This window comes from Chelonus insularis, unplaced genomic scaffold (genome assembly GCF_013357705.1).
Source record: "Chelonus insularis isolate UGA/USDA-ARS -01 unplaced genomic scaffold, ASM1335770v1 contig_568_pilon, whole genome shotgun sequence".
Classification (NCBI taxonomy): Eukaryota; Metazoa; Arthropoda; class Insecta; order Hymenoptera; family Braconidae; genus Chelonus; species Chelonus insularis.
Genome location: NW_023276647.1, coordinates 126,572 through 1,069,908, shown reverse-complemented (window position 1 = coordinate 1,069,908; position 943,337 = coordinate 126,572). Strand labels below are relative to the sequence as shown.

The window sequence follows — 943,337 nt, the reverse complement described above, 5'->3', positions numbered from 1 at the left end:
TATTTTAAGTGATCACAAATTTATTGTCACTTTTAATATTAATTACACTTAAATGTTTAGCACTAAAATTATAGTTAACAACAGTACAGTTAATTAATCACTTCTATTTATTACTGAATATTCTAAACTTATTGACAATATTCTGATTCTTATTCTTCACATGAATCGAGAAAACTTTATTATTTCTGTTTCTACTTCAATGATAGTTTCCTGTCGACTGACTGAATAACAAAGATGAAAAAATATCAAAATACAAAAGTAGTGCTACTAATGTGTTACTGCGCTTGAGAAAAATAAGTAAGAGAGTTGCCATGAGTCTCGAGACACAGGCGTAATAATATTACAGTCAGCAAAAATTAAATACACGTATGGTGTGAGGTAGTCACGGCGTAACACCCCCCACCCTTAGATTGGAAAATCTTCCAAAAAGAAAAAGATTTTCAAAACAAAAAGTGTTAAGTTGAGTCTTCAAATTCTGATATGCGTAATTTTGATTTAGTTAGTTTTCTTCTCTGATTTGAATGATGGTTTTGTTTACTATTTTCTGAAATGCTATTTAAATCTGAAGAAATAGAATTTGCGTAACATATTGTCCTCATTGGAATTTCGTTGGAATAATTTTCGTCGTTATTGAGTTGAGTTTTAGGAGGTGAAACACAATAGATGATTAACTTATTGTATAGTGAAAAGAACTTATTTACTATGAATTTAATCAATTGAAAGATTCTTAATTTGTAAGCTAAATATAGTATAACTAACACACCTAAAGCGTACATAGCATAAGTTAGCCAAAACATTATTTTTTTCATAAGTGGTTTTTGTTCGTTCATGGTTACCTATTGCAATTGCGTCTCTTTTAATTTCATTTAATTTAGTTCCGTATTTAGTTAAATCCTCAATTTTTACATCAGGTGTCTCTATTGAATAAATTTTGGATAAACTGAGGTTCATAATTGAATTATTGATCATCTGGAAATTTTGGTTGAAGTTATAATTAATCAATGGTATAAAAGTTTGATTATTGTCGTAATTTGTACTTTTGTAAGAATTTAGTATGACACTATTAGAGACAACACTACATCCAGGTGCGATCCACAATATTTTTGTTCCGTTTATAATTTTATCTGTTACCTTATTATTGCAAATAATTTTAATAGTCTCAGGTTTAGGGGCCGAATATAACCATTTGTCATTACTTTTAAATTGTATCCAAATAGAAGTTTTTACACTAATCAGTTTAATATCACAATCATTTTCGCTTAAATTTACAGGTTCGTTTACAATTTTGCTCATACATGTGTCTTGTTTTTGAATAAAGTATTTTGGGTATATCGTTTTACAGAAATAAAGTGATTTGTGGGTTTTTACAAGTTTCTAAAAAATATTTATCGCTAGGGGTATATAATAGTCTTTCATTATTAGTAATTATATAATCGTTTGGATTTGATATATAAGCCAATAGATTACTTCTTATTAATTTAGGAGCAGGAATTGCTCTGTATGCTTTATAATTTCCTATTTCTAAAATCGGTATTTTGATTACATAAACAAATCTATATCCTATTACACTTATTGATACGTCACTTATTTCTAAATATTCAAAATAGTTGCCTTGATGAAGAGCAATTGGCATTTCGTTTGCTCCCCTTTCGTCTCTTATCAATTTTATTGAACTCATAAGTAAATCTGGTGTTAATAGTTGGGAATTTATTTGACCAATTTTTGCAAAACTAATAGATTGAACTATCATATTCACATTTCTACTAAACTCAATTAGGGCTAACTCAATTTCTAAGCAAATATCTGTGATTACAGTATCCTTTTGAATGATATTTCAGTCTCTAAGATTTTTTGAATGTTTTTATCAATACTTTGAAAATTAGAATTTATTTTATTAAACTTTTCACTATATTCTCTAAAGAGGCTTTCAGTTTTATGAATAGTTAATTGCAATATGTATGTTTGATTTCGAAATAATTCACTATTCTTTTATTATCCCTATGAATAGCATCAATTTCATTATTGTAATAAGTTGCGTCATCTGAACTCATAGTTCCGAATAGAATTTTGGAAAGTTGACCGACAAAATTGAATAGACCTCTCTTTTCTCTAACTAGATTTGGAACTCCTATAGCAGAAAACAGTTTATACTTATCTTGTCTAAATGTCTCAAATTGATTACGTATTTTCTTTATCAGATTCGCTTCAGTACAATTTTCGTTACAAAACGTGTTGACCATGTTGAGTCCTTTCATGATTTCGGATTCCTGGAATGTCAATTCATCCAAGTTGATATATGATACTACGTTGTAGGTCTCGTGGAAGAATCTTACGTCCCCCCAATACTCCATGTAGATATTTGGTAATACAGGAAAACCTGTTTCTCTGTAAATTCCTTTATTACCATCAGAAAATTCAATCAGGAAAATTCTGAAACAAATTTATATTAGCGTATTTTAATCTATTTGCATGAACGATAATTTTTTTATTATTCTTTATTATCTCATAATTGACGTCAGACGTCTTGTCAGATATTGATATGGCCCTTCCCATGGTAGATTGAGTGCATGTGTTTTATTGTTAGCTACACTTTCTTTCCGTAACCAAATTAAATCGCCCGGTTTGAATTCTTGAGGATTACTCATTCTATCATATCTGTCCTTGGATCGTTGTTTACTCTCGGATATCATTTTCTTGCATTCATCTAGATTCTTTGATAACTTGCGTTTTAATTCATTGAGATACTCAGTATATGGTATATTATGACGTTTCTTGACTGATGATACATCTCTTGCGTTCTGACCGAATACTAGTTCACAGGGTGTAAATTTAGTTCCTTCATGTTTCGATGTATTGTAATATAGTGTTGCAAAATGGATTACTTCGTCCCAGTTTTGAGCATTTTCATCACAGAAGTGTCGCAGAAAGTCTTTTAATACCTGATGACTACGTTCGAGGCTTCCGTTGCTTTGAGGGTGGAAACTTGTTGTCGTTATTTGTTTTATTCCCAACAATTTTTCGAAATTCTTCATTAATTCACTTGTAAAGTTTGTTCCTTTGTCTGTTAAAATGTTTTGTGGTACTCCAAAATAGCTGACCCAATGTTTCAAAAATTCATTAATAACTGTAGCGGCTGTGAAATTTTTTAAGGGTACGGCGACGAGATATTTTGTGAGCTGATCTTGCAAGGTCAAAAGGTATCTATTTCCCCTGTTGTCGAAGGTAGAGGTCCACAAATATCCATGGCAATTTTCGTATTAAATCTGGTTGGGTGTGTCGGTGATCACCATTGGCATTTTTGTTGGATGGCGATTGATTTTATTTCGTTGACATGTTATACAATTTCTTACATAATTATCAACATCTTTCCTTAACGATTCCCAAAATAGTTCTCTGCAATTCTGTAGTAGGTTTTCTTAATTCCTCCATGTCCTCCAGTAAGGCTGTCATGGTTTTCTTTTAATATTTTCGGTATCTCTTCTTCTGTTGGAATCATTCTACGTTTATCATGAAGATAAATTGTGATTTTCTTATTTCGAAATTCTTTATCCAAATTTTTTCCAAAGCTTTACTCGAAAAGCCACTTAACTGGATACATCCATCGTGATCAACGTGGAGTTCTTCAAGTTCTTCATTAACTGCTATTTGTTTTATTTCTTGAATTTTTTCTTTCAATTCTTCAATTTCTCCTTCTAAATTAATTCTCACAATAATGTGATATTCTTGGTTGTCCTCTTCAGAGTAGACTTCTATGGGTTGTGAATTTTCTCCTTCAATGAACGATACATCCACACTACCCTCAGGTATTGGATCATTCGTCAATATTATCTGTTTTCCTAGCTTCGCTCGTGAGGCTAATTCTGGTCTTTCTAAATCTTCTGTATTATCTTCCTTTTCTTCCTCTACTTTTCTTCTTTATTTTGTTCTATGTTTACTTCTATTCTTTTTCGTTTCTTATCATGAGTTACTGATTCCTCATTTTCTTCTTTCTTTTTTGTTTGAGTTTCACTCAACTTCTTCCGTTTCCTAACTTGGTTCTCTGATTCTTCTCGTTCTATTTCTTTTCGTTTTTTACTAGTTGAATTTACATTCTTCTTCTTTCGGTACGCCAGTACCGGGTTTCTTGATAATGCATCTGCATTTGTATTCAAAAACACCTTTCTTATAGACAATTTCATAATCATAATCTTCTAGCATGATTCTCCATCTGGCTAATCGTGAATGAGGATCTTTTAGATTCATTAACCAAACCAAAGGCCTATGGTCGGTTATTATTTTGAACTTGCGACCATACAAATATGGGCGAAAGTGTTTTACACACCATACCACTGCTAATAATTCTTTTTCAATAGTTGAATAGCGTTGTTCGGCTGCATTGAGTACCCGACTTGTATAAGACACTGGGTGTTCCTTTCCATTTTTTTCTTGCGATAATATTCCACCTATTGCAACGCCAGATGCGTCAGTAGCTAAGGTGAATTCCTTTGAAAAATCTGGGTATGCAAGGATTGGACTATTACATAATTCTTCTTTAAGAATTGTAAATGCTTTTTCTTGTTCTACTTCCCATACCCAAGGTGCATTCTTCTTTAGCAATTGTGTCAATGGTTTAGCCTTTTTGCTGTAATCTTTGATAAATTTTCTATAGTAGCCTGAAAGTCCCAAAAATTGTTTGATGTTTTTTATGTTTTTTGGACGAGGAAATTCTCGAACACTTTTACACTTCTCAGGATTAGGTTTTACACCATCCTTTGTGATGACGTGACCCAAAAACTGTAGTTCAGGTTTTAAATATTCACACTTGTCAGGCTGCAGTTTGAGGTTAACATCTCTCATTCTCTGTAGGAAGATACGTAATTTATTATTGTGTTCTTCCAAGGTTGATCCATATATGATGACATCATCCAAGTAAACAAAGCATACTTTTCCAATTAACCCTCTTAAAGCTTTATCCATTATTCTTTGGAAGGTTGAAGGACTGTTTTTCAACCCGAATGGCATTCTGACAAATTCGTAGTGGCCTTGAGGAGTGCTAAAAGCCGTTTTATGTCGATGTTCTTTTCTCATCGGGATTTGGTGAAACCCGCTTGCTAAATCAAAAGCTGAAAAATAGCGAGCGTTACCAAGCTGGTCTAAAATTTCTTCTATGTTTGGTATAGGATAAGCATCTGCGCGAGTTTTTTCGTTCAATTTTCGATAGTCTACTACAACTCGCCATTTCTGTTTCCCTGAAGCGTCACTTTTCTTGGGGACAATCCACAAAGGTGAGTTATATGGAGAGTCCGAGTCTGTAATTAGTCCTTTTTCTTTCATTTCTTTCACTTGTCTCGAAATTTCTTCAAGTTGTCCAGGTGGATATCGATATTGTTTAACAAAAACCGGTATTTCGTCTGTTGTTTCAAGTGGATGATCTCCTAAATCTGTGCCTGGTAACGGATCTGCTGGCAAACAGTACACATCTTGATATGAATCTATTATTTCCCATATATTTTCTTTAGCTTTCTCGTCCAAAATATGATTTAGACGTGTATTTTCCTCTAAAAGTTTACTTCTCTCTATTGTGTAATTGTTTGATTCTCTATTCTCAATTTTCAACATTTTTAATTCTGGTATTTTCCTATTAAAAATTATTGTTCTTCGTTTCGCTAATATTATAGCATCTTCTTTCTCAAGAAATGGACGACCAGCAATACCGTCTTCTTCCAGGGGGAACTCGTTAGGAACTACGAGAAAAATGTGTTCAACGTTATCTATTTCAATTTTACATTCCTGAGTACAATTCACAGGCGTAGCATTGATACCCGTTAGCTGCGCCCAGGTTTTCCTGACTGGTAGTCCGACAGTACACTTTAATTTGATGACGTTGACGGCTGCTCCTGTGTCTGCCAAGAACGAATAGTATCGCTGTCCGAATTGGCTGTTGATTCTGAGCATAAAGGTTGCTCCTGGGTTTCTTGAGTTCCTTGACATTCTGTGTATTTGATGGGATTGGGCACGGTTGGTTGTCGGCGCGACGGAAAATTTGCATTAGTAGGTTTTTGTGGGCAGTCTCGAATAAAATGGTCTAAACTGCCACATCCATGACATGGAAATCGCTTTTTTGTTTGCGCCAGATTTTTCTGCGTTTCATTATCGATGCTTTTCGGGTTTCTATTCAAATTTTTGTTAATAGGTTTTTTTGTTTTCGTGATTCGAATTTTTATAAACCACGCGCGATATTTCTTCTTCTTTCTCTGTTTCTAATGCTAAATTTTGAGCTTCTCGAATAGTTGTAGGTTTTCCAGCTTTGACGAATAATCTGACACTCGGCTTTAAACCACGAATGTACTGTATCAGTCCTTGTTTTTCATCATTTGCTAATATAACGGCGCGATCTCTTTTATCATAATCAACATTATTATTTATTGCTCTTTTAATATTAAGATGACATTCAGTGAATCGTTTATTGTAAAGGGTTACTTTTTCTGATCCTTGTTGACATTGGCTTCTCTCAAGAATAGCGATATCGTAAGATTTACACTCGCCAAAATTGTTACGTAAAACTTGATATAGATCATCTGACGATCGAATATCGTGCCCGTCGATAGCTTTCCGTGCGCCCTTAATAATCTTTTTTGAAATGATCAATCGAACAAATGTATTTCTTTGCTCCTCCGGCAAATCATCAATAATAGATTTTATTTCGAAAATAAATGTTTCGACTGCTATGTTATTGCCTTCGAATTCCGTAATTAATTCGAGTTGTTGTTTAAGATTTTTATATCAGTTGCCGTCGCGACGCTGTCTTGCGTTGTAGATGCGTGATCGACTGTATCGTGATTTGACGTGTGATTGTTAGCCGGTGCATTTATATTTTCTATTATTGCATGTAATGTAGTTAATTGATTCTGTAATGCTTGTACTGAATTTACGAGATCTGTAATTCGAGCTTCCATCGTGTTTTCTGTTACTTGAATTTTTCGATATTCGTTTAAAATCTTCCGTAGACTCGTTAGAATCGTCCGTATTAAAATAATCGTATTTATTATTTTCTCTGTATTCCGAAAATGCGTTATCCGTCATATGTGTTTCCATATATAAGTAATTGTACTTACAGAAGTGTTGTTATTATCATTTTATCCTTTATCAATCCAAGCATTCAAATTTCGAACTGATTTGAGATACTACCGCTGCCACCAATTTTGTTATGCCGTGGATAAATTCCAGGATTTCAGTCAATTTAAATACACAAAAATTTATTTTAAGTGATCACAAATTTATTGTCACTTTTAATATTAATTACACTTAAATGTTTAGCACTAAAATTATAGTTAACAACAGTACAGTTAATTAATCACTTCTATTTATTACTGAATATTCTAAACTTATTGACAATATTCTGATTCTTATTCTTCACATGAATCGAGAAAACTTTATTTATTTCTGTTTCTACTTCAATGATAGTTTCCTGTCGACTGACTGAATAACAAAGATGAAAAAATATCAAAATACAAAAGTAGTGCTACTAATGTGTTACTGCGCTTGAGAAAAATAAGTAAGAGAGTTGCCATGAGTCTCGAGACACAGGCGTAATAATATTACAGTCAGCAAAAATTAAATACACGTATGGTGTGAGGTAGTCACGGCGTAACAATATATATATATGATAGAGTAGTAGTGAGAATAAAGCAACAAAACAAAAGTTGATTATACAAGTTTTTTTTAGTATTGGTCAGTTCTTAACTAAAATCTTAATTAATTCTGACCAAGACCTTGTCTTGATTACTGGTCAATGTCTTAATTAAATCTCTAAATGTCTGATGAATATCTACTCAAGTTTAACAATAGATTTCTTTCCAAAAATTATATATAGCCAGTGCAAATGTGTGCCATCACATTTTCATCACAGCCGTCATAGTCTATGGCAGTAGGGTAAATATTTTTTTAAATCTTCCTCAAGCTTATCTCCACTTTACCAAGGGATAACTATATTTTCTATAAATATTCCTCGAGTTAAATCTCCATAGTGGCTTGAATATGATGGGACATAAATCGTCCAGTTAGCAAAGATTTTTTTGCCCTTACATTTAAGTAGGAAAGTAGCTTTGAACTATTTTTACAGTTGATTCATCTGTTTAGTTTGTATCGAATGTCCTTGTTCAGCTCTGTAGGTATGTAAGCACACGACAGAAGTAGTATTAAGCATGGTTTAACCCTAGCTCCAGGTTTGTTTGACTAACTCTGTATTTAGTTAGTCAACCCCGGCCGCAAGGCGTCATGGGAAATGACAAGTGGCGAACGGAGCACAAGCGACAGCAGATACACGTGTATATATCTCTTGCGTGAATCCAAATGTCTCATAATTTCTGTCTCACTTCACACGCCATTCTCGGTCCATCATCGATCGACTACTATATTCCTACTGAGGCCTTTCATGTGCTAATCTCTGTTTATTCGATCGAATGCTAATGCATAAGGCTCCTGAAAGCCGCACACAGTTCGTTCATCTCTACAACCCTTCTACATTTTTTCAAAATTATTATATCTGACGATTAGCCTATTTATTATGCCTTTCATCTACCCTACACTTCGATCAGCAAAGGGATCACGTAGAAAAATATTGGTATGAATTTCATTAATTCACCGCGTGTATTTATTCCGGTAAAGTTTTCATAATATTTACATGCTGTCGCAACTTTTTAATTAATAATTCACTGGAGAATTTCGATAACACGTTAATCTTACGACCATGTCATCAGCAGAAAATGAAGCGTTGTTAAATTACATATAATAAAATTTTGAATAGCTTGCACCGTTGACGAAAATTACTAGACGATTTTCATATTCATAGAGACTTGTGTAAAAGTACTACTGATATGAGCATGGTTTTACGAGGTGCTGTTAGGTTTTATACTTGTTTAAATTGTTATGAAGTTTAAGATTAAATTCCGATTAGTTTAATTAGCGTTGGATATGCTTCAAAGATTGTAAACTAATTAATTCATGTCATTAAAAATACTTAAAATGTCATTTTATAGCTACTCTATTTAATAATAATGAATGCATTGTTATTAAGAAATCAATATCAAAATTGAAGTACTTATTCATGATGAATAATCAAATCATTGTATAGAATCATTATAAACCCTCAATGTTTTAAAAAATTTTGATAAAATTATTTATAAAATAAAATGAATATTTGCTTGAAAAAAATACTTCAGAAAAAATCAACAAAAATTTAATGCTTGCTATAATTAAGACTTTATTGAAATTCAAATTTCTGTGTTGAAAATGTTACAAAACAAATGCTACTCTTCATACATCTTCATCAACTATCTTCAGACTCTCTCATTCGCCCCATATTCGCACTGAGGTCATTGACTGATCAGCTGTAGGCTGTCATTCCTCATGATTTTGGGTCTACATAGCTGGTATGTTTATGAAATTCGATAAGGAAAGAAACGCTTCCTTTTTCATGATGATTCAATTATTACGCATGAATTATCTTAATTACATACTTTTCCTGGTCCTCCTCAAATGTTTGCGCTTGACCCATATTCGCATTTGGGTCATTGGCCTACCAGCTGAACACTATCTTCTCTTTCTGTCGAAAGTCATTCTCGCTCTCTCGGGCTTCTAAGCAATTTGGTAGGGATAAAAGTCTCCTAACACGTATAATGAAGAGTGTCGTAGTCAATTAAACGTATGAATACTGCTTTATGTTGTCAAAATAATTGCTATTGCTTTCTAAAGAGAATTTTTTTAATCACGTTTGTTGACACATTTAATGTAATTACTACGTTTTTTTTTATAAATAATAATAATAATATTGAATAAATATTGAAATAAAAGAATTTCAGAAAAATTTTAATTAACTCTGAGTTCACTTAATGTACACCATTATGAATATTAATTGACAGAGTAATTAAATTTTCAATGACATTTAATGAATTTAATTTAAATATTTATACGTACTTTGACATGGTCATTTTTCCAAATATTTTGGCATTGTCTTCCATCGTTATTCAGACAAGGACTCACACATAGTGAACATATATTAGAGTAAAGAGTTTGATTATACATTCAAAATATGGATTGCTCGCGGCTAAATTCATGGATATCTACTGTCAGCAGCAACAAATTTTCGTCGTTCACTCATCGCGTTTACAAACGGAATTTAACGAGATCATAAGTAATATTCCATGCACTTTATAGTCGTTTATCACGCTAATGGATTGTCGATTCCACCATGTTCTCGCAAAGGCAATATTATTTTTCTCGGCTCGCCAGGTCACATCCAATACTAAAATTCATTAATGTTTATGATCGTCAGGTGAACTAATTATCATTTACACTTTATGACTTATTAATATTTCATTATTCCTCTGAAATTTCGTTATTTGCAGTCTTTCATACGTCAATATGTTCTGGACAATATTTTTATCTGCGTCTTTGCATATGTTTTATTCTATCTCACACTTTGGTATGCTAATCGAGTAAGTATTTTAATTTGTCATTCAAAAATAGAAAAAATTCATTTTAACGTAAAAGGTTAAATTTGAAATTGAATATAATTATTTAGTAAATTATTATTTTTTTTGAAATATTGATGAGATCATTTTTGCATTTCAGGTTATAAAGAAGATTGATAAATCAAATAAAGAATTATTGGAAATCGTTGAGGATAATAAAACCGTAAGAACATTTAGAGAAGTCATTTATTCATTTATGTACTTTAAACATACTAACTATTTTCATTTTAGAAACTTGCAGATGTGATTGTGTTAAAAGATGAACGTCAAGAGTATCAAGAAGTTGTCATGAAAGCGGTGAGTTGTAGAAAAGAAAAATACGATAATTCGTTTATATATGAAAGATTCAATTGAATTCTCTTACGCATGGAAAATCAAAAATTGCATTTACATTTTTTTTCGCTCTGTTGTTGATGGAACAGGAAATTTAAAAACTTCTATTCACTTTGTGAGTGGAAAAAAGAGTAAAAAAATAATATGAAAGAAGCAAAGTATAAAAAATTAATGTGCTCACAGTGCAATAGATGAGTTCAATTGAATTTTAGTTTGGAAAAATGTTTTATTAACAATCATTTTGAACTAAACGATCCAGAGAGGCATACAGCAAGCAACATCACTATGGTTGGAAAATGAAGTACGTATTTAATGTTATTTTTGATATCATAATACGAGTTTGGTAGACATTTAACAAGTTTTTAAAAGTTATTATCAGTTTTTATTGATCAATAAATTCTCAAAATACTCTACAGATAAATCGATTAAATAACGAATTATCAGTGACGGCAGATAAACTTACATCGTTGGAAAAAATTCTTAAAAAAGTAAATATTTATGAATGTTAACTGTCACATTCCATAGACATCATAATAAATTGTTAGATAAATTTTAGCGAATGTTACGGGAAAAGCCTGAAAGCTGCCAAGTCGACCGACTCACTGGGAAAGATAAATGTCCAGAAGGTACGGACTTTGTCACAGACTCGCTCGAAAATGTCAAGGTACTCAATCCATATTTGTCAGTCAACAAAAATCTATATTGAAATTCAGATTTAATTTTTTTTTTTATTCAACTATTTTATCTTCTTTTTTTTTTATTTACAAAAATAAAAATCCAAGATACTCCAGCCGTCGTTCTCGAAGACTCCGACACAACAAAAGTATGGTATCTCTGTCTCTCGACCGTCTAAATTCCGCACTCCGTTGCCAAAGATCGGATTCAAGTAGCGATGCTTCAGCCGAAACATCCTCCGTAGCATCATCTCGAGGAAGTAAAGTATAATTTATTATTATTGTCTAATTGGTTATAAATCCACTCAGAAATATTACCCTTGAATTTTTAATTCAGTTTTACATAGATTATAAAGTATAATTTATTTCTCTTGCTGCAGTATTATAGACTTTATTACTACAAGCTTACGCAGGTATAATATTTGAATTAATTTTTTGCAATTATTTTAGCGAGGAGGAGAAGACAAGAGTCCAACGAAAAATCTAGAAGTCTTGCTGATAAAAAAAAACGAATCCATTAAATCGAATACAAGGACATTAATAAAATCGAACTAAAAAAATTTCAATATACACAGTGAGGTCATTAACAGCTGCATTGATAGAACGACTTGACAAAAAAAAAGCGCGATTGTTCGGTGAATTTCATAAATAATAATCAAAACATCTTGGAATACAATGTGGAAACTTCTTTATATTTCTACATAGCTTTAAAAATTGATTTAAAGTGAGCTAAATGATAAATAAATTCTTGACTTTGGTTAACAAATTTTTCAGAGTCAAGTTTAAATAATTTTTAATGAGTTTGTGGGTATAAAAATAGTGGAGTATCATTATGCGAAGTAAATACGAGTTACTCTTAATCCTTTTCAGATATCCGATATTATTCCAACATATCCCCAGCTTCAATTTAACTTTCACTGACTACTCCACAGCAGAATTAGAGAGGCTACGGCTCTTAACTTGCTGTAGCTTCGTACCATTCGCAGTTATTGCAGTGTGCCGGTCACCTCACGACACTATTGTTCTAAATATTTAATCTAATTTTACTATTTTTGCAAATCACCTATCAAGACCTCTGACATTGGATGTTTATTAATGTACACTTGTTAACAAGCGATGCAAAGTATTCGACGTCACTACTGGTTTGAATGGTGCCGCGAACAAGTCTTAGACAGTCTTGTCATTAACGATCAGTCTGACGGTACGACGCAGTGAAATCGAGTGCATTATTGAACTCTCGCGGGCTTTCAGTTGAAGAAAAGTCATTGTTGATATTTTTTAAGTGATTATTTACAGTTATAAATTATTACTCATCGTGAATAATTGATTACAAGTTTTCACAAAAAATTCAGATCTTTTTCATTGAGCAAAGCAACAAGAAGGAGTTTTTACTCTGAGTTAAGGTGGGAGGACGAAGAAAGCGAGAGTTCTGCGTTCCCTTGTAAGTTATAAATACTTTCATGTTCAGTAGTGTGCAAACGTTCTGTAGAGTTCATGAACATCTCAAATTTACTTTGGTTATTTTGCGTAAAAAATAATTACATGAAGCATCATAATTGATTAAACAATCAGGAAGTCATCCTTGATAAAACAAGTTCTGAGAAAACTGAGAATAAAAATTATCAATTTAATAAAAAATTACTTCAAGGTGATTGTTGGTGTTGACGTAAAAATCAGCAACTATGGTGGTAGATACTGGAACTGTGCGTTTGGTGATATTTATTGGAATGTTCCTCGTTTTTGCTGGTGACTATACCGCTCTAATTAATTCTATTTTTGGAAATAACATGGATCGTGCTAATTCAACAATCAGAGGTTTAAATGATCCAGGAAAAAGCCATTCTGATATTGAAAGATTAGCAATGATGTCTGGCGTTAAAGATCTAGGTATTACATCATAAAATTATCATTAAAATATTTATGGAAACAATAATGATTACAACAATGTAGAAAATTACAATAATTACTATTATTGCAATTATCTTGATTTAGATTGTTACTTGGTAATAATGTTTATTACACAGGTATGAGTCGCAAGGCCAAGATGATGGCTACAATCAAGACAGCATGTTTACCTAAACTTATTTGTGAATTGACGTCTTCAGTTCATCATGATCAGCTGAGTGAGATGGAAAAGTCACTTCTAAACTTGATTAGGTACGAGTTTATGGTTATGATCATTTACCTGCTATAAATTATAATTATGACAAGTTTATGAGGAAAATAATTATACTTACTATTTAACTTTTATGATGATTACAAGATAACTTCGATATTTTTATTATTATTATTGATTATGGTTTTTTAATTGATAACCAAAAGGAAGCTTGAACTGACCAATTTCTCTGATACAAGTCTTGATGAAGCCCATTACATCCTACTTTCAACTTTATGGTCGATGCACTCTCCGTGACTTTCTCAACTTTCGTTTGCCAACCCGTTCATGTAGAATAACATTTACAATCCGCCAGACTTGTCAAAATATTTACTTTCATTATAAATACCATAATTTATTCCTTATCTAGTATTCTCTAAAGAACAGATTATTGAGATGAAATGTGTGATATAATATCATTGGAATGGACAGTTAATTATTACAATAATTAATATCTTGTTGAAGATAGAAGTGCTAGATGTATTTCACTCAGCTAAACCACTTTTTTTATGTTAACCAGAACATGTAATTTCACCCGACATTCATCGCATTCTGTATTATTACTAGTCTCTGTGGTAAAAAGGAAAGGGATCAGATTTATTTTTTGAAAAAAAGTAGACTTTCTTGATAGTTGAACTGTTGAAAGAATAATAAAGTGGCTATTAGCAATCAATATAGACAATAAAGGAAGATCTGGATGTGAAAGTATGGTGATCGTATTACACAACGTCTTAGCCCCAAAATTCAGGTTGTCTGGCCATTATGTTACGACTCTCTCATTTTTTGCATAACCTACATAATGTAGGATTGGCCACTCTCCATTTCATCGATTATCCAACGAAACTTTCACCTCTTCTTCCGAAACAGTGATTAATTTTTTTCCACGTGGAATAAATACTCAACTACAATTGTTATTATTTTCATAACTATTGTAAAAATATACAATCCCAGACATTAAGTTTTGCACTTCCGTTAAGCAGTTTCTTTGTGCATTTGCATTCATCTCGGACACAATAAGTGATTGTTATTGCGACCGCTTTAAAGTGGCAAGTGTTGAAAAATGTGAGGCAAAAAATGAGGAAAAATCTAGCAATCACGCTCGCCTTGTTAACTGAACTTGTTTAGAATTGACTCGGAAAGTAAAAGGCAACTTGCCTTGTCCCTGTTCTTTTCTTGAACTTACTTGAGTATGCCGGGAGATCAATTGGTCTATCGTAATAACTTGCGCAAATTGCAATAAACGTTTCTAGTCTCAGTCGAACGTGATTGTTTTTTATAAAAATATTCATAAAGTCTCTTTCTTAATGAAGTCAATTTCTCTTTAAATATTTTATGGATAAATAAAGCTTGAGAAAGGAAAATAATTATTATGCTTTTTAGTGTATTTAAACAATTATTGACACTTGGATATTGTTTACAGAGATACGAGTCTGTCCACGATGGCGGAAGTTGCCTCAAGGTATCACTTTGCCGCTCATATGGGTCAACTTATCGCTGGTATCGAAGGTCAAGGCTGCCACAATTTTTATCCTACTTGTCCACTACCTCGTTCCAGTGTTCTCAACATGATGAAGAAGATCCGGCTTCGATAATTTCTTGTGGTGGATGCGGATGAAAATGAATCTGGAAGTTGAAATTATTTGAAATTATCTATATTAAGTGCCGTTTATAATTATCCAGGATGTGTTCACTCGGTGGACTAGATGAAATTTGAATGATTTCTATTTTTAAAATTGATAGAACATGAGAATTCATTTGAAGTAAAAGAAAACATGACGGTTTGCTAGGATTAATCTTTTTATTATTCAACTCATTGAGGTGAAGAAAATTTTTAACACATGAGTTATTAAATAATGAGTATAAGTAGACATCATAGAGTGAACTAGAAAGTATTATGAACGGTAATTTTTATTTATATTCCTGATTCAGGTTGTTAAAAATGTATCTGTGATACTGTATGAGGTATAAATTAAGTTGAAAGACAAAGAAAAAGTATGAAAATTGCAGAACAAATGAGAGAATTGTGACTGCTATTTTTTTTTAATGGAAGAACAAATGGTGTAGTACTTTTGGAACATATTAAGTTTCGTTATAAATTCGTCCAATACTCATTAATCATTATCAGTACCACCTAGTCTAGGCTATAAAATTATATTTTTAATTAATTAATTGTATAAGGTCTAATGATAATAAAAAATTTAAAGATAATTTATAATAAAAATTATTTTCTTTTCAAATTCAATTCCATAAAAAAATATTACAAGATATAACAATGACGATTAAAAAAATCATATTACTATCTGATTGTTATGATATCATTTGGAACTTTGATGGTATCCAATTTCCAATTGTTTGATGATCCTCTTAGCTCATGTTTAGCTTCTCATATGAAAGAATTTTGCAATTACTTTTATATCAGAAAGAGAATGAAGGACAATGTCATCAATGTTAAATGTTGAAGAAGACTCCTTGATAACTTAAACTCTTAGGTTAATTGAGAAACTTTGATGGACATAATAAGGATCAAAAGAATTTCCTTATTTTGTCGAATGTGTACAACGTAAAGTAAGTCGTTTAATGCAGTATTTGAGCCATTGGTACAGGTTCTAGTACGCGTGAATACGAGTTTTGTTCGTCGTTCAAACGATATCAGCAACTTGAGTATAACCAACACAAGCATGTCAACGACTATGACGACAGTATCGGTGTGTTCTGTAGTGTCATTAGGAATAACCATCTAGCTAAAGTTTAACTCAAGTCAACGAACAAAGTAAATGGAATGTAAAGCAAAATTGAGAGGATTTTCTCAAGTTATTGTATTTTTCTTTAGTATAATTACTAATTAGATATTCATATTGGCTTTGCTGTAATAAAAACATTCATTTAATTAAAAAAAACTTTCGTGATGTTTTTTTCTGGTAAACTTATCCGATAACGTCATGTTTATTCATCAAATGTCGTTGGGTTGAGGCGATGTGATAGAAAGTGAATCCTAAAAGATTATTGCGGAAGACATGCACATCGATAACAGCAATACGTGTATGATGTAATGTGGATGTTCATGTATTGAGTAAATGTTTTGTATTGGAATTTGTGTTTGTATTTTCTATCATTCTCGTTTAATAGTAAATATTATATATCCGATGTCGAAATATATGAAAGAGTTTATTATAAATATTTTTTATCATTATCAATTAATTTATTATCAATTTGTTTAGAGAAAGTTTGTTATATATTTAATCCGAAGAACAATTCTGAACCTTTTGAATTATAATTGAGGCTAGCTAATTAATGCTTTAGAACAAAAAAGTACAAAGCATACATAAATAATATTTAATACAACATTAATTATTGTTTGATATTAAATTTTTTAAAATTATATTTCATGTATTATTTTTTAATTTTCATTTGTTCAATTGTACGATTATTCTATGCAACACGAGCATGTAAAAATAATTGCGAAAATTAAATTAACATAACAATAAAAGTAATTCTTTAATTTAAATGTTACTCATTATAATTATTAAACTAAATCCTGGTTTTTATCTTCTTCTTCAAAGTAGCAATTAACTTAAATGCCTTTCTCACACGTTTATCATCAATTTAACTCCAAGATTAAAAACAATTCTTACCTATAAGAATTTTCAAATAAATTTCTTCACATCAATCTGTTGTTTCAACATTAATAATAACATCCAGACATGCAAGTTTTTTGGAGTCAAGTGAATTTTTTAACCAGACATTTCCATCAAGGATATTTTTTGCATCAGACATTAACTATGAGGTTCAAAGGCCGAGTATAAAATCAATAGCTTGAAAACAATTCAAAACCTGACCACGAACCGGTATATCCATCAACGATAGCACAAAATAGATTATCAGTAATTAATAATCAGCGATCGGTGATAATAATTAATTGAAATAAATTCAATAGTATTATGATACTTGCATATTAATACACATTGATAGACTAAATAATTGATTAAATTAAGTCAGTAGAAAGCATTATTAAAACATATAAACAATAATAGCAAGCTCAAGCACGTGTAGCTTATCTACAATAACCATTTCTTCATTAAGTTTCGAGACAAAACTCACGACCTTCTTGGCATAAGCTAACAATTATCATTAGACTTGAGAGCGTGCATCAGCACACGTATACTATACCCAAGTTGTCTGTTTCGTAATCAGCGTGCATTGGGTATAAGAATCCCGGTAATACCAACGTGCTTATAAGCTAATTCCACTTGGTATGGACTCATGAGTGGGGCGTTTACTTTCTCTCTGGTTCGAGCCTTGGCCAAGCATGAATACCGAAAGGTACATTCAGCAACCAGTTTTTATCAGTCAGTGGACATTGTTGCGGGCTTAGAAGTGTTCCGATGTTTGCCTAAGTCTCCAAAGGCTTGACACACTTCACGTATGTATTTTTTAACTCATTACTTATCTTCATTCAAATCAGCTTTGTTTCTATTTTGCACGGTGTTTCTTTAATCTCCATTCGCAATTCAAATATTCATTGGTTTAAAGTTTGAAAAAATGTTTTTCATCAATTAACATAGCTTTTTGTCACTCAATTCATATTCACTTGGTACTGTTTCAGTCTGATGAAATTTTATCCGATACAGTGTGCAAAGTATTGATTACACGCTCAAGCAGTCTCATTAGATTATTTTGATTGCACTGTGATATTGAGTATATGTCAGGATGCACCTATCACGTGTGTACATATTACTGGTGTGCTGTCTACTGGCGGTAGGACATGTGATATCGGCGCCAAGTCCTCAGGAACCAGCATTCGAATTGCCAGTTCAATTAGTTGGATTTCCTGTAATTATTGCTGCTGTTAGAATAACCAATTTCATCAAGAAACTCGCATACTCCCTCAATCCTCGTAAGTACATTTACTTCCTTTAATTATTTGCGGCATATTTGTGGATTTTATACCAAGTATTCTTGTCACGCTATTCGGAGAAAAAAAACATTCTTTTTTATTATTATATATTTTCTCTCTTTAAAACATACATATTTAAACACTAAATTCAAACCGGACGTCCTTGTGAGCGAAAGTGTTGGGCTACTCACACAATATCATACTGAGTCTACACTGATCTATTACGTCAAGTCTGTGTGTTTATAATTTCTTCAATCTGATACTTGAACTATGTTCTTCTCTTTCAGAAAATCTTCGTTTGCATTTTCATTTAAAAAATGTTCATTGTGATTCTAAGCTCTTTTTTTTTACGTCAATTTATCAAGAAAAAAGTGTTAGTAAAATTGAAAATAAGTTTTTAAATGAGAAGTCATTTGTATGCCAATGTTGAAATACGGATTTTTTTTATCATATAAAATTTATGACAGGAAAAAAATTCATAACAATTACATATTTCTTTCATATGCATATAAGAAAAATTGTATAATTATTTATTACACAATTATTGAGAAATTAGTCGGTTGGAAAATCTGTCTTCATTAGAACATGTGGTAAAAGAAAGTGCACTTCCATAGAGCTTAGTCAAATTATAGTTATTTAAACCACATTACATAATTATTACTAATACTGATTATTATTATCTTACATTCAATTAAAACTAGTTTTATTATACATTCTATATTATTATAATTTGAACTTATTATTTTTTATTGAATAATATTATTATTTTTATTGAATAATAATTTTATGTAAACTAGATTTAAGTATATTATTTAATCTGTACAGAAACATACATGAGTCGCTCCAAAAGGTCTACTCGCCCTCATGATGAAAAGATCTTGGATGTAGCTCAAGTAGAAAAAAGATTAGTTGCTGAATTGGGTGAAAAAGTTTGCGTTTACGAAAGAATATGTGCGAGATATGCTGAGATCACATTAAGACGAGGACATCAAGATAGGAATCTTGATTGGGATGAAATATTTAGGTAAGTATACATAGATGAAAACTTTTGATAATTTTCTAATCACTCTTGAAAACACTTCTACCAATAATAATGATATTATCAACAACTCAATATATGTAAAAATCATCAAATAATATTTATTATCCAATTACATATTAGCTTCATCAATGATGATGAAACCATTTTTTGTGATGATAGGTCAAAGGAAACATAAATATTGAAATGATTGATAAAATAATAGAATTGATTTTCATTTTCTATCTATTAAATTAATGTAATATACTCTGTTCACTGTTGGATAATTAGAAAGGTATTAAAATAGTTACATGTAAATACTAATGCAGTAGCAGTTTAAAAGCTAAACAGTTGATAGCTGAAGTTCCTTCGAGATATCATCAAAGTTCTAATTCGCGTGATATCTCATGAAGTCTCAAGCTGTCAACTATTCTCAAAATAAAGTGTTACGACAGAAAAACGTGCCTCGTTTGGACCTTACTAATGGGTGCTGAGATCTAGCCCGATGTAGGAAACTCGTAAAGCTAAGATTGAGAGCAAAATATAGGTGCATTCAAGGATTATCCAAGATTCCCGTTTGTCTAAGTACCGTTTCTTCCTTCGAACCTTTGGAGCTTACACTAAATACGGTTGTAAGACACCGTGGTCGGGGACACAGATAGTCTTAATAGCTTTGCTGCGCGTGTTCTAATGTATTCCGATAATTCTTCTGCCGCTATTATACCTCCTAGTGTTACTTGTCTGTTTTTTGTGGTGTAAAGATGAATGTGGGTGTAGAAAAAAAAACGATTAATTTTATTTTTTCTGTTTTAGTCAATATAAAACATCACCAGATCCAATGAAGGAAAATTATTTACTCAGTGTCTTTTTGGGTGACATTGTTGGCAGTCCAAGACTTTGTCATCAGTTAGTTAAGCGTGGAAGAGGATGTCAAGATGATGGGAATGTTGCCTGATTAAAAATAGATGTTATTAGAAAATAAATTGTAAAAAAGAATGAGGCTACAAGTTCAAAATATTTTAGGTGTCTCAAGAATTCTAAAAACTAATTCTTTTATTAAACTCTTTTTATAAATATAAATAAAAAAAAGTAAAACACTTGTTTAATTGAAAGTCGCTTATTGTACAATTTAAGTTATGACGATATAAGATCAGTAATCAAGTGTTTAATAGTTTTTTTTTATTTATAATTGTAAAATTGTATTAATAAGAATAATGATAGCTTCAAGAAAACTTGTTAAATAATGAAAAATAATTTTAAATATTCATTAAAACCTAGAATTGTTCAAAGATCAGATTAATGTAAATAGTTGATTGTTAACAATAACCATAGTCGTGTTTTTTTAGTCAGAAGTTAATAATAATAATATATTACATTATTGGAATGTTACAAAAATTTTCGCAAGAGTGACTGAAATACTTATAAACTGTTTTACTGTTTACAATAATTTTCAATCTTTATTTCTTATATCTTAGTCAATATTAAATAATTGTGAAAGTTGATGCATCATTCCAATGAGTAGGAAGTTATTGATATTTGCAACATTACCTCAGGATTTTGTAAATAATTAAATCAGATTATTTTTAATTTTTTTTTATGTTGAATATAGTGGTAATAATAAAATTAAAATGTAAAGTAATATCGTTAAATTTTTTTGTCAAGATTTATTTCGTTAAAAAGCCGAATTTATTATATTAAACCTAGCATCGTTATAGTGGGGCTGAGAAAAAGGAGAGAGCGTAAGGAATAACGGCCTGTCGACCCACGCGAATTGATAGTGACTTTTAAAGAAGTCAAATGAATTCATGCACTGAACAGTTGTCAAGTACCTTTCACAGAGTGCACGTTAAAAGCTAACAGAAAAATTACTAATAAATTTCTCTCCATTTTAATCTAATAAATGAGCAATTGTGATTGCAAATTTTATTACATTGTTTGTAATATATTGTATTGATTGTTGAAATAATCATGACTGTTTAGTCAACAGTTTCCTAAACAATCCAATTTAAGTCAAGTGTTTTGTTGAATTTAATTGTTTAAATGTTTATCAACTTATTCATGAAAAAAATGGTTCATTAAATCGATTTACTAGAGTAGTAGTGTAACGACAAAATAGAGGAGAAATTTTGATTAGCTATTGTGAGAAAGTGAAAAAATATTATTAGCATGTGCTTGTCTGTAAGTTCAGCGTCCTACTGGCCGCAAACGAAAGTAATTTCACTGGTAAAGAACAGCCTTGTCCTCCTTCTCGTATCGTTTCTAGGGCTTGAAACCAAGGTAGTCTTTTCAAGTCCGGTTCAAGTTCAACATCTTAGTCAAGTACCTCTTAATCGTTGTAATTCTACATCTCATCAACAATCAATTACTGATTTAATAGAGTAAGTTTAATGATCTCATAAGATCTTGATTATTATATAACTCATTGAACATTCCAAGCCAAAAATAGGTGAATCTTTACATAAAAATTTTAGTTATTTATTTAATTTAAAATAAAATAGAAAAGAAATGAGCACTTTCTACTTTTTCTGAAAGTTTTTTCCAGTATTTTCTTTAATTTTATGCTTTATTGTTGATAGTAGAATGATTTTACGATGTATTATGTTAGAAAAAAATAAAAATAATATTTTTAATTGTCAAAGTAATTGGTTGACTGTTCAATGCTGATAGAAAAGAAGTAATAAATTTTAATTGAGTTTTTTTCTATTGGGCAGATGTGTGATGCACAATGTAAACTTTATCAAAAAGATAGAAAGAAAAGCAAGAGCAACGGAAGAGACTGAAAATTTATTTGAAAACCCAGACTATTACCAACCATATCCTTCTGTAAATTCAGCAGATTATCAAAAATCTCCCATTTTGGATGCAAATGGCAGATCAATTTTTAATCTCAACATATTTAACGCAATGTCATCAATATCTAAATATGATGATTATAAATGTATTCCGCGGATTATTTGTGAAATGGCAACAGGGTGTAAGACCAGAATTTACCAAATATAAACAGAGTTATTTAAACTCTCCAATTAATTCACTTATCAGGTATACTTTATTTTATCGTTGGAAATTATTATAATATATTCATTCTAATCCAGCAGATAAATTTTCAGCTTTTTGTCTTTCCTTAATATTGGAGAGTCTTCATCTCCATTACTTTTATTTGGGAAATCTGCCTTAATAGGTTACAGTAATAAAGGTAATCCAGAGATATGCTACCATCAATATCCAAGATGTCCACGAAATCCTAATGATCTTGTGAATTATCTCAACAACTACAACGGAGGATTCTTTAGATTTTTCAACATTCGTAGTTCGAGTAATTTTTTTTTAAATAACAACTATTACTTCGATAAATTTGGTGGACTCACATTTAAAAATCAGATCATTTTTTTTCAGGAACTGGAGATTCTAGAAATGCAAATAATGAAGAATCTTCAACATCTTTATTTAACCCAGAAGCCAATTTAATATCCGATCGTAAAGGAACTGGTGAATTAAAATTTGATACTCCTGGTTCTGAACCAAGATCTTCTTTTTTCATCAATGAGAGGAGTTTGAATAATAAAGTTATATTTCCGGACGATTCGAGTCATGTAGGTGGATTTATTCAATCAGATTATACTAAATTGTATAAAATTAATGATCATAACTCACCGAAGCAGCGTTCATTTTTTCCTCAGGTAATGATAATCTTTACATTTACATAAATTAAATACTATTAAAAGAAAGTAACATTCTCATTTAACTCCCCATATAGAAAACTTTCGTTCCCCAAAGGTCCCCTGAATGATCCCCAGTACAGAAGATCCCCGACGCTCCCCTCATAGGATTATGAGGAACGTTTAGGAGACAAAATAGTTTTTTTTTTTAAATTTTTTCTCTCTACTCTAAACGCACGTACTACTTAGAACTAAACAGTATATGTAATAGAATTAACGAAATAATGATATATTGGCGAAAAACTGTGAGATATAAAAATGTGCATAACTTCTGTGCTAATGATGCTACAGGGTTGGTCGAGGGCTCAAATGAAAGATCTCGATGAGAGGGATAGAGTCAATATAGTTAAAATCATACTTGGAGCATAATTTATGCGAAAATGAAAGTAAGTTCCAGTTTTACCCCATTTTGAGGGTGAAATAATTAATTTTTCTAATGTTTGACCTGATTCCGCATTTCCACGCATCAAGACGAAGAGAATGAGTGGTCGAACTTGAAAATCGGACAACTTTGATTTTTCGACCCCAAAAAATGGCAAGTGGTACCCCTTTCCATTTTTTTTGGCCAAAAAATAAAGGTTCTCCGATTTTCGAGTTCGACCACTCATTCTCTTCGTCTTGATGCGTAGAAATGCGGAATCAGGGCACTGCCCGGGAAAATTCACTTTAACACCCTTAAAAGGGGGTGAAACTGATTACACATTAACAATGATCATCCCATTGACTTTAAACTCTTATAACTCATGAACGGACGGTCAAATGACCATTTTTAGGGACGTTTTAGAATCTTAAAAATCTGAGCTATCTAACAATATCCATAAATTTATCGAGAAAAATTTTTTTCTGCCTTAAAATCGCTAAAAAATAAAAAAAAATCACATTTTCTGGGGAGTTTGCCAAATATTTTGGCGATTTTAGGGGTGAAATACATTTTTTAAACAATTGTCATGGACATGTATATTTAGCTAAGATTCTGAAGTTTTAAAATACCTCTTGACAATCATCATTAGATGCTTTGTATGAGAGTTATGGAGCTTCAAAGTTGAAGTAAGGGTCGGAAAAGCATCTTTCCTTCGATTTAAATCTTTATAACTTGTGAAGAAATCATCAGAAAAGGATTTTTAAGAGCTATTTGGAAACGTCAGAATCTTAGCTAAAGATACATATCCATAAAAATTGTTTAAAAAATATATTTCACACCTAAAATCGCCAAAATGTTTGGCAAACTCCCCAGAAAATGTGATTTTTTTTTATTTTTTAGCGATTTTAAGGGTGAAAGAAATTTTTCTCGATAAATTTATGGATATTATTGGATAGCTCAGATTTTCAAGTTTCCAAAACGTCCTTAAAAATGATCATTGGACCGTCCGTTCATGAGTTATAAGGGTTTAAAGTCAAGGGGATGATCATTTTTAATGTGTATCCAGTTTTACCCCCTTTTAAGGGTGTTAAAGTGAATTTTTCCGGGCGGTGCCTCGATTCCGCATTTCTACGCATCAAGACGAAGAGAATGAGTGGTCAAACTCGAAAATCGGAGAACCTTTATTTTTTGGCCAAAAAAAATGGAAAGGGGTACCACTTGCCATTTTTGGGGTCGAAAAATCAAAGTTGTCCGATTTCCAAGTTTGACCACTCATTCTCTTCGTCTTGATGCGTGGAAATGCGGAATCAGGTCAAACATTAGAAAAATTAATTATTTCACCCTCAAAATGGGGTAAAACCGGAACTTACTTTCATTTTTGCATAAATTATGCTCCAAGTATGATTTTAACTATTTCGACTCTATTCCTCTCGTCAAGATCTTTCATTTGAGCCCTCGACCAACCCTGTAGCATCATTAGCACAGAAGTTATGCACATTTTTATATCTCACTATTTTGTCTCCTAAACGTTCCCCATTCAATTAATAATTTCTCATTACGAAAATGCTAATAATAATTCTAATTATTTCTAATGGAAATATATATTATTTATTGCTAGGACAGAAAGGATCCAAAAATGACAGAAGTGATGTACGATTTGAATCAATATGAAGACTCAAATAAGGAGCCCATAACTTCAGGTATAAAAAAATTAAGTGATCATTATTCTCTTGAGAAATAATTTCATAATTAATAAAATAAATCTATTGTTAGTAGATGGCCAAAGTATGATGATAGACATTGACAGTTCAAAACTACGTCCCGAACATTTTAAAAGTACTCCGAAGAAAAGTCTTATAAATGATGACGTGCTTCAGCCAATTGATTTAGAGGGTTTGAATGTGATTAATTTGATCGAGCTTTATGCTGAAGATGAAACTCAATTGGAACAAATCTTTCACCCTTGTGATATGATTTGTCATGATTCGAGAGGTACATCTGTTCAATTCAGTCAAGTTCTTAACTACGGCAGTCTATCTACTTTTATGACACCTGAACGACCGATTTTGGATTTATCTCAGCCTCTTTCTTGTCAAGTTCTATGCCACAATGAACGTGGAGAAGAAAGGAGGATTTTTACTACACTAAGCCAAACCCTTCGAGCCAGTTTAGATCGTAAAAAGAGTCAAGGTTTTCTAGTTTAATAACAATTAACGCTTTTTTAATTGAAGAATAATTTTTTACTTTAGCAACAATTTTTTTAATTTATTTGTTAAATTAGTAATGGGATTATGTATATATACAATTCGAAAAATCAATAAAACAATTTTATTGGTAATTCTTAAATAAAAGATTAAAGTTTCTTGAAAGTAAATATAAACTTAATGCGTAATTCCATTACCCCTGGACAATAAAATTTTCATTGGAATGAGTTGATGAATCGTTTCCAGAGTATAGTTCAGCAAATGAATCGCTTCGAGTGAAAGTAATAAAACCACGTTTTGTTGGAGATTCAATTGTGGATGAAAAAACAATAACTCCTCCTGTTACTTTGTCTGATCCGAATTCGGTGAGATAATATAAGTTATTTTATTATATTAAATGAACCATCGTGGTGCTATAAAAAATCCTCATACATTTTTTCCAATGCACCATCAATCTAGAAGGTTCGAAAAAATTAATACAACGTAGTTCTTTCAATGTACCCAGCACACAAAAAAAAACTCTTCAACTAATTCTATCTCCACCCACCAACAATATGATCACTGCTTTCTGTCTCCAATTTTGTTCTCACGAGGGGCATGAAAAACAAGAGTAGATACACAAATCGATATGTAGAGTGTTACATAGGTGTTTGATTTTTTTGAAAGGTCCTTTCAACAGGCAGTGAACCTTTTTTTGCTTCTCTACCAGGTGTTATTGTCAGAGATGTCCCCTATGCAACTGACAGGTGGACAAGCTGGTGTTCTTTCAAATTTACAACCATGGGGACAAAGATCATCTCTGTTTGGAGGTCAACAAGGAGGCATTATACCTCCAATGGGTGGTCAGTTTTTAGTTGATGACACTCCAATAGGTGATAATCCTTTGGCGATTGTAACAAACGCATCAACTGATGGAGTACAATCATATGGTGGTAGCTATGGTGGTGGAACTTCAGCATTACCAGCATCTTTTACGATGTGTGGTAGTTATCTTTACATAGTACCTTTGAATGCAATAGCCACTCCAGTTTGTACAGTTCCTGTTAACTCTCCAATGATGAATCAGAAACCTATGCTATCAATTCCAAAAAATCCTTATGGAAATTATACTAATTTTTTTAACGTATTATCAACAAATACTAATGAATTTCCTGAAAGTAAGAATAATTTTTTGCCACCATCAGTGGAGTTAAATAAAAAAAAAATCTTTTTTCCTCCTCCACATCAACAAGTGATTCCACCTAAATATGAAGATATTTCCAGTGCACCAAATGTACCACCAGGTAAGGGAACAAAGTACTTATTGACCTAGTTCTCTTGTTAGAAATTGGGGTCGGAAATGTTTACCCGACTGTTTTAGACGTAGCTGCTCTAAACCCTGGGGATTATCCACAGGGTTCTTGTCTCGAGGGTGAATCTTGGAATGTGGATGATAATCAATGTGTTCCAATTAAAAGCCACGAAGATTCAGATTATGAGTATTCTAATCCACGTGCAAAACAGACATCTATGAAAGAACCTTTCAACAAAGCTGATTTATCTCCTCAAAGAATACTTATACAGACTCCTACTGCTGATATAAATATTCAAAGTAATTAAAAAATTTACTTTAGTTTAATTTATACTTCAAAATCAATTCATCAAACCTAGTAATTAATATTCATACTCCTAAGGACTTTTTGGTTTCTATTTAACTTTATAATGAGTTAATTTATTACTCAAAGAAAATTAAAAGACTTATTTAATCTTGATTGTATTTTATTTTCAATGATTCATTACGAAGACTTGATCATTTCTGATTGAAATCAATTTCCTTCTACTACCAAGATGTTAGGAAATGAAGTTAGCTTATCTAAGCATAATGTCTTATAGAGATACGAATATTATATAATAACATAGTGCACTGTAGTGTAGTTTAGGATCTCTGTGACATGAGATATTCTGCAGCTTGAGTGTATCAAAAAGCTAATTGTCTCGTGCTGTCAGTTGCACCCCACTTGGCCCTGTCCAGAGCATACGCCCCTCCAGGGCTGTGGTGTTCTCATTCGACCACGGGGTTTGTCTCCCGAGCTCTCTTCCTCACCCTCTATCACAGTCTACACCGTAAATTATACGCCAGAGAGAACTAAATAATTATTCCCTGTCTTTCGTATATCTGTCGATGCTCTCAAAGAGCTTGTTTGAACGGTATCAATGTCTCACTTCACTGATATAATAAATACAGTAAATACATGCCCTGTCATTCACTAGAAATTGGTTTTTTATTCAGGAAGTTCAATATCAGATAGTCTTTAATCAATTACTATTTAATTTTGTTTTATCAATGAATTTCATTTTAAGACTTATCATCATTTAGCAGCATTGAAATTTATTTTCATTTAAAAATGAAGCAGATAGAAATCTTGCACCAATGTTGAGCTCTTCCTGTTGAATACACCTGGAATTCACTCAATACAATTAGAGCGATCGTGTTTTAGTCGGAATTTCCGGGATAACTCTATCGTCTTCTGCTGCATATTCGAGCAAACAATTTTGTCAATATATAATACATATGTATGTATATGGATAAGAACTATGTAGACGGTGCGTTTGTGAACATAATCTTATTTCATTAGCCACGGTATTATTTTCCACGCTCAACATCAAAGAGGATCGGGTGGCATTGTATGGCCACGATAATTCCTCGTTATTACAATGAAGACGGGGTCTATATGAGCATATAGACGCGTGGTAGTTGGCTACTATTCCTTGGGTACATTTCGCGATCATGTCAGCTTACTACACCCCAAGTGCCGAAACAAATCCGCCAGAATTGGAACCAATGCAAAAAGGAGTTTGCTGCCTCTTATATTGTGTTATATTATCACCAGTCTCTGTTCAACACTACACACCGTCTGACAAAAGACCCTCGGATAAATTACTCTGGTAGCTAATCCACCGTGAAAAAAACGTCGCACAGGTGAAAGAACTTTTGTTGGGAATTGGGAAAAAGGTATATAAGATCAGAATCCGCAAAAGAGGATTTGGTTTGTGTTTGCTTTTATCTTCAAAAGGTGAACTCAATTTTATTTGAGTTGAAAATAATGATAAAAATTAATGAGGTTTCTTTTGTCAATTAATTGGTAGAAATTTGTTTGAAATATTTGTAAGAAAATATTAATTAATTTCTTGAGTGATTTGTAATGATAAAAAAAATGCATATAAATTTCAATAGATTGTGGTTTATTGTCGATAACTGATCTAAAATATTCTATCTTGATATGTTAATTCTAGGAAAAAAAATTAAGCCTCTGTCTGAACCAATTTTTCTGAGCCAGAAAAATGTAAACGACAGCATGGAAATGTTTGAAAAGGAATAAAAATTCATATCAACTCATACAAGTGTGTAAAATCCTATTCTAAACCAGAGCATTTTAACAATAGCATCAAGACTCTATTGGTTAGGACGTTAGGTGGACAATCTGATAAGTGAATTTTCAAATAAAAAAGGGAGAAAATAATAGGGTATATCCTGACAATTTTCCGTCTGAGTATCATGAACCAAAGAAAGCAGTGAAATATATCGAACAATTGAAGTGACTGATGGTTTTTCAGGCATTTTATAAATAACGTATTAGAGTAAGATTGAGTGAAAAGGATGATCGAAACGATGATGAAAAAGTACTGGGTAGTACAGCCGTCAATCAGTTACGCTGATTGCAGCATTGATGATGCCACGTGTCTCAAATCAATTGGTCGAGCAACGACAAACGTGCGCCAATATTTTCGTATCATCGCCTGTCCAACTTATATATAGTGCCTCTTACAAAGTGAGCTGGCTAGCAAGCTATGTATTTCTCCTCACTCCCCAGCTTCTTTTCTCGATCCATTCTCAATTATTATTTCAATCACATAAAAAAGAAAAGCTGATGGATTTAAGAGGGAATAAAAAATATAAACACTTAAAAAGTGACGCTCTCTCATCTTCAAACTAGATGGAAAAGAGGCGATAATGCATTCTGGATATTGCGCCAGATCACGTAAACGAGAATAAAGAAGAATGTTGATTGTATATTGGCTCAGCTGGTTATCGTGCAGCTTATTTTCTTGGTGATTGCCAATTTTGAGACAAGCAAACAGACTCGATACATTATTTTCATCTCCAATGCTGGAGTTTTATAGAAATAATACATTAATTATACTGGTGTATCGTACATTGTTTCTTAAGATTAACCTCTTGAATAATCTACCTTCAATAATCATTGATATTCATAAACTTTATTATCTAGTAAAGTTTATTAAAAAAATCCTTCTCTCATTTTATTCAAAATATCTAATGTAATTCAATTTTAATTTTAAACAATAAAACAATAAAAAATTTTAATTGAAAAAAAAATTTACATATCAAGATGTTCCAACTCGTATGTTTTGAATTTGTTCAGCAGCATATTCACACTCGAATGATTAAATTTGAAAAAAATGCATATGTAAATGGACATTGGCTACAAAGTAAGATAGGTATCTAATAAGCATCGGCTTAATTTAATTTATTGAGTGAGATTGATTTTTTAAAAAGGTTGTAATTTAAGTAATATACATGCTGAAAAGAAAGACTTGTTTTTCCGTGTCGTATAATAAATTGAAAACATAAAGAGACTAGATTCAGAGTCTTAAATTAACTTGAACAAGTTCTCTCGTTTCAGCCATAGTGAGGATTATCCTCCAAGTATCGTCCTGCTTTTCTCCATTCTCATTTCTCTTTAGCAATGAAAGTCACCCTCTCACACTACGTGGATCTTGAAACGACTTGCAGACGAGTGCGCCACGAGGATAACGAAGTGACACAAAACGTAACGTGTAAGAGGCCGATCGTTCCGTACTGTAATTACTAAGCAACGAGCAGTCTCATCCGAATTAAAATAACCCAGCAGTTTTATACTTAACACAGCTATATAACGTGAAAATTCTTAGCTATCTAGAAAAATGATGATACTTGGACTATTCCAGACCAAGTGCACTTGCATATGAATGCAATATTTGAATAATCAGTGAGAAATTTGAGAAGAAAAACAGTAGCATCATGGTATCTTTGTATATTCTGTTGGTAGTATATTTTTTTAGAGGCTATAACTCTGCTCCGAATCCATTATGACCATTGTACATGGTCAATCTTCATAAAACATAAAGGCTGTGATCGACAATTTCATCAACTCTCAAAATACTTGGTTCCGCTTGCGTGATCACAAATAATCCCTCTACACTACATCCCTTTTTTATTATTATTATTCTCTGTATCTTAGACTTGACGATATACCACAAATATTTTCTCTACTGTGGTCGTTATTGAGCTATTGAGGGTAGAACTGTGAGAACCAGACAAGATAGAATGTAGGAAGTAGTCTATTGTGTTGGGAAAATAAGATCAATTTTATATTCACACGATTTTAAAAACATGATTTATTCAATAGTTTTTTGATTCGTTGAAAAAAATTTGAAAATATTGACTTTATTTCCTTGAGATTGGATTTTTTATTTCACTTATATTTTATTCATAACTGACTTCCGGAAACAGTCGAGACAATGGGAAGATTTTTGAAATTTTTTAAACATTGTCACGATTGAAACACTAATTTTTATTTAGTACTCTTATATACTTTTTGAGCTTGACGATTTTTACAGACTTCTTCAGTAGAGAAAAAATAGAAGTCATTGATATTTTCTGAGAATCAAAATTTGTACGATCAATTAAATCATTGGAAATAAATTTATCCTAAAAATTTACTTTATTTTTAATTCTTCTGGTACAATAAATTTCTCGTATCAGAAAAAAATTCTTCCCTACTCCAAACGTAGTTTAAATGTTTTGTACTTGCGTAAAACATATTCATAGTGAAATTAACGAAATAATGATATATTGACGAAAAACTGTGAGATATAAAAATGTGCATAACTTCTGTGCTAATGATGCTACAGGGTTGGTCGAGGGCTCAAATGAAAGATCTTGACGAGAGGAATAGAGTCGAAATAGTTAAAATCATACTTGGAGCATAATTTATGCGAAACTTGAAGTAAGTTCCGGTTTTACCCCATTTTGAAGGTGAAAGAATTAACTTTTCTAATGTTTGACCTGATTCCGCATTTCCACGCATCAAGACGAAGAGAATGAGTGGTCAAACTTGGAAATCGGACAACTTTGATTTTTCGACCCCAAAAAATGGCAAGTGGTACGTCAGAATCTTTTCTGATGGTTTTTATCACAAGTTATGACGATCCAAATCGAAGGAAAGATGATTATTTGACCTTTACTTCGACTTTAAAGCTCTATAACTCTTATGCGAATCGTGAAATGATGATTTTTAAGAGCTTTTTAAAAACGTCAGAATCTTAGCTAAAGATACATATCCATAAAAATTCTTTAAAAAATATATTTCACCCCTAAAATCGCCAAAATGTTTGGCAAACTCCCCAGAAAATGTGATTTTTTTTTATATTTTAGCGATTTTAAGGGTGAAAGAAATTTTTCTCGATAAATTTATGGATATTGTTAGATAGCTCAGATTTTCAAGTTTCCAAAACGTCCTTAAAAATGATCATTGGACCGTCCGTTCATGAGTTATAAGGGTTTAAAGTCAAGGGGATGATCATTTTTAATGTGTATCCAGTTTTACCCCCTTTTAAGGGTGTTAAAGTGAATTTTTCCGGGCGGTGCCTCGATTCCGCATTTCTACGCATCAAGACGAAGAGAATGAGTGGTCAAACTCGAAAATCGGAGAACCTTTATTTTTTGGCCAAAAAAAATGGAAAGGGGTACCACTTGCCATTTTTTGGGGTCGAAAAATCAAAGTTGTCCGATTTCCAAGTTTGACCACTCATTCTCTTCGTCTTGATGCGTGGAAATGCGGAATCAGGTCAAACATTAGAAAAATTAATTATTTCACCCTCAAAATGGGGTAAAACCGGAACTTACTTTCATTTTCGCATAAATTATGCTCCAAGTATGATTTTAACTATTTCGACTCTATCCCTCTCATCGAGATCTTTCGTTTGAGCCCTCGACCAACCCTGTAGCATCATTAGCACAGAAGTTATGCACATTTTTATATCTCACAGTTTTTCGCCAATATATCATTATTTCGTTAATTTCATTTAAATATGTTTTATGCAAATACCACAGAGTTTTTCTGCAGTTCCTAATTAGATAATTGCATTCTAATATAAATATAAAAACAGAATATTTTTTTCTCTATCGTCAGGAAATGCGGTTGAATTAAAAAATTTCTAAAATAAACATTTTTCCCAAGCTACAGAATATAATATATAACTAACAATTGATGATAATAAATATTGAAAAAAGCTAAAAATCGTGCATCAAATCAATGGAGACATGTACATAGTTATCAAGAGTGAATAGTATTTATGTGTGATATTTGTAACGTGGGACAGAATATGAGTATATGAATCATGGTCAGAAATAGGTACAGTGGGATGTGTGATTACATGGTGTCAGTGGTGTACGACGTGTACGATGTGTAGGTATAAACTAAGCATACGAGTATCACACAGGGTGGGTCGCACTTTGCACGGTGCGGGATATTATTAAGCCGACAATACCGGTAGGGTCGCGCTGTGGCTAGTCCGTGGGGTCGAAATTCGACTCCCATGCATCATAATAGAGACGCGTGCAAGCTTTGGTCTGGCATTTAAACGCGCTGTAATTATATGCCTCAGTTTATCTCTTTCTCTTTCGCTCTTTCTCTTTTCCGAAAAGTATTGCTGCAGCCATGCAGGCTTCATGTCAATGAACAGCAAGACCTTCATACCCATGATCATATACTACTCTTTCTTCTGTCGTTTCACGCCCGTGATACAACCCACACTGAGTTATTTCCCATTAGAACCGTGTGACTTTTCGCGGTTTAACCGCTAATTGGTAATTTGACACATGATATACACTTCTGAGTTTGTTCAAATTATATGCTTTTTTTTTGATAACTTTCTTTCCAATAAAATATTTTTAAAGTCAGTAATTTTATTTTCAAGGTACTCTATTTTTATGGAATAAAAAAATAATTATCTCCCGAGTTAATAAATATTCAAATAACAATTTTTAAGTTCAATATTTTTAAAAAAATGTGAAATATATTTGGAAATAATTTGTTTTCATACATAAAAATGGATTGAAAGAAGAGAAATGTTTTGTACTGAGTAAAAAAATTTTAATTTTGACAATTGGTTGGTGGTTAGTTGAAAAAAATAGTTATGAATAAAAATATAGATTAATATAATAAATGATGATTCATTTAGGCAAGATTATTAATTGTGTGTATGAAAAATAAATCATTGACTCAATGGAGTGTTTTTTATACATCAGAAGAAAGTCAAAAGCGGGGCAGTTCATATCACGTCACCTCCATTGCTAGAGCAATTAATATCACTCGTAAACTTACAGAGAGCCGACGACGTTGCATATAAATTTGGTGCTCGAATAATTTCGTTCATAACTCAACCCTTTAGCTCGTAATTCACTCCAAAGTCATACGAGTCGTTTTAGCCAAGTGACTTGGACTATGCTAATGACTCCAAGATGCAAATTCAGGGGCGTGAACTAAGTTCTAGTCAATGTTTAGATTTAAAAAAATTAAATTTTTGTTTTAAAGAGGCATTTATGAACAATATTTTTTCATCAATGAATTATCAGCTTAAAAAATACTACTAAAAAAATTTTAATATTTTTTAATTGATGGTTGCAGTTAACGATTAAATACAAACAGTTGGGCATTCCAGTGCATGTTAATAAAAAACTTAAAATTTTTTGTCAACTTTCAAGCAAAGGAGAAATATTTACAAATAAACTGTAACTGGGAAATAAACAACTATCAGCGTGTGTGAGCTATAAGTGCAGGAGTGAGTTTTTTTGAATTAAAACACGAGAACAAGTCTAAGTGAAGTGTATATACAGGTGTAACATGTGAGTTCGAGGTATGTCACATGGCCAAGTGCGTACAAGAAACGTGTTTACTACATAACTACACTCACAGATACCTATACTATATGTTTGACGACCTTGTTCCACTAGACAGTTTGTCGTTGTCTCTTTATTGGAACATATACTACACCTTTTTTGACACTGCATGCCAACTAAATCATTGTACACTGGTTATTCATGTTGTAAATATTGAAATAGTGCAGCAGAAATCATTACAAAATAATCAATAAATCTATATAGAGAATAAATATTTATTTACATTTAAATAATAAACTACCCTCCAATTTCTTCTTCATCATTTTGACAGTTAAAAAAAAATTTATTCAAAAATTTTTATTCACTATTTTTACATAATATTTAGAATGCATTTCGTTCGTTGATTGTCTTGTTTTTAAACTAAAAAAATGTGTCTTTAGAATAAAAATAAAAAATTTCATCAATGTATTGTGTTGTTTCGAAAAGCAGTTAAAAAATGTGAAAAATGGTCCAGGACAAAATGACGAAATCACTTTGGATGAATATAAATATATATATATATCTACACTCTTCCATCATTTTTGTTTCTTTCTCTGCCGTTTATTTCTTCATTCATTTTTTCGAACGCACGAGCATACATTGCAATTGAGAACAATCGATGCGAAACGAAGCATTCTCCACAAGCGAAGCGATTAATCGTTCACTCCCCACCCTACACTCACTTTATCTCTTTGGTTTTCATCTTGTATATACGACGTATTATGCTGCAGCCACCCTAATACTTGAGCTATTTTTTCTTGCAATCGATTTACTTTTAACACTCAGCAACGAGTCAACCGCAAAATTTACGTCGCTTATGAAAAGCAAAAATTCATCGTGCATAAAATATGGGTATATATCTCATTATTCATATACCTGCATTATATATTACCTAAAATATATATACATATACTTAAGTTTACTATGCTTCGATCTGGCTTTGGTGTCGTTAATATTTTACGAGCGACGAGATTGCATGCAATGAAAGGATCAACCACAAAGCAGCCTCGTTGCCACGCGCAACCTGCATGAAATAAACGTGTGGCTTCCAATTGTTCTTTTTGACACGCACCTAATCGTTTCGCTGACAATAATGAGGGTTACAAGCAACTCTTTTGATGTATCTTGTTCATCAATATTCTACTAAAGAATAGCAAATTAATTAACACGCATGAAGCATTATAACTCGTTTATATATAATAGAACCTGCGTAATGAACCTATTTTAGGGGGCTGCAGTGTAGCATTTTTCATTTAAGCAATACTACTAAGTGATTCTATTTGAAAAGAGAATATTAAATATCAATAAAACTATTTTTTAACAATTATTTTTCAACTTGAACTTTAATCTCTCTATTATTTGCATTACGTTGATCCGCAGCAATGAGGATTTTTGTTTGAATGAAAGACTTTTGATTCTGTATTAAAAGATTATTCCTATAATCCTCACCACCAAACCTATATTGAAGCAGAGGATTCAAAATATCAGCTATCAGTAAAATAATTTCAGTTAAATATGTAACGCTAAATGCATATCCGTGCATTATTGTTGGAAAAATATTAGCTTGGGGTATGGAGGATTAAACCAGACCGAGAATGTATGCAAATAGAAATGTAATCTGGTGTCAGCGACGCGAGCAATAATGTCAATCAAACGTGCTGGTAGTCGAAAGCCAACAATAGGGAATTGGTAAGCGAGTTATACGGCCAAAAGCGAATATGCAGTATGTAAATGTTGTCATATCAATAGGGATCTGCATATGGATGCACGTGAAATGTGCTCAAAGTCAAAACTCAGCCGTATACAGAGAGACAACTTTAAGCCAACTTGATACAACTATCATACTAAATTAACATAAGTAACGCAAGCTATAAAACTTTAGTGTAGCTGGTAAAATGATATTTTTCTGTTGGATGCTTAATATTTTCGATTTTGATGCTATCGATGCAATTTATATCACCAGTCATAAAAGTGAATGGCAATTCGAATCATCAATTGCTGAAAAATTTAAAATCCATCACGTGAAAACCATTATCTAGCCAATAGGATGGTGTAGGATAAAAGAGCAGTTGGTGTTGGGAATGTGTTGATGGGGTGGAATGAATAGATGAAAGAGTCTTTTTTTTATATGATTTATTTGTATAGATTTAGTACTTGACCCTCTGGTGCACAAGCCGTTACAGGGTCAACATCCCTAATCTGTAATCAACGGTGCGAGCGCCTTGCGGTTGCAAACGTCCGGTGGTACCGAATCGCAATCTCTCCAGTTGGTAAGGGGTTGATTGGTTCGTGGTTACATCCCTTGGTAATGAGCTCCCCAGATGCTACGTCTCAGGGAACCCATTAGGAGTAACTCTAAACATCATGGTCGTTGGCTTCGAATACATATATGTACATACCTATAACATCAGTAGCTGTTCCTGGTCATATTCCAATTGGTACTGATACAAGCAACCAAGCAGATCCTCTCTTCATGTAAATCAATTTACCACCATCTCGATCTCATCACATATTATATAATCTGGTGCAAGATAGATACGTCGTTATAAAGATACATGGTTTTATTTATTTTACATTTCATTTCACAAGGGTTATTTCGAGCTTGGCAGTTATTTATGAATGAACATTTCTTTTTTCTTTCGCTTGTAGATTAAATGAAATAGATTGATGACACACTAAATTATTTCACTGGCTTGAGAAAGTGTTTTTTTTATAGATTCACTACTAATATGGTATGTCTACTACAAACTTGGATTTACTACTGAAAATTGAAATTCACTTGAATTATTTTATTTAGTACAGCAAATCTTGTAATTTTTCTTCGATTTTTTTATTCACTCCATTTATATCATCATAAATAATAAAAACTGAATATTTTATTAAGGAAATATTTTTTTCTCTATTAAAATTAACTTGTTAATTGTAATTTAAATTAAAAATTAATTAAAGATTGATTATTGTATGACAATTTATTCAATTATTCTATACTACTATGTCATTCATTATGAATATTATTTTAAGCATTAATTTGAAATTGTTATTGTCTTTGCAACAATTAAACTACAAGTGATTATATATCCGAATAAAGGGAACCCGTTTATTGGTGACGAAGAATAAAAAAAAATCAACTGTTTTGTTCGACGTGTTTTACATTTATTCATAAAAAAAATCAAGTACAATAATAATGTTCCAAGTCAATTACTTTTGGGACAAAATTGACTTAATAACGTTTACGATATTTATATAATAACTTTATATAAAAGTGAAAAAATCTGTACAATGAAAGACATACGGGTAGCGAAGAGATGCCTCTGTTCTTATAAATTTATTTATTTATATATATAAATTTATATTTATATATGTATATGTTATATACTCTATTTTCGTTATTTAATTTTCAGGACTTATAAACCGCTTCGCGCTAGAGGCACAACGCCTAGCGGATCTAATTTATATTTATATTATTATTTCAAACAAATGTGTCTTTTTAACTTGGCGAGTAATAAAAATATCAACTAGTAAATAAACAATGAACATTATTTCTTAGTCAAAAATGATAATAATTGTATTAATAATCATAATTATAATAATAAAATAACAATAGTGCACTAATAATAATGATAAGTATTAATAATATTGTTTAATATGAAAAAGGTAATTATAGTAATAATACAAAATGCAAGATATAATAAATCAATAAAATTAATAACATAAAAAAGATACAAAATAAAATAAAGGTATAGTAATATCGCATAGTATTTAGTGACTTAAATAACACAGCTTCATATAGAATTAAGTCCTTTAGACTTTACAATTTGTGCCCACAATAATATCCCATTGCCATTTACGATTAATAAAAAATTGAGCATTCAGTGAAAACATCCAAACACATTTCCAGCAAAGGATATAAAACAATTGAAATAAAAAAAAAACACATTTTTTGTAAATAAATGCATTTAAATGCAACTTGACATAAGCAGAAGGACTAATTAAGAAAAGGCTTACATAAAACTTTTTATTTATTTATTTATTTTTTTCTGCTCTTAATATTGAAAAAGTAAGAACGACAATTAGTAGTAAAACATTTTTTTTTCTTTCATATTCATTTTTGTATGATTAAAAAAATAATGATGAATAAATACACAAGGGAACAATTTGATAATATTCAACAAACAATAGTATTACCGTACCGCACTTATTGCAAGAGACATCAAGTTGTTGTACAAAATATCACGTGATTTATTTTAGACAAGTTCTGCTAAGTCTTGGACAAGAAAATCGAGTACGAAAAATGTAGGCTCTTTGAAAAGACAAAATATCATTAGATTTTGTCTTTAATGGTTTTCGAATACTTGCTTGTAAGAATATTCTTCACTTTTAATCTTATTTGGTCACATCTTTGGATTGGTCTGCTGGACAAATTTTTTCTTTTATAATTAATCATATAAATAATACAATTTATACTGTTCAAATAATATATATATTTATGTACGATATCAATTAATTCAATGCAGGTGCAATAGCAATAATAATAAAAAATAATATAACAAATATACATGTATTTATATATATTGTATAGATCTGATAATGGTAAAATAACTTTTTTTTTAAAAACAGTCCAGACTCTATCACAAGGCAATTACAAGCATACAGTAACTTTCAAGAAAAATTTATTTATATAATCATGACCAAGTTAATTAGGTTACAATGTCTTATCACAATTTTATTTATTTCTTTGTCTGACTTTTCATTTCTATCACTCACCCTTTTTCGTACTGTTTTTTTTTGTCCAAGACAATAATGGCTGCAGTGGCCTTATGATTCACGAGACATTTCGGTTACAGGTAACGTGTACAAAGATATTTAAAGTAATTGATTTCTAGAGTTATCAAAGATCGTAAAAAATCAAATTGAATGACATTAAAAAAATGTGTACAAAAACCAAAATAAAAGTTAAAGAAAAAGGATAAAAAATAAGTAAAATAATGGCTGTGTAATGAAATCGATATTGATTCAAAGAAAACATAAAATTGAGTTTCACTGGCAAGAAGCGCGTATTCTATACAATTGGCACCATTTTAAGCGGAGCGATTGATCGTGACCGGTGATAAAAATAAAAATATCATAATTGTTTACAATAATATTTTGCAATTCTCCGTTATAAAATAAATTTGCGATCGTTAAAATTGGAATGACATGAAGTACTTGGTGTTTGTGTTTATTTTATGACTAATAACTTTAAACAATCGACAGTGATCTTATGTATTATTTTTTTTCCTGGACTATATGTCAATTATTTACTCCAATATATTTTGGTGTTTTTTCTTTTAATTTCATTAGTCACCATTATTCTATAACAATCAAAAAAATAAAGACATTATTGTATTGTGAATATGCAAATAATATATCTTATGCAGGTGAATGCAGGATACGTTATACTCTGAATAACCATTTTATTTTCTCGACTCTTAAGTATAATCTAAAGTTATCTGGATAATTCTATCATGTCACAATTGGGGCACTATTGCAGGGGTTGGAGTGAGAACGAGAAAATACTTCAGATTAAAATACATTGGCGAATAAGATAAAGTATATCTGGCAGTGTGGCATATTACAATAATTTATTACTGGTAGATGAATCTTACAAAACAACACACCGGCTTGATATCGATCTTGATGGAAATTATGTCGAGGTTTTAAGATATCATTACATATCTTTTTTCTTTATATTTTATTCTTCACTGTCAATAGTATATAAATGAGTAATTATAATTTTTGGTAAAGGTAAATGATGAAATAAATTGTCTCATTGTCAAGAATTATTTTTAAAATGAATTTATTATCAAGTATAAAGTTTATCATCAAATGCCTCAATGACAGTGAAGGAAAAATATATATATTTCAAGATATAAAATAAAGAATAGGCAACCTGATTATAAGAAAATATCCATTATAAAAAATCTCAATGATGGTTCTTGTAAAGACTAGTCGATTATTTCTTTAGTGCCAAAATCATTAACCTGAATCTTATTTGTATGTGACAGTACGATAATAATAAAAATAAAAAATAATAATAGCAATAAAGATCAATATTATAAAATTAGTATTTATAATTAATTAAAGATAATGATAATAATAAAAAATAATAATATAATAATAAACTTATAATTTTATACATAACGCAATATATCGACAAATGCGTGTTATAATGAGGTTGTTAGCACGAGAAAAGTGATTGTATGATTTTCACTGTGCTTAATATTACCTCGGAGAGATCATTTGAAAATGCATTTAACGTAAAAAAAAAAAACAAAATAATAATATAATAATAATTACAAATAAAAATTAACTTCCTTAATATGTAAATAAATTGAACAGTATAAACATAATAATAAATGCGCAATATGGTACGTTGGTTGTCTTTATGGAGAGGGTTCTGTTTCCAGGGAGGAGGGCCGGAATTACAATATTTATATGATTATTTGTTACTATACTTAGATATTTATTAATAATTACGAGATCACAGTGACGCTTTGACGCGCGGGGATCTCAGGTGAGCGGGCTGCCTGCTACATTTTATTTAATTAAACATTTCTTTCTCCTTTATAATCAAATCTGTTATTTAACATTCTTTGATGACTTAAATTTTATCTTATATCGAAAATCACTAATTTTTCTATAATTAAGTTAATTAATTTCAAAACAAGAAGAAGAAAGAAAGGACGAAAATAGAAATTATGATTATTTTTCATTTTAATTATTCTCTAGGTAAATACTCAAATCCCTTGATAACGTTTATTTTAAAATATTTAGGCAGCCTGCTCCCCATGATCCGCATAGTCACAGTTACAGCTTATGTCCCACCTTTTCCTCCGTTAAACTTTTATCTCTTTATTTTTCATTTTTTTTTTTTCGCAGACCAATACAATATCATTCTTTTCTTTTAAATATATATAAAGAAACCGTTTTATCTTACGGCCTGTTTCAATCGTAAATACTTTCATGCGGCAAATTGACAATCGTCACTCGCATGCACCACAGCCGATTATATCAACTTTAGATACTTAGTTCATTCGCGAAATAATCGGCATATAATTTTATTCACCGCTTTATGTTAAAATATACACGTATTATGTAATAAATTCATTTTTGTGTCTATATTCTTTTTCTTTATGTACGCTTTATTTATTTTTTCTGTATTATGGATTTATTTTATCTGTAAATGTGCGCTTTTCTGTTTGTTTTATTTATAATAATTATTAATTATATTCTTATTATGGCCATCTAATAACTAAAAATACTTGTACGAATTAATTGTTTGTTAAATTCGTATAGTTATCTCAATGTCAGAAAATGGATTGAACAAAAATATATAAACGGAGATGAGGAGGAATAGAACTGTATTAATTTGTTAAAAATTCACATTACTGTATATCTCGATGAAAAGCGGTTATTTACATGCATCTCGTAATTCGATTCATTTAATGATTCTCTTTTCATTCTGAATAATTAATTTATTATTTATTCAAAGGTATTAAGATTGTATCGTTGTGTCAGTAGAAAAGAGATTTCGAATCGATTGATCACGAATTAATTTCTATTGTAAAAGTTTACAAAATTCATTTTTTTTTGTGTCAAATACAATATTTTTCCATACACAAGTCAAGATTATAGTTAAAAATTTTTTTCATTCTCTTTTCTTATATTTCGTCTATTAATAGTAATATATATAATATATTTATATATATTTTTTATTTCCTTTGTTTAATACAAAATATAAAAAATGGCAACATGGAAAAATCATGAAACATCTTGATTTTTCAAGATGAAAGACAATATGACAATGAAATGTCATAAAAATCTCAATTCGGTGGAACGAATGGCAGTATTATCGCAATGAGGATTAAAATTACAATTGTCTGTTTTTCTTTGAACCTTACAGACCTGTTCTCATTTAAGAAAAATATAAACGTTACATCATCTAAATAAATACTATTTCTCTTTACATGAATACTCATTACTGATTTATTGATACTTATCAATATCATGTTTATTATTAATAATGATTAAAAAAAAAATTAAAAATTAAAAAAAAAAGTAAGAGAAAAAAGTCAACGTAAAAGTTGAAATAACATATTAGTTTTGGTAAACAATGTCTGGCTTTTAATAAGAATCCATTATTTTGGATTCAAGAAGTAAGAAAATTTTAATTTGAAAGAACGTGAAATCACAGTTGGAAAGACCGGTTATAATTTTTTTTTAAATAAATTTTAGTTGCTATATTGATTAATGAGTTAATTAAATGTAATAATTAATTTTTATTAAACAAACAAATAATAAAAATAAATAAAAGTTCGGTACTTTTTGTAGAAAATATCTTTGAGAAAATAAATTTTGTAATTTAGTAAACATCAGCATACATAGAGAAAGGACAGTAAAAGCTTTGAGGATAAAGACGACAGAATAGGTATAATATAAAGTGGAAAAGTACGAGGGAAAAAGGGATGCCTCATCGAATATAAATCTATGAGAGCATCCACACGTGGACGAGGGTGCCACAATAAGAGCTAAGCTACCGGAGATCATTTGAAAACTGTCCACGGGCCTCGCAGCGAGCCAATTCAGATGCTGCGATCCTCGAATTCTATATCAATTATCTACTTTATTTATTTAATTCGATTACTTATTACTGATTTATTACTTTAGTTATTCATTTTCTATACATATTTTCCTGCTCTCTATCCTCCACGTTTCCTCCACATACTCCCGTCTATCTTCATTATATTTTATTATTTTTTTCTTTAAGCTTTTTTTTCTTTCTTAGTTATTCTTTTTGGAATACATATTCGACTTTATTATTATCTTATTTCCTTTTCTTAATTTTTTGTATTTTATTTACAAATTTCTATTTCTAAACTCACCATCTTGACAAAACAATTTTTTAATTATATTATCATTTATTTATTTTTTTTATCCAATTTTTTTCTATCATTTTTCAAGTATTTTTTGTTTCTCTATAATATTCCTTATTATATAATTTTTTCAATATTTATAATGAAAAAGTAAATATATTACAAAAATCACGAGATCGTTTTGTTGTTTGGTGAGCTTCCGAAATAGATGAAAGAAAATATTTGAGATTCTTTGTCGACAAAGAATCCAGAAATCACAAAATTCATCGCTTTTGCGCATTTTCTATTATAAAAAGAAAACAATTAAAAAAAAATAAAAAAAATCACACTACTTTATATAAACTCCTCTCTTTATTTATTCATAATGAGATCAACATTTGATTATTGGGTTAAGTCCTCTTTGGATCTCGTCCTCAGCTCCCCTGTTTCAGCCTATCCTCGTATTTCTTATATAAATCATTAAAATTTTTAATCAATATTTTCTTTTATTATTGTTCTTAGTAATTTAAATTTATCTTTAATCCATTTACTATCCTCCCGGTAGTCCCTCGATCCTCCACGTTCAAATTACTAATCACGATTTGACAAAATATTCTCTTATATTATTACATACGATTGGCAATTGATGATTTTGTTGCCATTCAGGTTCTAGTAACCATTATTGTATATCATTTTTATTTATATTTCATTTACTTTTAGTCCAGAAAAGTAAATGAAAAGTGTCATGAATTCACAAGAGAGAATAAAAGACATAAGAGTCTGAATGCTGAGATTTGGTACCTCTCTGGAATTCATACAATAAAAAAAGTAGTCTTCGATAATCGGTCAACTACCTCCTCCGTTGAATTGTCGACGTCTCGCAATTGTCAATACCACCATCATCAGTTGTAGTTTAGTTCAGTTTCTCTATCGTAGACGGGAAACCAATCGCCAACCAAGATACAGTGCCACTGTTGTCCACAGTGTCTCACGTAGTGGTGCTGGAATCAACATTGATAGGAAGCTATCCGCTGATGATGACGAACTCGTTGTAACACTTGGGAACCCCATTCCCAAAAATGGTAGCCTCGACTTCTCCATTTCAGCATTCTGTAACAATCAAGTCAAAAAAAAATTAATCCTCAGAGAAAAACATTATCAGACCTGCTGAAATTCTTTTAATCAGTTTAATCCTACTTTGTTCTTATTATATGGATCCTTGTAGAATAAGCAAGATGTGAATTTTTTAATTGGAGTGTTATAATTGAGAGAAATTAGTATCGGTGAAGTAAATGATGTAATACAAGGGATGTAGCTCGTTATATTTTTTTTTCATCCCCAATAAAGAGCGTCTCGAGTTGAGATTTTTTTCCTTATTATTCCCAATTTGATCTTAAGTATCAAGAGTAGTGGTAAGGAAGTTGCAGCACTAACAGTGAAATAGCAGGAAAGGATGAGGAAAGATCTTTTCTATGTTATGTTCTCCCTTCTCGGTCAATTAATTGCATAGCTCTCGCCCTTTGTCTATTTTTTTTATCATCATGTCTCAGTTATCTGCTCTCTACGTCTATTATATTACATATATATCTCTATAGTACCTCCTAACACTCGTAAGACTTGCGAAGACAACCGGCGTCGTCGCGACTTCCGATTCTCGTTGCCATCTTAATCCTGCACGCTCGGTGTAATAATAATCGCGAAAAAGTCCAATCTTCGAAGGCGCCTTTATGGGCGTCGCGAATAATATCTATAGAGATGAAGAAAGAAACTATATTGTTTGTCTCTCCTGCTTTTCGTCCATTTCTTTCATCCCCTCATTCTTTTATCTCGCGATCGACTATGGTTAGACGACCCTCTCGACCAACAAACACTCGCTTGGTCGCACCAAGTAACACCAAGAAGATTATCGGGCGTGCGAAAACCCCCAGGAAGAAGAAAAAACACGTCACATTAACAGAGAATTATTGCAACACCATGGGTTGAGTGAGTGTATTTTCATCTATATACTCTTCACGATTAATACCACTCACCACGCTTACCCAATCTATTTCTACTTTTATTTACCTTCCGTCTCAATTATTATTTATATTTTCTTTTATCCCTGAAACAATACGGGAAAATCTTTCATCTTGATCATTTTAATGTCTCTCTATGAGAATTTCACATTTGTCTTTTTATATTTTTTTTTTGTACATTTACTCATTAGTTTGAAAAAAAAATATAAAATGAGCAGAGAGATTATATTTTTTCTATTCACTATTTTATGAATTAATTATTTCAAATGAATTACTAAGTATAGACGTATTTTAATTGTCACGATAGTAAAGGTATGATTATAAATTTTAATTACATGTATTTAACACAAAAAAATGTTCACTTTCCCTGTTAGTTTTTTTTAAATTAAATAAAAAATTTCCTGAAGTTAATAATTACTTATCCACGCCACAAGTTATTTATGTGCGTTAAATCAGTGAAAAAAACGATAAAGTCATTAAACATATATTATTGATTATAAAAAAAAATACTTTATGAATGTGATTATTATTCTTCTACTTGATCATTTACTGCATCTGTACATGCTATGTACCTGCATACTACCGGCTACGGATTCGTGGTCAGCGATATGCCCACTTAACTTTCACGTCAACGAGGGATATGTAGTTATTTAAGTTATTACATGCTCACTTGCACTGACATGCATGTCTAAAACGTGTAAGCATTATGATTTATGCATTTTGCGCATTAAATTTTCGTCATTTTTATCTCTATTTTATTATTGCCACTATAGGAAATCATTTATCTCTGTATATATTTTATTCGTTAAAAAATAAATAGATAAGTTGCAATAGTCATTCAAAATAACTACTCACTCCAAATGTATATATGTAGAATAATACATAGCCTACTCTAATGTACATTTCAATCAGTGTAAACAAAGAATTATCGAATCACTGATAATTGCGTAGTAATAAATGTACAAAAAAATACTTTTAAATCGATGATTCATCAAAATTGTAAGTTTTTATTTTATTTAAACTCCTATTCAGAAGTAGAGTTATAGCTGTTAAGAAATTAGTGTTTTCAAGTAGCAAAAATACAAAAAAAAATTATTGAGTGATTGACTTTCTATCAGCGTAATGCTAAATGTAACATTTAACAATAAGTAGAGACAGAATCAGTCATGCGAAACAAAGAAACATTTAGACTTTCTTTTTTATTTCATCTCTTGATTTTATACTTCTGATAGGAGATTGAGAAAAAAATGAAATTGCTCCAAGATTACAGTACATTGTATTTTACACGCAGATTTTTTATCTCATAGTTTTATGTGACGTTATTTTACTTATTCTCGCTTTCTCTCTTTGTCTGTGCACCATTTCTTATTATTTTCAACGTATCTGATATGGATCCGTAGAGACCAGGGAGTAAATTCTCTAAGAAAATAAGCAGTTTTGATGCATTTAGACAAGTATTTTGATTGAAAAAATTTATGTAAATGTTGCTTTTAAATGCTGCTTTGAATAAAAAAAAAGCTTTCTCTGAGACAAAATGGAGTTTATAAAAATGGTTGAGCAGAAAAGATCAGAAAGTTATTAATAATGAGCCATTTAAAAATAAGAACAAGAAAAATGTCATGTTTAAAACATTTCTTTTAGAGTAATTCAAAAATTAACATTTAAATTAAAATAAAAAAAATTTTTTTCAATTATTCTGTTTTACTTTGTGGTAAAAAAGAATGGAAAATTCTCTGATTTAGTAAAATATTTGTTAAATTCGAGGGTACAATAAAATTATAAGATAAAAGAAAGTAATCTTCTCTTCATTTTATTTATTTCCCGAATTTCAAAGGCAAACAAGAGAAAAAATTGTCATCCTCAGTGTTAAGTGAAAAGGAACATTGCGGTCTTTCTAACTCTTGTATTTACAACCTCTCGATACATATTTGATCAAGACTACGTCAGGGATTGTAAGAAGAGAGAGGGTGAGAATAAAATGAGACTAAAGCAGAAAAGCATAAAGTGAGAAAGGGCTAGAGGGGAATGATACTAGACGTCTTGTCGGGTCAGAGAATCGATATTTATGGTCCTCTTGGGATACTTAAGTTGATAACTAAATTCGCATTTATAGCTCCAACTTTACAACACTCCTGCTTTCATCGAAAAAAAAATCCTGAGAATTAGTACAAATCATAAAAAGATAAAATTTCAAATAAATTACTTAGTTGATAACTTTCATGAAAAATAGTAATTAATGCAGTGGGGTTGATGAGACACAATAAAAAGCAAACAAAGAAAAGTTTGAAACAATTAAAATATTTATTAAAAGTGTCTGTGCACTTTTTAAGTGCTGTTTGGAAAATTTTAATAGAGAAAGAGCATGATACAGTTGAAAGAGTAGTTTGTCGTTGATAAAATTAGAGGGAGAGTTGGGTGAATTGGGAGAGCTGGCTGCAGACACCCGTAGTAATTAATTCCAGACGGAAGTTTGGAGTATGGAAGAGCAGAGTGTAATGTACCCGCAAACCGAGGCATTTTGTGGCAAATTGAAATGTAAACGAGGACCAACTAACGTTCATATAACGTACATAATGCGTCTCTCTCTCTTGAGATCCTCATGAGTATACATGTATATGCATACTCTCGCTAAGTGGTAAATTTTCAAAGTGAAAAGTTTTCTCTAACGTTTGTGTTATTGACGTTGAGTATACCTAAATCTCTGAACAAACATAAAGTTTCTTTTGTCGATTATACTATCTACAATGCTAAATTGTTTATCCACACAACATATTTATCCTTAACATTCAACCAACTGTTTTTTAATTCAATTTTTATCCATAAAATTTAACAACAAATTAAATAATTAACGAATTTATTTTTGAATAAATACATTTAAAGAAATAAAAAATGCATACCTTAGTCTTGGATGCATGAAAATCATCAGCGATGTTTCTAAGATTGGCGCCAACACTCGCCCACTCTCTTTCATTGCAAGAGTGACTGAGATGATGTCCACTACTTGCACCACAACAGCCGACACTGCTCTCTGATCTGTTGGCACCCTTCTCAAGAGTCGAACTCTCAGACGTAAGTCTTCGTCTTCGTGGTCGTGGCCTCGGACTGGGTACAGGCACGCTACACTCTGGGAATTGAAAAGCAGCATCTCTCGTCGGACTACTCGGCGCCGAGACAGTCACTTGGGGCTCGGGTGATGGCAATTGTTGTACTGCCGAGAGCACAAGGTCCGGGAGCGGCAGACGCGACAGGTCCGAGTCGATAAGGACGATCGGATGGTCACGATTTCCTGGTACGTCGCCTACACGTCGTGGCAAACGATCTGCAATCACAAACAAACTTTTTTCATTTCTTTATTCACAAAAAACATAAAGATTGTTTAACCTCTTGGTTCATGCGGTTTATTGGAAGCGATAAAATTGAAAGAATATTTTCTATGATGAGATTTTTCTTCAAGAAATTGCCAATATTTTATTTACAATGGAAAGTTACAATGATCATAAATATTGAGAAAAATAATAGAGATGTTTCATAAAAAGATTAAATCATTGCCATTACAACAATCATTTTTAGAAATAAAATATTCATTATTTCATAGAGACATTTATTTAATAGCCTATTTTTTTAAACATTTTTCATAATAAATAAATAAAAAATTGTTTTTACAATTATTATTATCGTTAGGTGGTTGATAAATAAAATAATTTCCAAACTTGGTATTCAAAAATACGAAAGCTCGTATCAACCAATATATATATTCACACAAACTTTTATGTACTGATAAAAAAATCCTGTAAATGCGTATGTATATATAGGAGGTGCCATAAGAGTAATAATGCACTCCCGCGATAAGAAAGTTTATGACAGCTGTGCCAGCGATAAATCTCCAAACACTTGAGTACGCAATGTCTTGACGGCATTTCACGGTGATCGTTGACATAATCTGCCGTGATAACCCATTCTTATAGAGCTAGTTGATCTATTGAAAGGAAAGACGATGAGTACCGCAATACAACTACGAATGATATTAGAGAGACGTTGTCGTAGCCGGATACACGGGAATAAAAGGAGAAATAAGACAGAGAGAACTCTGCTGCAGCAGGTTTTATACACCCATAAAGTCACTACAGTATGTGCACGATCACTTATGTATACGTATAGGTCTTGTACTCTATCCTTAACATATATCAATCTCACGAATCTATTTTACTAACTTGAGGTAAGTGCTTTAGTACTGATATTTTTTTATGTCACGTAGTAGCTTAAAATAAATGATTATTCATCCAACACCTTTGGTGCTTGGAAAACAATCATTCTTTACAAAGAAAAACACTCGTTTCAATGATCACAAAATGGGAGTTGTTGAATTAAACATTTCTTTTTAATAAAAATTTTCATAAACAAATAAAATATTTCAGAATAATTAGAGAAGCTTTTTTGTTAAAATGACCATTTTTTAAAGCTTCTGAGAACCATTTACAATTATTGAAATTTATCAGCAAAAAAAGATAAATGTTATCGGAGCAATTAGCGAATAGATGTAATGTTTAAAGGCATTTTACGATTCCACACATGGTAATAATATTGAAATACATTTTTCCATTTACAGTAATTACAAACAATTATCTGCAATATTCAAATGAAGTAAGGTGTAAAAATATCATTTTTCCTAAGCGATGAGACAACTATTATAAGTGTAGTAGTATCCTTGACATTTACAAGTGACTATCTTTCACTTTTCCAAGACAACATCGATGATCTACATCGTTTGCAAAATCTGCAATTCTTACTCCACACACATATCTCTGTCTCTTATACAGGCAAACATATCTTACCAAATTACTCTAATTTTCCATTTATTTCTCTTTAATCGCGCAATTATAAACATATACACATACAAGTCTGATTATTTATCACCACATGAGCCCGTATGTATACAACACAAGCTATGGAGAATAAAGTTTGCATGCATGCTCGATTAGATGTACTTGGTATAGTATAATACAACACCCTTGAAGTTAACTACAGTTAAGAGTATAAATATGAATCACACATTTATATCCTTCGCATTTAGTTATCTTTCCGTCTCTTTTTTCCATTTTTTCCTATTTTTCATCTCCACTGATACGTAAGTGCTTGTGTTGTATAAAACATCAGTTCTCCCTCCTTCTCACCATCATATATCATCCTCCTCTTGGGTTGCTTCTCGGTGTATATTACTGCACTGCATATACACTCTGACGCACGTTGAACTGCAATTCTCGAGCGATGCAAGTCGCTTTCAGCCGCACAAAGAACTTTTCTCAAGGCCACAAGACGCGCACGCGCTCTACACACGCCGATGAGTCGACGATACGTGTCCCATTTGTAGATACTCGGCCACACTCGGCCAGTCTTACTACATAGAGCAGGAGAACACGTGCAAGTTGTTACTACTTGACTCTTATTGCACTCTCCTTCTCCCTCACTCTCTTATTTTTCTTTCGTTATATTCTCCTACTAATTCGCTTATTCATAGTTAAGCTTTTCTTTCCTATTATCTCTAGCTCTTATTCTACGACGTGAATGACTCGTCTTTATCTCTAGCTTGATACTATTCAGTAGACACATATACTTTATGACTCAATTGCGGATTACAGCATGCGACTACGCACGTTTGTTCTCTCTTTACCTGACTGTGCATTAAGCAATTGTCTTGTTCTATACAAGCTGCTTCGCTTTTTACTCAAAACACACTCATGTCAAACAGTGTATCAATAGCGTTGGTAAATAATTGAAACATCACTTTGATTCTCTCGAGGTACATATAATCTGATGATTAAAGGGAAATCCCTTTTATTGATGCCATGTGATGACTTGGTCAATTAAAATTTCATGCAGGTCGTAGATAGTGGAAAATAGCATACACTAAGACCTTCTATTTGATCGATGATACAATGCTGTATTTTTCTTCCTCATGTATTTTGTATCATACTCATTTTGTCATTAATATATGATTTTTTCTATCAATTGTTATCGCTTTGTGTTTGCCTGTCTATCAGGACTTTGAGGTTGATACTGGCTCCAAGTTGACGAAACACCCTTGATAAGTTGACAATTCTGACGTTGTTTTGTTTCTGGTAGTTTGTCAGGGAAGATATGAGAGACAGGTTATAATAGACTGCGGTTACTTTGTCATGCATTTATAATAATAAACTGTATTTTTTTTTGTTGAAAAATAACATGCACTTTGTTGTGGCGAAAATCAACTCATCAATTATTAAAGGATGTGATAAAAATTTTTATTGGAATAAAAGGAGTATTTTTTGATTTGATAATAAATTTACTAAAACAAAATAATGCAACACATTGGTTTTAAAGCAATTTTTCTTTTTAGTGATTATAAAGAATGATTATTGTAGAGATAAAAATTGTTTTATGAATAAAACTCCATTTTTATTAATAATAAAAATGACCAGAGACAATGGAGTAGATGTAGCAATGTAGATAAAGTTATATTACAATTGACAATGCAGTTAATAAAAAAAATATTGAGCAATAAATTTTTCTACTAAAACATACTTCTGTTTTTCATTGTAAAACAAGCTTATTCATAATCAAAAAATCTGAATGGAATTTGTATAGAATAAAAAATGAATGCAACTGAATTACAATTATAAGATATTTGCTTTTTTTTTTATCAAGAAAAAATAATGACTGTTTATATAATGTTTTTTTTTATTGATCGATCGAGAGAGTTTTGTTTTAATTGTCAATAAAACTGACCAAAGCCAACACTGGAGATACAACAGTCAAGATAAGTGCATGTTACAGTTAACAACGTAATTAAAAGAAATGTAATGCAACGGTTAATAGCAACAATATCCATGTGTATATGGAGATAGACGACGTACGCGTGACGCGTGCCGTCGATTGATCGTAAGTTGAACCTTTGGATCGTGACCACGTATAAGTGGTGCTGCAGCAGCCACAGAATTATTGTGTGAGGCGTGACCGCAAATAAACGATAAACGAGAGGGAGAGGAGGAGTGCAGGAATGAGTTTTCTACGAATGTTACGCGAGACAGTCACCCTGTGGACTATAGTAACCTCACGAACGCGTGCACAGCTGCTTCTATAAATATTCAAACTCTCTCGATCTGATGCAACAACATATGTGCACCCTCTGATTATATACTGTGCTGCTAAATTTTCAATATTCCTTCGAGTTGAAAATTTGCGAGTTACATTGGTTATTGACCCGATGACTAAATCTACTATACAGTCTTTTTACTCCACCAGACTTTTCAACTTTCTCTATTATTATATCACACACATATTTATTATATTTTTTCCACCATCATTATCTACCCATGACCTCTTATTGACAATTATTATTGTTTTGTGCTATCAAGTGTCAAAAAAAATTTTTTATCATATACCACACTCCATGTAATGATATATTATTTAAACACACCACGTTTAAACCCATGTAATACAAATATAATTTCATGTTACCTACATGGGTTTTTTTTTTATTCCTCTATTCAAACTATTTGCTTTTATTTAGTTTCTCGTCTTCCGCTGGGTTGGTTGATTAAAATGGGTAATTTTAGAGTGACAGTGAAAAACAGAAAATTAACTGACATTTCTGATCTTGAAATTATTACTTGTCTGACTATGATAGCATATACGTTAACTACTACGTATCTACTGCGCTTACTATAACTACTTATTGTAGGTCTAAGTGTTAAGTACCATCGTCTACTCACTGGAATCATCGCGATTTCGGGGTCAGTTATAGCATTCAAGGTTTCAAGAAATGTTATAAAGTTTTACTATACACTTTATCAATCATCCCCTATCAATCTTTTACTTGTCTTAATTATAAATTTTTTATCAGTAAAATAAATTGAAAATATTGACAATGTTTTTGTTCTTTTTTAGAAAAATATCACCAATAGATTTAATTAATCAACAAAACATTGAGAAAAATATTTCTTTATTGATTAATCAAAGAGAATTATTAAAAATTAACTCAACACAAACTATGGAAAATTCTTGACATATCTAAATGTAAAGATCAACAAATATCTTAATAATAATAAATATTGTTTACAGAACAATATTTAAATAAATAATGAAAGTGAAAGTTCAACTCTGAAAATTAACGTTTCCACTTAGTTTGATTAATAACGTAACAAAAAGTAAGCAAAGATAAATAAAGGTCATTAAAAGAAAAAAAAAAACCTGCGGCAACAGAATTATTGAAATAAGTACTCACGATTGCGAGATGGATGCTGTGCACTCCTACTCCGAAGGACCTGTTGCAGAGCTGCGTAAAGGTCCAACATCAGCTGCTCCAACTGTTGGCTTTGTGCCTCGGCCTCGTCTTCAGATGGCAAATTGAATGGAATAGCCATGACAATAAACGTAATAATTGTTTATTTCTTTTTTTTAAATCAGATATTAACTTCCTACTCAACACACTCCAATTGTAGCTAAATAATTTCAATGGCAGTTATCAGTTCATTTAGGATTGAGCACTTGTTGCAGCACTTGTATAAAGTTTATCTTTTTACGCACTCCAAGAAGTGCATTTGATCTATCAATTAATTGTTATTATCGTATTTCAGTTATGAAATATGGTCACGTGTAACTGTAAACAATGATAAGTGTCATGAGATGCACAATTATTCAATACATTCATATCGCCAGTTACAACACGCTACTGTTTTTATTATTATCTTCGTTATCTTTGTCTATTGATATAATAATCACTAAAAGCTCACACGTGCGCTGCTGGTATTCGTGCAAGACGATTATCAAGCAGCAGCACACTTGTTTCGTTTACACTAGTGAATGTCATCAATATACAAAGTCTCTTGATGGATTTTTGACTAATGATTACGCCGTCTGAAACGTCTATAAGGTGGATCCTCAAATGGATCTATTTCCATAAGTGCGAATTAATAGTCTTATAAAGTTCAGTTGTTATGACAATTCAAGTCATGCACTAATAATCTGTTGATATAAAATATTTCTCTATGACTATTTATCACTGATTTATTATACTGTCTTCTTATTATCAGCTGGGATCAGTCCATAAGTTCAGCAGAAATACGCAGAACAATATTTGCACGTATTATTTGCACAAAGAACAACTGGCAAAAATCACGTTTCTCACACTCGGATGAATTTTTGTGTGAAAGAAAACTTGTCCATGCGCGTGATAAGATGACAGCAATAAAAAACTTGAGCACAAAAGTCACAGGATTCGAACAATTAATAATATATTTTTCTGTATTGAGGCAGAAACAACAGAGTTCAGGGCAGTGAATGTCACACTTGAAGTAGTCAACTACTAGAAAATATTACTGCTAAGAAGTGAGCACAAGATCTCGACTGAGCTGAGTGAACGGGAAACGCGTCTACTCTCCTCGAGGTCTGGTGTGGCAATGATTCGTTGCTCCCTAGCTTGACTGGTTTGACACTACAACACACTGATACACACTTGTACACATGCCTGACGACTTTCTACCCCACCACCGGGCTAAAGTACCCTGCAGTTTGTGCAGTATCGTGTGTTGTAGCCACGCGAATCGGTGGTGGGAGAGTGACCGTGCGCGCGCACCTCGTGGACCGCAGAAACGCACGATCGCGCGCGTTTACCGCGAGGCTAACGGAGCAAGGGGAGTAGTATACAGTTTAAAAATGTGTATGTGTGTATATGTTATATTTCTCGATGATCAAGGGGGTTATTACGCGAGTAAAGGAGAAAGAGCAACGCGTAGGGGAAGGGCCGATGAAGAATACGATTGAAAAAGAGGTAGGGAAAAGTGACGGGGACAGTGTCGTCGTCATAGTCTTCGTCTTTGTCATCATCATCAGCATCATCATCATCATCATCATCGTAGTTACTATATGCTACATGTATATATTATTGGTACACACAACGATTTGGATGCTTTCTATCGGAATCGTGATGAAGATTTTGCTTTTTTTCATTTGGCCACGCATACATTTTAATCAACAATGAATTGTAAACTACTGAATGTGCTATTAAATGCTAGATATTTTTCTTATTACTATTGTTGTTACTTTTCAGCAACATTCGATGAATGTATTACAGGAATATTCTTGTCAGCGACATGGTAGTTTTAAAAACCTAAAATGATGGCTTTCATCAGCGAAGGAAATTCTAGGCCAAAAGAATAAAAGATCAAAAGATACGTTCTTGGATTAATTATTGATGCTGCAAATACACGTGCCTGAAGTAAAATAGTAGCATTTATTAGTTTTTCTTTGCTGTGAGGTTTATTATAATATTTCTCTTCTAGCAATAATTAAACTACATTACTGTCAATTTTTTACTATAATAACAATTTATTAAAATGGCTGAAAAAAAAATAAAAAATAAACTGAACTTACTACATTATGTTGAAGCAATAAAAATAAAAAAAATTTTTAAAAATCATAGTAAAAATAACGATAAACTTTTATCTGTGTAGGTATTATAAATATAATAAAATGTATATAGTTGGTGTGGTCACGTTCAGACTTGTTGTGCTCCCGGTATACGGCTACAGTGACCAGAAATAAAAAGCAAAGAGGAGGAGATGGACAAGGAATACCCTTTTCAGTTTTTCTTTCTCTTTCTCTATATATTTATCTGCCTACACTTTCTGAGATAACTCGATGGATTAGTATTGGTGTGTGCAGTAACGACGATTGTTTGTATTGTGTGTATTCCAACATCTAACATCCAATACAAGAATATTTCTATGTGTATGAGTGGTCATCGTGGTGAACGTGTTATGTGTTCGAGAGTCGACATAGCTGGCACTCTTACTGCCACTTGCCTGACTTGCCACCACCAACCAACCAAGTGTGACTGATTGTAACTGCGTAGTTTGTACACCCGCGGACCAATCAAAGGGGTGGTAGCACTGCTCGACCACATTTTTTTATGTATTCATTTTTTCCTCCATCATATTGGAGAGTGTAGACGGAATGGAGAACTCACTATATATAAATATGTATACATGCACAAGAGATTGACTCGTCGGGATTGAACTACTGCTATTACGTATGGTATATACAAATACTTTAAGTATGGAAAACGCGGAACACACCGCGTATTTTACTACACACATATAATACATTATACATTATATGCATGTATATATTTACGACGATGTGCGATCGAACCTGTGCAGTCATGCGTCGATGTGGGCATTTTTTTATTTGATCTAGAATTATATATTATATATTTAAGAGAAAGGTATATATACAAGTCGTAGTTGGTGAGATCAACGGAATTGTTATTCACAGAATTATATCAAGTTAATAATATAATAATAAATGATAGAGTTTCTCAACACTGAAAATACGAATTATTCTACAACTATATGAAGTATTAGATATGTCTATATTATAATAACACTCCAGTAGTAAATTGCTATTGAATAAAAATATAATTGTCGATTCTTGTGCACCTTACATACGCATTTTCTCGCGATAAAACGATGACTTTCTTTTTATCTTTGTTCTTGAATTACTTTAATTATATTGTAATGAGAGTAAAAAGGAATAAAGGTTTTATTTGACGTCTATATACCTTGTTAGTTATTATTAAATTATAATATATGCATCATTTCTCATAAATGAAAGAGAAATTTTTCACTATTAATATTCAAAGTGTTCATGTGTATATCATCACGACGTAAACATTGTAATTGATGCTTCAAGTCAATGAGTGATATTTCATATTTACTAAAAGATCTGTTAATTAATAATCATACTTTTGATAATCAAAAAATCATTAACTATATTTTATCTGTATTCCAAATTGATTATTTCCATGGGCTAATAAATTGTATTTGTTATCAAACTAATTGATGATTATTGATAATATAATCTAAACCTTGTATTTATGAAACGCTGTTGAGTAGAATTTACATTCTGCTGATTTGCAATTACTTTTATTAAAATTGTAGAGAAGTGGTTCATTAAATTTATTTATTTAAAAAAAAATGATGATTAAAGAGTATATAATTTTATTTCATTGGTAATTAATAGCAGAGTATAAATATTGATTAAAGAACGATAGTTTCTTTTATTTATTTAAAAAGAAAAAAAAAAACTAAAAACTTGGTAAAAAATTTTTTAATCTTTCTTTAATGTAATTATAATTATAATTTGTTTTATTTCAGCTCGGACCTTGAATGATATCTAAGTACTGAACATGATAAAAGGAACATGCATAAACTTGTCCTAAAATCTATTTTTTATTTTATTTTCCTCAATAAAGATAATATTTTACATTACAACTCAATATTACTGAGTTCAAGAACAGAAAATATTTGATCTTTTTTTCAAATAAAATAATCATCAACTCTATCATTTATGTAATATTTCACCAACGGAAGGTAATCAATTTTTTTTTCTTCAAATTGTTTCTTCATATCTACTTAGTCGTTGCATGTAAATGAAACCCTATATAGCAGAATTGACACACTAAACCCAAGTAACCGTAAAACTATAAAACAAAATGACTACAATTGCTGAAGAATCGATAACGAAAATGATAGATAGAACCAACAAGTAAATTATAATCAAAGGTTATAGCAAAGCGACTAATATAAATTTGATTAGCATGATTTTTCCTTATTCACGTAACACAACAAACATTAGGTGTATGTATATAAAGAAAGGAGATCCATGATTGCGGAATTGAATTGTGCATTCATGCAGCAGGCTGCAGATAGTCGAGATACTGCGCAAGCAGTAGTAACATAAGTAAAACGTCTGCTATCTCAACTACAGTGGCACGTTCTACTCTCAACAGATAGATATGCACTTCACATTATCATGCTATGTAGACAAGCACGCGCGACTACACACCAGAAGACTCATAGCTCTTTTTCATTTCCTTCTCTCCTCCTCTATAGCCTTTCCGTTTTTCTTTTTTATTATTATTGTTATTAATATTTCAACTCAATCTGCTCTGTTTCTTGATATGTGATATGCTATTAGCATTAGCATACATTAACTGTAACTTTAGTACATGTAATTAATCATAGGATCGTTTATTTTTCTTTGTGTTGTTTTAGCTAAGTATCTGAACTTTTTAGGTCAATGTTCTTCATCTTATTGATACTTTTTTTATGATATTAAACTACTTGATTATAATTACTCAAGTGATATTACTATGATTGGCAAATCTATCGTGATGAATTAAGCAAGTTGAATATAATCAATCAAATCACTCAAAGCAAATCTGCAGTGGTGACGTGCCGATAGCCGATAGGAGTAGTTTGACACAGGATATCAGCTTATATATGTGCGGATCAGTAAAGGGCAGGTTGATGATTTAGCGGAGTTTCTCACACACCCACATATCCACTCTACACACACGACCTACTATTATATGGCCAGAGGATGACGTTACAGACGGACAACATTACCACTACAGTCTAGAAATTGGAGCCGGACACAACCTCCGGAATTGTAGTTATTGAGGGTCACATTAACTTGATTGCTGATGGACAATCATTAACCAGAGTATCATATTATTTTTAGGTACTTCAATGTTTCTTATCAAAGTTTTTTATTGCGTAGCATTTATTGTACAGCTCATTCAGTTGAATGTTATCTAGCCTTTAACATCTTTCCGGACATTTATTGAATTTAATGAATTAGAAAAAATCATGATTGTAAATAATTATTGAATAAAGACATTAAAATGTTGCATCATTACATGAAATTTAATCTTTGTTTAACTTCATTCATGTTACTGTTTTTTTTTTCATTTTAAACTGTAAAAACTATTTAATAATTGCAAATTGTTATAAATAATTTAGAAATAAATACTTACAATAATAAAAATTAGTTTATTTAATAAACAGCTATAAATTAAATAAAAAATACTCCAAAAATATTTTTGGAGCATCACTACTCCAAAATCTAGAAATGATTTTCAATCATTATTATATTGATTTTTCTTAACATTTATCACTTAAATGAATTTAAAACTATCAATTATTTGTCAAAATATTGTTTAACTAGAGAAAAAAATAAAAAAGACGCTGAAAAAAAATTTTCTACAATGGACAATCCTTTGTTCACACTTGACAGAAGCGAAAAAAATAATCGTTGCCATCAATTAGAAAAAAAGAGTAAAAAAAAAAAAAAACATTTTTCAAACACTTTTATTCCAAATGAAAAGTTAATTACTGTAGCGTTTAGAAAATGCGTATAAACGGAGGTGAACAAAAGCAACAATTATCTAGTGAGTTATATATCTATATAGATATAGCAGCACGTGTATGTGTTGTCCTTGGTTTACGGAGGTTGCATGTATAACAGTATATAATGAGGTGTACTTACTTTATGTATTACATAGGTACACACACATAAATTATGTTAGAAAAGAAAAAATAATGATAATAAATCAATGAAAAACGGTAGAAGGAAATCTGCGGGTCGATTTCTTTTTTTTTTTTTTTAAGATTTTAATCCAGTTCCAATATCACATTATCATATCAGTAGTTGAACTAATCGATTATACTATTTTTTTCATTATTTTATCAAGCCCTCACAAACATTCTTAACTCTGTCTTTTGTTTTTATTATCATTGATAGTAACGAAATGACTAATGGTTTTATATTAACACTCGTGCTGATACGTAATAGCATAAACGAATATGATAAAAGTTGGTCAGATTATTGATATATTTATTCAATTTTCAAGATGATCGAGCTGCAGAGGAAGTGGTAAAAATGTTCTAGTGCGTATTGTGACGATAGATAACGTATCAAATCTAAGATACTACACGCACGTAGACACCACAAGTTGCTTTCATCGTTTCTGTGGTTTTCATCAAATATAAAAGCGTCACGCTATCCTAGAACCACTACTATAACTCTGGCTAGACGATTCTTATCACATCCGGATATAAATTTTACAGCAAAAATTTTTCTACACATTTTCAGTACAATAATTTTCTTTTGTTTGACTTCTTTTTTCTCTCTTTCATACCAACATCCTCTGGCTGCTGTAAATATACACACTTAATTGAAGTATATAATGGAGTAATGAAAATCGCAACTAATATTTATGTACAAAATAAAGACGTGCGTGTGTAACAAAGCACTGTTTTCTTTTAAAGATGCTAATCGTTGGAAATGCATCACATTAAACATATAGGTATATGTAAGTATCTGAGTATGATAATTACAATGACGTATGATTATCAAGGTTAAAATGAAACATGCATCAACTCTCCCTCTCGATGGTATTTAACATTATGAGATGTTGTATATACATAATCAACAACTTTGTTGGTATGTTTTGTTAATTGAAATTCAGTTACAATTAGGCGTTTAATTCAGTAATAATATACAGTTGTAAATTACATATCATCAACCACTAATCGTTATTCAATAAAATATTGCTAAGAAAATTATTGGCTTATTTAATTACGCTCATATAATAATTAGGGAGTAAAATTATTCGTGTTATCTTTTCATCTATAAACAATCAATCTATGATTTAAATAAGACTTTCACTAATCTAACGATAATTACAATTTTTATTATAAAAATATATCCTTTTCGTCAGAATAATTTATCTCAAGCTGACTTTAATTAATTGTACAAATTTTCAAACGATGATATAATTTCGAGATAATAAAGGTTTTGATGTGGCAGATAAATAAATAAAATATCCGTTAGAGGTTCAACCATGCATATGAACAGTTTTATAATTGCATCATGATAAAGACAAATAAAAGAGAAGCTATAGAAAGTCTATAAGAACTTACTTGCAGTTAATATATACATATATATGATAGCTAATAATTGGACAGATTTGAGACCACGCCATGTCGACTGACCAATCCCAACACCAGTCTCTTTTTCTTTAGCTACCCATTGGTCCATTTTGCAATACTGAGTCATGAGTAACACGCTTGCGATGGTATTATTGAATTTTTCTTGGCGTTTTACTTTCTTCCAAACTTTATAATCTGATATTACTCATCCCTTTACCTCTTTTCGGTGACCTACATTTTTTTTTGTCGTCAATGAGTCATTACGAAACAGTTATGATCACTGATTAATAATTTTTTTGTTGTTATGACATCAATAGAGCAATTTAGAGTTTGAAACATGTTTGAAGATAGGTATAAGTACCTGTTGGTAACATGTGTATGTATGTGTGTGAGCTTGTTGAGGAAATTTTGTCTCTTGACTCATCTAGACAAAATGCCGATCGTTTCCGGGAATTAAGGCAGGTTACTCAGAAACTAAAGCGAAATGAATCACGTAATATTACTTTGTGTACCTATTTTTTTCTTTCGCTTTTTTTTTAAAGCTAAATAAATTTGTATATGGTGTGTATGTATTTATATATGGGTATTAGATATATACAGAGACTACAATGTGTCCAGTGGATTGGAAGTGAGCTAGGCAACTGATGAGAGGTTGCCCTTGGATATCATATATATATGTACACACATTTGAGCATAGTAAAAGCTAGATTTCTGAAGATAACTTCTCAACTCGATGACTCACATCATTTCAAAGGACAACAAAGCTTACGAAAATTAATTGTTACGTAGCAGGTCTTAAATCAAATTAAAAATAGCAAAAAAAAGGTCCAAAAATTAATTTTTATTCTAAATATGTAAATTTTTTGCTTTAATTATTTTTTAAAAATAATCTTCAAGTTACTACGGTAGAATTAAAAAATTTTTTTTCTAAAAACTATTACATATGTATAAATTTTCATTAGAGCAACGATCTGGAATACAAGTATCGGAACAAAAAAAGCAATGCAATAATGTTAGAATTAACCTATTAACTAAAGAATCTCGATTTTATCACCATCATAATGTTTATATTTATTTCGATGTAAATACTATCAACTATCATGTCGTTTGCACACATTATTCATGTTTAATATATTCTTGTACTACTTAGATTTTATGCTCTACTCATATCAAGCAGTTAAACAGTAAAGCTGCTTGCATACTGGCTATAGACTTTTCAACCACTCATCATCAATAAGTACGTGTATGAGTAATGCAGTAGCTCTCCAAGTCTTGCGATACGACTGAGCACGTTCTAACCGCTTGAGTGATGTGCAAAAACGTAAACGAGGAAGCTTCTATATGTATTTATCCATCACCAAGTTAATAGATACATACAATAATTATAATACATGTGTGTGTATTTTAAAAAACAACTTGACGACTGTATTGTATATACTTTTTTTTATCTAATTATTCAACCACCACTTGCTAGTCATGTATATGTTAACATATGTATTTTCACGATTATTCTTTAAATAAATTATTTTTACAATAACTATTTCTTTATCAACATCAGAACATTGAAAAACTCTTCCTTTAATTATTATCCCTTTTGTCTGATTGCATCAACCTTTTTCTTTTGTTTTAATAATTTATGTCTATTTTAATGTACCATAGGTATATGTTATAATATTATATAGTTTGATTAACGAATAAGTGACGTTGTCAAGATATCAAGATCAGCAGGCATGTGACCGACGACAATACAGAAAATATAATACCCAAGCTCAACGCGAATAATCCTGACCAGCGCAATGTAACTGGAGGATATATTGCGTGCACATTGCGAGGGGTTGCTTTACACCGCAACGAACGAGCATGAAATAATAATTCGAAAAAGCTGAATATAATGAGAATAAAATGAAAATATCACACACAACAGCCTACTGGAGATGAATTTGCTTTTGAAATCTTTTCAAGACCTTGTAAAAATCAGGGATCTCAGGTGTTATATGATATGCTTGCACTTGCGAGTTTGAACAGGTCGCTTTGCTAAACCCGATTCTTCTCGTCGAACCTGTTTGTTCCGAATTTAATGTATATATTTGTGAGAACTCGTTTACCAGCATAGGTAAATAATTTATATTTATTTTATTGATAATCATCAACATCGTTGGGTATTGCTCAGTTAAACAAAAGCATTTGGAACAAAGTAGATCTGATGTATTGATCTAGAACATATTCCTCAGGCGTAATGTATACTTTTTAATATCAAATTTTTCTTTCAATGAGAGATACTAGAGATGTTTGATCCTCCTACTATTTTTTTATTTATCTGATAATAAATAATATTCTTTAATCAGACAGAATATCTAATTTTTTATTGTAAAATTTTTTATCAACTAAAAAGTATTGTAAATAAATTCTAAAAAGTTTCTATGTTCATTTTTTTTATTGGAAAAGAAAAGGAAGATATAATCAGTCTAGAGATCTTTAGCTTCTGTTTTTTAAGGTTATTTTAACCATCATTATTGTTAAGTAGATAATTAAACAAAAAAAAAACTACTTCTAATTATGTAGTCCTTATTATTCAAATGAAATAAAAGATTTATTATCCTACTAAATATGTAAAATCAACTCCTTAATTCGATTTTATATCAAAGAAATATAATATATGAAGGTATATACAGGCTATATGGTTGTAATGAAAGTTTTTCAGAAAAACAAGTTTTATGTTTCTTTGAATAGACTGATGCAGATAGACAAAATTTGGTGGTTTTAGTAATATGTGTCGGGATAATTTATATTATTATTTTTAGAGAAAAGTGTGTAGTTGTGTAGTACACATTACAATAAAGAACGGTGTTAAGCGAAGAAGGAATAAAAAGAAGAGGGAACCCAATGGTGGAAACTGGTCTTGTCTTGAGACTCGTATATCTTTATAGGATCGGCCGCTATGTGACAGCTAACGAATATCAGGGACAAAGAATAACAAGTGGTTTTTGGGACCTTATTTCTTGGAATTTAGTGTCGTTTTCTTAGAGTTTAGATGGTCTTACCACGAAGCAGGCTTGAATCCATCAGATTTCCTTGACTTTTTTTCTTCCTTTTAAATTCAATTCACTTGTATACACGTCTTTTGTTGGCTTTTTATCGTTTGTAATTTCTCGTCTATTGAAACGTGATTTTATATATAGATTTAATCGTGACGAAACAATTTGTTGTAGATAAAATATTGAACTCAAAGTAATAAAATAGGTTTTGAAGGTATTATATGTAGAAAAAGAGCGAGAAGGAGGACAAGAAAAAATGGAGGAATAAAAACAGTGGTAATAGCGTAGGTTTAGCTGACCTAAGAGTTAATCACAGGTATGTTATTTAGCAAACGTGACTGGTGAGTTTTGTGTATACTTTTATACATGTGGGTATCGTGAGTATTTTAATAAACCTTTGCACTAACCCCCAAATGTCCCAAGAGAAAAAAGTTTAAAAAAAGATATCAGCCCTACGGTTTTGCCGTATGGGAAATTGCCTCAGGCATACCGGTATTGTGGGTAATCGGTGGGCGTGAACACTCAGATTATGGCAAACCAAAAATAATGATAAATTGCAGCTTCAGCTTGAGCTTAACACCAAGTAGTACTTAATAGTAGGTAAATATCGTATAAAACCTCCAAATGAATACACATAAATTTGACAACATTTTATTGATACCATCACTTTCTGCTCCATTTTTTTAATTCCATTTTTGCTTTGTAAAAAGTTTAAAAATTAGGTCATTGTTGTTTGATTTTTTTTTTAAACTCAATAGTATCAATTATTCTTTGTAATTTCTTTTTAAGGGGATTTCATTCATGTATTGTATCGAAGAATGATTTTGGAGTGGATAAAATATATTGGTAATTTATGTAAATGTAATATTTATGATGTTTACATCAGTTTCTCATGTCATTACATTAATGTCTGATGAATATGGAAAAAAATCATTCGAAGAATCAATTTTTAATATTTACTGGAAAGAATTTAACCCTTTTGTGTTTCAGTAATGTCAAATTATCCAACAACATCCTTTAATTGACTTCTTGAAAAACTTATTAGTATCGTAGATACACTGAAAGATCGAATTTTTTACAATCAATGTCCAAAATGAATTTTTAATCAAGTGGATGTACACAATTTGATGCCTTCAAACTTTAAAAACATTCTGTGGAACCAATTTATATTATTGCTAACACCGCAGGCTAAACTAAAAGCGTGTGAAAAACGAAAATACGTTGAAGTTTGAAAAATACTTCCTGCAATTTTTTGACAGGTTCATCTTTATATATAAAGATAAAAAAAGTATTTTAAAAGTCTTCCCTAATCAGTAAGTTTTAAATTCAAACATTTCTAACAGCATTATTTAATTAAAAAATAAAACAAAAAAAGAAATAATGAATTTATCAATCAAATGATGACTCATTGAGTGAATCATCTTATCAATAACCGTTATTATTTATTATTCCATAAATTATTGACTTGAAAAATAGAAAAATAATGTAATTTAGTAACCCCTGAGTTAAGTACAATATTGATAATAAGCGGATAGCATTGATTTTAAGAAAAAGTGTAATCATCAGTAAGTAATACAGTAAATTATTTTAAAGCCGATTAGTGCTGAATAAAAGCAATAATTTAGTGATAATTACTGGAAATGCTTACTTACAGTAGTGTGTTAATGGTGGAGTAAACGAGTCGTGACGAATATAAAAATGCATCTTTGCACGAAACAGGTTGTCGACCCCATTGTGTCACCTGCGCTCCGAGGCATGTCGGTGTTAGATGCGTCATCTTGGTTTGTGATCCGGCATCCTATATACTACGAGTGCAACGTCCGGCTGAGCGAGTTCCTTATCCTTTAAGCTTTCTATATCCTTTCGCCGAACGGAAACAAAATGGCTTATTGGAATGCTTCAGCTTGCAATTTTATGTAACACACTACGCATATCTGAACGATGATGTGGATCAACCCTGGAACAAACAAAGACATATTTATTCTATTTGTGTACAAATTAGATTATATTACTGTGTTGTGTCAGGATTGGGTACTGAGAAAAGGATTTGTCATGATTAACATTTTTCTGAAGGTGGTTCTGCTCTGAGCAACATAGGAATTATTTGGGGGAAATGAATTCATACGTTGAATTAAATTTTTATTCAAGACTAAAGCTCCAATTTTACCCTTAGTCTTTTGTTTACACAATTATTTTGTTATATAAAAAAATCTAGGGACTGTCAATATCCCATTTTTAATCAACTGATATAAAATTGATTAATGATAAGTAACAAAAAAGAGCATTTGACAAAAAGCTTTCGAGAAAAATTGATTATTATTTTTATCTGAATTCATCATTGATTGATTCGATAAAACTTTATCTCAAGAAATGACATAATTCCTTCGGTTAAAAAATGACGTTACTTATTGTGCAGGTTAATGGGGACACAGTGGGTTACAATCAGGTGAAAAAAGCCAGTAAAAACGAGAACTTGGATGACTAAGAGCAGTGCTCAAGTTGCACATGTGAAAAGAATTAAGGTGAGTGTTGGAGAAAGAGCTTGTGGGGAGTTGAACTTTTATTTTTTTTTCTTTTTCATTCCCATCATCATCATCATCGTTTCTATACCATTACAAACATGAGTCATCATTTGGTCTCTGGTGCATATACAGGTAGAGACACTCCGGGCTCTTTTCTACGCATTAAAAAATTGCTTCTTTTGTGACTAGACAGTGGTTACCACGGGTCATGCTAATTTCTAGTATTTAGATCTGGTGGTTTGAACTACTGTGCTAATTATGTCGGCTAACAGAAATGCCCCCAACCAATGTTTAAATATTGCATAAGTTGAACTTGAATGATGTATTTTCGATAAGAAGTCTGAAATTAATTTTAATCCAATTTCTTTTTCATTCAAATTATAATAACAATTATTTAAAAATGGAGCTTCACCCCAACTATAATGCTGACACTTTTTTTAAGTCTCTAATGATGATGATTCATCTAAAAAAAAAATATTTCAATTCGGTTTTCGTATAATGATGATATACTTTCACATATTCATAGCGATTTAAATTTACATTTGTGACATGGGTGATGAAACGGGTTGGAAAAGAATGAAATTATAAAAATATATTAGGAAATAGAACCAAAGTCATTTAGCAATGTCAACTGAGCTACTGTGTATGGAGGGAATAAATGAAACATGTACAACTTCTATATCCATATATGTATATTATGCAAATCCTTCAATATCTACGTGTTATACTATTAATATTGCTATGACAGATTGAATAATGATCCGGTAGTTTGCTTGTCGTAGCTACTATGTGGCTTTGACATTACGAGATTAAAATTTTCGTGGAAAGACTAAACATAATGTTGGATGTAAAGACGAAAAGCTTTATTTTCATCTATCATACATAATAAACACAAGTGTTTAGTACGAATATTTTTTCATCAAATAATTTATAGCTATTATTTTAATCATTATTAAGCATAAACTACTGATATACATTTATTGAGATTTTTTTTTTTTCGAGAAAAGATCACAGTTAATCTTTTAGTATTATTATCATTGTTGTTATTATTGTCATTATGAAATCATGGACAGTAAATTATATTTTTATTTTTGTCGGTTTAGTTTGACTGGCTTGGTTAGTCACGCGTTTCCACAAGAATAATAGGAAAAAAAATATAAAAGAATTTTTTCTCATCTGAACTTTCCCCTTCAGCACTCTTCTCTTCTTCCAAATAATGACTTATCTTACCTGGAAGGTCTCTAGCTTGTCAAAAAAATTTATTGATTAACATGAATTATTTTTCTTTACCTAAGGAAAAAATCAATGCAATAAATTTATTTAATTGATTATCATCAACTACAAAATCTACAATTTTGTGGAAAATTCGTTTCGGATAAATTTCCTTGTAAATTGTATAATAAAAAGTCTGATAAAGATTAATTAAAACTAGATAAGGAGAATAAAATTATTCCGAGCAGACAAAAGGTAGCATAAAATTACGTCTGCATGCGTCACTTATTACTCGTGTCATGAAAATAAGTGAGTACATATATATGTAGAAAAAAAAGGAAGAATAAAGTAATGTAGAGGAAGGAAGGAAGGAATTAAAGAGAATTCAGCAAAATTATCGTTCATCACCGGTGTTGCATTCACCTCCTGGTCTACACCCTCGTGGGAAATCTAGCTCATCCGCCCTTTGTTGTGGAGCAATTAAAATTAGTACTGTTAATTACCCACGCGCGGTATCCAACTCTGCGCGTGCTTGTTAGTAAGCAGCAAAAACTGCCGAAATTATAAGCGCAGAACAAAATGTAATATGCTGTAGTTACATCTAACGATTCCACCTATATATGTAAATAAGATTGCGTGTGTGAATATATTTTTTTTCACCTCTCGTAAATTATATGTGTTTTTGTTGAGGCTGATGAGTGCGTGTGCATGTATGACATTAGTGGGCGGAACGAGCATCGCTAGATTTGTTCTGTGATTATTGTCCCTTATTAACACTAATTTTACAGTATATAGATATTATTTATCTATAAATATTTTATATTTAATTCAGAAAATTACCAATTGTTGATTTAATGAATATTTTACAGTTCAATTTCACGTTTAATATTCAACAACTGATTTCAAATTTAATAAAATTTCATAGGAATTATAAATTAAATTGAAATCAGTGAGTAATGATTTTTATTGCTTCTTCATAATGAGAATTTAATTGAAATAAATTCTCTAAAAATAGATAGTGAATTTTATTCGATATAAACAACAGCTAATATTTCGGTTTTATTAGACAATTGAAATGATCATTGATTATTAATAACTGATTATTCATTGACTCGATTGATTTAATATTTCTCCAAAAAACGACAATTCTTTTGTAATATTGCTCAAACATTTTTGAATTGATTCGTTCGATTACTCAGAAATCAAAAAATAAATAAATTGATCTAAAATATCTTTATGCTAGGGAATTTCCAAAAATTCTATTTGACTGTAAAAATTTATTACTCTCATTTATTAGACTTTATCTGTCTCGAGAATCATTCAAAAATGAAAATAAAATCTTTAATCTCAGTTAATAGTCTTGAAAATTAATTAAAAAACACAATATAAGCTTTCAGGTTTATGTAATCAAGTTACATATCATGTTAATCCAAGCTTGAAGCTTCAACAAGCATAATAAATAGCAAGATAAAGTTTTAAAATGAAGAAAAATGTGATTTTCGCGCATAACACAGTGCACATTATATCTCAAAATTGTCGTGTTTGTTAAACAGTTTGTATAAGTACCCACAAACGGGTTCGTGATTGCGGTCACGTGGCGTCTTTACGTCGTTCTATAACTATACATACGTTAAAGTGTATACATAACTACGTAACGTCAAGTAAAACATCACCACTACACCATTATGTTAGTGGAAGGATGATTTCTCTGAATGCCCACTGATTGTAATCATCGGACTGTAAGTAATGTGAACTCTACATGTATGCCGCTTGTGCAGTACCCTTTATACTCCTATGGCTCTCATTCCAAATAAATCCTCTCTGGTTCTAGCTGCTAGCAGATCAAATCCCATCATTCGTGCCGTTCACTCTAATCACCCTCAAAAGATAATTGCTCGAAAATTCTTTTTTTTTCAATCTCTATTTCTGTTTTGATAGCTCAAAAATCCTTTTTCTTTGAGTTAGAAATATTTTTTAATCGCCTTTGATTGGTCTATTGAACTGACAAATAGAAAAAAGTGACGGTTTTAATTGAAAACATCTGATACTGCTTTATTTGTCAGTTTTTTTCAGGCTTTCATTTCGATCTATAAAAGTTAAAAAAAATAAAATTTTTTTGTGATGCCTTAACTTCGAACTCTAAAGTAAGATGGACATGATGATGACGAGTATAGAATAGACTATATTGAGTATAAAGCATAAATGTGAGTATAACCCGGGTCCTGAGGTTGTTACGGGACATAAAATTGTGAAACACTACTGTCTGCCTTTACTATATAATTCTAAGATGTTGTTCGTGTGTTGTTTGATTTTACTGCTTGTGTGCAATTTATCTCTGCTATGCATGATGAAATATTTCACCCCTCAAATCTTATTTTTACGGAAGAAAATAAAGGTTTAAACCGGTCTTAATATTTTTTTACATTTTTAATAAACAGTAAATAACGATAAAACAAAGTAAAAGAAAGCTTTTATGAAATTTTTTTTTAGAATTATTTGAATTAAAAATCGCAAATCTTTCATTGTTGAACAATTTTTCCTTTGATTTATTAAGTTTCATTTTTTGGAGTCAAATTGATGGCTGATAAATTATCTAAAAGAACCTTAATCATTTCTTTATCAAAAGTTTCTTATCAAAGAGTAATTATAGGAAATATATTAGAACCTTTTCCCGTTAAATAAACTCTCGAGGTAATTGACAAATCAGAATATGACTCACTTTGTTCCATCATCATTAATTACACGGGTTGTCTGATCATCGGATTATCTTTTTAAGTACCCATACATATGTGCCGTGAAATTTAGCTGACTCATGGATACGCAGACAAATAAATACGAGATTATTACAAAAATGAAATAAATGAAAAAGACAGATATGAATTGTTCCACAGATATGGTCACTCTAATATACCCCAAACTCTGATATAAAAACTCAAGTATTTGACATACACTTGAGAAAGAAATTGTTACGGAAATAAATTTTGATAGAAAGGAAATTACATTGATTAAAGGATCAAGTATAACATGATTTCCTTTAGATTTTTATTTCAAGAGCTTTTTTCCGGTCACATTGACCATAGATCACCGACCATCTAATCAAAAACAATCAATCTGCTTTTATTTGCTTTTAATCGGCAATATTTACTCCGAAAAAGAAATGCATCTGATAACTAAACAAAAAAAAACAGAGAAGAAAATTTAACACTTCTATGCATACGTGATGGTCTGATGTAAATAAGTGATGTACGATTACATATTTAACCACATATATTGCACGTGTCACTTTTCGGTTGGGATCATCCTACACGACATATCACTTTCAAAAATCGCTGATATATATCTATGTTAATTGAAATAATCATCAAAATATTCAGCGGGTGATGTTCTATCACGGGTGAATCAAATTTAAATTAGAGTACGAAATTAAGCGCAGGTGGAGGGAATGTAACGGTATCGCACTCGGTGTCGAGTAAATAAATTGTGATGAATGATGATAGTAAAGAATGACGTCATCCACAGCTAAATGCAAATCTTTTTTTTTTATTTCAACCGTGAGAAAAAATTGGCAATGACTATGGAATTTATCGTTGCGAAATTAAAATGAATATTATATTCTAAATATATTTTTACAATAAATTAAATTATAACAATGCTTTTTCTATCTTGCCGGTCATTCGATATAATTAAACATCATCCTCAATGGTTAATATTTTTTTCAAGTGGATTTTTGATGAATTTTATTTTCAGTAATTATGGAACTTAATGAAACAGTATACGGTTGTCACCATAAATTAATGTGAAAAAATGATTGCGTAAAATTACCTATGCTGATAATTGCGATTTTTGTCACTTGGAGATCGAAACAAAAAGCAAGAGTCACGCGAGCAATAATAAATCCCGTAAACGTCTCGTAAACTCAAGCGCATTAATGTAAATTCATATGAATAAGTTCCTAATCGCCTTTGGTACACCTGCAATCGCCATATGGTCTTTTTTTAGTCTATTCGATTACACATCCCTCACGGATACAAATGTATATAGGTGTATAGAAATATAATACATATGTGGAGTTTTGTATTAGGGCTACAGCAGACTAGAGGGTTACTATCTCCTCCCCTCATGCCGAATACTATTTACTACTATATAGGCACTCATTTAAGCAAAGTTTGGTCGACTCACCCCAGCAACCCTAGCTACTTGGTACTAACCAATTACCACGAAGCTTCATCTAAACCTGCTAGACGGATTACTAGCTATTATCATTCCGAAGTCGCCTGTCTGACTGGCCCTGCTGTTCGCAGGTCAGCAGGGGTAAAAAATCGAGCATATGTTTAATAACTTCGTAAATCGTTTTCTTATATAACAACATAATAATAAAATATCATTTCCGTGTTAAATGATTTTCATTCATCAGCTTTTCGAGTTGTAATTATGATATCAAGCTCAGCAAAGTGGAAGAAACTAATTAAAGCTGTCATCATTTTCATTCAATGAAGCTTTGTCTGATTGAAAGAAGAAATTATGTAAATTTCAATTAAAAGTTTAAACATGGTTAAATAAAATACAGAGCTTTTTAAGGACAATTATATCAATTCTCGTTGGTGAAAAATTTAGATGAGAAGAGTGGTGCTAAATATTATAAAATGTCTACTTGAGGGAGATGGTGAGGCCCATAGTGTTGGTCGTGGTTCACGGTGAATCATCGATTTGTATTCCTGTATAGCTAGTATATATATATATATGTATCTATCCTTCTATACAGATAGTTTTAACTCTCTCGCTTGGCTTCCTTGAAAATAGGTCGAGCAATAAAATGGTAATCAGATGCGAGGATCTTGTTTGCTATAGGACTATTGGTCGTAACTAGACTCAAAAATAGATGTATTTTCCTGAGAGGATATGAAATTCCAATATTCGCGCTTCAAATTTCCTTTTTATGAAAAAAGAAAACCTCATGATGCATAGCTCATTTTTTCATCCATCATTTTGTTTTATTATTTCAAGTGTTCAGCATCACAGCAATCTCCTCATACGTTGCATCAAAATATACATGTGTGCAGTAGCGACGAAACGAAAGAGTAAGTGCACAGTTCCCTATTGGTAAAATATACGCATCCTCGCGGTGAATCCTGTTTTACGCCACGACGCGGGATCGGTCGATTACCTTTTCTCTCTCGCGTCGTTGTTTTTTTCTCATTTTTTTCTTTTATTATTATTTATTTATTTTATTTTATTTTTTACCAAGTCTGCCGACCATCCGCTTTGTCTTATTCTCTTCTTTTCTCCTTTCTCTCGTGCCCTCTTTCTCTCACTCTCGTCCCTCTTGTCTTTCAATCTCCTACGTTTTCTTCTTTCTACTTGGAGTAACCCGGCACGCCCCTCAGCTGTATCGTCTTAAGCCAACGGGTTACGGCGTGTTACGCCGGCGCAACAGTTTATTATCGCACATGTGGGCTTAATCCGTGAGAGGTGTCGTCGTAAGTTAGACCAGTGACTACCGCACGATCTTTGTTTTTTATCATTTTTCTTAGCCTCTCTTACTCTCCTACTTGCCGAAGCTATTTCCATCATTTTTCCCCACTTATTTTAACTTGATGCGACTCCTCTCGGGGCCTCTAGATCATCCGTGAATAAGATACGTACCAGCTACCGACGAATAAAATGAGTCTCTCTCGAGCGTGACATGAGAGTGTAAAACGAAACAGAGAAAAAGAAATTGAGACAGGTTTCCGTTATTATTCAAAGGGGAAACGACGATAAAACACTTGATGAATTCAAAATTATTTTATAATGTTGAGATTAATTTTTTTTCTCTCATTCCCTTTCTTTATATAATGAAATTTAATGCTTATACCCAGTTGAATACATGAAGTTGTGTTTGCGGGGTAGATGTATATGTGGATGATCACCTATATAATAATATTTTAGAAAAATCTTTTTTGCTATTCAACTTGAAATGCTGACGAAGACTAATATCAATTCGTGTTCTGTAGGTGCAGGATTATAATACACCCATCAGCTCGAATACTATGTCTCATTGTAAATAAAATTGACACGATCGACAGAATAAGAAGGGACCACGAAAAATATGTGTCATCTCTGATGTCTACGGATCAAGTCGCTCTATAAATGCAATATCAAGCAAAGCTACGAAGAAAGAAAGATATGGACTTTTTGTCAAAAAAGAAAAAAAAAAGAGATGAAGAGTGGAGAAGAGATAGGTGAGTAGTTTCAAGTGGCCTTTAGAAATTCTGATCGTTGACCCCCTCTGGTAAATAACGAAAGTCCGGGTATATCTTTTGAAAGATCAGGTTGGGATAATGAGAGGCAGGGACTGACCTGCAGGTGTGGGATGGGGACTGGCTACCGGGCTACACGCCATTGGCGTCGGCACTTCGAAAAATATATATACTCTTTAATACATGTATCCAAATGTAGAGTCTAAAACCCATGAAATTTAAGCCGTGACATTCAACAAAACCACGTTTATATATTCTACAGCTCCAAATACATTTTTTTATTCTCAAATCCATGATTTATTTCTCTTTTCATCTTATTTTTTTCATTCCTTTTTATTTTTAACCCGAAAATTGACTCCGACAATTTTCATAGAACTTATCAAAATATTTTTTTTAGTTATTCTTCGTTGTCGAGACATTGTTAAGAATCGTCATAAATTTCGAGGGAATCATTTTCGGCGAGGTTTGATATTGTGAGAATTTTTAGTGGGTCTTAAAAAAAAATTTTAACTTTATAAAAGTAATTCTTTGAATACATAAATTTTGTAATATTTATTAATTCATCTTAATTAAATTTTTCAATTCAATACCGAGTATACCGAAATATCTTTTCATCCATAAAAAGAAAATTTAAATAATATACTCCAAAATAAAAAATATCGGTCAACTTCCAATTAAATTGTAAAAATTTATACCCGTTAAAATTATCAACCTATCCACTTATTTCGGCAATTATTCTCATTAATATCAATTAACACTCACAAATACTTTGCAATAAATTTAAAAATATTCAAATTATCTACTTATCAGTGTAAATGATCAATTCAAAATCTTTCTTTGTCAATGTTATTTATAAAATGTCCGAAAAAATGTATTACCACAATATCTGTTTGTCTTGTAGAACGTTTATTAGCGACATTCCTTCCCCCTTTCTACAAATAATTAAAAAAATCAACAGATATATAGGACAGCTACGAGATTGGTATTAAAGACGGACAACAAACGCGGATATGCCGGAATGTAATTTTGCCTTGGCTAAATTCTCTCAGTTCGTCGTGTCCGTCTTTATTGGCTCTTCACGTGACTCCTTGATACGTACACCAACGACAGCAACTGGTACACCTATAAAAGTTGTGCTCGTCCATTATTGAGCCCCTAGCCGTTTTATCCACCATATATGGCTTGCGTATCTTTTTCTTGTTTCGTTGTTTTGTTTACTCAGTCATCGGGAAAAGCTATTGGACTATGCTCTATACCACCGCAGCCACAAAAATCGTCGACGACGTTTTACGGAGGAAAAAAAAATAAAATAAAGGATAAATATTACGTATATAAAAAATATCCATGAAAAAATGACACTGTTTCAAATCTATAAGAAGATACGAGAGATAGAACACGTCTGTTTTGTAAATTGATACACCGAAAAATCATCCCAGACTTATATATATATATAAATTCTTCCTTCTATATACTTTTTTCATTTGGAGATTATTTTGGCACCGATTCAAGATAAAGTCCGTATTCGTTGGAAGATCATAATACCATTTTTTGATCAAAGACTATGCTACGAATGTTCTGTGCCCATCGATCATCCCAACTTTTTAGCTATTTAAAATTCTCCTTTAAATTTGTCTTATTATAATTCGGCGTCAAGTGGGATTTATACAAAATTTCTATTTATTTATGAAATCTTTTTCGTCTACTCCAATAAAACTCGTAACCATTTTTCACATCTATCATATTCTAAGATTTGACTTTTATAAATGAGATAACCAGACGATCCAGAGGAAGAGTATTCTTCTTAATAGCCTTTATATTTAATCTAATTTTCTTAGAATATTTCGGTTGATGACATCTTGAGATAATCAGTTAAAAATTATCGACCGACAAAGAAGGGTTTGATGATGTTTGTACAACAAATGCACATGTTATCCACCACAAATTTATTCACGCATATTTCATCAACCGATTGAGGCCTATATGGAACTTATGTATATCGATGATGACTTTGATTTGCAAACACAAACTTCAATTACGCAGTCTGCCCGCAGAGTAGCTGACTGTGCATTAACTTTATCAACAATACGTACATTACACAGTACACGAACGTCATCATGTCTGATCGTATCAATATATTTCGGCTGTTTTGAGGTACAATTACAGTCTTGCTATTATCAAATATTTATTCTTGCTCGATACATCGATAAAGTTGGAGTTTTTTCCATGCAGATATTTGTAAAATATTTTTCAATTGAATATTGATGCTTTTATTGAAGCTATCAATTGGAATAGTAATGAAAAAGATTAAAATGTTGTTTGAAAATTAAAATTATTCAAGAATAATAATTTAAATGTAGCAAAACAATAGAGGATTAAGAAGAGATTGAAACAAATTTTAAATTAAAATTAAAAAAAAATATATTCACGATGGATTTAATGGATTTCCAGTCGACTATAGAGTTAAGAATAGTCTCATTGAAGAAACAAAACACGGGGAAACGAAGAAAAAAATTTGATTTATGACTTCATTATTTTTTAATGCTTTTCTCTCGTTTGTTTTGTATAGAAAAAAAAATTTCTACCACTTAGATCTGTCAAGAGGTCTAATTTGAAGTAATTACAAAAAATAAAGCAGTCATTAATTTTAAAATGACAATCATTTATACAAAATAATTTGAACTCTCTCCTTTATATTTCTTCAATATGTATATACATATGTGCATACTCTACTTTTAATTGTTAAGATTATAGATCGGTACAAAAGTATAATTTGTTCACAAGAAAATTTCCGGTGAGATTAAATGTACGTCGCGCTTGAATGATCTCAGTAATCGATGCTCGATAATTAACTCAATGACTATGCAAGCTTTTGCTAAATGGATTTCCATACACCATACATGTTATAAAGTATATAGCTATATTTTTACGTCAATACCAATACACACATTTCAGAAGATAACATATTTTTGCATCACTGATAATTGGCCATCTGATTAAAATAAGGCGGGATTTGTAAATGCCTTCCGTTTAATCGATATTATAGTAGTAAATATAAGTTGTAATACAACTGACTAGTAAGTTCGTAAGACGATACACAATTGAGTGATTCTGCACGTATTACAAGCGTGACTATGATGTCGATGATGTTACTGTCCATTGTGTGATATTCTTGATCAACTTCATCACATGCAGTGTATATATTCTGTACAATATATTACTATCACCTCAATTGTCATTCTTCGTTGAGCTTCCGCGTACATGCTTTGATATCCTGCACTCAAATGAATGTCATTAATAACTTTTAATCCCACGATCCCACATTAATTTATTCTTAAAAAAAATATTCCTCAAAGGAAAAGTCTTTCTTAATTTTTTTAAATAATTAGTAGCAACAGATAGTTTTAATAGAATTATTTTTAAAATAAATTGCAATATAATTGTTTGATAATGAATATTTAAAAAGAATTTTCTTCTAAGTTATTGATGAATATTTTTACTCCACAAAGCTCAATAATTGTTTTCATGAAACTTCTAACAAATATTCTGAACAATTAACGAGTTACGGAGAGCATAAGAATACCATCAAGAGTATAAGAAATCTTATTGTGCTAGTCCTTTTTTTAAAAAAAATATAATTAACAAGAAATAATGATGCTTATAACTAAAAAAATCCGATTGAAATTTCTTCAAATAATTGATCTTTCATCAGCTCGTAATTAAGGTAATTGGAGAGGGCAAATTCCACCAGTCTTATATTGTCTTCAACGTGAGATGTTCATTTGCAAAATATATAATAGTAGAGGAAATAATTGTAGGAAAACAAATTGATTGTAAACGTGCGTAGGAGAAAGATAAAAAAAAAAGAGAAAAAGCTAAAGGAAGACAAATAGCAGTGATGAAATGCTCCAACCGTACGTGACCCTCTATATTATTGTTTAAATGCGTGAAAAAGCGAGTACAATAATAAAAATGTTAGGGTGGAATGAAAGAGAATAACGAGTACAAGTCGGGTATATTCGTTTGTTTTTAAATGTACATCGATCAAATTTAATCTTCAAATCGAAACAAAAACAGGTCTATTTATCTTGTAGGATTTATTAAAATTATTTGATATCTGCAGAGGCATTGTTTGTATTTTTTTGTGTTAAAAATATATTTAATTCATTTAATAACACACGAAATGAAATTTTTTTCAAGTATTGTAATCATTTCATCACTTTGTACAATTTATCTAAGCTATAATTACCACTTCTGGTATTGAAGCAGAATTTTATGCTTGATATGGCATGATCTGGTCATCTGTTTGACATTTCGATCTGATACCATATGCCAGTTATACCGAAGTGTGCTCAATATATAGCAGAGGTGTTAGAAAATATTAAACCTGTCATCCCTGATGATACGGTGGATAGTAGTCGGATACTTTGTAGGTAATTTTGTTAATGGATTATTTTTATTAATATATTCTGTTGCTAATAAAATATTCCATTTATATAATATTACCTAAGTGTAATTAGTGATGAAATTCCGAAAAATTCTGATAAAAATTACAAATTATTCCATTAATGAGGAGAGTTTACCTCATTTCATATTTATGTATTCTAGTATCACCATGTGATGCTTATATATCAAACCATATGACGTTTTACTGTCGTCTGGCTGTTAGCATTGGTATGTGCATGACAAATGGTCTTTAAAAAAAGATCGCTCCTCAATTAGGCCCTGAGCTTGTAATTATTATGTAGTTTATATTTTCAATTTTTTTTTTCTAATTTAGAAAATCTGTTGTTAAGTTTGTTTTATTATTTTTATTTCTATAAACTGATACCTTCTTTATCCAATTTTATTTATTTTACAGTGAATAATTATTAAAAATAAAATACCGAAAATTTTTTTTTCAAAATGATTTATCGTAGATGCTTAATTGCAAAGTATCTGAGGAACTAAAACATCACTAAAAAAAATTCTTCACCAACCAAACATAAAAATATGACTTGAATCTAAATGACATTCAGGTTCAAGTCTTCATTACCGGTGGATCCACCTTAATTACGATTCTCATTAAACTCTTGAAAGCAAGTCGTAAAAAATGTACATCTATATCTATAAAAATTTCAGTAGTTAATGGTTCATTTGCTAAGTTTCAAGAGTCCTCAGTTAGTTGGAGACTTAGCGTCTTTGTAATAGTAACCAAGTGTAGATCTGATTCGAAGCCATATAAAGAGCATGGCAACACGAAGGCGTGGATTTTCTGCAAAAGGCCATATTTTTATATGAAAGGTCAGAAGTCAATGTACACTAACCACAAACTGCTATTAAGAGACTTTTTTTTTTCTATATCTTACAGCTAAGCTGCTCAACGAAGGGACACACTATATTATTCTATAAAAAATATGTATTTGTCAGTCTATAACTAATGGTAACAGAATGACAACGCGTTATTATTTATTATATGGCTCCACCTAGTCACCAACTATAATTGTCTGGCATTAGCCAGGACGATGCCCATATTTGCATCAATGAGGTAGCTTCTTCTTTTTCTCGTCTAGCTTAAGACATAGTTATAACATTTATTATTCCAAGACTAAATGAGTATGTTTCTTAAGTGCATGCACGGTGTTTTAAAAATGACAGAATATGATAAATAGTCAGAAAAATAAATGAAATAATTAATTGCCTGAGTAAAAATGTTATCTTTTAATTGCAATAATTTATATGAGCCTTTGAAAATTTCTAAAGATTTTAAAAGTTCTTGTCTTCATAACTTGACTTGTATAATACTTAGTAGCTTATTAATTTATCCATAAAATATCCTCATTATCAAACAGACTGCTTATATAGACTATTAAAAAATTTATGTAAATAATAATTCATTAATAATTTAGTGCTACAGTGTAACGGTCTTGGTTCATTTAAATCTAGTTCTTCTGAAGGATATGTAACGAGTTTATTAGAAGATGAAAGTTTATTATGCTGATATTACAAGGTGATCTGATGTTTTAGTATTTATTTATTGCAATTAAATTCTATTTTCTTCATTGGCTTGTTTATTAATCAATTTTTTACAAGTCAGTTGATTTGAAATATATCTCAGAATAAATTATACTGATTATAAAGTATTTTATTGAAGATGGAAAATTTAAATTATTGTGGTAATATAAAATATTTATTATTCAATATTTCCAGGAGCATTCCATCAACTCGCGTCAAATGGAAACCAAGTATAAATTAATATACCTCACATTGTATATATAAAGTTACTTGTCCATGGAATCGAAGCATAACCCTTTTTGTGGTTGGCTTCTTCCTTAGCCTCTCTATTTCCATGTCTTCTAGACCATAACCATACCATAGTGAATTAGCGTGGTTCGTGGTATGGTTTGGTCGTGCGTGTATCACTTGATGACTCCTCGACTCAACTTTCATTACCTCAACGCCCAGAATGTGCACGCGCGTGCCTTGATTCACTTTACGTACTTGTACTTGTGTGCTTCGATAGGATAAATTATTTAATGCTGCAATAAAATTTTTATAATAACAATTTGGTCATTCTCCGTAGTAATTTATCTTTGAGATGGAAAAAAGCTTGACTTTTTTGTAGCATCATACATAAATTTAATATTGTAGAAAATAAAATGAAGGAAGTATAAAAGCTATAGGAAGCACTACTACTTGGTTTCAGTTCAACGTTAATGTACCTTAGAATTGCTAGCATGAAATTAGAGAAATTTTTTTTTTTGTTTAGTTTTTTTAGTCAACAAGTAAAGCTGCTTCGATTGTTTCAAATGGCTTTCAATTTTTGCCAAAAAATTTTTTAAATAATAACTTATATAAAAATTAGTCATTAAAATGCTTAATTGATAAAAAATGTTCTCACGATTATTTTAAAATACTAAAGTCATCTCCAAAAAATTCTCTAAATAATTTTGAACGAGTTTAAATTCATCGAATTATTTTCCAAGATTTCTTCTACATATTTCCGAAACAATTTAAGAGCGAAAAAGGGTCGAAAAAAAATCTAAGCATTCAGTGAGATAGAAAGAGAACCTGATGATGAAGTTAGGAGGGAACCCATCTAAAACAACATACTCTGGTATATGTCCGAGTCTGATAGTCAAGACGGAAGACAAAGCCCTGATGGTAATGAAGAAAAGAAAATAAGATCAGAAGGATGTATAAGACGTTGTTATGTAAGAAGATATATACAAGAATGAAGAGAAAGCAATTTCACAAGATGGGAATGAAGAGGGCGGGTGTGACTCGTCCGTGACATCGCGATTACGTTCGCACACCTGTGCCCCGGCTAACTCGACTTGGACTTAAATCAGCCACTTACTTTAGCACTCGTCACGCGCTGTTAGGACTGAGCCACGCGTACGTACTCGTGCGCTTCACTCTTATCTCAAATGTTACCCTTTTTTCGTTCATGAAATTTCATTTAACTAAAACCAGCTATTCTTCCTCTATTTATTACCTTTTCTAGAAAACTTTTTGTCTATAGATACTTTTTTTATCTAATCCATTAGCTCAATTCAATTTGTTCTCGTTGTTACTTATTTTACTCGACAGAGTAAATTCGACACTAAACTGTTTAAAATAAAGTCCGATCGTGCTTGATAAACAATCAATGAGGAACAATATACGAAACGAGACGTAAAACATCAAAGCAATAATGACATCAAAGAAGACTTAAGGATAGATTACAAATGGCTATTTAAAGTTAAGCTTTCAAGTAATATATTTATTAATTATTTATAAATAAATAAATGATTGTTTAAAATAATTTTACGCACTTTTGTAATGTTAAAAAATAATAAATATTAATATTTAATAATAAAATGTGATCTTTAAATTAATTTAATAAATATTATTTATCGTTTAAATAATGAAGTTGCTTAGGAATGAATTTATAATTCTCGAGAAATTATACAAAGAAAAAATAACAATGTTTAACCTGGCTCATATTTCCCCGTAAGCAGCATTATATCATCAAAGTGGAAAAGGCCGAAAAAATCAGACACAGGAGAATGCCGGCTAAAAATCTCTCTTACAGAAAATATTTTTTTATATTAAATTACCACTCATACTATACTTTTATTTGCATATTAATTTTTCACAATGCAAACATGTAGATAATGTTACCATAGCAGACATTAACGAAGAGGAGGTACAACGTCCGAATGAAGCCCTAGAAGTTTATACGTAAATGGTTGAGTGTTCTCGATCATGTTTTCCATTGAAGCTCTATTGAGAATCTGGAAATTTAAGCTGATGATGAGTAAAGAGCATTTTGTTGCTTTGTTGAAAGAAAAATTAACTCCATAGCAGACACTTTATTCCATACTTTCAATCTCTTTATATTCAAATCGTGAGATAATAAAATATTATACTGATATTTTCCATGTACTTGACCATCTTCTAAACCTAAAAGTCCTGAAATGTCGATAAAAGATGGTCAGAGGATATAAATTCTGGGTAGATAATATTAAACCAGGTAAAAAAACCATATAATATCCTTATGAGGTTCATATGATATTCCTTTTCAATTTTTTTTTTTACACTTATATGAACTTTTTATAGACTTTATATAATACTTTAGAGCCAGTTAAAGATGGAAATAGTACTAGTTGATGGGAAATAAATTTCTTTGAGCCTTTAAAGCTTTTGAAATCGTTTGGAATAATCTTAGAACGTGATTGAAATCTATTATAACTGAGGATGATAATTTTATCACACTAACAAATATTTATTCTAACATTTTATCAACTTTGACAAGTCTTTAAAAAATGTTTTGATAGTCATTTCATAATAATAAAAAAATTAAATCACAAATAAGACCTTTTTCACAACAGCTTCTGAAAGTGAAAAAAAAAACTTGCCTTGAGAAATTGATAAATAAAGAGATGATTTATTACATCGATTTGCTGTTCAATAATTTAGATATCATCACAGCAGAGGATAGAAATAGTGTCAGTGTTATATGCAATGATAATCTACCATAAAATGTAATATTATTATTATATAAAATCCACGTCAGGTTCTTGTAATAGTGTCTAGTCTTAATGTTAAAGGGTCTCAAGTTAGCTGCGGTATGAGATAATGTTTTTCATATACAACATGCATCTATATACATACATAGCTCGTTTAGGCACAGCGGCATATCAAACTCAATCAAGTCAATATACGAATAATAACGCGATAAGTAGACATAATAACGTATAATATAATAAGAGAATGTTATTTGTAGATACGTGATACGTGATGGTATACTTTGAAAGCACGAGCCATCTTAATATGAACTAATAAAATTATTATTTTATTAATAATAATAATAATATTATCAGGATAAGAAAAGTTTAACACTAAATTGAATTGAAAGCTTTCGATTTTTCTTATAAGGGAATTACAACCATTATGACTCGATAAATATTAATAAATTCATGCAAATTATTTTTTTTATTTACTCCTAATTGAGTTGATCAATTTATTCATAAATCAATTAATTTATGGGAACCATGCGTTATAAATAGAATTAAATTAAGGTATACTTTTGAGGAGAAAAGATTTGTTTTTGTGAAATTGATTATTATAAAATATCTCGGCTTAAAGATTTTTATTTGAAGTAAAGAGCAGATTTGTTTTTTTAAGTATTCATACATCCATTTTTTGTGAAAATAAATATCCTTCCATGTGGTAATAAATAATCCATCCTAATTGACAGCAGGAATACCACAGGAAAAAATAAAGCATTTTAATTGAGAAAAATATCGAGGCATCGTAAATTGATAAGAAAGAAAAATTGGTAAAAAATTGGAGTGAAATAAGGAGAGTTATTTAGATGAGTAAGTAGATTCATAGAAAAGGACAAAATACAAAGAGGCAGAGTGAAATATGAAAACAAGTGACGCGAGTGTAAATGAGTAAAAAGAAAATAGAAAAAGAAGAAAATTGATCAGCGTTGGGTTGGACGGAGAGTGTAAAAGAAGGAGAGAACGAAGTAGTTGATGGAAGAGAAGAGGACGACGTGAGGATGGGGAGTGCTAGGCGAAGGAAAGAAGATGCAGCGATTACCATATAATGGGTGCCCTGAGGGTGTATAAGCTGTGCTACAATGCAGTTTCTTCGTCTCTTTTCAATGGTATGCCAACGGTATTCGTTTTATCTTTTATTATTCGTTTTTCTTTTTTTATCCAACTGTCCCTCACTTTTGCTTACCCAGCTCGCTCTTTACCTCCTTCCTCTTTCTTCTCTTTCCCGAGAGTTTCCATCAAAAGCAGAACTGTAGCTTTTTAAGAGAGGGAAAGAAGGGAAATGTTGCCAACCCGAGTTGCGCTGTCAAATCGAACTTAATCCATCTACTTATTCTTCAATAATTTAATCGTGGACATGCTTCAACAATTTCCGTAATATCGTGAAATTGCATTTATAATATATACAACCTTTTACTGTTATTATTGTTATTACCATTGTTTTTGTTGCTGTTGTTATTATTATTATTATGTATTATTATAGCCGCACGTGTTTTACTTTGTTTTACTATAATTATTCAACCGCTATTTTTTTTATCAACGGTCGTGGTGTTATAAGAAAAATCACGAATGTATAGGAAGCGTCATTTGATGATTAAAAAGTTTAAACAACTTTTTTCTACGTCGAAAAAAATTACGCAGTAAGAATTATCTAGACTGATTTGCATTATGTGTTGTTATGAATTGATGATTGTTTTACTCAATTAATTTTAGTTGAGATCATAAAATGACATTAATGCATGAATCATCTGATTTTAATTTTAAAGAACTCTTCTTTTAATAAAATCAATTATTTTTTTTAACAAAATCAATGAATTTTGATTACATCAATTTTATACACCAAATTAAATTTAATTTCAAAAAAAAGGAAAATTTCCATTAAATTGTGAATTAGGTTTAAATTATCACAAACTAAGAATTAAATCTATTTTATAAAAATTTGTATAAAGTATTATTAAAATTTTAATTTTCATAATTTCAATTGCTTGAAGAAATTATGTAATTAAACCAATAAAAATTAATTAATTTAAAAAAAAATAAAATAAAATAACTAAATAATTTAAAAATGAAATTTTTCATTTGTTAATCCTATTTCCATTACCACCAATTACTTCCAGGGTTCATATTTCACCATAACTGTAATTTTTAATACTGAAATTTATTTAATTAATCATCTAAAAGCCTAAATGACAATTATTCATTCTATAATTCCATCTCATAATATCCATTAATTAATTTAAATTTTTTTTCAGGGATTTTCGTACGATTATTGCACGTGACAGCTGTGTACATGTATGTTTCCGAGTTGAGGTCAATTGTATATCAGCAGTTTAAGACGATAGATATCTGGTAGGCCGTTTAATATACGCATATGAAGATTGGGTGTAAGTTACTACAATAACGTATTAAGTGTTGGTGTTAGTCAGTTAGTGTTGGTTCTGGCTCATATATATGCGTGTATAAAAGTATATATTCACCATTGCTATAGCCGGAGGGCCAACACTGCGCCATCAGAACAGCTATCAGAAGTAAAGGAGCAAGAGAGAGAGAGAGAGAGAGAGAGACTCTCGAGAAGCGCGCTTGCATCGGAGGCAATGAACTTAACCTCGCCACGGACGCGATAGCTTTTATGTGTGTATAATGGCTTGTGTTTATGCCCTCATACGCACTGAGTTGAGGAGATATGTGTAAAATGTGTTATATGCACATACGACAAGATTTCAATGCACACACACACGCCCATCACCATCTCAACGATTCATTTTTTGGTCTTTAGCAGAATTAACGGTTTTTTAGGATACGAAAAATGGTAAAATATGGTTGTTTACCTCATGTATATACAAACACCGCTAGTTTGCAATCGACTATTTCAAATGACTAAATAAGATTTATTTAGCCACGATTTTCCAATTTAATTACAGACTCGATTAAATACTTTAAAAGTCTCGACTGTTCTCTGTCTGCATGAAAATTGCAGATCAAGTTTTATAATGACGATCAAGCTTCATAATATTTTTATTTTTTATTCACTTTGTAACGATTCGCTAGGTAATCAATTTATAAGTATACTAATCTCTCATTTTATTTTTCTCAATTTTTATCTCTCATTTTTTACAGTTCCTTCTTGTATTTTTATCCTTGATTGCTTTTTATTTATTTCTTTTTCGGCTATTGTTAGCTTGTGGATGCATGTGACATTTGATAAATGATCCTACCATAATTACGGAGAAGAAAAACTCCTCCGACCCATAAGACTGATGCTTTTGAGTATTTACTTTTGTAGTTGTGTCAATCGTTACACTGTAGCCGTTTAATTTAACTGACTTTTCACAATGCCAGAATCTAATGAACTGCAACGTAGTGAAAAAATTTTCTGCTCCAAATATTACATTAAACTGTGCAATTATTTCTATTTAGTTGGGATTAATGATGGGCTACTGTGGTGGATCCACTCTGATATATGTGGCAGGATAAAAAAATCGATAATAATATAAATAAAGAGCAAGTAAGTAGAAATGATTCGTTTTCATATAAAGTTAAAAGTGTGTATAATATTCAAGCAATTTTCCCAACTCTTAACCATCACTTATTCTCATTTACGTTCATGTTTACATCATCGAGGTAGTTAAAGTGTTACCGCTGGCCACAGGTGTGCCCCGGTTTTTCCTTTTTTATTATACCTTGTCGACCAAACGAAGAACGGACGAGACGAACGGTTATATAGGCTTTTTGCTTTTTCTTCAATTTACTCTTTCTCTCCGTCATTTTTCTGCTCTTATTTTATTTCATTTGCTCTCTAGACTCTATATAGATATGCAGTAACAGAGAACCTAACAAGTCATGGCCTGTCATTATTCTCTCCTGGAAACTCCCGAGTTAAGTTCTTTCATCTATACACGTTGCAACTGATTATTATACTTGAAAAATTATTGCGGTAAACTTGAACAATAACAACGATGCAATAGGTATCAAATATACCGTATAACTCTGCACTGTGCGTGTATTAGTGTTATATTATACTTTAATAAAGACCTATATACAATAAATTTTTTATTCATTTTTTTTACTTGGCGTGAATAAAAATTCCCGATGTTCAACTGTTTTTTTTTAGTTTTATCCATTTTTAGAGAAAGTTTTACTGAATTATAAATACTTGTTGATTGGATAATTTTTTTTTAATGTTTTAGAAAAGTATATAGACTTATATGAAGACAATTGAGTGGAAGATAAAATTATTTGGTATCCAACAAATTTATTTTTATAAAAACTTAATATTTATTTTATTGAATGAAAGTAGGAATGATTGAAGTAATTTAATGATTAGAAAAAAATGTAAAGTATTGAGGAATCCTTTTTCTAGTGCGCAATAAAAAGCATTCACTTGAATAAATTATATAGAACGTCATTAAAATGATTTCCACAAACATGAATCTGCAACAAACTTGGTTAAAACATAGCAATAATTATACTTTAATAAATCTTCGATAAAACAACAACAAAAAAAAATTTTAATTCTGAGTGTATAATTATTTTTACGTAAATGTGCATTTTATTTTGTTCTTTTTATGTAAAAGTTTTTTCTTCCTACAGATAAACGAACAGTGATGCACGTCAAGTCGAAAGAGCTAAGAGAGGGTGCCAGAGTTGGTGTCTTGAGGGTAGTGTTGGTGTTGGCCGCGTGGATAACCGGTTTGACAAGTTCCCAGGAGTTGCACGCACGCACGCTGTTCTCTTTCTCTCTTTCTCTTCGTCCTGCATCTGCTTTTGTCCCTTTTTCTTCTTCTTCTTCTCTTTCTTGACATCTTCTACCATGCAATTCTCTTCTTGCAAGATAAGTACACACTAACACATATCCGTTATACTCAAGAGTGATCCCTTGCAATACAAAACATCCACTGTGTGCGTATATATATGAGTACACATGAGGGGGTACTGGTCTAAATATAGCTGCGCATTTACATACGAGTCCTAAAGACCAGGACTGGATTATGTCGAGAAACGAATACGAAATCGATTTTTTCACACATCTATTTTTCAATCAATACAATAGAAAGATGATCATTGTACTAGTGTTAACAATACCCATCTGCTCTTTCATGATTCGAGAATTATTTTTTAATTATCATTCACTATGAAAACAATTCGTTAAATGTCAAACATTCAAGTCAATAGCTATGTTCGAAACTGTGGGGATTTCCTTAAGAAGTAAAAAGCTCTTTGCATAATTTATCGTTATGCAGGGCAATTGCGATGGAACGAAGAAAAAAAAAAGAGGTGATAAAAGAAAAAAGAAAGGTCAATTCTCGCAATTCGTGTAGTCCATTGCATCTTGTGAAAAGAAACCTGAGGATAAATGCTAACTCAGCTACTGGACTATTGCCAGAGTCTCACTCATAAATCTGACCACGTCGCGCCTTCTAGTTAACGCGACTATGGTAGTAGTTTCCTTTTCTTCATTTTACTTGGCGATTTTTTTTCTTATTGTACAACAGGGAAAACTCATTGTTTGTGATCCGTAGGGAAAACTAAACTGCAGCAACAACCTGTTGAGTTCTTACGATAAAAAACAACAAGTTAAAAAAACTCGCAAGAATAAAAAATGGAACCAAGAAAAACTTCTACACAACTTTTGTTTTAAAATTATGTTACTTTAATAATAGTTTTCTTATTTTCAAGTATCCTTTGAAATTACTTTAAAATAAATTAATAATATAATTAAATAATACTTTTTCTTTACTCTATGAAATATTATATAATTTCCGTCGTAGTTGAAATTTATTTTATTGCACAACATAATGCATTTCCAAGCGCAAGGACGTGATGTTGACCTTCACCAAAGGATAATAAATTGTCCAGGATATAAATTGAAAATATTATATTAACATTATTCCTCTAGGTAGATAAAATATAAAGTATCTCAAAGAGGCTGCACATTAAACTGACAGAAAAAATGACTGATACATACGACACTAAAATATCCAAGTACATTGCCAGATAAATATGGATGCACTAAGAGTGCTATCGAAATAGTTATCATTTAAAAACGCTGTAGAGTTCAAACTATTTGTAGATGCATTAAACGTAGAGGAAATAAAAATAATAAATGAATATTGGTGCGGCACCTGAATAAGTATTGCGTGTTTTACTAAAGAAAAGAAAGAGAATTAAAGATAGCCCTCGTGTCACTTGGATAACACGCGATCGTTACTGTGAACCTATGGTTGTTCCATAGTCTGTTAAATGTACTAGCAGTAGGCAAAAAGCTTGGAGGGTGATTGGACGGTGATTAGTTGCAGGTAAATATCGTCAGATCTAAATGGACTCTAGGATATGGCAGTAAGCGCGGAGGCCGTCGATCTTGTCTACGATAAAAAGACAACAAACCGGTCTCACCTGTCACCCCACGCGGGATAATCATGGCCGTTAGATCGAATCTACTGGGCGATTTAATACCAATTATTTCGAGGGTGCAGCTTTTCGTTCAGCAAATTGCAGCTAATTTAACACTGCGGAATTTTTCAGAGTAACTCATATGTTAGACCTACGATGGCTATATATTTATTGCAATTACACATGAATCTTGCTACCGCTAAGTTTATGCTGTTCCATTTACTGATAATTGCTTTCGTGTTTATTTTATTCTGTACATTATCACAATGTCTTGATTAGATTGTTGCTAAACTTTTTCCAAGTCAAAAGCTCGACCGAAAATTAACACAGATCTTTTCTTGTATAAACATGATAGTTTTGAGCAGAAAAAGAGTCGAAAAGAATAGTGATTTCTGAGTTGCTTCAAATTGGTTAAATGTTTTCTAGAGAAATGTATGTATAAAATTAAAAATAATGAGCTACAGGTATTATTTATATTTAGCATAATTATTATAGTTAAAAATGTCGTGTTTTAAAGTATCTTCTACAAATCAAATGTTAACCAACCCTTGTTGAAAAGTTCAACCTTCTTTATCTACAAAAAATTTTAAAAGCTCATGACAACTCAAAATTACACTGCATTTATTTAATTCCTATAATTAATTTATAAAGTGAACGATTGTTTCAAGCTAACTAGCACAGTAAACCCATCAGTACATTATTAAACGAAAATGATATGACATTTAGAAGTAAAAAATCATCCCCTAAAAAATCAGTAGCAAAAAAAATTAAAATAAAATATAGACAATGAAAGGAAGAGTAAAATTGAAAAATCCAACACCTGAAACAAATGTGACAATGGAAGATTTTTTTAATTACCTCATAAAAACGATTATTTACACCGGATGGTCTGCTTTGTCCAGACATCTTTGCATAGGTATAGTTAGTATGACATTAAGCGTGAATCATCGAGTGCATTTTTCTCTTAGCAAAAAAGAAAAGAGTGATACATAAAAGTTGAGTAGAATAATATTATATGAATTAACGATGTAGTAAGTGTGCATCAACGGCGAATAGAGTGAGTAACGAGTAATTGCCGGTTGGGGGTTAATTAGCTGCGTCGTCCCGTGTCCCGTCCATTGGAATAATATTCAGTAGCGGGTAGCTGTATATAAGTACAGCGTGCGTGTCGCGGAACGAGTGGGTGTGTACGCACTCGCATGACATCTAAAAAGTACTTACCTTCTGTTGTTGATCGCGTAAATACCGGATTATTCGTCTATTCCTCCACCGACTGATGTCACGTAGTAATTGAATGACGTCACTCATCTGTAAATTGACATTGCCATTTATTAGAATATCTGGCAAGTTTGTCATTGCAAATGAAATAATAAATAACCAAATAACGGAATTAATCTGTCAATAAAAATTTTCCGTTTTATTTAAGCCATTACATAAATTCTTCATCAACTGCACCAACAGCATATACTGTACTGCAAATACGCTGTAAATAAATAATTGAAAAATTTTATTAAAAGATTTAATATATGTGTAGAGGAGTAGCTAGCGTATGTGCAGTATGTAGGAACTGGGAGGATCGGAGCTGAACGGAGCTCACATAATGTCGATGCGAACGACCAAGTGAAAGAGTAGTAAAAGAAAAGAGGGGATGGGCAAACGCACGATTGAGTTGGTTGACCCGAAGTGTAGAGAGCGAGTAGAGACTGTAGATAGTGTAGAGAGCGAGAAGCAGCAACGCCAAGCCAACCGAGAACGCATCCCTACTTCCCTACTACCTCTATACACTCGACCTCGCTGTGCTTACTCTCGATGCTGCAGCTTCTTAGCTCGGTACACTGTCAACTCCACCAACTACGCGCACTGTCCTAAAGGAGTCGCTCGAAATTGCCTTGACCCTTGCAATTTCATTTCTCTTCTTCTTCAATCCTTATTTAGATTTTATTACTATTTTTTATTTACGCCGGATATTATTTCGGATTTAGTCGTTAAAAATATGCTCGAGAGAGTTTGTATTAAAACGACGAAGAGCAAGACAGAGTGATTGCACAAATCCTGCTAACCGAGATAAATAAAATGCAATTTAGTCGATTTTATTTGATTACGAAATGAAATTTTACGATGCATACAGATAGATACACTGAATATATTATATCTATGTGTCTTTGATGAATAAAAATGTTTATTGAATAATTTATTTTTAATTGAATCAATTTACAAAATGGTTTTGATTTATATACCAATTTAAACTTGGATCTTTTTTAAATACTTTATAGTCAAGTATATCAAATAATATTGTCATAAAAATTTGTTATATATTATATATTGCTTAAATTATTATGTTATATTACGTAGTCTTACTATTAATTATACAACGCATAAAATATGTATATCAAGTTGATGCAAGTGCTCAAGTTTTTTTTTTTTTTTATTTTTCTAAATAAATAATTCCCCTCTGTCTCGAGAAATTTTTATCCAACTTTCAGTGACCATAAAAAATTTAATTAGGTAATCATTGCATCAGCTTAATGTGTGCTATTATCTAGCTTTTTTATGACGAAGATCCTGGGGCAAGATAGGATATTTTAGAAAATTGGATATTTACAGAGGATATTGAAATGTTACTTTAGTGGAAACCTGGTAGCTAAAAAAGTATACTTTTAAAATAAATTCAGATAAAAGAGAAAAATAAAGTGTTTATTTTTTCTACAGGCTTAAAAAATTTTGGAGTAAGTGATGAAATTTTGGAGTAAACAACTCATAATAAAGAAGTGTGAAAAAGATATACATAAATCGTTCAAGATGTATTCACTCAATTATTTATTCAAGTAGCATTACCTAATTATAACTCTATTCTTTTTATAAATAAAATATTAACATTAAATTATTTAATCATGAGGATAATTTTAATTTAAAATAGAATGAACAATTGCATTTTTCTTTTAAATTTTATTATAAGATTATTTGATATTTAATATTTTCTTTTATGAAAGAAATAGAATAAAAAATTTCTAAATGAAAGAATAAATTGATCTTTATCTTAAATTTTATCTAAATTAAAATTCGCTTTGTGGTAGAATAAAATCAGTAAAATTGAAATAAATATGTATTCAGCATCTGGGTACATAAGAATGTATGTGGTACATAATAGAGGTTAGTGAATAATAATGCAAAAATTGACGGAAACGAAATAAAAGACGTAAGAGTGTCATTGACCTTGCACGACGATATTGTGTACCACACTTCAGTTTTAAGTCGAAAGGCTGAAGAAGTTGGTTGGAAAGGAACAAGGACCTTCTCAGCCACACTCAGCCAAACTCCTTGGCTGCGGATCATTAACCATGAAGCCATAGTGGAAATATATACGAATTTTCAGATATCGCAGGATCTTTTGAGACATTTTACTCCTCCGAACTCTTGCTCTTATTCTGTATAGTGATTCGACATTCAAGTAGGACGCAGCGACGCGACAAGAAAAAAATAAATAAATGTAGGAAGGAAGGAAAAAAGGAAAATCCCACCAATTTGGTGAGATTTATCGATTCAAGTGAAGGCATGCAAAAAAGTGAGATTATTAACATAAAAATCTCAGATAGCCGTTTGCAGCAGCAGCATCATTATTATTATTCGAACTTTTATGAATAATATTCTTTTATTTGGTTCATAATTAAAAAAACATCCTTCGCATCTTTATGATTTACTTCAACAATTATTCAACTCGTAATAATTATTTTATGTTTTATGATTATTTTTATTGAACTGCAAAGCAACTAAAAAATATAGTGATCTTTCTAGCAGATGATGATGATGATGATGAACCACACCTTAGAAAAGAATGAAAACATAGTAGCTCAAGAAATTTTATGTTTTAACTCGTTAACCTATAGAATTACCATTTTTTTATACGTATATAGACTCAAGTTGAGGTGAAGTAGATTTTTAAAAAATCAGAACAAATGTTTTTTGCAAAACTCCCGTAATTTTTACTACTATAAGTAATAATAATTCTAGCAATGATTTTTTTTCTATTTTCTTCTTTTTACTTGATACGTTATGACATGAATGTGTATAATGTATGTACACTGCACGTGATAAAACCTATAACTCGTATACGTATACAGCATATAGTTAAGCATGATCACAAAAGTTATTTTAGAACCGGTTTTGTCCACTTGACTGCAAGAGAATTTATCATTGTAAAAATTTTATTTGTTACTCAACATTATCATAGAAAAGAAATAATTCTACTTAAATTTAAATTTGCTTCGCTAATTTTTTTTTTTTTAATTTATATTGTGGTGTAATGGATTATTTATCATTTTTTAATGCACTTGTAAAAACGATACCATAACGGTCCGGTATTATGGAAGTAGTTAAAGTACAATAAATTGTAGAAAACATGTTTTCCTGTACAATAGAAAAAAATTTACAAGTATTATATGACTATCAAGTTAAATAGAGTGACATGATTGCCACATAACATCAATCTCTTATTTACAACATTTATGAATTATTGCAGACGAAGTTGTTGTCATACTACTGCTGTTATAATTACAAGTTTAAAGGTAAAAAAGACCTTTAACCAATATAATAAAAGTGGACTGCTTTCTTAGAACGTATCCTTGGGTCCTCAGCGTGTTACTTGATGATAAAGCTTCCAAACGGTACAGGATATGAGAAGATCTGTAGAAAAGATGAAGAGAAATAAAAAGAATAAGAAGAAGAAGAGAAAGAGAAAAAAAAAGGGAGAGAATAAAAGAAAAAAGAAGAAAGAGTTGATAGCAATGGAGGGGATAAGTATAGCTAGAAGTGGCGTCACGCTGTCGGGTACACCGGTTTCAACTTGCTCCTTTTTTTTACATCCACTTCTTCGTCTTGTTCATCTCTTTAGTTTCTTCTTGGTTCTTCTTGGTTCTTCCGAGTCAATGTTCACCCACACGAGCTAGTGAATATACCTCGTGCAGTATATACAGAACTTGTGTTGCCATATTTACGTATAATGCATCAGCTGTACATGGCCCATCAACTTCCCAGGTTGAAAAATCGTATAAAGTCCATATAAAATCCATACAACGTACGATATCAGAGAGTGCAAAATGTAGTTGAATTGCTCTTTTTAATACCTACTTATTTTGATCGAGATCCAGGGTGGAGAGCTTTTAAAATATTTTTATTTTGTCAATAACTACTCGTCAGGTGGTTGATGTTTATTTTGATTAGCAACGAAGCAAGTAAATAGAGCTCAATAATACGGCTTTTATTCCTCTTAAAAACAGACAGATGAACAAAGTAAAACCTTAATACATCTCATTCTGATAATAATTAATATTAATCATCGATTAAAATATTTTTTGATCAACTTTCATCTGATATTAATTTATTTTCATCATCAAACTTTTCGAGCCACTATTTTGTCAGTATTATTCTTAGAAAATATTCAAGACGAAGAGAAATAATCCATTGTTCTTTTCTAAGTAAGTATTTGTAGTGTTGGTGATGAACATGATTGTTGTTGTTTGTGCAGAATTATGTGTTGGCATAGGCAGCCAAATATTGAGAACGGTAAATTACAGAAAGCGAAGAGGATAAACTACGGTTTCTGTTACTGTAGACAGTGTGGAGTGTAGTGCCTCAAGATAAATGAGTATGCGAGTAGAGTAGCATATACCTATTGATATGCTTCTATACAGTATGTATATTCTCTTGTTACTGGTGGTGCTGCTGGTTCTGGTACTGCTGCTGCTGCTGTTGCTGCTGCTGCAGTTCATGCTGTGGCTTGAATACTCGTTTTGCAGAACGTACGAGCCACACGGTAGCCTACGGGCAACACGGTTAGCCAGGGATGCTGCTAATAACATGCTACACAATTCCATGGTAGTTGTGGGTCGCTACCGGCCTCCAGGACATAACTTGAATAATCTATATGTATAACAGATATTGCAGCCTTACATGTATCGTATTTTTGTATTCATCTTTAATATTTATTTTATTATTATGATGTAAATTAAAACGTCAGTTGTTTTATCATCAACTGTTTCCGTGTATTATTGTTTTTACAAGTGTTGTTTTTAGATAAAGCTGTTGAATCAATTATAACATGCTTTTATCAATGAGATACATAGTAAGTGATATCAGATCACTTTGAGTTTCAAACTCACTTGGAATTGATAATTTATGAAGTTGATCTATTTCTAATTAATGAAATAGTAGTCAATTCATTTCACTCGTATTTCAGTGATTTCATTTCTTTTGTTCTGGTGGTTATCATCGGAAAAGAAAAATGTCACTGTCTGATTACAGTATGCTGTTATCATATTCTCGCTTGGTTGTTTTGCACTCATGCAATATCACATCTAACTTTACAACCAAACTTTTTCCAACTTTAAACTTCTCTACTCCACACACTTACTGCTCTCTTTCTCTCGGTTAACTCACTCATTTCCACCCCGATCTACTGCAGTTAACTGGGTCGTTGCCCTTGCGCAACAATTTCATTTATTTCAGTAGGACACTTTATACACAACCCTTGACTACACAACATTTTATGTGGAAACGCAGTTTGTTGGTTGGAACCAAAGTGGAGTTTATTTCAGATCATTAAATTAATAAATATTCAAAAACAATCATCATAATTAAATAATTAATTTTTTATTGCAATTCATGATAAGTAGATTAGTATTAATTTTTATTTTCATTTGATTTATTTAAAAAAATTTAAAATTTTTACGAAAAATAGTGATTTAAATTCACATCATTTTTCTCCTGTATAATTTTTCATTTAAGACAAAATTTAATAATAATTATTGAAAAAAAATACTTTAAATAATGGGAGAAGAAAAGAAAAAGCTAAAAAATCTATTATAACAATAAATAATTGATAAAAAGCATGTTTTTATAATTTAAGAAAATATGGAGCTTTCAAAATTATGGTAGAGTGCATGCAGTGGTTTATCTGCCTTATCTTGAACCAAGGGAACAAGCAGCATTGAGCAAAGCGAAAAACAAGTCCAAGTTTATACGACGAAACGCAAGCAATACAAAACGAGGGTCAAAATCCTTACGCTTGGAACTGCACCAGCATCGGCAGCACCAGCAGCATCAGGGAATGGAGTCTGTGAAGAAAGAGAGTAGTGGTACCTGGTAGAAGCGGGACAACTAACAAGTGAGTGAGAGAGTTAGATTTTGTTGAAGAGGAGAAAAGGAGAAAGAAAGATACAGAGTTGCAACGCGTCTTTTGAAGGAGGGCAAAGGGAGAGTGAGGCTACTGCGCGTTAGCTGTGTCTGTAGTACTCCAAGTCTTGTGGCTCGCTGGCTTATTGCAACTTGGTACCACCACCTCCTCCTCCACCTTCAGCAACAGCAGCACCAGAGAAAGAGAGAGAGGGACAAAAACGAAAGAGAAAGAATGAAATCGACCGGCTCACCTGAAGACAAGTTACCCCGCAATAAAAACGCCGAGAAAATTATATGCCTCCGGCTGCGCGCGCCAGCGGCCGTGGCGAAACAACTACTTGGCTTTATACCTACTGCAGTTTCTACTTGACAGAAAAAGACCAGTGGTGCAGTACCCACTTTTAAATATTATTGAAAATCCAACTAATTACTTATATTACTCAGACATCAAACAACTATAAACTCATTTTTACTTCACCTTTTCGACTTTAAAATAACTTTAATTATTCATCAACGTCCATACATAATAACACATTGATTACTCCAAAAATTAGCACACATCAACTTCCAATACAACACTAACCAAGGTCAAGACTAATTGGACCTTTGTCTTTAAATGGAACTGGTCAAGTAAAATACTCTAAACCACAAGCAATATTTTTTTTTTTTCATAAAAATGTATTATTGCTGTAATTGATTGTTTGTTGTTAAAAAGAATTTTTGAGTCATTTACAAACATGTTAAAAGCTTTGGGAATAAATTTTTTTATCTTGAAAAATTAATTACATCATCAAGGGACAAGTGTATTGTCATTGTGAGAAAACAATAAATATTGATGATTTTTTTTCTGGTTTAAACTGAAGAGATTCTTGAAAATATAAGCAAGTAAATAGTTAAACGAAGATGAGGAAGCAAGAGGGAAACATAACAGACGAGTAGAACCAGCTGATGAGCCGGTTCTTCGATGCAAGCACTTTTGTTTTGTTTTATACATATTCTCTTCTCTTCTTCTTCGTCTTCCTCAGCTATATGTATATGTATGAGTGTGTTTGATTTTTTTTCTCTTTTTTTTTTGCTACACTGTTCTGGTTTGCGACTTGCTTGAGTGTATTTATACCGAGACTTTCGTTTGATCTCTGTTCCCCACTGCCCTTCCACCATGATCCTGAGCAAATAGGGTCTGAATTTAAGTGGGCATAGATATAGAATAAAAGTAGGAAAGTCACGTACAGTATGCCATCCACTTGATATTTGCAGAATCAACTTATTATATTGAATTATTTTCAGTCATTGACCTAAATAATGCTCTTGAGTACTCGAGTCAATTAAAAGCTATTATTTATTGTTGATGATTAAATAACATTGTCAAACCACTATAAACAATAGATTTACTCATTGTTAATAGTAAAATTCTAATGACAGAAAAATTTTCTTCAAGCAAATGAATAATAAATAATTAAATTATTTAGTATAATTGAAAAAAAAAACAAATAGTTATATCATAAGTTGATGCAGAATATATTTAAAAGAAAATTTTCATCCAACGATGAAAAAAAATGAGGGATTTTCAAAGGTCTTATTTTTTTTCTAAAGATCTGATAATTAACGACATATTTATATAAACTTACACAATACTATTTCGTGCGCAAGACTATCGCAATGAGATCATTGCTTGGAATAAACGACGTAATAATTTTATTCCTTAGCACCCTCGCTTGTCGAAGCTGTTGTGGCAGTTGCTGGAGTGCCGGTGGTTAATGCGTTACGCAACGATTTATTTTTCAATGCAATGTGTATATAGGTATTGCTTATAAGTATATATGTACAATGTGTCCAGCAAACTGGCCGTGCGCTAGACTGTAGTACAACTGGCCTTGAATAAGATAGACATTATACGATGGCATAATATGTATATACGTACAGTGTGTACAACTCGACTGCAAGACTTGTCTTGGGCGAGACCGATCGCGAAGTAAAGAGAGTGGGAGTAGAGGTAAAAGAGCTGGACCAGCTGCAGTAGCGTATTTACGGTATAGTAGTATACGTATTGTATATCTGCATCATCATCGTTTGTTCCTTTTCTCCTTCATCTTTACGCTTGCTAGTGACGTCGTCAGTACCGTTATAACTTTGCTCGATTATCTTGATTTTTTATTAAGCCTTTTTTCCTTATTTCAAATCTTTTTTCATCTACACATTTTTATTTATCCAACTGATTTGTTTTGCCTTTCTTTCACCTCTCAGCTAAATTGCTATCTACATCAGCACTTATATTGCTAATATGTTATCAATGAAATCCGATGTTTAGGATAATACCTGAGTATTATTATATGCAGGAAATTTATTGGGAAGTTTTCTTGTAAAAATTACAATTTAATTTAACATTAAATTACACAACTCTTAAGATATAAGAAAGTTTTTAGCTACTCATAATTGAACGCAAAATATTATATTGCTGATATTTTTATTATTTTGATTAGAAAAAAAATTTAATTTGATTATTAAATCAATTTTATCATCACGATCTTAATAAATAATTTGTAAAAATTCTTATCAGCTTAAATGAATTATCAATCTATTTATTTAAAATAAAAGTTAATCGATTAACAACATTTTACTTATGCTGACATCATTTTCCGTCATTTCTAAGAAGAGAAAAAAAATAAAACCCTGAAGGAATCATTCAGTGATCAATTTGCAACAATTCTCACATAAACTTTCATGAAAAAAAAACTACCTTCTGACTATAATAAAATAATCATTGCAGATCAAGCATCGAAGCTTATTAATTTACTAGTTAACATAATTCCCCAAGTACAATTCAAACTAAAATATCAAGTAATACTGTTTTCTATTTATTGCCTTGAAGATATAGAGAACATTAATTTATAATTCTCAATGCAGTAATGGTAATATAACAACTTAGATGCTGATAGAGCAATTAGTTTATCCATGCACATAGAGTGATGTTGGATACCTTGAATGGTTTGTCACGATCGCGATATCCGATAAAATGTTATTACTCTTTCTCTCTCTCCCTATATCTTACCCCCCTTTCCCCTCAGTGCCCCCCGATAATTATTGGCATGGAAAAATCGGTCGTGAGGGAATGTTTGCTACACGTGTGTGCATGGTATAATAGACGGGAGACAGACCGCATGCCCGGTTGCAGTCTCACACCCGTCAGAGAATGTTGGTTGAAAGTGATTGCAACGCTTACAGAATAATCAACGATGATCTAAACTTGGCCTTGTGATCTTGCGCGATTTACAAGATAATTACGCGATATCAACATTATCTTGCAGGTGCAAAATATTTATTTACCTCTGCTTTTAATCCCTAACTTGCCATAAAAAATATTCATTTTATTTTTAAAATCATTATTAATTAATAATAACGCTAAAAGCAGTCAGAATCATAATCATAAAACAATGTGGCAATCTGCTATTTGCATTAATAATTGATTACCACCTAAATATGTTTGATAGATTATCAACAAAGATTAACAACATAAGATCAGAGTATTACACCGATTTGAATTTTTTTTCTTTTGCATTTATATAATGATTCTACACGTAAATGATTGTGCAATATTCTTGTCCACGACATAGCTGCACTGTGAGTATAATAACATAGCAGCAAATAGCACACCTACGTCTGTATGATGTCCGTAATTAAAATATAACTCATGTGAAGCTGAAGCTAAACGACTAATATTCACGCATTTACTCGGTGCATTTATGAGAATAGTACTTTTCATAAAATCTGATTTCTTTCTTTTCTCACATTAACATTACACTTTCATGTTTCCATTTAATAAGTTTCAAGAGCATTCGTAATATTTTATTTGAGAGTTGAATGATATTTTCCATCACATGATACAAAAAAATATAATTGTAATTTATTTATCAATAACATAACTTTTTATATGAATTAATAAATGGATATTAAAGTCATCTCTTGGGTTACAAAACCTCATATATTGATTATTCATGTCCGATTAATATGAAATAGTGGCAATGAGAATCCTCAATATCATTATGCAAAACTCGAAATGGCCACAAACCTGACAGTCACAGGTATAAGCTGCATTCGTGTATCGAGAATAGCTTTGAATACGTTTGAATTGATTTGTACGGGTTAAGAGAACCCGAGAGAAGATGAGAGATGAAGTGGGGTTGGAAGAGAGAAGATCAGAAGGAGGAAGAGGAAGATTTGATGCTATGTTCAAGACTGGAACCGGGCCAGGAGTAATTCCGGATGGAAATCTCATTCCAACGTGAATATCTTCGCATAGAGATTGCATCGTTCGGGTAAAACGAAGGACACAAGACAGTTAAGGATTAGAAAATAGCAGCGAGGTCGATTCATCGTCGCTGTCTTTATTGTCTTTTCAAAGTTACATTTGAGATCTACTGAGAAAAAGATCTGATGATAGTCTATGATTATATTTCACTGAAATGCTGAGTAAATAATTCTTCTTTTCCCTCATTGATTCATTAAATAACAATTAAGAGATGACTCGTAGTAATCATTTATAATTGATCACTTTAAAGTTTTTTAAAAAATTACTTTTTCAATCAATTGATAATTATTGACGTTAAAATTTAGAATTAATATTTCTAATGCTAAAGATATCTACTGTTTTATTTTTCCTTTCTTTCTTTGATGTTTCTAGAGAATATTTAATCAGTTTTCATCTGAGACTGAATGATTGTTAGCCACCCTTATCATCCTCAACTTCCAGAAAATAAACTCCTTCCACTCACTTAGAATAAAGCCCTTAAAGATAACAGTGATTTTGTTGCAGCCATTAAGTAGCCAGTACATGCGAGGGGGCGATGTGTGGAAATAGTAACTACTCACTTGGCTTCTATTCGACCTTAAGGGTAAACTGTCAGAGGGTCTTTTCACTGTGCTTGGACCTACATACGTGTGGGTAGACTTAAAGCTTAAGGTTCAGGTTAGTCAACAGGTGGCTAACCTGCCAGAAGAGAAAGGAAGAAGGATAACCTACACAAACAATAATAATACATGTCGAAAGCACAAATACAAATCTTCTTTTCTTGCCTATACATACATATGTATAACTTAGACTGTAGGCTGTAGTGTAGATTCTGAAGAACGAAAGAGACACTACCGAGCAATCTTTATATATACATACATATATGTGATACTCACACATGAAGAATACCTTCAAGACATCGAGGTCTCCCCTGTTCGAACGTGAACACGTTCACTAGGGAAACCTGGACCGTTTGAGACTGCACGTGTTTCTAACGTACCCAAAGTTCTTCTTGCTGTCGTGAAAAGGTTCTCAATCTCGCAATTTTATTTTTTTTCACGTATTTCTCTGACATGCAATGGATCATATTACCTCTACTGGTTTTTAAATCATTTTAATATTCATGAAATTATTTTTAAAAAAATTTTTTTCAGTCACGAGGAAAAAAAAAATTAATGCATCATGTCATTTAGGTAGCAGCTTATTTTAGGGTCAGAATAAATATTGAAGTAAGTTTAAAAGTCAAAGAAAAATAGGAATGAATACAAACAAAATGAAAATGATAAGCTGAGATAATTTGTTTAATTAAGCTAAGGATTTGTATGTGGATTAAATAATTTACATATAATTAAAATAAACAATGTTAAAAATGAGAGCCACTGATTCCCTTCGCTACGGGGCACCATCCATGACTCATCAGACCCCTCGATTCCCTCTTGTACAGGAGCAGGACCCAAAAAGGAACAAAAACCCATCCACAGCAAGCTAAAAGCAGTGTCTGATCGATTTACGTCCCACACGCGTTCCGGAAAAATTGACAACGAAAAACATTTATTATTACATTTAACAAAGCAACATCAGCAATAAATTTTTTTATAGAAAAAAATATATATCTTTAATTCAAATAAATAAATTGAAATTTTTGTTACAATTTTTTCTGCTTTTTTCCATTTATATTTAATCCTCTTATCATTAGTAGATGATTAAGTGGTGATAAGTAGGTCATAAAGGTTTTAATATATACACGGTATGTACTATTAATGGTGTAGATATGTATTATTGAATAGAGATACAATGAGATCCAGAGAGTTACACCAATCATTTTGTTTTTCATGACTTTTGTCAGGCATGAGTGAGAGTTATAAAATGGAGAGACAAAACGTGCATTGAAAGTTAATGGATGTCGCGTCAAGAGACCACAAGCGATCAGTGATGAAACACTATCATCGGACTTGGATGAATTAAACCCAACCGAGTTGATCATTGCTGCAGTTATAACTGGCGTAGATACTGGGGATTTTGCGTGTATACCTTTTGAAAAAGACTGTGAAAATGGAGTTTAATAAAGCCCTTCAATTTTATTTTCAATCAGTCAATTTTGCCAATTCACCTTTTGTTACACTGTAGAAATTATGGTTATTATTTTTTATACCCAAAGGGCTTGGGATGAAAGCAAGAAAAAATAACAGGATCCTCTCACACATATCGAGACATTATATTCACGATTATATTTTATATATGGTTAATCTATACTTTTTGTATAGTGAGTCATGCTAATGGAGACAATACCTACCACAGCAGTAGGAGCCCTTCATCATCACGTGAATATGTATATAAAAGAGAAGGGAACTAGTTAAGTTTGTACCTGTTGAGCTTTGTGCAGTATATATGCACATCTATATATATATATATTTATATACATGTATCACACATACAAACTACCTTTGAATACCTTCAATCTTGATAATAGTGGTAAGTTGAATGCACGTGCATGGTATAGACACAGATCTGTCTGCTGAAACTGCTGACACGACGAAAATCCAGATGTAGTGATTCATGTCAAACAAAAGACTCGACACTCTAGTGTACCACTACCACCATTTTGGAGTTATTAACCGATTAAGTAATACGTTCATGTTGTAACTAAATAATTAATATTTGGTACGGCACGCAAAGTGCTCTTGAAGTACCAGCAATAGGTGAGTCATACAGTCAGAAATTTTTTTTTTCAAGCCTGAGGATGAATCAAGTCTAGGTATCTGATGGTAGAGATAAAAAGGTACGATAAGTGCTAAAAGAATATAAAATAAATAATTAAAGTTTAATTATTTAATTTTAAATGCCTAATTGGAAGTCAACGTTGGCAACTTCAGATAATTTATTACTCAATTCGTTCAGAAAAAATAACAAATTATTTATTGAGTAAAAAAATTCATACCTCAAACTGGTTAATAGCTGTACCGATATTTAAAAATTTCTTCACCAATGAAATTCAAACAATAAAATTAAAATTCAAATGATAGGAATATTTATCTGAAATTTATTTATCATGAGAATTGCGAATTACCCTTTTCACTTAACATTCAATAAAATAAACAAATCTAAATGCTAAGAACTCGTGTATTGGGAATATTTACAACCAGAAAATGAATCAAGTTCAACTAGCAGCTAGTTATGATAATGATGTTTAGAAAATTTCCAAATAGAATTTATCTAATAATCAGAATCCAACAATCAAATTAAAATTCAAATGATCAGAATATTTAGATTTTATTTATTTACTATACAAAATGGCAAACCACCTTTTTCTCTACTTCAAGTCGGAGAAAATAAAGCGCATAAACGAATATTAATGCGAAGGATGCAAGTATTTTTTTTTGTAGTGTCATATTCCTAGAAATGTATTCGAAAGGATCAAACATGTTGTACATATAATTAACAAGGTAAGTCTTACATTGGGCATATCAAACGTCGGGAATTATAAAAGAAATAAACTCCCCAGATTGTACTGAGATGTGTGTGTATTTTTTTTCGTGTGTCAGTCGGTAGTTCGATGCATATAAACATATAATGTCATAGCGATAATTTGCACTTGAAGAGTGAAAGAAAAAAAGATGAGAGAGTAAGGGATATAGATGAAAAGAGAAATAAAAGTGTGCATGGTAAGGCGAATTTTTACGAGTTATTTTCACGCAATATTCTCATGCACGATGTCCGTCGTTTATTCGTGCAATTTTAATTTACCATAGTATAAACGTCACCAATAATTGCCCCTGCTGTGTTCCCCAGTTTCCATTTTCTTCTTTCTCTGTTTTATTCACGATCTTTCAGTGGACTTCGACGTTTCATTACTCGTAATTACCACGGTCTACGGTCTCTGTCCCCTTCGAAATATACGTAGCAGGTACAGTATCATTTTCATAATGACGACCTCTTTCTCCTCTTTGAAATATTCTTAAGAAAACGAAAAAAGTCATAGAGAAAAAAATTACTCCGAAATGTAGATCACAAGAAACACAATGGAGAACAATGAAAATATTATTCTCACGTTTTGATTAAATTTTTTCGCCAATTACTACATGTGCATGAATAAAGATTTTACAAGGAAGTGCATTTTAATTTCATTCCTAAAACACTAAAAAAACATCCCCTTCATATAATTGACTTTTTTGAGTTTATAAATCAAAAAGTTTTATTTTGAAAAAATCATGAAGTCAATGAATAAATTATTAAATAAAATTCATTCATCAAAAATAAATATTATTGGTTAAAGAACCAATGTTTTTTCAGTGCCTTTTCATCAATAGATTCAAGTCAAAAATAATACAATTAAAAGCGTAGACAAAAGAATAAAGAAAAAGATGAGTGTACGATAATCCAGATCTTTTATTACTCAAATCTTGGATGGATTCGCATGTGAAGATTTCTTTGAAATAAATTGGAAAAAAAAAATTTGATATCTATGCCAGCTGGATACGTAGACCCTTACCCAGTAGATCAAAATACAAAGTAATTATAGCCTGAAGGTGTACAGACATCAACGGGACTAGACGTCCTCCTGTGAGCTTGGATCCACAATTCCGGATTACCCGTTGGCCTTGGAAATCTTGTCTCTTATTGGAAGGTGTTGTGGAGTAAAAGTTTTGTCCGTATGATATACTACTAATGATAGATTATCTATACATACACTTTATTCTTCATATATATAGTTACAATATCTATATACTAAACAAATATACATTTCCCTGATAAATTTTCTTTTTACATATTTTTATTTTCTGAGTAAATACTTTTCGACCTACTCCTCTCCATTACTCTATCTGATAGGTATATGAATCACTCATCCACTTGATAATTTATTTTACATTTCTCAAGTCAACTTGATAAAATGTTCCAAAAAATGTTTAAAACCAATCATCTTTTACTCTAAAAGAATATAAAACCTTAGATAAAATAATATATGGCTTTGTAAACGAAGAATTGAACTTTCCATTGTCTCCTAGCAGAGCATCATCTCGTCCGAATACTAGTTTTATAATATATACAAAGTAAACATTTGTTTAGTTGAAGTCGTCAAGAGTAAGATTCAAAGTAAAGAGAAGAACAAAAGTTATAGTATAGGGAGAATAGTGAGTTTGTAATATGCTGTATGTGTACGTAAAGGTGGTATATTCGATGATGCAGTTTTAGAGAAAGAGAAATAAGGCAAGACAAGAATAAGAGAGAAAGTAGAAGCTGTACCGCACGTATGGGTTTTTTACGCACACGCGTGCGGGAACCGGTCAAACCACCTCATCACGAACAATCTCCTACTCATACAACTCTTTTCTTTTTATTTATATTTGTGTCTTTGTCTGACTAGAGCTTAGAGCCAATACTTTCTTTGTTTAAAGGCAATCAGCAGTAGGCCCCGATAACAGGCCTACTCTGTCGTTTCTGTCGTAATCTAAGACACAGTATAGTTACTATAACTGCAACTATGGGGGAATGCAGTTTGTGTATATATAATTTCGTTAACCTATAACAGGTATAATACTATAAGTTCAGCACAAAAATCCTCAAGTGTGCGGATAAATATCATCAGTTTCATACGTTTTACTTGCTATCTTACATACACATGGGCATGTCGATGTTGGTATATATGTACGTATATAGGAGGAAAGTAATGAGTTGCGGTGACAGCCAAATAAAACACATAGACCGCACATCTTGTTTCATTTTATTTAAACAACCTCAGTTATACATACTGGTGATTTTATGGTCAAGAAGACATGGAACACATTATTGACACTTTTTCCAATCGTTCTAGCTGGTTCTTGTGATATTTTAATACACTTACTTTCTATGATAATAATTTAGTTCAACACCTACTGATATTAATTGATGTAATAAATTTTATGCAACAGGTATGTCAAAAAGATTTAATAAGCTTAGAGCAGTTTTGATTTATTACTTCCGTTTAAAAAGCAACTTTTTTAAATTTATTTTCATTTATAATAAAATCCTGAAGTAACCATTGTTTAGTTTTAATTATTTATTTATCTATTGAAATTTTAAATTAAAATCATTCTTTGAATAGTTTAATAACGATTAGATTGTAAATTAATCATGCTGTTTTATTTAGAAAATAATAAGAATAATTTAAATGCTAATTTTGCATTACTTCTAATTTTATAGCAATCAATTCAAATTATATAATCCAAGATTAAATTAATTCTAATTTTATTTATATAAAATTATTTGTTTTATAAGAAAAGCTATCTACCTTTTTTTCAAAATCAACAATAACAAGATAATTTTTTTTATCTTCAATTGTAAATTGCTATTTATTATTACTCAGTGTCATAAAAAAAAAATTCACTCTCTCAATATTATGTAAAAATAAATAAATAATATTTATTAGAATCATTGAAAAAAAAACAGCTCAATAAATAATATTAACACGAGTTTTTATTTCACCCTGAACTCAGACAAAAATATTATTCACTCGTAACCTATTAATTAATTATTCCTTGCTCTAGATATTTAAATACACGCATTCATTGTTGCTTATCTTCGTTGATTGTATCTTAAGGTGTGAGACAGCTCTTAAACCGTTACGTTGTTATTCTTGGTTATAATCACATTGAGCGTAGATATTCTTAAATGGGTAAATACGGCCACTTAAACCACTTCTGAAGGGCGGGTTTGCACTTAATTTCCTGCTTGTACTGCATTATAGTCAGTACCCAAGCTACACACTGTATATGAATGCATTAAAAGATATATCTAGGTCGTAGTATGCATGAATGCACACTGACGGCTATACTGCAGAATTATTATGAAATTTACTCTTATTAGAGGGCAGTGGACTACACTAGACATATCTCAACTTTTAAATGCGCTTTGTAAGAGATGGAAAAGTCTATTATTTACTATGCATATATCACTGATAACATATTACCTCGTGTAATTGTATTTAAGACTAAAATAATAATTATCTTTACAATATAAAATATTATATTTCTTATTGACCTTGGGTCACCAATTAATTATTGTAGCCATTAGTTAATTTATGACAACAAATAGCTTTATTTAAACATAATTAATTCTTTAATTTACCAAGTAATAAATAATGGTTATAAATATTAAATACTGAAAAAACTTTTTGCCAACATTTATATGCAATAAACCATTCTTATTTAATACCTAGAAAATTTTCTTGCAGTTTAATAAATAACAAATAAATGTTTAAATTATTTTTAATAATAAAAATAAATATTTATACTTGATTGAATAAAACTAGAATTAAACTGAAGTTGATGTTGGTATTGACTGAATTAAGCATAAAATATCGAAAAGCTTGTTATCAATTTAAACGACGTGAGTATATCAGACGATGGAGAGCATTAAAAGACAATAAATTATCGAGCGATAGGTATTTGGTTAGTAATTGCATGTTTGTAAGTTAATAATGAAAACGGAATCGGTTATATACCGATAGTTACAGTTGCCGGCGAAAAAAAAAAGAATAAAGAGAAAATAGACGCATATTCAATGGATCATGGAGAGTTGATCGGTGCAGTATAGTGTACTTTATTCTTTATAGTTTATTCGATGAGGTCGAGAAGGCAATAAAAAGTAACGGGCCGCTCCCGCGACGATTACTACATCTACTGATTTGAGATTCTATATTATTGAGACAGCGGCCGATCGCGCGAGGAGATAAGTCGTTATACTGCAAGAGACGTGCACCATAGTTGCAATACAGATATGCGAAATATATATGCACATACTCTAGGTATACACATTTACACATTTACTACGCACATCTCGTTACTACATCGGTTTTCCTTATTACCATTTAATTGTACACAGATTTGTCGATGTATTGAATATTTTATTATTGCACTCACACGCACCGATCGAAGAAAGTTTTAATTTATTCGAGAATTGTAATTATTTAGTTATAATTACAGTTAATGACTTTAACTAGCTGTTATCAATTATCTATGTACGGAAAAAAATTCAATTAAGTTGTAGGGATGTGGTAGGGGATTGTATTATCTCTATCTATCTGGAACTACATTAAGATTTATCGCTCTGAATTCTCTGCTGATCGGTTTATATTCTGTTGGAGCTTGTAGAGAAGTGTTTAACTGATAACTTGAGCTTTCGTTCAAGTTAACATAATTTCCGATTGAAATATTGACTTTCAATTGTTATTTTATCTCAATAATACCAATTTATTCACCCTGATGGAATGATAGCAGCAATCAGTCTACAACTTGTTATCAATTCATTTGTTTATTCCTCTATAAGTATCCATTTTATTTATACCCCTTCTTGAATTTTAAGCTTTGTTATAAACAAAACAACTTTAAAATAAAATGATAATTTTTGATAGATAATTCATCAGATTGTAAGAGAATTTAATCTCAAACACTGGCATAAATAATACTTCTTTGTCTTTGTGCACAATGCACATATCACGTAAGTAAGATAAACCAATTTTCTGAAAACTCGAAATGACTTTATCCGAGTAAAAGGAAACGAGTGTTTAAACGAATCCGAAAGAGTGGCTGGAGATTTCTGTAGCACGAAGTAGGAATCAAATGTGTGTTTATATATAACACATATAGTGGCGATAACATGATAAGATACTTTTTGTAGTGAGCTCAAGTGCTGTGGAGAAATTGGTTTAAAAAGTTTTGCATTTAACTGTAAGTTTTGGAGAAGACGTCAAGATATGAGATGCATCATTGTGCGCTACATTAACTTTCATAGCTTATTGAAGTAAGAAATTCGACATCTACATATACATATTTTGAAGGGGATAAATTTCGGTACATGTTTTGTGTTATTGAATTATCGTGATATCTTTTTGGCGAGGTCATTAAAAGTGATAGGATCATGTTTCGATGAAATATCTTAACTTATCCAAACGAGCTGTCTTTTACGAGACACTTCTTGTGAAGAACTGTTGAATAATCTATATATCCTACTCAATTGAATTCAATAAAGCTTACCACAGATATCATTTCAAGAGAAATAAAAGTGCTGAATCCAATTGAAATCTTCAAATAAGGTGGAGACAGTGGTTGTGAGGATAAAGAAAGAGGAAATGGTCACGTAAAGTTTTGCAACTGTATAAATATACGTAGATAGAAGGATGTCGTTGGTGCTACGACGGATCAGTTAGTGCCAAATATCTTCAAGTCGATGACTTATCTCAACACTATTTCCACTGGTCATTTCCTTCCTTGCAAAATTTCATGAGAGAAGTGAATGACACTCAGCACATTTGTTCATGTCTGTGTACGTGTGTGTGTGTGAGTTAAAAGAACACTGTTCTTTTATCGAACAACTCAAGATAAGACCTTGGGAGAGGTCAGTGCACAGAAATGGGGAAACTGTTAAACCCATTTTCAGTGTTTCACTGGGATAAAAAAAATTAAATAAAAGGAAAAAAAGTACGAATGAGCCAATAGAGAGGAAAACTAGAAAAGTAAAAAAGACAAAGCAAGTCAAAAGAGATTGCACAATTTTCGCATGACTTAACGACTATGTATAACTATTACAAGTATTTTAATCAATTATTTATTGAGACATAAAAAAACAGTTTTTTTGCCATTTTTTTATGCTATTGAGTAATTACGAAAAGATCTTGGAATTGCAACTCTAATTTCAAGTACATGAAGTGAAGTCACTTTTAATTTCTTCATTTATTTTATTAGAGATATTCTCATAGTTTCTTTAAAGCTTTTTATTTATTTATAATCTAAGTTTAATCATCATCTCTTATATTTTCTAGGTAAATAATAAATATTTATAAAAAATAGTGAGATTAAATAAATTAAAATAAGATAAAAATGTTATTTGCAAATATTATTAATTAATTGATTAATCAATATTCTTTGCTCTAGATATTCCAATAAACTGTTGTTTATCATCAACAACTGTATATCAAGATTCGAGGTTGTTTGTATTATTTTCAATAACAATCACATCAATGATAAATAAATACCCCTTTCCATTTTTATTACACATTAAGAATAATTTAATTAAATATCAATAAACTTTATTTAATCTAAATAATTCCTTTTATCAGCAGAAATAAACATCAAAAAAGCTCTAAAAGTTACAGCTTTGAATTCAAAGAAAACTTTCTCGTAAATGTTCAAAGATAAATTTCCAGCAACAAAAGGAGTATTCGATGGCTAGTCATAAAATAGTGAGATCGATTTGCAATTTTGGGCTATTTAATCGCAATAATATGAGCACGTTGTGAACTAAGACAAGTCCAAGTAGGAATAATAGTGTATAAGCAAGTCAGAGTATTTACCAAGTCAAATAAGCATGCCAGAAAAATGTGGCGACAGAGTCAAGGAACCTAAACGACCATTGCAACCTTCTCTTCCTCTATCTTTTATTATACATGAATATATAGCATTATATACTGTATTCAGATTACATATAAAATATATATGTCTAGCCAACTTGCATTTACTGCACCTAAGAATTTCATCGAATTGAGAAAGTTTTAGACACTTGACACCTCCTTCAAGACATTCCCTGACTTTCCGAATTTATATCTCAGCAATTCATGAATACGGATGACTTTTTCCATCTAAATTTGTTGATTATTCTTCTGTTTACGAACATATTCTACACTTTCATTAGATCGAAATATCCATTCATGAAATATCATCGTGATAAGGAGGAAAATAACGTAATATAATGTGTTGTAAAAATAATAAAATACGAAATTAATTCAAGTTTCAAGAGATGTAAAGTCATAAAAAGAATCTCTAATCAATAAAGTATTTTTAATTCTCACTGGTGCAATGTACCAGTTTTCAAACGTTTAACATCAACTCAGTATAAACACGGCTGTCTTTAAACACAAGAAAGTTTGTTTGTATGTTTTTATGCGTAAGTAGCTGAAAGAGTAAAGAGTAAGAAAGTGCATAGTATGTATAGGGAAGCAAACCTTGCGTCAGAGATCTACTGATGGAGTTGTTGGCATTTTGCAGATCTTATTGTATTATTCTGTAGAGTGCTTGAAAGTCTCTGTCCTACATGTACAACTCTCCAGATTTATCTTCTTTCTTTCCTCTTTCAACCTTTAAACGTCTATTTATTTTCTTATAATATATTCAAAACAAATATCATTAAATATAGAGAGTTATCTTAATTTTTTCAAATCTTTAACTTAAAGATATTAATTATTGATAATTAGAAAAAAAATATCTTTGGCAATAGATTATTTTGCAACTAAAAAAAAATCATACTTTCTAGAATTTTACATGAGATTGGGATTTCTATTTTATTTTTTGTATGTAATGGATGTTATATAAAGTCTATGAAAATGTTAAAAATTTTTTTTCACTTCTGTAATTTGTCAAAACTCATTACTATTATGTTGGAGTGTATGAAGCGGAAATATTTAGTAGTAAAATAGTGTCCATGAACGTTACCGCGAAAGAAGTGAAATAGAAAAGAATCCGAGGCCATTTTGCAGGTGCATCATCTTATGAGAGATGCACTGTGAGTTAGAACAATGGTTTCCACCACGAGAATTAACGTTAGCTGTATAGAGTTTATGCTTGATCCTGGATAACCAGTGGTTTCGTATGTCTATGTGGCATTAGACTAATACCTACAGCTTCTAATATGAGGGTTGCATAAATTCCATTGTTTGTTTAAAGCACGAAAGATGTATTGCCATAGTAACCTTGGCCTCAATAGTAATTATACTAATTGTCTGTTTGTTACGCTAGCCTTTTTTTTTCTGGTATTTCATTATCACTTGATCTTTCTTCCACTCTACTCCTACAACTTATCAACCACTTTTTTTGTTAAAATTCTTTCAAATTATATTAATTCGTTATTGATAAAAAAAATAAATGATTGAAAGATTTTTTGCATATATATTTCGCGAGTTTTTTTACTTCGTGATAAATTGAATGATAAAATTTTAACGGTTTTTATAGTGGTGTGAAGAGTCGAGAGCATATTTATCCAAAGTTACGATAAAGAATATTATATGTACAGTGTATAGCATTTCAACAAATATTTTTACTTTGCAAAAAAAATAATAGCCCTGTAAAAATTGCAACATTATTTCCGAGTTAAAGACAACATAAACACCGAAATAACTTCCCGGTAAATGCGCAATATTTTAAATAACCGTCTTTTTGAAATAATAAATTTTTAATACTTTTTTCTGTAACAAAGATAATCTAAGTACATAACTTTCTACTGAAAGAAAGTACTCATATTAATATGAATATTTTTCTAAACAAAAAACAACTCAAAAAAAATGAATTACTCCTACACCAATGGGGTTGTTGATTAAAATAGAATTTAATTTAAAGCTGATTTATATTAATTACCAAGTCGTTTAAGTGTAAAAATTTTACGTCTAACCTTTATTTTAATTACTCCTGAAATAGTCTTTTTAATTGTAATTTAAACATCAAAAGGTTTATGTTTGTGTCTGCTCACGTGCGTTTATTGTTTTAATTAATTCTCGTTTACTGAATAGATATTACGATTCTCAGAAGGTATTTCTGACTATATAATATCCTAATAATTCACTTATACCAAATATAAAGCAATTTTATTTCTAATTTTATCAGACATGATGACCAGCCATTTATTCTCTTAAACACAAAGTACTAAAGATATCACGACGTTTCCGGATTTCACATAAACCACATTCTTACTCCATAATAATTTATCTAAATCCATTAAAAAATTTCTTCGAGTCATTTTTCGAGGAAAAAAAATTCCTCCATCGCTATGAGGTGATGAAGAGTAAATAAGATGTTTTACATGAAAGTGAAACGGAAAGAAAGAGGATTATGTGTGCGTGTGTCTAGTCTAAGAGGCCATTATGTGAGAAATAAGTGTATGTAACGACAGAATAATAGATAAACTAGAGAAGTAGATAATAAAAACAGAAGGAAAGGAGATATACGAGCAGTTATTATTATATTACATATCACCATGCAAATGTATATTCATCAAAATTACAGTAAGAGCTAAATAATGTTAAAAAAAAAAAAAGACTTATTTTAATAGTCGGCCATTCACTGAGGAACGTGGAAAGCAGCCATTTCAGAAGAGGCTTTTAATCAAGCTCTGAAGCTTTTCTCTTAATAGCAATTGCTTTCGCATGTGGTAGATAATCAAAGTTATAGTAGGGATTATGGTACTGATTGAATTAACCTTGTATCCGGTCAAGCTCGTAAACTCTTACTAAACTTGAATCCGACGGGCGGCTCCTCCTGTATCATGTCGTTTGCATCGAGCTTGGAAATAAGAGCTCCGTAATGAAACGTCACATCTTTCTCACAATCATCATTTATTATTGATTTGTCGTTTCGCCATTATTCATTTGTTAATTATATAGCTTGTGATTAATACTGAACGGAAATTACCCTCGGTTTGTAAATTGGAATTTCAATTCTGGTTTGTTTGGATGAAGGAAAATTTCTTTTTTTCTCAAAGATCAACTAAAAATTAAAGAAAAAATTCATTCAAACAATTGACCTAATACTCTCTTTATTCTACCAATTTCAATTAAAAAAATATTAAAAAAATAAAAATTCAAAAAATGAGTACAAAAAAGGATGAAAGTTGTGATAAATTAATGAAAAAAAAATTAAAAGTACTAATGATAATTTAAAGAAGAATCCTAGACGATAATAAAGTTATTAATAACATTGTGAAGTAACTGATAAAGAAATGATTTTCAAATAAAGATTTATCTTAGCTTTTATCAGAGAAACATAATAGATGACTGTCTCAGTGGAATGATTAAAAAATAATAAGCCTGCATAATATAAATAAAAATAAATAACAATTGCATCACTTGATTTTTTCAAGCAGGGTAAACAAAGGGAGTTTGTAATGACTGTTTAGTATGATTATGACCGAGCACATTTTTTGTCTCTATTCTTCTCTCTCTCCCTCTTTCACTTATTCACAGGTTTCTTTCTTATATTCTCTCTCGACGAGTAGGTGATATATACACGTGTATGTATGAAAGTACATAGTTGCAGAAATCTTGTTAGATGCAGGATCAACCGTATCCAGTCGACAATACGCGCAACAATATGTGTATATAAGTCCAAGGTAATCGCGTATGTCACAACGTTGTTGTAGCTCACGTACAACTTAAATACGTACATTCTTATAATATATAAACACGAGAACGATAAATGATTTTACCGTGGCAGCAAGAGCAATATAGCAATCTCAAGTCATTGATCAAAGAAAATGCGGGAAACCTACTTGACGCTAAGAGCCGGTCTAGCGAATTAAATACTAACAGTTAAGAGTGATAGCGAGGAAACAAAAAATAAGACAAGTTAAGTGAATGCGGGAGAGATATAGAGAACGAAGAATTACTTAGAGACTAATATGGCCAACGCATGTTTTTATATACCGCTCGAATGAAGTTGAATCAATGAATGAAATGAAAACGATATGTATATACTGGATTATACCGGGTGCGTTGATACATGTATACATGAGAGAGAACGAGAGTTAATACGCGGTAAGACATTGTCCTACTGAGACACATATCACACTTATCTGCTAGTTTTTTTCTCAAGTTTATCTATTTTCTTTGTTACTTTATATCTTATTTCTTTTTTTTAATCGCACTGAATTAATTATATGTGATTTTTTTTATTGACTACTTTAATCGATTTTTTCTACATCAAATATGTTATTTATTTATTTATTAAATACATACTGAAAGAAATTATCATGCTATAAAATTTTTTTAATCCCTTATTTGAATTTAATTATAGTTGGATTGTTTTATTATTTAATATTGATTACTTGGTTATTACTAGTTTTTTTATTATGTAAATGTTTTTTTTTATCTTCAAGTGACATGTTGGTGATAAAACAATTTTTATAATATCTTATAGATTTCTTTGTTATTTTTAGTGATTACTATTGATTGATTTTTAACGTTTTTTATGCTAAACTTTTGATTCAATTTTTAATCTTGTCAATGTCAAGAGAAATAAGTTAAAAAAGAGCTGAAGCTAATCTGTTAATAACATATATTTATTTTTCGTCTAAATCAAACAATAAAAAAGGCTCATTTATCAATGACGAGCGTGAAATGAAGAGAGCTGACATTTGATTGTCTCCTAACTAACTATTATGTACAGTAAATAGATGCGGGTATATATATCACGGATGATTATCATTTTTTTTCGTGCCTCATCTTTACACCCATTGAAGTATGTTCACTATCATCTAATCTTCAGATCTGGATAGATTTCAACATGAAACACCTGTGTACATATAGAGAGAATCACTCACAATAAAAACCTTGATATTAAATAAATTCTAAAACTAAACTTCAAATATGATTCATATAGAAAATATTGAAAAAAAATCTTCATCATCATCATCACCATCGAGACTTATAAGTTGATAGAAAGAGTGAATTATAAGGATAAAAAATTTTATGCATGCGATGATGATCAAGTGGTCTGTGTAATCTATCTCAATTGAGTAGACACGGATACTAAATTCTCAAGTTTTCTCACGGATACTTTTAAAATACAATCAACGAGCTTCCGACAATACTGCAACGTTGTGAGGTAAATAAACGCGATGAAGAAAATGCCATGTCAGCGCCATTACACTGGAGACAAACACCCTCCCTTTAGGGAAGTATTTTAATGACAGACTAAGAACCTAAACCGCCGAGCTTGATAATGTGAAGACAATAAAAAAATTATGATGAATTGTTCGGACAACTGCATTGCGTAGAATTTATATATCGGATGTCCTAGGATTAACAATAAAAATGTTATTAATTAAAAAACAAGTGATGTATTGAAAACATGTCTATAGCAGTGCAATATTAATGAAAGGGTGAATAACATAATGAGGCTACAAAGTAGATAATTTTATAATTGGACACATGGCGTTTATTACTACACCCTATTGTTATCAATATTGTATATGCATTTGTGTATTTATTATACATGCACTTTAAATGCAATTGTATATGAAGGCATGGAGTAAAAGACGAACGTGACACTAAGCATAAAAACTTGCGATCCTCGTCAGAAAAGATATACTGAACTACAATTATTATACTTACAATTACTGGTAATTACTAACATTGCTGTTTGTTCGTTAATCGTTACTTAACATCCTCCGCATAAATTCCTAGTTCTTTGTTTTCCATTTATGTTTTTCTGGTATTTAATTCAAAAGTGCGCCAGCTGCAATAAAGAATTCGCGGAATAAAACAATACTTTTTCTTACATTTTTCTATATTTAAGATTAACCTAGTAGTTATTTGAATGACATCAATAAAATATTTCTAAGTAATAAAGAAAAATACTCAAGTATCCCTCACACCTCCTTCAAGGCTTTGGGTGCGTGAAAGTGTTTTCAACTGTAACATTGTAACACATTTAATGACAACTTCTTTAGAATTTCTTAGTTCAATTACTTATATAACATTGACAGATAATAATTAGTCATTTTTTTTTTAAGGTAAAATATATAGAATTAAAATTTTATTCTGCGAATCAGCTTTCAAGAGTTTAACGGTGTAATCCTTCTTTGTGATTTTTTGTCCTGCTGTTTGATATATAAGGGATGAGTACATATATGTAGATAATAAACATGTACAATAGTTGGTACAATACACTTTATGTATATTCAGTGGAAAGATGTGAAAATTTACGATTCAACGGAAAATTGTCACTTTAAATCGAGCAATACTCTCTTATTTCACTCGTAGCTCTTCTGCTTGCCTGTCACCATATTATATTACCTTATCGTGTGAAAAACGAATGGCAAAAAAAAAAGAAAGAAAATGATTTCTCTCTTCTTTGAGCGTATTCATTTTTATTAACCGACGTTTTCTCCGTAATAAAATCCCGTGCAATCTTCATAGAATCTTTGTGAAACACGCGCTATCCAGTATCGTTTGGACTCTTCTCGCGTCTCTCTTCTTTCTTCCTTTTCCCCCTCAACGTTCCCTCACACCCGCTGCTTGGATATAAAACCTGATGGCCGATAACAACCACTAGCGCTCTCCCCTGATGCTTATTCTCCTGCACCTCATACTGCCACTGTATCCGACACAAAAGCTGTGAGTGGTTCTCGTTTTATTCGAACTGTATAAGGACACGGCAAAAAGGATAAGGAAGGGGCGAAAAAGGGGAGATACATACTCTACAACTCAAAGCCATAGAAATAATGCCTCTAGGAAAATAAGCGAAGATGTACGAGAGAAAGAAGAAATAAAGAAGAAGATGCTGATGATGGCCTGACAATATGTGATCTTCTCCCGTTAAATTTCGTCGATCAATTTACTATTGGATTTATGGTAAATATTTTATAACAGACTTTTTTTGGATTAAATGAACAATTGAAATTATTTAAAAATAATTAGAAAAATCTTTAATTAATAAATTGTTTAAGTAAACGAAAATAGTAAATTAATGCAAAGATGATAAGGATTAATCATCCCTTAATTTTTTAAACGCCTTTCCTGATATGGCTCTTATAAGGGAGTTAATTCCAAGTGAAATATTTTAATTAATAATTTAAATTATGTTTTAGATAATCAGCCTTTATTTAAAAATTATTCTAAAATTATTTTCAATAAATTGATAATTGCAATAAAAATCCAAATCATACTTTTAATAATCACCTTTGCTATCAAAGAAAAAATCAAATATTAATATTAATCCTATAGAGATAAAATTTAATTAAAAAAAAAAAATCTGATTGTTCTCGAGCAAAAAAATGCAAAGAATTTTTTCAACAAGTCTGAAATTGTTATTCAACATCAGGTATTGTTAAGAGTGTTTGAAAATATTTATATGCGGGTTATCAACTGGTTTAGGAGTAAGTAAAAGAAGAAAGCAAAGTACTAAAGAAGGGTGACATCAACCGGACATGTCAGTTTGAGGGGAATCTGAACGCAAGGAGTATTCATCTTTTTTCAGATACTCGTTCATTTACTGATGTGCGCTCCAAGTGACCAATTTATTTATACAATCGACAGAAAAGGCGGGACTAACACCCTGGAGAGCCATCACCAGAAGAAAAGAATCATGATAACCAGTAGTGAGATCAAAGATTCAACCACTAATACAAGTGGCAGTTATGATAGATAATGAATAATAGTAAATACATATACGTGACTGTCTATGTATACGAATAGATAGATGGAAGAAACAAAAATTTACGGAGCCCTAATATTGCTTCAGACCTATAAGAAATTTATTTTTATTGACTCAATGGTATAGTAGACGAAAGAAAAAAATATAGCACATATATGGTAGACTATACGCTGAGAGAGAATCAATAGACATAAAAGACTTTCCGGTGCAAAAGAAGATCGAGTAGAGACAGTACTTATATGTATGTATATATATATTTATATCCATTTCCTGTGGGACCAGGTCAATCTCGATAAAAAGCAAAAGAATATAGAGAGACAAGTAAATATCAGCTGAATGGTTACGCTCTACTCAGATATTTGCAGTCACTCAAGAGGTACTTTTGGGTCTGACTTAGAGAAAAGAATTGATAACAAACAAATTTAAAAAGAAGTCAAAAGCATTTGGAACTCACGAAAACTCTCTCTACATTCTTTAGATAAAAATATTAATAAATTTTTTTATTTAAAAAATTACTAGAGATCTATTTGAAACATCCAATATAATATAGTTCATTTTAAAAATATTTTTAACCACATAAAGTCATTTCATTTATTTTTATTCATTTCTGGGTTTATTAAATTAATTGTTAATAATTTTATAAGACATTTAATATTTACTTTAAAATCATTCTCCAAAAATTTGGTTAAATTTCGATAATAAATAATTTAAAAATAAAAAGTAATAAATCGTAGATCCATTAAAAATCACAGTTATATATAAAAAAAAAAAGAGTGCTAATCTTAAATTTATTTCATTTCACAATTTCTTTTATTATTCTTACAGTTTTTTTATTTGCCTGAAAGTGAGGGGGTGAAGTAAAAACGGGGTGAAAGTAAATGCGAAATAGTTGAAGGTATCAAAAGGGGGTCGAGTGGGACGGCTTGAAAGGTAAAGATTTAAATGCCCTCTCGCAAAAAGCATTTAGCTATTCGCCGTAGCAAACGACCATAGCGGAACGCTAGGAACATATTTTAAACAGATTCCCTTTTCCGCTCTTGGTACAGTATTTATGTCTGTCGGTTGTGCCCGACGATGCCATAGTATGTATATTTATATACATATACTTCAAGTATATACATAGGAATGACTTGGCTTGTATGCTAGCTAGTGAAAGAGAGAAAATGAATTGAAGAAAAAAAGGAATAAAGTGTTTGAACGAAGCATACCTTTTTTTGGTGAGAGCATGAAAAAAAGTTTGCATGTATGTAGAAGTATAATACAGCTACAATTTAAAAGGTTTAGAAAACGATTTCCCCAAGGGGTGCGATTGTAGGATATCGACTCTCTGGAGTCAATACTTTGTTTTATCCTTTGATACATGTGAATAGAGTTTCTGTATCTTTTATAGTATTTGTCAACGTTCTGACTTATTGCTAACTGCTCCTAATTTATTGCACAAATAATTTATTTCCCTACTCTTCTAGCTTATAATCTTCGATGTCTGATTATTATGCGAAACATTTCGCGTGAATGTACAAATAGGACATGAAAAATGACATACAAGAGAGATATGTGGATGAGAAAATTTAATAAAACCCATTCGGATTATGTCTTGCATTTATAATGCCATGACAGACAGTAGATATATCATTGGATGCAATATTTTCGGTTATTTATATTTCAGATAATATTTTAATTTGATAACAATGCTTTTGACTGATTAACATCACATATAAATATATAATCTAAATGAAATTGAAAATATTTTATTCATAAGAGGTATATTTTTAAAGAAATCATTTTTTTTTTCATCACATACTTATAAAAAATGCAATAATTTTTACGAGATTGCAATAAAAATTCCTCGAGGACTATCTAATAAAAGAAGAAAATACATTTTTCTTTTCAATCTTGACAGAAAAGATTTCATTCTTTTCTTGATAAATTTTTGATTATAAATAAAGATGAGTATGTTCTAAATAGCTGATGGAGCAGGAGTATTGTAAAAGGAGAATTGAAGCCTGTTTTAATGGAATTAATATCGACTTACAAGCAAGTATGATGATACTGAAATGTAAGATTTGCTTTTCATTTTACTGAGAATATGTGATCAGGGTATATTAGTAACTTTGTATTATTAAGAGATAAAAATTCAAAGCTATATGAGGGAAGAGATGGTGAGGCAAAAGTTTAAAAGATGATGTTGACGAGAAGTAAAGAGATGAAGATCTTAAAAAGTCCTTCGGGCAATGGAGACATTTTGGAATTTCTGATTTCAATGCGTGCTTTATTTAAAATTTATCAGGTCTCTTTAAGGGCTTATTTTTCCGCTCGCGTGCTATGGGGTATTTATTTTCCTTTTTCGTTGTGTAAACTTGAAGAAAGAATGACTCTAAAATCCTCAATGGTATTTTAAAATTAATTGTTCTTTGTCAAAAGTAAATGATCATTTCACAAATAAATTTTTATAATCATTGTTATTATCTTTCATAATGATTATTATTTAAATTCAACAAACTCCAAGTGCTTTATTGAAGCAACGTAATATAATGAGTAAAGATTTCGCAGTCAATACCTCGTTGGCTGTATTCAATTAGCTTAACCATACAGTCAGGAATTCCTGACTTTCGAGGGATTAGGTAGTCTGCAATAACTTGCAATGAAATACCCTACCTAATTGCTATTTTATTTACAAATTTAGTTAATATAATGAAGGTTAATAAGCTCTGCTGAATTTAATTTACATTTATTCATTTAGTTAAGTAATTTGATAAAATCTAAAAATAATAGTTGATGTTTTAAAGAATAGAATAGGAGCATCTATCATTCCGGGTGATAGATTGGCATATACATGCTACAACATTGCCCTTCTGGGGCCAATATGGATCTTGATTTAACGCGTTAATGCTTGACGCCCCATGGGTCAAAAGACAAACTCACCCTTTCAACCGATAATCATTTGAAAAAAAGGGACCATAATGTTCTTCAAGAATTCATAAATTATCAGATTGGTTTCCTCTAGAGGAATAAGATTTTTATTATTTTTTAAAATGAAAAATGGGGCATATTAAAAATTTTCATCCATTTTGTAGTCTGCAAAAAAGAATATAAATAAATGACTTGTGCATAGCTATTTTGAATAATTCTATTAATCTTTTTTGTTCATTGTAGTTCATTAAGAGAGTCATAGGTAGACCAACTACCAAAAGCGACTTTTACATAGTAAAAATATTCTATAGTTATATAAATTGAAATTATGCCTTACAGGGATCGTTCGGACACCTTCCCCTGTTCATGTATAGATTGGAAGATAGCAAGCACACCATAAAGAGAAATTATCCAACGGAATTTTAACGAGTTTGACTGTGGAATGACAATGAAAATAGATAGACAAAGGTTATAATATAGCACAAGTGTTTGATATGAAACCTGACGAAAAGGGAAAATTGGCAAAGCGTAATGGCCTCGTATAATAAATATATCCATCTACATACATACATAGACAACTCATTTCATTTGGTATCGAAATATCAATCTCGATTCGCCACAATTTTCAATGCGACAGTGCATAATTACAACAGAGCATCACCTTCATCATATTCATACAGCACATGTAGAGTATATGTCTACATGTGATGTTACAGTGGTCAACAATTAAACCTTTGTTTTTGTTGTAATTTTAAAATTTTTCCACAAGCTTGTGTGAAATAAAAGATGTCATTTGAGATATGTGATGTGTCTATGGAATAGTATTAAAGCCGGAAGTTATTGTACACACTCGTAAACTTACACAAATCCCTGTGCAAGAGAGATAAAGTGAGTTGGATATTGACGTGGGCAGACGCTATACGTGTCGTATCACATGAAGCAGCATCGAGTAACCTCCTGTAGTATCAGTATAGCCCATTGCTCGCGAATCCGCCCAATTTCCTGCGTTTCATACTGATCGTCACTTTACGACACGTGTAGCGTCTGTAGGCTCAACAGAACACAAACTCATCACAGTGCAATCCAATATGCATAGTCCGCAAACTGCTCATCACAATCCTATCCCGAATGCCTGAACGCGATAACCCAGATAACGTAGTGGCTTTCCACGATTCATGACGTAATTTCACGGATCAATGTAAATTTTAGAACAGATCAGGCTTTAACAGGATATTGACTGAATTATTGGTGTATTATTATTGATAGAGGCTATATGAACATATTGATGCTGATAAATCAACCGGTAGTTCAGTGGTCGATTAATGGATCGATATAATGTAAAAGGACTAACCACCTTGATATTCATTTAATTTTAAACGAATTATTAGACAGCTGTTATTAAACTTTGTTTTAAAGAAATAGACTGACATGATTGCATTCATTTTTAATAGCCTAAACATTTTTTTGAAATTACTAAGTAAAACAAAGTTTTCTTCAATTAAATTATATAGTTTTGTTGTTAAATGTAAAATGGTATTTCCTTTGTGATTTGGTTATCACAATTTCTGTTGTATTTATTATTCAAATCTGTATAACATTAGAATAACCATTAATAAATTTAAATAAAGGCCAGAGAATTGAATCTATTTATCAGTCACGTTTAAATTAAATAGACAAATCCATTCACGAGAGGAAATTTTTATTTAGTTCATTGTGAGCTTGATTCTATTAATCGACTTATTTATTTTCAACAAAAATCCATTAGATTAAATCAAAATAGTATTAACTGTTATTTATAAAAAATAAATCCAAGCCTTTCAATATTTTCATTGCAGTTGTTTTAAAACAATTCAAATAGAGTAATATCTGATTGCCACTTTGAAAGAGACAATACCAGAAGTACTGATATCTGTGATATAATTCTATAGAGGAAGATGTTTTATGAAATACGTGTTTCGCCTTAACTATTGAGGTGATGGTGTGCTTTGTAGCGTTGACTACACTACACTGCATGGGAAATGGATAGAGTGGCTGGGCCAGTGTCGTGCTTTAGCTATTGCTATTCTGTTCGTGTCTACGTCCATTGTCACATTGTGCCTGCTAATACGCTAAAAGCCTATCTATGTTGAGATCTCGATGGGGAATATTGTCATTGCGGAATTCAAGTCGGTGTAACGAGGTTACGCTCGCGAAGAGACAATCGACGGTTAATGACTGCGTAATTGAATGCAGTGTAGGAGAGGAATAGGAGAGAGTGCAGGATCGACAGACGTATAGATATATATACATTGAGAGGAAACCAGCAACCGCAACGGCGTGGAGAGAATCATGGGTGCAGGGATGATAGCAGGGATATAGTGTCGCCAAATGGAAAATTATCGAGTACGCAGGGGGATGATATGATGATTGCAGTCATTTTGCACTTGGATCCATTCAAGACTGTCATAAAATGTAACTAAATAAGAATTGTTAATTAAGGTTTTATTATTTATCGCTCTATTATTATTTATTGGTTCGAAGCGAGGTGCATTTGATAGGTTTTGGTTACATAATACTTCATCAAGTATGAAGGTAAACATTTTGGGGATGATTGGGAATTATATTGCAGCAATATGTCTGCAAAAATTCGTCAATAAAAGTGCATTTGATATACCTATTATCAGGGATCATTGAGTTGTCAATAATTTGAATGAAAAATTTTTTTTTCAGGAAATATCTAGACCTTTTTGACGTAAGATGATATCAAATGTGTGAAGATACAAGAAAAATAATAAAGATGATCTGTTTCGCACTGCAAAATTTTTTTAATGGTATTGATGCAAACATATGAAAGGAAATATCGAGTAGGTATTGGATAAATGGGAAGAAATTGAATGAAAAAAATTTCTTTTTGCATTGTAGACATGTTACAGTCGAATGCACCGTTGACAAGAGCGTGCAAATTCTTTTAACAACGTTCAAAACCCCGGAAAAAGCAAACTCCCTTGCGATTACTAAATTTTCTTTTGATACGCACCCTCTTATTTCTATTGTCAAGAACAATAATCATCTTTGTTTAATGATATTACAAGACATAATTTTTTAAATAATTTCATTAAGTGCTCATGCTCATCTTCATCATCAACACAATATCCAATAAAGAAGCAAAAAAATCCTACTGTAGCAATAATCTTTCTATCGAGGCCTTTTTACGTATTTACCAACGGCAATATAGCAGATAATAAATTAATCTTCACGCTATAAATAAGTATTGGTTGATACTTAAATATAATATTTGGTGTAATACAAGGGTGGAGGAATCCATCAATAACACTGGTACAGGATCTGTTTTGTCGAAAGAGAATGGTATGAGCTGCGTATTTTATATTTTATTCGCCTTCCGTCTTTTTTCTTTTTTATCTTATATTTACTTATTCTCTCTTACTCTCTTAGATTGACGGGTGGTCTTTCCCTGCGGGAACGATAAATAATACGATAAAACACGAGTTTGTCAAGCTATCATAAGGGAGCTGGTGACTTTTGTAGTTCTGTGAGACGAATAATAATCCGTCTTTTTAAATTTAAAAAAAAAGTGATAGAAAATAAATATTATCATAATTTTTTTCAGCTTCATATAAACCCAATAATAACAATAATAATCTTAAATCCTACCTAAAAAAATATTATTGTTATAAAAATTCAATTAACTTCTCTAAAATGTGTCATATCTAACGGTGAATAATCGATTCTTCCAAGTCATCTTACGAATCAGACAATTGAAATTCTATGATAATTTTTTTTCTTCTTTTCAATGTTGGAGTAGAAATAAACAATCGATATTAAAGATAAATTATTGATTGATTTGACAATAAATAAAATTAATATAAAGAAGAAACATATCCAATCAAAGATGAAACCATTTTCCTATTGTTGATGTCCCCTTGAATTTTTTTACGAATGCCAGATAATCCTTGAACTGTTCGAAGAGAGAAAGTTTTACGATTTTCAGCTTTCGCTGATTTAACGGCGACAAGTTTAACGACTGTTGCATTATCAACATACCAAAGTATAGGAAAGAGTGAGACAGAAATCAACGTATTATCGAGTTACATCTAATCATCATAACCTCTTGTCCAACCAACCAGCCAGCCAACCAAGAGAAGAGAATGTAAAAGTTTAATATCTACCAGTTTACGATTCTATGACACATCCCTTTTGTATGTACACTTGTGTTCAGCTGAATGACATTTATATAGATACGTTCAGGAATACAGTCTCCCTTAGTAGGGGAGGTATGCACATATACATAATATACCAACACATATCTTAAACTTGAAAACACGAATTGGTGGATTATGTACAATACAAAATGCTGGTTAATAAACTAAGAGTAGAATAATGCACGTGCAAGTTTGGAGCACAAATACCATTATGAGATCATATTGAACGGATACTCAACACGAAATACCGATAAATAAGATAGCCTGAGGAGAACACAATGAAATTATGGAGTGTATTAGACATGGAGGCTATATGTTAGCTGTGGTGAAGAACAAACCTCGAGCGAGTTGTAGGTCTGAGTAAGTTGAGTTAGTTGAATTCAGTTTAGTTTGCTCTTATGTTTCTCGGGCTTCCTAAATTAACCAACCGTGTAAACGTAAAGTGCGTTCTGTCAACAAACTTGGACAGTATTCATCAAGTCATTCGCTAAGACTCTGTAATTGTTTGCTGAATTAATTAATCCCATCTATTAATAAATTAATAATCACTAGTACTAAAAGGATTCCATTAGAAAATATCCATCATTCGTTAATATTTAAGAAGAGCTTTTATTTTTAAGTTAAATTCAATATGTAATCATCATGCGTTACAATTTATGCAATTAAATAATAATTATTATTTACAGTTGATATCGTTAATTTTGTGAAGATTGCAAAAAAGCTAAAATGATCAATAAGTCAAAGGGTAATACCAGTTGTTAACTGAAGAAAAGAAATCAATATTTGACATTTGTTCTTGTCTTTTAAAAAAGTATTACCAAGATCAATATACGAGAAATAAAACTTCACTTAACTGTGTGAATACCAAAGAGAATCAAAGACAGAGCTTTCATACCTAACCGGAGGAAGAATATCACTTATCGTGTGCTAGTAGGTAAGCTATTGTTGTTTGATAAGCGGCAAAAAAAGCGACAAATAACAAATCAAACTTTGTTGTCTTATCACGACCGAAGTGGCGCCAGAATAAGCCTAGGACAAAGCACAAAATAGTTGCCAGGACAGAGTAAGATCAACCTGGTGCCAGTAGAAATAGGTCGACACGTGTTCTGCTGTACACATGAGCTTTTCTCGTTTTTTTACTTTTTGCCAAAGTAACATCAGAAACAAAGGAGCTGAAGAGTATATAAAGGCAAGTTTAAAATTATAAAGGCATAGTCTTCATCAAGCTCAGTCGTTAAACCTTTGATTCTCAATTTGAATTTCAAGCAATAATTGATGCATATCTCTATTAATAATTTCTGGTACCTCAATAAGAATACTACTTGAATAATAATAGCATCAAGTCTTTTAATAAATATAGGTGAGTAGAGATATTATTTAATAGTATCTCTAAATATGTAAGGTTCTTTTTATTTCACCCCATGTTATGTTGTACTAAAATATTTCTTAATCAAAACTACCTGTAAGTAGGTCTATTATTTTTTTTTATTTTGGATCTCAAATTAGAAAGCATAAAAATATACAATAAATTGATTCAATTCTTAGCATCTTCATGATCAATTTTAATTATCAAGATTTCAATAATTGTATTTCGTATAGTTAATTTTATTGGATTTATTTAATCTATGAACAATATTCTTCTACATAAAGAGTTGAATCATTTTGATATTTAATGAGCAAAAAATTTTATTCGAAAAAATAATCTCAGACTTCAAAGTATTTCCGGATTATCTGTAATTTATGAAGCAGCTGTCATTTTAGCACAAAAAATTGGCCAAATAAAATAAGCTCTTCATGAATTTTCGTCAATAGAATGAGCTGATCATTTTCCGAAAATATATCAAGTAAATATTTTCCATGATTTATTATTCATTATTCATGCAATACCAATCGTAAATGACTCGAGAAAATAGTCATGTAAAGCGTCAAAAGGGCGCGGAGTGATTCGCTGAGGGAAAGAGGATTTTATTCACTTCTACATACTAAAGTGATACGACTTGTTTTGCATTCGAATAGCTGCTCTGGTATGTATTCAGACGGATAGTTTGAGAATTCTCCATGGAAAAGATGAGGATTTAGAGCGTTGCGAGTAATGTGCGATGCACGAACATATATATGTACATAGTTTGCATTTACATCATGTGTATATGTATATATATATACAGCAACGAACATAAAAGAAAGAGAAAATTAGCCTGAGCAATTTGTATTTCCAAAATAAGATATATGAGGATTGGAGATTGTCATCAAATTTCAACAAATTTACGTACTGAAAAATACACAATAATAGATCGATTTTTTGTAGGCGCATGGTTTAACATATTCTGTATACGTAGGTATATAAAGTTTTGCCGACGGTGCATCGAAAATAGAGTCGTAAAACATCGTATCCGCGACGCCGTTATGCGATCGCACCGTTACCCAAGATTTACGAGTGATTCGATATATCTGAAATTGATTTTTTTATACATCTTTTTTTTTTACTGTTTTTCATTGTTGAATATAAATGAATGAATTTGAGAATGATTTTATCTCTTATGCTTCAATAAAATTCCCAATCGCTTTTTTACATTAGTGTTATTAGAAATTGCTAATGAATTAATTAATAAAAAAAAAAAGAGTTTTATATTTATTCGACAGTGTGATCATAAATCTCCAATGATTTTTATTTGAGAGATTTACAGCTTACGTAAAAAAACGCAAGACAGATAAATAGACGCGATTTAAAGTTGACTGATAGTGAATTTGGCAGCGACGGAATTTAAGTTGAGAACAAATCTGCATTTTATTATTTCTGGTCGGGTAGTTAAGTAAGTGCAGGAGTAAAAGCAGTCCTTTCTTGCCACCCTTGCTCTTTTCTACAAAGACGCTGCAAAACTACGAGAGAGCTCGAATCGTGTCCAGGAAGTCAAGAGCTAAGGCCGGATACGGGCATCATTTGCATTCAAGCTGTAAAGGGGCAAGAACGCGAGCGATCGCTTCTTTTTCCCCATGCGCTCAATTTTTTTGTTTTGCCCATCAAGTTTTTTTTCGTTACTTCATACTTCCTTCTTCTCTTTCGCAGTAATTCGATCTATTCGTTCATTGTTGTGCATTGAGTGGTTTAACTTATGTTATGAGTAAGCTTCCCGGCTTTGAAGAGATGGATTCCTAATGGAATAGAACTAGCTTGGTGATTTAAATGTTGATAGTTAGGTGTAAGGCTTTTGTTGAGAATAATACACTGTTAATAATTTGTAGAACTGTCTGAATCATTCCGGTATGCGAAAAAATTGTTATCTTGACGCAATAGATTGGAATTTGAGTCTTGTTATAGCTTTAATTTTTATTTTATCAAAAATTGTTTTATTAAAAATATTTCAAGTGACAAATATTAGCAGTGTTTTTGATGTATAAAAAAATATTGAGATTAATAAACATCTTTTACTGATGAATCTTAAGAAATAACTTTACTTCTGATCTTTGATAGAAGTTTTTTTTGGAGCAGTACATTTCTTTTGTTGTGAAGACTAACGTTGGTAGCTATTATATTTTCTTTCAATGAAATTGATGTTTCCGCTATCAAATACAGTTTTCGGTCTTATTTAACAGCGAGAAAAAAATACGATTGAAGTCTGATTAAATGGAAAAAACTTTGCCAATATTCAATTAAATTATTTCAAGGCTCATTTAACATTAACTTTACAAAAATAATTTTGTTGTTGTTTAATAAAACTTCTTCTCTCAAATTTATAAGTAAAATAATTTATAAAATAAATTTCAGTTAAACCAAATATCATTAAACTATTGTTGTTGATCAATTATTTTTATACTAAATAAATAATATTCCTAGATTAAAAATATGTAATTTCATTCTTAATCAGAATCACACTGATGTCACAAACCTTTTACTGATATAAATAGAAATTAAATCTGTTGCAGCAACAAAATATTTTTTTCTGTCCATAAATACAAATGTCTGTACGGCTTTACCCTATTTTATTTCTTCCACATATAATATTTATTTCACTTTATCCAGAGTTTTATCACTCGAGCGGCCCGTTAACGCGGTTATACTTGACGACGTTCCGTCATATGGCTTTTCATACATACCTAACTATTACTTTTATGTATCTATATTTATTCAAATATACTCTACAAGTATAAATAAATAAAAAATATCTAGTATTTTTAAAACAATTCTTAACAAAGTAGAGTAGAAACGCTGAAAAATAAATCCGAATCATCTCTCATATTTTTCATATAAACTAAAAATTTTTCATTTAATCAATATGTATATTTGCACACGAGAAATGCTTTTAACGGAATTATGGACGTTGAATATATAACAGCAGGTAAATATTGATAAACCTATAACGTTTTCATCGCTCAGTAAATTCAGTATCGTAACCGAAAAAGACGACTTAAAACTATCTATCGTACTACAGCAATGAATTTTTATATATCATACGAATTATTTTGCGGATTCTCACGTACAGCTCCCCTAAATAAATAGCTGATTTTTAATAGCAACCTATAAAAAACATCTGTGTCTTTTTTTAAACAAATTTTTTGAATCAGAAAATCGGAGTAAGCTGATTTTTTTAAAGCTGAAAATCAATAAAATTTTTTTTTTTAGAAAGAAATATTACAAAATTGTTATAAAAAATTAAATTATGAGATTTTATTAATTTTCTGAATTTATATGAAAATGAAAAATTGGAAAAAATATTTTGGAAAGTAGGTAATAAGAAAGGAAATATTATTTGCTATTAAATTTGGTCATTTTCCAAAGTCTTTACCGTAAAAAAAACGTTAGGGTAATAAACAAAGACATAATAAAAAAAAATACTATTCCCCGGAATTTTGAAAGCTTTGTTTGACGCTTACTTTTGACAATTAGATAAAAAAGAAATAGTAGCCATTCAATGACAGTTTCAGTGTCTATTTCTATATCTTATATACCTTTTGTAGGCTGACTCAGCGTAAGAATAAAATGGATTGCCATATCACGGTGTTACTGCCAACATTAAATAAAGAAATATAGCCAAGCTTTAGTCGACTATATCACATTGCGTCTAAGCATTCGTGTGTTAGCACTAAACTATATTACAACCGCAACGACACCGTGGCCAGTACGTTTGTACATATATACCACCTACTGCACAAATATGTATAAGAATACAAGAAAGAGAAGCTGATGGATACGACACTTGTGTAGCCGGTGTGTAACGACATGACGGATGATCTTTACGACCAAGTGATTTATTTTATCGCAGTGCTGGGAGATACGTAGTTATAATATTGTGTGAAATGAAGCGATTTGCGACTTTAGTGCAGTTTGGATACATAAATGATTAAAAATAAAAAAAAAGGATTTTTGCTATTTCAATAGACGTCTTGATGTCACATAAAATTCTATGCAAAATTATTTTTATGATCAGAAAATATTTTTTTACTTCAAATTTCAGAAAAATCTAGCATAAATAATTATTTTAGACTCTTCAAAAGCTCTACAAAAAATTAATCAGTGTTTTTTTTACCCTCAAGCAACGTTTCACCCTGATTATTGACAAAGAAGATGACTTCTAAATTATTCTGAGTAGAATGCAATACATTATCATGGATTATAAAGTTCAATCTCTTTAAAATCTAAAAAAAAAATACTTAACACGTAAGTTTCAAGCATTCATCTTTCGTCAAATATTTTTCGGTTCCTCATTTTAATTTTCTCGGCGGCTTGATTTTACCCCTCAATGAAACGTATCGTTGTCCTTTATTCTAAACCATTCCACTCTTTTTCTCAGCTGCTACCATTAACTATCTTTCTTTTTTCTACACCACTACGGTCGCAATCACTGCGCAATGTTTCTTCTCAACTTTCTCTGTCTTTCAAGAAGTGTAAAGTCTCAGCACCCTCGGCTTAAAAAATTGATCCGATATCTCGCGGTGTGTTGGCCCTGCAATCTCATGGGACTGAAAGGGACAATGCTACGAGCGAGGGGACGAAGGCGATGAAGAGAACGAAAAGGGTGCGAGTGTCGTCTTGTGAAAGATTCTTGAGGTGGAACGAAGAGGTAAAGTGGAGAGTAAAAGAGAAAAAAAAACTGTGTAAGACGATGAGAAAGAAGGTCGAACAGAGAACCGCCACAGTGATTATATCCGACAAGCCCCCAAACTTCGAAACAACCCTCCTACTATTCTATATTCTTCTTCCTTGCTCTTTCTCTATCTTATGATCCTTCTCTATTCTCCTTGCATACTTGGAATAAAAATGTTTTAAACCATCCCTCCTTATTCGAGTACTTATATTTAGTATAGCAAGATATCCTTTATACTTTCTTGTGAGCTTTTCTTGTCTACACCACTCCAGAGGGATATTGAAATGAAAGACGAAAAGAATTCTCATCGTCTTGAGATGTAAATAATGCTCTTGTATACGTCTTTCGTGGATCTAAAATAACGTGTCTTTGATACCATACAGTCATGTAATAATTTATGGGACATGTAAGCTTTAATATCTACTTATTGTTCTCTTTAATACAAATTAATTCTATTGAGTGATTTTTTTTTCATCATTTAAAGAGATCTAAAGACCACAAAAAATATTCTCAGCTATTAAATTATACTTTAAAATCAATTTTTTACTTATTAATAATCCTTTAAAAGTTTTCTTTGAGATAAAATACATTATTCCGTAGTTTTTTAATTATTAAAATTGATTATTTAATTGTAATTAATTAAGATAAAATGATTTTTTGGTAACATTGTTAATTTATGAGCTTGTACAAAGTTAAGAATAATTTATTAATGACAAAAGAATTAAAAGTAATATATTTGTATGTGAATCTCCCCTTATTATCATATATATGGAGAAGAGTTTTAGTTACTTGGCGTCTGGCGCCACTGGAACAAACATAGTAGTCTTAAAATTTCTTCTTAGCACCTTATTTCCATACGATTACAAATGTCAGTGAGCTGCAGGCGTTTTACCTACTCCTAGCTACGTGGGCGAGTTGCATGTTGTAAATCCTGGAGTAATTCAATGGCTAGTACTTTCTAGATTTACACTTCACTTAAATATTACGATTGTTTCAGTCAAATAAATTATCGTGTTAATTAATGATTCCATTTACAAAGGAGTCAGTTTTTAAGCTGTAAATTTATTGATATTATTACCATTTCTTTGGCTTTCATTTATCTATGGTGATTTTCAAAATGAATGTAATTTTTAAAAATTATACTGCTACTTATTTTTTAAGTGTTTTACGTGAAATCTGAGGGATGCATCTGATTAGATAGATGATATTCTTAAATCGCAGCCACACCCTCTCGAATAAACTCCCGACTTAAACGTTGGCAATGCTCCTAATGCCTTGTTAGAATGGATCTGTTCAATGAAATGGTGCGGATAAAAAGGAAAAGAGAAAAAAAAAAAAAATAAAAAAACGTAATTACTACATAGGGGTTAGCATGCTACGATCTTATTGTCTTGCATATAATCTATAGTACATACACATGTACACCAAAGTGTCTCGTGGGATGTGCTTTAAGAGAAAAAAGTCATAAAAAATACCAAGTCCCGAAATTGCTAAACAGAATCTCTTGTAAAATTGTAAGATAATACCAAGCATTGAAATACTTGGTGATAAAATACTTCCCTTATTTTAACCACAGACCATTTAAAATATCTCACTTTATTATCAGTGTACGTGATATTTTTTTCGATTAATGTTGGATAAGATGAGCAAGATTTGATTGCATGTATTGTTTACATTAACCATGAAGTACTGAAAGAAATATGCCTCGGTTCATTTTTGAGTATCAGTATCTCAACAGTCGTGAATAAAATTTATGCCTCAGATAGTGAGTTATATAATTAATTTAATAATTGTATACTTTTTCTCTGTTAGTCTTCGAGTCATAAAAAACTAATTTATCTGTATTATTACCGGTTTATTTTTAGCAATTTAAGCCTTTGACCCGGAAGAATCTCACCAGCTGAGGCTTAGTTGGGCTCTTTGTGATCATTGCAAAGTAAGCTTTGGTATTAAGCATATTAAGAATTTTTTTCTTCTCTCTTTTTTAAACAATTGAATAATTTTAAAAGCTTTATTTACTTTAGATTAAAACAAAAAAAATTTTAAGAATATTAAATAATATTACTTGTTTAATTTTTGAATTTAAAGTGTGATTCTTTGTTGTTTATATTTGTAAAAAAATATGAATAAATAATTAGAAATAATTTTGAAGGTGGAAGATGATAAACTTAATTAAAAATATTCAAAATAAGCTAGTATAGTGTACTCATTGACAAGCACACTTCTGTGAACCTACCACAAGGTCAAATCGACGTTAACATTTGTTATTGTTATTATTGTTGATATTGTTGTGTTATGGTGATTGTATCAAACTACTGTAGACTCGGTCACACAGCAACCGAAAGCGTCACGACAAGGACCCTCACGAGGGTCAATTAAAACTCACTAATTAACTTGGTTTTAAATTAATTAAGTTTCTCCAGCAGGCACCTCAATTAAAATACGCGACACAACGTCAAGTGCGTTGGCACGATCATGCTCAAACTTATTTTTCGGTATTAAGAACATATAAAATAAAATAAAAAAATAAAACGTATAGCTGACATTAAAATATTGTTGCAGTACTTTAACGAGCGGATTTACGAATTTTTTTTCGCGGTCTGGTGATAAGAAGAGCTCCCCAATTTTCCTTAGAAAATGCAAAATAATCCTCATAATTATCAAATCCAAGCAACGATCTCGGAAGTATTCTTGAAAGGATCCTGAACTTTCTCATTACCAGGCATCAAAAGGGAGTCTGCTCTTTACTTTTTTCCACAATTTTACTGTGCTTGTACTTTGTCACAAGAATACTTTGATAAACGGATAAAAGAAGAAATTTAAAAAAGGTACAGATGGAAAATTGTCGAGATCGAACGCCGGTTAGAAGCTTCTGAAGCTCATTTTCTATATAATCCAATATATAAAGGATCCACCAGTATATTAACATCCACGAGATAACTTCCTCTATGAGAGGGATTGGGTTATCAATTATAATACTATTACAGAATTAAAATGCTAATTTCCACCAGGGGAAATTTTGTCCAATTAATTACTAAACAATTTTATTTATCTCAATAAACTATTTAACATTTTCCAAATAACGAAGTCAATCTAAATCTGTTTATTAAAAGATTTTTATCAAGAATAATCAAATAGACAGGAATTAGCAGCGGAACTAAAATAAATGTTCGTATAATCGAGAGAATATAAAGGAATAAACATAACTTTTAATACATTTGCGGTCATCATTCACCCGTACACACATTTTGACCTATTCCATCTATTGTTTCTACTGTATACCCGCATATATCCATCAACGCAATATATCTCTCCAACCCTTATTGCTGAGGGTAGTTTGTCATGTTAATTTCGCTCTCGCGAATCTGAGGGTGGCTGAAGCTTTTAACGCACTGCCACCGTCCGGCTTCTTTCTCATTTCGCCTGCTTCATCGTTCCATTCTCTAGTGTTCTCTCTTGCTCATGGCATACGACAAATGCAAATCCAACTTGCGCCGATGAAAGGGTTAACTGAGCTGTCGGTCATTAATATGCTAATAGTTTTGAGATTCTAGCTTATGAGAATTATTATCAGAAAGTAATGACTCGAGAATATTTTTCCGGAAGGGAATTTTTTAAAAGTTCCACTTGGCAGATTGTTCATTATTTTTAAATAACATTTTATTAAAATAATAAAATATTAATAAATTGCCATAATTACTTCTTTTTTATGGTATTTTTGTTAGCAAAAAATAAGATGGATATTTTTTAATGGAAAGAGTTAAAAATTCAAAGGGATATTTTGTGAGAATAGCAAAAGGGGATCTTGAAAACTCGTAAAGCCAAATGAAATTCACGTACTAATCCGACAGATGATTAAACTTTGGTTTACTGCCATACCAGAATGTTACCATGAGAGTCTTTTATGTGAAAAGAGAATTGCCACTGAAAATTCCATCATCTTCTCTCAACTCTCTTTCGTTTTCTCTCTGAGAAATTTCTATTCTATTGTTAATAACACACCACTCCCTAGATACTTCACTTGTACATTTGTACATTGCTATTAAATATATTCACATATACACTGATAGTTGACTACCTCTTAACTCTTAACCTAAATAAAGTAAATAAATATTTTCTTATTGGGTGATAATTTCGTGTCTTATTGTTTCTTATTATATGCACGTTTTAGCGTGTTTCTGAGTAATACAACTACCCTTGAGTACGATGCAGTGTTATTTCTTCTCGTGCAGTAGTCGGTTATTCGTGAGGATATGTATGACAAACCAGTTGTGAGGGCGTCGAAAACATAAAACAATAATGGCGAAACATAAACGACAGAGCACTTAACACTTGGCACTTAAACAACTGGTAAATTGCTCCCTTGTCAGTCGGGCTTTGAGAATAGTAGAGAGAGAATTTAGGAGTTGGAACCTGACGTGCGTATGCATGGACGACCCTTGAATAAGACGTGAGTATTCTCGCATAACAAGAGACCTCCCTCTGTGTTTCTTCTGTAGATATATAATGGTATATGCTCTATGGATATTGAAAGCAGAATTTATACAGTTAATTGCGTAACGTGCTATCATGTATAAGCTGTCACTGGTAGTTTTGTATCAATCCTACCCAATTGGCTTGTGTCAACGACAGACACTGTTTACTGAACGTTCAAGATATTGATTATAGATGACAACACCTACAACTAAAGAAACCACAATATTGCTATTTATTTATAAAAATTACGGCTTTACATTTTTCTGATGGAAATGTATTATTTTATACCAACTTGTAATTTATTTAATTAATTTTAATTGTATTCTTTAATTTATTCAATTGATTTTTTGAATATAAATAAAAGTTTTTAATTTAAACATTAACTTGGAAAATTCTAAGTAGTCTGATGATGATTAAAATCCATCTTTCAAGCTTTTCTACCCATGCTAGACAGGTCAGAAAGCGTATTTTCATTTATATTACACTCCACCGGACATGTGTTATATTCACCCCCCTGATTATCACCAAACTGCAGAAGCCGAACACTTGCGTTTAAGTAGAGTCAAAGCAATGACGTTTTTTAATTTTACAATATCCCCATAAAATATTCTCCATAACAGTAAAAGTGTTGATAGGGTGCAGAGCGGCTAAGCTGTGATTTGCGAGCAACGATATTGCTCCAGGGATGTTTCGGGAGTTTAACGTCCGTTTAGTTGTCGCATGGTAGATAGAATACAAATAATGATTTTTCGGTTTAAAATTTTTCCTCGCCTTAATACTTGATCCTTCTTAATTCCATAGACTTTAAAAGAGGTCCAAGATATTGATAATCATCAACAGTTTGGGTGAAACATTAAAATAATATTATCATTACTAATATTATCATGAATTTTCATTAATATAAATATGTTTGGTATATTAAATAAAGTAATTTAAAATAATTGATATGAATAAAGTGCTGGAATAATACAAAATTGTTTTTGTTTGCATCAAACTCAAAAGTTTGTTTTAATAAGGGACACATGAGTGAGACAATATCAGAAATATAGGTGTATATATAGCATGTACTCAGTTATTATCGTAATGGAGTTTTGCCCATAACCATAAAAAAGTTACACAAATTAAACCTCCATTTCTGAAATGTTTAAGGTCAGTTTAACGAAGTTTTAAAACGTCGAATAGAAGAAATAAAATAAGGCAAACTATATGGCAATACATAAGATAAATGTAAAAGATAAATACTGTACAAGAACTGCCTGTACACTGTTATTATTATTATTATCATGACTATTTTCAGTATTATTATCATTATCATTATTGAACACTTCTCTTCTGTTCTTTTTTTTATTGTTATTGACATTTAATAGTTTGGCAATGGTTAAATTTTTCACTTCAATATATTAGCACGTTATTATCTTTAATTGCAGAAAATAAATATTAAATATTTTTCGTTTATATTCTTTTGAATTTACTGGTAGGTACTAAAGTACTGGAAAGTTTTTTTTTTTATTATTTGTTAAAATATTTTTCAGTTTACTAATATTTTAAAATACTGCTAAATATTACTGATAAAATATAAAAGAAAAAAATGATTATCAGCATATTATAGTTTTAGTATACTTTTTATATGTCGACATTAGTATTTTTTATTAAAGAGAAGCTGGTTATTTGTATCATAGGAGTATATGGATTATTAAAAAAATATCTCATTTGTAAAGCTTTTAAATTTTACGATGTGCTCTTATAAAAATTTATTAATAAACTATAAAAAATATGAGATAATAATTTTTGCTCATTTTTGATAAAATAATAACGTTGAGTATTTTTATCTTGCCGGATAAATATTTTTTTAATTCTCTGGTCTATAATTGGTAGGGTTGGGTGTATATGATTATGATTAATTCAATCTAACTATGCATTAAATCATCATCTTATGTCAGTGAAAAATCACAACACCAAGGGTGGAGGTATACTTTTGTTATGTACGGTACACATTGGATTCACTGAAGTTAATAGGGTCGGTATATAGAGAGATTATGACAAGCGGGTGAAAACCTTGCCTCCACTAGCATTGGTTACCCTGAAAACATAGTCGACCCATCAGCAACATAATTAATCGCAGTCCTTTAATAACTTAGCCACCCTATTCTATTTTGTTATTATAGAGGCAGTTACACTTTGGAAAAAGATTTGGCTAAAATAAATTAATGGCTTTTAATTGAAGATGAGTCCTTCAACAGTGGGAAACATTTTTAGATATGAAAAGTCATTATAAAAACCCCAAATAAATTTATGATTTATTTTCCCCAGCTATCAAACAATAATGATTTATTTTTCTTTCATTTTTAAAATTATTTTCCCATTATAAATAGTTATTTTTTTATCATTTTTTTTCAGTTTAATAAAATTAAAAATAACATCATAGCTTATTTATTACATTTGATTGAAATAAAAAAAAAATTATTAAAATGTAATCAACAAAAGTAATTAATCAATTATTCATTTTTTGACTCCCCATTGATTACTGAAAAATATCATTATCTGTCACATAAAGGCAATAAAAAATCGTCCAGTTTGCATTATTAATTTTATCACCCATGTGTTACTTTCATCAGAAATAGCAATCATAAGTATAAAGTGTAAAAACCAGGGCCAAAACTTAATGTCCACTTGACACACAAAGTTAAAGGGGCAGGTGTTGCGCCAACCCCTTTATACAAAGGCTAGTCAGACTTATACTTGGTTTACTATATTTAAATAGAGATTGATACCAATTCGATACACGTGCTACAGCGGCTTTGGGGTAGATTTATCCAACGAAATCTCTTTTTATCAGCCCGGAATATTCATCACAGATAAGTTTTTCTTTTTTCTCATTGGCTTTCATTTTGTCAAAGGTCATCGAAATAATTTATCGAACCACATACCAGATAGTTTAATTAATTTGCTGCTGTCTTACGAGAAATATCTGATCCTCTAATATCGATGACCACATGTTAGTTCGCGTTGACATCTATGGTATGTCGGATTTCTCTGGACGGTATATACATCGTAATGTATGTACTCACATATATATACGATATATGATTTGCTGTGTGCTGTCGAGGACAAATGAAATCCAGAATAGACAGCAAAAAAAAGATAGAATAGAAGCGAGTTGAGAGAAATATCGAGACGTCCGTTACTTCGTAAAGAATTAGCAGGGGAAGAGAAAGCGAATGCTTTTATTTCCCGGGATACAATCACCGTGATCTAGCTCGCGGAATGAAATAACAACGACTGCAATGGAAACGGAGAAAAAATTGATGGAAACAAAAAATAAAATAGAAGAGGGGTTACTAGAGTGCGTAGCCTTTTCACGGAGAAATGTGATTATGAGTGATTCCCGGCAATATCCACCCTCGACTAGAGGACAAAATCGAGTCGGGAAAATTCACTTGCCGAGGAAATTAAAAACAGTCGCCCAGACCCCGTTGAACGTTTTCACTAATGGCTGGCATCGTTCATGTCAATATGGCCCATTGCTCGTATTACCATATTACTGCTTTTAGAATAAGCAGAGCGCTCGATACGTATATATGTATATAGTTGAAGCATTTGTAATTTTTTTCAACGTATCATCAATGATAAATGAGAAACAATTAGTAGAGAGCCATTGAAAAATCAGTTGAGATATTGCTGAAGAATGACTGTCATTTTAAAGGTAATATTAAAATGTCATTCTATTTTATAGCTTAGTAATTTCACTACAAAAAATATCATGAATAAATTTTTTCACTTTTTTATAAATATTAATACCTCTTTGTTTTTCATTCAAGTATTTCTTCCTTTCAATTATTATTTTTTTTTCCTTGAATAAACTATTTATTCTTCCTAAATTTATTTCAACAATAAATTGTATTTTTCTAATAATCCACTTATTTATGTCAGTTAATAAATAAATACACAAAGGAAAATTGGACGTGTGCACTGATACTAGTAATTCACATAAATATACATTTAATGTACTAAATGAGTGATGAAGGACTGATCCTATAATAGACTGAAAACACAAGTAACAGAGTGAGAAGTAAACTTTACAAAATATCACACACTAGGAGGTCACGAATCTTTCAACTTTCCATTTCGATTCTGTTCACAAATGAATCAAATAATAGTGGGAGGCTCTTCTCACACGTGTCTAGTCACGTGTTAGATAATTAGATATTCTTTAGGGCGTACATTAGGTGGTCATACTAACCCTCTTTCTATTTTCACCTCTTATATATATATATGTATATAATGGTTCAAAATCGTATTTTATTAGATACTACCACTTGGTTCATTTTGTTGTTTTTCCCTTTACCCTTCTCTCCACTCACACACACACACACCATCTTCCCTCTTTACCTTTATTAATCGTCGATGAATCTAACAGCGGGATAGCGTGTTACTTGATTCATCAAGAGACATCCAACGGAAGCCATCACTTTTAGCCCTTGAGTCGGAATAAGAGTATAATAAATAAATAAACATAAAAACTAATCCAAGCTAATGATTGCATTTTATTTATTATTGTTTTATTTCATTCTCATCATTCGAATAATACCCGTGTGAACCTTTTATCAGCAATTGTCAAGGTAAATAATAAACAAGAAAACAATTATTTATGTAAATAAAATTACATGATGAGTGAAAATCATTTAGTTGATAATTTTCGCCACGCGTTTAATATTTATTTATTTTTTTTTACCCTTGTCATTTTCACGTCTTTAAACTTTTATTTGATCAACACCACGCCCTTAAAATCAACTAATGAACACGTGACCGATGTCCAAAAACAAGCGTATAATACCAACCCGATGATAGGATAGAATGGCATTTTTACGCTTCTGTAATTTATGGTTATTGTTGGCATATAAGAACACACAGTGCGCGAGTAATTTGAAAAATATTTTTTTTTCTTTACATGTCACTCTTCTTTTCTATCCATACTCATTCATTTTTCATCCTATACACAATCCTCACGATTAAATGTTAATATAAATTCATTAAAAAAAGTGGATTTTTATTTTGTAAAGCTTTAAAATTTCCTACAACAACATAGTTGATATGTGATCATGGTAGTAAAATAAAAAAAAAAACTGCGGAAAATGTGTATGCATTGGTTAGAAAAAATTAAACAGAACCAAGGGTTAACTGTATACAATATCTAACCCTTCCTTTACTTGTTCTGCACTCTCTCATCGTGGCTCGCTGAGTGATTAAAAACAATTACCGTTTCTACGGTGCCATCGTTCGTCTACCCTTTCGTCCGGGTAATGAGCAAGGGTAGGATCGCATCAGGGTTGACTGGAAAAAAAAGTGTGTATATATATATGCATATAACCAAAGCATCTGAGCCCTGTGGGTAATGTGGTTGGATTCGAGCACTCAAGCGATCCCCTGTCATTTCCGTGAAACATTTGTATGAAAATATTCGGCATACCCTGGTGTAGAATGATCGCGCGAAGGGGAAAAAGCCAAAGGATAGAATCGAGTTGGCCTGGAGGTTGTAGTTTTGACGATTGTTAAAGTCGGTAGTCAGTAGATAATGCGTGAGCTTGCTAAGGGGGTAAGTGGTGATTGTAAAGTAAAGGATGTCACGACTAATCTATTGAATTAATTTTTTTTCTTCTGAATCACAGACAATTTACTCACAACGACTTTAAGGTATAAAAATGTTAATTGTGTTTTAGAGTCATTCAAGTGGAAAAATAGCTTACGATTGTCGCAATGATTTAAGATTATTGGGATCGTTAACAGTCTGTTTCAAGATTGAATAGTTTCACTATGGGGATTGAAATAAATTCTTTCTCAATTGTCATCAATTAATGGAATATTTGTGTCTATTTCCTACTTTATATTCATACACTTTCACCCGTTTAAAGAATAAGGCACTGTTCAATTCATAAGAAAAAGAAAAAATTAAATTAAAACCTAATGTTTTAATTCATTTGTTTTTCAGTTAAAATTGTTTAAGATAATAAAAAAAAAATCCAATTTAAACTAAATTATCTAACTTAGGCACTATTCACTCTAATTATTATTCATGAAAAAAATATGCCCATGTGTTATACAGCAAAAGAAGAATAATTTAATGAATAAAAGTAATTAAACAATTTACCTACAGATGAAGATTTTAGTCAAATCGTTTTATGTTTATTGCATGTCTCTTATACTGCTATTTTCATCTTACTTTATCTCCACCGTTCTTTTCATTCATTATTATGCATTACCACATAGCTCCTATATTAAAGCCCAAAGCGAGTAAAATGCTTGTGTGATTAAAAATACTGTCATAGGGATTCCGACATTCATAGAATATTATTTGTGCTTTGACGGAAAATTTTATTTTACTCTGCGGTTTTTTTTTTCTTTATAAAATATCCCATTATTATTTACTCAAATTTCTGTAGAAAGAAAAAAAAACTCTTGATAAGTTATCTATTGTATAACATATATAATAATTCAAGATTATATTTAATTACTTTTCATTTCTTTATATCCAAAACATCAAAGGAATTCGTCTGTGTCTATATATACCTTATAGATTTTCAAACCAGAAAAAAAGACGCACGCATGATATGTTACATATAAAAATATTATTACCTCTATAGAGAGAGAATCAAAGAAAAGACGAAGGAAAAAGCAAAAAAGGAGAAATAAAGTTCACAAATGAGGTGGAGAATTTTCTTCTTTATATACATATAAATTGAATGTTTGTGTATTACTTTGCAGTACGTTTTTTTTTTCATCTTTCCATTTTACGTTATTCATGTCTCTTTCATTTTTCTTTATGTATTGCCTCTCAGTAGCCATCATAATATGTACGGATATTTGCATGCGAAATGGATCTCGGTATAACTTGGACACACAACATCTAAAGGAATGAATTATTGGGACAGTTTGTAAACGATTTGTATCAGTAGTAGTCCAGAAGAAGATTTCATGAATATACTGGTAGCGAAACAAATATATATATGTACTTATTCGTATATGCTATCATAGCAGAGTATACCTTTCGTTCGTTGAGAGAACACACATTGTCGTATGCAAACAGCAGTTTAATCTCGTATTCAAATATCCTGTGGTACCATATGTTAAGTTATATTATTTTTTTTATCAATTTTACTCATTCAATTTTCGCTGTTTAATGAAAAATATTTTTTACTATTTCCCGGATGAAAATGATTCAATTTTGAATTAGACGACAGTTGTTGTATTATTTAAAATTAATATTATTCAATGAATTACTTTAGTCTTTTTAAGTTTTTTAAAATATTGTACTATTAAGTAGTGAATAGTATTTTTATGGTTGATTCTTGATCATTCATTCACTTGTTGTTAAATATAAATTTATTTTATATACATAATTAATTCAATTGCAATTTTCACAGTCAATTAACTTCTGACATTTATCGAGTTGGAGAGCGAAAAAATATACTGCTGATCAAAAAGATATTACATCATTTTCCCAATTTCCATATTTCCGGAAAAATTCAACCGGAATTATTGATTTTGGCTGTCAATAAAATCAGTGGTCCATTTATAGGGTGCCTTTAAGCATATTTTAAACTAAAATGATTTAGAGTTTGTGTATTTTAAATTCGAAAATCGGATGCAAACACAATCAAATTTTGGGTTCTCTAAAGGGAAGTAGTCGCCTAGAATCCTTCCCTCTTTTTTCCTAGAGAGAGAGAGAAATAGATGAATGAAAAGAGATGGATATAAAGTGTGGAGAAATAGACGAACACTTGACAAAAGACACTACCGCATCATTTGATTTACCATTTTACATTCAAAAGAAAAAGCCAAAATGATTGGCAGGAATCAATATGAAGGATCATATGAATGTGTACACACAATAAATATATATGTATATTTATTTGGTGATGCAGCTTTCACACATGACTCTATGTGATGCTCTATGTACTTTTTTTTTTTATAAAGTTACATTTACCGTGAGACAGCAGGAAAGTGTCATGCCTCGTCAGTTACGAAAAAAATGAAGTGTATCTTTTTATTCTCTCTTACTTATATTTTCTCACTCTGAGGGAGAATATAATCAATGATATACAAGTTTTTATATACAAGTCATCCACTACATTATTCGTCTCCACAATTTGTTAAATCTACATTTGAGTTTTTTTTTTTTTTCATTTATAACAATATTATGTGGCGGAATGTTACAAGGATTATAGCCTTTTATTAAAAAATAAATCATTTTTATTGGCTATGAATAAATAAAATGAAATAAATTTGCCAATTTCATGAAATCATTCTCATCTGTTATTTTGAAATATATAAAAAAAATATTTTTATGCATATATTAACTTTTTCATAAATTTTTCCTACAAAATACAACTTTGACTTTTATTTTAACTTTAATATTTTTTTTTTTCAATTTTTGTTGAATTAATTTCTAATAACTAGACTGTCAAAAATATCGTGAGTTGATTGATATTGAAAAAAATCGTTTTCCTAGTGTATTCCATAAAGGGATTGAAAATTAATCTATCTAATATGTTATACAAAAAACATGTTATTTTGGAAAAAATGCAAATCATTGAGTTGTCCCTGGAGTGATGAGGCATAGTGTCGGTTGGAATAATACGAGAAAGATATTGCGGATGTAAATGACATTCAAATTCAGCCGTATGCGTAGCAAAATGACAAAAATATATGTTTCGGGTTTGTGAAGGGCTGTATCTCGACTGCTGTAATTGGCTGGTATTCAGATATGAGGCAATTGAATTGTACTACAATTTTCGGAACCATAGTAGACATTCGTTTGAGAGGGTTCACCCCTAACTTCAATCGATCCTCTTTTCATTTTCGCATTATCTACATATGTTGTTTTCTATTTTTTTCATTACTGTTATTATCCTCATTATTAATATTGCTATTGTTTTACATGTACATATTTTATGTGCTCATTAGATAATAATTGTGTAATCATACTTTTGAAAAGAAAGGTAATTTAAATAATTTCATAGACAAAAAAAAACAAATTCAGAAAAATATTTTCCTTTTTTTTATTAAATTATGGAAAAGTATCCTTTTGAAAAAAATAATAGTCAGATAAGAAATATAAAATCTTGCTAACTCAAAGGTCCATATCAGTTTACCCCCATTTCATCTCAATCATTTTGAAATCCAAGACTTTAACGTTATTCCCTAAGGATATTTTTCGAGTTACTAGACAGAATTTAGCATCTTTCCAAAGTATAAATACGAAATGTAAAACAACAAAGTATTGTAACTAATTATTCAAAGCAAGTATGTTTATTTTATATACGATGAGTATATTTTAAAATTTATAACTTGCATATATCTTGAAAAATATAGAAAAAAGGGAAGATAAATAGTTATCTGTCAGAATTTTTGTGGACCAATTTTTCACGATGGTACGACGCGTAAGAACAAGGAATAGAAACGACTACATAAACATTTTTCAACCACTCACATGGAACGATGTGAGGAGGTGACAAAGCTTTTTTTTTGTGTGCGTATTCTTTTATTTAGATATACGAATATCGATATAACCCGAGGGAGATATAAAGGATATATGTCGGCTTAAGAAATAGCCGTCGATTTCCTTAAACCGTTGCTCAGTTGCTAGATCATAATATGCCAAGTATCACCCATCAAAAAATACCACTAAGTCAATCTACTCACCATGCAAATAAAACTTATTTATTGTCATGCAAGTTCAAGCTTTTTTCTGTGCAAATGAAATATTTTACAGAAAAAAAATATTTTTATTTATATACTATCTTTTTTAATCAATTTTTTCCACACTCTTAAAACCAATAACTCACTGTGCAAACCATACTTTTTTTTTATTATAATAAAAAAGAACATAACAAAACAAATACATAACAAACTTTTTTTCTGTTCTTAAATAACTTGTACAGAAAAAAAATGTTGATAAAATATTGAGCATAATAATATCTTGAAACATTTATAGTATTTACTATTTCTTTCTGTGCCTACAAAAATGTTTTACAGAAAAAAAATAATATTTTTATTATTATTTTCAACTACAAAAGCATTAGATTTTTGATCTACCTTGGATCTACCCTAGATCTAGAGTTTGGAGCTGCTACAAAAATTTTTTAATTTATCCTTTACATAGGATAATATATATTCATATAAGAAAGATAATCTCAAAAATGAAAAAAATAAAAAAAAATAGATAAAGCAAATCACCAAGCATAACGATATTTTAAGATGAAATCGACGGCTTCTTAATTTTTTTTTCATCTAAAGAAAAAAAAGAATAATTTTTCCATTATCATAGTTGTCATATTAATTTTTCATGAAATCATAAAGTGCTTTTGCCTCTCCTATTTTATCAGATTCCAAAAAAAGGGCCGTTATGCTTGAAGGTGTCGTTATGCTCCATGGTTTTCCATCATAAACGACTGAGAAGGTACTCATTTATCTGTGAGTCCGAAAATTACAGTGATCTCCGGACAAATATCCGTCAATCTATCGCACTTTACACCCTGACGCGAGAGAATCTCTAGTGGTAAGCACATAAACGGTCGACCGGAAATGAGTCAAAGAACCGGACATAAGTGAGATTTTCTCTATAAAATTTTGTGGGATCATAAGAAGAGCTACGTAACGTCCATATACACATCAGTACGTACATATGTACATCAAACAAAGATCCATAGAGGCGGAATGAAAATCAAAGAGTGAAGATAACATGCAGGTATCCACAGGGTAGAGCGAGAAAGAAAGCGAGAGAGAAAGAGAAAACGTGTCTAGTGCAACATTTGTCGGACGTTAATGAGCGGTGGTTGCTGGTCACACCATCACGTCACGCCAACCCCTTATAGAAGAGGAACGAAAGGGGAGAAATACAATAACATATATGTATAAAGCTGTACATATACCTACATACATAACGTTTGATCGAAAGTATATACACGTGTGTACGAGGAAGAAAAGCAAAGGGGACAGAGGGGGAGCCCCATCGTGAGACCATCTTTATATCGAAACACCATAGTGTATTCACCAACCCTTATACATACGAAGACACGTGACTGCTTTATAGTAAACGAAGGGCGGAAAGAAGACAACTCGAAGAGTACGATTTATCTATTGACCGTGAAGCGGGTACTCAAGCGTTTTGATACAGCCAAACTTATTCAGTTACAATTATTATAGTGCTGCAACCAAACTCATGTAACATAAATATGCTTCTATTATTGTCATATTCCACATTCAAGTTCTATAAATATTTTCTAGCATACCTGGATCAAAGGCCACCCCATAAATATCAACAAGCTTGTGGTTATAAGAGACGTTAATTGTATTTATTAATTTATTTGTTTATTTATTATAATAAATTATAATTATAGAGCTAAACGTATGAATGAATTAATCAATGTAAATAATAATAAATGTGTATAAGGATAAATGAATGCAAAATATACGTTTCATATTTAATATTAGGTGATCAATAACGTGTGGAAAAAAATAAGCATTAAGAATGTCATAAATCATGTGATAGGACGTATATAGCTCTATCGCGAAAGGGATAAATGCGTAACAACATGAGTTACATATGGGATTCCGTGACAGAGTAAAGGATTGTCTAGGGCGGTGTTAGACACGCGTACTTACTGATGGTGAATTATATACAATATGTATGTACATATCAACTCTTTATCTACAGGGTGTGTCTTTATATAATCTAATCGGCTACAGATATACATACGTGTAATGTAACACTCAAAATGAAGAGAGTTATAATTTAATAATGAAATAGATTTAATTAGTTGTTTACTTCATTAGGGATATTATTTTACATCCATTAACTGATAAATATTCTCTTAAAAAAAAATAATAATAATTAAAAATAAAACTTTTCACTCTTTAAATTATTTTTAAGTTAAAAAGTAATATGGAATACTTCTGGAAAATTTTCTAAAAATTATTTCTTGCGGAAATAATAAAGATGTTTTTTTTTTTCATTAAATGACTCATTAAGAGAAACTTTTAACGATAGAATATTTTTTTTAGATCTAGACCCATTCACTGTTATTATTAGATAGAGTGTAAAAATTGGTAACACTGTAAAATGTTTACGGGCAGATTGACAAACAGAGACTCGTACGAAATGTGATTCTAACGGAACCAATAATAAGAGTGGGACAATTTAATAGATGGCTATTAAAAGGAGAAAAAAAATTTTATTAGAAATAATAATGATTGTGTGAGTGAAAAAGAAAAATGATTGTCAACTTAGGAATAAATCATTAACTGTCGTCACATTATATAAACCGTCACTTCCAATCATTAAAATCTAAATGATTATTGTAGCTTTTTAAGAAGCGAAGTAAGAGTCAAGCCGTGCGGAAAGTCTATACATTTATCTATAAGAGAAGTCATACGCCTCGGGATCTCGTTCTGCTCAATTTCACCGATTTTACGTCGTCTTTGTATCGGTTTACGGTTCTTGAAGCACAAACTACCAAAGTATCATTAGCGTTACTGTCAAACATTCACCTTTGTCGTTATATTTATTATCTTTTGCCTTTTACCTGGACCTCGCTGAATCAACCCTACTCGTATTGCTGTTATGTTGTATAATATAACTAAAAAGATATAATACCACTAGTTTTATGAATGTTGACTCGGGCAAATACAACCCCGGATTTTATTTATTGACAAAACCTATGCCATCGTCAAATTATATTTAGCGAACATAATGTTACTGTGCCATAGAAAAGATGACACATTCACAGATAATCCTGCAACTGATAAATCATTATTATATAATGCAGTTCCGGTGAATGAGTTATTTTAAAGTGAGAGTCTTTTATCATGTTTGCCATTTTACTTTACAGCTAAGTTACCGCAATAAAAATTTTTTTTATTCTATTATTACCATTATTATTTTTATTGAATCAATTGAATGTACCACAAAAAAAATGTCATTAATACTATTGAAGTTTTTAAAATTATTTAATTATTTTTAACCTTTTTTCTAATGCTGATAATTCATTTAAATAATATTGCACTTATTAGGTTCCCTAGGAAAAAATTATTGAATGCTTTTACATAGTATCTAGATGTTGACAAAGTAAATGGTATTATTACTTAAATTGTTAGACATCTAAAGACTCTGTGAAAAATTGAATTAACTTTAGGGATTCTTCAAAAGTATCCACTGTCAAGAAATCATTATATGAATACCTTTTTTTTGCTTATACCGACCCTTATCGTTTTTTTTTCTTTTATGGAGAATTAGATTCTATATAAATAGCATCAAACAAGTTAGCAAAAAGCAATGGAAAAAGCAATTTTTTTTACTGAAAAGTAAGGTGTAAATGTATAAGCTATATTTATATATATCGAAAAAAAAATACTCTAGGGTAAAATATTGTGAGCAAGAGGGAATAAAACACCCTGATAGAATAAAAAGGTCCAGTAGGAGAGAGAAAGAAGAAGTGGTGATCTACCGAGATATGTTTTATGGTTTCGTAATGTGAAAGGTTGACCAAAGGGTCTGAGACTTTTAGTTTCGGTCAAGTATAATGCACGGTTTTCCTGTACTTTATTCATGTATGGTGAATATAATATCTACCAAAAGACTATTACTGATATTTTTTTTTTCATCTCTCTGTTAAAGTAGAGTAATGAGCCTCTGGACTACTGAATTCCACCCCAATAGCACCATCTATACAACAATTAAGGGGTTGAAATTCACTTCCCTTTTTACTACAAGTATGTTTTTAATTTTATATATTTATCATGTCAGCTGAAAATGTATGATATTTGAGGAAAAAAAATTCCTAAAAAGTGAGCAGATGACCAAGTGAGCGAAATGGTTCTAAAAATGTAATTACATTAAAGAATAATAAATTGTATGATGTAAGTGAAAAATGTGTTTTTTTTTGACACTTTCACTAAGAAATAAAAGGGTTTATGGCATTTTATTTTATTTCGATAAAAGCTTCAAAATGAAAAAAATTATATCTCTAGGGTAAACAAGAAATGGTGAGATTCCTTTTTGAAAAATGAACTTTTTAAAAAAGTATTGAGTTAAGTGCAAAAAAAAATTTTTTCTTTGAGAACGTTATTATCCCTTGAGGATTACTTCAAACTGATTTTTAAGAATACTCCAAATTCAGCACTTTAAATATTCTTAATTATTGAAAACCTTAATAATTCTTTCTACAATACTTTCAAGTGTAATTTAATTAACTAACAAATCAAATAAATACAAAAAATATCTTTAAAAAAATTTAATAAAATAAACGGAGTGCTAAATGTGATAAATAAAATATTTAAAATAATTCTCAAAAAAAAATTTTAAAGGGGTTGAAGATTAATTAGTCAGAAAATAACGACGAGATTTGATAGTAACGAGAATTTCAGAGATGTCCGATGTATAATGAAAAAGTGGGTAAAGTGACAAGACGAGAGAATATAAAAAAAACGATTGTTCAGTAGGGTCAATTTTTCTGTTCTGACATCGCTTGAGAATCAAGGTCTATTCTTTTGGATACTCGAGAAGATTAGACTGTCACAAGCTTTTCCACGTTTCAGAGTAAGCCGCGGGCGAACGCATGGTCGTGAACGAAAGAAAGGACAAAATGAAAGAAGGATACTTGGTGCAATAGTTTCCCCTCGTCAGTTGAACGTGGGACCGCCGCATCGAGTGACCGTATCCACTCGAAACAAAAATAATTCTGTCTTTTCGCAACAGAGACACGGGTATAAGCCCTTGACAATGGAGAAGATATTTTCTCTAATGAACCAAGATGAGTGGCCCTCTCCAGTGCCAATTACACTTCAACGATGTTTTCTATGTTCAACCTGCTACTCTCGACTTCTACTACTGTCGCTTCAAAATCTATAAGAAAATACCGACAAATTGAACAACTCGAATTCCCTTTCATTTTTTTTTCCTTCTTAATTGATAACAAACTCTTCTCATGATTTATTACCAATTAACTTTAACAATGTTGATCATCATTAAAAAATAAACAATATTATTTTTACAATCCTCTCATCTATGATGAGTGAGGTAAAAGCTATTATAACAAATCATAACCTCACCTAAATAAATAACAATAGTGCAGTCAACTCAAGAACTTTTCTAAGGACTTGTAATTATGATATAGTTTATAAAAGTTCAAACAAATAAGTGAACGAAGATACAATTAAATCTAAATAGTATTCAAAATAAAGGCATCATATTATTTTGAATACAAGAATAAATGAAAGAATTTATTAAATGAAAATAAAAGCCTTCTTGTAGAGAAAAAAAATTTTAATTTCAAAATTAAGAACTGTCTTATTAAAAAAAAATGGATTCTAAATTCTTGACACCCTAGAACATTAATACATCCATTATGTTCCCTTAATTGATCCCAGACGATCTTAAATCATGTAAAACATCTAATAATTTGAATATTATGATTGTTTGATTACCTTCATTAACCCACAAGGCAAAAGGAAATGGACTCCCCCCTTATTATCAGTGGTTATTACCATTGATTTAGGTCTCAATGACTTGAATCATTTATTTCTCCCTATTGTATCTATTGTATATGTATACATATAAGAGACATATAGTAATGAGCGGTTTCGCACGCTTGGCAGTTGGCATTCAGTTCGTCTTAATTTAACGTAGATTACGCAGATCACAATAAACCAAGTTGATAGGGTCACTCCGCACCATAAGCCTTGATTAACGGATTTAATTATAGGATTGCACGTGTATTAGTATAAGTACTGCGTACAGTATATGTATATACATATAGACAATGCTGATGCGTGATGAACATGAGAGTGAGAGACGCGATAAGAGATGGTGAGGTTTTAGTAGCAGGGTAGAACTTGGTGGTCATTATGGTAAAGGACTTAGATAGAGTCGCTCTAAATACTCGGTATTTATTAAAATTTACAGCTAGACTAGACTACATATGCAAGAAAGGTCAACCAAATACTGCTACCCTAAGCTTATTGATGAAGAACAATGACAAGAAGATAATATTTGAATTTGTGATATGATTTAATAAACGTAATAATGTTGATATTGCGAATATATTACCTAAAATCTAATATCATATTGAAAATATTTTTTAAGGTTTCATTAGAAACCCTCATAGTGAAGTTGGTTTGTTCATTTGCTGATGGTCTACCTCCAGGATCAAAGTCAATTAACAAAGCAGAAAGTCTCACATTCCATGTAAATATTGATAATATTGTAATATGCTTTTACACTTGGCAATTTTTTTTTTTCTTTTTGATAATGTGAACTAAAAGTAATAGCTATTTCCAACGTCTTATCTTCGGGGACCAATGAAATCACGGGTAATCTAACGTTATGCAGATTTTGTGGTCACTACCCGGTAAAGAGATTTGCATATGAATGCATACGAAAGGTGCGTGGGACAACTGAAGCTGCTTTGTACATAAAGCAGTTCTCGAGATGATGCTAATCGAGGGTTCTTGTCTATGTATATATACTCCAGTAAACTGAATTCATGGCTCACTTAGTTTCCTTCATATGAATATAAAGTTTTACATTCATGTTAGATCAATTATTTGATCAATCAATTAGGGAAACTTGAGACATATTGGCTTTTATAGCAATTTCATTAACTAAACTCTATTTAAACTTGAAGAAATAAAATATCATTTAAATAAATGACAAAAATTTTTATGATGCATTATTGTTCTGAGTAGAATGAAAGAATGTCTCTTTCGTCTACATACGACCTGGCTAAAATTTTCATCGTACCGACTGCTCGATAAATTAACAAATTAAATACAGTCAGAGGGTGACAATTGTTGTTCGTATTACATTGTAGTTGAGAGAAAAGCAGACAGCAAGACAAGGGAGTACGAAAGAGAAGCTGGTATTACTGTAAAGGGGTGCGCACCCTCTGATTAAAAATTCTCGCGTGGTTAAGCCTCTGATAATGATCTTCCCTAACCCTTCGGCCCGTAGGGTTTAATACAGTATAGAGTAAAAGCGATTGTACTTACTCAGTCAGCGTGTACCACAGTGCCGCCAAGCAAAGAGTATGAAATGGCTCGGAGGGTCATCTTGCGCATCAAGAGTTAACGATTGGACAGATCTACTATTATATTTCTTGCTTTTTCACTTCTTTTTCCTGTAAATTTAATTACTTTACTACGATTGTTGAAGAGAATTAATTTAATGATTTTTCTTTTTTATTTCTTTCTAATGGTAATAATACAATCTAATAATTACACATACCTTTATACACTAGAGTTTACAGTGATTAAAGTGTTTGACATCAAGGCATTCTTGATTATGTACTTATCCCTTTGACACATCGAGATATTAATTAAAAGACGAGTCAAACGTGGTATTAATATTCAAAGAGATTAATTGAATTCCAAAGTGCCACTTAAAAATTTATAACTCGCTGTCAGAGATGTTTGATGGACTGGAAAGATGACGGTTACACCAATTTTACATCTGAAAAAGAAAATTAAATTGAAATTTAGCACTTCATATTATGTATAAGAAGTTTAAAAATTATTGTTAGTTATTATTAATGATATTTTAATTATTTTATAAAGTTATTTCAAGCAATTTAAAATTACTTGACTATTTCAATAATTAATTTAAAAAAAAACAGTTGCAAACACGTGTTCTTTATTGACATCAGTACAAAGCAACAATGGTGGTAAAAATTAAACCCATTTGTTATTCAAGACATATCAGGTAAGACGCAGGTTAAATACAACCCGTTAAAATTTGCGTATATATGTGGTTAATATATCTACCTGTTTTTAAGCTCATTTAAATCTCTATTCACATTTAAATACCAAGTTAACGAACAAGGTGGTTTCGTAATAAATGACACGGGCAAAAAGTCGTATGCAAGCGTTCCCCTTTCGGTTAATTATTCAAGCTAAGGGGGTTGTAAGCAGATTGGTTATTCCCTAAACCCTATCTCGGATACAACAAGGGCAGTGTCGTTGAATGATCCTGGGTATTCGTAGTATAGTAGACTAGACTAGTAAGAGACATGGAGAATAAGAGAGCAAAGAGAAGGCAAACGGACTAAGTCTGACATGCAAAAGAGACTTTAAACCTCCCTTACTTAGGTAGCTGGTGGTGTCTGTGATTAGAACTAAAAATATGCTAAGCATCTTTTCCAATTATCGTGCCCACAGGATACTTTAGATGCGTACGACAATAATCCATGTTTCGAAATTGAAGACCATTAGTTGCTTGTAATATTCATTCAAGTCTGAGCCACTAATTTAGATCATGGTCATAGTTGTTTATTGATGATGCTGGTCCGATTAATATAAATCTTACGCACATATATACTTGTCAAAAGAGAATAAATGAAGAGGGAAGCTAAGTTGAACGACCAAAAATGAGGATAGGTATTGCCGAAGAATCGTACAGAAGAAACATTGTCGTTAACTTTTATGACACCATTAACGTTCACGTCTTCCGCGATTCTAAGACCCTAGACTGGACATCATGACGTCAGTATGTGAGAAAAAGGGAAAAAGAATAAGGAGGAACTTTTACAGAAAAACGAATTACTGTGGCTATAGAGGATGTATATAGCTGGGACAAATATAACTTACACTTTTTACAACTCTTCCTTTCTCTCTCTCATTCTTTCATTATATTATTCTTCTCAATTTGACTTTTGCTACCAACTTTTCCAAGTAACTTTCAATAAAAGTATTCAATTGAAAATTTTTAGCTTTACAATGAAAGTAAATCTGTCGGATGGAGTCATAAAAATAATCGATATTGGCTGAAGAAAGAAGAACTTCACTCAGGGCTAATAAAAGTTCTTATTTTTATTAAATATGGTGACGTGAACATCCTTAGAATAATTAATTATTTTTTTCATCAACTCAATACCAATAGCAACTAGTAAATTATATTAATTCAAATATTTAGAGCACAATGATATAAATAAATAAAGTTAAACTCAAAGTACACTTTGTTTAAAAATAATAATTATTATTCATCTAAAAAATTAATTTTAACTATCAGTTGTTATAAAATATCCTTAATACCTCACTTGATTCTAATTTAAAAAATTAATATCTTCATTGTATCACCCGGAAGTTGATTAAAAATCAATAGACATTACCAAAATCTCAAATAAAAATATTTACCAACTGTAATTCCCTTTGATCCCATTCTTCTATTAGTATTCATCTGTAGAAACGTCAGAGCAAATGATATGCACTTTTAAAAACAGAAATTATCGATGCTTGAAAAGTGCGGGTATGGGAAGAGTAAAGCGGTTTGGGATTTGAGACGCGTATATCCATATATATATGCTGAGGGTCACGTGTCATCTAACACATCACGCCTAGCTGTCAAGTCACGTGACTGCGTGAAGGGGTTGAGATTTTCCAACCCCTTTACACTATTATAGATTTTCTTTTTATACATATCATCCCTTGGCTCTATTCTGTAGGCATATCGTGGTTGACGGATCATCGTCACGTTAAGTCTGACTGATAATCTCTCGTTGTCTGTTACGCATTTGATTCTGATTATATGAAATATTTTAACGCATTAAATATACGTTACATGTACACCAAAGATAATCACAAAAATAATAATGGATTTTTTATTTTTTAATTGATGCTGGTATGCTGAGAATTATTATCAAACCTTTATATCTAAATTGATGAAAAATATAAACCTCGAAATGTATTACGATGATAAATATGTTTATCATTCGGCAATCAAACGTTTCAGATGACATAACTTGATAGCTTACTGTAAAACCTACGAAGTGAATTAAGGTATCATTTTATAAATCAAATAGTATCATGATATCCTCGACGAAGCTTTTAAAAATGAAAGAAGAATATTCTGTTTTTATAAGATAATGTGAATTGATAAAAGGTTTAATCAATTCTGGTCATCGGTCATATAACCTTGCGCCCTAGTGTATTTTATTTAACATAAGCCCGAGCTTTAAAAAAAGGGAGTAATCTTCTATTTTCGTCGATATATCTGACTCCTTATAAAATCGACCCCTAATCCTAGTGAACATTCGTGAACAATACATCCCTGTAGATGATCGCGGCTGGAAACCACTGCCACTTTACCCGACCACCCTCATTTTCTTTTCCAACACTTCTGCCGTCGACTGAAAAGAAATGAGAGTGATGGATGCCTGGCGTAATCCGTGCTAACTTCCTCCGGGATTTGTCTTACTACTGTATACTAGTGTACTATATATAAATATATATACAAGAGCAGTGACTTTGCCAAGAATTTCTCATTCGTCTTGCTTCCCTCTTCTCCTTATACTCTAATTCAAATCTCGTCTAAAACCTTGAAATCAAGTCAAGTCACTAAGTCTCCTTTGCAAGCATCAGGAAATTGCGCACCCTGAGACACCGCTCTAATTAACATCGTGTTGGACGGCTTAAAAGATTCGACAACGTAGTACTAAAACACCATTTCCCGACTCATCATTAAGATATAAAAGACAGTTGTAAAAGAAAAAAAATAAGTAGCAGCATTTATTCTTTTGAAAGCATTATGTGGAATTTAAGTTATTCTGTCAAATGTTTAAGAAAAAAATAAATTCAAGGATAAGACGTTTTTTTTTTGCAATCAAATAAAGACGTAGATCTAGGGAAGAAAAGAATAAAAAAAAATACCAGCTGCAAAAACAAGAATTTTAAATTTATAATCAAAGTAAAAATTTATTTATTGACTTTTGTTGAATTAATTTAATCAGTTTTCCGGAATTTAGTTTCCATTTTATGCATCAAAATAATGAATTAAATACTTAACGATTGTACAACATAAAACATAATTAAGAAAGTGTCTGTAAAATTGAAGACCTCGAGCTCCAGAGCTTAAAGTCTGAAAGCTGATGGCTTTGAAGGGTCTTTCTACTATAAAGGAAACAATTTCAGTATTTCAATCCAGAAGAAGCAAAATTGTCATTTATGACGGGTATTGTATATTTCGATATATTTATTCACGGATCCAAATATATCTATATGCTACCAAGAAGTCAAATTTTCGCGAATCGTTCTGTAGGGTTACTAACCCCTTACTATACCGGGATTAGTGTGTGCCCCATGTGGTTGGGTACACTGATGGCTCGTTACCAAACAACGACTTGTACGTGGCAACCGACAGATATTACTATTTATGGATACTATTAAGCGATTCTACAGTTTTCCCTGTGGGATCAGCCCTCGTCAGTATAAGAGAACAGCTCGGCATGCATGTCAAAATGGACACACATTTTTTAAACACGAGTCTTTATGGATTTTTATCAATTCAAACTTATATTTATTCCGGTAAAAAAAACTTCCATTATCCAGAATGTTCATGGATGGACATTGTTAACTCTCAACCCCTTGAGATATTGATGGCAATAAAATTGCAAAAATTCCACTTTCACTCTTGAGAAAATCTAACTTTAAATTAAAAAAAACTAAAATATTTCATTCTCTTGTACTAAATTGTGATATGATAATAATAAAGCAATAGTTTTAATGAAACTCCACAATTCGAATAGCTTTTGTGGAATAATAATAATGAAAATGGTCTTGGGAGCGTTGACTCAGGTATTCAAATTAACTACACACTATTATTATTAAACAGGTGGTGTTCTGTCTTTAATTAAGACTCCATCATGATCTTAATATTGTACTGCTATTGTCCAACTATTATCTTATGAGAATGACATAACGCATAACATAACACAATAGATATTTAATAGATTTCTTTCTTTTTTCTTTTTTTTTTTAAATATAAAATGAAATTTCTGCAACGTTAATTTGTTGTAAGATTAAGAATAAAAACTTTTATGAATACATAATGTCATTAAAATTTCAAATAAACTGTGAATTTAAATGAAGACAAAAATAGTAAAGATATAATAAGTACATCGTTATAAAATGAACAATAGAATTAAATGGAGGCTATTAGAAATGTCTGAATTATTTATAGAGACAATTCCACTTGTTTAACAAGACCCATCAATTATTGTTGAAATGAAGATCTAACAGTATAAATTCAGTATTAACTATTATAGGGAGAAATAACAAATGTCCACAGTCTAATAAGTCAACAAGACTCCTCTATGCAACGACGCAAGAACCACCAACTACGTATTAAGATATTTGTCACTTCATTGTTCACATCCGCAGGGTCCAAGCTAAGTTTCATCGTAGAGCTTAATGTCACGCAATTCCTGGCTGACAAAAGCGACGTAGCGCAGATTATCCCTGCTAGAGCGGATGCTCTGTGATATAGTGAATACATATATATCTTAAATGTACCTTCCACAGAAACGAGCGGGTTTTAAGCGAATGTTTGGGCACTTAGTTTGCCTGAGTTTCTAATGTCGAAAATAGAGAATTTCAAACAGAGAATTGCCTGAATACAGCGGAGCATCTTAATTAGTCAGGACGCCAAAACAACCGTATCGTAAGATGACCACCAAGACCTCGGCAACTCGACAGCATTAGTCTCAGCCACCAACGATCCTATACAATTTCGCAGTCAGAGCCATTGCCAGAACGAGAGACTGCATGCTTGAAGAGACACGAAATACATTCGGGATAATTTCATTCCCAGACTATTCGTCTCGAGATGCCACCCGATAGCCAACCAAGGGTGGCCATAAGTCCTGATGAGAAACCGAGCAATAACTGTTAGTCTTCCTGATGCAAATCCTACCAAATATATATAATTTCTCTCACGACGCATGCAAATTTACTTTGCTTTATGTTCGTAAGCTGTACATCAAGGACAAAGCATAATAAATAAAATAAAAAATCGAGTATCAAGGCTTTGTTACATCCTTTACTTTACGAGTGTTTTTTCGGATTTGCATTTGAATTTCTTTGACTAAGATTCATTTCAATTACTTCTTTGACATTTTTTCCTTGTAAATAAGAGTAAAAAAAATCATTATACACCTAAAAATAATTTTTTTAATGTTTTCTTTTTCTTTCAAAATAATTCACAAAAAAAACCAATTCATGCAAACATTTTAGCATGATTTATTTTATTCCAAACATTGTTGTTGAATCATATTTTAGTCCTAAATGATTCTGTTGGAGTTGAAAATATTTAGACATACTATGACTTGTTGAAAAATACGTAGGTGCACTCTGTGTATTTATTCTCTATTTGCTATATGAGAGATTGGAAAAATACTGTGTACTATACAGATACGAAATGACAAAAATATATTGAGTGGGAGCTATGAGTGAGAAATATCCCCGTGGGATGTCATCAAGGAAATTGGATGTGGCATTTTTCAAACCCTGTCTTCGGTAACAAAAGTGTATTTGAAACTGGCTTTTCTTCTCTTTTCTCAAAATGGCTTTGAACCTTATCTCTTCTGATATTAATATACTTTTTGTTGAAATGAGCGAAGTAGTCATTTTCATTTCTCTTTTATTTTTATTTTACAATCAAAGATTTATCTTTGTTATTATGTTATTTATTATAAAATTATTACTTTGTAGATGAAGATAATCTAAAATGTCAATAGAACAACATCAGTATATTCAACCAATAGAAGGAGATGCTTGCCTGGAGGCAACCACCCTCTAACAACTACTCATCAGAGTTTGGATGATTCTCTATCAAAGCAAGACTTGTTGAGATTCTTGTGAGTTTGAAACTTAGAGTGTACAACAACAGCAGTATCATATCTTCTGAATTGAAGCCATGAATAGTAGTTTATTTTTCCTTGGATAATAAATTTTCAACATTTTAAAGAGTTTTAATGAGTTTGGGTAATGTTAGTAGAAGCAGTTGAAGCGAATTTTCAATACAAAAAAAAGGATAATTTATTATAGTACTTGCGTAAGTATCCGTATCTTGCTTATAACATCATGTATAACAGATTGAAAGTTTGAAAGTTGCGAGAATTAGTTGGCAACGTGAGTTTAGAGCCAATGAAAATTATCAGCAAGTTTACCAAAGTCAAGTTTGGTCCAAGGCAAAGCTGTCTTACCGCTTGTTTGGAAATTGTGGCGCGACCAAATTGCAAATGTAGATTAGCCTAAGGGGACGTGTAGTAGTAACCAGGCAAAATCCACTAGGCTTTCCAGTTGGTTCCTTTACGAGAATGCTCGGATAACACGTTGTCCTCGTAAAACCTTACGTACCTAAAGATATTTTCAACTGTGAAATATTTCTCGTCTAATCCACAGCAATATCATAAAGAACGTGAAAACAGAGGCTCGTAACCAGGTATTAGGGATGTTTACAAAATACCAGATACTATTTTGACGTATTTATAGTTTTATGAATAGATTGTCCGACTTGCACCTGGTACTTACTACTAATCTTACATTTTCCTTTATTTTTGCTACTAGAAACTCCTAAATCAACGTTTAAAAATCCTTCCTTTCCATTAAGATTCAGTGAAGATACTTTTTTAAAACTCTTTATGCTTCAAAAAACTTGTTAATAATCAATTTTATTTTTTTAATAATTTCTAAATCATCTTATAATAATTATTTCAATAATCCTAAATGGTCTAGTTTATGAAAATAATATCTATTTATAAATTTAAACTGTATCACGTTATAATTAATTATTAAATATCTATTTTTATGATTGATAACTACATTTCAATTATTAGAAAAAAATTATTTAATTAATTTTTTAATAAGAAGTTGATAAACATTGGTTTCATGATGAATCAATTATGAGAAGCTTTTTCATTTAATTCTCAACCCCCGGGGAGTTCTCTAGGGTATTCATTAGTCCGACCTACTGGTCATCTATGTCCATTATATCTCTATTTGACGAAAAAGTGATTACAAGTGAAAAAAAATCTTGGCTTAAAATCTTAAATAATTAATTTTATCCAAACATATTTTACTATCAATATAAATATCAATAAACATTTTTTTTAACTTCTTTTTTTTTCATCAAGAAATTTTTTTTAATCTTCAATCTACACTTTTGATCATTAAGGTTATTCAAAAATTCATATTTATGAATAATTGATAACTACACATTATCTATTCACATTATCTAATCTAAAACCTGATGCATAAATAATTACAAGCATAAATGTGAATTACATATAATTGGATTGTACTCTCCTGAATATAAATAGAATAACAAAAGCATCAGATGACATCTACATTCAATCTAATCACAAATGCTGACAAGACAAATGTTACCAAGCCATTTATAAATTGTATATATCTCAAATACTTAGGATACATCGAGTCAATTAGCCAAAAAATTGGGTCACTACATTGTGTCATTAATGAATACATAGGAAAAAAATAATTCGATTGAGAGGGAGCACAAGGCAGAGAGATAAGTGAGATAAGATGCCAGTCATCCCCTGGTAATTAGTCAAACGTCAAATGAGTAACATCATCCATTGGTATACAGAACAGCAGTGCTGGTGATGATAGTCATGGTAGTGGTGGTGGTAGTAGTAGTAGTAAAAGTAGCAGCAGCCAGAGTTACTTTAGCCTTATTCTGAAATGCTATTATCCCGTGGGGTATCAGGGGAAAGAAATTTAAGCCCTTGATATCTAACTGACAATATCGAGAAAAAACCTGACATCGTCTACCAGATTTGATTGATTAACTTACAAGAAAACAGGCTGTTACAATTATTTCTGTGCTAACTCATTCGACTTTTCTACTCATCCACTTAAAATCTTTTACTTCTTTTATTTATACCATTATTATCATTATTATTTTTATGCTGCATTAATTATTTAGCAGAGATATTACTTGCTAAAAGCAATCTAATACTCTAATGTACATAATTTTAATTATTTTACATTCTGATAGATCTTTGATGAAATTAATTATTTAAATCTGATTAATGTCTTTATTAATAATTGAACAAAAAGGTTATATTTATGTTTCAGAAAATAAATATAAAATAGAATTTTCCATGATTTTAATTATTGACATTTGATATAAATGACACTGATGTCAAAAATATGCACAAGTGTAATTGGTCAAGAGATAGCACGAGTAACTTATATCTTAGTAATTGAGGAAAAACTTAGATATCATCTAACTGAGATTTGATTGATTAACTTGGGGGAAAATAAAGTGTCGCAATGAATGGTCCAAGAATTATACTTTGCTATGCTTGTACATATATACGAATCCATTCATTTATCATTACCATGCGACAGTGTGATAACGAAAATTCCCTCCTCGAAAGTACTCGACTCTTTGTTAAATGTCACTTCTCGTTCCGCTTCACATTATTTTCACTTCACCATCGTATTTCCAGCTGTCTAAATGCTAAATTATGAATTAAATGATAATTTTTGTCTTCTGATATTATTGAAAATTCAAAAAAAAAAAATTATTTAATCTTTTTCTTACACTATTTAATTATTAAAAAATATTTATCCACTTTAATTTTTAATTAATCTAAGGAAATTCTTTTTTTTACTAAAATGCTATCATTAAAATTTATATTTATTAAATAAAAAATATATTATATTTATATGCTGAACGCATAATGTATATTATGTCACAATTGATACAGTATATTTTTGAAGTATAATTATATACCATGCTTCAACGACCGCATATATATATATATTGAACTCTGGACAGTAGCCATTTATCACTGTCAACCCCCTCGCCACTCACAATCGAATACCTAACGTTCATGAGGAGAACATCATCCATAACAAAGTGAGGGAGGAAAAGAGAAACAGGATCAAATACAAGATTGACTTTTTCATACAAATATCCAACGATATTTGAAGGAAATTCTTATAAATGTAAAACGAGAGTAGTCAAGGGTATAACAATTACTTTCAACATACTTTGTAAAGTAAGGTTAAATAAGCTGTCAATTAATTTAATTGAAGATTAAAGTGGAATTAATTAAAAAGTTTCAAGAGTGTGAGAATTTCTTTTTTAAATTAAGAAGTATTGATTATTTTGTTGCAAGTTTTATAATCCAATAAATTTCGTGAGCACTCCCTAGTGCTTTGTATATATCACCTACTGTCAGAGCTCTTCAATCTTCTTCAACACATCTATGAATATAAACACAAAGAGACAGCAGTGATTTATGCTTGGTAAAAAAGCAAAAAGTTGTTTAAAAGTTAATTAGGATTTTTTGTTTTATTTATCAATCTTTATTTAGACAGTATTTTTATTCTTTTAAAATGGCAAGTTTAAAATTTTTTTCAACTTTTAAAAAATATTAATTTTTTTTTTTTTTGAATGGAAATAACGAACAATAGAGGTAACATTTTACTTCGATGAAGCAGGGTAATTAGAGAGGAAAAAATTCCCGAAGTTTTCAAGAATAAATGAAGCCTCAATAGATTTGCAAGGCTAAGTGTAGATATATGGAGCAATGTTTACATACATAAAGTGTCTTTAAAGAGTCAACACTCATAACAATGTACAGATTGTTCTTATTCATAGTACATAGTACTAGCTTGCATACAAAGTTGATACCAGAGACAAGTATTGCAGAATTTTTGGTTCGATCTCCATGAAATACCTCAAACAAAATTCGATTCATCCGTTATTAAGTTTTGATCCTGCCTTCATCGGGATTATTGCGGTGTATGGAAAAGCCTTCTTCTATTGTTTCACACAAATCTGACATAGTCGTTTGTTTCATCAATACCTTATTCTTTGATCGTTAAATACTGCAGCCGACGGAAGAATTGAAAAATATAATTTTATTTGGAGATTTATTACTTATTTAGAAATGCTTTTTATTGGAGAAATGTTGAAAAATTTGCTGAAGAAAAATAAATGGAATTCAATAATAAAGTGAGTAGTTAGTATTTTTAAATGGTTTAAATATTTTTTCCTAGTGGTTAGAAATTTTTAATTTATCTATCATATATATTATTTTTACTTCTATTGACGCTAAGTTATTAGAATAAAAACTATGTTCTGCTCAAGAAAAACAATAATAGATTTACAACTCAACTTAAGATTCTTAAATTACTAAAAGTAATTAAAAACAAAACATTATTTAAATAGAAAATTACTTAGATATTTTTTTTAATGCATAATAGTCTTCTTTTGTTACAACAACAATATTTGTTACTGCAACAGATTTTTTTTCTTATGGATACAAAAAATCTTAACCGTTATAAAAAATAGACTTCTAACATATTAAATCAACAAAATATATCAATTTGTGTATGCAAAGTTTGAAGCAAAATAAAAACACCGAAACCCTTTCTCAAGAATTTTAATAGAAAGGTTGGTTGGTGGCTCAAGCAATAAAGCCATATGAGCTTTTGGGTATATATATGTGAGATATTATTTTCTCCTTTGCGTGAAAGGATTAGGTGATTTGAGGAAAGTTAATCTTAATGAATGAGGGTAATCAAAGTTAACTTGACTACTACTACTTTAGCGTGACGAAGCTGAACTGTTTGCCACAAATTTATGTTCATGCAAAAAGCAAATGCATTTGCAAATCTACCTACACCCTGTACTATCTTATTCTTAGCAAATAAATTACGTGCTTTACTCAAGCGAGGACGGACTCGATATAAAGCCTTTTGTATAGTTGAGAATGTTCATCAATTTTTTGTTTGGTCATTCCGGTCCTCAATTAAATAGAAGAGTCAAATGACCAGTGGGCTTTAAGGGTCGTGCGTTTGGACAGAAGGGTGGTCCTTTTATTTGCTGATTGTGTTCAGATTGTTTCGTGATTTAGCATAAATGTTTGATTAGATTACTCGTCCGAGGATTGCTCCTGTATACACGTATATATATAGTCAATGTCCAATGTAGCTTTATCCTTTCTGTTAATCCAAATAGTAATCGCTATGGGCGTTGAATTGGAAATGACGCTACGTAATTGTACACTTTGCTGATAAGTTACATAATATTTTCATTTGAAAAATAAATATTTGCTAGTTTCTATCAAACCCTTCATTTCAAATGCATTTGATCCATGGATCATTTCCATTTCAATCATTTACGATTAATTGAAAACTATTTTAAACTTATTCAACACATCAACTACAACTTCACATCAAAATTCAATTAATAAAAATATCATTGTAAATTATATTTTCTACTATTATCTATATGATTTATGACAAATTTTTTCCACATAAATTTTACTTTCTTCTTGATCAATAAAAGCCCATTTTATCACCTTTAAATTATAGATGATGTCGCAGTTAGCAGCATTTTGTGGAACACTGGAGACATTTGCAATGGTCAAAAGAGGGTGACAATTTTTCCAGTTGATTTACTTGAAGGATTAGATAGATTATCGGCTCTATTATCCCTCCAGTAGTAACCGAAGTAAGAAACGACAGTATTTTTTTTTCGTGAACACACCTATCTATGATGAAACTTCTTGCTTTTATACCATTTGTATATACGTTGACATTACTAAATAGTTCTGGTTTTATTTTCTCTTCTAGACCTGCTAGTTCTATATTAGGCTTCTCAAAGATCATGTTGGCTATGTTCAGGACTCTATGAAAGGTTGGACTTAAATCACTACCCAGGATAATAGCATCAACAACACTTGTAAATTAAATGAAATCATCAAGTTCATAACGGACTCTAATGAAATTAAGAAGTCATTGGATGATTAATGATATCAATAATAAAACTGCACAAAGTATTTATCATTTACGTGATAATGATACCAAAATATGACAATGAATTATTTCTGTGCGATTTTCAGCCTAAATCACTAATTCATTTATGGAAAGCTTAAACGACAATTCATAAGATTGATTGAATGAATGAGAGTTTTCGACCGCATTTATCTACTTTTTCAAGGTAATCAACTATTCTAAAGCTTTTTGGTTTCTTTTAGTCGGCCATCCTGAATGAACATTTCAATAGGCCAATCAATCACACAAGGACACATACATCCACAAATTCACTCTCTTTCTTCATCCCTCTGTCTACATTTATTTCTGTCTTTTAATGATGACGTCACTTTAGTCATTCCCCTATTAGTAGGGTGTGATACTGCGGGATTTGCGAATCACTCGATGGAAAACCGGGGGACAACGTTGTTAGTTATACAGCAACTCCAAAAGATATAATGCCGATAATTATATATTCTAAGGGCGTCTCACCGATCAGTCAATGCTTCCGTTACCGTATGCACACTCCCGACAATGGACTCAAGTCACGAGAAGAAATAAAAAGTGTTATCTATCAAATGTAAACTCTAAGCTTTTTTAACTAACGATTGAGATAATTGATAACTAAAAGTTAATGAGTTGAAAATTTTTTTTATTGTTTTACGAGGGAGCTAAAATGGAAAGCTAATTGTAAGCAAGAGAAGCGTAAAAAGACAAAAGAGATTGTAAGACAAATAAAAAAATAAAAATGTTTTATTTAAATTGATTGAAAGTAACTTCATAGATTCATGTAAAATACTTTCTCTATTTTTGTTTGGAAATTGAAAATTAAATTATTTGTAATAAAAGACTTTGGTGAAAATAGAAAATCATTTCACTTGATCTAAGTGTTTTCTTTAAACGAAATTTGAGTGTACATAGATATAAATTTTCTTTGTGTAAACGAATATACGCAAAATAAACGAGAATTCAATAACTGACGAAGTACAGCTGTCAGAATGGGGTAAAGTTGAAGGGAAAACTGACGAGTTTCAATATTTTGAAACACGAGAAGACATTTTAGCAGTAATGTCAAAAGTAAATAGCAACTCATGAATTTAAGTAAGGAGAATATAACAACATTTGATAAAAAAACATATGAAATATTTCTCTCACGATATTCAGAAATTTATCTAGATCTTTTTGAAAATAAAAATAATCATAATAATTCATATAATTAAATTCCATTAATATATATTAATTAAAACTATAAGCATTCCGTTGATTCAGTTGGCACTTTGATGTAGATTCTATGAATGAATCAATCATTTTCTCACGTTTGTAAACTATACATGCCATACACCACAGACATTCATTCTCCAAAGCTTATTAATTTATTCAAGCACGGAAATGACAATTAACTCGAGTACTAGTGACAGAAGCAGACTGCTGCCCGACGGGCAGATGCACAAGGTCTATCGAGTTTATTCGCATATACATATAGATGCGGAGGTATATGGAAATACTCCGGAAACCCTGAGGCATCAGCAGAGTGGACGTAAATGTAGACTCCCATCTAACTCCCCTCCTAACAATTCAACACCAGAGTCTCACGTGATCAAACACGTTATACCTATATATTTGTAAATCTCCAAAGGGTTAAATTGTTTCATCCGCTATTCCCATAATTCCTATATTTCTGCTGAAGTCAATGATGTATAAGTAAACCACTTTATTTTAATTAAACGTGATTTTTAATTACACGCATTTTTTAACTTTAATTAAAATTTTTTAATCACAAAACATCACTGTGTAATTTACCTTCACATCTTCAATTTTCTCAAAATATTGTCACATTTTTTCATCTTTCAGAAAATTTGTCTAGGAAATTTTATTTTTACTAATAACTATAGAAAGAAAGTATCATACTGTAAAGTGTTACGATTAATTATTCAAGCTATCAACTGATTCCATTTAGCTGTTAGCAATAGAATTAACAATAATGTTTGCAAACAGTCGCACTAACTACCAAATCACTTGCAAATTTCTACCTCGTGGTTTTGTCAAAGCCCAGTGTGCTATAGTAATAACGTTAGGCCAAGTTGTAATTGACGGAAGAGAAGAGATGAGCGGTTTAAACCCGCTGGTTGTAGAGATAAGTGTGACGACCTGTCCAACGACTCCAAGCAAGGGTTGACGCAATTAATGTAAAACGCAGCACCCGGTCAATGCGCTACAACAGTGAAGGGAATTTGTTTATCTTTCAGTGAAAGCTCGATTTGATACCATGCTAACTCATTGTCTCTCGTTTATTCTCATTCGATAATGTATTAGGTTTGCAAATAAATCTTGTAAATTTTTCTTTTTAAATTCCATTGAAGAAAGTTGATGGTAAATTTTTTATTTAATTAAATAAAATAGAATGAAACTCTAGTGTGTGTGTGAATAAGAATTAGAAAGTATTGAATTGATCATTAAAAGTACATTAAGCTAGTGCACTTGTTATTCATATGAATAAAAGGGACTTTTTTCCAAGTCAATGATGTGATTAGGAATTTCATGCGATTAAAATATTTGCTATGGATGCATTACATAAATTCCTAGATTTAATACGCTTGCCCAAGTACCTAAAACTGTCGAGAATAATAAATAATATAGAGACAAAATAGCTTTTCTATTCATATTAAGATACCTCGAGTACTCATTTTGTCAGTCGAGTAAGAGCTGAATATTTTCCTTCCATTCAGGATTAATGGCTTGGACATATTTTATAGGGAGAGTGACCATAGGTCTCATACATCTGTATATATTTCCTATGCACAACGAACTGACCGCTTCCTCTTTTTTCGACATGATTAATCGTTTTCTCCGGAAGTTTAAAAATACAACTACGTCGATATACATGAAAAAAGCATCGAGAAAATGGTCAATTTTTGCCAACTCTCTAGTGGCATTTAAATTTCGAAATTTGACACTTTACGTACGGGAAATGTAAAGAAATAAAGTGGTAGGGAAAAAAGCGAAGAAGATTAAATGCTTGGGACGACGCTTGGATGGCTTATCGGCACTCCAATAATACGATTACGTCCAGTCTGAAAGATGGACTTGGTTAAGATCCAGACAAATGGGGGAGAAATACACGAATGCATCTTTTAGTTCTCGATATAGTCCCATGACGATCATTTTTCTCAACAAAATTTGTTCTACTATTTTTTCTTGTCAACTTTCGTTATTTCAATTCCGTTCTTCGTCGTTATATTGATAAGAAAAGACCAAGAAAGATGAACTATACAGAAAAATCACAACATTTTTTTTTTTGATTTTGCGAAAATATAGCTCATCAAATTTTCAAAGATAAATTTATTTTTACTAATATAGAAAGGAAGGAAAAAAGGAAGGAAGGAAGGAAGCATATACCGACGGATGCCTTTGAAGATATTCGCAAGAGTTAGATTCTATCTAAAGCGTATTTGAGGGTAGTTTCTTTTCAACCCCTCGTGACTATTATAGTATAGCCGTAGGGTGTTACACGGAGGTCGTTTACAAGCTGCAACTACTACGATTATAAAAAAAAAAGAAAAAAAGAAAAAAGAGTAGCACGAAGCGGTTAGCAACCAAGCTCCGGAAGGGTCGATTGTTGACCAAAAAGTCGCCAATTTAAAAAGACCCCTGGCGCTTTTTTCACTCTCTTCTTATCTCGGTCTTACTACCCCAGTTTAATCGGTCGACGTTTACTCTCAACTACAAGCTTCACTATGATGTATAAGTGAGATGCACAAGACTGACTCTGAACAAGCAATTATGTTGTTACGAGCTGTTTACAACAGAATTATTGTCAGCAACATCTTGCGCCCTGGGGTTTGTGACGTACGCTCTATACAATTTTTAATGATTATTATTTTTATTGCTATCAACAGATAATTGAAAAAAAATATTACTTAATCTACTCAATAGAAAACTAACACAATATTATTTTTTAATAAATTATTTTTCATAAATATTGAAAAACGATAAATATTCTGACTCTACTGTTTAAAAACTTTTATCTCTATTAAAGCTTTTTTTGAGATCTTTAAAATTAAATTCAGGCCGTGTCAATAATAATTTGTTCAATAAATAAAATAGAGATTTTTGAGCATCAAATTCAATTATATGACAACGATTTGTAAAACGTCCTCGACAGTACGTCTCAAGGCGAGTGGTTTGAACTGCGGTAAATGTTTGGCTTTTAACTGAAGAAAAAACGACAATAAACCCATGAAAATTATTACTTCACTATATGCGGTGACCGCGTGCCGGTTTCGCACTCACGTTTGTAATTTGTTACGTAGCATAGCATCCCCTTATGACACCTTCTGACCTTACCAAGGAGACTTGACACTTGGCAATTTTGAATTCAATGAGACATTTGTAATACTTTTTTTTTTCTTGTTATATACAACCACTATATGACCACCATCACCACCATCGCCATCGTCATCACCACCACGTAAACCGCAAAATCACCCACCGAGAAAAAAGTTATTCAATCGTTTGCACTTTATGATCTTCTTGGTGTTCATATTCAATGTCAATTTTTTTTCTCCTCCACGGAGGTCTTTGGACATTTTTATCTTTACATATAACAACCCTTTGTGGCTTCATACTATAATAATTCTTAAATTGAAATACGATTGAATAATAATAATAATCTATAACCTTTCGGCATTTTTGGATATGATTTCTTGTTATTTTTATGACTTGAATATTTTTTTATCACTGAATTTTATCATTTTCTTGCTCTTAAATATTTCTCAATAAATTTTGTTGAAAAAAATTATCGCTAAGAAAATAAGTAATTTTTTTTCTCAAGAGATAAAAAAAAGTCCCTCGGTAAAATTGAGAAGAATAGAATATCTACCAACTGTCGTGTCGTTCAGTGAATCATCCTACGATTCATACCTTTGTATTTAGAATTTATTTTCTATCTTATACTCAAACTTTCCAAGATCTAACCTTGTATTATAACTTTCTAATACTTTGTTTTACCTGAATGAATAGAAGTATGTATTTTTAATGAAGCATAAAAAAAAAACTTACAAAAATAATAGCAAATTCGTGATGTCCAGTGAATCATCTTCATATAAAATTAATTTAAAAAAATAATTTTCTCTTTTCTTTATTGAACTCAAACTCACCATTCTAGTGTATCTGTAACAAAAAAAAAAATAAATTTTTTAAATTAATATCAAACTTATCTAAAAAGAAAAAAAAATATGAAGAAATCATTAATAATTGAAAAGATCTCTTTTTCACGGCGTAATTTAATACATTTCTATCGCGATCTCGTAATAATTTCTCTTCTATTCATAACCCCAACTAAAACGAGATCTTTACCTCCATCACTCTTTCACCTTTTTTTGACTTTTCCAGACACTGAAAAATTCCCCAGTAATTTCAGGTTTTTCCAGTCGGTCGACACTTTACGCCACATTTTTTGTCAACTCTATAGCGTAAATTTAAATCAATACTTAGCTTATAATATCATTTTTATCAGATTTTTATAAACTATTTAAAAAATAGATAAAAAATCTTAATGGATGTATATGAATTCTATAAACGTATAAAAGCAAAATTACCAATCTCGTGAATCTTATTACCAGTATCCTCTGCATGTTAATAAACGGCATCTGTCATCATGCGTTGTTATCTTTTGAATGTCGCGTTTTATGGTTCATGCCTGCCGAGTGGCTATTTATATATGTTAAGGTTTATGCTTCACACCAAGCGTGCACAAGTCACGCGTGTGCATAATGTCAATTCTACCTATTTTTTGTCCTGTTCATAATCGTACATGAACATCTGACACCTGTACACCAGTAGCGTTGAAACGCCTACAATGCATTTACGAATATCATGATTCGACATCCAGAAAATAAATAAAGAAGATGAGTAATGTATATCTATTGTCAGTTTTTGATTAAATCTCGGACAAAAATAAAGAAAATATTGACAGTAAAAAATGGGGTTAATGATAACATTAAAAAAGTAATATGTTTTTTTGAAATAAATAAAAGTACTCGATGGATGTATAGTAATAGATCATGTTAAAATGATAAACCAGAAGATCCATATGAAGAGAATTAATTAATACTGGCAATAAATATTGCTTCAATTGATTTAACGTGTCAACGATAAAAGTATTTTTTAGTCGTATTTTAATACTTGACGAGAGCTTTCAGACAATTTGTCCAACTGTTATTGCAGTTTCTATTAATAGTTTTCCTATACGTGAGAAAACAATGCATTATTATTTTACCAAAAGTAACTGGCATTTGATTGACAACATCCATTAAAAATTATCACCACCCTACCATATTTGTGGTGAATAATCATCAATAATTTTTAACACTACCTACATCGATGAATTGATTGAAATAATTTGCATACAATGTCAATAGAATGTGAAAATGAAAAGGAAAAAAAAATAAAATAAAAATTGAAGATTTTAATTAAATTCTGAGATCTGTATTTAGTTTTTCTACAACTTGCCATTTAGGTGGTATTTCTTCCGGCAATTGGCACTAGAGTAGTCCCATAAATAGAAAATTGAATTCTTCGTCGACCTTCAGTTCTTATGGGATCATTTAGAAAACCGATAGGTCCAGTATCAAGTATCCTACAGATGGGTGAAGCAAAATGAAATCGTAGGAATGTGATAAGATCGAGACATTTACTGTCTTCAATATAGAATACAATCACAGTAGATTCAGTCTTACATAAGGGAAAACAAATTTGACGCTCAAATATGTACACAGGGGTATTAGTAACATCCTTTTGTCCCTTAGAAGCAATTCTTTTTAAGCTGAGACATAATTTTTTTTCATCTTGTTGATGCACCCTTACTGTCTTGCTGATGTTAAACATTTATTACTATAATCGCTTTAACTCTTTTATTTATTAATGTGAGAAATTAGCATTTAGGGTAAATACAAGACACGCCTCAAATAAAAATTATTAATGATACTTTTTAATCCAGATTTCTTAATAATAAATAATTTTTTTCTAATTAATTATTCAATTATTATCATTTTTAAATTAATATTTATTAATATTTATTAACTGGTTTAATTTATGAGATTATGAATATTAATCCTGCATTTTTTTTTTGCTATAAAAAGCGCAGGTATTGAAAATGATTTCTTTCATAAATGAAAATTGAATGATTAATCGAGATACATGAAAAATCGAGTAAAATATACATTTGAAAAATTTATTTTTCATTTATAAATGTTTTAATGATTTTAATCTCATGTAGATTAAATTGCAAAATACGTACATTAAAGAGAAATTTTTTTTTTCCCAACTATTGCTGCGTTTATCCATATGTATATCGCTGTAGGAAAATAGAACCGGTAATGTTTGGGCATTGATGAATTCAACTCTCAATAGGAAGATTATACGAAGCATAAATACGCAATTTCGTACCGAATGTATAGTAGACTATGTAGCAGCTTTGCTTAACTACCCCTATTTCCTCTTTTTACTACTGAAACGAAATTGTTGTCATTTTCTACTGACAAATTAACAAATAGCGTCAAGCAATATAACAAAGTAGATGAAAACGTGTGTAAACACAAAGTCATTTTGACTGAAAAATTTTTTTAATTCACGACTTTAGAAAATAAACTTAAAGTCAACAATTTTTATTGGTATACTTTGGGTGAATTGATTAAAGCACTTTGCAACCTTTGGATTATAGCAAACCCATTCACTACACACAAACCAATATCAAATCTTACACACGATCGATTCAAAATAATCGTCAGCATGTTGTAAGTCAGTAAGTAGTTTTGACAATATCACCCTTAATAAAAGTTTTTATGACTTTAAATTCATTCGTGCGTGTTGATTGCTCTGCCATAGTACTCATACATAAACACAATTCATGTATTTACGTTCCACAATGTCCCTGCATCTGTTGGACGATACGTGTACGGTTGAAATGTTGAATTGAGAAGGGTATGTAGAAAAAGAGGATTGAAGTGTGAAGCTTTAGATTTAATTTGATTTTGTCAATCTATAGTTGCGAAATCATTTATATGATTACTTTGGAATATTTAAGTGATAAGATAAATATTAAATCCGCCGTATGGATAACTAAAAAAAATTTTCCTCATCTCATTTACACAATCTAAAATTCAACTATTATTTTCAATAATTTTCAAAACATCTTCAATTTATTTTTCATTTATCAACTAATTTGTTTTTATGAAAAAAAAAACTTTTACTTCCATAATAATTTCATTTATTTCATTTTTTCATTTTATATTTAATAAAAATTATCCAAAAAATGATTTTAAATAAATAAATACTTTCGTATGAAATGATCTTAGAAGAAAAGCTGACTGACCAATGTTATTTAATATTCCTGAGGTATCAATAAAGTGAGATAAATTATTCTAATGGCAAAGAAATTAACTAGAATACAGTTGATTGTAAATTAATATCCTCAGGTATCAATCGGCCGATTGTGTATGAACCTGATAATGTAATATTATTACAATGTAATTAGTAACAGAATATTGCTTCAAACCACAGCATTATTTGACGCTATAATTAACTATTAATTATCAATAAACTTGATATATCATAAATGTAAAATTACCATCAATTAAAATAATAACAAAAACCAACACTAGAATATTTGTTTGATATAAATAACAATCTCAGATATCGAAAATTCGTTTGCATGATGCTAACTGAAATTCGACGGCATCCCTAGAGGTAAGATTCCTAGGGGATTCTGCTATCCACACCCTGAAGAAAATTAGCAAATATAGCAATGTGATATACTGAACAACAATTAATCTAACTGTCACAGGATGTTAATTTATGACCAGATTGTTCATCCCAACGTACTGCTATCTTCTTTGATATATCCTCCCGGGTGCACCTATAGAATAGGGCGATTTTCTGCTAACTAGAATGTCGTTGGTAAATGGTGAAGTTTCATCAACTCTTCAACAAGACTTATCTTGAATAATTCCGGCAAAAGCTCTTTTGTTGAACACAGCCTTGTGATTTTTGATAAAAGTCATTAATATTGTCATTTTTTTCTTCAATAATCTCTTATCTTTCAAAAAATATCTTGCAACATTTTGTATAGTAACAATGAGTTATCCAAAGGTCCAATAATTTAAAAATATTCATAGGAGTTTATTTGTAGACTTATAATGACGAATGTAATACACTAGAGTTAAATTCAGGTATAACACAGGCTTGTATCTCTTGTGCTTTTTAATGTTTTTTTTTTTTTTATTTTCAAGTCTTTTTCATCTTTTACTTTCGATGATTCTATTCTACAGTAGGTCCACAGATCGTTCCAAAGAGTGCAGCATTTCAAAGCGACCGAAGAGCGCTTGTAATTAACGATTACAAAGTATTCGTTCAGATGATTATCAGTCTGCGCCGGATGCACAGAGTTCGCCATCCCCCATAACTTCCGGTACTTTGATGTGCAGGCATTCTCTTGTTTTCTGCCCCATTATACTGCCGCGGCCTTCTATCATTATTGCTACATCATATCTAAAAGAACGACAAGGAAAGATTCGTATATTTTTGCATACCGTTTTTTTTCCCTCTTGCTTTTTTTTCTGTCAATACACAATCACCTTTTTCGTACTGCATTGTAGAATTCTAAATCGTACTCAAAAGCAAAGCATCATCAAGAAGGAAAGGGGATCAAGAGAAGTACTGAAAAGAGATGGGAAAAACATACACGTTCAAAATGGACGAATGTCAAACGTTAATTGGTGCCTCGGGTTAAATTTCCGTTTCTCATTTTTTCATTCTCTTTAATCAACTTAAAAACATCAGTATGCAAGTAAAGAATCTGACAAAAAAAATATGCAAGCTATGTACATATGATGAAAAAAATTATACAGACGTAATTATGTGGCTAGTCAGTATTGATGTGGATTGAGAGAATTTCGGTTAAAAAAACTCTGTTCCTTTAAGATAATTACGTAAATACCGAGTAGTTTACTTTGAATCAGTTATTCCCTACAATTGCGTTCAATAACAATAAAAGAAAGCAAAGATTTTATTGAATTTAAAAATTTTTTTTAAAGAGCTGTTTAAATTAATTCAAAACTTCATAATATTTATTTTTTAATTAACAATAATTTTCAATAACTTCATTCTTACAATTTAAAATTTAAAGAAAAATTTCATGCAGCTCCAAAAAGTTTTTTAATTTATATATGTAATTTATTTAAAAAAATTCAATTTCATACTTTTCAAGTGATTTTTGAATTGAAAAAATTTGTATCCAATTAAATGATTTTCAACAATTGTTTAAAAATCTCGAAAAATTTAATTCTAAATCTAAAATTCATTTTCAATAAAATACATTCAACTCGTCTCTAGCTTTCACTTAGTTGCATCAAATTTGCCATAATTTTCATCTTCATAACAAAATCATTTAATGTCTTTTTCGTGATGTATAAAGCCTTAAGAATGTAACAATGTCTTGTCAATAAAAAAAAAATTATTACTCAAAGTTAATTGATATTTTTCTGATACCATAAAAGTAGTGCAATGAATCTCACAATAAAATATCTACCACTCTCGACAACTGTTATACACATATACACATATAATGAGGAAACTTTTCTAGCAGGACCATGGAGTTGAGGGCAATGTAGTATGAACGACGAGTCAATAAAGCTGAGGAATTCAAAATACGCAGAGTATTTCGAATTAAACGAGTGACCTTTTTACGACCGTTTGTTCCATTCCAGATGGACTTTGTCCATCATCCAAACGGGGAGGTACACAGAGAGCATAAAAAAATATATTTAACTCACGCAATTCGAAACATGCTACGATATATCTCCAAGGCTCTAGCTACGTAACAATAAACCTGCCTTTACGGCATTTATTATACTATACCAGAAAGACGTATATAAAGAATAAAGCATTCAATAGACTTATTACTTACAGTATTCCAGTGGCATTTGACTCTCTACATAACGCATAAAAAATCCTCTAATTCACTTTAATGAAATTCAATAAAAACCACAAAAATCATACAACTACTTAAATAAATATTTTTCAACAATAATCATTATTATTTCTTTTATGAATAATTTTGATTTTTCACTTAGAATATCAAGTAAAATATTTTTTTTTTATCGATTTCGCAATTTACCGGTATTTTATTTATTTCTTGGAATACTTTCTTTGTTACCTTAATGTGCTTTCTATGTAATTACCGCAATTCGGAGATTAGCACTAACAATATTATTGCACCGTCATATTTAACGACCGAAATGCTTTTTAAGGGAACGAGATACCAAGTCCTGTAGAATGTTTTAACACTCATACATTAACCAATAAGTTTCATATAATATAACGACCACAATAATTTAATACGTTAATAACTTCAGTCCTGATAATTATTTCTTATTTACTACATCAACTAAAATCCATATTAAATAATTCTATTTTTTTTTTTAATGATGAAAAATAAATAATATAATAATATATATTTCATATACTCGTTACTCACACGAGTTTTTTATACCTTCTTTCTTTGATACCTACCGTTTTTATATCACTGCAGATGTTACTAATCCTTTGAGAGATAGTATAGATGAAAATAACTGAGCCATAAACAACCATAAACATCCCGTAGGATAATTAACCCTTTGAGGACTTGAAAGCTTGGACGGATTTTAATAATCTTAAAAGACACCGGAGTTTTGATTAGTACTCCAACAAGAATGTGACAACAATACGACTCTCGCAACTACCATCAGTCTATAGAGCCATGAAACATTCGTCGTATTTTGTTCCGTTTTACAATTAATAACTCGACGTGTACGTTCAAACGTCCCATATGTGTGTCTGCAATTCACATTGTGTGTATTAAATAACTAATAAATTCATTTTATATTTTAAACAATTTTTTTTCAAACCTATTAACATAAATAAACTTCCAAAAATGAGTTAATTAATTACAAAAAATGATTTTTTATTAAAAAGATGATTAAATTTTATTTTTAACTACCCAATAGGAAGTTATAGTAATGGGGTCGATTTCTTGAATCCCAAATTCTGAAAAATCTCTACGTTTCAGGATTTTCAGAGTCGAATTCAACAGTTTTCAGCGCCATCGGTCCAGCTATTTTTTATGCAGAACCAAAAAACTGAAGAAAATAGTAAACTATCTAAATCATTTTATTATTTGTAGCGTTATTTAGCAAACAAATATATTATTTTACTCCAAAAAAAAATGTTTTGGAGCAAAAGAAAAATTTTGGAGTAAAATGAGACATTTTTATTATGAAGCTAAAAAAGGAGTAGCAATTCACTTTTAGGTGAATTAAGTACGATTATTTGCTATTTGTAGCGCACAGCTAAGTTGGCCGAGCGGTCTAAGGCGCCAGATTTAAGCTCTGGTTCCCAACAGGGAGCGTGGGTTCGAACCCCACACTTAGCAAAATTCTTTTTTTTTCTGTAAATTTTTTCTAATCAGTTCTACAGATGTTTAAAAATTAATGGAAAAAAAAATTTATTTTCATTCTGACAAAACTGTAAAAATTTATAGAGAAATTGAAATCTATTATAGTAAAATGTACTTTTTAATGGAAGAGATTACATGAGATAAGTGATTGAAAAGAAATAGTGAACATTTACAGATCAAATTAATATTGACATACGGTTCAAGGAGCACAAGCAGCGTAAAACGACCTGTTTCAATAAGATTAAGTATAGCAGAGTGTTAAGTGTCGGCAGCATACTTTACAACTCAAAAGACCCTTTCCCTGAAGACCATAGGGGAATAACTACGCGATGGTTCGTTTCAAAAAAGTGTCAAGAGAACGTAATGTGTACTGATTACCACAAATCAATGACAACAGAGAAGAATAAAATCAAAACTGACGCATGGTCAAATATCTGTCACAACAATTTCGCTAAAAAAGTATACACAATAACACTCTAATAATTATATTAGTTCTTCACATCTGTGATGATTCTCGTGTTACCTTCAGCTCCAAATGCCTTTTAAAGCCTTCAATAATCTATTTCACCTCGTTCTGGAGTGTCTAATAAAGTTGTTCTGCTTGCAAAAATGTTTGGAAAATATTTTGAATAATTTTCGTCAACAGTGGGGGATGAAAAGTCTCCAAAAAGTATAAAAAATTGGAGATGCCGGGGATCGAACCCGGGGCCTTTCACATGCAAAGCGAACGCTCTACCACTGAGCTACATCCCCAGGATTAAAAAATGTTTCCTAAAGAACATTGATCTACCTGTAATCGATAAAAAACAATACATTTAAATAACCAACGATTGTCTTATATTTATTCAAGTGTTATGGAGCCTCTTAAACTATGCAAAGTGGCTCTCATAATGTTCCCAGCGTTTTGGAGCAAATTTAAAGTCTTGCTCCAAAAATAAAAATAACACTAACTCTTGGCTTTTAAAAGGGCTGACCTACCCCTAGGACTTCATAAATTTCTCGTGTATATTCCACGTTGGTTTTCCTGAGGTTAAATCTGTTATAAAAAGGTTTATTTGCCCTCAGGTGGCAGGGTGTCTAAAAGTATCGGGAGAGCTCTAGATTATATGGAGCATTTTTATGGCTCCAAAGCGTCTATTGAGCTATATATGTGATAGATAAAAATTGCTTTGAATAGAATAGAACAATGAACATGAGAGATAAGTAGATTCCTGCATTTTCTTCATACTTTCTCTGCATTTTACACATTCTAAGGCGTCGTAAATTCGAAAATGTTTTTGTATAACCATTGTTTACACAGAAAAAAGAAAAAAAAAATTTGACAGCGGTGGGATTCGAACCCACGCCCTTTCGGACTGGTGCCTAAAACCAGCGCCTTAGACCGCTCGGCCACGCTGCCTGTCAAGTTTTTGCAAACTTAATGCACATGTTAAACTACACTGACACTACAACATCTTTTCTATCGTTATTTTAAGTTTGAAGTGAACAAAATACTTGACATTTGATGATTTAAATCTATTTTTTGAATATATTCAAGTATTTTAACAAGTATTAAATCATTGATTAGTTTGTTTCTGTTAAAAATTTAATTAGATAATAGAAAAAGATTGTCAAGTCATTAACTTCCCAGTAAAAAGTTATTGTAATGAGTCCATCTTGATTATCTCGTGAACAAAAAATGATATCGACTTTTCATTTTTTCCACTGGGAAGTTGATTGCCTCCAGACCACTGGAGAGCATGGATATTTTTCATTTGAGTTTACATTTGATTACAAAACAATTACTGATTGCAATAAATTTAATTCATTGAATATATGTTTTTTAAGAAAATTAAATCTCAGAAACCTTTATAATATGTATATTTCACCGAATTTTGTGATTCTGTGGCTTCGTAAAAGGTAAAAAAAAAAAAAACATTCACGTGAGATCCGATGTCCAGTGAACAATAGTTGTGGCGGTTTTTATAGGCTTCTACATACGTATATGTATGAAAAAGGGAATAACTCATTGATTGCACTACAATATTCGACCATGTCTACTAACTTAGAGGTTTTCATTACTTTATTTTTTTACCTTTTTCAATAAATAAACAAACGTGATACTCCATAAGAGTAGAATATACTCAAATACAAACATGGAGCTCTGTGCTAAAAAATTCCCAGTCTAAAATCGAAAAAAATTTACAATAATAAAATTTATGTAACAAAATTCAATCGAAATTAAATTGATAAAAATAATTGTCCAAAAATATTTAACTTTTCCAAAGTATATTACAATTTGCACTGTTGAATAATTTTTTCGATAAAATAAAAAAACAATATCTGATAAATAGTAAGATAATATGATGATATTTAATAAGATAAAAAGTGATAAAGGAAAATTTTACACTTCATTCGATATCAATAATAATGTAATCAATTTTAGGGAACTGAATGATCAAAGGACTTTGGACCAATTACATAAGCTTTCTCAGATGTTGATCGATATGGTATAATCATCATACTTGTTGATTTGCAGCATGTGCATTTATTTCTATGTGAAGCATGACCACATGGTCATAGGTAAATAAGACATACATAAGGATATATACTACGTACGCTTATGTAGATACACCATGAACAGTGTTCCCCTAATAGGTATATAATCACTATGCATACGGTACTGTATATATCCACACAAGACGTTCACCAATATTTGACTACAGAATACCTGCTACATACTAATGTGTGAATGTAATCTTCCCGTACGTTTGCTTATATTTACTCCCTTAGCACATCCACTTTTTACTTTAAAACCATATTACATTTACATGATTTGTTTCTCTATCAATGTCATTTGACGAAACAGAACCTATTACACATGTAAACGTATCCAAAATTGTTTTCTCGATAATTTAATTGAAATGGTCAATCTACCACATTGTTGTAAAAAAAAAAAAAAATTTCCAAGCTGAATTCACAGTTACACAGAAAAATCAAATAAAAGGATTGCATCACGCATGAACTTGGTTAAAATATAACTGTGCACTTTCCACCCTTTTGTATGTTTCTATACACCGAGTAGAAATTGCAATCTGCAAATATCTACCAGTTTTCGTGGGTAAAGGGTCATCTACCTTCCGAGGATTCAATTCACTGCCACTCAATCAGTCAATGTAACGTCCAACATAGATTTACAAGCTCATGCATACATACATGCATGTATGTGAATCTATATATTTACTGTGTATTTACTTCACAAACGTACACCTGTTGTTTTATTACGCGCTGAAAGCTCTGGTGTTACTCTTCACACCCTCTTCTTTTGTACCCAAGTATTGGTTTATTTCAGTATTGTAATATGGCAGGAAACAATACGTATTTTTTTTTATAGAATGAAAGAAATTGAGTGCCCTCAACATAGTTTATATTTCACCATACATTTGTATTGTTCAAAATAAAAAAACAGCTTGGAAAGAAATCTAACAATTTAAATATAAATGTAATAAACTTTTCTAGTAGACTAATACATGTCTACATAGCAAGTTGCAAATTACTTGTATATAAGATAAAATATGGATATTGTAAAAAGAGTCGGATATGTATTCAAAAGGTTTTGGGACGACGACGATGACGACGAAAGTACCTACTTCCTATGCTAATTGACACAATTAGCATAGGAACGTAGGAAAGCCGCGTAAGTTCACGGTTCGTTTCATCATAAATTCGTCGATATTTCGGTTAGTTATGACTACGAAGCTAGTGAGAAGTTAGTTTCTGGTTTACAATGTGCAAAATCTACATTCAAGCACATTCGCGTATGTCATTTTGGCATATCTTCGGACAGCGAATTAACATAAAAGGGAAAGGTCAATATCATAAACAACTCTACGCTCCAAATGGGGTGCAAATCTTAACAATAAATTTATTGATATATTGAGCAGGGGTTACTTACTGAATATAGTATTAGACAAATAATGCATAGTAGAATAACGCATACGCTCATTGTAATAGCTTTATAAAGTTTCTTGCGACTAATGGTAGAAATTTTTTCTTCATCTCTTGACAAAAAAATTTCAACTATCACCAAAACCATGTATTAATTAACTTTAAAATATTTTATTAAAGCATTTTAAAATCAAAGGCAATGTTAAAAATTTGATAAATTTAAGAAAAACACTAGATAAAAATAAAAAGAAATGACAGACATGAGTTTGAAGTTCATTCCTCTCATCTAAATATCAAGTGATATTGTATTTCTAAAAGCTGCAACTAAACACGAATTATCTTGTTCTTGATAAAATGATACTTCACACCTTTTGATTCTCTACACCAATGATTCTTACAAAAAGGATTCGAGCTTAAGAAACTCGAGTCCAATGTATTACATACAAAGTACATAGAAACACGTTTATCCTTCATGATGATACTTGAAAAATAAATTACTTATTTCACTGCATACAAACACACACTAATTAAAAAAACTTGACCTCACATGTATTTACCAAATAACAGAGAATACCATGAATGTACAGCCGTCAAGCCTATAATCAATCAGCGGACATCTTCAATAGGCGATGCAATTACCAAATTCTAGATATCGTCACGTTGGCACGTGTAGGAAATAGTCGGTATGCTCGCTGCACATACACTGCATCCATTCAAACCCTGTAGGGCATATGTGCATTCGATGAGGCATCACTGCATAGAATAGTTGCAAGATATAGTTCAATCACTCTGTGTCTCACATCGACATGTACATATGTACATACTATGTACATAGAACCCTATTGGAACCGTGTAACAAAAATATATTAATCAACTTCCCATCAATTTATTTTGTATATAATTAATGACAAATATATTTTCATCCATTTTGTTACTTTAAAATCATACTTGTGACATTGAAATTTATCAAAAATATTTCATGCTCTTCATGATATAATTTTCAATTAATTTTAGAAAATTTAATATCAATTATTAATCGTTAATCGTCAACAATAGTCATTTTTCAATGGGAAGTAAAATATTTTCATGGGAATAATATTGAAAATAAATTAATTTGTGATAAAAAATAATTGACTTCAAAAATTCACTTTATGATTTTATTAATAGATGGATGATTTGATTTCAAGTAGTAATAGGGTAGTTTTGATTATAATTAATATTTTAAAAGAATTACGGTATACCGTAGGAATACGTGATCATACAAGGCCATATTTCATTTCTAGTCGGAGACATGACAGGATAATAGGAGTTTCAAATTCAACAGAATATATAGAAGAAAAAAAGAAATGAAGCAAAGCATAACAAATCAAAATCCTAAATCAATTTCAATGTTTACCTTCTCATAGACGTCATAGTCAGTTGTGGAGAGATTACGTAAATTTAACTGCACAACTTGCAAAATCTAATATAGTTCAACAGCAATGATACATTAGTGAATTAACGTACTCGCCAGTCGTGCATTACTAGTATAGTACCGAATGATGAGATATATTTGCATGACATTATATTTGTAATCCCGTACACTCAATCTCTTACTGTCTCTCTCATTCCCTCTCTATTGAGAGCACTAATTATACGCGCAGCAGCACTATCGAGAATCCTCTCTTGTCCAGGTGATAATTGTATTACCATCCTATCAGCGTGATTGCCATTCCTGAATGTGTTCGTCAATAGCTAGCTTATTTGAATAAGTGTGTATTGCTGTATAGTTAGAAGCTCTTAGCATATTCAGTCAAATAGATTTTCGTCTTTTATCTGAATCAGTGATCGTCTCTATTTGATAAATATTCTGCAATTTTAATATTCAAATTTAAACTTATCTTTTTATCGATATTCAACTATCACAAAATAGTAATAAATAAAAAACAAGACGTCATTAAAAACAAGATTTAAATTTATTTATTCTTCTTTGAAAAATATATAGTTCGATATACCTAAATTTTCCTAGTTTAGAGAAAATTGTTGTAAAAAAATAATTAAAGTTAGTTATAAAAAATTCAAGGAATTTCAGCTTGGTCTTGAGCTTCGAACGACTTGTGATGATTTTTCAAACATTAAGAAGCAATTCGCTAATTATTAATAATTTGTTTCAACGTAAAAAATAGTCTAGGGATAGGCTCCAAAGCAGATAAAGAATTAAGATTTTTTCTAAAGGTTCTAAAGCTTTAAACTGCTTTTAATTTTTTTTTTGAGAATTAAAAAATAATTTATGATTTAATTTCCAATAAAAAAATCCTCATAACATAATTTATTCTTTTTTGTTTAGTAAAATTCAATTAAATGACTCTAAGTTTTATTATGTATTGTTTTAATAAAAATGGTAAGATTAATCTTGTTGATTTTTAATAATAAACATTGGATTGAAATCTTTTATTCCTGGATTATCTGCATACGATAAAAATGACTCAGATCATAACGCGCATCCAACTTATTACATACACTGATGAGGAAATTCTAAAGTTTATTTATTAATAAGTCACGGGAAGTACTGATAAAATAATCAATATAATTGATGTAATTGGTTCTATTGATTAGTCATCCCTCATATCGTTGAAGTCATTGGTAGAAAGTGTTCCCGCGTTTCATCAATTATCAGCCTAGTATCTCCATCTATCAGCTTAGCATTGTTTTAAACCCAAACAATGGATTGTAAAATGTATTTTATTATTTTTTTACGACAGTATTATCATATGTTACTTAAGCTAACAATTGTCAAAATTATCTGAAATTTTTGAAATAATTAACACACAATTTTTTACTACTTAAAAAAATATTTTAAAATAAATATGACAGATGACATGCGCAAAATGAACGCAGCCTTTACGAGAGTGACCCCTACTACAGTGTCGGGAACACTCACCAATCAGTTTAGTCGGAAGTAGTCCGAGGTACAAGACAGTTGTGAATTTTTTTTTGTGTTGTCTTTCACATTTGTGTTTTTCATCTCAATGTTAGCGCCAAAAGTATAAGAAAAGAAGAAATATCCGTGTGGAGCAAACATACGTAGTGGAGTTAGATGTGAAGTTTAGTGAAGAACGTCGATGTGTCATAATCCTTTGTTTTAATACTTTTATACCACAGTTTATATTGTTGTATAAAAAAATAAATATACGTATAATAGGTAAACAAAAAGTTTCGTTATTATTATCGTAAGTAGAAAAAGTTTTAATTTTTTTTTTTTAAATGTTGATAATTATAGTAGTAAATCATCCGTGAATTTTTTTCATGACCTTCGACATTTTGTCACTAAAAAATGGTTCTTAAAAAATTTACTCTATTTTTTAAACTTGCGGTTTTCTTTGTTCGCTCTTAAATTTAAAACTATATTTTTTTTTCACAAATTATTATTTTATTTATAAGTAATCAATGTCTTTCTTACATTCATAATGAAATAAATATATATTTACAGGTATTATAGAAAATAATCGAAATGGATCATTTGTACCAAAAAGTTATCGAAAAATTGCAGTCACAAATTATAGATGATGTTAATGTCGATTGCGGTGTCATGGATCGTTTAAAAAAAGATAATATTTTAAGTTATGATGAAGTTGATCTTATCAGTCGTCAAAAGTCGAGAGAAGCAAAAATAAAACTATTACTAAAAATATTATTCAAGTAAATAATTTATCTTTAAGTTGAAAAATTTGTCACCGTAATTTCGATAATAATTTATTATATATTTTTAGCTGTGGTCCATATGCATTAAAATCATTTCACGAATCTTTGGAAATGGCCTACGAGTGGTTATATTCATCCATTACAACCGAATTAAAAAAAAATAAAGAAACATTTCATGATACATTCATGTATGATACAACAGATTCATATAGATCTTCAATCATGCCAATGCCTCCAGAATTGAATGTCGATCGAAAAAAAAAAGTAATCAAGGCTGTTCAAATTTTTTATAATTAATCATTCAAAAAATTCAAATAATTCTTAATTATTCTATCTTTACTTTTGTTTTACAGATTGAAGAATTAACAAATGCACTAAAGGAGTTATCACCAGAAAAATATGTAGTCTTACATGGAATGAAAGGATATGGAAAATCTTGTTTAGCCAGCATGACCTTAAGAAACTCACCAAATATTCGAAAACATTTTAAAGTAAGAAATTAATTCAAGTTCTAGCTTTCATTACTATTTATAATTGAATAATTAATGAAATCATTTTAGGATATTTGGTGGATGAATTTTGGATGTAAAGAATCTCTTGAAAATTTGATTCAAACACGGTTGTATAGTTTATACCATAAAATCATAACTTCAAATTGTCTTCATAGTATTTTAAATTCACAAGAAGCAATAACAAAAATACAAATCGATGACGTACGTCGTGAACTCAAAAAACATTTTGAGGATTGTTCTATGCATATGAATTCATTATTAGTTCTGGATGATGTTTCAGACAAAAGGATTATTGAAACATTTGATTTTCACTGTAAAATATTAGTATTAACGACTGACGTTGAAGTATTAGATAATCATAGTCACGACGGGTCAATCAAAAATAGACAAAAAAAAATAATCAAAATGCATGATGGTTTTACTGAAGAAGAAAGTTTGCAATTATTTGCAAATGCTTTGAATACAGAAAAAGAAGCATTACCAGCTGAAGCCAAAATAATACATCATGATTGTGGAGGAATGCCTATTTTAATAGCTATGTTTGCTGCTCAATTTCAAGAATTTGGTGATGATATGAAAAAAAATCGTGACCGTTGGCAGTATTATATTGAAGCAATACGGAATAAAGATGTTTCTACAAAAATAGTTGAGAAGTCAATAGCTAAACAAACAGCAATATTTGATATGTGCATAAAACAATTATCTGTGGAAGAAAAATCAAGATATTTTAATTTAGCAATTTTTAGTGAAGATGTAAATATTACTCCTAAAACATTATCCATTTTGTGGGATGATAAAATTCTTAGAGTTGATGAATTTATGGTAAATTTACGTAAAAAATCTCTTGTCTTTAAATGGTGGAACGAAGAATTAGATACGTATATTTATGGTGTACATGAATTATTATTATCTCATTTGAGAAAATTAAATAAATCTAATTTGGTAGAAATGCACAAAGAATTTGTGTTAAAGTATTTTAATCATTGTAATAATGATCTGTCACAACTGCCAACTGATAATTATAGTTACTCGTACATAGGACATCATTTAGAAGAAGCTCAAATGTATGATGAATTCAAAAAAGTTTATTTGGATTTTAAATTTATCCAAGCTAAAATATGCAATAGTGGAGTAAATGACTTGTTACTTGATTTAAAAAAGTATAGACGTTATATTAAAATGAGTAACAATCCTGCACAAGAAGAAGAAATTGAAAATAAAATAATTGATTTAGAAAATTTTCTAAAAACATACGCGAAAACAGTTGCTGAATATCGAAACAGAGGTTGTCTTGATCTCATTCAAATGGCTTTAAGTTCCAACACTAATCGAGGATTTGTGTATGAAACAGCTAAAAGTTTAGCCAGCTCTAAAGCAAAAGAATATTTATATTTATTGAACAATTATAAACCACTAGATGATCATATGATACCTCAAGTTCATCATGAAGAGTATCAGGAACCAAGAAGTACTGAAGTATGTACAATTCATTTCACAGATGATCCAGATAAAATAATAATTGGAGGAAAATCAGGAAAATTAACTCGATGGGATTTCAGTGAAGCAAGAAGACATATCTTCTTTGATGGATTTGATCCAAAATCAATTATTACTAAAGTCGTTGTATCACATAATGGCAAGTTCTTTATTGCACTAAATAAACAATCAATAATTAAACTATTTAATTTATCGGATATTGAAGAGATTGAAGATGCCTGTAAGAAAATATATCCATCAGAAAGATTACCAATACCAAGTACCCCTATAGAAAAGCAAGTTTTTTGGACCAGGAGAAATAACGGTGAAGTAGAAGACATGAGTCTGGCAACTTTAACTATGGATAGAGGCCTAGATATCTGTGATATTACTCTTAGTTTCGATGATCAAACAATTGCTGCGTGTACAATGACTGGAGTCATCAAAGTCTGGAATATACTTTACGAGAAGAAAGAAATAAAAATTACTGAAATAAAAATTGAAAATGTACATGAAGATAAACCCCAGCAACAACTATTAGCTTTTTCCATAGAGGGTCATCGTCTTAGTAGAGTTAATAAACATGGTGATATTTATGTATTTGTTTTGCGTAATAACGAATTCCGTTATACAACTTATATTAATCCATTGAACCAAAATGAAGATCTACAAGAAAAGCTTATATATTTCAAAGAAATAAAAAAAAATAATATTCACGAAGATGAAAAGGAGAAAGATGTAATGAATTATATTCTTGTAACAGGTACTACAGTAATACATGGTACTTTCGCAACTGGTTTTGCGAATCCTCGTAAACGAATTCTTACTACAACCAATAAGAATACCAAATTCACTGCTGCTACCCTAACACATGATGAACAGTATTTAATAACTGCAGATAATGAGGATTTAATAAAGATATGGAATATTGATAATTCAAACAACGAACCAGAAAAGATTTACAAAGAACGTGCTACTGTATTAGATACATATTATGATGATTATCACATAATTGCATGGGGTAATAAAAGTTATATTCAAAAAATGATTTTTCAACCTCACGTTTCAAAAACTCCACAAGTAGTCACTTCAATTTTTGATGCAGTAATACATCCAATAGGTAATGAGAATGAAGAAAAAGATGAAGATGTTGTCATTCAAGACATCGATAGGAAAAAGATAAAGTTATCCATCTTTAAAGATATGATTGATGCTCGGGGAAAAATACTTCAGTTGATGTTAAATTCTAAGGGTGATAAAATTTTCTATGTTGAGATGTACTTAGGAAAAAGGCTTTGCCGTTATAACATAGAGAATTATGAACAAATCGTAATTTTAGTACTGCCTCCTGATAGTGACTTCATGAAATTTATTGAATATGAAGATCAGTTTTCTAATAAGCACGTTGTCATTGCATGGAAAGGGAATGCGATAACAAATGATAAATTTAACCCGAAAAAAAATTTATGGCTGATGAATTGTGACAATACAATCATATATGGTTTCATTGAAGATGTAGGTGAAGTAGTAGCATTTCAGAAAATGAATGATAAATATGCTATTGCGATAAGTGAAGATGAAAAATTTATAGTTTGGAAAATGATAAACCATGACATTCCAGAGACACGTAAACAAGAATTAATTTGTGAACATTTTGAAAACTTCAAATCAGAATCAAAGATTTGCTTTAGTACTTCAAGTTCAGATGGTAGTATGTTGGCAGTTTTAAAAGCCAACTCATGTTTTCATTTATATACTATCCAATATGATGTTCAAAAGGATGATAATCCGAATGAAACTTGTACTAAAATCGAATTGTATTTTAAAGGATATGATCCTCATCATAATTTAATCTCATGTGCATTTTCACCAGATAACAAATATCTAGCAATTGGAACATCCACCGGAGAAGTTTTGGTAAGTTTACTAAAAATTCATTTTTTTCTATTATAACAATATATTTTTCAAATTTATTAAACCAAACATTTTATTTTCAGTTGTTTAATATGATGTCAAAAGAATGTGCCATTCAAGGCATATGTATTCTTCATAAAAGTCCAATTTTACAGTTACATTGGGCACCTAGTAATATAGGTGTACCAATTCTTCTTTCTATCAACTGTGATGAACTAGCCTGGTGGAAAGCTGATTTAATAATCAATAAAGCAAATGAAAAGAAGCGACGGAGTCGAATGGGAATGACAAGAAGTGCTACTATACCACCATCAAGTTCAAGTGGAAGCTTAAAGAGTTTATCTTTAGATCTTTTACCTAATTTTAGAGATATAGACAGTCCAGATGGAACCATGAATGTAAGTCTCGAGGAAAATAGCAATAATCATGACAGTATTGATAAGAAGGCTTATGAGTTTTGGTCGTCGAAAAAAGTTCTGTATGATAATAAATGGCCAGGGTTATTGGGATTAGTTCAATTGCATCCTCATGGTCGAGGAGCAAAAATATGTGTCTCGAGTGATTTTAGAAAATTTCTTTCAGTAGACACACAAGGCTCGATTAATAAATTAACATTATTTCAATTTCAATAATGAATTAATTCAATGACTGATGTCAACGTTATTGTTTTGTGGTAATTATTTAAAATCAGGCTTTATGGTACACGCAATTATGCCATAAATCTGTTAAAATGAATTGATAATTTTAAAAAAAAATGCCATATCGAAAGAAAAGAAATTTTGAATCAGTGATAAAATACATGCGATGGGATAAGTGCAAAATTTTTAAAAATAAAAATCGAATATTTTGTATGTTGAATATATATGCAATTTATATAGTATATTTTGTACCAAGGGAAGAAAAGTAGGTTGACTTAACCACAAAATTACAACGTAAACCGAAAGTGATGACCTAATTATCTTCCTAAAACTCGTGTACAATTTTGCATCATGCCTACGTGAAAAGTTCTGTGAGAAAAATTGAACCTTTCGCTAAGGTATAATGAAAAGTACTATTTAGCTTAAGAATATTAACTTATTTTAGTAATAATTCTATGTTTTAAATGAATCAATAATTATTGGGCATAAAATTTTCAAAATTAACTATTTTTTTTTTTAATTAGTAAGAAATTATTCTTTTATCAAATTAATTTTTTATAATCGAAAAGAATATAGAGAATATGCCAAACACTTTTTTTGGTGCTTTCTTATGGTGCACAAACAATAGTGCAAAATATAATTAAATACCTTATTTTAAATAATTACCGTTTTCAGATACATAGTTCATAAATACACAAACATTTTTGTATGCATTTACTCGATAAGACTCGAATTTTTTTATATTTATACTTGCATTTATTTTTATATAAATTCGTGATTATTCTGCATTTAAAAAAAATCAAACTTACACAAAAACAAAGTCATTTAAATCAATTTTTGTACTCTTATATACATATATTCATATAACCAGTGCCTAAACTATTGTTATCAAAATTAACTTTAAAAAAAAATTATAAAATTTCAAGTAATTAAATATTACTTTTTTATCAAAAAAAAACAGTCTTAATTTATTTCTTTAATTCAATCAACCTTCATAAATTACATTTAAAATTTTTTGCTATCAAAAAAGCAATATAAAAAAATGAAAAGAATGCAAAAAAAGAAACAAACCTGACAACTACATAATTACGACAAGGAAATTATTGTGTATAAATAGAGTACTGTGAGCAACATGTGTTGCGGAACAGTCATCATCTAACTAAAATAAAAGCACGAGGCGGAATTTGGCACTAGTAAATCATTGCTACATTTATTTTTGATTAATAGGTCAATGTTGATATAAATTGAAGGACACGTTTAATTCACTTTTATAAGATATAATACTAACAGTTCAAAATTTAAAAACAACAATCATTGTTAATTACTATCAATTAAAAATTTATTAACATTGTAAACAATAATTAATTCAAAAATAATATTGCAGAATTTATTAAATATTTCTACCAGAATTTCAATACAATTTTCGCTAATCATCAATTCTTAGAGAACCGAGAAATTGCATTAAAATCTAACGTAATTTTCCCAGATTTGATGATAATGATTTTCTTATCTCTTATCAAAGTTTTCTTTGTTTCTAAATGAATAGTAAATAATACAAAAAGTGAGACACCTAGCGGGAAGTAAGACAAATTCCTGTATGTATCGTACCTGTAGAGATACAGAGTGAGAGCGTAAATAGCAAAGCTAAAGCGGAAGAAAATAAAATAATGCACGCTTACACTTCGTACTGTTACGCACGATTACGTAGGATACAGTAGCGATTGCGGCGATACATAACATTCAAGTAAATATATCAAGACGCAGACGTACTGTTCCTAGCAGCAGTGACATTGACCATTTTCTAGTCAAAGCAGTGTGCTAAAGCTCAAAAAAATGTCGCTTATTTACAAAAATTCTATGAAAACTATTGGTAAATTTGTACCTGAAAAATTACAGCCACTGTGGAATCATCCGGCTGGTAAGTAAATTGTTATTTCTAAAAAAATTAATCATTAAATAATGCTTGTAAGTTATTATTCATACACGTAGTTCATCAACAAGATTAATAACCTAAGTTCATATTTTTCCTGCTGATAGTGATAGAATATGATTTATACTTATTATATTATGTGAAATAAAAATAATATCTTTAATACATTCCACATAATTAAATGTATTTTCTTCATCTGGAATATTAATAAAAATAATTAAATTAGGTCAAGGTTACACCACTGTAGCTTTATGTCACTATACTATTTAAATTATGTTATTTATTGATTAATTCACTTTTAAATATATTCTTATTATTTTCATTTCATTTAATTATCATCATAGTCTTTATCATTGATGTTGTTATTATTATTTTTTTTGTTATTATGGTTTTGTAATCATTTGAACCGGTTTCAGGTCCGCAGACAATATTTTTTTGGGCGCCAGCATTCAAATGGGTAATGAATAAATTAATTATTTATACATTATTTATCATAACTGACTTTCTTTTTCATTAATGAATAAAAATAATAACAACAATTAATTACATAAAATTATTATTTCAAAATTACTTCAACTATTGTTGGCTATCTATTATTTATATCAGCAATTCATTGAAAAAATCTATTTTTTTTTCGTTTTATACTTTTTTTACAAAGCAATTGAATATTTAAATAAACTTAAGAATATATGATAATTAAGTTACTGATAAAATGTGTAAAATTTTGCATGAGTTAATTTTAAAAGAAAAATAAATTCTTAGATAAACACATGTTACTAAATTATAAATCTAATTTTAAATTATAACAATTTCAGGGTCTCGTGATTGCTGGTCTTGGAGATTTACAACGACCTGCTGATAAAATATCTATCAGTCAATCAAGTGCACTTGGAATAACTGGAGTAATCTGGACACGATATTCAATGGCTATAACACCAAAAAATTGGAGCTTATTCAGTGTTAATCTCTTTGTAGCGTTCACTGCACTCTATCAAGTTGCCAGAGCTATCAAGTAAGTATTTAAATATTCAAATATAAATATTTATCAATTAATATCAATATTTTATTGCAGATATCAAAGGGAACAAGCGAGTTTAGTCGGAAGTAGTGGAGTAACAACACATTTCAAGCGATTAATGATAATATTGATATAATGATGATAATAATGATAATAATAGCAATGAACGGACATTCCTCTACTTATAGTTAATACAAGTATAGAAAAATAGGTATATTTGTAAAAAATAGTGTCAATTAAAATAATTATTATAGTTTATATGATAAATTGATATTTTAAAATCTGTGATACATTATTATTATTATCGTTATCATTATTATTGACAATCTAATAGATAATATTTCAATTAAAAATCATATATCTTCGAAATAAGATACATTTGACTCAAATCGAAATCTCTATAACCAAAGAATTTAATATTCTTTATAATGCTCATATAAAAATTATACTTCCAATTTTATCAATGTAAAAAAGGGAAATATGTAAAATATTTAGCTGAAATAATTCAACTAAAAAAGAAATGTTCGATCTGATGTTACATAAAATTTTCAATAAATCGATAAAATTCATAAAAAATATTTGTAGTAATCACATTACATACATCTAAATATTTTCTTATCTTATCCATGAGTAAAATGACCAAATTAATTTTTTAAAAAAAGTCTAAAATCCCGGATATTTGATAAATACTGTCTACAACGACATAACTGTACTTTTACCTAACAATCTACATTATCTGGCCAACTTTTATACATGTAGAGAATCCAATAGTCGTGTTATCCTTCACATTAGTTACCAGCAGACCTTGCAACTAATGCCGACTGAGTGCTGACTAGTTATTGTAGGTCATCCTGGTCGTCTGCTAGACTTATATTGTTGTACGTATATGATCGTGCAGCAGTCTGCTGGCTAATCGTTGCTGACAGCAGTAGTTGGTAGTCGTGTTCCACAGTGTTTATTATACAGACAATTATTTTTGCAATACGCAAATAGTACGAAATACGTGTGATATTTTACATGTTTTCCTATACTTGTCATTATCATCACAACCCAAAACGTGTTGGAGACTTTTTAGATCATTTTAGTGTGCATAATTGGTTATAATATAATTAATATATAATCATATAATTGCATTATAACTAATCATATATTTCTTAATAGTGAGCAATATCAGTTTAATTCAATTTTCTCATTCGCACAAATAAATCATTTATATTTATACGGTAATTATTCTACTACGTTCAATATATTACGTATATAGGTTTTCAAATTGATTAATTGATAAAAAAAAAAATTCAATAATAATCTAATGCCTGATAAAATTCAGTAAACGATGATTTAGTGAAATTTGTACTACTTATTTTTTTCGTCCTACTTATTTTTACTTAAAATGTGTATATATACAGATTTACTAGTTTTATATGTTACTTAAAAATTCATGGTGTATATTAATGTATATATGATGAAGATCAGCATATTTAGAAAGTTTCTGTTATAATTTTTCAGTTCAAGTATCGCTGATACTAATAATAATACACAATGTCTAAAGTTGAAGTAAGTGCAGTTGGTGATGTTTATAATGATAATAAAGGGATAGAGGAAGAAGAAGATGATGATGAAGTGGTAAGAGTTATTAACAGTATTGTTTAAAAAAATAATAATCAACTATTATCTATCGTGAACTTTTCTTTTTTATATTTGTATGGTATCTTTCTTTGTAATATTCTTATAAATTTATTATAAAGGTATTACATAAAAAAATTTTATGTAATACGTTTTTTTCGATTAAAATTAATTAAATCTTACTTGAATGAAACTATTTACGTTTTAATGAGATTTTTTATGATTATAGTTTGAAGATGCTCAAGATATTAGTCCTAGCCTGATATTATCACCCCAAGAATTACGGCCTGATAACATTAGGTAAGTATATTTTAGGAGATTAATATTAAAATAATAAATATCACTGAGAAAAAGATTTATTTATAGTGAAGAGAGTTTATGAATTATTAAAAAATATTTCTTATTTTTATTCAAAAATGACTTTATGGATAAATAAGAGTTTTTTTTATGAATTTATCTTGTGTCATATGCGAAAAAAATTATGGAAAGCAGATATATGACATTGTGAATAATGTTTGAGTTTAAAAAATTAATAAATGGTAATTTATTTATTGTTTTTTTTTGACATCAGTTTAAATAAATTGTTCAATAAAGTCATTTAAATAAAATTCTCGGAATAAAATTAATTTAATACAAAAAAAAAAAATTAATTTTAACGCATAAAATCTTTCTCGAATGTCCAAGAACTTGTCAGTCATATGATTATCCAATTTCTAAAATTAATCAATTGGATCAGTTTGACAAAAATAAAACGATCGTTTTCTCAATATGCTAGTCTCATAAGAAATATTTATTCACTAATACGATTATAATTATTGTCATTTATATTTAAGTCCTACGTACCGAATGGACCTGAGAACGGCTATAAATGAAGCTAAGACAGCCTCACATTATTTCTTTAATAATGAATATGGTCGAGCAAAAAAAATACTAGAGCCATGGGCAGAGAGTAGCATGTATCACTCACTAGGAAATAGTGTTTTCGCATGTCTCGAAGCTTTTTTAACTTTTGAACAGGTAAGCAGCATCCATCAGTAATGGACACAATCAAAATAATATAATAGAGTATTCTTTATTCCAAATGATAACTTCAGCACTCATGTCTATATTACTTCTTCAATTACTCATGCTTAAAAAAATTTTCTTATGAGTAATTAACTAGTGCTTCATAAATATTTTTTCATTTATTTACGCTATTATTATTACAATTGAATTTCTCCTAGACTGCATCTATTCTTTACATTACATTACTTTCTACCAAGTTTCCATTAAGATAAATAAAACAAACATTAAAATCATTCTTAGAACATAACATTCAAATTGGAAAGTTTGTATTCAATTTTCACTTTTCATCTTAATTCATAATAAAAATTTATACAAAAACCATCTGTGCATGGTAATAAAAACAATTGAAAATAATTAACTTCAATTTTCTAATTTTCTAATCTTGCTATTTTTTTTAATATCATAATAACCAAACGTTAGTTTCGATAAAAAAACAATTAACCGTTATTTTTGTCACATCCTTTATATATAAAAAATATTGACATATGATAATGATAAGTATAAATATAAATTTAATTCATTAAAAAAATATTGAGAAAAATTATCTTTCCGTTGATATGATGAAAGCACACATGGCAAGAGTGCTGACGACTGGTTACAAACATGTAATGTCATGTCATGACAAATATTGAATGCTCAAATACGCGTTGTCAACTCGTTTAATTAGATATAATTACAATTATTATTGTTATGATTACATACAATTAGAAACACATAGAAAAAGCATCTGAGGCTCTAAGGATATGCATGAATGTTTGCTCGAAGAATCGCCGTCATATTACTCTCACACAAAACATTGGAAAGATGGTTAAAAAAACAAACTATAATACTTATACTGTCGGTAATGTATTTTTTTTAAATTTCTAAATAATTAATAATAATATTATTATTATTATCATCATCATTATAGATGGATATCGATTATATTTTTTTTTTATCACTAGACCAATTTTTATAGCAATTAATTTATTCATCGTTAGTCATTAATTTATTTATAATTGAATCGAAAGATAGTTGTTCATTGAAAAAAGCTCTATGTATAATGCAAAAACCTTTGCATGATTTAGTAATAGTCATAGAACAGTTTACTTAGTTGATATTATTCTCATATGTTGATGTACAACGAGCAGCAGAAATAGTGTAGAGAATAAATATTAAAATTTAAAAAAAAATAACGTAAAAATAATTGAATAAAAAAAAATAATGTATATTATAACTATTACAGAGGAAGTACATGCAGAATTGTGTTATGCTGAGTCACTTTTGTTAAAAGCTATACTGACTTTTGTGGAAGATGAGACTCTAGTCAGCTTTGTAAAAGCTGGATTAAAAATCCGTACCTGCTACCTGATGTATAAGTAAATAGTTATTCATATTTTTTATCATAAAATAATCATAAATCTTCAACATATGTTTACATGATTACTATAATTAACATAATTGGAAAAAAAATCTAATCTAATTTGTATTTGTTTTTTTTTTAAATTTTAGAGAATGCTTGCTTATCCTTAAATCTCGAAAGTGGGAAAATGAAACAGATCGAGTACATTTTGAGAGTGGAGTACGCATGGGAATAGGGACATTTAATTTGGTAAATATTATCATTCAAAAAATCGATTTGTATAAATAAATAATAATTATGTCAACTATTATAAAATTTATTTGTTTTTATAAATATTTAATTACAGATGATATCATTGCTACCAGGTCGTGTTATAAAATTGTTAGAATTTATTGGATTTTCTGGCGACAAGGTCAGTACTACTAAAAAGTATCTAGCAGTGGAATTATCAAGCACAATTGTACACGTAACATGTAACTGAAAAACAAATATTTTTTTTTAAAAACCGCGTTTATCTTTTATCCATACGTTAATAGCAAACTAATTATTATTGGTTGTCTCCATAATTGTAGCAATTTAATTTTTTCATAGAACTTTAACCTGATAAAAAAATACTTTTAAACATTCATCATACTCGTAAGTGCAAGACAATTATGAGTTTTTATAAAGTTCAAAATGACGTATCTAAGTTGTAATTATTAATTTATAAAGTAATCTATGTTCATGTTCTGTGCAATTAGTTATTTAATTTTAATTATTAACAAAAATTTGATGATATGTTTATGTTCATTCAGAACTTTGGCCTTGAAGAACTGAAAAAAGGATATGAAGATAGAAGAGGTATTCGGCACGTGTTATGTGCGATGACACTCCTTTCATATCACCTTATTACTTCATTCATCATCAGTCTAGATCGTGATGGTGATTTAGAGTGGAGTGAAAAAGCCTTACAAATTGAATTACAACACTATCCAGATGGTGTATGGTTTTTATTTTTCAAAGGAAGATTAGAATTTATTAAAGGCAATATTGAAAAGTCTGTAGAATGGTATAAAAAATCATGGAAGAGTCAAGATACATGGCCTCAATTTCATCATCTTTGCTTTTGGGAACTTATGTGGGCTAATTGTTGTCAACAAAAATGGGACGATGCTCTATTCTTTTCTAACTGCCTTGTCCAAGAATCAAACTGGTCCCGAACGATTTATTATTATCAACAAGCAGCTATAATGATGATGAAGAAAATACATGGTAATAAAGACGATGATAAGAACAATGAAGACAACAATTATGATGATATCAATAATTTAATGCTGAAAGTTCCTGCATTTAAACAACGAATAGCTGGTAAATCAGTACCAATGGAAAAATTTGTTGTTAAAAAATCAGAACGATACTTTTTACAAAATCATAATTTAATTCTTCCTATATTTGAACTGGAATTTGTTTGGAATTTATTCCGTATTGTAGGCAAAAGATCAGATCTAATAATAAATATGTTCAAAGTCATAGAAAAAGAAGAAAAACGTTTAAAAAATTTCTCATCGTAAGTTGCAGGAAATTTTTTTAAATTCCTATAAATATTTGACATTAACAATAAAAATAAATGAATATCATACATTTCATTTCAGAAATATTCCAGAAGATTACCAAACAGATAATTTAGCATTATTGTTATTGTTGAAAGGAGCATGTTTACGACAAATGAAACATTATTTGCAAGCAGAGGACTGTTTGAATCGAGTTGTGCAACTCGAAAAACAGATAAAAGAAGATATATATCTAGTTCCATACGCTATTGTTGAATTGGCGGTATTGAATCGTGACAGAGGAAATATTCATAGAGCTGTAACACTCCTAGAAGATGCTAAGTATGCAAACAAATTAATATGTTAATTTAGGCCATATTAATGACTTTATTAATTACCATAATTCACCTTTTTTTTATACCTTAGGAAAAATTACACTGGCTATTCCTTAGAGTCTCGATTACACTTTAGAATACACTCAGAATTAATGGAGCTGGAATACCAAATAAAATCAGCAGCTAAAGCTGGGAATAAGGGATCAAGTAATAAACAAATAGATCTTATTAATTCAACAAGTGAAGTTGAAACTGCAACAGAGGCTATATTTCATAATTAAATGAAAAATGTTTTTAAATTTATCTAAAATAAATTTATATTTGGTTATTTAATAAAATATCCATAATATATTGAATTAGATGTTTAAGATTGTAAATTGCATTGTTTAGCATTTAACGGTTTGTGAATTTAATTATTATTATTTATTAAAGTTCCTATTATTTTCCTATTAAAGAGTCTGTTCAATTAGGAAATATTTATTTTAAGGATACATCTGCTTTAATTTTGAGATCATTTGGCTTTAAAAGTTATTAAAGAGTTTTTAAATATTTGATGATATGATAGTAAGTTAATAAAAAGTTAAATATTTATAATATGATCGATTATAGTAGAAAAAAAAATCCTAATAAACATTTAAATATTTGTACAATACAGAAAATAAACGATTAAATTCAAATAGACGCTGACTATAGTCGATAAAAACAATACCGACTGCTCCGAACGAATAAATTCTTAGAATTATCGAGCTCACTTTTTCAATAGAAAAGTAATAGATAGACGCAACAATCGGAGGACCAAAACAATACATATATACATATATATAACAACGCTCGAAAAATTCTAGGAAAAAAGAAAATTTTTTTTTTCGAAGTAAATAGAGTAACTTCACGACATTCAACCAGTTTCTTTCTTGAACATTTTTTAAAAAAAAAACTCTAAAATTTATAATTTTATTACAATATTCGTGACATTTGTTATAATTAAATATTCATATCAATAAAAACAAAAGGAAAATAACATCAGCGCCATTTTGGTTTGGCGACAGTTTGTTTACAGTTTTTATTTAACAAGATTTTACGCAATGATTATCATTAAAATTCAATTAAAAATGACTTGTCGTATACATAAAATTACATCAAAAACCATTTAAAGTTTATTGTAACTGAATAAACTTTGAAAATATCATAAGACTAAGTCATATTTGTACGCGGCGTCACCCGGCATATTTATAGCGTAACGTTCTATCTCATATTCGCTATAAATTTTTTAAATTCAATAAAAAAAATGTGTCACTTACATTGGCGAATGCTGAAGCGTCGGTTTTTTTACGCAGCCATATTACAAATTTTCATATTCAAATTTCACTCGCACTATTAACACATTTTACACACTAATAAACACTACTTAACACTTAAAATATACATAATATCGATTGTTATTACTTTATTGAATTAATTAAACCATTTTTTACAATTGAAACACGCACGTTACCTGAAAATTTTAATAAAGAAATCGGAGCGTCTTAAGACGACGTGAATTCCTCAATTTCCCGGCTTAAACTAACTCCATCACTGCTATTGGTGGACGCAAGAGGGAGCGAGTGACGTCATCTCGCGGCTTCCAATCCGATCTCGTGTCTCTGTTTAGTCTAAACGTTAGATGTGAAATTTATTACTAATTTAAATAAATATTAAATAATCATATAGTATATCAACATTTTATTAAAATTCATTATTATTTTATATAAATATACATTTCTTTATTATAAAATGCAACGAAAAAAAATTATTCAATAAAGTTTTTGATCATGTCAAAACAAATTTCCAGAAACAAGTAGATGAACGCTATTCCCCGAATTCGCTTTATATTTTGATGCTCAAACAATCACAAGGAGCTCTACATGTATCACTCGGTTTGTTGATATTTTTTTCTGGGTTCGCCACATTTCTCATTCTTTTACTTCAAACTATGGACGTTGAATTATTAAAAACTATTCATCATACATTTAATGAAATTTTAGTGAATATTATTTTACAAAAAATATTTCAAAAATAGAGAGCAACTTCTTAAGGTAATTTTCAATATTTAAATTCATTAAGTTTATTTTACAATTAGCAATGATACACATTTAATAGAAACAATATTAAATAAATTGAAGTAATAAAACATATTAAAGCTATTTATTTCTATATATTTTGCTTATTAATATTGCCTACTTAAAATTTAATATTTTTGCTATATAGATAATATAAGTTTTCAATAAAATTGTATCAATAAATACAATATAAATAAATAATAATAAATGAATTATTCGTAATTCATAATTGAAGACATTTCTCAACAATAAAGCTAAAATGATAGAAAAAAACTTTGGTTCATTTTTTGTTTGAAATGAATAATATGAAAAATGCTGTGATTATGGAAATTATAAAAAACAAGTTATTGAATTAGAAGTGATAGATTGTGATGGCTGAAACATTTTAACCAATAATACTGAAAACTATTTTCTTATGATCTATTTTTAACTTAATTGCATTGAAAATATTTACAAACATTTGTATGAGAATCTTAAAAGTTATGATTGACTGATCAAAAATCACTGTGACACAATTCCAGCTATTATCACCTAATAGATTCTCTTTAAGTTAATTTATCTTCTTGACCCACTAGTACATAAAGAAATTGTTTTAATTTCGAGCTAGTCCGAGTTTCTTTCTTCTTCCTCAGTGTTTCTTTGAATTGTCTCCAAGCAGCATAGTCTACTGGATCTGCCGGTCCCCATAGCTTTGTGGGTTGAAATGCTTTAATAATCATCTGTGAAAAAAAATTATTCAAGAATCACACATCCAATTACTACAAACAGAGGAAACAAAAGAATTAAAATAGTTTAGAATCATTACCTGTGAGACACTATGTTCTTTGTTAGAAATTATTGTATAAATTAACCAGAATGGCAATTGAAGGATACCAAAGGAGAACAGTGTCCATCCAGCAGCTGCAAATTATTTATGATGGTAAATAATTTCATTCAATTTGTCATTATCTCGATTGTATTAAAATAATTATTTACCATAAGCAGAATCAGGGTATAAAACTTTGTTATAGGTAAGAGGCTGAAGAGTGATTATAGTATAAACTAAAATCGTCGCAAGAAGCAAAGGAGTGATGACTCCCCAACACAATCTCCAATATATGGTCGGCCTTCTTTTCAGCATAAATTCAACATCATCCAACAAATTTTCAAGCCCATAAATCCAAAATATTCCACTAATCTCCAATGTTGCAAAAACAAAAACAATGAATGATCCAGCGTAGTAATCAACCAAATTTAAAACGAACTGTCCACCCTGTAAGTATAATTTCATTGATATCCAAACATTCTATTAGATGCTTTATCAATTTTTTTTTAGTGTACTTACCGGAGTACAATAAGCACAACCAACAAATAATCCAAATAGACAAGTGCCCAGAACGACTTTCCAATATTTTACTTGTGGAAATTGGTCACAAAGAATACTGATAATACCTCCGGCAAGAGCAATACCACTGCCGATACCCAACACATACAGCATAAGGAAAAATAGTACAGAAAACAGCTAGAAAAAAAAAGATTTCGGATAATTAAACTATCAAGGTTTTGTTGATATAATATACTATTACGTCATAGTTCATTATTTATATTTATATTATCATCGAAACGTACTTGTGGTAAAATCGTGAATTTAGCAATTGCATCCGGATACGAAACAAAAGCTAATCCTGTTCCCCCTCGAACAACATTGCTGACATCATCTGTCCCAAGTTCATGAGCTAGATTTCCCAATATTCCAAAAATTGTTATGCCAGCGATGAGACTAGTGAATGTGTCAAGTGTAGTCACCACCAAAACATCTCTGAAATATTAAACGAAAATTAATATTCTATTGAAAAAAATATCCGCTATGACTAATACCTGTAAATGTTGTGTCTGAATTCATTGAATGAAGAGTACATAACGACTCCACCAAAGCAAACTGATAGGGAGAAAAAACATTGAGTAACAGCAGCATACCAGACATTTGGATCAAATAATTTGTTCCAATTGGGATTAATGAAGAAGATAATTCCATTCGCAGCACCTTCCAATGTTACTGCTCTGATAAGAAGAGCAATCATGATAACATAAGGAAATAAAGCCAAAAAGTAGGCAGCTTTTCCAGAACTTTTGGTGCCTTTTACGAGAACACCAAATATACAAAGCCAAGAAGCCAGTAAGCAAAGGGTTAATCTCCAATCAGGTAATCCTATGCCATCGTAGATATTATCTTTTTCTTTGAGAACCGATTTTCTGGAAAAAAAATAATCTAATTTATAATTTCATTGAATTTCAGCAGCTACGTAATATTGTAACAATTAATATCTAATTTCTTTTTAATGATTGTAAATTTTTGTAAGTAATACCAATATTTCTTAAAAAGATAAAGTTTATTTATAATATCTTGAAGGTAATATTGAGACATCAGAATCAAGTTATCTTTCAAGGGACAGCAGTCCTACTTTTAAATAAAATAATTACTGTTAATTCACTATCAAGTCATGAGGTTTCTACGTAAATCTCATATGTTTACCGAGATAATTTCCGTTTATGGCATTGAAAATAAAATAAACTTACATAAAATACAATTCTGCTGAACTTGTTAATTTTGTACTATTATTCACTGATTGAACTGTCACATTTTCTTCAGGTTTTTGGGAATCAACACAATTATCACCCCAGTCTAGTTGACACTTGGCCCAAGGTAATGGTGATGAGAAGCTTCCGAAAAGATAGATGAGTGTAATGGACATCAATGAACAGTAGTAAGTGCCAACTGATAACATGGAGAACATTTGAGCCCAACCAACACCACGGAATCCTGGTACAGCTGACCACATCTTCACAGATGATTTGCTTGTGAATTGGCCCATAATCATCTCCAAATAATAGAAAGGTTTGCCCACAAGGAACAATACAATAATATAAGGAATCAAGAAAGCACCACCACCATTTTCGTATGCTGTAAATGGAAATCTCCACACATTTCCTAGACCAATAGACATGGCTATGCAGGACATCAGAAATTCTACTTCATTGCCCCAGGTTTGTCTCGGTTTATTTGTCGCCGTCTATATTTAAACAAAATAGTATTATTAAAGGAATATTTAGTTGTTGAACATTGAAAAAATTCTTGAGTGTAGAAAATTATTAATTATGATCTCAACTAAATAATAACTTTATTATACCTTTCAGATTTGCATAGAAAACTGTTCTCTATCTTGAGAAAAATGTTTTCAAGGAGATATCGTTTAAAATAGTTTCCTTGATGAATAAAAAATTATATGTATTAATAACAACGGTAAACAAGCAGTATCAACTATTTAAGTTAATTAATTTGATATTCAAATTCTTAACAATAAAAACAAATCTAAATAAAGATACACATGTGTCCTCAAGAATTTTTTATCATTGGAATAGGAAAAGAACATCTTTTAATATTTATTACTATTTGTTCTCCCGGTGATGAGATGGTTTTTGGGTCGACGTGTGTATGATGATCAGCGTCATAATCTCCCTAATAAAAATAAAGCGTTAGTGATATCAAAAAATTTTGAGCTTTATACCAATAAAACATACCTTGGAAAATATTGCAATATCGATATTCTTAAAGTCGACTGTACTTTCCTCATCATTGACAAAAGCTGGATTGGGATTACCTCCCTAAAATGAAAAGCCAGTCTCCAGTAAATCGGTATTACAGTGAAGGTGAGAATCAATTACATCACATTACTAATAGCATATGACTTATTCATTTATAAATATATACAATTTTCGTTTTTTAGGTTGAATGTGATCTATAAAATCTATTCTTATCTAGCTGTCAATAAATTATATAAATCCTTTTATCTGTCAGTAATGTATTCCATGTATTATTTAGTGAGAATCTGAGATGAGTGTTACCATTAAGAATTTTGCATCTTTTCCTTATTTGTTAAGAGCTCTGTTCGAATGTTACTTAAAAAATTTTCTTTAAGAAAATAAAGTAAATGATCATCATAAAGTATGTGATAGTGGTAAAAAATTTATATTATTTTGGATAAAAATAGAATCTTTTCACATAATTTTTATGAAATATAATCTTCTACTGATACAACAATGATTTTTCATTGAAAGCAATCGATTGCTATGTAGATATCAATCAAAACAATTGAAACATGAGAAAAATGACATTAAATTTAATTGAATAATCAAGTTTTTTTTATGTTTAAGACTCATTCTGTTATTATCTTTATTATGTAATGTTACATGTTCTTTACAATGCATATTTATTTTTATGTTAAACACTCAGTAATAGTCAGTGTCAAATTGGTCGTTATTAAATTCAATGTTTCGAGGTGAAAGTCAGGACTTAATGTACATGAAGTGATTTTGTTAAACTGAACACGTGAATGTGAGTGATTTTTATTCCATGTGTAATAATTGTAAACCAAAGAAGTGTCATGGTTACGAATTTTTATATCCCTGATAAATGTTCATGACTAAAAAGATAAACAGGTCTTTGATGGTATAAATATAAAGTAATATTTTTCGCCTTCAGACTGATATTTATAATATTTTAAAAACTATATTTTTATATTGAAGGCAATAATGTCAAACATATATCAAGAACTTATCGATTATATTGAAAATTGATCTCACTTTACTGTTTGATCTATTTTTTAATACTGACCTCAGATGAATTCATTATTGTAATAAACTTCTTCAATTCACTATCAGCTTAAATTAGGCAGTTGTAAAAAAAGCGCGCCAAGTTCTCAGTTAATTTTGAATGATTGTTAATCTGTTAATAGTTTTTGAATTTTTATGTGAACGTGATGCCGATCAACAACCTACTAACACCGCAGAATACCGAACAGAATGATTGTCGTCCACCTTTACGTCAATTCTCAATGTAGTAGGGATTGTTCTCTCTTTCCCACTCTTTCTTTTAAGATACACATGAATAGTATAGTTATAATCAGGAAATTTAGTGCTTATGGAGGGGATTTACATTAACCATCGAAAAATGAAGAAACAACTTTCTTAATGACTTTTGTATTTATATCGAGTGAATAGCTTTAATCAATTAAAACTTTATGTTATGGCCTAAATCAATTAATATCGCTCCTTTTTATGTATTACACACACTTCTTTTCCTTTTACACAATAATTGCAAAATCATGGTATCGATAGGATAAGCGAATTGTTAAACTCATTTCCGTATAAGTAATTTAAGATGTATTTGGGAATTTTAGAATCAAGATTAAATCAATAATATTGCATACCGGAATTAATGAATTGACAAAAAAATCGTTTGTCATCAACTCTTTAAGATAGGAATGATTATCAATATAAGATAAAACGAATAATCGTATAAATATCAACTTTCTTTTTTTTTTACAACTTAATACATAAGTTTTCATGAAATTTTTCTTTAATATATAGATAATAATTTCTCACGTAATATTGAACCTTATGTCATGGCTGTATGCTCAACGATGTCATTGACAAATGTTCTTACATGTCATCGAAGAGAACGCAGAGTGAATGTTGAAGTTTAATTGATTAAAAAATATTGTAAACATCAAAAATGAATACATTGTATGTAAACATTTTTTTTACATCTCGAAAGTTTAAGTATATGGTCTACTCGTGTAATTTTTTTGTAAAAAACAGTCACGTCGTGAACAATATGTTGGAATTACGCGATAACATTTACAATTATGCGAAGTTGAGTTTTTCAATACTCACGTTTAAAGATAGTTTATCATTTGAAAATTACTGTAAAATGAGTCTGAATTTTATAGAAAAAATTTGTTAAAATTAATCATTTGAATTGAATAAGTTGTTATATTGTTTCTACATAAAACGATTGAAAATCTGAAAGTAATATTTCAATCATCAAGTAAAAAATTGTTACATAAAATTGTATAAAGCTGATGAAAGCAAATCATCAAATTATCTTTATACATAATAACAGAATAAATCTTTGTGATGGCTGCATATATTAAATAACATAAATCTTGGGAAATATGTGTTCAAGTATAAAAATTATTCCATATTACTTATATCAAGAAATATTTATCACATGAGAATATTATTTTAAACACATACGAGATGTCGTGAAAAAATTTTGCAAAAGTTAATATTGAATTTTTCTTATTATATATTTTCTGCGTAATTCTGTATTCAATTAAATGATAATATTAATACATTTTTCCGGGATAATTAGAGCAGTAGTCGGAAATGATGTATTTACAAGGAATCGGAAGAAGAACAACTGATTCATAAGTTTTTCATTCATATCAAAGACGTCACAATGCTAAATGAATAAAACAAAGACCGGTTTTTCAAGAAGATCAATCTTATAACTAAGAGCAAAAAATGAATTATCATATTTCGCATCAATGATGATATAAATGTATATTCGAATAGCAATTGCATGTCTAGGCTAAACATTTAATGCATGTAATTTACACATATTAGCTTATCTGTGCTTCAAAACTGGCAATCAAAGGAGCACAGGTGCACCAAATCATCAACAGACCTTTCACAATTGCCTTCATCCAACAAATTTGCGGTTTCTTCATCAACTTGAAATATCATTATTTACAATGCAAAATACATAACTAACACAAAGAAGCGGATGATTTTTGAGTAATTATTACTTTTTAGGTTTATTTTTGTCTGGCGATCATCAATTTAACATTTTTTTATTATGTATATTTGTCATATTAATTATAAATTATTGCCTTAATCTGAAATCGAATTGTTTCATCCTACAGGAAGACTAACATCCGGCTTTATGATAAGCTATTGTTTAATAGCACTAAATTTTATACGTGAAATTACGAAACTAACTTAGGTATTATTGTTGCTGTGATAAACAGCATCCTTTACTTTGAATTCATAGCATAATTATTATTTATTAACTTAAATGTTAACTGAAAAGTGAATTTATTTTTACAAAAATTCTAAAGAAGTATTTAATAATAATAATAATAATTACCAATGTTTTGCATAATATTTGTTCGTGTTTTATCGATTGATTTGCTGACTACTGTGTATAGTTCTGAATCATAAAAATTCTTCAATGGGAAAAAATATGTACACGTGAACCCTGCATTGAACGTCATCGTGAATTTTAACCAGTTAGCACTAGATTTAGCTAGATTTCAAACCAACTTTCACTTGATTCAACCGTACCATCTAATCGCTCTCTGTTCCTTTAAGATTTCATGCATTGCTCCAATCCTAAAACAACATAAAAAACTTTTAGAAATCTAAAATATACGACCAATTTTTTTTTCTTCAAATCATAAGATTTTAATAATTTGTATTGTCACTATTATGATTCAGCTACTTAATTCTTATATGTTAATTGTATAAAAAATTTATTTTTTATTTAAACTAAATTTTTACGCGCCTTTTAAACAGCGCATATACCGTTACTGCTCTCTGTCGGTTAGAATAAAAATTTTCTGAGCATGACTAATCGGTAATTGAACCATAGTTGATAAAAAAAAATTATCACCTTTTTTCCATTGTTAATAATTTTTTATCCCGATAATTATTATCAATAAATGTCATTTTACTCGTTGTTATAATAATTATGCAATAAATCTACTTGATTCACTGTAATTCTACAATAATAATTTTACTCCGCAAAAAACCTGTCTGGGATCTTTTCATTATGGTTTATTATTGTCAGTTCAATGTTAACGTAAAAATAACTCATTCATTTCATATTTTCATAATAGAAAATATATTTCTCAACATTTTCATTGAAAAATGCAGGTGTGAACTGGAAGCTTACGTAATAAAATTCCTCATTCAATGTCTAATTGTTGAAAAACCACCACTTTGGGCTCGTGATCCAGACCTTGGAACTGAATGTAAACAAAAAATGATGTTTATCCGTGACAATGGGCCTTCAAGTTTATACTTATGTATGTACTTTATTTATACATATAGATCCCTATCACTTTTGGTGAGCACAATAATAGATTTCCCGCGTTGACTTGACACAAGCACAAAATCGACGCGCGCATCGCGTAATATTATTTTCATCATCTCGCAGATCTCAAAAGATTCTTGCAAAAGCGCCCCCTGCACCAACGACTTCAATCTAAGATGTGTCATCTGACAGCATAATTGTGTCAAGATTTGACCCTGTTATTCTTAATAAATATTATCAAACTAAGTCTGAGGGCTCGCAGTAGCATTCTAGCTCTGACTAGCTGATATTATTACGTCTCTAATTTTTATAATTTAACACCTAGTGCTAAAGTACGTCATGTGCTGTATTTAAATAAATTAAATTGTTAAGTAGCACAAACGTGTTTAAGATTCTTATCAGTGCTGTGTTAATAAGGATTACGCAGTCTTCATTTGATCTTTGATTGTTTATCCTGTAGAAGTATCTAGTTGTCTCTAACGCTAGTGTCGATAACATAAATAATGCCGCACGGGCGCACGTTGAGAAGTGTAGCTATGATTGGGGGGTGGCCGGCAGGGCGGCCATGGGAGTACGGGGGGAGACCTTACCCAGAGCCGACAAGTGCTAGTCAGACAAACATAAGTGTAGTTCCGTTAAGACAGCCGGTCGCATATATTTCATCAACTTCGTACCTCAGTACGATGGCGAAAATAAGTGAAAAAACACTTACAATCGACAATGTATTTTCGAATCTACGTCGAATGGAGTATGCTGTGCGTGGTCCACTTCTTTTACGTGCTCTTGAGATAGAAAAAGAGCTGAAAAAGGTGAGCTGCCAAGATTTGTTGAGAAACTTTATATTGAGAATCAATGTGTTGTGCCAAAAAACCAGAACGCGTGGGCAATAGCTTTTTTTATGAGAGTCTAAATTCTTGTTATTATACAAAAAAAAACGTAATTTATTGAAGGTTGCATTCAAAAATTTACCTTGGAGATACAACAAAGGTTAAGAAAGCTGTGCAGTAGTGATAGTTCTGTAGTTTAATTATCCAATAAAAATTTTATGATTTTAATTTAATCAATAATCATACAGATAACATTTTGAAGAAGATGCAGTTTCATGTTTACGTGACTTTTGTCATGCAACCACGCGACTGCCAAGACTTTAATCCTCCAACCTGAGTAATAAATGAATTCATCTCATGTTTCACCGCTATTACCGGTGAGAATGATCCTATGAAGTGCATGCACTTCGAGCAATATAGAAATCATAAAAAACCCAATTGTTGACAATGATTCAAACTTATTTGGTTTATAACAATTAATCTTAATTTATGAGATTGATTCCAAACAGTTGCAAATTAACCCTTTGCACTCTTCGTTTTTTAACAGTATGCATTTAGTCATTAATAACGGCCATGCTGGTGTAGAAGACTACAGAGGGTTAAGTACCCATTAAATGATGCATTCAACTATTGAAAATATGATACAATAACAAAACATAATGAATGATCTACTAATTATGATCTTATTTAATGAAGTGAACTTTAGAATTTATGTGTTAATTATAAAATATAGAGATTTTATTCTCTGATAATAAATCAATCTAAGTCTTCTGAACGACCATTACTAGAACATTTATCAATTAACTTAATAACATTGAATGACTCTTATAAATTGGGTTCTTTAATCATTATTTAATCAATAATGTTTGAATGCTTTTCTATAGAAGGTAGAAATCACTTTAATTCCAAGTTATGAAAGATGCTTTCACTTTCTCACACGCATTTAGCATGAAAGTTCACGTTAACCTTTGATTTATATTGAACCAGCTGCAAGATACATGTTATTAACCTTATCAAGTGCTAAATTTAAATCTTAGTTCATGTATTTTATTTATTTTCTATGAATATATATGAACAATGTTGATAACATTTTTCAGGACATTAAAAAAAATGTCAACTTTGACAATCGCATAACTTCATATCTATATCTATATAGACATATATTTATAATTTTAATTTTATAGTGCCCAATACAATAAATTCAATAATAAAGTTATAAATAATTAACGTTTTAATATTAATATGCATTCTACTGTTAAATTAATTCTTTAGTTATTTGACCTTCTTTGTTTAAATGATTACTACATATAGAGTATGCTTTTTATTGAGTTATTGAGCACTTCCTGTTTGTAAATGAGGCGCACTAACAGAAGCCACAAATCGATTTAGTTAACTACGCACCCAACCGAAGTTTTTTTGTTCAATAAATAAAATTTCCCAGATATGTCACAATTTTTATTACAATTTTCATGATTAACTCAACCTTGATTATGATAACATTCAATGATAGAATACAATAATTTACTCACAGCACTGGGAAATTATTTTATTTCAGTTCCGTGAAAATTTTATCATAAAAAAACTCTCATAAATAATAATTGTTTAAAACCTGTTTTTAGCTGAGTGATCAATAAAAAAAAATTATTATCAGAAATTTTTTTTATCAGCACAGTATTGAATGATTATCTAGAAAAAATATTTGTTCTTTAAATAAACTTTAAAACATGACAATAAAATTAGATAAATATTTTAATCAATTCAAAATCATATTTTTCAGGGTGTAAAGAAGCCATTTAAACAAGTAATAAAAGCAAACATTGGAGATGCTCATGCAATGGGTCAAAGACCAATTACATTTTTGCGGCAGCTGTTGCTACTTACTGTATCGCCAGAGCTAATGAATGATCCTAGATATCCGGAAGATGTCAAAAAACGTGCTCGTGATATTCTAGACGGATGTAAAGGAGGCAGCGTGGGATCATATTCAGAATCTCCAGGAATTGAAATAATTCGAAAACATGTTGCAGAATATATAGAAAGGCGTGATGGTTTCCCGTCAAATTATGAGAATATTATTCTATCTAATGGTGCTTCAGACGGAATCAAATCTTTCTTAAAATTATTCAACGAATCAATAAATGGTTTGCCATCTGGTGTTATGATTCCTATTCCGCAGTATCCATTATACTCAGCAGCGTTAGCAGAGTTTGGCTTATCTCAAATTGGATATTATCTTGATGAAGATAATAAGTGGGGATTAGATATCGAAGAATTAGAAAGAGCTTATAAAGAATCAAAAAAAACATGCAACCCACGTGTTCTAGTTGTTATAAATCCGGGCAATCCCACTGGCCAAGTTCTCACTCGAACTAACATCGAAAATATCATACGCTTCGCTCATAAAAATCGATTGTTTATTTTAGCTGACGAGGTATATCAAGACAATGTGTACGATCCTGATAGCGCATTTCACTCTTTCAAGAAAGTCATGATGGAGATGGGAGAACCCTATTCTAAAATGGAACTTGCGTCATTTATGTCCATATCGAAAGGTACCCTTTGTTAACTTATTGATTAATGGATTATTAAATGATGAAAGAGATACTGTTTGAAAGTTTTAAAATTAAATAGCTTTTTCTATGAATATAATTACATTGATTTTTTAATTTATTTGTAGGATATATGGGAGAGTGCGGAATTCGATGTGGTTATGGAGAATATTTTAACATGGATCCTGAAGTTATGGCTGTATTATCAAAGTCGATATCAGCAATGTTATGTCCAACCGTACTAGGTCAAGTAGCTATGGATGTTGTAGTTAATCCTCCGAAACCTGGTGAACCTTCTCACGAACAATTCATCAAAGAAAAGACTGCTGTTCTTCAATCTTTAGCAGAAAGATCTCGTTTAGTAGTTGACACTCTTAACAGCATTCCAGGATTCAAGGTAATTTTTTTCCATTAAAAAATAAACAAAAAAGTTCATAGAATCAAGTACAAGTTTATTCTTTATTTTCAGAGTAATCCAGCAATGGGGGCCATGTATGTTTTTCCCCGCATTGACCTTCCGCCTAAAGCAATTGAAGCCGCAAAAGCTGCAGGGCAGGCACCTGACGTATTTTATGCATTTAAACTTCTTGAAGCTACAGGCATTTGCGTTATTGCTGGTAGTGGTTTCGGTCAAAAGCCAGGCACTTATCACATTCGTACTACCATTCTACCACAAAAAGAAATGATTAAAACTATGTTAAATAGTCTCAAAGAATTTCATCTGAAGTTTTTACAAGAGTATAGTTAGTCATTTTGAACTGTGATTCAAGATTAATTTTTTAATTTTCAATTAATGTCATATTATTTTTTTATAGATGAACTATAAATATCTTTTACCAATTATAACTAACTGAGTTTATTTGTAAATAATTATCACTAAAAATTGCCTGTACTATATTATCTTAAAAGAAATTTCAACAAATGTTTACATTGTTATTTATTATATCAAATAAATTACAATAATGTTAGCTGTGATAATTCATTAAATATTGTCTATTGGATTGGGAAAAAAAGTTTGGAATATTAATTTACTAATAACTGATCATTTTTATAAAATTTTGTCATATCATGTTTGAATATTCTATTAAATGAATTACGTTAATTATTCAAATTATACTTTTTAATTAAATAAATGTTATACTAAAAAACATTAATAAAAAACTTCAATCCAAAGACCTGAGGTTTTTGGTATAATTATTTTTAATATCAGAACTTAACATCTAGATTAATTAACAATAAGAACATTCATTTCACAAATCTTCGGATAATACTTCAAATTCATTAACAAAATATCTCATATCATCTTCTGTTAACGCTGAGTTTTGTAATACAAATCGAAAGAAATTTGGTTTACCATGAATAGGTTGATATGTCACTAACATTGATCCTTTCTTAATCATTCGTTCTTTCACAATAGGAGCTATCTTATGCAGAGCTTTATCAAGTTGTGAATCACTTAAATGCCTTTTAGATTTAGGTATATACCAAAAGCAAACATTAGTGCACTCTGGCTCTTGAAGAAGTTTCCAACCTTCTCGATTACGTATCAGATCAGTAAAGTATCTTGAAAGATGAAATACTCGATCAACATGCTTCTCAAAACCAGATGTTCCTTTTGCTTTCCACATTAGCCAAAACTTTAAGACATCAGCTCGACGACCACATTGTATGTGTTTATCACCAGAATCATACGACGTATCATAAAACTTATCTTTCTGGAAGAGATACGTAGCGTTAGAACAGTGAGCCGATTGCAGAAGATTTTCATGTCGAATAAGAAGGGTTGAACACTGTTGTGGTGCTGCTAACAATTTGTGAGGATTCCAAGTAACAGAATCGGCAAGTTCTATTCCATCAAGATACTTTTTATGCTTTTTAGATATTAAGGCACCACCACCCCATGCTGCATCAACGTGAAGCCACAAATCGTATTTTTGACAAAGTGCGGAAATTTGTCTAATAGGATCAAACACACCTAAAACAGTTGTTCCAGCTGTTGCTGATACCATTAGTGGAATTGCACCTTCTTGAATAGTTTTGATAATTTGTTCTTCTAAATTATTTACATCCATCTTGCCTATACTATCCACCTTAATACAATAAACGTTATTTGTTCCGATCCCAAGAAAGGCAGCTAGTTTTTTTACTGAATAATGAGCGTCTTCTGACGTAAAAACAACAAGTCGAGGTAATCCAGCCAAACCACTCTCTTTCAATTTCGGAAATTTATGATGTCTTGCAAGATTGATTGCATATCCATTAGCAATTGATCCGCCCGGACAGAAAATCCCATCCCCTTTAGCCCATCCAATAATACTTCTCATTTCTCGTAAAACTTGATTCTCCATCAGTGAAAATACTGGAGATACTTCATAGGTATACACGGATGGATTTAATGCATCAGTCAACCATTGTCCTACTAAACCATAAGGATCAACACTGGAGAAAAGTTGATTTATGAATCGTGGATTTCCTGTTTTAACGCTGTATTTAATCACACCACGGATCAGATTAAGTAATTCATCATGTGGTATACCATTATCTGAGAGGCGGAGATCAATTATTGACGGTAGGTGCTCTGGATCTATCCATTCAACAACCTTGGTCTTGCGAGAAGTACCCTACATTCCAAAAAACTTGTTAACAATATTTCTTCACACTTTAGTGAGTTTTTTTGAAATGATAATATAATTATTTAGTTGTACGTTCTCATTTTTATTATATATTTCATCACACTCGTAACTATGATTTATAAGATGAAAGTGAAAATTATTAGGATAGAGCTAAAAGAACAAAAAACTATGACAATGGGTTATTTTATGATTTAAAAAATTAATTAGTTTATCAATATTTTAATTTTCAATTATTACTATTATTGGTATGTAATTATTGTTATTTGATAAAATTAAGTAATTCTTAACTTACGTCGAAAATTGCATGTTGCAGAATGACTTCAAATGAATCTCTGAAGAAGTCTTCATGTATTGCTTTAATTGGTGTACTCTGATAATAAGATGACGATGTACCATTAATTATTGAATTCGCCATGGTGTTTACTTGATTGTCGTCTTCTTGCGAATCATCAGAAGAGTGACTAGAAAACGTCTTCAGCGAATCCTTTAGATTCTCAAAGCTTTGGTGCTCCAAGATCTCGTCAAAAGTACCTTCATTTGCGGGCATCGTTCTGATTGCCGTTCTAAATCACTCTGGACCACTCTTGGAGTCCGCACGTCCTTTATAAGCTAAAAGTTTGACCAAGGACAAAATCGTGAACCCCTCCAGCAGCATTAAACCAATTAGGTGACTGATATACGTCATATCACCTAAACCTTTCGTTCTTATTATCGTTTTTCTAATAATTTTTCAGGAAAGTATTTCATAATTAACTCTTTCTGAATTCCTAAGAAGGATGTTATCATTTGCGTTGGATTTCCTGGTTCATCAATAAAGTCGACATGTTATTATTATCAATAAAGATGATGATGCATTTCTAAATCATTCACCGAATGTATTTATTATTATTTTAGTTTTTTTAATTTAATATTATTTCTTTTGTACATTTGAAATCGAAAATTTTAAGAATCTATTTAACTAAGATAAATCAATTTCGGAACAGCTGATTTAATTTTACTTTCCTCAATAGCCTTAAGACTAGAAATTAAGTAAATGTTTTTATTGGAGGCCATTGTCTTCGAGGAAATAATCTTGATCTAAATGTAATATAAAATCAATGACATATACGTTTCAGAAGAACTGAGGTCAATTAGATACAAAAACATTTGATAGAAAATCTTCATAAGTTTATAAACAAAACCAATATTTATTATGTCCTGAAAATTTTTTTACTTTTAATAATATTTATCTGATTAATTAATTCATTCAATTCACCTTCATCGAATAGGTTGAAAAAAAAAGTTGAATGGAATAGACTAGCATTTTTATAAATTTATTATTCAATATCTTTTTATAGAATATTTTACAATCAATAGAATGTTACACTTTATCTATGATCTTTCTTATTTTTATATTAAATTTCATTAATGATCAGCGTATACTGCTATCGTCTTTTTTACTATAATTATCACAGCGATCATTTTTATTAAAAAATTTCATTGTTGTCATCATTAAATCATTAAATTCATTCATCAACTATGCATTCATTAAAGAACAAAAGTTTAATCACATATAATAGTAAACGTCATGTCACTATTATCACCTAATAGGATGCAATAAATGTCATGTAAGATCACGCAGAATATGAATGATCTAGAAGAAAGGGTGATAACAAAGTAATTCAGAACAATTATTTTTATATATCAAAATTTTTTCACGATAATATATGTATTTATATTCTTTTATAAATATTTATCAGATTTAATTTACATATGTAACATTTACCGGCCACATATTAATTACAATGTAACATTTTAAATTAAAAAATTTTTTCTATGTTGTAAATTATATTTACACACTGTATTTTATCTATCATTTATTCAGTGGCTTTCAATTTGTAGAAAATTTTTCCAACTATTTACTTAAAAAAATAAAATTTGATCTATGAAACTTCTATCTTTCAAAAAAATATAACTGCCTCATCATAAAATTTCATCAACTGTAATCTTATTTATTAACATAGAATAAGTCATTAATAAATATCATAGTTTCACCTTGAAACTAAATCTTTCAACATTGTTGGCATAATTTCTGCATCACAAAAAACTTTGACATTGTAAACGTCATTAAATTTTATTGTAAAAAAATTAATGTTAAATTCTGTATTAAACTTACGTAATAAATTCATAAAAATTATATCATCACATCTTCTAACCAACTCTTTGATAGTTTAATTGAACAGAGCTCCGCAGTTGGAACATTTTTTATTTTTCATCAATAAACAAAATAAGATTCCAAAAGGAAAAAAGAAGATAGCACATAATACTCCAAGACATGTATAATCGTCTTCTAACAAACCAACCTATGCAGATAAAAATAACATTACTCTGAGGATATTGTTCATAACAATTTAAAAAACAAATAACATATAATTATTAAAATCAAACTTAAACAATGCATAAGCAGAATTTAAGTTTATGAAAAACATACTCTGCATGCCGGACAAGCGCCAACAAAAATTATTTCTGGTACCACAACAGTAGTTGTTGTACCATATGACGGAATAGATGCACTTTGGTAAGGAGCTCCATTACTAGGATAATAACCAGGAGGAGGTTGCCACGAAGATGCTGTAAATTATACATGAATATGAGAAAACATTCTTGAACAAGTGTAATAATTAAAAAATGACGCAATCATTGAGAAGAATTAACCCAGATGTTCTGAGAATACAAAAAAATGTGCTTAATAAACTTTTTCTTACCTGGAGGTGCTGTAGCTACTGAATAAGGTGGTGGCTTATCATATGCTGGATTCAATGGTTGGCTTTCCATGATCGAATTACAGATTTTTAAATGTCAAGCTCAATATGATATAGAGAAGTCAGCCAATGATGAGAAGTAAATCAGCTGATTGTCGATTATAACGATTTATGACACTTGTAGACGCCTGACAATGAACATACATTTAATGATTTATTAATTATTACTTATAATGACAGATATTATAATAATTTTTCACCATAAATCAACTCGTTTTCAATAATTAATTAACTTTTTTCTATGTTATTACGATAAATTTATTTCTAAAGAAACATTTAATTGCAGAGAAGATAAACTAATTTGAATTTCCCTCTTTATGAAGTATGTGACACAAGCATTATTTTTTTTTTGAAAGAACTAATGTTTATACAAATTTTTGCATTAATATAAAAATTTTCGCGCAATTATAAGTGTGTCTGAAAGTGAATGGAAATGATATCGGCCCTGAGAATGAAATCAATTATTCGATTTCATAATATATAAACATAGATGAACAAACGAGTACTAAAGCAGAAAAAATGACAAATAAGAATAATAATTAAACTAAAAGTATTATGGTTTAGTGATTTTGCCCTGTCTGGTAGAAACTTACTACTCTATTTTTATATTATCATTTTTTTACAACTAGATAACTAACTTAGTAAGTCATATAACACACTTAAAGGTGCTAGTAGCTGTCAAAGTTGAAATGTTTAAATTTTCATTATGACCAGACCTTAGCATTAAAAAATTGGAATCAAAAGATTGAATGTATATACACGAAAGTTATAATAAATTTATAATTTATTAAGTATTGAGATTAATAAATATAATTTTCATTTATTACAAAATTTTATGAAAGATTTCATTGAACATTTAACTTTGTTTTCTTTCGAAAGATTTCTTTTAACCTATGATCACTTTTATGATTATTTAGAAACTCACCAACTTGGTCAATTAAGTCAACATGTCATATATTGGATAAACATCTTTATTTAATTTTTAAAGAAGTTTAAAAAAATATTACAATAAGGTTATTTTTTATATCATTAGAACCATTTTTTGATATCTTTGCGCAACGTAGACGCGCATTAACGGTGGCGTCGGAACTAAATTCCAAACCCTCCCCCCTCTCCTTTCCGGTTTCTGAAAAGGTTATGTTTGATGATGCTGTGTGAGACGTGTTTTTCCGGCAATTGATTGTTTACAATAGATTATTTAGTTATTAATTCTAATAATTATTATTAAAAGTGCTGTAAGTGATAAGAAAAATACCACAAATGTATATAAGCAATATATTGAACTTAGTGGAATAATATTGATATAAATCATTAAAAGATAATATGGCAGACTCTGGGTATCATGCTTTTTCGCCTGATGGCAAATATTGGGCTCATTGTGGTAGAGTTGGAAAATTACATATTTGGGAAACATCAACAAGTAAATTAAAGCAAGAATTTATCCCAAATTTACATTTATCATCACCATGCAGTGTTTTGGAATGGATATCAGTTGTTCAGCAAGCATCTACGACCACTGTAAGCCACGTGCTCACGTTAAGAGTATTCTTTTTATATTTTTTAAACAACTTTAATTTGATTTTTTTTTCTTATTTTATTTACGATGTTTAATAATTTTTATAATGATTGAATTATTGAATTATTCGAATATTTTGAATTTTACATATTATTTACTAAACTATTCTTAAACGTAGTAAAACAAAGGAGATATCAACTCATAATATTTACTACTGTATGTTTATCACAATTACTGATATTTCTTTAGAATTATTATTTGAATTGTAATTATTTTTTAGCCATCACCATGGAAAAAACGCAGAAGAAAGTCAATTGTAGAAGATTCAGAGCAGAAGCAAATTGTAGCTATGGGTTCCATAAATGGAAAGATAACTTTATATGATGTAGCATCAGCATCAGTTAATAAAGTATTAGAAAGTAATCAATCAGCGGCTATCACAGCGATGACTTGGTCTGCATCAAGTGGATTATTCTCTGCTGGAGCAGATAATCAAATTATTGAATGGAATATACAGGAAAATGGCATTAAATGCAAATGGAAATCAGGAACAAATAAAATTACAGCTTTGGCAGTTTTACCTGATGGTAATTCAATCATTTCTGCGGAAAGGTTAATAACATGGTGGGATTTAGAAACAAAAAATGTAATTGCTACATATACGGGACATGCCAATCCAATAGTTTTATTTAGAACGGTCAGACTTGACAATAATACAAGTTATCTCATTAGTGGAGCTAATGGTGATAATTATTTGAATGTTTGGTCATTGTCGAAGGTAAGATATTTCACCAAATTTTCGAAATGATGAAAAGAATAAAAATTTATTTACATAATAGTAATCAAAATCTTATTTAACTTCATTAATGTTTCAGAATGCAACCAACAAAACAGCAGTCGCCACATTAACTCTCCAAGATGATCCTGTATCATTATCTGTAAAAATGAAGGAAAATTCTCAACTTTCGATTTTAACGACAAACAGATTAGGTCAATGCCACTTTTTTTCATACCAACTTAATGGAATTAGTTTGAAACCATTAAAACCAACACTCACAGTTGTAATTGCTTCGGATTCTAAAGAAAAAGATACTATACCACAAATTCCAATTCAATCAGCGCACCTTACTGAAGATGATAAATTTTTAATAGCATATGGATCACGATTATCATTAACATTTGAAAAAATAACACCTGATTTTTCGGATAAATTCCTAGGTTTGGTACGATCAGAAATAAAATGGACAAAAGAAAAGAAAGAAGAGGCTGTAGCGAAAGTTAAATCTATAGAGACTGAAGGAAATGTTGAATATCTTGCTACAGGTTCAACAAGTATTTCAACAAAACGCCCGAAAGGCGGAGGATCCCAATTACCCCTGCAAAATAGATTAGAAAATTTAAGTTTGAATGTTGAAACAAATTTACCGGGTCAAACACCTTTGAAAGGTGCTAATATGGCTCAATTATTGTTCCAAGGATTGATGAGTAAAGATACAAAAATTTTAACTGAAGTTTTATACATTAAAAGAGAAGAAAAATTAATTAAAAATACAATATTAAAATTACCGGTCCAAGCAATAACGCCATTACTGCAAGAATTAACGACTATGTTGCAAGGAAAAACGTATCCAAGTAAAATAGCTGTTATTTGGCTAAAAAATCTTATAATTATACATACAGCACATCTTCTGTCTCTTCCGAATATTGGAGAGCTACTAAGTCCAATTTTAGGATTAATCGATGCGAAACTGGGTATTCTATCTGAGTTGTCCAGGTTGAGAGGTCGTGTGGCTCTGGTCACTGGCCAGATATCACATTTAAATGAGAAACAGAACGATGATATAACTAATGACTGCCTTCTTACTTATCAAGACCCAGGTTAATCTTACTTTACATAAATCATCGTTATTTTTTTCTAGATTATTCAAATTTAAACATTGAATATTAAATTTATATCTTTATGGAATTTTTTAGATTCTTCAGAAGAAGAAGCAGATGCTCAAGGAATGGAAGAAGAAAGTGAATCTGGTGAAAGTTGGGAAGAAATGTCTGATCAGGATGAAAATCTACAAATGCTGCAGAATGGCCGATCCGATGATGAGGATAATGATGATGATAATGCTTCAATAGGCAGTTGAATATTATTTATATAAGTTATAAATAAATAAATATGATCATTTTTACAATATAATAAAGTTTTTATCAATTTAATTAATTGAATAAATTAAAATATTTAAACTTTCCTTCTGTTTTCTCAGGGCTATGTATCATAAAATGCTAATATTTCTTTTAGTTGTTACTTTCATACGTTGTTTGGAGTACTAATGGTTTATACAATTATGTATACATACTTATTGAAAATAATAATTACATTTTGATACTCTAAACATATGACTCAATAGTTGATATTTTTTTACCAAAAATGAATTTGATAAACGTAATATAAGCAGTTCTTGATCTTATTAATATAAAAATTTGAAATTGATTGTATTTTTAATCATTAAATCTTAAAGACAAAAATAATTTATCACAATGAATTGTAATAAAGCTTTGAATAATGTAAACGATTGAATCAATTATTTTCCTTATTTTAAGAATAAAAATAAAACTATTATATTATAACAGTATCCAAAATTCTTAATAAAAATCTTAAATAATTACCATCTTAATCTTAAAAAAAGTTATTGTGATCTAGATTACAATTATTTTAACTATTTATTATAGTTACGACAATTACAATTTTTTATCTAATTATTAATAATTAATTTAAAATATTAAATTCATCCATAATAATTTGCAAGTTATATAAATTCTTTTTGAATCCAATCTCTTCAAATTATATGATAATAAATAATAAGAAGTGATAGTGAAAAAAACTTTATGTCATACATAATATATTTTTCGCATTATCACAGCGCAAACATGTTTATGAGAAAAAGTCACGAATTTACTTGATAAGCAATGGATGTTAATGAACAAAATGATACAAAGTAATCATAAATAAATTTATAATTATCTTTGATAGCTTTGTACTATTAGTTAAATTATTTTCTAAAAAATATATTCTAAAATTAATAAATTTCATTTTGTTACATAAAAAAGTCTTGACAGTAATTATCATTGTCATTTATTGATTCATGAGTAAAATTATCTCAAAGTCATTGAATGAAGTAATAATGATGAGAGAAATAAAATGTTGATTAGTGAAGTTATTTGTATATTTGCACAATTCATCAAAGGTCGGTAGGTCTTTTGCGATTAAACCCACAGAATTTTGGTATAAAAGCTTGAATGGCACAGTGAACTGGCATCCTCCTCTTGTTGGTGGTTCGCGAAACATTACCGAAGAGGAAAGTTTACAACCGCAAAGATGTTCAAGGAGTTCTTGGTGTTGGCCATCTCGGCCTTGTGCCTGACTCAGGCATTTACTGAAACCCACACTGCTGACATGGAGTTCCTCCACAAGCAGAAGAAGATCTACGACTTGTTCTTCTACGTTGATCAGTACAAACTTGAGGGAAGCGAATGGTACGAGGTTGGCAAAAGCTATGACATCTCAGCTAACATGGAAATGTACAATGACAAAGTAAGACTAGTTTTTAAAAAAAATTTTTTAATATATTTGAAAGAATATGAAAAAACATTCGAAACATGAACTTGAATTTAATAATTTTTCCATTTTTTTTAGATGGTTGTACGTGAATTCTTGTACAGATTCAAGTTGGGTTTCCTTCGCCGTGGAGCCCTCTTCTCTGTATTCTATGAAGAACACCGTGAAGAACTTCGTATCTTGTTCAAACTTTTCTACACTGCCAAGGACTTTTCCACCTTCTACAAGACTGCCTGTTGGTGTCGTCATTACATGAACCAGGGAATGTTCATCACTGCTCTTTCCACCGCTGTGATGTACCGCCCTGACTGTAAATACATCGTATTGCCACCAATGTACGAAGTCTACCCACATCTCTTCTTCGACAATGAAGTTATCCAAGAAGCTCACAAATACATGATGTCTCATGGTAAAAATCCTAACCAACATTAAAATTCCCTTTATTGAAATGACTTTTTTATTTAAGTAATATTCATTAATTCCCTCAGGATACAAGCAATTCTCTGGAGAACACGGATATGACACCTACGTCATTGACTACAACTCTACCGCTTCATTCATGAAGTACTTCATGGACCCAGAATACAAACTCTACTACTTCACCGAAGATGTTGGTCTTAACAACTACTACTACTACATCCGCAGCTTGTTCCCATTCTGGATCACCATCAAGGACCTCGAATTACCAAAACACATCCGTGGAGAACTTTACTACTATGTCCACCAACAGTTGATGGCTCGTTACTACTTGGAACGTCTCAGCAACGGTTTTGGAGAGATCGAAGACTTCAGTTTCTACAAATCCTTCGCCCCTGGCTACTACTCCTCTTTGGTCTATGGCAATGGTGTTTCTGTTCCAAGCCGTGAACCATACTCATTCGTACCTTACTACAAATACAAATACGTCAAGGAAGCCGAGAACATTGAAAGCCGCATCTTGGCTGCCATTGACAGTGGATACGTCTATGACTACGAAGGAAAGAAATACGAACTCTACTCTCCTGAAGGGATTGAACTACCTTGGAAACATCATTGAAGGTAACTACGACTCCTGCAACCCACGATTCTACGGTGCCATCGACGCTCTCTACAGAGACATCTTCGGCTTTAACTATGACTGCAAGAGCAAACACTGCTTTGTCCCAAGTGCCCTTCAATTCTACTCCACCAGTCTTCGTGACCCAGCCTTCTACTACTTGTACAAGAGAATCATCGGCTACTTCTACAGATACAAATGCAACTTGCCATCATACAGTCACAGCGAATTGGAATTCCCAGGTGTTTACATCGAAGATGTTAAGGTTGAAAAACTCTACACCTTCATGGAACCATACGACTACTTCATCAACAACGCTGTCACTGTTGATAGCTACAAGAGTGGAATGAACTTCGACATCAAGGTCAAGAAATACCGTCTTAACTACAAACCATTCACCTACTATTTCAACATTAAGAGCGACAAAGCAACCAAGGGTATGGTGCGCATCTTCTTGGGGCCATCTTACGATGACTACTACTTCAAGGAACCCAACTACTTCTATTACAACTGGTACGAATTCGTTGAACTCGACAAATTCTCCGTCGACTGTAAGTACTCTTTTTTTTCATTCTTTGCTCTAAGCTTAATTTTTTCATATTTTTTAAAATTCATATTTGATGATTTTAGTGAAACCTGGAATGAACACCATTGAGCGTCTCAGCACTGACTCTTACTACACCGCCAAAGACTTCGTCGGAAGTGACTACTTCTACAAGAAACTCCTTAAATCCATTGGTGGAAGTGAACCATTCACCTACTCTGGTAAATACTACGGATTCCCCAACAACTTATACCTTCCTAAAGGTAAAGCTGGTGGTATGCCATACAAACTCTTCGTCTTCGTCTATCCATTTGAGGAAAGCAAGATGACCACCTTCGACTTCCCACTCTTCGGCAAGATGTTCTACGATGGCAAACCATTCGGTTTCCCATTAGACAGACCCATGTACCCATGGTACTACGATCTCAGCAACATGTACTTCAAGGATGTATATATCTATCACAACGATGATTATTATGGTGATTATTACCAACACGAGTACTCTTACAAACCTGCCTACAAAGAGTTCTCCTACAAAGACTACAAAAACTACAAAGACTACCCTTATGAAAAATCTGCTCCATTCGAACACAAATACGAACACAAATATGAGCCCAAATACGAACACAAGTATGAAGGTGGTGAGAAACCATACTACTTCAACAGCCACAAATCCCACATGTACTAAAGTTTAAGACATGATGTTTCTAGGGGTATTTGACCAGTAATTTGATACTTAAGTTTATGCTTAGTATGCTGAACTTTTGTAATATTTTTGTAAATCAACTTTGAATAATAAAAAAATTTCTTTGGACTATATTTATCTGATTTTAATTTGCTCTATACCTCATATTCCTTAATATTTTAATAAATTTTACATCAAACCATACTTATAAATTATAAATAATTTATTTTGAAATTGAATTTCAATATAATTAAATAATTTGCATTTACTATTAATAAGAAGAATATCTGATGAGAAATGATAATAAGAAAAGACAATTTATTTATAGTTCGCAAAGCTGATTAATATTATCCTTATAGTATTGTTAAATAAGATAATTTAATTAAAATAAAATTTACTGAGATTGGAATTTCTGTATTCATAGAATTCTTGTATTTATAGATGTTATGAAGGCATTGTCTTAATAATCTATATTAGCTTCAGGTAATTAATAATGCATTGCAGTAAATTTGTTTAATAAAAGCGATGTCCATAAATTATTTATATCAAAATTTTTTTATAGTACATTAAAATATAATATTCATGTTATCAAATAATTTTCCTAAATTATTTTTTATCATTTTTAAGCTACCATTTTATCAACGTCATTTATTCCAACTGTTCAATAAAAATTTAAATAAAAATTATTTCTTGATTTATTTTTTATCCTTTCCTTTCAACTATAATTAATTTAGAAATAAGTAATCATGCTAGTAGATGTGTGATAAAAAACAACAATCATAAATTTTATGTTAAGATTGATTAAATTAAATAAAGTTGGAAAATCTAGATAAACATTAACAAATTGAAGTATTAAAAAATAAGGGATATAATAGATGTTATTGAATTGAATATTTATTTTATTTGTATGAACATGAAAAATAACAACTTAAATAAGAATTGTTTTAGACGTTTAAATATTTAAAAAATGATACATTTATGTACCAGTAACTTTTTGACAGCATGAAAGTTTCTAGATGTTTCAATCTCATATCTTATAAATTAATGAAAATATCTAAATAAAAACAAAATAAATAAATCGCATGAACTACCCGATAAGTCTTTGATCCGAATGAAAGTAGATATTTTTACACCCGGATTTTAACAAAATTAAAGAGTTAAAGGTCAATTGATGGAAATAACTATCTCCAAAATGTTAAATATTTTTCCAATCTTATCAGTCACTTGTGAAACTACAGTGATACACAATTGTTCTCTATCTCCACGAATGTCAAGGGTGAATGTCAATCAAGGGATATATAAAGATGTAAATGAATTTAATGGATGCGAATAGTAAGACGAAGCTCGAGGTGGAATCGTCGGTGGAATTTTTAAAAATGCTGAGAAATATCGTGGTTTTGGCCACGGCCTGCCTCTGCTTGGTGGCAGCGCACAAGCAAGCTGATGTTCACACTGCTGATAAAGCCTTCTTGGTCAAGCAGAAGGATCTTTACTCTCTATTCTGGCATGTTGATCAGCCAACTACTGTAAATGCTGATCTCTATCAGGTTGCACGTTCTTGGAGCATCGAAGAACACATTGACTCTTATGTAAATCAGGTAAAGTATTTTTTCTACTTTTATATTGTCAAGATGGTTTTGGGGTTCATTCGATTATAGTTTCAATAATATTTAATACAAATGTTTATTTTCAGACTGTTGTTCATGATTTCGTGCTCCGTTACAAGCATGGTCTTCTCCACCGTGGTGCTGTGTTTTCAACTTTCCACCATGAACATCTTGAAGAAGCTGTCGCTCTTTTCAAATTATTCTGGTATGCCAAGGACTACGAAACCTTCTACAACACTGCCGTATGGGCTCGTTTTAACGTCAATGAGAAACTTTTCACCTATGCTCTTGCTGTAGCTATCATTCATCGTCCTGACACTAAATACATTCATCTTCCTCCTCTCCATGAAATCATGCCACACTTCTTCTTCAACAATGAAGTCATCCAAGCTGCTTACTACGCTAAAATGGGAGATTCCAGTAAGTAAATTTAACTTATTAGAATAAAAATAATAGATTTTCAAAGTTTAAAAAAATTTTTTTTGTAACTTGTTTAGGTGTCAAAGCTGCCGTCAGTGTTAAATACCGTGAAGGTGGTGATGTTATTATCCACTCCAATTACAGTGGTTGGTATTTGACTCATGAGCATACCGATGAAAAATTGAACTACTTCACTGAAGATGTTGGTCTCAACTCCTACTACTTTACCTTCGTCCATGACTATCCTCATTGGATGGACAGCGAAACTCATCATCTTCAGAAAGAAGTCCGTGGAGAACTCTACTACTATGGACACAAACAACTGTTGGGTCGTTACTACCTCGAACGTTTGTCCAACGACATGGGAGAAATTGAAATGATTGATTGGCATGAACCTATCATCACTGGCTACTATCCAAGCATCCACCATGCCAATGGACTTCCATTCCCCCATAGACATTCATACAGCCATGTTCCTCATCACAAATACGATTTGGTTCATGTAAGTATTTCTTTTATTTTCTTCTTAACATGTTCGCACAATGATAACAAAAAGTTAATCTCGATTACAAATAAGAAAATTTTAATTTCTTTTCAATGAAACATTGACCTTTAGTTTTATAAAAAAAATTATTTATTAAAAATTGAAGTATATAACAGGAAAAAATAATATAATCTAAATATAGCATATCTTTGTTATTTATATTAAACTAATATTGGTTTTGTAGGATGTTGAGGAATACGAAACTAGAATTCATGCAGCAATCGATTTTGGATACGTCTATGATCACAGTCACCCACCCAAACCAGTAGACATTTACACACCTGAAGGTTTCAACATTCTTGCCAACATTATTGAAGGAAACGCTGATTCTATTAACGTACACTTCTACGGTAGCATCGACCATCTCTGCAGAAAAATCCTTGGTTTCGGCCTGAGTCCCATTGACAAACACCATATCCACCCCAGTGCTTTGGAATACTACGTCACCAGTCTTAGAGACCCAGCATTCTGGCGTATCTACAAAAAGATCGTTACTTACTTCTTAAAATACAAAGAACATTTACCCACATACACTCATGAAGAGCTGACCTTCCCCGGAATTAAGATTGATTCAGTAGCTGTTGACAAACTTCTTACTTACTTCGAGCACTACGACTCTGAAATTAGCAATGGAGTGCCAGTATCTACTCACAAAGATGCTGAAACGACTTCCATCAAGGTGCGTCAACACCGTCTCAACCACAAACCCTTCACATATCACATTACCGTCAACAGTGACAAAAATGTTAAAGCTGTTGTTCGAGTATTCCTTGGACCCAAATTTGATCACCACGGACATGAAATCGACTTTGTTGACAACTGGGTCAACTTTGTGGAACTTGATCAATGGGTTGTTGATCGTAAGTATTAGAAATCATTGCATTTATGACGAAACAATATTTAAAACAGCGCTAATAATTAAATTAATTTTTTTTTTAGTTAAATCTGGTATCAATAAAATTGAACGCAGCAGTCACGAGTCTATCTATGTAGTTCCTGATGAGCCTAGTGGTGTAGTCTACTGGAAGAAGCTTGTTAAAGCCATTGAAACTGGCGAAGCATTCACCTATTCCAGCCAAGTTTATGGCTTCCCTGATCGTCTCATTTTACCAAAGGGTAAAAGAGAAGGTCTCCCACTTAAACTCTTCGTTTTCATTAGTGAATTCGATGAGAACCACGTTGTCAAAATGGACTCACCAGTATGGGGAACCACTGTTGTTGATGCTAAACCCATGGGATACCCATTGGACAAACCTGTTGTTGCTCACAGTTTCCATGTTCCTAACGCTTACTTTAAGGACGTTGTGGTCTTCCACAAACACGTTGAAGAACTGAACCTTACTGTTTAATTGTTTAAGTGTATTTTCATTCAATTTATATGTAAATGAGTATACTTAGTTTTATAATTCTTTGAAATATATTGAACCAATTTCATTTATAATATTGTTGTTTTTTTATTCAGTTATTGTTCTTGACGAAACCTGTGACCTTTAATATCATTCAATGCTAATTAAAATGGGAATAAAAGTAGATTTATTTTTCTTCCATCTAAAGCTAAGAATTAACTATCCGGAAATAATTGTTAGCTGAATAATTTAAAATTGAGAAATATGTTTTTGAATGAATTAGAAAAAAATTATGTAATTATGATAACTCATTTTTCAGAATAAAGAAAAAAATCAGTTCAATTTTATCAGCAGACGAAACAAATTAAATGATTGATGTAAACATGGGGTACCTTATCATGTATTTGCTACAATTTATAATTTTAATCAAAACATTAAATTTATTAGAATTTAATACGACTGAATAGAATAACAAATATAAAAATAAATTTTTTAACATCTAAATTAAAATATTCTACCAAATAATAACATAAATAAGAAAGCAGTTGAATAAATATTGATAAGTATGGTTTTTATACTTGTATTTAATATACTGATCACGTTCAAAATATGTGCACGAAAGCGATTGATGACAATTTTTAGATGTTGATAATAATATTTTTCTACAAAGTAGTATCTACCCCTTTTGTAGATAAAATATTGTTTTTATGACAAATGTTAGTTTTTCAAGTGCACTTTATGACCTTTAGTCTGATACATGATTATTACCTATCACCGTCCTATAAAAGTCTGAAAGCTAGGGGGAACTAATGATTCTTAGTTTTTCTTCCAAGTGCGACATAAGTCGCACATAGTTTTTAACTACTCCTTAGAAATACTAATTAAATTACAATGTTAAAGCAAGTATTTTTACTTGCTTGTGTGACTTTTATAGCTGTTGCTGCTGAGGGTGGCTTTTATTATACAGAAGTGACTGCTGATAAAGACTTTTTGCTCAAACAAAAAAAAATTTACAATTTATTCTATCATGTTGGTCAGCCAAATCTTGTTAATCAAGATTTATACTCAGAAGGACAAGCTTACAGTATTGAAGCCAACATTGACTCTTACACCAATAAGGTATTGAAATATTAATGTATTAATTTTTTTTTGGTAATATTAATTATTATTCTAAATATTAATGAATGTTTTTGAACTTTCAGGATGCTGTAAACTACTTCCTGGAGTTGTACAAGTTTGGACTGCTTCCGAAGGGTGAACTCTTTTCTCTCTATTACCCAAAACTCTTAACAGAAACTAAAGCTCTTTTCAAACTGTTTTATTATGCCAAGGACTTTGATACTTTCTTTAAAACTGCTCTGTGGGCTCGTGCCTACATTAATGAAGGCGAATTCCTTTGCGCTCTTTACCAAGCAGTTATTCGTCGACCTGACACTTTATATATCCAACTTCCACCTCCATATGAATTCTACCCATATGCCTTCTTCAACTCTGAAGTCATCGAAGCTGCAAAGAATATTAAACTGCTCAACAGGATTGGTAATATATTTATTTGTATCATAATTCATTTTATTCCAAATAAATTCTTTTCTATAATTCATACGAATTCTAGACAATCCAGACAGCAATTCCTATATTATTCGAGGAAATTATTCTGGATGGTATTTGAATCGCGATTATGATATTGAGATGAAACTAAAATACTTCCTTGAAGATATTGGATTAAATACTTATTACTTTTTCTTCCGTCAAAATAATCCTTTCTGGTTGAGCTCTGAGGAATTAGGTCCCTCGGGAGAAATTCGTGGTGAAGAATACTTATATGGACATCAGCAACTTTTCAATCGTTACAACCTTGAACGATTGGCTAACCACCTAGAGAAGATTGAAGATTTTGATTGGGGCTCTGAATTTTATCCAGGTTATTATCCAACTATGGTTTATCACAATGGTCTGCCGTACCCTCAACGTCCACATTGGAGCAAGATTCCTCACTACAAGTATAAATTCCTTTTCGTAAGTATTATTTAAAAAATACAATCAAGTTATGAAGTTTATAATTATAAAACATTTTTTTCTTTCTGCAAAGGCTATACGTGATTATGAGCTCCGGATTTCTGCTGCCATTGACTCAGGATTCATACTTGGTGCCAATGGTAAACATCACAGCATATATACACCAGAGGGTTTAAATATGTTAGGCAATTTAATTGAAGGAAATGAAGACTCATGTAATAAAGACTTTTATGGAAGCATTGACTTCTTTGCCAGAAGAATTCTTGGCTTTAATTTGGAGCCGAAATCTCCTTATCAAGTAATACCCAGTGCACTGGAATCATCCTTCTCTTGTATGCGAGATCCAGCATTCTATCGTTTATATAAACGAATCAGTTACTTTTTATACCGATATAATTTGCGTAAAAAGCCGTATACCAAAGAAGAGCTCGTTTTCCCTGAGCTAAAAATAGAGTCTGTTGCTGTAGATAAGTTGCTAACATACTTTGATGACTTTGATGCAACAATCAGCAATGGCTTACCAATAGCAAGTCAGAAAGAAGCTGAATTAATGACTATTAAAGTACGACAACAACGTCTTAATCATAAACCATTTACTATTCACATCACTCTTAATTCTGACAAAGCTCAGAAGGTCGCTATTCAAATATTTATGGGACCAAAATACGATGCACAGAATAATCTTCTAGAGTTTTCTGAGAGCTACAAGTACTTTTATGAATTTGATTACTGGATCACTGATGGTAAGTATCTTGAGTTAATTTTTTTATCATTCAACATTCTTTTCTGAATATTTGTCTTTAAGTGACTATGGAACCCAACCCTTCTTTTTAATGAAAATAGCTTTCTTGATATTATCTCTCAAGTAATAGTTTTACGCACATCCATTATTTTTATCTTTCATAAACACTTAGGAAATGAATTATGCTTGAAGAAGATAATTGCAGTATTGCGATAAAAAACTATATTATAATAAACTTTTTAGTGGCTGCTGGTAGCAACAAACTTGAACGCAATAGCCACGACTTTTTCTTCCTGATGCCAGACAAGGAACCTAGTGAGATTTTCTACAAAAGAATCGAGAAAGCACTTGAAGGCACTGACCAGTTTACTTACAAACAGTATCTCTACGGCTTTCCCGAACGTCTTCTTCTACCTAAAGGAAGAAGAGGCGGTTCTCCCTATCAACTATTTATCTATGTTAGTCCAGTCAACGAACTCTATGACTACAAGTCTCGAGTATTCGGAAACTATCAGTTTAATAAAAAATGCATTGGATTCCCACTCGATAGACCCATCTATTATCCTTATTTCCAAGGACCTAACATCTTCTTTAAAGACATCATTATTTATCACAAATCTGATATTGATCCCAATGCCACCAGTTAAATTACAATCACATTTTAAAATTTCCTCCATATTCGACGTTTGGAAGATTATCATAATTTATGTCACTATTTTTTTAATGACCAGTGGAATGCTTTATTTTACTGCGTTTTTTTTCCTTAGCTTCGTTAATGTTTTCTTTAATGTGACTTTGACTAAATAAAAATTTTTTGCACTGATGAATTTTTTTATTTCTCCAGGACGTTTGTATTATCCGTTGCTTTGCCTGTTCATAGTCGTTTTTACGTCACAATGTAACTGTACTGTCAGATATAACAGTACATCGATAGAACGCAGGGATACTCCCACAATTGAATTCATTTATTCTTTATATTGTGTGCATTCATTTGAGTGAGAAAAAGTATTACATAAATAATGCCACAATTGATTAGACAATCACCTTAGATCCGCTTTCTTCTTCGATGATGATCTACCACAGATTAATGGATAAATTATGTAACTGATGTAATCAATGATTGAAAGGTACAGAAAAATTTCAAGAGTGAAAAATTTCTTTATAATTGATGAAGTGATAAAATGACTTAACTGAGTACAGTGCAAGGACCGGATTTTTCAAATAAATACCTGATGATCAAGATCTCGAGGCTTCCGGAAGTTTAGCTCGATCTTGTAGTCGGTCAAGGTCAAACATGTTTGGAGTGGATTACCAAGCAAAGTTGAAAGAATGTGGAACGTTAACCTGTAGTCCGGGGGGACATACAGACAAGGAGCAGGTAGAGGAAGGTGCCGTTTACATTCGAAGTTGAGTTCAAGATCTTCAGTATTGCCATGACCGTCAAGACTTGAAGAATCATCAAGTGAGACTCAGACATTTCTAGCATTATTTTTTATATCATTTCATTTCTGAAAGTTCATTTAAATCATCATTATGGAATTCAAACCATTTGTTGTAAGTTCATTTTTTCATTATTTTCATCAATTTATATTAAAATAATTAAATATTCATCATGCTCTAATAATTAAAAAAAAACTTGATCAATCAACAATCACTTCAGAAATATTTAATAGATATGTTGAGCTTGTATAGCATTTGAATGTGATAAAAAATAGATTGCCAGTAAAAAAAAGTTGATAAAAAATAAAAATAAAGAATATTGTGTGTTAGATATTATTTGTTATTGAATGTCTGGACGAAAGGTTATTATTATTTAACTGATCGAAGATAATAAAAACAGAATGATATAATAATTAAAATGTTTTCAAGTACTTAATCATTATGCAGGTCGGATTGTTGCATTTATTATTAACTTCCGTGTTTGTCGATACCGGTTTTGAAAGTATCGTCTTGGTAACTGTAACAGTGGATCTATAATGTACACGAGCAATAACAGTTACTTGATTTTTTTAGGCTTGATCTATGAAGTAGTTATAGACTAAATTGAAGAGCCTCGTCTACTGTATTAGTCTTATAAATAACTTTCAATCGGTCATTTAAATGTTGTTATTTACAAGTAGGTTAACATCTTCCTCTTCAATAAATCCGGTTATCTAGAAATAAATTGCTACATAGTTCTATGAACTTGTGCTTAATTATTATTACCATGTAAAAACAAGAATCAAACGAAACATTTTACATGAAACTTATTAATTTGCACAGTAGGTATATTTTATGAATAAAGCTATCACGATGATCAATTATTAAAGAATTGTTTTGAAAATATTTGCTTAATTATGACTATAAAAATGAATTATTTATTTTTTTTTTTTCAGTTGATATTAATGTGTTTTTCTGCGTTTGCTGATCCAAATCCAAGTAAATTAGGTTTGCAAATAAATGACTCATCAACCATGCCAGAAGAAGAACCACCAGAAGGATATTATGCTTTTATTGAATCACCAAATGCTGAACCACCAAAACTACGACCACCTCCTTACATAGATAGTGATAAAGAATGCTATGGTACAGAACAATAAAAGCTCTAGATAGAAATAGAAAAGTTTGAGTTTTTAGAAATATAAAAATATATTTAATCTTTTATATTGAAGAGAATAATCTCTTTATGCGATTAATTTATAAAATAATCTTTCTAGATACTGGAAAACAAGGCCAAGGTTTTGTGTCAATACACAATGTTTGTGGAGATTTGAATAAAGGATACATACCTAGAAATCCAATGAAACAAAACGTTGCTGGCTCATCATATCCATTGTAAGATTAATATTATTTATTTTCTTCAATTGATTTGCCTTAAGAAAAAACATTCTAGTGATTTACTATATTTTTTAATTGTTTAATCAAGTGAGCTGATAAGAAACCACACACTCAAATTTTTGAGTAAAACAGTACCCATACTTAAAGCAGATGATTCATTGCCAAAAGTTGCTAAAGTTCAACCGTTTTCTCAAAACTCGTAAGTACAGTTATAACAAGATCTATCCATATTTAGGTACACTATAATTTATTATCAAGATACGATTTACTATTTAATATAGTTAAAACATTGTATTTACAAATAACGAATATTATTCTCAGCCATTACTAATAAATCAAATAATTTTTATAAAAAAGATATTCATTTTATTTACAATTGCTTGTATTAATAATTAAAAAGACATAAATATTTAAATAATGAACTTCATTACAAATTCAAATAATACTGATGTTTATCAATAATAATACATTAAATAATCAATAATTTATTACTGAATTATCAGAGTCCATACCAATGAGAAACGCAGCCGAAGCAAACGATCAGCAGAATCAAACACAGATGCAAATCGAAGTGGTCGTAAATTTTGTGAGAACGGTAGTGGAGTGTAAGTAATTTCTATGTGATAAAGAAGTTGATAACATGATCAATGTAATTAATGAGCAATAATTCATAACACAATATTACATGACTGAAAAACACTTGCAGTGTCTGCATGCTGTACAAAGCTATTCAGGGAGAACCATTAACTTCATCTGTTGTTGAACGAAGAGATGAACCAATATCACCTGAATATCGTCAGCGAACTCCATCTCAAGAGAAACCTGAATACACTGGACCACCAACTCCATGTCCGGCGAAAGTAGAATATGCTACTCCAGTTTTTGCTAAAAATTATCAAGGAATCTGGCGTTATGTTGTTCAAATTCCTTATGAAGGATATTTCACTCAAACTATTGAATTAACGAGATGCATGTATGTATCAATTATTTTGTAGAATAGTTACTGATTGCTCTTAATTTTGAACTAAATGATAGAGTTTATTTAGAACTAGAAAGCTACTAGAAAGAATAATAATTGATGGTAACATAAAATGATTCATCATGTTTACAGGCAACCTAAGTGCCATTACTTAGATGGTGGCTGTCTATCATCACCAAGATGGACGAGTCTTCTAGTAGCGGAAATATTTTACCCAGATACTTTCCTCGAGGAAAACCAGAACGGCAAATTCCCAGGTCCAAGAGAACCAATAGCAGGCTCACCACCACCTGTTCATGATTATCAGAATTTCCAGATGTATTTGCAAAAAAGAGCTGGAGAAAATGAAGGACGCAGTAGTACAAGTCAACAACACCATTGTGATGGAGTTGATGATATGGGCTGTTTCCAGGTGAATATTTATATATAATTATTCTATTGTTCAATAATTAATGAACTATTAAATGATAAAAAGATCATATATATTAATAAGGATATGGGAATTTTCCTATTATGATTGATAACTGCAATCAAGGAAATATTATTAATTACCTTTTAATTATTCTCAGGTTCGTCTCTATTATGACTGGTTCTTAGTACCTGGAAGCTGTAAATGCTGGAGACCTGATTACTTTAATCGTTATGTTCGTCGCACTAGCATAAGCTCTGATTTGTAAATCTAATTTTTGCTATCTTGTTTGAAGATAAAATACTAATGACTTTAATTACTTGGATTAGAAGTTGTGGAAATTTTAATTTTCAATTGTTTTCCAGCTCTACTCAGCGAAGTAATTATACTTGATAGTAATTTAAAAAAAAAACGACTGATGATTGCTGTAGTTTAGTATTATACGGATTGTAAATTTAGATTCTAGTGTATGTAGACTACAAATTAACAATTAAGTATTTTATTGTATTTTTTCATTTAATAAAACTTTTTTATTTCTAGTTAAGATTTAGTCACATGATTTATGTCAATATCTAGATTCATGTTGATTTGTTTATTCATGAGCTTTCTTACTCATGAGTGAATAATTAATGATTAATAATTCAAATAAATAAATAAGTGAATAAAACTGGTAATATAGGGTGGAGAAAAATTTCAATCAATGAACTTCTTTGGATGTTTTTTGTTATTGGGAAGTTTATACAAATTAATAGTTGAGGATGGTGTCAATACTTGAATGATTCACACTTTTCATCCTCAACGATAAAATTACTGGAATCAACTGGATTTCCAAGTGATTTTATCAAACCATCAAGGGTTTCGTCAGCTGTAGAATAAATATTCCACGATTTTTCATAATTTTATATCATTAAAAAAATAGATAAAAATTTAAAATATTTTCAAAATTTAGAAAGCAGACAGGAAGTATAATAAAAATCTAAATAAAGGTCATATACACAAATAATAGTGGTTCATGGTTTTCAAGTTGTTTTAGTAGAATATTAATACTTATATATAAAATAATTCATGTTTTGTCCTTTATCAGAGAAAGGTTAATCCATGGATATACTCATTACGTAGTCTATCCGAATAAAAAAATTTTCCTCGTAACTACTGGTTTCTCCTTCGGCCACTTGTCATGTGACAATTTAATTGAAATCAGTTAACCTCAGATCTCTCGATTTCTACAGTCTACATACTTATATACACCGCGTGACTTTTCTCGAACTCGCATCACGTGCCTTCAATCTTGTAAAGCTCGCGCAAAACATTTAATTCTGCTTCAAGAACAACTACTGATGTCAATAACCGTATTCTTAGCAGTATTTATCTCATATTATTTGCAGTATCATTTTTCCTAAGCTTGATAACAATCACTGCTAAATGAATTTTGTAAACAGGAAAAGATCAGTGAGTAATTAACAATTAACAATACTTAATAAGATGATAAGTATTCTAACGAAAATTGTTATTATGGTAATCAATGTGCAATTATAATTATTCGATATTTTAATAAATAATTTTTATTTAGTAATAATTTATGTGTATTAGTCGTTGATAGTAAAATCAATATTGATATTTTATTCACTGGTAGAATTGCAAAAAAAATTTAAGTTTCTTTCTTTACAGGACATATATAGATATCTAATAATAGATCAAAAAGAAATGATAAAATTTGACAAATAATATCATTAGAAAAATTTTTAATCAAATATATTTGAAGAATATTTACAAGAAGATAAGGAAAGTATATGTTTGATTCTCGTGATTCTCACGAGATCAGTAATTGAGTCATCTTATATTTGTCAGTAAACACAAGATGTTCAAAAACATGATATCGTTTATATCCTGGTAGTCGAAATTTATATTTTCTTCTTAATTAAACCTAAACAAATTCAATGACAACCAATTTGAATTTTTTATCGAGGAAATGTAAAAAACCATCAATCATTAATCATGCAAATAAAATATAAACACACATTTGTCTGACATGTTTGATGAGTCGACTTACAGGTGCTAACATTGACTTTGCATCTGCACAATTTATGGATATAATAATATAATAAAACGCTACTTATCCGAAGGACTTGGAATTAATTGCTAATTTACAAAAAAAAACAATAGTAAACATAATTAAAATTTGACATATCTGAGTTAATAAAGTATTTAAAGCGACCTGAATTTTCGAGTTGTCAACATGATAATTCTTTTGTTTACCGTGGATTGTAATATTTAATTAAGTGTAACATATCAATAATCTGTTAATAAATTTTTTAAGAGTATTCTATTTCATTATCTATGACTACAATACACATTAATATTTTTTTAATGAAATTCAAATCATTTGTCAAACATTGGTATTTCCTTCTTCATTTAATTTTAAAAATTATTTAATACAAGATAAATTTTTTCTCTGAATAGTTTCACGTGATCCTTCTTAACTTTCCTGAATTCTAAGAAAAATCTTTGATGCATTTATATTATATCTGCAACCGACGATTTTGTTCATTCAAGTGGAAGAAAACTTCTAACACACTTTCCAATAGTAATATTTGCTCTAAACTAATTGCATTGAGTAATCAAAATGTATGTAAAGATAATTTTAATCCAAGATGATCAAATAAAAGAAAAAAAAATAATAATCATTACAATAACTTATTATCAACCTTTTGTATCCGAAACATTTTATATTTCTTATCTAGTTGAACCAATTGAGTGAAGCAATTTAAACATTCTATGTGAAATATATTTCTATTGTTAATTATTTAAAATATAGCAAAATGCAAGTCACGAGACACATAGCATAGATCCCAATCGGGTGCTTAAAGATATTTTAAAGTTGCAATCCGTTTGTTCTCCAGTGACGTCAACAAAAGTGCCGACGAAGAGGGGATTCACAGACACAAAAGGGCAAGAGAAGGGGACGTTGTCTTACGATACAGGAAAACACACTTGGAGATTCGTTCTAGCCATTTAAATGACGGAACGCACGTCGTGTGGGATCAGTTTTTACTTCAATCCCGAAAAGTGACAATTGTAGACAACACTTTACATTAAAAATCAATTTAATCAAATAGTTCTTATATACTTCACGTATTGACTTTACATTTCGTGGATTTTTTTTTTAATTTTCTATTATTCAGAAACGTGTTAGAAATATTTAAAAATTTTTCTCCTAATTATTTAAATAAGTGTTAGAAATAGTGAACAGTTGAAAGAAAATTAAATATTATTTTAAATATAATTTCTAATTATTTTAACTTGAATTCAACATATTTTTTCTTAGAGTTTACAAATTTTTGAAAACGAATTTGGAATTAAAAGTAAATTAATGATTGAATAGATAAAGATTGCTACTATGTGAATGCAAACAAAAATAAATACCATTGTAAGGTGTGGTACTGCATGGTACAATTTTGTATTCATACAAGGTAATATTTAAAGCTTATTTATCACGTGTTAATAAATATTTACAATTATTAATTCACAATCAGAAATCGTTTTCTCGTTACTTCAAATAATTAACAATCAATCATTCAATTACTCAACAAAAAATAATTTCATAGATAATTTTCAATTTACACCCAAAGAACATACTAACTGGTATCGAGTAGCATTTTATAGTGTCTGACACATAATAGACTGTACCACTAGAGCGTAAACTAATATTTGATTTATCACCAAATAAAAGAACTTATCTAAATTATTTTTTTTCATTTAACCAATATCTTGATTCAAAAAAATGTATTATTACTACAATCTTACACTCTGTCTCAGCTAATTGATTAATTAAACATATCTCGAAATGATTAATCGTCCATCAAAAGCATAAAGGAAACTTGATCGCATCGGATATCGAATCACATAATAAGCATCATTTGTGTCGATGTTTGCTGAAGAAAAATATTTCTTTATCATCCAAAATACGTAACAGAGAATTTTCCAAAACTATGCCATGGTTCTTCTATTGATCGGTTATCAAAGAAAAATGAATCTAAAAGTTACGAAACAGTCCGATTATTACGTAAAATAGTCGCAAATATTGCTTCTCTTTTTTAAAGATCACGTAATCGACTAAAATATATACACATGTTACACGAACTAGTGCACATTTCCAATGGCAAATGGATATAAATGTGTTTCAAGATCCACAAGAGTGCTCACACGTGTATACGTACTTGAGTAGAAACGGAAAGACAAAGATAACATCAGCGCCTACCTGTCTATTAATTTCTTTGGACTTGGATTGCTCGTAAAGTGTCAGGGTCTTCGAACTATCATCGTTTTCCTGCTTCTTCCATACTACTCAACACATTCCTTATCAATCTAAACTCACTCGATTGATGTTAAAGTATTTATTCATCATCAAATATTTACGAGAGTTTCTAAAAAAACAATCTAGAATCATTATAACTTACTTCTCACTTGTCAAAAAGTCACGAGGTTGATAGCAGTTCATTATTTATTTTTTTCCATTTTTATTTGATTAGATAAAAAAACGATTCCTTTTATTTTCAACGATTTCATTTTTACGTTATTACTTATTCATTAGTGGTTTGACAACTAACTGAAATTATACGTTGTTATACCTGATGAATTTTTAGTGTCCCTCAAAACAATATCAATTCGTTACTCACACGCGGCATCTATCCATACATGATCCACGTGCTGCTATTTATTCTTTGATTGGTTACATTTATTGATGATTCGACTTGATCAATAATAATAAGTAAGAGTCCATTAGTAGAAATAAATATTAATAACTGACTGATCATTTGATTGATTAAATGATTCAACAATAATAAATCCATAAATCACTTTGTTGCTGAAGTTATTTGTTCTAGAATGTCATTTTTGAAAATTCACCGATATTGACTTTGTTTTCTTCTTATTTACAGCTGTCATTAAAATTGTATACTCGTTTGAATGTTTGTTTATCGCATTTTTCTGTTTATTCTTGAGTTAATAATTAATATAAAAATTTGCTTAACATAAACCGCAGTTTATCTAAATTATCCTAGATGAGTATTCTTTGATTTATTACTATTCAGATAATTCCAATTCACCTTGAGAGTCTAGATGACGAAAATATTTGTCATATTGAATGATCTAGATTGTAGAAAATAGAATGATAACAGAAAAGGATCAATGTTTATATAACAATCATAAATAATAGGATTTATTTTTATCAAGTGTAATTTTTGATGTCAATTATGTGACAATTATGTATATGGTTATGAATAATATTGTGTATTAAAAAATTTTGTTGATGTTATAAATGAGAATGAAATGAAATTGACTGTATTCAACGTTTATATTGTAGTGAACTCGTGAACGTCGGATGAAAACGTGTTGGTTGTGGAAGAAGAAAAAACCTTGTTGCAAAATCAAAAGATATAAGGTATCTCGATGATTCAGATATGAGGAACGGAAAAAAAGTCAATGAAATAAACGGAAAAACCATGGTTGGATACATTAATGAGGGTATGCATGACTCTCAGGGAAACATTAATATTGATAAATTCAGCAATAATTATAAAATTCAAGACTCCACCTACGAACAACGTGCTGACATTCAAAGTTCTTATGACCTGATCTGTAAGTTTACAAGTTTATCATTATTATAAATTATTTTTGAAAAATCAATCTAATATTTTTTACTTCAAAAAATGACTTTGTTCATTTTTAAATGTCAATCACAAATTTGATAATAATTTTATTAATTGATTCCTCTTGCATTCAACGAGGATATTTTAAAAGTGAGTCTGTAGTATTAAGAACAAAAAATAAAATAATCATAATGCATACAAACATAAAAAAAAACAATTATAAAATATCGTTAACATTGACAATGAAAACAATATGGCAAAATGAATAATTCATGTAATTTTTCAATAGTGACGGAAGAACCAAATAATGTTGGTGGAAAACAAAGAACCAACATCTTGAAGTCAGCTTTCCAGTACACAGTGCATCGTGTTAAAAAATCGTGTACGAGGAAAACTTTACATAGGAGGCTGCCAATTTTTCAATGGCTGCCGAAGTATAACGGAGATGATGCTCTTGGTGATATTGTTGCTGGTATCACTGTTGGACTCACTGTCATTCCACAGTCTTTAGCTTATGCTAATGTCGCTGGACTACCTCCTCAAGTAATTTAAAAACTTAAACGTTGATAAATAAACTTTTTTTTGCTTTCAACAATACTAATTAATTGTTTTTTATTTAATATGTTTGCAGTATGGATTATATGGTAGCTTCTTAGGGTGTTTTCTTTATATATTTTTTGGATCTTGCAAAGATATTCCTTTCGGACCGAGTGCCATAGTATCATTGTTAACATTCCAAACAGTAGGCCACTTAGATTCGCCAGTTCCACACGCTATTTTGTTGTGTTTTTTATGTGGAATTATACAATTATTCATGGGAATCTTTGGTCTAGGTGAGTAATTAATTATAAAATATATTGTTGCTAATGAGTAATTATTACAAGTAGTAATAGTCTTACTACAGTCATAACCAGGTTTCTTTATCAAAAGCACAAATAGTTAAAATTATTTAATGTACTTAATTCATTAAACTTGAACTGCCTATGATTCATCAAGATTAACGTGTAACTTGATAAAATCTTTTGTAATAGAAAGAGCAACGTAAAATTCCATTCATGACAATAATGTTCTAGAAACTTATCTAAGTTCTCTTTCACTCAACAGAAAATTTAAAAATTTCTCAACTTTTAATTATCATTTAATACATATAAATTATCACTTGTACAAGAATTTTCATTATTGTACTACTTATTGGATAATGTCTAATTAATTTATGTTTTTATCAAAATTAGGTTTCCTTATCGACTTCGTATCAGGTCCTGTAAGTTCAGGGTTCACATCTGCAGTAGCTTTAGTCATTGTAACATCCCAAATTAAAGATATTCTTGGAATTCCTGTCGTAGGATCGTCATTTGTGAACATTTGGCAAAGTATTTTTACAGAAATTCATAAAACGAGGCTTTCAGATACAGTTTTAGGATTTTCTTGCATTACATTGTTGCTGCTTCTCAGAGTAATTAATTAGAAAATATTTATTTATTGATTAAAAAATTACTTAATGCTAACAAGATACTGAATATCGAATTATTTCTCAATTTATTAGGCAATTACAAACATCAGAATTGGCCCTGCCGAAGAAGAACAACGAAATACCAAACATAAAGTGTTCACCAAAATGATTTGGCTTATTGGAACATCTAGAAATGCTGTGATGGTTGTACTCTGTGGAGTACTAGGATATAGTTTTACTTCAAGCCCATTCAAATTAATAGGTAAGTATTTCATTTAAATCAATATAATTAAAGAAAATTAAAGATTCTATCAGCATTATTGTGATACTTATTTTAATGAATATAGGCTATTTACCTGGTGGGTTGCCAAGTGTTCAAATACCACCTTTTGGATTCACAAAAGAGGATAATTCAACAGTTACATTTGTTGAAATGTGTTCAAATTTAGGCAGTGGAATTCTCATTTTGCCACTAATTGCTTTAATGGAGGATGTAGCAGTTTGTAAAGCTTTTAGTGAGTTGATAATTATTTTAAACTATTTTCATTGTACAAGTTTTATTATCTTTAATTGTTTATGCTGTACTGAGAATTTTTCTTCAAAGTTGCATTACTCTTAAATTTTTTTAGGTAATGGAAAATCTATTGATGCTACACAAGAGTTGATAGCAATTGGAATATCGAATATCGGTTGTTCCTTTGTTCAAGCTTTTCCTGGTACTGGCTCACTTAGTAGAAGTGCTGTTAATAACGCTTCTGGAGTGAGAACTCCACTTGGTGGACTTTATACTGGTAAATAACATTTTAATTACTTTTAAAATATTACTTACTTATTATTCAGCAATTTTCATAAATTGTTTTACTTGATTTAAAATTTAAAATTTTCAATATTTCTATTTAATAGGTATTCTGGTTATTGTCGCTCTTTTATTTCTCACACCTTATTTCTTCTACATACCAAAAGCATGTTTAGCAGCAATTATAATATCTGCAGTCATTTTTATGGTCGAAGTGAAGGTGATAAAACCCATGTGGCGAACAAAAAGTGAGTAAAAATCTATTTTTTAATGTTTGGATAATAAATCAAAAAAATATTTCATTAATTTCCATAAGAATTACCGTAAAATTTACATACTATGATATCTGAATTTAATTAAAAGAATCATGTGACTCTACTGTTATAAAAAAAAATTTTAATTCATTATAATTCCGATAAGAATGCAAAATAAATTTTAATTATTCATAATAACTATATCTATAAATAAAAAATGATTTATTCATGCAATTTTTTCTAGAATCTGACCTGATACCAGGCGTAGCAACATTTATTGCGTGTCTAGTTTTACAATTAGAAGTTGGAATTCTACTTGGGATAGGTCTAAATATTTTATTCATCCTCTATCACGCTGCGAGACCAAAAATCTCGCTAGAAAAACTTCAGGTAAATACCAGATTTTTTTCACCTATTTCCATTACTATCAATTGACTCTAGCCATTGATTAACTTTTAATGACTCACATGTTACTTAAATGGTTATTCATATATGTAATAATTATTTTATAATGATTATGACTGATGCAATACTTAACATGTGACTTTTTTATAGTATAAAAACATTCCTTCATCCTCATTAACATTACTATACATAATAATATCTATCTGTTATTATTTTTTATATAATAAACAATCCTGTTTTTCTATCCCTGTCATTTAATGTCTCAATCCTGCCAATTATTTAATCATCTTTTTATTACTTATTTATTATTATTACCTACTACTAGTTCTAATTTTATTTAATTATTATTTATAGAGCTGCTGTGGTGTAGAGTATCTCATGTTAACACCAGATCGTTGTCTAATTTTCCCATCAGTCGACTATGTAAGAAATCTAGTAACAAAGTACAGTCGTTGCACCGGAAATACATTGACCCCTGTTGTAATTGACTGTTCACACATTTATGGAGCTGATTATACAGCAGCTACAGTAGTGGAAAGCCTGTCAAGAGATTTTGCATTACGTGGTCAGCCACTATTTTTTTACAACCTGAAACCTTCAGTCTATGCTGTCTTTGAAGGTGTTGAACCTGCTGATCTTATTGTTTATTATACACAAGATGCTCTAGATGATCTTTTGAGAGAAAGAGGATACTTGAAGCAAGACAAACCAAATCCTTCACCAGCGTAGTCTTTACAACTTAAAAATATAAGTTAATTTATTAGTACGACAATAATATTTATTTTTTTTATTGAAAAAAATCGCTAGATAGTTCAAAACTATTTTTAATGTTAAGACATAAGAAGACGCATTTATGTGGATGTTGAAATTTGTTGAAAAATTTTTCTGCATAAAGTAGAATGTCCATAGGTCTGTCATATCGGTTAATTGTTCGAACTCAAGATAGAAATATTGATAAGTCATAGATAAAATCAATAATAGCGATTATGATGATTGACTTTGTTGTGAATTTATCGTCAATATAATTCATATAATTAATTAATGACAATGATACAATGTATATGCAAATTCTTACGTTAAAGAGTTGAAAAATTTACGAAAACATATTTATAATCGTTTCTGCATGATCCATTACGTCCATAATTAATTTATGTAATGTTAGGATGTTTATAATCCGATAAGCATTTTTGAAGAGAATTTTATGTGAACCTTTGCACTATGTTATGAATCTATTATAATTTCATAAAAATGATAGATTTACTTATGCTAGATAGTTTAATAGTTTAACTAATTGATTTATTTAAAAATATATTAGAAAAATTTTTAAGTTCATTATAAAATGTAGTATTAACAGTATTTTACATGTATCTGAATGTTCAATTTGGAAAACACTGTGATAATTTTATAATAAAATAAGGATAAAATATTGTTATTAATTAGGATAAAAATAACGAAATAAAACTGTTATATTGGCAGAAATATATACATATATTTTTAAAAATTATTTTGTTTAAATGATATGGTGTACAACCTGATATTAAAAAATTATAAATCACATTTTTTTTCATATTATTATTGTTAATACATTAATAATACGTTATCAATATTATTTCAAAAGTCTTGGCAAATTTCTATAATAAATAAAATGACATTGATTTTGAATAATTATTTAAATATTGTTAAATATAAATAAAATTTTTAAAAAAAACCAACATTTTCTAAATATTTTACGTAAATATTGCAAAGACTTTTATTACAAAATTTCTCTTAACGTAAAAGAAGACTGTTACTTATGTTGTACAAATATTTTTATTTATCAATTTACATAAATCTTTTATTTTATCTACATTACCGTAGTTTGAGCAAGAAAGTGCAGATTTCTTTTTTATTCATTTTTTCTTAATTATCTTTATTTATTGACTATTTCAAAAACTATGACATTTTAATATCTTTAGCTTTCATCTTAACTCAAGACTAGTATCTACTCGATTATTGTAGAAAAAATGATTTGCAAAAGCTGCACTGAATATCAAATGTAAATATGAATGTGTATAATAAATAATTAAACGTAATTAACTAACTTACTTAGTAAGAATTGACTTTTTTCGATGAGTTATGAGATATGTTCAAGTTGCTATTGAGCAGCTTTTACTTTGTTCCTTGGATATATCAGTCTGATATACTTTAAGACCATCCAAAATTCATTCGTGTCAGCTGATAGAATCGTTGATTAAAAGGTCTATAAAAATCTCGTAGACGTTGGATAGCAGTCGGATCAATATATGGATGGCTTCGACCTTTTGTTTTACCTTAAACCAGATTTAGTAATTTAACTTTTAATATGAGACCTTAATAAATAAAAAGTTTGATCAATAGGATTATTTTAGATCTTCATTAAACAAAGATATTTACCTAAGCAATGAGGAACAGCTTTCTGTTCTGACTTCATAAGACAAGGAAATCCTTTAGTCGTATTGAAATAAAAATGTTTCTCAGAAATGACACGTTTTAGACCAAGGAAATCCTGAACTCTAGTAATCTCAATTACCGGATCAGCAATCAAGCGTTCTCCGGATACGAAAAGTAGTTGGGAAAGTGGAAAATATTCAAGCCAACGTTCTAAATATCTAGCGTATACACCGATTCTCAATGGAGCCCAATTAGTATCAACGATTTGTGATCCATTGATAAAGGCACGGTCTTCAAACCTCGGTAGTTCTGGCCGTTTACTCTTTACTTGTGTATAATCCGAAATGGCTCTGGTAACTGGATCACGTACCACAACTATCAATTTCGTTCCTGGATTCATATGCTGAACTCTTCTTGGTACTTCTGGTGTTATAAAATAGGAAGGAGTCTTTTCCATAGTTACTTGGCCTTCTAGTGTTGGAGGCATTCGATGTCTGTTGATAAAATTGATTAATTAGTGACATTGCTGATTGAAAAATATTCAATGAATACTGATTTCCAGTGAATAATTACCTATACCAGTGAAATCCTTTGGAATAATTATGATCAAAAAAATGTATCTCAGAGCCGGCAGCTCGTATATCAGGATGAAGTCTCATGAATTCTAAAAGAGCTCGGGTACCTCCTTTTTTAACACCAATTATTAAAGCACTTGGTAGTTGTCTACTAGGTATTAAGCCTTGTTGCCTTAAAATTTTGTACTTTGGTGATGCATCTACGCTATCTTTTGATGTTACGTTATTACTTAATAGGGATATCACTTGAACTTTTGTTTTATTTACTTTGAAATTGGTAAAATCACCAAGTGGAATTTCTTCAACTTTCACTTCATTGATGGCTCGGCCAATGTTAATATTAGCAGTTAATCGTATTCGATGCAAAATGATTTTACGTGATAATCCACCGAAGGCACAAAACGTATCATTAAAATAAGCCCATGTGAAAATAATAAGAAAAAAAATACAAAAAAGGAATTTATTTGTCCATGAGATTCTACGTAATTCCATTGTTTACAAATGTATGTTATCTATGATTTTATCAATAAACATAATTTATTAAATTTATATCAAATAATTGATAATGATCTAAATGTATCGTAGATACCAAAAATTTCGATGTTACGGAATTCAAACAAAATTCTAGATTGACAGCCCTATCGACTTAATAACGACTGATATAAGATAAGAGAAGTTATTTAGTTCTTTTTGAAATATAAGTCTCTCGATGTTGATAAACATTTCCAAGAAATTGACTTATAGTATTGAAGAAAGAAAAATTTCTAAAGTGTTATGATAATTACTATTAATTCTTAATCATTCTCAATAAGATTTTGATTAAGTTATAAATCATTTAGTGCCTATTATTTAACTATTTCTAAAAAGAATCAACAATTATATAATATATATTATTTAAATCTAATTCATGTTAATCACGAGTTTCTAATAATTATTACTCGTTAATAAAGTCTTACTTAGCTTATAGTTAGTTAATAGTCTAAATGGTTAAATCAATATTACTACAGAGAATAAATGTCAATAATCGATAATATCAGATAAAAATGATCATGTCAAATAGTATATTTTATCACTAGTAATTGAAGGAAAATTGAGTTCAACTACATCACTTTTTCCAGCGTTATGTGATATCTAAACGACGTATCATTTTCACGAAACGAACTAAACTGACTACCAGGGAGAGGAATAAAGGTGCTGGCAGTCTCTACGCTTGCGCAAATTTTTCCGGGGTTAAACAAAAAAGTACTCTAAAATAAAAAGCTTGACAATTAGCATAAAAAAATATCCTTGATTTTTCAGGATAAAGATAATAAAAACCATTTCTATTTAAGCAAAAAAATTAAATGAAAATAAATTGAATCTATATACTTTAAAAATTCATATTCATCGTTTTTGTATTTAAAGCTAATTATTCACAGTTAATTATACATTTATCAATTTTACGATTTCGATTTACAATATTTCTCATCACTTAATTCTATGTACATCAAAGTAATCTGTATTCATTTAGAGTTATTAAATACAATAAAATTATTTTATCTTAATTAACTTCAACCTTGCATCACAAACATTTTATTATTATGGATTAATAATTATTTTACATACTTAATAGAACATTTTTATCAGAAGTTCATAAGAATATTTGCAGTTTTTATTACCAAAATTGTATATTTCAATTTTTAAAAGATTTTGTGCAAGTATTGGCAGAATTAGTCTAGAAATAATTCGTAATCATTATTAAGCTTTGTTAATAAATGTACAGCTATCCAGTAGGAATGTAATTATATGCAATAATAAAAATTGATAAATAGATAGAAAATAAATATAAGTGAATAAAAAAAATAAATATTACAGTTTCACTGTAATAATCATATCATAATATGAAAGACATGAGTGAGCTGAAGGTATAGCATTGATACCCTATTCGCTGTTAATGATTGAGTTGCAATAATAATTTGAAATATTCCATGACGGAACATAAAAAAATATCTTAAGAAGTTTTTAAATAATAGATTTTTATTTTATTGAATAGAATAAAATGCTGCGCAATAACCTCATACTTTTTATAGAAACTAGATGTTGGTTGTGAAGATTAATTCAATACTTATTGATTAATAATATTATCATTACGTAATTATAAATACCGTCTAATTACAGAGTTGCCAGGATTCGTGTAAAACCTACACACGCGGCCAATACTGTTTGTCCTGTACCCCAAAATAATGCATATAATGCTGGCATTTGATAGCTCGATGCTCGATAAACAAATGCTACTGTTGCGGAGCTGAGAACTCCTGATGTCAATGGCAGCAGAAACCCCATTATTAATATTAACAAAGGAAAAAATCTACAATTAAATTGATAGTTTATAATTTGTTAAAAATCAGGTCAGTTTGAAAGATGAAAAGAAATTTATTGATACTTACTTTCCATATTTGTGTTTACGCAAAGTAGCAAAACAGATGGATGCAGCAATAGTATGTACAAAAATTGAAGAAAATAGTGCCCATAAAAATATATGATACCACATTTCTGTATAAAAAAATCAATTATTATTATTGATATTGGTTTATGTGAATTTCCCAATAAATAGAGATTGAATTGCAATTAATGAATTACCAGCAAATGAGGTAAGTGGTGTGGAAAAAGCGCCTGATGGGGGAATTTTTATGTTGGATGCAAGATGCGGCGCCAAACTAGTAATAGGTACATTAGACATTGCTAATTAGGAATGACAATAAATGAAGGCTCGGTGAGCCTCAGTTTGATAAATGATGTACCCATAAACTGCCACGTTTTTATGTTTCGTTTGGTATCAATAAGTAATGTATGTTTCCTGTAAAAAAAGCATTCGATAAATTTTATATTATAAATGTTTTTATTACTAATGTAAATAAAGCTATTAAAATGAATGTAATAGTTATATAATAAAATGACTAGAGATTTGAAGGCATTATGAATCTGTAGCAATAAATAATAACCTACCGCTTTACGTCAATAATCATTGCAACAAAGAATTAAAATCATTCGAATTTCACCCGTCAATTCTATTGAATATATTAGAAACTTTGTTACTTTGGCATAGTTTTTTAAATGAAGAATACAATTATCTACTTGTATTTTTGGTGTAAAAATTAAAATATATCACATATTGTTATTCAAACATTTGTTTTAAAACTTATGTATATTACAAATCTGCAATACGTCAATAATTATTTCCTATCTAGACTCCACAGGTATAGGAAAAATTCTTAATAAAACTGATACGAAAATGTTGTATACAAAGAAATCGAATTGTTGCAAAAAATGCAACGAAACAATAATAAAAATGGCTCAATCCACATTGAATTTTTCGCTATTAGCGATTATCGTGACACCTATAACTGTCAGAAATGGAGTTTGGAGTAAAAAAAACGGAAGCTGTTTTGATCATAGCACTACGCATGGTCAATTCACGTACTAAACACTAACAGAAAATACACAGAGGCCAACTTAGCTAACTTGTTGTGAAATCGCACTTCTGTGTCAAATACTCCATTGTTCGCCATTTTTGTATTCTTCTTCATTGTTTACGTTCAAAAACACACACAAATATCCAACATTCTAGATCAGTTTCACATATGCGTACATAGGTATGATAATTGTTTGCGTATGTAAGTAATGACGTTTATACACATACGAATAGTGGCACAGATCAAATAGACTAGTATTTTGAGCTTTTAAAGGTTATATAAATCGTTTGTTTACCATATCGTGATGACTTCTTGAAGACATTGAATTGGTAAGATATAATATTCAATCCGTATAGCAATTAGATCTTCAATTGAAATAATAAAAGTTGCATTTAATAATTGAACAACAGTGATAACTATTTTATTACAAAAAATAAATCTCGAGAATTATTTTCTTCATTACTTCATTATTGCCCTAATTTCTTTTTGAAAATCAATTAATTATTATCAGTAATCTAACTGATAATCATTTCGTGAATCATACTTTTTCTGTGAATACGTCAACATTTTTATGCGTACAAATTTTCTAAGAACAGTGGTTTATTCATTTTTTCGAATTTATTAATGATTTGTTGCGTTAGGTGTTGCAGAAAGTAATAGAGCATCAAAATGGGTCAAACACTTAGTGAGCCAGTTACCAACATGATATCAGCATGTTGCAAAGATTCCAAATTTCTCGTTGGTAGCTCTTGTATGCAAGGATGGAGAAGTAAAATGGAAGATTGTCACGTACATATACTCTCTCTTCCTGATGATCCTGAAGCTGCATTTTTCGCTGTTTATGATGGCCATGGAGGTAAGCTTAACTTTTTTTATATTTTCGTTTTTCTTCAGTTTTTTAGATTTAGGAAACAAATTTTTAACATTAAAAATTATCATTGTTTTTAATTACATGTCAGGTGCTACAATGTCGCAGCATGCTGGAAAACATCTTCATGATTATATTCTTAGAACAAATGAATACAAAGAAGGCAAAATTGTAGAAGCAATGGAACAAGGATTTCTTCAACTAGATGAAGCAATGCAAGCTGATGATGCGTTAAAAGCTGAACGTGTTGGAACCACAGTCATTGCTATTCTTATTAAAGATAACGTTCTATATAGTGTAAGATATTGTTAAATTTATTTTAAGATATTTTTTTATGAATAATTATTATTGAATAATATTATCATTAACTTATAGGCTAATGCAGGTGATAGTAGAGCAGTAGCAAGTATATCAGGCAGAACAATAGAATTAAGTCGAGATCATAAACCAACTTTAGAAGATGAAAAGCGTAGAATTGAAGCGGCTGGCGGTTGGGTTGGTTTCAATCGTGTCAATGGACATTTGGCACTTTCTCGAGCTCTTGGAGATTTCAAGTTTAAACGAAATCATTCAAAAAGTGCAGAAGAACAAATTGTTACTGGTATGTATAATGGAATAAGATTTTTATAATATTATTAACCATTGAGAATAATACAAACATAAATTGATATTTTAGCTTTTCCTGAGGTCCAAACATTTCAACTGACTGAAGATTGGGAATTTATAGTTTTAGCTTGTGATGGAATCTGGGATGTAATGACCAGTAGTGAAGTTGTGGATTTTGTCAGAAATCATATAGCATGTGCTGATGCTCGTGATACAATAAATGTTAATGATTCAAGTAAAAAGCAAACGGATTCAGAGTCATCACTAGTTGACCCTGAAGATATTTGTGAAGAATTATTAAATGAATGTTTGGCTCCAGACACATTAATGGGAACAGGATGTGACAATATGACCGTAGTTATTGTTTGTTTACTGCATGGTAAGCCACAGTCTGATTTAATCTTACGTTGCCAACGTCCTCCAGCTGACCCAAATACTATTATATATAAATCTACACAATCCAGGTATAAATTATAAATATTTCAATTATTTTTTAATTATTGTTGATAATAAATAAAAACTACACAATTAATTCTTATAAAATGATTTTCAGCAGACAGAATGATGAGCTTCTTGACTTTTCTTAAAAAACTTCAACAAATAATGAGTTGAAGCAATTTTTGGTAAGTCAACTGACAGGGTTATATTAAGACTGTTTTGCTACAACTCCATTGAAATTATGAGAGCAAGTATTCAAAGTATTTAGATCCGCAGAAGTCTTCGATTGTTATGAAGAAGCAAAGTTTTAATAAAGCATGGAAAATAAAGAAAAAATTAAAAAAAAGTAAATGAAGATGAAGAATGTGTAAAAATAAATGAATTTATATATCAATTGAAAGTGGCTTTCATTGATAAATCTACTCAGTTTGTCAACGATTATGTTTATTAACGAAAGCACTTGTTACCGATTAAGAGCAAATAAGAATTATCATTATATTATATATCAGCTGGAAACGCTAACAAATATTTTATTCCAATCCATCAAGTTGTCGATATTTAGAGTCTAGTCAGAGCGATTGAATTAAAATCTATAAAGAGTATTTTATCTTCTAAATACATTGTATATTGATGGTCTTTTTTATTGCATCAATAAATAAGTGATATATTGGTCATTATTACTTAATCATGATCATTGTTATGTTCTTAAATGTCTAAACCATTATTATTTATGTGTTTATGCGTTTTAACTTTTACCGTAATGACTTGATGTGTGCAAAAATGATGAATAATTATATCTGAAATATTATTTATTATTTAAATTATTAATGTAGTTAAGAAGTTGTTACGAGACAATGATCTCTATTGTATATATATTTATAACTATATTATTGTAATTATAAAAATACCATTATAGTTTTATAATAATAAAACTGATTACAATCAAAATAAATCTTACTATTTATTTATTTATCATATTTTACAGTTTTTACCCTTTTAAAAGTATTTCTATATTTGAAGAAAATTACTGTTAATAACTGTCATTTATTTTTAAAAATTAGTACAAAGAAACTATCTATTAACTTCAATAAAAATAAGACACTATTTTTAAGAATAATTTTTTTAAAATTATAAACTTTCATTTTTTTTACTTCACAATTGAAATAAAAAGATACCACGAGCTTTAATTTAAGGGTGTTTCATTTTTTTTAAATAAAATTTGGTATCCGTTAACTTTTTATTCATCTTAGAATTGAAAAACAATTGGTATATTCGTTGAGAGATAATGAATCTATTTTTTACACTTTACTGTATTATTTGTTTATTTTTTGAAGATGTGAAAATGTGATGCCATTTATATACAATTATTTAATTACTTTATTGATAATATCGAGTTCATGATCTCGACCTTATATACATTTCAAACGGTATTGTTGAAGTCATAACAAATGTTTTTTATCGATATCAATTATGATAAACAAAGAGATATTTTTACTAGAGATTGAATATTTCATTTTTGAATCAACTTTTTTTAAATATTTCAACATCAAAATGATTTTTTTGTAAATTAAAGTGTACTTAATTTACAGCATTTTTATTTATTTTCGTATTTTCTATTTTTTTTACCTCAGTTACTTTAGTTTTTTTTTGTTTAATAAATTGCATTTATATTTTTTTATTGCCCTACGATTCCAGTATTTACTAAAGTCCATAACGATCTTGTATGGATGAAACAGCAGCATTAGCCAATGAACTCAATTTGCCTGCTACTTTGTTAACGCCTTGACGTACACTTTCACGTACATCCTCAAGATCTACTGTATTAGTTCGAGCTGCCAAGTTACTCATCGATAGAGATGATGAAGGTGATTTTTCATGATTAATTCCAAAATAGTCTGCAGAAGATATTGAAGAAGAGCCTTCGAATCGGCGCAAATTTGATTTACGTTCCCACTAATTTAAATATAAAAAAATTATTTTTCTAAACATTTCAATATCAAAAACTAAGAATATGTAAACTATTTTTCAATTGTTTACTTACAGAATCATCATTGGCACTGTCACGGAAGAATTGATCCGAGCTAATAGCTTTAGCTTGTCCAAATTTTCTTTGAGCTTCACCGTCATCTCCTGAAATTTTCTTTGTTTCAAGTTTTGTATTGTTGGATTTTGAAGCACCACGTTTGAGTAGTTCTGGTTCAGAAACTACGAAAAATTCATCTGAAGATTGCTTATTACTGGTCTTTGATGAATATGGCGTACATATAGCAGTGAAAAAATCATCTAAATCATTCACAGTACGAATGCTCACGGGCTCAAATTCAGCATTATCACGCATATCATACTTTGAATCATTAGTGATTATTACACGATTAGTAGATTCTTGTGTAATAACTTTCATATCTCCTAATGCTGAATGACTTGCTCCACTAATAAAAATAAATGATGCAAAATAAAAAACTATCAGTAATTTATATTTATATATTGAACTTAATAGAGGCAAACTTACGCTCGTGAATTAAAACCCATTCCCAGCCTTTCAGCTTGTGATGCTTTCATTGGATCCAACTTTTTCGTACGTTCATTAACTTTTTGTGCCTGTTCTGTTAGATTCTGTTCCATTTTATAAGCTAGCCTGCTATTAATTTCAGCAATCTCTTCTTTATTTTCTACATTTTCAACTGGCTCTACAATATTGTTTGATTCAATTACACTTTTTTCAAGTTCATCAAAGTTTGTTGTTACTCTTTGTGCTCCAAGCCCTCCAGCTTTCTTTCCTAACTTTGAAAATAACAACAATTACAAATTAAACTTTCTGTCTATCACAATAGATGTTTATTGAATTGTTCTATTTATGCATAAAATACTTACTCCAGGACGCTTAGATTGAAGCTTTCGTCCTCCAATAGTTGGTTTCCGATTTGTAGGAACATTTACTGCTGAATCAGACAACTTAACGGTTGGTCCAAGTGAATTTGCCAAAGAATCTACATCTATTTTATTATTATTTTCAATTTTATTTTTAATGTTATTTTCACTATGTGAATTTTGTATATTTGTATTTTCTTGAGCTCTATGAACCGATTGAATTGAGGAGTTTTTCATTTCACTAAAGTTCTCATGTTCAGCAAAAAAATCTACTTCTTCTGGCTCGGTGTTGGTATTTATTGTTTCACCATCATCTAAATGCAACTGTCAACATAAAAAAAATTTATTGTTTTAAAATAAAGTTATTTTACAAACTTTTATAGTGAAGTTAAAACAATAACAATGAGTTTTAGTTGTTAATATTTTAAAAAACACCCAATGAAGCAACTGTGAGATTAAAAAATGTTCAGTTTAATTATTAAAAATGAAAAATTAAATATTAAAATTCAACAAATGGTTTTGTGAAAAATAAAGCTGAAAGCTTGCATTTCTCACCATATTCTTGTGATTTGGAGTCAAAATAACCTATAATTGTTAAAAAAAAATTTTATTATTGTTTCTATTTTGTTAATAATTAAAAAAAAAAAAAAATAGAATCTTTCATAACTATAATTTATAATTATAATAGGAAAAATATCATTATCGCATCAAGAAAGGAAATAATTCAATAGAAATAGAAAATAATAATAATGAGATAAAAATAATTATTACTTTTGTTCCATATCGACGCATCGCCTGATTTGAAGCTTGACTCAATTTTTCACGATACTGCATGGCTGTTCGTGACTTATATTTTTGTTGAGCATCTGTTGTTGTGCAATTATGCTGGGCAAAAAATGCTCGCTGAAAATGATCATTTTATTAAATTGTAGATCTTAAAAAGACCATCCCCTATATCAAGGAATTTTAACTAAGCTAATGACTTAATAAGTAAGCAATATATCCAATTTATAATTTATTGGATATACCGTTTTGACACTTGTTGATCATTGAAATAAATTCAACTATTAAGTGATGGGAGGAATAGAATGAAGTCCTAGATGTATTACTTAGATTATAAAAAAAGAAAATAATAATTTTCAGTTACTCATATACCGATAAAACAGATTAGTTTTGGTGTGTCAACATCAACAACGTTTCTGTTACGTCAACTTTGAACAGATGTTATGGCTAATTATTATCTGATATGTAAGATTAACTTACAGCTTGGGCATTGCCCCCTAATTGCATATTTCGCAATTGTTGCCATGTCCAATTGGTGTCTAACTGAGATGATCTAACAAATGTCAAGTGTACTCCAAGACTACGATGCACTGCTGAGCAATCGATGCATAAAAAGATTCCATAAGTAACACTACACCAAGCCGGATTTTTTGCATTGCAGTCAAAACAAGTCTAGAAGAATTTAAATGATTTATTTATTAGTCATAAATGAACAGATTGATTCAATCTATTTAATCATTTGTATGTAGCACAGAGAAATTTATTTTGACCTCTTTACTTTTACATTTTTATAATTAACGAAAAAAAATAATTCAGAAATTTAAGTTTATATTTTGTGGAAAGTTCACTTTTATAAAACTTTAAGTATTAAACCGTTGGTTATTTAATTAAAAAAAAATAACAACGAAGTAAAAATCGAGGTGTGCCACATGAAACTTTGTAGTAACTTTGTCAAGTGACAAAGAACTACATATTTATGCTAATTTATTGATAAATAAATACTCGATTATATTTGTCAATAAGTACTTTAATATTTAATAATAATTATATTTACTTTATTGGTTGGTATAGCTCGTAATCTCTTAAATATTTCTTCAATATCACTTTTAGTTGGTCCTGATTCTGCCATTTTTGACGTGTTGTCACTCTGCGCACGCATATCTCTTTTGATTCGTCTATTTTTACTTGCGCACGGGTGCCATAAGGCTGAAGCTCGATGTCAATTGAAATTGAGTAGGTAACAGGGAAATTGTTTGAAAAATGATAATTTACAGGGATGCACTAAAAAAAAGGGAGCCTTAGGAGACCAAGAAATTTACAAATTTCAGAATCATCTGTTTCGAGCAAAATAGAGCACGAAATATATCCATCCATCTCCGTCTTATTTGTCAGAGAAAAGACTGCGAGTTCGAACAGTTGGCAAGAAAGCTCAGCCCCCACCTTTACTTTTGTTTTCAAGCCTGAAGCTTATGATACATAAATATATGTATGCCCACGTATGACGTCATAAGGACAAAGTTTAAGCCAATAGGATTATAGTGAAAAATACGAGGAAAATTTGAAAAATAATTACTCAGTGTTTTTTTTTATATAAAATAATTATTAAATATAAATTCTTAGTATAATTAACAATCTTTTTTCTTTTTTTTTGCTGGTTGTTGTACACTAACTGATGAATCATTAGGGTTGGATTCTTCTCGATCAATCTCCAAATTATTAAGCCTAAAATTAAATACTGATATTTATAAATAACTGATTTTTTTATTACAGAAAAAATTACAATTATTAAATATAGATAAGACTTACTCATCTTGTTCTAAACTATGAAGCATTTGAAAACCAGCATCTAAACTTGGTGGAAATCCTATTTCTGGATCAAGCAGTTGTAACGTTGGAACATCTTTATAAGGATTTACAAAATGATCCAACTCATCAAATTGGAGCTTGTTAACAGCTTCTTCAAGTTCTAATCTATAAATAAATAATTCTTTATAAATATTTTTTCTTTATTATTAAATGGCTTGTATGACGTTTTTGTAAATACTTACTTGGCTGTTGTACTCAACTCAGACTGCTGTTTTTCAGACATTATTTCTACATTCCTTTTAACTCTTTTCTCGAACTTTATAACGTAATTTTGATAATAATCATAAATATCAGCTACACTGCCTATATTAGTTTCGACTAATATTCTTTCCAAAACATCCTGAATCATAGAAAAAATTTATTATTTTCAGGTAAAATGTAGAAATTACAAATAAAATTTATTTAATTACTGGAAATCCTGGAAGCTGTTGCTCACTCGCAGATTTCAATAGAAAAGTAATTTTTCGCAATAAATTATCAGCAATATCCACCAAAGTTTCTATCGCAATGTCTGAGGACATTTCAAAACCAATATGTGCGATAAGTACAATTACTGCATGTTTCAACAAGTTCCTTGCAGTTGATGGCCTTAAATTATAATTTGCTATTTTGTTTTTCGGTACTTCACTAAAAATAAAAAATTTGTAAGTACAAGAAATGATAACAATTTTATTTTATAATTTTGAATTGAATATTAGAATATTTTTACTTTTCTTTCTTTGGTGATAAAAAATGAAATGGATTTTTAGGTTTCCTTATTCTAGAGTAATTTATGTCATCAACTGAAGAAATTCCCCTTATTATGAGTCCATTTTCCATTGACCTTCGTTGGCGATGCAGTTGAATGGTATTTAAAACGTAAGGGTTTTCTACAGGTAATCTGCAAAAATTTAACAATGAAATACAATTTAAGCAATGAATATTACATTTAATTAATGAATCAGTGTTTTCCTTACTGAATGAATTCTTGATCTTGGTCCGTTTGATAATCACACTCAGTGCTATTACAGTCATCAAGAACTTGCCTCCAAATATTTTCAATAATATCTGGAGTAATAACTTCTTGTTTGTGAGTTTCTCGTGTTGGCAATTCTCCCCAGCTGACGCCAACTCCAATATTTTTACTCGATTTCATTTTTAACAAATGGTCTTAATTTTTTTTGATAATTTATCAACGAATTTTACACCTTTCATTTATTAGTTTATTACTTCAACACAACTTTATATCACCCGCCAGTAGAATTTTCACGTGACAGTAAGATAAAAAAATAAAAAAGGAAAACAATCTTAAAGACTTCAAGTGTAAAAAAGGTAAATAATTTTTTGATTTTAGTCTCTAAATAGTAAACAATTAAAAGAAAAAACAAACTACACTACACCGCTATTATACTGAAGTGATATTTTAATAATTGCTTATAATTTTCATTGTATTTATCACGTCAATTGTTGTCTAAACATTTGTTATTCAAGGTTATAAAACAGTTTATGCTTTGTCCGCCATTTTAAATCGGATTTTGTCTGCCTACTTTGGAAATGGAGATACAGGTGGCGCAATGGCGTTTTTCAGCGCGATAATTTAAATTCAAATGAAGAATAAATTTTTTTGATTATTAAATTTTCAATGACAATATTTGGTGCAAAATTGCATACAAAATCATGGAATCAACAGCGATACCAATTTTAAAAAGAGCTGTGGAGATGGATACGAAAGAACAGTATACACTTGCATTAATTTTATACCAAGAAGGTCTTCAAATTCTTCTAAATTCAATAAAAGGTAATTTTTAAAAAACTACTACAGTTCTTTAATGAGATTATATAATATTTTCTTATTTGTAATAATAATAAATTAATTCAATACAACATAGATGTCCAAGACAAAAGTAAACAAGAATATCTTCGAATAAAAGCAAAAGAGTATATGGAAAGAGCAGAAAAAATAAAGAAATTGATTGATGAAGGAAAGGCTTCAGGAAAATATAGAGAACATACAAAAATTGAAGCAGGATCAATTAAACATGGATATGACAGTACTTTTGGCCGTTTCCTAGATAATTCTATTACTTACATTCTAGTTGAAGACCCATATATTCGTGCTTATCATCAAGTATACATTTTTTTTATTTACATATATCTAATTGTCAAATAAATAATCACGATTTACATTTCAGATTATGAATTTCGTTCGTTTTTGTGAGTTAGCTGTAACTAAGTGTCATTTACTAAAAAAAATCACTCTAACAACAACTCAAGACTCAGAAAATCCAAGAAATCAAATGACAAGATTAGAAGAATTAAAACGAAGTCTACGTGATCAATCGATTACATTAGAGATAAATTTTTCAGAGACATTACATGATCGACAAATATCGTAATAATTACTTTTATTCAAAAATATATTGTATGTACACAAATCTAAATAATTTTCTTATTGAATGATAATATTTTTACAGACTAAGTAGTGGTTGGATAATCAAAATTGGCCGAGGACTAGATTATTTTAAGGCACCAGAAGGAAAATTTGTGCTCGGCTCTTGTGATTTGGAATTACGGCCATGTTTAGAGACAACAGTTGATATTTTTCACAAGAGTCATTTAAGAACTTAAATTTTAATAATAATCATTACAAAAGTATTTTTTCATTTCTTATGTCATATAATATTATAAAAATATTATATTTTTAACACTTAACTTTGATAATTTATATGTAAAAATGAAATTAAAATATCTTTTTAATAAAACCATTAAACGAATTTATTTTTTTTATTCAATAGAATAATCACAAGCCTTGGCTTCACCGATTTGTTGAGCTGCTTTTCTGCAAGCAATTCTTAAACTTTTAGTATACTGAAATTGTCCAAATCGATCATCAGGATTATCTCTATTATTATTTTCATAGTTCGGAAGGCAATCAGCACCACCAATAGCAACAACCTGACGAGCGATTTCGGGTTCAACACAGAGTCGTGTTAAGGCCGTAGCAGAAGTAGTTGAAAGCCGTTCATAAGCATCCTCCAAACCTGGAGGTGCCATTCGGAGGAAACAAATGAGAGCAACTGAAGCTCTAGCTTGAGCTAAATGTTTTCTAATTTTGGGAAATTTGGCTAACTTTCCTATGAGTGATGCAACTTGTTCCATTAGCCAAATATTACCTCCTGGAGCTTTCTTAACACATCGAAGCAATTTTCGAACAGTTTCAAATCGAACAATGGCTTGAATACATTTTGTAGATTCCGCAAGATTATTTAAAGCCGCTGCAGAGAGTAATAGAGTCTGACTACATGTGGTAGACTCTGCTAAATGAGTCAAAGTATCAACCAAGAGATTTGCAAAAGGTTCCAAGTATTTCAGACCTCGAGCTTCAGTCCATGGTGCTGTTATTTGAACTACTAATGCCGTAGCTTCGATTTTTTCACGCTCTGGGGTTGTTGGTGATGTCAAAAGTTCTACTAAAATCTCTGGACCTCCTTCTTTTACAAAATGACTGATGGAAAGGGCACAACAACATACGCTAGATAAAGCTCGAAGGCTTGCAGCTCGTAATTCTGATGATAATCGGCTTGCAGAGATCAGAGAAGTTAGCAGAGCTCGAACTCCTGAACAACGTGCAATACTATTGCCTGCTCGAGCTCCTGCTAATCCTAGAGCTGTTAAAGCTGCCAAAGCCCCACGTGCTGCACTACCTGTTTCTCTTGGAGCATCTTCTAGTCCTCTTACAACTCTCTGAAAAGAAAAAATTCAACTTATTATTCAGTTTCGCATTAATAATCAATTTTTTTGTTTTGTTCTATCATTCAATTCATATTAAATTTAATAAAAAAAATATAAATAATTACCTCAATATAAAAATCTAGTCTAGTGTCCAATGCACTATCAACAACATCATTTAATGATCTCAATTGACTTAAAATCGATTTTAAACTACCATCATGAATTCTTCGAGGTGGTGGTGCTCCTAATTCAGATAAAATTGAAAAAGCTTCTTCTTCAATTCCCCGTAATAGTTCTCGTTCCGATCGTGAATTTTCCAAAGAAGAAATTTTTCTAAAAAATTATTTTCTATTAAATAACTGCTCTTTAGTAAATAATTAATATGTTGAAAAAATTTTTTCAATTATTTAGGTCATAAAACATGTTTTTCTAGTTTTAAAACTTACTCTACAACTTCCTGAAGATGGCGATTGAACCCTTCGGCTCGAATAATTAATTGGGTAGCAGCTGCAGTAGCTGAAGCAGTCAACATTCTTAAATCTCGGTTTTGTGCTTCTTCAGATTGATTTATCATCCGACTTCTTCGAGGTAAAGTCTTACTTTGAAGTGTAATAACACATTCATAATCGACGTCTTTTTCAATGTCTGCAAGCCAAGCTTTTACAGAAGCTTGGTAGGATTTTTCTAAATTTGCCCGATAATTCTTTTCATTAAGTTTACTATTAGTTTCCAATGACGATTCATTTGACATTCTGGTATACCAATGACCAGCAACAGATGGTGTGGAACCCTCAGATGTCGATTGGAATGGCGTTGTTGGTATTTCATCTTCAGGAGGTTCTGTTGTGTACAAGTAACTTTCTAATTTGTCTTCTTCAATCTGCAATTGATCATGATAGCTATCTGGTATCAATCCTTGATTATCCTCAACCCTGAAAAAATCATCAATAAATTTAAATACATCACTTTGAAAAAAATTTTTATAACTAAATTATTTTTAAGATAGAAACACTAAAAGTATTTCTTTCATTTATATAGAAAACGTCTTATATTAAAACAAAGTTTGATAGAAAAGCTTGAATTCTATACATTTTAAAATGATTTTACCGTGACCAGACCATCTTCTCGTCTCTTTAGCTCGTAAACTAAACATAAAATCTCCTAATGATTGTTCAAAGCTGACTAATCTGTTACAAATCTTGATTATTTGCATCAAGAATGACTAATATCTCGACGAGTGCGTCATGAGCACTCAGCTTATTCATTGTTCACCTTTGCGGCTTTACGAGGATGCGGATTTAGCGATGATAATGACTCAATTTTCATCTTTGTTTCTTTCCTCATCAAATTTTGAAGCAATCGAATGCTAAAATTTTTATTTAAAGAACTTTTGGAAAATCCAAACTTACAACTCTATTGACACTTCAAACGTCTATATAAGACTGTGGTGTATTTTCTGGATACACTTGTAAGCTGATAGTTAATTTAAAAAATAATCTCACGCATGAATATCGTGATTTGAATACCAATCACTATAGGCGACGCATCTTTTGTTAAATCTGGATGTTCTTTATATCTGTTTGTATTGTATAACGGAGAAAAATAGATAGAAATAGTAAAATATTGTTATAAAGATTGAATTAAATGATTATAAAATAAAATCATGATTAGTTTTTAAATAGGTAATCATTAGAAGGTGGAGTCTCCTGAATAATATTCAACATATGAACAGTGTTTGATAACAAAAGAAAAGAAAAGTAGAATGTGAGAGAAGAAGACAAGAAATAATAGATTAGGTGACACATTCTGATTATCTTGATTGATATTTTCTTTCATAACTTCCTTTGCTCTGACTCATCTTTTTTTAATCAATTCGCGTTATCTGATATTGCGTATTCTATGTTGACTCTTAAGACTTTTTATTTTTATTCAATTATCCATCATTAAATGCAAGTTTTTATATTTATTAAACAAGTTGAAGGCTACAAAAGTTATCCTCAACCTTGAGAGTCTTTATAATGATTGCCATTATTATTAATTATTTCATCCTAATGATTGATTAAAATTCATAACCTATTAAATCTTATGTTGATCGAACATATAATCATATTTTTTTCAATCAATGAAAGCAGTTGAAATGAATTTAAAAATCATTTTTTAATAAAATCAAAAATGTTCATTAATTATAATTTCTACATTGAAGCATTAATAAATTACTTTAGCAATCTAGATTCATGTTAATCAAGTTAGTTTATTTTTTACCATTAATTCTTTGGTTTATGATTAATTAATTTTAATTAAAGGTTTTTATGTATTAATTAACTAAATATTTTTTATATTATTCTTTAAAATGCAGGTAACGAACCTATTGATTTTTAGGGTTTCTCCCTCAATATTTTTATCACAATCTCCTTCGTGCTGGGCATTTTGTCGTGATTGAAACACCTGACAATCCCTTGTTAATTTTGGAGTGGACGTATGTGCAGGGTTTGGTGGTATTTCATGGCTGTTCCATAAAAAACTTAATCTCCCATGAACTCTTGTATAATCTCTTGATTTCTTTCTCCTCTTCTTCCTTTTTCTCATAGCGTTATCAACATTTCCTCCACACTTGGAAGTCTCTGAATCAGAGAATCCAGAATCTAAACTTCCATGTTCTTGATCAGGATTAAAAAATTGTAATCCTAAACTAGGTACACTATCCTGGTACTCTTCAATGTCTTGTTCATGTTCTTCAGGGCTTTCATCAACTTCTAAATTATCACCAACATCTTCAACATCTCTTGGAAACTTTTTAGTGTCGTTATTATTTTCTAGCTCATTACACTCTTCGACTGTATCATCAACTTGTACCTTCGTGTGATCATCTAAATTATTATCATTTCCATAAGTTATTTGTAACTTTACAGCAGTAATATTACAATTGGCATCCACTTCACTCTGCATATCTGCACCAGATGAACTACTGTCACTATGTTTCTCAACATCAGTATCACTTTCACGACCAAAATTACAATAAGCACTTTGAATTAATCTTGAATCAACACTATTCGTATTTCTACATATCAGAGGAATATGTTCAATGTCTTGAGCTGCCATTTGGCCCCAGAAAACTTTACTCTGCATTCTCTTGAACCCTGCCATAATGAAACTGAACAAAATAAATGTCTACGTCAATTTGAAACCACTTTTTAACTTGAGAATCACTCAGATATTTCTTAGAAGGATTTGGGAAAGAAAATCTTGATAGGAGACATTCTTTAACTTTCTTATGAACAGAAAACTAGCTTCGGAAGTTTACGAATGTTAAAATGACAAGGGATTAAAACTTCCGTTGAAGAAGACTAAAAGGAAGCTCTGGATTAAGTTCGAGTACACCCCCGATGGTGTAGACCCCCGGTTCTGGCGTATTTTCACGATTCACTGGAGCAAGACGCCACGCGTGGGCCCTTTTAGACGCCTTATGTTAGAACTGTTGTAATTAGTAGCTGCCACGCGACCCGAAGAAGATGGTTTAACCCGAAGAAACTTTCATGACACCTGGGCACACGCGTATGAATCTTCAACACGTCCACACTCGATAGCAGTCCGATCACAACTGATTACTCGAATTCAATGAACTGCAATAGAGGTCCTATTATTGTCGCTTATGATTATAAAGTATGAGTAATCATTTCTAAATCCCACTACACTTATCGATTAGAATTGGAGAAAGTTCAATTTTGTTGAAATAAGTATTAGATAAATTAAAAAAGATATATTCCAATGACTTTCTGACACTCTGCAATGCTAGGCGGCAACTTTAGCAAGTCGAGAAGTCGCGGAAGTAACTCCAGTTCTCCCTTCTTCATGTTTTCTATACCAGACGGGATGTCTAACCGAAAAGTTGATGGAAATCAAAGGAAATAGGACAAAAGATGCTTTGAAGGGGTGGATGAACATCTAGCTGCCAGTGTTGATGGTACACAAGAGTTTCAAATTGAAACCATGTTATTGGATGATCATATGAGCTAGAAATCACACCATTGGTAGTTTTTTTTTAAACAGATGCCAGGTGGTAGTTCTCTACTGCCCCTGCTGGTATTCACCCTCGATGTGGGTCTAACGTACATGGGGGGTGTCATCCCTACCCCTCTGGGTGTGTTGGCACGTGTCATACCAGAGCATCTGCGCTTTAATATTAAAGGACTAGCTGATGGCTTGCATGTGTTGGGTGACAACACTTTATTTTCATTTGAAATAGAGGAAATCGTTGATTAGTTTGAATATTTTTCTACGCCTTTCCTACCAGCATATTTAAATAGATGATTTTAATGAATATCAAAAAAAAGTAAATGATATTTTTTAACCGAAACTTTTTATTCAATTACGAATAGATTAATTAAAACTATTAGTTATTACAAATTATAAAATAAATAAATTAATATATTCAGCTAATATTTCTTCGTTAAATTTAATATGACAAATCCTTATAAGTAAATCATTTTCGTCCTTTAATATTAAAATACATAAGCCTTTGTTGAATTCTTGATAAATGAATTGACCAAGAAATTTACAACCAGGATTTCTGGACTAGATTTTCAGCATTCCACTGTAGAATATCACACGTGCATTTTATGAATCACTTTCCCAGAATGATGAATCGTTCTATGATAATTCTTTTTTCATATTTTTAAAACTAAAGTATCAAGTGAAATTTCACTGTAGAACTAAACAAAGAAAAATATGAATGAAGTAATTTGTCATTAAAGATTATTTATATCTTCTTTATGCAGATAATGCTTGAAAAGTGTTCATATAGAAGCTCATAACTCAGTTTCCAGTTAACAATATTTTACAGTAGAACTGGGATACTGGACATTCAAACAAAGGAGTGTTAGCATTAAAAATACTAAAGGTTACCCAATGCATGAAAAGCTTCTATTGGATTGAGTATTCGTGGATTATGTGGACGTTTACCAGCAAGTACTTATATGGTGGAGTGTAACGGTTTCAACGCAGCTGTCCTTTATACATACACTGCATGCCTATGCCATGCTTCTATTCGTCTTTTGATATGACAATAGGGGCCAATGTATTGCTAAAAGTAGTCTGTGGAATGTAGTTAATTTGAATGGGCAAAAAAATCTGGCTTCATAAACTTTGCTCGAATCCAATCAGCAATTGTTACAACTAAACAAAAACACAATGATATTTTTTTTATATAGTTAACCATATTTTCAAGACTATAATTATTTCATCGAATAAAAAAAATACGTACCAAACTTTTTAAGTTGAATAGAACATTCAAATAATATTTAACGATTAAATATAATGTATATGTTATTTTATATTAATTAATTAGGCGAGGTTAATTATGAAAAAACACAAAAACCATTTAATAAATTAGATTTTTAAATTAAAAAAAGTAGTTTATAGATAATAGTATCATATTATTTATGGATAAAAATATTTAATTACAACTATACATTTTTTAAACAATAAAAACGTTTTTTTGAATCTTTCTTGGATGGAAAAAGTAGTGTTTTCGAGTTCAAAAATAAATTGATAAAGCGACTATCTAATTTATTAATAGAAACGAGCATCTGTTATAGGTAGAGAAGTTTGTTGAATTAGGCTCTAAAGATAATCAAAATTTCTGTAAATATAGTGTACCGACGAAATCTACAGTAAGTTGTTCATTTGTTTCTATAGTTAGACTCATCGTGTTCCATCCGTACAGAGTTTGTGGAGTTTTCGTTGTCTAAAAACTGATTTTTCATAATTGTCTAAACGATTCAACATGGTAAGTGATTAATTAATAAATTTTTATATTAATAAAAAAAAGAAATAAAAAGTAACTAAGGAAAGCAATGAAAATATGAATTAACTGATTAAAAACTTTCAATTAAACCGGCTGATCATTGACACAAAATGAAAGAAATGGCGCACGTGTGTCTTACGATTTATATTTAAAATGAAATTTAATGATTATAAACGAAAAATGATTATATGATTATGATTTTCAGGTGTCTCTTAATCCCGTCAGAATTTTAAAGAATGAAGCGGAGGAGGAAAAAGGCGAAATTGCTCGTATGAGTCTCTTCACGGGAGCAACTGTGATTGGAGACTTCATTAAATCTACATTGGGCCCAAAAGGCATGGATAAAATTTTAGTGTCTTCACAACGTAATAGTGATCAAATTCAAGTTACTAATGATGGAGCGACTATTTTGAAAAGTATTGGAGTTGATAATCCTGCAGCTAAGATTTTGGTTGATATGTCAAAAGTTCAAGATGACGAGGTTGGCGATGGGACCACATCCGTTACCGTATTTGGTAAGTCAATAGTGGAAGGAGAATTCTACTTCTTTCAGAAAACACAACCTTCATTTCTTCACTATTTAAAATGTTTATGGTTAACATTGTATTGTCTTATTTAAAAATTTACTAAAATTTTTTAATTAAATTAATTTATGCTGCATCAGTAATTTATAATTTTTATTATCAAATTAATAAAAAACATTATTTATATGAATAATTCATTTTTAGCATCTGAATTATTAAAACAAGCAGAAAAAATGGTTGAACAAAGAATTCATCCCCAAACAATAATCACAGGATGGCGTAAGGCAACTAATATAGCAAAAGAAGCATTAGAAGCAGCTGCAGTTGATAATTCAGCTAATACTGAAGAATTCCGTAAAGATTTAATAAATATCGCTTGTACTACGTTGAGTTCCAAAATTTTAGCTCAGCATAAAGAGCATTTTGCTAAACTCGCAGTCGATGCTGTTCTTCGTCTAAGAGGATCTGGCAATTTATCTGCAATCCAAGTGATTAAAAAACGTGGAGCTACTTTGGCAAATTCATTCCTGGATACAGGATTTTTATTGGATAAAAAACCTGGCGTTCATCAACCACATAAAGTACGAGATGCTAAAGTTTTAATTGCAAACACTCCTATGGATACTGATAAAATCAAAGTATTCGGATCTAAAGTCCGTGTAGATTCGATGGCGAAAATAGCAGAGTTGGAAGTCGCAGAAAAAGAAAAAATGAAAGATAAAGTTGACAAAATCATCAAGCATGGATGTAATGTATTTATAAATCGACAATTGATCTATAATTATCCAGAACAGTTATTTGCCGATGCAGGCATTATGGCTATTGAACATGCTGATTTTGACGGAATTGAGAGATTAGCTTTAGTCCTTGGAGGTGAAATTGTCAGTACATTTGACAATCCTGAGCTTGTAAAACTTGGCAAATGTGATCTTATTGAAGAGGTTAGTATTCAGTGTAAAAAAATGTTAAACAAATCGTTGAATATAAAAAAGTAATCAAATATGTATATTTCAGGTCATGATCGGCGAAGATACACTACTCCGTTTCTCAGGAGTTCCTTTAGGAGAAGCATGTACCGTCGTGATTCGTGGAGCAACTCAACAAATTCTTGATGAAGCTGAACGTTCACTTCATGATGCTCTTTGCGTTCTAACAGCAACAGTACGTGAATCTAAGATCGTTTATGGAGGCGGTTGTAGTGAAATATTGATGGCAGTGGCAGTACTCGAATCGGCTGCGTCTACACCAGGAAAGGAAGCTGTAGCTATGGAATGTTTTGCGAACGCCCTTCTTCTTCTTCCTACTTATATTTCTGATAATGCTGGATACGATTCAGCTCAATTGATCAGTGAATTGAAAGCTTTGCATCATAATGGAAATAAAACCATGGGCTTGGGTATGTAATAATTCTTTTGAGATATTGATAAGTAGTAAAATTAGGCTATTATCATGACATATTGGATACTGATAATTGATATTTTTCTTACAGATATGAAAGAAGGAAAAGCCAGTTGTATGAAAGCATTGGGAATAACCGAATCTTTGGCAGTGAAACGTCAAGTATTATTAAGTGCTGCTGAAGCAGCAGAAATGATTCTTCGCGTTGATAATATTTTACGTTCTGCACCACGAAAACGTGTTCAAGATCGTGGTCATTGTTAAATGAAAACAGACGTTATAAGATCAACTTATAATAATTCAGTTTCACCATTTCTTAAAAACAAAGAAAACGAACTTTTTTACGTCTAATCCCACTGCTTTATAACAATTTAATTGTTTACATTACATGATTTATTCGTATTTCAAAAATAAATTTATAAAAAAGAAACAAAGATAAATAATTAATATTTAATGATTCAATAACTTTTTACAGTTTACTGTATTAATTAAAAATTAATTACATTTATAATTTTTAATTAAAAAACCTAAAAACGATTTTCAATTTTTTCTATAATTTCTATAATAACAAGTAAATGCTCCATTAATTGCCCTGTCGACTTTATTGTCAAGAAAAAATTATTCTGTTAGTTTGATTTTGCATGTATATTATTTTAAATGCTTAATTCATTTTACTACTTTTTTAAACTAATAAGCGAATCTGAGTTTGGAATCGTAACCTAATTTGTCTAAATTAGGTGTACAAGCGAAGTTAATCATGGGCGGAGGTCCACACATAAGAACAATTGTATCATCACCAGGAGGATACATATGATCTTTAATCATATCAGCATTAATGTGTCCAGTGGAATATTTCCAGTTTTCACTACTAGAATCAAGTGTATACCAAAACTTGAATTGTTCTGGATGTTTCTTAGCAACATCTTCTAATTCGTTTCTTAATAATATGTCTTTTTCTGTTTGATTGGCATATAACAGTGAAATTTTTGTGTGATCATCAGGGACTTTAGTCATTTCTCTGATTAATTGAAGCATTGGAGTAATTCCACTACCTCCGGCAATCATTACAACCTATAAAAAAATACATGTTTAGCCATTTAGTTAACATGAAAAGCTATTTTGTACTACTGGATCAATTATTCATACTTTTTTAACGTTGTATTCAGCTGGAGGTTGTTTCCTGAGCAACCTAATAGAAAAACACCCCTTTCCTAAGTATATCAATCGACCTGAAGGTCCTTTGAATGCTATCTTATCGCCAATTTTCATACTTTCCAAGTATTGAGATAGTTTCCCACCTTCTGGGAATTTGGGATGAACATTTTTAAAGTAAACCTACGTTAACAAATGTTTTCAAATTAAGATATTTTTTATGCTTGGAAGCATTTTAAGATAGAACTTACCTTAACAACTAAATCAACAAAGCCTTGATCATCATCACTGGAAACTGGAGTATAAGCTCTGATAACAATATCCCCATTAATTTCAGCAGTGAGATGTACATGCTGTCCAGTTGGTAGGCCAAGAACATGCTTAGGTGATGGTAAGCCAAATCTAAACCTCCTTGTATCATGGCTAATTATTTCTTTTTCAATTAATGGCAACTCATATTTTGTCATAGGATTTTCTAACAAGATCGGGCCCTTTTTTCGTTTATTATTTTTTTTCCATACTAAAAAGAAGTGGACTGTTGCTCCAACAATTGCTATTGTGCCTAGAGCACCTAGAACAGCAAATATCTGAAGAAAAAAAAATTATTACTGGAAATTTAACAGAAAAAAGATTGGAAAAGATATAAATACTGGTGTCCTTCAATTTTTTTTGGTTGACAATTTAATATGATTAGTATTTCAATGATTTTTCAATTTTATTCCTCTACAATCAGGTGTTACACATAGGCAAGTTGAATTTGAGGTTAAGAAAAGGATTGTGTGTTAAAATCAATAAGAAAATGATTGTTTACATTGAGGAATTTACCATCATTCATAGCTAAAGACAATCTATCTTGTTTAAATAATCATTCAATATATTATTTGTTAATTAGTTAATAAATACCTTATCACGTGAGTTCATGATTTTAACCTAAGAATTGATTGATGTTATGTTGAATCACTATTTTGAGTAGTTAATTAAAGTAAAATTTGTTAACATTAGGTTTGAATGATGCAAAACTTTAGCAATTAAAAAATGAATTCCTCTTATGTAATAATTCAAAAGAATTTAATGATTTTGTTAGTTATAACTGACGCTAGTGTTCAAACCTAGCGTCTGCGTCTAAACTCGAAAATAGAATTGAACTCTACTGTCTGGTTTGCATTTTATTTATAGAAATAAGACTAGAAATCAAGAAATAGCCAACAAAGATAATAAAAATAATAATTAACTATTTTTTGGTAGACATTCTGCACAAGAATTTGCTATGAATGATAGAAAAAAAATAAAATCAAAAATACCTCAGAGATATTCATTTTACACCACAGATTTTTTCCAGTCCTCAAAAGCTTCAGATTTCTGACTGAACTCTGACAGAATACGATAACGAATTAGTTTTTCAAAATTGAAAGAATATTTGTGGAACCCCCACTAATTTTTACTTTCTATTTATTTTTTCAACTTAAATTAAGCCTAATGGATCAGGCAGTTTTACTAATAACTTAGGTTTCTATCCGTTAATTTTGATTTTATCATTGCTAATAGATCTAATTCAATGAATCATTATGAATACCAATTTACAATTATCAATTAAAATACTAAACAATTCGTTTTATGAAAGATTATTAGTTTATAATACAAAAGTTAATACATTAGTTAAGTAAAAGAGGTTATAACTTTTCATATTATTCATTGCAAAGAATGAGCTGATCTGATAAGTCATAAAAGGCTAGATAGATACATTTTAACTTATTATTACGTACATACAACTTGCATAAAATCAAGGACGTGATAATTTTTATTAAATAATCCGTTTTTTAACAATTACGAGGTTGAATACTATTGGTCTCATGATTTTTAATTGTCAGTTAAATTTACTAATCAGGTAAATCATATAGATTAGATAAATTCATCATTAACGACAAGCAAACTTATTAAATTCTGCGTTACTTCTTGTTAAAAAAGCTCCAAAACACATATTTATATTATTGTTTATCGATTTAGCATAAAATTATACGTAATTATATTTTATACATAATTTTTTTCATCAGATAATAAATGATCTAATTTTTTATTTATTTATTCTCGACGAAACGTTTCAATAGCAATGGCAGAGGAAGCGATTGACTTGTTGTCGTTGATAAAATATTCTTATTAATGTTAATAAAGTATTTATTGGGTTCACAAGTTCACAAATAAATGAGAAATGTCATTTAATAATCAATTACAACAATAAGAAATACAGATTTATCGTAATTCGTTTCAAAAATTAGAATTTGAATCATTTTTACAACAGCTGTACATTCATTTATTCGGCGTCGAAAACGGTTTTTCGTCGATTCAGTACTAGGATTACAGAAAGTGCATGGAGGTATTCGAGAAATTCAATAGGCGTATACTATTCAACTGCGACCGCCCTAAAAATTCCGATTGGTTAGAAAATTCTATAAAAAATTCTGATTTGCTGAGAGGTAGCGCGGTTTATTTTGAAATAAGCCAATGGGAATGAAAGTAGGCGGTCACTTGAACCAATCAGAATACTTTGGGCGGTCACAGTTGAATAGTATACGCCTATTGAATTTCTCGAATACCTCCATGCACTTTCTGTAATCCTAGTAAAAATCCCGTATTTTGTGTCCAAAAGTCGTCATCTTTCCGATCTTGGCGACGGGATTTTTAGTTTTTTTTTAAATAACGTCAAATAGCAAGGTTATAGCTGTTTTATGTAATTATTTGCGATAAATAATTGTTCATTCACTATTTTTATGTTTAAATTAAGTAATAATTAATATATTTTGAAATTATTTTATTAAATTAACGATAATTTTGTGTATTAGGTTAGGGAAAAAGGGCATAAGAGAAAAGTCACCAAATTTTATTCAAAAAAAATATTTATTTATTGTATTTGTTTATCCAGAGTTTATAAAATCATTTTGATAAAGTTTATATTGATCATTGGTTCTAAATACATTGTAGCTTTTGTATATAACATCTGTGAATACTTGTAATATAATAATTATATAATATATATAACATCTACATCTTTTTTTCTTGTTTATCTGACACATGTTCAATTTTATCCCCGAGAGTCAGGTACATTTCAAGCCACAGTTTAATAATATTTAATTGCATTGAATTCACCCTCCCGGAAATTCAATTACACATGATAACAATTAATTTATTACATTATTCATTAATATATAATGATTGTTCACTAATATAATATTACAATTTAAAAAATAAAAGATAATACAAAAAATCAGTTTAACCCATTGACTTATATATTCATTGTGATTCTTTTACGTAGGTACGACTTGCTAAAATTAATTTTTTAACTATAGTTTAATATTAGACTCATTAAATAAAGTAACATAAAAATTCCTGATCCTTTGTGATTCTAAAACACAAATAAAGCGATCCATTAATATAAAATTTAAATGATAATATTATAATCCTTTTATGGTTATTGTTCAATTGTTTTTACTCTTACCGATAACTATTCAATTATTTCGCTTTGTTTAAATATAAACAATGTTGGTTTAAATAGTGCTACGAGTGAGGTGGCTTTTTTCGTCTTCCAAATAAATTACTCAAAACTGAACTACGTTTATAATCTCGATCTTTACGAGATCCTCCCGAGCTTTGTTCACTTTCTGACCCACTTTCTGATGCTCTTCTTCCATCAACTACTGATATTCCTGAAGCTCCAGCTGGTACAGCTGGTGGTGGTGCAACATAAGGTGGTAAAGATGTTGGTCTTCCAGTAAATGAATTAACAGGTTGTTGTCCACCCTTAAAAGTAATTCAACAAACATTAGTTATCTGGAGTGAATTGCTAAAAATGGATTTATTATTACTAATTTAGTGATTTCTTACCTGTCGCATATTGACCGAATACCCATAAGCTGTAATCAGAAAAAAAAAGAATGAAATAAACTGATATAATATAATTTTGATAAAATAAATTCTACATGGTCTGTTTAAAAAAATGGGAAATCATGCTAAATTATAGAATAAATATCAGAAAGAAATATTAAATTAAAAATTTTGACTGATGCAGGTGGAGTTCATGCATCAAAGGCAGGTGATTGTCAAGAAAATTGCCAATAGAAATTGAGAAAAATCGCACGCTCTTCAATAACTAACCGGGATCATGAGTATTCCATTGAGCCATCCTGACTGGCGGGGGGGCACTTGATGGCAGGGGAGGTGCTACTTCTATAAAATTATCCAATTGAAATTGAATGTCAGCGTACATAATATTTTAATGTTTAAAATAAAAATGATGTTCAACAAACAATACCTTGTGAGGGAGAATTAAATTCCATGCTTCCTGGCCTATGCCAAACAGTGCCTGCATTTTGTTCCGAGCCATTGTGGTTTAATGTTGAGCTTCGCTGCTGATAGGACTGTGGTCTCGCTGATGGTGTATAATGATCAGCATCTGAAATGATATTATCAATAAATAATAATAAGCAATATCTTCGTAATACAAAAATAAATGAAACATGAATTTTGTTATTATAATTCTTACCATTACGTCGCAACTGAACGACATTTTCAGAGCTCGGCGATCGAACAGGAATAGGTGGTGGTGCTCCACGAGCTGGAATTGGTGGACAGTCATTAGGATGATCTCTTTGAGCAGACAATTGTTCTTGTTGAACCATTTGCTGATGAGCCAAAATTTGTTGTTGTCGGTGTTTTTGCAAAAATTCAGTTTGTGGTTGTGATGATTCTGAAGCTAGTAATTCTGCATTTCTTGATTCTCTTAATTGTTGATTTTGTCGGTGTTTTTGTAGAAATTCAACCTGTACATTGCTTGACACATGATCTTGTGAAAGATCTCGTCGAATAACTGAATTCTTACGTTCAAATTCAGGAGTTGATACATGACTACTTCCTGTAGAATTATTATCGTCACCAGGAATATCAGGTGTATCACCTTGTAATCTTCCCACATTGTCTTTTTGTGATTCATCATATTTCAACAGTTGCATACTTGGAGGAAGTTTAGCATGGAATGAAATTTTATTCACCCAATCTTCCATTTCTTGTTGATCAGCAGCTAAAAATAAAAATTCAGAACCATCTGTACATTTGAGTCTGAAAACATTTTTTCTCTTGGTATAATCATCAGCTTTTTCACAAGTAGCATTGTAGATTGTTATTGGAGCAGTAGCAGCTTTGCTAAGTGAGAAATCTCCATAATCTTTAAAGAAACATAATAATTGTCCACAGAGAACAGTGAAATATTGTTTCCATGAACGTACCGCAGCCTTCTTTCCACCACTTTGAAGTTCATGTTTTCTTTCAAGAACTCCTTGAATTTCTACTGGACTCAATGGATCCATATTTTCCATCCTTTGGTGTTTTCTGAAACTCTGAGTTCGTCTTCGAGTAGTAAAACTGGGAGTGCGTTTCGGCTTTTTCGTATCAACTTTCATACTTTCTGCACGTTTGATATCAGCAGTATTGCGTTTAAGACGATCTCCAAATACATGAGATATTCCATGAAGTTTAGAAGGTGTTTCTTGAGCTTGTTGAGCCTTGAGAGGTGTTAATCGATTCATAGACTCATGATTTTCAGATGTTCCATTCACTACATCATGAGTAGCTCGATGTGGACTATCCAATAATTTTCTGCGTTCCTCTTCTCGTTTACGTTCTTCAGTAATTCTCTGTACTTCTTTTCGCTTTCTTTCTTCAATACGTGCACGCTCAATTCGTTCCTTTTCTGCTTGACGTGCAGCTTGTTCAGCCTCTTGTTGTTTCTGGAAGGCAAGTTCTAACATAGTAACTCGTTTAAGAGCTTCAAACTTCTCTTCTTGAGCTTCTATTGTCTTCTCAAAATCATCATGCTTTCTGATTAAATCTTCTACCTGTGGAATCGTTTCACCAAGATTACCATCATGAAGCATTGGCTCTCTACTTATTATCCAATTTTCCAAAGTTTCAGCTTCACGCTTAAATATCTGAGTATCTAAGTTTTGTTCATAAATCAATTTCCGTTGTTCCCAAGTATCCATTAACACTTGTTTTCTTTGTTCAAGAATTGAAATTTTTTCTTGTATTTCTTTAGCCAAGAAGTGACCTTGCTCAATTAAACCTTTTCCAGTTTTATTAAACTTTGAGAAAGCATCTTGTCGAGAATCTATTTCCACTTTGTACTCATTGTGGCGTGAGATTAAAATCTCAGCGCCCGGAACGTCTCGAGCGAGTTCTGGAGCTGTTACTTTAGCCACCATTTCATTTATCCAAAAAGCCAAATCTCTATACTCATCGAAGTAAGCTTCAAGCTGTTCAGCTTGGGCTAATTTACTGCTTCTCTGTGCTGCCTTCTCTAATAATTCACTCCAGCTTTCATCAACTTCTTCATGTTTTACAGCAATATGTTCTCGAGCATCTGGGAATAATTCTGCAAGTCTTGATGCTTCAGCCATAACAGATTCCACTTGTTCTTTAACAGCAGCTAAATCTGTTTCAAAACCTTGGTGTTTTCTTACAAGTGCTTGAATTGTCTCTAAATCATGTCCATAACCATCAGAGCTCAAGCTAGCTTCTTTTTCTTGAATCCAGGAAATCGTTTCATCTGCTGTTCGATCAAACATATGAACTTGTTTAGCTCCAGCTAACGCTTCTTGCCTAGCATGAGCTAATTCTTTTAAGTCGTCCCATTGTTGTTTAGTTTCGTCAATTTTGGCATGGATTTTATTTGATTCTGGATTCTTTTCTTCCAATAATTTTTTTCCCGCTTCTATCAATGTCACCACACGACCTTCACTTGTTGCAAGACTAGCTAAGAAATTATCAAATATTTGAATTAATAATTCAACATGCTCTACATCACGTCCATAATCTTCAGAAGCGGCTATTGTAGTTTGATCACCAATCCATTCAATAACTTCTTCAGCTTGACGAATGAATTGGAAGAATTTTTCACTCTCTAATAATCTATGTAACCGAAAATCTTGTAATTTAAGTAATTCTTTGAATTTTTGTTCAATTTCTTTTTGCTTCTGTTCTATATTTTTACTATCGAAATGATGTCGATTTATTAATCCTAGAGATAATTTTTTCAAATTTTCTACTGTACTTTCAAACGATGATAAATCTCGCTCAAGGCCTTCGAGCTTTTTCAATAATGATTGAACAGAATCTTCATCCTTTCCATAGTCAGTCGATGTAAGTAAAGGATGTTTTTCTTTAATCCATTGTTCAGCTTCTGATGCTTCAGCATAAAATAGTTGTGACTCAACTGCATCAAGAAGTCGTAATTTTCTTACACTCGCTAAATCTCTTAGATGAATTAATTTTTTCTGTAACTCTTGGATTGATAATTCAATTTTGTCAGCAGCAAAGTGCCCATTTCTCACCTACAAATAATTAAATAATAATAATTAAATTTTTCAACGAATAAATTAATTTAGAATTAAAATGTTTACATACCATTCCGGCAGCACGAGCAGCTAACGATGCAACTACTGGTTCTCGAGAAATTAATTCCGCTTCAAGACCTTGATGTTTTTTCTGCAGTCTTTGAACAGTCATCAATGAACTGCCTAAGTCATTACTAGATGCAAGAGGTTCTTTTTCAGAAAGCCAGTGAAGTTCATCTTCAACATCTCTCAAAAACTGATGAAGTTGTTTAGCATCTTCTAAATTATCCCTTCTAATTTGCATTGGTTCTTGAAGACCATGATATCTAGCGATGCAAGCTTGAGCTCTTTCTTGAATTTCATCACACATAAAATGTTTTGTTTTCTGGAAATTCGTAGCAGTTTCTTTGATAGATTCACATGCTTCATTATGACCTAGAACATCGTTTTCCAAATTTGTATGTCTCTTTAATAAATTAGCAATACTGGATAGATCTTTTCCATGATCTTCTGATTGTAATTGAGTTTCGATATCATCCATCCATGCTTCAAATTCATCTAAACTGCGTCCAAATAATAATGCTTGATAGGCATCATTAAGGCGATTCTTTTTTAATTCACTCGTCTCTTGAAGAATTCGCCATTCTGATTCTAGATCTTCTAATCTATCTTGAATTTCTTTAGAAGCAAAATGATTATTTTCAATAAGTCCTTCACCTTCGTTCATTATCGCACTAATTCTTCCTCTATTAGCCATTAATTCACTTTCAAATGCCAGATGTTTTTGGATTTTACTTTGCAAATTTGTCGAGTCTCGATAGTTTTCATCACCAGCCACTTGTTGCTTCTGATGTAACCAACCTTCTACTTCATAAATATTTCTCAGGAATTGATGTAACTGCCGACTTTCTACAAGTTTTTTCATTCTAATTGACGCATTATCTTCTAGTTTATCTCTTCTGGTACATACAGTCTTTAATCTTGATGTAATTATGGCTGCGTCGACTGGGTTGTCTTTGAGAATGTTTTTAGCAAAAACTTCAAGCTCGTCAATTCTTCCCAATTGAGATTTAAGCATTTTTTCAAACTCTCCGTGCTTACGAATTAATGTCTCCACACCTGAGAGTGATTCTCCAAGGTCTTCATTATTAAGGAAAGCTTCTTTAGTTGCCAGCCAACTTTCAGCTTGATCAGCTTGTTCTTTAAATTGCTGTAAATGATAAGCTTGCATTAATTTTTCTTTTCTTTCTGTCCAAGCATCAACAAGACCAGCACGTATTTTTTCCAAGTGATTAAGACTTTGTTTTACTTCAGGATCGATTGATATTAATTTTGTTCCATGCTCATGTAAAGCTTTTATCATATCTTGTCTACCATCAATCTCAGCTTTTCTTTCTTGATGAAGTTCCAGTAATGCTTCAGCTTCAGAAATTGTTGTTGGTGCTTCAAATTCATTCATTCGTTTGATTGTATCTGCCACCCAAACTTCTACTTCATGTAAATCTGCACGGAATTTATGGAGAGTATAAGCTTCATTAAGAACATTCCGTCTATGGTTGGTTAAATGTTGCAATTCATCCCAGTTTGATTGGAGATTATGTAACATAGCATTTATTTGTGGAGCATTATCAGGATATTTGGATGATAATTTTTTCGCTTCAGTTTTATGTTCTTTTAATTTACCTTCGATTGCTGTCATATCTCTTTCCATTGTTTCTTGTTTACGTTGAAGTTGTTCTACAGCAGCCAGATCTTTTCCTACATCTGTAGTATTCATAGCTAAAGATTTTTCAATAACTCGTTGGCTAGTATCATCTATGTCGCGGTTGAATAAATGAATTTCCAAAGCACCCGCAAGAAGAGTTCTATAATTACTTAGAGCACCTTGAAGACTCTTCCATTTATTATTAACATTATCTCGTCTCTGTTGGATGGCTTTAGATTCATCGTCGTGACCTTGTTTTATTAATTTATCAGCAAGAGAATTAATGGATTTTATTCTTGTATCATCGACTCTCATGTCACTGTCAACATCATCTAATTTTCGCTGTAGACTTAAACAATGCTCATAATCTTTTCCAGTGTCTCCAGCTTGGACCATCATTTCTTTATCTCTAATCCAAGCTTCTATTTTTTCTACTTGATTATTGAACTCCAAAATATCTTGAGCTTCTTCTAAACCTCTTCCTCGATTGCCAGAAACCACCAAAAGTTTTCTCCAAGTTGCCTGAAGTTTTTCTAATTGAGATCGAATTTCAGCACTCGATGGATGTTTTTGAGCAATTAATGTTTCTCCTTTCGTTTTAATCTCTTCAATTCTACTCTGATTAGCTGCCAGTTCAGCTTGGAATGCTTGATGTTTTTGTAATTTTTTAATTTTATCTCCCAAACTCAGCACTTCACCTTTAGAGGCTTCTGCTTCAAGTTTCTTTTGTTTTTCACCAATCCATGATTCTGCTTCACCAACATCACGGATAAATTGAACGTGAAGAAGACTAGCTTCCAACCTTTTACGTTTAGCATCGCAAAGTTGTCGAATCTTTGCACGCTTCTCTGAAACTTCCTGAAGTCGTTTTGAAATAGTTGGAGAATCGAAATGATTTTGAGCCAACAATTTTCCACCATGTTCTTGAAGTGCAGTTAATTTTTCTTCCTGAGTAACCAATAATTTTTCAAACTCATTATGTTTCTTGACTTGTCCATCAATTTCTTCAACAGAAACTCCAAAATTATCGCCACTAAGGGCAGCTTCTTGAGTAGCAGATAAGTTATCCAATTGCTTGGCATCACGAAGGAAGAAATGAAGATCGATAAGTTGATCCAAATGAATTTTCTTTTTTTGCCAAGCTGTATGAAGTTTCTGGCGTTCTTCTAATAACTGATTACATTTTTCTTCAACTTCTGGACCTGCATAATGACCCGTTTGTACCATTGCTTCTCCGAGATCAAGTACAGAACTAAAAGAATCTTCTCTAGCTTCTATTTCACCTTTTAAAGCTTCATGTTCGGCTTTGAGAATTTGAGCGCTAGCAGCATCACGTACTTTGTCTTCTGTCGACAATGCGGCACGTAAACCAGCAGCCCAATTCATTAAATCACGTAATTGAGTGAGGAAACGTTGAAGATCACAACTAGCTTGTAATTGATCTCTCCTGTGAGCGGATTTTTCTTTCAGTTCCTCCCAATTTGCTATGACAATTTGTTGTTGTTGATCAATAAAAGTAGCATTAGTTCCAGGATATAAAACTTGAAGCCTTGAAGCATCTTCAACCAATACTTGAAGTTGAGCTTCTAAAGCTACCAAATCATTTTCAAAACCTTCATGGCGTCTTATAAGAGCTAATACAGAATTTAAATCACGGCCCAAGTCTTCAGGAAGTGCTGCTTCTTTTTCTTGAATTCGTGACAAAGCTTCTGCAACATCACGATGGAAACGGTGAATTTCACCTGCTGCTTGCAATCTTTGTTCACGATGACTAAGTAATCCAAGAAGATGCTGCCACGATTCCCTATTAAAATTCACAATAAAAAATCACTCATTTAATTTTTTGAATAATCAATCCAATTAATGTAAATTTTATTTAATAGCTAAGATTAAAAAAATTCCACTTTTTTTGTCAAAAATAAATCAATTCTTCATGCTCATGCACAAGAGGGTGTTTTTTTTTATTAATTGTATTTATATTATTAATGTAAAAATATTAGTACTGATGCATCAAGTTAAAACTCACCACATGTGTTGGTGTTGTCTTCGAACTTGTTCTACAGGATCATCCTCATCACCTCTACATAGAATTGAGTTAAAGATTAAGTTAATAAAAGCCATTACCCGTTAAAAATTCTACTGTTTCAATATATAAAACCCAGATATGGATGCAGTGATATAAATAAAAAAAAATTGATATTTTTCTATACTACATAACATTACAAATAACCATGTAAAATTAATTGAATAAAGAAGTATGATTAATGAATTAAATGGATGCAAATAAAAGGTGAAGTAAAATACTTATTAACAAAATAGGCAAATAAACAATATTTATTATAACTTACCCAAGTTGCTCTTGACGTTTTTCAATATCTTGAATGTAAGGACTTTCATTGCCAATTAATTTCTTAGCAAGTTCTTCACACTGATTGAATCTTTCAGAACCTGCTTCTATTCGATGTTTAAAGTCATTAAACTTAGCTTGTAAAACTAATAAATGTTCGTAATCTTGTCCATAATCTTCTGATGCAGCAGTTTGTTCTTGTTCTTTAATCCATTGTTCTAATTCACGACTTTCAAGGAAATATTCGTGTCGATACATGCTCTCCATTAGCCGTTGTTGCCTAGTTGTCGCTAGTTTTTGAAGTGATCGTATTTGCTGGGCTATGTTTTGTTGTTTACTAGCTATAGCTTTGCTGTCAGGGTGTTTTGCATTTACCATCGCAGCAGCTGTGTGGCCCATTTCTGTGACAATTCCGTTGTATGTATCTAGCTCTAGTTCCACAGTCTAAAATTATAACAACATTTTTCTCAATATTTTTAGAATTTTTATTTTACTTATTTAATAATTCTTTTCTGAAACTTTTTTCATTCATCTAAAATTATCTATAAAAATGTAAAAATGAAGGTTTTCTATTATAATAATATTTTTCGTTTAAAATAAATAATTTAAGTTTCATTAACTCAGAACAGTTTAATCAGAAAACCCTCCGTTAATTATTCTAATATTGACTAATTAGTCAAGACTCTCATGTTATTAATTACTCTAAACATAAAAAATAATTAAGCGTATACTTTATGAATTGTATTATAATATTCCCATTAACTTATTAAGATGTTAACAGTTAACTTGGACATTCTATTGAAATAAAACTTGAATAATTTTATATTTGATAATAACATATTCATTGATAAGCTTGAATCATTAGCTTGTTGCTTGTAAAGATACCTTGTGTTTGGTAAGCAATTTAGTTGCTGCATCACGATCTCTGCCGTAATCAGTTGAGCTCAAAACATCATTCTTTTCGCTCAACCAACTTTCAACTTCACCGGCCTCAAAGAAAAATTCCTGAGCTCGTAGTGATAAATCCAATGCTCGGCTACGCTCTCCTGCTTTATTTTGCAAGTCTTTCCAAGCACAATCCAGTTGTTCACAGAGTTCTTGAATCTATAAATTTTAAATGGTTATGTAAAAATATACTCATAGCTCTGTAAAAATATTTCATAATTTTTATGGCTAATTTATACATCAATAGGTTAATTAACCAACAGCTGGAACATGCTTAAAGCTAAAAAAAAATAATAATTTAAACAATTTTAATATTAATTATTGTTAAGGAATGTATCAACTATAAACAAAACGCTAAATAAATCTTTTATAAGCAGTAATTCAATGTTTGACCGATGTGTCATAGTAAACGGGTTTAAAACACCAACTCTGATGATGTAATTATTTTTTTTAGACCTATTTCATTCTTATTCATGCAACCATGATCTTACCCTTGAAGATTAATATTCTTTTCAGGCTTCCCGGCTGTGCAAAAATGATAAAATTCTTACTCTTTCAATGTAATAAACTGTTTTATGATAAATATATATTTCAATAATTTTGTATCAATAAAATTTTTTCCAATATTTTACTTGAATAAAAATAATCAAGAAATAATTGGCAGCGATTTTATAATTTATGAAACATATAAAAACTATCAATACCTTTTTTCTTTCAGGATGGACTTGATCAATTAATGCTTGACCTGTAGCCAATGTTTTATCTATCATTGGTTGATGTCCTGAAATTTCTGCCTCAAGTTTCTTATGTTTCTTGTGTAATGTCTGGGCCTGATGAAGATTTTGTCCAAGCATAGTTGACGATGCTTGAGGAAGATGATCTTTAATCCATTGTAATTCAGCATCAAGTTCAAATCCAAATTTATGGAACCGCAAACTTTCTTCAAGAGCTTCGCGTCTCATTTGAGCTGGAACTTTTAAGGCTACGGAATTTTTGTTGTGTTGTTTGACAAGTTTTCAAAATATTTTGAGCATCAAAATGTCCTTCATGCGCCATTTCTTCACCCATTGCCACCAGATCGTCGACCTTTTGTTCCCACTGATACATATCAGTTTCCAATGTCTGATGTTTCTTTAAAAGTTCTTTACAACTTCTGAGGTCTGTTCCAACTTGTTTACTTTGTAAAGAAGTTTCAATTTCTTCCAACTTCAACCGCGCATCCTCCATTGTTCTATTGTAACCATGTTGACAAGCTGCTTGACGAAGTCGTCTACCTTTTTCTAATGACAAGGCTACCAATTGACTCCATTTATTATTAAGGTTTTTTAGCATTTCTCCAACGTCATTGGATCTATAATTTTTCTCTGAAATCAAAGCTTTACCAGCCTTATTTACAGCACGAAGTTGGCCTTCATTAGCTCTCAATTCACGCTCAAATGCTTCGTGTTTTTGAAGTTTACGCTCTAAATTATTAAGATCTCGATAGCTTTCGTCGGCAGCAACCTTCATTTTATCTCCAAGCCAGTCGTGAAGATCATCAACTTCAGCAGAAAATTGCTGATATTGTTCTGATGCTTTAAGTGCAGCACGTCGTGCTTGTGTTGCCTCTTTAACTGCCGCTCGACGAGCAAGAACCTGATTTCTTTTCTCATTAATATAATCTTTTTCATAATGATCTTGAGCTATCAGTCTATCAGCAGTATCGCTGAATGCTTTTAACCTTTCGTCTTGAGCATGCAAAGTATTTTCGAATTTCTCGTGTTGTTTTAGCAAAGCTTCAACATCATCCAGTGATTCTCCCAAATCTGTGAATTCAAGAAATGCTTCGTGAGAACTGGTAGTGGCTTCAATCTGATCAGCTTCTCTATTGAACTGCTGTAATTCTAAACATTGTCGTAGCCATTCTTCTTTAGCATTCCAGTCAGATGTCACTGCTTGATGTAAGCCATGCAATTTATCCAGACGTTCACGAACATCCGTTAAAGCAGGATTACGATTTAACAACTGATTACCTAGCGCCTCAACTTCGCGGAATTCATCTTCGCGAGTTTTTATTTCTTCTCCAAGTTCTGTGTGATGTTTTTTAAGTTTTTCAGCCGTGGTGACATCTCTAACAGGTTCCTCAGCTTTCATCGCTTCCTGAACATCTAATGCCCAGTTTATTAAACTCTTTGAACTATTCATAAATATTTGTTGTCCTACAGCATCCTCCAAACGAGAACGACGTTCTTTTGCTTTTGATTGAACTTTATTCCATAATTCTTTGATTTCATTTTGTCTTGCATCGACATTTTTATGCTCATTTGGATATGAACTTTTTACACTATTAGCTAAGAGATTAACCTTACGAACTTTTTCTTCAACTGGAGCTAATTCTCTCTCTAAATGCTGGTGTCTACGTTGTAGAGCTTGAACAGTCTTTAAATCTGGTCCTAATTCAGCAGTATCAAGCTGAGTTATTTTTTCCAACATCCAATCATGTGCTTCATCACAAGTACGATTGAAAAGTTCTACACTCGATGCACCTTCCAAACTCTTTTCTTTCTGAGCTTTTAACCAATTTAAATGATCCCAGAGCTGATGAATGTGCCTTTGTCGAGCTTTGACCTTGTCTAATTGACTATGACCCTGTTTAACGAAGTCATTAACAGCAGCATCAATTGCTTCAACTCGTCTTCCTGAAGCTGATAAGTCTGTCAAAAATTTCTCATACTTTCTCTTGGCTGTTTCGACATTGTCGCGAGAATCATCGGCACGTAGCATCTTTTCTTTATCTTTAATCCACTTTTCAAAGTCATCACATTCACGATAAAATCCATAAAGTCTAATGGCATCTTCAAGAAGAGCGTGACGTCTAATAGCTAATTTTTGCAGCTCATCATATGTTTCATTAATTTTTTTCTGCCTCTTTTCTACACTATCACTATCACTAGTAGTTTTACGTTTAATTGGTTTGACAGTTGATTTAATCGATTTAACTCTCCTCACTGGAATCACTTGATTAACCATTTTTGTCTTTTTAACACGTTGTGTAATACGTACTTTGTCTGGTCTTTTCACTTGTACCTGTATTATCTTCGGCTCTATTTCGCGAACGTAATTTGCAGGAACAAAGCCATCAGTACCATCAGCTTTTCTAACATTCCACCAATCAGGGTTGGTTTTATTTAACAGAAACATTACCTCACCTTTGTTCATATGCATGCCTTGACCACTAAAAGGATATAAACTTCTAACTTGTGGCACTAATCTATCTTCATGAACAGTTTTAAGTTCTATTCGTTCTATTATTTCATCAACCCACTCATCTTGAGGAACTAATCGTACTTCTTTACTCCATTCTTCTTGTTCAATTTCAGCTACTGGATCTAAATCTGTAGATAATTCTAAAGTCGAAATTCCTGCTTTAATAAGTTTTTCAGCTTGAATATTAAGTGATTGAACATCTCCTTTGTAGGCGTTAAGCTCTCCTTCAAGATCTTTATGTCTTTGGAGCAATGCTTGAGCACTCGGTTCATCAACTCCAAAATCTACTGATGCCACTAGAGTCATTTTTTCATTCATCCAAGAGTCTGCCTCATTTGCATCTGTATAATACTGGAAAGCCTCAGCTGCATCATCAAGTTGTTTCTTTCTCAAGGCAGCTAATTCTTCTAGAACTTTCCAATGTTCTTGAAGTGATTCTATACGATTTTTGATTTCCAATGATGATGGATGTTTATCCGCTATTAATTTCTGTCCAGTACCACAGAGTTGTTCAGACTTTGGTCGTCTCACTTTCATTTCATCTTGCAGTGCTTTATGTTTTTGTTGTAATGATATTACCGCTCTAAGGTCTTTAGCTGAGATACCAGCTTTACAAATACGTTGTTTCTCAATTAACCATGATTCTTCGTCTTCGTGATCTTGGATAAAATGAAAAAAATTTCTAGCGTCTTCCAGACGAGCTTTACGTTCTTTACTATTCTCGACTAAATCATTGTAAGCACTGTTTAATGTCTCCAGTTTTTGTTCAAGTAACGGCGCTTCCTTACTCAGCGGTTGTGTGAGATGCTGTGCTGCTTGTCTACCAAGTCGTCGTTGTGTTTCACCAAGTGCTGTCACTTGAAGCTCTTGCAGACTATGTTTCTGCAATAAATCTTCAACTCCTAACAAATGTGGTCCTACATCTGTACTTTGGAAATTAAGTTGAAGTTCTCGTATGCTTGCCAATGTGGTGTCAATCTCTCTCATCAAACTCATAAGAGAACATAGTGCAGCAAGATTAGCTTTATGATAGTCTAATAATGTTAAAAGCTGTTTCCACCTTTGGAGAACTTCTTGTGAACGTGATCTAACACGTTCTAATCCATGATAATTTTCTCTCACGAGTTCTTCAGACATATTCGTTAAATCATGAAATCTTTCCTCTCGTGCTAGAATATCAGCACTTATGGCCTCGTGTTTTTTTACAGTAGCATCTACTTGAGTTAAATTGCTGCCATATCGTGGATCCGACAAGACTTGAATCATTTCTTTGAGATAACCTTCTCTTAGTACACTTTTTTTCTCGAATTTGTAATTGAGTTGTTCTAGCCTTTCTTGCCGTAATAATTCAGTACGAAGGGCTACTTCTCGCCGATGTTCAGCACTTTCCAATTCTACCCAATTTCTCTCTATATCCTGTACCAATTGTCCTTCTTGGGGTATAAATGCAGGCTGATTCAATGATTTCAATTGTGTATTAATGTGAAAATATAGTGCTTCAATTTCTGAACGTTCTTTGTACTTCGGTGGCTTCTCCACGGTTCGATACTGTTTAAAGGCCAGCAGTTCACGTTGGATACCCTCCAATGAATTGGGAAAATTCCTATTCTCAAGCACTGTTATTTTAAGCTTTATCCATTCAAGTAAATTTGTGGTTAGTTGTTCATAATGAATTTTCATTTTATCCGCATCCATCATTTGCCCAACAATATTTGCTATCCTTTTGCCACTCTTTATTTCATTTTTCATCCTGGCAAATGTATGATAATATGAAGCCACATATGTGATGATAGATTTTTCATCCGGTCTCGCTGTATCCACATCTTCAGCATCAAGAAGCCTTGGGATTCCAAGCTCAGTATTTGCAACATCAAAAGCATAATTGAGATTGTCAATATGTTTATTTTGCTGCAACTCTGACCAATTGACAAGGTCTGGTCGATGAGCATGAATAAGAGCATTGAAACCCAAACCACTTCGCCAAGATACTGCAACAATCAAATTTCAATCAAAATTCATTAATTTCATGATCATTAATATTTGATTGAAAATTTTTAAAAAGAATATAAGTAAAATAATAGTTGGCTAGTCAAGACAAATAGTTAAGAAATGCAAAGCTATTAAATTTACAAGGAATGAAATACCAGTTTTAATGTTTATTTTTTTTAGCATTTTTGTGCTGAGAAGTTGGTTTAATCAAGCTGTTAGATTTGCTTATTTAGAGAAGAAAACAAACGTTACTGTTCAATAATTTATTATGTTGCTTACATTTACTGATTAAAAATATATTCTGCAAGTCTACCACTGATTACATTTGAAAAAGAAACTTATATTTTTTAAATATAAAATTGAATTAACAGATAGTTAAATAAATATGTCATAAACATGACATGTTTACCTGTAAAGTCTTGTATATTGACATCTGGATATCCATTGGTTTTCCTTTGACACCAAAGCAGCAATGCATCTTTAGCTGATTTTTTCTCACTGCTTTCATTCTCTTCATCAACATCAATCTCTATTTCTTGAATTTGGAAACGTAAAATGATTGTCCATATCAAACCCAATATCAATCGAGGATTTCCATCAACAATATCTTCAGCTCCTATACTTTCTAACCGTACCTGGAACATAAAAAATACATCAATTGTGCATTTTATCAAGGCTCCATCTGTTTGAAGACTATTTAGATATCAAATAATTGCCATAATTTATGAGATTTTCTAAATTACTAGTAATTTATCAATAAAAAGTCCAGATAAAACATCATAAAAAGACAATAAGTAAAGCTTTTTCTCAGTTGCGATAAAAGATGATGAGTTAAAATTTTTTTCTACATCATCTAAACTTAGAAGGAATATAAGAAACATAAATTTGATTTTGCCAAGCATGATTTCCTTATCATTAAGTACCGTTTAAACGAAGCTTTACATCATTACTGATTGACAAGAATTCTTCAAGTTTAATAACAGTAGCATAACAAAAACGAAATAACAAACCACGCCTGCGGTTTTTCATTAATGAATGATAGACGTTTTAAGAGATAAAAATATATCATTGCACTTATATATAGTATCACGGTAAAACGATGCACTAGATCTGAAGAGAATAACAGAGTCATGAGCAATTCAGACACATTATTCATACATGATTTTAATCTATACGCTCACGTAGTACACGATATTCTGTAATGCGTGGAATGCCGTTCGATTTACAAGACTTGCGCAAGGTCGTTGGTATTATAAACAATATACAATTTCAACGATTTTGTAATTTTTTTCAGGGTGATATTTATTATCAAAAGGTATTGATTAAAATAAATTGGTTTAAGAAATAATTTTAATTGTCATTTTTTTATTTATTTAGACAAGTATCTTTTGCAATACTATCTTAGACATAGGATAATAAATTTACTGATAATCTTATATTAATTTTAGATGCTCATATTTATAAATAAAAAATCATTTTTTAATTTGAAAATTTTTTTTGTTATTTTGCTTTCAATTATTCAAAAGATTTATTTATGCTTATTGTTACTGTTTATTTAATTATTTTTAGAAAACATTTGTAGATAAAAAAAACTTTTTCTAGATTTTACCATCATTTTGACTAATAAATAAATGTATCAATTATTTAAGTAGTCATCTAATTATGCATGGAATGTAGAAGTCAAAATTTGAATACATTAAATGTAAAAAATTTCAAAACTGACTAAAGTTATTGATTGATCCATAAATCAGTCACATTATCAATTGACTTGTTCAAGCCTTCTGACCATTTATTCATCATCATCAACATCATCGTCATCATCATCATCATAAAATATAAATAATTAAGTGACTGAGAATAAATGAAATATATAATAAAATCTTCTTCTTTTTTATCTCATGTTCTTGACTCTTGACTTTTTTTCAATCTTATTTCATTTGTGATTCAGTCATTAATATTTTTTGTTTAAAGTGATTCTCACAAGTTATATTAGAACACTCGTAATGTCGCTGACAGTGTGAAAAAGAATAAAATAATCACAGAAGCAGAGTGGACGTCGATTAAAAATGACATGACACAGTGTAATCCGTTACCTCGGCATGTTTGCATCTCGACCTTCGTAGTAACTAGCACCAGCAATCTCTGAACTGCATACGATCACGTTGAAAGACATTCTTGAACTCGTGTTAAGAATAAAGAATCAATATATTTTCTCGGTTAAATAACGGTACCTGATTAATTAATAAAAAATACGTCAAGTGACAGAGAATTTATCATATTTTGTCATCTACATCATCGCTAAATATATCGCACGGAAACACTTGAGAAATAAAATCATTACAAAATCGTGGGAAAAGCAATCACTTCTCTACAATTAAATTAAATGATTACTCTGCTCGAGAACTGAATCATTTTGATGAAGAATTTCAATTAAATTTTAGAAAAAAATATATTCAAATATTTTAAATTAATTATTCTAAAGAATTTGTAATTAAACTATTTTAATTAATTTATATTTTTATACTACAAATAAGTCTTTTAATTATTAATATAATTTGATTTAATACCTGCTATAATGTAACATTAACATTCAATAAAATTAAAAAAAATTTCATTTACTGTTTAATGAATGAGCATAAAATTCACGCCAAGTGATTCTTCCTTTACAATTCAATTCAATAATTCCCAAGGTCAATATTAAAAATTTTTTCTCTCAGATTTAGTGTTAATATACTTTTAAAATTTATTTTAATTGATGTAATAACTATCTCAATAAAGAATAAAAATTCCAAAAGTCTTAATAATACGAACATTATTAATAAATGAGTTATCAAAAAAAAATTTATATATTTTTTTTAAGCAAAATAAAATTTTTTGTGCAAATAAAAATGTTGATTTAATTTTTTTCAACATTAATAAGCACTCATGAACAACCATAAATTACTTTTAAGCTGATAAATGAATCAAAATAGAAATAAAAGACGAGAAAAAATCTTGAAAATGTCATAGTGAAAAAAAAATGTCTTGACAAGTAATTTTTTCCTACAAATTTTCCATTCTCTTGAGCGAAAAATTTCTTATCTCTCAACGCATACATTAACTACTGTAACCGATTAATTGTCGATGATTAAATGTAATAATTGATAATATGAATAAATAATTGAATATATTGACCCAGTATCTTATGTAATCAGAGTTACAGGTTTACCTACACTACATGAGGTATATGGGAATCGCATTCTTGAGAGAATTAGCACAGCATACTCAACAGAGAGACTCCTACGTGGCGTACGTTCTCTTTCGATAGTCCGGTCACCGGCACCAAGCATCGGTTGCAGTGAGAGTCATCGAACTGAGTACATTCTTTACTTTTATTTTCCATCTTATACCGATGTAAAGAGAAATATTGTCAGCTGGTGATGTTATGGTCGCTTAAAATTTAATCCTTAAGTTAATCAGCTAAGATATTTCTATTGTATAATTTTATCCGATAACCACTCGTCCGATCGACTATCTCTCATCGACTCCCGCAACACAGTACTCACGAGGTAACCTCAGGGCGTTCTCTTCAGGTACGCATAGCGGTTTTCCAATGGCATTGCCTGCTGCTCCTGCTGCTGCCTTGCATTCTTTGCAGGCCAGGAAATGTCGATCGATGGAATGTGAATGACACTAATCGAATGCATTTATATATATTTACTTTATTTTAAATATTTTTTTTTTTTCATTCTTACTTATGATTAATCCATAGTATTTTTATTTTATGATGATTGATTTTATATTAGATTCATTTGATAGAGATCTAATATTATGCTTTCTATTGTTTTATTTTTTATGATCTTTATTGATAGACTTTAATTAGATTGATTTACAAGTCAGCTGTTTTTATTATCATTTTCTGTATTTTAATTTATGACTCATTCAAATATATAGATTAAGACTGTTTCTTAATCCTACTAATTCTTTCCTTTAATCCTCTATTGTTTATCAGAAATTGTTTCAATACTTTTTATGATTAATTTTAATAATATCTTTATCTTCTTAATCCTTCTCGATAAATATTGAACAATAAAAATATTCATTTTATTCCATTTTTTACTTTTTGAATTTTTATTATATTTTTATTTTTGGAGTAAAATCTATCTTAAATGATTTCCAATAATTTATTGATATTTTTATTGATCATTCATTCTTTTTTAACTACTGTAATTTTTTATTAGCTCATATAATTCGTTATTATTCTCAATAATGAAATTTTTATGAGATTCTATAGATTTTATTATCGAATTTATTACTAAAAAAAAATTTTAGAAATATTTAAATTTAATAATCTAAAAATAATATCTTGAATGAATTCTTTGTGTACCAAAATAAATACATACTAAAATGGTGAAATAAATATATTTTATAGTTCCTGTAAAATTTCAAAGGGTTAATAGTAGTGAGAGAACTTGTCAAGTTTATATGTATAAAAGAGAACACGTGTGGTTTTACTAGAGACACCGTAAATGGCTGAGAAATATAAGGCTGTGTATAAAGATGACGATAAGCAACTCCTTTTTTCTCGGGTTAGATTCTCCGTTAGAACCCGCTGGTGCAAACAGCTTCTTGTTATTTTATGACAAGCCTTCACTAGCATTCGGTACTCGCGTGTCGATTCCATCATTTAACGTGCACGTTAAGTTCATGTACAAGTCTTTAACTCTTTTACACTCACAATATCAGTGTAAAGTAACGTGCACTACTCTTCCTCGTTATATTCTATGTTATTGGCAGCCATTAAATTTATCTATCTTCATTTTTCCTATTTCAAGATGACCATTACATCCTTGATGTTACATCAAAAAAATTTATCAGGAATTTAGACCAAAAAAGGGGCCACTGCTTTCTCTTATCAATTCAGAAGTGGAAAAAAATGTAAGAATTGAATCATCAAGAGGCTTACAAGTTACAAGTAGAGGAAGAAGATGAGGATCATCGATATACAGGTTTGATGACTAAGCAGAAATGTCGACCTTATATGTTATGTAGCTTTGAGACTCTAGAGAAAAATACTTTTCACTTTATTAATGAGGGGTATCTTAATATTTAATATAGTTAATCATTTCATTATTTATTTCTTTTATCTATTTTGTTTGAATCCATTTAGAAATGTCTATATTTTTTTTCTTCTAAGCTGGTTAAATTGTTTGTCTATGATGAAAAGATTAATCTTTATTATTTTTTATTTTTCAAAGACTTTATTTGAGAAGTTGACTGACCATTAAATTAGATGTAGAATGACTGATGTGAGGTCATTTATAAATACCAAAAAAAAAAAAAAATTTTCTTATAAATGGATTTGAACTGAAAATAATTTTCACTTTATTAATAATGTGTATTCTATGATTTGACATAGATAATCATACAACAATTAATTATTTACCCTCTTAAAAACAAATAAAATTTCTAATTTTTAAATGATTCTTTGATCAATTCATAAAAATTAATTTTTTCTTTAAAATAACTTCTAATAGTCTAATATCAAAAAAAATTATTTGTGTATCAAAAAAAAAAAAAAAATATTAAACTCGTAAATATTAATTTTAATAATAAATATATCATTTTGGAGTAATTGAAAGCAAAAGAGGACAAGCATCAGCTTGAATACTAAAAAGTAAGTGTATTTTAAATAACTTCATCTTCACAGACAAAAGTGAGTCACATTAATCCATTGCAACCTACGTAAATGAAATATTAAAGTCATACATATACGGTGATAGTATAATGTAAGATGATACTCGTTGAACAAATTATGTTTCACTGTTTATTCGACCAACCAAGCGTAGCTTATACAAATTTACATCGAACACGCACCTCATTCCGTCTCGACTTACGTAAATATCATTTATATCTACAAGAAACTTTTTTTTTCTTCTTTTTATTTCTCTAGTACACTACAAATACGTCTATTCATGACTTTTTATTTTATCCAAGTATTTCCTTTTTTTGCACTAGGAACAATTGTTACACGTAATGTTTATTGAGTCATTCTGATGCGATCTTGAATCCTATAAGAATCATAAAGAACATTTCGTTTCTTGCTTCAACTCATTGTCTTTATCCTTCCAGCAAGGAAAATATAAAAACAAGTAAAAGTGTAAATTTTAAGAAGATAGAATGTTGGTGATGCAACAACAGTAATAGTGTTGTTGGAATATCTGATCATGTTTGTTAAATGTAACTTACTTGATTTTATTTGAACAATTAAAAAATAATTAATTAAAATGAGTTTGTTAAGTGATTAAATGTTTGATAGACTCATAAAAAATTTTTTACATCACGTTAATCGATTAATGTGTAATTAAATTGAACATTGAAGCTTCTTGTAATAGATGAAGTCACTTTTAAAATTAATCTTTTTTTTTCTTTAATTTATACGAAATGCTTTTTTAGTTATCCTGACTAATCATCATCTATTGCAAAATATAAAGGAAGTGAGAGCTCGAATATAGGATATTGCTAAAAAAATTTTTTATTCTAAATTACCCAGTTAAATTATCTAGACAAGGATCATCATCCTGGATAGTTTAAGCTGTCATTTCATCACCAACATGTTGCTTATTTAATTAAATATTATCTACAATTTTTTTACTAAACTTTTAATTAATCTACCATCATTAAATAAAGGTTTACCTTACATAAACTCGACCTAAATAATTATCAAAAAAAAAATATATTTGCTTTTTATTATTAATTAATTTATTATTATTGTCCAATTATATTCATCCGTTACCAACTATCAATTATCTCAATTAAAACTCGTCTTGATAAAAAAAAAATATTCGAAATCAGAATAAATTTTTTCCAACAAATGATTCCACTGTAATCAATTGTCAGAATTTTAAATATGCTACTGAAGATGATTATAGAGGAATATTTTCAAGAGAAAAACATCAATAATGAATTGAAACTGGACTGAATCTAATAAATAGTTAATTTGTTTAAAAATGACCCTGAATTTCAAGATAGTTATTCTGATTGACTGTTTTTCTATTCTAACGAATTGTAAATCGTTTCTCGCTGCATCCTCGCCCATAAACAGTTCTCTTGCTGTTCCCCTATCTAAATAAAACCATCAAGAAGTCGTTAAGGATGCATACTTTCTTAGTTAGATCTTCAGTTACTTCTCTAAAACGATAACCAGATTTTTCTCTTGACTTTAATCTTTTAATTAGCTACCGATCATCTACTTTCTTAACTACTACGGAAAAATACGTTATCTTATTATACCATGATAATAACTATTTCAAGTAGCCTTTTCTGATGAATATTCATGTACAATTATTGAGTAGTATGAACACAAATTGTGCTATAAAGATAAGAAATAATCAGGTTCCTTAGTAGGTGGAAAAATATTTATCAAAATGTGTCACTGTTATTTTCATGATTTTTCAACTATTTACCAGTAGTAAATCTTTTAATTAATAACTAAATGCTTTATCTTAATTGCTAATTGGTAAATATCACTGTTTAATATTCAGACCATCATTTGTTGGTGATAAATAAAATTGTCACAATGAATTGCTAAACTTTTCCACTCTATGTAATTTATAATTATATCTGTGACACTAATGAGCACGTTGACACTTGATAATTATAATAAATCGGAGGTCTTAAGTCTGGAGGATTATCAATTGTGCTATCAAATGTATAAAAAAATTATATATTTTTCTGCTGTTTTGATCAACAACAACAACAAGTGATTGACATTTCCCCACTGTGTTTTTTGCTTTTATTGATCCTGTTGGACAATTGTATGTTCTGTCATATATGGTTATAACGAGTCGTTGGCACATTCTAGGTACTCTTACGACTGTTATTGCTGGTCATCATGTGAAGAAGTCACCAGAAGGTACCATCTTTATTAGTTCATAGAAATCATCAGGATGTATCAATCATTTATTAATTCAAAGATTCAAACTATTAGTCATTATGAAAATTAGAAGAATTTTGCTAAGAAAAGCTTCAAGTCATATTGAATCATGAATTCTTGTTAGAAGCAAATATATATTGTAATTTCTAGGAAACAATTAGAAAGCTGAAGGTGTCTTCTTGAAATTTTTTTAATTACCTTGTTTTAAGCAAAAATAAATAAAGTATTTTTATTCAAAGAGCGTAATGGAGTTTTCTAGTCACCTAATTTTTACTGTTACTAATTCTAACAACTTGGCAGAGTTATTGAAAAGTTCATCAACGTATTAAACTCCTTAGTTTCTTATTTAAATGAGAAGTAATGTTTTCTTTTTTTCAATTTAAATACTCACAGTGACTAGAATTTTCATTCAATGTAACGATAAACTTTGATTTTGAAATAAAAAATAGTTGTGATTAATCAAATTACAACATTGTATTAAACTGATTCATATGATAAATGATGATATGTAAAACCTCAAAAATGGAAACACGGAATTGTTTCTATTGCGTGTGACTTTCTCAAGCTGCAATCACAAGATTTAATTGGCATCACATAATGTAATTAACAATTGCATTGTCACTCTCTCAAGATTTCTTTCAAGATTCTTGCGTATATTTATTTCTCATTGAGGTGAAAGCAGAAGTCAAGAGTAAATGATATAGTCCTCAAGTATAAAGCCTCAGATATTTTTATAAAAAGATGTTTGAGAACTAGTTATTAAATCATTACTCATTCTCATAACAAGTGTCAATAACCAATAAGACAGAGACGTAGTTCAGGTTTGATTTCACACTGCTGGGACTCACGGTCTAGCGAGTTTTGCACGGTCACTGACCTTATTCTTTCTCTCTTCTGCGGTCCCTCCTTTCATTGCACCAGTTTTATCGTATCTCTTTTTGTATTAACTCCATCTCTCTTATATTAACAGTGAATTGCACCTCACACCCACCTTGAAATTATTTACTTGACATTATTATTCAAATAAAACCATCATTGCTGATGCTTACCTAACGGTAATACTCCAAAAATTTCATCTTCACATCACATTGACATTTGAGTCTACATTTATTGTTTTTTTTTTATCTTTTTCAGTCAAAGGACTTTAAAAAGAAGGTACACATGTTCAAATGTTAAATTCCGAGACCTTGAAATCACTCGCTTTCGTCGCGTATAAATTTGCTAATAGGAGAAAAGCGAAAGCTATTCGTGTCCCGTTAACCTGCCTGACATTCACAAAAGACAGAAAATAATACAAAAAAAAACTGTCGTCGATATGTACTTTTCTATTCATATTCAAGGTAAGTTACATACCTATATTAAGGAAAAAAATTTCTAAATACTTGAAGAATGAATATTTCAAGTATGTTTTAAACGTTTTATTTTTCATAGTAAAAAATTATTGATTCCCTGGTAGATTTAAATGGCCTCATAACTTACTTAAATATTGTGCAATAAAATTCTAAAAAATATATTTTTTTATTAAAATAAAAAACATCTTCCCACATGATATACAATTATTTGTATTGTTTTTGAATGAAAAAAATTAATACTCTCTTAAAGAAAAATTTAATTGGCTCTACTAGAGGAAAAAAATGACTTCTTTGATATCAGAATTCATTTTAAACTAAAAAATTATTTTCATTTTTAAAAAACTCAGTCTTTAATAAATTTTTTTATATTAAAAATAAAAAATTATCAATCAAAATCATTCTTGATTTATTTTTAATCTCGTGATCAACTTTGTGTTAAAAACAGTTGTCAACTAATCTGTGAGCAAATTCCATGGAGAACCTTGAGAAAAATGAACTTGATACTCAAATATTCTTATCACGCACGATTGACGATAAAAAATAGGGTTCATTTCTTCTATATAACTTGCAATAAAGATTTAAAGTGACGTGCCCAGAAGAGAGAAATAACTAGTGGTCAATGCTCTATGGGTATGGCTATGCTTCTCTGGTTGTTCTCTGCTCTGCACGTAACGCTCGAGCTGATTTTGTTCTCCATCCGGTTCGGCGTACCGAGGCGGCTGCCCTCGTCAGTTGCTTATACTCATATGATGTGTGTACGCAAAACCTATTATGTCATAAGCTACAAAAGCATAGAGGCCATTCATGAGAACTTTACAACACTTGAAGTGCTTCATTCTGTCTTGTTCAATACATGTCAGATGCAGAATAATGTGGCACTGGAGAATCTAGTATAGAATTCTTCTTTTTCCTTTTTATATTTTTCATATCTAACTCGTTCTACTGACGTGAAATAATCATAATAATTGTACAGCTAAAGTTATTATTATCTACAAATAGCTTTTCATTATTAAAAATACTTTAATTAAATTCTTGCTGATCTTTTAGTTTCAAACAATTGAATCTGCATTAGCTTGAAACGTTAATGAAGGTATGTAAATTAGTAGAAAATGATAATAGAAATACAGTTACGAGATTTTTTTAAATTTATGCATACTCTTTTGTGGTTGAGAAAAACACTACAAATACCTTGTGAAGGGCTTCATTCATCATTTTCACTTCACATTTTATTCTTTACTTCAAAAATAACTTGGCCATTCATTACCAAGTACTTTCAACACACTGAGAAAAATATTTTTACCTAGAGTCATTATTATTATTTTTCTCAGCCATAAACGTGTAAATAATTTTTTTATTTTCTTTTAGAGTAGTAAAAAGAAAAAAAAAAGAAATTAAATTTATAAGTTGAACAAAATTTAATTAAATATCATTATCTTCGGCGATAGCTAATGAACGATAATACGCTGTTGGATTAAATTTAAATTGTTTATCTTACCTTGGTATGAAGGAATGCCAACGATTTATTTACATTCTCAATCTTGTGGACTCTCATTCGTCCATTGTTCGGCTTAGCCAATCTCTCTCCAGATATAATTTCCAGAAGCTTTAATAATTTTTTTCCATCCGCGAGGTCGGTAAATAAATCCTCGACTTCCATACGAGCCTATTAAATAATAAATTAATTAATTCAAATAATATATAAATAAATAAATGATAGTGATAAAAAGAACAATATTTACTTTTAATAAAAATGAATTGATCCATTTTGTAAATGTTTTTTTTTGAATATGTAACCTCTCTTCCTGCAGGGCTTTAATCCTACCCTGCTCAAACTTGAGCACATCCTCTCTCTGAGTCATTCTCCTCTGTATATTTGGACCACCTCGGTATCTGTCAATCCGCCGCGGTGGATATTCGTTATACACCAATCTGCTTTGCGTTCCTTGGGGTACGGCGCATTGGCCAGCACCGGGCTCATACTGCGCCCCTGAAAATAATCATTTTATGTTAATAAATCATTTTAAGTGAAAAATATCAGATCAAAAGATCCCTACACCTTGAAAGATTATTTAAAAAAATCAATACCAAGTGAAATATTGGCTTTCAAAAATTAAGGAAACTTAATGAACAATCCTAAAAGATAAGTCTCCAATAACTAAAATGATATTTTTTTAAGCTACTTGCTTTAATTTCATTATACAAAGTCAAGGGCAAAATGAGGAGAAATAAATTTATTTATAACATTTTATGAAGTCTTAAGTGGCAAAGCCATTTTGTTTTCAATATTTACCAAGTCTTAACTTGATACTGATAATAATTGTGAATAATAAGCCTAGAAGATTAACAGAAATTCTACACGATACCGTTACAGGTGCAATATGTCAATACAATTTATCGATACAGTAAATTATCCAGTTATCTGGATTAACGTTAGAACATCTTGATAAATAAACAAAATATAAATAACATTTTTGAGACTACATATAAGTGTGTTTTTTTATAACAAAAAGAATGTCTCATTTAAAAATAGGGGATTAAGTTAAATAGCAGTAAGAAGACTTAGATATCAGAATGTTTAGATAAAGTGATTAATAAACAGAAAAGTGGAATAAATAAGTAAACGATATTATAAATTTCGATGTCATTTTGCGACTAGTGAATGTTAAAGATACATATTAAATATAGTTTGATAATGAAAAATAATAATAAGTAAGGATAAATGAATGTAAGTTACACTTCCAATTTATTTCCCTATAACTGTCAAGCATTTAATTATTTATTAATCTATTTTTAGTTTATTTTTGCTCCTTTTAGCTTCATCAAACGGATTTGACCGGTCACGCGAGTACTACTCTTTTCTCGTTTATCTTTCGCAAATCCTGCAGTGCAAAGTCACAAGTGAACACGCGTGTATACGATCTCACACGCGCGAAATTCTCCATGCGTGACGCTAACACGTACGCCCATGTCTGCCGATAGTCGTAGTCATGTTGTCGACACTTAAGCTTTATTTGTAGATACTGTTAGTTTGTATGATAAAAAATTCAGTTTTTATCAAAACTATTTCTACATTTCCCGCAATATTTGCATAAATGAAGCCACTCAATATTTTTTCATTAACCACTCCTAATGGGTGTCATTTCTAATTAATACCTTGATATATATATCCCAATATTATCTCTTACGAAAATCTCTATTTGTTTTTAACGATAACTATAAAAAAATAATAACAACATATTTTATAATGATTTTGTTATTGAATTTAATTAATATTTTTTTGTGTCTGTATAGACATTATCTTTTATAGAAAACAAGGTCAGTTAATTGATTTTTTTTAGATAAAAAAATATTTTAGCAAATTAAAAGTAACAATGAGATATCAAAAAAGATGGATTTATATTAATAGAGAATAGAAATAAATTCTAGGCTTATCTTAATTGATTTCATTATTAATTAAGACATAAAAAAGCAAGCTTCAAGATAAAGTTTTGATATCTATGAAGAATAAAATAATCAAGAATTTTTTTTGATATAATTGTAAAGTTTTTCTTTTAAAGACTAGAATTTTCAGGAGTCTATGATAAAATTTTAGAAAGGTTCAGAAAAGGTCTAGAGGGTCTAGAAGTCAAATATCTAGGTTTTAAAGAGTTATAAAACTTCAAAAACATCAGTGTAAATTTTACCCTTTCATGAAGAGTAATATTTACTGCCCAGGTCGTTATGTCTCACATTAATTAGTATGAAGTAAATTTTCTTTTTGCTTTTTGCAGGGTAATTTCTGCACTTTTCCCGACTGCGTACATCAACATCCTATAAATTGTGAATATTTTTTTTTCAGCTTAGTCAAATAAAGAATATTTAAGAGAAAAAAAGGTCAGGTAAAAATGAACTAGCAAAAATAACACGTGCATGTTAGTCACAGCAAAGTTACATAGACAATGTCTGTATGTATATGCAGGTGTGAAGATACAAGAGGTTGTAACAAGCGGCATCCGCTAATTGTTTCTATTAAAAAAACAAAACTGACACATGTCGGGATAGAGAACAGGTAATTATATGACAGAAAATTTACAACTGCCACAGAAGTTCAGTGTACATTTCTCTTGGGTATACTATTTATGAATCTCATTCCTTGGCTGTCGTATCTGCACTGAAATATTATCACTTACCAGGCCAGGACAAGTCTTAAAGAGGCAGTATTGAGAATTACATACTTACATATTTCATACTACATATATCTACCTCACCTAACACTCATAAAGATGGTGGATTTTGCTACGTCGTTATTATACTCTGTAACTTATATTTACCATAATGATAGCGATAAGACATCCTGAATTATCCTAATGAATCTCTATAAAAGTTCAATTAAAACTTTACAGATTGTCACACCGATATTTTTAATTCAATTAATTCTTAAACTACCAATTAATTGGCATTAAAAATAATTATTTCACTCATAAGTTAAGACTATGAGCAGGAGCCACAAACGACTGAGTCAACTGCTAGTCAACGACCACTGATGTTTCTCTTATCATTACGACTTGTACATGTAGATGCATGTCAATGTAGATCTGTGAATTGGAGAAACATCAGCAAATGTGTGACAGTCAGGTGTCTCATTAGTGTGTGCACATACATGAATAATAGGTGTGGTGTTCATAGAAACAAAATTGGGGACAAAAAAAGAAGGAAGAAAGTAAATATTTATACAATTGCGAGTTAACAAATGATTTTTTTCTCTCTTTAAAAAAAAAAAATTGATTTATGGAAAGGGTTAATTTTTTTTTTACTTAAACGGTGTTGAAAATGAATTAATGTTAAAATGAAATTTGAGTGGTTGTGAATTTGTGGATATTTATTGGAAGTTTATTATCTTTATAATATTTTTATCGACGTCGTGAATTCTTTAATGGCATAATGTTTATCTTCTCTTCAAGATAATACACCGTTAGTCACGCAAGGTGAAAAAAGAAACGTTCATAATCGTCAGTAATAACGACAATTATTATATCACACTATTTGTTTTTTCTTTTTAGAAATTTACAAATTGTGTACTTAATTTCATTAGTCGCTCGTTTAATTTAATTTTCTATTTAAAAGAATGATGTCAATCAAATTCTATTAACATTATGTGACTATTAATAAATTATTAAATCATAGTATTTAAAAATATAATTGTCAAGAAATAATTTATCGATAATTTTTTTTAAAAGAATAAATTTTTATAAATAAATTAATTTATTTAAGATCCAAGAATAAAATTGATAAGAATTTCATTGCAAATTACTCTTAAATGATTTGAGATGAGTTGATGCGCTTGGATGAGTCAACGTCTACAGCGATTTTGAACGAAAAAGAATTTGGACATTGGAATGTTGAATGCTTAAATGCACCATATGTTCAACATTAAATTCGTTTATTGTATGGGATATAATTCACCTCAACACAGATACAATGTTTTTAAATTTTACAGCGTCATTTTACTATCGTTGTCAGGCAAAAAACACGCCAGTGAACCGGAAATATCGTATAAGCAACAGTGTCGAATCACTGAACGTGATATCATCAGTGTATGTTAAAAAAAAAAAAAAAATTTAGCAATAAAATATTGCATCAAAATATTGACTGTATTTTTATTCATATCATTAAATTATTGTATCATTAAACAACACTTATAAAATACTTATCATAAATTTTGGAGTAGTTTCATTTCGAGATGTTGAATGGAAGGAAATGAAAGTAGAAACAGACATTAGTCAGACATAATGGGAAAATGATTCTTCCATTCAAAAGAATTTGAGAGACTTTCTTTTGTTACAAATTAGGCTGTAATTATGACTAATGATGAACTAATTTTAAAAATATTTAGGATCAAAAAAATAATTTGAGAAAAAATGATTTAGTTCATTGTACGAAGCTGAAGTTTTAATCGTTTTGAGAAATGACAGTGGAAGAATAGAAATAAAGTTTGATATAAAAATTCAGGTAAGTTATAACTATCTCTTAATTTACAATTATTTAATTTTAACTAACCCATAAAATAAATAATATTTAGGAACTTTTTTAAAACTTAATATGAACTATAAAATTAGTAACAACCTTCAATTGGATCTGTAGACACCATGGATGTTATGTAGGAATTGTTTTGGTCTAGATTTGAAGAATAGTTAAAAAGTCAATCACAGAATGATTTTAGATTATATCAATAATTCCAAATATTATGAACACTAAACACATAAACAAATATTGTCCTTTTAAATTTCAAAATATCTATTTCCAAGACAGAAAACGAAATCCACCTGTAGAAAAAGAATTTCTTAATATTTACTTGACAAATATCAAATGAACACAATCACTAATATATTTCAGCACATTTGTCACAAACTTAAACTTATCTAGCCTCCAAAATTGATAAAATAAAAGATCTAATGTAATATCTGTGATAATCTTTTAAAAAGTGTCAATTCTCGACCACATAATACACTTAAAAGCACACAACATGACTTGTTGAATCATATAATAAAACATTTCTATGAAATTAATGATTATAAGCTTGTAAAATAATAGGAGTACTAAATATAACTGATGTCATAAGTCTAAATAACGCAGTAATTGTTGTTGTTATTTTTAATTTTTCCCAGTAATAATAAATCATTGTTTTTTACACTACTTAAGTGCATATTAAGAAATAGAATAACTTCAACATACCTATATTGAGAGACTGGTTTTTCGATATTGCTCAGTAATTATACAATTTTCATTTAAAATAGGAGAAGTAAGAAGTGACGTAAGTTACGGATATGGCAGTAATATAAAAGTGACTTCATACCTTGATACCTAATAAGTAACTAGACTAAATTGTATTTATTTTTCTACTCAACTTGGATGTGATTGAGTTTTAAAAAAATTTGATAAATAAGTGCAATTAAATAACCATTGTCAGTAATAATTTTAAGATTGACACTAAATTTTTTAAAATTGATATTTAATAGTAGTTTTGACAATAAAAATTCTTCATAGCTCGAAAATTAATTAAGATAATTTAATTAACAAATCGATCTATGACGTATTAGATAAAATTAATAATCAATCATAAAAGTATTAAATAAATAATTTAGAAAATTTCTTATCGTGATAATAATGATTAAATTCCATGTAGCTGTCAATATATTATGTATACAAGGTGTACCTAATCTTATTTAATTCAATGTTTAGTTTAAAAATAAATGATGAGTCATAATAAAATTATTTAAAAAATTTCCCTTAATTCTATGAAAATATTTTAAATGGAAAAAGGTCACGGTAAAATACCATAGGCACAGATTTTTTCTTTCGTTTTTCATGCTTTAATACTCAGTCTTCTCATCCGGGACCCATTAATTAAACCACGAAGACTTGGGAACGTCATCATAATTGATAATTATCACTAATAATTTTGCCCACTGAATAAGTTATAAGGTTGAGAGCGATATTTTTTTTTTTTTTTGTTGAATTTTTTATGTTATTTTTATGAATGTATGTATATGGCGGTATTCTTTGGTGTATGATCCAATACTTATTATCATCATAAATGAAATTCCAAGCTCAGAATTATTTGTAGCCATCAGATGGATAAATTCAATTGAAGGTAAATCACAATATTTATTCATTCTTCTTAAGTTTGATTGATTTAATAGTTGATCATGTATTGGAAATTTATAAAAAAATAAATAAATGATAGAAAATTGATTAAATAATAGAGAGAAAATTTTATTAACAGAGTTAATAATTTTAGAAATTTGAAAAAAAATAATTAAAAACATGTAGAATTTATGTTAAATAACGTTAGAGTTATGTAAGAAACTATTTATTAATCGAAAGTTTATGCCTTTGGTAAAATAGAAGTAAGATAGAAGATACATTTATTCTTCCATCTTACTTTTATTTGATTCTTATTATATAAAGTGCACAAACGTGTTTAATCATTTTCATTTTATTCACTCATCAATCACAAAGTGGTAAAGGAAAATTTTTTAAAATCATCCTATTGAAAAAAAGAAAAAAATAAATAAATAAAAGAAAAATCTTATTCTTAAATTTTTTTAAGTTGAAAAAAATTAAATCAAAAATTATTATCTTATCTCATGAGTTAATATAAAATAAGCAGTAAGGCAATAAAAGTAATTAAAATTACAAATAAAAATCGCTTTTAAAATTGAGGAAGAATTAGTTATTCATTGAAATAAATATCAGTGAAGATAAAGTGACAAATTTAATTCTGCATCGATACAATAAAATATATATTTAAAAAAAAAGTGTCGCCAAGACAAATGTATTCATTAGCAGTTCAATGACCGTGAAAGTGTACGTTCAAAGTTTCTAAAACTTGACATTCTACGTGACCCTCTACCATTTAGTTGACTGAATGCATGTTAGCATACATATTCACTTTCGAATTTTGCAAGATTACAATGTTTTCTCAAAAAATAATAGCTTTACTAGATGTTAAATCAACTCAACAATCATTTTAATTTAAAAAAAAAAATCTAAAATAATAAAAAATATAAACTAAAATAAAAATTTCAAAAATAAATTTAATACTGCATGTTTACATTTTAACATGTAAGTTTATTCTTATCTGATGTTTCTACATAACCAAATAACTGTTATAGGTAACAACAAAGTACAAATAAACCACAAAACAAAGTTAGAAAAAAAAAAGTAATAATAATAAGAAGACATAAACATGCAGATAATGTCTTTAGAATTGCCAATTTTTTTTTCTTTCTTTTTTTTTCAATCATGGCAATTACAGTAACGTTAGAGTGAAAGTGGCATTACCACAGGGGAGATAAAATCGCGTGTATAAAAGATTCTCGTCGATCAAGTACATCATCATCCGCCTTCTTGAAGGAAAATTCAATCATTATGTTATGGAGCTATTTTTACATTTTTCACAATTGAAAATAATTTGATAAAATTTATTAAATTATTTAACATTATAGCAAAATGAATATGATAATTCCTCAACATTATCCTGAATAAAATAATAAAGAACATAAATAGTTCATTTCCGGTGATTACTAAAATCTTATAACAAAATAAATCTATTTGAATAAATTCTCTCATCCTTTATGAATAAATTCTTGAATATAACCAAATGAAAATTTCAAACAGTACCCATTTCTCTTCTTAATTGACGTTTTTCCTCCCTTTGGGCTGTAGTTAAAGTGTTATAAAAAATAGCAAAGTTAAAAGAACTTAGAGGCTTGGATAGAAAGTCGCCAGTACGAGGAAGAGAATCGACTGGTACATTCCTAAGTACGCGCTACCGACAATTTAACATTCCACAAGCACCGGAGAAGTAAAAAAAAAAAAGAAGACTAAGTCAAAGTTGTATATTACAAGTTACGAAGGAGACAAGTAATGCACCAAATAATACATATAAGCCGCCTAACGTATCTCTGAGTCGTGTGACTTTCTAGAGTCACAAGGAGAACCGACGGTACTATACAATACAATTTTAGGGGCCAGAGATAATCATCTTAATTATTGAAGGACTTCTATGAACTACTCATAAGATGATCTAACAAAGAAAAAAATCTAGAAAATACTAGATCCTGACAGTATCCTAATTTATAAGATTTTTTTTCTGTGTATTTATCGAAGGATGGTATTCAAAATATTTTATGAAAGAAGGTAGAACTTATGTAAGCTACAACCGAGAATTTTTAAAGTAAAAATGGAGTTAGTAAGTATGTTAAATAAAAATAAAATTTAAAAAAAATGTTAAGAAAAATTATTTATTCTTGCAGTGTTGTCATCTAATCTTTACTTTTATTTTATTTATCTGGAAAATTTTATTTAACATTATATGAATCATCAAAGAATATTACAGAGTTATGAATATTTGAATTTTACACACGACGATTCAAATAACCCAGTAAAAACACGGTCATAAATAAAATAAGTCCGACAAGCTTCAGGAGATAGCAAGAAGCGACGAAGATAAGATGTCATGGAAATATGATTTTAACTTTTTGCAGAAATCCTATTATATGACCCTCTATTTCACTACTACAGTCATCAATGGATCTTTTGTGTTATGACATCGAGGATTATGGCTTCACATAAACACTAAAAAATTAGGATAATTTAATTTTACAGATAAGTGATAAATTGAATTTTTATGATAGCTAAATCGAATTAGAATTAAAACTACACTGATAATAAAATAAAATATAGGTCACATAAATAAATTCACCTCGAAAATAATTTTTTTTTAATCAATTGAACTTTAATTGTCGATCAGCGAGTCCAACAAATGATAACCATTTCCTCAATTAAGATTAAATAATATTTATGACATATTTATTATATGTTACAAAATAATTAAAAACCATTAATTTTGAATTAACTGTACCACGATCATACTAAATGAAGAAATTGCCTATAAATAACCCTAAAAAAAGGGATAGGCAATAAAAGAAAAATTTCAAACAGGAAAGAAAATATATTTATGAGGGTAAAATGGTTCCCATGACTCTTCGCGATTCTCAGGAAGCGGTATGGGGCCCTCGAGAGTTTCTTAAAAAATTTAAGCCTTGAAATAATCCGTAACCTGACGATCTACCCGCTCTGCTTGTCTTTATAACCCCGAAATGCCTCGTGCCTAACGATATTTTTTCTCTCCTTTATTCCTTCTCTCGTTCTATCTTTTATTCTCGTTAACTTTCTTTCGGAGCGTCGAACGAAGACTAAAGGGTATATAGAAAGAAAGAAGAATCAAGAGAGAGCGAAAGAGACGGAAAGAGAGAAGTTAGAGAGGACTCAGGAGCGGTCCAGCAAGTCTACACGAAACACGCACGCACACGCTGCGCACGTTTTCTTGCATTGTGCGCCACGTGTTTATATGGTGAACGCACACGAACATTAATACAGCAAAGATTCTGGAGTGAGACTGCTGTACTTTAATGTGAAAGAGCGGGAATAAGCAAGAGAAAGATGGAAAAAACGCAGGCCACACATCGTCGTACGATGTCACACCGGGTACCCGGTACGTTTTTTAAAATAAATATCATTTACGAAAAACAAACTTTTGAAACTTCACTCCAAAGAAATTTAGAGTCAGAAATACCAAATAAACAGATCAAGAAATGCTCTTGTTTAAAAATCTCTAAGAAAAATAATTCAATTCTTGTTATGGAGCAAGAGTTTTGGTTCCATAGCAGAAACAGATTTGAAGGTCTGTTAAAATTCTATGTAAACTTCTCTAAAATTCATATCATTGGCTATTATATTATTTTTCCGGTTTATTTTGTTGAATTTGATCAACAGACGCGACCTATAGGATTCTTAGACTTTGAATAGATTTGTTAGAGATACTTAGCTAGAAATTCTTGGATACCGGCGAAATTCAGTTACACTGAACGACTCTAAAATATGTTATTATTTGGAGTCTGCATAATATAAACAATCTTATACTTTATTTACGCTCACTTTTTCAATTTAAAACTAAGTAAATAATGCGCTTGACTTTGTTTACTTTTATGTCTTAATCATCATAATGATGATAGGAATAAAATATTATATTTGAAAATAGACAGTACACAGATGCGTTATAAGAATTCCAGGACTATATGGAGACCAGAAGAATTGGGTCTCCACGTGTGCCCTTTTTTCGGTAGATTTATCTACAGATTATACCGGTAAATCTTAAATAGTTGGAATTGAAAGAATGGAAGCATGCTCTTGGAATGGACAATAAGTTTATGTCTATCAATTGACGTACATTTAAATAATGAATCGATCAATTATTGTGCAAATTAAGCACATACCTTCCTCCTTCGAAAATAAAATTTATCCAAAAACAAGTGGTTTTATCCTTGAATGAACCACGCAATTACTCAACTATTCACTCATTAATACACTCAATAAATATAATAAATACACGGTTCAATCACGATATTTTCCAACTGATTTTGTTAATTAACAAAACAGTAAATGCATAACCTTACACACACAAGTTTTAGCGTTCGTTATTGCAGGAGCGACAACTGAATCACTAAAGTAATCTCACAACTTAGCGGCTTCGAAGTCGACTAGTCAGGCTTCCAGAGCTCACATACTCCGTTTCATTTCACTTTGTCCCTTCTTCAACGCTTTTTTGAACATTATACTGCCACCTGTTCGGCCATCTTATAAATGATTGCGAATTTTGCTTCTTCATATTACGTCATCTAGTAATTACTTATGAACCTAAAGGTTAAAAAAAAATTTTTATCGATTGCTGATAAGTTGATTCGTTATTTATTCTTACCGATTAATGGCGAATTGTTTTTCAATTGTGAAAGTTGTAAACGCTTGTATTGCATCGTAATCAAACGTTAAATATTTTTGGAAAATTAAATTGTTAGTTCAATTTCTTAATTCTTTTGGAATACAAGAATGTAAGTTAATAATAAAAAATTTGATACTTGATAAATTTTTTCATACAAAATAAATTCATAATGTTTTTCAAAAGAAAACAAAGTTGTACATAACCTTACCGGTCACTTTATTTTTTGATTATTTTAATTTATCTTTGATAATTTATTATTTATTGTAATAATAATGGTAATAAAAATATTTAATTCATTAAAATATTATAGGGCTTCTCTTACCAAACCTAAATCAGAGATGACTCCAGAAGAGTTGTCAAAAAGAGAAGAGGAAGAATTCAACACAGGGCCCTTATCAGTTCTCACTCAATCAGTGAAAAATAATACTCAAGTATTAATTAATTGTCGAAATAACAAAAAATTGCTTGGAAGGGTGAAAGCTTTTGATCGACACTGTAATATGGTTTTAGAAAATGTAAAAGAAATGTGGACAGAACTCCCAAGAACTGGAAAAGGAAAGAAAAAAGTGAGTATTTTATTCAAACTTACTTTATTGATAGTAATTATTTTTACTCACGGGTTCTTCAACAAAAAATAATTTATTAATTTTCTGTTAAAATAGGCAAAACCAGTTAATAAAGATCGGTTTATATCAAAAATGTTTCTACGAGGCGATTCAGTAATTTTAGTTCTACGAAATCCATTGGCTACTGCATCAGGAAAGTAATAATGTTCCTTCATTTGCTCCAAATACTATTCTATAAATTTTGTAAATTAATACCTCATTAAGCCAATAAATAAGTCATTTTCATCTGTATAACGTTGTTTTCTTTTTATTATGATAAGTTCACTTAATGCATTAGGAAACTGTATCTGTATAATAATTTTATTTAATTTATGAATTATAAAAAAAATATTAGTGCAAGCCTGAAAAATTTCTTTATGCTGCAATCACCGCTTGATTAATCTTTTTCAGCAATAGCCGTTAAATGCTTATCAATTTCTTGTTCCGTAAGGACACTAAAATTGGAAGATTACAATTTTTTTAATCAACAATACACTAAATATGCTTATGATGCTAATTATTTAAATATAATTACCGGAATTTTGGATTATCCTTCGAAACGACTCCAACTTCGATTTCAGATGGCTTAAAGTCAACAGATAAAACTGTAGAAAGACAAGTTATTGCCAATTGTACAGTTTCATCATAATTATAATTCTGTTTTTTCTTCAACTTCTTCTCTAAATACGAATTTGCTTCTGTCTGTCTAGCTCCCACAGAAATAGCTCGGTATCCACAGAAGTATCCAGCAGGGTCAGCTTTGTAAATACATGGACCCTTTTCTTTATCATAAGCTATTAGCATCATTGAACATCCTAATGGTCTCATCTCCGCATTTTGTGTATAAATTTGACATATATCAGCTACACGACGACAAAGTGTATCTACAGGAATTTCATAGCCAAACTTATATTTGAAATTGGCTGCTTCATAACGAGCACGTTGGACTTGAGATTTGCTATCAGCTATAATCAATTTTAAAGCATTAGATAAAATACTTGGATTCAGTAGAAACTAAAGGCAAAATATCTTACCAATCATTCCGGTCATAACACATCCAATGTGTTCAGTAAGTTGAAAGATATGGGTAACACTAGATGCATCAAGAAGCTTATCCTATTTTGTGTAAATAAATAAATTTAATTGTTTATGTGAAATTAAAGAATCAACCGAAAATGGAGGTTATACGTACCGGAACCTTCTTTTGTGTTGCAAAAACTGCGGTATCAGCTCCTTTAACAGCTACCGAAGTAAGTCCACCTTGATTAATAGCTTTGAAAGCATACTCTGTAAACAATAAATAGATAATTTATGATTTGTATTTAAAACTCCATTCAAAAGTGCAGATCACGCTGTCTTCCTTTGCGGAGTATGTTTGGTTATGTCGGTGAATGTCAATGATTTCTTGAAAATTCTTAAGATATAAAAATAACATAAGATGAATATTTAATAATACTTGCCTACTTGATATAATCGCCCTTCTGGCGAGAAAATTGTAATATGCCTGTCAAAACCTGCACTACTACCTCTCGCCATGTTTAATGATTAACAAAAATAGTGGAGCCAGAAAAAAGATTACCAAGCGGATGACAAGGATCGAGTTTACTTGACTTTAATCCCTCTCGCGGTCGCAATTTTGAAAATACAACAGTTACAATGGAATTATTTATATCAAGCATCCAATAAAAATTTAGCAATAGAAGACACTAATAATTTCTGCTTTTATGGCGCAAGTTTAAATAAATTCTTTTCAACTTCATACTAACAAATGTAAGTAATCCATAAATTAACATTTTCCATACTGATTGTAGAGAGTTTTTAAATTTATTGTACGTTTTAATTTTTTTTCACCAAATTTAACTGTATTATATTCAATTTTTCTTAATTATCTAAAGATTATTCACATAATGAATTGGAAATTTTTATTCATTCTGTGCTGACACGATTGATAACAAAATTAATATATTACGCAATAAATCGCTCGTCATTTATTGAAATATTGCATTATTTAATAAGCATGAAGTGTTGTTTAATTCCAGAATTTTTCAAATAGTTTCTATTTTGAATGTTTTCATAATGTTTATACTTTTCAAAGGTTAGATAATCGTCATATGTGATAGTGAGTAATCAAGCTCTACACCAATTATTTTTCTGAGAAGCGCTTTTATTTATTGCTGACATTGAGAAGTTCATTCAGTGTACTGATAATTGAAATAAGAGAACACAATGAGTGGAAGTGAATCTAATATCTTCGATCCAAAAGGTATTAATTGCATTATTGTGACATTGTTTGACACTCCAATTAAACATTTGTATCGAATTATGATGTATCAATAAATTTACAGTTTTCAATTACTATTCTATTTTCAGAACATCAACACATCCGGTATAATCCATTGAAAGGAGAATGGGTGTTAGTATCACCACACAGAATGAAAAGACCTTGGGGAGGTCAAATTGAACCTTCTAATGATGAAGAATTACCAGAATATGATCCAAATAATCCACTGTGTCCTGGGAATCCTAGAGTCAATGGAAAAGTTGGTACCAATTCTTCCTTCTCTCTATTCAATAATTTTTATATTTTTAATATTACTCAACATCAATCTGTAATTTTCAAAAAAGATTTTACTTAATTGAGTTGAAATAAATATTTCAGGTGACACCAAAGTATGAACGAACATATTCATTCGTCAACGATTTTCCCGCGTTATTGGAAGACGTACCTGGACCACCAGCTTCACAGGATGAATTGTTTCAAATGGATACAGCACGAGGCACTTGCAAAGTCATGTGTTTTCATCCTAAATCTAACGTTACAATTGCTTTAATGAAAATTGACGAGATTGCAGAAGTAATTAAACAGTAAGTAATTTTTTTTATTAATCATTCATTGCAAAAGTATTAATTGAAAAATTATAATCTATTGGTGGATCAATGAGATGATAGAATTGGGAAAAAAATGGACATGGGTACAAATTTTTGAGAATAGAGGTGCTTTGATGGGATGTAGCAATGCTCATCCTCATTGTCAAATATGGACAAGTTCATTTTTACCATTTGAAGCCAAAAGAAAGGATCAACATCTTTTGGAGTATTATTCTCGTCATAATCGTCCACTTTTGGTAGATTACGTTGAAAAAGAACTAGCAAAAAAGGTATGTATTTTAATAATTTATTTGATATATTTTAATGTAAAAAAAATAAATAAGAAAGTACTTTTTATAGGAGCGAATTGTAATTGAAAATCGTGATTGGGTTGTCCTTGTACCATTTTGGGCAGTATGGCCTTATGAAACAATGGTGCTACCGAAAAAACAAGTGCCAAGAATACAAGATCTTACATCCAGCCAACAAGAATCATTGGCTATGATAATGAAAAGATTATGTACAAAATATGATAATCTATTTCTTTGTTCATTCCCTTATTCAATGGGCTGGCATGGAGCTCCTACAGGACCTCTAGCTAATAAAGATTCTAGTCATTGGACTTTTCATGGCATGTATTTGCCTCCTTTACTTCGATCAGCTACAATAAAGAAACATATGGTAGGCTACGAGTTATTAGCTCAAGCTCAAAGAGATCTGACACCAGAACAAGCAGCAGAAAAATTGCGAAGTCTTCCAGATCAACATTATCGTCATCCTGAGACAAGTTTAACTTCAGACCAAATTGCCATGTATAATTAATTCAAATATAGTCAATGTTATTTTAAAAAATATGAGAAATAAATAAATCTATTTTCTGTTATAATTTATTACATAATCAATAAGTAATGTACTTTATATTATTTAAAACTGTACAAAATCGGTCAACAAAAATTATTTACCTTTATTAGTTCTATTATTAATAAATTGGAAATTGAGAATCAATCTTGTGTGTCCATGAATGGATACCACCCACGATATCCTTTATTCTGTTATTTTCATCTTTGAAAAATTCTTTAAATAATTTTACAGCTCGTTGAGAATCATTCCCACGACGACATAAAACATATACTAAAGGCATAAATTATTAAAAAAGAAAAATAGTAAACAGTTTTTAATATTCATTCAATTGTATTTCCTTACCATCAGTGTCTTTACACCCTTGTAGTTTTTCTTTGATTATTTCTTCAGCTTTTTCTAAACCTCCTTTCTTTTTTATGTCAATATAGGGAATATTAATAGCATCATCTAGATGACAAATTTGGAATTCTTCTGATGATCGAACATCAATCAGAAGATGAGGTGTTGAAAGATTTTTAATTTTATGGTACTCTTCAACAGTAATTCTTTCTTCATTTTTTAAAAGTTTTAAATTAGGATTCTTGTCATTTGCTCGACTTTTACAAAATTGCTCATAATCGATTAATTCAGTAATCATTGGATTATTACCACATATAGCACAATTAGGATTTTTAGGGCGTAATTTGATTGTCCTAAATGCTGCTTCCATTCCATCAAAGAGTACGAGTCGTTCAGAAAGAACTCCAGAAATGTTTAAAATTATCTTGATTACTTCCAAGGCTTGTAATACTCCAATTGTTCCAACAACTATAAGAGAATGAATTAAATAATTGTTTGTTAAAATGGATACAAGTATCTATCAAAGTACCTGCTCCAATAACACCTCCATCACCACAATTTACAACTGTTTCTGGTGGTGGTGGCTGTGGGAATACACACCGATAACATGGTCCATTTTTATAATTATACACAGTTAATTGACCTTCCATTTTTAGAGCTGATCCAGAGACTAGTGGTTTTTTTGATAAAACACAAGCATCATTTAGTAAATATCGTGTAGGAACATTATCAGTTGCATCAAGAACAATATCATAATCTTTGATGATGTTTAAAATATTGGTACTATCAACTTGCATTTTGTAAGGAATGACTACAACATTTTCATTAAGTCTAAAAACAAAACAATGTAATTGATAGATGGATACTTTAATTTGATAAGTAATATCATTTAGTACCTCGTAAGATGTTCAGCAGCTGCTTCGACTTTAGCTCTTCCAAGATCATGAATGGTAAAAAGTAGTTGTCTGTGAAGATTATTTAACTCAACATTATCATAATCTATGATTCCAATTTTTCCAATTCCAGCACCAGCTAGATATAAAGCTGAAGGGCATCCTAATCCACCAGCCCCAACTATCAGCACTGATGATTTTTTTATTTTTACTTGTCCTAACAATAATGATACATAAAAAACTTGTTTACTATTTTTATTATATTAACATTTATTAAAAGTACTTCTGATAAAATGATTCAAACCTTTTACGCTAATTTCTGGAATAAGAATTTGTCGACTATATCTCATAATTTCATCATTTTTTAACCCATTTTTCTGTAATATTTGTTTTTTCGACCTCAACTGCGTAAGGTTATCCTCTTTTTCTTTCAATAATTTTTTTAGTTCTTCTATTTCTCGTATTAGTTGATCTTCATCCATTTTTCTAAGTCTACTAATTTTTTTTTTTTTTTTTAATTACTTTATTATCTGTTTAGTTTATTTTTCAGTTAAAAATTGTAATGAAAAAATACAAATCACATGATTCTCATTTTGAAGAACCAAAAATTAATGATAACGAGTTCTGATTTATGATTAGGTTAGTATTTACCAATAATAATTCAAATTAGATTGTCAACGAATCGAATAACCTTTTACTAAAGAAACATTATTGAAATTGACCAATAACGTTACAGATCTATCAGTATTGACCAATGAAATGAGTAATACAGTGAGGAGTGAAGTTAGCAGCAGTTCGATCTCGAGTTTCTCTCGACCAATAAAATTAGTGATATATCTAACGCGTTGTTTGCGGTCTAAGCCGCCATATTGTGTGACTAGCGCGGGTCACTTGTGCGTGCATGGTCGTTTTGTAAGATATTTTGTCAATACAAAAGAGCATAAGTACCCGCGAGTTGTATGAAACTGATAGTAATGGATCCAGCTAAATTAAAAGTTGTCGAGCTACGTAGTGAATTGGGCAAACGTGGCCTTGATACTAAGGGAAATAAAGCGGTATTAGTTGAGCGGCTTCGCAAGGCGTTGGAGGATGAAACTGGCGATAGTAAGTTGACGCTGTTTACTTTCTAGATTTTCCATTTTCCAACGTTTCTCTTACATTATCATTCAACTATCAACTTTTTCTATGTTATGACGATCGATAATTGTTAATAGGACAAATGTAGGTTACGTTAAATGTAAACGTAGTTGATACAACTTGTTTTGATGCTTGATTGATTATTATTGATAACTCCAAAAAGATTAAACATCGAAATGAACTTTCTATTACAATTTTCTATGAATTTCAGGCGTTCAAGGAACAGTATCTGCTGATGTTCAAGTTGAAAGTTCAGGAGATCCAAGTTCCCAAGATGAACGAGAGAAAAGTCCAGAACCCACTAAGGTTACTACACCTGTCAGGACACCTGGTAGATCTCCTAGGAGTTCTTCAGGTGGTAGTCCAATAAAAACTCCTACAAGAGGCTCTCCAAAGACTATAATAACACCTGTAGCGCAAGAAACTCCTTCACCTGTAAAATCACCTATTAAAGAAACACCAATCCCGATAACAGATACCTCTGCGACAACGGAAATTAATAGTGGAGATGAGTTGGAGAAAAATGATAAACCTTCCCATATGACAGAGTCACAGAATGCAGCTATGGAGCAAATGAGTGAGTCATCAGAGACGGAAATATGTACTCCTCAACCAGCTGAAGAAGCACCCGAAATAAGACCAGCTCAAGATGAATCGATAAATGAATCCGAGCCGATTTCCGAGATATCTGAAACTAATATATCAGAAAATGCAATCAAAAATGATGAACCAATGGAACAAGAACTTACAAATGATAAGGAAAATGACGTTGATAATAAAATATCTGACGAATATTCTGAAGAAAAATCAGAAGATGATAAGATGTTTAATTCTGTTGAGGAAACAGAAGAAAAATGTGAAGAAACAGAAGAAAAAATGGCAATTAATGACGTCGATGATCGAAATCAGGATTTTAAACCAGAAGAACAATCTTTTGATGACCTTAATTCTTCAAGTGTTTCTGATAATAAAGAGATACAACAAGAGTTCGAAGAACAATCATCGGATAATTTGAAACAAGAGACTGATGATCTAAATGAAACAGCTAAAATTGAACCAGAAGATGTTGAAATGAAGCCAAATGTGAAACAGGAATCCGATGAGAAGGAATCAAAAGACTATGATCGTAGAGATCGTAAAGACAGAAAAAGGAAGCGATCTACTAGTTCACAAGATGATCGCCACAAAAGTCCAAGTATTGTTGACGATGAACCAGAAATAGATTATTCTAGAGTTTTATTATCTTGGTATGATTCAGATTTGAATTTAATAATTGATAAATCAAAATTTTTATCAGCAACCCCAATGCATAATGATGGATTTGGATACGTCTGGGCTGGTGCAAGAGCATCATATGGTTTTACCAGTGGAAAAATATATTATGAAGTAAAAGTTACTCATCAGTGCAATGTTACTCTTCAAAACGAAGAATATCCTCATGTTTTAAGAGCTGGATGGTCAACAGCGTTTACATCTATGCAATTAGGTGAAGAAAAATTCAGTTATGGATATGGGGGTACAGGAAAAATATCTACAGGAAATAATTTCACGGATTATGGTCCATCCTTTGGTTTAAATGATATACTGGGATGTTATTTAGATATGGAATCAGGTGATGAAATTGTAATAACTTATACGTTAAATGGAGAAAGCCTAGGTGAAGCATTTAGAATTCAAAAATCTGAACTTGAAGGAAAAGCACTTTTTCCACATTTATTAACCAAAAACTGTGCTTTCGTTTGCAATTTCGGTGATGAAGAAGCGTGGAATCAAAAAATTCTTGATGGATATTCACCAGTAGGTCAAGTAGACATTAAAGATCGAACACCTGGTCCACGACGACCTGATAAAAGAGAAGAATGTGAAATGCTAATGATGTGTGGTTTACCAGCATCTGGAAAAACTGTTTGGGCTAATAAATATGCGTCGGAAAATCCAGAAAAAATGTATAATATTCTAGGAACTAACGCTCTTATTGATAAAATGAAAGTAAGTATAAATTTATAATGTTATTTAAGTTTTTCTTCCATAAAAAAATTCTTTAATTGCATTCCATTTTTCTTCATATTTTCTCTTAGGTTATTGGATTGCCAAGGAAACGCAATTATCATGGTAGATGGGAAACACTGATAGATAAATGTTCTCGTTGTCTAAATAAACTTTTGGAAGTAGCGGCTACCAGACGACGTAACTACATTTTGGACCAGGTGAGAAATAATTTTATTATTTTTCAAAATTTAATTTAAAAATTAGACAAAAAATAGAATACTAAAAATATTAATGCAAAAGAAAATAAGTTGGAAGCAATAAAATATTAGATTACTAGTTTAGACTAAGTAAAAAACAGAAAAATCAAGTAAAAAAAAAACATTGATACTTTCTGTAATAAGGTAAGTGTTTTTTTTCTTTCTTCCAATCATAGCCCAGTCCGTTTGAGGTGGCATTTTATGGTATGTATTAGTATAAAATCGTAACATAATCGTGAAATTAAAATTTTCAAAAAGAAATGAATAATTCAATGAATAAACGCTAGATGAATTCAAGTTAAATGATGAAAGTTAAGATATGATATGTATTAGAATTAATTTTAATTGATTGAATTAATTTAAATTAATTGGTATCCAAGCTGAGGTAATAATTATAACTATGAAGTAAATTGTCAAACTGGGATGTAAGTATGTTAGAAGTAAGTTAATTTAAGAGAAAAAAAGATGAAGGAATTGAACGAATTGCATCAAAAATTGCCTTACCGAATAGATCTGAAAAAGATATATATTCGCGCGCCCATAACACTCAACGAATTTTACATCTGTATTTTCTATGGGACCGGTACAGACAAACGTATATCCTTCCGCACAAAGGCGCAAAATGAGGAATTTCTATGGATTTCAACGGAAGGCGATAGTTATAGTACCAACGGATGAAGAGTTCAAATCGCGTACTGCTAAACGCGAGGCCATCGAAGGCAAGGACGTTCCTGATACCACGGTCTTGGAGATGAAAGGTTGGTTTTTATTCCCTTTCGACAGCACGTCGCCCTTCGATTAATTGTATACATCTATTAAGATAAAACCCTTGGTCGTAGGTGTGTTTTGAATTAATAAACAGCCTAATTTTTGACCTAATTTAGGTTTACCTATTACTTATTTAAAATAACATTTCATTCAATTTTTGACACAGTTCAAATCTTTATTTATCCATCACATCCTTTAAAAAAAATAGATTTTTTGTTTTAACTCTAAGATGAATAAGTTTAATATTTTCAATTTCTTGTGCTATTATACTGAATCAAATAAAATTAGCTCATTTAATTATAATGAATCATAATATTATTAGAGTCACTAATTGGGGCTGTTTCTAAATTCATTCACAACTTTGCACACCTGTTGTTGTCGTCACTTGAAGACGCATAAATGTCTTAAAATAGTTGGATTTTTGATTAATATTAAATTAATTATTTCTACAGCGAATTTCAGTGCTCCAGTGGTCGGAGAATCATTTGACAGTATCGAATGGATTGAACTAGGTGAAGAAGAAGCTAAAAAATTAATTATTAAGTACAACAAAGAAGGCAAAGATGCTGGATATAGTGTACAGCAAACAAGTAAACGACCAAGATTTGAAAAAAGCGATAGTCACAGAGACAGTCGTGATGTAAGATCTAGTCGAGACAGCAGAGATAGTAGGGATTATCGTGATCGCCGAAGTGCTTGTAAGTATAATAAAATAATATTAAGCCCATCTAAGCAGATTAAGGATCTTTTTTCTGATAAATTTAGCTGATATTTTTGATTTTTATAGATTCAGACAGAAATCGCAGTTCATCGTGGCGTGGTGGCAACCATATGGGAGGAGGAGGAGGTGGTTGGAGAGACAGAGGACCACGGAGTATAAGACATAGTAGTGGTGGTTATGGATCTTCTAGTGGCTGGCGTGGTCGTGGAGGACCCAGTTCAAGTTCATCTCATCGTGGTTCTGACAGGCGTGGCAGTTCTTCAAGTGACAGGCGATCGGCAATTGATCGTAGCCGATCTGGCCCGCCTTCCAGACAGGGTGGCGGATGGGGTCCGATGAAGTAAGTTCATTTAGATTATTTTTAACTCAAAGTCAATGAACCTGAGTGGAGTAACCTTAATAGACTCAAGTTACATGTATTAATATCGTAAAAATTTCTTGACTTTAAAGAGGCTTTTTTAATATTTTTCATCAAGAAATTTAAATTATCAATTAATTTACTGTACTGTTCATTAATTTCATATAATAATGGCTGGAATAAATTATTATAACAGCAGTAACTATCATAATTCTTCACACTCATCTGGAGGAGGAGGAGGAGGAGGAGGTGGATGGAGTGGAAGTCAACACGGTGGTGGATGGTCTGGTAGTCAATCCCAATCACAAGGAAGTTGGGGTAGTCAACAAAGTAATTGGAATCAGCAACAAAATTGGGGTAGTTGGAAAAGTTATGGACAATCAAGTTATAATCAGAATAATTATAATCAGCAAGGATATGGTAATGGAAATTGGGGCAGTTGGAATCAACAACAACAGTATTACAATCAGTATTGGGGCCAACAGTCGCCATCCGTCACATCCAGTGGCCAAACTGTAAGAAAAAAATAAACGGTATTTTACATAACCTTTGGCCTTCTTTCAAAAGAATCTTGAATAGAAATAAATAAAATTATTTAAATAGGCAACGTCGGGTGGTAGTAATCCAACTACTTCAGCTTCTTCAACAGTAAGTTCGTCATCATACAACAATTATCCAGGAGGATGGCAAGGTTATTCACAATCATACTATTCAGCTGATGGTTCCAGTACTGGTACCCAACAACAAAAATAAAGTGAGTATTTACTTTTCAGAAAAATATATCACAAAAACCACTGGATTATCACTATTATAAAAAATCAGTTAGTTTATATTAAAGAAAACTAATTTTGCGACATTTAGATGGAAAATTGTGTGCTTTTATCGTCTTACTGACAGTGAAAGAAACATTTTGATTTATACTTTACATTTATTACTAAACATCCATTTTTTCTTGCATTAACTATAATGCACAATAATATAACTATTATCATTAATATTAATTAGTTGAAAATCAAATGACATAATGTTATTATAAAAAATTACGAGGCGATAATATTGTACGTTGTTTAAAAAAATTTTAAAAATGCAAAAAAAATTTATTGAAAGTAGAAAAGAGTATGAATTTTTTAATCGACTCAATTTAAAGTATCACAAAAATAAATAAATAATAATAATTCTAAATAATTTTTTCCATGGCAAGTAATGTAAATATGTACAGACTTTGTCGTTTAAATAAAACCAATTAATCATTATTTGTATTTTTCAATGTTTGACAAATATTATTTCAAAAATATCGATGTAAAGGGGACAACTGTCTTTATACATTTCGGGAAAATTTATGATAATATTGATAGATTTTAATTGATGGTACATGTATAAAAGAAAGACGTAATAAATTTCAAACTATTTGAACCCATTTAACAGCCTCAATAAACATTCCTTTCATGAAAAATATTTTGGATAAAAAATGAATATAAGAATTGAAAAAGTAATCATATGTTATAGTCAATTTACCCTTTAACTTTCTTTCTTATTTTATTTTTATTTCTTTTCATTTTTTAATTACAGTATGATACCTCACTCATTTTGTTCACATCGTTTAATAAGTTTACACGGCTGTACAAATTTCATATATTATAGATATTAAAAAAATAAAAATTCGAAATTTCAATATTTTTAATGTCTGTAATTAAATGCAATTATAAATTAATTATCTATGATGATGAAATGAAAGCTTAAACGAATGGATTGAACGGAAGTCTTAAAATATGAATTTACATGTCTGTTTTACGAGAAGTGACATTAATTTTAAGAAAAAATAACAGCCTAAGTTATGTACTGTAATTACATGAATAATAAATATATTAACAATTATTAAAGTAAATATATAATGTATATGAATATGAAGAATTGCAGAAAAGATCATTTAAATATAATCCAGTGGAAATGAAATGTTACAGGTAAAATGGATAGTTCGACGCTTTTTTTTCTAATTAACTACGATGTTTATATAAAACTGACACTGTCGTACTATCACTTTTTCTGCGACATTATGTACAGCGCAAAAAAATATTAATTAATAAATACTTTTGCAAATAAGCAAAAATATTTTAAATGTTAGATGATAGACGATAAAGAATGGCCAGAGGTTAAAGTTGAAATAACATAAAATTCGAGTAGTATATGTGACATGTATATTTTAAGAATTCAAAATAGATATGAAAAATGGTTGTTATAACCGAGAAAAAATATACGAACTATCTAATTATAATGCATTTTTAATTCATCAATTTGATTTAAAAGTTAATATAGCATTATGTAAAATTTACCATTACCTTGATTTCCTCGGATGATCTTTTTACATGATAGAAAAAGTAAGTAACATAAAAATAATCTATAAATTTATTTGTTGATACAATGTACAAACTCATTCATAAAAATAAAGAAGTGTCTTATATAAATTTTTCCCATTTATTTAATTATTACTCCATTAAAAGTATGACTATTTATATTTTCTCTTAAATAAATGATAGTTTTTATTTTATTTTATGCTTTATAAGATAAATAAATTATCATTATTAAATTTTTAATATAAATAATTTTCAACATTCCGTATTAGCTTTTTGATAAGAAATAAATACCACTTGTTATATTTTCTTTCTTTAACATATATTTAGCTCTCTAAAAAAGAATACAATATTTGTGTATAATATATTATTAAATTAATATGAAGCTACCGGCGCAACAAACCAAAAAATAGAAAATTTCATTCAATACAAACAAAAAATAGTTATAATTTTTAAAAATGCTAAGGGAGATTCTGAATTTCTCAAACTATCATTAATAAAATAAAATAATGTGATACATTTCTTAGTGTCATATTCTAATTTGATATCAATGTATCCCAACAGATTAAAACTGATTAGTATCACTTAGGATATTTCAATTAATTATTAAAAAACTATTTTAATACTTAAAAAGCCTTAAAATAAACAATTGTCCCATATGGATAAATGAGGTACGAATAAGCTCTAACATGGAACTTGAAATTGTATAAAACAGAAATATAAATTGAATAATAAAATTTTATTAATCCATTAAACCCTTTTTATATTAAATTTCATTAATTTAATTAAAAAATTTTTACCAATAAATTAATCGCATATAGACATGATTTATAAGATAAAACAATTGATTAATAAATGTTTTGTTCATGTTATATCTGTAATAGATTTTTGATACATTCTGTAGTGATAATGTATTTTTTTTTCATCGTTAAAAGTTAATTAAAACAATCGTCAATAATAGTAATGATCATATTAATGATAATAATGAGAGAATAGTACTGATCTGACATACAGGCAAGTGCAATTCATTCGGTGAGTTATGTGTTGAAAATATCACTTTTTCACAACGTGTAAATGTAAGAATATAATATTAATAATAAATATTCGATGATAAAAATATTTACAATGATTCATTGAAGATTGTCAGCAATCAAATGCTGAATAAAGGCCAATCATAATAATATGATGAATTAATAATATAATAAAACATAATTATAATAATAATAATAATCATAATAATAATTTAAATACATTTGTAAAATTTCATCTGCTGATTACATTCTACTTTACAATTACTTTTGATAACACCGGGGTTATGAAAAATATATTTCCTTTTGTGCAACAAAGCTCCAAGTGCGTTTACATACGCACGTAATTTTATAATTTGTACAATCAACTATTCGGACTTAACAACGTTTCTAAGAATTCAAATAATTTACAATTAACTCTGTACAAATTTTGAAATGTATCCAGTTGATCAGGGAAACGTACCCTGTCATGATCTTTTAAACATTTTATTATTATCGATTCATTTATTGATCAAGCCTACCATGCCTAAACTACTAATTTATATATTATTATAATTTATAATTCATTCAAAAAAGTACAAGAAACACCCTGGGGGGCAATAATTTATCATTTTCACTCATTATTAATCTAAATAGATACGAATAGAGCCAAGGTACTTAAATTCAAGTATATTGAATTTTGATCGTTTAGTAATATATTATTTAAAATATATTTAAAATATATTAAAAATGTGTTTAAACAAATTGATAACGCCCCAACATGTAATATCAACTACAAAATGACAGGAAGCCATAATAAGCTGAATGGACGGGATAGCTTTGTGGAAAAAGAGTATACAATATTTGTTTGTCTAAAAGTAATCTATAGTAGTAGTAGAATATATTTATATATATATTAATGCCAATGATGATTTGAAAATGGGGTTTTATCAATAAATCTAATCAACCATTAATTTACCAATAAATCCCGGTATTCTCATATATTTTTACTTACATCGATACATGTTGCGCATTTTTTCGCGTACTTGTAATCCGTTGTCACTGTTTACAGCCACTGGGTCGTTTACGATTTCTTCGATTTCGTTCTAATAAGAATGAAAGATCAAGAGGATCTTTTTTATTCGGCATTCGTTGCAGTAGGTTTTTCAGTATGCGATTCAATCTCTTACGTTGCTCTTCTCTCTGAGAAATTGTATGGGAAATCAACTTATTAATTTATAAAAATATTCAATAAATAATAAGATAAAAAAATAAATTACCTGTGCTGGTGACACTATAGGAGTAATAGAGGAATGGTTATCACAAGGTTTATGTCTATTTTTCCCAAGAGTCTTTGATTGATCTTTTCCATTAACCTTAGTTGAATCGCTCTCCGTTTTATGATTATGATCACTGTCTGCATTTGAAGAGTTCTTTTTCTTTTCTCGCATTGCTTTGATTGCTTGAATACTTTCTAGACTATGAGGCTGAAAAAGTAATAAAATAAATATGAAAATTTCTAATCATTTCTTCCATTTAAAATACAATCAACAAAAAAATGTATTTGAAATTGAATTTAACTTACCAAATAAGTACGATAATGTTTGATACGTTGAGGAAATGTTTCGAAAGCATAAGGCTTAGTACAGACTTGATGACGTGATCGGGCAACTTTAGTAAAAAGCCTGGCGGCTCGATCTACTCGATATTCACAAACATAAGTATGTTCAGCAGTAGCACCAACTGGTCTACCTTTACAGTACGTATGTGGATCAAGCACCCAACATCTCTCAGCAACTAAATCGCAAGGAACAGCTTCATAAAGAGGAGCACAGACAACTTCGTTTTCGTAGAATTTTCTGGTAGGTTCATGGTAAGTTTCATGTGGTCTTAAATAATGGTGACCAAAGACAAATCGTTCACCCTCAGGGTTTTTCCAGAGTCTTTCAATTCTGAAGATATCCATCTGTTCATAATCAAACTTCTGGATAGTTTTATAAGTGTGCTTTTCTGGAGTATCTCGAAGAACATAAACTGTATCGCCTTGTCTTAATTGTAAATCTCCACGCATTAGTGTCACATAGTGTTTCTTACCCTTCTCTTCTTCTTCGCCTTCAAGAGGAATCTCGAGATCAACAGGTCGTGGTTGACACCTCTCACACAAGTAAGATTCGATACTTGTATCAGCTTTAACGCAGTCGCAGTGTTGCCAAACCAAACATCGCTCACATTGAATCATTAAACCCTCATCTCTATGAAGTCCACATATGCATCTGATAACGTCTTCCTCGCCAGCTGTTGATCCCTGCGGCGGGAGGAAGCGTTGAGCAGGTGGTGCGCCCGTTGCTTCTGTGATAGCTTCAATGAAATTGACTTTACTACCTAAATAAAGTTTTCTCAATCTAGCCGCAGCTATTCCTATCTCTGAAGTTCTACCGAAAAATTTTACATTATTGTCAAACAATTTTATCATATCTTGGTCGAACTGTTCTGCAGTCTTGTAATGACCAGTTCCAATTGCTTGATCCATAATTGTCAAATCAATTGGATCTTGTACTTTTTCGTAATATTCTGGAAGTTTTCTTTTTGCTGGCAAAGTTATAAATGGTATACAAAGTAATTCTCCATTTTCATCATTAGCAGTGGCAACTACATTGTATAAATCCTTCAAAACTTTGGCCAATTTAGCTGTTTTATTTACTTCTGGATCATCTTGAGCTTGTGCCAACCTTCTAGTTCTTACAGTCCTCGAAGCATTATTAGTTAAAGCTGTCAATTGTGAAAGAAAAGCATCAGATTGAGTTTTGGAGTCATTACAAGGCTTTTCTTTCGTTGCAGGAGCCACTTTCTCTTTATTCTTTCCAATTTGATTTTGTACTTGATTTATTGGAGTTTTCATTCTTTTTACCTTTTCTAGATTTCTTAATAAGAAACAATGATGCTGTTGGGCAAAGTATCGTTGTTGTTGTGACATTGGTTTTATTAATGGAGTACTCATCAAGTTGGAATCTCCCACTTTACGTGTTTTACATAAACCTTTGGCAACTGATTGAAGCATGTTTGATTTGCGGACATTTTTTCGAGGTCTACCAACTGATCTACGTTCTTGATTTTCTAATTGAGATGGTATTGGTGCAGGTGGTCTGGCTACTCTTTGACTTTTACCTCCAATAACTCCTCTGCAAGCACTACTACCACATCTGCATACTTGACCTTCTGATGGATTAAATAAAGCAAAGTTGTAATCATAAGTCAGCTCTTCACCGGCTTTTATGTCTCTGGATGCAAAGAGAGCCATTCTTGGTAATCCGTGGACACTCCATTTCTGCATTTCACAATTAGGCTCGCATGAATGATTAACAAATCGCCCATCACCTCCCATTCGATGGCCATCAATAACCAAACCTCCGTCTAAATGAAGACAGTAATGATGTGTATCGTTAGCATATCTTGTAGCCATTCTCGACTTAAATTCTCTTTCTGAGACAACTTCTCCAACATATTCTAAAATAAACGAGCCCATTTTTATCGAGCCTTTGGTTCTTACTCCCCAGCCTTTATTCTCTGTCATGAATCTCTGCAGATTTGGAATCCATTCGTGTTTTTGGATTTTTTGGTTTTCACATTTCTCACCACAAGGACACATTTGAGGTGAACATTCACTAAATACCATCCTATTAATACAATCATCGCCACATCCACTCTCTGGTTTACATTCACAAGCCTGTGCTTCATAAAGTGTCGTTGGTTTGACATCATAATAAACGTTAGAACGAATTTTTCTATAATTCCAAGATGGTACTAAATCTCTTCCAGGTAATCTGGAGTGCGTGTGTAACCACCAAAGGTCGTAGGGTAATTGGAACGGGATTTTTCTTTGTCGTAAAAATTTTCCGCAATGATATGGAGGTGGTAATAAGCCATGGGGATGCTCAGCAGGATCATAAGTAAGTTTATTTTTTCCAACACCATCGTTGGTAGATACTTTTCTGGGTTCATCTTCTTTATAGTAATCAGAAAATAATCCAGCTTGAAGATAACGTTTCTTCCATCTTGGTTGTTTTTTTCGAGAATGAGAAGATCCTTGTTGTTTTCCTATTTCAGGTTCATCACTGGCAACATCACTGCTAGGTACTGCATCACTTTCTGTGTCATAGCCAGCATTTTTTAGCCTCTTGATGCTTTTTAAAGTTAAATTACATGGACTAGTAGAGCCTCTTCTTCTTTTATGGTTATTATTGAGACAGCCCAGATCCATTTTTATACTAGACTGGGAGTTAGTACGTTCAAGTTTCTTTACATTTTCTTCACTCAACTCAGCTATTCGCTGACTCTGATTGTAACGCTCTAGGGATTCTTCAAGAGTTGCATTTTCATCATACATTCTTGAGTCTTGAATTTTTTCAAACTTTACTGGACAAAGTTTGTCACAAGGCTTAGTACCATCGCATTCAACTAAATCCTTCCGAACTCTCAATGATCCAGAGCAAGAGTCTACGAAATCATCTGAGAAACTATTACAAGATAATTCATGAAAATCTTTAAATTCATGAGGATCTGTTTTTTCATCATCGCTATCTCTACTTTTTTCATCTAAAATCGGTAGAACCGTGTTTACATCACTCTCAGAGAGTACAGATTTTTCATCTACTTTAGATATATCTAATTCTGTAGTAGAAATTTCCACACGTGGTACTCGGGTTAATTTTTCTGGCTCATTATCATTAGACTCAGGTGCTGTATTTAATTTCTTCTTTTTCTTTTTCTTTAGTGTTGGAAAACCAGTTCGATTAATTGCTTTTCTTCTTCGTATTTTTTTCTTTGTCAAAATCAACGCTGCCATTGGATTAATAGGATTTGGAACGTTCGCAACAGTCTCTTTTCGTTCTGGAATAACATTTTTATTTTCTCCATCTTTTATAGCTGTATTATTTTTCTCATTTTTATCAACTGTTGATTTTTTATGCTCCTTTTCCGGTTGCTCATTCTTGTCTGTCTTTAACTGTTTATCAGATAATATTTTCTCAGTCTTCGTATTTTTATCTGTATGGCTTTTCAAACTTTTTTCGTTTGTTGTTCTATCCACTTTATCAACACTACTTGTAGATTGATTCTCTGGCGTAACTAACTTTGTTACTGTCACACGAAGATCTCTTACAATTTTTTTCTTTCTACGAGGCGGTTCCGATCGATTTAAAGTTTTCTCTTCACCCTCAGAGCTCTCACTTCCTTCTGAATCTACACTAGCTTCAGCATCTCTTAACCTCTTCTTTAAAGCCACAGAATCGTTGTCCTTTTGTGAACTTCCTGGACTTCCGCTATACCTTTCAATTGTTGCTTCAATTGCCTCTTCGATATGGCTCTCCATTGAGTTTGACTCATTTGGATTTGTGTCAGTAGAACTAGCATTGGAACTTTGTGAACTATGTGGACTTGATAAGTGATAATGACGCTTTTTAAGTGGAAGCCTTTGTTCATTAGGATTTGAAGGAGTATTAGAACTTTGATTACTTTTTAAATCTCCATTAGAAGTTACTTTATCCTTTTTAACTCTTCTCTTTAATTTTTGGTCATCATTTGTATTTGCATCTGCACCTTTTCTCTTCTTCGTAATTTTCTTTACCCTAAAAATCTGCGGTAAATCGGAAGTTGAATTGTTATTACTTTTACCAAGACTACATAGCTTACTAAACTCTTCAGTAAGTTTTTCGAGCTCTTCAACTACTGTTGGATCAACACGTATGGGTTTTTTAGGTGGTGTTACGACTCGCCGCCTGTGTTTATGATGATGATGGTGATGATGATGATGATGTTTTTGATTTTGATTGGATAATGGCGGAGCCACTGGATCACATTTTTCATTATTTATTTCAATATTTTCAGGCTTTAAATCAACTGGAACTGATATGACTGTTTGAACACCAACGACATTCGTTTCAGATGGCTTTTTGGTACTTTTGTTTTCCTTCAAAACGCGCCTCGGTGTCGGAAGTATTGCTTTTTTAGTTGTATTTTGTTTTTTATTTGTTGGAGAAGTTTCAATTCGATTTTCTTTCGAGCTTTTTCTACTACTACTAATCATTTTATCCTCGCTTGAACCTTGGTCATTACTTGATTTTTGTCTCAACGGTGACGTACTTTTATTTGATTCTACAGATTTATCTTGCCGTACTCTCTTACAAGCTTGCTCACACGTTTTAATCTCCTTAGATACTTTCTTTACATTAGATTTATTCAGGCACTTTTCTTCAGTTGGAGAATTTTTATCAGTAGAGCAAGTTTTACTTGAGGTTTGTAACGACTCGGCATTGGATTTTTTGTTTTTTAACCTTTGATTCCGCGTAGGCTCTTCTTTACTTGCTGGAGTAGCTAGTTTCGTATTTTTTGTTGATGGCTTGCCACGTTTATTTGTAGAACTAACATCTTTTTTAGCGACTTCTTTATTGACTACAGGACTTCTAGAGTTTCTTTCAATCTTGACAATTGTTTCCACTACTTCAGGCTTTAATCTTGGCCTTCCAGGACCTCGTGGTTGAGTTGATGCCATTTTTGCAGGCCTTCCGGGTTTTCTTTTTGGTGGATATAAAACTCTGTCTACATTCACAGCTGGTTTAGACAAAGCAGTTTGTACTGGTGATTGAGAAGTTACTGGTGGACTAGCAGGAGTCGTTGTCAGATGCAAAGGACTATTATCAACAGACTGAATACCAGAATCGGGAGAAACATTCGATATACATGAATACTCCGACTCTGCTTTTTTGACTGCTTTACTACGTCTTTTACGTGGCTCTGATAACAACGCTGTTTTCTCAACAAATTGCTGGAGAAGTGTTGAACTGTAAACAGGCACTGGATTTTGATCAGTGTTTTCACTTGAGTCCGAATCAGCACTTAAAGACATTCTTTCAATAGCTTTTGACACTAAACGACCACTTTCGGAATCTTCAAAGCCATCGAAAGGTGGATCTTCTTGCTCTGGAAGTATAGCTGTTAAATGATCTTGATTAATTTCTTGCAACGGTGCTTGTGGCTGTTGTGATTGAGATGACACTGGAATTTGTTGATTCATCGGCGTCGGACCTGCCGACGAGTCTGAGTCATCTGACGTACATTCAGATGTTTTCGCATTATATGCTACTTTTGATTTTCGTGGGACTATTTTTTTCGGTTTATCACATTTAATTTTATCTATTTCTTCTTTTTTTTGTGCTTTCATGCTTATTTTTAACTTCAACGCACCCTGCTCAAAATTAGTTTCTCGAATAGCAAATGTTTGCTCACTATGATCAGATGAACAATCGGAATTGGAATCAGAATCATCACACTCTTCATCACCACTGCTCTCGTCGTCAGAATCAGAGTCTGAATAAGAACAACTACCATCTGATCCACCAGAACTCTCGTCATCTGAATCAGAATCTTCTTCAGAATCAATGGAATCAGTTTCGTTGGTACCAGTTGCTGGATTCCAATTTCCACCATCTTTTATGGCATCCATATCCACGGTGGAAGGTAACTCTCTCTCGGGCTCTCCATCGTTTTCGTCCCAGTTCCAGTTTTGAAGCTCGAGCTCCGATGGATGATGGATTACTGCGTTCCATCCTGAGTCACCGGACATTTTTCTGTTTATCTGACATCCACAGGTGTCAAAGAGAATATCATTCCTTGTGATAAGACTCACAGGCGGAGTCGTTTACTGTCAAAACCTGCCGAAAGAAATGTATGATCATTCTAGAACACGTTTTAAGGTTATTTAAGAGATTACGTAATTAAAATAAAAAAACTATCTAACCTTGCATAGTTCTTACGAAATTTATAGTCAACAATTGACAAATAAATGATAAGAATTCTGCATTAACAGTGGCTGGACAGCTGTTTCTTGGATGAACAGATGTACCAGGTGCATCGAATTGGCGCGAAAAATAGTGCATCAATTGAGTGTAGCGTATTAATTTAAATAATAGGTCCTTATGAAAAAAATGTTAATAAATTAAATGTCCAATGTTTATTCGGTCTTATTCCAAAACCACTGCCTCACGCTACTTATAAACACAATTAGAAAGTTTGATGTTTACTTCTTAGTAAGTGGTCACAAAATGGCGTTGGTTCATCAACTGCGTAAATAAAACTGATTAAAAGTTTGAATTAAACCATTTCAATGTCCATATTCATTATTATCCTATTTCTCACACATCTGTATATTTATTTTAACATGTCCTCGCAATCGCGGATTATCACATTTTACGATAATCCACATATTTTCTCGAAAATGTCGAACGCACATCGCGTCTCATGTTTTACGTTCAACGTATCACTAACATCTCCAGGTGACGACTTTCGGAGTTAACGTTTTAAACTTAACTGACAAAATAAAGTAAATATTCCTTATAAAAACATATCAAGTAGTAAATAAAAAATTGTAAAAAGTAATAAATGATTATTATTAATTGAAAAATTAGTAAAACAAGTTGTTATTCAATAGATTATGAAAAAATATTAGTTATTGCGCAATTTTTCAAATCTAACTGAATTTGGCGCTTCAATGGTGTGGCGCTGCAGTCGCTTGACTTCTCCTTCGATACATCGCATTGCGAGCGCGATATTGTCGGTGGGATCGATCTTTTTTGAGACATAGGTGTAGAATCTGCCAAAAGAGTCTCGAGTCAGCAATATGGCTGATCAGATGTGTAACAGTAGGGTGTCACGGTGGTGTTAGTGCCCGTTATTTATGTCGAATTATCGCAAATCCTGTCCGAACCTTGCGTGTTTTCATGGAATCAGTGAGATATTGTGCAGAGGAAGAAATTCAATTTGCATGAGGGCATAGCACTTACCCTCCTCCGCAACAACCATGAAGTAAGTACAAGTGAAAAATCATTTCCTCCCTCTTTACTCTCTGTGTACAGGGAAACCACAACGGCTTCTCTCATTCTCTGACTTCTCGTCCATTGTTTATCATTTTGTCCAGACTCGTATTCCAATAATTTCCAGACATTCTTGCCAATTTTTTTTATCCTCCTCTTCATAGCTTGAAGCTAACAAAAATATAGGACACTATTTGAGGAAAAAAAAATAAGGGCGTTCTTTTTTGCGAGGCATTTCTTTTCAATACATACTTTGAATATCCGGAGTAAAAAATAATTATTCTCTGCATATCTACTTTCCTTCAGTAGTACATTTTGGTGGAAAGAATACAGCTGTTTTTCCTATTTTTATCATTCTTTTTCTAACAACACATGTTCATCTTTAGTCATCGAAACCCTTGGTGTCTTTTCATGCTTCGAAAATGAAGCTGTTTGGTCTAGATGAGGTTTAACTTGAAAAATAAATTTTTAAAATAATTCAAGTGTTTATTCCTCATTGTACTCCAACTGTTTTACTCTCCAACATTGAAGATAAGGATGATTAAAATATTAAATAATAGTGTAAATAGAATAAACCTAAATTAGTAAGGTCATAAAAATAATCAAGTTTAAACGTATAAATTAGTTCAGCAACTGAAGGTGTGTATCGAACAGATGTTTCAAACAATGAAATAAGATTAAATCGCTTGATTCATATACAGAATGACGCATCGAACGTGCGGATATCGATAAATCACTAACTCGTTTCCTTAAACCTTGCATTGATATCTGATTTCTTAGAATATTTTTCTTTTCTAAAGAATTTCAAGATCGTTTAGAAATATTTTAAAATGTACTCATTGCCAATAAGGAAATCTAAATATTTTTTTCATTCCTTCATTTAAAACTGGGTTTATCCAAGCAATGACTAACTCACTTTTTATTTAGATCACGGTAAATCATCAACCTTAATCCTTTACAACAGTTATGATTAATAAATTAAATAAGTTTATTCTTATTTCTTGGTAAGCTGAATGTCATAAAATTTTGACAAATTCCTATTTATTTTAGCTGAAGATTCACTAGTCAAGTAAACTTTGTTCTTTGTAAGTATAATTATTTTTCTTTCTTTGAAATATTTGAAAGAACTGTAATTATTCTTAAAAAAGCTTCTTAAACGGACGTTTTAAAATAACTACTTATTTTGTTTCGTCGAAAGAATGACAATTTGCTGTTTTTATTCAATTCATGTTAATATAACAATCAATTTAAAACACTCTAATGAATTTGTTGAAATAAAAAACAATAATTTCTTCAGTAACCTGATAGTTTTCGTTTTGCGCAACATTTGGAGTAGAAAAATGTGGAAAAGTCATGGGGATTTTCTTTAGCAAGCATCAAGGGATTAATACTCGTATTTCGCCAGGGGTATTATTCATCCCCAATTCAGAGTCACCCTCGCCCTTGGTAAAGAAAATGACGAACCCATAAAAATGGGGATATATGTCGAAAATTAGGGAGGGAATGCACGCACGAGTCAGCCGGATGCACACTCTCCTCGTGTGTCCTTGCTCAACGTGTTTCTTCGTCGCGTGTAAAGGGAAAAACATGCTTGAAAAACAAACTTAACTTGGTCTATCGTCACATATCTGTACCTTATGCCATTTATATATGTAACAATTTTCGTTTAAAAAAACTTCTTTCATGCTGAGAAGTAAATTACAGTCCATCAAGTTATTTTTTCAAGCCATATAAAAATTATTGGGTAATTCATAAAATTGTTCTTTCGTATTGACAATCACTTGATAATAGAAAAACCTTAATTAATTTCCAAGAAAATGATTGTCACAGTTTTAAAAAAAAAAAATGTATGCCAAGAAACCAAAATGATTCAATTTTTAATATAAATTCTTTTTATTGTGACTGATGAATTTAATAATATGAGTCTTGATAATAAAATATAAATTTATCAATTATGTATATTTGATACTTTAACAAATGATACCTTGAATTATTTATCAATTTTTAACGTTTGTTTAGTAACAAAAAAGTATTTATTATGGTATTTTTGATGAATTATTTAATAGATAACAGTTAAGGGTAACAGAAAAATATATAGCTAGTTATAAAGCGAATCAAGTCTACATGAATAAATAAGTTTTGGCCACGCACTGTGGAGCGAAGCGGGAATTGCCGACGTGCGTTATTAAATCGCAAAGATGCATGCCTCAGCGGACATTACTTCCTTTTATTAAATTCCATTGCTTATTTAATGTTAAGGTAAACAAGTTTTATTTAAAATGGCCAGTAAATTAGCAGAATTAAATTTTTACGTTTGTCTATAATACTAAATGCATAACAATCAGTTGATATAAAATAATAATTCTATAATTATCACCATATTTCATAATCTACGTATCAACATAATTGTTCATTACAGTCTTACTTTAATGGCTTTAATTAATAAACACTCATTAAGCTACTATTCTGACATCTTTCATTTAAAAAAGACAATTAAAATTTAATCAGTGAATAATTATTGTTACTATAGTTAATAATAAGTACGTTTGCTTTATTGTGTAGAAGACAATGGACGTTGCAATTTATTATTGATAATCTGTGGTTTGTCATTGTAGAAATATTTTATACCACTATTTGATTGCAAAAATGTTATTTGTTCTATTTGATGCAAGGAAATTATTTTAATCTTAATGATTAATTATCTAAGTATAAAATTATTTAAATATTCACAATACTTTAAAATTACAGTATTATTTTAACGCAAATATTTTATTATTTTAATTTAAATTTAAATAAAAAAAATTATTCTCATTAGCCTTCATTAATATTTTTGGAGTTTCAATATTTAAATGAAATCCTTGAGATAATAAAAATTCTTATTCTTTATAACACAAGTTGTAAAGTAGCTTGTAATTATGAACACTTTCTTTTATCCTTCCTAACGACTTCTTTTCTTAAAACATTCCCTGAAAGTGAGTGAACATTTGGTCATAATGTGAACAAGTTTCACCTTAATAGCAAACTGCAAATGAATAAGTGAATTAATTAATAATTATAATAATTTTATGCAAATATAAATACATTATTAGAGATTTTAAAAATTTCTTACATCAGTTTTTAAGTGACTTTTGTTGCATAAATTCTTACTTTTATCATTCAGTGATATTTTTTAAATTTAAAGTTGTAATAATCAACTGGTAATGATTTAACCAGTTGTCTCAAATATACTTCACTCTAATGAATTAGTAAGTTATTAAAAAATATATTTAAAATTCATTCACATTAAAAATCAGGTTTTAAACTAGTTTAATCATCAACACTTTATTTATTTTATTTTTCAATGATGCCTTCTGTTCGAAGCATTTCACCAATAATAACTCCCCTAGGGTGCAGCTTGAGAACAGATTTACATTCATTTTGGCTTGCATTGTTTCAGTGAATGTTGACAACAACGATAGGACGTAGTTAGTACATTCTTTTCATCAAAGTATTGTCGACAAATAAAGAAAAAAAATTTTCAACATACGTTCTAAGTTTAAAAATCATTTAAATTCATTTCCTTTACATTTTTACTAAAAATCTTTATGTCTTCTGCATCACATTGGTGAGATCACATTTTATCTGATGTTTTTTGATAATTTAAATGGAAATGTACAGACATTATTTTTATTACAGTCTCTAAATTGTAAAAAATAAAAATAACGAAGATGTTGAATCTTTAGAATTTTTTTCAAGTCTTCTCAGTCATTGCGAAAATACTTTTCTATTTTCTTGGCGTTCTTTGTCTCATTCTTAGTACAGAGATGTATATTTCTCAGAATCTACTACGAGAAAGTACCAGCCCTTGTCTTAGTTCCTTTCTCGCTTCTCTCGTGGTCGACGATGAGCGAAAACCCATGGGCGAGTAATACAAAACGATGACAGACCGGGTGCTCTGCGAAAAAACTGGTAGTACCCATCCTCGGGTTCGTGCACTCGTCCTCTACTCCTCCTAGTTATTACTCCGTGTGCCACCTGCCTTCGTTCGATCTCTCGCTCTGTCTCTCGGCGTTGTATTTTATATATGTACGTGTTGTATATACATATATATTTAATACTCGTGTTTCCATCCACTAATTTGCGTCCAATTATTGTTTGAAAGTTATCTAAAAAAAATAATGTGAAATAAAATATTTATTTTTTAACTGCAATTATGAGATATGAAGGTTAAAAAATTGTCTGTGGCTTTTTTTTTATGTGCAGTGATGAAAATTGTTGATTTTTAAAGAAATAATTGAATTAGTTTTTTGTTTAATAACTATTAAAAAAGACAGAAATTTATTTTATATAGATTTCTTTATGTTATGTCTTTGAATAAAAGTTGAATATTGTGATTGATTACATTATTGATGAAATGAAGTAAAAAAATGCATTAAAAGTTTTTTGTTTTTTGTAAATTGAAAAGCATTAGTTTTCAAAAGTTTTATTTGAAAAATTGTTAAGTTCACCTAGAGTGCAGAATGTTTGTAGAAAATAGATTTCATGAGTATTAATTTGACCTTAATTTGATGAATCAAGCTCATCGTAATGTCAGTTTAGCCTACATAAATGATTCAAAAATTAATTTCTCTTCATTTTTAAGCTTGACTTAATATTCTAAGCTTCAAAATTTAATGAAAAATTCATCTGACATTACTAATATAAAATATTCTTCAATTATTCTAGAGAATAGAAATAATTGAAGTTATTACATCAAAATAATCGCTTTTTCGAAATATATAGCTTACATTATAGGTCAAGCAAATGTAATTATGAAAGCAGTAATGCTGTGCCTACACGCAGTCCTTTCAATTAATCTATGAGGAAGCTTTTCATCAAATTTATGTCAACTGAGTCAGACAAAGAAATAACTTGCGGACTTCTTTGCGGTTTACTTCTATCACATGCTTAGCTTTTGTTTCTTTTATTATTCATTCAAGTCACGAATTAATTTAAAATAAAAAAATAAATTATATTTCTTCCAACTATTTGAAAGCTTCTCCAAAACCTTCCAATACCTTGGAGTTATTTCTAATTACTTAATCATATCTCTCAACACAATTTAATTAAAACGTATTGATGATTCAACTATTTAGTTAATGGTCTCATTTCCTTCCATTAAAATTGATTTTATTCTTTGGTGTTTGCTTTGAAATTCGAGAAAATAATTAATTAGCTCTTATGTATTTTTTTCTAAATCTATTCAAGGTATTTGTTCAGATGAAAAAGGATCAATTATGTAAAAATAAATCATCAGAATAATCTTCTTTTATTAAATAAGTCAACATAAGATTTTAGAATCTGATAAAAGTTCCATTTCACCACCTGATTTTTACTTCTTTGAATGGAAAAAAACATGTTCAATTCATGTCTTGATCTATTTTTTCATTCATCACATCTTCTTCTCTAATTTTTCACGGTTTACTAATTTTTCCTTTGTTTGTCTACTTGCCACTCTGACTGTTTCTCTAGAATTTAATTGAACCGGAATAAAAAAGAATGTTGATGGAAAATTTTCCACTGTTATATCTTTCTAGTCGGCTGCACTAAATGATGTAAATTGTAAGTTTAATCAATTTCTTGTTTAAATCTTCAACTTGGATATTATGCAAAAATTAAAGAAAGCCATCAGGTAAACGTAGAACTTGGTCTAGTTGATTGAGAGTAGTTGGATTAAATTTTCAGGCATAAGCATCAAATTTCAAAGGTTTACAATCTTGAGATTTAAGCCTATATGATATTCAGTATATAGATATAAAGTTAGATGCTATTAAAGTAGTAAGACGAAAAAGCAAAGAATACCTGGATCTTACTAACGTAGGTGTGCAGCGCTTCTTATATGGTAGTGTGCGTATACGGGAAGAAGGAAGTGCATCGACCGGTCTCTTGTGCTTCTCGTCAACCTCTCGGCATCCTCTCTGACTTTGTCCCAAACTAGATGCTGGAAATATGAGATAAAATGTACTCAGTACCTCCTTCAGAATGCTTCGCTGCTCAGCCTACTTTCTCCAGGTTGTTGAAGTTACAAAAATGTTTTCGGTTAATTTTTCATTACTTCGTTTTAAATGGGTTTGTTGTATTTGACTTTTTTTCTTTCCTTTTTTTTCATTTAAACGTTTCGAAAATTTACAAAGGTTATCTTTAATTAGAACAAAACTTTTTTTAAACAAAAAAAAAATAAAAACATTTATTTCATTAATATTTTAATTTCAATTAAAATAATATGATCTAATTAATTATTGCTGTTTTTTTTAAATCATCAACACTAATAACGAATAATTTAATTTAATTTATAGTTTAAATAAAAATTATTTAGAAATTTTATTTTCTCTTATTTTGAAATTATTAATGATAAAAATGAGAAATACAAGTATACTTTAATTACACAAAAATGAAGTGAAATTTATTGTTTATTGTTATTTCGAAAGTTTAAAATTAATGTAATAAAAGAAAAATAAAAGTATGCTAGAGAGAAATATTATTATCAAAAATAATTATATAATTAAGATAAAGTTATCAAAAAATTTTTGATGTTATTTTTATCATTTCATCTAGTAATGTATAGAAATGAATTCTCTAATGATAAAAATAGATTAATGAAAACCTTGAATTTTATTGTATAATTACTCAAAAATATAATATCAGACATTCTGTGTTAAATATTCATAGAATTCATTGTATTTTTATACTCTCATTTTCAAATATTAATATCCAATTTCCCTCATTTCAAACAGTTTATATTACATTAGAAATAAATTAAATTCAACTTAAAAATTAACTTTAAAACCAATAATAAATTTTTACATTAATTATTCAAGGAATTCATGGTAGTTTTTGATCGTTTGATAATATTAATAGCTCTCAATAACTATACATGATTAAACTCAATTTTCATAGAGTGATCAAATTCTTAGATATTGCATAGACAATTAAATCGTAACCTCTTTATGAGTGATGATTGTAAAAAAACAATAAACATAATTTATCTAGTATATTTTTTATCAACAACTATACACATTTGAAGTGAGTGTAAACAGAATGAAAAAGTGTGGTTTGTGGTGTTGGAGATTAAAGTTGGAATTTGCATCAGTCGTACTTATCTCTCTAGTTCTGGTATCCTTATAACGAGAAAGAGGAAGCGTGAGGAAGTGGCAATATCTTGCTACATCCTCTTTTTTTCTCTTCAAACTCTGCGCACCCGTCATAGTTCTTGAGTTCAGTTAAAAATTAATATTCAACTGAGATACTTTATAATAGTTCTCAATTGCTCTCATGCAAAGTAGTGGTTCCACTCTCCTATTAGTCCACATGTGAAATTAACTGTGGTTAATTAAAAAACTTTTCCTACAGATTTTTAAAATAATTTTTTTTTTATAATTAAATTAATATAAATTATTCAAACGATAATAATAATAGTAATGGTGATGATAGTAAAAATAAAAAGTGAAACTGAATATAAAATTAAATGGACCAGTGACATGACATTGATGCTAGTGATTCAGTTACAGAGTGTTAAAAATGTTTAGAAAAAACAATGAAAATGCTATTCACTCAAAGTGTCAGCAAGGAATTAGTCAAGTTATTGTGATGACGAGTCGAAGGGGCGTTCGTCCTCTAACGGTGCATGGTGGTGAAATGACGATAATCCGGGATGACAAGAAAATAGAAAACTTGATACCTACCAGCACTAATCACTTTAGACATTCATCCTGGCAAGAATATTGGTCTTGGTATAACTTCAATATGTTTCCTTTTTATTATCAATCCAAGTCATTTAGACTCTATTTTGTTGCAATCTGAAACGAAAAATAAATCAATATCAAATTAGAATGTAAAAAACTAAAAAATTTTGTGAAAAATAAGTAAAAGTAAATGATTTCCAAAAGAAAAAAAAATGTATAGATTTAGAAATGTTCCAATAAGTTCTTAAAAAGAGTTTTAAAGTTGCAAACTCTACAAAAAAGTTTTAAAACATTTAAAATGTATTGCCAAAGTTTAAAATACATTTAAAATTTCATTACGTATTAAATTAGTCATGATTCAATAAAATATTAACATTTATTTTCTACTGAACAAATTATCAATGTTTCACTGATTTCATGAACTGTATTTTCTTGGGAAAGTAAATGGCTAGTATGATAATAATAAAATTGAGATAAATTTGCATAGATATAAATACGACAAATCTAACTCATAAATAATAAAAGTAAAAATACAGGCAATATTGGAAAGGCAATATTGAAATATTAAAAAAAAAAGTTCAAACTATTTATCTATTTGCAAGTGTTAGATATATCGATAATATCGTACATTAATGAATATATAACACACTCTAATGGTTGATAATAAATATAAATACGATTAATTTTAATTGATAAAGAACATGTAGAAATATTCCTTTTATGATAATAATCTTTATTCCCAATTATTGCCATTTATCTATTAGCTTAATGTTCAAATTTACCAGAGTTCTCAATTTTTTATAACTCGATGCGATTTGTTGAAGGTTTCGTGGTTTTTTTTTTAATTTTGTGGTGGTAATGAGGTCATATCGACAAGTTTTAGACCCCCTGGGGTATCAATAATCTACAGTATAACTAGTTCTGCTTAGTTTTTTTTTTTAAATTCAGTATCCGGCTTTACTGGATACACTGATTAAAATAAATTAATCTAATGTTTATTTCAAACTCACCCATTTCAGTTAAAATCAATAACATTTTGCTATTTTTTTATTTTATTACATAAAAAATATAATTAGTCAACTCCTAAACATGTTGTTAGACACTAAAAGTGAATTAAAAATAACATCAAAGTGATGAAAACTAAAAAAAAGCTTAGTTCTAGGCAACTAGCAAGTGTTCAGTGTAGAAACTTGATAAGATGATTGAACAAAAATGTTGTTAATGTTAAGCTATTGGTCAGACATGCTAGATTATTTTATTATAACAAACTAGCTTCAATTTGTCGTAACCTATCCTTCTCTAACAGCGTGGGATTCATCAGGATTTACCACGTGTATAACTTGTTATTACATCCAATCTACTGAAAATGCTTCCCACGAAATAACCTGTTGATGCAGTAGCAATCTTAAAGAAAAAGAATGGACAATTATTTGTATAGCATCTTCGTTTGTAAATTACACTATAATTAGTTAATTATTTAATTACTTAATGAGATATAATTAAATTTTACTATTTTATTTTACAGCGAAGTAAGCATATCATCTGCCCGCGCGTCGGTGATGGTTTACGACGATGTGAGCAAAAGATGGATACCAAGTGGCACATCATCTGGGTTGTCAAAAGTGCAACTTTATCACCATGTAGTGCATAACACTTTCCGTGTCGTAGGACGTAAACTCCAAGATCATGAGATCGTTATCAATTGTGCGATACTCAAAGGACTCAAATACAATCAGGCCACAGTAACATTTCACCAATGGAGAGATAATAATCGGGTGTATGGACTTAATTTCTCGACTAAAGAAGATGCTGAGCAATTCGCCAGAGCTATGCTACAAGCACTTGAAGTGAGTTTCTGTTTTATTTAATTAAAAGATTCTCCATTCATTCCTGCTAATTAGAATAGGTAGCTGGAGAGTATAAAGTAGATGAGATAATTAGAGATTTTTTTTTCACTGTTTATTAAAAAAAATTAGTATTGATCAAATCACTTGGTTAGAAATAATCATTCTTTATAATCTATTTGATAAAAAGCAGTGAGTTTATTTTATGATATAAGGATAATACATTTAATCACTATAGAATATTAATCCATTAAGAATTAAATTCTATGAAAATGAATCAGATTTCTCTAAGCTTCAGTAGAAATCTTAAAAAAGTTTTATAATAATCTAGTAAACTTTTTGTATTGTTGATAGAAGATTAAAAGAAAAATATGAAGTTTTTAATAAAAAATTCTAGCAATTTGCTAATTAAATAATTCATTAGATTGACGACAAGTTCTTTCAACTTTATTTTTTATGCATTTCGTTTGTTAATATTTTTCTTTATATTTTATTTTGCCTTTTTGCTTTAGCAGAGAGGAAAAGTAAGTGCAATAAAAATAAAGAAAATTACTAAGACACCGATTTTACAGTGAAAATTACAAAGATTCACCAACGTGAGTTCAAAAACTTCACAGCCTACTACGTTTCCAATTATACTTCCAACTTCGTCGTGGCTTTTATGTTTCTTTTGCAATTCCCTTTGAACTTCTTCTACACTTTTTTTAAACATCTGTCCCACTTTTACTTACGTTAATTTTTTATTTGAAGTCAAGTATCAAGTTTACTTGTAATATCATTGAAAAACCTTGATGATGATGATGATGATGATAATTTAATAACAGATATTAATTGTATCAGTTTATTAGTGCTATTTGCGAAATGATCTTAAATTTAGTTCTAATTGTTTTTATTTGTAGGTGCTGAATAACGGCAGTAACATATCGAGGAATTCAGTTCCAGTTGGTACACCAGCTACTCAACAACAGACTGTTTATTCACAACAACCCCAACAACAACAGCCAACATCTCAGGCTAATACGCAATATGAAGAGGATATGGGATACAGGTAAATTATATTGTAGTAAATCTAACTTGTGAGTAATTTAAAAGGCTTCAGTCTTATTGACAGTTTAAAAGTGAACTTATATTTGTCAATTGGTTTTAAAAATTCTCTCTTTCAATCATGAAACAAAAGTGAATGTTTGTAAAATAACTCTGACATTGACTTTCAGATTTAAGAAAATATGATCTTAAAAGAATTGATATTAGTATTAATAATAAACAAATTTTGAAGCATCATTCGAATAATTAACCATGCTGGTAATTTCAATGATGATTGAATGTAACTTTCCAATCAATACTTTTCACACTCTATATGCAATAATTACACCAATTAAACACTAAACGTGAGAGGAATAATTTCTATGAATGGAAACTGGCCATTCTGGTAATTTGTGCTAATTAAAAGTAGCATTTAGACTGAATATTCTGGGTGATTACAGTCAAATCCAAGGTCAAGTTCATGGTTATTGCACAGTGGGAGCTATCCCACGGAGTTCCTTGTCACTTGGACATCTTTCCACGGGAGGTTTAGCGCCTTCCTCTGTGCCCCCGACTCCTACCCCCAACCAGAATCACTTATCCAATAATATTGGCGCGACGATTGCTAATCAAGGGGCTTCTCGAGTCTCACCAACCGATGGCACCATGAGGTGACTGCCGGACACATTTTAAGTGCCATCCAAGCCTTTAACAAATCATTACATTAGTTAATCGAATTAATCGTCTCTCTTTCACCATAATAATAAAGTCATTATACCGATCATGCATGTATATACATAGGCATTGAATAGATCCAGTTATTTAGGTTTGACAATGTGTTAGTCTTCTGCTAAGTCACCACTTATCAGTTCACAGTGACTTGCATCTGTCAACGACAGTAGTTACGAGATGGAAAATGACTAGACTATCCAGGAATAATTTTGCTAACAATAACTTGTCGCAATATATATAAACGATTGAATTATCATGTGTGATATAAGAATTGTAGTTGTTGGATTGATGCAAAATTTTTCACAGTCAGTGAAGCGTTGATTAAACGAAAAAAATTGAACTAACTTTTAATTAACACCTTTTTTTGTAAATTGGAATTATAATTAAATTTAAAGTTTGAGTATAATTGTTTATTATAATTTGTAAAATTTTTCGCATTCATTCAATAGAACAATTAAAAATGAACCACCTTAGCGATAAAAACTCGTCTGATAAATGGGTAAGTATTTCATTTTCTTTCGAAAAATATTTCGTATTTTTTATTGATTTATGTACAGCTTATTTTTATGAAGTTTATTCCGTAGAGATAATCGCTAAGGTGGTTTTAGATTACCTTTAACCTCGTTTTTATTAGCCTTTTTTGATAGAGAAGTATAAAAATTGGCCATTATTTTTAATAATTTTAAACCTTAGATGGCTGAATAGTTTTGCTTCATATTGACATTTCAATTTTCTATAAAATCTTCTAACCGATTTATTTTCAATTTGATTGAATTTTTTACAGAACCATGACTAGAGAAGATGTAGCAATAATTCAGGAACGTAGAATGTCTCAGCAAAGTCAAAGTAAGTTGAAAATGGCTCAAGAGTTTAGAAAATTTATCAATCAACTCACATATGTCATTCCAAATGGAATTTAAAGTTTTTCTTATGATAAAATATCATTTATAGTAAGTAACATTAATAATGATCTATATTATTCCAAATTTAGGCTCTAATGGTCCAAATGCAATATCTCCAAGCTGTCCATCAGGAGCGCCTCAACAACAACAACAACAGCAACAGCAGCAACAACAATCAGGTCATCACAGAACGTCTTCAGCGCCACCAGCACCTCAGCCCCAGCCTCCACCAGTACCCGACTCTATTTTGACCACTCGGCCGCAAATATCCGGTTCACCTGTGCCACCTCAACCTCCAGCAGCTCCACCAGCGCCTCCATGTCCACCCGCGATGATGAACTTCAATGCCCCTGTGCCACCCCCGATGATGAATCAGTACGCACAATCTCCTTCCCAATCAAATATCTCCAGCCAAACGCAATCCCAACAAATTTACAGCAGTAATCAGAACAATCAATATAATTCGCAATCGAATCAATATGTTAACAATTCCAATCAGAGTCAGTACTCAAGTCAAAGTAGTCTTTACAGCAGTAATAATCAGAATTATTCGCAAACAAATAGCGCGCAAGGTAGTCAGTATGCTAGTAGTCAAAATTCTCAATATGGCAGTAGTCAGTATGGTAGTAATAGCTCGATTAATCAGTACGCCAGTTCACCCAGTCAATTTGCGCAAAACCAATCGCAGTATGGCGTGGTGGGCCAGGCACAAGGGCAATACGCTCAAACCGGGAATGCTGTTAATCCGTACGGGACTCCTGCAAATTCTGTTAATTATGCCAGTGGGCCTGCAGCAAACGCTAACACTTATGCTCCCATTAGCAGCAATGGTCCACCACCACCGCCGATGGCTTCCCTTGGTGGTCCAGCTGCTCCACCTCCACCTCCACCCCCGCCAGTTCCAAACACTAACGTCAGTGCCGGGTCCAACACTAACAGTACCCCTAATTCTGAACCAGCGCCTGATGTGAATTCCCTTGCAGCTGCTCTTCAAGCAGCTAAGTTGAAAAAAAAGGTTTGTTACGTTTTGTTTATTTGATAAACAGTATCTTAAATACTTTTTTTATTTATGATCTCATTCTCATTGGTTTTATTTTATACAGCAGTCACAGCCAGTTGAAAATAGTGGGTCTAGCAGTGGGGGTGGTGGCAATTATGGGACTCTAGGACGTGGAGGTGGCGGAGGAATGGCATCAATGATGGATGAGATGGCTAAAACACTTGCACGTCGTCGTGCAGCTGTTGAAAAGACCCAGCCTGAACAACCAGTTGTGAGTTTTTATTTTATTCATTCTTTGAAAGAATTAAATAATTACATAAGACTTAATGGCAGATGATGATGGTTAATGTTAATTTTTTTGTAGGAGCCAGAGAGTTCTCCTGATAAAAAGTCTTGGGACAAAAATAACTCGGCGAATAGTAAATTTTCAAATGGTGCAGAGTCACCGAAATCAGCTCGTAAAAGGTTCGGGTCAGCATCTGAAGATACTCTTCTTCGAGTTAATGGAGTCAATGATGGAGCTCTGCTTACTGCTCAAGAGATGGAGGCCTTTAAAGCTGAGATTATAAAAGAAGTCAAGAAAGAATTCCAAAAGATGAAACAAGAAATAATTGAAGGTACACAAAGTCGCTTTACTTCAGTAATTTGATATTTATTGATTAAAACATTTTATCAAGACTAGAGAAAAGTTTTTAATGATTGGAAAACCAATTAACTTTATTGAATCGTTTATAAACTTTGGTATATTTTAAATCAATTTATTTTTATAGCCGTTAAAAAGATAAAAGTAAATTTACATTGATTCTAAACTTTGATTAGTATACACATAACAATAGAATTAAAATAATTTTTTGTTGCAGCATTGAAAGGTGAATTAAACCGAAGGTAGATGCGTCAACATTAAAACATTGATGATTAATGGCATATAGCTATTAATAAACGTAAGAGAGATTTGACTAGATAATTAAACTGCAGTCATCATCGATGATAACCGTGTAAGGTTTTTATTACATACTTGAAAAATCAGAGTGTAGTAATATCCATGTATATCTGCCATTGTGTGTAAGTACGTTAATCTAGCTTAGTAAATTAAGAAGAATCACATTTTCGATACCCCATACATCATCTCTAACAAGGTGACCGATTTATCTAATTAATCCTATCGAAACTCCAAGTTACTGGTTACTAAAGATGCATTACACCAGGCTTTCATTTAGTTTTATAACTATATCTTAATTTAACAATTTTATATCAATATACATTTTTTATGTCATTTCTTGAACAATTATTGATATTAATATTGTTAATAGAATAAATCGTTGGTGATTCAAGTAAAATAATTTTTACTGCATTTAAATGGAAACATATCATTAATTGTCATACATTTTATCACTTTGATATATTTTTATTATACATACCTTTTTTTGTATTATGATTTTTTATTTACTTGACAAATTCATGAAACTAAATGAATATACATGCTATAAAAAATTAATAATATTAAGTAAATATGAATTATTTGAAAATATTCTCTTACAATTCTAAAATTAATTTATAATGATAAATAGTAAATGAAAAAAACATGAAATAACTAAACAATAATAATTTGAGTGCAACCAAACGTCTTTCAAAGAACAATTTTTATTGAGAGAATCATAAAGCCTACGATGATGAGAATGATAAAAATACTGATAACGTGGATTTCGATAGTTTATTGATGAAAAGAAAATTAAAAATACGAAAGAATGATAAAAATAAAAAATAGTAATGAAAGAAAGAAAGGAACATGATAGTGAACAGAATTTTTCGTATTAGCAGAAGTAATGTGCCGCGAAGTTATTTGCTATTTTGCACTTAAATTAAAAATCGATTGAAAAAAAAATAAAGGAAAGTCAGTCTTTAAAAAAAAAAAAAATAATAAAGATTTGAGTGAAGTTTCCATTAAATTTATATAAATTAAAATTTTGACATTTTTTTGCGACGAAGACTGAACTAATGAGAGTAATCCTAAAATAATAATAAAAATGAATAAATTAAAAGGCGTATAAAATCAGGAAACAATTTGACTGATAATGAGTAAATAATAAATAATAATTACTATTATTATTAATAACTGCACAAATTTTTAAGTCAAGTCATTCTTAAGTAATAAAAGTAAAAATTAAAAAATTAATTGGTAATGAAATTATATTCATTAGCAAAATTATTATAAGCTTTAAGAGTAATATACATTATGTAATGGTATATTTATATCAACATATAAGGCAATTTCAAAGGCTGATTGTCGTATTTCCACAATTTTTATGGGTCGTGCACATGCTTTTGCTAAGCTCTACTACTCTTCCCCATGTAAAATACCAGAAAAAAATGCTTTATAGGCTTGAGAATCTCTGCTGTAGAAAAAGATAAGTCTTAACTGATTAAAAATATCGCAAAACAAGTAAAGTCATGTGGAAGACGAGATTTGTAGATGTGTTGAACTACTTGAGAATTCATATGAAATATTTAAAAACAAGTAAAATATTATTTGTTATATTAAAATATTTTCAATTTCAATGTAGTCAATTTTTTATAAATGATGATAATTATTATATGATGAAAAAAAAAAAAAATTATTTCAAAGGATTATTAAGTTCATCATTAATAATTAATGGTTGATAATAAACAATATAAAAATGCGATAATTATTCTATAGCTATGCACTTTATTTTGAAAATGTCAGTTTTATATTCTCACATTTTATATATGATTACTTTTGTAAATATTATTGATATTCCTTCCATTATTATTATTATAATATGTATTTATTTTTCATAATTACTAAACTACCGATTAATAACTATTCTTTAAGTAGTAATTTTTTTTATTAATCAGCCTTTCATTTTTTATAAAAACTTATGTATTAATTTTTGTACTGTATTTTGAATTTTTTTTATAAAAATTTTTAAAATGTTAAAAAAAAAAAAATTATATATTCATACATCAAATGTGAATTTATTTATGAAAAGAATTCAAAATAAATATGAAAGGAAAGAAAATGAATGTGAAAAGATGACAGAGGTGGACCAGAAATAGTAAATAGTATTAAGATGCATTTATGCGATACATATATCGATTTGCTGATTTAAACTCTAGCCCTGACATTTGTTGCGATAAAAAAAAGAAAATAAAAGCCCAAGTTAACAAAAATTATAAAAGCTAATGTGACTTAGATAAAAATGTATTCATTTTATTCCAAATGACCTGACGCCTTCAAGTTTTTGCGAAATGAAGAATAAAAAATCTTCGACTACTGCTTACTAATTATGATTAAAAACCTTGTATTGTAATTATAATTCTAATTGTAATGTTATTGATACATTCTCATGATTTCCTATGAGAACCGCGAAGAAAACAATATTCATGGACAGTTAGAAAAGAAATATAAAACTTTTTAAACTGTTTATGCTCGTACTGTTTCATAACTAATTTATAAGTATAAAAAAATATTGTATTGGATTTATTAATATTTAAGAAATTAATTAACAGACTACTAATTAATATAGTAAATAATGAGTTGTCTGAATTGTACAGTTGTACAAGAATTGTTCTATTACTTGACTTATCATTGTGAATAATTCGGCAATTTATGTATACGAGTTTAATAAATTTTTACTTCTTATCAAGAATAATAATATTATTTAAAAACTAACTTCAAGAGGAAATACATAGGAATAATATTAATAGTTGTAACACTGTACTTTTAATATAAGAGTAATATAAAAAATTGTTGCAGTAGTCAAAATAATTTTTTATATTATTTTTATGTTGATTATAATGAAGCTTTTCGTCACTACTAATTGTATGTCGATTTTTTAAGATTGTTAAAATAATCATATGATAATGATAATTAATCATAATTTTGTATTTTTATATTTGCAATGTAAATGTGCATCAACGTAGATTCAATAGACTTTCCACCAGGTTTTACATCGTTTAAACGCTGGGCAGTCATTCAGAATTGCCAATATGGGGCTGTGATTGGAAACGTGATCTTTATTTAATACAACTCGATAATCATATTTGCATTTAATATCAAATTAAGTGCTGACTCGTATACATCAAAGATTGCCGGACGATTCGTTTTCATATAACCAACACGTTAGATAAGCGACTCTAGATCATTTATCATTTCAGGAAGGCAAAGAATGATTTTTTATATATGGAACAAAATATTTGAGTTTAATTTATCAGTTTATTCATACTTATTAAGATAAAATTTCAAATGAAATATTTTTTTTAATCATAATAAACATATAGTTTGAAAATAGTGGAATTGGCTGTAAGTTTTTATATAATTATAAATAATTATTTATAAATTTTTGACTTAAATATCTTTTTTTGATGGAATTATTTTTATCATCAGTTTGAAACTTAGAATGTCACTTACTACTGCCTTCAAATATTTTTTATTTATCTAGTAAACAACAATAAGTACATTTAGAACAATAAATAAATGAAAATCGTAGAAACTATTCAAAGCAATATATTTCTTTTTGCTTTTATAAGTGATTTAAGATGAAATAGAGGGTGTTTGTACAATTGTATCAATCATTTTATTCACGATACATTTAAGGATTTTTTAAAAATAAATTCATGCGATTGTTGACTCTTGTATGGAGAATAACATATAGAAGGTTTTTTGTAACTAAGACAGGAGTCAGGACATATAAATAATAAACGATAAATAAATAAATAAAACATGAATGGAGGAATGATTCAAAACGAAAAATAGAACAGATAAAAATAAAACAAAGCCACATAGTATTTGAAATTAGGTTTTTAAGTAATATAATGTAAAAGAAGTTTGAAAAGTTTGTATTGATATTACGATTTAATCGCGCGTCTAACGGCACACCAGGTGAATGAACTATAAACAGAGGATAAAGGAGAGCAAAAAAAAAATATAAATGGATAATAGCGATAATAAATAAATGAAATAAAATAATACAAAACAATTAATTCGTTTCTTAAGCGTATCTTGGAAAATATTTGTATGTAAATGAATGAAAAACAATAAAAAGTATCATATACAATAAAATTGGTTGAGCTAATTCTTGACATAAGCCTACTGCTTTTTGTTTATAACTTTTATATAATCAATTAACAGTCACTTGTATTTTGCTATGATAAAATCAGTTTTAATCATCATTAATGTAATTATATTTTTTATTCAACTTTTATATTGCATACACTAGAAGTTAGCATTTATTTTTTTTATTTCATAAGACATAATTAAAAAGTTAATTTCATGTTTGAAAGAAAACTTGTAAAATAAATTATTAAAATAATTGGCGAAAACTCTTGCGATAGCTTATTATTAAATTGTTTATCACATCCTTTCGACTTAGTCTTATCACCGAGAATCAGCGCAATTTTGTAGGGAAAACTATTCAAGAAAAACTGTAAATATTTTCCTCTAACCAGAATTTGAATTGTTGCAGGAGTAAAGCAGCATTGTGGGTGCGCATTGGATCAATAGAAGACTCCACGACTGGGCCAGGTCGTAGATTATTGCAGAGTGGGGCACTGAACGTGAAAGGAAAAACACGGTGCTATGACTTAGACAGAGAGTGGAATACGATGCGCCGATGACGGCGTGGCAGTGTTACGTTTAGCACTTTGATCGAAAGTCAGACCGTCGTGGACTGCCGCAGATGTACGATTCATTCGTTTCAACACAATCGGCGTGTCCTTCCACGCAGCGTCTTGTGTTTTTGCTTTTGCTTTGGACCATACTCACTGTCTTCAAGGCAATTCCAGACTGTCTGACATCTTTTTTATGACCTAGCGTAGCATAAAGCAGATACTCTGTCTGGCTTATAAGTTTGATAAGTGATTCTGTATCTGAGTTTAGATGTGTGTCATGTTTTTCTATAAAAAGTGATTATTTTTATCATTCGGTAAGAATATTTTTATATTTTTTTTACACTTTTTAATATTAATGATATGATATTAAGTCACCTTCATTTCCAAGTCTGATGAAAAAAAAATAACATGTAACATTTCATATATTTATTATTACTACTTGATTCATTCATATTGTTATTATTTTTATAAACTATTGTTTTGTTTTTTTAATATTTTTTTTATATCTATTTCATTTATTATCAATATCTTCTGGAATTGGAGTAATTACTAAAATTTTTTCGTAAATTTGAATTATTACTGAATTTAATTTTTTGAATAATTATAATTGACATACTGGTACTGTCTTCAAATTAAAAAAAAAATGGATAATTTATTAAAAATAAATGATCATTTATAGTTTGATGAAGCTCACTAATGTAGTTTACCATTCATAAAACTGTCATTAGTTTAAAAGCTGCCTAAATTATGATTGTTTTTGATAAATTTAATGACTCCATTACCATTTTAATTTTTTTCGGGTCATTTAATAAACTTTATTATTTATTGGCCCATTCTATCAGCTTTTAGTTTGATTAACATTCAACTTTATAAGTAAACTAATATAATTTTGATAGAATTCTGGAGTTTAAAATTTTTTTTATAGCAAATAAAATTTTCTATGAGTTTAAGAATAGCTTCTTTTTATGGGACTAATATGTTTTAACGCAAATTTATTTGTTTCAAGGTCAATATACTTTATGTTACGTCAGAATTTTTAAAGTTCATCAAAAAAACAATATTATCAACATGTAGACGTCAATTTATGGCTTTGTACAATATGCTGAGTTTTTCATATCGACATGTATTATCGTTTGTCAAACAACTTTTTGTGAACGCAGAGATAAATTCATTGTATTGTTTCCTTCATAATGTTAATTTTAATTGTTCAAACAACTTTGAAGATAAACGAAATAGTATAATTTTAAATTTTTGTTCCAGAGTCAAAAATTAAGCATACAAAGTGGTTGAAGCATAGTAGTAACTGTTGGAATCAGAGTTTGTGCTACTTAGCAACGGGATAAGTCGTAACAACAGCAACAGCCACGTGAGAAGGACAATATATTAATTGTTCGGGGATATATTATCCTCATGAAAATGACGTATGAAATTGAGTAAAGTTAATAGGATGAATGTGATTTTATCATACATCATCAGATGTAATTCATTATTGCATTGTTAGTTCAAAAGATTATCTTACAATCTATAATTACTTTCAAGGATCATATTAAGAAAGGTCAGTATCCTGGTTAATTACTCAATCATTTGTCGAATTGATGTAAATTGCATTAGAATATTTGATTCACTAAATCAGTTTGATTAAATCTCCACTTTTGAACCAATTAATTAAGAAATTTTATCACTTAAATAATTTTGAATTCATTAGTGACATTGAATATCATGAAACTTTGATATTGATTTTAAATTAAGAATGTTTCTAGTCTGAAGAATTTATTTATTTTAGGATTAGTCGTTCCGGTTGATTAAAGAGACTCAGTGAAGCATCCAAATAAAAGCGGGAATTTGAATTCAGACGTGACGTTTGATCAAGGTGTTGCCGGAAGATCTAGACAAGCATCTTAGTAAGTGGTATCGGTTGGTGATTGTCAAAAATCTCCGACGAGGTGGCAGCTAGTGCATGCGCGACCGCCAGGGTATATGCGAACGTTATTAATAGATTAGACAAAGGTGGGGGCCGCTCGACGGGTGAAAATAGAAAAGAATGTTTTTGGAATCTAATTGGACTTGGTTGGCAGAACGATGGGGCAATATGGCCGACTTGGCCGAGCGGGTGGACGATCTGATATGCAGTTTCGACTCGTCTGGTGACACGACGATGGATACACTGTCGATGCTGATATTTGGTTGGATGCTATTCGGTCTTATTGTTTTGTGCGTCGGAAAATATATTTACAATCGGTTTGTGCTTCACGAAAAAATCGGTTCATCGCCAACATCAGCATCAAGTGTCGGTGGTGCAAGTGTTCATGTCAGTAATACAACATCCAGTGTTAACAAAGAGCATACTAACGTCAGTCATGGTTTGGGTGAAGGACTTTTATCAGCAGGAAATATTGCCAGCAAACTTCTTACACAGGCCAAGCCAATCAAGGTGGCCATGGCAAAGTCTGCTTCTGCCAATTTAGCAACAAGCAGTAGCAGCTCTGGTATCATTGGACCTTCTATAAGTCAACATGGCTCGAGTGGGGCAAGTGGATATGTACCACCAACACCACCAACACGTAAACGTCTTACTAGGAAAACTTCCGGTCCACTTATCAGCCCTGCAAGAAGCTCGCGTGCCCTTCATCTACCGGCAGCAACCGGTGCTGACGCTGAAGCTGTTCGCTGGGTCAACGAGCTCGTCATTTGGCTTTACTCTGATATGGTGATTCTTAATGAGCTTCTAGCAGTTTGGGTTGTTTCCCTCAACGATTTTGTCGCCAGTTCCGTTGATGAAGTAAGAATTGCTCTTCTTTCAATTTATTATGTACAAAATTAAGAAACTAATAGGGTCTTAATTAAATAGACATGTGTAAGAAATAGAAAACTCACGTGCTACGTGTTTTCATTAGTTAAGAGTCTCTGCTCGAGTAGCGACAAGTCAAGCATGAGAAATACGATCCAGATACTTTTGCGTTAATTGTAGGCGTCTGTTTGTCTGAGATTCTATCAATTTACACTTTTCTTTCGACTCGTCTATTTTTAAAGACATTTATACACATGTCAAAGATGACATCAAATCTTAAACCTACACATTTTGCATTATTAAATATCTTTCATGACTGGAATAATAATAATATATTTTTAAATATCACCGATGAAATAATAATTTAAATTGCTAATAATTTCTACAACTCCAAAGACTTGACTAGAGAATTTAAACATTACACGTCATCGAATGAAAGTCCAACCATAAAAACATGCATGTCTGCATACGTAAGAATTCATTAACATTTAATTATTAATAACGATAATAATTCTCTATAATTTACGCTAAATCTTCTAGTCAGCTACTTCTTTTCTATTTTAAAAATCCTTGATAAAATTTTTTTTTCACCATTTTGCTAGAAGCAAATTTTTGTTGATAAAATAAATTTTTTTTTCGTTCTCTCAAAAAACAAAAAGATTGTTTCTTTAGAGTACAAGATTTTGCTTTATATTTTATTCTTTTGTTTACTCAGATAAATGATTTTACGATTACCACCCACAGCAAAGAAACACGAGGATGAAGACTCGAGCATGCGTGTTCAGAGTAACCCACTTTCCAGAACGAAAATTCTCACAACCTCGTGTATAAAAGCATTAAGACGAGAACGAGTTGTTTTCGGGAGTCCGGCCACTCAGTACCTCGACCCAATCGATATTTTTGATGACTGACTCATTCATTTCGTATCCAGGAAATGGTCGGAAATTGATCAAACTATTCACTGAAAAATTAAATTTTAAATTATAATAATTCAAAGAGAATTAACCTGATCTACTTTCTATCTTATATTCTTAGATAAAATTGATTATACACCAATAAAAAATTCCATTGTATGTAAATAGCTGATCGATTTATTGACACAATAATGATACAAAAAAACATGGTGTAAGTATGATACACTTTGTAGTAGCTAAACATTAGTTTTATAGTCAATCGATATTATAGTATTGTTTATAATATTACCAAGCTTTAATAGGTGTATCAAATGAGCTTTTACCTATTAATATATAGATCTTATGTATTAGAAGGAGTGCCTAAGCTATTGTAGTTTATCTTGGGTCGGGTTCATTACGTCATATAGAGTAGGAGCGGTGGAGAAATTACGTCACATATTGTCAACATCCTTTTGCCTCGCATGCGTTTTCTGACGTCATTGACTCTCAAAATAAATTCAACTACACGCGGAGAAACCTTTACACATGAGTCGAAAAACTTTTATTATACTTTTTTCCCTATTCTCTTCTTTTTAATCAACACTCGAGACCTACTTTCCACTCATCAGGCTAAAAATTGCTGCTAACTCTTAAAATACAGTGATCATGACAAAAATATATTCTATACTGTTGATTTATAATTTTTATAACAAAACTATTTGCTTCGTTGGATTTTTAATAAATACATTTTATTTTTTATTGTTATGATGTACAATTTATCATTACAAATACTTTCAATTGTACTTTATGTAGAGAGATATGTATGCACTAAATATGGATAATGTAATGTATGTACTTGGGTTGCACGTTACGAATCGATGAAGATAATGCGTGTTATTTGTCATCATTTTTCTTCAATAAAAGAATAATACACACTCTAGGTACATTTACATGTATATTGTGATATAAAAATATAAAAAGAGCTCAGAAAAGTATAATGAACAAGAGGTGGAATAAATAATAACTTATTATTTAAATTGTTCTAGCATGGAGTTGGAGTTGAATTCGTTCGAGTACTTCCGGAAACTCAACCACCGAATCTTTCAAATATTTTTTGCGAGTGTGATTCTAAAAATGATGTTGTAAGTAATAATAATTATTAATTAACAATGACATAGTTCTATTTTTTTTTTATTAAATTTAATTAGATTAAGAGCATCGTCATTAAAATCAAATAATAAAGATAAATCTTTAGAATTAAATGAATCATTAACATGAATAAAATAAATAAAAAGCTATAATGAGTACTTTATAATTATGTTAAATGAATTAAATGTCTCTATGAGTAATTGTGAAGTATGACAGCATTATAATTAATAGGTTTATATTGAATAAGTTTTATTAAATTTATTTTAAAATTCAGACTGATGCTATAGATGGTGTAATTAATATATAATTATTATTAATTTATATACTCTGTATTAAATATAACTTATATTCATTTTGCAGACAATAACATGTGATTGCGAAGCAACTCCAGCTCTACAATTAAAAGCCTTTCGACAAAAAGGAGATAAGGTGGAGGTCAGTCATTATCGTGTAAATGTAAACCGCTTCCGTGCTCGTCTCAACGTCGTTTGTATTACTGACAAACTTCTGTTGGATTTAAAATGTGATGGATGGCCTGAGGTAATTTTAATCTTTAATTTGATCATTAGTACACGAACGTTACATTCTTTCAAATGAAATAATGTTAATGTGAATGATTTGACAAATAATAAATAATTGATGATAGCATGTGAACTGATTGATCGATTTAAAAGACGTCGATGTAGATATATTACTTGAGATGGTAATAATTAGATCAATTGGCAAGAATTGAAAGAATGAGACTGACATATGTGTAAGGTGATGATTGATTGTTATATTTTTATGATTAAAGGTTAAGGTCTCTTTGGCTCCTGTGGGTGCGATAAAAAAGGATTTGGATGAAAGCCAGCTTCAGGAAGTCGTAAATGAAATTGTCGTTGGTGCACTCAGGGGAACCAACGTCCATTTAAATCTTTCCAAGTATCCAACATGTCCAAGACTTTGGCGAGAACCACCACCACAATCTGGATTTTCTCTACCTCTACATTACGATGGCATGGTGAGGAATCGTCTAAATAAATTTCCGTGACAGCAAAGTTGATTTAATATCATACAAAAAATTCTATGCTACATAAAAAGATGATCATAAGGAAGTGATGGTTCTATTTTCATCCATTGCTGATATAATCATCATGTAATATAAAAAATATGTCTGCTTAGATTGTGAAGGACAATGTATAAAAAAATGTTCTAATGGCTCTTTTTATTGAGTCATGAACTTGTTAATGGAATTAATTCGTTATTGTTGTGACAATAAATATTGTAAATAAGAATAAATGTAATTTAAAACTAGGAATAAAAAAATTAATAAATTATTATGCGGATTGTTTTTAGACTCACTCAACAGGGTCACCTGGTGGACATCAACATTATGTTGCTGGAGATAAACGTTTGCTTGTAAAAGTCGTGAAAGCGAATGATTTAGGTGGCCAGCTGGGCTGTTCAGAACCCTACTGCGTGGTAGAATTAGATGATCCTCCTCAGAAACATCAGACTGCTGTGAAAAAGAATACTGTTAGTCCAGTTTGGGATGAAGCTTTCTTATTGTAAGTCCTAAATTACCTCGCATGCTGTTACGATATTAATATCAGATACCTGTAATATATATCAACTTAATAATCTACTTAATAAATTACAGTGACGTCAGTCAAAATACGTATGAAGTACTTCTGGAAATCTATGATTATGCTAACAAAAACCAAAGGTTTTTGGGTTTAGGAATTGTTGGAATTGAAGAATTACTGACTAATCCAAGCCAAAGACAAATAATCCCATTGCAAGCACGGCCTTATGAAGAAGAGGATGTTACTGGAACTCTAACAGTCGAGGTAAAATTTAATAAAGTTAATCAATAAATAAATGAAGTAACTGAAAATAACATTTCTACAAATGTATAGCTATTTTTGTTTAAGAAATGTGTAATATACTGAACAGTTGGTAACTAGACTACTATTTATTTCAGTTTGTGTTCATTGAAGGAGCAGAAGTCCCTCAAATTGGGTCGAAACCATTCAAAGTGAAGGAAACAATAAAGCCTGCATCACCAACTCGCACATACAACCCGACGAATGTGCTCAGCAATAGTAGCCTTAATTATAACAATGGTAACAGCACTCTTATCTTGTACGACTCTTCTGCTCAGTCGACCGGGGGTAATTACCGATTATAACGTCTGCCGAGGCATCCATCCCTGAGTGAACAACCCCTTTAGTTTCATCTCTGGCACGCCAACTCTGTATTACAAAGCACGGATGATCCATATTAGATCCTTGTTATCATCAAAAAAATTATTCCTATAATATTTTTAGATACTTCAACAGTCAAACTCTTGTTACATTTTTTTTTTAATTGAATAATTGACTACCCTTCAATTTTAAAAATCACTTTGTTCTTTAAACTTTTAATTAGCTGTTGTAAAATTGTTGTATCATTTAGAACGAAGCTTATAACGTGATGAAACGTTGTAAAATTTTCAAGAGAAGGCAATATAAATCTTATGATGCAATTCTAAGTAAAGATACAGTACCAAGATGTATTGTTTTTGAAATGAATAATGGTCAAGGACAAAAACCTGGGTATTAAACTGTCTTTGTAGCTGTCTATGATTACGAAAACTAAATATTTCTGTATTATGATTGACTATATAAACAAAAGGCAAGCTTACTAACTGTTATAGCTGCCAAAATATTGGTATAGATTATTTGGCCGTCTGTGCTCCCACGAAAGAAGGTCAAAGAACCTCCGTGAATTCGCGCAAAAATTCATTTGCTTGTTTTTATCCAAATCCTCACAGTAGTCAGAGAATGTAGTCAAATAGATGAATTGGCATGATGGAATGATGAAATATTGAATATAGTTCTAGAATTTATCAGTACTAGTGTGATGTGATTTCTCAGTAGATCAATCGTGTGATTACCTATTCCACTTATTTATTTATATCTTTTTTAGGTTGTTACAAAATTTTCTAGAATATTTTTTTAAATGAAAATCTACTGTTATTTTTGATACTTACTTCATAATCAAACATCCGGTGATCAAAATGAAACGATTGGATTCCGGATGGTAAAAAATAGTCGGTTATATTACTGAAATTTTGATCTCTTAATTACCAAAAACTTTTGTGACAACCTAGTTATTGTTTATTTATTAATTTATTTATTACAAATGATGTATTACAGTTAACTTGTACCACTTTCTTATTTATATTAGAATTATCCTTTCTTTCAGACTATTTAACGAACGGCACGACCGTCGACTCTCCTTACAGAACTGGTCAAACAAACGGAAACAAAGGCACACTCATTGTGCACAGCCAGCAAAGGGTAAGAGTTATTTTCACGTTTTTGACGTCAAATATATTCGTTAAGACAGAAACATTCAATTTTGTCTTAAACACTTTGCAATATGAACCTTGCATGATAATGTTCCAATTAAAAAGTGTGTTGTTACACAAATTTTTTTTTTTCTATTTTTTTAGCAACCAGAACGTCAAATTGTCAAGGTAAGTGACGTGATGTCCAAATTTTTATTTCCTTATTATTTTTAATAAATTAATAATTAACTTATGCACTCTACTGAGTCACTTGTTTATTTTTCTGGGTTTAAGTTTAGACTAATAATAAGATGAGACTAAGTAGCAGAAAGGAATTTATTTAGAGTGCTATGTAATTTAATGGCAGTAAAATATACTATTTATAACTTAATCGACGTAGTGAAGTTGACATATAGCTAAAAAGTTGGCTAGAACTAACCATATAAGTAAAGACAAACATACTCAATAATTTTCTAACTCTTTCAACCCTACTTCAGCTCGTTATGTTCAATAAACTTAGTGTTGTCGCGTTTTGACGATAACTTTATTATTCTTTATTTACTTTTTTTTCTCAAAATTAAATATACTTAAAATTTATAAGCAATGAAATCTTATTATTTGAAAGTTAAATAAATTTTTCTTTGAATAGTTTAACCATAAAAATTTTATTCAGCAAACAGATATTCCTTATAATAAGGAATAATTTGAAAAAAATTGAAGATTATTTTCCCATTGTAATATACAGTTGACTAAGCTGAATGAGTATATCATTCCATTTAATCCATGTATGCAGGCATGAAATAACTCTTGAGTGTCTACTAATCCAACAGGTTACTCTCTCAGAGGATGGAAGTTGGCAAGAAATTTCTCCAGAGGTAATTAATCAATTAATTATTGAAGCTTATTTTATATCATCAGCCACTGTTCATCACCATAAATGTTATTTGTATTCAACAATCCATCATATATTTAGTGAAATGATATGTGATTTATAACATAATTGTTCACCATAAATTTTTTATATTTTTCTAGCATGCCAATAGAGACACCAGTGCAACTTCAGGCCTAGAAAGTACTCCAAATTCCTCTAATTCTGAAAGCCTTAGAGGTGAGTATTTAATTCTTTATCATTCTAAAGTTTTTACCAAGCATAGATAATAATCGATGAGGATTCTTTGTAGAAAGAGGCAGAACAAGGAGGAAAAGACGAGACTTTTTTGGGACAATAAAAAGAAGATTAAATAGATCAAGGAATAGAAGTCGATCTGCAGGTCCTGATGGAGATACGAATCATGAAGATGCTCACTCGAGGTCTATATCCGCTGATAGAGCTCGTGATGCTGGATCTGGTAAATAACAATTCATCTTGGAAAAATAAATAAACTTCAATCCATAGAGACTAAACTTATTTTTAATTTAAAAATAGTTGTTGTGATTTCGCTTGCTTAACTAACTTTATTTATACTACAGATGTTTTTTTTTTCATTATTAATTGATTAATTATGAAAAGAAAAATAGTATTCAACAGCTGCATGAATGCTGAGTGTTAAGCTAATAAATAAATTTGCACAGCTTTGCTATCTGTGCCAGGAAAAGAAGAACATTCAAGACGATCGAGTCTCAGTGAAGCCTCAGGCATCAGTGGGACTTCTACGAGGACGTATGTCAACGAAGCATCAACTTTAGTCTTAGAAACATTGGAAAATGGAGTAAAAAAGTAAGTTTCTAGTTAGCTGGAAATTATTATATTTATGTATAATAATTCTAATTTATGGAATAAATTGATAATAACTAATAAAATTAGCTAGAACATTGTTGTTCATAAATAATATGATATGAAATAAGCAAGACTTAATATATATAATATAACGGTTATAGAAAAGTTAATCTAACTCCGAGTTATTAAGTTGTGAAGTTCGTTATTGCCAGTATAATTAATTATAAACATGCTTTAATAGTTTCCAAGTCAACTGATTAATTCACTTTGTGTTCTTTAGACACTACCTCGTACCAATATCCTTAGCACAAAAGAGCAAATGGAGGAAAAAAGGCACTAAGTTACATATATTTAATGATCACACTTTTATTGCAAAACATTTAACTGGGTAAGTGTATTTAAAAATCATTCACAGAATAAATTATATTTTTTGAATTAAATAATTGATGTGAAATAATTTTTTTCACAGAGGAACTGTATGTGAAGTATGTAAAAGAACTCTAGCTCGTAGATTAGGAAAGCAGGGTTACGAATGCAGAGACTGCTTGTTAAAGTGCCATAAACATTGTCATGTAAAAGTGGAGTCAATGTGCTCTACGTCAACAATACAAAGCATCGAGTTGTAAGTATTAATAATTATTACAGTTATTTAAGAAAAAAAAATATTCTCAAAAATATTCTTCATAATCCATCTATACTATCAACTCTTCATTATTATCTTCTCATAATTTTTTCTTTACTTTCAATAAAAAAGGTCCCTACTGCCAGTTTTGAGAGAATAAAATAGGTGAGCTGGTATCTAAAGAACTAAGATAGGCTAATGTAAGCAGCGATTAATACCGCATGAAGTCTTGATTGAGTCTGTGATCTAGTAGAAAATTAATTTTATATTAATTTCATGCTACTGATGCTAATGTTTCAAACAAAAAAATACTTTATGATGTTTGATTTAATTTTATTGGCTTTTCTAAAATTCTAATATATTTTAGTGCCAGTTTGATTATTAGAAAAGAAATTATTAAAAAAATTTCTCGTTTTTTTTTGGATGAAAATAGTTGTTGTTTTGTGAAAGTAATTGACTTCTGTTATTATATGATGTTTTTATTTTTACAGATCTTATGTTCAAACTCCAAAACTTGAAAGGAAATACTCAATTCGTCGATGTTAAGCATAAACAAAGGCAATTACTCATTTATATATTTATTTATTTATATTATAACTGATATATTTAATATTGAATATTTAATAAGTAATATTTGACTACATCAATGATGTTAATTGAAAGTTTTTAATATTACCAAGAATTTATATAAGAAAATAATTATAAAATATTAATCGTATATTAATATTCATTGAAGCCCTCCAAGTGATACAGTTTTCATTTAGTAATTCACATTTCTGAAAAAAATATTTGCTTTTGTGTAAATTATTTTTGTTATTGTTTATGTGAAATATTTATTTCTAAAACAAATTATATCCATTTTATATTTGTTGAAAAACAGATTTTTTAAAGAATATTTTCATGATTTATTATACTTATAAGAAGTACTGGAGAAGTATTTTATATTTCATTGTCTCATCATCATCATCATTATTATTACACGTTATTATCATTATTAATCTTATTGTAAATGTGAAGTAGTCGTTACTACCTCTCTCATTTGACGATCATGATATTTATAAAATCATTTTCTTACAATCAAAACTTCCGCGTTGTAATTCGCCAGGTTCACAAAATGTTATTAGATAGAGCAGCTAAACTGTTTTAAAAAGCAAAAATAATGGATACAATATATATTTGTAATTCTTTATGGTCTAATAAAAAATTTTTCGATAAATTATTGATATATAATAGTGACAAAAAATTATACGAAGGATAAAAATGTTATTCTTGCAATCTGTAATAATTCAAACCGATAAAGCACTTAACTTTCGATATTCTTACATGTGATCAGCGTAATTGAGATAATGTAAAATTCTGAATTCATCTGATTAGTAAAAAAAAATAAATTATGAAAAGATTTATTGTCACCTAAACATACATTTAATAAAAATATTGCTAAGGATAATTTTTTGTACGTGGTCATATGTCAAAATAATGCATTTTTTTTAATAAATCTCGTTGGATCAATTAGGTATATTTTTTTTTGCAACATGAAGAACTGAATTTTTAATGAGAACAAAAGTATGATATAATGAATTTTTGATATTTCAAAAAGTAGAGTAACTATAAAATTGAAGAATTTAAAATTTTTTAAATATTCATTTCGTTCTATTGTGATGAATAAAAAGAATAACTGCGTTTTACACGATGAAACTCAAGATAATAATGATAATTTTATGTGGGCTGTGAATGCTTAGCGGAAATGCTGCAAAGTCGCAATACTAAAAAGAAAGATGACGTGCAGGAGCATGAGAAACAGTTATGCCTATAATATAAGGGTATAATTGTCTATAAAAAGTTGAAAAAGAATTTATAAATCTGCTAACGTAAATCTTACAGTTTGATGTTATCGAAATGATTAATACACGTCTGATAATGATTAATTAATGTTGAGACGTATAATTCTACACCTTACTTACCACTATTTACAATTAATTTATATATAATAGCTATGAGCTAAGCAAAATGAAATAAAATCAAACAGTTTATAGACTAATTATCCTTTTTATGAGAATTAAAAATTATAAACGAGTATTTAATTTTTTTTTTCAATGACAGTGCAGTTATTATATAGCTAATATTGATTTTAATTATTTGAATTGTAATTATAATTATCAGAGTGAAGAAATTTAACAAGTTCTGGTTCTAGTGCCTATAGATTGTTGCTACATTAATACACAGTTTGACATATTGAAAACTATTTATATTGAAGTTTTTGTCTGTGTAAATAATATGAATGAAATAGAGAAAAATTTTTTTTTTATAAAATTCATTATAAATAAAAGCTAACTGTTGGTTACGATTGATGACACTTATTGATATGATCACTGATATTTTGTTTGTAAAATTTCTCTAGAGTAACAACAAATTGCACAATTCAAGTAATTATGTGAGTAAATAAATGATTTTATGATGAATTTTTATAAATTAAAATTTTTTCAAATAATTATTGACTAAGCTTGATAACTCCAAAATTCGATAGTATGAATCGTTAAAATATATAATGTAAAATGACCACGACTCAGTCGACTGTATTACGCACAGCTGTATAATTATTATATAATTATATAATAAATATTTGAATGTAAAAGAGAAGAAAATATAAATTAATATATACATGATTATGTATATATAAATACTTATACTATTGCACAATATATTATTCATGATGCTTCATTTTTTTTCCAAGATGTTTTCTTTTAGTAAATGCATGATTACAATATGTTAACAAACCACAAATTTTTTTTTATAATTAATTATGTATGTATACATAATATTCGAAATTATCAATTATTAAAAAAAGTTATCTATGAGAAAATTTTTCATTGTCGATAATTTTTGTATTATATAATAAAGTATTATGAAAACATTAAACATTGCTATTATTCTTTTACACTTAGAGAACTATAAAAAATCATATCTCATGCAGTAAATGATCAGTCAATAAAATTTTTTATTTCTATTTCTCCGGACGTGTTACTCATTGGAAAAAATTAGTCTCTCCATAGCAGGTCTTTTGAATATTCAATAACTACAAAAACATATTTGCTGATGGCCTTGGTCGGCAAATGTATGAACGGTAATAATAAGAAGGGTGTAAAATTGAATACAGCAAGATGTAAGTGGCTAGTAAGCAGTCTTGGAAGACTGTATGGTGAAATGAGAAAGAGAAGATAAACTGGAGAGTAAGAAGCTACTCCTTGTTTCCATGGATATATTCAGACTCCTAATGTTCTATAATGACCCAAGTCTAATAACAAACCGACTGGGCAATCGGATCGGCGAACAAGCGAACGAGCAAGCAACAATGCCCATCAGCAAGCCATTATAGCATTACGGTATGGTGAACCGTCAAATTACTGGATTGATCGATACCGAACCCGTGCTCGCAGTCAATATGAAGCCCAACAGTTTTGCACAGACTCGTTTTCTTCCTCGTAATCGGCTGCAGTAAAAGGGGAGCAAATAAAATGGAGGATCTTGTATACATTTGCTCCACCCGTTTCTTCACCAACGTTATAATTCACGTGTTAAAAAACCTTCATTCAATTTAATCACCTAAATTCTTGCCAAAAAAATATGCTCCAATTAAAAAACCATCTTCTGTTGCTCATCTACAAATATTTTTTATTTATTGTAGGTGCCGTATACCTTGTAAAAAATGAAATAAACATCAACAACATCAGCAAATGAAGGAGGCGGGATGTATAATGCACACACCCACCAAAGGCGTGGCTACTGGAGTGATTCACAATATCATCTACCATGAGTTCCAGACCAACATAGAGAAGCTAAACCCGATCTGGGTAGAGGAAGAAACCGAACTGGGATCCGCCTTAACTGTTACTAACAACAAATCAGCAACCGCGAAACACCGTCTTCCTGGTTAAAATAGCATCAAGGTATGAGGAGAAAGATGTTGAGGAAAGCGCAAAGGTGATGCGCAAACGCGACTAACACCACGGTCTACCCAAGATATCGATATAGTTTCTTAACCAGTGGAATCACGAGTACACGTTATCGTACAGATTTGCAAATGCCACTGTCTAAGTGTCAATCTTAAATCCCCCAAGTTATATTGAAATTACATAACACTCATCATTACATAATATTTACTACTGTCACTAATTGATTAATTGACTAGATAAGTAATCTATTTATTCATAGTGGCTTTCCCCTAAATACTAACACGTGATAAATGATCATTTCTAATGGCATTCAAGACTTTTTGATTCTCTAATGACTATAGAAATGAAGCAAGTAGTGGAAAAAGGATGATCAGTGTCAGACATAAGAATCCACATGTGAATCGTGGAAATGGTGACTTGTTTATGTTCTGTCTATAGTTGTTATTGGTTATTGATGTCACTATACTCTTTATTAACTATTTAGTATTTAGTTAATAATTATGTGAAGAATGTTCATATTTTGCAATCGATCTTCTGAGAAGCTTTCCAAGTGATCAGATAATAATTACTGATAAACTGTAGCCAAAAAGATAACAAAAGTCCTGCAGACCTCGGCTCGCAGGAACCTGTTGTAGTTAATTGATCATCACGTATGAGAATCTTTCACTGTTATTATCAGCAATTGAATTGGGAAAAAAATAATGCCAAGGCCGTCGCGTGATTCATACAATGGCGAGCAGAAGCCGCCGTACTCTTATATCTCGTTGACAGCCATGGCAATCTGGTCTTCCAAAGACAAGATGCTACCACTTGCTGAGATCTATCGCTTCATTGCTGATCGTTTTCCATACTATAGGAGGGATACTAGACGCTGGCAGAATTCTTTGAGGCATAATTTGTCATTCAACGATTGTTTTATCAAGGTAAAAATTGAGTTTCTTAATTATGTTGATTCTAAATCCTTTGATCATCAATAAATAAATTTTCTGTTGATTAATCCGATGATTTTCTTATATTTTAGAAAGATAACAACATCTTTACCATTGATAATTATATAATAACTTGTAAGTTAAATATTAGGTATTGATTGGTCTTTAAGAGTTTATGAGTAATCGATGTTTTTATTGCCTTTAATTTAAATCGTATGAGAAAAATGGTCAATAATTGCTTGAAAAGAGCATAAATTAAATTCTCATTGATATCTAGTTTAAAATGAATTATTCGCAATATTACCGATGTATAATATAAAGAAGAAAAGTAGTTATCCAAGTTCTTCATAAATTTTTAATAGATTGTATGTGAATTTTTACTGATGGCTTCAAGTATCATAAGATTATGGCGTATAATAGCATATTTATCATCAAAATATTATTCTATAAACTTTTAAAGTGTATTTTTGTTGTCAATACTACATTGTTATTATCATCTATCATGTCATGCACATATTACTTGATATGTCCCATTACTTGAAATGAGTTGATAATTTCATATTCCAGTAGAAGAGGGGACAAGTCTTTAATAGATAATACAGTTGATCGTCCATTCTAGTTAACGTTCTTATACCTCCTTATCTTCTGGAAAAATAAAAAAAATGATAGTTTATTAATATTTATAATTGTAGACTTTATAAGTGACAGAGAGTATACATTACTTGAACTGATATGCGTAGCGTGATAAACTTGTCGTGAAATTATCTTGTCATTTTAATGAGTCCGCGTGAGTTTTCATCATACCCTGGATGCATGGCAAGTCTGACACGCGAGCAAACTATTATGAAGACATACACTTGTTCAAAAATGCTCTTTTCCGCAGTTTATTGTGATACATTGTTTATAATCAGTATGTAGATGGAAATAATAAAGACTTGTGATGATTAATCATTTATGTAGAATTGAATCTCCAAGGATCTTCAGTAGACTATTGAAAACAAATATCTGTAGAATAAAAAAAAAATTATTAATATTTTTGTAAACTTTTTATATTCAATAAATAATAATTAGATTTTTTCTTCAAATATTACTGAAATTAAATATAATACTTAACAATAAATTATAAACAGTTTGAAGAACAATCTTTTTATTAATTCACGTGATTTTAATGTTTGCACGTTGAAAATAAAATACGTTCAATAATTTTAAAAGTCATTGACATGAACAAATACCAGGGAAATAATTCAATTCTATTTAATTACTAATGAATACAATGTGTGCAATAGCAAACGCAATGTTCTTTTTATTATATCGCCTGTTTAAATTGTAAAGGTAATGTATGAAATAAACGTGAATAATTTACTTTATTTATCAATTGTACATGAAATACATTTTATTATGCAGATGTATTATTTTTTATAGTTCTTCGAATTTCAATAGTTCTTATACGAACTCATAACATAAAAGGACATGGGTTATTATCTACAAATGTAGCACGTGTGAGATTATTAAAAGCGATGGATAATTATGTATGATCAATTGCGAAATGAGAAATATATATAGTGTCGTGACACAACAAGTTGAGCGTGATGTACATGTAAATTCAAAAGTATAAGAAAGATCAAAGGGGTTCTATAAAACCAGAAAAGTTTTAAGTAGCAGCCGTCATATCATGCCTGTTGCCTGTCGAAAAGTTTTACCGCTCAAGAGAATTATTGCACGCTCACGATAAATGTTTCAACTGTAGTTCTAACACAATAATGACACTAGAGAAATATTTTAAATTATTTTAGATTACATTTAATTTGCTATACACATTTCTCTTTAATAATTCTCAACAAGTACAAACGAATTTGTTTTTTTTTTTTCTAGGTGCCACGAAATCCTCATACCCCAGGAAAAGGAGCATATTGGGCTCTTCATCCTGCTGCACTGTCAATGTTTGAAAATGGATCCTACCTAAGACGTCGAAAACGCTTTAAACTTCCAAAAGAAGCTAAAGAAGAAAGTCAGGTGTTGGCTGAGACAGCAGCAAGGTTGGCTGCAAGCAATTCATGTTCTATAACTGATTGTCAAGTAAATCCACTGTTTACCCATCAGTCCCATCATGGAAATTGCTATCAAGATCAAAGTCTTCCTCTGACCCAACGTCAACTTGACTTCTTGAATTTTACATCAAACCTTGCTGGACTTTCTGCCCAGGCTTCTCTAGAAAGTAGATCATTAATGAATGAATCAATGATTTTAGAAGACTCGCCAGCAGCTAAAAAAACTTTAGAATCAATAAAAGATCTATCAAGTCATCATCGAGATTCATTTGAAACGAAGGTAGTGAGACCTAAACCCATGGGTCCTAAGTCATTTAATATTGAAAGCATCATCAAGACCAGCAGTTCGAGCGAACGACGACCTTCTAGGTAATGTATACTTTACTTATAAGTTATAACTACTAGTTAGTAAATACTACTGTCATTGAGTTCAGAGTGGCATAGTAATCTTCATCGTTACCCTTCGCTGAATAAGTGCATGTACTTTGGAAATTGGATGTGGGTGGTCGAAGGGAACAATAGCATACTTCTTTCATGAGCTTCTACTAGAGTTTACATGATAGATGACCATGACATGTGCTTTAAATTATTGATAATTTGATTATTTATTTATAATATGAATATTCGTTGCAGTTTATATTGCAGAAACTTCAATAAATTTTTCGCATATTGAAGTTATCCTTCTGTAAGTGATTGAATAAACAATTTTAATAAATTGCAGAATTCATTATAAAAGCATGTAGACTATCATGAAACTATTTTTTGAACTTGGATAGATGTATTAATGGGTTCTTGGTAGTAAACATTTATTTGTTTATTTAATAAAAACTCAGACTTAAATCGGTAGTTTTATCATGATAGAAAATTGATAAAATTTATCATGTTTGATAGAAGAAAAACTTGAATTAAAATTAATCTGAATTGGAGTAGTCTTCAGTAGGTATGGAGTTATTTTATTATAATTTAATCCAGATTTTTAAATTAAATAAAAAAATAATTTTGTTTTAAACATTACTTTCCGTCCTGTTTGGTATAATAGTAGAGGGTAAAAATTACAGAGAAAAAAATTGCCGTACTTGATAATTCCTAGAAGTAGTAGTGGCAAAGTCTACTTATTCTACTTGAGCAATCATGCTTGATCTAGCAAGCTGGAATTATAATATTTACAAAATTAGCAAAATGATGCTGAACAGAATAAATCAAAACATAAAATACAGACAAACATACTTGGCTATAATTACACTTATTTAGTAGCAAATTTAAATTGACATTTGGGCTTTTTTACTAAACTACACACATTAATCTTTACTTCAAATTCAAAGTTGTCTACAACAATTTATAATCTACTCAGTTTCATTCTGCAATATTGCTTCATAGGAATGCGAGTGTTTTAAAAAAAAATTAAATTTGAAAATGATTGTGCAACAATTCTATTCTTTTATTCCAGGGATGCTGAACTAAATGTCTCTAGTCCTGTAGATATTCCAACAACTACAAGTTTATTACCATGGCCCAACTCTAATTTATATTCCACGGGATTAACCAATCCCTTGAGCTCCTATTCCCTAAATCTTCATCAAGCAGCGGCGGTCTACGCAACAGCTTTGGCAACAGCAAATTTGTTTGCTTCACACCCGTCGTTCCACCAGACTTCTAAAGGACTCCCTGAGGGAGGAGCCTGCGGTCTTACAGCGTCATCCCCGCTTTATAATTTTTATCCAGGAGGGCTACCAAGTTTCTTTCGTCTAGATTCAACTTCAGCTTCCACTTTTTCAACAGGTTTTCAAGAGAATATTGGTTTATCAACATTGACTCTTCCTTCATTACCAATGCCACCATCACTTCAGTTTCCTAAGATTGAAAACTCTAGTATCGAATTAAAGGAAATTACTTCATACACAGGAGAAAATTGTAAAGATTTAACCCCAACGTGATTTGAAATTTGTGTGAACTTTTTTATGGACTTTTAATGCAGTTGATAAAGTGTTCCTTTAACGCACTTGTTTGAAAATTATGGACAACGGTAAAAAAGTGTTCCATACGTTATTAAGCGTTGAAGAAGCATGTAACTACACTTCAGATGAGGCTATACATGAACCTGCAGAATTTTTTTAAACTTCTTTACTGCATATATTTAGCCTGAAACATTCATTAAAAGATCAATAACATGATCTTTTTTCCATCTCAGCTCTTATTGGTTATTTATCTCTGATCATAAAGAGCCGAATGAGAATTTGTGTCGGAAAGAGTTGAATATTATAACCAAAGTAAGTTTTATTGTACATGTGTACATAATAATAAACAAGTGTATGCTGAACTTTCTGTCGTTCTACAATAGACGTCAGATATAGTGCGATATCAATTATTGTTATTTAGCAGTTAAACTACCGGATGGTTAAATCATAAAACCACGAGCTGAGGGCTTTTAATGATACGATTGTTCTTCAGTACTTGGTTTCTTAGAGTTTTTCTTACATGTACTCATCTTTTGTATAACTATTTTAAATGTGTAAGTTTGTAAATGATTCTTTTTATGATCTTTTGTTTTTTAGAAAATCATTTGATTATTAATTTCAAAAATTAATGAGTAATAAAATCTAGCAATCATGATTAATTACTAAGATATTAAAAATAAAATGACTGACACTTCTTTGAAACTCATACTATAATTATAATTTATTTAGATTTTAAATAATAAAAAAAAAAATTTCCAATTAAATTTTTGCAGAATTTTTTTCCTTTAACAAAAAAAAAATATGTACTTAATGTCAAACTGACAATAAACAAAGTAATGAATAATTAATAATTAAATTGTAATTGTGTATTAAATAGATTTAAAATAAAGAAATAAATACTGTTAAAACTAAGAATAATATTGAAGTATTGAAATTAATTAAATATGACAAGACAAAAATTTATTATCTTCAAAAAGTTAAAGTGAAATTAAAGAGTGAATTATTCTTGGCAATTCCTGCAGCACAAAATTGAACATAATGGGACGCTTTAATCAAGAAGAAGAGGGCAAAAAAGTGGAAGCGTCACCTCTTGGAGGGCGAAACTAAAAAGAAAAGTGTTAAGTTAAGTAAAAAGGGGATATAGAGTGAGCAAAAGGTACACGGTAAAGGACGCAATATCTATTAAATTATTCACAGCCAGTTACCAGCTCGTCAGTGAGACCCGCCCTCTTTCAGTTTTTGTCCATCGTATCCATTTACTCGTTTGTCAGGAGGGTCCTTTTCTCGTTATTTTTATTCTTTTACTTATGGTCTTATGACAAAAGTACTCAAGTATTAAATTTTTTACAAGACAAAACTCTCAAAACTTGAATTATTTATTAACTGGCAAAAATTGAATTTGTACTTTCCAAACAACCAATGCTTTTCATTCGTACGTATTTCTATCAATGAATTATTGTTATAATTTTTTCCATTATTAGAAATCCTATTTAAAGCTTTCAGATTATCTATCATTAAATAAAACAATTAATTACTCTATTATTGTTGAATGTTTTTGATTTAAAAACTCTGAATGCCTGAGTTATTTACAAAAAACTAAATGAATAAACCGCAAACTATCGGCACAATCGTTCTTACTTGTTAAATGCATTTATTTCTGATTAGCGAATTGAAAAATTAAGTATTAAGTTTTTCTATCTAACAAAAAGATTATCATTACGCTTGAATTATTATTATATCAACATAAAAAACTTTTGAATTTCTGTAACAGACAAAAACTGCGGAAATTATTTTATGGTTGATATTATGCTATTTACTTACAGCATCATCCTTCATAATAGCTAGAAGTACAGACTGTAGTAAGTTGAATTTATCAATACATTTATCCATAAGTTATAATCAAAAAGTACTTGATATAAATTCGGGTATTGAATCAAAATCAGTCCGTCGATAAACCGCAGATTCGGTTAGGTGTATTATGAAATAAATAAACGATCAGTTGAATAGATTTATAAACTATGTAATCCAGAGCATTTGTGAGGTCTGATCGTTTGATGTTAAAGTCAGATCAATATATTTTTTGTTGAATTATCCGTTGAACCATGGAAACGATTTTGTATAGCTTCTCGCTTTCCGATCACTAATTTGATACTGAAGTCCAAGCAAACTTGAAGAAAAAAAAATACTCTGAAAGAAATAATAATGTTCGACTGGAACATTTGCGTGGGAGCGAATATTTCTTGGGAACTTTTATTTAATTCCACTGCAATCGATATTACTATTGAAGTGCATTTAATGTTGTGGCATCATAAAAATAATGATTGATGAATAATTGTTGTTAAATAAACAATTAAATTGCATAGAATAAAATAATGACACAAGTCATAAAAAGTTGAGTAATTGAGAATCAGTGATTTTACTTTTATGACTTCTTACTGCAAGCAGAAATGTAAGCTTAAATGTCAAAAAGGCAATTTTTCATTTACTATTAAATTTATTTACAACATTTTGTAATCATTGAATATTTTAAATTGTTTGCGAAGCCATCAAGGTTCTGTTCTTGGTGCAATAATTTGTATGAATTCATTGCAGTTGTCATACTCAAGTGTACAGTTCACCCGCATCATTTGTAATCCTCAATCCTTGATGTTCTGACACGTTAATTCATAGTTTCACTGCAATTGTGACATTAATTCAATCGACGAGAAGTCGTCAAGCTGTTGATTGTACACCCGTTGGCATTTCATTCGTCTTTTAGTTATGCCGACTACTCCATCCGCTGTTTTGCTGCTGATGCTAGCTATATAGCTGTTGATGCGATATAGCATGAGAAAACATCTTCCACATATATATTTTAAGAGTAAATTGAACTGATGGTGGTTCAGTGTGGGACAAGCTGTATAAACGAACCAGAAGAACTTGGAGAAAGCACTTGGTGATGGCCGTTGTTCATTTAGCGATTCGCCACGCGCTCAGGGAGCCTCCGGCAGATCCTCATCACTATATGCTTTATATACACCCTATCCACTCACGCTCTGCACACTATACATAAGAATTCTACTCTGCAGTTCTTTTCTATTCACTCAACATGATCGTCATGTTATTTCTATTGGATTAGATCTCCAACATTCCCTCACAACGTGTAATATACCATCAGCGACATTTAATTCAAAACAGTCTGCTCATCCTAACTAATGCAACTGAGATGGCTGTGAAATTGATGATCCCACCAAATCGAGTCAACTTCCGCTCTATGTTTCCTTTATTTTGACCTTAACAAGCCTGAAAAATTCGTTGGGAAAATAATAAAAAATTGTAAGACCACCTTTTGTAACTCATTTCAGCTTTTTTTTCTACTTATTTCCATCAACATAATGGATTTGAAGATAAAAAGAAATAAATATGTTTGTAATATAACAGCATTTGGACGTTTGTAATGGACTGAACATAATTTTGAAGAAGGAAACTTCAATAGGAATCAGTAGGTCAGTTGTTTAAGTAATTGAAAAACTATTTATTGATAATTTTTAAAACTTGAAGACTTTAATTTATTATGAAGTGTGAGATAGTTTATTTAATGATTGAAAAGGCTGGGAATATTACTCCCTTAATGTCTCAAAGAGATTTTTAATTGAAAAGAAACAATAGCAAAAAATTTTAATTCGTGTAATTGTATAGAGAAAGCTATTGGTGTGAATTAGCAGTTAAAGTGGTAGGAGCAATCAATTATAGACAGTTCAGCTTGCAAGAGCACGCGCGAAACAAGAAAAAGAATGATGGAAAAAGAAGATGGAACGAAATAAAGAATTACAAGTCAATGATCGAAAAATTCTGCGAGAATATCGGCTCGAGCGTATCCGTGACAAAATGAATTGTTGATGCTTTCGCACACGATTCAATATTAAAAAAATCTACTTCAATTTTTTCCATATTTTTAATTGATTATTTTCCATCAATGTAATATGGAAAAAAGTTAATCAAATCCTTTACAATTGCACTACTATTTAATTCTGTTCGTGCACTCTAACGTAACTCGACTTCACATTTTTTTTATTATTATTGTTATTATCATTATTATTATTATTATATCATTGTAAGAAAATTATTTAAAAGCTTTGAATGATTTAATCGACAGAAAACAAAGGAATAAAAATATTCCTCAATACTATTAAAGTTATTTAAATATAAAAATTGAAGTAATTTAGAACAATTATTTTACTTTTTTTCTTTTATAAAAGAAAAGGAAGTCGATAAAGATTTTCATAATTGTTTAATAATTTCTTAATTAACTCTACTTTACGAGAACTCACAATAAAACAAGATCACTAAAAATAAATGATTTAAAAAAGAAATATTAAATTACTCATTAAATAACATTTTTTGACAAGATCAACTGATTAATTTCTGCGGAAAAAAATAAAACTAATCAAGATTCAAATAATTACTTAAGGGGAGCAATAAATCAGAAGAAAGTGTCATTTAGTACATGAAGCCTTTGTATTTTCCTTTTATTTCATAAAAATTCTTTCGTAGTAATATGTAAGATTTGAAGTCGCCACGAGGCACGAACAGAATAAATTAATAAGCGGATGAATTAATTATGTCGAAGCACGCTGACGGTGTGCGTATACACATAAACAGTAGCTGAGTGTTACTGGTAGCTAGCCCTCATCAACCTTGGATAACAATCTAAGAGTATGAAAACCGAAGTAAAATGTGTATGTTCCTCGCGGAGAACACCAGTATTTACTTTCCCCATGAGTCTGTATACATATGCTACGACATACAGCTTAGCTACTGCTTCTCATTTGCTCCACGATAGTTACATTCATACGTGGCAAGTCGAGTGCACATCGTATCGCTGTATAAATACACCAAGAACCTAAGAAACTAACACTTAAACGTCTGAAGGCGCGCGTCTAATTTAGTGCTACCAAACATGCACATTATTTGCATAATTACACGGCTCGATAAACACTCGTTTCTGTTTTCCTGGAGCCACGAGTATAGAGGCCATTATTCTCCCTTCATGTCCAAGTTCGGGCCAAGCCATAGAGAAAAGTCTCGAGTTTGAATGTAGAAACTTCCCAATATAATGGTGATATCTGGGAAAAATATAACAGAATTAATAATGGAAAAGGAAGAGAAGAGAGTTTAATAAAAATACATAAAATATCGAATTCTCAGAAAAAACTTGCAATGAAACTTACTGAAACCTAAACACATACATGATCAATCATATAATATTTTTTATGCTTTAGTTAATGATAATTTATGAAGTAAACTTGTTTATCAGTACAATAGTATAAAAGATCACTTATTACTTATACAGTAATTTTCTATATGCACTATTGAATAAATTATTACTCAGCATACATTGTGTAGAGTTGATAATTGGAATTATTAGGATGCGATTTCGAAAAAAAAAATTGATAATATCATTTCCCGAGTGAATTAGTCGAAAAGATTGTGTAACAGTATTATTTACTTATAGCATTTGAAGTAAGACACATAGTAATTTCTTTTCGAGCCATTAAGGAAATTATTACTGCGAACATACAATGTATAACATATTCATGAAGGTAAAATACTATAAATATGAAATTTCTAAAAGACGGATCACATAATTTTCCTTATTAGGCGTATAATCACTGCTAGCTAGAATTATGAAATCATATATTTTATCATTAGAACTTGAGAAGATTCTACAGCTATTCTATTTAGAAACTGTTCGAAAATAATTATTTTACATTGTAACAAATTGGTAATTGAGCATCATTAAAAAGAGAATTTCGAGATGATGGATCAGGTAATTTCTTGTCTTATTAAAGCTAACAATAAGATGATGTAATTTTTTTATTCATAGAATATTTAGCAGATAACTAAGTTATTGTAGAAATTGATGTATTTAAATTGATTATTAAAATGTACAAAGTGAATAAAGAAGACTACTCGGTATGGAAAAAAGTAATAGACTTTGCATTAAACTTTTCATCCTGGCTTTCAGTTAATCTCTGATAATACATACATAAACTTATATTTAATCATTTAGATTGAAACATAGTAAAAAAAAGCATTACCTTTGAAATGAAAAGCAATCATCAAAATCAAGAGTTTCAGCCAAAGTTTTGGATTAAAACCAGTCAGTTTTCCAGTCATAAAAATAATGGACAGCTCAAATTAAGTTTCAGCAACTATCAACTGACTTTGAACAAAAAACGTGCCCAAAATAATCTTCTCCTCCTTTGTGTGAGTATATTAGATAATAATTTAGATATTAAGAATGATTAAGTGAAAATTGGATGAGTTGTCCAAGATAAGTCTGAAAAAAATTAATAAAATAATTATGTTGGAAATTTATTTAAATAAAATTAATAAAATTTACCTTTTGTTCTGCTGTGTATGCTGATTGTCAGGTCACGGATGCTTGCGTGTAAATGTCTACCGTGGGTAAAGTTAGATACGGAGAGGAGCATCTTGATTAATTACAGTAAGAGGGTCGACAAAGTTGAAGGAAGCAAGAAGACATATTGCTGTATCTTGCTAGGAAATACACATAGATGTTGAGATGGGGGATGTTAGTATGTTTATGGTTAATTCTTATGCCCAACTATTGACTATATATGTCGTGTATGTAATTGGTATACTCATATATGCATATAGAGATACCTTCGAAGTGCTCGGAGATTGAGGGATGTTATTTAGCAAGCGGTTAATATTTCAAACGACTACAGTAGCGGCAAATGATGTCCGTTGAATACTCTTACATTATACGGTCTTTTTGTTCTAACCGTTACTTACATTACTTATATTTAAACGCTAGTCAAACGAGTACGTTTAACATCTGCTGCTTCATCTCTTACCTACTCACTGTTCTTGTGTAAGATTCAAATACTTTTAATGCATTTCTAATAGTCTTCTGGTATATTTTTCTTAGAAAAAGAAAGATTCATTCTTAAAATTATAGAACAATGTTTCCATGAAGGAAAACATTTTTTGAAAACTGCTAATGACTTTTGTTACACCTGTTTCTGTGATGAATAGAATTTTTAGGTTTTTACAATCGATCATATTAATGATCCTTAAATTATAGTCTTAATTAGTAGGTAATTTTCAATTTCGAATAAAATAATCGTTTTTTACATTCAAGAATAAAGATGTTCTTTTTTCTCAGAAAAAATGAATTTAAACTGATTTGAAAAGTAAATGAAATTTTTTTTCAATAATTCATCATAATAATCCGCAAATTATTATTTAATTAATTCAGTATTTATTATAACCAAGGAAGCATCAAAATTCCTTTCTATATTTGAATCTGAAATATCCTAATTAGTATTCTTATTTAATGAATAAACATTTTTAATTCATTTTTGAATAGTATACCACTATATACCTTTCTGTATTGTTAATTTCGTTAATGATCAGCGAATGATTTAATCAATGAATAAATTCTTCAAGTTACTGGAGTTATCAAAGACATTAAAAATAATTTATTTTATTTTAAATCAACGTTTTGTTGTAATTATTCATTTTAAGATTTTGATTAATAAACATTTAGAACTACCGTTAAATACAGAGTGCATCTGTTTCTAATGTACAATTTTTGACAGTTTTTCTACTAGGGTTTTTATAAAGCAAAATACGTTGATGTATTATCGTGCAAAATTATATTGAATCGAATGAAAAAAAATCTATTTAACTACATAAACCATAAACGTTTACAACTTTTGATTGACATGACGGAGGGAAGTATCTAAAAGTCAGATAATCTTTTATAGAGCGTGCAAAATGATGCGTAAAGGGATGGTATTGCATTCAGGATAAATAATAGTGTAATATGACTGTGATGAGACACCACATAGAAGGGGAAATAAACGTTCCCATAAACGTTGACCTCCGATTAGCTATACAAGGGCAATTGAATGTAATTTTTCTAACTAGTATGACATGCCTATCTATTGATTATATACATTAGACAACAAATTAAAAATGATAATCACTAATGGTGTAATCATGTTTGCAGAAGAACTTGTATCATCTTAAATTTTTGTTTATCATATCTAGTTAAAGACAATTTATCGTTTTATCAATAATTGAATATTCATCATAAATATAATTAATTGATTTATAGTAATGATATTAGAAATAATCATCAACTTTTTTCACAATAAAACTACTCCAAAAACGTTAAGTGGTTTTTTTAAAGGAAATTCTTGTACATCTTATACTCTTTGATAAAACAAATTATTCTCAAGCCTTATTTAAATGTAATTATGAAGAAAAAAATTGTTCTATTTTTTTTTCTGAGCATGTGTGGTCTATCATACAAAAATTCTAGTTGTTATTCTAATGAAAAAAACATGATAATGTAGCATATCTGTGAAGAGCAAGTTAGTCTTGAGATAGTCTTAGTACTTGTAATACTAGTAATCAAGCAAGTAAAGCCGTAATGTTTATACTACGCGTTATACGGTAGATTCGCAGTGCTCATCTCCACTCCCTGAATAAGATGAAAGACTTGTCGTAGTTAGTGAAACCCACGCGATTATAATTGCACGACGTAAGCGGATGGAAGTTCATCTTTATTTTCTCACAGAGTACTTCCCACCACGCCTTTAAATCCAGAGATTCTAATACTCTTGTCATCACGGTAAGAGCTGTCAGCCTTGTGGGATAATTCTGTCAGGTGACTATTTATTCAATTATTCTTGAGATTAATTTCTTTGAAATTTATTTCATAATTGATCGTTCAAATGCTACTGCACTTTTGGAGATCATCTATTGACAGCTTCTGCTGAGTATCTGAAAGAAATAATTTAATAAATAAAGTAACAAATAACAATAGATAATAGTAGATTAATTATTTAAATGCAATATTTAGACTTACTTTTTAATAAAAATGTTAGATGAAACTATTTTTTTTTAGTGTTCAGTTACTTCATAAAAAAAAAATAAAGTTAGTGATAAAAGTAGAATTTTTTCATCGATAAAAGCTTTTAGTTGTATATACAAATACACAGAATAATTTCTTATTCCATGAAAAAATAGTTATACAAATTCTCTGTGACAATATTTTCAAGAGGATGAATGAAATGACATAAATTTTTCTTCGTGTAAATTTTCCCACAAGCAATAAGTTTTATTTTCTCATATATTATGTTGAATATATACACGAGGGTGTGGTTAACGCTCACCGAAAAGATAAAAGACTTGCAAGAATACTATACAAAAGTAAGGATTTAAATGCATTATTTAATAAGTAACAATTAAGCTTCCGCGTTCTACATAACTCAAGATATATGTTTAATAATCATAAACATTTTCATCTGCATCAAGCCTGACGATTTTCCGGAAACCAACATAAGAGAACAATGACCCTTGCTACATCACATATTCTTTGTATTATTCTTATACAATTTAATTTTCTTACTACTATGTACTTCATAAACTTTGCATATATGTTTTTCTTTTACAACCATATTGGAATCAAGAAGCGTTACAACTCGTACGATAGCAGCTCGTGTCTCGTAATTTTTTTTTGTAATATTTTATTATTTAAAAGTACTGTAATTATTCAACAAGCAGAGTGAATAAGGGCATCACATGGTCAATGATAACCAATAGTTCTATACATTCATACTCGATTATTTCTTTTTTTTACCTCACTTTACTACCGCGAATTAAAGGGTGGAGTCCTTTTTTTAGTCATGGGCATTTGCGTATTTGGTTTTAGCCCTGTAATTATTATTTATTCGTTGAATTTTATTTTAAAATTTCATGTGAATACATTTTCGTTCGATACTGCTGTCCACTTGAACCGCAGGTTGATACGAAAAAAGAGTATTATCAATTTTTACTACAATTCATTGTATTTTTAGTTTGACCCCTCACTACATTGGTGCTTATTGAATATATGATAATATTCAATTTATATAACTTTGTCCACTTCCGTAAAAATATTGTGAGAAAAATATGTCATTAAATTTTGAGTAAGCCATATGTGCTTTTTACAGTTGAAATTAAAATTTTAATATTTGAAAATATTAGTTGGTAAAGATTTAGCAGATGAATAAAAATTGAAATTCATTGATAATTAAGAGATTAAAGAATATCATGATTATTTGTAAAATTGCTTCATCAATTCTTTCGTTATTACTGTGCTAATTACAGTTTACTGGCCGTTTAATTGTTGCTCACTTCATAGGAGACCAGCTCGTATTTGAAATGTAATACAAAGTAATTTGAATAGTAATAATTATCAAAGATAAATATCAGTACTATTATTTTTAATTACTCGATAATGATGAAATTAATTATGGTTATGGTTTACTACTTCTATTAAAAAATCCAAATTTTTTATTAGAAACTTTTTTCATGGTTATTTCAATTATTCAATTATATAAAAAAAATCTTTATAATTTTTTTATAATCCACTGATAACTCAAGAACTTGAAATGGTTATTATTTTGGAAGAAAATAAATAAAAATTGTTTTTTCTGTTACACATATTTCAGATGATGAATTATTAAGAAACCGTTGAACTTCTGAATAATGTACCTTATGTGTTTTCAGTTTAAGAAATAAAAACATTTTTATTTTTAAGCCGGATATCAATTTAATTGCAATTGAATAATAAAATTAATTAAAAAATTTCTTTATATAAAATATTTTCTATCAATATCTTCTTCATCGAATTTTCGTTAAGAAAAGAAACATTTCTTTTAATTGTCAGTTATTCGTTAACTTATGCTTCAAACTTATAATTTATTTCCATTCAATATTTCAATCGATGAATTATAACTTCAAGTAACAAAAAAAGTAAAAAAAAGCTACTATCAAATTACTATCAAGATCGAAGTAATTGTGTATTCGAATCGAACCCATTAATCATTTTATACTTGTTGGATTTTTTTTATCAAGAAATGTATTGTTATTTACAGTCAATATTACTATCAATTTCAACAAAAGAGTAAATAAAATATAACATATAAGTTTTGGTTTTATGTCTATATGTCTATATTAAAATATAGTAATAATTGAGATCAAGAAAAAACTTATTTTTAAACATATGACTTAGTATATTGCAGATACCAAGTCAAGATAATCTACCATATACTTAACACCCTCTGTGTGGTGCTTGAATGAATTGACAGTAGAAGAGTCGCTTGAAGAAGGCCAGATGTACAACGAAACCAATTGTAAATTGACACAGTACAGAGAAGACTTCGACTTGGACAATAGAAGTGACCACATCCTTGCCGCACGCAATTTCATTGTCGTCGAGTTCGCTTTTTTCTTATATTATTGCCAATGCACGACAGCTTGAAGTCTTTGCAGCTAAACCAACGGCCCTCCAAGTATAACAATATAACAAGAGTTTTAGATATTGGCGTGTGTTCGAAGAGTATTCACGACCGGAAGCGTCGGGAACCACTTCCGATTATACTCGCAACATCTCGTTATCCTTAGGAAAAAAAATCGAGATTTGCGTGAAAATATTTCAACTTTTGTTGATACACCAATAGAATTCCGGTCGTGTATTTTTTCAATAAAAACCATCAATAGCTGAGATTATATTTTCAAAGATCATCTTCAGGGAGAGTTTATTGAAGAACGGATAACTGTGGTCACACGAAAGCTTAAAAAACAAACCAATCCACTTGCAGAAGAATCTTTTATGCTCTGAAATACAAAAGGAGATGCATCAGATATAATACAACGGATTGACAAAATTATATATTATGATCAACCAAGGTCAAAGTCTCATTTTATAAAATAATATTTTAATGTACTGCCCACAAAATGATGCAAAAATTGCTAGTCTATTCAGAAAAATTTCACTTTCTAAAATCAGACAGTGAATTCTGACAGGATATTCAATTAAAAGAAAAGATACTCACGAATAAGGAAAAAATAATCAGCATGACAAGTGAAGATCATTGTAGTCGAAATTCAGCCCCTTATCAATAAATAATGAATATAAAAAGAAAAATGTTTATTCAAAAAATTAATTGAAAATTATTCAAATTTGATAATAACATAGCAAACCCAACATTTAAAACAAAAAATATAAACATCATATAATTTTCGAGTACCGTTTCTAATTAATTAAATTAAAAATTTTTATAATTAATATAATATTCTTGATAAACAAGAACATAAAGCTTCGAAAATAGACTTGTAATATTGCTAATATATATTATTAAATTCTTTTTGTAGTTTCATTCTGATAGAACGTAAGCCAAAACTATTAAAAAGTCTACATTAAAGTAAATTTATTGATATCAGCCTAATCTTATTTTATGATAAATTTAGTGGTATTTTAATTTTTTAAGTTGTTCGAACGTCGTACAAAGTTTAAATCGACATTTTATGCACTCGTCCATCACGATTGCTTGATAAAATTATTCGAGGATGATCGTGATCAAGAGCATTAATAACTACTGGAATCGGGGCATAAATTTTCGTGGATTCCTCAAGAGTGAAGCCTTGAACCGGTGCGATCGTACGCATCATGCGATGTATAATATTCTCTGGATGATCTCAGAGTGAAGAGTATTGCAGGTGTGATGCTTTCATGATGATACCCTTTTTATTTTTCATTTAACACGAAACTCATATAATCTTTGCTATCAATGTCTGCTTTAAAAGAACCGAAAGGGAAACAAAATTTAAACAATTAACACAGATGACGGCAATGCTGAATGAAAAATTTATGAAATTGCAGAGTGATTTTTAAATGCAATTTTTAAACGTTCAGAATTATTCTTCGCGTGCAAATGATTACAGAGCGTTGGGAATTGTACCGACGAGTGCACTGCTTATTCGCATATTTTAGCTACCGTTTCACAAGTACTATACTGAATACTGTTCGTATTCTTGTCGAGTGATGAAAGCTTGCACGCCGCTACAAAATAATGAAATTAATAGCGCCGAAAGATGTTTAGAAGCGATGAGTTCCGTTTCGTTTCGCTTTACGTGTTGATTAGTGGATAATTTTTATATAATTCACATTTTATTGTGACTAATACATCCAACTCAACATTTGTAATCACTAAAATGTTTTTCATAGTGAGGTAATTCTTATTAATAAGAAGTTTGCCCTCTAAATATTTAAATTACAGAATATAAAATAAAACTTAACTTTTAACTGCAAAATAATTTTTTATCATTAGGATTCCCCATGTTACTTAGAATAACAGTGAAAGGAAAAATATTTATTATTTATTGACAATTGTTTGGGGTTAACTCACCATCACAGGGACCAAGCTTCTTTCATCCAGATTTATATTTATTTACCCTTTGAATAGATGTTTATTCAACAAATCTAAAATGCAAATAATCACTATGTATAAAGAATTTAAAATAAGTTATTTATTACTTACAAGTGTAAATTAATTAGTATTAATTAATCGAATACATACATGTATTATCATGAGAAACTCTTCTCCACCTCACAATGACGTATACGACAATAAAAAGGCGCGCAATTACACTAGTACTGCGTTGATCACGAGAACATTATTTATATTTTTTTATTTATCTTCGGTTATAATTAGCTACTAAATTACAATATTCATTAAAATTTAGGAAAAAATATTAAAAATTCTTTCTGATTTAAGTTAATTTATGAAAATTCGAAATTCTTCGTGCGTAGATTTTGGGTTCGAGACATTCCGGAAGTGATGATTGATCAAACCAATGAAGCGTAAACAATCAAAATGGCAGACAGACGTTGACGCGGAATGACGCGTACTCTTTCAGAACTTGTAAACAGAGTTCTAAAAGTAAATAAAAATACAAATTATCGAAAATTGGTTTACAAAAACTATCAATTTAGATAATTTTATATTTTATCTATAAATCATGTAAGGTTATAATATGAATTTAATAGACTTTATCAGTGTATTACTCAACCTTCATTGACAAAAAATGATAGGCACTTATGTTGCATTTTTGAGGTGTGAAGGACCAATTTCTGAGGTGTAAAAGGCACAGGGTGATCCCCAGGTGGCTGACGGACGGTCTCTAATCGTGGGCAGGCGGAAAACAAGCGCGATGAGTTGCCAGTTTTGCGGGTGTGTATGTCTCAGATGATCTACCTGTTATTTAAAAGAGTACAAGACTACATGAGAAACAAAGATGAACGAGAGAATTCACCATGGCATCAACAGGGGGTATTCTTGTGAATGAGCTGCATCTTGACTTGTATGGTCTTCGGCGATGTTATTGGGAATAAAACGAAGTGAGAATGTAAAAAATAAATAAAGGATAAGTTGAAAAAAGGTAAGACAAGAATTATTTAATTGTATAATAAAACCATCGTCATCTACTAAAAGTGCTGAGCAGCATTGACAAAATAAATAAACTATAAAAAATTATTAAAATTGACTATTTACAATTTTAATGACTGAGCTTTAATTTATTTTTATTTTCATTAATTTTTTATACATTGACATGTTTCTTTGATCTTTATCTGAAATGAATTTAAAAAAATTGATTTTTAATTTTCATTTATACGAATAATTGATGAATCTTATTTCTATAATCACAGATTATTAATTGAATCAAATAATACAAATATAGAGCTCAGCTCAAAAGACTTATTAAAATAAAAATAAGATTAAAATTTTTGTACATACAACAGTTAATAATATCTTCAAGTAATCTTTAATCAAATCTCTCCATTTTTTGTCCTCAATATAGCATTTTCATCGTGTGGATCACGGCGCCAAACGCAAGATTTAGAAATAATTAATGTAAATTACACACGGTTGTGCTACTGGTTATGCAAATCAAGCTGGAGTCTTAACATTTGTGTACTGGTTGTCATATAGGCTTTGGAACGAGGTTGAGGAAGAAACGTTGATCTTTACGTTGTCAAGTAGGAGAAGAAAGTGTACGTATTACACACATATGTGACGAGAGTAGAGATGCCCGAGGCAATCTTACAATATAAACGCATTCCAACATGGCAGAATAAGCGTGCGGAATTATACTGAGGTATTATTGTTGTGGATTTTATTTTTTTTCAGATTTCCAATGTATTTATTAACGGTTTGATTACTATGTTTGATCCTGTCATCAGATTTCCTTTTTTCAGATATATAAAATTTTCTTTAGGTTATTATTGACACAATTTATCATTTTGTATTCATTCAATTAATATTTCTGTCAGTAATAAGAATATTTATAGCGTATCTATTCATTAATTATTATTCAGTATGAGTAACGTAAGGATATTATTGAATGATTCTTAAATTTTTAAAAAGTCAACTAGTATCAAAAAATAAATTAAAACGATTTAAAGTATATTTTATCAAAAGGGAAATATCAAAAAAAAAATTTTCTACATATTTTGCGTCAAAATTATAGACCCATGATAATACAAATTAGAAAATTTAGTAAAATACCATAATTTCTATGAAAAAATATCTTCTATCATCGTATATTAGTGGTCAGTTATGCAGTATTCATCTTCGCGACCTGAAGGCACAAAGAAAAAGCTCCTTTATGCTTAGCCGAACACCTCAGCCACCGCACTAAACAGACGTGGCTCGTATAATTTATGAATTATTATTTTGCAGTATAATGTTGGCTGTTCTTCCATCCCTCTACGCTGATACATCCACGATTTTTACCTTTGTGGTACATATAATAGTCAGTACTACTAGTCAGCAAGAAAAAATCTCAACTATACACAGATGCATAATATTACACATAACATTATGAAGAATCAAAACTGGGCCGCGTATTATAATTGTGCTCATCCTACTAGTAAGTAATCTTTATCTACCTCTTATTCTTCCCGTCAATAAATCCTTTCCCGAATGCTCGCGTGTCTGATAGATTAAAATAAAGTAACAGAAGCCACACGTAGAGCGCAAAGAGAGTGATTATTTCCGGATGCTATTAAATGTCGTGTTAGGAATGATTGTAATTACCTTATAGAGAACTGAATAAATAATGTATTGAGTAGAAAATTATGTTAGAAATTGTTGTGGTGAGAAATCGATAAAAAAGTGTTCAATTGAGAAAAAGTATTTGATAAGTAAATTTTCTCTCATTATGTCGATGATTATATACATTTAATATACGATTCAGAAAGAAAATTAAAAGGTTTTTTAATTTAAATGTAGATTATTTTCTATGGACTTGGATAAGATCTGAGTACATTTATTATTACATGTAACTGGAAGTCATTGCTATTAAATGGTTTTTATCATCTTATGTACTTTAAGATGTAATTTATCCTAGATAAAATCAGTCTTTCTAAAAAACAATTACCATTTAATGTTATAACTTGAATTAAAAATTATTTTTCATCGTAAAATATATTTTATCAATTAATATACTTGAATTACCAGTACTTGTATTCAGTGTTTTTTATTTAATTTAAAATATAAAAAAAAGTAGATAAAGAATATAAATGATGTAAATCACGATAAGCATGAAATAGGCTAAAAAACAAATATGATGAAAAACCAAAATAATAATCTTTCATGGTTTATGTAGGAAGTCGGTTCGTGAAGGGGACAAATTGGAGTCAAAAGGTGATTATTGTCTACAATATGGAACAGAAAGCAAGAGTAGCCCCCAATAGGACACGCCAGTGTATTTTGCAGCACAGCGACGAGACATTGTAGACATGGTTAAGAAACGACGCGAATATAAGGAGAGAAAAGGAGAAAGAATCTAGAGAGCGCGGGAAGGTGTAAGGTAAGCTCCATCCGTGGCTCAGAGCCTGGACTATCCTATAATTACGAGTAACTCAGCCACATTTGCGTTGATCCGACACCTTAAAGATAGCATTTAGCGGCCCCTTTCATCTCCGCGGCAAACAAACCAATTTATACCGCAGGCCGTTTTGTGCCAGGACGAGGGGACGTGCTCCGCCCCAAACTATGAGTTGGATCCATCTTTTACTATCTCCCACATCATTCCCCATCACATTTTCTCTCTCTTTCGGTCATCCTGACCTTTTTCTTCCTGATGACTTTCCCCTGGAATTACTACTCGATAATTTCTCGCTCACATTCATGTCACTTTGCTAAGTTATACCTCAAGTGTTAATTAATTGTCTGCATCAGCAGGTATACCTGCTGCTTTTAAGGCTGCTTCTTTCTCCTCTGACGCTTTTAGGTGTTTGGGTCATTTGTTCTCATGCTTTCATTGATTTTAACATTCTTCCAATGCGTTTAATAGACTCTGGTGCGTCCCAAGTGTGCATGTTACAAGCCCGAAACAGTTTATGCTTTCTCATAACTACCCTGTATTTAACCAAAGTGGTATGTATACTATACTCAAAGCCGCGAGGCAACCTCGAAACTTTACCTATGTTTGTACTTTATTGTCTTGTTGTGAACAAAAGACATTTTTGTGGCTAATTACATATTCAAATTAAATATTGATAATAGTTTTTTAATACTTTTTTTCAGTAAAAGAATTTTAATGAACCTTTTTCAATAAAATTTAAGTGTGAGAGAATGTCAATGATCTCATAATAAATCTAGTTTGAAGAAAAAAACAGTTTCTTTTATCATAAAGTAATTTTTTATAATAAAGAAAATAGTCTATAATGTATATTGTTTACAGTCTTTTTCAATATATTCTACTCTCAGATACTTTAGATAATCTATCAGAGTTTCTGTTTGAATGTTTATGATTATTGAAGTGAATATTCAAGAACTGTAAGTATATAACGTTGAATTGGTCCCGGTCGTTACCGATCCGTGGAAAATAGTTTTATGCTCGTGGTATACGTCCCACAAGTCTTAGCTGATGGTTTTCATAGCATGGCCGCCCCCTTTCAACGAGTCCTTCGCGGTGATTCCGCGAGAGGCGGACCCTTGAACGAAGCGAAAAACAACAAGAAAGGGAAAAGGAGAACAAGTATGAAGAGAAAAGGACAAGGATGCTCTGAGATGAAGGTGAGAGAAGTCGTGTTTTAACGGTCGTTTCGTCCGTTTCTCGCGCCTCAATCTTCTTTCTTCTTCGCCGACGCTACCATCTTCCACAGGTATTGCCGATACTCTCACTTTACGATGTCCGCAGAATCTTTAAAATATCCAACAGTTTTAACTCTTCCATGATCCAGCTCCCTTAGATGTGTTATTTTTTTCATTCTTCCTTTTTCTCTTGGTTTATATAGGCCATTGTTAAAGACAACCTTATATTCACCACTAGTGTTTCAGAGTCATTTGTTGAGTGAAATGTACAGAAAATTCGTCCTACTTGAAGCTTTGACTCTCGTAATATACTTTAGAGTTTAATATTCGCGCACTTCCAACTGCTTGTGTTTCTCCATCGCGACGGTAACATCATAAACCGACCGGTTTTCCTTCTTCATCATTATTATGTCTACGATGAACTCTGCGCAGAGGAAACAGTGAATTATTTAGGTGTTATGTTATTGAATATAACAACAGTCTTACTGAAGTTTATTTATATCCTCTGGAATATAAAACAAAGTGCGGAGTTATTAAAATATATTACTCTTCTACATGCATTCACATAATTTGCTAATTTCAGATAAAAATAAATAGGATTATTAGAGTCAATGTTTATATAATAATTAAACTTTTTATCTACTTTGGGTTTTTCTGATTCCAATTCTATTTGAATATTTGATAAAAACTTGATTAAATTAATGGTATAGCTAGAAGCCGTGTGTATATATTAATTAGATTTCTTTGTCTTGTTCTGCTAATTTCTTTTTTTTTTCTCGTTAAATATGAGAAAAAAAATTAGATAAATATAAATAGCGATATTATACAAATCTTTATGTAATAATTACACTTTTTTATCTTGTCTTTTTTTATTTATATTTGTTTCATTTAAATATTTTTATTCAATTATTTAAATGAGCCCACCTATCAATGTTTCTCTAATTAAATACGCGGTTGAATTATGTCTTTTCCAACCCAAAAATAAATATGAACTTTCAGTAGTCAGTTTATTACTATTTTTAGCTCCATTTTTTATGCTGAATATTTTTTAAAGTTATTTTATATCGAATTTTAAAATTAAAATGAACACGAAACCTTTGAAAAAAATACTCTGGCAATTTTACACAATAGCAGAAGTTAAATAAATAAGTTTGTACAAGTAAATATATCTAACAATCGCACGAATACCTCAACTTTATGCTCTTACATAAATGTTTATAAATGCTAGAGTTTAAAGTTATCGTGACTGCTGAATACCAAACTGAAATAGACTAATTTTTGACATTATTATACTCTGTTACATACCACTCTTCTGAATGCATATCGTGGTGACTTAACAATTTAAGCGATATTGTCACCACTTTAAATTGGATGTAAATTACCCTTCATTATTCTTAACACACAAAAGCATATATATTTATTTATACCTGAGTTTGTGTATATTATTTAAATCGATACCCTCTTGAGCTTCAACAAAGTATTGTGTGTGAGGATGCACTTTTTGGTCTTTTTCAAAGATATCCATTCACTCAATAGGTGAAGAAACAGGTGTGAGATATCATTAGTCAAAAATACCGCCCACAGAACAAACAAATTCTTCCCTCAAACTGTTACCTTGTCAGACCGTAAGGTGTTAAACCTATAAAGCGGCCCAGCCCAAAGAAATTCACTGAACCTTTTCTAATCATGAGTTGCTTTTCTCAGTATGGAATATTGTTTTTCTCAAAAGAAAATTTTCAAGTTAAGTGGCTAAATAAAAGAAAGAAAGCTTGTTTAGAAGTATGATAATCATGAACTATCTTATACAATAAAAGTTTAGTGTTCTAGAGTTGAAGTTAGAGTGTTGGTCTAAAGTTGATGCTTTTTAGCCAAAAGGAACCGTGACAAGGATGGCAGTTAATTTTATTCTTTTCGCACAGACTTAAAATTCATTCTAGTCCTCGCACGTTTGTTCCAGACAATGGTGATGGCTCTGGGGTGGTCGTGCACCCAGTCAAAGAAATCGAAGAGATCCTAGAGAAAAAGTATCGGATGGGAAAGAATCCCGTCACGGGTTCAATTTCAAATTGATTAGTTTCTTTTACTTCTTAAAAAAAAAAAAAATAGAAAATCAGCTTTGGGATATATATAAAATTTCCATGAAATTCATTACTAATGTTGATTCTATTTCTTTAGAATATAATTTTTATGGTAAAAAAAATACAAACATTGATTTTCTAAATCTAATTAAAAATAACAACATTTAATCTTTTAAATGTATAATTTCAATCTCAACTCTCTCATAAACTACTGTAGATTAAATAAAATAATTTTCTTCTATAAAGAGACGTATATAGTATATAATATTTTTTACAAGGAATCAGACTAAAGTACTGTTAGTTAAACGATTACTTAAAGGCGTGGTTAATGTGATAATAATAGGTACTATGAGACTTGCGCAAGTTTCAGTTAAAATAAGAAAAAATTTAACTGTTTTCATTTAATATAAATATATTATACATAATTACAAAAATCATTAGCTTGATCTTTTTCATCATAATAATTTATTATTCTTTTTATTTCGTAGATACGCTGCTGGAAAAAAGTTTGGATGGTCATCTATACTTAAAAACATTTTTTTTCTCATTACTAATTGATTTACACTTATCTCACATCAAATACATAAATTTTATTGATCCTAAAAAGACGAGTAATATAGCAAAAATAGCCCCGACTTATTTATTTTTTAATGACTAAAAAATTTTTACTACGATCATTACTCGTATGTATTATTATTTTACAATAATTTTTGTTAAATATTCATACGGAATCTATGCTAAATTATCTCTAGAACTGTTTGACCAGTAAAATATGCAAAACACTTCTTTATTGAATTCCATTGCTTAATTATGATATTAGATAAAAAAATTATTTAATAAAAAATACTTTCACTTATTATATTGTTCAGGAATACGACATTATAATTTAACGTTTGACTTGAAATATTACGTCAACACAATTTGTTGGTTTCTTCAAATCACTTCCGTTAAGCAAATTTTCGATCCATGTTTCTGAGTGGGAATTACGTGTGTGTATATAGACATGCCTTGTTACGCTTTCTCACCGCGATAAACTATTAAATTCGCTCATCTAATCACGTTGATAATCATAATCGAGAGTAAAAGTCAATTTCCCCGGCTCATCCTTTTTCCAGCGGCAGCGTTTGATCTTCCATCCAAGACAGTCTCTCTCATCATACATCGTTGATTTACATTTTTTATAAGCCCCCGGATTTATTTATAGTTTTATATCATGTCCATACCCCTTTTGCGTGTTTCTAATCTTTGTAACACCCACTGTCGAACACAAGTTGACCCATCTTCTCAAGATACTCATAGGCGTCTCATTATATATTTTATTTTTTCAGTTTGATCATCATCATCATCCTAAAATCACATACTAGTCTATCTGCTACATCCAACACGGTTATTCAATTAAATCTCTATCTGATTTCTCTAGTTAGAAAAGATTCTATTAACATTATTGTTCATGAGGAGTAACAATTAAATGGTACTTCAAAGCATAAAAAGTTTAATTATGTCAATTTATTATTAGTTTTTATTAGTCTTCACTTATACCATATTTCTATTTTATTATCTGATAGAAAATATTAATAGAAATTTGTAAATTATTTTCTTCAGATCTATTAATTCCAATTTCTTCTTGTTTCAGTTGTGATTTCATCTCAAGTCAGTGGTTATAGTTGAGGAATGATTGGAAGTTTTAGTTCAATTTATCTCGAGAAATTCAAGACTGACTTTTGTATGTGCTATAAATCATGCAAATTTAGTATGGTGTTTTTGTATACATAACTTGTATATTTTACTCGATAATTCGCATTTCATACTCCCTGGACGAAAGAATAAGTTACTGAGTATCTTTATGAAACCTGTCCACGAAATCAGCCGCCTATGGCTGGAACAGACTGATGTTTAGGTTGTTTGACTTGGCGGTCCGACAGCGCTCTGTAATTATCTCGCCTGGCATGTAACTGCCTGCCCAGCTGTATTACTGTCCGATCCAGACGAGCCGCCGAACAATATTCCTTCCAAAAATGTTACTAACCGTCGTGTAAAAATACACCAAAGGTGTACCTAAGTCAGTTAAAAAATTTCGAGGTTTCACGAGATTTTTTTTTTATTCGCCAGAGTCATCAAAAAATTATCCAAAATAAATATTCGCTAATAATTATCCGTTATTATATGCCTCACACGCTATTCTATTTATTTTTATTTACAATATATTTTATTACATTAATACAAATGAATAATTAATATGCAAATAAAAGCAGACTTTTATTATTCATTGACATGAGTATCTGTTAGAGAATCTTTCACCAAGATTTGCAGAGTCATTCGCTTAGTGTGTCTTATCGATCGCGGTTCTGCATGCAGTATAAAAGGGGTACAAAGTGTCTTGAGTACTTATGTATACATACATACTTCATGCATAAGTAAAATCGTTGATCGTATAAATATATTACAAAGTATATAGCACATTTAGAAGAATGTAACACGCAAATAAACTTTCACACTCGTGACGAAAAAAATGTGATAAGAAAAATTCAGTAGATTCTTATATTTATAATTTTATTTTTGTGTAATCATTAGAGGAGTTGAAAGGTTCTAAAAATTTTTTGGAAAATGATAATATCTTTTGTGCAAATGATGAGTTATATAGTTACAGTTACCATTGCAAATATCATATTCATATTTTTAGAATCGCTATTGAAATATTTATATTTACTTTAAATTTAGTTTTTTATTTGCTTTACTTGAATTAGCATGCACGAAAAGTAGCATGCAAGCTTGGAACACGTGATGGCAAAAATAAATAGATGAAAGAATAATTATTTCGTGAGTAAATTTTTTTTTTAAATTATAGAGATAATTCAGTCACAAAGTATACCCTAACAACTACTCAATGGTATACAAATTCAGGCAAATAAAAAGTCTTCAAATAAAAGAGAAGTGAATTCTCTTCTTTAAATAATTTTATTGTGATATTTAATTGGAAAAATGTATTTAATAGATATTATCTTTGTTTAACAAAAAAAAAACTCATAAGTATTCTTCAAAAAAATTTTTTCCAAAGTCTCATTCGACATATTTGGCATAATTTCAGTTCTTTTCAAATAATTATTATATTGATTGATTTATATTAAAGCTTTTGTATTTTTGGAGTAAGGATTAATGATTATTTTTACTCCTGGACCCATAGTCAAGGGCCATATATTTATCATATTTAACTGATTATATATAAAAAAAAATCCTCTGGCTGACCATAATAGTTATCTTTTTCACTTAAATCTCATAACTTTTTTAAATTCAATTTGTTTCAGGAAAAAATTTATTCTAGAGTTAACAATAACTCAAGATAAACTGAAACAACAAAATATTTACTTTTCATTTATGCAAAAATTTTTTCCTTGAAGCGTAAAAAAAATTTACAAAAAAACGTTTGTTTATTTTTATGAAAATTCTTTATTTAAACTATGTCATAACACTGAATTTTATTTTCAAAATTCATTAATTTTTACGAATATTCATAACTATGAAAAAAAAATAATTAAAGACATTGTGATTTAGATTTTCAAGCAGTTAAGTATCCTTTGCACATTAATGTATATTTACTGCATGTTCAATGATGCAAGTATAAGGAGGTGAAGAGAAGGTGAAGAAGAAGAGGAAGATCGAGAAGATGAAGAATGAGAAGAGAAGATTGTCTTTCTGGTGGAAAGTAAAGGAGGGTATGACGCACACGTACGTCGGCAGATATACGATCGGGACCTGTGAGAGCAGGGAGAGGATCAGAGGTGGCGGCGGCTGCAGAGGCTAATCACAGACGGTCGAGCTCCCCGCCAATTAATACCACCGCCGGCAACACCTCTACTCAGCCAAGAGAGGTAAAGAATATCCCCACACCCATTTCTTCTTTTCTCTCCTGATTCTTGTATCTGTATACATATATATATTTATACATGTATATATATTTTCAGCCACAGCTTCTCGCTTGTTGTCTCTCATTCTTCGATGAATACCGCTGATTCGAATGTATCTTTTTTCCGCTCCCTCATCTCGATCTTCTTCATCTCCGTCTTCCTCTTCATCTTCACTTACGTCCACTCCAGAATTACATGAAGACGGCAAATTCTTCGTTTTGCGGATATGTAAAATTCTGGTACTCACGTGCATCAACAATATGGGATTAAAAAGGTAGAGAAATTTCTATACATACGTGAGGCTGTTGAATGTTATTAAATTAGTGTTTCTATAAAATATAAGGATGTTACTTCAGTATGAGAATAAACTTCTGTCTAAGAGTCCTGTTTTCTTATCTATATTTATTTTTATCTTCAATATAATGACTAAATTGTAAAGAAATCAAATATCATCATATGATGGTAAATTTGATGGAATAAGAAAGTAATTTTTTTGCAATTTTCTTGAAGGAGTATTCTAAAAAGCATAAAATTATTTTATAACAAATTTTGATAATTTAAAATTCATGAAAAATTTCTTTCAAATGGAAAAAATTAAATGATTAATTATAGTTCTCCATTAAATAAGAAAAAATAGCATATTTCTTTATTGAAACATCTGGATTGAAGTTCTAACGTAAACTCATCTTTCATTAACCCTTAACGGATCCAACTTTCATTTCTTATTACATCATTAAGTGATACAATAATTTATCCACATATATTTCACGTTTTAATATATTAAACGATACTCAAACCATAAAATCACATTTAAAGACCCGTTGAATGACCTAGCTACTTCTTTTTTTTTTTTCCTGGAGTATGAAATTTTTCTCGTAGACGAAATGAAAGCAGAGAACCGCGATAATCTTCTTTCTTCATTCATTATTATTTGACGGTGTTCAATGCGGGACTAAACGGCAGTTTCGAGCACCTGCTCCGTCGGTAGCTTGGGAAGAAGCATATTATATCCTTCATCGTACGATTATGAGCTACGTTTGTTGCGATTAACCGGTGTAAGAACTTCCTGTTGGGTAAATAATGTGACTATGATCAGTGTATCTCTGAATAAATTTAATATCTAATTTATTTGAATCCAAGAATTGAAAAATATTTATAATATTATTCTACAGAACTATTAACATATTATTTAATGCCCAGAGTATATTATTTTAAATAAAATTTTATAAGTTAATGGAGACTAATCGTGATGATGATCTTATCAGCGCAAACTCCTTACATATTTTCAAGTAGGTGTAGTTATATATACTTACTATATTTTCTTCTTTTCATAAAAGCCAGTTATGAAGTTAGATATTATCGTCGGTAATTATACTATAATTGGCAGACTTTTCGAGGTTCTTATGCCCCACTCTTACTCATTCTTTTGATAGTATCACCTTAATGTTTTAAGCTTAAAATTAGCAGAGATGCTTTAAGTAACCTTATTAGAACATATTGAGGGCGTGGAAAAAAAGTTTAGTTGACTTGATAGACTCATAAAATTTTTATACTCCATTATATGACGATTGCGACTATTTGATAGCAGTATAAAGCATAAATGTTAAGCGTAGCAATGGCAATACGACCACCGTAGTTGAGAATGAGGGTCGTGGTCGGCGGGGCATATCGGGAATCGCGACCCCAAAGGTGCTGCAACCACGCGTGTGTATACCAACGATTTATCGCAACTTCGAGATTGCCATTTATGTTCCTGCTTGCATCAACGTCAATGTGCCAGTGTGAGCACCCCTCAAATTTAGTTAAATCTCAGCAGAAGTCAGCAGAGCTTCCACTATTATTGTTATTGTGTTGCATGTAGCCATTTAGAAGAAATATTCGTGCTAGTAAAATATGGAATCCAATGTATTTTTGAACAGATGACAAAGTAGACTTTAAAAAAAGAAACAGTCTGTGAGTGGTTAAATAAATTTAATTCATATTGGATTTTATATTATAGGGTTGGACAATAATACAATATAAAAATTTTATTCTTTCACTTTTACAGTGTAATAGAGTATTTCTAGTTTAGATTCAATGACTCATAAAATTTATGTTTTGAAAATAAATTATATAAACATTGAAAGTCTAGTTATAATCTTGACATCTTGATTATGTGTTTATATTTATGAAAAATTAACTACCGAAAGTAGGTGTTGTAAGCAATTTGTTGAAGCATTGAAGAGTAGCTTTTATGTAATATAAAGTTTTTGACGTGTTTGAGAATGCTAATTTATTGATAGAATTTATTTTTAACTTTATTGTGTCAAGAACAGACAAAAGTGATAGTTGGTGACAACTATTGCTTATAGTTGTCCACATTTTTAACAGCATATAATCTTTTAACTGATACTAATTATATGAACCTATAAGTAAGCGTGGGAAATGCTATAATTTCTAAAATAAGTGAAAGGTCTAGTTATCAATAGTCTTTTTGTAAAGCATATAGCTAATAACTAATCTTTAGGATATCAAGTATTATTATTTTACATGTTATTAAATAATTTAAGGTTTTCAGATTGAAAGTTCATACATGTCTTATGTACTCACGTTTTCAATATATTGATTTAATCATAAATAAATATTTCAAGTTTTATTTTATATTTATATAAACAGGGAACATTAACTTTCAAGACTGGTATTTTATGTTGCTTTTAAATAGGTTTTATGTGAGTAATAGTTATAACAGTAGATAAAAGTTAAAATGAAAGGATATTTTTATACAATATTTAAATAAAAAAATATGTTTATTTATTATTTATCTATAAGAGTGCAAATATCATGATAACATTTACAGCTATACGTAAATTATAACTCTAGTACTTTAGCTGTGAATCTTTAACTCATATTAAATAACAAATTTCAAAAGTATCTCGAGTAGTAATAAAATATGATTACATATGGGTTTGATCATATTTTTCTACGATATATTATAATTTTTTTAAATATTTCATTATAATTCAGAACTACCCCCAACTATCCTATCACTACTCCAGAAAAAGACTGGATTTAAATTGCTACCTACAATATTCAAGTGATTTCAAAGTAATAAGTAATAAATAATATTTATTTATAAATAATAATAACACACATTAATCACTTGATTGATTTTTTTACAGGTAACAAGGGAAAATAAAATGGTTAAAGGATCTGCTTATTTTAGCACAAGCCAATCAAGTGTGCTATCAGTTCTGAAGAGGAATTTACACTACTCCTCGGCAAGTAATAAATAATTAAATAGGATACGTATTTATTTCTCGAGTTAAAAATAGAACTATAAAGTATTGTAAGAAACAAATTTCTCAATCCGTTAGATTATGGGCGGTGTTTTTCGAAGGAACATATACGGCTCGTGGCAATAATATGATTCCGTGCAACCGCGGCGTGAAGAATCGCTGGAATCGGTCTTGGCAATAGCAATCGATAGGATCAGCCGGTTCGATCGGTCTTAGAATCAGATTCTTGGGGCGATATTACCCGCGGAGGTAAAGGAGAAAAAAGCGATGGGACAAGTGAGGCCGATGATGAAGAGAAGCTAAGGAGAGAGAAGGAAAGAGGAAACTCTTGTTGGCGAGAAGGTGTTTTTCGGGGCGTGGCAAGCTCGCATGATTACCACGAGGATCGGTCAGCGCGGTGAGAGTTCAAAGCATCAAAGAAAGCCCGACCAACGAGAAATTGCTCGGAATTCATCTGCCAGCATAAAACAGACGAAAGGGGTTGTCTTGTTAGATCGGCAACGAGGCCTCGAGCCAGTATATATCCGACACTAATATCCCGCGAACCTTTTCCACTCACTCGATTTCACTATATCTCCAACAAGCATATGCTTTACTCTCTTACTCTTCACCGATCATCACTCTGCGATCATCACAGTTCGTTTATGGGATCATCGCGGCAGGTGAACGCGTGATCCATTCAATAAATTGCGCACAGCAGCCACACCAACTCGAAAATTTCAGTTTCCGATCGTTATGGGTCATTGAGCGATAAAACACTTCAGTAAATGACTTTCAATATATTATTATTTTATAACAAAATACATCTTCCCATCATAGGTTCCATTTTGAAATTGTTTATTGCTCGCACCATCAACAATGAAAAATAATCTTTCTTTATTATCAGAGCTTTAATGAAAAATAAATTGTCATGAAAAAGATATTCAAGTTGGTTCAAAAAATTTGTATGAATACATATATTCTGATATAAATTCATGAATATGCAGTACTACTACATGAATATATACGAGTTTTGTGTCTGACTAAAAACAAATTCGCTTTTTTCATTTACTCTGCCGCGTTATATATTCTCCCATTTGTTATTTTGGCTTCTGTCATTTTTTTTGTCATACTTTAATTTACTATTTCTTTATGAACAATTTCATTCGCAAATTAATGCTCTAATTTATTATTGTCATGAAAAGTTCTATTTCTAAAAAAAAAAAAATAGATTTTAATATTATTTTATTTTCCAAACATTATTATATAATATTCATTCAATAATTGCAAATTAATCATCTTTCATTAATCGATAATAATTAAAATTTTAACTTTGTTGATTGACAAACAGTAGTTAAAAAGACTAGTGATGTTCAGTGATAATCAGAGTCATCAGCAAAAAATTTAAAAAATGGATTTGAGCAGTTAATGAGCATTGTACCAATTCATGAATATGCACAATCGTAATATGAATAGATTGGGAGTGTCGTCAGTCTAAATACAAACGGTGTGCACTCAAGTTATAAGTTGTAAGATAAGAGAAAACATGTCAGAACTTGCTTGATGTTATCATCGTTAACATACGGTTGCTCTTAATTGCTTGTTCCCTCAAACGCGAATACCTACTTGAAAATCATCAACGTCAACTTGGAAAGTTTGCTCTCTTGTAAGTATACATATACGAGCTACTACATTGCGGTATATAGACTCTAGAGTAAATTTATTTATATCTTATTATATGTTTCAGAGTGTAGACTGGTGTGTAGAGACATGTAATAAAACAGACCTTGTTCAATTTTCGAAAAAGACACGTCAACACTATGGTATTATGTAAGTGAAGATAATGATGACAAGACTCTAACACCTGAGATTAGATTTTTTGCTTACTATCAAACAAATATGTCAGCGTGTTGAAATGAAGAAAAAAAAAAATAATTACCTCCTGCATATGTGCATTAGCAACTGACATTTTATCAGCTAAGACTAATGGAAGGCGTGACAGAGATTATAACGAATACTCCAACTTTGCTTCTTTATGCTTCTTTTTAAAACTCATGATTAATTAACGTGATTGAAAAAAGGCGGACATGAATACGCATCTTTTATCGGTGATTTTTAAATAATTCTATTTTTTTTATGCTACCTATTGTTTTGAGTTGCGCAGGATTTAAAATGTAAGCATTTGAAAAAAAATTATCATTGAATGTTAACATACATGAGAAAAAAACATTTGCTCAATCATGTTAATTGATAATATTCAGAAAATATCTGGAAAAAATATCTTAATGATTTCACCCATGCGCGAAAATTAATCTTTCTAACGAAATGCAAATGTTTAGAAGTTTTCTGTTTTGAATATTTGAATATTTAAATAAAAATCGTGAAGAATAATTAAAGAAATTTACATGAAAAAAATACATTCTATCGCAATTAATAATTCGATTTGGTTGATAAATTTTAGAAATTTATGCTTGCTGTTAATTGATTTCCTGAACATCAAGAGCAAATATTGTATCATCTAAATATGAATGAATTTTATTCTTATTTCTAAATAATTTATTAATTTATTTAATTCAATAAATTCTTATCAACGAGAATTATCTCATTCATGTTTGTTATAATAAATGTAAACGTTATTCTGTTTAACAGGGCGTCAGAATTGACGTAACTATAAATTAATTTTGAGTAAGAGAATTTTCAGTCGAGTTAAGTGTGAGATTTCACATAAATTTCCATTAAAGTAGCGTGAATAATACAATGTTTTTTCGTATAACTTGACTTTATTAGTTTTAATGATTAATATAAAAATGTATTCCATTATCTAACTATGCTTTTAAATAACTTATTAATAGTAAACAGAATTAATGAATTATGACATAAATCTTATTATCTGTAAAAAGTGGATTATAAAAGAGTTGTAGGGGTAGTGGACCATTTGGTAGCACAGCTACCATCTTAAAAGGAAAGTTAGGTAATTAAAACTGACTGGACAAATCTGACTTGAGTATTTTCCTGGCTTTTATATAGTAGTCCTAGTCTTTTTTCTTTTAACTCATACGTTTCCAATTAATAATAACGCCACAACTTCGCTTCTCCCTCCCCGATTTGTGGAGCCATTCTTTAAGGTAGATTTATGATATCGGAGTTAGCAGCGGCATTTACCGCGAGTTTTGGCCCTGGATAATAAAAGCGCGCTTGCATGAAGTGAACTGCAGAGGGGATATAGGAGAGTGATGGACGGTGGCCGATCAGCGCCGTCAAAATAATGATCAGCGTAAATAATGAGGCTTGTTATGCGTGGTCGAGACTTAGCTCTTTGATGTGCATGCAAAAGGCCACAATCGTGCTCTCCACTGATGATTATTGAAGCAAAAATTCAGTCTCTTCTTTCGACTATTTTTCAATTTAATATTGCAAAAATCTAGACGTATACACATTTAGATAAATGGCAATGAATAATTGTGATTAAGCAGAGTCAAGCCATTATTATCTATAGCTTGCCTACACAATATATGCTTACTATAAAAAAGAAAAAAAATCTTGAAACTAATACACAATGCTTTGATTACTCTTCATTTATACTTGGATTTTTTTTATTGTGATAGAACGGACTAGACTAAATTTACCACTACACTCTGAACTAAAGTTCAATAGTATAATTACGTAAAAAATATTTACATATTTCTTCTTATACTTTCTATACTTATATACGCATAATTAATCTTTTATGCAATCATCAATCTCATCAGGAAAAATTTCCAAATACATTTTTTAAGGATGTGCTATCGTTTTTCAAGGTGATAATTTTATAAATAACTTTGTTGACTTTTTATTCATTTATCATTCTCAATAAATTTTAAATATAAAATTCAATTATTTCTTCAGAAAAAAATTTAATAATTTATTCAAATAACACAAACCTTATTATTGTTTTAAAAAATGTATAAATGTTTATAATCAAATAGATTTTTACTGTAATTTATTATGACAGATGAGGTTATTTAAAGATTGAATAATGATTTATTATACAAATATCTAAGATGTGGATGTCCCTAAATGGCAGTAGCAGAGCTCAATATTTCGACCTACTTGTATCGAATTTGTTGACACGGATGTAAAGGAAGATAAGAATAGTGATAGATTTTTAACGAGTTTGTAAAAGACAGAAATAGCAACAGAAACTACACGACACACGTCGTTTCGCTTTACACTAGTAAATATATATCTAGAAAATACGCAAGGGGTGGCTTCACTCTATTATATACGAATTACAAGCGCTTTTTCATAAGGGGGAAAGACTCAATAGATTGTATTATGAATCGTTGTGGCCCTTCACCCTCATTTGAGTCAAATACGCGACTTGACTATGCAACATATGATGAACATTTTCCCTCCGTCGCATTCGGATGACCGCGACTAATTCACATTGAATCGGACGGTTATTTAAAATAAATTACATCCATAAGGGATTCTATACAATCATCGATCGACACTCCGATGTCGCCTGTACTCGTGTGCCTCGTAAAAAATACAGCCATGAAAAATCGCCTTGTATTGTTAACTTTACCCTCAGAGAATGTTTACTGTATGCCATTATGACTTTCTAACAAGTTTTTGCAAACAACTTCTAATGCTATTGTTTGTTAAACTCATTTTTCAGATCTCTAGAAATATTTTTAAAATTTCTACGGTCATTTCCAAAGCTTAAACAATGTCTGGAAAAGGAGAAGAAAATTTAAACCAACATCCCAGTGTTACTATTTATGTGTAAGTATTTATAACAGACATTATTTATCAAATGATTGTTTTGAACATATTGCATTATTCAAAGCCATTTAAAATTGTTCACAGATTTTTTTCCAAACTTAAATCATCTTTTCAAAGATTGGGAAGATTTTGGAGTAATAAAATAACTCCAAAAAGTTAAATGATGATTTTCATAGGAACAGTGAAAAATAAAAAAATTTTCAAAGCTTGCAAAGCTCTTCTAGAAATTATTCAATTAATTTCAGAAAGTAGAGACAGCGTTTTTGTTAACGAAAAATTACTGTGCTAATTGAACTCTTTAACTGACAAATGATAGAGCAGACTATACAAAAACTGGTATCACTAAAGTTGTATTAAATAGATGATGATTTTAAAGTAAATTTCATGGTAATTTGGACCAACAGAAGCGTCTTCGTGGTAACTAGAACGTTAATTAAATATTGTGTAGTGCTTCCAAGTGAATGAGGCGAAAGATTTGATGGGAAACGAAGGAGAAAGAGGCGAATAAATGGAAAGAAGGGAATGGGAAGCTTGCAAACCACGACGAAAAGCCACGGTCGACACAAAGGGCGCATTAGCTGGGGTCATAAAAGTAAAATAGCCGGGCTATTCTCTCTTGCTCGATGGTGCGGGAGTGAGCATATAGGTGCACAGTAAAATCCCTTCTTCTTCGCGCATTCGTGTTTCCGGCGTGCTGAGAGTTGGAGAACCGTCAATCTCGTCGCTATATATATATATATATTTTCTGTCTACTAATATCGGTTTAACGCGTGTGTCGAATGACTAGTCGATATATGTTACTTCAGTTCAAGTATGTACACCATCATATTGGTGTTTCAAGTGTTTCAAACACGTTTGTGCATGCGCACGTGTGTTCAATTCCCTGCCGGCCATTACGGGGTGAAGAATGACGGCCATTTTGTTGCGAGTCCATTGCCCGGAACAACTAACCCCAGGCTTAACACTAGCAAACATAAGGATTCTTCTCTCCCGTCTTGTTCCCTTAATATAGACCCTATTCTTGCCAACAAATCACTTTACCATTTTTTTCACAACCAAAATAATGATGAAATTATTTATTTTATTTGTTTAGATGCTGCGACCAACACCAATTAATTAATCGTCAATTATTTGTATTTTTAATCCACACTATTATTGGAATTGGGATTTGAAAGTGTTGAAGATGAAGCAGCGAAAGCGCGAAAGAACTAGGGTGCAGGTGAAGAAATAAAATAATCACCGCTGTGATGGAACAGCCGATGGAAATAAAAAGTATTTATATAGATGATACACACAATATGCCAGGTATATTGCATTGAATAATTGCCATATATATTTGCTCCACCTATTCCATTATTACTCCATTCAGGACGTAAATAATTATATATATCTTCTACCTGGTAATTGGACTCAATTGTATCCGGAGTTCATTACAATCTATCACTAAACTTAAATAGTTGCGAGTCATTTAGCAAAATGTCTTAAGAAATCTCAACATTTTTATTCTCTTTATTTCCAAACGATAAAATAGCTTTCATTTAATTCGTCTTGGTAGTAGTATTATAAAAGCCTCGTTTACATAATGACTGAAAAACAATTAAAATTCTACAAGAGTTGTCAATCATCTCAGTTACTCTGTTGTTAGTATTGTTATATACTTTATTGTATTACGTATTAATGTCTATTGTTATTAATTCTCAACAAGTCGAACTAAGAGCGTAAGCTTGTTATAATCTCAGAAGTCGCTTGCGTGGTGTTTGCACCCTCTTACGTCTCTTGGATCCCAAAAATGTTCGGGCGCTCGGCAAGTAGAAAGTGCCGTGTTTGCAGAATTCATTGAATCATTGCCATTGCGGGAGCACGCGCCCTGGGCAATTTTTCAATTGTTATTTCTCCCTGAGAGAACAAGTGAATAATGGGAGATTCGAGAAGGGAGACACGAGATTGTATACCTATACTATCCATCAGGGAGTTTATATAGAGATGATGAGCTTTATTATATTTCACTATGACCCATAGGCACTTTTTCACAATTAACTTGCCATAAACTCTTTGCCATTCATACACGTTGACAAAAAAAAATTTATATGATAACTAGACATTGAAAATGTCAGCAAGTGATATTCCTACTTATAATAATCACGAAATTGTTTTGGTTTTTTTTTAGAAATTATGATCATTGTTAAAACTGTTCAGAAAATTTATCAATGTTCAGTTTGATTTATGTTAATATTTCTTTTTAAATCAATCTCATTAGCAATTTATTTACTTTTTATCAATTATGTTTATATAACTGACACTAAAAGTAGATCATGTTCTAACTCATTAGTTACCACAAATAATTTAAATTTCAAATATTAGTTTACTTTCTAATATACTTTTTTGCAAGTTAAAACAAATTCTTCTATAATAGGAACTAAATAACTTGAAATATTTTTATGACACTTAAGAATGAAATCACTTTTTATTATTACATCTCTCCACAACAACAACAACAATTCAATTTATATTTTTTGGGAGCTCTTTATAGATACCAAATCTTAGTGAAACTTTATGAAACAAAGTTTTATACTCTGTCTTCTAGTACTTCCTTTTATTATTTCCTCGATTATAAAACACCGAGGCATCGTTGTCGTCGATTAAATAACGCGTGAAAAATGTAAAACTCAGAAGCTAGGATTCCACCACGAACTTAACGATGCATGCATCTTATTATTGTTTCCGTTATTGAAATTTCTACTTAGGAAACATTGTAGTTGAATATATAAGCAGGATAATAATTTTAAAAATATAAGTTGGCTGATTTAAGTGCAGTAGAGTCTAGAATCCAGGAAGGGTTGGATTAAGAAGGGATCCAACCATCATCAACATGATCATAAGGTTATAACCGATGTAAAATAACTATAAGGTATGCACACTACTGAAATCCGTGGATCCGTGAAGTTTCAATGTTCCACCTCGTTGCATTCCAATGTCGTATTCAGACCAGTAGACGTCGTGTTCTCAACGTCAGCACTCCTGTCTCATGATAGAAGTCTAGCGTTGGAATCGCTTTCCGGCACCTCTCCAGCACCATCACCCTTTCCATGCTTCTCACTCTCCTCTATTGTCACGTATATGCCACCCAAGATTTACTGGGCAGCATCTCACCCCTACTGACTTCAAACTCGACAATCCAATATTCACATTTGATTAACCGTGACATGTATCAGCTAGATTCATGGCTCTAGCTGATGATTTGGATTTTTAATAGTTTTTCTCCGAGTTTCTCATTGTCATTTCACATTGAAATACGTCGTATTCCAACTGGTAATCAAGTTCGAGGTGATTCTAAACTCTTTCAACTCAGGATTGTTGCATACCGCAAAAAACAGACACTCGACAAATGATGAGTTTTGTGGTTGATGTTTAGCTCTCTGTTTCAGTTGGTTTAGGACTTTAGGGTAATTTTATGGGATTCCGATCTGAAAAATATATATTTAAGAGAATCAAATATTCATTTATAATTTTTTTTATTAAAAAAAAAAAATGAAAATTTAAATACAAAGTTGTAATTATTTTAATGTCAATTTGAATTGTTTGGTGGACAATAGATTTTGTTCATAAATAATTTGTGTTATTGATGAAAATAATTTGACTTACAATTTGAAATTTATGGTCTATATTTTATCAACAAAAGAGCAATCTTTTCTTTCAAATGATTCAACTTTAGTTAAAGACTTGTAGTTATGACAAGTGTCAAAAATTTTTACATAAAAATTGCTGTTGATGACTTGTGTTTCAGTAGTGAAAGAGAAGTTTTCTGTCAACACAATATTTTAAAATTATTATTTGAATACTCTATTCATCAGGATGAAAAGAAAAAGTAGTCTACAAAGCATTGATAGACTTGTGGCAGAAAAAATCTCACTTCTCAAGAATTAGAGGCAAATGAACACAATGAGTCATTTTTATTCCTAAAGTGGATGAAAAAAATCATCATCAATTTTTTATAGATAAAAGACTATTTTTAATAGACTAGTAGTTGATATTAAAATTGCAAAAAAAAAAAGTGAAGCCCATGGAATCTTGTTGCAAAAATAATTAAATTCAGAATTAAATAGATAGTGACGATCCGTGATGAAAATTGGCCAAGACCCAGCAGCCGTCGATAGAGCTAAAGGCGAAAGGTCGGAAAACACGAAGAAGAAGGAATATAAGAGGCCGCGGAGGCCCTCTCGGCATCGCCGAGTGATTTATAGAGACCGCCTTTGTGCTGTGTCTTGAGTTCTACCGCGCGAGACTCATCCCAACACGATGTTGTTGCAGTAGAGGATGAGGAGAGAGAAGAGTAGAGTAGAGTAGCAGCCTCAAGCTTGAGGATCCACACCGTGGACGCTGTTCTTTCGATACTGCAGTACCAGACAGCGTGGCTCTTCGGTCGGCCCCCGAGAACCGCGCGTCCCTAAAACCCATTACTTTTTCGACGAGCCCAAATTACTCGGCACACTCTCTTCAATACCGAATCCCGACGAGTCAAAAAAATTATTTGGAAATAAGAATGCGGGAAATATATGTATTCTGGGGTTAACAAATTATTTCTCAGTATATTTATCATCACCAGTTTGTTTGAATTCCATCATCCAGTTCAATGTAATCATGTTTCCAAAATTATCTCAATGACTTTAAACGTTTCGGTCAAGTTAAATGGACATCTCATTTTGCAGAAGCTTTTAAAAAAAATTTTTTTAAATCGACCCAATGTGTTATTTCCAAAGAAAATGAGGAAACATTTTAACTTAACGTATACTTGGATATAATGACAAAAAAAAACTAAAATACAAATTATCAAGTAGAATTGAATAAGGATCATTAAAGGATCATTTATTAACAGAGAATAATATATTTTTAAATTTGTACTAAATTTTTACTTAAATAACTCAATGAATTTCATTTTAAAGGAATACTGAAAGCATTTTAGCTCATTAAATTAATTTCATTCAAAGATTTAAACAAAAAAAAATTAATAATAATATTTTCAGTAATGTCGATATCATGAAAAATTATCAAACAACAATAACTGTTAAAAATATTTTTGATTAATAAATTCTCTTTATCAAAGATATCAATAAAAAAAAAATTTATTTACAGAATAATAAAAAATTAAATATCGATTAAAAATATTTGTTAAAAAAATTCCTGGTAATAATCCAATGTATTACATTCCAAAAGATAATAAGGAAATATTTAATTCATAAATTAAATTGACAGGTGAAAATTCAAAAACAAATGTTACAGAATAAAACACAACAATACCAATAAATTCAACATAAATCAATATAAAATATCAAATAAAAATAAAAATATTGATTAAAATACCACCATTATCCAGGATATATAAAAAAAAAAGAAATAATAATTAAAATAAATATTTTCAAAAAAAACCAATATTAATGTTGCAAAAAAAAAGTCCCCAAGAAAGATATTGATTTAACAAATAAATGACTAAAGTTAAAAACAGGCACAATCGACAATAAATATTAGCAATGCAAATAATTATCCCAAGTGTCTGTACATAATAAATAATATAAATTTGTGTAAATATTAGTTCTCGATCCGCATAAGCGAGTTCGAGATATAGTCAGACATGAGTGTTCTCCTACTACTAATCCCCACTACTCATCAAGCATTAAGAGATACTTTTCTCAACTTCACACAAATTTACAAGTCTACAAATGTTATATGAGTGTCTCAAAGGCAACAAAAGGCAGGCGTTAAACCATTCGGTCTGTAGCTAATTTTTTCTGGTTCGGTTTTGCGGCGGCATCCCAGCCGAGGAATTCCATCCATCAGCCAAGGCTAGGCCACGCCGTGTTAGTTATAGTTATAGGCAGTAGGATATATATATACATAAGTATATACCTATGGACGGGAAGCTGCTGCCGCAGGGATATATTCAGGTAGAGGGGCAGTGTGAGGCAGAGAAAACGAGGGTTGGGGTGAGAACGGAGAAGACTCGCTCTCAAGTCTCAGGTGTTGATGACCAGACGCTAAAGCCAACTACACCATCACACACTCAAATGCTACAAGCGAATCCTTGCTTCTTTTCCTCTCAAGGTTTCTCAGCTATTTTATCTTTGTCTTTTTGCATCCTTTTAATACAAACTCTCTCACTCTTTCTCACTTGTGACTCTACCTACACCTTCCAGCCTTCTCTGAATGTAATCAATGTTCTACTTGGATTAGTTTTTAATTTGTGATATGTAGAATTGATTTATTCAGTCTATAAATAACTAGAATTTGCCTTCTGCTCTTTCACTTTATCTATAATTTTATATTTCGTAAAAATGATTATTTTATCTATTTTATTGCCCACCTTAAAATCTCAAGGCATCTGCCAACTCACCCAAAGTATCAAAGTATTTTTTATGATTGAATTAATTTACCTTAAAACAAATTCGAGTTTGGAATAATGATGATGATGATGATAATAATAATAAAGTATTTAAGCCAAGTCCAATACGACATATATCTTATCGTTGACAATCATATAAATAAATACATCATAATTCAAGATACATGTAATTATTTCAAATAATATGTTTTCCTTTTTATAATGTATGAGAGCAGAGGAAAATATTGTTAGCCTTTATGATTATGAAGACATAAATATTGTATTTTATATTTACGATATAAAGTATTAGATCTTTCTTTATATTTTGATCTTATTTATGAGGCAGTATTTAATATCTCAAATGATAGGTAATGTCTGTAGAATTAACGGAATTCAATGCATAGTTACTTTATGTAGATACAGAGGAATTGTAGGATAAACAAGGGAGAGGATATTCATTCCCCTTTATTTGCTATATGACCGACCAATTAATATGTTAATTTAGCTGAATTTCCATAATTATACATCACCGTGTAATGATGAAAATATAAGTATATTAATATTTAAATATATTTTATATATTCTGCAAATATAAACCAATATGTGGAATGTAATTATTACTCATTATGTCATAGAATTATTATTGGCAATTAAGTTTAAATTAAGTTGATTTTAATCTATGGAAAAGACTTTTGTTTATGTTAATTTTATAGATAAATGGTAATTCGATTATTTGGTGTGGTCATTATCAATATTGAGCTGAAGATGGATAGTCTAATTAGTTATGTGATTAATTTGTGGTTAATTATGAGAATAAACTTTAAAGGAGTACTGTCCCGTGTTAAAAAATCATGATAATATCTGATAAATCATCTACTTTAAGTCATCTTTTAAACGGAAATGACTTTTACCACGAGTTATCAGCTCTTGTTATTCTGAATTCATTATTTATTTTTATCAATTTTATAATGCAAATAATAACTAAAAAAAAAAATTCTTTTCTTTCTCAATGTGTGTGTCATTTCACTTGTTAATACAACTTTGTTGTCCTTCATAAAAATTAAATTAAAATTTTTTTTAACAACAAAAATGATTTCAATCATTGAAAATAAATTGGAGCAAATTTTTAACTCAAATAAAAAGAACTATTTTTTTTTTTTAAAAGTAGCATAGGAATTTTAATGAAAAAAAAAACTTTGATCATTTTTTATTTCAAACCAGGTCAGACACAATTTATTTATACAAAAAATATTTCTCAGTCGTTACTTAATGTTTATTGATAGAAATAAATAAATAAATGAACAGGTAATCATTGACAAGACATTTAAGAATGATTATCTAATATAAATGTTCATCTGACAAGTAAGAGAGTTGATGAATCTATCAAAATATGTCAAGATGAGGGGAAGTATTTTTTTATTGGTGAATATGGCTTACATTTGTAACAGTACATGTGGTAAGAGGTTAATATGAAAACTATCAGAATGCGGTTCTGGGAAAGCGTTTATTGAGCCCTGAGGTTGTTTCGATTTTCGAAAGTATCGATCTGCTGTGAGTTTGGTACTGCCGACAAATTGGTACCCGGGCGATTATTCATACCATTACGATGTGCGCGGCCTTTGCGCTTGTACTGGGACCAAAGCGGTATCTTAACAAGGCCTGGAGTAACTCTGGTTACTGCGATGCGCGCTTCAAAGTACACTGAAAATGAGTATGAAGAGAAAAGAATAAAAAAAATGAGTATAGTGGATGATGAGGAAAGAGAGAAGTTTTGGCCTTATAGTCTTCCTTTCTTATTCTCGCGTTGAGAAGACGTTGGTGCGAATGGGGAGTATAATTCATTTATGTATTGTATCGCTTGGCGAACAACGCCTTGTACAATATTATTCACTTCTCACAATATGTTTTTCGCTTTCATGTCTGTCACGCGATTGTTTCTTTCATTTTACTCTCAACAAGTCTTTAAATTTCATTGGATTTTTAACCATTTTTCACATACTTTATCACCATTTCTTTTTTTCTTTCTTAACGAAACTTAAATACATAAATATATAAAACAACTTTAACAAATTATTCAGTTGAATATTACATACAGTATTAGCAAGTTGAAGTTACAATTATTGTTGAGTAAATACTAATATTCACTTAAAGAGGTAATGTTTTAATGGATACCAGGAATTTTTGAACAAAAAAAATTTTAAAGGAAGATTTTAATCTTGATATTTTTGAGGAAAAAAAAGTGTAATGGTTTCAATACAGTATAATCTTGATTCCTCTTTACTTTGCTAATTATTTATATTGTAAGCATAAACGGTTTCTCCTCAAGTTATATTTCAGTGCTATGTATTTTCTAGTCTTACAATTATAGCTTGATATTGTGATGACAAGTCTGTTCTGTCTAATAAATAATCTATGAAGAGTATTGTCGATAAATGTAAAAAGCTTTCTTTATCAGGGTACATATGTGCATTGTCTGCTATTACTTTCAGTTTGTTCGTTGAATAATTTCTCTAGTGTTGCTGTGTGACCCGAAGTATCGAACGAGAAGTACATTTACAAGAAATATTATGGTCAATAATTTTATTCTCTTTGTAACTTTTTGTCTTTCATCAAGTGTACATAACACTTTGAGTTATTTTCTAAATAAAAACTTTCATCCAATTGATTATAGAAATCTTATTGTTATGTAAAAATAAAAAAATATGATAGGATTAATTTTTTGTTGTTAAATAATCACACGGTATGATTCAAATTGAATTAACGACCCCCAAGAATTCTAGAGAACTTACAATAGAACTTGATATTAAGCGAGAATAAAATGGTGTGATGATTTAGACACACGTAGAATTATGGCGTGTGGACACCCACACGCGTCAACAACTTATACCAGATCAGAACAAGCCTAAAATGACTTGCCACTTTTTGCTCTGGTCTTTCAAAAGTATCCTCAAGTGATCGAACTTTCTGATCTCTGAAGCGAAAATCATCTTTTTGACTCGCAATCTCTGTGACTCCCGGGCACTTTCACGCTTGAGAATTTACGCTTACTTCTGTTCAACATAAAAAAAAAAGAATTAGAATTAAATTAAATAAAATGGAAGACCTGAAAAAAGTGATAATTGAAAATCTTTTAATTTAGTCGCAAATCGTAACGAATTTGTTGTGATTTAGCACAAGTTAATTCTAAACAAAATGAACGGATCAACAACAGTGATATCTCTTAGTCTATTATCCTTTTGAATTGAGGTAATGTGGATAAAAAATATCAAGAATATACATCATTAGATTTGTACAAGTAGAGAATACGTTAATTGTATATATTTCGTGACCTCTTAGTTTGCGTGACGAATCTACTCGCCGGACACAGAATATAATGCAATCAGTAATTCGTCTCTCTATTTATAGAATAACTTATGTTGCTCTCCAGTGATCCTGGATGGATAGATGATGGTAAACAAAATATTTTGAGTTTATAAAAGGTATATACAATATAAAAAATAATTGTAAGAATTATTCTGTGAGTTGGAAAATTTTTTATCCCTGAAAAAGAACAATATGAATACAATACACATTAGTGATCCTTGATCTCTCAATGAGCTTTAAACAAACTACATAATTATCTTTTTTACAAAAAAACAATGTTATATAAATTAATTTAACATTTTTTTTTCGTTTCAGAGAATAAATGTATCAACAAGTTGACTTCTGTATAGTAATTAAGTGTTAGTGTTGATGAGATTGCGAATATATGTTTAAATTATAAGAAAAAAAAAAACATCATTTGCACTTTTAAGAAAAAAAAAGGTGAAAAGCAAAAAATGGAGTATTGAAACATAGTTAGAAAAATTTAATTATCAATTATTAGTTAATCAATCATTTTGGAGTATAATTTAATTTCATATGATTTCATGAATATTTATTATTATCAAGAAATCATTTATTAAAAAGAAATTAATTAATGAACAATTAAAAATTAACTTCCGGGATAATTTAATTTTTTCAATCACTGATTATTCTTAAATTGTTCAACTACTAAATGATAAATTAATAAATCAACTGAACATTGTGACTGATGAATAAGAAAAAAAGTTAAAATTAATAACAGTTTAATTCACAATCAAAAAATTCTAGTTCATTATTCTCATTAATTGATATTATTGTCAGTCTGTGATTGATATTGATTTAATATATTCAAGAAAGTATTGTACATTAAAATCCTTGAATACCTTTTATTATTATGATTGAAATAATGTTTTTCTATTGAAGAATTATTATTTTTTTTTTTTCAAAGTAATAAAAATAAAATGACAGATAAATAGCGAATGGGTGGGTATATAATATTGACTACATTCGATTTGTAATCGTTTAATATAATCCTTTTTGATCACATCACTTTAAGAGCTGTCAGTGCAATAATGATATTCAATATTTCGGCATCAATAATAGTGGTATCTCGAAAGCGTCGAAATTTTTTGAAGACGAGCCGTCAAGTCCAATAGGCATTCGTGACAAGGATATATAGTTAAGATCACGAGAGAACACCAGTGTGGATTAATCCCCTGATGTTCTGGGACATAAACGGAGGATATAAACCCATTGGATATAATATCTCGCAATGTATATAAGAGGATCGTTGGATCGCGGAAGAAGTGGGCTCACCAAACAAATTATATGCGCTCGAACTAATGATGATTTGTTTAACTTTGCGGCGGGGCATCAAAGTGACGACCGACCGACGGAGGCGTATGTATATGTGAGTGGGAAGAAGAAAAAGATGAGGATGATGATGAGAAGCTAAAGGTAAAAAGAGAAGGAAAAAAGAAATAAGAAGCATCAGGAATATAAATAAAAAAGAAGAAGAAGAGAAAAGGAGCCTGTGAGTCTCCTCAGGTTTGTCTGATTGAGCCTAAGAGAAGCCGTACTGTCTGAAAAGGGTCGTTCCAATTCTCTCTAACAATACTCCAACTTGAAATCGAGTTTACAATGACTCGAAATAAGCCCTTGCTCAAGATACTTTTTCAAAGTCCTAATGACAGTCAATATATTATTCATTCTTCTTTTAGAATTGTGTGTTTTATTTATTTTTCTATGTAAATTACGGAATTTCTATTCAATTTTTTAAATTCCTACTTTTTCATGCCAATTATGACTTATTATGAAAGGTATTCTGTTTGGAATTTTTCATTATCGAGACAAATAAAGTGCCAAAAATAACACTTGATATTTCATCTATTTTTAGCAAATATTAAGATATAATTTTTTTTAAATTTAAAATTAATAAACATTTAATTTATTTCAAAAAAATTTACATAACTCTTGATTAATAATGTTCGAATGATAAATAAGAATATCATGGATGTAATTGATACATCTGTACAATAATTTATTAATCGTTGAATATTTTTGCTACAATATTACAAATATTTTTATTGTTTAATTTAATCCGTAATATATTTCTCGTGATTCGTAAGGGAGGTATAATTACAAGATGATGAAAATCGATCAAACGTCTGCTAATAAATAAGAAAAAAATGAATGAATGAATTAGTCAATTAAAGAAATGATCAACAATTGAATAAATTTACCTATAACTACATAAAAAATAAAAATAAATCCAGACTTTGTTGATTAAAAAATAAATCATATATTTTATTAGATTATTTTCACTTCATATATAATAATACATTTATAAATTGCATTTGATCGATTTAATCCAATTCATTATTTATTTTATACTACATATAAACAAATTTTATTAGGTATTTATATTAGCTGCGTTTATCGTCTTTCGTAATATCCTGTCTTTATTATCCAATATGCACATAGTTATCACGGAAACAAGATACACAATTCGTCGAATCGTTGAAATAGATAAAATATTGATGTATCACGGAAATACATAGCCTACACTTTTCTACAAGAGTTACTCTTTCACTGTATCATTATAACTAGACTTGGTCTATAACAAGTCCTTCGGACTTGACTATTTTCCTTTCTGTGTTTACACATACAATCATCACAGCATTCTTTCTGATACACTTTTTTTCAAGCTTGAAGTATATAATACACAGACAACTAGGCACTTGCCCATGAGTCTTTTATCGATCCCTCCCACAAGTCTGTCTTCTTTACTTGCAGACGAAAAGTTGCTCGATAAACGTTTCCTCATTAAGTTTCCATAGAAACACCAACGAAAACTCGTGTTTAATTTCAACCACTTATTATTCAGGTTTTGACTTAAAATTGGATCCTAATGAGAACTATGTTCAAATTGCAGTACCAAAAGGAGATTTATGAAGACCATTTTCTGTTGAAGTTAATGAGAAAGCACTGAAAAAAGGTCTAGGTGCTATAAGACCAGTTTTACTCGTCAATCTTTTGCTATCATCATCCTTCAGTTTATCATCTTCATCAGGAGCAATGATATTTTCAATAGTGAATGGTTTTTTGGCTTTTTTCTGACGACTTGGATTACTTGATAGAGGTATAACAGTCGCTTCTAGACTAGGTGATGTTTGTGGTGTTCGTTGATCAACCCCAACAACAACTTCAGTCCCGTCGGCATAACTTGGTGATAGTCTTGGTGAGGCACTTGATCCAAACACAACATCAGGAGGTCTGTAGACTTTGGAAGGTAGTGTTGGTGAATGGGAATAGCTATCCAGTCTTTTCTCTTCATCATAAAGTCTGTCTCGATAAACATCAAATGTTCTATCGCGATATGATTCCTCTCGAGGTCCTGAAACTGGATTAGGTTCAATAGCAGGAAGTCTGCTACATATTCCACGGCTTTCTGGCAAATCTGTAGATAGAATTGACTGTCTATTGGATGACTGTAAATAAGTAGGAAGATGACCAATGTAAGAACCATTGAATCCAGAAAAAGACCAGCTACTGGGTTGTAAAAGTGTCGTAGCATCGTAAGATCTGTTTACATCGTGTTCCGGAAGTGTGCCACCAGCTAGTCGTTGTCTAGTTTCTGCTGATAATAAATAATAGCCAGGAGCTGCTTCTGGTGGGGATTCCAGTGCAAAATTAGCAGTAGTCGAAGCAACCATCATTCGTCTTTCTTGAAGTTCCCACCTTAAAAGATCTTCTCGAAGGCGATGGAGATTAGCTGCATTAAGACTTCCTGTAGAACTTGATACTGACGTCCCAACACTCCCAGCAGTTTCTGCATGAGGTGGAGGCATTGCTGACGCTAATGCCTGTAATTCAGACTTCAGAAGTTCCTTGTCTGGTTTGTGGAGCTTGAATCGCTTTCGACGACGTAGGAGGGATCCATTTTCGAACATTGACAGAGCTGCTGGGTGCAACGCCCAGTATGCCCCTTTTCCTGGACGATGTGGTCCTCGTGGTACCTGAAATTCATTTGATTCCGTTATTAATATGCCGTGTACTACATAACTAAACCAATAAAAAACTTTCTCAAAAATAAACAAATGATATTCAAATAAATTATTACTTTGAATTTTTTGGATTAGTCAATTTCATTTTTATAGTTTATTTTTAAGGAATTTTATTCTCAATATAATTGATAAATAATTTATTTTTAACTTATTTAAAGTAAACAAATTTTCATTTGTTGTTAAACGGTTACAGACTGGTATTTTATTTGAAATTAAGTGAATATTATTATTCATATAATCACATGTATGTCAAGTATATGATAGATGACATACGTCTGCAGAAATGTTTACTCAAGTGTACATACACACAAAAAATTAAATTAGATTGAAAAAATTCCATTTCCAATTGATTCTTATCAGCTCAAGTTTTTTTTATCAGAATCGAATATTAGACAATATTTAATCATTATAATAATGAAATATTTGATAAAGCAAATACAGTTTATAAAAATTTGGAATAGAGAATAAAATATTCTCAATATACCACAGTTACATTGAAGAATGTTTTTGAGGATTTTAAATTCTATTTTCAAATATGAAAAATAAATTACTTAGTAAACAACATGAAACAATTTAGTTAATTTTTTTTTGTTGATTTTTGAAATAGTAATTACAATAAAATAAAAAATAGGCATAAAATACAATAAATAAATTTTCCAAGGCGACTAGAGGATAATTTTGCGACCGATAGATCTAAGCGAAAGGTAGATTTAGCAATCTACTATTGGCTATTCGCCGACATACAACGATATAAATCACATAACGTTCAATAAATATCTCAGTTTGAAATAAAAATGCCTGCGGTCACCCACGCACTCTCAAGAGCCGCGCGATTTACGATCTCTAAAATGTACTTCTTGGTTTAAGATATATATAAATTTCTAATGTCTCTCTCTCTCTTTGAAAGGCAATTGCCACTGAATATTCAACGTTTAAACATTAGTATTACAAACTTAATAAACCTACGAATATAAATAACTAATAAATTAATAATCAATACCTTTTATATTCACTCTCGTGACATCTATTACAGTATGTTGATAATTATCACCATCATTTTTATCTTTACAAGCTCAACTATCATTATACTATCAATTATATCATTATTAAAAATAATAACATTTACACAATACAGCATAATTTAAAGTAAATTCTAAACCAATTTTGATGTCATCATCTTTATGATGAGGCAAACATTTTTGTAGCAGGTGCAATTGTTGATAATATCAAAAACTTAAGTCTTTAAAAGCAATTCATTTTTTTAACGCGTTAATCTCGGCTTTTAGATAATAATAATATGTACTTCAACAATAGCTTCAACGCCCTTTTTTAAACATCTTGTCACGCATCCTGACAAAAAATATATGGTTCAAGTTGAAAACTAACTGATACCATGATGGGTATATGCATGTGTATAAATGATGCATCCTAGCATGCAACCGGCGGGATATAAAAGCAACCTGCAGAACCTTGTGGCCATAGAACTTCTTCATTTCTGTATTCTAGAATTCAAAAGCTATTTCTTTGTGGTCAAGTAGTATATCATTCTCACTTCTCTAGGATAGTTAGGATAATTTGGCTTGAAATTGTGGCTAAAAATACCTATGTTCTCTGATCCTGTCGATATGAGAAGGCGCGAAAGTCATCATCAGATTGGCAGGTGCGAACCAGATGGCGAAAAAATAATGATAGTTTTGTATGCCGACGGCTAAAGCTAACACCTTGCTCTCTACTTCGATATGTTGCTAATAAGCTGCCAATAAGCTTCGATTATTGTAGCAAATAAATCAACATTTACATATTATTTCTAATAAATAATCCTTTGTTGCATTGCTATTAATAAATAATATGAAAATTGGCAATAAAACCGGTTCTTGGTAGCACATGTTTTGATAGCCAATTTGTATGTATCATTATTTTTTTATAAACAAATGATAATAAATATCTTTCAATAAATCTCTTATTATGAAAATATGATGAAATGAATGATAATTGTTTTTCATGTTAAACTATTTATTATTGGAATTATTAATTGGTTGTAAAGAATTTACTACACTCACCTTAATGAAACAATCATTGAATGAAAGATTGTGTCTTAAAGAGTTCTGCCATCTTCTTGTATCTTTCCGATAATAAGGGAAACGATCGGCAATAAATTTATAGATCTCAGCAAGAGGCAACATTTTGTCTCTTGAAGACCATATTGCCATTGCGGTGAGAGAGATGTAGGAGTAAGGAGGTTTCTGATCTCCATAAGTATCTCTTGATGGCCGCGGCATTATTCAAATTTATTGGAGCACTTGGTATCCAAGAAAGTAATAATTGAGCAAAATTAATCATCGACTCTTTCACGATCACTAATTTTTCTGTTAATTATTTTATGATGTCTCCATGATCAATTATTTATTGATGACTTTTTAATTTTTTATTTATTTGTTTATGTAATTAATTATTGAAGTATTTATTTACACTATCACTTAACTTTCACTAGATATTAGTAGTATTTAATTCACTCAATTTATTAAATAAAGAGCACAAAAACATTGGCGAGTGTTGAGCGAGCCTGAAGGCAAGACTACAAGTGATGCTGAAGAGGAATACAGCTCCCACGTTCAGAGTTTCTCAAACACTGCCGGTTTAGTATCCCCACACCCCCGCTTGGATATTCTCCCTCCGCGCAAGCTTGCGGGAATGATGTAGGAATAAGCCCATTGGTTTATACACAACTCGAGTTGAGTAAATATAATTAGCTGGCTTGTTGACTGCTAGCCAATGGGAATGAAAACCGGTTAGGGAAGCCTCCTCTTGTTGATAGTGAGGGTAATACTGGAGTGTGCGTACTTTCTAAGTATGTGACACTGGGTCTGAACCCTCTTCCATCCTGATTCAATCACCAGATTCTCTTCACAGAGGCGGAGTTTGGATGAAACTCCGCCTATCTCATCCGTGAACCTGCTTGAAGAATCAGACATTTGTTCAAGGAGTTAAATATTTTTACAATGAATCGACTGTAATTATTATTTAAAGTCTGGCTTTTGTTTTTTAATCGTTGATTTATTTATGAAACATACATTGGTCGTTGTAGGTGTTGGGAAAGGTCTTGAAACATTGACTTTATGCATTAGGTATTATACATTATGATCGTGAAAATGGTCTTGATGCTAAGGATTCTTATTAATTTTAACGTAATTTGTAACATTCTGCATAAAATAATGATTTACTAAACGATAAATTGAATACTTAATTGATAAAACTCTTTTAATTTAATAATAATAAAATTCTTAAATGTCTTTTTTGCTATTTTTTCATTGAAAAAACAATTTAATGCCTCGTTGCAGACTATAATATTGATTGTTTGTAATATTGATCATTTTTATCATTGTGATTAATGACATTCATTGACTATATCATCTGTTTAGTCTAGCAGGAGTTAAACCTAATCGTTCGATGATGTATTCAGGCATGCAGTAAGTTGGATTGATAGGTTTGATGGTTGAATCTGCATCCAAAAGTGATATGGCAGCAAGTCCAAATAATGTGTGGAATGGGTCTACAACATCGCCAGGTCTATCACTGAATCCTCCAGTTTCTGTATCTTGACATGATAATACGAAATCCACCTGGAATGAATAGTAATTATTCGTTGATAATCAATTATTTTATAACAAGGAAGAACCGATGTTTGATGATATAAAATGCAGTATTACCAGTTTATCTTTATTGATCCAGTGGAGACGACCCAGAATTGTCAATGATGACAATACCCACCACGAGTAACAGACATCTGGTAGTTTCTCGGGTCTTCCATTTAAACCACCTGATGGTAATTGCCTTTCGCAAAGCCACCAACCTAGCCTATCAGCGTCTACTAAATGTAGGCTATCTGTAAGGCAATATTATGTTAGCAACACTTATTTATGTTTCTGTGGGGTTTTTTCTATTAAAATAATAAAATTATGATCAATACTTTATGTACCTGTAATTGATAGGAGTCCAAGGCAGCAATAAATTAATCCTGCATGACTTTCTGACCCAGGTTTCGATCCAAATCCTCCATCAAAGTTCATGCACTGTCTGATAAAATCTACAGCTTTCTCTACATCAATAGCATCTAATCGACCCTAAAGAATAAGTAATCATATTTAAATAAATGCAAAATTTCTTTTCTTTAAATTATTGGAGTTATTAGAAATAAATCTTACCAATAAAGATAAAGTGGCAACAGCACAAAATGAGAATCTAGTATCTACTTCCCCCCAAATATCTCCAGTAAAGCTTCCATCGGGTTGCTGTCGATCTTGGACATATTTTACTACTTTTTCAATATCAATTGCATTAAGTGCATCGAACATGCAAAGTATTTGTACAGCGCTCAAAGTGTAAAGAATATGTGGATCATGGTCGACACTAGGGCTAATCCCACCGCAGTCATGCTGGCACTGTTTAATAAATTCTAAAACTTCTTCTTTATTCATTTTATCTAATTGATTCATCAAATCTAAGGCAGTGAGTCCCCAATACATTCCGGACATTCTTAAGTGCTCGGTCATAAAAAACGTCTGCAATATTTAATAAAAATGTTAGGAATTTGCAAGGGTGAATATCTATTGTTTTAAAATTGTATTAGATAGTTTTTAATATTGTTATGTTTGTTGAACTCACATAATCATCTTTATTTGTACCATAGGAAATAATATAGCTAGCATGCTTTTCCAAAAGCAATTTGGGAATGTTCTTTGGTAATTCCACATCATTTTTAGGCATTGACTGAAATAAGATATTTACAAATTATCTATTGTCACAGTGTTTACTACAAAAAAATATTGGAGCACTTAATAATTAACAAAAAGTCTAAGTTATTATTTAGTGTCTAATACTTATTTACGTTTTTTAGAATAAATTATAAAGGTTTCGTACCATTTTTGCTCTTTCACATGCTCAATCTCCAATGAAAAATATTCAAATTTGATTATATATTCGCAAACGATTACTCTTCTATCAAATAACGTAACCTCAATACTGAATGTTTGTATTCAGAAAACATTCAGAGAAAGATAAATTTAAAATATGTTTTGAAAATTAATACTTAGAATGTAAACACTTATAATTTATAAATTCGTTGAAAATCTCAATAACAATCAAACACTTTAATATGTTGTATCTGTTGTTTTAGCCAGAATTTTACACATTAATTTATGCTTATTTAGTCTCTTTAGAAAGGGAGACATACAATAAAAGAGGTAAGGTAAACTCAGTATTTATTGAAACTGATAATTACACAACGACTAATTGAAAGAATAAAATAATCTAATGCCAATACGTGCCACATTTATGACGAATAATTAAGTCTGTACCCTGAGTTGGCAATAATTTTGTCTAACGTTATTAGTTGATGATTTGAACACTGGCGGCGCTGAGATAACACTCTCTGGAGGCGCGACAGTCACAAATGGCGAAAAATTTGATGCAGATTGAGCCATTTTATTGTTTAATTGCAACATTTGCAAAAAAGAATTCATTTTCATGTGTGTTCTTGAATGCATTTTTAAAATTTTTTTTTGACCTGAAAAATCTGGCTGAAAAATAAATATTGACTCAGTCTGTATTTTACAAAGGTATATTCTTGATTGTATATAACCTAAATCCAACTTAGTGCGCGAATTTGGTTCCAAGATTATTGAATTTCTGGGAAATGAGTGTAAATCAAAATAAACACATTCAAAAAATATTATAATTTTATAAGTGATTGTGTAAAAAATTAAGTGTTACCAATTTATTGAAAAGTGTTTATTCAAAAAGTAGTTAACACAATATTTAAAAAAATGTTAAATAATGTATTTAATATAATAATCATGTAAAAATGATTTGTCAGTGTCAACTAGTTAGCTAATTGTACTAAAAGTGTAAATTATTTTATATAAAAATATTTTTTTGTATATGTTTGTGTAAATTCCAATTTAATTAAAAATATAAAAATATGGCGACATTAAATAATGTTATAAAAGCTATTGAAAACTTGAATATCTTGTGTCAACCTAATAATACTCTTGATCAAGCATCAAGGTAAAATAATCATAACCATTTGCTTATTTTTTTGATGACTTCTTTTAATGATGTCAATTCATTTTATAGGAAAATAGAAAAAACAAACAATTGTTTAGCAGTAGCTAGTGGAATTAGCTGTTCAACTGTAAAAAACACTCGACAATTTTCCCAAATTCTTGGATTGTCAGTAAAAGTATTATTAAGTCTTTGCGATGATGAGGAACCAGATATTAGAACACTGGCTGATGAAAGTCTCAATAGAATAATGAGGGTAAAATAATTAATTTTATTTAAATAGCGAATTATTTTTTAATGTAATTTACAATAAAATGTTACATATTGATTTTTGCGTGAGCGAGGTCAACGTTTATTAAATAACTTACTAGAGTCTTAATTACTGATGGCCTTGAATCTAGGAATCGTTAAAAACACCTTAAAATGTTCATACTTGATTTTATTATTTTAGTCAATGTCAGATGGAAATATCTTGAAAATCCAATTTGAATTATACAACGAAATTCAGAGAAATGGCAATGCAAGATCACTAAGAGCTGCTTTATACCGTTTTGGCCTTCTTAGTCACATGATAAAACCTGTAAAAGGCAAACCTTATATATCAAATTTAATTCCATGTATTGTAGCCATATCAAAAAGATCTGAAGAAGCTGTGATAGATACACTTTCCTCTTCATTAACGTTGATTCTTAAAAGTTTAGGGTCTTTTATGACGGATAAAAATGTAAAGGTAAATGATTTCCAATTTTTAATTAATAATTTATTTCATTTTCTGATTATTTTATGTAAACGAATATTTTCCAGACCTTGTTAAAATCCTTTTATCCAAATTTGTCATCATCGCAAAGTGTATTTCGACGAAATGCAGCTAACATGATTTTAGCAACATGTCTTTACTGCAGAAAACCAAGAGTATTTTTATTTTATGTGCTGCGATATCTTATTGGTAATTTTGTCACGAAAAATTCATGTGTAAAATCATTTTCAACAAATTAAATTCATTTAACAAATATTTTCAATCATATATTCTCGATTCATTTGGTAATATAAAATTATATTCGAAGGATAACATAATTTTTAATTTCTCTGATGTAGATACAATGATACCGGTATCGCAACAAGAAGAAGAAGACTCTCATAGAATAGTTGGAATATTTGGATGTTTCAAAATAATGCTGCCTCATATAGATAAACCAATTGAAAATGATCCAGAAACTGATGGCTACACGTTTGATTGTCTTATTCAAATTTATAAATTATGTTTACGTTATATTCAACGACATTCAGACCACAATATTGTAAATGCTACTTTGGAAACTTTAGCACAGTTATTACGTAGTAATAATGAAAAGTTTATTGGAGTACTCACAGGAAATAATGGAATTTCTGATAGCAGTATGATTAATTCATTTCAAGCAACTTTGTGTTTATCCTCAAGCAATTCTGCTATTAATGATGATCAAATATCTGAAGATAATAATGAAAGTGATTGTACGTATTGTCACTTTATTGAATTTAGTTAATTTGAATTGAATTGTTATTTAAACATATTTTAGGTAATTCAGCTAAAGAGGAAAAAATAATGAAAGATACGGACAATTCAGTTGAAAGAGATTTAAATATTAAGTATAACACAACCAGTGATAGTGAGTCGGAAAATAAAAATGATAAAATGGATACAACAGATGATAAATTAAAGAAGCAATTGAACATAGGATCTTTTACAGATCAAGATGTGCCTTTGAAGTATTTATGTCGTTATTTAGCTTCATCTTTCTTATTAGCAGGATCACCTGGACAATTAATTTCTGATGAATTATTTCGTGTTAGTGTCAAATCACTAACTTTGACGTGCATCGGTACAATTGTCAGATTATATCCTGAGATATTTTTGAATACACTGGAAAAGGAGCCTAAGTGTCGATCAGAAAACAATTATTATCAGATGATTTCAGATGTTTTGTTATTTGCTGAACATTCTGATCCCCAATTGCGGGGGAATGTTTCGATAATTATAGGTTATTATTTAAATACTATTTATGCAAAATACCGAGTTTCATATCATACTTTTGAACTGCAAATTGGGGACCAAAAAAGGCATTACGATACTATAAATTTAGATAGTTTGATCGAAATAATGATGAAGGTATTAAATTTTTACGTAAATTTTTATACAACTAATTATATTTATAAAAATATTTCTCTTTTTTAAATAAATTTACAGGCAATCAATGATGAATCTGCCACTACGTGTCGTCAAGCTCTTGTTGCTCTCAACATTTGCATTTCTTCTATTCTTGAATCAGAAGATAGTTTACAAGGAATCAAATTAATTTATCAACTACTTCCACTTTCAAGCAACATTTATTTCCTCGTGAAATCTGATTTAGTTCAAGTTCTGAGTGAGTTACCGTATATAACGATAAAATATTTGACGGGGAATTCTAAATTGCAAGATGATGTTATGTGGGTGTTCGTAAAACTGTTAAATGATCGAGATCCTCGTGTACGCAATGCCACATCGGAAGCGATAATTAAATTTGTGGAGACGGCTTACTTTGAAAAACCTCATGAAGATGAAGTAATTCGTCGAGCAACATATTATACAGAGCGATATTTAACACAAATAATTCCTATCAATTCGATAGATATTCGATCGTATGACGTCGAGCACAAATCATTTGTAAATGGTTTGGCTGAGCCATTTCTCTCATTTTATACTGACGATCAGAAAAATTTATATCATCGAGAAATTATTGAAGATGCTCTTTCTATCATTATTGGCTTACTTGTCGATAAAATATTCGCAAATGCATCTAAATATTTATTATCTGGTTGTTTTCAAACTTTAAGTCAATTAAGCCAAGTGTATCCAACAACTTTATATCCAGATGCATGGAATTGTAGTCTTACTAAAGTTTTAATTAAAAGAACAAACACAAAAATAAATTCCAGTAACCGAAGTATTAATAGTGAAAATAATATTGAAATGCCATCAATATGTGATCATCTTTCTTCAGTAGCTGTAGAACTTTTATCGTTAATTATATCACTCATTACATCGGACACATTAAGTTTAGATCTTGCTACTCATAGGCATTTGATAATATTAGGTGGAAATTTACTATCCGGGATAGCACTGAAGAATTTAAAAAATATAGATGTGAGTGAAAAAAATGATCTGAAAGAGAATTCGATAAAAATGTGGAATTTATTTGATAGTATGGAAATTAACAATTATTTAGAACTTATGTTCAAACATATAATGAGACTTTTAAATATTTATGTTCATGTTATTAATGATATTCAAGTCCCTGTTTATGGGAAGTCATCTTTACCGTCATTTCCAGTTACACCATCGTTATCGCCGAGAAAAAAATTAATTCAACTGGAACAAAAACCTAAAGAACGTAATGAAAAAGGCGCAAGTAATTTATTAAAAATTGGAAAAGATCCTTTAGGTGCTATATATAATTTACCACACTATATGAAATTACATGATATTTTGAAAGCTGCTCATACTAATTATAATTCCACTATTGATGTTAATGCTAGTCAAATGTATTTAGGCTTATTGAATGCTACTTTAGAAGTATTATCGCAAATATTAGAAATTGCAAGTACATATGAAGCACGTAAAATTGCTGAAGAGATTCTTAATTATCTTGAAAGTACTTTGACATTGTCAATTGCAATGTCAATCAAATGCGTTCAACAACTACTCAAAAGTCTCTTCGGTATGAATCTCAGTGCAAGATGGGATGAGCTAGAAAATGTTAAAAGTCTTGATGAAAGACTAAAAAAGAATTCGGATGATATTAAAAGAGGATTGTATGATCGTTGTTTACAGAAACCACTTCGACAAATGACTGATTTAATTAAAACTATGGGAAATAATTGCAAAGACAATGAATGTAATACAGGACGATCAGGTGGTCTAATGCTCATAAGACCTCAAGATTCAGATCATAAATTAGCAATGGTCTTTAAATCATTTTCACGCTCTAATCAAAAAGCGTTTTTTGCATCATTTATTCGTATTTTTGAACCAATGGTAATTAAATCTCTTAATTTATATTCAACTACCAACTCAATAGCTTGTCAGTGTCAAGTTTTGAGCTTATTAAGTCAATTGGTCCAATTCCATGTTAATTATTGTCTTTTAGATACAGACAAAACTTTTATAAATTTTGTTTTAAATCAATTTCCATTTATTGAAGAATTTCAAATTCCATCTATCGAAATTCTTCTTCCTAAAATCTTCAAGTTTTTGGTGCAGTTATCTTACGAAAAATTTCATTCAAAAATTATCATTGAAATAGGAGAGATAATAAAGCTCTGTGATGGTTTAATGGCAAGTGAACAATCTCACTCAACCCACTCTATTCCAGCGATTATACCTGTTGCTGAGGATATTTTTTTAGCACGTTCAGCAACATTAAAAAATACTTTTGAACGATCTGAGTTGGAAACAACACGAGAATATTTAATGTCAATGCTTCTAAGACTTATAGAGTATCATGAAATAATTCTATTGCTATCTAACTGTTTGAAAGAATGTAGAAATGATGAAGATGGAGAAGAGAAATGGAGAAAATGGTCCAGAATGATTATTGATGCTCTGCTCAGTGCTTTATCATCAGGAAAAATAGAAATTGAGAATGAAAAGACTGCAGTTGCATTAATTAAATTATTTTCAGCAATTTCTCCAGTAGTTTTAAGACCTGTTGATCCATTTCTTAAGCTTCTCTTTACATTCCCACCATTACCGGAAGATTCAACCACTAAATTTCAACGCTGGCTGGGAATGATAAATATCATCTTCTTAGTTCTTATCACTTACACAAAAGAAGAAAATATGCTGGCTAGATTATCTGAATTACGGATCTATATGACTGATTTAATGCACGTTCTAGATCCACCAGATACTCTTTCAATTATTGCTGACACAGCTGATCCACTAAATGCGACCAATATCGAAAGCTCTTTATTTTCACCTGAGCAGATTTTTGCTATTTTTATTTTCAGAGTGATCTCTCTTTCTTCAGAAAAAATTTGTAGTTTTTTAAAGTCAGTGGATTACTGTGATAACCTCATTAAATCACAGAAAGATAGATATGTTCTCCAGGAATTATCTTTCTTTTTACAACTATGCATTCAAATTTTTGAATCACGAACCCATCCTAAAATTACAACTACTGTGGTGAATTTTCTAAAAAAAGAAACGATCATTTCTATTGAAAATTTAAATCAATCTATGGTAAACATTGCAAACAGAAATTTTCCAATGTTAACCGTTCAATGGGTTCATTTAATGACTCTATTGACGACTAATGATCAAATATTTTGGTCTCATTTTATAGGAGAAAAAAATCTTCAAAAAAGTAAATTAAATGATGATAATAATTGTTTAAATAGAAAACAAAAAATAAATATTGATTCTAAAATAGTATCTCAATGTGCTAAAATTCTATTCTGTGATCATATTTGTGATAATTTAAATGATGTGGAATCTTTATCATGGTTAATAATGAATTATCTTGAAGAAACAATGAATCTTGAGAATGAATTACCAGTACGAGATTTTATAACAGCAGTTCATAAAAATTCTGCAGCATCTGGATTATTTATTCAAGGAATTGCTGCTAAATGTCAAGATCTGTCACAACCAGCTTACGTTAAAAAGCTTCTAAAATCTCTGGAATGTGCACATGAAAGTCAGAGTGGAGCTTTGATACTTATTTTAATTCCTCGATTTATTTCATCTTCTCATGCCATTTTAACGGAAATTGCTAACCAGATTATTAAAAGAAGAATAGAAATATTATTAACTATGAATGCTGAACAGTTTTCTCAGCAAATATCGAAGGAAAATCTCTCCATGTTGATGGAAACACTTCAATCAATAAAATTTATTAGAAAACATGGAAACTTGGTTGATTTAATAAATAAAGTTGCGGTTAAATTTTATGATATGTCACCTTTAGAACTAGACTATTGTCGTCCTTTCAATCCTCAAACTGTTAAAAACGTACTATTAAATAAACAATGGTTTATTTCTCAAATAAAATTAAGATGTAACATTCAAACTTCATCCTCAGAATTATCAGAATTCACGAAATTATTAAGTAGATTGGATTTTCAAGATTGTTATGATCTGTTAATGTCTAAAGACTTCAACGTTCATATTCTAGAAGAATGTATAAAACTCAGTACACAAATTACAGTAGAAGAACACATGAATAAAATTATTTTCAAAGCCAAAGATTTTTCTCATCAAAGTGATTCTGAAGATTCGTTGCCTTATGATTGTTTATCTCCACTTTATCGATCTGCTACAATTTGTTTATCTAGTCATATTCAAAATATTAATGAACTGGTGCCAAAACCTCACTATGTTTATGATCCTATGTTGAATGAAGAAGAAAAAAATAGTAAAGATGTAAAAAATTCCAAAATAATCAAGTATACTGTTAAATTTAGAGCTTTAATGGAAGATACAATCTATTGGGATAGACTATTTGCGCTTATACCAGCAGTAACTGCTTATATGAAATCAATACGTGAATTTGATGACAAAGAAATCATTTATGACTCAAGAATTAATTATGAAGATCTAGCAAAATTTTCTATTTTATGTCTAGAAACAGCTCATTGGATACTTTATGCTGATGAGTTATCAATAAAAAGTCTAATACCTCACAATTTAGACCTCTGTTTAACTTGTGTTGCTGAATTACTGAAGAATGAAGAAGTTTCGAAAGTGTTTGGTAGTGAAAATCATTATTCTTGGATTTGTTCAGCATCAAATACATTGATTAAATTGGTGGAATATTGGATATTACCACGGAAAATTTTTAACTCGAGTACAGATCACTGGAATCGGTTGGAAAATCAACTGAAAGTTGAAGATCGCGGGTTGAAAAAAGCTTTAGAGAATGATTCTACTAGAATATATGGTCGAGCATGTCTTCAAATGGCTTCTCTAATAGCATGGATGGAAAGAGCAAAAAAAAATGATATGAAGAAGATTCCAATTTTTATTCAAGAATCCATGAATACTCTAATTATTATTGTGAGTCGCCAGGAACTAGTAAATTCGTTTGTTTTAACACCTCCACTAGTTTGGAAACATGGATGGGTAGCTGAAGGATCAGGTAGCACACTATGCCATTTTCCTTTACTATTGACAGCAAATGATTCCAATTTTCTTCAAGAGCTAGATGTACTTCATCAATTTGTCTATAGAGTAACTCTCCTCGGCTGGACATCTCGGCTTCAATTTGAAGAAATTTGGATGGTATTTCTCAGTGTTTTAAGTGCATCTTCTAGTGAAAACAAGTCATCAGAGCCTGAAGATTTAGGCAGTTGTGAAGCGACCATTTTAGCAGTTCAAGGAATTACAAGATTATTAATGCAAACATTTTTATTGCCTTATCCAGGAAGTCCAATCAATAGTTGTATTATTCATCATTCTCGGGATCCACCTCTCGCTTTAAAAAAACCAGCTTCAAAAAGACTATATGCCGTTCAAGATCTTTTATCCTGGAAATACGCTACTGTTAGAAAAATAAATACTTCCAGTAGTTCACGTGAAAAGTTTGGTTTCAATTCTCTAGATCTTGAGCAACTTTTCACTCGAGGAAATATCGAAAGAGATCATATAACTCATGGTTATGATAGCTGTGCTTACAGTCAACTTTCAGTTCAATATCTATGGTCTTCATGTTCTCTTCATGAAGATAAATTATCTACATCTGTTATATCATTAAAGGAAAAAAGAAATAAAGCTCTTTCTGAAGCTTCTCTTGATTTAGACTCATGTGTAATATTTTTAATTGAATTATACAGCCGTTGGTTATCATCTTCTTCAACTACTTTCCCAAGATTATTAAACGAAGTAATTAAAAGTATTATTTTCATATCAGAACTTTTTAGAGAACGAAACCAATTTCAATGGATGTTTGATACATGTTGGGAAATTGAAAGGTTCCATCCAATTGATGATGAAATTCTTCATCATTCACTGATTTTTGCTATATGCAAATCTGCAGCTGTTTTGGCACCTCTAGATATTGAAAGCCTTGAAAAAGTTAAGCGAGTGATTGAAACTGGATTAAAATTAAATTATTTTCCATGTCAAATAGCTACTCTCCATGGTATTTTATATCTTTTTCAAAGTGCTGTTCAAGCTAATTGTGAAGAAACTATGAATGCTATTCAACCGATAGCTGTAAAATATATTCAATCACGTATGGATCTTTCTATTGTCAACGAAAGCGAAGATTATCAAAGAATTATGTGGGCTTTAGTATTCTTTCTTCTTGAACATGCAGAAGATACAGTATTTGACAGTGAAGCTCCTGATATTTTAGATTTGGCTTTGTCTTTAGCAGCATTACCTAATATTTCTGTTGCTGTTCATCGAACTCTTCTTCAAGGATTTGAAAGACTTATTGCTACAAGAAACGTTACTGGACGAGTAGCTGATCAATTAGTTAAATTGTCTTTAGACAGATTGAGGCAACCAAGTTTGTTATTTGTTTTACCAGCTTTGAGATTACTTTTAACATGTATGTACACAGAATCGGCTGATAGATTTAATCAAACCACTTCATCTGACGAAACATCATTGCCTGATGTTAATCCTGAAGTCCTTATGCGAACTATTGAAAGAACATCAACGATATTTGATAGGATCAAAAGAGGATATCCAATGGAAGTTAAAATTTTATGTGCAGTGATATCAGAAATTTTAGTAGATTTTTTTCCACCTTTTGAAATACTCACTAAAGTAATTGGAGAATTTTTATTGCCACAGCAGCCTCATCAGAAATTGATTGCAAGCATAGTCTTTAAGGTAAGAATATTTTTTATTAAAAAATATTTTCTTAAAGATGTATATTTATTTCAAATTTCAGGTTTGTGAACGAATTACGGACAACCCGGAACAATTAGCACTATTACAAGATTGGGTGATATTTAGTTTGCCAAATTTTATTGAAAGTTTACCTCTTGTCACATCAACTTGGTGTTTATCATGTTTTTTTGTCAGTGCATCAACAAATCCATGGCTAAGAGCCTTGTATCCTTTTTTTAGAAAAAAATATTACCAACATCTTAATTATAATTTAATATGGAATATATATTTCTTAATGAATGTCTTAGTTTTCCATACGTACAATCAAGAATAGGAAAGTATGAGTATGAAGATAAAAAAATATTGTCTATTGCTGCTCTAGATTTTTATAGAAAGGTATGTTTAATCATTTAAATAGTTCATAATTAATATAATCAAGCATGAAAGAAATTAAACAAATCTTGAACTAATATTTATTTATTGCAGTTATCTAGTGAAGCGCAAAGGCAAGCATTTGTTGAAAGTTTTTCATTAGCAGAATCGAAGCCTAGCTCTCCATTCAGTGATATAATGATGTCTTTGCAAGTATAATAGGTGTTATCCATTCCGAATGTTTAAAAATTGTGTATATAATTGTAAAAAATTCAAATATTCCCAGTGTTTATAATTGTTTATCTGTCTAAATATTTATAAATATTTAAAATTAATTTATTTTTTAATTCACTATAGTGTACTTACTAAATGAATTAATAAAATACTATTTTCCATACGTATAGTAACCAAAAACTTTTTTATATTTAATTGACAATTGCGGATGCCACTTTTCGCTTTTTTTTATTTTCTTGATATAATTTAACTTTATACCAGAACAAACGTAGAGTGGCGAAGTACAAAATTTCAATAAAAGAAATTACACTGGCTCCTAAAAATAATCCTGCACCTCCTCCAACGGATGCTAAAATATTTTATAAAAAATGAAATCGATATTTAATACTTTAAATGTAAGCAATTAAATTACCCAAAAAGTCATTAAATCCAAACAGCAATTCTCGTTTGAATTTATCTGTTGGAAAAGAAGTGACAATATTCAATAAAGCTTCGGGAGGTGATCCTTCTTTCAATGCAATTCCAGAAATAGACTCTTCCATATATTTAGCCATATCACAATCTGGCCAACAGTTGCATTTTTTTATTATCACCTCTCTTGGTAATACAATCTCATTTAAATGCTCACCAATACATTTTAATTGGCTGACATTACATACAGGAATATCAGCTAGAATTTTTTATTTTTTTTAATCGATATTTCATGTCTATTATGTAGATACCTATATTCTAAATAAATAATGACATACTTACGCATTGGTCTAGCAAAATACGGGTAACACTTACAAATTTTGTATACTTGTTGATATCTACATTCACTTGCACACATAGTGTAAGTATAAATAGGCCACATTTTTAATCCTCCCTCTTCAAATAACTTACATTTTCTTTGGGTCAAAGACAAATCTTTGACTTGTTGAGAGCTTGTTATTTCAGCTACTGAAAGTGTTACTGACTTTAGTGTCTTACGGTATGATAAATAAAATTTATCATCTAGATTTAGAATACTTCCAGGATAAATGGGAGAGAACTAAAAAAATTTATTAATTATATAACAAATTTTGAATATATAACTAATGATCTATTATTTTTTAATATTTACTTCAACATCATGTGTTATTATTTTAATACTATCAAATATTTCTCTTGTTTGATAGGTATAAACTGGCAAATCAGGAACTGGAATCACTGTCCAATTATTAGCTTTCCAATAGCTGAAACATTTTTATCAATCAGTATACGAATGACTTATTTATTGTTTAAACACTTACTCAGGAGTCGAATATGGAGCAACATAATTATTAAATGTCAAACAAACTCCTCTTTCAGTAACAAGCCAGACTGCTTTTTCTTCTTCAAAGACATATTTAACATCAGGTTTAAGATCAAAGAGTATGAATAACCATAATTTTGGATCCACTTCATTAAAATCAGGTACTTGACTAAAAGTCTCGTATGATGCAGTTGATAAAAAGTTAAAAAAGCTTCGAGCCTCTTCTGTGTCCTTTACTCCATATCTATGGTTATTATTAATTCATTAAAAAATTTAAAAAGTTACAATTATTAAATTGTTGTTTTACTTTTCAAACACAGAAGGATAATATTCTTCATGAACTCTTTGATTTGGACAAACAACGATTCCTGGTTTAGTGACATTAAAGCTTCTGTATTCATGATCTAAGACAATGACAGTTGGATAATTCTGATAACGATCCCAGAAGTCTATTGACAAAATAATCAAGATCACCAATGATCCAATGATGAAGAATGCCACTAGTAATCTATTGAAAAAAAGTCGTAATAGAGATTGTTGATAAATTAAATAATAATTAATTTGGTTAATTTTTGTTACTTTTCAAAAATATGCCGTCGAGGTGCAATAAGATGATTCAGTCCATGCACTGTTGACGCACTAGCATATTCGACCAGGTATTTTTTAAATGATGATTTAGATCGAGTTGTATCTTTTGGAGATAGAGTAAGTGATGGTGGAGGTGTAAAATTACTTTTCAATTTAGCTTCATTGATAAATTTATTCATGTAATCAACTTTTAATGGTTCGAATTTATGTAGTTTCGGTTTTCCAATATTGAAATCATTATTTGTCATGATTAATAAATTCTTTTAACCTATCTTTGAGAGAAGAAATTACAATAAGACTGTAGAAAATTATAGAGTTTGAAAATATTTATTATAAAATTACACGTCATGCAGCTAAAGGGCCAATTTATTCATGAGTTAAAGTATTAATATTTGAGAAGTTTTCCAGTGATAAATCTAAAGCGTGCCACACGAAATGTATCATGTTATTAATTTTTAATTGTTATTTCAATACTAGGTTTAGATTCATGTGAATTAAAGCATATACAGATAATTATAAGAATTTGAAATTATTGGAAAATCATAACTAATCTATACTAATCTAATAAGTATTATTCTATTTAATCCAGTCTTTCAGAGTCCTTGTTTACATTTGCAATATTAGTGCACGAACACGTGACACTTCTCCTTCTCTAGCTACACGTGCTCTATGACATAAGTTGTTGTCAGATAGTAATCGGAAAGAGAAAGAGAGAGAGAGAGATCAGATGAAAGCTTTCAAGGTTGAATACCTGTTTTTCGGTCTAAATTTACTCCATTTCCCCTTATTTAGACAAAATATTGAAAAAAAAATGAATAATTCTTCATAATGTGTAGGAAAAAATAAGTTTATCTTTAACTAATTATAAAATAAATGAAACAGGTAGTATGAAATACATATTGTCGTACAGTTTTATAACCTCTCAATCTAGGTTTTAATTGATACATTGTTCACAATTTATTTATAATGATTGAAATAAATGAAATGGTTGATAATTGATTGAATGTAATAATCAATTTATTTTAATCCATAATAAATTATTATTAATTCAACCATTGTGAAGGTCATTATCTATTTATTACTGATACAACCAGTGACAATGAAATATCATAAAGCAGGTAAAATTGTATGCATAAATGTATGTTATACAAATATATTATAAGTTAAGTTAAATAAATAATTATATCAGATTGATTTTTATAATAAATTATTTCCATTTTTTACAGGAAAAAATTATGTTAATAATATATTTCATCATAATTGTGAAATTATCATTTTTATGTATGTTTTGATCACTACTTTATTTGCTGTATTTTTGTTTTTGTATGGTTTTTTCCCAATGATGCAGTATGATAATTCAATATCTACTAGAAATGATATCCCAACTTCAATTAATCATACAAAGTAAGTATTTTAAATTTTCTTTCACATTAAATTCATTTCGTAAATGCAATATCTTAATTTTTTTTAAGAGTTAACAAAGATCTCTTGTATAAACCATTGGTCCAGAAGATGATTATTATGGTCATAGATGCATTGAGATGGGATTTTGTGAATAACTCTTACATTACTGGTTCAATGCCTATCACAAGTAGCTTACTTCGAAATAAATCTGCTTGTTTATTACAAGTTAAAGTAAATGCTCCAACTGTTACGATGCCCAGGATAAAAGTAATTAAAATATTTATACACGTTAATAACTTAAATTCAAATTATTAACAACAATTTTTTGTTAGGCTATGACAACTGGAGCAGTATCAAGCTTCATAGATGTGGCTTTCAATTTTGGGAAAGCAGTTGTGTCAAGTGACAATATACTGTTACAGGCAAAAAATCATGGACATAAATTAATATTTTATGGTGATGATACCTGGTTGAAATTATATCCAAATATCTTTTCTCGATACGAAGGAACTACTTCATTTTTTGTTTCTGATTATACAGAAGTAAGTACAAAGAAAATTAAAAACAAAGGTTTTATTTGATCATAAGGTTGTATAAAATCACAATTTTTTTTTATACGAATTTTGGATTATTTCATTAAATAATATTGAATAATAAATTAGGTTGATAATAATGTGACTCGTCATATAAGCGATGAATTAAATAAAAACACTGACTGGTCAATAATGATTCTTCATTACTTAGGACTCGATCATATTGGTCATCTTTATGGTCCTCAAAGTTCTTTAGTCAAGCCCAAATTACAAGAAATGGATCGAATAATTGGTCAAATTATCGAAAAAATCAATCAATGGGTGTATAAAATTTTAATATAATCTATTTAACATCAAATTAATAAATTTTTTTATTCTCATTTTTAATAAATATATTTTTATAGAATGAAAAAGGAGTATCATCAATGTTAATCGTCTGTGGAGATCACGGAATGAAAGATTCAGGAGGGCATGGTGGCTCAACTCCTGAAGAAACACTTGTCCCTTTGATAGCGTATGGAACCGACTATTCCTCCAGTAATCTAGCAGCTAACCATGATAAAATAGAACAAATCGACATTGCTGCTACAATAGCTATGATGTTAGGGCTTCCTTTACCATCATCTAATTTGGGGAGTGTTTCTATTGACATAATTAATACTCTTCCATTCCAAAGCAAACTTTTTATGCTTCACTACAATGCAGTGCAGGTTTTTAAGCATTTTGAAAAATTACCCGACTATGAGTCCTTTCGTGAGTAAATAAAAAAAAATTATTTATAATTTATTGAAGTACGAGTTAATTAAAATTATTTTCAGGGTGCTATTTTAATTACATAAGCGCAATAAAATTACATTCAGAAGAATTGAAAACAAACATCACTTCTCCAGGGAAAATTTCTCATATAGTGGATTTATATTATAATGCTCTAAAAGGAGTAAAAAATATTCTTGTACAAAGTATGATTCATTATAATCTAGCCTTTATGAATGCTGCGATATTATTGATGCTACAAGTAAGGAATTGATACCGTTATTCCTTATATTTAATGTTTTTTATTCAATAAGTTATAAATACGATGCTTTTTAGGCTCTCTTGATAATTCTCAACTCTAATCCATTAGAGCCGTTTTCATTTTATAAATTTTTCAATTGGTGGATAGCAACTGTCACCTTTTGGTTCTTGATGAATTATTTATTGTGTTCTGAAAGTAATGACATTATAGAAGTGACTAACATGAGCCTCATAATCTTGGTAATGACATGTTTTACTCTAAATAGTTATTTATTTGCTCGAATTGCATGGAAAGAATTATTTAAATACAATTTCAAAAAATGGAGTACTTTATATTCAATATTATTAATTGTTTATGGATTGAGCTTGACTAGCAGTAGTTTTATTGAAGAAGAACATCAAACATGGTATTTTTTTTGGATTACTTTTCTATTGTTGAAAGTTACTAATTACATAACAGAATATCATAGCTCCTATTTAAGGTATAATAACTAATCATTGTTAATACAAATTATTAAATATGAATCAAAGTAAAGTAAAAATGATTATTTTTAGAAAATTGAATAGCAATAGTATTCGAAATATCATGAAAATGATATTCATGATGATCGTTCATCGAGTTTTGAGAAAACTAAATAGCACAGGAAATAAATATGCTAATTTGCCAGATATCAGAGGGTGGATTGAAAGCGAAGAGTCTTCTACTGCTATAAGTGTTATTTTACTTTTTGGTGAAAAAGATATTACCATCTAATAATTTCTACATAATTTAAAACAATTCTGTTAATTATAATTTATTTTTCAGCTCTTGGATTATTATTTCTAATAGCATCTTTTATAGAGAAAGAAGACAATAAAAGTTTGTTAATTTTCCATTTAATTGTAATTGTCTGCATATATCAACGTCATGTAGGAGAAAATACTGTGATGGAGATTCCTTTTCTTCCAAAGACTAAGTAGATATTAAATCATATTGAATTACGAAATGTAAAAAATTAGCATTTATTAAAAATGTAATATATTTCAGGAGCATTCAAGAAGTACAAATATTTTGGAACGCTTTAGCATTATTGACTATTTATTCTTTATGGAAAATGATTTATGAAAGATCAAATACTCAGACTTATCTACACAGTTTTTTATTATTAGTTACTAAAATATGGATTTTTATCTCAGCTTTTTTACATCGACCATATAATGTGATATTGATACCAATGCAATTAATTGTGCATTTAATGATTTTTAGTTCTTTTCAGAATAAAAATAATGAAAATAATGGAAATAAAATAAATCACACATTCATACATTTTTGCTTAGGAAACGTATTTTACTTTTATCAGGTATAATTTTTTTTATTCTCGATTAAGAGAAGTGATTACTTATATTAATCGCATAAATAATAATTAGAATTCTATTTTCAGGGTAATTCAAACAGCTTAGCTACTGTGGATATTTCTGCGGGATATGTAGGTTTAAATTCATACAACTTTTATCTGGTTACATTATTTCTGTGTATAAATACATTTGCAGCTCCAATTTTATCATATTTAATGCTTTTATGTCATGAAACTTCTAATCGAGAGAAATATTCTGAGTAAGTAGAAGAATTTATTAAATATTTTCCATGAAATAAAGGAAAGTTTGTTTTATTTTCAGAAGTAAGTCGAAGTCGAAAATTCATTCAATAAATCAAATTTACACTATTTTTATAATATTTATTATAATTACGTATACAATAATAATAAGCTTCCAAAGATATCACTTATTTGTATGGACTGTATTTTCTCCGAAACTTTTATACGTAGCCGTCCATTCTGCGGTATTTTTTAGTATAATAATATTAACACAATTATTGGATGGATTACTAAAGAAATAAACCAACAAATTTATTTATAAAAAATTTTATTCATCGTTGTTCATATTCTAACCACATTATATTACTATATCAGTTGAATAATAAGAAAAATATCGTTTTGAAATAAAATCAATTTTTTTTTTTGTATCAGTAAAGTAGTAAATACGCATTGGATATTAAAAAAATTCAACATATATTGTTATATAAAAATTTTTAACAAACAAAATGCATTAACATAATTATTGCACTATTTATTTTTAAAAATAAAGAGTAATAATGAAACACACTCAAAGAAATAGTAACGTCCAAAAGTATATTTTTTATTTGAATTTTTACTTTAATAAGCGCGTATCAACTATGAAAATATTTTTAATTTTTTTATTAAAATAAAAATTTGATTTAGTAATTACAATGTTTAAGCTCGTTATTTTAAAACTTTCTGCGATAAATTATTGCAGTATTTAAAATTTATAAAAAAATTTTAATTTGTATAAAAATATTAATTTTTGAATTAACACTTTATGAATTCAACATATTTTAAAATGAATTAAGCATACATATATATTGCTTCATTTTATAAATCTATTCCATCGTTTGCTATTTAACTAACATAACATTAAATGCTTGATCTATTAAAGAGCTTATTAAATAATTGATAAAAATGGTCACTAAACGAAATAAAAATGATTCTAAATTAAAAATAATAAAAGACACAATTATGCAATAATGATCAATATATGTATAAGTACGGTAAACGCATAAGTAGAAATATCTGTGCGTATTTATCACTGCTTATAGCAAAAGAATATTTATTGAGCTAAAAGTTTATTATAAAAAATTCGATTTTTATGGAAAAACACTTGTATAGACAAGACCCAGGTCATTAAAAGTCTATTTATAATCTTTAGTTTGTTAAAAACATTGTTTGGACCTCGTGGTTATTAAATTATAATCTTCAGTATTTAATATTTGGCATTAATATTTATAACAAATTCAGTCCTTTTTAGAAATTCATTTATGAGAGTATTAAAAGGGCGAATTCATGCCAAGTTTAGTACCAAATTCTAAACGTGCCCTCTTTTGATATCTTACATTAGTTCTAAAATATCAAATATCCAATAATTAATATTCTTTAAAATTTCGAATTAATTTATTTTCAAAATAATACTTACTTAATTTCTTGCCATTTGACTAGTTCATTCAATAAAAATACTAACGGAAGAGATACTGAGAAAATGAGTGGTAAATAAATTGGAAATTTGTCGTTTTTTTGCTGTTCAGTTTTCAATAATTCGTACAATGTATTACCAGAAAACAGTGCTTGTAATGCCAGCCTATTAAAAAAGTATTTAACTGAAGTTAAATTTGAATATTCAGTGATAATATTTTTTTATCTAGATACTTACACAATAACAACATTGCAAAACCACAATAAATTATTAAAAGGCATTTTCCGGCAAATTAAATATTCTCTATGGACAAAACTGACAGAGATAACAACTGAAAATAAACAGACAATTAGACTCAGTATAATTTATTATTATAAAAGCAATTTACTACCGAAGTGTGCAACTATTATTATCAAAGCAACATGTTGAGCCATATTGATAATGTTTGGCTGTGAACTCCATCCTCCCCAGCTTCCTTCACTATTGACATCAGGATAGATATAAAAACATTCTGCATTTTCATTAGCATAAAATGGGCATAGAAACATATACATCACTATTTCTGATACAATGAGAGTAAGTATGGTTGGTAGAAATTTACTGCCATAACACCATAAGACAAAAAATGTCACCTAAAGTAAATTCAAGTACATTAGTTAACAGTAAGTGTCGTATTTTTATGTCTCGACTATATAAAATTAAAAATAAAAATACCTCGCCATTAACAACACACTGATTTTTTCCTGTAGCTCTTTGCATTATTGTAGGATCAGTTGGTGTTGCCATCATCGACACAGATAAAAGCGGAATAATGAGACAAATCAACCACATTACTTGATTAATAGAGAGCAACGGTGGTAATAATAAAAATACTGATAACGCTTGAGCAAAAGAAAGCGTTATAATACAACACAGCCAAAATTGAACACAGTTCCATAGGCACTTCATATAATCCCGAGCCTGTAAATATTTAATTAATTTAATTCTTTATTTATTTATTCATGTTTGTAAGTATTATTATATAATTACCTCCATTACAAGATGAAATAGAGCTATAGGATCTTCTCTTTTTACACTTAAAGAGCATGCTATCGAGTTAAGAGCTCGACTAAGATCTACAGGAGATGGTCCTTGCTCTTCACGAGTATGAACCATTACAGGAACTTTTTGACAAACCTGAGGATAGAGAGGTTCCACAGCTACCCTGTAATATAAATTATGGAATATTAATATTTTTTAATCCTTCATTTGTTTTTACTTTAACCTGGAATAAATTAGTGATTATGTCCAGCATATGTAATTTAGAATTTTTGACAATTAGATCATGTGTTTTCAAAAATATCAAAAGTATGTTACTATTCCTATAGAATCAAACTCTGTCTATAAATCTTCTTACGTCAAACATGAGATTACTCCACAAAAGAAACCACGTGTGAATAGAAAATGGGTTACATATGGAAAGCTAGATTTAAATACAGTTAATAAAATTACATATCAGTGGCCACAAATAGTAGAAAAATCTAAACGGTTTTATCCTAGATCTCGTTTAAGATGTGAGCCAACTCCAATTGAATTTATTACAATCTACATGAACTCTTTTTCTAATCCTGGACAAATAAAAACGGTCAAAAGCTTAAAGCCTAAAGAAATTGAAAAGAAATATTTAGTTTCTGTACCAATGGAAAATACGACAGTTATGAAAGAATCTTACGTTCCATATAAACAAAAATTCATGCCTAAAGGAGATAAGAAAATCCAAACTCAAAAATATGATGTGAAAAAATGGCCAAGTAATTTTAAGCCTGATTTTCAGACGATTTATAGAGAATCTTATAAACAATTTAATGTAAAATCTATGAAAGTTCATTGTCCTCAATATAAGCCTGGCAAAGTTTCATCGAAAATGAGTAGTAATACGATTTACAGTACTAGTTACGGACTAGGTTCTTTAAAACGTAAGAAATATCAATTATTTAATAAATAAAATAATAATTATTTTTACCCTGCATCTGCTTGCATAAAAATTGACATATTTTCTGCATTAGCAGAAGAACCAAGGACACAAACAACTTCTCCATAATCTTGCATGATGTGTAACATTTCTCTTGTGACTGTAGTATTGCAGTCTGTAAATAACGATACTAATAAGGGCACATTATCGATCATTTCCAAATGTGGACGAATTTTATCTATTCCTCGAGGTAATTTCGCCTATAAAAATTTAGAATTATTAAAAAATTTAAATATTATGCAATAAAATTATTTAATAGATCTTGCAGTAGCTTACCCTATTTGAAAGATCAAAATTCACTGGTGCACTTTGTTCTGTACTATCAGTTAGACAACTTAAAGATCTCCATGCTTCATGACCGGATCCTAAATCTACGCTTTGAACCAGAACACTATCCTCACTCCTTATTGTATCGTGTTCCCTAAATTGATTATATAAATTAATTATCTTAACAATGAAATATAATAAATAAAAATGTTAATCAAATAAAGTAAAGGAATTGAAGCTTTCGAGTTTTAAATTAATATTATCAAAATAAAAATAAAATAATTACGGAAGTAATGGCGTTTCTGCACTTCCATTTCCGTCTGGGGAATGACTCAAGCTGTTATATAAAAAAATTTAAAAAAAACCATAAAATAAAAATCGATTATTGCATACTTTAATAAATAAATAAAATATGAATTCAAAAAAATAATTATTATATTCAAATACTTATTAACATTAAAATAAATAATAACCTGTGACTCATGGCACTTTTAGTATGTGATGGCTCTGGATTGTGCCATTCTGTAGTTTCATTCTCAAATTTTACCGTTGCAAAATCTGTATTTATTGCACTGGGAGCAGACATACTCATAGCTTTACTTGTGTCTAGATTGGAGCTGGAAAATAAATACAAAACTTATTAATAAATATGAAGTTTTTTATAATCAATCTATTTAAAATATTAATTATAATAATGAGATAAAAATAGAGTAACATTGCCATAAAATAATACTAAAACTAAAAATACACAATAAATAATTAATGAGATTTATGAATAAATTCAAAGAAGCTTGATAGTTTTTGATTTCTGCTGATAAAAATGAGTTATTTTAAAATTCCTCGGTAAGAACAATGTTGTATGACGTACCGAGGACATACATGATTAAGCAATTGGCTGGCCTCATCCATGCACGAATGATTATACTGATGGAATTGGGCAGAAGACGTTAGTGAGGACATGGCTGCTGCCTGGCTCACCCAACATCCAACTGGGCTCTCTGACCTATCACCATTTGTTAGTGACACACATCATTTATTATTAATGTAGTAAAACAATTATTAAATACACACCACTTAAATTATTATAATATTCAATCAATTTATATTCAACTATAAATTATTAATTGTTGAATGTCTGATAAAAATACTTTTTTCTTCATTTATGTATTACTTATAATATGATATAAGCTGTTAAATATTAGATAATATTTGTTAATTTAGTGAACCAGAAGATGGTGAGAAGCATTAGAATTTAAATAAAACTTGTAGTAAATAAATAGATGAAGATATAGATGAAGAAAAAGATGTAGATACAGGTTGACATCAGAGAACATCTTGAAATATTTATATAGAATCAAAACTATCACAAAAAAAATGATAAAATTAATATTTTAGTTTTTGTAAACAAAACTGAAATGTTAGTTAAATACTTATTCTTTAAGAATTAATAATTTTTAGTTGAATGAATAATAAACTCTATTATACAAAAATATTTTTAGCTTTCTTAGCAGTGAGATATTTTCCACCTGGAAATATTTTTATATAATATTGTTGATAAACATAAAAATTTATATCAATACAACATTAATATCACATCTGACTATGAATTGTTGCAAAAATCTTAAAACAATTTGATTAATCTAGAATTCTAGATTTTTAATAATATTTCGTATTTGAAATTTTTAAAATAATTTATAAATTAAGATTTTTGCAACAAATCAATAAACAATGATAATAAAAACGAACACCGAAAATGTATGGCGATGATGAGTAATTGCTAAATGAAATACAAATAAGTAAAGAAGCCAATAAGCAATCATTGAATCACGGATATAATTCAATGTTTTGATGGTAAGATGAATAAGTTAATACCTAGCCCTTTCGCTGAGTAACGAAATGTGACAATTCCATCCGCTTTCAAGACCCATCTTCTCGGAGAAAACTCGCGATCGTAATTCATTTTCTTTGCTGAAGTGAACAAATCTTATGCACGCTCTTTCTAATTGTTCGATCAGTTGGACCTGATGTAAGTGATCAATGATGGATCCAGTTTAAGGAAATGATGATTTAATAATCGTAAACTTAATGTGAATACTGTTTTTTTCGAATCTAAAAAAATCATCAAAATCTTACCATATCTGCTTGTGCTTGATATTGCATTGTTACCATCCCAATGAAGATTTGATTACATTGGATTTCAAAGCAGCTATCTACATCACTGACTTCTTCATCTTTATTCTCCGTGCAAAGTAAAGAATCTAAATAGGACATTTATCAAGATATTTTGTTTTACATGTTTTTTTTTTTATTATTTTAATAATTATATAAAATAATACCTGTTGAATGAAATTGGCCAAGTAAGCCTTTTACTCGTGGATCTAAAACATTTCTAAAATCCCATGGTAAAGGTGTAGGACTTCTATGAGGTGCATATAAATGTTTACTATCTGATGGAAGTTCCAAATAAATATTAGACATTTTATTATTGATACTCCTTATTAATGGTCTATATGCAAATGCTGTACAGTAAGACGTTAAACTAGTTCGTTGATAGAAATCCAAAACTTTTTTTCTACATCAAAGAGAGAATTAGATAAATTAGTAAGCAAATTAATTTAATTGAAAAATTACGTTAGTATATGGTGAATACAAAATAATTTATACCTGTCAGAGATAGATAATGGACAAAGATCGTGTCCATCCCAAAATTCAATACAAGAATCAAGAATTATGTCAGCTGTACCTTGTGTCAATAATTGTAAACTACCACCAGTACGTTCTTTCATTACCACTGCGACCATGTGTGGAAATGGAAATTTTAATTTAGTAGCTATGCTCAGAGAACGAGCAAATTTTATGTCACGTCGTACCATTTCAGGCTGCTAAAAGGAAGTGAAAAATAGAAATTTTTAGATTCAATCAACAGTTAAAATAAATTAAATCGTAACGTAAATAATATACGTACGACATGTCGAAATGTTGAAAGCTGTTGCTCCAATTGGAATATTTCTTGAGCTTGATCTTGAAACCCAATCTGTTTTGCAAGTTCACAGAGGCATCTAAATAAAATTTTTCATTGTTATTGTGTTCATCGTTTATTGTTTAGTTATATAATCTTGAAGAATTAAAAAAATTTTATATTAATAAAAAGCACCCAGGCCAGTTGTCTACAGAGTTCGAGGTTAAACCATCACCAATAAGCTCTACAGAGAAATTCAGAGAAGAAATTAAATGTAATGAGTACTTTTGACTGACCCCGTCTTTCCTAAATTTTCAGACTCCTCGATTAAATTGTCTGCCTCGAACTTTGCATTTCGTCTTTCTCTGGTAAGTCAGCCTTACTGTGATTGCTCTGGCAGCTAATAAATTTATTATTCAATAGTAAACTTTAATATTTGTTGTAAATAATAATTTCATATAACATAATCTCTGTTAATCTGTTTAATAATAATTTCATTAAAATAATTGAATAACAATAATCCGTTTATACTCAGCAATGCAGTAGGCAAGAGAATAAGCTGTTAATCATACCACACAAAGGCCAAGTTTATTTTTTTTTTATGAAATAATTATTAATTGTATAATACCTTCTGTTTATAACAGGTACCAAATTTTCATTATATAAAGCCTCACATGTAACATGACAACAAAATTGCGTATAATGTTCTTGAGTTTCCATGTTACAAGTGTTTAAAAGAATAGCCAATCCAAGTGGTTTTAATGAATTCAAATGTTGTCGCCAAGAAGGGTCATCAAATTGGAGTCGAAATGGTAATGCATGGTCGTGTGTCAAATCAAGAACTTCAGCCACTGAGTGAGACATGTCTAATAATTTAGTTTATGATAAAAATATTATATTTTTTTGGTAATAACTTTCTCTATGAATCTTACCATGCTGATTATAAGACATTTTGTAATTGTCATTTTTTATTGGTTCAGTAGTACGAGAAGTTTCTGGAGGTTTATCAAGACTTACAGTACTGAAATAATAAATATTATTTTTTACCTTGGAATTAATGTATGGTATTTGTGAAGTAAAAAATTTCTTTTCACCTCGATGTCCTAGAAACTGCATTTGCATTTCTTAAAAAAAAAACTTTTTCAGCTGTAGGATTTGCCCAGGATAATATTCCTTTTTTGTCAACACAACATAGAGCTGTAACTGATCCTAATACATGAAGAATACTGGCAGAACGTGACATCATATATTCCTTTCCAAAAAGTATATCAAAAAAATATGTTCTTAACTCTGACCAATTGTAAACTACTTCTGGATTATTTGGTCCTGAAATATCTGTATCTTCGAAAGGATCAACAAACTGAAATATTGTTCATTTATAAAAAAAATTATCATTGTTCGAAAATTTAAGAATAGTTGCTTTTTAAAAATAGTAAACTAACCGGCATCTTTGTTGAAGACAAATAAAGCTCAAATAAGGCTTTGAACCGCGCCATCCCAAAGCAATTTAGGAAGATCCAAAAGGCCGGAAATATTATTGGCAAAAGTGGCAAAGTCACAGCAATAGGCTGGACTAAAAATACATCGGTCCAGTGGCCAGTGCCGGCGTATTCTTGAAAATATAAATATCTCAATAAATTTACTAATTGCACAAGAATCAACAGGATTGGATAAGCCAGTTGCTCAATGCAACAGATCATCAGAAGATGACGTTCACGATTGTGATAAGTGACAGGTCTATTAAGAGCTTGATCCAAAGCCATACGTAAATTAGCTAAATAGGGTGTCTCTTGTAGTTTATAATTTTGATTTTTTAATGGAGTTCTTGTTTGAGGTGTTGAAAATATTTCATTTGTACTATGAACTTTCGGGCAATAAACTTCTTTAGCATGTAAAACTGGTCCATTAGAGTCCTAAGAAGTAATATATTGTGATATACAAAATAAACTATTGAGTTATTTAAATAAATTAATGTACCAGTTATTAATAAACTCACGTCAACTGGAACGCAATATCCTGGAGCTTGTTGGCCCGGTTTAATGACAATTATATCACTAGCTACTAATAGAGCCCACGGTAAATTAACTATTACGTTATCTCTGTATGTCCATTGTAATGTTACGCAAGGTGATAATGGTGTACAAAGATGCGGATAATTTTCTGGTCTCCACTTGCATAATGAACGTGCAGCTGTAACAAAATTTACGTAATATTTTTGTTTAATTTGGTTTTTATAAATTTACATACGATTAATAATAAATTAATTCATTTTCATTCATACCTTCTAACTTTTTCAACAGAATTTTTACCCTATGTAAAATTTCATGATGTCGTAAAATATTGTCAGATACGACTAAGATGAAATTGAATATCACAAGGCAACAAACAATAAGTCCTTCGTATGGCAGTATAGAATAACTGTTGAAAATCCAAAACATGAAAATTTTCTGTTCTATTCAAAATAAATAAACTATTTTTTTTATAAATTATCAAGTGGTATCGAATATTGAAGACTACTGATTCATTTGAATAATGAAAGAGTCTATTTAAATATTAAAAGTTTTTCAAATTTAATCAGAGCATCAGTACCTTTGAAAAAATTAATACTGCTGCTTTTTGTAAACAATAATTTATCATCAAAATAATTAAAATATTCTTACCTTGAATCATTAGAATTAAAGTATGCTACTAGCAAACAAATAGCGTTCATAAGCAACGCAAATGCTGAAGTCCAACACAGTGTAGTATATTGACTTTTATGATGCAGAGTGTCTTTTAACCAGGCTCTATATTTTCTATTAATATTATTTATTACGATTATTAATTTTCATTTTAAAATTGTATTATTTTAATTTTCTTAAATTACGTACCTTTTCTTTCGATAATCTTCCTCATACTCCACTAATACACGTTTTATTTCTCTATGGAGAATTTCTAGAGCTTCCGTCGTAGTAAGTCCCAGTTTATCCTTGATCTTGGACTTATGATCTGGATCATTTGTTGAAGAAACGTCCCCGCCAACTTCACTCCCAGCCATTGCTAAAAAGTTCGAAAACACGAGGCTCAAGTTATTTTTAATATCATAGAATATTAAATAGTTTAGGACGTTTTTTAGTCAATTTAGTCAATTAATATATTTTAATAGCTCACATTACGATCAAAATATTATCAAATTCACTTTCTTTCAGTTAAATTTTTAACTTTTTAATTAAATAAAAAATAACAATCACTTTCTCGGTGTTATGATTACTCCAAAACAGAAGAATTAAGGTTAAATATTGAATGGAAATTATGTAATATACGTAAATTCTTAATAAATAATGTATAAAAAATACCTATTTCGTTTAAACTTTTTATGTCAAAAAATCTAAACACAATAAATAGTTTGCCAACATTTCTTCATTATGTGTTTATAGCACAATTGTTCTTGATTATTTTCATAATAATGGTACCTTGACATTACTTGACTCTTCGAGTGGAACGACTGCATCGAACTAATGGAGCTGATGAGCTACGAACTCGAATAAGTAGCAGAGCTCTTACTCTGCGTACAATATAGCATAAGTTTTCTCTGTATTTAAATTCCCGCCAAATTGACGTCATTTTTCAACTATCGATTATTATATTGATCGATATATTTCTCTCGATAACTCGTTCGATATATTTCTTTCGATAGCTCGTTCGATGTTAGTATTAGGCGCAGTATAAAAATGAGAAGGTATTTTACGGAGTTAACCGAATATAACCGAATTGATACGAAGACAATGAATACCTCCAATGCTATTCTGTGATCCTATATCATGTGTCGATTTTTGTGTCCAAAAGTCGACAGTAAAACGACGAATTTATGACATTGAAATCTTTCTTCGTTACTTTGAAGGCGCGAATGCATTATTAACATGATTTTCATATGATTATTAACAATAAACATAAATTTATGTGATTATAATTTTAATAATTGATAGCAAATTAAATATTTTAATAAATAACATTTTTTTAATGCAAAATTTAATGATTTTTTAATACCATGTACGTATTGTTTTTTCAATGACCTTATTCTTATTGAAAAGTGGTCATATGGGGGTTTATTTGAAAGAAAATTTTATATTTATTAACATAAAAGTATTTGTTTATATGAAAAATATCCATTTATGGGATTAATAAATATTTCAATGTAAATAAAAAAGGTTATTTATTGTGTATCATAAAAATTGTAAATACAGTTTAGTTAAAAATAAATCTGCCTGGTTATTTTTTTTCACTTCCATCAATGTATAGTAGCTAGCAATAAAAAAGCCTATGAGAAATATGTTTCATAACTATTTTTGAATTAAGTATAAATTTTTACGATCTATTTACAGTACGGAAACAAAATTTATAATATTTTATCTTGAATAAATTATATTATTTAAAAATAAATAATTAAACACTAATTTACTTCTTGTATATCACGAATTCTTGGACTAATATCTTTCAAAACTTCATACATATGATATAATAAATCCATTCCAGACTTCTGATCTTGTCTCAATGTTTTACTGTAGCATAATTTGTAGACATTGGTCATATTTTCAATCCTAAAATAATAATAATAATTAATAAAATATGTTTAAGTATTTATTATTTGCCATAACTTACTCTTTTTTACTGTTAGCAGTGTTGTGTTTGCCCAGACATAACTTAGTTAAAGATTTCAAAACATTTTGAAGTCTCTGTTCCAATAATTGAATAAGTTTTTCTTCATCTTCATTTAGTTTATCTTCTTCATCAATATTATCTTTATCTGATGAATTTTCTTCTGTTATATTATTGGTATTATCTGTTGATTTATTTATTTCTCTCGTTTCTTTCTCTTGCTTTATTTCTTTAAATTTTTCAATAAGTTCTTTAAGTATCGATTCACATTGTAACATGTATTCCAATGCACTTTGATAGGCTTTTATTTTTGCATTATAATTTGATGAGACTGAAATAGTCAAACATTAATTAATACACACAAAGTAATAGTACTTCATTTTCAATTTGTAATAAAAACTTTTTTAAAGTAAATTTACCCCATGCTTGATGTTCACAAAGTGCTTCACGCTCCATTTGAACAGATAAATACTCTCTAGGTTGTTCCAGAGTTGATAAGAGATTAGCAGCTTTCTCATAATACAGTTTACTCAATTGCAAACTATTTTTACGCTTTACAGGATCAGCATCAGCATCCATTTCACGGTAAACGCGATGATAAAGAGACCCTAATCGATGATGAATTATAGCTGCTCGGAATTCGTATACTGGCTTTTTAGAGCCAGCAATTTCCGGATCACAGTACTTTAATGCCTTTTGGAGAATTTCTACAACTTCTCTTTCCATTTCATCATCCGTCTGATCCATGTATCATTGAAAAAAAAAGCATAATTATTAGGTTTTATTTAATTTAAAAAATTTAATATTGATAAATAAAAATGTATAAAAACTATTCACCTTATCAGAACTAGAATACTCTTGCACTAGAGTAGCCATAGAAAAAAGTGTGGTAGAAAGATCCCAAGTAACGACATCCCATGTCGAAGGACTTGTTTTCTTCGTACCTAAAACTTGGAGAGCTTTTTGATAACTAGAAACAGCTTTTTTATAGTACATTTGCTCCTCAGACTGTTTTTCTGCGTTCATGTGAGCGTAAAGACGCATTAACCTGCCAGTGTTTGAATGTAACAGAGCTAAATTAACCTCATCATGAACTACTTCAAATGCTTTGATACCATCTTCTAGATGTTTCATAGATTTTTTCAATAAATTTGAAACTTCTGGTGGTTCAGATAAATTATCTAAGTCATATTGACTGTACTTAGACATTGCTTGGTTCATATAAAATACTCCAAGTTCATTATGAATATTTCCGAGACGTCGTAATAGATTATCTTTATCGTTTTCTGTAGGATTTAATGACAATGCTTTTTCATAGAGTTGGAAAGATGCTATAAGTGTTTGTTCAAGATTATTTAAAATTTTTGGGAAGAGTTCAATGACATCTGAAATGAAATAAATATATTACTATGGAGATCAGAACGAAAAGTGTATTAGTGAATAAAAAATTATACTCACTGATATCAATATCTTCTGCTTTTGAAAATTCGCTAAGTATCTTCTCTTCAATATCATCGGTGCTCTCATATGCTTCTCTGTGACTTTCAATCTTATTCCAATGTTGTACTATTCTAAAACAAATATCTCCAGCCCTTCCTAATAAATAACTAATCAACTTTTCATTTGGTTGACCACAAAATATTTCAAGAATTTTCTGGCACTTCAAAACGTTTTTTATGTATCTCAAGGAAGCTCCAAATCTTTCATGAGTAAATTCATACTCAGATAATACTCCAAAAATTAAACAAGCTTTTTCGTATAATAAAATTTTCAAATGTGCTTTCCAACTTAAATTATCGCTCCTTTTAGGAGCTTGCCATGTTGGCAGAGTTTCAACTTTCGATTTGCAAATCAAAGCTTTGGGACTAGTATCAACAATATCTTTCGAGACATTTTCTTTCACAGTTTTTTCTTTCTTCTTTTTTTTCTTTTCTTTTTTTTTGAGATTTGGACTGGACAAATTAGCTTGATCTTTTGATTTTTCTAAAGAATAGTACGGCATTGGAATGGCTTCAAATGGTTTTGCTGAATTCTGAGTTTCTTCAACATGTTTACTGCTTGAATTATCCATAGTTTTTGATTTATCTGTATTTTTTGATTCATTTTCTTGTTCCTGTTCATCTAAATCATTTGGGAAATATTTCAAACACTCCAAACCATGAGATACATGACTTAAAGCAGTTCGACATCTTTCTAAAATACTTCCAGTTATAACTGGAGGTTTGTATTTTACTTCTTGCTCAGATTCATCTTTTATGTAAGTTAATGTTAGTGACTTAACCGTAGCACTTGCTTCTACATCATTTTCTGAATACTCTGAACTTTCATTTTCTTGATTAGTACTACATTCACTTTGAGTATCTTCGTTTTGATCATCTTCATTTTGATCCACTAAAACTGGAGACACGGGATCAGTATCTGCAGGTATATATAAATCTGACAACATAAAGTGTGCTGAAGTAACAATTTGAGGATATTTTTCACGAGCCAATAAATGGATACAGTTTTTTAAAAGCATTCGAATGGTACCCTGATGTCCTCTATTATCAGATGAATATTTCATGTTCCTTGCAACTCGATATAAAAGCATCGCTACTGGTACAGTAAATGGATTTTGTCCTTTATCGTCTGATACATCACCACAGAGTGACGTTAGATCGTAAAGCTTAACCACATCATCGTTTTTTCCTACAATGATAAAAATTAGGTAAAAAAAATTGATTGTTCATTTGTATCATAAATAAATATTAAAAGCTTTACCTTTGAATAGCCAATATGTATGTCCAGCTTTAGTAGCATTACTCTTTAAAAAGCTTAATATATTCTGAGCTACATCTCTGATGACTTTTGGACTAAATTTGGCATCATCCATGTTGGGAAGATCTTCTGTTTTAATGAGTTCATATTTTTGAACTATCCCATCAAGATGGTAACACATTACCACTTCGGGCACGTTACACATTAAATTATCAAGCCAGTAATCAATTCCAGTGAGGACATTAATAGGTTTCTTCATGTCTCTTAATCTTAAACTGATACAGGGATGAGTTTTGCCACCGAAAATTGGCATATCAGTACCTATCAGCATTTGAATGTTTTCAAAAGTCCAAACCACATTTCTAGCAAAATTATGATCATATCCAGGATCTGGTAATTTCTCTTCATTAGTTGGCTCAGGTAGTTTTGGTTCTGAAACTTCTAAAGGTAAAGGTGGCTTTTCTTGTTTTGTTAGAGGTTGATTTTCTGCAGGAACTAATGAGTGGTATAAAAATTTCGATACCAAGTTTTTCTGTTGCAGTGCATTTCTACTATTTATTTTATGATAAAGTCGTTTTTCTCTATCTTCTGCATTGTGAAAAACATGTTCATAAATGAAATCTTTCAGCCACTTCCAATCACTTTCTGCCTGGCGTAAAAGGTATTTATGAATATCAAAATCATCTAGTAATAAAGTGTTTTCAATTCTATGAACTATCATCGATATAACACCCTGAGAATATGGCATTTTGAGTAGCTTTTTGATGTTTTCAGCATCAGAAACTACATCTACTTCTCCAACACAGTCAGGGAACATATGAGCCATGCGAAAGCTGGAAAAACCTGTGTTATGACACCAAACATTCTGGAGACCGTAGCTTTCAGCAGAACTACTCAACCAATTACTTGGAGGTAGATTTAAATTAGTATTACATTGAAGTTGTGCAAAAGTAGCGGGGTTTGGAAATGTTGAGTACTTTACAACCGCTGTTGATTTTACTAATTTTGTTGACGTATCTAAAGACACTGACGTGAGTTTAAGCTGCAAAAGAAATATTTTTAAATAATTGAATTCGATATAAATGAATTTTAATGAATGACACTCTTACATCGTCTGAATTTCCATCCGATGTATCAATCATAATGTTTTGATGAATTTTTTACGATTTTTTGATTTCGTCGATTCAACTACTTTGCGAATGAATAACGTTTTTAAAAGGTCTTCAAAGAGAATAGTGTAGAATCCACCAGAAACATCTATTTGGAAAACAAACCATACCTGGAGAATCTATTTTGATTTCTTCGAAGTTTAATATTATATCAAAAGATGGCGGCATAGTTCTTTGTCTCTATTTGCGTCGTTTTATTATCATCCGTGAGATAATAAAATCTCAGCTGTGCGCATGCGCGAGAATCTTGAGGACGATTTTCAGGCACATCACCACCATCTTGTTCAAGTCTATGGCCGACACATTGCTATCAATAAACAGATTTACTCTGTTGGTAATGGACTGCCATTTTTGTGGCTGAGTGTTTTACAATAAGTTGAGACAATTTTTTAACAAAAATTAAGTACAAAAGAAAAAAAGTACTTTATTTCACTCAATACATTGATTTAAAATGTCCGTGTATATTAAATATACATAATAGTTGATACGAGTTAAATAGATGTGAAAGTTTTTATTATTAGTAATTAAGTTTAGAAAGTATTTTGAGTGTTGTGCCTATGACACATTTTACATCATGGTTGATCGACTTGGTTAGTTGTCACTTATATTTTTTCTTTTTTCTTAATTATACGAGATTTTCAATGTGGGGATCATAGTTATTATCATAAATCTTAGTTTTATGAGTAATGTAGTATTATTCAATTAAATCTTAAATTATTCCATTTGAATTAATTAAAGAAAATATTTAAGTGACTATAAGATTAAAAGGATGGTTTGTTGACATAATGATTTGAAAGTTTTTGGTATAAAATATAATCCATCAAAAAATTAATTCAAGTAGCATGTATTAATTATAATATAATGATAATTTTTATTTTTAACGTTTACAGTAAACAGTGAAGCTAATGCAAGACGTATCGCAATGGTGGAAAACTGCTTTGGTAGTTCGGGTCAGGTAAAATGTTAATTCCATTATTATTGAGTGTTTTTAAAAAAAAAATAACTCCCTAGTATTGTATGTTTGTATATTACAATAAACACCTACGACAAGTTGTTTCTGTCATATCAATACTGAAAGCTTTATGGAGCTTTTTAGGATATTTTGGAGCAAAAAATTTAATTGTTTGATTTTTTATTTTACGAAGTATTATAACTGTAAATTTCTTAATTATAATGTTTACAAAAAAAGTTTAATTTCCAGAAAAAAATTTTTATTTGGTAATTGCGGATAATTAGTACTTTTATCTATTTTGTATCAATAACATACTTTGTATTGTTTTTAGTCTTTGGCAGTTCCTGGGAGAGTTTTGGTGGGTGAAGGAGTGTTGATAAAAATGTGTCGAAAAAAATCAAAACCACGGCAGTTCTTTCTATTTAACGATATATTAGTTTATGGCAATATTGTAATAAATAAGAAAAAGGTTAGTAAAAGATAATATGAAATTTTTGTTAGTTTTATTTTTATTATTTATTTGCGTTTATTTTTTTTTACAACAGTATAATAAACAGCACATTATACCCTTAGAAGAAGTCAAGTTGGAATCATTAGTAGATGAAGGACGTAAGTTTATTTTTTGCCAGAATTTTCATAAAATGCTTTACTTCAAAATCAATGCTAATTATTTTAAGTTTATCATTGAATTATCTTTTATTTATTTGTGAATTTTATTTAAATTAATGAAAATTTATGTACTTCAAAAATTTCATTATTTTAACAACAAAATTATATGAAAAAAATTTATTTCATAATTTGATAATAAGTTCAGTTAACACTTGAAATAAAAAGACTTTCAGATAATATTACTTATCAGTGAGTGTAAACTATTTTTAGAATATCGAAACGGGTGGCTCATAAAAACAGTAACAAAATCATTTGCTGTTTATGCTGCTACTGCAACAGAGAAACAAGAATGGATGGCTCATATCACAAAATGCATAGAAGACTTATTGCGAAAAAGTAAATAATTAATTCATTTTTGTCTAAGTAATATCGTTTATTTAGAAATAAATACACTCATAATTTATTTTTTAGGTGGTAAAAAGCCAGTAGAAGTGCATGCTGCAGTTTGGGTTCCCGATAATGAAGCTACTATTTGCATGCATTGTAATAAAACACAATTTACGGTTCTAAACCGACGAGTGAGTAGCAAAAAATTTTTTTATCTTCCATAAAAAGTTATTAATGAACTAAAAAATAATAAATTTCTTCAAACTTTTTAAATATTTTTTTATTCACAATTTTTAGCATCATTGTCGACAATGTGGTGCTGTAGTCTGTGGTCCATGTAGTAATAAAAAATTATTCTTACCTGGACAAGGAAACGGAAAAGCTGTCAGAGTTTGTTTACAATGTTATGATGCTGCCAGTAAAATAAAAGCAACATCAATAGATATAAATAGTTTTTCGACTTCGGAACAACAACGTAATTTAGCAGATAGTTCAGGTGGTGATAGTTCTGGAGACGAAGATGAAAATAGTAAAGATGAAAAGCATGATGAGGTAAACTATATTTATTTATTGTCATTGTTGTATATAAAGAATTTGAAAACAAAAAGTACTGTTTAGATATTTCACTTTCAATACCTTCATTTCATTTTGAAAGTAAAAATACTTTTTGTTTTTAAATTCTTTATATATTATTCCAAAAACATATTAATAGATATTTGGTATCATGTTATTTTTGTATATTACAGCCGAAATTCTATTCAGTGCTTGCTCCATAAAAACTGCACATAATATCCAATGAAAATTAAGTAAAGTATCCATCAAATCACATTACTATAAATTAGTAATTAACTTTAAATCTAAAATTTTTACACCTTCGAACAATTTTAAATATATGAAGTAGTCATTTTCACATGATGAATTATTTTTTTATCATATTTCGATAATTGATGTGAATTTTAATTCTTATGTAAATAACCATTTAATGTTTTTATGGCTCGTTTCACATTAATAAAGATAATTTTACAAGCTTGTATTGGAACTCGTTTTTCTATTTTACATCCTCAACATTAATTATTTGTTTTTGTACTAATCAATACGTTGTGAAATACATTATCTTCTAACGATTAGAATTTGTTTTTTTCAAGATTGTAGATTGTTATCTTATGCTTGAATGAATAACTTGAATTTTATCTTCTTAAAAATACTAAAATATGAAAAGCAAAGGACACAAACATCGACTAAAATAAAAATTATTAAACTTATCTATCGAATAAAATTATTCTTGATTTTGTTAGAATATACTTTTAATTTTTAATAAAAACATATATTCCATAACATTACATCAACAATAAAAGGGGTAGTTTTCCAGAAATCTTGAAAAAAAGGAAACTATTTCTACATATGTTGGAAAACTAGAAACCATCGAACTTAAGATTACGAGAATTTTACTGAACATGTCTTATCAAAATAAAAGTTCAACGATTTTTAATAGTTCAACATGAGACATTTTATAACAATGATTATAGTAACAATAGCGATTGGTTATAATATATGATAAGTATTTTCTTCATGCAGATAAAAAACTTTTCTGTCGAGTAAAAAAGACGAAAGTCTAAGACATAAGTCAACGATTATATCATATAGTTGTTATCAATCATCACGATAGCTGCGTCGACGCAGTGTCAATTTGATTTCAGACATTGTGACGTATACATTGCACCTTTGGAGCATCTATCTGCTCAGGGTGTTTTTATTACGTTATCCTTCCTCTCTTCTTGCTATTTGTTCTACTTATACATTACTATCATTGCTTTGACTACTTCTATGAATTATATTTTCAAATCATATTTTTCGGTGCTATTTTCAACATGTCAAACATTTTCTTGTGAAATAATTGATTATATTACATATTTTTTTTTTCCTCTTTTAAAATTGTTTTTTTTTTACCTAATTGACAATTAATCGTAGGTGATAACTTATATAAATATCTGAAACATATTTGTGAAAAAGAAGATGGTTTAGATAATTTGTTAATAAAATTTTCATAATCATTTTTATAAGACAGTAAAATGTTGGATAAAAAATTACTTAAGGAAATATACTAATTATGAAAGTGTATTAGAAATAAAATCAAGACTTAAATAAACTGTCAACATGCCTAACAAAGATAAACCACCACCAGGATTAACAATTGACAGAGCAGCTTTTTTACTTCTACGAGTGAAAAAAGCATTTAAAAAGAAAAAACAAGGTCAAAAGGAGAAAAAGTAAGTTATAAACTATTTTTTCTAATTAAAAATTTTTAATGTATTATTATTAATTGACATTTCATAAGTTTAACTTTTCATATTTTTATAAATATTTTTTGTTGGTAAATAAACCGTAATAAATATACTTTACAACAATTTTTTTTTTCTTTATAAATTTTCTATCAGTGTTATTAACATAGCTTTCACATATCGGCACAGTAAATATTTTATATTTATTAAAAAAACAATTCATTAAAGTTTCTTTCAAAAGTTACGTAATTCCATGGATATTATTCTGATACATTTGTTTACTTACTAATTTATAAAAATATATAAATTTATTTGATACTGTAATTAATAATTACACTTATCAGTCACGAGTAATCAGGATTAGCTTTCATTTTATAATTGATTAAAGTCTCTTTCTGGAAAAAAAAACAAAATCCTCGATGTTTACAATTCCTCCATACTATAGTCTCTAAGATAAACAGTAATCATATAGATTGATTTGATTTAGTTCGTGAAATCACCATCTATGTTATATACCAGAGTAAAATTTATTCTGCAAACAACATAAATTGTTGTATAATAAAAAAAATTTACTCGTCAAATTCAATTTTATTGTGTATACAAATTAGATTTAACTCAATGCAAGATTTAACTTAACCAAACACTGGTGCTTTATAAAATCTTTCCCTCAAAAATGTCGTTAGGATAAAATTACCCATCATCAATTCTCCAATAATTGGAATTTAAAAAGGATTCATCGAAAAATAAATTGTAGAAACTTTAATCCGATGATGATCACATCTGAATAGTAAAAGGCTAGAGAACTTATCAATTTTATTTTATTTGATTTTATTTTAGTAAGTTCAACGACTTAAAAAAACTCAATTAATATCATTAGTTGTATAAAATTGCATTGCTTTAGAAAGGATTACTTCAGAATATAAATATTATTTACAAATATTACAGACTCAGCAAAAATAATATGATGTAGATGATCAGCTAGTGTTGATCATTAAACTATTTTTACTTGCTGATAACTAAATCGATATAGAATTTATATTAGTTTTTTAAACAAGGTTTTTTTTTAGAATAAATATTTCATACCTTCAATTTGATGGAATCTAAGGAAAAAAGTATCAAACATGAAGAAATTTATTTTCTGTCGTATAGAAGGTGGATTCTTGTAAATTGAATCATCAGCCTTGTCATGTTTTTAACCGAATGACATTTATTGAGCTTTCAATACAAGCATCCTAATAAAGAAAAGTCTTTCAATACTTTCAATTTAAGTTTTTTTTATTAAATAAGACAAAAAAAAATAACTTTATGTCCTAGTGATAATATTGGTTGACATGTACTTACAACTACAATAAGTGTTTTTTTTTAATTCTTGAATGAAAAAATGACAGAGAAGTCACTTTTTCACAGTCTTTATCAAACAGATTGATTTTTACTTATATATATATAATACAAAATCAAGAAGGTCACATTTGAAAAAAAAAACTGAAAATATATCCTTCAGTTTAGATTTTTATCTGACACAATATTGGTTAACGAAGAAAATTGTGCTATTGTTTAAGTAATAAAGCTAGGCGAAATCAAATTTCAGAAAATTACATGTTTTTAGTCTCACTAGTGAAGAATGTGTACAGCCAGTAAGAGCTGTAAAAGGTCACCCAGTGAGAAATACTGATCATGGAGATGGCCATTATAAACCACCTCCTCTTCTACGTTCTCAAACTTTACCTGCAATTATAGTACCGAATGTGAATGTGTTAAAAAAACAAATTGACGTCAACTATGCCACCAGTAGTTACCGTAAGCTAAAGACATGAAATAATTTAGCGAAATTAATTAATTAAAGTTATATGACTGTTTTTATTAAACTTTATGAATAGCTGAACATCAAGATGATGATAATCAACAGCCAGAATCTTCATTCACAAGCAATACATATCCATCTAATGTTATGATTAAAAACAATACATCACCAGTACCTAGGATTGTATCTACGAATGAAGTATCAGGTAATATTGCTTTTTATACAAGATTTTTCCTAGTAATTTGATTTTGTTTCTATTCGATACAAATCTGATATATACCTATCACCCTACATCATATTGAAAGTAGATTTCATCAAGAATTTATCAAGACAGAAATATCTATATATCAAAAATTGTATCATAACTACCTTTACGTGAAAACTTTTTCAATAGATACATCCATCTGCTTTAAATCGCCAACAACATTCAAAGAAAATCACTGAGAGAGCATAAAAAATAACACGAAATTTTTTAACTTTTTTTAAATGTAAATTTACATTATAGTTAACTAATGAGAGCCATTTTATTGTCTTTGATTCACTGTTTCTATGGTACATAAATTTACATCACAGTCAACCATAAACTAATCATTATTTTTTATGTGATTGTCTTCTCAGAAATTCATTCATGCTGTTTTCATGTAATAACAGCCACATTCAATATTACCTTGTATTCATGTCTATCTTATTTTCCTCTATTTTTTATCTTTGCAAATTATAGGTTGACAACAATTTTAACATTATTGGTAAAAATATCAATCAATAAATAAAATACATCTAATGTATAAAAATCATATCATTTTAATGAAAATTTCACCCTATATGTAGAATAATATTTATTCTCAGTCCATTGCAATCTATCTATAGGGTGGAGAGAGTTTTATTTTCTTTTTTTTTCAGGACAATCTCTGTGCTATTGTTCTCTTTGTATTCTACACTCTTCATCGTACAATAGCTTTGTGTTTTAAGAAACGAAACCAATAAATTCAAATGCAATGCTAGTATTTTATAAATGATTTGTAGTTTTTTTATACAATAAGAAGATAAACAATGACTGTTAATTGTTACAGGATGTAATGAAACATCCAGAGCCCTTGAAGATAGTTGTCCAAATACTGTTCAAAATAAAAGTTCTAATAATAGTCGTAGTACACCAAGTAGACATAATATTCCAGATGGTTCCCAGTTGATAAAAAAATTGATAAAACTATTAAACCAAAGAACCGACGATTATTCGAATCATAAAATGTCTCATGGATTACTGTGGGAAAGGTACTATTAAATATTTTATTTCATACTAATACATATAAATGTTTCAAATATTTTTTATTTTAGATATCTAGATTCGAATAATATTAATAAATTTTCTTAAAAAATTATTTGCAATATTTAGATTCTAGTTATTACTTAAATCTTTATACTTGCAATACTTTTCAGCTTTAAGCTATTTATTATTTTGGAGTGAAATTATTTCATACATCTTATAATTATCCTTTTAAAAAAAATTGACTCATCTTTCTTGTCCGATGTTAAATCAACACTGAATACATTGATCAGATGTTTTGTAATATTCGACAGAATTTTGTACTTTTGCCCTTTTGTTATGTTAGTCACTAAATAAGACCCTTATTGAGTAAAAGCCTCACTCGTTTAGGTATAATCCTATAATAACGAGTTCAAAATGATTTAGCCACCTGGTCTTAAAAGAGAGATTAACTTTAATGTCAACCAGTATAATTTTTTGTTGTTATTCCTTCAATAAGAACTTGCGTATTATAATCTAACTTTGATATTAGTTGATAACAACTAACATCAATCATTATGAAGTTCTACTTGATTGTAATATTACAAATTAGTTGGAAACTGAATTTATTATGTTTTGGAGTAGCAGATATTTAGAATTATAAATAAAGTATTTTGGAAACATCTTCTAGATTGATTATATTCAGTTGGATTAAATGCAATAATCTTTTTTATAGGTATGATGATAATACTACAATATTTAGATTGATGAATTTAACTTCATTAGTTTTGTCAATGCCAAAAAGTACTTCTATTGATAGTCTCAATAGTTTAAAAAACTACAATACTATTGCTGCCGACCATAAAAATGCAACTATTAAACAACTTCAACGATGCAATGAAAAACGTGAAAGTGAATTAGATGTCCAAGCTAGTAATGAAGGTAAGTTTTTTTTTAATTAGCAAACTAAAGCAGAAAAGTTATTTGAGAAAGCTTTTAAAACATTGTTATCATAGTAATTAAAATTTTCAGTTCCACGATGCTTATATCTTATCTAATGAATTTTATAACTAAATTTTGCTTAACTAATTATCAACAATTGGAATTCTTTTAATTGCTCTAGTTATTTTTTAAGAATAAATTTAATGAATTCCTTTAATGTGGGGTTATCAGTTAACTTAACAGGTGCCTCTACTCCAATAAATATTTATAGTATGCTTGTGGATGCTATCTTTGTAAACATGAAATCCTGGGTGCCTTTAATTAAAAAAAATACTTTTCTAAAGTAAATTAATATGTAGTTTAATGAAGATTTTTTCATAGCTGGATCTTCTAATAGATCTGCTAATACTTTATTGGCCAGCTCTGTTTTTAGGTCATATAGTCAGGTCATATGATACTCAAGAACATCATCTAAGTGGAGATGCAACAATGAATTCACTATTGTACGTTTATTTTTGATAAATTGAAGCCTTGCTCAAAAGTAGTGTATTACACAGTACTAACGTTGCAGTATTGCATAAATGTCTGAATCGTCAGAACCGGAGTGAGCCTTGATTCTAACAAATATGGCGATTTAAACTGTAACATATAAGTTATATAGATACATACAAATATGTGTGTGTGTATTTGGCTGAACACATGAGTAGTTCAGCAATGAAAAATAATCTATGGTAGGAATTTATCTTAAATAATTTTATATTTATTTAATATTTTTAAAATATAACTATTTAACATACAGAAGCAAAAATGCTATAAAAGATAAACTAAAAATTAAAAAGATTAAAATGTCAAGTTTTTTTTTAATTTGCCAATTTCGAAATTTTTTAAGATATTAAGTGTAATTATCCTTTATAAAATTTCATCAATATGATGTTGGTATTGGAAATCAAAACAAATATATATTTAAAAAAATGTATCTACAACTTTGAATGATAAGATTTTTAGATTTATATTTAATGTTGCAACAATTAAAAACTGAGTTGAAAGTATCTAAAAAATTCGTTCTAATAAACAATATATTGGTTGATAAAACAAGGTTATCTTTTTTATTTTATTAGCTCAATTAATTAATTAATAGTAATCATACTAATTTTACTTACAATGGAATACATTGTTGTGTTTGTTTACCTACATGTGAGGCCCCGAGAAAGTACAAACCGTACGAATACAGGTAAATTTCACTTAATACTACAGGTAGTTCGCTGACAGGAACAGGCAAGTGGCCCGCAAGGGCCCAACTGTTATATGTATAGTAGTCAAATGCACTCTTCAGTCGTTGTCTCCGACTGTTCAGGTTTATTCAGTTTTTATGTGGGTCTCATAAATTTTCTTGTCTTGGTAATTTAACGTGAAAAATCAGTTAAAAGTACACTTTTTTTGTATTACCAGTGAAAGCTTCAGTGATTTATCTCCTTTTCAACATGAGTTTTTCAGACAATTTTGCTATTACAAGGAGCCCCTGAAAAACGAAAAATTGCTTTATATGGAGATTATAAAAAAAAGAGTTATTATTTTATACTTTAGTTTTGGAGATTGTGATAAAAATAAAAAAAGGTAATTAATTTACACTTGACTCAGCTCGTTGAAATATTGATAGGGTTAAGATGAAGTTAGTAGAAAATAGAATATAAATTTACAGTCTAAGCTAATTTAAATAATTATTCAAATACTCTAATCTTCGATAATTTAAATGAGATTGATACTCAAATAAAAGAAACAAGATTTAGACGTAATTCGATTGTGGCATTGTTTTATATAGTGCAGTCATGGTTACTTTAAAGAACGTATTTTTGGCATAACCAAAAATCCTTTGTTCTAATTCTATTCTATTTAACAAAAAAGCACTATTAAAATTTACATTTATAGCAACAAGTTTCTTTTACTTGGATATTTATAATAAAAATTATTTATAAAAATATTTAAAATAAATCAAACAATATTTCTCGACATATTTTGAAAATAATTCGATCAATGCCTGCATTACAATTATGTACACTTTATAATTTTATAAATTTTACAATTTTTTAATCAAGTATGTGTCAATAATGTTATTAACAAAATTTAATTACGAGCAACTTTCAATCGGATTAGTAGCTCACTTTTTTTTATTAAGAACATAATGGGAAACTATTAACAGTAAATCTACTACATTTACTGGAAATTCCCATGATAATAATATGTTACTAAAAAATGTATAATTTTAAATATGATAATTTTTTCTATGAAATAATTTTCATGTATAGTTGTATACATACAATGTACCGGTAATATGGTTGAGGAAAGAAGTAGTAACGGAAAAAGAATGGGAGGGGGAACTTGACGCAGCTGTTGATAGTTTGGGTCGAGGACACATGGAAAGAGAGTTACGGCCCAATAGTTTGTGGTCCGTAGGACTGCCCAAATAGTTATGATGTACATAGTTAGAAAGAATATTTAGTGACTAGCATTATTATAATAATATTTTATAAAAATTTTCTAAAATTGTTAGCAATCAGTGCACTATTAAGACGTGTTTATTCAGATAATTGAATAATTTGTATACTTCGTTATTTACAAAGTGGATACAATTATATACTTCCGTAGTATTACTCAAGTGAATTGGAGTTGTTGTGTATCTTATTGTAATGGCTGGAGATTATTTTTTATTAACCATGAACTGGAAATGATTGATACTTTGAAAATATGAAGATTCGATCTACCAAGTTAAAAAGTTCGAAGATTCAATCGATTAGTCGTCGAAATATCGCTAATTCTTTAAAATCCTCTAATTTGAAAAGAACAAAATCTTTTCGAATACCAGCTTCTTTAATTTCAAAAATGAGAAATCAAACAGATATATTTAATTCAGGATCTGAAAATAAAACATCCTTAAAATCATCAAAGAGCTGTCTGATAGAAGACAAATGTACAGACTCAACAACTGATATTCATAGTGTAATCGACAACTTTACAACTAAACTTTCTGTCTCTGGTGCTACTAGTGCAACAACAAGTAGTCATAATATTAATACATCAGAAAAAATTGACAAAAATAAAAAAATGACAAAATATGCTGATGATTTTATTAACGAAAGCTACCAAAATCAAAATGGATATGAAAATCCAAGCTTTGTACTTAATTTATCATTGGAATCAACTCTTGCAGATTATTTGTTTGATGAGACTCTTGATGAGGAATGTGAAGTTGAAAACAAAGAGTGTAGCATTAATCATGACAAAGTAACAATTAATTACAATAAAACAGTGTGCGATTATGATAAAAAAAGTATACTTTATGAGAAATTAGAAGTGCCCAATAGCTATGCATATCAAAATATGAATTCGAAGAAAAAACACAATGAAGATGATAAATTCAGTGTTTCATGGTTTCGAAATAAGAAAGTAACTTTACAAAAGAAAAATAAAGCTAATACATCTAAGACTCGACCCCTTGTTGATGATCATCAAGACGTTGATGTCTCGACTAGTATGTTTTTCCTTCAGAATTTTTATTGGCATTTAACTTTAATTTTATTTGGATTAATCTTAAGCTTAAATCACATTAAATTCCATTATAATTTTTTCGTTTATACGATTTTTTTTTCTATATTTTCACATAATATATTGGTAAAGCAAATTATTCATATTAGATTTCGGCATTTAATTTTATTTTTTACAGATATTTTATTTCTTTTAAGCTTTTTAGTCTAATTTTATTTGATTATTTTTTCGACAGATTCAAAAACATATAAAATGGATGGCTTTGGGAAAAGAAGAAATTATTTTCAACAACAAAATCAAGAAAATAACCACGTGTTGATTAGAGCTATTAATCCATTGATTAATCAAACATCTTTAAATTCTCAAACGCAGGGTATTTTTTGAGTTTTATTTTTTTATGTATTAAATAAATGTTATTTTACTGATGTTATTACCTTTTTTATGTTAATTCTATATTTAAATATGTTATCTTTTATTTATTGTAGTTTAAAAATAAGATATATTGCAAAAGAATGGGGCTTTAAGCGATCTTCGTTAGCAGTATTTTCGTACACATAATTTATTATTTAAATATTGTAGAATTTTATAGCTAAAAATAGTTGGGGAAAAAAATTAAGTATAACTGATTTCCCCATGAATAATAACAAGTAAAATCGTAGTGTAATGCTTTATTTAGAACATAGGTGATGTTTTCATATCAAAAAAAAATCTCTAGATTTTAAAAAAGCTAATAGACAACTTTGTATATGTATAGATTCTAATTTTATTATTTAATTACTTTGGTATATAATAAAATTTTTTTTATTTTCAGCTTTATTTACAGCAATTGAAAATGGTCGTTTAGATGAAGTAAAAATTATATTAGAAACTACGGATGTGAATGTCAATAGGTAAGAAATTAAAATTCCAATAAGATTTTATTTTCTTGTTATTTTACTAAAAGGTAGAATTTTCTACTTTTTTTCTAATTTGGATGGGAATGATCGTATTATTATGCAGATTGAAAGTATGATCATTCCACGAAAGATTATACTTATTGAAGTTGTTTTACTTCTTACAGTTTGAATAGCAATGGGTTTTCGCCGCTAGACATAGCTATGCTCAATAATAATAAAACACTTGTGAACATGCTACTTTCATACGGTGCCCAAGAAAAAACGCATTGTAAGTTTTAATTGGTTTTCTTTTCAACTTTCTGTTCTCTGGTCTTTTTCATTATCACGTATTCATTGTTTAAACTACTGGTTAATGTCAACTGACTTACATCAAAACTCATCCTTGACAGTAGTTTATTTTAAATTTATAAACATATATTTTGTGGTTTTTCGTACAGGCCCTTTGACTGCACTGTGTGTAGTAAATGCTGATGTAATTGGAGTAAACTCTGTTAACATCAGGTTTCAAATAAATGAAAAATCAGAACCTATATGTACTAAACTGAAAGTACAATGGAGTACGAAAGAAGATTTTTCACTAATGAGTGGTGAAAAAGAAATAAGTGATATAAAACAAAAAGAATATTGTATTGATGGACTTATGCAGGGTCAAAAATACTTTTTTAGAGTATGTTTAGGAAATTCCAAAGGATATAATAGGTTTATTTCTTCAGTTCCTTCTTACTTAACACCAAGTAGTAAGTCTTCTAAAATATCATTAATAAATACTAATAAACGAAACTTTTATATTTCTGAGAAGTAATTATTATAATGAAATTTTACTTGTTTTTTATTATTAAGGTTGGCGTGACATCGATGGACGACCACACAGGTTTGATGGTCGATTAAAACAATTAGACTCGTTATTTGCTGACATTCAACGTCCAGAATATACTCAAGATACTCCAGCATTACAACGTCGAAATTATAAAAAAAAAACGACTATTAAACAACTTTTTACAACGACGAGCAAATTTCAAAAACATTTAAAACGAGGCATTTATTTATCTTGTCTTTTATATCATGATGATAAAATACTAGTTACGAATGAAGATTTTTTACCAGTAATTGAAATCGATGAGATTTATCCTAGTTGTATTTATAATGATTTTCATTGGCTTATGAAAATTGCATGTACATGGGACAATGTCAAAACTCTGCGAAACAACATGGAAAAGAGTCAAGGCTGTTCAACAAATCACTTTAGATTAAAATTACTTCAAGCAATTATCCAAATGCAGGTAAATATTCGAGATATTATTTCCATTATTATTTGTATAAAGATAATTATATCCATGATTGTATTGATGATTTTAATTATTTAAATTTTTTTACAAATAATATGTTCAAATACTTTTATTTTGAATTTATTTTAACGATTATATTTTTTTAATTCTAGAATGCATTGAGCATCCAGGATCTTGGTCAAATATATTACAAGCCGATAAAGGATTCTCAGGGAATATTAGTGATTTCAACTGTGCATTATATTAAATCTCCTAAATTAATGTCACTGCTTAATAATCGATGGATATCATATAGTAAATTAACAAAAAAAGTTATCCTACAAGATGATAGTAATGTAGCTGAAATTCTTATGGCAAATATTCCAGATCAAATTGCCTATCACAAGTCAAGCAATACCGGATTAACTAGAGGCCTTTATCTTGGTTATTTAAAAATGCATAGTAGTGTTGATTTAATTCAAGTAGTCGTGCCGTCCAAAGCACCAAATGTCTTACCCCATTGTAAAATTCGTGATAATCCCCATGTATCTGTAGAAGAATGGAGTTTTCTTAAAAAAGTTACGGGCTCTCAAACTTCAGTAAACTTTTTTGATAAAGACTCTAATACAGATGAAAAGAAAAACGTAACAAATGAAATCGAAACGACACAACAAGCTAAGTCATTTATGGAATTACTTATCAACGCAGCTCATCGTCTCTTTTTTTATATGAATATTAGTCCTGAAAATTCTCAAACTCATCGGCTTTATGATGCAGAAGTTATTGAACTTTCAAGCGAAGTTTCTTTTCTTATTATTGTGCCTCCTGTTGAGACTGTATGTTTAGTACCTGGAGCTCATGAGATTCTTCTTCAAAGAGATGATCTTTTAACTCTTCCAATTCAAGTTTTTGAAATGGTGCATTTAAATGCATATCAAAAAGATGTCGTTAATTGTTATTCAAAACTAAGTTGTATTTTAGAGCTAGAAATTGCTCAAGCCCAACAAAATTATAGAGAAGCTTTCAGTTCTTCAGAAGTTATCACTACAAAAGAAAAATTAACAAAACTTCAAAATCTTCAATCAGATGTAAATAATATTTGGAAAGGTGCTCGCTGGTTAATTGATGTGATTACTTTTGCTAGAGACAGAGGATCTTCGCACTGTGTAAGTATTCATTTCCATTTTACATATTTTTCCGTTATTATTTATTTTTTTCTCGAAACCAATTAGTTAAATTAAAAAGTACAACTAAATCGATATTTTTATTTTAGGTATCTTTAGGAGCTGCAGGCATATCTATGAGAAATTTATTAAGCATTAAACAAAGTAGTAGCCACAGTCTGAAACGTAGTTTATTACAACTACCAATAAGAGATTCAAAGGTAGTTAAATCCAGTTCAGGACGTGGGAGTTGGCCAGGTCCTAATGAAAATGATTCAGCATCAAAAATTTTCCAAAGTTCTGAATTTAGTAAGAGTGAACAACAATTAGTAAGCGAAAATAATGTTAAAGAATCTACCAATACGTTTAATTCTCATCGAAATATCTTAATTGATTGTAAAAAAAATGGAAATGATTTTTCGAGTGCACCAAATCTAGAACCTCTGCAATCAAGTAATCGTGAATATGTGTATAAAATGTCCACTAAATTACGATCTGATCATTTGACATCATCGTCATCTGAAGAAACTTATACCTCCAATCAACATAAAAAATCTGACAGTGCACCTAAAAATCAGTTATCAGTAATGAAACAGTCAATGATGATCCCAGTAAATATGTGTCAATCTGACATCAATTCAGGTTTATGTAATGATCCGTTCATGAATATTTCAACAACATCTTTAACGAATACAACGAGTTTACTCTGTATTGGCAACAATAGCAGTGATATCATTATTAATCCAACAACTAGTGAACATTATAATACAGTTTCTTATTTGAGTACGACTGCCAAAACTAACAGTTGTAATAATTTTAAAGTCAAATTGCCAAATCCTACTGCTACTATTGCGTCAATTTCGAATACATTCCTCGACAATTCTGATAAATCTAAGAATCAATCATCATCCGGTAATACTCCTGGAATTCTACAGGTGGGATATATTTTATAACAATAAAAATTGAATAGATTTATTATTTTATGATAAGATTTACTCTATTATATTTATTGAAAGAATGAATAAAGATGTTTAAAGAATTTTTTATACTCTAAAAAATATCACTGTTTATATTTTTTTAACACACAAGTAATATTAGTGTTTTATATGTGGTGATTCATATAAAATTTTATTGAATTTTCCAGGTATATGCAGCTTATGATACTGGTTTAGCAGTAGGTACAAGTTTAAAACTTCATGTAACACCTAAAACAACCGCTCGGGAAGTTGTTGATTTAGTTGTAAAACAACTTAATATGGCTGTAGTGTTAAAAGGTCAAAATGGACCGATTTATTCTTCTGAAGAATTTTCAAACTTCTGTTTAGTTGCTGTAATTGGTGCAAGAGAACGTTGTTTGAGGGATGATTTCAAACCGCTCCAACTTCAAAATCCGTGGAAAAAAGGACGGCTGTATGTTCGACTTAAACAAGATGTTTTAGCAGCTCTAGAACATTGCAGTAAACATACAGCATATTTATAACGTTAAATAAAGAAAAACAAAAAAAAATCGAAATAAGACATAAAGGAAAAAAAATTAATAATAATCCAGTTTGTAATCTTTAACACCAATACTCAAATGGGAAACCAAATTCTTTAATTCAATTCATAGCTTAGTTGAAAGAAGCACTGGCACATTAAGTGAATGCCAAGTTTAATGCTCATGTATTTGTTTCGTAATAAATTCGTTTTAAATATTTTCTGAGATTGCAAATATAACCAGACTGTATGTAAGCGACTGAGGATAGTAGAATACATTAGAATAATAGAACGAGGTTCTGAATTCCATGTTGTTTAAACTGTTTTCATTGAAGAATCAAGCAATTACTATTGTAACATAATAATTCTCTAAGTCAATAGTATATATATATATACAAATATATATATAAATGTTTTATATGAATAATTATTGAAAAATAATTCATTTAACAAAATTAATTTATTTTATTGCTGTATTGATCAGTATTTTTATAGTAATAACAAATATTTTCGATAAATTTATAGAATTAACTTATATTCATAAATTCATTTAATGATTTACGAAAAATTTGATATTATTTTGCATAAAAATTATGTCAAACGTATGCTTTAGTTAAAAATAATTTTACTATTTATAACTAATTTCTTCGTAGATCTCAATTTTATATTATGTAATTAATTTAAGCTTTTAAAATTAAATGGAGCTTATTTTTAAAAATATATTATGAGTAAAATTAAAACATATTGTTATATAAATGATAAAAAATATTGTAATATTTTAAAGTCTACTTGAGAACCAAACAATATAACACCAACGGTACAATTGTAAGTTATTCCAAACATAGTTTTAAGAAGTTTTACTATCTGGACTACTTTATAGGAAATTATTTTTAAAATGTATGTAAAATTTAATGTTTTCTCATTTTGATCTGATAATTATTTATTTAATACAAAGTATTAATTAGTTATGAATGTAGGTAGAAAATTTGATTGCAATAATATTATGGCTTCCAATAATAATTTTTAGGAAAATGGTCAGACAATTAAAACTTTTTAAAACGATTGAGTGGAATTTTTAAATAATTACCTAAATGTGTATGATAAGTAGTGTATCGAATAGATAGAAGATTCAAATTACTTTAAGTGAATAGTTAAATAATAATGATTATCGTTATATTTAATTCGTTGATCTATTATTGTATATTAAAATTAATAATACTTTGAAAAATTTATTTCAAGTAAATTATAAAAAAAATGTTTACAAATCTAATTATTTCTAAAGAAATCGCATTCTATTTTTGTCAACAATATAAACCAGAGCTTAACTTGATTTTTTATTAAAAATATTATCAACTAAAATAAATAAAATTTAGAAAAATAATATTTAAACAAGTGAATGAAATGTATTTCATTACAAATATTTATTCCTATTTTTTATGTAAATTATATTAAACAAAAAATACGTAATTTAATTTCAACTTATATTCAATATAAACGTTTATGATTTATAGACTTGTTTCTTATAGCCAATGATGAGATTATTCTTGTAATTATTACTCGTTTTTAGAAGCTTAATGTTGTGTATTTTATCTATGTTTGCTTTGAAAAAAGGAAAGGATAAATTTTATATAAAGGAAAGAAACATTATTTTATAGTAAATTATCTAGATTTTTTTAAAATACTATCAATCGGTTTGGGAGCATTGACCTAAAGGCTAGCCGTTCTACGTCATTAGTGAACCAACGGTAACAGCAGAAAAAAAATGAAAAATACTAAGTATTATAGCGTCTCAAAGTATTTTGATCAAACAAGTCGCGTTCTCGCATGTTTGATTGAACCATAAAAAAGGCAAGAATTTTAAATATATTCGTTGAAAACAGTGAAGACATGTACATCACAATATTGTAAGTTCTGCACGATGTTTTATTTTTTTCGCACATTTTATTATTGCGCCGAAATTTTATTGATTGCCATTTAAAATAGATCGTACTCTAATTGAACTGAGAAATGAATAATGATTTTGTACTGAGCTCTAATAACATGAGTATTTTAATAGAAAGTAAAAATATTCATACAATGATGAGAAAATTGCTAATGAAATTTCCTTCAAAATATAAAGTTATTTGTTAATTTTGTTAATTAAAAATATACATAATTAGCATTATATTTTATATGTTTTTTTTAAGAATTAAAAGATGAAACTCTTCTTTGTATAAAGTCTACTCTAATTCCTTTTTTTTAACAGATTATTTTTTCCGTTGATATCAGTATCAGTATCATTTGTGGAGTTGAATGTTCAAAAAGCATTGATCAATTTAGAAAACACCACCTATAGTACATACGTTAATGACCAGAATCATGTAATCCACAAAAAAAGTCAAGTGGAATTTACGAATAATAATATTACGAACAATATACATGCGCAAGATAACATAGACTTCAATGAATTTGATGAAGCTACAAATTTTGGACTACGTGCCATGTACGAGTTGTTTGAAGTTGAAGAACGTAAATTATATGAATTAGGTAAATTAAGATTTATGATATGTTTATTATTACATATTCTATCAATATCAGTTTAAAAAAAATTGATTAACTCAAATGTTTTATTCTAATATCAAATTTTTTTGTATCAAGTTTTATTGTTTGTAAGATCTTTCTATTCTGAAGGAAGCAAATATAACCATTTGTCTCTGTTCTTCATTCTATTGTAGGTTTGACATTGGAACCAGATCATCCAGCTCAATATGTTGCTGCTTTTAACCACCAGTCAGATGAAGCAAAAAATTTATCTAAAATAGCTTATGCTGCTTTAAAAGGATCCAAGGAGCTTAGTAATAAGTAGGCAATCAATTACATATTTCTGAATAAATTATTATAGGTCATGGATTTTTGAATAACATTTTCTGTTATAAAAATATTCTATTCAAAGTCCCTGCTTGTTATTTTTTTAGGTACAAACATGTTTCAAAAGACATATTGTTAAATATTTTCAAAGAAGATGTTAATGTATCCCAAACAAATCGACGAGTAAGTCTTCGGGAACGTTGTCCTAGGTCTGACCATATTCAATGTTCAACAACAAGTTTGAAATATCGTACAGCAGACGGCAGCTGTAATAATTTTAAACATCCTTGGTGGGGTTCTGCTATGTCAACAATGCAAAGGTGTTGATTGTCCCTCTTTATATGACATTCATAGAACCAAATTCATTCACACTTACTGATCAGATATATAGTTGACTGATAAAATAGTCCATTCTAAAAAATAAATCAAACATTTTTTTAAATAAATTGCTATCTAATGATATAAACTTGTCTTCAAAAGTTATGTTGATGAGAAATTTTCAAATATTGTAAATATCATATTTGTTTTTTTATAGATTCCTGGATCCTTTTTATGACGACGGTATAGAAACTATACGGAAATCAAAACATAATAATCCTCTACCAAGTCCTCGAGATGTATCTTCAACAATTCATCGAGATAAAGATATACCTCTGGCGTCACTAACACACATGCTAATGCAATGGGGACAATTTATTGATCATGATATGATAGGTATGTATAAATATAAATTAATTAACGAAAGAGATAATGGTATTATTGTGTTGAAAATTTTATATGAATTATAGCTACTGCTCAAAGTAAAGGATTTCAAGGATCGTTTCCACAATGTTGTCGTAATTCTGGTACCGAATTTCAACGTCCTGAATTAATGGTACGTATCTGAATAATGAATTTCAATTTAGTATAAAAATGCAAAAATATTATTATCAGTCTATGTAACGTATATTTTAGCATCCAGATTGCTTGCCTATTCCAGTAAGTCCCGATGATGAATTTTTTAAACAATTTAGAGTACGTTGTCTCGAATTTGTGCGAAGTGGTCCTGCTCCAAGGAATGATTGTGGTTTTGGTCCTAGAGAGCAGCTTTCTCAAGTATCAAGCTTTTTAGATGGTTCTATGATATATAGTAGCAATATTCATCATAGTGATAGTCTCAGATTATTTCGTAACGGTAAAATTATTAGACATTTTTATTTTCAAACTTGATGATTCATGAATAATATATTCATATTTATTTTTTCTAATATTCTATCAATTTCAGGGCTCTTACAATATGGAAAGCTAGCATCTCAAAAGCCAATTCTCCCAAGAGGAGAATTGAATGATCTTTGTCGAAGAGGTTCTTTATCAACTAATTGCTTCAAAGCTGGTGATGCTAGGCTAAGTGAACAGCCAGCCCTGACATCACTTCATGTAATTTTCTTGAGGTTACATAATAAAATTGCAATGGAATTAACTGCACTAAATCCTCATTGGAATGATGAAAGACTTTTTCAAGAAAGCCGTAAAATTGTTGGTGCAGTTATTCAACATATCACTTATCATGAATTTTTACCAATTGTTCTGGGTTAGTATTAATAATTTTTGACTCAATATTTAAGTTGTAACCAGCTAATTATAACTTCATAACTTGAAGATTTTGATTCATTTTTTTTTCTTCGATAATCGTTGATTTTTAAATTTTATTTTTTAGGATCAACGATCATGAAAATTTTTGGACTAGAATTAAAGCGAACAGGATATTATGATGGTTACGATCCAACAATTAATCCAACGATTGCAAATTCATTTGCAACAGCAGCTTATCGTTTTGGGCATTCATTAGTTCAACGTGGATTCTTTAGATATGATAATCAACATAAAATTATTTTTCAGAGTATGTTTATCATTTCAACTACCCATCTATACTTTGACTGATTATTAAGTTATTTTTTGAAGCACTTTAAACGAATTATCATTGATTCATAACTTTTATTTATTTTTGCAGATGTCACAATTCACCAAGAATTTAACAATAGAGTTGACTTGCATAGTGCGGGATCAGTTGATCGGTTACTTTTAGGACTAGTAAATCAACCATCTCAAAGAAGAGATGAATTCATAACTTCAGAACTTACGAATCATCTCTTTCAACTACCAAGTTTTCCATTTGGTATGGATCTTGCGTCAATAAACATTCAGAGAGGAAGAGATCATGGTTTACCTCCTTATGTATACTGGCGAAAGCCATGTGGTTTATCTTCAATTCTAACGTGGCAAGATTTAGAACGAAGTACTTCTTTTGAAACCGCCAAAAAATTTCGAAAAATTTATAGTGATGTAGAAGATATTGACCTGTTTCCTGCAGGTCTTGCTGAAAAGCCTGTTCCAGGTGGTCTTGTTGGTCCTACTTTTGCTTGTATTATCGCTCAACAATTTTCAAACCTACGGAAAGGAGATAGATTCTGGTACGAAAATGGTGCTTTCCAAAATAGCTTTTCTCCACTTCAACTCGATCGAATTCGACGAATAACTTTGGCTCAAATTTTGTGTCAAACACTGGATAATATCGATACAATACAGCCTTTTGCTTTTTTAACTCCTGATATATTTAAAAATAAACGAATATCGTGTAACGATAAACGACTAAATGAATTGAACTTTGATCCATGGATCGAAAGTATTTTTGAAAAAAATGCATCAACGTCAAGAACGACTAATAATGCAAAATTGAATGTAACTAAATTAGAAGATAGACAGAAAATGTTTTCTATATCTAATTATACATATTTATATACACCTATAAAAACTGATGTTAAACAGAAAAATCGAGTAGTTATTAAAAAACCGATAGGGCAACAACAGGAAAATTTGACAATAAATGTACAAAATCATGCTGTTAATTCACCAATTTTTTTTAAAAGTCTACCAACGAATCAGAACAATTTTTCTTTCATTCATTTCTTACAAGATGAAAGAAATATTAATACAAATGCAAATTACCGTGATGAACTAAATAATCAATCCACGTCTAATAATTAATTGTAAATATTACGGCGTGATGTAAGCAAATTATTTTTTTGAAGTTAAAGAAAGTGATTCATCAGTATGCTTATAAGGAGCGAAATAAGATAACTAATTACGAGATAGGCCTATTCATTGAAGAATCTTAAGTGTCTGTCTTTTAGAAGCAGTACGTAGTCGTTGAAATTTCTTTGATTGACATTACTTGTACGAGTCAGATGGCTTATGTTTTTTTATAACTAAGTTTTTCTCATAACATAAAAGGTATTTAAATCATTAATCGTTCATTCACATTTTAAACATCGAAGGGTTTATTTTTTGTAACTAAGTGTACAATTCTGTATTTATCGTACATATAAGTATTTAAAATTCACTGAAACTTAGGATAAAACTTTCTTACATAACATTCTTTGAAATTTATGCAGGATTATTATAATTCTACGATATGTTAGTAACAAATTATTATCTAATCATATAAATATTTTTATATCACAATCGTATACAATTTACAAATAAATAAAAATTGATATTATTGTTGTAATAAAATCAAATCATTTGTCAAACATTTCCCTTCGGAATATATCAATGAAAATTTTTGTGCCATCAATATATTGATTCCATTGAATACTATTGTTAACATACGTTATTTTTCATATATATCTTATGTGTAATGACTAATTGTAAATAACTTAGATATATTTATATTAAAACAGTCCACATAAATCAGTTAACTCGTCATTTCTTAAAATATTATTAAGTAGAAATATGCGTTAGTAATAGATATGTGATGATTTCGTGATTTCTATTTTTCGGATATGCAGATGAATATATGTAAAAATTTAATAATCGCTTAAATTGGTTCCAGTTATCGCTGAAACAAGTGTTTCCATAGCATTTTCCAGTTTTCCTGAAAATGTATAAATTATTTTTAAAATATAGTTTGATACATTTAGATGAGATAGGTATTTTATATGAATTTATGTAGCGTCCTAGTGAATGTCTTGAGATGCGTAATTGGTCTTTATGTCTCTATATATTTAATAATTTAAAATACACAAAAAATATAATCATTTTTCAAAATTGTATAGTTATAACATCAAATCTAATTTGGTTTAGTTTAAGAAAATTGATAAACAAAATTATAGTTAATAATTATTAAAACTTACTAATCATGCTGATAATACCGAAATACCAAAAAAATTTTATATGAAATAAGATTAAAAATTATTTTTCATTCTTGGTATTGGAAAAATAGAAATATTAATAAAAAATTATACTCGAGTTTTAACTTACAGTTTTTAAAAAAATTTTTTCGCCCAGTTTATCTGTTTATGTGTATAAAATTTTTTATATTAAACTGTATTATAATTTAAATCATGTAATAAGTATTGCATTTTACCTGTTACATCCATTCTTTGTTTGCAAAAATATGAAATGTTATTGATTTTACAACTAGCAATAGATACATTTATATTTAACATTTTTTAGTTTAAACTAAACCAAGATTACTCAATTATTTTATTTCTCACTTTGAATATTTTAAGCATTTCCGTGTGAGCGTAATACCCAGTGTGGTACACACTTATTTATGCACAATATGAGACTGTTGTAACAATTGCTCTTAAATTGAAAAAAAGTTGGTCAAGTGTGCAGAAAAGGCTTCTATACTTCAAACTTCATAAAGGGTGAATGTAATATAATTATATTTACATTTGCTAATGACTGTTCTATTTTAAGAAATAATTATGAGCTGACATGAAGAACTTTCATCATTAAATTACAAATGTGAATAATTTTATACAATTAATTTAACAAAAAATGATCAAATACATTAGTATTTTTTAATCATTAAAAATGTATTTATAAAATTTGAAAATTCAAGAAAAAATCAAAGAAATCTAGTGTTGATTGGAAATAATCGTAATAAATTAACAATTAAGTGAAAAAAATAAATAAAAGTAGTATGCACAATTATTCACCGCCTTTGTCGAGATAATTAATTTATTTTTTGGGTATTATGCTTGAACTTTAGTTTCTTATTTTAGTAAGCTGACAACATATTGCTTATTAATATTCAAATATATTTTATGCGGATTTCCATTTTAATAGAAATGAAATGATTTTCTATGAAAAAAGGTAAAAATGATGTGTTTTTTAAAAGAATTCGCATACTAACCTGTCATCTGTAGAAGATCGCCCATATTTGGAACAATATGAGAACGTGGTGGAGGAGGTGGAGGTCTCTCCAAGCTGCTTATTCTGCTGTTATCAGAGATTTCTTCTTCTCCTGAATTATGGATTAGTTATTAATCGTTTTATATCGATTTCAAATCCATAAAGCTATATTAAAAAATTTTATAAAATGACAACCAAGTAAGATTATACTTCATTTACAAATAAAACCAGTTCTAAGTGCATCAATAGACATATAAAGAGATAGAGTTTCATAAAAAATTGAATTACCGTTAAAACTGATAAATAAAATACATATAAAAAATCTATCAATATATACACAATATCAAGAGTTGCAATGATTGTATAAATTCTGTAATCGTAGTCGTAAAATTGAATAAATGATACTCAATGATGATTTTTTATCTAAATAACATATGATAAACTATACCTGGTAATTCATAATAATTTCCATTCACTTTTGATGGTGAATCAGTAGCTAGCTGAGAAGCAGTTACACTTCGGGTCTGTAAAGTTCCCATTTTCGATGGTGACTGGATATGTGGCTGGAGAAAAATATTTATATTAAATAGCTACTCAATAAAGAATTTAATTTAATGCCATTCAAATGTAATATGTTTAAAAAAGGTAGAAGTCAAATATTCAGTATTATTACCTCTTCCAAAAGCTGTCGAAGTCGATGTAGTTGAGATTCTAATTGACGATTGTGATCTTCTAGGATCTGCATTCTTGCTTCTAAACGTCCTTTGTGCTGTCTCAATAAATTTGCTTCGGCGATCATATCACATTCTGGATGACGTACACCATGATTATCTTCTGGAGTTGATCCTGGTGTTTGTTTAGATTTTAGCCTTTCGTATTCTGCTTGAAGAGCAGAATTTTCATCTTCCAATTCTCTAATCATCGATTCAAGCTCCTCTCTTTGTTCTGCGTCAATAGCAGCCATCACTTGTACTGGACTTCTTGGTAGATGATTTTCATTTCCATTAAGGCTTTGACAGAAATGTGCTATCAACTGATGTTCATCATCACTGTCAGGTGTAGAATTACTTTTTGTTCTTGACAATTCTACTTCAGCTAATCTTGAAGCATACATTTCTAAACGTGAATGCATGTCATGACTGAGAGAACTATGTTGGGGTGATGGAGTTGGACTTTCTAGTGCATCACCCTCCAAAACTGTTTGTACTGGTAAGTATCCAACACGAGGATGTTTTTTGAAGTACCGCTTGGATTTAAATTTATTTCGTAAAGCTCTGGTAAAGTCTCGTACATCTTCACCAGATGTTGTCTAGAATAAACATAAAATTAATAATAATTATTAATACAATCTGTTTGTTAGAATTTTATAAATATATTTATTTATATAATCTTGAATTAATTACCGCTGTACAGTACTCCTGCATTGGATGCGTCAATTTATGATTTTTCGCTTTTTTACCTGAGAAGAAGCAATTTTGACACATGTCAAAATTAAAACATTTCAAACAACGATACCTGAAAATGATGATTAGAATTATTCAATTTTATACTTAACTTTGAATATATATTTTATGATCAATATCAACTTACCGGAAACCAATGATTGGATATTCTTTACAAATATTACATTTTGCCTGATGTTTTGCTTCTTCTGCCGCTGCTAATCTATGAAGAACTGGTAACCATACCATGCTTTGTGGTTCTTGCTGTAACCAACTCAAAAAATGGCTAGCTTCAATTTCATTTCTAGTTTTTCCTGCCTTTTCAAAACAACTTCGTACACTTGGCTCGATATTTGATCCACCAAACGCTGCTACTTCGCCAAGCTGCCGTGGAACTTGGATACAGTCGTGCAATAACAATCCCAATTTTCGTTGATCAACAAGTCTATTTGGATCAGCAATTAAACGGAAAAGATCTAGAAAAATAAATTGATAGTGTTTTATATCAATCGGAGTTTGAAAGATTTGCCAAGTATAATAAAACATTGACTCAACTTACATCTGTATTTTTCTTCTAAATGTCCCTTACAAAGCAACACCAAACCGACTTTAAATGAAAGCACACGAATTTGACCAGTTCTCTGACTATCGTAAACGTTTAAAAGCCAATTAACCGCTAAGTCTATGCACAATGGAATTGGAATCTGACTAGCATGATCACTTGCAATAGCCATATATAAGGATGTTAGAACAGTGATCATATCAGGTATATCAATAAGCTTATCATTTTGTGCACGTAATCCATGAGAATCGAAATGTTCAAGAGTAGTGGAGAGATTCAATGCATCAACTATAAAATAAAAAAGATTTAATATCAGTTGAAAAGATGAAATTTATTTCATAATAACTTACGATATAATCGTTTTTGTACGGTGCGAAGTTTTATTGCTGTTCTATAAGCAGAAAATCGAACTTCATTAAGATTGGATAGGGATGACATTAATTCAATCATCTTTGGATGATCCCAATGTGTTGTTTCCAATTGGTGACTAATAAAGAAAAAAATTAATTAAATTTTTATTGTGGAATTACTTTTTAGATGTGAAATAATTCAATTCTCTTACTTGATGTAGTAAGGCACTTTAGTAGATGTAGTGGCTCTTTCCCAAGGCGGCTCAACACTACTAGCTAGAAAGTCTTGATTGTGAAGAATATTTTCATCCTTTCCGAATTTGTTCAATGTTTTATATCGATCATCGACAGCTGATTGTAATATTTTCCATCTAAAATAATTAATCACTTTATTTATTTGTTGAGAATGAGATAAATAAATTATAATTTCTATTATTGTAATTAAAATTTACTATTTAAAAAAATAGTTACAATTCATTTAATTAAATTTCTTATTGATGAAGTATATAAATTTACTGACAAAAACACTTGCCGTTATAATAAAACTTAATTTAATTTTAGAATAACTTAATTGTACGTCGTTAAAACTAATTCATGTAGAGTATAATGAGATTAATTAATTTAACCACATCCAAATGAGATTGTTTGACGAAAATCAAATTGGTATAAGAGAAATCTTTATTGTACAGACCTTTTATTAGCATCCTCCAGCTTCATTAGCAATCCATGTGATACTAAGATATTGATTGTAGTAAATAAATTTGCTTGATCATTGATTTCATCAATATTTTGTTGAATAAGACTCATTTTGTTGCCGAATTGTTGCAGTTGTTTTGACATATCACTTGCTTCCGATGAGTTTGAAGGACTTGTCCAATTACATTGGATCATTTCTAATGCAGAAATTTGTGATAGAAGATCTTCTAATAATTTTTCAAAATTGCATATTTTCTGAAACAATATAAAAGTACCATGTCAACATAAATATAATTATAAATGATGAAACATGTGAAAGTTATCTGGTTTGATAATAACAGTATTGCTGAAGAAAGAATTTTTTTTAAATTGAGAATAATTGGTTCAATTAAATTTGGATAGGATAAAAGCTATAAATTTTAGCTACAAAGTGATGAAGTTCATTCAACAGGAACATTGGATATTTTTGATACATCAGAAATAACCATAGTATATATACCGAAAAAAGATAGTTTTTATTTTTTTGCTCAATATCAGCAAAAAAAACTCTATTCGATAAAGATGATATCAAATGCAGATTGAAAGCTGGTTTTTTTCTGATTTATTGATAAAAAGCTTGGATTATTTTTAGATATATTTTCTATTAGAATCTTTCAATTAAATTTTTATCCTGTATTCTGTAAAAAAAATTTTTATAATGCAATTGATAATATTTTTCCAACATTTTTATTTTCACTTCTTCGCATTGGATTAACTATACGATAGAGAATACAAGTGCTGAAGTAAATAAATAATTTAGTTAATTTTTTCTAATAATTCTGATAACATTCATATCCCTTTAATGAACATAAAGAAGTCACGCTCATAATCCCTTAAATTTCTAAACCGTTGAGTATAATAATAATATAAAGCCGCATATCTATGTACAGTCTCTGTAAAACGTCCCTGCATCATGAGATTATTGAATACTTATATGGGAATATGTATTCACAGCACGAGCAAAATTTATCAATTCTTTATAAAAATTATCTCTTTAATATTTTTCAATTCAATTAAATAAATATATTGTTACACTCAGTGCTTTTGCAAAAACTCACTGGAAAGTATAAATATTATGATTAAATGTAAGTTACCTATTCATTAAAAATCATATATTGCATTACTTATATCTACAATATTTGACATATAATTTCACCAAAAATAATTAAAGAAGTGTTATATTTTTTTACATATATACCTCTTCTTGTTCTAATGATGATATAACTTGATGATAGAGATCTTCTGCTACAAATAAATTAGATTCTGAAGGTATTTCATCTTTATCATTAATTGAACCATCGTTATTTTTTGAATCTACACTCTGTGTGCCAATATGTTGGTGCAACATTTTTTCAATGATCACTTAATCAACAATTACTAATTTATGTTTCAATTCTTGAAATAAATTAACAATAACTAAAATACAGTTTGTAAAAACCACTTAGGACTGTTGTAATTGTTTTTACATGTTTGAAATTTTTCATACTACAAACAGTGATTCTTTGTGTATTATGTCGGCCGAGTATACTTTTCAGCGAATCTGTATAAATGAGTCATGTATTCTCCTTGATAACCGTCGCCATACTGATCGAGAGTTTTTACTTGTCAGAAACAGACACGTGTGAAAAAGTCTCACATGAGTACTTTCAACTCAGTCAACACTTATGTCTCTGTAGGACTTTGAAAAAGTCTATTCTATGTCGGAAACTATAAATTTATCAATCATTTATAAAAAATCCCTTTAATGCTAAGTATTCAATAAATTAATTGATAATTTGGTTGAAACATTTAGCCATAGTAAAATATTTATTTTCATTGTTTGAATAAAAAATTATTTGCTATCGATCATTCACATTGTTAATAGAGTTTATTCTAGAGATAAAGAGTTCAGTTGCATGTGACAACTGAAATGTAATAATCTCAAAAATAAAACAAAAACATCACAATGTATGCATCTCTATAAATTAAACATGAACAAAAAGAATGCAACATGGTGAAAAAAATAATCACATTCAAAGAACGAAAGTGAGATTTTAGTTTAATGATGTAACATTTTTGCATTAAAAGAATTTTCTCTGTGCTATTATATTGAAATAACATCAGTTATTTTTTGGAATATTATTTTGCTGTAGTCTAAACAGGTTCTGATCTATTCTAAGGCATTGCCCGTGAATATTTCTAGTCGGGTATATAAATGTAAAGCTGTATGTAACCACATGAAACCATAAACGTATCATCGGTTATAATAAACGAATAAGGATCAAATTTTACTCAAAAATAATTGATATAAATAAATCATGAAAATAATAAAAATAAAAATAAACCTATTTAAAGACATACTGTTGAAAAAATAACAGAAGAGAAATTTTAATGATTCAAAACTTACGTTGATTGCATCGTCAATTTGTTTCTTCCATTCTTCACTATGATTCATCAGCTTATTCCAATGCTCCGTCAGATTCTTTATTTCAAATTGAATATTTTGCATTAATTTTCTCGTTGTTTTCCCAATACTTCGATAGTTTTTAGAATCATCTAGTTGTTGTCCTATAATACCAAGAAAGTTTATGAACTCAGAATATTTATTATCTCACACTATAATAAGATAAAATATTTTTTTATTTATTATGTATTTTATTTGCTCTCACATTTGATATCTGATCAACAACATTTTGCAATTAAAAAAAAAACAACTTACCATCATGGTCTTGAGAATCCGCAAGAGACAATTCGTTTTTAATATACTGTCCACTGTTTAATAAACTATTTTCAATTATTGGCTGCTTATCTTCTAATTGTCTTCGAAAACCTTTATAATCATCCTATACAGAATTATTTAGTTAGAATAAACTTTGAATATGAAATCCTCAACTGAAAGAATACAATACTTGCCTGCATTTTTTGCAACGAAACTATATCCCCTTGAATCGGTCCTGAGCTAGTTAATTCTATGTCTTTTCGAATCACCCATTCCGTTAATTCACGTAATGATGATAATAATGAATTCCAATGTTCAGAATTATTTTCTAAACGATTTCTACAAATTGAAGTAATGAGTTATCATAGTTATTGTATCACTTCAAGTGCATGTATTGACAACGATATGTTACTAATCACGGATTTTAATATTTCTCCGTAATTATAAAATAAAATTTTAAGATGACACTGATACTGTGATAAAATAATGGAATTCTTACCTTATAGCCATACTTGTAGTCTTCAAATGAAGCCATCTTTGATTCATTTCATCTAAACGTCGTTGTAACATGATTGCATCTTCTTGACAAGTAAATGAGTTTAATATCTGACGACCCGTGGTATTTAATGAAGTATATATGTCACGTTGATTATCTATTTCTAATTGAAGATCCTTTAATAAATAAAAATCAAATAAATTATTGTAAATATCATATAATTATTATTACTTAGCTAAATGAAGGAAAAAGCAATAAAAAATGAAATGGATAAGTGAAAATGATTATAAATCTTAGATAATTGATGATATAAATTCATAAGACCAAAATAGATTATTATCATAACAGATTCTTAACGATTTCTTGGCAGTTTAATAAGATTTTAATGATGCTGTTCTTGAGATAAGATGATAAACTGTGATTTGAAGGTACTTAGATCAATCAGATACTCATATTCATCTTCAAAGATCGGAAGAAAGCAAGTGAAAAAGATAACAAGATAACTATGTAACTGGATTATTAAACATCCCATTTAAATTTCATAAAAATAAAAATTTAAGATATTAAATATATTTATTTTTTTTGCTCAATGATCGATAACACAAAGTTGAATGAACTTTGCACGGAATGATTTTTACGATAGGCATATGTAATGCTTGTAATGAAGGATATTTTGATGGAATAATTTCACTAAAAAAAATAAATAGCATACTTTAAAGATATATTGTGGTCTATTGAGAACATTTTCATCTCTACGCCCTCCCAAACGATCAGTTTCAGTTTCGAGTTGCTCCATCGAAGATTCAGCTTCACTTAACCATGCTAAAAATTTATCTAGAGATCGATCGAAATTGTGTAGAGAATTAATTGCTGAATGAAGTAGTTTTCCTCTATTGTTAATGCTGTTGAAAATATTAATTTTATTGAATAATTTGCAGACTTCGACGAACTTAATAAATATGTATTTAAAAATTATTCTGTTACCCTTCAGTTAAATTAGTGTACTGTTGATTTATTATATCAGTCATTTTTTTAATTCGAGTAGTATCATCTTGTTGATATAAAGAGATTAGCTTTTGAGAGAATTGATTAAATGCTTCTATTTGACGGTCATATTGGAGAATTTCTGCTTGGAGACACTGTAACATAACAATGATTAAAATACTGTCGTCTTGTTAATTAATCAAACGACTGAATATATTTGAATGAGAAGAGATGCTTTAAAGAAGATATTTAAATTTACCTTTTGTTCTTTTAATTGATTCTCCAATACATCTGCAGTGTGCCCAATAGGACGCATTTTTGTGATTCGTAAGTCCATCCGATCGATCCACATTTCTATTTCAGTTCGTTTTGCTTCATATTTTTGACTATCAATTAACATCGCATCTAATTGTGCTTTGCGATGCATCACTTTTGAATTTGTTTCATTCCAATGTTCCCTTAATTTTGTCACTGTGATATAATAATATTTAATTAAATATTGGAAAAAATGTATAAAGATAAAAATAATTTGTCTTAAAAAGTCTAATTTAAAGTTTTATTCTTACCTTTACCGTGCAATTGTTGCCGATTATTATCAGCCCGTAAATTTTCTGCAGTGTGAACCAATTCATCGAGCTGTGGTTTCTTTTGGTCAAGTTCCCGTAATACATTCTGCGATAAAATTACATTCATTAATTATACTCTCCACAAGCTATTATGGAAATAAAGGATTTAGGAAAGCCTTTTTTGAAACTTAATTTAATCATCATTTGATTGATACTAATCTTACCCGTTGTTTGTCCAATAACTCGGCAATTTCATTGATGTCTCCAACAGATACTGTTTGTTTTCGCAACATTTTTTCTTCTATTTAACTAGTAATTGACCTGAAAAAAGACAGCGTCATGAAACCACATCAATTGAATCATTTATACAAATAATGATGTCAGTCTTTCTTGAAATCATCAAGAAGATTATTAAAGAACAAAGTAGAATACGACTTAAATTCTGGATATTCTGATCAAATTGAGATACTGCTAAACACACCTTAAAAATATTGACAGAACCACAGAGGATCGTCTTATCGAAGCATGATTGAGAGTTTAACTTACTATTTTTAGCTATTTTCACTTATCTCAATGTATTTCTCGTTGCACTCTTTTAAAATAAATATAATTTACATTACGTTATGGTTATTTCTCTGGGATGACATTTGAACTTGTCTTAACAATTAAGACGAAAGCCAACATCATCAAGTAACCTACGCCATCACATTTCTTTGAAACTTCCTGATTGTATAAAAATTTTAACATTGATGGTAGAATATAAAATAACTGATTTGATGTTTTTATGTTTTAATTAATAGCTTGAATTTAAAAAAAAAACTTGAAACCATAATTAGAATAGTATCTTGATAGCTAAACCCAATTAACTGAATCATTAAACTTATATTTATTGAAAACAAGCTATGAATGATAATTATTTTGGAGTTTTACTCTAAGTATCAACAAGTAACAATTACATAAATTACCCTTTAATGTATTTCGAATATCTGGAACAATCATCACTATTCAAATGTTTTTGTATATTACAGAACTTGGAATTTTTTTTCATAAATATTTCTCAATTTTTAATTTCTGTACTCTCATCAGTTTGTTGAAGTTAATATAATAAAATGTTTAATAAAAAATAATCATCTTCTTCAAAATCAACGGAATGCTGTCGTATACTAAGTATTGTCATTATTGATTTTCAGCTATTTTATTATATTTTTTATTTGTAAATATGAATAAAAATTATTAAATTTTTTATTATTATAAAAACTGTAACACCTCATTAAATGCAATAAAATACAAATGACAATAATATTTTATTGATTATTTATTTCATTATCATTTATTTGAATGCTGTTATCTTAAACTCAGAGCTTTAAATGAACGATAAAATTTAATTCGCCAAAACTTACACTGATTAAATGCACAGGTTTTCCATTAATGGTCATATGATATGTATTCATGATAAACAACACTGAAAAACATTTTGAGTAATTATATTAGACATTTACACAATTTATTTTAAAGATGAATATTGAGCACTTTATTAAACACACGGAAATCATTCAAATAGATAGACATGTATTTACACACAAATGTATGTGTATACATGTATACATATATTCATTCTTATATATAAACGTTCACGTTGGTATATTTGTATATGTCCATATACGTACGTAAATAATCATATGTGAATTGATTGATAAAAAGTACACTTCATTATTTCTAAAATATTCTGACACCCTTGTGTACTTCACCCTAGAGAAACCTAACAGCACAAGAATTAACTGCGCAAGCGCTGTTTAATCGTTACCATACTTTTTTCTCCTCCATCTCCCTCATTTTTGTTTACGGCCTGTATTCGATATGATAAAAGAATACAATTTTCAAAATATATTTTTACTCACACACTATGCTCAGTTTTTAGGCTCTATTATTAAAAAAAAAAAATTCAACATTTTTATTATGTAACCTGCAATTATTATCAAAATCGTTACTAATGTAATTAATTTTTTAAACTTGTATAAATCACGTGGATATAAATAATTGTAAGTATGATACACTACATCAGACATACTACGAAGAAAATAATATTTCAAGTTTATTGATAAGAATTTAGAAGGTCAGTTTATTTAAGGAATCTAAAAGTTATAAAGAAGATGCAGGGAGTGTCTGTGGTTGAGCCTCGTTCTTCTCTAAGTAACTGGATGAATGAGTAACTGAAGCTGGTCTTGATTGTCAGCGATGGCAGTAGAAACCGGGCGTTCAAGAGAGCGTCGATTTTCTCAATGTGATCCCACCACTGGAGAAAGTCCTGATAAGCTGCTCCAAGGATAAAGTATTGAACAAGTTAATCTCCCAGAAAGTAACTTTTTAAGCAAGTTAAGCTTCAAAGAAACGTAATGAAATATGTAAGTATTTAATTATAATAGATCGATTTCTTTCAAGGTTATTTTCAAAGTGTTAAATAAAATTATTAAATTAATTTTTAGAAAATTCTATTTCAGTGAATGAATTATAGAAAAATAGATAAAGAAAACTGAAAATCGATATTTAAACTTATGAAAAAATTTTTTTTGCTAAATCAATATTAAAATACTTTAGAAATAGACTGTATTTAAATACACCAGGTGAAGGAGGAATAGAAATATTTATAAGAAATCTTTAATTAATTTGTAAAGATTTAAACAATTATATGTGAGAAGGTATAGGAATTTTATTTCAATTTCACAAAAATTAATATTATGCTTTGACATTGTTTATTAATTTATAACGGATTTTTTAAAAAAAACCTAAATAAATTGACAGTATTCGACAAATACTGATAACTAAGAGTTTACAAACCCTTACAGCTTTATTTTAAAAAGCGCTTTTAATTCAATAAATTTTAATATAATATATTAACTATTAATAAAATCTGTTGACATGCTGCGCAGATTTTGTTCAAATCTGGATAATTTGTTATTACAAACTATCAATTTTAATTACAATTTTTACTAGGGCTTTAATATCTACCAAGTATAGTTTTTTTTTTAATATCTATAAACAGTATATCTCTGCTATCGCAAAATCTGTTTATAACATTGAATATTCAACACTACGTTTGTTATGTTGAAAAAATAGATTTTTCATCAATCCTAGTAAAAATCATATTTCTACATTGAGTATTTTATTGTGATTTACATCATTATATGTCGTTACACATGATAAGGAAACTTTGGAAGTCGATACTTCTTATTCATACCAATGATAATTGCAATATATTTCAATTTTTAACGCACTTTAGTTTATAGTTTATTCTATGAATACATAAGATCCTATCAAAAACAGAAAATACAATATTCATAGTCACACATGATTTAAAATAATATTAACTATGGAATGAATTGTGAAATGAAACTGGTGAAACATAAATCGGTAATGGAACAATTAACCATTCATTATATATGAAAATAGTCAGTATTTATGAGAAAAATATTTGCTGAATGTATTTTTTATAGACGAAATAAATTGCAATAAGATCTTATTTAAATTACCAACATATAATAAACCATAATTTATTTTTTTAAATATATTTTGAAATAATGATAATTAAAATTTATTTATATATGATGAATTACAGATTCAACAAAACTCTTTATACACTTTTATTAGATGACTCTAAGCACAGGCCGACTTTCTATACATCTAGTTCACAATTAATTTTTTTTTTTTGCTTTTATTTATTCGATAAAATGAGTGAACAATGGAAATTTTTGTAATAAAAAAAATTCCTAAATGAATGTGAATAAAAAAGTCATGTATTATGTAAAAACATACATAAAACCTAAAAAAGAAATTAACATTATTGTAAACTTCAGTTTTAGGTTTTTTGTAACATAAAATATATAAAACTTAAGAAAATATTTTCAGTGTATATATGGCTTTTTTTTTTAAATTTTAATTTTCAAATTCACTGTAATTGCACGATAACGACTAACTTAATAAGAAACTAAATTAAAAAAATGACATACAATATTTACAAGAATAATTTGATCCTATCCAAATTAAATTTGAATGCTCTACGAAGATGAATCGGTTCATGTATAGATAATTATAACATCAACACTTATAGATTATGTCTACGTCTCTTTTCTAATTTTTTTATATTTCTACATAAATTGTATAGAAATGTGCTGTTTACAAAGCACCGAATGGATCAAGTTGTATAGTTTGTGATCCATCTGTGGGTTGAGATTGAGATTGGTTGATATTTGAATTTATCGCTGGCCCACTTAAAATTGGTGGAGCACCAGAGGTAACCATTACGTTGGAACTAACTATTGGAGTTGCAGACATTCCACCTATCACTGGTCTTATGTTTTGTAATCCAGGAATTGCTACTGGAATATTGGGCATTCCCTGAAAATGAAAACAAAACAAATGTTAATCAATTAGTCGTTTATCAAAATAGCAATTATGGTCAATTGGAGTCCAATCTATCAATAGTAATTATGATTTTTTTAGTCGTAGGTTTTATACTTCAAAATTACTAATTCATGTTTAAATTGACAGAATTTCAATTGAGGAATTTTAGATAATTCAAAAATCAAGAAAAATAAAATTCTCATTGGTTTCACACAAAACAAATAGGATAATTATGAAAATCTAAACCAATAAGAAATAAATTTAAAATGACAAAAAAAAAGATCTGCTGATGAAATTATTGAAATTAAAATAGTTAATCAATGAAGTTAAAAAAATTTTATAAACAGCAAAAAAAAATTATTATAGATAGATATGTTTGTCAAAAATTCAAAGTTTAAATTTGAAAAAAGCCAGCATTAAAAAAAATCCATTGTACACCATTTAACTTGAAATATCCAATTATTTACATGCAAAAGCATACAAAATTAGTTGAAATTAGTTGTAAAATTCCCTTTTACATTTCACTTATAATTACTAAGATATAAAAAATATTTAAATATTCTAATATATATAAAAATCATGCATTTAATGTTCCCAACAGCTAGGCGGAATATAAAATTGTCCACAAGTTTTTTTTTAATCCTTACTGTTTCTTATTAAGGATTGTTTTTTAATTTCAAAAGTTACGTAATTACAATGGGATAAAAATTCTTTAAAACTCAAATTCCATATACTTACCATTGGTGCAGTTTGAGTAGGATACCCGAACATTGTAGTTACAGGAACTTGAGTCATCCCATGGCCCTGAAACATTCAGGATCATGCCAAATGCAATGCATGCAAAAGTTTGAAATAAAATTACATTGAACTCATTTTGAAATTAAAATCAGCATGACTGTAATTTTATTACTATCAAAATGATGGTTTTCTATGTTTATAAAAGAGTGATCCTTCATTGTTTCCATAAAATTGCACAAAAAAATATGCTTTTTAGCTAATTGCTTATGAAATATACTTTATAAATGAGTGCTCAATATTAATATCAACTAGAATCGGTCACATTGGTAAAACTACTTTGATTAATATTTATGTTGTCTTTCAATTCCTGATGTCTTACCATGGGTCTATATCCCACACCAGTGGTTGCTGCCATTGGTTGTGGTGTCCATCCTGTAGAACCACTCATGTTCGGCCTTGATAGATTTTTTGGTGAATTCCATTGAATGTTCCTACAAGTTTGTAAATAACAAAAAATTAAAAATCAATCATCGTCATTACGTTATATGTAATAAAATCTAGCATATTTCTTCATTTTTAGCAAAAAAGAAGTTCATCAAGTCTAATAATCAAGGCTATTTCTTATCTTAATTTCTAATCAATATCGGGAAGTTCTATATTTCTAAATAGGGCATAGTTATATATCCTGACTTAAAAGACACGTAGTGATACTGGCCAATTATAACAATTTCCTTTTCATTAGTATCAACCTAAATTGCTAGATAGAGTGATGAAGTTAACTATGTTTCCATGCTAACATTTTCAAGATTCATGGTAAGAGTTCTTATCACATCTTGTATATATAGATCCAATATTTCATAATTTACTTACTTCACTTGCTGCTGTGAACTTTTGTTGATGCTGAGGTTTTGGGCAAGACTTGCTAAACTACTATCTAAATCTCCTGTGAGTACTTTATCAGTTGAAGATGTAGTTGACTGTCCAGTAGCTGAAATATATATGTATAATTATATTAATTTGTACCGATATTTATCTAATCAGATTAATATATATAGCATACTATTCTGAAAAGATTTAATAATAACAATTACTTTCTATAAGATCAATTATTTTTACACGCTTATAATTGCTTACGTTAAAACAAATAAGTACGGTTAAAATTTAATCAAAATAACGTACTAGATGTTAGGTAATTACAAGTGATAAAACAGAGATAGCTTCATATAATATTTTATGTATTGTAGTCCATAAAGAAGCTAGCTTTTAATTTTATAATTAATTAAAAAATCGAATTAATAAGATAAGAATCAACAATTATTATACGAATATTAATTCTTAATATAATTTGTAACTAATTTTTATATTTAATTATTATTGATGATATTTTTATTATCATCATATTATGTTCCTGAAGTGTATCTGTTCTATCAACTTTATCACATAAGTTTTATAATTTCTACGCGCAAAAAAATACAACACAACATACTACAAAATATAATTTAAAAAAATTTTTTTTTACAATTTAATTCATTTTGTATATTTTTATTTCTTAAAGCTAATTAACTCTGAAAGGTTTGGTATATTCTGTGCTCTTTGACTTACGAAAAGGTATCAATTGGTCTATGAAAGCATATATCACGAAAAGATTTGATTCGCTATTATGATACATAGGATCGGAAAAGTAGATACAGTAAATGAAGAAATTAAACCATAGGCAAGTTGGATTGTCCAGACCTTATAATAAAGATTTTTAATTGTAGAAATATTGATGTTGGTTGAAACTGGTTTTATTAATGGTCTGAAGTGGCAATGAATGAAGATGAAATCTTGTTTTCCACTTATGTGATTAACAACTTTTTATCTCCTTCCCCTCATATGATGGTCGATGCTAAAAGAAATGCAACACAAGTCTTCTGGTTTTGCACATCTGGTAATAATTTAGAAATAGACTTTGGTTCTGTCTTGGATACCATTAAAGATCTGGAGCTTGATAATTATCATCCATGTTAGTTATGTTATGGTAAAGCTTCAATCCAAACCGAATTCTTAGTTCTAAAATTGTAAATTACAGCTGAATTGGATTCCTTGAAAGAAGTTAATGTAATGATAGTAATCATTTCTCATCCATCTGTAGATCATATCGTTTTTCTTGGAAAAACCAAAACGCCGGAAGTAGGATCCAAACATAATTGAATAAATTTCAAATAAGCATTTCTTCGTTATTATATCTTGATGCTATCTCTTTCCATCTGTTGTATTGAAAATGGTAGGTCAAATTTCCCACTGTGATGGGTAGTTAGCTTTCGATTATAATATTTTATTTTCGAAGGCCTTCTGACAAGATGATATGGCTAATAGTTGGCCACCACACCACAATCGTATTGAAAAATTCAAATTGTAGATTGCGTTTAATATTCTTAGAAAATAGTACTTGCTTCTTAGACCTGACAGTTGATGTAGAAAGTGTTTGATTGAAAATAATTATCAAGTAATATCAATCACTTTAATATCAAAGATAATGTAGTCTCATAATGGGTACCACTCTCTCTCCGAGTCAGAAGAGTTTAGAATAAAATAATTAATATGCTGTAATATCTATAGATCAAATTTTTTTTTCATCTTAGACGTCTTAAAAATGTCTTGAATTTAGAAGTAAAAATCTTCAGTTTGGGATATTAATTAAATTTGGCAATATGAATATATATATATACACATAAAGGTATATATATACATAGTTTTGTTTTCAAAATGATAAATACGTAAAACTACAGCAAAACCCATGCAAATCAATCAAAAAAGATATGGCACTGATAGTATTTAAGTATTATTTATACTAATAATAAAAACAATATTCTCGATCTAATCTAAATTGGAAATAAACCTCAATTATCCAATAGATATATTGAGTAAAATTTAACAGTGACACATCTTTTTCGGTTTTTCATTCATATCCTATCACCTGCTAGAGGTTGTTTGGCTGGAGAACCATATCCCAAAGGAACTTGAGATTGAGGAGCGTAATCGAGACCAATACTTGTACTCATTTGTGATTGATTGAGACCTATTTGTGGTCCTAAATTCACTTCAGATTTCGTAAAACCTTGTTGTATAGGAACTTGCTGAGTTGATTGATTAAAAGAAGACTGTTGTGTTGATGGAACTGAACGAGATGGCGACCCTCCTAAAGCCATCCGAATACTATTATTCAAATCGTCGAATGCACTTGTAGCAGAAGGCTTAGTTGGAGGTGTGCTTTCAGTAGTAGGTAAAATTGTACCCAATGTATCATTCATGTTTGCTGAAGGTGGTGGAGGTCTAGGTGGTGGTGTGGCGGTAGATTTGCTGAAAGCATTGTCAATACTTTGTCGTTTATCTGAAACGACATTTGTCTGACCAGATACTAAATTTCTGTCAATATCTTCAAGGGTTGTCAACATCGTCGTATCGCTCCGAAAATAATCTACTTGACTACTTGAACTCAACAAGTCATTAGGTTGTTGAGCCGCGTTACCGGTTATTATCGCCCCATTATTTTGTTCAAATGTACCATAGGCTGTGCCACTCTCTGCTTGAGATGATGAAACCGAAAAATCTTCAATGAAAGGATTAGGAATCGATCCTGCTATTCCTTGAGAAGCAGCTTGTACAAAAAATTATCATAGATATATATAATGTCTTTTAAAAGTTAGTTCAAAATAAAATTATAAATATAACTTTTTTAATAATACACTCGTGTTTTCGATTAATATCATTCGAAGTGAAACATAATTTATTAAAATACCAACATGATATAATTTTTCAACAAATTCTAATTAATTGAAAATCACAAGTATATTTTTGAACTAACCAATTAAGATCACTTTGTTAGAATATTAGAATTATTATATAAACATTTCAAATATGAAGATTAATTATAAATCTAGCAATGAAGAATTGTTCTGTGAATTTTCTAATTTAATTCAAAGTCAAATATGATTGATAAGTGAAAACTATGAATAAAATGTAAATAATAAAAATTCTTGTTTATTTATTAACGGTGTTTTATTGATTTTTCAATTCCGTAAATAGTAAACCTTTTATAGGTTGTATTTTTTTTAGAATTTCCCTCGTTACAAACAAATATTTCTTTTTCATTATATTTAGGTAAGAAAAATATATAGATATGTATGATTTGAACCAATCAATAATAACAATTAACTATAGTTTTCAGGTGTTAGTTAAAAATACTGATATAGATAAATCGAAATGCTTCACAAAACAACCTTTGTTATATTTATTTGTAGAATATTTAATGATATAAATCCTATGACGTATAACTATCTTATTATATATTTATATACTTACTTGTTTGTTGATCTTGATTTTCAAATGCTGATGAAAAATTATTATCTGTAACGAAGTTGTTTGCTGAAGTCAGCGGAGCCACAAGACCTTAAACAAAAAGATGAAAGTATAAATTTTCACGTAAAGTAATTAACATGCTACTTATATCAGATTAAATTAAAAGACTTAGTAATTGCCTAGAAAGCTATTTCCATCCGTTCTTTAAGGGCGTTTATATAGGGATCCATCTCACCTTTGCAAGTAATCACTTTCGAGACAATTATCAAAGGCTTAATTAAATTAATCAACATACCATTGCCATTAGTGATCCAAACATTTGAGGTAGCAGGAGGTTGAACAGCAGCCGGTTGGGGTGCTCCAAACATGTCAGCAAATGGATTTCCACTAAGTTGTAATAAATCATCAGATGATTTTTGAGTCTGTAACATAATTATCCAATTTAAGATTCAAAATAAATTACATGTTGTGATATTAAATTGTATGTAATTTTTACCTGACTATCTGTCGATGGTGGAGCAAATAAGTCCATACTTCCACTTCCAGTTGGGGAACTAAGAAATGGATTTGTACCTGGCCCTCCAGACGGTGACTGAACTTTAGCCTAAAATTGATAATAAAATTTATATGTAAAAGAAAATTATATGATAACTGAAAGTAGATACAATTATGTAGGAAAACAAAAGATAAAATTATTTTTTGATACCTTGTATTGATTCATAGCTGCTTCTTCTTCAGCGAGAGCTTGTTGTCTCAAAGCTTCATCGATATGTCCATTGCCCGTATTATCAAGACGATTATTGTTAGCTGCCGTCCCGAAAGCTGTACTAGTAGAGGATAGTGCAGAAACCCCTGATTTTACATTTGTTCTATTGCTTCTCAGATGAGATTGTTATTCATGGAGTGTAATGGAGAAAGATAGAATGTTACAGACATCAATTCCATTTTGAAGTGCATAAAAAAGTAATAAAAGCATGTTACGAATAGTAAATGGAAGAAGTGGTAATATAATAAACTAAATCAATGCTATTATAATTTATACGAAGACAATTAATAAAATGATTTATATATATATATAAGATCAATATACTATTTTGATTTTTGTGATCATTTAAGTTATTCAAAAGCGTTTCATCTAAGAGAAGCTAAAGCCATAAATGAATTTTTAGTAGATATTATAAAATTTCGGATCATGTGATATTATGACTTATATTTGAACTTGACTACTAGATCTTTGTCGATTGATAAATAAGCATCTTTAAAGTATGACGTTGAAGTAATGATGAAATATTGCTTTGAAAATTTTGATACTCAGAGTACATTTATTAATAGTACTGAAATTTGTTTATATGTTGAATGTTCAAAAATAGCTCGAGTTGATTATAATTAAATATCACAATAATATATATGATCATTTATAATGTTATGACGATCTAGACATGATAATTCTTTCTGTGACTTAATAAAAACAAATAAATGGATAAAAATTTTTTGAAAGTTAAAACAATAATCATACCTTGCTGATTGAACTGGCGTATTTACAGTCGATGTCTTTTTTCCTTCCAATGATGCTAAATGTTGTTCTAAAGCATCAAGAAGACTGCTTGGAGCTTTGGTCAGATCAGGAATATCTCCTTTATCAATTCCAACATTCTACATAAACAATATAATTTTTTTTTTTACTTTTATTAAATCTTTTTAAAAAAAAATTGTATACTTTAGAATATTTTTTACCTCTGCAACTTTCAAAAATTCTGCTACTCGATCCATTCGTATTAAAAATTTTTTATACAAATCTAGTGCATCTCGACATTGTTTTTTATTCATGTCAAAATATTTTTCTGTAAAGAATTAATTAATTAAATATTGCTTTAGTTTTAATGAACAATAAAAAAGTAAGATGATTTAAATTTATGAGCAACTTACCTAGCAAGTTAATAATTCCATCATTATAACCAGCAAAAAGACGTATTAAATCTCGAAATAAAAGCATAAAAGCCATGCTTATTACTCCATTGGTAAGATCATTTGCGGTACAGTCAAATTCCAAAAGAGCGTCAAGTTGAGTTTGCAAAGCAGGAAGCGTTTTTAACAATTTCTCTGCATTCATGGTGCGTAAGGTACTGTCTTCTTTCCTGAAATTGATAAAAATATATTACAAGGTTGCCCATAAATACTATCTTATGTGATTATAAATAAAATGAAATTGTGATCGTCTTCACTATAAAAATATAGCAAATGTAGCAATAAAAGTTTCTATCTAAAATAATTTTGTCAGAAACAGACGGTACATAAATGTTTACTAGACAAGAATAAAAATTGAATTCTTTAAAAAATAAGAGAAAAATTTTAATATTAAACTAGTGAAAAAAATTTCTAAAAATTCTCATGAGAGCTAGAAGAAATTTCAAAACAAAATACCAACATTTTATTAATATTTGAATATTTTTGGAGCAATCATTCTATCATTTGGAGTAGCGATATCCTTTTTACTACACATACCAACGAATAATTGATCAAGATAAATATTTAAATATTTCAGATATTTTTTCTTGCTTGAGTTTTTTATTACGTCAAATCCAGATTTTCTTTGTAATTTCTTATCTACTTATAGATATATAAAAATATTGATATAGAATATAGAAAACATCTATCAACGTAAAAACCCTCTGCACTAAACATTTAGAATCTATTTTTCATCCTGTTAATTTATCATTTCGTAATGAAATAAGTTTATAAGCATTATTTCTCCCTTCGAAAAAAAAGTTATAAATTACATTTGATACGAACCCTCTCTTCACTTTACAGAAATCAAATGCCACACTGCGGTATGACATTGCTTTTTCATTAAGATATTTAGCGTATCGTCGAATGAACGGTGACATATCATATCCTGTAGGAAAGAAAAATTTCAATTAGTATAAAAGTTAAGAGTAATTGTTATCATTTCAATTATGTCACTTTTTAAAAATTTTAAACAATACTACATAATTATCATTTTTAGCAAATTATAGGAATCAAATATCGAACACTTTATACTTGAATTTATCTAAAGTTAAACTAGCTTGTTAAGTTGCTACGTATTAGAATTTTTACTACCATCTAAGTAGTAAGCAACAATAATAGCCTAAACCCAATGAGATTACTTTTAAAGTCTTAAAGAGCTTTCGACAGAAACAATTTTTTATTTTTTAATTCTAAAAATATTCATTTTTATATCACAACTTTTGTTAAGACAACAATAGTTATTTTTCCTTGTCTAGTGATATTTTAGTAAAAGTTTTTTAATTATGACAATGCAGAATATTTTCAAAATATTAAAATTAACAACATTTGTTTGTTAAGTAAAAAGACATTTTTTAATTTAGTATTTTCTACACAAAGTTTTAAAGAAAAAAATAATGCAAAAAGTTTACAACTTCCTGGATGTACAAATTTAATCAGTGTTATATACTAATGAGTTTTAATGTAGTTAAAGTGAATTTATTAGAACATGTATGAAATTTTTAGCATGAATAAAATAACTATATAATTGTTTATTAATCAATGACTTTTATTGAATTACTATTTATCAATATCATTTACTGAACGATAAAGGTGAAACAGTAGAATTTGGTTTTCGATTAACATAGTTTTTTATAATTAACTAAAATTTCTTCTATATGTTAATTATATTCATGCTGAGTAATAAAAATCATGTAACAATAATTGATTAAACAATCAACGACCATGTAATACAGATATACACTTACCAACACGAGCCCCAGCTGTTAAAAGTCAAAAGTAAGATCATCCAGTTCAGCGTTTGGAAAGTAGAATAATAATATGAAAAAAGCATTCTTAGACCTTTTTGAAAATGTTAGAAAGTAGTAAAAAATCGAGAACATAAGAAAAAATAACAATTATTCTCAATGAGAAAAAGCTAGAATATTCAAAATGAAATTATTTTTAATAATTATGAAAATTAATAGTTATTTATGCCATGAAAATATGAAATATTATTTATGATAAAATGCTGTTTATTTGAGCTATTCTAGTTTGATTGGAAAAGAAATATATTTTAATAAAACATCATTACTGTCGTACCTTGAACTCCACTTTTATCCAAAAAATTACTAAGCTGGAAAGTGCTATTGCTCGATGCAAGATACTGTGTAAACCTCTGTAAAATAAATATGATAAATGAATATTAGATAAATTATAATATTATCTTTCTTATAATGTAAAGATTTCTATTATTAAAACGGATGTGACTCAAAATATGGACAAATCGCGGTTCGAACCTCTTTTTATTTTACAAGATTATATCTATCGTATATAAATCATTAAAATTAAAATATAACCCTAGGAATATAAATATAGGGTAGCTTATACATTAAAATATTAGAAAAAAATGTATATAAGCTGAAAATTTCTAAATAAAGTAGATTTTTCAAAGTAATTGGATGATTTTTTAAATATTAAAGACTTAACATACATCAGCAATACTTTTTTTGTTAGAAACAATATTTTGAATATTTATTTATTTACAAACAATAAAGGTCTATTTTAAAAGGGTAAGAGAATCAATCATTCAATATTCTTCCCAACTCACCAAAAAAAAATAAGTTCAGGTTTAGTTTGATTTATCCTATTTGGTTCAATGCAGATAAGACTATTTTATCCGACCCTTATCAGCAAAAAACGCCCCTTTTAACACGGATTGAATATATCTGCTAAATTCAATGCAATCTTGATTTATCGCATCAACTCAAATAGATTGAGACAATCGTATTTATTACATATTAGCAATAATGTTGAATTGAAAAATAAAAAATTTCTATTTAATAATTTTTCAAGACTTAATGAATAATTAATTTGATTAAAACATCGTAATTTACCTCGTTTCCATAACAGAGCAAATGATGTACTGTAATGAGTGCTTTGAAAACCACCGTCCAATTTGCATTTTGAGAACGTTCAACCAAAAGATTGGCCAATTGAGGTATGGATACATTTGGTTCATTCGTACAGTGAATCAGATCTGTAACAAATAAAAAAAAGATTATTTATAATGCACATGCACAAATGTGTTAGAAGAATATTGATCATCTAAAAATCTAGAATTAATATTAATAAAGGAAATCATTTTATTGAACCCTTTTTTTTTTAATCATGAAAAGTTTGGAATAGTTAAAAGATATATTTATTTCAATAAAAAAACTATTAATAATACAAGCTTTTTTTTGAGTTTATATACAAGTTTATTATTAATGTTTTAAAAATAAATACAGCTATTTTTTGACAATTCCAAAAAAATAAAAAAAAATAAAAATTAACAATTGAATCTATTTACTATTTGAATCATCTTTTCTTATTTGCTTATTTTTTATTTGTACTCCAAAAGAAACAAGAGGACTTTATAGAGAATGACTTTTATCTTTTATTATGGTTACCCCATAAAGAACAACTACCATATGAAGTACATTTTAAAAACCCTTCTAACAATCGTCATCAAATGCCATTCTTTCTCTTCCCTTTAAGGAGGAGAGCCTGAGAGAATACAATGACTAATAGAAAGGTATAAAACCGAAGTTTGACTATTATTACATCATTAATGATATGTGTTAGTATATTCATTTTCTTATTTGGAATATTATCATTGCTATTCTCATCACTTTCTTAATAAAATTTTCAATAATATCACTATTACTTAACACAACAAATATTAAATAATTTAGTAGTATGATTATGAGTTAATAATAATTAATAGATAATTTTATTTTGCACAAATAGCAGAAACAACTTGATTATAAGCGCAGATGTTAACATTAAAGTACAAATTTAACTTAACAATACAATAAATTGAAAAATATTCTAGATTAATTATTTTTGCTTGCAAGAAATATGAATGAGCATAAATATAAATATAATATAAATCATATAATAATTTTAATAATAAGATGTAATTAAGATTAAATATAAAAAATTCAACATTTGAAACAATAGCTACAACTTATGAGTTTTATCTTTTTTATAATATCATAACTCAACATTGTGAATAGTTTTCAAATTATGTTATCGCAATGATTAGAAAGAATGTTTCACTAGGATTCAAAAATAGAAAAAAAAATCTACACGCGATTATGATTACCACAAACATTGCAATTGTTGGTGGATTTAAGATTAAAAATAAATAGATATTCTAAACGTGACTGAAATAAAGTATTTTCATTGATTACGTCAGAAGAAAAATTTGAATAACATATAAATTTTGAATTATAAAATTAATATATTTCTGTTATTTGATCTATTAGATTAGAAATCAAATATTAAAATTACATCAAGCATGTAGACATCAATTAAATTCCTAATATCAGATAAAATTAAGAGTTGCGCAAGAGATGGTTGAATCAAGCGCAAAAAAATCAATAGTACTACGATATCCAACATGTTGAGGGCTTCTTAAATAATGTGGATGTTTATTGATATATTTGAAAATGAACACTCAAAGTTGACATTTTAAATGTCAAATACGTATTAAATCGATTGATTCTCAGATATGAAGAATTTTTCAAATAATTTCAACTGTTATGAACTGCAAAAATTATCTTGAATGATTACATTGATAAAGTAAATGTTTCATTAACATGATAGATTCACAACAGAATACTATGTGATGAATACAGGTGACAGGTGTTATTGGTGATGTATATCACGTTTTTTAGATTAGATAATTAAGTACTTATACTAAAAATCTTAAATACTATAATAAAAATTTAAAGCCGAACTATCTTCAAGATGTCATTCATGCCATTTTTTCCGGTAGTAAAAAATATAAGTGCCTCTCAAATTTAATATTACAATTATCTTTGCAAATAATAAACTAATACACTCTATTAATTCGAGTACTCAAATGTTAAAGTACATTATAATAATCAATAACCAATGACAATCTTAAAAAATCATTAAATTGAACAAGAATGATTGATTTAAAAGTAAACTCGTTTTTTCTGAACATAAAGCATCAAAAATGAAGCCTTTAAAAACATTTGTAACTGAATAAAATTAAAAATTGGTTTATTTAGTTTTATCTCTTGTAGAAATAAAATAATAAAATAATTCAAATTACGTCAAACTTTCCCATTACATAGCGTAACATACAGGAACTAGTTTCAGTAACTTATGGGTTGATTTAAGTATTCAAATCATCTCATATTGTATGTGATTATTGTAATTATACGGGACTTACAATCTAAATGCTTCTTCTTTGGACCTATCATTTCTTCCGTAGTAGCTTTACAAACAGCTTTTGCAAGACCCTGGCCTGCAATGCTGTGTCTGGCTGCGAGCAACCTATCATTAATTGTCTGTCCCGCCATGCTATTGTTCACAAATTTCGATACTATCACTTTTACAATCTTCAAATATAATTAAAATATAATGTCAAGATGCACCATCTATTTGTGAGTTCAGTTTAATTATTTGAAATGTCAATTGAGAGTAAGAAAAAAATTTTAAATCACGGGTTGTGAACTTTTCGTTATTGATATGATATTTTGGAGTAAAATAAATCAATAGTTTTGAATTAAAGAAGATTATTATATGTTAATTATACTAATTTATAATGCACTATCAATTATTTAACAACATTAATTTTTTGTGAAAACGTAATTCACTCACACACGTTAGTAACACAGCTATGCTCAGCTGGTCTAAAAACACCTTAGCATATAATAGAAGTGAATATTTTACATCTATGAAAATGGCTGTTGCCTGTACTTAATATTGAACTACAATTATTTGAATATCCAAAAAAGTAACTTCGGGTTACAGTATGATTGCTTGGAGTGCTATACAGGACACAAGTTTAACTACAGTGGAGGTGGCAAAAGAATACAACCACGCAAGATCCCCACTTTACACACATACTATAGCGTTGATTTTCTACCTATATATGTAGTCGAATACTGAAAGAGTAGAATTGGAGGTTATACAGGGAAATTATTTCGGCGCATGCGCACAGATTATTTCTTAGTTGGTTCACAATTGAAAATAATTAATTTCCCGTATAAAATAATTATCTACATAATAATTTTTGATTAATAATAGCTTGAAATAACTTAAAATAATACATAATGAATATAAAAAACATAATAAGGTGAAATAAATAATTTCTCGTATAACCTCAAATTTTACTCTACCAGTGTTTTAACTATAGTAATGTCTATAAGAGCAAAAGAGACAGAACAAGTCTGTATTATTTGATAGGAGTAGGAAAATGGATAAATTTAGTTTGTAGTTGGTAAATTGTAAAGATGGTTCTGATGTCAATTGATCAAACATGGATTTAAAGAGCTGATCGTTAAAGAGCCAGTTCAACACAGCTCAACTGTGGGTGGTGATAGGGTTGTGTTACTTTGGAAATAGTTTGTTGTGCGTCTCGAGTCGTCTCGAGTGACGCGAGGCTAGTTCATTAGTCACTAGCCAAAATGATTTTCCCTTCTTGTGTTCGGTTGTTAATTTTTTGTGCGTGCATGTTATCAGTATTAGTGAGTTCCCAGTTATTAAATTCAAATCTAAGTAGTCAAGGATTAGCCACAAAAATGCGAGACATAAGTGAAGATCTTGATTACCAATTACAAAATATCATGGCCTCCCAGGCTGTAAACTTTACTACAGTGAATATGACTGGGTTACGTTATAATGCTAGCACTAAATTCAATCCTAAGGGAATGGGACAACTGTATAATGTGACCAACTTATTTATTGACGTTATTCAATCTAAACAGGCGTATCCAGATGGTAAATTTATTTAACCATTATTTTGGTTGTTACTGTACCATTTTGCTTTTTTTGTTTTCCTATCCATTTACTCACATTCACTCTATCTCGTTCTTTGTGAGTGTAGCTATTATCTTGATTGCATCCTGTTGGAATGAATTAAATAATTTTTAAACAAATAAAAACAATTAAATGAAAATTTTATTAACAAGATATTGATGAATTTTAGATTAAAGTTTATTTCTTTTTATGTAGAAAAATTAACATTCTGAAAGTTATATTCATATGATATCCACCACTAAACGATAAAATACGTTAGTTTAATGATTCATCAATTGAAGCACTTCATAACGGTTTATCATATTCTTGATTTACCACAAAAAAAGGAATTAAGTTTTATTTATGAAGGAAACAAGTACTCCTATTCCTAGAATGAAATTGAGTCGGATGATTGTTTTTCAAATGAAGATATGATAAATAAGATAAAGTCTGCATTGTTTTGAATAAGGCTTTATTTCACAGAAAAATTTGTCATGTTGCTAATTACATTTATTATACCCTTCTATCTATTTGTATCAACTAGAAATATCTTATAGTTAATTTTTCATTTATAGAGTAAAAATCATTATTCAACAGGTTTAATCACATTAAATAACGGAGAGTTGAAGTTTGCTGACCCAGCAAAAGAATGGAAAATCATAGTCACTCACTATGGTGCATTAGCTGGTTTAGCTGCCACGGGTCTAATTATTGCTGCCATTTTTCCATGTATTGGCTTATTTTTCTGTTGCTGTCGATGTGCTGGGCATTGTGGTGCAAGGAGCCAACCGTTTGACAAAAAACATGACCATTGTCGGAAAGTTATACTTAGTATTCTTCTGATTGGAGTTGCGACTATTATATTGTAAATATTTTTTGCATAAGTTACAATTAATAGATCTATTATTATAACAGTTAGCAATATTTGATATGTTTATGTCAATAATTTTGTAAATACAAAAGATGAAAACAAACAATGGGTCAGTTCAATAGTAAAAACATTGCTGACACTTAATATGCTAATATCTATATGAAAAATAATTACAATTTTCAATTACTAAAAAAGATTAATTTTGATGTTTGTAACAATATTTTATAAAGTTATTAGATTCTTCTGCCAATTATTAAGTACAATTTTCAGTTTCTTTGATGCACATATATATTATCTCAATGAAATAGCTATGAATAAAAATATACAATGTTTCAATTATTAGATTAATCCATAGATAGATATCATTAATTAGCTACAAAAATGTGCAATTTTTTATAATTAAAATCTACATATAATTATCACTCGAGCATTGTTTTTGTATGTAGAATCTATATACTTCTATCAACACAATGTATTCGTTTAATAATTTTTGTATTTTTTTTTTTGTAGATTTGGTGTTGTTTGTGCATTCGTAACAAATGAACACATGCAACAGGGTACTGAAAATTTGCCATCAAATGCTAAAATTAGTTTAAAAGATGTAGAACTCTATTTGACTACGACCAAAGAACAAATAAATCGTCTTCTTATAACAAATTATAATGAACTGGAGATTACGTTGAACAATATTCTTCAAGCAAGTGGACGAATCGTTACTGAAGAGCTTGCTGTGTATTCTCACGCTGTATCATTAACAAATTTGAATGACATTGTTTCTGGTTTAGATACTATTAGACAAGACCTAAAAATGATCGATAAAATAACGCGCGATTTAAGGACAAATGCAAGTCAGTTAGATATAGGTGAGTACTAGAAGTTTTCTTATTGATAACAATTTTTATCTTTAAATATCTTGTTTCAGTATTTTTCTTTGTGAAAAAATTCTTTGGTCTTATCTTTGAGCAATTAATATTTTATTGTATACGTATGGCGCTATTAAACAATATATTGCCGACAAAGAAAAATTATTTATCACTTTATAATAAAATTCTATTATTTTTTAAATAAAAGTATTTTTATGTAATTTCAGTTGTTCGAGGTGTTAAAAAAGATTTACTGCATACTTTGTCAGCTTGTAAAAGTCACGAATGTCAACAGGTTCTTCACGATTATAAAATTAATCAAATGTCAGTACAAATCGAATTTGATAAGGTAAATATTTTGAATAGCTATTAACTTATCGCTTGATAAATCAGTGTGTCATCTTAATGAAATAATTCAATACTGCAATTAACATCATTTATTTAATACTGTGAAGTATTTAATTAATATATTCCATAAATTTAAGCTAATTTGAATCATATATATTTTTTTAATATATAACAATACTAATAAATAATATACTAATCTGTATATTATTATTTTGAATAAACGAGCAGTACTTGGATCAATATTTTCCAAAGGTTGGTAAAGTCACTTAACATTATTAGTGGCAAAGAAATAAATTATCCTTGTAATACCTATCCCTTTAACAAATTTATGAATACCTTTTTTAATCAAGTTTTACATGCTTCACCTTTTATACTGGCTTAAGCTTAAACCATCTTTGTCATTTGATTTATTATAAGAATGTTTTTTTTTCTGTATGGAATAAAAAACAATTATTACAATTCAAATAGATGATATAAAAAGATGAAAGCTCATTCTTTTTATCTTTTCAATTTTACTTTCAATAAGATTATACAATAATATTTTTTTTTAATAGCTTCCGAATGTCTCTTCAGCTCTACGAAATATAACATTATTAATGGATGAAAATATTGTATTAGAAGTGAGCCAAGGTAAAGAATCATTTTTAAGAATTCAACGAGACATTCAACATGCAGTCAACAGGACGATTCCATTAGTTAGTGCAAGTATCAGAAATGCTGGTTCATCGTTAGCAAATATTTCAAAAAATATCACTTCACTCATTGATCGGATAAATAAAGATATAAATAAAGTATATATACCACATTTGAAGATTGCTCAAATTCATATCGAAAAATATTCCATTTACAGGTAATTTAAATTTTTTAATTAAAGTGACCTGGATTTTTTCATGCTCTACAAAAATAAATCTAGTTTTAGAGTAATATAATAATTATTTTGAATGTTCAATTAAAGGTACTATTTCGGTCTTGGAATTTCTGGTGTTCTCTTAACAGTTTTGATGTGCTTGACATTTGGATTATTATGTGGTATTTGCGGAAAACGACCTGACGGCTATGGTGATGATTGTTGTAATAAAGGTTCCGGTGCACGCTTTCTTATGATGGCAGTATGGATAATTTTCCTATTGACAAGTGTTTTACTAGTCATCACAGCGGCGCATATGGTCACAGGCGTCATTACTCATCGTGGAATTTGTGAGCCTTTGAAGAATCCCAACGACAATCGTTTATTCCAATTAGTGGATGACTTTGTTCAAATTAAACATCTTCTTTATCCAAGAAATCCAAAAGCTGATATTAATATGAGCTGGATATTGAATAAATGTCATGCTAATAAAACCATATATGAGGTTTTGAAACTTGAAAACGTGATAAAATTAGAATCACTACGTGATTATATTGAAGATTATGCAATTAGTAGTACCATTGACCGACTTAAAGATATGATTAATCTTTCACCTGGAATTGTGATTCTCACGGAAAGTGCCACCTCTAAACTCAATGATTTAGCTCAAAGTGGATTAAGTGATATTAAATTTTATCAATATGCAGAACTTTTAAAAGATAATATAACTAATATTAATTTAGAACATCTTGGAACAAAATTAAGAGAAGTTGCAAATCATTTATCCTATGAACAAGCAGACGTTCGAGAAAGTTTGATCAAAAATGCTCATGATTTGATGCATTACCATAATGATTTGGTCACTCCAATGGCTATGTTAAGCGAAAAACTCAGCGTAAACGCACTTACTCTTGAAGAACATATCAAATTTAATCATGGGTCTATGTCAGAAGCAATTCATAGTTTAGTTAATGAAGTTATTGCTGCTCAAGTATTTCTTAATAAAGATGGACCGAAATATGTTCAAGTGGTAGGTATTCCATAGTTTACTTGAAAAAGCAACAAGTAATTGAATACATTAAATTTTATTTAAATAAGTTAACCATAAATCGGTATTTTAAATATATATTTAAATTATATTTTTTTACAGCTTGCTACCAAGTTTAGTGAAGCATTCCTTCAACAAGTAAATGACTTTTTAGAGCATTTAATAAACACTGCCAGAAATGATATCGGTAAATGTGGACCGGTTTCTAATGCCTACAACGCTACTATAGTTGCTGGATGTAATAAAGTCCTTGATCCTTTCGTAAGTTATTAAAAATTAATTTTTTAGAATAATTAATAATAGTACATTTTTCTAACAAATATACTTCATAATATTTGCAATTTATTATAGAATGGATTTTGGATTAGCGTTGGTTGGTGTCTAATCTTATTCATTCCAACAATAATATTATGTGTTAAGTTAAGCGCTCTTTACCAAAAATCGGATCCTTATCCTGGACCTCTTGTTGAATCGTAAGTTAAAAAAAAATTTGAATAATATCCTAAACAACCAACCTTTTCAAATTTGATCTTTATTAATTTTGATATCTTATTCATAAAGATAATTAGGAGTAGTAATTTGGTTTTTAATATTTTCAGTCATGAATATTAATTATATAAAATATATTACAGTGAATACTTATATGATGCATATGCTGAAAGAGATAATATGCCACTTGCTCAGTAAGTGTCTTTTGAATAATTTTATATAAAGATTCATCTACAATTTTATATTTACTTTATGAATTTACAGTATCCATGAGAAAAAACGGGGTAATCATAGCAGACACCATCCGCAATTGTATGTGGAAAGTTATGATGGTCCTGCTGCAGGCGGCTACAGTGGACGAGAGAGAACTGTAGACGCTCATCAAGGAACGTCACATCATTTTCCACGGAATGCTGATTTCACCCCTAAGTAAGTTTATTCTACGTATTTATAGAAATTTGTATATAGGTAGGGAAAATAATGTCAATTATAATTACGGTATTTTATCGTAACTATAACAAAACAGCATATTGTTTCTCAGAGTAAAGATGGAATTTGTTGACTTCTATAATTGTCAAACTTTCTACGAGACACGATTTCTCAATTTGTCTTGAAGTCTTAACATTGTATGAAATACTATAAATTTCAAATTTTTCATAAACATTTTTATACTTATTATCAGAGCTAAAAAATCTTTAACTTTTTAAAAGCTCCTAAGTATTTTTTTTATAATAACGTATATTCTCTTCTATTTGGAGAACTGTGAACTATAAAAAAATTATCTAGATTCAGAATAAGATTTAGTTTTTAATAAGTTAAATTTATTCTTCACTATTTAAAAATGTTTGTTGTTGAAGTAAGTTTAATAATGAAGCTAGATCATTTTTTTATTGTTCAAAGACATTTTATAGACTTATTTACAAATGTATGATATTTACATAAACAAAATACGGTGTTCATATATACTGTGTTGATGACGAATAATTTTCATTCAAAATCAATAAGATTTAAAAAATTTATTTTGGTCTTTTAAGGTACAAAATCTTAAAAAGTTACCCAATTATTGACACTTATTATGTTATCATGATTATTTTTCATTAACAGTGTCAATATATAGTGATATTAATGATAAGTAATGTTCAAAAGACTTTGTTTTATGTTTGGATCTGATACATTTTATATTGCGTGAATGAATATCAAGTACTAATACGCGAATAAGTGCTGTGGATAAAAAATTTCAAGAGTAATAATTAATAGTTGTAATTATATTATTTACAGCTGTTTTTGTAATGATAATTCATTGATAGCAATCAATTGATACAGTTTGTTTTTTATGAAAAATTTATTATAAACTTTTTGTAATAAATTGATATGTAACGTGTATTGATATTTATAATGAATAAAAATTTTATTAACATTTATAATTCATGGATGGATAACTGTATTTATTTTTATAAATCAAATTTATTATTATTTGCATTTTTAAGTAAAAAATCACAGAATCCAACATGATTATGATCCAATGATTATACAATATTTTTTTTTTTATTTCTAATCCTAACAATAGGATTGACAATATGACATAGAATGCTAAATTTTTGATAGAAACCAGAACATACCTTGTCAATAAAAGGGTGAATTTTATAATTTTATTATTTATACAGACCTTATTTTATTGAATTTTGTTCTTTATCTTATTCGTTTTCTTGTTTCTCTAATATTAATTTTTTAATAATTTTTGATTGAATGAGATGTTTTAAGTTCCTGATTGAATGTCAATAGAAAAATGATCGAGTTTATCGATCATTAATTAATTAAGTTTTTGAATATTACTTGTTTCATTTATGTCATATTTTTTTAATCCATGAATCTTCCATGTATGTATTTAAAAGCAAACAAATTATTGTAATATATTGTTAATTACAGAAATTGGGATTTTCCGAGTGATGGACCACCGAAATACCAACCACCACCAGGAGCACCACCTCTGAGTACTGAATACGAACGTCCACCTCCGTACTATTACCCAGGATAATTTTACTGTATAAATTTTCGACTTTTCAAATTTACTCTCTATATATAGTATAAATTTTGGAATTTTTTTTGTTTGTTTTATAACATTTAATCTGCATACGACTGTTATTAAATTTCATAGATAAAAATACTTTTTGTGATAACCTTTTACAATTTCAGTTCTATATGATGATTTTTGTAGCAATATTAATATAAAATATCTTTATTGTTGAATAAGAATGATCATGATTTAAAATCATGACTATTTATACCTATGGATTGCTTTAATCATATTAAAAGTATGTATAACATTAATTACTAATTTGAAAGTTATATGAATTTGTAAAGGGTCGAATAAATTGATAAGAATGAGAAAAAAAAGACAAAAAAGAAGAAAAAAAAGGAATGTGGCATGTGTATTTAGCTTAAGACTGAATATAAATAAAAAAAACGGTAATACTCGTTTCAAAAATAATTTTTTTTAAATTATATTATGTAGCATTTTTATCATTTATGAAAGTGAAATATTTTACGAGTTTATCAATAAATTTTTCGTCTTTCGACAGATTCATGTTGTTATTGAAAGTGAAGCAGTACAATAAAAGTAAAAAGAAAGCATTTGAAATCTTGAATGTGATTTAAACAAATAAATTTTTCTAAGAATACCGTGGTGTCAATCTAATTTTCAAATCTAAACGAAGCCATATTGATTTGAATTAGCATTATACATCAATATAATGGAAATACATAGAATATCAATAGAATTATAAATGAATTATTATAGTTAGTTTAAATAAAAGAAAATATATAGATTGTTCTGAAAATCAGTCTCTAATCCATAGAGATAAATATTTCTTTCTAATACAAATATATACATGTAAGAATGCGGATAATAATTATAATAATATTGTTGAATGGTTATCTTAAGCTTGATAAAATATTAATTAGATTAATGTTATCATGAAAAATTCAATAGTTATTAACTAGAGATGCTAACATTTTCAACAGTAGTAGAATAATAATTTATCGAAAATGCTACTATAAAATAATTGATTGTCGTAAATACACATTTATGTGAAAAACTGTTGTACAATCGAACACAAATTTTATTGATAATATTTTTAGTTTTAGTTTATACATTTAAAAATGTTTACATCTTGCGGAGAATGTATTGCATGCATACAATATCTATTCTGCCATAAAAAAAAAATTTTGTATTAATTTATTTAAATAATGTTTTTGAATTATATAAAGAGAAAATAAACCGAGTGTTCTTTTGAAAACATTAATAAAAATTCAACAAAAAACCAATGAATAATCATGACAATTATATATTAAGATGATATTATTATTTTTTATTTTTTATTAATTTAATATATATATATAAATATATGGATACATAACTCTGTGTATGTATATGTCCATGAGCGTCATTAATTCTCTCAAAAAAAAAAAGTATTTAGATGATAGTATTTTGCAAGTATCACAATAAAAAGTAATTAAATAGAATGTATTATACTAATGCGAATAGTTAGTTATTACATTTAAAGAATAGAAAAAATATAATTGGAAATTTTTTAAATTTTAATAATGAATCTTCTTTGAATAATCTTTCAACTATAAGATATATACTATGCACTTTAAACATTCAATTTGTCGTCATGTACGTTTATGTAAAGAGAGTTTTGATTAATAGAATCAAATGCTATCATATATGATGCAATATTCGTTAAAAATAAGCATAATAATACCTAAATAGATGGATTATTATTATATATAATTTTTTTCAAAGATTCAATAGTTCTAAAAACATAATAAAGTTGATAGTTCTTGACATAATCGATCATATAAATCGATTAACGTTACAACTGAAAGAAAACATTCTTCTGTGTCACTGCATGTTATGGTTTTACCCAAATTTATTTTATGTAAAGCATTTTATAATTTTTAAACATTTCCAATTATTTTCATGCATTTAAGGAGAAATGAAAGTACTGTCAAAAGTTAAATTTAAAATTCAATATGAATTTCAATAACAGCTCTACTTTTATTTGTCCTTATATGTAAGATAGAAGTAAATAAACAATAGAACAAAACATAAAATTATCAAACCTTGATATAGCATTTCTTTCAAATTCAGAGTCAATATATGCTTGTGTAAAATATTTTTTTAATGGTGAATTCTTGTAAATAAATGTTCATTGAAATAACTGTACATACATTACCAATGATTATTGAACCCTGGTAGTAACTACTAAATGGTATTTATCGTTGATGAAATTATTTACCTCAATGGACATCGTCATGTGAGACAAATGAATACAAAAATAATAGCAATTGACCCGATGATAATGTCAGAGATATGAAAAATAAAATGCGTACATAGAAATAGTTTGAAATTTATTTTCTCTTTACTATATAATTATCTATAATTAGAAAACCGTTAGAGTAGACTTCGTTTGAAAAATTTTGTGGTCCTGAAAAGGACCGTTTTTGAAGGCTCAAATAATGAATTTACTTGGAGCTGGTGTATTTAGTGACAGCTTTGGTGCCTTCACTTACAGCATGTTTAGCGAGTTCACCAGGCAACAAAAGACGAACAGCAGTTTGGATTTCCCGAGATGTAATGGTTGATCGTTTATTGTAATGAGCGAGTCTTGATGATTCAGCAGCAATTCGTTCAAAAATGTCGTTCACAAAGCTGTTCATGATACTCATTGCTTTACTTGAAATTCCAGTGTCTGGATGAACTTGTTTCAACACTTTGTAGATATAAATAGCGTAACTTTCCTTCCTTTTACGCTTCTTCTTCGTTTTATCGGATTTGGAGATATTCTTCTGGGCTTTCCCGCTTTTCTTCACAGCTTTACCACTTGGTTTGGGAGGCATGATGCAGCACGTACTCGTTTAACAGCGAATCGAGAACTATGCCGTCAACTGACTTCTCAAGCGTATTTATTTACTCTGAACGTAGGCGAGAGTAGGGAATCAAGAGTTGGGATTGGTTCGGAGGTACATCGTGTTAGACGCCAGATGTTTTTTGTTAGTACTTCAACATGTATTTTGATTGGCTCGGAGATAAACTCGAAAAATAACGACTAGCATTACTTAGAATGTTGATACATTTTGGAAAAATTAATTATTTCAAATTGAATTTTAATTCCATATTAGCTATATGCATACTAATGCTAATAATCATCTATTCGCAGTTGCTACTGATTCAAAGTGTTGTCTGACCTGACATTCAAGTCCTCTTACCAGGAATAAAACCATATAAAGCACTTGAAGAACACGTTTAAAGTTAAACTTTTCATTTATCGACCTTTATCATAAACTAATTGCACATTATATTACAATTCCATGGTAAATTTAGATTATTGAAAATTTTATTTCATGGTTATAAAACTATCTATAACATATTCTATTTCTTAATTCTTGACTATGAATTTAGAGGAAATATTTTGATATAAATTATTACACGAATAGTACGAAGATAAATTTATTTATTATAATATACTAGTGTAGTTATTAAACTATTTGGATATCAGTTTCGTTACATACTTCCAAAATATTCCTTTTCAAAAAGAATGACGAGGTTATGAAAGATTTTTCATAATACATAAAATCTTTTTGACAATCATAAATTTTTATCCAACGATTTAATAATAAAAAATTATTGCAACTGGAGTTTAAGAATTTTTTTCTTAATTTGATTATCAAATTATTTGGAAATAAATATTGGAAATAGTACCAACTTACTAGTAATTTACTTGAAAAAATTCAATAAAACTTCATGAATTTAAATTACATTTTTATTATTTATTTTAACATTATTTTTAAAAAATAAAAACGAATTACACCATAATACTGATTACTCACAATGCATTAAAATATTTAATTATAACAACATAAAAGAAAACAAGGACATTTACACATGTACATAATTAAATTAAAAATATAACTACTATTCTATTATTGTCTGCTTTAAAATGCATTTGGAAGACTTGATTTGATTTTATCTTATATTTTTGATATATTTTAAAGAATATTTTTTAAATAAACAGCGGGCAGTCTTTAGTTCGGTAAATAATATTCACGTGGAATGTATTCAGTTTTTGTGGTAGCTGGTTCAATTCCTAACAGTTCACCCATGAAAGCAATGTAAGTAATGGCTAATCTTAGCGTTTCAATTCTTGAAAGTCTCTTCTCATATGCAAATGTAGGAACCTGAAATCAAAAACAAGATATTAACAAAAATCCATGGATTTACTTTGTAAGTATGACTGAATTTTAATTTATAATTAAGAAAAATATCTTTGAAATAAAAAATTTCGATACCTTTTTACGTAATTTATCAAATGCTTCATTCAGGTTAAACATCCTTCGTCTTTCTCGGATATTAGCAGCTCTTCTTTGTGATACTGATGCTACTCTTCTTCGTGGTTTTTTTGTTGTCGAGGAGGGCTGGTTGGGGATTCGCGTGTTCGAAGTGTATCGACTATAACAAAGTATTTTTACATTAATAAATATTCTAATACATATCACTTAATGTACATTAAAATAATTACTAATGACTCTGAGGAATCTTAATAGACCCAAAAGTAAATTACAAAATATCAACATTTTTATTTTTACAGAAACGTAACCGTTAAAGCACTTGGTTAAAGATGATGAATCTAGTTTGCTCTTTCGAACTGATATGCAAAAGATTAGTCAACCTAGCAATAGAAACCGTCAACAATATATTGGTATCTATTCTTACGATCAGTACCTTGAAACTTGTTTATATTTTAACTTTCGGGACTTGCACATTCTTTCAGAAATGAACACAATTTATTCAGCCTCAGATATGTCTAATTAACTAGATAGCAGACTAGTGACTGTCCTTTTGTTGAAATGCTCTTAATGGTAATATATCTGCATCAGAATGACCCAAAACCTAGCAATGATTCAAACAATTTTGATGATTGGTCATTTGCAGAAGTTGTGAATGATAGAAAATAAATTTTACAAGTTAGAATTAACCGCGAATAAAATGATAAGAATTATTAATAATCCTTATCTTATTTCATTCCATTAAAAACTATGATATAAATTTGTTTCCATCAATATTAGTTTATCTTATTCTTATTCATAGATACATTACCACTTTATTCAGCACACTTCTAAGTTATAAAATAAACTAGTTTTATTAAGAAATAATTTGATATTCTAAACGATTTTTTTTCTTTTTCGTTTTTTATAATTATTATCAATCTGAGTTTAATAATTATGTTAATGAGTGTATTAGGAAATATAATTGTAAATTAAGACATCATTATAGGGATAGATATAGTTGTTATTATGACACATAAAATAGATATAAATGATTTATATGTTAACCTTTGATGGAGAAGTGCACATGGTTGTCGGTAAAATCCATTAACGTGATCGTTAACATGAGAATGAGAAGGAGGTGGTGTTTGATAAAGAACTGAACTATCCCACATTGGATAAGACGCCATTTCACTTCCTACGTACTGTGACATCTCGCTTGATATAATCTACCACAATTTTTAATTTTATTAATATATTATTATCATTATTATTAATTCATTTTTATTGATTAGTTAAATTGATTTTCAGACGATTTTTTACTCACTGGTGCTTGATTTCCGTTTATTTCCCACAACGATTCGGTGTAGCTCATATCCTAAGTCAATCAACTATATTTTTAATTTTCTTTTTTAAATTACTTCTTATGTTATATATTACAACACTTTTTATTCAATTTTTTAAAATGAAAAAGCACCAAGTTTCACACCACTCTTAGAAATTATTTTTTTTAAAAATAAAATAAAAAAAATGAACTATTTTTATTTAAATCGCGACCAAAAATGATGTAGTTTTTGAAATAACTCACGTAAAATTTGATTTAAAATTCGTTAATTGTTCTTCAGGATGTTGTGTTTTCAAGTGGAGTACTAGAGATTACTGATAAGAGAAGTAAAAACATGATGAAATTTTAGATACATAAAACCACGCCTCTACACCCTCAAATTTGTCCAATCAAATCCATATCTTGCACCAGAAAATTTCTCATTGGTTGTTGGTGAGATAAGGGTGGAAACAACCCCTCACTCGTTCCACGAATTATGTATCAGGATTTTTGTTTTTCGTAATTGAATTAAATAATATCACACGAAGAAACAAATAAATTTCTGAAACTATTGTATGTAAATTTTTCTCAAAAGTTATTGTTGTTTTATTTTTATAACAATAATCTTTAGCAATTATTTTTCTTCTTTATATTTATTAATATAAATACAGTATGCAAGTTTAATATAAATAAAAAATTTATTTCAACATCTAATGATAGCAACTGCATTTTATTTATTTTTTTGGAGTAAACTTCCAACTTCATAAGATATCTTTTTGATTAACAAGCTACTCAGTGCTATGATAAAATTGACATTTTTATTCAACAAAAAAAATTACAAGTTTCAGATTATTTGATGATATGTTTTGAGCTTACTCAAAAGTGTAGGTGTTCCAATGTAATTTCATGTTATAAAATTTTTCTGTCATGATACTAAATGGATATCTACTAATGCTATCATAATAACAATACAAGTATCGATAGAATATTATTAACAAGTATATTCCTATTTCATAAAAATTTCTAAATGCTCAAAGATAAGTAGATCATAATTAATATTACTCCATAAAAAATAAATTATCAAGAAACAGAAATAATTCCAAGTAGATTAAATTGTGCTCTTTTTGGAGTAATTTTTTACTCCAAGTTAGACCATTTAGCCACACCTTCAACTTGTCTTTACTTTAACTACAACATGAGCATAGTTTTCACCAAAAATTTCTCAGATATGTTTTAAAATTATGAATATGTACCATTTTTAGAAAGTGATTATGTGATTATTTGAGTAAAAGTGATTATTCAAGCTTACATCAAGCTTACAATTTTAAATTTGTGAAATGTTTTTAGGGTTCTGATGCTTATTTAAAAATAATTCAATAAAAATATATTTTTCATGTTACTTTAATACTAGAATATCTAAAATTGAAATTCAAAAACATGATTGAGACATGTGTATTCTGCAGAACAAGTCTCTAAACTTTTATTAAAGATTTAATAAAACATATAATTATGGTTTAATAGAACTTTGAAAATGATGCATTTGATCGAGAGAAGATAGTAGGGAAGATGACTCAAACCATATTGTTACTGAAAAGTCATTCAACCACATCATATTCAGTAGTTAAAATAGCGGTATGAAATGATATGGTATTCTATACAACATAATACAAATGGTAAAGGGAAAAATATGCTATGACGGATCTCCCACTATTTATGTTATTGTACAGAATTAATTAAATCCATATTAGTTGACTTGCTTGGCTGCAACGAATCAGTCTCGGTATTTGCACGAAATTTTTTGTCAGAGGGTGCATATAAATTTACTTACATTTGATATGAATTTTCTAAATTTGGGATTTTTTCATTTGTTCAATAACATTTTTTTTTTTTTTATTTAATCTAAGAAAAAAGAAAAACTTGAATAATTTATTTCTAAATAAATGATTGAATTAATAATTTAATTTAAATTTTTTAATTATTATTAAAATTATATATTAAAAAAATCTGTAGAGCATTATCTTTCTTGCTGCTGAATTTTCGTCTATGAAAAATGTGATTTAAAAAATTTCTTCATTTTTTTTTGCGGTTGCAAATGATTTGGTAGCACAAAATCAAAAGCGCCGACGCATCAAGCATTGATCCAAAGCGTCAGCTTGCGTTTACGTCCTTTATCTACTTATATTCTATCGATATCTAGATACATTTACAACAAAATAAGTCATTTAGCCAAGTCTATACTTATTAGTTTTCAAGATAAATAAAGGTAAACATAAAAAATTTGATTAATCAAAACTTTTAAGATTATTTTAATCATATTATGATAAATTTCAATAAAATTACATTTATTGAAATTAAAAAAAAAGTAGATAAATACAATATGATTTAAGCATAATTGGGGGATATTTAAATGAACTTTTTATCGATAATAGATAGACATAAATATTGATGTATAAAAATATCTTCTCAATCATCTATTTTAATTATGATAATGATTTTAAATTATAAAAGAATATAATAATAGTTAATTTCGATTTTCAGATCGATCTTAATATCAAAATATTTGCTATTATTTACATAATTGTTCGTAACGAGATGCATAGAGTATTATGATTTCAATTCTCAAAAAAATTAAACTAAGTTTCTGCTTCATCCATGTAATAATAATGCTGAGGGGATAACTAGAATGCACGTGTTTTGATATAATATTATGAAATGTTCCAGATAACTGACAGCAACAATGACAGATAGATTGTGCAAATTGTCTTCCAAAAGGGAGCTCAATTGTATCACCCTGAAAGTCATAAAGGGAACGGTAGAGTATTGTTACGCTTTGATTCCTCCTATTTAAGTAATTCTTACGAAACCTTTTTTCTGAAAATTAATTTATTAATAAATGCTAATTACAACATAAAAATACATGAATTAAAACTGATTTTAAACAAAAAAAAATTAATACGTCTAATTTTTACGACAAAAATATGACAAATCAAAGCTACTTAATTGAAGCGATTAGATAAGATTTAAAGTGAGTGGCACACATGCTGTTATTAACTTTCAACCCCTATTTACAGGGGTGAATTAATGCGATTACAATGGAATGTGTCGTGAAACCGAAGCTCAAATCATGTTAAGTGTAAGGTATTTTAATTCTGATATAGTTTGATTTATTGTAGGCACAAAATATTTCTATTAATAAATGGATAAATTAATCATTTATTCTATAAGTGAAAAAAATTAAAAAATAATTGTTTCAAAAATTAATTAATAATTGTCCATAAAAAATTTGTCCTACATGAGTTTTTAAAAGGAAAATTTCATGTTGTGAAATAACAATAAATTATGTAAATATTTATTGAATTTCTATTATAATATTCACATCTATTGTGCAATTGTTTAAGATGAATTTTGACAAAACAAATTTTGTAGCAAAACTAACATTAATATGGCCACGAAATACAAAATAAATTTATAATTATCCAATAAGACATAGAGCTGAAGATATATGTTTTTAATAAAGAAAGACTTATTAAATTTTCAACATCAACAAACCATATTTATTTATTGATTTATTCAAGTATAATCTATAAGTGAAAATAAATATTTCATTAGATTCTAATGTAAAATTTAAAATTTAATTGAAAATTATTCTCTTTTTGCGTTTATCAATGATTATTTATACTCTAAATCATCTCATCATTTATTCCATTTCTTTCTTAACAATGAATCAAATCCTTTTTTGCTATGTCAACATTTTCAGATCTTTAAGTATTCCAGGTACTTGTAAAGATTAATACAATATTAAGTCGCAAATAACATCACAGGAATGTCATAAACATTTTTTTCTCTTTTCTTCTTTTCAATTCAACAATCAGCTATTCTATTTTTTTTTGTTCTCAAAAACATTACAAAAGCATATGAAGCAAATTTAAAAACTTTGTATTGCAAGTTTTTACATTGATTAATCATCTGCAATGCCTATGAATTTTAATATGCTGATGTTAATAAAATTGTATTTTTCAAAGTCGCTGACACATTCATTTGTTAAAGTTTATTAACTATATTATATTAATTTTTGCCTATTTTTTTTCTGTATTATCTATATCAAAGCCAATAATGACATTTCGGATTATTTTTAGTATTTGGAGCAACAGTAACTATCGGCTGAGTAGTTGTCTCCATAGGTAAAACAACTGGTACAGATACAATTTCTTCTGCTTTCTTTTTCCAATCATCTAAATCGTCTCGGGCCATTGTTGAAAATGCACCTAATTTTGTTGATGATATTGATGAATAATGATGAGGTAGAATATCTTGATCAGCTTTACTAGTAGATGCGTCACTCTGTGTTGGATTAGAGACACTTTGAGATCTAGAAATTATTTTTCCCCTTTTTGTTTTTGTAGTCGATGAACTCATTTTGTATTTTTTCGGTTCATCTGATCGTTTTGATGGTGATATAGATCGTAATTTCTCTAACGATTTACTTGAATTCAATGATTCTGATTCTTTAATTCTAACATCGTCATCTGATATCTCCATACTTTCAACTCGGAACCTTTAATAATAATTAAAATTTGTACATTTTTCGAAATATTAAACACAGATTAAAATATATTGCACAACTTACCTTCCAATTTTTTTATAACTTTCAACTTTTGTAGTGTCTTTTGATTCAAAGATAGATTTCAAATCGTGTTTTTTCTGTTCTTCAGTCTGCTTTAATGTTAAGGTGTGATCGTCATCATAATCTCCTTGATCTTTATCTAGTTTTTCCTCTTGAGGAATTAATTTTCTAATTATTCCATCTTCATTACTGTAATAGTCCGTATAAGAAATACTCCCACGACCTCCTTCACGACTGTCTTGATCCATAGCCATACAAAAATCAGTAAAGTTCATTTCTAAGCATGAAGGAGTGGGAAATTTAGGTGCAGTGAAGGGCTGACTACTATAAGAAGACAAACATTATTATTTTTTTTTCTTTGAAATATTTAATAAAGATTTGATGAACTCTACATACCCGTCATTGCTAATTAAACTCATGGACATGCTACTTCCACCAGCAGAAGTCGGTGCTGGTGATGATGGCTCGGATAAGAATGACTGTGGTCCGCTACTCCATCCAACACCTATATTAATCAGATATTAATTATTATTATTTGTGACTAATTAGTATTAGTCAATATAGTAATGTAAATTATTTTGATTATCAACTATCAATTACTATTTGGACTTGTTGGGGATGAAACATTACGAAGGTCATTCTCATTTTCAGGACCTTTAAATGATCCACCGGGACCAATAAATCTAAAAATAAAATAATAGTTTTTTTTTAGAGTTTTAAGTTTAGAATGTTTAGTATAAGTAGTTATAAAAATACCTGGCAGAATCAAACTCTCCGATCGAACCGATGGTAAGATTAGGAACCAAAGAATGAGGATTCATAATTCCTGGTGAAGGAATTTTGGGTGGTGATGATGCAGGAGTTTTAAAAAGTTGAGCACTCGTCATCATTTCCAGGAAAGAATCAAGTTGTTTCAAAGAAAGTGCATTATGAAGAGTTTCCAACGGTCTTATTGGTGGTACTCCACCAAAACCTTCAATAGCTAGCAATAAAATTTCAGTTACACTATAATAGTGTTATTTCATTATAAAAAAACATTATTTACCCGCAACTGCTGATGCATGAGCTGGTACCATATCTTTGAGATTGGGAGCACTGGAAGATCCACTGATAACTGCCGTACTGAATAGACTATTAGCTGATCCAGTAAGCTTTTTGCTGACATTGTATCCCAACAGTTTGAAATAACTCATCTGCCCAGAGATACTGTGACGATGGCGCCTTGCTGTGCAGGTAGGGTTTGGTTGAATGATTGTAGGTCGTGTGTCTGGGGATGAGAAGGATCGTTGCGTTTGGAAATTGGATGGGGAGGATGTTTTTAATTTTATAATTGTATCATTATGCACGTGCTTGCAGTCATTAATATTTGTGGCCAATAAATAATGATATCCCAAGTTAATAGCATTCGTGTCACATTCATGATCATACAGAAAAGGGTTTAAAGAAAAAGAAACATGCGTAGCCGACTCGGTCGGTAAATAAATTGTCGGTAATGAGTTTTGTCGGTTCATAAAAATAGTTTTTAATCGCGATGGATTATTGTTGATGTTGTTGCTGTTGATAGTTGATAATGTTGCCAAATCACCAATTTTGTAGCACGAACAATTTGTAAATTTCCGTGATAATGAACGAGTAAAGTAAGTATGTAAATTCAAACGCTCTGAGGGACTTAAATCCTGGTGAATTAGTTCGGAAACATTGCAGTTGTAACAATGACATTGTTGAAAACATGGTGAGAGGGATCGCGAGCTTTTAACACCCGAACTTTGATCCTTAAACTCACCAGGGATTTCCAAATGTGAAAGAGTCAAAGTTGATTGCGATCTTCTTGCACGATTTTTCGAAGGACACTCTTGGATTAGTTGAATAGTAGGTATTTTGGTTGGTGAACCTAATGATGTATTGTGGAGCGTTATCAAAGGTCCTGATTGTTGTATAGATTCCACAATAGGTGATGGCAAATCCGGAGAGCTCAGAGTATGTGGTAAATAAACCGGAATTCCCAAAAAATTTCTTGAAGCCTTCATCGCTTGGAAAGATGGGTTTTTTCCAGTTACCGAGCGGGAATTTATCGACCGAGTAGACGAATCTGTCGTTATCGTCAACGTTGGGATTCCCGTCAAAGGATTTAAAAAAAAGAAACAAAGAAACAGAACATATTTAATAAATGCCCAACACCCACTAGTAAATAAAAGATAAATCTATAATTAAACTTAAAAAATAAATAAATTAATACCATAATTATAATATTCATTAATAGGTTTAGGTTAATAGTCGTGTTATATTTGTTAATCACTTTTTTTAAACAATGGGGTATTATTATTTTTCAAAAAAATTGTCACTCATTTTATTCATACTATAAAATCATGCAAAAAAAGAGCAAAGCAATATTTATAATTAAACAAAATTGTGAAATTGTGCAAGTTATAAGTGCTAACTGCTGTTTTAGGTAAATTTGTGTAATTTATTTATATAATTAATATAAATGATTTGATTAAAGTCTATAATATACATTTTATGAAAGGTTTTTAAAATTTCTAATCATTTAATTGCTCAGAGAGTTTGAATTATTAATTTTTTAATTTACAGTTGATACTTTTAATTATTATAAGGATAGAGGAACATAAAAAATTTGAAGCAGGATAATATGTGCCGGATGAATCACGAAGTATTTTTACAAATTTTCGTGGTTCAAACGACAAATATAAATTCATTAAAGTTTTCTTTTAAGGAACCGCCAAACGCACAATGCATCACAGAGCCATGAGTTATTTCAAATAAAAATAAATTATATAAATAATATTTAGCTAACAAAAAAATAAGGCAGAAATGATACTGAATAAACTGAAAAATAATAGTATAACCTGATATCATAAGAAACTGAGGAAGTAAATATCAAAATTAGTATAATAATAAAATAAATAACATAACTTAAAAAATACTGGAAGAAAATAATTTTAAAAAATAGTAAAATGAATATTGGTTCTGTGAAAAAGCAAAAGAAAAAAAAAACAATTAGAAAACATACCTTCTCGATTGACTGCATCCAGACTTTGATACTGCAGTTGGTCTGCAGCTACAATTAAAAAAAATAACAACACGAAAACACAAAACACGTTGCACCACTGATTATGAAAAAATTAATTTTTTAAAGTCTGTTCACTAAATGTTTTCATAAAATTACACAATAATTAATAAAAAATAAATATCCCAAGATATTAGTCATTTGATTGGTTAATTAAAATACGATAAATCATTCTATATTGTTATTATAAAAATTCAATATCATTCTGACAGTTCAATTATAATTTGAATTTTTTATTACTTTGTGAGTAAATATTGAATAATCATGCAAATATCGTGCGAGGACCTTGTGCTAATTTTCAATTATTTCCAATTATTGAAATAATTTATTGAAATTTAATAAAATTTTACTGTAATGTGGAAATTTAACATAGGGCGGATATGTCAATAATAAATCAGTAATTAAATTATATCATTTTAAAACTGTATCTATGATTTATGATTTAAACATAAAACATTAAAATGACAAGCAATAATATTAAGAGAAACCAACATAAGTATCCTTATTATATTTTAATCTTAAAATTTGTAATAATTTTTTAAAATTGAAAATATATGATTTCTGTATTGACATTTTCACCCTATGATAAATAGACTATATAAATACGTACATAAATCTATTACACTTACTTTTTTCCGGTTTTTCTTGACTTTGATAATCATAACTCCTTGCTCTTGGTTCACATATACCGGATGCTTCCCGCTCTCGTCTTTGTCGTTGGCTTTCAGCTAACTGGCTTCCTAATCTCGCTGCTTCGTGTCCCGCTACTGTCCTAGCACTATATTTATTTTTATTTTATTGAATTCAATCATTATTTCAATTTCATTCCTGTATTTTAATTATTCAACACTGTTCGAGAAGCTTACCTAATAGGAATAGGTGCAGAGCTTTGAAGAAATCCGCTGTCATAAGGTTCATCCATCATATTGGGATCTAAGTCCATCATGTCAATGGCCCGACTGGTAATAGGACTTCCGAGGGTTGAATCTGCTTGTTCTTCTGTTTCAACTAGTGGTGGAGATGAATGGTCTGATGTGTGTTGTGGACTAGATAAATCATCATCTAAAGGACCCAATTCACTATCTTCTTCTTCTTCGATTCTCTGACTACATTGAGATGTTGTCTCCTGCTAAAAAAATTATTTATGAGAATCAATTCCATTTGATTAATTTTATTTTTATCATAAAAATTAAAAAAAAGATTAAATTGCATAAAACAAAATGGAAATCTCACCAGATTATGACTACTTTCATTTCGTGAATGTGGTCTGAATCCAGGACCAGGAGGTAGATTTTTTTGTACACAGCAATTTACTCCAGGACTAAAATGTAACTCTACGTGGAAGCGTTCTTCACTACTAGGATCTTTCGTTGGATCTTCATAAAGCATAACAACAATTTGAGACATATAATTCAGCTCTGAAACCATACTGACATACTCCATGGCACGTCGCCATTGTTCATCTTTAACAACATCCAACAATCCTCCATACCTCAAAACTGTTAATAAAGAGTGAACATGACTTTCACTAGTGAAATACAATCTTGTTCTCACATGTCTTCCAGGACTAGAAACTCCATGAGAATATCGAGGATTCAATCGATTGACCGTTTCATCACCGGATTCTTCAATATTACGTTGTAGATCAGCACGAATTTTTTTAAGTAATGGAGTACAAATTCCTTGACCAATAGTTAACTTTTCTTGTACAGTCAAACCATATTCTTGCGGAATAACAATATCGGCAAGATACTTAGCATAAATATACAATTCTTCAGCATGGTCAAATTGAAGCGTATGATTGTTATGTTGAAGATCGTATTTTATACAATCGTAAATGTCTGGAATTTTGGAAATATCGAACCTTTGATTTTTAGTACAAAAATCTTTTTCGATTTTGCCCCAACGTCGACCCATTAATTCCCACGTTTCTCCATGATATAAAATGGTATCTGAAAAATATAAATTTAAATCGCATCTGTTGGACCTCATTCATTTGAATATGCAGAATACTTGTTGATAATATTAGTAAATAACAAATACAAAGAAACAATTTATACCTTTAGTTTTTGGGTCGTCTCTTTTTAATCTTACAATGTCCATAAGTTTATGAATAAGCATTTGAACATGTTGACAACATTTTACAGGATTTTTTACAAAGTCTAATGCATCATTAATACTTAATGCATTTCCAGGATTTATCTGCTCTCTATCTTCTTTAGTAAATTCACGATCTTGTTGTAATAACTCGTGTAATTTTGTTTTTACCCTATAATACATATTAAAATAAATGCAATAAAAAATATGATATGTAGAAATAATTTTACGGTATTTGATAAGAAAAAATAAATAATACACTAACATATTTTGATATTTGCTGCTATCACAATCATTATCTAATAGTCCATTAGTATTAGCGCTTTTGACCATTTGCACCAAAATGGGTGTAAGTTCACCCTCAAGTGCTAAGAGACCTTTGGCAAAAGCTGCTGCAGTCATTTGGACTCTTCCTTCATCACTTGCATAAATTTTTAAATCATGACGGAATGTTGAATGAAGTCTTAACAATCCAAGACCTTGAGCACCAGCATAATCACCTTTGAAAATTAATAAAAAACATCATATAACAAAACTTGTGATCAATAATTATTGTGTAACTACTACACGAGAAGCAAATAAGACTAATTAAAATTAAATGAAATGATGAAATGATGTTTCAACAAAAATAAAAAATTTTTTTACTTGGTGAAAACTACAAAAAAAAATTGAATATTTTTATTCAAATTATAAAAAATATGATGAAATTATAGTGAATGATAAAAATAAGCATAAAAACGCATGATACGAACCACTAAGGTGTCTACCTTGACCACCTGGATACATGCACCGAAAAATACGTCCCAATTCTTCTGCTTGGATTCTTCCAGCAGGCGTCAATTCACCACCCCATTTTAAAATTAGCACCAGTGAAGGCTCGCTACGTCTATCTGAATCAGTTTTATAAAAAATCAATTGTTAGTTAACATGGAAAAACATAAATAAAAGATCAGAATATAAATTTTTGACCATACTGTGACTGTTACCATCATCAGAAGAACTTCCTCGAGGTCTGCCACATGGCTGATATTTCATTTGTACTTTACGATTAATTCCTGAGAAGTGACCATACCTAAATAAATAATAATTGTAAGAAAATTATAACAATCAGAGTTTCTGTCTTTTATGTTCCATAAAATATGTATTTTACATTTCTAAAACACTCTTAAGTTGCTCTAATTTCCCTTGCTTCTCTTCCAGCTCCGGACTAGCTGCTCGATGTTGAATTTCTGATAATAAACTTCTAGCCGTATCTAGTATTTCTTGTAGTTGTTTAGGTCGTTTTAATTTCACATGGCCGTGTTTGTATCCGTCATATTTGGCAAAAATCTCAAAAAATTTTGGATGGCGTACTTCTACTTTCATTTTTTGTTTTGGAGTTCGATCTCCATGCCTTATTACTGCGACGACGCATCGCAATTCCATCCTGAGATTACATAAAAAAAAATTAATTTCACACTACTAATACAAGCGAAGAATGATATTAATAATTATAAGATTAATGAATATATCAAAAAATTTACATCTTTCCGAAAGTTGTAGGGACAATCGGAGGGTCATCAAGTTGAAAAGGTACACTCCAAGGAATGTGTAAAGTTGGGGCTAATTCTCTTAAAATCATGTTTCCTAATATTTTAGCACAATCGTCATAATATTTATTGGAATTTTTTACGAAACTAAAGCCGTTAACGTCACATACAAATGATTTTCCATTAGCTCTGAAATTAAAAACATTTATAAATTAAAAAAAAAATCGTATCATTTATTAAATTTTCTTTTCATAAAAAAATTTGTTTAATTCTTGTTTGTAAATTGATTATTAAATAGTACTACCTTAAAAGATCAAAACCACAAACAGTTTGTTTAAAAGCTAAACAAACTTTTCTGCTGATCAACTTTTCGACATTACTTAAAATAACAGGATAACGTATTTCTTTGCCTTCAGAATCCCTTTCAACTTTTCCATCGAGTGCAGGACTTTTTCTAGCTTCAGCATGTGCATAATCAGGTCCTACAGTATAAACTTTTACATCAGTTCCATCAGTAGGCATAAAATCTTCATAAATATAAGACCCCGTCTTTCGGACACGAGACTCTGGTGAATAAACGCTGCTACGACTTCCTATCTTTTTCAAATACATAAAGGGAAATTTTAATTAATCTTTACAATCAACTTATACTTTAAATAGCTGTAACCATACTGAATAAAATATTGGAGTTTAACAGTAATAATGAAACTAAATTTAATAAATACCTTGCGAAAAAGTCTTTGACTACCTCCACCAGCAGAAGTGGGGTAGTAAATATAAATATTGTGGTCTTCAGCGGAAACAGGCTTTTCAACAAAAGGTTTATTGAAAGTAACTCCGTTGACTTCCACATGATCCTCTGATTCCACAAGCTCATGGTCTGAAAAGGGTTCTTAGTTCTTCGCATGTCAAAATATTGAACATTCAAACTCAAAATAAAAAGTAATAATATATTGCATAAGTAATTATTAATAGCAAAAAAGAAACTAAAAAAAAAACAAAAATAAATAAACAATAAATTGTTAAATTGGATATAAAAATTAAGATAGCAGTGCGAAATTGAATTATTCATATTGTTTAAATTACAAATACTACGTAGAAATTTCATTAATTGCAAAAAATTAATAAGCTTACGTTTTGGATCAGCAGAATCGCGATCTAGAACAGCGTAGCGTGGAATTTCAATACCTTCACTCTCTAAAATTGCATAAACTCTTCTTCTATCCTATTAAATAGAAATAGAAGATTGAATTTAGGAATTATTTGTTATTATTATTTCAATACTGTCTCTAATTTCTTAAACAGCATTTAATGTATCAATTTATTCTGTACCTGAATGTCATATTGCATTGGAAGATTATTAATAATAAACGGTTTTCTTAAATTTGCATAATTAATAGCTTTATCTAATGGAAATCCTTTGCTATGAAAACTTATTAGACAATCAACAATAGGCCAATCTTCCACTGGTTCCTGGAATGAAAGATATTAATTTATAAAATATCTTTATTTTTATTTTATAATCGAGGAAAAAATTATTTTTTATATAATTATATTCTATTACCTTTAAAATAACTTCTTCAGAAAAGACGACAATTTTTATGTATTCAAATTCTTCAAGTCTAGTTAAAATTTCTTTCATTGGTTTACTCTGAGATTTCTTGGCCATCGCGCAAATTCCCACCAGGACTTGCTTACCCTCACCCTCGAGATCATTCCCAGCAGTACACCCATCTTCGCTTACGCACTCGTCCGACAGTTCGCCCTAGAAATAAAAATGGAATGAAGATTAGAATTATCCACACTCAGATAAAAGTAATAAAATAAAAGTAATATTCGAAGCTTAATTTCAATATTTGTAAGATAAAAAATGATATTGTTTAATTTTTTTTAATACAACATTGTATGTTTCTTAACAAATTGCATGCTGTGATAAATCAACATAAATAATTATCAATTTAATCGATAAAAAAGTCTGGCCTCAATGAATTGCTTGATAAATTTTATTATTTTCAAGGTTAAATATTTACAAGTAAGGTCATTTTTAATACACGTGTTAGTTTCACTATAACAATGGATGACCATTAAATGTAAATTAATTAATATAAAAAAATGTATGTAAGTAATTATTTATTATGTTAACTTGAACTTATTAAAACAGTTTATTATCATTGATAAGAATCTTTCTGATTATTCATGTTAAATACGTCTGGTTTAAGATTAAGATAACGTACGTTGAATTTTCATGTATGCTTTATTCGCAATAGAAAAATTTAATTAGAAATGATGTAATTATAAATAATAGTTAAAAAATAACATCAGCCTAAAATTATTTTGAGAAATTTATATTATTTTTTAGAATTAGATGAACTATTTTAGACCTTGAAAGGTAAATTTTAAATGATGAAAAGTGTTATTAATAATTTTCATAAAGCTTACAAGACATTCATCACAATAACAATCTAAATCTTCAAATTCAGGATGATCACTTAAATTAACAACACAATTTCTTTGGCGCCATTTTTTTAATCTCCACCAATTTTTCCACCATGTCCATTCCATCCCTTAATAAATAAACGAATTACAAATTCGTAAATTAATTTAAATACACTCAAAAATTCGTCACTAACATTTTCAATAAATTAAACATCATTCAACTAATAGTTCACTTATTTATTCACTATAAAGGTAAATTGATTAAAATATCAATTTCTATTTTTCAATAAATAAACAAGCAGTAGACTTTTTATTACTTCATTACTGGTCTATTTTCCTTGGTAAAGTAAATACCACGTGATGATGTATCACGATAAATACGCAGTTTTGGAATATGTGGTATAATAGAAGTTATTACGTTAAATATGAAAAGTATCCGGTAATTGATAAATGAAATAAAAATTTTTGTATTCTATAAATAAACATTCAGACAATTACTAAGATTAGATACAAAGTATTTTATATCTTAATAAATCCACTTTTTTCTTGTTTAAGCTCGAACGATAGAAATTCGACTCAACCGATATCTTCAATGACTCTAGTTATATACCTAGAGATTTATTGTTTTTTATTCGCGCTCTTTATCTCTTAATCATTCGCACTCTTTTGTTCATATTCATTCGCTAGTTGTCTTTCTCTTTTTCGAGCTTTATCTCTATTTCTGATGAACATACGGGAGCTCTTGGAGAGTCTTATCTTGCTCCAGTGCTTCTGTATCATTAATTAATAAGTGATACATACACAAGAGTACTAATTAAACACTAATGAAAACACTTTATTTAATGACACAATCCATTTACTAATGAACACAAAATACTGAATTGAATGTAATAATTATTTTTCTCTTAGAATAATTTCTGATCAGTTGTAATTGTTTTAGTAATTATGTTTCAACTTATTGCTTATGAGTTAAAGTATTGATCAATAATAGTTATACAAAAAATAATTATAAAATATTTCTAATTATTTTATAGATGTAATAAACAGCTTTATTTCTTCAAATGAAAAAATAATTTTTCTTCAATAAACTCATAATAATTAGTTGACGTAAAGTTTTTTTATAACTATACATTCTTCAAGTTAAAATATTTTCTATAATTCCAGTATATTTTTAGAAGTGAAAGGAAAATTATTAAATTTTTATGACCAAATGATTTAAAGTTAACAAAGAATGAAAAAAAACTGACATACATAAAATTCAATTGAGAGAAGAAAAATTAAATAAATAATATACCATAAGCCGCCAGTATGGTTCAGCTTGATCACAGTCAGTGATACAAATATTAGGTAACGATGGAGTTGTACATGGTACAATTGAATATGCACTTAATTCACTGGTTTTTGGTGATTCTTCATTGTTAGTTGACTCACTAGAAGACATTTTTCATATTTATAATTTATTAACTAATTATTCAATAATTAACCATTTTTACATTCTGATTAATTTAAAAATATTATCAATAACTCAATAATCAATTATGTAACTATTTTTTAATTTATCATTGAAATACTTTCAGGAAAAAATAATAATTGTACATTATTAATACCAAACAGTAGATAAATAAGAAAATTCGTAATTTCCACGTAAATAAGTTGATCTCTGAAATATCCACTGCCAAATGGACATGAAGAGCTGCCAAAAACTATACCAATATCCAGCCATTTTGTAAATTATCGTCTAACATCATCCTTATTTATTGCTAATTGTATATAGATATTAATTAAGTATAAAGATTATGTAATTTCAATGAATATCTAATCAGATTGAAAAATAATTAACATTAGAAATATATTCTACACAAAATATTTATTATAATATATTAATAAACTTTGAAAAGATATAAATGAATGGATATTTAATATTGATTGGATAATAATTAATACATCACAAGCTGAAGAACCACAATTAATGCTATTCAAATAGTTTTCTTTGGCATCACTGCTGTGTCTTTTTCTCTAAATATAAACAAGTTATAATTTTAGAGAAGATTGCATGAGGCAACGACCTTTTCATTTCTTCATAAATTTTCTATTATTCATATGCTTTTAATAATTCAATTAACATTAATGAACATTATTTAATATTATAATTAATTGATATCAAAATTTTCAATCTTACAAAAACCTTAAAACATGAATAATCAAATCTATTTTGATGATGATTTATTCGAGGTTTTTCATTTGATTTATATTTATCCAATTACATAATTGGATTTTATTATTATGTGTATATTTTTGATTTATTTATCAGGTATTTTTACACAATGAGAAATACAAAAATCATTTATTCCTTTTATAATGTTGAAAGTAAGGAAAATATTTACTTACGCGTTTAGACGACCGATATACTGAAGGTGACACAGCACCTACTAAATTAGGCTGAACAGAACCAATATCTCCTACGTAGAAGATGGGACGACTTGTACTCCGAAGATCCTTAAAAAATATAGAATTTGTTAGTACTCAATACTTTTTTTGCATGAGTTGTGGGTAATTTATTTTTTTTTAAATAATTTTTTTAAATATGGCTATTAATTGCATGTATAGATACTTTAGTTTATTGTTGTTTGATATAATTTAGAAATAATATTGGAATAAAGTTTACTTGAATATGAATTTTGAGCTTTATGACAGAATATTCAACATAAAATTATCTGATCAATGAATGAAATATTATATAAGATTTGAACTCCTGTAAATAATGTTATTTTATTATTAAATAAATTATCTATTTAAATTCAACATATTCAATTGATAATTAAAAAGTATGTTTTTGTATTAGTCATATGTTGAAGAATTGAAGATTGTCATTAAAGTTGATATAACAAAGCTTTCAAGCTTTGAATCCTTTGTTTATTTTTAACATTCAAAGCATAATACATAACAAAACTTGTGTTGATTAAAACGAGAAACAAAGAGATTAAAAGAAAACTTATCAATTTAATGAAAAGAAAAATATATGATAATCAGTTTTTTATATAATAAAATATAGTCGTATGCAATTTCATTGAATTTTTACAACACAAGAAAATATAGTTTTATCAAAAATTCTATTTTTAATTGTGTCAATTAATTTTATAAAATTGTTTACCTGATAACCATGTTCCAGTTCAGTGTAAGACATGACAGATCGGCTCTCATTGATGACACAAAATTTTCCACTTTTCAATCTAATAACGTTGTCCTCTAGCTATCTCTAGTAAATATCTGCTTAGCTAGTAAGGAAAGAAAGATTTACTTTGATTATTCATATTAAACAATGATACGATTATTATAACTGATTTACTGAATTAAAAACTCTTCCAGCTAGTAAGTGATTAGCAGAAAGTATGATTAAAAAAAACCGAAAATAGAATAAATTCTTTTTGTTATTGATTTTCTTTGTTTTACAATAAAATTTTTAATTTATTGCCATCAAAGATGATGATTTTCATATAGTATTCTAAGGAATAGTCGAGTTTCAAAGTTTAATCAATATTTTCTAATGTTTGACATAAAATATTATTGAACTTACATATTACAGAAAAAACTTTTCAAATGTGAGTTTAAATCAAGGATTATTGACTGCACTGGTATTATAAAACCTAACAAAATCTCTATAAAGCTATTGTATTCTTTCAAATCCTCAAAAACATAGTTAGTCTACGGACATCTTGTTTTTATGTCGATATTATTACTAATCGAGGTATCGAAATAATCAACGGTCGATAATTTTTCGAAATTCAATTCAAATCATTTTTTAATAAATACAAGTGTTGAGTATATTTTTTAAAAAAATTTACAATTGTAAAGTAATCTTACATTTGCGTTTTAAATATTCACTGACATTATTCTTCAATTAGCATTTTATCTTTTGTTGTCGTTTACTGTTAAAAGTTTATAATCTACTTTTATTTATATCATTTCAATTAATTGTTAATACGTTTTATAATATGCATAAGTTAAGAGTCTTAAAACTGCTATGTCGGTTTATATTGAACAAATTGATTAAGTTTTCTAGATATATATTAGAAAAAGTATTTGCTCTTTGATTCTATATGGAATGATATAAATGTAACAATGATTAATCGAAAAAAGAGTAAAAAAATAATTTGTAGTGATTTTAAAACTTCTAAAAAATCATGTGTAAATTTCATTAACAAAAAAAATTAAAATTGAGTCGATTAATACTACTGTTTCTCATTATTTTTGATTTCAATAATATTTCATCATTGAGAAAAATATTTGTAGTATTTTCACTAGTTTCTTATATAAAGTAATGATTTTATATAAACCGACATCAATTAAGTTATTATTACATCATAATTATTCTATAAATTAGGTCATAGTAATGTCAAATTTAAAGAAATAATTAATTAGAAATGTCTTCATATTTCTAATATGAAAAAAAATTTGAAAAATTAATAGTCTTTACTGAATCGATCATCATGATTCCAACTCTGATTGTTTCCCTCATGCTTATCTGTCCATACGTTGTCATTATTTTTATCACGTTTATCAGAAAATTTCTTGAAGTCACGGTAATCTTTATTTTTTGTGGCTCCAGAACCACGAATAGCGCGTGGACCAGGATTATTTTGTGAAGACAAATTTTTTGGACTATGTTTTTTTGGTTGAGGCTTTTGATTCGATGGTAACTGCATGAGAATACCTTCTACATTCTCGCTTTTCTGACTGCTTGCTAAAATATAAAGAAAATATACATTTGATTTAATTCATTCATAAATTAATTAATAGTTTTACCAAGTGGATATTGAGTATCAATAGCTATCCATATATTTTTCGAATTACTTTGCATTTTAAGAAGTGTTGATTGTCCTAAATGTTTGACATAAAAATTTTGGAGTCCACCAGATAATGGCATAAATTCATTATGAAATAAATCGATGATGAGCATTAATAACACTCGAGATCGCGAGCTTAGATTACGTGTAGCTAGAATTTCTCTAGCAGTAAAATTGACTTCAGGTAAACATTTTACTAATTTTGAGTGTAGCATTCTGCCATTTAATGAAATCTGTAATTAATTCAAACAATATAGTTAACATGTTAATTTTTGAATGAAAAATAATTAAAAAATTTAGTACCGAAGTAGCTACTAATTCAATTTCTTCTTCACCTCCTAACTCTAAAAGCATTTTACAACAATCAACCAATGGATCTCGTAGAGCTCTATTTGTCGTTGATACATTGTGAATAATTTCGGAGAGCAAGTAAGTTAAATTCATAAACTGTGGAATATTCTCCTTAGTCATTTTTTCACGATCTAAAAAAATTATTATAATTGTTTACGTGAAAATAAATGAATAAATAATATTTCATTAATAATGTTTTTATAAAAAAATTGATTCATGAAAACTTACCAAAAAAAGCACTAGAAAAATTCATATAATGACTTTGTAGAGGCTGTAAAAACCTTGGTGAAAAATTATCCTTAGCACCAGCCATGAATTTTACTGCAAACTCTTTGTCTTCTAATGCTTTATTTATTAATTTTGTAACTCGATTATTACTAGAAATATTTTCAATCATGTAATCAGATGGGTGAAAGTTAAAAATGAATAATGTGCTCTACTACTACTCTCACCATGCTTCATCTTCATGTGATGTTTCTAAAAGTACTGACTTTATTGTTTGAAAAATGGAATCAGAATCATTAATATCTAATTCTTGAATTTTTTGAATCCACTCATCAGTCTCTTCAGTATTTGCCAATTGATTCGTTTCTGTTTGTTGACCTGGTCTCCTCAAAGGTGCCGAGGTTTCATTAGAAGTTTTTCCCCATCCTCTCCCACGACCAATAGACGTCATTTTTTCTGAAAGAAAATAAAATTTTTTTTAAAAATATAAATGAAAAAGATAAAAATTTTCCCCAAAATTTTTTATTGAATTCAGTCAGAAAGTATTACTTGTTAAAAGTAAACATGTATTAAATATGTCCATAGTACACCGCTGTTACAAATTAATAGATTCATCTGATTAGTAAGTATCATGTGTAATAAATTTCTTTTTTTAAAAATATATAGGATTTATTAATATATTGAAAATAAGAAAATAAAAAAAAAACATAAAAAGCGGTGGATTACAATGCATGCCATACATTTTTATATTTTGATGACTAAGTTGGAAATTGATCATCTTATCAGTTAACAACAAAATGAACTTCTGAGATAAATAATAACAAGATGCACCTACATACCTTCTAACTTTTTTTATTGATTAGAAAGTGTTTGAAAGTGCTTACAGCAGTGAAATCTTCTCTATACCTGAAGTTAACCTCACTCTTCACTGTTTGGAGTAATAATTGGCGGGAAATTTGATTATTTGCGAATGACAAAATTTGCGAATTATTTACAAGTTAAAATTATTTTTATTTTTTTAGAAAATAATTTAAATACCGGTAATTAAAAATTTTGCACATATTTAATAAATATGTAGAATAGTAATGCCAAAAAATAAGGAAAAAATGAAGATTGTTACAATAAAATCAGTATTGAGGTTATAAAACGAAACATGCGCAATCAAAATGAGGATGACGCCAAATACACGCAAAATTAATAAAAAATTTAACAAATCAACGCTCAAATAGTATAAATGATTCCATTGATTGGTGTATTTCTGCAAGAAGGTTGTTTTTATTGGTTTAGGAGTTAAATAGACTACTACAGCGCAACTTGATAGTGATACCTATCTTTTTGTTTATCTATACACCAGTAGAGTATCGTCTCACAGCAGTAAGCTGGTGATCAGTGTTTTATCTATACTACCTAAAGACTCTCACCACTGACTCATTAATTTTTATCAAGTATTATATTAATATTAATGGAAGTTTTGCTTAAAAATTAGTATTATTTTAGCAGCATATTGGTTGAAAATTGTGTGTTTATTTATGGTACATGATATTATTGTTATCAAATAATTAGAAATGACTACCGAGGAAAAATTCGATGCTGCTGTCAATGTTATCAGAAATCTACCAAAAAATGGTAAAGTCTTGACCTTATTATTCATATTTTTTGCGTATCATCTATACGATCTATCCAAAGTCCAATGTTTTTGTGCATTTTTCACATGCATTATCAATTTATTTTCTATCTAATACTCAATTAGTCTATTTCACTGTCACATATGGACTATTAATCCTTTCTAATAGATTGTTTACTGTCTATTTTACTGCAAATTAATGATTTTAGTAATGACTATATTTTTTTAAAAGAGATTTTCTGATAAATTAGTTTTTTTTGAAAAGCATGTGTCAATCACTTATCCATATCATTTTTTATTTAAGTTATTTATAACATTTATTCATCATCTATTTAGCCTTCATAATATTGCTTGCGAAAGAACGAAGGGGAGAGTGAACAAATTAAAGCCTATACGAACTTCTTTATGTCTATTTTATTGGAAATAATTCCTTTTTAATGCTTCATATTAACTCATGATTTGTTCAAATTATTTGTCAACATAAAAATCAAACTTATCTGGAATATTTTCCAATTTATATTAAAAATTAGCAGATAATTGATTTATTTAATTCTGAAATTGATATTTTTAGAATACTTTCTAGAAAGTTGGTCTCAAGAAGGCAAATTATTCAAAGCTCTTAAACATAATCCATTTATTAAATTAATTTCATCTTTCACATAGTTGAAGTGGAAATTTTTGCTCTGTTATGTCAACTCACTCATAGGGAAAGGATTATTGCTTACTTGTTATCTTTTAGTTCAACTTTCTGGTTAATCTACTTTTTCAAAATAAAAATAATAAAACACGATAGCAACAATAAGATAACATATTTTTTAAGACGATTTTTGTAAATTATTATTGAATTAGATTTATTTTTATCATGTACATTATAATATTAATGAGAATTAATTTTCTTGAATATTGTCTGACGTAAATCATTAAAAGCATACTTAATTCATTCTTTATACTATTATTCACGTTGTCGATAAAAAATTAGTACTTCTAATATTGTTTTCATAAACAGTTTTTCGAAAGTTCACTCTGAAAAATTATTTAAAATATAGAGTTCAAGCTTCTCTAATATTTATTATTAAAAACAATTAACACTTTCTCTCTATTAAAATAATCAAGATAATATTTATTTTATTTATAGGAGCGTATCAACCTAGCCATGAATTACAACTACGTTTTTATGCTTACTATAAACAAGCAACAGAAGGTCCATGTCAACAATCAAAACCAGCATTTTGGGAAGTTATCAAAAAGGCTAAATGGGATGCTTGGATGAGATTAGGAAACATGAGTCGGAATGAAGCGATGAATAATTACGTTGAAGAATTAAAAAAAATTGTTGAAACTATGTCGTATACTGATAATGTTGCTAATTTCTTAGGAAGTTTAGATTCATTTTATGAAAGTGTTCCCGTAGAGGATTTAGAAATGCTCGTTGGTCCAGTTATTGAACGAATGCGATCACAACCTGGTTCTCCATTGTCTGCATCTCCTTTAGGTATTTTTTTTCATAATGATGTTAATAATGAAATTAATATATAATTTTAATAATTAATAACATTTAAATTTAATTATTTAAATAACTTTCATTTAAGGGTCCAGAGAAACCTCTCCTCAACGAGTACGTAATCCGTCCAGACATATAACTAGTAGTTTAGAGACAAGCCCAGCAAGTAGTCATAGTGCTAGTCCATTACCACCTGATACTGATGGCGAAGAAGAAGAATTCAAGGATACACTTGAAGTAATAAATTTTAATGATTTTATTACCTCATTTTCAAAGTAGTAAATCTTTTTTAAATAAATTTGTGATGTCATTTCTAAAAAAACTCATTCTAAAAAGTGCAATGTCAGGCTACTGAGTCAAATTTTTTTAAACATGAATTTATTTAAAGTAGAATTAAATTTTTTTCTTAATTATAATGATACCACATAAAGTAATGTGTCATGAAATAAGCAAAAAAGGTTGAAGAAATGATGATCAACTACTTTTTGGAGTAAATGAATAAATTAAGTAATAAATACTATATTGCAAGAATAATCATTCTAAAGACTTCTAGTTGATGAAATTTTCGTTGAATATTATTCAAAAATTTGCTGTACTAACACCAGTGAAATTATTAATTTCTCTTTATTGATTTATTCTCAATTCAACATGATTTATCTGAATGAATTATGAGATATAATAGTTATTTTTACATTACAGTCAGCACCAGAAAAATCTATTAAAGAGCCAACAAAGTCTTCCATATCCGCTCAATCGAATACCAAAAGTTCAGGGGACCAAATAAAACCTGAAATTTCAACAAATCTTACGAACGGACATTCAAATAGTAATAAAAATGAAATAAACGCAGACAAACATCATCAAGATCGTGGAAGAGTTAGAGAGAAAAAGAATGGCAAAGAAAACAATTATCAGAATTCAGAGTTTCTACAACAAGTTACAGAAACACTGCGTCATTTACAGCGAGATTTAGACAGAATTACTGGTAGAGTTAGAAGTTTAGAAGGACAAGCTCTACAATCACTAACACCAAAATCGGTAAAATATAATATTTAGTTGAATTTATGGAAAACACATTATCAAATGAAAAAAAATATACATTAAAACTATTTTTTTTTTTAGGATTGTTCGCGTATTTATCCGAGATGGTGGCCATTATCTGATTGTTCGCCAAGAATTTTTGCAGTGATAATTCTTTGGCCATTTATTGCACAGTTAATTATAAACTTGATGAAGCGTCGACAAAGAAAAATGTGATGTATTAAATAAATAACTTGATAATAATACTGATAACTCATAAGGCCTATTATGAGAAAGTTTAACTAAGGCAAAAAATAGCCCAAGCAAAGAGTTTTCATTATGACAATTGTAATAATTAATGTTAAAAAAAATTGTTTTTGTAAATAATTGAATTTAAATTATAAATTTATTCAATTCATATAAAAAAATTATTCTAGTAAAATCGTGATAAACGGAAAAACTTCGATCATAAAAGACTTCTTCAAGTTGCTTTATATTTACAAACTCTGAGGAACATTCCATTGATTGGCTAATCATTAAAATTCTTATAATTGTTAATATCATTATTTAAATATTCATTATAAATATTTATACTTACAACAATAATAATCGAATTTTCTTTTAAGGTAACTAAACGATTCGATTTAAAAGAAATTTTTTGACGTTGTAACTACTACTTCTTTTAGCGATATATATCTCTTAGAAATCATTATAGTTATAGACTTTTATCATTTCTGTTCATATTGAATTTTATTTTCTTATATATTATTGTTATTATATTATTTTTTAAATACAAATGAATAGAATTATATGAATTCTTTATGTGTACATTATTTTACTGGTTATTTAAGGTGCAGAAATTGTATTTCATCAAAAAACATTTATTCACACAAAAATTATAATGTATGTTGGAATAAATAGATTTCGTTTTAATATTTTACATTTCATACCTCATTTATCTTGCAAACATTGATATCCTACAAATTGAAAGGATATGTGATAACTGATGATAATGTAAAAAATATTTGTTCAGAATAAAATATGTTTTTTATTATAAATTCTATTGCCTCATTGAACGTTAAAATATAAACAATTTACAACAAAATTATCATTAAATGTTTTGAATAGTATTATTATTTTTAAAATATTTCAGCGTTAATTACTATAAACGTCTTCGAAATTAATACATTCAATAACAAAAATTAATTTTTCTCAAAACATTTCTTCGTATTTTTTTTTTCTATTTTATTTTTCGTTTATCTTCTCTATATTTTACTATTATGTAACATTAAAGACATAAACAATAAGCTTATTTCTTAAAAATATTGCAAATCATTCGTATTCTTTCGGCTTTGTTCGTTTCTATCAATAACCAATCGAAGGTTTAAACACGCGCATGTTACTTTCAATTTGAGTTGAATTTCCGAGATAATTACAGACGAGGTATTCTACAGGTTGTTGTCAGTTTATTCGAAAAGTGTAATTAAAGCATCATGTCATACAAAGGAAGCACAAAGTTGTAAAGCTGATATAGTCGGAGTTATTATCATTAAAACCACCACTAGAAATTATAAATCATTGTAGTATATCATACGCAATAGTTTCGAACCATGTTGTGTATTCAAGCTGTTTTATTGATTCTTGTGCATTCAGTATTTTGTCACTTTGTTTCACATAAAATTGACACAAATGATCTTGGAAAAGTTATTTATGCAAACATTGTAAGTACATTAACCTAAAGAATTATCATAAATTATACTACATGATGATTCTCTCAACTCTAGATTCCTTTGTAGTCAACAAAGTAAATGTTAAGACAGTGTACTGAACGAAGAATGTAGTATTTTATTTTTAACCTGGCCTGAATTGTCCAGAATACATGAGTGACTTTCACTTTTGATGATATTTTATTAAAATGTATTATCAGGATTTCAAAAATTAAAAAAAGAAAAACATACAAAAAAAGAATTAAATATTGTTTATAGAAAATAATAACAAATAGACATAAATTCATTGATAAGTTCATTGTCATGCTCAATTTTGAAAACACATTCAATAGCCTTATTTCACGTTCAGTCATGATAAAACAGCAACTTAGAAAAATGAAAACAAATTTTATCCAAATTGCTAATAACTTTCAATATGCTTAATTTCATTAATTAATATGATTAATTTCATATCTTATTTTTTTAAATATATAAATATTTATTATTTGATATGAATGATAATCAATAAGTATTTATTTTTATGCATCTGATAATTCTATATTTTCAGGTGTTTAGACATGGAGACAGAACACCTGTAAATCCGTATCCAAAGGATCCATATAGAAATGAATCAGAATGGCCTGTACCATTTGGACAACTGACCCCTGTAAACTTTTGTGTTTATTATTTTATATCATTAAATTTATTTCGGTCATAACAATCATTCTATTAATCCCTTTTTTTATCATATTTAATAGATAACAAAACTAATTAAGCATTAGAAAGATCAAATTTTGTCCTTGAACTCACTTTTGACATGTAAACACGTATCTTTGAATGCATTAAATGAATTCATACGAGAAATTAAAAGTCAAAAGCAAGGCAATAATAATAGATATTTCTAAGGAAACTGATAAGAAAATGATTAAATACTCATGAACATCTTAATACTCTTTGGAATTGACTCATTTTATTATCAAACAATTTTTTTCCTTCTGTTGAATCTCATTTTTGTCTGCTTTATATTTTTTAATTTTATTTTTCGTTCTAAAAAGATTTTTTCAAATTTATTTTCTATTCAAAACTTTTACTTTTATGAATTGTTTAATTTCCAGTAAATAAATTTGCTAAATCAATTTTTGTCTGCAGATTGGTATGCATCAACATTTAATGCTCGGTCGATGGTTTAGAAAAAGATATAATCATTTATTACCAGACCATTATTCAGTACATGATATTTATGTAAGGAGTACCGATGTTGATCGAACATTAATGTCTGCTGAAGCTAACTTGGCAGGTCTGTACCCTCCTAAAGGCAATCAAATTTGGGATGATATGAAGTGGATGCCAATTCCTGTTCATACTAGTCCTCAAAAAGAAGATAATCTTTTAGCCGGAAAAAAATTTTGTCCTCGTTACAATGATGAATTGCAGAAAGTTTTGAATTCTTCAACTTTTGTAAAAATAAATCAAAATCATGCTCAATTGTACGAATATTTATATAAATATTCTGGAACTAAAATTAATACCCTTACGGATCTTGAATATCTTTACAATAATTTATACATTGAGGTAACTATTTTTATCACTTAAATCAAGGTAAACTTTAAACGGATTAGGCCTAGAAAATGAATGACAATGAATATAAATAATATTGTAAGATAGTTATGCACAAAAACGGTTTTCTATTTACAATTAAATGTGTTACTTAAATAACGTATGATTAATTCCAGACTTTGTATAATAAAACCTTACCAGCATGGACAAAAGGAGTATTTCCAGATAAAATGAAGCCACTAGCTGATTTAAGTTTTACACTCCAAGCACATAACAACATTTTACAAAAGTTAAAAGTAGGACCTTTACTAGAAGAAATGATTAGTCACATGATTATGAAATCTCGTGACCTACTATCTCCTAATAGAAAACTTTGGATGTATAGTGGACATGATGATACGATTGCTAATTTGATGATGGCATTGAAAATTTTTGAACCACATTGTCCACCTTATGCTTCTGCACTATTGATGGAACTACGAAAGAATGCCAGCAATCATTATGTAGTAACTGTTAGTAAATATTTTATTCCATTATTTAATCAAAGAAGCAATTATTTATGTAAATAATTTATGCGTAATATAAATGTTTAAGGTTTCATATAAAAATACGACTGGAGAACCAACAGTTTTAACAATACCTGGCTGTCAAAAAGCTTGTCCACTTGACGATTTTATAAAACTTACTGAGGATGTAATACCTAAAGACTGGAAAAAAGAATGTTTATTGGAATGTTATAAGGATGAACTTGAAACTGATTTTTCATTATTAATTGGTATTATGATTTTTAATTTTTTCTTCATTTCAATTTTATTCATTTTCAATTATTCAAGACAGATAATTTTATCAGTTAAAAAAAATAAACTATTAATGATTAATAATTAATCCTTAAGTATTTCTAAATGTTATAGCAAAGAAATATTTTTTGAAAGAATCAAAAAATCTTTTGATATTTATCAATATATGATTTATTGATACATTTTTAGGATTAATTATTTGAATTATTAATAATTATTGATTCATCATTAAATGTTCATCAGTAGTAATTAAGTGTTATTGTAATATTCTCAACATATTATTTTTTTCAATCTTTTTTTTAGTGATATTAATATCAGCAGCTCTGATAATGTGCATGTTGATAATATTGATAGCAGCATTCGTTTATTCATATTTTAAGCGTAATTACACTCAGTATTACTTTCGCCTTTCCAGTGACCTATTTTAAATGAAAATGAAAGGTAAATACATATTAGACTAATAAGTATTTTCTTAATATAATTGGCGATTATTAATTAGGGTTTTATACAAAGATTTACTAAAATAATGTTTTTACAAAAATTTATCAATTCAATTAATCAAATTTTTTTTATTTTGAAATTTCAATAAATTTTTAATTTTTTTATTACCATGTATATTAACTGATTCATATTTTTATAATCTATATGTAAAAAATAGACACTGAAAATTAATCTAATGAAATATGAAGAAATGATACAATTAAGTTTGATAGCTTAATAAATTTTGTGCATAAACTGAACATGACCTACCTCAAGATTGTGAAACACAAAATACATGAAACAGAATGATTAAATTTATCAAAACATATGTAATAGCATTTATACGAAAATGAATTGAAATTGAAGGGCGAATAAAATGTAGTAATAATAAAAAAATTATTTATTATATTTTATATGATGATTCATTTCGATTCAATAATTTAAAATAATAATAATTAAGAATATATTTTATGATGAATATACAATTGTAAATCGAATGGCACTAATAAAATACAAGAACAGTTTAATTAGTTCTTTAACTTTGATATAAATTAAAATTACACTAAAAATTATTTATAATGTTTTTAATTTGTTATCATAATACACCAAGGGATGTAAAGCTTTCATTTATTCCTTCTTGAATGGAAAATCCTGGATTTGTACTGAAAAATGATAAATGAATGACTAGAATTTTCATTAAAATATTATCTTAATCTTTTTTTTAATATTGAAATGTTAATTCAGAAATAAATACCTTAATCACAATCATTATTTGTTAAATTTATCCGTCTTAGCGCCATGCTATTGTCAGTTAATTAGTAATGGGTATAAAAAGAAAGAATTGTTAATAGAAAGTATCTAATAATAAAAATTCTAAGTAAAGAATTAATATAAAAGAATATTTATTATTATATTTAAAATTATGTACATTGAAAACATAATACAACGCTGCTAAAGCTAACTTGACAAATGAATTTGCGTACGTACCACAGTATTATATCATGCTGACATCACATGAGGAAAAAACAATGAAAATTAAGATGATTTATATTTACTTTAATATTGAGAGTATTTTTAAACACTCTATTCATACTTGAGTGGTGATTTAAAACTAAAAGTAATTATTTTTCTTTCTTGCTTCTATTGTTGTATATTAAGGACGTTAAAATCCTCTGAATTAGCTCACGTAAGCATTCAAAGTCGTCACTGATGTATCAGAGCAACTAAGAAAATCCACAAAATATTTATCAAGCTTTTATCGCAATTATAATATATGAATGAGTTGATGATTTATCATGCATAATACAGTAATTTATGTTATTGAGAGATGTTAAAACATCACTTGAATTAGTAAAGATTAAACAGGAGAAGGAAGACGATTAAAATCCATAAAACAAAAAGTACATACATTATTATCTTATTTAATAATAAAAAAAAGAAAAAAAAATGTATACCGTATACATTAGAGGTTTTTTGTTCAAACAAATAAAGCATAAACATAAAGGCCAATGCAAAAAATTTAAAATAAGAATTCTGACAAATAATTTTAGTCACCACCACGAAAATGTTAGTCTGTCACCAATGGTTATATAAATTAAATATTAAATGTTAACAAAATATATTTTTATTAATTTCTCCAAAAAGATTAATTAAAAATAGTTTCAAAAGTATATTAACAGGATTAGAATCATTATTCAACAGTATATTATAATGTTCAGCAACTCTCCAAGGTAAAAATGGTTATACAATTTTTATCAAAATTTTATTTTCAAATTATCTTCCATAATTATTAAAACTTGTAAACCATTTCTACTAAGATATATATATATATATATAAATTGTTTTTTCTCTGATGCTCACCTGGCATAATCAGTTGGTCCAGTGAGTGAAAAACTCATTTCCATTGGACCACCAATATATGTTGAAATAAACTGAAAATGAAAATTTAAATATAAATTATTTTTATTTTCATTGTAAAATGTATTTCTATAGTTATTGAACTTACTCTATTATTCGTTAAAAACTCAGCACCCATGGCAATAGCCATATGTATAACTAAATATAAACAAAATCCAAGATAAAAAATAGCATAGAGCGTAATTCCTAAATAAACCGCCCAATGTTTTGGAAAGTCCGTTTCTACTGTATCTTTAACAAAATATATATTTATTGATATGACAACAGCTGATAAAATTACCGACGCGATTTGATTAAATCTGAAATGAAAACAAATCAAATGAATTACGGATTGGAATAAGTATTAGTTGATATTTTTTTGATGATCAGTTAGATTCACGATACATACTTTCCATTCTTAAATTTCCCCATGATTTGTTCACTACTAGTGAACGCAATTGTTGGAAGCGTAGCAAAAGGTAGTTGTAAAGTCATAACCGCATTCAGAATATCATTCATTCCAGTCAGATCTTGAATATTAGCGTAAAACGCTACAAAAAATGTCGGAACAATAGCAATAGTTCGAGTAAATAATACTCGTTTCCATCGAGCCCATTGTAAATTTAGAAAACCTTCCATAGCAAATTGTCCAGCGTACGTTCCAGTCATTGTAGATGATTGTCCAGCAGCCAAAATACCTACAGCCCAAATATACATAGCAGCAACGCCAAATGCACAACCTAAATAAATGCCTCCGCTATAAAGATCCGCAGATACAGGCATTGTATTATTCTAAATAAATAGTTTAAAAAAAAGAAAAATGAAATCAAATTATTTATGAAAATCGAAAAAAGTAATAGAAATTTTTAATAATTATAATGCTTTGCATCAATATTAATAAAATTTACCGGAAACGTTTCAATTCCTAGATCATTGTGGGAAGCCTCACATATTTTATACTAAAACAAGAAATAATTAATTCATTTTATTCATAAATTTGTTATATATCAAAATGATTGTAATTTAATTGTCTCATATTTTAATAATCTAATTAATGAGATCATATATAATTAAACATTAGAATAAATTGAATTAAACTTATTTACTTACAACTTCGGCATTCGTTTTATCAGATAATCCTTGAGCAAATACAGCCATGACAAATACATTTATTATAAAAGACACTAAAAGAGCAACGCACGATTCAATGAAAAAATATTTATTTGCCTCTTTTACCTTTTTTGGCTGTCTTCTATCAATTTCTCGAGACTAAAAAAAATAAAAAGCTATCTATTACCTTTAAATTATTTAAATAAATTCTTTTTCTATATTAACAAGAGGGTTCTTTACCTTTACTAACGCACTATGTAAATATAAGTTATGCGGCATAATGACAGCACCAACTATCCCAACAGCACGAAGTAAAACACTACTATCACAATTTTCACACATTGGGTATGAACATTCCTTTCATTACTTCTGATTGTGGTGGAGAAGCAACAACATATTCATAGCCAAAGGTCACAGCCATGACAGTTATTAGAAAACCGAAAAATAATTCCAGTTTTCTAAGACCATATTTGTCGAGCAATAAAAATGTAAATGTATCTATTACGGTTATTAAAACACCAGCCCATAGTGGTAGTCTACAAACAGAAAACAAAACATTAAAAAGAATTAATTATTATTGTAAAAATAGTTTCTGAATTAACCTAAAAGAATTTTGTTAAAAATTAATTTTCATTTTGAAATATATTTGAATAAAGTTAATAATTTTAATAAATCGTTAGATTTTTTGGCGATAAAATTTTTTATTAAAATAATATCTTAATCTATGATAACATTATTCGCCCAATTTCATTTATTTTTTTATTAAGACTAACAAATTACTTACGCTTTATTCGATAAGAGATAGAGAGCTGTAGCAGTACCAATAACCTCTTGCATATCACTTCCAATAATTGCGATCTCTGTCATAATCCATAATAAAATTCTTGGCAGTTTTTTATATTGTCTATAACACATTTCAGCTAAATGTAACCCAGTTACAACACCTAAACGTGCACTTAACCGCTGCATGACAAGCCCTAAAATTGTTGCACTTAAAAGAACCCATAATAACTGGAAATAAAAATGAACGAATAATTATTGATAGTTGGAATGTTATTTGATGGCAAATGATACTTATTTTATGGATAAAATTAGTAAATTAATACTTTAAATATACCTTATATTTCGCTGTAACACCAGATTGTAAATCAGATTCAATATTTCCCGGGTCTAAGTATGCTATGGACATCAGAAACCCAGGTCCCGTGAATGCCCATAGTTTTCTAAAACTAAAAAAAGACTAAAAAAAAATGTTTAGATTAGAAAATGAACTTGATAACTTTTTTATTAAATAAATAACATTAGCATTAATTAAAATAAAATGTTCCTTACGTCTTCTATTTCTGGTATACGAACTTTAGCATCTGAAAAATATGCTTGTTTTGAAAGTGGAGTGAGTGTTGAATTTTCGTTTAATGCTTCATTGTTTTGGAGCTCATGTAACTTTTTACTCGATGATGATACAATTGTCACATCATTATCAGCATCTGTTGCAGTGCTAGTATTCGCGTTGTCACCATAATTGGTCTTCATACTTAATTAGTAAGATATTTATCTCTAAATAGACAAAAACTGATTTTATTCCAAAACAGAAACAAAGAATGTTTTTTCAACGATCCAATAAGGTAAACGTTAGTTACTTGTTAAAAATTTCAACAATCCAATTGATCAACAAAAGCACGTATTATCTGGTAACAATAATAATATAAAAAAAGATAATAAATTAATAGTAGAATACATCCGAATTTTAATCATAACCTCAACGATGTTGTTGTCTAACAACGAGTTAAATAAATATTTTCAAACATCATATTATATTTACACGATTTATGTACAATTGAATTGGAATACATGAAAATATTATACCAAATAAATAGTTAATAGGTTGGTTTAAAAAATATTATGCAGAACACATGTATTCCAATGTAAAGTTGATAGAAGACTGCGGAAAACTGTTGTTTGGACGGTGGTGAAACATGTTTTATGGCTTGGATCATTTTGCCACTAGACAGCGCTAATGCATTAATTCAAGAATGCGGGATTTTTAGAAAAATAATATTAAAAATAACTTATTTAACACTTAACCAATGGACTTTATATAATATGCGATTTAGGTTATTAAAACTAACAAATTTCTAATGCAATCAGTTAATAAATTTTTTTTTAATTCTATAAATGCCAAATAAACTGACTCATAATTATACATATGTAAGTAATTATTGTTAATTTTACTCATTCCTCATCATACTTGACAATTTTCTTCCTCTATTCTTTATTTAAAATTGATTTCTACATTATAAAAGTCACATGTTTTTCCTTTGAATAATGTAATTTATTTTTTAATAATTAAAATAGAGTTTAGAAAAGACATTATTAAATAAAAATGTTATACGAATGTTGGTATCTGTCAATTTGATCTTCATATAATTACAGCTTGATAATTTTTAATCCAACGAAAATTGAACAAAACCAACGAAAAAAAGTATTTCTACATTTTCTCACGTCGTAAGATATCTAATCATTTTTAATGAACCTATATTGATAAAATCGATAACAAATAATACACAAAAGATGTTAACTACTCCCATTATACGATAAATTCGATATCAATTATCAGATTGAAAATTATAAGAAATATGATAAATTACCAAATAATATGGAAATTTATTTTTACAATTGAAAATTAGTTATTTTAAAGAAGAAAAAAACTTTTGTATTGAAGATATTATATGACACTGATAATATCCGTAAATTATCATATGACGTATCAAACTTACTAAGTAATACATAATAAAATGACATCGTAATTGCAAAATCAAAATTATGTTGTATCAATTTGTATAAGCTCGTATCATCATTCATCCGGAGAATTTGAACTTTATATTTGACCTTGAGTGTCTCATAATAGTGATAACTAAATGCATTATTTCCTCTACGGGAATTCTTTATTATTATTATTATTATTGTGGTATATAGGTTTCGAACTATGTTAGTTCATACATGCCGTGTAATCAAATAGAATTGTAAATATCCCAGAAATTCTTAGAATAAATGATTAGATCAACAAATATTCATTCGTAGAAACCATCTTCATATGGAATAAGGAAAATCACATCATTTCAAAATATGCAATTCTAATAAATATCTTGAAGAAGAAATATTCGATATAAAATTGAATTTTTTTTGTCGATAGAACAGTATTGGTCTCTGCTTTCCATATTCCGTATTAATTCTGTATTTTCTTGCCATCTTGCAGGCATTTTAGTAACTTTCAACTCAGTTTCTAAGCTTCCATGAGAACCGAATTTTCGTACATATCATTTGCTCAATTGTTCTTTATTTATACAAGTGTAATATTAATTAAATGTAAATAGAAATTGTGAATAACTGAGTTTTTTAGTAGTGTACATTTTTGAGTATTAGTAACATATAGTTTAAAATGTCATTCCCTGTACATAAAAATTGGAGCCAAGAGTTTCCATATTTTTGTCGACCTGCAATCGTTGGTTATTTTAGTTTAAATCAGGAAAGGAAAATGCATTTAGATTCATCTAAGCTATCATATCTTTATCATCGATTACCTCTTAAAACCGTTAATTTTGATTTGAATAAAGGAATCGATATTGTTCAAAGAAAACCTGATAATCCTGAGAGAATAAATCATTTATTAAAGTGGATTATGAGCAATTTTGATAAAATTTTAGCAAATCCATGTAGTGGAAGATGGTAAGTATATTCAATATTTGATTGTATAATTTAAGATTACTTTAATGCTTTTATTTATCTACGAAATTTTGGGTGCAATTAAAGGTTACTACCACACTTTATTTGTTATCGTGGGCTCCTTACGAAAATAGCAAAAACTCCATACGATTTGAAAGAAGGATGGATTATTTGCGCAGCTAAATGGCGAGGAAATATATATTTATGTTTATTTGAAACAGAAGAAGAAAAAATTGAGAAAGCAACAAGGACTGAAAAACAATGGCGATTTATGTCTTGGGGATTCAAATTTGAACAGTACATGGTATCTGGTAAATTTTATTTTTAGTTGAAAAATTATTTATCTGATTAATTAACCGATTGATATTGATATTGATATCTTCTATGCAACTTTATAGATTCTCCGGATAAACCTCCAGATACTTCGAAAGCCGTTAATGAAGCTGAAGAATTTAACTGTGTATTTCAAACTCAATTAATACATCATCATTTACTTTATGCTGCTGAAATGGACGCATTATTATCTGATAAAAAATTGGTAGATCCATTACCACTTGATAAATTACAATTTATTGAGTTAAAAACAAATAGAATTATTGAAAGTTCTCAGCAGAATGAAAATTTGAAAAAATTTAAATTATTACGATGGTGGTGTCAAAGTTTCTTAGTGGGTACGGAACGTATCATATGTGGATTTCGGGATGACCGAGGAATCGTCAAGGAATTGAAGGATTTTCGAGTGTCTTCTATTGCAAGATATTCTAAGGTATCTAAATAAAAACACATATTTATCGATATGAAAAAATTCTTTATTTGATTAATTCTGTGTAATAAAATTATTATCTTTTCAACTAGCACTACTGGAAAGCTTCAAAAGTAATGAACTTTTGTGATGCATTTTTAGAATATGTTGCAAAAACTGTGGTTTATGATTATGATCACACAATCTATAAATTTGAGAGGATTCCGTATAAAGATATTGTGTTAACAACAGAATCACCATCATCAGAAAACGTTTTTCTGCCAGATTGGTATACGAAACAAAATCTGTGATCAAACTATATCAATTGAATTGTATAAATTTTAAAATTAATTTGACGACGTGATATTGATCATCAATCAGTAAGTGAGTGAATCTTGATTTCTCCAATTATTTGATCTATAAGAAATTTTTTGAATAATTAGTCTGTCAGAATCAGTATTATTTAGTTTTATTACATACGATTTTGGAATATTTTTTATATATAATACGGGTTTAGGACCCGTGTCTTCTGAAAACTCTGGTCTACATTTTTGACTCCATATAATAGTTGGTTTCATTAAACTCGATTTATCTGATAATCGACGAGTATTTGATTTTTTTATATATTTGTTATCAAAATTATTCCATTGTTTTTTTAAAATTCTGTTATTTTTTGAATGTAATAAATTTAATCTTTTTTTAATAAATATTTTATCTCGTTTTCTGCGAAAAAATCAATTAAAAATTACTGTTTATAAAAAATTTATATAACTAGAATTTGCTAAACATTTTAATAAAATATTTTCATAAAAAGAGATCATTTTAAAATGTACCTAAAATTATTAATAATTTTTGGTGTCTTTATTGTCTGTTCATTTTGATTATGTTTAGAAAGTGCTAGTTCTGATATTTTTTTCATTTTTTGTTGTTTATATTCACGAACTGCTTCTTTAATTTTTAATGTTCTCATATGAAATTTTTTCTCTTTTTTCAAACGTTCTGTTTCCTTTTGTCGTTTCATTTGTTCTTCATCTGTTTTTTTCATATTCTCTTTATAGATTTTCCACTGTCTAATCAATTCTTTTTTATCTAAAGAGTCGTTCGTATTTTCGCAAGACCTAAATATTTTTGTTGATTCATTTATTTTAGAATTAAATTTAATCTCATTATTTTTTATCTCACATTTTGTGTCCGCTTTTTCGGAGCCAGTTTTATTTTCAGTATTTTTTATAGCCTCAAGTTTTTCTTTTTTTTCTAACTCTTTCTTCATACGCCATTCTTTCACTAAAGAACGTTGTTTTTCACGCAAATTTAAATAAATTTTATACCACGCCTCATGATTAACTATTTGTTCCACTGATATATCAGGACATTTTTTCTGAAACTCTGTAACTATCTCTGAAATATTATGGTATTTATTTCTAATTTTTATGAATAATCTATGATCTTCATCTTTCCAATTTTGTGTATGACCTATATCATTTTAGATTTTAATATTAAATAAGAATTGTTTCTGAATTATTCATTTATTTAAAGAGACCTGTACCTGTTTGAAATACTAATGATTCAAAATCTTTAATTTCTTCATATTTTGTAGTATCACGCTTACAATCTTTTTTTATTGCTGAACATCTGCTAGATGATACGAAGGATTCTCTAATTCTTAGCTGTTTTTGAGCTTCTATTTTTGCAATATTTGCTTTAAATTCATAATAAAAATCCTCAAGTTCTTTTTGCTCTTTTTCTAACTTCTCCAATTCTTCAGTTACTTCAAAATTGTCTAATTTTTCTAAGAAATTAACCATTTTCGTTTTGCAACTATTAATATCTACATATGTAATATAAATAATAAAATTAATTCATTTTCAGAAATATCATTTATAATCATAATATAAAATCAATAATTCATTTTAAAAAATACCAATAACTTTGCCATCGTGAAATTTATCTACAATTTCTTGAATTTTATTAAATTCTAAATTATACTCAGAAATTTTTCCACGTAGTTGATCTAGTATCTCATTTCTACAATTAAATTTCAATTTATTCATTATTTTAATAATAATATAGAATTATAATTTTGTCTATTATTTTTTTTTAATTTTACCTTTCTTTAGAACACAAATCATACTCTTCTTTTAAATTCTTTAGAATACTCGGATTAATTTTTAGATTATTCATAAATAATTCATTACCTTTTTCAATAATTTCTTCTTGTTGTTTCAATTTTATAAAATTTCTTACATAAGATATTCTCTCACTTATACCCATAATATTTTTATAAATTGTTTCAACCAGTTCGCTGTAACGTATTTAAATAACTACTACATGAAACGTACAAATGATAATTATGTTTTCGAGCATGGCGTTTCCATAGAAATGGGTTAGTCTCCCCCTTCTTTTGGTCATATTAATTTTCGACAGGTGTTCAAGCAACACACAGTGATATCACTTATGAAGCATTGACTATTATCGCATCTATTTATCCTAGATTGATCTAGTTCATCTTCTCAAGATTAAAATTTATTGACTACATTATTCTAAGTTTTATTTCATTCTTTTACGTTTATTGATTTCTAATATTTATCAAGTTTAACATCATGTTTCTTACAGATAAAATTGGTACATAAATTTTGGGATTGTTATCATTGCAGAATAAACACCCACGACGTCAATCCTTAATTGAACCTAAACAAAAGAATAAATTCTAAACATTTGAATCTATAAAATGATCTATTTTGCGTGTGAAAATTATTATTTATTATCTTACTTGATTTATACATCGTTTCATTCATAATTACTGAATGTAGTTCCCCAGCATCTGTTGAATGATGTAGACAGAATTTATAGAGTTTCAGCAAATCCAACTGTTGTCTGGATGTTGTTAAATAATCTATGTTGATTCCTCATGATTGATAGCTTTCTTTATGCCTTTCTTTTGTATACGTCTCTCCTAATGCCTTGGAAATCGGGCACGCATTACAAGCGTGCCCATGTTAACCTGTAACTGATAAAAACTCGGCCAGAAAAAGTTTATAACAAAACTGTATATTCAAAATAGTTAGCTATGACTAAATTTGAATATTTTAATTTAAAAAAAAAAATTAAATAACTAGTCTCTACTTTAGAGTTAAACTCGTAATTTTTTTCTTGATGCAAAGTAAAAAAGATCTATCAAGACTTCTTTTAATCTCTAAATCATGTTTTATACAATTTTGAATATGTAACTAATTTATATTTTCTAATAATGTTATTTAATTTTAATGTAAATAATAAAAAATACTAAAGGCAAAACATTAAGGATAAATGAGTATTAACAAAAAAAAAATGAATTTATAGTTTTATTTTTTCTTCAGAAAATCAGAAATAATTTTGTAATTAATTTTTTAATAGAAAAAGAGAAACACAGAGTTGTAAAAAATTCTGGAGACTCAAAGAAATCCAAGTGAAGAAAAATGTTTGATTTTGAGAACAAAAAATCGATAGATTTAAAAAAAAAAAAATTGGAAAGACTTGGATATTATGGGCCAGGCTTACGTATCTTTAAACTCTTATGAGTTTGCAAACTTCTGCATATGTATATAATGCTTCTATATTTGCTCTAAGCATTTGCTCCACTCGTTGTACGTGTGAAAATTGTACAACAAACATCCGATAAGTACATTAGTAAAGATAACACACGTCATACAAATTTTTTATGCGTATTTAGACAGTATATTATTGAATATCAATAAAATTGATCAAATTTCATTTCATTCACTAGTAAAACTATTATTTTATTTATTAGTTTTTTTCAATATATTTAACTAATTTTATGCTATTCATAACTACTGAGATTAAACATAATTTATTACGCATGGATTCTTTATTATGTTTGTTCTATTATTGCAAATGAAATTCTCAAGGAGATTCCACACTGAATTTTTCATTAGATGCAACATCAAAATCCGACCATGGGCCATTTTAATCGTAATTGCAAAAACAGAATTAATATTTTATTTTATTATTCATGATGATTGAAACAAAAAAAAAAGTTTAATGAAATGGATTTTTAAAAAATTGAAACAAAATAAAGATAAATTTTCTTTCAATTACCTACACAAAGTAAAGATAATAGAGCATATTAAATACGCAACAATTAATTACTCAGTCAAATGACGTTGACAGTCTTAGTTTTACCTCACTCTCTTAAGTTATCAGTATGCTGATTGTGCTATCCGAAAGCATTTATATGCGACTCAAGAGCAAATTTGAGTATTTCAACATAGTGAAGAAACTGTTTGTCAATTTGAAAATTATTTGATATTATTTTATTGGTGTAGTAGTTTTTTTATTTACTTATTGTGTAGACTATGCAAAAATATTCTAATTGTATATTGATTAATTTCAATAATGGATCTATTAATTTTTTTAAAATAATTCTGGAATTTCCTGATTTTTTATTGATTTATAAATTGATATTTATCACATGTTATTTTTATTACGGTTGATCATTGAGGTAATGAAAAAAATTCGCCCATATAGTTTTTCACCAAGTAAATATTCTTTCTGATAAGAACTTTAATCAAAGAATGTTCGAAGCTACAAAAATAGATATTGTATAAATGAAAATGATTATATACATGAACAATACATTTTTATTATTTACACTTATGAAATAAATAGCTAAATTGAATAGAAAACTCGCAGAAGTTTGATTAGATAAAATCTATTGGGGAATATGTCTAAATATTTTTTTCAATAATACAGTATTTGAAGAAATTGTACTCATATTTTTATTCAAAGAATTTTGTAAACCTATACTAATTCTGGATAATTTATTTTATACAGACATAATATTTTATACTTTACTGAACCAACTTCTGGAAAAAGTATGGATTAAGAAGTAAAAATAGCAAGACCAATGTGGATAAATCTTTGGAAAAAATGTGACAACAATGTGATTAAGTAAATAGTTGGTTTTTTAAGAAAATGGGATGTTCTCTCAGTGGAATATTTACACGGATTAAATATAAAAAAAAATTGGAAGCAGAGCAAGGATTAATGCTTAAGAGTAAGTTTATTTTCATATATCTAGTTATTAATCTTTCATATGGAATTAAATTCAATGGATTTTATATTGATTATATATCTTCAATATCAGACAATTGGGTTTATGGCTATTAATCATCATTTATGCACTAATTATGCAGGTCATTTGAATAATTACAATATTTCATAATTAATTGGTGGTGAAAGTTGAAGATTTCCCTTGAAAAATGATTTTTACTTGGAATGTGGGACTCAATTTTTTCCTTTTATGGGTGGTTTAAATTTTTTACAATAATTTTTCAGTTCAGATTTATTTGATGACATTTTTTATTTAAGATAATTTATAAAAATTGGGTTTTAATAATGTTTTGTAATTTTATATTGTATTAAATTAACCTACCAATGTTCATCATTGTCTATGGATATCAACTCTCTTGCCATTCACTCAAGCAAACAAACTCGTCTGCTCTTTTAGCTCAGTCGACGTAAAACCACAGACGATAGTCTATACGCTCTGACATTCTCGTAATTTTTATCGCTGTAATTCTAGTTTTTTCTCATCAAAAAATTATCAATTATATTCTTTGGTTTATACCAAGTTAAAAGTGTTTATTCATTATTTTAGTAATCATCAATATCAAAATTCCTGATCATTTTTCCTCTAAAAATTATCAAGTGTTGTAAAAAACCATGAATATTAACAAATCGAAAATCAAAGTATTAAGTAAAATTTGTAATAAAGTATTGAAAATACTCTGCTGTAATTAATGCAAGTAATTACTTAAAATCATCGTCTACAGTATTTAGTTTGTAAAAAAGTTCAAAGGTAGTTGATGCTCATTCTTCTCAGATTAATAATTCACTTTTGAAATTAAACTATTTACATGCTATCAAATTTTCGTTATAAAAAATTATGAATATGATGAGATATTCAATAGATTAATCAGTTTATTCAATTTTTTTTATATTAATTTTTTTAGACAGTTTCATTGTCATCTACTGTTTCTAATTAGTCCTACCTATTTTTTTTCATCTTTGAGGCTTCAATTTACACTTTATAGCTAATTTAATGATAGATTTTTAAAACCTTATACTTAAAAAATTTAATCAATAAAATCAATTTTCTTTGTTGTATGCAATTATCAGAGTTTGGTACTTTTATTTTGTTTACACTCTTAAAATGTGCTAACGAAGATACCAAGTGATTTACTAGTGACTTATTTAAAAATTTATTTTTATAAAGTTGTGCAAGTGATAGTATTTTTCATTCAATGATCATTAATTGTAACTTTTGAATTTGTGGAGACCCATATGACATCTAATTCTTGTGATTTTCGTCATTTGCCTGACGAGAATGGAGTTCACGAATTGCAACAAGTCACTACGAATGGTATGTATTTGTTGCATTTGCATTGCATATAGAGAGTTTAATTTTTTTTTAAATAAAAAAAAATTGTTTTATTAGTAGATAAATAATTTCGTATTGGGTACGTAGGAGGAGTGATTGGAATCAGAATTTTCACTAAAATAATAAATAATAGTGCTTGAAAACAAGGAAGTTTTCCTTCCTATTTTAAAAGAAAATAAACACGATAATTCACTGTCGAATAAATATTCATTCAATGATTTGCTTCTTTGTTATTACAAATTCATGTTTTTACTCAATTATAGCATCATTTTTACATTTTATCATTGATCAATGAGTGATAAAATTCAATAATGATTTTTTGATATAAAAAATCGAATGAAAATAAGTATTTACTTATTATTGTAAGATTTTTTTGCATTTTCTTTGTTGAAATATAAATTTCTTCAAGTCTATAGAAAATAAATCTACAAATTTGTCTATGAATATACAATCATCTTGGTCAATTGATTTGTCAAAGTTCAATTTCCATAAATTACTAGAAAGTTCATTGGCCCGAATTAACGAGTCATCTTTTATCGCTCATATGCATTCCCTGTCAACAGTTTGACGTCATAGATTACTATCAATATTATGCAAAAATTGTCAATGATGAAATTTTCAATAAAAAATCTTTTTTATTGATCCTTCAATGACTCTTTTTAATCTCACTATTTACTATTGATTTAAAAAATTGGATGAAAGAGCAAGGCTTTTTTAAATGCTTAGCCTTGGTTTCTTGGGATAAGAAAGTTCTGCCCAAGGCAATAAACTTGGTATTATGTGATTGTATAATATAAGCAGCCCCATTCGTATTTGCCGAAAATGTAGTGTCTGACGTAATTTTTAAACGTTCTATATTTTTTTCTTTCTTTCTTACATGCTCAATAATTGCGCAAGTAGAACCATTATAAAGTCTTAACAACAGTTTAAAAAATATAAGAATTAGTATTTCATAGATATAAATCAAATCAATCTCCAGTCATAAAAATACAGAGCACTGTAATTAATGCTCTTTCGTAAACATTATTTAGATTATATTCTTAGTATTTTTGGAACTAATTAATTTTGTAAAATATAATGAGGGATGTTCAATCACATTGAAAATAATGTCTAAAAATAATTTATCAGATAATAAGTTTTATTTAGAAAAATATTTATAGACACAATATTACCATTTTAAATTAAATATATCTCACAATCAAAAAAGATGTATTATTTCATTATTTGATAACAGTATTTTTTAAATGTTTTAAAATAACTATAGCAGATAATAAAATGCTTTTTTTTAGAGTAAATATTAGTTTCGATTAAAAAATTATAATCTTTCCAATGATTTCTCACTGATGTTTAAATTTTAAAGTTTGTTAAAATTAAGTGAATGAATTGTAAATGATATGATCAGTATTATGATCAATAATCAATTATTCTTTATTTAGGTCATTTCACTTTTGTATTTTTAAATGGACATTTATTGTACTCTATCTATTTCACCTTCCAATTATACGCTGTCTAGTTCAATTATAAATTCATAAGATTCACTTGAATAAAAAGTATTTAATGTATTCAATAATCAAAGTGACAATTTGTTCATTCGTTAAGATAAAAATATCTAGATCTAATGAATATCAACTAGTAGTATAAAGTAAGAGTTAAATGGACTTAAAAATTCAGTAGGTCATCTATGTCTAATATTTCTAATTAGATTTAATGATGAAAAATCCTTTTGATTTCAAGTTCCATTAACGAGAAATAAAAATAACTCTTAAGCAATATAAAATAGATCAAATAATAGCAATTATCTTTGGATAACAAATCCAAAGTTAGATTGGTTTATAAAGTTTAGATACGAAAATAAATTTTTTAATAAGGAAACAAATAATACCCTAAGATTTCATCACTTATCTTAATACTTTAAGACCATAGTATACTTATGATCAGAATGTTGCTGACAGGGGTTAAGAATTTTTTTTACCAAACTTTTTTTTTTTTCTTCTTAGAAGAAAAACAATTATCCTCTTAATTAAATTGAGGGTTAAAATAATTAATAAGGGTGGTTCGAATAAATACATATTATTCTTACTTCTTATAGTTATGTTTCATAAATAAAACCAATAACAGGTTCAACGTCATTCGTTAAAGAAAAATAAATAATTACATATGTTTCATTGAATTCTACATTAGAGTAGAAATGAAATAAAACACAATAATTAAGTATCAGTGGAGGGGTTTAAAAGTAGTAGATAATAATGTAGTTATCTACGTAAATGGTTAGAATAAATTATTTTTAGAACTTATATTACGAATGGTGTATCAACCTAATCTTCATTATCATTTATCAGTGGTAGAAGTAATAAAATCTGATGATATTCTTAAATAAAGACAGTAATATGAAATATGTTTCGAAAGAAAGCCACGTTCAGTGATAATAAATCCAAGTTATTTCAACCAGTATGAACTTAAAACTATTTGTGACTGGGTAAGCTATTAATATAATATAGTGTATAATTGGATAATATTTTCATTTCCTGATGAATAAATATCACCAATTCTAAAACCCATAAAATAAATAGTGGCAAGCATGAACTGAGTGAATGCTTGCATATTGTAATAATAAATTTATTTTTATTCAAGTTGTAGTGTGACATATTAGGGTCACTAGATCCTATCAACTCCTTAGAATTGCAATAACCAAGACGGTATAAATAGTATTAATCATAATAACAGTAACTGATTAATATCTTAAGAGAGATATTATGATCTTTGTGAATTATTCTATGTGGATTTATAAATTCTTGTGTATTTCATATAAGTAGAAATAATGATAACAATCATGTGAAAATTTTAAACTCGAGTCATTTTTATTTACTACAAAAAAATCACTACACGTTTAAAAAATATCCACAATTGTTGAAAATTAATAAGATTAGATGTAGAGAGAAAGAAAACTTTTGGAGTAATAATTGCTTTTATTCATGAAATGAATTATTAAAAACATTTCTGTTATATTGGATTTCATCCATTGTATTTAATATAAATTTTTGTTCAATATTAGTTTTAAATGAACTAACTTGATGAATTTTTTCAGGTGACAATGGAGATCTGGTTAAAATGCACGAGCTTGATTTTTGGAAAGAAAAATCATTCGTTGGATCACCTATATTCTTAGGTGATGATGATATGGAACATTCAACAGCTGTAAATATTTTTTTTCTTATTAACTTTCTAAAAATTAAACTTTCCATAAAAAATTATTACCATCGAAGAATAATAATTATCATTGGACCATTCTTTCATCATTTCATATTCATGTTCATTCTTTTCAACGATATAATTACTGCAATTCCAATTTGAACAGCCTATAATTCCTTGCATAACATAAATCATTAAATTTCATTAGACTTCAAACATTAAAGTGTTTTCAGTACAAATATATATATTTTTAACGAAACAGATTATTGTCATAATATTAAAATGCAAAATATGCAATCGTACCTGATTTTAAATGATTTTTCAGAATAGTATGACGTTTCAATGACGTTTAGATAACTTTAAGTTGACGAAGTAGTTTTATCTGTCTTGATAATACGGTGATTGATAAGATCCTTTCAATTTTATTGAATTTATTGGCGCCAAACCATCAATTTGTAAGAGTAATCAGCTGTTACTGATATGCTGTTGATATTATTTATGTAAAGTGTGACGACTTGATACGAAAATGTAGTATCAAAGTTATCAGGTTTTGTAAAGAGAATAAGCATTAGCTCTAGGTAGTGGTCAGGAGCAGAATGATCGTATTAAAAGCTCAAGAGCAAGTGTTTTGCAAATTCAATTGCGCATGCTTTCCCCTACCACAATGATATACAAAATAATACACGTGATTGTGAATAATAAATGTCAAAGTTTTAAACTAATTATTTTGTTAGCAATAAAAACTCTCATTTGCCCACTAATTATTGAAAAGAGTTGAAAACTTTTGTGCGCATGAACTTATGGTAGGGATAAAGATAGGGTTGATTAGTAACCACATTTTTAAATATTTATAAATTTCTGGCGCGACAATGTTGTCTATTTTTCTCACCCATCAACGTGGAGTTTGTTAACCTGCTGTCATTAGATATTCATAACTCTTTTCAACTGTAAGACTAAAATAAATATTATTTTTCAAATGTACAAAGTTCCATCCAATTATTAGTTAAAAAGTAATTTTATCAATATTTTATATTGTACGAACTCAAAGCTTTATTCGTTTGAAATAACAAAAAAATTTTTACAATTTTATCTCAAAACATCATAGTTGAGTATTTTTTTAATTTTTTTTCTTCTTATAAGTTCTATCGCCATCATTGATATTTTATACAATAAAATTATTTCCAAGTTTATGAAGAGATCTAAAAAAAAATAATTATTTTATCAACATTTAAAATTAATTATAATTTAATTTAAGAATTTGTTACATTGTCTTGTTTTATAAAATTTAGAATTAGTTTTGAATCAATAATCAAATTTCTTTTCTAGAATATTCGTTCTTGACAAAATAGAATGTCTATATCTGGTATAAATTCAAATAATTGCATAGATGAGAACCAAACACCTGATAACTGGACAGTTTAGAGGGTAGGATTTTCAACCCTTGAGATAAAGATATCATAATAAGGGAGTTAAGCTATGGTTGTTACTTGTTGTTTTGTTCAAACAAGTTTTGACCAGGTGAACTTTCTCATCGCTTTCCAGATATATCATGATTAGAGCTTAGTAAAGGGTGGGAGGGAAAGATTGAGTTCAAAGACCAGCATTGAACTTGTATCTTAGCGCTTGCGCTAATAGATTTGCTGCCGATTGCGACGATCAGTCTGTTGCTTACCTTTACTTAGTTCACTTAACTTGAACAACGGCTATATAATACTAAAATAATAGACTGACAGCAACTAGTTACTTTGATAAATAGACTCTAGTTTATAGAAAGCATTTATTACCAAGTGATTCACAGCCAGGTAGAGAAAAAGTTGATATTCACTACAAGTGTATAGTTATTTATTCTTCCTGATCTTTTCTCCGTCTTAACCTTCAGTTATTGATATATCACTTTTTAAAATGATATTGAGAAATAAAATAGTCTTATCGTAGATAGTTTGTAAGGCCTGGCTATGCCGATTGTGGATTATTCCAATCAGTATTAATACGACTACCTTCGAATGATTAACCATTGAAGATTAAAATCGACATTTCTTTTCATACTTGAAAAAATTAACAGTTAAATATTGTATTTTAGAAATATTTATTTGTTTGTTGCATAAAATGAATTTATTTTTTATTGTTATTCACCAGTTGATATTATTGCATTTTATTTTTTTAATTTTTTAAATATTTTTTTAATTAATATTAATGAATAATATAATATATAGAATAAATAAGTGATTTATTTATCAAAAATCTGATACACTTACATATATAAATGCCTTGAATAATTTTCGCGATAAACAATGTGTGATACTAGAAGACTAACTCGAACTCTTTATATTTCGGGTGCTACAGATGGTGATGTGAATAAAAATGATTATCCATCAGATTCTTGGTTCAGACGTTTTCTTTCTATTTTTTGTGGAAGATTAAATTTTCGATCACTATTTTTTAATAAAAATAAAATGCAAGTGATGGTTGTGACATCGGATTCATTACCTCATAAAGATGTATGCTTTTTTTTATTTATTTAAATTATTGGATTAAAATATTTTAAATGTAATTAAATTGTAATGACACTGATCATACTCAACATTTTTTTTAAATTTTAATCAACCCAGACTTTGATACGCTTTATATTATATTTGGGCATTCACTTATCTTTTATTTGCAATTTGTATTATATTTATATTATTTTCAAAAATATTTTATTGATAAATTTGAACACGTTCTTATTGTTTTCAAATTAAGTTTTGGATATTTTTTTTCCGTCTTTTGTTTATTGTGATGATAATAAACGAAAAATTTATTTATGAAAGACTTTAGAAATATTCGTCAGAATTTATTTGATAAGGATCCTCGTGCACGTCGTCGTGAATATTTAAAATCAAATCATGATACTGATCATTCACAACGCTTATCATATTCGGTTTCATTTTTATTTTAAATAATATTTTTATTCATTTATATTATAAGAATAATTTGGAAAAAAGAAACATTTCTATTTATAATAAAAAAATTTTCTTTGTCATCAGAAAGGGCCGCAAGATTTTAATTCAACTCTGTCAATCACTACTCCGTCTCAAGTAGTCAAGGTAAATCATAAAGACAACATTTACAGTTTTAATTTAATTTTTTCTCTCGAATATAGAATAAATATTTATTGAAAAAAATTTAATGATTTTTCAAGCAACTGAACATTGTTTTAAATGATAAAATATTTTTGCGCATTCTAATTTTTTATCTTTATTGTTTTAATCATTTTTTCATCTAGTGGATAATGCTTATCTATTGAATAGTGTCCATCTATTGGTCTAATTATCCTATTTTTTCTTAATAGGTTTTATTAGTATTTCCCAGAGACGATCAACAATTAGAAGTCCTTAGTACTGTAATAAGAAAATTAGGATGGAGTGTTTCGATAGCAAAGAATGCAGAAAAAGCAGCAGAGCTTTTCCAAAATCGGTGCCACGATCTTGTAATAATCGACCGTCGTGGTCATCGAGCATCGGATGGCGATACTGTGTGCCGGTAATAATTATTTATTTTTTAAAAATTTCTTATTTACTTATTTGTTTTATTAATATTAAATAAGTGAATTTTTTGTAGAGCTATTCAAGCAACAAACTATCATCATAGTAGTGTAATTCTAGCATTGGTTAAAAAATCGTAAGTATACTTAGAGACTCGTGTAATAAATATTTACTCAGTTGTTCTCATACGATAAATCATTTTCAGACTTTTTACAATTTCTGATAATGACGAGATAGGAACATTAGATCTACTCAATATTGGTTACAGCAGAGTGAGTATAATTTCATTGTCCATAAAACTTTTTTATTAACACTTGAATACATAATAAGAGAATTTAGAAAATAGAATAATTCATAATTTAGGCAATGATGGAGTGTTCACATGAAGTAATGTTGAGTAATCAATTAATTGGGATATATGCAAGTGAAATTCAACCGAGAATGCAGCTTGCTGCTGCCCATGCACTTTATGTTGCTGTTGATAGATGTCGAGATATGGTTCATGTTACTGATGATCAACATGTTGTTCGTGTAAGTTGTTAATCAATCAGAATTAATCTTAATTCAATTACAGGGAAAGTGAACTTAATTAAAGAAATAATATATAAGATAATACTGGAAAGCAAGTAATTTTATTCATTTAACGATAAAATGATATTATTTTTTGCTTTAGTTTGTCAACAAAGCCAGTGAAAGGTTATTAGGCTATAAATACGATGAAATGTTGGGAAGGAATCTCTCAGAAATAATTAATTGTGAAAATTTTGTGTTGATGGATCAACAACTCCAACGAGGTCGAGAGTTCGAAGGCAATATGAATTGTAGGAGGAAATATAATGATACTATTACAATCAACTGTAGAATTGTGCCCTTTTGTGCTTCGGGAAAGTAGGTGTTATTACAATTGAATTAATAAAAGCATGAAATAGAATGCCCGCCTCACCCACCCGTCCAGAAACAACTTTTTTTCAACATTTGATCGATCAGTTGAAAAAAAAATTATTTGAAAATTATTAAAGAATTTTTTGTTTATTAATTTTCAAATAAAAAGTTGATCTGGGTTATTGTTCTATTTCATGCTCTTTGATTGATAATTATAACAAACAATATGATTGAATTGTTTCATAATAATATATCTCGTCAATTATTATTTCATTTAATAAAATTATTTTTTTTATAATTTATATTTTCTTGAATTAAATATTTTTTATTGTAGAAAGCCAACTCATTATGTGTATGTTCATGACACCATGTATTTATTAGAAAATATGGGATCAAGTGGAATAACTTTAGGTGGACATCCACGAGGAAGCTTGCATTCTCTTCGTAGAGGTTCTTTTGATGTAAAATCAGTCGGTAGTGATATCGGAAGTAAGTATTTATTATTCTTTATCTTATCACAATTACTTTTATCTTATACTCATAACTACGTAATATTTTCTAGAATTACACTATATTTTTTCTGTTATTCATAACAATTTAATAATTTATTATCAGCTAGTTGACTTAATTTTTTTTTTTCTATTTTTGTAATAGCTCAGAGAAGATCTAGTCTACAGAAGCTAAATAATCTACCTTTGGAAGCACCGATAACAAAAGTGATGACACTTTTAACAAATGCTATGACTGAAATTGCAGGAATTAATCCAGAAATGGCAATGCAAATTGATAAGGTATTGAAACACTTATCAAAAAAAAAAAAAAAATTAACTTAAAATCTTTCATTTCAATCTTATGTACAAATTTCTAAATTAAGAAATTTTTTCTTCGATTTTATCATATATTTGTCAATTTGATTTATTAATATTTATTTAAGGCAATAGAGACACTGAAAACAACAGAACTTTATAGACCTTATCTAAAGGAAGACACGAAAATCTATAATGATCCAGTAGCATCAGATCTCGTGGAAGCACTTTTATCAGTAAGATTTTTGATTATCCAGAATTGATAAAGATTTTAAATAAACATTAAACTTAAAGGAATATATACTTCACAGAAAAATTGTTACTATATTCGTGATTCAAGAAGATCATCAAATGATTCTACTCGCAGTGTTGCAATGAGAATTGGTCACTCAATAGCACCAAGAATACAAATTAAAAATTCAGAAGGTCCGAAAGAAATTGAAGAACTATTAGATCGTAGTCTTGATTGGGATTTTGATATTTTTAGTTTAGAAGTATTATCTGAGAGAAGGTATGAGAATTATTTTAATTTACAATAAAATAATATAATCAAATTAATTTATTTAGTAAGTATTATTAAATAATTAATGATGATAATTTTGATAGGCCTCTAGTACATTTAGGAATGAACATAATGTGCCGATACCAAGTTCCAGCAAGATTAAATTGTGATGAAACGACATTGCATAATTGGTTGGCTGTAATCGAATATAAATATCATCTTGAAAATAGTTATCATAATTCTACTCATGCTGCTGATGTATTACAAGCAACTGCAAGATTTATGCAGTCAGAAAGATTACAAATGGTGCTAGAACCTTTAGATGAAGTTGCTGCTTTGATAGCAGCTGCTGCTCATGATGTAGATCATCCTGGGAAATCAAGGTAATTTTTTTTTAATAAGATATAGTTCATTATTAAGTAAAAAATAATTTGTTTCTTTTATTTCAGTCAATTTTTATGTAATTCAGACAATAAATTAGCTGTTTTGTACAATGACCTATCAGTTCTTGAGTCTCATCATGCTGCTATGACGTTCAAACTAACTCTAGCAGATGACAGTGTTAATATATTTAAGGTTTATATCAATTTTGTTATGCGGAATAATATTTTAAAAATTAATTTGGAAATTTATTTTAATAGACAATCTTTTGTTTTTATTTCTTAAGAATTTGGAGAGAGAAACGTACAGAGTCATACGACAAAATATTATTGATATGATTTTGGCAACTGAAATGACAAAACACTTTGAGAATCTAGCTAAATTTGTTAATGTTTGTTCAGATCGAGGCAGTGATGAGGTATAAATTATATTCTATATTATCATAATGTTTATACTTAAGTTTAATTTTAGATTTTCTTTATTTAACACACCAAAATCTATTTTTATATGTCATTTACTATGACTGATGATAAATAAGAAAGTTTAACTTTAAAAAAATCAATTTAATTTTACTTTTTTCTCAAGCTAATGCATAAGATCTAAAATTATATTAAATAAAAAGATAATAAATGTTTTGCCTTTAGTATTTTGAAGGACCTGATATGGCAACAATTTTGCAACCTGAGAATGTAACTCTTATCAAAATCATGATGATTAAATGTGCCGATGTATCAAATCCTACTCGTCCTTTGAGGTGCTGCATTGAATGGGCTAAAAGGATTGCTGAAGAATATTTTAGTCAAGTAAGAAAAAAAATACAACTTTCAAATAATTCAATTTTGTAATTAACTTAAAGAGATTTGATTAACCTTTTCAATTTTCATCGATACTTCATTTAGACTGATGAAGAGAAGAAGAGAAAGATGCCAGTAGTAATGCCAATGTTTGACCGTAATACTTGCTCTATTCCAAAATCTCAAATCGGATTCGTGGATTATATTATTAATGATATGATCGTAGCGTGGGATGGTAAATATTTCTATTTTTTCTCTGGTGCATATCATCATTTCTAATTTCAGCATCTTACAATAACAAACGTCTTCTTTTGAATTCTAGCTTTCATTGATATGCCAGAACTAGTGACTCATATGAAACATAATTATGAAAAATGGAAAGAGTACCATGTAAGTAGAATCTAAAAAGGAATAGAAAAGAAAAAAAAAATACAATAAACTAATCCTATTTATTTAAATAATTCATAGGAGAAAGGAATATCAACGATAAATGATATTGAGAGGATACAGTCTTCTCCAGAATTAAAAATACCAGCAGTATCTGATCCACGGTGATTGATTAAATTAATTATAACTATGCTTCAACTTGTAAATTATTTTAATTAAAGAGTATTTAATATAAAGCCAGTATAGCATCTATTTAATTTATATATAAAAAATAGTGGTAGTAGTGTGCATAAAATTTTTAAATTGTTATTTTCTACGAATAATAATAAATTTTTGCTTTAGCCACTAATTATAGATGGTGAGAAATTCATTATTATTTTAAATTAAATCTTTTTTAAGATAATACATTTTATGCTTATTTAATAATATTGAAGTCTAAATAATAAAAAAAATTATTCTTAGGTTTTTTTCTTAGGAATCTTGGATTTATATCAATTATATGAATGAAGAACATATGATTAAGTCTGCACTGCGTTTATTTTATTTTCAGATTTGAATATATAAGTTATTACAAGTGGTGTATGGTTACAGTGTTGAATAAAAGAGGCATTTGCGTAGAGAGGATTTGATCACTAATTGTTAAAAACTTGGACTTTGCATTGAATTTGGAATACGCTGAGTAAAATGATGTCTCACACACGCTAAATATGACATATTTCTTATAAGCATAATAATAATAATTATAATAATGGTAATATAGAGCTCAAAACGCACAATGATACTACTAAGTTACGAGCATTCCATTATTTTTTTTGGGGCTAACAATCAGGTGTGGAAACTGACATTGATTAAATTACATTTAAAACTACTATTAGATAATAGTAATAAATGTACACTAATCTTAAAATGATTATTCGTTTTATCCAGTAACTTGATGGTATGAAAAAGGTCCTTTTCAAAAAATTTCTTTTCAAATGTTCACACGATCTTATCAAATGGTTGTTTTTTATCTTAAGAATACCATGCTTTTAAACATTGAATTCTCGCACAGTAAAACTCTTTCTCACAATTGGTATTGTGATTTACTCATTACATGAAATTGAGGCCGGTTTTTATAACAATAATCTTTAGAGATTATTTTTATTTTTTATTCTTATATAAATTCTTATAAACTATTAATGCCATGATCTTTTGTTGATTTTTTATTTATTTCTGATGGAACGTAATAAATTCCCGTCAATCTTTTTCTTTTTTTTTTTTTGTTCTCATCGAATCGTCCTTTTTACTTTAATTGTTGTTGATTCTTAATGATATTTAATATTGTTTTTCTTTAATATATTCATTCAAATTATATATCAGGTTTATGTTACTTGCAATGGGATTACTGTTTTTGTTGCAAAAGTAGATGGTCATGAATACACTCTAAGAAATTCTTAAAAGTTTAATCTACACAAGATACATGATATTGTTGTTTTTTTTTGGTGTGAGTATGAACACCCACTTTTTAAAAAATATTTTTTATTTTTTTTTTTCAATCCTTTTTATGTATTTTTTTTGGCCTTCTTTTCCAGCAAAACATATATCTTCCCAGTAATATGTCTCGATTATGATAATTACGAATTATTAAAATGTTATAATTTTTTTTTTTGTTAGTAGACACACCGAGCATTTTCATGATTCTATCTATGCACAAACGTGTAATTTTTTAAATACTTTATTAACCACATAAGCAATATTATTCGATGTTTAGATATTATGTTTAAAAGCTGGTTTTTTTTATACTCATCATATCAAAAACTACCCTCTTTTAACTTTTTATCATTTTCAAAATTATTTTTTCTCTCCATGAAACACTTAAAATCATCATAACTCTCCCTCTAACATTTATGCTTTCAGAGACTGACAAAAATTTAAGATTAAAGTCGTCAGAGTACCATTTTGGACTGCGTGAATCATGGTGACAAACAATTCACGGATTTATTATTAGTCAAATGGTTCACGAATCTTAAATATTTCCTTCAATATGCTCCACCTACGGATAATCTATTTAAAGTTGGTTCTTTCGCATCTGATTCTTAGTTTTTGAAGAACCTACAAGCAGCTCACTACTTTCACATCTTTACCACGTAAGTATCATTCAAAAAATTTCTTTTCTCTCAAATAATCCTTGAAATTGCATGTAACGATGAGTTTTATCTAACGATTAATATCTTAATAGGAAGATTAATTAAATACTCTAAGATGACGGAATTTTATAAAGCCTTAGTATATATCGCTATTAGTTAATTTATTAAGATTAACATTTGCGGCATCACAAGTAACATAGCTCACGAATCATGCGTCTATGATTAATTATTTATTTTATTATTGTACTGAATTATTTTTTTCATCACAAAACACCTTTCATTCTCAAAAATTATCATTTAAAAAAATAAAAAATAATAGAAATAAATTGTGTACTTGAATTATATCTACCTTAAAGTTATAAAGATCTCGTAAAAACATCAATCGATATGATTATTTATTATTTCTATAAAATATTTCATAAAATTTTAATATAAAAAAATTTATCTTTATTGTATGTAACGTCCGTCAGTTAGTAAAAAAAAACGCAAGTTCAAGTATAAAATTATTCAGACTTTAAAAAATGATAAAAAATTCGATCAACCATAATTTCTTGCTAGCCTTAGATGTATAATCTTAACACTTATTTTCTATGCGACCATGAGCTCGACATTTAGGAACAAATGTTCATATGTTAATTAATCTAAGTTATTTTAATATTACTATTATAATGATTATTTAAAAGACGTGCTTAGGAAATGCATTTTTAGTATGTCATTATATATGTTTTTTTCAATGAATACATTTTGAATAACTTCATAATTATAGATCTTTCATTGTGAATAATTTTAGTATCTTGCTGTAATTCTGTCAAAATCATAATTAGATAATTACATCGTCCATGCAACTGCTATTATATCCATATATATATATATATCGATTATTGAATTAGTAATTTTACGACACGAATTAAATACAGGGCATTACTGCGAATTTCAATATTTTTAACTGTGATCTTTACATTCGATGTAACCTGAGAAAATTGATTTTTTTTTTTTTAATATTTATTGATGTTGTTTTCGATCGATATCGATTTTTGATGATCTCCTACCATAAATCACAGTTACCCCTGTTGTCACTCTAATGGTTATTATCAACACACATCTATCGATTGATCCGCAATGGTGAAATATCGTGATATAGATTATAACTGGAGTCAATAAAAAAACTCAATAATCTAAAGAAAAATATTAAGTAACTGAAATGAAATTTACTCAAACAGAGAGAATTCTAAACCAAAATAATGAAAAATAATTTTTTTTTTAACTAAATTAATTAATAAAGAAATTTTTTAAAAACAGTTCAAATGTAATAAAAAAATATTAGTAAAATTGGAAGAACGTATTGATTAACTCTTAAACTTATCCGTTAAGAATATGATGTTATCTTAAGAGCAATTATATGAATCTTAATTATTGAATACCTTAACTAACTTAATTAATTGTGCGATCACTTGATTACTGACCAGTTTACTACATCATACGTTCGATCATAAAGCTTCACTTCGATACAATGTCGGTTTCAAATACCATAGATGTACATAACATTTACTAAGCTTCCAAGTTAACGCCATACTTCAATTTCATAAATATAACGAAATTATTTCTACTGATTAATATTTTTGACTTATTATTGTGATGTACGACTTGTTTGTTTATCCTAACATTAGTATGTAAGGTATGTTTTAATCATTTAAACGATAATGCAATAATAATAAATATTCGTACCCCATTTTCTTATTATCCTTAAACATTCATTAATGAATATTGAAAGCACTACTTTACTTTTACTCTTGATCCCATTCTCCGACCCTTAATCCTAAGGTGTTCTAATAACCGTTCATTTCAAATATTATCTGATTTTTGCATCATATCATTCTATTCTCTAGATACTAGATAGTGCCCTCACTCACAATCTTCAGTCTACTATTTACTGTAGCTTCTAATTTATTATCTAATTAATTATCCAATTAATTACTTTAGTTAAACTCATCATTAATGCAACTCTAACTATTGATTTAATAAGTTGAAGTGATTATTTGATTTCTAACATTACTCATATTCTTTTTCCTCTTTTAGATAATGTCGGTGGTACCGCTTTTTTTTCACAATTGGTGGGATGACTTCGATCGCCCTATCTCTAGACTTATCGATCAACATTTTGGGAGCGGTTTAACTCGAGACGACTTATTCTCTGATATTTCATCATGGAGCTTCAATAGACCTCGTTCTTTATTCTCGACTCCGTCTTACTATCGGCCGTGGCGAACACTCGCGACCACTAAATCTGGAGGTGTAAGCACTATCCAGTGTGATCAGAATAAATTTGAAGTAAGTGCTAATTCTTTGAAATACTTATCGATACTTTAAACACGAGTATTACCATTGATTTTTAAATGTTACACTGAATGTTATGAGTATTTTATTTAAACATTATTTCTCACTGATACCTCTTACTAAACCACGATCTTTTCATCAACCGTTTGTGCAAATAATTAGATGGCAAGCAAAAAGCTCGTGCGAATATAATTAATCATCAAATATTACCTATACCAACATATTCCTATCGTGTTCCTAGTAATTAATCTTAAGTTATAAGATATCGATTAATGGGTATTTAATCACGACAGTTTTTTTTTCAAGTTAAATTAGAAACAATGATTTTAAATTACTGTTTATTATTCAATTATTCAATATTTAATAATTCGCTGTGATATACGGTGGTGGTGACACTTTTTTTATTTGTTATAAGAAGTATTATAATTATTTCATTAACATTCTCTATTATTTTTAGTTTAAACTTTACTGATATAGTTACTTTTTTTCACTCGTTTACTATGACTGCTGGTTAAGATACGGACCGTATGTTTTATTTTATTATTTCGTGTAGTTGGTTCACTGTCACATTTTGCCAGTTTTCATTAAGTATCATTAACTCTATTTCATTGACACCAGCCATATAATGAGAATTATAGAAGCTTATAATATTTCTTATCTTTTTTAGCGTTGTTTTTAATACCTTAGCTTTACCCACTCTAGTTTATATAATTGCTGGAAAGTCAAACCCATGAAATTTTCAAACACACACAATATGAAGTATAATTAGTGGAAAATTATCATTGATATAAAAGAAAAGAGTGAAATAAAGTGAAATAAAAATACGGCGACTCTCGATTTTTCCGAGACTAATCAAGAAGAAAGTTTCGGAAGAAGCGAGAGTCGCCAAGCCTAGTAACTTTTAAGAATCTACTAAAGTTATGATTTTAAGTGATAAAATAAATCGATTATTGATAAACTATAATTAAAAAGGCACAAATCTAGTTAAAGAAATTAATGATAATAATTTATAAGATTTTATTTTTAATTTACTTTCTTATGTTATACTAAATTTATCGGAAGATCTGGAATATTCAAGTATCAAATCAAATTTTATATCATTTTAAAAATAAATGAACAAAAAAATAAAAAAGAGATATCAAAATAAACTTCAAAAGGAACTATCAACTTATAAATAAGCAAAATAGTCAAGCATTATCTTAAACCTTATATTAAAGTGCTGATTAAGAAATCTTTGATAGAAAAAATTCACACTTGCAACTTCAGTCAAAAATACGAATGAATAATTATGAATAGAAAACAAAAAAAAATTTAATCACTAAAAATCGTGTCGTGGAAGTTTAGAATACCCTAGTATTCCAAAAACTTCCACGACACGAGTTAAAAAATCTACTAAACTTGAAGAAAGTAATGAATATAGGACTTGAAAGAAATTATTATCAGCACTTATAATAATGGTAAATCTTTAAAAGCTCCTAGTTGTGCCCTCTAACCTCTAGTTAAAATCGACAAGACCGTGTAAATGATTGTTTAATAAGTTTTTATGCCTTTGATTTTTCTTTCACCACTACACTCAGTAAAGTCAATGTATTCAACTGGATAAAACGCTTAATAATCTAACAATGCAATCCTTCTTATCAAACACCTTATCCTTAATGCTATCAATAAATTGTAACTTAGTGATCCTGATAATCAAGTGTTTAGTGATAAACCTACTATGACCTTTAGCATACGTTTTGTTCTCTATTATAAACTATTCCTAAACTTATTCTTGAAATAAATTGTGTGTTATAAAAATTGAATCAAGGAATATTTAGGTTTTTAGCTCTATTTTTTCATGAGTTTTTGAATGATGATCATGGAGAGGGATCAAAAGATCCCTCTCGGGTTATTGAAAAAGTATTTATTTAGCAATAATTCAATGGACAAAAGAATTTAAGGGCTTTCAAGAGAAAAATGATTCTCAAATGATACACAATTTTTATAATCAAACAATGGTTTTAAATTATACTTAGGAAGCTATAATTGGCAAAGAATACTTATTTGAATTAAGAGAAGGAAGAAAATCTTCATGATATGATATCAAAAGATATTTGCCTTTTTGCTGACATAGCATTTTGTGTTAAGTAATTTCGATACGTACTGTTTTTAGTAACGAATCGATAAATAAACAATCTAATTATTTAATGATATTCCATATTTTTATTATTTTTTGTTATAACCCCTCTCTTTTTGAGAGGGGTATGGAAAACCTAATTCAGTTCACGAAATGCCCTCTTTATTTTTTTTTTTTCTTTGTTCAACACTGACTTTAAATATTTTTTTTTCGTATACAATAATACAGTAATTTTTAAATTTAACGTGTAAAATTGAATATTCTGGGTCACAGTAGAATTTTTATTTTTAACTGTAATAATAATAAATACTATCAAATTTTTTTTTTACTTTTCACTTTTTCCTTTTAAACGTGGGCTTTAGTACTCAGTTCAGTCTTCTTTCAACAATTACCGGATTTATTTATGTATATTGTCAAGAATAATAAAATCTTTTGTTTGTTTATCCCTCCCCTAACCCCCCGATGGGGTTAAGGGTTAAATAAAACTTTTTCTATTTATTTAATATGTGAATAAAAAAATAAATCTTTTGAAATTCTGACAGCCAATAATTCAACTTAACTAATATTTCTATTTTTTACTATCACTAAAAAATCTCACAATATTTTTTGCTTTATCTCTCGCACTCGCATTTACAGCATAAATTAATTCTCTGTTCTCAAACGATAATAATCATTCAGTTTACATGAAACTCGAATATTCACTTGCTCAAAAAAATCAATCATACTGTACAAATAGATGGTATGTAAAACGCCTAAACTCTTCTTCTCGCAATCGCTTAGGGCAATTGTCATCACCTACTTGTATGCACGCACTACTTTTGATAAAAAGAGTATTTTCACACAAGTAGGCCTTCGTATTCACTACATTTCTTCAGCAATATCGTTCATAAAATTATTGAAAAAATTTATTTGAAAATTTTACATAAAAAATGGAAATTTATTTAATTCACTGTAATTGTTTATGTCAGAAGTCGACTCGCGAGCGAACTCGCGAGTCAAATTTAAGTTAAAAATATCTAATTGCCTATATACTGCGACTAGATGTTTTTAAATGACTCGAAATAATAATTATTTTTATTGTAATAGTTAATTTCTTTGACAAGTAGACCTTTAAGTGACTTTAAATTCAATGAATCTTTGCTTTAATGAATCTAAAGCTGACTTTCTGCATAATACAATTTTTGTACTCCCGATTTGCTAAGCTATTATTTTGTTTTCAGGTGATACTAGACGTTCAACAATTCTCGCCAGATGAAATAATTGTCAAAACAGTTGACAACAATATTATAGTGGAGGCGAAACACGAAGAAAGAAAGGACGAGCACGGATTTATCACCAGGCACTTTATCAGAAGATATATTCTTCCCTCGTCTCACGACCCACTGCAAGTTACCTCGAGTCTTTCTTCTGATGGAGTTCTCACTATTACGGCGCCAAAAAAGGTAATCACTTGAGCTCAATTCCTAATATCCTGCCTGCACAGCTTATAACCCAACAGGGCTAAAAGCCCTGGACGGAACCGAAGCTCCGATTTTTAAACTATTCGATCCAGTTGTATTTTTTTTCTCAATCAGATATTTTTTTATTCCCTTCAGCCTGTTTCTCAGTTATCTCAGCACTTATTTGCTCGGGTTTAACCTTGATGCTACATCCCGAATGTATAATGCAAGCACTAAACGATAAAAAAAGAAGAAAAAGGTTATGTAAAAGAATGTTGCAAGTACTGAGATATTTCGTCAGTATTTTTTTTTTTTTTTAATTAAAAAATTTTATATCGAAGAAATTGTTTTGCAATTTTTTTTTTTTTTTTTTTTTTTTTTTGCACTAATTTTGAACCGGCTTACCTAGTGTGTGCGTTCTCACTCAGAAGTGGATAGATTTGGGAATCTAACCTGGCTCAGGAGCGGTGGAAGAGTAGAAGTAGTGTACGGATTGTTCTAGCACCAAGCCCGTAGGGCGCTCTAAAAAAGAATAATTAAAAATTCCCTTGTTACAAAAAATAAAAAAAATTAAAACCTCATTAATTGTTATTGTTTTATATTTTCAGAGGTTAACGCCATCTTCGAATGAGAGAATCGTCAACATTGTTAAGATTGGAGAACCGGTATCGAAGCCTGAAGCAGTGAAAACCGAAGAAACACACCGTATAATCACGACCGAAGAAAACTAAACAATTAATTTGAAAAACATTTTTATAAAATTCCGAAATAAGTTATTAATATTTATCACTAATCCAATGAAATTTAATTTTGAAAATTGTTATTTAATTTCGAATTCAAAAATCGAAGATGATACTTTTTCCGAATATTTTTGATATCCCCAAAATATTGTATTTAGAATTCGATTTATTTAATAATAATTTTATATAAAATATTAATAAACTAGATTATTTTTCAGTTAAATCGTAAAATGTTTATATAAAATGTACAATTTCTACCTAATATTTTGTAAAACCGATATTCGATGTCTCATTTGCCTATAGAAATTCAGAAGTTTACTTTATAAATTGGATGACAATAATGATGAAAACTAGATGAATGAGTGATGACTGGAAAAGTGAATGAAATAATGGATAAAAATGAATAAAAAATACTTACGGAAAACTGGCGCGCTCCGCACGCACTGCGATGCCTTTACATGACTCTTGTCTGTTGTTGTCTTCAAAAAATTTATGATATAAATCAGCGTAAGAGTTAAAAAAACTTTAGTTGACTTTACTTGATGTAAATGGTACGATGGTTGGTTTACGAATGCCGGTAGCCGGCGAGCCGGCCTGCTTTTATACACGCCGGTTGCGACGTAGAAAACTCCAGAGCGAGGCTACGTGATTCTACTCTAACTACGCATATGCTCCAAAATCATTAATTACATTGAATTTTGTCATGAAATTTATAAAATAAGTAGCAAATAATTATTTAAGATTAATTCATGTGATATTTTTAATAACTTTTGCTTTATAATCATTTTTTCCAGTTATTTTACATCGTCATTGAAGTATTGATCGTGTCCGTTGGAAGACAAAATTTCTGGCATGTTCTCTCGAACCCCACTATTCTGCCGTATCCCAGGCCAACATCCTCCCAGTCGGCACGTAGGCCAGAGCTGGCTCTCATAGTGTGTAGCCTTCCACAAGCTTATTTTCATGTCTGAACATGATGTACGTTATTTATTTCGTTGTGACCTGGTAAAAAAAAAAGAATCCCAATGGCCCAATGTGCGCAGTTATGGAATAGAATTATATTATATTATATAGTTTTGAATTAAATCATAATATTTTGATGGTCTATAAATATTTTTGCCATTTTTCACCTATTTTTTGTAATTATTGAGCTCATTTCCATTGTTGTGTTATCAAGTTTGTTCTATAATGTTGAAAAATTCTTATTAATATTTGAAATAATGATTGAAATAATCTAGGAATTAATTCAATTGTTTTAAAAACTCCAAAATCATCAAAGACCTTTGTTTTCTAGTCACATAAGATCAGCAAATAAGTAAACTATAATCATAACTTTGTCTGTAAGATAATTATTATCTATTTTCAGAGTTAAGGTCAAAAAATGTTAATTATAAGTGTATATTTAATTGATAATTATGTATCGTAATGAAATTAGAGAGATTAGAGACATTTTGATTTTATTTTAGATTGTTGACACTGTAATCAACGTATTTTTTTTATTAAATGTTGAAAACAGACTTATTCATAAGGAGATGATAAATTTTTTGTCATTTGAAGATAATAAATATTGTAATTAGGAAATAATTGTAACAAAATATTACTTACTTCAGATAAATTCAAAGTTTTTACATTATTTATAAGAAAGAAAGTAGATTAACTAACAAGATAGCATTTCATACAGTAGATATGGATGTAACAAATATTTTTAGCCTATTACAAATGATGAAATTAAATATATATTTTTTTTAAATAAAAAAGAACTGGAAATTCCAGTTGTTTAAAATTTTCTGTTGAATTCTAGAATGTTCTGAAGCCTGGTGCAACGTTAAAATCGATAAATAGAACTGCGTCTCTCTATTTGAGCAGCTTCAGTTAAAGTTTGGATTTTGTTGTGACATAATTTTGATGTGAATGACCAGAAATAATGCCATTCACACTAACAAAAATTCAAAAGATAGTATCATAAGTTATTTTATATAAAAAGAAAGAAAAAGACTTCAAAAAAAATATTTATGTATCTAAATTATTCATGGAAATATTTATTAGCTTGTTTTTGAATAAATAATAAAAATACAATCATTGGCCTACTTATTTCGATATTGTTTATACCTTACCTTGCTGATTTTAATTATCAAATATTTTTATGTTAGTAAACATTGCCAAGAACCCAAACAACTTTGTTTTGCTGTTGAGGTCAAGGTCAACATGCTGTACTGTCGGTGCTACAAACATATTTAGATGACGTGTTTCAACGTTGTGAATTTTGCAATTCGGCGTAGATTGCATCATCAAAACTCCAAGATATAAAACTTACTCATTTTGTAATGAAAATTGAGATTATTCGTGAGTTATCAACCTTTTATTCAAGTAGTATAATATAATTCTTCTTATACCAAAGCATTTCGATAAATAATCGAAAAAAGAGCCGCAAATGACATTTTTTATTATAAAAAAAAGAATTGCTAAATAATTAGTTAATTTTTAATTTGTATAATTAACATAAAAGAATTAAATAATTAAATTAATGTATTTTTCTTGGAAAAGGTATTGTTTTTTCTCCAAGAGCCTTTTTATTATTAAAAATATTCATAAACATTAATCTTTTTGAAAAGTTCATAATTAATTAATGATTTTTGAAGATAATTATTTTCTTTGTGACTTCTGTATATGTCATTGCTTTCTTTGTTTCTATCTACGTTTACTTTTGCGTCATTACTGCTGTAGAAAGGTCATTGTGCCTCTACAATTGTTTTTATTCGTTATATAACCAGTGAAAGATAGGTTATTCAACTCAGTTGGATCTCTCAGGTACTGGGTAATAAATAATAAATAAAAAAAAATTGGTATACAACTGTTCTGATGCTACATTTTTTCTTGTACCTACCAGATATAGGTTATACAGTATATACAGTTGTTTAAATTGTTTATAATAATTGGTTATAAATATAGTAGAAAATAGGCTTATCAGTTGGTTGAAGGTATAGGTTTGTGAATAATAAATAAACTGAATGCAACGTTTCTATATTATATATAATATATCTATATGTACTGTTGTAGGAAGTTGTACAGTACTTACAATTGTTTTTGTTTATTATAAAATACTGTGATGTAATTTTATTTATTCTTTACATATCTAATTAACAATACAACAAAATTTTAAAAATATTCTTCCTTTATTACACTAATTTAATTGATACAATCGGAGTAAATAGATATATCAAATTTATGGAAAAATAATACAATATATTTTTTAAATTTGTTTATATAATTAATATATATCTATAACAAAATCTACATTTAAAGTTATTTAATATTTTTGTAATTGATTTAAATATGAGCCAACTCGATGCAGGGATTCTCTGGATGTTTCTTTTTTGGACACACACTGAATAGTATTTGGTATATATATGTTCCAAGCACAGCTCCAAGAGTTGGACCAAGCCAGTAAATCTTCAGAAGAGAAAATAATTTTATATTATTTTTAAATATAAATGTTAATTATATAATTAATCTTTTTAATCACATACCCATTGATCATTCCAAGCATTATTCCAAAAAGCAGGTGCAAAAGTTCTAGCAGGATTCATACTGCAGCCTGTGAAGGGACTCTGAAACGAATATCATCATTATGAATTAATTTATAACAAACTTTCAGGTTACATCAAGTCTTAAGTGTTGGCAATAACTAACAGCAGCAAAGGAAATTCCAGCAACTGCTACACCAAACCGAATAGCTGTGGAGTCAGTAGTATGAGAACATCTTGGGTCCCACGTTGCACAGGCAGTACATAAAATGATTCCAGTACAAAAAGCTTCAACAAGTACAGCTTGGAGTTTTGATACTTCAGGATGGACTACTGTTACACATAATGGAGTAGTAGAATTGATAACTCCATCACTAAACATACTTGATGGAGTCACAATCTGCAATGTAATCACGTATTTTACTAAATTAAATTTCGAGTAAGAATGATTTAAATTTAAATATAATATTTACCCTTAATGCACCATATCCTACGATTGCTCCCAAAAATTGACCAAATATATAAGCCACACCTGTTGGGATTGATTTTAGCTTAATTATCACAGCTCCAATCGTGACAGCAGGATTCAAGTGAGCACCACTTACATGTCCTAGCATCTATATGAAATAAAAGAAGTTCATTATTACAATTTAATTATGAAGTTCCATTAAATTTAATGAAGGTACATCTGATAAAAAAGAGCATGAAAACTTTCTCCAACTCACCATAATGATCATATTAACAGTGAAACCGAATGTAAAGGCAGTCTGCATTGGTGGAGGTGGAGTAGGGACCCATGGTACCAATACATCCCATGCATCCAATGAAAATTAAAATCGCAGTTCCAATTACTTCTCCAACTACCATCGTCAATGTCCCTTCTTGAATCTCCCATATTGAGTCTGGAATTAAAAAAACAATTGAGAATGCATTAAATATTGATCATGCTTCCAGGTATTCATTACTTCATTAAATAAAAGATAGTCTGAGTATTTTATTTTGTAGTTGATATTGAAATTTATTGGTAAAAAATATTTTTAAATCAAATTTTTTAAATACGTATTTTGAAACTTAGTAAACTCACAATCTTTTTTTTCACCCATAATTTGAGAATAAAAAATAAAATATTTATTGAATTATTTTAATAATACTACGTTATACTAATCACTGCTACCTTACTACTAATAATCAAAGAGTCATGATCGAAAGAAATAAAATATAAAAACTTATTTATCATCTATGCGAAATGATAAAAATATTGAATAGTTTTGTGTCTGATAAAATTATTTTTGCAGCAATCACTGCTTGCACTTGAGTTAAACGATATTTTATCATGATTAACCATTTTTTCTTGCAATGATGACTTATTATCCTAGGAAAATGTAACATTAATGATAAAAATTCAGTGGAAATTTTATCAAGACTTGGTATTCAATTGGAAAAACTTTATTTTTAAAATCAACAAATCACCAAATTTTCCTATATGTCTACTACCCTAAACGACCAGAATACAGTGAATGACCTATGGATAAAAATTATAGAGTCATTATCAAACTATAATGTCTATATAATAGACAAAATGAGAGTGATTTGCATAAAATTACGAATGAATATTGAAAAAGATGTACATGCGTACATCTAGCTCCTCCCACTCTTTTAGAGTTGTATTAATATTCTTAAAATAAGAAATTCAGTCATTGAACGAATATTACAGTGATTTTTGAAGACTATAAAAATTAAAATCCATTCAGATGGATCAAAGAGAAAGAAGTCTTAATAATTACAAAAATTTAAATTATCAAGTTGATATAGAATATGTTGTCAAGATATCTCGAACACTTTTAACACCAATTGGAATTTACCCTTTGTATGGATCAGATACTAATTTAAGTAAATTTCTCGTTAGACTCCAAACACTCATGGTATTTGGACTGATGTGTTTCTTACTAGTTCCTCATTTCATTTGGACATTCTTTGATGCTGATGACCTTTCACGATTGATGAAAATTATCGCAGCTCAAGTATTCAACTCGTTAGCTTTGATCAAATTTTGGACCTTGATTATCAACAAAAAAGCTTTGAGAGATTGTTTGCAACAATTGGAGGATAATTGGAAGAATGTAATTTGTGAAGAAGATAGATTAGTGATGGTAAAAAATGCTAAAATCGGTAGATTTTTTACAGTAGCATATTTAAGTCTTTCTTATGGTGGTGCATTGCCTTATCATATCATAATGCCCTTAGCAGCAGAACGAATTGTTAAGGAAGATAATACTACTCAAATACCGCTACCTTATCCAAGTGATTACGTTTTTTTTGTTCCTAGTGATTCTCCTGGCTATGAAATGCTTTTTATTACACACATTATTATCAGTACTATTATTTTATCAACCAATTGTGGTATTTATAGTCTTATTGCTACTTATGTCACTCATGGCTGCTGTCTCTTTGAAGTTGTTTGCAGACATCTAGACAATTTGACAAAAAATGGAATAAATGATGAATTTAACTCGCAACTTGCCTGGATTGTTCAAAAACATTCTATTGCTATTGAGTAATTGTTGGAATGAATGATTATAAAAAAATTAATTTTCAATTTTATTTAGATTTATTAATTTATTAACGTATTTATTATTAGATATGCTGAAAAACTTGAACAATCCCTTAACATTGTTTTTCTCTGTGAAATGGTTGGCTGCACAATTATTATTTGTTTTTTAGAGTATGGAGTAATGGTGGTAAGTTATGAAATAAATCAAAAAATTTTTTGGTACATAAAAAAAGTAATAAAAACATGCAGGAATGGGAAGATGGACAAGTTCTTGGGTTAATGACATATGGAGTATTGATGACATCCATTTTTGTTAATTGTTTTATTATTTCTTATATTGGAGAACGTCTTAAAGCACAGGTTTAATTATTATATTACATTTAATTTAACTAGGCTATTTATAATAACTGATATATTTATTTTATATTAACCAAAAGAGTATAAAAGTTGGTGAATGCTCATACTTCATCGATTGGTATAACTTGCCAAAAAATATTGTAATTGATTTAATGTTTATAATGATTCGATCCAGTCAACCAGTTACTTTATCAACTGGAAAAATAAGTGATTTATCTTTACAAGGATTTGCTGGTGTAAGACTTATATTATTTTCATTCTTTTTACCTTTATAGAATATTTTTATTATAGATTTTAGGCTTTGAAGTTTATTAATTAACACAATATTAATAAATAATAATTTAAAATTTTCTCTAGGTTGTCAAGACTTCAGCAGCATATTTAAATTTCATTAGAGCCGTTGTCTAATATCCCAAGCACTTCTCATTAAGTAGTCAGACAATTAAATCAGTAAACTTGTCACTTTATCCAATTATTCATTAATACATTTCACGTCTGTATCTAAAATTAACATAATAATTCATATTTATTTCACTGAGATGAAAATTTTTAAATTCAATAATTGGTTATATTCGTGCTTATTAGAATTTCCAATTTTCATCCAAATTTATATTTCATCGAATTACAACTCAATAACTGATGTTCATTGAACTCTGAATTAAAATTACTCATATTAAAAAAAAATAAATAAAACTAACATGAAATAAATTGCAGCCAACTTGATGTTTTCTATGAAAGAATTGAAACTCTATTAACTTCAATAATCAAAACTTTATAAATACACGATTTAAAGTAATTTCCTCTCATTTTCAATTTCAATTTTTTATCATTAATCCACGCAAGCGCACACATTTGCATTTATTTTATTTTGAATCATGGAAACGTCAGTTCTATCAGTTCATCAAAAGAAAATGTATGGAATAATAAAAAAAGATTCGACTGAATTTATTTTCAACTCGAAGAACTTTAAATCTGATAACTCTGTTGAAGAAGATATTGAGTTTGCTATCAAGATCAATCGATGGCTACTAAGTCCTCTAGGGATTTGGCCACATTTATCAGAACCTTCATTTATTGAAAAGTTTACAAAAATTGTAACTATCATAATCTGCTCATTATTAATGGCATTCATCATTATCCCAGGAAGTCTTTTTACTTTCGTCCAAATTAAAGATCCAGCAGTGAGACTAAAGCTTACAGGAGCATTAAGTTTTTGTGTGATGGGAATTATGAAATATTGTTCACTTGTTTTAAAGCATCAAGACATCACCAATTGCTTCAATTATATTATCTTTGATTGGCATAAGGTTAATTCAGTTAGTGATCGAGAGATCATGATAAAGTATGCACAATTCGGTCGGTATGGTTCTATTATTTGTGCTATTTTTATGTATGGAGGTGGATTATTTTATGCGGGAATTTTACCTCATGTATCTGCCAGTGTGAAAAATGAACACAATATAACAATTCGTCCTTTAGCTTATCCAAGTTACTATATATTTTTTGATCCACAAGAGAGTCCAGCTTATGAAATAACTTTTTCAATTCACTGCTGTTGTGCTTTTGTGATGCATTCAATTACTAGTGCAGCTTGTAGTTTAGCAGTAGTTTTTGTAATGCATGCATGTGGACAATTAGAAATTTTAATTGGTTGGCTTAATGATCTTGTAGAAGGTAAAAGGGTCAATCAAGGAACAAATGATAGATTTTCTAATATCATTAAGCAACATGTCAAAACTCTCAGGTATAGAACACTTAATACATCATTAAAAAAAAATACTTTTATAACAAATAATATAAATTAGGATCTTTGTATTCAACAATTTAGATTCATTGCTTGCACAGAAAATGTATTATGTGAAATTTGCCTGGTGGAAGTTGTTGGATGCACTTTGAATATTTGTTTTTCTAGGGTATTATTTGATGCTGGTACGTTTCTAAATAATTTTTATATCGATTGTTTAAAAATTAATCTAACTAATTTTATCATAATTAATAGGAATGGGAGCAAGCTGATGCAATAGGAATAACGACTTATACAATTCTTTTGATATCATTCACATTTAATATTTTTTTATTTTGTTACATTGGAGAATTATTACGTGAAGAGGTATATAAATAAAAAGAAAATTATCTTACATGATTTATCTTATGGAAATAATTGAATATGATTAATGATACTGACATGAAACAGTGCAGAAAAGTTGGAGAAACATCATACATGATCGACTGGTATCAGTTACCAGAAAAAAAAGCACTTGGATTAAAATTGACAATTGCAACAGCCCAAAATCCAGTTACTGTAACAGCTGGAAAGCTTGTGGAACTCTCTTTACATAGTTTTTGTACTGTAAGTAAATAAATACCAATTAAAAAAACTTATTATTAATTTTAATAAGTAATTGATCTTTATATTTATGTTAGGTAATTCGAACATCAGTAACATATTTGAATTTATTGCGAACATTCATGCTATAAAACTGGATTTTTTTTTTTATAAAACATTATTAAGTATGAACAATAAACACAATTTTGTCTTTTCAATATGTAGATATTAAGTGGTATTATCGATCAATGACGAAGAACTCACATATAGGTTAAAAAAAACTTCTTTATTGTAAAAACATATAAAGACACAATCACCTTAATTGCCTGTTGATTGCCATAATTTTTCTATGAATATAATCATTTATTGTTGAATTAACGCATGCGTAGATATATTTTTCAAAGCATTTTTATTTGTGAAATTTATCAGTTTTGAATGATCATTTACATGAGTAAGATGACGACTAAAAAGAAATTAACAGATTATACAAAATCAATTCAATATAATTTTCCAAGTGAACCAGATATGAAATATGTTCTTAAAATTAATCAGTGGGTTCTCGGTTTTTTAGGAGTTTGGCAATTTGTTATCAAATCATCTACTTCAAAAAAAATTAGTGCAATTTTTCTCTCAATTACGTGCTCATTTTCGTTAGGATTTATTATCGTTCCGGGAATACTTTTTGCAGTCATTGTTATCAAAGATCCTGCATTTAGACTTCGAGTAACAGGAGTTTTAAGTTTTTGTGTGATGGGAATTTTAAAGTATATTTTATTGCAAACAAAAATCAAGAATATAACAATTTGTATGAATAAAATAATTGCTGATTGGCAGAGAATTAGATCTCTTGATGATAAAAAAATTATGGTAGAACATGCTCGGTTTGGATATTATAATTCTATGATCAATGCAGCTGTCATGTATGGCAGCAGTTTATTTTATGCCTGTATTCTACCCCAAGTGTCTTCAAATCTTAAAGGGAATAATACTGTACGACCACTGGCTTATCCTTGCTACTTTATATTTTTCGATGAACACAAAAGTCCTGCTTACGAACTCGTTTTCTTCACCCATTGCTGTTGTGCAATAGTAATGGCTTCAGTCACCAGTGCAGCTTGCAATCTTGCTATTGTTTGTGTTGTTCATGCCTGTGGACAATTGGATATTGTTATGGGATGGTTGGAGAATTTTATTAAAAAAACTAATAGCAGTTTAGTTCTATTTGGACAATATTCAGAAATAATTGCACATCATGCAAGAATTATTAGGTAATATTAGTTTATTTCATATTGATCTGAAAAATTTTTTGAGCCATCAAATGACGTTATGTCGTTGGTAATTTAACATTTTTTAAGCACAGATTTACCAATGATGTTGAAAAGCTAGTGGAATACATAGCTTTAGTAGAAATAGTGGGATGTACATTAAATATCTGCTTGCTAGGATATTATATATTATTAGTAAGCAAAAATTTTAAAGATTTATGATAATATTGCTTGCGCTGATGATATTTTTAAATAAATGATTCATCTAGGAATGGAGCCAAAATGATGCAGGAGGAATGACGACGTATATTCTACTATTGATATCTTTTATATTTAATATTTTTCTTTACTGTTACATTGGTGAACTGCTCACAGATAAGGTAAGAATAGTATTGATTTTTTTATTGATTTATTTAATACCGATATTGTGTGACAGTGTCTCCAAGTATACAATGCTGCATACTATGTGGACTGGTATGATTTACCCAATAAACTAGCCTATGGAACTGTTCTGACAATTCTGATCTCACAAAATTCCAATCCAATTCGAGCGGGCAAATTGATCAATCTTTCACTTTACACTTTTGGAACTGTGAGTATAATAATCTTACTTTTTAAGTATAGAAAAATTTCGTTCCCCAAAAGTTTCCTGACGTTTCCCTCGTGGGACTATGGGGAATATTTGAGGAACGAAATTTTATTTATTTTTTCAATTTTTTTTTCTCTACTCCAAAGGTGCTTTGAATGTTTTGTACTTGCAAAAATAAGATAAACAATGACATTAATCAAATATAATGATATATTTGCGAAAAAGTATGAGATATAAAAGTGTGCATAACTTCTATGCTAATGATGCTAAGAAGTTGATTGAGGACTTAAATGAAAGATCTCGACAAGAGGAAAAGAGTCAACATTGTTGAAATTATACTTGGAGCATAATTTATGCGAAAATTGAAGTAAGTTCCAGTTTTACCCCATTTTGAGGGTGAAATAATTAATTATTAATATGTTTGACCTGATTCCGCATTTCTAGGCATTGAGACGAAGAGAATGAGTGGTCAAACTTGAAAATCGGACAACTTTGATTTTTCACCCCTAAAAAATGGCAAGTGGTACCCCTTTCCATTTTTTTTGGCCAAAAAATAAAAGTACTCCGATTTTCACATTTGACCACTCATTCTCTTTCTCTTGATGCGTAGAAATGCGGAATCGGGGCACCGCCCAAGAAAATTCACTTTAACACCCTTAAAAACGGGTTACACTAAATACAAATTACGAATTATCATCCCCTTGGCTTTAAACCCCTATAACTCATGAACGGATGGTCCAATAATCATTTTTAGGGACGTTTTAGAAACTTAAGAATCTAAGCTAAACATTGATATCCATGAAAAGTGTTTAAAAAATTGCTTTTACCCTTAAAATCGCTAAAATATAAAAAAAAAAATCACATCTTTTGGGGAGTTTGACAAATATTTTGGTGATTTTAAGGGGGAAAGAAATTTTTTAAACGTTTTTCATGGATATGTATTTTTAGCTTAGATTCTGAAGTTTCTAAATACCTCTTAAAAATCATCGTTTGATGATTTTTCCACGAGTTATAGAGCTCCAAAGTAAAAGTAAGGGTAAAAAATCATCCACTTTTCGACTTTGGAGCTCTATAACTCGTGGAAAAATCATTAAATGATGATTTTTAAGAGGTATTTAGAAACTTCAGAATCTAAGCTAAAAATACATATCCATGAAAAACGTTTAAAAAATTTCTTTCCCCCTTAAAATCACCAAAATATTTGTCAAACTCCCCAAAAGATGTGATTTTTTTTTTTTATATTTTAGCGATTTTAAGGGTAAAAGCAATTTTTTAAACACTTTTCATGGATATCAATGTTTAGCTTAGATTCTTAAGTTTCTAAAACGTCCCTAAAAATGATTATTGGACCATCCGTTCATGAGTTATAGGGGTTTAAAGCCAAGGGGATGATAATTCGTAATTTGTATTTAGTGTAACCCGTTTTTAAGGGTGTTAAAGTGAATTTTCTTGGGCGGTGCCCCGATTCCGCATTTCTACGCATCAAGAGAAAGAGAATGAGTGGTCAAATGTGAAAATCGGAGTACTTTTATTTTTTGGCCAAAAAAAATGGAAAGGGGTACCACTTGCCATTTTTTAGGGGTGAAAAATCAAAGTTGTCCGATTTTGATGATCGACCACTCATTCTCTTCGTCTCAATGCCTAGAAATGCGGAATCAGGTCAAACATATTAATAATTAATTATTTCACCCCTAAAATGGGGTAAAACCGGAACTTACTTCAATTTTCGCATAAATTATGCTCCAAGTATAATTTTAACAATGTTGACTCTTTTCCTCTTGTCGAGATCTTTCATTTAAGTCCTCAATCAACTTCTTAGCATCATTAGCATAGAAGTTATGCACACTTTTATATCTCATACTTTTTCGCAAATATATCATTATATTTGATTAATGTCATTGTTTATCTTATTTTTGCAAGTACAAAACATTCAAAGCACCTTTGGAGTAGAGAAAAAAAAATTGAAAAAATAAATAAAATTTCGTTCCCTCAAACATCCCCCATAGTCCCACGAGGGAAACGTCAGGGAACTTTTGGGGAACGACATTTTTTCATTCGGGTTGATTTGTATTTATTAACACATTTTTTGATTTTTATTTATCAACAGATCATTCGTACTTCGTTAGCATATTTAAACATATTACGGAATTTTATGGATTAATTAATATTCAAGCAATTTCAATTATTTAATTTAAATGAGAAAAAATGTGTAGCAAAATTGTAAGATATACCAAATCACAATAAAATATATTTATTATATTAATTAACAGTAAAACAGAAACAACTATAGGCTAATTCGAAACAAATTTTTATGGTTGTTCAGTCGATCTAAAAAAAAATATTTTATAAATCAAGCAGCGATTTTCAAGGGTTCAATCAGTTTCCGCCATATTCAATTTCTTTCTTATAGACAATAATGAAAGTGCGTATGTTCCTTGGTGGTGCACAATTTAAATAAACTTTGCTTATTAAAGTAATTTTCTACTATTATCAAATTATTTGTTCAGAAGGCTTTGAATAAAAATTGACGCAAGCGCAGATTTATATTTTCTTAGCATTTCTATCAATGCTATGACCAGTATGAATTAACTTAGTAGACGGAAAACAGTGAAAGGATGAAAAATCAATTGAACTTAAATCCAATTACTTATCAAGCTGATGTTGAATCCAACATGAATTATGCAATCGAACTGATTCGATGGCAGCTTCAAATCTTAGGCATTTGGCCACTTTCTTCCAATTCATCTAAACTCGATTCCTTCTTTTCAATATTCCGTATCATATTAGTATGGCTTCTTCTAGCATTTTTATTTCTACCTGGAGTCTATCTTATAAAGCTAGTTAATGGTATTGGAGTAAAATTTCGTCTTGGTGGTCCAATAAGTTTTTGTACGATGGCAATGATAAAATATTTTTCTTTGCTAACTGGGCTTGATAATCTCAAAAAATGTTTCTCACATTTAATAACTGACTGGCATAATGTTACTTGTCCACATGATCGAGATATCATGATCAAAAGGTCTCAACAAGGTCATTTTGGTGCATCAGTTTGTGCTTTATTCATGAGTGGTGGTGCATTATTTTATGCATTGATTTTACCAAATATATCAGGTGGTGATAAAAGCATTAGTAACGTCACAGCAAGACCTGTGGCTTATCCAAGTCATTTTGGATTTTTTGATGCACAAGCAAGTCCAGCTTATGAAATAGTGTTTTTCATTCATTGCTGTTGTTCATTCACAATGCATTCAATTGCTAGTGTTGTCTGTGGTATTGCTATTGTTTTAATCATGCATGCATGTGGACAATTAGAAGTCATTAGTTTATCAATGGAAAAACTAGGAAATGATACATCTGAGATTGCTGATGTGGAAAAAAGATTTTCTCAAATTCTTCAGCATCATGTCAGAACCCTAAGGTAATAAACAATTGTTTCAGATACATTACAATATTTTTTAATTGAATTTTTATCTTTAGTTACATTAATAACGTTGATCAACTTTTATGCAATATATGTCTTGTTGATGTGATGGGATGCTCTTTGAACCTTTGCGTGGTTGGAAGTGGTCTGATTTTGGTGAGAAAATGAATTGAACTATTTGTGAATGGAGAATTTTTCTTTTTTTTTTATTGAATCATGAATTATAATTTGATCAACATAAATAATCAGAAATAAGAGATCAATAAGAATATACTCTTTTATATAGCAATGGGGACACTTTGATGCTATTGGCATTATAACATATTTTCTTTTAGTAACATCTTTCGTGTTGAACATATTTGTGTTCTGCTATATTGGTGAACTTCTAACTGAACAGGTATTTATTCAAAAAAATTTTTGTTTTACATACTAATTTTAATTTTTGTTTCTATAAAAAATAGTGTGAAGAAGTTGGTAAAAAATTGTATATGATTAATTGGTACGATTTACCACGGAAAAATGCCTTACATTTGATTCTAACAATTTTCATGGCTCAAAGACCAGTGATATTGACAGCAGGGAAATTTTTTGATCTCTCTCTTAATAGCTTTTGTGCTGTAAGTTTATTTAAGCAGAAAATGATTGAGCATCATTACTTATATTATATATTTTTTATAGATTATACGAGCAGCAGTAGCATACTTAAATTTTACACGTAAATATTTATATTGATACTAATTTCAAGGAGGTGGTGATGATACTAACTTGGTTATTTATCATATTTTTAATTGACAATCGTCTAGCTAATGATAGAGGTAACCAACAGAGCATTGATTTAAAGTTGAATTAATAGTGAGAAGTTGACTGTCACTTTTTTACACTTAAGTTGATTAATCAACAAATAATAGGTTCAGAATTTTTTCTAACTCATCAAGAATTTAGCAGCATTTTTGAATTTCATTTTAACAACTGTTCCAAGCACTTTTTATTCAGTAGTCAGACAATTAAGTCAGTAAACTTCACACTTCATCTAACTATTCATTAATATATTAAGTCAATATAATAATTCACATTGTTATGGATATTTATAGATTAATTAATATCTGAATCAATTTTAATTTTAAAATGAAAGCATCATTAAATAACAATATGTAGTAAAACTAAAATATACAAACTCACAATAAAATTTATTTATTATATCTATAAAAAAATAATGTACAATTAATTTTCGAATTAATTGGCAATAAATTTGTACGTTAATACTAATTTCAAAGAGATTTTAATAATACTAATTGAATCGATCATAATATTCTCAATTGATAAACTTCTAGGAGATGATAGAAGTAACCAATATGGCATCGATTATTAGTTTTAGTAATTAAATTATTAATAGTCAAAAGTTAAGTCAATAATAAATTTCTATTATACTCCCTTTTAACTTATCATCTAGATACATTTAGTTAATAGTTTCTTGACTTTGTGATAAATCATAAAAATTATTTACTCACAATGTTGCCCATTGTTCACAAGAATAAAATATGCACTTAATTTGATAACATTCCAGTAATTTTTATGATTAATTCAGTTTTAAAATACTTTATTATTTATCAAGATGTAAAAAATTCTTTTCATAACTGCAAATTGAATTTATGGCTAACATACTCTGTGCTTGACAAAATCATACTATAAAAAGTTTTAATGTGCGCAACGTAAACAAAACGCATGCGTAGAATTAATTTTGTAAAAGAAAACAATTCAACATTAATTGAAAAAGTTTTTGCTTTAATAACAACTAGACCTTGCAGTTACTTTACAGTTACTTTTTATAATAATTGAAGTAAGTATGGACAAAAGCAACATCATAGATCCGTTCAATAAAGCCACAGACTACACTTTTCAATTTTGTGAATGGCTTTTCAAACCCTTGGGACTATGGTGGCTAATGAATAAAACGAATAAAAAATTTTACAAATTTTCATCTTATTCTATAATTATTATTAACACATCTCTCATGCTTTTCATGCTTATTCCGGGCAGTATTTACATGATCAGAAAAGAAAAAGATCTATCAAAAAGGATCATTCTATTTGGACCTATAGGATTTGGTTCAACAAGTTGTATTAAATACTGTATAATAATATTTAAGATGAAAGTAGCTAAACAGTGTTTCAAACACATCAGAGATGATTGGAAATTGGTGTTATCAGAAAAAAATCGACTTAAAATGTATGAATACGTTAAGTTGGGCCGAAAGTTTATGACTTTTTGTACATTTTTCATGTATAGTGGTGGTATTTCTTATCATACTGTTATGCCATTTTTTTTAAACGTTTCTCCAATGATAGGAAATAAAACAAGACGTCCTCATATTTATTTTGGATATGACTCTGTTTTTGATTCCCAAGCTACTCCAACTTATGAAATAGTTTTTTTTGTTCATCTAGTGGGTTCTATCATAACTTATACATTGGCAGTAGCAGCATGCAGTTTGGCTGCATTATTTGCAAGCCATATTTGTGGACAAGTTGATATACTTAATACATTACTGTATGATCTGGTTAGTGATACAAATCAATCATCGAAAAAATTACTTGATCGTCAAATAGCTGTTATCATCAAAAGTCATGTAAGAATTTTAAGGTAAGCTTTTTTTTTAATAATTATAATAATAATAAAAAAAAATAAACTTAATAATCATTCAGATTTGCAGAGATGATTGAACAAATGTTACGAGAAATTTGTCTTGTTGAAGTGTTAGCTTCAACATTAATCATATGTTTACTTGAATATTATTTTTTGATGGTGATTGAAACTGAATTACTCAAAATAATATTAATTATTCATTTATTTTAATAGTAATTTTCTAATAAATACAGTGGAGATAAAATTAATTTCAGGAATGGACTAATAGTGAAACGATTGTTCTAGTAACGTACATTGTGTTAATAATTTCACTGAGTTGTAATATGTTTATTTTTTGTTATATTGGAGAAATATTACAAGAGCAAGTAAATAATTAATCGTGACATTTATTCAATAAAAATTTCACCTGCAAAAAAATGATGTATTGTTTAACAATTTTTATAACAGTGTGCATCTATTGGACAATCAACTTACATGATTAAATGGTATCAATTAAATGGAAAAGCAGGATTATCTCTGATGCTTGTAATTGCAATGGCCAATTATCCACTCAAAATAACTGCCGGGGGATTGATGGATTTAAATATAAGAAGTTTTGGTAGCGTAAGTAAAAATAATTATTTATCATTTATAAGCAAAATTACATTAGTTTGTTTCTTAAAACGTATTTCAGATAATTAAAACATCAGTAGTATATTTAAATATGTTGAGAACTGTGACAGATTGATTTAAATTCAATCCTATCAACTTCGTACAAATCACTTAGATAAAAAAAAAATATTTTCATTTGTATCATTGAGATTCAAAGTAATTTCAAATATTTATTTTCATTAAAAACCCGTCAATAATTAAAAAAGTTTTGTTTTTTAAATTTGTTTTAGCAAATTTTTGTAATTCAAACTGATATTCATAAGAGCACTCTTGATTGTCACTTTGGCAGCGACCCTCACGTTTGCAATTCCATGTTCAGAATAATAAAACGCATGCGTAGAAATTAAACTTTTAAATATAAGAAAATAATTGAAAAACTTTGTAAGCTATATTACACTAGTTAACTCTCCCCCACTCGATGACAATCCCTGCAAAAATAGGATGTGTATTGAATATATCCCAGATACATATGGGATATATCTTACATATATCTCATTTTCACAGGGAAATAGTTCTAAGCATGGATTCATCAAAACATCTTGTTGTTCAGCTTAATAAAGATATCGAATATATATTTCAGTTCACCCGGTGGGTTTTTAAACCTTTAGGATTATGGTGGATACTTTCAAGTGACAAAAAATTATCCAATAAAATAATTTCTTTCGTTCTAATTTCAATAAATACATTCATGATGCTCTCCATCATTATACCAAGTAGTATTCATATGATTTTTGTAGAAAAAGATCTTGCAGCACGTATTTTATTATTCGGTCCAATTGGATTTACTCTTACCAGTTTTATTAAATATTACCTAATAATATTCCAAGCTAATATGGTGCAACTTTGCTTCAAACATATCAAAGATGACTGGGTTTCAATAGCAGTGGAAAGTGAAGAGAATCGAGCCTTTATGTTGAAGAGTATCAGATTTGGCAGAAATCTAACTAGTGTTTGTGCTGTATTCATGTTCAGTGGAGGACTTTCTTATGATACAATCATGCCTCTTTTAGCAGATACAGAATTAGATGAGTTTAATAACACAATAAGAACAGAAGTATATCCTGGATATGATTTGTTTCTTGATTCTCAAACTTCTCCAGCTTATGAAATTATTTATTGGGTCAATGTCCTAGGAGCGACTGCTACTTATATTATTACAACAGCTGCGTGTAATTTAGGTGCTATGTGTGCTAGTCATATTTGTGGACAAGTCATTTTGATCAACTCCAGACTTAAAAGTCTCATTGATAATTACATTATTAAAGAGAAAGGAGATGATTCATTTAATGATCGAATTTCGTACATTGTTCAATGTCATGTGAGAATGTTGAAGTGAGTATTTGTTACATTACATCTTTTTTTGTTCATTTTTAAATAAGTATTATTAACAATAAATTTGTTTGTGTAGATTTTCAAAAAATCTTGAAAGTTTACTTAGAGGTATCTGTTTAATTGAAGTGGTAGCATCAACATTGATTATTTGCTTACTTGAATATTATTGTATGACGGTATTTGAGAAATTTAACAAGTTATTTAATCAAAATTTCAAAGCTACAGTTATTTCCAATTAATATATATTAATGTTGACAGGAATGGGAAAATAGTGAAACTGTTGCAATAATAACATATTTCATGTTGCTAATTTCTCTGTGCTTTAATATATTTATATTCTGTTATATTGGTGAAGTACTTCAACAACAAGTAAATTTACTTTTTTATTAATTAGATTTTACTCACTTGTAAATTAATGAATGAAATTTACATATAAAACAGTGTGCATCGATTGGTAATTCAGCTTACATGATCAACTGGTATGAAATTCCTGGAAATAAGGGACTATCCCTTTCGTTAATTATTGCAGTGGCCCGCTTACCATGTAAAATAACTGCTGGAGGAATGATGGATTTAAATTTACGAAGTTTCGGAAGTGTAAGTATGATTATAAAAATTTTTTTGATCATTCAACTTGTCACAAGTAATTAATTATAATTGATTTTACTTTAAAGTTATTTTTTTCTTCATAATTTTTCATTAAAATTTTTTAATTCATTTCAGATAATTAAAACGTCAGTAGCATATTTGAATATGTTAAGAACAATGGCTGAGTGAAATAGCAATATTATTTTATCAATTGAACAAAAAACAAAATATATTCACTTCATAATAAATATGAAAATTTTTTAAAGAATGATAATTAATTTGGTTTATTATCGAAGTAGTATTGCTCACAAGTGTCAATACACCCTCTATAGTTTCACAATTAATTCTAGCAGCCACTTTTATTCATACATGTAGTATTAATTGAACGCATGCGTCGATTCATTTTAGTCAACGTAAAATTTACGCACCCTTCCTTTCAATAACAGACAGGCCGTTGACTATTTAGTACTTTCAGAACTTTTAAATTATCAGAAGAAAAAAAAGAAGATGAAATCATCAGAGAGTATGAGTAGTTTAGATGAAGATATTCAATATATTTTTCAATTAACTCGATGGGCTCTTAAACCTCTTGGGTTGTGGTGGATCATTGCTGATAATTCAAAATTTTTTCAAAAATTAATTTCAATTCTATTAATTTTATTCAATTTAGCCGTGTTACTTTTTAGCATAATACCTCGTCTTCATTATGTATACATGACTGGAAAAACTCTATCACACAGAATAATATTATTTGGACCTTCTAGTTTTATGTTATCAACTTTTATCAAATATATACTAGTGATTTATCGTACAAAAATAATTATCAATTGTCTCCGGCAAATAGAAAATGATTGGAAAATTGTTAAGGCTGAAGAAGAACGTCAGATGATGTTAGAAAAATCAAAATTTGGAAAAAAAATTACCAAACTTTGTGCTTTTTTTATATTTAGTGGTGGATATGCTTTTACTACTATAATGCCATTGTGGAATAGACATGTAAATAAAAAGAAAGGACTAGTGAAACCAGCACCACCTTCAATATACGATCATCTTTTTAATACTCAAGCTACACCAGCACGAGAAATTATTTTTGGTATTCGTTTACTTGGTTCAACTATTTGTTATATTGTTATTACGGCAGCTTGTGGCTTAGCTGCTATGTCTGCTAGTCATATTAGTGGACATGTTGATATTATAAAATCACGATTACAAAAACTAGTTGATTGTAAATATGAGACTGAACATGATATGGTTAATGATAAAATTGCGTTCATTATTCAATGCCACGTCAAAATTATAAGGTGAGTGTAATATTACATTTTTAATTCTAGAAATATTTTTACTATTATATTTTTATTTTAATCAGTTTTTCGGGACGCGTAGAAAAAATGCTTCGAGAAATTTGTCTTATTGAAGTGCTATCATCAACATTTCTGATATGTTGGCTAGGATACTACTGCATGATGGTAATTAAAAGCTTTATTTCATTATTAAACTTTTGTCAAAACTAACTGGGTGATTTGCTAAAATTATATTCACTATTTTGTTATTATCATTGAAAATATAGAAATGGAATGATAATGAACCAGTATCTATCTTGACTTATACCATTTTGTTGATATCTTTGACTTTAAACATTTTTATATTTTGTTATATTGGTGAAATTTTACAAGAGCAGGTAATTAAAATTTAATATATTTTTAAGAATGAATGAATTATTAAATAAAATATTTATAATAAAATGAAAAAGTGTGCGTCAATTGGAAATTTTACTTACATGAGTGACTGGTACAAAATATCTGGGAAAAAAATATTATCATTGCTTTTAATCATCGCCATGGCTAATTATCCTCGTCGAATAACTGCTTGTGGTTTTATGGATTTAAACATTCGAAGCTTTGGTTCTGTAAGTAAAAAAAAAAAATTAATTATTACTCATAAATTTTTTCTACTTTAATGTTATTTATATCTTAGATAATGAAGACTTCAGTAGCATATTTAAATATGTTAAGAGCAATGGCTGAATAAATTAAATTGGCTTATTAATTTTACCATAGTTCTAAGTAGAATTAGCATGATCTGTTTTAAATAAATAATAAATCAAACCTAAATTTTGTAGAAAATGTTTATTTCAAAAATATCTTTGTTTTTCTAAGTATTCTGCGTTCAATGACATATAAAAGTTTTGTTATATTCACAGAACCGCAAATTTTCATTTAATTGCATTATCAATTATTTAGAGTTTTTTTAACATTACAACAGATCTATTTTTCACAGAGGTCTTTGTATTGAAAAAATTCTGCGCACGCGTTACATCAACCACTCCCACTTGATACTTGAATTTTTTTAGCATCAGTATTTTAAAAAACGTCTTACAATGAACATGAAAAAAAAACTAAGATCTCTGATTCATCAGAATCCATAGATCAAGTTGAAAATGATATTAAATACAGTATTGAGATAAATCGTTGGATTTCAACACCCCTTGGTATATGGCCAGTTGATAAAAATGCTTCAATGAATGAAAAATTATTATCTAAAGCATTAATTAGTATTTGTTATCTACTCATGTGTTTTATATTCATACCTTATACTCTTCATATGTTTATCACTGTAAAGGATTTAGAAACAAGAATAATGATGTGTGGGCCTCTCAATTTTGCTATTATGGTGATGAGTAAATATAGCTTTTTGATTGCAAGAAAGAACTACATTCGTGAATGCATCAATAATATTAGCTTAGACTGGAGAAGAAGCAATACCAAAGAAGACCGTGAAATTATGCTTACATATGCCAAACATGGTAGATTTATTTCGAGTCTTTGTGCTATGTTTATGTACGCTGGTGGATTTTTTTATTATACTGCCAGACCAATTTTAGCAAGCAAAGCTTTATCAACTGTTAATGTTAGTGTACGAGTTTTACCGCATCCTATTTATTCAGGATTATTTAGTGCTGAAACAAGCCCAAGTTATGAAATTGTATTCTTCTTCCAATGGCTTTCAGAATGTGTTAGGTACAGCACAAATGTTGCAGCATGCAGCTTAGGTTTAGGTTTTGTTCTCCATGTTTGTGGTCAGCTGGAAATTGTTGTGGGGAAGCTTGAAAATTTTATTTGTCCATCAGACACAAGATATGAAGTGAAACGTAAAATTGCAGAAATTAATGAACTCCATCTACGATCAATGAGGTAAATTTTCTTGTTTCTAAATCACAAAGTGTTAGATATAAATTTAAAATACATTTCAGATTCATAGCTCATATTCAATTAATACTCAGTGAGGTGTGCTTTGTCGAATTTTGTGGGTGTACTATCAATATGTGCGTTCTTACTTATTATACTTTAGTGGTATGATCATGTATAATTATTGATATTATGTTGAAAAAATACTAGTTTTCATCAGAGAGTACATTATTTTAGGAATTAGAAAAAGATCATGTTGAACCAGCAGCTATTCTAGCTTATGTGATCCTTTTCATATCTTTTACATTTAATATTTTTATCTTTTGTTATATTGGCGAAATTTTATCTCAACAGGTAATTCATTAAAGCAATTTTGAGTTGAGAACAAAATTATTTTTTTTTCATTTCAGGGACAAAAAGTTGGTGTTACAGCATACATGATTAATTGGTATAATTTACAAAAACAAGATGCATTAGGATTGATATTACTCCTGGCAGTATCTAATCGTCCAAACACTATCACTGCTGGCAAAATGACAGAATTGTCATATCGTAATTTTTGTGCTGTAAGTAAATTCATTGCAACACTGGTGATAAGTATTATCAACTTTAACAATTATTTTCACAATTTTAGATTCTTAAAACTGCATTAGGATATTTTAATATACTACGATCTGTAATGTTGTAAATATATATGTGATTACGTTGAGTATGGTAAACCGGGGCTTCTTTGACCAGTTTTGTTTTACGATTTTGAGAGAAGGCTCAGAAAATTTGTGCATTACAAGCTAATCAAAATCATTAAAGTAGTCCTGCAAAGTCAAAGTAGCCCCGGTTGACAGTATAAGTAGATGATTACCAAGAGTAGAATTTGAATTCTTAAACTTGTTTTCATAAATACATTGCAAATTTACGTTATCTAAAACCATATTATTTAAACTTTAGTGCTAAAATAATAATCTACACTTTTTTCAAATTAAAAGTCTTTTTAAAAACTTTTGCATCATCATCACGGTAAATTTCTAAAAAAAAAAACTATATTCATTTAGAAGATCAATGAATAAACTTTTCTTAGTTTACTGAAACAAACTAGTTTTTCACACATGCATTTAAAAGTTATTAAAAATTCTGCGCATGCCATTTTACATTTTTCACCCTCGTCATTGTAAAGTTTTTTTTTTAGCTTTAGTATTATAAAAGACGTCTGACAATTGACATGAAAAAAAAACCAGAACAACTTTCAAGAGTACCTGATTTATCAAATCAAGTAAAAAAAGACATAGAGTACAGTATAGAAATGAGTCGCTGGTTTTTAAAGCCTATAGGACTTTGGCCAATTGATCCCCATGCTTCAACGACAGAAAAGTGTTTACTAAAAATCTTGATAGTAATTGCCAGTTTCCTATTGTCGTTTAACTTCATCCCTACACTTCTTCATGTGATAATTATTGAAAAAAATCTTGAACAAAAATTAATATTTGCTGGACCTATATGTTTTGGAGTCATGGTGATAAGCAAATATTACTTCTTACTAGCTAAACATAAAAGCATCCGCAAATGCTTCAAACATATTGATACTGACTGGCATCAAATCAGACATACAAATGATCGGAAAATTATGTGGGCTTATGCCAAACACAGTCGATTTATCATGAGTTTTTGTGCAATTTTTTTGTATGCAGGTGGTATTTTTTATCATACTATTGCACCTCTTGCAAGAGGAACAATCTTAACAGCCAACAATGTCAGCATTCGACCACTACCTCATCCAGGATTTATTGTTGTTGAAACAAGTCCTCTATATGAAATTTTTTTTATTGCTCAATGGTTTTCAGATTTTGTTAGATACAGTGTTGGTGGTGCAATGTGCAGTCTAGGTGTGACATTTGTTCTTCATATATGTGGTCAACTGAAAATTATCATGTCTCGACTTGAGGAATTCATTGATGCTGACACCTTGGCAGGTAATATAAAATCAAAAACTGCTACGATTGTAGAGCTTCACCTACGATCTATGAAGTAATTATTTGTTTAAAATTATTTTTATTGCATTGAAATAAAAAATTAGTTTCAATGAATAATTTTTTGTTTTGAAATTAATTTTTTTATCTTTTTAGTTTCATATCTCGTATAGAAAAATTATTAAATGAAGTGTGTCTTATAGAAGTGCTTGGAAGTACATTGGTTTTGTGTTTGATCGGTTACTGCATCTTAGTGGTATGAATATTATTAACTATGATGAATTATTCATAAAGAAAAAAAAAATTTTAGGAGATTGAAAAGGAACATACACGAGCTATTGAAATATTAACATACAGTGTCCTTCTCGTGTCATTTACATTTAATATTTTTATATTTTGTTACATTGGTGAAATGTTATCTCGACAGGTATATTTAATAAATACTAGTTATTTATAATGATACATTCAAATAATGTTTTACCAGTATAGAAAGAAAAAATTGGTAATACAGCTTACATGATAAAATGGTATAAGTTATCAGGAAAGGATGCTAAAATATTGATTTTGATTATAAAAATTTCTCATTACTCTAACAATTTGACTGCTGGAAAAATGATGACATTATCATATCACAGTTTTTCTGCGGTAATTAACTGATATATTCTATAAAAATGACTAATTGCATTAAATGTTAACAATAAATTTATTTTTCAGATTATCAGAACTTCAATAGCATATCTAAATTTATTGAGAACTTTGATATTATAAAAAAATTGTTATTATATTATATAATGTATGTTAGCCATTATTCATATAAAAACAATTTTTAATGAACAATGAAGGCATTTTTCAGCGCACTGTCATCACATTTATTGTAAACTTTTGTAATTTTTTTTTAGTTTACAAGCAGTGCGTTTTTTTAGCTTCAATATTACAAAAATCAGTTAACACTGAACATGGAAAAAAATTAAAGATTCTAGTTGCAGAATCTTGGGTGGGTTCTTTTATGCAGTTGCACTTTTAATGAAAGATAGGTGTTGCACTGATGTTTCGTGGATATAATCAATTAATAATTACTGTGACTTGAATTGAATCACTTATTGATGATGAGATATCACAAAAAAATCCCAAAAGTCTTAGAAGCTTATCATTGATTTGTTTTTTATAGCTTGTATCAAAGAGATCATGAATAAAGTGTGTCTTATCGAGTTTATTGAAGGTACACTGATTATATATTTCATCGGTTACAACACTGGTGATATTATTGATATCAACTAGACTTATTTTCAAAAAAAAATTAAAAATGATTATATTTATATACTTTAATAAGATAAATTTGCATGAGTTGGAATAATACTTTTACTGAAATTTAAGCTTCTTCTTTATTCCCATTCTTCTATTTTCGTTTAGTTCAAAACTTATCAAGCTACCACGCACACGCACTAAAAAGTACGATTTTTCATAAAAGCTTAACATGATTTAATTATGAGTTCGATAAAGACAAAAAGTTTTTAGGTTTATTGCAGACATTAACGTCACACATTTGTTTTAAAGTTATTAACAATTCTGCGCATGCCATTTTCAATTTTTTACCCTCCCCACTAGAAAGTTTTTTTTGCAGCTTTAGTATTTTAAAAGACAAGTTACAAACATGAAGAAAAAACCAGAGATACTTTGTCAGGTGCCTGAACTGACAGAACAATCCAAATCTGACATAGAATATAGTATAGAAATGAATCGGTGGTTTTTGCAACCAATTGGTCTCTGGCCAGTTGAATTAAATGCTTCAAAAGTAAAAAAAATCTTATCAGAACTTTTAATTATGATTTGTACTTTACTTTTATGTTTTATTTTTATTCCAACCATGTTTCACATGATAATTTCTGAAAAAGGATTCAAAAGAAAATTAACATTAATAGGGCCAATGAGTTTTAGTGTTATGGTGATGAGTAAATATTATTTCCTAGTGATGAGAAGAGGAAAAATGCGTCAATGTCTAGACGACATTAATATAGATTGGCGAAGACTAAGACGAGATAACGACCGAAAAATAATGGTGACTCATGCAAGACATAGCAGATTCATTACAACACTTTGTGCTATTTTCATGTATGGTGGTGGGCTGTTTTATCAGACTATTGCACCACTTTCTCGAGGCAAAATTTTGACAGCTAATAATATCAGTATACGTCCTCTACCATATCCTGTTTATTCAGGATTGTTTGTTGCTGATCACAGTCCTTATTATGAAATTGTTTTTATAGCTCAGTGGTTTTCAGATTTCGTTAGATACAGCATCAGTGTTGCTACATGTAGCTCAGGAGCAATTTTAGCGCTTCATGCATGTGGTCAGTTAAACATCATCATGTCTCGACTAGAGACTCTTGTTGATGAAACAGACTCACCATTTGAGTTAAAATTAAAAATTGCAGAGCTTATCGAACTTCATCTTCGTTCGATAAAGTATGTTTTTTCATTAAAATATCAAGTATCTGATTGATACCATTGATAGTGTTTTATAGAATGTTATTATTGTGATTTTAGTTTTATAATTCGTATAGAGGAAATATTAAATGAAGTATGTCTTGTAGAATTTCTTGGATGCACACTAAATATATGTTTATTAGGTTACTACATTTTAGCGGTATGATTACAATTACCATTAATTGTTCTTGATAACTATAGAAAATCATTACAGGAACTTGATAAAGAACATCCAAGAGCTATTGAGATACTGACATACAGTGTTTTGTTCATATCATTTACATTTAATATTTTTATATTTTGCTACATTGGTGAAAAACTATCTCAGCAAGTAATCCAAATTTTATTACAAGCTTTTTTTGTATAATAAGACAGTGAACATTTATGTGTAACTCATGAATTACAGAGACAAATGGTTGGCTTTGTGGCGTATATGATTGATTGGTATAAATTATCAGCAAAGAATGCAAAATTATTAATTTTGGTGCTCAGTATGTCCAATTATCCAATAAATATTACTGCTGGAAAAATTGCAGAGCTGTCATATCGAAGTTTTTGTAGTGTAAGTGCAATAAACATCAATTAAATTTCAATGTTATAAAATATTTCATTGTATTTTATTATTTGTAGATCCTTAGAACTTCGTTAGCATATTTAAATTTACTAAGAACTCTTGTAATATAAAACTACTTTTATGGTGTATTATATAATACTTGTACTAACATGAAATTTTTAAACATTAGTAAATTCTATTACCTGTTATAAATAATCTTCAATGTAACATTAACTGTTTGACTGTCATGTTCATTCATCCATCTTTAGATAATAATAATAGCACAACGTTAAAATTCGAAAACAAGAATTTTATTAAAAGTATTTCCAATTATTATATTCAGTTCTTGATTTTTATAAACAATTTTAAACCATTAGAAATGTTATTGATATTTTTATTTTCAAAATTGTTTCTTATGTCACTATAGAGCTGCATTTTTTAAAATGGTGAAATCGATACATAGATAAAAGTTTGATCATAACGCATCAGACTTTTACTTCTCACATTTCTTTAAAAGTATTCAAAAATTCTGCGCACGCGTTTTGTCTATTCCAACCCTTTCCACTTTAAAGTTTTATTTTTTTGTAGCTTCAGTATTGTAATAGACAGCTGACCATCAACATAATGGCCAAACCAGACATTCTCTGTCTGGTTCCTCAACCGTCAGATCAATCAAAAAGTGACATAAAGTACAGCACAGAGATAAACCGTTGGTTTTTGATACCCCTCGGTATTCTACCTCTTACAGATAAACCAACGTTTATCCATAAATGTATTTCTAATATATTTGCCTTTATTTGTGCTTCTCTTTTGTGTTTTTTACTGATACCAGCACTTTTACATATGTTGCTTGCAAATATCAATTTAAAAATAAAAATAAAATTAATAGGACCAACTAATTTTACTGTCATGGTCATCAGTAAATATTTCTTTTTACTCGCACGAAAGCAAAAAATTCGCAAGTGTCTAGAACATATCGATATTGATTGGCGAAGAGCCAAACAATCAGAAGATCGAGAAGTCATGCTTGCATATGCAAAAAGTGGTAGATTTATTTCAACTATATGTGCTAGTTTTATGTATGGAGGTGGAATTTTGTATCAAACCATTGCTCCACTTGCTAGGGGTAAAATCCTAACAGCTAATAACATCAGTAGATATCCATTACCATATCCAGTTTATGCAGGACTTTTTGTTGCTGATCGCAGTCCCTATTATGAAATTGTGTTTACATTTCAATGGATTTCAAGTTTTCTTAGATATAGCATCAACGTGGCTACTTGTAGTCTTGGTGCAGTTGTTGTTTTACATACATGTGGCCAATTGAAAATTGTAATATCTAGACTAGAAAATTTTATCAATACTCAAGATACAATAGTTGAAATAAAATATAAAGTTGCTGAGATTGTAGAGCTACACCTTCGGTCTATGAGGTAATGAGATATGACTAATGTTAGTGAATTTAAGTTGTCTGATTAAAATTTTTCTTCAAGTTTTATAACTCAGATAGAAGAGGTATTGAATGAAGTTTGTCTAATAGAAGTGCTTGGGAGTACGACAATTATATGCTTGATTGGTTACTACATTTTGATGGTATGATTATTATCTTGAAAAAAAAAAAAGAATTAAATAAGTGATTTTGGTAATTCGATAGTTATGGAATGTTATTGACAGTTTTAGTGTCTTAATTAACCATTAAAGATGTTTTAATTTAACAGTTTATTTATGAAGAAAATTAATTGAAATAATTTTAGGAATTTGAAACAGATCATCTACGAGCCATTGACTTGTCAACCTACAGTGTTCTATTCACGTCATTTACATTCAACATTTTTATACTCTGTCATATTGGTGAGAAGCTCTCCCAGCAGGTAATTATATCAAAAAATTATACTAAATAGTTAAAACTTGAAATATAATTCTAATTGTAGAAACAAGAAGTTGGTACAATAGCTTATATGATTGACTGGTATAAATTATCCGGAAAGGATGCGCGAATGTTGATTTTATTATTACGAATTTCTAATTATCCAATCAGATTAACTGCTGGAAAAATGGCAGAATTATCATACCGTAGTTTTGCATCTGTAAGGAATATATTAATTTATACTATGTGATAAAATATGATGGTTAGATTCTCTTGATAATTTCAGATTATCAAAACTTCAATGACATTTTTGAATCTATTGCGAACTATATTATAATTTTTTAATTGTGTAATAAATAATGATGTCATAACAGTGATGGTATAAAACATCTAAGTTCATAAAGTTGGAGCATAAAAGGTAACATATTCATAACTAATAAATTTTTGTAATATTGATTAATGTAATTAAAAATTTTTTTATTCTTTGAATTATTCTTACCATTTTTTTCGATTATTAAAAAACTGCATTTTATGTAATTGTGCAGAGCTATTAATTTCATTATCATACTAACTAACATTACACATCATCACTCATAACACTATCATTGTAATAGTTAAGTAACTAATTAATAAAAATGTTGATTGATTTTTAAATTCAATCACCAACAAAAAATAATAAATAATTACACAAATAAAATTTTTCAAACTAAAAGTAAAAATAAATTGAAAGATCTAAAGTTCATTGTTCGATGTTTAAAACTCAGTCTACGGTGCATGTCGAAAAACTTTATTTTCAGCGAAAACAGTCGAGTTGATTAAATAATGAAACCAATAACCGAATAAAGCTTTCGCACGTCAAATTTATATTTTACACATTTGTTGTAAAGTTTTTTAGAATTCCGCGCACGCGTTTTGTCTATTCCAACCCTTTCCACTTTTAAGCTTTTTTTAGCTTCAGTATTTAAAAAGACATCTGGCCATCAACATGCTTAAAAAACCCGAGATTCTACGACCAGTACCTAAACCGACAGATCAATCAAAAAATGATATGAAATACAGTATTGAAATAAATCGTTGGTTTTTGATACCACTTGGTATACTACCCTTCAGAGATAAACCAACGTTTATCCATAAATGCATTTCATACATTTTTGTTCTCATTTGTGCTACTCTTTTGTGTTTTATATTTATTCCGACTTTGTTACATATGTTACTTGCAAATATCAATTTAAAAATAAAAATAAAGTTAATAGGACCTACAAGTTTTACCATCATGGTGATGAGTAAGTATTGTTTTCTATTAGCACGAAAGAAAAAAATTCGCAAGTGCCTAGAACATATCGATATTGACTGGAGAAGAGCAAATCAATCAGAAGATCGAAAAATCATGCTCGCTTCTGCAAAAAATGGTAGATTTATCTCGACTCTTTGTGCTAGTTTCATGTATGGTGGTGGCTTTTTTTATCAAACAATAGCTCCCTTATCAAGAGGTAAAATCCTAACAGCTAGTAACATTAGCCGTCATCCACTTCCATCTCCAGTATACGCAGGGCTATTTACTGCAGACCATAGTCCTTATTATGAAATAGTTTTCGCAACTCAGTGGATTTCTAGTTTCATCAGATACAGCATCAACGTCGCAACATGTAGTTTAGGTGCTGTGTTAGTTCTACATGCATGTGGCCAATTACAAATTGTTATGTCTAGACTGGAGAGTTTCATTAATAAACGTGACACGCAAATTGAAGTTAAATATAAAATTGCTGAAATTGTTGAACTTCATCTGCGATCTATGAGGTATATTTTTTGAAATAATTACCATTTTAACATCCTAAAAAAGCTATCAAGTGATATACATTTTTTAAATTGACACGAGAAAATTCATTTTAGTCTGATTGTTCGTATCGAGGAGCTTTTAAATGAAGTTTGTCTTGTGGAATTCCTTGGATGCACAATTAATATATGTCTGCTTGGGTATTATATTATAGCAGTACGAAAATTAATTATTTCTATCAATTATGAGGATCCTTGTGACATGGTGAAGAATTTATTCGCAGTGACACAAGGATCCTCTTTATTAAATAATCAAAAGTTAAAATAAATTTTATCAAATTATTCAGGAAATAGAAAAAGAGCATTCAAGACCTATTGAAATATTAACATATGGTGTTCTTTTTATATCATTTACTTTCAATATTTTTATATTTTGTTATATCGGTGAGCTATTAACTCAACAGGTAATTAAATCAATTAAAATTTGAGCATCAGAGAAAAGAAAAATTTTTTTTAATTACAGGGACAAAAAGTTGGCATGATAGCTTATATGATTGATTGGTACAAGTTACCAGAAAATGATGCAAAAATGTTAATTCTAGTTCTAACTATGTCCAATTATCAAAATAGTATAACAGCTGGTAAAATGGCACAACTTTCATATCGAAGCTTTGGTGGTGTGAGTATTCTATTCTATTTTATTTAAACAAATTACAGATAATTTATTATCATAATATATTTGCTGATTTTATTTTAGATTTTAAAAACAGCAATGGCTTATTTAAATTTTTTGAGAACACTTGTTTAAAAAATTATTTTTCTTTTAAATTCTCATCATGATAGAAGAATTAATAATGTGATCGATTATATAAGTTTGATAATAGAAATAAAAAATATAGAATTGAAAATTTTGACAAATTACTCACCAATCAGTAGAATAATGATTTCCATTCGAAAATTGGTTTATTTTATCGTTTCATTTTTAATAAACCATTTGTTTCGTATCAACAACATTTGGATCATTTTCTTATTTTATTCCAAATTCCATAAACTATCTGAAATTAATAAAAAAAATATTATCATAAATTCAAATAAATAAATTGGTTGGTGATTTAGATAAATTTTGTTGTCAAAAACTTGATACAGAAATGTAGTTAACTTTTAAATATTGATAAAAAGAAAATAATATAATACATTGTAATATTTAGTTGGCTTTAGTTTCTAAGAATAATTTTTAAATGTAAATGAAATAATAAAAGAGAAAACATGAAATATTTACATTTTAAATACTTCGTTCCATGAAATCATATATCTAATTTATTTGCAACGAGTAAAGTTTTCTAAAGTTATCGATTATTGATATCAAATATAAGGAACACCTATAAGTTCATAAATATTTATTTATACCCCTAAATTTATCTCCAGATTGTCAGTTGCACTTTGTTGTCTGTATTAACGAGATAAAAAAGTGATGTGTAATAAAAAAGAAGTTAGCATTATTTCAACATCTCCATCAGAACAGTTTGATTCTAAATTAGCTACTAAACATACTGGATGGCTTTTTCAAAGTTTAGGCTTATGGACAATAATTACAGAATATTTTACATTTAGAGAAAAATTTCTATCAATGTTTGCTCATGTAATGTGCGAGTTTCTTATGCTCATTGTTATCGTCCCATCTTTTTATTATCTATTCTGGACTGATGAAGAGCTGAAAATAAAACTAGCTGTTTTTGGTCCTATTGGAGTGACTATCACTTGTGCTTTGAAGTACTATTCAGTTATTTATAACAGAAAAAATATAAGATACTGTTTAAAACAAATCAAAAGAGACTGGGAAAAAATAGAAAATATTAAAGATCGAGCTATCATGATACAAAATGTGAATAAAGGAAACAATGTTACAATTATTTTTGCTGTTTTTATGTTTACTGGTGGAATATCTCATCAAGCAGCAGCACCTTTTTTACCAGGAAGCCTTTTATCAATTTTAAAAAACTCGTCGGAACGTCCATTAGTATTTCCAGTGACAATTATCAGTTCTATGTTCAATACTCAACGAACTCCAATTTATGAAATTATTTATTTTCTGCATATTTTAATGGGCGCAGTTGTTTGTACAATGAGTGTTGGTACATGTAATCTTGGTGCTATTTTAGTAACTCATGTTTGTGGTCAAATTCAGATAATTATTTCAAGATTAGAAAAGTTCGTTGATCGTAGAAGTCTTCAAAATAGTAGTTTACATAAAAAAAAAATTGCTAAAATTGTCGATTTACATAATAATGTAATCAAGTAAGCTAACTAAAATGTTTATCACATATATTCAAGTTGAATTTAGCTGAAAGTTAATATCGTAGATTTTCTTCAAAAATTCAAAATATAATGGGCGAAATATGTCTCATTGAAATAGTAGGAGCTACTGTAATTATTTGTGTAGATGAATACTACTGTTTGATGGTAAAGAAATAAATGGAGAAAAATAATTTTTATATTTAAAAATAAAAGGAAAATAAGATGAACTTTTTACTAAATGTATAGGCTTGGGAGTATGATGAAAAAGTTGGCTTTTTAATCTACCTAACACTATTTTTTGCATTTACGTTTAATGTATTTATTTTTTGTTACATAGGAGAATTATTGAAAGATCAAGTATGTAAGAAAGTATAAAAACAATTATTTTAGTTAGTTATTAATATAGTCTATGATAATAATTTTTTTTTTTAGTTTTCTCGAGTTGGTGAGTCAATTTACATGAGCAACTGGGAATATTTGAAGCCAAGTAATGCCCGTGATTTTATTTTTATGATCATTATGGCACAAAATCCAATTAAACTGACGGCAAATGGACTTATGGAGTTATCATGCAATGGGTTTACGACAGTATGAAAGCAAAATTTGCAGTAAAAAATTGTTTTTTTGATATTAAAATATATTTTCAGGTGATGAAAACTACTATTGCATTTTTTAATATTCTACGAATGATAGAATTATAAAATATATTGTAATTAATGAAAACAATAGTCAAACAGATTAAACAAAATAAAAATGATCATTCCAAGTGACATTAAAATTTTTAGAAATATCTATATATAATCTTACTTAATTTAATTTGATATGCAGGCAAATACTTTAACTGTGATAATTTTATCTTGTTCATCACTGAGTCATTAAAAATTTTTCTAGTTGTTGCTATAAATAACTTTTATCTCAAAGAATTTTTAAAAAAATAGTCTGTATCAAAATCAAAATACGTTAAAATTATTGTTATTTTTATATATTTTTTACCACATTGAAACTACGTACTCACTCAGAAATGAAAGGATAGACTAGTCTGTATAGTCAGACGGACATGTTGAGACTGGCCAGTTAGAGAAAGGATAATAAAATACAAAATAATGTAACCATAGAAACTGCAGGGTATACTTTTGGCTATACACTAGGCAATTTTACCAAAAAAAAATACGAAAACTGATTCACCATCATACAAAAAAAAGGATATAGACTAACCCTTCATCACAGGGTATATAACTTCCACTGAAAAAACTTACAAAATATTGTTTGGCTGAAAACAAAACGAACAAGACGGAATAAACCAATGAAAATTTTTGTTAAAAGTTTCTCAACAGTTTTTATGTTGAACAAAGGTGTGTATAGTAGATTCAGCTCCCAATGTTCCTATCAAAATTCAATAATCCATCAGAAGTAAGAGATAATTAATTTTTCAGCTATGATGTTTTTAATAATATATAAACGAATGTGTTATTATCCTATTTACTGTACAGAAACTCACATTAATTTTACAGTATCCCATGAATAAGTAAATATCACATGAAAAGCTTACACTCACTTTATGAATATTTTATTTCACCATTTAAAGACAGATTTATTTTATTTCTCGTTTTAATGTAGTTCAGTAAGACTGATTAGTTATAATAAGCCCCTTACTGGTAATTAATCTAGCAGAATTCTAGTGTTATTTTTTATCGATAAAAAATATGCTACCTGTTACCAACATCATCACAAAAATTATTGGAAATGATATTCATAATAATGACAATATTTTTCAATCAATCGACTATGTACAGTGGCTTCTACATAGTCTGGGAATTTGGACATTTAAATCTAAAACATTGACAAAGACTGAAAAATATTTCAATATTTTTCGTCGATTTTTATGTTGTTTTCTTCATGTATGGATAATTTTCCCTTTAGTGTTACGAATGTGTGATCAGAACAGTGACTTTGATTTAAAAATTTTCCTTTTTGCTCCGATAACGTTTGTGAGCTCATCTTTATTAAAATATTTTGGATTATTGTTTCGAGAGAAAATTATTTCTGAATGTATAATATTTCTAAAAGTTGAATTTATTGAAACTGATTACAAAGAATTTCGAGAAATTATAGAAGAAAATATGAAAGTTATCCAGCGAATCATCTACAATTTTTCGTGTTTGATGATAACAGTAGCGGTATTATATAATGTAGTAATGCCTATTACTACAACTAAATTAAAAAATCGTAAATATAATCTTTCTGATAGAGTAGAAATGTTTCCTGGTTATGATTTCTTCGATGATGCTACAATAACTCCATATTATGAAATAATGTACTGTTTGTTTCTCTTAGCAATATATTTTTTTTTTACTCATCTTATTGGTACATGTGGTCTAGCAATAATATTAGTAGGATTTGTCCACAGTCAAATCCAAATAATTACTCAACAATTCAATGACATTGTAAAAGAAAGTCAAATGGATCCTAAAGTATTGCAAATAAAAATATCAAAAATTGTTATTCGTCACATCAATATCATCAAGTATGTTCAATTACTCAGATATTAAATAATTATGTTAATAAAATTATCATGTTATGTCTTTCATTTAAGCTTTTCAAAAAATATGGAAAAAATTTTTCAACAAATAAGTTTAGTTGAATTGATTGCAGTAACTCTAGTTGTTTGTGCCTCTGAACATTCTTATCTAAAAGTGAGTAACAAAAAAAATCATGAGATAATTGGGAGATGATAATCATAGAAAATATCAGTAATTAACTTTCAAATGGGCATTTACAGTTTTGGGAACGTCGAGAGATGGTGAATCTTATTACTTATCTAGTGACAATTATCGGATTAAGTTCAAACTTTTTAATTTTCTGTTGGATTAGTGAAATTCTTAAAGAGCAGGTTAGTGAAACATTTTTTTCTCCATCTAAATGCATAAATTTAACTGAAATGTCTTGTAATAATAAAATATTGGAATTAAGCCTTTAAAATAATGGAATGAAATATGAATCTAGTACTCTATGTTATAAAAGCTTTTCAGAGTTGGACTTTTGTCTTATGAAAGCAGCTGGTATGAGTTACCATGTAAAACTAGTAGTACTTTTATACTAATCATTGCTATGGCTCAAAGACCTCAAGTGCTAACCGCTGGTGGATTGATAGAACTATCTTTTGTTACTTTTGTGAATGTAAGATTTAAAGTAGACGAATTAGAAAAAATAATCAAATTCATTTGCTATAACATAATCTTTTCAGTTCTTGAAGAGGACTTTTGTTTACTTAAACATATTACAGTCGTAGTTCTACATTTTCATCCAAGTGTGAAAAAATTAATTTTATTAAATGTATCTTATAACTGTTTTTACTTTTTAGTACAAAATAAACTTAATTAAATAATTATAATTACTTGGAACATTTGTTATTGAAAGTAATAATTTTGTTCGTTTATTGATTTCATTGATGCAAGATGTAGATTTAGAGTAATACATTTATTCACCAGACAAAGTGAATATTCAAAACCAGTTATTGACAGCACAAACGTAATAAAGAAAGATAGTAATAAGATAGTTATGTAATATAATCAAAATTCTATCAAGAACGGAACGTGAAATTTCCATACGAGTCTTTCAATTATAATTCGATATTATGCTTGGTATTGGAAAAAAGAGAGAAATTATGTAAATGTTTGAGCATATCATAAATAGATGACGTATCTGACATGTAGATGTATAAACTTTAAGTATTACAGGTTTATTAATCAGACAAGATTAAATCATAGACAAGCAACCGTTTCAAATCTGTCTCATGTCTTACAAAATGGATTCGTACAAGTTATCCTATACAGCTATTAATTTTCTTGTTGTCATAATTGTTATTGCATAGAGATTTCACTGATTAACTGTTAGAAGACTAAAAATATTACAATCATGCAATTCACTTAAAAACCTTACGTGTATCTACGATGATTACTGTATTAAGTTTGTTAGATTTAAGAATGAAGGTTGAATATCGAATTTTTTCAATTTAATCTTTCTGCTAAATAAAATAAAATTAGTGTATTTTTAACTTATACTTACTTGTTTTTGTGCTGTTTATTCAAAAACCTTCCTAGTTCCACTCGAATCTAAGTAAAAAAAGCGATAATATTTTTATTTAAAGTTTTCAACACAATTTTATAAACAAAAGTACTGAATATTAATTATACTTACATTTATTGTTGCTGAACAAAAAAACCTAAACCATGGCTTCATTAAAGATAAGAGAAATTCTTCATCGACAGACAATGACGATGAAGCTACAGGTTTAGGTTATATTTTATCCTGTTAGTTACATAAACATTTCAAAGGTTTTTTAAAACATAGTGAATGTAAATATTACATTGAAAAAGACAGCAGACATATTTCAGAATTTGATGTAAAAGACTGCCAAACAGTAACAGTAAATCTATTAATAATTTGTTGATCTTATAGAATGACAGTGTGAATGGATTACACAAAGAAATAAACAAATAATATAATTGTTCTTTTCAACGTAATGCAAAGAGTTTTATTGCAATTTATTTGATGAAGACGAGTTAGAAAAGAGTATCAGTAAAGCTTACACACAAATAAATAAACTAAGTCATCCAGTTTCGGTTGCCATAACAATAAAGCAAAGATGGCCACCAAAATGGCGTATAAGTAGGGGGAATTTACGTGATGTTGATAAATTATCGACTGGTTCTCAAAAAAGCGCGAAATTAAGCTAATTTTAAAATACTTATTGAATTTTGTAATTTTTACATTATTTAAGTAATTATCTTTAATTATATTTATTAAAATATTATTTAAAAATTTAGAAAAAAATTAATGATTATTAGAATAGTTGTTAAGATACTCTCGAAAATTAGAAAAGTTAATATTAAAAATTAATCAGCTTAGTATACTAGCACTCTCTAGTTCATTTTTGTAACATTAGCTTTCGTACTGTGTGCAAAACCCACGCTAGTTAACACATTCAGATTGCCGGTTCCCATTATCAAGAATTAACTGTTTTTTACATACAATTAGTAAATAAAATAAAAATAAGTTAGCAACAATTTATATAAAATGGCTGCATATCACAAACCAGAATCAAAAACTGTCCAAGAACTGCGGGATATTGCTAATAAGTTGAGAGTCCATTCGATCACGGCTACACAGGCCAGCAAGTCAGGGTAAGTGACCCTGACATAAATAATTTTAACAATGTTTCATACATTATCAGTTTATTTATCTTAGCAAAATGATTCCATTTTCTTCATTAATCGATATCTTTCATACTTGACTAATCAAATCATTATCTTTTCAGGAAATAGGTGGTACTAATTTATGTAATTGAGTTGTAAATTATTTTATATTCTTGACCACGTGTTTTTCTTTAAGTTTGAATGGTGATCATGTATAAACTTTAAAGGACCTCATTGATAAGTGAAATTCATTAAATATATAAAAATTAGAATTTTATGAGTATAAGCCTTGTAGATCACATAAGTAATGTTAGAAGAACATCTGCAATGAACGATAATTTTTATTGCTCTCAATGGTAATGCAGATAATATCAAATTTGCTACTTTCAACAAATAGTTGATAAAAAATTTTAAATATTAATTTCATGTGAATATTTATCATCAACAAGTTTTATACATTTTTAAAAAAGATGAGCTCATTGAAGAACTTCTTAATCAACGAATAAAACGTGTATTTATTAAAATTCAAGAATAATTATAGAATTTCATAAGCGATAATAAAGCATAGTTTTTTGCTTCGTATAGCAATCTAGCTAATCATCATGAGATTGTCACACCATACTAGAAACGTACGATTATATAATGCTTGCAGTGCTGTAATTCAACACTAAAAGACCCGGATTATTTTTCTAATGATATGAAGATTATTCAACATTATATCAGCTATATTGATAAATATTTTTCTGAATGAAATCAGCAAAATTTTTGGACATTTCTGGTTATGATTTTTTAATAGGAAAATTTTCAAAATTTTATACATAAATTCTTTCATTTGATCTTTAAGTGCTCCGATAAAGAATTTCAATAATTCCACTAATTTTCAAACTAGAATTATAGTTGGAAAGATTCGTTCGATATATTCTATACGTCACGAGGTCGAGACGTAGTTCAGCAATCGTGAACATTATTTTTACTGTTCCGACTAGTAGTTCATATCGAGCTTTGATAAGACTAAGACTATTTATAAGAAGTTTTGATATAAATTAATTTTTCGATTAAATATAATACATTAAAACAATGATTAGTGAAAAAGAGTTACAGAAATTGCGAGATGAAGCTCATAGACTACGTATTTTGAGTATCAAAACAACTGAAGCATCGAAGAGCGGGTAAAGTGAATTGGAAACATTCCTTGCATTAAAATGAATGTGTGATATATTAGAGAGATTAATAAAATCTATAAGAGCTGAATAGAACTCTTTATGTTTAGCACAGCTTTTTACCAAATTCAACAAATTATATACATTAACAATATGCTATCGTTTGAAATGGATCAATGAACTTTTTTCGGAAGTAGTATTATTTTTCCCTCATTATCTTAAATGTAGTAATTATATATTTAGCTTATTCATAAACTTAAAAAAATGGTTGTTATCAGGGGAATTTTTTTAATAGAAAAATTAATGTGAATGTTAATTTAGAAAACATGAATGACATGATTTATTCATAATTTTGCAACTTAATATAATAATACAATTAATCGAGTTATTAACGACGATTTGATGAATAAATAATTTCGACATGCCATGTTTATATTCATATTCCGTTCAATCTTATGAATAAAGTCCAGAAATTTAAAAACTTCATAGAAAATTTTTTCAGTTAATTCAGTTTAAGTAGTTTCCAAAACGACTTCATCTACATTGAAGGACTTTAAAGTTGGTCATGATTTTTTTGAATGAGTTTTATGATACTTCACTCTTGAAAGTAAAAAAAAAATGAAGTCAATGTGTTTTGAACTCAAATGAGTCTTTCCACAATCTAGAAAAATAACCATATTACTTAGAAAGTATTTTAAACATTTAATGTAACTGTTTTTTAATTTCAGACATCCAACATCATGTGCTTCGATGGCAGAAATCATGTCCGTACTTTTCTTCCATACAATGCGCTTCAAAGTATCAACTCCACGTGATCCAAGTAACGATAGATTCATTTTAAGTAAAGGACATGCTGCTCCAATTTTATATGCAGGTAGAAATAATTACGTAATCGAACCATTATGTTTTTTTTGACTCTTATAACTCTTATCTGCTTGAATAATGAAGGTGATTATTCTTGTTCACAATTACTAATTATCATAACTATCTGGCTTGATTTAGCTTGGGCGGAATCTGGTTTATTTCCTATATCTGAACTTCAGAATTTACGGAAATTTGATAGTGATTTGGAAGGCCATCCCACACCTAGACTCAATTTTATCGATGTTGGTACCGGATCATTAGGTCAAGGTCTTTCTGTTGCTGCTGGAATGGCTTATGTTGGAAAAAATTATGATGAAGCCAGTTACAGGTATATTTAACTTTAATGATTCATTTGAGAATTCAAATATTAAAGTGAAAAATTTTTATTGAATGAAAAATGTTAAATGTGTTGGTGGTATTTGATATTTAATTTAAAGAAGAATCTTTTGATTAAATTGTTTGGTCCAATGTAGGGTATATTGCTTGATTGGAGATGGTGAATCAGCAGAAGGATCCATTTGGGAGGCACTCCACTTTGCTTCTTATTATAAATTGGACAATCTTTGTGCAGTATTTGATATCAATCGTCTCGGTCAAAGTGAGCCAACTTCTCTTCAGCATAACATGGAAGTATATCGTAAACGACTGGAAGCATTTGGATTTAATGCATTGGTTGTTGATGGACATAATGTTGAAGAATTAGTTAAGGTAAATGATTAATTATAATTATAAATAATAATTTACGCTTTAAAGTATGCGTTAGCATTCAAAAGAATGAAGAGAATGTTAAAGCATTGATTTCTAATTTTCAGGCTTTTCACGAAGCTCAAACGACTAAAGGACGTCCCACTGCTATTCTCGCCAAAACTTTCAAAGGCAAGAACTTCCCAACTATTGAAGATTTAGAAAACTGGCACGGGAAGCCTCTTGGCAACAAATCTGATGAAGTTATAATGCATTTGAATTCTTTGATAAGAAATAGTGGTCCTCTAGCTTTACATCCTCAAAAGCCTTTAGTAGAAGACGCTCCGACTGTGAATATCAGTAACATTCAACTCGATAGTCCACCAAATTATAAAATAGGCGACCAAGTAGCTACTCGTTTAGCTTACGGAACAGCTCTGGCGAAAATAGCAAAAAATAATCCCCGAGTTATTGCATTGGATGGCGATACGAAGAATTCAACTTTTGCTGAGAAAATAAAAACTGTAGATCCAAAGAGATTTATTGAATGTTTCATCGCTGAACAGAATGCCGTTGGTGTAGCCATTGGAGCTGCTACAAGAGATCGAACAGTTGCATTTGTATCTGCATTTGCTACATTTTTCACTCGTGCCTTCGATCAGGTAATTTTTTAAAATAAATATCAATATTATGTAGTTACTTTAACAATAACAATGATTCTCATATTACTATAATAATACTGAAAAATAAAATTGTGATCATGTATTTATGCTATAGATTCGAATGGGTGCAATTTCACAAACAAATGTTAACTTTGTTGGGTCTCATTGTGGAGTTTCTATCGGTGAAGATGGACCATCTCAAATGGGTTTAGAAGATGTTGCAATGTTCCGTGCTATTCCAGGCTCAACTGTCTTCTATCCATGTGATGCTGTAGCTACTGAACGTGCTGTAGAATTAGCAGCCAATACAAAAGGTGTTTGCTTCATCCGTACTTCTCGCCCGAACACTGCCGTTATTTATGAGAATAACGAATCTTTTGCCATTGGTAAAGCTAAGATTGTCAAAACGTCTTCCAAGGATCAAGTTCTAGTTATTGGAGCTGGTGTTACTTTGTATGAAGCTATTAAAGCAGCTCAAGAACTTGCTGGATTAGGAATCCATGCTAGAGTGATGGATCCTTTTACTGTTAAACCAATCGATGCGGCTTCAATTATTAGTAATGCTAAAGATTGTGGAGGAAGGATTGTAACTGTAGAAGATCATTATCCGGAAGGGGGTTTAGGTGATGCTGTTATGTCTGCAGTTGCTCTTGAACGTAATATAATTGTGAAGAAGCTTGCAGTAACCGGCATTCCTCGTTCAGGGCCACCATCTGTTCTTCTCGATGCTTTTGGAATCAGTGCTCGTAATATTGTCAGTGCTGTTCAAGAAATTGTTAAGAATTAGATATTGTACTGGTTGGATTCATGTTCAAAGGGGATATAATTCATTACACTAAAAAAATAAGGGATCATTTATAATAAAGCATTCCATAGCATTCCCCATTTGAGTCTTCCAAATGAAAAAAAGAAATGAAACAAGAGAACAAGGATATTATTTTCCTTACTGTAATAAAACGTACAAATTATTGAATTTTGTTAAAATTTTAATAATTGTTTGATACAATTATACTTTTTCATATAGAGTACATATAAATTTATATGTATACAGTTATATATTTTATAAAGAAGTTTAACTTTTTCTACAATGTTGTTGTAAGGTTGTGAAACATTTTGAAAGCTTATTTTGTCTATCAATATTACTGATATTAATCAATTAAATATATCTCATAAAAATCTCAAATATAATTAAAAAAAATTAAAATTTGTTTTTATATTTTATGATACCATTTTGCACCAATTAAATAAATTTTACAATTAAACTACTTGAAGAATTTTTTATTATTATCAATAATATACATTTACATGTTACTAATCTTGGAGGGTATTTAAATTTGTTACCAAAATAAAACGAACACGTGACTTGATGATCCAACCTGAAGGGGGCACAATGATCGCCGTGAAGAAAAGAGGTACTAATGGCGCTAGTAGTCATACGGAACATCTGTATTCTTGTCGTGTGCTTTTCTCCGGCTTGATTCGTTTTTGTGTGAGTGAACGTATACATGGTTAGTAATTCGTTAATATGTTGTCTTATAGTCCGTGATCGCAGCTTTTCTGTACATATTACCGTGTGGTTCACAAACACATATAAAGATTATACAGCCGTTGTTGGTCGTCGCCGATAGTTCCAAAGCGTTTCATTCGTGTGGTCCCGAAAAGATGGCCGCCACGACAGCGTACGGTGGTGATGTTGACGTCGTTCACGAAGAACCCGCGTCCAGTGTGCCCGAGTGAATTATACAAGTGTGTGGAATACGAAATTAATCTGTGCCATTTATAAAGTTTTATAATCATCGCGTTTATAGAACGCGATCTATAATCTAAACAATTGTGAAACTACAAATACATTAAGGTTCCGTGCGAGGGTGAAGGAAAGTACGACAGTGAGGTGAGTGCCCAGAAAGTAACCAGGATAATACATTACGTGGGTGTAAAAAATGAGTGCTATAGAGTAAAGTGAGTGTATTAGTGATAAGTATTAATTTATGATTAATCTTATTAGTAATATAGATAAAAATAAATTGTTAGTGCCATTAAAAAATAATCAAATTGCCCAGACTTTCGTTCCACGAAACTTCGTGTCAACGGACGGCCATATTAATCTGGAGCTCCGCCGTCATAGGAGTTTCGGCGGTGCAAAAGAGTGAGATAGAAGAGTATTTAGTGAAACAAAAAATATCTCGAAAAATTCCATTTTATGAAAAAAAAATTTGTTAAAAAAAAGTTGAAACATTTTTTCAAAAAAAAAAATATTTCTCTGAGGGTTTCTCTTCTTAAAAAATCTTATTTTCAACATGGATTTGTGAATGAAGTATACAAAGTGCGTGAAAATAAAAAACGAGGAAACGGGAACGTGACGACGACATCGACGACAACGAGGAGGGCACACCGCCGTTTGTTGTTTTGCCTGATGTCCCTACACCGTCGTCGATCCCGGTATTTCGGCTCACTTTCTCCCAAAGCTAAAGAGACTAGACTATTTGCTATCTTTAAACTACCGTGATAACTACGGCGTGAGTATCTATCTATTTTCCAAGAAATTTTATAAATATTTCTTGCTAAAAGTAGTAGAAAAAAAAGTACTATAAATTGTCTAAAATATTTTTCCGAGACATCAGTGATATTTCCGGCTTCTAGTTGTCATCTGTCTGTTTTATTTCCATGTTTGCTAGTCTTCTATTTGATTTTTTTTCTAGTATTTTATTCATCGCATCACTTTCCGTCGGGTTACCCTCATTTTTAATGGCCGGATTTTTCACGCTATCAACATCAACTCTCTTTCCTCTTTCCAATTTCATACTACGACCTTATTTTAGCCGATAATCTTCGTTACCCTACGTTAAAGTAGATAGTAATCCCATAAATTTATTATCAATGTAGTGTTGTATGTCTATGTGCCGACATAAGACTCATGAAATAAACAAATTGCACCACTAGATGTTTAGTACAGCCGATAAATACAACTGTCACATTTATTTTCATAAATTTATACTTACATCATCCTGTGAATAAAGATTTAAATTCATCACTCTCATTTAATCTAACATATTATTCAATCTATAACAGTGAATAATTATTCAAAAAAATTATAGGATCTAGTGTATAGGATGTAAAGCTAAAAACGTTCAATGTATGAATTTTATTACTTCACTTCCTGTGATTCGTGTCAGTCAAAAATGTAATTTTCTATGGTACCACATTCGTTCATCCATTGCTTTGAAGTCCCTTTAATTCATGTCGATATAAAACATCAAATCTATGCCTTTAACCATTTTTTTAATTAAAAATTTCAATCAATTCATAACCTTTTAGAAATAACATTTTCTATTTACACTTATCAAAGACTTTACACAAATTTACCCACTATAAATGAACAGAAACGATTTCCACATCAATTCCAATTTATTTCTTCATTATTTTTCTTATTGGTCTCTTTTATTTACGATAATTAATCTTTTACTTATTTTGTCTGTTGTAAATATTATTTTCTATGATTTTTAATATTTAAACTATCTTAGCTATAGTTTATATATTTATTTTATATTTTTAATTATTGAAAATGTATGTTTTAACCATTTTATTCAGTTTCTTTTGATATTGGTCACCATGAGAAATGGAATATTAATAATTCTCGTACTTTTCTTTTGATTGTACTTTATTATTTGAATTCATCGTTTATTTAACTTGCATTCTGGAAGTTTGTTTATCCTAGATTTATCAAAATAGTAAGGATTAAAATAATCTGACTGAATCCTATACATATATAAATACATATTAAGCTAATTCCGCAGGCGTTGCTTCAATACAACTGTAGTCAAATACTAGTATGTATAATGCTCCTCCCTTATTTCTATATACTCCGTCTGTCACATCTTTTACTGGTCTGCAAGTTTTTTCTCTTTATCACCTGAAAAAGAAAACTTTCTTATATACTCTTTTCTTCATCACTGCAAACCAGGAGAGTGTAATAATGGTCGCAAAGGAAAAACTTTGTGTTGCATCACCTCGGTAATCTTTATATAAGATGTAGTTTGATTTTCAATCATCCAAGGACATTGAACTGTAAAACCTTAAGGTCTTGTAAACCACAACTTCCATCATTGTTGTTAGTAGAATGAATTTTTTATTTTAAAAAAAATCCTCTTGTGTATTAAATATGAAATAATGAGAAATAGAAATTGTTAACATGGTAGAAATTAATATTTTAAATTTTTCTATTTCTTTGATGTTTCTATCTAGAGATAATTTAATAATTATTATCTTAATTATTATAATTATTTTTTTAACTCACTTTATTTAAAAAAAAAAAAATTAAAACAAGTGAGCTTTATTAGTAAATGATATTTTTCAGGAGTAATATATATATATTTTATTTTTCTTGGAAAGTTAAATGATGAAAATACTGTTTAATTGTTTTATTTATTCTTTCTTTATATAAAAATAGCAATACTTATTATATAAAAAAAATTTTTTTATCATTGGAAAAAGTTATAGACAGTTAGTCTACATGATTATGAAGGCAACTCAGCATGACGGATCGGAGTATAAGCAAAGCTATTGAAACACTGAAGCCAGAACATTTTAGCTGTATATGTAGAGTACTTTACTACCCTACTCTGACATAATTCTCATGAATTTTTACAGATAGTAATGGTAGTTGTGAATTCCGTTGAAAAAAAAAATACATTAGAATGTACATTGAATGTGTTTTTGTTATACGTAACATACAAGTTCTTGTCTTAGTCATCAGCTATTATTTTTCTTAACCTCGCAACGAATAATAGACGAGCAGATGAATTGTTTGAGTGTGTCAGCAATGAGAATTCAGCATTAAAATTACTCTTCCTCTTTTTAAAGTATATACATAGTGTATCTATGAGAATAATATACCTATATAATCAGCTTTTAAAACCCTGACGTTCTGTCTGGGTTATAATATTAACGTCTACTTTCTCTAGGAAATTCTTGATTATTAAATTTTTTGGTTTTACTAGACTTTAAGAAAACTTGAACCTCGGCTGTTGTATTTATTTCTTTAATGACATGCTACAACATTATCGACTTTTATATCTTTTTGTAATTTTTTTCGTTCATTTTTTTTTTATGAATACTTCACTGTTCTAATTATTTATTGGTAAATCGAAAAGAACAGGATTTTTTTTTATTAGTTATGATACTGGAATTATTATGGTAATACTAATAATAATCATAAAAATATTGATAATAATTAGGATAAAATTGGAGTAAAAATGGCAAATAAGAAAGAAATGGTGATAGATTGACGATGTAAATGAAACTGGAAGATTGATAGTAAGATGAATGGTAAAGTGAATGACAGAATAGAAAGATTGATATATCTATTTTTTTTTATTTTATTTCATTTTTTACTATCTTTGTCAGGATGAATGCGTGCACTGTAGGTTGAATAAAATAAAGAGTACTATTGAGAGGATCCGTCTGTGCATTTTCTCTTTTGACAAAATGTCTTTCATCATTTTAGATATTTGCTATCTATTATATACAGGCAATCTTGTATTATTCAAAAATTTTGAGGTAGTTATTAAATATCTTTACAATTTTTATTTTATTTTTAATTATCAATAGAGGAAAATAAATACTTGAAAACAAACTATGAAAAAAGAAATATTATTATTATTATTATTATCATTATATTGTAAACTTCTCAGCAGTTTTATTTTGTTAGGAATACATTTTTAACGAAGAAAAACAAACATATTCTAAATATAAAATCTTAGAAGTTTTTACAAAATTGGAGTTAATTAGCTACTTCCGCTGCATCTATTCAATTAAAAAAATATTTTCAAGAATTACAATCATATTTAATTTTAACTTTTGAATAGTATAGAATTTAAAAATTGGATCACTAGATTGTACATTGTTACATTAAAAAATTATTAAAATTTTAATGAGAATTAAAGTTTAAATTAATAAAGTCTTTAAATTTATTCAAATAATATTTGGAATGATATAAATTTTGAAATTGAATTATTTTCTGTTTAATAAAATAATATGAAATGTTCAAAATATAATATTGATAGAAAGATAATAATTTAAGAAAAATATAAAATAATAAAAATTTGAAACGATGATGTGTCAATATTCTAAAACGTATTATTTATTTGAGTATTGTCAGATATTTTCATAGGTGGAATAAAATCCTTTACTTTTGACGTTTTTCCGAGCCTCCCACGAGACTTGATAGAGCATTTCCCGTCGTGCAGTTGGTGGTTGTAGATTCTATTTCAAAGTCGGATCTTCAGAATGTTGGTGTGACGCTGCATACGACGTGCAGGGTCATTGCATATGTTCCTGAACGCCGAAGGCTGATGACGCCATGTGTTTCCAGCTGGTAAAGGGGAGGTTGTTGCTGGCACGATAGACGAGAGATACAAAGTAGTAGTAGTAGTATTGAGAGGGTGTGGAGGCAAAGGGGCGCTGGGATGAGTAGAGTCGGAGGGGGTAAAGAGGGTTGTAGACGGTTGGAGTGAGACGCGAGGAGTATGGAGTGAAGAGGAGAGACAGTAGGCGAAGTCTACCCTGGGGAAGAGCACGCGTAGGGTTCTCGTGAGGAGTAAAGAGACAGCTTCAGGAACTTTTGGGGCAGCGGGGCATATCGGCTATGTTGGCTACAAAAGAGAAAGAGAGGAAAAGAGTGAGGAGGGAATTGGGCGCTACGAGTTTGCGTGATTTACGGTTTCACGATTTTACGATTTACTTTTACTCTTAACTTCCACTTCCATGTGACCCTCGACCCTTGGAGATTTTTAATTCATCCTGTTTGTTGGTGCAAATTGATGGCAATGCAGTTTTATTTCTATTCTTCTGCTTTATCCCTCGCTTTCTCATTCAAGGTCAAAATTATTCAAATCTATCCAAGTTTCCTAAATAAGTGACCATACTATTGTTGTTATTTAACTTCGTTGCGTTTATTGAAGGTTACAATTATCATTAATGCATTGTTTATTATTATTATTTATTTTTATGATATTAAAGCTTTTGACAGTATTAAAGCAGTTTCAAAAAGTTTAATACTCTTTTATCAACGATTTGTAAACATACAGAGTGATCAAAAAATGTTTAATCTAGATGTTAGATAAAATAAGTGCAAAAGTTTTTCTCTTGGCAAATGAAGAGATCGGATTATCAAAGGACAAAGATGAATATCTACTGTCTTTTTTTAATTTAATTTACTTTGTACTTTTTTTTTTTATTATCCTTTTGAAAGTGACGTTTCTTTTTTCTTATTTATCGCAAAGTTACTCAGTTGTCTCGAGTACAACAGAAATCATTTCAAGCACTTTGTAATCTAGGAGTTCTTGCAGATTCTAGGGTTTAGAAATTTGCCAACGTCAGCTAGTGAAATACCACAGTCGTGCTTGAGCAAAATGCCGAGACTTGAGCTAGCTTGAATGTTTTTCTTACTTATTTTCCGATATCTTTTTACACTTTAGATTAAATTTGTCGTTCTAAAGTTTATTATTTTTCATCATTTTATTTTAAATAGAAATTCAAAAAGATGATGAGTGTTAATAGAGTATTAGTATATATGTGTGTGTTTTTTCGGGTACTCCTTTTTGGAGTAGTTTGTTTGCCATATTATATACTTCTGACCCTTATCCATTTTTGGAGCACTGAAAGAAACATGTAATTTCAAATTGTGAGCACGTATTTTTCTTTGATATTTTTCTTTTATCCTTGATATCGAAAATGTGTGAATATTTTCCAACAAAACCACTGCATTTGTCTTGAATATTTTCTAATATTTAATACAAGTATTGATAATATATGTTTTACATCGAATATTTCTTTTTATTAAGTTTCTTTTGAACGCATTCTTTTAAATAAAAATTTAATACACACTCTAAGATAACAATTTTATGCGTTAAAAACATCTCTACTATTTGGTTTTTTTGTCGAAAAAAAAATAAAGAAAAAATATTTTTGCTGTATTAAATTTAATGCAGATAAAATTGATTATTCACATAACTTGGAGCATTTATTGAAAATATTTTTATTATTCTTTCACTTACTCTTTGTATGTTGAAATTTTTTTTAAGGTAATAATAAAAGTTTTATTACATTGCAATTTACTATTTTTTCGCAATAACAAAAAAAAAAGTATTTTTGATCAATAAAAGCATTCATAAATGTTGAATCTACATAATTTCATTGAAGCATGAAACAATGTGTATATTAAACAAAATACATATAGAAATACCGAGTAAAGCAGTTAATACTTTTATTATCATGTTTCTCATTTACAATAAATAAACTGTGATTCGTCATTGTTTAATCAAAGGTAATCATCCATGGATTTCTATTGATTTATTATATATTGAAGAAGAAAATAATTATCTGTTTTTTTAAATTTTATCTATATTCAAATGGAATTAAAATTCATCAACCATTTTCATGGATTAAATTGATGAAATTTAATATAAAAAGATAAAAAATCTAATTTTATATCTATAAAATTAAAATTCTTCTGAAAGGTTACCATTAAAAATTGACTTCAATGATTTACTCTAGAGAGCTAGTTTTTTAGCTTTATAAAAGATATCAAATATATTCATCAATTTTATACGCATTTTTTTTTTAAGCATTGGAAAAAAAATTAATATTGACAGCCATTAATTCATTTATTAATTTTTAATCTTTTTTCTATATTAAAATTTTAATGAAAAAATATACAAAAAATATTTTTTCTATTAATTAATTTTGTTCGAAAATTCAACGTTGATATTTCTTTTAACAATATTCATCGAAACCAAATATTTGCCTTCTAGCAATAAAAAAAAATAATAATTACAAATACTCGTCGGAAATAGTAAATTAATATTTATTTCAGTAAAAATACTTTTTTTTGATGAATATTCACCAGAAAGTCTATTTAAATATAAAATTTATTTTTAATTAGTCTGTTTTGTTAAATTGAATAAATTTTTTTTTACTCTCTATCAAGATACATCCTTTCGTTATAATTATTTTTCGGAATGTATTTTTATTACAAATTAAACCGTTACGAAGGGTAATATAATATTACAATGTTATAAATTGTAATTGAATTTGTTGAATTGTTCTAAGACACATATTTTACCCATAAAATATAATATTGCTGCTTTATCATTTTTATTCTACGATTCCATCTAAAGTAATAAAACAGATAGTGTAAAACCATCTCGGACGCTTTAATTGAGTGGATTAGAAACATGAATTCATGACATTACTTAAGTTGATTGTATAGAATCAACTTGAGAAGAGGAGTTAAGACAATACACACGTTCGTTTTCTTCGTCGTAGCCTTGCGCTATTTTCCTCCCCTGTATACCGCCCCCACAATATTCATCCTGACCGAGGTTGTGCATTGTCTTTTAAAGTCCTTGATGAAATCGTTCCACACCGTGATATTTAACGACAGCCTTGGGCCTTTACGTGGGACGCGCTTTAAAGGGGATGGATGACATCTGCCTTATTTCTCTATTACACTCTCTAATTCTTTCCCTATTGTGAACACATTTTTCTGTATATTTATTTTCATTTACTATGCTTTAAATGCCTAAAAATTTTCCTTCTATTTTTTTTTGCTCGTCTGAAAATACAATAACCGATTGGAATTTAATTATTTTTTTTTTTATTTGTCGAGCTTCAACGATACCGAATATTAGTTTGGTTCTTGAATTTTAAAGCATCACGTAATTCAAGTTATCGACACGTCAATACATGCTGGAAGAATTTCACGAGAAAATGTAATAATATAATTGAAAATTTTCAAAGGTTATAAGCTTGCGAAAGAATGTATGAAAATTGAACAAATACGATTGTTTCATCATCTTGACTACTTCTATATCCTCTTTTCTCTTATATATTTTCCAGTATCTATAACTTTTCTCAATAACTCCTTGAGGAAAGTAAAAGAGTGTTAGTTCTATATAGATCCAAATGTATTTCTACAGATATATATACATTTATATGTACAAGTATATACATTTCGTCCTCGCCCAAGAGATATTTTCATTTGTATTTTGTTCATGCAATAGAACGTTGTTAGAATATAAATATACAAGTCGTTTTGTTTTTCTGAAGACGTCGTGGCAAAGCGTACAAGTTATACAGCTAGAAAACTATTTCTTTATTCTTTACTTTTGTTAGCCAGCGATCGCAATATAGAATAAAGTGTGTAAAAAGAATGGGAGATGCTTTTGCGAGATGTTACTGGCTAAATGGAATGGGGCAGGAAAGCTGGAGGGCAGCAACATGAAGTAAAAGATACAGAAATGAGACAAACTGGCACGTTGGAAGAAAAGAGAACGGGTGGTAATGGGAATTTTGCTGCCACCAAGAGCCCAAGGGGTAGGAAAAAAAAAACGTACAAACAACACCGAGTGCTTCATGCATTCGAAATTAAGACTAAAAAATATCCACTAACTTCAACAGCAGGTACTCTCTGTAGTTATAGAAAATACAAAATAAATAGTATAGGAGAAAATAAATTACTTGCTCGAGTATTTGTGTATGTGTTTCACAAAGAAATATCATCTTATTAACATCAAACAAAAATATAGTAAATAAAATATACATTTATTCTTCTTCCTTTTGAGATTCAAAGATTTCTTCAATTGTTTTAAGTTACTAAGGTTATTGTTGCTCTCATTGGATTATTAATTCAACAATATTCAGCCTCTGGGATGAACAAAAATACTACAAGTATTTAGTTACAGTTGTATATTATATTGGTACAGTTGGGAATTTAAATGTGAGAAACTAATATCTAAGATGATAAGTCTCAGATAAATTTCTAAAGTTTCTCTCAAACAACTTTTGATGTTACGACGATGTTTGGTAGTATTCGAAGTTCATCCACTATCATATACTCTTTAATTATTATTTCTATTAGTAATGCTACTTAATTAAGCGAATAATTTTGATTTTATCAACGTTTAAATGAAATAGTAAAATACATGATGTCTTTAGAAAATTTTTATAATGAGATATTTTTAATTCAAGTTATTCATAAATTACGAGAACAATGGTTTTTGCTTGTTATACGAGTTAGTAATTATAAATTAATTATACTGATTGATAAGGGTAATATTATTTGAATAGGATAAAGTTCATTATAAAATAAATATATGCTCTTTAAGTATAAATAAAGCAGCAAAAAATACGTTATTATTAGTTTTATAAGATGAAATAGTAAGATGGAATATTGAAAATAAATTTCTTTTATTAAGTTATTGAGCTCAAAACTTTAAATGATATTCAATAAAGTGAATATTTTCAGAAGATCTTTAAAAATTAAAGGAATTTTTTTTTTAATTTAAGGTAGATGAAATTGTAAGTAATTTTTATCACATAGAGATGTATTTTTTGGACACAAACTAGGACACCGAAGATTTTTTTTTCGTCTTCATAAATCAGGTTGATCTATAAACAGGAAAAAAAAGTTTTATGAAAAAACATACAATGTTTTAACAACGATTTTGATGAAAGTTGAAAAAAATGTTTTGTTCCCTTATTTTTGAAACTCAAATTATTGTTTACGATGATTGATGATGATAGAAATGCCCCAAAAAATAATACATTGTGGTAGTTTATATACTTTTGATGTAATATTAAAATATTTATTTCATTTAATATACATCTATTGATTTGTATGACTTTATAAATTCAGTTGAAATAACTATTCATAATTGTTTATAAAATACAATTCATGTTTGCACTTTGAGGTTTGACCATTGCGTGTTACACGCGACACCCAAAAGTCACAAAATAAAATTGTTACCCTCACGTGTTTATGCTTTGTTGCTGACAAACAAGAGATGATTTGGACTTTCTTTTTCACAGGGTTCCAAATAATTCGCACGTGTCTTAACCGACACTTATTATATTTTGTTACCCTTACGAGCATCAACACTCACCCTTTTGATCATACCAATTTGCTTTCACAGATGCCAGCAGTTATGCTTTCCAGATAGAAAGGAAAAGAGATGAAAATGTTTGTCGAACAAGCTAAAATTATTTCTCATTACATTCAAGTTATAGTAGGAAAATGTTTCTTAATCAATATACACTAATGAAATTATAACTTATTTAAGAAAAATTCAAAATTTATTGAATAAAAATTAAATGTACATTGCAGTTACTTAAAGCCGTCTAACTTTGGATTTTCATTGAGTACTAGCTGTAGGATTAAGTGCTCTCATCAAGACTCCACACACGCTCTGGCTCCCTCTCTTACCCTTGTATGTGACGTTGGCATGCGCTACGAGGTGGAAAAAAAAGGGCGGATATCTGTAGAGTTTCTGCTATAAGGGTCGAATGTTAAAGGGTAGGATTTAAATACGGGCCAGCAAACAGGTGGAAAACATACTAGAAATCTTATGTCGTTAAAAATTTAATAGTAAAAAAGGCGAGAAAAAATAAAATAGTTTTTTTTTTGTTTGTAACATTTATTTATTTATTTTTTTTTTTAAAACTATCGTTTTATTTTATTTTTTCATTTTATTTATCCTACAATACTCTATTTTATAACAGCTATTATCATCAGTTGATTTTTATGAGAATATTCCGATAAAAATCAAGTGACCGCATTGCGATCACCCGGGGTATTTTTATTGCTATGAGAGTTTCAACATGAAATGAGAGTGTAGTGAACATATATGTATATAGTTGTAACGGCTAATTGGCAATTATCAAGCGTTATCCAAATTACAGCAATTTTTATATGATGTTTTAAACATTTTGATACTCATTAAATTTTTTCAGAAGCTTAAAATTGTTCTTAAAAATTAAAATAACGGAAAAAGAAACATTTAAATTATGGTTGTCTAGGTTTAGGTGGAAAATTTTAACGGTCTGTAATTTATATTTCAAATAAACATGCGATAAATGAGTGAGTGGAAGAAAAGATTCGGGGAAAAAAAAATAATATGAATGAGAAAGAAAAATTATTCACCCTTTGATAGAAATATTTGTTGGTCGGTTTTCATTTTTATTTTACGTTTTTAGTCGTCAACAGTCGTTTGTCATGATATATGTAAAGTCTTTCTGAATAGTAAAAGTTATTCAGCAGTAACTGAAGAGGGTGAGAGATAGAATAAATGTTGGGTATATACATTTTGTGTATACAATATATCCAGACACGCGTGTATTTTAGACTCCCTCAACATTGAAGAAGGGCGTGCCCTATTCTCCCCTTGTATATTTCAGAATATACGCACAGTACACATTTCCCATATTGTCCTGTAATGACCAAAACCTAAAACTTACTGAAAGGAAATTATTCCAAAAAAATTTTAATGTTCCTGAGCCAATTAATGCTTCTGTACTGCTCCAATATGAAATAATGATTCATTATTTAAATACTATATTAACATTTGGGTCACGAACATGACGGGTAAATATGATTAGGGAGTAAAAACATGTTGAGTATTTACTTACAATTAAAATTATAATTATTTCAATATATTTCGGATGAAAATAATGAAATTTTAATTAACAAAATACCATTTATATTTTAAACTATAAATTATATTTGTTTTTTATTATCATATTACTTATGTTCTGTCAATCAGTATTTCTTTTGAATTGTAAATTCACATTTCTCACTTCAAAATATTACATTTCAACATCAAAAAAAATTTGATGTGATAAAGTTATCTTAAATTGAAATTTTTAGATTGAAGTTTAACTTGTCGAAACCCATAAAAATTTAAGTTTCATTTAAAAAAGAAAATCTCTCTTTTTTTTTTTTGCTAATATAGAATTGCATATTTTATTTAAATGTAGGTCATGAATGAATTTTTTCTTCTACATTTATGGCATTTGGACAGATATCAATGGAGATATTATTTGTTATTGTGAACAAAGAAAAATATTATATTAAACATTTAAATCAACGTAAATTTTATTCCTTATTTATAGCAATACTCCAAAAAGAGACTACTTTTGCAATGCAAATGTGACGTTCAATTATTGGAGAAAACGCCTCTCTTGTATTTTACTTTTCTCAACTTCATTTTGCCTGTGGTGCATGTCCAGGAGTTGGAGAAAAAATGAAGGAAAATAATAAGAAAAGAAATATGTAACGAATGCTGTAGAGTTGAGGGGTGGTGTAGCCGTTTATACTCCAGCACAGAAAGAAGTGAATGGCAATTATTTTTTCCGGAATAAAGTTAGAAAAAGAAACGAAAGTCTCAGAGGCCTTAACACACACACATATATATATATATATACATGACACACATACATATACATGTAAAGTCTATAGTCGAGCACCCTCGAAACTTTATCCAAAAGTTTTTCGCCTTTGGAATAAAGGAAACGTTCGCAAGACGACAGCCTTCACACCCTGATCCTGGTCTACACTATTCTCTCTCTTTCACAAACTTATTCTCTTCTGTCTTTTCTCATCTCTCTGTTATGGATCAGATGCCGTGAATGTGAATTCTACATCTCCATGCATTGCATACACATCGCATTTGCTTTGCCTCAAAGGATTTCCTTTGCTTCGTGCCTCTAGCAATGTTTCATGTATGGAATTATACAAGCGATAAACATATGACGCCGGAAGAGAGTACTGATGCGTTTTGTGTACATGATTTCCAATCATGTGTTATAGAAAATTCGCTAATACTGTCTAGCTATTTAGTGAAAGCAATGAAATCTTGTAGAGGGATGAGAGACTAATTAGTGCAGTTCTCGAGATTCTACGTTCGGAAGTAAATGGGGGATGCTAAGCTAAAGATGGCGGACTTGTTGGAGTGAACATTATTCCAATGTAAACGCTGGGTAAAGAACAGATGAAATGGCGTGTGACATTTTTCTTCTTCTTTTTTTTTTTTCGATAAATTAAATATTTCATCTCTGCTTTATGCTCATAGGTATATACATTCTTTATGATATTCATATTTTTCCAGTCATGGGAAATTCGTTGTTCTCATATAGCTGAGTAATTTATTTATTAATATCAGCGTAGCACGAAAATGTTTTATTTCTTGAATTATTCCGTGTAGAGCAATAAAGCCAATTTAATTAGAAATATTTAAAACTTTTTAATTTAATTTCCACTATAAAATAACTATTGACGGTAATACGAGTTATTATGACTTTTTTTATTGATGTTAATTTTTTAAATAATTGTAAACATTATTATTACGTGTTCTTTTTATATTTAATAACTTCCTTAAAGTAGTTGCTATTAACTTTTAATTTAATTTGTTTTAGAATAATTTCATCATTTTTTTTTTTGTTAATTTCAATATTGATTTATGATGAGCAAGTTTGAAATAACATCATTAAATTGTTAGTTTTTTCTTTTTTTTTTTTTTTTAATTTATAAATACTTTGATAAAATTCTCAAATTATATACGAAATTAACTAATTTATTTCGAAAAATTATATATCAGTGACTTTTACCATGTATAAGTCATCAAAAGAATGAAACTTAATATGAGAAATATTCACTTAATGACTCAATAATGTTCAACTTTATTGTTGAAATAAGAATAAATATAATTGAAACTTAAATATTAAAGTAAATGTACAGAATGATTTAGTTGGGTATACATGAAAGTAACAAGTTCTTAGAAGGTTATATTAACAGAGTAGGAAAAAGGGAGGTGGATCGAAAAAAAGACTTTTTACTCTTGAACTCGTTACGGAATAGCGAAAAAAGTATTGAGTCATTTTTTTTCGTTGAAAGAACATAGCGAAAAAGGTAGAGTAGTAAAGAAAGTAAAAAAGTTATAAAGGAAGAGAAAGCTCGATCGAAGAAAGCACAAAAAATAAAAGATATAAGAATGTTTCTGTCTTACGCTCTGTTGAACTGTTTTCCTCATAATTTACTACATGTTCTCTGAAATTGGCCTTAATCATACATAATCTTCATTGACAAATAATGAAATAATAAATTAAAAATCACCCTTTTTAATTATTACTTATAATTTGATTTATCAGTAAATCAAATTATCGAATAACTCACGATATCACACTGTCTGATTCATATCAATATATTTTGACTGGATCAAAGACAAAATAACAAGCTGCGTATTTTATATTTATTTTTAATGACATAAAAAAAAAAGTATTGCTATGAAGTCAATGACATTTTCAATATAACAGTTCAATCAACTGAATAAAAAACAAAAAAAAACTTTTTAATTATTGCAGAAGTTGGAGTTGGCGTTTCTTCATTGGTGGCTAGAGAATTGGGACCAAAGAAGAAAAAAGAAAACGAAGAATAAAATAGTGAAGAAAGTACTGGCGTTTAGGTCTCGGGGGAGGACATCGCCGGCGTTTGACATTTTAGCGTAATTGCTGATGTCCGCCACGAGTCCTGCCCTTGTTGCTCCTAGTCGGTGCTCGCTGCCACGAGACACGGCGGGTCCTGGTAGTCCATTACTTCACACTGTTTCCACAGTGTTGAGGTTGCAGCTGGGGCTGTGCCATTGGCGCAGCGATTCCCGGTTAACGACAATATCCCCGACCCAATTGTCGCCTCACGAAGATCAGTGGCTGCCGTACATAAACTGCATTCGACACCCCTCTGAATGTCTTCACACATCCAAAAGTCGTGCGTGGTAAGGATATAATTATTGATTCAATTTGTCATTTAAATTCTTACGTATATTTTAGGTTGTCGAATTGTTTGGAATCAAGAATCATTAAGAGAAATTAAAGAGAAAGAATATTGAGTTAAATAAAAGAAGTTCATAGGAGAGTTGAGAATTGTCAGATTCAACGAGTTGGCAAACGTTTGTTCGCTATTTTCAAACGGCAGGTTCGGCATAGGACAAGTCTTATGTTTTGGAACTTTGCGAATGGGAAAAGTTACAGAAAAGTCCAGTTGGTGATCTCACCACTGGCAAACGACGACGAAGACGACGACGACAACGACAACGACATCGTTGCCCATTTCTACTTTTCTTCTCCACTTGTCTCTGCAGCTTTATAACTACACTTTTTTTTTACTGTCGCTATTCGCACTTGCTACTGAGTCAGCTTAAGACCTAACAATTGGAGTGTCGAGCACAAGAAGACAGAAGGGACGAATAATAAATTCAGTTTCTTGAAACTTGCTTCAATCCCTTCATTCATCTTGACGTTTTTCTGTTGAAAAATATTACAATTTTGTTGAGCAAATTCATATGCCTTTTTTTCGAAATCTTATTTGAAACTTTCCGTGTTCATTCTTTTATACAGAAAAAAAAATTAAGAAAAATAAAAAAGACACCAGCTCTAAAAGAGCTTTTCGCTATTTTAATTCAAGTCCAAGATTTTCCTCAAGCTAGTAATCATTTTATAATTCATTATAACTTTTTTTTCATCCCTATTTAATTTCTGGTGACTTGATTTAAACTAAGAGCAGAAAATACGTTTCATTTTTATTAATCGCGAAACTTTTATTTCCAAAGATTCTTGAAATTCTGAAGACTGTAATTAATCGAATTAAAAAAATATGCATTGATATTATTGAGTAGAAAATATCGAAAAAATAAGAAGGATTATAGTAAAAACATTGAAAGAGGCAAATGAAATGAGAAAAAATCTTCAGTTAAAATGAATAAAAGAAAAAGAAAAAAAAAACGGTTGGGCAAGATGCCAAATTCAACTCAAGAATGTCTGCCGCTTTTCCTCATTGAATCATTATATTTTTTTTTAAATCTGTTGTTTGCTGCAATCTGAAAATTTGGTGTTTTTTTTAGCGTAAACTCACTAAAGGATCGGACAGCACATACAATGGATTATGATGGTAAAATAAGAAGGCTACATTTACACCGCAAGACAAATACTACGTACACGAAACAATCATCGTAATAATGGTCCCATTATTCGTGGTAGGCATTTTTTTTTTGTTTCATCTGTTTGTTTACTTTTCCTAAATAATTTGTTTAAAATCTCAAAATTATACCGAACATAAATTAAACATCGTTCGTAGATGATACTTTTGATATTTAAAAATGTCGAAAAATTGTCTTTCAACATGTTTGCAATGAGGAAATTAATTAAGCGCATCAAATTAATGTTTGTCGATTTGACAGCCGTAAGGTACTCTATTTAATATGAGCTTGAGGAAGAACAAAATGAGAAATAAACTAGTTCTCAGTTTCAAGCAATTGCCGGTATATACATTTGACTGGTGAACGGAGAGTTCCGTTTTCATTATTTTCAAGATCCGTGACTGAAAGGGCCACCTACGAATCTTGATTATGATGGTTTCGTTGGATATCGATTATCGATTAGCAAAGTGCTCTCGGTTATTCATGCTATTCCAATAACGGCTATCTCGACGCTTTGCAATGTGCAACGTCTATAAATTCCCCGCACTTCGGTCAAGATTACACCAATAAATTAGATTATTTCAACGTCCAATGCATATGACTTCTCTGTACAGTTTCATTATGTCGTTGGTTTTTTTCTTGTTTACTCTTTTCTTCAATTAATTTTTATATAAAATATTATAATTAAGAGAAAAAAATTTTTTTAATATATTTTTTTTTTCAATTCGATGTATAAAATAAAATAAATGTAGGATGGATTAAAAAAATTTTTAATTAGACTTTTAAAATTAATAATGGAAATCTAAAATTGACTTTTGATATTTAAAGTAATAAAAAATTGTTTCTTTAATTAAAAAAAATTTTTTCTCTTAAAATATGAATTTTATGTAAAAATAATTAATTAAAATCATTTTATATTTATTACAATACATTATTTTTCAACTTGTGGTTAAAAAAATTTATTTATTTATCTATTTTTTTACCACAAATCTACCGTGAATCTCTGTAAATTTGTTGAGTATTCATGGACCATGTTGCTCATCCTCATACAGGTATAACTAGACAGAATATTTTACATGAGATATCAGTTGAGTTAGTTATGAAAAAGTGAAAAACGTTCATGGAAATTTTAGATAAAAAACTTTTTCAGACTCTAAAAAACTTTTTTATTTTTGTCCTAATGGTAGTTCTCTTCTGTGAATTGGCTTCTCTAAAATAACTAATATTCATTTTTTTATTCCGTTATGTAACTAAAGAAGTTTTCGTTGAATTTTATTATCAGACTCTTCTGAAATAAGCATATCCAATTACTGTTCATATAGCTTTGCTGATAGGTATGATGATGTATTTGATCGTTTTTATTCATTTTTAGTTGATAAAAAAAATTTTTGCAGCTATTCATCAAAAAAATTTGAAATTATTTCTGTTATCATTGTACTTTTTATAAATTCACTTTTCCTCTTTGTCTCATTCAGTATTTCCGTTAAATAATACCATATAACATGATCGAACAATTTCCAATAATTCAATTTTAACATCGTTATATTTTAGGTCAGGAAATTCTGCGGTTGACGGGAATATTATTCTAGTAGACAGCACGATCTCCAAATACTACTGATTGCTATAGACGAGCTCTTGCAAACTTGTCGCATATTATAAAATTGTCCTTACCATTAAAATTTATCATTTATTATTTTCAATCAAATATCTACTTCTTTCCATTTTCTTGCATTGCTTTATCTAATCAATTTCTCACATAATAAAAACTTTCAATATTCTTTTTACCATAAATCAATTCAATTGAATTAATCATCACTTTTACGAATCTATTAAATATAAATTCATATTTCAAGCTTCAATTTAATTTGTATTTTATTTTAATCTCCAACATGAGATAGTTAATTCAATATTATTCTCATTAAAATGTTTCAGTTAAAAAAACGCTTTTATCTTTCAATATAAACTTCAGTAAATCAATTGACGAAAGAGACATAAATAGTAAAATAAAGTGCCCTAATAATGAGAAAATCGATGAAATAAAACTGATAGATATTTATAAAATTGCTGATTAATTCATACCTAATTATGTTAGAACCTAAACAATATTAGATCAAACGTTTTTCCAACTAACAATAAATCGAAAACTCATAAAATAATGATTCATCATACAGACAGTTTATTTAATCTACAAACAACTGAAAGAAATTGTTTAGATGATTATGCTATGATGTAAAATGGAATTTAACGTTATACAAAGTAATTTATTTTTCATTGTTTAACTGACATTAAGACTAGTAGGATAAGCTAAACATGAAATATTCCTTTTCTGGTTGTAAAAGTAATAAATGATGAAGGAGAGAAAATTAATTAAACTAGGATGGCTTGGCAATAAGTGTAATTTTTGTACTTTTATTTTTCATCTCTTCAATGAATATTCTTCATTAGTTTTTTATTTTAAATATTTTAAATGCAAATAATCGGATTATTATGAAGTATTTTATTGCTCCAATTTCTTAAGTACATTTTCCAACATGATATTGCCGTAAGGGTGTCTGTTTTAATCAGTAAAGTGGCTTTTTTCCTCAACAACAAACCAAATTTTGTTTTAGGTTGCTGTATACGAGCATAAATTTGATGAAAATTATTATTTCCTTCAGGTGTTAGAATACAATTAATTCATACAAAAAATTTATTAAGTCAGATAATGATTATTTAAGAGGATTAAATCGAATAAATAAATGGAATGAATTTTCAGGGGCTTGAAGCTACGTTAAGTGACAGCAAAAAAAAATACGGCGACAAGGTGAATGCACTTCTGTCCGCCTGGGAGCATGTCACCAATTTCATTCCTGCGGCAACCCCAGAGGCAACCCAGTCTCTTATAGAATGGGTCCACAAGTAAGTTTTTAAATAATTTTTATTAATTTTAATTATTAATAATAAACAAAGAATAATCAATAAAAATAGAATAACTGATGTATCTTATTTGTTTACTTCTAGACATACATTGAAATTGGTATTGCGTGGGGAGTGGCCGAAGCTGTCACCTGCTACGAAAACACACCTCACCGTAACGTTACAGAGGTGTGTGAGTCACCTGGTGCACCATCCTGTTGCACCAAAATGTACAGCCCTTATTTCATTAGTACACAATCCTTGGAATCATCCTGGACTTGATTGTATATTTAACGGAGGACCAGATGCTGATCATGAAGATGGTATGTTTTTTTTAAATTAATTGAATTTATGTTTTCTTTTATAAACGTTCAATTAAAAACTTTTATTATTTTTTTAGAATTTTGTTACTCGGAGCAAGGTGATTTGTTGATGATGAGGTTAAAAATTCTTTGTGAAGAACGTTGCGAGGATATAGCAGTAAAACTTGCAGCAGCGTGCGTCCGTTCTATCAGACGAAGCGAACGTGTGAGATCAGTGTTAGATAACCACCAAATCGAGTATATGATCGATGTTTACATTGTCCTGTTGTACAAATTGAAACGCACGCAAGATATATTCGCTCAAGTAAGCTATTATTCACCATTTATATATATATATATTTATGAGATAATCAAGTTTTAAGTAATAACTAAAAGTCTTATTTTTTTGTTGTTTATAGTTAAAATTAATGGACCTTAATGATGGATTAAAACTTGTTCAGAGACTAAGTGAAGTGAAACCCGCAAAGTACGATACTGCGCGTGTTTGGCGAAATTCGATAAAAGCTGCCGAATTAGTTGCTCAGTATCTAGTTACTGCGGGAATGGTTCGACCAGTTAATGAAACAGGCATAAATGTTTTAGAACAAATTTTAGGTACCTGGGCTGGTTTACATATTAAAATAAGAGAAAATGATCCAAATTTACCAGGAATGATTAGGAAATTAATAGAACCAGCAGAGAGTGCGGTCCATATTTATGCCTTTTGTGGAGTATTGTTGACCCATGTGAGTTATTAGAATATTTCATAACATAAAATCGATGCAATAATTTTAACTATTTGGTATATTAATACAAGGTCATAATAATAAATTAAATTTTTTTTTGCATACTTTTATAGACTGTATGAAAGATTTTCATAATCACTTCAATCTTATTTACATATTTATCTGATTATTATTATTTTTCGCAAACTTTATTTCTTGTACTTTAATTATTATGGAAATATTTTTGAATAATTAAAAATAATTATTCATAATCAAGAATATTTTGAAGTAATAGAAAAATTATTGCATCATTTCAATGCTTCAGTTGTCTGTGCTTAATTAACTATAAAAGTTTGTAATTCAATTCAATTGGTAATTAAATTGTAATTAAATGAATTTTAGTTTGGCGAGAAGATAAAACCATTGGCTGTCGAGCTGTATATTAGAGCACTTACAACGGACATGAACGAATTGGAAACACAAAAAGCAAAGTCTGACAAGGATAGCGTACATGAGACAGTAAAACGCTTGAGTATGCAGTTCCTTAAATTGGCCGATATTTTAGACAGCAATATCGGTATTGCAAGAGAGTGTGTCTTGACAGCATTCTCACTACATCCCACGCGTACTTGCTATGATAAAATTCGTGAGATGGCTGTGGCTTGTGGAAAACTAAAACAAGAAAGTGATGCTGACGAAGCAGAAGATGAAGAAGATGAAAATGCTCAATCTGAAACTCAAAAGTCAGAATCCAAAGAAAATTGTCAAAATTGTGCAGCTAAAAATTACGATACTTCCAATCAATTGTTAAAAAGTTTGTTAACAGCACCGAAGAAAAGTGATAATGATGCGAGTAGTCCCAAAAAAGAATCAAATTTAGATGGTCTTAATGGGCAAGTTTGTTGCAATTGTAATAATTATATTAAAAAAGAGAAAACAAAAAAGAAGAAACATACGAATAAACCTGTTGAAAGAACACTTGATGCTTTAATATTAATAAAAGGTGATGCCGTGACAGGTTCGGCAAATTACGATGAAAAGTCTGTGCCAAATCAGGTTTTAGATTCGGAAAATCTTGGTCTTTCACCTCAGCTATGCGACGATTTAGCTGTAGTTCTCAGTAGTCCTCGCTTTCATATACTGAGTTGGGTTTTAGATTGGTCAGAATTAAGTGGCTTATGTGAAAAATATTTGGAAAATGCTGAAGAAATGCGCAATACAAATAAAGAACTAAAATATCTCAATATCGATTACTCACAATTTAAAGATTGGCCTTCTGAAGATGACACTAAAGACGATTTCTTTGGAATTGAAAAAGGATATGAGCAATGGGCGGATCCACCGTCAGATAGTTCTGAACAATATGGTAGTTTTCAGCCAGCAGGATCTTACAAAAGATCTTCAACAAGAAGGAGTTTGGATGATAGCTCTGATTCCGACAGTGGGAGTACATTCCGGGTTCGACGAACTCCAAGACAACGTAAGGTACACAGGTTAGAGTCGTCTGAGAGTGATTATGACAGTGATGAACGCAAACAAAAACACTTTCGGAACAATTCAAATTCAGTATCTGATTCTGAAGATACAAATACTCAAGATAGTCAAACAGATAGTTTGGGTAGCGACGGATTTAGGCGAGAGAGTAAACTTAATAAATCGTGCAATAAAGATATTACAAAGAAGCGAGAAAAATCGAAATTAACGGTAGAAACAGTGTCGCATTTTCATATGCTGGTCGAAAATATTCGACATCCTACTGATGACGTTAGTGGGTCAGATGTTAGTAGTAATGACATAATAACTTTATTCTCGGCCGATATGGATGAAAATAAACGTGAGACAATTAAAGCATCAACGTATACAGCTGCAGCACCTTTAATGATATCTGAGAAACGAAGAAGTGATCCGGCTGTCCTAAAATCATTAAGAATGTTTCGACCGAAAAATGCTAAAAATTCTACTTCTAGAATAACGCAAATTTTACCTAAAAATATTTTAAGTAATAACAATAATAACAATAATAAAAATAAGGATTCTAATGTAATTAATGCAGGGAATGTGAAAAAATTCGCACCAATGCTCAGTACGTTAAATTTAAATCCAAAAATTATTTTAACAAGAGACGATGAGATTGATAGGAAATTATTGCAATCGAAAAAACAAAATTTAAATACTAGTGATATATCCAGCGAACTCATTCATATTCAAAAAACTATGCCATTCGTTTCGCACAAAAATTCCATTGGCTCGTTTCACAAGCGTAAAGGTGATCAAAATGATAAAAATAAAAATCAGCGCAATCGTAAACCAATAAAGTCTAATTTAGGAAAAAATAAATTTGATATTCTTGCGAAAGCCGTCAGAGATTCAGATATTTTAACAAAAAATGTTCCCGGAATGAATTCACTTGATATGATGGTACCACCGAGAGTTCAGTCGACTGTTAACGTTGTACAAATTTCGAGAAACATTCCACAAAGTCCTAATTCTGGATCAGTAAATAGTGGGAATACACCTCCAAGAAATCGAACTTCGAGCATTGCGGGTAATATTCAATTACCTGGAACACCATCCTCTGGGGGACACGATAGTGGTGTGGGAATGAGTCCCGCTGGACAAACACCACCTCCAAGAACTTCAGTTCTACATGATGTTGGTGAGGAAGCTAATCAACCACCTGATACATCACCCACTAGTTCAACGAATGCTTCAACTACTGAACCAGATAGTCCTCATACCATGAATAATCAGCAAAGTCAAAACGATTCGCCAAATAAATCACCATCACCGTCAGGTACAACTGTTGCCTCTGTTCCCATCACTTCAGAGCAATTGCAAATCGTTTGCAAGCCTGATGGAACATACCAATTAGCTTCAGTGAATCCTAACGTTGTGAGTGCACAGAGGAATGTGTTAACATTACAAAATTTAGATGATGATAGTGTTGCTTTTTCAAGGCATATTCAACGGGTATCTGAGTCATCGACTGAGTCGAATAGAACGAATTATGAAAGGTCAACTCTAGTGAAAGTGTCTCAACAGCAACAGGGACAAAATACAGGTTTACCAAAGTTTCAACAAGCCTTTGGGAAAACAACATATACATTGTCGACTGATACAACTACTGTAGCCACATCTTCAACAACAGAAACAATATCCCAACCGATGAGTAGTATTCAAAAGACCTCGAATCTCTCAAAGGCTGTACAAACATCTGTGTCGAATAGTCAAGTAACTACTGGACTTAATGTACAGTCCATAACAAACATTCCAAATCTGCAATTGTCAAGTGGCAGGCAGATACTTAACATAGTCCAGAGCTCTGGTAGTAATACGAGCGTTAGTACTCCCAATGCTAGTCAAACTTTAACGCAACTTGTTCAAAATGCTTCTCCTGGTGGTGTTATATATACGCACAAAATTCCCGTTACTATTACAACTACTAATGCTAATCAGTTAAACATCATTCCAACAATAGCACATACGAATTCTCTTTCGGGTGGAAGAACGCCTGTGGTTAAATTAAATATTATTAGAGCAGGTACTCCGTTACGGCAACAAAATATTGCTGAAGCTATAGCTCAAGCTGTTTTAACTGCTCCAAGGATACAACAACAACAACAGCAACACCAACAACAGCAAAATCAACAAAGGCAACAACCTCAGCAACAACAAACCACAGTTAGACCTGATACTTTATTGAATTCTCCTATTGAAGTTCCCAATCAGGTTAGTTCAACAACTTTAGAACAATTACGAGAATTCGAAAGTGTTTTAGAACAAGTCAAAGAACGAAGTACAATTCAACCACAACATCAGGCATCGTCCACCACTACAACAACTGTTCAAACACAAACGACGAGTCAGCAAAGCCAAGCAAAACAACAGCAACATCAACAAACATCCGTTTCAAGTTTAGCTCAGCAATTACTTATTTCAGCTCAATCTTCTACGAATACAGAATATAATAGTAATGGCAATAATACATCTTTCCAACAAGATGTTTTTCCTCAAAAAGTCTCATTAACATACGTCAATCAAACTAATACAACTACTCCCCAGAAAGGTACTAATTCTACTCCTGTAGTTGTAGTGACTTCTTATTGCCAGCCAGCAGCTTCACCAGCACTCAGTGTTACTTCTCAAAGTTCATCGAGTCCATGTGTAACTCCAGCGCCAGCACCAATACCATCTTCAGGAAAAACTCCACCAACACCATCTCCAAAGAGTGCCAAGAAGTCTGTACCTAAAACAGTAAAAACTAGTGCCACTAATACATCGAAAGCTTCACCAATTCCAAAGCCCCAACAAAAACCGCAAGAAGATGAGCAAACGGCGCAGAGAATTTATACAATTTTAGCTGAGTATGCTGAGCAGTTGAGGAATTCTCCTGATTTAAATAATAAACCAGCTCCAAGGAGACGCTCTAATCCTCCGACAAATCCTAGTCAGTCATCAAAACGTAAAAAATCTAGTGTCGGTAAATCGAAACCATCAGGGCAACAGTCATCGGAATTAAGTCCTAGTGCTGATGATTTAGGACGAACCATGGGTAGTGAAGACTCTTCAAGTGGTATAGTTCATGTTCAAGATAGTCCAGCTGGATTTACATCACAGGATGAACAGCCAGCAGCTTCAAGTGTTGATTCATCATCAGAAACAAGAAATATAACGAACGATTCTAACGATAGTGTTGAAGTGAATGTTAAAAGGCGAAATTTAATTTTTACTGAACCAGGTAGTGGGCAGCCGAGGACAGTAATTGTCCACGAACCAGTCCCAACGGCTTCTGTAAGTATTAGTGAAGCTTTGACATCGCTGGATAATTCAAGAGTAGCTGGTGCTCTTGCTTCGGTTGGAAAAGTTGGCAGCACAGCAGTATTTGTTCCCGGAACAAATTATATCTTACCAATGAATCTTGTGAAGGGGACTCAACAGTTTACGATTGTTTCTGGAGGTTCTAAACTTCTTGCAACTGTACCAGCGACTGTTAGAACAAGTGGAAGTACTGGAGTGTCAAACACATTAGTCTTACAATCATTTCTAAATCAAACTGGAAAATTAATTTCTCAACCAGCGCAAGTTAAACAAGTAAAATTACCAAATTTACAGACATTATCAACTACTCAGTCGTTAAGTAGTACACAAAATGCCTCAGTAGTTATTCCACAAACTAATACATCAACACAGTTTTCAAGTGAATCTACGACAGACAGTAAAAATGATACTGGAAATGAAGTGATAATTAAGAGTGAACCTACCACACCTGTTATGAATAATGAATCAACAACAATACTATCTTAGTTAACAAATCTCCGACTATTGGGATTCTTCAACGGAATATTAATGAGATAACTGAAGGTCAACAAATATGTGGTGTTATTACTAGTAATGCTAATTTAACTATTCAAGGTGCAAGATTATTCAACTCAACAATCGGAAAACTGTCTACTGCCAGTTTAAAAGACGGAGTAGTTTGTTTAACTTCAGCTGTAACTGATGCATCAGATAAAAAAGCATCTGGAGATCAAACTCAAGGTGATAAACCAGTTTCAATGCATGGAGCAACTATTGCTCTTGCTTTTGCTACTTCAACTGACGTCTCAGCAATAAATAATAGCCAACAACAGACAAAATCTCCTCAATTGCAACAAAATTCATCTTCATTGCAACAGAAAAGTACGAGAGAAACATCTACAGAAATTATAACGAATGATAAAGTTATTTCTCCAAAAGCTGTAAAGAAAAAACTTGAAGAATTGACTTCGGATAAAATTTCTAAATCTTTAATAACATCAAATTCTTTAGTATCACCTAATGTTGTTACAACGATACAAAATAACATAAAAACTGAAATTAATTCTACTGTTTCTAAACAGATTTCTAATATTGATAGTCCAAGTCAATTTTTAGTTTCAAGTGATCCTGGTCTTGATAGTCAGGATTCTTCAATACGTCAGACAAATGATACTGATTCAAGTTGTAAAGTTGGTAATGGTGTTTTGTGTAGTAATGCTAGACTACAAGAAGCTTGGGAGCCTGATAGAAAATCCTCTCCAGATACTCCTTGGAGATATGTACCCACATCAACGAATCAATTGACTATTGAGCCACTAAAAGTGTATTCTCGAGATGGAGAAAATTCTGAAAATGTACAAACTGTTCTTCAGATAATCAATAAAGGTCAAGGAATTGAAATGACTGGTAACCAAATATATCCAGCAAATACGAAAAAGTATTTTATAAATCATACTTTAGAACCTTTTCAACAGTATTCTAATAAAAGTAATATTGTAAAAAATCAGACAAATAATTCAAGATCGGAAAAAGAACTAGTACAGCAGAGGATAGAGAGAAATCGTGCTGCAATGGAGAGAGAATTAAGATTGCAAAAGAGTTTATCTGAAGAGTGTGAAGATTTAGGCGTCGATGAACCAAGCACAAGTGATTTATTTCCAGAAGCTGATCTACTTTTTGACACAAATCATTCACCATCATTTGATCATTTATCTCAAGATGCTTCTTGTAGTCAGCCGCTTGGAATGAGATTATATAATTCTTCGTATTTTCGCCCACTAGATTCGTCTAGTGGTAGTAGAGACACGAGTCCAGTTGCTGAGATGAAACCGAACGAACGAAGAAGAAGTATCTCTCAGAGGAGTAGGAATGTAAAAGATTCGGCTAAAAGATCTAGAAGTGACAAGCTTGATGATAATCAGCTCGAAAATCCACCAAAAAGAATAAAATTAAGTCCAGGGCATATTAGTCATGATGACGGATCTAACAGTAATTCAGATATGTCAAGGTTATCTCTTCCACATTTACAAATGACAGATACTGATTCTAAAGATAATAGTCACGTTAAAATGATATCAAGAAATGGATCTAAAGAAGGTTCTCCAATAAGCGTGTCTAGTATTCCGTCAAACATCAAATTAGATATTGATTTAGACTCAGAATCATTACCTTTAGGAACAAATGCCAATAATGTATCGATTGAAAGCTCGGGAGATGATAGTTTAACTCTTTTAGGTGGTAATACTGCTAATGTTACAATACCATCTCCTTTATCTCCGATTGCTGGGCCTCTTTTGTCAACGCACAAATACACTTATACGAACAAAAAAAGAACTACATCAAAAGTTCTTCGTGCCGAGTATCTGTCTTGGGAGAGTCCAGTCTCTGAAAGAACGAGATCAAGTAGTGATGAAGAGGATTCAAGTATCAGCGAGTCAATAAGCAGTCAACCAGACGATAGTGTAATAACGAATGGGCTTGACGATTCTATGCAGATGTCTAGTGTAAAAACAACTCCTGACAGATGTACGTATTTGAAAAAGAAAGATAAATTACAAGTTAATGCAAGGGTAGTACTAAATCGAGCTGATCCAAAGAGTATAATTGCAAGACGTGCTAAAGGAGAGGCAATTAATGAGTCTGGTGTAATGTCTAGTGATAAAGCATCAGAGCCTTCCGATGATGAGACGTGCCATACCACACTAATTGAACCAGATTGTCGTGCAAGAAGATCTAGTTTACGAGGACACGTGAAAAAAGGCTGCGCTTGTTGTAATGGTTCTCCAGAACGACCGAAAAAAAAACCTATCAAGGTGGATCATAAACTAAAGAAAAAATTAGTGTCAAAGCAATTGGGAAAGAAAAGGTAGTCTTAGCGATCATATTCTTGCTTCAATGTATTACATTGTACGGTATTTGTAAATTAAAAAAAAAGCTTCGGGTAATTTTTGATAAAGAATATGATAAAAGTAGACAATGATGGAAATGTGTATTGATCACCGAATGATTGAAGCGGCTATTTAATCAATTGTGAAAAATTAATTGAGAAGAAACGGTAGTAGCTAAAACGAGAAGTGTATGGCTCTTGCAAATATTAAGTTATAAAGGATTAATAATAATGTAAATAATAGTATGCTTGATGAATGTATAGCAGGCTTCACACATCCAAAGTACTTGGATCGAGGCTCGGCAGTGTAGGTAATGTTCTTTATTAATATAAATTAATATTAAATTAACTTGCTATTAAAAAAATGGAGATTTATTAGCCATTCTTCATAAATAGTAGGTCATGGTTTTACTTTTAGGTGTTATAAATGATTCTAATCGTAGTTTGAGTCATCAATAAATGGAAATAAATTTAGATTAAACTTATAAAAACATTAGAAATGCAATCTAGTCAGCTGGTAAGGCTCGGGTTGAAGAGATATTATATTAATAAAATATTAAAGTATAATTATTGATAGTGCCCTTTATATTAAAAAAATTCCATCTATGGTTACTATCATTTTAGGAATTAATTAATATTGATACATAATTAAATGGTATTCTCGAGCCGACCAGAGACTAACAATTATTCTTATACAACTTGTACAGTTGTGCTCTACCGTTTTTCCAAACTTGCCGCGTGTGATCGTAAATAATCTTTTTATATTTATTATTATATTTTAATTTATATGAAGATACGTGTTTAAATCATTCGAAGAGATTTTTGTTGCTTTTTTTGTTCTTTTCTTATTTGAATAATAAAAAACAAAGTCACTTGATCCAAGTATTAAATTGTAGTTGGTTCATTTTGAGAAATAAATTTTATCTGACTCAAAAGACTCAAATTAATGTTAGAGTTGAGGAATTTGATATAAACATCAATTTAAGATTGTTTATTATTTGATACTTGACTTGATCATAAGATCGACTATCATCATGCATGTGTAAATCCATATTGTACATTGAGTAGTTTCTAATTATGAATAAGTAATTCATTAAATAAAAAATAAAAATATCATATTATATCGCTGCACTTTAGTACAAAAATGCTTCATCTTATTTCGATACTGGCAGGTACTATCTTTCCGTAATATCGGTGGTGAAGCGTGAATGTCTGCAATTTATTAATGTTAAAGCATTTGTAAAGTTTGTGTGGGTATTTAAGAGAAGTGACTTTTTGTAACGGGCGGTTAATTTCAATTCTAAATTGTCCGGAATCATAAAAAATTTCTATCTGAATAATTTGTTACTTATCGTTAGTTAATGATGATGATGATGATGATGATGGTGATTATGAAGATAAATAATAATTAAAAATAAATAATAACATTGATAATTAAGTGATGTATCAAAAAATAGTGCAAGTGTAGATACGTTTTCTTATGTTAATGTACTTTTTCTTGATTGATTTAAGTTTAAAGAATTTTGTTTGTATCGACTGTGAAGTAGAATATATTGAATTACATATATATATGTACTCTAAATGTTTTTTTATTTAATTTGATCTCATTATTATATAATTATAAATAATAATTTAATCTTAGTTCAATAAACTATGTATTTATATACGACCTTATTTGCGGCTTATATTACTTTGTGCAAAAAAACCTTGTAAATTAAATCAATTTTTTATATATGTGCATTTGGTAATGAGTTAAAAAAATAACTAAATTAATTTATAGTAATTGTCGATTAGTTAATTCTTATTAGCCCACTGCTAAAGCTTTTGTTATGAAATTTATTATTTATTTTACGAAAAGTAGATAAAAAAACACATAAAATGGTATGTATAAATTAGTATACTGTTATTATTTCTGCTAACTATGCGCTTAAGAAATTGAGGATGTAATCTCTGTATCTTCCTGTAAATTTATGTAGTTAGACAAAACCTTGTTAAATGTAAATTTCAAGCGAAATTTTACACTAAATAGATAAATATTTTTCAATGTTGATAAGAAGAACATTTTAATTTGATAAAATGCACAAATTTTTTTTCATTTCATTTGTAATGAAAATAAATATTAATTGAATAAATTGTCGACAGTGTGGCTTTGAGAATTACCCTTTAGTCGTACCAAATGCATTTAATTAGGAATATATAATAAATAATTAATAATAATAATAATAATAATAATAATTATTTATTTATTAATAAGAAAATCTTGGAAATAAGAAAAATTATATAAATAAAATAAAATAAAATAAAAACTTAAAATAAGATTATAAAATTGAATCGAGTTTTCCAAAGTTAACTCTCGGCACTTAAGCTGCTTTAAAAGGCCGTTAAGATAACTTAAGAGTTTTTGTAATGTACATTTATAAGAGCTACAACTTGTCACTAAGCACTCAAGCAGTATTCAAAGTATTGTATGCGTTCTGGCAATGTGGCAATTAGTGATATGGATAATTAATGAATAAAATAACTATAAATTTTTCTAATCACTTCTTCAGTGATTGATCATTGAATTGAACAATAAAAAATGTACCAATGGTAATATCTGTATAAGTATCAATTAGCACAAATAACAATCTAACAGATAAGGTACACTTAATAATTTATAGAAAAAATAGTATTTATCAGTCTGTAATTAAAAACAAAAAAATTGAATGAATTAAGATATAAAAATGTATTAATTACAAGATGTTTTAGAATAATTATAATTATTATGACTTGTTTCAGTAATACAGAATTATTAAAAAAAAAACATTGCCGATCGCACGGTGTATACATATGAAAAAAAAACAATAAGATGTATGTGAGAATGAGTACTGTGAAACAATGCACAAATGGCAAGTATATAATAAACAATACTAGAGAGAAAGCGAGAGCGTGAGAGGAAAAGCGCGAAAGAGAGAGAGGATCAAATAAATAAATTAGAGAGTTAAGTGAATGAATTTTTAGATGGCTTCAATAAAGAGGAAGAAAAATAAATATATAAAAGGATGTATTTAACTTATGCAGCTTTCAAAATAATCCAATTATATGGTTGGCTATTAATAATAATAATTAAAGAGAAAATTAATACTCTGAGAATGTGACGTGTACAGTGTGTTGAAAGAATACTTGTCCGAAATTACATATATCAAGAATAATCATTTTTCAAATGGAAGTATTAAGGGTTGCATATTGTACATAAACGAGACATATTTTCTATATAAGGTACGTCGCTCGGTAAGATAGGCGGTCTGACAAATATTGCAATATTATATTATAATTCTTTGAAAACTGTAGGATAGTTTCATCAGTTTATGTAATGCATCAATAGAAAAAAGGTCTGACAGAATATAAATGAAAGTTCTGTATTTAAATCTGCTTTTTATTTTTATTCAATACAAATGAAATTTCTTTTATTACTCACCCTTCCTATGATATGATTTATTTACACATTTGTTCATCCTGATGAATAAATATCTGTGGGAATTCGAAAACAGAGAATTGTTTCATGATATTTATAAAACAAGTATATTTTATTCAGCCAATACTTCATTTACTTTCTTGTTCTTGATTAATCACATTAATACATTTAATAATCAGATGTATTCAATAGACAATAAGTTGAAAAATTAATTTTTTATCAGGTTCAATTCATTCAATTTGTTGATTTTCTACAGCCTGAAATATAAAAAAGTATGATAATATTATACATAGATAATGACTCTGATATAATGAAAAATTATATTGATCAAACGTCTCACCCTTCTTATCATATCAATCATAGAGTCTGGGTCATTGGATGAAAAGAATTCGTTAATTTCTCTAGGCACAATAAAATGATTACTTGTATTGGGTTGAATCCCCATGTCTTCTGCGATAAAACGAAACTCAGGTGGATTGGTTATCGAATTATGTAATTCTGAGTAAGTAAAAAGTGTTCCTTTGGTTGCTGACTCATCCAGAAGGCCGAAATCTATTATCTTTACTTTGTCTTTTTTATACCGGATGACGTCGAATGAATCTTTAACATTATTTAAAATTCATTATTGCATTATCTTTGATTTATCTTTATCTATAATTAATGAACTATTAATACGAACAATTGTCTAATTTAAACCGATTTTTTATGCGTTCTCTGAATAAGCTGATAATATCAGTTTGAATATTATATTTTTCATTCTCAATATACTGATGATACTGAGATACATCTCTTTGGCAAATACCTAAAACAAAAATTGAATTTATAATATTTTTTTTACGTAGGATTTTTCGAAATTATTTTTATTGAATAGTTCTTACCGACTAGTTCTTTCTTTATTACAAAACAGCGAAATTCGGTACTCGGATTGATATCTCTCCATTTCTTTAATACCAGACAAGATTGAATTTTTGTATCATCTAAAAGCTCCTTAGCAACTGTAATATCCCGAGCTATTTTGTTTGAGCTTTTCAAAAGAAGATATATATCTTCGAGTGATGTACATTTCAGAGTTTTCGTTGCTGTTACCCATATAGCATCCTAGAAAAATATTATTTTCATTCAAAATTCTTACATTTGAATTTTATTAGATGAGTAAAGTTTGAAATATTTTAGATAACTTTTATTATCATCTACTTGAATTTATCAAGTAATTATGATAGAAATTAAAACATAATTAATAAATTCTTCAAAGCAAGTTTGTAGCAATAATTGAAACAGTACATTTTTCAGAGAGAAAAAAACGTGAAGAAGGAATGTAGTGTAGAATTAATTTTATCGAAAGTATTCATCATTATTAAGTAATAGGTAAGGTATGATAGGTAATCGATAATGAATAAATTGATAAAATATTTACAGACGGTGTCCTCCAATTAGATTTAATAAAAACTGCTCCAAAGTCATCAATGACATCCTGGATTTTTTTACTGAATTCTGGAAACGTTGGCTGAGCTTCTGAGTCCTTGAAAAGAAAAAAAAAACCATTAAAAATAAACATTTTACAAATACATTTATCAAAAAGTATTACGGAAAAATATATTTTATTTACGTCTTGTGAGTCATCATTTACAGAAGAACCGTCTTCCCATTTTAAGTGACTAATTTTGTTATCAGTTACTTCGACTGGCAGTATAAAAGGATCACTTTCTAAATATTTTAAAACATCTTCAGGTATGGGAAGAATTTCAGTATCTAAGGAATCCTTAACAAATATTGGGTACCATGAGGAAATTGAACACTCAGCTTTTGATAGATTCACCATTATAAACAATAATATTAATCAAAACAATTATTAACTTCAATTATTGACAATCCAATTGTCAAAAAAATGTATTATTCATTAATTTAAAAAATTGTCTTTTATGACAACCTTTATTTTTATTTATACACCGAATAACAATACAAAATATACACAATTTGACAGTAGTCTCTTCACGTCATAAAAACTCATCAACAGAGTAAAATTGTTGATTGATGGTAAATATAAAAAAAATATTAAAATTTATATTTTTATAGTCATAATATTTTTTAACAATAATAAATGTTTTTTATCGAGTATATCAATTTTTTAAGTAATTATAAACAAATATGATGAGTATAATTGTGAAAAATTCATTACAAACAGTTACCGACACAAGATAAATGTAGGAATGTGATTAGAGCGCCATCAGACGCTATGTCAATCTAACCTGAAAGAGACGCGTTGAAGAAAGCGTTCAAGCTTCATCTACACATATTTGTGATCTAATGATCAATCGCAGTTACTCTTGCTGCCTTCCATGGGTTAAAAGTTGTCGTTGTGTTGTGATTAAGGTAAACAATAATTATTATCACTGGGATATTAAGCTAATACAATAATCTAAATAAAAGTCTATTAAATCCAGGAAGAAGTGTGCCTTTGAATGTTCAACTACGTTGCAAAATGCATCAATGAAAGTAAGTTGTAAAACAAGCCTTCACCTGCGCTAATATTCTCTGCTATTCTTTTGTCGTTTTGCTTGATGTATGAATTTTATATTTCACAACTGATTAACCTCTTCTCTATCAGTCCCTAAATTATCTAATCATTGAAGTAACAATTGAGCTAAGAATGATGATAAATAGACTTAGCTAATTTTTTATTTAAAATTTGCTAAATTTACAACTCTTTCAAGCCGTGGTCCTTTAGTAGCATCCGCCGCCATGTGACGGAAATCAATTTCCGTGCAAATTATGATATAGATAAATTCCTAAATCATTATAATTTGCTATAACATTATTCTTTTATATTAATAATCATTTTTATAGCTAAAAATGTTTTTACATGCATCTCATCTTGTATTGCTTTGGTTAAGTATTTTTTTCTGTCGGTTTATATTTTTTGAATGTGAAAAAAATTCTTTATTAAAATTTTTGTATAATTGAATTATAAAATTTTTTTCCTTATTGCAAATGATTATTTATTTAATACAACCTGTGGTTTTATTTATTTTCCAGGATATTGTCTCACAAAGCTGTTCAATCTGTGATGCAAATTGATAAAATTAAATTTAAAAAAAAGGGAAAACTTAGTGAGACACTGATATATTCACAAGTCGTATGGATTTATTAAATAATTGTCGTGAAAGATTAATAAATATAACCCAACGTTTTTATCAAAATCTGAAGGGGACTCTGATAAGCTACAATTGCAGTAAAACAGATATGGTATTATCCATACATGTATTTTAATAATAATAATAATCATCATTATTATTAATAATTGTAATGCTTCTTTTACATAAATAACGTATTAAATATTTAGAGCTATTGCTCAGCTTATTATTAATCTAATGATTCACTCGAAGACTGAGCATATACTGTCGATGAAAAAAATTCTAAAAGTAAAGCATGTTGAAGATCTTCCATAATTACTCATCTCTTCAATGATAAAGACTATATAGGATTAATAATTAACAGAAACGCAATTTTTATACAAATAATGGAGAATCTGTGACCAAAGGATGCATTATATAAAGATATTTATCAAGAGATATTCAAAAGCCTTTTCCAGAGACAAAAGTATTTTCTGATCCACCCAGCAGTATCTTTATCTGCAAAGATAAGTCATTTCATGTTGTGAACCGGGTGGTCAACGTGAAATCTCGTGTACCTGGTAATTATTCAAGTTTTAATGAGTTTTTTTTATACTTTAATTTACCATATTATAATTTATATAATTTTCATAACGGAATGATAAAATTTCTCATAATATTTTGTAGCAATTAACGGTACATCAGCGGAAGTCCTAATGCTGAAAGGAAATCTATCTCATCTAGATACTCACAACGAAGAAGAGTCGTCATATGTTACACTTAGCAATGGCCCTTATGGTAAGCTGATAATTTTATTATTTAAATAACAGATTTCTTATCGATTGCTTGATGTATTAATATTAATTCATGTTTAACAGTTGGACCTAAAAATTCGGGTACTGATAAATTCAGACACAATCTGGTCAACGTTTACTTCGTGACGCCACTGTTGTGCTTACATTGTAAGTACAAATAGTCAATAGATTATTTAAAAGTAATAATTCGATAATAATGTTTTTACAGAATGTACTAATTTTTATAAAATGTTTCACAGGTGAAGATTACATTTGGGGTACTGGAAAAATTGGAGTTGAATGTAGTGGTAAGTAAACATTTATAACTTAATAATAATATCCCGATATTAGATCGATAAAAAATCAGTGAGATAATTACAAGGACGTAAGGTCAGTGATCCTAGATGAAGTTACTATTGTCTCGCAATTATTATCACCAATTAGCATAATATAATCCGATATGTACATGTATAAATTACGTATCGTACTGACGATGTCTGCATTGACTCTTGCAATTGTGCGGCCCGGTTATTAAGAAAACATTGAGCGTTGTAAAGCATCGTGATTAGCTTTTAATATGCAATGTTTGGTCTCAGTCTAGTAGTCGTGGTAAGAATTGACATTTGCAGGTGGCTCATAGTGCGCACATATCTATGCTATTAACGCAATGTATAATTACGTCTAGGTAGTCAACTCTTTCTTCTGTTCTTGGTAAATTATAAAGAGGATATTTTAACTGTTAACACTTCCGTTAACGAATTTGTTCCACTTGTAATTACAGCATCTTATTACAACGTTTGGGTATTTATACCATTGCATTCTTGTCATCCTTTGTGTGATGACGACGTGATTGCCAGAGATATGTTCAAACTTATATATTTCGACACATGTATCTCATTCGCGCCAGATGTCGAGTCATTTTAGTCTTCCCTCATTTTTATTTTGTTTTTTATTTTTTTGCGGACATGGGGAATCGTGAGACATTGAACACGTCATGAAACTTATTCTCTTGTGACATGATATAAGAAAGATCACTCATTATATTCCACCAACATCCCAGGAGTTAATTTAGCTTAGCATAAAGCTTTAGAGTACTTAATAAATTATGAAAAAATTATTTTTAGACAAATTCACTTGTTCACTGGCAAAAGTTGTGTATTTTTTCATACCACGCTTGACGTTTATCACGTAAGCCAGTGATTCGAAATATTCTTGAGTATCTAAATTGATATACCCAACTCGAGTGTCTGTCACGGTGCCAATTTCTAGAGGCTTTACATTCCTCCATTATCCAAACAGAGATCAAATAGTACGTTAAAAAAAATAAACCCAAGAACTAGGAAGTGTTTTATTTTTAATTTGACAAAATGAACAGGGAACAGGCTATAGTTTAGCCCTATTATCTTCTCTATTTTTCTCAACGTTCAGAATTTTTTACTCTATTCCCTACAATCAACTGTACTACGTCATAGATAATTACTTCCTTCTCTTTGGCATGAATAAAAAAGTATAATAATGGAACAATTATCAAAGCAATTTTAAGATTAGAAGTGAACAAAGTAGTTGCGTTTGTTGTTGAACAAGTACTTTTTGAAAGTTTTCTTGTAGGCGCCGCTATGCTTGGCGCCTCGACGCCACTCTCGTTGTTTCACCAGTTGTCCGTCGAGAAGGCGGCACTGTAGCATAGTAACACACGTTCAAAGCTAAGCCAACTACCCGAGTGGTGTGCCACTGTGTTCCTCATCGACCCCACGACTTATTCTCCCGAGGCAAGCTCAAGCTAGAGTTGCTAGAGTTTCTTTTTCTACTGAATCCTCTCCTCCACCCTCGTAAACCTGGTCTTCTCTTCCTTCTCCTCCTGGTCTCCCTCTCTCTCTCTCTCTCTTTCAGTTAACGTACACAAGTGTTCCTCTCTCTCCACTCCACACCTTCTCTTATGCCTTTCCTTGGCCTCATCGTCATCGTACGATCCAGAAACGCCTCGGGTCACCACAGCGGTCGAATGCAATTTCGAAAAGCCAGTCTGACTACGAGTCTTGCTATTTTTTCTTCGGAATAACTATGAAAATTTTCTCGTTATCTTCTTCATTCTTCCCTCAGGCCTTGAGGGTCATTAGATGTTAGGGGAGAGCGTAGATAAGTTGGGTCATGGAATCAATGGTTTTATCGTAAATCGTCTATGCTATTACCTACCCCAAAATCGTTTGAGTTACGATGATAGTCTGCACGTGTGTCATTTGCTACAAGTTCAAGAATATTTATATACACAGATTTATTATATATATATTTAATACATACATACATATATAGTGATACCGGATGCTATCGACACGATCTTGGCACACTGCTGATCACTAATAACTTCCTGATTATAATACGTTACATACGAAGGTCACGAAGGTGATTCAAGGTCAGATTAAAACACTCTTTATCGACGGATACATATTTATTTTAAATTTTATGTGTAAGAAAGCCTATTTATTTTTATTCACATCAACTATTTTGAGTAAAGGACAACTGCTTTTCAACTATATATACATGTACATTTATATACAATGTACTTTTTCTCTGTTATTCATTACTTTGAGTGTATTCGTCATTTTGCTTTTTTTTTTTATTCAATGAAATTGTCCTTTAGTTAAAGGAACATACGTAGAATGCGGAAATTTTTTTTTTCAATAGATCTTTTAAATTATTTTTAGTTATAAGGTTATTCTAATTATCAATCATTTTATTTCGAAATTGATCAATATTCAATAATATTCAACAGTAGCTAGACAAGTTTATTTTTCTATTTCAAAATCTCTCTGCTACATGTCAAAGATACTTTGATCAAGATAATAGTAATGTTTAAAAATAAAATTTTAACAGTAAAGAAAAAAAAAGTAAAATAAATTTATTTAACTTTATGTAAAACAAAAAATGGATTTAAATAAAATGTAAATTTTTCTTTTTGCTGTCTCTCTCAAAATATATTTTTTCTCTAAGATTTTTTTTTATTCAACGAGGTAATCTTTTGGCTGGAAAGAACGCATAGATTTCCTTGATTCACGACTGTGCACTTGGACGTACATTGCTCTCCTTTCTCTCTTGTATCTGCCCCTTCTTAGAATCAGATCTTTTTAAATCGTAAGATTATTTGTTAGTGCACCCACAGTTGCCCTCGGTGATGCTCAATTTACCGAGGAAAATCATTCGTATATATGCATTTATATTTATTTTACGGTTTTATTTCCACACAGCTTTGTCTTCTTGTTGTATTTATTCCACAGAATTTAAATTCCGCTCTGGGTTTAATGTTGGAGTAACCAATGAAAATGTAGGATCAGTAGCCATCACAATTTCAAATTTTTTTTTTTTCTTTATCCCACTTGGTTTTGTAAAGCCTACGTTTTGGAACATACTTTGGAAAATTATTGCCGAGAGAATCGTCCCGACGCCATGTCTCGTTAATCTCTCTCCGCAACGCTTTCAAGGAGAAAATTCTTTGCTCATCGTTAAGCCAACTTGTCTTTTTATTTTTTATTATTATTACTTTTTTATCACAATTTTTTAAAATACTCTCTCTCTTGTTTAAAGCAACTTGATACGTTGTTAAGCTTTGATGTGATTAAAATTATTATCAGCTCAAGTCTGACACCTTGGATAAGAGCCCACTGTTTGATAGATGCAGAAAAAAATTCTATTAAAAAATACATTGTTGCATTTTATATCTTTGATCATTAATAATAATAATAATAATATGATCAATTTATTAATATTGGAATAAATCACAATCATATCTGTAATTTCATAAGATATATTAATTTATATAAATTACAAGATTATAAAAAATTTCTTCTGCTCATAGTTCACGTTGAGGGGAAAATTAATTTATCAAATGATTTGAATTGAAGGGATTAATGTAAGAAAACTGGTTCGGTATTCTCTTTCTTAATTAAATACTTTTTAGGTCATATAATCATTTTATTGACATTTTTTTCAAATAACACTTTTATCTACAATAAAATAACAATTATTTTTCATAAAAAAAATAAGTTTCATTCATTGATAAAAAAGTTGAAATATAAAATTGTTTTATACATATATATCTCATAAAAAATGTATTAATCTGTCATGTTTTGCTGATGAAATTACCTAAAGTAACGACTCGAAAATAAATTGAAATAAAGAAAAATTCTAATTATACTTTTTTTTTTGTAATTATTCAAAGTGGCATTTTATACTACGGTTAATTAAATTTTTTTCTAAAACAAATGAATAAAAATTCCAGTTGGAATGTAATTTGATCTAAAAAAAAAGAATATTTTCTTGAATTTCTTACAATTTTTGTGATTTAAAAAATTCTTCCTGTCGAGAAAATTATATTTCCTACAGCCACAGATATGATGCAAATAAGTAAGAAAATATCTAGTTAGAATTTTTTCAATTCTCACGTAAATGTTGAAATCTTGAAAGAAAAATAGGAAATAAATATTCAGACATGAGATAGAGCACGAGAAGGTTACATATAACAGGAGTAAAGAGTGCAAGATAGCTAGGGCATGAAGAAACAATCGAATGGGGTCGAAAATCCTCTTGTTGCTACGTGAAACCAGAAAAGAATCAACTTGGCGTCTATGAACTTGTCTCTTCCTATCTTTGAAAATGTGTCTTTTTTTTCCTGTCTCTGTCATAACTTCCCCTATAGCTTCTTCGTTGTCGGGAAATTATACCACTTCCGTTTTTCCAATCTCTCTGGGCCCACGTCAACAAGGATCCATCTCTATCTTCGTATATCTTACACCGATCTTTCACGATCTTTCGATTTGCTATTCCATTTCCGTTGACACGACGCTTGATTCCGTTACCCTCTTTTCCTATCCACTGCAGAGATCGATAACCAAATGGGGAGGAAGTTAACTGGGCTTAAAGAAATCCTACGAATTTTGGAGAATTTTTCACTACACTTGACTCACTCGTCTACAGTCTAAAAGTGTAATACACTCGTTTCGTCATGCGATATATTCTCTAAAGAACTGACGCGTAAAGATTTTGCTCAAGAGAATAAAAAAGAAAAAAAAAAGTAATAAAAACACGTCTACTTGGGATTTCTTTGTTATTTTTTTAATAATAAAAAATAAATTCTCATTTAAATCCATTTAATTCTTATTTAACGTTTAAAATATCTTGAATAAGTGATAATTTTTATTGAATAAATTCTTTTGGAGCTAAAATTACTCCAAAATTTTCCATTAATACACCTGTCTTCAAAGAACCACCAGTTTCTTTTAAAATCAATAATTTATAATCAAAATAATTATTTTTAAAAATAAAATAAAATTGTCCCATTTAAATATAAAGTTGAAAGAAATGTACATTTGCAGATCCAAGTATCTTTGAATAATTTTTAATATTAATGATTAAATAAATTTTGAAACAATAGTGTCTATACACTTGAATGAAAATAAAAATGGATTTTTTGATTAGAATGATGAATATATATGACGGAGTTTAAGGGCGAGAATAATATATGTAAATTTTCGATGAAAAATGAAAAAGAAAGTGGTGTGTATATGTGATTTAGGTGTTGGAGTATATGGAGTTGAACGATAAGCAAGAAAAGAAGACAGATTTTGAGACATTTCATATCGCTAAGGCGTGTATTTCTCTGTCTGTCCCCTCTACTATTGTCGTGTCGTTCACGGACTTTCGTGTCTGCTATGCTCGTGGCAATTACCGTGTCACGATGGCATCATCTCTCCTCTTTCTCCGATCCTCAACGCTCCCTCATGTGTATACGATGACGGTGTATATACTGTACGCCCGGAATTACATGGTCTAGCAGGTACATAACATATATGTACATCAAATACCCAGACCTATACCACCTCTAGCTCATACCACTCACCTTATAATAACGTGAAGATTTTTTTTTCCTACTATTAATGTTAATTCAAACTAATGTAAAAGGAAAATACGAGTATCACAAAAAATTGGTAATTCTGGTTGAACTTCTTAGCTTTCATGGTATAAACGAGTAAACGGTGAATTATCGTTGAGTTTCTTTTCTCTGTGGCTCTTTTTTTTTATTTATTTTTTTTTTCTCCAACTATTGCATCGACTTGTCGGGGTCCTGGACTCTCGCACCGCGTAATGGCTCGCGCGTACTATATATACCAGGTTCGTAGCCTTTGGCCTTAATCGATTGAATTAAATCCATCGACCTCGAGAGCACCTCCCTCGCACTCTTGCGCACATATAGAGTCGCTTGTAGCACACGTCCGGACCACCTTCAGACGCGTCCAACTTTCTCTCTTCATCTGCATCTTCTCCACGTCTTCTTTCTTCGGACTTTTTTTGCTTTTTGTTGAAAGATACGAGTTTTATACAGCTATCTTAAGGACACCGAGATATTTTTAGTTGTTAGAGTCACTTGATGGATTTTCTGTCAAAATCATTAAGTATTTTGTAAATTCCTTATAAATATTCCATTATTTTATTAGACAATATATTGGCCTTCTTTCTTTTATATTCAATCTAATTGAAAATAGTTACTAAGTATGTATTGAAGTGAACTGAAAAAAAAAAATACTTTGATGCAGTATTTATGTTTTAATATTCTTACACATGCAATAGAGTATGTAAATCAATTATCTGAATATTTAATGTTTGTAGTGGAATATAAAATATTTTTAAAATATTCTATTTTCTAACTTGAATTTTAAACATTTATCGAGTTTTTGAGAAATTTTTTTTTTATTTATTTATTTATATTTCGTGAAAGCATTTTTAATGGATATAAAATTTTATTAAGTTACAGAAACAATTTAAAGATAAATACTTAATAAAATTTTTTTCTTCTTTTTTAACATTTTTTCCATAAGAAATAATCATTTCCTTTTTTACTATAAACTGTTCTTTATGACTATAAGAATTTGGATTACATCAAACATACATTCAATTACAGAAAATGAAAAAATAATTAAAATTCATGCTAAATAATTGTTGTTTTGTTAATTTAAATTAATATACTTAAAAATTTAATAACTTTTACAAATTTAAATATTAAAATATTAATTTAGATGTTGATTAGCATTTCTCTAAGCTATAACTTTATTGAGTTTAATAATATTTAAACCTGTCACGCATATGCACGTCTGTCCAGCATACGAAGTGTCACTGCCAAGCATACGCGCGATGGTTTACGCTGGATGAATTTCAAAAGCATTAACGCTCTTGTCGTGTATGCACGAAATACATTGGCCACGTGCATTCGTATATGGTATAAACCACGTAATAAAAATATTTCTTGTCGTCTTCGTTAGCATATGAAGAATATGATTATTGATGATTTATTGATGAGTCTTTATTTAAACGTGATTGAGAGGCAATTGTATATAGAGTTTAAGTTATATTATCTTTAAGATGTCAACGATATGCACGCAATTCTGCTGCTGGGATTCATCACGTTGCATCTTTTGCATCCTTAATCGTCACGGTAGAATCACTTCTCAAGGTCAAGGTCATCTGATCAAGTACCTATGCGAAATGAGATATACGCGAATGTTACTTGTATACATAATCCACATCGACTAACTCACCAAGGAACAAATGTATGATCTGAGAACGACGGCTCATTGCCGGCATAATCGAGTGAGATCGAAAGCTTCAGTATGTATAGTGTATTATATATCTCTCGAGGACGATAGTAGTGTAGGTGTGAGATCGAAATGTGTGCACATATTCGTGGTATGCCACACGTTCACGTAACATCAGACCCGAGGGGAACGACAATGAGGAGAATTAATTTTCGTTCTACAACGAAAGAAAAAAAAAGAAAATGAGTTGCTGAGGAAAATTTTAAACAGCGCACTAATAACTTTAATGATTTTTCAACAGATTAATTTTGTTTCCTATTTATTATTTTTTTTTTAATGCATTTTTGATGGCTTTATTTATATAAAATATATATTAAAAAAAAATGAATTTGCTTGTTAATAATTTCATTATTTATAATTTAAACAATGATTTCATCGTAACTTTATGTCATTTCTATATTTGTTTAATGTACTATGTACTAAAAAGTCTCCAGTTGATTTTATGTCTTGTTAATTATGACTTATTCTCCATTTGGAAATAATTATGATAAAAAAGTAATGTATTTCATTTTATTAAATTTTTTTTTTTTTTTCTTGTGTTCGATAGAACGAAAAGTCATCGATAATCGATTATTAATTTGAATTTATCATTCATGTGCATTAAATTGACGGGAATAAATAATTTTTATTCAAGGATGAACTTGTAATGTACTTCCTACTGATTAGCGTACAGAAACTGTCATTAAGATCGATTGGATTTCTTTTTTTTTTTTGATATAAAAAAGAAAAAAAAAAAATAAGTGATCAGAAGAAATTGATATTTGAATCGAGATACTTTAAATCAATGAGATTGATTTAAACTGTAATATTCGTCAACTGTTTTCTTTATCATTGATGATGTTAAGAACCAAATTATCAGGTTAATCGAATTTTTTTTTTCAACGCTATTTCGTCGCGTGTGTTCATTAAATACTCGTGTATGATTATCTCCAATCAATAACGGCGCAAGATCGTTTATTATCATTAAGTTGAAAGATTTTTTGTATTCTTTAACTATATAATTTCTATATACGTAACTAAACATGCTATAAATATAAATTTACATTTTTGATAGGATAAATATATTAGCTATTAGCATGATCCGGTTGACACATTTTATCTTTTTTTTTTTATTTTTTTTAATCCTGAACATTTTTAATACTTATAATAAATTATCTTTTTCTTGTAATTTTTGAAATTCTACATGCTTTTTTCTCTCATGGTCAGAATGACATAACATCACTAATCATTGAATTACACATAGTCTTTATCGGTGGCTAAGTTTCAACAATGTTTAATTTTTTAAGTATTTGTTTCATTACTGGTCATTTTTTAAAGAGTGATAATTCTTAGTAACTTTTCAGTGTAAAGTTATTTTTTTGTAATAATCATATCACATAATATAATCATGAAAATTAAATAATAACAAATTCTCAAAAATATTAGTGCTAAAAAAAATTACTTTATTCCTACAAATAAGAAAAATAATACAGTAGCTAATTTACATATTGAAAAAAAAAAAAAGTTTTACACAAATACTTGGAAAGAAAAATAATTATCATCAATTAGTAATTTTTTTTTCTTGTCAATAGAAGAGATGAGAGTATATTACTAGAAAGGTTTCGGAAAGAATAAAAGCATTACAATGAGTTGTATTAGAAAGATGGGAACAAAAGTGGTATTTTAATAGTTGATGTCCCTCGTTCTATTCCGAAAAATAATTTGTTCTCCATACGACATGGATGTATTTCCGATGATAAATCATACATTTTGCAAGGTTCATATCTGCGTCAGTGACGCATGTGTTGGGTGAGATTTTAGTGGCGTTTAAACTGTCGTAGCACTGTACACACTACATCGCGTAACACGCTTGACTGTATATTCGTTCTGGAAATATAGCTATATTTATGTGCGCAGATATACAGCTGTATACAAGGCGTATATATAAATTGTTTAAAAATAGACGACAAGCAATAATTCTTCCTCTTTCTTTCTCTTTTGCTCCTAATTAGATCGTGCCTTTGATTATCGCCATGCCCGTTTGACGGGAATTATAGTCGACTGCACGCGGGTATAGTGACCTCTCTTCCTTTTTTTTTAATATAGCCCATTGTCTTTTTTCCTGCACATAGAAAAGTTGACTTGATTATTGTCTATATGTATAGATATATATATATATATTGTACTTGTATGAACGGCACATAGCTATACGCGATTACATTATATAAGTTTTCCTAAGCGTATCCGCCATTATTGTCAGATGATCGCATACCGAATTTTTAAGTACTGATCGACGGATCGAAATCGTGAGGGTGGGTGTGGAGAATGCACGAGTGAGTTGAGTTGAGCCACTGGCTCACGTTCTTTTCGTCCAAGTATCGATCGACCGGAGAGAGAGTGAGAGTAAGAGAGTGAAAGAGAGAGAGAGAGAGAGAGAGAGAGAACACAAGTACCAGTTCCATTCTGATGTCTCGCCGGGCTCGTCTCCATAGAAATTAGCCCCCGGGTGCGTTTCCGCGAACTCGTCTCACCTATTCCCGGGGATGCGTGGCCTATACAAGTGAGGAAAAGAGAAAGATGTGACGTGTTTATTCGCGCATTGGAATATATAGTACTCGCGAACACGCAGTGGCCACGAGTAAATGGGGGATTGGATATTTTGGGGTGCGTTTCGCTCATCAAATGCCTCTAGTGAGTTTCTGTAACCTGTGTGATATAGCACACTCATTGGTACACTGAGCGTAGGAATTTGTAATTTACGATCACGCTGACAAAGGTCTACGCTTCGATGTAAATTGTTGCGATTAACGAAAGATGTTTAGACTCATCTGCCAACTCTAGAGTGACAAAGAGAGATAATATATTATTTCTATTTATTTTGTTACCACAAAATGCTAATTCCTTGTTCGAATATTATTCTTATCCCTGATGGTAGCACACAGTCATTTATCATATAAATTTTTCCTCAATATTTAAACCCATTTATAAATTTCGCAATATCCCAACTCCAATGCAGCCTGTCCGAGTACAATTTTTGCAACGATATATTCGCGTCCATACAGTAATATATCATTTAAAAAGTGTTTTTTTCAATAACTCATAGCGGCGTTTGGTCAGAGTTTGCCCTTCACGCAGACCACCCGAACCTCCCCCTCAACTCTCCTCCCGTTCTCTATACCTTTTTAATATATCTCCCTTTTTTATTATTCGCATTCTTCATTCTCTTTTATTTTGCACGTCAGTGCGTACAGACTTGATGAGACTCGACATTCGTGCAGATCGACCGAGCGACCGGGTCGGCAATCGAGCGAAAAACCACCAGCGGGTCGTCTCATGCTGCTTATGTCGCACATGCGCGAATCCCCTTAGCTCCTCGACGATGTGCATGACTCGTTGTCAATCGGCTGTATTCGACTACCTTCGTTGCTACTCGGCTATCAAGAAGGAGGTCGAGTACGGCCACGTACAGCCGGAAACGTCCGAGCACTGTTCGACCCAACCAGGATCGTAACTATTCAGCTACTAAGGGTGGTAACTTGCCTATATAAAATATCGCAATCGATTACATTTTCAGTTACATTATATTACTTATATATGTATGTACTACTGTTCATGCCTTTGTTCATTATAATTATTCACTATCTTTACTTGGGTCAACATGAAGCGTGTTGCCACCTGCTATTTATCATCAAAAATATCATGATTAATTTTAATTATTTTTTTCCGTATTCGATAGACTACTTGTCACAGTATCTTTCTAGAAATAAAAAAGAATATCGTTCAATGATTATCGTAGTAACACTAGTAAATGACATTTTTACACATTGATAGTCACATGTTGTTTCAAGTATTGAACGTATTAGGACTCTTCTTTCACCATTTTCAATCATGACCCTTAGAAAGTTGCTTTTCACTTTCATATTTTATTACAACCATTTCTATTATTTGTTAGTACTTTTACTTGTCGTTTTTCACACATAAATCTTTCATTTTTTTATTTTTTTTTTCATCCTGAACGATGTGATGATGGTGATGATGATGATGTGTGTAGCCATGAGGCGAGGTTTGGCATTTATAATCGGAGCGGAAACAAGATGATGATAATGCCTGTGTAACAGAGATAATTTAAACGACAAATTTATCGTCAAATGCACTTTGAGAATATTTGTTATTATTTTTTCATCAGCAAATAAATAACATAAATGTATACTACATTTATAAATGTATCAGTTTAAATTGTTTTATTAAAAATTAATTATTGCTAGAGTAAATGAATTATTTGTTACAATAATTTTCATGCTTTATTTGAATAACATTAAACTGAGACTAAACATGCATAAAAATAGATAATTGTTTTAAATATTTAGTCATAATTATTTGTAGTTAGTTGATTGATATATCCGTTGTTTTACAACAATCATTTGGGTTTTCGATAAAAATTCTGTGAATTAAGTCATGCATTCCGGCAAATTTGAAAGGGCTCGAAAAACAAAGAGAACAAAGGCCACCCCTTTGGTAGTAAAGGCAAAAACTAGGGGATGGAAATTTCCGTAGAGTGAAACTCTTCAAGGTTCGGTGGATTATTGAGTCGGGGTTCTTGGTGTTGGATTCACGGTGTTGCTTACAAAAGGCCACGAATGTAACCGAATGATGTCGAAGTGAGTCGAAGCCGGTACAAGCGGTGGTTTGGGGAGTCATGGCACGAACTATGGCTATTAACCGAACACCATGAACCGGCCGGTCAGCTGTAAGCCGAGTTGCCTGATTGTTGTATTGTAGGGAATATATTCTGTCGAAAAATATTTCACGGGATATATAAGACGTTCAGGATAAAGAAATTGACGAAGAAACGTGGATTTATTGAAACGAAGAACGACTTTGGCAATACAGAGAAAGGGTACAGAGATTGAGAGAGACAGAGAGTTTGCTAAAGAAGTTGGTAAAGAACGAATATTGTAGAGGTAGAAATAAGGAGTACGAGAGAAAGAGAGAGAGGGAGAATGAAGTCAGCGCGCAGAGAGAAGGAGGGAAAATGAGGTAGAAAGACACTACTGAGTGAGAGAGCGAGGCCAGGGAGATCTGGCGCAAGCGAGGGCGACTCGAGCGACCAGAAGAGTGAAGACGAAGGCAGTGGGAAGCGACAGTACTCGTGAAGCTGGCAGTCTTCGTCGGTCGACATCACGGCACGGATCGGCACTGTCGTGTGTGGGTGAGCACAAACCAAGTTCGTCAGAACAACGAGTTGGTTGAGGAAAGCCTGCCGGGTTTTGAATTGAGAATATGAACAAGGGTGATAGTAGTATGGCTCGTGAAAAGTATTGAGCCTCTGTTAAAAATTGTATACGTGATAGTACAAAGGACTCTGATAAAATAAATGCTAATCCAGGCTAATAAAAAAATACTAACCGGCAGGCTGATTGCTCCAAGGCATGAATTATCATGATGGTGTGCCTGGAAACTGAACTGAATACGAAAGATGGAATTTGGAAATTTGAAGTAACAAAAGAAATTCTCTTATACCGGCAAGTATCGCGGCTGTGAATGAAATATAATAAGAAAAAAAGAAAAAAGTAAAGAATAATTATTGGAAGAAAACGTGCGACAGGTTCGTGTGTTGGGTGTCAGGTGCATTAACTATTATCAAGTGCAGTTAATTTTTTTATGATTTTATTTTCTTCCGAAACGAAGGTATACGTGCGCCGGTGCACATAGTGATAAAGAAAGTGTGATATAGAGAGTATTTAGCCTTCATTTTTTATGTCTCTAAGAATTATACTTTCATTTTGTTGAAAAGTGGAACTTTACTTCATTTTCATTCTTTTTTTTTTCTGGATTATTTATGGCAATTTATTGGTTTAATTAATAAAATTATCTACTACAAAGTTACAAAAAGAGAGACTAAAAGTTTATATTAATCAGTTAAGCAGATACAGTCATATAGTGAAATTTTGCGAACGTCAGTGCAAGTAGAATCGTCCGGGTCGTGGGTTTGTGGTGCTGCCCGGCTGTCTTTATCTCCTTTTACCGTCTTACCGACCGGTTGGCTCATCACTGTCGTCTGATAACTCACGGAATCCTTCCACTAGTCCACGTACTCGGGGTGACAACCAGACAAAAAGAATTAATAATTATTTACAATTTTATTGTTTCGTGAATAAAAGAAGAAAAAACCTCCAAGAAGTTAAATATAATTAATTATAAATTAACTTCAACATACTAATTGTTACACCACTAAAAGTTTAATTAAATTATTGGAGGAAAAAGTAAATACATGGTCAACTTTTATTTATATTAATAAACTTCTGCAATTTTTCATCAAGTGATATACTGTGTTAAATAAGTATCTTCAAGTCCAGTTGCAATTTCACCGTGACACTAAAAAGAAAAAAAAACTCTTGATCAACTTAATGATCACGGTGTCAGTGTTCGAGTCGAGTTGGCGAACTTCTAGCATTTTTTTTTTTGCTCTCTGATATTGACTATCTCTGTCTTTTGACTCGTGGCGGACGAGACGGTTTCGCCGAGAACTATTGCGACATAAAGACTTGCTTGTGAATTTTGTTGAAGAAGTAAGAAAGAAAGAGACAAAAGCAAAGAGAGAAGGAATAAAAAAGAAGAAGAAAAAAAAATCAAAGTGGGAAGAGAGACTAGCTGCTTTAGTGGGCTTACAGTAATGACCTTCAAAAACACGAGGCCGCTAAAATCATTGGGTTTCCGCATAGAGCATGAAATCAGGGTGATAGCCAACACTGAATCGAATGTTTTAATTGATCCAAGTAACGAAAAATATCACTGCTATTGGAGATGAAATTTTGAAGATATACAGTTCAATGGAAAGTAAAGTGCAAGTTGGATGATAACAGTTTAGTGAAAATAAAAAAGTTTATAAAATATTTTTTGTTCAAAATAGAGTTTTTGTCAAAATAGTGCAATTCTTTTACTGTGTGCCTCGGACGCAAAAGAGTCTTCTCGCATATCATCTTGATCAAGACCGTTCCTTGCTAGCCTCTATGGAATACTGCGCCGAAGAATTGTACGTACCCGCCTTTTCAAAACCGGTTTCGTTCAGCTTCGTGAAACTCGAGTTCACATTGGTCGCGTTGTGGGAAGCATGAGCCTGAAAAAAACCGAATTTACGCAAGGACACACACTCAAGAGGTTCTTTCGTTAATGTAAATAGCAATCGAGAACGAAGAATATCTCAGAAAAAAACATTTTACGTTGTATAGGAAAAAAACGACAGAGAGAATGGAGTAGAAATTGTGAGAGAGAAAGATAGAGTGGATGATTTTTTTGTATATCACGAAAAGATCAGAAAAAGTGAAATTTTTTTACATCGTCAAATAATTTGATCGAGTGTCGAATGTACATCTGGAAATCACTATTGAGCTTCTGGTGAAACACCTGAATACGTGACATAATTTATTGACACAGATAGTGTGCTGAGTAATGACAATGGAGCTAAACTGTCAGAGCGAGGCGCAAGACTTACTAGGAGGTGGTCAACGTAGTGTCGACCGTTGTAAAACCTAATAGATTGTCTAATGACCAGTTCGGTTGACGTGGTTAGTAATGAAGCAGGCGGCGAATTCGCCTACAGCTGCCCAAGTGCAGTCAATAATATTCACCAGCACCGGGAGGATACGCCAAGAATATCGGCGTCCACCTGAGTCGGATACACTTGATGAAGATAACAAAGACAGCAGCACCAGGTCAATAATATCGGAGTTTAAAGACCAACACAATAATTCACCTAAAAAAGAAGAGCATGAATCTAAGACAAAATCATCACCGGCTATGTCAAGGATGTTAGCAGTAGATGCGGATAATTATATGCTTCGAAAAGGATCCAACAATTCCAATAACGGTGTCACGTCAGCGACCACGAACACTGGGCCGATGTCCTCGGCACCAACGCTCGTGACAACTACCACGACTTCATCGAATAATGTAGTAACCGGTGTGGTTCTTGGACTACCCGATCACAACCAGTCACGGAGCTTTGGCTTCAATAATAATCCCAGTTGGCAACACACGAATAACTCCAACAACGTTACATACTGCTCCTCATCCGATATAGTGACATCGGATCTTTCAGCAAATTTATCGAGCACGTGCGAAAACTTGCCATGCGCTTCATCACCCGGCAACGAGACCGGCCAATCGTCCCTGTCCTCCAACGCGCAACACCCGGACCCGTCGCCGCATGGAAACGACATCGAGCGTCCGTTGAGGTCGCGAGGCGGCGCCACAAGCATTCATCGTTGTTTGACAATTCAAAATCAAATGAGTGACTCGTCAACTGGTTGCATGTCACCCGTTCTATCATCCAACAATTCACCACCCACTTCCTCGTTCAACCAAACCAACGGCAAGCAACAACAGCAACGTTTTTTTAATGACAAACTTCTTGATACTGTTCTTTTAAATGCTCTGGCTAATCAGAATTTACTACAACCAAAGTCACAACTGGCTGATCTCCAGTTGCGGCTCAATTCATCAGAGTGTACCTCATCTAATTCCTCCTCCGATAGTGACAGCAATGTTGATTGTAATGGAGACAATAGCCAACGTGTATTATGTGCACGACCGCTTTCTTTTCACCAGCATATGTGTTGGTGTACCACAGCGCGGCGCGTTAGCAACAATGAGCCAGCGAACGTCGACAAGGTCGACAGGCTCATCGAGGTCCCCGTTGATTCTGGTCAGGTTCTCAAGGTCAAAGGGAGTAACGCTCCCCGAGATGAGCTATCCCGGGCCATCAATTGCAAGAGTCAAAACGGTATCGCTACGAGAAACGGCCTCGATAATGCCGCTAAACTTCAAATCCCTTATCACCAACGTATAAACTCATATTCAAGTCTTTGTTGTTGTATGTGTGGATCTGTGTGTCCTGTAGAGTGTCACGCCTGTTTCCACATCGTGTGTAAAGAGTTTAGCAGCCAACACTTGTGTCAGTGGGGAGCCAAGGGTCATGCACTGCCTGGACAAGTCTTTGACAAGGATAAGGTAAGCTTTTATTGATTTTTCATTAATCATTACCATTTCTTGATTCTATCATCAATTTTCATTTTATCATTATCACACTCAACTTAAATCCCACTTACTATGTACTTTATTCTTTCTCTTGCATTCTTCTTTTTTATCATTGCTTGATTGATACACTAATTCTGAGGTTATCCAATTGTGTAGACCTCGATAACCGATTGGGGTGTGCCATGTTTCGCGAGCAATGAACTGCTTAGCTTCATCAAGGCCACTCTTTCAGCTCTTAAGAACTATATATCCATTTTTAGACAATGACAAATATTATTATTACAATCAAACTCCTTCATGTCATTTACACTGGCTCACATACAAAATAATAATTCCGTTTAACTTCTGATATGTACTCATTTTCTCAATTTACTTAACTTTAATATGACTCCGGTATGACTTAATCATCTACACTCACAAGTACATATATACTTTACGATGCCATATTGCACTGGCAATGTCATTTGAAATCATACAGAGATAGCTTGGTGTTATCAACTGCTGTGCCAGAGAGTTAATGCATTAACCAACTTATAGTACATGTATAAAGCTTTTTTAGATAGAAACAAAAGCTTTCAAATTTAAAATAGACATTTAAATTTAAATTACCCAACTATTTGTGCTCTTACATAATTAATATATATATATATATTTTCCTTTTACTTAAAATTATCATTCAATTTCAAATATACTACAAAAAATAATCTTTTTTTCCACTGTAAATATTATGAAAAGAACTTTGGATTAAATATTTATTGGAATTTGTACAAATCATGCTTCTAATCTTATAACTTGTCAGAAAATATTTTAAATATGGAAGAAAATGATATCAGAGTTTTCTCAAACAAAAACAAAAGCTATCTGATAGGTGAACTGATATACAATATTTGATAGAAACCATACAATACTGATTTACACCCGGTCTACATGTATTTTTATCTTCAAGTCTTTTCAAGTACCTACCTATTTATTTACTCAGCTTATGTGATGTAGACCACACAAAGCCAGAGTATCAGCAGTAATCAACGACTATAATATAAAGCTATATAAGTAACTATGTACAGTAGTTTTGGGACTAGGGAGAAGTGCGTTGACATTTACTTTTTACGACTTAGTTCGTTGAATCAGAAAATAGCCAGCGATCGTTACGAAATGAAATTGAGATTGGAAACAGAGGGAGAGATATAGAATTCAAACGCAAGGTATATACATTATATTAACTTATACTTGAAGCTTTTCATTGTCCCCTCAACTCCTTTTCCTATCGCGTTTATTCATCATCATTTATAAATTTCTCACAATATACTTTTTATTTAGTATTTGATTCTATAAATAATGAATTATCTATAATCGCTTATCAAAGATTATTAATATTATTTTGTTATAATAATTTTTTAAAAAAAAGTTCATTTTTCATTGTCTTAATCAGATGAAATATTGAGCTTGTAATAATAAGAAAGGGGATAAGTGAGTCTTTTGATTCGAAAATTTATATACTTATAGAAGTTATTCTAGAATAAATTATTAAATTATAATAAACATTTATTGCCGATGAAATCATTTCGAATATGCCTGTATATTTACTTTTTTTATTCAGAACTTTATGAGCAGCCCTAGAAAGTCGTAAAACTGGTAGTATTCTCGTTAAAGTCGATGATTTAGGTCCAATTGACATCAGCTTATGTGTTTTCAGATGTCGGCTTTGCAAGAGTTTCATTTAAAAGGAAAAAAGATAGTGGTTGTTGGCACAAATACGTATTTATTTTATAAACTACCTATGAAGAATATTGGCAATTATGATCTCTTGTAAAATATATATCAAAATTATTGAGTAGGATAACAATAGATGCTGATGAATTTTAAATAGGTGTAGGAGCTCAAGTGATTCCTGCTTGTTATTTATTCTATTAAATGAGAGTTACAATTATGTACTGGTGTGAACAAATGAAGAGGTGGTAACTTGATGGTATTTTTATTATTTGCCAATTAGCATTTCTAATATTCCTTCGTCAGGCTTCCATAAATTCTATCGTTATTAACATTTATCTTCTTTATAATATCAATTCTCTGACTAAATTCAATTGAAAAAAGTGTCTAAAAAAATATCATAAAAAACTAGTAATTTTTTTTAAGAGAAAAGTAAATTATTTTGAATATATTCATATTTTTAGTTAATTATTTATTTTTAATCATTTCAATAGCAAAAAACTTATGAATATTTTTTCTCTGATTTGCGTTTATTTATTGAATCACTTCTCACTTGGAAGAGATATTTTTTAACAATAAAGTGATGATAATTGAATGGTAATATTGATTTGTGTACTTTACTGTATCTTTTAGATGAAATGATTTTTTCATTAATGAATATTATTTTCTTTTTAAGAAATTTTTTTCTTCTGCATCTACGTAATTTGTAGTTAATTTAGTTAGAAATAGATACTGGTGCTTAAGAGTACAGTAGATAGTCCAGAAGAAATCATGATAAAGGTGGATCTTCTCTTGAAGGACACGCCTGCCAACAACGACTCATCAACTAATTGCATTGATTTTGATTGAGGCTTGACTGAATTTCCTCTTTTAAACTCTTCTTTTTTCTCTAGCATCTTACTATTAAGTCTATAAATGAAAGTTTGATGTTCATCTTTAATTTGCGGTTCTCATTTTAATCGATTATTTTTCTTTTATTACTTTCTGTTAAAAGTCATGATATAATCATACAATTTATGTAATAACAATTTTAACTTTTATGAAGAAAAAAAAACAGCAGTTTGGTTTTTTTTTAAACCATCCATTTGCTGGAGAAAATAAAAATAAATATAGTAACAGAGAGATGGTACTGGTAAAATAACTTTTGAAAATATTTCAGATAATTTAACCTACTTTTAAATTAGAAATTCTGCCTAACTTCAGAGTTTTTGTGGAAGAAATTTATTTTCTTTCTTATTAATCGTAAATTCCTTCTAAAATTTCATATAGTTTTAAAGAAAATAAAAATCAAAATCTTTCTCTCACTTCAATAAATTTTCTTAAGATTTTGAATAAAATAAAAATTGGCTTTCGTTCTATAATAAAAACTAATGGGGCATGAAATTTATTTTTCGTCCAAGATTGTCATCTTCATCGTCTTCTCATTACCACTTCAGTACCTATTACAATAAAAATTAATCATTTTTATTAATTATAAATAATCTCAATTTTAAATATCGTATTTCTAAATAAAATTTTGGTATTCACTCTATATCACTTCTGCAAATTCTTTCGTCAAGATGTCTTTCTCTTCCTGCTATGTCTGGATGTTTCATGCTACTTATTTTTTTTTTATCCAAGTTAAAACATGCAGTAATATTTATTATCCTTTGTACATGACATGTTGACAAAATATCCTATGTTCTAACATCTGTACTTTTAGCTTTAGGTTACACTTGTAATTAGATGAAAAAAGTAGTCTTAATTTATATGAAATATTACAGAGTTTATGGTCTTTCTGACTCTAATCTCTTATGTCATGTTCCATTGGTTGTTCAGTCAACCTCTAAGGTATTTTTGTATTGATTGACTCGTTCAATTTTCTTTGGTAGTCAAGTGTGTTATGTCAGTGTCGGTTAGGGATTTCTAACGATAAGCATTTTCCATCTTGAGAGTATTTGTTCATACAGAAAACCATTATCTTGCAAACAATATGTACCCTAGAGAGTAATGTAACAGCAGCCTGATCAAGGTTTTCAAATTATTTTTTACTAAAAAAGAATGGTGTCTAGATCAAAGCTAATATTTTTGATTATTTCATTCATGTATTCTTAGCTTCCCAGTGGGAAGTTATTCTTTTTTATCTTTATTTAAAATAAACTTATTCTCATAATGTATCAATTCTATTGTCTATCAAAATATCATTGATTTTAATCTATGAAATATGGGATTAAATAAATAATAATAATTATATACTAATTCATCAAAGTGAGTTATTCAAATAAAACTAAAATTAAATGTATGTATTACAAGATAAATTAAATATTATCATTCTTATAAATGAAAATGTAGGTTAATATGATTAGTTTTTAATGTCAATATAATTATAATTGCTATAGTTATAATTATTTTATGTTAGTAAAATGATTATGACAATTAAATCAGTAAATATATAATCAGCGTCTTCATGAAGCGATTGATTAATGCAAAGTTTTACATGTCGAATAAATAGTAATGTGAATATAAAATTTTTAAGTATTTATGTGCACGAAATAGTTTAATAAAATTAGTAGATACTTTTATTATAAATGACTTTCTAACACCTTTTATTCCATAGTTGACTTTTGGTATAATATGTTTGTTATGATTTAAGACAATAGTATATCTCTGTTATCTAGACCTACTTTTTCTAATAATTTTACCGATCTCTTATCTTTAACGTTGAATACTTTTTCGTAATTTACGTAACTAATGTAAAGCCATTCCTCTAGTTAAACTAATATAAGCTCTACTAAAAAACGGTGTTCTCAACACTTGTAAATGATTTTTTTGTGAATTACTTTTAAACGTATTTTGCAGAAACTACTTATCATCCTAATCATTTCAAGTCTTTTGCAGTGTTTCTCTTTTTTGACAAAATAACTAATGAAGATTCCAGCAAATTCTTTGAAAATTTATGTAACTGTAGATTTTGTTAAATAATGAAGCTAACGACAAGTGATTTCAAATATCCACATAAATTCCATCTTGTTCAGAATTTTATCCAATTTTGGCTTAAGTTACAACTTTTTTTTTCCCTATCTTTTCAAGATTTTTCTCAGTTTTATATCTCCATTTCCATTATTTCTGACAACCATTGGTCAATTCTTCAACAGTTTTGATATATATCTGCACTCTCATATAATTTACTTTGCAATTTAAATAAAATTTTCTCCTTATCTATCTTTCTATTGGATTTTTTTTTACTTCTTTGTCTTGCTTGATAGTCGATGAAGCTATCACGCTTTTTCTCAAGTTGCTCAATCTCTTTACACTGTTCTTTCTAGCAGCTTCCTTCAACTGTTTTTATGTTAGCCTATGTAATCATTTTTATTCAAGGTTTTTTATCATTCAATATTCCATGCCTTTAAAAAACTCAAAAAATCTCATTAAGATTAATTACAGTAACTCTATTTGCGTTAGTAAAATATCTACAAAAAAACAAAAACTGGCATTAATCAAATATAGTTTTTCAAGTCAAAGTTTAAAGATAAAAAATGAAAATAAAAGTTGAATTTATTAAGAAACTTTACTAAAGTGTCTGAAGTAATATTTTATGAGCTTCCAAGATGATCTGAACTTCAAGTTCAGTTTTCATTTATGTAACTCTTTTTAGTTTGACATTAACATTATTTACTAACATAAGTAATGCCACGTCAGCACCAGGATATGATTCTATTAACTTGATATAGTTCTTGAACCATTCAATTATCATCACAGAGTCTATTTAATTTCTTATTATGTTGCTCTAGTATATCAATGAAAATACCTCCATGTTATATATGAAGCTTTTTAGGTAGAAATTTGAAGAAGGTATTCATTATCGAAAGTTCATTTTTCATGGAATTGAATCAATCTTCCCTAGCAATGGTGAATCATGTATATATCTATATACATTTTTATGAAAGCTATACCGCGAGATCTCTTCATGATTGTTTTATCTGTCGTTCCTACTTGGATGAGTGGTGTCATTATGGCCGTTGTGTTTGAGGTTACTCCAGGGACAGAGAAAATAAAAAGAAAGCGAGATGAAAAGTATGAGTTTGATGTTGCGCTACTGCTTTGTCTTTATCTTTTTATTTCATTTTTTTCTTTTTACAATCCAACGAGATGTACAGTATAGTTTGAAACTGAAGTAGAATTGAATCGACTGATAACCCGTTCAGATCGTTCGTGGACGAGTAATGGAGAAGAAAAAGTCAGAGACAAAAAAAGAAATGAAGTAGATGAAGAATAAGAAAGAGAAGAAGATGGAGGAGATGTAGAAGAGATGACTGGGAGGCGGGGGTAGTATATAGAGGGCGATTGCGCACAGATGCTATTTGAAAAAATATATAACCCTGTGTGCAGTTTATCCTTCCTCTCTTTCCCTTTATTCCCCTTTACTTCAAACTCGTGCTCGTTAACTCTTCATCGCCAGTGCCAGTTGGCAGTATCCCGTGTCTCACCGACCTTAAATCCATCATCCGTGGCTCTCTGGCAATGTACCAAATTTAAATAAGGGTTAAGATTAAAGAGCATTGCTCTGTTACTATCGTAATTGTTATCTCATCGAACCCAATCTCGTGAAGATATTCATTGTTAGTTTAATCCGTTTCCTAATGTTAAATTCACATAGAAATCAATTCCAATTTATCTTGATGATATATTCAAGATCATGAACGCAAATGTTCTCTTGATTAATATGCCAATCATCTATATTTCTCATTATTATTTTAAACTGTGTTATTCACTTTAAGGAATTTAGTATTTAAAAACTTTCTTTTTCAAAATCATGTTTTACATAAAACACGATAATATCTGTCTCTTCACATCAGTATTTAAACAATTTTATTATTTTTTTTAATAGTAAAAAAAAAAGTTTAATTATAATGCAATTTTATAAATAATAATGATTGCATGTACGTAACTAATTACTTTCATTAACCTTATTTCCTCGATTCAGAGAAGATAAAATTGAGTAAATATATTTTTATCAAAGAAATAAATTAGAAAAAGAAATTTTTTAATCACTACTGTTATATTAAAAATCATCATTTTTCATTCTCAATAAGTATATTTTTTTTCTTGCTCTGTCTTGAACTGAAAAAAAAAAATTGAACAATGGTAGGAAATAGTCCATTAAGCTTTTTTTTCCTAAAAAGTATAAAAATAAGATTTATACTATAAAGCAAAAATATCTAAAAGCCTAAAATAGTGTTTACCACCAAAAGTGATTGGGGCAATAGTTTTAGCTGGTTGCGTTGTCATGATATAAATCTCTTTTCCTTTATCTTCTTTATTCCTGGAAGGACGTAACAACAGCTACCCCTGGCAGTTTACTTCAACCAGAATAAATCAGTGTGATCAGTTGCTGTCGCTTTTTGTTCCATTGCTTCGCGGTTGAAAATCACGTGCGTAACGCCCAGTTGCACCAAGAATGACAGCTTAACGAGTCAAGGCTTCCAAGAAATCTTGGATAAACTAATCGATTCTACGCGGCTTATTAAGTTGATTGACTATGTACTACTCTGGAGGCCTATTGTTCTATAATTTCATTTATCATCATTTCATTTTGTTCATTCCATAAATGATATCTTGATTTTAATACAATCTCTAATTATTTGATAATGATGATTAAAACTATAATAATAACAATAATAATTATTCTTCTTTGTATTTAATTGCAGCCCGTCAGTGAATGGACATCCTTGAATGTCGTCGAGTGGATGTCGGCACTGAATCTTTACCGCTATGCAGACGTCTTCAAGTCTAAGGACATCAAAGGCGCCGATCTAGTTCACTTAGATCGAGAAAAGTTGATGGTAAGGAAGGAAGAACGAGTTATCTCAAAAATATCATGTACATCTGTTCTTGTTTTTTTCTTCCTGATCCTTTTTCATCTACATCACCACCGCCACCACCACTACTATCATCATCATCCTCATCGTCGTCATCAGATCTCTCTTGATCGTGTCTTTTTCTTTGTCTGCTTTTTATTTCCCACGTTAGAGAAAAATTCTAGAGGGTGAAAGTCACCCTTGGAGTATGTGAGACTCACGAAGCAAAAGGTCGACCGATAAAAGCAGTAAGTGGCCCTGTAGATCGTTATTAGCTTAGTTTTACGATCAGTTGGATACCCAGTCGACCCGCACCGTTATCCTGGCGTTAGTCTTTGTACAAGCGAATAGAAGAAGATGGAGTGAGGAAGAAAGACGATTGAGATATATATATATATATATAAAAGAAAAGAGCCGATTGGTAAAACGGTCGTTAGCCAACATCTTCAAGACGACGTAGTTCTCTTCTATTCATCACGACAACAACGAAACCCAGGAAAAAAATTGACGCGACAAAAATGCAAGGCGCCAGAGATTTTTCATTAGCATTAATTCCTATTAACATACTAATCGACTCGTAAATTATGCTCCACTCGTGTCCTTTCTATGCGTAGAAACAGCCTCTCCTATTCCCCACCGTGTTCTTCAAGTACTCCCACCTTCTTTTTCTTCTCTTCATCTTGTTCTCGCAATCTCTATTGGCCACCTAGCTTTTCTCTCAGCGCTCACCGTGACTTGGTTTTCGCTTATGAGCGCGGTAGCAAATGTCACGTTTCGTTGACCACGAATGCTTGTCATACATGAAAATTTATTTAATTAACTTTTAATCATATTTTTTAATCGTAATCCTTCTTTGTACAGAATATGGGAATAAAAGATGAGTTCCATCAGAAGAATATACTGGTATGCATCGAGGAACTCTGTCGATCGTCCTCATTGCCAGCATTATCTGCCACAGAAAATACTATTAAATCCCAGCTGACCAGCAGCAATGAAGCACCAGGTAATGGTGGTGATTCTGCGGTTGTTCTTGCTACCAACAATGCAGCTAACCAGCACAATCTCGTGCCACACAGCTTTAGTGTATTAGAAAAATGTGACAAGTGCCACAAATATCTCAGGGGTCTTTTGCATCAAGGATTTCTTTGCCAAGGTATGTTTATTTTCATTCATTTCAATCAAAAAAAGAATTATTCATAAAGGATCCAATCATTCTACTATTTTTCGCTGTATGACGAACCTCGACATTGCTTGATTTTATTTTTTTTTTCTTTCAGATTGTGGTTTGGTCGCCCACAGAACGTGCTCAGCAACGGGTTTGCCCACGGCTTGCATACCATCTGACCAAGAGAGCCGTGCTAACCGATTGGCTTCAGGTGCGCCAAGTTTTTATATCTCTCCTGCTTCCTTCTTTTTTCCTCTCCCACTATTGGACTAAAACCTTACGGCTTAACTTGATTATTTATATCACTTTATTTCTTTGAGATACTCACCTTGATATTCTGAGACACTCAAGTGACAAGGATTTTTCATCAGACATCTATATATGTAATTTTCAAGTATCCCTCTAAAATAATCAAATAATTACTTTTATTTCTCCAACATCAATTGCTAAAAATATTATAACAATTTTTTATCATCGATAATTAACTTTGCATTTTTTTTTCTAGTTTCTTTTTACTATTTCCAAAAATATTTTTACCGTTAAAAAATTTATCATACAGAAACTTTTATCACTTTCATGTGAAATTTATCAAGTTAGTCTGAAATTTTTCTATTTTTAAAATAATTTATGTGAACTAGATATTCTCATAGTTTATTGTGTTGATAATTTTAATCTGAATTATAATTTCGAGTATATTTAACTGATAAATATTTAAGTATTATGATTTTTATTGCTGATAAAATTGTTTCTATCAATGATTGTTTAGTAAAAAATTACAGTAAAAATGTGTCAGATATTGAACATGATGACACTTAAAGTCTGATTCATAAGATATATTTCTAATCCTTTCCATTCAGCATACACTCTGTCTCATGAAATCGAGTTAAAAAAAGAAAATTCAAATTTATAAACTAACTCGAATATAACCGTTACATTATATATGGATAAAAATGCATCAATTTATCTTCGATAAACCTTATTGTTCAGAATATTTATTCAACGACTCAACAGTTAGAAGTACAGATTAAAATATAAGCAAGCAAAATATTAAATTAAAATTATTGCCATAATAATTTGCAATGACTTTTGAAACAGTCTAATAATTTAATAGCATAAACCTACATCGGTCTATGCATTCACCTACGCTTAGCTTCTCCTCTAGCTACCGATAATTCAAATAAATGGCGTGGCTCTTTCTTAACAATCGTTCGTAAATTAAATTACGACCAAGGAAGACGATAAATAGAGGTGATGAACCGGGTATATAGTAATGTTACGGGTCTAAGGTCTGGCGCCACTCGGTGAAAATTAATGCGTGAACGCGCAGACTCGTATCATCTCTGTACCACGTGCAATGTTTAGCGATTCTATTATGACATACACTCACGAATAAAACAAAACATATTTTTACTTGAAGAATTCTAATCATGACAGCAGCTTTCAGAAGACTCAAGAGGCATGAATAACAATTATTTACGCAGTATTTGTCTCTCTGATAGCTTTTAGGAAGAATAAATTACTGATAACTTAGTGGCAGAACACCGGAAATTGTGTGTAAGATCTTCGAGCACTATAATAACCAAGTCTATGGTTAACTGAGAGATACTGTTTTATATGCGTGGTTTTTATCGTGGTTAATGAAGGATTACATCTTACACTTGTATCAATTGTGATTAACCCTTCAAATATGTTATTGCTAGGTCAGATCTTATACTTTAATTATAATTGAGAAGTTATGATTATTGACCGTGAAGTTGACCGATCTTTATTAAATTTTTATCTATAAATATTAATCGCTGACAACTAATCATAGGAATTATTTCAATGACATTCGAAAAATATTAATATAGAACTAGGTCTTCGAATAGAGTTATTTTTGCACGAGTCATTGCAATCAAATATCGTAGCCAATATACTTTGATAACGTTCCATTAACTGATACTATTTTATAAATATTTGTAATGATAATTTTGAAATTGGAAGTAGAATTATACTTTTTAATTAACTTGACATTAATTTTTCATTCAACCGATTGACAAGTTGAATTTTTTATAATTAACATATTTGTAAGATTATCAGTACATTGTTGTTAAAATATAACTTTTTTAAAATGAACTTAATAAGCTTAAATGTTATTTGAACATTAGATTACTTTATCAACTTGAGACTAGTGATTTAGTGAATAAAAAAAAAACTTGTATCTTATTCATACGTATAGGATTACGTAATGAAGTTTAAGCAATATTAAAAAGTATAATTTTAAGATTATATGAATGAATCTATCAAATTTTTAGATTAAAATAAAATAATTTAGTACTTTTTCTTCTTTTAATAAATAATAAATACGTACTAACATCATTAGCTATTTATTTTTTAAATGTAGAATTATTTAATTAATTTTATTCAAGTCAGTGACTCATGTAGAGGTGTATTTTTGACTTGTAAATTCATCAGACATTACTAACGATAGTCACGAATAAAGACAACGAGACGTTATTCAACACTCATCGAGTTATTCTCAATTGAAACTCAAATTGCACTGGTCGTTTTAATTTAATTTAATTTTTTATTTTTTCGTTCAATTTTTTTTTATTTCGTTTTATTCTTGAAGAATGACGTAGTAGAGTGCAGACAATCGTCGCGTTGCAACAGCCGTGGGTGCCGCAGCTGTAGAAATTAATTTTTTCTTCTCTCCCTGTGTAGAGATATTATAGATATACCCATGTGTTGCTTTTATGAGTCGCGTAATTCATGCTTCCAACAATTGAAGTCGTTGTGTCCCACGCGGCGCCATGAGTTTCATATCGTTGTAAAATTCGTATATAAAAGGTCGCTTACAGAACTTGCTTTATAACATCTGCATGGCTATGATGAGTAAATCGGGGTCACACGATCATCTAGTATCTTCTTTTATCTTTTTTTATTTTGACGGACATGTTAATAAAAAAAAGATGATGCGTGATCCGATACTTTGGTCATCGAGATCCCTTTATACTTGACACATTTTCATACATTTTTATGAGGAATCTAAGCTAAATTTATGAGAGTAGTAAGTGAAGTTTGAAATAGTGAAATAAATTGCTAAAAACTCCAATAATTTTTTATTGTATTAAACACAATTATACCTACTGACTCTGTTGATTTATGCATTTCCGTTAAATTCTGTAATTTATAGCCATATTTCCATTTGATTTTCCCATTTATTCCAACATGTCCGGTATATTCTATATTGTTTATTGACTAAATTTTGCGAGATTTATCTTATTTAGATTACATTTCTCATGAAATCTACCTTGTCAGAACACATTTTCCCTAAATTCACTTGATAAAATAAATATTCCTATTCTATTTTCTTTCAAGTTTCTTAAAATTTATGAGCATCAATGTAATAGAAATTGTCTTGATAAAATTTACTAGTTTTTTATCAAAATATGACTAATCATACTTTTTTCTATTACAGTTTTTGGCCTTGTCTTGTGTTCGCAATTTGACATATCAACTCGAAAAGCACCAGTTCTAGTTGAGAGATGTACGAGAGCGTTAGAAGAAAGGGCTTATCTTGATTCTTCAATAGATCTTTATAAAGTATATCACAATAGTCCACCTAATGAACAAACTTTGGAGTTGCGTCAGAAACTCAATCAAGGTAACGAATTACATAAGTTATGTAAATAATCTAAAGAAAATGAATAACTTGAATGAATAATAATTCAAGTGCATGATTACTTAGTTTTAAATTTTAATTGTTATTTTTTTTCTCTTCAGACGTCTATAATACAGACTTAAGTCCGTACAGTCTTCATTGCATCGCAAGTGTTTTAAAGAAGTTTTTGCGTGAATTGCCAGACCCTGTTATTCCAGTGCAATGGTACGATAGATTTTTAGAGGCTTCAGGTATGTAAATTTTAATTACAAAATTTTTGAATAAATGAAAAAAGAATTTTTAATTAGCTTGTTTTATCAATTTCAAATGTATTTTATTAAAAAAAATTTTCGATTCATAATTAACGTTATTGTTACAATCTTTATTTATTTTGTTTAAAAATAAATCAATGATTCAATTGTGAAAATGTTTTGTTTAGAAATAAGAAATGATGAGCAATGCGCTTCAAGACTCAATCAATTGGCTTCAGAATTACCAGAACACCACAGGAGTACGTTGCATTTTTTGATGGCTCACTTTTGTAGAATCTGTCAATTACAACATGCTCGTGGCTATACAGAACCACCAACAATTCTTGTGCAAGTAGTGTGTCACATATTTCTCAGGCCTCCTTGGGAACGCATTATGTAAATATTTTTATTATTCATCAATATTATTTGAATTTTATCAATCTTGTCTGATTTGCGAGTATAAGATGAAAAATTTATACAATTGTTTAATTAATTACAGTCAAGTGGTACACAATACAGAGGCTCATATTCGAATAATGGAGCTGTTATTACTTCATGGTAATTGGGGTGAAAGACTACCAGAATTTGCAAGTGCTCCGCAATTACCACCACGTAAAGTTTCAAGGCCGCAGTTTCCAGTCCTTGAATTTTCGGCTGTGGAAGATGATTCGATTTCAAACGATCATCAAATTAGTACTGATAATAAAGATCACCAGTCTCACAGGTACTTAACTCATTTCCATCTAAAACTTATAGTAATTAAAGTTGAATCAATACTTTTTAATTAATAGCCATGCATGTACTTTATTCAATAAACTTAATTAAATGAGTTTTTTTTTCTGCAGGCCTCGAAATCTTCAAGAAGCTGAGTGGTATTGGGGTGATATTACGCGTGATGAGGTTAATGAAAAGATGGTTGATACTCCTGATGGTACTTTTCTTGTCAGAAATGCCTCTTCGAAAGGCGGTGAATATACATTAACGTTACGCAAAGGTGGTACGAATAAACTCATCAAGATTTGTCATCGGAATGGAAAATATGGTTTCTCGGAGCCATACAACTTCCATTCTGTCATCGATTTGGTCGATTATTATCGAACTTGTTCGTTGGCTCAATACAATTCAACACTAGATATCAAATTGTTATATCCTGTTTCAAAATTTCAACAGGTATTAAGATTTTTAATCTCTCAATAAATTATTGACGCATGATACATTTTCATGTATTATAGATAACCTGTTATTAGACATAAATCTTTATAGAAATAATGTTTTTTTTAGGATGATGAAATCGCCAGTACCACAAAAGACATGCCAGACGTCGTGAAAAAGTTCCTTGAACTCAATAAGGATATGCAGAATCAAATAAAGCAATTTCAAGAATGTTCAGATTTATATCAAAAAACGGCCTATGAAGTGCAATTAAAACGTCAAGCATTAGAAGCTTTTTGTGAAGCTATCAAAATGTTCGAAGATCAAATTAAACTTCAAGAAAAGTTCCACGAAGAAGCGCAGCCACATGAAATATCTACGTAAGCAAACATTGATTAAACTTCATTTTTAGTTATAGAAACTTTTTTGTACTTCTATCAATCACTGAAAAAGAGGTGAAGTAAATATTGATAAATTTATTTTTGCCATATTTTCAATTTGATTAGATAATTATTAATATCATTATATTGTTTTTGTATTAATTTTTATTCCTAAAAAATGGAATATTTAAACTTGAGTATTATAAAATTTTTATTATCATTATTGTTAATCTGATAATTTATTTTTTACAGATTGACTGATAATGCTGAAGTACTCCGAAACCGATTGCAATCTTTAGAAGATAGTAGAGAGCAACTTGACGATAGCTTACGGCAGCAAGTAGCATACAACCGCACTCTCGAGCGTGAAATGCACAAGTTGAAGCCAGAAGTAATGCATATAATGCGCCAGAGGGAAAGACATGTTATGTGCGTATATCTTTTGCTTGAGATAATTTTACAAATATACTTCATTATCAAAAAATTAAGAATATTCCTTTTTATATTTTATTTTTCTTTTAACAGTAAAATTAATGTTTTTATTATTTCACTTGCACAGGTGGCTGAAGAATCATGGTATGAAGCAGTCGAAGATAAATCAATTAATAACAAATCATGGTTATGTAAATCCCGTCAGTGGGAGTTTGTTGTTGGGTGACTTGCAAGAGTTTGATTTGGAAGTTCATTCTGATGAAAAGACATGGCTTTACCTTGAAGGATCGCGGTCGGATGCTGATCGGCTTCTTTTTGGAAGACCTGATGGTACTTTTCTTGTGAGAAGGTCAAGGACAGGCCAATATGCTTTGTCAATAATGTAAGTAATTTAATTTTTTTTTCAAATTAATTAAGTATTAGGAATGAAAATTTTAGATCTATTGCAAGTTACAAATAATTAGTCGTAAATATACTATCAGTTAGACTATAGTATGTTAAATGTAATACTTATTTGTTAAATTACTTAGAAAAGAATTATATGTAGAAGCTAATTAAATTAATTGAGTACATCGTTTTTTCTAGGTGTAACGGTACAGTAAATCATTGTATTATTTATGCTACTGAGCGAGGTTTCGGATTTGCTGAGCCATACAATATTCATGAGTCGTTGAAGCATTTGGTCTTACATTACGCGCAGAATTCTCTTGAAGAGCACAACGAAAGTTTAAATACAACTTTAACGTACCCAGCCTTCGCGTCGCCATCGGCACTTGCTCAGTTACAAACGCAACAAATGCAAATACTTGCGCAAAATCAAAATCAGCTGGTTGGCAGTAATCTTCGTATGGGTGGTTGATTGCGATATTTTTAAGATTAATCTTACGAATTAACTTTTTTTACAAATGAAAAGCCTTATTGAGGCTTGGCTAAGTCTTTCTGAGTGATAATTTGCAAGATTTGCAATTCATTACTATGTTATGAATTTAAGAAAGCAATGTGAAGTGATGGTTGAACAAATAATATTATGATGGAAGAAGAAATCTACCGATCGACATGGTAGTGAAATATCGTATATATATATTATATAAATATATATTAATATAGCGATAAACTGAAATATTTGAAACATAACTAACTTCAAGAAGATTAATTAATCTTGCTGTTGTAGGCCGCTGATGCAGTCTTTCCGATGAAATTCCCATTAGTTATAAAGCATCTTTATGCTACTCCAAATGGAGTAAAGCAAAAAAAGAAAGAAAATGAAAATAAATTAAAATAACTTCAGACATTTTTATCAATTACTTTATAAATATGATAAAAGATTAATGAACTGTTTTAATCGTCATCCTTTCGATTTTTCTCCATCGTTACAACGAATTTTGTCGATTACGGGAGAAAAATTTAATTGATACGTAATATAAATGCTGTGCCAGCCCTAAGGTGCGCACCCGACAGAGTACGCAAAAAAGGGTTTGTAGAATAACTGTCTGTGATTTTGGATCGATAAGACGAACTAAGGTGTGTTTTTTTTCAGTAACTGTTATTTCTTGCTTATTTTTTCAGCTTTTTTCATTTTTTCTATATTCACAATATTGCTCTTGTGTTGAGCACAAGACAAATAAATGGCCCTATATATTCTTTAGAATCGCGCAAATGTCAGAATATAAAAGTTTAGAAGATAAAAATTCTTGTTTAGTAATGAGATAAAGTTTGTATTCATTTATTTGAGCAATCAGAAATTAGAGCAGCATTGATGAGGTCGTTTTTACGAGATAGCTGCTATCAAAGTGATAGTAAGTCGATTAAGAGAGAAATCGATTGAACGAGAGAGAATGAGAATGAACGAAAGAAAGAGAGAAAGAGTGTGAGAATGAGAGAGAGAGAGAGAGCAAAAATTAGAGAGAAATAAGAATAAAACGATTGATGTAATATTTACGCAGATGTGTACGCACGTTAATGTCCTCGTTTTGTCATCAAATATGTATAGGGCAAATATTCATTTATTAAGAATGTCTTTCGTGCTACCAGTAAAATGTAAAATTCACAAATCGTTCGATCCTGTGTCCATTTTTGGATCAATAAAACTCGTGTCTTCCACATTACTAAGTCACGATTATCATTCTCGATCTGTATTGCTGAATTGTTGACAAAAGATCTCAAAATATTGTGATCATCAAGCAAATGTGAAATTATTGCATTAATTTTTATTTTTTAATTAATTAAAGTAATTATTTTTATATTTAATAAGTCCTTTATATTTAATTAAATCTGAGAAATTATACGTTTACAGTGCGGTCAGTTAATGTATAAGAGTATTGGTTTTATTAAAAAGATTTTAAATATTTTACTATAACTCATGTATATTTAAAAAAAAATTTTATCATGTGCAAATATTACAATGCTTGATCGTTCACGCTACCAAAGTCAGTGAAGATGGATGAAATAATGTGGAATGTATGGCATTTTGTTGACTATAAGAGAATGATTATCAAAAGAACTAATCGAAGAATCTGAAGACACGAGTCTATTCAGACAACGGGATGACGAGGGTACAATGTAAAGAACACGATGACGAGTAATAATTGACGCAAGAAACTAAGTCAAAGGGCCAGATATTTATAAATGTTTATATATATATATCTATTATATATATATATATACATATTGTAATATATGTAAAATTATCTATAATAATCTTTTCATCTATGTAATCTTTAAATAACAATTTTTTCTACATATGAGCGATAAGCTTTAAAAGTTAAATATCAATGTCAGGACTTGTATTAATAGCAAAAAGCATTATAATGAATTAAATGAAAAAGAAAAGAGATTAAAATAATTTTTTCACATGAAATGACTTGATGAGTCGAAAGTAATTATGTAAATTGTACGGATTGTCGAGAAAGTTTTAAGATAGAATCTTTTGAGTGAATGCAGAGTTCTGGTTTACAATGATCTCAATTATCAATGTCGAAATAAATTCGACTGTAAAATAAACTTTTGTCACCATTTTTTCATGTTATAATGAAAATTTCATTTTAAATGTTTCCTCGTCATCTCATTGTATGAACAAAGAATGTTTAAGTGAATATATACCCATTCAATAATTGTAAAAAAGATATAAAACAAAAGCAAAAAAAAATCTATATATATATATGACATATATATATTATACATACTATTTACATATACTATATTTTTACTTACTTTCAAAAAAAACCTTAACCATATTATTTATAAAGCGTATACTGATAATGTATATGAGATGCGTTTAAATCATGTTATCATGACAACTCATTACTGGCGATAATAAAATGTCATTTTTTCTCTATATTATTCTATTGTAATTAATGAATTTAGAATCAATTATCAATTTTTTTTTAGGATCTATGTAGAAAAAATGACATTCTGCCTATTGAGGTATTGTCGCGGACGTTCATCGAATCTGTAGAGACTGATACGAACATTTTCCGCACTCTAAACATATAAAATTTGTAAAAATCCATTTTTATTTTTAACATTCAACTAGAATTGAAAAAATTCAATAACAAATTTATACGCAAAACAGTAAGCAACCAATAATAAAATTAATAATAGTAATAATTATAATAATAATAATGATGATTAAAATAACACGAGAACCTTTTTTCAATGTACGTAAAATTAAATGTGGGAGCTTATAGGTTGCAAGAGGTCGCAATGTAAAATATTCAGAAATTACTCTTGGACGTACATTTTTGATGTATACATACATGTCACTCGCGAAAAAATAATGCAATTGCTTCTCATGGTGGCTGATTCATTTTGACAGAGGATATTTAGTCTGACAAGTTTAATATTGAAAACAAAATTGAAAAAAATATTCAAAGAAATCCTCTTGGGGTTGACAGAAATATGAAAATGGAAAAAAAAAATTAGTACAATTGGTATGACATAGATTGTGCTCCAAGTTAAACATGTAAATATCATTGGGTGACGTGAGTATTTTGCATCTTGATAACCAATTACTTCATTTATCATTTCAATTTTTTTTTACAAATCCATACCGATTTACTCATATTGTAAAATTGACATTTTTTTGCAAGCGTGATTGGTAGAAAAAAGAAATCTTATATTACTGTCCATAAAAGTAATCACAAATGTCATCATCCATCATCATCATCATCATCATCATCATAATCATCATTATCATCATCATTGATAGTATCAGATTTAAATTAAATCATTATTAACAAATAAATAAAAATGAAAATAAATTTAAAAAATCTTTAAAAGATCGGCATTTTGTGAGATACTTTGTATATCAGAGTCGTTGGTTAGTTGATTCAAATTTCTATGCCAATGGCATTGACATATAATAAAAAAAAAATAAAATTGTCGTTAAAGATTTCAATTAATGAGAGAAAGTTAGAAAAAATGATATCTCTCAATGGTAAAAAAAAAAATGCAGTTTCGATGTATAGGCGCGAATTCGAGTTCTATCTTGTCATCAGGAGTAAATTAATTGTCTTTCGATGGGAGGAAGATTAATGTTGCCTTAGCTTTTGTACAAGTCAAGCATAATCTGAGAAGTAATGCTTGAGTAAATCAGCAAGAGTCGATTGTATTGAATAAATCTAATGTATGGGGACAATGTTTTTTTTATCAAAAGTGATACAAACACTTATGCATTCAAGAATATAACAAAGAAATAAACAATAGTTGAGGAAGAAGTATTAGAACAAAGGGGAAAAAATTGAAAAATCGAATGAAAGACAGCATTTTTACAATAGATAAAAAAAATTGATTAATGTAAGTACCTCTGATGAGGCTGTTTGAGTGGTAAGGGGTTAAAGGTGGCAAATAAGCGGATAATAATCTCAATTGTTGATGTTATTCATGTGCGATAAAAATAGAATGAACGCGAAAGAGTAAGCCTTGCAGCAAAAAATAACAATACCAATATGTGAAACATAATGTATGACCACAGATAATCAAATCATTTAAAGAAGAAAAAAGAAAAAAAAAAGATGATAGTGATTATTTAATATTAGTAGTGACGTTAGATAGTAAATAAACATAGTAATTCATATAACTTTTATTGTCACGTATCAATTTAAATCTGACCTTTTTCTGTTATTAATAATTAACATGTTTATCAAATTAGATTATTTTAAATAGAACACCAAGTAGTTATGAGCATGAAATCTCTCAATATATTTAATTAATAATTAAATAGTTAACATTTCTAGAAAAGAAAAAAAGAAATTGTTTAAGATTAAAAAAAAAAAAAATACTTCTTTTAAATAAATGATCCTTTGTAAATTATTTACAAAAATTATATACAAAAAAAAATTTGTATTTATTTTTATATCATAACAAACTATTGAATTATTCTTAGTTTGGTTTTAAATAATTTAGGATTGATGTAAACTGTCTGCCAATACGTAGATGTGTATTGAAAAAAAAAAAAACAACCTGAACTAACATATAATTACACAGAAAGGTGTAAATAATTATCATCTAAAATAATAAGTTTAAAGATTGTCAGTAGCAGAGAATTTTTTGCATTTCTTCTGATAGATTTATTATACCGAAAAGCTGATCTCTGATAATGAATATCCAACAAAACTATTAAACAAATTTTAAATAAAACTAATTATAATGATAAAAATAATAATAATGAAAATACAAAAAATACAAATAATAATAAAATATAATAAGCCATAGATTGTTGACACTTGAGCGCTAAGACTGAAAATAGTCGAGAGAATAATTGCTGCAGGGCTATATGTAATTGAGAAAAAACAAACGAGCCATAATACAGTGAGAGAGCGTGAGAGTGACAGAGGATCAAGTAAGTCCTAAAACGTGATGGCGAAATGTAGTAGGATCTATCGATGCAATTATATGGTAATATTAAACAAACAAAATGTACGCTGTCCCACTGTGATAAAACTTTTGTTTAATGCATGTAAAATATATATACTATATTAATTACTGTCATAAGTATTAAATGAAAAAAAAAATTATATTATGTGAGGTACGTATGACTATATAAGTGTGCAAGTGTTTCGTGCAAGATTCTTGTTCTTACTGAACTGCATATATGTATGAATACATGCATCTGTAGTCGTACAACTGATTTAATTAGGCGCTCAACTGCGCAGTGATGATTTACTGACGGCGAAGGAATAAATGCAAGGATAACGATATACACCGTTCGACGATGGAAATATATGTAACAAAATAGAGTTACATGAATGATTGATATAAAGAAATAAAAATAAAATACATTAAAAATAAAATTTTTATGATTGAATAGTAAAGGGCATACATAAGGAAATGCATGAAGATATACAGGAAATAGAAATTCCGGCCGAAAGTACAGTATTATAATATAATTCTGAGCTTTAGGCTCTATATTTGATATAATCAACCAGTGTACTGTGAATAAATTCCCCTACTATCTATTATTAAAAGAAAATAAAAAAAATAGTGCATCATGTGATTTCTGCTTTGCGTCCTATTCGCTCTTCATTCATCAAACAAGAGCTTTTTTAAAATAAAAAATACAAATTTACAACAATTATTTGTGAGTCGAACGGTGCTTAACAAAGGTTCATATTAAAACATTCACTAAATAATTATTAATAATAAATGAATTACTTTAATGAACAAATTTTTTTTTCTGATTAAATTAATAAATATCTAGTGAATGTGTGATGCTCGTGACTTGGAATGAGTGTTAGTCCATTTGTTTGCGCAATGAGAACGTAAAAATAAAAGAAAAAAATATTGAAAAATTAAAAAAAAAAAAATATAAAAGAAAAATGGCCATTATCGTATTATAAATTTAATTTCGTAGAAATCAATCTGTAAAACCATTTATATTTGCATATGATTAATATGTTTTAATTATATTATTGACGTTTTTTTAATTAACCAGACCCAATTCCTTTAATGTAAGTCAAGTTACGTTAATTATGTGACTATTAGTCTTTACAGTATGACCTTCTACATACTTTTTATTCTATTCTTTCTTTACATAGACGTGAACTTATATTCAGCTAATAATATCATTCAATAACAATTCAATATTTGTTATACTCTTTCTCATATTATCTTTATTATGATTAGTTTTTTTTTCTCTAGAGTTAAGCTCATATCTATTGTCATTCTTTTTCTCATTATTTTTCTAGTTTTATTTACAGATAAGAAATAATCCATTCATATTGAACGTTAATTAAAATTTATTATCATTCAATAGACAAATTCCGACTTAAAAGGATTATTATGTATTACTCAATTTGATATACCTTTCTATTGACTGTACACTTCAGTAGTTAGTGCACGAATTAGTCAGACGAGTAATGGCCTGGAAATTGACTCATTTTCTTGAATTGTCGAGAAGTGAGTAGTACAATTCAAACGTGGAGGCTTTATATTGTAGTTAAATGTGTTAAAGCTCTTATCTGCCTTAGCTGAGACTTGTTCTAAAATTTAAACAGCTAACTGTTCTTATTTAATGAAGGTTTTTATTTTTCATCAGAAATTTTTTTCCAATCATCGTTGAATTTAAATGACATTCGCTTGAGGCAATCAATCGAAATCGTTCAGACATGCAGACATGAAACATCAGAATATAATCGTGAATTGATAATTTATTCAATTGGCAACGAACCTTACTGCTAGACATATTATGCTGTGACTGGCACAGTTCGTCGCACGTTAGTAAAATTAATATAAAAATACGTAGTTTAAGCTTGCGCAGAAATTTTCAGAAAGGTCACAGAAATAAAGCAATACACATGCGCGTCTTGCTAAAAATTGTATAGGCTGTTTGCACACTGCGGGGATGAGGTCATTATTGTTTAAGGGGTAAACTCTCAACACAGGTTCAATTTCTACGACGATGGTGTTGTGGTAGAAGCGTAAGAGAGTTTTCACATAAGCATGAAAAAAATTTTACAAGCAGATTACATACTGTTATGATTGTGGTAAATGTTGAAAAAAAAGTATCAACAGAAAAAAATATGATAAAATAAAAAATAAAAACTATCACCACAATAAAGGATGAAAAAGATATAAAGCGATAGAACGAATGGAATTATACCAAATTTACATGAGAGGATTGAAATGAATATTCATAGGAAATATTTAATAATTGTATCAAGAAATGGATATTTTTATGAGGAGCTAAAAGATTATTTAGATTTACGAATAAATTTAAAGAGAAATAAACAAGTTGAATAATTAAGTTGAATTTATTGATATCAGGTTTGCATTGAGGAAATGGTTTGTAAGTCAAGTGATTATGCAGATACTACTTGTCATTTATACTTTATGTAACTTTAAACAATGGAATCATGATTTTTAGAACAAGATAAGATACTTTGCTTCTATGTTTAAATATTTGATAACCTCCTGAACATTAAAATTATTCTTAACGTTATATCTCTTTAAAATAATAAATCTAAATATCTTTTTATAGAAATATTGATGTGGTTGTAAAATTATAATCAATAGAAAGTGTCTTTGCAATTTGCATCATTTTGTAGAAGTGTAATTTATGACCCTCTAACTTCGCCACTTTGACCCAAAAGGAAGTCTATGGTCCGTATACAAGAGTTCTTGTGTGGTAAAGCACGAGAAAAGTAGTAGCATTCGTGCAGAAAATATTAAGACTCCAAAAATGTTACGAAGTGGACTTTAAAGAGGTCTACATTGAGGTAAAAAGGTCAAGTAATCTTCTGATTCACATAATATATGAATTTATAATTTAGCTATTTAAAAAATTTTTTAACTTTCTTTCTCTTTGGTCACTTCGTATCATCTAGGCTTATTCGTGACATGAGTATAAAGAGCATAAAAGATAAGAGTCTATAGAAAAAATTCTAGTGGACATCGCTCTTTCATCTGAAAGATTCTGATACCACAGGTGTCGTAGTATAGTTTTTCTTGTCTCTCCAGATAATTCCTTTCTACTAGAATAAGAGTAGCAGCAAAACCAATACGACCAAGCATTTTTTTTTTTCTTCGTCCAAGTTTTTACCATTTCTTACCAACGTCTTTTCTCTTCACATATATTTTGAAAAAGAAAGATTTTTCATGTAGGAATAAAATGATTTGAAATAAAAAATATCTCATTGAACATTTTCTATAATGGAAGACTTCTAAGAGCTGAATAAAAAATTTCTTCTCTTTTTCCATCAAATTATAACCGAATATTATTTCTTTTCATACAAAAAAAAATCTTCCAATTTAGATAATAACTTTTTGCATCAGCTTTTTTACAGTAAAAAATTACCCTATTAATTAAATATTAAACTAAACTTTATTGCAAATAAGAATAATAAATAAAAAATCAATTCGATACGAAGGGGACTGTATTTCTGTAAAACCTACTCTGTATTTTCTAAAAAAAAAAAAAATGAATAAAACAATTCTCTATAAATAATAAGTCGTAGCCTGTGGATATAACATGAAAAAGGTAAAAACATGTTATTTTAAGGGGAAATTTTTATTTATTTTCAAGTTAAAATAGAAATTTCACAAAATAATGTATCTCATCCTCTTATCAGTTTCTATCGAAACTATTGAAAACAACCTATCATTATCATTATTTTTGAATGAATTCTTCAGCAGTTTAAATAATTGATATCCTGAAAAGTCACTATGTTGTAATCGTCGAGAAGTAACTATTGGTTTTTTTTTTTTCTTTTTTTCTAAATGGACAAAATTAGTATTTACCCTGGAAAGTCAATAGAGACATGTGGCAGACATCAGTACGTGCATTAATGTTATTGGCGGGCTATACGTTAGTTACGATTATTATTACCGAGGACGTGGGCGTTTTGTAGGTGCGAAGAGGACCCGAGGGGATGTGAGAGAGGATGTCCCGTAGGATTTCATGAAGGTAAACGAGGAGAGTAAAGAGGCAGAGGGATATTCCAGGCAACCCTGTCACCGACCCTAACAAACTGTGGAACGAGGTCAGGAACACGATGCTGGCGGCATGGCAGGGTGAACTGGGGGTAGTTTAGCAGGTCGGTGTGACTCGGGTGGATTCGGTGAGTCTCGGTAATATAAGGTGCAGGAGGTTATAGCGTTGAGGGTGGCGCGCGTTGCGATCAGGAGAGGGGACAAGAGGCGCGAAGGCAGGATTCGAGTTGGGAAGGTGAGCAACTAGAGGGCATGTGGCAGAGCTTCGGTGGACAGGAGTCACGTTCTAACCGGTGTTCACTACGCGTTCGGACTCATTGGGCGTTAAGACATCGCGGCGTGTAGTGTTCAAGTATCTTCGAGCTTATATATCACTTGACACGAAGTGTGTCAGACTATTTAGAGCTTCAATAAGTGCTCTAAATATTCAATAAAAAATAAAAAGCTTTATATTGTTAGACTATTTCCCTGCATAACAATCAAATGTGCTGTGACATTTTTGGAATAAAAAAAAAGAAGAAGAAATAATTAGTGAAATAGTGAAGTTATGATGAATGTTAGCATGCGTTTATAATTGGTTTTACGTAGTGAAGATTTTGGAGTTAAAAAAAAGAAAGGTGAAATTAACGAGAAGTCTATGTGCCAACCGGAAGTACTTCACCATTAGTTGGTGGATTTGTAGACTGGCACGGACAAGCACCACTTGCTTTTTCTCTCTTTTAAACTTGTCTATCTTTATCCTTGTTCCTAGTTATAACTCCTTCCATACATCAATTGCATCAAGGTCCCTATTATTTTGTTTCTCTTTGTTTTAATATTTTTATTTTGTTTTCGTGAATTCCCTCGTGTTTTTCTTTGAAGCGTTCTTTGGAAGTTCGTTTGCGGGCCCTTCTTATTTTCAACTCACTTCCTGTCAAAGTTTTTTTTTCTCTTCACTCGACTCCTTTTTTTTTCTCTCTACTCTCACACGATCCTAGTCTTCTTTTATCACACTGCAGTAGTAGAGCAGCCTTGGGGTTATACTGTCGCTACATTCAGTCACTTTCAAGACTCTTGGGTACGTGTGTACTTGTCTCGTTGTCATTCGGCTCTTCACGCGCGTAAACAAACATGAAGAGAGTAACTCATCAGTCATTCTGGCGCGGAAAAATACAGGGAAAAGAATAAAGTCAACAATTAAAGTCATAAAGTACACATATCAGGAAGTGAAATCACAGTGAGGATGAAGTCATTGTGGTTTGAAGAAGTACGTTTGACAGCAGATATGAAGATGCTGATGAGAACTACGATAGAAGGATCATCATTAGGCTGAATTACATTTTATTTATTTATATTGAGGTTAATAATACATTTGGAAAAAGGTGTTTATATATGTGCAAATACCTGATGTGTCAATATATAATCCTTAAGAAGTGGAACCATGTCACGTGTCGGCATTAACTCACCAAATTTTGTGCATCTGACGTTGTCTTGTCAGCCACTACATCTACTATTGTTTGTACTCATTACAACTAATCTAGTGGATGCGAGTGAATTTCCTGAGAGAGAATGCTGTGATCCAATTTATCCAATACCAGAGCCGACGAGTAAAGTGCCGTCTGTGCCGGCTCCTACAGGAAAAAGTGGTAAGTCTTCTTTTCCTATTTCTTTCTTTCATTGTTTATTTATAAGTATACTTTAAACCTTCATTCTTTCAATCATTTTACAATGTTTCATATTTACTTTACTTTATTTTAAAAATTTATTTATACTATTTTACTTTTCTTTCAAGTAATAAAGACTTTAGTTTTTAAATAACGTGTTTTATAATAAACACAAAAAAGACACTTGGAAATTAATTGTCTTTATGAGTTTTTGTACGTTTTATTATCTCTTTTCAAATTGAGGATTATGAATTAATAAAAAAAAAAAAACGTTGAGCAATAAAGATGTTTAATATCCACGAGTAGAAGATTGAAATAAACCAGAAGAATTTCAAATATCTGTGTAGATGGAGTTTCTTTATCATAGTTTATTGGAGGATATTTCTAATTTTTATCATCATTTAGTAAAATGTATTAAATAATTGAAATATTCCTAGAAAGCATATATAACTGAACATTTTTACGTTTCAATATAGGAGGGTGATACACATATCATGTATAATAAATGACCTTATTTATTATTAAACACCTGGATCGAAATTTCACTTCGTAATATGTTGTATGTTTTCCCCTTGATTTAAAACTGTTGAATGCCGACTTCCATAATTAATTGGTTATTCTATAACTCAGTTGATGAATATATAATTTATCTACAAAAAGTTCATTATCAAAACAAAAAGAGTAGATTTTTGATAAATGTTTGAGGAAGGGTGGAATAACAGAAGCAAAGGGTATCCAAATGAGTATAGATGAATATGAAAAAGATGGTGAAAGTCGTGGTAAAAGTAATACTTGTTGAGAGTCAGACCTCATTGACGTTAAATCGTACAGAGGCCAAGCTTTAAAGCGAAGTTGCTATTTCTACGCGACCTACTTTGTGACGGATCCTCATAACGAGGTCGCTTTAGGACAATTTCAAAACGCCCGTGGCTCAAGACTCTTCTTGCCACTCTCTCACCTGACGTCAGGACTCTTAAATGATTCTTGTCACTTTTGTATGTATTTCTCTTTATATCTTTTACCTTTTCATAGAGTTTCAGTTGATCTTAATTTAGCAGTTAAATGTTTTTATCAAACTCTCTAGGTATTAAATACCTTTTATTATTTTTTCATTTCAAATAAACTGCCATTAATGAGGTGAATTAAGAAATAAATTTTAATAGACTGCTATGTTATTGGGAAATAAAAGAATTACTATCCGGTGATATTTAAGTTTAATTGATGAAAAGTCACAAATGTATCCTGCAGAATATTGTTAAACGTAAATCAACAAGTTTTATTTTCATCTTAACTACTTTTTTTATTTTTTGTTACATTTTTCTTGTATTACATCGATTCTCTAAATTTTATTTCAAAACGGGTCATAAATTTTTTGTTCAAATTCGTGTTTTTATTCTCCTTTTTTTAACTTTTTTTTTATACTACCAAAAGCCACTACCGTGAACATATTTTCAGCGCGATCTTTTTTTATTGACACTGTAGCTTTTCCAGGCTTTTAACAACAATAGCTCTTATATAAAATACTATTACGCTTTTATAAACAACAACGTTAGCATATAATATTATGAGAAAATTTACTGTAAATCCGAAACATTTTTCTTTGTAATTTAAATTAAAAATTGCTTATTGTTGTTGTTCATTTTTTTAAGCTGATGATGATTAGCAGAAAAAAAACAAGTGATTTTCAAAAAACTTTATGTCAATCTATGTAGTCACTAGAGAGGCTATACAGTGAGCTCTTGAGAATCAGTGAAATACTTTGAGTCCAGTCGGACGTTCAGCTTTTTATTTCGAAACTGTCAGAGTCATGTGGCGCTTTACCCACTTGCGACACGTGAGAACCAATGAAGGAATCTCTTGAGAGTAAATAACCAATCGGCAAACCAATATTGAATGCGGGTGACACAAGTTTTGTAGTCAAACAGTAGCTACAATTTTCTAAACTAAAAAATAATACTTTTTTCCCTACAAATTTACAATCTGCAATTGTTTCATTTTTGATTTAAAGTTAAATTTAATAATAACAAGTATATAAAGAAAACTTTTTTTATTATTCAATTCAAGGACTTCTTCAGTAAATAAAAGTAAAATTATTTTATTTTTATTCAATATGATGATACTCATCTGAATTTTTTTAATAATCAAGTAAATATATTTTTATAAATAATTTCCTACGGGGAGGTTAATAATGCTACATTTTTCTACTAAAAGTGCCTCATAAAAGTACTTCATTATAATTTTATACAGAAAAATTATAAATTATAAATTTATCAAGTTTATTCAATTAAAAGAGTATCTTGAAAATTTTTTTATGTCAAATATTAAATCTCTTTTGTTTCAATTTTAAGTTAATTGGTTTTACAATGACAAACACATTAACTTTACTTTTTTTTTTATTAAAATTATAATTACTTAGTACTTTATTATATTAATAAATCTTGTTCAGTCTTGTGCTTCCAATATCCTGTAAATTTATTAAAATATTATGAACCCATATATCATGATTAAATCAAGGAAGTTGATAGAATCATTTTTTGCCAATTATCAAATTTTTTTTCCAATCCATTAATAACACTCTAAAGATCGAATGAAAAATAAATCAAAATTAATGGAAGCATTTAATCGAAGTTCAATTATAGAATATGTTATAGGATATTCTTTGTACATTAAATGTGATTATCATGATAATGCATCAATTGAATATCTATTTTTCTTTGGATTATGAGTTTGAAAATAACAGTATTTATTTTTGATTTATAATTATCGAATATGAAACATTTGTGTGCATTAAAAATTGAATTGAGCATAATTACATACAAAAAACAATTAATTAATGCGAATTTATTATTTAAATCGCATTTATATATACTAGTAGCGATAATCACTTGGTAATTGCATATTATTTATTCTAGATTAAGATGATAACGATCGCGGACAATTGCGAATTATTTTATTCGTGTTATCATTATTCTTTTTTTTTCTCTCTCTAATTAAAAAACAAATATAATATAATTTATTATTCGTTCATCAACGCTTGGAAGTGTGATTTTTTTTATTTAACTAAAAAAACATGAAATTATTACCAGAGTAAAAATAATAAATCTGGATACATTCGAAAACATCCAATAAGAGTTATTTAGACCGAAAAAAAGCGAGTTATATTTTTCAACGTTTTTTTTCTTGTGTTATCTGTAAATCATGTTGTGAATTTAAGAGTTTATATTAAACCTATAACTTAACTTGGGAAATAAAAGTATGTTGTTCTTGTTGTAGTTGATGTTGGACTTAAACAAGTATATTCAAGTAAACAACAAAGAAAATATTCAAACTTTGAGAAACAGTTGGATAATAATTAACGTTTATTTTAATCAAAAGGAATAATAGATTTTTTTCTATCAATTCGCTTAGTAACGATTTAATGATCATTTGCTGAATTAGATATATCTATCGAGTTTATGCATACAATAGATAAAGATATTTTTGGTTTCAAGTATACATATCATAGAAAATCTTTCATACATATAGAGATAATCTCCTCTATCTGTATTCTCTGTAGACTCGAGTTGAATGTCAGTTAACTCAATTATCGATTCTGGGAGAGCGTTTAATTTATCTATCACCACGACGTTTATTTAATGCGTTTTACTGCTTTTCGAATCCCATTTTCAATGAAGTGACAGTGGTCGAAATGTTTTATTGTCGTCCAAATGTTCTTCAGAGAATAATTGAAAGTTTACTCATGAAAATGACGAAATAATGTAAACGAAGATCTAGTAAATACTGTTGTTAGATTTGTGTATCTAGAATATGCATGAATTAAATAAACGTATGTTATGATGAATTGAGAGCAATTAATTTTATACTCAAGAGTTGGATAATTACATTCATTAATAAAATAACTTATAAACTATTATGACATGCAAGCAAGTTAATCAACTCGGAGAATATTATGCAAAATTTCTTTCTGAAACCAAATGAATTTTTAATTCCTTGTTTTTTCTTCATTATAAGATTTCTCGTTAAACTTTGTCTCCAAGAAATAATGATAAGTTGTTTATTTTATAAAATTTTCATTCACTCCTTAATAATAAATGTATATTATTTATCTTTAATTAAATTCATTAACCATTTAATCATCTTAATTAAAATCCAATATAATTGCTCAGTTGTTTACTTTATTTCCTTTGAACTGATGTACTCTGGTATATAGGGGTAGAATATATTTATAAAAATTTTCTCTGAACATTTAGAAGTGGGGGGAGGGGGTAAGAAAGTTTTGCTGTTCTACGAATTCTTAACTTAAACTCTGTTATATATTTCTCTAGAAGGTATAGTTATTTAGATTAATTATTCAAAGCATAGATTTACGAGTAATAGTGAAAAATAGCCTTCTAAGGGTATACTTATATATGCTAATATAAGATTAATTCGACAACATTCAAACTTGTGTTGATACTCAAATACCGTCGTTTAGGTGGTGTTCGTCACGCAAGCAAATTTCTGATCAGCATATAGGTACGATGCCACGCGATGACAGCAAAGGTTACTCAGCATTTCATGTATCAGTTATGCGTATACACGTGTATTACACTATTTTATCAGTACCTTACAATAATCTTCAATGAGAAATTAGTTATGACAGATATTTATTTATTCATGAAACTTTATTATTAACAAGTTAATATGTCATCCATTTGTTAATTTTTCAGGAGATAATGAAATTGTAGAAAACTGACTTATATTATATTAATAATAAAGATGATTGAAATTGACTGAGATTCAATGAATTATTAAGTTTGATATTTTAGAATATTCAAATCATCAGAACACCCGAGATCTAGAGAAGTTTAATTTTATTAATAAAATACCTCAATATTTCAATACAATATTGTTATTAAATCATGCAGACTCTAAGCTTTCTTATGAAAAATAAATTATCGTATTTTCTTATTAATCATTGTACTTTATGATGAAATAATTAAAGTTACTCAGACACTGCAAAATGAATTATTTAAAAATTACTCAAGCTAAAATGAGTCGTTGAAGTAACTTTTCATTAATTAATTATTCATTATTATTAGAGAAAGTAAAAAGTTACTGACTCTTTTCACACGACAATACTTTATAATAAATATTTCTCCATTATGAATTATTTTATTAAATTATACTCAATATAAAGATACTTTTTGGTGAATAAATGAGTTGAAAAATTAAAAAAAAAAAACTTGAGTAAATTAAATTTAGATTAATAAATCTATTTTTGTGATTTAACTGATTTTATATTAAATTTTCTAAACTGTTACATAAGTCTGGGGGTTATCGTAATAGGAAGGTGATCAATTATTGATAATATTGTACGTGAAATACTTGAACCGATAATGAATTTTAGATGGGATTCTGTCACAGATGGTGTGATGAAATAAATAAATAACTTAAACAGTAGTGAATGAATATATAATATTATTGTCGATGGGCATTGAAGCCGAATAAAATGTTTAAATAAAGTAATGATGTAATTTGTCTTATAAAATTACAATAATCGAAAAGACTACTTGGTTGATTAATCCCGTGAAGACACTCAAGGTTTCCTTTTATCCATTACCTTTCCCCGGGTGCCACATTTTGTTGAAAACTTTAATATCGTCAGTCGTTGAATTACTTGTACGAACGAGTCTCATCATGAACGAAATGAACTCTTTGATACTTCTTCTCTTGTTGACAACGAAGAAGAAGACGATCGAAAGCAGTAAACTTTCTTTCGTGTACTTGATCGAATTAACTGTGCGACTAGATACTAAAATAGCATAAAGAAAATTTACTTGTTCAATATTTTTCGAAAAATATCGGAACAAAAAAAATAGCAAAGAAAAAAGAAAAGGTTGCAGAATATTTGAAGAATTGTTTAATTTGTTTTGTGTCAAAAAGGAGGCCTCTGGGAGTCAATTTAATTTATTAACGTCTTTCGTGCTACTCGACCGAAATCACTATTGATAATAGATAGTCCAGTGTCACGAAAAGCGTCCAAAAGCAATGGAAATAAAGCCCAATATATAGGCCATTACGTATATGTACACATGAGAGATACACGATATTTTTTCTTTCATTCATAATTTTAATTATTTATCGAGCACGCAATGCAGAAATTTCCAATGATAAGGAAATTAATTACTTTTAATTTTTACCCTCAAATGCTGTCGTGTATATATGTATACACGATAGTATCTTTTTAAAATAAATACTAGGATTTTATACTATATTTTAAAATGACGTAAGTTTTTTTTTTAATGTGAAATGAAAAAAGTTTGAAGGCAAAAAGACAACGTTAGTTGAGTAAGAGAAAAAATAATCTAAAAAAGAAACGGAAAAAGCATCTATTTTATTTTTTCTTACTTATTTTTATGACTTTTTTGTATTATTCTCATCGTATAGTACAATATAGTAAGCCAAGTTACGACCTATCTGCCGTTACTTCAACATTTGATGGATCATATCATTTCGCGTCACTCGAGGGTTAGAAACACGTATTGCATGTACTTTGGAAGAGATTTCGTGATATTCTCAATGACTTTGTTACCTTTTTTATGTCTGTAATTATGACCAAAAAAAAGAGCATTATGAATAATATAAATCATTGTTGGCTTTAGAAATAATTAAATAACGAAATAATTTAAAGAATAAATATAATAAATGTTACTAAAATTAACCAGTATAATATTAGTGAGAAATAGAGCTGTCATTTTTGACCTAAAATTTCATTCAAACATAAAAATTTTAACAGCAGTTTCAAATACTTTTAACCAGTTTATTTTATTTCCAACAAATTTAGTTTAAAAGATTAAGAATAATTCATTTTTATATCAAATACTCAAAATTACTTTTTCTAAAACATACAGTCGTCATTAATATAATTGTTTTATATTTTTTTTCTAAAAGCTTGCAAGCGGTAAAATCTCATATCCATGTAGGAAAAAAATGAATGTACATTTTTTAAATGTCATCAAAAAAAAAAAAAAATATATTTTTTATTTGTTCAAATATTTTTCCTGTTAAAAAAAAATGGTAAACTAAAGAGCGTTTTTCTTTATTCGAGATCTTTTATTCAGCCGTTGATATCGACAAGCTAAAACAAAAGGATTTGGGTGTGGATTGTCTCACGATCGATTGCACGTCAGCTAAGGTATCCCTACTGGGAGTAGGATAATTTAGGAGAAAGAAAAATACAAAAAAGAAAAAAGGGGGAAAAGCCACAACGAAGGAAAAGGAAAAAAATAAAAGAATGAGAAAGACAGAAATCAGTACAATATATATATATTTTCTCTTTCTCATTTTATCTGGTGGTGGTGGTTTACTTCTCCAGCTGTTTTCCAAGCTAATTAGCAGCTGGTGCACAGTGACGTGGTGCCTGCTCATATTTCATTTTTTTTTTTCTTCTAAATCGACAGCGTAACAGTTTCACGCGGATTTTATAGGAGAGAGTTGCGAATAAATTGGAGTGTTATGAAATAATCATGTCGAATTAAGTTTATTTTTATTTTGAATGATAGTGGAATTATTCGAGACATCTAACGAGCTTGATAAGACTACCGGAAGAAAAGGTGCTATAGCAAGACGTGTCTGAGGTTCTCGAAGGGTTGAGAGTTCCTTCAGGGTTTCAGCTGCTTGTCTGCCACCCTCCATCGCATTTCCTTGTTTTCCAGCACCGGAATAACAGTTGGATTAGTGTTGAGAAGGCAAGAGAGGGAGTTATCCAAGCTTCATTCGTATAGTATGTGGTCGTGGCTGGAGGGGTGTTGTGTGTTGTACTTTGGTGTTCTAGGCGGCAAAAGCCACCAAACAAAATGCTAACATTACTTTACCAACACCCCTTGTTAGAACATGGTAATCTTGGAAGGGCAAAGTGCACTGTTAACTCGTGGATGAAATAATATTCGAGTTATAAAAATTTCAAAATTAATAAAAATTAGAATTTACATAAAAATAATATTGTAACACCTAAATTTTCTCAAGGCGAGTCCCCAAGAAAATTCCCGCCCCAATTTAACAATTTATCTAAATTCTATGGCCCAGGATTCTATGGCGGATGCGTTACAAAGTAAATTCTCTAGACACAAATTAAAATCCAATTTCAATTTTATTATATAAACTATTTACAACATATATGTATTCGATTCTAGATTTCCAATTGTACAGTTTTACAAAGTAAACTTTCACTTAGGTGCCGTTATACTCGAGAGAGAGAGTTGCTATCTTAAAATCCCACCCAGAAGTGTCTACCCCGTGGCCTAACCTCTCGTTGGTCGGGCTACAACCCAGACCGGGATACTCGAAGAGCTAACAACTCTTCGAGGGAAGGCTACAACCTTGCCTGAATAATCGACGAGCTACAACTCGTCGACGAAGAGCTCCAACTCTTCTAGGGGGTATAGGTATGAGCTACGACTCTTCACCTTCTAACTCTAGAACCCTATCTAAGTGAGGACGAGCTACAACTCGTCCGGGATACTCGAAGAGCTAACAACTCTTCGAGGGAAGGCTACAACCTTGCCTGAATAGCTGACGAGCTACAACTCGTCAGCGAGGAGCTTCGACTCCTACACGGTTCAAGATCGTGAGCTCCAACTCTCGATCGCTAGCTAAAACCAAGAGCACCAACTCTTGGTTGGAAGGCTTCAACCCTCCAATTCCTACTTTCGGAAAGCTTCTACTCTCCGGGGCAACTAAAAGGCTACAACCCTTTAGCCAGAGCTACAACTCTGTATTGTACGACGTGAGCTACTACTCTCGTCGGTCTCGTCGGTCTAGTACCTCGGAGACAGGTGAAGTGACGATCTCCGCAAAATCTAGCTCTTTTATACTGTTTGACTCCGCCCACTTTGCTATCCCCCACCACTATTGTGGTGGGTTGCGTGGGGAAATCGTCATGGCAACAAGATCATCACAATAACTCTCTCTCTCAGATCTATTACGTTACTTATGACCCTCTCTCTCTACTACATGATTTTAATAGGCTTCGCCGATAATTTAAATTTCGCGCTATTTCTCATGGGTCGATAAAATGATTTTACTGATTATCGATTCATCAGACCAATTAATTTTCTATAATATCGGTCTTAAAAATGTAACTTCGTTACAATATGATAATGAGTATATATTCCTGAATAAAAAATTTTTCCTTCCTACTTCAAATGTACTATGAATGTTTTCTACATGCAAAAAAATATACATAATGGAATTAATGGATTAATGATATATGGCGAAAAACTGTAGGATATGAAAATGGGCATAACTTCTGTGCTATTGATGCTACAGGGTTGATCGAGGACTCAAATGAAAGATCTCGACGAGAGGAAAAAATTCGATGCAGAGAAAATCATAATTAAAGTATAGTTTATGCCAAAATTGAAGAAAGTTCCGGTTTTACCCCATTTTAGGGGTGGAAAAATTAATTTTTCTAATGTTTGACCTAATTCCGCATTTCTACACATTGAGACGAAGAGAATGAGTCCTCAATCATCAAAATCGGACAACTTTGATTTTTCACCCCTAAAAAATGGCAAGTGGTACCCCTTTCCATTTTTTTTGGCCAAAAAATAAAGGTACTCCGATTTTCGAGTTTGACCACTCATTCTCTTCGTCTTGATGCGTAGAAATGCGGAATCGGGGCACCGCCCAGGAAAATTCACTTTAACACCCTTAAAAGGGGGTGAAACTGATTACACATTAAAAATCATCATCCCCTTTACTTTAAACCCTTATAACTCATGAACGGACTGTCCAATAATCATTTTTAGGGACGTTTTGAAAACCTAAGAATCTAAGCTATCTGACAATATCCATAGATTTATCAAGAAAAATTTCTTTTACCCTTAAAATCGCTAAAATATAAAAAAAAATCACATTTTTGGGGGAGTTTGCCAACTATATTGGTAATTTTGAGGGTGAAATAAATTTTTTAGACTGTTTTTATGGATATGGATCTTTAGCTTAGATTCTGAAGTTTCTAAAAATCTCTAGAAAATCATTATTCGATCATTTGTACAATAGTTATAAAGGTTTAAAGTCGAAGTAAGCGTCAAAAATAATCTATTTTGCGACTTTGAACCTCTATAACTATTGTACAAATTATCAAATAATGATTTTCTAGAGATTTTTGGAAACTTCAGAATCTAAGCTAAAGATCCATATCCATAAAAACCGTCTAAAAAATTTATTTCACCCTCAAAATTACCAATATAGTTGGCAAACTCTCCCAAAAATGTGATTTTTTTTTATATTTTAGCGATTTTAAGGGTAAAAGAAATTTTTCTTGATAAATCTATGGATATTGTCAGATAGCTTAGATTCTTAGGTTTTCAAAACGTCCCTAAAAATGATTATTGGACAGTCCGTTCATGAGTTATAAGGGTTTAAAGTAAAGGGGATGATGATTTTTAATGTGTAATCAGTTTCACCCCCTTTTAAGGGTGTTAAAGTGAATTTTCCTGGGCGGTGCCCCGATTCCGCATTTCTACGCATCAAGACGAAGAGAATGAGTGGTCAAACTCGAAAATCGGAGTACCTTTATTTTTTGGCCAAAAAAAATGGAAAGGGGTACCACTTGCCATTTTTTAGGGGTGAAAAATCAAAGTTGTCCGATTTTGATGATTGAGGACTCATTCTCTTCGTCTCAATGTGTAGAAATGCGGAATTAGGTCAAACATTAGAAAAATTAATTTTTCCACCCCTAAAATGGGGTAAAACCGGAACTTTCTTCAATTTTGGCATAAACTATACTTTAATTATGATTTTCTCTGCATCGAATTTTTTCCTCTCGTCGAGATCTTTCATTTGAGTCCTCGATCAACCCTGTAGCATCAATAGCACAAAAGTTATGCCCATTTTCATATCCTACAGTTTTTCGCCATATATCATTAATCCATTAATTCCATTATGTATATTTTTTTGCATGTAGAAAACATTCATAGTACATTTGAAGTAGGGAGGGAAAAAAAAACCTGTTCCCCATAGTCCCACGATGGGAATGTCGAGCAACTTCTCCACCGAGGAACATTCGGAGAACATTTGGGGAACGAAATGTTAGTAATACGGATTTTTAGGATGATTTCCTATTGTTGGAGAATAAGAAATTAAAAGTTTTTCAACACAGTTTTTCTTCCATTTTACATTCCATGAGTAAATAATATTTTTCAAAACTCTATTTTTTCTGCTTTTACGAATAGCTTTCATTTTGTAAAATATTAAAATACTTTTCCAAATGAGAATAATATTTTATACATTTATTTGGCTGTATCAAGTACTTATTGTATAAAATAAAATGTTGACTAATGCGAAAAAATAGAGCGCGAGAGAGAGAGGAGAGATGCTAAAAGATCAAGTTTCGATGAGATAAGTTTATCTTTTGCAAAGCTTAATAGGTATGTATATTTTCATTAATATATTAAATATGATGACTAAGTCTATGTTATTTGAAGAGCACTGTTTTGTTTATATTACTATTCTCATACAGAAACTCAATTATTACACTATAAATGTACATGAAATAATAACATAACATATATATATACATAAGCTCAATATTAGAATTATTGAAACTACTGGAGTAACATTTTTTTCAATTTATAAATTATTTTGAAATCAAAAATTAAATGGAAAGCTTTGAAAATTAAGTGCAATGAAATTAAATAAATAATAACTATTGAAAAAGTTGTAAAATATTCATTTCATTTTTCATAAGGTATTTATTCATTTTGTGAGATTATTGTTTAATCTTTATGATTATTTTTTAGCTGTGATAAATTAAAAAAAATATTTCAATATTGGTACAGTAATTACGTACACAAATTGAGTGTGAATGGATATTTTAATACACCACAAAGATAATCAGACCTTTTTGTTAATAATAAATCGAGAGAAAAATGATTTTTAATTTAAATGAATGATTTTCGTTGATTAAATATCCGCAGGTATTATTATGGATAAATGGAAGTTGAAGTAACAATTGGAACATATTTAAAGATTATTTATACAATTTTTGTAATAATAAATTGTAACTACATGAATATTCATGAGTATTATGCGTGTAGTTCACAATTACCTCTTGGCAGTAATAGTAATTACAAACACCGACAATTCTTTTTTTGCTATTTATGTATATATTCCATTTAAAATTTTGATTTGAACTCATTAAAACCACCTGAAGTGAGATAATTATTACATGATCATAGATTATAGACATGATTTTATTATTTTCATTATTAAAGATTAATTTACTTGCATTTTTATTTCATTGTCCAATTTTTTATTCAATAGTAATCTTTTGGACAAAAAGATCTGATGATAAATTACTTAAAAAATTTCCTTTCAAGTGTCGATAAATAATAATGGTAATAAATGATAAATAGTCATTTTTGCTTCAGTCAATGATTTTTATAAGAATATATTTCTGACAGTGTTCATTAGAAACTGTCAATCAACAGTTAAAAAAAGAACAAAAAAAATCTTCCCTTGAAAGCATTAGCAGTATCACGATCGTTTTAAATTTTATTTTCAACAAAACTGATTGCAAATTTATAAAATCAATACGTTTTTGTTAATAATTAACTTTTTTATGACATTACAGTTATTTTTGAAGAAATTAACAAATAAATTTTATAAAATATATCATTGTCTTGACATGTAATAAAATATTCATCTGTTTAATTCAACAAAATTAACATGAAAAATGTTTTGTAATAAAAACTCTTATAGAGTAAAAATAATAAGAGAAGTTGTTATATTTCCATAACTTTTATTGGTGTTAAATTGTTTTCCGATCATCTTATCGCCATCTCTAAAGTATTTTTATGAGTTTCTACCATTTTTATAGTCCCTATAATCGATCTTTTCAAGATTATTTTACGCTGCAGTTTCCACGTTAACACATTTTGTCCACTACTTTTTCTCAACTTTAACATACTTTTGTCTACAAGCACGTTTTTCCTCCACTCTCTCATCATCATCGTGTCTGGAAGGATCATTTAAACTATCTAGACTTATTTCTGATCGATTTTATCACCTCACATTTCAGCTGTCCATTTCCCAAAGGAATTACCAATAAAATTTTATTTACTACCTCCATTAATTTATTCAATTAAACACGTAAACATTAATAAAATGTTCATATGTTTATTTTCTTTTATTTATTTCTAAATCAATAAAGTATTTTTTTTTTGTTTTTCAATATCAACTATTTTTAAAAATCAAAATTTATTCCATTTCAATTGATATATCGACAAATTGAATCTGTTGATTGACAAAATAGAAAGAAATAGTTACAATAAATGATTGAGTGATATAAAATATAAAATAAAATAGTCTGGGAAAAAAAAGTAGCGCACAAATTGATTTAGCTTTAATTGGCAATTTCTTTCAATTGATAGAAATGAATTACCAAAAAGGTAGTTAGAGTTAAAAGCTTGTTGATGATTTACTCTTTAAGATGAGACTGGACTGAAGTCTTGAGATGAATCATTCCTAAAGGAAAGGACGTAAGCAGCTAGTGGATTTGAGTTGAATTCAACAAAATAGAAAATTAAAAAAGACTTCAATTTGTCAGGCTATTCATTGATCATTAATACCATTGACATCTTTGTAATTTATTAGTATCTATCGAAACCTTTCTCCTTTATTATTTATGAATTTATTGTGACCCAGATTGAATATAATTCGATACATCAGAGATATATTTAGAGAGGATACAGATACACATTAATGATATTACTGAGTTATTTACTTTAGTGTTCCAGCCAATTAAGAAAATATACATCCTGTTTGATCAGAAATATGATTGACAAGCTAGATAATTTATTTCCTTATCGTGAACTTGGAAATCTTCTTTACTTGTCATTTTTGACTGGAAGAAGTCAGGAAAAATTCCAAGTTTTTTTCTTTCAAGATACTTTTATACTTTTATACTCACCTTCCATTTAGTCTTTCCTTTCGAACTTCCTGTATTTTTTCTGTATCACTCAGCACTTTTCACTATGATATTTTTATTATTTTTTTTTTTATTTTTTTAAAACAAATGAACAAAAATGGTAATAAAGTAAATAATAAAGTTATTTAAAATAAGGTCCTCTTTTTTTCTTTAGCGTTATAAATAATAAAAACTTTATATTATGCTGAGTGAGGGATAAAATGTTTAATTTTCGAGATATGTAAATGGTAGATTAAATGAACATCCACTTGGATGCATCATATTAAAATGTAAATTAGACAAGGGAACATATTTCACATAATTTGTAATTGTCTGATGAATTTCTCGTTAAGGTATTTTTTATTTCCATAATTAATGTTGTTCTATGTTATTTTGATGAACGTACTTCCATTCTCGATTTTATCGAGTTTTCTAGCTTACAGGGTAGTTTTTTTCTATTAAAAAAAAAAAAACAAGTAAATTATAGTTCATTAATTAATATCTATCAAATTTTACATTGTTTATTATAGACAATGTGTACAAATACGATCAAAAACTTATTATTTACTAGAAAATATAATATTTCATTCGTAATTAATAAAAATCATAATCCATCGAACTTTTTAGATATTTTATCCAGATATTCTTTATAGAATTATAGATATTATTTTTTTTATTCATTTTTTATTTATCAAAGTGTATTTTTATTCAATATATTCATCATCAATCTCTAAAAAAATATCTATAAAAAAAATTCTCTTCACCAAGTTGTTCCATTTTTTCATAATAAGGTATGAAATAAATGTACCTCTCTCGTGGCATGTGTACTGCAATAGTCGTTTGAATGTGTAAAAAAAAATAAATAAACAAAGTGATTAGCAACTGAATAAAATGTGTGTCAACACTGTACGTGACAAGGAATTTTAAATAATATATTGAGCACTCAAGAAAAATATAAAATAAATAGTGTCACAGTGATGTTATTGCATGTAATTTTAAAAATTTATCTCACTCGTTTTGTCAATTTTATTTTCTCTATGTTGCTTTTCCTTATATTTGTGCTTGATGTCGTCAGCCACTTCCCCTTTAATCAGTGAACGTAAAGTTACAGTTTGCAGTCAGGTTTCGTGGTATATACATCAATTCCGTGAGCTTGAAAATTTGCAAGTAACCAGTAAATATACACAGTTTGCAACGTGCGAGTTGAATATGCGCCCAGCGTCTGATAATAAACGATCCTAGTAGAATCCCTAAGAGACTGAAGTTGTTGCGGCTTTCCATTGCTTCAATGTTTCGAAGCAATGTGTGTACTAAGAATGAGACAGAAGAGTAATAGAGAGGCATAGAAGTCTATGTATTTTGCATCATCTCACTAGTGTGCAGTTTAGGTTTGTATTTAACTGACATTCTCGTTATTTCTTTGCACTAAAAGAGCTTTAGAATTATTTATGATGCTATTCATTTCTGTTGGATCATTTTTTTCGTTCCTTTGATGCTCCATATGATCTATTTTCCTTCATAATGATCACTGATATCCTAACAATAGCCCAATATACCCATAAAAATGATTTACACACAATATACTGTATCTATAAAAATTGTATTATCCACTTTATTAAATCGTTGTATTCATGTTTCTATTCTTCATGTTGGTACATAAATATTAATTTTTATTTCTAGATGATACAGTGAAAGAAAAATTGCATAATAAAATTTAATACCCTAATCACAGGCGAGAATGTACGAGCTTTTGAAAACGCTTTTATTTAATGCTTTTTATTTTAAATATCATTTTTAAAATATTATTTAAATTTTAGATTATTTCAAGGAGTGCGTTTTTTTTTTTTTTTACTAAGAAAATAAGAATTCATTTAATATTACCTTTGCATACTATTTTTATTTCATTTTTTCCTCTTTTTGAGAATAAATATATGAGGCAAGTAAATGAATTGAAATTTTCACTAGTTTTTTTTTTTTTGAAGAGGAAAATAAAGTGACTTTAATGCATGAATAAAAAAATATTTATTTTAATATTAACCATGATTTTTAGTCATGTATGCAATGAGTTTTAATTTAAAAAATAATTTATAACATGTATTTAAAGCCGCAATATATTTCATTTGATATATTCAAAGCCAGAAAACTAATTTATTCATTGATTTAAAAGTAAAAATAGATGGACGGTTCACCTTCTAATGGGTTTAGAAATGAAATCCATTCTGTATATTTAACTTATACCTTCACTAATCACATTATAAATAATTGAGTAGAGTAAAATAAAGAAGAAAGATGTTGGTGAGTCACGAAAAATTGTCATGATAATTATAACCTGCATTCATTATTTGCCTTGAATGCAACAGGTGGCAAACAACCCGAGTAGAATTTATTTTAGGCATGCCTAAATACCTATTGGGCCCTTATTGGGAATTGAATGGGCTAGCGTAAATTAGGCATTCCCAACCTATGCCTGATCAATTTGTTTTTAGGATGAAGTAAAATTTGCCCAATTTCGCACTACCCAATAACTTCCCAATTACAACCTTATAAACTTGACTGAAACGATGTCTTAGTTCGTCATTTATTAGGAAATGTTTATCAGGTCCGCATTAGGCTAACAAAAATTACATCTAAATTAGGCACATATTACATTATCCTCATTAAAATGTTTAAAGAACAAATAAAAACTTTGTGAGGATGAATTTAAAATGAATTTGTAACAATATAAAAATTTTTTATTAAATTAAGTATTTTCTTTAGATTCCCATAACAAAGTATTGTAATAATAAATATATTTTCAGATATTGTTTTTTCTTTAAACAATAGTTAATTGTTTTTATTAAACCTTAACTGAATTATGTTGACTGGAAATATATTGTAGTTTCAGAAAAAATAAATAATTTAAACGCATGAAAATATTTAAACCATTAACATTATTTATTATGGAGATTTAAAATAAATAATGATTTACATAAATCTTTTAAAAGATTATACATATGGATTCGTTCATATTAATATAATAGTAATAATTTTTTAATTAAATGAATAGCCGAGCGGGTAAAGGCACTGGTCTCAGATGCGAGCAAGCTAGCGATCGTAGGTTCGAATCCCCCAAGGAACAAATTTCAGCATCTGTATTTTCGCGGAAATTTAATTATAATACGTTTAATAATTAGTATTTTAACAATATAAAATCATAAAAAATGAGATAATCAAACAAAACTTAGTTTTTATATTTAACTTGCCTTAATTAGGCTTTCCTCACTTGGTCCTAATAGGGACAAGCGTTACATTCCCAATGTGGGCCTAATGTGGTATCCCATTTGGCGCCTAACTTGAATTTAGGAAATTTGAATTGGATGCGAACTCTTTCCCAAAAATAAATTCTACTCGGGAAGGAACAAACTACTGGGAAGCATAACGATCGATTCGATCGAATGTTTTAAAATTACTTGTCTGGTGACTATGTATATAGAGTTATTCGGTTTTTCATTTGGTAACATTGTGGTCACTGGCAAATTGTCTCGAGAAAGCCAAGAGGCAATTCAAGCTTGTACATTGAGTTTTTCTCAGTTAAAAACAACAATTTGAATTCTCTTTCCCCTTTGAATATCGATTCAAACTCCAGTAATGGATTTTATTCTAGTTAATTTATTTACTTAAAAAGAACGGAAGCAATTATAAAAAAACATGTATTCATTGAATTAAACCAGTTGATTGCTGTAAATACGAAGGGATAATTGCTTTGGCCTCATGTGAAACGACCACAATATTGCACACGCATAATTAATCTATCGATACAAAGTGTAGGGGATGAGAAATTCAGGAATGTGCGTATGTTTGGCCTTGTATGTATTTGAAGTTGACGACGAAGGTATGCGCCAACGTGCGTTAACTGTTGATCGATTTAATCCTACTGGAATTCCATTCGCGTTTCGAATTGCAAGTGTCACGTTATGTCAAGCAAACCATTAAAGGACAAACGTTATTATATTACACATTAGCTAACTAATCATAAATCACTTGAACAGTGATATGAGAAATGTATATTCATAATTGTGTCTTAAAGGGTTTTTTTTTTTAAATTTATTTTAAAGTATTCTATCGATCATATTAATTTATTCAACAATTCACCATTTTTGGTCCTGTCGTGGTTTATGGAATAGTAAATTTGACATTTGAACTACAAAATTATTCCAGTTAATTAATGATTTAGAAATGACGTATTTAATTATAGACCACTGTTCATAAAATCAATGCAATGAAAAAACAGAAATAGATTTTTTGTAGATAAATTAGAGTTTATGAGTGAATAGAATTGTTTCATAAGATGTCCTTCTTGCATTTCAAGAGGATTGAAAATATTTATATTACAATACTGTTTCTCAGTTAGCAAGAGGATAATAGCCTTAAGATGCTGGAATACAATTGAATAGCGATTCTCAAGTATTTTCATTATTTATTGTTCTTCATGCTTACGTTCAATTGATCGAAAGAGTCTCTAAGAGATGGTTGTAGAAATAATTTCAAGAAAAATACGGCAATTATTTGATACAATAAAATATAGATATATATTGACCTAATTACTTTTCCCTACGATATACCGTAATTTTCCTACCCTATTATAATTTGATCACTACCTCAGGACTAACTATTACATGAATAATTACTAAGTGGCCCTGATTTTATTATCTCTTCGGGGTCTCAATGCACTCCTGGGATATTTCATGACCCTAGACGATTTATTTTCGAAAAAAAGAATGCAAAAAAGTCGAAGTAAGCGTCAAAAATCATCTATTCTGCGACTTTGAACCTCTATAATTCTCATAGAAGTCATCGAATAATGATTTTTTAGAGATTTTTAGAAACTTTAGAATCTAAGCTAAAGATCGATATCCATAAAAACAGTCTAGAAAATTTATTTCACCCTTAAAATTGCCAAAATAGTTGGCAAACTCCCCAAAAAATGTGATTTTTTTTTATATTTTAGCGATTTTAAGGGTGAAAGAAATTTTTCTTGATAAATCTATGGATATTGTCAGATAGCTTAGATTCTTAGGTTTTCAAAACGTCCCTAAAAATGATTATTGGGCTGTTCATTCATGAGTTATAAGGGTTTAAAGTAAAAGGGATGATGATTTTTAATGTGTATCCAGTTCTACCCCCTTTTAAGGGTGTTAAAGTGAATTTTCTCGACCGGTGCCCGGATTCCGCATTTCTACGCATCAAGACAAAGAGAATGAGTGGTCAAACTCGAAGATCGAAGGACCTTTATTTTTTGGCCAAAAAAAATGGAAAGGGGTACCACTTGCCATTTTTTAGGGTCGAAAAATCAAAGTTGTCCGATTTTGATGATTGAGGACTCATTCTCTTCGTCTCAATGTGTAGAAATGCGGAATCAGGTCAAACATATGAAAAATCAATTATTTCACCCCTAAAATGGGGTAAAACTGGAACGTCGGGGAACCTTTGGCGAGCGAATTTTTTTTATACGGGAAATATGATTTGTTGATTTAAATTTTATTAAATATTATAAATTGAACTTTTCATGTTTTTATACATTCACTAATTTCCATTTGATTACATTCTACAAAAAAAAATGAAAAAGAAATTTATGTTATTCTTTCTCACTAATGGAAATATTTATGTATTTATTATTTTTCAAATTATACTCGAAAGTTTAAATTATGTTTTTGATGTAGTAAATTCTATTACTGATTTATAATATTTAATTTGGTTATGCAATAATTATTTCTGTGTAAATATTGGAGTATAATACTCAGAAAAGTACCATTTTCAAAGCTGTATAGTTAGTCAAAAAATAAATATTTTTTAATTTTAACCAACAATTACTGTTTACGAATTGTTTGTTTCCGAGAATAACAGAGGTAAAATTCATTTTAATCCAAATTAATATATTTAATTTTCTATTTTGTGTAAACATAAAAAGTTCAATGTTTTCAGCTCATTTTTTCGGAATATTTATGATTGCTACAATTGAAAAATATTTTCTTCAACAATAATTATTGCACAAAATGCACTAGGTTAATAGAATACCTCATGCACCTATCGAAGAGTTAATTGACATTGTTAAATTAATATGCATTGGAAGAAGAAATTTTTTAAAATCTAAAATTGCAGAGTACTTGAAAATAACAATAGTACCATCAAAATGTTACAATAAAGATGATAATAAGAAACCAGATTGAAAGTAAGATTTAGTTATAAAATAAAAATGTAATTCTAAATAATTAAACTTAAATGTAAACAATGATTGAATAATTAACCCGTAAGCTTTAATGAGAAATTTCAAACTTGATTGTGTGTAGGTCGATCTAGTTCCCAAGTGTTGAATACTTAAGTTAACTTCTTCAGATCTTTCTTTATAAGATCATGTCAAGGAATATAAGGGTGTACACACAGAGAGAACATTTATAGAAGAAGAACTATAGCAAGTTCTTTAGTCTTAGGCAGTAAGGACATTGGCTACTTTATAAACGTCAAGGGGGATCCCTTTGGATGGAAAGTTAGCACAGAAGAGAGAATAAAGAAAGAGGTTGAGAGAAGAGAAAGAGAGCAGCTCGTTAATCCAGTCCAGAAGCAGAGATACTAATTGCCTGAGACATCGACAATGGCTTCTGAGCGTTTGCTGTACGAATCAATTGTCTGAATCTATCTCATCCTTTACCTCCTCTCGCTCCTTTCTTTCTTTCTCTCTATCAGCTTTACCTCTTTAATATTTTATTTTGACTTGCGGTGTCAATTTCAGCATTGATCCAAGTGTTAGTGAGGTTTTAAAATTCCGGATGAAATAAAAGTTAGAACTTATGAACTTTTTTCTTCCTACTATCTCCATTGTTCATCTGCCACTTTTTTTTTCAACTTCTTTTTGCGTCTTAATTATACCTATCATTCCAATAACTCTAGGTGAAGTAATATTAATGGCCTCGTTTGTCATCGACCTTGTCAACTTCCCTCGAACGCTTTATTTTATCACGAAAAACTCACTGTATTATGAAATTCCCAATCGTCTATTGATTTATTCCTTCCGTTTCACGAGAGCTGTTTTTATTAATCACGAGGTAATTCACAAATGTACATCAAATGTGACCTGGATCGAAAATTCTGACTATCAAATGACGTCACTGCGCCACGGCCTTGCAAGTATTGCTTATGTAACCTTTCGTATTATTTTTTTTCCTATATGTAACCTTCGATAATTTCATGTATGCTTATTCAGTTGATATCGATACAGACTAGTTCATGTGAACATGCTCAAGCAGCTCTACATCATTTTGCATGCAATCCGAAAATATTCTTAATAATTTGTGTGTGGCCTTGAACCTCCTATTCAAATTTCCTCCCCATCTTGCTACTTGATGTCTAACATATACGAATATATTTTAATGATGCTTTCAAGGTAAACTGTAAGATAGATTTTTAAAGAGGTTTATTTCAAATATAACCAGCATTTGAATTTTATGTGAAATTTTGTTGATTTATGAAAAATATATTTTGAAATTTTTAATAATTTTTTTATTGAAATATCTAAATAAGTAAGTGAAGATAGAGGTTTTTCTACATAGAATTAATTATATTAATTATTCATAATTCTTTAATCACTTTTCACCATCAATAACTCGAGGATACTCAAGTTAGCATATTATCGTCTAAGTCTTAATCTCCAATTAACTTAATCTCCTGTTAATTAATAGGAGTTGGTATAATTTTTTTTTTCAAGTATATTATCTACTTTCTGTAGATTTATTAATTTTATATCAAAAATGAAGAGCTAATTTTTTTTTTTTATCAACTTTCCAAGATCATCAAACTATAATTCAACATTTCAATTTACATTTACTTTTAAAAATACAATATTCAATAACAATAACGTCGATCGTTTTTAGCACACTTTTTGTAACAAAAATTTTAAAAGCAATGTTCTGTAGATCATATGATAGTGAGGATAATTCCCATTTGGGCATTCCAATAATTTATTCAACAAATTCTTCTTCTTTCTCCTTTTGATACTAACATTTTAGTAACCACAACACGCGGTTTCATCAATCTTTAATCTCGCGAGATACGTTCATCTTGAGTACGTGCCTAGTACGAAAGAGAATGGTAGAAAATACCTTTTATATATATATATCAGAAGGAGAGAGGTAGAAAGTACTGATTATGGAAGGTTCGCTAAGGGGTTTAAAGAGTTTGGAATCACATCTAAAACTTCTGCTACAATGATACTCTCCTTCTCGGGCACTCATTTCTCTGTCTGACAGTACGAGATCTATTCCACTGTACTGGCATTGCCACTAGCGATTATTTTATCGTCCTTCGGCGATCTGCCAAAAACCACAGTCGCAGGTAAATGGATAGATAGGCTATGGAAGACGGGAAGAGGGTGAAGAATGCGGAATTTTGAGCTTTTGCATTCGTCGAAAGGGCATCGCGTCGTACCGACCAATCAACGGATCCAATACTGCAGTAAACTATAGACTACACGAAATAATGTAGGCCAACAGTGCACATTGACCTGTCGACGGCCATTAAATCCATATAATACTTCTCCCAGAGGAATGAAAATACACTGAACGAGAAAAAACAGAAATGAGAAAATGAACTACGTATACAGTTACCATTTTATATATCCGTTCTCACCATACTCAGGGTGATTATTTATTTCCGTTTTTTCTCTCACGTGGGGTGTGTATTATATAGTTCAGATGTAAGCTACAATATGTGTGATAGCTACCAAATGAAGGTTGCCTCCTGCAGATCTAGAACGCTTCGCGCAGATGATAAAAAATATAATACACTTGGAAAATATTATTTATCCATTTTTACTACTTTTTAATTTTATTCCTCAGTGTGTTCACATATAAAATTCAATCAGTATGATTTATTTACACCAACATTTTATTTTTCAATTAAATATAAAAATTATTTCGCTTTTATTTCTCATCTTAAGATATAATTGAAATCGTTTTGAAGAGTTTTTTTTTTTAAAGTTGGAAATATTTATTGGCAAAGGCTCAATCTTTAGACTCTTAGTTATCCTTAATAAATCTCTGGAGCTTTTGTATTTTTGATGAACGCACTATGTCAGATAGTTTGTTGTACGAAGTTTTTTGAAATGCTCTTGTTTGGCATGATGGAGGTAAGCTTATGGTGAGGGAACAGAGTTGAAGCTTCTCGACATATACTACTTGTTTAGAGAGAAAGAGAGAGAAGGAATGAGGGATCAGAAGAGACTCACAATCCTGGTAGCCACACACACGCTTAACAAATCTCTCAGAATTAGCCGTGGTGTTTTCCGTACTAGTATGCACGGTGCCGCAAAATTAATTACCGCATTAATTAACAATTTGCTCCAACAAAGTCATCGGAGCTGACGGTTTCATCGTGGCCTAGAGGTTCTTTGTGAGTACAAGACTGGAATATAAAATTATTATAATAATAAATTAAATCGTCTGATAATATTTATAACCATTACATTATTCTTCTTTCAATTACTTTCTATTAATTAAAGACTCGATTAAAAAAAATTTATATATACTGACACTTTCCATTTTTCCTTTTATTCTCCGATCACCAGTTATACTTCGGTAAGGAATAAAAAGTGTAAATGAAAAGCTTGGATTTGAAATAGTTCCTTTTATAAACTTCTATTTCATACGTACATGTATTCAGATGTAAATTACTTTATTATTTTAAATTGTATATAAAAATTTATTTTTTATGCAAATTAAATAGAACTTTTCTGATCATTGTAAACCGAGTTTAGAAAAAAAACTTTTTAAAATTATTTTATTGGGAAAGGAATTTTTTATCAAATAAAAATCCAATGTTGTATAGTGTAATCCTAGTAAGAAAAGAATAAAAATATAAAATTTAATAACGACAAATTTTTTAATGTAAAATCTGGAAAAGGCAGTTTTAACTAGACTAAATCTTACTTGATCCAAGTACACATTTAAAGCTTTCAAATAATTTTTCGATTAAAAGGATTTTCGTATAATCTTTTAAACTTTACAATATTTTATATCCACTTGAAGAATAAATAACTAGAGTACTTTTTAATTAGTACTTTATGCGAGGAATTTGCTCTATCAATTTAGTGCTTAACGTGAAAGAGAGGATATTTTTGAAACTGTGATATCGTGAAGGGTGATTTAATCTCCCCGATTGTTGTCCTCTGCGAGTTCAATGTGCTCTGTAGTCCGTTAAACTAGTCCACGAAGGATCAAAGGTTCAATGAGAACACTGTTAGTTAAAGATTATAACTTTCTCTACAATTCAAGAGGGAAATGACGACCAACAATCTTAAAAGGATTACGCAAGGAGTTTGTTGTTATTTTTAATTAATCAAGACATTACTTTTATAATTAAATCCATTAAAACACTTTTGTGAATCACCTTTTTTTATTATCAATTCGTTGATATTCTGTTCATGAAGAAACCAAAAATTCCGAACATCTTGAAAATAAACTTCAGATGGTTGGCTTTTCTCTTTCTACGATTTTGAATCATCATAAGAGGGTCGCCTTTCGGAAGGGGTTACACAATGAGGTCTTGAGGAAAATAACTGAAAGGATGAAGTAGATGAGGGTTTGAAGATATAGCAATGGAGAGAACTCTAATGGCTCGAAACTCCAGCAGATTCGAGATATAGAGGGGTTTTTATACGCTTCGACGGTTCAGTAATTCGTGATTGCCTCCTAGCTTTCTTTTATCTTTTCTTATTCTTAAACTCTCATGTTTTTTTTTTTTTAGCGACTAATTTGTCGCCAATCTAGAAGACCATTGAATTTTCCAATACGTTACACTTCTTCTTCTTCTTCTTATATCTCAGCAGCTGAAAGAAAAATAAATTATCAACGGTTATATATGTCCGTTCATTCATGTCTTTAATTCTAAATCCGATTTATTTATTTTTTCATCATCAAAAAATTTTTTTTTAATTAAAAAAAAATATATATATATACATATATTCTATTTATTTTTTAATTTATTTTTAATTAACATTTCAGCACAATTTTTGACAGCTTGTTTGTGAGTGGACTAAAATATCATATTTTTAATATTTTCAAAATTACAAAACTTGAATGAAACCATTAAAAAAAAAAATAAATAATGAATGACTTTTTTTTCTGTTGAAAAATATGTATTCTTATATACATTTTATACTATCTAACCCAAATCTATCAAACAAATCTACTACTTTTTTTTTCAAATGTTTCATTTACTTGAAATAAAAAAGCTGTATATTTAACACGAGCTTTTATTATATTGTCGAGTGAAATTGAATTAAAGATTGATCAAAATAACAAAAAATGTATTACCAATTAATTCTGTGAGTGAATGACTACTGTAGTGTAGACAAAGACAGAGATTGAATGTTGAATAATGAGTCATCATGGGAATATAGAGTGTTCTTGATTCAACGGTGATTTGGGTACAGTTTCCAACCGCCAGAGGCTTGAATGAACGGCAATATGAGTTGAGTGGACTCGCGCTTTAGCAGTGAAGAGATAATTATCTAGCGCGATATCGATTAATCCTCACGGGAATATCGATAACTTTGTGAGCAGATAGAAACTCGACATTTTCATCCAAAGTCTCTGCTTGCAGCTTTAGTGCCTCATTTGTCTCGGTCAACGATCTAATTTGTTAGAGGTATTTTCCATGGACACGCAGAATCGTCTGAGCGTGTCTATAATCATGTCTTACATATTTCATCGAGAGATTATGTGAAACCAAAGACATTAATTTTACCAATGGAGACCACCTTCGATCTATCGATTTCACATTTTTCGTAAGGAAAAACCCTCGGCAATGAAGACTATTACTTTTTCCAAAATTACCCTCATTTATTTTTATTTCAAACATTTATTTATTTATTTGCCAATAAAGCCACTTAATTAGTTTTAATAAAATTAATCAAATGTATCAAGAATGACTCTTCACATTCAATTATGTAGATAAGTAATAAATTTTTTTTTATGATCCGACAACATTCAGTAATTCTCGAAAGGAAGAGCTCGAGTTCTTGCATTTGAATTCGATTTGAAAATTCGCTAGTAAGAGAGGAATAAGGAGAATAATGTCTATAGTTGGAAAATGTAAGCGTGAATGCGAGCAGCTACTGGAAAATTGGTTCGTAAAGCACAACCAGTTGGTTTATACTAATTCTCTTATTTCTAATCGTATTTTGTGAATCGTAGAACGAATAGTGAAGACAACTCGGAGTCTTTTACCTTATTGGACAAGTTGAGAAGACTTGGAAACTTGCTACTTTTGTAACTGATGTATTAATGAGATTAGAATGATATTTAGTCAGACCTTTGATGCAAGATTTAGAAACAACTTAATATTGATGACACAATGAAATCTTTAATAAGTCAGTCGAAGCAGTACTTTGAGACTCATCAAGTAATTATTTTATGGGATTAAAAAATCTTTGAGTTATTGATGAATGCAGTGATGAACTTACAAAGTAAATTGACTGAAGAGATATAATATTTCTGGAATAAAATACGTTGGAATGTAATAAATGATAGCAGTAAAACTGTTTATTCCAACGTATATCACTCATTTTTTTTTTTGAAACAATTGAGACAAGCAAAGCTCGTGTAAGTTGATAACAAAAAAGTGTAGAATATTCATCAAAGAATAAAATCTATTTTTCATTCACCATAAAATCTTTATTTTTTAAGAAATGAAATATCCAGTAATAGAAAGAAAATAAGATCTACTTTATTATAAATTCATCCGTTCCGTTAAACTTTAATGTTTTATTAAAAAACGGAATAAACTGAAATAGAACCTACAACATTGAAAATAATTTATTCTCAAACATAATTAAAAATTTTTTTTCCAACTTCAAAATTGCTTTGATTTAAATTTCTTCTTGCAAGAAGATATTCATAATTATATTAGAGATTTCTCACAGTTAGTGTTATTTTTATATTATTAAAAATACCATTTGCCTTAATTTAACCAATCAACAGTTGAGTAGAAGTTGGTACAACTATAATTATCCAATTGAACTATACTTCATCATTGATTTATTATTTGCTCCCTATCATTCTATAACAACTTCACAACTTTATTAAGTGATTATCTTAAATGCATTTTATTACAATAAACGATCAATAGTTATAGTGAATATTGAGCAAAAAAATAATGCAGAATAATAAGAAGGAAGAGAAGAAAACATGATTAATGGTCTCAGCAGAATATAATGTCCAGAGTTATGTAAAAAACAGAAGCTTGGAGGCTTTAAAAAAGAGTACTAGACTTTGATATTACAGGTGTAGTAAATAAGATGAAGATCAAGAGTGAAACAGGGAAATACTAAACGTTAAATCTCTAGGTTCACATTATTGAGTTTGAAGAATCTACTTAACATGATTAGGTCGCTTTAGTAAGCGAAGTCGAGAACATCAAATGGCTGTGGGAAAGGAGGACTAAGGAAAAGAGAATGGGTTTGTTAGTTCGTGGCACACCGTCAAGATGCATGTCTCATCCATCTTCACCGACCCCTAACTGAGACTTGGAGGATCAGTTGCTCTCACAGACACACGCACACTCTCACCTGTAACTCTGTTCGAACCCTGCTTGATAGATACTTGGATCAGTCTGGAGTTTAGCTCAGCGCATACAAACCAACGGAAAATATCTTCTTTTTTTTATTTTACCTGATTTTTTCTCGTTATTTTCATGAGAGTACTTTAGCTCCAGCGTTCGTGGCATTTCAATTACTCAATAAGACTTTTCTTTTTTTATTGAGGCTACAAAGTCTGTTGTGTAATGATATTTTTTCAACCTGGAGATTGTTTTATTGATTTTTCTTATTCAGAAGATTATTTGATTAACATTGAAGTGAATAAAATATTCCAACGTAGAACATCATTGCTACTAGATCACGTAGATTTACATTTTTATTTGAAAGAAAATTATTTTAGAGTTTATCATTCTGTTCTTTCTGTACAATTATTTTTGGTGTATCTATTCTTAAAATAGACGTACATAAAAAGAATCAATATAATGTTGATCAAGTAAAGACGGAGAGATTGTTTAGTGGTCGGTAAAATAACCAAAGCATAACACAAGGAAGCACTTGTGGTAAGTATAGTTGTTCTGCTGTGTTGGCCAAGAAAACGAGAGTTACTTACACGTATAAGAGGGATGAGTTGGAGGAGACTTTGAGAAACTTAGCTTGAAGCAAGGAACTCGAAGACGAAGGTTGACTAGTTTGAATTATCGTGCTTTCTAAAGTGCACGCAAAGATTCTAATCATTTACAATGACGCAACAACAACCCTCAATGCATTAAGAGCATGTTAATATTAGTCTTTGAGTGCGTGTGTACACAAGTGTCGTGTTCCCTTACACATTCATGAACTTTCGTCTGATTAATTATTACTGGATAATTTTAATGACATTATGACTGAGATTAACATCAACTTAGGTTTATTAACCATTTTTTGGAACATAAATGTTAATATTTTGCAGGAATAAAATTCCGTTCCCCAAAGGTTCCCCGACATTCCCGTTTTACCCCATTTAAGGGGTAGAATAATTGATTTTTCTAATGTTTGACCTGATTCCGCATTTCTACGCATCAAGACGAAGAGAATGAGTCCTCAATCATCAAAATCGGACAACTTTGATTTTTCACCCCTAAAAAATGGCAAGTGGCGAGCAGTAGATTATTTTTGACCCTTACTTCGACTTTAAACCTTTATAACTATTGTACAAGTGATCAAAAAATGATTTTCCAGAGATTTTTAGAAATTTCAGAATCTAAGCTAAAGATCCATATCCATAAAAACCGTCTAAAAAATTTATTTCACCCTCAAAATTGCCAATATAGTTGGCAAACTCTCCGAAAAATGTGATTTTTTTTAATATTTTAACGATTTTAAGGGTGAAATAAATTTTTCTCGATAAATTTATGAATATTGTTGGATAGCTTAGATTTTGAAGATTCAAAAACGTCCCTAAAAATGATCATTGGACTGTCCGTTCATGAGTTACAAGGGTTTGAAGTTGAGGGGATGATAGTTTGTAATTTGTATTTAGTGTAACCCGTTTTTAAGGGTGTTAAAGTGAATTTTTCTGGGTGGTGCCCCGATTCCGCATTTTTACGCATCAAGACGAAGAGAATGAGTGGTCAAACTTGAAAATCGGAGTACCTTTATTTTTTGGCTAAAAAAAATGGAAAGGGGTACCACTTGCCATTTTTTAGGGGTGAAAAATCAAAGTTGTCCGATTTTGATGATTGAGGACTCATTCTCTTCGTCTTGATGCGTAGAAATGCGGAATCAGGTCAAGCATTAGAAAAATCAATTATTCTACCCCTTAAATGGGGTAAACCGGGAACGTTGGGGAATTACTTACTAGGAAGCATTCGGGGAACGTTTGAGGAACGAATTTCTTTTGTACGGGTTCTTCACTGTTCATATTTTTAATATCTGATCCGAGTGAAAAATTGTATGAGTTATCTAGATTTTTTTTTTTCATAATATATGTTTGTGAATAAATATTTAATCGAGCAAAAATTATTTCGTGAGAATATTTGTGCGTGATTTAATTGAAAAAAAATTTATTATTATTATTGAAATAAATTTTCTACAAAGAAATAAAGTGAAGATATTTTTGAAGTATCAAAACGTCTGAAGTACTTCATGGAGATACACCTTCTCACTTTATTCAAAGACTCACTGCTTTTTACTTTTCATCTTATATTTTACCCTTCTTTTTCGCATCCTAAAAAATCTACGACACACTCTATCCCATTGTCTCGACTGCTCTGATTCACTCCGGCCTCTCCTTAGTCATCGAGAGGGTTGCAACCCTACTCGAACCTCGGACAAGTGATTTTCATTCTCTCCCTTTACACTTCTTTCTTCATTTTATTCTTCCTACTCTCATTTTAAGAGAAAAACACTTGAATCATCCATATATATATATCTCTTTGTACACTTTCCTCTTATTTTTATGTATTTTTTGTACATTGAAATCTTCTTTTTAATGATGAATAAAAATATTATATGACATACAGACAAAAATCAAGTGAATCAGAATATCTTAACTCAACTGTTCCTGTTAAAGAAGTTTTTTAATTATAATTTCAACTACATTTCACCATTGTTAGCTGAGTTTTTCTCTTGACCACTTTTTTTTTATTTTTACAAAAAAAATTCTTCAAACGCTTTACAATTGATATTGGATTTTTTTTCATGCTGATTTGTTGGTTTTTTCTTATTCACTTTTTTTTATAAATATTTATTTGCTTGATGTCAGTAGTGATTGCAAAGTATGACATAATTTTACCTTGGTAGATATCTCAACGTTTCCTAAAGTTCAGGAATAAAATTGAAATAGCACACTTAGGTGCTTTTGAATGCAAAAATATATTGCTTTAGACAGGAATATATTTATATCAAAAATTTTTCCTGTGAACTTCTTTCTTCCATTATTGTTAAATCTTTTTTTTTTTATTTCACTAGAGAAGTCTCATACTTTTATTAATAAAACGAGACAAACAAGTATCAATGAATCTTTGGATGCTTCAGAAATGTAAAATGTAATGAATGAAATTTTTGATGGAAATGTTTTATTTTTATTCTTTTCAACGGTGTATAATAACTGAGAAGTAACACATTTCAGAAAATTTGAAGAGTTATTTACTTATTCTCGACAATAACATGATGGAGATGCTTTGATTAATGGATTTTATATAGGTATCTGTGCGAACATGAAATCCAGGTTCATTAGAAAGTCAAATATCTTCTGTTGACCTCAATTTGTACTTCGTATGTTCTCAATATAAAGATGACTTGGATTTTTCTGCTTTTTATCGTGTTTTTTAATTGAATCTTATAAAATTCATACAAATATTTGCATATCATAAATATATTTCACTCTTCCCAAGTATAATATAAATAACAAAGATAAAAAATATACTAGGATTAGAGCTTAAAATGCACTGAGGCTTACGATTGAAGAGTTTAGAATAATTTTCCTGAGTATTATTTGTTTAACAAACTATTTAAGCTTGGATTATGTATATTGTTGTAATTATAAGTAGGCAAGTTGGTGTCAAAAGCTTGCGACGAACTGAAGCTACTGCTGCATACCAAAATCTCAGAAAGTGCTTTTATAATTAAGAGCTTGCTCAGTTAAATTAATTAGTATTCTACTTTGAGAGTACAATGATTTATATATCTACTGTAATAACATAGAGTTATTATTTTTCCTTTTTTAAATTTTATTTAGTATTCAGCTGAGTTCGAAATATACACATTCAACTTTTACTCTATCGAAACTTGGATGAAGAATTGAATACTGTCTAATGAGATAGTTTGTTTCATTAACTTTCAAAGTAATTAGACAAATTCAGCTGTTTAGTAAATGTAACTTTAGTTTAATTGATGTCCCATAATCGTTGAACTCAATCTAGTACTGGAATTAGTGTTGCATCGACAGAGATTCAGCAAATGAAATAAAGTTAAAAATATGGACAATTTTTTGATGAATATTTCGTTGAAACTTTGCGAATAAGTTTGTCTCAATACTTGATCTGTATGTTCTTAAACAATTTTCTCTTCCTTTGCTAGCGAATGAGATTTCTGAGCTCTTCGAAAATTCGCTCGGAGTCTCGCGAAAACTTTGTTTTCTCGACTGGCCATGATGAAAGAGTCCAGTGTTTCGCGAAAGTTGAAAGTTAGTCCAACTCTAGCTGCTTTTTTTCTCCTTTGCCCGTTTTGCTTCATCTAGTTTTCTGTCCTTTAAATTTCAAATTGGTCGAGCAGGTCGTTAACTCAGCTTTCACTGAGATTTTCTTAGTGACAAAATAGAGCAAAAGGATGATGATAGAAGATAAGGAAGATGAGCAAAGTAGTCTAAATGAAAATGATGTATATTCTTCAGAAGTCTCCTGTCACTTTGCCAACTTGTCTAAATTCTTCAAGCTTCCATCTTCCAAAGATAAATAATTAACATTTTATAGACGAGAACATTTTTTTTCATCCAAGTCTAGAGATCTCACAATTATTTTTTTATACTATTTTCACCTAAAATTCTACTCTGATAATTAAATAATAATATTTACTTTTCAAAGTATAGTGAGAATTATAATTAATTAGTAATAAAATTATTCATTATGAGAAAAATATTTTTATGTACCTCTGAATGTAAAAATAAAAAGCAGGCAATTATCTCAATTTAAATTAGAAAATTGAAAATTACTATCAGCAAAATTGGGATTCAAATGCTAGAAGGGGAATTTTTTACAAACTTCGTAGCCCAGAACTTGTACCACATTTAACACTCTTTTTATCCTTTTTTTCCGAAAGTGTTAATGGCATCGAATTAATTTTTTTTTTTTTTTTGATTATTGTTCAAGGGATTTTAGCATTTATTCACTTGGAAAAAAAAGCCTGCTAAAAATTTGAGAATAAAAATATTCTTTTTCTTTTATGATATTAAATTGATTTAAATTCGTTTAAAATGAAGATAACTCTATTTTAAAACCATTTAAATAAAAAACATTATCATCATTCATATTTTCATTCAGTTAATACTTGATCAACCCCATTAATTTTATCTTCATCATTTTCCATCAAGAGATTTAACTAACATTTATCATCTTCCTTAATACTCACGATTTTTCATGAGGAGTTTTCTTTGACTGAATCCCGATTTGACAAGATTCGGTGGTTCACAACTCTATCAAGAGATCTTTCACAGTAGACTTACCCTTCTACGGAACGTAGGTTTTGATGGGGCTTTAACTTTTGACGAACTCAGCGTAGACGACACCAATGGGATTTGTTCGAGAGTCGCGAGTTCACGCTTAAACCACTATTTTATTCCTCATCCTTTATTCCTCCTACTTAAATCTCATGTGATTGCTTTGATTAATGATCAATTATTTTGCTCACACAAAACATGTTCTTGTCATAACTTTTTCATTACAATAACCTCCGAACAATAGAATTAAAAAAACCGACAAAATATCTGGGTCATGAAATACTTTCAGACTTTATAAATTTTATTCATTAATTATTAATTCGATAAATTTGAAAAAAATTCAATTATTCGAATTTAAAGTTAAAGCGCAAGATTTTTCGGAAAATTCAATTAATGTAAATCCCCTTATTTTTATCTTTTTACAAATGAGATTATCTCGGTTACCTTCTGTCTGTCTATTGATCGATACCCCAAAAATTTAATATCCATGAGGCTAAAAATTTTCTACGTCATAGCTATCTATTATTTGACAGCAATTTTTTGTATGATTCATCCTATAAATGATGTGAAGTTAAACCAAGATTAATGTGATGATTCTTCTGATTTTAACCGCATGAACATTTGATTATTTCAAATAAACACCAGGTGTTATGTTTAATTAATTATCTGTCTTGGTTATTTTATTTTTTATTTTTCACTATAAAATATGATAAAGGGATCTTTTATTGTACATTATTCAAGATTATTACAGAAAAATAACATGACATTTAGAGAATTTATTTCTAAAAGAAATTTTATTATATTATTAAATTAAAATAAATTGGGTATTCTCGATAGAAAAGTAGGTCGCGATGAGGGCAGTTTAATCAATCGTTTCGATTTGTTGGCTTTTCACCTTTGCTATATATTTTTTATTTTATTCATTGATAAAAATCTCGATTAAACTAAACGATAATGTCATACATTTAAAAAGTATAACAACGAAGATCTGTGAATACGACGACAAGTCTGTACAATTCGTAGAACAATTTGTCCGTTGGCGTTGGTGCTGTCGTCTTTATCCGTGAGTTGAATCTTTAACGATCTTAGTGGTGTTGTAAGTCGTCGTTTGCGAATACTGCGCATCATTAAGACGCGAAAATTACCTTCACGTAGACGTGATAAAAATCGCCAACTTGCACGCTATGTTTGATAGATCGGACTGGACAAGTAGGGAGAAGTGGTAGAGCAAGCGTTGATATTTGATATAGTATATTTAAAATTACTGTCGCAAATTGCAATCAGAATTGTGAATCTTGTTTTTATGATATTATAAACAGATAATTATTTACCTTAAGTTAAAAAAATTGTTTTTTTTTTCTTTCATGTATTACAATCTCTCTTTCTTTATCTACACCGGTTCATTACTAACTGATAAACAAAGCCGTGATTTATTTTATAGAGATAAAAAACGAATTTTTTTAAATAAAAATAAAAAAAAATAAAATGATTGATATTTAATATTATTGAATGTTTTTCCTATTGTGGTGTTTTTTAATTTGCAGACATGAATGAAATTTTATTATTAATGATTGTTACTTGGGATGTAATTAATTGATACTAAGATTTAGATTATATCAAAATATCAAACATCATTAATTATTATGGCGAGAGAACGGTAGAAGATAAAATATTACGTAGCAATTTTTCTCATCGTATCCGGATATATTGCAGAAAATTAAAGACTATACAAAATCACTAACATCACGTAAAAGTCCCTCCCGATGACTCGGGTCACGCTCACAAAGGATTCAACTAACAACTTTGCTCCTTTTCATTCTATATAAATCCTAAAATACCTTTCATATACTTATTTAACTCTACGACTATGGAAAGCTGTGGCATCAAAGCAGGTAACTTGATTGATATGCGAATTGCGTGGTGCCTGCGAAAAGGTGCTTTGATACTTGATATACTTTAGCGTAAATCTCCCTCCGCAACTTGTGTCTACATGACACACTGTCTAACTACAACCAAGATAAACAAGAGCAATCGGTCGGTGTATTCTTTTCACAAATAAAAAATATTTCGACGAAACGAATTGAGTGGCTGCAATGCGAGAAAGATCTGTGACAAATATTATTGAGAATATATTCACAAACTTTGTAAGTGGGATAATATTTTTTTTTTTTTGCGTGTACAAATTTCTAGAAACAAAAAATATTGTGTTTATGAAATTTTTATGATAAAAATAATTTAAATATTTATTAAAAGGATGAGATTATTTTTTCTCCTTTTCTAAAAAAGTTTAATCTAAATAAAAAATTAAATATTTTTATTTTAAAAATAAAGCTTGGAGAAATATTTTTGTTCTACACAGATTTCTGATGTCGACAACGTATTTCACTGGAAATAAAATTAATTTACTGGTATGAATTTAAAGAACATATGAATGAGATTTAAAAAATGATAAAAAAAATGATATGTTTATTTGATATGTTGTTAAAAATAAAAATTACAAACTAACTTTTTACTATTTTATTTATATTTATTTTTTATTACTTGGTTTGAGATATTTTTTTTTCAATCTAGTAAATTTTATTTGTAAATTAGTTTTAGGAAAAAACAAACTCCGAAACAATTGCAGCGTATATAAGTTCTAGAGTTTACTTGTTATTAACTTTTGTAAAGTTGGTATGGTAATAATTAAATCCGAATAAAATACATCAAGTGTGATTTATCTAACTAACTTAAACACGTCCAGTATCATTCAGAAAGTTTTTAGAGATCCCCTAAGGGTTTTTGCCAGTTTTTTTTAGCTTGAGAAGAGCCCTAGATAAGTACATATTGTCGTAGATGTGTTTGAATTTTCAATGGAAGCACTGTTGAAACCCCTAATGATTATTAACTACTTTCGGAATGCAAATTTTTTATTTCTATCCTTCTATAAGAATACGCTTTCCATGTTTTACGTTGGCTGGAGTACAATGAAGACGGCTCATCTTTGATAGCTCTGATACTTTTTCAAGGGAAACCTTTTGAGCTATTCTCAACTTTTTGCTTCAGTAACAATAACTCACGTTTAGGCAAATGAGATGGTTATTATGGTAGTAATTTGTCAAATCATTAATCAAAGTAAATGATAGGGATATTATTCATCTTCATTCGGAGTAGTTAAAAAAATTGTTTAAACTTTTTTATGAGAAATTTTTGTTATATTTATTGAACTCGTCAATCATATTTTTTGTCATTTATTTAACACAAAAGTTTTAACTTTTATTCTTTAATTCAGGCTTAAATTTCAGTTTAGATAGAAAAATATATTATTTGATAATAAAGGAAGAAAAAAAAAAATGTAAATATTTTTGTTATTTTTAATTTAGAGATCATATATTCAAGTAAATATATTTTGTGTTGATTTTATTCCATTCAAATAAATGTTACAATTGAATATCAGATTATAAAAGCTTTATTTCAGGATTTATTTCATGCATGAACTCTTTATTTTAAAATTTATCATGAATGTAACTGAAAAAAAAAATTGACTTGCAAGTATTAAAAATTTCAATTTTTAATTTGCATCGTGAAAAATAATAGGCTGTTAATACAAAGAAGCCTCTGGAATAAAAATTAAAAAAAAAAAAAATATTGTGTGAAAGAGTAATAAAATTTTATTCTGGCAAACTGTACGGCCATGTTCTCGATTTTCGCAATAAAAATTAAAAAAAGATGATTTCCACTGCCGGACGTCATATTCAGTTACGAGTTCTGTTAAACATTGGCTTCCCACCGGAAAGTGTGGATTTGATTAACGGACCGGTATTGGTACTAGAGTTTTCACTAAAGCGTGTTCGTTTTGTGGTATCAATTTTTAATTGCTGACAATTTATGAATAATACTTAGATCATGTCTGAATACTTCATTATTAGCTTTATTAGTATGGTTATTGTTATCATTCATTTTGTTACAATTTCAATTGCTTCAATAAAAAGTATTTTACTTGAACTTGTCAATATGTTGATCATTCGAATTCATTGTTCGTGATATTATTATTCGTAATATTATTGCTCTGAAATATCATTTGATACTCAACATATCCGAGGACATTGGCTCCATTCGGTCACGTCAGAATTAATTTGCGCAACGAATCACCATGAAAGTTATGCATGAATTTTCCGGTAATTCTCACGGTATATATGACATCGACGAAAGCTTGTCACAAACTTTCGTTGCACCACATAAATCTCGAAAAAGCTTCGGTGACTCAAAGAAAAAAAAACTAAGAGTGAAAAGGAGAAGAAATAAAAAAGTTGCGAGGAAGAGTTGGAGATGAGAGGTTGAAAAGTTTGAGAAGTGCAATAGGAACTATGTTGCGGGAGATTTCACTTTAAAGGATGAATTGGTATAGGAATAAAATGGGAGGGAAGCCGACAGGGCGAGAAATTCAAGTTTTATGACCCGTTGAAAAATTGGTAGCCATCTCTTTCTTTCTCGCTTCTTGTACTCTTTCGCACGTGTGAAAAATGACCGATAAACCATCGTGACTATTTGAACCGCAGATCACATTCTCTCTTCTCTATATATTTTTCCATTTTTTAAATATTTTTATATCTATTTTCTACAATTCTGTGTACCATCCATACTCTGTTGGTCGACAAACTACTGAATAATTATCGATTATTTCACTAACAATATATCAACAGTCTGTGTTGAAGCAAGGTATCCAGAAAATTGAAATCAGTTCGATTACATCGTTATACTGTTACGCAGTTATCTCTCATTTGCAACGTTTTAATACTCTTTTATAAGTTTTTCAATTAATTTATATATTTACGCTAGACAGCTTCTACATATTTATTTTTTTTTTTCGACAAACAAAAAACAATCCTCTTTTATCAGAAAATAATCAAAATAAATCGATTGATTTGTCTCGATACTCGAATAAAATTTGTAAGTTTTTGAAAGAGTATTTTTTGTTCTAAAGCTTGAATAGGATCTACATCAAGTGAACTCATAATTCAAAACACGTCTTGAATATACAATAAAATTTTCTTTTAGACTTGGGCTTTTCCCAAATTCTCAGCTCCAAATTGCTGTTGTAGCGAATATAATTTTTTTTATTTCTCTACATTGGTCTCTTGCGATTTTGTTATCTTTTTCTTTGAGTTGTCCATCAAACACGTTTGGTAAGTATTTCTCTCTCTTTTTTCCTCGCTTTCACTCTCTACACCTTGTCAAGTGGCTTGTTCTCAGCTTGGCTTCTGCATCGCTTGAACTTTTGTACAGACACACAATTGAAGAAGCTTGCTCGACAGTCTACACTTTTTCACTTCTTTGCTCATGTTCCACAATTTTTTTTTTGTTTTATGTTCCGTGTATTTTTCGTCCTCAGCACGTGGTTTGCTACCAGAGAGAAAATAAGCTGGCTTTGGAGTACGGAATACTTAGAGATTCAATGAAATTGTGAGTCATATCAACGTGTGGGTGTGTGTAAAGTCTTCAACATGAATGAACATGAAACGAGGTTTTTATATCTCTCTTTACCACTTATGGAAGAATAATACATTTGTATGCATGCTATGTTACAATAAAAACTCATTGATACTCATGATAATTGTACTATCATTACTGGCTTTCATTTTTTTTATCATAATAATAATTACTAACTAAAAGATCAACGTTTTATTAATGAGGAAACTCTATGAGATAAACTGATAAATTATCAACAATTATTCTTCTTTTATTTCAGCACTAATTTGCTGTTGATATAATTAGCTGAAGTGCATTAAAAAATCCAAATTATTGGAGAAAAAATGTTTTTTTTTTTTTCTTCAACCTGAAGATTCGAACTAAAAATGCGATACAGGATTTTGTAAAGAGACAAATTGAATTGAAAAGAGTTTCAATGTAAATATAGTTGGTAATTGGTTTATAGTAGAATTTAAATATTTTCTTTCAAAATTAGTCTATCTTTACCATGATAAAAGAATACATGAGTGGCAAATTTTATTTAAAGCTTCTCAGTATGAATATGTATTGGTAATCTGTTGTATACATGGCCAATACGATGATCGAGTAGAGTGAGAAAAATGGGAAAAGAATTCTAGACGAGTTCCCTAGCTTCATCTTTCTTTGGTCGTCTTTTTGTCAAGAAAAGAGAGCTGAAGCCAATTTGAATCTTAAGGTTCACATGGGGATTCGATCTGGGGATGTAGCACATCTGAAGTACTGTAGAGATAGAAAGACTTAAAGGAAACTGAGGATGCGAACGTCGATATCTTACGAGTTGGATTCTCGTTTCAAGACAGAGCTTTTTGCTTGAGAGAGTTTCGTGTGACGAGGTTGAATAGGAAAAGATTTGGACTCTGGACTAATCACAAATTGAGATAATAAAATAGTATAAAATGAAGGATATTTTTTTGTAAGCTGTATATTTTTCAGTATCGAGTTGATGCTACTACTGTCAGTTTGATTGATAGACGAGAATGCTTTTTATAGTTTAGTGTGTATGCTGTTCTCTCAGGATAATGCTTTTAGCATGTTGATTGATTTAGAAAAAGTTTTAATAATGACATTTACATCTTTCTTTTAGAAAAAGAAAGAGAGATTAACAACTTTTACATTAAACTTAGTTTTAAAATTAAATTTAAAAATATTTTACTCACAAACTTTTATTTTAAATTATTTTTTTAAAATTAGCCATTATAGTATTTTGTAAGATATAGTGCTTAAACGTTAAAAACAGACCAGTTACTTCATCACTTCATTTGTCTCGTCACCGGAGACAAATTACCACAAAACCCCATTGCAAAAATTCACCTCGACTCTTTGGTGATTTTGAACACGAAGGACAAGATTGATCGACGATGTCTAGTATCTTTTAGATCATTTGGGATTCGATAGAAGCATCGTCCAACATTCCACCAATTTCACTAACCTTCTATTATACTCTTCTTGACACTTTCAGATATGTAATTAAAAAAATAAGCCTACTTTATATTCCCCAGAAAATGTTATTTGATTAAATTTGTCTTCTAGTGAACTTCAATATCAAATGACGTAGACTATAATTGAACTAATAAACTGGCAAACATTTAATATAATCAAGTTTCGAGAGCCGATTCAACTTTGAATGACGAAAGGATAGTTTGAACACACAGCTTGTGTTTAAGTAAACTACACAGAAGTGAAACAATTTAGAGTATTATATTTAGCCACAAGTTTATCATGAACTTATTCCGATGATATGCAATTTACTTTTTATACTTTTATTCCTTTTTTCCGATAGATTCGTCGGCTGATTCCATCATGTTCATCGGAATCTAACTTTAACGAGATTTTCGTCTTTGAGTTTCATGGAACAGCAATATATAATCGAGGTTTGAATCATTCGACATGTAATTACAATCTAGGGACGCACTGGCGTGCACAGTATGAAGTCACATTGGAACTTAACCACGACAAACGCTTTCGTAAGTTTGAATGCACAAAATTCGATTAGACTCTGGAGCTTTCGATAAGCTTGATCGACTATTCGATAGAACTTGATTCAGTCGTGGCGGCTTGGATATTCGGAGATAGTAATTCATTGGTTCACTCTCATATACACTAGTGCGTTCCATTACATTCATGACCGAAATTTTTTTCACCCGAGTTTGTGCAGCAGGAGAAAAATAAGTTTTCGATTGTGTTGAAATAAAAAAATAGCCTTGAGAATTTGTGGATTTATGTACAATGTAATTTTTGTAAAGAGAATCAAAAGACTAGTGACTTGAGGCAGTGTATTCATCAAAGACATAAAGAGAATTTTTACGATGGTCTACATAATTCTTTTGAATCTAAAAGAAGTTATGATACGATGATATTGTCGTACATTTATTTAACAAGAAAGAGTAAAGCTTATTAAAAAGTCTATGAACTTTCTGTCTACTCTCCTGAGAGCTTTTTAACTCTATAATTTAATCAAGTCACAACTGTTACAGCGTGATTATTTAATTATACAACTGGTTTTTACTCTTTAAGAGGGGACTCAAGTTTCCCTCAAATGTCGACATCAACAGAAAAAAGTAAATAAGTCGTTAAAAGTTTGAAAGAAAAATTTGTCAGATATCGACTAAAATTATTCATATAAGTACATTGAAGAACCATTTATTTTAGTAACAGTCAGTAAATTTTAGTTAATTACTCTGAAGATTTACCCATTTTTAAATTACTTCCACAATTGATGATTAATTCTATAGAAGCTTATTAATTTATTCTCTATTTTAGAAAGACACAGGATTCAATTATTAAATAAATTTAATCCAGCAATTATCATAACTGTCTAATGATTTTATCATTTATCAATAATTATACTTTTTAGTCCATTTTTTAATTAGTAATTTGTAGACTTGTTTATTTAAATACATCAAGTATTCTTATTATTATCACAAGAATAAAAATTATCTGTAAGATTATTTTTAACGATATATTGAAACCATTTTTATGCATGCCTTTTTTTTTGTTTAAATATAATTACTTCCGTTCTGTATCGCTTATTCCCAGAAGGGTTGAAATATTGTATCGCTCTTTCGAGTTCATAAAAATGATAAATATCACGAGAATATTTCATTAGAAGTTAAGCTTTTATGTGGGTTATGTATTAACAGTAAGAGTTGACATTCATATGCTTGAGCAGGGATGATGAATCAATATTATGTGATACTATTGCGGAAGAAAGGCCTCATAGTTTCATGCAAGACGTTTTCAGAGTTATCGTGACTATACCAACGTTGAAGAAAAAAAAAAAAACTAAATAAAAGCCAAAGAGAGGAAAAAAATTTGATCATACATAAACTTTCCTGCATGTATATTACGGTGGTAAGTTTCGAGAAGGTGAGAGTGCGTGCATGAGCGTTTCGAAAGGAAGGGTGCACGTGGAAAAATAAAAATCTTACTTAGAGGCGCGTTGGCGACAAATCGATCCATGCTTCATAATTAAAGTCACTCTAGTGTGTCGCGTGTCGGTGCGATTCTTATCCGTGCTGTGATTGGCTGTAGAGCGCCTTGAAGCTCACGAGATTTTCCCTCTTTCCTCCTGTTGTCACGAACTCTTCAACCTTCTCACACCTACGCTGCTTAGAAAAAAATATTTCGTTGCCGCGACCGATCGAAAATTGAATGACAGATTTGATTTTTATTGCTCTATCACAGCAAATCTCCAATTTGGAAGAGTTTTAAAATGATATTATCCGTTTAGCCAACATTGTAATTATTTTCTAAATATTTTTAAATGTATTAAAAGTAAATACAATATTAATCAAATGGGGGAAGTTATATTTAAACACTTTTCATGCATTGAAATGAAACACTACGATTCGCAGTGATAAAACTTTATCATTTTCATGACAAATCTAATGGAGTTTTTTACTCATTAGCATCAAATTATATCCAAGATTGTGTTATAAAGTTTAAATAGAACAATACCACATTTTATTTGTTATACCGACTAATTTTCAGATAGAAGCTTCAGTCGAGTATGCTTGAAAGCTAATGAGGATATGTAATTAGGATCTAATAAGGCCCATCCTAGGATTTCCTACGTGGATTTTTTTAATTCTTGAAAAGATCCCCCATTTTTCATTTCCCATGTGTAGTCTAGAGAAAAAGATGACTTCAGAGAGTTTCAATTTGCCGAAGTTCAAGTCGAAGTTGAAAGAACCTATTACTTTATTTGAAATTTTTTCAAGTAAATTCACTGAAAATGAAAGATGTTCATTTTGAACAAGTTTAAATAGAGTACGGCAAGAGTAAATATTTTTTCAAAAATAAATGACACAATATATATATTTTTCTGTAGTACCTAAGTAAACTTCAATTTACCCGAAATAAATAAAAATGGTAGATCTAAGTGAATTTTCCATCAGACTTTAAAATTAATTCATATTACTTTTCAATTAAAATAATTTAATATTTACAATGAAAAAATACTAATTATAATTAAACAAGAACATTTTAAGAAATTAAAAATTAAATTCAAAAATACCAGTTACAAGCAATGTGTATTCATTTTAGTTTATATTCTGGAGAAACGTAGGGGAAGGTGGGGTAAAGAGGAACACCAAGAGAAAACGTAAATCAACAGATTAACCAATATATTAAGACATGTTAATAATTGTTAATTTATTAATAAATTAAAAGATTAATTCACAAAAAGTGCAATAAATATTTTTAAACGTATTTTAATGAATTAGTAAATTTTTTGGAGCGTTCCATTTTACTCTCCCTTCCCCTACTTAAAAAGGACAATAATTAACAATCAGTGTTTTGGGTATCGATTTATTTCAATTGATTGACAAATCAGTTACCTTTTTACTTGTCGGACAAAACAATTTCATTAACTCAGAAATTGACGGTTATTTGTCTCTATTTATCCTAGAAGCTCAGTAATCTCTATTGAGTTCATATTGTCATCTCACCTATCGCTTATAGACATTTTATATTGTGCTGAAACGACATGAGGATTGTGGAATGGAAAAGGGATAGAGTATAGTAACCATGTGAACCCATTTTGCGTTGCATTTTAGGATAAACGTGTTTTCACCAGATCGTGAAACGTTCGATAGAAACGAAATAGATAAGCGAACAAGCCGCGAAACGAGCACCACAGTTCTCGACGTTCGATAGTAAATGGGTAGTGGAAACAGATGGCAAGAGAAGGGATAAAACCACGCAACCTCGATTGAATGCTTGCACCTGGACAAGCCTTGTCATCAGTATAGTCAGCTCATGTGAATGTTGAATCATTCGTACAAAAAAAAAAAAGGATTAAACTGTGGCAAAACTCGAGAAAAGAAAAAGAGAATAAAATAAAGCTGGAAAAAACACATTAAATACGCGGGACAACATAAAATGCTCGTGACAAAAAATCTACGAAAAAATTTATTTCAAATTCTGTAGGTTTTTTAGATTGTTGATAAATAAAAAATAGAGAAACATTAAAAAAACAGAAACTTTACTTTATTTATTAACATGATATTATAATGTAATTTTATATTTATTTATATGCGGTTAAACATTTATTGCATGCATTTTAATTATTTCAGAGTCCGAGAAGTGATTATTTAATCATTTAAACATGAAAATTTAATTACGAGAATATTGCAATTGAGATCATTATTTTTTCAAAGTTTTCACATCATGTTTGTGGTAGATTGAAATTTATTTAGCCAACAATTGAATTTTTGATGTTAAATAAAAAATCTGAGTCTATAAGTTGGAATTATTAGTAAACTAAATATAAATATTTAAGCTAAAAATGAAAACGAAAGTATTTGTAAAGTTTTTGAAATGATAATACGTAAAAGTAGGAAACAAATGTCGAAGAAATCGGTTTTCCTGTCTGACCTTATAGAACAAGTTTTTTTTTTATCGCATTATACCTAACACCAAATTCTTAGTTCAAACTTTTATCTCTGACTGAAACAATAAATATTCTGTTGCTTTGAAATCTTTTTTTTATATTATAAAGGGATGCTAAATGAGGGAAAAGTATTCCAAAGCTAATAGCACAATCAGTCAGATCTAATCAACAAGATTTATTGCATCAACTTACAAAGTTCTAATCATTTTTTAAGGACTCTAACGCTCCTTTTTTTTTAGATAAATAGTAAGTTTCAAAGTAAAATGATGAAATAAACTATTTCTATACCTTTATGTGTCAAAAAGTGCAGTAGTAAAAATAAATCACTTGGAGAACACGATTATATTACATGAAATGCATATAAAAATAAATGATCTATTGGGTCAAGTTAATCATTAAATAAAAGTAAGGTACGCACTAGAGTAGAATACAAATATACTCTAGTCTAGGGTTGGTATGTGGGTCGAAAAAAATGAGGGTGAAGTGGTCGTACGCACAATTGACCATATTAGTCTTGTTAAAATTCAGCAGACGTGTGAGACAACCTTATTTCAAAGCTTAAGCATCATTTACACAAATCGAAACTCAATTGAAGTGTTATATAAAAAGCCTATAGGATCTAATGCATCTCTATCTTTATTCAATAGATATCTGATAAGAATAATGTCAAATGTAAAAAAAAAAATGTTATTTTGCACTGAAGGAAAAATTTATTTTGAAAGAAAATTTCTTATATTTTTTGGTCAATGTTTTTAATAGTCATTGTACAATTAATGAATCATCCAATTATGTCGATTCCAACATCATCTTGTTCTACTAATTATCAGAGTAACATCAAAAATTAAAAAAATTTATAAATTTTTAAATAAGTATTTGATATTAATAGAAATAATAATAACAATGAATAATTTATTCCATTGTCAGTTTCTACATCTTCTTACAGTTCTTAATTAAAATTAATTATGTTAATGAATTAAATATTGTTATCATTTTTTTCTCAAATGGTGTATTTACATGCCTTAAAATAAGCAACTTTATGTTATGAAAATATTTTTTTTCCCTTCTTCAAATTCTATATAGCAAATAATATAAATTAAAAACTCGATCTATTGTTCAGTCGACGGATGAAAAATTTCCTGTCTGCGATAAAAAAATCGAATTGGGTTCTTACTTTTTTTATTTCATCAGAAAAAATATGAACTTATGTATCATCGAACATAACTAACCATTGAGTAAAATAAAAAATTTTTTTATCTTTCAATAAAACAGGATATTACGTATGATATATATATATTTATATTTTGAATATAATTAGAACAATAAATAATGTAGTTTAATTTTATTTCGAGTTAATTGGAACTAATCAATTTGTACAATCAAGAATCGTTCTAATATAAAATGAAAAAAATTAGAATTAAGAAGACAAGTTGACAGATTGGTGTCTCAAGAATGAGGGGTTATTGTCTGATGACGTAAAGAGTTTTTTTGGAGCAGTGGAACGATGTCAAATTAGGTTTATGAGAATTTTAGAAATTTAAAAAAGTGTAGTTTTCTAAGAAAATATTGAAGTGCAGTTTTGTGGTCGAATGTACACAAGTAAACTAAATGGAAACATAATAGTAGGATATAAAATGAATTAATTATGAGAAAAATTTTATGTAACATTATTTATTTTATTATAATTTAATTTTTATCATGATTTTATTAATACAAATATAGTTTCTATCGAGATAACTACATCCTGTGATTTCCGTTTTTTTTTTATAAAATAATAGTTTCGTCAGATAAACTTATAATCATGGATTCAATGGAACTGAGTTCTCTGTGATCATATAAATAAACTGTTCAATGCTTTGATGTCCTTATTATCACAGGTTTAGTTGAAAAAATTTCATCATTAAACATGGAGATCAAGTGGATATATTTGCTTGTGCTCATCTACATCATAGAAAAAGGGTTTGCAGCGTTTGTATGTAAAAATTTTCTTACTGAGAATAATTTGAAGTTAACGTTTATTTTCCTTTAGATTCATTACAATAAGATTTTTTCTTTGTTATAAATTTATTACGAACATATTAAAATAAATATTATTAATATATATATATTAATGATGAATTTCATCATTTAAGTATTCTCTTAAACTGCTCTAGTAAGTTCAATATATTGATTAAAACTTTTTTTAAATGTTCCATGAAATTTCTTTAGCCTAATGAACAAGAAAAAAGAGATTATTATTTTAAAATAAAAGAAAGATGTTGGGAACATTGCAAATCGACGATTTCAGAAGGTTAATAAAAAAATTCACCATCTTTTTTAGATTATATACAAATATTTATTACAATATATCATTTTTCTTTAGAAAATTTAGAAATTTATGAAGACGATTTAGGGGGGGTAGAGAATGAACAAATATGTGCTTATAAATATTGTATGGCAGAGTTCATTGGATTTGTAAGTCAATGATGAAACTACAATTTCAATAAATATTTAGAATAAGATAATTTTGTTTTTTTAATTTTATAGATAAAAAATAACAAAATAGATATTGATAAAATTCTAAGTGAAGGACAACAGGCCTTTCCTAAAATTCGATCGCATGAATTTATAGCTGGAAAGGCTCTGCTAAAATCATGTAAAACTGCTGGTAATACTTTTTAAATCAGTCATTTTAATCGATTTATTACCTTTGTTTAATAACAAACTATTCATTTCCTAGCCGAATCAGCTGATGATGGGCCCACAGTATATCGAGAATTTTCAAAATGCATCACCAGAGAAAGTTCAGTTCAATTCGAATAATGATAAACCTGCAATTATGATCAGCAAAAAATTTTCAAGAATTTAAACGATAAATATTATAATGTCATGTTATAATTTTCTTTTACTTTATTTTTTGTTATCAATGTACTAAGATGTAATAAATTTAATGAAGGGATGTACCATGTCTACAAATTTATTTTAATCCTACAGAATATTCTTTAAATAATAATATCTCAAAATGTGTGCTGAAGGACTTTAAGAGTAACATTGAGAATATAACGTGCTTGTAGATAGTTTTTTTATGAAAGATCCGCTTGCAAAGAAATCACTTGGGAGTTGAATTTCGTAGCCCCGATCCATGTTTCAAACTGGAGCATTGGTTGCACATAACAGCATGAAGCTATACTTTATAGCTCAGTACACGAATAGTGCACGTTTTGTAATTAATTGCTGCACCAAGAGCATCTTTTATCGACTTCCGTTACGCGAGCGCCTCGTAAAAATCTAGACGACAGTCTGCGTGTTTTTATTCCTGGACAATTTTCTGTTGAACTTTAAATTTTCTTCCAACTAATCGAAAGCAATTTTCTTTATCTAATAACTAGTAATTTTCCCTCACCTTATCTGCATTCAGGTGAAAACATTTAAATAGTTATACAAATTCTTTAGAATATTTAAAATTATTCTTTTATATTTGACATTTACTTTTCTTTATTTAATCTTTATTCTGTAATTGAAAAAGGTATTTTATGATTTAAAAAAACACTTCAACTTTATCTAGTGGAAAGTATTATTTTTATTGGTACTCAATCTTGTTGAGTAAAAAAATAAAAATGTTGAACAGTTGTCAAAAATATTAACTACTTGACTGGTTATTGGATTGTTCTAGGTTCAAACATCAAGATTGCACAGGCCATTCTTAACTGTCTGTTTGCTAGACAGTTATGTTTCGAGGATCCTTCTTGCAGTGCAATTTTAGAAATCATCCCTCGAGTCTGTGGTCCAGAATTAGGTGAGTTTTTTTTAATCTACTAAATTTTTTTCTTGATCTTTAAAAAATCTATATCCTCGGCTTCCAATAATTTTATTTTGAGTCAACAATTAGATGAAATGCTAAAAAAAGATCATCAGAAGGGAATGACATAATTATGGAGATTAAGTTAAAAAAAATTCTTTATTAAATTGAAAAGACATTTCGATTTTATATTTCCATTTAGAGGAGATGAAATTAAATATCATAAATTGATTTTACTTGGAAATAAAATTTTTATTGGTGTTTCATATTTAGAAAAGCTTATTAACTTTATCCTCAAATAGACGTAATTGAATTTTTAAAAAAAAACTTAGATTAAAAGATCCAAAAACATGGAATCTATTTTTAAATAATTTGAACAAACATTTAAATTTCATTTATTCAATGGGAAAATAAAAAATAGTTGACACGTAGTTTATAGAAAATTCAGGTTCTCGTGTGCACCTGTATTTCTCAATAGAGGCTTTACAATTTTTACCATTCAGAATAGATAAAAGAATCGCTGTTGGAATCTGAAGAATCTCATATATTTCTACTGGGAATCCGATGGCTTCTAGAGTCAGTTTTCTCTCTGGTGTCCTTCGTGACTGTCTCGTAGAATTCCTCATTCCCACAACGATTTTCTAGCGGTCCAGTATAAGTAGTAGTAGAACGTATAAGTGCAGCCTACTGAATGGAACGTCTCGAGGATGTAGGAACAGACTTACATATACATACTCACCGTGAATTTTACTTTTTTTTTACCGTCATAGATCGATTTTCTCATTTCCACCATCTGCTCACGTATATTTACGTAATTGGTATTTCAATTGAAATTAATTTTCACTTTTTGTCATGACACTTTTCTCTGTCTTTTATTTTACTTCACAGCATCTGCAATTTTCCATTCAAAACGAGAATTATAGTAAATCGGATTTCCCCGATACTCTTACAGAATTATCTACGAATTTCGATGTTTAGAGATTTTACATTGGAGATACGTGTATCGATTCGTACTTTACTATTCTCTTATTTTTTCATGCATTTTTTTTTCTCTCATGTTGCAGCGTTTGCATTCGCTTCACTGAGTCTAAATATCGATTCCTGAGTTTCCGGCTCGTTTCCGAACGACTCGACCTTTTCCCTCTCCCATCCCGCCCAATTCTATAACCCTCACTGGAGAACGACCTCAATTTTTGGCGAGACAGGTCAACCAGAAGCAACCATACATGGTATTTTCTCTAGTCTTTATATCTCATTCCATCCTCTCTTCATTGCATTCTTTCTTTTTTTTTTTTATTTCTCATGTACTGAATGGATACAGGCTTTCGAGGTTCGTTAAATATATTGCTGATAGCAATCGATCGTTTGTAATCCAAGTTTCGACTATTCTTCTCATCTGCCTTTTAGTCGGTAAAACTTATTACAATACACTGCAATTTTATAGCCAGGCTGAAGGATATATTCTGTTCTTGGGATTGATAATATTTTATATTGTTAAGGGAATGAAATTATAAAAATTTCAGGATATACAGTAAAATAATTGTTTCATTATTCTCCAAGTATTTTTATTAATTAATAATCAAATTAATTTCACTCTTTTTTCTGAAAATTAATACTTATATTTGATTTTTATGGTCTTTTTAAGCTATAAAGCTGTCGAATATTAGACAGAAAATGTTCCACAATTTTTATCGACTATAAAACACACTCTAGAATTTTACGTCATTTTTATAGACTGAAAAATTTTACAGCATGGCTCATGAATTAGTTTTTTACCCGAGATTTTTTTTTACCTCTTGTTGATACTTTTTTCGTCTGACTATTCAGCTATGAAACCACTGAAATATCTGCCAATTCCTAAGGATCACTCAGCCCCTTGAAAGATAAAGCAAACCAAGTAATTAAATAATATTCAGATCAACTTTTTTAATTTATTAAAAATTCAAATTAAAAAGTACTAAATTTTTAAAAAATATTTGCTGAAAAAATCCACATTAATACTAGAATATTAACGGTTGAAAATAAGTATAAGCTGAAAAACACACAGTAATATTGTATATAGGCTATATAATCAACTTCTTACGCTATAAAGATTTCGTAAAGTCATGAAAATCCCCAAAGAATCAAAGAAGAGTTTCACTGATACGCCAAGTAATAAGGCGTCTTATAGCAATCGATTGGCGTAAGTCTACTGTATTTTACAGAGAATTAGAACTCTCATATATTTCTTATTAAAAAAAAATCTTAGCATTGAACTCGAGGATCGAAGAGCTGGCGATGCGTTGCCTGAGGGTCACCAAGAATCAATGGTCTCACTTTATTGCAGTTTATGATTGCTTTTCCAACAGAGAGTAAGAAAGTATAACTTGGATTCCAAGTTCATATATTGATGTTTATTTGAAAATAAATTACATAAAGAGTAGTAGTAGATAAACTTGGTCATTTTCGAAACCTTCTTGGTAATATAACAACGATGAGGGAACGATTTATCAAGATAACTTGTTGTAGCAAAGAGTAGGAAGAAAACTACTGCAGCGGATCCATCGATGGCAATGTGCGGACAAGAAGATCCGATAGAGAAACCTTGCTCGGCCCGTTTATTTGGATTTATGAATCTCTGGGTGTTCGTTTCTACTATAAACTTCTCCAAGCTTGTGGTCGAGTAAAACGTAAAACCTCCCACTACATTTCCTCGATCCAAAGAGGATTTCCATGGTGCTTGAATTAATTCTGATTTATCGCGGGATGATCGCACATCTAATCCCATAACGTCTTGTTTCTCGCTCTCCCTTTATTCGCCACCTTCTTCTGCATGCACTCCTCTATTTTATAATTGTGTTGGATCTGTCTGATTATAAACTACAATTGCTTATCTTTTACTATACTTCCTAGTGTATTGTGATATAAATAATTCAAATTCTTATCCATTTATTATTTAAATGTGAAGGAACGTGAAACTCTATCAAAGTTTTATCGTTTTTTTTTTCAATTTATAGTGAAGAAAAAAAATTACGGAACATTATTAAAGGCGTATTGATTTGTTATGTTATCATCGAATGGGTATAGCTCAAGGTTGTACGTTTATACTTTCACTAGTTTTATGTAGTATTAAATTTATTATGGATGACAAGAGTACTTTATCAGTGAAGTATTTTTATACTCGGTTAATTTCATTTCAATATTTTTATTTTTATTTAATTCTATTTTTCTTGATATCGTACTTATCCATTTGATTGAATCAATATAAAAACATCAAACTAAAACATGCAATGAAAATAACTCGTGGGCATATAATTAATTAAAATTTTTCTATGCAATTGATTAATTGACTTTTTCACAGATAATTTTATTTTTTCGTTATATTCATAAAATTTTTATTCTGAATATTTAACTTTATATTTTTTTATTGCCAAATTAAATGAAATCAATTGAATAATTCTCTTGAAATTGATTAATATTTTTTATTGCAACACCTCTCAATTAAATTGTTAACTATTAATCATTTTTTTCCACTTATTATTTACCTACAAAGTTGCACTCAACAAGTTTTTCACTAACTGTATAGTCTTTGTAAGACAATTGATTTACCGTTGTCTCTAGCACCCGTTATGTACAGAAAAAATTAATAGTTTCTGTCTGAGAATGAATTATAAACGTATATGAACCTGATAAAGAGAAAACAATAAGCACAATGTAAATCAGAGATGAAAAAATGGCGAATGGTGGGTGTATAATGAATAAGAAATAAAAGCTAGTTGAAATGGAAGAAAGTAATTTCGAAGCATAGTTGCCCAAAGGCCCACTGTGAGAAATTTTCAATTTCCAACCCTCTAGCATTTCTGCCCTTCATTCGACTTTTTGCATGAATTCCATTAAACGTCGAATCGCCCGTAGCAAAGTACAAACTCTCTCAGCTTTCACAAAAAGAAAGAAGAGGGAAAGTAAAGAAAAACGAAGGAACGAAAAGCCGCGAGGAATTGGTTCAGGTATACTACATTTTCCAGGCAAGTCTTTGAATTGCATCAACTAAATTTATCAAAAGATCAATTTTCCAGGATAAATTTTTCCTAAATCAAAGGATAATTATGGTATTATACAGTTTTTCTGTGTATTTACTAACCAATTTGAGAATGAAGATAGTTTTACGAGGAAAAAGAAAAAAAATTGTGGTGACGTTGATCAACAGCTGGCTGAGCTTGATTAGCATTACGAATGCACAAGTGAAATGCACTTTGCATATACATGAATTAACTAACATTGAAAATTTGATTTTTTTTCAAATCGAATGTGATAAAAAAAAAATTTTTTTTTACCATTTTCCTAAATAATATATCTCTTATTTTTTACTGAAAATGTGTCACAGAAAAATGTTTCCAAATTACGCATTTCATTCCAATTTTCGAGTCAATGAACACATATTTTTACCAACGAAATACTTTTAAATGCTGTGAAATTTGCTGAGAATATTATATACCATAATTCAACTACCATCAATCATATGTTTATTTTTAATTAGTTATTCCTATTTATTCTTTCGAATTCTTTCAAACACACCAATTGTTTTATGTTAAATTAATTTTTATGATACAAATGACAAAGAATTATCCATCAATAGTAACTTGGTCACATATTTGACTTTAGTTATTAAGCATTAATTTTAATAAATTTGATAGTTAAAAACTTGTGTAATGAATTATATCCTAAATTTATATCAAGAGAAATAGTTTCTAATAGTTGACAAAATCAACGTATGGTAAATTTCAATGCAACAAAATAAAATAAGTACCATCAGTTTCCAACATAAATCACTGATTCAGACTGAGATAAATTTCAAAATCCTTTCAATTTGTGTGATTGGTAAATATTCCATTTTGTTCAATGGAAATTTCATGTTTTTATAAAAGGAATGAAATCTATTGATAAGTCAATGTAACTGTTGTTTAGGTATTGGAAAATTTCTACATTGTTGTTATTTTACAAAATATCTCAATATCTGTAAACAAGTGGATAAATAGTTTATTAATCAATAAATAGTCTTCAATAAGATATTTTAAATTTATAATTAATTAACTATTGATTTTTGTTGTTATTATTTTAAACTGATTATAAGTTTTTCAAAGTTTCTGATTACATCACTATTGGTCACTTATTGACCAGTAACGAGTCCTTTACAAACTTTTTAAACATTAATTATTTTCGCATTATTTAAATTATATAATACATTAAGAAATGAATAGTGGAGTTTACACACAAAAAATACTTCAAAACTTCTCTAGAACTTTTCTAAAGGTTTAAAATATTCCAATCATAATTTAGATTTCTACAAATAATATCTTATTATAAACCAATAGTCGACGAATGATATGTTGGAAAAAATTTATGAAGCACTAATCATTTATTAATAATCTGTCTGTTCATTTTAGACGAATAATTTATTGAAATAATATTTTAAATAATTACCATGAGTCTCTAAATTTATCCCAGATGTCCCAGCTGTTATATTTTAAAATCCAATCATCAAGACACACTATGTCATCGTCAATATTCAATCTGTCTGAAGAGCCATCACTATTTTCCTTTCGAGTAGTAAAATTTTGATATGTACGTACGTTGTTATTTTGTATACAAAAAATAGATTTGTCTCTAATCTGAAAGCAAACTTGGAATCTTTATAAGATAGAAAGCATATCTTTTTCATGGACCATGAGAATGTTATTGACAGAAAATAGTTCTGTGATAGTTTTTCCAGTGAATATAGACACGAGCTTGCGGAGATGATAAAGAAAGAGATTGGAAAGTTCTAAGAGCAGTTTTCAATTTAGTGGATAAGCCAAATTGACTTCATCGAGTGGCTTTATTCGTAAAACCAATGATCGTTCTACTTGATTATCTAGAAATCCAAGAAGTATACTAGCAATCAAAGCTCATTAAAGTAAATAAATGTAGTCGATACCTAACACTTTCAGCTACAATTTTGTTTATTCTGAATGTCTTGAGAGATACAAAGTCTAGAGAATAGAGAAGTGGACGGAGAAAATAAAGACTGATGCATCCCTGGTATCTCACTTTCTTCTTCATTAACAAGCTGGAGAATCATAAAGAGGGTGCAGTAATAACACCGATAAGGGCGATGCATGTCTCTATTGTTTAAAGTTGTATTGTATATTGTTATGTTGCTTCAAAGCCTCTCACTTGACAATAGTTTATAACGATGAAGTGAACTCTACTGTTACTACTAGTATATTATATATTCATACCACGTTGATGAAAACTTTTCATTTAATTTTTTATCATATTTTCCTTTTCTTGATTTTTTTTCAAAATTATTTCCCGTTTAACTACTAAACTGAAAACAAATGAATAATTTGCCTCAGGGTGTATAGATATAATGTATATTCTACAATAGAGAGGCGGAAAAATGGAAAATCATTTCCCTTTACTTTTAATTTCCCCAGTTTTATTTACTGCTTGCAACCATTTGTCACTTTTATCGTCCAATCGATAAAATAAATACTAAAGTCAATAAATAATCGAGTTTCATTTTTCTGTTCAACTTCTCCTTTTCTCTCGTTTTATTCATCAATATTATTATAGCTACTAATAATTTATATATTTTATTTATTTCATGTTATTTCGGTATTACATTATCATTTTTTCGACGTTTTTCTCACATGTGACGTAAACGACCTTCTAAAATTCCTTTAGCTCGAAATTTCTGAGTGAAGCAAAGCCATTTAAAGTAGTAACTATAAATGATCATACAAAAGAAGGAATAAAAAGCATAACGCGTGCAACGGGTGTGCATAATCCTCAGCATCTGTGTCTTAACGATTTTCATCTTTCTATTTTTATCAGGAATCTTTAAAAGACGAAAAGGTTTTTGCTTTGTGGGTGTCAGGCCAAAAGAAAGCACAGCCACACATCACACAAAGAAGGAAAAATAGAACGAAAGTTGAAGACAAGCTTCTCCTGTCATTTTGTCCGAATGACTCTCTTATCGGTTGGCAATTTTAGACGATGTGCGATGCTTCTATGGCTTCGTTCCATTAGAGAGATCGCCTTGAATCTCCTGTCTGATGCTCGCCAGAAGCTCTTTCACGTGAGTGGATGTCCTGAAAAATGTTTCACGTGTTACGTCCACTGTCTTCTTGTCACGATGAAACCATAACACTCGAAAAAGGGCAAAAATTCAACACTATGTTTTATTCAACGGTTGACGTTTACTATACAATGCTACCAAAATGTTTCTCACTGAGTTAAAAAATTTTTTTTTCTCTAAATTTGTAGTTTATTCAGTCATGTATTTTTTCCTGTTCGATAATTCCTATCAAAAGAAATAAAAATATTATCATTCTTAAGATGATAATATTTTGAAATATGCTTCGAAAAATGTTGTTACATTTTACTTGAAATTCTTTATAATGATTTATATATTTATAAAAACAGCTGCAGGTTATTTTTTATTATAAAATAAAAGAAACAAAAAAAGTACAAACTGCTAGAAGGCAGATTAAAACTTTAGCATAGTTCAATTTATTATCATTTTATTAAAAAAATTTTATTAAGCTCTAAAATATTTGCATATTGATAAAATCAATATTTTTCATCTTTTACTTTTTGAAAGGAAATAAATTTTCATTTCAGTCAAAGTGAGTGTTGTTTTTTGGAGTCAAATAGTCTATAATTTCTTGGTGTAATGATGTGTACTGTGTCTATATTATCTATAACGTGTAATTAATTAATCTAATTAGTTAAATTTACTTGACTTTGCCAGTATCTCAAACAAATTTCTACAAACCAACAACTCAGGCCAGTTTATTGAGTTTGATATCCGATCTTTGCTTAAATGCCCGTACTTCATCCTTGGAAATCATCTCTATCACTTGCAGAAATGGTAAATGCTGCTGTCTCTGCAGCTTCTATGCAGATACCGGTGAATGGAGACAGAGAAGTTAAGACTAAGAGCAGAGTTTGCATTTTGCGGCTATCGTGGGAATAATATACTGTGAATAAGAGACTCTAGCGGTGACGAGGTTCTAGTCTCTTGCAAGTAGTTCACATTCAAAACATCAATTAAAGAAGTCTTATATTCAAATATTGATTTATCCATGCTCAACAACTGTAATCAATCAATTTAACTCAATAAAAAACATTCCATTTATTTCAAAAAAATTTCTTCCATCTGAACAATGGATTTATTGAGATGAAGAAAAATACAATGTTCATTTCAGTGCGCATGGTAAAAATAAAGTAGTTATATTTCGGATCCTTGGGGACAGGAAGTGAGTATTATGAGCGGCCAATTTCATACGAAAGAAAAGTAAACGTTTCCAATTTCCGTGATACTGTTTGGACAAGCTTTTTTGAAACATCGAGAAAAAGAAGCTGATGAGGATTAGTCGATCTCTCTACTATAATTGTATATACGGAGAGGAAGACAACTGTCCACGAAAATACCTGGAGATGAAAGTTGCACAGTGTGATACTGACGGCGGTTTGCCTCTCTTTCTCTTATGACAAACAAGGATTGTTGAGAACAAACCCAACAAGAGACGTGTAGAGACGGGAGCTATCCGGCGATTGTTGAAGACCACCACTTCCCCTTGCTCGCTTACTTACCAGTGTGGCTATCCTGTCCACAACTATTATTTTTTTTTAACATGGTTTCTGTTACATTGCTTGTTCTGAAAGCTGAGAGATTTTTTTTTTTTGTTATCTTTATCCGTTGCTCATTCTCTCATTCTTCTAACGAGTTTCGTCAGCTAAGCGATAACGTCTCTGCTGTGCTAGTATCTATTTATTTTCCCTTCGTTCTTTCTGCTCTTCTTAGCGCTTGATACCGTCATTGTGGCTTGTATAAAGACAAAAGACTTATGTTAATGAATGTAGGTAAGGCTTTTGATGGAATTATTATCGTCTTGCTTTTTTATTTTTTTCTTATTTTAAATTAACACTGAAAAAGTTTTTTTTTAATTAAGTCTTACTTGGAATTTTTATTTCAAGATATAAGAATTTAAATATTCCTTCGAATTTAATTCATAAATTGAATTTTATCTTCTTTCTTTGAAGCTGTAAATTATTAATAGAATTTTTATTGACCACAAGTTGGAGTTTTTAGTTTGAAGATACATACTTTTTTGAAAAAAAACTTCATTTTTAAGTTTGAGTAATACACCGATTTCCGATGCGTCTTTCGTAAACACGACAAACTTCTTTAAGAAGTTAAGTTACATAAAAAGTCAAGATTTACATTGAGAATTTTTTATGACTCGGTGGATTTTACTTCGATTTACTATTTGAAAGTAAGAATGAAGGTTGAGTGAGATGACGAATAAAAAAGGGAAGGGGAGGAAAAAAAGGAGTACAGATTGTTCAAGAGACTTCTTTCCGTTTTCGAGGAGGGTTACAACGAACTTGCAATCGTAACATTCAACCTTCTACTCTATAGTAGTTACTCCCTTTAGAATATCTAATCTATAGAGTTTGAACGAAAAGGAATAAAATATAAATTGAAACAACTTCCTCTTTTTTATCATTGTCGACAATGCTTTTCCATTTTACTTCCTTTTTACCCAAAGAGCTGACAATTGAAAAGAATCTTCAAGCTTCTAAATTTACCTAAGAACTACATATTTTGGATTTGTTTAAGGTAATTTTAACTCATTACTCTGCCAAGTTGGAGCACTAAATTTTAATAAAATTAACTTAAAATTGAAATTAATCAAAAACTTATCATCTACATCTGCTGCATAAAATTGCAACTATTTCGTAGGGAAAATGATTTTATATTAAAAACATTTTTTTTGTGATATCTTCATATAAATTATTTCTTTGCTGTGCTCTACTTTTCCTACTCGTTTAAAGACTTTATTAAGTATATTTTTGTATTAAATAAAAAGTAATAATAATAATATGATGATTATTGTCTGATAAATATCTCTGAGAGAATAAGTATATATATTTTATACACGAAATCTCTTATTATGTATGTAATCTCACGAAGTAATATCGACTTTTACGACAGTCATGTCTAGGGATAAGCAACGAGGCCAGATGTCGTTGAGGGGTTGCACTCGGCTGGATGGAAAAATGATAAAGTCCACTGTACTACGTCCTATACGTCCTTATTTCTCATACTGGTAGTGTAATATAAAAGAGAGTATATTTTAATTTCACATGCTCGTAGTAGCAGCCACGTCAGATCCAATTTCCAATGGATCGTGCTCTTGTTCGTAGCGTGAAATCAAACTGGGTTCTGATTTTTCTTCCAATCTCTATCATCTACTATCACACGTCTTTCCACTGTTATCTCTGTCTGTCTTGTGCTTGTCTCATTTGACACCTTTTTTACATTCACTTTTTTTCATTTAAAAATATTTTTATTTGATATAATACAATTTAGCGATCAAACATACCCAATCTTAATAATATTCAACGAAGTATCATTTATATTTACCATTTTTTTATTCCTCATGCAGCTTAATAATAAAAAGATACTAATAAATAATACAGTGGTTTTCGAAATTATTTTATTCACAAGAGATAGAAGTAAAAAATCGAATAAAATCTTGAATAGCAAGATCTCCAATATCCTTGCTTGTTTTGTTCTTTTCTTTTTTTTAAAGTAGAGATAATCTTATTTTGCATACACTCTTCTTTTATAGAATTGCTCTTATAATAAAATAGATCGTAATAGAACTTCTATCATTATTCTATACCATTAAATAAATACTTTATAATTAAATCCTATAATATGATAAAACTTTGTTCAAATAAAACTGTTGTACGTTATGACTCTCTATTAAATAAAAAAAAGAAAAGTGGAAAATATTTTAATTTTAATTGAATTACTTTTTCAATTAATTTTAAAATTTTTATTTTTTAAATTTTAATATTTAAATACATGTCATAATGACGTAAATATTTTTTATTTAATTATAGAGGAGTTTGATAATGTTCATTATAATTTTTTTTGAATTATAATTATTATGATTATCGATACTGACAGGTCTTTAATTTAAATTGAACTTAGTATTGCCACTTAAGCTGAAGAGGGCGCCACTAAAGGACGCACACGCTGCTGGCGGCGTTCCCGCTGAATGACGTCATTAAATGGCGTCTACCCAAGCGCGACTGACGCCGTTGTGTATCGTGCTAGTATTTTTTTGATAAATAATGATATAATAAGCTAAATTTCCTCAAAATAACCATATAAATACTTTACTTGAATTATGTTCGTTCTTTTAAGAGTCAATTGAACAATAGTTATGTCTTTTTATCAGTAATTTACATGCAATGCTCAGAACACATTATGCCGCCAAACATCACCAAGAGTCTCCGTGATTGTTTATGTAGGACAAGTAAATAAATGCAATTTTCTATTTGAAGAAAGATGAAAAATTATTCTACTTCGACACAGAATAATAGAGATCAATAATTCAGATGAAATTCATTGTTTAATAAGTATACGCTAAATTTGGGAAATGAATTTTGGAAAGATAGAACAGATCATGGAAAGTGTGTCGAGGTCACGCTACAACAAAGATCTACGTGTTAGTATATTTTGATTTATGATAATTAAAATTACTTTTATTTAATTTTCGAAATTAATTTATCCCAAGTTTTATATTTATTAATTAATGCACGTGTTTCAATATAGTTTTTGAAGTCTTAGGGAATCTAAAAAATGTATTTTCTCATATTTTTATAATTTATAAAAATATTTTATCTTTTGATGAGATATTACTCATAAATGGATGACAAAATATGATGGTTATGTAAGTTTATTATTTTTCAAGAAACTCGTATGTCAACGACCTACAGCTTGGTCAACGATCGATGGACTCGAACTCATCTTAGGAGGTCAATTGTGTAGTATTGTTTACATAGACATTATATAAAATGAGAAGAAAATATGAAAACAATAAATATTGCGCAAGAGGAAAATTACAATAAATACTTAATTTTTCCTAAATTGTTAATGACTTCTTGTCTACTATAAGAGATTTTAACTCTATACAAACTTGTCAAGTCTAGATTCATCTTATAAATTTAGGATAAGTAAAAATGCTCCTTAACTTCTTTCGAAGTATTTTTAAAGAGCTTGTTTGTTGTAAGAGGCTTGCTATAGCAGTACTAAGATTTATTTAGAGAACTTATCAAGTTTCTTCAATGTAGATATAAATTGATACAATTGTATCTTGAAAGAGAATTCTCGTTATTTTTCTTTAAAAAACTCTGAATTTTGTAAGTTCCTAAAAATATAGGTGATTCGAATTCATATTTCAAAAATATAAATGAAACTTTTGTTTCAAAAAGATTTACTATTACTTTTGTAAGTAAAGGTGAAAAATTAGTGATTAGTTATTTGATTAGAGCAAATTAAATATTTAAATTTAAATCGAATAACAGGATAAATTAATTTACGTACACATATAGATTGTTTGATACTCAAATCTGCTTTGCTATGCAATGCAGTTTAATAAAAATTAAATGAATCGAATTCGTATTAGGAAGTGTTAAAATTCGAACAGGAATAGCAAGTGGAATTCAATGTTTAATGTAAGATAAAGTCAACGTCTTGCTTCGAAGTTCCGACACCAAAGTTACGACTATTGGATGAAAGACAAAGCCAAATAGCTAAGAAGGATCAAAGATCAGCCAGTTTACAAGAGCAATACATACCACCTGGTTTATCAAACTTGCAATGCTTCCGTGTATATCTTTCTTAATCTCATTCCTTATTTTCATGCATAAAATAGGGAGAATTAAATAATAATTATAACACGATCATCAAAGATTATACCACATTGAAAGTATTCTAACATTTAAATTTTTTCTTTTTCAGTGGCCTGCTCGACAGTCACAGTGACTAAATGTCAAGTAGCTTTAAAGACATTACAAGCATTTTCGTTCTTCCGGCCTACATGTTTATGCAAGGAGCCTCATGTAGATCCTGAATGCAACAGCTTCCAAAATTTTCTCTTTGATCATCCATGCATCTATGTCATGAAAAAAGGTGAAAGAATTATCATTGTAAAACAGTATTTCTATGTTGTTGGTATTAAAATTTTTCTAGCATAGATTTTTATTCTTTTTATCGTTGTATTTAAATAACCTCAAAGCATTCTGAACACAACGATATTTTGCATAGATTTAATAAAAATTATTTTAATAATAAGAAAATGTTATACAATTCTATATATCATTTTTTTAATCTTTTAATTATTTTTAATTTATTTAATTTCTTTATTTCAAGTAAACATCATTAGTAAAATAAATCTTGATAGAACTAAATATAAATTATTTTCTGGAGAAAATGATTATTGAATGATTAAATGAAATCGTAATGGATGATCTCTTATTCATTGTTGCATGTATATGAGTTTCAGTACCGGTATTTAAATATTTCTATTGATGTGAATTAAATAGAAATCTGTTAGAAATCTCACGCTTTGTTAACAACTAGAAATAAAAGCTTTTAATCTGCTTTTCGAAATACGAATATACTCCGTGTGTGAATAGCAAATTGTACCTAAATGCTTTGAATATTGTCTGTATACTATCTATTTATTTCATGAGCGTTTAATCTATTGATATCGTAAAATTAAACTGAATACATTATTCACTAATCTGTATCAATAATATATTATAAACTGTATCACCGCTATTTGTATGAAATTGTATGAAATTTCCATCATTTGTTCTTGATATTAATATTTTTTTTTGCTCTTTTACTTATTGTTTTAAATTACAAAAGTTTTTCATTCATTTATTTGTGATTGAAAAAATTGTTTTTCTTTTTACAATAATCCAAAAACGAATGTTTGAAAGATTAAAAACCTTTTCGCTACTTCTACTTTTTATTTGAATATAAATCGAAAACTGTACTTTTACAAAACCTGTTTTCTCTATGACAAGCAAACTGATAAAAATATAACAGGACTAAGATAAATTTTTTTTTCAGTTTTATAAATTTTTTGTACTCTAGTTAATATTATTTTGTACATATTTTTTTTTTATCAGAATTCTTGTAAATATCCGGCAAATAGTCGATTTGTTTTTAAACTTTTTTTTTCTTGTTTGGTATTTTAACAATAGGTTTGAATGTAGTTTAAACTTGTACAATTTTTCTATTTTACACTGGAAGAAAAAATATTCTCATTGTTTCACTAAATTTGAGCCATTTTTTTAGGTAATTCTTTTCTTTTCATTGAAATTTCTTGACACTATTATTTAAATTCTTAACTGAACTCTTAGCAAATAAAAAAATGGCTCATTATAACTTTAGTACTATGCACTTATTGTTTATTTATAATGGTCTGCCTCAATTACAGATAAGAATCCTTATCCAGAGGACGCGTTGATGACTTGTAACCATGCCTTAAGTGTTTGTCAACGAGTGATACCATGCTTTAAACTTTACGAGGACTTCAAAAATAATTGTAAAATACGAGATGGCAAATGTAAAATGGAGAGTCGGTGAGTAATACATAATAACTTGATATAATAAATAACACATGCTGATATGAAAAATCTTAACAAAACAAAAAATTGAAAATTGGTGCTTGTCTAAAAGATCCGTCACTCTTTCATCGGTAGATCATGTATAGATAAATGTATTATAGTCCTTTCAAATCCGGATCTTCAGCTTTACAAGTTTAATAAAAATTCAATTTGCCTCTGTTTTATGTATATGACAGTAAACTTTTTTCATTTTCCCTCGAGTTTTTACATATATGTAAAATTTTCATGAGCAACTTTAATTAAAATATTCAAAAGGAATATATTTTTTTTTCATGGTATTTAAACTATTCAATTAATTCTTTAGAGAAAAATGATAAAAAATGAGTGTTGGTTTTGAGATAAAATCGCATTAAATGAAGAGAAAAGCGGAGAAAATAGCAAAACCGCGAGCTTGCAAGTAAATGTACTTTAAATATGTACGGTATGTTTCGTTTGCTTTGGATATACGATATAATATGAAACTAAATTTAAGTACTTCCGCAAGTTTCACTGAAGTCTTAAGGCGAGTAGATTGAACCTTCTCTTAGGTTCTGTATTAGATACATGTATATTACATAAATAATGTAAGATTGTGAAAAAATCTTTACTTTTCTGTTTTAATTTTTTAAATTTATTTTAGCATCCACCGTACTTTAATTCTTGAATTTTACTACAGTATTCTCGCTGACGTATTAAATGAAAATTAAAAGTGACAAGTATTGTGTACTTACTTAGGATTTTATTTTTATTTCGTTAGCTTTTAACCACTGGAAATATAGATTGTGTTATTTTCAGTAATGAAAACGAACAAAAATAAATCACTCAGTACAATTGATTAGATAACATCAATTTTTACTCTTTTACATAAAACAGAATAATAGACTTATTCCGTTGTTTTGTTGGGTTGCACAAATTTTTAGTATAGCATATGAGGTATACATCGTTATTGTTAATTGTTTTGAAATATATTTATAATAAATTATAGCCTCAAATATTGTATTAATTAAAGCAAAAGATAATGAGAAGTTTTTCCCTTCCAATTACTGTTGATGCATTTGGAGATATTAGCAAAATCTACTGGTGGAAATTCAAAGAATCAACCAATTTGAATGCTTATTACAGATAATGAGGAACGCGTTCTATTTATTTATACATAACATTATGGATAAAAGAATCTCTCCAATACATGAAACTTTCTTATTAATTTTATCATAATAAAAGTATTAATTTTTTTTTTGAACGTTACAAATTCATATGAAAGTAAACCGGTTTAGGTCAAGTTTTGTTAGTAAATATTCAATAACCAGATTATTCTATTAATTGATGTATCTGGTGGTTCGCATTTCCGAATATTATTTACGTTAAATTTACTCCATGTATTGTCCACTAAATTCTCACCAATACATTGTCATCGCTCCATTTTCGTTATCCTTTCCAATCCCTTCGTGTTTTCATACTGGGATTCTCACACTAACGCCGTTTTCACACTGTATATTCATATAGCATTCGAGTCTGTCGGGCTAATTTCTGGTGTGAATTCGGCTTAGCTATTACGGTCCGGTTGTTGAGGGAAAATTCATGACGAAACAATCGGACGAACGAGAAAACTGCATCAACCTCCTGTGAATTCACACTAATTGTATTCTCGTTCTCTCCCTATCTTTAACTGTAGCAGTTTATTCTCTTCAACTTGTCACGTAAATTTAGCAATCCGGGAAATTGGAAAAAATACCAGCTTTTAAAGTTATTTTTACTATTTTTTTCCTATCAAAAATTATAAGTATTATAAAAATGTTTAAAAATACATTAATATGAAGAATTCTGAATAACAAGCTTACGATATTGCTATGAAAAATTTCGATATTCATAGCGTGTATTCGAAAGCTGGAAAAAAGTTGACATGACTTTTCCGTGCATCTTTTCCTCTAGCGATTTCAATAAATATCTATGTATGTAACAAGCTATTATATATTTATCTGATAACATAGTTTTCAATCAGTTATTTTTTGCTGTCATTAAATTATTATTTTTACCCTCGGTGAATAATGAATCATATCTTCATTATCCTTTATATAATTCCAACCATGAACTCTTGACAATCGATTAACAATAAACGTAGTTTGTTATTTAACTATACTCGTAAATTCGATAGGTCAGTTAAGTTCAAGGTTGATTATTTCATGAATTTCAAATAGATTTTTAGTACATACTTCATTTAATTTACTTGAAATATATACATACTTGTTTCAATTTTTACTACAAAAATTATATTTCCCACATGTTCAGCTTTCCAAACTTTTAATTAAAATATATTTTAACGTACGTATAGCACTTGAGTTCGTTTCATAAATCTTATAATTTCATAAATATTTGTATAACATTACAGACTCAGTATTTTATTCATGACGTTCATAATATTCGTAGCAATATTTTACAAGAGTTTGTTATTTAAAAAATAATTAGACATCCATAAATTAAAATTCGTATAACACTCTTATTTTACTATTAATGAAGATAATATTAGCAGATAAAATTAGCAAAGAGTCGATTAAAATTTCATTTATATAATACAAATGAATAATTTAAATCATCTTTTAAAAGCTATCATGATAAAATGATTTAAAGAGTCATATTAAAGTCATCGAATTGAATTGAATTTCGTTTGAGATACAATTAGAAACGTAATTGATTTTTTTAATCTTATAATAGCTAGAGTTTGAAAGATATTGACAACAGAATTTGAATTAGTTGTTGATAGGGAATCCACTAACATGGTAAACTGAAAACCAGAGATTTGTACAGTCATAAACTGTTAGTAGTGTAAGAGGGAATTCGGTTTTGTTAGGCTCTGAATCGACGAACTAACCCAAGAGATTGTTTCAGAGAGAATTAGTGGTGTAGTGATTCCATCGGAGTTGATATCCAACGCAGTGGCTTTTCGCTATGGAATCGACAAACACCGATTGGTAGTGGTTACAACCCACCCTGAAACCAATGATTCTGACTTCGACCGTTCCTCCCAGCTATTGTTTCCTCTCAGTGACAATGACTTCCAGACCTGCTAAACTGAGATACGCTTAAGCTAATCCTAAAACTATATTCTCTTCATTAAGACTGCATTTTTCTTGTTCTGGAAACGCATTGATTACGTTGATTATTCCATCAATGAAGTTGAGATACATAAATTAATATTGTAGAACCAGAGATATAAATATTATTAGAATAACAAGAATATTTTGCTCCTTATTCTGTTAGCTTTTTATCCTCGGAAGTGAAATACATTATTTAGTTACAAATTTCTTAAATGTCTTTAAAAAGTTTTCATTAGTAATGAAAATTGACAGTTTACATTTTTAGTAGACTCTGACATAAATTTCAACATTTTAATGTAAATAAATAAGTATTTTAATAATTAATAATATAATTCAATTTCGAAAATATCTTTAGCATCTGATACCATCGAAGTTTATTCCATATCAAATACTGAATTTATATAAAGTCCTCGATCTTCTCTTATGATCTGGTGGGTTTACTGTAACTTCTAATTCATGTCTACTCGTGAAAACTGGATCACAACGAGCACCCTCTTCAACTTACCCACTTGAAATCCATTACAATAATGACCCTTGACCGGGCAAACATTCTGCAAAAATCGAACATAAAGTTCTATTTTTATTACTGATATTTTTGATGGTGTTCGTTATTCATGTAATCATAATTTGACGTTTGAATGATTTAATCGAGTTGTTTCATTGAATGTATTCGAGAAAAATTTATCTTTATTGTTCGATTTCAATTTCACTTGGATCATCTATATTTTTATTTCACCTTTGAGTAATAGATCTAATATGTCTATTGTCTATTGTCTATTTTTATTTTTATGTTTCACTTTTAGTGATAAATATTTTAATGACTTATTTTAATCCTAGACAGTATGGTTTTTAATTGGGTCAATTTATTTTTCACATGAATAGAGAACTTGTAATTTTTCATATATATCTATATTTTGAAGTCTTCAATTGGGTTGAAATAATTTATGAATTTTTTTTATCTGAACTGACTTATTGTATGGCTACAAATATGATTGAAAAATATTTACGGATTAATAAAATATTACATAAGATTATTGACAGTTCATGTCAACTTAAAATAATTTGTTCTGTCTGCATAATAAACATCTCTTTGTAAGATATTTAAATAATATTGATTTTCGAATCTAATATCAAATCTGAATATTTATTCAATTGCTTTAATCACAAATCCATTTCTCCTAGGAAAAAATCTGATCTTCGACAAAGGTAAACAGCAATACCCAGGAATCCTCCATTAGTATTTCTTTGACTAATGAATCAACCAATAACTATCACAGCAGAATTATCGAACGGCTAAGAGCTCTTTGATATATTTACTAGAGAAGCGAGATATTTGCGGCTTTTGAGGTCCAAGTAAAACCCTCAATATTCTGTAATTGATTGGACACATTGCTTTATCACAGAATCTCTCAGCTGTAAATATCGACATGGGAATAGAAACGATGTTCGGTTGTTATCAGTATAATTTGTAACGAAAATTGATAGACTTCAAATTACATAGAAATTGGTATTTATCTTTTATTTAATGTTAACTTAGTATTACACACAAATTTATAAAGCAAATAAATCAAATAAAAATGAAGAAAATATGGATTTATTGAAGGAAATATTTTGAAATAGAAGAGAGTAATTAAATTCATTAAGAGAAATTACATTTACTTTAAGAAACCATAGAAATAAATTAAAAAAATAATATATCACCTCATAAAGTATCAATATTAACAATAAAGAATTTTTATGGCAAAGTATTAAAGAAATACGAGGTTCTGTAGCCATTTAAGATAGAAATAACACTTTATAAGTACCACTTCGGTTATATAGAATCTATATAATACAAAGTTATTTAGTTTGCTTCAACTTGATGTCTTCTATATAATTAATTTTCAATCTATTTTAAATGCAATTAATTAATCAATATTCAATGTTCGTTTTATATTAATTAGAAATTTTAAATTCATTCAAACAATTACATTATTGAATTTTTAAAATCCCCTTTTACAGAAAAAATAACAAAAAAATTTATCACTTCAACTTTAATTTAAATTTCATCTGTCATGATTATTTCCTTGTCATATAAAAGATTGTTACAACCTGATGTCATAAATTTTCCTTCATGATGTCAATTTCCTCACGTTATCTTCATTTATGTCATCTTACAGTCATTTTTCTTAAATTTTCAGATTTAACATTTACTAAAAATACATCACAGATGATAGATGTTTTTACAAAGTGGACAGTCAGAATTTTTTATAGTTATCGCTATTCTATTGCTATCTTGAATAACTGCTATTGTTATGGTCTTTAGTAAACACTAGTAACAAACTTTTGACTATGATTCTATAATCGTTTTCATGCTTTCGTGTATTTTCTTAACTTCAGAATGACTTTGTTGGGTTACATTACATACAAGTTCATTCAATTACCTTCCACAAAACTGCAATAACATATATAATCATTTAATCCTTTTGTTTTAGACATCAAAACACTTCTCGATCTCTTACACTCGTTAACATACTCGAACAAGCATGTTTTGAGTTCTCTAAATACTGATAGAGATTGTATGGATCAAGTAATAAAGCTTATTAGTTACGATTCTCATCTCAGAGTTGGATAAAAGTTTCTTCAGAGTTACAATTCATCATTTATTTGACAGTACAAATGACTTTATTTAAAAATATTAATGAACATTGAATAATGAAGATTGAATGATTGTGAAGTAATAAATAATGATACTTTTTTAATAATTCATAAAAAAGTGGCTATTGTGAGCTTCAGACAAATGATAAGTGAAAGCTTAAATTTGAATGATTCTAATTGTTTTGTTTTAAACATATGATGATAGAAAAATTAAAAATTTTCTTGACTATTAAACATAAAATTGAATAATCATATTTAAAAATGTTTTAGAAAAGTTCTTTATTAGTTCAGAATACAATTTAAATAGTTTATATCCTTTTTAAATTTTTATTTTTATTAAATATAACTTAATCTGAAATCTTTCGTTTAATAATATCAATTTTTCTGTAAAATCCGTTAGGTTATTGCTATTTTTTTCTTTAATATCTCGACTTTTTTCTGGTATAAGATTTATTTTTCTTTTTCTTCTTCCCTCCATCTGTCTTTATTTTCCACGAGGTTGACATCGGACATAATCTTTCAGCCGTGAGACTTATCTAGTAATGGGCGTGATAGCTTCAGGAACTCTATATATCAGAAGCGGTTATAAGCATAAACTTAGTTTTATAGTACATACGTTAATAAAAATTTCTGATAATAATAATAAGTGATGAATAATTCTCATCTTCCTTTTTAGAATAGGAAACTTTTACCAATTTAAACTTAAACTTTTTTAATTATTTTACATATGGCAAAAATATGCTTGATTTTTATTGTGAACTCACTTACTCTGCTGAAACATTTATAATTCACAAAGTTTTAACGAGCAATTTCTTAAGTTGATTAGGATTCTTTTGACTATTGGAATCTCAGTTGGAAATGAAGATTTAAGTTGGTCTATTTAATTATAATATCATGATGGCATCAAATTAAAACAAAGTATATATCATCATTGATATTATAAATGTTGAAGAGCTTTAGTTGTATATTTCAACGAGTGAAAGTAAACACACATGAAAGACAGTCCCAACGGAACATTTAGAATGTTCACAACGACGGCATGTAACAAACCGGCTAAATGTACCTACGATAGGAAAGCGGATATCCGGAGCTTGGGTGGAATCGGAAAACGGTAGCAGGCTTGGCTTACCAGGAAATCCTACGAAGTCTCTGAGCTTTTCCGGCGTGGACCTTCTGTTTGTAGATTTTTCATTCTTCTTTCAACCTTTGTGCTGTATATCCTTTTATCCATTTATTCATTTTCTTATTGAAATTAGTACTATCACTTTATGTATTCTCACCAATCAATCAAACATTCGATAAATTTAATGCTAAGAAATCTATCAAATTGCTCTGCATACATTATTTCGATCTAAGGGATTTACTTTTTTGCAAAAATAGAAGAATACCAATTTTTCGTTTATCGCATGAGTAAAGTACAAATATAGATTACGTTTTTTTGTTCGTAAGACAGTTGTGCCAACATCAAGAAAGGCAATTTGATAAAGTAAAGAATAAAGGGAAAAAGAAATAGAAAAAATTTAAAACTGTCTTTCAATTTGTTCTACTTTTTTTATTTATTTTCAATTCGATTCAATAATCTTTATATCGAAATGTTCCATATATATATATAGGTATATAAATTGAATGGAGTCTCTTACATCAGTGAAATTTTTACTTCATAGCAGTAGATATCGAGATATGTTGTGATAATGGTGATCCTCAATGTTATTGAACGCCACTTATTTATTTTCCAATAATTTTACTGGAAAAAAATTTGGAATTTGTTATAGTCTAAAATTTTTTCCTATAACTGGTGCAATCCTAGTTGGATGTAGTATATTTTAATCATGATTGATAGTAGGGAAATTTTTGACATGGTCATTTTTCTTAGTCTGCACAATACAACCAATGGTGTGGGCTTTGGTTTTTTTTTGACGACCAATCAAGTCCTAGGCTGATTTCAATCCTTATTCCAAGGTTATTATCAATAATCTATTAAAATTTTAAAAAAGTCATTCGAATAAACTAATTTTCATTTACAGAATATTTCATTAAAATTTTTTTTAATAAACTAATTAAATAAATCCTCAACAATTTCAGTTTATTCAATAAATTCATTAGCAATTAGTTGAGTAAAAATACTTGAACACATTAATTATCGCCACTTAGATTGTGGTTTTGAGCATTTGCACAATTCACGTAATTCACACTTGATTACCTACTCAACCGGCATGCGGGCACAATTCTAATCAATACTAGATAATTAGCTAAAGGAAAACATTAACTATAGAAAAAGATTAATAAAGAGTTTTTCAATTATGTACGTGATTAATTGATGCATCATAAATGCATTATATATTTTTTATTTCTCGAAACAATTCAATTCCCAGACTTTTCATTCATTTTTAAAATGTTATCCAATTCGATAATGCAACTTATTAATAACCATCCATGAATAATCTTTTATATTTTATTTTTATTTTGAGAACGGATGTTTGAATTATAGTTATTTATTGCAAATTTGATTAAATCGATTTATATTATAATATCATTGAAGGAAAAGACATTAATTGCAGTATGACATGATACTCTTCATAAATCAGTTTGCTATTATCAATTATATTGATTAATATCTTTGCGTCTTCCGGAGAACGGAAGAGATAAGATAAGGTAGTTGCACATTGCCTTAGGCCTTGTGACATTTATTCAGGCTAAATGATTGGCTCCATAGGCTAAATGGAGTCATTACAGTTAAATGCTTTTCTATAATATATTAATACATATTATACATTTATTCAGACTGTTGTATTCATTTTATTTCAATATCTGCCTTCTCACTAAACATCTCTTTTATTCAATTCAAAAAGTATTTTTATAGAGAGAAGTTGAAATGAAGGTTTGATCAAGATTCAACGCTCTTGCAGAATTCTTTAAAAGTTCGTAGACGTATGAATATACGCATAAAGAATTTTTATAGTTGAAGAATGTTGAGAAAAATTTTTTAAATATCTATGAAATATTAGTGGAATTAATTTGCTTTGTTCCGTTCTAAATCAAGTCCATTTTTTTACTCTAGTTAAATTTTTTTTTTTTTATTATTCTATTGAAATTATTTTATTTTAGGTTGATTGTATATTAAAAATTGTTTTAATTATTATTATTACCAAAAAAAAAAAAAAAAATTCTGTGAGAAAAAAAAGTAAATAAAAATTTTTTTACAATGAAAAAAGAGTCACAAATGTTTCAACTAGGGTATTAAAAAGAAAATCATTAATTCTTTAAACTGAACAATTAAATTTTTTTTGATCCAACTTAATTGCAAATATTTTAAATACAATCTATTTAAAAGTTAATTACAAAAATATTTCACTAAGGAGATGAAATTCCAATGAAATAAAAGCGCCATTTTTCACTAGGAAAGGTGATTAGATTGTATTGAACACATGGGTGAATGTCGAATCCAAAGTTGAGTAATAAATGTGTTAGGTGATGAACATCCTTTGGAAGAGTAAAATTTACTACTTGCGCAAAGTAAGAGGATACGTAATTAAGCCGGGCAGATAAACACGCAATTACCTAGGCGACGACATTCAGGAAGAGGCGGGAGAATGAAAAAGCGAGTTTACTGGTATACGTGAGAAACGCTCGAAGCAAAAGTGAGTGGGGGAATTTAGCGGTCTAGGGGTAAAAGCTCAGTCTAGGGGAATCCTTTCTAAAGTCGATGCAGAGTATATAAGTTGGCTGTTTCGTACTGCGACCACAGACTCCATTCGACTTTTAACGGAGTTAATTTCATGTCGGGCTACGTTCTAGCTCGACGACGCCTGCTATGATAATGAGGCCAAGTTACAAAGATAATATCGACGATAACGATGATGTGATTACATGGATTATGATTCCAACAGGATTTTAAGAGGCTACAAAAGTAAAAAAAAAAAAACCTAAAAACGAGACAATTTTCAGTGTCTATTTTTTGTTACAATATTACATTGCCAAAGGCCAGAAAACCCATTTACAGTTGGTCTAAATACAACTTGAAACCTCCCAAAAATGTTCCTTTTTTATTCGAGAGATATTCCAGTCTAATGTTAGATAATTCAGTGTTATGGTTCAGGCATTTTTTCTATGCTCCGAAATGGGTATTTCAGTACAATATCAGCTTATTTAAAAGCAAAATTAAAATTTTTTCTAGTTAGTTATTGCATTGCATTTTTCTCTATCAATAGAAAAGCAAAAAAAATACATCAATTATAAATAAATCTATAGATGTAACAGAATAAGTATTCGAATGCATTTACTAATATTTGTAAATAGAGTGAAATGTTATTTTAATGTTTATTTTTAAAAAAAAAAGTTTTAAACAACTTTTAAAATTCTTTTCCTCTTACTAGAATATCCTCTTAATGTACCCTTGTTACCTTTTGAATTTTATTAGCTAATCAGACCTGTATGTTTTTATATAGACTTTAAAGGTCGTTTTTGTTAGACACCACCGTAATCATGATGATAAAAACGCTAATGGTAGAGGTAAGGTCTGAAGAAGGGAGCAGTAAAAAAGTCAAAATTATTGTACAACGACCTCGATTACTTCTGAGTCGTCGTTTTTCTACTTCTCGACAGAGCGAGTGCGAAGCATCGTGTTCACAGCATAAATCTTAAGGAAAACACGCGTCGCAAAATTGCTACAGGCTAACGCTAGTCTAGAAAATATGTCAGCGTCTTTCACTACCACCCTTAGTCTATTTTATGCTTTCTTTTTCTTCTTTATGTATCTCTCATTTTGCAAAGAAGTTTCTGTACGCAAGTCAATTTTTCTGCCTTGATGATCTTCTTTTAAAAGATTTTATTTCTAAAGTCCAATATGACGTACCTAATGAGATCTTGACTCTTCAATAACATCGCAATTCTAGAATATATATATTCAACTGATTCTACATTCAACCAATTACGTAATGAATAGAACATCTTAATGATAGATATGAAAACTCCTTCAAGTTAACTTTGAAATGTAAAATACCATAAAGTTCATCAATTATCTCTCCAATTTTTATGTTTATGGTGAAAAAAAAAGATATATTTACGTCATTAACTTTTATTTCTGTTTTACTTTAAATAATTATCTTTTATTATTTTTTTCTTCCTCTTTATTGTGGTTTCTACTGTTCTTATAGTTTTTTAACGTACTTAATTTATTCAACAATATTTTTTTATACTTGTTTATTTTTCCAACATTTACATTTGGCTTTAACATGACATTCATACTTCTATTTTACGAGCTGCAAGCAAACTATAGACTTACCGGCGACTCACCTGAGGCAATGAAAGTGAGTACTGCATTGCAGTCTAACGCCTGCCAATTCAACGGGGGGGTCATGTACAGTTAGAGGAGTTAGTAAGCCAAAATGAGGAATAGGGATGGCAATAAGCTTTAGTTTGGATCTGCAAACGTATGCTTATTTTAAAATAACTTCAATGTCGACGAAAGCATTAAATTTATATTCCTTTGGGCTAATGCTTTCTGATGATAAGACACGATTTAGCTTTGCAAGTTGTATCTTTTATTTTTCTAGTGAATTAAATTACATTCTTCTTTGTTAAAATAGTATATTAATGTTATATTCATATCGAAATAAAAAACAAACACTTGTCATATGATGGAAAAAGAAACAAAAAAATTTGTAAATTTATTGACAAATATTGTTGACTCAATTTGTCTCTTTCAATATTTTTTCATATCTTTTGTGTTATTTAATTCGTTTTAGAGTGACAGTTTTTAAAAATTACTGATGAGAATAATATTGTGGTGTCAGTGGTATGTATGTATTGGAAAAAAATAAACCACGTTGAAAAGAATCGATAAATCACTTTAAGTATTTTATAAATAATTTCTTACGTTTATTACCACCCAATGTTGGTTATTTCTTCAATAGACTACATGTATTTTTCACAAGCAGTAGATTTATTTCCAATAAAATTTCGAATTTTAGTGAATGAAAGTTTGATAACTCTTATATAAAAAAATATGTTTGCAACAAGACCTAAATAATTCATGATATTAATCTTTAATAATTTTCCATTTATATAGTGAGTGACTATTAGAGATGATTCCTAGCGTAATAATATTGATAATACCTTGATAAAACTAATAATATATATGATGATGGTTGTAGTGATAAATTTGTTCTCAATATATTAAACTAAAACCGTAATTACGATTATTCTTGCCAATCCATGTCCTCATTAACATGCTAATATATTCTTCATTAGCTTTGATACCTCTGCAAAACAATTAGATACAGAAGCTATTAACGAATGACCTATACCATTCACTCACATACTCGTAATCTATAGAAACAATACTACCCCCTACGGCAATCATTCTGCTTCTCTGAACTTGAACAATACATAGCCCTCTTCAACGTGAGCTTGATCCTTTGATTGATCATCTCCCTAAAATCTGTATATATGCTATCACTTACAAATAATCAAATATTGACCAATTTCATTTATTTGTGCAATAATCCATCAACTTAGTTCATTAGTTGATTTGATTATCCTTTTATCATTTAAATTTCTATTTTATTCGACAATTAAAAATGTTTTTATGTCAACTTATCGTCCAAATTGACATGATAAAAATTTTATATCTATTGATATGAGCTCACTGGAGATAAAAGTAGTAAAAAAATATCATTTCCTTGGATAGGTGTAAAAAAAGTTCATAACACCATGTTATTGTACCTCGATTATGTCAGGATAAAATTAAATATATACTTTTTTCTATTTTTTATTGAAAGTGAGAGTGAAGAAAATGTTAATTTTGTCATTTGATTCAATCACTATGTTTGGAATAATTACCAATTGAAACAGTGTTTGAATATGGATTATATATTCATGTATAGTGAAATGTGTCAAGCTAGTCTGATATTTAAACAATTTTTTTATGAAGAAAATTTAAACTGTATTGTGTACATAAATTATTGCCTGAACACATACATTCATTGCAAAATTGAATTATTTTCATCATATCTCTCTGGGGTGTAAAAAATTTAGAATTACAGTTTCACTGTTTTAAAGAATAAATTGTGAAAAGTTAGTAGTTTTAATTTTCGTTTCTCTTCAGCCTAGAGAACGGAGTAAAAATTCACATATAAAAGTAACCACTATAACTTTTCAAGAGCGTGAATTGAGAATCAACGGTTCTTCGCTTATATTCACGTATTTTTTGGATTGAGCTAAAAAGGTATAGTCCTAGTTCTTGGAAATCAGCCAAGGCACAAAAGCTTTTCAACTATTTTACTATACTTTTCTCATTGTGGTTAACATCCCAATAATTGCATTTGCCATGTTTTACACGTCGTCTCAACATAAATTTTTCATCTAATCAATGGTGTGTAAATCATTAATCTTCTACCTGAATCAATCGTTTTTTATTCTTCTCCAATATTATTACTAAGCTTTATTTTTTTTTTATGATCCTTATTTTTTTAATGATTCAATTATTTTCATTTCGATTATATTCAAGCTTTTCTAGTGTTTGAACTAGGTGTAATTATAATAAATAATTAATATTTTTAAGTAATAGAAAAAATTGGAATATCATTTTATTTCCATTTACCGAATTAATGATAAAATAATTCAAGACGAATATTTAGAATGAAATGAAACTAATAAAAATAAACTTTTAAACTAAAAAAAAAATATTTAAAAAAATTTGATTTTGTGAGCAACGTTTCCATTTTTATACATCATCCATTGTCGTCTGTGTTGTTGAAAACTCAAATGCGGAAACATACAAGCGACAACTGCATCAAATGATAAATTGTTACTTTTCTGACAAATCTTCCAAAAGAAATGATCGAGTACTCAGGTAGATATGAATATCAAGATAAAAAAAAATATCTTAGTTGTGAGGATATTCTCTTGAGAGCTAGAGAAGACGAGAGTTGCAGGTATCATGCGATTTGAGTAATCTCGTCTCAATATCCAGCTGACGTCTTGCTTCGCTGAACAATGCCTTCATAGTATTCTTAATATAATTCCATTTCAAGGGAGTTCAAGAACACTTAAATTCAATTTATGCTAAGATTTTTGATTCATTCACGATTATCCACATAAAAAGTGTCATTTGTATTTAAAAAAAAATTATCAAAAGTTTTTCAATATTTGATCGACGTCAAAAGAGCATAAGATATCTGTCGAAGGCGTTTTCAAATCGGTAAATTATTTATTTTATCCCCCTATGAACAAAATATAACATATTTATAGCTATCTCCAAGTGCCTCAAAACTACATTGGCAAAACGTTTTTCACGGCGTTCTTGACAGAAAATTTCACTCAAGCTATTTTCTCAAGTTAAAATGAATAGGAAATATTGAACGTGATATATCTCAAGTAAAACGACCGTGAAATGGCTTTTCCAAAATGGGTATATGTAAGCAGAATAGTATTGAGCTGCATCTATTCTCGATAGAATAAATATTTCGTCAACTTCAAAAAATGTATCTTCTTTAGCTTTAACTTTTTACTTAAATTATTTCCAATATTATGTTTTTTAATATAAATAATAACTCAAGTTTTGCAAACACTTACTAACTCTTTGAAATATTAAAAATATTTTTAATTTTTTCTTACAATAATTCAGGAAACTCAAAGCTATTGGTTTGATTGCTTTATCGAGTATACAAATAACCAATTAATGTTTTATAAAAGTTTGCTGGCGTTTTTGTAATAAACGTATCAATATATTTTTTTTTATCTTTATAATTTTCTCAAGTACTACTTCTAATTTTAAATTAGGAAATTAATAATTTCAGAACGAGACTAACATCTAGAAAAATATTTTTACTTTTTGTAATATAAAATGAAAAAAAAAGTGAATGATACCATAACGAATAAAATTGCAGAGTTGAGAGCTAGCGAATCCTTCTACCCATTCTAACTTTTCACAAAGTATCTTCTCATAACGAGAGACCAACTTTTTCTTCTCGAGTTTCGGCTCCCTTAGTTCATGACCCAATTTTATTTCAATTGGCCGAAATTTTTATGGCCAAGGTTCTTTTGTTGATTTTAACTGTAGCGAATGATTATTACTTCGTTCGTGTTTAAAATTAATTCAAAGTCGTAGATATCAAATGAAGACAGAAAAAATCACCTCAGTTAAACCTATTTAATTAAATTTAACAGCTTGATTAAGCAAGCTGGTATTTCATAATGAGAAAAATTAATTTTTCATTACAACATATGATATTTTTAAATAATTTTTCAATTAATCAAATAAACTATAAAATTTAATCATATAATCTTTTTGAATACTGGAAATATTTGTTTAGTTGCATTTCATAGCACACAATAAACAGCAAATACATACATAGAATAAATTGAGCATTACAGCACGTTGTCAGAAGGAAATAAACGATTTGTTCGAAACAGTTGCCAGATAGATGGCCTAGAAATTTTTTAAAGCAAATAACAATAATTATTAAATATAATTACATCTCATACAATTTTCTAGCATTAATTTCAACAATAATTGTTGATGATAAATTTTATGTAGTATTAAACTATACGAATGATTTGAATAGTAATTAAAACGTTGTTAAGGTTACCAACAACGATGTGCTGATAGATTCAAACAGTTTGAGTAGCAATTATTTACACTATTAACAGTAAGTGAGATTCATATATCGTGGTCATGTGAACGAGCATTTAGTAATACATATAATGTCAATATTTTGCAATCTACTATTTATTTAATGAACATCTAGAGTTGATGGAGCTGGTACTTGAATACATAATAATAATAATCTTGGATCCAAATACATGACAACTGTGTAATTTCTTAATGCATTCAGCTTGGAGCTTCTATTCCTAGCAATTTCCCTAGGAGATTGTTTCACCTTCTCGCCCTCGACATCTACTGTCGCTTGAATAGATATCTGGAGAGTTGGAGATGTTCTCTAGTAGAACGTAACTTGCGGTAAACAGCGCAGCCGTTACATTAGAAGTCACACAGAGCTTTGATGGCTTTCTCTCTCATAACAATACAAAGTCATAACACTAAGTATATGTGTATATGTACACAAACATACATTTAATGTGTGTACATTGCGCGTATACGCATCCAATGTTGCGATCTAATTTGGGCCACACATGAGGCCTGGCTTGCTTAATCGCTTATGAATGCATCTCGACGTTGAGCAAACACATTTCATAGCATGCGAATAAGAGGATATATTCACATGTTAGTTTCGTATGTATCTTTCTATATATGTTTAATATACCTATTTTATATGTACATACATACAAGTAGGTAAGCTACAGTAGTTACATCCCATATGTATTTCTCGTCGTGGTACAAACGATAACGCGGACCTTATGGAATTCGTGCGAGTAAAATGTGCTCCTTCGTGCGGAAAATTCATTGGATTCTCTGCAGGTTGGCCAGCAGTAACATTTTGCATCTACGAACGATGCCTGAATCTCTCGATTTTCAAGCTTTACATTCAATTTCATGAATAGACGATGATGCCAATAAATCAATTGTACTTTTCCTCTTATCCTCTGCTTTATTTTATCTCGTATATGAATGCAAAACTGCCGCAACAACAAAAGCATCATTGAGTATATCTACATTTATGTGGTTGCCCACACACGGTCTTGTTCTACTCGTAAACCTTTTCCCCTTTCACCCTCACATCCCATCCAGAATTAATGACCAGGATATATTCGATTTGTCGCATGTTACGTACACAAATTTCCGACTAATTAACTGCTAGCTGTGCGTTCAATTCTCATGTTCAAATTGACATTACAATCCGATTATTTATATGTTACAACAAAGACATTTAATGATTAATTTTCAGAATAAATGCGGTTATTTCCGTAATTGCTTTCAATAGAAAATTAACTTCTCATGTTGCATTTCGAACGAAAGATGATGAAAGCAAACAGATTCAATCTTGCTTCTATTTCAAATAATATCTTATTTTTCAGTTGAATCAATTTCATTACACTTAAATTTTACAACAAAAACACATTGTTATGAGCATTTTTAAGACGAGTACAAACTATTGGAAAAGAAAGAATACATTCCTTCTATAGAATGAAATATCTGGCTTGTAGTAAATGCTCGTTGAGATGCTGGAGAAAAATTGAAGAAACGTTTTCTATACTATGTCTAACAAAAGTTATTCGTTAACGTCCAAACTTGACAATAGACCAAAGTAAGTAAAGTAACATGTCGGATATGATTAAAAAGTTTACGTATTTTACTTTTAGAATTAAATTCTACGTGCTCGATATTAAACAAAAATTTGTTATCTCGTAAATCTGTAACTTAGGTTCAAAGTTATTAATTGTCCTGGTGAAATTGTTACAAGCTGGACTGATTTAATATCAAATGTTGATACAAGAAATTTACATAGCTGTGATTTCTAATCTAAAATAACGTGGCAGGAAAAAAGTTCAATATAATAAAAACTAAAAAATATATGGCAGAAAAGGAAAGATAAAAAAAGTGAGTCCTCTTGTGTTCACAATGACGATGACAAGGTATAGCAGTTGCTTCACTCAGTTTCTTTTAGAAATAGAAGAAAACGATGCGTGAAATTCCAGATTCTTTCTGAAATCGGAAATCGCAAAAAGCACTAGACTACATTCTTTCAACTAAACTGTATTTGCAATAAAATTGACTGTTCCTAACTTTATAAAAATTGTCTTGAGAGCCACTTAAATTTATGCTTGGAAGAACATGTTGGTATGGAGTTAAAAGATCAAATGGTACACGAGTGCCTTATTTGTCCATAAGACAGGATGAATTACATTTTTTAAACTTGTTTCTTGAATCGAAATTTCTTTGTTTATTTTTAATACTTCTTATTGTTAATCAAACAGACGAATTGTTTAGTAAGCTTATGTAGGAACAGGTTGAGTCGAGTTCTGATTGTTTACAAGCTTCCTTTATTTATAGTCAAAGTAAAATAGAGGTTTACTAGGGATTGTGGTCACTTGAATTGAGAAAGATAAGTCTAGTATGAAGTACTAAAATTGTTTTCATTCATATAACGATAGCTAAAGAGGGGTTTCACCATCAATATCCTACAGAGACCTGTAGCTTAGTTAGAAACTCTCAGAGTATTCATGTTTTTCATTTAACTAAAACAATGCTCTCAACAATCTCACCTTTAACAATGACTCAACTGAAGTAATGCTCAGAAAGTTTAAAACATTCTTTTTTCTAAATATTCTCGATGGTAGAATAAAAAATATTTTCAAGACTTAAAAAATCTTTTTTATTTTTCTAAAATTCACTTTTATATAGACAATTTACCATAATTGAAAAAAAGGAATGTTATTTTAAATTCTGAAGCTGATACAAAAGATACATAAGTGAATTTTAAAAACTTGTCTTTTTTATCCCTGAAAGGTTGAATTTTACGTCTTATCTTATTCTTGACTGAAAGTTTAAAAGTATGAGTAAATAATTGAATAACTAGATTTGCTTATGTGAATACATTATTATAAAATACTTTCAAAGAGGTTTTATTTAAAAGAAAAAAATTGTTTCATGGATAATAAATATGTCGGAATAATTTAAAATTTTTTATTACTATAGGCTATCTGTACAATACGAAATAGCAATTATAGAGCGTATAATTGTAAAATTAGCTAAATGAAACCACAATAGAATAGATGAATTTGTTGTGGAGTCTAAACGTAAAACCCTATAGAAGCGTAACAATGATGCGTTGGGAAAATGAGGAAATTTACCAGGTTCATTGAAGCAGAAGTGACAACGGAAAATGGCGAACTTGCGTAACGGGATCGTTCGCAGGATTCGTCGAGTACTATTACAACTCAATTACCTCGTGGTTTGAATTTCGAAGGACACAGCTGTTGCATATAGCGATTGTGTCTGTTTAAGTGCAATCGAAGCGAATTTGGAAAGTTAATTTATTCATTTAATAATGAGTGTTTATGAAATAAATGTCAAGTTATAATTTATGCATCAATAATTTTAATTTATTTTTCATAATTTTAATTATTTTTTTGCCATTTTAGATTTTTTATAAAGTCTTTTATAAAAATTTATTTTATAGTAGATAAAAATTTCTGTAATGTATACTTAATATTCTTCAATATGGAACAAGTTATTGATTCATAGTAATAAACGACGACAGTATTGAATCAGGGCTTAATTCAATTTACCGGAATGACTATAATTAGTGATAGTTAATTATGTAGTTTGCTCCAATTATATTGAATAGTTATTGTCTTTGAAAAAAAAATTAAAAATGTTAAATAATGATGAAAGTATTCAATTTTTAACTCATAACTTTTGAATAAAGATACATAATATAAATTGAAGTTAATATTACAAACTTTATCTTAAATGTAAGTTGAGCAGAAAATTTTTTATAGATAATTTTGTTTCCCTTTTTAATTCCACTATTTTTCCAATAAATAAAAAAATATATAAAATGATCATATTCTCTTTCTATGATATTTTAAAATTCCGAACATGTTCAATTTTTCCCTTTATTTTTCTAACTTCACAGTCTTCTCCATTTTTCATAGAGCATACTGATAAGGAAAAACTTTCCTTAAAACTTAAAATACACTTGATAATTCTATGGGGTCAATTTTTAACACTAATAATTACATCATGTGATTAATCATATTTTTCAAAACTTGCCAAATAAGTTAAATTGACTTATTCGGAACTTATTCTAAAAGTATAATCAACTTAATTACTTGCAGAATTTACTCTGATATTGAACTCCTATCATGATAACTGGATTATCATCGATTCTTTTTTTGCTTTATTTGTCAATTTTTTTCTGAGGTATTTCTCATTTCGGAAGTTCCAGTATCATCAATTCAACTAATAATGCAAAATTATCACCCTGGAATATTCATACTAAAGTTTTAGGGATGAGGAATCCTAATAGTAATTTTGGTTAAAGTGCTCTTAATCCAGGAATTTCATTTATGGAAAGAATTTCTGTCGAATAGCGAAGGCTTAGAAAATTGGTGCTTACAGTAAGTGGTTAAGTAGAATGTTAATAGGTTAATAGATTGTTATACGGTTCGAATAGTGAAAGGCTATTATGGGGTTCGAAGACAGTAATCGAGGTTGGCGTTTCTCCTGCACACGTCGGCGACCATTGGCACTTCCTGGCTATACTTTAGGGCTAGTATTACCAGTCATTTCTAGTTATCTGCGTTTCCCATGTTACTCTCTAGCAGCAATTCACCCTCTTCCTTCCATCTCTCTCATGTGCGCCAGCTGCACTGCAGAATTTCGATAGCACGTACGCGAAATCGTCGTTTACGTTTGCTCCAAAGTTCAATTCTCTTATATTCTATCTCTATATCTCATGATTCTCGAATCTATAGATCCAATAAAAGCTCCCACTTGCCAATGCGTTTGGCATATGAGTGTTCTAACATCTCTATTCTTCATAAAATATTTTTCACAATTCAGAGATATACTCAATTGTTGATTTCTAACTTAAACATCATTCTCTCTAATCATCGTCTCTCGTGCGAAAATTAATTTCTCTTTTAATGAGTTTTCTTCAACAGTTATCATCATTAAATTGTTATTATTATTACTATGCAGGAAAATAACTCAAGCTAAAAGTGTCTATTTTATTTAGTTTTCATAAATAAAGTTTCTCCTTGGCACATCTACATTCACAGGCTTGGACTTATTAATCGACTAGATAAAAATTAAAATGACTCTTCCTCTTTTAATTAGCAGAAAAACCTTTCTCAAGATATACCGTTAAAAATCTTAAATTCCTTAAAAGATTGAATGTGTTAATTACTTTAGTGCCTTGCTTTTAGCTTATTCTATTTATAGAAGGCACTAAAATAACTGGGATAAAATTATTTCTAATATTTTTTTTTTTTCCTTGATAAAACAAGATTAAATTCCACCATTAATATTTAAATAAACATTTGCAGTGAAATGGTATGCTCCAAAAATAATCGATAATTTACAGGATAATAGAATAGATAAGGAAATTTACATATATTTATTCGTGTAAAAGAGTAGAAAATTATGCTACATAAAATATTGAATGGAAAATATTTTTTATTACCTCATTTTATGTGCTATTCTATTTTCTTTATTTATGATCACAATTATTCATTACATGCATATTATATGTATAATACTAATAATGAACAAATAATATTATCACGCTATAAAATAGTATCTTGTTTTATCGGCTATCACAGTAATCCTTTATGCATGTTACAAGCTTTCTATCCCCACTAGACAACGTAGACACCACAGCGACACTTGGGTGGGGTTAGATAGCACACTACTGCTGATAGGTCACTGACCTAAATATGAAACTGGGTCAAGTTTATAAATCCGAGGAATGCCGGAAAAGCACAAAGACAAGTCGGCCATAATGTGTCCACGTTCATATAAAGCTTAGATAAACTCGAGGAGAGGAAGTTAAATTCACTTTTATTATATTCATAATGTTGGTATTTAAATTTAGTATTTAATCTCCATCATATATTTGTCATAATTCTCATTTACTAATTATTATTCCGAGAAAATTATATTTATTCTCTTACTTTTTAATTTAATTAACATCAATAAATTATTTATTCAAAAATTCATTAAATCTTCAATTGACGTATCCTGTGCATTTAATTCAATTCAAATGGGATAATATAATAAGATTCATCGTAGATTGTCATAAAATATGATATGATTCAAAATACCAATAATTATGTTAAATACTGACGAATGATTGTAAAGATTGTTGTTTTTTATTATTGTAATGAATTGTTTTATTTTATTTGATGTTAGAGCAGTAAAAAATTACATTTCTTTATTCCCTAGGGAATGTGAACCCATGCTAGCTGATTTTCTATGCACGCATTTAGCTAGCTCAAGCGATTTCTCTTTCACATCTCCTCTATAATGGTGGCAAGAGATCACTTGAAATAAAAAAATTGTATAGCAGAAAAAATACAGATCTGTTGTGGCATTTTTTCTACTTAATGGATTACCTGTTTTTTCATGCTTCATTTGAATAAACGATAAAAAATGGGCTGTTAATCTTTGTTGTAGAATTGTTATTTTTCATATTTATTCAGTGCTTGAAAAAAAAAAAATATTGGAAATTAAATCGATAATCTAGAAAAATATAAAAAGTATTAAGTACTTTTGAAAGGTCATCGATGAAGTTGAGAAACCAACCACTGGGTTCTGTTCTGAGTTGTTCCAGCAGCAAGTAATTTCTCTTGAGTAATCAAATTACCAAAATGTAACTAAGAAGACAGGAACTTTATTAGGGTTTGCGGTAGTGGTGATAAGTATGCTGAGAAATTACTCACGTTCATCATTAATTACTTGAATAGTTGGTGATTGTGAATTTATCAAAATTTGTTAATTAATTGTTTGTGTAAATATAGTTGAATTGGGTTTGATAAAATAAAATGTTTATTATTGTAAATAATTATAACTTATGACAAGCTCATTGACGGTAACTTTGGTCATAACTAATCACATCTCATTCATAATTTACTAGGAGGCGTAAGGTAAACTTAATTTTCAACTTGTTACATTGATTCCTGTGACACAGCAACTAGGTTGTACTTAACCAACGAGCTGAACGAGCTCGTTAGAACGTTTGACTAGAGATGTAAAGGAATGGTTACCATTAATTCTAATTTTCACCAAACTGGTCATCAACGCTTCATATATATTACTCTTAAAAATACAAAGAGTGGCTATGAATATAAAAGTAATAATAATATGCTTAAAGCTATTGTATTATTTCAAAGTTACAAAGAATGAATTTCTCTTTCATTTTTATTTACTCTAAAAAATATTCTCAAAGTAGAAAAAAGTAAATTTGGAACTTATGTTATCAACTTGATGGTCATCTCTTCTCTATTATTCGAGAGAAAAGCTTTAGCTTTTTCCACAGTGCCTTAAAGTCCACTTTATTCAATTTTCGTGCCTTTGAAGAGTATTTTCTATTTTACTATAAGCACACCATAAATCCAACTACATCGGATGGAGTCGACCAAACATTTTCCTAGGGTTCTTGACCACATTGGTAGCTTCTTCATGGCCATCCTCAGTGGTGGTTGTTTTATGCTCTTGGAGCGGGATACCTGGCCGGGTAATTCTGCAATGCGGTTAGAAGCACCTATATACCTCCGTATGACTTTGCTATCCTACTACGGATGCCACCAAGCTCCCATGCTCTACACCAGCACACATCCCACTCGTCTGACCCTGCGTGACTCACTACTACTCGACTAATATCTGAGTAGTTGGTATACGTTGCAGAGAAACAGAAACAACCAGTATCGGTTAAACGCTCAAAAGTGTTGAATGCACACGCGTATTGCGCACACGAATACTAAGTAAGGTAGTTTTCTATGGGTGTTTCACACTCATATATCGCAAAGCAAGCTCATCAACGTTGGATAATTCAACACAGTAACTCGACCAAGTGCTATGTAATATGTAAACGTAGCGTAGCAGACTGACGACAGACAGAAACTAGATCTGTTTTTATTTCCCACCAAATATTTTTGGAGATAAATCTACATAACAGTACTTTGATTCAATGATTAAATATTAAAATCCTTAAATGTTCATATGAAATGTGATTTGATATCATCAAAATCATATAAATATTCAATTAAAATTTATTATCTCAAACTCATTTCACATTGTTAATTCAATAAGATATTTATAGCCAGTGAACTCTATTGAGAAAGACGTAAAATGTGAAAGTTTTAAAGGATTTATTGTGCTTATAGAGCTATTTCATACAATAGAAGTTCATTTAACTACGTACCTATTGTATTAAATTATAGGTTTATTATATTCTCTTTACTCCTTACAGACTTTACTCGCCTGTGATTTATTTATTATTACTCCATTAAATTTCTCAATGTGGTTCAATTTCAAAATTTAATTGAGTTAATCAGTGATTACAAAATTACTTCACTGAGTTTTGAGGATAAATTATCTTTCATAATCTATTATATCACATTAATCATTAAAAGATACATCATTTTCATAATAACATTGGCAATTATTTGCTTAAATTCCCGAGTTCTTTAATTCACGGATTTCACAATCTCATGAGATGATAACCACATTTATTTAAAAAGGTAAAAAACTGTATTTAAAATAATGATGAATGTCATTAAAGTAAGGTCCAACTGAGATCGTCTAGTTAAACGTTGTAATTATTCATTCTGATGCAGATTATAAGCCAAAATTCCACAAATTCTTCCAACCAATGTCATGTGGTATGACGAATAACGTGTCAGCAACGCTGCAAGAATAAATTATTCCTTAGTGTCTCCTTGCTGCCATTTTTCTCGAATATTTCGGGTCCGCTTGGTGTCATCTCAAAGTCGTTACTTCTCGTTTAAAAATATGATGAACTCATTTTATCATGATCAACTACTAACGTTCAACTGTTCTATCCAATATAATATCATCCCAATGATGTAAATGTATTCATGGTTATCTAAAATAGCACAAATTTTCTACAAATATGTAAAGAGTATATTAAATATAGTTAGTAAACTATAAATAACATACATGATACATACTATGTAACTTTTAGATTTTTACTTTGAAGATATTCCATAAATTCTCAATCCCAGTCTATAATTTAGTAACTTTGTATGGAAACCTACTAGTATCCTACAATGAAATCCAAAACCAATTGTAAAACAATCTTGAAAGTATTTACATGTATTCATCTTCATAAAAAATTACCAACTTTGCTTGTTATTAAATGTTGAAAAAATTCCATTGAAATTTTAATAAATAATTTCATCATTACATGATTATACGATGCATACTCTGTAGCTACTATTGCTAATGTACAACTTAGCAAGATAGGCAGTAATGCATCAATAATGTGTTCTTGTATCTATTAAAATTCATAAGACCAAGTACATCTATGTCCATTTGAACGTCGTCGTTGAACGTGTACAGGGTTATGTATCATGTATTTATGATGTTTGATAGTAAAGACATAGAAGGTGTTTCTCCAAACACTTGTCTTTCATCATCTAACATTGGACTTAAGGCGTAACACCAAGGAAATATGTAGTTATGCTTGTACAAGCTATCAAACAAGTAGTATAGCACGTAGATGGTATTTATAGGTTCGAAGAGAATGCTACCAAAGGTGTATTGACAATTATCGTCTCATACACACATACTGCAAGAGGTCGAGTGACTCGTTTGCGTTTCTTTCACTAGGTTCTACCAGCCGGAAGTTGAGACGAATTATGGTGGTGTGGTGAACATCACAGTAAGAGGGTGAGAGAACTCAAATAGGCTGCTATGCGAGCACGGAGAATTTTCATGACGCCCCTGTTACGACAGTTTGAATTTTAATCAAGGGTAGCTGCAAGTGTAAAGTAGTATAACATAACGTCTAGACAAGCAACCTTCGGTTTGGTAGTTAATGTGGTTATTCGAATTCAAAGAGCTTCTTTGATTAATGACTAATAGATCAAGATATCTCCCACATGAATAATTTGTAACTCGTTGTACTAGTTGATAAATTGTGCATGAAAATTTATTTTTCGAGAAATTATTTTATACTTCACGTTATATTGATAAAAAAAAATATTTGAGCATTCAAAAAACTTTCTTTCGTTATTGATATGTAAAATAATTAAAAGATTATTTTAAAATCTAATTCGTTCGAGAGCTTTTAACTCGCTGGAAGTTTCGCAATAAAATTCTGAAGAGCATTTTTTTAATATTTCACAAGTATATTTTATTTTATAAACGTAATGAAGGGTTTCCGCAAATGAAATTGCCATTACTTGGTACTTGTATCATTTATTTTCGTTTGTTATTGCTTTTTATATGTAATGAATTACTTGGTGGGAATAGAACTATCAATTCTAGGAATAAAAGCAGCTGGTGACTCGTGTACACAACGTTAGGACGACTTGCACCAATCTTACCCAATACAAGTTAAAGTTTCAAGTGTTTCATAAATCTTCTCTTCGTAACACGAGAGGCAATATTGTTTGCTGTACAAAGAAGAGACACTTAATGCTACGGAAGTTATAAATTTAGCAATATACATTAGTTTAATTGTATTTTATGATTTTTTCATAACTTCATAGTCTTTTTTCGCTTCACATTAAACGAGAAACAGAATATATTTCATGGTAAAATTTATAAGAATGAAATAAAGTGTGATATAATATTGCAGATAAATTAAAAACAATTGTTTATATTTAAGAAAAATAAGTTGGATGAAAAAATGTTTATAAAATATCTGAAAAAAGATGAAATATTTATATAAACGTTACATATAAATATCGTAGACACTTGGTTTCTGACGTTGAATTTTCTGCAGCGAATATATATGTAAACCAAAGTGAATTAAAGTCCAGGTTTATAAATATTTCTTTTCTTATGCAGTTGTCAAAATGAGAATTTTTATAGCGTCATATTCTTTATTACTTTTCTTCTTGGTCTTTTTTTTACTGTGTTACTATTCCTAATGATCTTTTTAAAACCTTTGTAATCTAAATTAATATTTCTACATTTACCATTTTAAAGATTGCATTTTTTAGCATTTTACATAATACTACTGTAATCAAGAAAAATATTACACAGTACTATTGATTTTTTTTTCTTGCGTACAATCTAATATAGTTCTAGTCCATTTTTATCTTTCTTATTGAATGTTCATGATTCTGCACTTCTCGTCGACTTTTCTGTATGACTATAGATAGAATTTCATCAGGAATATCTAATCACATTCACATGCAAACTTGAAAATCAACGATTCGGAATAATTCGCATTCTGTATGAGGCCTCAGGTGTGTATATCGCCGAGTTCCAAGAATAGTTTACATAGACCAAGTACTATGATCTTGATAAAAATTTTAATCATCACCATGCTGCTCCGGTACTTTTTCTTAAGATTACCAATATTTTTTATGCAATCAATAATATTTTTTCCACTTGCAAATGTATTTAGAACAAACATCAGTCATAAACTTTTAAATGATATTGATTTAAAATGTTTTTTTGGTGTAAATTATAAATTAAATATTGTTTTCAGGGAGGCATGTTATGAAACTTGGTCACAAATACGACTATCACTCATGTTTGGATGCATTTGTCCAGGGAATCAAATGAAAAAACGCTGCGATAGAATATTTTTAACAGTAAATCGCAATCCATGTGTGGGTAAGTAATAAATAAATATTTTTTAACATTTTTTTTCATTTTACAATTTTCCATTTTTTGTTCACGATTAGAAATAAATATTGTTCTCATTGTCGTCACATGTGAGTGAAATTCAGACAAAAAGAGAAACTTATTCCGAATGATTATAAATATGTTGAGTAACTTTAGCACTAAATTGCAACTGTTAATGTTGTGGAATCCTTCGAAAATAATTATTCATTATTTTCATGCAGTATATTTATTAATTATGTATTTTGTTTATTTATTATGTAACTTTTGAAAGCATTACTGCATAGTGAATTATGTCAAATGCATTATCCCTGGGTTTACAAGTATCCAGTGGATTTATATGTCATCTAGTCACTTTACATAAATTTTAATTAATTTATCGACATTTTTTGAAAAAGCAAGAACTTGAAAATAAAATAAAAGGCATGCTTTCAATTATACCTGAACAAAAAATCGCAGCTTCCTAGCGATAAATGACATGGAAAACTTTTTGGAATAGTGTTAATAGATAATTTCAAAATAAAATTAATTATTCTGAATACATAATATTGCAGACATTAATGTTAATTTAATATTTAATATTCCATTTAATTTTTAATAGAATTTTCAAAGTAGTTTTATCTTGACGAAATATGTTTAAGAAGCTCAAGTCTATTCTTTAGAAAAAAATAGTCTTCATTTTGTCAACGTCAAATCTCAAAGTAATTCTTTTCTTGAAGTTATCAACTTTTATTTTGTTAAGAAACTTTAACGGTGTCTAAAAACTTCTTTTGGTATCTACTAACTAATTTCATTTATCTGTTAATATTGAATTTTAAATATATTTTTTCACTTTAAAAACCAATGACCTAAATTTTTTTAATTATTACATTTCTTTTTCGATACTTTTAACTACAAAAATTTTTGGAAATTTAACTTCAATTATGACTCTATAAAGAAGTTTTAATGAAAAAAGTATATTGTTAAACCAACTATATATAAATCTATTCATATTCCAATTTACAGTTAAGACATATATTTAGATCTGACTAATGTCATTATCATGGTTTAATATTATCTCTATTCCATTAATATTTGATTCAGTTGTCTTATCGTTAATTTCAATAAAGCAAGTACTACAAGATATTAAAAATAATATATAGATATAAAAAGTTGATTACTCGTCACTAGAAACAAATTTCTCAATCTTTGTCTGTGAAAATATTATTCTCAATCTTATACTAACTCTAAAATGAGATTACTTTAACCAAGAGTTTTTATGTTGTAAAACTGCCATTTATCAAGACAGGATATTTTATTTCTAAGCTGATAGTTCGAAAACTTTTGAGGTTGAATTTGGATTTATTTCTGAACGAGATCTTTCCTTTCTTATTTTATTACCATTTTTTTTCGTCAATACACAGGTGTTCTAAAAAGGTGTTAAAAAAAGATCATCTAATAATTTTTTATTAATAGAAATTAAAGCAAATGAATCAATAATTACAGAATTATTCTTCAATATAATATGGTTCTTTTTACATCATTTGATTATTATACATTTTATGAGTTTATTTGATTTGTTGAAATAAATATCTGGTCACGCTCTATTTCATTTTTCGAATGTATTGTGCCCATTACACATGCAGGAGTCACTGGCATTCAAAGAGAAACTGGTATATAAATCAAATTACAGCAGCTTTTACTCTTGGAATAGATAACTCAATTTTCATTCAGTAATGAAACCCACAAGCATTTATTTAGATGAATATTTTTGAAAAAATGAAAATAATAATTCGTTTTCTATAATATTTTAATTACAATTCATGTTATAAAATATTTATTAGATACTTCTTAGAATGGATTTGACCATCATTACATATATAGATAAAGTTTCTGATATTTGAATTATATGTTATATTATCTATATATATATATATGAATCTAAAAACTTTGCAACTCGCAATTTTGTAACAACCAACGTCGTGAAATAAAACAATGTTCCGTTTTATATAATTCGTTTGTACAAGTCAGTAGACCGCATAAGTTAAAATGTGCACCGCATGCTTTGTATTTCTGCATGAGTGTTTATATATTCCTCTTTCTCTTATTCATGCAATGGTTGTCATTATTTGTGTGTATTTGTACGACTATCATATATAATTATATGTACTATTTTTTGGAGTTTGCTCAAATCTCTTTGTCTTACGAATAATTTGGTAAGCTTGTTTTGTTATTTCAATACACTTTTCATCAAACATTCATTTTCATCATTCCTACAGTCTGGTCTTTAAATAAATTTCTGATAATTTTTTTGTTTACGAAAAAAAGAATTTAATCTTTTAAGAAAATATCACTTTTCAAAGTCATGATATTTACATAAAAAAAATTAGGATGAAAATTTTCTGATCGGTTGTATAAGAGTAACTATAACGTTATTTTTACACTTCTTATTTTGCGGGAAATCTGATATTATTCTGGAAAAAATTTGTGACAATGCTATTTTTATAAAGTATTGCTTTCAAAACAAATATTATGACAAATAACATCAAATATTGGTGTAGCTGATAGACTACTCGAACAACACTGAGTATTTTTTTACCACGAAAAATTCCTTTCTTGGGAAAAATTGAAAAATTCAAGTGATTTTAAAGCGTATTCATAAGAAGTAAACGAGGTCAAGACTCTCGGGAAGCAAGTCGTTCTTTATGAAAATTCAATTCAATGTGGACTGTATTTTCCTCTAGATACCTTCCTTTTCCTCCTCATGACTGTCTTGGAATATTTCAGTACTCTAAAAATCCAATAACCTCCAATAATACCAGCCTTATTATTCTATCATCATCACGATCATGATACTCACCATCAGTATAAACTGTTAAACACAGCATTCGCTTGTCTACAAACAAAATTAAATATCAATTTAGCCTCGTGCACGTCGTCAAAATTTTGGCACTAAACACTCACCCCATTTGCTCGCGTCTCTGCTTCTGTGTTTCAGACTTTCTGCCCTCCTCCGCGTCCTTAGATCTATCAGGAACGGACTCGGCCTTATATCCGTTCGACCCCCAGCAGGAGAACTTTCAAGAGATCTGGTTGCCCCCGACCAGTATGTACCCCTATTTTCTCTTCCCCCCAACCGCGCGCACCTACAACTATGATCTCGACGACAACGATCGTCACCGTCACGGGCATTATGGCTTGCCAGAAGTGCCAGGTAGTCCCGGGGTCGGTAAACACAAGGTAGATGTTTACCATGAGTACGATCAATACCCACATGTGGGTGTCGATCACTCGGGACCTGGTGGCTCCAGTGAAGAACGTAGAAACTTGGAAATAGATCATGAGGACGTTTCTTCTTCTTCTTCTTCTTCTGCTTCTTCTTCCTTATTTAATCTGCCCAAGCATGAAAAGGCCCCTGAGCACTTGCAGCCAATTGAGCATGATCTTGACAGACACGAATCTAACCTTGGTAACCAACACTATCACCATTACTTCAATTCGCACCGTCATCGCGATTGGTATCATCACAATAACCATTCCGCTGCACCTCGACCTGCACCACAGCCTGCACCACCTGACATAGAGAACGAGAACGATCCTGCACAACCAGCACCACCGCTACAACCTGGCACCAACGTGTTTGCACCAAGACCTACCTACGAGCACGGGGCAGTCGTTGTCGACCGGATTGACGACGCTTTTGGCCTACCGGTCGATCAACTCTTCGACCTCAGTGAGGCTTTCGAAGGCTTCGTTGCTCAAGGTTCGTAGTAATATACCGGGAAAGTTGCGCGTTCATCACAGCTATCAGCTTTATTCCCAGAAAAAAGACGACGCCTCGAGCAATCGAGATTGATCGGAGTACTCTATCATTCCAATCAAAGTAAATTGATCCTCCTTGATTCTTCTTTCCAAATACCTTTTTTTACATTACTCTTGATCTCTCTAGTTTGTTCAGGTGTCACAGGATCTCGTAGAATTCTAAACGTAAACTTTTCGTTCTACTAAAGGATGGAAAGTATTCAATGGTAAAAATAAATATGTGCTTTTAAAAATAAAACTTGATAAATCGCCTTCTGCTCGTGGCGTCGATCAAAAGTAATCTAATTTATTTATTCACTTTCCTTCCTCTGTTCTATTCATAACTCAAAGAATATCATAGAGGAAGGATTATTTTATTATGATACAACTTTTTTTTGTTAATCGAAGATTATCACTTTATTTGCTGTATCTCCTCTATGTTTTGCTATTGATTTACCGACTTGTTTTTTTATACTTGTCTATAATAGTATCATATATAACATTTTTTCTCCTCTTTCACCTATTATTTTTATAAGTAGTTAACCCCTCTGGTACACTAACGCGTTTACAGTGAGAATCGTCGCACATCCTGACAATACAACAAGCTTCGAGATTATTGAATCACAGTTGGAGAACCCACTCATCGATGCTGACCATGAAGATCTTCATGCACTCAAACAACTCGCTTTACCTGGCTTTCGTCATCAACCACATTATCAAAGGAACCATACACCTGATGATCATGATGGTGAGTTTCTTAAAATAACTACAACAAACAAATTGACTAACTTTGACTGGTTTAAGAAATAATATTTACCATCTAATGGAAAAGTCTTTGATGAATAAATTAGCATAGTAACAAATCATATAAGCTCTCATATTCTACTTGTTCAAATACAAAGATGAGGTCAATTTATTTGCTTTAGAAATGCACTTTCCAGCTCATGATAATGGTACATACTACAATGAGTCATTTCATTAAAGTATTTTTGTTATCTCAATATACTAAAATTATCACATTAAATAAAATCAATTACATTCTTTTTGTAATTGCACGAAAGAACATGTTAAAACACTTAAGATGTTAGTCAAGATTACAACAGCTACGATCTAGTTATTTTCTGTTTTTACTTAGAATCGACATATCTAGCTTGAAAATAACCTTTTCCGATTGCTCGAGTTGATTTGAAGGTTTACGACTTGCTTTACAACTGAAAAGAAAATAGCAACGATTCCCATTATCGGATACACATAGTTCGAAGCAACAAACGCATAAAGAAGAACGTAAAAGAGCAAAAAGTCGATAAGAGATAACACAACTCTGCAATGATATTTCTCGTTTTACCTAATTTTCTTGCTAACTTACTAGAAAATGATTTACTGCTTTAGAAGTAGTTTAATTTAATTTTAACCCTCAGCACTACCTTCATTTCCTCATTCCTTAAACATATATATCTGCATCCGACCGCAACTTCACCACTAAGATGTCGAGTTAGAAACGTTACACAAATCTTGAAAAGTTTTCTGCAAAATTTTATCCTGCATCTCGATAACACTAACGACAGCGTAAATTTGCTTTTTTTTTTTCTTTCATTTAGAGAAAAGCAACTCATCTCATCTTGTCGTTCAATTTCTATAAAATGTTTTTTTTATTGTAAATTATCTCAGTTCTAAGGGTTAAACTTTTCTAGCAATTCAAGTTTCACAAACTATCTTCTGCTGTACGATTTTTATACTCCCATTCTTTCTTTCAAGTTCTCGAGAGTCTCATCGATAATTCGACGCTTGTGGGACACGTTTTCCAATTAGCTGAATCGAATACAAACCAATCTTTTCTTTCCATTTACTTTAGAAGCTTTAGAAAATACTCAATCTTGCACAACGTTTTCGCAATGAAGCTAAAATACTTCATTAGTCGGCAAACAGTCCTTTCAATACCTTTTTTTCCCAACAGGACAAAACATTTTATCATCCATGATCCAAATTCCTGTTTATTTTTTACGTTTTTTTTCAATTTTAAGATAAATTTAAACGACACTAATTAAAATCTTTTCAATACAATTCACCCTAAAAGTAATTAATAGAATAATAAAATTCTCATGATAATAAGTTGAGCCTTTTGAGTTAGTGGGAAAATTTTTGATTAACGTAAAATAACTTTAAAATATAATTAAAGAGTATTTTCGTACGTGAGAAGGATTTAAAATGTCTTTTTCCCTAAATTAAGTAGTATAACTCAATATTTATACAACATAATCGTCATTCCTATATTATTCTTAGCTAAATAAGAATATAATTAAAGAATTTAAATAACTAGTTAAGTGAAAATATATACTTTCATATCAAATAAATGATCTACAATCTTTTTCATAAAATAAAAATACTTCATTAACTTCAAAACAATATTTAAAATACTTTTTCTCTAACAACGTACAGCATTTTATCATCATGTAGAAAGTCTTTCGTTTGAGCTCAGTGTATCTTTGTGTTTATTGTTTGTTTGTCCTTATTAAAAGCATAAAATACATAATGAAATTATAAATTTCCGCATAGTTAATTGTTCAGTAATTAATGCAAGAAAAATGATGTATTTCCCACCTCTAAAAATGACGACGAATAATTAAGCGATACCTTTAAGATATAATGTATATTCATAGGAATTTTATTGGAAGAAAAATTTATATTAAAATGTGTAGAAAAAGTAAAGATCTTAATCGACATATTACGAGTCTTGTAAGTTTACATAATAACTTGAAATGTCACATGGGAGTGCCATTAATCACAATGTTGATTCGTCAAACAAAAGGAACGATAGACTGCTGTATAAACTAATTGAAAAAAAAAACTTTTTTATAAGTGTTTGCTATTCAAACTGTTCAACAATTTTTTATCGTTGAGTAGTTTCACTGTATTTATCAAAAGTTTTCTCAAAGGCACTCAGTAAAAAAATTCAATAAATGAAAAAATGAAGAAGCCTTGATTTGTGTTAGGTTTTTTTTGAATTTTTTCCCATCATGAATTTACATTTTTCGCTTGATAGAAAAACAATAATAAATTATTTGCTATTCTTCTCACTCAATCACTATTTTTATAACTAGTATCTATTATGATATAACTTAAAAGTATCTTCTAAAGGATAAAATAAAAATAGCCCAGTTTTTTATTCATGCATAATACACTTAAATTCTATTCCTGTAATACAAGATAGAAACTTTCTTTTATGTTTAACAGACTGAACCAATAGTAACGTGCTCAACAATGTCGTAAAGGTCATACTAGTCTTTTATAATATTTATCTTTTGGTTAAGATCTCCATACTGCTCTAGATTATTTCTGAAGCATATTGAGAATATATATCGATTGTGAATATTTTCACCTAAATGACAAAAATTTACCTACAACAGAAGATTCTAATGACTATTCTAGATTCCTTAATGAATTTTCTTCTATATAAATATCCTTAATACGAATGTAGAGAGTTGGAGAATTTTCCCTATAATAGTTATAGCTGGAATAATTTTCATACCAAATGAGAAAAGTCATCAGATAATTTCAAAACTAATAAAAAATAAAGATAATTTAAAAAATAAACGACCAACATCTTCATTATCTCCAACATTTTTTTCGTCACAATTTTGGAATGAGAATGATTTATAAAATTACTACAGAGTTGAAAGCATGCCACGTCGTTAGAGACACGTTTCGTGCATCTCTGCTGTTGGCATCTTTCCTCTGATAAACTAGACTTGAGGTTTACTGATATAACCACTAAAGTTTAAAATAAAAGATAGATGGAGAATGAGAGGATTATCTTCCTTTATTCTTTGTGCAAGAGCATGTTGTAAAACGTAGTAAGACCAAATAAATGGTAGAAACGAAAAAGATCCTAAGGCGCGACTTCTCAAGAATTATACTATAGATTTGTGCTTGATTTATTAGTATATGCTAAAACTGTTAACTCGTCTTTAATTTTATTTTCTACAACAGAATCTAGAGCATGAATAAAATTTAATTGAAACCACGTCAGCCTTCTTCTTTGATCTAAAGATTAATATTGTTTCAACCCAAGGATATTATTAATTAAACTGAACGAAACATAAAAAATTTATCTCTACGCACGCATAAAACATATTATGATCAGTTTTTATGAGAAAAAAAGTTATTTTGGATTCTGCGATCTCATTTTTCTTATCGAATCGAACTGACAGGAGATAGTCGCAATGACATAGAACAAGGGAGAAGGGTGTACTTTAATATCAAAGGTGTTTGAATATATCGACGTAATATCCTCCATCATGTTAGGAGAGTAAAAAAACGTATTTCGAGTTACAAAAAAATTCCCTCATATTACAGCTTCAATTTTATATTTATATATTACGCTCTTTTATATTTTTATATTCTTTTTTATCATTAGATTCATCAGGGGATATTGAGAACGTAATACATCAGCCAGTAAAGTTAATATTATCAAGCACGTGTCATCAAGCTTTCAGTATGTGTCGGTAAGTTACAAGTTTTGCTATCATTAATTAAATATTGTAACTTTGGAATACTTAATTAAATAATAAATTTAATCATTAATAATCTACAACTAGGAATGACTCTACGTGTAGAGGTCTTCTTCAACCAGTATTAAACCATTGTGACGCATCTCGCTGTGCTCGAAATGAGTGTATGAACGCTCTCCAACACTTTTACAAGAAGGCCAATGATAGTCACTCCATGGAGATTGCTTTTTGTCTTTGTAGGTAAGTAATTACTTTAATTTGTTGAGCTTCAACGGAGAGAAGAGCGAAAAGGAAGAGAAACGAGAGTAATCATGAAACGAGGGTAGCAAAGGTATAGAAACAACTGGGTTGCTCTAGACATTGGTTCAATTTCAAGTAGATTCGTTACACTGGCATAGGTACAAGTAAAAGAGATTTGACTCACGAGTTTACATGTATTTAATTAACTAGACAATTTACTGGTTGTTCTATTATCGGTTTATCAATCTCCTATTCAATTAAAGTGCTATATTTTTTTTATATTTCACTTCTTTTCTCTATTAACCGTTTTCTCCGGTTTAATTAATTTTTAAAATTATTTAATTGTTTCAACTTGAGTACAAGTTCGTTCTGAATACATGTCATTGTTTTATCTTTATTTTAGTATAAATTAGTTGTATATTGATTTATTTATTCTTCTTTAATTCATTAAATCTGTTAAGAAATTGTAACAATTCAAGTCACAGCAAATTGTCGTAAAATTAAAAACAATATAATTTTATTATTATTTATTATTATTATTATTATGCTTGTCTATCCTGCATTAGTCAACTTAGTTATGATTGAATTGTCAAAGGGAATGTCTTATAATAAGGAAAAAGTTTGAACATACCATCCACAGCATTATTTAAAATTTTTTTTTACTTTAAAATATCTCAATCTCATTAAAATTCGAAAAAGAATACTTTTAATTATTTCTAATTAATAAGTTTTACTTAGATTTATCATCATTATTATTTTATTTTTCAGAAAAACTTCAGATAGGTCAGATGAATGTATTATTGCTCAAGAAAAAATGCATCCTGAATGTGCTCAAGGTATTCAGAGTAATGACCGCAATGATCTTCCAACCTGTCACAGTTTAGCTCAATCCTGTCGAGAAAATAGTATATGCAGGTATAAAATATCAAATAGATTATCGAAGATTGCTTTATAACAATGTTTATGGGATATTCAATAGAAAATGTCATCGAAATGCTAAAGATGAATTTTCCATTTTATCATGTCGATGTCATACAATACCTGACCTAGTTATCTCAGAAAATATATTATAAATTATACAATTAAGAAATAACTGATCTAAAAAAAAAAAAAAAAATTCAAGAGGTTTTTTTCATCACTGAGGTACTCTTGTATATAATCGATTATTATTATTCGTAAAGTTTGACCCCAATTTTATATATAAGTGAAGTGAACTTTTCCGCTTTCAATTTAATATCTTCTTTTTTTTTTTCTTTAATTTTTCCACAAGATAAATTTATCTTATTAATTACTGGGAAAAAGTACTTGCTTTTAGATTAAAATAATAACTTATTGATTATTCATAGAACTCGTTTTAATTTTTTTGCTATAATAATCTCTCTACACTAAAAATATTTCATATCGTTTTTTTAACTCAATATCAATAAAATTAATGAATTCACTATTGACTGTTATAATCGAATATGCTGATGACATTTAAGAGTCAAGATAAGAAGTATCATCAGAATAATTGGTATGATCCTCTAGGAGTAAATTGGAACATTACGAGCAGAGCTGTGCGGTGGATAGTTTGACAAAAAAGTGCGCCGGTCCGCCTGCGGACTGTAGAAGAGCAATGTTGGGGATTCTCGGCACAGAATTAAGGTCCAATTGTGCCTGTAAGGGTACCGAACTTACGCAAATGTCTGATTGCCTTGGATGGCAACGACTTCTTTGGGTTAATTCTTGCGTAGGTAAGTGAAATTTTGTTAATTTTATTGAATAAAAGAACCAAAAAAATTTTTCAATAAAACTAAATAAAATAATAATCTATTCAGACCAAATTATTATTGTTAGAATAATTATTATAAATTATCTTTAACTATTTATTTAACTATAGATAACAAAGAAATAGCTCGCTAATTTCAATATTTTCATTTATAAGACTAAATAAAATTAACTTTTAAAATAAAATCGATTGTAAATGAGATTAGATAAAAAAACGTACGTTAATTGTAAATTTATTCAATGTATGTACTCATTCATGTTAAATGGTATAAAAATTGAATTAAACATTCATTTGAGTTCAAACATTTAATTTTTGATGTAACTAAATGGTATAATTTTATAGAAGAAGCGGAATAAAGTCGAATTAAACTTGGCATTATTTCTCATAAAATAAGAGCAAATGTAGTCTATATTGAGAATTGCATTCAATGGTGAGATAAGTTATTTAGATATCAAGAAATAGATTCAGTACTGCATAGAATAGTTTAAGCAACCTAGTTCACATGTTTGTTGAGTTTTCCTATATCCTCGTTACAAGCATTTCAAAGTCTACGAATAATACCTGTCTTAAAGACTAGGGAAAAGTTACTATTAACAATAATTCCAAGAAGAAAAATATTCATGGTACATCTTAGTATTTAAAAGTAATTAACGGTAATGGAAAAAAAATAGTCATGAATATTTCGAAAGTTGAAGTAATTTGTATTTGTAGTTGATTCGCAGAAGGACTTTCATGCCCGGAAAAAGCATCACCATCATCTACATCCCAGAACAACAACATCGACTGAAGCGTTAAGCACGACACCAACATTTCTAGCAACAACACCTACAATAACGGAACGTGCTGAAGATGATAATGTAATACCAGAAGTGACGAGAAAAGAAACGACTCAACCAACAATAACTTCCGAAACTAGCATTAGTACAACTATTACGAGTACAACTTCAATGACTACAACGGAACAAATAACGACACCATCTACAACAACCACTAGCACTACACCACCACGTAAGAATATTTTCCTTATCTTTCATTTTGATGTAAATTTTCGAACGGGAAGTTGAAAATTTCAAGTCAAAAGCTAATATTCAGTTCCTCTCTTAAACTTTGAATCAAAGGAGCAAAAGAATTTAAATCGTCGAATGAACTGCTCACTAAAGAAAATATTCTCGAAATTTTATAGAGTGTTTTTCTCTTGACTATTTTTTGAAACAAACACTTTGATCGTTCATGCGACATTTTGACAGATGTTTCCACGCCAAAAGGCACCAGTCCGATCGTAATACTGACAAGGAGCAAATAGAAATCGAAAAAAATAAATAAATATATATAAGAACTGTTAGAACTTTGAAATCATGACAAACAAACATTGCAAAATAAAGAGAACTAAGTAAAAACATGGAAGAAACTATGTGTACAAGTTTTCTACTTATGTTTACAGGTTTTTGTGTGTTTCAAAGACCAAGTCAAAGCCATCATCAGTATATTCGTGAGGGTAAAGGAAAAAGGGTGAGTACACTGAAGAGTAATTTTACTCGCTCAAATACCATTTTTCTCTTGTTCTTTTATCCTTTACATCCTCGAAAATCAAATGTCATTTGCACTCTTGATATTTTGCTCTAGCATAGAAATAATCTACGAGAGGACATAAAGCTAGGATTTTTTTACAGCAGATTCAACTAGTGTAGAACAGATTAGATTTTTAATCGGAAAATTGAATTCATGCAAATTAGTTAATAATATTTGATAAAAGTTTACTTTAAATATCATAGTTCACAGATTTGTTTTGTTATTTACTTTTTTATCATTCATCAAATTATGAGTTGATCCTTTATTTTTTCAGGATTATAAATAATTGAAGTATTGATTTTTTTTTATATTTCAGCTTTATCATGACAACGAACCAGAATGTTCGGACTTGTGTCAATGTGGTGAGGGTGTAACGTTAGTCTGCAATACAATATGCGTTAAATCGTCACCCTGCAAGACAGATTTTGCGTTCTATAACCATGCAGCACCCGCTTACCAGGCCTACCGTGGTCGTTGTTTGTGTTACAGTGGTCGTTTCATATGCATGCGACCTTCTCCAGGTAATTTAACTATCTCTCCTACCACTTAAGATGAATTAAACGCATTTTCTCTACAATGTCGCTTAAAATGAGAAAGTCAAGAGACATGAACACGTGCTATGAATCTTAAAACTATTTAAGCAATCACACTAAATTTACTTTTAAACAAGTAGTTTAACGCTTTCATGTTTCGTCTTTGTGTTCAAATAGAAACCTACAATATACCTCATGGAGTCTTCATGTTCCTTGGATATAGCGAAACAGATGAAAACCTTCTCAAACCTCACAACAACTTAACTGTGCTTGATGCGGTAAATTCGTTAGACAGTTTCATGAGAGAGCAAGCTAACAATCAGGTAAATTGTTATACTCTATAATGAATACCTTCAAATTAATGACGCACGATAATAAATAAAAAGGTCATCGTGAAAACCCTTCGAAAATATGTATTACGTAAATTAAAACACTAATGTGAGTGAGTAATATTGCAGGTCAGCTTTCAAGTAATATAATAATTTAGAGGTGGAGACTAGTAGTTTTGATAAAAAAATACAACGTCTGAAAAAATATGGCTTAAAGTTAAATTGCTTCTGTTCCTAAAAACCTAGTTTTCATATCCTCTTGAAAACTTTTATACTCGATAAAAATCAGAAATTACAGTGAATATTGTAGAAGTTTTGAATAAACTCAAAATTTTATCACCAGAATCACACTCAAGTATTACAATATATTTAATTAAAGCTTAATTTTTTTGCTATATTCTTATTTAATTCAATTATAAAGTTGTTGAAAATTTAGCTTTAAAATATCTTTTGGAAGTAATTTTTTTTTTTACTACTTCACTTTCAAATATGAAATTACATAATTAGCAATAGAGATAAGTTAATTATTATATATGTTCGTAATTTTAATTCTTTTTACTATCTTTTCTTCTTATCATATATGATGTTAAAACCATAATATTCACTTGCAGACGGTATGTACTCTTTTTTTGTACAATGTAACGAGGGAAAACGTAATTGCGGTGGCACGTCTTGGTGGAGATAATCCACCACCTAACAGTACCCAAGCTCAGAGTTTGCAACACCTGCTTCGTATCAAGGTGAGTTTAAACGTTTAAATTCATTTTCATTACCTGTCGATTTTATACTCACTTAATTTGAACTTCCTCATGATAAAAAATCATACATTTTTCAAATGTTCTCAACAGGACTTCTGTGTATTTTAATGAATTTTTTGCATTCAATAATTTCACGTTTGAATACATTTTCACTAATTACATTCCATTTTGATATATATATCAATATTGTAAGGATATCATATTGAACTAATTGTTATGGAGCCGTATATTCATTAATATTTTGCAAGAAACCATCATAAAGAGGAATGATAATCAATTATCAATAATTAACAACAATTTTATTGTGTAACAGTAATAATGGGAATCATTGCAAAATTCTATTATATTAAATAAATTTCAATAATATAATATTATGGATAAATTACTACTTATGTGATAATGTAAACGAAATACATTCATACAATTTTATAAATTAGAACAGCTGAATAGACTTGTCTATAAACTAAGTTATTTTAGTATCTTCTTGTGTTCTTGGCTTATATGATCGGCTTATGATAGTTTCGATCAGCAGAAAATTTTTTTTTTTTAGAATAAACTTCCATTTGGGTATTTTTATGAAAACCCCAATTTATTACTGAGGAAATTTTGTTGGATAAAAAGAAAAGAAATTTTTTTTTTCTAAAGTTCATAAAACATACTGATCTTTTTGAAAAAGTAAAGTGAATTCTATAGTAATTTTTTTTCTAAATTTTTATGCTTAAAAGCATTATTTTCTTATTAAAATATTTAGATAATAATGTTCGCCTCTTTCAAAGTATTTTTGGAATCTCTTTGATCTTCATTTACCATGAGTACCGGTACTACACTTGCACAAGCTTTATAAAAGCTCAGAAGTTTCGTGTAGACATATAGAACTCAACTGACACTAAATTTACTGAACCCTGACCTGAACGAACGATCTTAATCCTGTCATGGCTATTTCTTAGATGGTAGAAATTACAACTAAACTTTCTTCCAAGTCGGAATCGATTTTTCTCGAACCTAGGTCAAACCAATGAGACAAAAACAAAGCAGGAATAGACTACATGTCTAGTTTCCTCAAACCAGAGAATTCCGAGACATACGAACTGGAGATTTATAACCCAAGCGTGACTGGATCGAATCCTCTTCCGGGTGTCGACGAGAGGATTTGTCCCGTTAATTTGATTCGTTGGAGCCGATACACAGGAGAATTTTCTCAATGCTATTGAACGAAAATGACGAGATTTTATTTGAGCTTAAATAAAAAAATTTCGAGAGAAAATACCCGTCAAAAATGTGATTTTATTCTCTCTCTTACAGAGTTATTCTCAACATCTCTTCGATCTTTTAGAATTTATTTTTACACACAATATTCTAACTAATATTATTATACAAATCTCTTGAAACATTTTCTTTTTTCTTACCATCTACTGGAAATTATTCCTCCTTATCTTGTCACTTTTTAAAATATTCTTCACTTTTATTCATGAATAAATCCTTTCTACTCCACAGTGAAAGATAATTAATGGGTAGACGTAATTTTTCCAATATTTGTGAGCCAAAGGTTGATTGAGTAATTAACATAGTTTATAATAGAAAAAAAAGTTTTTGTTAAACTCTGTGAACTATAGACTTTTTCTCCTCTACTTACTTTAATACAAACTATACCTTCTATACTCCACATTAATCGATAGTTTTGCTGAACACTGGCTTTTAATTTTAACGTTCCATGTACATTATTTCAATTAGCGAGTATAAAATAGTATGTTTACCGTACAGTTGACTAGCCTTATAATGACAATAATAATAATAATAATAATAACAATAAAACTGTTTATTTGCTTTCAACGGTGAATAATGAAAGCATCCAGTTTAAATATTACAAGTTCGATTTCCATGAATGAAATTCTGAATATCTCGATTAAATAATTGAGTGGAATATGAGTATGATTAATAGCAATAAAAATGAAAAATAAATAATTTGATAAAAGTGTGTTCAATTATAACAGACTTTTAAAGGATAAAAACGTTAGCTGAAAGGATTAAAGGAAAAGATATTTCTCACAGTTGACAAGTCACAGAGAAGATGATCAAAAGAACTAGAGAACCATCTCTTAAATCCATACTTTTTTATAATTTAATGCTGTCTTATATATATTTTTATTTACTCTACCTTTTATTTTTTACAAAATAACTTAAAAATTTATTAGAAATAATTTTTAATGCTCTTAAAAATAATTCTAGTAATAACTTAATAGCATAAGAAAATTTTATTTTCTTGTCATAGATATTTTATCATGAAAAATTAAGGTCATACGATATAAACCACGGAATGTCTCGTGACTTATGTCACTTCTTGGATTATACGTACAGTTGCCATTTGAGAAAAAACTTAAATAAAGAAATGAAAATGATAAAATATGACTATTTAATGAAAGTAGTAGTTGTATCCTATGGAAATAGAATCATGTAGATGGAATTTTTTATTTTTCCTATCGTTTTGAAATTTATAAAAGACACTCTTGAGACTCAGTAGTCTTAGGAAGAATGAGAGAAATTGTAGATAAGCAGTTATAAATTATCGGAAACGAACCTCTCTCGACAGTAGTCTAGAAAGAGGAAGCAGGAAAGAAGGTAGCTCTCGCACTGCAGAAGAAAGACTGGGGGATAAATGTAACAGCACCATTATTCTACTCACTAGCGGCTAACACTAAGAAAAAAATTCACCCAAAGGAAAGTTTTATCTAGGCCACCGTTTGTAATAATAATCGGTATTAAAATCCATTCGATATTCGATAATGAATTATCAATTCAGTATCTCTCCTTAATCTCCAGTATTCATTGATATCACCAAGAAATTCAGTCAATTATGATATCATTTATTTCCATAGTTCCATTTTAATTCTCTCATTTATATAATCACCTCTTAATTAATAAATCATTCATTTAATAAAATTTCAATTTTCGCTGTCGATGTAATTATCGAGGCTAAAAACATGATGATAGATTTATCATTGTTTCTAAAATAAAATAATTAAATTAATGACAACTGATAAACTTTTGATAAATGCATTTTTGAAATTAACATTTTTTTTTTTTCATTCCATGATTAAATAATTATAAATTAATGTTGACCTAAATTTTAATTTAAATAAATGCACATTATAATTAAATGTCATCAATTATTTTTTAATTACTTAAAAGAAATAAAAACAACGTAGGAGCTAAAAAGAAATTTATTATAAACTTTTCATATGGGTGGTCTTTAATTAATTTACTTAAATATTTACTCAAAAAGGTACATCTTTAAGGCTTATCTTGACATCATTAGCGACACTCGACGATTATATGAAGCAGAAAATGAAAGAAATAATAATTAGAGAAAAGAAAGCTGGAAAAGTTGATGGATGAATGAAACGAATGAAAGAGAAGCAGGTAAGACTTAAAGAGTGCAGGGAAATTGAATGAAAAGTCAGTGCATGAGATCGATACTCAAGACGAGACCATATAGGTGGTTTTATTGGCTTCATGCCAATGGTGGGTTATCTATGTGGAACACCTGCGCGTATATTTAACCCCTTTTCAAGACCTCTCTGAGCCTTATGCGGTTCGAAGAGAGAAAACGGATATAACGAAAGAGCGATTCCCCAAAGTTCACGACGCAACCTATTTTCTCATCGAAGAATCGCAAAGGATTCTTCCTTTCTCTCGTTTGTTCTCTCTCCTTTACTTTAACTGTCAACGTGCCGGAAGGATAGGTACTTGAACGATCACTAATGCTAAATGCTTAGAGTCGGCATGCTGACTGGTTCTTTGAAAATCTCGATTTATGTACGAACTTGCGATTTATTAGCATTCGCCAATGCTCCACACAAAAAGAGACAGAATAACTTTACTGTTACGCTGTCTGACATAAAACGTGGAATCACTACTTAACTACTTATCCCGTTGAATAAAAAATGCATTAAAGGAAGCTTTAAGGTAGTGGGATTTATTTCGAAAAAAAATAACTAAATCTTTTCGTCCTTCAATGAAGACCATTTATTTCAAAGTTTTTTTGTTACTCTCAGTTGTGAGATTATCGTAGAGTTTTTGCAATTAATTAATTTTTAAACATTTTACGGTTCGAATTAGTAGCTAGAAAAAAAAGAAAGAAGCACTTGAAAGACTAGTAAATGTGTTGACACAAAAAACAGCTTGGAAAATTTTAAAAAAATCTTATTTATGGAAGTTATCTATAATCACAACGATAATGTCAAGTGCATTGAAAATATTCAGTTGAAAATCTTCCAAGGAGAATTTGACACCCTATTAGGATTTAATGATAACATTGACGATGTGAATATCGAAGCGAAGCATTACTTGCAAAATTTTTTATCCAAATAATTTCTTCGATATTTCCAGTATTTATAATCATAACAATTCATGCATGGAAAGTAATTTGAGCATTTTAATAACTCATCAAAGAAAGAAGATAATATTTTGAAATCATTTAATGAAATGTTATCTTAATGAGAATACGATTCGCTACATGGACAAAATATATAAATATTGACTTAAGCTCACCAACCAAATGTCTGCCGATATCTTGATATATTTTTTTTATTTTCTTACAATGTGCAAAATGTCTTTGCCAGTACTTTCATCGACATTTACTAGAATTCTTCGAGTTATTGGAATTCCGTATTATTCACACAGAAAATTTGTCGATTTTTATAGTGACGCTTTGGAATCTTCTCTTTTTTTTTTACAACTTGTTTTAAGATTTCATGTAACAACAAGAAAATTCATTCCCTCGGTACCAACATTACATACCAAGAGAATGGGTGTTTTTAGAGAATTCTCAAGAGTATAATCACGATGAGAGTAGAAACTCAGTGAAATTACTTGTGCATGTGAAAATTTTCAGTGGACAATACTTTTATTTTTTTAAATATGCAGCGCTAGTTGTCGTCGTGCACAGTAAAGCGCGGAATCTTTTGCAGTTAACAACGAACATGCTGATTTGAGAAAGCTTAGAGAAAGGAAAAAGGTTGTTTGACACGCGATCCACAAAACGCAACGCATTCCATATACCGTTGCATTAAAGGTAAACGCCTTACATACCTTGTTGTTAGCTATTTTCTTTCTGTACATAATCACATACGAGGAAATATACGGTCTTACGGATCAATTGTTTTTAAGACGCGTGTCAGGCATATTAATAATTGATTATAACCTATGCTCTTTGAATTTTCTATGAAAAAAAAAGATATCCTTTTATTTACCAAGTATTGATGAAATATTAAAAATGGATTTTATTCAACCGTAAATAATTCATAAAATCGATTGAATGGTAATGAATAATCAAATTAAATTAGGAAACGAGCAATTTATTTGTCCAGTCAATTGCGAGATATCCTCAAATTAATTTAGCAATATAAAGCACAGTATGGAATGAAGACATATTAAATTAGTAAAATAATTCGAAGAAAAATTTCAATGCTACATATTGTTTCATTTAACGAGTTATAATTTCATAAAAATTTATATCAGGATTATTTACAGATTAATTTATTATTCTTTTAGTTTAATATTAAATTGAATTTAATTCTTGAATCGAAAGCTTCTCTTTGAATTCAAATTAAATAAAAATTTATGGAATGATTTTTATTGCAAACATAGTTAGTTATTACTTAAGATATTGAGATATTAAATTGATAACATTTTTAAATGGTTATAAAGAGGCTTTCTAAAAAATTACCACAAATAATTTTTATACCGAATCATGATCATAATAATAGCTTTGTAAAACTAGTCTATCGCTTTTATGGGAATTTCAATAATCACACTCTAGATACAAGGACATGTACACATCAATAGAAATCCGAGCTTATCATGGAACCATCCATCAAAGGGAGGAATAAAGTACACTCGTCGAAAATTTGGTATCAAAGTCAAAGGGAATTAAAATAACTTTTTGATGGCCAAATAACGTAAAAGTTAAAAAATATCAAGTTTTAGAAAATATTAATCTTAAATCAGATCGATTTTGAATTTTTATTAAATATATTTTACTTCTTTTTCATAAATTTTTAATTTAAGATGTTATATTAAAAATGTCATTGCTGAGAAAATAAGGGAATTATTTTTTTTTCTCTTTTATCTATCAACTATTTATCTGTGTAAAAAAAATAATTTCAATGCAAGGCAAAAGTTTTTATAGTTATATTATGATTATTCATACTCAGAGAGGAAAAAAAAATAAAATAAATGTACCAGTAAATTGGTTTAAAAATAGCTTTTTATACAGAGGGGTACTACCTTGGACGAAATTATGGCGTGCCATGCTACCACGTATTTTACTTAATCAATAATGACGTCCAGACTGGCGTCGTTAGTGTTCAAAAAGAAAAAAATTACGTCAAGGAATAAAAATAATAAAAAAAGTCTTAAGTAAAAGACAGCAAGTGAATCGAGATTAATAATTAACAGAAAAAATAAAAAGAGAGATGAATGAGTGTTGTAGTATAAAACGTACTATCATATATTGTTAACTTGCATGAAAATTTTGACATGTATAATTTTGCAGCTTAAGAAAATGCATCGTCACGCAATGCAAATGAGCTTCCCACCTTTATCGACTAACTTTCTCACCTTATGTTCTTATTTATTCAATTTTTCAAACCTATTATACATATCCTCTTTCACTCTCTTTAATACCAGCTTTACGTTGCACAAAACGACAAGATTTCCCAGAGTATAATGCTAATCTTAAATTTCACTAATCGTTATTCGCTCAAGATACTCTCAACTTAAGTGAGTTTCCGTTGAATTTTTTTCCAATTTTTTCTTATATCCTCTTTCTAACCATTTTATGTCTATTTCCTGAGAAAGCTCCTATAACGGTACTTTATACTAGAGCTTTATGGCTGGTTAAAAAAAAATTTCAACAAAGATTTTAAAATAGAAATTAAAAAGTATTTAAAACTATCAAGTTTTAAATTAAACAAAAAAAAAATTAATCAACAATTTTTGATTTTATTACGAAGAAGAAAAATTAAATAATAAAATAATGATAAATTGCATCATGTTAATTCATTATCTTTTCAATATTTATTGATATCAAAACACAATTATATTATTCAATATTTGAGAGTATTTATACGAGAGTTATTTATTGGATAATGAAGTATTTTCACTTGATCCTTTAATTAACCATAAATTTACGTTATATATAAAAAAATTTCATTATTTAAAAAAAAAGTTATTTATTAATTTGAATTTAGTCTGAAAAAAAAGTTTAAAAAACCAATAAAATCCAATTATCAGGAAATAAAGTAAATAGGTGAAAATATGATATTACTTGATGCATGCTTGCACGCTTTTAATTTTCACAATTTTACGCGAGAGAGTAAATTAATTTTAATCGATCGATATTAGATGCTATTGACTCTTAATATCGTTTGAGACACATCAAGCATCTTGAGGAGTGATTACGTTCATCACAGAATATTGCAATTACCGGTCGATATATACCAAAGCTCGAGATCACATGAATCAAGGAGCTACCCAGCTATTCCGTTTATTCAAGCATACGACAATCGACTATGGAAATGCACGAGAGATTCGACTAAACCGTCATCAGTCTTCTAGCTGATGACACGATCACTACTCCCTTCGTATTATCCAATTAACCTATCATTAATAAGAGATTCACAACTGGGCTCAGGGATAATGGGGAATGCCATTTACGAAAGTAACGACTACTATCATAATACTAAAGTGCTCCAGAAAAGCTCTCACAATTTGTGCTTTCACGAAAGATAAATAGAATTGCTTGGATATTCGCAACAACCAGGCACATGTGTGCATCATTAATTGTTCTTGCTTGTTAGAAATGCAAGACAATACTTGCTCTTCCTATTCCTCATTCATCTCATAAACTTCCAAATAGATGTAAGAATATATTCCGACTGTTTCAATGGGAAATTAGATATTTAGCTTAATATATCATTTTTTGTTTAGAGGGAAAAATAATACCACATGTTACGAATGAATTAGAGGTGCATGTTTATTAACATCAAACCCTCATCTTTCATATGTAATACCCTTTTGGGGAGAAAATTTATTATTTTGTACTCGTGGTAAAATAATTCCACGGATATTATGTTTAATGTTGTAATGGGATTTTTCAATTTAATACTGTTATTTTGCTACTCTAAACAAAAATCAAACTTTGTTTCTGAGTGATTAAAATGTTTTAATTTTTATTTTAATTTTGGCATATTTTAAATTAACTAAATATTCGAGAGTAATATATTTTATTCTCGAAAAAATTTATTTATAAAGTTATCAAAACATAAGAGCAACATTCTCCAAAAATTTAATTCCTCTTACAAAAATATAATATAGCACTATTTAATTGTTGTTATTGACATAAAAACATGTGACTGAAATAAAAAATATCGCAAAAGTATTTATAAAATATCCTTTTATTTTGTAAATAAATCGTTTGGATTGTAATTTTTTTTTACTTCATGTAAATTTGTTCCACTAAATCAGAGCTGAAAAAGTTACGCGGAAAAGAATAATTGTTGGATTGTAAATGGAAAAATGAAAAAAAAAAAAAGAAAACATTTTTTTCTCTAGTTACAAAGAATAAAGACCGCAAACAAAGGATTTCACCAACAAGAGGTGAGATCAAAACGTCGTGTTGGATTATAGGTTTGCGGAAAAGGAAAAGGGGTAGGATAATACCTAGTATCCGGTGAGGAGACTAAAGCTGGTTACAATTAGCACAGACGATATGTAAAATGAATTATCATCCGAAGGCTTTGGTAGAAAGCAGGTTATTAGTAAGGTACCAGAATGCTTGATTCAATTGTACCAAAGCACTACTATACGAGCTTTCTCTGGTTCATTTTATCAACTAGTACAAAATATTTCCCAACGTTTTCTATATTGAAAACACCTCAGGCTTTTAAATCAATTATTGTCAGAAGGTTTTCATTTTTATTTCCATCCAAGTTTATTAATTTCTCAACAAAAAAAATTTCTTTTCATATGCGTCACTCAATCCAATATAAAAATCTTAACAAATTCTATAAGAATCAATGAGAGAAATAATTTAATTACTTCACAGTCTTTTTTCCTTAGCTTCAATTCCTGAAGCTTTAACTTTTGAGATAATAAGACTGAAATAGAAAGTACAATGGTAGATAATAAAATAAAAATCTTGGAATAAAAAATTCCAACAGTATGGCACCTGTCAGAGAATTTGACGGAAATTAAAGATTCAACGAGTTGAGGGTAATTTTCGGTAACAGACTATGGAGAACAAAAAAAGGAAAACCAGAAAGTGAATAACGAATGGAAAGTAGAATAGAAGCAGGGGAAGCAGAAGAACTGATAATAATGGAAATCGATGAGCATGCGTTAGTTAACAGGCGACATATGAGCCAAGCTAAGCCATACATTGGATATATTCCAACTCTATTTTATGTCAACACAATCTTTGATCATTATAATGAGTGATTATTTCACTGCTAAATTCCTATTAACTTAAGCTACTTATATTGCTTACCACTTTTTGTGCTATAGCTCAATGAAATACCATTTTCATTTCTCATCATCAAGGAATTACTATTAATTTCTCTCATAAAACGATCATTCTCTATTTTCCAATTATAACTACATAAATACTTCATTTTATAAAATATTCGATAATGATCATGACGATTATCAATTACGAATTATGAAAAAATTAATAGTTTTGGAGGGTGAATAGAGATAGATATTTATCAGTGGCGAAAAATGAAGATTGATAGCATTTACAAATTTAATCATTTGTAACTCACCTAAATTGGTTTATTCATTCTCTTTTCTTGATAGTCACTACAATTTATTTTATCTTTTTTTTTTTTGTTTCATTTATTATAAATAATCATCTATCTTAATTTGATTTCTACAACACCAGAGTGAAATTTAAATTTAGAATCAGTTTATTTATTTCCTGAAATAAATAAAATATTTTTCAAATACAAATAAATATTCAAATAGAAATATTCTTCAAATCTCAAGAGAAAGAATGAGTCCATTATTATTGGAATATAAATTTAAAGTTTCTTATAATGTAAATTCATTGTATTTCCATTTTATCGTCGACTATTTAAACAATTTAAGGTATTTAAGATGACATCGTTAACTCACTGTTAATTGAAGTATACAATCAAGTTTATACAGTATTTAATTAATTAAAATGACTTTTAGTTAAATTTGAATGAATTTATATCTCTAATTACAGGAAGAATGTGGTGGTATGCTTCAAGACTTGAGCGATAAGATCAACAACAAACACCAAGAAGTGCATACACACCCACTTCTATCAATCTTTAAAATGGCTGAGGTTGAAGTGAAACTACCACCCGGTAGCAAAGCAACTAAAACAACAAACCCTTCTTCGTTTATATTATTTATCATCTCAATCACAATATTTATGCAGTGGAGTTATCCGTCGAGTTTAAATCTCGTTATAAACGACAACTTAACATCGTGACAGAGATTTTAATTTTCTTTGATGTGATAAACTCTATAAAGAATGGTTTAGTAATGTTTTCAAATACGTATGATGATGATGATACATAGAGAATAATTTAGTTCAAGTGTATAAAGAAACAGAAAATTTACTAAGATAGCATATATAATCATGAAAGCCTGAACGAATGAATGATAGCAATCAACTTCTCATTGTCTTTCCATGTATTTTTATTAAAAATTCTATTTTTCTTAGTAATATTAAATTATATATCGTTTTTTCTTAATGAAATTCATTTTGATGAAGTTTAGTAAAATTTATGGATAATTTAATATCCATGAGTCCTGTTAAAGAAAAGTTACTAGAGTTTCATTGATAAAGAAAGCTGTCACAATAAGAATTTATAGCTCGTACCAAGTTTCCTGTAGTATTTCATTTTTACTGCAGCATTGCAGTTTTACACGTGCAATTCACGTGAAAATTTTTTTCTTTTCATTATTTTATATGAAAATAATTTGAATAAACCAGTATTATATAAATTAATGTTTAAATACAAAAAATTAAGAATTAAAAATTTACTTTATTGTAGAACAATCGAGGATGAAAAATTGTTAAAACTTATAAATAATTGTTAAATGATAGGAAAATTTTATTAGTCGTCATAAGATTTATTTTTAGTGAATTATAAAATTATATAAATATTTTATGGAGTAGTTCAATGAATAAAGACAATGAGAAATTGATTAAACAACGAATGATATATAAAATGTAAAAGCTTGAATAATAATTGTCTGAAATATTATTTAGAATATGGTCCAGTGTTTGTGTAGCACTGATAATGAATATAGAAAAATCTATAACAGATGTAACCAGAATACGAGAACAAAAAAAAATGAAAAACACATCGTGATAACGTAAAACGTACACGAATGTTTTCAATCATAATTATGGAGAAAAATAGTATATTATTATTTATAAATAAAATATAAATAATACTCACAGATTTGTGAGTTTGTATGATAACTTCGTCAATCTGGTCAGGTAACAGCTTGATAGTGAGACGAATGTGTATGATATCGAGTAATTTGATGATAGTGTATATTTTAACAAAAATAGAGAAATAGTCTTCTAAAAATATATAGCCATTGGAGATATCATTATGACAGTATGTTAAATCATGTAAGCTTGAATTGTCTCACGGTCGTATTTAAATTACCTATCAATTTATTAAAGCAAAATTTTTCCAAATAATTATTACTTAGAATTTAATCAAATCTTTAAAGAAAAAACAAAACATTCAATTAAAAAATTCCAATTATTCTTAATAACTTTTTTCCAATGCAATCACTAATAATTGATAAATTGTAAATTGTAGATAGAAAAATATGTTATAAAATAATTTACAATTCATAAAAATGATTCGCTATTTCTCCGATAAATTTTGACGTGCTCAAATTTATGCATCGAAAATGTCGACAGAGCGCATTGGAGAAATAGAACGAATCGGTCAAACTCAGACATTCATACGACATTTATCTAATCTACTGCCTAGTATAGAGTTGAGACGTACGACCGTGAGGCAGTGGCAAGTATGACATGGCTATCGGAAAAGCAATAATGTCGAGAGTTTATGATACAGCAAGAGCATGTCACGAGGTAGGCCGGATAACGAGCATACGAAGGTGGGCACGCGTGCGCAAATGCGTTAACAATCCATCATGCATAATGTTGGACACTTGTATCGCTAAAGGAGAACAAATTTGTCAAGCACGAAAATATCGATACGATTATATTGAATTCCAAGTATGCATAACTTGAATTTTCCAAAGATAAGGTAAATGTTTCATAGCTTGTGATCAAAACAGCTTTCATTTGACCAATACTTTGTCAACTATTTCACAATCTGACCTTTCTATCACATAGGAATAACTATTTCGACAAAATTAAACAAATATATTGTGATAATTTTTTGAAACTTTAAAAATGGTTAAAAATTATGATTTTTTAATCATGAGTTATTGAAACATTTATCATTACTCTTCATATAATTTCCACGAAACACAAAGAGAGCGATCAGTTTAAATAAAAAAGTCAAACCGATAAATTAATAGAAAGAAAAAAGAAGGATGTTGGGTATCATTCTGGGCTTTGTGTGTAAAAAGAATAGTCTTACATATCTGAACAGTGAATGAATGATTGTTTCCGGTCACTTGTTTTCACAGTATATTTGCTCCGGCATACAAACGAAATACTGTATACACGTGGAATGTCAAATAAACGTTGCAAAAAGAATGATGATTGACGTGATGTACGGTACAGTCAATTGGGACAATCAGTAAGCTTTTCCCTTTATCTCTTTCTTTCTTTCTTTCCGTCCCTTCCTTTTTTTCTCATTTTTACATACATTTTTTTATTGTTTACTCCCTTTGTCTTGCTTTTTTTTCATTCCCTGATTTTGATTATTGCTTTTTCCGATCTCATTCTTTATGTTATGAAACAACACGTAAATTATTCGTTGATACAACTGACCATGTCCTGCAACAAATTTCAACTATCAATTTTATGTCGTACGGTGGTTAGTAATAAAATTGTTACATCAACAGTTTTGTGTTTCGTGGAAAAACTAACCCTTCAGTTCACTCAGTTGAAGTGTTGATAAAAACAAAAACAAAACAATGTTGGAGAAACAAAAGAGTATAGTAAATAATGCGAATACAAGTTAACAAATGGCCGTGAAATTAAAAATACCAAGAGTTTTGTCAGCTTTTATTTTTTTTTATACTTTGATATTCTTGTATTATCTTGTTCATTGAATTTTTACCATTTAAACCATTTTTATAAGCACACTTTCATCTGAACATTATTACTCACAGATGAAAAACTTGGCTATTTTACATATCAAGCGTCATATCAACTTGTATTTTTATCTGTGAGTCTTCCAAGCGTTAACCATTTTACAGATGACATTTTTTAAAATGAAAAAAGTAAAAAAAATAATAACTCTATGTTGCTTAAAATAATAATTGGTGCAATGAGTGTGTAAATAAATGCCTGTATAAATTATTCAGATAAACATAAATGCGTCGTGTCTTGCACAAAGCAGGGCATAATAATTTATCGAAAATGAATATCAATGTGGCATATTTTGCTATATCAGGAGAAAACAACCTGAGTGTGCTTAGAATATGTTACTTGGTATAAAATAAAAGATTTTACTGACTGACGTAAAATTTTGATGAAAAAAATACATCAGTCAAAAGCTTACAAGTTTGATTCGATAAAAAAAGCTAAATATATAGATTGTGTGCAAATATTTTCCATCAAGTGAAAGCAATATATGCTTAAATGTACGTAAATTTAATTAAATGTCAAATGATTCAAATTTGCCTGAATTAATAATTGGAAGTGAAAAAAGTAAATTTCGTAAAATCAGTGAATAATAATAGTAACAATTACTTGAAAAAATATATTAATTAAAAAAATACTCTCGAACAAATCATGAAAACTTTTTTGATATATTTTGATACTACTGCTGCTACTACTGACGTTGTAATTAATTATTCTCGATGTATTTTTTCAGGCAATTTGAGGAAAAAAACAATAAAAAAAAATCTGTGTAAAAATTATTTATAGGATTGGCATGACAATGCGCAGTATTATTTCTGACCTCAATTAATTTTTATCTATCCACACAATCAGTATCTAATTTCTAACACGCAAGTTAGTCAAACACTTGAAATTGAGTTCGATGATAAGAAAAAAAAGTTAAGTCTACTTCTTAACGATTATTTGTCAAGTTAGCCTAAAATATTCTGTTTTAATTTAATTATAGTTATTTGTCAAATTGGTTATAACATTATATAAATACAATTATTTACGCTGACACAGTGAAAAGTATTAACAATGTAGACACAAATGCCAGCCGTCCGATATACTTCGTGAATTCATAAAAGCAAACAGACCGTGTGAATATTTGAACTCAAAGGATGATGATATTTATTACGAGAAATAGAAAACTCAAATAAATAAAAAAAAAGGCAAAGACGAAAAAAAAATAAACTTTATTTACACATGCACAAGCACATAAGTATGTTATTACATACGGTGGTTCCAATCTAACATATCAAGACTCCTTCAATTAAATAAGGGGTTAGCCAATTACACTCATTTTATTCTTATTTAATTGTAGGTTCAGTTTTTTCTATGCTTTTTGAATGAAACAAGAATAGCACAATAATGTATAATTGTGGCACGTTCGAGGAAATAATTTTTTTATCTGTATGTAATGAATGTATGTTTCTTTCTTCTTGTAATATAATTGACTGAAATTTTATCGATTATCTCGATATGATTATATATAACTGCATAGGTATCACGAACGTGCCACTTTAAAGACAATGGTACCAAGAGGCAGGGGTCAGAGATCAATTTTTGCGTGTGTAATGTCTTTCGTACTTAACTTTCTAGACTAAGTTTTCAACATGTGAACTTGTTCTCTACTTTATCGATCAAACTTCCTAGAAAAAGCTCAAGTTATCAACCGTTGTTAGGTAAAGCTTTTATAGATAAGCTTCAAACTAGATTACCAGTTTTTTTCTTACATACCGACCAACCAAGAGCTTGCAAGCTTAGTTGGTAATAATGAAAAAATAAATAATAATTATGTTAATATGTTCACTTGAGCATTGTTAATAACTATATATGAATAATTAATTTTTGATAGAATAAATAATTAAGTTTATATAAAAATGTGCAATTCAAATAGATGATTTATAGAGAAAATTTTTACAAGTTTGATCAATAATGTCTACTCAAGAGCTCAATTTACTCCAAACTATAATTCATCAACATAACTAATGTTCATTCTCGCCCATCATAATATTGAATAACGAATAAATATTATGTATAAAGAGATATAAATATATTTTTTATTACATAATACGCAATCTGACCCCAGCCAGGTGAATAATATAAGCCATAATAAAATGATAGAATAACTATGAAATATTATGGAAAATTAAAAATAAGTAGAGCACAGCGAAAAAATAAACATGCTTACTCCTTCCTCGATACTGTAGAGTTCTCAATGGACGAAATTTATTTCATAATGTGAAATGGTCTAAGATAAAAATTTATCATTAATTATCTGAACATTGATCGACGAGATGATCCTCGAACAATTTCCAGAATAAACAATTAATAGCTAAATACTCAGGATTTTTTTATGTATAAGATTCGACGTTTTTTTATTCTTTTTAAAAAATATTAAATAAAAAACGTTTGAATCAGTCGCTGAAACAAGACACTAACAATCCATTCCTCAAGGCACTTATTGAAAAAGAAAATGTCTTTAGTGTCAACTGATTACTGATGTAACTCAAATGTATGTACATAAAATATCTTATTTAATGAATATCAATATTTAGATAACGTTATCACTCCTCAATAACAAGCAAATGATAGCGAGAGAAATTTAAAAGAATCACATCTAACGCAAAATAAATGCGTGTTGACAAATGTATCTAATGGCTGGTTGTAATAAATATTATAAAGGCAAGATTATTAGCAGGATTACAAGACTTATGCTCACCACTAATGCGTGGTAATGTATAATAAATTATACTTAAAATGCGGTGACAAGAGAAAACTAAAAAAAGTTGTTATAAGTTATAATAAAAACAATTAAATTGCTGAAATGTTGGTAATAAATGACATCTGACCCAAGTGGTCATAAAAATTGTATCATCTCCAATTATTCTTACCTTTTGTCACAATTTCTGACAGTAGCTACGTTCAAATAGAATTGTTATATTAATACAAAACAAAGCTTTAATCAATATTATCAAATGTCTTGTTTAGTTTTATCATTATTTTTTTTTTTTACATTCCATAAAAACATCCAGTTAAATTTTATGGATGTGTAGAATACTTGATTTTCTCGGTAACGGAATCTTATTAAAGAGACACTAATACAGGAGTGTAAGGTGAACATCAATAGCCTATATAATAAATGACTTGTATCTTCACCTAATAATGTTGCTTGACACGTAGAAGTCAAGCTAAGTATAACATTCTTTTTTCCACGATATTTTTATCTTTTTTACTTTTTTTCTGTCTCTTTTACTACTGCTACATAACTAAGGGAGGTCATGAAAGCGAGCGCCAAGCGTGTAATAGAAATAGTGAGAGCTTAATCAGTTAGTCGATAGACAAATTGGGTTAGCGTTTGCGACCATGGATGGCAGCTTTAGTGAAACCTCGAGGAAAACGAGTCAAGTGGAGACTGTCGTGATTGAAATAACTTTAGGTCAAACTTTGTAAAAATAAAAAAATTTTCAGCGAATTTTTGTCACGGGATGATTTAAGAGTGGAGTTACATTGTAGTCGATAACAGAATAAAAACATCAAAGTGAAGGATGAAATTGAAACGAGCCAAATGAACCGGACGAGGCTCTTAATTCTTTATTGTTATCATTCGTTTAATTGTGACGGAAACAAATCCATGAAAGTGAAAGAAATTAGTCCAATTAATCGCTTCCAGTGCGACAAATCGGGGTATTAGATAATTGATTCATGTCAACGACACCGGGATCCCCACATCCACAAATACAAAACTCAATTAGGGTGAGAAAATCAAATTCATTCTCTCTCAATATTTATCTTATAATTATTTACAAAATTTATTCAGGTATGACGAAGTACTATCTAATGTTACTTTGCTGTCTCTACACCCTTGTTGATATGGCGTCATTACATTTTTCGTGAGTATCTCTTATAATTCATTCAAATAATCGATTATCGCCGATAAAGCGTGTTCCTTTATTCATACTTGAATCATTTACTATTCTTACTTTGTCTTGTTGTATAAATATTTTATACAAAAAGTATTCTTTTACTTCTTTGCTGATGTAGAAGTGATGAAAATAATGTTTATTAATAATTCAACTCTGACCAAATGTCTTTTTGACTTTTTAAAATCTTGTTAAATCGAGAACGCGCGATACTCGTCGATTATCGATTTCTCACACCCTGTAGTTCCGTCATATTCCCCTACTGTTCGAGTTTCAGCGAGAAAATATGTGAACCGGTACTTTCCACGGAGGTTGAAGGGTGGCATATTAAAGTCGATAGTCTATCGTCTCGCACGATTCGACTCTCCGCAAGAAAGCGCGGGTACAGGTTTTTTCCGAAGATCGAAAGGTAATTGGAGAAACCCTTTCATCAAAAATGATCTCCTCTAATGCATATCTATCACATTATCTATTTTCATTCATCATCAGTTTAAGAATTATAGTTAAATAAAAAATGATCTTATAACGACAGAATTGAAAAAATTTTTTAATTTATCTTGCAACTTTATTTTACATCACGTGTCAATTGTGCTGCGTGAAACTTATTCAAGGGTATTTAGACGTTTTAAGGTTTCATATCACATGAATTGGTCGACATTTTTATTGAAAAAAATTATTTAAAAATTATGATCTCATAATAAAGATTAGTGTCTACAGTAACATTTTACTTCAAATTCAAAGCGGCAATTTGAATTAACTAATATTCTTCCTTTATCAATGGAAAATTATATGATGAAACGTTTCATCTTTACCGACAGTGATAAAATAAGGGTGAAAGCTCTTATAAATCTAACTCACAAGCTTTACCACTAGTTGAAGGTTTATGCCGGTAACTGATATATAACAATTGAGTATTGTCATATCGTGATTTCTGACAATGTTTTTCGATATCGTTCCTTTATCTTGAATGCGATAACTTCCCTCTGGAAACATCACAACCAGTCTTGCTTTTCTTCTCGCTTCGATTCTCGTGTCGCAGGGGAGAGGACTTGGAGGAGTTTGGCGGCAGAAAGGAGGCCTCCTTATCATTGAGAGATATTCTGCCTTTGAATCCAAAGCAGTATGACAAGCATAGAGCTCCAAAGTTCTTTGGGCAACCTACCATCGTTTATTTCCACGTCACTGTCCTCAGCATTGATTCGATAAATGAAGAATCCATGGTAAATAGTTTTTTTTTTTTTTTTTGAAGATAATTATTACACTTAAGATTATTTAGATGAAAAAGAAAGGAAAATAATATTTTTTACTTTATGAAACTCTAGACTTATGTGGCTGATATATTCCTTGCTCAAAGTTGGCGAGACTCAAGGCTAAGACTACCAGAGAATATGTCTGAAGACTACAGAATACTCGATGTCGATTGGCTGCACAACATATGGAGGCCTGATTGCTTCTTTAAGAATGCCAAAAAAGTCACCTTCCACGAGATGTCAATACCCAATCATTATCTTTGGCTTTATCATGACAAAACTTTGCTTTACATGTCTAAGTGAGTAAAGCTTTCTTTAAGTAGAATTTAGTCTCTTCGTTTTTTTTTTTCTCTTTGTTCTTCAACTTTCATTCTCTACTTAACTGAACTTAAAGTCCAAAACAAAGTAATAAAAAGTGCAGTTTGTTGCAAAACTCTCCAAGTAATGTGAAACAATGTTCAACTTCTAAATTCTTGTTAGAATTACCTCAAAAAAATTAAGCCTAGTGTACACAAAACATTATGCATTGAATGACATTTAATTTTATTTTTTATATTATTTTATTTTAATTGTTTATCAAAATTGAATTAAATGGAATATTATTTTTTTCATTGAATTAATACGAAAAGAATTGAATGTAAAAGAAAATAAAAATCTGTAATATTTTCAAAGGAAAATAGTTCATGGTAGGAAAATTTTTCTTTTGTAATCAAACATGAAAGAATAGATTTAGTAAAAATACAAAATGTTGCAGGAACAAAGTTTTGATCCATTCTGACAATAGAGAATTCTTTGTGAATGTATTTGTTTTAAACAATTAGTTAATTAAATCATTGTATCCTTTATAGACTAACACTGGTTCTTTCATGCGCAATGAAGTTTGAATCGTATCCTCACGATACCCAGATTTGTTCAATGATGATAGAGAGCTGTATGTACTCTTCATATTCATCAATATATAGGCCACCCGTTGATTTTATTCTCAGTCATTGCACCTTGCTATATAAATTTTGAGGAACTTAGGACTTTCAAACTAATTTTCAAATTAAAACACTTAAAATTTTATTTCTAACATGATTACTTTGTAATCTTTAATATTTTTAATTCTTAACTTAATTATCTCTGGAGATGATAAAGTGTTCTAGGTTTCTCTACAAGTTAATTCTATGACAGTGCTATCTTTTTCTTCTTATTCTGTTCATTTAATAATAAGTATTTATTGCTAAAGTAATGAGTATTTTTTTTTGTTTCTTATCCTTAGGGTAATCGTCCTGTTTAATTAATATCATCATTAATATCGTTCAATGTCTTGCTTTTCATTAATTTTCCTCTCCGCAAAAGTCACATCGTGCCAAGTAATTGCCATTAATCTTTCCTTCATAACCGACTCATCTAATTATTTATAATTATTTTTATAAGTAATCAAGCTTTTTCAATTTAGTTTTATCTTTATACATTATTGACTCTTGTACTATTTATTCGTATTAAAGAATTTCGTTTCCCGAATATTCCCTAGTATGAATTTTTTTTTTTGCAAAAACAAATATACATAATGGAATAGTGATATATCAGCATAACTTAGTTTTCTGGTGATAACTCGGGATCTATGAGGCCTACATAGAAAATGGGCATATCAATGGATTTGTGAAAAGAATATCTTTTTATTACATGAGGTGAAATCATAATTAGAGGGTAATTTTTTGCTAAAATTAAGGGAAGTTCCGGTTTTACCCCAGTTTGAGGGTGAAATAATTAATTTTTCTAATGTTTGACCTGATTCCGCATTTCTACACATCAAGACGAAGAGAATGAGTGGTCGAACTTGAAAATCGGAGTACCTTTATTTTTCGACCCGAAAAATGGCAAGTGGTACCCCTTTCCATTTTTTTCGGCCAAAAAATAAAAGTTCTCCGATTTTCAAGTTCGACGACTCATTCTCTTCGTCTTGATGTGTGGAAATGCGGAATCGGGGTACCGCCCAGAAAAATTCACTTTAACACCCTTAAAAGGGGGTAAAACTAATTACACATAAAAAATGATCATCCTCTTGACTTTAAACCCTTATAACTCATGAACGGACAGTCTAATAATCATTTTTAGGGACGTCTTAGAAACCTAAGGGTCTGAGCTATCTGACAATATCCATAGATTTATCGAGAAAAATTTCTTTCACCCTTAAAATCGCTAAAATATAAAAAAAAATCACATTTTTGGGGGAGTTTGCCAACTATTTCGGCGATTTTAAGGGTGAAATAAATTTTTAAAACGTTTTTTATGGATATGTATCTTTAGCTTAGATTCTGAAGTTTTCAAAAATCTCTGAAAAATCATTATTCGATGACTTGTACAATAGTTATAGAGGTCCAAAGTTGAAGTAAGGGTCAAAAATGATCTTCTGTTTGACTTTAAACCTCTATAACTATTGTACAAGTCATCGAATAACTTTTTTAAGGAGTATTTGGAAACTTCAGAATCTAAGCTAAAGATACATATCCATAAAAACAGTCTAAAAAATTTATTTCACCCTCAAAATCGCCGAAATAGTTGGCAAACTCCCCCAAAAATGTGATTTTTTTTTATATTTTAGCGATTTTAAGGGTGAAAGAAATTTTTCTCGATAAATCTATAGATATTGTCAGATAGCTTAGATTCTTAGGTTTCTAAAACGTCCCTGAAAATGATTATTAGACTGTCCGTTTATGAGTTATAAGGGTTTAAAGTCAAGAGGATGATCATTTTTATGTGTAATTAGTTTTACCCCCTTTTAAGGGTGTTAAAGTGAATTTTTCTGGGCGGTGCCCGGATTCCGCATTTCCACACATCAAGACGAAGAGAATGAGTCGTCGAACTTGAAAATCGGAGAACTTTTATTTTTTGGCCGAAAAAAAATGGAAAGGGGTACCACTTGCCATTTTTTGGGGTCGAAAAATAAAGGTACTCCGATTTTGATGATCGACCACTCATTCTCTTCGTCTCAATGTGTAGAAATGCGGAATCAGGTCAAACATTAGAAAAATTAATTATTTCACCCTCAAACTGGGGTAAAACCGGAACTTCCCTTAATTTTAGCAAAAAATTACCCTCTAATTATGATTTCACCTCATGTAATAAAAAGATATTCTTTTCACAAATCCATTGATATGCCCATTTTCTATGTAGGCCTCATAGATCCCGAGTTATCACCAGAAAACTAAGTTATGCTGATATATCACTATTCCATTATGTATATTTGTTTTTGCAAAAAAAAAATTCATACTAGGGAATATTCGGGAAACGAAATTCTTTAATACGAATAAATAATCACCTTCCACTTATATTATATTTTATTGATTCAGTATAAACTATAATTAAATTCTAATGAGTTTATTTATAAAACAAATTTCCAATCGAAAAAAAAAGCATGAAATTAATGAAAATTTATTTAAAAGTGTCGCACACGACCCAGGATTTAATTTTCATTTGGAACATGACGGATCCATTGGTAGTCAATCCTGAAATTGAACTGCCACAGCTCGACATCTCCAACAACTATACGACGGATTGCACAATCGAATACTCAACTGGGAATTTTACTTGCATCCAAATTGTTTTTAACTTACGGCGTAGACTTGGTTATCACCTCTTCCACACATACATCCCCTCAGCTCTCATTGTTGTCATGTCCTGGATAGCATTCTGGATAAAGCCTGAAGCAATTCCAGCTCGGGTTACCCTCGGAGTCACGTCGCTTCTTACCTTAGGTATGTATTTACAATTTCAAGTATTTATCAGAAATCAAACAATATGTTTCACTATTCTAAGACTCGACTACTGATGTTAATTTGCTTCCGTGAAGTCCTACAACCAACGTATCAACCTGTCAAGTACACGACAAATGTATATCGGTGACCTGAGAAAATAGCTGAAGCGAACAATAAACAGATCCCTATAAATCCCTGTCACAGCTTGACCTCATATGTATTTCTTGTTATGTTGTCTTTATCTTTCTCAAATTGTTGACTTGAAAGGGTTCTCTGGTAGTCTGTTTTAAGCATTTTATGTTATATTAGAACAGTTATTACACATAATTATAAGATTTATTTATTTTTTATAACCATTTTTATTAAATTTTTTATTTTACAGCAACACAAAATACTCAATCTCAACAATCATTACCTCCAGTATCTTATGTAAAAGCCATTGATGTGTGGATGTCATCCTGTAGTGTTTTCGTCTTTCTATCTCTCATGGAATTTGCTGTTGTGAATAATTACATGGGCCCTGTTGCAACGAAAGCAATGAAAGGATATTCGGATGAGGATCTTGGAGAATCAATTGATGAATTTAAAGTAAATATTTATCTTATTTTATTGAATAAATTATCAATAGATCACAAATATGCATTTAGTATTTTAACATAACAAATTATTATGCAAATAAGTAATTGAATAAATTTGATTTCAGACACCAATGAGACCTGGTTCGAGAAACAGGAGTCCAATGAGACCACTTACCGTTCAGTACGATACTTGTTGTCATGGTCGAGCAACAGCTATTTACATAGACAAATTTTCTAGATTTTTTTTCCCTTTTTCTTTCTTCATTCTCAACGTCGTCTACTGGAGTACTTTCCTTTAATTATTTTTATCTTAAATATAAAATTCGCATTTAATAACTCAATTTAAATGACAAGAGGTACAATAAATTAAGCTTTGGTGAGTTTTATAGAGTTGTTGCTTACAATTTACTCAGAAACAATCGTATAATTAATTATTATCACGTGAGCTGTAGAAATATAATAATAATTTAAATTAATAAAAAATAAACATAAAAAAGTTTGATTACCAAAAATCATTTTATATTAATCTTTTTCAACTACTCTATTCAAAGATTTTTTTTAATAATTTAAATATGAGAAAAACAAGTGTGTTAATCAAAGTGGAAAATAATAGCTATTAAACAGAAATAAATAAATCTTATAATTTATTTTAATATATTCATCTTATCGTTCTACATTTGATCTTTATAAATGTGTAAAGTAAGCTTAGTACGTGCTTAAAATGGTCTTAACCTGTGCTTGACACGTTTTCATTGAATAAAATTAAAACATAATAGTCTTAACTTACCGATATTATAATAAGACCACTTAATCAATTATTACATATTCAATTATGCAATATTCATTGCTCTATTAAATAACATTAAGTGTTTAAGATTGAAATTAGCTATTTAATTATTTTTAGTATATAAAGATATAAATAAGGATTTTTTTTCGACTGATCTAGAGCAAATGAAATAATATATTGATTTTAACAATTACACTAGTTTTGTAAGGCTTCATTTTAAAAGAAGATGAGTGGGAATAATAATTAAACAACAACGGAAAAACATGAATAAAGACAGTACTTTATTTCCATATATTTTTTTTTTATCGGTCGTATATATTAATAATAAATATACTTTTATTACAATTAAAGTTGTTCCGTTTGCGTGTGCTTCTAGCATCCAAGCCCAAGAAACGATCGATCCACGATCGATTTAGGTATCGCATCACGTACCAAAAAAATTTTATTTTCTCGATAATTAATTATTAACGTTCATTACAATATCTATTCTTAAATTATCTTCTTTTACTTTCGAGTTTGAAACGTCTTATATCCTTTCAATTGTCACTTTTTACTATTTATAACCATTTTTTATTTTAAGTGGCACATTAAATATCGAGAGTATAGAATTTTCTGTCATTAATTAACACTTCAACTTTTAGCTCATATATTTTACAGAATCTAATGTACAATTGATTTAGATAAAAATAAAATTTCCAAAGAGAAAACCAGAAGCCTTCACGATTTATAAACAGAGAATACGTGAAGATTAAAATCTAAAATATCTTTTTTAATATAATTATTATTTTAATCGATTAGCTATTAATGCTATCGACTTGATCACGGGTAGAATCGAGATTGCATTCATTTTATTATTTGTATTGTCAAACACTCTTGTTATTAAATAATTAAATAACAGTATTAATATTCTTTATTTATTTAAAATGAATTATTTTGTGAAATAATCACTCAGTTTTAGTGCTCATAAGTAAATGCGGACGTAATATACAATTTTCAGTCACTCTCGAGGTACAGTTACGATATTTCAGATGAATGATTAACATTATTAAAGAGTTTGTTTATCCTCGAGAATGAAATAATTTCATTGTCTAATGGTAGTTAACAATTAAGAGTTTTCTAACGAGTCGATTTAAACACAGAGGACGATCCATGTCAGTGTTAAGGATACGCTTGAGAGTACCGCGAGAGTCAATTAAATTACTTACGATCTATTGGCGACGTTCGTACCTCTTCTCGTTTCTCATCTATTTTATTTTCGTACAACCTTCTCATTAATTTCTATCCCGTTTTAGAATATTCCCCTTCGATCATGTGAAGGCGAAGGACGTATATCTTTATCACTTGGTCGTTTTACCTTCATTATTTCCATTATCTTTCCTCTTGGACTATTATTATTGCATTATATTATCATTCTCACTGTCCTAATTATCACTATCGTAAATTGTTTTGTGCTTCTTTGGGTTTGTGATAACGATTATTCATTGTCTAGTAAATTATTGATAATGTCATTGTAATAAAACTTGTCGAGATGTCTATGAGCTATTGACAAAGGTATAGGAGTCCAAATGAAACGATGAAGGGAAATAAATACATAAATGTAGAAAATGCTAAAAGATTCCCATCTATTACAAATGAGAGTCGAAATAGCATAAGGTCGAGTGCTGTCTAATGAATAAGTTATTTGCAATATATTCTTTTTTCTTTTTTGGTAATCTTACTCTTTTCAGTAACAGGTTTAGATCGATTTTTGCACATTAAGCACTCAAAGCAAATATTATTTTTATTAAAAAGATCTTTTCTTTTTCAAATTAAAAAAATTTAATTAAGAGAAAAAACTTTGATGAACAAAATATAAAGTTTGTTGCATGAAAATAATTAAGTTAATCGTAAGTTAGTAAAGTTCAACTTTACTTAAAATTTAAAATTATTTAAAAGTTTAATAGTTTAAAGTTTAACAATTTTCATTTCTACCCACAATGATTTTATAATAATTCAATGGATTTATTTAAAATTCTACTCGTTTTAAAATTAGTATTTTAAATTATAAAATCAAAATTATTTTTATACAAAAATGAAAGATGAAAAGAAAAATTTATTTATAATTATTTTCTTTTGTCGGTGAAAGATATAGAGGAAATATTGGTAATAAATAAAAAAGAAAGAGAAGAGGTACTTAAAATAAATAAACATAAAAATTACTTAATATCATCATAATGATACTCGAATGCTAAAATTGAATTTCCTCATGAAATCTATTGATGTCTGAATGATAAAATTATTTAGAATATGTTTCAATGACTAAATTATTGATAAGCATTCCATCTCTTTTTTATACTTGAAGTGTTATTCAATTTTATTATTGAGCATATTTTATAAATTTAGAACAATTGATAAATTAAGTTTAAAAATAAAATTTAATAAAAGACTTAATTTTTTGTTTTCGTGTTCAATTTTTTTCTATTCTTTAACCTAATCTGTCATTGCTTTTGGACACGAATATTTTACAAGATTAATTTTACTTCTATAACGAATGTATGTGTTACTTTTATGTAAAATATCTATCCATGACATTTACTTCTCGTTTTTAATTGGACCCGAATCGTCGCCAACGAGTTTGCCCTCTCGATGTTGTAGAGAATCATCTACATTTTTTTTATTCATTCAATACTTTCTTTCAATCACTTTCTATTGATTTTAGCAGCTTTCATCACTTTCTAATACCCTCACCTGCCAAATAACGAACCTAATTTTTTAATATCAAATATTTAAGTACTTTTTCATCAGAAATTAAAATTTTCTTTACTGTCTGTGACTTTGTATTAATGATAAAATTTGAACTACTGTTGGTATTAATAATTAATTATGTAGCAAATGGATGTCTAAATACGTACAATACAATGGTTGAACAATAAAAATAGTTTCCTTTGTTTTTAATTCATTTCTTTTTAGTGATGTTCCATCATGAGGAATTTTAATTATTCATTGAAAACTTCAACTAATTTCAATGCTTTTGTGTTAACATTCAATATTTAAATTATATTTACACAAAAAAATTCATTTCATTGAAAAATAATTCATTAAAGAATAAAATTGATAATATTATTATTCAAAGACTATCATGAGTTATTTAATAATTTATAATGTGAAATAAAGATTTTTTTTAACTATATACACTATGGTCACTTATTATTAATTCATACAATAATATTCCTTGTTGATGCATATGTTACAACATGATTCATGGGTAATAGTTAATCAATATCAGATATGAGGGATCGTATTTGAGATTATTTACTCTATTCCTAGATGCTTGATAAAATAATTTAGGGCACTATCGAATTGCCTATTTTTGTCACATGATAACTTACATTATTGAAAGCGGTTTTTTAATCTACCACAAAATATCGTAAATTCTATTTTCATTTACATCCCGATTCGACCCTTTGGAATTTTTTTTCAATCTCAGATATTGGAAAAAAATTCGTGAATATTTATGGAGTCAGCAAGTATAATTACAAAAAAAGAAAATATATATATATATACCTATGCATTCATTTTTGCTGAACAAGATCATGCTTGAATTATTTTTCAATTGAAATAATTTAGAGTTAAATCCATTCGACAAGTCGACGTCGTACAGAGTTAAATACGAGCTCAGTTTTTTTCGGAAAATATTGGCAGTACGGTAGTAAATTGAAAGACATTTTATCTATATTTTTTCGTCATACGATTAAAGACATTGGCTATTCATTGTCATGACCTTTTTATTTTATTTCTATTTTCTTCATTTTTATACTTAATTAAATTATTTTTTTTTTTTATACAATCGAGCACTCATTTCATACTCAGATTCATTCGTAGATGAGTTAAATTATTTCCTATTACTTATAATTATTTTGCTTTATACATAACTACAATCACAACATCGAAGAAGTAAACTAACTACTCATCGTTTTGCTGTGTTTCCCTTTTCATCTAACTTTTCATTTAAACTTCATGTGATTACATCGAATTTGTCTCCAGCTCATATAATAATTTCTGTAAAACGTTGTGTTTTTCCTTTTTCATTCCTCTTTGGAATGTTTCATAATGAATAACACTTTGCAAAAAACAGCATGACTTTTGTGAAAGAGATAGAACATTTGAAAAATTTATTTTAACCGAAACAACGTGTATTTTTAAGAGATTAATTTTTAATTTTATTTTTTTTTTTAACAACTTTTCAATTTAGCATCATGTAAAATCTAGTGAAAACATTTTTAACTATTGAAAGATTTATTTTAGTGTTGAAATCCACTTTTTTCTCCTGACCTTGTACACAAATAATTTATTTTCGTTATCCAAAAATTTGTTATTCTCTGAATTTTTAAAATTACAATTGCATTTTCTACTACAACTATCATTATTATTATCAATATCATCTTATTATCATCATTGGAAATATTATTGTAGCTGTTATTATTGTTTGTTCAATTTTTCTTTTTAAAAATCTGGTTGCTGATAATTTGAGCAAAAGAATAATTGAGAGAAATATTTAAGAACAAAGAAAAATTTAACGTGAAACAAAGCAAGATGTGCTTAAAGTTCCCAGTGAATTCAACAATTTCTCGAAAATATAGGAAGCAACAGGTTAGCAAAAGAGAATGTCATGGGTGCATGCACACTTGTCCATCACCGATTTCATGTATCGGTTTTTCGTTTAATTTTAATCGCAAGGTACTACGAGCACTTTATGATTCATAATTTATTACTAATTATTTTATATCAATGAATCAATTGATGTTAGACTTATACACTCGGACTCCTGCTCTTATCAACTCACAAAATATTCCAATTCATTTATACAGCCTATTTCTCAATCATTAGATGACCTTAAAAATTTAATCTCTATTTCATTCTTATTTTTCTCTATCAACATTTATTATTATTTGTTTTTTTTTGTTACTTTCTTTTCATCATTTTACCAGACATTATCATGAATTTTTTCTAGTTTTTCTCTGTTCTCTGTTATTACTGGAACACTTTAGAATTTACTTTATTGCAAGACTCTTAGTACTAACAATAGACATACATTCTAAATTTTTCCAATCATTCATCACAATATTTTAAATCCATTTTCTAAAGTATATTCATATACAACAGCACTATTCTCCTTCAACACGCTTTATGAATCTGATTTGAATCGAATAATTACACACAATTATAAATTCAATAAATCGTTTGTAGAACAATAATTATCAACCAGAAAACTATGTACAAGTGAAACAATTTTTTTTTTTCATTTTCGAAATTTTATCAATAAAATTTGCACCAACGAATTCATAAATTCGGAGGGTGACATTTGATCGCTTGAAAGAACTAGGGCTTATTTACCGACTTGAGTGAATATAAAGGTACAAAGGTGAATGCTCGTCGGTCGAACATTTACCCAAAATTTATTTTGTCCTAAAACTTCACCATAAAAAAAAAGCTGCTACTATTCTTTCCTCTCTCATCGATGGATGGTACTATGTCTCTATCATGCTCTGAACGGCGAATTGATTGCATCAATTATCCCATGTTCATCAGTGTTTCTATTAAAAATAAACAAATTTCGTTCGATTTTTTATGTTTTACAAATTAACGAGAAATTATTTACGTTGGTTGAGATAACGAGACTCAAAATATTATTTTATTTACTCTTCCAAGTTTTACGTTGGTAATATTTTTTTCAGCAAATACTTATGTTATAATCAATTTATAAATACATCGTTTTAAGTGAATATTCAATTGGACGTCAGAAGAACAAGCTGTAAAGGAAAGGTAACGATGGAGAATAATGTTTATCATTTTTTGTTTAAAGTAAAAAAAATCATGGACAAAAATAATTGAATATATTTTATGAAATTAGTAAAAAAAATAAATAAATAAATGAAAATTGTTGTGTTTGGGTTTTTATTTTTAAAAAACAAAGCTGAATTAGTAATGAAGTGATTATCTTGATCCAAAATTCGAAAACAACCAGTGTTAAAGTACCTATTATGGATGCTATAAGGGATAGTTTGACCTAAATAAATACTGTGAAAACATCAATAGCATCTACATAGTCATCTAAATCAACTTTCTCGCTATAACTTCTGGTAGTTTGCAACAATTTATTTTTTCATGATTTCTCAAAGCGATGGTAGATGCAATGATGACAATACTGAAGAGCCAATAGAGACAACACTCAACTTTCTCAACAGTTACTGCAAAGTACAGAAAGGGAAAATGAATTGAGGACCAACATCAGCGTTGTCAGCTTTTCTCCCTCATTTATATCCCCTTTGCAATTGTTAGCACCATCCCTTCTACAATCTGATCAATATCTCCAACCACACTGTTTTACAATAGCTATACACCCCAAGAGAGTTACAGCTCTCGCTCGATTCCCCTTTTCTCTCTTCCCACTTTTCCATACATCCGGTGCACGTGAAACCTCGCAAGATAATGGCGCCACTTTCCTCTTACCACGACGTCGCACATGTTTTACTCAGAACAAATGCTTCTAGAATTCTTATATTTCTTGTGAAAGACTCTACCAAAACATCCCCTAAATTTGATAAAATATTTTTTTTCCTTTAAGTAAAGAATAATAGTTGAATTTTTCTACATTTGTAACAGATCTATTTAAATATTATGTTACAACACCACAGGGACACCATTTTTGTATTATTTATCTAATGAGATTTTTTTGTTTGTTTTGGAAAATACAAAAGAAAATTCAATCAACCCCAACATCACCAAAAAAAAAAATTCCATTTACTTGGAACAAAAAAAAAACCAGCCTACATTTCCAAATTTTAGTAATTTTTTTTTACTTTTGTCAATAAATATTTTATTTTAGATGTTTCAATTAAGATACTTTTATATTTAAGAGACATGTAAATAAATAAAAGAAGCATATCAATTTCTTAGAATTAATGATTGATAGAAAAGATTTTAATAAAGACTGAAAATCTTTTGTATTCTCCATTATAAAAAATCATGATTCTACATTGTTGAAGCTATTGTTCACTTTCTTGCTCACAGTTTATTCTCTGAGACGATCAATCGATCACTTTCATTTAAAGCTCGCCATGAGTATAAATCGCAGCGGGAAGAGTCCGGTTGCTGTCAATCGATGGTGGTACCCAGAGGAATACAAATGGAACATTTCATCGGGTTATATATAAAGTTTATTTTTACACCACTTCTCAATTTTCTAAGTAAAACTCATAAGTTCTATATCGCTCTTCATTGATCTTATTTATCTTTGTGAAGTGAGTTCACTTCAACTATTATTCGAGACAATATTTACAATAGCTAGATGTTTTACTATACGTTGACTTATACCACTAGATGTTTCTCAAGTGACCACGTCTGTGTTCAAGAAATGAGTAATCCAATTGCAATCTACCACAAATACGAACTTGAGCAGAATATTAATTCCCAACTAGAATCCCCTCCCTCCCCTTCCTCTCTCACGATTAGTCTACTTCATGATGCAGCAGCGACAAAAATCCATTTTTCATCACTTCCTCTCGAATTTTCAAATCATTCACCTTCATCAACATCTTTTACCTTGAATATCAGCGCTTTAACAACATCTGGCAACTAATTCATATTCAACCTGGTTTTTAAATCACATCTGAACACATCTGGACGAACGAAATTGTGTTTTTAAGCTTTTCTACAATTGTAAAATTCTCGCTCTCTCATTCCCTAAATTTTTTTACACTCGCTTTTTTACCACAGTCTTAGTATTAAGCACAAAGAACAAGTTGGAAGTAAAATGAAATTTTTTCAAGGATTTAAAGGATATGAAGGATTAAAAGCTCATGATATCGAAAACAGATCGCTTGTCCGACAATCTGACGTCCTCGTTGATTTACATCTGCTCAAAAGGTTGTAATCAATGAATTTTTTATAATTATTTTTTTTAATTTCAATAGAATTTTATTGATTAATAATAATCTTGAGACTCGCTATCAATAGATGCCATGTAGACATTGTAGAAAGTAATTTAGAAGCTCACCGTGAGTTCGGCCAGATGGCCGTTGGTCATTCAAACGAGCAGTTGAGGTGTAGATCAACGCGGTTCCGTGTGGATCATGCTCGATCGGACTCAAGCGGTCTCTGATACCGGAAGCGGTGGCTGCCCACCGGAAGTAGTCATGGCAGGCGTGGTGTTGGTAGTGGGAACCGGAAGTGGCTGTAGGGCCTGCATGTCGCAGGTGTGGGAACCGCGCTTCTTAAGGTCCTGGAACAATTGGCATTTCGGACAAGTTTGAATTTGTTTCTCTCCTGATTCCTGTGTGCTTTCTTTCTCTCTCCGCCTTCATTTTCTCTCTAGTATTCCTACTACCGCTTGGGAAGCTTTTTCACTTTTTTTGCGGTTCCCGTATAAAAAATTTCGTTCCCCAAACATTCCTCGAACATACTCCAAACGTAGGTGAAATATTTTCTAGTTGCAAAAACAACATATTTAATAGAATTAATGAAATATAATGCGGATGATATTGGCGGAAAACTGTAAGATATGAAAATGTGCATAACTTTCATGCTAATAATGCTACGGGGTTGATCGAGGGCTTAAATGAAAGATCTCGACGAGAGAGATAGAGTCGATATAGTTGAAATCATACTTGGAGCATAGTTTTTGCTAAAATTAAGGGAAGTTCCGGTTTTACCCCAGTTTGAGGGTGAAAAAATTAATTCTTCTAATGTTTGACCTGATTCCGCATTTCTACACATTGAGACGAAGAGAATGAGTGGTCGATCATCAAAATCGGACAACTTTGATTTTTCGACCCCAAAAAATGGCAAGTGGTACCCCTTTCCATTTTTTTTCGGCCAAAAAATAAAAGTTCTCCGATTTTCAAGTTCGACGACTCATTCTCTTCGTCTTGATGTGTGGAAATGCGGAATCGGGGCACCGCCCAGAAAAATTCACTTCAACACCCTTAAAAGGGGGTAAAACTAATTACACATAAAAAATGATCATCCCCTTGACTTTAAACCCTTATAACTCATGAACGGACAGTCCAATAATCATTTTCAGGGACGTTTTAGAAACCTAAGAATCTAAGCTATCTGACAATATCCATATATTTATCGAGAAAAATTTCTTTCACCCTTAAAATCGCTAAAATATAAAAAAAAATCACATTTTTTTAAGAGTTTGCCAACTATTTCAGCGATTTTAAGGGTGAAATAAATTTCTTAGACTGTTTTTATGGATATGTATCTTTAGCTTAGATTCTGAAGTTTTCAAAAATCTCTGAAAAATCATTATTCGATGACTTGTACAATAGTTATAGAGGTCCAAAGTTGAAGTAAGGGTCAAAAATGATCTACTGTTTGACTTTAAACCTCTATAACTATTGTACAAGTCATCGAATAATGATTTTTAGGGAGTATTTGGAAACTTCAGAATCTAAGCTAAAGATACATATCCATAAAAACAGTCTAAGAAATTTATTTCACCCTCAAAATCGCCGAAATAGTTGGCAAACTCCTAAAAAAATGTGATTTTTTTTTATATTTTAGCGATTTTAAGAGTGAAAGAAATTTTTCTCGATAAATCTATGGATATTGTCAGATAGCTTAGATTCTTAGGTTTCTAAAACGTCCCTGAAAATGATTATTGGACTGTCCGTTCATGAGTTATAAGGGTTTAAAGTCAAGGGGATGATCATTTTTTATGTGTAATTAGTTTTACCCCCTTTTAAGGGTGTTGAAGTGAATTTTTCTGGGCGGTGCCCCGATTCCGCATTTCCACACATCAAGACGAAGAGAATGAGTGGTCGAACTTGAAAATCGGAGAACTTTTATTTTTTGGCCAAAAAAAATGGAAAGGGGTACCACTTGCCATTTTTTAGGGTCGAAAAATCAAAGTTGTCCGATTTTGATGATTGAGGACTCATTCTCTTCGTCTCGATGCGTAGAAATGCGGAATCAGGTCAAACATTAGAAAAATTAATTTTTCACCCTCAAACTGGGGTAAAACCGGAACTTCCCTTAATTTTAGCAAAAACTATGCTCCAAGTATGATTTCAACTATATCGACTCTATCTCTCTCGTCGAGATCTTTCATTTAAGCCCTCGATCAACCCCGTAGCATTATTAGCATGAAAGTTATGCACATTTTCATATCTTACAGTGTTCCGCCAATATCATCCGCCATTATATTTCATTAATTCTATTAAATATGTTGTTTTTGCAACTAGAAAATATTTCACCTACGTTTGGAGTAGAGAGGAAAAATTTGCAAAAAAAAAATCTATCTCCCCAAACGTCCCCTGTAGTTTTACGAGGGGAGCTTTAGGGAACGAAGCTTTTTTATACGGATTATTCAAAACACTTTTATGAATTTTAAAGAATTTTGTTCTGCATTAAATGATTCTCGATAAATTAATCCACTGTGATAAGTTACATAGAATTAGTTTGCTCTTTAAACAATTCAGAAAAAAAGTAATCAGCAAATAAAATCGTTTGTATTGTAGATAATTATGATCATACACAATAATTCCTCATAAGTATTTTCAATATATAATTAAATTAATAGCATGAAATATTTTTTCGATTCCATTATCATTAATAGCTACAGAGCTACTATCAGCAATAGAGAATTTGAATTTTACATCAACTCTAAAAGCCTCTACAGAATTAAAAGAAAAATTAATTTAATCTCACGGTCATATACAATAGCTGTGCGTTTTCTTTTAATTTGCTTTCACCGTCGTACGAATTTTTTTAACCGAGTTATTAGCTTTCTACACAATAAATTCACTTTTAACGTTAAATGCTTTTATCTCACAAACGAATCAATGTACGACAGTCTCTCAGATTCCATTAAAAAATATAAATTTTTCCTATCAGATGATTGTATTCTATTTTACACAATTCAATTTTATTATTCAATATTTGCTAATCACTTTTTCGATTTATTTTAATTCACTCTTTATGTTTCATAAACTTTCAACCATTTATATAAAAAAGAAAAACTTATTTATGAATAAAATATTTAATGCAAAAGTAAAGTTATAGTATCCTTAAAGCAAAAAAGTAGTAAAACTTAAAAATTTTCTCAAGAAAAATATCATTTTACAATGTAAGAATCTGATGCACTTTAGTAGTAATTCAATTAAAAACAAAGATATCATGATAAAAGCACAAAAAAGGAGGAGAGAGGAAAGACGAATTTCATGATCGAAGTGAATTGTTCATACCACTCACGCTTACTTATATAATAAAGTATAAAGAGAAGAACAATAGACAGAGTGAAAAGAATAACAAAAGTAACATAAAAAAGATGCAGTATTGAATAAATAAAAAAATATATATATATATAAATATTATTTACCACGTAAATAAAGATAAAATATGATTAAATTCATATCATATACGATTGACCTAATTAAGATAAAACAATAACCAGACCGTAATGAAATACTTTAATGAGTACTAAATAATTTTATTCACAAAGAGAATCATTTAACATAAGCAATAACGTGTATAATAAACTACCAACTACTGTAAGGATAACTACAATAAAATTATATACAAATACTGCCAGTCAGGATATTACGACCTTTCTAATTAAATATTTACAGTCGTACTGTGTGCAATTGAACACAAACGTAGCTCGTGCAGCTTTACTTTAACGTCTGACTTTGTACGACATATACATAGACAACAGAGAGAAATAAAATGTTTGTATACGTCTTTCTATGTACGTGTCACATATGTATTAAAAATTTAGATATAAAACATATCGTGCAATTTTATTTTTTCTTTAGACGATCTCTCGAATTGTCATTGAGGCAGATAAAATAATGTTGTGTGGCCATACAAAATGGACTTGTAAATTTTTTATCATCGTCTCGCACTCAAAGTGTATCGATTCTCCATGACAAACTTTATTTGCTGAGTGAATGTAAGCGGAATCGATTCATTTGAGAGACAAAGTTATTTGTCTAGGTCAAGTTTTTTATTGAATTTTATGTCAAGAGAAAAGTTTATTTATATCTAATAAAGTTATAAGATTTCATTCAATATCGTTATTATTTTTCTTTCATGTTGAATAATTAAATCAAAAAGTTGAGCTTTTTGTCAATTAGTATTATCGTAGTGAATAAAGATATTTTTTTTTTTTTCAGGAAAACCTGTAATTTTATAAAAAAGTTTTTTTACAATAATATTCCTCAGTAAAAAAAAAATGGATTTTTTTTTATTAACAACGCAGTTCAGTATTGATTTTTTATAATTATTATAATCAAACTTTTCTCATTTTTTGTTTGCATTAATAATTTTTCAAACGAAACCATTTGCCTCACGACAATGGGACGACCGTGTACAATTATAACGAATAATAGAGTAAAAATATGAAAATGCAATGCATGACATAATATTGCATTTAACGTGCATTATTAAATATTTATATAAAATATTAGAGTTCCACTGTTTAATTTAGCCACAGCTTTGTAACAGGATTTATCCAAAGAGTGAAAAAATACGATGACAAGTGCGGATTGTTATTTTTTTTTTTTTAATCTCACATATTTTTTATTTATTTCTTTTAATGCTTTACCTTGCGATGACAGGATGCAAGCGAGATATAGAGCACACAGAAGCGCTAAAAAAATGTTGAAAAGAAAAATACAAGAGAATCGGAAAGAAACGTCGACACTTGAACAAATGGAGGGTAGCCCTCTTCCTCTTTCTGCACTTGGGTTTTTTTTCTCTTGTGTGCCATGAAGAATTTGTCATGCGTGAAGATTATCGTTGACAGTTTGAGACGCAAATACAGGAAATAGACAACACCTCCTTGCGGGTTTTGTACAGGAAAAAAAGAAGAAGAAGAAGTTGAAGAAGTAGAAGAAGAAAAAGCTTTAAGCTTGTAGCTGGCAATCGCAGGCATATGGGATAAAATATTATCATTATTTACGAAGCACATAAGCTAAGCTGAGCATATTTGATTGTAGTGTCCATCATGATCATTCGTGCGTTGACCCAAGCAATTTTAACTATTAATTAAATGCCTGAGTTATCATTGTCACATTCAGACAATTATAAATCCGTGGAGAGAAAAAAATAAATCCACTTGAATTTCACTGCCACATATGGCAGACAAAATTGTGATATTTATCATTAAATTATACAATGCAAATTTAATTAATTAAATATTTAATAAATGACAACAAAAACACGGATTCTCCCACTCCCGGCCATACATTCTTACGGTTCTTTACCTTTTTTCGCACTTGTATACGATCTCCGTATACGAGCACCACTCTATCCTTGTTCTCGTTCGATGTTAGTTGATACGAAAGGCTCTATGATATTTCACGTGTTTTAATTGTTTATCCATTTTTTTTTTCATCAGTATTTGATTTTTTGTTTTTTTAGTTTGCATTTATTTATTAATTTTCATGATTTCATGTCAAACCATTAAATGATAATTACATGGATTTATTTGTTTTTTATTATCATTCCATTTTTGTTTCCGTTGAGTAGCATTTCATGACATGTGTCACATTAATATTACATTCAAGTGACGATCAATTAAATCGTTATAACCACATGTTGATGGTGATTTAAAATGTATTCAATTGCGATCGTTAAATAATTGTTGTAATTTATGTAGAGTTGAAATATTTAGTGGTTTTTTTTTTTATATAATTGGATTTTGTCCATTATGTGGACGAATAGGCACGCGTACGTGAGATGAACACGTGGAAAGAGAGAGCGAGAACGAGAGACAAATCAGTCCAGAGATGTGTGTGGGGTCCAATAAAAGTCCAAGGCAGTTGACGTTGATGGAGTTGATGGCATTGACGTCGTCACGAAGGTCGATGATGACGATGATTAGCGATGTCATCAATATTGTCAGACAGCACGAAAATAGGGAAATAGAATTTCATTGATATACATTCATTCTGTATTCTTTAAACAATGTTAGTTATTTCTAATATATTATTTCTCTCGTATCTCTTTCTTTCGAATTTTCTATTTTAATAAACAAATGAAAATTTGTTTCTCTTGCTATATCTCCATGCAATATATCAATAAAAATTGCTTTATATATTTTTATTTATTTACTCATTGGATTTATTCTTTAAACATAAATTGTAGTGTTGCGAATAATCGCGTCAAAAGTGTTGACTCTCGATTATTGGGACAAACTCAGAAAGAAGCTTCAACGAGGTATGTGCCATCCATAGCGACCCCTGTCTGTCCGTCTGGACCCCCCGAAGTTTGGGCCCTCGTTGCTGGGATGTATTGACTGTACGCCTGCTGAAATCCACACCACAAACACACACTACATTGTTGCACGCCAGGCACGCCTAAACTAACGATCCGATTTCTGCCTTGCTATTAAACCCCTCTAATCAGATGATACTAAATTTAGGCCGATTGTGAATTCTGTTTTGGTCTAATAAGCATTGACGTGACACTCTAATGGAGAAAAAGGTTTTGAGTTTAATTAATCTTTATTCATTTTAAGTTAATTTAAATAATCATCAATCAAAAATTATTCTTATTATGACAAATCATCAGATATTGATCTATAATTTATTAGAAATTTAATCAAAAAGAAGCTTGAATTTTAATAAACGATTTTTTAAACTCAAGTATCACTTTTTCTAGGAAAAAAAAATACTTATCTTTGGGATTTACTAGATGGTACTAAACAATATCGATAATAAATTTATAAATGATTTTAAATGACGCACGCGAATCCCGAGAAAATAATTATAATTAAATTTAAACTTAATAGAAGAAGTATGATTTTTCTATAAAGTATTCAACAAGCCTTGCTTCCACTAATTCCTGGATCAAATATTTCATGAGGTATCTAAAAGACGAGCAGACCGTGCCCTGGAAAATCTATATGCGGAAAACCACGAGCAGAATTAATTGTTTTGCGGAACGAAATTACCAGAAACCCGTCCTACCTAGTCAGTAGAATCTCGTTCTATTCCCACTAAATCGAAAGGATCAACTTAACGTATGTCCTTTTACCCATTTCCCTATCACGCATGAGCTCCTTCGTAATTAAATCTCGGTGATAACTGAACATCAGTGGCTGCCCTATTTTATATTCACTTATAGTACAATCACGAATCTACATGAAATAGTGATAATGTTCTCTTCTACTCGTTTCATGCATCATAAGTACGATATGGACATATTAAAGTAAGCGGCTACAGGAGAATTACGGTAATGTAAATCGAGCACGGGAATTATCGTCACATTTATAAAATATATAATACCACATAATAAATTTATTGAGAAAATTCTTCACATTTATTTTGAATAAGAATCACATTTTATTTCATGTAACACTAGGATGTAACGATAATATTAGACCAAGTCATTATTACTCAACCATATTATTTTTTAATAAAATAAAAAATTATTGTTGTAAAAACATAACATTTAGAAGTAGAAAAAATTCTGAATTAAATAATTAATTGAAGGAAAAATATAAAAACATGGTTGACTAATGATGAAAGCAGAGTTCAAGTGAACTGACTTTTCTCGAATAAATCTCCATTTTTTTAAGCCTATATTTTGCATAGAACTTTTCGGCCTTGTGAATATTCAAAACACTTCAGTGTACGTATGATCTCCACTTCATCTGCCCCTTCCGGTTGTTAAAAAAACCCCTTGCTACATCTCTGATATTTGCACAGGATTTTTAATAGCTCAGTCTGACGTGAATGAATAATAGAAAGTGATGTAGAAACGAGTTCACATGTTTTTGACACTACTTTTTTTTTCTGTACTGCGCACGAACGTCGATTCAACACTATGCTGTAGTTTAACGATCGCTTGTAATCAAGAAAAATGTCAATATGGTATATTTCGAGCATGAAAAAAATATTATTCAGTATATTGTCGAACTTTTCTTGTCCAATGTTTACTACTTTACATATACATATGGGATTCAGTAATATATAACGTTTTTTTATAATTTTAGTCTGATGGAATTACTTGTTTAGTTTCATTTATTCCATCAGAGGGAATTGAAAAATTTAACAGATAAAACACTTATTTTAATAGTGTCTATGTATAGAAGAAAGTCCAATTAATTATCTACAAGGTTTAAGAGAATTTTATAAAATAATGTTAATGAAGATGAAGATGTTGACTGATTAGGGTATTATTCATTGAGCTAAAAATATTCTTATTTACAATTTTTTTCTAAAAAACAAAAGAAACATCGAAATTCTAGCAAAAATATAAATATCTAATTTCTACAATAAATAATACTTTTTATAACCAAAAATAAATATAATTGTTACCAATAAAAATAACTAGTATATTTACATTGTTATCTTCAATAATAATGTAATAAGGTACTAATGTAAATCGATATCTGATTCATACTATTTTAATAAAAATATATACAATGATTTAAAAGATAAAATACAAAACAAAATAGAGTTAAAAATTGATACAAATTAGGAGTAAGGTATTTTTTAGCTCAATCAATATTCGTTGACTGTAATTTTTGTCATGTAAGACACAGTTATAAATATACAGAAGAAATAATTGACACTGACATTAAATACAGACAGAGAAAATTGAGAAAAAGGGAGAATGAAAAAAAAGTATTTTCATTATTTAGAGAAATGATGATGATGATGATGATGATGATGATAAAAGGATTGACGGAATATTTTGAATGAACACTCAAGATTCAATTTCATCTTGCCTGGCTTATCTGAAGTGGCGGTCCCACCAATACAGTCTCTCGATGTTCCTTCGTCTATGCATTATTCATAAAAGTAACTCATATTACATTATTATGAATTGTGTCAATTTTTTAATACAACGATAACACAATATAATATCATGTAATATTCCATCATTTCTGATTTACTACTCATCGTCAACTCATATATATTATTACATCGACTCTAGGTAAAACTTATTTTCATCTTTATCTCTCAAACTGACTTCTTTAAAACGAGAAAACCCGAGTGAAATATTCTTGGAAATTTTTTCAGATACTTTATTGCAAATAATCTTTTTCGTTTTATTACTGTAGAAAATCGTTCAAACATTTCATTTCCGTAAAACGACTGTATGTCACGGACATATAACACGACTGTATACGGTTAATGATAGTCCGGTCGAGAAAACTCTACCGGTTTCTTTCGCTGTAAAAAGTAATACGCTTTTGCTTTCATCATATTTTTCATCGTTCATTTCACATATAAATAATATGATTCATTTCCTTGGACGATCAAAACCTGATACCGGATATCACAAACCCCTATATCATTGTCCTATTTTTCAACGGGTTTTTTAGTCTACTCGAATGGAAGTACTGATAGTAATATATAATAAATGCTTCTAGGATCATCATGTAAGGACCTCTGAGAATTTGTTTTCACGAGTTCTTTTCAGCCACTAGAGTTATATCTATCTGACGAGTCAATATCTTGTCCTCTGTTCAATCTACTCGTTGGATTGAAAATTATCGGTAACACCCTTTTATCTTATTTGTTCACATTTTTATTTTTCCTTTCTCTTTTTTAGAATTCCTTCATCTCGTTGTTTCTTAGATAGAAAGGATCATCTGAATGCATATTCAATTCTCTCAAGGCACTGAATATACTAGAGTCATAAGATTTTACCCGGTTTACCGTCAAAGATCTTTGAAATGTTATATTTTTTTCTTTTAAAGTAAATAATATTCATGAGATAGGAAAAATAAAATTTCATTCATATGACTAGAAAATTATTATTTGTTTATTCTTCTATTTTTTAGTATCAATGTAATCATGAAAATGTTTAATTTTTTATAAAAAAAAACAAGGCTCTGCTTTGTTCCTCTTTATTAAAGTTGGAATTTTTTTAAAAAGCTTGTTAAAAAATATTAAATCTATTGTACATGATGAGAATATCTACATGTTTTTTTTTTCAAAGTAAGATTTTAGAAAAATTTGTTCGTATATTGAAAAAGTAGGAGCAAAATGAAATGAATGTCATTGAAAAAAATAGATCCTTTGAAAATCATATTTTAGAATTTATCTCTATATTTTCTGTTTCTATACACACGCATGCTTGACACCTATCGATGGATTTGTTAGAATGACGTTTGTTCCATATCGATTCTGATTTAACTCTCTTTTCAATATAAATCTCCAAGTAATTTAAAACTGTGTTATATTTAAAGCTAAATCTATTGAGAGAATTTCCCGATTTTTTTTTGTTTTTTTAGGTGACACTTTTAAATTGTAAATAAATTTTTTATTCACAGTGATACGGGAATAAAAAAAAATAATAAAAATTGCTAGAATGTTTTGAGGGTAATTTTTTTTTATAAATCCTCTTCGACAACTGACAAACCTGAAGATCTTGGAAGCGTCTCGAGATATATTGAAAAAAGAGTTCGAAATAAATCCCCTGAGCCATTTTTGAGACAACGTCAAACATAATTTTTACCACAATATTTTATTCCGAATTTTTCGGCAAAAAGTTAGCAAAATATCGGAGGCAAAAAGTTTTAAATCTACCCCTCGAGAGTACAACGACTTACAAGGTGTTTTATATTGTAATAAATTTTACTAAGTCATATTAAATGATAAAACAATACAAAGAGTGAAAATAGAGCTTACTTTTTCGAGTATAAAGTAAAACAAAGTACGGGAAAAAAATAATCTGATATGGTTGTGCTAGGTAAAAATAAAAACAGATAAGAGAGACACGCGAAAGTTTCCACACGACAATATGAAAACGAGTACCCTATTAACAAAAGTGAGAAGGTTGCACTGTTTAAACTTAGTACCTTTCATTCACAGTATAAATAATGCGGATCTCTAATACGTGCGACCTTAAAAATCACGATTTCAATTAAAATAAAGCACAAGGAACTCGTTTTATAGATGCTAAATAATATCAGACTGGATAGGGTCAACAATAAACCTGCCATCAAGCAGGTCATAATTATTATTAATTTATCTAATATAATAGCCATCTTCATTAAAAGCATCTAATGAAGTTATATATAAAGATTGTATTTTTATTGCTCCAATTATAGAATAAAAACTCTAAGATCTTATTTTTATTATTTATAACAAATCAGATCTTTCATTGAAACTGATGATAAGACGTTTCTCTCGATTACCACGGAAAAAAAGATTGTTAAAATTACCATCATCAAGATGTGTTTATTAAAATAATCAATAATTATATTCAACAATTTATTTATAATTATTATTGATAAAAAAATTTGATTATCTACTTGTTAATAAAAAATCATAAAATAATAAATATCCATCAATGAAATATTTTTTATCTATTTAATAAGTAGTTGGTGAAAAAAAATAGTGGAAAAATTCCAATAATTCCGTTGAATTGCTACCCTCAATTATTTTCTATATTTAATAAGAATCATTAAATGATGATGCAATAATAACAATTACACCCTTTTTTCCGTGTAGGAATGTATCAAGTATATATTTATATATCATTTGTTTTGTTCCACTCGTTTTCTCCTAATTATTATTATTATTATTTTTATATACTAGACCGTAAGTATCGCGATTAAATGAACGTTCAATAAAATATAAAATGAGACGAAATTTATTCAGCAACTATCCTTGACAAGTGAGCGACATTGCGATCACTGCATTGTGTAGTTTAAACCACTCTATCATTATATCCTTGTACGAGAATTCATGTAACTCCCTCAGTACAAAATAACACCACTTGTACCGTCATTCAGTGTTCCAGAGCTCAACAAACCTCCTGGAATTATGCCAACATCGTCCTAACAAAATTTCACCGATTAATCGTACTCTGATATCATCTTTTTACCTATTTATTTATTTATTATTTATAAATATCTAATGTTATCGCCGCTGCAATGCAGGTCACTTTTACGATTGCATTTTTAAATATATATTCTTTCTTCCATATACGATAGACATTGTACGTTTTTTAATTCTTCTTTTAATATCCATTCACACGCAACGTATAATATAGGCCTAGCTATGATCGATCGAAAAAAATGTCCTTTTATTTATTTATTTTATCTACTTATCATTATTATTATTATTATTATTAGGTTTTATTTTCATTATATAATTCTTCTAGGCGCGAGGCATGCTCGTTTTCCCTTAAATTTAAGTTTATCTCTTACGTACTAATTTTGAGTCTTATTTTCATCGTTCATATTATTTATGTTTTGTTTCCTAAACGAGACAATTCTTTCACGCGAATCGATGCGAGTTTCTAAGCTGATTTCTGATAACTACACGGTGTGCAATGCTTTCGTTTTTTACTTTAATGATGAACTATAATACATGGATTTATATATTTATATATATATTTTTTTTTTCTCATTTATATATTTTAGTTTATTATTCATTTATAATTTGTAACTATAGTCTCTCAGTTACGTCATGCATTGTGTTATGAATTATTTCTATAGAATATTTTATCCTAGTTTTTTGCTAATTTTTTTTTCTCAAGAGAAGATTAAAAATAATTAAATATTGAATCCATTGCCTTAATGAATTTTGCGATTGCGAAATATTTTTTTTAATTTCTTAACTGACAAAAAATTGAATTTACCATTTTACGAGAGAATTTTTTATTCCTTTTTTTTTTCAAGGAGATGAATGAGAGAATTAGGAGAAGAAGGATTAACACGATGTATTCTCTTTTGATAAAAAATCCGAGCATGATAAAAAGGCGTTTTAAGGATGTAGAGAAAGAAAATTTGGCTTTTTAATTAAGTTACAAAAATTTCTTAGCAAATTGAAAAGTAGTTTTAATTTTTAGTTAACTTTTTTCCGAAATTATTTTGAAGCAAAAAATAAAAAAGGAGAGAAAGAAATGTGGATTCCAACATCATTATCGTACTTTTTTTCTCTTCAAGGTTGGCACGAGCTCAGGCTTTCGATGGATGTGTAGAATGGAAGACGTGGGAAGGTTCGCACTGCTTTTAGTGCAAATATCACGAAATACTTTGGAGAAGAGATAGTTTAGTACACATGTATGTATGTATATATATATATATGTGTATATATAAGAGAGTAAAATGAAAGGAAGAAGGGGTGGAAGATTTCTGAATCGAAATTCCCGTGGAAGACATCGCAACGCCATTTGCCAGCAAAGACTCCTAATCGGATACGAACTGACGGCGTCTCTGATAAAAACAGACAATTGGTTATATATACAAATGTATCATTCATTTTGCTCTGCTTTTATGCGAAATACTAGTCAGTTTCATAAAATTATTCTTTTTTATTTCCTGTTAACATTTTAAATGGACATTTGATTTTTGTTGCAAAAAGCGTACGACAAAAAATTATTTTTTTTCACTCTAATGTGGAATTTTTTTTAGATTCAAAGGAAAACAATTTTTCTGAGTAAAATAAATATGATCGATAGAGTAAATATCTTTGCTGTCAATCGTCCAATATCTATCATGCTTTATCGCTTACAGATTTACCATGATTTTATCATTATTTTGATTTATTTGTCTTTTTCAGAATTTTTTTCAATTGATTTTGATTTCTTCCAATTGCGGTTTCATATTGGATTTATTCACTTTTACGTTCTCGCTATTGTTTTTAATGAATTCAATATTGTAAATGATTTTATTTTCACAATATTATTGATTTTATAAATATTTTAAATAATAAACTGAATAAATAGAATTTTCTTGTTGAATAAATTTCATAAATTTCAATATATTACGCAAATATATTAATATTTTAATTAAACTTCAATTGTTAATTTTATCGAGAATGTAATTTTAGTCAGAAAAAAAATTATTTCATAATATCAAACTTCTCGAGTGACGTTAATTGTAAAATTTCAAATAAAAAATTTCTGTTGTTTTAATATTTGACCATAAAATCAATTAACTTCGCAATGTATTTGGCAATGTACAGTTGAAATAAAATGAACATTATGTCAACAAGACAATGCAAATAATAATTGAGAATAGTAATGCATGTAGTATATAAAAATGACTTGACTTTCCCCAGAATGGACATTAAACCCCGGACAATTATAATAGCCATCTACACTATTGTAATTATGTGTATAACACGATTTTCATTTGAACACTTTCAGTTAAATTGCACTCCGATATAGTTTCAGGCTTGCCGAATATACACGTTTGATATGTACTTTTTTTTTCTTTTTTTTGAAACAAACGAGCCATACCTGCCTAATGTTCGTATGTTCTAATTCTCGGAAAATTCGAGTCAATTACTTGGAAAATGTGCATATCTTCACATTTCGATTATTTGAATACATGTTGATGATATGTCACAAGCATAAATTTGACGATGATCAATTGGCACACTTAATGAATTATGAACCATTTTGAATCCTACATGAGCTGTATCAAATTATTCGCAATTTCGATTTAATACTGATTCATTATTCTTTCAAAGAATATTTATACGATTAAAATTAAATAGCACCTAATACTCAACCTACTGTTCATAAGAAATATTTATTTAATCATTTTTCGACCTAACTAACGCATCATTTTTATTAATTAAATTCAAAAAAAAAAAATTATTCTCCCAGTAACTAAAATTCTCTGATAAAAAAACTATCACTGTAAATGTAATATTTGTTTAAAAAATTAAAAAAAAAGTGGTGACAGTGATTTATCAATTAAAAAATTTTGGTTGTTGGGAATATAACTTTTTTTAAATTTTATTTCGTAATTTAACGAAGAAGCGATAAATTGATTGTGTCAACTACAAAATTGAATTACGCGTACGTCTGTTACTAATGATAATTATTGAACGATGACCTTATATTTAATATATATTTATTTAAATAAAATATTTCTTAATTATTTCCTTTTCCTTTAGAATGATTTATCTTAGGCTAAAATTTCAACAGGCCAGTTCAGTCGTCGACGTAGATAAGAAAGAAATATTCGTTCAATATAATTTTTTTTTAATATATATAATATGTATGTATATACAAATAAACAAAGATACGTAATAAACTGTACCGACTAAAACCGTCGCGGCGAGTGCCGACCGGCGGACTCTGCTCGTTATTAATTGTTTTAATATACTCTCATATCGAATACCCTGTCATGAAGTGCGCGAGATTCCTTTTCGCATGGAATCATTTTAATAATTATTTTATACTCGTTAATTATCCGAGTTAATGATAATAAATAGACTCTAATTAAATGATGATTTTTAATAACTGATGATAAATATGATTGCTTTACACCCGTGTCTCGTTATAAGAACTATTGGGCGAACTCGAATTGAATCGACGACGATCCGTATCACCAGGAATATTAAAAGCGACGCTCGGAACCGCTGCGGGATCCGCGAAACGCGTATGACTTTGTGAAGGTTGTGATTGCGATGACAAAGACGGAGGACCCTGATCGCTGATGGAAGTCCTTGAGACGAGGATTTGCCGACCGCGTACCTGATAACGCTGAGGATAACAACGACCACAACAGGACTGCAATAGTCCACCTCTGGAAGCTGTACTATGGGCTGGCGAGGTCAGTGGTGATGGTGACCCAGGCCGCTTAGGAGCTCCATTGAATGGCACGTCCATCTCCACGAATTCTCGATCCTGTAAAGTCAAATTACATTGCTAAGTAACTGCTTCAAATTTTTCACAATTATTGCATTCCATCAGTGAAATCAAAAAATTGTCTAGATTTTTTTTCAACCTCTACTCCATTGATAGATTTTCTTAAAAACTCAACACCATCCATTTTATCTTGAGAATAATTTATCCTCTTGAAATGTTGTTTCAAAATTTATTTCACGTGTGTCTAAATGTACGACTATTTGCCCGTAGTAAATAAAATCTTGAGTGGTTCACCTAGTACATAAATTTACTTTAATTAATTATCATGATGATTCATTCAAGCAATGTTTACTTAGTTCAAGTAATTTTCAACCAAGTAAATATATTTACTTAAGATAGAAATTTTTTTTTTGTTTTTAATACACGAAAAAGTGTTAGTTTATTTGTCGTGTATATTTTATCGTAAGATTAATTAGATGTTTTATGTCAAAAAAGATTATCTGTAATGACTCTAATTAATTATAGACTCAATGAAGGATTATGGTGAAAATAAATGTCTATTTACTTTAAATCAGATCTTAAGTGAAAGTCATTTTTTCTTTAATTTCTTCATCATGATAATTAATTTGGAGTATTAATTTCTGTAAGCCAAGTTGCCTACAATTTGAACTAATAAAATAATTGGAGTGATTATCGAGCCAACAGTAGATTTCGTAACACATTTAGCCCATAAATCTGACTGGTGTAGAGCTTGAAAAATGAAAGCTGACTAGTGACAGTTGTTATTGTAATTAATTTAATCAAACATTCAGCACAAATATTAAATTCAATAAAGTGTAAATATAAATATCGACTTGAATTAATTATCATATTTGAAAAAAAAAATAGTGATAGTTTAATAAATTATAACTTTATCTATAGATAAGAAAAGACACTGTTTTTTTTTTAATAAAAATCAACAAAAATCAAGAACAATAAGTATGACATTCATAAATGATTTTATCAACAGAGAAGAGTCTTTAGACAAATTATAATTTCCTCTAAAGAATATTATTTGAAGTAAATTTTAATCTAACAATAGAAATGAAGTTTAAGAGGCTCAATGATAATTTTAAAAAATAATCACCGAAACTTCATTAAGGTAAATGGTTTCCTGTAGATTATAAAGCGAAACTCATTTCTACGTAAAAAGAAAGTGTGAAGAAAATGCCCATTATAACAACCATTACCTCACTGAAATTACGAGAATAAAAAAATGAATTTGTCCAATATCATTTCAGTTTAGTGGAATCTTAAAGCTATCCTTACTGACCACTATCCTAAAATTTCGTCTATTTCCACTTGGTTCGTGATTACATAGCAAAACTCCATCTCCAGCCAGCAATTGTCTGCCGTTGAAAATCTACTACTCGTGCTTTAGACATTTTCAAATTGCCGCTGGCTGTAGAATTGTTGTATTATTCTCTAAACTAAGAAAATGAGAACTCTAAATTGCCTGAGAAGACTGGCGTAAGCTATGTACTATTTTTGCAATTGAGGCAATAGTTTTTGTCGAGTTACTGTTTTATTTATTAACTCTTGTTTATGCACTTATTGCAACGTTTACATTTTTAGACACAACAAAATTGAAATAAGTATAAACAAAACACTTTGCTTGTAAAAATTTTCCAACCAACTTGGTTTTCTTTTAATTTCAAATTTTCCAATAAATTTCTTTTCAACAAATAAAATTGTTTTCAAGAGGAAAAAACGTCTCTTTTATTTTTGAAATATAATCTAACATAATATTCCAACTGTTTTTATTAAATAATAAATATAGATTAATTTTTTTTTATAGACAAAATTTTTTATTTTTTACTTTAAGATCTTTTATTTATCACTCTTTTTATCCTACGTAGAAGAAGAAGAATGTTTTTATGACTTTAGTTTTTCACTGAGATATTAAAGAAATGATTAAAAAAATATTGTTAGTATGTAGCAAACATTCTCACAAACATTTATCAAAGTTATTATGATCTTATTTCTGTGATAGATTCACCGCTATCTTTCCCTTGAGACACTTCGTATTGATCCCTTTGTCATTTAACTTGAGGGTGTAGGGTGAAAACGCAACGGTCCAAGTCGCACGAGAATTAACTTGTTGGGAAGTTAGTATTGTAGCAGAGTAGCAGACATTTCATATTCTCTTCCCTTCGCGCCATTCGAAACATTTGCTCACTCTTCATTATATTTAATAATTTGAAACGTGTGCTAGAAACTCACTGAACAAGAAACTCAACTATCATATAAGTTTTATTTACTACCAGTGGTCGAAATATAACGAATGTTCCAAGTGTGACGAAAGTAATATCGACATCATTGTTTTACACAAATCTCATCTGCAATAATAATCATTGATAATATTGTTTAAAATAAATAATAAAATATAATTTTTGATTATAAATTATTCTCTTTTTTATATTGAATAAATAATAATAATAATAGAGATACGTTCTATTCATCTGGATTCAATAAAAAAAAATATAAGTTTAAAAACAGGCTTTATTATCAATTTACATTTTAAATTTTGCCTGAATAATGAAATTATTCAAAAATCAAACTATAAAAAACTTGTTGAATATTTTATATCTATAAAATTAATCTTTTTTATTAATAATGTCGTATTATTATTTTCATTCTGCCTGATCTAAATAATATAATATGGCTGAAGTATTAATATAAATTCCAACCTAAAATACCTGGTATTTATTTAGATTACAAGCGAAAATGGTTTATAAATTAATCTACATAAGCATCTAACAAATACCAAATATCCTTTGTTCTCGATCCGATAATGTAATTATCTGCATATTGCTTTGGTATAAATATCTCATGAATAATTTATTCATTGACCTAGGAATATTATGATTTTTACTAATAAAGCTCATCCGATAAAATTAACTCTTTGCCTAAGATGTTTTCTATATAAATTCTAGTATATCGATCGTTGTAGTTGATTAAAAAGCTAAAACTTAATTAACGTAATAACTATTGAATTAATTACATTTAAAAAAGTAATTCTAGAGACAGAGAGGTATAAAAAATTAAAAAAGTTATGTTTGCTAAAAATAGAACTTAAAGAACTTGATGATAATAAATTAAAAATGCATAATTAAATTCATTAATTCAAATTGTTAAGTAATGCAATTAGCATTAAAAATATTGATATTAAAAATGGTATTTATTTAACATTAAAACAGTTTATTAATGATAGAAAAATTGTCTCGATGTGACTTGAACAAATAAAGGTGTAAATCCTTGCTACGATCATGGCTATGACATTATCCTTTTATTGTGTCGAGAAAAATGCAGGACGTGACTATAGGTCTAAAATCTCTTGCAATCATTTTCTCTATCCTTTATACAAGACAATAAGTATAAAGGATATTGCAAGGAACGGCTTTTTATAAGCCAAAAAAAAAAAATCTTTATCGATCCTTAGCAATATGAATTCACAACTCTATGACCGATTCAATCGACTATTTTCCTTTTCCCACCACTTTCTATCAGCTTTCTTTTATTCGAAGATTTTTATACAAAATTATATTGAAGTATTTTATATGTAGGTTAAATAAATATGCATTGGAAAGCTATCATTTATTCAAAATGAATGCAAGGAGCGGAAATTCAGGGATAGAGGTAATTCACTACTGCGTAACGTCTTGTATTGTGTGCAATTTAATGCTTAGTCAAGCGATTATTTCCTACAACAACTGAGTCTATATCTCTCTTAGTCGGAGGTCCACTAGATCACCTTAATCAGATAGGAAACTCTCAATACGATTATTTGACCGTATAATGTGAAGGAAATTCAACTCTTGCGCATTGTCCTTGTGTGTCATCCATACTATGAAGAAGATTGTAATCAATTTGAGAAACGTGTGCACAGTGGCAGCAGTAATGAATGACTTGATGGCAACATTGACTTCAATATGCAATGCGTAGTGCCTTGTCATAGACGTGAACACATGCGCACGTGTTAAATATATACAATCTAATACACCCCCGACGGCGATACGAATGAACAAAAGGAGTTGACAAGTAAACGACTTGCAGTAACCGAGTTTCACAGCCAAAGTGCTTCCGGGGAATTCGAATGTATATTCACAAAATATCTTTTTAATGTTTCCTACTGGAAAACCAACTTTTAAATGCCACATCACTGAATTTATCGACTGAACATGGCTTCAACATTTTCATTTGAATTCTGTTGTAAACAATATTTTTAAAATTTTTCTATTCAAAAATATCAAACAAACTGAGATTATTCTTTTTTTATGCTTCATACAATGACATACATTTTAATTAATTTTTTTATTGTTTAATTTTGCAGCCCGAATTGGCCCAAATAGGCCATCAACGAATAACTTAATCCTTTATATGAAATTGGTTGATACAAAGTCTAATTTTCGTTTGATTAATAAAGAAATCAATATGACAATCGAAAAAATGAGAAATTCTTTATAAGCAAATCTTTCAAAACTAATAGTTGCAACACAAAGAGATAAAATGTGAATGGAAAAAATTATTAGAGAATATAAAAACATATTCCAAATTGGTAACTTCGTCGTTCTCCACGCGTGTAAAATATTTTTTTTTGTCAACATAAAGTTTCATACTTGTTCAACATAGTCTGTATGTTTTGTTTTTTATATAAAAGCGATAAAATATATTTTTTTAACCATTGTTTCATTGAAGAAGTAGATAGTATATTTCAATATCATTTCCTTTCAATAATTCCAACTATTTCCAATTGATCTAAGTAATCAGTGTCTTTCCTTATTTATGATAAATATACTAAAATCATAAACTCACCGTAGTTTTCTCCAAACAACGCAAAAGATGATGATGCTGAAGTTCAAAAATATCTTCTTCTTTATAATTGTCATCCGACTGAAGTCCACTTTCGGCGGCAGCGAGTCTTGCTTCTGCTGCTTTCTTCTTGCTAACGAATGCTGCACCACTTGATGCCTTAGCAATTCTGATGCGAGCCAGTCTTGCTTTCTGAAAAAAGAAAAATTTCTCATTAGAACTTAGATACTTTTTGTGATTATCATCAATATAAATTGCCAGTTTTAAATGCAAATTATAAATTTTTTAATATTGTTCATCAATAAACTTGTGATTTTATTTATTTTTATGAAATCATCATTCCACTGATTCCTTGTGGAGAATGGTACGAGTTTTATGTTTGAAAGTTTAATATATTCGATTGAAATTTTCCAGTCCAGTTTATTGCTCGTAATTCTCGGTCAGAGAGCAATTAATGTCCGCAAAGTTTAGTAACGATGTGTCACGTGGTTTTTTTAGGATACTGTTGACTCTCTACGGTCAATTAGACCATTAAATACACATTGTTTATCATATCGGGTATTTATGTGCATACATAAAGCCGATTTAATATAATTTCCTACCCCTTATACTGTATATAACCAATAATGAATGAAGTCTGACAGCTCTCTATTAATCTCTACTTAACACCCAGCTTTATCTTGACGTTCTACGTTTGCAAAATTTTTTACAACGTCATTATTTTCTACGCGAATCTGCCCCTCTCAACCTTCCCATCAACAAGAGAGGAAAAAGTGTTTTGTAATTTCAGGCAAAAAATTATCGACTGATTGCACAGAAAGTCCATTAATTCTCACCAGGAAGTTAACAATTCTTTTTCTAGTGAATAATTATGGAGAGTTTATGTGCAATGATTGGATTCTTATTTATCTAGTATGACTATTGGATTTATTTAATGCTTACTTGACCGTTCATTTAAAAAATAATTAAATTTAAATGAAGAGAATATTTATTCTTATTCATCTTGATAATGAATTATGTATGGTAATCATCATTCTTACAATTAAATAACAGAAAAAATATTTTCCTTTTCACGTATTACATTAATATACAATTTCCTTAAGTACTTTATCTTACCTCGACTTCCGTTATGTTTATTAATGAATACTTAAGGGTGAATTTATCATCAATTAATTGTGTCTGAGGATGCTTTAAGATAAATACTATTTTTATCTCTCAAAATGCTAAGTTTAACACAACATTCAACGTAAGATTAATTACATGAACCGACTTATAATTATTTCAAGTGCATATAAATAATTTTGAGAATAAAATACAAATTTTAATTTTCTATAATTAATGTTATTAAGAATATTAAATATGAATAAATGCTAACAAAGAGCATAAAATTTCACTCATAAATAGCAGAAAATTTTTATTAAATTATCAATAATTAAAAGTATGTTTATCAAAATAATCTTGAGTAATTGAATATATTATGAAAAGAAACTTTTTCAATAGAAGACTACGAGCATCCTATTGGAAGTTGAAAAATTTAATCTCTTGAGAGTTACTATATATACAATATATCGAGTCATGGATTAAAGGGGTTGAAAATGCGGAAAAGAAAGACGTGACAGAGTAGAAGAAAAGAAAGACGAAGAAGAAGAAGAAGAAGAAGCGTATCTTGAATGTATTTCCAGCCATGAGGTTGCTCTAGGGGCTAAATTTCTATCTCACAGCAAACTCGTTGATTATTCTTCTTCTTCATATAAAATGAAAAAAAAATATATAAGTACGTTCGTTGAACAACGGAGGTTGGAAATAATAGCACGAAGTTCAAGGCGAGAAATCATTTTATACTTTCAGAAGATATTTTTGTTTTATTTGTTTGCTTATTGTTCTTATTTTTTGTTTTATATTTCATCTGTTTTCTTTCTACTTATTCCATTGTTCCTTATATCCATGTAATTTTTTACTCAACTCCCATGTCAATTTTCACACGATTCTTGTAATAACATATTGCAAAATGAAGAAGAACAATAATAAAAATTGTTTTAAGAAAAAAAATCCAATTCCACAATTGAAATCATGATGAAGACAATTTGCAGACACATACCAAATGAAATGCACATTTTAACAAAACAAACAAACTATATGCGTTCTACTTCTCTTAATCTAGATGTTTATATACAAATTCTGGACTTGTGGTCTGTGGATGGTAAAACAAATAATCGCTTTCCAACTGGAGATTCGCAAGGGCAACCATGACGTAAAACTCATGAAAAACAAGGTAAACCGAGTATCATATAGTATTTATACAACACTCACTTGAAAGTAGTGCAATATCTGTTTAAAGAGGAATTCCTAGTGGTACACACAAATTGATTAAAACTCATTAAACTGATATCCAAGACTTTTTGTGTGAATGAAATGAATTTCAATAAAATCTCATTCATGTTATGCATTATCTAGGCCATGCAAACAACGTTATAGAAACCAATAAAATGACCAGAAAATGATCTACATATGAAGCACATCCGCGCCAATTGCTACATTCAAATTTGATGAATGGTTGAACTTTCAGTTGTTGTGTAGTTTCTGTAAGCCATCCGGAAAATCGAAAGTTATATGTTTACGTGCATTCATACATGTAAAGTTTTTTGAATTTTCATCGGAATAATATCTAATGCATTATTTAAAAGATAAAGAAAAAAATTATGTCAGTTTTGAAATATTTTATTTATTTCTTGTAACTGATAAACTCTTGTAGGAAAATTTCCTAATAATCTGGTATATTCTCGTGTTTCTGAAACAAACTTTTCGAGAACATAGTGAATAGCTATATAAAATAGTTCTCTACAGATAGACGATGTTTGAATGTCGTATATCCGTAACTGAGAATTGCAACAAAAGCACCAGCTCGTGTCATAATTACCTCGCCGATTAGTTATACAGAGGTAACAAAGTCTGTACATACAAGGGAAAGCTGCTGCATAATAATTTAGGCGAAATAATGAGTCACGTAGCTCCAGATTTGCCGTCACCAGGTGCTACCTAAAATTATATATAACAAGTTTGTGCGTCTCTCGTTAAAGTATGAATCCCAAACTTTCCAGCAGTAATGTTATTTATATTTAGTCGTGTAATATACATCGAGAACATGTACTGAAAAATTATTCAAGCACATTAATAAATGATTAATGAGATAATATTTAATAATTTACATGATTCAAGGATTTGCTTTACATAAATAAACCTTTTGCGGTTTATCTTCCTCTTGAAATGTCACCTAGACTATTGGAATACTTCACCTCCGATAAAATGGATTTAGAAGGAAATATCGAGCCAGTTAATATTAACCTTATTCGAATAAGTGGCTTTGGATATTTATTCGGATCGACGAAGATTTTACGGATTTTTCACTATCGAGATATCAGCGATAAATCTTTGGTTTTCAAGGCAGTCTTGTTGATTTCCACGCCAACAACTGCAGTGGGCTGCCGTATGGCCGTATAAAATACGAATTTGAGAGTTGGATGGAAAGAAAAATATCGTAAGCAGTAAATGCTTCAAGAGATTTTTATTTTATTACTTATTCGCTCGTATTATTATTTCCATTTCCAATAATCTTACGAAAGATTTTTTTTCACAAATAATATTCTCACTTGTGTGAGATAATTTGGCTAGAAAAGACTTGGTTTATTTTTATTTATGTAAATATTGTCTTAGGGGTTGGAAATAAAGACTATAATATTTAAATCTTCCCTCATGATGGTGAGTTAAGAAGCTTGAAAATTTTTATTTTCTAAAGTTACGATAAAAATTCATTTATCACGATGATAAAGTGAAATTTATATCCTACATAGCAATGTTAAATATTCATTTTTCTAAAACAGGGGATTACAAAGAGAATGTAAAATAAAGAAAAATTTGTAGGTTATTTTTTCAAACCTCCAAGCAACTTTTTACCCTCGACAAAGTAGAGTATGAGGGAGAGAAACACACTCGTGCTTGAAGTTTCGTTCTTATAAAAATAGAACAAGAGTCAAAACAAAGGAATAATAGAAGCCACATCTACCAAGACGTGCGAAAAATTGTAAATGATTAACCCAATACCCTCATATACTTTTCTCCACTTTTTCGAAAGTGGATACTAACATATATACTGATATAAACTGTCTAGGCTATAAATACACTCGTTAAAATTTTATAAATACGTAAAGAAAATCCACAATTACTTGGAATATTATTTGACTTATTTTACTATTTTCTTTGAAGGGAAATTGTGAATAATATAAACATTAATTTTCATGGTTGACAAAGAGAAAATATGATTTGGTTAATTTTCACGATTATTACAAACATCAAAGCATATTTACACTTTGCCTTTGATGACGTGAATTTAGCTGTCTTTTTATTGACTATAAGAATTGTTTTGGTAATGAAATTTTATACCACTGAACGTGTGTATACAAGATCAACGTATTTAAAATGAATGAAGAGTATGACCATGAAAGTTATTTTCATCAATAACTAAAATTATATAAAGACGTTTGATAAGTTGGTAATTTATAAACATTCTGTCAACACGAATCAGAGAATTTTTTTTTTTTTTTCAATAAAAGAATTTAAAGCTTTCGTTAAAATTATACAAAAATAGTTTAAAAAATAGCTGAAAAAATTTTTTTTGAATTTTATTGATGGCATGAAATTTTACTTCACATGAAATTTATTGCTGATAGTGATAAATGGGAGGATTTATGACCTAGTGACTTAATAGAATATGATTTAAATATTATTCATCATGTTCCTTTGAAATTTATTTTCGTCTGACCTTTCATTCGAAAAAAAAAAAAAGGAAAAAATTTTTTATCCAAACCTCGACATCAATTGCAAACTACAAACTAATTAAAAACAACATTTATATATCTGTGTGCGTGAGAATGAGGCGATATCTCGAGAACAGCTAAATGGTCAACCGATACAATTTAAAGTAACTGAGAACCAATTTAAACTCAAGTAGAATACCACCGAGCAACCTTTGGATTATTTCGAAAAATCTAAGGATAGATTTAATCAGTTAGTTTCTGAACATAATTCAACATTTAAACTAATTTCTGATTACATGTAAAAAATGTCTGAACAAAATTGGACATTACTACTTGATATTTTTTCAATTGAAAATTTATTGAAATTTTGTACCAATTTTCATTTCATATCAATCAAATTATTCTTCAAATTGAATAAAAAATGATAAAACGAGATAAAAATGTATTGGATGGATTAAAATTTTCATTGATGCTTTTAAAACGATTTTATCTGCAAGAGTTTTAATTAAATAGTCATTACTAATGAAAAAGGCTGTACTCATGACCTGAATATTATTCATTTGTTTACACACTCGAAACATTGATTAGCAGCATTTATTCGTTAAAAATGCACTATCTATTATCGATGCTTTTACTGACGTATCGTTAAATATTGGACTAATAGAATTAACGAGAATTAGACATGAATATTAAGTGATTCAGCAATAGTTAAGTTTGATTACGTAAAAACGGCTACACTGAATGTGACCAGTATATTCAAATGACTTCAGTTGGTAAGCCGCTTACTCGTTCGGATCTCTAGACAGGATATCAAATGCAAATTCACAAGTCAACAGAATGGAGATTCATACAGTCGCATAGACCCAATTGAAGAATAGCCAGGCGTGAAATTCAGATTTACGCCTGAGCAGGTTATTTGTTCGGCTGGAGAGAGAATAAGAGAGAAAGAGAGAGAGAGAGAAATCAGTAAAAAGAAATTTGTCGCGTTCAACTTTCTATGAGATTTTCAGAACCACGTACCTTATCTCTTTAATTTTTTATCCAGTTTCCGAATTATTATAATAAATGAGACATTATTACTGACAACCAGATAAATTACGTTTGCATTTAATATATTCACAAAAAGATGTTCTCATTTAGAAATTTTGAATTCTTCTTCTTCGTAAAAAATATGAAAAGATTAAAGTATGAAAAGTCTGTTAGTTAAACTACGAAAATCCCTTTTTCATCATTTCATGTACCAACTTTTACTTCAATCATGAATTATAAATTATTTCATTAAACTTCAACAGATATTTCGTGTTGAAAAGATTACTCGTCATAATTCAGCTTTTAACATTATATATTAATTAACATTACTCAAGACTTGGTGACTAAGTTCAAACGTTCATGAAACAAATGGTCTTGGTTGAACATAAAGTACCGAAATATGATAAATAAAAAAAAATACTTCCCTTTTATCAATCTTTATAGTTAAATCGATCTTATTGTTAGAAGACTTTAGGGAAATGATGGAACAAAATTCACATCAGTAAATAGAACATAATTCGTGAGTATATAAATATCAGTTACGTCAGATGGGAAAGAAAAATAAATTACAATGAATCAGTTGATCCTTTTAGAACAGCACGTCCTTTTGACGAGCTCTCAAGCATGAGTTTGTTTCTCGTTCTTCATACCGTTTACACGAGAATCTCGTTAACCCTGTTTCTATCTCGACAATGTTTGTGGCTTTGCCTGCGGAGCATCATCATCATCATGATCTACAAAGATAAAAGAAGACGGGAAACAAGAAGAATAAATTGGTGGGTTTGCACAATCGCAATCTATCTTTCTTATGTTGAATGTTATACATGTATCCAACGGTATAGTTTTGAATCCTTAAAAATATTCTTCACTTTGTAAGAAGCTTCTAGACAATCGTTTCAAATAATAAAATTGCTTACAAACTTGAGACACATGGTTTCGCGAATTTTTTGGTTCTAGTAAGACATTTTTCCATCTATCTATTTCACAATCAAATTGAAAATACAAAGAGTCTTATTTTATATCAAATAAACCTACGAGAGTGTGAATTTCAAATGAACTTAAATTGAAAACTGCTAACAAAAACAAAGAAATACCTACATAGTAATTTATTACCAGGACAACTTTTCAATCGCTTCAAATGCATTTCATTATTCACTCCACTTGTTTTAACCACCTACATCTATGTTTAAGTAGAAAAAAAATAATTGATTCACGTTAGAAAGTCTATTAATTTTGTTTCCTGTTGTTCTACATCACTCTCTGAATGTCCAGAGATATATAGGTATATTCTAATACTTGAAGAATGTTAGTTCGTGGTTATTGAAATAGAATTTACTAATTCGATTCAATTCCAAATACTACTTGATTTTTTTACTCGTTGCTTTAACTGATTTTTCTGTACTGCAAGAGCTCTCGTACATCGATTGTTTTCATCAGAAAAACAAAACAAACATTTCCACTTTGAATATAAAAATGAATTAAATTGTTCGATGAATAAAAGGGAAATATTTTATCTGATGATTAAATCTCTTTTTCTCGTTTTCTAATTAACAATTCAGCTATTTGCATCTTTTAAATTAAATAAGAAATACGAATAATTTCAAATAGAATGGAAGAAATATTTACACAAGAATAAAGGAAACTCTCATGTTTTATTCAAATTGAGGGACTTTTATTCACATTGTTTTTTTATCTCATACTGATTTTAGAGTTTTTGAAATCATTCTACTGATTAAACAATATTATCTAGATTTAGATTTAATTTCAATTAACAAGTGCACTCATTCTAGATAACAGATGGTTACTCAATTGTCTGATAACAAAAAATTGTATAACATAAAAATTTATTGTGAACAGAATAGGCTAGAGATTGTATCTCTTTTGAATGAATCAGTGAAAATGATGGCAAATTAGTGGCTGTGGCTACTTGGCAGTGATGATATTATTATTCATTGATTGTCAATGTCAAGTCTGCCACTGATTATTTGATTGATTCAATCAATTATTGATTGAGCATTAGACACTCCTGAATTTTTACTAAATATTACCATTCTGAGAATGACCAATACATAAAATGTTATTAATTATCAACTTCTAGGCTTATTAGCTATTATTTAGTATTATCTAAAGATAGAAAAAAGGTAATAGTGTTACTCTTACCATCTAAAGATAATGATAGTCATTCATTAGGTATTTCATTCATGGTAATTTTTGCTTGATCTATTGTTAGAATCTTTTTCTCTTCTGATGACAGCAGAACGTTTTTCTTATGTAATGATGTGATTTTAAATAATACTGTATTGCAATTCTACATAAAATGTAACTGACAGCAAATGGTGATAGTAAAATACATATAAAAAGGGAAATTAAACGTAAATGGAAATAATTAGTATGCCAAATGCATTCATTTACCTCAGTAATTTATAATTTTACTTTTGAAAAGTTTTTCTAGCAGAGACACTTTTTAATTTCCTTCGAAATAACGAACTCGAACTATTAAGTGAGTAATGACTTAGTCAATTTCTGGTTGAAAATTTTCCAATTTTAAACTTCTTACTCTTCCATGATTAAAAATCAGTTAAGAAAGACAATTTGTAAAAAGGTAGTCAGGAAAGAACTTCTTAAATAGAAATCAATAAAAACCGAAATCAATCAGTTAGAAAACCAGTAGAATTTTTTTTCAACATAGTAATAATCCTATTATAACATTGAGAGTGAAAGTTTTTTTTAAAAATAGAATTCTAAAAGAAGTTATTTACTACTTAGTACAAGCTCTTTAGAGAAGTAACACACAAAAAAAAACACTTGCAGTGCAATTATTAATTATGGCAAGTTCTTAAAGTAAATATTAGCACACGCGATCAAAGTCACGCGATAAACCGAATATATATCTATATGGTATAAAGTTGTTTGGACTTCTACAATGCGAATTATAAACGACAAACAATATGTATATTCCAAAGCATGTATAAAATATGAAATCGAGTTTAATTATGAAGTGAGAACAAAAGGACACTATATCATGTGTAAGTAGAGCAGACTTAAAACTCATCACGTAACATTTACACCAGCTTTATCATTGGTTAGTATTTTACAAGCTGTAAATTTGCAAAGGTTAAGCTGATTTAACGAAAGCCAAAGGTCACGCGATAACAATATCTCACTTTTGTCAGAGTTAAATCTCAACCTCGAGATTCATGCATACAGACATTTCTTCGAATTTCTATCTAATTTTCAGCCCTATTCCACTCTCAAAGAATTTTATGACTGAATCAGTCGAGTAAAATTCACAAATGCCGTATGATCGCTCGATTAATCCTTTCATGTCTAATTTCCTTGTGAAAAACACGACATAATCTCCTTGCACGTTATTATAATAATACTCTTGATTAATGGTTACCTCCATCCTTTAACGATAACATCTTATGATAACACCATTAGCAGATTAATTACGACTTATTATTTTAATAAATGAATGTTACAACTTTAATTATTCTCTAATTATCTCTGTAATCGATATTTCAACATTTGAAAATAAAAAATGTTATATTCACTATTTCTAACAAATACTAGTGTTATTTAATTCGATTTTTTCTTCCTTGAGTTTATTGGGCATGATTTATTCATTGATTATACAAAATAGTTTGTATTTTATTATCATGAGGATACAAGGAATAATGAACGTGTTTGGTATGGATTGAAGGATAAATTTTATCCCTGTTGAATTTACATGATGACATGGGGGAAATTTATGAGCAAAAAGACGAAAAAAGAAACATTGCTAAAATGACCATCAATTTTAAAATGTGCTCTTGTATATGATTGGCAATCGTGATTTTTTTTTTTTCATGTGAAGAAAGTAAAATACAATTGGAAAATGTTTCACTATTCAGAGGGATGTGGTGTAAAAAAAATGGCCTCGTCAAATTCACGGACGTGACGAGTGAATCGGCAATGCGGGCGTTGTTGATGGTTTTGTTGTACGGAAATTGCAGATTCACAAAACATTCGTTTTAACCTGAATGCCTCTCGGGTTTTCAGAGTAAATATATTACACGTAACCATGAAAGAGCTTAACGAACCTGTCACATATACGTCAACGAATTATTCATGAAATACAACTGACATTTCCAAATGAAAAAGAAATTGAAATAATGCCTCTTTCTTACTTTTCTATTATAATAAGTAGGTTTTTAATATTTAAATATAATAATATTTTTAAATTTCAAAAAATATATTGAAATGTATTCATTACATAGCTATCAACGAATACCACCTTGGTATATAATTTTTCAACGGAAAAGGAAAAAAAAATATATTCGAAAGAGTAAATTGGTTTTACTCTAACACCTTTAAAGTACTTTAATTCCATGACGAAATTGTTGATAATTTTTGATCACATCACATGAATACAAAAGATAAATTAATCCTGACTTGAACCAAACAACTAGTAGCTTCTATTAGTTACCATGGTGCAAGTATAAAACTCTATTAAGCTTGGCATCACAGTGTACATCCAAGTTTATCGCAAGAACCTAAAAGCCCCGGGTTTCCATCTTACCTTGGAGAATTTCTACCTTTAAGTACTCTTGAGTTGAGAATCCAGTACAAGCTATTTGTTCAAGTAACTCGAGTAGCTCTCAAACTCCAAGTAAGGACAAATCTTTTTATTCTGATTATTTATTTCTACATTGACACCATTGAAAGGCATTAGCATCAATCTTATGCTCATCAAATCTGTTCAGAGTTTCTGAAACTCAATGAAACTTCATGAATATTCCGTCCTAGATGTATATGTGACCCTTAAGAATAATTTTTTATTTTTATTCATCTCCATCACAGTGCAACAACTTGAAAAAAAAATTTAATATTCCATTCTCTAATAACTTGAGAAAACACTGACTCCATGCAAAATAGAGATAAAAGGGGAAACTTTTTTAATCAAAAATATAAAAATTACATGACATTTTTCCGAAGTTAAATAATAGATTTTTTATCAGTCATTCTTTTTGATTTTTTCTTTTGAATCGAAAATTTATAAGTGAAGTTACTCAATTATTGTTCAGACATTTTAATGTTTTTTTTATTGTGATATTATATTACCACAATTTAAGAACATTTAAAGTGATGTAAATGTTTATTAAATGACTGAAAGAAATAAAAAAAAAGAGGAAAGCATTATAAACAATCAAGTAGTTATCATCTTAATAACTTTATAAAACTCTTTTGTACAATTTGTTTACTCCACTTGGAGCAATAAAAGTCGAAATAATTTTTCAAGTTTGGTGCATCAACGTGAAAGAAGCTTTTTTGATCTCAAAAAAGCAAGCATGCATGCTAACGATAAAGCTCAAGCCTTTCATGAGTTCCAAAGCATTGGAAATAATAGTTTTCTGTTGTTTATGAGGTACAATCAACTAAAAACCTATCATAAATAAATCAATAAACATTCCACATAAGTTTAAAAAAGTATAAATTATTTTCTTTCCATCTTTTATTTTCATATTTACACATGAAATAGTTGTCGTTAATTAATGCTAATTTATTTCCTCATCGTTCTATTATTGCTCATTTACTATTCTTTGTTTTTTTATTCAAATAAATTTTTCTTTGACGAAGATAGTGATAATGAACTAAAAGTATAGCTTTTGGCATGGATCCAAAATAAACTCCTCACTGTCTGAACCGTCGGCATTCAAGACTCGAGTAGACCACGACGCTCATATTACAGTGGTATGTAGCAGTGATATCGCTTGAGTGTAAGCATAGGAAAAGGAATAGGTAATGGAATAAAAAAAGTCGAAGAAAAACGTGAAACACAGAGGTAGAAAAATGTAAATAAAGTTGAAGTAAGGTCAGCACAGATGGTGTATATAAAAATAAAAATATTTTTAACATTCCGTCTGTTATTTATCAAATGAGAAATATAGGGGAAGGTTACTATGATTGGACCACTTTGCTTTGAAAATCAATATTTCAGAAACTATAGAGTGATGGCTTTGACTAAGAAAACTATAGAAATTTTATTCTCTTAGAATTTTTTTTTCCTCCCTTCTTAAACTCTATCAACTCGAATTTTTTGAAATAATTCACATCATTTAGCTAAACAGTAAATATGAAAATACCAAAATAGCATTGAATGTTGCTATTACTTATTTCCCAAGTACTTATGTAAATTTAGAATATTTGAATAACTTAAATAATATTACGAAAATATACATGGTCTTATGCTGCGCAAATGAACTATTATTTGTTGTACAAGAAGTGTAACTTCACAAGGGAAAATAAGTTTAAGAGGATTTCATAGAATTTATAAAATTATTCAGTAGTTTAAGACTTTAGTACCCATAAAAAGTTTTAGTTTTATATATATTTAATTTTGTTTTGGACTTGATTTCATTCCGTCCTATATAAAATGTCAAGAAACTGTGGTTTAGTTGCTGATAAAACGTAGAAAATCAATACTATGTATACCTTCTTATAACAATAACAATAAAAAAAAAAAAAGGAATTCTACCAACCAATACTTGATTACTCGTTAAAATTTATGATGAGTTAAATTTAATTTGTTAATAAAAATTTATCATCCAAATATTCAGTGAACTTATTTCTTTCAATGATTATTTGCAATAAACATTCTGTCGTCAATTGCATTTTCAATCGACTCATTATTTAGAAGTTGAAGAAAATCGTATCCAATAGCTCTTAAAGTTTTAAAAGAAATAAGTTTACCACTCGAAAAATCCCTGACTCCACGTCGTTTATATTTTGCTTTCAACAACTTTAGGCAACTTAAGTAAAACACAACAGAATAAAACAAACACATTAACTTCCATATTATTACTATGGTAATAATAGTAATACATAAGTTTGAATAAAAAAAATTTAATTAACGCTTGAATAATTAGCCTTTCATGATGTGAAAACCAGATAACTGACATAGTGAATGAATAATTCATTTTCTATATTTGTTTCATCAGGTTTTTATTTTTTTCAATTAAATCATAAAGCATTGCATTAATTAAATGCTATATATTAAAAAATATCCTACATTCTAATAATCATATCAAAAATTTTCTACATCAATCAGCAAGTCAATCATCAAAAGAATCAATTGGATTCCTTCTAGATGTCATATTATTTTACCTCAGTTTTTCTTATCCAAAGCCAAATAAAACTTTACTAACCCAAGTCATCAAATGAAGTCTGGTGGTATGGTACGAAATCCTGTCGTTCAATTTCCTGCTGTTGAGATACTTTTGTTTCAAGTTGGAGTGACATTATAAAATAAAAAAACTTCTCTCTCTATATATATAGCAGACCGATAGATTTTGATACTGCCATTCATTTCTGCTGACTGGCGTTCATTTTAAATATTCAATAAAACACAATTTTGAATTATTACATGCTCAATCTCATGAATCAGCGGAAAAGTTGAAAAAAAAATTACCCAAGCCTTGTATTTATCATCCAATCACGAATATTTGAGGGCTATGTTTCACGTATTAAATATAGAATATTCATAACTCACTCCTAACGATTTTATCGCTTCACCTAAAGCCTTTAACAATGACATGCTAAGCATATTTGTTATAATTATCATTATCGACTATCGGCTATTTATTCAACAACGACCAAAATATTTAAACCCTTGTTCTAAAAGCCTTGTAACTAATCTAACATGATATAAAGTCTGGTATCTGGTTCGGCCTTTGCTGATGATGACAAGAAACTACTTGGCAATTTAATATTGCATCAAAGTGTCAGTTCAACGAACCGAACGTAAACTGAACGTAACTCGATAATGGGTTTAAATTAGAATAACCGACCTGCTATTTTACCTTTATTTCAAGAAATAGATGAAAGGTCGTCATAGAATAAATTTCTAATTTTAGTGATAAAAATTAATTAGATGGAAAATTATTCGAGCTAGATAAATATTCTTTCCTTAATGATGATCATTTAGAAGAAAAATAATTTTTAGTCGAGGATATCTATAATTCATGGGGATAAAAAGTTTTGTAAAAAACTATCCAATTGATTGTCGTTTTTATCAATAACAACTGAAGCAATGTTGTTTTATCATCTAATAAGCTTCTTAGTTGATGAGGAATGAACTTTGTCAACCTTTACATCGTTGACATTTAGTAGAATAAACGTAAATTAATGGGTTTTATTTATAGAATGAAGATGTAACGGATGGGATATTTTTCTCTGTCATATGTTTTTCAAAACACTATCATTTTAAAATGAAATATTTTTTTATGAGAAGTGTACTTATTAATTTGCATTTCAAGAATTATTTCATTCAAGTTCTTTTTTTTGTTAAAATTTTAATAAAATTTTACAGCATGAAAAAAGCTATTTGAATAAATTACCGTTGTCCTCAAGTGCTTATGATTAAACTAAACTCTATGAAATTACTTTAAATAGCTAAAGAATTATGCATGTGACATCAGCCATTTAGTTGAAAAATATTATAAAAGATATTACGTTAAAGTATTCATTCCATTTATGGCTTCTTTTTTTTTTACAACTTTCAAAACATTTTTAAATCTTCAGGAAATAAATTATAAATAAACTTAAATTTTTTAAATTAAAAATTTTATAGTTCATTAAATAATCGATAAAAGATTTTAAGTACATTGTTGTTGTTACAATGGAGTTTCCTCTTGATGACAACTCTCATTGGACCATTTTCGTTTAGCTTTTAAATTACATTGAAAATGGATTACATAGTACAAAAGTAAGTCATTAAAAAAATAAAAAATTACTAAAACGTAAAGATAAAATATGTCGAATTCCTGTTAAATACATTCCCTTATGCATTCCGAGTAATCCCGTAAGTTCAAGTTAAACAACCACTAGATTTCTCATCAGTTCATGTAGAAATTCCTGGTCTACCTTTGTCTCGTCTCATTATTATTCATCCCAAGTAATAAAATATACCCTCAAGCTTACTTTTTACTTGTTTTAACTCCACATACATCCCTTTTCCTTCCTTAGTGAACTTGTATGCATTGGGCAAAAACTTTATTACTCTCCAAGCACATAGCAATTAAACGAAAAGATGTCACTAGCTTTATTCTTATCCCTTCCACTTGTCACTAGCGTTCTCGCTTAAACTTTTTCCATTATTGAACAGATTTCTGAGTTTTCGCAAACTTTCCATTCAACAGATAATAGGAATTGGTAAAAGAATGAAAAAAAAGAATGGAAGAGTCGATTTTTTTTCCTTTTTAATTAGGCTTATTTCAATACCATCAACTTGATTGTTTTGAATTTTAACGAGTTACAATATACAAGTTGTTACTGACTTTGTTTTACCTTGGGGAATACCTTTATCTATCTACTAAAATTCCCAAAGTGGTTTTGTTACTTAAAGAATAATCTCAACATATCCATTACAGCTTTTCTCAATGCATAAGACTGTTATAAAGCTCTTGGGGAAAACCGTTAACATTGGCCAATGCTCTGAATACAACTTGAACTTAGATCTCGTGCATTACTACACTTGTATACCCACAAGACTTTCACAATATCCTCACCACCACATTTTATTGCCATTATTCCACCGAGAGATAAACGTAGCCACGTTCTGCAACCTCGCGAATGTGTTGTAAATCACTGCTACGTGAACAAGAATCTTTGAATTAGGTAGGCATATGTTACTACTCGTTTTGAAACTTTGTACCACATTCATTACAGTATAACATCTACTGTTTTATTTGCATTTTGTAATAAATCACCGTGTAGACATTTATAAGGAGAAAAACCGTTGCTTCAGCCAGACATCATGACGTAAATTTTCATTTCATGAGCATTAAAGGAGTCTTATTACTTATTGGATTATGACTGGTACGGAAATGAGGCTTTAGCTTCATGAGAAATCGGTTTGCAGAATCCGTTGTCAGTTCAATACCGATAATACAGAAGCTTATTATATAAAGGCAAACTTTAGAAATGTTAGAATGGTCTATTGGATTAGTTCGTGAGAGTTATAGAGATCATACTGTGAATGTTATTTGAAGAAACATCATCAGTGATTGTTCTATTCTATTTGATTGTATATAATCAATTGATATTAATATGTTTAGAATTTATTTGATATGATTGATTCAATAACGAAGTGGATAGAATTATTTTAATTTACAGTAAATGAAAATTTTTTGAATATTTTAAACAAATTTTAGAAAAAATTTAACAAATGGAATTTATTGTTTATTGGAGTGAATATTTATTCAAACGTTCATAATGTTTAAACATGTTCGAATTTTTACCAACGAATGTTTTTTACACTGTTGATATTTAAAAAATTTTTTCACAGATGGAAATAATCGAACTGTAAAAAATTTTATTATAAAAGTTTAAAAAATATATTTGAAATTTTTTTTATCAAAAGTAAAATGAATTTTAATTGTAATTTAAAAACTTTTGAGATTTTATTTTGACGTTAATATTAAATCAGAAGCGATTGTGATCAATTGTTTTAGTTTTGATAGTTTCAAAAAAATTTCATCATCTCTTGAATTAATTTCCAATAATATTATGTAATTAATTAAAATAGCATCCATCAAAAATAAATAATATAACTGTGGGAATAATTTTTCCACCCTTTATGAACTTTCGAATTTATTTTTAGTTTCTCAGAGAAATGTATTCTCAGAACACTTAATTTTCTATATTCACACACGACCTGTCCTAATTAAATAAATCAAGTATTACCTAATTAAAATAAATAAAAATCTCAAAATATCGCATAATAATTATTAATAAACTTACCCTTTGAGCTTTTCTTTTATCAGCACGTTGATTTTGGTGATAAATTCGACTGAAGTTACTGACAATTACAGGCACAGGCAAGGCTATTACCAATACTCCGCTGAGTGAGCATACACCACCCACTATTTTTCCCGCAATCGTTTCTGGCACCATATCACCGTATCTGGAAAGAAAAATAAATTTATCTTTTATGATTTAGTCCCATTTTCTAGATCACGTTAATTTATATTCACTATGCATCCAAGGATTATTGGTAAAATTCTATGAAAAAGTATAAGAAAAATTGGCCAAGTGGATTGTTCATATTTTATCATACAGCGAAAGGTACAAGTGTCCCAACGATTTGAATTGCCTTTGATCAATAAAAATTTTGCACATGCAACGACGTGTCTAGCAAGCCGGATAACCGATTCTCCATAATGGTGACCGATGCGACAGCACGTAGAAAAGAGAAGGCCTCCAGATGGGTTTTTTATTATTATTTTTTTTTTTAAACTTTTTTCTTTCCGTCTATTTCTAGCTCTTCAGTTCGCCATGCCTGGTTTCTTGTTCTCTACACCAGCAAGTCTATGGACTGACTTTTCTACTACAACGACAAGGGCGTATCCCACAAGTTCCACAGGGTTAACCCGGGATAAAATGACCTGGTTGCAATATTCATCTGCGCGTGACAACCTCGAAGGACGAACCCGTTGAAAAATACGTTTCCTGAAAGAATCATCGCCGGACAATTTTCCTATTTCATTTCCCCCTTGTTTTATAGTCTTACATTTTTTTTTATTTATGTTCTCATCATTTCGGAGCTTCCGCGGTCTTTTCCGCCAATTTAATACCTAGAATATGTGAGGTCACACCGGGTAAATAAATTTGAAGGGAAGTAGATGAGAGAGAAAGTAAAGCTACCAATGATGTTGAGGTTCTTACGCGGAAACACATGCTTCATTTCTCTCTTTTTTGTTTTTTGTTACCATACTACCGCTTGAAATAATTTATTTTACCGTGAACCGTTGTTATATTTTACTTTACCTTTTTACGCTCAACAAATACGAGAAAAAGCCGGTAATTTTTTATTGGACATCGTCATATTTTTTGCAGTTAATAAAACATCAAATTTTATATGAAAATGTTCTTTCTATGTTATTATTATATAAAATGCCACTAAAAGAACATAGACTAAAATTTTTATTACTGTAGTTTATTATTATAATAAAACATAGAATTAATTAATGGTGATATAAAATATTGCTCGTGGAATTTTTTTTTATATTTTTTTTCTTTGCATTAAAAAAAAATTATCCATTAATATATTTTGTTGATATCAAGTTATGCGATAATTTGATCCCTATTGAAATATCCTCCTATTGTTTCGTTTCCTTCACCTCTCCTCTTTAAATTGATTATCCAAATCTCTTACTGAAAACACCACAAACTTTTCCTTTTCTTTGCCAGTATGTCTGAGACTTGACTAAGTAGGTCAGAGGTTTTGCGTGCAATAGAATTATTCCCATCGTATTAAAGCTTCAATTAAAGATAATTAAAAGACGTCTTCGGTATAATTTAATCGAATTTCTTGTGGTGTAAATTACAGAATTAATTTAAGATCAATGCAATATCTTTAATTATAATTTATATGGAATACATTCCATTTTTTTTCGCTTGTAATTAATAAATAATAAGCTTCCTTTCATCATTTAAATTATAATCCAAACAGCTTGAATTATATGTTCATTTCTTTTTGTCATTAGCCGTAGTAATGAAAGGCAAAAAAATAAAATATAAAAATTCTTTGATGTCGAACCAAAAAGATTAAAGTGCAAAAAATAAATTGAACAGAGCGTAAAATTAAAGGAATTGTCAACCATTAACTTGTCTGCCTCCAAAGGAATGTTTAGACCTAATACAAGTCCACTCTATTACGTTTACAACATATACGTGAGACCGTTTTCTACTCAGTTGACTCTTTCTCTGGCAAGTCTAAGGTACCGGAAATAGTACAGCAATACCTTGAAATTTCATGAAGTACATCGATCCATCCATGACTCCGTTTTGCGACCTACAAAGCTTACAACCTCAAGGTAAAAAGCTCGAGGTGCTTTGATAACAGGTAGTATGCATAAAAAAATAGGATAAAGGATCTAGATCGTTTTCATAGAATCGTAAAGGTACTGTCACATGATTCAAAAAAACACACTTGCACTTTATTTTACTCTTAACAAAAAAAAAATAATAAAAGTGACTCAAATCTTTCTTTGAAGTTAAAAGCTTTTAAACTTTATACAAATCTAACAATTTTTGTGTTGTTTCATGGTAGAAAATAAAATAAAAATTATTTAGCTTTTGTCAACACTGCAGAAAGTTGTTTCATCAATTCTTAAATTTTTTGCTCAAGAGAAAACAAGTTGTGACGATGTATCAAAGTTTAAAAAAAACTTCTATTGAATTCTAATAAACAACTCGAAAGCTCTGAATTTATACCTTATATAGAGTAGATTTCACAGTAAATAAGAAATTATTTCCCACTTCTTCTTGGTCAGTTTTTCAATGAAAAAATTCTCTCTGCAAATAAAAGGATACTTTTTCTCTACTAAAACTAATCAACTAATTTTAAAATAAACATTTTTTTATACTTTTCTATAAAATTTAATTAAACTAAGAGACTTATGTAATAAGGAATAAAAAGTCCTCTATTAAATTAATATTCCATTGACTTTTGATTTTAAAGCTTCAAAAAAAAAGTTATCCTCTAGAGAGATAAATTTTTTTTATATATCATAATTTGAAAACAAAATAAAAAGTTAGGATAAGAAGGAATGATAAAATTTGATGTATAGTTCAGTAAGAGACTTGAATATATAATTCTAGTCTTGCTCACTTAATCACAAGTGTACCTGTGATACCACGAATTATTGTGCATGATGGTAAATTCCAGAGAGACATAGAATACCTGTGCCATTCCCCGGAAGGGTCGTCGCGTTGCGCGCGACTTAATTTGATAAGCGATGCTGCTCTAGGATTGCAGTAGTAGGAGTTGAGCGTGCAGATTATGTAAAACGAGCTTTCGACTGTGATTGGTCTCGTCTGAGTGAATATTTGTTCGACAATCGACGAACGTGGTTGAACGTCAAAAGCTGCTGGAAGCTTAGTTCTGTTGAGAGCTTTATGACGTTTATAATCAGCTCAAGTATAAATTATTCACATAATGTAATTTACATCGCTTTACAAGGAATTATAAATTACATTTTGAATTTGGTAAATATTGGGGTTTAAATTTCCAAGTGTTCCTTTTAAGAAAATAAAATTTAAATCAAATCAGTTGGGTTACTTTTAATGAAATCAGGAAGTATTTAATTTAATTCGAACGTTGATCAGAAACAAACTCTTGGTATGAACCAGTTTTGTATTGTAAAGAAAATTCTCATCAGGTCAAATGAATCCGATGTAATTTTCTGTATAATTAGAACTCTAATGTTAATTTCAATTTTATTGTTAAACTTTATTGTGTAGCAAACTTAATTATTTAATTCTTACTCTTACGTTAAGTTTCACTTTACTACCAGAGCTCTAACATCATCATTAAATTTTATTACCAACCTCTATTTCTTTTTTTATTATTCTCTAAAAAATTTTTTTTTATAAAAATTACTTCAAATCACAATTTTTATTTTTTTTAACATCTTGGATTAAAACAACTCCTCTACCTATCATCATATGAAAGAAACAATTCTAGAACACAGTCACTTTAATAAAAAAGAATATGTTAATACATTGTGATGGTAACATAAATTTTCTAAATAAAAAATATTTTATTTTCAAGTATGAATAAAACATGCTTTCTGTAAAGCGAAACATTTTTTTTTTTTTTTTAATTTTATCTCGCCTACTATACAATCACTAAACACAGCAGTTTACTTGAATAGAAAAAACAATAGCATAGAGAACATTAAAAAAGCCCACGAGAAAAAATAGGAAATACAACAACTGAAACATAAATTTTCTCTCATTAACACCTTTTTCATAATTCTAGTTATTAATTACTTGGCTTGCTCGTTAAACATCACATTGGATTTATGTTTCATGTCTCCCGCAAAGGCTTTCCCTTTGCAAATAAGAGAACGATGAGCACACACATTTATTTAGAAACCTTCAGGGAGTGTCAGTGGATCTAAAAGAGAAGCTAATATACAACTCTTGCTTTCCATCATCTTCGCGCTCTTGTGAATTCCTTCATTCCTTGTGCAGCTCACTAGTGTATTGCTACTATATCATTCCAGTTAATAATAATATCATTGAGAACTTGCCAGGTAGATTATGCATGCAAGACCTCGTAAAGATACTGTTCCTTTGTCTTATCTCTGAGCTACATGCAACCGGAAGTCAAAGAACGTCGTCATCCACAAGGGCATGAACATGCGAAGGCCATTTTGTTGGATTTGAGACTAGATTAAAAACATCTCACGAGTCATAAACGATCGTTTTCACACCTTTATAAGCTCAGGAACTCTTGGTGGTATTAAAAGACTTTTTAAGACTCTTGAGATTTCTTTGAAGATCTATTTGTGCAAACAGATCAAACGATGACTTAATTACACATATCCCATACTAGAATAAACTACTTAATACAATTCTATCAAATGACTAATTGACTTTTTAATTAATCAACAAATTTCTTTTCTCTAATTCATTTTTGTATTTAACTCAAATTCACTTATTCGTGGTAATCATCTTGATTTATTAATCTGTTGGAATTTAAAAAATTAATTAAAAAGATTAAATGGAAAAGAGTGTAAATACAAAAATTTCTTAATGTACTTGATAGCAGAAAAATCTCGAAATTTATGTGAGCTTCTTTTCTAATTCCTTTCAAGGGAAAGTAGAAAAAACGTACTTTTAAGCTTTTCTTTGTACTACTATGAGCCTTGATCGCACCACTGAACAAGAGGAGGCCACAGTAATGCGCGAAAATGCCAAGAGGGATGAAATGTTGTGGAGGCGCGAAAAAAACACTGAAATTACGAACTCGAGAAAAAACAGCAATCTCTGAACCCGAAAGCCGCTTTATGTCGATTATGAGAGCACGATTTAACTTGTGTTTTTTTTCTCTCTCTTTCCTTTCTGATATTTGCTCCTTATTTTTTCACTAAGACCAGTTTTATATTGAATCCTCTTGTCTAATAAAACGCCCTTGGTAGAAAACCTTGATTGTAAACAGACAAGGTCAAAGAAGTGAAATATTGTGAACAATTTACTTGATTAATTCTATATAAGAAAATGAAATCTTTTTGGGAAAAAATGGATGAATAAAAAAAAAAAAGGATAGTGAAGATGAATGGTGAACAAAAATACTAAAGAAGGTGATTGAAATAGATAGAAAATGGTAGCAAAAGAAATTTTCCCTGTGAGAAAGTGGTGAGAGCCAGAAGGTCCGTCGGATAGAGGCAGCTATCTTTAGAAAAGCACAGCTTCATGTACGCCACAAATATACCTACATCGCACTTTAGACGCGTGGCACAGTAGCACATGCGTGTCGTATCGCGGACACTGCGTGAGCTTAGATCTTGAGGAGAGAATAGAAAAGAGAAAGACGTCATAACCAGACGACTACAATCATGTTCATCGTTTTTCTGACTGTCACTATAAATTCTTCTAGTCTATATTCAGTCTATTGTTTAAACTTTGGCTCCATTATATTAACAGACCACCACCTGGCTAAAGATTCATAGAAACTCAACTGTGTTTTTATTTATATTCAACGAATTCACGTAAAATTTCGTCAATTTTAAATTCAGTTTTGACTCATAGGAAAATGGAGCACTGTTTGTCTATTCAAATTTGACAAGAGTTTGCTAAATCAAATTTTATTGTTTATTTTTGAATTATTTTCAATTAATTATTTGCGAGTTCATATCAACCATAATGTGCAATTAATTAATACTATATTAATTAATCGCATGGATGGACAAGAGTATTAGTCAACAATTAAAATTAAATCAAACAATCCTCATCTTGACTTCCTTTTAATAAAATGAAAATAATCATTCCTCGAGGGTCATTTTATTGCTGAAATTCGAGAGAAGAATAACCAAACATTTATGTAAACCACAAAACAGCAAAAATTTCAAGCACACCTTTTTTTTAATATTGTAGTGCAAGTAGAGAAGGTCTTTTCACCAAAGTAAGATGAAAAATATTTTGTTTTTTCAACTTCTAACCGTGATAATGTACTCAGTTTATTTTTCGGCAAGTACTTTTTTCTGTTACTCACGTCATAAAAACTAACACAAGCTCGGGTAGTTTAAGTAAGCTAACTGACCTCTTACAAAAATTTCCTTGACTTGAGTATCTTCAGAAAGTTTACATTAATGAAACGTGAAACTTTATCCTACTACAATTGTCAAGTAATATAGTATCCTAAGTGAAATCGTAGCTTGATGAAATTCCTACTAGGAAACTATTCTTCTCCATATGTAGGTAGACGTAGACAATATGTGTTACAAGATTCAAAGACTCATTTAGCGACCGCTTTCTATTCCATTCGTGTAACTTCTCGAGCTTGTGTCCCGGATTAGTTTGTGTAATCCCGCTGAAAGCTTTTTGAATATCCAATCGAATTTGAGAACTTATTTTATTCTGAATAAAAGCCTTCAAATTAGAGTTAATTCTTCGAAAAATATCAACTTTCAACATTTAATCTGTCAACTTTCTAATTTTATTCCGTAAAAACCACACCTCACAACAAATAAGTTGACTTATATTCTATTAGATGTACTTTTTATTCTACTTAAAAAGCTCAACTTTAAAATTTTAAGTCTGAAATATATCCATAAATTCAGAATTTTTTTTCTATCTACTTGTGGTTGTTTTTTTCACTTTTTTTCTCTTGGTGCTTTTACGATGAAAACTGTCTGCACATTTTTGGCAACCGTTGTCACAGGTAAGTATCTTACCGCAAGAGAGTGAGAATGAGTGAGAGAAAGAGTAAACGAGTTACATTACGAGCTATTAAAAGCAACCGCGTGGCTTCTTAGCCATCTCATTTTATCTTGCTCTTTTCATAGATATCAGAGTTTCCGAAAGCAAATCAACGTTGTATTTTTTATTTATAAATTTATCTAGCAATAAAATTTCCACTTGACACATTGCAAATATAAATCATCAACCTTTAAATATTTAAAGGTAATTTTATTGAAAACTCGGTAAACCCATTCTGAAATCTTGACTTTCCAATTCATTCTAGGTCTAGAAATTGAGTAGTCTTTGCTAAATGAACCATCGATGAAAAGCCACAGCAACGTCAACGTTAAATGTACTGACTTGGTGAGAAGTGACCCAATTTCCTGAGCCATTCTTGATCCTCCAGTAAGCAAAGACGTCGATCATAGAATGGTGTTATCAATGCGCAAGATAGGAAGGAACTGTACGACATCAATCAATCATTCCACCAGGGATCCAATACTCTACTAAAGAATAAATAATTCCAAGTATATCTATGCGAAACTTGATGGATGTAAAGCTTTTACGTATAAAGCTTCCGATTCTTTTGTCTGCAATAGTAATGCGAAAAGCGTATGGAACTCCAGACACTTAGAACTTCGATCCATCTATATCTGCCAAGGAGGTGATAGAAGATTCTAAAAACATTAACCAAGTAAATGATCGTAAAACCAAAGAAGCTACTGTGAATTGATGGAGAAACTTTCTAAAATAAAATTCTAATAAATCATGATTAATGATAGTTAAATATATATATATATATATATATATATATTAAAATTCTAAGATTCAATACAATGACCTGATAAAAAATTTAACATCTTCATTTTTGGAGTAAAATGATGAGAAATAATTTGTTGTTGGTTTTTTAATATGAAAACAGGTGATAATATTATTCAAAGTCAGACTGTAAATTGAAAAGTTCTCAGTAGCCAAATACTTGTCTGGGTCTGAAGTACAAAATTAGCCTATGTTGAATTAATCGTCTACATCACATCCAAGCGTCAATCAAACATTCTACTGACTCACTATCTGAGATTTAATTCAATAACAAATCAATCGATATACTAGTAAGTTTGACATTTGTTTTCAATTAAATTCATTAATGTGTGAATCAAGTAAAATGTAATGTAAAAAATTTCAATTAGTATAATTATACATTGCTGATGAATGTAAACTTGAATGAAAATACTTGTGTGTAGATAGTGTACTATGAAAGGAAATAAATTCCTTAATGGGCTAATTAGTGCAGTGAATTATTATTGAATGAGATAATTGGAAAGTTCACTTTGGAATATGCTAATTTCAGATGTTATCTTCATTTCAACTTGTTCATAACAGATATTACTATCATATATCCAATTATCTTGATAAAAAAAAAGACTGTCAGGTGAATGTATAATTAAAAATCACAATACAGAATATACAAATGATTTTGACAATAGAAAAAAATGTTGATATCTTCTTTTCTGATAAATATAAGAGTTGCAAAAATAAATGCAATTTTATTTATAAAGATTTATATTTCATGAAATGTTAGATTTTAAATAACACAATTTTTGAATAAATTTTATTATTTTTTTGTGTTTAATTGAAAACTCATTCACTGTGCTTTTTTAATTCATAAAATTTATAAAATTTCAACAAGATTGTTAAAAACTAACAACATTCCAAGTTTCATTGTTATAAAAAATGCCGAAATAATGATCACATCACACATAATTACGAATTTTCGTTCTAGTTGAGTTAAAATTTAGCAGTAAAATATGAAAGAATAATATTCTAAAATTAATTTACAGAATAAATTTAAACAGCAATAATTAAATCACATCAAGAACTTGAAGAAAGTTAAAAAGCGCGTTAGGTAATGAATTTAAAATTTTGTCTACTGTGTTAAATTAATCTGAATTTGAAATAAATTTGAATAATTTCTGTTCAGTATAGCGATGATGAACGAAGAGATTTAATGACTTCCGTAGCTTTTAAAGTAGTGGAGAGCAAAGATGAGTACCAAAATATATAGAGCATGGAAGTTTCGAAGCAAGGGCTTATAAAGGGTGCGAACAAGGTCTATTTCATTCAGAGAGGGTTGTTGAGGGATTCCAGGGAGTAAGAGAGGCGTGGCTTGAAATTGCTCCGCAGTGACACAGTAACGACTTATCGACTAATCGTCAAGTCTACGTGTGTGCCGCACTTTCATCTCTCTTCTGCTTTTCTAGCTCACAATCCTTTACGACTCTATCGTTAACACGTACAGAATTACATCGAGCAGCAATTGAGGTACCATTTAATTCACATCATTTAACTTTAGGACACAAAAGGAGCCACTAGAAAAAACAAGGTGTCAACTTGGAGAAATAAAAAAGATTAAGAAGACCAAGAGAATTTTTAAAGCCAAATAAAATTGGCCAAAACAACAATTACCACGCCGAGTGTAAACATTATCATTTGTTGAATTTTGTCATCTAATTTCTCTGAAATTGTTGTGAAAACAAATTTTACCATGGCTATTAAAACAAGAAATACTACCATAAAAACAGCAAAGCCTAGAAAAAATATGGCAATTTGTCGACAAAAAAAATAAATAAATGAAAATAAAGGAATTGAATTTGTCAATGTAACAAAATGCCTTTCACTTTCCCCTATAATCAACTTTATGGTCTAATCATTAATAAAGTAATGAGCCATTCTCTTAATTGATTTAAATGTTTCATTTACAGTGACATAAATGTCCACTTAAGAAATACTTTTGATAATAGCATTTAAATGTTTATCGCATAAAATTAATTAGCGGAAAATAAGCAAAGTATATCTCAAAATAATCGATTAAAGAAGAATTGGTTTGATAGCTCGTGAAAGGAAACCCTCATGAAATTTGGTGGGTAGGGAAGTGCTGTTGGGAGAATGCCAGAAGAACATTACCCAGTGGTTAAGACTGACGGATGTGCGCATCAGCCCTACAAATCAGGATTGAAGTAATTTTCTGAAAAGACGTTGGGAGTCGAAAACAATAGATGGAATATACTCCATTTATTTTAGGTCTTATCTTACAATAAATGATTAATTTAAACTTCTATATGTTATAAACTTATGAAAAGTTTTCCCTACTTTACTTCCTTATCTTTTTTATATTTTTCTTGCCTCAATGCTTATCAGGAATGGACATGGACTCATCGAACTTACTCAGGATTATAAGTCATTGTCAGAGTAAATGTTAGAAGAAAGAATTACTGCTGCTTCGATTCCTATAACGAGCTTCCACTTTAATCCACATAGAAATTGTAAGAACGGGTTGAGTTATACGATAAAGAAAGTTAAGGAGAAAAAAAAAAGATAAAGAAGACAGAGAACATCGACCATCAATTGGCAAACTCGTACGAAGAAGTTGGCGCGACGGACATTGGAAAAATTCTTCGGCCAAATAATGGCTTCTCCAGGCATATAAAAAGTATAAAAGAGTCTGACAACTGTGCACAATGTATATAAAAATCAGCTTTCACCTCAATGTCTTTTCTCGAATGACCACTTCCGACATTAGGTGTTATTTGTTGGACACCTGCCAAAACCAACTTCATGGGGTTTATGAGGAAAGAGTTGAAGAAGTTTCTTTTAAATTATTGCAACATCATTTCAACATGCTTCAAAAAATGCCAATTAAATTTTGATATTTTTAAGCTTTATAATTAGTAGTTAAAATACTTATTTATTATTATTATCATAGCTATCATTTCGTAATTTATCGTCAACATTGGATGACGTAAATCTCCCCTTGAAGTAATACTCGGTTTATTAGAAAACTTTAGGGTCGCATGAAAGGTAGCTTTATCACTTCACCTGCGGTATCCATAGGTCTCTATAATCGTGTCTCAACATCTTTGTGATAAATTTCATATTTATTATCTCGTTAAAGCTCTTCTAGACTTGACCTTTCGAGGAAGCTTTTATTTTTGTTTTAATCTCGTAGAACTTTTCTACAAGTAAGTTTAAAACTTGCACGTCATTGAGTAAGAAACAAACAATACTAAAAATATAACAAAGAAGTATTTAAAATATTTATATAAATAAACTATTGAAAATGAAGAAAAAAAATGTCTTCATAATTATAAGAATATTTTTATACTTTCCAATAAACGCCACTCTTAGAGTATTTTACATATGTTTTATTTTTAATTAATATAAAAATTTCATCTATACTCATGAAAATATTTATATACTCTAATTTAAGATAATCTCAAGTTAAGTAATATCATTAACAATATTTTAAAAAGCTATAATGCTAATATTTAATTAATAAATCACAAATTAATTTGATTATCATCATTAAAATTCCAACTGATCGTCTATATTTAGTTTTTGCGTTAAAATAAATTGATTTAAATACATGTACGCTTGTTTAATATATTAGTTAATTAATTAATATCGTTAATAAATGATCAATTTATTTAATATAGGTGAATATAACAAGACAAACAATGGCTATAATTTATGCGAAGGGCTATCAATAAAATCAATCGTGTCAAGGCTGTATAATTTTTCGAGATACGTTCAATATATAACTCAGAGGCGACGAGTAAACGCAAGTAGATTGGTTTCTCAGTGCTTGCGCATATCTTTGGAGTTTAATTCAGCAGTAAGAGCATCTGAACACGCCAAAGTAGTGTACTAGAAAAGACTTTCCCCAACTCATTCGGTCATGAATCCAATAAAAGTGTTTTACTACACGATATTGAGTTACGTTATCACGCTATGCTTCGTTTTACTCAATTGAATTGTTCATAAAATAATAAATATAATATTTTCTCAACAGGTTATCTTATTATCTCATTCAACCTTTCGAGGACTACTCGAGCTTTAGCTGACATCTTTTATTCATTTTTTTCAATCATTTCTATTTTTTTTTTTAAAGAAATAAGTAAATTATATTTCATGGTAATCATTAAATTGTATATATTTCTCTCTTATCGATGATAATTTTTGTTTGATAATGGCTCCATTTGTTGGCTACAATTCAGAAATTATCTTTCCCATTATCAGATCTTATTTGCAATAAATTTATTATAATAGTTTGAATAGTATTTTAAAATTTTAAATTTATCTGAGTTTTAATTATAACTCTTAGTCTTGGATCGATTGATTAAATTGAAAATTCAAATCTATGTTTATGTCATTGTGTTGTTTTCTTTATACAGTAATATCAGAGTGCCAATTTTTTGATATTCTTTTCCTCTAGCATCAATAAATTAAATTACATCTCAATAAATCTCCACATTTTTGCTATTTTCTTATGTGAACAAAATTTTAGATGTATCTGATGTAGTTATTGATATCCAATATCGATATTCAATGTTCTAAAAAAATTGACAGACTAATAGATGCTTTTAATATTAGTTTAGTTCTTTTATAAAAATTGAATCATCAAAGGATGTCATGACCAATAATTTAAATGGCTAAATATTTCTGTTGAAATTAATATTTACTTCTGGTAAAGTAATGAATGTGTATTGCTGGGCGATAAATAGTGAATTTATTCAATGAATTGGATTGCTCATAAATGATTAATTGTGATATTACTTTAAAGAATTTCAGCTTAATCGAGTGATTGCTAAAATTACCATAACTGAGAATTCTATTAGTATTGATGAGAATCTATCATCTACCTCTGTTGATTATGACTAGGAATTTTATCCAGAAATGTGGTAGGAATAAAGCTAGATCTACTGGTGGATCATAAATCGATAGAAATAAATAAGAGTTATAAACAACGAAATGAATTTATACCAAGCGTTGCACGAAATATACCACCAACTAATCTGATTGTCAAAATGCACGTGATCAAGCGGATTTCATTCTGATAAACTAGATGTATCAAAAATATTCTAAAATCTTCTCCCGGAAATCGATTCGCACCGGAAGTAATAAATTTTCAATTCAATTCATGCGGTAATGCTGATAGTAAAACCACCAACGTTTGCAAGAGTTGTTGATTCTAAATGACGATTAGAATATCGTGGCTTTCAGGAAAGTCACAATGTAAAATAAATATGTATATTTCTCTTCCATATCTATTAATAAATGAATTCTATTTCTACAGTTTATGCCAAAACATGCAATCAAATATTATTATAGGAAATCTTAAGGGAAACATTACTAAGCTAAAATCTTGATAGTATTGATCCAACAAAAAAAACACAGTAATTCTATAATTTTTTATGATGGATTTCTATACAGAAAGAAGTAATAAAATAAGAAATGATTTTTCCTGAAGAAATATAAAGATATTGAACATAAAAAAAAATATTGAGTATCAAATATCAAGGTAACAATTTCACTTTTTCCTACAATTTTTATTTCTTTTTCGCAAACGAGTCTAGAATTTTATAGAAGTAGATTTTACGAACCACGAGGTTAACTCAGTTATCCTAGTATCACAAAAACAATATAACGAAAAAAAAAAACAATCAAATGAAATATATTTCTCAAATAATAACTGGGACAATATTTGAATAATAGTATCCCACAAGTTCTATGATCCATCTAGACTTCAAAAAAAAAAAAAATGAATCCCATTAAAAAAAATTAGATTCATCTTTATTATTAATTAATTAGAAAAACTATAAATTTCTAGCTCATTATGTCAAATCGAAACCCGATAACTTAATTACCATTATCAATGAAAAACAGTTTTCAACAGGTCTAACTCTAGATTAAGAAGATAATTGTATCGAGAATATTCTCTATGCAAGAAATGATATCTGAAATAAAAATAAGAAAAAACTGATAAATAATAAAAAAAATAACGACTCATATAATTGCTCATTGTCTAATAATGACTTTTTCATGCAAATGAAAGCAATAAAATGGAAAAAATATCACGCCATTATCGTATAAAACCAAAGATTTTTTATTATCACCAAGTAAAGATAGAACGAATGGAATGATGTAAAACCAAAAAAGAATATATAGTTGGTTTAAAATTGTTCCACTTGACCTGGTAACTTTTATCAATAAAAATTAATTATTGCTAGAAATATTTTTGTCATTTTGATCATTTTAACACCGATCACTCTTAACCTTGAGCTTCAGAAAAAGATACTATTTAAAAGCATTTAATACAATGAACGTTCGCATTTTCAATGTGAACTATTAAAAATATAGATTAAAAAAATAAATCAAAATTTAAATGGATTCCATGTGCAAATAAACTATTAGATTGAATCAAATGAATAGTAGTACTACAATAACAGCATTAATTACCAAAGGATATCGAGTACAATAGCTCTAACATTAATTCCTTCCTTTATTATTAGGCAATAACCAAATGTAATTGATCGACTATTTATAAATAGTGCAGTGCATGTGCAGTATATTAATCAAATAATTTAACGGCAGCTCTCATGTAAAGCAGCATCAAAAAAAATATTTTCTACTGTGTGTGAAGTTGAAATAAATTTATTCTGAACAATCAGATCATCAATAATGAATAATAATATGTCCAGTAATTATTAGAAGAATATAATTAATATTTATTTTTCTGCTAAAAGAGTAAGAGCTGAATTAATCACTGAGATGCAAAGATTTTAATAAGGTCAGTGCACAAATTAACCATGTCAGTAACAATATTACTCTACAGTTTGTCCTCATTGGCTATCAATTATCTTCAACGTGAGTGCACACGAGCTCTGATGATCCTATCAATGTAGAAAATCAGTTTTATGTTCGATAAACCGCAATATCGATCTATGGATTATTAGGTGAAGCCCAATTCATAGTTTTTTTTCAAGGGTATGGGCAGAAATGAAGTCTATTAAAGTATTAGAATATTTACTTGTATTATCTATCACAAACTCAGTTAGTTGCATAAATTCTTAACATTCGCTGAATTGTTTGATGTAAAACGACTCTATTAATTTTAAATTGGGAATAAAATATTTCTAGAATGATTAACAAATATATTGAGAACATCCTCCTAGAATTCAAATAGTTTAATAAAAAGAACAAGACCTTTTGCAACAATTCAATTTATAAAAGGTCACAATTCTTGTCGAATAAATGAAAAAAAGAATTGGATGGAAACAAAAAAACAAGGATGAAAATATCAAAAATTTTATCAGCTTGAAAAGGAAAATCTGAATAAAATGAGAACAACGGAAATCACTGGTACTCTGTCAAAATTGAAGGGTCAATATGACATAATAATTTGAGAGCATTTTAGATATTAAATAGAGAGTAACAAAGGTCAACCTCAGGGGGTTATTGAAGCAGTGATTGGCTCAGTTCCAATCCTGAAGGATTTGGAATCCCTTGATAGCTTTTAGGATTTCACTGAGACATAGGCTTCATCCTTTATATTTTGACTTAGGCGGTATCTCTGTAATAGCAGAAAAGACTGAATGATAGTTTTGGAGATCTTTGAAGATGTTGACCTGAATTACACAAGATATCAAGAAATTTATATACTATCTGTTGTTCTTACTTAGATGCCATTAGCAGAAGAGCTTTGTTATCATCAGTTATTTGGTCAATCTCAAGTTTCTTTGTCATCATAGTGACTCTTGACATAACTACCATCCACCAAGCTTGATCATATATCACTGAGATTCCATCTTGAAGTGAAAATTACCATTCAGAAATTGAAGTTTAATTGCTCTAAAGTTGTAGACATAAATAAACAACAGCATGTCGATATATTGAAGATACTATCATGTATTTTTATATAATTATAAAAATGTCATGAATAAAAGTAAACTTATCAATTATTTCAGTGATTTTTATTTAGACAAAAGTTATTTTGAAAATCAGCAATTGGGTCACGCTAACTTTTATTATTTTTAATCTGACTCTATTTTCCATCACAGAAATTTGTAATATAAGTTGAAATAAATCATCCAAAATTAATAAGTATTCCATTATTTATAGTTGATATTCAATGAGATATTTTGAAACATTATATTTTAACTCATAATTCAAATCAGAAACATTAAAATCTGATCAATTTAAAGTTAACATCAGCTTAAATAATTCCTTATTACCATTGAATTGACATTTTCTTTTTTTTGTGCATGATTGAGTTATTTCAGAAATATACTTGTTATACTTGTATAAAATAGAGTTATGAAGAATGGTATTAAAGAGCAAAAAAACCTAAATGATAGAGTGTATAAGAAGAAAAGTGTACAACAGATTTAAGTAGACAGAGATTTTGAATTCTAAGAGCGAGCGAAAAATTGAAGCAATATTTTATCTAGAGCAAGGAATATTGTATGCTAGAAACTCATATATACATACATACATATGGTCTATTTTTCAAATGCATCTTTATTTTTAGCAGAATAATGGATGCATTCACAATTATCATCATCGTGAAAACAAAACTTTCGTTTACAGATAAAGTGTTACACTTGAACACTCTCTTAATGGAGAAAAAGAAAAAACACAACAATTTTGTGACAAAAAAAGAGTCTGACCATAAAGTCTACTAAAAGTGGCAGTAAGAGAGACTTAAAAAATATTGGATTTAAATAGTAATAAATTCGTATATGAAAGAATGAATATTTCATAACGTTAAAACCCTAGTCACATGGCACGTTTTATTTTTTACGAGCAACTTTAAGAGTTTCTAAATATTCTGGAGAACTGGAATATACGTTTCAAAAGGTAATTCAACTGTCCAGAAAGTGTTTTCATCAATCTATAATCCTATTTTACAGTAGCTCGTTCTAAAAGTCATTTTATATTTCACTAATAAATAAAAACAATTTTAATGATGATGAATATTATTTATAGACGAATGTAAACAACAATATAACAAAAATACCAATCGTCTATTAATTAATGATTATTACTATCTAAATGACACTGACTGATGATTCCCAGTTGATGTAACTAATTTATTCTAACCTAAAAATACAAAACTCTCAACAATTAAAAATAGCTGACAAAACATAAATATAGAGAATATAAGGTTTTTGACCTAAAGTATTATTGTCAACATTAGAACTTATCACATCCTTATTTTAAACTCACTCTCTCAGATAGTATGCAAAGTATCTGAAGTCATGAATCTATTCAATTTTAAAAAGTTTATTAAAGTTACAAATATTAAATTAAATATGACAAAGTTTTTTTTTGCTTAATTAATTAATCACATTAAAGAAAAATAAACTCTGAATTTTCCTGACGTAAATAAGCACAAATTATTTTAAAAGTATGATCATATTTTTCTACCTCAACAGAGAAAATATGGTTACCTATATTTTAATCCATTTTGCAAAAATCTAAACTTCAACTTTTTGAAATTCCTATCTTTTTATCTGGCAGAAACAGACTCACATATGATAAAAAAATAAAAATGAAACAAATATAATTTTCCTCAGAGTCAGTTTCAAGGTGGATGAAATAAAAAAGGAAACCTAGAAGGGCAGGAGAAAATAACTCCATAGAAAAATATCGCAGATGTAAAAATAGTCTAAAGAGTGAGCTTGAAATGACGGGTATATGCGTAGAATGAACAGGGTAATACTGAAGGAAGCAGCTATATAAGAAAAAAAAGTCTTTAACGATGTAATACCTGATATAAGGGATAAAAAGAGTGAAGGCGTAAAGACTTCATAAGGGAGGGTTTCAACTTCAGTAGCCCAGTGACCGCAATGCTATGGCTGTGTAGTTTTTCTTATAGGTCAACGTATACACCTGTCGACGTCAACACGTCAGCATTTAAACAACAGATAGTTCTATAGACATTAGTACGTCATAGAACACGATAGAGGCATGTACAACAAACGAACAACGTCCAGTGTTAACCGCATGAGACGATCATAAACTAGCGTGGATTTACACCCCTTAAGTCTTTGTGCTTATGACACTATTAGACGCAGAAATAACCCCACATATAGCTATACAATATGTATGCAAGAACGCCTGCGCCTTGGATAGAATAATACATCACCAGGTCCATGTATTATACAACATCAGTAGACACTTGAATTGCCTTCTGGCTTTGGTGTATATGCTTAAATATACGCCCCTTGGGGATGTGAGTCGACAGGTAAATAAAAGAAAAGTAGTATAGCAACGGTACAACACTCACGAGACACATAAAGTCCACCGCAAAATTTGCATTACCATCTCTCTTATTATAATATTATTTATTTTTAAATCTGCTGTTTTTAAATAAATTTTTTTCTCCTTACTATTTTTATTCTTTACTACCAAGCAATTGTTCCTTGAAATTAATGTTAATTACTAAGGGTTCATTGCAAGGTTTTTTTTTATAGCTATAAATACTTCAGAGAGCTTTATTTTAATCATGAATAAGTAAGGATTAAACAATAAATACTTTATCAAATGTTTGATAGAAAAAAAAAATATTTCTATCTTTGAAGAAACTCAAGTACTGATAGAAATGAATTGATTAAAATTCTAGAAGACCTTGTATTGAAAATATTTTAAATAGTTTTATTCAACTTTATAAATAAACTATTTAGAAATAAATTCATTTTAATTCAATAAAAATATATTGTAGCTATATCTGGAATTGAAGCCTGAATTATTAGATAAAGGATTAAAGTGATTTAATCAAATACCTCTTATTGATTACCGAAGAGATTAATAATAAAAAATTTTATTTATACTTAAATTGATGCGTAAAAAAACTTAGAAAATAACGTCACTTTTTATGAATAAAACCGCTTTCTCAAGTACACACACGTGAATTGAGAAAATATTCGAGAGATTTAGATAGAACAAGTGTGAGATAGAGAAGACTAGACAAGCAAGAGAAGCCCCGAGAACCCTACAAAGCACCTGTTGATCCTACGATTAAAGTTTGAAGGAAAAGTGACCATCAGTTAAGTGGACATGAGAAAAATGGAATTATCGAGGTGAGATGTACATAAATCGATTACTCTAGAAGAATAATGAGTAAATTGGACAGATAAAGTGGCAATCTTGATAAGAAGAAGATTCTTATTTACATATTTATGATGCACATCTGTTATTTTAACGATTATCCAATAATGTATCAATGAAATTACATTCTATCTTTTCAATTTTTCCGCGTGTTGCAATCAAAGGTGCAAACTGATTGTCAGCTGTCCATGCAAAAACGTTACAAAAATATCATGACATAGATTTTACTCAGTTTTAAAAATAACTATTATATATATGAGTAGTTTTATTTACAGTCTGATGAGCTTTTACATCGTATGTTTCGATTTTTTTTCCTCTTTATAGGAAACTGTATGTATAAATTAATCAAGAAATAAATAGAGCATCTAAAAAACTAAATACTGATTCATTTTAATGGATTGAAAATATCCATTTACACGAAATGAAAAGAAAAATATATGACTATCACTATTTATTCTGATGTACACGAGAAAAAATAATAAACATCTCGCTGACAACGACAATCCTCTTTAAAAAAACTTGTGCTGAAATTAACTTTCAGAATGACATCTACATGAATTTGTATCAATTAATAATGTCTATTATCTATGTTCATGAATATAAATTCATAAAAAAAATTTATATAACAACGCTCGAGTATTTTTTGCCATTATTTTTATCTAGTTGACTATTATCGTCTTTTCATGAGAACAAAAAAATTTGAGTTTATGTTTTGTATGCTAGAAAATTTTTTTAATCAATGGAAAGCCTACTAATTCAACACAAAAGCAAAATAATTTTTTAAAAATAATAAATTTGTGTTATTTTGGAGTGATGAAGCAAATTAATTAACTTAGTGTTATGATTAATAAATGAATTTTGACGAAATTAAATTTTGTTTAGTGAATTTTTGTGGAAATTCTTATCACAAGCCTAGATCATAATAATAGGCATGATAATGAGTGCATTGTTTTGGCTCAAAACCATATTTGGGAATGGTCAATATATCACGACACCTACTACGGGAAAGAACCTATTATCTCATGCTTAATAACATTTATATAAATTATGATACATAAAAAAACTCACCCCAATGTCGTCATTGTGACGATAGTATACCAGAATGCGGCAGGAATGGAAGTAAAGTTGGTTCCCTCGACGTTTTTCTCTGCATAGAACATGACGGTGGCAAAGATGATGATGGCCATGGCGAGGGAAAACACAAGAAACCCAAGTTCAGATGCGCATGACTTGAGTGTATACCCAAGAATTCGAAGACCCTGGGAATGACGTGAGAACTTGAAGATACGGAACACACGGAAGACCCTGAGGGTAACAAAGGCTCCGGAGACGTCGTCGTTGTCGGTGAGGCCAAGGCCAATATAATACGGGAGAATAGCCACGACGTCAATGATCGACATGACAGATCTGGCAAACTTGCATCTACTTGGAGCAGCAAACAACCTCAAGAGATACTCAGCGGTAAAGATCATGACACATGCAGTGTCAAGACAAAAGAAAACAATTTTATATCTTTCACCACAGGATAATGTTCCAGCTCTACCAGGACGTGCACCACAAGGTACAGTCTCAACAACGTTCGCCAACACGCTGACAGCGATAAAGAACCCTGTGACATAATAAAAGACAAGAGCTGCAGTAGAGATGTGAGGATTTTGGAAAGCTCTCCACATCTTCTGCCTGATATCTGTAAGCTGTTGGAGATTTTGATCACCATTTTCACTTAATTTATCATCCATAAGTCTTTCAGCATTTTCGCGTTTTCTATCTCGGTAATCCTCATAGCAGCAATCTCCAATGACATCTGGTAGGATGCCGAAGAAAGCAAGCTCTTCATCATAACTCGTGAGGCACTCATGCTTCGGGTAATGCAGCTTTCCCGTTCTGTAGTAATTGAGTATGTGACGGAATATATCAGGATCCCGATCGAAAAAGTACTCCTTGCTGTCCTCATCATAGAAAAACTCACGTTCATTAGAGCCGAGGAGAGTGTCGGGATACTTCTCGAGGGTATTGCGCCAGGTTTCAAAACGCCGTCCACTGACATTGATCAAGAGTTTCTCATCATCAGCTTTACGCCGATCTTTGGGAATTGGTGGCGGTGGCAGTGGATGAGTAGCGATCGGTACCCAACCAATTGCAGCAGCTCGGGCGAACGGCAGCCAAGCTGCCACCGAGGCCATATTCGATGGTGGAATAACGCTCCTCAAGTTTTAACTTCGTAGCCTTCAAATGGTCCAGCGATCACTGAGCTTTATTCAGCCAAGAATCGCCGGACAATGCGCACGCATTAACTTCATCTCTAGATCACAGTCACATTGATCGATTTATTATCACGTTTTTATGCTTCACTAAATGTCTCTGTTCGTCTTCCTCGTTGACTGTCTTACAACAATGCCGACGACGACGACGGCTAAAAATTCGTAATTCATATCTCGACATTCTCTTCCTTTAGTAATCTGAGTTTCTAGTACTCACGAGGACAAACACGACCTCGAGTACGAGCACGACAAGAACAGCCGTACACGCGGCACCAGCGGCCAATCACGTCTTGGCAACGTGCCGTCCACCATCATCGATACTCAACGCGTACTCCGGTGTCTCAGCACACAAAACTTTTTTCTCAATTTAAAGCTTATCTTCTTTTTACTTTGTTTCTTTCTCTTTATACCTTTGACACTTTACTCTTCAACATCTCTAGCATTTATTCTCTTCCTTTCTACATGATCCCTCTAACTCCTTTTATCCCTTTTGAGTCTTTGATCGTTGTTACGTTCTCATCTCCTGACAATTTTCTTCGTCAAATATTCACTTAGCTGACATTTACAACATCGTTAAAGTAAAACTTATTATCTCCGAAACTGCACTTGACGTTCATTCTAGCTGATTATCGGTCAGCAGCATGTCTTGTTGGTTATTTTCACAGGCCAAAATTAAACAAGACGATTTCTGGAATAATAAATCACTTGAATCAATTGTTGAATGTTGATTTCTATAATTGTTTTAGAATTTTAAAATGTCCACACTTGTTTTGAATGAAACCTGTCAACATTCTTCCATCTGTAGTCGTTCAGCCCGGATGTCCTAGCCTTGACCGACGCTAAATGCCGCTCACTCGTATGGTCACTGAAGCTTCAGTGTATCTTTTGCTCCCTCTTTCCTCTCATTCACCCCACTCGTATATACTCCGGAGCTTTATCACACACTTTGTCTCTAGTATTCCCACGGTGCTTTCGCTAGCCCGTGAGAGATCGCACTGACGCAGAGCCGGACACTCAAGCGCGCGCGTAAAAGACCCGAGAGCTTCTCTAGTTTGATCCCTCCTCCACTATCCTTCTCCTCCCCTTGATGGACCGCTGCCGGCAAGCTGCGCTTTCCCTCCCTCGAGTTCACTTGTACAATACTCTGACGTAGCTGCCGACTGCAAGAAGAGGAAAAGTCACGAAAAATGTGCTTCCACTCTTGCTTCTCTACTTTGTTTCTATAAAAAAAAATAAATAAATAAATAAAAAAAATTATAAATACGAGACCTTTTTATTTTTTTTTTACTGTAAAATATCGTCTGACACGTGTCAAAAATACTCGAGCTTACAGAATGGTTGATCAGTCACTTGCAGAGTTTTGACTCAGTGGGAAAATATACGAGAGTAAAACCCGGCTTCTTGGATGTGCCTCCTCACACGCTGATCCGTGACGAGCCGACGAGCCACGCAACGCGGACCTGCCTAGCCAAAGTCCAAATTGATTTTTACGGGGACGGCATCAGTGGCGACGCATGGCGTCCCGACGCCGCAACGTTCCGTTACCTGGGCAACACTCGGCCCAATGACGTCATGCGCTGCCACCCGATTTTCCACCCTCAAGAGCTCCTAGCTCAAACATTCCCTATGTCAGCGTGTACACTACTCGGTCACTATATCCTTCCTCAGCTTCCATCGTCTCAAAAAAGACGCGCACCCATCGACCCTTATGGAAGCCTCCTAAATTTTCTTTCGTACTTCAACTGTCTTTATATACCTATATATTCCCTATCGTATTCTATTTTTATACCCTACTCTCACAATTGAACATGCTCCTGTATATAAATCACGACCATTTTCCACCACCAAAGGAATATTTCCACTTAATCTTCAACTGTCTCTCAGGCATAAGAAATTTTTTAACTGTGAAAAAATAACTGCTTTTTTTCGGTGGTTGTACAGAGAGTAAGTGAGTGAGTGATGGAGAAATCCCTCTGTATTCCTATTGACCCAGCTAGAATTAGCAACACCCTCTCACACGCCCTTTGCTTTACTTTTGACCAGCTCTATCTTCGAGCGAAAAGTAAACTTATACCACTAATGAACGCGAGGAACAACCTCGAAATACAAGTGGCCTTTCATCGTGGCTGCAATACCAACTCGAGGGTCATGAGGCCACAGAGTCAAATAGTAGTACTCTAAGCTCCACACTACTTATGAGAGCTTCGAATTATACAGCAAGTATTTTCTTTTTTTTTTCTTACTTTTTATTTACCTTAAGTAGTAGCCAGTCTGGTCCTCACTATTTATATACATTAAACGTGTAGTTAAACATTAATAAATATATGCACTTGTACACAAATACATAAAGGGTTTCGACAAATCTAAAAATAGATTAAGAAGTTTGTAAACATTGTAAATCATTCATGGAGAGTAATCATGAATCTAAGGGATGTTGAAAGAAAATTTTCTCGACTCAGGAAAATCAAAAGATTCTTTATTTTAAAAATGAAGTAAAATAAGAATGTATTTGGAACGCCCTTTTGAGATTCTTCAAAAATTTGGATTTAGTAAAAAAAAAGAAGAAAAAGGTGATTCGGTGATGAGCGGTCGTGCGAACTGGGTTAACAACTTGAAGATTTAAGAGCCCTGCATTGTCCCGTCTCGTCATTGAGTAAAAAAAAAGAGAGACTGGTAATAAGTGAAATGTTAGGCAGACGTTAATTTAGCTAGAGCAACCCTCGTCTAACGTATCGTCATATTATTCTAAAGCATACAACTCTCCACCTATTTCGTATTCTTTCATCGAGAAAAACCCACCACTATTCTGATTTCTAGTCAAGCGAATGTAGAAAATTTTCTTCTCATAAAATTGCTTTAATCCACTGAGGCTTTCGAAGGGTGCTGCAATATAATACCTGATATTGTTTTATTTACGCTAGAAAAATCTCAATAATCCTATAGTAAACTCCATAAAACTGTTAATCGACTAAAAACCCTCTAAAAAAAGCCTCGGAAATATTTATTAATAGACGAAAAATATTCAACCATTTTTTTCAATAAACAGACCGATAAATTTTGTGTAGGAAGGTGTAGAAATTTTTTAATGATAAATTTTCCATTTTAAATGTTCGTTTTTATCAATGAAATATACTTTAAATACCGAAATGATGAAAAATTATTTTCATTCATCAACTTGTTTCAACAATGTGTATTTTATTTTATAATAAATATTTGATCTTCACTTGAATTAATATTGATTCAATCGATAAAAGCTTTAGTCACAATCTTTTGCAGCTAAATATTTTATGCAAGATTCATATGAATTTATTGGCTTCATAAAAGAGAAATTTATTAGATAGTTAAATTAATATCGTCATTAAATGACATTTTTAATTGCACTTTCAATAATAGATAACTTCTTTATTTTTTTCTTTATCATTTTCAGTACTGTATCGATGAAAAATGTTGAAATGACAGATAAAATTTATCTAGAATGTAATAAAAAATTCTTTATGGGAGCAATCATTAAAGTCTGACTTTTATTAAAATAATTGATTAAAAAATCTATTATGAAACCTAATTATTATGATTATTAATAAATAAAAACTACTAGCCCCTTTTATTTTTGTCCTATTTACAATGAAATACAACAAAAAAATCTCATCCGAATTTTAGTCTCAAGTGAATGTCATAAAAAACTTTTATCTTGCAAAATACATGTATATGTATATATGTTTTGATCATTGCTCGAAGCTTTGTCAATAGCTTTCGACCAATAAAGCATAGAAAAGTAATAAAAACAGGTCGCCGTAGGCAACTGAAGAAAAGGAAAGTTAAATGACACAATACTGCACGGCTGTCTTAAACGAAATCTACTTACTGAATGGTATCATATGATGGTACCCATCCACTACTGTCAAGCATCCTCTTTTTTTAATTCTGTCTTTCTAAATATCTTGTGGTTAAAAACGAGCGTTACGGTTTGGTTGATTTGGAATGATGTAAATATATTTAAAAAAAAAGGGGGAAGTTGACTTTTTCGTCAGGTGGTTTTCGTGATTATATGTTATACTTTTTTTTTTTATTTACCCATTGTTTTAACGATTATTCTGTCAACTACACGCAACACTAAAAAGCTCTTATGCAAATTGGATGTGATAATGAGATATAAAACTAAAAAAAATCCATAAATGTATTAAAAATTTTTTCATTCAGTATATGTCTGTCTACTTACGTTCTTTATTCACTTCAATTCCGATCTGATGAAAATTCTATCGAACTGATGATGTAACATCAACCGGAAGCAACTCTTTCAATTTTGATTGCTTTGATCAAAACTTTGAACTCCATCTGCTAAAAATTTCTGCATATTGCGGAACCATCTGTTTTTCACGATTACTTCATTGTTCCATTTATTTATTTTTCAATAAAGTACTGAAAAATTTTTCTCTGAAAATAATCAACAAATAAAAATTATTTCCAAAAATTTTCACCATTTGTTTTAAGAGATAAAAACTATGTTCAATTGAGCAAGACCTATAAAAATGTTTAAAAAATACAATATTAATATAACTTATTCTATTTTATACTAAACTAGTCAGAACGTTTAACATTGTATTAACTTATTATTTCTACAGTAACACTAATAATAGAAGTTCTAAAAAATATAAATCCTAAGTTAAATTCTAAAATTATAATAAAATATAAATAAAAAGATTAATTAATTAATTAAAACTATACAAAAATTTTTATTTAATAATGCAAGCAAATAATGTTAAAGAGTATCAAGAACTTAACTAATTAATTAATTAACTCAAATTCAAATTGTACATAAAGACGATTTTTATTTTTAAATACTTTTTGGACATCGATACCTTTGTGTTTGTGTTGTGTGTAAACAGTATTCAATATTAATGAATTTTTTTTATAATTCTATCTTCCGATTGTTTACATTTTAAATGATCTCACTCAATGAGAGTAAACAATCGTGTAGGCGCTATATGCATTTATTTATTCGGCTGTGTATTTTTTCCTTCATTTTAAGATAATTAAAATGTTTTTTTTGAGGAAAAAAATGTATTTGTAACCAATTACCGAATAACCAGTTTAATCAACTATAGGAGTATTTTGTATCTCCTATTGTTCTTTAATCTTATTTTAATAATTATTTATTTCGTACTCATTACACGCACAAAATGAAAATCGTTCTAGTATGAAGTAAGTATAAAATCCATTCCCACTCACTCAGTTTTTTTTCTAAGAATATACTTAAATAGGGTGGATCAATAGATATAAAATTGCTTAGACTATGACTGCACAATACACTGACATTGTGACATCAAAAAAGTTTTTTGACGGTCAGTAAAAATTTATTTTTAATCACCTATTGTTCACTTTGATTTCATCATCATCTCTTTTTCAACTAAGAATTCGTTAAATGCCTTGAAAATACTTTTTTATGTTTAAAAATGGAAATACATATATGTTATTGATATTATTAAATTCTTATATGTTAAAAAAATTATTAATTATTTGGAAGTTAATTATTCTTCATTTTAAAAATATTTTAATATTAGTAAAAGAACTAGCTTTCAATTAAACTATTATAATTTTTAATAATTAAATAATAAATATTTGATTATTTTATCATCTATTATTTTTACTACAATTTGTTTTAGTGATTTAGAGATAACTTTAATTGCATATTGAAACTGTACCTCAAGGCATATAATTTTTAACCAGTAAAAATATTTATTGTGTTTAAAATTCGTTAAATATCTAAAAATAAAAATAGAATGGAAAAAAATATTTTTTTAGCTATTTGTTTTTTTTTTTTTCTTAAATGTGCGCGTCACAATCAATTGATTGATAACAAAAAAGTATTACTCTTTTTATTTCCTCTGTGGAACATTTCCTTTGATTTATTCACCATTCTTCCATTCTCGCATGTTTTATTCGTACTTCATGCCATATAATCACACGCGTATACTCAATTAATATTTTTTTTCAATTTTATCCTATTATTTATCTTACTCATTCAGCTCTCCTCACACGCTGAGTTTCACTTTAATGACATATTAGAATAATATCAAATGGTCCAATGCACATATTGACCAAATATAAGCAACAATATATACACATTAAAAAGCATTGTTACAATAGAAATTGTCAACTATTGGAAATTCTTTGAGTAAAATAATAAAGATAGGTACAGAGAGGCGTGTGTGACATTCAACCCTTTCAATCTCGGTCGTTCTCAACGTGTGACTTATCAAAAGTTTTATAAAAGCCATTGGCAATCATTGTAAAATGATTTTCTTTACAAATTGACACAATTACTTTCTCAATATTATTAATCCGTTTGTTTTTGCATTGATTTTTAATTTATTTCATTATTATCTCGCTCAACAACACGCCATAGAGGGTGATTAATATTAATTACTCATAATTTATGCATAAACATTAAATTATATTTTTTTTTAAAAGCCTCAAAGTTACCACGCATCTTTTATACATCAATCAGTTTTTATTTAATCCATACCATTTGGCTTTCTTTTAAATCTTAAGTTATCTCCCTATACATGTAAAAAAAATTATTCGGCAAAGCTTTTTCGAGTCTTGAATAATTATATAAAGCCATTAATTTAATAAGTAATCGAGCATTGCATCAGTAAATATGTTTTTTTTTCAAGTGTTATCTTCAACTCAATACTGCACTTATGTTTTTAATAAAATTCTTTCAACACTCATTCTTATTTTTCATTTATTTTGCACTAAATTATTTATTATTCGTATTCCATACGATATATGCAACATTCAATTCTCATTATGCTTACTATTATTTTTTTCTTTTAATATATTACTTAATTAATATGAGAGTCAAATATTATTTTATTCTATTTTTGTTAATTATTTTATTTTATCATTTAATCATCATTAAGTAGGCTCATATTGATCATCACGAAAACAAATCCTTGTTTTTTTTAGCCAAAACACCAGTGGAAGTGTAATAGGTCCCTCATTGTGGGGTTAGTGTGAATAGAAAAAGAGGCCAATGATTTAATGTCCAAATATTGCCACAAAGATTTACACATTAGGCAATGACATAAATCTTATGTCCAAGGAAGATAGGAAAGTTCAAGTCAATAGTTCAAGTAAATGACAAGTAGACAATAGTCAATATTCTGCGCTCATTTCATGACCAGAAAAAGAGAAATCGTTGATTGTTCATCCGTCATTTCATTCGCATCTAATCGAGATCCATCGTAAAATTCGAAATATTATCGCGACATATTGATTTATCACTTTTTTTTCTATTACATTGTTACACAATATTATATACGTACGAATGTATAAAACCTCAATACGACTAATTGGAAAAAATACGAGACACCAAGTACAGTAGACATACTTTATAAAAAACTTCATATGAAAAATATTTTTAAAAAACTACGAAACTTTATGACAATAATACTTCATTTCATCAAGGAAAGATAAAAAGTACTTATTATTATTATTTTTAGTTATTGGAGCGTAAGAATAAAAATTTAATTAAGATATAAGATAGATATTAAAAAAAAATAATACATAAAAATAAATATAAATTGACAATCTGTTAATAGATTGTTCTATCTTATTTAAATAATTTTATGAATTTTTATTTTTTGTTATGCTTTTCATTTTTATATTAATTAAAGGATGACTACTGTCTTTTTAATCATACTTGGTGACTCAGTATAAAAAGAGAAAAAAATATTAAAAAGAAAAAAATTATTATTTATGTATCTACTTTGCAATGTCGAATTAAAGATTTACCATGGCAATATATTTAAAATAATAACAAATTGTTATTTTTTTTATCATTATTTGTAACTATGGTATAAATAAGCCATTGTTTGGAATTTAGTTGAAAATAAATTTAGTAATACTTATTACATAAGAATAATTTTTTGCTTTTCACTTTTTTTTTCTCTCACTATAATTGTAGAAATATTATTTATTATTACACCCTTCTCGATAAATATTAACACTGATTAAGCTTCCAAGCGTCTAGATATTTATTTTTTGAAGACATAAAATTTGATTTTTACGATCAGTAGTAAAAAAAAATATATAAAAAATGTGTAAAGCTATTTCTTATCAATTGCACATATTTATCAAATTTACGTCTTCAGCAACAAAAATCAAATCAAGCTTTCCTGATCTAATATTCCAAATATATACAATTGAATTTTTTATTATAATTTTGTTTAAATTCGTAATAATTTTTTCAAATGGAATTAATTAATCAAAATAAATTTTAGATAATAAATACCTAAACATATAAAAATTATTTTGATACTTGGAGGCATAATTATTGTGCGTTGTTATAAAAAATTTAAATATTGTATAATTTAAAAAAAATTCTAAAAATGGTCATTGATATTCGAATCATTGAATTACTAGAAATGTAGTTGATTCCACAATACCGAACTGTATAAATTATGGCACATCTAGTGACGACTATTGTCCATTACTTTTGACCGAGGCAATAATTAAGACAAGATCACAAATGTCATTTTTCATCACTTTGACGATACTTAATATTATTTACGACATTGACTCTTTACTTTTAGTCTATTTAAAAAATTTTAACGTTTATTTTCAGGACAGTTTGTGGCATTTGGTTTGTAGAAAAAAATTTTTATATACATAAAATTAAGATGCACTAACTTGATTATTACTTGTGAATTGTCCACATTCTAAAATAAAAGAAAAACCTTTGCATTGTTTGGTTTAATCACGATAAAGTTATTGAGTTATGATGGCTTTGATCCAGTTAACAGGAATTGTAAGTTTTCTTTTTTTTTTTTTTGTTATTAATAAGACGGAATGGTAATAAGCATTTAATATCACTGCCGTGCATCGATCAAAATTCAAACAGATACGATTGGCATGGCACAACCTAAATGTCTCTTTTATAATGATAATTCTTACTATTGATAATTACTTCACAAAATCCATTTTCACAAAAATTCTAATGCAATAATATCATCAATAAGATTTATCTCTGTTTCCCATTCGACAATAAAATACGAAAATGGAAAGACAACAACACTAAATAATCTTTGCGACGCTTAATTACTACGATCCACATTTTAATAAATAAATCTTTTATTAGTATTAATGATTAATTCATGAAAAAAACACATTCATACTGCATTATGACACGTCAATTGACTTCAACTATATTTTTCTCGGCCATTTGATTCATTGGAAATTGTTTCGTATCATTCAATTTATGATGAGAATATTTAAAAATGCTAAATCCTTCATTTTACATATTTGGACTAGTGAAAACTGCTATAAATATTGTAAAATTTAAGATAAGACCAAATACTATACCGATTAATTAATTAATAACGCGTTCCGGGCTTTTCAGTATTTTCCAGGCCAACGACTCTAGTGATAAATAGGTCCATAATCGCCTTATTTATATACCAATTTTAGGTCCTCGTTTCACAGTTTTATAGTCCATAACTAAACCATTACGATAGCTTCTTTGTCACAAAAGAGGAAAGGATATTGATCGATCATTGTTTGAACAACATCTTCTAAATATGGCCTCATAGCTTCAAATCTACCCAGATCATTAAATTCGATTGGCAATAACGTTGGCCACCAACATATTGCTAAATTTTTACTATCCATGCTGTTTAACTTACAATTTTCTGCCACTCTGTAAAATATTAATAAGATAGTTGATATCAGTAACTAGTCAATCAAGAATTTTATCAGTACATCATTTTATAGTTAATTTCTAAATTTATAGCTCAATTATTGAATTAATTACTAGTTTACTCACTTCACAAAGTGCTGGAAAATGAATTTGAGGACGTCAAAATTAACTGGATTCAGTTGATTAAGCATAGATCTTAAAGCAAGTAGTCTACAGCTAGGATCTGAAACAATAATTACAAAATAAATTTGATTCCTTGAGTCTATTTATTGTTAGAAAAAGCGTATCTTCAGATGAATATTTACCTTCCATATTCATTCCAGAACCAGACATTGGTTTACTCACTCCTCGTGCACCTGATAAAATTAAATTTTCAAATAACATTTTGGTTACGACTAGCTTTAATAAATCTGATTTACCGCTTTCAATCAGCTTACCAGAAATATTTTCCAATTCAGCCATTCGCTCTTTATCGATAAGTGGTGGTAATCTTTTCACAAAGAAGTCCTTAAGTGCAGTAGCAACAGCATTCACAGGAATATCCAATAAATGTATGTCAACATTACGATCTAAAAAAAATATCAATAAAATTTATAGAGACGTAAATAATAAAGCATTATTTCTATAAAGCTTTAGAAAATTCTATAAACTTCTATTAGTTTTGTCAATATATTTCATTTTAAAAATTCTTATAAATCATTGAACAATTCTTGCAAACCACAGTTAAGAACAAATCAATTTAATAAATAAAAAATATATTGTGTATATTGAAATCCACCTATTTTTAAAAGATAAATAATAAGATAATAGCATAAAAAATACTATACCTTCTTCAAACTTCTGGAAAAGTAATTCCACATGAGCGCGATTTCCTGGAACCCTGTAAATCCCTTCAGAATCAAGTCCTTCGTCCTCGATGAAGTTGACACATTTCTCCAAAAAGAGTGGTATTCGGTTCGTTTCACTCTGAGCAAAATCCTCGATGAGAGATGGCTGACATTGCCCTGATATTGAAATACTGCTGATCGGTCCTTTAGGAGGTTTAACTTTATCCTGCTTCTTCTTTTCTCTTTCACGTTCCTTTTCCGCACTCTTTTTCAGTTTTTCTTCCTTTTGTCTCCGTTTTTCCAACTTCTCATCTTCTTTCGCCTTCTGTTTGTCCTTCTTCCTCGTAAGTTTGTCGCAGTCTTTGCCCTTTGGTAAGATTCCATACTGTAATTAGGTATGTCATACTTATCTAACAACTAATGATAATAAATAAATACAACCCTTTTGACCAAAGTTTGTTATTTAAAAAAAAAAGTAACAAAATTATTAATGACTTCAAATGCATCGAAACTGTAGTAATTGAAAGTAAAGATAGAAAGGTATTAAATAATAAGATTTTTTTAGATTCTACAGAAAAAAAAATATTTACTTCAATGATTTTTGAAACAGTTTGTGCACTATTAGAAAGATTAGAAAAAATGTTTATGCTTACACTTGGAGAATTAATGTCCCTTGGTGATGACACGTCGAGGCTGGACTCGTCATCTGGAATACCAACGGAACTTTTGGAAGAAAGTTCTTTTGAAGTTTAAGAGCATGCAAAAACATCCAGATCATTCAAATATATGGGAATCTCATGTTATTCCCTAAATGAGTGTTAGAGTTAATGATGGGGACTCACAGGACACACTGAACATATCCTGGGTTACGTGTTTCAGGTTGAACGGATGCTGTAGCGTAGTCGCTGAGTTTCCAAATCGCTTTCTCACATTAACCGCGCTGTGTTTATTAGGTTTTAATCTGGACCTCGTGCCGTGCTCCGGCTCACTCGACTCGGAACTATCCGGCGTTTCGCTTGATACTATTGAATATAATAGACTATCTTGAGCAACTGAAATACTTTCAGGAACACAGATAGTCATATTATATGGTAAAAAATAATAATCATACCTCGTTCTATCGGATCGATACGCCAATTCTTGTCGTCCTTTCCATAATTCAAACCAATGCTACCATCTCCACTTGCCATACTCGCTAATGAAGGTACCTTTGGAGTTGCTACTGGGATTGCGGTACGTTTCTTACGTGTACGCTTGTAACTTGATGGTTTTTTATTCGATTTACCCATAATGTCTACCCTTTGTCGCTCCAGTGAACTCCACTCTGAATCTGAATCGCTGTAGGCTGCAAAAATATTTCAAAACTTTCATTTATGCTAGAACTAGGAATATTTAATGTATTTCATCAATGAACTTTTTATTAGCTGGAGTATAAAATAAAATTTAGTATTTCATGAGATAGCAAAAATCTTGAAAATTTATTAAAAGCGAAAAAAAATTTATCGAATGAAAGGAAAATATTTTTTTTTAGAAAACTTACATGGCTGTCCTTTTTCTCTCCTATGTCGTAGTTTTGATTTATTATTTGAGATAGAATCTTGCACGAGAGCATATGCATACTCCCCTTCATAAGCAGGATACAGATTAGGAACGACATCTTTGGGATGAGCATATTCAAGATCTACAAGCTCTGGCGTTGCTAACGGTGCATGGCCCATTAATTTCGAACCATGATCACCTTTTTCTCCTACACTCATCCTTGCTATCGCATCTGTCACATTAGAAAAATCTTTCAAATTAATTTTGCCCGGTTGCTTCAACGTCTGACTGTTGCCTTTGGGTCGTGATTTAGATTGAGGAATGTTACGTCGACCCGTGGTAAAAGCTCGATGCGAATAAGTGTTAGAAACTCCATCGTGATGCATATTAAAAGTTCCTTTCACCCAACCTATTGTGCACAAAAGAATAATCAAATTGACGTTGATGATTGATATTCAAAATGCAAAAAAAAACTCGAACCTGTTAGTTTATTAGTAAAATCGCCACCTTTGAGCAGTTCACGTTCTCTTTCTTCACGATGAAAATCTACTTGGCTGTAAATATCACTGTCATCGCTAGGTGTGGCTCGATGGTCATTGAAATGATCATTTAATCCTGTATCTCCCAACTCCCCATCAGGTGTCAACTGCTCATAAGACTCCGAACCACTCCTGAAAGTTACAGACATACTGTTTCGGATTAGATTCATAAGCTTAACGATATACAATTTGTATAAAATTGCATTGCTGTAGCCAATTTAAAAAATTACTAATTAGTAGAAATTAATTTTGAGTACGGAAACTTATATCACTTATCGTTTAATATTATTTTTACATACAATGTTTTTATAAAAGTTTATTCGGCTCTCATATAAGATAATAAACCTAGATTTATCTAATATTTTTTTTTAAAGAAAAATTAAATAAATAATGAATTAATTTAAAATGTCTTACCCATCATCTGGTGTCTGAAGATGATAGCTTTCATGACGAGGTGGAGGCATTGGATGTAACGCAGAATACTCTAAAGTACCCTCACCACTATCATTAAGATTTCCGGGCTCCTCCATGTGGAATGCTTGTTCAATTTCCGGTTTCTTCTCCCATACTTCTTTGAAAAAGGGCGTATAGAATGCAGCTATACGTTGAACAAATATTAGTTTAAAATTAAATTATACAAAGAAAATAAAGCCAAGTTTATTTTTGAATATACTACAATAATAACTAAATTATTTGTAATAAAAAATGGTTACTTTTCTGTTGACAACTAGAAGCTGATGTCATAAAATGTGCTTGAAGTCGATCTGCGGTAGCATTTCCTTCAGTGATAAGCAAGTGACTTAAATCGTTACTGAAAAATGCATTTGCACCGCCAGTATCTGTTACTGCCATGATTTGAATTGGTAAATTCGGTATGTTCATAGAAAAGGCACTGAAATATTTATAAAAAATTCATGGTAATTAAACAATAATTTAGTATCATAAAATCTTTAATATATTTTTACTTTTAAATACATTTTAAGTATTCCTTAAGAAAAGGAAAAAATGAAGATGAATGTTCTTTATGCTAGACTAAAAAAAAGATATACGTACTTTAGTGTTGCTAATGATGCTTTCCTTTTTGTAGAGTAAACCAGAATAAATCCATGAACTAACTCATCTCGAAAGGCGTTTGCACCGTGAAAACTTGAGATAATTACTTCAACTCGACGTTTAGATTCTCCTAAAAATGTTTCAAGTACTATCGATTTTTCACCGCTAAGAAAACAGCACTGATGATTGAGCAAAGGCCCAAGAACATTTTCTACTGAATAAGGATCCCCACAAAACATACACATAATTATTCTGTAAAAAAAAAGTTAATCATAGTATCTTTAAACATATATATTTTGTTCATTGAAAATGGGTAAAAACCTACCTAATATCAGGTTCTAAACATTCTATAACACTTTGGTAAATATTTAAAAATCCAGCACGATGGTTTATCGATTGTATAAGTTGCTGAAGCGCTTCTTTAACTAAGGAGCTAGGAAAACGCTTATCTGGTTCTAAATCTTCGACACAAACATCAATGAAAGGACATTGTAAGCTGTCAGCAAGACTTTGGCCTTCTTCTCTCAACCTCATGGCCTCCATTTCATCAATAGTTGCATCAGGAACGAACATAATGACAATTGGTAAACCCTGGAATGGTAATCGATCTTCTTGCTCTAAATTAGACAGTAGTGTTTTCTCTAAAGAAGATCGGATGTATTCAAAAGAGTCTTCGTTTGAGTAAATGCAAAAAGAACCTGAAAAGAAACACAAAATAACAATGTATTGCTTGCATCTTGAATGCTGATAGATTTTTGCATTTATTTGTTCTTTAAATTATCGAGTCCAATATCAATTACAATTTAATTGAAATAAGCAATCAATTACGGGATTTACTTTAAAAAAAAATAATGTTTACGTTTACATTAAAGTGGGTATTCAATAAATACTCCGAATGGATATTTGCATTCGAAAAATTGACAGATGGAAGTAATTAGTATTCTCATGAGAATCAATGACTCACCATGTGGCATAAAATCGGATGTTGTAAATGAATTATGCGGTAATCCAACGTCACCATCAATGACTCGATATCCAAGTGTATATAACTGACAGTCAATCTCTACTTCGTCATCTTCCGTTTGTGTTTTTATCTCATGTGCAAATTCACTTCCGAGTCCGTTGCAGCCGAGTATTACTAAATTTAATTGATTATTTTCTGATGTTAACTGCCATTGACTACTGTGATTCCATGACGACGGCCTACATCAATAATTCAAATAATTAACATTGTCATAATTATAATAATTCAGTGCAATTCATAGTTTGTATAATATATGTATAATAATATTTATAATATAATTCATTATTAAACCTGTGGGCTTTTGTTCCGAGAATTCGTTCAATAAGGGCATCCATACAATTTGGGAATGCAGGACAGTGTTCACGAATTGGACAATGAACAAATCCTAAATGTTGGAATAACATCAACTTTCTATCTTGATCCAATCTATCTAATGCTTTGTACCTATGGAAAGGATAAAAAAATAATAGAGGATTTTCTTTCTATTATTTCAAATTAATAAATAAAATATTTTTTACCTAAAGTCGTCTAGTAAAGCGTCAGTAATTTCTTTAATGTCATCTTGTGTAATGGTACCAGATGGAGCAATACTTTTAAAGTGATAAAACAAGTCTGCATGCTCTAGTAAAAGTTCCTAAACAAAAAGAAAGATATTGAATAAAATGAATAGCAAGGGGAAAAATAAAAATCGATAAAGTTTTTTTTTACCTGAAAATTATGTTTCGCTCTCTCAATTATTTCCTTCTGATGATGATCATAAATTTCTTGACAATCATGATGAGAAAGTGCTTCGAAACACTCGCGACCCATGAATAATACACGTACTTCTGACAAATGTTTTCCAGGCGTAACATATCCAGTTTCTTCAAGCAATTGTTTGAATTGTTTCTTCCATCTAATAAAATATCAAGACATTATTCATGAAGAAACTCTATACAGTATAATAATTCAAGAATAAAAATAAATGAAAATGTAAGATTAAACTTTGTCATTAGTATTTTCATTAAACTCGAAGATCTTCTTTATCATTAACGTCGTGTACTATAATTAATGTAAATAAAATAAAAAAAGTTTTGCCGTGGGTTTAAAAAGTGATAGAAAAAAGAAATCAATATCGAAATTTATAAGTTTTACAGTAAATTACCTTTTTGGAAGTCTGCGTAGAGAAAACGCCACCAAAAATAAAGCAAAGCATTAATATTGCGAATAAGTCGTAATGAATGTTTCATAAATAATTAATTATACAATGTTCAATTTGTTTATGTTATATACTACGCCTAATGCATAACTTACAGTAAATACATAAATCTAAATAATTAATGTTAAAAATATATATATATATTCATTAGAAATAGGTTCTAATGATAATGATAGCAATAATAATATACGATAAAATTTTTTCACGTACTCAAGACGTCTTTGCTCTTGCTGCAATGCATTTATATGATTTTTAAACACAGTTTCAGCCTCAGGAGTTTCGAGAACTTCATAAGGTATTTTACTGGTATTATTTTCACCGAAATCATAGTCTACCCATGAAATATCTTCAGGGCATTCATAAAAATGCTGATGAAAATCAGGATGATCTTTAATGTATCTTTGAACAGTAGACCACTCCCTGAAAAATTATCGTATTGTTTTATGAAGAGTTAAAATACTTGACAATTAAAATTAATGATGAGAAATAACTCACTCGTTGATAAGTGTTGAAACGTCTGGACAAATTTCATGAAGAATATCTGGTAACATGTCTAAATACCCTTGAATTTTTTTAGCTATCGCTTCATCTTTTAATTTTTTAATATGCCTCCTAAACAGCCTCTGTGTAGCATCAATACCAAATAATTCTACAAAATTCATAAATTCCTTGTGTTGACCAAGTTTTTTCGATGCTTGAGACCATAATGCTCGATAGTCTGTTATATGTAACCGTATTAATCTCTGTAGGGAGTCAGTTGAGGCATCCAATAATTCTTTTCTTGTTTTAGCTGCTTCTGAATATGGAACAATTTTACTTCTTATTTTAGTTTTATCAATTATTTGAGCCAAGACTAGAAAAGCAGCATCAATATTGATATTTTCATGTGCTGAAGTTTCTACAACTACGATAGATCCTTTATATTCCTTTCGAGAAATCAGTTTTTCAGCCTCTTTAACATACATTTCATTAGCATCGTCATTTTTAGTTGTAACTAGCACGATGGGTTTTTTTGTTTTTATTAAATTATTAAGAATATTCGATACAATTTCGATTTGTTTTTCAATCGATCGATTTGGTACTACACTGACGTCAAAAACACATAAAAAACCATCGATATTCAGCTTTCCATCAGGTAGCACTTTTTGTTCATATTCTTTCTCTATTCCTAACTGATTCTTACAAATGTACATGAGCTTTTCAGCACTTGTTATTTTTGTAGCAGAACACCTTTTAGCATAGGGCTCCATTTTGCCTCCTTTGAATGGTTGAAACGAAGCATCATCTATGAACTCAGTATGTTCTATCACTTGAAACTGAAATTCTGTTCCATCTTCAGCAAACTTACTGACCTCTCCCCAGTATAAAAAGTGATCATTGTTAACAACACGACCACTGAAATCCGACTGAAAACAATTCATAAAATTAATTCGTAGTAATAATGACATATGTTTTATATAATAATATCGATTGCTAGTAGATCTTTTAAATAAATTACTAAACAATGATAAAATTACAAATAATTTATAACAGTGAATCATCACTCATTAAAAATATAATCATTACTTGTAAATGTTTAAAAAATTAAAGAAATAAATGTAATTAATTAAAATAAAAAAGAAAAATATGCAAAAAGGGATTGAATCAATTGTCTAGGGATAAGTTTAAGAAGAATTTGTCAAGAATTGATAAGGAAAAAAAATGATATTACCTGTGATAAAACAGAAATGTGATCAACACTATAATCATCACTGAGTGATCTCATAAATCGATTACAGAGACATGACTTGCCAACTCCAACCTGTCCTTTGTCTTTCTCTGTACCGGATAAACCGACTACCGCAACGTTAATACTCTTCAAATTATCACTTTTTCGTGCCATATTTGAAGTGATATTTTAGTCAGCTAACACCAAATATTAACAGGCTTTATTGCAATGTTAACTCCAAACAACCTCCAGTCATCACTTACAACAATCCTTGCACATTACATTTATAAAACATTCAAAGTCTTGTTAATTATCTTTGGTCGTTGTCACAATAATTAGCACTCTATGTAAAAATTTATAAACTTCTTCTTTGGCAACATTTTTGCCGAAAATTATCAATTTCTATTCTTGCCTTAATTTCTTTAATTGCCTTTCACATTTCATTGTCAAGTATCATTAATTCAAATGTCTTCTTATATTCCGGTTTTGTTTTTCGTCGAAGAATTGTGCGTAAGAAATATTCGTTGCATCTGTGTTAATTCATTAACACACTTAGTTCTGATTGTAACAATAATATTAATTATTGTATTTATGGACTGGTTTTATTCAAATGTTTTTTGATATAATTTTTTTCATCCAGTAAAGATTAAAACTCAAGAAAACATTATCCCAGGATCACGTTTTTTACATAAATTTATTCGAGTATTTTATTGTTTGTTAAGCTTCTTTAACAATGAGCAACGTTATTTTGAGAATGGCACTATCTGTAAAGAAAATAATTCTTTGTACATGGAATAAAAATTTAAAAGAAAAAAAAGAAAAAATTACACATTAATTTAATGAAATTATTGATTAGGTCTACTTGCAAAAAAAAAAGAAATTGAAATCATGATGAATTCCAAAATATTCAAGATTCATAAGAGTCTATAACAACAAAAACGATTATACAGCGACTGAAAACACAAATTTAAATATCGTTTAAAAAAATTTAAATATATTAAAAAAAAAAATTATTTCGAAAAAATAATTATCAAAAGCGATATCAGGAACGCTAGCGTCACACAGGTGCCCCTTGGATGAAAAAATTGTACAAAATATCAAAATGACAGACATAGATAGATCAATATGCTTTGTACACAACCGTAAACGTTTCGATAATGTAATTAATAATTTGCCCAATAAAAAAAATTCATTAATAAAAACCTTAATTACACTATCATTTTATATCATTTATAACTTTACAAAAACACTTAAGTAATAAGGATTCAATAACATGATAATCAAAGAATTTAATGCCCCGTAAAAAGTTCGATATTGCTATACTGACCTGTCTGGCACGCCAACCGGCCGTCTCTTAGTAATTATTAACTAAAACATGGCGATCTATTACACCTATTATCACTTTATGATTTTTTTTAAGCACACAACGTAGCAACTAAAGTGTAAATGTTTCTAATTATTGTTCTAGACGAGCGTTATAGGCAAACATGTTAATAACATCACGTCAAAAGTTGAATGCTACTCCAGAACGGAGCCATCTTGCTGGGTGGGCACACGACGGTCGATGTTTTTTGGTTGGAGTGTTCACTATAGCTAGATTGATGCCGCTGGGATGCTGAGACTCTGATATATTATTTGTTAAAGCAAAAAAAAACAACTAAGTCGTTTGAAATAATTATCAGAAATTGAATTAAAATTTATAGATCATATTATGAATAAAATGCACTGAGTTATTGTAAAAATATTATCTCTCTCGTCAATAAAAATCACATTAACAAACTCGATTTTTTATCAATGGAAACTGTAAACTATATATTTAATTCATTCATTAAATTTCATGTAGTATGGTTTATTACGATTTATTTTTTTGAAAATAAAATTCAGATTTTATATGTAGAAATAAATTTAGAAAATTTATAGAATTAAAGTCAATTACCTTTTTATACAATAGTCCATCAAGTAAATAATTACATTATTATAAATATTAATATTTTTTTTTTCATTTTAAAGAATTAAAATTTCTGCGCGCTAAAGAAGTGACGTTTATCAGACTCTATAAAAAAAAATTTCATACTTTTTTATCGACTGTAAATATATTGTCTCACTAAAAAGAACTACTTTAGATAGCGATACTTGTATCTTCAACATTTATTTACATAAGAATAATAATTATTTTATAATTTATTTTTAATTCATTGTATAAATTATTTTCTCTCTAGAGAATTTTTCCATTAAAAACCACTAAATATAGTTATTATATTATCATTAACTTGATCATCATTAATGGTATTTATGAGCTGTCATTTTACTATTACTATTTGGAGTAAAATGACAACTGTAAACCAATAATGTAGGCAATAAATAGAAGTTTCAAAATATTTGATTGTTGCTTAAAAACATTCACTAAATCTTTTCTTAGTCACTGTATATAAAACTTTTAAGCATCATTATTTGTAAACATGGAACAATTGTAGAGCTGTGAATTTGAATAAATTAATTTTGCTCTAAATACGACAATCATAAATTAAATTACAATTAATTCTTATCTTTACTAATAACTTAGATAGCCAATAGATGTATTTGTATTTAATTAGAATTTATTTTGAATACAAAAAATTTTTTACAATTTTTTTCTATCAAATCAGTAATATCTATAATTGTAAACTTCAATAAATAGAAGTAGAATCTCTAAATAGAGGTATAATTAAATAATAATTTAAAAAGTATTTTTTGAGCTTATTATTGTCTGAAAAGAGATACAAATACATAGGTAAACAACAAATATTCATTCATTCATATTTGATTGACATTTAGTGATCATTAATTTTTAACAATCACTATATTCATTCAATATTCTTGCCATTGATACTATACACCATCATTAAAACAATTTTCGATGGAAATTACATGCGAAAGCGAAGAATATCACTAATGTAGTTTAAATTAATATTACTCATTAAAAAATGAGGAAACAATCTAAAAAAATTTTTAATTTTTTTCATCTAAATTGAGTTGTTTTTTTCAATTTACGAAACGTTTATTACCCATTCTATATCATTGACTGAAATCTTTTACTTTTTTCCTAAACTTGTGTGTAGTATGGTTCAGATTTGGAAGTTTTTTTTTTTTTAATTCCTGTAAATTTATTTTTTTTTTGTCAAGGAAAAAAAATTGAAGTAGTAATAAGTTGCTTTGTTTTTGATAAAAAAAAAAATTTCAGATTAAAAAACTAATTCTCACTATCGTACTGCCATGCACATGTCTACGACGTCTGTATGAATGCTTACATCTAATAAATACAAAAATCTTATTTAAAATATATATATCCAGACATATCAAATTTTATATTCCATCTCTTCACCTGACTTAAACTCTGGTATCCATTGGTACGATAAAAAAATCAGAAAATCCTATAACTTGCCGTAAAAACCGTGTACAATCTTTTTCATTTCATAAAAAAGTAATCTTTATAGATAATATAAAAAAGACTAACAAATTTCCGGCTCATTTTTTAGCGATTATCTTTCGCTCGCTAGCATATTTTGTGTTTATCTATTCTTAGAATAATATTAATAATATCCACAATTTCGTGCATAGTCGTTGTAAATGAAATTCCGATGAAAAATTCGTGCATTTATCAAATTAAAATATTTAAACAAATTTTTTTTGAACTGTAACGCATCAGTCTTAGCCTGAGGTTTTTGTAAAACAATTCCCTCACGATAGAAGAGGTTCGTTAATAAATAAAGATGACATTTTGACTGAACTTTATCCTCTTTAAAATTTTTTTTGTTCTTACAATCAGGCACTCTCTGAATCATCATCATATGATAGAATATTAGTACTTCGAGGTAGCAATAGAGCTACATGTCCATATTTACGGCTCTTATATTTTTCTTGTATTGCCTGTTGCGGAAGAGTAGGAGCATTTGCAAAAGTTTCACACAAACACCTTATGCATTCTTTTAAATCTTGAAAACTATACCCCGTAGATAATTCTAACTCGTGCGGCCAAGCTTCTTCTTGAAGTGTGTGTCGTGCAACAGCAACGGCTGCAGCAGCTAAATGACTTGGCAAAAATTGTAGATAATCATCAGCTTCGAGTAGGGATAATTCACACAAGTACTGGAAAGAAGTTAAATTTAAATGAGTTTGCTAAGAAACGTATTAACTTGAAATCAAAATTTGTTATTGTTATTATTATGAACCTACCATGGCAAGGAATAAAACTTTTTCCGATAAGTTATTACTTATACACAAATCCTTGAGAAAGGTAAGAGGTGTGGGAACGGTGAGGTCAAAAGATAAAACCCGAAGAATTAGGTGTTCCATTCTAAGTACTTGTTTCTTAGAATAAGTATCGTCTGTGATGTAAACAAATTCCCCAACATCAGGTGCATAAATTTCTTCATATTTAGCTGCAATAAACATAGCCGCAGTACCAACCAGTTGAAGTTTTGCTCGAACTACACTCATATAAGATAAAAATCTATCAACATAAGAGACTGCTAGATATAAAGTTTCACTTTGAAGACGATATTCTTCAGCAACTTCCACTAGCCAATCTACAAGAATTGCTCTCATCTCGTATGTTATGTCTGGTTGTTTTTTCATATACCCTGGTTTTGGTCTGTGATTAGTCTGAAACAAAACATTTTTTATGTATTTGCAAATTCGTGATAAATTTTTTTTTTCAATAAAAACAATTTTACCTCAGCAACTCTCAAATAGTTATAAATATCTTCTCTGTATTCATCAACATCATAGAAACTATTTTTTATAGCTTTTGGAATATCACATTTTTTCCTTTCTTTTGTAGCAGATTCGACAGATACTAGTGATTTTTCCAAAGACATGGGGCTACCATGATTATAATCTGCATCCTCTTGTTTAGTAGAAGTCGTAATTTCTTGAAGTACTGGTCTGTATTTAGGTACGATTTTCACTGGATTTACTTCTAAAACGGGTCTTTCTTGTTCCGATTTAATATTAATTTCTATCACATGTTTAGTGTGAATTTCATTACCATCTCGAGTTTCTCTATGATTTATCGATTGTTCTTCTTTTTCTTCATAAATTTGAAATGGAGCTGTATCTCTTTTTTCTTCATATACTTTGAATGGCTCCAATTGTGGTGGTAAAAATGCTTTAACTTTAGCAAATTTTTCATCTTTATTACTGTTCTCCTGTAATATAAAGAATAAATAAGTATTGAAAGTTAAATTCAACGAAATAATAAAAAAACAAAAATGCAAGTAAATTGAGGCTAGAAAAGGCGGCATGTACTTACAGGTTTGTTCCTATGGCAATTGTTGTGTAGGACGCCGAGTACGGCTCGTTTCTGTTGAACTCCGTGTCCTTGGTGGTGATCTCGAAGAGCATTTTCTTTTCCACGTCTAGTTTCTGTGATTCGATTTTCTTGATCATCATAAATTCTGATTGTAGCCATATTTTTAACTAAGAATAAACGTGTTTCGTTGGCTTGTCTTTTTCTATTACACCAATATCCAAATATTCTTTACTCTTTTTAACGGCTCCACTCTCACCGAAACCGATAAATTATATATCGAAAGCTACGAGAAGAGCTCGGTTTCTCGATTTTAAATATTAATATGAAGTTACGAAAGCATTTTGATAATTTTAAGGGATTTTTACACTGGCTTTTCACGCTTACAGTCTCACGGCAAGATCACAACAGCCTGCCAACAGTTTCCTCTTCGTTCCTTCCACATTCGTCTCACTTGCACTCACTGATTACACCTCCTTACCTTTAGCGCCCGTTTGATTTTCAAATAAACGTACAAATGGTGTAACAGCTGTCGTCAAGAATAGGAACGTTACTCGGCGTTGCTTAAAATCTAACCAATCACAGCAACTGTCATTCAAGCAGATGAATATCGACCAATCAGAAGCCTCAATTCAAAACGATGAACACTTATACCGACCTGAATAGTTGAAAATCTGCTATACCAACATAAAACTGTAAAATGAAGAAAAATAAAATTACTAAATTTCAGAGTTAGGGACTTTTCATAATTACATGTGGTTCCAATGAATTAATTAATCTGTCAATCTGGAGGGTAGAGCAGATTTATGTTACGGAGTAAAGAGATAAATTGCAAAATATTTATTTAAACAACAATAAAATATTAAACACAATTTTAACAATCTAGATTTACAATCAATGAAAAATGCAGAACAATAAATCTAATAATGTGAATTAAGTGCTTCGAAATGGCTAATGAACCGCAAATTATGCTGAATGCTGTATCATTATCTGTCGATTATAAATGCCGACGATTAAACCATGCAATTACATTAAAGTATTGTGAAAAACAATGTGAAAGAATTTGCTATTTAATTTGGGCGTAAGTTTTTTGTGATTAATAATAAAATGCAAAAGATATTGGACTATTGTGAGTGATAAATATTAATGATGTTTATTTTTTTGTTCTTTAGATAATTGCCCAATTGCCCTTTATTATGAGAGAAGTTTTACTTTTGTGCTTCCTTATCGAAGCACTAAAACTTGTTTTAGGATTTTCATGTCCTCCTGTATGTACTTGTAGACGTGTTGGACCTCAAGCTGAACGACTGAAAGTTAAATGCAATAAAGATCTCAAAGAAATTGATTTAAATTCTATCGGCGTCGAGCTTTATCATCTAGATTTAAGTAAAAGCAACATTCACACAATAGAACCTGGAACTTTCAAAAATTTGACCAACTTAAGACGATTAGATTTATCCAATAATAAAATCACAGCATTGAACGAAGGAAATTTTATTGGATTAGAAAATTTAGAAAGATTGGACCTGAGTAAAAATGAAATTTCTTCAATAGATTCTGTAGCTTTTCGACCCTTGGCTAATCTTAAAAAGCTGTAAGTATAATGGCTATGAATTATGCAATGATTTCACTAATTAGCTGAACGCTTATTTAATTTATCTCAATTCTTTTTTTTTTTTGCTTAGAGATTTGTCCGCTAATAAATTAAGCACTCTGGATACGTCTTTATTTCATGATTTACTGGCATTAGAGCGCTTGTAAGTATTTTTATTTTATCGAAATTTAATTTTTATTATTTGTAGCATTTTTCAAAAAATTAAATAATTAAAATTATCCGCTTGAATAATTATTATTAATTTTTTATAGAAAACTCAGTGGTAATGCCTTAAAATCATTATCAGAAGGAACTTTCCATGGATTAAAATTACTAAGGCAGCTGTAAGTACTGAATGGTTATTATTATAAATAAATATTTATATGTTTGAAACGAACAAGTATTTAATAATTATATATTTTACAGAGATTTAACAAATAATCCTTGGAAATGTGACTGCTATTTATATTGGCTCAGTAACTGGAAGAATGATTCTATTTTCAAACTAAAGTAATAATCATAATCGAAAATATTCCATTTATATTATACATAAAGTTAACTAAATTCAATTTTTTTAGTCCTGCTCCTATATGTGACAGTCCAGAAATGTTTCATGGAAAATCAATTCTTGATATGAAGCTATCCAACGAATTTCAATGTCAATGGACTTCTCCTATAATAGATATTTATCCAGATCAAAATCAGGTAGTGTTCGCGGGTGATTCAATATCTTTAAAGTGTAGAGCTCCGAGTATCACTGATGACAGAAGTGCAAAACTAAATTGGCTGTGGAATCCGAGTTTAATTGATGATAGTCCTAAATTATTTGTTGACCCACAAGAAACGTTATCTAATATTAAAGTAGACAATCGATACTTATCAGATAGCGGCATTGTCGACAGTTCTTTGAGTATTTTTCCAGTAAAACAAGAACATAATGGTCAATGGAATTGTTTACTATATTCTATCCATGGTAATAAAACCAAATCAATTAGTATAATTGTCATATCAGAAGATACACGCTACTGTCCACTCGCAGTAACAAGAAATAATAAAGGAATGTATGCTTGGCCGCGAACAGTAGTTGGTTGGAAAGTTGAGCTACCTTGTGAAGGAATAATATCGTCAGGGATTTCATCAACATTATCTAAAGCTTCCTATCAATGTGACTTAAGTGGAAGTTGGACTGATCTAAATACTGACTTTTGTCCATTTATTTCATCAATAACAAGAACTTTAGAACAGTTTTCAAATTTAAACCTAACGTTAACTAAAGAAAATTTATTAGAAACCATAAAGAGATTTAAAAATTTTACTGAAGACTCAAAAAAAATTACAGATGAGATTGAATTGAATTTTATCACCAAAACTATCGAGAACTATGTAAATTTTATTGAAGAGGAAAAAGAATTAAGTGCCATTCTAGTTGGTATAATAAGTTCTTTGATGAATTTACCAAAAATATTATTAAAGAAATCAGAGTTGAATTATAATGTATGCAGCAGATGGATTAAATCTTTAGAACTTATAACCAAGTCTACTCCAGCAATTCAAATACATTTAAATAATTTAGCTTTAGAAGAATTCCATATAACGAAAGAGAGTTTTGTAGGATTATCATGCACCTGGTACAGCAGTTTAATTGACGATTTAAATGCTAAGTTTTTACATTGCGCTACAAGTAATCGAACAGCAATTTTAAATATTAAAGATAAATCTATCGAAGCTTCAATTAGACTTCCATCATCTCTACTAAGTGCTTCCGATCATTCTTCTACATGTTCCTTGATGATTTCAATGTTTAGTCATGGTATTTTATTTCCAAGAATTCCAGAAAATTATTCAGAAGTCACTTCTGCAGTTATTGGAATTAAAGTCATCGGTACAACAGTAAATTTAACAGAACCAGTAATGGTAATGTTAAAAGTATCTCACTATCACATGGCTACACCTCCAGTTCCTATGATTTGGGAAGAAAAAATGAATGAATCAGGAAGATGGACACCAGATGGTTGTAGACTTACTAATTTAATAAATAATATCGTAGTTTTTCACTGTGATAGATTAGGATACTATGGTCTACTAGAAGATACTTCATATTTAATGAAAATGAATACGACAGGAGCTAAATTTCGATACTCAAATCCTGCTATTTATGTGGGAACATTTATGATAATTACTTGCCTGACTTGTATGTCTGTGACTTATATTATTTGTTATACATCGATTATTATGCCGAAAAGGGCGAAGCACAGTGTAATTAATACATGGATTGCTATAACGCTGTTATGTTTTTTATACACCGTTGGAATTCAACAAACAGAAAATATTGAAATTTGTCAAGGAGTAGGATTAGTTTTACATTATTTGTCACTCTGTTGTCTTCTTTGGATGGCAGTTTCTGCAAGTAATATGTACAAAAGATTATCCAAGTCAGATATTACTGTTATTCCGGATGATGAAATACCAGAGCAGCCTATTCAAAAACCTCTTTTGGGTCTTTATCTTGTTGGTTGGGGAATTGCTTTAATTGTTTGTGGTATATCAGGTGCAATAAATCTTCGTGAGTATGCAGGATATTCCTATTGTTTTCTCACATCTGGACCAGCATTAGCAGCACTATTTATACCAGCTATTATTCTTATCATCTATTTAACAATTTTTTATCTTCTTGTTCGGTGTACTATCAGAAATGTTAATCACAACGGTCAATTATCAGAGGGTACTCAAGCTACAGAAAATGTTGACTTAGAGCTTTTGGAACCTCATGAAAATCGTGCTGATCAAAATAGCATTAATAGTACTCAGACTGTTTCATCAGAAGTAGAAGATATTGAGCATTCGCAAATTACTCAATTAAAAGGACATATAATCATTCTTATTTTATACTTAATAATGTGGAGTTCAGGTGCAATTGCAACTGCACAGCCATTTAGTCCACACATTCCTTACGATGAAATGATTTTTTCAATTCTTTATGCCATTTCTTCAAGTACTTTAGGTTTATTTGTACTATTATTTTATGGAATAGCTAGAAGTGATGTAAGATCACAGTGGACGAGAATGAGATGTTGGCTAAGAAAAAAGAAAAATCGTTGCTGTAGAACACGGAGTGTGTCTGACGCTAACCCATCAATTCCGGCCCAACCTTTAGTTCAAAATATTACTCCAGTTATTACTCAATCTCAAGCAATTCAAGCAATATCTGACAGCAATTCTATTAGTTCATCAAGACACACAAGCCATTCAACTAATGGTAAAGGAAGTAAAGCGATTGAATTTATTAAAGAACCTTCAGTAGTACCTAACAAAAAAGCGAATGTAAATTTAGTGGTTCTTCATCGTCAACAATATCGGTCGAATAACTCTGTAACTACTTATACTGAAGCTTCTCCAGCAGTTTGTGTGGAAATGTTTTATAATCCTCATCAAAGTGGTGTAGCGAGAAAATTCTTTAAAAAACAACGAAGAAATATTAAACATAACAATTTAGGGCCAAGAAAGCAGGGCGATGGAGGTGCCACAAGTGATAATGGAAGTTGTATTTCACTTCCACGGCCTGCAGTTAAATTATCAAATGATATTGATAATATTAATACTTCTATCTTTGGAAGTAGTGTTAAAGTTAATAATACAAATATTCATGTAGAATTAAATCCAGTAAATGACGTTAAAAATGTTAATATTCTTTCTGATAGTGGTGGAAGTGTTTCTGAAGATAGAAATACATCTGTAAGGTATGTTATTGGTTCAGAAAATATAATGCGAAGTGTAAAAAAAGTTAATAGCGATCCCATAAGTGAATTAACTACAAGAAAAGAAACTCTATCAACGTTAAGCCCTAATGAATCAGATGTAGATACAAGGACTGAAGAAATAAAATTTTGTAGAAACGTCTCACAGCAGTGTAGTCTTGAGTATAGTTCAGAAGTTGAAACTACGACTCAAATGACGAGTGAAAGAAGCGATCAAAATTTACCTGATATTGGAGAAACACCAGAGAAGTTAAAAGAGAATGATTTAAGGTGTAACAGTTTGACAGAAATTACTCAAGAGAGTAATAACAGTGAGTTTCCACCTTTGTCGTTGAGAAATAGTTATAGGAGTTCATTCAACGATATTACGAGTCTTGGAAACAGTTCAAAGAATGAACGAGTCGAATCAAGAGCTTCTCTAGACGATTTAACAACCAGTGAAAGAAGCTATAAAGACGACTCGCGACAAAGAAAAAATTCCGAACGATTAAGTGATGATAATTTTAGTGAAGATAATTGTATTCAAGATTTTCCATTTTTTTCACGATCATTATCAAATATTAATCGGGATGAGAGTAATTTTAGGTTACTGGATGGTCTAGCTTTACCAAATTTAGGTGAGCAAGAAGATTTAATTAGTACTCCAAATTTTCTAAATAAAGAGTTTAACTCTTTAACTGATCTTACCACCATTGATGTCACATTGGGAGCCACTAGACACTTGGATATGAATGCTAGCATTGGGGTTGACTATGAGGATACAAATTATAATAATTCAGAACAATTTAATGATGATACTGCTTTGGATGTAGAAATGTTATTAGAGACTAATTCTATTAAGAAAGAAACTAGTGTTTAAGCTATTGGAATCTTCCATTCAAAAATGTGCCAAGTGATTTGACATTTTGATCTCCTTGAAAAATATTCCTCTTCTTCATCTTTATTATTATGTCTCTTTTATATTTTTTATTAAAAATAACTATCGTAAATTGTATTTATCGTAAAAAAATGTGTGTTGTGTATATAATTCTATTATAATGATTATAATCCAAAATGCATTTTTCTTAAACTTTGGTATGAACAACATACGCTTTTATATCAGTGTTGATTAACAATTTATCAGTATTCGCTTTTCATCCTTCTTTTTACGATTTTTATAATACATTTTTGATATTAATTAAACGTATTACAAAGCTTTGTCAAGGAATCATATAACTAACTTGCCTGTACTTTGGAGATTTTTTTTGGGTTAAGACTGAAATTTTTCAAATATTTTATAAACACACAATATTGTAAATACTTTATACTTTAAAAATAAATAAATTTATGTTAATTGTAAACTGGATATTATATTAATTATTTATGATAAACTTTAATATTGAACGCGTTAGTTTTTAATTCGTGAAATGCATTAAAGTCAAGTAGAAAAAGATTAAATAGAAATAATTGAATATTTTTACCATCTGTTTTATAATTTATTCATCTTTTTTATTAATTATATCGAGAGTAAAATAATATTTAATATAAAATGTTTCATGATCGGTGATAATAAATTAAGGATAGAGTTTTTTTTCACTTTTTTAATGTGTTGAAAGACAAATGGGTTGTGATTAAAACTGATTTATAAAATGCAGTTTAACAGCTACTTTTGGAAACTATGAATATTTTCTAATTCCTGTTCATCTTTTTCTCTGAAAAAAAAAGTATTAATTAAATTTTAAATATTAATTTTTTTCGAATCTGATATAAATATATTTACTGTAATTATTTATTATATCCTACTTACTTTCAATCCAAGAATTAAAATCAGTATCCAAATTTACTGGTATCCATTCATCGTTCATCATTTGATCATCCATACCTCCATCACACGGACTTGAAGTATATATTGGTAAAGCTTGAAATAAAAAATTTTATGTTTTTACTGTAAACGATCAAAAATAAATTTGTGATTTAGTATGTACAAAAAAAAAGAAAAAAAGAAGAAAACCACTTACAATGTGCAAAAATTAAAAATGAACTTATTACAACGATGAAAATTAAAAACTTAAAATATTTCTGCTGCATATTTGCAAATTGTTCACAACTATGATCAATTTAAAATTACAATGTACTACTATGTCTATGCTTATTACCGAATCGTTGTAATTCAACTGAGGGAGAAATTGGGTACTATGAGGTTGATATACCTTGGTGATAATGAAAAAAATGATTTATTTAATAATGGATTTTGCTTATCTCTTACGAAATTAATGATAGCCATAATTTAATTTAGGTCTATAATTCGGCCGAATTCTTATGTTCATATTGAAAAAATATTTAATCTCATAACTTCTGTCATTAAATCATTCGGCTTCGTTAAAGTTAAATCCATTGGTATTTTTGGGAGGTCCTAAAAAAATTAATCTCATTGCATTGGATATGATTTTTTTTAATTACGGCAATGTAAAAAATTAGAAAATGACAAATCGTTGTGTAAATAACGATTTAATGTCGCCAAAAACAAAAAATAATTCTATTTAATAATATTTACCGGATTTATAAATATGAAATATTTTTTTATTTTTTTCGACTCTATACGACATTAGTAACAAAATAATTACATCGTAAGTTCCAATCTACGACATTTACTACCACTTCAATATGATCATATTAAAGTTAATTACTCGATAGAAATAATGTAATAAAAAGATTAAATATTTAATTCAGTTGAGATATATTATAAAGGTGTGTAGTGCGTCGTAATTTTTTTGATAGTGTAGTAAATGAAGTAACAAAAAAGTTTCTCTGCTTTGCAAAGAATTGAGATTAATTAATCGTTGAATAAACGTTATTATGCTACCAAGAAAAACTAATATATAATCCGAATTTTACGAGCTGTAGTTCTTCCTTTTTCGGCTATACGATTAAAAATTTAGAGAAGCGGTTTCTTCTCATTGATGATAGTTAAATTTTACTTCACCACAACTAAAGAAATAATCATATTTTAATGGATTTTTATTTTAAAATTTTTTCTGAAAGATTTATAAAATTTTGATAAAGGAAGCGATAAAAACAGTAAAAATTATTATCACAGTTGATCACAAAATTGACCTATGAATTACTATTGAACACTTAGGTAATTGAGTGAAATCGCAATTGTTCTTTACAATCATGTTAAGAAAATTATGCGAGTAAGTATCCTTCAGAGATAATATTTTTCATTTAAATGATTATAAATAATAAATAAAAGCACATAAAATATTAGATTATTTTTTTCCATTCTTTCAAATTTTAAGTATTAAAAATTTTCTAACGATTTTAAAAAAACTTATTAAAATTTAATACTCTTTTAATTCCTACCATCTAAAATATACTGAGTTGAGTTGATATAATAATTAAGATCAATAATAATACCATATTTAAAACATAGTTTTACAATGTTGAATTTTGTCAAATTACAAATTCTTGTGTACAATTTAATTTACTTCTGCAAGATATTTTTTAAATCTAAAGCCGAGTACTATCTATTGTGTCGTCACAATTTTTATGATTATCATCTGTAATCCCATTCATTTCTTTATCTATATTGCTAAAAGATTGAGTACAAATATTTTTTTGATGATGATATAAAGCTGCTTCTCTATATAATTTTTCTGACATCGCCACGCCTGTTTGTTCAATCATTTGTTTAAATAAGCTTTCTTGTTTATTAAATATCAACTCATATGGGCTATCAAATTCCTAAACAAAACAAAAAAATAAGCATAGTTATAATTTCTTATTTTAACTTAAAAAGATTAGAGTATCCAATTATTATTTACCATTACTCTTCCAGTATCTAACACTAAAACTCTATCACTATCAATGATAGTATTTAGCCGATGTGCTATCGTAATAACTGTGCAGCCAGTAAATTTTGATCGAATTGCTCGTTGTATTAAAGAATCAGTTCTAAAAAATTTATTATAAAATTTTTTTAATTTATTAATTCAATATTCATAGAATATTCTAAGAAATATGAAAATTTTAACTACTAACCGAGTATCAATGTTAGCCGTAGCTTCATCTAAGACAAGAATCTTGTTATCTCTCAGTAAAGCTCTTGCAAGGCAAATTAGTTGTCTTTGCCCCACACTGAAATTTGTTCCACCTTCAGTAACTTTTTGATCTAAAATTAAATCACTCAACTCTACTTCTCTCAAAGCATCCCAAATTACAGTGTCTGAATATTTTCCAAATGGATCGAGATTATATCGTAAAGTTTCAGAGAATAAAACCGGTTCTTGAGGAATTATAGAAATACTTGATCTCAAATCACAAAGAGCTATTTTTTTTGTATCAACATCATCAATTAATATTTGTCCAAGTAATCCATCATCAACAAGCCGAAATAGAGCTGATATTAAAGAAGATTTTCCGGCTCCTGTTCTGCCTGCTACACCAATTTTCCAACCAGGTTCTATTGTTATATTTATATCCTAATTTAATATAATAAAAATGATTAACATTCATTCAATGTGTTTTTTTATAATAATATTTATACCTTTAAAACGGGAAGATCATCTTTTTTATAATGCAGAAATACATTTTTAAATTCAATTCGGCCTTTTGAAGGCCAATTTTTAGGAGTAGATTGAGGATCTCCAGGTTCTTCTTTTGGTAAATCAGTATATTGTATAATTCTTTCAACAGAAGTCATTTGCGACTGTACTTCTGTACTCTGTCTTACTCCATATTGAACCATTCCTGTTAAAATCAATGATTGTGAAATTGCTAGACCTACAGAAGCTCCAAAAACATTATCTAAAAAATTAAAAATATTTTTAATAAAAAATTTTAAAACATGATATGAATAAATTTAGATCTAACATAAATTAATTCATACCGGATCCAATTAAAATGAAAGAGTAACAAACACAGCTAATAAAAGCACATGCAATTAAATCGAGAATAAACCCGAATGCTGCACCAGTAGCAATAAACAAATACCAAGCTCCGGTATGATTATCTTGAAAATCATCAAATTGTTTTTTTAGCATTACTTCTATATCAGACCCACTGCTTCGGATCGTTGTTAAACCATTTAAAGTAGTTGCAACATGTGTAAAAACAGGACTTTTTGCTAAAAAGTATAACAAAAATAAATATTTAAATAATCACTTATACTAACTGTAGCAATATAATTTTTCGATCAATTTATCTAACGATTATTTACCAATTCCTTCAAGTCTTTTGATATCTTGAGCAGTATAAAGATAATAATGAAGACACACATAAAAAAGACAACCGATAATAAGAATTGGAATTATCATCCATACATTGACTATAATAATTAATAATAGAATCCCAACCATTATAGAAAGAATTTGAGCTGCCTCCAACATTGTCCTTGGAAGCAACTCATCCATAGCTCCAACATCTTTAGAAAATCTATTTAAAATTCTACCTGTAAATTAAGAGGAAAAAATTTTTTTTGTTATTTAAATAAAACACTATTTATTAATTCGAAAAATCTAAGTAAACTGACCTGATGGATTGACATTGAAAAAATACATCGTAGCTTGGATGATATTATAAAACATATGATCATGAAGTCTTTGACTTGCATTCATGCAAATCTTCATTAAAAAAAGGCTTCTCCAAATAACAAATACAATACAAGTAATAATACATACTGTATAAATATATATTGCATTCTCTGTTCGTAAATATCCATTTTCATCGAGTAAAGAGAGTGATGTAAATAATGGAGTGTTAACCATCGTTTCATATTGACTCTTTGTAAATTTGCAAGTCTCTAATGAGTTATTAAGACACACTTTGATCGATTCCAAGCTTGTCCAATAACTAAGCCAATAATCAGCTCCACTGGTTGCAGCTTGTGACATAAGATAAATTATACCAAAACAAATAAGACTAAAAATGCTGCCTCCTGCACGGAAATAACGATAATAAACTTGAATTGATAGTCTTCCTGTTTCCTTTGATTCAGATTCTAATGTTTCGTGACTTACTGCTACAGTTTCATCGTACGATGTCTAAATCATATATTAAAAAAAATTATAATAAAACTATCTTAATTAACTAAACAGTAATTGAAAAATGATGTCTTACAAATTGATAACTGTTAAGAGATTTCACAGAACTCCTTGATATTCCAGTTGAACTTCTTCTCCGAAAAAAATTCTTCTCCGGGGACATTTCTTTCTCAACAGTATCACGTTGTGGTAAATTTTCAATATTGTTAGTATCAGTGGGTTTTTCATCTTCTTTCAAACGATTTAATAAGTCATTAAAATTGGTGCTGGTTCTTGTTAAATTATCGTATGATCCTTGAGCTTTAATGGTTCCCTACGGGAAGAGTTTACAACATTAATAAAGCTTAAAAATTTGATTAGGAAAAATAAATATATATTTTTGATAAACATGAAAACATTTTACCCGATCAATGACAATAATTACGTCAGCTTCCTTCAAATGATGAATCTGATGTGTAGCAAGAATTCTTGTTTTTCCTTTTAGATATTCGGATATACAATCTTTGAAAAGCCGTCTACTCACTCGAGTGTCAACAGCACTCAAAGGATCATCGAGAAGATAAATGTCGGCATCTCTGTATACTGCTCTTGCTAGATTAATTCTCGCTCTCTGCCCGCCCGAAAGAGATGCTCCTCGTTCTCCAACAATTGTCATATCTCCATTGGGAAATTGTTTAAAATCATGTAGAAGAGAACAAACTTTTGTTACCTGCCAAACAGAATAATTCATAAAGATCATAAATTCTTTTATTTTTCCTTCTTCTGGATCACATCTATCTGTATTTTATTTTGAAAGAATGTTCTTAACCCGAGCTTGTCTGATATTTATTTTCAGAAAAAGAAAATTAATCATAGATAATAAAATTCAAGGTCATCATTGTATTACTAATTTCTGTTTATCGAAAAATTTAGACAAATAGAAAGTATCCAGTTTGAATCCCATCGAAGAGTCAATAGACTAGAATCTCGATGTATTAAAATATTATTCATGAGATTTCATAACAAAATTCAGTTCCTAAAATGATGTCAGCAATAGTTATCTTAAATATACGGATCTATTTTTCATATAGATTACACTATTTCTTTCAACAGTTGATAAAACAATTTAATAAATTTATCCACCATAGAAATTATTTAATAAATTAATAAAATCATTATTATAATCAAATATAATAAATAAAATTTTTTTACCTCTTGATAACGTGCACTATCGTAAGTTTGACCAAAAAGGATATTTTCTTTAACAGTTCCTGTAAAAAGCCAAGGATCTTGGCTTGCATAAGATATTTTAATTCCTGAATCATCTGTAAAAAATCCTCGTTTCGACTGTAAATCAAAATTTTTTTCGGTATTTTGATATAGTCTAACAGCGCCAGCACCGACTGGAAGTTCTTGAAGAAGAAGATTCAATATCGATGATTTACCTGCACCAACAGGACCAACGAGACTATATAATTCACCTCCTTTAATTTTTAATGATATTTCATTTAATGTTGGTGGTAATTGACCTAAAATCCAATTAGCTGATACTCTGTGTAATTCAATATGTACAGGATTTGACTTTTTATTTGTTACATAATCAACGTTCGGATTTGATAAATTGGTTTCAACTGATTCAACAGTTGTTTTTGATTCTATAGATGTTTTGTCTATTTCATCAAGTGACAAAAAATCCTGAGACATGAATATATTCAATATTATTAAATAGATAATTCTAACTAGTTGACAAATTAATTAAAGAATCATAAAATTATTACCTCAATTCTTCTGATAGACACCAAAGCTTCTCCAAATATCATAATAGCTAATGGAAGACAAATTGCCATAACTAATTGTAAAAGATTGAAGTAACTGAAAAGTTGGAAAACCACACCGGCACTTATAGGATTTCCCGCAGCAGTAAAAGAAACTATTGTTAAAAATAGCGTCGAACGTTCTGTTATGACAAATAAAGACGTATAAAATCCTCTTATATTTGATGACAAAAGAATTTTCTTTATTTCTTCTCTTCTAGTTTGAGAAACTATCTTGTTAAATGGTATCTCCCATGCATACATTTTAACGACTTGAATTCCTGCGATTAATTCACTCATTAACTGAATTCTTCGATCAGTTAACTTGGCTATTAATTCTCGTAAATATCCGCTTATTTTAGAGAGATAACTTTGTAGTGGAATCGTCATTATCATAAGACTACCAAGTGCAACAAGTGTATAAACTCCGATACTTTGCCACATAATGATACCAACGACAACAATCTAGAAAAATAAATCTAAATCAATGGCTTTTGTTTAAATTATTTTCTCTTTTTTGATAGTTACTATTTTTATGTCATTACTTGGATTGGAGTGAGCCATGAGAAGTTGATATAAAGTGGAAGAAAATCAAATCGATTAACATCGTTGCTTAAAAGGTTCACCACTTGGCCTGCAGCTGTTTTATCAAGAGATGCTTTGCTTAATTTCAAACTCTTTAAAAAATAATAATAAGGGTTAATATCAAGAAATAAATGAGAAAGTTTTTCGTTGTATTATATAATATACATACCTTACGATAAATTAAAGAACAACAGGCAATTCTAATCTTCATTCCATTTCTTTGCGACTCTAAACCAGCATGATGCATTATAAAAGTAGCCACAAAAGTTATTACAACTAATCCGGTGGTATGAATTAAGACTTCATTCTGTGCTGTTGAACTTTTATCACCCATATCAAAATAATTGATGATGAAATTTAAGAGAATAGGTTTGACGTTTCGTAAAACGACTATTTCAAACATTATTATCAAAGCTATCATAAAGTTACGGAACCAAAATACTTTTAGGATAGCTCTAGCTAAGCTGGGTTTTATTGAAGTTGCATCTTTGCTATCTGTCAAGGATGATTTTCTTTCTTCACACAATTTTATTTGTTGATCCCATGCCCTATAATAAATGATAAATCTTGTAATAATTTATAAAAATAATCCAACATTCATTATTAGATAGATTTTAATCAAAGGTATTTCATTAACCCGTTACAGCATAACGTCCGATAAATCTGATGCTAGAAAATTCTATATATTGTAAATAATTAATTAAATTATTTGGCAGGTATATCAGACGGTCCATAAAATTATATTTATTTATATATATGCTGAAATTTTACTGATTAGGCTTTTCATACCAACCCTAGTAAACTCTTTTAGTCAATTAAAATCATAATAAATGCTATAATAAACTTTATGCTGTCATGGGTTAATATGTGTAATATATCAAATGTTCATACCAACGTAAATATTTTATTCATATTTATTTGTATTATCTTATTATATGAAAGAGTAAAAAATGTGTGTCAATACCACTATCTGACATTAAGAATAGCTGATAATAATCAAAAATAAATAACTGAGAATTATTCTTTTGATGTTTCAAGAAACTTTGCTAATATTTGCATGATCAATTAATTATTGAATAAATTAATCATGATTGATTGTCAATTATTTATATATAACTTAATTAATATTCAAATGAATTTTAATGAAATTACTTCTCTAATTCGTCTGCTAGTTTCTCTGACTCATCAGCTTTAAGAGGGTGCCAGATGTCTTCCATGGTGAGTCCATGTTTGGCACCTTTTCTGAATAATTTGATCGTCCACCTAATTAATGTATAAAAATAAAGTTAATTAATAAGACGGCAAAAAATCTCAGCATATAACTTATTTAATGATAGAAAAAAATTACAAACCAAAAAAATAATCGGTTGAAGAGATTGGCATTTTCTATTGGACTTATTTTCTTCTTGGTGACTTTTTCCTTCATCTTCTTGAGTTATATCACTTTAAAAAAAATAAAAAATATTCCAATAACACTTTTCAAATTTCATTGATACAATATTTGACAAATTTATCCAATTAACTGAAAGCTAATTATAAGAATAGTTATTTTGTTTGAACTGATACAGTTAGTCAAATTTTATATTCTAACATAAATGCGTTCAAGGTAATACTTTATATCGTTGAAGATATGCTATTATGTCAAAGTTATTTAAATCTTATCTTCTCGTTTCGCAAAATTTGATATCTATAGAATAGTTTTATAATTTTTCGTTGTCTTATATTATAAATACCCTAATAATAGTCCACAAATTATGTCTTATGTCTACTTAGTGGTTGGTGGTTCTTCCAGATGTATTGAAGACTTCAATGAATATCATTGTTACTTTTAACTTGAATAGAGACACGAAAAATTTATACTTAGATTTTCTTGTAATTAAAATACTAAATGACTGAAATCAAAAAGTTTTATCATAGAACAATAAATCTTACGATAACATCAACATAACACCATGTATTAAAAGAGATATTCTTAATATGATAATAATTTCATAAAAAAATTCAATTCTATATAATGAACTGAATACTTATTTTAAAATCGACTTTTCCTGTTTTAAATTTATTTCAAATCTATTGTTAAATAAAAGAACATAATTGGTCCAATAAAACGATAATATTTATTGCATAACAACATGCAAGAGTATTTAAAAAAGATATGATCAGTGTCAATAAAAAGAATTGGTTTTAATTTCAATTGAAATTTAACATTCTATTAGATTGTGGTAAATAGTCAGATGAAAAAAAAATCTATAGTAATTACATAGCTCTAACAATCAATATTATCTATATGACAAAGCATAAATATAATGATTTTTTATGTAATTTCTCTTCATTAATATCTTCAAAAAAATATTTTTCATTTTCCGATAAGAAAAGTATTCTCCAAGTCATTAATGACAACGTTAATTGTTACTATATTATTTAATCATTTATACAGTTCAATTAACTTTACTTGGAATTTAATTTCTTTATTTTTTCTTATTTTCTTATTCAATGGAGATACCCATACGTGAATACATATACAATATGGATGTATACAAAAGTAAGTGTTACTTATAGCGCAAGTTAATTGGCCACAGTTGATTATCATTAAACTTTTCAATTGTTACAATTCTCTATAAATTCTTGTCTAGATTGTTTAGAAACTACATATGAAAATGTATATTTGATAAGAAACTTATATTACTTACAAAAATTCCTTTTCTCTTGATATCAACAGGATAAGCACTTTTGTGTAAAATGCTATATCATGTATTATGTTACAAAATATGACTTTAATAACTAATGGAGAATTACCTTAAAGTAATTAAAAATTTATTTAAAAATAAAAACAATTGACAAATTGTTTATCTGTCAATTATTTGAAAATAAACTAATTCTAATTAAGAACCAAAGTTGAAGCGTACGTCTGACTCCGATTGCCGCCAAATGACGTGTGTTGGGTGTTTTTACTACGATTTACTACTATCTCCACGACAGCGCCATAGCTATTTTGATCAAAAATCTTTGAATTAAAAATTATCTTCTAATCCACTGTTTTCAAAATTATCTTATAAAATATTTAAATTTATTAAATAGTCGAATTCATTCACTCTTTGATTATTCATAATAAATTAACGTCTTTCTCATTTTTAAAAAAATGTAACTAACTCTGTTGTACTTTATAAATAATTGTGATGTTATGTGATAAGTTGATTTCCATATTTACTGTAATCTAATATACATGAAAAAGCTGTTCATGAACTTGCACATTTATGAGCAACGTGGATTTTTTCAAATAAACCGCGATCGCGCTTGCGATAATGTAGATTGCTACTTATTTTCTATCTTTCTTTAATTATAAATGCTTCTTTAACTGGGCAAAGTACAAAATCAGCAGCATACTTACGTTAAAGTTAAAAGACAGCTTCTTCAATCTGTTTATACACCTTGATTAGATATTGTTGACTTCCATGTGATTTTCAATTCTTGTTAAATGTATAAATAAAATTATCAGTGAAAATATTGTTTGATGCATTATTGTTATTTATAATTTCTTTCAAAAAAAAAAACTTTACAATAAAACACCTATAATTTTCGGAGTAAAATTGTTGATTTATCATAAATATATGTAATTATTTGTTGAATATATTATCTACAATGAATTGTATTAAATAGAAAGTATAGTTGTATTAATGGCAAAGTAAAACTAGTTCAGTGTTAACCAGTCAATGTGATCAGCTGTCATGATACTAATTTGATATCAACAACAAACTTATAAATTATTTTTCGTTGTTCTTTTATACAGCAACAAACACTGAATTTATTTCATTATTTTTATTTAAAATTTCACTGACGACTCTAAATATGAATTTTTTATGTGAAAATGTCAAATTTTTACCAAAAAGAAAGGTATTTCCTCCATTTGTATTTTACATAATTTAATTTATAACTTACTCAATATCTATTATTTTTATATAACTTACATTATTTTCTTCTTTCAAAGCTAACAAGAAATGTTAAAATATTGGAGCCTATATTTTTTTATACTATTCCTCATCGTCAGAGGTAAAACAACAAACAAATAAGATATTACTAAATAAACAAATTGTTTATTATTGATGATGAATTTTTTTGTAGAGCATCTATGAATGATGTCATTGATAAGGATGAATATGAATATATACAACGTAGCAAAGTGCCAACTATGCATTTTCAGAAATCACTGCCAAGATTACCAATACCTAAATTAGAGGAATCTTGTAAAAGATACTTAAGAGCTTTGCAGCCAATTCTAACAGAATCAGAATGGCAACAATCATCAGCTAATGTAGCTGAATTTTTAAAAAAAGATGGCCCCTATTTGCATCAGAAAATTATAGAAAAAGACACACGTAATAAACATACAAGTTACATTTGCGAACCTTGGTTTGATATGTACTTGAGAGATCGAAAGCCTTTGCCAATTAATTACAATCCAACATTAGTTTTTGTTCAGGAATCTAATGAACAATATAATAAGCCTTTAATTAAAGGCACCAACTTGCTTATTTCATCTGCAAGGTTTATCAAATCTTTGAGAAAGGGAATTCTCGCGCCAGAAGTTTTTCATATAGATCCAAAGAAATCAGATACACCTTTTTTTTGGAAATTTACTGGATTATTACCATCAGCAATCGCTACCTATGGAGCTTATCTATTTAATGTAATTTATTATTTAAAACATAATATTATGATTGCATACTTGAATATTGTTGATCTTCAATTAAATTTTCATTTTTCCCAGGCATTTCCGTTGGATATGTCCCAGTATTTGAGTCTCTTCGGCACAACAAGAGTTCCAGCGTTGGGTAAAGACATTATAACTCATGAAAAATCATCCCGACATATTGTAGTAATGCGGAAAGGTCATTTCTACTCGATGGATTTATTGAATACTGATGGCCAGATTCGGAGACCCATAGAAATCGCGTCTTGCCTAAACACAATAATGAAAGATACTAGAGAACCTAATCAATGTCCTTTAGGTGTATTAACAACAGCTGATCGAGATGATTGGAGCAAAATCCGTCAACATTTAGTGGCAATAGGAAACGAAAATATACTGAAAAAAATTGATTCTGCTTTATTTGTTTTTATATTAGATGATGAAGATAAGGTAGAAACAGATTATAATAAATTGATTAGATTATTCTTACATGGAGATGGAACTAACAGATGGTTTGATAAATCTTTTTCGTTGATAATGGCAAATGATGGAACAGCTGGAATTAACTTCGAGCACTCCTGGGGAGATGGTGTGGCTGTATTAAGATATTTCAAGGTAATTAAAAGACTCCTAACTTTTAGATCTTAATAATGATATACAAAGTGTTATGTATGTTATAATGCTACGAGAATCTAAAGCTTTTACCTATCTTTTTATAATAGTTCACTGGGTTAAACAAACAGGTCAGAGAATTATTTTTCAATCTAAAATTTTTTAGTAATGTTCAGCGTCATCATGTATTATGCTTTGCACACAATTTCTCTCTAACTTTTCGTATTCATTTTTCAGGATCTGAAACACGATATTACAGATAAACCAAAGTTTCATCCGGAAAATGAATCGGACGTATCAAATAACCCTTCTTCAGTTGAACGACTTGAATTCACTGTTGATGATGAGATAAAGGAAGCAGTAAATAAAATTTTCACTGATTACAAAACATGGACATTAGAAAGATTAACAGTAGATTATCTGATATGTGATGAATTTGGTAAAGAAGAATGTAAAAAATTTGGTGTTAGTCCTGACGCTGTAATGCAATTGGCATTTCAATTAGCATTATTTAAAAAAGAAGCACGATCAGTTGCTACTTATGAATCGTGTAGTACAGCAGCGTTTAAACATGGTCGTACAGAAACTGTCAGATCGTGTACGAATGAAACAAAAGCATTATGTTCTGCAATTCTAGCTAGAGGAGGTGCAAAAGTTAATGATGATAAGCTGAAGAAATTGATCCTTGAATGTAGTAAAGCTCATTTAACTTTAATTAAGGAAGCTGCAATGGGTAAAATATTTATTAAAAATTTTAATGAGATCAAATCAAACCATGAAATATGAATACATTATAGAGAATACCTATTTTAGGCCAAGGCTTCGATAGACATTTATTTGCTTTAAAAAATCTGTGGGAAACGTCTGAAAAACGAGATAAAATGCCAGCAATATTTCAGGATCCTGCGTATGCAAAAATAAATCATAATATTCTGTCCACTTCTACCTTATCAAGTCCTGAAGTAATGGCTGGTGGATTCGGACCAGTTGTAGATGATGGATATGGAATTGCGTAAATATTGTTTTAAAATATTTTTCTACTGCAATTATAAAAAATAACCGAAAAATAATATACATTATAACATTTATTACTTATCTTTTTTTACAGATATATGATTCAAGATCATAAATTAGGCTCAGTAGTAACAAGCTATCGACAACATCGAGATGCAACAGAATACGTTTCATTCCTGAAATCAGCATTTGAAGATATTCGCAGAATTTTAAAAAGTAAATGAATCTTTTTACTTTGAAATATCAGTGCTTCCTACCAATACATATCGCTTAATATACATCAACTATATTTTTTATACCTATTATGGTTTTGATACAATATAGTTTTATCAATAATTATATTTATTGCTGCTATCACTGATCATTGTCAACAGTAATAGAAATAATTAAGAGTAGTATTATTTCACATGACTCTTAATAATGAAATTATTGATAAATCATGATGAATTATTTTATTCTTAAATTAGGAATAAAATAATAGCTAAAGGAATGGGCTATTGTGCAAGTATTTTTCATAATTATGAATTATTGAGTACCAATAATTGGCAACTTAAAATGAAACAGATAATATTTACACTTTCTTATAAATATTTACATATATACTTTGCTTATTTATTGAATGTTTTACGTATATATCTATTTTAACATACTTATAATTTGTCTTTGGGAATTTTAATGCCTGTTTAATATGAATAATAAAATCTATTTTTTTTTGTCCGAGTGATAAAAAAAAGTGTAGAGTTGTATAATGAATTTTTTTAATAAAAATATTAACAATTGTTACTGTAAATATTATTAAAACGATAAAAATTCAATTTCATACTCATAATAAAGAATAACATCACATATTAAATGACAACAAAATAAAATGGATAAAAAATTTCACCAGAAAGTTCATGATTATCGTATGATTCATAAATATATTTCCGCATACTTACATTCCACAGAAAGGAACTACCAAAACTTCAATAAACTCTTATTACATTGGTGATAATGACAGAAAATGGATACTCATTTTTTCTTCTCATTGAGAATAATAAGTAGAATAATTAAACTTTATTTTACGATTACAGCTAAAAGTTTAACCATTTCCAACGCCTACCTCAGACATACTTATCACCCATTTTCACGACAGAAGTCTGTAAAAAATACAATCAATGCTTATTTTATGAATCTTAAACACTTGCATAAATTAAATAAAAATGAATGTTAACGTTATCTCACCATATAAATCCCAACAATCAATCCAAAGAGACCGATGGCAGATCCAAAGATTTCAACAATCAAAACTTTAACGAATAAGGCAGAATTAGCAGCATCAGCCAGAGCTGCACCAGAGCCTACAATTCCGACAGCAATACCGCAGAATAAATTGACTAAACCAACAGCTAGACCAGCTCCAAAAATAGTATATCCCGCCATCCAATTAGTGACTTTAAGATTGATATTCTCCATAGAAATAGACCACGTGAATTGAGATGTATGACCAGAGAGAACAATAGCAGTGATTAATCCATAAATGGCTACTGCTTCACAGAAAATAATTGATATCAAATTTTTAGTTTTAATTCTTGGAGCTTTGACACCTCCACCAACAATGGACGTTCCAGTTGTATGGATGCCTCTAAAAAACGAAAATGTATTTTATCATAGATAAATTCTATCAGAAAAATTATTAAACAAAGCGTTTCATAGTACGATACATACAAAGCTGCACCCACTACTGACAGAGCAACTGAAAGACCAATGCCTAAAGTTGCCCACATGTACGGAGATGTATTTTCCAAGAACCAAGCAAAGCTCACTCTTTCACCTTTTCCAGTGAAAACATGATATAAAACTGAAAAAATAATCATTCAAATTAACCAAAATTTATTTATTGCATTAAACAATATTTATTCACTATTACTGATGACTAATAATTACCTAGTGCAGTAATAGTTGCTGTGGTTGTTCCTGCAAATGTGTATCCTAAGATATATCGCATTTTAGTCGCCATGTTATTAAATGATTAGGTTCTGAAAAACAATTCAATTAATTGTTAAAAAGAAATTTAAAAAATTTTTTAAATATTTTATGATTGAGTAATATGATATTTTGGTTGAAAACACAAATGGTTGGAAAAATATTGATTGAAATTTTTCTATTTAACATAGGAAGGCTGATAAAATATACACAATTAAAAAATGTTGAGAGTATTTAGAATATGAGTAATAAAAAATATTGAGCAAATTAAAATTTAGAGTATTTTTAATCACTATAATTACTTATATTATGTATTTACTCCGAAAAAATTGAAAAATAAGACTAAAATTTTATAAGCACTTGTAAAAGAAAATAATAACTTTTGAAGATATTAGGATAATTACCTTATATTTCCCTAAAGTACTATGTTAATAAATTGAATTTTTATTTACTGAATACCTTAAACATAAATATTTCAATGAATAAATATAAATTTATTGAATAACTCAAGATATCTAATGGATCACACCCGTAAACTGTCATGTGACAAAGTATGGATACCTAGAAGAGGAACCATCAGCTGCAAAAAGTTCATTGCCATACGCCCCCTGCAGTCAGTTTCTGAAATTCTTTCTGAGTACCCACAGTTTTTATTGGTAAATAAATGCCACCATTTTAATTAATTAATTTGTTTAAATTTATTAAAAAATTATTTTAATCAAGAAGATTCTTGCATGTAAAAATTACGTATTTAATTATCTACAAATTAGTACTTGTAATGTATTCTGAAAATGATTTTAATGCTTTCTGCATCTCTTCATAACCAGCACGTTGACAGGCATCGTCAATAGTTAACCAGGCGAAATCTTGATGTTCATGTGACATTTTGACTTCACGATCTTTAATTAATTCAGCTAACCAATAAATAACAGTTTTCGGTTTTCCTTTGACATTATAAACTAATTCTTGTTTAGCATCATGAAAAATTTTCAAATCTTCATTATCTAATCCTGCTTCCTCTTTAGTTTCTCGTAAAGCGGTTTCCATATCAGATTCACCTTCGTCTACATGTCCTTTTTTTAAAAAATACAATTATGTATTCGATTTTATTATGTAAATAACACGACTTTTATTTTCTTACCTTTTGGCGGAGTCCAGTGATGTTCACCATAAGATGTTTGCATTAATAAATATTCTATTGGACCTTTAAATCGACGAAATATTACGAAACCACATGCTCTTGTACCCATCTTTGCTATCTAAATAGATAAAGAAAAATCTATTGATTCCCCTAATCCTCTTAATATATTTATTAAGAAATACAATAGTTTAATTTTGTTTGCCTCAAGCACAAGGAAAATTAATAATAATATTTCACTTGATCTGACTAATGATCTCTGTGTCTATTTAGATCAAATTTATGTAATAATTTAACAATTTAAAAATATATTTCTTACCTGTAGACTTCGGTTAAGATGCTTAATACTAAGTTAAATACTTCTTTCTCCAAAACAACTTGAATGATGAAAATTTATTTTTTAATAAATGCATTTTTGTCATGGTTTAATAGATAAAATGATTTAAAAATGAAATTTTACAAATAACTTGGTATACTTAAGTAAAATAGAAGTCACTGAAATGTCAAATTCATTCAACATTAAAGAAAATCTTTCAATTGTTTAAAAATATAGAATTCATTAAAAATTATAAAATAAAAATATTCTATAACTAATTTTAAATTTTCATTTGAAATAAAAAAAAGTAAAAAATGATAAATTATTTTTTACATTAATTTTTTAATAAAGCATGTGTCCGTAGCTATGAATTCGTGTATGTATAGATTACAGATACAATAATTTAACGATTGTTGAAATATTCCTACAAAGAATTTTTATAATTATTTTATATTATCTAGTAATAATTATATCATTATCAATTAATAATCACTATGATTAATTTTATTTATATAATATGTATATTGCAATTATTCTCGTTCACTATACTACTTCATTGATATTCACATTTTTAATGATTGGAACATCCTATATTTTTATTATTATATTGTACTTAAGTTTATGTCAATAGCAAATTAGCAGAAAAATTATTTTTACATCGAGTTTTATGGTTGATTTAATATGATTGTATTTTATGAATTATGATAACAATGAATTTCATCAATAATAAAGGCGTTCTAATAATAAAACTCGGAAAGAAACAATTTAAGAGCGCACTGAGATCACAGACAGCTCCACAAATAATTTTTCCTATTTTTGAAAGATTTTATAATTCTCTACGATTCATAAAATTTTTGTTTTTATTTGATAGTTTAAAACGCCTAATTAATGCATTATTTTTTATTCTTTTCGGCATTTCTTACAATTTTCTATCATTAATGTTGCTTCTTATATTACCATTTATTATTCTATTATTTTACATGACATATATGTATATTAACTGAGACTTAAAACGCTTAAACGATTAAGAATTAACTGGAAATGATGTGAGACTGTACATATTCTTTTACATAAAATAGACAATAAGTCCCGTTGTCACCGCCATATATTTCTTCATACTGTATGTAATTTTTCAATTTATTCATCTATCCTTATTTTAAATTTTCAGATTCTTCATTATTCTTTCAATTGATTGAGTTCTTCTATGAAATTACATCAATGTGATTGAGTTTTTTTTTTTTGTAAATTAAAAGGTTTTTCTATTTTTTTTTCACCATCGACACTTAGTTTCTATCAGTCATTTCTTGATTTATAGAGTTGGCTTAATTTTTATTGGTGCGTATGATATTTTCAATTAGATTAAACGTTATTCAAACCAACTAAACTAGAAATAAAACTTTAAAGAACAAATTTGTATTTAGTTGGTAAAAATATATGTCATTTAAAAATAAAAAATGAAACTTTTATCGGCATTGTTAGTTTAAATTATCCAAACACTGAAAATATTAAAAAATTCATGTTTCCAGTTGAATCATTTTTACTTTCTAGTTTGTCATATCCTTAAATGATTTTTATGACATTGATAATTTTTAGGCGGATGAAAAATGTACACTAAAATGCAACTCTTTTTTTTTTGTATACTTGAAAATATATCATAGTTTATAATAATAAAAATAATTATGATTAACGTTTTATCAAGTAACTTAGTACCTTTAATAAAATTTAAATAATTCTATTTACATCGCGTGATTTTTTTTTGTTGCAAGCTTCCAAAGTTTTTGATCAATATAATTTATTTTACTTTGTTCAATTTCTTCGCATTAACTATTAATCTTGTTAGTTAAGTTTATAAAACCGTAGACATATCATAAAAAACAATAAGCATTAATATAAGTAATTTTTATTATGACTATTGATAAAACAAGAATGATTCTTAACTATTCAGACATTGGTATGTCATAATATTTCTTTTAAACTTAATAAATTTTATGAAATATATTTAAGAAATATTTTTTATCAAATATCTTAATATAAACTTATCCTTACGAGTATAATTAAAATAATTGGTATAAAATTGATTTTATTTTATCCACAGAAGTTTCCGTTATTCACTCTTCTAACTACTTGTACGTTTCATTCTTTACTAAATTTTTTTAACTTTTTACGAATTCACTAAATTATTATCATTCACCAAATATAATTTGTCATCTTAAAGTTTTTTACTCCAAATAGTTATGGTCGGTTTCTATACCTCAATAGCTAAGAATCACTCATAAATTGTTTATTAACATATCATTGATTTAATAAAGCTTCAATCTTTCATTAATTTTTTTCATTCGTTTTCTAATAGAAAAAGCAGATTTTTATTAGTTACAAACGCAAAATTAATTAACTAATTGATCTAATAGTTAAACTGAATCAGGCCAAAAAAATTTTTATTTAACATAAAAATTTATCCATATCACAAATTATTTCAAATTATTTTTTGTACATTTTACTTCTGTAATTTTTTTTATTTTACTATATTTAAGGTGCATTTCGAATTAATCTATTTGAAATAATAATCAATATAATTAAATTAAAAAATTACCTATTTATTCAATTCATTGATCGCTTAGGGTATTGATTATTAACAAATGAATATATATATATTTTGAGTGCAAAAAAAAAATTTTAATAGTTCTTTTCTGTTTTCAACAATAAAGATTATTTTTTGTCACTTGCTAAATTATTTGCAAATCTTATTGTAGAATCTAAAAAAAATGGGAACAAGAATAAAGTACGGTAGTTTTTTTATATTTGCGTTAAAACAATCATCAAAAATAAAAATATTAGCGCTTTTTGAATTCAATAAATCCCTTTGTCCTCCTTTTAGGATGTAAAAGCTAAAATTTTGTCAAATATATAATTAAACAAAAAATATTATTATTCAAAAAAATGTGATTCAGTTTAATTAAGCATTTTTATATTCACTTAAGCTACGCAATAATTATGGCTAAAAATGGTGTATTAAAACATACTCGTTCATAAGTTCTTTAAAAGAACAATAAATTCAATTGATTTTAGATTTACGATAATTTGATAAAAATAATTATGCTATATATGAAATTGAGCGTAGACAATAACACCTCATTAACATTAATTAATCATGAAAAACAATATTATTAATACATTGATTAATTCCATAATACTGTCTATTTCGTCTCCGTTAAGTGTCAATACTTTATTCAAAAAGTAAA

General features: G+C 29.6%; 85 protein-coding genes, 7 long non-coding RNA genes, 3 other non-coding genes and 1 pseudogene across 175 annotated transcripts; 56 read left to right on the top strand and 40 right to left on the bottom strand.

Annotated features, from left to right (window-relative positions):
* Positions 1-10,085: 10,085 nt before the first annotated feature.
* Positions 10,086-12,272, top strand: LOC118070271 (uncharacterized). Of its 2 annotated transcripts, none has more exons than XM_035088790.1 (9): positions 10,086-10,312; positions 10,386-10,475; positions 10,612-10,674; positions 10,743-10,808; positions 11,104-11,145; positions 11,261-11,332; positions 11,401-11,508; positions 11,627-11,778; positions 11,969-12,272. In XM_035088790.1, the coding sequence occupies exons 1-8, from the start codon at positions 10,229-10,231 to the stop codon at positions 11,732-11,734; spliced, it is 633 nt and encodes a 210-aa protein (XP_034944681.1). In that variant the 5' UTR covers positions 10,086-10,228; the 3' UTR covers positions 11,735-11,778; positions 11,969-12,272. The 2 variants fall into 2 exon arrangements, with proteins under 2 accessions (XP_034944681.1, XP_034944680.1); XM_035088789.1 differs by having other exon boundaries at positions 11,390-11,508.
* A 90-nt stretch (positions 12,273-12,362) lies between these two features.
* On the top strand, positions 12,363-15,870 carry geko. 2 transcript variants are annotated; one of them, XM_035088791.1, is made up of 4 exons: positions 12,363-12,959; positions 13,167-13,405; positions 13,543-13,675; positions 15,094-15,870. In XM_035088791.1, the coding sequence occupies exons 2-4, from the start codon at positions 13,201-13,203 to the stop codon at positions 15,263-15,265; spliced, it is 510 nt and encodes a 169-aa protein (XP_034944682.1). In that variant the 5' UTR covers positions 12,363-12,959; positions 13,167-13,200; the 3' UTR covers positions 15,266-15,870. The 2 variants fall into 2 exon arrangements, with proteins under 2 accessions (XP_034944682.1, XP_034944683.1); XM_035088792.1 differs by having other exon boundaries at positions 12,363-13,405.
* A 2,043-nt stretch (positions 15,871-17,913) lies between these two features.
* On the top strand, positions 17,914-20,581 carry LOC118070229 (uncharacterized). The gene is made up of 4 exons (XM_035088687.1): positions 17,914-18,093; positions 18,277-18,567; positions 19,393-19,591; positions 20,399-20,581. The coding sequence occupies exons 2-4, from the start codon at positions 18,381-18,383 to the stop codon at positions 20,538-20,540; spliced, it is 528 nt and encodes a 175-aa protein (XP_034944578.1). The 5' UTR covers positions 17,914-18,093; positions 18,277-18,380; the 3' UTR covers positions 20,541-20,581.
* A 1,116-nt stretch (positions 20,582-21,697) lies between these two features.
* Positions 21,698-27,471, top strand: LOC118070289 (uncharacterized). The gene is given in 10 exon segments (XM_035088814.1): positions 21,698-21,963; positions 22,297-22,555; positions 22,557-22,624; positions 22,693-22,898; positions 22,979-23,262; positions 25,281-25,362; positions 25,436-25,852; positions 26,113-26,231; positions 26,576-27,149; positions 27,227-27,471. Coding segments are annotated over 10 exon segments (2,460 nt in total). The 5' UTR covers positions 21,698-21,751; the 3' UTR covers positions 27,466-27,471.
* A 16,619-nt stretch (positions 27,472-44,090) lies between these two features.
* LOC118070309 (uncharacterized) lies at positions 44,091-201,926 on the bottom strand. 3 transcript variants are annotated; one of them, XM_035088848.1, is made up of 8 exons: positions 201,679-201,926; positions 172,057-172,069; positions 154,560-154,784; positions 154,325-154,452; positions 91,213-91,299; positions 66,252-66,556; positions 48,650-49,071; positions 44,091-44,847 (listed from the first exon to the last, which is right to left on the bottom strand). In XM_035088848.1, the coding sequence occupies exons 6-8, from the start codon at positions 66,301-66,303 to the stop codon at positions 44,665-44,667; spliced, it is 657 nt and encodes a 218-aa protein (XP_034944739.1). In that variant the 5' UTR covers positions 66,304-66,556; positions 91,213-91,299; positions 154,325-154,452; positions 154,560-154,784; positions 172,057-172,069; positions 201,679-201,926; the 3' UTR covers positions 44,091-44,664. The 3 variants fall into 3 exon arrangements, with proteins under 3 accessions (XP_034944739.1, XP_034944740.1, XP_034944738.1); XM_035088849.1 differs by lacking the exon at positions 201,679-201,926 and adding an exon at positions 181,465-181,552 and having other exon boundaries at positions 171,959-172,069; XM_035088847.1 differs by lacking the exons at positions 66,252-66,556; positions 91,213-91,299; positions 154,325-154,452; ... (1 more) ...; positions 172,057-172,069; positions 201,679-201,926 and adding an exon at positions 54,013-56,119.
* On the top strand, positions 179,283-179,366 carry TRNAL-UAA (transfer RNA leucine (anticodon UAA)). The gene has a single exon. It is a non-coding gene; the product is annotated as a tRNA-Leu (tRNA).
* On the bottom strand, positions 180,072-180,143 carry TRNAA-UGC (transfer RNA alanine (anticodon UGC)). The gene has a single exon. It is a non-coding gene; the product is annotated as a tRNA-Ala (tRNA).
* Positions 180,710-180,789, bottom strand: TRNAL-UAG (transfer RNA leucine (anticodon UAG)). The gene has a single exon. It is a non-coding gene; the product is annotated as a tRNA-Leu (tRNA).
* On the top strand, positions 186,255-192,352 carry Dark (Death-associated APAF1-related killer). Of its 2 annotated transcripts, none has more exons than XM_035088845.1 (6): positions 186,255-186,498; positions 186,787-186,995; positions 187,067-187,262; positions 187,352-187,489; positions 187,559-190,903; positions 190,984-192,352. In XM_035088845.1, exons 2-6 carry the CDS (start codon positions 186,808-186,810, stop codon positions 191,530-191,532), a joined length of 4,416 nt encoding a protein of 1,471 aa, XP_034944736.1. In that variant the 5' UTR covers positions 186,255-186,498; positions 186,787-186,807; the 3' UTR covers positions 191,533-192,352. The 2 variants fall into 2 exon arrangements, with proteins under 2 accessions (XP_034944736.1, XP_034944735.1); XM_035088844.1 differs by having other exon boundaries at positions 186,255-186,526.
* Positions 193,139-194,946, top strand: LOC118070310 (mitochondrial pyruvate carrier 4-like). The gene is made up of 4 exons (XM_035088850.1): positions 193,139-193,456; positions 193,885-193,925; positions 194,284-194,480; positions 194,541-194,946. Exons 1-4 carry the CDS (start codon positions 193,372-193,374, stop codon positions 194,620-194,622), a joined length of 405 nt encoding a protein of 134 aa, XP_034944741.1. The 5' UTR covers positions 193,139-193,371; the 3' UTR covers positions 194,623-194,946.
* Positions 195,343-200,736, top strand: LOC118070308 (tetratricopeptide repeat protein 39B-like). Its single transcript, XM_035088846.1, has 11 exons — positions 195,343-195,709; positions 195,993-196,109; positions 196,339-196,409; positions 196,943-197,126; positions 197,883-198,015; positions 198,400-198,532; positions 198,666-198,765; positions 198,863-198,928; positions 199,311-200,062; positions 200,148-200,387; positions 200,472-200,736. The coding sequence occupies exons 2-11, from the start codon at positions 196,026-196,028 to the stop codon at positions 200,659-200,661; spliced, it is 1,953 nt and encodes a 650-aa protein (XP_034944737.1). The 5' UTR covers positions 195,343-195,709; positions 195,993-196,025; the 3' UTR covers positions 200,662-200,736.
* A 963-nt stretch (positions 201,927-202,889) lies between the features above and the next one.
* Positions 202,890-207,550, bottom strand: LOC118070224 (sodium-dependent nutrient amino acid transporter 1-like). The gene is made up of 10 exons (XM_035088682.1): positions 207,128-207,550; positions 206,035-206,118; positions 205,904-205,972; positions 205,033-205,526; positions 204,334-204,708; positions 204,085-204,274; positions 203,801-203,977; positions 203,452-203,728; positions 203,282-203,376; positions 202,890-203,195 (listed from the first exon to the last, which is right to left on the bottom strand). Exons 1-10 carry the CDS (start codon positions 207,140-207,142, stop codon positions 203,022-203,024), a joined length of 1,950 nt encoding a protein of 649 aa, XP_034944573.1. The 5' UTR covers positions 207,143-207,550; the 3' UTR covers positions 202,890-203,021.
* Positions 207,551-210,553: 3,003 nt separating this feature from the next.
* LOC118070243 (alanine aminotransferase 1) lies at positions 210,554-214,767 on the top strand. The gene is made up of 4 exons (XM_035088729.1): positions 210,554-211,203; positions 212,999-213,773; positions 213,899-214,167; positions 214,240-214,767. The coding sequence occupies exons 1-4, from the start codon at positions 210,898-210,900 to the stop codon at positions 214,516-214,518; spliced, it is 1,629 nt and encodes a 542-aa protein (XP_034944620.1). The 5' UTR covers positions 210,554-210,897; the 3' UTR covers positions 214,519-214,767.
* Positions 214,768-214,872: 105 nt separating this feature from the next.
* On the bottom strand, positions 214,873-216,969 carry black (glutamate decarboxylase-like protein black). The gene is made up of 2 exons (XM_035088796.1): positions 216,696-216,969; positions 214,873-216,391 (listed from the first exon to the last, which is right to left on the bottom strand). Exons 1-2 carry the CDS (start codon positions 216,948-216,950, stop codon positions 215,021-215,023), a joined length of 1,626 nt encoding a protein of 541 aa, XP_034944687.1. The 5' UTR covers positions 216,951-216,969; the 3' UTR covers positions 214,873-215,020.
* Positions 216,970-217,768: 799 nt separating this feature from the next.
* On the bottom strand, positions 217,769-220,287 carry LOC118070256 (brain protein I3). Of its 2 annotated transcripts, XR_004690733.1 has the most exons (5): positions 220,130-220,287; positions 219,148-219,332; positions 218,874-219,013; positions 218,559-218,745; positions 217,769-218,474 (listed from the first exon to the last, which is right to left on the bottom strand). XR_004690733.1 is itself a non-coding variant. In XM_035088747.1 (4 exons), the coding sequence occupies exons 2-4, from the start codon at positions 219,215-219,217 to the stop codon at positions 218,614-218,616; spliced, it is 342 nt and encodes a 113-aa protein (XP_034944638.1). In that variant the 5' UTR covers positions 219,218-219,332; positions 220,130-220,287; the 3' UTR covers positions 217,770-218,613. The 2 variants fall into 2 exon arrangements, 1 of the variants encoding a protein (XP_034944638.1); XM_035088747.1 differs by having other exon boundaries at positions 217,770-218,745.
* Positions 220,288-220,314: 27 nt separating this feature from the next.
* On the top strand, positions 220,315-222,911 carry LOC118070255 (WD repeat-containing protein 43). The gene is made up of 5 exons (XM_035088746.1): positions 220,315-220,439; positions 220,523-220,722; positions 221,001-221,498; positions 221,596-222,598; positions 222,695-222,911. The coding sequence occupies exons 2-5, from the start codon at positions 220,528-220,530 to the stop codon at positions 222,856-222,858; spliced, it is 1,860 nt and encodes a 619-aa protein (XP_034944637.1). The 5' UTR covers positions 220,315-220,439; positions 220,523-220,527; the 3' UTR covers positions 222,859-222,911.
* A 1,113-nt stretch (positions 222,912-224,024) lies between these two features.
* Positions 224,025-226,729, top strand: LOC118070319 (arylphorin subunit alpha). Its single transcript, XM_035088865.1, is given in 5 exon segments — positions 224,025-224,306; positions 224,409-224,739; positions 224,819-225,348; positions 225,350-225,917; positions 225,997-226,729. Coding segments are annotated over 5 exon segments (2,247 nt in total). The 5' UTR covers positions 224,025-224,090; the 3' UTR covers positions 226,599-226,729.
* Positions 226,730-227,933: 1,204 nt separating this feature from the next.
* LOC118070207 (uncharacterized) lies at positions 227,934-233,917 on the top strand. The gene is made up of 10 exons (XM_035088661.1): positions 227,934-228,193; positions 228,289-228,622; positions 228,700-229,124; positions 229,351-230,026; positions 230,106-230,513; positions 231,399-231,631; positions 231,715-232,051; positions 232,125-232,528; positions 232,602-233,271; positions 233,514-233,917. The coding sequence occupies exons 1-10, from the start codon at positions 227,972-227,974 to the stop codon at positions 233,915-233,917; spliced, it is 4,113 nt and encodes a 1,370-aa protein (XP_034944552.1). The 5' UTR covers positions 227,934-227,971.
* A 648-nt stretch (positions 233,918-234,565) lies between these two features.
* Positions 234,566-238,019, top strand: spz6 (Spaetzle domain-containing protein 6). Its single transcript, XM_035088701.1, has 8 exons — positions 234,566-234,824; positions 235,646-235,835; positions 235,967-236,084; positions 236,176-236,286; positions 236,591-236,692; positions 236,794-237,060; positions 237,199-237,478; positions 237,636-238,019. The coding sequence occupies exons 1-8, from the start codon at positions 234,804-234,806 to the stop codon at positions 237,741-237,743; spliced, it is 1,197 nt and encodes a 398-aa protein (XP_034944592.1). The 5' UTR covers positions 234,566-234,803; the 3' UTR covers positions 237,744-238,019.
* Positions 238,020-240,753: 2,734 nt separating this feature from the next.
* Esp (Epidermal stripes and patches) lies at positions 240,754-247,441 on the top strand. Its single transcript, XM_035088784.1, has 11 exons — positions 240,754-240,945; positions 242,838-243,112; positions 243,413-243,666; positions 243,755-243,956; positions 244,356-244,576; positions 244,667-244,835; positions 244,921-245,088; positions 245,203-245,364; positions 245,477-245,617; positions 245,868-246,013; positions 246,383-247,441. Exons 2-11 carry the CDS (start codon positions 242,935-242,937, stop codon positions 246,755-246,757), a joined length of 2,016 nt encoding a protein of 671 aa, XP_034944675.1. The 5' UTR covers positions 240,754-240,945; positions 242,838-242,934; the 3' UTR covers positions 246,758-247,441.
* Positions 247,442-247,800: 359 nt separating this feature from the next.
* On the bottom strand, positions 247,801-250,196 carry Hs3st-B (Heparan sulfate 3-O sulfotransferase-B). The gene is made up of 3 exons (XM_035088812.1): positions 249,011-250,196; positions 248,441-248,931; positions 247,801-248,337 (listed from the first exon to the last, which is right to left on the bottom strand). The coding sequence occupies exons 1-3, from the start codon at positions 249,502-249,504 to the stop codon at positions 248,213-248,215; spliced, it is 1,110 nt and encodes a 369-aa protein (XP_034944703.1). The 5' UTR covers positions 249,505-250,196; the 3' UTR covers positions 247,801-248,212.
* A 287-nt stretch (positions 250,197-250,483) lies between these two features.
* LOC118070264 (transmembrane protein 170A) lies at positions 250,484-252,532 on the bottom strand. Its single transcript, XM_035088754.1, has 4 exons — positions 251,998-252,532; positions 251,632-251,848; positions 251,439-251,544; positions 250,484-251,359 (listed from the first exon to the last, which is right to left on the bottom strand). The coding sequence occupies exons 2-4, from the start codon at positions 251,729-251,731 to the stop codon at positions 251,164-251,166; spliced, it is 402 nt and encodes a 133-aa protein (XP_034944645.1). The 5' UTR covers positions 251,732-251,848; positions 251,998-252,532; the 3' UTR covers positions 250,484-251,163.
* On the top strand, positions 252,475-255,208 carry LOC118070263 (probable protein phosphatase 2C T23F11.1). Of its 3 annotated transcripts, none has more exons than XM_035088752.1 (6): positions 252,475-252,644; positions 253,106-253,320; positions 253,424-253,629; positions 253,708-253,933; positions 254,009-254,402; positions 254,492-255,206. In XM_035088752.1, exons 2-6 carry the CDS (start codon positions 253,134-253,136, stop codon positions 254,523-254,525), a joined length of 1,047 nt encoding a protein of 348 aa, XP_034944643.1. In that variant the 5' UTR covers positions 252,475-252,644; positions 253,106-253,133; the 3' UTR covers positions 254,526-255,206. The 3 variants fall into 3 exon arrangements, with proteins under 3 accessions (XP_034944643.1, XP_034944644.1, XP_034944642.1); XM_035088753.1 differs by having other exon boundaries at positions 252,554-252,793; positions 254,495-255,208; XM_035088751.1 differs by having other exon boundaries at positions 252,557-252,793; positions 254,492-255,205.
* Positions 255,209-255,680: 472 nt separating this feature from the next.
* ArfGAP3 (ADP-ribosylation factor GTPase activating protein 3) lies at positions 255,681-259,220 on the bottom strand. 2 transcript variants are annotated; one of them, XM_035088755.1, is made up of 8 exons: positions 259,082-259,220; positions 258,508-258,699; positions 258,016-258,147; positions 257,800-257,829; positions 257,248-257,568; positions 256,886-257,157; positions 256,418-256,805; positions 255,681-256,329 (listed from the first exon to the last, which is right to left on the bottom strand). In XM_035088755.1, exons 1-8 carry the CDS (start codon positions 259,184-259,186, stop codon positions 256,078-256,080), a joined length of 1,692 nt encoding a protein of 563 aa, XP_034944646.1. In that variant the 5' UTR covers positions 259,187-259,220; the 3' UTR covers positions 255,681-256,077. The 2 variants fall into 2 exon arrangements, with proteins under 2 accessions (XP_034944646.1, XP_034944647.1); XM_035088756.1 differs by lacking the exon at positions 257,800-257,829.
* A 386-nt stretch (positions 259,221-259,606) lies between these two features.
* Positions 259,607-261,050, bottom strand: LOC118070246 (uncharacterized). Of its 2 annotated transcripts, none has more exons than XM_035088731.1 (6): positions 260,850-261,050; positions 260,603-260,773; positions 260,304-260,520; positions 260,076-260,233; positions 259,834-259,998; positions 259,607-259,749 (listed from the first exon to the last, which is right to left on the bottom strand). In XM_035088731.1, exons 1-6 carry the CDS (start codon positions 261,026-261,028, stop codon positions 259,653-259,655), a joined length of 987 nt encoding a protein of 328 aa, XP_034944622.1. In that variant the 5' UTR covers positions 261,029-261,050; the 3' UTR covers positions 259,607-259,652. The 2 variants fall into 2 exon arrangements, with proteins under 2 accessions (XP_034944622.1, XP_034944623.1); XM_035088732.1 differs by having other exon boundaries at positions 259,662-259,762.
* Positions 261,051-261,100: 50 nt separating this feature from the next.
* LOC118070247 (MIT domain-containing protein 1-like) lies at positions 261,101-262,554 on the top strand. Its single transcript, XM_035088733.1, has 5 exons — positions 261,101-261,204; positions 261,364-261,670; positions 261,762-262,000; positions 262,065-262,264; positions 262,347-262,554. Exons 2-5 carry the CDS (start codon positions 261,550-261,552, stop codon positions 262,498-262,500), a joined length of 714 nt encoding a protein of 237 aa, XP_034944624.1. The 5' UTR covers positions 261,101-261,204; positions 261,364-261,549; the 3' UTR covers positions 262,501-262,554.
* On the bottom strand, positions 262,536-267,231 carry insc (inscuteable). Its single transcript, XM_035088730.1, has 4 exons — positions 265,970-267,231; positions 264,051-264,536; positions 263,730-263,937; positions 262,536-263,616 (listed from the first exon to the last, which is right to left on the bottom strand). Exons 1-4 carry the CDS (start codon positions 266,746-266,748, stop codon positions 262,657-262,659), a joined length of 2,433 nt encoding a protein of 810 aa, XP_034944621.1. The 5' UTR covers positions 266,749-267,231; the 3' UTR covers positions 262,536-262,656.
* A 2,035-nt stretch (positions 267,232-269,266) lies between these two features.
* CCT2 (chaperonin containing TCP1 subunit 2) lies at positions 269,267-271,776 on the top strand. Its single transcript, XM_035088749.1, has 5 exons — positions 269,267-269,389; positions 269,613-269,922; positions 270,136-270,872; positions 270,946-271,327; positions 271,421-271,776. The coding sequence occupies exons 1-5, from the start codon at positions 269,387-269,389 to the stop codon at positions 271,591-271,593; spliced, it is 1,605 nt and encodes a 534-aa protein (XP_034944640.1). The 5' UTR covers positions 269,267-269,386; the 3' UTR covers positions 271,594-271,776.
* Positions 271,777-271,875: 99 nt separating this feature from the next.
* On the bottom strand, positions 271,876-274,291 carry LOC118070270 (NADH-cytochrome b5 reductase 3). 3 transcript variants are annotated; one of them, XM_035088788.1, is made up of 5 exons: positions 274,245-274,291; positions 273,783-273,851; positions 272,733-273,068; positions 272,476-272,664; positions 271,876-272,400 (listed from the first exon to the last, which is right to left on the bottom strand). In XM_035088788.1, the coding sequence occupies exons 2-5, from the start codon at positions 273,795-273,797 to the stop codon at positions 272,017-272,019; spliced, it is 924 nt and encodes a 307-aa protein (XP_034944679.1). In that variant the 5' UTR covers positions 273,798-273,851; positions 274,245-274,291; the 3' UTR covers positions 271,876-272,016. The 3 variants fall into 3 exon arrangements, with proteins under 3 accessions (XP_034944679.1, XP_034944678.1, XP_034944677.1); XM_035088787.1 differs by lacking the exon at positions 274,245-274,291 and having other exon boundaries at positions 273,783-274,108; XM_035088786.1 differs by lacking the exons at positions 273,783-273,851; positions 274,245-274,291 and adding an exon at positions 273,385-273,632.
* A 1,078-nt stretch (positions 274,292-275,369) lies between these two features.
* Positions 275,370-303,773, bottom strand: kst (spectrin beta chain, non-erythrocytic 5 kst). The gene is given in 15 exon segments (XM_035088750.1): positions 275,370-275,878; positions 275,972-276,273; positions 276,358-276,386; positions 276,628-276,699; positions 276,785-276,925; positions 277,016-279,857; positions 279,931-283,369; positions 283,914-284,356; positions 284,798-285,016; positions 285,562-285,828; positions 285,830-290,091; positions 290,502-290,727; positions 300,855-301,022; positions 301,099-301,346; positions 303,670-303,773. Coding segments are annotated over 14 exon segments (12,621 nt in total). The 5' UTR covers positions 303,692-303,773; the 3' UTR covers positions 275,370-275,878; positions 275,972-276,030.
* A 7,900-nt stretch (positions 303,774-311,673) lies between these two features.
* On the top strand, positions 311,674-312,538 carry SmD2 (small ribonucleoprotein particle protein SmD2). The gene is made up of 3 exons (XM_035088681.1): positions 311,674-311,790; positions 311,992-312,247; positions 312,344-312,538. Coding segments are annotated over exons 1-3 (363 nt in total). The 5' UTR covers positions 311,674-311,788; the 3' UTR covers positions 312,449-312,538.
* On the bottom strand, positions 312,533-313,972 carry LOC118070222 (proteasome subunit alpha type-6-like). Its single transcript, XM_035088680.1, has 5 exons — positions 313,747-313,972; positions 313,479-313,573; positions 313,321-313,402; positions 312,822-313,251; positions 312,533-312,741 (listed from the first exon to the last, which is right to left on the bottom strand). The coding sequence occupies exons 1-5, from the start codon at positions 313,820-313,822 to the stop codon at positions 312,684-312,686; spliced, it is 741 nt and encodes a 246-aa protein (XP_034944571.1). The 5' UTR covers positions 313,823-313,972; the 3' UTR covers positions 312,533-312,683.
* Positions 313,948-316,040, top strand: Galt (Galactose-1-phosphate uridylyltransferase). The gene is made up of 6 exons (XM_035088679.1): positions 313,948-314,056; positions 314,382-314,549; positions 314,657-314,826; positions 314,946-315,151; positions 315,216-315,444; positions 315,515-316,040. The coding sequence occupies exons 2-6, from the start codon at positions 314,513-314,515 to the stop codon at positions 315,974-315,976; spliced, it is 1,104 nt and encodes a 367-aa protein (XP_034944570.1). The 5' UTR covers positions 313,948-314,056; positions 314,382-314,512; the 3' UTR covers positions 315,977-316,040.
* On the bottom strand, positions 316,034-317,852 carry Uba4 (Ubiquitin-like activating enzyme 4). The gene is made up of 5 exons (XM_035088678.1): positions 317,552-317,852; positions 317,251-317,464; positions 316,884-317,185; positions 316,358-316,822; positions 316,034-316,285 (listed from the first exon to the last, which is right to left on the bottom strand). The coding sequence occupies exons 1-5, from the start codon at positions 317,727-317,729 to the stop codon at positions 316,134-316,136; spliced, it is 1,311 nt and encodes a 436-aa protein (XP_034944569.1). The 5' UTR covers positions 317,730-317,852; the 3' UTR covers positions 316,034-316,133.
* Positions 317,853-318,095: 243 nt separating this feature from the next.
* LOC118070219 (heterogeneous nuclear ribonucleoprotein U-like protein 2) lies at positions 318,096-324,753 on the top strand. 2 transcript variants are annotated; one of them, XM_035088676.1, is made up of 8 exons: positions 318,096-318,351; positions 318,596-320,373; positions 320,463-320,591; positions 321,220-321,388; positions 321,851-322,096; positions 322,186-322,459; positions 322,674-322,992; positions 323,081-324,753. In XM_035088676.1, the coding sequence occupies exons 1-8, from the start codon at positions 318,207-318,209 to the stop codon at positions 323,228-323,230; spliced, it is 3,210 nt and encodes a 1,069-aa protein (XP_034944567.1). In that variant the 5' UTR covers positions 318,096-318,206; the 3' UTR covers positions 323,231-324,753. The 2 variants fall into 2 exon arrangements, with proteins under 2 accessions (XP_034944567.1, XP_034944568.1); XM_035088677.1 differs by having other exon boundaries at positions 322,674-323,010; positions 323,081-323,219.
* A 642-nt stretch (positions 324,754-325,395) lies between these two features.
* On the bottom strand, positions 325,396-334,159 carry LOC118070200 (histone-lysine N-methyltransferase ash1). The gene is made up of 4 exons (XM_035088652.1): positions 333,625-334,159; positions 327,418-333,538; positions 327,113-327,319; positions 325,396-327,035 (listed from the first exon to the last, which is right to left on the bottom strand). The coding sequence occupies exons 2-4, from the start codon at positions 333,448-333,450 to the stop codon at positions 326,892-326,894; spliced, it is 6,384 nt and encodes a 2,127-aa protein (XP_034944543.1). The 5' UTR covers positions 333,451-333,538; positions 333,625-334,159; the 3' UTR covers positions 325,396-326,891.
* A 316-nt stretch (positions 334,160-334,475) lies between these two features.
* On the top strand, positions 334,476-352,977 carry ena (enabled). Of its 2 annotated transcripts, none has more exons than XM_035088808.1 (8): positions 334,476-334,688; positions 343,922-344,243; positions 345,140-345,288; positions 346,780-346,841; positions 346,987-347,912; positions 348,001-348,168; positions 348,262-348,514; positions 348,758-352,841. In XM_035088808.1, the coding sequence occupies exons 1-8, from the start codon at positions 334,684-334,686 to the stop codon at positions 348,784-348,786; spliced, it is 1,914 nt and encodes a 637-aa protein (XP_034944699.1). In that variant the 5' UTR covers positions 334,476-334,683; the 3' UTR covers positions 348,787-352,841. The 2 variants fall into 2 exon arrangements, with proteins under 2 accessions (XP_034944699.1, XP_034944698.1); XM_035088807.1 differs by lacking the exon at positions 334,476-334,688 and adding an exon at positions 341,888-342,444 and having other exon boundaries at positions 348,758-352,977.
* Positions 338,002-386,480, bottom strand: LOC118070282 (uncharacterized). Of its 2 annotated transcripts, XR_004690740.1 has the most exons (7): positions 386,314-386,480; positions 386,143-386,216; positions 359,697-359,853; positions 342,397-342,510; positions 341,811-342,010; positions 340,517-340,655; positions 338,002-338,841 (listed from the first exon to the last, which is right to left on the bottom strand). It is a non-coding gene; the product is annotated as an uncharacterized lncRNA (long non-coding RNA). The 2 variants fall into 2 exon arrangements; XR_004690741.1 differs by lacking the exons at positions 386,143-386,216; positions 386,314-386,480 and adding an exon at positions 361,369-361,589.
* Positions 353,490-365,239, top strand: LOC118070278 (uncharacterized). Of its 10 annotated transcripts, none has more exons than XM_035088803.1 (19): positions 353,490-353,839; positions 354,786-355,080; positions 355,309-355,532; positions 355,601-356,304; positions 358,253-358,348; positions 358,716-358,895; positions 359,149-359,355; positions 359,691-359,902; positions 359,995-360,184; positions 360,319-360,508; positions 361,584-361,678; positions 361,834-361,857; positions 362,499-362,543; positions 362,701-362,776; positions 362,850-363,017; positions 363,241-363,385; positions 363,666-363,773; positions 363,855-364,007; positions 364,499-365,239. In XM_035088803.1, the coding sequence occupies exons 4-19, from the start codon at positions 355,615-355,617 to the stop codon at positions 364,551-364,553; spliced, it is 2,634 nt and encodes an 877-aa protein (XP_034944694.1). In that variant the 5' UTR covers positions 353,490-353,839; positions 354,786-355,080; positions 355,309-355,532; positions 355,601-355,614; the 3' UTR covers positions 364,554-365,239. The 10 variants fall into 10 exon arrangements, with proteins under 10 accessions (XP_034944694.1, XP_034944691.1, XP_034944693.1 ...); XM_035088800.1 differs by adding an exon at positions 364,140-364,172 and having other exon boundaries at positions 355,309-356,304; XM_035088802.1 differs by having other exon boundaries at positions 355,309-356,304; positions 360,319-360,460.
* On the top strand, positions 367,969-373,068 carry LOC118070281 (fork head domain-containing protein FD4-like). Its single transcript, XM_035088809.1, has 3 exons — positions 367,969-368,880; positions 370,759-371,303; positions 372,382-373,068. The coding sequence occupies exons 1-3, from the start codon at positions 368,659-368,661 to the stop codon at positions 372,866-372,868; spliced, it is 1,254 nt and encodes a 417-aa protein (XP_034944700.1). The 5' UTR covers positions 367,969-368,658; the 3' UTR covers positions 372,869-373,068.
* On the bottom strand, positions 369,262-379,956 carry LOC118070284 (uncharacterized). The gene is made up of 5 exons (XR_004690742.1): positions 379,275-379,956; positions 378,970-379,211; positions 377,852-377,994; positions 369,609-369,891; positions 369,262-369,531 (listed from the first exon to the last, which is right to left on the bottom strand). It is a non-coding gene; the product is annotated as an uncharacterized lncRNA (long non-coding RNA).
* Positions 386,481-386,624: 144 nt separating the features above from the next.
* Positions 386,625-389,606, top strand: LOC118070259 (uncharacterized). Its single transcript, XR_004690737.1, has 5 exons — positions 386,625-386,757; positions 386,851-387,175; positions 387,596-387,892; positions 388,477-388,666; positions 389,405-389,606. It is a non-coding gene; the product is annotated as an uncharacterized lncRNA (long non-coding RNA).
* A 5,656-nt stretch (positions 389,607-395,262) lies between these two features.
* LOC118070257 (uncharacterized) lies at positions 395,263-401,174 on the top strand. Its single transcript, XR_004690734.1, has 4 exons — positions 395,263-395,732; positions 396,465-396,781; positions 396,875-397,091; positions 399,976-401,174. It is a non-coding gene; the product is annotated as an uncharacterized lncRNA (long non-coding RNA).
* Positions 401,175-404,737: 3,563 nt separating this feature from the next.
* Positions 404,738-415,039, top strand: LOC118070258 (uncharacterized). Of its 2 annotated transcripts, none has more exons than XR_004690735.1 (3): positions 404,738-404,838; positions 404,923-406,143; positions 414,890-415,039. It is a non-coding gene; the product is annotated as an uncharacterized lncRNA (long non-coding RNA). The 2 variants fall into 2 exon arrangements; XR_004690736.1 differs by lacking the exon at positions 414,890-415,039 and having other exon boundaries at positions 404,923-405,255; positions 405,932-406,975.
* A 1,842-nt stretch (positions 415,040-416,881) lies between these two features.
* Positions 416,882-421,238, bottom strand: LOC118070288 (hepatocyte nuclear factor 3-gamma-like). The gene is made up of 2 exons (XM_035088813.1): positions 420,681-421,238; positions 416,882-418,572 (listed from the first exon to the last, which is right to left on the bottom strand). Exons 1-2 carry the CDS (start codon positions 420,897-420,899, stop codon positions 417,478-417,480), a joined length of 1,314 nt encoding a protein of 437 aa, XP_034944704.1. The 5' UTR covers positions 420,900-421,238; the 3' UTR covers positions 416,882-417,477.
* Positions 421,239-421,653: 415 nt separating this feature from the next.
* betaggt-II (geranylgeranyl transferase type-2 subunit beta) lies at positions 421,654-424,001 on the bottom strand. The gene is made up of 6 exons (XM_035088793.1): positions 423,538-424,001; positions 423,283-423,387; positions 422,823-423,179; positions 422,597-422,741; positions 422,328-422,503; positions 421,654-422,240 (listed from the first exon to the last, which is right to left on the bottom strand). Exons 1-6 carry the CDS (start codon positions 423,538-423,540, stop codon positions 422,028-422,030), a joined length of 999 nt encoding a protein of 332 aa, XP_034944684.1. The 5' UTR covers positions 423,541-424,001; the 3' UTR covers positions 421,654-422,027.
* Positions 424,002-424,082: 81 nt separating this feature from the next.
* On the top strand, positions 424,083-434,214 carry htt (huntingtin). The gene is made up of 10 exons (XM_035088662.1): positions 424,083-424,683; positions 424,753-424,936; positions 425,132-425,410; positions 425,485-425,626; positions 425,776-426,171; positions 426,237-426,826; positions 426,905-433,540; positions 433,602-433,765; positions 433,849-433,936; positions 434,027-434,214. Exons 1-10 carry the CDS (start codon positions 424,598-424,600, stop codon positions 434,129-434,131), a joined length of 8,670 nt encoding a protein of 2,889 aa, XP_034944553.1. The 5' UTR covers positions 424,083-424,597; the 3' UTR covers positions 434,132-434,214.
* A 97-nt stretch (positions 434,215-434,311) lies between these two features.
* Positions 434,312-436,512, bottom strand: LOC118070211 (pickpocket protein 19-like). Of its 2 annotated transcripts, none has more exons than XM_035088667.1 (8): positions 436,350-436,512; positions 435,999-436,279; positions 435,727-435,927; positions 435,418-435,663; positions 435,249-435,360; positions 434,900-435,176; positions 434,559-434,816; positions 434,312-434,495 (listed from the first exon to the last, which is right to left on the bottom strand). In XM_035088667.1, exons 2-8 carry the CDS (start codon positions 436,253-436,255, stop codon positions 434,338-434,340), a joined length of 1,509 nt encoding a protein of 502 aa, XP_034944558.1. In that variant the 5' UTR covers positions 436,256-436,279; positions 436,350-436,512; the 3' UTR covers positions 434,312-434,337. The 2 variants fall into 2 exon arrangements, with proteins under 2 accessions (XP_034944558.1, XP_034944557.1); XM_035088666.1 differs by having other exon boundaries at positions 435,999-436,275.
* Positions 436,513-436,712: 200 nt separating this feature from the next.
* On the top strand, positions 436,713-440,858 carry PIG-G (phosphatidylinositol glycan anchor biosynthesis class G). 3 transcript variants are annotated; one of them, XM_035088664.1, is made up of 13 exons: positions 436,713-437,125; positions 437,234-437,411; positions 437,480-437,678; positions 437,744-437,953; positions 438,074-438,265; positions 438,349-438,697; positions 438,763-438,959; positions 439,034-439,440; positions 439,514-439,689; positions 439,764-439,914; positions 439,986-440,298; positions 440,380-440,552; positions 440,618-440,858. In XM_035088664.1, exons 1-13 carry the CDS (start codon positions 437,107-437,109, stop codon positions 440,832-440,834), a joined length of 2,781 nt encoding a protein of 926 aa, XP_034944555.1. In that variant the 5' UTR covers positions 436,713-437,106; the 3' UTR covers positions 440,835-440,858. The 3 variants fall into 3 exon arrangements, with proteins under 3 accessions (XP_034944555.1, XP_034944554.1, XP_034944556.1); XM_035088663.1 differs by having other exon boundaries at positions 440,615-440,858; XM_035088665.1 differs by lacking the exon at positions 438,074-438,265 and having other exon boundaries at positions 440,615-440,858.
* A 518-nt stretch (positions 440,859-441,376) lies between these two features.
* l(2)k05819 (transmembrane protein 94-like protein l(2)k05819) lies at positions 441,377-450,708 on the bottom strand. The gene is given in 27 exon segments (XM_035088744.1): positions 441,377-441,912; positions 441,986-442,147; positions 442,220-442,313; positions 442,374-442,614; positions 442,697-442,942; positions 443,012-443,186; positions 443,985-444,193; positions 444,270-444,414; positions 444,547-444,597; positions 444,734-444,877; positions 445,129-445,263; positions 446,133-446,281; positions 446,394-446,518; positions 446,597-446,832; positions 446,925-447,142; positions 447,226-447,319; positions 447,516-447,552; positions 447,555-447,619; positions 447,848-448,085; positions 448,152-448,240; positions 448,314-448,579; positions 448,662-449,132; positions 449,216-449,409; positions 449,501-449,637; positions 449,880-450,014; positions 450,090-450,258; positions 450,555-450,708. Coding segments are annotated over 26 exon segments (4,296 nt in total). The 5' UTR covers positions 450,257-450,258; positions 450,555-450,708; the 3' UTR covers positions 441,377-441,839.
* On the top strand, positions 442,931-444,134 carry LOC118070254 (uncharacterized). Its single transcript, XM_035088745.1, has 2 exons — positions 442,931-443,937; positions 444,031-444,134. The coding sequence occupies exons 1-2, from the start codon at positions 443,307-443,309 to the stop codon at positions 444,060-444,062; spliced, it is 663 nt and encodes a 220-aa protein (XP_034944636.1). The 5' UTR covers positions 442,931-443,306; the 3' UTR covers positions 444,063-444,134.
* A 716-nt stretch (positions 450,709-451,424) lies between the features above and the next one.
* On the bottom strand, positions 451,425-455,890 carry LOC118070252 (erythroid differentiation-related factor 1). The gene is made up of 7 exons (XM_035088743.1): positions 455,721-455,890; positions 454,615-455,653; positions 453,313-454,542; positions 452,692-453,239; positions 452,274-452,592; positions 451,858-452,185; positions 451,425-451,796 (listed from the first exon to the last, which is right to left on the bottom strand). The coding sequence occupies exons 1-7, from the start codon at positions 455,751-455,753 to the stop codon at positions 451,649-451,651; spliced, it is 3,645 nt and encodes a 1,214-aa protein (XP_034944634.1). The 5' UTR covers positions 455,754-455,890; the 3' UTR covers positions 451,425-451,648.
* Positions 455,891-456,099: 209 nt separating this feature from the next.
* Positions 456,100-458,645, top strand: rush (rush hour). 2 transcript variants are annotated; one of them, XM_035088698.1, is made up of 8 exons: positions 456,100-456,370; positions 456,671-456,735; positions 457,064-457,201; positions 457,278-457,341; positions 457,612-457,737; positions 457,813-457,919; positions 458,026-458,280; positions 458,475-458,645. In XM_035088698.1, exons 1-8 carry the CDS (start codon positions 456,355-456,357, stop codon positions 458,502-458,504), a joined length of 801 nt encoding a protein of 266 aa, XP_034944589.1. In that variant the 5' UTR covers positions 456,100-456,354; the 3' UTR covers positions 458,505-458,645. The 2 variants fall into 2 exon arrangements, with proteins under 2 accessions (XP_034944589.1, XP_034944590.1); XM_035088699.1 differs by lacking the exon at positions 456,100-456,370 and adding an exon at positions 456,491-456,583.
* Positions 458,646-459,064: 419 nt separating this feature from the next.
* Positions 459,065-472,391, top strand: wake (wide awake). Of its 6 annotated transcripts, XM_035088715.1 has the most exons (14): positions 459,065-459,995; positions 461,614-461,804; positions 461,885-462,013; positions 462,879-463,080; positions 463,788-463,993; positions 467,769-467,906; positions 468,345-468,423; positions 468,594-468,697; positions 468,867-469,166; positions 469,270-469,709; positions 469,868-470,860; positions 470,968-471,792; positions 472,002-472,031; positions 472,183-472,278. In XM_035088715.1, exons 1-14 carry the CDS (start codon positions 459,883-459,885, stop codon positions 472,189-472,191), a joined length of 3,759 nt encoding a protein of 1,252 aa, XP_034944606.1. In that variant the 5' UTR covers positions 459,065-459,882; the 3' UTR covers positions 472,192-472,278. The 6 variants fall into 6 exon arrangements, with proteins under 6 accessions (XP_034944606.1, XP_034944607.1, XP_034944603.1 ...); XM_035088716.1 differs by lacking the exon at positions 472,002-472,031 and having other exon boundaries at positions 472,183-472,271; XM_035088712.1 differs by having other exon boundaries at positions 459,066-459,995; positions 461,623-461,804; positions 472,002-472,391.
* A 1,584-nt stretch (positions 472,392-473,975) lies between these two features.
* On the top strand, positions 473,976-478,673 carry LOC118070249 (chorion peroxidase-like). The gene is made up of 10 exons (XM_035088739.1): positions 473,976-474,237; positions 474,579-474,859; positions 475,048-475,174; positions 475,288-475,500; positions 475,716-475,894; positions 475,969-476,054; positions 476,135-476,354; positions 476,445-476,750; positions 476,877-477,059; positions 477,171-478,673. The coding sequence occupies exons 1-10, from the start codon at positions 474,221-474,223 to the stop codon at positions 478,202-478,204; spliced, it is 2,646 nt and encodes an 881-aa protein (XP_034944630.1). The 5' UTR covers positions 473,976-474,220; the 3' UTR covers positions 478,205-478,673.
* Positions 478,492-490,379, bottom strand: Dys (Dystrophin). 5 transcript variants are annotated; one of them, XM_035088735.1, is made up of 21 exons: positions 489,862-490,379; positions 489,595-489,656; positions 488,419-488,515; positions 488,195-488,300; positions 487,888-488,099; positions 487,629-487,783; positions 487,357-487,546; positions 486,648-486,820; positions 486,343-486,487; positions 486,149-486,272; positions 485,837-485,997; positions 483,407-483,666; positions 482,928-483,086; positions 482,716-482,852; positions 482,363-482,653; positions 481,952-482,279; positions 481,765-481,876; positions 481,035-481,670; positions 480,810-480,924; positions 480,363-480,473; positions 478,492-479,093 (listed from the first exon to the last, which is right to left on the bottom strand). In XM_035088735.1, the coding sequence occupies exons 3-21, from the start codon at positions 488,485-488,487 to the stop codon at positions 479,026-479,028; spliced, it is 3,552 nt and encodes a 1,183-aa protein (XP_034944626.1). In that variant the 5' UTR covers positions 488,488-488,515; positions 489,595-489,656; positions 489,862-490,379; the 3' UTR covers positions 478,492-479,025. The 5 variants fall into 5 exon arrangements, 4 of the variants coding, with proteins under 4 accessions (XP_034944626.1, XP_034944628.1, XP_034944627.1 ...); XM_035088737.1 differs by having other exon boundaries at positions 490,093-490,379; XR_004690732.1 differs by having other exon boundaries at positions 479,057-479,093; positions 480,363-480,526.
* Positions 490,380-491,726: 1,347 nt separating this feature from the next.
* lap (like-AP180) lies at positions 491,727-505,521 on the bottom strand. Of its 6 annotated transcripts, none has more exons than XM_035088703.1 (17): positions 504,903-505,521; positions 502,552-502,694; positions 501,758-501,833; positions 501,424-501,438; positions 500,462-500,564; positions 499,598-499,806; positions 499,406-499,512; positions 499,188-499,324; positions 498,378-498,540; positions 498,168-498,275; positions 497,967-498,093; positions 497,675-497,761; positions 496,290-496,970; positions 494,201-494,318; positions 493,710-493,821; positions 493,331-493,396; positions 491,727-492,586 (listed from the first exon to the last, which is right to left on the bottom strand). In XM_035088703.1, the coding sequence occupies exons 1-17, from the start codon at positions 505,030-505,032 to the stop codon at positions 492,365-492,367; spliced, it is 2,604 nt and encodes an 867-aa protein (XP_034944594.1). In that variant the 5' UTR covers positions 505,033-505,521; the 3' UTR covers positions 491,727-492,364. The 6 variants fall into 6 exon arrangements, with proteins under 6 accessions (XP_034944594.1, XP_034944593.1, XP_034944597.1 ...); XM_035088702.1 differs by having other exon boundaries at positions 498,378-498,546; positions 504,903-505,519; XM_035088706.1 differs by having other exon boundaries at positions 496,878-496,970; positions 498,378-498,546; positions 504,903-505,516.
* Positions 505,522-505,778: 257 nt separating this feature from the next.
* On the top strand, positions 505,779-513,427 carry LOC118070212 (prominin-like protein). The gene is made up of 11 exons (XM_035088668.1): positions 505,779-506,455; positions 507,071-507,338; positions 507,855-508,207; positions 508,435-508,556; positions 509,110-509,405; positions 509,511-510,432; positions 510,553-510,711; positions 510,802-510,923; positions 511,083-511,133; positions 511,204-511,368; positions 512,866-513,427. Exons 1-11 carry the CDS (start codon positions 506,143-506,145, stop codon positions 512,972-512,974), a joined length of 2,880 nt encoding a protein of 959 aa, XP_034944559.1. The 5' UTR covers positions 505,779-506,142; the 3' UTR covers positions 512,975-513,427.
* A 1,992-nt stretch (positions 513,428-515,419) lies between these two features.
* Positions 515,420-515,867, bottom strand: LOC118070213 (histone H2B-like). The gene has a single exon (XM_035088669.1). It carries the CDS (start codon positions 515,839-515,841, stop codon positions 515,467-515,469), a length of 375 nt encoding a protein of 124 aa, XP_034944560.1. The 5' UTR covers positions 515,842-515,867; the 3' UTR covers positions 515,420-515,466.
* Positions 515,868-516,815: 948 nt separating this feature from the next.
* Positions 516,816-518,734, bottom strand: Fer3 (48 related 3). The gene is made up of 4 exons (XM_035088842.1): positions 518,594-518,734; positions 518,335-518,495; positions 517,291-517,450; positions 516,816-517,179 (listed from the first exon to the last, which is right to left on the bottom strand). Exons 1-4 carry the CDS (start codon positions 518,639-518,641, stop codon positions 517,027-517,029), a joined length of 522 nt encoding a protein of 173 aa, XP_034944733.1. The 5' UTR covers positions 518,642-518,734; the 3' UTR covers positions 516,816-517,026.
* A 3,227-nt stretch (positions 518,735-521,961) lies between these two features.
* l(1)G0196 (inositol hexakisphosphate and diphosphoinositol-pentakisphosphate kinase) lies at positions 521,962-536,090 on the bottom strand. 2 transcript variants are annotated; one of them, XM_035088815.1, is made up of 24 exons: positions 535,936-536,090; positions 535,513-535,636; positions 534,750-534,857; positions 531,490-531,690; positions 531,258-531,398; positions 531,060-531,150; positions 530,651-530,817; positions 530,230-530,522; positions 529,920-530,114; positions 529,547-529,822; positions 529,371-529,468; positions 529,149-529,286; positions 528,662-528,896; positions 528,360-528,568; positions 527,533-528,251; positions 527,166-527,428; positions 526,929-527,077; positions 526,243-526,290; positions 524,260-525,303; positions 523,971-524,196; positions 523,815-523,897; positions 523,611-523,719; positions 523,218-523,538; positions 521,962-523,145 (listed from the first exon to the last, which is right to left on the bottom strand). In XM_035088815.1, the coding sequence occupies exons 2-24, from the start codon at positions 535,543-535,545 to the stop codon at positions 522,692-522,694; spliced, it is 5,601 nt and encodes a 1,866-aa protein (XP_034944706.1). In that variant the 5' UTR covers positions 535,546-535,636; positions 535,936-536,090; the 3' UTR covers positions 521,962-522,691. The 2 variants fall into 2 exon arrangements, with proteins under 2 accessions (XP_034944706.1, XP_034944707.1); XM_035088816.1 differs by having other exon boundaries at positions 527,166-527,425.
* LOC118070300 (acyl-CoA-binding domain-containing protein 4) lies at positions 534,758-542,656 on the top strand. 2 transcript variants are annotated; one of them, XM_035088839.1, is made up of 5 exons: positions 534,758-534,876; positions 540,541-540,897; positions 540,995-541,143; positions 541,606-541,944; positions 542,029-542,656. In XM_035088839.1, the coding sequence occupies exons 2-5, from the start codon at positions 540,672-540,674 to the stop codon at positions 542,161-542,163; spliced, it is 849 nt and encodes a 282-aa protein (XP_034944730.1). In that variant the 5' UTR covers positions 534,758-534,876; positions 540,541-540,671; the 3' UTR covers positions 542,164-542,656. The 2 variants fall into 2 exon arrangements, with proteins under 2 accessions (XP_034944730.1, XP_034944729.1); XM_035088838.1 differs by lacking the exon at positions 534,758-534,876 and adding an exon at positions 539,117-539,407.
* Positions 536,164-538,791, bottom strand: LOC118070298 (uncharacterized). 5 transcript variants are annotated; one of them, XM_035088833.1, is made up of 6 exons: positions 538,666-538,791; positions 538,009-538,237; positions 537,785-537,933; positions 537,509-537,687; positions 537,165-537,438; positions 536,164-537,102 (listed from the first exon to the last, which is right to left on the bottom strand). In XM_035088833.1, the coding sequence occupies exons 2-6, from the start codon at positions 538,230-538,232 to the stop codon at positions 536,822-536,824; spliced, it is 1,107 nt and encodes a 368-aa protein (XP_034944724.1). In that variant the 5' UTR covers positions 538,233-538,237; positions 538,666-538,791; the 3' UTR covers positions 536,164-536,821. The 5 variants fall into 5 exon arrangements, with proteins under 5 accessions (XP_034944724.1, XP_034944725.1, XP_034944723.1 ...); XM_035088834.1 differs by lacking the exon at positions 538,666-538,791 and adding an exon at positions 538,522-538,553; XM_035088832.1 differs by having other exon boundaries at positions 536,165-537,102; positions 538,009-538,232; positions 538,621-538,761.
* Positions 542,657-543,307: 651 nt separating the features above from the next.
* On the top strand, positions 543,308-546,874 carry LOC118070295 (prostatic acid phosphatase-like). Its single transcript, XM_035088827.1, has 6 exons — positions 543,308-543,647; positions 544,201-544,299; positions 544,782-545,204; positions 545,366-545,701; positions 545,784-545,964; positions 546,290-546,874. Exons 1-6 carry the CDS (start codon positions 543,537-543,539, stop codon positions 546,412-546,414), a joined length of 1,275 nt encoding a protein of 424 aa, XP_034944718.1. The 5' UTR covers positions 543,308-543,536; the 3' UTR covers positions 546,415-546,874.
* A 161-nt stretch (positions 546,875-547,035) lies between these two features.
* Positions 547,036-551,434, bottom strand: Mvl (Malvolio). Its single transcript, XM_035088824.1, is given in 12 exon segments — positions 547,036-547,128; positions 548,327-548,397; positions 548,472-548,682; positions 548,772-549,154; positions 549,271-549,321; positions 549,473-549,631; positions 549,713-549,817; positions 549,819-550,008; positions 550,257-550,483; positions 550,590-550,712; positions 550,805-551,029; positions 551,113-551,434. Coding segments are annotated over 11 exon segments (1,788 nt in total). The 5' UTR covers positions 551,006-551,029; positions 551,113-551,434; the 3' UTR covers positions 547,036-547,061.
* A 1,236-nt stretch (positions 551,435-552,670) lies between these two features.
* On the top strand, positions 552,671-554,265 carry LOC118070299 (decapping and exoribonuclease protein-like). Of its 2 annotated transcripts, none has more exons than XM_035088837.1 (4): positions 552,671-553,198; positions 553,283-553,506; positions 553,594-553,961; positions 554,100-554,235. In XM_035088837.1, exons 1-4 carry the CDS (start codon positions 552,912-552,914, stop codon positions 554,181-554,183), a joined length of 963 nt encoding a protein of 320 aa, XP_034944728.1. In that variant the 5' UTR covers positions 552,671-552,911; the 3' UTR covers positions 554,184-554,235. The 2 variants fall into 2 exon arrangements, with proteins under 2 accessions (XP_034944728.1, XP_034944727.1); XM_035088836.1 differs by having other exon boundaries at positions 552,672-553,198; positions 554,051-554,265.
* On the bottom strand, positions 553,983-557,163 carry LOC118070294 (coiled-coil domain-containing protein 112-like). Of its 2 annotated transcripts, XM_035088826.1 has the most exons (7): positions 556,708-557,163; positions 556,045-556,625; positions 555,859-555,962; positions 555,484-555,765; positions 554,771-555,410; positions 554,418-554,660; positions 553,983-554,354 (listed from the first exon to the last, which is right to left on the bottom strand). In XM_035088826.1, the coding sequence occupies exons 2-7, from the start codon at positions 556,206-556,208 to the stop codon at positions 554,315-554,317; spliced, it is 1,473 nt and encodes a 490-aa protein (XP_034944717.1). In that variant the 5' UTR covers positions 556,209-556,625; positions 556,708-557,163; the 3' UTR covers positions 553,983-554,314. The 2 variants fall into 2 exon arrangements, with proteins under 2 accessions (XP_034944717.1, XP_034944716.1); XM_035088825.1 differs by having other exon boundaries at positions 553,983-554,660.
* Positions 557,164-557,802: 639 nt separating this feature from the next.
* On the top strand, positions 557,803-571,074 carry Pde8 (phosphodiesterase 8). Of its 6 annotated transcripts, none has more exons than XM_035088818.1 (20): positions 557,803-558,253; positions 558,768-558,990; positions 563,462-563,571; positions 566,589-566,648; positions 566,894-567,084; positions 567,163-567,222; positions 567,292-567,358; positions 567,450-567,617; positions 567,760-567,974; positions 568,303-568,457; positions 568,623-568,759; positions 568,903-569,010; positions 569,086-569,285; positions 569,381-569,659; positions 569,726-569,852; positions 569,944-570,075; positions 570,302-570,460; positions 570,557-570,686; positions 570,774-570,841; positions 570,920-571,006. In XM_035088818.1, the coding sequence occupies exons 2-20, from the start codon at positions 558,909-558,911 to the stop codon at positions 571,004-571,006; spliced, it is 2,535 nt and encodes an 844-aa protein (XP_034944709.1). In that variant the 5' UTR covers positions 557,803-558,253; positions 558,768-558,908. The 6 variants fall into 6 exon arrangements, with proteins under 6 accessions (XP_034944709.1, XP_034944710.1, XP_034944711.1 ...); XM_035088819.1 differs by lacking the exon at positions 557,803-558,253 and adding an exon at positions 558,396-558,435; XM_035088820.1 differs by lacking the exons at positions 557,803-558,253; positions 558,768-558,990 and adding an exon at positions 560,105-560,358.
* Positions 571,075-571,342: 268 nt separating this feature from the next.
* Positions 571,343-579,595, top strand: LOC118070303 (protein lethal(2)essential for life-like). The gene is made up of 4 exons (XM_035088841.1): positions 571,343-572,964; positions 575,041-575,292; positions 578,635-578,856; positions 579,462-579,595. Exons 2-4 carry the CDS (start codon positions 575,044-575,046, stop codon positions 579,582-579,584), a joined length of 594 nt encoding a protein of 197 aa, XP_034944732.1. The 5' UTR covers positions 571,343-572,964; positions 575,041-575,043; the 3' UTR covers positions 579,585-579,595.
* Positions 574,792-580,179, bottom strand: LOC118070305 (uncharacterized). The gene is made up of 3 exons (XR_004690745.1): positions 580,012-580,179; positions 579,259-579,375; positions 574,792-579,086 (listed from the first exon to the last, which is right to left on the bottom strand). It is a non-coding gene; the product is annotated as an uncharacterized lncRNA (long non-coding RNA).
* Positions 580,180-581,815: 1,636 nt separating this feature from the next.
* On the top strand, positions 581,816-583,564 carry LOC118070306 (uncharacterized). The gene is made up of 2 exons (XR_004690746.1): positions 581,816-581,936; positions 583,249-583,564. It is a non-coding gene; the product is annotated as an uncharacterized lncRNA (long non-coding RNA).
* LOC118070302 (aquaporin AQPAe.a-like) lies at positions 582,787-584,013 on the bottom strand (annotated as a pseudogene).
* Positions 584,014-584,868: 855 nt separating this feature from the next.
* LOC118070296 (odorant receptor 13a-like) lies at positions 584,869-586,520 on the top strand. Its single transcript, XM_035088828.1, has 5 exons — positions 584,869-585,671; positions 585,756-585,855; positions 585,918-586,028; positions 586,106-586,261; positions 586,383-586,520. Exons 1-5 carry the CDS (start codon positions 584,869-584,871, stop codon positions 586,431-586,433), a joined length of 1,221 nt encoding a protein of 406 aa, XP_034944719.1. The 3' UTR covers positions 586,434-586,520.
* Positions 586,521-586,900: 380 nt separating this feature from the next.
* On the top strand, positions 586,901-594,345 carry LOC118070206 (uncharacterized). Its single transcript, XM_035088660.1, is given in 12 exon segments — positions 586,901-587,769; positions 587,854-587,929; positions 587,931-587,954; positions 588,025-588,135; positions 588,220-588,375; positions 589,886-589,996; positions 590,053-590,208; positions 592,313-592,364; positions 593,008-593,623; positions 593,683-593,782; positions 593,913-594,023; positions 594,088-594,345. Coding segments are annotated over 12 exon segments (2,640 nt in total).
* Positions 594,346-595,840: 1,495 nt separating this feature from the next.
* LOC118070301 (odorant receptor 67c-like) lies at positions 595,841-596,996 on the top strand. Its single transcript, XM_035088840.1, has 5 exons — positions 595,841-596,266; positions 596,329-596,428; positions 596,524-596,634; positions 596,717-596,872; positions 596,943-596,996. Exons 1-5 carry the CDS (start codon positions 595,851-595,853, stop codon positions 596,994-596,996), a joined length of 837 nt encoding a protein of 278 aa, XP_034944731.1. The 5' UTR covers positions 595,841-595,850.
* A 444-nt stretch (positions 596,997-597,440) lies between these two features.
* Positions 597,441-599,101, top strand: LOC118070205 (odorant receptor 85c-like). Its single transcript, XM_035088659.1, has 5 exons — positions 597,441-598,252; positions 598,329-598,428; positions 598,511-598,621; positions 598,694-598,849; positions 598,976-599,101. The coding sequence occupies exons 1-5, from the start codon at positions 597,441-597,443 to the stop codon at positions 599,027-599,029; spliced, it is 1,233 nt and encodes a 410-aa protein (XP_034944550.1). The 3' UTR covers positions 599,030-599,101.
* Positions 599,102-599,347: 246 nt separating this feature from the next.
* On the top strand, positions 599,348-600,889 carry LOC118070204 (odorant receptor 22c-like). The gene is made up of 6 exons (XM_035088658.1): positions 599,348-599,449; positions 599,708-600,141; positions 600,207-600,306; positions 600,408-600,518; positions 600,591-600,746; positions 600,815-600,889. Exons 1-6 carry the CDS (start codon positions 599,348-599,350, stop codon positions 600,866-600,868), a joined length of 957 nt encoding a protein of 318 aa, XP_034944549.1. The 3' UTR covers positions 600,869-600,889.
* Positions 600,890-601,224: 335 nt separating this feature from the next.
* LOC118070203 (uncharacterized) lies at positions 601,225-607,220 on the top strand. Its single transcript, XM_035088657.1, has 10 exons — positions 601,225-602,031; positions 602,091-602,190; positions 602,263-602,379; positions 602,436-602,622; positions 603,708-603,989; positions 605,630-606,449; positions 606,531-606,630; positions 606,685-606,801; positions 606,877-607,032; positions 607,101-607,220. The coding sequence occupies exons 1-10, from the start codon at positions 601,358-601,360 to the stop codon at positions 607,152-607,154; spliced, it is 2,607 nt and encodes an 868-aa protein (XP_034944548.1). The 5' UTR covers positions 601,225-601,357; the 3' UTR covers positions 607,155-607,220.
* LOC118070297 (putative odorant receptor 83c) lies at positions 602,728-604,814 on the top strand. Its single transcript, XM_035088830.1, has 5 exons — positions 602,728-604,044; positions 604,143-604,242; positions 604,297-604,413; positions 604,476-604,631; positions 604,701-604,814. Exons 1-5 carry the CDS (start codon positions 603,242-603,244, stop codon positions 604,752-604,754), a joined length of 1,230 nt encoding a protein of 409 aa, XP_034944721.1. The 5' UTR covers positions 602,728-603,241; the 3' UTR covers positions 604,755-604,814.
* A 695-nt stretch (positions 607,221-607,915) lies between the features above and the next one.
* Positions 607,916-611,516, top strand: LOC118070202 (odorant receptor 85b-like). The gene is made up of 10 exons (XM_035088656.1): positions 607,916-608,456; positions 608,517-608,616; positions 608,778-608,894; positions 608,955-609,110; positions 609,177-609,221; positions 609,843-610,687; positions 610,781-610,880; positions 611,026-611,127; positions 611,187-611,342; positions 611,421-611,516. Exons 1-10 carry the CDS (start codon positions 607,933-607,935, stop codon positions 611,469-611,471), a joined length of 2,196 nt encoding a protein of 731 aa, XP_034944547.1. The 5' UTR covers positions 607,916-607,932; the 3' UTR covers positions 611,472-611,516.
* Positions 611,517-612,134: 618 nt separating this feature from the next.
* LOC118070201 (uncharacterized) lies at positions 612,135-616,343 on the top strand. The gene is made up of 7 exons (XM_035088653.1): positions 612,135-612,958; positions 613,024-613,123; positions 613,391-613,536; positions 615,552-615,651; positions 615,738-615,848; positions 615,980-616,135; positions 616,320-616,343. Exons 1-7 carry the CDS (start codon positions 612,135-612,137, stop codon positions 616,341-616,343), a joined length of 1,461 nt encoding a protein of 486 aa, XP_034944544.1.
* A 1,568-nt stretch (positions 616,344-617,911) lies between these two features.
* On the top strand, positions 617,912-622,432 carry LOC118070242 (transketolase-like protein 2). 2 transcript variants are annotated; one of them, XM_035088727.1, is made up of 6 exons: positions 617,912-618,141; positions 620,042-620,187; positions 620,316-620,505; positions 620,651-620,885; positions 620,990-621,523; positions 621,639-622,432. In XM_035088727.1, the coding sequence occupies exons 1-6, from the start codon at positions 618,035-618,037 to the stop codon at positions 622,308-622,310; spliced, it is 1,884 nt and encodes a 627-aa protein (XP_034944618.1). In that variant the 5' UTR covers positions 617,912-618,034; the 3' UTR covers positions 622,311-622,432. The 2 variants fall into 2 exon arrangements, with proteins under 2 accessions (XP_034944618.1, XP_034944619.1); XM_035088728.1 differs by lacking the exon at positions 617,912-618,141 and adding an exon at positions 619,124-619,322.
* Positions 622,433-622,989: 557 nt separating this feature from the next.
* LOC118070311 (formin-J-like) lies at positions 622,990-652,474 on the top strand. The gene is given in 9 exon segments (XM_035088851.1): positions 622,990-624,039; positions 637,718-638,127; positions 639,253-639,384; positions 642,083-642,225; positions 642,328-642,545; positions 642,623-642,849; positions 642,944-643,270; positions 643,652-648,541; positions 648,544-652,474. Coding segments are annotated over 7 exon segments (8,196 nt in total). The 5' UTR covers positions 622,990-624,039; positions 637,718-638,127; positions 639,253-639,366; the 3' UTR covers positions 650,917-652,474.
* A 2,023-nt stretch (positions 652,475-654,497) lies between these two features.
* Positions 654,498-656,389, bottom strand: LOC118070314 (cell division cycle protein 123 homolog). The gene is made up of 6 exons (XM_035088857.1): positions 655,994-656,389; positions 655,802-655,906; positions 655,266-655,485; positions 655,067-655,189; positions 654,728-654,987; positions 654,498-654,644 (listed from the first exon to the last, which is right to left on the bottom strand). The coding sequence occupies exons 1-6, from the start codon at positions 656,204-656,206 to the stop codon at positions 654,618-654,620; spliced, it is 948 nt and encodes a 315-aa protein (XP_034944748.1). The 5' UTR covers positions 656,207-656,389; the 3' UTR covers positions 654,498-654,617.
* Positions 656,390-656,614: 225 nt separating this feature from the next.
* Positions 656,615-690,938, top strand: Pi3K21B (phosphatidylinositol 3-kinase regulatory subunit alpha). Of its 4 annotated transcripts, none has more exons than XM_035088855.1 (19): positions 656,615-656,757; positions 656,829-656,880; positions 657,421-658,078; positions 658,185-658,295; positions 658,376-658,459; positions 658,552-658,599; positions 674,810-674,919; positions 682,341-682,475; positions 683,352-683,643; positions 683,768-683,866; positions 687,116-687,301; positions 687,421-687,549; positions 687,738-687,945; positions 688,049-688,273; positions 688,395-688,719; positions 688,831-689,081; positions 689,334-689,510; positions 689,641-689,895; positions 690,099-690,938. In XM_035088855.1, exons 4-19 carry the CDS (start codon positions 658,214-658,216, stop codon positions 690,370-690,372), a joined length of 2,880 nt encoding a protein of 959 aa, XP_034944746.1. In that variant the 5' UTR covers positions 656,615-656,757; positions 656,829-656,880; positions 657,421-658,078; positions 658,185-658,213; the 3' UTR covers positions 690,373-690,938. The 4 variants fall into 4 exon arrangements, with proteins under 4 accessions (XP_034944746.1, XP_034944745.1, XP_034944744.1 ...); XM_035088854.1 differs by having other exon boundaries at positions 656,682-656,880; positions 657,421-657,630; positions 657,883-658,078; XM_035088853.1 differs by having other exon boundaries at positions 656,682-656,880.
* An 8,781-nt stretch (positions 690,939-699,719) lies between these two features.
* Positions 699,720-814,942, top strand: Gfrl (Glial cell line-derived neurotrophic family receptor-like). Its single transcript, XM_035088794.1, has 17 exons — positions 699,720-701,065; positions 748,828-748,950; positions 761,801-761,971; positions 763,290-763,434; positions 790,283-790,410; positions 793,397-794,161; positions 794,771-794,947; positions 798,614-798,701; positions 798,795-798,947; positions 799,716-799,862; positions 800,475-800,680; positions 801,427-801,723; positions 802,157-802,224; positions 802,601-802,805; positions 802,995-803,140; positions 803,758-803,886; positions 814,172-814,942. The coding sequence occupies exons 1-17, from the start codon at positions 700,861-700,863 to the stop codon at positions 814,421-814,423; spliced, it is 3,405 nt and encodes a 1,134-aa protein (XP_034944685.1). The 5' UTR covers positions 699,720-700,860; the 3' UTR covers positions 814,424-814,942.
* LOC118070276 (uncharacterized) lies at positions 747,064-748,023 on the top strand. Its single transcript, XM_035088795.1, has 5 exons — positions 747,064-747,147; positions 747,384-747,465; positions 747,538-747,629; positions 747,702-747,822; positions 747,895-748,023. The coding sequence occupies exons 1-5, from the start codon at positions 747,082-747,084 to the stop codon at positions 747,975-747,977; spliced, it is 444 nt and encodes a 147-aa protein (XP_034944686.1). The 5' UTR covers positions 747,064-747,081; the 3' UTR covers positions 747,978-748,023.
* A 5,690-nt stretch (positions 814,943-820,632) lies between the features above and the next one.
* Positions 820,633-827,552, top strand: HisCl1 (Histamine-gated chloride channel subunit 1). Of its 2 annotated transcripts, XM_035088683.1 has the most exons (9): positions 820,633-821,026; positions 821,091-821,163; positions 821,471-821,602; positions 822,233-822,413; positions 822,516-822,742; positions 823,292-823,374; positions 825,872-826,183; positions 826,566-826,771; positions 826,887-827,552. In XM_035088683.1, the coding sequence occupies exons 2-9, from the start codon at positions 821,093-821,095 to the stop codon at positions 827,058-827,060; spliced, it is 1,386 nt and encodes a 461-aa protein (XP_034944574.1). In that variant the 5' UTR covers positions 820,633-821,026; positions 821,091-821,092; the 3' UTR covers positions 827,061-827,552. The 2 variants fall into 2 exon arrangements, with proteins under 2 accessions (XP_034944574.1, XP_034944575.1); XM_035088684.1 differs by lacking the exon at positions 821,471-821,602.
* Positions 827,553-831,356: 3,804 nt separating this feature from the next.
* Shal (Potassium voltage-gated channel protein Shal) lies at positions 831,357-898,202 on the bottom strand. 10 transcript variants are annotated; one of them, XM_035088697.1, is made up of 8 exons: positions 895,076-895,210; positions 892,552-894,964; positions 872,587-872,749; positions 855,968-856,156; positions 851,000-851,152; positions 840,802-840,885; positions 835,584-835,808; positions 831,357-833,121 (listed from the first exon to the last, which is right to left on the bottom strand). In XM_035088697.1, exons 2-7 carry the CDS (start codon positions 893,664-893,666, stop codon positions 835,674-835,676), a joined length of 1,839 nt encoding a protein of 612 aa, XP_034944588.1. In that variant the 5' UTR covers positions 893,667-894,964; positions 895,076-895,210; the 3' UTR covers positions 831,357-833,121; positions 835,584-835,673. The 10 variants fall into 10 exon arrangements, with proteins under 10 accessions (XP_034944588.1, XP_034944583.1, XP_034944580.1 ...); XM_035088692.1 differs by lacking the exon at positions 840,802-840,885 and having other exon boundaries at positions 892,552-894,432; positions 894,510-894,964; XM_035088689.1 differs by lacking the exons at positions 840,802-840,885; positions 895,076-895,210 and adding an exon at positions 897,961-898,202.
* A 4,330-nt stretch (positions 898,203-902,532) lies between these two features.
* RhoGAPp190 (Rho GTPase-activating protein 190) lies at positions 902,533-912,902 on the bottom strand. Of its 7 annotated transcripts, none has more exons than XM_035088645.1 (23): positions 912,660-912,902; positions 911,336-912,096; positions 910,120-911,030; positions 909,835-910,044; positions 909,571-909,582; positions 909,135-909,321; positions 908,945-909,060; positions 908,718-908,870; positions 908,367-908,605; positions 907,728-908,100; positions 907,403-907,654; positions 907,063-907,241; positions 906,764-906,947; positions 906,291-906,499; positions 905,812-906,219; positions 905,383-905,616; positions 905,114-905,293; positions 904,925-904,977; positions 904,272-904,656; positions 903,882-904,013; positions 903,750-903,800; positions 903,571-903,667; positions 902,533-903,444 (listed from the first exon to the last, which is right to left on the bottom strand). In XM_035088645.1, the coding sequence occupies exons 2-23, from the start codon at positions 911,504-911,506 to the stop codon at positions 903,246-903,248; spliced, it is 4,935 nt and encodes a 1,644-aa protein (XP_034944536.1). In that variant the 5' UTR covers positions 911,507-912,096; positions 912,660-912,902; the 3' UTR covers positions 902,533-903,245. The 7 variants fall into 7 exon arrangements, with proteins under 7 accessions (XP_034944536.1, XP_034944538.1, XP_034944539.1 ...); XM_035088647.1 differs by having other exon boundaries at positions 904,272-904,638; XM_035088648.1 differs by having other exon boundaries at positions 906,291-906,481.
* Positions 912,903-914,056: 1,154 nt separating this feature from the next.
* On the bottom strand, positions 914,057-917,145 carry CycA (cyclin A). The gene is made up of 4 exons (XM_035088726.1): positions 916,623-917,145; positions 916,045-916,518; positions 915,545-915,973; positions 914,057-915,457 (listed from the first exon to the last, which is right to left on the bottom strand). Exons 1-4 carry the CDS (start codon positions 916,779-916,781, stop codon positions 915,134-915,136), a joined length of 1,386 nt encoding a protein of 461 aa, XP_034944617.1. The 5' UTR covers positions 916,782-917,145; the 3' UTR covers positions 914,057-915,133.
* A 271-nt stretch (positions 917,146-917,416) lies between these two features.
* On the top strand, positions 917,417-923,244 carry Remo (Remoulade). The gene is made up of 7 exons (XM_035088709.1): positions 917,417-917,435; positions 917,506-917,700; positions 917,792-918,213; positions 918,305-918,376; positions 918,486-918,557; positions 918,640-918,723; positions 918,792-923,244. The coding sequence occupies exons 3-7, from the start codon at positions 917,816-917,818 to the stop codon at positions 922,825-922,827; spliced, it is 4,662 nt and encodes a 1,553-aa protein (XP_034944600.1). The 5' UTR covers positions 917,417-917,435; positions 917,506-917,700; positions 917,792-917,815; the 3' UTR covers positions 922,828-923,244.
* Positions 923,245-925,185: 1,941 nt separating this feature from the next.
* Positions 925,186-934,434, bottom strand: LOC118070316 (multidrug resistance-associated protein 4-like). 4 transcript variants are annotated; one of them, XM_035088860.1, is made up of 17 exons: positions 934,332-934,434; positions 933,755-933,833; positions 931,719-931,809; positions 931,519-931,629; positions 930,536-930,914; positions 930,327-930,458; positions 929,746-930,246; positions 929,180-929,662; positions 928,392-928,697; positions 928,065-928,301; positions 927,478-927,988; positions 927,166-927,396; positions 926,836-927,072; positions 926,494-926,753; positions 925,989-926,428; positions 925,772-925,901; positions 925,186-925,691 (listed from the first exon to the last, which is right to left on the bottom strand). In XM_035088860.1, the coding sequence occupies exons 3-17, from the start codon at positions 931,790-931,792 to the stop codon at positions 925,458-925,460; spliced, it is 4,266 nt and encodes a 1,421-aa protein (XP_034944751.1). In that variant the 5' UTR covers positions 931,793-931,809; positions 933,755-933,833; positions 934,332-934,434; the 3' UTR covers positions 925,186-925,457. The 4 variants fall into 4 exon arrangements, with proteins under 4 accessions (XP_034944751.1, XP_034944750.1, XP_034944752.1 ...); XM_035088859.1 differs by lacking the exon at positions 934,332-934,434 and having other exon boundaries at positions 933,755-933,881; XM_035088861.1 differs by lacking the exons at positions 933,755-933,833; positions 934,332-934,434 and adding an exon at positions 932,100-932,166.
* On the top strand, positions 933,712-936,939 carry CPT2 (Carnitine palmitoyltransferase 2). Its single transcript, XM_035088862.1, has 7 exons — positions 933,712-934,257; positions 934,352-934,413; positions 934,486-935,050; positions 935,132-935,668; positions 935,903-936,398; positions 936,479-936,677; positions 936,774-936,939. Exons 1-7 carry the CDS (start codon positions 934,213-934,215, stop codon positions 936,901-936,903), a joined length of 2,034 nt encoding a protein of 677 aa, XP_034944753.1. The 5' UTR covers positions 933,712-934,212; the 3' UTR covers positions 936,904-936,939.
* VhaPPA1-1 (Vacuolar H[+] ATPase PPA1 subunit 1) lies at positions 936,733-939,206 on the bottom strand. 2 transcript variants are annotated; one of them, XM_035088863.1, is made up of 5 exons: positions 939,049-939,206; positions 938,606-938,697; positions 938,387-938,519; positions 937,904-938,303; positions 936,733-937,818 (listed from the first exon to the last, which is right to left on the bottom strand). In XM_035088863.1, exons 2-5 carry the CDS (start codon positions 938,676-938,678, stop codon positions 937,783-937,785), a joined length of 642 nt encoding a protein of 213 aa, XP_034944754.1. In that variant the 5' UTR covers positions 938,679-938,697; positions 939,049-939,206; the 3' UTR covers positions 936,733-937,782. The 2 variants fall into 2 exon arrangements, with proteins under 2 accessions (XP_034944754.1, XP_034944755.1); XM_035088864.1 differs by having other exon boundaries at positions 939,104-939,186.
* Positions 939,207-939,348: 142 nt separating this feature from the next.
* Apf (purine phosphoribosyltransferase family protein Apf) lies at positions 939,349-940,125 on the bottom strand. Its single transcript, XM_035088708.1, has 3 exons — positions 940,102-940,125; positions 939,786-939,903; positions 939,349-939,717 (listed from the first exon to the last, which is right to left on the bottom strand). The coding sequence occupies exons 2-3, from the start codon at positions 939,892-939,894 to the stop codon at positions 939,404-939,406; spliced, it is 423 nt and encodes a 140-aa protein (XP_034944599.1). The 5' UTR covers positions 939,895-939,903; positions 940,102-940,125; the 3' UTR covers positions 939,349-939,403.
* Positions 940,126-943,337: the final 3,212 nt, after the last annotated feature.

Excerpts from the sequence above, each read along its gene's own strand:
- LOC118070202 (XM_035088656.1), top strand. The coding sequence starts at position 607,933 with ATGGTCATCAGTAAATATTTCTTTTTACTCGCACGAAAGCAAAAAATT. Across the intron at positions 608,617-608,777 it reads TTGGTTACTACATTTTGATG|GAATTTGAAACAGATCATCT; the intron begins GTATGATTATTA and ends AAATAATTTTAG. Across the intron at positions 608,895-608,954 it reads GTGAGAAGCTCTCCCAGCAG|AAACAAGAAGTTGGTACAAT; the intron begins GTAATTATATCA and ends TTCTAATTGTAG.
- PIG-G (XM_035088663.1), top strand. Across the intron at positions 437,954-438,073 it reads TTGTTTCTGATTATACAGAA|GTTGATAATAATGTGACTCG; the intron begins GTAAGTACAAAG and ends ATAATAAATTAG. Across the intron at positions 440,553-440,614 it reads AATCGAGAGAAATATTCTGA|AAGTAAGTCGAAGTCGAAAA; the intron begins GTAAGTAGAAGA and ends TTTTATTTTCAG.
- LOC118070207 (XM_035088661.1), top strand. The coding sequence starts at position 227,972 with ATGCTGAGAAATATCGTGGTTTTGGCCACGGCCTGCCTCTGCTTGGTG. Across the intron at positions 228,623-228,699 it reads CGCTAAAATGGGAGATTCCA|GTGTCAAAGCTGCCGTCAGT; the intron begins GTAAGTAAATTT and ends TAACTTGTTTAG. Across the intron at positions 230,027-230,105 it reads TGATCAATGGGTTGTTGATC|TTAAATCTGGTATCAATAAA; the intron begins GTAAGTATTAGA and ends TTTTTTTTTTAG.
- LOC118070308 (XM_035088846.1), top strand. The coding sequence starts at position 196,026 with ATGTCTAAAGTTGAAGTAAGTGCAGTTGGTGATGTTTATAATGATAAT. Across the intron at positions 198,766-198,862 it reads GAATAGGGACATTTAATTTG|ATGATATCATTGCTACCAGG; the intron begins GTAAATATTATC and ends ATTTAATTACAG. Across the intron at positions 198,929-199,310 it reads TTGGATTTTCTGGCGACAAG|AACTTTGGCCTTGAAGAACT; the intron begins GTCAGTACTACT and ends ATGTTCATTCAG.
- SmD2 (XM_035088681.1), top strand. Across the intron at positions 312,248-312,343 it reads CTGGAAAAGGAAAGAAAAAA|GCAAAACCAGTTAATAAAGA; the intron begins GTGAGTATTTTA and ends CTGTTAAAATAG.
- LOC118070299 (XM_035088836.1), top strand. The coding sequence starts at position 552,912 with ATGTCATTCCCTGTACATAAAAATTGGAGCCAAGAGTTTCCATATTTT. Across the intron at positions 553,507-553,593 it reads TGAACAGTACATGGTATCTG|ATTCTCCGGATAAACCTCCA; the intron begins GTAAATTTTATT and ends GCAACTTTATAG. Across the intron at positions 553,962-554,050 it reads CTATTGCAAGATATTCTAAG|CACTACTGGAAAGCTTCAAA; the intron begins GTATCTAAATAA and ends CTTTTCAACTAG.
- LOC118070203 (XM_035088657.1), top strand. The coding sequence starts at position 601,358 with ATGAATGAAAAATTATTATCTAAAGCATTAATTAGTATTTGTTATCTA. Across the intron at positions 602,623-603,707 it reads CATTGCAACACTGGTGATAA|GTGGTATTTTTTATCATACT; the intron begins GTATTATCAACT and ends TTTTGTATGCAG. Across the intron at positions 606,631-606,684 it reads TAGGTTACTACATTTTAGCG|GAACTTGATAAAGAACATCC; the intron begins GTATGATTACAA and ends AAATCATTACAG.
- LOC118070309 (XM_035088847.1), bottom strand. The coding sequence starts at position 54,151 with ATGGCTATTCCATTCAATTTGCCATCTGAAGACGAGGCCGAGGCACAA. Across the intron at positions 49,072-54,012 it reads ACAGCATCCATCTCGCAATC|ATCGTTTGCCACGACGTGTA; the intron begins GTGAGTACTTAT and ends TTGTGATTGCAG. Across the intron at positions 44,848-48,649 it reads TTCATGCATCCAAGACTAAG|AATGCTGAAATGGAGAAGTC; the intron begins GTATGCATTTTT and ends TGATTGTTACAG.
- LOC118070213 (XM_035088669.1), bottom strand. The coding sequence starts at position 515,841 with ATGCCTCCCAAACCAAGTGGTAAAGCTGTGAAGAAAAGCGGGAAAGCC.
- spz6 (XM_035088701.1), top strand. The coding sequence starts at position 234,804 with ATGGAATTCAAACCATTTGTT. Across the intron at positions 235,836-235,966 it reads TAGTGATAAAGAATGCTATG|ATACTGGAAAACAAGGCCAA; the intron begins GTACAGAACAAT and ends TAATCTTTCTAG. Across the intron at positions 237,061-237,198 it reads ATTGAATTAACGAGATGCAT|GCAACCTAAGTGCCATTACT; the intron begins GTATGTATCAAT and ends TCATGTTTACAG.
- geko (XM_035088791.1), top strand. The coding sequence starts at position 13,201 with ATGGTGGTAGATACTGGAACTGTGCGTTTGGTGATATTTATTGGAATG. Across the intron at positions 13,406-13,542 it reads GTCTGGCGTTAAAGATCTAG|GTATGAGTCGCAAGGCCAAG; the intron begins GTATTACATCAT and ends TTTATTACACAG. Across the intron at positions 13,676-15,093 it reads TCACTTCTAAACTTGATTAG|AGATACGAGTCTGTCCACGA; the intron begins GTACGAGTTTAT and ends TATTGTTTACAG.
- LOC118070316 (XM_035088860.1), bottom strand. The coding sequence starts at position 931,792 with ATGAAGGAAAAAGTCACCAAGAAGAAAATAAGTCCAATAGAAAATGCC. Across the intron at positions 930,247-930,326 it reads CATGGCTCACTCCAATCCAA|ATTGTTGTCGTTGGTATCAT; the intron begins GTAATGACATAA and ends TTATTTTTCTAG. Across the intron at positions 927,989-928,064 it reads CTCTTAACAGTTATCAATTT|ACATCGTACGATGAAACTGT; the intron begins GTAAGACATCAT and ends TATATGATTTAG.
- Uba4 (XM_035088678.1), bottom strand. The coding sequence starts at position 317,729 with ATGGATGAAGATCAACTAATACGAGAAATAGAAGAACTAAAAAAATTA. Across the intron at positions 317,186-317,250 it reads GCTGCTGAACATCTTACGAG|ACTTAATGAAAATGTTGTAG; the intron begins GTACTAAATGAT and ends TTTTGTTTTTAG. Across the intron at positions 316,286-316,357 it reads AGGGTGTAAAGACACTGATG|TATATGTTTTATGTCGTCGT; the intron begins GTAAGGAAATAC and ends TTATGCCTTTAG.
- LOC118070242 (XM_035088727.1), top strand. The coding sequence starts at position 618,035 with ATGGCTGCATATCACAAACCAGAATCAAAAACTGTCCAAGAACTGCGG. Across the intron at positions 620,506-620,650 it reads TATGATGAAGCCAGTTACAG|GGTATATTGCTTGATTGGAG; the intron begins GTATATTTAACT and ends GGTCCAATGTAG. Across the intron at positions 621,524-621,638 it reads TCACTCGTGCCTTCGATCAG|ATTCGAATGGGTGCAATTTC; the intron begins GTAATTTTTTAA and ends TTTATGCTATAG.
- LOC118070281 (XM_035088809.1), top strand. The coding sequence starts at position 368,659 with ATGCCAAGGCCGTCGCGTGATTCATACAATGGCGAGCAGAAGCCGCCG. Across the intron at positions 368,881-370,758 it reads TCAACGATTGTTTTATCAAG|GTGCCACGAAATCCTCATAC; the intron begins GTAAAAATTGAG and ends TTTTTTTTCTAG. Across the intron at positions 371,304-372,381 it reads AGCGAACGACGACCTTCTAG|GGATGCTGAACTAAATGTCT; the intron begins GTAATGTATACT and ends CTTTTATTCCAG.
- htt (XM_035088662.1), top strand. The coding sequence starts at position 424,598 with ATGGCGACATTAAATAATGTTATAAAAGCTATTGAAAACTTGAATATC. Across the intron at positions 426,172-426,236 it reads AGATAATAATGAAAGTGATT|GTAATTCAGCTAAAGAGGAA; the intron begins GTACGTATTGTC and ends AACATATTTTAG. Across the intron at positions 433,937-434,026 it reads CTCTAGATTTTTATAGAAAG|TTATCTAGTGAAGCGCAAAG; the intron begins GTATGTTTAATC and ends TATTTATTGCAG.
- Hs3st-B (XM_035088812.1), bottom strand. The coding sequence starts at position 249,504 with ATGGAATTACGTAGAATCTCATGGACAAATAAATTCCTTTTTTGTATT. Across the intron at positions 248,932-249,010 it reads AAAGGATTTCACTGGTATAG|ACATCGAATGCCTCCAACAC; the intron begins GTAATTATTCAC and ends TTTTATCAACAG. Across the intron at positions 248,338-248,440 it reads AGCTGTTCCTCATTGCTTAG|GTAAAACAAAAGGTCGAAGC; the intron begins GTAAATATCTTT and ends ATCTGGTTTAAG.
- Pde8 (XM_035088817.1), top strand. The coding sequence starts at position 565,857 with ATGTGTGATACTAGAAGACTAACTCGAACTCTTTATATTTCGGGTGCT. Across the intron at positions 567,085-567,162 it reads GATGGCGATACTGTGTGCCG|AGCTATTCAAGCAACAAACT; the intron begins GTAATAATTATT and ends AATTTTTTGTAG. Across the intron at positions 569,011-569,085 it reads TCGTGGAAGCACTTTTATCA|AAAAATTGTTACTATATTCG; the intron begins GTAAGATTTTTG and ends TATACTTCACAG.
- Apf (XM_035088708.1), bottom strand. The coding sequence starts at position 939,894 with ATGGGTACAAGAGCATGTGGTTTCGTAATATTTCGTCGATTTAAAGGT. Across the intron at positions 939,718-939,785 it reads TCACTGGACTCCGCCAAAAG|GACATGTAGACGAAGGTGAA; the intron begins GTAAGAAAATAA and ends TTTTAAAAAAAG.
- Esp (XM_035088784.1), top strand. The coding sequence starts at position 242,935 with ATGAGGAACGGAAAAAAAGTCAATGAAATAAACGGAAAAACCATGGTT. Across the intron at positions 243,113-243,412 it reads AAGTTCTTATGACCTGATCT|TGACGGAAGAACCAAATAAT; the intron begins GTAAGTTTACAA and ends ATTTTTCAATAG. Across the intron at positions 243,667-243,754 it reads TCGCTGGACTACCTCCTCAA|TATGGATTATATGGTAGCTT; the intron begins GTAATTTAAAAA and ends ATATGTTTGCAG.
- LOC118070298 (XM_035088833.1), bottom strand. The coding sequence starts at position 538,232 with ATGACGTCTATTGGTCGTGGGAGAGGATGGGGAAAAACTTCTAATGAA. Across the intron at positions 537,934-538,008 it reads TCACATGAAGATGAAGCATG|TAATAATCGAGTTACAAAAT; the intron begins GTGAGAGTAGTA and ends AAATATTTCTAG. Across the intron at positions 537,103-537,164 it reads TGATACTCAATATCCACTTG|CAAGCAGTCAGAAAAGCGAG; the intron begins GTAAAACTATTA and ends TTTATATTTTAG.
- LOC118070270 (XM_035088786.1), bottom strand. Across the intron at positions 272,665-272,732 it reads TTGTTGATTTAGTTGTTAAG|GTTTACTTTAAAAATGTTCA; the intron begins GTAAGTTCTATC and ends TTGTTAACGTAG. Across the intron at positions 272,401-272,475 it reads CTGAATACAACGTTAAAAAA|GTTGTAATGATTGCCGGAGG; the intron begins GTATGAATAATT and ends ATTTTTTTATAG.
- RhoGAPp190 (XM_035088645.1), bottom strand. The coding sequence starts at position 911,506 with ATGGCACGAAAAAGTGATAATTTGAAGAGTATTAACGTTGCGGTAGTC. Across the intron at positions 906,500-906,763 it reads CTTCAGACACCAGATGATGG|TATGTCTGTAACTTTCAGGA; the intron begins GTAAGACATTTT and ends AATCCGAAACAG. Across the intron at positions 905,617-905,811 it reads GAGAGAAAAAGGACAGCCAT|CCTACAGCGATTCAGATTCA; the intron begins GTAAGTTTTCTA and ends ATATTTTTGCAG.
- Gfrl (XM_035088794.1), top strand. The coding sequence starts at position 700,861 with ATGTCACGTGTCGGCATTAACTCACCAAATTTTGTGCATCTGACGTTG. Across the intron at positions 798,948-799,715 it reads ATTGCTTTTTGTCTTTGTAG|AAAAACTTCAGATAGGTCAG; the intron begins GTAAGTAATTAC and ends TTTATTTTTCAG. Across the intron at positions 803,887-814,171 it reads AACACCTGCTTCGTATCAAG|GAAGAATGTGGTGGTATGCT; the intron begins GTGAGTTTAAAC and ends CTCTAATTACAG.
- LOC118070271 (XM_035088789.1), top strand. The coding sequence starts at position 10,229 with ATGTTCTCGCAAAGGCAATATTATTTTTCTCGGCTCGCCAGGTCACAT. Across the intron at positions 10,313-10,385 it reads TTAATGTTTATGATCGTCAG|TCTTTCATACGTCAATATGT; the intron begins GTGAACTAATTA and ends CGTTATTTGCAG. Across the intron at positions 11,333-11,389 it reads TGGAAAAAATTCTTAAAAAA|ATAAATTTTAGCGAATGTTA; the intron begins GTAAATATTTAT and ends ATAAATTGTTAG.
- LOC118070264 (XM_035088754.1), bottom strand. The coding sequence starts at position 251,731 with ATGTCTAATGTACCTATTACTAGTTTGGCGCCGCATCTTGCATCCAAC. Across the intron at positions 251,545-251,631 it reads ACCACTTACCTCATTTGCTG|AAATGTGGTATCATATATTT; the intron begins GTAATTCATTAA and ends TTTTTTATACAG. Across the intron at positions 251,360-251,438 it reads CGTAAACACAAATATGGAAA|ATTTTTTCCTTTGTTAATAT; the intron begins GTAAGTATCAAT and ends ATTTAATTGTAG.
- LOC118070276 (XM_035088795.1), top strand. The coding sequence starts at position 747,082 with ATGGAGATCAAGTGGATATATTTGCTTGTGCTCATCTACATCATAGAA. Across the intron at positions 747,630-747,701 it reads TGGCAGAGTTCATTGGATTT|ATAAAAAATAACAAAATAGA; the intron begins GTAAGTCAATGA and ends TTAATTTTATAG. Across the intron at positions 747,823-747,894 it reads AAAATCATGTAAAACTGCTG|CCGAATCAGCTGATGATGGG; the intron begins GTAATACTTTTT and ends TTCATTTCCTAG.
- black (XM_035088796.1), bottom strand. The coding sequence starts at position 216,950 with ATGCCCGCAAATGAAGGTACTTTTGACGAGATCTTGGAGCACCAAAGC. Across the intron at positions 216,392-216,695 it reads TGCAACATGCAATTTTCGAC|GGTACTTCTCGCAAGACCAA; the intron begins GTAAGTTAAGAA and ends TTTGGAATGTAG.
- LOC118070296 (XM_035088828.1), top strand. The coding sequence starts at position 584,869 with ATGGATCAAAGAGAAAGAAGTCTTAATAATTACAAAAATTTAAATTAT. Across the intron at positions 585,672-585,755 it reads AAACATTCTATTGCTATTGA|ATATGCTGAAAAACTTGAAC; the intron begins GTAATTGTTGGA and ends ATTTATTATTAG. Across the intron at positions 586,262-586,382 it reads CTTTACAAGGATTTGCTGGT|GTTGTCAAGACTTCAGCAGC; the intron begins GTAAGACTTATA and ends AATTTTCTCTAG.
- Remo (XM_035088709.1), top strand. The coding sequence starts at position 917,816 with ATGAGAGAAGTTTTACTTTTGTGCTTCCTTATCGAAGCACTAAAACTT. Across the intron at positions 918,558-918,639 it reads TTAAAATTACTAAGGCAGCT|AGATTTAACAAATAATCCTT; the intron begins GTAAGTACTGAA and ends TATATTTTACAG. Across the intron at positions 918,724-918,791 it reads GATTCTATTTTCAAACTAAA|TCCTGCTCCTATATGTGACA; the intron begins GTAATAATCATA and ends CAATTTTTTTAG.
- Shal (XM_035088697.1), bottom strand. The coding sequence starts at position 893,666 with ATGGCCTCGGTGGCAGCTTGGCTGCCGTTCGCCCGAGCTGCTGCAATT. Across the intron at positions 856,157-872,586 it reads ATAAAAGAAAAGCTCAAAGG|AAAGCAAGACTGGCTCGCAT; the intron begins GTAAGTTTATTA and ends TTCTTTTTTCAG. Across the intron at positions 840,886-850,999 it reads GTTATCCTCAGCGTTATCAG|AGCCTTTCGTATCAACTAAC; the intron begins GTACGCGGTCGG and ends GAAATATCATAG.
- Galt (XM_035088679.1), top strand. The coding sequence starts at position 314,513 with ATGAGTGGAAGTGAATCTAATATCTTCGATCCAAAAG. Across the intron at positions 315,152-315,215 it reads ATTGCAGAAGTAATTAAACA|GTGGATCAATGAGATGATAG; the intron begins GTAAGTAATTTT and ends TATAATCTATTG. Across the intron at positions 315,445-315,514 it reads AAAAAGAACTAGCAAAAAAG|GAGCGAATTGTAATTGAAAA; the intron begins GTATGTATTTTA and ends TACTTTTTATAG.
- LOC118070303 (XM_035088841.1), top strand. The coding sequence starts at position 575,044 with ATGTCGGTGGTACCGCTTTTTTTTCACAATTGGTGGGATGACTTCGAT. Across the intron at positions 575,293-578,634 it reads GTGATCAGAATAAATTTGAA|GTGATACTAGACGTTCAACA; the intron begins GTAAGTGCTAAT and ends TTTTGTTTTCAG. Across the intron at positions 578,857-579,461 it reads CTATTACGGCGCCAAAAAAG|AGGTTAACGCCATCTTCGAA; the intron begins GTAATCACTTGA and ends TTATATTTTCAG.
- betaggt-II (XM_035088793.1), bottom strand. Across the intron at positions 422,504-422,596 it reads TGGACTCCTATCAATTACAG|ATAGCCTACATTTAGTAGAC; the intron begins GTACATAAAGTA and ends ATTGCCTTACAG. Across the intron at positions 422,241-422,327 it reads GGATCAATAAAGATAAACTG|GTGGATTTCGTATTATCATG; the intron begins GTAATACTGCAT and ends TATTCATTCCAG.
- lap (XM_035088702.1), bottom strand. The coding sequence starts at position 505,032 with ATGGCGGGACAGACAATTAATGATAGGTTGCTCGCAGCCAGACACAGC. Across the intron at positions 499,807-500,461 it reads TTCTGTAAAGTGAAGAGAGG|GAAAGAAGACAGTACCTTAC; the intron begins GTTCGTATCAAA and ends TATCAATTTCAG. Across the intron at positions 499,325-499,405 it reads AATTTTTGAAAGTTGCAGAG|AATGTTGGAATTGATAAAGG; the intron begins GTAAAAAATATT and ends TTGTTTATGTAG.
- LOC118070301 (XM_035088840.1), top strand. The coding sequence starts at position 595,851 with ATGTATGAATACGTTAAGTTGGGCCGAAAGTTTATGACTTTTTGTACA. Across the intron at positions 596,267-596,328 it reads AGTCATGTAAGAATTTTAAG|ATTTGCAGAGATGATTGAAC; the intron begins GTAAGCTTTTTT and ends ATAATCATTCAG. Across the intron at positions 596,873-596,942 it reads ATATAAGAAGTTTTGGTAGC|ATAATTAAAACATCAGTAGT; the intron begins GTAAGTAAAAAT and ends AACGTATTTCAG.
- rush (XM_035088698.1), top strand. Across the intron at positions 456,736-457,063 it reads GCTTTGGTAGTTCGGGTCAG|TCTTTGGCAGTTCCTGGGAG; the intron begins GTAAAATGTTAA and ends TATTGTTTTTAG. Across the intron at positions 458,281-458,474 it reads AAGATGAAAAGCATGATGAG|CCGAAATTCTATTCAGTGCT; the intron begins GTAAACTATATT and ends TGTATATTACAG.
- LOC118070255 (XM_035088746.1), top strand. The coding sequence starts at position 220,528 with ATGGCAGACTCTGGGTATCATGCTTTTTCGCCTGATGGCAAATATTGG. Across the intron at positions 220,723-221,000 it reads AGCAAGCATCTACGACCACT|CCATCACCATGGAAAAAACG; the intron begins GTAAGCCACGTG and ends ATTATTTTTTAG. Across the intron at positions 221,499-221,595 it reads ATGTTTGGTCATTGTCGAAG|AATGCAACCAACAAAACAGC; the intron begins GTAAGATATTTC and ends TTAATGTTTCAG.
- CycA (XM_035088726.1), bottom strand. The coding sequence starts at position 916,781 with ATGGCTACAATCAGAATTTATGATGATCAAGAAAATCGAATCACAGAA. Across the intron at positions 916,519-916,622 it reads ATTGCCATAGGAACAAACCT|GAGAACAGTAATAAAGATGA; the intron begins GTAAGTACATGC and ends TTTATATTACAG. Across the intron at positions 915,458-915,544 it reads AAGTTTTATTCCTTGCCATG|TACTTGTGTGAATTATCCCT; the intron begins GTAGGTTCATAA and ends ACTTCTTTCCAG.
- LOC118070246 (XM_035088731.1), bottom strand. The coding sequence starts at position 261,028 with ATGAAATCGAGTAAAAATATTGGAGTTGGCGTCAGCTGGGGAGAATTG. Across the intron at positions 260,774-260,849 it reads CAAGATCAAGAATTCATTCA|ATTACCTGTAGAAAACCCTT; the intron begins GTAAGGAAAACA and ends AAATTTTTGCAG. Across the intron at positions 260,521-260,602 it reads TTATCACCAAAGAAAGAAAA|TGAAGTACCGAAAAACAAAA; the intron begins GTAAAAATATTC and ends TTTTATTTTTAG.
- ena (XM_035088807.1), top strand. The coding sequence starts at position 342,233 with ATGTTTAGAAAAAACAATGAAAATGCTATTCACTCAAAGTGTCAGCAA. Across the intron at positions 342,445-343,921 it reads TGGCAAGAATATTGGTCTTG|CGAAGTAAGCATATCATCTG; the intron begins GTATAACTTCAA and ends TTTATTTTACAG. Across the intron at positions 346,842-346,986 it reads AATGTCTCAGCAAAGTCAAA|GCTCTAATGGTCCAAATGCA; the intron begins GTAAGTTGAAAA and ends TTCCAAATTTAG.
- LOC118070222 (XM_035088680.1), bottom strand. The coding sequence starts at position 313,822 with ATGGCGAGAGGTAGTAGTGCAGGTTTTGACAGGCATATTACAATTTTC. Across the intron at positions 313,574-313,746 it reads AGGGCGATTATATCAAGTAG|AGTATGCTTTCAAAGCTATT; the intron begins GCAAGTATTATT and ends TATTGTTTACAG. Across the intron at positions 312,742-312,821 it reads AAGGATAATCCAAAATTCCG|TGTCCTTACGGAACAAGAAA; the intron begins GTAATTATATTT and ends TTCCAATTTTAG.
- LOC118070295 (XM_035088827.1), top strand. The coding sequence starts at position 543,537 with ATGTTGTGTATTCAAGCTGTTTTATTGATTCTTGTGCATTCAGTATTT. Across the intron at positions 545,702-545,783 it reads GCAATCATTATGTAGTAACT|GTTTCATATAAAAATACGAC; the intron begins GTTAGTAAATAT and ends TAAATGTTTAAG. Across the intron at positions 545,965-546,289 it reads TGATTTTTCATTATTAATTG|TGATATTAATATCAGCAGCT; the intron begins GTATTATGATTT and ends TCTTTTTTTTAG.
- Fer3 (XM_035088842.1), bottom strand. The coding sequence starts at position 518,641 with ATGAGCTACACCGAATCGTTGTGGGAAATAAACGGAAATCAAGCACCA. Across the intron at positions 518,496-518,593 it reads TAAACGGAAATCAAGCACCA|ATTATATCAAGCGAGATGTC; the intron begins GTGAGTAAAAAA and ends AAATTGTGGTAG. Across the intron at positions 517,451-518,334 it reads TGTGCACTTCTCCATCAAAG|TCGATACACTTCGAACACGC; the intron begins GTTAACATATAA and ends ACTTTGTTATAG.
- VhaPPA1-1 (XM_035088863.1), bottom strand. The coding sequence starts at position 938,678 with ATGGCGACTAAAATGCGATATATCTTAGGATACACATTTGCAGGAACA. Across the intron at positions 938,304-938,386 it reads TCAGTAGTGGGTGCAGCTTT|AGGCATCCATACAACTGGAA; the intron begins GTATGTATCGTA and ends TTCGTTTTTTAG. Across the intron at positions 937,819-937,903 it reads TGATTGTTGGGATTTATATG|ACTTCTGTCGTGAAAATGGG; the intron begins GTGAGATAACGT and ends TATTTTTTACAG.
- wake (XM_035088710.1), top strand. The coding sequence starts at position 459,883 with ATGCCTAACAAAGATAAACCACCACCAGGATTAACAATTGACAGAGCA. Across the intron at positions 467,907-468,344 it reads TTTAAATTCTCAAACGCAGG|CTTTATTTACAGCAATTGAA; the intron begins GTATTTTTTGAG and ends TTTTATTTTCAG. Across the intron at positions 468,698-468,866 it reads TGCCCAAGAAAAAACGCATT|GCCCTTTGACTGCACTGTGT; the intron begins GTAAGTTTTAAT and ends TTTTTCGTACAG.
- LOC118070205 (XM_035088659.1), top strand. The coding sequence starts at position 597,441 with ATGGATTCATCAAAACATCTTGTTGTTCAGCTTAATAAAGATATCGAA. Across the intron at positions 598,429-598,510 it reads TTGAATATTATTGTATGACG|GAATGGGAAAATAGTGAAAC; the intron begins GTATTTGAGAAA and ends TAATGTTGACAG. Across the intron at positions 598,850-598,975 it reads ATTTACGAAGTTTCGGAAGT|ATAATTAAAACGTCAGTAGC; the intron begins GTAAGTATGATT and ends AATTCATTTCAG.
- LOC118070211 (XM_035088667.1), bottom strand. The coding sequence starts at position 436,255 with ATGACAAATAATGATTTCAATATTGGAAAACCGAAACTACATAAATTC. Across the intron at positions 435,177-435,248 it reads TAATAACACATGATGTTGAA|TTCTCTCCCATTTATCCTGG; the intron begins GTAAATATTAAA and ends AAATTTTTTTAG. Across the intron at positions 434,496-434,558 it reads TGGATTTAATGACTTTTTGG|CATCCGTTGGAGGAGGTGCA; the intron begins GTAATTTAATTG and ends AAAATATTTTAG.
- LOC118070249 (XM_035088739.1), top strand. Across the intron at positions 475,175-475,287 it reads TCCAAGGAGCTTAGTAATAA|GTACAAACATGTTTCAAAAG; the intron begins GTAGGCAATCAA and ends TTATTTTTTTAG. Across the intron at positions 477,060-477,170 it reads ACATAAAATTATTTTTCAGA|ATGTCACAATTCACCAAGAA; the intron begins GTATGTTTATCA and ends TTATTTTTGCAG.
- LOC118070224 (XM_035088682.1), bottom strand. Across the intron at positions 205,973-206,034 it reads ATATTGCAATATTTTCCAAG|GGAGATTATGACGCTGATCA; the intron begins GTATGTTTTATT and ends TATTTTTATTAG. Across the intron at positions 205,527-205,903 it reads CATCACCGGGAGAACAAATA|ACGGCGACAAATAAACCGAG; the intron begins GTAATAAATATT and ends GTTTAAATATAG.
- Pi3K21B (XM_035088852.1), top strand. The coding sequence starts at position 673,483 with ATGAAGCAGGCGGCGAATTCGCCTACAGCTGCCCAAGTGCAGTCAATA. Across the intron at positions 689,082-689,333 it reads CAGCCACATGAAATATCTAC|ATTGACTGATAATGCTGAAG; the intron begins GTAAGCAAACAT and ends TATTTTTTACAG. Across the intron at positions 689,511-689,640 it reads CAGAGGGAAAGACATGTTAT|GTGGCTGAAGAATCATGGTA; the intron begins GTGCGTATATCT and ends TCACTTGCACAG.
- LOC118070201 (XM_035088653.1), top strand. The coding sequence starts at position 612,135 with ATGTGTAATAAAAAAGAAGTTAGCATTATTTCAACATCTCCATCAGAA. Across the intron at positions 613,537-615,551 it reads ATGGAGTTATCATGCAATGG|CTTTTCAAAAAATATGGAAA; the intron begins GTTTACGACAGT and ends CTTTCATTTAAG. Across the intron at positions 615,849-615,979 it reads GTGAAATTCTTAAAGAGCAG|CTTTTCAGAGTTGGACTTTT; the intron begins GTTAGTGAAACA and ends ATGTTATAAAAG.
- Dark (XM_035088845.1), top strand. The coding sequence starts at position 186,808 with ATGGATCATTTGTACCAAAAAGTTATCGAAAAATTGCAGTCACAAATT. Across the intron at positions 186,996-187,066 it reads TTACTAAAAATATTATTCAA|CTGTGGTCCATATGCATTAA; the intron begins GTAAATAATTTA and ends ATATATTTTTAG. Across the intron at positions 190,904-190,983 it reads CATCCACCGGAGAAGTTTTG|TTGTTTAATATGATGTCAAA; the intron begins GTAAGTTTACTA and ends TTTTATTTTCAG.
- Dys (XM_035088736.1), bottom strand. The coding sequence starts at position 488,487 with ATGTTGCGAAAACAAACAGTATCTGTTGGAGACATCAATGAAATTGCC. Across the intron at positions 486,273-486,342 it reads TTTCGTTGCAAAAAATGCAG|GATGATTATAAAGGTTTTCG; the intron begins GCAAGTATTGTA and ends AATTCTGTATAG. Across the intron at positions 479,094-480,362 it reads CGATCTTCTACAGATGACAG|GAAAACTGGAAAATGCTATG; the intron begins GTTAGTATGCGA and ends ATACATTTTCAG.
- LOC118070212 (XM_035088668.1), top strand. The coding sequence starts at position 506,143 with ATGATTTTCCCTTCTTGTGTTCGGTTGTTAATTTTTTGTGCGTGCATG. Across the intron at positions 507,339-507,854 it reads GGAGTTGCGACTATTATATT|ATTTGGTGTTGTTTGTGCAT; the intron begins GTAAATATTTTT and ends TTTTTTTTGTAG. Across the intron at positions 508,557-509,109 it reads TACAAATCGAATTTGATAAG|CTTCCGAATGTCTCTTCAGC; the intron begins GTAAATATTTTG and ends TTTTTTTAATAG.
- LOC118070297 (XM_035088830.1), top strand. The coding sequence starts at position 603,242 with ATGAAAAAAAAACCAGAACAACTTTCAAGAGTACCTGATTTATCAAAT. Across the intron at positions 604,045-604,142 it reads CTTCACCTACGATCTATGAA|TTTCATATCTCGTATAGAAA; the intron begins GTAATTATTTGT and ends TTATCTTTTTAG. Across the intron at positions 604,632-604,700 it reads CATATCACAGTTTTTCTGCG|ATTATCAGAACTTCAATAGC; the intron begins GTAATTAACTGA and ends TTTATTTTTCAG.
- LOC118070247 (XM_035088733.1), top strand. The coding sequence starts at position 261,550 with ATGGAATCAACAGCGATACCAATTTTAAAAAGAGCTGTGGAGATGGAT. Across the intron at positions 261,671-261,761 it reads TCTTCTAAATTCAATAAAAG|ATGTCCAAGACAAAAGTAAA; the intron begins GTAATTTTTAAA and ends AATACAACATAG. Across the intron at positions 262,001-262,064 it reads ATATTCGTGCTTATCATCAA|ATTATGAATTTCGTTCGTTT; the intron begins GTATACATTTTT and ends TTTACATTTCAG.
- LOC118070288 (XM_035088813.1), bottom strand. The coding sequence starts at position 420,899 with ATGCCGCGGCCATCAAGAGATACTTATGGAGATCAGAAACCTCCTTAC. Across the intron at positions 418,573-420,680 it reads TCAATGATTGTTTCATTAAG|GTACCACGAGGACCACATCG; the intron begins GTGAGTGTAGTA and ends AATGAATTTCAG.
- LOC118070263 (XM_035088752.1), top strand. The coding sequence starts at position 253,134 with ATGGGTCAAACACTTAGTGAGCCAGTTACCAACATGATATCAGCATGT. Across the intron at positions 253,321-253,423 it reads TGTTTATGATGGCCATGGAG|GTGCTACAATGTCGCAGCAT; the intron begins GTAAGCTTAACT and ends ATTACATGTCAG. Across the intron at positions 253,630-253,707 it reads AAGATAACGTTCTATATAGT|GCTAATGCAGGTGATAGTAG; the intron begins GTAAGATATTGT and ends ATTAACTTATAG.
- CPT2 (XM_035088862.1), top strand. The coding sequence starts at position 934,213 with ATGAATTTTTTATGTGAAAATGTCAAATTTTTACCAAAAAGAAAG. Across the intron at positions 934,414-934,485 it reads ACTATTCCTCATCGTCAGAG|AGCATCTATGAATGATGTCA; the intron begins GTAAAACAACAA and ends ATTTTTTTGTAG. Across the intron at positions 935,051-935,131 it reads ATGGAGCTTATCTATTTAAT|GCATTTCCGTTGGATATGTC; the intron begins GTAATTTATTAT and ends CATTTTTCCCAG.
- insc (XM_035088730.1), bottom strand. The coding sequence starts at position 266,748 with ATGGCAGGGTTCAAGAGAATGCAGAGTAAAGTTTTCTGGGGCCAAATG. Across the intron at positions 264,537-265,969 it reads GAAACCCTAAAAATCAATAG|GGTTGAGGATAATCAAGGAT; the intron begins GTTCGTTACCTG and ends TGATTTTTTCAG. Across the intron at positions 263,617-263,729 it reads GACTAGATTTTTATATTGAG|AGAGTTGTAAGAGGACTAGA; the intron begins GTAATTATTTAT and ends TTTTCTTTTCAG.
- LOC118070300 (XM_035088838.1), top strand. The coding sequence starts at position 539,347 with ATGACTACCGAGGAAAAATTCGATGCTGCTGTCAATGTTATCAGAAAT. Across the intron at positions 539,408-540,540 it reads CAGAAATCTACCAAAAAATG|GAGCGTATCAACCTAGCCAT; the intron begins GTAAAGTCTTGA and ends TTTTATTTATAG. Across the intron at positions 540,898-540,994 it reads ATTGTCTGCATCTCCTTTAG|GGTCCAGAGAAACCTCTCCT; the intron begins GTATTTTTTTTC and ends CTTTCATTTAAG.
- LOC118070278 (XM_035088797.1), top strand. The coding sequence starts at position 355,567 with ATGTTTTTGGAATCTAATTGGACTTGGTTGGCAGAACGATGGGGCAAT. Across the intron at positions 360,509-361,583 it reads TTCTGCTCAGTCGACCGGGG|ACTATTTAACGAACGGCACG; the intron begins GTAATTACCGAT and ends CCTTTCTTTCAG. Across the intron at positions 361,858-362,498 it reads CAGAACGTCAAATTGTCAAG|GTTACTCTCTCAGAGGATGG; the intron begins GTAAGTGACGTG and ends CTAATCCAACAG.
- LOC118070256 (XM_035088747.1), bottom strand. The coding sequence starts at position 219,217 with ATGGAAAGCCAACCATTGAATCCAGCATATGATAAGCCACCACCTTAT. Across the intron at positions 219,014-219,147 it reads AGTAGCTACAGCACCTCCAG|CATCTTCGTGGCAACCTCCT; the intron begins GTAAGAAAAAGT and ends TATAATTTACAG. Across the intron at positions 218,746-218,873 it reads GCGCTTGTCCGGCATGCAGA|GTTGGTTTGTTAGAAGACGA; the intron begins GTATGTTTTTCA and ends TTATCTGCATAG.
- CCT2 (XM_035088749.1), top strand. Across the intron at positions 270,873-270,945 it reads AATGTGATCTTATTGAAGAG|GTCATGATCGGCGAAGATAC; the intron begins GTTAGTATTCAG and ends TGTATATTTCAG. Across the intron at positions 271,328-271,420 it reads AAATAAAACCATGGGCTTGG|ATATGAAAGAAGGAAAAGCC; the intron begins GTATGTAATAAT and ends TTTTTCTTACAG.
- LOC118070254 (XM_035088745.1), top strand. The coding sequence starts at position 443,307 with ATGTGTTTTCAAAAATATCAAAAGTATGTTACTATTCCTATAGAATCA. Across the intron at positions 443,938-444,030 it reads CGGACTAGGTTCTTTAAAAC|AAGAACCAAGGACACAAACA; the intron begins GTAAGAAATATC and ends CTGCATTAGCAG.
- LOC118070252 (XM_035088743.1), bottom strand. The coding sequence starts at position 455,753 with ATGATTGATACATCGGATGGAAATTCAGACGAT. Across the intron at positions 453,240-453,312 it reads AGCAGAAGATATTGATATCA|ATGTCATTGAACTCTTCCCA; the intron begins GTGAGTATAATT and ends ATTTCATTTCAG. Across the intron at positions 452,593-452,691 it reads AGTATTCTAGTTCTGATAAG|ACGGATGATGAAATGGAAAG; the intron begins GTGAATAGTTTT and ends TACATGGATCAG.
- LOC118070294 (XM_035088825.1), bottom strand. The coding sequence starts at position 556,208 with ATGGGTATAAGTGAGAGAATATCTTATGTAAGAAATTTTATAAAATTG. Across the intron at positions 555,963-556,044 it reads GATTTGTGTTCTAAAGAAAG|AAATGAGATACTAGATCAAC; the intron begins GTAAAATTAAAA and ends ATTTAATTGTAG. Across the intron at positions 555,766-555,858 it reads TCACGATGGCAAAGTTATTG|ATATTAATAGTTGCAAAACG; the intron begins GTATTTTTTAAA and ends TTACATATGTAG.
- LOC118070200 (XM_035088652.1), bottom strand. The coding sequence starts at position 333,450 with ATGTCCGGTGACTCAGGATGGAACGCAGTAATCCATCATCCATCGGAG. Across the intron at positions 327,320-327,417 it reads AACATTATCGTACTTATTTG|CCTCATAGTCTAGAAAGTAT; the intron begins GTAAGTTAAATT and ends TTACTTTTTCAG. Across the intron at positions 327,036-327,112 it reads CTATAGTGTCACCAGCACAG|AGAGAAGAGCAACGTAAGAG; the intron begins GTAATTTATTTT and ends ACAATTTCTCAG.
- LOC118070243 (XM_035088729.1), top strand. The coding sequence starts at position 210,898 with ATGCCGCACGGGCGCACGTTGAGAAGTGTAGCTATGATTGGGGGGTGG. Across the intron at positions 211,204-212,998 it reads TAGAAAAAGAGCTGAAAAAG|GGTGTAAAGAAGCCATTTAA; the intron begins GTGAGCTGCCAA and ends CATATTTTTCAG. Across the intron at positions 213,774-213,898 it reads ATTTATGTCCATATCGAAAG|GATATATGGGAGAGTGCGGA; the intron begins GTACCCTTTGTT and ends ATTTATTTGTAG.
- ArfGAP3 (XM_035088755.1), bottom strand. The coding sequence starts at position 259,186 with ATGCGTGCGCAGAGTGACAACACGTCAAAAATGGCAGAATCAGGACCA. Across the intron at positions 258,148-258,507 it reads TAGGGGGCAATGCCCAAGCT|CGAGCATTTTTTGCCCAGCA; the intron begins GTAAGTTAATCT and ends GATCATTTTCAG. Across the intron at positions 257,830-258,015 it reads TGCGTCGATATGGAACAAAA|GTTATTTTGACTCCAAATCA; the intron begins GTAATAATTATT and ends TAACAATTATAG.
- LOC118070219 (XM_035088676.1), top strand. The coding sequence starts at position 318,207 with ATGAAACTGATAGTAATGGATCCAGCTAAATTAAAAGTTGTCGAGCTA. Across the intron at positions 320,374-320,462 it reads CTCTTATTGATAAAATGAAA|GTTATTGGATTGCCAAGGAA; the intron begins GTAAGTATAAAT and ends ATTTTCTCTTAG. Across the intron at positions 322,097-322,185 it reads TCGTGATCGCCGAAGTGCTT|ATTCAGACAGAAATCGCAGT; the intron begins GTAAGTATAATA and ends TGATTTTTATAG.
- LOC118070314 (XM_035088857.1), bottom strand. The coding sequence starts at position 656,206 with ATGGTGAATCTATCAAAAGCTGAGTGTTCAATTTCCTCATGGTACCCA. Across the intron at positions 655,190-655,265 it reads AATAAAGAAAGAACTAGTCG|GTATTTGCCAAAGAGATGTA; the intron begins GTAAGAACTATT and ends TTTTTGTTTTAG. Across the intron at positions 654,988-655,066 it reads TCGGTTTAAATTAGACAATT|ATTCATTCGACGTCATCCGG; the intron begins GTTCGTATTAAT and ends ATAATGTTAAAG.
- LOC118070204 (XM_035088658.1), top strand. The coding sequence starts at position 599,348 with ATGAAATCATCAGAGAGTATGAGTAGTTTAGATGAAGATATTCAATAT. Across the intron at positions 600,519-600,590 it reads GTGAAATTTTACAAGAGCAG|TGTGCGTCAATTGGAAATTT; the intron begins GTAATTAAAATT and ends AAAATGAAAAAG. Across the intron at positions 600,747-600,814 it reads ACATTCGAAGCTTTGGTTCT|ATAATGAAGACTTCAGTAGC; the intron begins GTAAGTAAAAAA and ends TTTATATCTTAG.
- LOC118070310 (XM_035088850.1), top strand. The coding sequence starts at position 193,372 with ATGTCGCTTATTTACAAAAATTCTATGAAAACTATTGGTAAATTTGTA. Across the intron at positions 193,457-193,884 it reads ACTGTGGAATCATCCGGCTG|GTCCGCAGACAATATTTTTT; the intron begins GTAAGTAAATTG and ends AACCGGTTTCAG. Across the intron at positions 193,926-194,283 it reads GGGCGCCAGCATTCAAATGG|GGTCTCGTGATTGCTGGTCT; the intron begins GTAATGAATAAA and ends TAACAATTTCAG.
- LOC118070229 (XM_035088687.1), top strand. The coding sequence starts at position 18,381 with ATGCACCTATCACGTGTGTACATATTACTGGTGTGCTGTCTACTGGCG. Across the intron at positions 18,568-19,392 it reads CGCATACTCCCTCAATCCTC|AAACATACATGAGTCGCTCC; the intron begins GTAAGTACATTT and ends TAATCTGTACAG. Across the intron at positions 19,592-20,398 it reads GATTGGGATGAAATATTTAG|TCAATATAAAACATCACCAG; the intron begins GTAAGTATACAT and ends TTTCTGTTTTAG.
- HisCl1 (XM_035088683.1), top strand. The coding sequence starts at position 821,093 with ATGACGAAGTACTATCTAATGTTACTTTGCTGTCTCTACACCCTTGTT. Across the intron at positions 822,414-822,515 it reads CGATAAATGAAGAATCCATG|ACTTATGTGGCTGATATATT; the intron begins GTAAATAGTTTT and ends ATGAAACTCTAG. Across the intron at positions 826,772-826,886 it reads AATCAATTGATGAATTTAAA|ACACCAATGAGACCTGGTTC; the intron begins GTAAATATTTAT and ends ATTTGATTTCAG.